This window comes from Oncorhynchus keta, chromosome 11 (assembly GCF_023373465.1).
Source record: "Oncorhynchus keta strain PuntledgeMale-10-30-2019 chromosome 11, Oket_V2, whole genome shotgun sequence".
NCBI lineage: Eukaryota > Metazoa > Chordata > Actinopteri > Salmoniformes > Salmonidae > Oncorhynchus > Oncorhynchus keta.
Window position 1 is genome coordinate 25,731,814 of NC_068431.1, and position 995,625 is coordinate 26,727,438.

The 995,625-nt window shown below is 42.3% G+C and overlaps 2 protein-coding genes, 2 long non-coding RNA genes and 1 other non-coding gene across 16 annotated transcripts; 3 read left to right on the forward strand and 2 right to left on the reverse strand.

Moving 5' to 3' along the window:
- Nucleotides 1–113,493: 113,493 nt before the first annotated feature.
- Nucleotides 113,494–113,875, forward strand: LOC127933109 (uncharacterized). Its single transcript, XR_008147424.1, has 2 exons — nt 113,494–113,635; nt 113,801–113,875. It is a non-coding gene; the product is annotated as an uncharacterized LOC127933109 (long non-coding RNA).
- A 3,351-nt stretch (nt 113,876–117,226) lies between these two features.
- LOC118389976 (cell adhesion molecule 1-like) lies at nt 117,227–603,748 on the reverse strand. Of its 8 annotated transcripts, none has more exons than XM_052529799.1 (12): nt 603,620–603,748; nt 252,210–252,227; nt 227,780–227,926; nt 219,574–219,726; nt 217,603–217,740; nt 210,672–210,830; nt 194,495–194,591; nt 189,324–189,496; nt 168,048–168,131; nt 166,195–166,337; nt 119,392–119,520; nt 117,227–117,551 (listed from the first exon to the last, which is right to left on the reverse strand). In XM_052529799.1, the coding sequence occupies exons 1-12, from the start codon at nt 603,690–603,692 to the stop codon at nt 117,378–117,380; spliced, it is 1,488 nt and encodes a 495-aa protein (XP_052385759.1). In that variant the 5' UTR covers nt 603,693–603,748; the 3' UTR covers nt 117,227–117,377. The 8 variants fall into 8 exon arrangements, with proteins under 8 accessions (XP_052385759.1, XP_035635932.1, XP_035635935.1 ...); XM_035780039.2 differs by lacking the exon at nt 166,195–166,337 and adding an exon at nt 150,412–150,444 and having other exon boundaries at nt 603,620–603,747; XM_035780042.2 differs by lacking the exons at nt 166,195–166,337; nt 168,048–168,131 and adding an exon at nt 150,412–150,444 and having other exon boundaries at nt 603,620–603,747.
- On the forward strand, nt 402,091–406,302 carry LOC127933108 (octapeptide-repeat protein T2-like). Of its 5 annotated transcripts, none has more exons than XR_008147419.1 (4): nt 402,091–403,237; nt 403,286–403,381; nt 403,430–403,525; nt 403,574–406,302. XR_008147419.1 is itself a non-coding variant. In XM_052529803.1 (3 exons), the coding sequence occupies exons 1-3, from the start codon at nt 403,063–403,065 to the stop codon at nt 403,738–403,740; spliced, it is 582 nt and encodes a 193-aa protein (XP_052385763.1). In that variant the 5' UTR covers nt 402,091–403,062; the 3' UTR covers nt 403,741–406,302. The 5 variants fall into 5 exon arrangements, 1 of the variants encoding a protein (XP_052385763.1); XR_008147421.1 differs by having other exon boundaries at nt 403,286–403,357; XR_008147423.1 differs by having other exon boundaries at nt 403,190–403,213; nt 403,286–403,357.
- LOC118390801 (U7 small nuclear RNA) lies at nt 443,492–443,549 on the reverse strand. The gene has a single exon (XR_004827003.1). It is a non-coding gene; the product is annotated as a U7 small nuclear RNA (small nuclear RNA).
- A 150,379-nt stretch (nt 603,749–754,127) lies between the features above and the next one.
- On the forward strand, nt 754,128–768,730 carry LOC127906253 (uncharacterized). Its single transcript, XR_008060672.1, has 3 exons — nt 754,128–754,500; nt 765,641–765,713; nt 768,569–768,730. It is a non-coding gene; the product is annotated as an uncharacterized LOC127906253 (long non-coding RNA).
- The last annotated feature ends 226,895 nt before the right edge of the window (nt 768,731–995,625 follow it).

Here is a 995,625-nt window from a genome sequence, read left to right on the forward strand (position 1 = left end):
TGTGTCTGGGAGACCCATGAGGCAGCGCACAATTGACCCAGCATCGTCTGGGTTAGGGGAGGGTTTGGCCGGCCGGGATGTCCTTGTCCCGTCGCGCTATAGCTACTCCTGTGGTGAGCCGGACGGTGTTTCCTCTGACACATTGGTGTGGCTGGCTTCCAGGTTAAGCGAGCAATGTCAAGAAGCAGCTGTAATCGCTGCCAAAGGTATTGGCTCAGGAGTGTGAATACTTATGTAAATGAGATTTCAGATGATTATTATTTTTTTCAATACATTTGCAAATAATTCCCAATGTTTTCGCTTTGTCGTTATGGTGTATTGTGTGTAGAGTGAGGAAAAACACATTTAATCGATTTTGAATTCAGGCTGTAACACAACAAAATGTGCAATAAGTCAAGGGTTATGAATACTTTCTGAAGGCACTGTACACATTACTTCCACTACCTTGTACTCCTTGCATATAGTGTCATTCTATTGTGTTACTATTTTTGTGTAAATGTGTAAATTTACACAAATGTGTAAATTTGAGTTTTTTTTAAACTCCGTTGGGAAAGGGTTTGTAAGTAAGCATTTCACGGTAAACCTGTTGTATTCTGCGCATGTGACAAATAAAATTTGATTGAGACAATTGATTCTACAATGCCTTCAGAATGTATTCACACCCCTTGACTTTTTTTCACATTTTGTTGTGTTACAGCCTGATTTTTAAATTGATTAAATTGAGATTTTGGACCACTAATCTGGACACAATGTCCAAGTGGAATTAATACATTTACAAAACACGTGAAGCTTTAATGTCTTGACTCAAGTATTTCATCCCTTTGTTATGTCAAGCCTAAATACGTTCAGGAATAAATACTTTTTTTATGGGCTCACAATGTGCAATAATAGTGGTTAACATGATTTTTGAATGATTATCCCATCTCTGTACCCCACACATATAATTATCTTAGTTGAGTAGTGAATTTCAAGAACAGATTCAACCATAAACACCAGGGAGGTTTTACAATGGCTCTCAAAGAAGGGCACCTATTGGCAGATGACAACTGGGATTTTACCATGGTAGGGATTTCAGCATGAGGCCAATTGTGATTTTATAACAAAGTTTAATGGCTGTAGTAGAAAAGTGAGGATGACATTGTAACAACATTGTAGTTACTCCACAATACTAACCTAAATAACAGAGTGAAAAAAAGGAAGTATGCACAGATTAAAAATATTCTAAAACATGCATCCTGTTTGCAATAAGGCACTAAAGTAAAACTGCAAAATATTTGGCAGAGAAATTAACTTTTTATCCTGAATACAAAGCAATATGTTTGGGGCAAATCCAACACGTCACTGAGTACCACTCGTCATATTTTCAAGCAGGGTTGTGGCTGCATCATGTTATGGGTTTGCTCATCGGCAAGGACTAGGCAGTTTTTTTAATAATAAGAAACAGAACGGAGCTCAACACAGGTCAATTCCTCGAGGGAAATCTGGTTGTCTGCTTTCCAAAAGACACTGTGACGTTCACCCCTCAGCAGTACAATATCCCAAAACACTACGACAAATATACACTGAAGTTGCTTACCAAGACGACATTGAATGTTCCTGAGTAATCTAGTTACAGTTTTGACTTAAATCAGCTTGAAAATCTATGGGGAGACTTAAATGGCTGTCTAGCAATGGTCAACCACCAACTTGAGAGCTTGAAGAGTTTAAAAAAGAATAATGGGCAAATATTATGCAAAGCTCTTAGACTTACCCAAAAAGACTCACAGCTGTAATCGCTGCCAAAGGTGACTAACATGTACTGAATCAAGGGGTTGAATACTTATCTAATCAAGATATTACTGTTTTACTTTTCATTCATCTTAAAATATAATTTTTCTTCCACTTTGACATTAGAGTATTTTATCTAGATAAAAATAATTTAAATCCATGTTAATCCCAATGTTGTATATCAAATATATGGGCCTCTAACCTCTCTCTGCACCTTGCATCCACTATGTCCCCCTCACACACACAATTACAACGCTTGGCCTTCACATTGTTCCAAGAGTCACCATTCCACACATGGCACATATTTCCTTTCCACTGAGCAGCAACATGTCCCATTATTTGGCATTTAAATCGATGCAATGGGGATGAAACAAATTCTGACATTGAAACTAAGAAATCCAATCTATACATTTCAAGGCAAAACCTTTTCAAACCTCAGTAGCACTGATACAGTAAGCTTTTATTTATTTGACCCTCTTTCCTACTGATCAACCTTTTGGCCTCAATCACTATGCCTCATTTCACATTTTCTTTCATCTCATCTATGGACATCTATGGGACCCAAGAAATGACTCCCATGAATTTAGCATAAGCTCCAGGGACATGGCACTTTTTCCCATTGAGAATTTCCAATTGAAGAATTTTCCCCTGTTGAGCATGGCTAGCATAGAATATTAGCAGTCTAACTGGTTCCTATTAACAGGCTAGTTTTACTTCGCCTGTCATTTGTTAATGAGATAGGGCAGCATCTGCACCCTGTGGTAACATAAAACACCTTCACAATTTTCCACTCAGACACATCATTACTCTTTCCTACCTACAAAGATTTTTTACAACTAACATTTAACCCAAGACAGACCACAGCCTGTAGTTTCCAATGGGAGAAAATTATTCAGTTGTTAGAACAAGCAAGGAGGTGGGCAAAGCCAAGCACTAGCTAGCGAGTTCCTATTGGCGCGTTCTAGCAAGTATTTGCATATTTCCGTTAGGGAACGCCTACTCTGGAGTGCGGGTGTGCAATAACCCTCTTCACACGGTCATAACTGGCCTGCTTGGGTCAGGTTACCGTGGATCACAGTCCTACAGAGACGAATCCGAATCCCTGTGTCAGGGGTACATTCGGTTCTCCACTTCACCCGCCTCCTCGAGTTTCTTTTTTGTGAAGAAGTAGGGAGGTCTGCGCCCTTGTATTGACTATGATGTCTGAACCAGATCACTGTGAGGTATAGTTACCCGCTACCGCTCATAGCCACAGCGAGTCAATGCACAGGGCGCGCTTCTTCACCAAACTAGATCTCAGGAGCGCTTACAACCTGGTGCATATGTTTTATGTATTATTTTGGTCAGGTCAGGGTGTGACGAGGGTGGGTATGTGTGATTTTTTTCCTGTCTAGGGTTTTTGTATATATCTATGGGTTTTTTGTATGTCTAGGTAATGTAGGTTTATTGTGGCCCGATTTGGTTCCCAATCAGAGGCAGCTGTTTATCGTTGTCTCTGATTGAGGATCCTATTTAGGTTGCCATTTTCCATTTTGGTTTGGTGGGTTATTGTCTATGTGTAGTTGCCTGTCAGCACTCGTGTTATATAGCGTCATGTTCAGTTTGTTTCTTTGTTAGTTTAGTGTTTAGTGTTTTTCCTTCATTAAAAGACGAATGTATGCTTATCACGCTGCGCCTTGGTCTCATCAATACGACAAACGTGACAGAATAACCCACCAAACCAGGACCAAGCAGTGTGAAAAGGAGGAACAGCGTTTAATGGGGAAATGGACCTGGGAGGAGATATTAGATGGAGCAGGACCCTGGACGCAGCGGGGGAGTATCGCCATCTAAGGAAGAGATAGATGCAGCGAAAGCGGAACGGCGATACTACGAGGAGAAATACCGGAGAATAGAGGAACGGCGACGATATGAGGGTACACGGCTAGCACAGAAGCCCGAGAGGCAGCCCCAATAAAAAAAATTGGGGGGCACACGAGGAGATTGGCTGAGCCAGGTAGGAGACCTGAGCCAACTCCTCGTGCTTACTGTGGGGAGCGTGTTACTGGAGCGTCCGGCGATAGGACCCAGTCCGGAGCGTCCGGCGACAGGACCCAGTCCGGAGCGTCCGGCGACAGGACCCAGTCCGGAGCGTCCGGCGACAGGACCCAGTCCGGAGCGTCGGGCGAAGGGACCCAGTCCGGAGCGTCCGGCGACAGGACCCAGTCCGGAGCGTCCGGCGACAGGACCCAGGCCGGAGCGTCCGGCGACAGGACCCAGTCCGGAGCGTCGGGCGAAGGGACCCAGTCCGGAGCGTCGGGCGACAGGACCCAGTCCGGAGCGTCGGGCGAAGGGACCCAGTCCGGAGCGTCCGGCGACAGGACCCAGTCCGGAGCGTCGGGCGAAGGGACCCAGTCCGGAGCGTCCGGCGACAGGACCCAGTCCGGAGCGTCGGGCGAAGGGACCCAGTCCGGAGCGTCCGGCGACAGGACCCAGTCCGGAGCGTCGGGCGAAGGGACCCAGTCCGGAGCGTCCGGCGACAGGACCCAGTCCGGACCGTCCGGCGACAGGACCCAGGCCGGAGCGACAGGACCCAGTCCGGAGCGTCCGGCGACAGGACCCAGGCCAGAGCGTCCGGCGACAGGACCCAGTCCGGAGCTTCCGGCGACAGGACCCAGGCCGGAGCGTCCGGCGACAGGACCCAGTCCGGAGCTTCCGGCGACAGGACCCAGGCCAGAGCGTCCGGCGACAGGACCCAGGCCAGAGCGTCCGGCGACAGGACCCAGTCCGGAGCTTCCGGCGACAGGACCCAGGCCAGAGCGTCCGGCGACAGGACCCATGCCGGAGCGACAGGACCCAGGCCGGAGGGAGACAAGTGGAAGACTACTTTCAGTACCACCTCAGGGCACTATGAGTACCTCGTCATGCCGTACAGGTTGATGAATGCGCCATCAGTCTTCCAAACCTTTGTAGACGAGATCCAAAACCAAAATGGAGTCTGTTTGATTGAGTGTGTGGACAGGTGTCTTTTATACAGGTAATGAGTGGAGAACAGGGGGGGTTCTTAAAGAAAAACGAACAGGTCTGTGAGAGCCGGAATTCTTACTGGTTGGTAGGTGATCAAATACTTATGTCATGCAATAAAATGCTATTTAATTACTTAAAAGTTACACAATGTTATTTTCTGGATTTTTTCCCCCCTTTTTTTCTCACAGTTGAAGTGTATCTGTGATATAAATTACAGACCTCGACATGCTTTTTAAGTAGGAAAACCTGCAAAATCGGGGGGGGGGTTTACCAGACCTAATATTATATTCTCCTACATTCATTTTACATTTCCACAAACTTCAATGTTTCCTTTTCAACTGGTATCAAGAAAATGCATATACTTGCTTCAGGTCCTGCACCACTGCTTTTCATAGCATTGTCTCTTTTTCCTATTACCTTTCACTATAGACCATTCAGGTCCAGCTGTTACTTCTCCATATCCTCAATTGCTGCATCGTAACTCGCCAACATCACCAAAGCAGCCCTGCAAAAAATCCTGCGATTCAGTATTTTGATGTCCTATTCTGGAGGGAGGGGGATTAGAGCATGGAATTAGACTAATTTAATAGGATCTCTGGATTAGTACTACTACATTCAAATCATTGAACGGTTGTCGCAATTGAATTAAATACAAAAAATGCAGCAAATTTGGCAGTGTTTGTGTTTCAGCAAGTTCCTTCAGTGTATTTATATGCATAAAATGGTCAATGAGATGGTCGGTACAGGTGACTGAATGGTCGGTACAGGTGGCTGAATGGTCGGTACAGGTGGCTGTTTAGCCCAGGTAGAAGAGCAGAAAAGTCTCTCTTTGGCAATTGGCATGTTAGGAAGATGTTAGTTGCACATCCAGGCTTATTCTAAACTCTGTTTCTTGCTAAGCATGTAGTGCGCTAGAAGAGCTTGTTGGAGTTTTGATGGTGGTTGGAAGGGTTCGCTTGTTTGAAATTCAAAAGCTTCTCTGTAGCTACTGACAAAGAACATCAAGATGAAGCAGCTGCTTTACAAGTGGAATGCACTGTTGAGCGCTGCATCCCAAGGGGTTTGTGCTGATTGTACGGAGATTGTGACAGCCGGTTAAATGGCATCCCTTGAGAGGAATGAGATGTATGTCAGGGGAAGTGCAATATTATAAGGAGGTATATACTTGGAATATGGAGGGGAAAAAGAGGCAGAGGGTGAGCTTGAGTTGGTTAAACATTTTGGAAAAAAAGGGAGATTTAGTAAAGAAGAATGGTAGGAAGTGTACACTGGATTGAAGACAGGAGGAGAAATGGAAGTAAATGAGGGCAAAGTATCTGCGGTGGTAGGTGTGCAGTTCTCACAGCCTGTGGCTTGCACTGAAGGAAAGGGTGCCATTGAGAGGAGTGATTACTGGGGTATGGGTAAATGTTAAAGTTGACCAACTGAAGGGGAAGATTCACTGTGTTTGTGATGCTTGTCGCGACAGACAGGGTGGTGTGAGTGGTGAAACCAAGTCATTGTGTGTTCTTTTGATTCTTTGCCTGACAGTGATGTTAGGATATCCCATACAAGCTTTTTTAAAAATGTATTTTACCCTGTTTTCTCCCCAATTTCCTGGTATCAAATTGGTAGTTAGTCTTGTCTCATCGCTGAAACTCCCGTACAGACTCGAGAGAGAGGCGAAGGACGAAAGATGTGCATCCTCTGAAACGCAACCCAACAAAGCCGCACTGCTTCTTGACACAATGCCCACTTAACCTGGAAGCCAGCTGCACCACTGTGTCAGAGGAAACAACATGCACCGGGCCAGCCACAGGAGTCGCTAGTGCGCGATAGTACAAAGACATCCTTGCTGGCTAAACCTTCCCCTAACCCAGATTAAGCTTGGCCAATTGTGCGCCGCATCATGGGCCTCCCAGTCGCGACTGAGTCTGGACTCAAACCCAGAATCTCTAGTGGACCACTGCGCCACTCAAGAGGCCATAGAAACTTTTGTACAGGTGTCAAGCTTATGAGCATGTGGCAGCAGTGTGTAGGTGGGCGGTTCCTAGGTGTGAGAAATGTGCAGAAGGGCATGAGACAAAGAAATGTGTTGCATTGGGGAAATAAGCGCTGTGTTAATTGTAGGGGTGTCCATGGAATTGGGGATCAGAAATGTCCGGTGTGAGAGAGGCAAGTTGAGGTTTCCAGGGTTTCAGTAGTGTAGAAGTTGACGTATGCTGAGGCAGTGAAGAAAGTACAGGAAGCTGGGTTAATAGGGAAAGGCGTCCCGCTAGTGGGACACCAGCAGACAACATCCAGTGAAATTGGAGGGCGCACAATTCAAATAAATAATCTTAATATTAAACATTCATGAACATACAAGTATCTCATATAATGTAAAAGCTTAAATTCTTGTTAATCTAACAGCAATATCCGATTTACAAGAGGCTTTACGGTGAAAGCATACCATGCGATTGTCTGAGGACGGCGCCCCACATCAACATATCAGATCAGCCTACTGCTGTTATGGATTGTGAAGGAGTAAGTTAATTTGGGCATTAGGTTGATACTGTTGGGTGCATTACATGTCTTAACTGTTTCCCCCCTCCCACGTGAAATTGCCTTTTTTTACTGCTTAAGAATCTGACCCTTTTTTTCAATTTTCCCTTAAAATGACGTGCCCAAATCTAACTGCCTGAAGCTCAAGACCCGAAGCAAGGATATGGATATTCTTTATAAAATTTGAAAGCAAACACTGAAGTTTGTGAAAATGTGAAATGAATTTAGGAGAATAACACATTTACTCTGGTAAAAGATGATGCAGAAAACAAACATGCGTTTACATTTTTTTTAAATCATCCACTTTGAAATGCAAGAGAGGCCATAATGTAATATTGCAGTTAAGTCACAATTTATATTTTGGCCACAAGATGGCAGATTGATCCAGTGAAGCATTGCAATACTGACCTGCCAGTGGCACATTTTGCTGGGCAACTTGCTATTTTACAATATTTCTGACTTCTACACAATTTTTTATCCGCCCTGAGGTTTTCGATTGAGATCTTTCACTCAAGGATAAACACATTTTATATCTATTATAATTTGGTTTTAAACAACAGGGGTGTACTCATTCCTCCAAACAGCTGCGACATGTTCAGATAGGTCCCTCTCTGTTTGCTGAACATGTCCAATAGATATGCTACTTTTCCTTGCAAAACAGAACATTTTGCCACCGTTTGGAGGAGTGATTAAACACCTGTCAATGGTGTTTCATTTGCACAAAGCTGAGGGTTCCTCAGTAGAAATGCCCCTAACTTCTCCAACAGGTTCAATAAGTGGTGTACACCAATTGGCTTGCTGTGGAATTTCATTTACAGCTCAACCTTGTCTTGTGTTTATGGTGTTGGAAGAAAAAGCTTTCCTGGTACAATGACTAACTTGTGTATATTGGTCAAAATGCATGCTTCATCAAGTGGGGATGAGGGAATACAATTATTTGAATTGTATAATCCATTGAGTATGGATCATCCTTGACATGTATTGGGGGGGTTAAAACATCACTCATTCAAAGCCTATACTGTTCTGTGTTCAATAACTGACAGCAAAATATGTCTGGTGCAGTTGACCTGGAGACCATGTTTTAAGTGTGCAAATGAAGTGCTTCTACACCTGCATTGCTTGCTGTTTGGTGTTTTAGGCTGGGTTTCTGTACAGCACTTTGAGATATCAGCTGATGAAGAAGGGCTTTATAAATACATTTGATTTGAAGTGCCACTGACTGGCTTTAACTACTGAACGGTTTCGCTTTGTATTCAATTTGACCTAGTTGGGAATGATTGGAACTACATGGTCAATGACTCTGATTACTTGCATTTACTTGCCTGCCTTTCCACCTGGGGGAAACCGTTCAGGCAGGTCGTTCACTGGCAGTCTCTCCACCTTGTGCCCGTTCATTCTCCTTCACAATCCCATAAAGGAAACAGTCAGACTCACTGTAGACTTGTCATCCCCTATATTTATACATGTGGGATGTAAATAGGGAAACGATTGGAAGCCCAACCTGGGAGAAGGCCAGTCAAACAGTCGAGGACCCCAGGAGTGAATATTTTTATTACCAAATTATGCCGATCCCATGTAATAAAAGGTCAATGTACACATACAAATTTGACTTACCAAATCTCCAATTAAAATAGTATGTTCATGATATGGAGTTTCTGTAATGTGAATTCCATTTATTTTGTTGTCCTTCAGGTCCATATCACTGGCTATGGGTTCTTCATAGGATCCCAGTAGAGACCTTGTTGTGAGTATAACTGACATTTTTGTTATTGACAAATGTCCTGTGTTAAAATTAGGCTTAACTTTTGTGTTCCCTTGGCCCTGAGTTTACCTGAAGACATAGACACCAGCTGTCACGCCCTGACCATAGAGAGCCTGTTAATCTCTATGTTGGTTTGGTCGGGGTGTGACTAGTGTGGGTCATCTAGGTAATTTGTATATCTATGTTGGCCTGATATGGTTCCCAATCAGAGGCAGCTGTGTATCGTTGACTCTGATTGGGGATCATATTTAGGTAGCCAATTTCCCCATTGTGTTTGTGGGATCTTGTCTACAGTTAGTTGCCTTTGTGTACACCAGTAGTGGCATGGTTTGCTTGTTTGGTTTTATGAGTTTAGATTTATAAAAATATGCGGAACTCTATGCACGCTGCGCCTTGGTCTAATTGTTACGACGATCGTGACACCAGCAGGAGTGAAGACCTTCTCTGTGAGCATGGTTTAACATCCTTCAGGTCTTTCATTACATTGGGGGTTGTTAGTTGATCATTTAAATGAGCTTCATATCTCAAAGTATATTTATATATATTTCAGAATTGTAAGCATTAACAAAACAGAATTGTAAGCATTAACAAATTCTCATTTTAGTAGTGAAGCCATTATGAAAACATTTCTCATGTCATTTTGGTAGAATATACTTTCCTAATATGGCCAACATCTCAATGGCTAATAGATACTTTAGGATGTGGCTTCTACATTATAGCGTCAGAAGGGACATGGCTGCAAACACAGGTTGCATGTGTAAAAGGCAAGTGCGCTAACACATCGCACCAATAGGGTTAACCCACTTGGTGGGAATTGTAACGCTGCTCATTTGCAATTTAAAAACATTTTGGCTTTGTCAGGTGTAACATTTTTGCATTATCTCCTTCCGTTGTAGCATTGTGAATAACAAGACTGTTTGAAGCCCTAAAGGTTCTACTTTTTCTTCTGGTTTTCACATCCAACTTCAGTCTCTGCATACCGGTGGATTACTGCAGAGAGGCTACCTCTGACATTTGTTGGTCAATTTCTTCAACAGAGGATCATGTCTAAATAATAATAATCAAACATACATCAGTAATGGAAAGGAAATAGACTCTTTGTTTAAGTATTAAAATTCTCCTTTAGTAATACAATTGTAGGCAGAAGTTGACACAGAGTACAGTGTATGATAGCTCTTCCCAGGTTCTGCAAAATGTCCAAGACATCCTGTAACTCATAGCCTCTCCTGGTGAGTTTCCATGGCAAAAACATTTTAATAAATATAACTTCCCCCTGACAGCAGCAATCATCTTGTCAGCAATTAAAGCTCAGAAGTGACTTTGACCATCACAAGCATAGGGTCATAACAAGGTGAATGAGTCCAAGTATCTTCTGACAGGTGGCTGTTTTCATCAGGCCTGTGGTAGCCTTGTATTCTCAGAACCTCAGATAGCCAGGTGGGGCCCAGACAGGAGGAGTATGTCTGAACGTAGGCAGTTTCTGCCTTCTGATAGTGTCTGAAGGGCACAACACTCAACAGCTGTTAATACACAGAGGTCTCCTAGAAGAGGAGACCTTACAATTTATTAAGCCTTTAAAATGTATGAGACCTTGGTTTAACCCCTTCATATTCCTCCGATGAACGTGGCAACTACTGTATATAAAGAAAGATATACTGCCATTGAGGGATGTCAGAGGAACCTCTACAATAATCCATCGGTATGTAGAGACTGTCCCTTGGGAGCCACACGGAGCACGTCTCCAGAACATGTCCAGGCTGCAGCAGGCATGGAACGCCAACTTATGGTGAATGCATTGTTATCCAAAAAAGGGTAGCGTACCCATATATATATATATATATATATATATATATATATATTTTTTTTTTTTTATCCAGTGATCTGTCATACAAGGCTCCAATAATCTACATTGGCTGTATTCTACCCTAATCCATAGGCCCATCCCCCATGGCCAGCTCTGTGACATCCTGAAGCAAGGTCACTGGCGCAACCCTTTGGAAAGATCGTTCCATCATCCTGCCTGTTCAGTCTGCCCTGTAGTCAGGTGAGAATTGCAAATTGTGTTGGTTGGCAAATATCTTCTAATTCAGTGTCCAACTCATTATTCCACGGAGGGTTTTCACTCCTCCCTTGTACCTGATTGACGCATTAAGGTTTTTGAGCATTTAAAAAAATATACATATTTTTTACAAACTGCTTGTTTGGTGTTAGTGGGTGCACCCTAAATGTTAGAATATTCAGTTTTGTGGCTCAGTTGGTAGAGCATGGTGCTTGCAACTCCAGGGTTGTTTGATTCCCATGGGGGACCAGTAAGGAAAAAGTACAAAAATGTATGCACTCACTACTGTAAGTCTGCATAATGTAAATGTTTAACTGTAATTGTCGTATTGAACTTGGCTGTTTGATTTATGAATTGTCCAACTGACAGCAAAATAAAATCTTGAATGTAGTTTATTCCATATTTCTTGCACTACTAAATTTGAATACTTATCAAAATATGAACTTCAGTGCAACAATGCACATTTTACTGTAAATGCACCCAGATTGAGCATATTTAGTTTCTCTTGCATGTAATATGTGGACTATTTTTACGCATGCAATATGTTATGTGAAATGTCTGTTTTTGATATTTTGGCGACGATGATTTTGAAAATAATTGTTTCATGATTGTATATAGTCATCTCTTCAAATTCGCCTCTAGAAATGTGTAGCGCCATGATCGGATCAGGCATTGTCCAATCAAATGAAAGATGAAGCCCTTTCGTGATGAGGAAGTTTCTTTCCATTAGATATGTGCCATTTATGTAGTTTCTTTAAACCGGTACAGTAGTTGCAGATTGCTTACCCGAGTATATACCGCTGAAGTATGTCTACAGTTTTGATGACATTTTACTCCTTACCAAATGGCTTGGGATAGTGACACTTGAGTCCAGGTATGGAACTCTACAGTATGATTACAGAAATGTCATGTATCGCTCAGATGTTTAAAAATCTGAAATAAAGCTGCATGTTTAGGTGCGTCGTGGGATATGGGCTCTCATTAATGATGTAGAATGAGGATTGATGCAACAATGTGTGTGGATATTACAGGAATGCCTCTTATCTGAAACATCGCCACGTATTATGAGGTGATGTCTTTTTGCTGTAACTCCTTTCAATTTTAGATACATTTTAGATAAGAATTTGTTCTTAACTAACTTGCTTAGTTAAATAAATAAGATGGCCAACAATGCATTTTTTTTTTAGGCCCATCTGACCCTAAAAAGCAATGCACGTAACATTAGTGTTTTGTTTGTGGCCAAACATGTGCTGAAGGTGTACATGAGCCTTAATTGTTACACTTGTAAAAGTACTGTATGTACAGTGCCTTCAAAGTATTTACTCTCCTTGACTTCTACCACATTTTGTGTTACAGCCTGCATTCTTAAAATTGAGATTGGCATTATGTGTAGGCTAGTGACAAAGTGGAATTATGTAGTTATGAGTCATTAAGTATGGTGAGCTGAAAGTATTGGGGCAGTGACCTATTTTGGTTCTGTACTCCAGCACTTTGGATTTGAAATTATATGATTAGAGGTTAGTGCAGACTGTTAGCTTTAATTTGAGGGTATTTTTCATTTGAGAAATTACAGCACATGTTGAACATTTTAAATGTAAAGTATTGGGACAAATTCACTTGTAGTCAAGTTTAGTATTTGGTCCCATATTCCTAGCACACAATTACTAAATGAAGCTGGTGACTCTACAAACTTGCATTAATTTGCTGTTTGTTTTGGCTGTTTCAGATTTTGTGCCAAATAGAACAATTAAAAAAAAAAAGTATTGTAAATAAGAACGTTTTTAAACACTTTTACATTAATGTGGATGCTACCATGATTACGGATAGTCGTGAGTGAGGAAGTTAGACGCATATCATACCTCCCCCTAAAGCATGCTAACCTCTCACCATTACAATAACATGGGAGGTTAGCATGTCTTCTACATTATTGTGGGTGCTACTATGATTACGGAAGGACCTAGATGAATAATGATAGTGTCTAAACTCAGCAAAAAAAGAAACAGACCTTTTTCAGGACCCTGTCTTTCAAAGATATTTCGTAAAAATCCAAATAACTTCACAGATCTTCATTGTAAAGGGTTTAAAATACTGTTTCCCATAATTGTTCAAAGAACCATAAACAATCAACATGCACCTGTGGAATGCTTGTTAAGACACTGTCGTGTCTTTGGCATCATTAAAAGTGAAGACTTATTTTATCAAATCAGTTCTGTCATTATTACGTGATTAAACTAATCTTAGTTAATTACATTTACATGAAGTCGGGGCACCACGGAAAATCTTCAGATTACAAAGTTATACTTTTGTGAATATAACTCTTTAGATATTTTAATATCTGATCAATTAGTCTTCTATTAATTATTCTTTACCTCACGTCAGCTGCATCTGAATGTTGTAAATGGTTGGTTATCTGCACAAACCCAGCCTTTACTATAAATCATCCATACGCCAATTGGCTTAATCATTTATTTACTAACTAAATAATCACAGAAATGCACAAACAGAAATCGGTCACTAACAAATGATAGGGAAGATTCCCTAGTGGGCCAAGCCGATACGATGGCTTGGTGGACTGAAGCGGGAAAGACAAAAGGGATCACTACACACAATTGATAATTATATTAATTGAAATGCTAATCCTTTGCACATGAACGCTCACTCATTCAGGAATAATTGCAATCAATATACACTGCTCAAAAAATAAAGGGAACACTTAAACAACACAATGTAACTCCAAGTCAATCACACTTCTGTGAAATCAAGCTGTCCACTTAGGAAGCAACACTGATTGACAAATTTCACATGCTGTTGTGCAAATGGAATAGACAACAGGTGGAAATTATAGGCAATTAGCAAGACACCCCCAATAAAGGAGTGGTTCTGCAGGTGGTGACCACAGACAACTTCTCAGTTCCTATGCTTCCTGGCTGATGTTTTGGTCACTTTTGAATGCTGGCGGTGCTTTCACTCTAGTGGTAGCATGAGACGGAGTCTACAACCCACACAAGTGGCTCAGGTAGTGCAGCTCATCCAGGATGGCACATCAATGCGACCTGTGGCAAGAAGGTTTGCTGTGTCTGTCAGCGTAGTGTGCAGAGCATGGAGGCGCTACCAGGAGACAGGCCAGTACATCAGGAGACGTGGAGAAGGCCGTAGGAGGGCAACAACCCAGCAGCAGGACCGCTACCTCCGCCTTTGTGAAAGGAGGAGCAGGAAGAGCACTGCCAGAGCCCTGCAAAATGGCCACAAATGTGCATGTGTCTGCTCAAACGGTCAGAAACAGACTCCATGAGGGTGGTATGAGGGCCCGACATCCACAGGTGGGGCTTGTGCTTACAGCCCAACACCGTGCAGGACGTTTGGCATTTGCCAGAGAACACAAAGATTGGCAAATTCGCCACTGGCGCCCTGTGCTCTTCACAGATGAAAGCAGGTTCACACTGAGCACATGTGACAGACGTGACAGAGTCTGGAGAAGCCGTGGAGAACGTTCTGCTGCCTGCAACATCCTCCAGCGTGACCGGTTTGGCGGTGGGTCAGTCATGGTGTGGGGTGGCATTTCAATGGGGGGCCGCATAGCCCTCCATGTGCTCGCCAGAGGTAGCCTGACTGCCATTAGGTACCGAGATGAGATCCTCAGAGCCCTTGTGAGACCATATGCTGGTGCGGTTGGCCCTTGGTTCCTCCTAATGCAAGACCATGCTAGACCTCATGTGGCTGGAGTGTGTCAGCAGTTCCTGCAAGAGTCGCGGTTTTGTCTCATGGTGATGGGTACACGTAGGGGGTGAAGAAAGTGGTCAACGGCATTCAGCACGAGATCCATGTTTGAATCTGTCAGGTTGATAAGAAATAGCTTTGAGCAGAGCCTTCTAGAAGACTCTTCTCAAGAAGTCCATCCTACCAACAAATCATAAGTGACAAACAATTCTGCCATATCTGCAAATATTTATAATTCCCAAATCCATTTTTCTGAGTAGGGTGTTAGAGGCTATTTTGTAAGTGACATTGCCGAAGTCAAGGACGGTAGGATAGTCAGTTTCACAAGGGTATGTTTGGCAGCATTAGTGAAGGATGCTTTGTTGCGAAACAGGAAGCCGATTCTAGATTTAATTTAGGATTGGAGATGCTTAGTTTACAGTCTAACCAAACACCTAGGTATTTGTAGTTGTCCACATATTCTAAGTCAGAACCGTCTAGATTAGTGATGCTAGATGGGCGGGCAGGTGCGGGCAGCAATCGGTTGAAGAGCATGCATTTAGTTTGACTTGCATTTAAGAGCAGTTGGAGGCCATGGAAGGAGTGTTGTATGGCATTGAAGCTCATCTGGAGGTTTGTTAACCGTGTCCAAAGAAGGGCTGGTCAACACATTGGTCCTTTTCATTCATCCCCATGAAAATTTGTTTACCTTTGTCCCTTGTCCCTTGAATGACTTTTTCCTGTTTCAATGCTAGGGAAAGGGACAAGGCAACCTTTCCTTAAAGACATTTCACTGAAAAGCACTATGCTGAATATACAGGTGTACAAAGAAAATTTATTTGCCAAACAAATACTTAAAGGTCCATTGCAGCTGTTTTCTCCGTATCAAATCATTTATGGATAACAATTAAGTACCTTACTGTGATTCTTCAATTCAAATGGCAAAAATAAAACCAATAGCTTCTTAGCGAAGAGAAATTTCTCAGGCAAGAAGTTTGTTAGGACTGTCTGAGTGGGGAGGGGAAATCTAGCTGTTATTGGCAGAGGTTGGGAACTATTTGTTAATAGTCTATTGCAATTTCTAAACCAGTGACTATTTTTCATTTGGATAACTTTAGCAGGGAGGCAAAATCACCACGCTATTCTCATAGTCATAGGCTATACAAACCTAGCAGGCCACTCACCATTTCCTGGAACTCACAATTGTTGCCTTGAGAAATAATTGCTTGTTTTCGCGTGCACTCAATGAATGCCATTGATTGTGTCTAATTGGATATATTTTATTGTGACAACACAGGACTGTCTGAGCCGGGTGGCAATGAAATAGGATGTCTAGTGCTGATTTAATGCAAGCAAATAAATGCATGATGTTCTTTCACCCCCTATGTACTAGGTTACTAGTCAGATTTGGTCATGCTCATACCCAGTTTTAAACCGTTTGGGACTTACAGAATGGTGCAGGAAGAAAGTAAAGTCTATGATGAATCTAAGTGGGTGTGATTGTGTATTTGTATCTGAAAGGTCTGCTTTAAAACGCCAAACAATCTGGGGCAAAAATATCCCAAAATAAAAAGTAGCTTCCCATTCAGAAGTTGGACATGCTTTCATTTATACTTTTGAAAAATTATTTGGGGTTTACAAGCAGCAAACAAGGTGAATCCTATTGTATATGGACAAGCTCATCCCATAGGCTGTTTTGTGGTGAACTCTTTTATTGCTTAACCATGAAAAATAGTTTGGCCACAACACACACTATTGGATGAGGCAATGTGTACAGTAATGCATGTGGAATACTATTGAATTAAATAATTGACTGCAATTATGTCTGGAAGGGATAGGTTTCAAAACAGTGACTTGTCGTAGTTTCTCAAACCTAGAAATGAATACAGCATATAAAGACGTCTGTCACATGGAGCTTAATCTTATTAAAGTACTGTGCAGTCTCCCATTTGAAACTGTTGGAGGCTACAATTATATCAATATCTGAGAAGCCTTCTATTAATCCAAATAGTTTCATTACATATTCTTCTTTGTGTTGTCTCAAAAGTAATAATGGTGGAATATTCCCAACTCCCAAGACATGTTTTCTTCCATGCACTCTTGCTGTTATTTCTGACTAAATACAGCAGAGGGGGGTATTGCATTACCCAAAGTATGTCAATTTCCCTAGGTTCTTTTCAGTGTCTTATCTTTTCAATTTATGAAACATCAGGTCAACACAGCAGAACAACACTCCATTGTGTTTTCGTTAGGATCCCTTTCTCTTACATCAATTGTTAGAACGTAGACGCAAAACATGTAGCCCACAAATTCCCGAAATGAATAGTCTGTATGGACAGTAAACTCACGGAATAGAACTGTAACGCTCTTAAACTGAGATGCGACGAGACAGTATTGGCTGTTTGATGCTGTATTTACATCCATTTGTGTAATTGTCATTGTATTTACCTTCAAAATAACATTTAAGAACCATCCACATTTGAAGGCAGTCCCACTACCTGCAAAAATGTATCTCTAGTTGCATAATTTCAACAAACTATATGGACATTAAGGGGGTGGGATTATTGATTAATAATACATTAATTGAGAAGGATAATGTTGTTTCAGCCACAAAGGTATTTGGTCATGTTTAGGCTGATTCAAAAACTCTTGAATGTTAGGGTGTGCCAGGCCCAATTTCTGGAAAGATTGACAATTTACAAGGTGAGATTGCTCAATCTGTTGCATCAAATCCCTTTGAAATCGTAACAGCTCTCCAACAGTGCAATTCGGTTAAAAACCAAACAAATCAAGTGAACAATATAAAAGAATAGTAGATGAACATGACTATCTTGGCTGGAAGTGTTTTGGGATTCACATTTTCCAGTGTGCACATTTTACTAACACTCTTGATCTACCATCAAAATAATGTAGTAAATAATGAAACAATTATTGTCATGAAATTGTTTATACCAATTTATTTGTACACATTCCCTCCATATTTGTCTGGATTCAATGGCTTGGTTGTACTGCTTCAATGGCTTGGCTGAATACTGTGTACTGTATATGGCTTTGTTGTACTGCTTCAATGGCTTGGCTGAATACTGTGTACTGTATATGGCTTTGTTGTACTGCTTCAATGGCTTGGCTGAATACTGTGTACTGTATATGGCTTTGTTTTGTACTGCTTCAATGGCTTGGCTGAATACTGTGTACTGTATATGGCTTTGTTGTACTGCTTCAATGGCTTGGCTGAATACTGTGTACTGTATATGGCTTTGTTGTACTGCTTCAATGGCTTGGCTGAATACTGTGTACTGTATATGGCTTTGTTGTACTATATAAAAATAAAAAAAATGAAATTCAGGAGCACCACAATGCCTACTCAACCCATGCTCTACCAAGGTTTTCCCAGCACACAGCCTTGACCTAGTAGCTATGTTGGTCTATTGTAGTTCAAACAATGTGTATGCAGGTTGCTTAGGATTCAAACCTTCTCAAACAGCCTAATTCATATCTTAGAGGAGTTGCTCCCACAATGTGTTTTGTATTGCATACAAGTTAGCGTTGGATTCTTCGCACGCCACACTAATCCCATTCCACAACCTTTTCAAGTTTTTGCTTGAATATATGAAAGCAAGCTTTTCTTTTATACTTAAGACCATCATGCTCGATTGAGTGAGCTGTTTTGTGGTGCCAGCCTTTTTCCTTAAACCTTTATTTAGCAATACAATGTCACTGAGAAAAAAGTATATTTTATGACATATTTGTTTGGTCAGTAGGTGCCCAACTCACTCATATTTGTGATCGATTGCCTCAATTCGTTCTTATGTAGCAAAATTTGAAATAGTGTTTTACATTTATATTTCACCTTTATTTAACCAGGTAGGCCAGTTGAACAAGTTCTCATTTACAACTGCAACCTGGCCAAGACGAAGCAAAGCAGTTCTCATTTACAACTGCAACCTGGCCAAGACGAAGCAAAGCAGTTCTCATTTACAACTGCAACCTGGCCAAGACGAAGCAAAGCAGTTCTCATTTACAACTGCAACCTGGCCAAGACGAAGCAAAGCAGTTCTCATTTACAACTGCAACCTGGCCAAGACGAAGCAACGCAGTTCTCATTTACAACTGCAACCTGGTCAAGACGAAGCAAAGCAGTTCTCATTTACAACTGCAACCTGGCCAAGACGAAGCAAAGCAGTTCTCATTTACAACTGCAACCTGGCCAAGATGAAGCAAAGCAGTTCTCATTTACAACTGCAACCTGGCCAAGACGAAGCAAAGCAGTTCTCATTTACAACTTCAACCTGGCCAAGACGAAGCAAAGCGATGCGACACAAACAACGACGGAGTTACACCTGGGATAAACAAACGTACAATCAACAAACGCAATAGGGGAAAAAATCTGTATACAGTGTGTGCAAATGAAGTAAGGAGGTAGGGCAATAAATAGGCCAATAGTGGTGAAATAATTTAGCAATTTACACTGGGGTGATATGTGCAAGTATAAAAATTGGTGTGCAAAAGAGCAGAAAATTAAATCAAATTTGATTTGTCACATACACATGGTTAGCAGATGTTAATGCGATGGTCGCGAAATTCTTGTGCTTCTCGTTCCGACAATGCCGTAATAACCAACAAGTAATCTAACCTAACAATTCCACAACTACTACCTTATACACACAAGTGTAAAGGGATAAAGAATATGTACATAAAGATATATGAATGAGTGATGGTACAGAACGGCATAGGCAAGATGCAGTAGATGGTATCGAGTACAGTATATACATATGAGATGAGTAATGTAGGGTATATAAACATAAAATGGCATAGTTTAAAATGGCTAGTGATACATGTATTACATATAAGATGGCAAGATGCAGTAGATGATAGAGTACAGTATATACATGTACATATGAGATGAGTAATGTAGGGTATGTAAACATTATATTAAGTGGCATTGTTTAAAGTGGCTAGTGATACATTTTTACATCAATTCCCATCAATTTCCATTATTAAAGTGGCTTGAGTTGAGTCAGTATGTTGGCAGTAGCCACTCAGTGTTAGTGGTGGCTGTTTAACAGTCTGATGGCCTTGAGATAGAAGCTGTTTTTCAGTCTCTCGGTCCCTGCTTTGATGCACCTGTACTGACCTCGCCTTCTGGATGATAGCGGGGTGAACAGGCAGTGGCTCGGGTGGTTGTTGTCCTTGATGATCTTTATGGCCTTCCTGTGACATCGGGTGGTGTAGGTGTCCTGGAGGGCAGGTTAGTTTGCCCCCGGTGATGCGTTGTGCAGACCTCACTACCCTCTGGAGAGCCTTACGGTTGTGGGCCGAGCAGTTACCATACCAGGCCGTGATACAGCCCGATAGGATGCTCTCGATCGTACAGCTGTCGAAGTTTGTGAGTGCTTTTGGTGACAAGTAGAATTTCTTCAGCCTCCTGAGGGCGCTGCTGCGCCTTCTTCACAACGCTGCCTGTGTGGGTGGAGCAATTCAGTTTGTCTGTGATGTGTACGCCGAGGAACTTAAAACTTACCCTCTCCACTACTGTCCCATCAATGTGGATAGGGGGGTGCTCCCTCTGCTGTTTCCTGAAGTCCACAATCATTACCTTTGTTTTGTTGACGTTGAGTGTGAGGTTATTTTCCTGACACCACACTCCGAGGGCCCTCACCTCCTCCCTGTAGGCCGTCTCGTCGTTGTTGGGTAATCAAGCCTACCACTGTAATGGGATGAGGTAAGAAGCTCAGACTTAAAGTTAGTGAGGGAGATACAGTTGAAGTCGGAAGTTTACATACACCTTTGCCAAATACATTTAAACTCATTTTTTCACAATTCCTGATATTTAATCAGAGTAAAATTTCCCCGTCTTAGGTCAGTTAGGATCACCACTTCATTTTAAGAATGTGTAATGTCAGGATGATAGTAGAGAGTGATTATTTCAGCTTTTATTTCTTTCATCACATTCCCAGTGGGTCAGAAGTTTACATACACTCAATTAGTATTTGGTTGCAGTGCCTTTAAATTGTTTAACTTGGGTCAAATGTTTTGGGTAGCCTTCCACAAGCTTTCCACAATAAGTTGGGTGCATTTTGGCCGATTCCTCCTGACCGAGCTGGTACAACTGATTCAGGTTTGTTTGGGATAACATAATAGACTAACTACGATCACGAATATCCTACCAACGGGACATTAAAAACTGTTGTATCTTATGTTTCACTGAGTTGTGGCTGAACGATGAGACAAATAACAGCTGGCGGGTTTTACACTATCGGTAAGATAGAACAGCTTCTTCCGGTAAGACAAGGGGTGGCGGTCTGTGTATATTTGTAAACAACCGCTGGTGCACAAAATCTAATAGTAAGGAAGTCTCAAGGTTTTGATCACCTGAGGTAGAGTATCTCATTATAAGCTGTAGACCACACTATTTACCAATAGTTTTAATCTATATTCTTTGTAGCTGTCTATTTACCACCACAAACCAATGCTGGCACTAAGACTGCACTCAGCTGTATACGGCAATAAGAAAACAAGAAAACGCTCATCCTAGTGGCATGGGACTTTAATGCAGGGAAACTTAAATCTGTTTTACCTCATTTCTACCAGCATGTAGAACCAGAGGATAATAAACTCTAGACCACGTTTACTCCACACACAGAGACACTTACAAAGCTCTCCCTCGCCCTCCATTTGGCAAATCTGACCATATTTGTATCCTCCTGATTCCTGCTTACAAGCAAAAACTTAAGCAGGAGGCACCAATAAAGAAGTGGTCAGATGCTAAACTACAGGACTGTTTAATAGCACAGACTGGAATATGTTCCGGGATTCCTCCCATGGCATTGAAGAGCACACCACATCAGTTATTGGCATCATCATCATTGATGACGTCGTCCCCACAGTGACTGTACGCACAGTACATACCCCAACCAGAAGCCATGGATTACAGGCAGCATCTGCACTGAGCGGGACTCTAACCCGGATGCTTATAAGAAATCCCGCTATACCCTCCGACAAACCATCAAACAGGCAAAGCGTCAATACAGGACTAAGATTGAATCGTACTACACCTCCTCCGAAACCCGTCAGATGTGGCAGGGCTTGCAAACTATTACAGACTACGAAGGGAAGCACAGCCACGAACTGCCCAGTGACACGAGCCTACCATATGAGCTAAATTATGTCTATACTCGCTTCGAGGCAAGCAACACTGAAGCATGCACGAGTGCGTCAGCTATTCCGGAAGACTGTGTGATCAAGCTCTCAATATCCGATGTATGTAAGACCTTTAAACAGGTCAATATTCACAAGGCCGCAGGGCCAGATGGATTAACAGGACGTGTACGCAGAGCATGCGCTGACCAACTGGCAAGTGTCTTCACTGACATTTTCAACCTCTCCCTGACTGAGTCTGTAATACCAAACATGTTTTGAGCAGACCATCATAGTCCCCTACCCATGAACACTAAGATAACCTGCCTAAACTCTCCTTCCTTGGCCTCCAACTGCTGTTAAATGCAAGTAAAACTAAATGCATGCTCTTCAACCGATTGCTGCCAGTACCTGCCTGCCTGTCTAGCATCACTACTATGGATGGTTCCGACTTAGAATATGTAGACAACTACAAATACCCAGGTGCCTGTAGCCATTGAGTGCTTTGAAAGGCTGGTCATGACTCACATCAATGCCATTATCCAAAAAATCCTAGACCCACTCCAATTTGCATACCACCTCAACAGATCCGCAGATTATGCAATCTCTATTGCACTGCACACTGCCCGTTCCCACCTGGACAAAAGGAACACCTATGTGGGAATGCTATTCATTGACTACAGCTCAGCGTTCAACAGTACAGTGCCCTCAAAGCTCATCACTAAGCTAAGGACCCTGGGACTGCAACTGGATCCTCAGCCTGATCACAGACAACGATAAGACAGCCTATAGGGAGGAGGTCAGAGACCTGACTGTATGGTGCCAGGACAATAACCTCTCCCTCAACGTGATCAAGAGAAATGAGCTGATTGTGGACTACAGGAAAAGGATGACCAAGCACGCTCTCGTTCTCATCGATGGGGCTGTAGTGGAGCAGGTTGAGAGTTTCAAGTTCCTTGGTGTCCACATCACCAACAATCTACCCTGGTCCAAACACACCAAGACAGTCGTGAAGAGGGCATGGCAAAGCCTATTCCCTCTCAAGAACCTGAAATATTCGGCATGGGTCCTCAGATCCACAAAACATTTTTCTTAAAACTGCATTGTTGGTTAATTAAGGTCTTGTAAGTAAGCATTTCAATGTCAGGTTTACACCTGTTGTATTCCACGCATGTAACAAACAACATTTCATTTGAAAATTGGACACATCAACTCATTCAAGGGTTTTCTTTGTTTTTACCTTTTTCTACATTCTAGAATAATAGTGAAGACATCAAAACTGTGAAATAAAACACATGGAAACATGTAGTAACCAAAAACGTGTTCAATCAAAATATATTTTATATTTGAGATTCTTCACAGTAGCAACCCTTTGCCTTGATGACAGCTTTGCACACTTGGCATTCTCTCAACCAGCTTCACTTGGAATGTTAACCCATCTCAATTGGGTTAAGGTCAGGTGGTTGCAGAGGCCAGGTCATCTGATTTAGCTCTCCATTACTCTCCTTCTTGGTCAAATTGCCCTTACACAGCCTGGAGGTGTGTTGGGTCATTGTCCTGTTGAAAAACAAATGATAGTCTCACATTGTGCAAACCAGGTGGGATGGTGTATCGCTGCAGAATGCTGTTGTATCCATGCTGGTTAAGTGTGCCTTGAATTCTAAATAATACACACATTGTCACCAGCAAAGCACCCCCACAACATCACACCTCCACCTCCATGCTTCATGGTGGGAACCACACATGCGGGGATAATCTGTTCACCTACTCTGCGTCTCACAAAGACACGGCCGCTGGAACCAAAAATCTCACATTTGGACTCATCAGACTAAAGGACAGATTTCCACAGGACTTATGTTCATTTGCTCGTGTTTCTTGGACCAAGCAAGTCTCTTCTTCTTTTTGGTGTCCTTTAGTAGTGGTGTCTTTGCAACAATTCAACCACGAAGGCCTGATTTCACGCAGTCTCCTCTTGTAATGAATTTCCTCCTCTTCTTCCGAAGAGGAGAGGCGAAACGGATCAGAGGACCAATACGCGGCGTGGTAATTGTCCATGGTTCTTTTTAATGCGTTAAGGTACACATGAACAACTGTCTACAAAAAACAAGAAATGTGAAAACTCAAAACAGTCCTATCTGGTGCAAAGACAGAGACAGGAACAATAACCCACAAACACACAGTGAAACCCAGGCTACCTAAGTATGATTCTCAATCAGAGACAACCAATGACACCTGCCTCTGATTGAGAACCATACTAGGCCGAAACATAGAAATTCCCAAAACCTAGAAAAACAAACATAGACTGCCCACCCAACTCAAGCCCTGACCATACTAACTAAATACAAAACACAGGAAATAAAGGTCAGAACGTGACACCTCTGAACAGTTGATGTTGAGATGTGTCTGTTACTTGAACTCTGTGAAGCATTTATTTGGAATGCAATCTGAGGTGCAGTTAACTCTAATGAACTTATCCTCTGCAGCAGAGGTATCTCTGGATCTTCCTTTTCTGTGGCGGTCCTCAGAGCTTAGTTTCATCATAGAACTTGATGGTTTTTGCGACAGCACTTGAAGAAACTTTCAAAGTTCTTGAAATATTCCACATTGACTTACCTTCATGTCTTTAAGTAATGATGGACTGTCAGTTCTCTTTGCTTATTTCAGCTGTTCTTGCCATAATATGGACTTGGTCTTTTACCAAATAGGGCTATAGTCTGTGTACCACACCTACCTAGTCACAACACAACTAATTGGCTCAAATGCATTAAGAATGAAAGAAATTCCACAAATGAACTTTTAACAAGGCACGCCTGTTAATTGAAATACAATCCAGGTACAAATACAAATAGAAACAAAAAGGGAAAGAAATCCCTCAGTTTAAAATAAGTAATACCATATGAATTTGGTAAAGCAAACTAATCACATTACACCTCATGAAGTTGGTTGACAGAATGCCAAGAGTGGGCAAAGCTGTCTTCAAAGCAAAGGTTTTCTACTTTGAAGACTCTCAAGTATAACATATATTTTGATTTGTTTAACACTTTTTTTTGGTTACTACATGACAGACTACACTGCTACTACACTACAGACTCTTTACTCAGTACTTTGTTGAAGCACCTTTTGGCAGTGATTACAGTGTAGAGTTTTATTGGATATGACGCTACAAGCTTGGCACACCTCTATTTGGAGAGTTTCTCCAATTCTTCTCTGCAGACCCTCTTAAGCTCTGTCAGGTTGGATGAAGAGCTGCACAGATATTTTCAGGTCTCTCCAGAGATGTTAGGTTAGGTTCATGTCCGGGCTCTGGCTGGTCCACTCAAGGACATTGTCCAAAACCATTCCGGCATTGTCTTGGCTGTGTGTTGGAAGGTGATATTTTGCCCCGGTTTGAGGTCCTGAGTGCTCTGGTGTAGGTTTTCATCAAGGATCTCATCATCTTTGCCTCAATCCTGACTAGTCTCTCAGTCCCTGCCGCTGACAACATCCCCATAGCCTGATGCTGCAACCATCATGCTTCACCGTAGGGATGGTGCAAGGTTTACTTACCCCAGACGTGACGCTTGGCTTTCAGGCCAAATATTTCAATCTTGGTTTCATCAGACCAGAGATTCTTGTTTATCATGGCCTGAGAGTCTTTAGATGCTTTTCGGCATCTCCAAGCAGCTGTCATAAGCCTTTTATTGAGGAGTGCCTTCTGTCTGGCCCTCTACCATAAAGGCCTGAGTGGCAGAGTACTGCAGAGATAGTTTTCTTTCTGGAAGGTTCTCCCATCTCCACATAGGAACTCTAGAGCTCTGTCAGAGTGACCATTGGGTTCTTGCTCACCTACCTGACCGAGGCCCTTCTCCACCGATTGCACAGCGACCAGCTCTAGGAAGCTGCTTGGTGGTACCAAACTTTTTCCATTTAAGAAAAATGAAGGTCAGGGTGTTCTTGGGGACCTTCAATGCTGCAGAAATGTTTTTGTACCCTTCCCCTTATTTGTGTCTCTACACAATCCTGTCTCGGACAATTCCTTCGACCTCGGCTTGGTTTTTACTCTGACATGCACTGTGGGACCTTATATAGACAGGTGTGTGCCTTTCCAAATCATGTCAAATCAATAGAATTTCCTTAAGGTATTTCAGTTTTTTAAAATAAATTTGCTAACAATTCTAGAAACCTGTTTTCACCTTGTCAGTATGGGGTATTGTGTGTAGATTGCTTAGGTTTGTTGATCATATCAAGGGATCTGAATACTTTCCGAAGGTATTGTATTACTTTGCAGAATAACCGTGAAAAAGTAGGAAATTATTGAACAGAGGAATAATTATTTGAACTCTCACTATCATCCAAACGTCAGAGTGCTACACGAAATGGATTAATATGTATAATTTTATAGAAATTCAATGTATGGGTGATTATGCAACTTCGGGCACTTTGGCCGTGCAAACTTTCAGAAATGAAAACTTATTCAAACACCATGTCATGCCCTGTCAGGGTGTGATTTGGGGTGGGCATTCTATGTTGTCTATTTCTTTGTTTTTGGCCGAGTATGGCCGAGTCCCAATCAGAGGCAGCTGTCTATCGTTGTCTCTGATTGAGGATCATACTTAGGTAGCCCTTTTTACCACTTTCTGTTGTGGGATCTTGTTTTTGTTAGTTGCTGGTTTAGCGCTACATTTACTTTACGTGTCATTTATCTTTCTTGTTTTTTGTTGTTCATTTAAGAAATTCTAAATGTACGCCGACCACGCTGCACCTTCGTCGGGTCATTGATCATCCGATGACGAGCGTAACACACCATTTTACCAGTATTGTACTTGTCTTTGATTTCTCTAGAAAATATATCTGATAATGGCAGAGACCGTACTATTCAGGATTTTATATATTTTTGTCATTTTTCCCCAGACAGCTTTACACAAATGTAATTTCCATCACATCATTAAACATTCATTTTTAGTTGAAATTGAAACATAATACAATTTATTTTTAACGGATTTCTTATACGTTTGTACATGAACTTGTATTGAATATTATTTAAAGTGATTTTTAAGGTTTTCCTAATATTAATAATTCAACACGAAGCCTGAATGTATAAACTTGCCTTGGTGACAGCTGAAAACATTTATTTATCATGAAAAATAAGATATTTCCACCCAACCTTTTTGTGAGATTATGATAACAACCATATGACTTCCATATCTAAAACAAATACATGTATGTAAATTATACATAATATACTCATTTACCTCAATATGGGTTGTGATGGAAATGACAAGGTGTGGTAGAAATGAAATCTATGTAAAAAATTTAAAAAAAACAATATGAAACTAATATTTTATTGTAAACATTTTGAACAACAACCATTGTTAAACATTTCAGACCTATACTGAGTTGTAGGCCCATCACTCACAAGGTGTACAGCAGTAGCCGAGGGGCAGAGCTCAAGGAAGTAGGCCAGTGTTTTTGGGAGATGGGCCCATATAGCAGAGGGGTCATGCCGCATAATAGAGCTCAGTTAGTAAAGTGAAACTGTATCATTTGTGGTATATCCACACAGGTGTGAAGGGTCACCTGCTTGTGAGAATCACCAAAGTGAACTGCCTGGATTTCACTGGTGTATTTACACAGGTAGTTCTCTGCAAAGTCAATATGCACAATGATCTCCTCTTTCCCCAGATTGTCTTTTTTTCCAAATCAAATCAAATTTTATTTGTCACATACACATGGTTAGCAGATGTTAATGCGAGTGTAGCGAAATGCTTGTGCTTCTAGTTCCGACAATGCAGTGATAACCAACAAGTAATCTAACTAACAATTCCAAAACTACTGTCTTATACACAGTGTAAGGGGATAAAGAATATGTACATAAGGATATATGAATGAGTGATGGTACAGAGCAGCATACAGTAGATGGTATCGAGTACAGTATATACATATGAGATGAGTATGTAGACAAAGTAAACAAAGTGGCATAGTTAAAGTGGCTAGTGATACATGTATTACATAAGGATGCAGTCGATGATGTAGAGTACAGTATATACGTATGCCTATGAGATGAATAATGTAGGGTAAGTAACATTATATAAGGTAGCATTGTTTAAAGTGGCTAGTGATATATTTACATCATTTCCCATCAATTCCCATTATTAAAGTGGCTGGAGTTGGGTCAGTGTCAATGACAGTGTGTTGGCAGCAGCCACTCAATGTTAGTGGTGGCTGTTTAACAGTCTGATGGCCTTGAGATAGAAGCTGTTTTTCAGTCTCTCGGTCCCAGCTTTGATGCACCTGTACTGACCTCGCCTTCTGGATGATAGCGGGGTGAACAGGCAGTGGTTCGGGTGGTTGATGTCCTTGATGATCTTTATGGCCTTCCTGTAGGTCCTGGAGGGCAGGTAGTTTGCCCCCGGTGATGCGTTGTGCAGACCTCACTACCCTCTGGAGAGCCTTACGGTTGAGGGCGGAGCAGTTGCCGTACCAGGCGGTGATACAGCCCGCCAGGATGCTCTCGATTGTGCATCTGTAGAAGTTTGTGAGTGCGTTTGGTGACAAGCCGAAATTCTTCAGCCTCCTGAGGTTGAAGAGGCGCTGCTGTGCCTTCTTCACGACGCTGTCAGTGTGAGTGGACCAATTCAGTTTGTCTGTGATGTGTATGCCGAGGAACTTAAAACTTGCTACCCTCTCCACTACTGTTCCATCGATGTGGATAGGGGGGTGTTCCCTCTGCTGTTTCCTGAAGTCCACAATCATCTCCTTAGTTTTGTTGACGTTGAGTGTGAGGTTATTTTCCTGACACCACACTCCGAGTGCCCTCACCTCCTCCCTGTAGGCCGTCTCGTCGTTGTTGGTAATCAAGCCTACCACTGTTGTGTCGTCCGCAAACTTGATGATTGAGTTGGAGGCGTGCGTGGCCACGCAGTCATGGGTGAACAGGGAGTACAGGAGAGGGCTCAGAACACACCCTTGTGGGGCCCCCGTGTTGAGGATCAGCGGGGAGGAGAGGTTGTTGCCTACCCTCACCACCTGGGGGCGGCCCGTCAGGAAGTCCAGTACCCAGTTGCACAGGGTGGGGTCGAGACCCAGGGTCTCGAGCTTGATGACGAGCTTGGAGGGTACTATGGTGTTGAATGCCGAGCTGTAGTCGATGAACAGCATTCTCACATAGGTATTCCTCTTGTCCAGGTGGGTTAGGGCAGTGTGCAGTGTGGTTGAGATTGCATCGTCTGTGGACCTATTTGGGCGGTAAGCAAATTGGAGTGGGTCTAGGGTGTCAGGTAGGGTGGAGGTGATATGGTCCTTGACTAGTCTCTCAAAGCACTTCATGATGACGGAAGTGAGTGCTACGGGGCGGTAGTCGTTTAGCTCAGTTACCTTAGCTTTCTTGGGAACAGGAACAATGGTGGCCCTCTTGAAGCATGTGGGAACAGCAGACTGGTATAGGGATTGATTGAATATGTCCGTAAACACACTGGCCAGCTGGTCTGCGCATGCTCTGAGGGCACGGCTGGGGATGCCGTCTGGGCCTGCAGCCTTGCGAGGGTTAACACGTTTAAATGTCTTACTCACCTCGGCTGCAGTGAAGGAGAGTCTTAATTCTCTCAGTTTGGAGTATTGGTGTCGAATGTTGTACACGTGTTTCCGCAACCTCTTTCAAACCTTTGGAGAATTCCTTCAATAGAATCTGCAGTGTGCCACATACCTTTTAGTTTACTGTCAAATGTTCTGTGAACTTCTCCATGTTTCCCTCTTTGTTTTTCTTCTCTCTCTTCAGCTTTGTTTTTCCACTCTCTCTCTCTTTAGCTTTGTTGTAAGCTTAGAGATAGATTTAACCTCTCCCTTCTCCTTTTTTCTCTTTTTTTCTTCCAGTATCTCTCCCTGTCTTTTTGCAGATGTTCCTGGTATCGTATACGATCATTTTTTTATTTTGTTTCTATGTCTGTGTCCTCTCTGCTGTTTTATGTGGCATCTTCTAAAAAATAATGACAAATACTACTTTGTTTTCAACTTGTGGACACCTTGGGGCATTTTATAGATTCAATTCATTTAAAACATGATTAAATAACCCCAGGGTAAAAATAAAAAAACAATGAATAAGATGATGGATTTGTGTCATTTCCACCACACTTAAGTTTGTGATGGAAATGCCTGTGATGGAAATTACATTTCTACAGTTTCTGGAGAAAATTGACAGACAGCTTAGCATGCTTTTATTAGTATCACAACTAGTATATTGTTTACACTAAATACATAAAATATTTTTTACATTCTGAAGTTCTACCACAAATTAAATAAATTATAGCTGGTTTGAAAATGACTGACAATGTAAATATTTTCTAAACAAGCAATATTTACCTCGATATTTCTTCAACTTCTGGACATCTGGAACAACTGTCTACTGCAGCCATGTGCTTCAGTGTTACAATATGTTTCCAAAGGTAACTAAATTAACATTCTCTTGAAAAAACTTTATTAATGAGGAATTTGTCCTCAGTGGTGGAAATGACACCACTCCCAAAGGACAGGTATATTTTGTGTAAAAAAACAATATAAAGGGCATACTCACAATAAATATTGATATATATTTTATTTTATTGACTCTTTCTGTAGTAAATACCATTATATAATGTGTAATTATTCATGTTTTCTCATAGAAAAACATAGTAGAAGCTTAAAAGTCTGGGTCAGGGACAAGGGCAAAATAGTGAAATTGATAGAGAAGTGTTTTAAAAAGTATGGGGTGATTCCAGTGTAAACTTAACATACAAATATAAGTTTTATTGTCCCCAAAATTGACCCGGGGACATGGAAGTGCCCGTAGTTGCAGAATCACCTGTATACATTTTTTATATATTGCTTTTCAGTGTGTGTGTGTGTGTGTGTGTGTGTGTGTGTGTGTGTGTGTGTGTGTGTGTGTGTGTGTGTGTGTGTGTGTGTGTGTGTGTGTGTGTGTGTGTGTGTGTGTGTGTGCGTGTGTGTGTGTGTATAGGTGCACATGCATGTGTGTTTGTTTGAAACTCAGAGAGGCAGTGTTTATGAACCCAATCACTGAACTTGAAAATGATATTTTATTTCCTGCTGGGTGAAATGGATTTCTTATACTGTAGATGTGCGTGGGGTGCTGTGTGACTCCTGGCAGCTCGCGGAGATGACGTAACACATTATTTAAAAGTTAACTTAACCGTTTAGAAATACTCGGGAAGAAGCCGTATAGAGGTGCCCGCAACATTGAGGACAGCCATGCTACAGCACTTCCCTGTTATTGGCAGAGAGGTTTGGAACTCTCTTACTAATATTAACTAATTTACAACAAAAAAACATCACACCAGAAACGGGTTGAAATTTCAGGTGGTCTTTTCAAACAATTCTTACACTAAAAGGGCATTATCATTATTTTCACAATTTCACAGTATTATTCCAACCCAGGGTTTTCGTTAGGACAATGGGGCACTGGACATTTGTGAAATCTGCCGGTCCCATGTGTATTGGGTGCATAACCTGATCAGGGTGTTCACCCATGTTGCTCAGAATGACAGAAATCACATTTAGATTATGGTAATTCATATTAACAAAACGTCGAGGAAGGAATGATGTGCTGTCCTTACAAAATGTTGTTGTGTACTTTGAAGATGTTAAGGGCATTTTCACAATTTCACAGTATTATTACAACCTCATAGTGTGGAAATGTATTTAAAACTCAGGAAATCACGTTTTTGACTGCACTGGGCCTTTAAAGAGAACTGATTATGGTCCACAAAGGAGTGGACTAATCTGTCAGCATTCATCTACCTGGAGTAGTGGCATCATAATCCTAGCGTAAAGACTAACTCTACAGATCAGACTTTGTGTAGTCTAATTTGTGGGCATTTTCTATCATACTATATAGAGCATGATTGAAAATTGCTTCTTGGTTATAAGTCTTCATGGCAGACTGCAGATTAACTTCCACACCAAATATTCCCTTTAGAAACACTTGGCCCAGTGTTTCGGTCTGCCAAGTAAGATCTAGAAATGGGGCGATAGGATGCCAAGTTTGGCACGAGGGGAGATTGCCTGACTGTTTGGGACTATATTTCCTCTTGGAAGACACATTCATGCCCTGACCCAGTGTTAGTGATTGAGACAAAAATGTCACAGCGTGCCTTCTAAATGATCTCATTATGTACCTAACAGCTGTTCTCCCCCTGCACTGTGTCAGTGATGGTAACGAGGCAACGCCTCCCAAGGACACCCACAGTTTCTCAAGGTTGCAGACCAGTATGTATGTATGTCAACTCATTTCAAATACTTATGTTGGGCTTGATTGAGCTTGGCTGGAACAATGGAACCAATAGAATAATCACAAAATTGTTATCCCTTCCTATCTGTAAAAGTATTTGAAATATTCCCAAATAGTATTTGAACCCAAGATGGGAAGGTTGGCGGCCCGACTTCAAGTAAAATTGTATTGATCGCATACACATATTTAGCAGATATTGCAAGTGCAGCGAAATTATGTTTTATGTCTCCAACAGTGCAGTAATACCTTATAATGCAAAACAATACACACAAATCCCCCAAATAAAAATAAAGAAATGAAGAAACATCAGAACGAGCAATGTTAAATCTGGAATATATAAAGTACCAGTCAAAAGTATGGACGCACCTACTCATTCAAGAGAATTTCTTTCTTTTTTTTAACTATTTTGTACATTGTAGAATAATAGTGAATACATCAAAACTATGAAATAACACATATAGAATCATGTAGTAACCAAAAAAGTGTTAAACAAATCATACACTTTGCACACTTTCTTTCAACCAAGACAAAAAACAATACTCCCTGATGTTTCTTTTAGTGGTGTCAGCATTCTGTGAAGATTGACACTGGTAGACGAGAAGCAGGTACAGGGGGAGCATTTAATGAGCAAAGGACATGGAACAGGACAGGACAGGAGAAAATAATGACATCAATGCTGACATAGGGAACAAACGGGGGAGCAAACAGTTATAGACGGGGCAATCAACAAAGGGAAGGAGTCCAGGTGAGTCAAATGAGCACTGCTGTGGGTAATGATGGTGACAGGTGTGCGTTAGTAGCCTAGTGGTTAAAGCGTTGGGCCAGTACTCGAAAGGCTGCTAGATTGAATCCCCGAGCTGACAAGGTAAAAATATGTCGTTCTGCCCTTGAACAAGGCAGTTAACACACTGTTCCTATGCTGTCATTGTAAATAAGAATTTGTTCTTAACTGACTTGCCTAGTTAAATAAAGGATAAATAAAAAATTAAATAAATAATGAAGGATAGCCTGGCACCCTCGAGCGACAGAGAGGGAGAGCGGGAGCAGGTGTGACAAATTGAGATGGTTTGGGATTTTTTATTTATTTATTTAACCTTTATTTAACCAGGTAGGCAAGTTGAGAACAAGTTTTCATTTACAATTGCGACCTGGCCAAGATAAAGCAAAGCAGTTCGACACATACAATGACACAGAGTTACACATGGAGTAAAACAAACATACAGTAGAAACAAGTCTATATACGATGTGAGCAAATGAGGTGAGATAAGGGAGGTAAAGGCAAAAAAGGCCATGGTGGCAAAGTAAACACAATACAGCAAGTAAAACACTGGAATGGTAGATTTGCAGTGGAAGAATGTGCAAAGTAGAAATAAAAATAATGGGGTGCAAAGGAGCAAAATAAATGAATAAATAAAATTAAATAAATACAGTAGGGAAAGAGGTAGTTGTTTGGGCTAAATTATAGGTGGGCTATGTACAGGTGCAGTAATCTGTGAGCTGCTCTGACAGCTGGTGCTTAAAGCTAGTGAGGGAGATAAATGTTTCCAGTTTCAGAATTTTTTGTAGTTCGTTCCAGTCATTGGCAGCAGAGAACTGGAAGGAGAGGCGGCCAAAGAAAGAATTGGTTTTGGGGGTGACCAGAGAGATATACCTGCTGGACATCATTGATGTATACAGAGAAGAGAGTCGGTCCAAGAATTGAACTCTGTGGCACCCCGATAGAGACTGCCAGAGGTCCGGGAAGCAGACCCTCCGATTTGACACACTGAACTCTATCAGAGAAGAAGTTGGTGAACCAGATGTGGCAATCATTTGAGAAACCATTTGAGTCTGCCGATGAGGATGTGGTGATTGACAGAGTCGAAAGCCTTGGCCAGATCAATGAATACGGCTGCACAGTAATGTTTCTTATCGATGGCGGTTAAGATATCATTTAGGACCTTGAGTGCGTGGCATGAAATGTCTATTTGAAATCTTTTGGAAATCAGAGTAACCTTGAGAGAATCTTATTTGAGTCAAAGGATGTTCATACAATATGTAAGATATACAAAACCTTGCAGAGAGCATATCCAACTGATGGGGGTGTGAGCAGGTGGGTCTAGGCAGATCAGATGTAGTCATAGTTTGTCTATGTCTGTAAGTTATTTTTCGTAAGTGTTTTTGTATTTGGTTAAAAAAAATCATGCAATAATAAAAAGGTGCATTGGGAGCCCCAGGTTAGTCCATCTGCAAATAGTGGCCTAGTAAATTCTAAACACTCTGACCTTATCTCTGTCTAAATGATGTTGAATCGCCACAGGGATATGTGGAAGAAATAGATTATTGATTATGTAAGGCTTATGGTCTATTCATGTTGGGGTGGCAGGTAGCCTAGTGGTTAGAGCGTTGGACTTGCATCAAATCCCTCTCACTGACAAGGTAATCATCTGTTGTTCTGCCTCTGAACAAGGCAATTAACTCACTGTGCCTAGGCCATCATTGAAATAAAGAATTTGTTATTAACTGGCTTGACTAGTTAAATAAAGGTTAAAACAATAATTTTAATTATTTTATATCGGCATCTCTACAATTAAGATCTAATTAATTGTCTTGCATTTTAGTTTTGTCTTATGAAAAGGAATACAAGATCTTCAATGATGGTTACTTTGATGAGATTGAACAAAGTTTTATAGTGGGTTTTATTTATTTTACTATGCAAGTCAGTTAAGAACAAATTCTTATTTTCAATGACAGCCTAGGAACAGTGGGTTAACTGCCTGTTCAGGGACAGAACGACAGATTTGTACCTTGTCAGCTCAGGGATATGAACTTGCAACCTTTTGGTTACTAGTCCAACGCTCTAACCAATAGGCTACCCTGCCGCCCTATATTAGTTCATCTCAAACACACCTAATTTTCTCAAATTTAAACATATAACAGGCAAATGCATAAAGTAGTGTGCATGGTGTTCATTTCCAACATGTTCTGTTTAGAGTGGGCCTCGCCACCACAACTTAGGATAGATGAGAAACTGTTTCCTTTGAAAGTGTCTGAATTCATATTGCTGATGACAGAGAGATGCCATCTAGCTTTGATGATCAATGGAGTAATTAAAATGCAATTTCATTTAGAAATTCTTTCACAATGGCTCGCGTAAAGTAATGATGTGATGCAAATTCCCATTCTCTTTGTTGCAGCAAAAGAGAATGTTATTATTTCAACAGATTTATACTTTTACATAAGAGACGAATTAGTGTTACGAAGATAATCTTCAATTCTACTCAGTCATAAATATTTGATCTGAGAAGAAAACAAGGGAGACTGTGAAATTACTACACATTGGAGAAGATGTCTTGGAGTTAGGTCATGTTTTTTAACCAATAGCCATGCTTTCTGAATGAATGCTTAGCATATTTTCTTTTCTGGCTGTTGTTGAAAGCTGGAACTGTGTATGAAAAAGGAACACCCTTTTGTAATGTTGTTCAAGTTGACCCTTGATTAGATCTGCTGCTTCTTCCAGTACCCCGATCTCCAATGTCAGCAGTTCTAACAACTAAACTTAATTGGCTAATTAAGTGAGGGTGACTGCTAACTTTCTGAGTCAAGGAAAGCATCGTCACCACACAATATTTTGAATCATTACCAATCATTGCTACACCAACACTACATTATTTTGATAACTGTGGCCCTTTGGCTTGGAATGCCTACTGTAGCAGTAAGAAAAAGGCAGCTCTGTACTCTTTGAAGAAATTTAGTTCCAGAGGGGCTCTTTAAGAAAAATAATGCTCATGCTGCAGGATACAGTGCTGCTCTGAACAAGTGCTGCTTGTTCAGAGCTGCTATTTTGTTTCCCTGCACACATCAACTAGTTTCCTACTGTCCCGGTCTGCCTGCGTCCCACAGCAGGCATGGACGCTTGGTCTCAGACAATTGTTTTCTGTAGGTCGTCTTCTACACTGAACAAAAATCTAAAGGCAACACATAAGTGCTGGTCCCATGTTTCATGAGATTAAATAAAAGAGACGAGAGGAAATTTGTTTACATCCCTGTTAGTGAGAACTTTTCCTTTGTCAAGATAATCCATCCACCTGACAGGTGTGGCATATAAAGAAGCTGATTAAACAGCATGATCGTTACACAAGTGCACCTTATGTTGGGGAAAATGAAAGGCCACTCTAAAATATGCAGTTTTGTCACACAACACAATGCCACAGATGTCTCAATTGTCGTGCTGACTGCAGGAATATCCATCAGAGCTGTTGCCAAAGATTTTTAATGTTAATTTCTCTACCATAAGCCACCTCCAACGTCGTTTTAGAGAATTTGGCAGAACGTCTAACCGGCCTCACAACCGGAGACTACATGTAACCACGCCAGCCCAGGACCTCCACATCCGGCTTCTTCACCTGCGGGATCGTCTGAGGGAGGAGGGGGTGGTGGAGTGGAGGAGTATTTCTATCTGTAATAAAGCCCTTTTGTTGGGAAAACTAATTCTGATTGGCTCGGCCTGGCTCCCAAGTGGGTGGGCCTATGCTCTCCCAGACCCCCTCCTGGCTGCACCCCTGCCCAGTCATGTGAAATCCACACATTCGGCCCTAATGAATTTATTTCAATTGACTGATTTCCTTATATGAACTGTAACTCAACAAAATTGTTGAAATTGTTGCATGTTGCGTTTTATATTTTAAGTATATTTTGTTTGAATGGGAGCCATCGCTAGACTGTCCCTTAACCTCTATACCTCTGCCCCTCAGAAGAGAAAAGGCGAAAAAGAATGCTTGTGTCATGAAAAAAAGATAAAACATGTTCTATTGTCAGAACGAGGCAAAGAAGACCTAGCACTGTACTCAAAATGAATACCTCTCAAACATACATATTTTAGGGGGCTAAAGCAGTGTATACATAATGGTTTGTGAATAGGAACACATGTTGAGTACGTATTGATAGATCATTTGACGTGTGTTCTCATTGGGGTCTTTCTTACAGGCTGTTAAAATGTCATGGTATTTACAATGAGAAGGAAATGTCAGCAGTGTTTGCACTCCGAGAGACAAGTGAATTCATTATGACCCAATAGCAAAATAGATTTGCAGATACTGGTATCGTTCTTGTGTAGTACATGTCTGTCCTGTGTTCCACAGATTCAACTAAGATGATTGGGTATACATTCGTCCTCAGTTGGGTGACTGTTATGTGTTTAGAGCTAAAGACAACATTGGCATGTGGACCACGCAGCTAAACCACTCTAAACCTATTAAAATGATTCTTCCAAGGGTTCTTCGCCGTGTCCCTGTACCACTTTTTGGTAGCAGGTAGAACCTTTCACCCTTTAGAACCTTGTAGAACCCTTGTTCCGGTAGAATAACAATTTTAGAACCGTCAAATCAAATGTTATTTGTCACATGCACCGAATACAACAGGTGTAGTCCTTACAATGACATGTTCACTTACAAGCTCTTAACCAACAATGCTTTAAGTTGAACATAGAAAATAAAAGTAACAAATAATTCAACAGCAGCAGCAAAATAACAAGTGAGGCTATATACAGGCAGTACCTGTACAGAGTCAATGTGCAGGGGCACTGGTTAGTTGAGGTAATATGTACATTTAGGTCGAGTTAAAGTGGCTATGTATAGATTATAAACAGAGAGTAGCAGCAACGTAAAAGAGGGGTCTGGGTAGCTGTTCAGGAGTTAGAAGCTATTAAGAAGCAGGGAGGGAGTACAGGGAGGGACTGAGCACACACCCCTGAGGGGCCCCCATGTTGAGGATCAGCGTGGCGGATATGTTGTTTGTACCCTTACCACCTGGCGACGGCCCATCAGGAAGACCAGGATTCAGTTGCAGAGGGAGGTGTTTAGTCTCAGGGTCCATAGCTTAATGATGAGCTTTGATGGCACTATGGTGTTGAATGCTGAGCTGTACTCAATGAATAGCATTCTCACATACAGTTGAAGCCGGAAGTTTACATACACATAGGTTGGAGTCCTTAAAACGTGTTTTTCAACCACTACACACATTTCTTGTTAACACACTATAGTTTTGGCAAGTCGGTTAGGACATATACTTTTTGCATGACACAAGTCATTTTTCCAACAATTGTTTACAGACAGATTATTTCACTTATAATTGTTACGGCCGTCGTTAAATGAAGACCAAGGTGCAGCTTGGTAGGCGTACACTTTCTTTTAATATTAAATATTTATATTTTTTGGTGGAACAACTCAACGAACCTAAAGCTAGGAGTGCCAACACATGCAACAACCAAAGACAAGATCCCACAACAGAAGGTTGGAAAAAGGGCTGCCTAAGTATGATCCCCAATCAGAGACAACGATAGACAGCTGCCTCTGATTGGGAACCATACTCGGAAGTTTCTGATAGGCTAATTGACATAATTTGAGTCAATTGGAGGTATACCTGTGGATGTATTTCAAGGCCTACCTTCAAACTCAGTGCCTCTTTGCTTGACATCATGGGAAAATCAAAAGAAATCAGCCTAGACCTCAGAAAAAACAATTGTAGACCTGCACACGTCTGGTTCATCCTTGGGAGCAATTTCCAAACGCCTGACGGTACCACGTTCATCTGTACAAACAATAGTACACAAGTATAAACACCATAGGATCACGCAGCCGTCATCCCACTAAGGAAGGAGACGTGTTCTGTCTCCTATAGATGAATGTACTTTGGAGCGAAAGTTCAAATCAGTCCCAGAACAACAGCAAAGGACCTTGTGAAGATGCTGGAGGATACAGGTACAGAATTATCTATATCCACAGTAAAATGAGTCCTATATTGACACAACCAGAAATGCTGCTCAGCAAGGAAGAAGCTACTGCTCCAAAACCGCAATAAAAACTGCACATGGGGACAAAGATCATACTTTTTGGAGAAATGTCCTCTGGTCTGATGAAACAAAAATATAACTGTTTGGCCATAATGATAATCGTTATGTTTGGAAGAAAAAGAGGGAGGCTTGCAAGCCGAAGAACACCATCTCAACCGTGAACCACTGGGGTGGCAGCATCATGTTGTGGGGGTGCTTTGCTGCAGGAGGGGCTGGTACACTTCACAAACTAGATGGCATCATGAGGTAGGACAATTATGTGTATATATATTGAAGCAACATCTTAAGACATCAAATCAAATTTTATTTGTCACATACACATGGTTAGCAGATGTTAATGCGAGTGTAGCGAAATGCCAGTGCTTCTAGTTCCGACAATGCAGTGATAACCAACAAGTAATCTAACTAACAATTCCAAAACTACTGTCTTATACACAGTGTAAGGGGATAAAGAATATGTACATAAGGATATATGAATGAGTGATGGTACAGAGCAGCATACAGTAGATGGTATCGAGTACAGTATACTGTGTGATGGTATCGAGTACAGTACAAAGTAAACAAAGGGGCATAGTTAAAGTGGCTAGTGATACATGTATTACATAAGGATGCAGTCGATGATGTAGAGTACAGTATATACGTATGCATATGAGATGAATAATGTAGGGTAAGTAACATTATATAAGGTAGCATTGTTTAAAGTGGCTAGTGATATATTTACATCATTTCCCATCAATTCCCATTATTAAAGTGGCTGGAGTTGGGTCAGTGTCAATGACAGTGTGTTGGCAGCAGCCACTCAATGTTAGTGGTGTCTGTTTAACAGTCTGATGGCCTTGAGATAGAAGCTGCTTTTCAGTCTCTCGGTCCCAGCTTTGATGCACCTGTACTGACCTCGCCTTCTGGATGATAGCGGGGTGAACAGGCAGTGGTTCGGGTGGTTGATGTCCTTGATGATCTTTATGGCCTTCCTGTAACATCGGGTGGTGTAGGTGTCCTGGAGGGCAGGTAGTTTGCCCCCGGTGATGCGTTGTGCAGACCTCACTACCCTCTGGAGAGCCTTACGGTTGAGGGCGGAGCAGTTGCCGTACCGGGCGGTGATACAGTCAGTCAGGAAGTTAAAGCTTGGTCGCAAATGGGTCTTGCAAATGGACAATGACCCGAAGCATACTTCCGATGTTGTGGCAAAATGGCTTAAGGACAACAAAGTCAAGGTATTGGAGTGGACATCACAGAGCCCTGACCTCAATCCTATAGAATATTTGTGAGCAGAACTGAAAAAGTGTGTGCGAGCAATGAGGCCTACAAACCTGACCCAGTTACACCAGCTCTTTCAGGAGGAATGGGACAAAAGTCACCCAACTTATTGTGGGAAGCTTGTGGAAGGCTACCCGAAACGTTTGACCCAAGTTAAACAATTTAAAGGCAATGCTACCAATACTAATGTGTAATCTTCTGAAAGAAATAAAAGCTGAAATAGAATCATTTATCTACCATTATTCTGACATTTCACATTCCTAAAATAAAGTGGTGATCTTAACTGACAGGGAATTTTAACTAGGATTAAATGTCAGAAATTGTGAAAAACTGAGTTTAAATGTATTTGGCTAAGGTGTATGTAAACTTCCAACTTCAACTGTAGTTTTACTAACATTTAGTAGCAGTTGGAGGCCGCGGAAGGGGTGTTGTATGGCATTGAATGTCGTTTGGTGGTTTGTTAACACAGTGTCCAAAGAAAGGCCAGAAGTATACAGAATGGTGTCTTCTGCGTATAGGTGGATCAGAGAATCACTAGCAGCAAGAGCGTCGTCATTGATATATACAGAGAAAAGAGTATGTCCGAGAATTGAACCCTGTGGTTACCCCCATAGAGACTGCCAGAGGTCCTGACAACAGGCCCTTCTATTTGACACACTGAACTCTATCTGAGAAGTAGTTAGTGAACCAGGCGAGGCAGTCATTTGAGAAACCAATGCTGTTGAGTTTGCCGGTAAGAATGCGGTGATTCACAGAGTCGAAAGCAATGGCCAGGTCAATGAAGATGGCTGCACAGTACAGTCTTTTATCAATGGCAGTTACAATATTGTTTTGGACCTTGAGCATGGCTTTGGTGTACACATGACCAGCTCAGAAACCAGATTGCATAGCGGAGAAGGTACGGCGGGATTCTAAATGGTCGGTGATCTGTTTGTTAACTTTGCTTTCGAAGACTTTAGAAAGGCAGGGCAGGATAGATATGGGTCTGAAACAGTTTGGGTCTGGAGTGTCTCCCCCTTTAAGAGGGAAATGACCGTGGCAGCTTTACAATTTTAGGGATCTCAGACGATACGAGAGGTTGAACATATAGGGGTTGCAACAATTGCGGAGGATAATTTTAGAAATAGAGGGCCCAGATTGTCTAACCCAGCTGATTTGTAGTGGTCCAGATTTTGCAGTTGTTACAGAACATCAACAACCTGGATTTGGGTGACGGAGAAGAGGGGAGGGCTTGGGCAAACTTGCTGCGGGGGGTGCATAGCTGTTGGCCGAGGTAGGGGTAGCCAGTTGGAAAGCATGGCCAGCCGTAGAGAAATCCTTATTGAAATTCTTGATTATCGTAGATTTATCGGTGGTGACAGTGTTTCCTAGCCTCAGTGCAGTCGGCAGCTGGAAGGAGATGCTGTTATTCTCCATGGACTTTACAGTGTCCCAAAATGTTTTGGAATTAGTGCTACAGGATGCACATTTCTGTTTGAAAAAGACAGCCTTTGCTTTCCTATTTGAATGTGTATGTTGGTTCCTAACTTCCCTGAAAAGTTGCATATCGCTGGGGATATTCGATGCTAATGCAATACGCCACAGTATGTTTTTGTGCTGGTTAAGGGCAGTCAAGTCTGAGGGGAACCAAGGTCTATATCTGTTCTTAGTTCTACATTTTTTGAACGAGGCATGCTTATTTCAGATGGTGAGGAAAGCACTTTTAAAGAATGACCAGGCATTCTCTACTGACGGGATGAGGTCAATATCCTTCCAGGATACCTGGGCCAGGTCGATTACAAAGGCCTGCTCGCTGAAATGTTTTAGGGAGCGTGTGACGGTGAAGAGGGGTGGTTGTTTGACCGCGGACCCATTACGGATGCAGGCAATGAGGCAGTGATCGCTGAGAGCCTGGTTGAAGACAGCAGAGGTGTATTTAGAGGGAAAGTTCGTCAGAATGATATCTATGAGGGTGTCCATGTTTACGGATTTAGGGTTGTACCTGGTAGGTTCCTTGATCATTTGTGTGAGATTGAGGGCATATCCCAGTCTAGGTCACCTAACAGTACGAACTCTGAAGATAAATAGAGGGCAATCAATTCACATACAGTATGGTGTCCAGGGCACAGCTGGGGGCTGAGGGGGGTCTATAACAAGCGGCAACAGTGAGAGATTTATTCTGGAAAGATGGATTTTAAAAGTAGAAGCTTGAATTGTTTGGGCACAGACCTGTATAGTATGACAGAATATTGCAGGCTTTCTCTGTGTAACAGTATAGCTTCCGTCCCTCTCCTCGCCCCTACCCGGACTCGAACCAGGGACCCTCTGTACACACAGACAACTGACACCCACGAAGCATTGTTACCCGTCGCTCCAAAAAGCCACGGCCCTTGTAGAGCAAGGGGAACCACTACTTCAAGGTCTCAGAGCAAGTGACGTCACCGATTGAAACGCTATTAGCGCGCACCACCGCTAACTAGCTAGCCATTTCACATCAGTTACACTCACCCTCCTTTTGACCTCCTCCTTTTCCGCAGCAACCAGTGATCAGGGTCAACAGCATCAATGTACCAGTATAACTTTAGTCCGTCCCCTCGCCCCTACCCGGGCTTGAACCAGCGACCCTCTGCACACATCAACAACTGACACCCACGAAGCATCGTTACCCATCGCTCCAAAAAAGCCGCGGCCCTTGCAGAGCAAGGGGAACCACTACTTCAAGGTCTCAGAGCGAGTGACTTGAAAATAAAAGAGAGCCGCACACTCTAGGAGCTCAAATGCAAAAATGTAATACCAACGTTTCGACAGCCAAGCTGTCTTCATCAGGGTATAATCACAAGCAAGTTCTAGCAAGTTCAATTTTCTACTCCGCTAGCCAGCACCTTGTCTTAATAGGCGTTATTTTCTTTTTCTTCTCAGAGCGAGTGACCTCACCGATTTAAATGCTATTAGCACGCACCACCGCTAACTAGATAGCCATTTCACATCGGTTACATCTGCTGTAGATTGCAACTCCTCCCCCTTTGGCAGTTCTATCTTGGTGGAAAATGTTGTAGTTGGGGATGGAAATATACAACTTTTTGATGGCCTTCCTATGCCAGGATTCAGACATGTCTAGGAGATCAGGGTTGGTGGAGTGTGCTAAGCAGTGAATAAAACAAACTTTGGGAGGAGGCTTCTGATGTTAACATGCATAAAACCAAGGCTTTTACGGTTACAGTAGACAACAAATGAGAGCGCCTGGGGAATAGATGTGGTACTGGGGGCTACAGGGCCTGGGTTAACCTCTACATCACAAGAGGAACAGAGGAGGAGTAGGATAAGGGCACGGCTAAAGGCTATACGAACTGGTCGTCGAGTGCGCTGAGTACAGAGAATAAAAAGGAGCAGATTTCTGGGCGTGGTAGAATAGATTCATGGCATTATGTACAGACAAGGGTATGGTAGGATGTGAGTACAGTGGAGGTAAACCTAGGCGTTGAGTGACTATGAGAGAGATTGTATCTCTGGAGGCATCATTTAAGCCAGGTGAGGTCTCTGCATGTAGGCTTTTGGATTGATAATAATTTGGATTTACTTTTAAAAACATATCTGAAGGAGCAAGTTAAAAACCTGAGATTTAAAGTAGGCTTCTTTCATAGAAATATATCATGCCTCTCTCTGAACAGCAGGAGGCAGATTGTACAGTCAACTTTACTGCCAGTTCATGACTACGGTGATGCCATTTATCAGAATGCAACAGCCACTTCTTCTAAACCTTTGGAAGCCCAGCACCCTTCACTCTATCACAGGTGATACTTTTAATAAACATCACTGCATCCTGTATCAAAAGGTTGGCTGGTCCTCATTGAAGTCCAGTAGATCACTTAATTACTCCCTTTAGTTTACAAAGCTCTCCTATACAAGCTTCCGACTTACCCAACTTCGTTGTTTAAATATGAAAACATGATATATCAAACCCATTCACAGATAACTCTTGAGATGCCTCGGGTCTCCCCCGAATTAAGTAAATCCGCTTTTCTAGTTTTAATGCTCCACGTTTTTGGAATTACTTATCAAATGTATTACATTTGGATTCCCTGGTGCCACTAGGGCAGTTTAACAAAATGGATAAATTAGTTTCCCAAGGTGTGCAATTTTTTTAATTGACTTTAATAATTTGTTTAGGATGTTTAGGATGTTCTAATGTAATGTACTTGTTATTCTGTCTTGTATCTTGACGTTTTTAAAATATTTGATTTAATCAGGGGAGTCCAATTGAGACCAGGGTCTCATTTTCAATGGTGCCCTGAGTACCTAAAATAAAAGTGTGTTAATTAATAATAGCAAAAAATCTAAATGAGCCGTTATTCCTCTTTCAGCTGGGCTTAATTAATTATTCGGACCAATGTAGCAAGTAAGGCTAGGTCAATCACTGTGCGACGGGGCAATGACTCTAAGCAAAATTATTTAAACGCATAAATACCTTTAACTGTGTACAATGCTGTACAAAGCCACTGAAAGATGATTGCTTGATCAGGTACTTACCGTGTCAGCAGGTTCAAACGACTGTTGCCTTGGTGACCTGTGTTTTGGTTTTCAACAGTTGCCTAATTTAATTGGAGCTTTGCTTGATTGCTCTGCCTAACTCCATTCCGGTCCTTGCACTCCAAACATAAAAAGCTGTTTCCACAGAGGTAGTCATGCATTGTCCTAGCAGAAGAAAAGCTGATTGTCAAGGGACTTTATAAGACAATGTCAATATAAATCTGAACTCTTTCTGAATATAGACTTTTAAAGAGGATTAAAAGGCCTTGTGGGTAATATGCATTCTCCTCTTTCAAAAAGTGGTAAAAGACTAATTGTCCCTGCATGGATGGCACATCTCGTCAGCCCTATTTTGATTAACAAAGATTTTTCCTTGCTCTAATATCCATTAATTTTGCTAAGAGAAAGATTTTGAAAATGGCAATAAGACAAACTACAATTGATATGTGTTGGGTGCTAAAACAAATGCCTTAAGGACCAAATAGTTGTCCTGTCATTGTCCTGACATTGTCTCGTTATCCTGATGTTGTCCTGACGTTATCCTGATGTGCTTCTCAAAACATGACAATTGCATTACAAATGCCTCATAATGATATCCCTGTTTAAACATATTGTATTCTACACTCTTAGAAGTAAAGGTATCTGGAAGAACCTTTTGGGTTTCCACACCGGCGGAACCTTTCCAGTTCAAAAAGGTTCCTCGAGGAATCCCTCTGAAATTGGTCTTCGAAGAACCGCTGTGTAAAAGTTCAAATCGGAAACTTTCTGTGATGGGAGAGGTTCAATTTTGAACCTTTTTAATAATATATTGTACAGGTGGCAGCCTATCAGATTGGAGGTGTGGCTTATTGGAGGCATGGTTTTTCTGATAGTTATTTTTGACCACCCGTTAGTGCAAAAGACATTCCTGTTCATCATGTTAAGTTTGTACACTGCAAATTAAAAATGACCCTGAAATGTTTAGCATATTCTAATATAATATTAATAATATTAAACATTGCTGATTACATATAGTAATAAAGTGGTAACTATTCCAACTTTGGGATTTCCATAGGCTCTTGAGGAACTCATACACCTCTGTTAGCCTCATTGAAGCTATAAAACGGTCATTGTTCGACCTTAACATGTGATGACAATATAATAGAACAGATGAACAGAAATTACATTTACTCCAACAGGAAGCCAAAAAAAATCTGTTTTAAAGCCACACTCCTACTAGGGTTGGGCTGTATTAAGATGTTCATACCGTTATACCATATACAGTTGAAGATGGAAGATGAAATACATTTAGGTTGGAGTCATCAAAACTCATTATTCAAACACTCCACAAATTTCTTATAAAACTATAGTTTTGGCAAGTTGGTTAGGACATCTACTTTGTGCATGACACAAGTATTTTTTCCAACAATTGTTTACAGACATTATTTCACTTATAATTCACTGTATCACAATTCTAGTGGGTCAGACGTTTACATACACTAAGTGCCTTTAAACAGCTTGGAAAATTCCAGAAAATGATGTCATGGCTTTAGAAGCTTCTGATAGGCCAATTGACATCATTTGAGTCAATTGGAGGTGTACCTGTGGATGCATTTAAAGGCCTACCTTCGAACTCAGTGCCTCTTTGCTTGACATCATGGGAAAATCAAAAGAAATCAGCCAAGACATCAGAAAAACAATTGCAGACCACCACAAGTCTGGTTCATCCTTGGGAGCAATTTCCAAACGCCTGAAGGTACCACGTTCATCTGTACAAACAATAATACGCAAGTATAAACACCATGGGACCCCGCAGCCGTCCTCCCGCTCAGGAAGGAGACGTGTTCTGTCTCGTAGTGATGAGCGTACTTTGGTGCGAAAAGTGCAAATCAATCCCAGAACAACAGCAAAGGACCTTGTGAAGATGCTGGAGGAAACAGATACAAAAGTATCTATATCCACAGTAAACGAGTCCTATATCAACATAACCTGAAAGGCCGCTCAGCAAGGAAGAAGCCACTGCTCCAAAACCGCCTTAAAAAAGCCAGACTACGGTTTGCAACTGCACAAGGGACAAAGATCGTACTTTTTGGAGAAATGTCCTCTGGTCTGATGAAACAAAAAAATAACTGTTTGGCCATAATGACCATTGTTATGTATTGTATTGTTTGGAGGAAAAAGGGGGATGCTTGCAAGGCGAAGAACACCATCCCAACCGCATGGGGGTGGCAGCATCATGTTGTGGGGGTGCTTTGCTGCAGGAGGGACTGGTGCACTTCACAAAATAGATGGCATCACGAGGATGGAAAAATATGTGGATATATTGAAGCAAAATCTCAAGACATGAGCCAGAAAGTTAAAGCTTGGTCTTCCAAATGAACAATGACCCCAAGCATACTTTCAAAGTTGTGGCAAAATGGCTTAAGGACAACAAAGTCAATGTATTGGAGTGGCCATCACAGAGCCCTGACCTCAATCCTATATAAAATTTGTGAGCAGAACTGAAAAAGCGTGTGCGAGCAAGGAGGCCTACAAACCTGACTCAGTTACACGAGCTCTGTCAGGAGGAATGGGCAATTTAAAGTTTATCCATTTAAATGCAATGCTACCAAATACTGATTGAGTGTATGTAAACTTCTGACCCACTGGGAATGTCTTCTTGGTACTGTCTTCTTGATAAGCAACTCCTTCGGAAAGTATTCAGACCCCTTGACTTTGTCCACCTTCTTTTACGTTACAGCCTTATTCTAAATTTGTTGAAATCATTTTTTCCCCTCATCAATCTACACACATCTCATAATGACAAAGCAAAATCAGTTTTTTGAAATGTTTTGTAATTTATTTAAAAAAAAACTCATATTACATTTACATAAGTATTAAGACCATTTACTCAGTGCTTTGTGGAAGCAGCTTTGGCAGTGACTACAGGCTCGAGTCTTCTTGGGTGTGACGCTACAAGCTTGGAACACCTGTATTTGGGGAATTTCTCCCATTCTTCTCTGCTGATCCTTTCAAGCTCTGTCAGGTTGGATGGAGAGCGTTGCTGCACATCTATTTTCAGGTTTCTCAAGTCCGGGCTCTGGCTGGGCCACTCAATAAAATTCAGAGACTTGTCTCGAAGCCACTCCTGCATTGTCTTGGCTGTGTGCTTAGGGTCGTTGTCCTGTTGGAAGTTGAACTTTGGTGCCTGTCTGAGGTCCTGAGCAGATTTTCATCAAGGATCTCTCTGTACTTTGCGCCATTCATCTTTGCCTCGATCCTGACAAGTCTCCCAGTCCCTGCCGCTGAAAAATGTCCCCACAGAATTATGCTGCCACCACTACTCTTCACCATAGGGATGGTACTAGTTTTCCTCCAGACGTGACGCTTGGCATTCAGGCCAAAGTGTTCAATCTTGGTTTCATCAGACTAGAGAATCTTGTTTCTCATGGTGTGAGTGTCTTTAGAGGCCTTTTGGCAAACTCCATGCGGGCTGTCATGTGCCTTTTACTGAGAAGTGGCTTCCGTTTGGCCACTCTACTATAAAAGCCTGATTGGTGGAGCGCTGCAGAGATGTTTGTCTTTCTGGAAAAGTCTCCCATCTCTACAGAGGAACTCCTCTCCCTGACCAAGGCCTTTGTCCCCGAATGCTCAGTTTGGTATTGTGTGTAGATTGCTGAGGATTTTAAAAAAAAATACATTTTAGAATAAGGCTATAATGTAACAAAATGTGTAAAAAGTCAACGGGTTTAAATACTTTCCGAAGGCACTGTATATTTGGCCTTGTGTTTAAGGTTATTGTCCTGCTGAAAGGTGAATTCACCTCCCAGTGTCTGGTGGAAAGCAGACTGAACCAGGGTTTTCTCTAGGATTTTGCCTCTGCTTTGTTCCATTCTGTTTCCTTTTTTATCCTGAAAAACTCCCCTGTCCTTAATGATGACAAACATAACCATAACATAATGTAGCCTCACCTTTGCGTGAAAATATGGAGAGTGTCACAGATCCCCCGGTACTGCTGCTTATTCTGTTCACCAGTTCCGGAGGTCTACTTCACAGGCTTTCTAGGCTTCACTGAACGGGATTCATTATCATCAACCTTGGACTGTCTTGTCTGATTACTCACACCTGGTTCCCATTTCCCCTGATTAGTATGTTATATTTGTGCCCTCTGTTCCATCTGTCTTTGTCGGTTATTGTTCCCATGTCCGTTGGTCATGTGAGTACCTATGCGTTGGTGCAGTTGTATATTATATATTGTGTATTACGGGTATTGTCCCATGTCGTTCAACGAGGTTTACCCTCAATCTTTTTTTTGGGCTACAGCCCAGTGTTTTTGTATACGTGTTTGTTTTGGGTATATTAAAAACGGGTTAGGGGAGGGTTTGGCCGGGGTGGCTTTACTTGGCTCATCGCGCTCTAGCGACTCCTTGTGGCGGGCCGGGCACCTGCAGACTGATCCTGATAGTCAGTTGAACAGTGTTTCCTTCGACACAATGGTGCAGCTGGCTTCCGGGTTAAGTGGGCAGGTGTTAAGAATCCTGGTTTGTCAGGTCATGTTTCGGAGGACGCATAACTCGTCCTTCGCCACTCCCGAGCCCGTTGGGGAGTTGCAGAGATGAGACAAGATCGCAATTTGATATCACAAAATTGTGGAGAAAAAGGTGAAAACTGTTGTTCTGATTAAAGTATCAATAAAACGGCCTTCCTTAGAATAGTTGAGTATCTGGAGTATCAGCATTTGTGGATTCGATTGTAGGCTCAAATTGCCAGAAACAAAAAACTTTCTTCTGAAACTCCTCAGTCTATTTTTGTTCTGAGAAATCAAGGCTATTCCATGTGAGAAATTGCCAAGAAACTGAAGATCTCGTACAACGCTGTGTACTACTGTAACGGATCTCGTCCTTCTCTCCTGAGGAGGAGTAGCGAGAAGGATCGGAGGACCAATTTGCAGAGTGGTAAGTGTTCATGATTTTTAATGAATCAAACTGAACACTGAAATACAAAAAACAATAAAGTGAACGAACGAAAAACCGAAACAGTCCTGTCTGGCGACATACACAAAGACAGAAAATAAACACCTACGAAACACAGGTGGATAAAGGCTTCCTAAGTATGATTCTCAATCAGAGACAACTAACGACACCTGCCTCTGATTGAGAACCATACTAGGCCGAACACAGAAACCAACATAGAAAAACAAACAGACTGCCCAACCCAACTCACGCCCTGACCATACTAAAACAAAGACAAAACAAAGGAACTAAGGTCAGAACGTGACAACTACTCCCTTCACAAAACAGCGCAAACAGTTTTCAGCTGTGGTAACATAATTGCTAACATAATTACAAAAGGGTTTTCTCATGATCAATTAGTCTTTTAAAATTATACACTTGGATTAGCTAACACAACGTGTTATTGGTGTTCCAATGGAGTGATGGTTGCTGATAATGGGCCTCTGTACACCTATGTAGATATTCCACAAAAAAATCTGCCATTTCCAGCTACAATAGTCATTTACAACATTAACAATGTATACACTGTATTTCTGATCAATTTGATGCTATTTTAATGCACAAAAAAATAGCTTTTCTTTCAAAAACAGGGACATTTCTAAGTGACCCCAAACTTTTGAACTGTAGTGTATATATAATCTCAATTTAATCCATTTTATATTCAACAAAATCTGGGGTGTGAATACTTTTTCAAGGCACTATATAAATACCTTAGAAGCTAATATATTCACACATTGTTTTATCTTCTGTACAAAAAGTGAAGGGACTACACATTTTGAACAAAGGTCTTGTCATTAGTTCCATCAAAATTGAGACATTAGCTGTAGGAAGATTTTTAGAAAATACAATGTGTCAATGTGTTTGATCTTGACAGAGAAGACAAGCTTAGAGTACTCCACATGGTGTCCATCACTCAACAGGCATCTCTCTAGTCTTTAAACTTCTGCCACTATGTAATGGAAATTCTGTCTTGGCTGGGCCAGGTTGTCACATCCACTCTGAGAAATATGGGGGACATTATCCATGTAGGGACGTCTGTGTTTTCCCTTTGTTGTCTCTCCATGTTGTCCATTGGTCCTCAGACCATTCTGCTTGTGGTTTCCAGGTTGGCCACAGAGGGTTCATATGGATGTGTTGCCTGGAACCCTCTTCCGCCTGCAGATTATGAGTTTTTCCAGGAGTTGGCAGGCCATCTCTCTCACACACACACGCACACACGCACACACACACAAAAACTGGAATCAGAGTATGTTGGCCACAGTTCCTCTGATGCCTCATTTGATCTTTTCCTAACTGACTCCTTCAAGCATATCCAACCTCCCTGAAACATCTCTGCCAGACTTCTCCCTCTCTTCCAAGCAACAGATTTCACTCCTGCTCCTACACAGACTGGTCTTGCTTTAGATGAGATGTTACACCAGGCTCCAAACCATCACCTGCTGCCTATAAAACCTCTGACTCGCTGTTGTAGCACAACATTTGAATTGTTTCACTATTACTATTGTTTATTCACTATTATAAACTGGTTGGTTCGAGCCCTGAATGCTGATTGGCTGACAGCCATGGTATATCAGACCGTATACCACAAGTATGACAAAACATGGCCAATATACCCCAGCTAAGGGCTATATCCAGGCACTCCGCATTGTGTCGTGATTAAGAACATCCCTTAGCCGTGGTATGTGTGTGCCTTATTGCTTGATTATGATAACCAAAATTGCTTGTTTTTGAATTGCATTAGGTTATAGTCCATGAGCCTGATGCTTTTTAAACTTTATTTGACAAGTGATTCAGAAAGGTCTTAAAATGACCTTTCAAATTAGCTATAATATAACCAACTTTGAAAACACCAGCTACAAATATTGTTTAAAAATAGCCCATATTGGAAGCTAAGCCATAGAATTCAATGTAATAGGGCAGCTATGTTTATGGGTACTAACTTTGGTGATATACAGTGGATTCGGAAAGTATTCAGACCCCTTGTCTTTTTCCACATTTTGTTACGTCACAGCCTTATTCTAAAATGTATTAAAAAACATTTTCCTCATCAATCTACAGATATGTTAGCATGGAAATGTCACGACTTGGCTCCTCTTCCTGTTTGGGCGGCGCTCGGCGGTAGTCGTCACCAGTCTACTAGCTGCCACCGATTCCCTTTTCATTTTCTGTTGGTTATGTCTGTATTGGTTTCACCTGTTTCTCGTTTGGGGTTTTGTTCAGGGCTATTTAAGCCTTCTATGCCCGCCTGCTTTTGTGTGGGCTTGTTTTCTGTTCTGTTTGTGGATGGTTGTGTTTTTGGACTGTTTGGTGTCATGTTTTGGGGAGGTCATTATTTTCGCCTGTTGTTGTTGGTGTGACCTTATTCTTACCAGAATAAATGCGGCAAACCCAAAGAACCCTCTGCTCTCTGCTCCTGACTCCGCACCCACCACTCCTAGCTATGTGACAGTAAATCTTGGTGGGGGCAAAAAAAATATTGTGTGATGCATGCCAGCAAAACCACTACACTACACAACACAACACTAAACAATACATGAATTGCACTATAAGTTGGGAAAGAGAGAAGGTGTGGCCACATTACCATAATGCTGTTTATATAATAGCCTCAGATATGAGGTCTAATTGTTGTATAATATGAATGAGTGAGTATGATACTGTTTGTATAATTAAGTAATATGATTGTGGACTGTTTAATGAAGAAAAATACAATTCCCTTTTGATTTGAACTAAATCAGAGGACCGCCCCTGAGCCCAGTTTGGGTCAGACATCCTGGGACAGACCCTTTTCTGCAATTCCGAATAAAACCCAACTTTGAGAAATTATCAGCGAGACCATGTTTCTCTCAATCACGGGAGTACAAAGGTTGCAGACCATTGCTGAATCTTTTAACCATACCACGTGGTTAAACTCGATACCGACAGAATAAGAAGTCTTTGATATTGATTACTAGTCTGCAGCTAGGAATTCGGTATCATTTAACGCGACGAACGACAACCGCCGAAACGTGCATTCTATAACAAATGAATGAATGTCACTCTGAACTATCCCCTCTAACCAAGACAGGGAGAGAGAGAGGGAGAGAGACAGACAATTCTACAAAAGAAAGACTTTTCACCAGTGATCAAGACGACACACTGAGCGTAAATATATATATTGATTGCAATTGTTCCCGAATGAGTGAGTGTTCATGTGTAAAGGATTAGCATTTTAATTGTTATAATTAACTCTGTAGTGACTTCTTGGTAAAAACCCCACTCCCCTTTTGTCTAACAAGCCGCCATGCCGGTTTAGCCCACTAGGGCACATTCTATCATTTCATGTAACCATATTTACTGTTTGTTTATGCATTTCTGTGAATTACTTAGTTAGTAATAAATAAATGATTTAAAACAATTGGTGTATGGCTGACTCATAGTGAAGACTGGGTTCGTGCAGATAACCAACAATTTACGACGTTTGGAATGAGACTAACGTGAGGTAAAGTAAATAAATCATTAATCAGATGACTATGATATGAAAATATCTGAAAGGTTATATTGGAAAATTATAACTTTGTAATCTGAATACTTTCCTTGGTGCCCCAACTTCCTAGTTAATTACAGTTACGCCATTATTCAGTTTAATCGAGTAACTAAAAACGAAGTCTTCAGTAATAAAGACACGACATTGGATTAGCTAACACAACTTGCCATTGGAACACAGGAGTAATAGTTGCTGATAATGGGCCTCTGTACACCTATGTAGATATTCCACAAAAAATCTGCCATTTTCAGCTATAATAGTCATTTACAACATTAACTATGTCAACATTGTATTTCTGATCAATTTGATGCTATTTTAATCGACAAAAGTGCTTTTCTTTCAAAAACAAGGACATTTCTAACATCTCATTCAAATTTACTGAAATAGGCCTGGATCAGGCTCCTTGTATGTGGTTTGAGAATGATCTCTCAGACAGGATACAATGTGTGATTTCTGATGGTGTTAAATCTAGTTTCCTGGATATGTCGAAAGATGTACCGCAGGGGTCGGTTTTGGGACCTGTTATCTTTACTATTTATATAAATAATATTGGTCTATCTGTTAAAACGTGTTATATTCTTCTGTATATAGACGATAATGTTATGTATGCCATTGCCCCAACTGTAGACCAGGCATTGTTAGAGCTGCAATCTGACTTTGTTGTTTTACAAAAAACCCTGGTTGGTTTAAAACATGTACTTATTTTGGGCAAGATTAAACATATGTGGTTCTGAAGTTCTCCTTTTTTTTCAAATGGAATACATATTTATTCTCATCGATTGGGTTCCCGCCTATAAATATCTGGGCATTTGGATTGATAAGGATGTAATATTTAAAAAAACATTCTGATGAGTTATTGTAGTTAAAAAGCTAAGATTTAAAGTGGACTTATTTTTTAGAAATATATCTATCCTCTCCCTAAACAGCGGTAAGCAGATTGTACAGTCAACTTACCTCCCAGTTCTTGACTATGGTGACACCATTTACCAGAATGCAGCAACCACTACTCTTAAACTTTTGGATTCCGTTTACCATAGAGCGCTTAGCTTTATCCCAGGTGACAGTTTCAGTGTGAATCACTGCATCCTGTATCAAAAGGTTGGCTGGTCCTCATTAAAGTCCCATAGATCACTTCACTATTCTCTTTTTGTGTACAAAGCTCTACTATACAACCTTCCAACTTACCTAACTTCGTTGTGGAAGTATAAAAACATGAGTTACCAAACCCGTTCACATGGTTGGTTAACTCTTGAGGTTCCCTGGGTCTCCTCCGAATTAGGTAAATCCACCTTCAGTTTCAATATCCCCCATTTTTGGAATAACCTGTAGAACTCCCTGCGTCTTGATTCCCTGGTGCCGCTAGGGGAGTTAAGTAGGCTGTTGATTTTGTATTGTCCTCATAATGAAAACAGCTAATACGATAACATCGTATATCATTTTAATCCGGTTACATCCATGACTATTCACATTAACTATACATATCCATTGGTTGAAGATTAAATATTGCAATTATAAATTATAACATCTTCAGAAATCAACGATTCATACTGCTTTTCAGGAACATTCTTGCCACATGTCTGTGAATAATTATACATCTTTATATATCTGGCACACCTGGCTCATGTGGTTGTGTATTCTACATCACTAGGAACATTTTAAGATATTTTTGGGCATACTACAATCATATTTCATACAGGTATGGTCATGCGAAATTGTCCAATTAGACCCCATTGAGTTGTTTAGTGGCAATATTGTGAAAAGGTTTCTATGGGGCTAATGCATACATGTTTTGATGGCCCTGTATCTACAAATCTTTTTAATACCCAAGCCTAGCTGTGTGTGTGCAATTTGGTGACTCTACTACATGGAATTCTATGGCTAAGCTTTCAACATTCAATGGCATAATATGGTCAATTTTGAAACAATAGTTGCATCTGGTAATTTCAAAGTTGGTTATATTATATATAATTTCAAAGGTAATAGACCTTCATAAAATGATGAGACAACGATGAGACAACACCTCTGGCTCATGGACTACTATGAACTCCTATTTAAAATACTTTACCAGATATGAGCTCAAGCCATGGTCACAATGTTATTTGAATATCAACTTTGCAATTTGGACTTGGTTAAGCTGCAAGAAAAATACGAGACCAGAGACACTATTTGTGAAGTATCTTATTTTATCTTAATTTGGCCCTCAAAAACAAAATGCATGAATAGAAGAAGCCTGCAATATATATCCAGAGCAGAAAATGAAGGCAGAGGCGCAGGCATCAAACACCATCTCTGGTACGTCTCATTGCCTCTGCGACAGGGTAGACGTCAGCCTTTGTTAACACAAGTGTCCTCAGGCTCGCTCTGTTGTGCTTCTGTGACCTATGGGAGTTTGTGAGTGAAATACTGTGAGGGAGTGGAAGAGAGTGAGAGGGGAAAAGGGAGAGAGACAAAATAGGACTATCTCACTGAGCATGTTGTGCCTACTGAGATTCACCTAGAATCTGTTGCACTTGAGGCTGCTGCCCCCCCCGACTCTCTCTCCCACCCTGTTTATTTATTTTTGTGCTCTTTGCTCTCACTCCATCCCCTTGTTTCTTTCTCTGTTGTTTGTGTGTGTACGCCACAGAACATGTATCCTTTGTTTTGTTTATCGCCCCTCAGCCTTGCTATGAGCCGTGCTCTAATAAAGCCCAGAGTTTTTAGGGTCTGACTGGTACTGATACAGACATAGTGGAGCAAATCAACACTCTTTTCCTCACTGATTACTCATTGTATAGGTAGAGAGTGGTTGGAGTGAGACAGCTCCACAGTGCTCTTGTAGTTCAATAGTTTAATATTCATGAATTATTGATTACAACCTGAGACTTAATAAACAATAGCATGACTAAGGCATGAGAATTTGGATTGCAGGTCTCCGATGGAGGATTTTGTAGATGATGATGATGCTTTCAGCATAAATTATTTGCTGCACCACTGACAACATCCCACCCTTGTAGTCATTCCATACTGTCAGGAAAAGCATAGGAGTAACAATTCACTCTGTACAATAATTACTTATATAGTTGACAACTGATCAGGGTACAACAGTACATTGATAGCAATCAGCTGAAAATGATAGAAGGTGATGACTCATAGGGCAAGGATGACCAAATGACTGGCTGTGCCCAGACAACCCAGGGACAGTGATTGACGATGTAGATCTGGATATTATTCAGGGGGGGGTTGTTTGGTACCAACAGTGATATGAAGATATGCAGAACAGTAATGGAACAATGGATGCATTTCAATGAGATTCTACTTCTAACTGTATGGGAGGTCATCTTGTGGAGTCTTAATAATAATATTACATTTAAATTATAATGCGCAGTCTTGCTCACCTAGAGATCACTCTCTTTAATCTGTAGCGTATATCTGGAAAACAATCTGTGCAGCAGTTTTGAGAGCCAACACAGTTTTGATGGTACAAGTATTACATTTGATACGGCAGTCTTCTTTTGCATATGATATTCTGTGAAGATGATCCAATCCCCCAATGAATATGCATGCAGGGCATCAACAATCTTTCACCCGTCCAAACTCTTCAAACCTGGCAACCTGTGCGAGAGGCAACCCTTCCAATCCTACAGTGATAACAACTACTAACAAGGCAAGAGAAGGTGATTCTACATAATTTCATCCTGCAGACAGAAAGCTCAGAGGCCCTTGCTCAGTAATGATTCAGCAGCAGCAGTGCAGATGCAAGGCCTAGCTCTGGAACAGTGCACAGCAACACGCTTTCAAAGGCAAGGTGCCGACTGCCGAATCCTTACCTCAAATAGACTCCCCCTTTTCTTTATAGACGACATGAAACAGGAAGAAGTCTGCTTCGGAGGGCACAGCCCCTCTGGCAGACATGGTATTTATGGGGAGGGTAAGGTGAGAGTGTTGCTACTTGTTGGCTCACTAGTTTTTAGACTAGATGCTCCTCGACCAGCACACTACTTTAGGTGAATGTCCTCATCTATTTCAGAAGAAGCTATGTGATTTCAACATAGCATGAAAAGGCGAGGTGGGATATTAAGTACATTGTAAAGTAAAAGGGTTCAAATACAGTTACTTTCATTTGCTGATGTGATACATTTGAGGTGCCAGGTGCGTTGAGTGAAAAAGACAGATGATTGATGGCTGGGAAATCGCAGATACTTAAACCAAACTATGCCAGGGAACTCAGAAGTCCAAAGAGCCTTCCCACTGATTTGATTCTTGGGAATCCTTGCTTCATTTTCCCTTCTGCACTTCTCTGAGAGGGAAAATACGCCTTGTTGTCAATTTGGGTTAGGAACAAGGAGACGTCACGAAATGGCCCTACGTTTATTAGTGTCAAAAAGTGCAGTAGCTAGGGGGGACATAGAAGAGCTGTCTTAGGGGAAACTGACATTGTCAAGTTTTGGGATTTTGTAGAGAAAGTTAAAGCCTTCTGCTTCTCTGACTGACAGTGACATTGGCAGTGTTTTGATGATGCAATACCAGCACCAACTCCTGTCACACTTGGTTCTCTTGGGCCCTAGTGTTACCTATCTAACGAGTTTACTATTTTTAGGATAAATAATACCAGTTCAGTAGTAGCAAGACATCATGAAGACATCCTGTTGTTAACAGCTTCCAAACACTGTCTGTCTAACTTGTTATTTCAGAGATGGAAGTTATGCATTATTTTGGTTGCTGCTTATAAACAAACCGAAGACTTCAAACATCCAAATCCCATAATGCGTATCCAGGTAGAACTAAATAAACGAGGACTTAAATAATCAAAATTGATGCCAGCTGTTCATTTGTGTCAGAATGAAGAGACAAAGATGTTCTCAGTCCCTTTTTATACCTGACATAACCAGGGAATCAGGCAACCGCTTCTCCCCAAAACAACAGTGAAAACTCCAATGGCAGGCATACAAGCCAACAAGCATACAACCAGTCAGTCAGGCATCTGGCTAAATTTGCATTCACCTGCTGAGATGCCACCACTCTGTCAGTCCTCGAGGAGCGAAGAAGACCGTCACTCATAGTCTCTTCAAATGGTCCACACTGCTCTTGTGAAAGAGTGTGTTACTCATGGTGGTGCATTGACATAGCGCTCCGAGAGCCAAACTGTCCCACATGGCATGGTCGCACAATGCGACAGCGAAATGGGAAGTATTTTTTTGTATTTAATTTCTGAATAAATCATTTCCTGAAGTCCTCAAAATCTCAAGCAACTTGATATGTGATTCCAATGTCATGTTGGAGTACTTCCCCTCTAGTATCCTAAAATGTAAGGATTAGCTGAAGATTGACTGGAATGGGAGCGTTTCATGATGTAGCGTTATACACTGAGAGTATAAAACATTAGGAACACCTTCCTAATATTGAGTTGCTCCCCCTTTTGCTCGAAGAACAGCCTCAATTCATTGGCACATGGACTCTACAAGGTGTCGCGTTCCACAGGGATGCTGGCCCATGTTGACTTTAATGCTTCCCACAGTTGTGTCAAGTTGGCTAGATGTCCTTTGGGTGCTGGACCATTCTTGATACACACAGGAAACTGTTGAGTGTGAAAAAACCCAGCAGTGTTGCAGTTCTTGACACACTCAAACTGGTGCCCCTGGCACCTACTCGCATACCCCGTTCAAAGGCAGTTAAATATTTTGTCCTACCCACTCACCAATCCATGTCTCAGTTGTCAAGGCTTAAAAATCCTTATTTAACCTGTCTCCTCCCCTTCATCTACACAGATTGAAGTGTATTTAACAAGTGACATCAATAAGGGATCATAGCTTTCACCTAGACAGTCTATGTCATGGAAAGAGCAGGTGTTCCCAATGTTTTGTACACTCAGTGTATACCGTTGGCACCATATAGGCCGTTTCAAGATTTTGATGCGCAGCTCTTCTTAGTTATCCCTAATAAGCATGAGCTGTCAGAGCAGCTTACCGATCACTGCACCTGTACACAGCCCATCTGTAAATAGCCCACCCAACTACCTCATCCCCATATTGTTATTTATATTTGCTCTTTTGCACCCCAGTATCTCTACTTGCACATTATCATCTGCACATCTATCACTCCAGTGTTAATGCTTAATTGTAATTATTTCGACACTATGGCCTATTTATTGCTTTACCTCCCTAATCTTACTACATTTGCAAACACTGTATGTAGATATTTCTGTTGTGTTATTGACTGTACGTTTGCTTATTCCATGTGTAACTCTGTGTTGTTGTTTTTGTCGCACTGCTTTGCTTTACCTTGGCCAGGTCACAGTTGTAAATGAGAACTTGTTCTCAACAGGCCTACCTGGTTAAATAAAGGTGAAATAAACAAAATATATTTTGCTCTCCAAAAACTTCACAAAAGGTTGACGGGAGAAGTTGTGCACAACCCAACTCTAACTAACAAGCTAAAAAAGATATCCTTCCCTTCATCTATCACAAGACTTAGTGTAGATGGCTTTTCCCCAGCTAGCCAAGCGGGAAAGACCTGAAGTTTGCTTTCATAGAAACGGATGTAAACTTTCTGAAATATCAAAGGAATGTTGCCATGTCCAGAAGATGCTTGCACAGCTGTCCTCTCCACTTAGCTGGCTGCATCCGACCTCTTCGGGGTGATGTTCATCAGTACTGCACACCTTGCTTGAGTCATTAAAATGTGGTTTTCAAGGTCAGATCCATGAAAACCACCAATTAACTTATTTGACTTCCAAGAGACATTGATGCCAAATAATTGTAATGTGAATCTTACTCCTCCCTTTCCCCACTAAGTTTGTGAAACTGAATGAGTTGATGAGTATGGCAGGAACTTTCTGAAAACAGTACAAAAAACATTTTTGCTAGATAATGAAGTTAGACGTTTCGTATCATGTGATAGCATACAAAGAGTGGATGATTAGGGACACAGTATTGCTTGAAAGCAAACTACATGTCCAAATTTACCCTGGTGTCTAAAAACTGTAGTGTAGAGAGTAGTGTAGTGTAATGGTAGTATAGATGTTTAGTAGATTCAGTTTGTTTGTTTCAGTATCTCACAACTTCATTAATTAAATTCAATAGAGATAATCTTAATTTCCAGAACTTAAACCTACAGTGTTTGCTATCACCACACACAAACTGATAAGACCAAAATTATCTCTATTGGAAACAAGTAATCTATATGGTGCCAAGTAATGAAGCTTACCCAAATCCAACAAGTTGTTTTCCTTATCCCATAAGTGGTCCGTAGGAGGAGTACTTGGGGACTTGACAGCCCCCCTCTTTATTTAGCCCCCATTCGTATTTCCGCCTCACTCCACTGAGTCGGATAACAGCATATATATATTTAGCCTGTTATTGAGTCACCTGCTGACGTTATTTGAAATCAAGCATGACAAGATGTGGTAATAGTGGGAATTCAATGATCCATACACCTGGCTCTCCTTCACTTGAAATTAAACGAGTAGTGGTCTTGCTTACATCTTCTCAGAGGAAAGCTCCAGTAACGTTAACAGCTACTTTGTGAGTTGTTTCTTTCTCTCTTTTTTATTTCTCTCTTCCTCCAAATGTGTTTATCCGAATGATCACAGTCCCTCCTCCTCCAGATGCGGAGTCGAGACAAAAGTCGGGCCCTGCTGTAATTTGGTTTCAATCAGAGTCATCCTTGTCAGTTACCCAAAAAGAGATGGCCTTTGAAGTGGCATGCGGAAATATTGCCCGTCTAGTCAAGAGGTTCAGACACATTTCATAAATAGCCAGCCTACCCCAGCAACAGAATATTCTGTGTTTTCATGCTCAGGCTTTTGATCTATATTCAGTTTCTGGGAATACAAAGGGCATAGTTTAATTCTATAGTGGTTATTTACTGTTATGGGATTCTCTGCCTCTAACCCTATTACAGGGGCTGAGTCACTGGCTTACTGGGGCTTTCTCATACCGTCCCTGGGAGGGGTACGTCACCTGAGTGGGTTGAGTCACTGATGTGATCATCCTGTGATCATCCTGTGATTGCCCCCCTCTTGGGTTGTGCCGTGGCGGAGATCTTTGTGGGCTATACTCAGCCTTGTCTCAGGATGGTAAGTTGGTGGTTGAAGATATCCCTCTAGTGGTGTGGGGGCTGTGCTTTGGCAAAGTGGGTGGGGTTATATCCTTCCTGTTTGGCCCTGTCCGAGGGTGTCCGAGGGTGATTTATGTGTTTTGTCTTGTCTAGGGTTTTTTGTAGATTTATGGGGTTGTGTTCTTTTAGGTGTCTAAGTAAGTCTATGGTTGCCTGGATTGGTTCTCAATCAGAGGCAGGTGTTTATCGTTGTCTCTGATTGGGAGCCATATTTAGGCAGCCATATTCTTTGGGTATTTGGTGGGTGATTTTTTCCTGTCTTTATGTTTAATGCACCAGTTAACAACTGTTTCGGTTTTCACGTTTATTGTTTTGTAGTTTGTTCATGTTAAGTGTCTCTTATTAAAGAACCATGAACTTCAACCACGCTGCATTTTGGTCCGCCTCTCCTTCCCAGGAAGAAAGCCGTGACACTATCACAGCCATTAAACTCTGTAACTGTTTTGAAGTCACCATTGGCCTCATGCTGAAATCCCTGAGCGGTTTCCCTCCTCTCCTTCAACTGAATTAGGAAGGACACCTGTATATTTGTAGTTACTGGTGTATTGACACACCAACCAAAGTGTAATTAATAACTTCACCATGATCAAAGGGATATTCATTGTCTGTTTTTATTTTTACCCATCTACCAAAAGGTGCCCTTCTTTGCGAGGCATTGTAAAACTTCGCTGGTCTTTGTGGTTGAATTTGGCTTTGAAATTCAGTGCTCAACTAAGTGACCTTACAGATAATGGCATGTGTGGGGTACAGAAATGAAGTAGTCATTAAAAAATAATGTTAAATACTATTATTGCACACTGTGTGAGTCCATGCAACTTATTAAGTGACTTACTAAGTTCCAAGATGGCGTAGCAGTCGGACGTGTGTTTTATTGTGTCGCATGTAAATATAATTTTCCACCTGCCCGCCCGCCCAACTAGCATCACTACTCTGGACGGTTCTGACTTAGGTATTTGTAGTTGTCCACATATTCTAGGTGTCTGGTTAGACTGTAAACTCTCATTCCAGACTCACATTAAGCATCTCCAATCCAAAATGAAATCTAGAATTGATTTCCTATTTCACAACAAAGCCTCCTTCACTCATGCTGCCAAACATACCCTCGTAAAACTGACTATCCTACCGATCCTTGACTTTGGCGATGTCATTTACAAAATAGCCTCCAACACTCTACTCAGCAAATTGGATGTAGTCTATCACAGTGCCATCTGTTTTGTCACCAAAGCCCCATATACTACCCACCACCGTGACCTGTATGCTCTTGTTGGCTGGCCCTCGCTACATATTCGTCGCCAAACCCACTGTCTCCAGGTCATCCATAAGTTTTTGCTAGGTAAAGCCCCGCATTATCTCAGCTTAGTGGTCACCATTGCAACATCCACCCGTAGCACACGCTCCAGCAGGTATATTGCACTGGTCATCCCCAAAGCCAACACTTACTTTGGCCGCCTTTCCTTCCAGTTCTCTGCTGCCATTAACTGGAACGAATTGCAAAAATTACTGAAGCTGGAGACTTATATCTCCCTCTCTAACTTTAAGCATCAGCTGACAGAGCAGCTTACAGATCACTGTACCTGTACACAGCCAATCTGTAAATAGCATACTCAACTACCTCATCCCCATATAGTTTTTTATCTTCTTGCTCTTTTGCACCCCAGTATGTCTACTTGCACATCATCATCTGCACATCTATCACTCCAGTGTTGATGCTAGATTGTAATTATTTCACCTCTATGGCCTATTTATTGCCTTTACCTCCCTACTCTTCTACATTTGCAAACACTGTACATTGATTTTTCTGTTGTGTTACTGACTGTACGTTTGTTTATGTGTAACTGTGTTGTTTTTGTCGCACTGCTTTGCTTTTCCTTGGCCAGGTCACAGTTGTAAATGAGAACTTGTTCTCAACTGGCCTACCTGGTTAAATAAATGTGTTCTCAACTGGCCTACCTGGTTAAATACATGTGTTCTCAACTGGCCTACCTGGTTAAATAAATGTGTTCTCAACTGGCCTACCTGGTTAAATATATGTGTTCTCAACTGGCCTACCTGGTTAAATAAATGTGTTCTCAACTGGCCTACCTGGTTAAATAAAGGTGAAATAAAAATAAGTCAATAAAAACTTGTTAAGCACAATTTTCATTGTTAATCTATTTGTAAACATTTCTAAAAAATATCATTCTTATTTGACATAATGAGGTAATGTCTGTAGGCCAGTGACTAAAACATATAAATGTAATCCATTTGAAATTCAAGCTGTAACACAACAACATTTGGAAAAAGTCAATGGGTGTGAATACTTTCTGAAGGCACTGTGTGAAAATCATCTTATCTCTTCTGAAATGGAGATTGGTGATTCTTCCTTTAGCCTGCTTGCTTATGATAATTGTAAGTGTATATGGCAATTTCAAAACTTAGAACTCAGTCAATGTCGTTGTGAAAAGCATCACCAATACAAAAGATGTTGGATTTTACTTAGCAGATGGCGTAGACAGTTGTAGCACACCTGTTAAGTCCCAATGGTGTCGTATGCATCAATTCCTCCAATCATTGCAGTCCATTCATCTCTTAATTCTTTCAGCCTCATTCATGAAACGGTCACAATACTGCGACAACAATACGTTTCTATATTAAAACACAAATTAATAAACAAAACATTATGATAATGTTGCACACTAGCCCCATCTATCCTTATCACTTATGAGTGCTCATTCTACATGTATGACTCTGTTCTCAGTTCAATTACCAAGTGCTGCAACTGGGGAGTTGCCTCTCCAAAATGAATACACTTTGATCTCTTTTGAAGTTGTCAGTACTCTGTCACAGCCATCCACAAAAAAGACTGATACTTGTTCTCTCTCCAATTGCTTTGTCATACTGACTGCCAGCTAGGATGAATAACAATTAGGTGACAGTCAATAGGATGATCTGCTTTTCTTATCAATGGTGTCTACCGTCTTCAAACACATATTTACCATACACATTGTCACTCCGCCTTGTACGCACAGACACTCAGACGCATTTAACAGTTCAACCTAAATGTGACAGCACTTTTACCGTGAAAAAATATAAAATACACCTTCAAAAGAGATCCTTTAGATTACATTGTCACATTCCAGCAGTTACCTTTTATTTCTGTTTGTATTAAACATACACAGAACTGTTTTGTTGTTGATTATTTGACATTTTACTGAATTGTTAGGAGCTAGTAGCAATATAAGCATTTCCCTGCACACGCTATAACATCTCCTAAACTGTGTACGCGTCCAATAAACTTTGATTTGAACATTATCATTTGAAAACATGATAATGTCTACTCAAACAGATTTCCAAGAATGCTCTTTTATTGCATTAGTGAGTATTTGCAGACATTCCACTATTAGCTATGGTTAGAGAGATGGTATGGCTCAAATGTAAAGCATCTTTCTGTATTATGCCTATTGTAATTGTCATGGTCCTGGTGCTATCAGTGAAGTGTACCCTTATGGTGGGAGGTTTGTGGCCTGAACCCAAGCTGAACTCTTCAGTCTGTCTGAGCTGTGACAGTATTGTTTAATGCCCTTACCTCATACAAAGTACTTGGTTCCATAATCATTTTTTAATCAGGTCTTGGAGATTAACAGTACTTACAGTATAAAAGGATATCTGGCATAGATTTTTCTGGTGCAAAATGTATGTTGGTATTTTTTGTGTGATTAACAAACAAATTGAAAAACATGATTTGGTCTTTCCATTTTGGCCTTATGAATGTGGGCCTTGGCAGTGGTTGTGCAGGAGGGAGCCCATAGCTTTGCTAGTAGGACAGAGTGAAATCAGTGATCTTGTCCCGCTCACTCTAGCCCTGCATGCTATCAGAGCCAGCCACACTAATGTGATGGACATAGCAGACATTCACCGCTTCTTTTACCAACAGTGCTTCCAGATTTGTTAGCTCTACAAACATGGGCACCACACAAAGCTTCTCTCAAGCCACCACCAGGCAGGCACAATGCTGTTCAATGCCAACTGGCAAGATAATAAAATGGCTGCCAGACATTTTGTCAATATTTCTCTCTTTGCACAGAGTGTGCGCCTGGCTAGCTGCTCCCTGATAGAAGTAATGTTGACTGAATGGGTTTGAGCAGCCCAATGGGCACAGAAGTCATTTCAACATCTAGTTTTGGTTTACATTTGGTTGAGTTGTCAACTAACATGAATTCAACAAAACATTTCACCATGTCATTAGATTTAGGCTGAAAGTAGGGTGAAAATAAGATATTCCCTCACGTTGATTACTTTTTCAAATCCAATCAGTTTACCACGTTGATTCAACGTCATCACATTGAATGATTATATTTTTAAATGGATGTGGAAACAATGCTGTTCAACCAGGTTTTGCCCAGTGGGATGCCTCTGGTGGGATGCCTCTGGTGTGGCACGCCAGACCACAGGAGAGGAGAGCGGGGAGGAGCAGATGGGGGAGATACTCCAGCAAAGCAGTTCATTAAAAACAGATGCTGAGTGAATGTGGCGGTGGGAGAGTTCAGGACAGCACACCATGCACAATAGAGATGGCAATGCACTCTATACCACTGTACCTCTAGTCTGTACTGGCCAAAGACCTGTGGAGTTGGGCCATGTTCAGGAGTTGTTCTTTTCATCATTTAGCTGTGCACATAATTGATTTACGAGCTGCAGGATGCAGTCTGGGTTTGTTGAAGTCTAGGATGCTGCAGAAAATAAATATTGACAAGACAGCACATGCTGAAAAATGTTGCTTTTATTATTCAAACATTCTGCTCATATATCGAACGGCTTAGTACTTTATATACAGTATACTCAATTAATGATATACTGAACACATTTTTATGTTCAGCGCTTTTCATTTTCCAAGAACAGATTTGCTAAAAGTATTTGTTTATTTTCTTCCTAGTGTTATCACATGATTCTTAGTATTGTGGTATGTGTTGTATTGGGTGTCAGATACAATAAACTTAACAAAAGCACAAAATGATTTGAATTTGCTTCCTATAACTTTTTGTATAATATTTGTTACTTGGGTACATTAATTCAAGACAGAGTGAGGAGCTATAGGTACTGCCCGAGGCATTCTAGAACCATAAGCTCTCTAACAGAAATGTCGGAGCTACTGCCTGCTCACCGACTGTCTCCTTGTTAACAAAGCGCAGTGACACAGAATGCAATCCAAGTCCTCTAGTTAATTATACACTATGGCTTTTATTGGATGGATTCCTAATGCTTTAATTTATGTCCATTTAATTAATCTTGTCACTTTTAATAACCAGTCCTATTCATTTAACAAGGGAAAATGGATCAGTATTGTTAGCAATAAAGGTAACAATGTTCCTCCAGAGGCCTACTGCATGTTTTGACAGAGCCCATACTCTTGGTTTCTGGTTGTATTAGTGCTTTGTGTGTTATTGAATTGTTGTGGATGTTCTGCATTGTGATATAGTTACAAATGTCGTTTCATCTACCAAAAAAGGTGAAGATGGTTGTGATATAGATTTGTTACTGTTTGAACCTAACTATTGTGGTGCCATACAGCCAGATTGCATAGGCATATCTTTTTTTAACCCATATTGAGGGTGCAAGCTGCCGAGCACGTTAAGTGATGTAGGTCTAGTTAACAGTGCAGAAGGCTAATAGACTTAGAAAGTGATTTTCAGTGCTTTTGGAGGTCTCTGTTGGCATGAATACGTATTATAATATGTTGTATATTATGCTTGGTCAATGTCAGGCATATAGAATTGGATATAATTTGATCTCATTACCAAAAGCCTAGAGCATACTCTGTAAAGCTGTCCAGTGAGTAGACTATTGTTAGAGGACAACTGCCCAGAAGTGGCCTTTGCTCCCAATGTTTCCTGCACTTGTGTGCATAGCATGTGCACAGGTTATCACCACAAGATCAGACTTTCTCTGGCTTTCAATCATTAAATAACAGGCAAGTGTATGAAGCTCCTCAATGTAATGATCCCTGGCAACTTGGAAAGTTCAAAGTAAATTGGCAAGGGCAAAGAAAAGGACCATCTCTGGGTTTTCGCCACTGATCAAAATAGATAAATCAGCCAGTTTCGTTAAATAGAATTTCCATCACTGCTCAACCAGTCCCACAAATAGGTTATCTAGGATAATGGCTGTGAGGCTTCATTACCTCCTTATCAAATTAGATTTCTCTTTCTCCTCGAGGCAGATTGGAGAATGATTACTGATTTAACCAAGAAGGCTCTTCAAAACTCCCAAAATTGAGAAATGCTCTAATGAAAGGGAAATTAGTCTATTTCATCCTCAGACTTTGCTAAATCACTCCACATAAAAAGAGGAGTACTGTATAAAGAGATGAATATGAGGGATGTGATTGTGTCTGTCTGTGACTGTCTTTTTGGCGTTCTGAAGTATATATGAATCAACTTCAAACGCTTCACAGATACGTTGAAACTCCATATGGTTAAAGTATAGTTTAAAACGCAACATGTAAAGTGTTGGGCCCATGTTTCATGAGCTGTAATAATCGATCAGAGAAATGTTCCATATGCACAAAAAGCTTATTTCTGGGTTTTTTTGTGCAAAAATTTGTTTATATCCCTGTTAGTGAGCATTTTCTCCTTTGCCAAGATAATCCAGCCACCTGACAGGTGTGGCATACCAAGAAGCTGAACAGCATGATCAGTACACAGGTGCACCTTGTGCTGGGGACAATAAAAGGTCACTCTAAAATGTGCAGTTTTGTCACACAACACAATGCCACAAATGTCTTAAGTTGAGGGAGCGTGCAATTGGCATGCTGACTGCAGGAATGTCCACCAGAGCTGTTGCCAGAGAACTGAATGTTCATTTTTCAACCATAAGCCTCCTCCAACATCGTTTCAGATAATTTGGCAATACGTCTAACTGGCCTCACAACCGTATACTATGTGTTTGGTGTCGTGTGGGCGAGCGGCGTGCTAATGTCAACATTGTGAGCGGAGTGTCCCATGGTGGCGGTGGGGTTATGGTATGGGCAGGCATAAGTTACGGACAACGAACACAATTGCATTTTATCAAAAGCAATTTGAATGCACAGAGATAACGTGACGAGATCCTGAGGTGCATTGTTGTGCCATTCATTCACCGCCATCAATTCATGTTTCAGCATGATAATGCAACGCCCCATGTTGCAAGGATCTGGAAGCTGAACATGTCCCAGTTCTTCCATGGCCTGCATACTCACCAAACATGTCACCCATTGAGCATGTCTTGCATGTTTTGGATTGATGTGTACGACAGCATGTTCTAGTTCCCGCCAATATCCAGCAACGTCTCACAGCCATTGAAGAGCAGTGGGTCAACATTCCACAATCAACAGCCTGATCAACTCTATGCGAAGGAAATATGTTGCACTGCATGGTCACATCAGGTACTGACTGGTTTTCTGATCCACTCCCCTACCTTTTTTATAAAGGTATGTGAACAACAGATTCATATCTGTATTCTCAGTCATGTGAAATCAATAGATTAGGGCCTAATTTATTTATTTAATTGGCTGATTTCCTTATATGAACTGTAACTCAGTAGAAACGGTGATATTGTTGCATGTTGCATTTAGATTTTTGTTCAGTTAAAGATATTCTGGGCTGCATTTTACAATGAGCATAGATATATAGAACCACATACGCAATCTCTGTTATTGCTACAGTATGTTACATGCTGTGCCAATGACATTCCTGAGGTAATATAGTGTGCCAATATTCTTGGAAAGTGGATTGTGTGAAATTCTATAAAATGTAGACACAACTGGAGATACCTTGTCATTTTTGGAGATCTGGTATTGACACAAGTGTTACTATAGCTAGCAAAATTGGGTAGGGGCAGTTGCTAACTAGCTATCTAGCTAGCTAAATAACTTGGCTCATGTTGGGCAAAATAAACACATTTACAGCCAGTTTAGCGCTGCTCCACTCATTACTAACAAACTGGTATCTTCACTAATGTTTACAATTTGATGTTTGCGACATCTCCACTTCCAAAGCATTTAGAAATTCAAATAGATACAGTACCAGTCAAAATTTTGGGACACACCTACTCATTCAAGGTTTTCTTTCTTTCTTTTTGGCTATTTTCTACATTGTAGAATAATAGTGAAGACATCAAAACTATGAAAGAGCACATATGGAATCATATAGTGACCAAAAAAAAGTGTTAAACATATTTTATATTTGAGATTCTTTAAGGTACTGACCCTTTGCCTTCATGACAGCTTCATGAGGAACGCTTTCCAACAGTCTTGAAGGAGTTCCCACATATTCTGATCATTTGTTGGCTTCGTTTCCTTCACTCTGTGGTACAAGTCATCCCATCTTAATTGGGTTGAGGTCGGGTGATTGTGGAGGCCAGGTCATCTGATGCAGCACTCCATGCAGCACTTCACTCCATCTATTGGTCAAATAGCCCTTAAACAACCTGGAGATGTGTTTTGGGTCATTGTCCTGTTGAAAAACAAATGATAGGTTCACTAAGCCCAAACCAGATGGGATAGCGTATCGCTGAAGAATGCTGCGGTAGACATGCTGGTTAAGTGTGCCTTGAATTCTAAATAAAGTCACTGACAGTGTCACCATCAAAGCACCCCCCACCATTACACCTCCTCCTCCATGCTTCACGGTGGGAACCACACATGCAGAGATCATCTGTTCACCTACTCTGCGTCTCACAAAGACACAGTATCAAGGCACAAGGTGAGACTCAAATGCAGATAGTTGGAGTGTTACAGTGTTTATTAATCCAAAGGGGTAGGCAAGAGAATGGTCGTGGACAGGCAAAAAGGTCAAACTAGATCAGAGTCCAGGAGGTACAGAGTGGCAGATGGGCTTATGGTCAAGGCAGGCAGAATGGTCAGGCAGGCGGGTACAAAGTCCAGAAACAGGCAAGGGTCGAAACCGGGAAGACTAGAATGAGAATGCAAAAATCAGGAGAACGAGAAAAACGCTGGTTGACGTGGAAACATACTAGACGAACTGGCATAAAGAGACAGGAAATACACTGGGGGAAACAAGCGACATTTGGAGGGGGTGGAGACAATAACGAGGACAGGTGAAACTGATCAGGGTGTGACACACGGCAGTTGGAACCAAAAATCTCAAATTTGGACTCATCAGACCAAAGGACAGATTTCCACCAGTCTGATGTCCATTGCTCGTGTTTCTTTACACACGCAAGTAAGTCTCTTTTTCTTATTGGTGTCCTTTAGTAGTGGTTTCTTTGCAGCAATTCAACCATGAAGGCCTGATTCACGCAGTCTCCTCTGAACAGTTGATGTTGAGATGTCTGTTACTTAAACTCTGTGAAGCATTTATTTCCGCTGCAATCTGAGGTACAGTTAACTCTAATGAACTTATTCTCTGCAGCAAAGGTAACTCTGGGTCTTCCTTTCCTGTGGCGGTCCTTATGAGAGACAGTCATCATAGCGGTTGATGGTTTTTGCGACTGCACTTGAAAAAACTTTCAAAGTTCTTGAAGTTTTCCAGATTGACTGACCTTCATGTCTTAAAGGAATGATGGACTGTCATTTCTTTTTGCTTATTTGAGCTGTTCTTGCCTTAATATGAACTTGATCTTTTAGTACTATCTTCTGTATACCAACCTTACCTCGGCACAACACAACTGACTGACTCAAACGCATTAAGAAGGAAAAAATTACACAAATTAACTTGACAAGGCACACCTGTTAATTGAAATGCATTCCAGGTGACTACCTCATGAAGCTTGTTGAGAGAATGCCAAGAGTGTGAAAAGCTGTCATTACGGCAAAGGATGGCTATTTGAAGAATCTCAAGTATAACATATATTTTGATTTGTTATAACACTTCTTTGGTTACTACATGCTTCCATGTGTTAATTCATAGTTTTGATGTCTTCACCATTTTACAATGTAGAGAATAGTAAAAATAAAGAAAAACCCTTGAATTAGTAGGTGTCCAAATTTTTTGACTGTATGTAGAATCATATAACACCTAGTATGAAATATATATCATTAGCCAGTGTGAGTGAGGATAGGAGACACTTAAAACATTTGCTGTCTGTTGGTTGACAGTATTAGTAGTAGCTTCTTTGGATATCACCTCAAGGGTCCCGAAGTAATTTAAGCTAGTAGTCCCACAGTTTATGCTCTGGCAATATAAGGCCCTGGTCTGCAAGGGGCTTCAGTGGGCAATCCAGTTTGACAAATGGCCAAAGTGACAGCACTCTGTCACAAACTCACTCAACAACTCAGCGATAGCTCGCTCTACCCAGTAGTAGTTCCTGCCTCGCTGAATGATGAAACAGGAGACAAAGTAATAGATGCGACCAGGAGACAGGCCCAAGAGAGGTCAAACAATTGTACCTGTCAGAAGCTGTATATTCTTGCCAAGCCCCCTCGAGGACTCCTCAGAATGCATGACCTCAAATTACTCTGCTAGAGTATATCCCTTCCCCACTTTGCTCTTCAGCTAATTAGTCAAAAGTAACAAGAAAGACTAGCCTTTATTAGCTTTGGAATGCAATCAATCACTGCCGTGCAGTTAATTGGTACGGGAAAAGGGCAGAGCTAATTGTCCACTGAAATGCACTTCCAGCCAATCAGTTTCATTATCTCAACAGAGGCCAGATGCTAAATTAGATGCAATGAAGTTAAACATGTAGTCGTTTGCACGTTTTGGGAGGTAATGTGAGATGCGCTTATCTCTTTGATACCACATATCCCTGAGTCTCGGCTTGATTCCTTTTTACTTTGATTTATGGTTTAGTTGCGTGATCCCGACAGGTTTTTATTTTTTAATGATGTACAAATCGAATACCAATATACAGTGGGGTCTGAAATTATTGATACCCTTGATAAAGATGAGCAGTAATGACTGTATAAAGTAAATAATTCAAATACTGAGCTATATTATTGTATGCAATTTTTCTTTGAAAATGTTGGCTGGGTTGTGTTTAGGAGGACGCACGGCTCTCGACCTTCACCTCTCCCGAGTCCTCTCCTAAACTGCAAACACATCCAACAAGTTTGAAAGTATATACTGAAAAGCTGCGCTACAGTGCAATAGAAAGGCAATGTTCCCGCGCTGCATATGTCGGCTCAATCCGAAATTAGCTTTACATTTCAATCGTGATAGAGTGCTGAATTTAAGCAATATGGATTGAATCCCTACCATAGCAACAATCTTTAATGCAAAAGTAAAATCTAATAAATAATGCATGTATTCACTACAAAGTCTTGCTACAGGCATTGATTTGATAGGTTGATTAGATTAGATTAGATTAGATTAGATTAGATTAGATTAGATTAGAGAGGCAGAGATGCTAGTTCAAATCCCAGGGCTGATGTGGAAAATATGGAGGGAGTATTTGTGACCCCTGATTTTGAAGTCATGTCAATCAAATTTATTATAGTTCCAATTTGTCTGTGAGGGCTCTTTTAGAGTGAAGGCCTTTTGATCAGGTATGCGCTACCTACAAAACACAAAGACTCAGTAAGGCTTTGACAAGTCACAACTGATCCTACTTGAAAAAGTCTACAGTTGAAACATACAAGACAAGATTCTGTACGCTGACGTGTTATCAAAAGTGAGCTTTTAATGCTGTAAGCAACACTAACATAGCGCCTGAGGCTAGTGCTAGGCAGGGATGTTATACATTATGCCAGAGTCTAAACACAAATGCACACATTGTGAATGTATTGTAATATCATTTATTTTTGTCCTGTTGCGTTAGCCATGTACTATGACGGACTATGTGTCTAATTATAAAAACATTGTCAAAGTGATTTTTATAGGCTCCAAGCTTGATCTGAGGATGAAAGGTATTTGTCCTTGCTCGCCCACATCTTCAAAAACATTCACAGTAATATTTGACATCCAGTTGCAGGTTTGAGCTTCTCTTTGAATGTTTCCCTTTGATTTTCCTATTAGCAGGTGATGAAATGACTTCTCTGTGCTTGCTTACCTTCAATGACTGGGATGGAATGCAATGCATCCTGTTGTTGCTTTTTTTCTGAAGACACTTCTACACTTGGTTTAGAGCTACAAAACCTTTGCACAGTTTAAAGCAACATCATTCTCCCAGAAATGTGGTTAGCCAAGTCATTATCACAGTAGAGGTTTGGCTATATTCCCCAAAATGTAGGACATATTAGTGTTAAACTGTAGTCATTTGAAATCTTACAGGGAAAAAAGCATTTCGTACCTGCAACTCACAACAAGTCTGCAGTAACAAACACATGTAAAGATTCACTTTACTAGGTTTGAGTTTAAATCTGAGGAGAATTTACCAATCAAAATATGAGGTCTACCAGGCTACAAACGGATGAGTTTGCACTAGGCTAACCTTTCCACGATTCAGTCCACTGTGAAATTATGTTGTTAGCCTCCAGTGTGGGTAGCCTACCTGATGAGTTTGGTGAGGTGGAGAGTAAAGTGCTGGGTGGACACGGTTCAGGGTAAGGAGAAGTACTTCAGGTAGTGAGCTCTAACAACTAGATCTCGATTCGCTCTAGAAGCTAGAGCCCTATGCTATTCCCACTGTCTGGCCAAATCCACACAGTGGCACAGTGTTGCTTTAAAGTTCCATAGAATGATAGTTTCTCTGACTTCCTCTAGGCACCCTTTACAGTGAAACTTTTCAGTTAAAATGTATTTTTCATGAATGAAACACTGATATAAACCAAGTGTTTATTTGGTGTTTAGTAAACACGGAGATGTCAATCTGACCACCTCCATGGTCACACATCGTTTATTGTTATCACATCTCATGACCATAATACAATCTTGATTTCATAGCAAAAATAAAAACAGCACTCTGTGGTCTATCTATTCAACATCCTGCTCTCCATCTCTCTGCTGTCTGTCTGTGGACTGTGGATACTGAGAGAATGATTTCACCCGTCATGCCCCAGTGCCTCCGTCGCCATACCATATGATGCATCGTCTATTAGGCTGAGAAAGAGTGAGAAACAGATAGCGAGACACAGAGACTGGAGTCATTGTGTGGGCTAAATACTGTCCCCCCGAAGCCTCGGCGCAATTACTCTTCCCTCCACGTACTGGGTTATCTGTTCCCTTGTACATGAAAGCAATAACGTCTTCAAAAGGGCAAAGGCAGACAGGGCTCTCTGCAGGGATGCAGAGCGAGCCAGCTTCGGGGAGTCTCTGTCAAGACACATTATCTCTGAGAATTAACAAGGTAAAGAAAGTCTGCCAAAGACAATTTTTCCACAAGACAATCAACTAAAGGACTATTTTGGTAGGAAGAAGAAATCACACTCCATTTTGAAATTGTGTACTGCAGCAATGACCTGCAGCGGAATCTATGGGAACAAACATACTTACATGCAATCTCGATATTACAGATATGGTCGCGTCACTAATGCCGGAAAGGTAAAATTCACAACAACAAAATGGCCAAACAGTAAATAACGTCAAGGGTATTGGGCACATAAAATTGGAAAAGGCGCTTAAACGCTTGCTTGACACAGAAAAATGGTGGTACCCACACGGAGGGGAGATGAATTCCTTGTGTTCCCTCCTTGTCCTTTCCCCCGTTAAACTCCTCTTACTGGCTGCCTGTCCCGCTTGTCCGCGGTATCTAGCCGGTTTGCTTGATTGGTGGCAGGGAACACTGACAGATCATCATTTTGTCAAAGCACTCCTGTCACAGTTGTTGTTAATCTCTTGTAAAAAAAAACCTATTCCCATTGTTCCACTTCTCTGAAGCTTTCCAATAAACTCAGGTTTTTCTATATGGTTTGCTTTTCCAAAAGCGACCTGGCCCTGAAATCACAGGGAATTTGTGGTTTGAGGTCGAATATACAGTGCATTCGGGAAGTATTCAAACCCCTTGACTGTTTACACATTACAGCCTCATTCTAAAATTGATTCAAATGTTTTTTTTTCTCATCAATCTACACACAATACCCCAAAAACAGTTTTTTAGACATTTTTGATGCACAGCAGCAAAAAGTCTCCAGATAAAGTCTCCAGATATGTTCCATTGGTTTCGAGTCTGGGCTCTGGCTGGGCCAGTCAAGGACATTCAGAGACTTGTCCCAAAGCCACTCCTGCGTTGTCTTGGCTGTGTGCTTAGGGTCGTTGTCCTGTTGGAATGTGAACCTCTGCCCCAGTTTGAGGTCCTGAGCACTCTGGAGCAGATTTTCATTAAGGATCTCTCTGTACTTTGCTCCGTACATCTTTCCCTCGATCCTGACTAGTCTCCCATTCCCTGCCCAAAAAAAACATCCCCACAGCATGATGCTGCCACCACAATGCTTCACCGTAGGGGTGGTGCCAGGTTTCCTGCAGATGTGACGCTTGGCATTCAGTCGAACAAGTTCAATCTTGGTTTTATCAGACCAGATCATCTGAGAGTCCTTTAGGTGCCTTTTGGTAAACTCCAAGCAAGCTGCCATGTGCCTTTTACTGAGGAGTGGTTTCTATCTGGCCATGCTACCATAAAGGCCTGATTGGTGGAGTGCTGCAGTGATGGTTGTCCTTCTGGAAGGTTCTCCCATCTCCACAGAGGATCTCTGGAGCTCTGTCAGAATGGCCATCGGGTTCTTGGTATCTGGAGACTTTATCTGGAGACTTATTGCTGCTGTGCATCAAAAAGTATTGGTGGTTCCAAACTTCTTCCATTTAAGAATGATGGAGGCCACTGTCTTCTTGGGGACCTTCAGTGCTGCAGATATTTTTGGTACCTTTCCCCAGATCGGTGCCTTACAACACAATCCTGTCTCGGGGCGCTACGGACAATTCCTTTGATCTCATTGCTTGGTTTTTGCTCTGACATGCACTGTCAACTGTGGGACCTTATATAGACAGGAGTGTGCCTTTCAAATCATGTCCAATCAATTGCCTTTACCACAGGTGGACTCCAATCAAGTTATAGAAACATATCAAGGATGATGAATGGAAACAAAGGATCTAAATACTTATGTAAATAAGGCATTTCTGTTTTAAAATTTTAATACATTTGCAAAAATGTCAGACCCTGTTTTTGCTTTGTCATTATGGGATATTGTGTGTAGATTGATGATGAAAAAAAGTTACTTCATCAATTTTAGAATAAGGCTGTCTGAATACTTTCCGAATGCACTGTACACATTTGACTGAGACTTGGAGAACTGTAAATTGTGTCTGCCGGATTGTAGGCTGTGTACTTTTAATTGCAGTTCAAATATATGAGTTATTCCCTTCTGAGCTGAGTGATATGGATGCCAATAGGTAATTTCAAGAATGAGACTGACTTACGGAGATGCTGTTTCATGGTTCCTGAACATAGTCTTTCATGGCTGTTTTCTGCAGTCTTTATCTAACTCCTTAGACCTGGGTCATCTCCACCCATTTGCTCTGCTCAGATGTTTCTCTAAAGGGGCAATGGCACAATACAAAACAAATACAGTCAAGGATGTGTACAAAGATGTCAAGGATATGTCAAATATTTACTCAATATTCTTTGACAATTCATTATACATAAAAATACCTGTATTGTCATGGCTGCCATGTCCCAAAGGGACTATTATTTGCTGGGAACTACTGTATCAAACTCCTTCCAACTGTTTGCAAACGTCCATCTGGCTTGTGTATGCTTAGCAGTTTTGAATGCCCATTGGGACTGAGCCACCTCATTTTGAAAGGGAAACTCTGACACAAGTTACCTCACTGGTGTTCATGGTACCGTTCATGTTTCACAGAAATATGAATGAACTAACAATACTTTGATGTGACAGGGTTATATAGAGACGTTTAATGTAGGATCTTCATTTGATCACACTGTTGCAGGCTGCCTCAAATTAAGATCTGTATGTTTGAAAGTGATGCCTCCTGTATTTTGGCATATGAATACCCAACCCCTTCCTACAGGTGGGTATACTCCATACCATTATCAATTTGTAACTGTCTCACCAGCTTGAGTAATGAAGGTGACAAGGGGGTGTACTATTTTTTAGGATACTGGTAAGTAGGCCCAGTGTGTGTGTGTGTGTGTGTGTGTGTGTGTGTGTGTGTGTGTGTGTGTGTGTGTGTGTGTGTGTGTGTGTGTGTGTGTGTGTGTGTGTGTGTGTGTGTGTGTGTGTGTGTGTGTGTGTGTGTGTGTGTAAATAGCACATCTCTGATGACACAGTTCTCTCTTCTACCTCTCTCTCACTTCTCTCGCTCCTTCCCTCTCTGCATGAGTCTCCTACACTGTCAAAGCTTTAATCTGACAAGTTCCTGGACCACCGCTTCAGAAAGCTTAAATTGAAGGAAATTCAACAATTCTCTCCCCATCCTCCCATCCTCACCCCTCACTTGATACTCTTACCTCCCCTCTCTTCTCCCCTCACCCCACCCTCTCCCTTCCCTCTGTGAAACCCCGAGACCCTTGGAGCTAAACCCAGAATAAAAACTGTCAACCTCCACTAGACAAAATACACAAAATGCATCCTTCTAATTAAGTACATTTCTCAGTTGTATTCTTATTCAAACATCTCCAGCTTGGACACTTTGGAAGCATTAAAGATCCTCACAATTTTGAAAACCTTTAATAGCGGCTTAGGGAATAAAATTGGGTTTGCTGAGTATTTTTCCTCTCCAAATCTCGTATCTCATGCGGAGAAAAGAGTAAATGACTCAATTGGTGAGTCCATTAATTTTTCTGATGATTAAAAACTGCAGACTAGTCCACAAGAGTCTTCATTGGGAGCTGTTGGTGGATAAATAGGGCCTACTTATTTTTGTTTTGAGGTGCAGTCCACTCTTTTTTACCGCCAAAAATGTTTATGCTAATTAGAGTTGAGCTCTTGAGATTGAGATCAGGTACAAGACCAGAAGTTTAGGCATTTTAATCAAGCACTGCCCTTTAATGTGTGTTGATGACTTAACATCCAACACTACTGAGTATTACAAGTGGTGTCTTTAAGGGCATTGGTATTTGAGGGTCAGGGCAACCTTAGCCTTCTGAAGTCTGAGCACTCTTGACTTGATAAACAAAGGAGTTTTGTGGAACAAAGACGCTTAAATCAATTGCTACTTATCTCCTTTTAGCCCACACTTGTTAGACCAACCAGACAACAAAAGGTCAAGTCTTTCGAATAAAAATAAATTGCCAAACATTGTGAATGTGAAAGCCAGTTACTCTTTTCACTTAGTGTAGAGGGGGAAACAATTTAGCTCTCGTTAAATATATTTACTACAATCTGTATAACCGCTCCTTACAGACTTATTTTCTTGGTTGTAGTTGACACAACTAACAACAGTTATATTGATACAGTGCCTTGCGAAAGTATTCGGCCCCCTTGAACTTTGCGACCTTTTGACACATTTCAGGCTTCAAACATAAAGATATAAAACTGTATTTTCTTGTGAAGAATCAACAACAAGTCGGACACAATCATGAAGTGGAACGACATTTATTGGATATTTCAAACTTTTTTAACAAATCAAAAACTGAAAAATTGGGCGTGCAAAATTATTCAGCCCCTTTACTTTCAGTGCAGCAAACTCTCTCCAGAAGTTCAATGAGGATCTCTGAATGATCCAATGTTGACCTAAATGACTAATGATGATAAATACAATCCACCTGTGTGTAATCAAGTCTCCGTATAAATGCACCTGCACTGTGATAGTCTCAGAGGTCCGTTAAAAGCGCAGAGAGCATCATGAAGAACAAGGAACACACCAGGCAGGTCTGAGATACTGTTGTGAAGAAGTTTAAAGCTGGATTTGGATACAAAAAGATTTCCCAAGCTTTAAACATCTCAAGGAGCACTGTGCAAGCGATAATATTGAAATGGAAGGAGTATCAGACCACTGCAAATCTACCAAGACCTGGCCGTCCCTCTAAACTTTCAGCTCATACAAGGAGAAGACTGATCAGAGATGCAGCCAAGAGGCCCATGATCACTCTGGATGAACTGCAGAGATCTACAGCTGAGGTGGGAGACTCTGTCCATAGGACAACAATCAGTCGTATATTGCACAAATCTGGCCTTTATGGAAGAGTGGCTAGAAGAAAGCCATTTCTTAAAGATATCCATAAAAAGTGTTGCTTAAAGTTTGCCACAAGCCACCTGGGAGACACACCAAAGATGTGGAAGAAGGTGCTCTGGTCAGATGAAACCAAAATGCAACTTTTTGGCAACAATGCAAAACGTTTTGTTTGGCGTAAAAGCAACACAGCTCATCAACCTGAACACACCATCCCCACTGTCAAACATGGTGGTGGCAGCATCATGGTTTGGGCCTGCTTTTCTTCAGCAGGGACAGGGAAGGTGGTTAAAATTGATGGGAAGATGGATGGAGCCAAATACAGGACCATTCTGGAAAAAAACCTGATGGAGTCTGCAAAAGACCTGAGACTGGGACGGAGATTTGTCTTCCAACAAGACAATGATCCAAAACTTAAAGCAAAATCTACAATGGAATGGTTCAAAAATAAACATATGCAGGTGTTAGAATGGCCAAGTCAAAGTCCAGACCTGAATCCAATCGAGAATCTGTGGAAAGAACTGAAAACAGCTGTTCACAAATGCTCTCCATCCAACCTCACTGAGCTCAAGCTGTTTTGCAAGGAGGAATGGGAAAAAATGTCAGTCTCTCGATGTGCAAAACTGATAGAGACATAACCCAAGCGACTTACAGCTGTAATCGCAGCAAAAGGTGGCGCTACAAAGTATTAACTTAAGGGGGCTGAATAATTTTGCACGCCCAATTTTTCAGTTTTTGATTTGTGAAAAAAGTTTGAAATATCCAATAAATGTCGTTCCACTTCATGATTGTGTCCCACTTGTTGTTGATTCTTCACAAAAAAAATACAGTTTTATATCTTTGTTTGAAGCCTGAAATGTGGCAAAAGTTCGCAGTTCAAGGGGGGCGAATACTTTCGCAAGGCACTGTATATGAATGTAAATAGCATAAAAATATAACAGCTCCCTCTTCCCCCCCAAACACAACCACCCACACCAAATCATGTCAAACTGCACTAACAGAGTGTCACCGACAGCAAATTGTCATGGTCACTCCTGACATGAAGGCTGATATCGCAGCATATCACACTGTATGTAGAATCCAACACACCTGAATAGGAATCGTGATCTACCTGTGCCTTTCTGGACATCGATCGAAGGTGTCATCTCAAGAGCGCATTGAGCACATTGAGCAAAGGCAGTTACAGAAGAGTGCTTTGAGCAAAGGCAGTTACAGAAGAGTGCATTGAGCAAAGGCAGTTACAGAAGAGTGCATTGAGCAAAGGCAGTTACAGAAGTACAGAGAAATACGCTCTCGTAGGGGAGAATCATAACTCCCAGCATCTGACCTCTGGAGCTGGAGTTGCTGTTGAGGTATCAAAACACTTTGAAGTTCAATAATGAGGATGACTGTGAACACAGCTGTCTGTAAATACATCAGGGCAACATTATAGCTCTCACTTAACATGAATAAGAAAACAAAACAGACAGCGGGATTGACAAACTGAATCCTTTGATATTCACCAGTTTGTTGACAGATACTGATGTACTTGACTGACTGTGAATATGCTGTCAGCGTTTGTGCACACTTGCGTGCCTATTTGCCAGCACACATGTTTGGGTTTAAGACTTTCTGAACACAAGTTATTTTTGGAATACGTATTGGATTCAAATTCCAAATGAGACTAGGCGTCCAAATCCTTTGGTTTCTGACTACAAATGTCAAGTGTGTCTTAGTATCATATCCCCATTACTGCCATTTGATTGGGAAACAGAAAACAACAACAACCCACCATCCAAACAAATGGTGCCCCGGAAGAGGAATGCAAACAAAATCTCTAAATGCAGAAATGAAGCCTCGTATTTGAGTGAAGTCAGGGACCTGGAGTCATGTCAAGACTCCCCTTCATTTCATCTTGGTGCCAGCCACTTAACCAGATGTCCAGCAACATGGCTGTGTGTGTCTGGCCCCTTTGTGGATCCTGCCAAAGGCTGTGGGAATAATTCAAAAATAGTGTTTGATGGCCAGGGCCTGGTTGGGTCCCTCTACATTCAGCACAGGCACAAACACAAACAGTTGTGTACACGCATGCACACACACGCATGCACGCACGCACGCACGCACGCACGCACGCACTCACGCACGCACGCACGCACGCACGCACACACACACACACACACACACACACACACACACACACACACACACACACACACACACACACACACACACACACACACACACACACACACACACACACACACACACACACACACACACACGTGCCATATGCACACACAGACAGAAACAAAGAGGTAGGCACACAAATACTCAAATGCACAGGCAAACACACACACCCTTATACAAACACATTGACACACACACACTGCGTGCAGCTGAGCCCCTCTCTGATGAGAAGCAGTGGGGGTGGGTGGACCAGAGTGAGTCCTGCTGGGGCGGCATCCACAACCTGCTGCAGGATGGGAGACCGCCTGATCAGGGCAGTGAAGATTGGATATAGGTGGAGGTAGGGGAAAGGACAGGAGGAAGAAGGGTCTGTGTGTGTGTGTGTGTGTGTGTGTGTGTGTGTGTGTGTGTGTGTGTGTGTGTGTGTGTGTGTGTGTGTGTGTGTGTGTGTGTGTGTGTGTGTGTGTGTGTGTGTGTGTGTGTGTGTGTGTGTGTGTGTGTGTGTACAAATCCACACACTACTACAGTTGCCTAGCTAATAGAGACTAACAGACATAAAGAGATTTTGGGGATTTTTGATATCATTATTGCTCCCATTCATCGAGGACTATTGGCATCAGATGTTGCACTTCAGGAGAATTACATATTTCAGGAAATATTGGAATGGATTTAACAGCATGTCTGCTACAGATAGACATTACAAATAAAGCCCCTTTGAATGTTTTCAACCAGTAAGAGCTCCATTGAGATAAATGGACCTTGTTATTTCTCTTTTTCTCTTCAATCCCTCTTAATTTACTGTTGTGTTGGAGGATATGGTTCCAATCATTCATCAAGAAGGGACAAATGGAGAGGGAGGGAGAAAAGATAGAAACACTGATTAATTAATATTGTTCATGGAGGACATGTCTAATAGTAAGATCCATTAAGTTGATATTCAGGACTCCCATGTATTGTGCTAAATGTCAATACAATGGCTGGCAGACATTGAGACAAGATCATTTCTTCCTGTTGGAAAAAACAGGATGCCTTGGTGACCTTTACGATCATTCAGAGATACCAATGAGTAATCAATTACATTGCCAATCAAACCGATGCAGCACTAGAAATCATAATAACTAGTTTAGTCATTTTAACCTCCCATAAATGTAGGAGAGACATAAAACAATTATTCAGGATATAATTTAAGTAGTATCCGATTTGGTTTGGAATAAGGCTTTTTAGTAATGACCTTTTTACATAAATGTTCACTCGCCAATATGTTATTCACAATAAAACACTATATATAGGAGGAAATAGTGGAGAAGGCTTCCAAATGGGGATGTGCAGGGATAGAGGCGGATGTTGCTGTCTGTACCCAGGTTGGCCACTAGAAGGAGCTCTGGTGCCTGAGATCTCTCCCTGTGATGTTCAGAGGGATAGAAGTAGACAGAGGTATGAGTTAGTGTGTTTATGAAAAAAACCTTAAACCTTAATCTCCAGTGTTTGCAGTGCATTATCTACCACATGTCTCTGATGTAGACGGCTTTATTGCATACATACACCATTGCCTGTCCTGCACTATCTCTGATAATTGGAAAGCAGTGATAATCTCAATGTATTGAATGAAGGCAATTGAGAATTACCACAAGGCACGCACCCTACCTCCACACACACACATGTACACACCTTGTAAGTGAACATGTAAGCATGTACGCTTTATATGTTAGACATTCATGATTACAGTACATCTGATGCAGTAAGGCTAACAGAAGAAAATTGCTGTGTTTTCAGTGTAGATCCCAGTGTGATATACAGTACATCAACATCAGTGACATAAATGTTTACACTAGATGTGATACCAACAGCATGTGATATCTGTATATGAGTCAGGTGTGGTAGTTTGTCCTCAATGCCCAGTAACACTTCTGTGATCTGATGAGCTCGGTATAATATAAGGTATAATTTTTGAGGGCATTGTTTGATGGCAAATACTTCCTATGCAGGTAGTACATAACTGTTGGTGCATTGATCGTACAGAGGGGTTTTTCCACACGATGAGCGAGCACACAGCACTCTGCCTGTGCCCTAGCGTTGGAGGGCAAATACTTCCTATTCCTATCGCTCCCTGACGTCCCTTCATGTCAGCTCATTAGCTTTATCTGCACAAGGAGCGATCAGAAAAAAATGTCCTCTCACATCCTGTGGATTCGGAGCAGTATGCCTTTTGCACGGGGCCCTCTGGGGCACTGTGAGGGGTCACACCTCCGATTCCCGAGTCAGTCATACTCATTGGTGAGTCGTGTGAGGAGCTGTTGTTTTATCACTCTGATTAAAGAAGGCGAGACAGAGATGATGTTTTTTTTGTTCCTGGTTTCCTTTGGTTGGCCACCACCTCCGTTAGCATATTAGCGTTAGGGGGTAGTTTTGCATAAACAAGAAAACAGCTGTGTAGTTTAAACTGAACTCTATGTGGAATTGTTATCACCCAATTTACTTTTTATGTAAGCATATCACCTTTATAAAATATTAGTATGCTCCATGCTAGTATCGTCCAGCTGGGAATCAACAATGATTTCACAACATGATTTTGGCACTTAACAAAGCCCAGCAAACTTAACAATAAAGAATTGTATTTGCTTGGGTAGTTTGTGTCCTCAACCTACACCTACCTGGCACTAGATAGTAAACAACAAACAAATATAACACACTCATCCATATTTCACTTCATTAAGCAGAAAAATTATTTTGATCAAAAATTTAATCTGTGACTGACTCAGACCTGCTACAACCGACCGCAAAGGTATTGCTCAGTGAATGTCTTTTGGATGACTGAGCATTTAGTTGTGTAGACTTGTAAAACAAGTTTCACATTTGAAGTCTACATTTTCTTACAGTTAAACATCTTCCATTTTCTTTTAGAGATGTTTTTGAGTGTACATCTACGGGGAACATCGCTAGTGGTCCTGTAAATTAACCATTAAACACTTACCAGTTTAACCTGAAATGGCGTTAAATTGAAAATGGAATAATTTTAACAAATTTCATTGGATGCCCTCATTATACATGCATTGACAAACTTTAATTGGGAATTTAACCCGGATTTACCTAGCTTTAGCTCAGTTGTTATTGTTTTTATGGATCTCTTTTTCTTACAATGGAGTTATTGTTAAATGAGGAGAGTGGAGAAATTAAGCTGAGTCTATCCTAATTCACCTGCCGTGAGCGAAAGGTACACTTACTGTTCTCCAGTAATTGGAAAAGTTTGGTTTCCATGGAGAACAAATTACAAATTGTCCCTCCAGCCAGACACTTACAGCATACTTTAATTACACTCAAATAATGTAAATCAAACAAATAAGCAAAAAGCTGTAATGATAATGGCCATACAAAAACAGAACACTTAGGACTCTATTCAATCTGTAAAACTGAAGCATTACAGATTCCGCAATAGATATGTGAAGGTAATATGCAGTGTTTACCGTGAATGCAGTCTCCGCTAAAACGGAAACATGGTGCCTTTTACATTTCAATCACCATGTAAAGCTGAATTTCCGCTGTACGGATTAAATAGAGCCCGTAAATGCCATGCCTATTGAATCCTCTTAATGTTTAACACATGTGAACTCACAATGCTTTAATACTCAGAAAATAATATTTTAATTTAACCGTTTGGAAATGTAAGAGACACTGAAGATGAACAGCTAAAACCAGCAGGAGGATGGGTGTTACTCAGGCCCAGAAGCTAGGATATGCATATAATTGGTCGATTTGGATAGAAAGCACTCTAAAGTTTCTAAAACTGTTAAAATAATGTCTGTGAGTATAACAGAACTGATATGGCAGGCGAAACCCCGACCCCCCCCAATGGCTGTCACTTTTATTAAAAGGCGATGTCCTCCCAGATTGCAGTTTCTAGGGCTTCCACTAGATGTAAACAGTCCGTAGAAAGAGTTTCAGACTGGTTTTTGGATAAATTAGCCAGAAATTGTAGTTTTTCTAGGTGGCTCACATTTTGGCTGTTGTGTTTCCAAGCACGTGTATGAGAGGGCATTCTTTGGTATTTTTCTCCGGTAAAGACAATAACTATGCTCCTGTTTAAATTTGATTGTTTATTTACGTATTAGGGTACCTAAGGTTTGATTATAAACGTTGTTTGAAAAAGTTTATTCGTAATGTTTGGGATTCATTTTTGTATGCATTTTGATGTAGGGAAACTGGGTGGATTATAGACTGAAGTGTGCCAGCTGAACTGAGTTTTATGGATATAAAGAAGGACATTATCGAACAAAATGACAATTTGTGATGTAACTGGGCCATTTTGGAGTGCCAACAGAAGAAGATCATCAAAGGTAAGGCATTTATTATATCGCTATTTCTGACTTTCGTGTCGCACCTGCCTGGTAGAAAATGTTTTCATGGTTTTGTATGTGGGGCGCTGTCTTCAGATAATCGCATGTGGTGTGCTTGTGCCGTAAAGCCTTTTTGAAATATTACACAGCAGCCGGATTAACAAGAAGTTTAGCCTTATTTTGATATATTACACTTGTGATTTTATGAAAGTTAAATATTGATAATTGTGTAGTTTGAATTTTGCGCTCTGCAATTTCACCGGATGTTGGGTAAGTGGGACGAAAGGTGCATGGGCATGTATTCCCTGTTTACACATGACTGCATGGGCAAGCACGTCTCCAACACCATCATTAAATTAGCCGATGACACAACACTGACAACGACCCATTAGGGAGGAGGTCAGAGACCTGGCAGTGTGGTGCCAAAATAACAACCTCTCCCTCAACGTGATCAAGAAAAAGGAGATGATTGTGGACTAAAGAAAAAGAAGGACCGAGCACACCCCCATTCTCATTGACGGGGTTGTAGTGGAGCAGGTTGAGAGATTCAAGTACCTTGGTGTCTACATCACCAACAAACTATCATGGTCCAAACACGCCAAGACAGTCGTGAAGATGGCACAGCAACACCTATTCCCCTTCAGGACACCGAAAAGATTTGGCATGGGTCCTGAGATCCTCAAAAAGTTCTACAGCTGCAACTGTTTGCATCACCACCTGGTATGGCAAGTGCTTGGCCTCTGACCTCAAGGCACTACAGAGGGTAGTGCGTACGGCCCAGTACATCACTGGGGCCAAGCTTCCTGCCATCCAGGACCTCTATACCAGGTGGTATCAGAGGAAGGCTAAAAAAATTGCCAAAGACTCCAGCCACCCTAGTCATAGACTGTTCTCTCTACTAACACTGCAAGCAGTACCGAAGCGCCAAGTCTAGATCCAAAAGGCTTCTCAACAGCTTCTACCCCCAAGCCATAAGACTCCTTAACAGGCAACAATATGGGTTCCTGGACTATTTGCTTTGTCCCACCCCCCACCCCCCCATTTTTATGCTGCTGCTGCTCTCTGTTTATTAGCCATGCATAGTCACTTTACCTCTACCTACATGTACATATTACCTCAATTACCTCGACTAACCGGTACCCCCGCACATTGACTCTGGACCGGTAGCCCAGGTATATAGCCTTGCTGCTTTTATATTTTTTCTTTTTTCTTTTTTTTGTTAGTTATTTTATTTGTTAGTTGTTATTTTTATTATTTTTTGTTTTTATATTTTATATTTATTTTTAGTATATACTTTAACACTTTTTTCTTAAAACTGCATTGTTGGTTAAGGGCTTGTAAGTAAGCATTTCACTTTATTTGGCGCATGTGACAAAAACAATTTGATTTGGCCACAATATCGCCTCTGACCAGAATATTGGCAGTCATATCACAAGAAGAAAAACAAGACAGCAGATATAATTTATATCCCAAATGCTTTCAGTTCAGAGTAAGATACATTTTTGGCGGACGGGTGAAGAGATTAATTGATTTTATTATCTCCCCTGCTGGAACCTTCTGTCTGTGTAACATTAATATAAATAACAAAACAATAATAATACAAATGTTTTATTATGAGGACAGGAGTATGATATGACCTTGTAAAATCCTGGATACAGAGGAGAGCGCGCGCTGCTGCCTTTTTCCTGAATTGATATTGGTGCAGTGTTGACAGAGGGACATCAGCTACAACACACATTGCAATTAAATGGCTCCCAGAGCAGCTGTGAATGGTCCATTGAAATGGGAGGTCCATTTGAAGAACGTTGGGGGCTGTAAATGGTGGAGCAGGGTGACTCAGGCCATTACAAAGCCACAATGGCCACCGTGGCGCTCGCTATCAACTAAAGAAGTGAAAGCAGGCCCCCGATGGGGAAGCAATGGGGCTATGTTACAGTGGTTGAGGAAAATTAATGGATAGGCAACTGTGTTTACTTGCATGCCAAAGTCTTCATAGAGAGTAGTCCGTTTTAATGGCAGGGTAGGTAAACAACCTTTCTGTCCACTAGCATTGAAAAGGATAGATCTATTTCTGGTGACAGGTTATGATTAGACAGTGAGGCAGGCAGCCTTGAATACTCCAGTTCCGATGGCACCAACAGAACATTTTGTCCCTAAATTGTTTAATTCGGTAAATAACCTTTCAAAGAAAGCTTCTCTAATGCCTGCACTAACCACCAAACACCCATTATTTTCAATGTGCAATTATTAGCACAGCAGTGATTCAGCAGAGGTAATTACAAATGAGCTGGGATGCTTTATCTCAGCAATTTGTGTCCAACTACAAACCTGCAGAAGTACAACTGAATATCTGACTTTGTTTTGTCCCCCCTTCATTTTTCTTACACCCATATGTAAATGTCACAATTACTGGCTACCCAGCAAACCAAAACTGGTTCTGTGAATGTTCATTAAGTTGTGGGAAAGCTGTAAGAGCATTCCCCCAAAAGTTCTAATAACACAAATGATGTCCAGTTGTATTGGGTTGGGGTCAATTTCAGTGTACTTCCCGAATTGACTGGAATTGAAAATGCACTTACCCCAACCCTGTTTGATGATTCTACAATGTTGGTATTAGGGTGGCAAAACATTCCTCTGATTTTGCAAGAATGTTAATAGAACATATGTTGATGTTCTTTTAAAGTTCCTAAAACATTTCATTATGTTGTGAGAACAGTGTGGGGACATTACAATATATACACTCTAAAAATAAAAGGTTCCTGGAGTATCCTTTAGGGGTTCTTAGAATTGAAACTGTGGGGGAACCCCAAAAAGTTCTTAGAATAACACTTTAAGGGTTCTTCAAAGAACCATGTTTTAATGGATTATCAAAGAACCTTTTGAATAACCTTTTCGGGTTAATGTTTTAACTACCCCCCACCCCCATTATTATTATGCATAACAATAACACAATATTTTTGTTGTCTGTTTATTATGATTTTAGTGGCAAAGGAGAATAGAAAAATCCAAATATGAGGTAAAGTCCCAGCAGATCCCCAAGTCCAATGGATATATCCTCTGGCGTGTTGATGTTATTGTGTTGATGTTCTCCGTATCCATAGCCTGAATGATTTTGCAGTGCATGGTGATCGAACAGGTTTCCTGTTATAGTCATCAGAGGTGTAGGGAGGGTGAAGTCTGTGAATCCCAAAAATAGTCATTTAACAAAACATGCACACAACAGTATTCACACCTTGGTTTTTGTGTTAAATGTGAATCATACACATACTGTACCTACAAACTCAGACACAAAAGTGAGCAGTTCAGTCATCTGTACCCAATACAGCTAGCCTTCGACATATTCTTGTAGCCTACATATTCTTACCTCTTTGATGATTGATATCCATTGAATTGTGCCCATTTTCTGTTTTAAAATGATTTGCACAAATATGAAAAGAGAGATGGTTTCCTAAAACAATATCAATTTAGATCATATAAGGGACAAACCTTAACTTAAATTGAGGAGATCTTTACATGTTTTCATTTTAGTGCCTGCAGCTGCTGTCCTTTCAAATCAAAATGTTTCAGTTGGGTAGTTAGGTTCCAGCAAGAATCCCCACCAACTAAGGAGGTTCCTCTATGAACCCCACCTCCTATGGGGTTCTTGGAAAAACTTTTTGGTGTCACGACTTCCGCCGAAGTCAGTCCCTCTCCTTGTTCGGGCAGCGTTCGGCGGTCGACGTCACCGGCCTTCTAGCCATCGCTGATCCACTTTTCATTTTCCATTTGTTTTGTCTTTGTCTTACACACCTGGTTTCAATTCCCCAATTACTTGTTCATTATTTAACCCTCTGTTCCCCCATGTTTGTTTGTGAGTAATTGTTTATTGTATTGCGGTCCGTATTTGTGGCCTTTATTTATACAACGTGTATTGTGATAATATTGAGTAAAATTGCTTTCATTACTATTATCTGCTGTCCTGCGCTTGACTCATCTCACCAGCTACACACAGACGCTTTACATTTGGGGGCAATTCTCAGTGCCAAGAACCCTAAGATTATTCAAAGAATCTTGATGATCTGAGAAGAAACCTTGTTGAACCCCTAATTTTTAGAGTGTAGGTTCCTAAAACACAAAACATGTCCAGTTGTGATGACATGCTTGCAATGTTTGTATCAGAGTGTTATTCCCAAGTCTATGGAAGTTTTGTTCGTGTCTTATAGATGATGAGCGATTAACATTTCTTCTTCTTCCGGTTTTAAACTAATAGACCGATGTCGGTTCAATTACTTGAGTTCCATTTAGTTATATTTTTGTGAGCCCAACCTGCCGTTTCTCTAGAGAGAAATCCAATAATTCACATGAGAAATCAAGTCAAGAACTATGTGGGACGCTGGACTGAAGGGAGTTCTCATTAAGCAAATTAGTCGTCTGGTTCATCAGGCTTGCTTCCTAACTCTTTACTTATACATGTAGCTTCATTTACCCATATCTCATGTACTTTAATATTGTCTGGGCCAGTACATGCCTCCTACCAACACAAATTACTCATCAAACAAAACTAATTTGCAAGACTAGCCACCTCCTCTAATTACCTGGCTCAATCTGCACATTTGTTTAAGAAACTCAATATCTTGTCTATTTACGACATTAATGTAAGCCAATTATACCTTTTCATCTACAAATACTCATAACTCCCAGACAGTTTACCTAAACCCTTCAATGGATTATTCCAGGTTCATTCTGAAATCCAGCCTCAGATATTGCAGCCAAATGAACATCAACTGTTCAAGGCCTTCATGGTCGAATTGCTGAAAAGAAATCACGACTAAAGGACATCAATAATAAGAAGAGACTTGGTTGGGCCAAGAAACATGAGCAATGGTTTTCAACTTTTATTTAACTAGGCAAGTCATTTAAGAACACATTCTTATTTACAATGCGGGCCTACCAAAAGTCAAAAGGCCTCCTGTGGGGACGGGGGCTGAGATATACAGTGCCTTGCGAAAGTATTCGGCCCCCTTGAACTTTGCGACCTTTTGCCACATTTCAGGCTTCAAACATAAAGATATAAAACTGTATTTTTTTGTGAAGAATCAACAACAAGTGGGACACAATCATGAAGTGGAACGACATTTATTGGATATTTAAAACTTTTTTAACAAATCAAAAACTGAAAAATTGGGCGTGCAAAATTACTCAGCCTCCTTAAGTTAATACTTTGTAGTGCCACCTTTTGCTGCGATTATAGCTGTAAGTCACTTGGGGTATGTCTCTATCAGTTTTGCACATCGAGAGACCTTGGTTTTTGTGTTAAATGTGAATCATACACATACTGTATCTACAAACTCAGACACAAAAGTGAGCAGTTCAGTCATCTGTACCCAATACAGCTAGCCTTCGACATATTCTTGTAGCCTACATATTCTTACCTCTTTGATGATTGATATCCATTGAATTGTGCCCATTTTCTGTTTTAAAATGATTTGCACAAATATGAAAAGAGAGATGGTTTCCTAAAACAATATCAATTTAGATCATATAAGGGACAAACCTTAACTTAAATTGAGGAGATCTTTACATGTTTTCATTTTAGTGCCTGCAGCTGCTGTCAGCTTTTGCTGCGATTACAGCTGTAAGTCGCTTGGGGCATGTCTCTATCAGTTTTGCACATCGAGAGACTGACATTTTTTCTCATTCCTCCTTGCTAAACAGCTCGAGCTCAGTGAGGTTGGATGGAGAGCATTTGTGAACAGCAGTTTTCAGTTCTTTCCACAGATTCTCGATTGGATTCAGGTCTGGACTTTGACTTGGCCATTCTAACACCTGGATATGTTTATTTTTGAACCATTCCATTGTAGATTTTGCTCTATGTTTTGGTTCATTGTCTTGTTGGAAGATAAATCTCCGTCCCAGTCTCAGGTCTTTTGCAGACTCCATCAGGTTTTCTTCCAGAATGGTCCTGTATTTGGCTCCATCAATCTTCCCATCAATTTTAACCATCTTCCCTGTCCCTGCTGAAGAAAAGCAGGCCCAAACCATGATGCTGCCACCACCATGTTTGACAGTGAGGATGGTGCGTTCAGGGTGATGAGCTGTGTTGCTTTTACGCCAAACATAACGTTTTTCATTGTTGCCAAAAAGTTACATTTTGGTTTCATCTGACCAGAGCACCTTCTTCCACATGTTTGGTGTGTCTCCCAGGTGGCTTGTGGCAAACTTTAAACAACACTTTTTATGGATATCTTTAAGAAATGGCTTTCTTCTTGCCACTCTTCCATAAAGGCCAGATTTGTGCAATATACGACTGATTGTTGTCCTATGGACAGAGTCTCCCACCTCAGCTGTAGATCTCTGCAGTTCATCCAGAGTGATCATGGGCCTCTTGGCTGCATCTCTGATCAGTCTTCTCCTTGTATGAGCTGAAAGTTTAGAGGGACGGCCAGGTCTTGGTAGATTTGCAGTGGTCTGATACTCCTTCCATTTCAATATTATCGCTTGCACAGTGCTCCTTGGGATGTTTAAAGCTTGGGAAATCTTTTTGTATCCAAATCCGGCTTTAAACTTCTTCACAACAGTATCTCGGACCTGCCTGGTGTGTTCCTTGTTCTTCATGATGCTCTCTGCGCTTTTAACGGACCTCTGAGACTATCACAGTGCAGGTGCATTTATACGGAGACTTGATTACACACAAGTGGATTGTATTTATCATCATTAGTCATTTAGGTCAACATTGGATCATTCAGAGATCCTCACTGAACTTCTGGAGAGAGTTTGCTGCACTGAAAGTAAAGGGGCTGAATAATTTTGCACGCCCAATTTTTCAGTTTTTGATTTGTTAAAAAAGTTTGAAATATCCAATAAATGTCGTTCCACTTCATGATTGTGTCCCACTTGTTGTTGATTCTTCACAAAAAAATACAGTTTTATATCTTTATGTTTGAAGCCTGAAATGTGGCAAAAGGTCGCAAAGTTCAAGGGGGCCGAATACTTTCGCAAGGCACTGTATATATATATATATATATATATATATATATCTCAGCCCCCGTCCCCACAGGAGGCCTTTTTGTCCTATGTATATATAGGACAAAACACACATCACGACAAGAGAGACAACACTACAGAAATAAGGACCTAAGACAACATAGCAAGGCAGCAATACATGACAACAGCAAAGTAGCAACACAACATGGTTGAAGCACAAAACATGGTACAAACATTATTGGGCACAGACAACAGCACAATGGGCAAGAAGGTAGAGACAACAATACATCACGCAAAGCAGCCACAACTGTCAGTAAGCATGTACATAATTGAGTCTTTGAATGAAGAGATTGAGATAAAACTGTCCAGTTTGAGTGTTTGTTGCAGCTCGTTCCAGCCGCTAGCTGCAGCGAACTGAAAAGACAAGGGACGTGTGTGCTTTGGGGACCTTTAACAGAATGTGACTGGCAGAATGGGTGTTGTATGTAGAGGATGAGGGCTGCAGTAGAAATATCAGATAGGGGGGAGTGAGGCCTATGAGGGTTTTATAAATAAGCATCAACCAGTGGGTCTTGCGACGGGTATACAGAGATGACCATTTTACACAGGAGTATAGAGTGCAGTGATGTGTCCTATAAGGAGCATTGGTGGCAAATCTGATGGCAGAATGGTAAAGAACATCTAGCCGCTCGAGAGCCCCCTTACCTGCCAATCTAGCATTGGTAGGATGGTGATCTGAATCAGGGTTAGTTTGGCAACTGGGGTGAAAGAGGAGCGATTACGATAGAAAAAAAAAGTCTAGATATAACTTTAGCCTGCAGCTTTGATATGTGCTGAGAGAAGGACAGTATACAGTCTAGCCATACACCCAAGTACTTGTATGAGGTGACAACTTCAAGCTCTAAGCCCCCAGAGGTAGTAATCACACCTGTTGGGAGAGGGGCTTTCTTCTTAGATCGGTCTGATCAGTCCAAAATTGCGATTTTGATTCCAACCGCTGTGTCTTTGTGAGATGCAGAGTAGGTGAACAGATGATCTCCACATGTGTGGTTCACACCATGAAGCATGGAGAAGGAGGTGTGATGGTGTGGGGGTGCTTTGCTGGTGACACTGTCATTGATTTATTTAGAATTCACGGCACACTAAACCAGCATGGCTAGCACAGCATTCTGCAACGATATGCCATCCCATCTGGTTTGCACTTAGTGGGACTATAATTTGTTTTCAACACACCTCCAGGCTGTGTAAGGGCTATTTGACCAATAAGGAGAGTGATGGAGTGCTGCATCAGATGACCTGGACTCCACAATCACCCGACCTCAACCCAATTGAGATGGTTTTGGATGAGTTGAACCACAGAGTGAAGGAAAAGCAGCCAACAAGTACTCAGCATGTTTGGGAACTACTTCTAGACTGTTGGAAAAGCATTCCAGGTGAAGCTGGTTGAGAGAATGCCAAGATTGTGCAAAGCTGTCATCAAGGCAAAGGGTGGCTACTTTGAAGAATCTCAAGTATAAATATACTTGTTTAACACTTTTTTTGGTTACTACATGATTCCATATGTGTTATCTCATAGTTTTGATGTCTTCGCTATTATTCTACAATGTAGAAAATAGTAAAAAATAATAATAACAATTTAATAAGTAGATGTGTCCTAACCTTTGACAGGTACTGTAAATGTAAGCAGGGTGAAAGTGACTGTCAGCAGGATAAATTATCATGTAAATAGTAGCAGCAGCGTATATGGTGAGTGTGTTGTGTGTATGTTCATACTTGTTTGGGCGTCAAGATGTGTGGGTGTAGGTGCGTGTTAAAGGTAAAATGGGAGGTGCTTATATTTGCCCTGTGTGTATGAGTATGTGCGTGTGTTGGTTCTTCTAGCCTTGTGGGGACCCTAAAATCCCCCAACGTCCCTACAAGGACAGCCAAACAAGGGAAATTATCTCATGTCCCCATGAGGACAAAGGCTATTTTAAGCTTTGGGGTTAGGTTTAGGGTTTGGGTTAAAATTAGGGTTAGAGTAAGAGGCTAGGGTAAGGAGTTAGGGTATGGGCTAAGGTTAGGAGTTGGGTTTGTGTTTGTGTTAGGGTTAAGGTTGGGGTTAAGGAAAATAAGATATTGAATGGAAATCAATTTTAGGTTCCCACGAGGATAGAAGAACAAAAGGTGTGTGTGCGTGCGAGAGTGTCAGTGTAAGTGTGTGTGAATATGTGGTTATAGTTAGAAACCTGGAGTGTGCATAGAGTCAGTGCAGATAGTCAGTGCAGATGCCCGCGACAGATAGTGTGGTCCCTGGGTCTGTCATGGATCACAGATACTGCATATAATGTAAAGAACATCCCAATGGACAAAAACTGGTTGAATCAATGTTGTTTCTATTTCATTTCAACGAGAACATTTTATGTGATGATGTTGAATCTATGTTAAAAACCGATTGGATTTGCAAAAAGTTATCAGCGTACGGGAATGTAGTATTTTTTTCACTTAACTTTTAACCTAAATTGAATGATATGGTGAATTCACATTGAACTGCCATCTGTGCCCAGTGGGATGCTATGTTGCTCAGATTCCCCCACGCGGCACCATGGTACCCAAAGAAAACGATGGACAGAGTTTCACCGAGCGTGTTTGGTATGACAGTGCAAAAACAAAAACAAAACAAGAGTGAGCCAAACTGCAGAACAATTTTCAGGTGGATTCCTGTGTGCTGTATTAACTGCTAGGTAAGTGGATTGCACAAAATAATGACTTAAACCAACTATGAGGTAGAAACAACAATATTTCTCCCAGTTACTTAGCTTCAATTACACATTGTATTGAATTGTAACAAAGCAACAAAAATAGAATATGTTTAGCTAAATTATGACAACTTATAAAAGATAAAAAAGATTTTTATTTTGTTTATACCTTCCGGAAACCTGCCTCACCCACTGTGATACGGAATCGCTATCACTTTTAATTTTTATTTTATTTTTATGAGACACTCAAGAACCTCCAGACGCTAACCAGCTAACTAGCTACAAGCTATTTAGTCATTGTTAGTTTTAAAAGAAAACCTGGATAACACTCGCCAGCCCAGCTTCCCTGCCCATCCACCGCTGCCCCCTGGACACTGATCTCTTGGCTACATAGCTGACGCACGCTGGACTGTCCATTAATCACGGTACTCCATTCTGCTTGTTTGTTTTATCTGTCGGCCCAGTTGCCTAGTCAACGTCATTTTACCTGCTGTTTGTTGTGCTAGCTGATTAGCCTCGCCTACTGTTTTTAGCTAGCTTTCCCAATTCAACACCTGTGATTACTGTATGCCTCGCTGTATGTCTCTCCCAAATGTCAATATGCCTTGTATACTGTTGTTCAGGTTAGTTATCATTGTTTTAGTTCACAATGGAGCCCCTAGATCCACTCTGCATACCCCTGTTACCTCCTTTGTCCCACCCCCCACACATGCGGTGACCTCACCCATTACAACCAGCATGTCCAGAGATACAACCTCTCTCATCATCACCCAGTGCCTGGGCTTACCTCCGCTGTACCCGCACCCCACCATACCCCTGTCTGCGCATTATGCCCTGAATATATTCTACCATGCCCAGAAACCTGCTCCTCTTATCCTCTGCCCCCAACGCTCTAGGCGACCAGTTTTGATAGCCTTTAGCCGCACCCTCATACTACTCCTTCTCTGTTCCGCGGGTGATGTGGAGGTAAACCCAGGCCCTGCATGTCCCCAGGTACCCTCATTTGTTGACTTCTGTGATCGAAAAAGTCTTGGTTTTATGCATGTCAACATCAGAAGCCTCCTCCCTAAGTTTGTTTTACTCACTGCTTTAGCACACTCTGCTAACCCTGATGTCCTTGCCGTGTCTGAATCCTGGCTCAGGAAGGCCACCAAAAATTCAGAGATTTCCATACCCAACTATAACATCTTCCATCAAGATAGAACTGCCAAAGGGGGCGGAGTCGCAGTCTACTGCAGAGATAGCCTGCAAAGTAATGTCATACTTTCCAGGTCCATACCCAAACAGTTTGAACTACTAATTTTGAAAATTACTCTCTCCAGAAACAAGTCTCACTGTTGCCGCCTGCTACCGACCCCCGTCAGCTCCCAGCTGTGCCCTGGACACCATTTGTGAATTGATCGCCCCCATCTAGCTTCAGAGTTTGTTCTGTTAGGTGACCTAAACTGGGATATGCTTAACACCCCGGCAGTCCTACAATCTAAGCTAGATGCCCTCAATCTCACGCAAATCATCAAGGAACCCACCAGGTACAACCCTAACTCTGTAAACAAGGGCACCCTCATAGACGTCATCCTGACCAACTGGCCCTCCAAATATACCTCCGCTGTCTTCAACCAGGATCTCAGCGATCACTGCCTCATCGCCTGTATCCGCCACGGAGCCGCAGTCAAACGACCACCCTCATCACTGTCAAACGCTCCCTAAAACACTTCTGTGAGCAGGCCTTTCTAATCGACCTGGCCCGTGTATCCTGGAAGGACATTGACCTCATCCCGTCAGTTGAGGATGCCTGGTCATTCTTTAAAAGTAACTTCCTCACCATTTTGGATAAGCATGCTCCGTTCAAAAATGCAGAACCAAGAACAGATACAGCCCTTGGTTCACTCCAAACCTGACTGCCCTCGACCAGCACAAAAACATCCTGTGGCGGACTGCAATAGCATCGAATAGCCCCCGTGATATGCAACTGTTCAGGGAAGTCAGGAACCAATACACGCAGTCAGTCAGGAAAGCTAAGGCCAGCTTCTTCAGGCAGAAGTTTGCATCCTGTAGCTCCAACTCCAAAAAGTTCTGGGACACTGTGAAGTCCATGGAGAACAAGAGCACCTCCTCCCAGCTGCCCACTGCACTGAGGCTAGGAAACACGGTCTCCACCGATAAATCCATGATTATCGAAAACTTCAATAAGCACTTCTCAACGGCTGGCCATGCCTTCCGCCTGGCTACTCCAACCTCGGCCAACAGCTCCGCCCCCCGTAGTTCCTCACCCAAGCCTCTCCAGGTTCTCCTTTACCCAAATCCAGATAGCAGATGTTCTGAAAGAGCTGCAAAACCTGGACCCGTACAAATCAGCTGGGCTTGACAATCTGGACCCGCTATTTCTGAAACTATCTGCCGCCATTGTCGCAACCCCTATTACCAGCCTGTTCAACCTCTCTTTCATATCGTCTGAGATCCCCAAGGATTGGAAAGCTGCCGCAGTCATCCCCCTCTTCAAAGGGGGAGACACCCTGGACCCAAACTGCTATAGACCTATATCCATCCTGCCCTGCCTATCTAAGGTCTTCGAAAGCCAAGTCAACAAACAGGCCACTGACCATCTCGAATCCCACCGTACCTTCTCCTCCAATCTGGTTTCCGAGCCGGTCACGGGTGCACCTCAGCCACACTCAAGGTACTAAATGACATCATAACCGCCATCGATAAAAGACAGTACTGTGCAGCCGTCTTCATCGACCTCGCCAAGGCTTTCGACTCTGTCAATCACCAAATTCTTATCGGCAGACTCAACAGCCTCGGTTTTTCGGATGACTGCCTTGCCTGGTTCACCAATTACTTTGCAGACAGTGTGTCAAATCGGAGGGCATGTTGTCCGGTCCTCTGGCAGTCTCTATGGGGGTGCCACAGGGTTCAATTCTCGGGCCGACTCTTTTCTCTGTATATATCAATGATGTTGCTCTTGCTGCGGGCGATTCCCTGATCCACCTCTACGCAGACGACACCATTCTATATACTTTCGGCCCGTCATTGGACACTGTGCTATCAAACCTCCAAACGAGCTTCAATGCCATACAGCACTCCTTCCGTGGCCTCCAACTGCTCTTAAACGCGAGTAAAACCAAATGCATGCTTTTCAACCGATCGCTGCCTGCACCCGCATGCCCGACTAGCATCACCACCCTGGATGGTTCCAACCTTGAATATGTGGACATCTATAAGTACCTAGGTGTCTGGCTAGACTGCAAACTCTCCTTCCAGACTCACATCAAACATCTCCAATCAAAAATCAAATCCAGAGTCGGCTTTCTATTCCGCAACAAAGCCTCCTTCACTCACGCTGCCAAGCTTACCCTAGTAAAACTGACTATCCTACCGATCCTCGACTTCGGCGATGTCATCTACAAAATGGCTTCCAACACTCTACTCAGCAAACTGGATGCAGTCTATCACAGTGCCATCCGTTTTGTCACTAAAGCACCTTATACCACCCACCACTGCGACTTGTATGCTCTAGTCGGCTGGCCCTCACTACATATTCGTCGCCAGACCCACTGGCTCCAGGTCATCTACAAGTCCATGCTAGGTAAAGCTCCGCCTTATCTCAGTTCACTGGTCACGATGGCAACACCCATCCGTAGCACGCGCTCCAGCAGGTGTATCTCACTGATCATCCCTAAAGCCAACACCTCATTTGGCCGCCTTTCGTTCCAGTACTCTGCTGCCTGTGACTGGAACGAATTGCAAAAAATCGCTGAAGTTGGAGACTTTTATCTCCCTCACCAACTTCAAACATCAGCTATCCGAGCAGCTAACCGATCACTGCAGCTGTACATAGTCTATAGGTAAATAGCTCACCCTTTTTCACCTACCTCATTCCCATACTGTTTTTATACTGTTTTTATTTATTTACTTTTCTGCTCTTTTGCACACCAATATCTCTATACATGCCCATCTGATCATTTATCACTCCAGTGTTAATCTGCAAAATTGTATTATTCGCCTACCTCCTCATGCCTTTTGCACACATTGTATATAGACTGCCCATTTTTTTTTTCTACTGTGTTATTGACTTGCTAATTGTTTACTCCATGTGTAACTCTGTGTTGTCTGTTCACACTGCTATGCTTTATCTTGGCCAGGTCGCAGTTGCAAATGAGAACTTGTTCTCAACTAGCCTACCTGGTTAAATAAAGGTGAAATAAAAAAATAAAAAAATAACCCTGCTGTATAATTTCAACAATGGTGAGGCAGGAGAAAATATTTGAAATAGACTGATTATTTGTGGACCACAAATGAATTTTAAACGTAAAAAGGCGAACATGTACCTTTTCCTGCCAGTTGAGCCGCACAAACACTTTTGTTGAGTTCAATAGAGAATTCCACCTACCTTATTTCCTCTCAAACTGAAGCAATTTTGATAATCTTTCCACTCCTTGAACCTGGTCATAGTGAGAAGTACATGTATATTGATGCTATTTAAGTCACACTTTTCGCAGGTGAAATTCTTCCTCCCTCACATAGAGCATCAGTAGTTCCATTTAGATCTAAAGAGGAAAATTATAGCTCCATTTATGGCCATAATTAAATGGTCCTTTAGAAAGTATTCATACCCCTTGATTTATTCCAGATTTTGTTACAGCCTGAATTCAAAATGGATTAAAAAATATAAATTTCTCACCCGTCTACATACAATAAATACCCAATAATGACAAAGTGAAAATGTTTGCAAACATGTTGAAAATGAAGTACAGAAATCTCTCATTTACAGTGTTCACACCCCTGAGTCAATTCATGTGAGAATCACCTTTAGCAGTGATTACAGCTGTGAGTCTTTCTGGGTAAGTTTAAGAGCTTTGCACCCCTAGATTGTACAATATGTGCACATTATTCTTTCAAAAATTATTCAAGATTTGTCAAGTTGGTTGTTGATCATTGCTAGACAGCCATTTTCAAGTCTTGCCATACATTTTCAAGCTGATTTAAGTCAAAACTGTAACTAGGCCACTCAGGAACATTACATGTCATCTTGGTAAGCAACTCCAGTATATATTTGGCCTTGTCTTTTAGGTTACTGTCCTGCTGAAAGGTGCATTCATCTCCCAGTGTCTGGTGAAAAGCAGACTGAACCAGGTTTTCCTCTAGGGTTTTGCGTGTGCTTGGCTCATTCCGTTTCTTAACTATTACAAGCATTCCCATAACATGATGCAGCCACCACTATGCTTGAAAATATGGAGAGTGGTACTCAGTAATGTGATGTATTGGATTTGCCCCAAACATAACACTTAGTATTCAGGACAAAAAGTGAATTGCTTTGCCCCATTTAATGCAGTATTACTTTAGTGCCTTGTTGCAAACATAATGCATGTTTTGTAATACTTGTATTTCTTCTTTTAAGTTTGTCAGTTAAGTTAGTATTGTGGAGTTAACTACAATGTTGTGGATCCATCCTCAGTTTTAAAGTCACCAATGGCCTCATGGTGAAAACCCCGAGCGGTTTCCTTCCTCTCCGGAGTTAGGAAGGATGCCTGTAGATTTGTAGTGACTGGGTGTATTGATACACCATCCAAAGTGTAATTGATAACTTCAACATGCTCAAATAGATATTCAATATCTGCTTTTTTTATACGTCTACCAATAGGTGCCCTTCTTTGCGAGGCATTGGAAAACCTCCCTGGTCTTTGTGGTTGAATTTGTGATTGAAATTCACTGCTCGACTGAGGGACCTTACGGATAATTGTATCTGTGGGAAACAAAGATGAGGTATTCATTGAAAAATCATGTTAAATCTGTATTATTGCACACAGAGTGAGGCTATTCAACTTATTATGTGACTTGTTAAGCACATTTGTACTCCTGAAGTTAGGGGATTGAATACTTATCTTTTCATTTTTTATTAATTTGTACAACTTTCTAAAACATAATTCCACTTTGACATTATGGGATATTGTGTGTATGCCAGTGGCACAAAATCTCAATTTAAGCAATTTTAAATTCAGGCTGTAACACAAATGTAAAAAGAGTCAAAGGGGTATGAATACTTTCTTAAGACACTATTATGTACTGTTTTACCTGTCGCAATGTTAAACATTCCATCCGTTTTGGTAGTTTTTCATATATCTGCGTGCCAGCAGTAAGTGCAAACATGGAAATAGTAATTGTGTGTCAAAACTACAGAGTAAAATCACAGTCAGAAATGTGAGTGAAAAATAACACTTTGCTCATGCAGTACTTCTGTTCTTCCAGGCGAAGTAAAAGCCAGGGGAACTGGTGCTCATGCCTTGACATGAAATCTCCGAGCAACACATGTGGATCATTACGGAATCCTCCTGACAGGGGGCTCCAAGTTTAACACGTCCCCCCCCCTCTCCCCTTCTCCTCCTCCGCAACCACAAGTGTCTTTATGTCTCAGGACAGCAGATGATGCCACATGACATCTGTGCTGGGCTCTAGCAGCCCGCTAGCAGATAGGCTTCTATCAGTGGTACAAGGTGACTTTGAGCCCTGGCAGCATGACAAGCCGTTCCAGTGCCCTTGCTCAGGCAATCAAAAGCCAGGGCTTCATACAAACAACAACCCAAAGTCAACATCTGCAGTAGGCTGTGGCGAAAGATTGCCGCTGAGAGTAGGGGTGAAACCTCACCATAAGACACCTTGATTGCGCGGGCAGCAGTGGTGAGAGCTGCTGTGTAGTTTGGAGAGATATAGACTTACCTTGAATCTCTTGCAGTATTGTCCAACAGTGGGAAATGTCAAAATGTCTTGGCAAAGGAAGAATAACAACAAAATGTAAAGTATCCAAGAGCGTAGGAATGCCAATTCTACTGGAATGGCTAGGGTTCAATTTGGAGAATCAACATGGCATTGCAATTATAGTTTGAATGAAGCACAATAGTTTTAGATCTTGACGTTTGTATTGCTTTTATATAATATTTTTACACCAGTCCGTATGATTGAGTGGACACACTTTGTTTCAGAACACTCAGAGAGGGTAAATAGCTCCATTGTGTGCCGAAATTGTGTTCTTGACACAAGCATGGGCAATCTATAGGCATGGCCATGGTTGAGCAGGTACAGAAAGTGTGTTGCTGCCTGGACTTCTAAAGACTTCCACCATGGGCTCTGTTCAAAGAGAATTCAAAATGTTAGATGATAAACTATAATCAGGAAATGTCATCAGGAGTGTGTGTGTGTGTGTGTGTGTGTCAACTGTGTCAAACTATAAGTGAGGATGCATCACGTCTTATTTCGATGTGGAAAACAATTTCCATATTCACAATGAATTCTGTATGACATCCTTCTAAAATGTTTTGCTGAATCTGTGACTAAGCAATATGGAAATATATTAACATTATACTATACTGCATTTACTATTAACCCCATAGGATCTGAGTTTTTCTGACCTTTTCAGAAGTTGTCACATTAATTGAGTCTTAATTTTAAGAGGCTTAACCAATCTTTTTATAATTTACTTAATTCATTCCAATATCCATGTTTTAATGTGCTGCTACTTGAACTTAATTTTGATGATCTTTTAATTCTACCTTTCAAACTGCTTCTGCCTCGTAACATTTCAAGACATTTAGTTAATATTAATTTCGACAAAAGTAGAAATGCACTGAGAGGAACTCTTTGTGAGGAAGTGATTCATGATAATAACATGTAACATGTAAGCACTGGATATGGACTAAAATGTCTATATTATCACATTAATAAAAGGTTAGTCATAAGCACAACCTAATGTTAAAGGCCCAGTGCAGTCAAAAACGTGATAACCTGTGTTTTACATATACTACAAAAATGTAGTGTCGGTCCCATGTTTCATGAGCTGAAATAAAACAGAAATGTTCCATACGCACAAAACACTTTTTACTCTCATATTTTGTGCACAAATTTCTTTACATCCCCCCCAGAATTGGCATTACGTCCAACTGGGGCTGTTACAGTGACCATATTACCGCCTGAGACATGACCTCAGTCAAATTCCACCTGACCATATAGTCATGGTAACTAGGCTTCTCCAAGCTCTGATGCTGCTGATGGTCATTAGTAGCCTACCAAACTTGATAACTGTCTGGTACTCAGCACTCAATTGCCGCTCTAATCACTCTGACATCAATGTAAATGTTTTCGAAAATCAAATCAAACACTCACGCCCATGAGTTCATGTTGTGCAATATTTATATCGGCTATGTAATTGCAGAAGAAAACAGAGTTTTGATGGCCTCTATTAAAAAGAGGATCTCATCAGCTTTCTATAGACTAGGCCTACTATATTTATTTATCAAGTTCCCTAATATTAAGCACATTGCTTCACTTTACAACAGGAGTATAGTCTACCTGTTTGGCATGAAAATGAACCATGGGAAAAGCGTCCTCCATTCGCTATTTATGTGCATAAACGCCAGCCCCTGTTCCGAGCAGGTGCATAATAATGGTCCATTCTAAATCCAAACTAATTTCACACAAATATTATTTAGTATATGTAAAAACAACATTAAATTAAGGAGTCTAAGGAGTGACAATAGCTTATCACTTGTGACAGCTTGTGTAGTAAGGCAAGAAACAGCACACCTTTTTTGTGTGGCTTTTTCAAATCAGTCATACTGATATCTCATGTAGCTTATGTAGCTTAGCCCATAGGCCTATATATGTTTTGATAAGTTTTGATAAGGATGGCGAAGAGGTGGGGGCTAATAGGGCAACCCTGTCTGTTCCCCCTATAGAGAGGGGACAAGGAAATAATCCCATTGGTAGCAATCCTAGCTTTAGGACAGTGATTTAATCAAGTTTACAAACACGGTGCCTAAAACCTACCTTTCCAAAACGCAAAAGAGATATGGCCATTTGACCCTATCAAAGGCCTTTTTGGGCATCGAGGAAGACTGCTACACTAGGTATTTTGTTTTTGTTAGCAAGGTGAATTATATCAAAGAACCTTCTGAGATTTTTGGAGGACAATCTATTAATTATGAAGCCAGTCTGATCTGGGTTGACCAGCAGAGGGAGCAATAACTCTAGTCTCTTAGAAAGCATCTTGGTGATCAGTTAACAATCTATATTAAGGAGAGAGATTGGTCTATAGGAGGCGCACTTTAGCAGGTGTTTCCCTTTCTTGTGAATGACTGTAATCACAGTTTGAGAGAAAGAGTCTGGAAAGCAGTTGTCCTCCCCATCTTTTTTTAAGTACCTCCATAAGGTAGGGTATCAACAGCTCCTTAAATTCTTTATAGAACTCTGAAGGGAAGCCATCCTCCCCAGGAGATTTATTAGAAGATAAAGATTTAATGGCCTCCAACAATTCAGGGACTGAGAACTGTTCACTCAGGCGTTCTCTGTCTTCCTCTGACAGGCATGGGAGGTTGAGAGAGGAGAGAAAATAGTCCATCTCTGATAGATCATTGCTTGATTGGGAAGTATAGAGGTCCTCATAGCATTTCTTAAAAGTATAACTCATTTCAGTAGGGTCAGAATATCTCATTAGTAAGAGTTTCTATAGCATTATTTGTCCTCTTACTTTCCTCTGATTTCAGTTACCATGCCAACACTTTGTGTGCTTTCTCTGCAAGTTCGTAGTAATGCTGTTTTGATTTAGTGATGGTCCTCTCAGCTTGATACGTGTTCAGAGTATTATATTTCAGTTTTTTATTTACCAAAAGCCTGTATAGGTCTTTAGTCGGGCCTCTTTTCAGATTCAAGGACATTCAGTTCGGCACCGTGTTTTCTCTTCAACCCTTTAGTATAGGCAATGATCTGTCCCCTCACATAGGCTTTCAATGTGTCCCAAAGAATGAAACTGTCAGGAGCAGAGGGTTTGTTTGTCAAAGTGAAAATATTGATCTGCTCTTTGATGAATACACAAAAGTCAGGTTGCTTCAGGAGTGTAGAATTTAGTCTCCATCTATATGCTCCATTTACCTTGGTAGGAATGGAGATTGATAATACCAGAGGAGAATGGTCACTAAGCAATCTGGGGAGATAATTGGTATCTAACACTCTATGAAACAGTTGGGTTGTTAGCAGAAAGTTATCTATTCGTGTGTGTGTTGTGATGGTGTGAATAAAATCAGTCACTTCTAGTAAATTGAGATCCTTCATGAATGACATTGTGAGCTTGGCGGCTTTGGTAAGAGGAGAGTGTTTCAGAGGACCTATCAAGAACTGTATCTAAACAAAAATTGTAATCTCTTCCAGCCAGTAGCCATCCTGGTGGTGCTTGAGCAAACATATTGTCATCGAAGTTACGAGCATAAATATTCAATAGGGTCCAAGACTTCGAATATATATGCCCATGCACCAAAACAAACCTGCCTGAGGGATCAGATATAGTGTTGCTGACACAAAAGGGGAATGTGTCTACTTATCAAAAGTGCAGTTCCTTTTGATTTTGAGTTGAAAGAGGATGCAAAAACTTGTCCTACCCATACCCTCTTTAATTTCTTGTATTCACTGGCTGTAAGAAGAATAAAAGACTTGCTTGGGCCAGGAAACAAGAGAAATGGACATTAGACCGATGGAAACCTGTCCTTTGGTCTGATGAGTCCAAATTTGAGATTTATCGTTTCAGCCGCTGTGTCTTTGTGAGACGCAGAGTAGGTGAACAGAGGATCTCCGCATGTGTGGTTCTCACTGTGACGCATGGAGGATGTGTGATGGTGCTTTGCTGGTGACACTGTCAGTGGTTTATTTAGAATTCACGGCACACTTAACCAGCATGGCTTCCACAGCATTCTGCCATCCCATCTGGTTTGCACTTAGTGTGACTATCATTTGTTTTTCAACAGGATAATGACCCCAAACACACCTCCAGGCTGTGTAAGGACTGCATCAGATGACCTGGACTCCACAATCACCCGACCTCAACCTAATTGAGATGGCTTGGGATGAGTTGGATCACAGCGTATGTTTGGAGAATGTATTACTTGCACAGAAGGACAAGTTGGCCAATCGAATAGCTCAACTTTTGTATCATGGGGATAGTAGATTGACATAGGCTACTGCTTCTGCTCTTTGTTAGGCCTACTCATCTTATTGGCTGAGGAAAAGTAGGTTAAATGTGGACAGTTCTTCCAACATCTTCAATATGCGCCTCTGAATTTGATAAGAGGGATGCGCACAGTTGCGTCCCCGATGTGTCGGATCACGTGACAGGCATTGGCAACTAAGAATTGAGATATTGGAGAGAGCCATGTGAGTGAGAGGTGCTTCAGAGCATGGCAGCAGGGGGAAGGGAATTATAATGATTATATTCAGCCTAAGGGCACAATGGCCACGTTGATCAATGAACTGTGTGCAGCCTGCACAAGAAACAAATCACAGCTCATTCCTTTCATGTGACTTGACGTGCATAACAGCGTGTTCCAGTTCCCGCCAATATCCAGCAACTTCGCACAGCCATTGAAGAGGAGTGGGACAACATTTCACAGACCACAATCAACAGCCTGATCAACTCTATACGAAGGAGATGTGTCGGAGATGTGTCGCGCTGTGAGTCAAATAGTGATCACACCAGATACTAACTGGTTTTCTGATCCATGTCCCTACTTTTTTAAGGTATCTGTGACCAACAGATACAGTTGAAGTCGGAAGTTTGCATACAGTAGTGGCCAAACGTTTTGAGAATGATACAAATATAAATTTTCACAATGTCTGCTGCCTCAGTTTGTATGATGGCAATTTGCATATACTCCAGAATGTTATGAAGTGTGATCAGATGAATTGCAATTTAAAAAAAAAAATTCTTAAAGTTTGTGAATTTTGTAGCAGAACCGTATTTATTTTCAAATATTAGTTTGTTGATCCCTTTTCGTAAAAACAAAGACTACTTTGCTTTCGAATGTCAGCATGTAGACGAAACATAAGGCCAAAAACATGACTTTGAGAAAGCCCGGCCTACAAGACCCACTCTCATCACCGCCCTCTCCTGAGTCTGAGGGCCCGGGGAATCACACTTTACCCGGGGGTGCGACTTGGCCTGGCGGCGCTGAAATGAACATTCTCGAGGCCATCAAACTACTTTGCTCTGAGATAGTTGAATTGAAAACGGAGGTAGTTGCTACGATTGAGGCCCGAATACAGGAGGTTTCTGATACTTTAAAAGCAGATCTAACCATCCTGAGGAACGAGACGGTGCCAGCAATCACATCACTCAAAATGAGGGTGGTGCTTGGAATCATTGTTCTTCATCTGTCAACCATGGTTACCTGCAAGGAAACACGTGCCGTCATCATTGCTTTGCACAAAAAGGGCTTCACAGGCAAGGATATTGCTGCCAGTAAGATTGCGCCTAAATCCACCATTTATTTGATCATCAAGAACTTCAAGGAGAGTGGTTTAATTGTTGTGAAGAAGGCTTCAGGGTGCCCAAGAAAGTCCAGCAAGCGCCAGGACCGTCTCCTAAAGTTGATTCAGCTGCGGGATCGGGGCACCACCAGTACAGAGCTTGCTCAAGAATGGCAGCAGGCAGGTGTGAGTGCATCTGCACGCACATTGAGGCAAACACTTTTTGAGGATGGCTTGGTGTCAAGAAGGGCAGCAAAGAAGCCACTTCTCTCCAAGAAAAACATCAGGGATAGCCTGATATTCTGCAAAAGATTCAGGGATTGGACTTCTGAGGACTGGGGTAAAGTCATTTTCTCTGATGAATCCCCTTTCCGATTGTTTGGGGCATCCGGAAAAAAGCTTGTCCGAAGAAGACAAGGTGAGCGCTGTGTCATGCCAACAGTACAGCATCCTGAGACCATTTATGTGTGGGGTTGCTTCTCAGCCAAGGGAGGGGGTACACTCACAATTTTGCCTAAGAACACAGCCATGAATAAAGCATGGTACCAACACATCCCCCGAGAGCAACTTCTCCCAACCATCCGGGAACAGTTTGGTGACGAACAATGCCTTTTCTAGCATGATGGAGCACCTTGCCATGACGCAAGAGTGATAACTAAGTGGCTCGGGGAACAAAACATTGATATTTTGGGTCCATGGCCAGGAAACTCCCAAGACCACCTTAATCCCATTGAGAACTTATGGTCAATCCTCAAGAGGCGGGTGGACAAACAAAAACCCACAAACTCCAAGCATTGATTATGCAAGAATGGGCTGACAGCATGCCAGAGCGGATTGCAGAGGTCTTGAAAAATAAGGCTCGACATTGCAAATGTTGACTCTTTGCATCAACTTCATGTATTTGTCAATAAAAGCCTTTGATACTTATGAAATGCTTGTTATTATACTTCAGTATTCCACAGTAACGTCTGACAAAAAATATCTAAAGACACTGAAGCAGCAAACTTTGTGGAAATTAACATTTGTGTAATTCTTAAAACTTTTGGCCAAGACTATACACCAAAGCCAACTACATTTAAACTCAGATTTTCACAATTCCTGACATGTAATCCTAGTAGAAAACCCTGTCTTAGGTCAGTTAGGATCACCACTTTACTTTAAGAATGTGAAATGTCAGAATAATAGCAGAGAAAACTATTTATTTCAGATTGTATTTCTTTCATTACATTCCCAGTGGGTCAGAAGTTTACATACACTCAATTAGTATTTGGTAGCATTGCCATTAAATTGTTTAACTTTGGTCAAACGTTTCAGGTAGCCTTACACCAGCTTCCCACAATAATTTTGACCCATTCCTCCTGACAGAGCTGGTGTAACTGAGTCAGGTTGGTAGGCATCCTTGCTCGCACGCTCTTTTTCAGTTCTGCCCACAAATTTTCTATAGGATAGGTCAGGGCTTTGTGATGGCCACTCCAATACCTGGACTTTGTTGTCCTTAAGTCATTTTTCCACAACTTTGGAAGTATGCTTGGGGTCATTGTCCATTTGGAAGACCCATTTGCGACCAAGCTTTAACTTCCTGACTGATGTCTTGAGATGTTGCTTCAATATATCCACATAATGTTCCTTCCTCATGATGCCATCTATTTTGTGAAGTACACCAGTCCCTCCTGCAGCAAAGCACCCCCACAACATGATGCTGCCACCCCCACAACATGATGCTGCCACCCCCGTGCTTCACCGTTGGGATGGCGTTCTTCGGCTTGCAAGCCTCCCCCTTTTTCCTCCAAACATGACGATGGTCATTATGGCCAAACAATTCTATTTTTGTTTCATCAAACCGGAGGACATTTCTCCAAAAAGTAACATTTTTCCCCCCATGTGCAGTTGCAAACCATAGTTTGTCTTTTTTATATCAGTTTTGTAGCAGTGGCTTCTTCCTTGCTGAGCGACCTTTCAGGTTATGTCGATATAGGACTCATTTTACTGTGGATATAGATAATTTTGTACCTGTTTCCTTATCACAAGGTCCTTTGTTGTTGTTCTGGGATTGATTTGCACTTTCGCACCAAAGTACATTCATCTCTAGGAGACAGAACATGTCTCCTTCCTGAGTGGTATGATGGCTGCGTGGTCCCATGGTGTTTATACTTGCGTACTATTCTTTGTACAGATGAACGTGGTATCTTCAGGTTTGGAAATTGCTCCCAAGGATGAACCAGACTTGTGCAGGTCTACAATTGTTTTTCTCTGAGGACTTTGCTTGTTTCTTTTGATTTTCCCATGATGTCAAGCGAAGAGGCACTGAGTTTGAAGGTAGGCCTTGAAATACATCCACAGGTTCACCTCTAATTGACTCAAATGATGTCAATTAGCTTATCAGAAGCTTCTAAAACCATGACTTAATTTTATGGAATTTTCCAAGCTATTTAAAGGCACAGTCAACTTAGTGTATGTAAACTTCTGACCCACTGGAATTGTGATACAGTGAATTATAATGAAATAATTTGTCTGTAAACAATTTTTGGATTTTTACCTTTATTTAACTAGGCAAATCAGTTAAGAACAAATTCTTATTTTCAATGACGGCCTAGGAACAGTGGGTGAACTGCCTGTTCAGGGGCAGAACGACAGATTTGTACCTTGTTCAGCTCGGGGATTTGAATTTGCAACCTTTCGGTTACTAGTCCAAAACACTCTAACCACTAGGCTACCCTGACTTGTGTCATTCACAAAGAAGATGTCCTAACCGACTTGCCAAAACTATAGTTTGTAATTTGTGGAGTGGTTAAAAACGAGTTTTAATGACTCCAACCTAAGTGTATGTAAACTTCCGACTTCAACTCTACATATCGTGTATCCCAGTCATGTGAAATCCATAGATAAGGGCCTAATTAATTAATGAAATTAATTTGATTTCCTTAACTGAACTGTAACTCAGTAAACTCTTTGACAATGTTTCGTTAATACTGTATTTTTGTTCAGTATATTTACACTGAGGTTGGAACAACACTGTGAAATTGTGAGAATGATGATAATGCACTTTTAGTGTAAGAGCTGTTTGAAAAGTGGATGGTGATTTAGTGGGATGGCGTTTTGGCCTGCCTGGTGACATCGCCAAATCTGTTAGCAGATTTGAAAGTAAGAAAGTTCTAAACCTCCGTGCCAATAACGCCTACTTATCAATTTTCCCTCCCCGCTCAGAACACTCCCAGAGCACATAGAGAAACAAGATTCTCTGGTCTGATGAAACTAAGATTGAACTCTAGCCTGAATGTCAAGCGTCACGTCTGGATGACTTGGCACCATCCCTACAGTGAAGCACGTGGTGGCAGAATCATGCTGTGGAGATGTCTTTCAGTGGTAGGGACTGGGAGATTACTCTGGATCGAGGGAAAGATGAACGGCTCAAAGTACAGAGAGATCCTTGATGAAAACCTGCTCCAGAGTGCTCAGGACCTCAGACTGGGGTGAATGTTCACCTTCCAACAGGACAACAACCCTAAGCACACAGCCAAGACAATGCAGGAGTGGCTTGGGGACAAGTCTCTGAATGTCCTTGAGTGGCCCAGCCAGAGCCTGGACTTGAACCTGATCAAAAATCTCTGGAGAGACCTGAGAATAGCTGTGCAGCGACGCTCCCCATCCAACCTGACAGGGCTTCAGTGGATCTGTAGAGAAGAATGGGAAAAACTCCCCAAATACAGGTGTGCCAAGCTTGTAGCGTCATACCGAAAAAGTTGGAAAAAAAAAAGTTGTGTCGCTGCCAAATGTGCTTCAACAAAGTACTGAGTAAAGGGTCTGAATACTTATGTAAATGTGAGGTTTCTGTTAAAAAAATTAATCATCTGAATGCACTGTATTTTCAACATTTCATCCATGTTGTTCAGGTTGCTGACCTGAAATGGGCCTTCATAAGGTAGCAAAGCTCAACAGAGTGAAGCAAGGTTCTGGCAGGAAACTCCAGTCAGTCTTTACCTCAGCTGACAACCAGTGCGCAGAACGCTACCAGATATTGACAAACTCTCCTACATAATAGCATTCTGCATACATTGACCGGTCCAGCAAACAGAATTGTAGTGCAACTTTGCTGCTGCTTTTGCCCACCTCCACCTGCTTTTAGTTGTGCTTTTGGTCTGTTGGGAGGGAATGGAAGATATTCTGCTCCCTGCCCATTTGCACTGGCCCGATTATGGATGCATACAAAATGTTCTTTATATTATGAGAGCATCATCCTTGGCCCATGACACTGTACATGGCTGCTATGATGTTTGAGTGTCCACAAATAGTAGCGGCTCTTTTGGCCTTTCTATGACTGACTCGCCATGTATTGCTCTTCAAAAATGTAAATGTGTTATTTATCAGAGATGTCCATTTCCACAGATTCTACAGTTACCATTAGATTCCCACACTTACTGCTATCTCTGTTTTCATGAAAATAGTATCTCCTCTTATTGAAGATGTAGCTCAATGGGTAGTACTGCACTTCCCAATGGGAGACCACAAATTGATTTTCTGGCAGAGCACAAACCTTCTAAAATGTATTGTCTATCTCTTGGTGCTCCTCAGAGTATCATATTTCTATTAATTAGGAGTAGTTTTTCTTCATGTCCATGTGGGTTTATGTGTGTGATGAAGATGTTATGATATTTGTAGCAGAACTGTATAGGTTTGGAGGATGAGCTTGCTCTTAATATGCTCCTCAAACCACAAAAAGGGGTTAACGGACTATGTAACGGCTCTGAAAACGTGTGAGGCCATCCATCCATCCAACATTAAGCACCACATTTTACGTCTCCTTATACAGGTCTCTTCATACATGAAAAGAATGAAAGGGAAATTAAAAACAACACATACACCAGTTACTTTGAACATTAATATCTTTTTCTTTTTTATTAAGACAAGAACTCTTCATTTTTTGTAAAAATGTCTATTTATGAACCAATACAAAATGTGTATGGGAATGTGGATATATTTTTTCTTCATTAATACACATTAACCTTGCCCTAGTACAGCAGAAAAACAAAAATAATCAACCTAAAAACAATGAAGTGATAAACGACCAAACGTCCTGGAAGGAAAACTAAACGTCCGAGACATGTTTAAATTGATAGTTGCACAGCCATAGCTGAGTGTGTTCTGTTCCTGCATCATTTTAACAAACGGAGTACTCTTTCATTGTGAACTATGTCTATACAAAAAAATACTTAAACATCTTATACAGTGCACCGAATATTTAATAAAATTCATAAAACATGTACAGCTTAAATGCAAAACAAATCACCAGTTGTCTCTTGATCTAAAATGATTGGTGTACTTTTTTATATATATACTTCATCAATGTGTGGTTGGGCCTTAGACTTTGCATTCTACCTGAGATGCAATCACACCATTCAATGCACATGAACCTGAGACAGGGCATTAACAAAGAAATGTAAAAAGTAATTTGATAAAATAAAAAATAAATCCTCAACACGTAGACTACCAAATTAACTGTAGCTTGAGTAACAAAGGGGACATTTCATGAAGAAGAAAAAACTGATAACACACAGAAACAGAAATGACAAAAATGACATTCTATACTCAAATATCAAACTCATTCCACACATATCTGGACTTGTTACACCCGCCCAAATTGTTGTTCATCATCGAATTGTATTTGATTTGCTGTTCATATCACCAGGTTAAAGGAAAATTCCACCCCAAAGCTTTCAAAATACATATATCGAGCCGGTATGATCCATTTCGCATCATATGACTCAAAACGCAGCTATATTTATGTATTTTGTATATTTTAATAAATATATAAATATATATGCCATTTAGCTGACGCTTTTATCCAAAGCGACTTACAGTCATGTGTTCATACATTCTACGTATGGGTGGTCCCGGGAATCGAACCCACTACCCTGGCGTTACAAGCGCCATGCTCTACCAACTGAGCCACAGAAGGACCATTTTGACAGTTATATATCTTCAAAACTTGATTGCTGACATGCAAAACATTTTGGGACTATATCAACAATGGACTAATGAAACAAATACCAAAATATAGTTTTTGGGTGGAGTTTCCCTTTAAGTAGGTGATCATAGAAATTAACATTTGTTTTATGTCAACTACGCTCGAGTTGCATATACTTTCCCCAATACACTCCTGTTTCCTATTGGTTCTGACAGTGGTCAACCATTACAAACCACAACACACACCAGTAAAAGGTTAAGCAGAAACATATACAGTACCAGTCAAAAGTTTGAACACACCTACTCATTCAACGGTTTTTGCTTTATTTTTTACTATTTCTACATTGTAGAACAATAGTGAAGACATCAAAACTATGAAACAACACATATGGAATCATGGAGTAAACAAAAACATTTTCAATCAGAATATATTTTAGATTCTTCAAAGTAGCCACGCTTTGCCTTGACAGCTTTGCACACTCCTGGCATTCTCTCAACCAGCTTCACCTGGAATGCTTTTCCAACAGTCTTGAAGGAGTTCCCACATATGCTGAGCACTTGTTGGCTGCTTTTTCTTCACTCTACGGTCCAACTCATCCCAAACCATCTCAATTGCTTTGAGGTTGGGTGATTGTGGAGGCCAGGTCATCTGATGCAGCACTCCATCACTCTCCTTCTTGGTCAAATAGCCCTTACATTGGCCCAAGCAAGTCTCTTCTTATTATTGGTATCCTTCAGTAGTGGTTTCTTTACAGAAATTCGGCCATGAAGGCCTGATTCACGCAGTCTCCTCATTCCAGGTGACTACCTCCTGAAGCTGGTTGAAAGAATGACAAGAGTGTGTAAAGCTGTCATCAAGGCAATGGGTGGCTACTTTGAAGAATGCTTACTACATGATTCAATATGTGTTATTTAATAGTTTTGATGTCTTCACTATTATTATACAATGTAGAAAATAGTACAAATAAAGAAAAACCCTTGAATGAGTAGGTGTGCCCAAACCTTTGACTGGTACTGTACATCGACCCAGTCCACACAGCTGTGAGTACATGTATTAAAATGTCCACCTACAGAATGAGTGAATAGATGTGTTCACTTGGTAAGAACAGACTTTTTAAGGTCCAGTTTTGAAAGGAAGCCACCACATTTTTGACCAAAGCAAAATAATGCTCACTGTTAAATACAAGTCACACAACCTCAATCTAAAAGACGGTTACATTCTCTCTGTTGTTTGATCCATTGAAACAACAGAGGGGATCCAAAATGTTTCACATGAAGTCACAGAGTCTAAAATGGAGCATTTAAACGGAGCCAGAAAGCCACCACTGTCCTGATAAACAACCAGCATTGTCGTCAAACAGTATTAAATCAGTGGTAGCTCCTTCTTCAAGATATTATATTTGGAATAAACATCAAATCAAGCACGTAAGCAACAACATCTTTTCAACCTAATTGTCAGGTCAACAACCTCAGCAGGACAGTAACTAAATTCAACAGCAATGTTTACTGTAGTGATGTATACATGAAAAGTAACAATTCCCCCAAAAGTACTCTCCCTAACGGGCTCTTTCCACATTGTATCATCTTTAAGCTTAGGCAGGTCAATTGTAAAGAAAGACAAATAGGAGACTGTATTATGTTGTTTTAGAGGTTCACACTCACATACATGCAGTGTTGTGTTGGCTGACTGTTTGGGCAACTGAAAATTGTTGCATCATGACAAGACCATGTACAGTCCAGAGGCTGGGGTGTGATAGTAGGGGAAATAAGGCCCTGTCTCCCGTGTTAATTCCGAGTGACACATGCTCCTCAACTGTCATGAGTGTTTTACAATATGGAGCGACAAAACTCACAACAAACAGCTTGTGATAATCAGAAAAAACACAGAAGTATTCTGTCATGAAATTCCACTAGGTTGTAAAAAATATTTGTGTATAATACATTGGTGTGAATATAATGTCTGCTCATAGTTTGTATATTGTTGGAACTATTTGTTCTGGTGCGTCTGAATTATTTTGAGATAATGTTTTGTATTGAAATCATATCCTTTGAAAAAATGCCTTAGACACAATCATTGTAGGGCCGTTGCTCATACAGAAGCCTATGTATCACCATCTCCTTTAAAATCCTATAACCCTTTTTACTCCTTAGGTCTAATTTATACACAAGGCTGGAAAAATACAACCACTCTACATGTGAGATTTGACTGTTCAGCATGTAACAATATGAAGGTAGTATCGCTTTATAAATGTTGATTGCATTTAGTACCTCACAACCTACAGTAGATTTATATATGTATTATAATGAGGATATTCACCTTTGACAGTCAACATTCATTTATTAGTTTGGAGATGTCTTCCGGTCATTTCTTATTGAAATTAATCCTATCAGTGTTACCTTTTTTGTTATACCAACTTTATTACAGCTTGGCTAAAGTGAGGCAGCTTGATTGAAAGACAAAGGGGGAGTATACACCACCAAAGAAACCATTAAAAACAAATGATTTTTTAAATGTTTTGTTGTTTGTCAAAAATATTTCTGAATGAGAGAGACGATGTAAAACCCCAAAATGTCATCATAAAACATGAAATGCCTGCAGGGGAATTGCGGTTCCATTCATTGGAACAGAACAAAAACATCATTGTACAGAGAATAAAAGGTAAAAATAGTGAATTGAAAATGCTTTTAAGTTCAGCATAGCGAGGGTGAAATAATGTGCCTTCTACTTTGCTTATTCCAAATAGTACCAACGTTTTAAATGTGCTGGCATATCTAATAAGAAAAACAAATTGGAGAGGAAAGAATAGAAGTCATCCACAGTGAATAGGAATTGGCTCAGATAAAATGAAAACAAGGACAGTTTGAGACCAACTGTCCTCCACTGTCATCCTTTAGATTATATTTCTGTGTGTGTGTTATTTTATGTGTAATGATATTTTCCTCATGTACATTTTTCGAAGATGATACGTAAAGCGTTGGATGTGTTTTGGAGTTATCAAAAGGTTGGAAAAAAAGAAAGGTAATGGCTTGAGACTAGGCCTGCTCACAGTATAGTGGAAATAGGGTTCTTTTGAGGTTTTGGTATGCAGAAGAGAACGTGTGTGAGAGTGGGAGAGATGAACAGAGCCACTGTGTAATTCAACACTCATAGGAAAGCCAACATCACAATCATAATGGAGAGAGTGAAAGAGGGGACGGTGAGGAGCAACGGCATGTTGACGGGGAAGAAAAATAAGAATGAATAGAAAAGAAATTCAGAACAAGGCACAGAATTTTCTGCAAATGGTTGAACTAAACAAAATTCGTACCAGCAGTTTTGGGAGGTGTCGAATGGTGAAGCTCTACAGTGATTTCTGGCAACATCTGGCAACCCCCAAACCCCCCTCCCTACCCACCCACCCTTAACCAAAACCTACTCTCCCTTCCCTATCTTTCCACCTAATACACACAAAACTGTTCCTCTTCAGCTGCACAGACTGGACTATACATTGTTCAATCCCTGGCAATCACCACTAAAACCAACCCATCCTACCCCCCTACCCAACCATACTTAAACCCCAAGCACCCCTCACCCAAAGACAGTATGGTGTCCTACAGGGGACAGTATTGGGGCCCTGTGATTTCTATATGTAGTACTCCTTTTTCTCGTCCGAATTGTTGTGGCCCCCCTCTGCGTTGATAATGGCTGTATCTGCATCTGCTGCATCGTCGGCTCCTTTAGCTTCATGCGTGAAGTAGGTACCTGAAGGGGGGAAAAGATAAGGAATTAACAAATTGATCAAAATGGACACTTCATTCCTAAGCTCATGAATGCCTACTCATACGTTTCCTTGACATTAACAAGCAAATCATTGAACCAAAACGAACCATCAGGTTAACTGTAAAATATACATTTTGAGAATGACACAAAGTCTGCTGCCACAGTTTGTATGATGGCAATTTGTATATACTCCAGAATGTTATGAAGAGTGATCAGATGAATTGCAAAGTCCCTCTTTGCCATGCAAATGAACTGAATCCTCCAAAAACATTTCCAATGCATTTCAGCCCGGCCACAAAAGGACCAGCTGACATCATGTCGGGGATTCGCTTGTTAACACAGGTGTGAGTGTTGACGAGAACAAGGCTGGAGATCACTCTGTCATGCTGATTGAGTTTGAATAACAGACTGGAAGCTTCAAAAGGAGGGTGGTGCTTGGAATCATTGCTCTTCCTCTGTCAACCATGGTTACCTGCAAGGAAACACGTGCCGTCATCATTGCTTTGCACAAAAAGGGCTTCACAGGCAAGGATATTGCTGCCAGTAAGATTGCACCTAAATCTACCATTTATTTGATCATCAAGAACTTCAAGGTGAGCGGTTCAATTGTTGTGAAAAAGGCTTCGGGGCGCCCAAGAAAGTCCAGCAAGCGCCAGGACCGTCTCCCAAAGTTGATTCAGCTGCGGGATCGGGGCACCACCAGTACAGAGCTTGCTCAGGAATGGCAGCAGACAGGTGTGAGTGCATCTGCACGCACAGTGAGGCGACACTTTTGGAGGATGGCCTAGTGTCAATAAGGGCAGCAAAGAAGCCACTTCTCTCCAAGAAAAACATCAGGGATAGACTGATATTCTGCAAAAGATACAGGGATTGGACTGCTGAGGACTGGGGTAAAGTCATTTTCTCTGATGAATCCCCTTTCCGATTGTTTAGGCAATCCGGAAAAAAGCTTGTCTGGAGAAGACAAGGTGAGCGCTGTGTCATGCCAACAGTAAAGTATCTTGAGACCATTCATGTGTGGGGTTGCTTCTCAGCCAAGGGAGTGGGCTCACTCACAATTTTGCCTAAGAACACAGCCATGAATAAAGAATGGCTCCAACACATCCTCCGAGAGCAACTTCTCCCAACCATCCAGGAACAGTTTGGTGACGAACAATGCCTTTTCCAGCATGATGGAGCACCTTACCGTAGCTTCAAAATTATACATCAGGTACTAGGTTTTTAATTCTGGTAGGTAAATTCTTTATTTGCCACTGCAAACCCCTCTGTTGGCATTCCTTGGTTGGCATTCAAGATTTACACATGAAAATCTATTATTTGATTTCCATGAAACAAGCCAAACCAAGGGATGCTCAAGATTCAGCTTCAGCTCAGCTCATGCCTCCAAATGAACCTTGTCAAGTTCAACGAATGTGTGTGAATGAGCAATCCACTTCAAACTTAATTTCCGACAGGGATTATTCACATCCCAACAGTTTTGGGAATGATAATAAAGGCGATAGCCCAGACTGAATGGAGAAGGGCAAGGAGTAATTTGGAATCAAAACCAAACCATTGGCTGCACTCCAAAGAAAACCCCTTCAAATGTACAGTAGCCATAACAGAGAGAAAATAAGATGGGGCTCGGGAGGTATGGTAGAATTTCTAAAACAGAGTTTGGGGGGAGAGGGAGGTGGTTTTCTGATTGCCCAGGACAATACTAGTATGACACTGAGTAAAATAAATCATAAAATGATAGTGTGTCTGTGCTCTTTTAAAATGTTTAACCTTGAGATTACACAGAGGTGCTTCTAGATAGAAAACAAAAGTCTTCGTCACATACCTTTGTGTCTTGCAAAGTACCGTCCCAAAATGATGAGTAGACAGAGCATGGCAAAGACAACCACAGCCACCACTCCTCCGATGACTGCATGGTCGACCGCTCTTGGTGCTCCCTCTCCAGCTCTAGAATCTGTAAGCACAGTAACAGAAACACCTTTTACAGAATCCACTAACAGTGCATGCCAAAGGGAAGACATCACGTCAACTTTGGTGGATAAGAGATCTCCAAAAAATGATGATTACATACATCACCTATAGTATATTGTCAGCTACTCCAGCCTTTGGAGTTGGAGAATAAGGGCCGATATTACAAGTTGGATGTAGGGGTGTAACGGTTACATTTACATTACATTTAAGTCATTTAGCAGACGCTCTTATCCAGAGCGACTTACAAATTGGTTCACCAAGCCCACGGTTCGGTACGTATTGCGGTATTGGGATCACGGTTTGGTTTCGGTACAGAGGGAGATTTAAATGCCAACAGTCACTGTAGTTCATTTGTATTTATTTAAGAAAATACAAAGTGTTGGTACATCATGATTCCATATATGATCATGAGTCATATAATACCTGATGAGAGCACAATCATGAATACCAACACTTTGTATTTTCTTAAATGAAAACCCATGATTACTCAACAACACTAAAATAAATTGCAATATAAACATGGCTCAGACATTGTATAGGACTATGCTATAATGTTTTCTTACAAAGACAAAAATATCCACACTTCTGTGACTCTCATAAAGGGTTAATATAGCACGGTACTTGTCATTTACCACTCCCGGGTAATGTGATGGGCTGTCAGTGTTAAGTAGCTCTCTGTAGCCCTGGAGGTCCAGCCATCTGTAGTAAGCGCAATACAGGGTACATTGGCCAATTAATTGACAACTTCGGCTTTATCGTGCTTATAAAGAGTGGGTACCATCGGTTTGCTGAGAAGGGTGCGAGAGGGCAAAGTTCGTAACGTGGCTCAAGTACTTTTCATGAGATGCTGAAACCCCGTATTCTTCTCAACCACCGAGAATGGGCGCATATCCATGGCTATAAACATACCCATCACTCTTTCATTTATTTAACCCAGTCAAAATAAGCTGCAAAATGGCTGCTTGAATGCAGAGGGGAGATTAAGTTGTTTTGTTGTCTTTTTGTGTTTCAGTCTTGCTCCGGTGGTAGGAATATTGGGGTGATGTCAGCGTAAATGTGTCAACATTTGCATTGGCTATTCTCGTTGAGCAGTGGCTCTCTCTGTCCATCGCCATTGTAATCTACTGGGAAGACAAATGTTCCCAAACGGGAGATTTAAACGATGATGGAAGATCCTCCAATTCTGGTTTATCAACCCCACCACTCGCCATCGTACAGAACTAGTTCCCAGCTGTGCCTCACTAAAGGACAGTTTGAAATGCTCCAATTAAGATTTTAATTTTGATTACAATGTGTACAGGCTCTAGTGTACAGGCTCTACCGAATGGCCTGAAATTGAAAAAATAAATTGAGTTTATATTTAATCAAGAGGCCTACAAAGCAGTAAAGGCATTGCCTATAGACCTAGTGTTTTAATTTTGTATATATCTTTTTTTATGTATTAATTTGGTTTCACAGTGCGGACCGAACCGAGGTTCATGTACCGAACGGTTCGGTACAAATACGTGTGCCATTACACCCCTCCGCAAAATGAGAATTATCAAAAAATTTATGAAATTAAACAAATAAATGCCATGATAATCTTTCTAAAACACAATGTGATTCAAGTTAAATTTACATTTTATATTGCAGCTTCCACTGTAATGAAACTAAATATCAAATTGACTGAATCGTATAAAATGGCCAGAATGTGGCTTGAGTTTGATTTGTTAGGCAAAATGACTGTCTTCAGAGAATCACTATACAAACCGCATTTCAAATCAAATCGTATTAGTCACATGCGCGAATACAACAGGTTACAGTGAAATGCTTACTCAAAAGCTCCTAATCGACAGTGCAGTTTAAAAATATACAGATCAGAATAAGATATAAAAGTAAGAAGTAATTAAAGAGGAGCAGTAAAAAAATAGAGTCAATGTGCATAACACATAGTATGTTATCCAATTTACAGTGAGGGGATGCATAACTCTACTGTGGTTGGCCATTTAACTGAACAGCAGAAGATAGTAGAGCATTTAAACATGATTTATGAAGTGATACAGGCGGTTCTCAACTTCAATATACCAGAGCAAGCACCACTGTTCAAATAAATCTGGCCCCTGCCTTGTCTCGAGTCAGAGCAATACATTTAGCGCCTGCAATGACTAAAAAGTGCGGATCCCAGGCAATTTCTAAGAAAGATTTACACCAGCTTGGCCTGAAGAACAAGGAGCTTGCCTTAGAGGCTCCAAGCTGTAATGATATGTGAAGGTTATTGATCAAGTGTAGGGATCCATGACAACCAAAAGTTAATGGCGGTTTGTGAACTTGATTGGTTCTTCACCGTGCAAAGGAGGAGCAAAATCTTTCATCAATAGCTCACACTCTGCTAGGAAATGATAAAGTTTGGGGGAGAGAATAGATAGGAGGCCGGGTGCTTTGACAAGGCCTAATGTCAGTGAGAGGGAAACGTTTCAGATTCATTGAGGGGTTATACATTTGTAAAAGTGAAGAAACTAGTTGTCCTTTGATAATAGCCTATGGTCAGTGGTGTAAAGTACTGAAATACTTTACAGTACTACTTAAGTAGTGTTTTGGGGTATCTGTACTTGCCTATTTATATTTGACAACTTTTACTTTTACTTCACTAGATTCCTAAAGAAAAGTATGTACTTTTTACCTCATACATTTTCCCTGACACCCAAAAGTACTCATTACATTTTGAATGCTTAGCAGGACAGAAAATGGTCCAATTCACACACTTATAAAGACAACATCCCTGGTCATCCCTACTGCCTCTGATCTGGCGTACTCACTAAACACAAATGCTTTGTTTTTAAATTATGTCTGATTGTTGGAGTGTGAGTGACCCTGGCTATCCGTAAATAAAAATAGTGCCATCTGGTTTGCTTAATATAAGGAATTTTAAATTATTCTTACCTTTACTTTTGATACTTAAGTATATTTTAGCAGCTACCTTTAATTTTGATACTTAAGTATATTTAAAACCAAATACTTTTAGACTTTTACTCAAGTAATATGAGAATAGTGTATTTTTTCCACCATTGCCTATGCTACATATCACAGCTACATTCCCATATACTGTATATCAAAAGACTCACAGGTTCCATTTTGTCATTCCGGGTGTTTAACTCCAGACTTATTTATGTTAACAGGTGCATCTCCTCCAAAGAGCTATCTCGGAAAGATAGGAAGGCTAGAGGGAATGGAGAAAAGGAGGGAAAAATGAACAACCATCCTCTTTGCAATCGACTCTCGTGGAATCCATCAACCCATCCCTCATAGGTACACACTGCAATCTCTCGCACTCATCTCTAGCCTAAATCCCAGCTCAAGGCTTTTCCTGTGGGAGCTCAAAAAACTAAACTGGCAGGCCACAACTTATTATAGGATAACGAAGAGTGAGAGAAGCCCATGCTGTTGGAACACGCCCCCCTCCTCCTCACCCAACTCACCTCATAAACAACTTACTGGTGGGGGAGGGAAAGGGGAAGAGAACGCCACAGTCACAGTGCTACCTGCCAAACTCAACCAAACATTACTTGATAAGCCTAATAGGTTATTTTAAATTCAGATTTCCTTTTCCGCGCTGGGCAGATTCAATTAAAGTCAGCAGAAATCCTTTTGACACCTAATTCGCTCTTGTCAAAGAGGGAGGTAAAGACGTGCGTTAACACACCTTCCTATTAAGATGTTAAAGTGGATCTTGGGCTGCACCAGTCCGTCGGGGTTGGGGGATAAACAGAAGCCTATGGAAATGTCAGGGAATTTCGCTCTGCCCTCTCCCCTGGATAAAACACGTCCTTTTTCAGTAAATTCTGTACTGAATGAGGGACGGGTGGATGAGGGAGGGAGGGAGGAGAGGAGGCACTCGGTCCACGGTGGGTTTGATTTCCCACTCAGGTCATTCGCTCTGACTGCACTTGTACTTGACACTAATTCACATAAACTGACAAATGGGCTGGGCTTGGGGAGCCGACTGTCGCCTCCCATCCCTTCTCGGGAGTGATCTGGCTCCCACTTGACGTCCACCCCTAACCCCTCTCTTCCTCCCTTGCCCCGCCCCGCCCTCCCCTGCCCTGCCAGCCTCTGTGGAGCAGCCGTATGACATGGGGCCGGGGACTGCAGTCAACAACAATCAGGCTGTAGATTGGCGTTTATGATGACTCGCAGTAAGGGGCGTTGCTCAGGTAATACAGAACGCCACTGTACTCTAACGCAATCAGAAGAGGATAAATTGTATTTTTATAAAAGTCCACTGTATTCCAACATTGTTGCATTGTATAATTTCAGAGAGGGCAGAGGGTTTGGAAATGAGTTGCTTTACTCTCTCACACAAACTAACAAACGCCTAACACATAAGATGGCGCCGAAGACCATGGCTGCCGTTTTACATCTTCCAAAACAATTGTGCAATTTTGTTACTTTTTTTGCATAACTTACTTTTTTACTTATTGTGTACATAATGTTGCTGCTACCATCTCTTATGACCGAAAATAACTTCTGTACATCAGAAAAGCGATTACTCACCGCGGACTGGAAGAAACGTTTACCTTGAACGAGTCCGACGTGAAGGATATCCCGCTTTCACTGGAAAAGGCCCAAATTCACGCCTTTTGCGTGAAGACGCCGGAAAAGGGGACGCAGATCGGGGATCCTTCTGAGAATCCGGAGGCAAGTGAGTAAACTCCCAATGCCGTCCATTCTTCTTGCCAATTTGCAAACTGCAACATCTTGTGTTTCACCAAGGCGTGGCTGAACGAAGAAACGGACAATATAGAGCTGGCAGGATTTTCCATGCTCCGGCAGAGCAGAGACGTTCCCTCTGGTAAGACGAGGGGTGGGGTTGTGTGTCTTTTTGTCAATAACAGCTGGTGCACGATGTCTAATATTAAAGAAGTCTCGAGGTATTGCTCTCTTGAGGTAGACCATCTTTACTCCATACACAGAGATGCACACAAAGCTCTCCCCGCCCTCCATTTGGCAAATCTGACCATAATTCTATCCTCCTGATTCCTGCTTACAAGCAAAAACTAAAGCAGGAAGTACCAGTGACTCACTCAATAAAGAAGTGGTCAGATTCCTGCTACACTACAGGACTGTTTTGCTAGCAGACTGGAATATGTTCCGGGATTCATTCAATGGCGAGCTGCCCAGTGAGCTTCGAGGCAAGCAACACTGATGCATGCACAAGAGCACCAGCTGTTCTGGATGACTGTGTGATAACGCTCTCGGTAGCTGATGTGAACAAAACCTTTAAACAGGTCAACATTCACAAAGCCGCTGGGCCAGACGGATTACCAGGATGTGTACTCAAAGCATGCGAGGCCCAACTGTCAAGTGTCTTCACTGACATTTTCAACCTCTCCCTGACCGAGACTGTAATACCCGACATGTTTCAAGCAGACCACCATAGTCCCTGTACACAAGGAAGGGAAGGTAACCTGTATAAATTATTACCGCCCCGTGGCACTCACGTCAGTAGCCATGAAGTGCTTTGAAAGGCTGGTCACGGCTCACATCAACAGTATCCTCCCAGACACCCTAGACCCAATCCAATTCGCATACTGCCCCAACAGATCCACAGATGACACAATCTCGCACTCCACACTGCCCTTTCTCACCCGGACAAAAGGAACACCTATGTGAGAATGCTGTTCATTGACTACAGCTCAGCGTTCAACACCATAGTAATTTTTCATTTTTCCAACAATTGTTTACAGACAGATTATTTCACTTATAATTCACTGTAACACAATTCCAGTGGGTCAGAGGTATACATACACTATGTTGACTGTGCCTTTAAACAGCTTGGAAAATTCCAGAAAATGTCATGGCTTTAGAAGCTTCTGATAGGCTAATTGACATTAGTATTAGTCAATTGGAGGTGCACCTGTGGGTGTATTTCAAGGCCTACCTTCAAACTCAGTGCCCCTTTGCTTGACATCATGGGAAATTCAAAAGAAATCCGCCAATCAGCCAAGTTGTAGACCTCCACAAGTCTGTTTCATCCTTGGGAGCAATTTCCAAACACCTGAAGGTAACCACGTTCATCTGTACAAACAATAGTACACAAGTATAAACACCATGGGACCACGCAGCCATCATACCACTCAGGAAGGAGACACGTTCTGTCTCCTAGAGATGAACGTACTTTGGTGCGAAAAGTGCAAATCAATCCCACAACAACAGCAAAGGACCTTATGAAGATGCTGGAGGAACAGGGAATTGGCATGGTCATGAAAACCCCTGAAATGTCTGTCCATCCAAATTGACTGAAATGTGTCACTTAATTATACATATTGCACGGTGCTTATAGAGAAATCATTACCACCAACAGCAATCCTTGTTAAACACTGAAGATTTACTCATATAAGACTGGAGGACTGGAGCGTTCCTGCCTTTCTATACGTCAAACAGTTATGGAGGTTAATAAGGAGATAAAATGGTGTATGTTTTCAACTGATTGAAACAAAATCCTTAAGGCACATTAACCCTCCATCTCCCTTCACCATGTGGATTAAGATCAAGGCCATAGTCAATCAAAACAGTTATATAGTCGCTTTCGGGTGAGGCAACACAACAATTCTCCTTGTGTTACATGTTGTAAATTATATCCGGTTGACTTTTTTATCTCACACAGTACACTTGGTTTAAAATAAAAAAATGAATCCAATTGTACATTCTCACAGCACAACAAAGTGTTGTTATGTCTAACCTAGACAGGCCTGGTTCCTGTTTCGTCTGAACAGGGCCCAGAATGCAAACCTCTGCATAACCAAATGCCTTTGAAGACAAAGTGCCAGGACCCAGCGAGGACAGGCACCCAGATCTCTCTATCCCCCCGTGGAGAGGGAGATTGCTACAGACATGATGAGATGGCACAGTGCTACAAGATGCCAGGAAATCAGGGCTGGATGTTTTCCTCCATCCCCGGGCCTGTCTGGGGTGTTACCCAGATTATTACCCAGAGGCTGGAGCCCCCCAAAGGCACAATACTATGGACCAACCTGGTGTTAATAGGGTACAGTGGGCAACCCTTCTTTGTGAGGTATCAGGCCTGTCTCAAGGTCAACTAAGGTCAGGAGAAGAGAAAGTGTATGACGTGGAAAGTTAGAACTACGTTCTATAGTACATTCGGAATGTATTAAGACCCTTGACTTGTCCCCAAATAATGTACGTTACAGCCTTATTCTAAAATAGATTTAAACAAAAAAAATCCTCGTCAATCTATACACAATGCCCCATAAGGCCAAAGCAATTTTTTTCTAAATTTTTTGCAAATGTATATTTTTTTATAAACAGAAATACCTTATTTACATAAGTATTCAGACCCTTTGCTAGGAGACTCGGAATTGAGCTCAGGTGCATCCTGTTTCCATTGATCAGATGTGTTTGCAGAGGGAGCACTATCCACATCGACGGGACAGTAGTGGAGAGGGTAGTAAGTTTTAAGTTCCTCGGTGTACACATCACGGACAAACTGAATTGGTCCACCCACACAGACAGCGTTGTGAAGAAGGAGCAGCAGCGCCTCTTCAACCTCAGGAGACTGAAGAAATTCGGCATGTCACCAAAAGCACTTACAAACTTTTACAGATGCACAATCGAGAGCATCCTGTCTTACTGTATCACCGGCTGGTACGGCAACTGCTCCGCCCACAACCGTAAGGCTCTCCAGAGGGTAGTGAGGTCTGCACAACGCATCACCGGGGGCAAACTACCTGGCCTCCAGGACACCTACACCACCCGATGTCACAGGAAGGCCATAAAGATCATCAAGGATAACAACAACCCGAGTCACTGCCTGTTCGCCCCGCTATCATCCAGAAGACGAGGTCAGTACAGGTGCATCAAAGCAGGGACCGAGAGACTGAAAAACAGCTTCTATCTCAAGGCCATCAGACTGTTAAACAGCCACCACGAACATTGAGTGGTTACTGCCAACATACCGACTCAACTCCAGCCACTTTAATAATGGAAATTGATGTAAAAGAATGTATCACTAGCCACTTTAAACAATGCCACTTAATATAATGTTCATATACCCTACATTACTCATCTCATATGTATATACTCTACTCGATACCATCTACTGCATCTTGCCTATGCCGTTCTGTACAATCACTCATTCATATATCTTTATGTACATATTCTTTATCCCTTTACACTTGTGTGTATAAGGTAGCAGTTGTGGAATTGTTAGGTTAGATTACTCGTTGGCTACTACTGCATTATCGGAACTAGAAGCACAAGTATTTCGCTACACTCGCATTAACATCTGCTAACCATGTGTATGTGACAAATACATTTTATTTGATTTGTTGAGGCACAGATCTGGGGAAGGGTACCAAAAAAATGTCTGCAGCATTGAAGATCCCCCAAGAACACAGTGGCCTCCATCATTCTTAATTGGAAGAAGTTTGGAACCACCAAGACTCTTCCTAGAACTGGCCACCCAGCCAAACTGGGCAATCAGGGGAGAAGGGCCTTGGTCGGGGAGTTGACCAAGATCCCGATGGTCACTAAGATAGAGGAAGCCACTCCTCAGAAAGAAGCCGCTCCTCAGTAAAAGGCACATGACAGCCCGCTTGGACCGAAAGGACTCTCAGACCATGAGAAACAAGATTCTCTGGTCTGATGAAACCAAGATTAAACTCTTTGGCCTGAATTCCAAGCGTCACATCTGGAGGAAACCTGGCACCATCCCTACGGTGAAGCATGGTGGTGGCAGCATCCATGCTGTGTGGATGTTTTTCAGCGGCAGAGACTGGGAGACTAGTCAGGATCGAGAGAAACATTTACAGAGTACAGAGAGATCCTTGATGAAAACCTGCTCCAGAGTGCTCAGGACCTCAGACTAGGGTGAAGGTTCAAGTTCCTACAGGACAGCGACCCTAAGCACACACAAGACAACGCAGGAGTGGGGACAAGTCTCAATGTCCTTGAGTGGCCCAGCCAGAGCCTGGACTTGAACCTGCAGTGACAGTGCAGTGCAGTGACACTCCTCATCCAACCTGACAGAGCTTGAGAGAATCTGCAGAGAAGGATGGGAGAAACACCACAAATTCAGGCGTGCCAAGATTGTAGCATCATACCCAAGAACACTCGAGGCTGTAGTCTCTGCAAAAGGCTTTTCAATAAAGTACTGAGTAAAGGGCCTGAATACTTATGTAAAAGTAATATTGCAGTTTTTTTTGTGTAAAAACCTGTTTTCGCTTTGTCATCATGGGTATTGTGTGTAGACTGATGAGGGGAAAAAACGATTTAATCCATTTTGGAATAAGGCTGTAATGTAACAAAATGTGGAAAAAGTCAAGGGGTATGAAAACTTTCCAAATGCACTGTATTTCGGTAAGTTACTGTTTCTCACAGTTGCAAGGCAAAAAGCAAGCCATAAATTCTGAGAGCCTTCAATGAATTCTGCTTACATTCTGCTTATGTTCACAAAAGTGAAATTGAATTGTGAACTGTATATAGAAATATTTAGACTTCAAATTCATTTGAACAAATGGAACCAAAATTTGTGAAAGTAAAGGATGAAAATATATTTTTCAAGTTCATTGAGTTCAATTGAAACTTTTCCTTTCAGCAAATCTACATAAATCTAAAGACTGAGTATTTTCAACTGCCAAAACACAACATTCAACCCAAGGTAAGTTGATGTATTGAAGTCAGAGAGTCATCTTCTTTGTATGGAGAAAATGGCAGACAGAACCAGTCTCTAGGCAGTCCTCAATCAGACAACAACTGAAACAAACACCCAAGTGACATTTCTGGGTTTTCAAAGTACAACTCCAAGACAAGGACCAAAAGAGAAAGAAGAATTAGGTCCCAACAAAACCGTGTGGATGCAGGAACTTGGGGTTGAAGTGAAATACCAGTGTGAACACAGTCGTGATGAAGGGAATTAAAGGATGACTCTCAGGGGGTGTCCATCTGCAGACCACATTGGGAGTGATGTCATGTTGGGTTACCCTCAAACACGCTTCCCTGATAGAGTTGGTGACCGGCTCTTATAGGAAGTCATTCACGGACAATGGAGTCACGATAACACTCGCTGAGGGATGGCTGGCTTGATAGGGTCGATGCACTCTGCTGCCCACACCTTTTATACCCCGAGACACATTCTCCGACAACCAGAGAGGAAAACACAGGCATGATGGAGTCTTCGGCGTATTGCTGCTGTGATGTGGCGATGTGTCATGTGAGTAGCAGCACCTTCCTTTGGGGAACATCAACTTGGATTCATTTGGACCAAAGACATCAACAAAGAAGGAGCATTCTTTTAAGATTTGTCCCCTCTTGCTTTTTCAAACGGGACACCTTGGGGTAATATTTCTCAGTCTCTCTCTCTACTGAACAAAATATAAGGACAACATGCAACAATTTCAAAGATTTGACTGAGTTACAGTTCATATAAGGTAATTCATTAGGCCCTAATATATGGATTGGACTGGGAATACAGATATGCATGTTGGTCACAGATACCTTTAAAAAATAGGTTGGGGAGTGGATCAGAAAACCAGTAAGTATCTGGTGTGACCACTATTTGCCTCATGTAGTGCGACACATCTCCTTCACATAGATTTGATCAGGCTGTTGATTGTATCCTGTGGAATGCTGTCCCACTCTTTAATGGCCGTGTGAAGTTGCTGGATATTGGTGGGAACTGGTACACGCTGTCGTACATGTCGATCCAGAGCATCCCAAACATGCTCAATGGGTGATATGTCTTGTCAGTATGCAGGCCATGGAAGAACTGGGACATTTTCAGCTTCCAGGAATTATGTAAACATCCTTCTTGCAACGTGGGGCTGTGCATTATCATGCTGAAAAATGAGGTGATGGCGGAGGATGAACGGCACGACAATGGGATTCAGGATGTAATCACGGTATCTCTGTGCATTCACATTGCCATTGATAAAATGCAATTGTGTTTGTTGTCCGTAGCTTATGTCTGCCCATACCATAACCCTACCGCCACCATGGGGCACTCTGCTGACATCAGCAGACCGCTCGCCCGCACAACACCATACACGCCATACATGGCCGTCTGCCATCTGCCTGGTACAATTACAACCGTGATTCATCCGTGAAGAGCACACTTCTTCAGCGTGCCAGTGGCCATCGAAGGTGAGTATTTTCCCACTAAAATGCGGGTAAAGGTGGCTTATAGTAGAGAAATGAACATTAAATTATGTGGTAACAGCTCTAGTGGACATTCCTGCAGTCAGCATGCCATGTGTACACTCCCTCAAGTTTTGTGACAAAACTGCACAATTTAGAGTGGCCTTTCATTGTCCCCAGCACTAGGTTCACCTGTGTAATGATCATGCTGTTTAATCAGCTTCTTGATATGCCATGCCTGTCAGGTGGATGGATTATCTTGGCAAACGAGAAATGCTCACTAACAGGGATGTAAACCAAATTGTCCACAAAATCAGAGAGAAATTATCTTTTTGTGCGTATGGAACATTTCTATTATATTTTATTTCAGCTCATCAAACATGGGAACAACACTTTACATGTTGCGTTTATATTTTTGTTCAGTATATATTGTCAGTGGGAAAGTAGAGAAGATCTGTGTCTATAGTTCTTGCTGAAAATGTATTGTCCCCAGTCATCCATACCTCCCTGTGGTTCTGGGTTTTGATCTAGAACAACACACTCCAATTTACCCCCAAATGACCTAAATGACAAACGCCCAAGCTATATACTAAAGCCCCACAGACACCTGACTCTGTCCTCCCTTCACTCCTTTCCATACTCGTTCTCTCTTTCTCTCCATGATTGTTTTGTTAAGTGTCGCCAGAGGATAGAGAGGGTGAGAGTGTTTCCATCCCTCTCCCGGTTGTTTGCTGTTCAGGTGGAGAGAGAGTGGAAATGTGTTGTTGTCCCTCTTCCACCCCCATCCTTCCCCCTCCAACCCCCCCCAACTTCTCCCCATCTCGTGAGTGGAGCCTGTAGCCACACTTGATCTTGCTCTCAGAGTCAATTACTTTGCTTCCTCGGGATAAGGCTGCTGTTTTGTAGCACCCTGGATCAGGGTGCTCATTGTCAAGTTCTAATAACTTTCTCAAAGGAAGCACAGGATAGCAATAGATGCTATCCTCTGGTGGACAATTAAAATGGTATTCAGTCTGGCCTATAGCCATCTCTCCTTGTTTTGTTGCTTTTCAACATTTAGGATGCACTCACACACAAACCAATATGCACAACATTATTATTATTATCTCCACTACGCATTTCAAATACATCAGTCGAGCCAATTTATGAGCATCGCTCATTGAAACCAAGGATACGTTTCAGGGTGTCTTTGAAAAGATCTTCTCTGTTTCAAAAGCAAAATTTGTGAATTACCCAACCAATTCCAGGAACGGCCCCCCACTCCAATTGGTCAGCTGTGGCAATGTAAATAAATCCCGATCTGGGAACTATCCTACAGAGGCAAGCCAAGAGATGCTTTGTCTACATGCCATAGGTACTGTATACAAAACTGCAAACAAACATGACTGTGAGTGAGTGAGTGTGTTTGTGTGTGTGTGTCCAAGTCTGTAAATATGTGATTGAATGTGTTTGGTTCTGTGAACACACTGGGTGCCCGCTCATGGTGGCGTGTAGATCTGTAGCTCTGGCCTGTCCCCTGCTGAGGTCCGTGTGTATTATGATAAGGAATGAGGAGACTAAACCATTTTCAGCTTTAATATCTCATGATTAGAGATAATTAGACGGCAGCACAAGGAGGCAAAGCATGGCTAGTGTTCACAGGGCAAGACGTGTACACGTGTGTGTATGTCAGAGGGACTACTAAATCATACAGTGGTTCCTCCTTTAAAAGTTGCGACATACCTTGCGTGCTACCGCAGCATTTTGTGGCACGTTATTTAATTCTCAGCCATTTTTTCTGTTACTGCAAGTTATTGCTAGTTTGACTATCAGAGGGCATCTTTGAGAAGCATTTGATTGTATTCCGTGTTGGCATTACCAAAGAATTTAAAACCTTTTTTGTAATAAAATAGTATATGGGTTTTATTTTAAGAATGTTTGCGTAATTCATTTGCTTAATACTATGGTGTTTCTATTCAGAGAAAAATGAAAACAAAACCCTCTGGGTTTCTGTTAGGATGGAATGGAAAATATGGCGATGTACAACATGACGGTTGGGAGTAGGCTAATGGATTGGATGATTCTAAATTGTTTGCCTTCATTAGACAACTTTGTTCCAATATTTCTGTAAATCAGTGATATTTACTCCCAAATTAATTGGTTATGGATCCATAACTAAAGCAACATCTGCATTTTGAAAGAGTCCCATGTTAACTACAGTATGTATTGTAGACTACACAGTAGCCTAATAAACAAATAAAAACATTTTGTTAATAAAATAATGATTAAAAAAATATTTCAAAATGCAGATGTTAATTTAGTTATGGATCCATAACGAATTACTACGGGAATAAATATCACTGATTTACAGAAATATTGGAACAATATTAGTTAGCAATGTAACACTTTAGAGTACTTTAGTATTGAATACATTGCAAGTTGAGGGATTTTCACAACAGTAGCCTGTTGTGTATTGTATATTGTATATAAAGTATATTGTCCTGCTAATAGGAAACATTTGCATGATGGGCTACACCTGCTACAGGTGATGTCTTCACTATTATTCGACAATGTAAAAAATAGTAAAAATATTGAAAAATCCTTGAATGAGTAGGTGTGTCCAAACTTTTGATTGGTACTTGCTTAATTCATTTGATTAATATTATGGTGTTCCTATTCCATGAAAAACAAAAAAACATCTGGGTTTCTGTTAGGATGGGAACAAAAAATATGGCGCTGTACAATGTGATGTCCGGCAGTACAGTACTGGGCTATTTAGCTAAATCATCTCTGTGTCGTGCTTGTCTCAGAGCAGAGCGAAACAGTGCTAAAATAGTTGTAGGCTTTTGCTTCTAACTTCAATATGCTCTTTAAATAAATAAGACCTACACCATTTTTAACAGTATATCTAAAAATATTTTTTTCAATGATGTGAAAAATAAATACAAATATTTTTTTCAATGATGTGACTCAATCCTGATGTGACCCAATCCTCTAATTACATTTAGAGGATTGGAGGACTCTATAGTAATATCTAAGGGGCATTTCCCATTAGGATCTGTGAGAATATCTTGAGAATATCTAAGGGGCTTTTATATAATTATAAATGAATTAATAATAATAATAATAGCTTTGTTAAAAAGTTACATTTTGGAGATTTCGTTTTCATTTAACCTAGAGTGAGCGAGAAAAAGGCAATTTTTGAACACGGGGTGAGACATTCTCATTAATTTGTAAATAAAACCAGTTACTTAAAATGATTTACTTCTGGAGAAACCTAACTTGATTATTTAGCAGACATCACTTGCTTATATTCAGTCAACACATATCTTAAGAATATCATGGAATATTTGAACATTTTCGTTTCTCCATCCTTGTCTCAGAGCAGCGCGAAACGGTGCAGAAATAGATGGCCACAGCGGGAAGGCTATGCATTCTGTGCCCACTCATGGTATCTCTCTCCGGGTACACATCCTTGGAATAGCAGAACAGCCCAACGGTCCGGGCGGCCCTTGCTGTGACTGGTGAGCAGTTAGTCAAGTTCTGTTGTCAGAAGAGAAATGGAAATATCAGGGTGAACCGAAAACCTGACCAACCCACCACATACTGTATGTTGACTCTGCCTGTCGGAGGTGGAGTTGCCTGGCATGGATTGTGACGCCATCTCATTCCTATTCAACGTGTGAGTGAGTCAATGACTGTTCAAGCCATTGACTCACTGATGAATGAAGTTGATGAACGACCGGCAAAGGCAATCTGTGGGCATCACGGCTCGGTAAGAAATGTTTTATTTATATATACAGTTGAAGTCAGAAGTTTACATACACCTGAGCCAAATACATTTAAACTCAGTTTTTCACAATTCCTGACATTTAATCCTAGTAAAAATTCCCTGTCTTGGGTCAGTTAGGATCACCACTTTATTTTAAGAATGTGAAATGTGAAATGTCAGAATAATAGTAGCGAGAATTATTTATTTAAGCTTTTTTTTCTTTCATCACATTCCCAGTGGGTCAGAAGTTCAGTAACAGAAGTTGGTAACATTGCCTTTAAATTGTTTAACTTGAGTCAAACGTTTCAGGTAGCCTTCCACAAGCTTCCCACAATAAGTTGTGTACATTTTCGCTAATTCCTCCTGACAGAGCTGGTGTAACTGAGTCAGGTTTGACTTGCAACCCTCCCCCATTTTCCTCCAAACATAACGATGGTCATTATGGCCAAACAGTTCTATTTTTGTTTCATCAGACCAGAGGACATTTCTCCAAAAAGTACGATCTTAGTCTCCATGTGCAGTTGCAAACATTAGTCTGGCTTTTTTATGGCGGTTTTGGAGCAGTGGCTTCTTCCTTGCTGAGCGGCCTTTCAGGTTATGTCGATATAGGACTCGTTTTACTGTGGATATAGATACTTTTGTACCTGTTTCCTCATCACAAGGTCCTTTGCTGTTGTTCTGGGATTGATCTCTAGGAGACAGAACACGTCTCCTTCCTGAGCAGCATGATGGCTGCGTGGTCCCATGGTGTTTATACTTGCATACTATTGTTTGTACACATGAACGTGGTACCTTCAGGCATTTGGAAATTGCTCTCAAGGATGAACCAGACTTGTGGAGGTCCACATTGTTTTTCTGAGGTCTTGGCTGATTTCTTTTGATTTCCCATGATGTCAAGCGAAGAGGCACTGAGTTCGAAGGTAGGCCTTGAAATACATCCACAGGTACACCTCCAATTGACTCCAATGATGTCAATTAGCCTATCAGAAGCTTCTAAAGCCATGACATCATTTTCTGGAATTTTCCAAAGGTAAGTGATTTATTTTATCGCTATTTGTGATTTTGTGACGCCTGTGCTGGTTTGAAAAAGTATTTTGATGTGGGGCGCTGTCCGCAGATAATCGCATGGTATGCTTTCGTCGTAAACCCTTTCTGAAATCTGACAACGTGGTTTGATTAACAAGAAGTTAAGCTTTTAAACAACGTAAGACACTTGTATTTTCATGAATGTTTAATATTACGATTTTTGCATTTTGAATTTCGCGCTCTGCAATTTCACCGGATGTTGTCATAGTAGCACGCTAGCGGGACACCGATCCCAAAGAGGTTTTTAAGCATCGAATACATTGCAAGTTGAGGGATTTTCACAACAGTAGTCTATTGTCCTGCTAATAGGAATCATTTGCATGATGGGCTACATTCTTTATTGTAACCACAATGTCACACATAATTTGTATCTACCTTTCAAATTACATTTAAAGTTTGGGAATTACACATGTGCGCTTTCTTTTTAGTTACATTGTTTTAGTTCGAATGTGCAGACTTTTTTTCTTTAAATTATTGTTTTATGTAGGATGCTACATTTTTGACCAGTTGCAATTGTAAGTAGGCGTAATAAAAAAAATCCTACTTCTATTAGGCTGTTAAGCCTCATAGCCTACCTCAGCCAGTTAAAATAACTTATGTAGGTCTAGGCTCTGAACAAATTGACGCCAATTAAGCCCTCTTAGGTGTAAAGTCAAATTAAAAATTAAAAAGGCACTCGCACATCTGAGCTATGTTTTTTGCAGGTGCATGGCAACAGATGGATAAGATGAGGAAAAAGAAGGAACGCGCACACTGCTCTTGATCATATCACTGATCTTTAATAAGCTTTATGTATCGGCCTCATGGACTTCGTCAGAGCTTTTGTGAGTTTTTAAAATTAGCTCCCTTATCTAGACCTAGCTACACCCACATACGTTCCACGTATCGAAAAGGGTTGGAGGCGAAGGAAAAACAAAGTGCTACCAAATATAACAATATGCATTTCATAAATATTCAATTAAAGTGTGTACATGAAACGTACTAAACACGTCTGTATAACCACAATGAGGACGTCGACCTACCAAGCAAGTTTTCATAAATCATTCGGTACAGTGTAAGAAAAACGTCAGAGTAATCTGAAATAGGGGCATAATTCATGTTCACATTTACAACATAACATACATAGCCATTTTATCACTAATACCTTTAGGAAATAATGTCTTGAGGGTGATAATCCAAAAACATTCTGGCTGATTTTCTTTTGTGGCTGGCAGTTGGTATGGACCATTTTATCGCATAAATAAAACATGCCAGTGTTTCTTGACCACATCTTCTACTTTTTACGAGTTCAAAGTATATGTAGTTGTGAACATTATAGGGTGTTCTTTAGCTTGAACAGGTCTTTTTTTCCGTTTCATGTCGTGTTTTCAGCAATGCTAAATGAAGAGCTTGATCCATACATTGTGGAGGATATTATCTTCTTTGAAACCTTGGGGAGGCTATTAGACAAGTCTTTAGTAAAGGTTGAATAGTCTATTGTTCAGATAATAGCCCATCCTGCTATGCTTGTTAAAAATGAATAATAATACTTTTTCCCCTTTCCACATGTTAAAGATTCCAATAGATAAATGTTTTTAGCCACAATCTGACCCAACCCCAACGAATACATTTCGGCACAGTCGATAGTGTGCTGGACTTCGGGCTAGAATGTTGAGGATTCGAAACCTCTCCCTGCTATAAAGAATGCGTTTGATACACCTGGTAATGGATATGGCTGAAAAAAAACTAGCTAAATAGCGATTTTTGTAAATTAACTTCATGACAAAAAATATGCTCAATTGTTTGTCTCTACATTAACTAATATATTCCTCTCAATTGTACATTTTTTGCTTGACTCGTTATGACGTTACAACTACATATATTTGCTTGTGTAAGCTCTCAACTTTTAAAGGACGAACCACTGTAGCTCTGCAATATGCTGCGCCAATCTTGTATATCACACACAGAAGCATGTTGATATGCATTTGCTCCTATGGTGCTATCCTTCTCATTGTCTTATACTTAAGCAGGTCTTATAAGTATAAGGCAAGGTTGGGGTCAAATCCAATTGAATTCTTGAATTCACTCATGAAGTGAAGAATTTACATTGAATTCAATTAAAATTTCAATAATCTCCAAGTTATGAAATTGGAATTAGACTGTTTGAACTGGAAAAACATTTATTCTTTGGTATTTTACTTTTGTAAATTTCTCAGTAAATGGAATGAATGCGCTCAGTATCAATAATTTACTGCAGGATTTGTTTTAGATCATTTAAACTTGTATTTCCAGTGCCTGAACAATGACATGATCAGCCTGAAAGCCTGAGGGAATTGAATTTGATTTCAAATTTGTAGAATTGTTGGGAATAATATTGAATTGGGAATTGAATTATTGAAATTGACCTAACAAAGGAATTCAATTATCACTGAATTCAAAGACTGAATTTGAATTGAATTAAATGGAATTTACAGGGGAGGGAATCGAATTAGAATATAATTTATGGAATAATTTGAGGAAATAACCCCAACCGTAGTATAGTAATTTGAGGAATCAGTAATTTGAGGAATTAATCCCAACGGTAGTATAAGGTCTGAAGTGTTTTTACCCAACATCAATATGCCGGATAGAGGTTAAGGATATGTGAAAAAAACTCACTCACTCTTCCATCAGCGTCAGTTAGAGGCATGGTCACCTCACTCAGGAGTACAACCAACAAAGGCAACTGGGGCAAGATGTAGATATCGCTCTGCCATTATCTGGGAGCGAAAATTATGCATTGGCCAATTTCAGTTTCATGTGACAAAACAAGCACGCGTAGATAATCATTGTACCATCTAAATCACTTTCAAATATCTTTAAAATAACAAACAATTTAGTATTTTCAGCAGCTTGCAGCTGGTGGACAAAACTGAAAGTAAAAGACTCAAAAGCTAAACTTAAGGAGGTTGCGGGGGAGGGGAGGAGGATGTAAAGTTATTTTGAATTCAGGTGTTATAGGCAATTCACCTAGTTTCCACAAGGGGGCTTTGTTTCACATGCATCTCCTTTAAGTACCACCATTTTAGTATGTGTACAGTAAAGTCAGAGGCAGTTCAAGAAATAATAGTGAATTAAACCTCTGTGCAACTTACCCAAGACACATTTATCCAAACCATGCGTCTCTTTCCACATTCTCTGAAATATAAATCAAAACCTCCAAGAGCGTACGGAAACAAGTTGTCCACACGCCAAACAAGCACATTGCCATTTCAGGAGTGCGATCAATTTGAAGCGGAGCAATGCCAACCCCTGGGGGGCACCAAAAGTATCTCATTTCAAAGGATGTGTTGGCAGCGGCCTGATCTGAAAGACAGGAGATCTGCTAATTGGATCTTCTAATCTAGTAATTAAGCATGATTGCAGTGATTGCAGTGATTGCAGTGGTGCGGCTGTGCTGCCTGCAGATAGGAAGAAAATCAAAAAACAGAAGCATCCAGTAGGTGGGTGCCATACAAAACTACATTCATAACTACATATACTACATATGTTATTTTATAGCCTCAATAGATATACCTGCATCCCTACTGCACTGGCCCTGCAGTCAGTACGTGTAATTAAAAAGTCCATTGAGCCAATTTAATGATGTCAATTTAATATTTTGCCTCATGGATAATGCGTTAGTTTGCTTGTAAATAAAGTACCTCAGCTTAATGCAAGTCAAGAAGCCTTTTGAGACAGAATGTGTGTGACTAGACCTTGGTAACTGCTTGTTTGACTTGTAACAAATAACCTGTACAAGTTAACAGACAGTCAGATGATTGTGTGCCAAGACTGAATTGGTTGGATGGTTTGATTCTTTAGAGTGAATTTCTTTAAACACTGGGAAACACAATTTTAAGAGAGGTAAAACTGTCCAGTTTTTACCTTCACAGAAGAGAAAGCATCAAGGAAAGTGTATAAATATAGTGTTTATTTTTGATAACAACTACCTATTTGAGATGTGTTCCAGATAGAGGAGTGTCTCCTTTTAGAAAAAGACAAACAATGATTCTAATTACCGATTACACTGAGGCGTGGCCTATTGAAGACAACAACCCGGCTCTATTCAATTCCATTTCCACTAAATTTCCTCAGCAGAGAACCTCTGGCATTGCTTTGAAAGCATTTTCAGTTAAACATATTAACAATCTAATTACTTCAAAAACACAGCTTTGGTCAGTTTGAATAGAGGAAAAAACAACAACCTCAAAGTCAGAATTTAATTTCCAAATCATGATCTGGGATAGCTCTGCCATTTCGATCTTAAATGTTTAGTTAATACATTTAATCTCGGTGCCATGGTAACGTTAGACTGATAGGTAGAAGGCATGACATCTCTCCAAAAGCATTTTCAATCCATGGAAGAGTATTATTAGATATGGGGACAGTGGGGAAAGGTGAAAATAATGTAAATTAATACCAAGTCTTTTGTTGTTTTTCCACTGCCTGTACAGCCATTATGCACATAATGAATGAGAAGTTGTGTTCCATGCTACTCCATGAAGTCCCCTCTCCATTCACTGAGTTTGGGGTTAAGATTTTAATGAAAGAAAAAGTATTCCACTCATGCGGTATTGAACCAGATTTTCAGAGTTGGACGTCTTAGGAAAGACCTACATACATTTGGATATTTTAAATGGAGCTCTCTATGGTATCTTGGCAACCATTTTGAAACCTGATTGAGACTTTGATATAATCATGGACTTTGAAAAATAGACCAAACATAACTGAAATTCAAGTGTATGAGCTACAAACTCAGGAAGTTTGAGTTAGAACTAGGTCATGGTTCTCTCCATAACCACATCCTAATGTATCCCAGCGGCCTCCTGAGTTTGTCAAAATGTTCAGGGGACTCACCAGGTCCAGAGACTCCGCAGCTCGTCTCATAGACACACCACTAGCCAAGTTCATAGGAGGCAGAAAAAAATAACAGAACAGCGGAGCAATAACTGCTTTCGCTTCGCCGTTTGCCCTTTCTTCTCCTCTCCCGTCTGTTTATCATCCCCTCTCCAATCCCCCCCTCGCTGTCACCAAGCTGCCTGGAGCCTTGTCATTACCGGCCTACAAACTCCCCAAGATTTATATTTACAGTAGCGAGGGGCGGACAGGAGTGGGCCACCGGTGTGGCACGGATGCAGGGGAGGGAGAGGAGGGCAACCTTTACAAGCTGGTTAAACCAAATATATTTTTAGCTTGACAGAGGGTGCCTGAGGACTCCTTGTATCAGACAAACAAACCACCCCATTAAATTCCTGCCACGTCAATGTAGTTGTAAAAAAATAAAAATAAGGAAAGGCAGAATATCCTGTGGCATGTGAAGAATTAGGGATGGACGTTGTGGCAGGGCTCGGTTGAAATTGGATGTTGCTTATTTTCTTAGTGTGTCAACATATAGATTCCCCCCCCCCCCATCCCACTGTTTTGCATATGTAAATATGTGTTAACACCACAAGACAACACTGGGGACCAGAGTTTGCCCATTGTGCAAGAGCCAGGGGAAGTGAGGATTGTAAGGGCTAATCCAGGGATAAGATGTCTGTTCCAGGGAATGGTGCAAAGCCTCGGGCGAGCAGGGCCCATTTCTCAAGAGCAGAGGGATGAGGGCTCATTCTTGTCCCTGGCTGCCAGGGAAGCAGTCGACCCTCACTGACGAGCATACAGGGACTCGATTTGACAGCCGTCACCTTTGCCTCAGCGCGGTGGTGGCCGATGTACAGCTGGTTTATGGCTTTGAGTTGGACAATGAAACCTCCACAAAAAGCAAGGAAAACAGGTGGAGAGAATAAAATGTGTTAATGAATGAATGTTGGCCTAGCAGGGTTTCACTTCCTAGCTGTAGGCCATCGTGAGCTGACATTGTCAGGTTTTGGGGTGATTTGCTGTCCCTGTTTGAGGACGCACAATCTTGCAGAGCTATCTGGTCGAGGCCATTGTTCACAAAGCACGCAGTGATAATGGAACCCTTTATAGCAGACTGAGTACAGTGTTCAGAAGAGGTGATCTCTAATCCAAAACCTCATCTCAAAGGGGTCTCTGCTTTGCTATTCCACAGATCGGCTCATTTTTCAGTCAGTCATTGTACCGGTGCTTTAAAAGGCTTACGGCAATCAGGATGTGCATAATTTCTTTGCAATATAAATCTTAAAATCAAACAAAACAAATTAAGGCAGATTTGGAAATACATTTCCTTTGAGGGGCCAAATCAAATCTTCACACCCTGCAGAGAACTGAAGAAAAAAAACTTCTGGCTAAGAATCCTTGCCAGAGAAATACAAATTGTAACAACATTTCTAAACTGGGTTACAGAAAGAAAAATGGAAGAATAATTGAAGAAAATGGCTCAACTGAAGGGCCAGAGCTTGCCCTGTTGCCAGCAACCACCACCATTGATTCTCACTTCCCGCCAAACGGCAGGGAGTCCAAGCCCCAGACGGCCCCTTGGGGGTCCACTTAACTGTCAACCGAGGATGAGTTAGAGTGGGAGAGGAAGAGGGTCCCCTTTTGGTTGTCTGCCTTAATGGTTTTTAAGTCTCCTGGCTAATTACTGCAGCATATGTGCCTAACCTGAGAGAGCCCCACAGGTGGGCTTCCAGGAATGGAGTGGCAGGCTCACAGACACACCACGTGTTACAAACACACACCAAAAATCATTAACACAAATGCACCTCACACTAAACCCAAACATTCATATACTATCAACATCCACACAGAACACACATACAGCGAAACAGCTCTCAGACATACCTGCCATTTACAAGCATGTCGTGTTCACACATAGTCTCTCCCACCTCTTTCCCTGCCAGTAAGCATGACTTCCAAAGTCAGTGGAGGCAGTAATCAAAGAGTCAATGAAAACCCTGACAACTTCGAGAGACCAAAATAATAAACACAACAGGGGGACAAAAATCCAAAGCAGCATGTCTCGCAACGACTTGTGTTCCCGTCATTTAATGACCAGATCTTATTTTTTATGGCATCCAAATGTGGCAAACTCTGTTCCGTATTAAAGGGAAAAGATAAGTCTTCCGCTTCACCTGCCACAGTTCCAGCTGGGAGCAAAATGGCCATTATCCTGCAGTCTTCCCGCTCTGCCATTGCTCTGCCAGGGGCTTCCTGGGCCTACCTCAATTATCCCCTCCTCCTCTCACACGCCACCCTCACAGGCACGTTGGCAGGGGTGTCCTTTCGAGCGCGCTCACCTCTCCACATAGAGGGCAGAGCTCGCCATCAACTAATGGAACACACGTCCGACTATGCCCTTTTCAAAAATACAATGTTGATAAGAGCAGAAGATTCTGTAGAGATGTAGCCCCACGCCAACCCAAACAGGGGCTCTCAAGGGTAGCACTAAGCAGAGCGTGATGTATGAAATGCTTATGTAATACATTTTACAGTGCTACAACAGGTTACACTGAAGATGATTAAGGTAGTCCATAGGCCAGCCGTACATGCTATAGAATGCTTTACATTCTGTTATTTTCTCTGACATTTCTGTGTGCTTTCGAGCCCCCTTATGCAAAGTGGGCTACTGTGGAGAGGACAGCAACAACAGCACTGCAGTCATATTCATCTCTATGCATGGGGAAATCAGTCACCATGTCTGTACTGTCAATCTCTGGTGTGGTGCGCTCATTAGAGACAAAAAAATCGGGGCAAATCTAATCCCATCTCTCTCTCCTCACACACCTGGGCTAAACTAGGCTATTCATAGGGATGAAACGGGCTAAAACACTGACTCAGCAAGTCATCTCTCTGTTGCCCTTATTTTTTGGGATGTGTCCATCATTTCTTCTACTTCACCCTCACATTTTGGAGAAACATTCCAATTGGAAGGTGTGTGTGTGTGTGGTGGAGGGGTTCTTGAAACAAGATGTTCAATAACGGCGGCTTCTATCTACCACAACAAGCAGGGGCATCACCATGGCAACAGCTTTTGGGGGAGAGAGGATGAGGTGCGAGGTAGTTAGCTAGCACTGGCACTCTCGGCATGTAAAACAGGCGCGCATCAGCGGAGGCTCAGCTCATGTCAAACAGAGGCTTAGGTTACTTTACGAGGGGAGACAGAGAGAGAGAAGGGGGAAAGAGAGAGGGAGAGATGCAAATAAGCTGTTGCTTAATGTTCCCAAGATGCAAATGTCATTTTTTTTAGGATAGCAGGAAGTTTTCTTCAGGAGTTTTATTGTTGGGGATGACTTAGCGACAGCTTCAGGAATATGAATGGAATTCATTCTGAGTAGCATTCAGAAAAGCACAGGGCCCTCAGCTACACATTGGGCAATGGTGACTAGGTATTTACTGGCATGGTGGTAATTTAAGCATGAAGAACAAGGTAGAACAACAACCAAAATCATGTACTCCTAAATGTCATGCATGAAATTGACACACAACTACCCACCAAAAAACAAGTGGTCCTTGAAATTCAATTGCATTACTTCGACAATGAGGTGAAACATTATTGCCCTGCCACCAACCCTCCTTCTGCCTTAATCTGTGTAGTGATCTGAACACCGGCGCTGGCTGGCTTCTTGTAGATCTATATTTTTTTGCAATCCAACTACTTAAGGCACATCATTAACCAACTGGCCTGGACACGCTAGGCTCATGTTTGCCGAAGCCGAAGCAAAATGTGTTGGCTTTGCCACCCCAAACAAGGGATGATGAAATGACAGAATGAAGTGAAGTGTGTTCAATCATCCTCTTTGGAAATGAACAGAGAGAACGAGGGACCATGCCTGAATGCATCCACAGAGGGAGCGAGGGAGAGAAAGAGAGAGAGAAAACACAAGGGGCAGCAGACCAAATGAATGGGATTCTTAGAATAAAACGTCACCAGACTTCTCAATTCTAACAGAGGAAGAGAGCGGATGCACTTTTCGAATTGAGGGAAAATGCCAACGGAATTTAACATAAAATAAAATGGTAACACTTTACTTGACATCTAGCGTTATAACCATGTCATAATATGTCATAACAGATGACATAACTTGTCATAACCTGTCATAATATGGTCATAACACTGCCATTACCCATATATTTACACCTGTGTTTTTAATGACAGCTACATAAGTGTCAAAACCCACATGTATTAAGATGTTGTTTTGTTCCCTGCCAAGAAATTTCCTTTCGATTGAACGTTTGTTTCTTAAATCCATGTTGTTGTTGTAATTCATTATTTGAAGTAGTGTTTTTACACTTTCTGACACTGTCAAGAAGTATTATGACCATCAATATCATATAAACCAGATAGGCCTATCGCGTACATTCCTTTAGGTCAGTCACCAGTCAAAAAGAGGGTGTCCTGGCCTGCCCCTGAAATCTGCTCCTGCATCCATCCCAGTCATCAACAACAGATAATTGGGGTAGGTGCATGTCTGACATCAATGTGTGCGCAATTACAATTATAATTCAATATGGTCAATTTCAGAAAATGTTACATAAAAAAAAATACTGTTGAGAAGTAGGCTATGGTGTAATGGAATGTTTTGCCTTGTGTGGTAGGTTTGACACCTCTATGTAGGCGTCATATGACCAGCCATAAAATAACAATATATGTCAGGTCTAAATATGTGTCATGACAGTGTTATGACCATTTTATGACAGGTTATGACAAGTTATGTCAGCTGTTATGACATATTATGACATGGTTATGACACTAGGTTTCAAGTACAGTGTTACCAATAAAACACACAAGTTGACACGCTATTAATAAATCATACATTTTAAAAAGTCCAGGTGGCCCCTGGCACAGTATGACATTAAATACAGGTGGGTCAGGTAAAGGAAATGCCATTAATACCCTTGGTACCAGTGTGTGGCGATAGAAGTGCTGTCTGACAGTGAGGCTGACGTGCTGATAAGGGTTTGATCTATCTGACCCGAAGAGCAATGCTTCTTCTGGCCCTGCTCTGCGATTCATATTCCTGAGGTAACCCCACCTCAGCTCTACACCGCAAAGGAGTAACACGGCCTTGTAATATCTCTCTCCAAAGTAATTAAATAGTGTCAGCTAGAGTGAAGAACTTCTGTCAAAAGGGATGATGCAACAATGTAGCATAAATACACAAATGGAACTGCTTTTCTTTGGTGGTAATGTACTGGTTAATCTTCACTGACTTCCTGGTTCACTGCAATATATTTCTTATTTTTGTAACAGCTTGCTGCTATAGGCAAAAATACACTGTTATTAGAGAGGAGAAACATCTCCAAAACTGTGAAAGGGCACCAAAACAACAAGAAGAACACATTTTGCAATACTTCTGCGACAGACTAGTATTTCACAGTGACCTGTGTGAAACGTGTTAGGTTGGCGTCTTTGTATTTTGTTGGCGTCTTTGTGACTAAAATCTTTTTTTAGACCACTGAAAGAATTTTCTGAACAGGTTTCTGAGCAGAGTTGGAAAAACACAGGTTAATCAATATTTTCTATCTCGCCGATAAAGAAAAGCCATAATACTATTCTCAGAACCAAGAGAGATGCATGGGTCTTACAGGTCACAAACATTGATTTTACATTTTACATTAAAACACATTTCACACCAAACTTGCCATTATTTTAAGAATTTGAAGAAATTCAATTAATTGTGTGTGTATGCAATACCATACACCCCCCTGTACTTTCCCAGATTAGCTTTACATGTACACATACAGTACCAGTCAAAAGTGGTATACTGAAGATAGCCCTATTTGGTAAAAGACCAAGTCCATATTATGGCAAGAACAGCTCAAATGAGCAAAGAGAAACGACAGTCCATCATTACCTTAAGACATGAAGGTCAGTTAATGTGGAACATTTCAAGAACTTTGAACGTTTCTTCAAGTGCAGTCAAAAAACCATCAAGCGCTATGATGAAACTGGCTCTCCTGAGGACCGCCACAGGAAATTAAAACCCAGAATTACCTCTGCTGTAGAGGATAAGTTCATTAGAGTTAATTGTGTTAACTTAACATGACACAACGACTAGGTTCCAGTATAACAGCGTTTACTAAACCGTATTTCCACAGTGCATGGTTGCCATTGCACTCAGGCCAGGTCCATCAACAGTGAGACTACCGCGCAGGCGTACTAATAACAGAGTGATAGCACCGTAATAACAGAAATATAGGCATACTTTAAACATGAAGTTAACAAACTGCACCTCAGATTGCAGCCAAAATAAATGCTTCAGAGAGTTCAAGTAATAGACATCTCAACATCAACTATTCAGAGGAGACTGTGTGAATCAGGCCTTCATGGTCAAACTGCTGCAAAGAAACCACTACTAAAAGGACACCAATAAGAAGAGACTTGCTTGGGCCAAGAAACACAAGCAAAGGACATTAGACTGGTGGAAATCTGTCCTTTGGTCTGATGAGTCCAAACTTGCGGTTTTTGGTTCCAACCACTGTGTCTTTGTGAGACGCAGAGTAGGGGAACGGATGGTTCCCATCGTAAAGCATGGAGGAGGTGGTGTGATAGGGTGGGGGTGCTTTGCTGGTGACACTGTCATGATTTATTTAGAATTCAAGGCACACTTAACCAGCATGGCTACTCCAGCATTCTGCAGCGATACACCATTTAATCTGGTTTGCGCTTTTGTGGGACTATCATTTGCGACCCGTTTCAGGAATCTAGGCGTAATGTCGCAAGTCATGACTTCACAGGAGAGCCATTTGGACGTAAACAATTTAAAAAAATCTAAATGCATTGTTTGGCAGAAATGCCTTCTCGAACAAGTGAACCTTCATGGCATAAAAGTTTGTTATTAAGGCACATCTGTAAATACGAATAAAATTGTTAAATTACGAGCCTAGTTGGTTTTCCCGCTAACCATGATTAACTGAGGTAATGAGTGGGCTGGACATGTAGAGATTATGAGTTTCAGATTGTTCTGCGGTGTAGCATCGTGTCTATAAAATGAGCTGCTCGTTTTGCGTAAATAATCCATTCTACTGCAGTTTTTTCAAAAGATATAACGTTAGCCATGGAGAACTGCAAATATTATCCGTTATGATGGACTACTTTCTGGAGGACGATCGTGCCATGCGGACTCTCTCCGACTCTGAAAATGAATCAGACGTTGAGGAAGCTACCGATTTAGGTAAAAAAAAATATTTTTTTGAAGAAGAAGACATTGTAGTCTTCTGATGACAGTGATGGGGAAGAAACGGCGATCAACAGTGTTTTTTGTCACGGAAGAAGTTGACCGAGTTTTGAAATCAGTGGAATTTCTGTGCAAACTAAACGGAAATGACACAGGATGTCTTATTTAATGAAAGGGGTTGCAGTCTGCCATGAAGCCAGCTACAGTTTTAGATATTATACGTTTCTAATTTTGTCAGGAAGTAGTTTTCATTGCAAATGTAAGCTTGCTGTTAGCTAGCTAGCTGAAGTTCACTGAATGGCTTGCTAGCTAACGTTGAACCTATTTGGTTAACTTTAGCTAGCAATGACAATTGGTTTGTATTGCTAGTACTCTATGGATTGGGATTATAGTTCAAATCAAATCAAATGTATTTATATAGCCCTTCTTACATCAGCTGATATCTCAAAGTGCTGTATAGAAACCCAGCCTAAACCCCAAACAGCAAGCAATGCAGGTGTAGAAGCACGGTGGCTAGGAAAAACTCCCTAGAAAGGCCAAAACCTAGGAAGAAACCTAGAGAGGAACCAGGCTATGAGGGGTGGCCAGTCCTCTTCTGGCTGTGCCGGGTGGATATTATAACAGAACATGGCCAATATGTTCAAATGTTCATAAATGACCAGCAGGGTCAAATAATAATAATCACAGTAGTTATCGAGGGTGCAACAAGTCAGCACCTCAGGAGTAAATGTCAGTTGGCTTTTCATAGCCAATAATTAAGAGTATCTCTACCGCTCCTGCTGTCTCTAGAGAGTTGAAAACAGCAGGTCTGGGACAGGTAGCACGTCCGGTGAACAGGTCAGGGTTCCATAGCCGCAGGCAGAACAGTTCATTCTTTAGCTAGCTAGCTAATGTCAAAGTGGCATGTCTAAACAAAAGACCCCAAGTTAAAGCTAGCTGTTAGCTAGCTAATGTTAGCTGACGTTAGATGTCTGGCTAGCTAGCTAACATTACGTGTATATTACCTCAATTACATTGTCTAACCGGTGCCCCCGCACATTGACTCTGTACCGGTACCCCCTGTATATAGCCTCGCTACTGTTATTTTATTGTTGCTCCTTAATTATTTGTTGTTAATTTAAAAAATATATATTTTACTTCAGTTTATTTGAGTAAATACTTTTAACGGTTGAGTTTGATATAAATTATCTAAAAATGTTCGCTTTCACATATGATTAAACCCTAATTTACATAACCTGAGCATAATCTTGAATACAGTGTGGGTGTCATTTCAATCATATTGAACTTGAGGTTGTACATCCCTTTGGGGCCGCAGGGTAGTCTAGTGGTTAGAGCTTTGGACAAGTTACCAAAAGGTTGCAAGTTCAAATCCCCAAGCTGACAAGGTACAAATCAGTTGTTCTGCCCCTTAACAGGTAGTTAGTCCACTGTACCTAGGCCGTCATTGAAAATAAGAATTTGTTCTTAACTGACTTGCCTAGTTAAATAAAGGTAACATAAATAAAAATATAAATACAATTCAGAGAATGGACCTATCCCTTCAGACCACAGAAATGTAGCTGGTGTCCGTTAATATTGGTTAGTTTGTCAGAACTCTGCAGCAACAGCTCGTGTTCTGAGCCAATGGGGATTAGCTGATAGAATGTGATGAAGGCCAAGGGTTTAATTAACATATTAGCCTACGTAGATATTAGCCTACATAATCACAGGAGAGATGTATCAACACAGGTGCCTAAAAATACATGAATTTGAGGTTGTACATCCCTATGTATAATTCATATGCGCTCCGAGGGTTATAAGGGTAGCTTTCTTCAAAAAACACCAGTATTAAGTGTATTTTTTGCCGAATACAAAATTGTCTTGCCATCTGAGCTCTGTGAATAGTTTGCTGCTCGTGCCTTATGTTGATGGAAACAAAGTAGTAATTGTCTGGCAAACTGAACTACGCTGTCTGAGTACCTGAGTGGTAGCTAAAGGTTTGTGATGTATCACCTTAAGAAACCAGCCATTTAGACATCATTTAAATTAATGAAAAAATGATTTGAGGCGGGTTATTATTTATTCCTTTTGGGTGGAAAATGAGGACACTTAAGGCATACTTCAACAAGGAAGAATGCACCCTCATGGAGATTTTGAGTGGGCATTTTGATTAAAGAAACCCAAATGGGGTGATTTTGGATTTAAGGTGAACCAGCAAGGGTTTCTAACACTGATGGCCAGAAAGACAGACGGAAGCACAGGAAGACAGACAGAAAAAAGGATGGATAGTCATACGATAGCCTGGTCCCATTCTGTATGTGCTGCAGCTAACTCTTCTCTCGTTGTCATGACATACAGGTTTGGCATTGCAAGCTACGAACACATAGAGGAGTTATCTAAAAGCACAAACTGGCTAAACGGACCAGCAGGCTTGTCATACAAATGCCCAACCCCAAATTGACCCCTAACTTCTCTCTTATAGGGGAATTGGGTCGACATAATATGTATCAGCAATGCTGTCAAAATTCCACCTAGCCTATCAAAGGGCAAGATGGAGCTAATACCATATTGGCTATATCTTTCTGATTCTTTCAGATCTGTGTGTAGGGGCTAGGTGATGTTTTGGGATTGAGCAATAGATGTAAAAACAGACAGAAAAACACATATAGACAAACAAGCAGAGACAGACGAATTAAACCATAGCAAGTCATCTATTCATGTAGTGGCAGAGAGTACAGTAGAGTAATCAAAGGAGAGCAAGACATTAAAACAGCGCTGGTAATCAGGTGCCATGCTGTGGTGGGGCATGCTGTGGTGGGCAGAAGAAAAAGAGGGAAGAGAAACCAACCGTGAGCTGCGGGTTCAGCGCTGGGCGTAGTATCTGAGCAGAGGAGCGAAGCGGAGGAGCAGTGGTGGTGGTGGAGGGAGGAAGGGAACAGGTGGCATGCAAAAAAAGGAGAAATGGGGGCGGGAGGGAGGGAGAAAACAAATGGAACCCATAAGCAAGCATTTAGAGACCAGTACACGACAAGGACTAAGACATGAGGCTTGAGGGAAATCAAAGAGAATCAAGGTAGCACAAAGATAAAGCACAACACAAACACATCGTACGTCACACCGTGAGGGGAACGCCAAAGCGTTTGCGTGGTACACAGACAGCTCATCAATAGAATACAACTGCACACACACACTCCTGCATTATGTTGGAGGCCAGTGTGGACATGTGTGATTCTGGGGCGTTGGGGGAAAACATTTCACATATTTTGGTATGGCTGTGCATATTTCAATTGATATGACATGACTTTGGGAATCTCAATAAATTACAACAGCTGAAACAACCTTTGTCAAAAGCAATCATACTAACCTTGATGTGACAAACTGCAATGTTACAGGGCATGCATACTACCAATTGGACCTTTGAGTTAGGAAATACATTTTTTTTTGGTTCCTGAGAGGAGAGAAAATATAAATTTTTCGCAGTCTAAAGCACTGCATATGAAAACCTTCACCCGTTTTTAATATTTCAGTGACAAATATTATATTTTCATGATCAAGAGTATTCCAATGAATTTGCAGAGGACATTAGGTGATAAAACAAGCACTGTTCTATCTCTGCAGCCAATAAATCAGAATTTGCTGTTTATTTAATTTATCCTTTCAACTATAAATATCCATGATGGATCAATAAAAAAAAAGCCATTAGTTTTGCCGTTGCCTGTACACATTTAAATTCACAATGTACTATCGCAAATGAGTCTAATGCATGGAAGATCTTTGTCATTGTCCCCATGCAGTGCAGTTGTGGGGACACAAGCAAAGGTTGTTTTCCCTTTACCAGACTTTTACTTCATCAGACCTCGAGGTGCAGGAAACTGTAAAGCTTGTTATGCAATGTCAATCGCTGCAAGAGTGTGGTGTAATATTCTGCTCCCTCTCCAGGGAGATTAAACCAACATCTAGTTGTAATCCGATTGTGGTCTTTTGATGATTTTGGGTACAGTTTTACCAGTTTCCTCTGTGTTTATCCAAAATTTTAGGAAACAAAGGAGATACAATTTGACTGCGCTCCACCGTATCGGTGTAGGGGGAGATGGGAACAGGGGGACTGACTGCGATTGAGTCCCAAATGGCGCTATAAATATTGCCTTCAGAAAGTATTCATACCCAATGACTTTTTCCCAATGCTTTGTGTTGTTGCAAATTTGAATTAAACTGGATTTAATAGTATTTCTTTATCTACACAATATTTTGTCAAAGTGGAAGATTTTTATTTATCAAGGAAAAATAAATGAAAAAACACTAATATGCACTACATGGCCAGGGGGTATGTGGACACCCCATCAAATTTGTGGATTCAGCAATTTCAGCCACACCCGTTGCTGACAGGTGTATAAAATCGAGCACACAGCCATGCAATCTCCATAAACAAACATTGGCAGTAGAATGTCCCATACTGAAGATCTGTTGACTTTCAACGTGGCACCCAATATGGGATGCCACCTTTCCAACAAGTCAGTTCGTTCAATTTCTGCACTGCTAGAGCTGACCCGGTCAACTGTAAGTGCTTTTATGGTGAAGTGGAAGGAAACATCTATAAGCAACAATTGATCAGCCGCGAAGTGGTAGGCCACACAAGCTCACAGAATGGGAATGCAGAGTGCTGAAGCGCATAACGTATAAAAATGATCTGTCTTCGGTTGCAACACTCACTACCGAGTTCCAAACTGCCTCTGGAAACAATGTCAGCACAATAACTGCTCGTCGGGAGCTTAATGAAATGGATTTTCATGGTCGAGCACCCGCACGCACACAAGCCTAAGATCACCATGCCTAGCGTCGGCTGGAGTGGTGTAAAGACCGCTGCCATTGGACTCTGGAGTGTCGAATCACGCTTCATCATCTGGCAGTATGATGGACGAATCTGGGTTTGGCTGATGCCAGGAGAACGCTACCTGCCCAAATGCATAGTGCAAACTGTAAAGTTTGGTGGAGGAGAAATAATGGTCTGGGGATGATTTTCATGGTTCGGGCTCGGCCCCTTAGTTCCAGTGAAGGGAAATCTTAATGCTCCAGCTTACAATTACATTCTAGATGATTTTGTGATTCCAACTTTGTGGCAACACTTTCCTGTTTCAGCATGACAATGCCCCTGTGCACAAAACAAGGTCCATACAGAAATGGTTTGGTGTGGAAGAACTTGACTGGCCTGCACAAAGCCCTGACCTCAACCCCATCAAACACCTTTGTGATGAATTGGAACGGCAACTTCAGTTTCCGACCTCACTAATGCTCTTGTGGCTGAATGGAAGCAAGTCCCCGCAGCAATGTTTCAACATCTAGTGGAAAGCATTCCCAGAAGAGTGGAGGCTGTAATAGCAGCTAAAGGGGGACCAACTCTATATTAATGCCCATGATTTTGAGATGTTCAATGATCAGGTGTCCACATACTTTTAGCCATGCAGTGTATCTTAGTTAGATAAGTATTCAACCCCCTGCGTCAATACATGTTAAAATCACCTTTGGAAGTGATTACAGCTGAGTCTTTTTGGGTAAGAGCTTTGCACACCTGGAAAGTTAAATATTTGCCTTTAAAAATAAATTATATTGTTTTTAAGCTTTGTCAAGTTGGTTGTTGATCATTGCTAGACTATTTACAAGTCTTGCCAGAGATTTTCAAGATGATTTAAGTCTTGGTAAGCAACTCCAGTGTATATTTGACCTTCATTTCTTAAACTTGTCTCCCAGCGTCTGTTGGAAAGCAGACTGAAATAGGTTTTCCTCTAGGATTTTGCCTGTGCTTAGCTCTATTCCATTTATTTTTAGCCTAAAAAAAACTCCCTCTGCGTTGCTGATGACGAGCATATCCATAACACGATGCAGCCACCATCATGCTTGAAAATATGAAGAGTGGTACTCAGTGTTGTGTTGGATTTTCCCCAAAAATAATGCTTTGTATTCAGGTCAAAATGTTAATTTCTTTCCCACATGTTTTGCAGTATTACTTTAGTGCCTTATTGCAAACAGAATGCATGTTTTGGAATATTTTTTATTCTGTAAAACTTTCTTCTTTTCACTCTGTCATTTAGGTTAGTATTGTGGAGTACTATAATGTTGTTGATCCATCCTCAGTTCTCCCATCACAGCCATTAAACTCTGTAACTGCTTTAAAGTCACCATTGGCCTGATGGTGAAATCCCTGAGCGGTTTCCTTTCTCTCCGGCAACTGAGTTAGGAAGGACGCCTGTATCTTTGTGTCTGTTTATTTTTATCTTTACCCATCTACCAATAGATGTCCTTCTTTGCGAGGCATTGGAAACATCTTTAGTCTTGTGCTTAAAATGCACTACTTGAGGTACCTTACAGATAATTGTATGTGTGGGGTACAGAGATGGGGGAAATGACAAAAAATAATAATGTTAACCACTATTGCACACAGAGTGAGTCCATGCAATGTATTATGTGACTTGTTAAGCAAATGTTTACTCCTGAACTAATTTAGGCTTGCCATAACGAAGGGGTTGAATACTTATTGAGTAAAGACATTTCAGCTTTTAATTTTTAATTTGTAAAAAATTCTCACAAAAAAATCCGCTTTGACATTGTGGGCTATTGTGTGTAGATCAGTGGCACAAAATCTAAATTCAATCAATTTTACATTTCTGAAGGCACTGTAGTAGTGAATTATATAGTGAAAATAGGGCTATTTGGGACATCCTGGGATGAAACACGGAGGACTCGGCTGCTTTTAGAAATGCATGGAGATGTCTGCTTGCCAATCAAAGCAGCCTGTCAAGTAACATGGTTTCTCACTGTTTGTCAAAGCAGGCCTGTACCCAACCAATGTTAGATTTGTTGTTGAGAAACCTGTCAACAAACACAGCGCATCATAAATCACGTGAACAAGGTCAATGTGTCAATATTGGTAACATAACAACAATATATGTATCAAACATATCTAATTCGGACAGGTTTTACACCATCTCAGTCATGGTTAAGTCAGGTCAGGATGCATTTCCAGAGGTATATGTAAACAGACCACCCATGTTGACTCCGTTTTTCTTATCTACTGTAGACATAAGAGTGAGTGGAGGGAGGTGTTCTCACTTTCCATACCACTCTTCTCACTACCTCTCATGTTGCATCAATGCGCTGTGCCAAGGAGTGCAGGCTTCTCTACACTTCTACATATCAAACCATCAGGGACACGAGAGTTAGCGCTTCGCCTCCCTCGTATTTATTGCCAAAGGAACAGGGAAAGAGATCTCAGAAGGCAAGACCAGATAAAGTCCCTATCAGAGACTATTCTTATGGCCCTCCAGAAGAAACACATTGTAATCTGTGTTAAGTAATACCACAGGCCTCCAGTTAGGATGACAGCTCTTTAGCATAATCACTTGAGGAGCGTCTCAGCGAAGCCACTGGCTGTGTCCGAATACCCCTACTTGCGTTCTAAATAGTAGGCATTTTGGGTATGCAAAAAATGATATTATGTGAAATTTTGAGTATGCTTCAAATGCCAGGATGTCATACTAATTTAAGCTTTTCATCTAGTAGAATTCACTGCACACTATTGAGGATAAGAATCGTCTTTTGAGACGTGTGTTTGACAACAGCTGATAATCAGCAGAGAGGACGAGCTGCACCAAAATTAACGAATGACGGCAATCAACGTTATTGAGCGTTAGACTACGCATTCTTAGTAGGATGAGCCTAGTATGCTGATATGTGTTGTTTAATAGTCTGTAGTACGATTAGTAGACAGTATGCAGATTTCGGACACTGCCACTGTTTCACCTCCTTGGCTTGCTCTTTAAAATGTATTCTGACCTTTTAAAAAGTGGCCACTTCACTGCTCGCTTTTTACTAGCTTCTTTGCAGCTGCTACTCCTACATGGAGCGCTCCTAGCGCTTCCTTTATTTGGCTGATTGTAGGCCAGATCACCTCTGGTACGCTTGAAAGTAGAATGAGTTATCAAAGAGGAGCAGACTGCGTGTCCTCAGGACGGAGGGAAGAGAAAGACGGAGCGGTTCAATGACAGTGTCCTGAAACAAGTAGGCATGAAGAAAAGAGAATCAAACGTCTGGCACAGTCAAATCGTTCTACATTTTAAGACAATCGTTCGACATCACAACCTCTGTTTGAGGTCTAGTAAAATCTTTTCGGGAAAGACGGGCTCTAAGCAGTCCTCTTAAAACAGCTGGAGGGGCTTCTCAAAGGGCTCCGCTAGGGATGTGTCCTGGTTATGTGTGCTACACTAGCCTGCTATGCGGTAGTAATATATCGCTGCTCATTCAAATCAAGCAATACAATAAAGCATCTGTCTCGGCAACCCTCAATCATTGGTGGCCCCTGGATGTCTGCTAACCCCATTACTTGGCTGTGACTGCCGCACCAGCCGGTCAATATGTCTACTGATGAGCTATCGCCAGCCCATGGTTCGGACCTCCTCCTCCTTCTCCCGTTCTTTCTCTTGCCTTGTGTCGCAGGTCACCTGAGGCAGTAGCGTCCTTGCTGACCTCAGCAGCTAACATCAGCAGACGTGACAATGGGCTACTGATAATACCACTGCACCACAACCTCTGCAAAGCCTATTCTGGTTGACAGTACATATGAGAGAATCCCCACTGGAACCAGTGTCTGCACTGTAGAAGTAAAATGCCCACAGTTATATCATACTTTTTAGTCAATGAGGCTTGATATGGGTTTGATAAGAGTCAAAATCAGTGGTGTAGTGGAGGGTAAACACACATTAAGATTGCAAATAATCCTGCAGCAACAGGAAACGTGAATTATTATGTGGATTATAATTATCTGACATTTTTGTAGGGGCTGTTCCATTTTTCGTGAGGGCAAATCAAGTCTGAAATTTAAGAGAGTACATTAGGCGTAAAATGTTTTTGCAAAGTGTTTACCCACCTTTTTGAGAAAACAATTATTGAAAGCATTACTTTACTCACTGCGAATGGTAATCAGCGTTTAAACTATTTTTTAACACTACATAACTGGTAAAAATAAAAATCTTTAGTGGAGTACATTATCTAAGGAAAGATACAGACATGGTCAGCTGCAAGGAAGAACTGAGAAGGCAAAGCCCCTCCAATTAGTTCATGATGATCATCTCAAGCTAATATTTTTTTATGTTCAGAGCTTTCTCTGTGCACTTCTGTATCAGTTCTGCCTCACATTTCGATGTAATTAATTAAGATATGACCCTCTGGATAAACACTACATTACCAAAAGTATGTGGACACTGCTTCTCGAACATCTCATTCCAAAAACATGAGCATTAATATGGAGTTGGTCCCCCCTTTTCTGCTATAACAGCCTCCAATCTTCTGGGAAGGCTTTCCACTAGATGTTAGAACATTGCTGCGTGGACTTGCTTCCATTCAGCCACAACAACATTAGTGAGGTCGGGCACTGATGTTGGGCAATTAGGCCTGGCTCCCAGTCGGCGTTCCAATTCATCCCAAAGGTGTTCAATGGGGTTGAGGTCAGGGCTCTGGCTGGGCCACTCAAGGACATTTCCTCCAGAAGTGACGCTTGGCATTCAGGCCAAAGAGTTCAATCTTGGTTTCATCAGACCAGAGAATCTTGTTTCTCATGGTCAGTCTTTAGGTGCCTTTTCGCAAACTCCAAGCGGAATGTCATGAGACTTTTACTTAGGAGTGGCTTCCGTCTGGCCACTCTACCATAAAGGCCTGATTGGTGGAGTGCTACAGAGATGGTTGTCCTTATGGAAGGTTCTCCCATCTCCACAGAGGAACTATGGTGCTCTGTCAGTGTGACCATCGGGGGTCTTGTTCACCTCCCTGACTAAGGCCCTTCTCCCCGATTGCTCAGTTTGGCCGGGCGGCCAGCCCTAGGAAGAGTGTTGGAGGTTCCAGACTTCTTCCATTTAAGAATGATGGAGGCCACTGTGTTCTTGGGGATCTTCAATGCTGCAGAATTTTGTTTTGGTACCTTTACCCAGATCAGTGCCTTGACTCAATCCTGTCTCGGAGCTCGGACAATTCCTTCAACCTCGTGGCTTGGTTTTCGCCTTGACATGAACTGTCAACTGTGGGACCTTATATAGACAGGTGTGTGCCTTTTCAAATAATGTCCAATCAATTGAATTGACCAATCAAGTTGTAGAAACATCTTAAGGATGATCAATGGAAACAGGATGCAACTGAGCTCAATTTTGAGTCTCATAGCAAAGGGTCTGAATACTTATGTAAATAAGATATTTCTGTTTTTTAGTTTTAATACATGTGCAAAACATTTTAAAAACTGGTTTTAGCTTTGTCATTATGGGGTATTGTGTGTAGATTGCTGAGAAGAAAAAAATATTTTAGAATAAGGCTGTAACGTAACAAAATGTAGAAAAAGTCAAGGGGTCTGAATACTTTCCGACAGCACTGTATAGTCCATTCTTATTCTGTTAGTGGGTGGTTACAGCAATCACTACAGAACGACATTGCTTTGGCCACAGATTATATTAATCATAAACTTCCCAACATTCTATATTTAAATGAACTTGACATCAATGATCTTGCTTAATTGACATCAATTATCAGAGAATGTCCATTCAAATCAAGGTGTAAATACAACAAAAATGTAAGAATCAACCTTCTGTTGATGCACACACGCACACCAAGCTTCATTGTTGTAGGACGTAGGTGATTCAGGCCTAGCTAGCTGATTACCTTCCCCAGCCTGCTTTATGAGTTCCATCTCCTTGGAGCCATCATGGAGCGCAAACATTGCCTCAAATAACAATATACCTCTACATAAAAAAGACGTATTGGGTGCATTTCTGTGTTTGCATGTTGTTAAGCCTAATAAATTCAGCGGGATGCGCTCAATGAGTGGTGTATCACACAACTGCAGTTGTTGTTTTCCCCCATTGTAATGCAATTGACCTTTAGTGAATTAGCCCATCCTCTGCCGGCGAGCCATCCCTCTCTGTCTCTGCTTTATGCTGCTGGAAAGAATCAAGAGAAATGGACAACTCTATCTTGCAAGTGCTTGTGCAGGCAAGGGCAATTCATTTGTTCAATCCCAAAATCAGTTTACCAGATGGTGTTTATGCAATTTAAGTATTGACAAAAGCGTTTTTGTTGTTGTCGTTTTTATGTTTGGAGGGGGGTGAAATGAATTGGTTGCCGTCTCTGTTTATAGCTTTTCATCAATTAACAGGCGGTGGCACCTCGGTCTCCTAATTCATTTCCGTTTTATTAGCGGGGGTACATTTTATTAATGGCTTTTTCTGTCTCCCAAACGCTGCTTTACGAGTGTCTATTTACGTTGCTGGGTTGAGCTGACTGTAATTCTCTGACGTCTCGTTTTGGTACATCATTAGTCATATACTGTATTTAAGCTGAAAGAGAAAGGGAGCGAAGAAGTAAGGGGAGGGAGGGAAGGCGAGCAAGGGATGGAGAAAGAGAGGGGAGAGTAGGAGAGAGAGGGAGCCAGAGAGAATGCTAGAGAGTTGTATGAAGAGAGAGCAGGAAAGATAGAGGTAGGGAGTATTCTAGATGACTAAGTGTCTTGGTATCTGTGGACTTTTCCAAACAGGAGTGGGTCCGCATTAGAGATGACATTAGAGATGACAATAACTACTGTTGCCCCTGACTACCAAAAGGACAACGGCCTGCCCTTAGGACAGGGCCAGCACAAAACGCTGCATGTCAAGCGGAAAAGCTCTTGCTTTGCCTTTCTGACTGACATAAAGATAGAGAAGGAGATGGAGGGAACAGAAGAAAAGGAGGGAAACAATACAAAGAGGGAGGGCAAGAATAGGGGAAGCTGAAAGAAAGATTTGGTAGGAAGAATGCTTTGGGAACAGAACCAAAAAGAACGCGCGATAAAGGGAGGGATAAAGTAGATGGGAAAGGCTAAAAATGGAGACATACAGATAGAACGAGAGCGAGCTTTGACCTTTAATCACATTTGCAAAAGCTTTTTAAAAGCAAAAATATGGCAAAATATCGATACACATACAGTTTGGAGCTGTGTTCAGGGGGCATTTTTATTTATTTATTAATCTGTCCCTCGTGCGGATGGTAGTGAGCAAGGTCCTTCCATATAGCCATTTATTTGCTGCGTAAATGGCAATTTAGTAATATCTAAATGTCACCTCCTGAAGCCGCTGAGCACCTTAGTCTTGAGTTGAGGCTATAATAGATTTTCTATAAAAGTGCAGTATACCCCCATTCCAGTCTCCTTATAACAGTTTATCAAAAATGTATTACATTTCTAAGTGGCATCTACCCCGCGGGGGCTTTGATAGATTTGCTTGCCGCTACTGCCTCTGATCTATACGCATCTGCGCTCGTGGAGAAATATAATCAGCCGGCAGAGCGCATAACGTCCATAAGAGACCGTTCCTTCACATCTATATACACAGGAATAATGTTAAAAGTTAAAAGCAAAAAGACGATTTGGGAAAGATACCAGTAAATGGGGTTTATCTTTCTAATTATGACGAGTCGGCCATGTTGAGGTCCACTTTATTAAGTGCAACAACATTGGAACAATGTGTCATCATTATTTACAGTGCAGTATGTCTACAGCATGTGCAAGTTAAGTTTGTCACTGCGTTCCTGCATAAGTAAACGTTATTCTCAGTAAGTGTTCAGTGCATTAACGTCTATAATCGTGCAGGAATGCTGCACTGCGGCTGACCCATTGCTTCCAACTCATTGGGGTGTGTCACCGGACAACGGGACCAGGAAGATTTGAATTCACTGGCCATTTAATAAACATCTTTTGGGTGCATAATCCATTAGGGCGTACATCCACTGTGCTCAGAATGACAGAAATCACATTTAGATTATGGTAATTAATCATTATGGTAACTCCTCATTTTCAAACACTTGCCAAAATGTCATTCGTGGGAAAACTATATTCTAAACAGCGCACCTGATAACTGTGGTTCCATATGTGACAGAAATGAAAATCTCTGTTAGAAATTTACACTGAACATCGCAGCTTGCAAAAAAATCGCAGCTTGCAACAATTTCCAGTTACAGTTCGTGTAAGGAAATCAGTCAATTGAAATGAATGAATTAGGCCCTAATCTATGGATTTCACATGAATGTGCAAAAGAACACAGCCATTGTTGGGCATGGGCCCACCTACTTGGGAGCCAGGCCCAGCCAATCGGAATTAGTTTTTCCCTCAAAAGGGCTTTATTACAGACAGAAATACCCCTCAGTTTCATGCTCTGTCCGGATGGCTGGTCTCAGACAATCCTGCAGGTGATGAAGCTGGATGTGAAGATCCTGGGCTGGTGTGGTTACACGTGGTCTGTGGTTGTGAGGTCGGTTGGGCGTACTGCCAAATTCTCTAAAACAACGTTGGAGGCGGCATATGGTAGAGAAATTAACATTCAATTCTCTGGAAACAGCTCTGGTGGACATTCCTGCAGTCAGCATGCCAATTGCAAGCTTCCTCAAAACTTAAGACATCTGTGGCAATGTATTGCGTGACAAAACTGCACATTTCAAAGTGGCCTTTTATTGTCCTCAGCACAAGGTGCACCTGTGTAATGAGCATGCTGTTTAATCAGCTTCTTGATATGCCACACCTGTCGGGTGGATGGGTTATCTTGACAGAGGAGAAATGGTCACTAACTGGGGTGTAAACAAATTTGTGCATAACATTTGAGCGAAACAAGCTTTTTGTGTATGGAACATTTCAGGGATATTTTATTTCAGCTCATGAAACATGGGACCAACACTTTACATGTTGTGTTTATATTTTTGTTCAGTATACATAAAGCAGACAAATAAAAACAGTAGAAAATTAGATAAATTCAGGTTCTTTCAATTGTATTCATCCTCCCTTTTGATATGCCTTGAACTACTCTTTTTATCAATTCCCCATTATATACGTTTACTACTAGTGACATACAGTATCAGTCAAAAGTCTGGATACGCCTACTCATTCAAGGGTTTTTCTTTATTTTTTACTATTTTCTACATTGTAGAATAATAGTGAATACATCAAAACTATGAAATAACACATATGGAATCATCTAGTAACCAAAACAGTGTTAAACAAAGCAAAATATATTTCCGATTTTAGATTCTTCAAAGTCTCCACCGTTAGAACAATAAAATACCTCATATTATTTTATTGCGATACTAGATTACATGAGTCTGACAAAGCAGATAACAGCCTACTTAGACACACCCACTTGTTTGGTGTGAGTAGAAGGTGTAACTAATCAGCATCGTCATTAGGCCTTTGGTCTTTCACTTAATCCAATCAGATGGCATAATCGAGCACAATGCCTGTTTTGTCCAGGTCTAGGTTTGTTCCAACGTGCGGAGAAAGGTCTGTCAGAGACTTTTATTGTATTTCTAGTTCATGGCTGCTCTGCTCAAACACCAGTTGTAAAGTGTTGTCTTGTTTATGCACAATCAGGAGATTTGAAATTGCAATGCCAAAAATGGCCTTTAGCAACTGTTTCTGACAATGAGTGTCATTATGAACAAAGAGAGACAATCGTGCATTTACTAACCGTTGCAAATGGCTTTATGTGGCACTAAGTTGAAAATCTAATACAATCAAATGGTTATAGTTAGTCCACAATAGTATGGCAACCGAGATGTCATAATAGAGTTGATGAATGATTTGTGACATCGTCTGGTCATGCACATATTAGCGATTGGACTGAGAAAGGAAATACAGTTGGCGATAGTGATAGGTCACATCCATTACTCACTTAACAGAATGTTTCAACATCAATTATAGATCAACTGGAGCCTGCAAATACTAGGGCTCGTTGTCAAAAAGCGTCTCAGAGTAGAAGTGCTGATCTCGGATCAGGTCTCCCTCCCTGTCCATGTAGTCTTATTCATTTTTACCTCAAAGGCAAAACTAATCATAGATCAGCACTCTTACTCTGAGACGGTCAGTATATGTGGTCCCAGATCTAGAGGACTCATTGGTATCTTGTCAGTGTTTCTCCAAGACAAAAAAATAATAAAGTCTGTTTTGTTTGGGGGGCTTAAAAGTAAGCCTAAGCAGTGGTACGGAGAAACATTGAATCTGCAGTAACTGGTGAGCTAAGATAGCAGGAATTGCAACAGAAAAATAAAATCTATTGCCTGTTCATTGCATCAGGTACAACATGATACAAGAAAGGCAGGGGAGAGATCAGAGCTAAATATATCCATGTACCTGCTTTCTGTATAATAGCCATAACAGGAAATAGGATCAAACGAGTGACTCCATGCAATGATAACATCAGTGCTCAGCATTTACAACGCCGGCTCCAAAGGCTAACAAAAGTTTAGTCGAGCACCGATCTGAACTTTAACATATCACTTTACCGCTAACTGCGGTCATTGTGAATGCATTCTCGCAACAGCGCAAGGGGACAGTTAATTTTTCGCATATTGCTTTTGCATAAGACAAATATATTTTGAGGATTGGCAAGGGACCTGAACTTTTCTGGTCGAAGTGAGACACACCTCACTAGAGGAAATAAGAGTCTACGGCTCTACAATATATGAATGTGAATGGAAGAGAAGGGAGTCGTCCGCCTGTCCCAGTTCCAGCTTTCTTGTCTGAGCGTTTGAAAATAGGAAACACAAAAGAGTCAGACAGGACGGGATACAGCCCCAGATCGTGATAAGATTGTGGGAGCAACGAGAGAGAGAGGAGAGAGGGGGAGAAGGGAGAGGGAGATGGTGAGAGGGAGAGAAAGGGAGAAAGAGAGAGGGAGAGACAGGGAGAAAGAGAGAGGGAGAGAGAGAGGGGGAGAAGGGAGAGGGAGATGGTGAGTGGGAGAGAAAGGGAGAGGGAGAGAGAAAGGGGGAGAAGGGAGAGGGAGATGGTGAGTGGGAGAGAAAGGGAGAGGGAGAGAGAGAGAGAGAAGGGAGAGGGAGATGGTGAGTGGGAGAGAAAGGAGAGAGGAGAGGAGAGGGGGAGAAGGGAGAGGGAGAGGGAGAGACAGGGGGAGAAGGGAGAGGGAGATGGTGAGTGGGAGAGAAAGGGAGAGGGGAGAGAGAGAGGGGGAGAAGGGAGAGGGAGATGGTGAGTGGGAGAGAAAGGGAGAGGGGAGAGAGAGAGGGGGAGAAGGGAGAGGGAGATGGTGAGTGGGAGAGAAAGGGAGAGGGAGAGAGAGAGGGGGAGAAGGGAGAGGGAGATGGTGAGTGGGAGAGAAAGGGAGAGGGAGAGAGAGAGGGGGAGAAGGAGATGGGGAGTGGGAGAGGAAGGGAGAGGGAGAGAGAGAGGGGGAGAAGGGAGAGGGAGATGGTGAGTGGGAGAGAAAGGGAGAGGGAGAGGGGGAGAAGGGAGAGGGAGATGGTGAGTGGGAGAGAAAGGGAGAGGGAGAGAGAGAGAAGGGAGAGGGAGATGGTGAGTGGGAGAGAAAGGGAGAGGGAGAGAGAGAGGGGGAGAAGGGAGAGGGAGATGGTGAGTGGGAGAGAAAGGGAGAGGGAGAGAGAGAGGGGGAGAAGGGAGAGGGAGATGGTGAGTGGGAGAGAAAGGGAGAGGGAGAGAGAGAGGGGGAGAAGGGAGAGGGAGATGGTGAGTGGGAGAGAAAGGGAGAGGGAGAGAGAGAGGGGGAGAAGGGAGAGGGAGATGGTGAGTGGGAGAGAAAGGGAGAGGGAGAGAGAGAGGGGGAGAAGGGAGAGGGAGATGGTGAGTGGGAGAGAAAGGGAGAGGGAGAGAGAGAGGGGGAGAAGGGAGAGGGAGATGGTGAGTGGGAGAGAAAGGGAGAGGGAGAGAGAGAGGGGGAGAAGGGAGATGGTGAGGGGGAGAGAAAGGGAGAGGGAGAGGGGGAGAAGGGAGAGGGAGATGGTGAGGGGAGAGAAAGGGAGAGGGAGAGGGAGAGAGAGAGGGGGAGAAGGGAGATGGTGAGGGGGAGAGAAAGGGAGAGGGAGAGAGAGAGGGGGAGATGGTGAGGGGGAGAGAAAGGGAGAGGGAGAGAGAGAGGGGGAGAAGGGAGATGGTGAGGGGGAGAGAAAGGGAGAGAGAAAGCGGGTGAACATTTTAGAGAGAATTGTGATGGGTGCAAGCGGGCAACTCTGAGGAGTGCCATTGACAGCCTCGAGTTGCAGTGGGAGGGACCCTGAGCCTGGCCCCTCCAGTAGGAACACAAAAATATAATCCAAATATAATATAATCCCAAAATATAATCCAGACAGTGTTCGTTTGTATGTCTGATCGTCGAGATCTGAGTTTGTGTTTTAACACTATTTTGCTTAATATGAATTACAAATGTAAATATATCTGCCATTTTTAAAGTCATGCCACCTTCCGTCCTTGAATTTTCCAAAATAAGTATATTTAACACGTATGCTTTTAGAATTTGATAAGAAGTTAAGAGGACAATTTCCAAGAAGTTACTTGTTTAAGTCACATGAGGGTAAGACGTTTTAATTTATATACAGTATAGTATCAGAAAGAGCAGTCTGAGGTTTCCAAAACAATTAAAATACTACCAAATTGAAGAGATGAGCTCTATTTCAAAATGTAACTTTTTCCAAGAATAACCACTGTTCCATGCGCTCCCCACTTGAGCACATGGAAACAGATAGCCTATATTAACATTAACAAATTAAAATGCTATTGTGTTCTTTGAATTGTTTTTGTATTCTAATGTTACTCAAGACCTTCATAAACACAACCATAATATTTGTTTTACGATAGCATACTGTACATGAAATGTGTTTACTATTTATTAATCTCTGAAGCTGGAGACTCTTACCTCTCTCACTATCTTTAAGCACCAGCTGTCAGAGCAGATCACAGATCACGGCACCTGTACATAGCACATCTGTAAATAGCCCATCCAATCTACCTCATCCCCATACTGTATTTATTCATCTTGCTCCTTTGCCCCCCAGTATCTCAACTTGCACATTCATCCTCTACACATCTACCATTCCAGTGTTTAATTGCTATATTGTAATTACTTTGCCACCATGGCCTATTTATTGCCTTTCCTCTCTTATCCTACCTCATTTGCACATGCTGTATATAGATTTTCGTACTGTATTATTGATTGTATGTTTGTTTATTCCATGTGTAACTCTGTGTTGTTGTATGTGTCGAACTGCTTTGCTTTACCTTGGCCAGGTCGCAAATGAGAACTTGTTCTCAACTAGCTTACCTGGTTAAATAAAGGTGAAATTAAAAATAAAATAAATTATTAGACTGTTAGAATATTGGAGTCAAAATTATTTGTTTTGGCTTGAAGGGGGTCCCAAGAAGCCAGGCTTTTCTAGTGTTAATTACCTTGATCCTGTCACTTTGTTGTAAATGTGGATGCTATATACAGTTGAAGTCGGAAGTTTACATACTGTACACTTAGGTTGGAGTCATTAAAACTCGTTTTTCAACCACTCCAGAAATTTCTTGTTAATTAACAAACTATAGTTTTGGCAAGTCGGTTATCTATTATGTGCATAACAGAAGTAATTTTTCCAACAATTGTTTACAGACAGATTATTTCACTTATGTATCACAGTGGGTCAGAAGTTTACATACACTAAGTTGACTGTGCCTTTAAACAGATTGGAAAATTCCAGAAAATGATGTCATGGCTTTAGAAGCTTCTGATAGGCTAATTGACATCATTTGAGTCAATTAGAGGTATACCTGTGGATGCATTTCAAGGCCTACCTTCAAACTCAGTGCCTCTTTACTTGACATCATGGGAAAATCAAAAGAAATCAGCCAAGACCTCAGAAAAATATTTGTAGACCTCCACAAGTCTGGTTCATCCTTGGGAGCAATTTCCAAACGTCTGAAGGTACCACGTTCATCTGTACAAACAATAGTACACAAGTATAAACACCATGGGACCACGCAGCCATCATACCACTCAGGAAGGAGACACATTCTGTCTCCTAGAGATGAACGTACTTTGGTGCAAAAAGTGCAAATCAATCCCAGAACAATAGCAAAGGACCTTGTGAAGATGCTGGAGGAAACAGGTACAAAATTATCTATATCCACAATAAAACGAGTCCTATATTGACATAACCTGAAAGGCCGCTCAGCAAGGAAGAAGCCACTGCTCCAAAACCGCCATAAAAAAGACAGACTACAGTTTGCAACTGCACACGGGGACAAAGGTCATACTTTTTGGAGAAATGTCCTCTGGTCTGATGAAACAAAAATAGAAATGTTTGGCCATAATGACCATCGTTATGTTTGGAGGAAAAAGGGGGAGGCTTGCAAGCCGAAGAGCACCATCCCAACCGTGAAGCACGGGGTGGCAGCATCATGTTGTGGGGGTGCTTTGCTGCAGGAGGGACTAGTGCACTTCACAAAATAGATGGCATCATGAGGTAGGAACATTATGTGGATATATTGAAGCAACATCTCAAGACATCAGTCAGGAAGTTAAAGCTTGGTCGCAAATGGGTCTTCCAAAAGGACAACGACCCCAAGCATACTTCCAAAGTTGTGGAAAAATGGCTTAAGGACAACAAAGTCCAGGTATTGGAGTGGCCATCACAAAGCCCTGACCTCAATCCTATAGAAAATTTGTGGGCAGAACTGAAAAAGAGCATGCGAGCAAGGAGGCCTACAAACCTGACTCAGCTTGTGGAAGGCTACCTGAAACATTTGACCAAAGTTAAACAATTTAGGAAATGCCACTAAATAGTAATTGAGTGTATGTAAACTTCTGACCCACTGGGAATGTGATTAAAGAAATAAAAGCTGAAATAAATCATTCTCTCTACTATTATTCTGACATTTCACATTCTTAAAATAAAGTGATGCAAACTGACCCAAGACAGGGAATTTTTTACTAGGATTAAATGTCAGGAATTGTGAATAAAATATATTTAGCTAAGGTGTATGTAAACTTCCGACGTCAACTGTATGTCCACTATTATTATTTCGATCTCAGTCTCAATTTTATGGAAATTGTTTGGAAAAAGAATCCTGACCGATTAGGCCTGTTTTTGCCTTGGACTATGCATGACTGACACCTGTTTGTAATGTTGGGACGTGCTGAGCCAGGAGCGTCTGTCTGTGCCTAAGGCCTGCGATTCTGATAACACCATTATGTCTGCATTTGTCATATTTCCTAAATCATGTCCATTTTCGGGGTTAGACTTCTGACATGATTATGTACCAGACCAAGACATGCTCTATTTTTTAATCAGACTTGGTAGAGATTGCATGGTATCTACCAGTCCAGGATTTAGTTGCAAACTTCCAGAGATCAACAATAAAAACATAACAGTATGTCTCAATCTTATCAGGACTGGCAGACAGCAAATATTTATATTTTCCTCACACACTAGGGGGTTGTCAGGTCATACATTACGATGGGCAGAGGGTGGTGGTAATGGTACCTGTAGAATAAACATGCTTACATACGCACACACTCACAGTGTGGATGTTGTAAGTGGTGGTGTTTGTGGTGTGGTGGGTAACGCATATGCACACAAACAATGCACACACAACCAGCACGCGCACACACAAACACAGGGAGGTGGTGGGAGATTATACTGTACCTGCAGTGGCTTCAGGGAGAGAGATGGTGGTGGTGGGAATTGTGGTGGTAGCTGTAGTGGGTATAGGGGTAGTGGTGGGGGCATCTGGATGAAGAAAACAAATACATGACAGACAAACTAATGAGTAAACCATGAAAACAAAATACACAACGAAACAGACCTGGGTTAAAATACCACTTGAAATCTTTCAAATACTTTGAGCGTTTGTGCTTGGCCGCCTAGAGTGCCAGATTGTCAGGGTTGAGACTGTTGTATTGGCATGAAGTCAGGCCAGCTTAATCAAGCACAGATAAAGTATTAGAAATGATTTAAAATAGTATTTGGACCTGGATTTACAGTGAAATAAGGCAATTGTGATGAGGACATTATTGATACCAGTGATAGTGTATGTGTGTGCCTCTAAGCCTGTCATAAACTAAGTTATGTAAAACATTTATTAAGTTTAGGTATTCATTCAAAGTAGTTAAGAAGCTGTAACTCACGGTTTAGCCCTTCCTCGTTGCGAGGCTACAGTATGTTAACAAGCAATCGCATTGCCCCTATTGGACAAGTAATTGCCATGTACAATACCAGTCAAAAGTTTGGACACACCTACTCATTCTTCTTCTTATTTTTTAAATATATATTTTTTTACAATTTTCAACATTGTAGAATAATAGTGAAGACATCAAAACGATTAAATAACACATATGGAATCATGTAGTAACCAAAAAAGTGCTGAACAAATCAAAATATATTTTATATTTGAGATTCTTTAAAGTAGCCACCCTTTGACTTGATGACAGCTTTACACACTCTTGGCATTCTCTCAACCAGCTTCATGAGATAGTCACCTGGAATGCATTTAAATTAACAGGTGTGCCTTGTTAAAAGTTAATTTCTTTCCTTTTAATGAGTTTGAAACAATCAGTTGTGTTGTGACAAGGTAGGGGTGGTATACAGAAGATATCCCTATTTGGTAAAATACCAAGTCCATATTTGGGCAAGAACAGCTCAAATAAGCAAAGCGAAACGACAGTCCTTCATTACTTTAAGACATTAAGGTCAGTTGCAAAAACCATCAAGCACTATGATGAAACTGGCTCTCATGAGGACCACCACTGGAAAGGAAGACCCAGAGTTAACACTGCTGCAGTTCATTAGAAATACCAGCCTCAGAAATTGCAGCCCAAATAAATGCTTCACAGAGTTCAAGTAATGGACTCTATCCTTTGTTTTTCAACAGGACAATGACCCAACACACCTCCAGGCTGTGTAAGGGCTATTTGACCACGAAGGAGAGTGATGGAGTGCTGAATCAGATGACCTGGCCTCCTCAATCACCCGACCTCAACCCAATTGAGACGGTTTGGGATGAGTTGGACCGCAGAGTGAAGGAAAATTAGCCAACAAGTGCTCAGCACATGTGGGAACTCCAAGACTGTTGGAAAAGCATTTCAGGTGAAGCTTGTTGAAAGAATGCCAAGGGTGTGCAAAGCTGTCAAGGCAAAGGGAGGCTACTTTGAAGAATCTCAAATATAAAATATATTTGGATTTGTTTAACATTTTTTTGCTATGTTATTTCATAGTTTCAATGTCTTCACTATTATTCTACAACATATAAAATAGTAAAAATAAAGAAAAACCTGTGAATGAGTAGGTGAGTCCAAACTTTTGACTGGCACTGTAATAAATACATACAGCATAACTTAAATTCACCATTCCCGAAAAATGCTTGGCTAGTGCATAATCCACTGGAGCTTGGGCTGCGGCATCCAAATGTGTCAATGAATCTCTCCTACGGATATACTGTTGGCATTATATCAGTAAAAAGCCCCATCACAAGTTCAAACAGAAAAAAACTAGAAATCCCAAACTCGATCCTTTAAAAAAACATGATGGACATGATTAGTGATGAAAATGCAATGTCCAACGCTCATGACATCAACAAACAAACAAACAAACACAGTGGCACAACGTGATGTCTAAGGGAGGGAGGGACGTTCGACACACAGACTTTCAGCTCAAGGCAACCCCCCCCAGTTGCATTTTACTTTTACTTCATTAGTCGGCTCACCCCCCACCAATAACTGTAGGGGGACATCAAAAGTGACATTCTCTCAGTCGGAGTGGTGGTGCTGCATTAATAAGAACCTGGGGCTGAGGCTTTCAGTCAGGAGAGAGGCTCGAACACTCGGCATGCTGCTCAGATTGCCTGAGAGTGTACCAAAAAACAGTGGGAAGTGTTAAAGGAGTGCAAAGAGCGGGTGATTGGGGCCGCTTTTTCCAGCGATAAGAGAGACAACAACCAAACAGGTTAATGAAATGAGGGGGGGGAGAGAGAAAGAGGGAAATAGAGGGAGGGGGATGGAGAGAGAGTGAGAGCGAAATAGAAATAGAGAGAGAGAGAGAGGAGAGGTAGAAATGGAGAGAGAGAGAGAGAGAGAAATAGAAATAGAGAGAGAGAGAGAGAGAGAGGTAGAGAGAAGTAGAGAGAGAGAGAGAAGTAGAAATAGAGAGAGAGAGAGAGAGAGAGAGAGAGAGAGAGAGAGAGAGAAGTAGAAAGAGAGAGAGAGAGAGAGAGAGAGAGAGAATTTTCTGTTGTGCTGAAAGTCATGAGCAGTGACTTGCGCCTGCCGCCACAACTGTTTGCCGGTCTGTCCCCATCTAGCCAGACAGGTACCACTGTGTTAACATCTGTGTAGGTGGGGGGAAATTTGCAGACAGTCTCCCATCCTACCTCCCTCCCTGCTTTGTTTGTTGTCTGTGTTCCATCAGAACATCACGGCAGGAGGGCCCAGAGACACTTTCCAACAGACTAATGATGAGATGTGGAAGACAGGCAGGCAGGGAGGGACACATCAGAGAGACGGACGTGCTTGGGCAGTGACAGCTTAAACGTTGTCTTCAAACATGCTGTGTTTACCAAGCCTTTTAATATCACTGACAGGATAAGCAGATAATATTTGAAATGACGCATTTTTAAAAATATTTTTTTAACCTTTATTTAACTGGGCAAGTCAGTTAAGAACAAATTAATATTTACAATTACGGCCTAGGAACAGTGGGTAAACTGCCTTGTTCAGGGGCAGAACAACCCATTTTTACCGATCTAGCAACGTTTCGGTTATTGGCCCAACGCTCTAACCACTAGGCTATCTGCCGCCAATAATGCCAATAATGCATGGCAATAAAATCAAATGAATGCTGCCCATCCCTGCAGGAAAATAATGCTTATAAGAAATCCTGCTACGCCCACTGACGAACCGTCAGACAGACAAAGCATCAATACAGGACTATGATCGAATCCTAATACACTGGCTCTGACGCTCGCTGGATGTGGCAGGGCTTGCAAAACATCACAGATTACAAAGGGAAACACAGCCGTAAGCATCCCAGTGACACAAGCCTACCAGGCGAGCTAAATGCCTTCTATGCTTGCTTCGAGGCAAGAAACACTGAACCATGCATGAGAGCATCATGAGTAGCAGATGCGAGTAATATCTTTAAACAAGTTCACATTCAAAAGGCCGCAGGGCCAGACGGACTTCCAGGACGCTTACTCAGAGCATGAGCCCTTAAAATCGTAAAAGACCCCAGCCACCCAAGTCATAGACTGTTCTCTCTGCTACCGCATGTCAAGCGGTACCGATTCACCAAGTCTGAAACCAACAGGACCCTGAACAGTTTCTAATCCAAGCCATAAGACTGATACATAGTTAAATAGTTTACCAAATAGCTACCCGGACTACCTGTGTTGACCCTTTTCACACTAACGTTTTTGACAAATCACATACGCTGCTGCTACTATTCATTATCTGTCAATTTATTCCTAGTTATACGTACATACAGTATCTACCTCAGTTACCTAGTACTCATCAACTCTGTACTGGTACCCCGTGTATATAGCCAAGTTATCGTTATTCATTGTGTATTTATTATTACTTTTATTATTATTTGTTATACTTATCCGTTTCTCTATTTTCTTTCTCTCTGCATTGTTGGGAAGAGCCCATAAGTAAGCATTGATTGCACTGTTAGTCTACACCTGTTGTCAAAATACATTTGATTCAAGCTTGAAGGTAAAGAAATGAAGAAATGGTGCTTGTATCTACTGAAATGGAGGGTTCAATATCTCCATCACTTTCATTGCTTTTGGTTCTGACTGACAGTTTGTAATATTAGCTGCAACTTGTGTGTCTGAAATGAGCATGTGCCAGTGAGCTGTTTTCATAGCTTATGAATGATGTCAAAGGAGATTAGAGGGAAATCTAAGGACCTCTGCTATGACTTCACCTCAAAATTTTAAGCATACCTGGTGTAGACTAGAGCTGTGTCTCAAATGGCATCCTATTCCCATTATAGTGCACTATTTTGACCAGTAAGTAGTGCACACAGAAAAAAGAGGCTTTCATTTGGGATGTAACCAAGGCTATTGAACATTTTCAATTGCCCTTCCAGAGGTAAAAGCTGGGGTAAATAAAACAGGTGTGACTTACAGATGTGACTAGCATGACAACCCATAACTCTAACCCTAACCATAACCAATTGGGTTCACTGGTGCCATATCCCTTTAGTTTTTCCGGACTGAAACACACATTCTTTAATTTTACTACGAGGATCAAATCACAATGGGCAGCAATACATCTTTCTAAATGTTTCTTCACGTCAACAACACTCAATGTCGGCGGCCATCTTGTGGTGTATACAAGGGTCACCTTCCCTCTACTGGAGCCCATCCAGAATACCGTCGGTATATCTGTAGCACTTTCCATCTCCCCAGGGGGGGGGGACAAGTGGACGAGTTTGCCAGAATATTTCTCCAAGGGAGAGGTACTTAAAGAGATTTGTATGTTTGGCTTGTCAATAAAGTACATTCATGGATCATGGGATGTCAGAGCTTAGTTGTTACCTGTCCCAAACTCCCTGTGATTCATAAGGCGTGCTTTGACAGGGCAGTTGCTTTCACGTCGTTTTTCGGAACAGTGCACCCATGTTGATTATCTTTGCCAAAGGTGAGACAGGAGGGAGCTTGGGGAGTAATGGCATGATGCGTTTCTACACTGACTTGAAGAAGTCAGCTTGGCGTTAAGAAGAAGAAAGTAGATTGATGAAGTGCCTACAGTTGATCATCTTGTCCATGTAAAGGGGTATATTTAAACTGTACTTTACTTCAGTACATCAGACAAAGAGGAACAGTTGTAATATACACTACCGGTCAAATATTTTAGAACACCTACTCATTCAAGGTTTTTAAAGTAAAAAAAAAACTATTTTCTACATTGTAGAATAATAGTGAAGACATCAAAACTATAAAATAACACATATGGAATCATGTAGTAACCAAAGAAGTGTTTAACAAATATATTTATATTTGAGATTCTTCAAAGTAGCCACCGTTTGCCTTGATGACAGCTTTGCACACTCTTGGCATTCTTTCAACAAGCTTCACCTGGAATGCTGTTTCCACATATGCTGAGCACTTGTTGGCTGCTTTTCATTCACTCATCCCAAACCATCTCAATTGGGTTGAGGTCGGAGGGTTGTGGAGGCGAGGTAATCTGATGCAGCACTCCATCACTCACCTTCTTGGTCAAATAGCCCTTACACAGCCTGGAAGTGTATTGGTCATTGTCCTGTTGAAAAACAAATGATAGTCCCACTAAACCCAAACCAGATGCTGGTTAGATGTGCCTTGAAGTCTAAATAAATCACAGACAGTGTCACCATCAAAACACCCCCCACATCATAACACCTCCTCCTCTCTGCTTTACGTTGGGAAATACACATCCGGAGATCATCCGTTCACCCACACCGCGTCTCACAAAGACACGGCGGTTTGAAACAAAAATCTCCAATTTGGACTCCAGATCAACAGACAAATTTCCACCGGTCGAATGTCCATTGCTCGTGTTTCTTGGCCCAAGCAAGTCTCTTCTTCTTATTGGTGTCCTTTAGCAGTGTTTTTTTTGTTGCAGAAATTAGACCATGGAGGCCTGATTCACGCAGCCTCCTCTGAACAGTTGATGTTGAGATGTGTCTGTTACTTGAACTCTGTGAAGCATTTATTTGGGCTGCAATTTCTGAGTCTGGTAACTCTAAAGAACCTATCCTCTGCAGCAGAGGTAACTCTGGGTATTCCATTCCTTTGGTGGTCCTCATGAGCTCCAGTTTCATCATAGCACTTGATGGTTTTTGCAACTGCACTTGAAGAACATTTCAGGTTAGACATTTTCGGGAATGACTGACCTTCATCTCTTTAAGTAATGATGACCTGTTATTTCTCTTGGCTTATTTGAGCTTTTCTTACTATAACATGGACTTGGTAAAATACTATCTTCTGTTACCCCCTTACCTTGTCACAACACGACTGATTGGCTCAAATGCATTAAGGAAAGAAATTCCACAAATGAACTTTTAAGGCACACATGTCAATTGAAATGCATTCCAGGTGACTGACTACCTCATGAAGCTGGTTGAGAGAATGCCAAGAGTGTGCAAAGCTGTCATCAAGGCAAAGGTTGGCTACTTTGAAGAATCTCAAATATAAAATACGTTTTGATTTGTTTAACACTTTTTTGGTTACTGCATGATTCCATGTGTGTTATTTCATAGTTTTGATGTTTTCACTTTTATTCCTGAAAATTGTAAAAAATAAATAAAAACCCTTGAATGAGTCGTGTTTCTTAAACTTTTGACTGGTAGTGTACACCGAACAAAAATATAAAAGCAACATTTAAAGTGTTGGTCCCATGTTTCATGAGCTGAAATAAAAGATCCCAGAAATGTTCCATATGCACAAAAGCTTATTTCTCTCAAATGTTGTGCACAAATGTATTTACATCCACGTTAGTGAGGATTTCTCCTTTGCCAAGATAATCCATCCACCTGACAGATCTGGCATATCAAGAAGCTGATTAAACAGCATGATCATTACACAGGTGCACCTTGTGCTGGGACAATAAAAGGACACTCTAAAATGTACAGTTTTGTCAAACACCACAATGCCACAGACGTGTCAAGTTTTGAGGAAGAGTGCAATTGGTATGCTGACTGCTAATGTTAATTTATCTACCAAAAGTCATTTTAGAGAATTTGACAGTACCTCCAACCTGCCTCACAACTGCAGACCACATGTATGGCATCGTCTGCGCGAGCGGTTTTCTGATGTCAACGTTGTGAACAGAGTGGTGGTGTTAGCGTTATGGTATGGGCAGGCTTAAGCTCCGGGCAACGAACACAATTGTATTTTATCAATTTGAATGCACAGAGATACCGTGACAAGATGCTGAGGCCCATTTTGTTTTAACGGATACCAACAGATGCATGTCTGTATTCCCAGTCATGTGAAATCCATAGATTAAGGCCTAATTAATTTATTTCAAATGACTGATTTCCTTATATGAATTGTAACTCAGTACATTTTTTAAATTGCATTTATTTTTTTGTTCAGTATATTTTGTTGTAATGTATTCTGTTAGACTCCAGGAGGCTTTTTCACCTTATTAAATAGGTACACGTGTGGAGAAGAAAGTAATTCATTATTAGAGAGCGTTCATGTTCACAAAATGCGTCCCTTTGATATTTTAAGTAGAAATCTTGCACCAATATTGCATTTTAAAAGCCTGTTATATTAAATGAAGTGCCCTTTAATATAGACCACATGGAAAAATCAACATGTCAGATTGTATATATGAATAAAGACTTAAATAGCCAATTTCAGCATTTTGACATGTCCCTCTGAGTAGTCTCTGTGACTTCTAGGAAGATTTTAACAAAGTCGTTTTTGAAGATCACACATTTTTTCATGTGATTATTGATATTTTTTTTGTCCCTCATTTTATGGTCAACCCTTTTATGTGGACTGAATTACTCGTTGTTGTAACCATTCCTTAAAAAGAACTAAATCAAACATGTCAAACCTGTTACCCATACACAGAATTTTAATTACTTGAACAGTATAAGTTTTTATTTTATTTTTAAGCTTGCATTCAATTGCCCACCCCTGCTACACACAACAAGCTTCAGGACCTCTGTCACAAGGGGATTTATGGCTGATTGAAATTAAATCGTCAACCCTGTTTCGGTCAACCCTGTTACTTTTTTGGGAACTTAATAGGAATTCACTATAGTATATATTTTTTATTTAACCTCTTGAATTGGGAAAACATGTTTTTTATTAAGTTGAACATGTGTTCTTCATGACAGAATGTAAAAGTTCAGTGAAATCAAAAGTTACACGACCCAAAAGGGACTCATTTCGTGGAACGACCCGTATTGCTTTGAGAATCCAGCCTGGAACAATTTCAGAATCAAACCAACCCGGCCTTGAGGCGGTCTGCATCTGTACACACTCCATTAATCTTAGATGATTTTTTTGGAATTATTTCTAACAAAGAACATATTCCATTCCTATAAACAAAGGCTTGAAAAAAGAATGGCTGAACAGACAAATAGCGGGGACTATCTTGCGGTGGGAGCCTTACTAACTGGGCTTGTGTCACTGATGAGTTTCACACACGTCGGGAGCTGACAAACTCCAGCTCGGTGGTGGTGCTACTTAATTGGATTTATCCCATAATGAACTGCGAGGGCCCAGCAGATGTTTGGGTTCATCGGTGTCAATAGCTCATTAAAAACTTGGCAGCGATAATAAGATCTATACTTCCCCTGCTTGCCACCCTCCAAACAGGCTCAACTGGAGCAAATATTAAGCAAGGTTTCCTTACAAAAAGCAGCACTCCACACTACCTGCTATTCCAGTGATGTTGTATCAAACGCAGTGGAAGTTTATTGACTTCAAATATGGGAAGCTGAGTGAGTTTCCCTGTTGAGTCACTGAAGTTTGTATACTGGGGCAGATTAAGAATAGTCCCAGAGTTCTTGGAACGGAGGCTGCATTAAAATACTTATTTCACTTCCGGTGTCTCGTTTTTATCCCCTTAGACAGCGGAGTATAAACACACCTCTGAAAATTTGCTCTGGTGGATATGACACATCAGACATACGGAGGGGAGAGGCAGGCAGGCAACAGGCCAATTAATCCTTTAACCAAAAGAGAGGTGTGGGAGTGGCATACTGGCACGTGGGGTGTAGTATAAGAACCTCACTCAAGTCAATGAGGACAACAGAACAATCTGGCTAATAGAGCTCTTAAAGTATACTGTACTTTGGGCTGTGGATTTCCCTACCAACCACAGCTTTATATATTGGAGAGGAGTGGAAAGTAATCCGGTCAAATCTCATCCTGAGCCCTTCGAAACTCAATAATAGTGCATCCCCTTAAGTTTTGCATATCCAAAGGCTAAAAACAGATTGAGATTGATAAACTAAATATCCGCGCCCTCTTATGACTAGGCCCCGTAGTGCAAGGTGGTATGTCAATAAAAACTAGAGGTCAAAACACAGGTAGAACTTTCGTTCTGATTAAAATCCCTCTTACTCAATCATTCCAGAGATAAATGAAATAAGTATGGAGATGGGTGAATGATGTGACACTACAGCAATAACAAAAACAATAACTGAAGCACACACATCTCCCACTGCCAAAAGAGCACTGGGGGTGGTTGACTCCAATTAAAAGCTAATGAACAGCACAGAGGAGTGACCTCCCCACATTAATCACCCTGGCAGATAGTAGGCGACTCTTAGCGAGGCTCTGGGCACAAATCTGCCAGCTGCATGATATGAGAAATTATATTGATGGGGGCCTCTCTTAGGAGGAGGAGAGGATGAAAAGAAGAGGTAAGGAAAACAATTACAGTCTCTGGCAACGGCACCAAGATAACAATGGCCGTTGGAAGCCAACGGCACACCTGCAGCGAATGCTTGTCTCACGCAATCAAGGGGCGGACAATTACGCATTAATAAACGCTGTGTGGGGTTGCGAGGGGAAATGTCCCTTGTCGGGCCCACTCATGTGTTTTGAATGGCATCTGTTCGTATGTTAACCTAATTGTGTTCAATTTCATTAGAGGGAGTGAATAGCACGGAGACCCCTCTGCAAATTACTGTAGCCCATCTTCGCTGGGGTAAATCAATGCCATCTTGCATCGTGGGAAGCAGTACAATTTCCTAATTATGCAATTGTATGTTATTCAACCATAAAGATGGAGAGAAGCTATCTCTTCCATATTGAAGGCTGATATCGACATAACAGTGTTAGTCCTGATTACCAACGATGACTAGACAGCCTAAAGGGAGGAGGTGAGGGCCCTGGAACAGTGGTGCCGGAAAAATAACCTCTCCCTCAACGTCAACAAAACAATGGAGGTGTTCATGGACTTCAGGAGACAGCAGGGATAATGGCGCCGGAGAGGATCGCTGCAGTTTTACGAGCTCCTAACCAACTGTGCTATTTTGTTTGTTTTTTCACATGGTTTGAAACTCATTTTGTACATAATGTTGCTGCTACAGTCTCTTAGAACCGAAAAGTGTTTACTCACCTCAAACTGGACAAATATTTTTTTCATTAATGAGTTTGGTCCTGGTCAGTCCCTGGATGGGAGAACAGATGCTGCTGGAAGTGGTGTTGGAGGGCCAGTAGGAGGCACCCTTTCCTTTGGTCTAAAAAATTATCCCAATGCCCCAGGGCAGTGATTGGGGACATTGCCCTATGTAGGGTGCCGTCTTTCAGATGGGACGTTAAACGGGTGTCCTGACTCTCTTTGGTCACTAAAGATCCCATGGCACTTATCTTAAGAGTAGGGATGTTAACCCCGGTGTCCTGGCTAAATTCCAAATCTGGCCTTCATACCATCATGGCCACCTAATCCTCCCCAGCTCACAATTGGCTCATTCATCCCTCCTCCTCTCCGCTGTAACTATTCCCCAGGTCATTGCTGTAAATGAGAATGTGTTCTCAGTCAACTTCCCTGATAAAATAAGGGTTAAAAAATGTAAAATAAAAGTCAGACAAAAAGGTTATACTGCTTTGTCAAGACAAGGACCAAATCCCTGTCCTCAGCGTGAAGAAAAAAAGGGGGAGGAGGGCGGGGAGCCTTGTAAGAATTTGCCGACAAGTAGGTAAACCACCACTCCCCTCCGTATTAATGGCCACTGTGCAGTCATTGGAAAACAAACTGGACGATCTGCGATTAAGACTATCCTACCAACGGGACATTAAAAACTAATATCTTATGTTTCACTGAGACGTGGCTGAATGACAACAAAGATAATAAAGACCTGGCTGTCTTCTCCGTGCATCGGCAGGACAGAGCAGCTACGTCTCTCTTTCTCTCTCAGAGGAGGACCTGAGCTCTAGGACCATGCCTTGGGACTGCCTGGCCTGATGACTCCTTGCTGTACCCAGTCCACCTGGCCGTGCTGCTGCTCCGGTTTCAGCTGTTCTCTGCCTGCGGCTGTGGAACCCTGTCCTATTCACTGGACGTGCTACCTGTCCCAGACCTGCTGTTTTCAACTCTCTGGAGACAGCAGGAGCGGTAGAGATACTCTGAATGATTGGCTATGAAAAGCCAACTCCTGAGGTGCTGACCTGTTGCACCCTCGACAACCACTGTGATTATTATTATTTGGTTATTATCTGGTTATTTGGTTATTATTATTATCTGCTGGTTATCTATGAACATTTGAACATCTTGGCCATGTTCTGTCATAATCTCCACCCAGCACAGCCAGAAGAGGACTGGCCACCCCTCATAGCCTGGTTCCTCTCTAGGTTTCTTCCTAGGTTCTGGCCTTTCTAGGGAGTTTTTCCTAGCCACCGTGCTTCTACACCTGCATTGCTTGCTGCAGCTGAAATATCAGCTGATGTAAGAAGGGCTTTATAAATAAATTAGATTTGTTGTGGCAGGGCTTGAAAAATATTAAGGACTACAAAGGGAAACCCAGCCACGAGCTGCCCAGTGACGCGAGTCTACCAGACGAGCTTAATGCCTTTTACGCTTGCTTTGGGGCAAGCAACACTGAAGCATGCATGAGAGCACCAGCTGTTCCGGACGACTGTGTGATCACGATGTGAGTAAGATCTTTAAACAGGTCAACGTATACTTATTTTCCACCATAATTTGCAAATAAATTCATTAAAAATCCTACAATGTGATTTTCTGGATTTTTTTTCTCTCATTTTGTCTGTCATAGTTGAAGTGTACCTATGATGAACATTACAGGCCTCTCTCCTCTTTGTGGGAGAAGTGGGAGAACTTGCACAATTGGTGGCTGACGAAATACTTTTAGGCCCCCTTTTTCTCCCCAATTTCATGATATCCAATTGCGATCCAGTCTCATTGCCGCAACTCCCCAACGGGCTCAAGTCATGCGTCCTCTGAAACATGACCCGCCTAACCGCGCTTCTTAACACCCGCCAGCTAACCTGCACCAATGTGTCCGAGGAAACACCGTTCGCCTGATGACCGAGGACAGCATGCAGGCACCCGGCCCGCCACAAGGAGTCGCTAGAGCCCGCAAGTAAATTCCTGTAAACCATACCCAGTCTCATCTGGGCACCATAGCCTCTACAGGCAGCCAGTTTAGTTCCTGAGAGCAGATTATTCTGAAGCTTCCACATCAGAAGCTTAGAAGCGCACCCAAACCAGGAAGAACTACCGTAGTCAAAATGGCATTGAATGAGGGCAGTGGCCAGCAATAGCACTACCAGTTATTGAGTGTAAGGGAGCAATTACTTTTTCACACAGGGGAATTGGGTATTGGATTATTTTGTTCATTAAATAAAAAAAATAAGTATATATATTTTTTGTTATTTGTAAACTCAGGTTCCTTTTATCCAATATTAGGTTTTGGTGAAGATCTGAAATGTTTCTATATTTCAAAACGATAGGTGGTCATTGGACTGAGAGACTGTCAAATCAAATGAAAACCGCCCGTCTTTTTGGTGCGTAATGATGGCTGTCCTTCGTGGGCTATTTGACGTGTTGAAAAGCCACTATGTAGTGTAGAATGATGAAACAAAGTTTGGTTGCTTTTTAGAGTGTCTAAGGATTGCACAGAAACCGAACTTGACTGGGTGAAACAAGGTTTAGTGAGATTTCATAGATAGTTTTTTTGCAAGTAGAAATACTTGGATCGTGTTAGGATATAAAAATGTATTTTATCAAACAAAACTACCGAATGTAAGTACATTATATACAGTCAGAGGTGAATGAATCAAACCAGTTGCCTTGATAAGTGTTTTGTTGTTGTGCACTATCCTCAAACTATAGCATGTTATTTTTTCGCTATAATTGCTACGGAAAATTGGACTGCAGTTAGATTAACAATAATTTAAGCTTTGTGACCATATGAGACATGTCTATGTCCCGAAAAGTTGGCTTTTGTATACAACGCCGCTCTAGTCAAATATCGCATATATTGAGCAGCAATATTGGGACACTGATCCAGTAAAGGTTCATTTGTGGAATATCTTTCATTAGGTAGGGGTGGTATACAGAAGATCGAGACCTATTTGGTAAAAGGCCAAGTCCATATTATGGCAAGAACAGCTCAAATAAGCAAAGGGAAATGACAGTCCATCATTACTTTAAGACATGAATGTTAGTTCATACGGAACATTTCAAGAACTTTGAAAATTTCTTCAAGTGCAGTCGCAAAAACCATCAAGCGCTTTGGATGAAACTGGCTCTCAAGAGGACCGTCACAGGAAAGGAAGACCCAGAGTTACCTCTGCTGCAGAGGATAAGTTCATTAGAGTTACCAGCCTCAGAAATTGCTGCCCAAATAAATGCTTCACAGAGTTCAAGTAACAGACATCTCAACATAAACTGTTCAGAAGAGAGTGTGTGAATCAGGCCTTCATGGTCGAATTGCTGCAAAGAAACCACTAGTAAAGGACACCAACAGGAAGAAGAGACTTGCATGGGCCAAGAAACACGAGCAATGGACATTCGACCAGTGGAAATTCGTGCTTTGGGCAGTTAAAACAGAGTAGGTGAACAGATTATCTCCGCATGTGTGGTTCCCACCGTGAAGCATGGAGGACGAGGTGTGATGGTGTGGGGGTGCTTTGCTGGTGACACTGTCTGTGATTTATTTAGACTTCAAGGCACACTTAACCAGCATGGCTACCACAGCAATCTGCAGCAATACACCATCCCATCTGGTTTGCGCTTAATGGGACTATCATTTGTTTTTCAACAGGACAATGACCCAACACACCTCCAGGCTGTGTAAGGGTTATTTGACCAAGAAGGAGAGTGATGGAGTGCTGCATCAGATGACCTGGCCTCCACAATCACCTGACCTCAACCCAATTGTGATGGTTTGGGATGAGTTGGACCGCAGCGTGAAGGAAAAGTAGCCAACAAGTGCTCAGCATATGCGGGAACGCCTTCAAGATGGTTGGAAAAGCATTCCAAGTGAAGCTGGATTAAGAAGCCACGCATGTTAATTGAAATGCATTCCAGGTGACTACCTCATGAAGCTGGTTAAGAGAATGCCAAAGCTGTCATCAAGGCAAAGGGTGGCTACTTTGTAGAATCTCAAATCTAAAATATATTTCTATTAGTTTAACACTTTTTGAGTTACTACATGATTCCATATGTGTTATTTAATAGTTTTGATGTCTTCACTATTATTCTACAATGTAAAAAATAGTAATATTAAAGAAAATCCCTTGAATGAGTAGGGGTGTCCAAACTTTTGACAGGTGTGTGCCTTTCCAAATCATGCCCAGTCAAATTAATTTATCACAGGTGGACTCCAATCAAGTTGTAGAAACATCTCAAGCATATTCAATGAAAACAGGATGCACCTGAGCTCAATTTCAAATCTCATAGCAAAGGGTCTGAAAACTTATGTAAATAAGGTATCTGTTTTACATTTTTACATTTTTTATGTGCAAATAATTCAGAAAACCTGTTTTGCTATGTCATCATGGGGTATTGTGTGTAGATTGCTGAGGATTTATTTTTATTAAACCCATTTTAGAATAAGGCCGTAACGTAACACAATGTGGAAAACGTCAAGGGGTCTGAATACTTTCTGAAGGCACAGTATATATTTCTGTATTGTTCGATACTACTGCACTGTTAGAGCTAGGAACATTTCGCTACACCCGCAATAACATCTGCTAAATATGTGTATGCTGCAAATAAAATATGGTTTGATCTGATTCTACACATTTGCATGTTATGCGTGTCACAGTAGTCACTAGCCATGTCTGACATGATCTCATAGTCTACCATTGATCTCAGGCTGCCTTGCAAATTGAAGTGCCAGCCCGAGCCCTAACCAGGAGCAATGAACGAGCACAAGACCCTGGTTAAGAATGGGCGTTGGAGGAGGCTGTCAAGATGAGAGAATTTACGACTTCATTATAATGGCTGGCTGATGGGAGTGGGTCTGGCAGGACTGCACATGTTGTTTCCCTGCAGCTGGTGTCCTGTAGATTTTCTCCAGTTAGGCTGCCTGATTGTGAGTCACATCTGATGACAAAATATGTTCCCCTATACTAGGTTAGGGTGTGTATTAGGAACCGGTGGCTCTTTATTTGAGACAATGTTTTTCATTATGTTTTTCATTTTCCAAGCCAGATTGTAGATACAGCTGTAGGATGAAGGCTAACAAGGTTACTGTAAAGGGTCCGATACATTTTTACAGCTTTGGCTGTGTGTCTCCTTACAGGGGGCATTAATACTGTACCGGCCACACAATAATACAACTTCCATTTCCACAAACTGTTAGCGACACTTGACTCAGGTCGGGTGTTGGTGGTTGGGATAAACAAAGCTCCACTCCAGACCAGTTTTGTAGAGTGTATCACCAACAGCAGCAATGGTTCTTCAGCGCCGACGCCAGGAGCTGGGAGGAGAAAAACCCTGGAAGGAGGAGGAGGTGGAAGTCTTAGGGAGCCGAGAGGAGAGCGACAAGCCGCAGAGCACCGAGGACTAAAAGGCAGAGCTTGGGAAGGAGGGAGGTCCTGTTAATTGGGTTAACGCTGGCTCTGTAAACTGGTTAAAGTCCTGGGTGCTAGATCTCATTCGACTGCAGGGCCGCACCGATTTTCCTTTATCCACGGGCCACTTGAAGAAATGGGTACCGGGGAATGCATTCTTTCTCCCGGTAACCAGGTTAGTGTCAGCTGCACTCCCGGTGCTCTCCATCACTTAGTTTCACAATAGTCGAGGAAACAAACGTATTAGAGGTATGGGGGCCAGTGCTACATCTGTTCTGCCTGGTGACTGAAGGGAGGCAGGATGGGGAGGGATAGGGAGGCTTCTTTACTTACTGTACGTGGCTTTGATTGGTTCAGGAGTGAATGGTAAATGATGGAAGGGGGGGAAAGCCTATAACACATTACATTTCCAGACCACTCGAACCTAGAGGATATTGAGCCCCCCACTGAGCATACTGGGACAGTAATAACTCAAATGGATTTCCTATTGTAATTTCTCACAACTTAACCAGCAGGAAAGTGCATTATAGTGAAAACATGTAGTACCAGTGAAGCTAGTAATACCTGAAATAAACACTTAACTACAAAAATCTCTGAATGTCACACACACATTACTCACTTTGCAGATTTGTTTGATTTTTTAAATTATGTATTTTGGCAGAACCCTGAGGTACATTTTCATAATGGCTCAGACAACATTTGTATTACATGTGTGTGCATCTCTGTTTGTATGTCAGTGTGTGACTCGCTTGCCATCTCTGATACGTCGGGGCTGCTATGTAATAAGAAGATGTCTGTCTGTTAATTTGAAGGGGAATGGGTGCAGCTACATGCAGATGCCATCACTGCCTATCTTTGAGTTGAGAGCTGGAGAGAGGGGAGGATATTTCAGTGTCAGTGCGTTCGCTTCGCTAACATTTTGTCACTCCGGTGAATTTTGTGCTCACTTGCATGTGTGTGTTAGAGGAACGTGGCGCAAGATTAGGCGCGGACAGCCCGGACCCTGCATTGTCCTGTACATCCCTTCATTACCAAGTTTAATGTGGGACCTGATGCACGACTGAATTACAGTAGGGCTGAGTGGTTAACGGCACCCTATTCCCGATATAGTGCACTACTTTTGACCTGGGCCCACAGGGCTTGGATCAAATGTGGTGGACTATGTAGGGAATATGATGCCATTACGGGCACTACCTAAATGTTAGAGCGGGGGTGCAGAAACCAAAGTCATCAAAGAGCAGACAGAGCCTCTATTATCATAGCTCTCTTCCCATTAACATCAGCCTCTATCTTTTGTTGTTTCTCACAGTAGGAGAGGAGGGAAAAGGAGAGAGCGCTCTCACATGCCCAGAACGGAGGTTCAAAGCTGGTGGAGAGATGTGGAAAAAACTCTGGTGCAATTACCAACCACAGCATTTAAACCTTGAGCTGAGGCTAACTTTTGGAACACAAGCAGTGAGAAGTGGGAGAAGGAACCGGGACTCGCTGATCGTCATATATTGTCTGTGATGGCAGCGTGACTGTGTTCACATACACTAAATGTTTATGAATACAACTCACTCACTGCCCATCTCTCTATCTTTGTCTAACACTTAACACATTCCATAGCTTCATCTATCAATCCAAACGGCTCCGTCCATAAACACATTTAACAAGGGCAAAAAAAAGGTGGAAAAAATGCTTCAGTCTTTCACGAGCCTCGTTGTTTTACCACATTCGTCATTAACACTACCTCCTGCTCTTCCATTATTCAGCAACTCATTCATCTGTCAGGCAACAAGCCCTTTTTCAAAAAGGTTATTCTCAGTCCATTAATGCCCTCTGAAAATAGCAGCCAAATTATTTCTCCCGCAGGCTTAGTAAGGCTCAGTAAGCTATATCAGCCGAGTACATTTTGCGGAGGGAAAATGGCCAGATTAGATGGTAATGTCCTGCAGGGAAGGAAATGTCATTGGAATCAATGGTATTGAACTGTGTTCAGATAACGCTGTGGGGAGAGAGAGAGGGGAGAGAGAGAGGGAATGAGAGAGAGAGAGAGAGAGAGAGAGAGAGAGAGAGAGAGAGAGAGAGAGAGAATGGGGGATAAAGAGAGAGAGAGAGGTGGGTGGGAGATACGTACCATGAATATAGAATATCAGAGGGAAGAGAGAGAGATAGGGGATGGGGGATAAAAAGAGATAGACAGAGAGAGGGTGGTGGAAGGTACGTACCATACACGCAGAGTATGTACATTACCAGTCAAAAGTTTGGACACACCTACTTTACTTTATTTTTACTATTTTCTACATTGTAGAATAATAGTGAAGACATCAAAACTATGAAATAACACATGGAATCATGTAGTAAAACCCCCAAAAGTTTTAAACTTATTTTATATTTGCATTGATGACAGCTTTGCACAGTCTTGGAATTCTCACAAGCAGCTTCATGAGGTAGTCACCTGGAATGCATTTCAATTAACCTCTCTGAACCACCCATCCCAGATGCGATATAATTGTCATCAGCAACGCTGAATAGCATAGCGCCACAGTCAAATAATATTACTAGAAAATATTCATATTGAATTTAACCTTTATTTTACTAGGCAAGTCAGCTAAGAACAAATTCTTATTTTCAATGACGGCCGAGGAACAGTGGGTTAACTGCCTGTTCAGGGGCAGAATGACAGATTTGTACCTTGTCAGCTCGGGGATTTGAACTTGCAACCTTTCGGCTACTAGTCCAACGCTCTAACCACTCGGCGACCCTGCCGCCCCATATTCATGACATCACAAGTGTAATATTGCAAAACACAGCATAGCCTTTTGTTAATCCACCTGTCGTCTCAGATTTTAAAATGATGCTTTACAGCGAAAACAATAAAAGCGTTCGTGTAAGTACACTTAGCATCAGGTAACTTGGTCACGAAAATCAGAAAAGCAATCAAATTAATCGTTTACCTTTGATGATCTTCGGATGTTTTCACTCACGAGACTCCCAGTTAGACAACAAATGTTCCTTTTGTTCCATAAAGATATTTTTTTTATATCCAAATACCTCCGTTAGTTTGCTGCGTTATGCCCAGGAATCCACCGGAAAGAGCGGTCACGACAACGCAGACAAAAATTCCAAATTATATCCATAATGTCTACAGAAAAATGTCAAACGTTTTTTATAATCAATCCTCAGGGTGTTTTTCAAATGCAGTGGGGCAAAAAACCTGTAACTTCTTCTTTAATAGGCTCCTTTGTCCTCCACTCGTTACCTGTTTTAATGGCACCTGTTTGAACTTGTTTTCAGTATAAAAGACACCTGTCCACAACCTCAAACAGTCACACTCCAAACTCCACTATGGCCAAGACCAAAGAGCTGTCAAAGGACACCAGAAACAAAATTGTAGACCTGCACCAGGCTGGGAAGACTGAATCTGCAATAGGTAAGCAGCTTGGTTTGAAGAAATCAACTGTGGGAGCCATTATTAGGAAATGGAAGACATACAAGACCACTGATAATCTCCCTCGATCTGGGGCTCCACGCAAGATCTCACCCCGTGGGGTCAAAATGATCACAAGATCAGTGAGCAAAAATCCCAGAACCACAGGGGGGGACCTAGTGAATGAACTGCAGAGAGCTGGAACCAAAGTAACAAAGCCTACCATCAGTAACGCACTACGCCGTCAGGGACTCAAATCCTGTAGTGTCCCCCTGCTCAAGCCAGTACATGTCCAGGCCCGTCTGAAGTTTGTTAGAGAGCATTTGGATGATCCAGAAGGAGATTGGGAGAATGTCATATGGTCAGATGAAACCAAAAGATAACTTTTTGGTAAAAACTCAACTCGTTGTGTTTGGAGGACAAAGAATGCTGAGTTGCACCAAAGAACATACCTACTGTGACGCATGGGGGTGGAAACATCATGCTTTGGGGCTGTTTTTCTGCAAAGAGACCAGGATGACTGATCCGTGTAAAGGAAAGAATGAATGGGGCCATGTATCATGGGATTTTGAGTGAAAACCTCCTTCCATCGGCAAGGGCATTGAAGATGAAACATGGCTGGGTCTTTCTGCATGACAATGATCCCAAACACACCACCCGGGCAACGAAGGAGTGGCTTCGTAAGAAGCATTTCAAGGTCCTGGAGTGGCCTAGCCAGTCTCCAGATCTCAACCCCATAGAAAATCTTTGGAGGGAGTTGAAAGTCCGTGTTGCCCAGCAACAGCCTCAAAACATCTCTGCTCTAGAGGAGATCTGCATGGAGGAATGGGCCAAAATACCAGCAACAGTGTGTGAAAACCTTGTGAAGACTTACAGAAAACGTTTGACCTCTGTCATTGCCAACAAACGGTATATAACAAAGTATTGAGATAAACTTTTGTAATTGACCAAATACTTATTTTCCACCATAATTTGCAAATAAATTCATTTAAAAATCCTACAATGTGATTTTCTGGATTTTCCCCCTCATTTTGTCTGTCATAGTTGAAGTGTACCTATGATGAGCCTCAGAAATTGCTGCCCAAATAAAGGTTTCAGAGTTCAAGTAACAGACACATCTCAACATCAACTGTTCAGAGGAGACTGCCTGAATCAGGCCTTCATGGTAGAATTTCTGCAAAGAAACCACTACCAAAGGACACCAATAAGAAGAAGAGACTTGTTTAGGCCAAGAAACACGAGCAATGGACATTAAAGGGGGGAAATCTGTCCTTTGGTCTGATGAGTCCAGGTTTTAGATTTTTGGTTCTAACCGCTGTGTCTTTGTGAGATGCAGAGAAGGTGGATGGATGATCTCCGCATGTGTGGTTCCCAAGGTGAAGCATGAAGGACGAGGTGTGATGGTGTGGGGTGCTTTGCTGGTGACAGTCGTTGAATTATTTAGAATTCAAGGCACACTTAACCAGCATGGCTACCACAGCATTCTGCAGCAATATCATTTGTTTTTCAATAGGACAATGACCCAATACACCTCCAGGCTGTGTAAGGGCTATTTGACCAAGAAGAAGAATGGAGAGATGCATCAGATGACCTGGCCTCCACAATCACCCGACCTCAACCCAATTGAGATGGTTTGGGATGAGTTGGACTGCAGAGTGAAGGAAAAGTAGCCAACAAGTGCTCAGCATATGTGCAAACTCCTTCAAGACTGTTGGAAAAGCATTCCAGGTCAATGCCAAGAGTATGTAAAGAGGTCATCAAGGCAAAGGGTGGCTACTTTGAAGAATCTCAAATACAAAATATATTTTGATTTGTTTAACACTTTTTTTTGGTTACAACATGATTCCATATGTGTTATTTCATAGTTTCGATGTCTTCACTATTATTCTACTGTAAAAATAAAGAATAACCCTTGAATGAGTAGGTGTGTCCAAACTTTTGACTGGTACTATAGTCAGAGAGGGGGAGGATTGAAAGATAAAGAGGGAGAGACCGTGTTGAATCGAGAGGTACGTACCGTAGACGTAGAGGATGTAGTCATCATACGACTCGCCCACTGAGTTGGCAGCGAAGCAGCGGTAGGTGCCATTGTAGGTCTTGTTGAGGTTCTCGATGTACAGGTCCGGGCCGGTGATGAGGGCGTGTGAGGGAAGGTCATCGTCCACCTTCACCCAGTTGATCTGCTGGGGACTACAGAGAGAGAGAGAGGGGACAGCAATGTCACTCAGTGATCAAATAAGCAGTGTTTGCACTTTTGGAACTATTCTTTTGGCTCCATAGGAGAGTGAGGGGACAGTAATTTCACTGGTCACACACATTGTTTCCCCTAGACCTTGAATACATGTTATGCCAAATAATTTCAAATAAAGACAGGTTACCTTTTTTGGACTATATTCAATCGGTTCCTTTGTACCTGGCGAGCTAAATCAATCACCACCATAAGTATATATATATACAGTGGGGCAAAAAAGTATTTAGTCAGCCACCAATTGTGCAAGTTCTCCCACTTAAAAATATGAGAGAGGCCTGTAATTTTCATCATAGGTACACTTCAACTATGACAGACAAAATGAGAAAGAAAATCCAGAAAATCACATTGTAGGATTTTTAAATCAAATTATGATGGAAAATAAGTATTTGGTCAATAACAAAAGTTTATCTCAATACTTTGTTATATACCCTTTGTTGGCAATGACAGAGGTCAAACGTTTTCTGTAAGTCTTCACGAGGTTTTCACACACTGTTGCTGGTATTTTGGCCCATTCCTCCATGCAGATCTCCTCTAGAGCAGTGATGTTTTGGGGCTGTTGCTGGGCAACACAGACTTTCAACTCCCTCCAAAGATTTTCTATGGGGTTGAGATCTGGAGACTGGCTAGGCCACACCAGGACCTTGAAATGCTTCTTACGAAGCCACTCCTTCGTTGCCCGGGAAGGGTGTTTGGGATCATTGTCATGCTGAAAGACCCAGCCACGTTTCATCTATATTGCCCTTGCTGATGGTAGGCTTTGTTACTTTGGTCCCAGCTCTCTGCAGCTCATTCACTAGGTCCCCCCGTGTGGTTCTGGGATTTTTGCTCACCGTTCTTGTGATCATTTTGACCCTACGGGGTGAGATCTTGCGTGGAGCCCCAGATCGAGGGAGATTATCAGTGGTCTTGTATGTCTTCCATTTCCTAATAATTACACCCACAGTTGATTTCTTCAAACCAAGCTGCTTACCTATTGCAGATTCAGTCTTCCCAGCCTGGTGTAGGTCTACAATTTTGTTTCTGGTGTCCTTTGACAGCTCTTTGGTATTGGCCATAGTGGAGTTTGGAGTGTGACTGTTTGAGGTTGTGGATAGGTGTCTTTTATACTGATAACAAGTTCAAGCAGGTGCCATTAATACAGGTAACGAGTGGAGGACAGAGGATCCTCTTAAAGAAGAGGTTACAGGTCTGCGAGAGCCAGAAATCTTGCTTGTTTGTAGGTGACCAAATACTTATTTTCCACCATAATTTGCAAATAAATTCATTAAAAAATCATACAATGTGATTTTCTGGATTTTTTTTTCTCTCATTTTGTCTGTCATAGTTGAAGTGTACCTATGATGAAAATTACAGGCCTCTCATCTTTTTAAGTGGGAGAACTTGCACAATTGGTGGCTGACTAAATACTTTTTTGCCCCACTGTGTGTATACACACACACACACACACACACACACACACACACACACACACACACACACACACACACACACACACACACACACACACACACACACACACACACACACACACACACACAGTATATCACAAAAGTGAGTACACCCCTCACATTTTTGTAAATATTTGAGTATATCTTTTCATGTGACAACACTGAAGAAATTACACTTTGCTACAATGTAAAGTAGTGAGTGCACAGCTGGTATTACAGTGTAAATTTGCTGTCCCCTCAAAATAACTCAACACACAGCCATTAATGTCTAAACCGCTGGCAACAAAAGTGAGTACACCTCTAAGTGAAAATGTCCAAATTGGGCCCAAAGTGTCAATATTTTGTTTGGCCACCATCATTTTCCAGCACTGCCTTAACCATGGAGTTCACAAGAGCTTCACAGTTTGCCACAGTTTCCTCCATGACGACATCACAGAGTTGGTGGATGTTAGAGACCTTGCACTCCTCCACCTTCCATTTGAGGATGCCCCACAGATGCTCAATAGGGTTTAGGTCTGGAGACATGCTTGGCCAGTCCATCACCTTTACCCTCAGCTTTTCTTTAGCAAGGCAGTGGTCGTCTTGGAGGTGTGTTTGGGGTCGTTATCATGTTGGAATACTGCCCTGCGACCCAGTTTCCGAAGGGCGGGGATCATGCTCTGCTTCAGTATGTCACAGTACATGTTGTCATGCATGGTTCCCTCAATGAACTGTAGCTCCCCAGTGCCGGCAGCACTCATGCAGCCCCAGACCATGATACTCCCACCTCCATGCTTGACTGTAGGCAAGACACACTTGTCTTTGTACTCCTCACCTGGTTGCCTCCACACACGCTTGACACCATCTGAAACAAATAAGTTTATCTTGGTCTCATCAGACCACAGGACATGGTTCCAGTAATCCATGTCCTTAGTCTGCTTGTCTTCAGCAAACTGTTTGCGGGCTTTCTTGTGCATCATCTTTAGAAGAGGCGCCCTTCTGAGACAACAGCCATGCAGACCAATTTGATGCAGTGTACGGCGTATGGTCTGAGCACTGACAGGCTGACCCCCCACCCCTTCAACCTCTGCAGCAATGCTGACACTGAGCACGTGCACTCAACTTCTTTGGTCGACCATGGCGAGGCCTGTTCTGAGTGGAACCTGTCCAGTTAAACCGCTGTATGGTCTTGGCCACCGTGCTGCAGCTCAGTTTCAGGGTCTTGGCAATCTTCTTATAGCCCAGCCATCTTTATGTAGAGTAACAATACATTTTTTTCAGATCCTCAGAGAGTTTGTTGCCATGAGGTGCCATGTTGAACTTCCAGTGACCAGTCAGTATGAGGGAGTGTGAGAGCGATGACACCAAATTTAAGACACCTTCTCCCCATTCACACCTGAGACCTTGTAGTACTCACTTTTGTTGCCAGCGGTTTAGACATTAATGGCTGTGTGTTGAGTTATTTTGAGGGGACAGCAAATCTACACTGTTATACAAGCTATACACGCACTACTTTACATTGTAGCAAAGTGTAATTTCTTCAGTGTTGTCACATGAAAAGATATACTCAAATATTTACAAAAATGTGAGGGGGGGTACTCACTTTTGTGATACTCTGTATATATATATATATATAAAAAAAAATGAAGTACTTGTTTGTTGCCCCCTTTAAGGCTCCGATAGGGCGCATCCGATAGGGTAAACATCAACACTCCCAATGAGATGCTTTCACCTTTGATTGCCAAACTATTTGTGTGTGTATGTGTGTGCTATTTAGGTGGGGAGCCTTTTATGTTCCTGGCCTAGTGGCCTACTGGCCTAACTACATTACCCAGCCATCTTTGTTCCCTCACTACCTTGACAGGAAGCTTACAGGAAGTGCTGGATATGGATCCCATTTCTTTGATGATGAGCTATGTACCGAGGGGGGAAAAGCAAAGCACCTCTTAACTGTTTTGCTCTCGCAACTTTCAATGGCTGGCTGCTAGCTAGCTAACACGCCGTTATGTCCCTTGAGTGGGTGCAGAGGACTCTCTCGTTGTTCTGTTTTTGTGTTGCTGTTAAACTTGTTTCCTTCCATTTGAAAACACTTGGTTTGGAGAGAGCAAGGGAGGGAGGGAGAGAAAAAAGGGAGGAAGAAAGGGCTAAGCCTTGAAACAAAAGAGCAGTTTGAGCTCAGTAACAGTTGAACTCTCGCCTTTGTGGCGGGGTGAAAAAACATTTGATGGCTGTGGCGGCAGGCGGCTCCAGAGAGCAAATTGGAATCCCTCGTCGGGGCAAGAATCTTAGGGAACCGGAATCAGAGGTTAAATATACACACACAGTGCCGGCCTAAAAATGGAGTAATGACCTAGAAAAAGAGATTTACTGGGGGGTGGGGTGACACATGAGAGATAGAGAGAGGGGGATGGAGAGAGAGAGAGGGAGGGAGGCAGTGGGGGAAGAGAGGAAAGTAGATAGAATACAAATGGACACATGGCCAGAGCCTGTCACTATCTCAGCTTAGTAATGAGTTCAGAGAACTCTCACAAGCTCTAATGAAAATGACTTCCAATTCTCTGGCCCACTGTATTGATTGTATTTTCATCTTTATTAAATTAATACGGGTGAGATCCGCCTTGTCTCTCCCTGCTGAGTGCAAAACTTGAATGGGAGAGGGAGGGGCCTGTGTGGTATGTGTGTGTACACATCTGACACGTAGTGTTCACAATTAATGAGCCTCGGGACAGGAGGCTGGGTAATGATGTAAGGTCTTCGCGGGTATCGCACGGCTGACGGCGTCATGTAATGACCATTTGTGTCCCAAACGGTCATTGCACGAACGCACACGCACAAACACACACAAACACACACACAGAAGTCAGAACCATGGACAGCCACATCATATTTAGCATACCTTGACTGGACTAAATTGTTTTTGTTATCTTTTTGTTGACACTGTATTAGACTAAGTATAGGTTATTAGATTATGTTGACATGTTGAAGTTGAAATGGTGCTGGAATAGTGGAGGCAGCTCCTGTTTCCTTTGCGACTTGTGGTAACTCTGTGGTTCTAAATCAATAGTTGTTTAGTGGTCAGAAAATGTCAGTAATATTAACTTGCTTGACCAGGCTGTAGGTCATGTAACTGTTTGTTACATGCAATATACTTTGTGGACTTCACCGGACAGAGTTGTTCTCCTATTTTGTGATGAAACAAAGGTGTGCTTGAATTTATTCTGCCACTGTGTCTTCTTATTGTCTCGGCCTTCAGGCCTATATATCACAGTCGCAAGGCATATGAACAAACAGGTTATAGAGTAACACAATTATCACAACAAATAGGTTGTAATATGCTATTTTTGTGGGGGCGGGGGGGTTCCCAAGAGATTTGATTAATTCACTGTTACTGATGTACACTTGTGTGTAAGCTCTGTCCGCTGCATTCCCGCCTTTTGGCAAAATCATAATTTAAAGTTACATGTGTGGGTTGTGTGCTGTTTGTGTGTGTGTGTGTGTGGTGTGTCTTACTGGGGTTTGCCTTTGGCCTGGCATGACAGCTCCATGTTCTGTCCCTCCCTTGGCAGCCCATCAGGAAACTCCACTATGATCTTCACCTCCGGTTTATCTGTGGAGAGGGAGGGAGTGAGGGAGTGAGGGAGGGAGGGAGGGAGGGAGTGCATCAATATGACATGCAAGTCATTAGTTATGTTACAAGTTTATAAAGTAGCTAGGCTTCAGTCTGCTTAATGTTTCTTCATTCCAAGTTGATGCAGGCTACGTGATGTTTTCAAATCACAAAACAAGTGTCCCGGAGGACTTGTCTGAGGACAAAATCGGACTTCAAATCCCTGTACAAAATTGAAGGGTGGTTGTGTATAATTGAGAGTTGTTTGTATCCTTTCACAACACTTAACTAGAGACCATTGGAAGAGCACACTCTATCATATTCTAGACGGTTTACATGGATGCTAGTGCAGGGAATGCTTTGGTTTTATTTTATAGCAATAATAGGTGAGATACCATCCTGCTGTTTCCCAAGGAATAAACCTGATTAATACGTGGATTGGGGACCACTTGGAAAAACCAGGCTGCTGCTGGTGGTATGGATCAGATTTGGGTGAGGAAATGTAGTCAGACCTGTTCTTTAGGTACTTTCTTAAAGGAACACTGGATTAACTGGAAGGTCTCTCCCTACCAACTGTCACTGTGGTCATTCACATTAAACTTCATTTTTTAAGTTTGAAGTGAAAGACCAAATAATTGTTTTCCAGGGTCAAGCAGCATGATAGAAAATACAAAACAATTAACTACCTGTATGACCAGAGATACTCTCAAAAGAGTTCCAAAAATATTAGAAAATAACGATGCCAATACAGCACTTCATAAAATCATTCATGTTCCTCGGAACACTGCCTTGGAGCAGAATTTAACATTTAATACTGGGAACTTAGTTTAATAGTAGTGTTCAAATGGTGCATGGTTTGTGTAAATTGAATATGATATTTGCGAAAACTAGACACTACTGCTGTAGTCCCCAATGTAGATGCTGCTATAGATCCACAGAGGTTTTCTCTTTTCTACTGCCAACCTTAAACCCATAATTCCACCTCAGTCATGTTTGTGCCTGGTGGGCAATATTGGCATAATGTTTAAAAACCAGCTCAAAATGTGGACCTGGCATTATAAGTGGAATCCAGGCCTGGAATGCTTAGAGGTAGAAACATGACATCCAGCTCTGAAGTTGGCCAAACTCTCTCAACTCTTCAAACTCTGGGACGTTTGTATTGTAGTTTGGTAAATCTTTGTGTGATATATATATATATATTTTTTACTATGCCATTCAAAGGTCTTTCAGTTTGGGCCTCAATACATAGCCTCCTAGAGGAGGGTAGTGGAAGGAAAAATAACAGGACAGGCTCCTTCCAACCATTACAATGAGCCCATCCTCTGATTTCTCCCTCCAGTAGCCTCTGCTGGTCCACATTCTCCTACTGTAACCTCCTATCTTCACAGCAGCACACTGTCCACTGTGCTCCAAGCCTTTCCTCTCTCTTCTTTGAGGTGCAGTTTGTCAACAGTCCATGGGGCCGGTGGCAGGCAACATCAACACCATTGACCTTTCTGGTCCATCAGTAACAATCTTTCACTCATCCATTAACATGACTGTTCTGACTAGCAGCCACACGCAGACTGGTCAGGTTCTACTCTCTTCCACCACCACCACCCAGTGATAGATAGCAGGTAGTGAAGAATGGCTGTTAGTTGCCAGGCTCTAAAGGAATGGCTTGATCCATGTGTTATCCATACAGTAGCTGCTTACGCTGTTTACAACATTTGTGTGAAATGAAACAGGCTTATGACATGGGGGTGGGGGGGGTTCAGTATGGTTTGGGTGTCATTATTGTACAGAACCTTAATGATTGCTTGGCAAGCTATCTTAGCTGACTGTTAGCTTTCAAAAGATACATCCTGCCTTCTTCACCCACAAGTGGCTGTGAGTGAACTGCAGTGTGGTGACGGCAGGAGGCTCAAGGTGAGGAAGACATTATACTCTGGACTGGTGTGTGGTGTGCCGGCAGCAGAGAAAGCATAGTGGAGGAGTCACCCAGTGGCTAAAGAGAGAGCTGAGGATTGACAAGAAAAACGTCTGAAGAGAGGACAACTCCAGCTCCATTACCATCATCAACTCTGTCTCTACCATCCAACTCAGTTGCCAGCAGAATATATGCAATTACCAGGAGCAGGCACTCTCTGAAGCTAGACAGCTGCTTTCCAATTATTTTTTATTCAGCTAACTAACTGTTATCACCTTTTTTTCTTGTTTCTTTTTTGTCTATATACTGCAATTCAGCTGCAAACGTGTACAAGACAGCTTAACCAAAAATAAAATAATTTCAGAGATTCTGGCTTTAAGGTTGTTGGAGTGTGTGAAGGAGTGCCCCAGATCAAACTTATGTTTCTTTTTAATTGTCGTTTATAGAGGAATAGTTGTTATATCGACATCGATTGGTTATCTAGAGGTGTTCCTTTGCAGGGTGCAATTAGTCAAAATAAAATATGTCCTTGTAATGTTTATGAACTTCCAACACCGTCTGCTGTCCTTGTAGTATCCGGGAAGGGAAACAAGATCAAATAAGGAAGAAATCTGCCCCGCTAACTAGACTGTCTGGACGTCAAAGACGCTCTGGACGCTTTATGTAAAAGGTCCTTCTCAACAACAGTTAAGACAGAAACAGGATTATAAAAGTGGGTACATCAGCCCGGGCCACCTTTGAATGTTACCTTACAGTAAGTAAACACTAATAAGGCCCCCCTTAGCTCCCTTTGGTGTTCAGAAGAAAGATCAGCCTCTGTATTATGTGCAGTGCTAATGAGAGCAAGGGGAGAAGAAAGGGAGAGAAGAAAGAGACAGACAGACAGACGGGGAAAGAGACAGAGAGAGACAGAGAGATGCAGAGAGGGGAAAGAAAGAGAGAAAGGTAAGAAAGAGAGACAGAGAAAGGGAAGAGAAAGAGAGAGGGGACAAGAGAGAGAAAAAGGGAGCAATTTAATTTGAGAGAGAGTGAGAGAGAAAGAAGCGAGAGAGAGAGAATGTCAAAGAAAGCACACCATTACCTTCCTTTATGAACAGTTCCCTGGTAACAACAGCTGGCGTGGGCCATGAAAATAAACACACAGTATGGCTACTGCACTACTGCTGGATGTTGTGTTAATATGACCACCAGGATCATCACCGTCATCATCATAATCATCACCACCACCATTTTAATGTTATTGCTTTTATCAACAGCAGCAGCAGTGTAAGTTTAAGTAGCAGAGTTAGCTAGTTGAGGCATGGTAAAAAAAGCAGTACAAGACAGAATATAACATGATAAACTACGACCTTGCTAAATGCACTAAGAGGCACCACATTGTAAAACATGTCCTTTAGGATCCCTTGGAGAAATAAGCATCTTGCCTTCGTATTTAGGCCGAATAGCTTTTCCAAATCGAATATTCTCCCTGTGATGGAGCTTGCAGTGCTGCCACATACAGTGGTTCGTCCTTTAAAAGTTGCAGCATACTGCAGCACAGCTTGTGTGGTGCCACAGAATTCTTTGGCACGTTATTTAAGTGCCAACCACTGGTACGATTAATGCTAGTTGGTGCTAGTTTGGCCACCAGAGGGCATCTTTGTGAAGCATTTGATAGCTTTCAATAGTGGCTGTACTAGAGAATTGACATTTTTTTTCGTGAAAACAGTATATGGGACTGATTTTAAGAAATGTTGCTTAATTTATTTGATTAATATTATGGTGTTTATATTCCAAGAAAAAAGAAAAACCCTTTGGGTTTCCATTAGGATGGAACGGAAAATATGGAGCTGTACAACGTGACGGTCGGGAGTAAGCTACAGTATTGGGCTATTAAGCTAAATAATCCCCGTGCCGTGCAGGCACGAGGGAGACCGCGGATCAATTCCCCGACGGGGAGGAAGGAGTAGGCTGTTCTTGTAAATAAGAATTTGTTCTTAACTGATTCCGTTTGTGATATTTCATAGTTGTGATGTATTCACTATTATTCTACAATGTAGAAAATAGTAAAAATAAAGAAAAACCCTTGAATGAGAAGGTGTGTCCAAACTTTTGAAGCTATTAAAACATTTTGGCTAGAGAAATAGACGATACTACAATGGAACAAATACATTGATCATCTCAGCAAGGTTTTACCCATGGTCGTGGAGCAAGGTGGAAGTGCAACTAAAATGTAGTTTAAATAATTATCTGCATTTTGAATGTCTTTTTTCAAGTTATTTTATTAACGAAAGCATAAAGATGTTGATGAAAAAATACTGTACCTCTGATTTGATTTAGAAATGTAACACTTTATGGAACATATATATGGCGCTGTACAATGTGACGGTCGGGAGTAGGATACACAGTAGTGGGCTATTTAGCTGACGAATCCCCGTGTTGTGCACGGTACTATTTATCCCCGTGTTGTGGGTACTATTTACTGAAGCTGCCAGTTGAGGACTTGTGACGAGTCTGTTTCTCAAACTAGACACTCTAAAGTACTTGTCCTCTTTCTCAGTTGTGCACCGGGGCCTCCCACTCCTTTCAATTCTGGAGAGAGACAGTTTGCGCTGTTCTGTGAAGGGAGTAGTACACAGCATTGTACAAGCTCTTCAGATTCTTGGAAATTTCTCGCATGGAATAGCCTTCATTTCTCAGAACAAGAATAGACTGATGAGTTTCAGAAGAAAGTCTTTGTTTCTGGCCATTTTGAGCATGTAATCGAAACCACAAATGCTGATGCTCCAGATACTCAACTTGTCTAAAGACGGTCAGTTTTATTGCTTCTTTAATCAGCACAACGATTTTTAGCTGGGCTAACATAATTGCAAAAGGGTTTTCTAATGATTAATTAGCCTTTTAAAATAATGGATTAGCTAACACAGGAGTGATGGCTGCTGATAATGGGCCTCTGTACGCCTATGTACAGTTGAAGTCACCTCCTCCCATCTGCCCACTGCACTGAAGATAGGAAACACTGTCACCACTGATAAATCCACCATAATTGAGAATTTCAATAAGCATTTTTCTACGGCTGGGCATGCTTTCCACCTGGCTACTCCTACCCCGGTCAACAGCACTGCACCCCCAACAGCAACTCGCCCAAGCCTTCCCCATTTCTCCTTCTCCCAAATCCATTCAGCTGATGTTCTGAAAGAGCTGAAAAATCTGGACCCCTACAAATCAGCCGGGCTAGACAATCTGGACCCTTTCTTTCTAAAATGATCTGCCGAAATGGTTGCCACCCCTATTACTAGCCTGTTCAACCTCTCTTTTGTGTCGTCTGAGATTCCCAAAGATTGGAAAGCAGCTGCGGTCATCCCCCTCTTCAAAGGGGGGGACACTCTTGACACAAACTGCTACAGACCTATATCTATCCTACCATGCCTTTCTAAGGTCTTTCTAAGGAAAGCCAAGTCAACAAACAGATTACCGACCATTTCGAATCTCACCATACCTTCTCTGCTATGCAATCTGGTTTCAGAGCTGGTCATGGGTGCACCTCAGCCACGCTCAAGGTCCTAAACGATATCTTAACCGCCATCGATAAGAAACATTACTGTGCAGCCGTATTCATTGATCTGGCCAAGGCTTTCGACTCTGTCAACCACCACATCCTCATCGGCAGACTCGACAGCCTTGGTTTCTCAAATGATTGCCTCGCCTGGTTCACCAACTACTTCTCTGATAGAGTTCAGTGTGTCAAATCGGAGGGTCTGCTGTCCGGACCTCTGGCAGTCTCTATGGGGGTGCCACAGGGTTCAATTCTTGGACCGACTCTCTTCTCTGTATACATCAATGAGGTCGCTCTTGCTGCTGGTGAGTCCCTGATCCACCTCTACGCAGACGACACCATTCTGTATACTTCCGGCCCTTCTTTGGACACTGTGTTAACAACCCTCCAGGCAAGCTTCAATGCCATTACAACTCTCCTTCCGTGGCCTCCAATTGCTCTTAAATACAAGTAAAACTAAATGCATGCTCTTCAACCGATCGCTACCTGCACCTACCCGCCTGTCCAACATCACTACTCTGGACGGCTCTGACTTAGAATACGTGGACAACTACAAATACTTAGGTGTCTGGTTAGACTGTAAACTCTCCTTCCAGACCCATATCAAACATCTCCAATACAAAGTTAAATCTAGAATTGGCTTCCTATTTCGCAACAAAGCATCCTTCACTCATGCTGCCAAACATACCCTTGTAAAACTGACCATCCTACCAATCCTCGACTTTGGCGATGTCATTTACAAAATAGCCTCCAATACCCTACTCAACAAATTGGATGCAGTCTATCACAGTGCAATCCGTTTTGTCACCAAAGCCCCATATACTACCCACCATTGCGACCTGTACGCTCTAGTTGGCTGGCCCTCGCTTCATACTCGTCGCCAAACCCACTGGCTCCATGTCATCTACAAGACCCTGCTAGGTAAATTCCCCCCTTATCTCAGCTCGCTGGTCACCATAGCATCTCCCACCTGTAGCACACGCTCCAGCAGGTATATCTCTCTAGTCACCCCCAAAACCAATTCTTTCTTTGGCCGCCTCTCCTTCCAGTTCTCTGCTGCCAATGACTGGAACGAACTACAGAAATCTCTGAAACTATAAACACTTATCTCCCTCACTAGCTTTAAGCACCAACTGTCAGAGCATCTTACAGATTACTGCACCTGTACATAGCCCACCTATAATTTAGCCCAAACAACTACCTCTTTCCCAACTGTATTTAATTAATTTATTTATTTTGCTCCTTTGCACCCCATTATTTTTATTTCTACTTTGCACATTCTTCCATTGCAAAACTACCATTCCAGTGTTTTACTTGCTATATTGTATTTACTTTGCCACCATGGCCTTTTTTGCCTTTACCTCCCTTCTCACCTAATTTGCTCACATTGTATATAGACTTGTTTATACTGTATTATTGACTGTATGTTTGTTTTACTCCATGTGTAACTCTGTGTCGTTGTATCTGTCGAACTGCTTTGCTTTATCTTGGCCAGGTCGCAATTGTAAATGAGAACTTGTTCTCAACTTGCCTACCTGGTTAAATAAAGGTGAAATAAAAAATAAAATAAATAAAAAGTCGTATTGGCCAAATACATTTAAACTCAGTTTTCCACATTTCTTGACATTTAATCCTAGTAAAAATTCCCTGTTTTAGGTCAGTTTGGATTACCAATTTATTTCAATAGGATTGAGGTCAGGGCTTTGTGATGGCCACTACTTTGTTGTCCTTAAGCCATTTTGCCACAACTTTGGAAATATTGATAATTTGGAAGACCCATTTGCGACCAAGCTTTAACTTCCTGACTGATGTCTTGAGATGTCGCTTCAATATTTTGACATACATTTCCTCCCTCATGATGCCTCCTATTTTGTGAAGTGCACCAGTCCCTCCTGCAGCAAAGCACCCCCGCAACATGATGCTGCCACCCCCGTGCTTCACGGTTGGGATGGTGTTCTTCAGCTTGCAAGCATCCCCCTTTTTCTTCCAAACATAACGATGGTCATTATGGCCAAACAGTTCTATTTTTGTTTCATCAGAACATTTCTCCAAAAAGCACGATCTTTGTCCCCATGTGCAGTTGCAAACCAGAGTCTGGCTTTTTTATGGCGGTTTTGGAGCAGTGGCTTCTTCCTCGCTGAGCGGCTTTTCAGGTTATGTCAATATAGGACTCGTTTTACTGTGGATATAGATAATTCTGTACCGGTTTCCTCCAGCATCATCACAAGGTCCTTTGCTGTTGTTCTAGAATTGATTTGCACTTTTCGTACCAAAGAAAATGCTCATCTCTAGGAGACAGAACGCGTCTCCTTCCTGAGCGATATGACGGCTGTGTGATCCCATGGTATTTATACTTGCGTACTATTGTGTGTACAGATGAACGTGGTACCTTCAGGTATTTGGTAATTGAACCAGACTTGTGGAGGTCTACAATTTTTTTTCTTAGGTCTTGGCTGGTTTCTTTTGTTTTGACCATGATGTCAAGCAAAGAGGCACTGAGTTTGAAGGTAGGCCTTGAAATACATCCACAGGTACACCTCCAATTGACTAAAATTATGTCAATTAGCCTATCAGAAGATTCTAAAGCCATGACATCATTTTCTGGAATTTTCCAAGCTGTTTAAAGACACAGTATCTTAGCGTATGTAAACTTCTGACCCACTGGAATTGTTATACACTGAGTTATAAGTGAAATAATCTGTCTGTAAACAATTGTTGGAAAAATTACTTGTGTCATGCACAAAGTACAGGTCCTAACCGACTTCCCAAAACTATAGTTTGTTAACAAGAATTTTGTGGAGTGGTTGAAAAACAATTTTTAATGACTCCAACCTAAGTGCATGTAAACTTACGACTTCAACTGTAGATATTCCATAAAAAAATCTGCCATTTACAACACTAAGAATGTCTGATCATTTCTGATCAATTTGACAAAAAAATGTGCTTCTCTTTCAAAAACAACGACCCCTAAGTGACCCCAAACTTTTGAACGGTAGTGTGTGTCTTTAGCAGGGATATAAAAAAAGGCACTGAATCCGCTAGCCTGATCTACTCTGGCAGACCACTGCAAAGTCTAGGAGCCCCTAATGGTAAGTGCCCTGTCCCCTTTCATTCTCAACCTAAACTTTGAAGATCACTAAACATGTCAACAGCGTAGCTCACCCTAGCCGCTCTGCTGTACGACCTTTCCGGTCAACACACAGCAATCTGTAGGCCGTCCATCCGTCCAAATTACAGACCTGGCAGAAGCTGTGTTGCTCTGTCTGAGTGATCGACAGGGCTGGGCGTGGCGCCACATTGGTTTCGGCGGGCATGTACCGTTTTTACGAGTGAGAACTTTGTTTCGGGGTTGGGCTGTGTTAGTTTCTCAACTGCATTACATGGAGTGCAGAGGGTCGGTACTGACAAAAGAAACTACAGTACATCCCTTATATTCCTCCCACTGCAGTGTAGTATCTCCTGTCATTGTCATCATTATAATGCTATCATGAAACTAAAGGTTTAGTGTTTTGAATGCTATAGTACCATCGTCTGTCTCAGAGTCGTACTGTCTTAGACTCCTTAGACACAAACACTAAACATTCCGGTGACTTCCTGATATTGCCACTTGGGGAAATTAAGAGCAGCTGTATCGTACGAGGGAGACGGCCATTATCATTATGCTAACAGAATTATTTGCTTAGCTTTATTATTGGTGTCCTCCAGCAGCTCTTAAGCCTCGGCCCTCCATCTGCCCAAGGGGGGAAGAAGCAATAGCGCAGTAGGGAAAATGTCTTTGCCTTGCCCAGCCAGCCATCTATATTATTACTGAGCTTATTTAATATCCCTGGACATGTTTTTTCTTTTTTTTCCTATGGCAGAATGAAGTCTATTAGGACAGCCTGTGCACTCAATGATTTTAACATCGATTGCTTTTGCCTGCCCCGGCAGCATGGCGAGGCATGGAGAAGCGATGTGTCTGATGAGAGCATGTGAGGCAGACCATGGAATGAGAACGGTTATAATTTGGTCTGTTGGCTGGCTCACCTTGGAGAAGAATTTCAAGATTGATAGTTCATTATCATATTATTTTTTAGTATTTGCTAAAATGTCAAATCCAATTGACCCTTCACTAAGCCCCATAAGCTAACGTATGGGATTGTTTTAAGAAGGTCATACCAAGGATCATTTAGCTATTTGATTTAGAATTTTAGGACCCCGTAACGTATAAAAAAATACTCCAAAATTATTTGATGAAACCTTGGATTTGGATAAACAGATACATGTAGTTCACCCACAAAAAAAATGTAAAGTAAGTTTCGGTCCTATATCTGAGCGATACAGTGCATTTGGAAAGTATTCAGACCCCTTGACTTTTTCCATTAGAGGATGCGGTCGGTTGAGCCAATGCAACAAAAAAAAGATATCTCTATCTTAAACTAGAGTTGCTAATTAGATTTCCTCGGGGCCACATACATTGACTAAGGGGGTTGATATAACTTGTTTATTTTTTTAAATGTTTGTTAGCTAGCTAAGTTAGCTATGTTATGAATACAACTCTCATCTGCTGTCGACATCAGGATACGATTTGAAACCTAGTTAGCTCCAAAAGTGGTTATTAACTTAAGCTGCATGCTGACAGTGCATTTAGAGCCATCCAGTATAACTAGCCTCACTACAACCTTCATTTTACCAGGTTCCAAGTATTTCATTGTAATGACAGTCCACCACATACCCAAAGACAATCCTGAGTTAATTTGAATGTGTATTAAAAACACGGTTTGAAATCATTGTGAGGGAATTTCACCAGTGGTTAGAAGGAGGAATTGAGCTTCCTGGGAAAATGTTGTCTGAGGTTGCAACCAATGATACACTGCTCAAAAAAATAAAGGGAACACTTAAACAATCACACTTTTGTGAAATCAAACTGTCCACTTAGGAAGCAACACTGATTGACAATCAATTTCACATGCTGTTGTGCAAATGGAATAGACAACAGGTGGAAATTCTAGGCAATTAGCAAGACACCCCCAATAAAGGAGTGGTTCTGCAGGTGGTGACCACAGACCACTTCTCAGTTCCTATGCTTCCTGGCTGATGTTTTGGTCACTTTTGAATGCTAGCTGGTGGTGCTTTCACTCTAGTGATAGCATGAGACGGAGTCTACAACCCACACAAGTGGCTCAGGTAGTGCAGCTTATCCAGGATGGACCATCAATGCGTGCTGTGGCAAGAAGGTTTGCTGTGCCTGTCAGCGTAGTGTCCAGAGCATGGAGGCGCTACCAGGAGACAGGCCAGTACATCAGGAGACGTGGAGGAGGCCGTAGGAGGGTAACAACCCAGCAGCAGGACCGCTACCTCCGCCTTTGTGCAAGGAGGAGCAGGAGGAGCACTGCCAGAGCCCTGCAAAATTACCTCCAGCAGGCCACACATGTGCATGTGTCTGCTCAAACGGTCAGAAACAGACTCCATGAGGGTGGTATGAGGGCCCGACGTCCACAGGTGGGGGTTGTGCTTACAGCCCAACACCGTGCAGGACGTTTGGCATTTGCCAGAGAACACCAAGATTGGCAAATTCGCCACTGGCGCCCTGTGCTCTTCACAGATGAAAGCAGGTTCACAGAGTCTGGAGACGCCGTGGAGAACATTCTGCTGCCTGCAACATCCAGCATGACCGGTTTGGCGGTGGGTCAGTCATGGTGTGGGGTGGCATTTCTTTGAGGGGCCGCACAGCCCTCCATGTGCTCGCCAGAGGTAGCCTGACTGCCATTAGGTACCGAGATGAGATCCTCAGACCCCTTGTGAGACCATATGCTGGTGCGGTTGGCCCTGGGTTCCTCCTAATGCAAGACAATGCTAGACCTCATGTGGCTGGAGTGTGTCAGCAGTTCCTGCAAGAGGAAGGCATTGATGCTATGGACTGGCCCGCCCATTCTCCAGACCTGAATCCAATTGAGTACATCTGGGACATCATGTCTTGCTCCATCCACCAACGCCACGTTGCACCACAGACTGTCCAGGAGTTGGCGGATGCTTTAGTCCAGGTCTGGGAGGAGATCCCTCAGGAGACCATCCGCCAACTCATCAGGAGCATGCCCAGGCATTGTAGGGAGGTCATACAGGCACGTGGAGGCCACACACTACTGAGCCTCATTTTTACTTGTTTTAAGGACATTACATCAAAGTTGGATCAGCCTGTAGTGTGGTTTTCCACTTTAATTTAGAGTGTGACTCCAAATCCAGACCTCCATGGGTTGATAAATTTGATTTCCATTTATAATTTTCGTGTGATTTTGTTGTCAGCACATTCAACTATGTAAAGAAAAAAGTATTTAATAAGAATATTTCATTCATTCAGATCTAGGATGTGTTATTTTAGTGTTTCCTTTAATTTTTTGAGCAGTGTATATACAGTATATAAACCCTGGATGACTGACAGGGGGTGCTGTATTGAAGCCACCACACAGCCATCTTGGTGGTACTCCTCCATTATAAAAATGATTTTGGAAGCTATAGAAATGCATTTATTCATGTCTGCATTAGTTTATGACACATTTATTCTATTACAGATGCCTTAATGCAGGGGTGTCAAAGTCAAATGGATGGAGGGCCAAATAAAAAATTTAGCTACAAGCCGAGGGCCGGACTGTTCGAATGTTCATTGAAAAATTTTTAAATGACGCATATAGTCTAGTGAACCTAATTGAACCTACTGAAAACCTAACAAATATATTCCAATATGATCAGATAAATAAAGCAATATTTTCTTATGGCTCTGTCAGTAATCTTTAATTTTCAACAGACACAAAAGACAAATTTCCTTTATATAAAAATCCCCATAACATGAACATTAAATGAAAGAAACCGGTATTCAAGGCACCATCAGTAGCCTATATTTTCTATTTTAGCAAAAGTGGGCTAAATTTACTTCAAAGAAAAAAACAATAATAGCAATTTTCTATCATCCACTCAACTGAAATATTTTTAAAATATAATTGGATTGAAATACAATAAAATAAAGTGCAAAAATCTATTAATCAAAAACAACACTTTGTTTAAGGAGAAGTAACATGCAGTGAAAACAAATATTAAACTTTAACTTTTAAACTTGAACTGAGTAAAAACTCTAAATATGTGATTGCACAGTAATGTTCACTTGTTTGAGGTTGAGGGTGATACTTGGTGGTGTCCCATCTTTTCCACAAGTTCATCAATGTTCGGGGTAAGGCTCTGAGCTGAGGAAATCCTCAGAATTGAGTGGAGGTGTTCAGCAGTAAGTCGACTTCTGTGTGATGTTTTGTTCAAGTTCATCAAAGAAAACAGTTGTTCACACAGGTATGTGCTGCCAAACATAGACAACGTTTGAGCAGCCTGGATGCGCAGCTGGGGCATTGTGTCGGGGAGGAAACGGGCGAACTCCGCAGCACCCACTGCCGCATATTTTGCCCTCAGTGCATCATTGCATTGGAGGTCAATCAACTCCATTTGGAGGTTTGGTGGTGAGCTTTCCACGTCAACAGCAAATGGGTTACCGAGCAGTTCCAACCTGCTTTTTGTGCTTCAAAGTCAGCAAATCGGCGTCGAAAGTCAGCGGCAAGCATACCTATTTTATCAGCCAACTGTGCGCTCGGGAACGCACTGGTAGAGAGCTTCTCTTTCATGGTCTGGCAGCTGGGAAAGTGGCTCAAATTTTCTTTCCGCATCTGCGTCTCCCACAGAGTCAGTTTGGTTTTAAATGCCTTCACTGTACTGTACATATCAGAGATGACACGATCCCGACCCTGCAGCTGCAAGTTCATTGCATTCAGATGACTCGTAATGTCACACAGAAAAGCCATTTCACACAGAAACATTTCGTCTCGGAGTTGTGTTGTGTCTTTCCCTTTGCTGTCCAAGAACAGACAAATCTCCTCACGAAGCTCGAAACATCTTTGAAGCACCTTTCCCTGGCTTAGCCATGCACCTCTGTGTGATAAGGCAAATCACCATGCTCCGTTTCTAACTCCGTCAGAAATGCCTTGAACTGGCGGTGATTCAAACCTTTGGCTCTGATAAAGTTAACTGTGCGCGTGATGATGCTCATTACATGCTCCATTTTCAAGGCTTTACCGCACAACGCTTCCTGGTGTATGATACAATGATAAGCTGTCAGCTCACCTGTCGCGTTTTCCTCTTGCATCTTTTCCCGTATCTTCGCCACCAGTCCGCTCCTGTGTCCACACATCGCAGGTGCTCCGTCGGTTGTCAAACCCACGAGTTTTTCCCAAGGCAGCTCCATCTCATTTACACATCTTGACACCTCTTCATACAAATCATGCCCCGTAGTTGTGCCATGCATAGGACGTAAAGCCAAAAACTCCTCTGTCACGCTTAGGCTGGAGTCCACTCCGCGGATGAAAATTGACAACTGGGCAATGTCAGAAATGTCGGTGCTCTCATCCACAGCCAAGGAATATGCAATGAAATCTTTTCCCTTTTCACAAGCTGCTCTTTTAGATTGATGGACAACTGGTCTACTCTCTCGGCAATGGTGTTTCTGCTCAGACTCACATTTAAAAAGAGTTGCCTTTTTCTGGGCAAACTTCGTCACAAACTTTAATCATGCAGTTTTTGATGAAATCCCCCTCCGTAAATGGCCGGGCTGATTTAGCGATCTCTTCTGCCAAAATAAAACTGGCCTTGACAGCAGCCTGGCCTTGTGATTTGGCTTTTTGAACAGAGCCTGTCGAGATTTGAGGCCTCGTTTTAATTCCTCTGCCTTTTGTAGCCTTTGTTCCATGTCCATATTCTTGTTTTTGTCCGCGTGTTTCGTTTCATAATGTCGTCTCAGATTATACTCTTTCAGTACCGCCACACTTTCTCCACACAGAAGACACACAGGTTTTCCAGCTACCTCCGTGAACAAATACTCCGACTCCCACCTTGTTTGAAACCCCGGTTCTCAGTGTCCACCTTCCATTTTGCCATTTTTGATGGGTATCTGAAAGTTAATTTTACTGTGATGCTGACAACTGCTGTGCCAATAAATATTGAAATGAAGCAGCCTACTGCTCGGTGCGTCACCGTTGCATTGTGGGAAATGTAGTATTGGTGCGTGTAAAAGATCTGCGGGCTGCCGGCTTGCTGCGGTCTGCGGGCCGGTTCTAATAATAAATCAAGATCATCCCAGGGGCCGTAAAAAACCTTCTCGCGGGCCGGATGTGGCCCGCGGGCCTTGACTCTGACATATGTGCCTTAATGCATACATTTAAATTATATGATGTGAGCCAAACATAAAAATGACAAAAATATATCAAAACATTAAAAGTACTAAGGATACTGTTCCCACTACAAAAAGAAAACATACTTAAATACATGTAATTTTGTCCTTGAAACATTTAATTTAAATACTGTAGAATTCCATTAATTCCTATGGTGGACTGCTCCAACTGGATGGAGGACTGTGCCAATATGGCCGACCGGTGGCTTTAAAGCCTCTCAATGTCCAATACATAGCATCTGCAATCCAGGGTGTATATGGGGTGGCAGGTAGCCTAGTGGTTAGAGCATTGGACTAGTAACTGAAAGGTTGCAAGATCGAATCCCTGAGCTGAGGTAAAAATCTACCGTTTTGCCCCTGAACAAGGCCGTCATTGAAAATAAGAATTTGTTCTTAACTGACTTGCCTAGATAAATAAAGGTAAAAATAAATATATATACATAATAGGTTTTAACCAAGGAGGCGGGCTTAGCGAAGGGTCAATTGCTGCCATATTGGGGGTCCATGTGAAATTGTGGACATGTCTAATCGTATCCGCCTCTTCCATGTGTATTCAGTGCAATGTGAAAAAAGCAATTGGATAGGCAGCCTAACCAGGCTCTGCTCAACCAATTGGAGGGGAAACACAACCAACCTCGAGCCCTATCTGCTACTGTCATGGGAGAGTGACTAAATGTCATGTCTAGGCAGATTTGGAAAGGTCAGATGGAGCATCCTTTTTTAATTCCTGGACGGAAGCTTTTTACAGAACGGACAAAGCTCCAAGAGTGACTACAAGCACGGCTTAGGTTAACCATGCTACAGCAACACACTACCAATGAGCCATATGTCAAGGTTTGAAAGGAAAGGCAACGTTTTGAGGAAATATCCTTACCCTTTTGCATAGATAATGGGATCTGAAGCCTAGGTCTTCAGCCAAAAGGCCAAGTCAAGCACTTCAGGGCCTTACCCATTGTATCATAATACCACTACTGCATATTAAACATAGGGCAAATATAAAAATGGTGTATTTTAGCTCCTAATGCAGAGGCAGCTCAAATGCAGGCTGAAGGTCTTGGTCTGTTGTCTGAGTATGGACAAAGGCCTCTGGGATCTTTGTTCAAGGAAAAAGGGGCAAACTTGTGTGTAAAAAATTATGGATAGACTTAAAGTTAAGTCAACATTTGAAGAACAAAATCTAAACAATGTCCCTCACTCAGTAGAATAAGTGTATCTCACATGTACAGCCCCTTGCCCTGCATAAGTAATTCGTATATAGTTTGCGAGGCACATTACTGTAAAAATAGACAAGATGGCATTTAATCTTATTTTCTAGGTTTGAGTCCCTCAGGAAATACATTATTAGTGGACAAAGACACTTGGAAGTATCATTTATCTCAAGTGTTTGCCCATACTCACAATGCACCACCAGGTACGTCAGGGCTTGGAAGTCTTTGACGGCTGGGTGGTCCACGATGCACACCACGGGCACGCCGTCGTCCTCCTTAGTGACGATGAACCTCAGCTGGCTGGTCACAGTAAACATGTGGTCATATGTCTCCTCCACCTTGGATATGCCTGGGGGGGATGACAAAAACAGCCACGTTTAAAACCCTCAAGTTTCTGGGGGGATGGGGTTCTACTAAGCCAGGAATCATCAACTAGATTCAGCCGTGGGACGATTTTTTGTTGAGGGTATGGTCAGGGGGGGATAATAAAACATGATCATTTCGCCTCCCGAGTGGCGCAGCGGTCTAAGGCATCGCAGTGCTAGAGGTGTCACTACAGACCCGGGTTCGATTCCAAGTTGATATCTCTAGCTTAAACTGACGGATTTTGATGCCGATTGTTGTATTATGTTAATTAGATTTCCTCGGGGCCACATACATCGACTCTTGGGGTTAATAGAACTTGTTTATTTTTATGAAATGTAGCTAACGTTCACCTACTCTGCGTCTCACAAAGACACGGAAGTTGGGACAAGATATCTCAATTTGGACTCATCAATCCAAATGACAGATTTCCACCGGTCTAATGTCCATTGCTCGTGTTTCTTGGCTCAAGTAAGTCTCTTCTTATTATTGGTGTCCTTTAGTAGTGGTTTCTTTGCAGCACTTCGACCATGACGGCCTCATTCACACTCTCCTCTGAACAGTTGACGTTGAGATGTGTCTGTTACTTGAACTCTCTGAAGCATTTATTTGAGCTGCAAATTCTAAGGCTGGTAATTCTAATGAAATTATCCTTTGCAGCAGAGGTAACTCTGGGTCTTCCTTTCCTGTGGTGGTCCTCATGAGAGCCTTTTTTGTATTTTTGCGACTGCACTTGAAGAAACTTTTGAGTCTTAAAGAAATAATGGACTGTTGGAACCCGATGGAACATCTCTGGAGAGACCTGAAAATAGCTGTGCAACGACGCTCCCCATCCAACCTGACAGAGCTTGGAGAGGATCTGAAGAGAAGAATGGGAGAAACTCCACAAATACAGGTGTGCCAAGCTTGTAGCGTCATACCCAAGAAGACTTGATGCTGTAATTGCTGCCAAAGGTGCTTCAACACTGAGTAAAGGGTCTGAATACTTATGTAAATTTGATATATTTCAGTTTTTTAAATTTGTAATAAATGAGCAACAAAAAAAAAAAAAACGTTTTGCTTTTATCATTATGGGGTATTGTGTCTAGATTGATGAGGGGGAAAAAACAATTTAATCTATTTTACAATAAGGCTATAACGCAACAAAATGTGGAAAAAGTCAAGGGTTCTGAATACTTTCCGAAAGGCACTGTACTACCCGGCTACCTTCAGACTAGTCTTGTAACGCTTGTGGGCATCCTAAATGTACATGTTTGTGAGAGACTAACCTTCCATAGAGGGGTCATATTAGTGTGTAGCCAAAACTGTTCGAACACTACAGACAGAAGTTGGCAAATCGGCTGTTCTGACTTCAGACGAGACACGTGACGCTTGTGGGGGTCGTGTTCATGAGAGTCTCATCTTTCCATATAGGGGTCATAATAGTTTGTGGGCCAAACAGTTTGGACACTACATACGTTTTCGGGATGTCCCATGGTCTGACAAACACCGCTCTAGCTCTGCCACCTTTCAGCGCAGATGCGGAAGGGCGACATTGGCGGATGCAGTGAACTGAGACACAGCCCATGCAAAAAAATCTAAAATTTAAATTGACGGATTTTGATGGGGATTGTTTTATTATGCTAATTAGACTTTTGCGAGGCCGCGGATATCGACTCAACGGCGTTAAAAGCCCCCTGATATTTACAGCCTTTTTTAAAATTATCGTTTTGTTGTTTTGGGAAGTTGGTTTTTACTAAAGACTTCAGGACCTATTGTACGGAACCTGATGAAGACCTGAGGTGTTGAAACGTTGTCTCAATTGTCACCAATAAACCACATGTAAGCACAGATTGCAGTGTGTAGAATTTATTTGTATTGTTTACTGAACAATATCCGGCACCTGCTCAAAGACATTGTGTGTGTGTGTGTATCATGTTTTCCTAGGGAAGAAAAACAGCCATGTTTCAACACAAGATCGTAGGAACCTATTGTAAAGCAGTCTTCATCTTTAGACCGCAAGTCATTCATGTAACTGGCCTGTACATAAAATGGTCTTTGGTACTTTTCGTGGAATTCAGTACACCTGAAATATAAATAACTGAAAACCAATAAGCTCCTATAAAAAGCTGGTGTTGTGTAACTATGTGTTCCCACATTGAATTGGGAGTGGAATACGTTTATTTTGTAACAAAATTGTGACAGAGGGCTACTGTTGTGCTCAAGGCTACGGGGGAAGAGTAGTAATAACTCAGCATAAGGGAGAGAGGCGGCCATTGTGCGTCTCTGAAAGGAGTGGCTCTGTGAGTGACCTTGTACAGTACAAGTAGGGGAGAGAGAACGGAACATCCTAGAAAATGGTCAATAGAAGGTGAATCAGCTGGAAATTTCTAGCTGTCAAGGGCTGTTGTACTTGTGAGTCACTCAATGGCTGCTGGGGTAGTTGTTGATGGGACAGTTTATTTGTGTTTTATGAAGAGATTTTGATCCAAAGTAACCCCTGCCAACAGTACACAGCAAGGTGTGAAGTAAGCCTATACACATACTTTGTTCTGATAACTGGGGTGTTACTACACAACACAGACAACACACTCTCCACATGCTGAATAGGCCAACTTCCTTTCCCCATTGTCCCATTTTGTAATAATATTTGTTATCAAGAGTGTCATGTCAATAAAGCAAATAGAATTTCATTGGATTGAGACGGGGAGGTTGATCAGGGAGAAAGAGCGGGAGAGGGAGAGAGAAAGAACAAGGGGAGGGGAGGAGAAAGGTAGAGGGGAAGAGAAAGGGAGAGGTAGAGACAGACAGGCAGAGGGAGAGGTCTCGAGTCTCGAGATGTCTCGAGTCAATAAGTATTCAACCCCTTTGTTATGACAAGCCTACATGAGTTCAGGAGTAAAACTTGTCACATATTAAGTTGCATGGACCCACTGTGTGTGCAATAACAGTGTTTCACATTATTTCTGAATGACTACCTCATCTCTGTACCCTACACATACAATTATCTATACAGTCCCTCTGTCGAGCATTGAATTTCACCAAAGACCAGCAAGGTTTTCCAATGCCACGCAAAGAAGGGCACCTATTGGTATTTGGGTAAAATAAAAAAAAAGCAGATATTGAATATCCCTTTGAGCATGGTGAAGTTATAAATTACTCATTGGATGGTGTATTAATACACCCAGTCACTACAAAAATAAAGGGGTCCTTCCTAACTCAGTCGCGGAGAGGAAGGAAACCACTCAGGTCTACTTATTTTCCACCATAATTTGCAAATAAATTCATGATAAAATCCTATAATGTGATTTTCTGGATTTTTTTTCTCATTTTGTCTGCCATAGTTGAGGTGTACCTATGATGAAAATTACAGGCCTCTCTCATCTTTTTAAGTGGGAGAACTTGCACAATTGGTGGCTGGCTAAATACTTTTTTTCCCCACTGTATATACACATTTTTTTTTGTTTTTAACTTTTTTTAATTTTAAAATTTTTAAAATAAATGTTCACATTTTTCTTCCACTTTGACATGACAGATTATTTTGTGTAGATCGTTGACAAAAAATTACAAATGAATGTTAATCCCACTTTGTAACACATCAAAATGTAGAAAAAGGCAAGGGGTGTAAATACTTTCTGAAAGCACTGTAGCTTTGTATTATGAGGATGAAATGGCGAACAGCCTTGTGTGCTGTTGTTCCTCAGCTACAGGTATCTGATGGATATTGAGTTGCCGCTTCACATCCCGCCCCGTCACCGCAGAGACAGCTGTCTCTGAGGCTGATGGGAAAACGAGTCTTTGTGATAAACAGGTGTGTTACCCCATTTGACAAGCGAAGCAAGCGCTGTAGTTTTATTTAAAAGCCAAGCATTTTAATTAACCAGCTAAGTTAGACCTGAGAAATCAGCTAAGGTGAACGTCTGACAAATGATAAAGTGATCAATTTACTACCAGGAGGAAAAGACAGGCAGCAGACACTGGTGTGTCTTGACCTAAGGATTTAATTAGATTATCCATACGTTTTATTTTATTATTACAGCACAGTAGCTAATTACCAACATGTTGAATATCACTGCACTGTCAACATTATGCAATAACAAACGTGTTGTGCACTTGCTCAATGGAAGAGAGATATGCAAATACCTTTGAATTGGATGATGCGTACCGAATCTTATTTACTTATGAAGATATCATCTTCCCACGGTGATAGCATCTCCGTTTGATAGCCACAGTCTCAGATGTGGCGCTCAATATTACTCCAACATTATTTTTGGAGTGCTAGTGAACATATTAATGTTAATGAAAAGCTAATTGCTTTTGTAGTCGAATAGTGAAGCTCGGGGTTCAAAATCAAAGCAGAGAGAGTTGATGCACTGTTAATGGCTGCACTTAGCTATTCCTTCAGATGCAGAGCCATTAACAGTCCCCTCTATTTTACATTTGAAAATAATCGTTAATTGTAATTTCAGCACCATTTAAGAGCACGGGGTACGTGGGGGGCCTGCGTTTGGGGAGAGTGGACTCGGATGTATCAAAGTGCCATAGACATTCCTTGACTACTTGCCTTCAGCAAGTTCAAATATGATTTTATAAATTTGCCAGTCATTCTGGCAGAGTGTGGCAGGGTAATTGAAATCACCCCGGTAATTTTCTTTAGAAGACTTAAGGCTAATGGCCGTGCTCGGCCCCGTCCGTCACTGCCCACCCCCCCACCCCCCAGTCTCTCTCCCTCTCATCTCGTCTTGTACAGACAGAATAACCTGTGCTGTTGGAACTCCCATTGTTCCTAGACTTTCATTTCACTCGCACACTTAAGTGCTGGTGATATCTGTGAAAGACAGGATATAAAAGAGGGGGAAATATTAACCACAACACAAAACTAGCAGGATAAGAGAGAGGACAATAAAGAGGCAGAGTGGGGGAAGGGAGAGAGAGTGCAAGGGTGAGGAGAGAAAGAGAGGGGGGGAGAGTGAGACACACAGAGAGGGCAAGAGAAGGGATATAATGATAGTAGGATAACTGGGACTTTGCTTTCGGGGGCCGAAATATTGGTTTACATTCGCGAGCGAGCGGGGTGGGTGTGTAACCTTTAAATGATATTTAAAACATGCCCGATTATCCCTTAAGGTAATTAGGTTTAATTAGAAATAAATCTGCAAGGCGAGGCCGACGCCGAAAGCAATTTGGAGCAGCCGGCGAGTGGCGTGGACTGCGGTGACACACTCTTTCCCTTTTGTGACCTCTCACAATTCGTCATTCCATGATTCCACAATTCGTCATTCGTATCTCCTTGCCTCCTTCTGAACCGTATTAGAGGTCCAAGGTCCCTCCCCTCAGAGGAGGCAGGCAGAGAGGATGCAAAGAAACCAGGAAATATGGCTTGACAAAGAGCCCCTGTCTCTTTTGTCCTCACGTTTCCTGCTTCTCAACCTCCACATTCTGTCCATTCTGTCCATTCAGTCAGTCAGTCAGTCAGTCAGTCAAACTCCCACTGAACAATGCGGCGTGCCATATTCATCACGATGATGTGGCAATTAATGGGGGAAACATGGACTCCACTCCACATCGTTCAAGATGACGCAATACTACTTTCAGTGGTGGTTGGCAATAGAAACCCCTTTTAATGACCAAATGAATAGACCACATTACAATAAAAATAGGCAATGGACAAAATGTTTTACACGGCTAGCAGTTAAGCTCAGATCTGTGAACTCTCCTTCACCCTCTGTTTGTTGTCAAGTAACTTTCCTTGTCAACACAGAGAGTAAGGAAGGCTATCATCCACACATTTAGGCCTAGCCAGTGCTATTTAACAACACTGTAGTAGTTACGCTAATGCAGGGAAGGGGCAGTGAACTGCCGCAGTGTGTGAAGGCTTTTGTTCCTGCCCGGGACTAAAACACCCAATTCACCTAAACCTGGTCTATATTAATTAATGACCACAATTAGTTGATTATGTGAAACAGGTGTGTTAGCGCTGGGCTGGAACTTAAGAACTTAAGCCTGCACACACTGCGCACAGTCATCCAGGACCAGAGTCAGCCTACCCTCTTCTGGGTAAAAGTGTTTATTAAGTAGATGAAACCAAGGCCTTTACTCCACATTAGGGCTTTGCACCATTGGTGGTTGGTATGAGGTTGTGGTTATGACGTGAGAGACGGGCTTTGGGCTCTGCTGAGTAAGAGTTGGAACAGCCCGGGGTCATTCCATTGGCCCAATCTATGGGCCCCCTAATCGCGCAGCTCCCTTTGAAGAGAGGCTTGAAAGCTGTCACTCTGCCAAAAGGCTAGGTGACCACTGAGCCAGCCCATCACTCTCATGGAAGTCATTCAGAGCCATGGGACTGACCTAATTAGGCTGAGGTGTCGTTGACGTGGGGCGAATTATAAAGAGACGACTGAAGGAAGGAAGAAGAAAGTTAGAAAGAGAGTGTAGAGGCACCAAGAGATGGGTTAAAGAAAACATCTATGAAGATGATGTGAGGGGGTTTATTATTGAATAAAGCTATATGCCATGAATGTATGACTAAATCATTGGGTAGACTCATTGGGAATGGAAAACTTGTAGGGAATGGAAAGTTATGCATGAACATTAATAGACAACTCTACAATTCATACTAAGTAATTCCCTATAATTACCTTAACCCTCGCCCTTTTTATCCCTCTTCATCTGAAAAATATTTTTTAAAAGAATATTCAGTCTTTCAGTCAGAGTCCAACTGAGTTATAATAGAGAGCTAAGTGTTTTGGACATGACGGTGTTGACGGGTGTTGACCTACCTTGGAGCTCTTTGTCTCCCTTCATCCATCTGATTGTGGCGGCGGGCTTGCTGCCCATAGCGGTGCAGGTCATCTCTGTCTCGTTGCCCTCAATCACCTGCCCCTCCCGGGACTCGATGATTGGGTTGCCTGGAGGGACTGGCAGGGGGGACAAATAGACACCATGTTTAGGGAATGTGGGGCATAAATCACCTTTTACAACCAGGAAGAGGGTCAGTCCTCCCTCTTAGATGTCTTAACTGTCCCTGTGTGGTGGAAGGGCGTTTCATCAGCAATGTGGTGTTGAGGTAGCATGGTGTGATGCATCTATTGTCATGGGTGTCATTTACAATATTGGTCCCTCCACATACCAAATAAAATAACTGAATTTTGTTGCAATAGTACTCTATCTGTGAGAGGTTTATGGAAATACTTTGAAATAAATTAAATTGACTACAGTACAGTCATTTTCTTGTAAACAAAAACGTCAGAATGTGCACAGAGAAGAATGTGCGTGAAAAAGGACTAAGTTATATTTAAGTGCGCGCATCTCAAGTCAGAATCGGCCGCTATCAGCTTTGGGCGAAAGGCCTTACACTTAAAAAATGTTTTATCATCCACTTTATAATAAAGCCCATACACTGACTATATGCAGTACACTTCAGGTGTTTGAGGATGCTTTTCCAACCTTCTCTCAACTAGACTCTTCCCATAAACGTGCGAGCTGAGACCACTCACCGATTTTGGATTACATACTTCCAGCTCTCGCTTGCTACCTACTGCCACTCAAAACAGCTTGATGCCATTTGCGCTGATCTACTCCTGCCTTGGCCCAGACACGCAGATTCATGCCTGTGCCAGTCTCCCCATCTCCTCCTTGCGAAAATGTCCAAATCACAAACACTCCCCACATCCCGCTGTCAAACTTCATTGCCAAATCGCCATCATTATGTCTAAGTACTTACTCTTGCTTCAAGCACGCTCTGTGTGTTGTAACGTCTAATACGCACACAATGTAATTTCCCATAAATCCTGCTAGGACGCACGATAGAAAACTGTCTGGACACTGTGTTTTGATTGGCGTGGATCTTGGTGTTTCGGTATTGACGTCAAATACTGGTGCTCCCAATTTATAAAAGTTAGGAGCACAACAAAATTTAGGAGCACCAGAAAATATTTGTTATTTTATTGATTGAGATATGCAGGGTGACTGACGTTTGTGGTGATGAATCTTGCCCTGGAGGCAGAACTGAGCAATTTCTGCTAGATGGGCCAGCTGCAAAGTAAAAATGTACTATATCAAAGAAATAGTTGAAAACAAACATTTGCTTTTTGGTCTTAACTAAAGGTTAGGCATTAGGGTTAGCAGTGTGATTAAGGTTAGCGTTAATGTCACGCCTTGGTCTTAGTATTTTGTGTTTTCGTTATATTATTTGGTCAGGCCAGGGTGTGACATGGGTTTATGTTGTTGTATTTCATATTGGGGTTTTGTATTATTGGGATTGCGGTTGAGTAGGGGTGTTGTATAGGCTTGGCTGCCTGAGGCGGTTCTCAATCAGAGTCAGGTGATTCTTGTTGTCTCTGATGGGGAACCGTATTTAGGTAGCCTGGGTTTCACTGTGTAATTCGTGGGTGATTGTTCCTGTCTCTGTGTAGTGCTCACCAGATAGGCTGTAATTAGGTTTCACGTTCCGTTTGTTGTTTTGTATTTGTATAGTTATTTAATGTATCACTTTTTTCATTAAAGTCATGAGTAACCACCACGCTGCATTTCGGTCCGACTCTCTTTCTACAAACGAAGAACGCCGTTACACCTAAACCCACCCGTACCGTGGATATAACCTCAGGGATTGCCGGTTATGGGTAAACTCGTGTATCACTAGTGTGTGTGTGTGTTTTCAATCATACTCTCATAATGAATGTCAACGTAGACGGTCTAAGCCATTTTCCCCCTCAACAAACATTGTGTGTGGTGTGTGTGTGTAGTCATACTCAGCACAGTGATGTCTGCATAGGCCTCCTGTGGGGGGTCCGTGTAGAGCTGGCACACGTATCTCCCCTCATCCGACAGGCTCACATTGGATAGAGACACCCGCAGCTCATTGTCTGAGAAGTTGACCAGCTGGAAGCGAGCATCTTTCAGGGCTGGGGATCAAAGAAGGAAAGATAGGGAGAGAAAAAGTAAGGGAGTTAAGGGGGGGTCAAAAGAGGGTACCATTGTCATTGTCCATGGCAGTGTTTCCCAACTCCAGTCAATGAGTACCCCCAACAGTACACATTTTTGTTGTTGTCCCTCACAAACTCACCTGATTCAACTCATTGAGCGCTTGATGATTAATTGACAAGTTGAGTCATGTGTGCTTGTCCAGGGCTACAACAAAAAAGTACTTGAGGATTGGAGAAACACATGTGAGAGTATTCATATGTATATTTGAGTTTAGTTCCAGGAGTTAGATTATGAGTTAGTCTACAGTCATGTGTAGGGATCGATTGAAGGTCAATGTAAAATTCAAATCTCCTTACCATTATATAAACTCAGCAAAAAAAGAAAAGTCCTCTCACTGTCAACTGCATTTATTTTCAGCAAACTTAACATGTGTAAAAACTTGTATGAACATAACAAGATTCAACAACTGAGACATAAACTGTTCCACAGACATGTGACTAACAGAAATGGAACAAAGGGGGGGTCAAAATCAAAAGTAACAGTCAGTATCTGGTGTGGCCACCAGCTGCATTAAGTACTACAGTGCATCTCCTCCTCACAGACTGCACCAGATTTGCCAGTTCTTGCTGTGAGATGTTACCCCACTCTTCCACCAAGGCACCTGCAAGTTCTCAGACATTTCTGGGTGGAATGGCCCTAGCCCTCACCCTCCGATCCAACAAGTCTCAGACGTGCTCAATGGGATTGAGATCTGGGCTCTTCGCTGGCCATGGCAGAACACTGACTTTCCTGTCTTGCAGGAAATCACGCACAGAACGAGCAGTATGGCAGGTGGCATTGTCATGCTGGAGGGTCATGTCAGGATGAGCCTGCAGGAAGGGTACCACATGAGGGAGGAGGATGTCTTCCCTGTAACGCACAGCGTTGAGATTGCCTGCAATGACAACAAGCGGACCGAGTTTTGAAATAAGTGGAATTAGAGTATGATAGCTCAGGAGATGGAGAAAACACCTGTCACCGGATTACATCTTCAAACTAAGGGCAACCATGGCATCCGTGACAGAGGGAGAAGTGTCCATCCATGTATACGGGTAAGAGTCTAGCTAGCTACATTTTCAGATATTACACGTTTTTTAATTTAGTCAGAAAGTTGTTTTCATTTCAAGTTAGTGTACTGTTAGCTAGCAAGCTAACGTTAGCTGGCTGGCTCGCTAGCCAACGTTACGTTTATGATCTGTGTAGTAATATTATTCATATCTCAGAGCCATTTGCTTTGCTAGTTATAACCTAATGTTAGCTGTCTAACATTGAACCTGGTTGGTTAGCTACCTACAGATTCATGCAGGATAGTCACGTCATGAGTTGGGATTATGGTTCATTGTTAAGATAGCTAGCTACATGTCTTAACAAAAGACTCCACTACGCAAGTATCCATTTCAATAAAACACCATTTTAAATGTTATTACATAGGACCGAATCGAGCCCATCATTCACATATTGGGGAAAAAACACTTGTGGTATGTTGTTTTCCTGACCTTTTTCCAACAGGAAAGGTGGAAGGCTTGATGTCAGAGTAAAGAACAGCTTGCTTACTGTCTGTTGACCCCAGAGTTCAGAGTATATTTTACATTTGCTTTGGAAGAGTGAGGTGCGTGCTCTATCTGGGAGTATTGCACATACCTTAAAATGTTCTCTTGAGTTTAGCAAACTTAAAGAACACAACGAATCTCCTCAGGTGAATCTTAAGTATTCTTGGTAACATGCGCAGAACTAAAGAATACTGGTATGGTCGACATTCTGAGGTCATGTGTATGCTTTGACACTTTGGAGCACCATCATAGATTGTGACTTTAAACTGTGCTGAATACAGCTGGGAAAAACTCATAGCTCGCATGCCAAGACCAGTGCTCTACGGGCTGTGAGGGAACGGCACCTCAGTACCTCAGGCTCTGTACACCCAAACCAGCTTTGTTCGATACTTGATGCCAGGTGAGCTTTGTTTAATGCACCCTAAAACAGTCTCTCGCCATTTATCATAATTTCCTTTCTTTGTTGAAATTCATCTGATCTTTGAGAACATTTGAATCCTAAGCAACTTCCCTACAAATTTCTTGAAGTACAATAGCCCAATAAAGCTACTATAGTAGGTCAAAGCTGTGTGCTGGAAAACCTTGGTAGAGCATGGGTGAAATAGGCATTGTGGGGCTCATGTGAATTTCCTTTCTTTTCTCACTTAACATTTTTTTTTGTTTCTAATTAAAACAGGAATATGTGGTGACACACACACGCAGAATAATGAGCAATCCATTAGGGAGTTGTTTTGCCTGGCAAACTGGTTGTCATAATGTATGATTTGAATCCCAATGTCTGGTTCAGATGCACCCTAAAAAGTCTCTCGCCCCCATTCATCACCTCTGACAGATCAACAGCAGCCATTTACTGCTCTCTGTGAATTTCCTTTCTTTTCTCTTAAATTTTTTTGTTTTTTAAAACAGGAATATGTGGTCACGCAGAATAATGAGCAATCCATTAGGGAGCAGCAATGTCCAGTTCAAAGGAGCAAAAGCAACAAGAAAAAAGAGGTAGTATTAATACATAACTACATAGATGGAAACAAATAACTAAATGAAGAAATCATCTGGGATTATTACAGTTTGCGGCGGCGAACACATGAAAGCCAGGATTGTGATAGTGATGGGGGGGTGAAGCTGATTGTTCTGGGTTCCAGCTGGTTAGCCGTGCTCTTTCGCTTTTATGCAAAAAGAGAGAAAGCAAGAGAGCGAGTGAGTAAGGGTAAAAAGAGGAAGAGAGAAAGAAAGGCTGTCAGCCTTCTCTCTGGTTCTGCTGCTGTGGAGGGAGTGGAGAAGCAAAGAAACATAGAGCGTGGCTCCATCTCCGCTGCCATCCACCCCTTTTCCTTGAGTTAACCCTCTCGACATTCCCGACCACCCCACCCCCCCTCCCAGCACCTCGGAGTAGCCACGTGCCCCATCATCAGAAGACCCCATCTCGATTCCACTCGTCTCCCCTTACTCCCACAAAGACAAGCCACATGGTGCAAAAGGAGAAGGGGTTAAACATGTTGCCGTGCCAACTCATCGCTAATGTCTGGAATATCAGAAGAGAACGACGAACAGAATAGCTAACAAGTGTGTGAATTCAGAGTAAGTCACAAATGAGTCAAAGGAGAGCTCTATTTTTAGCATGTGGACTCAAGATTGAAGTCCAATCAAAACATTACTCCTCAACATTCAACTATATTTTGCAAAGCTGGTGTCCCAACTTCTTAACTCAATTACTTTAATTATTAAGTTACTTACTTATGCTACTTTTCAACGCTAACCACTAACTTTGGTGCCAGTAGTCATTATGCTTGGCTCCTCTGTTAGCAGTGGATGAACACAACAGAGGCTAACGTTACACACAGATCATGTGTGACTAATTAAAGTGGCTGACTTGAAAGCAGGGTTAGGCCTGTCAGTGCAAGGGGCAGCCTGACACTAATGATTAAATTAAATGTATTGATTTGAAGAATGTGCTGGGATTAAAACACTCCAATGCGAGGCATCACGGGCTAAACTGCTGGTAATCTGTTGTGAGACTCGGCGTTAGGTGGACACCAATAGGAATGATTAAAGCATTATGTCAACACCGATAATGTTCATAATGGCACTAAAGTCTGGTGTACTGTGGGTATTTGAAAAATGGCCTCCAGTCCATTGTGGTATACTGTATGCTCAATGCATACCTTGCATACATTGCCTGCTATATCTTGTTGTTGTGTTAATATACTGTAAGTGTATATCTCCACTACATGACCAAAAGTATGTGGGCACCTGCTCGTCAAACATCACATTCCAAAATCATGGGCATTAATATGGAGTTTGTCCCCCTTTTACTGCTATAACAGCCTCCACTCTTCTGGGGAAGGCTTTCCACCAGATGTTGCAACATTGCTGCAGGGAGTTGCTTCCATTCAGCCAGAAGAGCATAAGTGAGGTTGGGCACTGATTTTGGGTGATTAGGCCTGGCTCGCAGTCGGCATTAACAATTCACCCCAAAGGCGTTCAATGGGGTTGAGGTCAGGGCTCTGTGCAGGCAAGTCCAGTTCTTCCACACCGATCTCGACAAACCATTTCTGTATGGACCTCGCTTTTTGTACAGGGCATTGTCATGCTGAAACAGTAAAGGTCCTTCCCCAAACTGTTGCCACAAAGTTGGAAGCACAGAATCGCCTAGAATGTGCCTAGAATCACTGGCACTAAGTGAAAAACAGCCTCAGACCATTATTCCTCCTCCACCAAACTTGTGTTGCAACCGAGGGCAGATTATTTTTAGGGCGCTATGCGTTTCAACACTCGCCGGTCCCGTTTTGTGAGCTTGTGTGGCCTACCACCTCGCGGCTGAGCCGTTGTTGCTCCTAGATGTTTCACTTCACAATAGCATCACTTACAGTTGACCGGGGCAGCTTTAGCAGGGAAGAAATTTGACAAACTGACTTGATAGATGAAAGTCACAGAGCTCTTCAGTTAGGCCATTCTAATGCCAGTGTTTGTCTATGGAGATTGCATGGCTGTATGCTCAATTTTATATACCTGTTAGCAACAAGTGTAGCTGAAATAGCCGAATCCACTAATTTGAAGGGGTGTCCACATACTTTTATATATATAGTGTATATCAACAACACAAATGTGGTTTGGGCAAAAAAAAACAGACAGAATTGGAGGTGGCGAGAAACTGAATACTGATCCATTTTTTGGAGTGAAAAACAGCATTAGGGCTTGACGACATCAGCTGTGTCCAACAAGGAACATGGCCCTGCTTTAGCGCAGTGGTGCTGGTCCTCGACACAAGCGTGGTCATGTGAGGACTCAACAGCGGCCCGCCATGCCCCAGGAGGTTGTCCCCCATGACGACACAACAACGGCGCCCGCTCGCAGCATCCAGCTCACTGTGGGGGAGCCCAGGATTGGACGCGCAGCAGTGATGTCCAATGGGGTGAGTTTCAGGGAAAACAAAGGCACTAGTAGTAGAAAGCAATTCCACTCAAGAAAACAAACTGAATATGTCTTTCAATGTTGATTTTGTTCTTTCAATTCCTTTAGTTTGGCATAGCCTTTCTCAGGTAATCAGTGGAGACTCCTGAGGGGAGTTTGGCTCATAATAGTGACTGGAACGGAGCAAATTGAATGGCATCAAACATATTGCTTGATGTATTTGATACCATTCCACTGATTCCACTCCAGCCATTATCACGTGCCTGTCCTCCCAATTAAGGTGCCACAAACCTCCTATGCAGGTAATGCCTTTTTTGGAAGGTACAAACACAAGGAAAGACAAAATTGGGCAAGAAAATGCAGTGACCATGGAGAGACCTCTGAGGCAACAAACACTTAAACAAAACGTGGGAATAAGATTCACAGTGGCTAGGAACAGGGACAAAAACAGCCACAAAGAAGAAAAAGAATGGAGGAGCGCCATGCACGTCTCAAAACACAGCAGTATCCTATTCCTGCTCATTTATACTTGAATATAGTAGCTATAGGGGTTTCAAAATGAGCTCATTTATTTGTTTTAACAGCCACACAAGGCAGAGAATTTGATAAATATTTGTACTTCATCCATTTCATTTCCGGGATGTATATGTTTCATTTCCATGATGATCTTGAATTAGATTGTAAAAACTAAAGTCCATCTTCTTCATACAGCCTCTCTACAACCAAACAAACTGCCTTTCTATGAAAATAAAGGCTTTCTTTAAATCTTATTCACAGATTCACATAGCGAGCTATAGTATTAAAAAAACATACCTCAATACAGCTATTTTGTTAATAATATCGTATCAGAAGGCCCCAAGTTATCTCACAAATCAAGTGATCTTACTTATGTTTAAAATAATATGAAATAATAAAACAGATAACTTTACTTTCAAGATGTCTAATTCATTTTCCTGAGTCAGATCAAAGTGGACAATGGACTTTTTTTTTCTCCACTCAACTCCATTTGAGGGGTGGACAGTCGCCTAAAGTGGTGTTGAATATACATTGCTTATTTTCGTGTTATCGCAAATAGCCTAAGGTCAGTTCGGCACCATCGAGGAAACGGGTGATGGGGGACAAAAGACTGCACAAACACACACGGCCATATCCATAGAGTCCTGGCAATCTCTGCATTGAAATGAAGCTGACTTTAAACACAAAAGGGGGGGGGAATAAACTGCAATTCAGAGCAGAGCAAAAAAATAAAGATGAGATAAACAAAAGTTTTATGGCTGCAATGGGTTATTATTTTCTTCCATCTTTCTCCCTCTCCATATCTCAGTTGTGTTGTTTCTCCCTGGTTTCATTGAGATGAGCTTCTGGCTTCTTCTTAAGTGGCGGCAATCAATTCTGATTAGCAGGCCTGGCTACTTTTTGAGAGGAGCCCATCAAAGTTTTATTAAGGAGTGAGAGAGGGAAAGGGTAGGTGGGTGAGGTGAATTTGGCTCTTCACACAGACTCCACTCCCACCACACACATGCACACACGATACACACACACACATGGAAAAGGGATTTGTGGCGCCCAACCATCTTCTTGCCCTTTAGCTGGCTCCATGCTGTTTTCGTCATCTCACTTTTAAACGTTGCCGGAGAGAGACACCTTTTAATGATAAGGAGAGCGGCAGAGAGATTAGAGGGTGACCTTTTTGGCTCAGCGGCTGTGGACCTGTTAATGACGAGGTCAGTGCTTTGAAAACACAGAGGATATGGAGGTGACGTCCTCATTAAGAGATTGGGAGCTGGTGGTGGTAAAGGTAAGGTAAAGGTGTCCTTTGGTAATGCACAGGCTACTTTCAGACAGGTACCGTCCGGGGCCAAGCGGAATCCTTACACACGTGGTCTCTGGTCTTCAAAAGGACTGGCGTCCACCCACTACACAGGTTTCAAGTGTCTGCCTCTTCACTCTGAGTGCCAGTGCAAAAGTGTGTGTGTGTGTGTGTATTTGAAGGAGCATGAAAACATGTGTGTGTGCTCACTTTGTGTGCAGAGGACCACGCTGGGGAGGAGCCCTCATCCACACCCGGCTCCAACCGCTCCCTTGAAGTGGGGTCACATTAATTTCAGATGCGATGGAGAAACATGCTACCGCTGAGCTTTTCCGCAACTAGGATGTCAATGTCAAAGCTCTCTCCTCTATCTCCCTCCTTTTTTCCCCAATATGGATTTCAGTTGGAGCGGCCCAATATGATATTCAGGGAGGCTGGTAGAAGAGCCAAGATATAATTAAGAAGTGCAGCTGCAGTGAAATGCCCGAATGTTCTCTGGAAAAGATCACAAGAGATCAAGGCGCCCCGTCGGAAGAAGAGATGCCCTTGACAGCCAGCTGTGGGCTTGGTATTTGGTGCCCCAGCGAAACAGAAAAACACGAGGCACGATTTATGTATGCCAGGGGGATCCTGAGGACCTGGCTGTGTGGCTGTGTATATGTGTGTGAAAGAGAGTGTGGGTGAGTGAGGAAGAGTTTGTGGTGGTAGGATGGGAGGGAGGGACAGAACGTTGTATCCATCAAAGACAGATGGGAGCCCTTCTGATGTGGCTGCTTCTCTGTGTGTGTGTGGTGTGTGTGTGTGTGTGTGTATGTGTGTGTGTATGTGTGTGCGTGCTCACGCCTCATCTCTGAAGAAGGAGGACAGAAGGAGGACAGAAGGAGGACTTGAGGACTTACTGCAAAAGTGTGCGACCATTAGGGCTATACTTTATGCTTGTGTGTGTGTGGGCATATTTAGTATTTTCCAACCAGTGGAAAGTACTAATAACATCTGTAAGTCTGAAGTGGACCAAAATATTATTGTAGAGTTGATGTGAAAGTATGTGTATGTCCGTCTGTGTAGAACTAGTAGGCCAATCTATTTTTAAGGTGTGTGTATGTATAAGTTTGTGTCCGTGTGTATGCCAGCCTCTGTGTGTGTGTGTGTGTGTGTGTGTGTGTGTGTGTGTGTGTGTGTGTGTGTGTGTGTGTGTGTGTGTGTGTGTGTGTGTGTGGTACTCACGTCGGACGTCTCTGAAGTAGATGGTCTGTCTGTTGGGGTTGAGGAGCTGGATGACAGAATCGTCGTTGTTCTTCACCCTGCAGCTGATGACGGCCACGTCACCCTCCATCACCTCCACATTGTCTGTCACCAGGTTCTGACTCTGGACTGGAAGGCACAGACAGACACACAGTAGTCATTACAACTGCCAGGCTGTGTGCAGTATAGTTTTTCACACCACTGAGCTGAACCGAGCCAAGCCAAGCTGTACTCAGCCTGGTTACACATCCACCATAGTTGCAGTAACTGTGCTGAAATGGTATGAAAATATCATATCTGAGCGAGCACAATTTGGTTTGCAAACATGTGATCCCAAGTATGGAATGAATTCCGGTGGTACTACCATTTGCCAATACTTGTAAGAGATCAATGCCAACATGATATGTATCCCAAGTTATAATTCAAAATAAGCCCTTCAGTCCATAACAACCGCAAGGAAGAGTGGGGATATTTTTTTTTTTTACCAACTGGGGAAATTGTGTTGGGACCCACAAGGTCAAATGCTACTTGTAGAGGGTTTAGGGTTACGGTTAGAATTAGTGTTATAATTAAGTTTAGGGTTAGGAGCTAGGGTTAGTTTTAGGGTTAAGGTTAGGAACCAAGGTTAGGTTTTATGGTTAAGGTTAGGGTAAGAGTACAGGTTAGTTTTAAGGGTTAGGGAAAATAGGATTTCGAATCGGACTGAATTGTGTGTCCCCACAAGGTTAGCTGTACAGGACTGTGTGTGTGTGTGAATGTGTGCTTTATGAGCGAGCTGGTAAAGGTTGCTCCTGATGCCTGACCTTGTGGGTGACGGCAGACCCTATCACGGGGCAATGGAAGACTTCATACATGGATTTTAGCTACTTCATTAAAGTCAGGAGAGAGATTTTAGATTTTCTCCAAGATTAATCTCTTGCCTCCTTGATGCGTATCTTAAATAAAAAAATATTATACAGTTGAAGTTTGCGTACACTTAGGTTGGAGTCATTAAAACTAATTTTTCAACCACTCCACAAATTTCTTGTTGACAAACTAATTTTGGCAAGTCGGTTAGGACACCTTCTTTGTGCATGACACAAGTTCTTTTTCCAACAATTGTTTACAGACAGATTATTTCACTTATAATTCACTGTATCACAATTCCAGTGGGTCAGAAGTTTACATACACTATGTTGACTGTGTCTTTAAACAGCTTGGAAAATTCCAGAAAATGATGTCATGGCTTTAAAAGCTTCTGATAGGCTAATTGACATAATTTGAGTCAATTGGAGGTGTACCTGTGGATGTATTCCAAGGCCTACCTTCAAACTTAGTGCCTCTTGCTTGACATCATGGGAAAATCAAAAGAATTCATCCTTGGGAGCAATTTCCAAACGCCTGAAGATACCATGTTCATCTGTACAAACAACAGTACGCAGGTATAAACACCATGGGACCAAGCAGCCATCATACCGCTCAGGAAGGAGATGCGTTCTGTCTCCTACAGATTAACGTACTTTGGTGCGAAAAGTGCAAATCAATTCCAGAACAACAGCAAAGGACCGTGTGAAGATACTGGAGGAAACGGGTACAAAAGCATCTATATCCACAGTAAAATTTGTCCTATATCGACATAACCTGAAAAGCCGCTCAGCAAGGAAGAAGCCACTGCTCCAAAACTGACATAAAAAAAGCCAGACTACGGTTTGCAACCGCACATGGGGACAAAGATCGTACATTTTGGAGAAATGTTCTCTGGTCTGATGAAACAAAAATAGAACTCTTTGGCCATAATGACCATTGTTATGTTTGGGGAAAAAAAGGGGAACGCTTGCAAGCTGAAGAACCCAACCAAAGAAATAAAAGCTTAAATAAAGAATCATCTCTACTATTATTCTGACATTTCACATTCTTAAAATGAAGTGGTGACCCTAACCGACCTAAGACAGGGACTTTTGACTAGGATTAAATGTCAGGAATTGTGAAAAACAGTTTAAATGTATTTGGCTAAGGTATATGTAAACCTCCGACTTCAACTGTATATGTATTGTTCCCTAGCCGAGTAGTTAATAGGAGGAGCATGATTGGACTGTGACATGCGCGGTGGGGCAACCTGCAAATGTCCATGCCTCAGTTGACATGCACCTCTAAACATCCCTGTCATTTAAAGAGGATGGGGAAGAACGCAATCGCCTCCTCAAATGTCGACAGATAAGGACAGACAGCTTAACAAACAGGATTTAAAATAAGCCTTCCTAACAATACCTCGATACCCCAAACAGCCCTGAAAACAAATGAACCATATGAGAACAAGCCACACTCCCCAATTGTAAGAAGTGAATTCAGCCTACTTTTCAATAAGGAGGGCCGTTATTGGATATATGCTAATATGCTATGCTAAAATACTTGGCCAATATGCTAATATACTTGGCTCGAATTATATGCTAATATGCTAGGCTCATAAATGCTAACATGTTAGGCGCATATGATATGCTAATAGGTTTATACGATATGCTAATATGCTAAACTAGTACAGTGGGTATCGCCATGGTGATGCGGCTAAATGTAGTCTCTTCTATGTTGGGCTAGGAGTTTAAAACCTGGGTAGTGTTCATTTGGTTAATTGTTCTTCCACTGGTAAACAAACACTAAAACACAAATTGTAAGGGGGAATACTTACGAGGGAACGCGCTCATTAACGACAACATCAAACGTGCAAAGATGTCATCCAGAAAATGTCAATCTTATCGAGTCACTACCAACAGCTACATTAGTATAATCTGGTATAATGTTGATAAAATCATAGTACCAATGGCTCTTATTATGGTTCCTTATTTAGGAAATGTAATTAGATCAAATGAAATAAGTAAATCAAATGAGAATATCAGCAGGTGGTTACCAAACAAAAAGAGATGACACTGCAACACAAATAGTTATGATAAAACTAAATATCTCATGTCAGAAACTCCATTCAAAAACTACAACTCAGAAAACCATGTCACATGCCTTAAGTGCCCAGATTTTTTGATCAATCATTCTCAAAATATCAAATAGTCTCAATCTGCACGTGCCTTGGCAACTCCTCTAACTATCCTTGTGTGCATCTCCTAACACACATGTTTGGCACAACAACGAACCAATCTAGTAGAGAGAGTTGGATAAATCACATAGCCTTGTCTACAGCTGGGACCGAGCTACAGCTCAACATACAGTACCAGTCAAAAGTTTGGACACACCTACTCATTCGAGGGTTTTTCTTTACTTTTACTATTTTCTACATTGTAGAATAATAGTGAAGACATCAAAACTATGAAATAACACACATGGAATAATGTAGTAACCTACTTTTTTAAAACATATTTTAGATTCTTCAAAGTTGCCACCCTTTGCCTTGATGACAGCTTGCATACTCTTGGCATTCTCTCAACAAGCTTCATGAGGAATGCTTTTCCAACAGCCTTGAAGGACTCCCAAAATATGCTGAGCATTTGGCTGCTTTTCCTTCACTCTGTGGTCAAACTCATCCCAAACCATCTCAATTGGGTTGGGTTGAGGCTGGGTGATTGTGGAGGCCAGGTCATCTGATGCAGCACTCCGTCACTCTCCTTCTTGGTCCAATAGCCCTTACACAGCCTGGAGGTGTATTGGGTCATTGTCCTGTTGCAAAACCAATGATAGTCCCACTAAATTCAATAAGATGGGATGGCTTATAACTGCAGAATGCTGTGGCAGCCATGCTGGTTAAGTTTGCCTTGAAATCACAGACAGTATCACCAGCAAAGCACCATAACACCTCATCGTGGTGGGAACCACACATTCCGTTCACCTACTCTGCATCTCACAAAGACACGGTGGTTGTAACCAAAAATCTCAAATTTGGACAGATTGCCACCGGTCTAATGTCCATTGCTTGGCCCAAGCAAGTCTCTTCATCATATTGGTGTCCATTAGTAGTGGTTTCTTTGCAGCAATTCTACAATGAAGGCCTGATTCACACAGTCTCCTCTAAACAGTTGCTGTTGAGATGAGTCTGTTATTTGAACTCTGTCAGGTGCAATCTGAGGTGCAGTTAATTGCCGATTTCTGAAGCTGGTAACTCTAATGTACTGGCTCCAAGATGGCATAGCAGTCAGACGTCTTTTGTCCTCATCTTGTTGTGTCCCGTATATATATTAAAAAAAATATATATAAAAAGGTATGCGAAGAAAGTTTTTTATATATATTTTTTATTTTCCATAAACTCATCTTCAAAACACTGTCCTACAACCCGCCTCACCAATTTATATTATATATATACTGCGATTGATTTTCACTTTTCGCACCACAGTACGTTCATCAGTCACCAAGATGGCATAGCAGTCAGACATCTATATATATATATTTACAACTTTCTTTGTTTATATATATATTTTATTTTCCATAAACTCATCTTCAAAACACTGTCCTACAACCCACCTCACCAATTTATATTTAAAAAAAATAAAGTATTATTTACCTCAAATCTGTAATCCTCCATAGAAGCTAACCAGAAGCTAGCCAGAAGCTAATCCAGAAGCTAGCCTGAAGCTAACCAGAAGCTAATCAGAAGCTAGTTAGCTTCTTTACTGGCAAATCGTTAGTATTCAGCTAACCACGGTTTGTGGTCATCAGCTATCCTTTAGCTCGAAAATCTATCGGCAGTTTTGTACGGCGCGGTGCGGCTCGAACCGGAACATACCGGACCTATTTTTTTCCGGATTTCAACAGCTAACTCTGGACATTTATACCTGGATCTCGCAGCTAGCTAGCTGCTATCCGTGTGACTATCGGCTTACATAGATTCCGGAGCAAACATCAATTATTCCGGAGCTAGCCAGCTGAAGAGTTCCATCAGTCACTCCTGGGCTACAATCACCTATCCGGACCTGTTTTACTGCTAACGCGGAGCCCCACCGGGCCTTCACAACTGGACGACCGACGTTATCTACCCGAGGGAGTTATCCGGCTGGCTCCTCCGTCGCGACGTTACCTGAAAGCCCTGCGGTCAGCTAATCGTTAGCTGTCTTAGCGGCTGCTCTCTGAATAGACCTATCGGACTATTTTATTTATTTTTTTCCCTTGGGCCTCTATAACTATATCTATTGTTTTTTTTGCCGTCATTTGATTGATCCCCTCTACCACATGGAACCCCACTAATCCTACCGACGGAAATGCAAGAGGTGGCTAAAAACAGACCTCCATCCTATGCTAGCTTGCTACCGATGGCCCGGCTAGCTGTCTGAATCGCCGTGACCCCAACCAACCTCACTACTCACTGGATCCTTTGGATCACTCGACTAAGCATGCCTCTCCTTAATGTCAATATGCCTTGTCCATTGCTGTTCTGGTTAGTGTTTATTGGCTTATTTCACCACAGAGCCTCTAGTGTTGCTCACTATACCTTATCCAACCTATTAGTTCCACCAACCACACATGCAATGACATCTCCTGGTTTCAATGATGTTTCTAGAGACAATATCTCTGTCATCATCACTCAATACCTAGGTTTACCTCCACTGTATTCACATCCTACCATACCTTTGTCTGTACATTATACCTTGAAGCTATTTTATCGAATCCTGGCTTAGGAAGACCACCAAAAATTCTGAAATTCTCATCCCAAACTACAACATTTTCAGACGAGATAGACCTGCCAAAGGGGGCGGTGTTGCAATCTACTGCAAAGATAGCCTGCAGAGTTCTGTCCTACTATCCAGGTCTGCACCCAAACAATTTGAACTTCTACTTTTAAAAATCCACCTCTCTAAAAACAAGTCTCTCACCGTTGCCGCCTGCTATAGACCACCCTCTGCCCCCAGCTGTGCTCTGGACACCATATGTGAACTGATTGCCCCCCATCTATCTTCAGAGCTCGTGCTGCTAGGCGACCTAAACTGGAACATGCTTAACACCCCAGCCATCCTACAATCTAAGCTTGATGCCCTCAATCTCACACAAATGATCAATGAACCTACCAGGTACCTCCCCAAAGCCTTAAACAAGGGCACCCTCATAGATATCATCCTAACCAACTTGCCCTCTAAATACACCTCTGCTGTCTTCAACCAAGATCTCAGCGATCACTGCCTCATTGTCTGCATCCGTAATGGGTCAGCGGTCAAACGACCTCCACTCATCACTGTCAAACGCTCCCTGAAACACTTCAGCGAGCAGGCCTTTCTAATCGACCTGGCCGGGGTATCCTGGAAGGATACTGATCTCATCCCGTCAGTAGAGGATGCCAGGTAATTTTTTTTAAATGCCTTCCTAACCATCTTAAATAAGCATGACCCATTCAAGAAATTTAGAACCAGGAACAGATATAGCCCTTGGTTCTCCCCAGACCTGACTGCCCTTAACCAACACAAAAACATCATATGTCGTTCTGCATTAGCATCGAACAGCCCCCGTGATATGCAGCTGTTCAGGGAAGCTAGAAACAATTATACACAGGCAGTTAGAAAAGCCAAGGCTAGCTTTTTAAAGCAGAAATTCGCTTCCTGCAACACTAACTCAAAAAAGTTCCCGGGACACTGTAAAGTCCATGGAGAATAAGAACACCTCCTCTCAGCTGCCCACTGCACTGAAGATAGGAAACACTATAATTGAGAATTTCAATAAGCATTTTTCTACGGCTGGCCATGCTTTCCACCTGGCTACTCCTACCCCGGTCAACAGCACTGCACCCCGCACAGCAACTCGCCCAAGCCTTCCCCATTTCTCCTTCTCCCAAATCCAGTCAGCTGATGTTCTGAAAGAGCTGCAAAATATGGACCCCTACAAATCAGCCGGGCTAGACAATCTGGACCCTTTCTTTCTAAAAATGATCTGCTGAAATGGTCTATTACTAGCCTGTTCAACCTCTCTTTCGTGAGATTCCCAAAGATTGGAAAGCAGCTGCGGTCATCCCCCTCTTCAAAGGGGGGGGGACACTCTTGACCCAAACTGCTACAGACCTATATCTATCCTACCCTGCCTTTCTAAGGTCTTTAAAAGCCAAGTCAACAAACAGATTACCGACCATTTCGAATCTCACCATACCTTCTCTGCTATGCAACCTGGTTTCAGAGCTGGTCATGGGTGCACCTCAACCATGCTCAAGGTCCTAAACTATTCATTGATCTGGCCAAGGCTTTCGACTCTGTCAATCACCACATCCTCATCGGCAGACTCGACAGCCTTGGTTTCTCAAATGATTGCCTCATCTGGTTCACCAACTACTTCTCTGATTAGAGCTCAGTGTGTCAAATCGGAGGGTCTGCTGTCCGGACCTCTGGCAGTCTCTATGGGGGTGCCACAGGGTTCAATTCTTGGACCGACTCTCTTCTCTGGAAACATCAATGATGTCGCTCTTGCGGCTGGTGAGTCTCTGAGCCACCTCTACGCAGACGACACCATTCTGTATTCTTCTGGCCCTTCTTTGGACACTGTGTTAACAACCCTTCAGGCAAGCTTCAATGCCATACAACTCTCCTTCCCTGGCCTCCAACTGCTCTTAAATATAAGGAAAACTAAATGCATGCTCTTCAACCGATCGCTGCCTGCACCTGCCCGTCTGTCCAACATCACTACTCTGGACGGCTCTGACTTAGAATACGTGGACAACTACAAATACCATGGTGTCTGGTTAGACTGTAAACTCTCCTTCCAGACCCACATCAAACATCTCCGATCCAAAGTTAAATCTAGAATTGGCATCCTTCACTCATGCTGCCAAACATACACTTGTAAAACTGACCATCCTACCAATCCTCGACTTCGGCGATGTCATTTACAAAATAGCCTCCAATACCCCACTCAAATTGGAAGCAGTCTATCACAGTGCAATCTGTTTTGTCACCAAAGCCCCATATACTACCCACCATTGCGACCTGTATGCTCTCGTTGGCTGGCCCTCGCTTCATACTTGTCGCCAAACCCACTGGCTCGATGTCATCTATAAGACCCTGCTAGGTAAAGTCCCCCCTTATCTCAGCTCGCTGGTCACCATAGCATCACCCACCTGTAGCACGCACTCCAGCAGATATATCTCTCTGGTCACCCCCAAAACCTCTCCTTCCAGTTCTCTGCTGCCAATGACTGGAACGAACTACACAAATCTCTGAAACTGGAAACACTTATCTCCCTCACTAGCTTTAAGCACCAACTGTCAGAGCAGCTAACAGATTACTGCACATGTACATAGCCCACCTATAATTTAGCACAAACAACTACCTCTTTCCCTACTGTATTTATTTTATTTATTTATTTATTTTGCTCCTTTGCACCCCATTATTTTATTTCTACTTTGCACATTCTTCTACTGCAAATCTACCATTCCAGTGTTTTACTTGCTGTATTGTATTTACTTTGCCACCATGGCCTTTTTTTGCCTTTACCTCCCTTATCTCACCTCATTTGCTCACATCGTATATAAACTTGTTTATACTGTATTATTGACTGTATTTTTTTTTTTACTCCATGTGTAACTCTGTGTCGTTGTATCTGTCAAACTGCTTTGCTTTATCTTGGCCAGGTCGCAATTGTAAATGAGAACTTGTTCTCAACTTGCCTACCTGGTTAAATAAAGGTGTAATAAAAAATAAATAAATAATGAACTTATCCTCTGCTGGGTCTCATCATAGCGCTTGATGGTTTTTGCGACTGCACTTCAGGAAACTTTCAAAGTTCTTGACATTTTCCAGATTGACTGACTTTCATGTCTTAAAGTACTGGTGGATTGTCATTTCTCTTTGCTTATTTCAGCTGTTCATGATGTAATATGGACTTGGTATTTACCAAAAATATGTTGAAAAACATCCCCACAGTAGGATGCTGCCAGCACCATACTTCACCGTAGGGATGGTGCCAGGTTTCCTCCAAATGAGAATCATGTTTCTCATGGTCTGAGAGACTTTAGGTGCCTTTTGGCAAACACCAAGCGGGCTGTCATGTGCCTTTTACTGAGGAGTGGCTTCCGTCTGCAACACTACCATAAAGGCCTGATTGGTGGAGTGCTGCAGAGATGGTTGTCCTTCTGGAAGGTTCTCCCATCTCCACAGAGGAACTCTAGAGCTCTGAGTGGCCATCAGGTTCTTGGTGACCTCCCCTTCTCCCCCGATTGCTCAGTTTGGCCGGGCAGCCAGCTCTAGTAACAGTCTTGGTGGTTCCAAACTCCTTCAATTTAAAAATGATCAAATCAAATCTTATTTGTCACATGCTCCGAATACAACAGGTGTAGGTAGACCTTACCGTGAAATGCTTACTTACAAAGGCCTTAACCAACAATGCAGTTAAGAAAAATATTTACTAAATAAACTAAAGTAAAAAATAAAAGAGCAACAATAAAATAACAATAACAAAGCTATATATAGGGGGTACCAGTACCGAGTCAATGTGCGGGTGTACTGATGGAGGCCACTGTTTTCTTGGGGACCTTCAATGCTGCAGACATTTCTTGGTACCCTTCCCCAGATCTGTGGCTTGACACAAACCTGTCTCAGAGCTCTAGGGACAATTCCTTCGACCTCATGGCTTGGTTTTTGCGCTGACATGCACTCTCAACTGTGGGACCTTATATAGATAGACAGGTGTGTGCCTTTCCAAATCATGTCCAATCAATTGAATTTACCACAGGTGGACTCCAATCAAGTTGTAGAAACATCAAGGATGATCAATGGAAACAGGATGCACCTGAGCTCAATTTTGAGTCTCATAGAAAAAGGTCTGAATACTTATGTAAATAAGGTATTTGTTTTTAGTTTTTATAAATTAGCAAACATTTCTCAAACTGTTTTCACTTGGTCATTATTAGGGTATTGTGTGTAGATTGCTGAGGGATTTTATTTTACTTATTTTAGAACAAGGTTGTAACGTAACAAAATGTGGAAATATTCAAGGGGTCTGAATACTTTCCAAATGCATTGTACATCTATAGATGTGCATGTGTCTGAGCCACAAGGGGGAGCCACCGTGTCAAATTCAATGGGAGAGATGTGTGTGCATATTGGATGAACCTTTAGCAAAAACCTAGCAATACAGCAGTACTCATCAAGAGTGATTTGGGGAAAGCTCAACACTGCATGCAGCTGACCAGAAAGTAAAACAACAAGATAGATATGGTCTAATACAGGGTTTCCCAAACTCGGTCCTGGGGTCCGCCACTGAGTGAGCATTTTGGTTTTCGACCCTAGCACCTACACAGCTGATTCAAATAATCAAAGCTTGATGATGAGTTAGTCATTTGAATCCGTTTTGTAGTGCTAGGTCAAAAAAACAACACGTGCATTTAGGAGGGGGGAAACCCTGGTCTAATAGATCCATAATGGGAATAGGGACATGTGTATAGTAATTGGAGGATGGCTATTTTATCTATGCTTCAATTAATTGATTGAACAATAAAATACATTAATTCTAAGCAAATGTGCAACATTTGCATGTGCAACATACTTTAGCTTTGCTGTAGGCCCACTTCGATGTGCATTTGCTTTCTGTGAATGCTGTCATGTAGCCAAAGACTATTTGTAGCATTTGCATAACTTGTTCAAACAGATCTGTTACATTATCTTTGTATTTAATTAGTGGAATTCAAAAGCGTTAGCACAGAGCATTGATCATTCTGGCCTAGATTAAACTTGTCAGATGAGGATGATCTGTACTAGCCTACCCTGTGTGTGTAAGCTCTACTGCACTTGTCTGAGTGTGGAGCACACATTTGAGTAGGTGTGTGTGTGTGTGTGTGTGTGTGTGTGTGTGTGTGTGTGTGTGTGTGTGTGTGTGTGTGTGTGTGTGTGTGTGTGTGTGTGTGTGTGTGTGTGTGTGTGAAAGAGAGAGACCCGCGTGTGTATGCGCCAGTGTGTGTGGTATATTTCGCCGTTCACTCTGACAGAGAGAGAGAGCACCAGCAGTTGGGAGAAGACCACCTGCGCAGCATGTCATAGACAGCTGACTGAAGGCTGCAGCGCACCGCTGGGTTGGAAAGGTCACCGGGCCCTCACTGGCCCTGTCCTCTATTTAGAGGGGAGCGTAGAGGGTCCGGCGGCCAGGGCCCGGTAGACCCTCAGTACACGCTCAGCACGTTCAGTCAGTGAAAATAGCACCGGTGTCAAATTAGCATTAACCAGTGGGTTTGCATATGTTTTATTTATTTGACGTTTATTTAACTAGGCAAGTCAGTTAAGAACAGATTCTTATTTTCAATGACGGCCTAGGAACAGTGGGTTAACTGCCTGTTCAGGGGCAGAACGACAGATTTGTACCTTGTCAGCTCGGGGGTTTGAACTTGCAACCTTCCGGTTACTAGTCCAACGCTCTAACCACTAGGCTACCCTGCCGGAAGGGGCTCTTGAGCTAGCTAGCACACAGCAGGCTATTAAACAGGCAGTGAGCAGTGATAGGCTCTTACTGTGCCACACCCCTTGGTGAGCTGTATCCTGCTAAAGCTAACCGGCAATAACTAGGTAATGTAGCTAGACTGTTATTGGAATGTTTGTAGAGCACTCGACTGTTGATATGCACAAGGCAGGTTCTACCTTGAGATGATCTCTGATCTAATTGGGTGAAAGCAAGGTTGCCACTGTATTCGTTACACCTATCCAGTTATGTCAGATTAGTTTTGAAGGGTCTATTGTCCCAGCAATTAACTAGGACTGTAGCTTCTGCTTACGCTTATCTTATGTATCACACTACAGCCAAGGAGACAATTTACAACAAACAAACAATGCTGTATTTTGACACGGTGAATTTGGAGGTCAAATAGTCATATCTCACTGAGAAGTGTTTGACAGGGTGCATCTAAGCACCCCAGATGATATGACTCTCATCCGCTAGCATTCAGTGTAGAGGTCGACCGATTATGATTTTTCAACGCCGATACCGATTATTGGAGGACCATAAAAGCCGATACCGATTAATCGGCAGATATTTTTTTAGCATTTATTTGTAATAATGACAATTACAACAATACTGAATGAACACTTATTTCAACTTAATATAATACATCAATAACATCAATTTAGCCTCAAGTAAATACTGAAACATGTTCAATTTGGTTTAAATAATGCAAAAACAAAGTGTTGGAGAAGAAAGTAAAAGTGCAATATGTTCCATGTAAAATATGTGCCATGTAAGAAAGCTAACGTTTCAGTTCCTTGCTCAGAACATGAGAACATATGAAAGCTGGTGGTTCTTCAATATTTTTAGGTTGTTGTTATTATAGGAATTATAGGACTATTTCCCTCTATACCATTTGTATTTCATTAACCTTTGACTATTGGATGTTCTTATAGGCACTTTAGTATTGCCAGTGTAACAGTATAGCTTCCGTCCCTCTCCTCGCTCCTCCCTGGGCTCGAACCGGCAACACAACGACAATTAGCGCACGCTAACTCGCTAGCCATTTCACTTCGGTTACACGAGCCTCATCTCGGGAGTTGATAGGCTTGAAGTCATAAACAGCGCAATGCTTGACGCACAACGAAAAGCTGCTGGCAAAACGCACGAAAGTGCTGTTTGAATGAACGTTTACGCGCCTGCTTCTGCCTACCACCGCTCAGTCAGATACTTAGATATTTGTATGCTTGTATGCTCAGTCAGATTATATTCAACGCAGGACACGCTAGATAATATCTAGTAATATCATCAACCATGTGTAGTTAACTAGTGATTATGATTGATTGTTTTTTATAAGATAAAAAATAGTGCTAGCTAGCAACTTACCTTGGCTTACTGCATTCGCGTAACTCCTTGTGGAGTGCAACGAGAGAGAGGCAGGTCGTTATTGCGTTGGACTAGTTAAGGTTGCAAGATTGGTTCCCCCGAGCTGACAAGGTGAAAATCTGTCGTTCTCTGCCCTGAAAAAGGCAGTTAACCCACTGTTCCTAGGCCGTCATTGAAAATAAGAATGTGTTCTTAACTGACTTGTCTAGTTAAATAAAGATTAAATAAAGGTGTAAAAAAAATAAAAAAATAAAATTTGGCGCCCAAAAATACCGATTTCCGATTGTTATGAAAACTTGAAATCGGCCCTAATTAATCGGCCATTCCGATTAATCGGTCGACCTCTAATTCAGTGTGTGAGTGAGTTTCCCTGGTGTTCTCTCAAAAAACAAGAGGCACTTCTTTTATCTTGAGTTCTCAACCCGAAATGCACAGTGATGCAGCCGTGCCAAAATCCCTAACCAACTAGACACTGTATTGTAAAAAAACATCAAATTCCCATACAGTACACTGCCTTAATGCAAATAACCCTACCCATGTACCAATGTGTTTGGGCTGTCATGCCAACTTCTACAGCCATTGTCATGCCAAACCATAGTTGATTCTACAGCACACACAGATCTGGGACCAGGCTAAAAGTACCCTGCTGCTCAAGAATATAAAATACATTAAGCCTGATTTAAGCCTTTTAGAAATGGCCTGCTTTTAAGATTAAACAAATCTTATTAAAGGGAGTAAAAAGGACGTTTTAGAGATATTTTATCGCACAGTAATAAGATCAAAGGTTTGATAGGGATGATGTTGAATCATTGAACGACGTCAAGTGGTTTAATTTTCCTCAGAAACGTTCATGGTTTCTTAAATACTGAGGATGTTTTAGTATTTGAGATAGCTACCTCATTCAAAGGGAATGACTTGGAATGATCCCACATCGTCTTTGACTTGTTCTATGCTTCCCCTTGTAATTTCACTAAGTGTTTTTTTAATGCCTCCAGAGGTATATGAATAAAAATAACTGTAAAAAACATGCAAAAAAAACACTTCTGAACAATTCTGTACTACTTTTTATGTTAATAGTGAACCAATGCCACCGATATTCATAAAGCATATTCCAATACAAAGAGCCTAAAGCTTAAATTGTGATTACTCGTCCCAAAGAAAAGTTTGAAGAAGCTTTTGTAGTGGCTAATTAGCAACAATAGCATGGTCGTTTTTATGCAGATTAGGAGACAGTGTTTATAAACTGACCTCTGCATCAACACTTTGGAGGAGAAAAAAACAGAGAAAATCCTTCAAAAGCATTTCTGTGCTATTATTCCCTTCCTCCCTCATCATCATCCCCCTCTCCACTCTGAGATGAGACAGTGGGGAGACATTTGCAGTGCCTTTCAATAAAGGATGGAGAAGAGAAGTAAAGAAGGAGGGGGAGGCCTGTGTGGTGCTAATGACCAGTAAAATGGAGGTCACGTGGGAGCTGTCCGTGGATGGATGGATGGAGAGAAGGAGAGCAGAAAAGCGTCCAAATCAGTGGCGTGATGGGACGATGTGAGTGTGTGTGTGTGTGCTTTTAGTGTCATTAAGTGTGTGTGTGCGTGTATAGCTGCTTGCATGCATGTGATTTATGTTGATGATCATGCATGTGATTAATGTTGATGATCATGCATGTGATTAATGCATGATTATGTGTGCATTTACTGTGACTCTCTGTGAAGGGATTTGTGTATGTGCACCAGCATGGCGTGAGTGTCTATCTGTACTACTTTGTGTGTGTGTGTGTGTGTGTGTGTGTGTGTGTGTGTGTGTGTGTGTGTGTGTGTGTGTGTGTGTGTGTGTGTGTGTGTGTGTGTGTGTGTGTGTGTGGGAGGGGAGGGGGTGGCAGCCCAGAGATTAATGCATCAGAGGCAGTGGTGCTATAACTAGAGGGCCTGCCATTATGCTCGCTCATTTGGAAATCTCTTTCAGGGAGGAGAGAGGGAGAGAAGCAGGGAGGGAGAGAGAGGCAGGGAGGGAGAGAGAGGGAGAGAGGCAGGAGAGAGGGAGAGAGGGAAGGAGAGAGGGAGAGAGGCAGGGAAGGAGAGAGATAGGAGCGATAGAGTGGGCTCATCTCCTCCACTACCAGCCAGATAAACAAAAACTGGTTGAAACCCTGCAGACAGTCTGAAGGAGGAGAAAGAGAGAGATGGTGAGAGAGAACAAGAGGGAGATACAGACTTAGAGAGAAAGAGAGAGGTGGGGAGGTAGAGGGCATAGCAGCAGAACACAGGCTATCAGCATCCCTCTTCCCCCCTCCTGTCCTCCACACTCACCGTTTCTCCTTTTGGTTAGCGGTGTGTGTTAGTGTGTGTGTGTGAGAGAGTGCACACTTAAGTGTATGTACTATGTGGCTCTAGCACCTGGCTGTCTCTCCACAGCTACCTTGTACATGAATACAAAATAAAGTATTCGGAAACCTGCTGCTCAGTACTATATGTGTTATTTCATAGTTTTGATGTCTTCACTATTATTCTACAATGCAGAAAATAGTAAAAATAAAGAAAAACCCTTGAATGAGTACGTGTGTCCAAACTTTTGACTGGTACCGTATATTTAAGATATTTTCTGCGTTCATCCACCTCTGGCCTGCTCGCCTCCCTACCACTGAGGAAGTACAGTTCCCGCTCAGCCCAGTCTAAACTGTTCGCTGCTCTGGCCCCCCAATGGTGGAACAAACTCCCTCACGACGCCAGCACAGCGGAGTCAATCACCACCTTCCGGAGACACCTGAAACCCCACCTCTTTAAGGAATACCTAGGATAGGATAAGTAATCCTTCTCACCCCCCCCCCCTTTAAGATTTAGATGCACTATTGTAAAGTGACTATTCTACTGGATGTCATAAGGTGAATGCACCAATTTGTAAGTCGCTCTGGATAAGAGCGTCTGCTAAATGACTTAAATGTAATTGTAAATGTTTTATTATTTTCCCCTAACCCTACCATCCTAATTGGAGTAAACTATTGGACAACAACTCTTAGGACATGGATGTCGATTAAGGCAGCCCCCTGCACCTCTCTGATTCAGAGGGGTTGGGTTAAATGCGGAAGACACATTTCAGTTGAAGGCATTCAGTTGTACAACCGACTAGGTATCCCCCTTTCCCTTTCCCTATATACATTTGACAGAAACAGTATAGTTTACAATAGTTAGCTTCACTCAACCCCTCCTCTATATCTCTGAACACCATCCAGTTTTGATTTCTATTTGCCATATATTTTTCAACTGTGCTGTGATGTTTCACAAAAGTTCTGAACCTTTCTATTCTCATACATTCTATATATTGTAAATTAAAGATAAACCTTTTTGCTAAGAGTATTATTATATTATTAATTGATTGACTATGACTTTTTAAATCACCCAGCAGTGCAATTTGCAGAGTTAGCTCCAGGTAAATGTTGTCAGCCATTCCTGAACCTGCGACCAGAAATAAGCTACATATGGACAGTAACCAAAACAAATTATCTAATGATTCTGTCTCTTCGCAGCAAAATATGCAGAGCTGGGATGGTTCTATCCCCCATATATATAACATTCTATTGGTTGCAAAAATGTTGTATAATAATTAAAATTGAAAAATTCGAACCTTTTGAATCCAGCAATATTTTGTATCAGTTCATAAAACATGTGACATGGAATCGGTACATCGAGAATCTCTTCCCAACTATCTATATGGCACAGCTGTCAGTTTTTTGGTCCTTAAATGAAACTGGTAAACTTTTTTATTTATCACAATTTCCTTTAGCCAATTTTGGTCTTTAATACAGGGGCGACTCAAGTTCCTTACTTTCTCCCCCTTCCACTTGCCTCTTCCATTTTTGCGTTAATGCTGCAATTAGTTGGTTGTAATTTCTTTCTTTCGGGGTTTATGAATACCAAGTATGTCCACTTCACTACCAGACCATCTTATTGGTAAACTACACGGTAATCCTCTTTCAAAATATTGTTTGGTGAATCATGGGTGACCCCGTCATTTGTAACAAATTACAGTAAATTATTTTTGGTAGCAGTTTTATATTGAAGATTGAAAAGAAATTGGTGTATTTTTCCCCATATCCCATCCTGTTAGCTTTATTTTTTATAATATATTACGCTTAATCTTTCTTGAATAAGTTCTTCCATTTCTTTTGTTTTTCCTCAAACATATTATGTGCCTCTAAGGTACTGTTTTTATTGATATCTATCTGTACTGTTAGTCTCTCTATATCCTTTAATATGGGTTCTTTGAGTTAAATGGCTTTTGTTTTAAAGATGAGTATTGAATTGCATGGCCTTAAAAAAGTGTCCCATACAGTAAGGGGATCTGCTGTATCAATGTTATGAAGGATAAAGTCAGTTATACATTCTTCTGTCCTGGTGAAAAACAAGTTGTTATCCGATGATTTTTTAAATAAAATGTCCAATATCCTCACCCATGTGGAAATTCTGTAAGAGTAATGTATATGCCAATTATTTGATGGCAAGCTGTCATTGTGAATAAGAATGTGTTCTTAACTGACTTGCCTAGTTAAATAAAGGTTAAATAATAATAAATAAATACAAATCTGTCCCCTATCAACACTTTCTAAACTTTTGGTGCGAGTGAGAATGACATAAGAAAATTGTCAAGACCACTAGTTTGATTGAGCCTCCACCATATAAATTCAGCAAAAAAATGAAACACCCCTTTTCAGGACCCTGCCTTTCAAAGATAATTAATAAAAATCAAAATAATTTCACAGATCTCCAATATAAAGGGTTTAAACACTGTTTCCCATGCTTGTTCAATGAACCATAAACAATTAATGAACATGTACCTGTGGAACGGTCGTTAAGACACTATCAGCTTACAGACGGTAGACAATTAAGGTCACAGTTATGAAAACTTAGGACACTAAAGAGGCCTTTCTACGGACTCTGAAAAACACCAAAAGAAAGATGCCCAGGGTCCCTGCTCATCTGCATGAACATGCCTTAGGCATGCTAAACTGGAACATGCTTAACACCCCAGCCATCCTACAATCTAAACTTGATGCCCTCAATCTCACTCAAATTATCAATGAACCTACCAGGTACCCCCCCAAAGCCTTAAACACGGGCACCCTCATAGATATCATCCTAACCAACTTCCCCTCTAAATACACCTCTGCTGTCTTCAACCAAGATCTCAGCGATCACTGCCTCATTGCCTGCATCCGTAATGGGACAGCGGTCAAACGACCTCCACTCATCACTGTAAAACGCTCCCTGAAACACTTCAGCGAGCAGGCCTTTCTAATCGACCTGGCCGGGGTATCCTGGAAGGATATTGATCTCATCCCCTCAGTAGAGGATGCCTGGATATTTTTTTTAAATGCCTTCCTAACCATCTTAAATAAACATGCCCCTTTCAAGAAATTTAGAACCAGGAACAGATATAGCCCTTGGTTCTCCCCAGACCTGACTGCCCTTAACCAACACAAAAACATCCTATGGCGTTCTGTATTAGCATCGAACAGCCCCCGTGATATGCAGCTGTTCAGGGAAGCTAGAAACCGTTATACACAGGCAGTTAGAAAAGCCAAGGCTAGCTTTTTCAAGCAGAAATTTGCTTCCTGCAACACTAACTCAAAAAAGTTCTGGGACACTGTAAAGTCCATGGAGAATAAGAACACCTCCTCCCAGCTGCCCACTGCACTGAAGATAGGAAACACTGTCACCACTGATAAATCCACCATAATTGAGAATTTCAATAAGCATTTTTCTACGGCTGGCCATGCTTTCCACCTGGCTACTCCTACCCCGGTCAACAGCACTGCACCCCCAACAGCAACTCGCCCAAGCCTTCCCCATTTCTCCTTCTCCCAAATCCATTCAGCTGATGTTCTGAAAGAGCTGAAAAATCTGGACCCCTACAAATCAGCCGGGCTAGACAATCTGGACCCTTTCTTTCTAAAATTATCTGCCGAAATTGTTGCCACCCCTATTACTAGCCTGTTCAACCTCTCTTTCGTGTCGTCTGAGATTGGAAAGCAGCTGCGGTCATCCCCCTCTTCAAAGGGGGGGACACTCTTGACCCAAACTGCTACAGACCTATATCTATCCTACCATGCCTTTCTAAGGTCTTCGAAAGCCAAAGTTAACAAACAGATTACCGACCATTTCGAATCTCGCCATACCCTCTCTGCTATGCAATCTGGTTTCAGAGCTGGTCATGGGTGCACCTCAGCCACGCTCAAGGTCCTAAACGATATCTTAACTGCCATCGATAAGAAACATTACTGTGCAGCCGTATTCATTGATCTGGCCAAGGCTTTCGACTCTGTCAACCACCACATCCTCATCGGCAGACTCGACAGCCTTGGTTTCTCAAACGATTGCCTCGCCTGGTTCACCAACTACTTCTCTGATAGAGTTCAGTGTGCCAAATCGGAGGGTCTGCTGTCCGGACCTCTGGCAGTCTCTATGGGGGTGCCACAGGGTTCAATTCTTGGACCGACTCTCTTCTCTGTATACATCAAGTAAAACTAAATGCATGCTCTTCAACCGATCGCTACCTGCGCCTACCCGCCTGTCCAACATCACTACTCTGGACGGCTCTGACTTAGAATACGTGGACAACTACAAATACTTAGGTGTCTGGTTAGACTGTAAACTCTCCTTCCAGACCCATATCAAACATCTCCAATCCAAAGTTAAATCTAGAATTGGCTTCTTATTTCGCAACAAAGCATCCTTCACTCATGCTGTCAAACATACCATTGTAAAACTGACCATCCTACCAATCCTCGACTTTGGCGATGTTATTTAAAAAATAGCCTCCAAAACCAATTCTTTCTTTGGCCGCCTCTCCTTCCAGTTCTCTGCTGCCAATGACTGGAACGAACTACAAAAATCTCTGAAACTGGAAACACTTATCTCCCTCACTAGCTTTAAGCACCAACTGTCAGAGCATCTTACAGATTACTGCACTTGTACATAGCCCACCTATAATTTAGCCCAAACAACTACCTCTTTTCCCAACTGTATTTAATTAATTTATTTATTTTGCTCCTTTGCACCCCATTATTTTTATTTCTACTTTGCACATTCTTCCATTGCAAAACTACCATTCCAGTGTTTTACTTGCTATATTGTATTTACTTTGCCACCATGGCCTTTTTTGCCTTTACCTCCCTTCTCACCTAATTTTCTCACATTGTATATAGACTTGTTTATACTGTATTATTGACTGTATGTTTGTTTTACTACATGTGTAACTCTGTCGTTGTATCTGTCGAACTGCTTTGCTTTTTCTTGGCCAGGTCGCAATTGTAAATGAGAACTTGTTCTCAACTTGCCTACCTGGTTAAATAAAGGTGAAATAAAAATAAAAATAAAAATAAATAAATGCTGTAAGAAGGCATGAGGACTGCAAATGTGGCCAGGGCAATAAATTGCAATGTCCATACTGTGAGACGCCTAAGACAGCGCTACAGGGAGGACGGACAGCGGATCGTCCTCTCAGTGGCAGACCGCGTGTCACAACACTTGCACAGGATCGGTACAGGTACAGGATGGCAACAACAACTGCCCGAGTTACACTAGGAACGCACAATCCCTCCATCAGTGCTCAGACTGTCTGCAATAAGCTGAGAGAGGCTGGATTGAAGGCTTGCAAGCCTGTCCTCACCAGATATCGCCGGCAACAACGTCGCCTAAGGGCACAAACCCACCATTGCTGGATCAGACAGGACTGGCAAAAGGTGCTCTTCAGGCCTCCCAGGTGTCGCAGTGTTCTAGGGCACTGCATTGCAGCACTAGCTGTGCCACCAGAGACTCTGAGTTCGCGCCCAGGCTCTTTTGCAGCCAGCCTAGACTGGGAGGTCCGTGGGGTGACGCACAATTGGCCTAGCGTCGTCCGGGTTAGTGAGAATTTGGCCGGTAGGGATATCCTTGTCTCGTCGCGCACCAGCGACTCCTGTGGCGGGCCGGTCGCAGTGCACGCTAACCACGTTCGCCAGGTGCACAGTGTTTCCTCCGACACATTGGTGCGGCTGGCTTCCGGGTTGGATGTGCGCTGTGTTAAGAAGCAGTGCGGCTTGGTTGGGTTGTGTTTCGGAGGACGCATGACTTTCGACCTTCGTCTCTCCCGAGCCCGTACGGGAGTTGTAGCGATGAGACAAGATAGTAACTAGTAATAATTGGATACTACAAAATTGGGGAGAAAAGGGGTGTACAATTGAAATAACATTTTTTTAATAAAAAAAAGTGCTTTATACTGACGAGTTGCGGTTTTGTCTCATCAGGGGTGATGGTCGGATTCGCGTTTATCGTCAAAGGAATGAGCATTATACCCAGGACTGTACTCTGGAGCGGGATTGAGGTGAAGGGTCCGTCATGATCTGGGGCGGTGTGTCACAGCATCATCGGACTGAGTTTGTTGTCATTGCAGGCAATCTCAACGCTGTGCATTACAGGGAAGACATCCTCCTCCCTCATGTGGTACCCATCCTGCAGGCTCATCCAGACATGACCCTCCAGCATGACAATGCCACCAGACATTCTGCTCATTCTGTGTGTGATTTCCTGCAAGACAGGAATGTCAGTGTTCTGCCATGGCCAGCGAAGAGCCCGGATGTCAATCCCATCGAGCATGTCTGGGACCTGTTGGATCAGAGGGAGAGGGCTAGGGCCATTCCCCCCAGAAATGTCTGGGAACTTGCAGGTGCCTTCGTGGAAGAGCGGGGTAACATCTCACAGCAAGAATTGGCAAATCTGGTGCAGTCCATGAAGAGGAGATGCACTGCAGTACTTAATGCCACCTGGAGACCATGGTTAGCGTACACACCAGATACTGACTGTTACTTTTGATTTTGACCCCCCTTTGTTCAGGGACACATTATTCCATTTCTGTTAGTCACCTGTCTGTGGAACTTGTTCAGTTATGTCTCAGTTGTTGAATCTTATGTTCATACAAATATTTACACGTTAAGTTTGCTGAAAATAAACGCAGTTGATAGTGAGAGGACGATTCTTTTTTTGCTGAGTTTATGTCTCACTAGGTCAGGATATTTAAGCCTCCATATATCCACTAGTTCCATTATATCCATGATATTTGTCTGTTTCTCAAACTAGACACTCATGTCCTCTTGCTCAGTTGTGCACTGGGGCCTCCCACGCTTTCTATTCTGGTTAGAGCCACTTTGTGCTGTTCTGTTAAGGGAATAGTACACAGCGTTGTATGAGATCTAGAGTTTCTTGGCAATTTCTCGCATGGAATAGCCCTCATTTCCCAAAACAAGAATAGACTGATGTGGCCTTTGTTTCTGGACATTTTGTGCCTGTAATAAAACCCACAAATGCTGATGTTCCAGATACTCAACTAGCCTAAAGGCCAGTTTTATTGCTTCTTTTATCAGAACAACAGTTCTCAGCTATGCAAATGTAATTGGTTTTCTAATGATCAATAGGCCTTTTAAAATTATAAACTTGGATTAGCTAACACAACGTGCCATTGGAACACAGGAGTGATGGTCACTGATAATGGGCCTCTGTACACCTATGTAGATAATCCATTTGAAAAATCAGCCGTTTCCAGCTACAACAGTCGTTTACAACATTAACAATGTCTACACTGTATTTCCGATCAATTTGATGTTATTTTAATGGACATTTTTCTTTGCTTTTCTTTCAAAAACAAGGACATTTCTAAGTGACCCCAAACTCTTGAACTGTAGTGTATATTTAAAAAAATCTAGCATATCTTAATTTTTTCCCACAATTAACAAATAATATGCATAATAATGTTGGCAGTTCACACGAAGGATTGTTACCTATAACCAGGATTGACATTACAAAAATTACATTTTTGGCAAGTAATTATTATTTATTATTGGGATTCATCCTGTCATCCTATCAAATAACTTGTTGCTCTTTTTTGTTAGATTTGGTCGTTTTCAAAGGACAGTACCTTACCTAACCTAAATCAAATTAGTTATACTAAAACAGGATCAGTCTAAACAATTGTTGTAGACTGATTTAGACTGAAACACAAAGGTCTCAGATTTAAATATGAATGTATAACGGAGGTGGTGGGTTTACTGGGTGCAGTATTGCATTACTAAGTATTTCTTCTAATCAAGTGTCTGGAGAATGTATTTACTCCTCAGTACCTGCAACAGACTCTGTTGATCGTCCATTCAGGAAATGAAATATCATTCCAATCACAAATTGAGAAAATGCCCATAACGTCAGCTGAAGAATTGAATTCAAATTCACAACTTAAAATGGACTGGAGTTGATCCTGATCCCACTATCAAATGTTAAGTCCGAAACCGCAAACTAGCTCCTGAAATGGCTCAGAGGTAGATACCTCGTATGAGAACATCCTGGGTTGAATGCTGTCCTTTTTCTTTGAAATTATTTCAGAGTCCCGAACTTCTTTCATATTTCATTGATTCTTTTAGACAGGACAGTTGGATGTGAGATCAAGGGATAAACATTGGAGAAGGAGACACAGAGAGGAAGGGCACAGACAGATTGCTGAGCCGAGGCTCAAAACTCCCTTCGCCAGGGGGTATGCTAGGTCCAGACCCCAGCACGAGTGTCGCCTGTGCCGCAGTGAGGACCGTTGTCAAGCAGTCTAGTTTCAACGTCTGACTGTCCTCAACCTGGTCTACGGTACGTTTGGCTAACGGGCTAAAAGCTAATGGTCTGGTTCGGATAAGAGCCACAGAGTATGCAGGCTTTGGTTCCACTCCAGCACCAACAAACCTGATTCAGCAAATTAACTAAGCGTTCAATTTAGAGCTGGGATGGAATAAAGATGTACACACTCCAGGATTGGAGTTGTGCTATAGTTGGTGAGAGAGTAGTGACTGTATGCTATCTGCTAAAGCACAATTTAATTGTGGCTGACTGAATGAAAGACAATCAAAGTTGAAGACAAAAAAGACACCGTACTTTGTAGCTTGTGTCACTCACTTTAGTTCCAACCCATGAATTCAGCCCAGTTTGCCATGGTGCCATGCAAACTTATGTGTTTGAGTGGCCAATTCGGGTGATAATTGGTGATGGCTTATATTAAAACAGCCCTTGTTAGCAGGCAAATGAGAGAAAGCTGTTATTTTAAAATCAGGCATGTCCAGACATGCCATCCATGTCACAGTGTCTAAGTATGAATGAAGTGGAATTCTTAAAATAAGCTCTGAGGTTTTGCTAAGGAGTATCAAAATATATTTTATCGACAATGCAAACAATTTCACAAACCACAGACCATCGCCATCTAAAACACGAACACAAAACATTGAGAAGAAAAAGATAACGTGACAAGCTGAAGCTCTAGAGTCTAGTTACCTTCTGCTCATATCATCTGGTTTCAGATCAGCTCTCCCTGACCCAAAGTTTTCCATCATCCATTATGCAGTGCTCAACAAAACTGACCCTAGACCAGCTATAGCGAGCAAAAGGTATCCAGAACAAGAGAGGGATGAGGAAGAAAAGAAGTAGGTACAGAAGCTACAGATAGTCTATCAGCAGTTATGCAGTGGTGGTGCAAGACGTACGGAAGCAGAGCCAAAGAAAGAGAAAAAATAAGACAGAGAAAATAAAATTGATATGGCGAAACCAGTGTTAGTTAATATGCAGCACACAGAGACGCGACCATTCAGTAAAAACGAAGAAGAGAAGGGTACTAGACAAGTAAGAGAAGTAAATGAGAAGAGAGAAGGAGGTAGGGGGTTTACCTGGGTACTGAGCAGCTCCTGTGTCAGGGGAAGGGAGGGAGAACAAGAGAAAAGCATTTGTATTAGCGATTAGCTCCATTCACCACAGATTAACAACTTTGAAAAGTCACTAGCATAGCATGAAGCTAACATGTTGCTGCACCTGCTTATCTGTGTACGTGACTAATAAACTTATATTTGATTTGATTTTAAGAAAGCAGGGAAATATGATTTCTAGGGTACTCGATTTCTGCTCAGGGAAAAGAGTGAATGGTTTCATAGATTCAGTATCACACCGGGCATTTTCAATTCAGACAAGTCACCAGCAAAGGATTTGACAGTTCAGTTATAAGTTATATTCAATACCAACATAGCCAGTGACATAATCACAGCATAATAAACATATTGAACATTTCAGAATTGGTCTAAATAGCAAGCACAAGCTTATTGGTGGTTCAATTCAGTTTTTATATGACAGCAAAAGCAAATGACACCATTTCAAAGATCTTAGGTCCCAGATTGTCCATCTGCGGTTTCTGCCATCGCTATCTCCCTGAAAATGACCATCTTCACCCATAATGAACCCATAATGCAATTCATCTGGCACCAGTTAAATCCTTAAAAACCACTCTACGCCAACCGAGTGTCAGGATTCTGCTCTGAGGCTAGTTCTGATTAGACAACCCATATTCCTTCAACATTTGCCAAATTTCCATCACGGTGACATACTAATGCAATTCTCCAAGAGACGGGTGGGAGTTTGTTGATTCGTCCTAGCACCAGAGAAATCAGTTGAACATGTTAGTGTGGAGACTGAAAAGAAAATATTTCCTATTTGGTTTTCTTTTCTATCCTGAGAGACATTTTAACTCTTATTTTTGGTGCCAATGCATCTAATGGATGTCTGACATGGCCTAAATTGAGTCATCGGATGACATCGTCTCCAGCAGTTTCTTTGACAAATATGTCCCATTTGACAAACATTTACCAAAAATCAAACATGGAATAACATAAGTGGTACACTTAAAAGGGGTTCCAAAAGGGTTCTTCGTCTGTACCATAGGATAACCCTTTCTGTGGAAAAGGTTCTACATGGAACCCCAAAAAGTTCTTCCTGAAACCAAAAGGGTTCTACCTAGAACCAAAAAGGGTTCTTCAAAGGGTTCTCCCATGGGGACAGCCAAATAACCCTTTAGGCTCTAGATTGAAAGTTTTTTTCTAAGAGTGTAGCGTAGTACTCAGCAAAAGTAGCCTGATTATACACATAGCAATGAAGAGTGTTGAGATCATCAGCAGGTTGACTATACCAAAGCCCTCCAGGGCTCCAAGAGCACAGTAATCGATTCATGCATCAACATTGATACATAGACATGAATCACCCATAAATGTTTCTTACTCACTTTGCTGTTAGTAGCAGTGGTGTAAAGTACTTAAGTAAAAATACTTTAAAGTACTTACTTAAGTCATTTTTTGGGGTATCTGTACTTTACTATTTATAATTTTGACAACTTTTACTTCACTACATTCCTAAAGAAAATAATGTACATTTTACTCCATACATTTTCTCTGACACCCAAAAGTACTCTTTACATTTTGAATGGTTAACAGGACAGGAAAATGGTCACATTCACGCACTTATCAAGGGAATGTCCCTGGTCAACCCTATTGACTCATAGCACACATGCTTTGTTTGTTAACTAGGAATTTTAAATGATTCATACTTTTACTTTTGATACTTATACTTTAAAATCAAATTCTTCCAGACTTTTACTCAAGTAGAATTTCACTGGGTGACTTTCAACTTTTACTTGAGTCATTTTGTATTAAGGTATCTTTACTTTTACTCAAGAATGACAATTGGCTACTTTTCCATCACTGGTTAGTAAGCTAAAAGCCATCAATGCGCGCACGCACGCACCTTTACACACAGAGTGCATCCAAAACCCTAGCACCACCGAGTCTCTCCTGCTTAAAGATTCCAGTCATGGGCCAGGCCACGGCCACTAAGTGGTTCAGAGAGCCAAGGGGGACCTGGGCCACCCTGGTGACAGGTCAGGGGGAAGGGGCTCGCCATGTTAAGTAAATGCCAGACTGGTCAGAATAACTCTGCATGGCCATTTCAACCCCACCGGTCCTGAGGGGCCTGCCTGGCTAACCCACGTAACTGCCAACCCCACTTCCCCTCTTGCCCGGCATGGCCGTGTCACCAGTATGCAACCATCCAATCCCAGAGGTGAGGTTAAATGCTATACCAGAGAGATGCATTAAACATGAGTCATTTCAAATGAAAGGTAGCTGCTCTCTCCTCTAGAAATGATAGGAACATTAACCAGGGGTCAGCCAGCCTGGGCTGCATTAATGAAGGACTGATGCCTCTCTTTAGATTCACCTCTACAGCCCTTAAGAACAATTCACTTCACAAAAGGGCTACGAAAACCAGCTCAAAGACAGGCTGGCCTTCCATCTCGCACATGCATATCCATGCACATCCCCATGCAAGACACATACAACAACACACATTTCTGTGAGTGAGAGACCTGCAAAAGAAAAACTTGCTACCATGTTGTTGTGTTGCTACCATGCTGTGTTGTCATGTTTTGCTGTTATGTTGTTGTCTTAGGTCTCTCTTTATGTAGTGTTGTCTCTCTCTTGTTGTGATGTGTGTTTTGTCCTATATTTATATTTATATTGTATAATTTTTTAAATCCCTGGCCCCCAGCTCCGCAAGAGGCCTTTTGCCTTTTGGTAGGCAGTCATTGTAAATAAGAATTTGTTCTTAACTGACTTGCCTAGCTAAATAAACTATTTTTAAACTATATTGCAGTAGCAAAAATGACAACTTTCATATTCAAAGCCTCAATATAAAATACAGACCTTACTGCATGTGAAATATGGAGACCCTGGTTAATAATCTATATATAGCAATCTGCTACGGTCAGCAACATCCTATCAAGTCAAGGATCTTCTGACAGCATTAACCCTCTGCTGAACTCTCTACATTAACATTATTTCTTAAAACCCTTTCCTCCACTGATCTAAGGCCTTATCAGAGGAACCATACCACCACACCTCTAAGCTTGTCAACCTTCCATGTAGTAGTCCCAAAAGTGCCAGCCCTAAATCAAGTGCACACAACATATTTGAAAGAAAACAATAGCCAAATTATTTTCACCCAGGTCTGAATGACACAGATAAGACATTTTGTTAAGGGAAAGGTGGCTGTGGCCTCCTCCACCCATTTCAAAAGGTGCAGTATAACTGCATTATGCCGTGATTAAATCGGAAATATGCAGCTAGAGGGCCATGAAATTGGACATGATGAGTGTGCCACATTAAAAAGTAATTATCAATACCACTCTCCCATTGTCTCCCTTACAAGCCGCCGCAGTGAATCAAAGCCTGAATGAAAATGGATTTGAACTTATTCCAGACAACAATGTGACAATGTGTTTTGTTTTCAAAGCCCCAGTGACCCAATTGTGACTACATTACCATGAGAGCCTTCCTCTTGCGATTGAGACCATACTGTATTGTGTGTGTGTCACTGTGATTGTGTGTATGTGAGTGTCACAGATCGCAAGAAAGAGATCTAGATGTCTGAATCATCACTTACTCACACAAACACCGAGGGGGTGGGGGAATGAGACGACAGCTGCCGTTGAACTGTGACACAGTGGAGCTCTATGAAATCTATGAACCAGACATGTTCTTTTTCTTTCTTCCGCTCTCTCTCCCTTCCCCTACACTGGAAGGCTTGGCTGGCTCATCCACGCTCTGAGGTTCAGTCAGTAAGGAGAGGGACGGAGCTGTCTGCGGCACCACGATTAGACACTCACGCTGTCACATTGATAAGCTGCTGTTGATGTCCCAGTGTGACCTGGGAGACAAAGGCGAGGTCAGCACCACAATCATGGGTGGCGTCAACAAATGGGAAAAATATAAAACCTTGAACTAATGTAGGTTTCTTAGTGTTTCAGGAGGGACAAAAACTCTACGCACTGCAGAGCAGACACAGAGTAAGAGTTATCGATTTTTATATATTTTGTGTGAGTTTTCGAAGGCAAAGATAAGGTCTGTTGTTACTTGGCATTGTGATGCACTGTGCTGATCGTGTGTGACGTCTCTTTATTGATCAAAGGTTAATATGCACTGAAATACCATAAGTGGCAGAGAGTCATGTAAAACCATGACCCTCATCATACTCCTAACCACAAACATAAAGTCCCGATCTCATCTCTGAGTGTACCTCTCTCCACTAAGCCAACTCATTCTGCACTATCTAGGATAAAATAGGCCACGTAGAGGGTATATATAGCATACGTACTGGCTTCATAAGTAATGTAAGGACCATAAACACTATGTGAACTTTGTTATTTACATGTGAATTTATGTAACTATAAATGGAACACTTTCCATTACAAGACATTATTCCAGGGCACACGTGGTTATATTGGGCCAACTACTCACTCCTGCAGCGAAATTGTTGTTCATGTAGACAAAAACATGTGCGCAAAAGTGGTAGATGCTACTGTACATATCTGCAAAGTAACTCATCTGTTTTGAGGTTATATAATTATTCCTTTAGTAGTTGCTGTGTTATATTTAAGCAAAAAGGCACGAGGGTTGTGTGTAGTATATGGCCAATATACCACAGCTAAGGGCTGTTCTTACGTAAGACACAAAGCGGAGTGCCTGGATACAGCCATTAGCCGTGGTATGTTGGCCTTCTACCACAAACCCCTGAAGTGCCTTATTGCTATTATAAACTGGTTTCCAATGTAATTAAAACAGTAAAACATTTTTTTTGTCATACCTTTTGTATAAGGTCTTATATACCACGACTTTCAGCCAATCAGCATTCTTAGCTCAAACCACCCAGTTTATAAAAGGCCATTGCCCATGTTAAGTGTGACCTACGGCCTTGATACTATCACTTGTGTAGTACCTACAGCCCTACACCAAAATCAGGACACAATAACATCTCAACATATTTTATTGTAGCACTGACAGTCAGCCTCCCTCCACCATATGTTGTACTGTGATTTAGCCAGAAACTTTATCTTATCAATGGTCACAGATGTTCTGTTTTGGGGCACGCTGGGCTATTCCACGCAGGGCTCTGTATTGCTATTACCATTTTTTACTGTAGAAGTGTTGAGCTCCACGAGACGATTCTATTTACACTGCCCTGCTTGGAGGGGGAGGGCAACTGTCTGGCAAGTGTCGTGTGCGACCTCCGTTGGTAGCGGTCAAGTCCTGGCAAGTTTGCAAGTTCACATTATAGTAAAAGGTCTGAGGCTATTTTCTCTAAATCTCTAGGCAATAGTTAGAAGAGGCACTTAGATTGATTTATTGGTCTGCCACCACCACCCCCACTTTTGAGGACAATAAACAAACAAATCCATTTGATGAGTTTTGTTTTCAGTATCACTTTCTACATTATGGATGCCCTACTGCACTTATTAGGATCAATAATAGCCTACTTGTGCAAAGTTATACTTATGCTTTTTGAAATGTATTTTACCTTTATTTAACTAGGTAAGTCAGTTAAGAACAAATTCTTATTTACAATGATGGCATAGGAACAGTGGGTTAACTGCCTTGTTCAGGGGCAGAACGACATATTTTTACCTTGTCAGCTTGGGGATTTGATCCAGCAACCTTTTGGTTACCAGCTCAATGCTCTAACCACTAGGCTACCTAAATGAGTCCATTTAGGCAACAGACTTTTAAAAGGCACATACAAGGGGCTGTGAGATGTCATGACACAGCATAATTATTTTTGTGTTTGACAACACAATGCCCAATGTTGGGAAAACCAATTTTTATGCATCTGAAATGCATTCATAGAACATTAGCCTCTACATTAGTGAATCGTAGAAAGTGTTACCAAACTGTCTATTGTGTGGCATATAGGCCTAGTGAAGGTTAAAAAAAACTATGTGTTTAAGCAACTCAAACGCCTTTTTACAGGGAGTGTTTAAGAAGTCATTCCGTGAGCATAAAAACATGTAAAACATTCAACATTCAAAGCTTACGTGGTTCAATATTTCACTGATTCTGAACAATGACCAACATATGGAACCACGGCTCCACAAACATGAATAATACATTTTCCAGAGACCAAGGACAGACATTACTGTACAACACTGGACAGAACAGAGATTTTATTCTTGTAAACATAAGCTAGGTTTTATTCTTATTTCAGTTATTTTAAATCTGGTCAGTTTTTTTTAGGTTATGTTGAGAGAAAAATGTATTGACAATCTTACTTTCACTTTGGTTGTGACTGATTATCAATAAGATTAGGCCCATAAGATTTATGTTGACATGCAGAAAACATTTGGTAACCTACAGTGCCTTGCGAAAGTATTCGGCCCCCTTGAACTTTGCGACCTTTTGCCACATTTCAGGCTTCAAACATAAAGATATAAAACTGTATTTTTTTGTGAAGAATCAACAACAAGTGGGACACAATCATGAAATGGAACGACATTTATTGGATATTTCAAACTTTTTTAACAAACAAAAACTGAAAAATTGGGCGTGCAAAATTATTCAGCCCCTTTACTTTCGATGCAGCAAACTCTCTCCAGAAGTTCAGTGAGGATCTCTGAATGATCCAATGTTGACCTAAATTGACTAATGATGATAAATACAATCCACCTCTGTGTAATCAAGTCTCCGTATAAATGCACCTGCACTGTAATAGTCTCAGAGGTCCGTTAAAAGCGCAGAGAGCATCATGAAGAACAAGGAACACACCAGGCAGTTCCGAGATACTGTTGTGAAGAAGTTTAAAGCCAGATTTGGATACAAAAATATTTGTCAAGCTTTAAACATCCCAAGGAGCACTGTGCAAGCGATAATATTGAAATGGAAGGAGTATCAGACCACTGCAAATCTACCAAGACCTGGCCGTCCCTCTAAACTTTCAGCTCATACATGATCACTCTGGATGAACTGCAGAGATCTACAGCTGAGGTGGGAGACTCTGTCAATAGGACAACAATCAGTCGTATATTGCACAAATCTGGCCTTTATGGAAGAGTGGCAAGAAGAAAGCCATTTCTTAAAGATATCCATGAAATGTGTTGTTTAAAGTTTGCCACAAGCCACCTGGGAGACACACCAAACATGTGGAAGAAGGTGCTCTGGTCAGATGAAACCAAAATGTAACTTTTTGGCAACAATGCAAAATGTTATGTTTGGCGTAAAAGCAACAAAGCTCATCACCCTGAACACGCCATCCTCACTGTCAAACATGGTGGTGGCAGCATCATGGTTTGGGCCTGCTTTTCTTCAGCAGGGACAGGGAAGATGGTTAAAATTGATGGGAAGATGGATGGAGCCAAATACAGGACCATTCTGGAAGAAAACCTGATGGAGTCTGCAAAAGACCTGAGACTGGGACGGAGATTTGTCTTGCAACAAGACAATGATCCAAAACATAAAGCAAAATCTACAATGGAAAAATAAACATATCCAGGTGTTAGAATGGCCAAGTCAAAGTCCAGACCTGAATCCAATCGAGAATCTGTGGAAAGAACTGAAAACTGCTGTTCACAAATGCTTGCCATCCAACCTCACTGAGCTCGAGCTGTTTTGCAAGGAGGAATGGGAAAAAATTTCAGTCTCTCGATGTGCAAAACTGATAGAGACATACCCCAAGCGACTTACAGCTGTAATCGCAGCAAAAGGTGGCGCTACAAAGTATTAACTTAAGGGGGCTGAATAATTTTGCACGCCCAATTTTTCAGTTTTTGATTTGTTAAAAAAGTTTGAAATATTCAATAAATGTCGTTCCACTTCATGATTGTGTCCCATTTGTTGTTGATTCTTCACAAAAAAATACAGTTTTATATCTTTATGTTTGAAGCCTGAAATGTGGCAAAAGGTCGCAAAGTTCAAAGGGGTCGAAAACTTTCGCAAGGCACTGTACTTTTCACCCCCCAATAATGTTTTTCTATAAACCTTCACAATGTAGTTTACATGCCACATATTCAACATATCTCCCATTCTGGTGAAAATTTGTTTTAGTGGTAGGCTAAAGTGTGCTCCAATACAAAGATTTTCTCCAAACCCTTCACCTTGAGTCATGCTGCTGCTGGGACCACAATGCACTGCTTTTCCATTTCCTCTTTCTGCCCTGGTTTTGGCTCTCAAGAAACTAGACGTATGTCTCGGGTCACTACTTCACAGGAGAGGTGTTTGAACATAACCATATTTTTGGGGCAGAAATGCCTTCTTGAACATGTGACCTTTCATGTGCCTTAATAACAAACTTGTATGCCATCTGTAAATACAAATAAAATTGTTAAATTACGAGCTGAGTTGGTTAAGCCACAAAAAAAGTCAGCTACCTTCCCGCTACCCAATGATTGGCTGAGATGAGTGGGCTGGACATGCCGAGAGATGAGTTCGGATTGGTCTGCCATGTAGCATGCTTCTGTCTATTTGATCTGGTCAGTTTGTGTAGGTAATCCTGTCTAACGTGGCTTTAAAAAAAAAGTATTGTGTAGTAAAATGTAACAAAAGACTCAACTATGCAAGTATCCATTTCAGTAGAACGTCACCGGAACAACTGTTTCAGAGCACTCTCGTCTGAGGAGCACAGTTAGTCAGTAAAATGAGAGTAAAATGGCCAGAGTTTGGCTGGGGGTTAAAGCTTAAGATTATTCTTATGGCATTGCACACGGTCAGTGTGTACCAGAGTGACTTGATGCAAGGCAAGCTTTACAAACAAAACGGAAACAACACAGGGACGTCTTATTTAATGAAAGGGGTTGCAATCTGCCGTGAAGCATTCATTCATGTATACGGGTAAGAGTCTAGCTACAGTTTCAGATATTATAAGTTTCTAATTTTGTCAAATTTGTTTTCATTGCAAGTTAAAGCTTACTGTTAGCTACCTAGCTAGCGGGCCAGCCATCTAACATCAGCTAGCTAGGTAGCTAACAGTAAGCTTTAACTTGCAATGAAAACAAATTTGACAAAATTAGAAACTTATAATATCTGAAACATTACGTTTATGATGTGTGTAGTAATATTATCTCAGAATGCCATAAAGCATGGCTAGTTATAGCCTAATGTTAGCTAGCTAACATTGAACCTATTTGGTTAACTTAAGCTAGCTATGACAACCAGTTTGTATTGCTAGTATTCTATTGATTGGGATAATGGTTCATTGTTTAGCTAAAGGTAACTAACACACTTTTGTACATTGCGCTATTCCATACAGTTTATCTTATTTTAGCGCCCAAAAAACGTAATACTTCCAGGTCAACTGTAATATGAATACCATTGTAAAGCACAATTTCTCAACCCCATAGAAAATCTTTGGAGGGCGTTGAAAGTCCGTGTTGCCCAGCAACAGCCCCAAAACGTCACTGCTCTAGAGGAGATCTGCATGGAGGAATGGGCCAAAATACAAGCAACAGTGTGTGAAAACTTACAGAAAACGTTTGACCTCTGTCATTGCCAACAAAGGGTATGTAACAAAGTATTGAGATAAACCTTTGTTATTGACCAAATACTTATTTTCCACCATAATTTGCAAATAAATTCATTACAAATCCTACAATGTAATTTTCTGGATTTTTTTCCTCATTTTGTCTGTCATCGTTGAAGTGTACCTATGATGAAAATTACAGGCTTCTCTCATCTTTTTAAGTGGGAGAACTTGCACAATTGGTGGCTGACTAAATACTTTTTTGCCCCACTGTATGTAAACGTCCGACTTCAACTGTATGTGCTGAGAGAAGGACAGTGTACCTCTAGAGCAGTGATGTTTTGGGGATAACCATACTCCAAAGTACTTGTATGAGGTAACTACCTCAAGCTCTAAACCCTCAGAGGCAGTAATCACACCTGTGGGGAGAGGGGCATTCTAGTTACCAAACCACATGACCTTTGTTTTCAAGGTGTTCAGAACAAGGTTAGTGGTAGAGAGCTTGTTGGACACTAAGAAACCTTTATTGTAGAGCATTTAACACAACATTCGGGGAGGGGCCAGCTGAGTATAACACTGTATGATCTGCATATAAATTGATGAGAGACCTTCCTACTGCCTGAGCTATGTTGTTGATGTAAATTGAGAAGAGCATGGGGCCTAGGATTGAGCCTTGGGGTACTCCCTTGGTGACAGGCAGTGGCTGAGACAGCAGACTTTCTGACTCTATACAGTGCACTCCTTGAGAGAGGTAGTAAGCAAACCAGGCCAAAGACCCCTCAGAGACACCAATACTCTTAGCCGGCCCACAAGAATGAAATGGTCTACCGTATCAAAAGCTTTGGCCAAGTCAATACAAATAGCAGCACAATATTGCTTAGAATCAAGGGCAATGGTGATATCATTGAGGACCTTTAAGGTTGCATTGACACATCCATAACCTGAGCGGAAACCAGATTGCATACCCTTAACACCTCTAAAATGCAAATAAAACACTATAAAGAGTTTATGTAATGTGTAATTACATATCTATTTGACGGTATTTAGGGCGGCGCTAAAGTTATATTCAGAAGTAAACAGCGGCTGTCAAGGCTTTTGAGCGTAATGATAGCTTGCAGTGATGACGCAAGAAATGAATGCATTCAGTTGACTAGGTATCCCCCTTACCCTGTTCCTTTCTGGTTTTTAATCTGCGAGAGAAGCGCTACACCTGGTGGAAAGAGGCTGTATGACACAGAATGAGTTGCGTAACGTCATGACCCGTCCCAATTTAACGTACAGCGTCAGAGGGGTCTGTTTTTTAAAACTTTTCTCCAATACTATTGGCCATTACTATGTCAATCAACACTTGAATAGAAACGCAGTTCACGTCCCGGATTTTGATGCCAACACAGTCGCTACAGTCCCATTCGTTTTCATTACAGCCGCGTTTGAATGCCACGGTTGCGCAGATTTGTACGGAATGGAGTGAGTCACCGTTATCTGCTAGCTTGCTCCATGTATAAACAAAAGACCCCAAATTAAAGTTCACTACTGGATCGCTAGCTAACATTATGTTTATGATCTGTGTGTAGTAATGTTATGTCAGAATGCCATTTCGCATTGCTAGTTATAGCCTAATGTTAGCTAGCTAGCTAGTCTTGTGTTCCGGAGTTCTAAATTGAGCAGCTGCTGAAAAATGAGCTCCTGTATATATTGAGATTTAAATGTTTTTTTAGAGTGAAGTACATCGAAAAAAATCAAGAGAAAACTGCAAGACTCGATAGAAGACAAAACAAGGAACAAACCAAAAAAGACAGGCTTTTGAAAAGTAACTATTTTTCATAAAATTGTACAGTTATCTTAGCTAGCTGAATTGCTAGCAGAATTGTTTACTTGTTGCTAAGCAGTTGCTAGGGACTCTCCTGGAAGAAGCTAGCTAGCTTACAAAGAATAACAACAAAAATATCTAGTTAACAGAAGAAAGGAAGACAAAATAAGGACAAAAGAAGGACAGAAGAAAAAGGAAAAGAAAGAGGACAACAAAGTGAAACAGTCAGCACTTCTATTGCAACTTCGTATTTCGTCGTCCTAACGTAGTCTACACTGCTATCTGCCCAGCAGCTAGCCAGCTAGCAAACGTCCACCGTCTACCGAATAGCAGCACTGTAGAAACTATTACACTCAACTGAACGACTTGATTAGTGTAGTGTTAGCTAGCTACATAGTTGTCTTTGCTGTCTTCGTATCCAAGATAATTGTGTAGTTTAGAGCGTGTAGTCTTAGAGTGATTATCTTAATTTACCGAGGTTAGCTAGCCAGCTATTTGTCGTCCTTAACGTAGGAGACACTGCTAGCTAGCCAACAGCTAGCCAACGTCTACTGAATAGAACTTCCGCACTCAACAACCCAGTCGCATTCCGCTTCGCTCCACAGGTAGTATCACATTTTCATTTCATTTCATTACAGCACAACGGTTTGATTTGTTTGATCGTAGCTAGCTACATAGCTAGCTACATAGCCGTCTGTGTATCAAAGATAATTGTGTAGTCTAGAGCGATTTTCTAGGTTAGCTAGCCAGCTATTGTCGTTCTTTAACGCAACGTAACGTAATCAACACTGCTAGCTAGCCAGCTAGCCCCGAATAGCAGCACTGTAGAAACTATTACACTCAACGGAACAACTTGATTAGTGTAGTGTCAACAACGCAGCTACTGCCAGCTAGCCTACAAAGTCAACAACGCAGCCACTGCCAGCTAGCCTACTTCAGCAGTACTGTATCATTTTAATCATTTTAGTCAATAAGATTCTTGCTACGTAAGCTTAACTTTCTGAACATTCGAGACGTGTAGTCCACTTGTCATTCCAATCTCCTTGCATTAGCGTAGCCTCTTCTGTAGCCTGTCAACTATGTGTCTGTCTATCCCTGTTCTCTCTGCACAGACCATACAAACGCTCCACACCGCGTGGCCGCGACCACCCTAATCTGGTGGTCCCAGCGCGCACGACCCACGTGGAGTTCCAGGTCTCCGGTAGCCTCTGGAACTGCCGATCTGCGGCCAACAAGGCAGAGTTCATCTCAGCCTATGCCTCCCTCCAGTCCCTCGACTTCTTGGCACTGACGGAAACATGGATCACCACAGATAACACTGCTACTCCTACTGCTCTCTCTTCGTCCGCCCACGTGTTCTCGCACACCCCGAGAGCTTCTGGTCAGCGGGGTGGTGGCACCGGGATCCTCATCTCTCCCAAGTGGTCATTCTCTCTTTCTCCCCTTACCCATCTGTCTATCGCCTCCTTTGAATTTCATGCTGTCACAGTTACCAGCCCTTTCAAGCTTAACATCCTTATCATTTATCGCCCTCCAGGTCCCCTCGGAGAGTTCATCAATGAGCTTGATGCCTTGATAAGCTCCTTTCCTGAGGACGGCTCACCTCTCACAGTTCTGGGCGACTTTAACCTCCCCACGTCTACCTTTGACTCATTCCTCTCTGCCTCCTTCTTTCCACTCCTCTCCTCTTTTGACCTCACCCTCTCACCTTCCCCCTACTCACAAGGCAGGCAATACGCTCGACCTCATCTTTACTAGATGCTGTTCTTCCACTAACCTCATTGCAACTCCCCTCCAAGTCTCCGACCACTACCTTGTATCCTTTTCCCTCTCGCTCTCATCCAACACTTCCCACACTGCCCCTACTCGGATGGTATCGCGCCGTCCCAACCTTCGCTCTCTCTCCCCCGCTACTCTCTCCTCTTCCATCCTATCATCTCTTCCCTCTGCTCAAACCTTTTCCAACCTATCTCCTGATTCTGCCTCCTCAACCCTCCTCTCCTCCCTTTCTGCATCCTTTGACTCTCTATGTCCCCTATCCTCCAGGCCGGCTCGGTCCTCCCTCCCGCTCCGTGGCTCGACGACTCATTGCGAGCTCACAGAACAGGGCTCCGGGCAGCCGAGCGGAAATGGAGGAAAACTCGCCTCCCTGCGGACCTGGCATCCTTTCACTCCCTCCTCTCTACATTTTCCTCCTCTGTCTCTGCTGCTAAAGCCACTTTCTACCACTCTAAATTCCAAGCATCTGCCTCTAACCCTAGGAAGCTCTTTGCCACCTTCTCCTCCCTCCTGAATCCTCCCCCCTCCTCCCTCTCTGCAGATGACTTAGTCAACCATTTTGAAAAGAAGGTCGACGACATCCGATCCTCGTTTGCTAAGTCAAACGACACCGCTGGTTCAGCTCACACTGCCCTACCCTGTGCTCTGACCTCTTTCTCCCCTCTCTCTCCAGATGAAATCTTGCGTCTTGTGACGGCCGGCCGCCCAACAACCTGCCCGCTCGACCCTATCCCCTCCTCTCTTCTCCAGACCATTTCCGGAGACCTTCTCCCTTACCTCACCTCGCTCATCAACTCATCCCTGACCGCTGGCTACGTCCCTTCTGTCTTCAAGAGAGCGAGAGTTGCACCCCTTCTGAAAAAACCTACACTCGATCCCTCCGATGTCAACAACTACAGACCAGTATCCCTTCTTTCTTTTCTCTCCAAAACTCTTGAACGTGCCGTCCTTGGCCAGCTGTCCCGCTATCTCTCTCAGAATGACCTTCTTGATCCAAATCAGTCAGGTTTCAAGACTAGTCATTCAACTGAGACTGCTCTTCTCTGTATCACGGAGGCGCTCCGCACTGCTAAAGCTAACTCTCTCTCCTCTGCTCTCATCCTTCTAGACCTATCGGCTGCCTTCGATACTGTGAACCATCAGATCCTCCTCTCCACCCTCTCCGAGTTGGGCATCTCCGGCGCGGCCCACGCTTGGATTGCGTCCTACCTGACAGGTCGCTCCTACCAGGTGGCGTGGCGAGAATCTGTCTCCTCACCACGCGCTCTCACCACTGGTGTCCCCCAGGGCTCTGTTCTAGGCCCTCTCCTATTCTCGCTATACACCAAGTCACTTGGATCTGTCATAACCTCACATGGTCTCTCCTATCATTGCTATGCAGACGACACACAATTAATCTTCTCCTTTCCCCCTTCTGATGACCAGGTGGCGAATCGCATCTCTGCATGTCTGGCAGACATATCAGTGTGGATGACGGATCACCACCTCAAGCTGAACCTCGGCAAGACGGAGCTGCTCTTCCTCCCGGGAAGGACTGCCCGTTCCATGATCTCGCCATCACGGTTGACAACTCCATTGTGTCCTCCTCCCAGAGCGCTAAGAACCTTGGCGTGATCCTGGACAACACCCTGTCGTTCTCAACTAACATCAAGGCGGTGGCCCGTTCCTGTAGGTTCATGCTCTACAACATCCGCAGAGTACGACCCTGCCTCACACAGGAAGCGGCGCAGGTCCTAATCCAGGCACTTGTCATCTCCCGTCTGGATTACTGCAACTCGCTGTTGGCTGGGCTCCCTGCCTGTGCCATTAAACCCCTACAACTCATCCAGAACGCCGCAGCCCGTCTGGTGTTCAACCTTCCAAAGTTCTCTCACGTCACCCCGCTCCTCCGCTCTCTCCACTGGCTTCCAGTTGAAGCTCGCATCCGCTACAAGACCATGGTGCTTGCCTACGGAGCTGTGAGGGGAACGGCACCTCAGTACCTCCAGGCTCTGATCAGGCCCTACACCCAAACAAGGGCACTGCGTTCATCCACCTCTGGCCTGCTCGCCTCCCTACCACTGAGGAAGTACAGTTCCCGCTCAGCCCAGTCAAAACTGTTCGCTGCTCTGGCCCCCCAATGGTGGAACAAACTCCCTCACGACGCCAGGACAGCGGAGTCAATCACCTTAAACCTTCCGGAGACACCTGAAACCCCACCTCTTTAAGGAATACCTAGGATAGGATAAAGTAATCCTTCTCACCCCCCCCCCCCTTAAAAGATTTAGATGCACTATTGTAAAGTGGCTGTTCCACTGGATGTCATAAGGTGAATGCACCAATTTGTAAGTCGCTCTGGATAAGAGCGTCTGCTAAATGACTTAAATGTAAATGTAAATGTAGCTAACTAGCTAACATTGAACCTATTTCGTTAACTTTAGCTAGCTATGACAATCAGTTTGTATTGCGAGTACTCTATGGATTAGGATTATGGTTCATTGTTTAGCTAGCATGTCTAAACAAAAGACCACTTCGCCAGATGGTTACATGACCCATCAAGTTAGCCAGGTGTGTCTGACGGTAATTACGGCTATCTATTGTATAGTAATGCCAAAATATTTGTATCTGGAATTCGTCTTTCAGAATCAGTAGAACAAGCCTGACTCTCCTCCACCAGTCACACAAGGAGAATGTCCTAATGCCTCCCATCAAAAAGAGAGCTGGCCCAAGCAAGCTCCTGAAGGATGAAGACTTGCAGCGAGTGGTGAACTTCATCAACAACTACGCAGAGGATAATGCAATAGTATTACCAGGACTACACCCAGGACACAAACACTTTGGTGGAACGCTGCTGCCATCCCATGTGACAAAAGCAGCAAGGAATCATTACAAGGAATCGATGACAACACTTGGTACGTAAAGTATAAACAATACATTTAGATTATTTAATTGACCTCCAACATGATTGGCACTACTTTGATTGATTTCACATTATTTCTGTATTTTCCAGATATATATGTACGTGCAGTGTGTTTTCATTTTATCTGTGGACCATTGTCATGCTGGTGATAAGCCTTGTGACACACACAGGGGCCCCATAAATGGGTTTCCTAGATCTCTGCTGTCTGTCCAGCGGTCACTATCTAACAGGAGAGCAGGGGGCCTAAAAAATGATATTACGTTACATTTTCTTTTCATCAACCTATTTCTGGTATTGTGCCAGGAGGACCATGCACAAGCTCCACCAGTCTGGACCTTCACTTCAGGATCACATGCCACACCAAGTTGTCCCCCCGACTGGTGCTTTGGCCTCATCAAACTGCGCCTCAGAAAGACCAGAATGAACACTTTGTCTGAGATCGCTGGTGTTGTCAAGAACAGCACTGTGACAGGGGTCAACATCCCACAGCTGGTTGGACTGGTGCTGGAGGAAAGCTATGGCTGGCAACAACACCTGACTACGTACTTCAGGGTGCTGCCACAGTTCAAGCAGTACCAGCACTTCAGGTAAATATAATTTTCCTTGCATTGTATGAGGTTATTCTTTTAATCTAAACTTGGGAGGTGAATTGATGTTGTGCAATATTGTAATGTCTTATTTCTTGTTGTTATTTCCTGTTGTACAGCTTCAATGCTCTGGAAACTGATGGTGTTGTGGCAAAGGAGTGTTTGGACTCAGTCGGGACCAGGTTTCAGCTGCTGTGCAACCCTGTCATCCTTCCTCCCATATATGGTCTGCCTGTACCAGCACCACCTGGACTGCTAGACAAACTTGTGTTTTTGAGAAGTTCAGGGAGTTTTGTGACAAAGAGGCTATGGATATCACATGCCCTGCACCAAAGTCAAAGGCAGGACAAAAACAGGCTCTCTGAATATAGATTCCCTTGTTCATGTATGGTTCAGATGGACCATACATGAACAAGGATTCTCTCCTAACACACACCTGTCACGTTCTGACCCTAGTTCTTTTGTTATGTCTTTGTTTTAGTATGGTCAGGGCGTGAGTTGGGTGGGTTGTCTATGTTCGTTTTTCTATGATTTGATTGTGTTTCGTGGGTGATTATTTTCTGTTTAGTGTGTGTTGCACCTGACGGAGCTGTTTCGTTTGTTCTCTTTTGTTACTTTGTATTTAGTGTTCAGTTCAGTTTATTAAAAGGATGAACACTTACCAGGCTGCGCATTGGTATGACATGTCTTAGTCCTCGTCAGAGGAGCACGAAGACGAACGTTACAACACCATTCGTTGCTGCTACTATTTAAAATAAAATGCATCCTGCTGCTCAGCCACTTTACCCCTGATTGCATGCATATAACTACCTCATCTATTACTGATATTGTTCTTGTACATACTGTATATTATTTCATTTATTTTGACACTATCTATTTCTGATATTGTTACTATGCAAGTAACCATTTGGCTGTACCGTTTAAACCTTCTGTAGAGACCCATCCATTTGGCAATAATATGTGGCTGGGGGTTTTAGCATTTATTTCACATGAACCATCAATTTAAACAAGTGTGTCTGTGTAAATGTCATCTAATATTTATAAAATATTTTTATCTGGACACTTTCAGTTTACCAGGAATTTTTCCTTATTGTAGACTACTTTTATTCTTAATCTTTGCTACACTACTCAATGTTTAGCACACGGCCTCACATGTGAATCCTTAAAGAGATGGGTGGGGCTGGCTTAAGAGGGTGTGAACCATGCTGAATGGGTGTAGACAAAAGAGCTCTCCAGTAGGTACCAAATTATTTAAAGGCCATTTTCTCGAAAGTGAGTTTACAAGTTTATCAACTTTCAAAGCAGAATTACTTTCCTCAAATACAGTGTATAATATACCATTCTGTAGTCTCTACTTTTATCCAATTTAAAAAACACAATTTCAAATTTTGCTACATAAGACCGATTTGAGCCTGTAGGTCACAATTGAATCCGCTTGGTCCTGTCCACATATCTGATATTTTTTAGAAATGGGTTATACAATGAGGGGAAAAAAGTATTTGATCCCCTGCTGATTTTGTACATTTGCCCACTGGCAAAGACATGATCAGTCTATAATTTTAATTGTAGGTTTTGTAGGTTTAACAATTGGTAACACACAGTCCTGTCTGTTACCAATTGTTTTCTAGGCGACTATGGTCCCAGCTGCCTTGAAATCATTGACAAGATCCTCTCGTGTAGTTCTGGGCTGATTCCTCACCGTTCTCATGATCATTGCAACTCCACGAGGTGAGATCTTGCATGGAGCCCCAGGCCGAGGGAGACAGTTCTTTTGTGTAATCGCACCAACTGCTGTCACCTTCTCACCAAGCTGCTTGGCGATGGTCTTGTAGCCCATTCCAGCCTTGTGTAGGTCTACAATCTTGTCCCTGACATCCTTGGAGAGCTCTTCGGTCTTGGCCATGGTAGAGAGTTTGGAATCTGATTGATTGATTGCTTCTGTGGACAGGTGTATTTTATACAGGTAACAAACTGAGATTAGGAGCACTCCCTTTAAGAGTGTGCTCCAAATCGACCTGTATAAAATACACCTGGGGGCCAGAAATCTTTCTGATTGAGAGGGGGTCAAATACTCATTTCCCTCATTAAAATGCAAATCAATTTATAACATTTTTGACATGCGTTTTTCTGGATTTTTTGTTGTTGTTATTCTGTCTCTCACTGTTCAAATAAACCTACCATTAAAATTACTGACGGATCATTTCTTTGTCAGTGGGCAAACTTACAAAATCAGCAGGGGATCAAATACTTTCCCCCCTCACTGTAAAGGTTTTGTATAATTTCAGCCAGTAGTTTTGAAAGTGGCACTCACGGGCCAAAACAGGTACCCGAAAATTGTGTACAATTGTGTACAACGTCATCCATTTCTTATGTTACGCCCTGCAAACCCCCTCCACCCCCATTCCTATATGTTATGCTTCGAATTCCAATTCGTACAATATCTACAATTCGTACAATAAGTGCTTAAGATCCTGTTCAATCTCTAACAGAATAATAAAACATATCCCTTTCTAGCCAGCTATTACCATTACAAGGAGAGGCAGAAAGATTGATGCTTTAATCCACCCGGATCAGAGTACACAAAAGAGAGCATTGCCCGCAGTCAGCTATTAGCCACATATTCGCTTCTAAGCCCCGTGTTCAAACCTGGAGGCTGCCCTGACACTGCCTGACAGAAATTACAACCACCACTCCATTCCTCTTCAAAGGCACTCTCATCCCAGGCAACAGATAGCAGTAAACAACTCTTCACATACACTAGGCTACATGTTTAGATGGTCACTATTTTTGGTCATGGAGGTTCACTCCAACTGTGCTGGTCATTGTCAGCACATTGATTATATGACCACTGACCAGAATAATGTACTGTATGTGTATTATTGTGGGGGCAATAGCAAATATAGTATTTGTCATTGAACCTCCAGGTCATTCACCAACAGGTCCCTATCAAAAGACCAAGAATGTCAGCATTAGTGAGCATCTGTTTTCTGCACCTCATCTTATCTGGTTGTCTAACAGGGGTCAGTGTCTGTGCAATGGAGCCGTGAGAATGGACCATTGTCATGCTGGTGATAAGTCTTGTGACACACACAACCCATAAATGGGGCCCCTAGATCTCTGCTGTCTGTCCGGCGGTCACTATCTAACAGGAGAGCAGGGGGCCTTGTATAATATATGACAACAACATACTACAGTGACCACGAGTGCGTGTTGGTGTCAGTGGTGGGATCCTCAATTTATTATACGTTTGTTGTGTCAAGCGTAGGTTGGACCCCAGGGGTCCATTATTTCTGCACAGCTGGGGCCCTTGGACTAATACTCTCATTTAGGAGGTTTCTGCTGATCATTATACATTAGGGTGCCATTACAGCATCCACTCCAGCATCACTGATTTCCCCCCAACAAATACGTGACTTCAGGTACTGCTCTGCATCAGCCTCCCTCATTCCTTCTAGTATGCTTCTCTCGGTCCCTCAACACACTCTCTATCCATCTCTCTCTCTCCCTTACTTTATTTCAGTCCAACCCTTTCTCTGTCTGTACCTCCCTCTCTTTCTCATATTTGTTCATTGTGTCCAGAGCAGCGTATAATTGAATCTGCAGAGAATGCATGAGCAGGAACAAGTGATGCAGTCAGCTAGAAAGTGTGCATTCCTGTACAGTAGGATAAACCGTCAAATAATGAAAGAGGAGGTAGAGAATGATTTTGCACTGTATCTGACAAGGCAAAAGAGAAACACAGCTGACGCTTTTCCCACTGCACTCTGACAAAGACAGGGTACACTCATTTTCCAATGCACCGACTGTTGTTTCCCCCCCTAAGGCTCCCATTCTGCCTACATTGAGTTGTGGTACAAAAATAATATCCTTGAATGTCTGGTGTCAAGCCCATGTTGATAGCCCCATCATGTATTTACCCATTCCCTTTTTAATTGCGTTTATATGACGATGGAAGAAAAGCTTGCTTCACAGGCGAACTCGGGGATCCTCGCTTGATTGATCTGTAAACAATCGTGCCTATATTTTTGACAAACTTTAGTTTAATTAACAGATAAAACCTGCTTATTAGCAGGGAGCAGCAAGGGGCATCCCTTTCATTCATCAAGTCACTGTCGCAGATGGGACGGCAGACAGCAAACTGCATCTATTGCACCAAAATAACCATCTCTGGTTGCCTCTAACGTTTATATAATTACAACAATTCATGACACTGCTGAATTCATGAATGCATGAGCCAGAGTAAACAAGAAAAAGGCACTCGTATTCAAGGAATAAAAAGTAAAAAAGAGAAAAAAATGTAAAACAGAGGGAATATCTTACTCCATTGAGCTGACATTGGCAAAGAGTGCCCATAAATACTTCATAAACACCAATTACTCACAAAAACGGAAAAGAGCAGCCGTTTCAACCAATTACAGAACTCTTTATTCAAAGGGTAGGGGGAGAAGATACTTCCTTTTTAGGACACTCTCTAAAGAAGGAGCTGTGATGTCACAGGCCCAATAACGTCCCTTCCACCTTCATGTCAGGGATGAAAGCTCCAACGTCCTTTGAGTAAACCCCAGAAGACTTCCATCAGTAACGTGTCTATCCTTGAAGACGTCTGAGGGGACTACACAAATTCCTCCCGCAGGCTTTGAGTCTCTCTCGCCCTCTCTCTGTCTCACCCGCTCTTTTCCATCTCAAAAGTCCTTCCTTGCCAGTTGGATAACAGAAAGAGAATAAGGAGGCAGAGGGTTGCTGCAGTTCACGTCGTCGTCGGCCTGAAAATGGGGCAGCTGCTGTTGGAGTCATCATTCATCACACACCCTGGCTGTCTTCATCTCCCCCTCTGCGTGGCACACAGGCTGTCTTCATATCTCCCCTCATCGCGGCACACAGGGCTAAACACATTTACCTCAGAGGATTGGCTGCACTTGGAGGTGGCAGTAATTCTCCAACAACAACAACCGTCCCACGTTCCGCAGAAGCAATCCTCAAACGCTTCCCTTTCAACTGCTGCAAACTCTCAGGGCAAAAACTTATAGTGTAGTAGTTTGGGGTTGTGGCAGCCACAGAACTAGAATTATATAAATTATATTACTATGACGGGAGCACTGTACTGTCATGACACAGACTTTGAGAGGAACAGAGAGTGGAGCAAACAAATGAATGGTCTGCTGTTATTCTAAGCGCCCCTCCATTTAAATTAAGCTACTGACATTCAGCTACAAAGTGGCGATTACGGGGAAAAGGTTACCCGGACTATTGCAGATATTGCAGTACCGACGCCCTTAAATATAAATTCTAAATCTCTTCACCCAATGAGCAGTGAATCAGTGGTACTGTGCAGATATAGCCTAGCCTAACAGCTTATTAGAAGTGTGGGACAATAAAAGAAGTGGGACAAGTGGGACATTGCACACTATCCAGACTCTCAGAAGCAGAGGTGTGAACAAACAGCCCTTAGCAATTCGTGCCACACTACGATGAAGCGAGTGCATGTGTGTATGTGCCATTACTGGCACAATGGCTGATTTTCTGCAGACTGCTAGGCCGGCCTAAGTCCTTCCCCACTTGCCATTACGGAGTGCAGATTCTTTCTGAAAAACCAAAACAAACCCCAGGACATTCGGCCCCTGAATTAAACTCTTAGGGTGCACTCATTCTCAAACATGGGGAAGCAGAACGGCATGACAATGGTTGACAGGCAACGGGGAGAGGATGCAGAAGAGGCAACAAGCGCAATTCTCTAGAATTCTCTCTTCTTCTCCCAAATATTGCTCTTGAGACAGAAGTGGCTCCTTGACGATGGGTCACAGTTGTGTCTCTGTCACGTTCAAACCATTATTTCCTTTGTTTTGTCTTTAATTAGTATGGTCAGGGCGTGAGTTGGGGTGGGCAGTCTGTTTTATGTTTTTATGTTTGGTTGTCTCTGATTGAGAATCATACTTAGGTAGCCTGGGTTTCACTGTTGGTTTGTGGGTGTTTGTTTCCTGTGTCAGTGTTTGTGCCACACGGGACTGTTTCGGTTGGTTCACATTTATTGTTTTTGTATTTTGTGTTCATGTTGAGTTTTTCTTATTAAAACATGGACACTTACCACGCCGCATCATGGTCCGATCCTTGCTACACCTCTTCAGAGGAAGAGGAAGAAATCAGCCGTTACAGAAACACCCACCAACAGAGGACCAAACGGCGTGGTAATGGGCAGCAGCAACAGCGGCCGAAGACACAGGACTCATGGACTTGGGAGGAAATCCTAGACAGGAGAGGACCCTGGGCACAGCCAGGGGAATATCGCCACCCCAAAGCAGAGCTGGAGGCAGCGAAGGCAGAGAGGCGCTGGTATGAGGCAGCACAGCGGCGGGGTTGGAAGCCCGAGAGTCAGCCCCAAAAATGTATTGGGAGGGGGCACAGGGAGTGTAGCGAAGCAAGGTAGGAGACCTGCGCCAACTTCCTGTGCTTACCGGAGAGCGAGAGAGACCGGGCAGGCACCGTGTTATGCTGTGGAGCGCATGGTGTCCCCGGTGCGGGTGCATAGCCCGGTGCGGTACATTCCAGCTCCTCGTATCGGCCGGGCTAGAGTGGGCATCGAGACAGGTGCCATGAAGCCAGCTCTCCAGTGCGTCTCCTTGGGCCGGCGTACATGGCACCAGCCTTACGCATGGTGTCCCCGGTTCGCTAGGACAGCCCAGTGCGGCCTATTCTACCTCGCCGCACTGGTCGGGCTACAGGAGCATTCAACCAGGTAAGGTTGGACAGGCTCGGTGCTCAAGAGTTCCAGTGCGCCTGCACGGTCCGGTCTATCCACGCACCAGCCCTCCGGTGGCAGCCCCCGCACCGGGCTGTCACTCCGTCTTCTGTCTACAGGGTCTCCCGCCTGTCCAGCGCTGCCAGAGCCCTCCTCCTCTCCAGCGCTGCCAGAGCCCTCCTCCTCTCCAGCGCTGCCAGAGTCTGCCATCTGTCCAGAGCTGCCAGAGTCTCCCGTCTGTCCAGAGCTGCCAGAGTCTCCCGTCTGTCCAGAGCTGCCAGAGTCTCCCGTCTGTCCAGAGCTGCCAGAGTCTCCCGTCTGTCCAGAGCTGCCAGAGTCTCCCGTCTGTCCTGAGCTGCTAGAACCGCCAGTCTGTCCTGAGCTGCCAGTCTGTCCTGAGCTGCTAGAGCCGCCAGTCTGTCCTGAGCCGTCAGTCAGCCAGGACCTGCCAGAGCCGTCAGTCAGCCAGGACCTGCCAGAGCCGTCAGTCTGCCAGGACCTGCCAGAGCCGCCAGCCAGCCAGGAGCTGCCAGAGCCGGCAGCCAGCCCTGAGCTACCCTTCAGTCCTGAGCTGCCCCTCAGTCTGGAGCTGCCCCTCAGTCCGGAGCTGCCCTTTGGTAGGGTTGCCACTCCTGGCTAAATCAGTAGAATTGCAGGGGGAGGTGGTATGAATGTGGGTTCGCAGACTCACGAGCCACTATGGCCCTGCATGATGAGTTTTGTTTTTTTGTGGCCCCCACCCCCATCACAGTTGCCCATACCTGCCCAAGACACTTTAGTGCGTGAAAAGCCCAGGAAGCCTGCTGTTTCTGAGATTCTGGAAATGGCGCGCCTGGCACCGAGGATCATACCACGCTCAAAGTCGCTTACAGTAGGTTACTTGTTTTGTCCATTCTAACGTTCAATCGAACAGTAACTGAATGCCTTGATGCCAGTCTGCTTGCTTCATAGAGCAAGTCACGGCGACGTGACTGTCTGTAGGAGCGAAACATTTTAGTGGACGGGGTAAACTGGCCACTGAGTGTGCGTCTCACTTGAAAGGCATTGTATTATTTGAAAATGGATTAGAGGGGTGGGGGGTTCTACAAGCATTATGAAGACTTGTAGAAAGGGGTTCTATGCCCCGACATCAATTATATGTGCCGACATCAGAAGAGGGACTTTGGAGGATTTCGGTGGCCAATGCAATGAGCTGTATGGATTTTTCTTTCTTTCCACCTCTCATCCATGTTAAGAAGCAACAGAGTTCTTTGGATTTCTGAAGGAAGCTTTGGGAGTCGTACAATCTAGCCAGTTAACGGACGAGAACGAGGAGTGTTTGGTGTTTGACCTAAGAGCCTATGAACCCCTCTGAAAAGTGATTTCCTTTGTTTGCTCTCTTTCTGTCTTTCTCTTACCCTGCACTTGTTTCTAGTCTATGCGTCCAATATGGAATTAAATGGTTTAAGGTGCTTCCTTGCATTGGGTAGAAAAGCAAATGCTCAATAACAGGTTATAAACTTACTTTTAAATCAAGTAATTTGCTTATCCACACTGATCCAGTGTGACTAGGACAGGCTTAACAGTGGAAATCAGTGCTCAGACAAGGCAATCAATGACTTTGATTACTATCAAACTCGTGGCACTAGAGCCTTTGGTCATTGACAGCAAATGGATTCCCAAATAAATTAATCTTTCATTGTGATTCACCACAAAGATGCAGTAGAGAGTCCTTCACATAACGGGTCATTGTTCACTGTAAATGGGTTAAGAAATCATTCCACAAACCAATAGTGTCAACATCACACACACACGTATTGCCTTTTGAGTATTCCCCTAGTTAGTTAGTCACTTAGTTGGCCACATCAAACCCCATTCTGCTATTGAGACAGCCTATGGCCCCGGTCTCCCGTTCACAAAGACCTCTGAGGGGTTTATTTCCATGGTTATTTCTGTGTACTTCCATTTTCTGACCCTCTGATGACACCTGTGTTTCCCCAATTCGAAAGACAGTCTCCCTGGGTAGTACCATCCATCAGGCTTGACACAATTTACAGAAAAGCACTGCAAAAACATCTTCCTTCAATTTGGGTGCTATTTTAATGTTTTTCTGTGAAGCTCATTCAGACACCTGTCACAAACACCTGCGTCCTACTCTCCCGAGTGTGTAAAAAGGAACAGAGGTTTATAATCGGGCGCTCAATTTCTAATCTTTACCCACTATTTTTATCCGTTCACTTCCTTCCCTCCACTTCTTATGAATCAGACATGATGCACACGAGGACACACACACATAAACATGGGTACACGCACAACCCTCTTCCACACACACACACACACACACACACACACACACACACACACACACACACACACACACACACACACACACACACACACACACACACACACACACACACACACACACACACACACACACACACACACACACACACACACAGCAATCTCTTTCCATGGATATCACAGATATCAATCAGCCATGGCTTGAGGCTAGAGAAAGGGAGGCATCCCAGGAAAAATATGTGGCGCATGGAGCACAGTGGAGTAGAAGCCTTCCATTTCAAACACATGACAAGTCTGTATGGGCTGGTAGCATGCTCGGTGCAAAAAAGCCTTATTTGGTTTCAATATGAATGACCTACAGTGCATTCTAGTGATGCACCGATATGACATTTTTGGCCGATACCAATATCCAATATTTTCCTTGCAAAAAATACAAAACGATACGATATCGTTTATACCAATACGATATACCAATATTTATTATTTTTGCGGCCTTTTAACTTCTTGGTGACAGGGGACAGTATTTTCACATCCGGATGAAATGCATGCACAAATTCAACTGCCTGCGACTCATCCTCAGAAGATAAGATATGCATATTATTAGTAGATTTGGATAGAAAACTTCTGAAGTTCTAGACAACAGTACAATGTAGCAGCAGCAACTTCTGAAGTTCTTCTAAAACTGTTTGAATCATGTCTGTGAGTTCAACAGAACTTATGTAGCACTCTCTTTTCAATGAGTTTTCATTGGGAATCCAGATTTCTAAGGAACCTTCTTGAAGTTCCTCCCGCTTCCACTGGATGTCACCAGTCTTTAGACATTGGTTGAGGTTTTTCCTTTGTGTAATGAAGAAGTAGCCCTGTTCAAAACGAGGGTCACTTCAAGTGTACTGTGTGTTAGAGGTGCATGACCAAAAAGGTAGTATCAGTTTGTTTTCTTCCTGTATTGAACACAGATCATCCGTCTTCAATTTTGTCGATTATTTACTTTAAAAAATACGTAAAGTTGTATTACAAAAGTAGTTTGTAATGTTTTGGCAAAGTTTACAGGTAACTTTTGAGATATTTTGTAGTCACGTTGCGCAAGTTGGAACCTGTGTTTTTCTGGATCAAACGCACCAAATAAATGTACATTTTGGATATATATTGACGGAATTAATCGAACAAAAGGACCTTTTGTGATGTTTATGGGACGTATTGGAGTGCCAACAGAAGAAGCTGAAATATGCTTCTCTTTCTTTGTTTACGGAGGTGCTATCCTCAGATAATAGCATCGTTTGCTTTCGCCGAAAAGCCTTTCGAAATCTGACATGTTGGCTGGATTCACAACACGTGTAGCTTTAATTTGGTATCTTACATGTGTGATTTCATGAAAGTGAAATTTTTATAGTAATTTTTTTTTTTAAATTTGGCGCTCTACATTTTCTCTGGCTTTTGGCCAGGTTGGACGCTAGCGTCCCACATATCCCAGAGAGGTTAAGCATTCTAGTACAGTTAAATTGTTAACACACACACACACACACATGGACGCAGCAGTCTAAGGCACTAGATCTCAGTGCAAGAGGCATCACCACAGTTCCTGGTTCGAATCCAGGCTGTATCACAAACAGCTGTGATTTGGAGTCCCATAGGGTGTACAATTGGCCCAGCGTCATCCGGGTTTGGCCATTTGGTTCTTTGTGTGTCAAAAAAGATACACGTCAAATAACACTATTTGACATGTCAAATAAGCTTGTTGACCAATCAGGAGCTTAATATGACTGAACGTCACATAATAATTTAACACGTTCATAATTTTCTAAATGTAGTTATTACACATTGATTACACTATCACTCGTATTTCATATGTCACAAAGATTCATCGATGGTATGCTACGATGCTGGTAAACTTGTCTTGCGCACCAACAGCGCTGGTCATGAAAACAAAGTTAGCTAGCTCATGGATGCAAACAATGTTCTTCCCCAAAAACATAGCAAAACGACATAATATGTTTCAGCAGCTAGGTGTCATCATCTAAAATAACCATAATTTATAAGCAGTTCTTATTTGATTAATGGTGGTCGGACCCATCTATGTGAAGCTGGACTTTGCGGCTAGCTTTCAAAATAAAAGTAGGGCATAATTATACTATTTGTATTAATTAGCATCACTGTCAATTACATACTTTTATTTTGAAGGCAAACCGCAAATTCCACTGTTGTGCCTTATCCTTATTGTGACTAGTTTCACAACACATAACCCGGTCCAGTCGAGCATCAATAGCCAGATAGCTGGCTTCTTATAAAGTTAGCTTTGGGCAACAGGGTTAAGTAGCTGGCTAGCTATTTATTTTCATGAACTGAAGTTCAATTTCAATAGGCGAACAACAAGTGGCAACCTAGCTAATACTTACTCATAAGGATTCCTAAATCATTGCTAAGAATAAATATAATGACTTCAGTTTTTACTGGTCATTGTTTTCAGGCTGGTTGTATTCGTGCTAGCTAGGTCGAACAAATTATGCTTTATTACCGATGCGGTATTGCAAACATCGATCGTGGCCGGTGTTTGCTTGTTTGCAGACTTTTTTGTACGGCTTTCACAGCTTTGTCGTGAAGCTAATAGCAATAGCAGTGACGCTATTACTGTGTATCTCCGGTAGGGCGACATCTGAAAAATAGAGCACTTGGTAGTGTGTAACGGTGCTCGACCAGTCGGCGAAAGCCAACATCACCCATGACAGAGAACGGTTGATTGTCAAGGGCAATTAATTCCATTATCTTGGCTTTAATGGATTTCGCCAATGAGTTGTCTTGCTGATTTTTTTTTTTACTCTTTCAAATGACTGCTCGATTTGTTGACTGCTCGATCCACACAGCAGACATTGTGGGCTAGGTTAGGAATGCTGTGTTGCACATGCAGTGCAACATTTTATGTGGCGTCATTACGTCATGTACATTATATAGGTAGGCACGTCAGCTTTGACATTGGTTTTGCACATTGGAGTTAAACTAGACACCGGCCGATACCGATGCAGACATTTTTAGCTAATAAAGTCAGATTCCGATATGTTCACCGATATATCGTCCATCCCTAGTGCATTCAGAAAGCATTTTACACATTTTGTTATGTTACCGTGTTTTTCTAAAAGGAATGAAATAAAAACAAATCCTCAATCTACACACAATAACCCATAAAGAAAAAGAGAAAATAGATGTTTTAGACATTTGCACATCTATTAACAAATAAAAAATGATCCATATTATGACCATCTTAAAACAATTCCATATGTTATCTTAGACCCCCCAGCATGGCTTAAGAATTAACATCCAACTCTGATTGATAAAACATTTTGGTCTGGCTAATATGTCAGCCTACGTGTCTCATGACAGCTGAATCGACCATCCGAGGCTACTAGGACAAAATAATGATGACAAAATACTTTTCTAGGAGTCTCGTGCAATAGCCTAGCTTTCTCTTCTCACCCCACATCTCTTTCCCTCAACGCTTGTCGTGGACAGCTAATAAACCCATGTGGCCAGGGTGGGTGATGACATTTCAGCTGGGGTGTTGTCAAATATGACTTCGACACTCCCCTTCTTCTCTATGCAGGTGCTTATTTTGCTGAGTCTCATACCTTCCCCACAGAAAGCTGTCAGAAGCCTCTGTACTCTGTACTGTAGCGCTCTCCCCTGCTAGCTACCGTCTCTCGCCTAGGCTCTGTCCTTGAAACCGAGTCAAAACAAAAGTACACCACACACACACAGCTCCTGTCCTGTCATCTGAGAATGCTGTCTGTGACGCGACGGGAGAGCGACGGCAACATGACGGCAACAGACAGCCACGCCAATGTTTTTTCCAAAACCCTGTGTCTACTACGCCAAGAGGTGTCTGAGAGCCGGGTTTGTGAATCACGGAAAATAACAAGTCTCCTCTCTAATAATATCAGATACTCAGTCTGACAGGCCCTGGCAGGGCCCGTGTTGTTGGCTCTCACTGTTGGGCAAGGTGGTATATGGAAGCTTTTAAGCTTCCTGAGCCTGGAGAAAGGAAGAATTGATCAGCAGGATGTCGCACGAATGGGGAAGCCAGTTAAACTTAATTTTGTGTTTGCACTTCGTTGGTCGAGGGGGGTCTTTGCTGAGAAATGGTGAGAGAGTGAGTGAGAGAGCACACAATAGACAACAGTACAATGTAGCAGCAGCAACCCTACGGGCAGCGTCGATACTGAACTCGGCAAACACAAATAGGCTTGGATCTGTTACATCCTGTACACAGGCAGTCTCTTCTGATGCCTATTGATCACATTCAACCAAAGGCAACTGGCTGGCTTAAACAGCCTGCTTGAATAAAACAGTAATGATGCACTTATACACCCTTTGTGTGACAAATTGAACACGCTTTACTGTCTGGACCCAAGACAAAATCAACTGTGGGTAAGGAAAAATGACTAATTGTGGCTTAGGGATGGATGTAAGTTTAAATGTAGTCTAAATGACGAAGAATATGAAGGAACACTGAAAATATAATAGCCAGTCAGACAGTCATGAGTAGGGTTGCACATTTTGGGGAATATTCAGAGGTGGAAACCTTCCGTGGGAATTAATGGGAATATATGAAAATTAACGGGAATATATGGGAATTAATGGAAATATATATGCAAATGAATATTAATATTAATACCATTGAAATGTAGATGTTTTTTTGCATTGGATATATTTACCATATCATATGGTATACAACATTTTACCTTGTCATAATTTAAAATGATTAAATCCTTCCAATAGAAACTAAAAAAAACTATTTAGTTATGAATTGAACTTCAATTAAATGAGTAGACTCTTTACATGGTATGATGTCACTGAACAACAAAAGAAAGGGAATATTGAATAATCCCCAATGATCCATGGACCTCCTCAATGTCCACCTCTTGAACATCAGACTCTGGGGCCTCTTCTTCACTGTCACTTTCCAACCTTATTGAGGATGGCTCATTGTCAGGCTCAAAAAGCCTCACATTTGCCCGGATGGCCACCAACTTTTCAACCCTTGTATGTGGTCAGCCTGTTGCGTGCTTTGGTGTGTGTGCTCCCAAACAAGGACTAGTTGCGCTTTGAGGTGGCTGATGTTGCTGGGATTTGGAGGATGATGGAGGCAACAGGGGAAAGAGACTCAGATCCACAAAGTCCCTTCCACCAGGTGGCTGATGAGATATGTTGGCACGACTGCCATATTGCATCTCCTTCCCAAAGCCCTTGCTTGGAAGTGTACTTCGCCAGACTGCCAAGAACCTTGCTCTCATCCAGGCCAAGGGAGCAAGACACGGTATTGATGACACCATAGGCCTTGTTGATCTCTGCACCAGACAGGATGCTCTTGCCAGCATACTTGGGGTCCAACATGTACACTGCGGCGTGTATGGGCTTCAGGCAGAGATCTTCATGCTTTTTGATGTATTTCAGAACTGCAGTTTCCTCTGCTTGGAGCAACAGTGAAGTGGGCAGGACAGTACGGATTTCTTCTCTTACATCTGCAAGCAGAGTCTGAACATCAGACAGGATGGCATTGTCTCCCTCAATCCGTGCAATGGCTACTGCTATAGGTTTCAGGAGTTTCAGGCTGCTTACCACTCTCTCCCAAAATACATCATCCAGGAGGATCCTCAGCTCATCTGCAATGTAGAGACCGGTGTGTCTGTTGTCCCTTGTGTCTGTGATGTAGTTACTTATTCCTTGCCCATGAACATTCGACCACCCATCAGAGATGATTGCAATACAGTCGGCTTTCTCTATGATTTGCTTGACCTTCACTTGAACTCTACATCCAGCCAATTAGCAGATGAAGCATGTCTGGTTGGAGGGGTGTATGCTGGTCAAAGGACATACAGAAATCTCTTCCAATACACATTGCCTGTGAGCATCACATTGCCTGTGAACCAGTTGCATGCACAGCTCGAGCAAGACATTCATCAGCATTTTTCTGACTACGTTCCTCCGTTGAGTCAAAAACACTTCTCATTCCAGGAGGACCAACAGCTGTTGCTATCATTTTCACCTCGAATAGAAGTAGAGGGACTTTGTCAGAGGTTTCTTGTTGTGAGCGATGAGGGAACTTTATGCACTTGGCCAGATAATTCTGCATCTTTGTTGCATTCTTCACATATGATTTGGCACAGTATTTGCCAATGTACCCATATTTTCCTTCTACATTAGCTGCAGTGAAAATGTCTCCACATATCAGATAGTACCCGTGGCATTTTCCTGTAAAGATTAGAAAATAAATTGTAAAAAAAATAACAAATACAATTCTATGTACAGATAAATAGTTAAGCAGTTAGATTAAATAACTCCTTTGTAAGATAAATGTTTTAAAATTAAATATGTATGGAAACAGGTGAATTAACACTCCTCAGTTAGCAGGCTCAAGCAAGCTAAAAACCACATGGTAGCAAGCAGTAGTTAGAAGTTAGAAATTATTTAAACCCACTTTGCTTTAGGCTACTATTTACTAGTTAACAACAAATCATGTATGTCAAATAAAATATATTCCCCCCACCGAGAATTGAAATCAAAAACCTACCAGAAAGCATGTAGTCCTTGGGTCAGACAGTGTAGGAGTGTGGGCTTAATATCATCTCATTAGTGTGCAAGATCTTAAGAATCAGCTATTCATGTGATGGGATACTGCACTGTACATGTGATGGAAGAATGCACTGTGCATGCAGAGGGTTGCAATTCCATTGAATTGGGGATAGTTTAACCAAAATATGCCACAAGAGCTATAATTGCCTTCTGTGTATCCCACAAAAAAGGTTAACTGTTATAAGCTAACATTTTTTTGATGAATCTAAGCAAAGGTCCCAAAATTCCCAGGCTTAACTTCCCATGGAAAATTTCAGGAAATTTACCAGAAAGTTTCTGATCCTTTGCAACCCTAGTCATGAGCTTCCAAGCCAGACATCATAACAGTATCTTGAACTGCCCTGACAACCAGCCCTCGTTTGAATTCCATTTGTTTTTACAGTGAATATTCTCTAGCAAAGGAAGAAACGAAGGGCCTGTGATTGTCCATGCATGACACCAAGCCCACAGGTGACAAAAACCAAATCCCTCTGATGAGACCAAATGAAATGGAAAAGTGTCAACACACGTGAAAGAAAAGGACCTCGTCTGATCGCCATGAAGCACCTTTACTAAAGAAGTGAAAGGGAATATTCCATTGGCTGCTCTCCAACTGCACCGAATGAAAAGTTCAGCAGTGTGTCAGAGTGAGATGCTCACACACCCATCAGGTTATAGCCAACCTAATTAGGGGAATACAGCCTGCAGTATTCTCTTTCACGTCCACTGTGCACGACCACTAACAGGAGGAGAGAAGGCCTAGCTACTTGTGCAGAGCAGCTGCAGCCGCCACAAACAGACTTATTAAACCAAACAGGCCCATGGCGCTGCTGCTGGAAAGGTAAAAGGAGCGAGGGAAGAAGCTTTTTGATGTGGATAGGGGATCAGGTGGGGAAGAAAGAAATGTGTGTCTGCATTCTCCACCAGCCAAACCACTGTGGATTTGTGATTTGTGTAATTGGCCTATTAGTGTTTCAAATGGCAAGACCTATATTTCTACTCATATATGGATTAAATCATATCCAGATTTTTTCAATTTCATTGGAGATTCAAGACATAGTGCATTCGGAAAGTATTCAAGCCCCCCAACTTTCTCCACATTTTGTTAAATGTACTTTCCCCCCTCATCAATCTACACGTAATACCCCACAATGACAAAGAGCAAAAAGGTTTTTAGAAATGTTTGCAAATTTATGAAGAAACCCCCCCCAGAAATACCTTGTTTACATAATTATGCAGACCCTTTGCTATGAGACTTGAAATTGAGCTCATTTGGATCCTGTTTCCATTGATCATCCTTGATGTTTCTACAACTTGATTGGAGTCCACCTGTGGTACATTTAATTGATTGGACATGATTTAGAAAGGCACACACCTGTCTATATAAGGTCCCACAGTTGACAGTGCAGTCAGAGCAAAAACAAAGCCATGAGGTCAAAGGAATTGTCTGTAGAGCTAAGAGACAGTATTGTGTCGAGGCACAGATCTGGGGAAGGGTACCAAAAAAATCCGCAGCATTGAAGGTCCCCAAGAACACAGTGGGCTCCATCATTGTTAAATGGAATTAGTTTGGAACCACCTTTATTGTAGAGTGACTAGACTGAAGCCACTCCTCAGTAAAATACTGTTTTTATTTATGTTTACTATTTTATACATTGTAGAATAATAGTGAAGACATTACAACTATGAAATAACACACATGGAATCAGTTAAGAACAAATTCTTATTTATAGGGACAGCCTACTCCTTCCTACCTGTCGGGAAATTGAACCCCGATCTCCCGCGTGCCTGCATTGAAGGCTATCAAATGCTTCTAACAAGATACCCTCTGGTGGTCAAACTAGCACTAACTAGCATTAATGGTACCAGTGGTTGACTCTTAAATAACGTGCCATAGAATCCTGCGGCACCATGCAAGCTGCGCCACAGTACGCTGCAAATTTAAAGGACGAACCACTGTACGGTGAAGCATGGTGGTGGCAGCATCATGATTATGGGATGTTTTTCGGGGGCAGGGACTGGGAGACTCGTCAGGATCAAGGGAAAGGTGAATGGAGCAAAGTACAGAGAGATACTTGATGAACACCTGCCCCAGAGTGCTCAGCACCTCAGACTGGGGCGAAGGTTCACCTTCCAACAGGACAACAACCCTAAGCACACAGCCAAGACAATGCAGGAGTGGCTTTGGGATAAGTCTCTGAATGTCCTTGAGTGGCCCAGCCAGAGCCCGGACTTGAACCCGATCGAACATCTCTGGAGAGACCTGAAAATAGCTGTGCAGAGACACTCACCATCCAACCTGACAGAACTTGAGAGGATCTGCAGAGAATAATGGGAGAAACTCCCCAAGTACAGGTGTGCCAAGCTTGTAGTGTCATACCCAAGAAGACTCAAGGCTGTTATCTCCGCCAAAGGTGCTTCAACAAAGTACTGAGCAAAGGGTCTGAATACTTATGTAAATGTGGTATTTTTTAAATTCATTTTTTTACATTTGCAAAAATGTCTAAAAAAACAGTTTTCGCTTTTTGATTATGGGATATTGTGTGTAATTTGATGAGAAAAAAATAACAATTTAATCCATTTTAGAAAAAGCTGCAGCGTAACAACATGTGGAAAAAAATAAAGGGGTCTGAATACTGTCTCAATGCACAATACGTAGTTCTGTCCTTGAGCTGTTCTTATCTATTAATGTTCTGTATTATTTAATGTTTCATGTTTTGCATGGATCCCAGGAAGAGAAGCTGCTACTATCACAACATCTAATTGGGATCCTAATAACCCACAAAAAATCTCAATACACACACAATACTCCATATTGACAAAGTGAAAACAGGTTTTTAGAAATGTTAGCTAATTTGCTAAAAATAAAATAAAGAAATACCTTACATAAATAAGTATTCAGACCCTTTGCTATGATACTTTAAACTTAGCTCAGGTACATCCTTTTTCCATCGATCGTCCTTGAGATGTTTCTACAACTTGATTGGAGTCCACCTGTGGTAAATTCATTTGAGTGGACATGATTTGGAAAGGCAGACACCTGTCTATATAAGGTCCCACATTTTACAGTGCATCTCAGAGCAAAAAAAAAGCCATGAGGTTGAAGGTATTGTCCGTAGAGCTCAGTGACAGGATTGTGTCGAGGCACAGATCTGGGGATGGGTAATTTCCCCAAATTTCGGCAGCATTGAATGTCCCCAAGAACACAGTGGCCTCCAATATTCTTAAATGGAAGAAGTTTGGAACCACCAAGACTCTTCCTAGAGCTGGCTGCCCTGCCAAACTGAGCAATCGGGGGAGACGGGCTTTGATCAGGCAGGTGACCAATAATCAGATGGTCATTCTGACAGAGCTCCAGAGTCCCTTTGTGGAGATGGGAGAATCTTCCAGAAGTACAACCATCTCTGCATCAATCCACCAACCAGGTCTTTATGGTAGAGTAGCCAGACGGAAGCCACTCCTCAGTAAAAAGCACATGACAGCCCGCTTGGAGTTTGCCAAAAGGCACCTAAAGACTGTCAGACCATGTGTGAAGATTGATGAGGATAATTTATTTTAAATCCATTTTAGAATACGGCTGTAATGTAACAAAAAGTGGAAAAAGTCAAGAAGTTTGAATAGTTTCCGAATGAACTGTTAATGTCTATATTTACTGACAGCAATTTTTACAACGCCAGATAAATATATAACGACCACTGCATTCATTCACTAGCTAGCATTTTCCTCTATAAAAGAAAGCATATTTCTAACAGAACCCAAATTCATATTGTCCCCTAGTGATCAGGGATAATTATTTTGTCCCCTAGGCAACAGGGAAAATTAATTATTTTGTGTATGCTTTAGCCGAGACAAGCCAGATCTGCTGTAATAGTTTTGCTGAACAGCTGAATAGTTTTATATAAAAAGGGCAGTGGGAAATTACTATCAATCATGTGACTTTTAAATTTTTATTTATTTTTTACCTTTATTTTACTAGGCAAGTCAGTTAAGAACAAATTCTTATTTTCAATGACGGCCTAGGAACAGTGGGTTAACTGCCTGTTCAGGGGCAGAACGACAGATTTTGTACCTTGTCAGCTCGGGGATTTGAACTTACAACCTTTCGGTTACTAGTCCAATGCTCTAACCCCTAGGCTACCCTGCTACAATGCTCTAACCACTAGGCTACTTATGAATTATTGGAGACAATCCGGTGTGGTTCTTGTGCCCGGTTGCCACACAATAATGGATAAGAGCTCTGTTGATTACCAAGACGGAGTATATCAAAGCCCATTGTAAATTTGCATCTATTGCATCCAGTTGACTAGGAGAGAGGATTCCAGTTGCTTATAACAGACCATACAGATAGAGAATTATAGACTATTTGACAATGCATCACTTGCTGCCTGAAAGATGGTGCCAGAAGAGGGCTGCCTCACTTCTAGTTCTTAGGAAACTTTGAAGTATTATTGTTTTTTTGTATTATTTCCAACATTGTTAGCTCAGAAAATGCTGTGTGTTATTACATACAGCTGGGAAGAACTATTGGATATCAGAGCGGAGGTAACTCATCAGCACTACCAGCATTAGGATCAGGAATACGACTTTCCCGAAGCGGATCCTTTTGCACCTCACAGGGCAATTTAACTGATTCCAGAGGCCGACCCGAAACAACGCCTGCAAAGAAGAGGTACTCGGAGCAGTCTTCTAGTCAGACTTAGGAGGCGTGCACACCACCAACGCTTCCGAGGATATTACTCGCTAATGTTCAGTCCCTGGATAATAAAGCTGACGAGCTCAAGACAAGGGTTTCTTTCCAGAAAGACATCAGGGATTGTAACATACTCTGCTTCACGGAAACATGGTTCTCTCGGGATATACTGTCGGAGTCGGTCTAGCCATCTGGATTCTCAGTTCATCATGCCGACGGGAATAAGCATCTCTCCGGGAAGAAGAATGTGGGTGTATGTTTCATGATTAACGATTCATGGTGTAATTGTGATAACATACAATAATTCAAGTCCTTTTGCTCACCCGACCTAGAATACCTCAATCGAATGGCGACCATATTATCTCCCAAGAGAATTCTCTTTGGATATTGACACAGCGGTGTATATCCCCCCTCAAGCCGATGTCACAACGGCCCTCAAGGAACTTCACTGGACTTCATGCAAACTGGAAACCATATATCCTGAGGCTGCATTTATTGGAGTTGGGTATATTAACAAAGCAAATTTGAGGAAAAGGCAGCATAAATTCTATCGGCATATTGACTGTAGTACTAGTACTGCTAAAACACTAACACTGTTACTCCAACTTCCGGGATGCATACAAGGCCCTCCCCGCCCTCCTTTCGGCAAATCTGACCATGACTCCATTTTGCTCCTCCCTTCCTGTAGGTAGAAACTCAAAGTACCTGTGCTAAGGACTATTCAATGCTGGTCTGACCAAACGGAATCCACACTTCAAGAGTTTATCACGAAGAGTATAGGAGATGTTGTACCCACTGTGACTATTAAAACCTACCCCAACCAGAAACCGTGGATAGACGGCAGTATTTGCACAAAACTGAAAGCACAAACCACCACATTTAAACATGGCAAGGTTTTTTTTAAAAATCTTTTTTTTATTTGACCTTTATTTAACCAGGCAAGTCAGTTAAGAACAAATTCTTATTTTCAATGACGGTCTAGGAACAGTGGGTTAACTGCCCAAACAGTTTTACTACACTGAACAAAAATGTCAACGCAACATGCAACAAGAGAGTTCCAGTTCATATAAGGAAATCATTCAATTTATATAAATTCAATAGGCCCTAATCTATGGATTTCACATGACTAGGAATACAGATATGCATCTGTTGGTCACAGATACCTTTAAAAAAAGGTAGGGGCGTCAATCAGAAAACCAGTCCGTATCTAGTGTGACCACCATTTGCTTCATGCAGTGCAACATCTCCTTCGCATAGGGCTGTTGATTGTGGTCTGTGGAATGTTTTCCCACTCCTCTTCAATGGCTGAATATTGGCGCAAACTGGAACATGCTATTGTACACGTTGATCCAGAGCATCCCGAACATGCTCAAGGGGTGACATGTCTGGTGAGTATGCAGGCCATGGAGGAACTGGTACAATTTCAGCTTCCAGGAATTGTGTACAGATCCCTGCGACATGGGGGCCTTCATTATCATGCTGAAACATGGGGTGATGGTGACGGATGAATGGCACGACAATGGGCCTCAGGATCTCTGTGCATTCAAATTGCCATCGATAAAATGCGACTGTGTTCGTTGTCTGTAGCTTATGCTTGCCCATACCATAACCCCACTGCCACAATGGGGCACTCTGTTTACAACATTGAAATCAATTAACATTACTGCAGTCAACATGCCAATTGCACGCTCCCTCAAAACTTGAGACATCTGTGGCATTGTGTTGTGTGACAAACTGCACATTTTAGAGTGGCCTTTTATTGTCCCCAGCACAAGGTGCACCTGTGTAATGGTCATGCTGTGGATGGAAAAGGAGAAATGTTCAATAACTGGGATGTAAACTAATTTATTCAGAACATTTGAGAGAAATAAGCTTTTTGTCCTCTTAGAACATTTCTGGGATATTTTTTTCAGCTCATGAAGCATGGAAACATCACTTTACATGTTGAGTTTATATTTTTCTTAAGTATATTTAGTTTTTCTCTGTAGCCCAAATGTTTTCAATATTTAAACAATAATGCATTGAATTAATCCACTATTTTGGAGGATCATTTGATGCATCTTCTACATTTATCCATATGAAAGGCCAATTCTCTTTGTCCACTCGCTCTCAGTGTTTGTGTTTTTGTGTTGGACATAATTTGTCAAGAAACGGCCATGTTAAACATTTCTTCATGAACAGTCTTTCTGACGATGACGGTCAGTCCTGACACAGTCCTTGTAGTACACAGTGTCCTTTAAATAGATGTACAGCTACGGTGCACGCCAAAGCCCAACTGTGAAGAAAGCGAGTTGAGGCACTGCTGCGCTCCATTCAACAGAGGATAATGAAGGACGAATGGTCGCTAGGCTGCAACTATACGCTTTATAAATGCTTTGTTTGCTTCTGTGGAAGACTACAGAGGAGGTAGTCCAGCCATGATAATGACGCCACTTGACTACGGCAAACATACATACAAGTCAATTAAATTATATGAAAAACCAAGTTATTTTTTGCTAAAACCATGCATGGCCATACTTCTAATGTTTATCATAGAAATAATATAGACAGCTATTTCCTAATGGTTTGCTTGAATTTAATCTGGCATTGTAACTTGCTACCAGAGAAAAACAACATGGGAGAAATGTACTGGAGAAAAAGTAGTCTTCACATCCGTCAGAGTACTGTCTGGTGATCCAATGCCAATTCGTGAATATTGTAATTTGATTGGTCAAGATGAGGACAAAGATACTTTATCTGAGTGGAGAAGAGCAACTGAAGCACAGCAAATTAATTTGTATTTTCTTTCTCCCCAATTTTGTGGTTACGATCTTGTCTAATCGCTGCAACTCCCCAAAAGGCTCGGGAGAGGCAAAGGTCGGGTCATGTGTCCTCCAAAACATGACCCACAGCCACGCTTCTTAATACCTGTTCGCTTAACCCGGAAGCCAGCTGCACCAATGTGTCGGAGGAAATACCGTTCAACTGATGGCCCAAGTCAGCCTGGCCTGTCACAAGCAGTAGCTAGAGCACGATGAGCCAAGTAAAGCCCCCCCAGCCAAACCCTCCCCTCACCCAGACGATGCTGGGCCAACTGTGCACCACCCTATGGGACTCCCGGTCAAAGCAGGTTGTGACAGCCAGGGATTAAACGCACAACACTGCGATGCAGTGTCTTAGACCGCTGCGCCACTCAGGAGGCCAAATTAGGCGAGCAGCATTTACATTAAGAAGCATTTTAGATCTGCGTTTACAAAACACAACAAAAACTTACTTTCCACCATAATTTGCAAATAAATTCATAAAAAATCCTACAATATGACTTTCTGGATTTTTTTCCCTCATTTTGTCTGTCATAGTTGACGTGTACCTATGATGAAAATTACAGGCCTGTGTCATCTTTTTAATTGGAAGAACTTGCACAATTGGTGGCTGACTAAATACTTTTTTGCCCCACTGTATGTATTGTGATTCTTACGTATTGTGATTTGATAATGTACATTTATTGTGATTTGATGTTCCAAACATATTGCTCACCATATGTCTGGAGCAGAAGGACAAGAGAAAGCCATGATAAAATGAGTCATGGAAATAAAAGTGCTGAAAACAAATTTGGCTACCTATTTAAAAAGAAGATGGAGAACAAGCTATTAAGGAAAAATACTGGAGTTTTGGTGCAGGTACAGCCAACTAGCTCACAAATAATATTACGATATTGTCAAACCAATACGAAACGATATATCATCAAAAATAATAATATATATATGTAAAAAGGTGGAAGCACTTTCATCCTTTTGCTGTGATTTTTGAAGCTGGAGGATGAAACTTTTCAAAGGGAAAGTCACTTTAGGCCAGAGCAATAGTCACTGATTCTGCTGCTACAAAGGAATTCCAGAGCAGTGGTTGGCTCCTGATCTTTTGTTGTTTGTGGAATCGGATTGTGCAGCCGAACAGGATCTCAAACTGTCTTTGTATTTATTTTCTTAGCAGAAGTGTGTGTTGACGAGAGCGCGTAGGAAAAATGCCATAGGAGCCAGATCTTCGCGGGAAGAGGCCACTCGTTGATCGCGTTTCATTTACAATGGAAAACAATGCCGGTCTACCTCCCGAGCCTGCCCTGTGTTTTCCTATGATCTGAATTGCCTGTGACATCTATAACGTTGCAACAGATTTAAATAATTGTTCTATTTGTTTTGCACATTGGGCTCGCCGAGCAGCTGTTATGAATGATTTTCAATTCTCTCTCTCTCTCCAGAAACACAGAGGATAAAGTCAATGAGACTAGATAAATCTACACAATGTGATTCTCTATTTTTCGGGTGAAAATGCTTCTTTCATTGACTTGTTGGGTCTCTACACTGAGAAAGAAGGCCATATGACGGTAAATAGATGTAAAGCATTTACTCTCAGGGTGCATGTACTGTAATCTGTTACAAATCAAATCTGATGCCATGATATTTTCACACTACTACCCTCAAATTTGGCAAAAATTCAACAAAATGGCCTCTCCACGCACACCTATTTTCTATTATTTTCAGAATGAAGTGCACAATGCACTTCACATGACAAAACACACACAAGTGTGTACACACACTAGGGATGTTCACCGTTAATAAGTAACCCTCTGAAAAGACATTTGTGTGTCAGAACTTTACATACACTCAATTAGTATTTGGTAGCATTGCCTTAAACAATATAACAATATAACATTGGTTCAAACATTTCAGGTAGCCTTCCAAAAGCTTTCCACAATAAGTTGGGTGGATTTTGGCCCATTCCTCCTGACAGCTGGTGTAACTGAGTCAGGTTTGTAGGCCTCCTTGCTAGCACAAACTTTTTCAGTTCTGCCCACACATTTTATATAGGATTGAGGTCAGGGCTTTATGATGGCCACTCCAATACCTTGACTCTCTTGTCCTTAAGCCATTTTGCCACAACTTTGGAAGTATGCTTGGGGTCATTGCCCATTTGGAAGACCCATTTGCGACTAAGCTTTAACTTCCTGAATGATGTCTTGAGATGTTGCTTCAATATATCCACATAATTTTCCTCCCTCGTGATCCCATCTATTTTGTGAAGTGCACCAGTTCCTCCTGCAGCAAAGCATCCCCACAACATGATGCTGCCACCCCCGTGCTTCACGGTTCAGATGGTGTTCTTTGGCTTGCAAGCTTCCCCCCTTTTCCTCCAAACATAACGATGGTCATTATGGCCAAACAGTTCTATTTTTGTTTCACCCGACCAGAAATATTCCAAAAAGTATGACCTTTGTCCCCATGTGCAGTTGCAAACCATAGTCTGGCTTTTTTTATGGCAGTTTTGGAGCAGTGGCTGAACGGCCTTTCAGGTTATGTCGATACAGGACTCGTTTTATTGTGAATAAAGATTATTTTGTACCATCTTCATAAGATCCTTTGCTGTTGTTCTGGGGTTGATTTGCACTTTTCGCACCAAAGTACGTTCATCTCTAGGAGACAGAACGCGTCTCCTTCCTGAGCAGTATGACGGCTGTGTGGTCCCATAGTGTTTATACTTGCATACTATTGTTTGCAAAACTTCTGACCCACTGGAATTGTGATACAGTGAATTATAAGTGAAATAATCTGTCTGTATACAATTGTTGAAAAATTACTTGTGTCATGCACAAAGTAGATGTCCTAACCGATTTTCAAAACTATCGTTTGTTAACAAGAAATTTAGGGAGTGGTTGAAAACCAAGTTTCAATGACTCCAACCTATGTGTCTGTAAACTTCTGAATGTGTGCTATAGGTGGGTGTTGCTATGGTGACCAGTGAGCTGAAATAAGGCGGAGCTATACCTAGCAAAGACTTATCGATGACCTGGAGCCAGTGGGTTTGGCGACGAATATGTAGTGAGGTCCAGCCAACGAGAGCATACACGTCGCAGTGGTGGGTAGTATATGGGGCTTTGGTGACAAAACAGATGGCACTGTAATAGACTGCATCCAATTTGCTGAGTAGAGTGTTTGAGGCTATTTTGTAAATAACATCGCCGAAGTAAAGGATCGGTAGGATAGTCAGTTTTACGTGGGTATGTTTCATAGCATGAGTGAAGGAAGTTTTGTTACGAAATAGGAACTGATTTTAGATTTAATTTTGGATTGGAGATGCTTAATGTGAGTCTGGAAGGACAGTTTACAGTCTAGCCAGACACATAGGTATTTATAGTTATACTATACCACATATTCTAAGTCAGGACTGTCCAGAGTAGTAATGCTCGTCGGGCGGGCGGGTGTGGGCAGCGATCGGTTGAAGAACATGCATTTAGTTTTATTAGCATTTAAGAGTAGTTGGAGGCCATGGAAGGAGTGTTGTATGGCGTTGAAGCTCGTTTGGTGGTTTGTTAACACAGCGTCCAAAGAAGGGCCAGATGTATACAGAAGGGTGCCGTCTGTGTAGAGATGGATCAAAGTGTCACCCACAGCAAGAGCGACATCATTGATAACAAGCGGCAGCAGTGAGGGACTTATTTCTGGAGAGATGGATCTTTAAAAGTAGAAGCTCGAACTGTTTGGGCACAGACCTGGATAGTATGACAGAACTCTGCAGACTCTCTCTACAGTAGATTGCAATTCCTCCCCAATCGTGTGTTAAAAACTGTTTTGATGGCCACAATAAAAAAACTAGGTATTATATATTTTTATTTCTCATCTCAACTCGTAATTAAACCACACCTCCCATTCACCACTAGACTGCATAGGCTATAGACAACAGTAGGCAGGCTATCTGCATGCAATTATTTTAGAAACACTTCCTCATACCATTAACCAGCATTTCTCTCCTGTTCTTTCGGTTTTCATATCAACTTCCTTTTGTTGTCCTTAAGCCAAAGACACAATCCTCGTCATATTAGCAAGCCATCCTAGCTGTTTCTATTAGATTCCCCCCCTTTCTTACTTTCTAATGGAGATTTTCATCTCTGTCACATATGGAACCACTCACAATAGGTGCGCTATTTAGAATGGTGTTTTCCCGCCATATTGGCAAATGTTTGAAAATGACATTTTATTAGCTGCTTCATTACGGGAGTTAAATAAAAGGCCATAGCATTTGGACTGTAAGACAATAGAGGTTGGCTATTGTTGCATGTTAAGCTCTTAATGAAAAATGTCTGTTACTTGTATGGATGCATAGTGTTACTGTTTGTTTGAGGGTTGGGTAGTCAGGAGCAAAATGTACCAACATGTGCATCACACACACACACACACACACACACACACACACACACACACACACACACACACACACACACACACACACACACACACACACACACACACACACACACACACACACACACGAAGTCTGCCATTTCTCTTTTATTCCCCTCATGTCAGAGCCGCCTCACCTCTGAGCCCCCTGGCAGTACTCTCCAGGATAAAGGTGTGGGTGCTCTTTAAAGTAAATGTCACGGAAATGTGCCACGGCAGATCGGTCCACTCTGTGCGGTCTGATATGACAACACCGTTCAGAGAAAGGACACCCCCCAACTGCCTATTCATCCGCCCGCCAGTCCCAAAGTGCTTACTTAACATTTGAGGCTATAGGATAATGTGTAGGGAACCATTGATTTGGTGCCATTTTCTCTCTGTGGTGGTCCTTGTCCGTAGACTGCTCTACAGTGAATTCAAGGCTAGATAGAGCACTTTCTCTCTCTTGCTCAAATGTCACAGCTCATGTAATTAGGTTTCTCAAACCTTTTTTTCCCTCCACTACTTGTGTTTCTGCTTTTGTTCCTCGTTGGATCGTGAGACAAAGCTGCAATGTGAGAAAATAGGTCCCTTGGCCAAGCAAAGATTATTCACACACGATGCACTGGGGTTGAGAGTTGACACTGCCCAGACAGTTTGCTTTGTTTAATTTTTTATTTTTTTTAATGGAAACTGCACAAGCGACTGATCTTTCAGCTCTCTGACTAATTGGTAGACAACTCTGGCACACAGTCTCACACAACATGAGAAAGAAAAAAAAACATGATGTAATACAACTGGATATGGTGCAACCAGATAATACTCTGTCATCATTTCAGAGGTTCAATAGTCAATGCTGCGTTTGGATATAGGCCGAAGACACATTTCCCCACACCACTTTAAAACCCCAAAGCCTGACCCCCCACAGACTCTACCATCTCGCTGCCTATCCAACTACCACACAACACCTCTGTCAATGTGTACTGTAACTAAGCCAGAGAAAGAAGAAAAAAAGATAAGAGAAGCAGGAGAAGCGGCCTGACAAGTGGATCAGCTTAAACCTTGCACCGGAACCATCCATCAGGCTATGGAATCAGCCCTCCGGGTTTACTCATCCCAAACGGGAGGTGAAATTCCCAACTCTGACAGGTGTGACCAGAAAGATAGCTCCCTGGATGGCCGGCGCCTCATCTAGCAACCTTTAAATGTCATTGCAGATGGTGATTTTGGTACATGATAAACAGGAGAGGAGAGTAGAGGGATGGTGGGAGAGGGAGAAGTAGCAGAAACAGGATGAGAGAGGGATGGATGGGGGAGAAGAGAGTGGATGGGACGGGATGGATGTAGGAGCTATGTAAGAATGCTGTTCATTGATTATAGGTCAGCATTCAACATCATAGTACCCTCCAAGCTCATCATTAAGTTTGAGGCCCTGGGTCTCAACCCCACCCTGTGCAATTGGGTCCTGGACATCCTGACGGTCCACCCCCAGGTGGTGAAGGTAGGAAACAACATCTTCACTTCACTGATCCTCAACACTGGGGCCCCACAAGGGTGCATGCTCAGCCCCCTCCTGTACTCCTGTTCACCCATGACTGTGTGGCCACATAACACAACAGTAGTAGGCTTGATTACCAACAATGACTATGACGAGACAGCCTACAGGGAGGAGGTTAGGGCTCTCGGAGTGTGGTGTCAACAAAACAAAGGAGATGGTCATGGACTTCAGGAATTAGCAGAAGGAGCACCCGTTATCCACATCGACAGGACAGCAGTGGAGAAGGGGGAAAGTTTTAAGTTCCTCGTACATATGAGTGAAACTGAAATGGTCCACTCAACAACACCTCTTCAACCTCAGGAACCTGAAGAAATTTGGCTTGTCACCCAAAACCCTCACAAACTTTTACTGGTGCACAATTGAGAGCATCCTGTCGGAACCTATCACGGCCTGGTACGGCAACTGCACCGGCCACAACCGTAGGGCTCTTCAGAGGGTGGTGCAGTCTGCACAATGCATCACTGGTGGCAAACTACCTGCCCTCCAGGACACCTACAGCACCCGAAGTCACAGGAAGTCCAAAAAGACCCAAGCCACTGCCTGTTCACCCCGCTACCATCCAAAAGGCGAGGTCAGTACAGATGCATCAAAACAGGGACCGAGAGACTGAAAAACAGCTTCTATCTCAAGGCCATCAGACTGTTAAAGAGCCATCACTAGCACAAAGAGGCTGCGGCCTACATACAGACTTGAAATCATTGGCAACTTTAATAAATGGAACACCAGTCACTTTAATAATGTTTGCATATCTTGCATTACTCATCTCATATGTATATACTGTATTCTATACTATCTATTGCATCTTAGCCTATGCCGCTTCATCCATATATTTACATTTATATATTCTTATTCTATTCCTTTACTTAGATTTGTGTATTAGGTAGTTGTGGAATTGATAGATATTACTTGTTAGATATTGCTGCACTGTCAGAACTTGAAGCACAAGCATTTTGCTACACTCACAATAACATTTGCTAACCATGTGTAAGTGACCAATAAAATTTGATTTGATATAGGGAGGTTGAGTTGGAAACATGGTGTCTGTGTTGTTGGGGAGAGAAGGATGGAGGGGGGAAAGAGGGATGGATGGGGATGCATGGCTGGATGGATGGAAGGCAAAGGGAAATTAGAGGAGAAGAGGTGGTTGAGTGTGTGTTTAAGGGAGGAGAGAGGGAAGAGGTGGTTGAGTTGATAACAGGGTGTCTGTGGGTGATTATGCTTTATTTTGGCATCAATCCATGTGAGGAGGACTGATTAAAGATAGAATAACATTCATGGTGATGTTGGTGGTCAGACTGCATGGGGCATTTGTTAGTTCTGACTAAAAGTAAGATGCTCTCCTGTGCTAAGAAATTGTGTTTGTATTCCAAACACACTGTGGTATTAAGTTGTTCGGGCATTCAATGGAATCCCATGCTGAATTCTGAATGATGGGTCTCAGCTGAACTGCAACCCACTGTATTACATGCAGTATTCAACATGTGCTCCATTGAATGCACCATTTCGCTGGCTAGCTACCTGAGTGAGTGTGTGTGGTGCTCTGTCATTGCCAAACATGAATGAATAAAAGTGAGGAGAGAGCAGGGGGCTACATGTGTAGGTGTCTGGTATTCTTAAACATGCTTGCCTGTCAAGTGCAATCACACACACACACACACACACACACACACACACACACACACACACACACACACACACACACACACACACACACACACACACACACACACACACACACACACACACACACACACACACACACACACACACACACACACACACACACACACACACACAGAATGCAATCCTATACCCCTCATAACCTACATAGTTGTGGAACCTAACAGAAGAGAGCAAAGCCTATTTCAGAGACGATGTAGATAGAGAACGACCAATATCGTTTTTTAAGGGGCTGATGCCAATACCAATTATTGTGAGTAAACGAGGCCGATGGCCGATATTTTATGCTGATAATAAATATAATTAAATCTGAACATTTTGATGGGAAATGTTCCCAGAGACAGCCATGTATGCATTAACAAATGGACATTTAGATTTTAGTCATTTAGCAGATACACTTATCCAGAGCGATTCACAGGAGTGCAGACATTTTTGTACTGATCCCACATGAGAATTGAACCCACAACCCTGGCATTTCAAGCACCATGCTGAACCAACAGAGCTACACGGGACCATCAATTAAACAACCATATGAAAATGGTAACTTGTTTTTAATCTAATAACAATCTACATAACAATCATTTATTTGAATGGTAAATCTCAACTGGGTAATTCAAGAAGGCATAGGCCTACTCACAATAAAGGTAAATTCATATTCAATAGGACTGTGTGCATGCATTGAGATATTGAGGTCGTTCAGGCTGATTTCAGTCTTCTATGGGGCTACAGATGACAATCTGTTTCCTTTTCATTTGGGAGCATATTAGGGCTTACAAAAGAGAAAATACACCAATTGCTAGTCATGTAGCCTGGCAGTTCAGCTAGGCCAGGGAAAGACAACTCATTTAGATAACCCATACTAGTGAATAAACAACATTTTTTTTGTGAAAATCAGCTTGTGTGTTAGTGTTTCTCGAGGGAAAGACAGGTTGTAGCCTACTGGTGGACCCTTGTTACGGATTTCCAGTAATGGCAGAATTGGAAACATCGGGTAATGTTGTACTAATGTTGCATTAGCGTTTCCTGAACCACTAGGATTACACCATAGATCAACAAATTACAGATACAGCTTTCATAAAATGAGGACAGGACAAACATTTCAGCAAAACATTTGAAACATCCTACAGTTCCTCATTTCTGATAGAATATCAAATCCCCCGACATGTAGTCTATGAATGTTGGATATATTATATTTAGAATTTGGATATATATAAAAATAGAGAGGGAACAAATATAATATAAAGCACTTGATATCACACATCAGTAAATAGGGACAGGAAATAATGAATTCCCCTCTCAAAATCCACAAAATGATGCCCTGGTTTACTCCTCTATAAGTCCTTTGAAACCAGCGTATCAAAGGCTAAGTAGGACACTAACAGGTCGAGGTGTCTCGCCCAGGGCCTAACCCCAGCTCGACTTCCTACACACCCTGACACATAAGCCGTGTCGCGCGCTAAACCCTATGCCACAGGATACAGACAGTAGATAATCCATTGTGTCTCCAATCCACAGCAGGTGCCAAATGAACAGACCTGTGCCGCACTTCATGTGTGTTGCCCCTGAAGGGGACGTTTGAAACAAGACACCTCATGCATTTTAAAATGAATCCCAAGTTTAACCTGACACACCTTGCAAACAAATTATCACTTGGTAATGATGTGATGAATGTCTGTGCCCGCGCCAGCCTTCCTACCTTAAAAAGTCACCCACCTGAAGTTTTTGAAAGTGTTCCGAAGAATTTGAACATCATATGACTCTGAAGAGTACATACGAAGGCGGATATTAACCGGAATGAAGGTCACATTTATTTAAATCTCGGTCCACTGAAATGTAATGACATTATAAATAAAAAATGTAATTCTGTCAAATTCAATGCATTGCTTTATCTGAATTGGGATACATTCGACATGTAAATTCATGTTGAGGAAAGAGTTGAGTCAATCAAGGTATCCAGGAGTAAGAAAACACCCATCATACTGTACATTGTTTCTGAATAGACTTGACAGACTTGACATTTTCCTTCCTGCATTTAGACCCACATACACTTCAAATCAAATATTATTGGTCACATACAAATGGTTAGCAGATGTTATTGCGAGTGTAGCGAAATTGTTGTGCATCTGGTTCCGACAGTGCAGCAATATCTAGCAAGTAATCTAACAATTCCACAACAACTACCTAATACACACAAATATCAGTAAAGAGATGGAATAAGAATGTGTACATAAAATATATGGATGAGCAATGACCGAGAGGCATAGGCAAGATGCAATCGATGGTATGAAATAGTGTATATGGGATGAGTAATGCAAGATATGTAAACATCATTATTAAAGTGGCATTAATAAAGTTACTAGTGATCCATTTGTTAGAGTGGCCAATGATTTAATGTCTGTATGTAGGCAGCAGCCTCTCTGTGTGGTAGCGGGGTGAACAGGCAGAGGCTCGGGTGGTTGTTGTCCTTAATGATATTTTTGGAATTCCTGTGACATTGGGTGCTGTAGGTGACCTGGAGGGCAGGTAGTTTGCCCCTGGTGATGCGCTATGCAGACCACACCATCCTCTGGAGAGCCCTGCAGTTGTGAGCGGTGCAGTTGCCGTACCAGGCGGTGATACAGCCCAACAGGATGCTCTCAATTGTGTATCTGTTAAAGTTTGTGAGGGTTTTAGGTGACAAGCCACATTTCTTCAGCCTCCTGAGGATGAAGAGGCGTTGTTGCGCCTTCTTCAGCACACTCTGTGTGGGTGGACCATTTCAGTTTGTCCGTGATGTGTACGCAGAGGAACTCTCCACTGCTGTCCCGTCGATGTGGATAGGGGGGGTGCTCCCTGTGCTGTTTCCTGAAGTCCACGATCTCCTTTGTTTTGTTGACGGTGAGTAAGAGGTTGTTTTCCTGACACCACACTTCGAGTGCCCTCACCTCCTCCCTATAGGCTGTCTCGTTGTTGTTGGTGATCAAGCCTACTACTGTTGTGTCATCTGCAAACTTTATGATCGAGTTGGAGGCATGCATGGCCACGCAGTCATGGGTGAACAGGGAGTACAGGAGGGGGCTGAGCTAGAACCCTTGTGGGGCCCCAGTGTTGAGGATTACCAGCTGGGGGCAGCCCGTCAGGATGTCCAGGACCCAATTGCACAGGGCCTCAAGCTTAATGATGATCTTGGAGGGTACTATGGTGTTGAATGCTGAGCTGTAGTCAATGAACAGCATTCTTACATAGGTTTTCTAGGTCTGTGGACCTATTGGGGTGGTATGCTAATTGCAGTGGGTCCTGAGTGACAGGTAAGGTGGAGGTGATATGATCCTTGACTAGTCTGTCAAAGCACTTCATGATGACAAGTGAGTGCTACGGAGCGACAAAAATTCACGTCAGTTACCTTTGCCTTCTTGGGTACAGGAACAATGGTGGCCATCTTGAAGCATGTTGGGGCAGCAGACTGGGAATCAATGATCCTCTTCTAACTTGGCCTTTTGCCTTAACACGACCGACATTCTGACCATGTCTTTGGAAACGTTGGCTATTCAAACACACTCAGTGTAGTATTAGTACTTATCTTTAATCACATTACTGTATTCATACACAAGATAGTAGTGGGGACCATACATTTCCATCTCTCTTCCTTCTTCCTTACGTCTGTACTCCTTCCCCCTCCCTCCCTCCATTTTACTACTGTCCCTGAAGTAGCTGAACTCTGCTCATTGAGAAATATGATTAACTCAGTAATTTATGGTGTGCTGCTATTACACAGGGCAGCGGCTAAATGTATTCCCCGAGTTAGTTCTTCATTTTCAGGATCCATGTTCCCCATATTAGCCAAATTCATTAATGCAAACTATAGGGAGGAGGAAGAGAGGAGGAGAGGACCACTGCATAGGCGAATGTATCACTGTACCCTGGATCTATGGAGCTATGAACATGGAGCTCTGGAGCACTCTGCTACCTCTCTCACAATTAGCCCAGGGAGAAAGGGCCAGGCTAGGGCTGTTTATTCTGGAGAGCTGGGAGGTTGGATCAGTTTGTGTGAGTGTGTTCCGTGAGTGTTGTGTGTGTACCTGTGTGTGTATGCAACCTGCAAGCATGCGCACGTGTCCCAGGTCTCTTCAAAGGGAGCTTCTTGGATAGATCACGGCTTTGACACGCGTCCAACCTATCAATAGGCTGGCAAGTACTGGAGCCGCCAAGTCTTTAATCTAGGGAGATGATAACAAATAAATGGGGTGGGGGGGGTAATGGTTTCTTTGCAATGGCTGGGATGGGGGTGATGGTTGGTCCAGAGAAAAGGACCTGAGTGGGCATAGGGTGGTAGTAAGTTTCATGACACCAACTGAGACACCCAACCTTAGCAAGGCCCCAGATGAGGGGGAAAGGGATGGAGGGAGTTAGGGAGGGAGAGGAGAGTGGGATAGGGAGGGAAAGAGTTGGAGGGAAAGAAGGAGTGAGAGAAACTGAGGGGGAAAGGAGAAGAGAGTGGTATATGGAGGGAAAGTGGGTTGGAAGCAGGGACGCAGAGTGTGAGGGTGAGATGATATGAAAGTGGGGAGGATAGTAAGTGATAAAGGGAAAGAAGGAGGGGATGAGAAAGAAAGATGGATTAAGGGGAGCAAGGTAGGGAGCGAAATAAGGAAAGAGGAAAAAAACAAGGGGAAATAGGAGAGAGGGGTAGCAGTGATAGAAAGAGAAACAGAATTGAGGGAGCCATCACCTGCCTTAGAGATGGACACTCATGGGAGCCAACGTGTGTGTGTGTGTTCCTGTGTACCCGTGCGTGTGTGAGGGGAAGAAGGATAATCAGACGCACCCCAAATTGGAGCTACGATGATGGAGGTCTGACTGCCTGTGATCTGCCGCCCATGGAACGAGCCCATTAAAAGACGCGGGTGACAGCTGCGAGGCAGAACAACACCACCAGGGGCAAAACAGAGGGATGATGGGGGTTTACCTTTGATCATTAGCACGTTTGCCAGTCTCTCTCTGGGCCTCTACGGGGACCCAACCATTACATCGTCTTAAAACTTGTTAGGGATAGGGTCTATTTTTCTCAATTTCCGCCTGACTGACGTGCCCAAAGTAAACTTCTCAGGCCCAGAAGCCAGGATATGCATATAATTGGTAGCATTGTATAGAAAACACTTTGAAGTTTGTAGAAATGTTAAAATAATGTATGAGACTATAACACAATTCAGTCTGTTGGCGCGCGACAGAGAGGACGCGCGCTTACTAATTTTACTTTTCTATTGAACATACTACTTTCCAAATCAAATATTAGTTTATTTACATTTTAGAATACCTGAGGATTAATTAAATAGAAACAAAAAAAGTTCAAAAGAGAGGTAGCTTTTTGGACTCCTTTGTCTGCATGTTGAACGAATGGATTACTGAAATCGATGGGGATATAAACAAGGATTTTATCTAACTAAACGACAATTCATGTTGTAGTTGGGATCCTTGGGATTGCAAACAGAGGAAGATTTTCAAAGGTAAGTGATTTATTTATTAGCTAAAAAATATGTTGATGTGGGGCACCGTCCTCAAACAATCGCATGGTATGCTTTCGCTGTAAAGCCTATTGTAAATCTGACAATGCAGTTAGATTAACAAGAATTTAAGCTTTTAAACGATATAAATTCATAAATGTTTAATATTCCAATTATTTATTTGAATTGCGCATCCTCCAATTTCACCGGATAATGTCGATAGATGACCCGCTAGCAGAACGCTAGACAGGTGGGAGATAGAGAGACCCTAGAGGGGTGAGGAGAGAACCACCAACCATGGGACCTAAGCTGTTTCCCAAATGTCACTATGGGCCCTGGTCAAAAGTAGTGCAATACATAGAGAAAAGGGTGCTATTGGAGACACAGCCCTGGTCGTGATCTGTACCTTATTATAAAGGCATAGAATCATGAAGGGGGTTGGAGTGGGAATAGACTGGCAACCATGAGGGGGCTAAATCAACCAGGTTGCTGGGTAGGGTAAGGTGATGATGAGGGGAGTGAGGTCAATAAAGGAACTTGGGAAGTAGGGAAGCTCCTCTGACAATAGGGGGGAGGGGAGGGTTAATGCCAGTTGATCAGCACTGAAAGGGTTTCTTTAAAGGGGTATGTCAATACCTTTTAACATTATTGACCCTGGTATGGTGCTGGAGATAATGAGAATGATGTTAAAAAGTGTTTCTTCAGGATTGGTGGGTCCCCTGCGGGACGGTTGAGCTAACGTAGGCTAATGCAATTAGCATGAGGTTGTAAGTAACAAGAACATTTCCCAGGACATAGATATATCTGATATTGTCAGAAAGCTTAAATGCCTGTTAATCTAACTGCACTGTCCAATTTACAGTAGCTATTACAGTGAAATAATACCATGCTACTGTTTGAGGAGTGCACAGTTTTGAAAATAAAAAGTTATTAATAAACAAATTAGGCACATACATTTGGGCAGTCTTGATACACCAGAAATGAACAGAAATGCAATGGTTCATTGTATCAGTCTAAAACTTCACACATACACTGCTGCCATCTAGTGGCCAAAATCTAAATTCCACCTGTGCTAGAATAATACATTATGGCCTATCTCTTGCATTTCTAAGATGGTACAAAAAAAATATTAAAAAAAGTTTTGTCTTTTTCTTTGTATTAACTTTTAACATATCTAATGTGTTATATTTTCCTACATTCCTTTCACATTTCCACAAACTTCAAAGTGTTTCCTTTCAAATGGTACCAAGAAAATGCATATCCTTGCTTCAGGGACTGAGCAACAGGCAGTCAGATTTGCGTATGTCCTTAAGCGGTTTTAAGAGAAACAGATTCTTAACAATGAAATGGATGACAACGTGATTAAGACTAAAAGTGAGGTCTGTCACAGACTTTTGTGTATTAGTTTGACACTTAATGCAATACTGCAACATTTTACTGCTTGATAATCGGAACACTGGCAATTGAAAAGCAAGTTTCTTATGAATGGAAGCCTCGTCTTTGTTTTTTTCTATACTGCAGGGTTAGGGCTGTGATGTATTGTTGTACCAACTATTATCTGTGGGCATCCAACCATTTCTTTCTTTATTCCAGCATGTAGGCTAAGATACAGCACAATTGCCTTGCCTATAGGGATGAGGATCCACACTGTGATGCAAAGCTTGGAGTGCTTGACCTGATGTCAGGTATAAAGCTTGCATCAGCCCACACAGACACCACTTCCGTAAATACTGCTGCTGTCCCGATGGCACACGGAGAGGAGCTACTGAGGTAAAACACTACATGCTTAGTCACACTAGGAGTGAGTGGGGGGGTGAAGAGGGGGGCGTGTGTGTTTTTTTGGGCAGGGGGGGTTGTGTGTGCGTTCCTGGGTGCAGAAGACATTTAGAGGTGAAAACTGAATCTTGTCCTCAGGAATAAGGACTGTGCTGTTTCAAAAGATAATCATCTCAGAAAAAGCAAGAACAATTTTTCACACGTCTTATAATAGCAAAATAGGTGCCAATGGAAACTATCACACTGGTCTCCTATTCCACATTTACTAAAAGCTACAACCCCAAATGACAAAACTGAGGTTCACTACTCCAAATTATATTTTGGCTAAAGGACTTGTCTATTCAATGATAAACACATTTGTAAAAGATGAGAAAACTCCAAGGCAGAAAACACAAAAAGGCCTAAAAACTGTTTTTTAAACAAATGGAAAAAATATGAATCATCACATTTGTTTTTGTAAGTGCTTTGCCATAGTAGGTGGAATGTAGTCATACAACCACAGTAGGTGGAATGTAGTCATACAACCACAGTAGGTGGAATGTAGTCATACAACCACAGTAGGTGGAATGTAGTCATACAACCACAGTAGGTGGAATGTAGTCATACAACCACAGTAGGTGGAATGTAGTCATACAACCACAGTAGGTGGAATGTAGTCATACAACCACAGTAGGTGGAATGTAGTCATACAACCACAGTAGGTGGCATGTAGTCATACAACCACAGTAGGTGGAATGTAGTCATACAACCACAGTAGGTGGAATGTAGTCATACAACCACAGTAGGTGGCATGTAGTCATACAACCACAGTAGGTGGAATGTAGTCATACAACCACAGTAGGTGGAATGTAGTCATACAACCACAGTAGGTGGCATGTAGTCATACAACCACAGTAGGTGGCATGTAGTCATACAACCACAGTAGGTGGAATGTAGTCATACAACCACAGTAGGTGGCATATAGTCATACAACCACAGTAGGTGGAATGTAGTCATACAACCACAGTAGGTGGAATATAGTCATACAACCACAGTAGGTGGAATGTAGTCATACAACCACAGTAGGTGGCATGTAGTCATACAACCACAGTAGGTGGCATATAGTCATACAACCACAGTAGGTGGAATGTAGTCATACAACCACAGTAGGTGGAATGTAGTCATAGTCATACAACCACAGTAGGTGGAATGTAGTCATACAACCACAGTAGGTGGAATATAGTCATACAACCACAGTAGGTGGAATGTAGTCATACAACCACAGTAGGTGGCATGTAGTCATACAACCACAGTAGGTGGCATATAGTCATACAACCACAGTAGGTGGAATGTAGTCATACAACCACAGTAGGTGGCATATAGTCATACAACCACAGTAGGTGGAATGTAGTCATACAACCACAGTAGGTGGAATGTAGTCATACAACCACAGTAGGTGGCATGTAGTCATACAACCACAGTAGGTGGAATGTAGTCATACAACCACAGTAGGTGGCATGTAGTCATACAACCACAGTAGGTGGCATGTAGTCATACAACCACAGTAGGTGGAATGTAGTCATACAACCACAGTAGGTGGAATGTAGTCATACAACCACAGTAGGTGGAATGTAGTCATACAACCACAGTAGGTGGAATGTAGTCATACAACCACAGTAGGTGGAATGTAGTCATACAACCACAGTAGGTGGAATGTAGTCATACAACCACAGTAGGTGGAATATAGTCATACAACCACAGTAGGTGGCATGTAGTCATACAACCACAGTAGGTGGAATGTAGTCATACAACCACAGTAGGTGGCATGTAGCCATACTACCACAGTAGGTGGCATGTAGCCATACTACCACAGTAGGTGGCATGTAGCCATACTACCACAGTAGGTGGCATGTAGCCATACTACCACAGTTGGTGACATGTAGTCATACTACCACAGTAGGTGGCATGTAGTCATACTACCGCAATAGGCTAACATGTTGCATGTCTCGTATGATTTAAGGAATATATAATTTTGATAAGCCAACAGCAAAACACACAATAGGACAGCCTAAATGACTGAATCACATTGAGTTAATAGCAGTGACTCAACAATTGTTCTGCATCACACCTTAAAGTTGGACTCTATAGTGGTGAAAATGCCACGTCCGTTTGCGATACTACAACAAAGACGTTACCTCAAAAGTCATTGCACACATGATAGAACAGCGGAGTATGTACACATAACATTTTCACCACGAGGTCTTGATGATGTCATAGTCTGCCTGTGTTTGTTATGACTCATGCTTTCTGGTGGTGACACTGAGTAGGCGTGCACTGTTTGTGTGTGTGCATGAGAGTGTGCTATGCGCCTACGTACCTGTCTTCTGCTGAAATGAGGAATATATGGTAAGCTGACTGGCACCATAGGGTTATGTGATACTAAAGGAAGATGTAGTCATACACACACACTGTCAGGCACAGTATAGGCTTAAAGGCTCTGCATGGTCAATCTGACAGCTGCAGTGGCCGTACAGCATTTACTGTGATACGGCCGCAGCATAAGTCAGGGCATTTATACTTCATGCACTTCGTGGAGCAGAGCTGATGTCAAGGAAGTGAGTTTGTTTTTATACAGAACACACCCTCACCTACCGTCAACCAGCGGAGCTAAACAGAGCCCTCTTTATTGTAACAAAAATTGTGAGGCACACAACGATGTGTTACAGAGCTCGATTTGGCCACCACAAGCCCCCGTAGACTCCGCAATTGCGTCACACCTCCGTATGGAGCCTCCGGATTGCATTGACGGAGCCTCAGGATTGCATTGCCAGAGCAAGCATAAATGTACTATTAGTATACACACATACATTGTGTCGTCTGTCTCACTCATCCCACTGACTGACGCTTACCTCACCGAGTGACAAAAAGAGCATCATCTCTCTTTTCTGCGTATTTTTCTTTCATTATACATTTGGACTCTCCTACCCTTGTCCCTTCTCCTTTGGTCTCATCATGATTACAAACCGTTCATTACAGCCACATAATTGCAGACCTTGAATTATACTCGCACTGGTGACGGAGGCTCCTACAGCATTTTACGGCAAATGGGCCTAAGCAGTGGATCATTGGCCGAAAATGTTTGTTGTCGGGTAGATCAAAAATAGTATCAAACTTTATTTTCCCCACCAACCTCCCCCCGCCCCCCAAAAAATAGTAGACAGTAGTAAAGGTGAAAATGTGGTCGTTATGTGGTTAGCGGGCCCGCAGCCACAGTTGAAGTCGGAAGTTTACATACACCTTAGCCAAATACATTTAAACTCCGTTTTTCACAATTCCTGACATTTAATCCTAGTATAAATTCCCTGTCTTAGGTCAGCTAGGATCACCACTTTACATTTATGTGAAATGTCAGAATAGTAGAGATAACCATTTATTTCAGCTTTTATTTCTTTCATCACATTCCCAGTGGGTCAGAAGTTTACATACACTCAATTAGTACTTTGTCTTTAAATTGTTTAAATTGTGGCAAACATTTCAGGTAGCCATTCAGAAGCTTCCCACAATAAGTTGGGTTAATTTTAAGTTGGGTGAGGTTTTGGAGCAGTGGCTTCTTCCTTGCTAAACGGCCTTCCAGGTTATGTTGATATAGGACTCGTTTTACTGTGGATATAGATACTTTTGTACCTGTTTCCTCCAGCATCTTCACAAGGTCCTTTGCTGTTGTTCTGGTATTGATTTGCATTTTTCACACCAAAGTACGTTCACCTCTAGGAGACAGAACACGTCTCCTTCCTGAGCAGTGTGATGGCTGCATGGTCCCATGGTGTTTATACTTGCGTACTATCGCTTGTACAGATGAATATGGTACCTTCAGGCGTTTGGAAATTGCTCCCAAGGATGAACCAGACTTGTGGACGTCTAATTGTTTTTTATATGAGGTCTTGGCTGATTTCTTTTGATTTTCCCATGATGTTAAGCAAAGAAGCACTGAGTTTGAAGGTAGGCCTTGAAATACATCCACAGGTTCACCACCAATCATCTCAAATTATGTCAATTAGCCTATCAGAAGCTTCTAAAGCCATCACATACATTTCTGGAATTTTCCAAGCTGTTTAAAGGTACAGTCAACTTAGTGTATTGAAACTTCTGAACCACTGGAATTGTGATACAGTGAATTATAAGTGAAATAATTGGTCTGTAAACAATTGTTGGAAATATTACTTGTCATGCACACAGTAGATGTCCTAACCGACTTGCCAAAATTATAGTTTGTTTACAAGAATTTGTGGAGTGGTTGAAAAACAAGTTTTAATGACTCCAACCAAAGTGTATGTAAACTTCCGACTTCAATATGTTGTATGTTGTGCTCTAATGTAGCAAGATGACAGTTAGCTAGCTGGTACTGGGGGGGATTGATTAGTGAATGTGAATCTCTGGGAACTATTGCTTAGGTAAAAACATTAGCCTATCCCCGGTCCTCCCATCTGCATGCCCGGTGCAATTATGGCCCCGGTGCAATTATGGCCCCTGTGGGGTGCCGTCCAGGAAGCGATATTGCTGTGGTCACAAAAGAGCCCATCTTGGTGACAGGGAAAAGGCATCACCTGCTCTCTTTTTCACATTTTGTCTCTCCCGTCTCATTTAGTCTCTCTCTTTCTCCATTTCTCATGTTGTCCCCCCCCCCTGTCTATGGTACCAGATTGCAGGGAATTAACTGTGTCTGGGGGAGAAGAGCTGGAGGAAGTTGAGACTAGCTAAGCCTCGCAGGCTGAGGCAGGCCACGCAGCCCATGCAATCAATGTACTTTCGTGGGAAAACTTCCTGGGACTGGCCCCCCTCCTCCACCTGTTCTGACCAGCGCACAGGTGAATAGGAGTTAGTCATGTTAATCAAGTGCCTGGATCTCAAGCAGAGTTATTGGAGAGTTATTGGATCCTGGTTATTTACAACCACAGCTAGGAAGGATGTTGTGCTAGGGAGTAGTATGGCTGAGGTATGACTTCGTTTGAAAGACTGTGGGAGGTTTTATGATGTGACAAAAGAGGGAACTGTAATGGTGCAGTATTCGGCAACAACAGGTGTGGTAATGGTGAAGCCATAATACATTAATAGTAGTGCAGTATTTGGCAGACACTGAGTGGTGGTGGTTGAAGCGCTATGTAATGTGACACAGGGGGGACTGTAATGGCACAGTACTTGGCAGGTCGGGGGATTAGAGAGGGAGCGATGGACAACAAAATAAAAACAGAGGAGATCAATTGAGAGTTAGAAACATACATTCCTCCTCAGTGAATTTCAGAAAAATCTAAATAGTGAAACATTAAAAAAAGTTAGCCTTTTTAGATAAAACTATACTATTCATTTCACCATATAATTTATTAAAACACACTGTTTTGCAATGAAGGTCTACAGTAGCCTCAACAGCACTCTGTAGGGTAGCACCATGGTGTAGCCGGAGGAAAGCGAGATTCCGTCCTCCTCTGGGTACATTGACTTCAATACAAAACCTGGGTGGCTCGTGGTTTTCACCCCCTTCCATAGACTTTTATGATTATTACAATTATGATGTCCACCCAATCAAAGGATCAGAGAATGAATCTAGTACTGAAAGCATAAGGTACAGCTAGCTAGCACTGCAGTGCATAACATGTGGTGAGTAGTTGACTCAGAGAGTGAAAGACAATAGTTTAACAGTTTTGAACAAATTATTATTTTTTTTAATTAAGGAGTAGCCAAAGAGAGAGAGTGCGAGAGAGAGCTATCTATATTGCATATTTTTTTCCACTCTCGCTTACTTAGCTAGCCAATGCAGCTTCCTAGTTTAGCTTACTGAAACACCTGGCTCAGAGATAGATGCTATGTTACCCAGCTGGCTATGGTTATCCAACACTAGAACTCTTTGAAGTGAAGGTAAGCTTTTGGTTTTTATGTATTTATTACCAAGAGGCCCGCCGATGTAACTGCTAAACTGCTTGCTGACTGTACACTGCACTGCATGATTGTAGCGGGTTTACTAACACATTAGTTCTAGTAGCTATGTTGACTTGACATTAGCTAATGGTGACAATGATGTAGCCTGTGTGTAGCGGTAAGCGGTTATGATATGAATATTTGCCTTGGAAAGTTTTTTAGTCTGGTTACAGACAGCTTATGAGTTGTGCACTGAAGTTCACAGGGAAAAGGTGAGAGAAGGAGAGCGGGTAGATGTGAGAAGGAATACAACGATCAAAGGGATCACGCTGTTTGTATGTGGCTGCCATGAAAGTGAACTGTGTTTGAGTGTGATGAGGGGTGTATTCATTCCGCCGATTTCTTAAAGGAAGCAAACACGGATAAACATACCTGAATTTGTCCAATACAAACTCTCATTTACAACTGTTGGGACTAATGATTACACCCTAGATCAACTAGATGCAGGCAAGATTGTGCAAGGCGGTATTGAATGTGTCAATGTCTGTCACCTCTCCCGACCTGTGCACCTACATTGTGAACGGTCCATCATAGGCTAGGTTTGTAGCAACCTCATGATGGGTAGTGGGAAAATGTTTGTATCGTGTAGTAATCAAAACCTTTCTATGTTACGTTGAGCTGGGTGAATGGAATATGAATGACAGTCATCTAATATACTGTAATAGAAATAAGGCCACACTAATTTTTTTATTTTTATTATACTCACTCATCTTAAACGGCACCGACCGCCACTGGCCTAAATATATTTATAGAGAGATGCAAAGCCACTGGGCTCCCAACAGAGAAACAACAGTGAGCTGGAGCGTAGGGCTGCCAGACCCGAAGAGGGAGGAGAGACAGTGGCACTTCAGTATGCAGCCAATGTGGAGGAAGAGAGAGAGCAAGAGAGAGCGAGAGATGGGGATAGGGGTTGTCTCACATCACCCAAGAGCCAGTGACCATGGCTGAAGGCTGCAAGGAGTGGGTCACACATGCCTGTGAGCGTGTTCAAGTGTGTGTCCAGATGTATCCTGTCTGCCTGCAAGAGTGTGTGTGTGTGTGTGTGTGTGTGTGTGTGTGTGTGTGTGTGTGTGTGTGTGTGTGTGTGTGTGTGTGTGTGTGTGTGTGTGTGTGTGTGTGTGTGTGTGTGTGTGTGTGGAGGAAGGGCTTGGACAGAGATGATGCACCCCCTCACTCACACACTGGACCGTGGTGTCCTTTGAGCTTAACTGAAGGCTTGAGGGTATGTCACATCAACCATGAGCCACTGAGCACAGCTAGGGAATTGGCGTGTGTTTGTGTGTTTTTTTCCTGTGTGTTTTGAAGAAAACATTGGCACCTTTGAGGGTCTGAGAGCAAGGTTCGAGTGAGGCTACAGCAATCCACATAAAATACACCTCACACACACATATCACAATAATATTGCCCCTAACAGCCATTAAGGGATGTAAAATGAAGTCACACATGAGCATACTATAATAAGGCCCATGTGTCATCTCCGGGTAACTCTTGGTTGCCGAGGAGAAAAACAACACGTTTCTAAAGCCCTTTATTTAATTCCACCTGTTGTGTTGCAGCTAGTCCAAGTGTTGTACATTTTGTCAATATTAGATCTATGTAAACAATGCCATCAGCTGCATCCTGTACCAGATAAAGTGATGTTCGTTATCACCCCGCCAATGTTTCCCCCATCTTTAATTTGTGCTAAAACCAGAGATGTCTGTCTGTAGGATGTGATGTGTGGACAATTTTAGCCATTTCTCTGCAGTGTATAGTGAGTGTGTCTGTGTGTGTGTGTAGTATGCATTTAGGGTGTCTATGATGTACATTTGTGTTTTTGTGTTTATGGCAGGTGTGTGTGTGTTAGAATGAGATGTGTGTGTGTGTGTGTGTGTATATGTGTTGTGCGTCCCCACCAGATGCTGAATTAAGCATGACAGACACAAAAGCCTAATCACCTTCACAGCTCCAGCCCCGGCCTCATCTCCTCACTGGCTTGTGACCCAAAGAGTTGCTATGGCAACAAACAAAGTCTCATTTATCTCCCAACATTTGCATTATTTTTTTTCGGAGGCTGCATTTCCGTACCCGCGCCTTTTGATAATACAGTATGAGGCTCAAAGGTTTGATCATGCAAACCAACTCAACATATCTGGAAATAGTAATCAAAGGCTTGACAACAGTAGTTTTTGAGACAATAAGTCCACTATCATCTTAGATTTGCAGTGGTGGAAGTGAGGAGCCCAATGTGGTGCTTATTCAAACTAAAAATAACCACCCTGAAGATCATTATCGAGTTGCATTTCAATTAAATGATTTGTACCTTTTTTTTTTACACTAGATCCCATCTAATCTGGGCTAATTCCAACCAAAGCAATGTGAGCAACATATCATGTAGCTAAACTGAGTGGGTGCTAGTATGTGTGTGTGCGCGCACATCTGTGAGGAGTGCCAGTATAGCTACACTAGAGTGTGTGTGTTTGAGTGTGAGTGTGCACATGTGCCTGTGCACGTGTGGTGATGAATCTCCATGTGGGCACCTCGTGCACACCTCCAAAACACTGCAATAAATCACACACCTCCAAAACAGTGCAATAAATCATGGTGCAGTGCCACGGACACCGTGTTTCCTGGCCCTGACAGCTTCAGATGGATGGAATGAGAGACTGGGCATATTAATACACCTCGAGCCCAGCTCACAGGACAGGTAATCGCCGCACGCCGCATGATAATGTTGCTACATAATGACTTATACCTAGCCTAGCGGCGCTAGCGGCGAGCACTGAAGCGCACTGACAGGAAATATCAATATTCATTAATAAAGTTATTTAGAGAGGGCAACTAACGGCCTGAATGGCTGAAGCGCGAGTGAGAGGTGCTTGTCTTGTAGATGGGATGCTTGTGGTGGACAGACTAAGCAGAGTAAGTTGTCGGCGTTACAAATGGAGTCGTCTGTTTTTGATTGTTTGGAGTTAGCCATTTTCTCGGTTTCATGTCGCTAAATGGTAACCTGCAGCTCTCCTTTTAAATTAGAACCAGTGTAGCTAAATTAAAATACACTGTCAGAAAGCAATTAATGAACAGCTCTGGTAAAGTCTACAATGTGTTCGCACATGCAATACATACAGTATGATGTGTATTTTTTAAAAATGTTATTTGTTTATTTATATTTGTTTATTTATTTCACCTTTATTTAACCAGGTATTCAAGTTGAGAACAAGTTCTCATTTACAATTGCGACCTGGCCAAGATAAAGCAAAGCAGTTCGACACATACAGTGGGGAGAACAAGTATTTGATACACTGCCGATTTTGCAGGTTTTCCTACTTACAAAGCATGTAGAGGTCTGTCATTTTTATCATAGGTACACTTCAACTGTGAGAGACCCGAATCTAAAACAAAAATTCAGAAAATCACATGATTTTTAAGTAATTAATTTGCATTTTATTGCATGACATAAGTATTTGATCACCTACCAACCAGTAAGAATTCCGGCTCTCACAGACCTGTTAGTTTTTCTTTAAGAAGCACCTGTTTGAACTCGTTACCTGTATAAAAGACACCTGTCCACACACTCAATCAAACAGACTCCAACCTCTCCACAATGGCCAAGGCCAGAGAGCTGTGTAAGGACATCAGGGATACAATTGTAGACCTGAAAAGGGCTGGGATGGGCTACAGGACAATAGGCAAGCAGCTTGGTGAGAATGCAACAACTGTTGGCGCAATTATTATAAAATGGAAGAAGTTCAAGATGACGGTCAATCACCCTCGGTCTGGGGCTCCATGCAAGATCTCACCCCGTGGGGCATCAATGATCATGAGGAAAGTGAGGGATCATCCCAGAACTACACGGCAGGACCTGGTCAATGACCTGAAGAGAGCTGGGACCACAGTCTCAAAGAAAACCATTAGTAACACACTACGCCGTCATGGATTACAATCCTGCAGCGCACGCAAGGTCCCCCTGCTCAAGCCAGCGCATGTCCAGGCCCGTCTAAAGTTTGCCAATGGCCATCTGGATGATCCAGAGGAGGAATGGGAGAAGGTCATGTCATCTGATGAGACAAAAATAGAGCTTTTTGGTCTAGACTCCACTCGCTGTGTTTGGAGGAAGAAGAAGGATGAGTACAACCCCAAGAACACCATCCCAACCGTGAAGCATGGAAGTGGAAACATCATTCTCTGGCGATGCTTTCTGCAAAGGGGACAGGACGACTGCACCGTATTGAGGGGAGGATGGATGGGGCCATGTATTGCGAGATCTTGGCCAACAACCTACTTCCCTCAGTAAGAGCATTGAAGATGGGTCGTGGCTGGGTCTTCCAGCTTGACAACGACCCAAAACACACAGCCAGGGCAACTAAGGAGTGGCTCCGTAAGAAGCATCTCAAGGTCCTGGAGTGGCCTAGGAGGGAGCTGAAAGTCCGTATTGCCCAGCGACAGCCCCGAAACCTGAAGGATCTGGAGAAGGTCTGTATGGAGGAGTGGGCCAAAATCCCTGCTGCTGTGTGTGCAAACCTGGTCAAGAACTACTAAGGTTTCTGTACCAAATATTAAGTTCTGCTTTTCTGATGTATCAAATACTTAGGTCATGCAATAAAATGCAAATTAATTACTAAAAAATCATACAATGTGATTTTCTGGTTTGCTTTGTAAGTAGGAAAACCTGTTAAATTGGCAGTGTATCAAATACTTGTTCTCCCCACTGTACAACAACACATAGTTACACATGGAGTAAAACAAACATACAGTCAATAATACAGTAGAAAAATAAGTCTATATACAATATGAACAAATGAGGTGAGATAAGGAAGGTAAATACAAAAAGGCCATGATGGCGAAGTAAATACAATATAGCAAGTAAAACACTGGAATGGTAGATTTGCAGTGGAAGAATGTGCAAAGTAGAAATAGAAATAATGGGGTGCAAAGGAGCTAAATAAATAATTACAGTAGGGAAAGAGGTAGTTGTTTGGGCTAAATTATAGATGGGCTATGTACAGGTGCAGTAATCTGTGAGCTGCTCTGACAGCTGGTGCTTAAAGCTAGTGAGGGAGATAGGTGTTTCCAGTTTCAGAGATTTTAGTAGTTCGTTCCAGTCATTGGCAGCAGAGAACTGGGTGACCAGAGAGATATACCTGCTGGAGCGCGTGCTACAGGTGGGTGCTGCTATGGTGACCACCGAGCTGAAATAGCGGGGGACTTTACCTAGCGGGGTCTTGTAGATGACCTGGAGCCAGTGGGTTTGGCGACGAGTATGAAGCGAGGGCCAGCCAACGAGAGTGTACAGGTCGCAGTGGTGGGTAGTATATGGGGCTTTGGTGACAAAATGGATTGCACTGTGATAGACTGCATCCAATTTATTGAGTAGGGTATAGGACGGCTATTTTGTAAATGACATCGCCGAAGTCGAGGATCGGTAGGATGGTCAGTTTTACGAGGGTATGTTTGGCAGCATGAGTGAAGGATGCTTTGTTGCAAAATAGGAAGCCAATTATAGATTTAACTTTGGATTGGAGATGTTTAATGTGAGTCTGGAAGGAGAGTTTACACTCTAACCAGACACCTAGGTATTTGTAGTTGTCCACATATCCTATGTCAGAACAGTCCAGAGTAGTGAAGCTGGACGGGTGGGCAGGTGCAGGCAGCGATCGGTTGAAAAGCATGCATTTAGTTTTACTTGTATTTAAGAGCAGTTGGAGGCCACGGAGGGAGAGTTGTATGGCATTGAAGCTCGTCTGGAGGGTTGTTAACACAGCATCCAAAGAAGGGCCAGAAGTATACAGAATGGTGTCGTCTGCGTAGAGGTGGATCAGAGAATCACCAGCAGCAAGAGCGACATCATTGATGTATACAGAGAAGAGAGTTGGCCCAAGAATTGAACCCTGTGGCACCCCCATTGAGACTGCCAGAGGCTCGGACAACAGGCGTTCCGATTTGACACACTGAACTCTATCAGAGAAGTCGTTGTTGAACCAGGCGAGGCAATCATTTGAGAAACCAAGGCTATCGAGTTTGCCGATGAGGATGTGGTGATTGACAGAGTCGAAAGCCTTGGCCAGGTCAATGAATACGGCTGCACAGTATTGTTTCTTATCGATGGTGGTTAAGATATCGTTTAGGACCTTGAGCGTGGCTGAGGTGCACCCATGACCAGTTCTGGAACCAGATTGCATAGCGGAGAAGGTGCGGTGGGATTCGAAATGGTCGGTAATCTGTTTGTTGACTTGGGTTTCGAAGACCTTAGAAAGGCAGGGTAGGTAGGATAGATATAGGTCTGTAGCAGTTTGGGTCAAGAGTGTCCCCCCCTTTGAAGAGGGGGATGACCGCAGCTCCTTTCCAATCTTTGGGAATCTTAGACTACAAGAAAGAGAGGTTGAGAGGTATTGAAGAGGTAGTACCTTTCTTTTTGACTTTTTTTTCTACACTTGCAGTGCATTGTATAGTGTGGCAATCCATAATTCAATTACATGTTATTTGTCCCAAACAAAACACATGATTCTTGGCCCAGAGATTTCAGATCAATGAATTTAACCTGGACCTCCCTGGGAGCTTTTACATGAAAGAAGAAGGAGCCCGACAGACTAATCTTGGAGTAACGTGTTAATGCAGACCCAGCGTAAACAATCCACTCGAGCCAATGATCTGCGAGTCAAGTGGTGGTGAACTGCTACATTGACAGAGAACTGGAAATATGGATTCAGTCATGATTGCATTTAGATGCCGATTTAACGCCACTCAATACGCCAATGGTGGGAGATGCGTTTCCAGGCAAAAATCCACCAATGACACTCGGCTCATGGACTCAACCCTTCAACACACCCAAAAGGATATGGAAAAACTAGTTTGTTATGAAGTTAAACATGAGATTTTTATGACAGAATGTAAAAATGTTGTGAAATAAATAGTTATTTAGACAAAATTACACCACCCAAAAGGCACTTTATTTGTGGTATGACGAAGCTATGAAATAATCACCTTATCTTAGCAAAATCAGGAGTGAGAACCCTACCTACTTCTAATGAGGTAACAGGTAGGCCTACACTTTAATACAAAGAAACGAATCAGCAGATCAGTGCCTGAAGAGGCACAAAAAGGCAATAGTTTGCTAAATGACAGCTTCTTAGTATGGGAGTTTGTTTGCTGTTGTTTTAGCAGTTCCTACTGAAGGTTATTTTCCCCTCTTAATCTTAGTCATTGTTGTTCTCTGTCACATTGAGTGGAGTAATTGTCAGAGCTGAGCACCTTTCAGCATCGCGCAGCAAAGTTGCTGTGTCTTGCCAGTAAACAGAGCTGTACTTTGAATACCTAATGCGCCCCGCCAAAAGGCCATGTGCACTGTTAGCAGATAGCACCTGCGACTAAAAGGAAGGTAAAAGGAGTGAGAAAAAGGGTTATTTTGTAATCCATCGGTGAAAGACGTTGTTGAGAAATACAATTATATGCAATGCCTGTAAAGTTAAAATGGTGAATTAGGAATGTAAACATTGTATTTTTTAAACTTGTGGGTTAATGTGTTTCCCCCAGTTTGGTTTCAGGTGTTCCCTGGCCCTGCTCTTTAATTATAAATTGTCTCAGTGAGGTTTGTTAAAAAGTTCAAGAGGAGGAGAACATACAGATCTCACAGACTTTTTGCTCCAAGCTAAAAACCAAAGTGAGACCAGCAATTTGGGCTTGTGATCTTATTTTGGACCACTGCTTCAGGGAGCAATGCTCAAATGAGATTTAAGAAGTATACCACAGAGTTATTTTGAAACTACTTTCTGTGAAAGTAATTCATCTATACAGGCAAAACCTAATTGAACCTGATTGATGTTCTTCTCAGTTTGAGCCAGTTAACATTTTCAGTATGACAGTACAATTCATTGCTGTAGCATAGTGAAGTACAGCAGTACACATATTCAAAGCTATAAACACATTCCGTTATTGCAAGTCGGCCAGGTGTATGTGGGCACAAAACAGCATTATTGCATTGTACAGTAAGGTTACAACAGTGCGATTAACGCTCGTTATACCACAATACAGATACGGATGCAGAAAACTGTCCGCTGTTGGTTTGTAGAGGTACAGAAGGCCTATCAGTGGTATAATATATATTTAAAAAAAATTGTATACAGTTTTTGTAGTTGTTCTGAACCCACTGCCACAAATCATCAGGATGTGGTCAAGTTCGCCAACCCCCCACCCGCCCGTTGGTTGCGCCTGTTGGTCTGCCCTGTATGGAGTTTGCGCATGTCCGGTATCCCAATATGCATGGTGCAAGCTACCTAGTTTAAATATCAAGGGTACTCCTACAGCAGCATAACATTTGATTAACACCCGATAACACTTGATTTACATGATCAATATTCGGTCTGGTTAGCTGATAGATGCTGCTCATAGGCTACGACCCTTTGACCTAACTCCTTCTCTTCTTCAGTCAAGAGTTGCACGTGTGTCAGGGCAGAAGCAACACAGGTAGCTAACCTCCATGTACTTATTTAAGAGCATTGAAGATAAATTACAATTAGTAAAAAATATATATTGAGCTAACCAACTAGCAGATCAATCATCAACATTAATGAGCGTCTTTTCAGGCACTAACTAGCTTGCTTACAATTTATGATGACTGTTGTTGCAGAAATAAATAGGCCTATTCTCAAAAAGTCATTATGTTCTGAATTTCGATATATGGATGATGAAATCATTATGCCCTTTTTTTTAAGGGGTTGGGGGGAGAGGGGGATGCCTGAAAGGTATATGCACGGCCCTGCTACTACAGCATGAACCTGATGGACCATACAGCATGTAGTGCAGAAAGGCTGCTGGAATGATGGTAATAACCATATAGTGCATATCACCATGTCCATTTTGCGCCTCATTGGCTGGCATACTGCAACACTGCAGAACTGCGTGCCCAACAGCATATCCAGACTCCAGTTCATTCAGACGAGAGACAACGACGCGATTCCCTTTGGAACGAGGGCGATTCACTCTGCATTACGTTTGCTTCCCTGTACATGATATAATATATGCTGCATTTGTGAATGTGAACATATAAATCAAAGTGACAAACACAATCAACGGACAAAAAATACATTCACAGGTGTGCATGAAATATAGGCAGAGTTCAGTAGGAGTTCAGTAGGAGTTTAAGAAAAAATAAAAAAACTGTTGACATAAATGATAGAAAAGGGCCACGCCACATATTGTATCTTCAGCTCCAGTGGGGTCTCTCATGTTGTCATGTATACACTGATAAGGAATTTGCTCAGCTCAGTCTCCTGTCCACACATCCATGCTGCCAATTAATGGGTGGAGGTATCAAACATGGCATGTGTTGCCCAAGTATGGACAAGAAAAGATGATAAAGCATTTTACCTTTTGACTACAGGCTTCGAAGCTAAGCAACTGAGTAGTGGTGGGAGGAATCCTGCTGAGTCCCTGCTGATTTATCACTACACCAAAAGGAGCTTGGCCGCCGACTTCACAGGGAAGTCGTGGAGGGGAGGGAGGAAAACGCAAGGGGAAGCTCGTGAGGTCAAAAGCAATCAATAAATTATCCCTGAGACAAAGCCTCCATTATTTCGAGGGGGATCGATACGACTTTTGTGACTCAAACACTACAACCTATTCTTCTTGCTTATCAGCAAACTTCGGCTAAGGCACTTTTCTATGGTCAATTATTAAAATCAACTCGGCCGGCTTCGTAAACATCTACTCGGTGGCTCTGTAGATTAATGCTTGCATCGTGGCCCTCCACAAGGTCATTTTTCCATTAAATGGCTTTTACGTTTTGACTTTGAAGTTCATAAACTGTTATTTAGATTTATTCAGACTCAGATAATTCCTCAAAATCAATTAAAAACCCTTTTATTTTATTATCAAATGGGGTTCTGGCAAAGGGAATGGGGAAATACAAACCGTTGACCGTTAATTTGTCTCTAATGGTTATGGTCAAAGGGGTTATTCAGTTTCCAGATGACACATTACAGCATCAGTGGGTACAACTCAAGACCACATGATTTAACTGATAAATGGAAATGTTCTTTAACTTTTCCAAATTGTTCATCAATTTGAAATGGACCTCGATCTACTCATGATAGAGGAAATTATGGTTGAAATGACTAATTATGTATACATTCCAATCAGAACTGACTAGTCCAAATGCTATAATGTACTGTACATATGAATCTTCTCTCTTGCTCCCATTCCCAATTGTATATAATGTAGTCAGGAGTTTAGTAACAATGAAGGTCTGTTCCTTAGTTCATTCAGTTGTACAAATCTCCAGGTGGTGGGAACAGCCCATCTCCAGATTGTCTAGAATGTTGATTTATACTGACTGGCCTTGACTTCGTGCTGATAACGCGATGGCTCGAGAGCTAGAGGGCCCCTCTACTTGTAAATGGAACGTTTGGAAAACGCTGACGTCATTTTCAGTTTATAACCTGTGGAAATGTGTGTATGCGTTTAGTACTCTCTTGTAATAAACGCTGTTACCTTTGGCTTTTAAGACTGGTCTCAATCTACTTCATGCATAATTAATGAACTTACAACTCATTAATGAATTAGAAATGAGTGCGAATTGCTTTTGGCAATAAAACATACAGGAATTTAGAATTCCTCTATCAACTCATCAAAGGCCTAGGTGCTACAATTGTAGAGTAAAACAAATCAAGAGCAGCAGAAGAGATTTGGCTATGATACCAATGTGGTGAAATACGTAAACATAAATCTGCTCCTAATAATAAAAGTTGTGTTTGCTATGCTCCTATAGGCTACTTGGTTATTCAAAGAAACTAGAAAGTACACTATATATACAAAAGTATGTGGACACGCTTTCAAATTAGTGGATTCAGGCTTTTTCAGCCAAACCCGTTGCAGACAGGTGTAAAAAGAAATTGAGTACACCGCCATGCAATCTCCATAGACAAACATTGGCAGTTGAATGGCCTTGCTGAAGAGCTCATTTAATTTTCAACATGGCAACGTAATTGGATGCCACATTTCCAACAAATTTGGAAAGTTTCTGCCCTGCTAGAGCTGCCCCGGTCAACTGTAAGTGCTGTGACATGTAAACGTCTAGGAGCAACAATGGCTCAACCGCAAAGTGGTAGGCCACACAAGCTCACCAAACGAGACGCCGAGCGCTGAAACGCGTAGCACGTAAAAAAAAAATGCCTGTCCTTGGTTGCAACACTCACTACCGAGTTCCAAACCTCCTCTGGAAGCAATGTCCGCACAATAACTGTTTGTCGGGAGCTTCATAAAATGGTTTTCCACGGCCGAGCAACCATACACAAGCCTAAGATCACCATGCGCAATGCCAAGCATCAGCTGGAGTGGTGTAAAACTCGCTGCCATTGGACTCTGGAGCAGTGGAACACCGACTGCGAGCCAGGCCTAATTGCCCAAAATCAGTGCCTGACGTCACTAATGCTCTTGTGGCTGAATGGAAGCAAGTCGCCGCAGCAATGTTCCAACATCTAGTGGAAAGTATTCCCAGAAGAGAGGAGGCTGTTATAGCGGCAAAGGGGAACCAATTCCATATTAATGCCCATCATTTTGGAATGAGATGTTCGATGAGCAGGTGTCCACATACTTTTGGCAATGTAGTGTACTTCTCTCGCTCTCTCCTTTCACTCCTACTTTCCAAAGACTTGACTGTGACAGAACAATACCCTTCTAGATTACTCCTTCTCTATCCCTCCCCCCCCTCTGTCTCCCTCTGCTTCTGATTGGGAGAGGAGGACTATCCACTTATCCAATTGGGGAAATTAATCAGAGAGAGAGAGAGAGAGAGAGGGGGGGGGGAGACATGGAGAGAGAATGAGAGATGTCTGAGCCTGCCTTCCAATGAAGTCTGACTCACACCACCAAACCCCTCCCAGCCCCTGGCCTTACTCACACCACCAAACCCCTCAAGAGAATTCTCTACCCACACTTGCATCTCCCCAGATGAGCACCCCTCCACTTTTATCTTCTCCTCTCCCAGATATGTCACAACGTGTAACTATTGCTTTAAAAGTTGTCTGTGATATCTGACCTTTGGCGTGTTCGCAGTAGATAAGGTCTGGTATGATATCTCTGCTCTCTGGAGGTCTTTGTGAGGTCTCTCTTTTTTCCATCCTAACTCCAGGAGACCTTTACTAACCTTCAGTTTTTAAAGGAAATAGAAGATGTATGGTGTGTGTAAAGTAGAGTGTAGTGTGTGTATTAGCTGTGGAGGAAGAGGGGGAAAGCGGTTAGATCAAGGCCCGGATGAGTCAATTACTCAAACTAATATCCCTAAAAAAGAGCCAGTCAATAGTACTCACTTTTTAGCTCCTCCGTATCAAAGCACGTCTACCTGGCTTGTACACACAGCTTAGTCAGTCTCCCTTAACCCACTCAATGCCATGGCTCAGTTCTCCAAGTAGACAAGATGACAGACATCCTCCAAACACAAATACAGCCACACCAACAGCTCCCGCCCTGAGACAGCCACCTACATACACCACATGGCTTCAACCCACTGCCTGACACTTAAAAAGGCTTCCATTTAGACTCCACTCCCTAGGGGCTCCTCCAGTACACACAAGCATGTACGCACACAGTGGCAAAAAGTCCTCAGTAGCACCCCGAAACAAAACAATTCACAAACTCTTAATTTCCCTCACCTTACTCCTTTACATCCCCCATTCCCTCTCTCTCTATCAACCGCCCCATCCTTCTTTCTCATGTTACCATGCAGCAGATTATATGGCTGTCTCAACACAGAGACAGTAGAGGAGAGCAGAGAGGACTGTCACGCCTTGGTCATTGTATTTTGTGTTTTTGGTATATGTTTGGGTAGGCCAGGGTGTGACATGGGTTTATATGTTGTGTTTCGTATTGGGGTTTGTGTTAATTGGGATTGTGTATGATTAGGGGTGTGTCTAGTTAGGCTTGGCTGCCTAAGACGATTCTCAATTGGAGTCAGGTGATTCTTGTTGTCTCGGATTGGGAACCGTATTTAGGTAGCCTGAGTGCGCTTTGTATTTTGTGGGTGTTTGTTCCTGTCTCTGTGTTGTAGTCACCAGATAGGCTGTAATAGGTTTCACGTTCCGTTTGTTGTTTTCGTATATTCAGTTATTTCATGTACCGCGATATATTTCATTAAAGTCATGAATAACCTACACGCTGCATTTTGGTCTGACTCTCTTCATTCAATAGACGAACGACGTTACAAGGACTGAGTCTTCTGAACATTGGAGGTAATTAGTGATCTTGATAATGGGGTGAGGGCAAAGAAGGTTGCCACTGATCTGGCCTAATTGCTCAGATCCATGCCAAAGTGCCCGGGTAGGAGACTGAGGCGGATAATGGCCTCAGTGCCCGTTGCCAGGGATATGCCCGTGACTCGTTTTTTAACGACATACAGGGGTGGGTGGATGGGTGGCGCCCCGACCATTGTTCCCATGCATCTTTCAAGGGGGACAATCTGAACACACAGCTGGGCAAAGGGATAGAGAAAAGAAAAAGGTCTCGAGAAGGCACCATTATGTAAGCATTAGGTCAACTGTGTGTATTCATCAGTTCAACGCGTGGCCAAATCTCTGAGATGCATTATCAAATGTTGGGTAGTATGAGAAGTCAGTGACGTAAACATGCAAACATGATAAAAATGTGTCATTGATGCTAATTGAGAGAAATAAAGATACAGATTTTCTGATACAGGGATTCAAGATTTATGCCTCGGATCGTATATGATATGTTGCGGAGAGTATGGAAAATAACTAAATGAGTCAATCCCATGAGATGCACTCAAGACAGAGAGTTTTAAAGACACACTTTCAGATAGCTATAAGCAAGGTTTTGAACGAATACTACAGTGCTACTACTCAGTATTAGGACAAGTACAAGGAGGGATGCATAAATGCTCTACTGTCTTATATTAATGCCATACTCAGTGTAACTCAGCTCAATGTTTCAATCGGAACACCTTTGACAACCACTAAACAATCATTTTATTATGTCCCGTACAAGAATGGAACATCTTCACAAATGTCTCAACCAACACACCGTTACAGTCAACAAAGTGTGCTTTTTTTCTCAAGGGGAACTTAATTCACCAATAGCAGACGCATACAAATTGGACAGTCTCTTCAAACCTGGCAGTAGAGTTGGACACTTGACCAAAGTGGCGTAAAGCTCGGACCCTTGGAGGAGTTACTGTTACGATGTTACTTACCTAGAGAGAGAGAGAGAGAGAGAGAGAGAGAGAGAGAGAGAGAGAGAGAGAGAGAGAGAGAGAGAGAGAGAAACACAGGTTAAACAGTTGCTAAACAACACTAGAAGTCTCATTAAGAAAAACAGGAAGACAAACAATTCAAGGTTTATACACACAAAGGTAAAGCATAAGGAGGAGAGGATCTAACGGACATGAAGGGGACAGTGTCTCAACACAATTAAATTGCTTCATTCCTTTCCTCATCTCCTTGATTGGTGAAAGGAAGCCCTGTTTAGTTTCAACAATATCCACATCAGTGGTGGTAGAGGAAAGGAAGAGGAGTAAAAATATTGAGATCCAGCCCTCTTCCCTGACTCTCTGAACTCCGACTCTCTACACCCTTCTGCTTTAGAGGGAATTACTCCCTAGGCCGTTTTCACATAGCTAACAATCTTGACTGCAAGGCATAATTAAGTGGGAACTTCTGAACCGTGTACAAAATTGTAATAAGACACCAAACATTTTATTTTCCGCATACCATTAGACTGCACCTGATTAATAATTTATCACAAAAATTACAGGGGAAAATTAAAGGCTTTCATGACGCTGCCTTGCAGGTCTTGAAGGACGGAGGGGAAGAGAAGAGGCTGGCATTTAATAACTCAGGCACCCTGGGATGGCAATTACGAAATCCCATAATAATCTGGCTATCGCCTTTATTAGGTGGATGTAACAGTAATGACTGAGCGCTGCGCATTATGCGGGTGACGCATCAACCCTGTGATTGGGTTATAGCCGAACGAGGGGGGTATGGGGTGAGGAGTAGCTTTTTAATCAAGGTGACAATCATTCTGTTCGTCAGAAACATAAAACAGGACGGATTTTTCACTTCCCTGTGTTTGCTTGCACTTTCATCCGGGTTTTCCTGCATAATGTGTCACAATGAAAGTGCTCTTGACAGGCAAGTACATCGAGGGGGAGAGGAAGGAACCTCAAAGAAGTCAGAAAGTAGAGATGGAGAACTTTGTAAAGAAAAAGATTTTCAGAGAGGCGAAGACATTTAAATTCCTCTCATCAGGAACCAGGGCTGGTTGATCTTCCCCCCTCCCCCCGACGGTCTTAAAAAATGGTGCCGCTCAAAAAATTATATAGATACTGTATGATGTGACATTTATTTTGTGACGAAGCGAGCGCTCCTTTGGAGTAGAGTGACATTTCAGCCATAAGACTTTATTTTTCAAACGCTGTCAGTCTATCTGACATCTGGGTTGGAGATTGAAAAAAGGGCAGCTCATTCAAGTCAAAGGTTCTTCCTCCGAGTGTGAAATCTTTGGAATAATGGCTTTGAAATGCAGTGTGTGTGACAGCCGAGTCTGGTAACACCGAGAGGTGGTGGTGTCAAATAATAAAAGAGCTCACGTATCTCCTCATTTTGACGCATACAAACATATCACATTACTAAACATGATACACATAAGTGCATCCTTGGGTTCTGAGTGTATTCAAGACCAATCCAGCACTGCCTCAAATGCCAGTGAGTTAATTCCTCCTGATAGTTAATGAGACACATCAAGAAACAATCCCGGTCGCATTGTTTTGCGCCGCAAACAGATTTGATTGGCGCCATATAGCCGTCGCATGGTTCCCATCACACACTATCAAAGAAAACAGCCCATAGATGATCCAGCTGAGCGAAACGCACATTGGGGACTTCGAGCAGTGTGCAACACAAGTCCTCTCCAACCTGTTACTCTCCACTTCAATGGCCATCCTTTCCAGTTTCCTTAATTCAATCAGAGAGGGGGATCTCAGAGCCCCTGCCAGTGTTGCTTGCTGACAGCTCAAGGCTCTTTGGAAACCCTCTCATGACTGCACCACCAGCATTGCCATCTCTGGGCCCCTTCCGCTCTGGCAGTGTCTTACTTATACACGGAAGATAGGGAGGAAGAGAGAGAGGGAGGAAGAAAGGGGCTAGTAGCTTCTCTTTGTGATGTGACACCAGGGTGACAGGGTGGGATCACTAGTGAACACTCCAGCTGACAGCTTGTTTGTGACTTGCCGTGTTTGCTAGCTGAGAGCTTGCACAGTTAGGGCGACAGCGTTAAGCTTACTTTATACTTCCCCTGTCTTGGCAAGAGCAGCCATTACCACATAGCTGGACACAGGGGTAAAGCGTATTGAGAGCACCCCCGAAATAAATTGGCTAATTAGGGTATGGACGTGTATGGCCTTGCTGCAGAATGACTAGTTGTTTTGCTAAGAGGGATTACATTTTCAAATGTGGGTCGACAATAGAGATGGGGAAAAAACCTGAATCCCTTGATGACTCACGTCTAATTGATACTAATTGATTACAATCTGTGGACATGACATGGAAGCCTATAATCGACATAAAAAAGCCAAGATGTCATTCCAAGCAGCTTTTATTTGGTTAATTTGTGTTACAACAATACGTTACAAATTTCTTCAGCCTCCTGAGGTTGAAGAGGCGCTGCTGCACCTTCTTCACAACGCTGTCTGTGTGGGTGGACCAATTCAGTTTGTCCGTGATGTGTACGCCGAGGAACATAAAACTTACTACCCTCTCCACTACTGTCCTGTCGATGTGGATAGGGGGGTCGTCGTTGTTGGTAATCAAGCCTACCACTGTAGTGTCGTCCGCAAACTTGATGATTGCGTTGGAGGCGTGCATGGCCACGTAGTCATGGGTGAACGGGGGTACAGGGTGACTGATGACACTTATTTTGTATGCAGGGTATAGACTGAAGCTCCACCCAACAAATTATCTTTGCGGCTAAATAAGATACGTTCCTATTCACCATCCCGAGCTGTGATACATGGACTCAACTCTGACTAATGCCATCCAGGTTCCAATTCCAATTCCTTGGGAAGCGCGGTAGGACTTCAAAAAGCCTCAAATGGAATGTGTCATAGATTTTCCATTCGTATGAGCAGTCAGTTTGCATAGTAATGAAGATATTAATGAGCCATCGTGAGATTAAACTTTTAAATATTAATGTACTGTCATGGCCATTTTCAAATTAAAACATAAAATACATGTTAGCAACATATTAGGACCAATTTGTTTCGTATGAAAGAAAGGGGGGTTGTTGTCTTTCAGCGTGGATTTTGAAATATGAGCTAAATTTGCTCCAGGTCAGGTGAAGATGCTCTGATGAATTTCAAGTCCAATTAAAGGACTTGGTGAAAATGTTATCAACACCAGCAACGCAAGAGTTACTTGTGTCAGACAAAATAGTTCCAGCACTTAGTACTGTCTGACTCGGAAACCAGAAACTCCTGGATACTAGTTTTGATTGAATAGGGCCATTAGAGCTGACAAAAGTTTGCCAAGATCTAAAACACACAAAAGGTATGGAGAACAGCATGGCAACTTGCCTTTCGTTCAGTCAAACCTCTCTGTGAAGAAACGATTTAGTCTACACAGAGAGAGTACAGAGAAACGACTTGTCTAGGACCAGTACCAAAGACGAATGTCACACAATGTAACCCAGATTTCATATTCGTCCAACAATGTCAGTGTCATGACGTAGCACTTTCTGGGTGTAGATCGTGGCTTCCCCCTCTCTCACTCAACCAGGTTCTGTTATCTCAGGTCGTAAATTCCTGGCGGAGACTCTCTTCCCCTTTTCATGCAGAGAGAGAGACCACAGAGTGAACAAAGGATTTTACGTGGCCAAACTCCTCAATCCACAAAATGTCCACTTGTGAGAATGTGGGAAGTGTCCGTGGACACATAAGGGACAGTTATGTTGAGTGTGTATCATTTGGTGACCTCACGAAGGACAGGAAACACACATAACTATATTTCAGAATGTGTACATTTCTTAATTATGGTGTTTGCATCTAATTATGGTATAAAATGAATGAGTAAAGATGAAACTATTTGTGAAATTATGTAATGTGATGTTAACCTTTAATTTTGTGAGAATTGTATTCCTTGTAAAGTTTAACTAGTCAGCAGCCACACCCCCGTGAGCACAGACATGATTTGGTGTCATGGAACCGCCTTTTCTATAGTTACGAATAAAAACCCTCCTGAGGAAATCCTCTTCAGACCACGCATACCTCGGTATAAGCTGAGGTGGCACAGGTTTGAGTACCAAGACTAGAAAACCATACCACTTGGAGCATTGGCTACACGGCTGGAAAAGGTTCAACTCTGAGACTATCGATCGCAACAGAATAAGAGCAAATATTAGATACTAATTACTAGTCTGTAGCTAGAATTATGTAAACCTGGGATGTGAATACCGACAACAGCCGAAACATCTATTCTAAGAACAATGGACGCCTGACGTATCCATTACAACTGACACTATCAGGAGCCGCCGAGACCTACAACCACTCTCTGATGAACTGACTCTCCAGCAGACGGACTGACAATTTCAACAGAGAAGATCAACGACCGATGGGCGTAAATATATTGATTGTAATTGTTCCCAAATGAGTAGGCGTTCATGTGCAAAGGATTAGCATTTCAATTCATATAATTATCAACTGTGTGTAGTGATCCCTTTAGTCTTTCCCGCATTCTCTCAGTCCACACCCCCTTCACTTTGTCCGCCAAGCCTTCATATCGGCTTAGCCCACTAGGGAATCTTCCCTATCTTTGTTGGTAACCAATATTTACTGTTTGTTTATGCATTTCTCTGATTATTTAGTTAGTAAATACATGATTAAGACAATTGGTGTATGGATGATTTATAGTAAAGTCTGGGTTTGTGCAGATAATTTACGACGTTCAGATGAGACTGACGTGAGGTAAATAACAATTAATTAATAGAAGACTAATTGATCAGATATTAAAATATCTGAAGAGTTATAATCAGAAAAGTGTAACTTTAGTCTGAAGATTTTCCGTGGTGGCCCGACTTCCTAGTTAATTAAATGTACATGATTCGTTTAATCACGTAAAAATAATTACAGAGAATTGATTTGATAAAATAACAGTCTTCAACTTTAATGATGCCAAAGACACGGAATCAGGAATAACAAGCTTTTAATTATACATGGCATCAATAAATGTGTCTGGCGACTAACAAAAGGAGAGGCAGTTAAATAATTAGCGTTCCCAAACTAGGCAGCGCCTGATATGAAAATGGGGTCGCGCGAAAATTCCTGAAAATCCTGGGGGGAAAAAAATAATATTAAATCAAAATTATATATATATACAGTGGGGCAAAAAAGTATTTAGTCAGCCACCAATTGTGCAAGTTCTCCCACTTAAAAAGACGAGAGGCCTGTAATTTCCATCATAGGTACACTTCAACTATGACAGACAAAATTAGAAAAAAATCCAGAAAAAATCCAGAAAAATCAGGATTTTTTATGAATTTATTTGCATATTAAAAGTGCCACTTTTATGATTATATACCTTATATTACTCATCTCATATGTATATACTGTAATCGATACCATCTACTGCATCTTGCCTATGCCGTTCTGTACCATCACTCATTCATATATTTTTTATGTACATATTCTTCATCCCTTTACACTTGTGTGTATAAGGTAGTTGTTGTGGAATTGTTATGTTAGATTACTCGTTAGTTATTACTGCACTGTCGGAACTAGAAACACAGGCATTTCACAAACTTTAAAAATTAAAATAATTCAAATCTAAAAGATAAAATTCAAACTTTGATAATGGGAAAAGGCCACACTTGACCGTTGCACTTTAATTATTCCTACGGTGAATGGCTAGGCCCGTTATGCTATGAAACCACTATTGCAGAGAGTTTGGTATTACCGGCTGCAATTGATATGGTGAAAATAATGCATGGGGAGAGAGGCACATAAACTCACATCAATACCTTCTTCAGATAACACTGTTAAACAAAGAATGTATGTTTTTGCTACCAATCAAGAGGAAACTGACTGAACGAGTCAAAAACTCCCGAGCGTATGCTCTCCAAATGGACGTTAGCTGTGAGGGCCGAGATGCCAATGTATTGACTTTTGTTCGCCATGCATGTCGGGGGATGCTAATCTTCAAGGACATATTGTTCTGTCTCACAATTCCCAAGCATGAAAGGGCGCAGGGGATGTTCAATGTACTGCGTGGCTATATTGACAAAAAACAGATTCCATAGGATCGAATTGTGGGTGGGTTTTTGCACAGATGGGGTTCCATCTATGGCGGGACAGCGGGCACTCTAGTTATGAATGTGTCTCCCTCTATGGACACATTGTATGATACACTGAGAGCAACTGGCAGCAAAAGAGCAGAGCACAGAACTCTGAGATGTACTGCAGGAGGTAACTCTGATTGTAAATCACATCAAACCACATGCACAGCACACACGCCTGTTTGCAAAACTATGTGGAGATATGGGATCAGAGCATGACAATGTTCTATTTCATACCGAGGCTTGGTGGTTATCAAGGGGGAGTGTTGGAAAGATTTGAGTGTTGGAATGCATTGAAAGGGGAACTGTTGTCATACACAATAATGAATGTAAAAAAACTGACTTGGTTGACTTTCCGTGTAATGAAAAGGAAATGTGTCTCCTTGACTATGTACAGTGCTTCCTCAATTAAAGGTTTTGAGATTATGCCACAGGATTTAAAAGTAATTTGTGGTTTAGTACAGTACCCTGCGTCACTGCTTCATTGATCCAGACCACCACAAGGGGGAGCTAGAGCACTGATTGTGCTTTTGGGTCCCAAGGCCTAATGACAATGAATGGGTGATAAACCAAATAGAAACTGATAATTGTGCACAACTTCAAATTTAATTGCAATGAACTGAATGATGAAGATGAAGAATGTGACTGAATTTCGAACAATATTGTAAGAATTGTTCTGCATGCATATGAATTTATGCATTCATGAATTAAATCGCTTTAGCTGACATTTTGCGGTTAATCTGATGAAGGTGAATATGAATTCGGAGGGCAGAAATTAGTAATTATTAAAGGATTAAACCTCTCACTAAAGGCTTCAGTCATACAAAAGTTGGTTGGAGAATAAGAGTACACGGCCATAAAGGCTAGATCCTTTTTCAAGCTGTTCAAACATTCATAGATGACCAGCAGGGTCAAATAATTTAAACAGTGGTAATAGAGGGTGCAACCGGTCAGGACCTTAGGAGTAAATGCCAGTTGGCTTTTCATAGCCGAGCATTCAGAGGTCAACACAGCAAGTGCATGTGCGAGAGAGAAATTTGAGACAAGATCGAAACACACATTAACACATGGAATACAGCAATAAGAATGTCAGTTAAATATGCAGTGCAGATCACCTCTTATTACCCTTCTCAGAGTTTTAAGAATGACGTGTGTTCAATTATTTGTGACATTGTGGCATTCAAAGCATATTTACGATAGAAGCAATAGGATTTGAAGCAATAGCCTACCCGCGTGTGGTCAACTATTTCAGCAGCGTTTCGCACTGCTCTGAGACAAGCATGGGGACTGGTCTTGATAAACCAATGAGATTTTTATTTTCACTGAATCTCCGTTGAGGTGTTGGTTAGACTACAATTAGGGTATGGAGATGTTAGGATTATTTTGCTATTAGTACTGTAGCCTACTCCCGACCAGTATACAGCCGATCGAGCCGTCATGTGCCGTCATGTGACCGAATGCATTCACGGGTCACTACGGAGGAGTTTTAATTCCAGACTCAAAGGGAATAAAATGCTGTCAGCCTCTGGGCATTAATTCAGCATTCAAAACAACTGGGAAGTTGCCAAAATATTTGCTTCGACTGTGAAAAATAATTTTGAACGGTCATGCAACTCGGAATTCCAATTCGAGAGCAATGGCCTCTTTCGAGAGCTCTGACTTTCCGATCTGAAGATAACAAATGTCTTGATTTTACCTCATAGTTCCCAGTTGTCTTGAAAGCGCCATAAAAGTCATGCTACCATCCGCCAGCTCATATCTGTGTGAGGCTGGATTCAGTGCTCGTCTGCATTAAAACCAAATATCGATCCAGGTTAGATGAGATGAGGTGCACACTGTCGACCACACCCCCTAACAAGCTGTATAAGACCAATAGCAAAGAAGAAAATTATCATCCAGAGGTGGCGCCCCTAATGGCCAGGGACTTTAATACAGGGAAAATTACATCCGGTTTACCTCATTTCTACCAGCATGTTAAATGTGCAACCAGAGGAAATAAAACTATACCACCTTTACTCCACACACAGAGATGTGTACAAAGCTCTCCCTCACCCTGCATTTGGCAAATCTGACCATAACCCCATCTTCCTGATTCCGGCTTACAAGCAAAAAACGAAAGCAGGAAGTACCAGTGACTCGCTAGATAAGGAAGTGGTCAGATGACACAGATGCTAAGCTACAGGAATGTTTTGCTAGCACAGACTGGAATATGTTCCAGGATTCTTCCGATGGCATTGAGGAGTACACCATCTCAGTCACTGGCTTCATCAATAAATGATGTCGTCCCCACAGTGATCGTACGTACATACCCCAAACAGAAGCCATGGATTACAGGCAACATTCCCACTGAGCTAAAGGGTAGAGCTGCCACTTTGAAGGAGCGGGACACTAAACTGGACACTTATAAGAAATCCTGCTATGCCCTCCGAGGAACCATCAAACAGGCAAAGCATCAATACAGGACTAAGATTGAATTGTACTCGTCGGATGTGGCAGGACTTGCAAACTATTATGTACTACAAAGGGAAGCACAGCCGTGAGCTGCCCAATGACACGAGCCTACAAGACGAGCTAAATACCTTCTAAGCAAGTAACACTGAAGCATGCATAACAGCATCAACTGTTCCGGACGACTGTGTGATCACGCTCTCCAAAGCCGATGTGAGTAAGACCTTTAAACAGGTCAACATTCACAAGGCAGCAGGGCCAGACAGATTACCAGGAAGTGTACTCTGAGCATGCGCTGGCAAGTGTCTTCACTGACATTTTCAACCTGTCCCAGACAGAGTATGAAATACTAACAGAGCCCAATGAGACCACCCCTCTTACCGAGCCCGAGTGAGTACTCCAGCACTGGCTGTAGGTAGACCCCCTGCACTAGGGTTGCCTTACACTGGAAAAGCCATACTAATCATGTGATATGTCTATGTATAAGATATACTTCTTAATCCATGACAGCAGTTGAGCATTTTGTGCCCAAGAACACCAAGGTAACCTGCCTAAATGACTATTGACCCGTAGAACTCACATCTGTAGCCATGACCTAATTTCCGGTAACAACTATCGGAATTGTTTGCTAGCGTTACTGCTACTTGCCAACTTCACGGTTTTTACTTTTTAATTACCATTTTATATTTTTTCCCCTCGTTCAACTTTTTTCATTAAACTTTTTCACCCCAGATGCTTTATCTGGACATGGTTCTACAGGACCTCCACCACCCAAAGCTAAGTAGTAAAATTAACATTATGCCATCGAATTGCAGTCGCTGTACTCATAACAGGTGGTGCTTGGAATCTTTGTTCTTCCTCTGTCAACCATGGTTACCGGCAAGGAAACACGTGCCGTTATCATTGTGTTGCACAAAACAACATATTGCTGCCAGTAAGATCACCTAAATCTCCCGGGTGGCACAGTGGTCTAAGGCACTCCATTGCAGTGTTAGCTGTGCCACCAGAGATTCTGGGTTCGAGCCCAAGTTCTGTCGCAGCCGGCCGCTACCGGGAGTCCCATGGGGCGGCGCACAATTGGCCCAGCATCGTCCGGGTTAGGGAGGATTTGGCCGGCAGGGATATCCTTGTCTCATCGCGCACGAGCGACGCCTGTGGCGTGCCGGGCGCAGTGCACGCTGACCAGGTTGCCAGGTGTACGGTGTTTCGTCTGACACATTGGTGCGACTGGCTTCAGAGTTGGATCTGCATTGTGTCAAGAAGCAGTGGGGCTTGTTTGAGTTGTGTTTCGGAGGACGCATGGCTCTCGACCTTCACCTCTCCCGAGTCCGTGCGGGAGTTGCAGCAATGAGACAATACTGTAACTACTACCAATTGGATACCATGAAAATGGGGAGATAAAAAGGGCAAAAAAATTATAATAATAAGATTGCACCTAAATCAACCATTTATCGGATCATCAAGAACTTCAAGGAGAGCGGTTCAATTGTTATGAAGAAGGCTTCAGGGTGCCCAAGAAAGTTTAGCAAGTGCCAGGACCGTCCCCTAAAGTTGATTCTGTTGCGGGATCGGGGCACCACCAGTACAGAGCTTGCTCAGGAATGGTAGCAGACAGGTGTGAGAGTGCATCTGCACGCACAGTGAGGCGAAGACTTTTGGAGGATGGCCTGGTTTCAAGAAGGGCGGCAAAGAAGCCACTTCTTTCCAGGAAAAGCATCAGGGACAGACTGATATTCTGCAGACTTAAAAATAATCATCCAGCGATCATACGCTGTTTACCAGGGGGCAGGGCTACCGACGTTAAGGCTAATCTGAAGATGGGAGCTGGCTAAGGCTAAAACTGGTGAGTCAAGAGAGCATAGAGATATTGTTATCCACGTCGGCACCAACGATGTTAGGATGAAACCATGAAGTTCCCGAAGCGGAACATAGCTTCAGTGTGTAAATCAGCTTGAAAGATTTGTCGGCATCGAGTAATTGTCTCTGGCCCCCTCCCAGTTAGGGGGAGTGATGAGTCTCACAACTCAATCGCTGGTGGAAAACTGTTTTCTGCCCCTCCCAAAAGATAGAATTAGTAGATAATTGGCCCTCTTTCTGGGACTCACCCACAAACAGGACCAAGCCTGGCCTGCTAAGGAGTGATGGACTCCATCCTAGCTGGAGGGGTGCTCTCATCTTATCTATGAACATAGAGTCCTGTTAACTCCTCTAGCTCCACAATGAGATAGGGTGCAGGCCAGGAAGCAGGCTGTTAGTCAGCCTGCCAGCCTAGCACAGTCAGTGTAGTCAGCTCAGCTATCCCCATTGAGACAGTGTCTGTGCCTCGACCTAGGTTGGGCAAAACTAAACATGGCGGTGTTCGCTCTAGCAATCTCACTGGAATAAAGACCTCTTCCATTCCTGTCATTCCTGTAATTATTGAAAGAGATTCTGATATCTCACATCTCAAAGAAGGGATACTTAATGTTAGATCCCTCACTTCCAAGGCAGTTAAAGTCAATTAACTAATCACTGATCATAATCTTGATGTGATTGGCCTGACTGAAACATGGCTTAAGCCTGATGAATTTACTGTGTTAAATGAGGCCTCTCCACCTGGTTACACTAGTGACCATATCCCCCGCGCATCCCGCACAGGTGGAGGTGTTGCTAACATTTACAATAGCAAATTACAAATAAAATTACTGCATTTTCGTCTTTTGAGCTTCTAGTCATTAAATCAATGCAGCCACTCAATCACATTTTATAGCTACTGTTTACTAGCCTCCTGGGCTGTATACAGTGTTCCTCACTGAGTTCCCTGAATTCCTATCGAACCTTGTAGCCATGGCAGATAATATTAACATTTTTGGTGACTTTAATACACACATGGGAAAGTCCACAGACCCACTCCAAAAAGCCTTTCGGAGCCATCGTCGACTCAGTGGGTTTCGTCCAACATGTCTCCGGACCTACTCACTGCCACAGTCATACTCTGGATCTAGTTTTGTCCTGTGGAATAAATATTGTGGATCTAAATGTTTTTCTTCATAATACTGGACTATCGGACCACCATTTTATTAGATTTGCAATCGCAAGAAATAATCTGCTCAGACCCCCAACCAAGGATCATCAAAAGCCGTGCTATAAATTCTCGGATAACCCAAAGATTCCTAGATGCCCTTCCAGACTCCCATCATCTACCCAAGGACGTCAGAGTACAAAAATCGCTTAACCACCTAACTGAGGAACTAAATTTAACCTTGCGTAATACCCTAGATGCAGTCACACCCCTAAAAAAATAAACATTTGTCATAAGAAACTAGATCCCTGGTATACTGAAAATGCCGGTGCCCTGAAGCAAGCTTCCAGAAAATTGGAACGGAAATGGTGCTACACCAAACTGGAAGTCTTCCGATTAGCTTGGAAAGACAGTACCATGTAGTATCGAAGAGCCCTCACTGCTGCTCGATCATCCTATTTTTCCAACTTAATTGAGGAGAATAAGAACAATCCCAAATGTATTTTTGATACTGTCGCAAAGCTAACTAAAAAGCAGCATTCCCCAAGAGAGGATGGCTTTCACTTCAGCAGTGATAAATTCATGAACTTCTTTGACAAAAAGATCATGATCATTAGAAAGCAAATTATGGACTCATCTTTAAATCTGCATATTTCTCCAAAGCTTAGTTGTCCTTTAAGCTGAATACCTTCAAGCTGCATACTGGACCCTATTCCAACTAAACTACTGAAAGAGCTGCTTCCTGTGCTTGGCCCTTCTATGTTGAACATAACAAAGGCCAAACCAAACTCACTAAAAGTGACAGAAAATGTAAAAAACAAAATCTAAAAAATGAAAAACAAACATTTAAAAAAAGAAGCTCAAAGCCTTCCTGAAAACAAACAATGTATACGAAACGCTTCAGTCTAGTTTTAGACCCCATCATAGCACTGAGACTGCACTCGTGAAGGTGGTAAATTACGTTTTAATGTCGTCAGACCAAGGCTCTGCATCTGTCCTCGTGTTCCTAGACCTTAATGCTGCTTTTGATACCATCGATCACCACATTATTTTGGAGAGATTGGAAACCCAAATTGTTCCAAAGTTCTGGCCTGGTTTAGATCTTATCTGTCGGAAAGATATCAGTTTGTCTCTGTGGATGGTTTGTTCTCTGACAAATCAACTGTACATTTCGGTGTTCCTCAAGGTTCCGTTTTAGGAATGCTATTGTTTTCACTATATATTTTACCTCTTGGTGATGTCATTTGGAAACATAATGTTAACTTTCACTGCTATGCGGACGACACACAGCTGTACATTTCGATGAAACATGGTGAAGCCCCAAAATTGTCCTCCCTGGAAGCCTGTGTTTCAGACAAAAGGAAATGGATGGCAGCAAATGTTTCACTTTTAAACTCGGACAAAACAGAGATGCTAGTTCTAGGTCCCAAGAAACAGTTGTCTCAAATAAAACTGTGAAGGTCCTCGACGTTACTCTGGACCCTGATCTCTCTTTTGACGAACATTTAAAGACTGTTTCAAGGACAGCTTTTTTCCTTCTACGTAACATTGCAAAAATCTGAAACTTTCTTTCCAAAAACGGAAAAAGAAAAAGTAAACAATGCTTTTGTCACTTTTGGATTAGACTACTGCAATGCTCTACTTTCCGGCTACCCGGATAAAGCACTAAATAAACTTCAGTTAGTGCTAAACACAGCTGCTAGAATCTTGACTAGAACCCACAAATGTGATCATATTTCTCCAGTGCTAGCCTCTCTACACTGGCTGCCTGTTAAGGCTTTGGCTGATTTCAAGGTTTTACTGCTAACCAAGAAAGCAATACATGGCTTGCTCCTACCTATCTTCTCCGATTTGGTCCTGCCGTACATACCTACACGTACGCTACGGTCACAAGATGCAGATCTCCTTATTGTCCCTAGAATTTCTAAGCAAACAGCTGAAGGCAGGGCTTTCTCCTATAAAGCTAAATTTTTATGGAATGGTCTGCCTATCCATGTGAGAGTCGCAGACTCAGTCTCGACCTTTAAGTCTTTATTGAAGACTCATCTCTTCAGTAGGTCCCATGATTGAGTGTAGTCTGGCCCAGGGGTGTTAAGGGGAATGGAGAGGCACTGGAGCGACGAACCGCCCTTGCGGTCTCTGCCAGACCGGTTCCCCTCTCTCCACTGGGATTCTCTGCCTCTAATCCTATTACAGGGGCTGAGTCACTGGTTTACAGGTGCTCTTCCATGCCGTCCCTAGGAGGGGTGCGTCACTTGAGTGGTTTGAGTCACTGACGTGATCTTCCTGTCAGGGTTGGCGCCCCCCTCCGGTTCGTGCCGTGGGGGAGATCTTCGTGGGCTATACTCGACCTCGTCTCAGGGTAGTAAGTTTGCGGTTTGAAGATATCCCTCTAGTGGTGTCGGGGTTGTGCTTTGGCAAAGTGAGTGGGGTTATATCCTGCCTGGTTGGCCCTGTCAGGGGGTATCGTCGGACGGGGCCACAGTGTCTCCCGACCCCTCCTGTCTCAGCCCCCAGTATTTATGCTGCAATAGTTTGTGTCGGGGGGCTAAGATCAGTCTGTTATATATATTCTAACACGAACAGCAATTTTCTTGGACAATTTCAGGCTCATCTACATCCATTATGATTCAACTTAAACATAGTCCTCCTAAAACAAGAAGAACATCTCACATCAACAACGTGGTCCAGACTAGGCCAGTTAGCCCTGCTAATTCAGCCAGCTCTTCAGCTAGCTCTACTAACCCAGTTAGCCCTGCAAGCTCCTCACACCACAAGTCCGACATGACAACCAATGATGTAGACGACCTAAACCAGATCCAATGGGTTTTGTAAGCAATCTCTGCCATGAGGGTGGACTTTTCCACCAAACTCCTAAGAGGAATTAGTGAGGTTAAACGTGACCTTCAAGCCTACGCTTGGATGAGGCAGAGGAATGCATTAGCATGGTGGAAGATACTGCTGTCAAAACAACGACCGAAAGTTGGAAAAACAGGTGGCGGACCTTACTTCAAAGCTAAACTCCCTCGAGAACCACCACAGGTCTAATTTGAGACTGGTCAATCTACCCGAAAAAGTGGAAAATGGTGACTCATTGGGGCCGGACAACGTTCCGGACCCCCTGCACACTGAAAGAGCCCATCGGCTTCCGGCTCCTACAGGCCCGAGAAACCACCACACTCCTCTCGAGTCCTTATCATGAAGTTTCTCAACTTTCAAGACAAAGTCTGAGTGATACGGAAAACAAGGGCTATGGCTAAGGTGATGTATGGGGACCATACATCACGAGAATGAGAGGAGGAACTGGATGCTATTACTTGTCCTTGCCATCTCCTGCATACTTTAAGTAGCTTATCCTTCAACAAATGAGTTTCTACCAGTATTTTTCTCGTTTTCCTGCTTTGCCTTTTCTCCTCTTTCTAGTCCTCCCGGTTTTGACCCTTGCCTATTCTAGGCCCTTAATCATAACAGATCTTAAGAATTCTCTCTCTTCCCTCTCCAATATAATTAATAACTTTGGTCAGTTTTCTGGGTTTAAAGTGAATGAATCCAAATATTCTATCCTTTTTCCTCAACAAGCAAGAGACTGAATCCAGTTGTACAGCATCAATTCGTGAATACAGAAAAAGGTGTCACATATCTTGGTATTAAAATCACACCAGCAATTAGCTCCTTGAGTTCAACAAAATATGAACCCATGGTAAAGAGTGTAACAGAATCCATCAACAGACGGACATCATTGCCTATATCTATTATTGGTAGAATAAATATCATTAAGATTAGTATCCTGCACAAAAGTCTTTATTTCAATCAATTCCTCTGGCTCCATCACCTTTACTTTTCCCAAAGATCAGAAAGATATTCTATAATATTATCTGGAGCAACAGGCTTATACGTTTTCTTCTTTATTTGCCTTATAACAGAAGGGGGTTGCAACTTCCAAACCTACAGTGGTATTACTGGGCTACAAAATTTCGGTCCTGGTTCTCCAAGAAACCATATTTACCCTTGCTGCAGACTAAAATGCTGTTCACAAAAGGATTCACTTTGGATGGATGTGTGTACTCTGCTCCCTTTCAGGAGCTAAAGAATAATAATAATAATAATATCTTTGTTAAAAACACCCTAACTATATGGCACGAAGTACAGCAATATCTGGGTGAATCCCCTGTATCATCCAGTTTTACACCAATTTGGGACAATGACAATATCACACCTGGTAAAAATGACTTGGAGTTTAAAGAATAAACAAGGTATTGTTAAAAATGGATTGATACAATTAAAAAGGGCTAGATGTTTGAAGAACTAAAGGGAAGATTTAACTTATCACAAAAGCATTTGTGACTCACAACCTGGATTTGGTTTTATGTAGCAACATTTGAATTTCTGTTTTTTACATTGGATAAAAGTAGAGACTCAGAGCTACAAAATTGTATATCATACACTGCATTTGAGGAAAACATGAGAAAGTAATTCTGCAATGAAAGTTGATCAACTTGTAAACTCACTTTTAAGAAAACCGTCTTTCAATGTTTTGGTACTACTATTGGAGAGCCCTTCTTTGTCTACACCCATTCAGCATTGTTCACACCCTCTTAAGCCTTAGCCCCACCCATCTCTTTAAGGGTTGATCCGAGCATTCTGTACTAACTTGACAGCTACTTCCAGACATCTAAGAGAGTGAAAGAACAGCTCACTGAACATTACTCGCCCTAGCAGAGCTGGTTACGCTGTTATGTTATCCAGAGCGTTTGGTGACTGCAACTGTGCTGTTAGATTGTCTGTTCGTAAATTAGGAGCATTTAGCGTTCAGAGCAAACACTGGACGCTCTGGCCAATAAGTAGTTGTTCTGAAAGCTCTGACCTCACAACGACAGTCAAGCACCCAAGCTAACTGGCTAACATTGACTAGCTACTTCCAGACACATAATGAGAGAACACCCCACTCTGACCATTTTACTCACCCTAGCAGAGCCATATTTCAGACTGGCCAATAAAAATAAAATATTAAGATGGGCAAAGGAACACAGAGATATGGCTTTTTCTTTGCAACTCTGCTTAGAAGGCCAACATCCCGGAGTCGCCCCTTCACTGTTGATGTTGAGACTGGTGTTTTGCGGGTACTATTTAATGAAGCTGCCAATTGAGGACTTGTGAGGCATCTGTTTCTCAAACTAGACACTCTAATGTACTTGTCCTCTTGCTCAGTTGTGAACCGGGGCCTCCCATTCCTTTCTATTCTGGTTAGAGCCAGTTTGCTCTGTTCTGTGAAGGGAGTAGTACACAGCGTTGTAAGAGATCTTCAGTTTCTTGGCAATTTCTCACATGGAATAGCCTTCATTTTTCAGAACAAGAATAAACTAACGGGTTTCAGAATAAAGTTATTTGTTTCTGGCCATTTTGAGCCTGTAATCAAACCCACAAATGTTGATGCTCCAAATACTAAACTAGTCTAAAGAAGGCCAGTTTAATTGCTTCTATAATCAGGACAACAGTTTTTAGCTGTGCTAACATAATTACAAAAGAGTTTTCTAATGATTAATTAGAAAAAATTATAAACTTGGATTACATTTACATTTACATTTAAGTCATTTAGCAGACGCTCTTACACAACGTGCCAGTGGAACACAGGAGTGATGGTTGCTGATAATGGGCCTCTGTATGCCTAATGTAGATATTCCATAAAAAATCTGCAATTGACTGTCATAGCCCCATCTTAAAAGTATATGTGTAACGTCGTTCGTCTGTTGTAAGAAGAGAGTCAGACCGAAATGCAGCGTGTAGGTTACTCATGACTTTAATGGAAGTGTCGCGGTACATGAAATAACTGATATAAGAAAACAACAAACGAAACATGAAACTAATTACAGCCTATCTGGTGACTACAACACAGAGACAGGAACAAACACCCACAAAATACAACGCGAACTCAGGCTACCTAAATACGGTTCCCAATCCGAGACAACGAGAATCACCTGACTCCAATTGAGAATCGCTTCAGGCAGCCAAGCCTAACTAGACACACCCCTAATCATACACAATCCCAATTACTACAAACCCCAATACGAAACACAACATATAAACCCATGTCACACCCTGGCCTACCCAAACATATACCAAAAACACAAAATACAATGACCCAGGCGTGACAATATGAAGGTGAGTTGAGAAGACAATCAGAAATATTGTTACAATTTTTTTCAATTGACTGCCATAGCCCCAGATATCGTGTGCCCAAAAAGTTAGGAAAGCCAATGTATTAAAATGAGGGTAGGTACTTACATTCGCTCAAAGTGTAATACTTATTAAAGGTTCCTTGTACAGTTATGTGACTGTCATCTCGGCACTCTGTGTGTCGTTGTAACATCTTAAGAGTGCCAGGTTTCTGTCCTATCCTTCTTCAAACAAAGTGGGGTGATGATGACATCGTCGTTTGTACTGTAGCAACTCTGCTTGTTCTTCTCATAACGCCTTTCAGGATCTTGTTCTTTCGCGATGAACTTTAGCCTTCCTCCGTGCTTAAAGCTGGGTTCAAATTGACTAGATGTTGAAAATAATCGCTGTAGGGAGGAGAGTGCACAGGTTTGTATAATGTCACAGGGGACGTTCAGTGTGCTAAGACTCTGCTTTCACTTTAAATCCTTGACTTCCATACAAGCCCCACTGACCCAACATCCCCCCCCTGCATTCGGTCTTCAACAAGGTCCGGAGGTCTGCACAAAAAAATGTGTTAGATTTCCTTGCCGTCAAAATGTGCAAAAAATAGTGCTTAATCCATCGTTTGGGGAATTTGATACTCCCTGACTGTCTAGCTTTAATTTCAGTGACTATTAGTGAAACTGCATGAATGTAGGCCCATTACCATTTTTACACCGTTTCAATTTGGTCTTAGCCATTTTAAAGTATATATGGCCCGGATTAAACCTCCTCGAGGGCCGTATGTTTGACACCCCAGCCTTGGGCAGTATATCTCTATGATTGACCTTCATGTGGATTGCTGCAGCTAGCATCACCTGTCTGGAGGCAAGGACCCCGAAACACAGGCTAGTTTCAGTGGAGAGAAAGCGCCGAGGCTTGGGAGAATAGGGGGTGGGAGTAGTGGTGTGGGGGCCAGAGAGGGAGGGATGGTAGATGGAGGGATGGAAAGACTCCTTCAGCTAGCTAGAGCCCCTGCGTTGCGCTCAAGCCAACACGTTGCTTGCAGGGAGTTACTAGCCTGGATGCTAGGGAAAGTGGGTGAAACTGCTGTAGCGCTTATTCTCAATCCTTCCTCACGGGAAGTCTCACTGACAGTTCATAACACAATTGCCCCTACCTTATCTCTGGGAGACCCCCAGATTCTGCTCCTGGTTATGATAACACACATTCATTCACAGCGATAGCTTACAAACGTGTCAACCTTATAGAAGGACGAGTCCTTGACTTGGCAGACAGGTTTGTCTTGAGGGTCAAGTATGACATAACACAGGGCTGTCAGCAACGATCACAGAGACTGTTCTCTGACGCTGGCTGTGAGGTTAAGTGTGTCACAACCTGTCGGGCGCAGAATTCAAATAAGACAGATGTCTCTTATTCAAATGTTAATTATTGTTTAACACAATTAGCTTGTGATACACCAGGCTACGTTAAAAGGGGGCATAGTTGGAATAGAAGACACAAGGTCAGACAAGGTCGGGAAATGAAAATGTTTGCAGCAGAGAAACAGAATGGCCTGGATCTTCATTACGTTGCATATTTACATTTGGAGTCATTAAAACTTGTTTTTCAACCACTCCACAAATTTCTTGATTACAAACTATAGTTTTGGCAAGTCGGTTAGGACATCTACTTTATGCATGAAAAATAATTTTTCCAACAATTGTTTACAGACAGATTGTTTCACTTATAATTCACTGTATCACAATTCCAGTGGGTCAGAAGTTTACATATACTAAGTTGACTGTGCCTTTAAACAGCTTGGAAAATTCCCGAAAATTATGTCATGGCTTTCTAGAAGCTTCTGACATAATTTGAGTCAATTGGAGGTGTACCTGTGGATGTATTTCAAGGCTTACCTTCAAATTCAGTGCCTCTTGCTTGACATCATGGGAAAATCAAAATAATTCAGCCAAGACCTCGGGAAAAAAATGATGGTTCATCCTTGGGAGCAATTTCCAAACGCTTGAAGATACCATGTTCATCTGTACAGACAACAGTACGCAAGTATAAAGACCATGGGACCACGCAGTCGTCATACCGCTCAGGAAAGAGACACGTTCTGTCTCGTAGAGATTAACGTACTTTGGTGCGAAAAGTGCAAATCAATCCCAGAACAGCAGCAAAGTACCTTGGCAAAATGCTGGAGGAAACAGGTACAAAAGCATCTATATCCACAGTAAAAACGAGTCCTATATCGACATGGAAGGCCGCTCAGCAAGGAAGAAGCCACTGCTGCAAAACCGCCATAAAAAAGCCAGACTACGGTTTGCAACTGCACATGGGGACAAAGATCATACTTTTTGGAACAATGTCCTCTGGTCTGATGAAACAGTAATAGAACTGTCTGGCCATAATGACCATCATTAAGTTTGGAGGAAAAAGGGGGAGGCTTGCAAACCGAAGAACACCATCCCAACCGTGAAGCACGGGGATGGCAGCATCATGTTGTGGGGGTACTTTGCTACATAGAGTGACTGGTGCACTTCACAAAATAGATGGCATCATGGGGGAGGAATATTATGTGGATATATTGAAGCAACATCTCAAGACATCAGTCAGGAAGTTAAAGCTTGGAGCAAATGGGTTTTCCAAATGGACAATGACCCCAAGCATACTTCCAAAGTTGCGGCAAAATGTCTTAAGGACAACAAAGTCAAGGTTTTGGAGTACCCATCACAAAGCCCTGACCTCAATCCTATAGAAAATGTGTTGGCAGAACTGAAAAAGAGTGTGCGAGCAAGGAGGCCGACAAAACTGACTCAGTTACTCCAACTCTGTCAGGAGGAATGGGCCAAAATTCACACAACTTATTGTGGGAAGCTTGTGGAAGGCTACCCAAAACGTTTGATCCAAGATATACAATTTAAAGGCAATGCTACCAAATGCTAATTGAGTGTATGTTAACTTCTGACCCACTGGGAATGTGATGAAAGAAATAAAAGCTCAAATAAATCATTCTTTCTACTATTATTCTGACATTTCACATTCTTAAAATGAAGTGGTGATCCTAAATGACCAAAGACGGGGAATTTTTACGAGGATTAAATGTCAGGAATTGTGAAAAACTTTGTTTAAATGCATTTGACACAGGTGTATGTAAACGTCTGACTTCAACTGTATCTCTGGGTGCCGAGTCAATGCAAGATGATGTTGGGCACTTTAGATGTCCAATGGGCAACCCATTGGCCTGTCCTGAGCATGGCACTCCACCCCTCTAACCAAACAGTCCGTTCTGCCTGAGGTCTGTTTGACATCGACAGCGATGGATGCAAGACGGACTCAGATTGACAGCCGTGGAAGCACATCACCACTGAGGAAACTTATCTCAGCCAGCCAGGTTCTGCTGCCTGAGAGGAGAAAGCAGTGGTGAGCGAGCTGAGGAGACGAGACCCCGTCTCTGAGTCGAGATTCTGCCCGCGTCCACTTTCCTTTTTAGTGAAAATGAAGTTAAATCGGTCAATCAGGGGACTTACTTGTCAGTAGAAAGAACTGTCAGAGAAGATGGCCAGAGGGCACGGTTCAATTAAATGTTGATTTATCAAGATGGAGGACTCTTTTCGAGGCAGTTCATCTTCAATGAGGATGTCCAAGTGAGATGACTGAGCTTTTTTCCACGCTTTCATATTTCCACATTGTGTTACCAAATAAAATTACACTTAGGGTTCCCACGCCCAAAACATTCTCATTGCGTGACCCACCTTCCATTGTAAGATAGTGGTTAAAATGTAAATGTGAGTGTGAAAAATGATGTACCATCAGAGAGATGACAGTCAATTAATTTGATCAATGCAGACACAGTGGGGAAAAGAGAGAGAGAAGTAATGCAGCCTCTCCATGTGGCCCTTCACAATAACAACTGACGCTGAAATCCAATGCCCCATAGTGGGTGGCTAATCCACACCATTCAATGCCGCCACGCCAAATTGCCAACCTTGATTGATGCACCGTCTCCTTGCTTCTCACTCGCAGTGATAAATAAATTCACTATTTCACTGCATTAGTGAGCCCCTCATCTCCCCACAATATAAAATACGCTGAACTGATATTCTCTGATTTAATTATTAATATTTCTTAAGCCGGTAGCGGAGATAAAAGAAAAACAGGAGCCTGTAAATATTGTTCAATTAAGGCCCGAGTCTGAGAAAAGACTCCGTCTTACATCTTCTTTCGCATAACGCAGAGAGGGTTTTCTCTCTTTTGATGATAATCATATCTGTAAGATGTTGCATGACACACACTTGGGGGTTGTGCTCTCAGCTGAATTCACAATCAATCTCTCTGTATTCATCTACACCCCCCCACCTTCCTGCCCTCAAACCCTCCATCTCTCTCTCCCTCCGTACCCCGGCCAATCTCCCTGTCAGTCTGGGAAGAGGGGAGAAAAGGAGAGGAGAGAGGAGAGGAGGAGGAGGAGGAGGAGGAGACAGGAGGCGAGGCAGATTTAATCGTCTGAACCAGCGCTGCTTGTGCTGAACAACAACTCCGATCAGCTTCAGGATTTACAGAGTGATCAACGTGAGGGTGCTCTCTGTGGCTATCGATTAGACTTCCCAGGCTGCTTCTTGGCTGCTGCCCACTGTTGACTCAAAGGATACCCTCCACAGAGGTAATTTGAATTTTGGGGAGGAGGATGAAGATGTGAGTAAGGGATAAGCTAAAGTGAAGGCCTCTAGCTAGATTTCCTAGATTTACTTGTGCAAGTAAACAATGTGGGAAATGTTCAGAACCTACCCCATGTCAAGTTCTCTTCATCCTGACTAAGAAGTTTCTCATCCAAACCAACAAAGTTAAGGCACTTCTACGTTTTGCCAGAAAGGTAGGTAAGAAACCTGAAGGGAATGAGCTAAACTTTCTACCCCACACACTTGTCATTGTATAAGATGTACAACGTTAAAGTCAGAAGTTTATATACAGTTAGGTTGGAGTCATTAAAACTTGTTTTTCAACCACTCCACAAATTTCTTGTTAACAAACTATAGTTTTGGCAAGTCGGTTAGCACATCTACTTTGTGCACGACACAAGTCATTTTTCCAACAATTGTTTATAGACAGATTATTTCACTCATAATTCACTGTATGACAATTCCAGTGGGTCAGATGTTTACATACACTAAGTTGACTGTGCCTTTAAACAGCTTGGAAAATTCCAGAAATTGTGTCATGGCTTTAAAAGCTTCTGATAGGCTAATTGACATAATTTGAGTCAATTGGAGGTGTATCTGTGGATGTATTTCAAGGCCTACCTTCACACTCAGCTCCTATTTGCTTGACAACATGGGAAAAACAAAATAAATCAGCCAAGACCTTAGAAAAAAATTGGAGACCTCCACAAGTCTGGTTCATCCTTGGGAGCAATTTCCAAACGCCTGAAGCTACCACGTTCATCTGTACAGACAATAGTACACAAGTATAAACACCCTGGGACCACACAGCCATCATACCGCTCGAGAAGGCGATGCGTTCTGTCTTGTAGTGATAAACTAACTTTGGTGCAAAAAGTGCAAATCAATCCCAGAACAACAGCAAAGGACGTTGTGAAGATGCTGGAGGAAACGGGTACAAAAGTATCTATATTCACAGTAAAATGAGTCCTATATCGACAACCTGAAAGGCTGGTCAGCAAGAAAGAAGACACTGCTCCAAAACCTCCATAAAAAAAGCCAGACTACAGTTTGCAACTGCACATGGGGGCAACGATCGTACTTTTTGGAAAAATGTCCTCTGGTCTGATGAAACAAAAATAGAACTGTTTGGCCATAATGGCCATCGTTATGTTTGGAGGAAAAAGGGGGAGGCTTGCAAGTCGAAGAACACCATCTCAACCATGAAGCACGGGGGTGGCAGCATCATGTTATGGGGTGCTTTGCTGCAGGAGGGACTGGTGCACTTCACAAAATAGATGGCATCATGAGGGGAGGAAAATTATGTGGATATATTGATCTCAAGACATCAGTCAGGAAGTTAAAGCTTGGTCGTAAATTAGTCTTACATATGGACAATGACCCCAAGCATACTTCCAAAGTTGTGGCAATATGGCTTAAGGACAACAAAGTCAAGGTATTGGAGTGGCCATCACAAAGCCCTGACCTCAAACCCATATAATATTTGTGGGCAGAACTGAAAAACATAGGTGTCATACAGTGCAGTGTAGCCACTGCAGTGTAGCCACTACACTGCAGGCCTCCTTGTGCGAGCAAGGAGGCCTACAAACCTGACTCAGTTACACCAGCTCTGTCAGGAGGAATGGGCCAAAATTCACCCAACTTATTGTGGGAAGCTTGTGGAAGGCTACCCGAAACGTATGACCCAGGTTAAACAATTTAAAGGCAATGCAACCAAATACTCATTGAGTGTATGTAAACTTCTGATCCATTGGGAATGTGATGACCTACGGCGTACAAAGAGCTACCCCTCTTCCCACCCACACTGTGTAAAATGACAAAGCCACAGTCCTTGTGCGAGCCACAAAACAAATATGTAATGTTGTTTAACACAATGGTAACGCACCAAGTGCCTCTGTTGTCCTCGGCTGAATGTTTCAGAGCACAAATCCATGCATATCGAACAATAAGGTCTCCCTCTCTCATTTAGCCGGCAGATGGGTACTGCGACTTCCTTTGCTGCAGTGCTTCTATATCAAGATATGACCAGATCTCAGCGCTGGTTACAGACACAGAGCAGAAGGCCGGATATCACTTCTGATCATACATCACTGTACAGATGCTGCAGTATAGGCTACTTGACTTGCCACTTCGCTTGATCTCTTACAATAATGTCTCAATTAGTGCATGTACTGTATCGGAACACAAAGCTCTAAAAGTAAACAAGCACAAAGTATGAGGCTCCATTTGGAAACAACAGTAAACATGTAGTCCACCACAAATGATGCAACGTCCCCCTAGGTCCAATCAGTGTACTTTTGTAAATTGCTGGATCCTTATGGCAAGACGCATCATTCACCCAAGTGTCGTCAAAATCGGGCAAGTGTTGTCTGAGATATAATGTGTGAATAATGGACGGACGGAGACAGATAACTGTAGATCTATCTCCCCGAATTCATGGTGGGGGTCAATTTCACACCTTCAGAATTAAAGAGAGACTGGCTTTAGCTCCATGTTCATATGTCTCGTGACTGTCCTCCATAGCTTAAAAGGTCAATGAACTACAAAAGTTGGACTAATTGAATTGCAACTTTCATGATTTCAAAGAAGCCTAGACTAGAATATTGTCTTACTGTTACGCATTCCTTTGTCATTAAATTAAGTAATGAATAGTGAACTCTGAGCTACGATTGGAGCCTTTCACAACATTGAATTCAGTATTACTATTCAGTATTGCTATTCAGTATAAAAACATGGCACCAGGTAAGCAACAGTATCCAGTCTAGTTTAAAAATACAAAATTATAAATTGCACCGCTGAAATGCAAAACTGTACACAATAGAAATACACTCCATTACGTACATAGTAAAAATTACACAAAGCTGTAAATATATATGTTGTAAACAGAAAGTACTTAAACCTTGGGGGATTGCACTTCATAGCCAGGACAACCCACATACTTAACCTAGCCTACTTGAGGAATCTCTTCTGGCTAAAGCTCATGCTTTCCCGTATGTCACCAGCAACACCATACCATTAAGGGGATTAGGTGGCCTTGGCACAAGCCCCTAGACATTCAGCGTACATTTTATCAAGTCAGAACATGGTATGGGGAGGGTATTCTACTGGCTTTGAACTTTGCGACATAAAAACCTACTTGACGGCTTTTGTACGCCGCAAGCCCTGCCTAAATTCATAAAACACAGCCGACAGTAAAATATAGCCTGATTTACATTTGTTTCACACTACATATTTTATTTTCGCCACCTTAAGGCACCGTTATAACAGAATTTCAAATTGATTGAATAAAGGCCAACGTATCAAATATCCTAAAGCCTTTGTGTGCATACACTAACATATGTGCCAATATTAACTATCATGTACTGCAAAACTACCTTTTCACTGCGTACAACCCGTCCCCACTTTCCACAACAACGACAAGACATGTAATACCATCTGTATTCCTTGCAGCCCACATCTCTCAATAAACACCATCAGATTAGCAACTTGCCTTGTCAGCTGACAATGGGTCTTTTCAACCAAAGCTGAATGGTAACACTGAGTAAGTATACCAATAAATCATTGAAATGATTGAGACTGGGCAACACCGATGTCTGGCAACTCTGCCAGTTTCTTATTTGGGAGAGCAATTAATTCTGACAGGTTTTTTTGCCTGCTTGGTGTTGAGAAGTATCACAAACACACATGATCAGAGATAGGATGTACACAAAGCCATGGGTGAGAGACACATGAGAGTTGCTAAACTCAGGCATCTAGCAACAACTTGGATAAACTGTGGAAATCCCTTCGAGAAGAAAACAGTTGGTTTGCAAATGGCCTTTTCTGTCAATTACATTCAATAATGCATCCGCCCGATTAGCATGTACTAATTCACGTTTTTAAGCACACCCTCAGGTAAAAGACGGAATCAGAGAGGGAGACAGAGAGATAGTGGTGGAGAGAAGAAGTGTAACAGTGGGGGGAGAGAGACGGTAACAGAGTCAACTAGTGTGAAACAGCTGGTAGCGTCTTCTCTTTGATACAGAGGCGATCTCGCACCGGGCTGCTATTCTGAGACGGCGCCAAAACACGGCAATATGTCGGTTGTCATCGCGCTGCTACAGTAGCTCCACAAAGCTGGTGGGAACGGCTGCTGCCACTGCCGACTCTCAGCTGAAAGACATTTACTCCGAGAGAAAAAATACAAAGAGCATGTACAGTTACAGTCTGGGCTCACAGAGTGGTTGCCAGCACTGCTAAATTAGAACAGCAGCGCTCTTTGTTGGGATATGACAAGCACACAGGGGGGTTTGCTGAAGTTAAGCTCAGGTAAAGCCTGCATTTCGAATCCCAGGATATTCATCGGTAGAGGAGTTGATGTACATTACATCTCCATCGTGGTGCACTAGCTCGTGCTCCCTCGATCGCTCATTAGCATTTGGGGACAATGTTTGTTTTTGCATAGCAACAAAGCTTTCCGCCCCCTCACACATGACAGGGGTTCTAGAGGTGCACTCCTACTGTGTGGTTCATGGGAGTGCACACATATACACAAGCTGGCTCGCAAGCTCCAACAATGAGGCAAATGAATTGTGACACATGAGGTTTAAAGACTTCGTGAGCTTGCGCAACTCGGTGACATGGTTGGTTGGTGCATTTGGAGGCACTTTGGCATGCTCAGATAGATAGTGGAGGGTATATGGGGATGGAGATGGTGGGAGGGGTGATTTGTGGGACCAGCTGGGAATTGGAAGAGTATGGGGAAGGGAAGGTAGGTGCGAATGGAGGGAGCTCCAGCCTGTCTCAGGCTTTAATGCACTTGACTACACTTAGCAGAGTCACCCAGGCGTGGAGAGATGTACATGGGGGATATGGCCCACTGCCTCTCAGCCTCCCTTCTCTCTTCTTTCACTCTCTCTCTCTCTTCTACAGACATGTCTCTCTTCTAAAACACTCTCAAAGCATAGGATGAAGTGTATGCGTGTGTGTATGCATGTGAGTGTGAGAGAAAGATTTGTCGAGAAACTTTGGCAAAAACTTCATTTCCAGGAATAAAACCCTGTTTGTGTGCCACGGATTCTCATGAATACAATAGAATGGTGCAGCACCTCCAGCAAAACCTCCACTGTGGGTTTGTGTGTAGGTGGAACTTTTAGAAAGTCATCATTAAGTCGGGAAAATAAATAACAAAGAAAAAACAACAAAGACACTTATTCTTCTCTATATTCTACCGGGCTTTTGAAAAAAAAGTGCCTCTCTTCAATAAAAATGCCCTGCGGCCATTCTAACCATACTGTCCAAAAAGCTGCATATTGAAGAAGGCACCACAAAAGCCAACCTCTCCCAGGAAAGGACCCCTTTTTATGTCAAGAATGGGCAGTCCAGTGCGTCCAACGCCACAATTAACAAACCATCTATCCACATATGCCACACTGTGGCTCTAACCGCTACGCTTGATATCTATGTTTCTTCACTATAACTAAACTCCAACCTGTCTATAACCCCTTTAAAAAGGTAGTCGAATGTTTGATTAAAATAATACATTATGGCAATCTTAGCGGGGTGCCTAATTAATGTCTCAGTTCCGCTATATCTCATTAGCTTCAATTGGGGAAAGGTGACTCTTCCTGTGGCCGGAGAACAACGGCTATTTGTTCAGCCAAGAGAGGAAGTGGGGATAGGGGGATGGATCAGGGGTTGCTTTGGCAGAGGATAGAGTCAGACAGTTCCGAATAAGCATACCTTGATCCATCAACTCACACACACATACACACTAGGCTTGGGCGGTATACCATACAGTATATCAGGGTATTTGAAAATACCCATGGTATGATTTTCAAGGTCAAGCTTCCTGGTAACAGCAGCAGAGAATCGCCTCCTGGATTAAGATCCATGCTGTCTAATATTTGCTTTGTGGGTGCAGCAAACTGAGCTTTGAGATACTATTTATCTAGCTAGATAAACAATGTGTAAGATCAAACAAGTCAAATAACGTTAGCTAGCAAGCCAGCAATTTGTTTGGAATATAAAATCGCAAATAAAATCACAGTATCAATTTGCAATACATATTATTCATGAGAATCGCAACACATATCATAGCTACTTAAACATCAATGAACATAGTGCCAAATCATATTGTTACAACCTGCATGAATCTGCTGGGAGCTAACCAAACAGGTTCAATGTTAGCTGGCTAACATTAGCCTCTATCTAGCCAAGTAAACGTCTCTGGGATACGAATAATAACATCATACGCGTAACATTAGCTAGGGAGCCAGCCAGCTAAAGTTAGCTAGCTAGCTAACAGTACACTTTAACTTAAGACATGTAGCTAGCTAGCTAGGTAAACAATGAACCTAGTTAGGTAAACAACGTGTAAGATCATACACGTCACGTAACGTTAGCTTGCAAGCCAGCCAGCTAACGTTAGCTAGTTAAACAACAATGACCATAATGCCAACTCATGGCGTTACTACGACTTGCATGAATCTGCTGGTAGTGGTAACTAACCAATCAGGTTCAATGTTAGCTAGCTAACATTAGACTCTAACTAGCCAAACAAACGGCTCTGGGATACGAATAATAACATCATACATGTAATGCTAGCCTGAAATTAAACCACTGTCAAAATTAGAAATGTGTAAATTCTGAAAATGTAGCTAGCTAGACTTTCTTACCTATATACAGTGGCTTGTGAAAGTATTCACCCCCCTTGGCATTTTTCATTACAACCTGGAATTAAAATAGATTTTGGGGGGGGATTGTATCATTTGATTGACACAACATGCCTACCACTTTGAAGATGCAAAATATGTTTTATTGTGAAACAAATAAGAAATAAGACAAAAAAACAGAACCTGAGTGCATAACCCCCCCAAAGTCAATACTTTGTAGAGAAACCTTTTGTAGCAATTACAGCTGCAAGTCTCTTGGTGTATGTCTCTATAAACTTGGCACATTCTGCCACTGGGATTTGTGCCCATTATTCAAGGCAAAACTGCTCCAGCTCCTTCAAATTGGATGGGTTCCACTGGTGTACAGCAATCTTTAAGTCATCCACCACAGATTCTCAATTGGTTTGAGGTCTGGGCTTTGACTAGGTTTTTCCCTCATGAATTTCCCTGTATTTAGCGCCATCCATCATTCCTTCAAATCTGACCAGTTTCCCAGTCCCTGCCGATGGAAATCATCCCCATAGCATGATGCTGCTACCACCATGCTTCACTGTGGAGATGGTGTTCTCGGGGTGATGAGAGGTGTTGGGTTAGCACCAGACATATCGTTTTCCTTGATGGCCCAAAAGCTACATTTTAGTCTCATCTGACCAGAGTACCTTTTTCCATATGCTTTTGGAGTCTCCCACATGCATTTTGGCAAACACCAAATGTGTTTGTCATCTTTTTCTTTAACCTGTTAGTCCACTAGGGGCATTATTTCATTTTTGGATAAAAAGACGAGCCCGTTTTAAGCGCAATATTTTGTCACGAAAAGATGCTCGACTATGCTTGGAATTGATAGTTTTGGAAAGAAGACACTCTGACGTTTCCAGAACTGCAAAGATTTTCACTGTGAGTGCCGTTGAACAAAAGCTTCAGGCAAAACCAAGATGTTTGAGCGCCCAGGAAATGAACAGGGTTTCTGAAGCTACGTTTTCCATGATCACCTTATATGGCTGTGAATGCGACAGGAATGAACGGACACTTTCTATCGTTTCCCCAAGGTGTCTGCAGCATTGTGACGTATTTGTAGGCATATCATTGGAAGATTGACCATAAGAGACTACAATTGCCAAGTGTCCCGCACGGTGTCTGCGTGGAAATTGGTGCGCAAAAGTCAGCTACCAGTATTTTTCCATCCGAATCAGAGAAGAATGCAGGCTTCCAGGGACGGCATTTCAATGAAGTGATATGACAAAACACCTTGAGGATTGATTCAAACAACGTTTTCCATGTTTCAGTCGATATTATGGAGTTAATTCGGAAAAAAGTTCGACGTGTAGGTGACTGAATTTTCGGTTAGTTTCGGTAGCCAAATGCATAGTAACAAAACGGAACGTTGTGTCCTACACAAGAATCTTTCAGGAAAAACTGGACATCTGCTATGTAACTCCTCATTGAAACATCTGAAGTTCTTCAAAGGTAAATTATTTTATTTGATCCCTTTGCTGGTTTTTGTGAATATATTGCGTGCTAAATGCTAACGCTAAATGCTAAGCTAGCTATCACCACTCTTACACAAATTATTGATTTTCTCTGGTTCTAAAGCATATTTTGAAAATCTGAGACGTCAGGATTGTTAAGAAAAGGATAAGCTTGAGAGCAGGCATATTTATTTCATTTCATTTGCGATTTTTAGAAATCGCTAACGTTGAGTTATGGTAATGAGCTTGAGGCTGTAGTAACGCGACCGCATGCGGGATGGGGCGGACTATGAGGTTAAGCAATGGCTTTTTTCTGGCCACCCTTCCGTAAAGCCCAGCTCTGTGGAGTGTACGGCTTAAAGTGGTCCTATGGACAGATACTCCAATCTCTGCTGTGGAGCTTTGCAGCTCCTTCAGGATTATCTTTGGTCTCTTTGTTGCCTCTCTGATTAATGCCCCCCTTGCCTGGTCCGTGAGTTTTGGTGGGCGGCCCTCTCTTGGCATGTTTGCTGTGGTGCCATATTCTTTCCATTTTTTAATAATGGATTTAATGGCGCTCCGTGGGATGTTCAAAGTTTGTGATCATTTTTTATAACCCAATCCTGATTTGTACTTCTCCACAACTTTGTCCCTGACTTGTTTGGAGAACTCCTTGGTCTTCATAGTGCCCCTTGCTTAGTGGTGTTGCAGTCTCTGGGGACTTTCAGAACAGGTGTATATATACTGAGATCATGTAACAGATCATGTGACACTTAGATTGCACACAGGTGGAATTAATTGTGTAACTTCTGAAGGAAATTGGTTGCACCAGATCTTATTTAGAGGCTTCTGAACTACTCTCTCGGCATGTCCAGCCCACTCATTATCTCAGGATCATAATTTAACAATTTATTCGTATTTACAGATGGCATACAAGTTTGTTATTAACTTCTTAAGGTATAGGGGGCAGCATTTTCACTTTTGGATAAATAGCGTGCCCAATTTCACCTTCCTGCTACTCATGTCAAGATATGCATATTATTAGTAGATTTGGATAGAAAACACTGCCGTTTCTAAAACTGTTTGAATAATCTCTGTGAGTATAACAGAACTTATGTTGCAGGCAAAACCCAGAGGACTAACCGTTCAGATTTCTTTTTCTTTGAGGTCTCTGTCTGTTCTCTGAGTTCTCATTGGCAAACGATATTTCTTAGGAACTTGTTTTCAGTTCCCACCACTTCCACTGGATGTCACCAGTCTTTGGAATTCTGTTGAGGTTATTCATTTGTGCAATGAAGAAGTAGGGCCAACTAGAAACTGCGTAACACTGTTGAGAGTTGTGCAAGACTTGAAAAGTAGCTTGGTTTGTTGTCTTTCTGTATTGAACACAGATAGACCCGTCTTCAATTTGATCGATTATTAACGTTTAAAAATACCTAAAGTTGTATTACAAAAGTAGTTTTAAATATTTTGGCAAAGTTTATAGGCAACTTTTGAGAGAATACTAAGAGTGCAAAGCTGTCATCAAGGCAAAGGGTGACGACTTTGAAGAATCTCAACTATAAAATATATTTTGATTTGTTTAACACTTTTTTGGTTACTACATGATTTCATGTGTTATTTCATCGTTTTGATGTCGTCATTATTATTCTACAATCTAGAAAATAGTCAAAATAAAGAAAAACCCTTGAAAGAGTAGGTGTGTCCAATCTTTTGACTAGTACTGTATATTACATTACAATGCAGACAGTAGACTACTTGTCTTTGTATGTCACAACAAACAACAAAGCTTCTGCTGTGGAAATGCTTTGTCATCATTAACAAATAAATAGGCTTACTAAGCAGGATTCCAAAAACAGGGTTTTATCTTAGTCTGTTGAAGGAGATTGGTGGTGTTGTGTATCATCTCTGTACTAGGCCATGCCAGTCGTGCAAATTAATTCAAAGAGACACGAATAAGCCCTGGAACTGTTCAAATAATACTCACACACCTGGTGGACATTTGTTGTTGAAACCCCCAGAAGTATTGCCCATCAGTGGCTCAGCAGTGTCCAAAAAAATACAGAATTTGAGCCTCTGAAGGCAGTTTCTTCTTATTTTGTGAGTGGGAGGTAAAATGTCAGGCGCCACAAGATTTCAGCCTTTGTGTTCTTTTAAGTGACAAAAATCTATCAGGATTATGGTGGAGTAGTAGGCGGGCACAATCCTCCCAGAGAAGAAACGCCCAAAGCAGACCTGGTGGGGCCTGGGCATTCCACTGCAACGTGGCTGGGTACCAGGCCAAGAGAGAGAGCTACTACTCCTCACCCTTGGATCTTGGGGAGCAATGGGGGAAGTATTTGTACACTGTGAGGCAGCCAACCTCAACCACACTAGATGGTTATTTCAAAAGGCAAACGCATGACAGAATGGTTTATCAAACAGATGTGTTTCTACCAGTTTGATTACCGGTTCAACATTTATTGATCATGTAGCAGATGCATAAAAGTTGATGACATAACATTGGCTTCGCATTTAGAAAATAACTTGGCAACCAAGTGGGTGCTTTGAAGAGCGCCTTGGTATTCTCATATTTGACTTCACTCTCCAAGGTGTAAAACAGAACAATCAATAGTAGCTCGGTCCTTCCAATACAGCAGTGGTCAAATGCCTAAACAAAATTATTGATTCAAAACAGTAGCCGACTACATCTTAAAAATGCTATTCAGCACCAATTACATTGGGGAAATTGTTACAATGCACCATAATGTCCATCACTTGAATCCACATGTCTTGCTGCGTATTCCACATGACATAATAACTTTCATTTTCTCCAGACAATTACTTTTTCAATTCCAATCACCACATATTTGGAGGGGCTAACAAAATGATAATGCACTTGACGTCTTCATCTACTTTGCTTTGTGCTTTTATGAACATTATTCATGAGAAGGTAGGCAGTGGCCCGCTTAATAAAGGTTGAATCATTTCATTCACTCCTACTTCTCAAGGCCCGAAGAGTATCGTTTTAACTGCAAACGTTTCTCGTTTTCAAATGGTGCTCTAATTCAAACTAATTAGCCTGCATAATTGTTTTGTCTGTGCTCAAGACAAGGCCCGGCAGTTCTGTGAATGTGACTTCCAAGAGAATAAATAAATACAACTAACGCTTAGCATTCTCTGAATTAACTTATTTACCAGGATCAGCTTCAATCAGAGTAGGAAATGTAGGTTTACTAGCTAGGCTATCTCCCGATTAAATCTAACCACCAACCTAGTCTCACCAACATGCATCAGCTAAGATCTGCTGAGAAGCCTGTTCCCTGCAGTGCTCTTTATTCTCCAATTGCGATAGAGCTTATGGCCTTGCTTCGTGTTTACTTAACCTTTAGGAAGTCCTCATTAGCCGATTCACTCAAAAGTGGGTACTGGATTGTCAAGAGAGAGCTAAATTAACAGTGAGAGCATTGTGACTAATGCCTTGAGCCGGGATCATGTAGGTCAGTATGCTCAATGTAAATACTTCTTCACCAAGAAGGGAGTTTTCTTAAGTGATTAATCAGGCAAGCTGGGACTTTCCTCCCCCACCCCAGCCCTCCCAGTACACTGTCAGAATATGGTGAAAGTTTGCCACCAGCCCGTTGGAGGCTAAAGCAGCGAGGGCGTCCACTGTGGCTCGGCTAAAGGTGCAGCAGCGCTCTTTGACAACTCGGCTCGGTCTCTGACATACATTGCATTAATGAGAGAGGAATCCTCAGGGTGTCCCCTACCAGGGAGCCAGAGAAGTCAAATCAAAACTTAAAATCTGCTTCCTGTGCTCTAATAGGGTGTTGGACATGGTCTGAAACGGCAAGGGTGTAATTTGTATGGTTATTGATTATGCACGACAAACACATAGACAAGCCTCCTGCCACTGCATTGGTAATCCGGAAATGCCTCTATGCTACTCCCATGCAGTCACATAGCAATAGCAAGCACAGAGCAACTATTTTTCTTTTTCCAAGGACGTGCAAATGGCCCAAAAAATATTTGATCCATCCAGTTAGGAGACTCGATAGCGGGATGGCAGGAAAAAAGGAGTCGGCAGAGGATGGAACATTGTGGGGCACCCTGCACTGTAGGTGTTTGATCAGAGGACTCCGTAGTCAAACAGCAGCACACACAGCGACTGCAGTGGATGAATAGTGTCACAGCATAGGGAAAAAGCTAAGAGGGAGTAAAACAAAAGAGAGCGAGGTGGAGAGAAAAGAAGGGGGGATAGAGGGACACCAAATGATGTTACCAGTGTGATCTCTCATTTTTGGGCCAATAATTAAATCTCATTAGCAAAGTGAAAGACACCCAGGCGGACGTGAAGCCCAGCACAGTGTGAGTTAGCCGCTCCATGCTGAGACAGGGGATGGGAGGAGAGAGGGGGGAGGGAGGGAAGGGGGTGAGAGGGGAGGGGAGAGAGAGAGGGCAGGAGAGGTGCCAGGATAGTGACAGAGGGAGGAAAGGATGGAGAGCAGGAGTGAGGCACCAAATCCATAAGTAGGAGGAGAGGGAAGGCAAAAGGAAGGAGGCAGCAAGTGAGTAGGGGGTGGAAGGAGAAAGAGACGCAACTTAGCAGTGGAGGGGGATGATATTAAATCTCGACGAGACATCGAAAGAGGGAAAGATCAAGAGAGTTGAAAAAAGGAGGAGAGAAATACAGAGTGACCAGGGTTAGAGGTTGGGGGATGTTGCAGGAGACAAAACATCCCTGACCCTTGCAAGAGGGAATGGAATGCCCCACACTCTTGTCCTTGCCAGCTTTTATAGTATCACTAATTGACAGGCGACTCCTCCTGTTTGCAGCCCTCTTCTGAAGCTAACTTGCACAGTTTTTTCCTTAGACTTCTTGCCGGTCGAATGGCGTGTGATAATTGGATGGCCTTGACGGGAACACTACTGTCCCCAGACCCGGGGCCTGTCGTTCCCTCCCACCACACACAGCTGGTTCTCTTCTATGGTTGGTTGGTGGGTTGTGTGTGTGACAGCTGCCTAGGAGAGCATGAGCCACAGCCCCCTAGGGGAATATAACACACTGGCCGAGCTTTCAGTCAACAGCACTAAAAATACCCCTGACCTGCCAAAGCATGTTCACAGCTGAGCCCCGCCCTTTCCTTTATCACCTCGATGCAGCCGAGGGAAAATGGCACCACCATCAGGACAACATTAGTTTGAGCTAATACTTTACTTGTGATGAGAATGACACAGGTGATTTGATTTTATTGAAATTTAGTCTTTAGGGACGAAGTGTAGCCTATGTCGGACGGGTGTGCCTGATGTTGTACGGGGGTGGGACTACAGGGCCCACATTCAATGAGGAATCTTCAGCACAGCTGTCAATCAATGACAATGAGCTAGCTATGAGGCATGTTGACCTCAGTGGTCTGGTCTACAATACGGCCCTACAGCCTTCATATTCCAAGCAAGTAATAAGACAACCAAGAAGAATCCTTAACAACAATTTAATCTGGTACGTTTAAGATTTAAAAGAGTTTTCTAAAGACATAGCCTGGGGAGTGATGCTGTCCCCATCCCTCAACACAAAGTGGGAATTAACAATGAGGGACCAAAGCCACAGATTCTGAATATAACCTTACTCCGAGTAAGTTCAGGGGCATTCACATCTTTCTGACAAATCATGCACCTGTATCAGGTGTGTGTGTGTGTGTCATGATATGTCTGCGATTGCATGCTGCACACAACCCCAACCTTTCATCGGGGTAGATTAAATCACTGCCTAAGCAAGCCTGATTGCGAGAGTAATGTGCATTTTGGCCACTGTCAATGTTCCACTATGGCAAATGACCTTCCTTTGATTCACCGGATCTAGTCATTCACTGTCCAGCCATTTTAATCACGGCCCTTTTTACTTCATTATGCAGATGGTCTGACCAGTCCACGTTGTTGTCGCCTGGCCTTTCAAACTATACGTTGCCAGTTCTCTTTCTTTAACAAGTCATGACTCTCTATGATTTCTGCTCTAAATGTAAATGAGGGGGACGGGGGATGAATATTGCAGCCCACTTCTTTAGTGTATCAAACATTCCCTGTACAGGCATGCTCTTTATGCTGTCGTCGAGCAGACAGACGTTCAAACATAACCTCACCCTCTGAGCACACTGGGGGGTATTAGCAGGCCGCCAAATGAGTGATTTTGCATTTCTCTCTTGTCAGATGGCTCCGAGCCAAATGACAATCAGGGGCAGTGCTTAGGCTTGGCTTCCCTGCTTCTAAAGCCTCTCAGGCTTTTATTTACAGAGATTACAATTTCCAGATAGTCCCTCCGTGTTGCCAATGAAACATAGCACAGTTTCCTGAGGGAATGCAGTAGGGATACCAGGGTTAGTCACAGTAAGCACAAACGGGCATCAAGCAACACAATAGAAAAAACAAAGAGTAGAAGGTGTAGCCTGTCATGTGTTGAGGATATCGTAGTGTGTGGTCATCGCTCTCTATCCATCTCTCTTTCTTCCTCTCTCGTTACCCTGCTCCCTTAGGCGGACATGGCTTGGCTGGCTCAGCCTTGTCATGGTGCCACGTGCCTTGTTGGCATTTAGCATCTATAGCATGTAAGATGTGTAGTGGTAGAAACTTTCCCATGTAGCAACCTTAGAATGTAACAATAGTAGGTTATATTTGGCATTAAGAAGTAGCATCCTTAGCCATTGGGTTATTACTGCTATCCAAGTCACGTCCAGAGAGGGGGACAGTCGCTCACTCTCTCACACACACACACACACACACACACACACACACACACACACACACACACACACACACACACACACACACACACACACACACACACACACACACACACACACACACACACACACACACACACACACACACACATTTCTACCTGCTACTCTGTTCACTTTGGAGAATATCACAGGAAGGGGACGTCAGCACTTGGACGTGTCCTTTCTGGAGCGTGTACAGCAAACAGGCATGTCCTCTCTGAGACTACATGTACTATTACCATCTGCCTTTTTTTTTACCACTACCACAAATCCACTTGTCTTTGCATGCCTCTAGGCAACACACAGATCATTCCAGTTTATTGTAGTGTAAACATACAGTAAACACTTTCTATGAATGATACAATCCATCTTATAATACCAATCATATTCCTTTCAGTTGAGTACATGAACTCCTGCTTTTTGTCCTTTGACATTCTATCAATGTATGTTTGGGTTACAGAGATGGCCAGATAGGCCAACATACTGTACACACCTCACTTCTTTCTTCTCTCCCATCTGCCCCAATGAAGCCATAGTCATCTATTTGCGGGCCATTGATATGAGATGGGTGCCTAGGAGTTCATTGAGCGGCACTGAGGGGGGAAAATAGTGGAGCGTATCATGTGCATTTGTTTCTCTCTATTGGATTAATCATTCTGCGGGGTAAGAAATATGGTCTTGTCTTTTTAACCAACCAACGCCAGGTGTCAAGGCCCTCTGGCTTGCTAGGAAAGTGCACTCCCGCCATAATCAATGAGATTCATGTTCCTAAGTGCCCCTGTGTTATTATCTTAAGATAAATAGTCTTATTTCAGGCCATACTGGGAAATTGTTCTTCATTGGTATTCCTTCTATCCGCTCATTGTTTCAGGATGCTCGCTAATGGGAGCCAAACAAAGTCTGTCGGTGAGATGTGGCCTCGTGGAGGAATATTTGTTTAACTGTAAGAAAACAAACAAGGTTATATATCTGGGATATATCGTATTTTATGTAGGCCAACTTTTTCATGCATAACCAGTCGACACAGCTCATACATCAACAGTAACTACAGACCAACAACACTACACTAGAGGTCTGATGCATGGAGTAGAGCAGGGATCATCAACTAGATTCAGCTGCGGGACAAACTTTCTTGAGCGGATGGTCAGGGGACCGGAACATAATGAAAATATTTAAGACTGTAGACTATGACTAAAACATAATCATGTCAAACCTTGCTTATGATCACACATCTCTCTATTATGTGTGGGAATACTTTGGAACAGATTAAAACAATTCAAATCACTTGGAGCTGACGTGCTAGTGTTTTTAGTCTGATGTCAATTTTTGGGGGGGCTCAGAAAACTTTGGAGGGCCAAAGTTGGGGAACCCTGGACAAGAGCAATCAACACAAGGTCCATGACCCTAAACATGTAAGCTCACATGAAAGAGAATTGAAAACACAAAGGGAAAGACCAGATGTGCCATGGATTACAACTAGAGACAAAGCACGTGTCAGAAAAACGATAGGAACCTAGACCAACCAATTAGAGAAGAGGGTTGTTGAAGTGAAGGAAGCTCTATGAAAAAGACAATTGGCCAAGCCAGGCCTATATCCAGGTCGGTATTACACGAGGTCTACTTCAAAACGGAACTGGCAGAGAGAGCTTGTATTCCTTTCCCATTCATTCTCAAACGCCTGCAAAGATGGTACTTTAACAATTTCTCTCTCTTACAATTTAGTACGCTAGATTATTGATATTAACGGGCGTGAGAACTATTTAATTTGGAGTGAGGACGGGACTGTTGATGCACAACATTGGGGACAGATGAGACTGTTGGAGGGAAATTTCATTTTTAGATTAGAACCACGCTGTGCAAAGACCTCATATAAAAAAAGCTGTATCGGCAAATGTCTTTTGGGGTGAATTTAATGCCTTGATTAGATTAAACTTTCAATGTGTATCGAAAAAATATCCACAAAATATAGTTATGTTTTTTTAAATGGTGAACTAGTGACCCACTTGGCAGATTTATATCCATTGGCTGATCTCCCCCACTTGTTGCTATTTAATGGTGAAATGTTACTGTAATTATACAGTCAATTGAAACCATAATTAGAAATGAGCACCCTGTATAAAGAATCAATCTTGGGAGTACAAGGACCATTGAGAAAGATTGGGACCTGAGCCTGACACTGAACATGAAACTCCCATAGAGAGAGCGAATGGAGCCCAGAATAGCCGTGACAGCACTCTAGTCGACACTCGGAGTTAGCCAAGAGCCACCTGCCCTGATTCAAAAGACACTACAGAGAAATTTGAACACATTTGCTATATATGACTGGTCAACAATATAAAACAACTTCTGTGTACAAACTGAGCTTGCAGAATGACTACCATGTGAATTCCAATGCAGTATCTATTGCAGTGGAAGAAAGTGTGCCTTCAAAATAAATAAAAAAACTTCAAAGTTCACTATATGAGGAGCTGAAGCCAGAGCGCATCCTCATTTTAACATTAGGTCTTCACATAAAGGAACGTTCTTCCAAAGCAGTTATGCCAACTATATTTAGACTACCTGAACTAAGATGATATTGTGCTCTACAGAGACTGCAGTAGCATACTTATTCTAAATAAGGTCCTTATGCAATTTGTTTTTCCTTGCGAGACAACTTCTCATTATTTTCCTGAAAACTAGTAAGAGAGGTATTGATTTCCCTCAAAAAAATAAGACAAGAGGAGCTTATATAAATGATGCAAAACATTTGAAGCGGAAAATGCATTGCACAGGATCGGCTTGACTGACCACCCACATTTTGAGAAATATCAAGGTAAAATGTTGATATAAAATATGTATTATCTTAAGGGGTAATTCATTGTGATGGATTATATGGTTGTGCGATTACACAGCCATCTATAAATAGAGGGATATCAGGATTAAATTTGACGTTCTTTAAGTTGACGTTCCTTAACAATGCTATTCAAATTACACTTGTCTTGGGCAAAAGTGAATCAATAGTTTTCAGCTTGTTTAACCAACTCACCATGACAAATAGCTGTCCTGGCTGTTGAAAAAGGCAAGACATTGAATACACCTCTGCAAAGACTGTCTTTTTAAGGTGGGAAAACCCGCTAATATAACTATTAACAGGGCGTGCAAACACAAACTAACACCTGTATGCTCACTATCTTTCCATAGTCTTGTGTTTGTGTCAAGTCAACTCTTGACCTTATAAGTGTTGTTGCATTTTAAAGAACCATTTCACTTGCAAACATTTAAAGAAGATCTACAGTAGAAGTCTTCACAGGTCCACCTGTACCCGATTACCCAAGACCCAGTCCAGAACCTGGGTGGGTCCGGGTGCAGAAATCCTAAATTATTTCACGGGTTGTGGTAACTGATTTGATTGTCACGGTTTTCGGGTAGGTGTAATTAGAACTGGCTTGTTTGAAAGAATCCGCAAAGACCCGAACGCAACTGCTGCGAGAGAGAAAATTATATAATTTATGCTGCTGCTCAGGCTTTAAATGAGAGTGGCACGTGTAGTTGTTTTTTTTGGTCAGCCAATCACAAGTAATCGAAGCGGCATTACAGTCATAGAGCTTCCGTGTGTTGGACGCAGGTCAGGAGATTAATGGAAGATGGAATAAAAATTACAGAATTAAAAGTTAATAATCTAACTAGCTAATGAAAATGGGCTTTTCTGCTGCTTCCCTCACTCGGATCGGACCTGAACCCGACCGGGTCTATATGCCTTTGGGTCCATTTGGAATGGGTCTCTATATTTAAAAAAATATATGTATGCATATCGGGTCCGAGTGGGAAAGCCCCAGGTCCATTTCGGTACAGTGCTGTGTGAGATCTGAGGCTTACTTCACTCAAACGCAGAACTACCAAGCATAAGTTTGTTTTTTTTAAACTTTTTTTTTAAACAGGAAACTTAAAACCTGGATTTGGAGGCTTTTCATGGTGCATTTCCAGAGAAGTGTAGCAAAATTGGAAAGAATCTGAGGAGAGCTCTCTCAGCATCTGACTGAGCCAAGGGATGCAACGCAGCAGCACTCATTATCCACACTCCCCACAGCTACTTTTAAAAACTTCCCAGCAGATTATGACAGTTGTGCTAAAAAATAAAAATTGTACCATTAAATTGAGTATTACCTTAACCTTCTTACCTAAATAGTGAGAATTGTCAAATGGATGCTACTTCAAGAACATAACTTTTTTGGCGCACTCCATCGGCAGTTGACTAAGAACAGAGGGCCCTCATACAATGCCTCGCTGGTGAAGGTATTTCCAGAAACAAAGTGAGTGATTAAGTGCTCCTCTTCTGTTGTGTAGACTCTCCCTGCAGTCCATTTACTTCCCTCAGCCTCTTCCCTCCATCTCACGTTAGCAAACCACACCTGCAAACATATTGTGCGGCAGGTGAATCTCTTTTAGTGCTCTGCTGAGTGATTTGTGTGTGTCAACTCAAAGATTATTGCTCGGCACAAGCTGTTCATTAAACAGGGCCCCCAGTTAAGACCACCTTAAATAAGCCAGAGCAGTAATGCTATCATTGCCTAACTGTGGTTCCGTGACTGCCTGTGGTTCAGAGAGCACTAGTCATTATGCAGGGTAGGAGACGTGGTGGCAATTCTAGGACAAAGGCGAGGGCCCGGCTAATGAGATACTCCACTGGTCAAAATCTGGAAAGGTAGTAGTAGTCTCTCTTCATCGTCTCTCTTCATTATACAGCGCATTCGGAATGTATTCAGGCCCCTTCCATGTTTCTACATTTTGTTACATTACAGCCTTATTCTAAAATGTATTAAATCAATATTTTCCTCAATCTACACACAATACCACATAATGACAAAAAAAAAAGGTATTTAGATTAAAACATTAATCATCCTTTTGATGTTTCTAAAACTTGATTGGAGTCCACCTGTAGTAAATTAATTTCAATGGACATGATTTGGAAAGGCACACACCTGTCTAAAGGTCCCACAGTTGTCAGTGCATGTCAGAGCAAAAACCAAGCCATGAGGTCGAAGGAATTGTCCGTAGAGCTCCGAGACAGGATTGTGTTGTGTCACAGATCGTTGGAAGGGAACCTATAAACAAAACATTTCTGCAGCATCGAAGGTCCCCAAGAACACAGTGGCCTCAATCATTCTTAAATGGAAGAAGTTTGGAACCACCATGACACTTCCTGGAGCTGGCAGCCTGGCCAAACTGAACAATTGGGGGAGAAGGGTCTTGGTCAGGGAGGTGACCAAAAACCTGATGTTCACTCTGACAGAGCTCCAGAGTTCTGTGGCGATATGGGAGAACATTCCACAAGGACAACCATCTCTGCAGCACTCCACCAATCAGGCCTTCATAGTAGATTGGCCAGACGGAAGCCACTGCTCAGTAAAAGGCACATGACAGCCCACGCGGAGTTTGCCAAATCGCACCTAAAGAACGCTCCGACAATGAGAAATAGTATTCTTTGTCTAATGAAACCAAGATTGAACTCTTTGGCCTAAATGCCAAGCATCACATCTGAAGGAAACCTGGCACCATCCCTACGGTGAAGCATTGTGGTGGCAGCATCATGCTGTGGGGATGTATTTCAGCGGCAGAGACTGGGAGACTAGTCAGGATTGAGGGAAAGATGAACGGAGCAAAGTACAGAGAGATCCTTGATGAAAATCTGCTCTAGTCCTTGAATGGCCCAGATATAAACTTTAACATTTTTGGAGAGACCTGAAAATAGTGTGCAACAAAGCTCCCGATCAAACCTGACAGAAATTGAGAGGATATATATATATATATTTTTCACCTTTATTTAACCAGATAGGCTATTTGAGAACAAGTTCTCATTTGCAACTGCGACCTGGCCAAGATAAAGCATAGCAGTGTGAACCGACAACACAGAGTTACACATGGAGTAAACAATTAACAAGTCAATAATACAATAATACAGATATGCAGAAAAGAATGGGAGAAAATCCCAAAATACAGTGGTGCCAAGATTGTAGCGTCATACCCAAGAAGAGCCTGTAACCTCTGCCAAAGGTGCTTCAAAAAAGTACAGAGTAAAGGGTATGATATTTCACATTAAAAAACAAACAGTTTTTGCTTTGTCATCATGGGGTATTGTAAGTAGTTTGTTTTTTTACTCAAACAGATTTAATACATTTTAGATAAAGGTTGTAACGTGTGAATCACTCTGCCTTATTATAAAGATCTTCAAATTTAAGAGAATCATTTGGTCTGGTTCCTTAATCACATAGGTGAAAATGTCCAGTTATAATGCAATTCCTACTATTGTGAAGATTTCAGAAGCACCACTGTAGAATAGGATGACTGTATAGTGCCTGCGCAAACATATTTAGAGTTCCTATAATCACACACTTGCGACTGTGTTGGTGTGTGTTTCTGAAACAAAGGCTTAGCGGTGGCTGCTAATTATGTTGGGATTCTACACTGAACAAAAATAGAAAAGCAACATGTAAAGTGTTGGTCCCATGTTTCACGACCTGAAATAAAAGATGCCAGAAATTTTCCATATGGACAAAAAGCTTATTTCTTAAAAATGTGGTGCACAAATTTGTTTCATCCCTGTTAGTGAGCATTTCTCTTTGCCAAGATAATCCATCTACCTTACAGGTGCCGTAATACTACCGTAATTGCTGGACTATTAAGCACACCTGAATATAAACCGCACCCACTGAATTCTAAAAAAAAATATGTATTTTGTACATAAATACGCTGCACATGTCTATAAGCCGCAGGTGCCTACCGGTACATTGAAACAAATGAACTTGGTCGCTATCTTCCTCCTCCTGTGCACTGAAACAGATGAATAGCCTCAGAATTGCTTCATCCGATGTTGGATCGTTTTCATTGTCGCTCTCGTCACTTTCATCCGGAGGCAAATACCCCACTGAGCTCATGCTGCCCCTTCAACACGCAGCAGTCCAGCCTTTCGAAACCCGTTGATCATAGCAGATTTTTTGACAATGCTCCACGCTGTCATGACCCCCTGGCAGACTTGACCATAAGTTGCTCTTCGCATGCAGCCCGTTTTAGTGAAGGATTTCTCCCCACTTGTCATCCAAGACTCCCACTGAACAAGGACCGCCACCTTAAATGCACGATTTACACTGATGTCGAGTGGCTGCAAATACTTTGGGCCATCTGAAAGCCTTTGTTCCTCACGCTGCTGTTTCCAACATCTTATCGACTCATTAAAGCCAAGCTCCCGTGCAGCAGCTCTCTTTCCTTTTCCAACAGCCAGATCGATTGCCTTCAACTTGAAAGCTGCATCATATGCATTTCTCCGTGTCTTTGCCATGATGATGGTGACAAAATTACTACCGTAAGAAGGATGGGAAGTTTGAGCGCGCTCAATTTTACGTCACATTATGTGACGGTACTCAGTTTTTTGGCGGCATGAATCTTGTGAATGCGGGAAAAATCCATAAATTAGCCGCGTCATTGTATAAACCGTGAGGTTCAAAGCGTGGGAATAAAGTAGCGGCTTATAGTCCAGCAATTACGGTATATATACAAAAGTATGTGGACACCCCTTCAAACTAGTAGATTTGGTTATTTCAGCCATACCTGTTGTTGACAGATGTATACAATTGAGTACATAGCCATTCAATCTCCATAGACAAACATTGGCAGAAGAATGGCCTTACTGAAGGGCTCAGTGACTTTAAATGTGACACCGTCATAGGATGCCACTTTTCCAAGTCAGTCTGTCAAATATCTGGACCTGCTAGACCTTCCCCGGTCAACTGTAAGTGCTGTTATCTTGAAGTTGAAAGGCCACACTTCGCTCAGCCACAAAGTGGTAGACCACACAAGCTCACAGAAGAAGACTGTGAATATATTTTAGATGACATACACAATTTTTTGTTAACAAGTAAATAGTAGAATACAGCAAAGTGTGTTTAAAAAATGTGTGTTTCTCTCCACTTGGAGTCTCTGCCTCTAACCCTATTACAGGGGCTGAGTCACTGGCTTACTGGTGCTCTTTCATGCCGTCCCTAGGAGGGGTGCGTCACTTGAGTGGGTTGAGTCACTGACGTGATCTTCCTGTCTGGGTTGGTGCCCCCCTTGGGTTGTGCCGTGGCGGAGAACCCTGTGGGCTACACTCGGCCTTGTCTCAGGATGGTAATTTGGTGGTTGAAGATATCCCTCTAGTGCCCCTCCTGTTGGGCCCTGTCCGGGGGCATCATCGGATGGGGCCACAGTGTCTCCTGACCCGTCCTGTCTCAGCCTCCAGTATTTATGCTGCAGTACTTTATGTGTCGGGGTGCTAGGGTCAGTTTGTTATATCTGGAGTACTTCTCCTGTCTTTTCCGGTGTCCTGTGTGAATTTAAGTATGCTCTCTCTAATTATGCTCTCTCTTTCTTTCTCTCTCTCAGAGGGCCTGAGCCCTAGGACCATGCCTCAGGACTACCTGGCATGATGACTCCTTGCTATCCCCAGTCCACCTGGCCATGCTGCTGCTCCAGTTTCAATTGTTCTGCCTGCGGCTATGGAACCCTGACCTGTTCACCGGACGTGCTACCTGTCCCAGACCTGCTGTTTTCAACTCTCTAGAGACAGCAGGAGCAGTAGAGATACTCTTAATGATCGGCTATGAAAAGCCAACTGACATTTACTCCTGATGTGCTGACTTGTTGCACCCTTGACAACTACTGTGATTATTATTATTTGACCATGCTGGTCATTTATGAACATTTGAACATCTTGGCCATGTTCTGTTATAATCTCCACCCGGCACAGCCAGAAGAGGGCTGGCCAGCATACACCCCTCCAACCCGACATGCTTTATCTACTAATTTGCTGGATGCAGAGTTCAACAGAGGGTCAAGCAAATCAAAGAGAAAGCAGACTGTATTGCAATCATCTCTGATGGGTGGTCGAATGTTCATGGGCAAGGAATAATTAACTACATCTCATCTCCACCCCTCAACCATTATTCTACAAGACCACAGACACAAGGGACAACAGACACACCGGTCTCTACATTGCAGATGAGCTGAAGGCAGTCATCAATGACCGTGGACCATAGAAGGTATTTGCACTGGTGACAAACAATGCTGCGAACATGAAGGCTGCTTAGTCTAAAGTGGACGAGTCCTACCCTCACATCACACCTATTGGCTGTGCTGCTCATGCATTGAATCTGCTCCTCAAGGACATCCTGGCACTGAAAACAATGGATACACTCTACAAGAGAGCCAAGGAAATGGTTAGGTATGTGAAGGGTCATCAAGTTACAGCAGCAATCTACCTCACCAAGCAAGGTGAGAAGAATTAGAGCACCACATTGAAGCTGCCCAGCAACATCCGCTGGGGTGGTGTTGTCATCATGTTTGACAGTCTCCTGGGGGGGAAGGAGTCTCTCCAAGAAATGGCCATATCACAGTCTGCCGATATGGACAGCCCCATCAAGAGGATCCTCCTGGATGATGTATTTTGGAAGAGAGTGGTAAGCAGCCTGAAACCTATAGCAGTAGCCATTGCATGGATTGAGGGAGACAATGCCATCCTGTCTGATGTTCAGACTCTGCTTGCAGATGTAAGATAAGAAATCCGTACTGCCCTGCCCACTTCACTGTTGCTCCAAGCAGAGGAAACTGCAGTTCTGAAATACATCAAAAAACGTGACGACTTCTGCCTGAAGCCCATACACGCCGCAGTGTACATGTTGGACCCCAAGTATGCTGGCAAGAGCATCCTGTCTGGTGCACAGATCAACAAGGCCTATGGTGTCATCACTACCGTGTCTCACCACCTTGCCGGGATGAGGTCAAGGTGTTTGGCAGTCGGGCAAGGTTCTTGAAGTACACTTCAAATCAAGGGCTTTGGGAGTCGTGCCAACATATCTCATCAGCCACATGGAAGGGACTTTATGGATCTGAGGTTATTTCCACTGTTGCCTCCATCATCCTCCAAATCCCACCAACAGCAGCCGCCTCAGGGTGCAACTGGTCCTTGTTTGGGAACACACACACCAAAGCATGCAACAGGCTGAACAATACAAGGGTTGAAGAATTGTTGGCCATCCGGGCAAATTTTAGGCTTTTTCCGCCTGACAACGAGTCATCCTCACCAAGGTTGGAAAGTGACAGTGACGATGAGGCCCCAGAGTCTGATGTTCAAGAGGTGGACAAGACATGGAAGCCTGAGAGGAAGACAGTCTAGAAACTAAAGCTTTGGTTATCATTTTACAGATGTATGTTGAAAACATTTCTGGGAGATGCGATGGATCATTGGGTTCATTCAATATTCCCTTTCTTTTGTTGTTCAGTGAAATCATCCAATGTGAAAAGTCAACTCATTTAATTAGTAGCTAAATTGTTATTTTTATTTCCATTGGAAGGATTTAATAATTTGCAATTATGTCTACTTATGATAAGGTAAAAGGTTTATGTTTCTGTCTCCATATGATATGGTAAATATATCCAAAGCAAAAACCATCTACATTTAAATTGTATTAATATTAATTTGCATATATTTCCGTTAATTCCCATATATTCCTGTTAATTCCAATATATTCCCATTAATTCTCACAGAAAGTTTCCACCTCTGAATAATCCCCAAAATGTGCAGCCCTATACAGATGTATATCTGTATTCCCAGTCATGTGTAATCCATAGATTAGGGCTAATGAATTTAATAAAATTGACTGATTTCCTTATATGAACTTTAATTCAGTAAAACCTTTGAAATTGTTGCACGTTGCATTTATTTTTGTTCAGTGTATAATCAACCCTGGGTTTTAAATAGACAGTGTCTGGCTGTTTCTGTCTATCGCACAAGAGATCAGTAGTATTTTCAGTCCCTTCAGAAAGTATTAATATTAGTATTAGTATTAATACCTCTCGACTTATTCCACATGTTATATTACAGCCTGAAATCAAAAATGTATTACACTTTCTTTTTTCCTCTCATCTATCTACACACAATACCCCATTATAACAAAGTAAAAACATGTTTTTGGAAATGTTCACAAATGTATTGAAAATGAAATACAGAAATCTAATTTACATAAGTATTCACATCCATAAGTCAATACATGTTAGAATCACCTTTGGCAGTGATTACAGCTCTGAGTCTTTCTGAGAAAGTCTCTAAGACCTTTGCACACCTGGATTGCACAATATTTGCCCATTGTTGTCAAAATGCTTGTTGATCATTGCTAGAGAACCATTTTCAAGCAGATTTAAGTCAAAACTTAAAAAACAGGAACACTCTATGTATTCTTGGTAAGCAACTCCAGTGTAGATTTGGCCTTGTGTTTTAGGTCAGTGGTTCCCAACTCGGGGTACTAGAACCCCTCGGGTACTTGGCCTATCCACAGAAATCTCATGAGACCATAGGCCTACTGGTAAAATGCACACACGGAGGTACTTCAGGGGTCCTCTGGGCAGAGCAAAATGCAGTAGGTTGGGAAGGTTGGGAACCACTGTTTGGTTATTGTCCTGCTGAAAGGTAATTCATATCCCAGGGTCTGGTGAAAAGCAGACAAGGTTTTCCCGATTTTGCCATTGCTTATTTTCATTCCGTTTATTTTCTGTCCTGAAAAACTCCTAGTCCTTAACGATTAGAATAATGTTTTACCCATGACAGATGCAGCCACCATTATGCTTGAAAATATGGAGAGTGGTACTCAGGAATGTGTTGTATTGGATTTGCCCCAAACATGACACTTTGAATTCAGGACAAAAAGTTAATTGCTTTGCCACATTTTTGCAGTATTACTTTAGTGCCTTGTTGCAAACAGGATGAATGTTTTGGAATATTTGTATTCTGTACAGGCTTCCATCTTTTCACTCTATCAATAAGGTTAGTATTGTGGAGTAACGACCATCTTGTTGATCCATCCTCAGTTTTCTCCCATCACAGCCATTAAATGTAAGTGTTTTAAAGTCACCATTTGCCTGAGCGGTTTCCTTCCTCTCCGGCAACTGAGTTGGTAAGGACCACTTTATCTTTGTAGTGACTGGGTGTATTGATACACCATCCAAAGTGTAATTAATAACTCCACCATGCTCAAAGGAATATTCCATGTCTGCTTTTTTTGTTTTACCCATCTACCAATAGGTGCCCTTCTATGCGAGGCATTGGAAAACATTCCTGGTCTTTGTGGTTGAATCTGTGTTTGAAATGCACTGCTTAATATACAGATAATTGTATGTGTTGGGTACAGAGATGAGGTAGTCATGTTATACACTATTATTGTACACGCAGTGAGTCCATACAACTTATTAGGTGACTTGTTAAGCACATTTTTACTCCTGAACTGATTTAGGCTCGCCATAACGAAGGGGTTGAATACTTATTTTCATTTTTAATTCATTTGTAAAATAAAAATAACATAATTCCACATTGATATGGCCAGTGACCAACATTTTTTAAATTTCAGGCTGTAAGACAACAAAAAAGTGAAAGGGTGTGAATACTTTCTGAAGGCACTGTACATGTCTTGGGAGAACTGTGTGTGTCAACGTGATTAGTAGAAGAGCCAACTGTGTTGGCAACCAAGGCACCAATATCCCACAAACAGTGGGTAGACAGGTGATTTCTCTCCAGACAAAATGGCACCGTTTGACAAGAGGGCAAAGAATGGCCCTGCAATCCAATGACTTTGCAGTCAATATGTGATGTTAGTAAACATGGAACAGTGCGGTTTCTGTACTCTGAGATGTATGGGGCTTTGGTGAATTATCACCATGCAACAAAGATGACACCTGTTTCCCTTTGACTTGCTCCAAAATAATCAGAGCACATTCAAAATGACTGTTCCCCACGTCAGTGGATGGGAGAATTCCAACGTCTGTCCGTAGCACCGGCCGGCCTGGGCGTGTCCCTCCTGAGGTCTGAGAGCAGAAAATACAGCAAAGTTTCACTGGTAATTAGGCTGTTGAGCCTTAAGATTTTATATTCCCATTGGCACTGTACGGTGGAGGTGCAGGATTTGGCTCGACAGCAGAGAGTCACTGGGGGCCTGGCTGCATGGAGCTATTCTGATAGATCAGCAGTCAGAGCTGTTGAAGTGAGGGGCGCCGTACGTGCAAGGGCAAGACTCTCCATGTCAAAAGAATCTGAGACTTGGACTGGCTTATTAGTGAGGTCTACTGATTTCATAGAAGAGCGTTTTTCATAGGGAAATGTATTTATTTCTCTGAATGCTGATATATTATTTTGCTAAAATATTTGCAATTAATACAAGGTTGTGTTTACAACAACTAGCCTATCTAGAGAGGCCTGACTGCTTGCATACCAAAGAAGTCAAGTAACAAAATCGAAGACACAAATCTTTGACAATACTTAAAATGCATAATAAAGCAAAACATTTCAGAACTGCTTCCTGTCTCGCTCTCTCTCAGGGCGGTGCCTCCCCTCTTGTCTTTTGTTCTCCAGCCAGGATGGCAGTGATGAGCGGCGAGGCCTTCCACTTCACCACGGCCCACGGGCCACTATTAGCATATCGCTGACTCCAGCCTATACCTGCTCCGTCCGTCTTAACCGGAGGGGATTTAAATAAGCAGACCTACACCGCGTTGGAAAACCCCTTAAAGAGGAAGTATGTCTCAAAAGGAGAGAGGGATCTGTGTGTGTGTATATGAGTGTGCTAAATTAAACTGTTAAATAAATCAGACCTGCTGTACTTCCCAACCCATTGACAGTGAGAAAGCAACAAGATAAAGAGGGACGAGGGTGTCCCATTGAAGTGTGTTCACAGACCCTATGGTAGCACAACCAAGTCTGTGCTAATAACAAAGGGGGTGTTTAGGTAGAAAGAAGTTCTCCGGAGCAAAAAGATGACGAGACTGTACGAGGAGATTGTTAGTAAAATCAGTGTTTCTCAAAGTGTAGTAGGTAGGTGAAGCCCCAAGGGAACGCAAGGCAGCAATAGGGGGACTTGGAGAGACATTGCATAATGGCAGACTTTGCATGTAGGCCTGTGTTTTAAAATCCAGTTCTTCGGTGTGATTATTTATACTGAAGGAAAATACAAAGCAACATGTAAAGTGTTGGTCCCATGTTTCATGAGCTGAAATAGAATAGAAAATCCTAGAAATGTTACATATGCACAAAAAGCTTATTTATTTTGCTGTGCACACATTTGTTTACATCCCTGTTATTGAGTATTTCTCATTTACCAAGATAATCCATCCACCTGACAGGTGTGGCATATCAATAAGCTGGTTAAACAGCATTATCATTACGCAGGTGCACCTTGTGCTGAGGACAGTAAAAGGCCACTAAAATGTGCAGTTTTGTCACACAACACAATGCTACAGATGGTCCTTCTGTACCTCAGTTGGTAGAGCATGGCGCTTGTAACGCCAGGGTAGTGGGTTCGATTCCCGGGACCACCCATACGTAGAATGTATGCACACATGACTGTAAGTCGCTTTGGATAAAAGCGTCTGCTAAATGGCATTTAAAAAAATAAAAAAAAATGTAATGTTATTTTCTCTACCATAAGACACCTCCAACGTAATTTTAGAGAATTTGGCAGTACGTCCAACCGCAGACCACATGTAACCACGCCAGCCCATGACCTCTACACCAGCTTCTTTACCTGTGGGATCGTTTGAGACCAGCCACCAGGACAGCTATTGAAACAGAAGAGTGTTTCTGTTTGTAATAAAGCACTGTTGTAGGGAAAGACTCATTCTGATTGGTTGAGCCTGGATCCCCAGTGGGTGGGCCTATCCCATGCCAGGCCCACACATGGCTGCTTCCCTGCCCAGTCATGTGAAATCGATAGATGAGAGCATACTTCATGTATTTCTATTGATTCATTTCCTTATATGATCTGTAACTCAGTAAAATCATTGAAATTGTCGCATGTAGCGTTTATATTTTTGTTCAGTATATGGACTAAAAGCCCGGAAAGTTCCTTCATGATGTGTTGAGTAGACCTATAGTATACCTTTGGCAAAAGCGACAATGTCAGCATACACATTTTTGTCCTGAGGTTTACAGAGGGAGCCGGTAGACATTATTAGATAGATTACTTTGTGGTCCTGAAGTTCACAGAGGCATCTGGTAGACATTATTAGGTAGGTGACTGTGGTCCTCAGGGTTACAGAGGCGGTTTGGCAACCATTGGCCAGGTGTTTTCCTGGTGAAAGGGAAGAATAAGCCAAAACAAGAGGTGAGTAAACAGAGCCACTCGCATTCAGACAATGTTCTTGTTTGCTTATGCAACGTGTCGCCCACAGCCTGTGACTTGAGTGACATTCTCACCTTGTGCACGTGTTAACCTATTGAACTCATAAATTATGCAAGCCACAACAGAGTGCCGCTTGGAGTAGGATGAGACAGAAGTCAACTAAATCTAGGTCAGGGAATTGACTCAAACCCCTTCTCCATTCAGATTAAAGTCTTCTGGAATGATGCATTTCTGCATAGCAGTGGGATGATGGTGTGTGGGAGGGATGTGTGACATCTTAATGCTGTAATCTTGCCATCAGGAGACATCCAATGAGAGATCTTGAGGTGGTTTATCCCAAAAATAATTTAGCTATTACGCCCTTTGATGGAAATGTGTTGGATGCTTTTGTTTGTAATTGCCCACTCTCAAGGCTGTTGTTGTTCTTGTGTAACAAACTGCTAAGAAGGACAACTTGGAATGAATTGAAAAGTTTAGAACTATGTTTTCACCTCGTCTATTATATAGGCTTGACGTAGCATGGAAAACTGTATCAGAGGGAAGAAATATAGTTAGGACTGTTAACCACTCAGAAATTGTGGCGGTTTAGTGCTTTGTGTAATATCAGTCTTCTAACATTTCAACATCGCTTCCAACATTGTCAAACTTGATCCCATTGTTCAATTAGTATTTAATCCATTGTGGCGCACTGATAGGGAAGCAAAGGGGATTATGTGTGGGAGTCTGTTCTGTGGTGGAAAAACAAGTTTACAGAGATATTACCTTTGCATGGCCACGTTTCACTTCTGGTGATGGTTGAATTGTGGGGTTTTAAGTACAAGGCCAGGATGGGATTGCAATTATAAAATGTACTCCGTTTGAGTGATACAAATTCAGCCAGGGGTGGCCACAGTATCAAACGTGAACACGCATTGCCTGTCCCTCCTTCTCCCTCTAACGGGGTCCATGAACCTCTGTTAAACTGTGACATGCACTTTTGTTTTACTTCCTAGTGAAGAATGGCTACAGTATTGGCTTTATCTCTACCATCAACATATCCTTGAAAAGCACACTGAAAGGCTTAACACTTTCCCACTGAACATCACATCCACTGCATCCCAAAGAGAAACCAACATATGGGGCTAACATTACTGTAAAATTACTGTACATATACAGTACTGGCCTGGGATAGGGGTAATTCAAAATAGTTTAGGTCATTCTGTCCTAACCACAAGGAAATTAAACTAACAAACCACGCCAAGGAAAATAATCATTTATTTTACAATGATAAGCAGCTATAAAAGTCTACATTGTCCTGAAGGAGCATGCTCATTTATCTACTTTCTTTAGTATGCATGAGGGAAATGGAAGCAGTATCCCTAACAAGGATTGCAACCTTATTACCAATCCATTTCCTCTGTCCACATGCTGCCTTCTCTAAAACAAATTAAGTATTATACATATTCATGTAGGAGAGTTTTTGCAAACAGGCATGTGTGAGCATACATTACTGTCACTGGTATGCACATCAGCCCACTGGGAAAGTGTCAAAGCGAGAGGTTAAAACACATTCCCGCATCAAAATAAATTGGTCGGTCTCAACTGAAAGCACAGATAGATAGGCCTAGTTCAAATATAAAACATTTGAGTCCTCATACTCGCTCTGTGTTGGTTTTACTGTGTCGATATGACAGTGGAATGTTTCTACTTTTGATTACTTTAATGGATGTGAAATGCAGCGGCTATTTCCTGATGAATTTCTTTGTCGGCCAAAGAAACCTGCATGAAACGGCAGTAAAATGACTCACCACAGCCGACAGAGAAAGGCCGTAGACATTGGCCCTTGTAAATATGGCAGAACATGAACCACGGCTTTCAATACCTAGGCTATTCTACGGCGTGAGTGCCTTATAAATATAGTCTGTAGGCAATTTAAGTGTCGACCGAAAACTGCTTAGGATGGTATACTATGTCTCAATGGCTTTTGTTTAGTAAGGCGGCATTGGCAATGAATTTAGCCGAAATGACGACAAATTGATGGCAACAAAGCATTCCAGGCATGAGAATACTGGCATTTTGTTTTTATAAAGCTGCTTTGTCAGTTGCTGTGCAAAACAGTTATTTAGCCAGCTAATACTTGGGACACCTAGGGAGTGTATACGTGTGAATGAATGAATAAATGAATGTCGGTTAAAACCCATTTAGCCAAGTGCTAATTATAATTCTGGGATAGTGATAGGCTGCTACAACAAGAAAGAAAGTCAAGTCCAGCTACTGTCAAAGGGTTATCAAAATACGAAATGATGACAAATTGACAGAAGTATTGCTAAAGCCCACACAAAGTCCTTGCAGCAATATACTTCAATATTCTGAATTTAAAAGTTAAATTGGGTGTTCATTTGGCCCTTGAAATACATTTCTAGAGAAGGGTGCCCTACATTCCAGAACAAGCACACACACTGGAATGACATACGAGGACATAGCGCTGCCAAGATCCAACTGTGTAGCTCCCCCAGTTTACATCCCCATAATACTACTAGGTCAAAGGCAAATGGTGATTGACTACATGGATAGACGTTTGGCTTGCAGGCCACAAAGAGAGAGAGCCCATTCACGTAGTATAATGCAACACCGGATTGAAAAATCAACTCCATCTTATATGTCCAAATCAAAGTGGGGAATAGAAATCAAGCCACAAAAGACTGGAAGCCACAGTGCTTAAAAAAAAGCGTAGCCTAATGTCAGAGATATGGTGTCTCCTGGGACAGAGCCTTCCAACTGGGGTGAGGTCCCCAAACCTCCACTTCTTACTTCACACATACCAAGCGTTTATAGAGTGTGTCAAGTCCTAGTAAGGTTAATTATCTGGAGCATGATGTGTTTAATTTTGCCCACGCGCACTATGCCCCCTGATCCATCCATTGCAACCCAGTGAGTCAGGAAGTGGGATGCCATAGCAAATCCTGATCAGCGTAATAGCAACATGATGCCTTTACACACACTGAACACAGATGCTGGTGGCTCGGATTGAGATGTCAATGGAGATGGATCACAAAAATGTTTAGCATCAGCAGATTCGGATTTCATTGTGGCGATGAGGATTCATTGAATATGCCTCATGTCAAGAGTATTCAATGCGGTTAAAGCCTGGATATACACTTTTAATCTTGAAAAACAGCTAAATCAAAGAGGTGCACCCGATTGCATTGACTAGAACCGACGATGACCATTGATATAACTAAGGTAAAGCTGAGAGCTAACTCTGATATTCCACCTGAGACAAACGTAACACACCCTCCTCACCTCCACCTTGAATCCCTCATTCTCCCACAATCCCTGTGGACTGGGCCTTGCCCCCATGATCTGTCCTCAGACAATGGAGACTAGGTTTCTTTACGCTAACACTCCTCCTCTCATCACATGACTGTCTCTGGGCGTCCCCTGAGCGATCGAAAAGAGGTAAGAGGAAGGAGCGATAGGAAGGGGAAAACCATTACTGTAATACAGTCCATTGAAGGGGGTAGGTCAGCGTTAGGCCATTCTTCTCTATGGGCCACTCAAGCTTTACTTTGGACTGCTTCTGGATGTGGAACCCCTTGGGGGTAAGTGGAATAACCCCATAGAGACTTAACTTCTGAAGTTCGAGATCCTCTGTAGCTGGAAAAACACCCACTACGAACCCCTACTCTGTCTATCTCCCGCTTTACCGCCCCCTGTACTTCCAACAGACTAGCAGCAATAGAGTGCTGTGATATCCGCTACCCCCTAATGCAATTTAAATCAATTATCTTCTGCTATGGATTGAACCGCTCTTATCTTCATGATTTTTTTCTCTATCATCCAGTTAATATAATGACAGCAATACAGAGGGAAGCCAACCCAGCCCATCAACACCAATCACCAATTTCGGATATCTCACGCAGCATTGCAGAGCAGTGGAGGCTGCTGAGGGAGAACAGCTCATGAATGAATTACATTTTATTTTTGTGTCAAATCGCCAATTGGCAAACCATTCCTTATGGGATTAATTGAAATAATCATTACTATAATTCACTTTGGTAATTCAGCGAGAATTATTTCAATGTTCTCTGCAATGCGCTTCGCAAGAGAAGTGTAAAAATTAAAAAGGTAAAAATCAATACATAAGAGTAGATAAGGTTATCCAAACAATAATAATATCCCTAGAGCAGTAAAATAATATATTTTTTAACTGAACCTTTATTTAACTAGGAAAGTCAGTTAAAGCCCCTTGAATAGAGAGAGAGGCCTTTTTATTAGAAGAGTGGTCCAAAAATGGATCCAGCACACAGTTAAAGTCTCCGCCTAGGATCAGTTGATGGGTGTTTATATCAGGCAGTATAGACACCACATTTTCCATGACGTTTATATCGTCCATATTAGGGGCATACATATTTGCCAGAACCACCAGAGTATTATACAGCATCCCTGAGACATTACATTACATTACATTTAAGTCATTTAGCAGAGACCACAATATATTGACCATTAAAGTCTGACATAACCTGGGAAGGTGCAAATTGTGCATTATGATTGATCAGAATAGCTGTTTCATGTGATCTGCTCTGATAGCTTGAGCTAAAAACTTGCCCAACCCAGGATTCTCTCAAGCATGAATGGTCATCTGAGTTTTTCTTCTTTCACAATTATTTGCAAAGGCAACCATCGGGGAGCCATTAATGATGCCCCTGGTTTGACTTTGTTTGCAGCAGCCATTCCAGAAGGTTCCACAGGAGCCCGACAATGACCCTTGAGTGCTTCTCCGTTTGTCTTTCAATGGCTCTCCTGACAATATCCTCATCTTTTATTCCTTTTTCTGTCTCTTATTTAACACACACGATAAGAAATTCCAAGTGACAAAGACAGTTGCAAGGAAGAACTCTGGAAAGAACTCACGCCTAGGGATCGGGTATATCCAGTCTACTATGGCACAGAGCACGTAACCCCTTCGGCTCTAAAAGCATCCGTCTTTTCCCTTCATCTCCCAACACTCTCAAATAGAACAGAGGTACTGAAAGAAAAAACCTCGGTACCGTTGCTATACTTAAACTTCAATTCCAACTAGATCTACACCAAAACAAAGTGTGCTCAAGTTTAATTTCCATTTCCACTAGGCCTACACCAACACAACCTGAAGAATTTCAGTAAAAAAAAAAGAAAACAACGGTATGAGTTAGAGCTGACCCCATTTAGTCGACTGGTCGATTGCTTGGTTGATAGGCTGTTGTTTGACCAATATTTCTTTAGTCGAGCAGTCACAAAAAATGTCATGCCTGTCTCAGTGGACTACTCCATTGCGGAGGCCTCTGGGATGGCACGGTACGAGAAGGAGTGTGGCTAAGATGCTTAAGGCACGTTTCTCTCCAGAATGCACTCTCCCCCCATTTTGTGCATTTTTTTCATTACTTCATTGTGTATTAGGCCATCAGTATGTTTTGTATTAAGCCATCAGTATGTTTTGTATTAAGCCTACAGTATGTTTTGTATTAAGCCTACAGTATGTTTTGTATTAAGCCTACAGTATGTTTTGTGTTAAGCCTACAGTATGTTTTGTGTTAAGCCTACAGTATGTTTTGTATTAAGCCTACAGTATGTTTTGTATTAAGCCATCAGTATGTTTGTATTAAGCCATCAGTATGTTTGTATTAAGCCATCAGTATGTTTTGCATTATGCCTACAGTATGGTTTGTGTTACGCCTACAGTATGTTTGTATTAAGCCATCAGTATGTTTTGTATTAAGCCTACAGTATGTTTGTATTAAGCCTACAGTATGTTTTGTGTTAAGCCTACAGTATGTTTTGTGTTAAGCCTACAGTATGTTTTGTGTTAAGCCTACAGTATGTTTTGTGTTAAGCCTACAGTATGTTTGTATTAAGCCATCAGTATGTTTTGTATTAAGCCTACAGTATGTTTTGTGTTAAGCCTACAGTATGTTTGTATTAAGCCATCAGTATGTGTTGTATTAAGCCTACAGTATGTTTTGTGTTAAGCCTACAGTATGTTTGTATTAAGCCATCAGTATGTGTTGTATTAAGCCTACAGTATGTTTTGTATTAAGCCATCAGTATGTTTTGTATTAAGCCTACAGTATGTTTGTATTAAGCCTACAGTATGTTTTGTATTAAGCCTACAGTATGTTTTGTGTTAAGCCTACAGTATTTTTCTATTAAGCCATCAGCATGTTTTGTATTAAGCCTACAGTATGTTTGTATTACGCCGACAGTATGTTTTGTATTAAGCCTACAGTATGTTTTGTGTTAAGCCTACAGCATGTTTGTATTAAGCCATCAGTATGTTTTGTATTAAGCCTACAGTATGTTTTGTGTTAAGCCTACAGTATGTTTGTATTAAGCCATCAGTATGTTTTGTGTTAAGCCTACAGTATGTTTGTATTAAGCCTACAGTATGGTTTGTGTTAAGCCTACAGTATGTTTTGTATTAAGCCATCAGTCTGTTTTGTATTAAGTCATCAGTATGTTTTGTGTTAAGCCTACAGTATGTTTTGTGTTAAGCCTACAGTATGTTTTGTGTTAAGCCATCAGTATGTTTTGTATTAAGCCTACAGTATGTTTTGTGTTAAGCCTACAGTATGTTTGTATTAAGCCTACAGTATGTTTTGTGTTAAGCCTACAGTATGTTTTGTATTAAGCCATCAGTATGTTTTGTATTAAGCCATCAGTATGTTTTGTATTAAGCCTACAGTATGTTTTGTGTTAAGCCTACAGTATGTTTTGTGTTAAGCCTACAGTATGTTTTGTATTAAGCCTACAGTATGTTTTGTGTTAAGCCTACAGTATGTTTTATATTAAGCCTACAGTATGTTTTGTGTTAAGCCTACAGTATGTTTTGTGTTAAGCCTACAGTATGTTTTGTGTTAAGCCTACAGTATGTTTTGTATTAAGCCTACAGTATGTTTTGTATTAAGCCTACAGTATGTTTTGTATTAAGCCTACAGTATGTTTTATATTCATGTTTGATGTTTGGCAGGCACTAAATCCTACAAGGCAATACTATTTTTCCCCCCATGTTCACCATACCTTTTCATGTATTGACTATCGGTTTGTTGACAAACTGATGTCGCTTGTCAACTTTTGCAACATTGTACGATCTTACCATGCTCCACTTGTCCTCCAGTTTACAGTCCCTGATAGAAAAAGCCCTCACAAAGGCTGGTGCCTTAACAATAATCAGTTTAAAAACTTTTACTTTGATTTATATCACACTAAAGCCTCTGGAGAATCCTCTTTGACAGACACTTTCCTATCAAGTTTACAAATACCAAAGCTAAATGACAAAGTGAGAATGGATCTTGAGAAACCACTTACCACTTCAGAAATTTTACAAGTAATGAAGTCCTTAAAGAATGGCAAAGCACCGGTACCAGATGGGTTCTCAGCTGAATTTGATAAACAGCTCCTACTGCTTTTAACCTCAGCCTTCTCCCACTCCTTTGATAGGAAATCTCTACCCCAGACGTTTTACCAAGCCACTATATCAATCATTATAAATAAAGATAATCCCCTCAAGTGTGCCTCCTACAGGCCTCAACTAGGCAGGGTTGTTTGATATCTCCACTCCTTTTTTCTATACCCATAGGGCCACGACCCATCGATCTACTGTACATAGCAGTGAGGTAGTGAAAGGGGTGATAAGAGGTCTCAAACACAACCTCTGACTTTATGCTGATGATATACTTTTATTAATCTATGATCCAATGTTATCTGCATCAATCGTTTTGAAACCTTTAAAACCTTTGGGAAAATATCTGGGTATAAACTGAATGCTGAAATGTCTTGTATTCACCCGCATTATGGATCCACCAGTTCGGCTACACTTCCATTCAAAAGGGTCGCAAGCAAATTCACACATTGATCAAATAATTTATATGTTTAGAGATAATGACTAAATAATTCTACCGTGAAACTTAACCATTAGGGATTATAGTTTATGTAGCATGTATAAGGAATATTTGTAGCATGTATAAGGAATAATTCAACTACGTTGGATTGGGGGGGGAGAAATGTGTGTGTATGTGTGTGCCTAAGAAAATACAGAGAACAATTAAACTGTGTTTGAACAGACCTGGTTAGAACTCTGAGAAAGTTATGATAGGACAGGGAGTACTTCTCAAGGTTTCACTACCCTCGGGGAAATGGAACTGTCGGCTGGGTAGTGATACACAGTGGTGAGAACTATGGAGAAGGATAAAACTCACCTACTGTTTGTGTGTATGTATGTGCATAGGATATCTACTGTTTGTGTGAACGTATGTGCGTAAGTAAGGAGCAAATATAAAATTGATGTTTTTGTATAATGGACTGGAGAACTTTCCCATGAATAAACATTTTGACTATTGTAAGCTGGGAATCGTCTGTTTCATTCAACCAGAATCTTACAATTTCTGGGTTGCAGACCGAGTAGATTAATTGAAGTTTACGAACATTGATAACAAAATTCTCAAAACACATATCTGGGTATTTCAGTTAACTTATTATGGTATAGGGGACGCTTGCGTCCCACTTGGCCAAAAGCCAGGGAAAATTCAGCGCGGCAAATTGATATAAAAATCTAACTTTCATTAAATCACACATGTAAGAAACTAAATTAAAGCTAAACTCGTTGTGAATCCAGCCAACATGTCAGATTTCAAAAAGGCTTTTCGGCGAAAGCATAAGAAGCTATTGTCTGATGATATTACAAAAGTAAACAAAGAGGGTAGCATATTTCAACCCTGCAGGCGCTACACAAAACGCAGAAATAAAATATAAAACATGCCTTACCTTTGATGAGCTTATTTTGTTGGCACTCCAATATGTACCATAAACATCACAATTTGTCCTTTTGTTCGATTAATTCCGTCCATATATATCCAAAATGTCAATTTATTTGGCGCGTTTGATCCAGGAAAAAAACAGCTTCCAAATTGGGCAACGTCACTACAAAATACTTCAAAAGTTGCCTGTAAACTTTGCCAAAACATTTCAAACTACTTTTGTAATACAACTTTATAGGTATTTTTAAACGTTAATAATTGATCAAATTGAAGACAGGTCTGTGTTCAATACAGGAAGACAACAAACCAAGCTACTTTTCAAGTCTTGCGCAACTCTCAACAGTGTTACGCAGTTCCTAGATGGCCGTACTTCTTCATTGCCCAAACGAATAACCTCAACCAAATGCCAAAGACTGGTGACATCCAGTGGAAGCGGTAGGAACTGAAAACAAGTTCCTAAGAAATATCGTTTTCCAATGAGAACTCACTGAACAGACAGAGACCTCAAAAAAAAAATCTGAACGGTTAGTTCTCTGGGTTTTGCCTGCTACATAAGTTCTGTTATACTCACAGACATGATTCAAACAGTTTTAGAAACTTCAGGGTGTTTTCTATCCAAATCTACTAATAATATGCATATCTTATATTCCTGGCATGAGTAGCAGGAAGTTGAAATTGGGCACGCTATTTATCCAAAAGTGAAAATGCTGCCCCCTATACCTTAAGAAGTTAAGCGAAACTTTAAAGATCTCCTAAAGGCAAACTTTACAAAGCTATTAGAACATACTACACATGACTGAGCGTTGGTCGCTACTCCTCCTTTCGTCATCTGGACGCATAAATACTGTGAAAATGAATGTCTTGCCAAGGTTTATCCACCTATTTCAATGTGTTCCAGTTTTCTTTCTAAATCCTTCTTCTACAATTAAGATCAAGTTATTACCGCGTTCATTTGGAATAAAAAAAAACCTGTGGCTACGTAAAATATTTCTTCAAAGGCTCAAAAATCAAGGAGGCCTGGCATTACCCATGTCTAACAACATCAGAAATATTATGTAGTGGTTAGATTATCCACATTTTTCAAGTCATCTCTCTTGGGTGCAAGCCTGTTAAACATCTTTAGCAGCACTGTTATGTACACCCTTACCTATTCCGATATCCAGCTACACATCTAATCCAATTGTTAAACAATCTATGAGAATGTGGATCCCCCCCATCACGGGAAGACGGCATTTGATGTATGATAGAGGAAAGGTTTTCATTCATGTATTTTTTTCTTCTGAACAATAATTTTGCCTCGCTTGACCAGGATGTCATTTATTTTGTTATCTTTAGCTATGCAACTTTTACCCCCTCCAGCTTTACTATTGGATACTATTTTAATCCAGGGCTTTAAAAGGTGAAAATTGAAAAATCTTTGCTATTTTTTACATTGAAGAAAAATAGTGAAGACATCAAAACTATTAAATAACCAAAAAAGTGTTAGACAAATAAAAAATATATTTGACAGTTTTGCACACTCTTGGCATTCTCTCATCCAGCTTCATGAAGAATGCTTTTCCAACAGTCTAGAAGGAGATCCCACATATGCTGAGCACTTGTTAGCTTATTTTCCTTCACTCTGCGGTCCAACTCATCCCAAAAACATCTCAATTGGGTTGAGGTCGGGTAATTGTGGAGGCCAGGTCATCTAATTCAGCTCTCCATCACTCTCATTGGTCAAATACTCCTTACACATCCAAGGTGTGTTTTGGATCATTGTACTGTTGAAAAACAAATCAAATCAAATTGTATTTGTCACATACACATGGTTAGCAGATGCGAGTGTAGCGAAATGCTTGTGCTTCTAGTTCCGACAATGCAGTAATAACCAACAAGTAATCTAACTAACAATTCCAAAACTACTGTCTTATACACAGTGTAAGGGGATAAAGATGTATGTACATAAAGATATGTGAATGAGTGATGATACAGAGCAGCATAGGCAAGATACAGTAGATGGTATCGAGTACAGTATATACATATGAGATGAGTATGTAAACAAAGTGGCATAGTTAAAGTGGCTAGTGATACATGTATTACATAAGGATGCAGTCGATGATAGAGTACAGTATATACGTATGCATATGAGATGAATAATGTAGGGTATGTAACATTATATTAGGTAGCATTGTTTAAAGTGGCTAGTGATATATTTTACATAATTTCCATCAATTCCCATTATTAAATTGGCTGGAGTTGAGTCAGTGTCAGTGTGTTGGCAGCAGCCACTCAATGTTATTGGTGGCTGTTTAACAGTCTGATGGCCTTGAGATAGAAGCTGTTTTTCAGTCTCTCGGTCCCAGCTTTGATGCACCTGTAATGACCTCGCCTTCTGGATGATAGCGGGGTGAACAGGCAGTGGCTCGGGTGGTTGTTGTCCTTGATGATCTTTATGGCCTTCCTGTAACATCGGGTGGTGTAGGTGTCCTGGAGGGCAGGTAGTTTGCCCCCGGTGATGCGTTGTGCAGACCTCACTACCCTCTGGAGAGCCTTACGGTTGTGGGCGGAGCAGTTGCCGTACCAGGCGGTGATACAGCCCGCCAGGATGCTCTCGATTGTGCATCTGTAGAAGTTTGTGAGTGCTTTTGGTGATAAGCCGAATTTCTTCAGCCTCCTGTTTTCGTTGCAGGCCGTGTCAGTGGCACTGTATTGTCCTCAAAGCGGGCAAAAATGTGATTTAGTCTGCCTGGGAGCAAGACATCCTGGTCCGTGACTGGGCTGGTTTTCTTCTTGTAGTCCGTGATTGACTGTAGACCCTGCCACATACCTCTTGTGTCTGAGCCGTTGAATTGAGATTCTACTTTGTCTCTATACTGACGCTTAGCTTGTTCGATAGCCTTGCGGAGGGAATAGCTGCACTGTTTGTATTCGGTCATGTTACCAGTCACCTTGCCCTGATTAAAAGCAGTGGTTCGCGCTTTCAGTTTCACGCGAATGCTGCCATCAATCCACGGTTTCTGGTTAGGGAATGTTTTAATCGTTGCTATGGGAACGCCATCTTCAACGCACGTTCTAATGAACTCGCACACCGAACTCGCATACGAAACATATCCCAGTCCACGTGCTGGAAGCAGTCTTGGAGTGTGGAATCAGCTTGGTCGGACCAGCGTTGGACAGACCTCAGCGTGGGAGCTTCTTGTTTTAGTTTCTGTCTGTAGGCAGGGATCAACAAAATGGAGTCGTGGTCAACTTTTCCGTAAGGAGGGCGGGGCAGGGCCCTTATATGCGTCGCGGAAGTTAGAGTAACAATGATCCAAGGTTTTTCCCAGCCCTGGTTGCGCAATCGATATGCTGATACAATTTAGGGAGTCTTGTTTTCAGATTAGCCTTGTTAAAATCCCCAGCTACAATGAATGCAGCCTCAGGATGTTTGGATTCCAGTTTGCAAAGAGTCAAATAAAGTTCGTTCAGAGCCATCGATGTGTCTGCTTGGGGGGGAATATATACGGCTGTGATTATAATCGAAGAGAATTATCTTGGTAGATAATGCGGTCTACATTTGATTGTGAGGAATTCTAAATCAGGTGAACAGAAGGATTTGAGTTCCTGTATGTTTCTTTGATCACACCACGTCTCGTTAGCCATAAGGCATACGCCCCCGCCCCTCTTCTTACCAGAAAGATGTTTGTTTCTGTCGGCGCGATGCGTGGAGAAACCTGCTGGCTGCACCGCCTCCGATAGCGTCTCTCCAGTGAGCCATGTTTCCGTGAAGCAAAGAACGTTACAGTCTCTGATGTCCCTCTGGAATGCTACCCTTGCTCGGATTTCATCAACCTGGTTGTCAAGAGACTGGACATTGGCGAGAAGAATGCTAGGGAGTGGTGCACCGCCTCGTTTCCCTCTTTTACGGAGTCGTTTTTTGGGGGGGGTCGCCGGCTGGGATCCATTCCGTTGTCCTGGTTGAACGGCAGAACACAGGATCCGCGTCACGAAAATCATATTCTTGGTGGTACTGATGGTGAGTTGACGCTGATCTTATATTCAGTAGTTCTTCTCGACTGTATGTAATGAAACCTAAGATGACCTGGGGTACTAATGTAAGAAATAACACGTAAAAAAACTGCATAGTTTCCTAGGAACACGAAGCGAGGCGGCCATCTCTGTCGGCGCCGGAAGTTTTAATGATGGTTCCAGTAAGTGCGAACCAGAAGGGATGGCGTATCGCTGCATAATGGCGTGGTAGCCATGCTGGTTAAGTGTGCCTAGAATTCTAAATAAATCACTGACAGCTTCACCAGCAAAGCACCCCGACACCATCACATCTCCTCCTCCATGCTTCACAAGGGGAATCACACATGCGGAGATTATCCGTTCACCTACTCTGCGTCTCACAAAGACACGGCAGTTGGAACCAGAAATCTCAAATTTGGACTCAGACCAAAGGATAGATTTCCACCGGTCTAATGTCCATTGCTCGTGTTTCTTGGCCCAAGCAAGTCTCTTCTTATTATTGGTGTCCTTTAGTAGTGGTTTCTTTGCATCAAATTGACCATGAAGGCCTGATTCACGCAGTCTCCTCTGAACAGTTGATGTTGAGATGTGTCTATTACTTGAACTCTGAAGCCTTTATTTGGGCAGCAATTTCTGAGGCTGGTAACTAATGAACTTATCCTCTGCAGATCCTCTGCAGCAGAGGTAACTCTGGGTCTTCCTTTTCTGTGGTGGTCCTCATGAGAGCAAGTTTCATCATAGTGCTCAATGATTTTTGCGACTGCACTTGAAGAAACTTTCAAAGTTCTTGAAATGTTCCTCATTGACTGACCTTCGTGTCTTAAAGTAATGATGGACTGTCGTTTCTTTGCTTATTTGAGCTTTTCTTGCCATAATATGGACTTGGTATTTTACCAAATAGGGCTCTCTCTGTATACCACCCCTACCAATCAGTCGCCACACAACTGATTGGCTCAAATGCATTAACTAAAGAAATTCCACAAATTAACTTTGAACAAGGCACACCTGTTAATTGAAATGCATTCTAGGTGACTATCTCATGAAACTGGTTAAGAGAATGCAAAGCTGTCATCAAGGGTGGATATTTTGAATAACCTTTTTGGTTACGACATGATTCCATATGTGTTATTTCATAGTTTTGATGTCTACAATGTAGAAAATAGTAAAAATAAAGAAAGATCCTGGAATGAGTAGGTGTCCCCAAACGTTTGACTGGTACTGTAAAAATATTTTGGGTTAGGCTATCTTGATCTCTGGCTTCCCCTTGAATCATTTGTGTGTCTTAATTATTTAAATCAAATAGTGTGCTTAAAGCATCAGACAAGCTCAGTGCCCTACATATTGTTGATTTTACTAAAACACATAGGTTGTCTATATATGGAAAAATACAAGTTTTCAAATTTTGAAAGAAGAGACGACTCTTGGTCGACCAAGATTTTTTGGGGTCGGGGACAGCTCTCGTCTGAACTTAGTTTTCTTTATTTTTTGTATCATCAAGGATGGCAGTAAATTGATCTCCCAAGAGATTCCAGTGTGGAACCTTGGGTTAAAACAAACCCAGATTACATTTTTACCAGGTCTAATCGGTCCTGCCTGATAAGGGAGGTGAAACCCTGGGTGGCCTCACTAATCTGCTCTGCTCAGGGTGCCGATGGCTGCTCTCCGGTGAAATTCTTAGTATGACCATAGTTGATTTTAATGAGAGCGAAGGAACTCTGGAAAAGAGAGTATTGACTGACCGCTGTCGGTCTGAAGTAAAAGACAGTCTATATACACTGTCTATCACTGGTTGAGATATGTGCTTAAGCATGTGACTATTCTTCAAGAAAATTGTGATTGCGCCTGATCAGAGGCATTGGAAAAACAATCCCACTGAGATTTTTCTGAGAATCCTTGGAGTCTTTTTTTTATGATTCCCACAACCAAATGACTACAGCCAATTCCCAATAAGCCATCTATTGATTTGTCGTGAGACTCTTGAGACCTGTTGAATACAAAAATCGGTCGATGCCGAAAACACCGGTACAATAAACTAGCCTCACTGGAATGGTACCGTAGCAGTGCTCTCTTTTTAACTGCCTCTCGAAGCCTTCACTCTGGTTAACACAAGAAAAGGCCAAGGGGATCATTTTGACACAATAATATCTCTGCCATTTTTAGTCATGCCTCTGTCCTTGAATTTTCCTAAAAAAGTATATTTAAAAGTATGTTATTAGAATTTTGATTTCACAAACAGTTTAAAGAAGACTTGTTTTTCCCCAGAGAGCGAAAAAGTTACTTTTAAAAATCATCCTATGTAGTTACATGCAGGTAAGACATGTAGATCTCTATATAGTATCAGAAAGAGCAGATTCTGAGGTTTCCAAAACGCCATTGCCAAATAACCCCAAAAAATAAGATGAGCTCTATTTCAAAATATCACCTTTTCCAAAAATAACCACTGTTCCATGCACTCCACATGTGAGCACCAGCAAGTTTTTCTTAAGTTCTTTAAAAAAAAGAGTATATTCTAATGTTACCCGTTACCCGATACCTTCATAAATACAACCAAAGTATTATTTTTCCGATAGCATACATGAAATGTATTTATTAGACTGTTAGAATGTTGAGTCAAAGGACTACTCATTGGCCTGAAGGGGGGTGGCTTTTCTAGTGTTAAACATTCCCACTCATCGGCCGCACAACAAACACAAGACCTTATCTTACATGGACGGCATATTCTTGGACTTCTTTGACTTGCCCACACAGAGAAAATAAATAAACTAACTTGGAGGAGAGGCGGAGAGGAGTGCAGTTACAGGGCGAGACGAGGCGGCGATTGTTTTTTAATCTATTATTGATGAGTGAGGTCACCGGCAATGATTAAAGTGTAGGGGTACCATCATGGCCACGTTCCTCTGTTTGCACCTTGATGAGATGAAAAGACACAGGCTTGAAGGAATAGAGTGCCACGCCGCACCTTAATCCCTGATTTACTGCCTCCCTCCACAGGGCATTGATTGAAAAGAACAGAGCGTCACTGCTGATCGGGCTGACACAGGGGTAATAGTGTGTATGTCTGTCTCTGTGTGTGTGTTTGAGAGAGGGACTTGGGGGTGCAGAGAGCGCCACAGAATGGACTCCACTGAGTGTGAAGTCACATACAGATCTAAGACGTCATTGAAGGGGGAGCAGAGATCCATACAGATCGAGATACAGACAACACTGGTCTGCAATAAGCAGTCAGAGAAGACACACCCACGCTGGTACATTTGCAGACAGACAACGCTTACAGCCATACAAGTTTACTCATGAGTTCATTCACATTTACACCATAGACGGTTGACACAGATTCACGAGAAACACACACAGACAAAAACACAAAAACACAGATGTGCGCAGTCTGCATGCGCACAAACACACACACTTTTCAACTTTAACACTACTGACACATTCACCCTGTAGTCATCTACAGTTACCATAGCCCACTCTCTGCAACGTGACAATTTCCGCGAAAGATGTATCTTTATGGTTCTGTGTGTGTGTCCACAAACAAAAGCTGCAAAGGCCCCATAAGGGTAATTTATAATTGCTTGTTCAGACTTTTAAAAATGAATATTCTGCGGCAGTCTGCCTTTTCCACAGCAAAGGGAACCTGAGCTTGGAAAAGGGCCTGGAGGTTGTGGAACTGCATCGGAACCAAAATACTAATTGCTGTACTCCCCCGTTTCGGATGTTATTAGAAAACGAGGAGGGGTCCTTTGCTTTCCTCAACGCCTTCTCTCTTTCTATCCCTCCTTTCCTGAGAGACAGTGAGAAAGAAACCTGCTAAGTGGTTTAACTCTATAATTTGCTCAGAGGCAGAGTCCTCGACGAGAAGTAAATTAAAATGTAACCAGAGCTCAGACAGACACTTTGCTCCTATGGCAACTTCGACTCTGTTGATTACTTGTCAAAGGTACCTGGACGGCACGCTAACAGGACACTGTGTACCGTTGAAAGGCTGCTTGTCCATTGACTTGCATAGTGTTAGGGTTCAGACACACCAACAGCGGTTGCTGACCGAGAGTACTTAGCACATCCATGTCATTTGCGAACTGAGTGTGCAACGATTTTAAATGTAGGATCGTGTCACAAAAATTAAAGACCAACACGCTGAACGGTTGGCAGACGAATGCTAGATACACATTCGGTACGATGTGTGAAAGCCTTAAACTTCTTGCGTCGAGCCATCCCGGATCCGGGATCGTGAATACAGCCTCAAGCTCATTACCATAACTCAACGTAACTCAAATATGCTAGCTCTCAAGCTTAGACTTTTGTTAACAACACTGTCATCTCAGATTTTCAAAAATATGCTTCTCAACCATAGCAAAACAAGCATTTGTGTAACAGCATTTAGCGTTAGCATAGCATTTAGCGTTAGCATTCAGCAGGCAACATTTTCACAAAAACCAGAATAAAATCATTTACCTTTGAAGAACTTTGGATGTTTTCAATGAGGAGACTCTCAGTTAGATAGCAAATGTTGAGTTTTTCCTGAAAGATTATTTGTGCAGGAGAAATCGTTCAGTTTTCTGCGTCATGTTTGGCTACCAAAAAAATAAAAAAAATGTCATTCATCAAAACGCCAAACTTTTTTCCAAATTAACTCCATAATATCGACTGAAACATGGTAAACGTTGTTTAGAATGAATCCTCAACGTGTTTTTCACATATCTCTTCGATGATATATAGTTCGTGGAAGTGTGCGTTCTCCTCTGAATCTCAATGGAAAATGCCTCCAGTTGAAGATTACGCACCAATTTAGACAAAGGACACCGGGCGGACCCCTGGCAAATGTAGTCTCTTATGGCCAATCTTCCAATGATATGCCTACAAATACGTCACAATGCTGCAGACACCTTGGGCAAACGGCAGAAAGCTTAGGCTCGTTCATGGCACATTCACAGCCATATAAGGAGACTATGGAAAACAGAGCCTCAAAAAGTCAGCTCATTTCCTGTTTGAGGTTTCATCTTGGTTTCGCCTGTAGCATGAGTTCTGTGGCACTCACAGATAATATCTTTGCAGTTTTGGAAACGTCAGTGTTTTCTTTCCAAAGCTGCCAATTATATGCATAGTCGAGCATCTTTTCGTGACAAAATATTGCGCTTAAAACGGGCACGTTTTTTTATCCAATAATGAAATACTGCCCCTAGAGTCTCAAGAGGTTAATTACAACACCTTGTTATGAAGCCACTCACATCGATAACATGAAACATACCATATAAAGTTGCCATCTCATATAAACTTACATTGTATTAGAAAATACAGTGGTCCCCTGTATTGCTCTGATCATCTTGCAGTTTACGGAACTGCACACAGAGGCCTATGCGTGTAAAACGCTAATATCGGTACCAAGAATTTGTGACATTTCTGGCACAAATCTTATTCAAGTCATGGTAGGATATTAGCTTTTTTCACACATGTTCAAATCATCTATAAGTGACAGTGTATAGCTTCACAATCAATTTGAGATATTTTTAAATGATTTGGACATGATGCGTGAAAAATACAAATATCAGTACTAGGACTTCGATAGGATAGTGCCACAAATCATAAAAAGTTAGCATTTGGAAACAATGCCAGGCAAACTAAACCAAAGCATGGATTGCTGTCAAACCCGTCCCATAGATTTGTTTCCTTAATCTTTAAGCAATGTAATTTTGTAGTTTGGGTTAACTATCCCTTTAATATATATTTAAAAAAAGATTTATTCAGGAAACGTCAGGAAACTTCTCTATACCAAATGGGAAAGGCCACTTACAGTAACGCTCAGCAGAACATAAATACACCCATCTAATCCCGTAATGTAGCCATGATTTCCAAGAACACATTTCTGGTCCAAAGAATCTCATTATCTTTTGCAGCTGTTCTCTCTAAACCCCTAATGAAGCACCATACAGAGATATACTCTATGCAACAATACATAACATAACATAAAGATGGGCTTCTGAATAGATAATAATACTGTGAGTTGAAAAATTGACAATAAGGGGAAAATAAATGGTGGTCTTTGGGAGCATATAGGTACAATTTGTTTGTGATAAAACTAAAGGTTGTGCCTTGCAGAGTGGTTAAGCTTCAGGCATTAGCAATAGGAGCCACAAATCCAATTAGCTGTTCAACTGAGATATAAATGAATAAGGCTTCAATTTAAATGAGGAAAATATAGCAGATTTTTTTTTTTTTAATCAAGGACATGGGCACATTCAGTCATTGCTGAATTCATTATCTTAAGAGATGAAATGTCAGCTTGTGTATTGTGCCACACCTATTTGAGGCAGGTAATCTTGTGAAAATGTTGCTGCGTGTCTAAGGTCCTATTTCCCACAATGAGATATGAAAGACAGTCTGAGGAGCGGGGTGGAGAAAGAGAATTCTACTTTTCAATTCACATTACATCTTTGCCTTTACCTTACCTTTCGTTGTGGCTGGCAACGCAACATTCTTGGTCCGCAGCTCAAATTGACCGTAAATATCACAGAAGCCACAAGCCAGTGAGCACAAACTATTCAACAATGACAAACTTTTCTTCGAAAGCCTATGACACTATTGAATAATGCAACCAAACTATATTACACTCTTGAATAATGCAACAATTCACAAGCATTTATGTGCAGACAATTAAAGGGTTTATTTACTCGTCTGTGGGCTACACATTTTAGCTTCAAGACAAAAGCACAGAGTTGCTATAACAGCATGTCTTCATCAAGTAAGGCTAGCCTATCAAAATTGAACGATTAACCCCCTCACATGAATATAAGACTACCTACCTTACAACAAACCATGCTTCACTTTTATCAATATCATGCAAATCATTACATGTGGTAAAAGCAAATTGCAAATGACAACGTGGGTATACTGTCAGGGAATTCACCGTGACAACCTGTTTTATATGGAAGACCATCCCCATCACCATTTCTACAGGCACAAAAAGATCCCACCTTGTCTCACTTATTTCCTTTTGTCGACATTTTGAAAGTTTACTGACATTTTAGCCATTTCCATCAGGCCTGTCGTGAATTTTTTTATCCAACATTTACTTTCATGAAATGTTGGATAAAAATTATGTAATGTCTCATGATTTGTCAACGTGCACAATTAGCCTGTGCTTCAGTCTAATCAACTGTAGCCTAGAGAAGCCTATGCGCTCTGATCCCATCTGGGCCTGGCCAGGGGACATGTAATATCATGTTTTTATAGCCTAAGCTATGCATTTACAGCCTAAAACAACCCAGAACACAAATAAATGGGCCTAATGTAAATGTGATCAAATTTGGTTTATATTGACATGTCAGGTGGCTAGGATACCTTGTGATGACATACTGTACGAGTATATTTTTATTACAGATGAAAAGGCCTACACAATGCAGCCCTGCATACAGAGAGCTCAGCCCTATTAGTTTTTGTTTAATCACAGTTTTTGTCTCCATCTGTAACTAAGTTTCCATCCAACCTTTTAATGAGAGTAAAGTACATGTGGGTAAAACATTTCACAACAGGCCTGATGGAAAGTGCAAAATTGTCAGTGAACTTTCAAAATGTCGACAAAAGAAAATAAGGTGGGATCTTCTTTCTCAAGGCCATCAGACTGTTAAACAGCCACCACTAACATTGAGTGGTTGCTGCCAACATACTGACTCAACTCCAGTCACTTTAATAATGGAAATGGATGGAAATTGATGTAAAAAATGTATCACTAGCCACTTTAAACAATGCCACTTAATATAATGTTTACATACCCTACATTACTCATCTCATATGTATATACTGTACTCGATACCATCTACTGCATCTTGCCTATGCCATTCTGTACCATCACTCATTCATAGATCTGTATGTACATATTCTTTATCCCTTTACACTTGTGTGTAATTGTTAGGTTAGATTACTCGTTGGTTATTACTGCATTGTCGGAACTAGAAGCACAAGCATTTCGCTACACTCGTATTAACATCTGTGTCTGTACAATTACTGGTAGAAACACTTTAATGCACAATTATTGACATAATAATCATCATATCTAAGTAAACTTGGAGTCACACGATAATATGTTGTGTGGGCCTCCCACTACGACTCGGGAAAGCATGCAATTTATTCGGGTACAGATTAAATAAGTTATGAAGGAGGTTCAGGATGGTGAATGTGCACAGTGATGAGCTGATGCTCATTGAAAATAAGAATTTGTTCTTAACGGACTTGCCTAGTTAAATAAAGGTAAAATAAAAAAATAAATACTTCAGCTCCACTTTTCTCAAAGGTAGAAGAGCTACTGAGGTGCACTGCAGTCACGTCCCACAAGTCTTCCATAACTGCCTGATTTTGTTTGTCAAACAGTAGCCAGGGCCTCTTTAGACCTTGGCCTTCACAGAACCTGCAACTTCAACTTGCTTGCTTTTATTTTGGACCTCCCATTGGGATGTAAACAGAGAGCAGAGAGAGAATGAGAGAGCGAGAGAGAAAGAGCGAGAGAGAGAAAGAGCGAGAGAGAGAGAGAGAGAGAGAGAGCGAGAGAGAGCGAGCGAGAGAGAGCGAGCGAGAGCGAGAGAGTGAGCGAGAGAGAGCGAGAGAGAGCGAGAGAGGGAAAGAGAGAGGGAAAGAGAGAGGGAAAGAGAGAGCGAGCGAGAGAGAGAGAGCGAAAGAGTGAGCGAGAGACAGAGAGAGAGCGAGAGAAAGAGCGAGCGAGAGAGCGACTCTTGATTTTAGCCTATTTCCCTGTTCAGCTAAAGCCTTGGACAAGAGGGGCCCGTCGGTCCTCCTTAGGCATGGATCAGGGATTCACTGTTGCTGTTAGCCGGCCCAAAACCTTGTACTGACAAATCGAATCGAGGGGATAAGTAGACAACCTTGGCTAGGCCCTCTGCTTTTACATTCTCTCACTCTCTACTGTTTTGCCCATCTCTCCTCCCATCAAAGAGAGAGAAAATGGCCACAGATGGAAACACTATTGGCAGGTCCGTGCTATTTACACTGTAGCTGATCCCCAATCCGCCTTTGCATCCAAATGGGGCTATTTCTGCCCCGTGCTTGTCAATATCCGTGCACGTGACCGTGTACACAGGCCGAGCCACAGCTGTGGGATATTCAGGGATTTATTGTTCCCACTTCCCAGATATGAAAGGCTTGTTTGACGACCATTTGTTTCAATAAGAGGGAACAGAAATGATGTCCTTACACTTGTCGCATATAGCCTAGCTATTACAAAAGAAAAGCCATTTTGCTGCTCAAAGTGGAATGAATGCACTTAGACAAATTGTCAGCTTTCCAACAAAACTGTTTCAGTTGTTTGTATGGTGAGTGGGCAGTGAGTTACAGACTGAGATGGCTATGGGAAAGGTAGGAGAGAGAATTTACCTCCCTCGTCCACTACCATCTGTTTTACAGGACCAAAATAGGCCTGGCACTGTCGAGCTTGATGACATAAATCAAGGCCAGTTAAGGTTGGAGTTCAAATTATGGCAACATGTTGATGATCAAATCCCACATTCAACATCTGGATGAATTTAAGAATCATGTGTTTGGACAACAGTTTGAGCATCGCAGTAGCCCTAACATTAAGGAGGGTCAGATCAAAAGCTAGTTAATTCCTTTCTTCAACCTCTCTTCTCTGTCTAGTTATGGGGTCTGAGATTCAATGGTCGGAGATGGGATGGGGACATGACATCAGTCCAGTGTGTGTTAGTTGGATGAGCCAGGGCTACAGACATCTCTCCGAGCCCTGAGCTCACTGGTGCGGTGTGTCACCTTAAATCGGCCCCCCTCACAGCGGGGGGAGCCATCAGGAGCTGCCGGCAACATGACTCAAACCCTCCCCCATCATCATCATTACCACCAGGGGCCAAATAAAAAGCTTACCTAGATGGGGGGGAAGAGGATTATTCAAGCAGCAATGTTAAGTTACACTCAGTAGGTCTATGAGCTCATTCAAGATGATCCACCCATACCCCTCTCCACCCATACCCCTCTCCACCCATAACTTTCCTAGGGAGAAGTGAATGAGGGCATCCTATTAGGACTGTGAATGATCAACATACATTTCCAGATTTGTTCCCCACCAATGTGATTACAACATTATAGGACAACCATTATCAATAAAGCATATAAAAACAAAACCTACGTAGACAGAACACCTGCTTCTGCCACAGCTCGGAGTGATTTGGTGGGTTTTGCATTAGGAGTTTGATTGTCAATACGTCTGTGGTTAGTGACTTTCAACATCCCCTCCACAACTGCCATTTATCATAGACTTGCAGACCACCTTTAGAAAGACTACACAGGTTAACTCCCCGGTTAAGATGAAATAGAGCTACAGCGCCATAAAGCACTGAAAAAAACAACCCATTTTAATGCAAGTGACCTTGGCTGAAATGTTTTGCCTGTGGCTATTTCATTTTCGTCTCGTTTTTCGCCAAGACGCTAACAAGCCTAAGACTACAATTCCACATGAAAAACATTGCGAGCTTCCAAGCAGGCAAGGGTGATCAAGAGTGGCAGCTAAAATTGCCCTAGAGGAAGAGGTACTAATGCACAGAGCAGAGGGGCAGGATGTCCGAGTCGGTGGATGGAGAGATTGCATTATTTGGCTCCAGCCTCAGCCCGAATTGAGACTGATTGCAGCTTCGTTGAGCTGAGCCTACAGAGCAGCCAAGGCAGAGAAAGAGAATCACAGACGTTGAACACAGAAAAATAGCAGCAATGGCAACAGTAAAACGCAACTACCTTGTTTGTCTGAAAACAAAGTGCCCCTCTTGTACCAACTCAATGGTCCTAGCTATTTGCAAGGACCATTGACTCCAAAAAATGCAGCCTTTTCTTTCTCCTTTAATTCCAAAGTTTCAAATAAGAGGGGGAAAAGGTGCAGTGCACTCAATGAATTAGCCTTGTAACAGTGCAGAGCTTGGTTTGATGTGATACGTACATGTATTAAGGGCAGTAAGGGCAACAATGACAGTGTGATTTGATGTTTGAATTTCCCCAAACCTCGGCGAGGGGAGTGAATAAAGGAGAGGTGAGGAGAGTGAATAGATGAGAGGAGAGATGAGTGAAGAGATGAGAGGTGAGGAGAGTGAAGAGAGGAGAGGTGAGGAGAGTGAAGAGAGGAGAGGTGAGGAGAGTGAAGAGATGAGAGGTGAGGAGAGTGAAGAGAGGAGAGGTGAGGAGAGTGAAGAGATGAGAGGTGAGGAGAGTGAAGAGATGAGAGGTGAGGAGAGTGAAGATATGAGAGGTGAGGAGAGTGAAGAGAGGAGAGGTGAGGAGAGTGAAGAGATGAGAGGTGAGGAGAGTGAAGAGATGAGAGGTGAGGAGAGTGAAGAGATGAGAGGTGAGGAGAGTGAAGAGATGAGAGGTGAGGAGAGTGAAGATATGAGAGGTGAGGAGAGTGAAGAGAGGAGAGGTGAGGAGAGTGAAGAGATGAGAGGTGAGGAGAGTGAAGAGATGAGAGGTGAGGAGAGTGAAGAGATGAGAGGTGAGGAGAGTGAAGAGATGAGAGGTGAGGAGAGTGAAGAGATGAGAGGTGAGGAGAGTGAAGAGAGGAGAGGTGAGGAGAGTGAAGAGATGAGAGGTGAGGAGAGTGAAGAGATGAGAGGTGAGGAGAGTGAAGAGATGAGAGGTGAGGAGAGTGAAGAGATGAGAGGTGAGGAGAGTGAAGATATGAGAGGTGAGGAGAGTGAAGAGAGGAGAGGTGAGGAGAGTGAAGAGAGGTGAGGAGAGTGAAGAGATGAGAGGAGAGGTGAGTGAAGAGAGGAGAGGAGAGGTGAGGAGAGGTGAGTGAAGAGAGGAGAGGTGAGGAGAGGTGAGTGAAGAGAGGAGAGGTGAGGAGAATGAAGAGATGAGAGCTGAAGAGAGGGAGGAAATAGGGAATAGCTCATAGAAAGCCTGGATGCTGCACTAAAGTGAAATTAATTAAAATCATATTGACAGTCAAGAGAAATGTCTGTCCATTGGCAACTCAAGTTCATTCAGTTTGTAGCACAGGCATCTTTCAGCTTTGTCGTTTCCCTGTTAATCCTGGGCAGGTTTTGATGACCGTCCACCAGTTCAAGCAGAGCCCAACGGGGATCTAGCCAATCAATGATCACTCCCATCTGCCCAGTCCACACCTAACAGTAGTGTTCCCTCAAAGCTGACCAATTAGGAAAAGGAACCGTGTGAAACAAATGATGAAAAAGGCATCCAAGAACCCTCCCTTGCTCCCTCTATTTCCATATTAAAGTCATAAAGAAGAGCTCAAACCCCAGACAAAGGCAGACCTCTCTCCAAATGCTAATTTGCTGAACAAGCTGCAGATGATGCAAAATAAGGCCTTCACCTACTCCTGCCATACATAATTCATACTATTGACTGGTGATACCACTTTCATTCACTGGGCACACAAAGTGGTGCCACTTTCACACACCGAGGCGAGCCAATGACTCCAAACATACTGTGCAGTTACACTGAGCACACAATGGGGCTTGGTGTGAAATGTCCACACAGACACACTGGACCACTCAAGCTCTAAGCGCACACACAGAAACTTGGACTTTCAAGCATGTAGGCCTACAAGCAACACGCACACAGGCCTAAACAAAGGAACACCCGGATTGAAGCACACTCACACACTTTACATTTTCACAAACACACACGAAAGCCCACGATCAGAAACAAACTATGACATTTGCTCATACCATTCGTAACCCATTCAGACATTTCACAGGAGCATGTAAATAAGAGCACCAAATGCATGACCTTCATTGTCTCAAAAATTATTCATAGCCTGAGTGTTCCAGTGGCATGCACTGAAACGCATGGCTTTCTTTTGCTAAATAACTATGAATTAACAGGCTTATTTTCTAATAATTGTCAACATAGAGTGAACTAAGCTAGAAGGGGAAAATCCATCTCCTCCAAGAGATGACAAAATATTTCCCGTAAACTCAATGTGCGGTATACCGTATGTACCATATACCAGGGTATATGGATAAAGCCACGGGATGTTTTTTTTCAATACCATCAAGATATTTTTAAATATTTTTTTTATTTTTTACATTTGAATATTTGTAGTTATTTAAAGTAAATACAGTGCCTTGGGAAATAATTCAGCCCCTTCTCTTTTTCCACATTGTCACGCCTTGGTCTTAGTATTTTGTGTTTTCTTTAATTATTTGGTCAGGCCAGGGTGTGACATGGGTCTATGTTGTTGTATTTCGTATTGGGGTTTTTGTATTATTGGGATTGCGGTTGAGTGGGGGTGTTGTATGGGCTTGGCTGCCTGAGGCGGTTCTCAATCAGAGTCAGGTGATTCTCGTTGTCTCTGATTGGGAACCGTATTTAGGTAGCCTGGTTTCGCTTTGTATTTTGTGGGTGATTGTTCCTGTCTCTGTGTAGTTTCACTAGATAGGCGGTAATTAGATTTCACGTTCCGTTTGTTGTTTTGTATTTTGTATCGTTATTTCATGTGTCACTATTCCTATTAAAGTCATGAGTAACCACTACGCTGCATTTCGGTCCGACTCTCTTTCTACAAACGAAGAACGCCATTACAGAATCACCCATCCACACACGGACCGAGCAGCATGTTAACAAGCAGCGACAGCTGGAGCATAAAAAGGAGGACGTTATGGACAGCAGAGGCATGGAGTATACGATGTGGGAAGAAATCGACAGATGGGCGGCCGACCCAGAGAGAGTGCAGGAGCCCGCCTGGGATTCGCTGGAACAGCGCGAAGAGGGCTATAGGCGAATGGAGTAAAAAAAAAAAGACACGGCGGCGCAGAGCGAAAACCGATAGTAACCCCCAAATATTTATTGGGGGAGGGCGCAGAGAGAGAGAGTGGCTGAGTCAGGAGTCAGACCTGAGCCTACTCTCCCTGTTAATTGTGAGGAGCAGCAATATAAGGACTTCTGGTCTTGGGAGATGATATTAGACGGAAAAGGACCCTGGGCGCAGCCGGGAGAATATCGCCGTCCCGAGGAAGAACTAGAGGCGGCAAAAGCGGAGAGGCGCTGGCATGAGGAGGCAGCACGGCGACGCGGTTGGAAGCCCGAAAAGCAGCCCAAAAAAATTATTGGGGGGGACTTAAAGGGAGTATGGCTATGCCAGGTAGGAGACCTGCGCAAACTCCCTGTGCTTATCGGGGGGCTAGAGAGACCGGGCAGGCACCGTGTTATGCTATGGAGGGCACAGTGTTTTCAGTGCGGGTGCATAGCCCGGTGCGGCACATACCAGCCCATCATATTGGCCGGGCTAGAGTGGGCATCGAGCCAGGTAAGCTTGGGCAGGCTCGGTGCTCAAGAGCTCCAGTGCGCCTGCACGGTCCGGTCTATCCAGAGCCACCTCCACACACCAGTCCTCTGGTAGCAGCTCCCCGCACCAGGTATCCTGTGCGTGTCCTCGATCCTGTAGCACCAGTTCCAGCACCATGCACCAGGCCTTCTGTGCACCTCGCCTGTTCAGCACAACCAGAGCCTTCCTTCCCTCCTGCGCTGTCGGAGTCTCCCGCCTGTTCAGCACAGCCAGAGCCTTCCTTCCCTCCTGCGCCTGTTCAGCGCTATCAGAGCCTTCCTCCTCTACAGCGCTGCCGGAGCCTCCTGCCTGTTCGGAGCAGCCTGAGCTGTCAGTCTGCATGGAGCAGCCTGAGCTGTCAGTCTGCATGAAGCAGCCAGAGCTGCCAGTCTGCAAAGAGCTGCCAGTCTGCAAGGAGCTGCCAGTCTGCAGGGTGCTGTCAGCCTGCATGGAGCAGTCAGAGCTGTCAGTCTGCATGACGCAGCCAGAGCTGTCAGTCTGCATAAAGCAGTCAAAGCTGTCAGTCTGTTCGAAGCAGCCATAGCTGTCAGTCTGCATTAAGCAGCCAGAGCTGTCAGTCTGCAAAGAGCTGCCAGTCTGCAAGGAGCTGTCAGCCTGCATGGAGCTGCCAGAGCTGTCAGTCTGCAAGGAGCTGTCAGTCTGCATAGAGCAGCTAGATCTGCCAGTCAACCAGATTCTTCCAGATCTGCCAGTCAACCAGTCTCTTCCAGATCTGCCAGTCAACCAGTCTCTTCCAGATCTGCCAGTCAACCAGTCTCTTCCAGATCTGCCAGTCTCTTCCAGATATGCCAGTCAACCAGTCTCTTCCAGATCTGCCAGTCAACCAGTCTCTTCCAGATCTGCTAGTCAACCTGAATCTTCCAGATCCGCCAGCCAGCCAGGAACTAGCGGAGCCTACTACCTGCCTGAGCTTCATCTCAGTACTGGGCTTCCTCTCAGAGAAATTGATGATAAAAAGATTGTGGGGGCTGTTTTGTTTGACTTCATTGCGGCTTTTGACATTATAGATTATAGTGTGCAGCTGGAAAAACTGTGTGTTATGGCTTTAAACCCCATGCTATATTGTGGATGAAGAGTAACCTGTCTAACATAACACAGAGGGTGTTCTTTAATAGAAGCCTCTCCAACATAATCCAGGTAGAATCAGTTACTCCCCCGGGCAGCTGCCGCGGCCCCTTTCTTTTTTCAATCTTTATTAACGACATGCCAATGTGTCTATGTATGCAGATGACTCAACACTATACACATTAGCTACTACAGCTACTGAAATGACTGGAACAAGAGTTGCAGTTAATATCCAAATGGGTGGCAAGGAATAAGTCAGTCCTTAATACTTCAAAAACTAAAAGCGTTGTATTTGGGACAAATCATTCACTAAACCCTAAACCTCAACTGAATCTTGTAATGAATAATGTGGAAATTGAGCAAGTTGAGGTGACTTAATTGCTTGGAGTAACCCTGGATTGTAAACTGTCATGGTCAAAACATATTGATACAACAGTAGCTAAAATGGGGAGTGGTCTGCCTTCTAAACTTCTTATGGCTGCCATCCCATTAACGGGATAATTTTCATCAACAACCGCTGATTTGCATAGCGCCACATTCAAATAATATTACTAAAAATATTTATATTCATGAATTCACAAGTGTAATATAGCAAAACACAGCTTAGCCTTTTGTTAATCCACCTGTCGTTTCAGATTTTGAAAATATGCTTTACAGCGAAAGCAATCCAAGCGTTTGTGTAAATTTATCGATCGCTCGACAAAACATTATGAACACCTAGCATCAAGTAGCTTGGTTACGAAAATCAGAAAACCAATCAAATTAATCGTTTACCTTTGATGATCTTCGGATGTTTTCACTCACGAGACTCCAAGTTACACCGTAAATGTTCCTTTTGTTCCATAAAGATTATTTTTATATCCAAAATACCTCTGTTTGTTTGGCGCATTATGTTCAGAAATGCACAGGAAATAGCGGTCATGACAACGCAGACAAATTGCAAATAGTATCCGTAATGTCCACAGAAACATGTCAAACGTTTTTTATAATCAATCCTCAGGTTGTTTTTAAAATATATAATCGATAATATATCAACCGCAACTCTCTTTTTCAGTAGGAGAGGGAAAGGCAATGGCTGCCCAAACTCTGTTGCGCATTCAAAACGCTGCTGGCACCCGGCCATACAATGACACAATGTTATCTTTCTCGCTCATTTTTCAAAATAAAACTATATGTCTAAAGGCGGTTGACAACTTGAGGAAGCGATAGGGAAAGGGATCTGGTTGATATCCCTTTAAATGGAGCAAAGGCAGGCTATGGAACATGGAGTTTTCAAAATAGAAACCACTTCCTGGTTTGATTTTCCTCAGGGTTTTGCATGCAATATCAGTTCTGTTATCCTCACAGACAATATTTTGACAGGTTTGGAAACTTTAGAGTGTTTTCTATCCAATACTAATACTATGCATATATTAGCAACTGAGACTGAGGAGCAGGCTGTTTAGTTTGGGCAACTTATTCATTCAAGCTACTCAATACTGCCCCCAGCCATAAGAAGTTAACAGCACTATTAACAAGGTATGTCCTACAGGCCCAAGTTTTGTCGCAACTGGACGACTGTTAAGTCGTGTGGTTAGGTGCCACAAAGAGGGACAGGAAAATTGCAATTGGCTCAGAACAGGGCAGTACAGCTGGCCCTTGGATGTACACAGAGCTAACATTAATAACATGCAGGTACATTTTTCCTGGATCAAAGTGGAGGAGAGACTGGCTTCTGCTAACCATGTGTATGTGACAAATAAATTTGATTTGATTTGATTTGACACCCAAAGCTCTTTCAGTGCATTCGCAAAGTATTCAGACCCCTTGACTCTTTTCAACTGTTACATTACAGCCTTATTCTAAAATTAATTTGACTTTTTTTTTTATCCTCATCAATCTACACACAATATACCCCATTAAAACAAAGCGAAAACACGTTTTTAGAAGAAAATAAAAAAATTACACATTTATAAAACATTATTAAACAGTAATAGCTTATTTACATAAGTATTCAGACCCTTTGCTATGAGAGTTGAAATTGAGCTCAGGTGCATCCTGATCATCCTTCAGATGTTTGTAAGACTGTATTAGAGTCCACCTGTGGTAAATTCAATTAATTGGGCATGATTTGGAAAGGTACACGCCTGGTTATGTAACCTTTATTTAACTAGGCAAGTCACTTAAGAACAAATTCTTATTTACAATGACGGCCTTCATCGGCCAAACCCAGACGCTGCTGGGCCAAATGTCCGCCGCCCTATGGGACTCCAAATTTACGACCGGTTCTGATGCACGGACGGTCTACGTAAGGTCCCACAGTTGACAGTGCATGTCAGAGCAAAAACAAAGCCATGAGGTCGAAGGCATTGTCCGTAGAGCTCCAAGACAAGATTGTGTCAAGGCACAGATCTGGGGAAGGGTACCAAAAAAATGTCTGCAGTACTGAAGGTAACCAAGAATACAGTGGCCTCCATCATTCTTAAATGGAAGAAATTTGGAACCCCCAAGACTAGAGCTGGGCGCCCGAGCAATCGAGGGAGAAAGGCCCTCGATTGAAAAATAATATCTTGGTTGAATTTTCTAAGACTTAAATTATGGCAGATGACCAAAAACCTGATGGTCACTAAGACAGAGCTCCTCTGTGGAGAAAGGAGAACCTTCCAGAAGGACCACCATCTCTGCAGCACCCCACCAATCAGGCCTTTATGGTAGAGTGGCCATAAAGGACTGATTTAAAAGGCACATGACAGCCCGCTTGGAGTTTGCCAAAAGGCACCTAAAGGACTCTCAGACCATGAGAAACAAGATTCTCTGGTCTGATGAAACCAAGATTGAACTCTTTGGCCTGAATGCCAAGCATCACGTCTGAAGGAAACATGGCACCATCCCTATAGTGAAGAATGGTGGTGGCAGCATTATGCTTTTGGGGGAGGGTTTTCAGCAACAGGGACTGAGAAACTAGTCAGGATTGAGGGAAAGCTGAAAAGAACAGAGATCCTTGATGAAAAGATGTTCCAGAGTGCTCAGGACCTCAGAGTGAGGCGAAGGTTCACCTTCCAACAGGCCAATGACACTAAGCACACAGACAATGCACAGACAATGCAGGATAATGCAGGAGTGGCTTCAGGATAAATCTCAATGTCCTTGAGTGGCCCAGCCAGAGCCTGGACTTGAACCCCATCAAACATCTCTGGAGAGACCTGAAAATAGCTGTGCAGCGACGCTCCCCATCCAACCTGACAGAGCTTGAGAAGATATGTAGAAAATAATTGGAGAAACTCCCCCAAATAAAGGTGTGCCAAGATGGTAGCGTCATACCCAAGTAGACTCGAGCCTGTAATCGCTGCCAAAGGTGCTTCAACAAAGTACTGAGTAAAGGGTCTTAATACTTGTATAAATTTGATATTCCAATTTAAAAAATACATAAATTGTTTTTCTAAAAACCTGTTTTTGCTTTGTCACTATGAGGTATTGTCTGTAGATTGATGAGAAAAAAAACTAAATTTAATCCATTTTAGAATGGATTGGGGCGGCAGGGTAGCCTAGTGGATAGAGCGTTGGACTAGCTAGTAACCGAAAGGTTGCAAGTTTGAATCCCCGAGCTGACAAGGTACAAATCTGTCCTTCTGCCCTTGAACAGGCAGTTAACCCACTGTTCCTAGGCCATCATTGAAAATAAGAATTTGTTCTTAACTGACTTGCCTAGTTAAATAAAGGTTAAAAAAACAAGGCTATAATTTAACAAAATGTGACAAAAGTCAAGGGGTCTGAATACATTTTGAATGCACTGTACAGGGGAAACTAAACTCCACCCTACCTCCACTTATACTTTATTTTATTGGCCCATCCATCCACCGCTTTGGAGGACAAAAGTAACTTTGTTTTACAGATATATACATTATTCATACCCTTTACATACATGTAACTTCATACAAAGAATTACATAATAGGAATACAGTTTGATAGACACCATTACACGTAAAATGGTACTCATTATTACATATTCTTGCAATAAGTGCCATGGGACCTTCAGTGACCACAGAATTAGGACACCCATTTACAGTCCCATCTCCTTCAATTTTATTGAGGAATATTACATTGTTAGTTTGTGCTTCAACCTTATTAAAATTCAATTCAATGCATGGTATAAATTACAGTAATCCGTCTTTGAAATTACTACCTTCTTGTTCATTTCAGCAGCATATTTCTCTTTGGCTTTTGTTTGTCTGTCTTCCCCTGGTGGCATTCATACATCTTTGTAGGGCTGTCACAATGTCAGTATCGCGGTACTACAATACCTGATTTTCCATGGCAAAAAGGAAAACAAAAAGCAGCCTGAACTCTTTGGTCCATTAAAAACCTACAGTACGTAAAATAGTGTGTGCTACAGCTTGGAAAATAAACACATTCTGGGTGACATGTTTCCAACATTAAGACTAATGTTATGGTTAAATCCAAAAATACTGATTAATAAAAAAAAATCTTTATGTATTTATTTTTATGGTATTATTTTTATTAACTATATTATGAATAGGAGTTGTCACCTATGCAGTTATCGAAAATATATGGGAATATCTGCTCAATCCAAATTTACATCCAACTGATTGCAGCACTACCACAAAAATGGAGGAGGCAAGTAGAAAAGGGAGAAGGTAGGGAACTTGTTTGCCTGCCATATATTAATAGATACAAAGTGGCTGAAAGGAACTGGCATAAATAGAAAAATATACCAGTTTCATTTGAGGACAAAATTGTTGACAGCTGCACCAAACAGGTTGCAAAATAAAACGGGAAGAGACTTTCAATGTACCAATTCCATGGCATATGGTTTATGAACTGGTACAAAAACCTACACTTGATTCAACAGTTAGTTTTTCAATAAATTGGTCATCAAATGTGATATGATCTTCATCTCAGTCACAACAATAGACAAACACAGTCTTCTTAAACAAACCATGTTTTCATGTCCTTACTGAACAAACCGTGTAAACATTCACAGTGCAGGGTGGGAAAAGTATGTGAACCCTTGGATTTAATAACTGGTTGACCCTTCTTTGGCAGCAATAACCTCAACCAAATGTTTTCTGTAGTTGTGGATCAGACCTGCACAATGGTCAGGAGGGATTTTGGACCATTCCTCTTTACAAAACTGTTTCAGTTCAGCAATATTCTTGGGGTGTCTGGTGTGAACCGCTCTCTTGAGGTCATGGCACAGCATCTCAATCGGGTTGAGGTCAGGACTCAATAGTTTCAATATACACTGCTTAAAAAATAAAGGGAGCACTCACATGCTGTTGTGCAAATGGAATAGACAACAGGTGGAAATTACAGGCAATTAGCAAGACACCCCCAATAAAGGAGTGGTTCTGCAGGTGATGAGACGGAGTCTACAACCCACACAAGTGGCTCAGGTAGTGCAGCTCATCCAGGATGGTACATCAATGCGAGCTGTGGCAAGAAGGTTTGCTGTGTCTGTCAGCGTAGTGTCCAGAGCATGCGCTACCAGGAGACAGGCCAGTACATCAGGAGACGTGGAGGAGGCCGTAGGAGGGCAACAACCCAGCAGCAGGACAGCTACCTCCGCCTTTGTGCAAGGAGGAGCAGGAGGAGCACTGCCAGAGCTCTGCAAAATGACCTCCAGCAGGCCACAAATGTGCATGTGTCTGCTCAAACGGTCAGAAACAGACTCCATGAGGGTGGTATAAGGGCCCGACTTCCACAGGTGGGGGTTGTGCTTACAGCCCAACACCGTGCAGTATGTTTGGCATTTGCCAAATGTGCTCGCCAGAGGTAGCCTGACTGCCATTGGGTACCGAGATGAGATCCTCAGACACCTTGTGAGACCATATGCTGGTGCGGTTGGCCCTGGGTTCCTCCTAATGAAAGACAATGCTAGACCTCATGTGGCTGGATTGTGTCAGCAATTCCTGCAAGAGGAAGGCATTGATGCTATGGACCGTTCCCCAGACCTGAATCGAATTGAGCACATCTGGGACATCATGTCTCGCTCCATCCACCAACGCCACGTTTCACCACAGACAGTCCAGGAGTTGGCGGATGCTTTAGTCCAGGTCTGGGAGGAGATCCCTCAGGAGACCATCCGCCACCTCATCAGGAGCATGCCCAGGCATTGTAGGGAGGTCATACAGGCACGTGGAGGCCACACACACTACTGAGCCTAATTTTTACTTGTTTTAAGGACATTACATCAAAGTTGAATCAGACTGTAGTGTGGTTTTCCACTTTAATTTTGAGTGTGACTCCAAATCCAGACCTCCATGGGTTGATACATTTGATTTCCATTGATAATTTTTGTGTGATTTTGTTGTCAGCACATTCAAATATGTAAAGAAAAAAGTATTTCATAAGAATATTTAATTCATTCAGATCTAGGATGTGTTATTTTAGTGTTCCCTTTATTTTTTTGAGCAGTGTATATTCTTCTGTTGAAGCCATTCGTTTGTTGATTTACTTTGTGTTTTGGGTCGTTGTCCTGTTGCATCACCCAGCTTCTGTAGAGCTTCAATTGGCGGACAGATAGCCTTACATTCTCCTGCAAAATGTCTTGATAAACTTGGGAATACCTTCTTCCGTTGATGATAGCAAGCTGTCCAGTCTCTGAGGCAGCCAAGCAGCTCCAAACCATGATGCTCCCTTCACCATACTTTACAGTTGGAATGAGGTTTTGATGTTGGTGTGCTGTGCCTTTTTTCCTCCACACAGTGTTGTGTTCCTTCCAAACAACTCAACTTTAGTCTAATCTGTCCACAGAATATTTTACCAGTAGCGCTGTGAACATCCATATGCTCTTTTGTGAAATTTAGACGTGCAGCAATAGGGCTTTTTGGACAGCAGTGGCTTCTTCCGTGGTGTCCTCCTATGAACACCATTCTTGTTTAGTGTTTTACGTATCGTACACTCGTCAATAGAGATGTTCCAGAGATTCCTGTAAGCCCTTACCAGACACTATGAATCTTCTTAACCTCATTGAGCATTCTGCACTAGTTTCTTGCAGTCATCTTTGCAGGACGGCCACTCCTAGGGAGAGTAGCAACAGTGCTGAACTTTCTCCATTTATAAACAATGTATGTTACTGTGGACTGGCTTTTAGAGATACTTTTGTAACCCTTTCCAGCTTTATGCAAGTCAACAATTCTTAATCTTGGGACTTCAGAGATCTTTTTTTCAGGGCATGGTTCACATGAGGAAATGTTTCTTGTGAATAGCAAACTCAAATTTTGTGAGTGTTTTGTATCAGGCAGGGCAGCTCCAACCAACATCTCCAATCTTGTCTCAATGATTGTACTCCAGGTTAGTGGACTAAAATTCGCTTTTGTAGAAGTCATTAGCCTAGGGGTTCACATACTTTTTTCAAACTAGACTGTGAATGTTTAACTTAGGTATTCAATATAGACAAGAAAAATACAATAATTTTGTGTTATTAGTTTAAGCAGACTGTGTGTCTGTTGTTGTGTCTTAGATGAAGATCAGATCTAATTTTATGACCAATTTATGCAGAAATCCTGATAATTCCAAAGGGTTCACGTACTTGTTCTTGGCACTGTATGTATATATAGCAAGAAAGCTGTAAAAAAAAACGAAGTTATTTTTACTTCGAAGAGGTGGGGTGGTGGATAAGAAAAAAATACTTTTCCTCAGGAAATGTAGTCCACTTCATGTAGTTTCCATGCCACAATACCGCTGGGTATCGCGAAAGTGGCATCGTGACAACCCCATGTCTGATGCCCACCATTTGAAACAGGACACCATTGAATGGCAAACTTTTACTCTCCCAACTGAATTGTTTTCCTGCCAAAGGCTGTGCATCTGTTGAAGGTCAACAATGTGATATATTACGATTAGAATGAAAGGCTTGTAGGGAAACTAACATTGCATTACCAAACAGAATAACTCTTCTGTGCTTGGAAATGAATCCATTATGCTAGCTAGCACATTTTAGATGAGTAGCAAAAATTGGTTTCAACTTACCCTTTTGCCCAAAACTTTTGTCCTTTCTCAAAGCTATGAATTTTTGTGACGTTGTCAATTCTTGTTTTTCAATGTATTTCCTTTTTTGATCCTCAAACTTGAACTCTATATGTAATTTAGAAAATGAGCCGTTTCCCGCAAACCGGAATACGCATCATCACGTTCACTCATCTGATTGGTCAGGTAGACGGGCCTTCTGAGCCGGCATATGTGTCATCACACTCCCTCTCACCTGATTGGTCGAGTAGGCGGGCCTTCTGACTTTGTGGCTGCGGTGATGACCGGTTTGTGTGGGAGGGGGGGGGCTCGGGATGGATAGGTAGAAGGTGGGGGTTTCTTCTTGTGCATTTCTATCATTGTTTTTTTGTACCGGTAACCCCCCCGAAAAATAAGAAAAACTAAATAAAAAGTTGGTCAACAAAATAATAATTCATAGCCCAATTCACTAGTTTCCACAGGGGAGCATTACATATCAATTGAGATGTGCTCCTCCATCTGACCACAAAGTAGAATCCCACCACAGCTGCCACAGAAGGGGCTCTTGGCTTCCACTCAGGGCTGGGAGGACTGCCAGCTACAAAGCCCCCCTCAGAACAGCATGCCCCCGAGATTCTTGCTATCCTATAGTTTAATTTGTGGACAGGAATGTAAACAAAACAGAGTATGACTGTACATACTGTATGTAGAACAGTACAGGCAGCGTTGACACTCAACCCGGAGTGTGCTGTTAGACATATTCCGATCAGCTCTGAGCAGATGGCCATCACCATTGGACTGAATTTGGCTTGGGGGTGTGAGAAGTATGAAGACTTGGAACCAATGGACATTGTAAACATTTGTGGTTCACTGTTGGAAATCCAAAAATATTATTAAATCACTTAAGCAGCATGAACATGTGACATTAACGTCTGCTTGAGTGTGGGGCCTTTGTCAAGTGTTTTTTTTATGCAGTATGCAGAAATGGCCTCGTGGTAGTTGTTTTTTGGAGTTGTGAAGATGTGTCAATATGACATTTGCCAAATTTTCACAACTCTGAAAAATGTATGAAAAATTGATCACAAAAAAGCAAACAGTCTTCCCAATTGTTTGGCAAAACTTCATAGTCACAATACTGAGTACTATTGTGGATAGTCATATTAATATAATAGTTTATTTGAAACGTTTACATGCTTTGCAAGATAGTTTTTTTGCCAGCGGCATACCACCCTGCACCCCACTGCTGGCTTGCTTCTGAAGCTAAGCAGGGATGGTCCTGGTCAGTCCCTGGATAGGAGACCAGATGCTGCTGGAAGTGGTGTTGGGGGGCCAGGAGGCACCCTTTCCTCTGGTCTAAAAAAATATCCCAATGTCCCAGGGCAGTGATTGGGGACATTGCCCTGTGTAGGGTGCAGTATTTTGGATGGGACGTTAAACGGGTGTCCTGACTCTCTGTGGTCCCTAAAGATCCCATGGCACTTATCTTAAGAGTAGGGGTGTTAACTCCGGTGTCCTGGCTAAATTCCCAATCTGGCCCTCATACCATCGCAGTCACCTAATCATCCCAAGTTTACAATTATCTCATTCATCTCCCCTGTAACTATTCCCCAGGTCATTGCTGTAAATGAGAATGTGTTCGTTCAGTCAACTTACCTAGTAAAATAAGGGTTAAATATAAATAACGGTTTCCCAAATAATCCTGTTTACATGGAAAATCAACTATCCAAATAAAAATTCTGTAATTTTTGCCATGCCTGTTTGATTGAGTTCTGACAAAGTTTGTATGTGAAAATTATTTCTAAGACGCACACTTTAAGTTTTTCCAAACTCACTTCACTCGTTAATAACAGGGAGGCTTGCACTACTGGTGCTGGCACATGCGCACATCAAATAAACAGCTGGAACGCCAATCAAGCTGTTCACATGTCCTAATAATTCAAAAGATTGTTCAGGAAACCAGGTGTTTTATTCAGCGTATGCTTACTTCCATTATGACCTTACACCGATTAAGATAATCAGAGTAAAGCTTTTACATGACTATTGCAATACTCAGCCTACTGCCATAGGCTAATCAGTTTCATATTGAATTATTAGTGTGCATGTAAACGTACTCACTGTCAGCGTTATGTTACATTCAGCTGACAGTGCTTTCGACGCTGTCCTTCCAGTTTTTTATATTGAGTAAACAAAAAGAGTGGCTCCCTGCGCTTTTCCTCTGACTGATTACCAATACATGAGAAGACAAAAGTGCCCAAGATGACAGATGTCAATAACAGGAGGGGTGCTGTAATGTCTGATTGCCTCGATCACTTCATTATTACGGGTTGAACCCATCAAACGACACATTCATGTCAGTGCTTTTGATAAGGCTGCGTCGAGTCTCAAGAATGCTGGGGAGCGTGTGGCTTTACAGCATGGGGTCTTTGTATGAACATCTGCAAAGAAGGAAGCGTCTGTCAAAACAAATCGCTGTAAAGGGCATATTCCGTCACTTTGTTCCATCTGTACTTGTGCTGATTAGCACCGCTGATGGAGTAGGAGGGCAGTTAGTATAAGTTTTAATTTGCATAGCACTCAAAAGGTCATCTCACTCCTTTTCATAAGAGAGTACACTTGAAAAGGGACACTTGGCTTGGTATTGAATTCCCTGACTTGATTGATTAACGGCCGATGCCTCTGAACTTTGAGGGGTTTTGCCCACCGCTGCTTTCTGAACAACCGTAAAGCACTGGAGATGTTTGTTGCGCCGCAATCATTCTGTTGACTCGGAAAGTGGTCTTTAAGAAGAGAAGCCCATTCCCAGAGCATGCCCATTATTCAGTGGCGATGTGGGGACAAGGTTAATGGTGATTTCTCCGGCTCATTCGTGGCGTAGCCTCCTCAGAATGATGGCGCAGGGCAGCCATGGAGAGAACATGACCACGCCGCAACACCATAAACCATCTTCTCAAGGGACTACTCGGTAATTGAACAGCTCATTAAAGCCAAAACTACTTGAATTATTAATTGGCCATGTCAGAGTTGTCCTTTCCGAGTCAAATGTAATTTCCTTCTCGGAGCTGCCATGGCATTTTAAGATTGGCCTTATCCGCTGCTTCTGCTCCTCCAATTCCGCCCTCAAGAGAAGTTTAAGATCACACACCTGACACCTCGCCGTGTGCTCCCACTGTCTGAGGCGCTCTCTCTCTGCTTTTCAATTCTCACTCCTAGAGCAAATCTTAGGACAACTGGTTTGATGTTTAAAGTGAAAGGGCTTGAAAGCTCTCCACCAACCACCCAGAATCAAGAAGACTCCCTTCAAAAAGCAGACATCAATTGGCTTAAGAAAACGATTCAGACTGTACACAAACATGGGCTTGACTCTCCCCACAAACATACACTTCCCTAACTAAAAACCAACCTGAAAAATGCACATGGTTTTCGGACACGTGTGGAACACAAATGCAAAAAAAATTTAAGTCACTAGAGTCAGACATAGTGTGAAGTTGTGTTTTTTCCTGCAGATGTTTTTTTTTATGTTAATTCTTTACATTATTTTTCACAACTTCCACCTACATCTGGTCACATCCAGGGTTTTTTTTCTGCTGGAATGAACGTGCACAAAACTTGCAAATGGAAATAAGGCAGCAAAAGCGAAGGCAAGAATTAAACATAAACAAAGACAGGGCAAATTGCCAGAAAGCGAGGCGTTTTATTTAATTACATTATCATGAAAAAAATCCCTGAAAACTTAAGTGAGATTTTCACGTGGTTGTTTTACATGTGAAATTGCAATTTCACATTTATAAAGGTACCTTTCACCTTGGGAGAGGATGTACACTACATGACCAAATGTATATGGACACCTACTAGTCGAACATCCCATTCCAAAATCATGTTCATTAATATGAAGTTGGTCCCCCCTTTTCTGCTATAACAGAACTCTTCTGGGAAGGCTTTCCACTAGATGTTGTAACATTGCTGCGACGACTTGCTTCTATACAGCCACAAGAGCACTGATGTTGGGCGATTAGGCCTGGCTCGCAGTCGGCGTTCCAATTCATCCCAAAGGTGTTCGATGGGGTTGAGGTCAGGGCTCTGAGCAGGCCAGTCAAGTTATTCCACACCGATCTCGACAAACCATTTCTGTATGGACCGAGGGTATTGTCATGCTGAAACAGGAAAGGCCCTTCCCCAAACTAAGCACAGTATCATCTAGAATGTAAGCTGTAAGCTGTAGCGTTAAGATCTCCCTTCACTGGTACTAAGGGGCATAGCCCGAACCATGAAAAACAGCCCAAGAACATTATTCCTCCTCCACAAAACTGGCACTATTCATTCGGGCAGGTAGCGTTCTCCTGGTATCCACCAAACTCAGATTCATCCGTCAGACTGCCAGATGGTGAAGCGTGATTGCAACAGAAAACAGACCATTTCTACGAGCTACAGCACTCAGCGGTCCCGTTCTGTGAGCTTGTGTGGCCTACCACGTCACTGTTGCTCACAGACATTTCCACTTCACAATAACAGCACTTAGTTGACCGGGGCAGCTCTAGCCGAGCAAAAATTTTACAAATTGACCTGTTGGAAATTGGCATCCTGTGACGGTGCCACGTTGAAAGTCACAGAGCTCTTCAGTAAGGCCATAAATTAAAGTCAGTTCTCTGTCAATGCTCTGGTCATACACTGAACAAAAATAAACGCAACATATAACAATTTCAAAGATTTAACCGAGTTACAGTTCATATAAATGGAAAGGCCCTTCCCCAAACGGACTAGTGGTCCTTCTGTAGCTCAGTTGGTAGAGCATGGCGCTTGTAACGCCAGGGTAGTGGGTTCGATCCCCGGGACCACCCATACGTAGAATGTATGCACACATGACTGTAAGTCGCTTTGGATAAAAGCGTCTGCTAAATGGCATATATATATATATATATATATATATATATATAAATAAATCAGTCAATTGAAATAAATTCATTAGGCCCTTATCTATGGATTGCACATGACTGGGCATACAGATATGCATCGGTTGGTCACAGATACCTTTAAAAAAAAAAGCTGGGGCGTGGATCAGAAAACCAGTCAGTATCTGGTGTGACCACCATTTGCCTCATGCAGCACGACACATCTCCTTTGCATAGAGTTCATCAGGCTGTTGATTGTGGCCTGTGGAATGTTGTCCCACTCCTCTTCTAAGGTGGTGTGAAGTTGCTGGATATTGGGGGGAAATGGAAAAAAACGCAACGTACACGTCGATCCAGAGCATCCCAAACGTGCTCAATGGGTGACATGTCTGGTAAGTATGCAGGCCATGGAAGAACAGGGACATTTTCAGCTTCCAGGAATTGTATACAGATCCTTGCAACATGGCCAGCTCTCCCGCTATCTCTCTCAGAATGACCTTCTTGATCCAAATCAGTCAGGTTTCAAGACTAGTCATTCAACTGAGACTGCTCTTCTCTGTATCACGGAGGCGCTCCGCACTGCTAAAGCTAACTCTCTCTCCTCTGCTCTCATCCTTCTAGACCTATCGGCTGCCTTCGATACTGTGAACCATCAGATCCTCCTCTCCACCCTCTCAGAGTTGGGCATCTCCGGCGCGGCCCACGCTTGGATTGCGTCCTACCTGACAGGTCGCTCCTACCAGGTGGCGTGGCGAGAATCTGTCTCCTCACCACGCGCTCTCACCACTGGTGTCCCCCAGGGCTCTGTTCTAGGCCCTCTCCTATTCTCGCTATACACCAAGTCACTTGGCTCTGTCATAACCTCACATGGTCTCTCCTATCATTGCTATGCAGACGACACACAATTAATCTTCTCCTTTCCCCCTTCTGATGACCAGGTGGTGAATCGCATCTCTGCATGTCTTGCAGACATATCAGTGTGGATGACGGATCACCACCTCAAGCTGAACCTCGGCAAGACGGAGCTGCTCATCCTCCCGGGGAAGGACTGCCCGTTCCATGATCTCGCCATCACGGTTGACAACTCCATTGTGCCCTCCTCCCAGAGCGCTAAGAACCTTGGCGTGATCCTGGACAACACCCTGTCGTTCTCAACTAACATCAAGGCGGTGGCCCGTTCCTGTAGGTTCATGCTCTACAACATCCGCAGAGTATGACCCTGCCTCACACAGGAAGCGGCGCAGGTCCTAATCCAGGCACTTGTCATCTCCCGTCTGGATTACTGCAACTCGCTGTTGGCTGGGCTCCCCTGCCTGTGCCATTAAACCCCTACAACTCATCCAGAACGCCGCAGCCCGTCTGGTGTTCAACCTTCCCAAGTTCTCTCACGTCACCCCGCTCCTCCGCTCTCTCCACTGGCTTCCAGTTGAAGCTCGCATCCGCTACAAGACCATGGTGCTTGCCTACGGAGCTGTGAGGGGAACGGCACCTCAGTACCTCCAGGCTCTGATCAGGCCCTACACCCAAACAAGGGCACTGCGTTCATCCACCTCTGGCCTGCTCGCCTCCCTACCACTGAGGAAGTACAGTTCCGCTCAGCCCAGTCAAAACTGTTCGCTGCTCTGGCCCCCAATGGTGGAACAAACTCCTCACGACGCCAGGACAGCGGAGTCAATCACCACCTTCCGGAGACACCTGAAACCCCACCTCTTTAAGGAATACCTAGGATAGGATAAAGTAATCCTTCTCACCCCCCTTAAAATATTTAGATGCACTATTGTAAAGTGGCTGTTCCACTGGATGTCATAAGGTGAATGCACCAATTTGTAAGTCGCTCTGGATAAGAGCGTCTGCTAAATGACTTAAATGTTAAATGTTAAATTATCATGCTGAAACAAGAGGTGGTGGTGCCTGAATGGCACAACAATGGGCCTCAGGATCTCGTCACGGTATGTCTGCGCATTCAAATTGCATTAAAAAATGCAATTGTGTTCGTTGTCCGTAGCTTATGCCTGCCCATACCATAACCCCACCACCATCATGTCGTGTGGGCGAGCAAACCACAACACCATACACGCTACGCTGTCTGCAATCTGTCCTGTACAGTTGAAACTGGGATTTATCCATGAAGAGCACACAGCTTGCGTGGTGCTGCAGAATTCTATGGCACGTTATTTAAGTGCCAACCACTGGTACCATTAATGCCAATTAGCACTAGTTTGACCACCAGAGGGCATCTTTGAGAAGCATTTGATGGCCTTCAATTGTGCCTGTACTAGAGAATTTAAAACATTTTTTGTTAGAACATAGTGTATGGGACTGATTTGAAGAAATGTTGCTTAATTCATTCCTTTAATATTATGGTGTTTATATTCTAAGAAAAACGAAAAACCCTCTGGGTTTCCATTAGGATGGAACGGAAAATATGGAGCTGTACAACATGATGGTGGGGAGTAGGCTACAGTGCTGGGCTATTTAGCTAAATAATGCCCATGTCGTGCAAGCACGTGGGAGACCAGGGTTCAATTCCCCGACTGGGAGGAAGGAAAAGGCTGTACTTGTAAATAAACATTAGTTCTTAACTGATTTCATATTTAACAATGTAGAAAATAGTAAACATGAAGATAAACCCTGGAATGAGTAGGTGTCCAAACTTTTGACTGGTACTTGCTTAATTAATTTGATTAAAATTGTGGTGTTTCTATTCCAAGAAAAACTAAAAACCCTCTGGGTCTCCGTTAGAATGGAGCTTCAAAATGCTCTTTAAATAAATAAGACCTACACTACTTTTAACAGCACATTCCTCAACACGCGTCCCATTCCGTGCCCCCTGCCCTTGTGCCTTGAACCGTGAGGGCTTTCAGTGGATACAGCTGGAGAACTGCAAGGCAACTGCGCCCCTGTGACTCTGTACCGGTACCCTCTGTATACAGCCCCGCTATTGTTATTTACTGCTGCTCTAATTATTTGTTCTTCTTAAAACTGCATTGTTGGTTAAGGGCTTGTAAGTAAGCCTTTCACTTTCGGCGCATGTGACTATAACAATTTGATTTGATCCCCCCCCCAGGTAATTGTCCATTTGTCACGATCCAGCACACAAAGAGGCCCTTAACACACCAGCCATTTAATATGTATAGGTAGGCCGCCATAAAAACTGTGGAGAAAAAACATTTAGCGAGCCCAAATCCAACAAATTCACCAAAAATGTAGGCACAAAAATGGGAGAACGAAAACTCATACCAAGTTCAGAGGAGCCAATACCGCTCAAACAAACTCTGTTTGGCATATGTAAACAACACTGTCGGACAGAGAAGTGCAGATGTCCCAGACAGACTGGATGGAGATGGCTTGCTTGTCAGGACTAAGTGAAATCTGGTCAGCTGGAAGCACCTGCAATTAACATCCTCTTATTAAACACAGACATTTCTATGATGTGTCTGTCGTGTGATGAAATGTCACTATTGGATGTATGAGTGTTAAACAGATATGTCAACAGGTGGGAAAGACTGTAGATTTGCAGGCCTAAATCTACAGTACGATCAACTATAAAGTTGAAGATAAAATGGCACGAAAAAAAGGATCAAGAGGGATATTGGTAAGCCTGTGTGACGACCATAGTTGACTGTGGGTCATGAGAGGGAAGAGTCATGAGAGTTTTGTTAAAAGGTGAGAAATTCAATTCAACACTCCCAGTCTCAGAGTCTCCTCTAAGAAACCCTATTTGTCTGAGACTGGTGTCCTAAGATTTTCAGGAAAATGCCATGTGAAGGCCTCTGATTCAAAGTTTGTTTGAGAGGATTTCCCAAAACCCTATCTATTACCTTTCCAACTATTCTTTGAATTTCATTATACCTCCATAGTTTTATAAGGCATATAGGTGTACATACACCCAACGATCCCATGCCCTTCAAAAAGTGTTGTCTGTCTTGTTAAGGGAGCTAAACAATTATTTTTTAAGCGGTACTGTCAATGGTGAGAAGAAAAGCCACAAGAGCAGAAGCTTTCACAGAGGAGACCATACAGTGCCTTCAGAAAGTATTCACACCCCTTGACTTTTTCCACATTTTGTTGTGTTACACCCTGAATTTGAAATGTATTAAATTGAGATTTGTTGTCACTGGCCTACAAACTGTCTTTATTTACAAATTAGTAACGTAATTAAAGTAATTATATAAAAGCCCCTTAGATATTCTCACAGATCAGATTTGCCCAAACGAAAAATGTCCCTTAGATATTACTGTAGAATCCTCCAATCCTCTAAATCTAATTATCGGCTGAGAGTAACTTAATTGAACAAATATTTTTCAATATACTGTAGGTCTACCGTAGACGATATGAGCCTCACTAGTGTTGAGTAATGTGCTGTTAAGTGGTGTAGGGCTTATTTGTTTAAAAAGCATATTGAAGTTAGAAGCAATAGGATTTGAAGCGTTAGCCTACAACAATTTCAGCACCGTTTAGCACTGCTCTGAGACAAGCATGGGGACTGGTCTTGATAAATCAATGAGATTTTTCTTTTGACTGAATCTCCTTTTGGGTATTGGTTAAACAACACTTAGGGTGTGGAAATGTTATGCTCTTAGTACTGTAGCCTACTCCCAACCGTCACGTTGTACAGCGGCAGATTTTCCTTTCCATCCTAACAGAAACCAAGAGGGTTTTTCATTTTTCTTGGAATAGAAACACCATAATATTAATTTAATTAATTAAGATAAATTTCTTCAAATCAATCCCATATACTATGTTCTTCCAAAAAAGGATTGAAATGCTTCTCAAAGATGCCCTCTGGTGGTCAAACTAGCACTAACTAGCATTAATGGTAACAATGGCTGACAATGAAATAATGTGCCATAGATTTATGCGGCAAACCCGCAAGGTGTGCTACAACCTTTAACCTCTTACTCCTACCCGACACGCAGGCGTCCCATCTAGACATCTGGACATGCAAATGCACTACGCTAAATGCTAATAGCACTCGTTAAAACTCAAACGTTCATTAAAATACACATGCAGGGTACTGAATTAAAGCTACACTCGTTGTGAATCCAGCCAACAAGTCAGATTTTTAAAATGCTTTTCGGCGAAAGCATGAGAAGCTATTATCTGATAGCATGTACCCCCCAAAACACCCGCAGGGGATGTAAACCAAAAAATTAGCATAGTCGGCGCTACACAAAACGCACAAATAGAATATAAAACATTCATTACCTTTGACAATCTTCTTTGTTGGCACTCCTAGATGTCCCATAAACATCACTATTGGGTCTTTTTTTCGTTTAAATCGGTCCATATATAGCCTAGATATCGATCTATGAAGACTGTGTGATCAAGGGAAAAAACATTGTTTTTTAACGGAACGTCATTTTTTTTAATTAAAAAAGTCGACGATAAACTTTCACAAAACACTTCGAAATACTTTTGTAATGCAACTTTAGGTATTAGTAAACGTTAATAATCGATCAAATTGATCACGAGGCGATGTATATTCTATAGCTGTACGTCTGGAAATAATGTCCGGGTTAATCTCAACCAAAATATCCGGTCGGAGACCGAAAGAAATGTGCTGCCTCGTGTCCGTTTGACCAAGAAACAAATCGTAGGCAAATGACAAGACTGTTGACATCGTGTGGAAGCTGTAGGTATTGCAACCTCGGCCCCATTTAATGTGGCTCCCATTCAACAACACGTTCAAGTGGCGCATGGATATATTTTCCCATTTTCAGTGATCAGATTTTCCTGCGCTTTTCGATGAAACACGTTCTGTTATAGTCACAGCCGTGATTTAACCAGTTTTATAAACGTCTGAGTGTTTTCTATCCACACATACTAATCATATGCATATACTATGGTTCCTGGCATGAGTAGCAGGGTGCTGAAATGTTGCGCGATTTTTAACAGAATGTTCGAAAAAGTAGGGGGTAGGAGTAACAGGTTAAAGGAAGAACCACTGTACACTAGAGCTGAGCGATATCGAACTAATTTGATTAAGTCAAATTTATGTTGAAGTGATGTTCTAAATGTTTGTATCGCAATAATCTAGGTTCGTTTTTCTTCTCTTCTATTTTTATGAGTGTTTGTCTTTTTCGTCTCGTCTCCTTCACTCCTTCTGTGCTGTGTGCTGTGTTGCAACTCAGACAGAGACCTTAACCCTCCCCCTGGCACTCACAACAACAAAGAGATGAAAGATAACTGCTTGTCAGGGTGGAAGAAGTTTCAACTCGCTTTACTTTAATAGAGGAGAAATTAAACTTTGCAACGATACCCTTATTATGTCTCAACTCCAAAAATGTAGAACAGAGAACGAACGGGTGGGTGTATTCAGAAAAGTTCAACTGTTCTACCTTGTTGTCAAACAAATAGAGCCATGTTGGCTAGACATGAAAAAAAAAATTAGTTAGTTACTCAATAGCAGTGGACTTGTGCTTGAGAGAGAGGTTTTATGAACGGTTCATTTTCTATAATTAACATCACCCATACGTTTTATTTTTTTATCGAGGTGATTTTTAGGCAATATGGCCCAGCCCTAGCCTAGACACAATACGTCATATGTAAAAGAGGAATTCTGTTGGGACATTTTTACAAATTAATAAAAAATGAAAAGCTGAAATGTCTTGAGTCAATAAGTATTCAAACCCATGACAAGCCTAAATAAGTTCAGAAGCAAAAATGTGCTTAACAAGTCACATAATGAGTGCATGGACTCACTGTGTGCAATAATAGTGTTTAACCAGATTTTGTAATGACTACCTCCTCTGTACCCCACACATTTAATTATCTGTTAGGATCCTCAGTCGAGCAGTGAATTTCAGGCAAAGATTCAACCACAAACACCAGGGGTGTCTAATTGTTAGACGGGTAAAAAGCCTTGTGAAGTTATTAACTACACTTTGGATGTCGTATCAATACATGCAGCCACTACAAAGATAAAGGTGTCCTCCTAACTCAGTTGCTGGAGAGGTAGGAAACAGCTTAGGGATTTAACCACGAGGCTAGGGTTGGGCAGTATACCGGGGTATTTGTAAATACTATTAAAACCTACCCAAACCAGAAACTGTGGATAGACGGCAGCATTCGTGCAAAACTGAAAGCGTGATCCACCGCATTTAACCATGATAAGGTGACTGGGATTATGGTTGAATAATTCCCTCCATAAGGCAATCAAACAGGCAAAACGTGAGTACAGAGACAAAGTGGAGTCACAATTCAACATTGCGGACACCGACGTCTTGCTCCCAGACAAGCTAAACAGGATAACACAGTGCCACTAACACGACCTACTCCCAAGAACTGTGGGTTCTCGTTCTCCGTGGCTGACGTGAGTAAGACATCAGTCTGCTATCCCCACTTGCTTCAAGATGTCCACCATTGTTCCTGTACCCAGAAAGCAAAGGTAACTGAGCTAAATGACCATCGCCCCATAGCACTCACTTCTGTCATCATGAAGTGCTTTGAGAGACTAGTCAAGAATCATATCACCTCTACCTTACCTGTCACCCTAGACCCACTCCAACTTGCTTACAGCCCCAATAGATCCACAGAAGATGCAATCGCAATCGCACTGCACACTGCCCTACCCCATCTGGAGGAGGAATACCTACATCAGAATGCTATTCATTGACTATAGTGTAGCCTTCAACACCAGAGCTCCAAGCTCATCATTAAGCTCGGGCCCTGGGTCTGAACCCCACCCTGTGCAACTAGGTTCTGGACTTCCTGATTAGCCGCCCCCAGGTGGTGAAGGTAAGAAACAACACCACTTCACTGATCCCCACCACAGGGGCCCCACAAGGGTGCGTGCTCAACCCTCTCCTGTACTTCCTATTCACCCATGACTGCATGGCCATGCACGTCTCCAACTCAATCATCAAGTTTGCAGATGAAAAAGTAGTAAGCCTGTTTACCAACAACGACGAGACAGGCTACAGGTGAGGTGAGGGCCCTGGCGGAGTGGTGCCAGAAAATAACCTATCCCTCAACATCAGCAAAACAAAGGAGCTGATCGTGGACTTTAGGAAATAGCAGAGGGAGCACACCCCTATTCACATTGACTGGACCACAGTGTAGAAGGTGTAAAGTTTCAAGTTCTACAGCGTACACGTTACTGAACATCTGAATTGGTCCACCCACACAGACAGTGGGGTGGAGGCTGAAGAAATGTGGCTTGGCCCCTAAGAGCCTCAAAACATTTACAGATGCACAACTGAGAGCATCCTGTCAGGCTATATCACTGCCTGGTATGGCAACTGCATCGCCCGCAACCGCAAGGCTCTCCAGAGGGTATTACGGTCTACCCAACGCATACCTACAGGACACCTACAGTACCCGACGTCACAGAAAGGCCAAAAAGATCATCAAGGACAACAACTAACCTGGCCATGGCCTGTTCACCCCGCTATGATCCAGAGGGTGAGGTCAGTACAGGGTCATCAAAGCTGTGACCGAGAGACTGAAAAACAGCTTCTATCTCAAGGCCATAAGACTGTTAAATAGCCATCACTAACCGGCTACCACCCGGCTACTCAACCCTGCACCTTAGAAGCTGCTGCCCTATATACAGTGGGGCAAAATAGTATTTAGTCAGCCACCAATTGTGCAAGTTCTCCCACTTAAAAAGATGAGGCCTGTAATTTTCATCATAGGTACACTTCAACTATGACAGACAAAATGAAAAATGAATTTTAATGAATTTAATTGCAAATTATGGTGGAAAATAAGCATTTGGTCACCTACAAACAAGCAACTTCTTTAGAGGCTCGTCTGTCCTCCACTCGTTACCTGTATTAATGGCACCTGTTTGAAATTGTTATCAGTATAAAAGACACCTGTCCACAACCTCAAACAGTCACACTCCAAACTCCACTATGGCCAAGACCAAATAGCTGTTTGTCATCTCTGTTTTGAGACAGGTGCATGATAATGGCCATTCTAAAACAAAACTAATTTCACACATATATTATTAGGTATATGTAAAGACACGATTAAATCAAGAATGGTCTGATGGGTCACAATATTAGCCTATCACTTAAGAATTATATATTATTACACAAAAGCATTGCCTTTTTTTGTGTGACTTTTTCTAATCATAGTCACAGACCTCATGTAGCCTAGTCCCTAGACCTTTATGTTTTGATAAGGTTTGTATCAGAACTTGTGACCAAATAATTTCTTACAATTAAGCATATTATTCCTCTTACAAGGGGTGTAAGACCCTAACTGGCATACATAAGCAGCGCATGAGTTCAAAGTTTGATTAGATAATTTTCACCATAAAAATGCACCCTCATAATAAAAGCGTTACATGCCTAATCGGATATGTGGTCACTTTTGATAATGGAACATTCACGCTTTTAGCCTCCTGCACGCTTTTAGCTGTGTGCGCATTGCTGCGCTTATCATGTGAAAAAATTATAATAATAATAGTTTATCAACGTTTAGACCTAAGTGTTCTGATCTGTTGTGTATTAATTTGGATGTATTAATTTGCCATCTATCGCATCCCACAACTCTCCCAGGCTAAGTTTGGAATATTTATTTCTCACACAGAATAGGTCAACCTTTGTACTACGGGGATAGTAGATTGACATAGGCTAGTGCTTTAGCTGTTCGTTAGGCCTACTCATCTTGCTATCTGACTAAAAGTAAATGTGGACAGTTCTTCCGATATCTTCAATAATCACCTCGGAATTGGATAAGGACGTGCACAGTTGCGTCCCCGATGCGTCCGTCTTCACTTGTAGCCTATGAGAAAAACTAGATCACGTGATAGAGAGCCGTGTGAGTAAGAGGTAGCAGTCAGGGAGACTTTTTTTAAGGTGCATTATGGCCTCACAAAATGGATGCCGCCGGGAAATTCTGAGTCACTATCAAGTGCTTTTCAAACATTGAATGAAAGACTGAAGTGTGTACAGCCTGCGCAAAAAACAAAGTATAGCTCATGCTTTTCAAGCAACTTTTTTCAAATGATTGTTAGAGTCACATCACACAGCCTTACAATATATTAAAAATCAAAACATATATAGCCCAACGTTTGTTGAACAAGATACATTAATAACTCTAAATTAAGCATATAGGTGTATCTATTTCTTTGTTAACCGCTCAACACAGAATAGCTGCATGTGCACACTCCTTCAAATTGTTTGGAGAAAATATCATTTATACACTGCTCAAAAAAATAAAGGGAACACTTAAACAACACAATGTAACTCCAAGTCAATCACACTTCTGTGAAATCAAACTGTCCACTTAGGAAGCAACACTGATTGACAAACAAATTTAACATGCTGTTGTGCAAATGGAATAGACAACAGGTGGAAATTCTAGGCAATTAGCAAGACACCCCAAATAAAGGAGTGGTTCTGCAGGTGGTGACCACAGACCACTTCTCAGTTCCTATGCTTCCTGACTGACGTTTTGGCCACTTTTGAATGCTGGCGGTACTTTCATTCTAGTGGTAGCATGAGACGGAGTCTACAACCCACAAGAGTGGCTCAGGTAGTGCAGCTCATCCAGGATGACACATCAATGCGAGCTGTGGCAAGAAGGTTTGCTGTGTCTGTCAGCGTAGTGTCCAGAGCATGGAGGCGCTACCAGGAGACAGGCCAGTACATCAGGAGACGTGGAGGAGGACGTAGGAGGGCAACAACCCAGCAGCAGGACCGCTACCTCCGCCTTTGTGCAAGGAGGAGCACTGCCAGAGCCCTTCAAAATGACCTCCAGCAGGCCACAAATGTGCATGCCTGCTCAAACGGTCAGAAACAGACTCCATGAGGGTGGTATGAGGGCCCGACATCCACAGGTGGGAGTTGTGCTTACAGGCTAACACCGTGCAGGACGTTTGGAATTTGCCAGAGAACACCAAGATTGGCTAATTCGCCACTGGCGCCCTGTGCTCTTCACAGATGAAAGCAGGTTCACACTGAGCACATGTGACAGAATCTGGAGACGCCGTGGAGAACGTTCTGCTGCCTGCAACATCCTCCAGCATGACCAGTTTGGCGGTGGGTCAGTCATGGTGTGGGTGGCATTTCTTTGGGGGGGCCGCACAGCCCTCCATGTGCTCGCCAGAGGTAGCCTGACTGCCATTAGGTACCGAGATGAGATCCTCAGACTCCTTGTGAGACCATATGCTGGTGCGGCTGGCCCTGGGTTCCTCCTAATGCAAGACAATGCTAGACCTCATGTGGCTGGAGTGTGTCAGGAGTTCCTGCAAGAGGAAGGAATTGATGCTGTGGACTGGCCCGCACGTTCCTCAGACCTGAATCCAATTGAGCACATCTGGGACATCATGTCCCACTCCATCCACGTTGCACCACAGACTGTCCAGGAGTTGGCGGATGCTTTAGTCCAGGTCTGGGAGGAGATCCCTCAGGAGACCATCTGCCACCTCATCAGGAGCATGCCCAGGCATTGTAGGGAGGTCATACAGGCACGTGGAGGCCACACACACTACTGAGGATCATTTTGACTTGTTTTAAGGACATTACATCAAAGTTGAATCAGACTGTTTGGTTGTGACTCCAAATCCAGACCTCCATGGGTTGATAAATTTGATTTCCATTGATAATTTGTGTGTGATTTTGTTGTCAGGACATTGAACTATGTAAAGAAAAAATTATTTAATAAGAATATTTCATTCATTCAGATCTAGGATTTGTTATTTTAGTGTTCCCTTAATTTTTTTAGCAGTGTATTTCACTCAGCTTTGTTCAATTGTATTCTTCATACTATAAAAAAAAATTATGCCACGGAATTCTAAGCAAATCTTGTCTGCTAAATGAACGAGTGTAGCCCACAGCCATATGGCATAACCAGATCAGGATCTAACATAAGGACAACTCAGAGTATGCTATTCTGTTCTTCTGAAATATACTACATTTTCTTCATATCATGTTTCTTTAAACCCGTCTAAAATAAATAATGGATTTATTATGAAGGTGTAGGCTATATAGTGTGTAGGCTTGTAGGCCACTGATGTGTGGAAGCCAGGAGGTGCTAAATGTGTTTATGTTCATTAACGGTCAATTACTGTGAGAGCGACAGTTATTTGCTTGACAATCAATGGCTGACAAAATTTGGTGAACGCCACAGCCCTATACGAGTATGCCTCTAATCGTTAAAGACTGGAGTTTTTCAGGACGAAAAAGAAACATAATGGAGCTAAGCAGAGGCATAGTCTGAGAGGAAATCCTGGATCAGTCTGTTTTCCACAAGACACAGAGATGAATTCACCTTTCAGCAGGATAATAACCTAAAACACAAGGCCAAATCTACACTGGAGTTGCTTACCCAGAAGGCCGTGAAGGTTCCTGAGTGACCAGGTCACAGTTTTTACTTAAATCTACTTTAAAATGTATAGCAAGACGTGAAAATGCTTGACAGAGCTTTAAGAATTTTAAATAATAAATGGGCTAATATTGCACAATCCAAGTGAGGAAAGCTTTAGAAACCTACCCAGAAAGACGCTGCCACAGGTGTTTCTACAAAGTATTGACTCTGGGGTGTGAATACTTATGTAAATTAGATATTTCTGTATTTCATTTTCAATAAATTAGCAAATAATTTTAAAAAAAAATAATGTTTTCACTCTCCATTATGGGGTATTGTGTGTAGATAGGTGATATAAATATAGATTTAATCCATCTTGAATTCAGGCTGTAACACAGCAAAATGTGGAATAAGTCCAGGGTATGAATGATTTCGAAAGGCACTGTAACTCACGGTAAATAACTTCAGGGCCTTGTCAGGCTTCTCTCCACCTGACCGTGGTCCATTTGACATTTACATTAGAATTAGCTCCACGGAGACATAAGCAGAGAATATCGGTAAAACCTCACTTCACCTCCTTCAGAAAGTGAGTCAATATGTTTCTCTCAAAGCCAATCATATATGGTGGGCAGGCGGATGGTGGACACTAACCCAATAACATCAACATGCATGCAGTGTCATCTGATCCATGCTCCATCTATGGCATGTGCAATATCTATTATTCTGCTAAGGTGGTCTCAAAAACAGCTCAACGAGAGCAGATGCAGCAACCCTAGTCTTTGCCGAGCTCCATTATTCATTTGCTCATTCAGATAGTTTCCTTTCTTTTGTGGGGGCACACAGGTATGTTTATACCTCAGTTTGTAGCATGTGTGTGAGTCAGGCACATACCGTTTGCCATATCAAACCAACAGCTGCCATTCTGTCCTCTTCTCAGATTGTTCCTGATCAAGCCTCACTGACTGGCTGCTTCATCTCCTCAGTCCTCCACTAAATCCTCAGCACCCATGGGGTTTTGCCCTCAGTGTTTCCTCTCCCTCTCTCCATCTCTCGGTGGGGCCGCTACGTGTGGAGCAGCCCGACGGCAGTAAGCAACAAAAAAAAGGAAGAAGCGAGAGAGGGTGGGGGCGTGCTAATCTTCCCCCTATTCTGTGGTTGGGCTGCGTTAGTTTACTGCCATAGTTGAGATGGAAGTAGAGAGGGAATGAGAGAGAGAGAAAAAAAAAAAAGTTCCATCAGCACCTGGCCTGAGATTTTACACTGGAGCTATGATCCCAGTGGGCTTGGCAGGGGTGAGGAAGAAGAGAGCCTGAGGGGTGGAGGGAGGAGAGAGGTGGGAGCCATTGAGGAGGAAAGGGATTATTTCACCTAATCCAAATGACAGCTACTACTTCACATAAGGGACTCCGTCTTTTTTTCAGTCTCCCTCTCCCATCACTTGAACGAGTCTTGAAACAATTCAAATCTAAATTGCTTCTCTTAGCCCTGAACACACCTGTAAGCTCTTTGGTGGGTGACTGTATGGAAGGAGGTCAAGAAGAATGAATCTGGTGGCGGGTGCGTCGTGGGATATCTAGGTTTACCGCCAGAAGGTGGCTTACAGACACCCCCACCCCACCCACATTTGCATTGAATATTACAATGCGGCTTCGGGTCATTTAATTAGAAATCAGCAGAGCTGTGACAGCCAGGAGAGGCAGACGAATCCTGGTGCCGTGGCCACAGTAGCGTGCCTCTCCCTGGGATTAGTTGCCGCACCAGCACAGGGGTGCCCTGGTGGTCCACTTAGCTTAGCTGTATGGCCTTTAGCAGCTTACTAACCATCCCATTAAGGGATGTCTTTATCCTTGACATGGGCTTTAAAGCCGATGGAAGGGCCAGCTCAAGGGCTTGAGTCGCTTGTAACCAACGTGTTTCTGTTTATTGGATCTATTAAAAGTTCCCTGGCTGGCTCTCTCCTCCGGTTTGGGTGTTTTATAGAAGGAAAGTGAGGTAGACCTTCATTTTGCCATTTGTGACCGCCCCTCTGAAGTCAAGATATTCAGTGTCTGACCCCGGAGAGAGAAATGAATGACATCTAAGGTATTAATCCAACCCATGTGCTGAATGTCAGCCTCTTATCCTGCTAACAACTCAAGTAATTTTATATTTATAATGGTTCGCTTCCAAAAAATTATACGGATACCTTCCCAGGCAAGGAAAGGATTAGCATCTCACTCTCCTCTCCACCATTGGGGTAGAAACAAAAATACATGAGCTGTGTTTGAATACTCATACTAACCGCACTAATCATACTATTTGTGATGTAAATTAAGTATATAGTATGCTTATTGGTCATAGTATGGATATAGTTAATACAACAAAAGTTCCGGATGTCGTACTACATTAGCCAAAATACAAAATATACAAGCAGTGGACACTATTTCCGTCCTTTTAGGGCCCATAATGCAATTCTTCAAAAAATGGTGTGGCTTTACATCATTTTCAGATTTGAAGAAAATGGCAGAAAATATGCAGCCAAAGTCCAACAATTCAACGCTTTAAATAATTATGACAGCAACGTTGAAAGCGATGACTTTTCAAATAAATGACCTTACAGGTTATGTTGGCTGACAATTTGTTCCTTACAAACCACCTAGTATATTATTACAGCAGTATGTACCGGTATGTTAGCTAGCTACCTAACGTTAGTTGGCTACTAACCAACGTTTGACTTATTACAGTCATACTTAGCTTAGCTAAGTGGTATAGTCATTGAGCGTTGTCAATGGACATTTAGGTGCTTTCGTAAATTCGCTCTGGCTATCTACTCTGATTTCAGAGCACTCTCGTCTGAGTGTACCAGAGCGCAGAAAAAGTGATGAATTTACGAACGCTCAACACCCATGGAATATAACCGGTGTCAGTAAACATCTGCAAAAAGCGTAATTAAATTGTTGACAGCAGTACAGTTTGTCACCAACGCTCTGGATAACATGAAAACTGTCATTGCTGCTAGGGTAAGTAAAATGGTCAAAGTGAGGTGTTCTCTTATGTGTGTCTGGAAGTAGATAGCAAGCTAGCCAACGTTAGCCAGTTAGCTTGGATGCCTGACTGCCGTTGTAAGGTCAGAACTTTCAAATCAAGCCTACCCTTCGACCAGAGCATCCCTTGTGCGCTCTGAACACTCCGAGGAGCTAAATGCTCTGAATTTACAAACGGACAACACTCAATTTATGAACGCCCAGGGCACTCTGGCACTCCAGATTGAATTTAAGAATACACACGAAGTCTAAATGTCTAGCTAGTAATCTGTTACGCTAACAATTTAGCAAGAGGTTGCATAGCAACAGCATCAACATCCAGTAGACCGGTGAAGCACTAGTACGCTCAACTGAAAGGATACCATTCATTTAGCAGTGGTTCCCAACTTTTTATAGTCCTTTACCCCTTCAAAAATTCAACCTCCAACTGTGTACCCCCTCTAGCACCAGGGTCAACGTCTTTGAAGCTGTCAGGCATACCCTTGGCAGCAAGAGCCTCTCGGTGGATGCTGCAGTGTACCCAAGTGGCATCGCGAGCAACTGCTTGCACATGCGTTACCACTCCACTATGTCTCCCTGTCATGGCTTTTGTGCCATCAGTACAGATAGCAACACGTCTTGATCGCCAAAGTCCATTTGATGTCACAAAGCTGTCCAGAACTTTTTTTTAAATCATCTCATGTTGTCCTGGTTTCCAGTGGTTGGCAGAAGAAGAGGTCTTCCACCTCTTAGGGAAGTTGAGAATTCAAGCAGCTTTTCGCAGCTTTTTGTTAAAAATCGCGCAACATTTCAGTGCCCTGCTATTCATGCCAGGAATATAGTATATGCATATGATTAGTATGTGTGGATAGAAAACACTCAGACGTTTCTAAAACTGGTTAAATCACGGCTGTGACTATAACAGAACGTGCGTTTCATCGAAAAGTGCAGGAAAATCTGATCACTGAAAATGGAAAACAATATCCATGTGAGACTTCCAGGAATTGTTATAGGTGAACCGGATTAAATAGGGCTGAGGTTGCAGTACCTACAGCTTCCACACGTTGTCTAGAGTCTTGTCATTTGTCTGGGCTTTGTTTCTTGGTCAAACCGAATCAAGGGAACCGATTCCCTCCGGTCTCCGACCAGATGTTTTGGTTGAGATTTCTCAGGACATTATTTCAATAAGGACACCTATAGAATTGACAACGCCTCGTGATCAATTGTATCACTTATTAACGTGTACTAATAACTAAAGTTGCATTACAAAAGTATTTCGAAGTGTTTTGTGAAAGTTTATCGTCGACTTTTTTAATTTAAAAAAAATGACGTTACGTTATAAAACGCTATTTTTTTCCGTTCTCCACACAGTGTTCATAGATCGATATCTAGGCTATATATGGACCGATTTAATCGAAAAAAGACCCAAAATGATGTTTATGGGACATCTAGGAGTGCCAAGAAAGAAGCTCGTCAAAGGTAATGAATGTTTTATATTTTATTTCTGCGTTCTGAGTAGCCCCCGGCTATCGCAAAATCTGTCGTTAGGTGACGGTGCAGTATTTGGGGGATACATGCTATCAGATAATAGCTTCTCATGCTTTCGCCGAAAAGCATTTTACAAATCTGACTCGGTAACTAGATTCACAGCGAGTGTAGCTTTAATTCAGTATATTGTATGTGCATTTTAATGAAAGTTTGAGTTTTATCAAAAACTATACGTGGCGTACTTGAAATTTCCGCTGATATATGTTCCCACCACGGGACCGCTGCCCTAACAAGTTTTAATTGACCCCCCAATCAACGTAACGGACATATACCAGGAGCTGTGCCAGGCCCGCCACCTGTTGTAACGTATATAATTCACTAGCCGGTATGCGAAGCAGTAACCATTTCAAAACATCTCCTGCCATGCCACTGATGCGTCATGAAACAGTGTTTGCATAGTTATTTTTGGCTTTTTCCCCAGCATTGTTCCAGACATATCCGCGGCAGCAGGAAGAATTAAGTCCTCCACAAAATAATGGGGCTTGCCTGTCCTAGCCACTAAGTAACTCACCATATAAGAATTACACTTCTAGCCCCTTCTTATTAATGGTATCTGTTGCTTTTATAAACTCCGCAAACTGTCAACTGTGTTTATTTTCAGAAAATGTAACATGTGTAAATATTTGTATGAACATAAGATTCAACAGACATAAACTGAACAAGTTCCACAGACATGTGACTAACAGAAATTGAATAATGAACAAAGGGGGGATCAAAATCAAAAGTAACAGTCAGTATCTGGTGTGGCCACCAGCTGCAAGTAATGCAGTCCATCTCCTCCTCATGGACTGCACCAGATTTGCCAGTTCTTGCTGTGAGATGTTACCCCACTCTTCCACCAAGGCACCTGCTAGTTCCCGGACATCTGCAAGTTCGCAGAATGGACCTAGCCCTCACCCTCTGATCCAACAGGTCCCAGACATGCTCAATGGGATTGAGATCTGGGCTCTTCACTGGCCATGGCAGAACACTGACATTCCTGTCCTGCAGGAAATCACGCACATAATGAGCAGTATCTCTGGTGGCATTGTCATGCTGGAGGGTCATGTCAGGATGAGCCTGCAGGAAGGGTACCACATGAGGGAGGAGGATGTCTTCCCTGTAATGCACAGCGTTGAGATTGCCTGCAATGACAAGCTCAGTCCGCTGATAATATAACACCTCCCTAGACCATGACGGACCCTCCACCTACAAACAAATTGATCCCACTCCAGAGTACAGGCCTCGGTGTAACGCTCATTCCTTTGACGATAAACACGAATTCAACCGTCACCACTGGTGAGACAAAACCGCAACTCGTCAGTGAAGAGCACTTTTTGCCAGTCCTGTGTGGTCCAGCAACGGTGTGTTTGTGCCCATAGGCAACGTTGTTGTCGGTGGTGTCTGAAGAGGACCTGCCGTACAACAGGCCTACAAGCCCTCAGTCCAGCCTCTCTCAGCCTATTGCGGACAGTCTGAGCACTGATGGAGGGATTGTGTGTTCCTGGTGTAACTCGGGCAGTTGTTGCCATCCTGTACCTGTCCCGCAGGTGTGATGTCTAGATGTACCGATCCTGTGCAGGTGTTGTTACACGTGGTCTGCCACGGAGAGGACGATCAACTGCCCGTCCTGTCTCCCTGTAGCGATGTCTTAGGCGTCTCACAGTACGGACATCGCAATTTATTGCCCTGACCACATCTGCAGTCCTCATGCCTCCTTGCAGCATGCCAAAGGCACATTCACACAGATGAGCAGGGATCCTGGGCATCTTTCTTTTGGTGTTTTTCCAGAGTCAGTAGAAAGGCCTCTTTAGTGTCCCAGGTTTTCATAACTGACCTTAATTGCCTATCGTCTGTAAGCTGTTAGTGTCTTAACGACCGTTCCACAGGTGCACGTTCATTAAGTGTTTATGGTTCATTGAACAAGCATGGGAAACAGTGTTTAAACTCTTTACAATTTAGATCTGTGAAGTTATTTGTATTTGTATTAATTATCTTTGAAAGACAGGGTCCTGAAAGACAGGGTTTCTTTTTTTGCTCAGTTTACTTGTCTTACTACTTGAAAGTTGTCTTTATTCTCACTCAAAAAACTCCTGTGGCTTATTTTTCAAATGGTCATGTTTCGTTTCCAAATGTCTGCATGAAGGTTTCCTGTATTTGACATTGTGTTGTTATTTCGCTGAACACTAGATGGTTTCATTTTATTTTGGGCAGAGAAACGAGGCTAGTCAGGTGAGAAAAAAAGAGAAGAAAAAAACTCATTTGGAAAATATAAATGTACTGTTTGAAAATGTGAAGAACTGTCATTTTTGTATTATGTTTTAAATGTGAATCACATTTTTATTTGGCCTACCCCCGACAGCTTTGAGCGTACCCCTGGGGGTAAAAAACATCTCTCCACTATTCAATTTCAACAAAATGCCAAGCAACAGTAGGTCTTCTTCTTTAAAAATTGTGTAAGCGGTAACAGAAATGAAAGAGCAGCCTTGTCATTACCTATGAGCCGTGGGGTTTTGGATACCGTGATGGAAGAATTTTGAGTATAGTTTACTAAACAATAGGCTCCTGCTGGCATTTATTCATCCAGAACTGAACAGTGTCCCGTGTCAATGCCCCACGTTATGAAAGCTCTGAGGCTATAACCATCACTCAGGGTATATTCAACAGGCGCTGGGGGTATCAATCACCCACGTTATGAGAGCTTCGAGGCTATAACCATCATTCAGTCTATATTCAACAGGTGCTGGGGGTGTCAATTCCCCACATTATGAGAGCTTTGAGGCTATAACCATCATTCAGCCTATATTCAACAGGTGCTGGGGGTGTCAATCCCCCACGTTATGAGAGCTCCAAGGTTATAACCATCATTCAGCCTATATTCAACAGGTGCTGGGGATGTCAATTCCCCACGTTATGAGAGCTCCAAGGTTATAACCATCACTCAGCCTCATATAGGAAACTTCTCATCATAAACCAGAATGAAAATGAAAAGCATGCAATAAAAACCATCATTACAATCAAAACATTCCCCTTTGAAAAACAGAGGAGCAGGTGGCACACTACGAATCTTGAAAAAAATAGAAAAAAAGAAAGCAGATGACCAACTCTGGCATTGCAAAGCATTAATCAAGGCCCTAGCCGGCCAGGAAATTAAGACAAAGAAATGGGCTGGGGGGAGGCTTATGACCCCATGATATTGAGAGACGGTGCACTTGGGCTGCGGTATTTCATAAATTCATCATTGGCATAAAGGTAATAGAGCTTCGGAGTGGGGCAGCTGACGCTAACAATCACCGACAGACAGCCCTCCCCCTGAACGAGATGAAAAGGTAGAGCCTTTATGACGTGAGATTATAAAAGGTAAAAATGTGCTGCTAATGAGTAATTAGGCTGTTCTGTTGGAGGGACAGGCTCAGACCTTGACACGGAGACGACACTAATTGCAGCCGTCAGAACAACCATCGATTCTCATTTTGAAATAAAACCCGGCTCGACATCGCCAGGCAGCTCTTGACGGGCGTGGGCTGGCAGGTACTGTCGGCTGTATTGAGGAGGAATATAGGCCTACCAACAATCCTAATTTTCGCCCCAGAACAGTCCAAATTGGCTGTGCTGTTATGCTCAGGGCATTCGTCCAGTGGGTTGGTATTTGAGCAAAGTTACTGGCTAGCTATAATCCCTCCAGCAAAACAACCTGCCCTTTATGATTCCTGTCCAGCTGATCAGTTTGTTTGGAGCAAGTAAGGACCTAATGATGAAGGGATAGAACAACATTAAGAAACCTCTTGATGTAGACTTACTTGACCTGAAATTATGAAGTTTCCTACCAACTACGCAAAGCCTAAAATAGATGACCTGGACTGTGACACGATGTGACAGGAGATATGACAGCTATGCCCAAGGTCATTGGCAGGACTAGGCTTTTGAAAACATTATAGTACTGTAGGCTATATGATCTAAGAGACTGAGCTCACTCAATGCTCAAATCAGTTTGAAGTGTTGAAACCGGAGGTAAGACCAGCGGCGTCAACATGGGTCATTTGGGCCACACACGGTTAACATGGACAATGACAACAGCACTGAGAGAGTCCCTTCAGGCTTCACAAATCGCCAGGTCCGCCTCATTGGGCCCTCCTGTCAAAGCATGCTGGAAAAGGAATTAAAAGCATCTATTGACCAAATTGACTCGGCTGGCAGAAGGAAGTCTCACTGAATGTGTGGTGTACTTAGCGAGGGGGAACTGTTGCCAATTTCTGCACTTAAGAACAGAATACTCAGGCTAGTTCCAGAGACACAGCGAGGGTCCTCCAGAAGCTTCATTTATTCTCAGCAGGAAACTGAGGCTGAAATTAGTTCTGCCGGAGACATAAATAGACTGTCAATATGAGAGGTCAGAATAAAAGCCCTTTTATTCCATCGCAGGCTAGATTTCCATGTCTTTATATTAGAGAGAGAACTGCAAATCAGAAATAGACATTCACTTTATTATCTTAAACACAACAAATGTATGTGTTGTATGGCAGCTTTATTCGCATCCAATCCAAGCTTGAGTTTCCATACGACCGTATGACTAATGAAGTGATTAGATTGATGCAGCTATCTGGACAACTTCAGCCATTGATTCCCCGTTGGTAATATTGACCTGTAATATTACATCAGACTGTGGTATTCATTTAGAAACATTGTTTTAACCTGAGGAAGCCAATTACAGTGAAGATTATTCATGCAAAGAGCAGATCTCAACGCAACTTGGCATACCTTTATGAAGATGCGTTATGCCCCATAGAAAACCACCAGGAGCAATGTCTCTAACTGGGTAAGGGGGTGTACACCGAAGCAGCATAGCCTAACTTACGTGGCAACAATGTGTCATTGCAATTCAAATCTGGTAGAAAAGGTTGCAATTAACCCCATTTCTGACTGGTGAAAATAACCATGGGAAGTATTTGGAAAGGACATGGACACCAAGTCAGTTAAGAACAAATTCTTATTTACAATGATGGCCTACCCCAGCCAAACCCAAACGACGCTGGGCCAATTGCATGCCGCCTTATGGGACTCCCAATCGCGGCCGGATGTGATACAGGCTGGATTCTAACCAGGGACCGTAGTGACGCCTCTTGCACTGAGATGCAGTGCCTTAGACCGCTGCGCCATTCAGGAGCCCAATTGCCAATGGACATGAAGCCCTGAGAACTGAACCTTAAGAACACAGCCACATCCCCCCTCTACTATCTATGGCAGGGTTCCCCAACTGGCGGCTGGTGGTTTTATTTGGCCAGCCAAGTTTTCTGAGATGTTTTTATTTATTTATTTTCATTGTTGGACATAGACTGTAAAAACACCAGGAAATCAGTTCCAAGTGATTTTCATTTAAGAAATCTATTCCCAAGTATTCCATGCCAAATAGAGAGACACGTGATCGTATACAAATGTAAGCAAGGTTAGTGCTTCATGAGGTCCATTTGCTGTATAATAATTATTTGTAATTGGGCCCCCGATCATCCGCTTTAGAAAAAAAAAATCGGCCTGCGGCTAAATTTGGTTGGTGATCCCTGACCTATGGTATTCTCCTCAACCCCCCACCACAACTCTCCCTCTCCCGGCAGGCCCTGAGCTGAAGAGGTTAGGGCAGGCTAATGTTTACAATCTGTAATAATAACGCTGGGACCTGCCACTATAATCATCCTTGAACTAGGTTTAGCCTGGGCCTTATTGCAGTTATTACAGAGGTAATTCAAGCCACCGCTGAGAATCTTTAGATTTCATTTAAGCCTTTTTGGATGATGCTGTGCGCTGACAATGGCCGTCCATCTTTCTAAACAGTCCTTATCTGAACGAAGGATCCCAGCCTCCGATTGTGCCGTTGATGGATAGCTCTCCCGTTTTTTTCCCTTCGCACTCCCCCTCTCCTTATTTCTCACTTCACAAACTGTCTGAAGACTTTCCATTATCGCATAGTGAGAAGAGGCCACAGCGGATATAGTGGCTGTCCAGAAAAAACTGGGGTTTATATGAGAAGGCAAACAAGGGTAGACAAGACGTGCTCCCCAATCTAAAGTGGCTTCCTCTCTTTGTTTACTTTCCTTCTTCTGCACTGATATGAAAACAACTCACCCGAGTACTAGGCCTACTGAGTAACCTTCTTTCATCTGTCCAACTCTTTTAAAATTTGTGTGAGGAGAATAGGACAGGTAGAGTGGGTATACAGTATGAGATTGCAGGCAGGCCACTCACAGAGAATATAATAAAATAAATCATGTTTTAGTGTAACATACACCAGAGATAGGTGCATTGAAAGGTGTTGTTTCACAGGGTCAGCCAGAGTAGTACAGTGCCCCTCAAGTAAATGTGGGTTAAGTGCCTTGCTGAAAGGCACATGGACAGATTTTTCACCTTGTCTGCTTGGGCATTCGAACCAGCGACCTTACGGTTACTGGCCTAACGCTCTAAGACCTAGACTACCTGCCCCCATAAAAATGGGAGCTTCTTCAATTAAAGATCCCTACTTGACAAATACTAAAAGAGCTAGTTTTCCAACTTGGAAGACACCTGATGCTCATGTGGGAGTCCCTCTTATGTCAGTAATGAGGCAGCCTTCATTGCAATATCTGAGAAAAACCATCACACAACTTTCTTTTTGATGCTATACTAAAAAGACAAGCATTCATTGCCCAACTGCTTGGTGGAATCATGGATCTCTTTACAGGTCATAACTCAACTGAAGATATCTACATTCTCAGCTAAGCAAGGGTTGAGAGACGGCAAAAAAATAATGTTAGGAGAGAACAGAGAGAGATAAAGAGAGATGGACATAGATAGAACCAGAGTGCGAACCAGAGAGAGAGATACAGCGAGAGAGAGAAGTTTGGCAAAGTTTAGAGCTGCCACCCAGCCTCCCAGAAGGCGGACTTGCAGTCAGCTTATAAGTCAAACTCCACTCAACCTTTCGTTTCCTTGTCTCCTCACGCTCCCTTCAACACAAAGAAAAGTATGGGGCAGAACAAGAAAAAGGGAAAACAAGCTTAACTGCTTAGAAATTCAAGGTAAACAACTCTTGTGTCGGGTGGATTTGAACAAAGGCTGCAGACTTTTTCCGCACCCAGTCGCACTAGCCGAGAATGCTAAATTAGCCCCAAATAAATTAACACCATGAAAGGTATACAAGACTCGCTCCAGGAAAATTTGTCCCTCATCGGAAAAAAAACATTGTCCAGCGGGCCATTTTGCACATTCCCTCAATGACGAAGCCTATCAAAGCCTGGTATTAGCCCCTCAAAAGCTTGACAGAAGCCCAGAAGATTACTTAACTCTCTGTTTATTAGATTAAAGTGACAATCCCACTGTAAAGCTGAAGTGAATGAGCTGGTGATGAAACATCTTGCTTGCTGAACACAAAACCGAGCCACCGATAAGACCAGAAAACACCTCTTTAAGACGAAGACATATACAGTAAATGGTCAAAAGACTTGGACAACTACTCATTCCAGGGATTTTCTATCTTTGTATTATTATCTACATTGTAGAATAATAGTGAAGAAATCAAAACTATGAAATAACACATGGAATCATGTAGTAAGCCAGAAAGTGTTAAACAAATCAAAATATTTTATATTTGTGATTCTTCAAAGTAGACACCTTTGCCTTGAAAGCTTTGCACTGCTTGGCATTCTCTCAACCAGCTTTGTGAGGTAGCCAACTGGAATGCATTACAATTAAGACATGAAGATCAGTCAATCTGGAAAACGCAGTCAAGCGCTATGATGAAACTGGCTCTCATGAGGACCGCCACAGGAAAGGAAGACCCAAAGTTAACTCTGCTGCAGAGGATAAGATCATTAGAGTTAACTGCACCTCAGATTGCTGCCCAAATAAATGCTTCAGAGTTCAAGTAACAGACACATCCTCAATTGTTCAAAAGAGACTGCGTAAATCAGACCTTCTTGGTCGAATTGCTGCAAAGAAACCACTAAGGACACCAATAAGAAGAAGAGACTTGCTTGGGCCAAGAAACACGAGCAATGGACATTAGACCGGTGGAAATCTGTCCTTTGGTCTGATGAGTCTTTGTGAGACGCAGAGTAGGTGAATGGATGATCTCTGCATGTGTGGTTCCCACACTGAAGCATGGAGGAGTTGGTGTGATGGTGTGGGGACGCTTTGATAGTGACACTGTCAGTGATTCATTTAGAATTCGAGGCACGCCGAACCAGCATGGCTACAACAGCATTCTGCAGCGATACGCCATCCCATCTGCTTTACGCTTAATAGGAGTATAATTTGTTTTTCAAAAGGACATTGACCAAAAACGCCTCCAAGCTGTGTAAGGGGTATTTGACCAAGAAGGAGAGTGATGGTGTGCTAGATCTGATGACCTGGCCTCTACAATCTCCCAACTTCAACCCAAATGGTATTTATTTATTATTATATAACTAGGCAAGTCAGTTAAGATCATATTCTTATTTTACAGTGATGGCTGAGCCAATTGTGTGCCGCCCTATGGGACGCCCCGATCACGGCCAGTTGTGATACCCTGGTTTGATCCCTGGATGTCTGTAGTGACGCGTCTAGCACTGAGATGCAGTGCCTTCGACTGCTGCGCCACTCTTGAGTCCTAAATTGAGATGGTGTGGGATGAGTTGGACCGCAGAGTGAGAGAAATGCAGCCAACAAGTGCTCAGCATACGTGGGAACTCTTTCACGACTGTTGGAATAGCATTCCTTGTGAAGCTGGTTGAGAGAATACCAAGAGTGTGCAAAGCTGTCATCAAGGCAAAGGGTGGCTACTTTAAAGAATCTCAAACATAAAATATATATTTGATTTGTTTAACACTTTTTTGGTTACTACATCATTCCAAATGTGTTATTTCATAGTTGTGATGTCATCCCTAATATTCTAAAATGTAGAATATAGTAAAAATAAAGAAAAACCCTTGAATGAGTCGGTGTGTCCAAACTTTTGACTCGTACTGTATAACAAACTCATTGTTTCCTTTTTATCAAGCGCTAACTATTAGCCTTAGACCTCCAATGGACATTCGTCAAAGATGGCTTCATAGATTCCTGATTTGGAACTCAAAGGGTTGAAGGGCATTGGCAATTAAGAATCTCATTAGCAATAGCCATAGCATGCTCTCTGCTCCTGTGGCATGGACTTCCCACACCCTCACACATCATTAGCAGTCAATGCCAATCAGGAAGAAGAAGAAAAAAAAAAGGGGGGTATTTGTAGTCCAGGTAGCCATCATGATTGTTTACCCAAATGCTCAAAAGATTTGAAAAAACGGATGGGAAATGTGTTTACTGACACAGCGTGGTACAGCACAGTCATTAAATAATTACAGCAAGCATCAATGCCTTAGGAATTAAAATAAAATAAACACTTTGGGCGCTAAAATAAACAGCCATGCTAATCCATCAGGCATCATCAGAGACCTCCTGTCATCTCGCACAGTATACCACCCGTCCGGAGCTGTAATTAACTCATTTTGGTACGACGTGACAGCAAACAAAAAATAATAAATTAAAAATGACAAACAAGACTTTGGGAAAAAAGTACAGGAAGTTGCTATGGAGACCAGAAGCATATCAGTGTTCTAATTTGGAGTGGGCCCAGCTAAATAATTGCCATAGTTAACTAACCAAATCAGAGTTCTAGCTGTCGATGGCACATAATGAATCATGCTATCAGATGTGTTATGGCCGATTAAATGTTTGATAAACTATATTAAATCAAATCTCAAATAGAAGAAATTTCACACTAGTTTCAAATAAATGAGTTTAAATAAACCTCTCAGAATAGAGTATGATAGAGCCCGCTCAATTGAACAAGTATCATGATTAGTTTATTAATTCATTTGACCATTTTAAAAACAAGCACACATACAACTTGAAAAAGACATGCAGTACCAGTCAAAAGTTTGGACACTCATTCAAGGGGTTTTCTTTATTTTTACTATTTTCTACATTGTAGAATAATATTGAAGACATCAAAACTATGAAATAACACATATGGAATCATGAAGTAACCAAAAAAGTGTTAAACAAATCAAAATATATTTTAGATTTGAGATTCTTCAAAGTAGCCACCCATTGTCTTGATGACAGCTTTGCACAAGCCTGGAATTCTCTCAACCAGCTTCACCTGGAATGCTTTTCCAACAGTCTTGAAGGAGTTCCCACATATGCTGAGCACTTGTTGGCTGCTTTTCCTTCACTCCGCGGTCCAACTCATCCCAAACCATCTCAATTTGGTTGAGGTCGGGGGATTGTAGAGAACAGGTCATCTGATGCAGCACTCCCATCACTCTTCTTCTTGGTAAAATAGCCCTTACACAGCCTGGAGGTGTGTTGGGTCATGGTCCTGTTAAAAAACAATTGATAGTCCCACTAAGCCGAAACCAGATTGGATGCAGAATGCTGTGGTAGCCATGCTGGTTAAGTGTGCCTTGAATTCTAAATAAATCAGAGACAGTGTCACCAGTAAAGCACCCCCACACCGTAACACCTCCATGCTTTACGGCATCTCACAAAGTGGTTGGAACCAAAAAATCTCCAATTTGGACTCCAGACCAAAGGACTAATTTCCACCGGTCTAATGTCCATTGCTCACGTTTCGTGGCCCAAGCAAGTCTCTTCTTCTTATTTGTTTAATTTAGTAATGGTTTCTTTGCAGCAATTAGACCATGAAGGCCTGATTCACGCAGTCTACTCTGAACAGTTGATGTTGAGATGTGTCTGTTACTTGAACTCTGGGAAGCATTTATTTGGGCTGCAATTTCTGAGGCTGGTAACTTTGATGAACTATTCCTCTGCAGCAGAAGTAACTCTGGGTCTTCTATTCCTGTGGCGGTCCACACGAGAGCCAGTTTCATCCTAGTGCTTGATCATTTTTGTGTGCACTTGAAGAAATGTTAAAAGTTATTTTCCGTATTAACTGACATTCATGTCTTAAATTAATGATGAGTGGTTCTTGCCATAATATGGACTTGGCCTTCTACCAAATAGGGCTATCTTCTGTATACCACCCTTACTTTGTAACACTACCGATTGCCTCAAACGCATTAAGAAGGAAAGTTGTATGATGGCGTCGACAGAGATGTTCACCTCGCTTCGAGTTCTTAGGAAACTACTGCAGTACTTTGTTTTTCATGTATTATTTCTTACATTATTACCCCAGGAAGTCTTAAGTCCTATTACATACAGCTGGGAAGAACTGTTGGATATAAGAGCAACGTCAACTTACCAACATTAGGACCAGGAATACGACTTTACGACTTTCCAGAAGTGGATCCTCTGTTCGGACCACCACCCAGGACAATGGATCTAATTCCAGTGGTCAACCTAAAACAACGGCACCGCAGAAGGGGCAGAGGAACAGGTCAGCTGGTCAGGCTCCGTAGACGTGCACGTCACCCACCGCTCCCAAGTATACTACTAGACCATGTCCAGTCTCTTGACAACAAGGTAGATGATATTTGAGCAAGGGTTGCCTTCCAGAGAGACAGAGATTGTAACATTTTCTGTTTCACGGAAACATGGCTCACTTGGGATATGCTGTCGGAATTGGTTCAGCCACCGAGCTTCTCCATGCATCGCACCGACAGAGATAAACACCTCTCTGGGAAGAGGAAGGGTGGGGGTGTATTCTTCATGATTAACGACTGATGGTGTAATCATAACATACAGGAACTCAAGCCCTTCTGCTCACCCGACCTAGAATTCCTTACAATCCAATACCGTCCATTTTACCTACCAAGAGAATTATTGTCAGTTATAGTCACAGCTGTGTACATTCCCCCTCAAGCAGACACCAAGACGGCCATCAAGGAACTTCACTGGAATATATGCAAACTGGAAACCATACATCAGGAGGCTGCATTTATTGGAGCTGGGGATTTTAACAAAGAACATTTGAAAACAAGGCTACCTAAATTCTACCAGCATATGGAGCATGGGCAACACCTTCGACCACTGCTACTCTAACTTCCACGATGCATACACGGCCCTCCCCCGCCCTCCATTCGGCAAATTCGACCACGACGCCATCTTGCTCCTACTGTCTTATAGGCAGAAACTCAAACAGGACGTACCAGTGGCAAGAACCATTCAACGCTGGAGATGTTGTACCCACTGTGACAATTAAAACCTATCCTAACCAGAAACCGTGGATGGATGGCGGCATTCTTGCAAAACTGAAAGCGCGATCCACCGCATTTAACCATGGAAAGAGGTCTGGTAATATGACTGAATATTAACAGTGTAGTTATTCCCTCCGCAAGGCAATAAAACAAGTGAAATGCCAGTACAGGGATAAGGTGGAGTCGCAATTCAACGGCTCAGAGACGAGAAATATGTGGCAGGGTCTACAGGAAATCATGGATGACAAAAAGAAAACCAGCCACGTCACGGATGTCACACTTCCAGAAAAACTAAACACCTTCTTTGCCCGCTTTGAGGATAATACGGTGCCACCGTCGCAGCCCGCTCACAAGGGCTGTGCCCCCTCCCTCCTTCTCTGTGGGTGATGTGAGTAAAACATTTAAACGTGTTAACCTTTGCAAGGCTGCTGGCCCAGACGGCATCCATAGCCACCTCCTCAAAGCATTCGCAAACCAGCTGGCTGGTGTGTTTATGGACATATTCATTCGCTCCCTATCCCAGTCTGCTGTCCCCACATGCTTCAAAATGGCGACCATTGTTCCTGTACCCAAGGCGGCAAAGATAACTGAAGTAAATGACTACCGCACCGTAGCACTCACTTCTGTCATCATTAAGTGCTTTGAAAGACTAGTCAAGGATCATAATCACCTCCACCTTACCGGCCACCCTAGACCCACTTCAGTTTGCATACCGCCCCAACAGGTCCACAGACGACACAATCGCCATCACACTGCCCTATCCCATCTGGACAAAAATAATACCTATGTAAGAATGCTGTTTATTGACAAGGCTCAGCATTCAACACCATTGTACCCTCCAAGCTCATCATCAAGCTGGGGGTGCTAGGTCCCTGTGCAATTGGGTCCTGCACTTTCTGACGGCCATCCCCAGGTGGTGAAGGTATGGAACAACATCTCCACTTCGCTGACCCTCAACACAAGGGTGCATGCTCAGCCCCCTCCTGTACTCACTGTTCACCCACGATTGCGTGGCCATGCACACCTACAACTCATGCATCAAGTTTGCAGATGACAACAGTTGTAGGCTTGATTACCAACAACCTACAAGACAGCCTACAGGGAGGAGGTGAGGGCACTCTGTGTGTGGTGTCAGGAAAACAAGCTCTCATTCAAAGTCAGCTAAACAAAAGAGAGGATTGTGGACTTTAGGAAACAGCAGAGGGAGCACCCCCCTATGCACATCGAAGGGACAGCAGTGGAGGTGGAAAGTTAAGTTCCTCGGTGTACACATCACAGACAAACTGAAATGGTCCACCAGCACAGACAGTGTGGTGAAGAAGGCGCAACAGCGCCTCTTCAACCTCAGGAGGCTGAAGAAATTTGGCTTATCACATAAAACCCTGATGAACTTTTACAGATGCACAATCGGGAGGATCCTGTGTCACAGCTTGGAATGGCAACTGCACCACCCTTAGCCGCAAGGCTCTCCAGAGGGTGGTGTGGTCTGCACAACGCATCACCGGTGGCAAACTCCCTGCCCTCCATGACACCCACAGTACCCTATGTCACAGGAAGGCCAAAAAGATCATTAGGACATCAACCATCCGAGCCACTGCCTGTTCACACCGCAACCATCTAGAAGGCGGGGTCAGTACAGGTGCATCAAAGTGGGACCGAGCGACTGAAAACAGCTTCTATCTCAAGGCCATCAGACTGCTAAACAGCGATCCCTAACTCAGAGAGGCTGCTGCCTACATTGAGACCCAATCACTGGACACTAATAAATGGATTACTAGTTACTTTATACAATGCCACTAAATAATGCCACTTTAATAATGTTTACATATCTTACAAACTCATATCACATGTATATACTGTATTTTATTCCATCTATTGCCACTCGGGCCATCGCTCATCCATATACTTACATGTACATATTCTCATTCCCCCCTTATATTTGTATGTATTAGGTAGTTGTTGGGCAATTGTTAGATTACTTGTTAGATATTACATTACATTACATTACATTACATTTAAGTCATTTAGCAGACGCTCTTATCCAGAGCGACTTACAAATTGGTGCATTCACCTTATGACATCCAGTGGAACAGCCACTTTACAATAGTGCATCTAAATCTTTTAAGGGGGGTGAGAAGGATTACTTTATCCTATCCTAGGTATTCCTTAAAGAGGTGGGGTTTCAGGTGTCTCCGGAAGGTGGTGATTGACTCCGCTGTCCTGGCGTCGTGAGGGAGTGTGTTCCACCATTGGGGAGCCAGAGCAGCGAACAGTTTTGACTGGGCTGAGCGGGAACTGTACTTCCTCAGTGGTAGGGAGGCGAGCAGGCCAGAGGTGGATGAACGCAGTGCCATTGTTTGGGTGTAGGGCCTGATCAGAGCCTGGAGGTACTGAGGTGCCGTTCCCCTCACAGCTCCGTAGGCAAGCACCATGGTCTTGTAGCGGATGCGAGCTTCAACTGGAAATTACTGCACTAGAAGCACAAGCATTTCGCTACATTCGCATTTAACCTCTGCCTACCATGTGTACGTGACAAAGAAAATTTGATTTGATAAATTCCACAAATTAAATTTTAACAAGGCACACAAAGTTAATTGAAATGCATTCCAAGTGACTACCTCATGAAGCTGGTTGAGAGAATGCCAAGAGTGTGCAAAGCGGTCATCAAGGCAAAGGGCGGCTATTTGAAAAATCTCAAATATAAAATATATTTTGATTTGTTCAACACTTTTTTGCTTACTACATGATTCCATATGTGTAATTTCATAGTTTTGATGTCTTCACTATTATTCTACAATGTAGAAAATAGTACAAATAAAAACCCTTGAATGAGTAACAATTGTATTATTGCAGTTACATCGTAGCAGAGAAAAGAAAGTAAATTGAGCGGCCTCACCAACCCCTTATAGACACCTTATCTAGATTAACTCTGTTGGCGGCTGGTAGGCTAAACATGTACCAACCTTACCTGATATCTAATGAAATGTAGGCCTGGGTCTATACATCCTTGCTGAAAGGTGCCCAAAGGTGCAATTAAGACCAAAGTGCATACTCTCTGATACGCCTGCCTCTTCAACGTGCAGCACATCAACAGTCAATGCAATGATTATGGCGCAATGCTCCCATTATCGCTGCTTGTCTGATTTCTCCTCTCCCTCTTTATCCCAGCACCATGGCTTGTCTAAGTGCCTCACCTATCAATCATCTTTATGCTGTGCTGAGAAGATTCATTATACCTGGAAGATAGTCGAAGATGAGATTCACTAACTACAAATTCATGATTTGGGGTAAAAACACGTAGGCAGAAACACTACAGGATGGCTGCCATGCACAAGTACTGTACATGTTGCCAAACACGGGAGGATCAATCAGGCTAATGGTGCCTTTCAGAGACAAGTGTAGGTAACCAGGGCTAACATGCACCAGCTCGATTGCTTGTAAAGATGGAACAAACAGAGGACTATTGCATGATAAACAGAGCTGGCAACATGCACCATGGCATGGTTGCCCCCCTCACTTTTTTCTCTCCCTCTCTCTCCCTCTTGCTCTGTCTGTCTCTTTCGCTCTAGCTCTGTCTCTCGCCTATTAGAATTTATGTTCCAGAAACATCTCGGAGCCAGGAGCCATTTGGAGCTGAAATAAATGTTGGCGAAAAATGAGCAGAGCAAAAGGCGACATTACCTCATGGGGAAAGAAAGGGAGTACATTGTTTCTCATTCTATCTCCTTCAGCCAACTTTCACACAGTAAACAGGGCTGTGAAAAAAAATGAATATACTAGAGGACTTACCACACAATTTCTTGTGTTTCGCCAACCTTTCTTAGGGACGTACAGAAGGTTCGCTATATCTAACAAGCAAGCGAGTTAGGAGTTTACTTAGGGCTTGGCGATATGGCCTAAAAATCATACCTCTTTTTTTTTTCTTTTTTTTTTACGTATGGTTGATTCACATCTTTAAAAGAATATATATATATATCACCTTTATTTAACCAGGTAGGCCAGTTGAGAACAAGTTCTCATTTAGAACTGCAACCTGGCCAAGATAAAGCAAAACAGTGCGACAAAAACAACAGAGTTACACATGGGATAAACAAGCGTACAGTCAACCACACAATAGAAAAATCTGTATACAGTGTGTGCAAATGAAGTAAGGAGGTAAGGCAATAAATAGGCCAATAGTTGCAAAGTAATTACAATTGAGCAATTTACACTGGAGTGATATGTGCAGATGAGGATGTGCAAGTAGAAATAATGGTGTACAAAAAAACAAAAACAATATGGGGATGAGGTAGGTAGTTGGATGGATGGGCTATTTACAGATGGGCTGTGTACAGCTGCAGCGATCGGTAAGCTGCTCTGACAACTGATGCTTAACCTTTTGGATATAGGGGGCGCTATTTTAATTTTTGGATGAAAAACGTTCCCGTTTTAAACAAGATATTTTGTCACGAAAAGATACTCGACTATGCATATAATTGACAGCTTTGGAAAGAAAACACTGACGTTTCCAAAACTGCAAAGATATTGTCTGAGTGCCACAGAACTGATGTTACAGGCGAAACCCAGATTAAAATTAAATCAGGAAGTGCCGCATTTTTTTAAACCGCCTCATGCCAATGACTCCTTGTATGGCTGTGAATGAGCTACGAATGAGTTTACGTTTTCCACGCATTCCCCAAGGTGTCTACAGCATTGTGACGTCTTTTTAGGCATTTCCATTGGATAATGGCTGTAAGGGACCATATATAGCGAGTGGTCACACGGTGTCTCCCGGAGAAAATCTTGCGTAAAATACTGAGGGAGCCATTTTTCCAATCGCTTCTAATGAGAAACCAAATGCCTCGACGGATATATGTTGCCTGCTGCCAGCAGAGCCTAGCATAGCATTATGCCATGATAAACTTACACGAATGCTTGTCTAGCGTTGGCTGTAACGTATATTTTCAAAATCTGAGATGACAGTGTTGTTAACAAAAGGCTAAGCTTGTGTTTGAATATATTTATTTCATTTAATTTGCGATTTTCATGAATAGGAAAAGTTGCGTTATGCTAATGCATTTGAGGCTATGATTACGCTGCCGGATACGGGTTTGCTAGTCGCAAGAAGTTAAAGTTAGTGAGGGAGATATAAGCCTCCAACTATAGTAATTTTTGCAATTCGTTCCAATCATTGGCAACAGAGAACTGGAAGGAAAGGCAGCCAAAGAGGTGTTGGTTGGCTTTGGGGACGACCAATGAAATATACTTGTTGGCGCTCATGCTTCCGGTGGGTGTTGCTATGGTGACCAGTGAGCTGAGATAAGGTGGAGCTATACCTAGCAAAGACTTATAGATGACCTGGAGCCAGTGGGTTTGGCAATGAATATGTAGCGAGGGCCAGCCAACGAGAGCATACAGGTCGCAGTGGTGGTATATGGGGCTTTGGTGACAAAACGGATGGCACTGTGATAGACTGCATCCAATTTGCTGAGTGTTGGAGGCTATTTTGTGAATGGCATCGCTGATGTCCAGGATCGGAAGGATAGTCAGTTTTACGAGGGTAAGTTTGGCAGCATGAGTGAAGGAGGCTTTGTTGCGAAATAGGAAGCCGATTCTAGATTTAACTTGGATTGGAGATGCTTAATGTAAGTCTGGAAGGAGAGAAAATCTACATGTTCTCTAAATACGCTTTGTTGTACAGTTAAAGGTCAAATACACTACATTTCAAACAGTCAGGAATAATCTAATTCAGGGCTTGTGAAATTATACCTAGGCTAAATATAAGCCTTCCACAATCATAAGACAATAATAATGCAATTATTTTATAAAAATAAATATTTTTTAGTTTGTTAACATTCACACATTTAACCAGAACCATGCAAAATGCACAGTCACTAATATTAACCTACTTCTTGTAGCAGGCGTTATGGAAAATTAACAATAATGACCTACTTCTTGTAGCAGGCGTTCCAGAACATGAACAATCTCTCAAGCACCAACTCAAGTGTTGGGTACTAGCCAGCTAATTTTTATATACACTGAACAAAAATATAAAATGCAACAATTTAAAAGATTTTACTGTGTTACAGTTCATAGAAGGTTATCAAGCCTTAATCTATGGATAGCACATGAGTGGGCATGGGCACAGCCATGGGTGGGCATGGGCCCAACCACTTGAGAGCCACGCCCAGTCAATGAGAATTTGTTTTTCCCCAACAAAGAGTGTTATTACAGATAGAAATGCTCCTCAACACCCACCCACCGAACCAACTTCCCCCTGATGCTAGGACAGATGAGTCCCTGCACATCTTCCCTACCTCTTCAAACAGTATCTTAAATAATCCTCCTCCTCACCTCGACCCCCTCCCCCCTTTAACCAGCACTTAAACTTGACCCCCCCTCCACCCCACTCTCCCTTCTAGCTCTGACTTTACTGATAGCTACTTTATTGAAGAAACATTTTCTTTCTATGCCTGTGATATGTGGTTCTCACCTAGCAATCTTAAGTTGAATGCACTAACTGTAAATTGCTCTGGATAAGAGCATCTGCTAAATGACTAAAATGTCAAATCTAAATTATCTTGGCGAAGGACAAATGCTGACTAACAGGGATGTAAACAAATTTGTGCACAAAATTTGAGAGAAAGCTTTTTGTGCGTATGGAACATTTCTAGGATATTTTATTTCAGCTCATGAAAAATGGGACCAACACTTTACATGTTGGAGTGTTTGGAGTGTGACTGTTTGAGGTTGTGGACTTGTTTCTACATTGTACAATAATAGTGAAGACATTGAAACTATGAAATAACATAAGGAATCATGTACTTACCAAAAAAGTGTTTAATTGAAATATATTTTAGTTGAGATTCTTCAAAGTAGCCACCCTTTGCCTTGACACATTTCTTCAAGTGCAGTTGAAAAACCATCTAGCGCTATGATGAAACTGGCTTACATGAAGACCACCACAGGAACGGAAGACCCCGAGTTCCCTCTGCTGCAGAGGATCAGTTCATTAGAGTTAACTACACCTCAGATTGCAGCCCAAATAAATGCTTCACAGAGTTCAAGTAACAGATATCTCAACATCAACTGTTCAGAGGACACTGCGTAAATCAGGCCATACTGGTCAAATTGTTGCAAAGAAACCACAACTTAAGGACACCAATAAGAAGAGGACTTACTTGGGCCAAGAAACACGAGCAATGGACATTAGACTGGTGGAAATGTGTCCTTTGGTCTAATGAGTCCAAATTTGAGATTTTTGGTTCCAACCGCAGGGTCTTTGTGAGACGCAGAGTAGGTGGACGAATGATCTCAGCATGTTTGGTTCCCACTGTGAAGCATGGAGGAGGTGGTGTGATGGTGCTTTGCTGGTGACTGTCAGTGATTTATTTAGAATTCAAGGAACACTTAACCAGCATGATTACCACAGCATTCTGCAGCATATGCCATCCCATCCGGTTTGTGCTTATTGGGACTAACATTTGTTTTTCGACAGGACAATGACCCAAACATACCTCCAGGCAATGTAAGGGCTATTTGACCAAGAAGGAGAGTGGTGGAGTGCTGCATCCGATGACCTGGCCTCTACAATCACCCGATTGAGATGGTTCGGGATAAGTTGGACCACAGAGTGAAGGAAAAGCAGCCAAGTGCTCAGGATATGTGGGAACTCCTTCAAGACTGTTGGAAAAGCATTCCTATAGAAGCTGGTTGAGAGAATGCCTAGAGTGTGCAAAGCTGTCATCAAGGCTACTTTGAAGATTTGTTTAACCCTTTTTGGTTACTACATGATTCCATATATGTTATTTCATAGTTTTGACGTATTCACTATTATTCCACAAGAGTAGAAAATAGTACAAATATAGAAAAACCCTTGAATGAGTAAGTGTCCAAACATTTGACTGGTACTGTACATTTGCAAAAATTTATAAAAACCTCTTTTCACTTTGTCATTATGGAGTAGTGTGTGTAGATTGATGAGGAATTGTTTTTATTTCATCCATTTTAGAATAAGGCTTTAACGTAACAAAATGTGGAAAAAGTGAAGGGGTCTGAATACTTCCCGAATGCACTGTAGGCTACGAAGTGCATGCCTGGAGAAGCACATCACAAAGTTATATTTCTAAGACAGCTGTAGGGATGGTGTAAATTAAACTAGACTGTATTACACACTGCACTGGATATGACAACCCAGAGTCCTGGCCTGCTCTACTCTTGCTGATCAACAACTTGTTTGTGTGCTGCTTAACTATTAGCTGTGCTGTTTAGGCCTACCGTGGCAGTTCATGAGGAATGTCAAAGGCTTCTTCCGAAAAAATGCACTCTCTTACGTGCGGACTAGACTATAGCCTGTGTTCTGTTCAGTTTGAGATGAAGAGTAAGATCTGAGGTCAACTTTGATAGCTTGCTTCTAGCGTAATTGATTTGATTAAAAACTATTTGTTTCTTGCTCATGATGTATTTATCATCAGAGTTATTGACCTCACAATAAGGCAGATTTCAAGTAACTTGCATTGGGGTGCCCAAACTTGAAGCAGCAGTCACTGCACCATCAATCGAAAATTGACAGCTCATGTTGCTGAAAGTAGGCAAATTAATTTCAACCATCTTCATTTTAATTAGACTTTACTAAAAACAAGAGGGCTTTGTGTTGGAGCATATTTCTTCCTATTTAAGAAAAAAAGAGAGTAGTTTTGTCTGTCAAACAGGTAGGCCTATAGGCTGATATATCCAGATGCAGATGCTAATATATGCATATTATTAGTAGTATTGGACAGAAAACACTCTGTAAAACTGTTTAAATAATGTATGTGAGTATAACAGAACTCATATGGCAGGCAAAAACCTGAGAAAAATCCAACCAGGAAGTGGGAAATCTGAGGTTTGTAGTTTTTAAACTCTTTGCCATTCCAATATACAGTGTAAATGGGGTCATATTGCAATTCCTAAGGCTTCCACTAGATGTCAACAGTCTTTAGAACTTTGTTTGAGGCTTCCAATATGAAGGGGGAGAGAATGAGAGGGGATTGAGCCAGGTGTCTGGCAGAGTGCCATAGGCTCATGACGCGCGTTTACGAGAAAGTTAGCTGTCGTTCCATTGCTTTTCTACAGACATAGGAATTCTCCAGTTGGAACATTATTGAACATTTATGATAAAAACATCCTAAATATTAATTCTATACTTAGTTTGACATGTTTCTACGACCTGTTATATAACTTTTTGAACTTTTCGTCCGACGTTCGGCTGGACCTGAACACGCGTTTGGATTTGTTTACCAAACGCCCTAACAAAAGAAGCTATTTGGACATAAATTATGAACTTTATCGAACAAATCATTTATTGTGAAACTGTGATTCCTGGGAGTGCAATCTGATGAAGATCATCAAAGGTAAGTGAATATTTATAATGCAATTTCTGACTAATGTTGACTACACAATATGGCAGATATCTTTTTGGCTGCTTTGTTGTCTGAACGCTGTACTCAGATTATTGCATGGTGTGCTTTTTCCGTAAAGTTATTTTGAAATCTAACACAGCGGTTGCATTAAGGAGAAGTATATCTCTAATTCCATGTATAACACTTGTATTTTCATCAACATTTATGATGAGTATTTCTGTAAATTGATGTGGCTCTCTGCAAAATCACTGCATGTTTTAGAACTACTGAACGTTTATATAAATATGCACTTTATCAAACAAAACATACGTGTATTGTGTAACATGAAGTCCTATAAGTGTCGTCTGATGAAAATCAAAGGTTAGTGATTAATTTTATCTCTATTTGTGCTTTTTGTGACTCCTCTCTTTGGCTGGAAAAATGGCTGTGTTTTTCTGTGACTTGGTGGTGACCTAAAATAATCGCTTGTGGTGCTTTCGCTGTAAAGCCTTTTTGAAATCAGACACTGTGGCTGGATTAACTAGACTTTTTTCTTTTAAAATGGTGTAAAATACTTGTATACTTGAGGAATTTTAATTATGAGATTTTTGTTTTGAATTTGGCGCCCTGCACTTTCACTGGCTGTTGGCGAGGTGGGATGCTACCGTCCCACATATCCCAGAGAGGTTAGGTGAAACCCAAAACTATTATTGAGGGGGTATGAGAGGGCCTACCCCTTGTTAGCTTTAGAAAAAAAATAAACCCGATCCCATGATATAAAGTGATCTTTAACAGCACTTTGGTCCACGATGCTTTATGCTAGTAACAAGCTGTAAAATTCCCAGGAAAGACTTGACCACGATGTATATGGGGACATTCAGCGGCTGGGCTACAACCGGAGACAAAAAATGTACTTTGCTCGGGAAGTAATCTAATTCTGTCACAATCAATTGATTAAACTATTCACTTTTTGTACCATAGGAGATGTTTAACCTCTTGCTCCTCCTACCTGACACGTAGGCGTCCCATCTAGACATCTGGAAATGCAAATGCGCTACGCTAAATGCTAATAGTACTAGTTAAAACTCAAACGTTCATTAAAATACACATGCAGGGTATTGAATTAAAGCTACACTCGTTGTGAATCCAGGCAACAAGTCGGATTTTTAAAATGCTTTTCGGCGAAAGCATGAGAAGCTATTATCTGATAGCATGTAACACCCCAAAAGACCCGCAGGGGACGTAAACAAAATAATTAGCATAGTCGGCGCTACACAAACCGCACAAATAAAATATAAAACATTCATTACCTTTGACCATCTTCTTTGTTGGCACTCCTAGATGTCCCATAATCACTATTGGGTCTTTTTTTCGATTAAATCGGTCCATATATAGCCTAGATATCGATCTATGAAGACTGTGTGATAAACAAAAAAAAATAGCGTCTTATAACGTAACGTCATTTTTTTTAATTAAAAAAGTTGACGATAAACTTTCACAAAACACTTCAAAATACTTTTGTAATGCAACTTTAGGTATTAGTACACGTTAATAAGCGATCAAATTGATCACGAGGCGATGTATATTCTATATGGGGTAAATCTCAACCAAAATATCCGGTCGGAGACCTGAACAAATGGCTTGTCTCTTCTTCGTTTGACCAAGAAACAAAGCCTAGGCAAATGACAAGACTGTTGACATCGTGTGGAAGCTGTAGGTATTGCAACCTCAGCCCCTTGCAACCTCAGCCCCTCAGCCCCTGGCAACCTGGCGGATGGATATATTTTTCCATTTTCAGTGATCAGATTTTCCTGCGCTCTGTCCATTCTAACACTGTAATTTCTGTAATTTGTGTGGTATTAAAAATATTCTGCTAATATGTGAAATTATGTAGAATTGCATGACATTTTTACAAAAGGCTATATTTTCTCTGACCTGCAAATACGATGAGATTCATGCAATGCTTTTACTATAAAGGAGATCTTTCCACTCCCACTCTTTTCCACGGTGGTCTGCAAACCCAAAAGCTTCTGGCCCCCAGCCCTGTGCGCTATTAAAATTCCTGCGTTGTCATGTAATGCTTAAAGGATGCAGAACAGTTTCTAAAACGACATATCTAAGGCTCTGGTCAGTCCAGGAAGTGAAGGTAAATGTTCTCTACTATCCACTTTGTTTAATTATTATTTTGGGTATATGGGAGGGTCACTTGTTTTTATTTCAAGTGTTCAGGTAGGGTTCAGGCTAAATATTCTTGGCTGAAGGGACCATCCATTTGAATTTTAGAGGTCCGATTTTGTCCGTGTAATTATTTTTTACATTTAACCCGGCAAGTCAGTTAAGAACAAATTCTTATTTACAATGACGGCCTAGGATCAGTGGGTTAACTGCCTTGTTCAGGGGCAGAATTACAGATTTTTACCTTGTCAGCTCAGGGATTCAATCTAGCAACCTTTCGGTTACTGGCCCAATGCTCTAACCACTAGGCTACCTGCCGCCCCATGTAACCCATACTATAAATAACATTCACTCCCTTAACCAAATTAATTTGATTATTCACCCAGCCCTAAATATACTATAGCCTATATATAACACTGTTTAAAGTGACATGTGTAACTTGTTACATCCTGTGACCAACTGACTGTTAAAAGCTAGGCCGAGTTGGTGTCAAAAGGTTATAGGATTAACATGTTTTTCCATTCTGGGCAGACTTTCTACTTTGGTCCAAATAACATCATCATGATTCTATGCCAATTGTGGACCATTAGAAAAATCCCAAATGGGACCACTGTATGACTACAACCAGATGGCAACTCTAATTCGGGAAGCACACATTCCCTTTGTGGACATTTTTCATTTTATCAAAAATATGGAGATGAAATGTAGGCACTTTCAGACAGATTTTCTGAGGAATAAAATTCTGTTCTTGACAGCCCAGAATTATGTGAATGCCTCGAGAAAAAATCTGCTGTACCATATTTAAACTTCTCTTTGCCTTCTACCCAGGAAGCTTGAGTTCACATGGTGACCATGAAAAGCTTGAAGCTTCTACAATAGCACTGCTCATGACTTTGATTGAAAAAAACAGCAAGAGAGTGGTCTCGAAGTGGGATATCAGAAAATTCAACGTTAGAAGAGTCAGACATTTTTTAAATGCTTAGAGGTAAAGCATATGCCTAATATTTGTATTTTCTTTAAATTATGTAGCCTAATTAGAAAGCTGTGCTACATTAACGATTTTGTGACACAAGTTACAGTGCCTTCAGAATGTATTCATACCCCTTGACTTATTCCACATTTTGGTGTTACAGCCTGAATTTACAATGGATGAAATATATTTGTTTTTAATTCTCACCCATCTACAGACAATATCCGTTCATTCAATGTACACTGATGTGAAAGAACTGGAAAGGTAAAAACAAATCCCCAGTGGGTGTCAAGCTGAAAACGGGGTTATTGGTTGCACCAAAAGCTTTATTTAAAATGGTTGCTGTCAAAAATATGTTTTAGCATAGTTCTGCTGTTTAACATGACGTGTTATTGAGCACAAGATCTTTGAGGCTTGGAGAAGGTGGCAGTGAAGTTGCCTGTTGAGCCGACACTTTGATACAGAGCTGAACGTGGAAACTCCATCTGTCTGACTCACTGGAACAATTTAGAACAAGATATTTGTGAGCAAGGAAAGAAAAAAATACATACTTATTCACAACCTTCAAAAGCAGTAACTTAACGAGTAAATTCTAGCCATGCTTGTGTGCAAGAAAGTAATATTGATATAAAATCTCTTAATTAGTTGGTCACGACAAAAACAACAACCACACGCTGGTTGGTGTCACAAAGCATGTAGTCTTTAAAACGTTTGTTACCGAAATACCTTTCATTCACTAAAAGCAAATTAAACAAACCAACTAACCACAGGTTTACAGCTAAGTGCTTTTTTTCTCTTTTGATCATGTTACCGCGTTGTAATATGACACCTGCAGCCGTAGGCCGAAAGTCAGAGCCGCACAATGGTTCATCGATGATTGACCCTTTTAGCCATGCTAATTAATAAATGGCAGGCATTAGCTGCAGCTAGGAGTGGATTGTATTTCCAAGTCAATCACTCCACCTGCTGTGCAGAGTACAGCAAGCTCCAGAGTCCTGGTGCTAGTGCTAATGGGCCTATAGCACCTAGTTACTGACTCATAATCCAATCAATAATAAAAACAAGCCAGGCGTCTGAGGGAACACACCCTTCCCTCTTTCACTCTGGCACTTTCCCTTTTGGATGGAGCTTTTCGCTGTCATTGTTGGTGCACCTCTTGGCACCTTCTCTTTTGCAATCGCTTTCTTAGAACTCTTCAAAAAGGTGTTTCTTCAAAGCTCTTTGGTTTTCCAGGGGGATATTGTTGTGTTCCCATCTTTTTCTGATGCCTAATGGAACGGTAAGACAGAAAGCACCTATAAAGCAATGTACTGTTGTTTGTGTTGTCTGTTCGGGCTGTAGATCAAGGTAAAGGGAGAACACAGCACTGAAAAGTGTCTTGAAACGTTGAAGCTTCTAATAAAGATAAAGCCCTCGTGACAGGTACATTACATGTGATGATAGCAGAATATCTCTGGGAAAAATCTGTCTAAAACTAGCCTATACTACCAAACTGTACTCAACATGTCAGGCTCTTTTCAAATGGACCCTATTTTAACAGTTGCATGCACTGACACCGCTGCCACCAAAAGAAGCTCAGTCAAAAGCACAAACACTTATGGCCTCCCCATTTCATCAACAGCTCTTTGAAACATGCCACTGTGCTCCACTGTACATGGGTAATACGTCTCCTTTTGCCGCCCATCTCCTCCCCGAATGAAAGCATTCACACTTTCTGCGACGAATCAGCATGTGAATTGCTCTTTGTTACCACAGTTGAGACAGAGGAGACTGTGATGAGCACAATGGAAGTCAAATGCCTTTTGTGCCCCATTGAGACGAAACGCTGCCACTATCAGCCCCTGCCATCGTCGAGCCTGCATCCCAAAACACTGGGAGTCATTATGGGGCTAGGGGAGGCCTAATAGACTGACTGACAGATATTAACTTTGAAAGACCTGGGGGATATCAAAGGGATGACAGCACAATGTAGCAAGTCTGAAAGTATTTTAAGGGTATGGGGTGTATACTCACTGCAACGCTCCCTTTGTGCTACAATGTGGTTGTTATTGTACAAATCTGTCGTACTGCCCCTGAACAGGCAGTTAACCCGCTGTTCCTAGGCTGTCATTGAAAATAAGAATTTGTTCTTTAACTGACTTGCCTAGTTAAATAAAGGTAAAATTAATAAAACATTGCGGTGTGGTGGATGGTACTGTAAGCGAGGGAAAGCACGTTTGTTGTGCTGGTCTTTGCAAGACCAGTTGACACTCTTCTGGAGATAGGAGGCAGGTAAACATTAGTGACTCGCACAATCTGGACGGGGTGGTGAACTGTGGGGAGATCAAAGTGGAAAAACAGCACCATCATACCTCAAAGCTTCTAAGACTCCTGTATGTATAAAAGGTCAAACAGGTGTTATTTTACCCTTATTTAACTAGGCAAGTCAGTTAAGAACAAATTCTTATTTTCAATGACGGCCTAGGAAAAATGGGTTAACTGCCTTGTTCAGGGCAGAATGGCATTTTTTTGTATTTGTTGTTTTACCTTGTCAGCTCAGGGATTTGATCTTGCAACCTTTTGGTTACTAGTCCAAGACTAACACTCTAACCACTAGGCTACCTGCTGCCATCTTCAGAGTGAAGAACATAGCAGGGTCGCATAATCGTAGGAGAAACACTGTAGGTTGGGTTCAAATGTTTAAGAATATTTTGTAACTTTTGGTAATATTTAATGAGTGTTAAAATTATAATGTAAAATACTCCTGGTAATCAAAGACAACATTTAGGCTAACTCATGGCATGAAATGTAGTCTAACCAAAACTAATATCAGCTCGCACACAGGAAGTGACAGATCCGGCTAAACTTGCAGGTGGGGCCTGACAGTTACAGTAGCATTCTAGCCACAGTCTCTGAACATCAGCATTGCCAGACATGGCAGAGAGTATGATTAGCATGAGCGCCCACACTCTTAAAAACAGCCCAATTGAAGCAGACTGTTGTGCGTCGGGGAGTGCTCGGGCTCCATCTGTGAGAGGCAATGAAGCTGCACGGAGCAGCCATAGGGAGAAACTCCACTGGCTGTTGGGTAGGTAGTGTAACGGTGTCATCGGTGACCGAGTTCCCTCTCCTGTTGCTGTTTTCCATGCTAATGGCTCCGCAAACAGAAGGGCCAGTGCCTTGTCAACGCAAGGCAGGCTGTCATCCGGGGGATGGAATTTATGCCCCCGGTATCCCTCTTTAATGGCCCTTGTGCTTGACAGCACTCTATTAAGCGCTCGACAGAGGGCCCCGGGTGCGGCCTTAGTTGCCATCACATGCTCGCTTTAACCTCAGCTATATTGCACCTGACGCAGACAGGAAAATGCTAGAGGGTGCGGCACTGTCAATACAACCAGACGTGTGGTTGGAAAGAAAAGAGACAGGTCAGTCTTCATCTCACATCCAACAGGTCCCCCTGGCTCTGACCAAGATTCTCTGCTACCGGCTTACCCCCACCAAAAACAATAACAAAAAAATCCATGAAGGTATTGCGGAGGTCTTGTTTTCCCAAATGCACAGTCAGGACTGAATAATTAGAGATGATTGACACCTCATGTTATGTTTCAGAAGGGATGCAAAATGAATCTGACAGAGTATAATTTAAAGATTCTGTTTAAACAAATATGGCAATCAAAGTTGTCAGTGACTACAGTGGGAGATTTTTTTTTAAATTGGAGGATGTGTCAGTGGGAGTGGGGACTGCCATTAAAAAGTAAAATGCCACGGCCCTGAGCCTGAACTGACAGTGTGAAGATGAATTGTCACACTAACTAACCAGATTCAGCTTTACAGTCGCCTTTTTTACAAAGCAAACTGTGCCGTTGTTGGTGTTTATATAACAATTGCGGTGCCACTGTTTTTCTTCGAGCAGTCTCATTCGGTGCACATCAGATACACTCTCCTCTTTCACTTGGTTACCCACAATGTGAGAGAATGGCGGTGAGTGGGGACGGCGTAGTTCAAAGCCATTATGAAAGTTTAATCAACACGAGCAGGAAGCTGTCGTTAGTCCCAACATAAAGGGGCTCAGGCCACCAACAGGAAGCTAGGCAAGCCGTCTCCTATCAAATGTATCATTCATTAGAATGGCGAACAACAAACATTGGCCAATGTAGGAAGCCGGGGCTTTAACCTCCCTGGGATATGTGGGATGCTAGCGTCCCACCTGGCCAAAAGCCAGTGAAAATGCAGAGCGCCAAATTCAAATAAATTACTATAAAAAATATCAAACTTTCATGAAATCACACATGTAAGATACCAAATTAAAGCTACACTTGTTGAGAATCCAGCCAACATGTCAGATTTCAAAAAGGCTTTTCGGCAAAAGCAAACTATGCTATTATCTGAGGATAGCACCTCTGTAAACAAAGAGAGAAAGCATATTTCAACCCTGTAGGCGCGACAAAAAACACAGAAATAAAAATATAAATCTTGTCTTACCTTTTACAAGCTTCTTTTTTGGTACTCCAATACGTCCCATAAACATCACAAATGGTCCTTTTGTTTGATTGAATCCGTCGATATATATCCAAAATGTCCATTTATTTGGCGCGTTTGATCCAGAAAAACACCGGTTCCATCTTGGGCAACATGACTACAAAATATCTCAAAAGTGATCTGTAAACTTTGCCAAAACATTTCAAACTACTTTTGTAATTCAACTTTAGGTATTTTTTAAAGTAAATAATTGATCAAATTGAAGACGGAATGATCCGTGTTCAATACAGGAAGAAAACAAACTGACACTACCTTTCTGGTCATGCGCCTTTATCTAACCGTACACTTGAAGTGACCCTCGTTTTGAACAGGGCTACTTCTTCATTACACAAAGGAAAAACCTCCACCAATTTCTAAAGACTGGTGACATCCAGTGGAAGTGGTAGGAACTGCAAGAAGGTCCCTTAGAAATCTGGATTCCCAATGAAAAACTAATTGAAAAAGAGTGACCTCAAAAAAAAAAAATCTGAATGGTTTGTCCTCGGGGTTTCGCCTGCTACATAAGTTCTGTTATACTCACAGACATGATTCAAACAGTTTTAGAAACTTCAGAGTGTTTTCTATCCAAATCTACTAATAATATGCATATCTTATCAGCTGGGCATGAGTAGCAGGCAGTTCAATTTGGGCATGCATTTCATCCGGACGTGAAAATACTGCCCTCTGTCACCAAGAAGTTAAAGAACTGCATGTAAAGGACTGCATGATAGCGCCGACAGAGATGGTTGCCTCGTTCAGGTCCTTAGGAGATTATGCAGTAATTTGTTTTTTTATGTATTGTTTCTTACATTGTTAGCCCAGAAAATTTCAAGTGTTATTACATACAGCCGGGAAGAACTATTGGATATAAAAGGAACGTCAACTTACCAACATTACAATCAGGAATACAACTTTCCCGAAGCGGATCCTTTGTTCGGACCTCCAATCTGTACGTTATCTCAGAGGCCGACCCAAAACAATGTGGTTACCGCAGGAGAGGCAGAAGGAGCAGCCTACTGGTCAGACTTAGAAGGCGAGCACACCATACGCCCCTTCCGAGCATATTACTTGCGAAAGTCGAATCTAGACAACAAGGTGGACGAAATTAGGGCACGAGTTCCCTTCCAGAGACACAGAGACTAACATTCTCTGTTTCACGGAAACATGGCTCACTCAAGATATGTTGTCAGAGTCGGAACAGCCACCTGGTTTCTTCACGCATCGCACCGATGGAAACAAATAACTCTCTGGTAAGAAGAAGGGCGGGGGTGTATGCCTTATGATTAACAACACATGGTGTGATCATAACAACATACAGGAATTTAAGTCATTTTGTTCACCTGACCTAGAATTCCTTACAATCACATGCTGACCGCATTGTATGCATTACAATCATATGCCGACCGCATCTCGACCATTGCTACTCTAACTTCCGCAATGCATACAAAGCACTCCTTTGTTGTTCCCAGCCTATAGAGAGAAACTAAAACAGGAAACATCCGTGCTCAGGTCTATCCAACGCTGGTCTGACCAATCGGATTCCACGCTTCAAGATTTCTTTGATCATGTGGACTGGGATATGTTCCGGGTAGCCTAAGACAATAACATTGATGTATTCGCTGAATCTGTGAAAGAGTTTATTAGCAAGTGCATCGGTGATGTTGTACCCACTGTAACTATTAAAACCTTCCCTACCCAGAAACCGTGGATAGATGGCAGCATTCGCGCAAAGTGAAAACGCGAACCAGTGAAGCTATACCCTCCGCAAAGCAATCAAACAAGGAAAGCGGCAGTATAGAGACAAAGTATAACCGCAATTCAACGGCTCAAACACAAAATGTATGTGGCAGGGTCTAGTCAATCATTGATTACAAAAATATGTCCCATCGCGGACATCGACGTCTGGCTCCCAGACAAATTAAACAACTTCTTTGCTCGTTTATGGACATATTCAATCAATCCCTATCCCAGTCTGCTGTGACAGCATGCTTCAAGATGGCCACCATTGTTTCTGTTCCCAAGAAAGCTAAGGTAACTGAACTAAATGACTATTGCCCCATAGCACTCACTTCTGTCATCATATTACCTCCACCCTACCTGATACCCTAGACCCACTCCAATTTGCTTACCGCCCCAATAGGTCCACAGACTACGTAATCGCCATCACACTGCCCTATCCCATCTGGACAAGAGGAATACCTATGTAAGAATGATGTTCATCGAAAAAACAGCTCAGCATTTAACAGCATAGTTCCCTCCAAACTCGTCATTAAGCTCGAGACCCTGAATCTCGACCCCACCCTGTGCAACTGGGTCTTGGACTTTGACTGGCCACCCCCAGGTGGTGAGGGTAGGAAACAGCATCTACACCCCGCTGATCCTCAACACTGAGGCCCCACAAGGGTACACGCTCAGCACTCTCCTGTACTCCCTGTTCACCCATGACTGCGTGGCCATGTACGCCTCCAACTCAATCATCAAGTTTGCAGATGACACTACAGTGGTAGGCTTGATTACCAACAACGACGAGACGGCCTACAGGAAGGTGGTGCGGGCCCTGGGAGTGTGATGTCAGGAAAATAACCTCTCACTCAACGTCAACAAAAGTAGATGATCGTGGACTTCAAGGAACAGCAGAGGGAGCATCCCCCCGATCCACATCGACTGGACACTAGTGAAGAAGGTGGAAAATTAAGTTCCTTGGTGTATACATCACAGACAAACTGAAACGGTCCACCCAAACAGACAGCGTGGTGAAGAAGGCGCAACCTAAGGAGGCTGAAGAAATGGCTTGGCACCTAAAACACACAAACTTTTACAGATGCACAATCAAGAGCATCCTGTCGGGCTGCATCACCGCTTGGTACGGCAACTGCTCCGCCCTCAACAGCAAGACTCTCCAGAGGGTAGTGAGGTCTGCACAATGCATCATTAGGGGCAAACTACCTGCCCTCCAGGACACCTACAGCACCCGATGTCACAGGAAGAGCCAAAAAGATCATCAAGGACAGCAGCCACCCGAGCCACTGCCTGTTCACCCCGCTATCATACAGAAGGCGAGGTCAGTACAGGTGCATCAAAGCAGGGACTGAGAGACTAAAAAACAGCTTCTATCTCAAGGCCATCAGACTTAAAAACAGCCATCACTAACAGAGTGGCTGCTGCCAACATACAGACTCAATTCTCTTGCCACTTTAATACATTTAATAAAAGGTATCACTAGTCACTTTTATTAACGCAACTTTAATAATGTCTACATATCCTACATTACTCATCTCATATGTATATACTGTACCTATACCATCTTGCCTATGCCGCACAGCCATCGCCCATCCATATATTTAGATGTACATATTCTTATTCATCCCTTTACATTTATGTGTATATGGTAGTCGTGAATTTTTTAGATTACTTGTTAGATATTACTGCACTGTCGGAACTAGAAGCACAAGCATTTCGCTACACTCACATTAACATCTGCTAACATGTGTATGTGACCAATACAATTTGATTTGATTTGAATGAAAGTATGTTCCCCATCTTTGCTGTCCCACAGGAGAGTCAAAGGGGAACCCTGGGCTTCTGGACATTTACGTGGACATTTTTAAAAATAGAATTCAACAATACAGAAAAGAAACAAGTGAAAGAAGGAAGACAGTTGATAACGCCAGAAATACCTCCAATTGTGATTGTGGTTCCATTCATGACCTTAAGAATAAGAAAAATATATATATTCTAAGTTTGCCTCAGTAGCACAATATGGAATTAAAACCAAGGCTGTGGACATTGTCGTTTGTCAGATAATCTGTTAGGCCCTATATGAGTTGTGAATTGTGACGGTTAGGTCTCCTGTGACATTTATCCTAAACCCCTAATTTTAGACTGTCAATATTGTCACCAAGGGTGTATGAAATGCATTGAATAGTTACACTTGCCATCTGTGTCCTATAAATGTGAATTCTGTGAGACAAATGCCTCTTGGGATGGTAAAGTGTCTGGCCTAAGGGGTAACTCCCACACTGGGTGACAAAGATAGGTTTCTAGGAAATAAATGCACCAGGAGAAGAAAACAGGTCAGAAATTGTGAGGTCAGACATTTTCACAACACCGCGCCAGAGGCTGCAGGGTGTTATTGAGAAAGGTTACAGAGGAGACATCCTGTGCACTATGGGATTACAGTTACACATGACACCATGGTGGATGGTGTCAGCACCACAAAATAAGAAAAATCTGTTATTTATACAACCATTTCAGAATGAGCTGGGGGATGTGAGTGAACGTGGCGGAGCTTAGCATGATGAAGGATGTTCACAAATTTCATCTCACTTGTTAAGTAGTCCCCAGTCACAGCCTTATTCTGGGACAGTGGCTAATTAGTCTAAAAATTATGTCTGCCACCACCATAAAAGCAGAGGCTATTTACCAGGACAAAGTGTTGCAGTCTAAACCCTTTAATACACAACGCTGGAGGCATTAACAAGAACTTTCAGTTAACTGTATGAGAAGTGGTTTGTACATTGAAGCCTAACTAGAAAATCATGGCATAAGCACCATCAGCGGGACATTTGGATATTGTTCATGAACAAACCAGATCATTACATAACATTTAAACATGCATCTGTCTAGATGTGACCAAAATGACAAACATGACATTTAAGAATTCCTCCGGAGTCATGGCATCTGTTAATGATGAGAGCTACTTAAGTGGTGCACTAGGGGGTTGCTATAAAATCACACACGGTGCCCATATGGTTGTGCTGTGCCTACCCAGTCTCTAACTGATAGCCACATGAAGAAGACTAGGGGATGGCCTGTTTGAGGTTCCACTGAAGTCCCACATGAGTCAATGTCAAAAATATTTAAGAAAGGTAGGGTTTGATATTCTGCTGCTTAATTAACGTCCGTCGGGTCATCTTATGAGGTAATAAAGTAAAACACAGGACTTGGGATTTTAAGAGCCACAAGGTCCCTGGTACGTACACCTCACCAGCAAATTTTCCAGCATAAGAGAAGAAACAAATTCAAGCATCAAACTGGGAGAATATGGAAATATTAATGGCTTTGTGAATCATTTGAAATGTCCTTAAAACAATTATGCAATAGGTAGCTAGGTACATGTCTATAAATGATTAGGGGCATTTTTTAAATGTTTTTAATGAAAGAGACCCTCCATCGGCGCTGTGGTCGACTGGCATACGAACTACAGGCAACCTTCAAAGGTAGCTTTTGATATCCGACACCTGTGACTCTGCGTTTTTCACTCCTGTATGTGGCATGTCAAGTTTGACGTCTTATGCCCAACCACCTCCAATAGCCTCATAGCCTTGGATCCTTTGAGTAGTGAAACTAAGTCAAATGTATCTTTGCAGAGAGCCGCTAAGGGAAAGATGCCACGGCACACCTTGACTGAGGATCCGGGAGATAATGTCACAGGTGGCTCGAGCAGTGGGGGTTCCCAAAATCTCCATTACCAGCCCTGAGGACCTGAGGAGAGAGGGAGGAGACAGGGGCGAGTGCAATATGGCCAGTTTATTTTCACCTGGCCTCGCAGTTTGACCTCCGTGCCATGTGTCGACCCCTCCAGAAGAGCCTGAAAATAATTAAGGGGAAAAAACTCAAATGGGCTGTTTGAGAAAGAGAGGAAAAAGTGTATTCAGAAGAGGACTCCAAAAAGGCCTGCTCGCTGCTGAAATGTGTGATAATGATGAGATATACACACACACACACACACACACACACACACACACACACACACACACACACACACACACACACACACACACACACACACACACACACACACACACACAGCTCCAGTCACTGCAGCAAAGATTGTGTATGTATGTAGACAAATGCAGGCTGGCTGACGCTAGCCTGAAGCGCATTATTGTCTTTCTCAGATGTTTCTCAGTTGAACCGTGGTTAATGCCCGCATTGTTAAGAGAGGAAAGATATGAAAAACAAGTAAAAGAAAGAGAGTAAGACAGAGTTAGAGAGGGGAAGAGGGAGAGAGATGGAGAAAAAAAAAATAGTAGGACAGAGTGTGAGAGAGAAAAGACAGATGAGCCAAGGCGGGGTAGAACTCTGGACAAAGAAATAGAAGAGAGGAGGAGACTCTCCTTCCCCGCTGGGCCCCTCCCCCGAGCGGCCAGGTGGCTGAGCCTTCCACAGGGAAGAATGCAGACGGCCCTCCCACCCTTCGCCATTCTGTTCCCCACCATCACACGGCACAGGGCCGTGACGCCAGGCAGAAGGACACAAAGGGGCGGTACACCATGTTCATAGGCATGACACATCTACACAGGCTAAAAACATTGAATTGCTACAGTACCTGACAAGGGGAGAAATGGATGCCATTTTCAAAGCAATTATTCCCATAAAATTACCTTGAAGTCGTCGCCCATCTGCCGGGCAAAATAATAGTTTATTCCGAGTCGTAATAATGAATGTTCTGGGTAATGCTGTATTTAGATACTTTATAAATAACTCAAATAGATCTAACGGTTTGCTGCCAAAGGCTTAAATTCCCTTGTTGAGTGGGTGCCAAAGTGAAGGTCACCAACTACAGGTAGCTGCCAAAATAAAGGAAACACCACCATAAAGTGTCTTAATATGGTGTTGGGCCACCATGAGCCAGAACTGCTTCAATGCACCTTGTCTGGAAATTAAATTCCATTTAAATTTGTGTTTTGGTGATGGTGGCGGAAAACGCCGTCTCAGGCGCCACTCAAGAATTTCCCTTAAGTCTTCAATTGGGTTGAGACTTGGTGAATGAGATATGGTTTACATCGTTTTCATGCTCATCAAACCATTCAGTGACCACTTCTGCCCTGTGGTTGGGGGCATTGTCCAATACTTTAACACTGATTTGTTTGTACAGCTTGTTTGGCCCACGCTGTGTTAAGTCACTCTGGTTCACACTGACCGTTTGCAGAAAGTAGTTCATCACAACTATTTCCCATCTTAGTCATTAACGCCTGCTAAAAGGCAGGCAACAATCAGGGCAGCAACATTGTTGATGGCAGTAGCAATACTTTTGCAGGTCTCCATGACTAACTTGATATCTTTCAAAAAAGCCATGATTAGCGAGGATTATCTACACATACTGAGCAGCTAATGTTATAGTATGCTACATGGCAGACCAATCCAAACTCATCTCGGCATATCCAGCCCATCCATTATCTCAGCGAATCATAAAAATGGTATTAGTATTTACAGATGGTATACAAGTTATATGAACGTTCAAACGCCTCCTTTGAAGTAGTGACGTGCGACATACGCCAAGCTTCCTGAAACAGGTCACGTCAAATTTCTATTTTCTTAATTTTAGAAAAAATAGGTATAAATAATAATATAAAATTGATTCAGGGTCATATTTTATGTCTGTTTGAGTAGAAAGTGTACTCTTTTGCTTTAGGATTATGTGCTCGCCAGGAATCAATGAGGTTGTAATCAGAGAGTATATGTTAGAGAGCCTTGGTTGCATGTGGATTGTAGTTGGTCTTATTGGCATCTTAATGGCATTCATCTCTGTCCCAATAACCAGGTGGAATTCAGTTAATTCTAACAAACTGTTCAGATACTCAAAAAAAAGCAGTCTACTTTTAGGGTGTTTTGGGGGCATTTATTTTTTGGGTCAAACAGTAAAAAAATGAATATAAAAGTGCATTAGGCCTATCCTGATTCCTGCAATCAAAGTGTCTGCCTTGAAGCTGTTTCACTGTCGCAAAGGATTTAGGTAGAGTATCTGTGATGAGAGAGCCACACTCCCTCCCTCCTGTGCGCTCCCATGTAGAGAGACAAAATGCATTCTCATTTCAAATGCAATTGCGGGAAAAAAATAAGTGGGAGGAAAAGGGTTGAAAACAACTCCAGTTGTGCAAGTTGTAGATATTAATATGGAGTGTTTTAGCACCATTTTACGACCAAAGTAAACCAACTGGTGGCTTTGAGATGCGGAGTGCAGGAAGCGTGCATCGCCCATTTGCAGTGATTGCATAGGCCTATTTAGACATCATTGGGTAGGCCTAGTATGCTGCAAAGTTATTTTTTATGACATTACATTTATTGTTAGATTCATCCATTACACAGCTTACAAGCAGCACATTCTATTTAGTGATATAACTAACGGGTTTTACGTTTCTCACTGTGATATTAGAACACGCAAAAATATACACTGCTCAAAAAAATAAAGGGAACACTAAAATAACACATCCTAGATCTGAATGAATGAAATATTCTTAAATACTTTTTTCTTTACATAGTTGAATGTGCTGACAACAAAATCACACAAAAATTATCAATGGAAATCAAATGTATCAACCCAAGGAGGTCTGGATCTGGAGTCACACTCAAAATTAAAGTGGAAAACCACACTACAGGCTGATTCAACTTTGATGTAATGTCCTTAAAACAAGTAAAAATGAGACTCAGTAGTGTGTGTGGCCTCCACGTGCCTGTATGACCTCCCTAAAACGCCTGGGCATGCTCCTGATGAGATGGCGGATGGTCTCCTGAGGGATCTCCTCCCAGTCTGTGGTGCAACGTGGCATTGGTGGATGGAGCGAGACATGATGTCCCAGATGTGCTCAATTGGATTCAGGTCAGGGAACGGGCGGGCCAATCCATAGCATCAATGCCTTCCTCTTGCAGGAACTGCTGACACACTCCAGCCACATGAGGTCTAGCATTGTCTTGCATTAGGAGGAACCCAGGGCCAACCGCACCAGCATATGGTCTCACAAGGGGTGTGAGGATCTCATCTCGGTACCTAATGGCAGTCAGGCTACCTCTGGCGAGCACATGGAGGGCTGTGCGGCCCCCCAGAGAAATGCCACACCACACCATGACTGACCCACCGCCAAACCGGTCATGCTGGAGGATGTTGCAGGCAGCAGAACGTTCTCCACGGCATCTCCAGACTCTGTCACGTCTGTCACATGTGCTCAGTGTGAACATGCTTTCATCTGCGAAGAGCACAGAGCACCAGTGGCGAATTTGCCAATCTTGGTGTTCTCTGGCAAATGCCAAATGTCCTGCACTGTGTTGGGCTGTAAGCACAACCCCCACCTGTGGACGTCAGGCACTCATACCACCCTCATGGAGTCTGTTTCTGACCGTTTGAGCAGACACATGCACATTTGTGGCCTGCTGGAGGTAATTTTGCAGGGCTCTGGGAGTGCTCCTCCTGCTCCTCCTTGCACAAAGGCGGAGGTAGCGGTCCTGCTGCTGGGTTGTTGCCCTCCTACGGCCTCAACCACGTCTCCTGATGTACTGGCTTGTCTCCTGGTAGCGCCTCCATGCTCTGGACACTACGCTGACAGACACAGCAAATCTTCTTGCCACCGCTCTCATCCTGGATGAGCTGCACTACCTGAGCCACTTGTGTGGGTTGTAGACTCCGTCTCATGCTACCACTAGAGTGAAAGCACCGCCAGCATTCAAAAGTGACCAAAACATCAGCCAGGAAGCATAGGAACTGAGAAGTGGTCTGTGGTCACCACCTGCAGAACCACTCCTTTATTGGGGGTGTCTTGCTAATTGCCTAGAATTTCTACCTGTGGTCTATTCCATTTGCACAACAGCATGTGAAATGTATTGTCAATCAGTGTTGCTTCCTAAGTGGACAGTTTGATTTCACAGAAGTGTGATTGACTTGGAGTTACATTGTGTTGTTTAAGTGTTCCCTTTATTTTTTGAGCAGTGTATATCTATTGAACAAAATAAATCTGAAGTTCTGGAGCCCTATTTTGAGAGTAAAATATAGACACAAAAGCCTAATTGTAAACACAAAAACATAATCACTGGTTTAGGTTTCACATAAAATAATATCTTGAATTAGGTGTTCCTGCTGCTTGGACATGTAAGATGAAACAACTTATTTTATATTTATTTAACTTTATTTCTTCAATCATACCATCTCGGTAGCACTGTGAATGACTTAAGTTCACTACAAATCTATTGTGTGAGGCCGCTACAAAATGTTGGTGCGACCAAATCATGGGCTGGTGCCACCAAATGAAAATGTTAGTGGCACCAGTGCTACCATGGGAAAAAGTTTGCGCCAACCTACTCTATAGCAGAACCAGCAGAAGGTCACCAGTCCCATAAGGACTTGTTAATTTGCTCTCTCTTATGAATTATACAGAGCTTCCACATTCATTCCATTGTAAGTGGTTTTTCGTCAATCACTCGCTTATCTGGTCATCTCTGTATACCTGTTGCAAGACTCACTGGTTCATGCTTATTTATAAAACCCTCTTAGGCCTCACTACCTCCTAGCTGAGATATCTACTGCAACCCTCATCTTCCACATACAACACCCATTCTGCCAGTCACATTCTGTTAAAGGTCCTCTAAGCACACACATCCGTGGGTCGCTCCTCTTTTCAGTTCGCTGCAGCAAGTGACTGGAACGAGCTGCAACAAACACTCAAACTGGACAGTTTTATCTCAATCTCTTCATTCAAAGAATCAATCATGAACACTCTTGCTGACAGTTGTGGCTGCATTGCGTGATGTATTGTTGTCTTTACCTTCTTGCCCTTTGTGCTGTTCTGTGCCCAATAATGTTTGTACCATGTATTGTGCTGGTACCATGTTGTTGTTATGTTGCTAACATGCTGTGTTGTCATGTGTTGCTGCCTTGCTATGCTGTTGTCTTAGGTCTCTATGTAGTGTTGTGTTGTCTCTTGTCGTGATGAGTGTTCCCTTGGAGGTGGGAAAAATTTGGCAAAGAGCCGGAGACCCCTGGCATCAGTTAACCTTCATAGACCTCAGATAAATGCCATCCATCGCCCCCTCCCGATGGCCACCGCGAGAAAACCCCTCGCGCTTCCACCCACACTTGAGAGGAATGGCTGTCAACGCGGCAGCTCTTCCACCGTTCGGAGAAACAAAGTTCAGAACCGAGAAAACAATTGCTGTTGCACCCCGGTTGCATCAGATGGGAGCCAAGCCGAAACAGTGTTGCTCAGGAATTCGTCATCCACAAAGCAAACAAGCACTTCAAACCAATGTTTTGCCAAGTGATTGATCTTGGTGGCATAAACATGTTTCTCCCTCTTTTAAAAAGAAGAGTGACTTTGTAATGTCGGAGACCCCCACAGTAGGAGCTGCCCCCACCTCTCGATTTAGTAACACTGTCTTAGCTGAAAAACAGTTAAATGGATTAATGTGTTCCTCCTGGAGGTGTGTGATAAAATACTTTATGGCTGCATCAGTGGGAAGAACACGAGGTGATGCTTCTCACGTGGTGAAGCCAAATTGTGCTTCAGACACATTCTGATGATAATTGTGTATCGCCCACTTTCAAGGTCAGGATTCTTCATGCTCGAATAAAACATGTTAGACCTATCTTTAACTGTTGCATCGGCCTACCAAATGGCTGTGTTGATTTTCTAGGCTATATGCAGTTTGTAAACTTTATTTTCTCAGATATCTAAGGTATCTAATGCTCATCCATAAACTCTTAAGGCCAAATCAGTGAGCTATGGGCATGAATCAAGCAGTAAGCTACTTATGGGCATGAACAACTGCAGCCTTGTGGCTCTAAACTCACACCCCACACAGATATTCCCCATCTTTTGTCAGCTCAACATCCTAAAAGGGGTCCATCAATCTCCTAAACCTCTATGTCACGGGCCATTCTTCGGTTTTAGACTGCCCGATAAATATTTCATGTGTTTCAGGAGTTAAAGGGAACATTACAATGATCCATATGAGCTCACAGCCCCTCTAGATTTCCTGTTTGAACATGAGTTGAGCAGGGTTTATTTCCTCTGCTGTGGCGTGGCGTGGTGAGGTGAGAGGAAGAGCATTTATTATCACTCTGCTCCCTTCTCGCCGATGAATCACCTACTGTAGGCGCCTGTATCTCTGGGGTACGTCCTCCAAGGGGGTGGGGATGCACAGTTAGGATGAAGGAGATGAAAAGCCAAACATCACTTACCTAGAGGAAATGGAGAGAAAAAAGTCATGTAAATCAGGATGTGTGCCTTCCAGTGAGTTACATATGGCTGCCATATGCTACCTGGTATACAGGGACAGCTTGCTTAAACATCTCAGATAATAAAAGAGTTGTTCACGCTTAAGAGGCGAACACATATTTGAGTGGCTCTGTTAAATAAAAAAATGTATGCTTGTGTCCCTCGCCAAAATGGTCAGGGGCCATTAGCAACCTGGAGCGACATCTGGGCTGGAGCGGCCGGGTAAACAGAAAGGAGGCATTGTCACATCCCCAAGTGAGACGGAATGTTTTTTGGCATTGCTGCCAGATTAAGCAAACAATCGAGTGAGTGAGTGAGTGAGTGAGTGAGTGAGTGAGTGAGTGAGTGAGTGAGTGAGTGTGTAGCCAGGGTAAATGACAGAAGACAAAGAAGAGTTCATCTGCTACTGAGAGTAAGACAACAACAGCTCCCAATGATTCCTCAGCTACACAATATTCACTCAGGCATATTGAACTAAGTTAACTGAAAGTAATTGGCCGGTGCAACTGAATGACAGAATACGATCACCTTATAACAGAAATGCCAATGTGTACTTAAGCCCAAAGTCAAGTTAAGATCTGAATTTCGGGTTTCCCAATATCAGCAGTCTACCACCGAAGATTTGAGGTGTGAGCAGAGTGAGGGAGCAGGGGAGAGATACACATATTTTGTTCTTCCCACTGAACTGTATCTGAGATTTGTTCAGCAAGGTGATAACTTCTCATTATCTACCATTAAAATATAGGCTACTAGGCACTATTTTGCTTGCAATCAGACAAACTCCAATTAGGCTAACCTTTCCCACTTCTATTGTCTCCAAAACCACATCGACTACCACACCTAGTAAAGTAGTACTGTTAAAAACATTCCCTTTTCTTTATGGCTCGTAGTGCAGGTACTGTCAGTTGGCTGTAAGTGCAATTGATTTAGTGTGTTCCCATTATAGGAGTGTGCCCGACTGTCCCCCATTTCACTTAACAGGTGTGCCTTGTTAAAAATGAATTAGTGGAATTTCTTTCCTTCTTAATGCGTTTGAGCCGGTAAGTTGTGTTGTGACAAGGTAGGGGTGGAATACAGACGATAGCCCAATTTGGTAAAGACCAAGTCCATATTATGGCAGGAACAGCTCAAATAAGCAAAGAGAAATGACAGTCCATCATTAGGTCAGTCAATCCGGAAAATGCAGTCGCAAAAACCATCAAGCGCTATGATGAAACTGGCTCTCATGAGGACCACCACAGGAAAGGAAGACCCAGAGTTACCTCTGCCGCAGAGGATAAGTTCATTAGAGTTATCAGCCTCAGAAATGTCAGCCTAAATAAACGCTTCAGAGTTCAAGAAACAGACACATCTCAAAATCAACTGTTCAGACAGACTACGCGAATCAGGCCTTCATGGTCCAAATGCTGCAAAGAATCCACTACTAAAGGACACCAATAAGAAGAAGAGACTTGCTTTGGGCCAAGAAACATGAGCAATGGATATTAGAATGATTGAAAATCTGTCCTTTGGTCTGATGAGTCCAAATTTGAGATTTTTGGTTCCAACCGCCGTGTCTTTGCTTCTCACAGAGTAGGTGAACGGACGATCTCCGCATGTGTGGTTCTCACCGTGAAGCATGGAGGAGGATGTGTGATGGTGCTTTGCTGGCGACACAGTCGGTGAGTCATTTAGAATTCAAGGCACACTTAACCAGCATGGCTGCCACAGCATTCTGCAGCATTACGCCATCCCATCTGGTTTGCACTTAGTGGGAATATTTGTGTAAGGGCTATTTGACTAAGAAGGAGAGTAATGGAGTGCTGCATCAGATGACCTGGCCTACACAATCACCTGATCTCAACCCAATTGAAATGGATTGGGATGAGGTAGACCGCAGAGTGAAGTAAAAGCAGACAACAAGTGGTCAGCATATGTGGGAACTCCTTCAAGACTGTTGGAAAAGCATTCCAGGTGAAGAAGGTTTAGAGAATACAAAGAGTGTGCAAAGCTGTCATCAAGCCAAAGGGTGGCTACTTTGAAGAATCTCAAATCAATTTTGATTTGTTGAACACTTTTTTGTTATGGTACTATTTCTACTGGTCTGGGTGCTGATGATTCATCAACGGATGATTTTCATATGCACATTTGTGGAACAGTTTCATTTCATTTAGAATAAATTCTTCATGAATCAAAATCAATGTCATGTGGTTAATGAAAATTCTAAGTAACTTATATCGCCATTATGTAAAAATAGCCTATATAAAGCCAACAAATAAAAACCTTCCAGTCCGCAGGTAGAAAATATCCTGATAAAAATAAATATCCTACAAATCAGATTGGCTACGCATGGGCCTGTCTGCAAGGAAATTGAAACATTTTATCAGCTATCAACTTAGGCTCATACTAGCAAACTTGCAGCATTGTATAAAATATTCTGGGTCCTCAGAGTTTCCCATGCCAGTAAGCTCCGGACAGACACAGCTGTAGACTATTTGCGCAAGGGATAAGAAGCAAATCAAGTAGGCCTTTTTTACAATGTTTCCTCCGGATCAGAGCATGACATTTTATTCCGCTTTTTTGATGAGTGGTTATCGAAAAGGAGGAAGATGGAAAGATTTCTTAAATAGGCTACATTGTGGAACTATTATCATGTTCAGTGGATGTAAATCAGATTGTTTACTTGCTGTTTGAGGCTAAGAAAAAATTTCTTTGAGAAGCTCCACAGTAATGGGGTGACAGGTAGCCTAGTGGTTAGAGTGTTGCGCCAGTAACCGAAAGGTTGCGAGATCAAATCCCCAAGCTGACAAGGTAAAAATCATTCTGCCCCTGAGCTTGGCAGTTAACCCACTGTACCCCGGGCACTGAAGACGTAGATGTTGATTAAGGCAGCCCCCCGCACCTCTCTGATTTAGAGGGGTTGGGTTAAATGCAGAAGGCATTCAGTTGTACAACTAACTAGGTATCCCCCTTTCCCTAATGGTGAGGTAAGACAATCAGAAAGAGTAACATTTATAAGCCTACATTTACAAGCAGGCCCGCTAGCCTAGGCCAACTTCTATGTGTAATCAAGTGTGTGTCCTTACTCAACATTGACAGGAGCGCTCCAAGGAAAAGACCATGAATAAATTGACAACTTGTAAATGGAATGAAATAAACCAAAAATGTTCTAACAAATGTGTGGCCTAGGTTGGGTGCTCTGCAAACAATGTGTCCTCTCCTACAATGACAACAGTAAGACTGCAATAATAATAATAATAACAATAAATTGAATGCATCAACAGAAATTACTGTAACCCCAAAAATATATTGTAGATTAGAAATGATGGTAATTAATGAAAAATGTACTATTGGTGATACTGGTGTGCCATTTCATTTGTTTGAAAAGACTAACTCCGTCAACCCAGCTGACCTCAGCAACACTCAAGGTCCTAAACGATATCATAACCCCCATCGATAAAAGACCTGGCCTTTGTCGAATTGGCCAAGGCTTTCGACTCTGTCAATCACTGCATTCTTATCGGCAGACTCAATAGCCTTGGTTTCTCAAATGGCTGCCTCGCCTGGTTCACCAACTACTTCTCAGACAAATCAGAGGGCCTCTTGTCTGGACCTATGGCAGTCTCTATGGGGGTGCCACAGGGTTCAATTCTTGGGCCGACTCTTTTTTTTTTGTATATATCAACGATGTCGCTCTCGCTGCTGGTGATTCTCTGATCCACGCAGACGACACCAGTCTGTATACATCTGGCCCTTCTTTGGAAACTGTGTTAAGAAAACCTCCAAACAAGCTTCAATGCCATACAACACTCCTTCTGTGGCCTCCAACTGCTTTTAAATGCTAGTAAAACTAAATGCATGCTCTTCAACCGATTGCTGCCCGCACCCGCCCGCCTGACTAGCATCACTACTCTGGACGGTTCTGACTTAATTTGCAAATAAATTCATTTTTGTCTGTCATAGTTGAAGTGTACCTATGATAAATTACAGGCCTCTCTCATCTTTTTAAGTGGGAGAACTTGCACAATTGGTGGCTGACTAAATACTTTTTGCCACACTGTACATCTTCTGAACATCTATCACTCCAGTGTTTAATTACTAAATAGTCATTATTTTGCCTCTATGGCCTATTTATTGCCGTACCTCCCTAATCTTACTACATTTGCACATACTGTATATTGATATTTCTATTGTGTTATTGACTGTACGTTTGTTTATTCCATGTGTAACTCTGTGTTGTTGTTTTTGTCGCACTGCTATGCTTGATCTTGGCCAGGTCGCATTTGTAAATGAGAACTTGTTCTCAACTGGCCTACCTGGTTAAATAAAAGGTGAAATAAAATAATTAAAATAAAATAAATAAATGGACTATCCTTTTAACATTCCAAATCTCCATTTCCCATTACCATGCTCTAAGAAGCACATTAAACCTGTCAGAAGTAACTTTCAGCTCCCTGAGGTGCCACATTCTGTGTGTCTTTACTTAATTGTATTCCCTGAAATAGGCTAGCCTAATACCAAAGGCAAGAGTGGCTTGCATGTACATTAATATGGCTTGCACATAGTAAGAACAACCAGCGATTTAGCTCTGTTAGCCGAATGTGCAACAAAACCATCATAGTTAAGCTCATGTCTGAGTTTAAAGAAATTTAGTTTTTACACCTCACTGATAATGTAACATGACAACATATGTTGTCTCTGTCCTAAAGGCACTAAAGGCACTGGAAATATTACCCCAAAACCAGCTGTTTCCCTCTTTTGTAGCTCAAGGTCAAAATTATTGCCCATAAATCACTGAGACTAAGGCAACACAGGAATCTTTGAAGATTCCACTCTGGCTCGAAAGGGCAATTCAATTAAATACTCTAAAGCCAATGTTGAATTGTCATGTTCAAACCAAAATACATTTTGCAAAGGAAGTATGATATTCAAATATAACATGCCCGCCAGTATTCATAGTGTCAGACCCAATTCATTCGCTCAGTTCCTCTCAACTTGCTTACAGCAACAAAAAATGTCATGCTAACGCTGATTTTTTTAATAGTAATAATGAAATTATATTCCAGGGCATGTGGCCAAATTAAGAGGGGGGGACAACAGACAGAGTGCCTGAAGCTACTTACCAGTACCCCTGCAACTTCAAGGGAGTTACGAGAGTAGCTTTGGTTAGTTTAGGGAAGCAGGTATATACAGCTGATTTAGTAGACCTCTGTATTGGGCTGTGAATGTCTCGCAGTAAATCTCACTTCATCACACTTTCGCCCTGTCATGTCCATAAGTGGTTTTTCTTGGGTACAGCCCTGTAGAGTGGCGTACACAGACAGACTCCGGCTTGCACACGGAAGAACATCCGCCCACTCATTGGGCCATGCCTCAAATAATATTCAGCCTTTCACTGACTCTCACCTGCAAACTGCTGTTCCTCTTAGGAGCTAGACTCAGGCAAGGGCAAGTCGAAGTGGGTCAATGAAAACTAAACATGTCACTGCTACAGTAACCAGCAATAGTCAAGTCGTTGCAAGCACAAAATGTGCTTATCGCTCGCTCGTTAGCACACACCACTGTGTGTACAAGTCTGGACTAACATTGAACATGTGAAATTCCAATACACACGCCTGCCTTTTGGCTCGGTTGCTGCAACATATTCTGTTACAGAGGGGGAGGGTCTTTCAAAGAACAAGAGAAGGTCTTAAAAGCTCTTGGGAACAAGGGCTCATCCATTACTTTTTTCCACCTTGTGTCTTGTGACAACCTGTGGTAGACTGTGTGGTTTTCAGTTCCGCCCAATCAGTGCTGCCTTGCCAGCCATTATGCTGAGAATGAAGTGTTTCATTTTGGAGCCCGGGTGACATCACCTACTTATTGTGTTCAATCTGTAAACATTAGGCTATACCGTGAGTGCCGTTTGAGGAGCTGTCAAAGGAGAGACGCTCTGCGTATGCAAATATGCCATAAATAAGTGATGACGGGCAGAGGGATAGCATAAATAATCCATTGGATGGAAGGCTGGGAGGGGGAGAGGATCTCCAAACAGCTTTCGCAGAGGGGAGCTTGGGATGCATCTGCTGGCAGGGAGTGACCGCTCCTGTCTCTCCCCACCCCCAACACCAATGCCCTGCTGCCTAGTCAGTTGGACATTTCCATCACGGGATAGTGGCTGTGTTACTGAACAGATGGATAACGGGCCCTTGTAACAGTGGCCGTGTGCATTTGGAGTGATGCTCCCTTGACCTCTTCCGGTTCCCTGAGGTAAAGCCCGTCTGGTAACCCCTTGTATGGGTCATGAAGGGTTAGTCTCTAATGGACACGGGACAAATCACTGGCTCAGGCGACAAAAGCGGTGACAGATTGGCGCGGGCCACTTTTTGCTGCCAGCCTCTGTTGTATTAAGGGTTCTATGGATATAACCTGTTTGCCTTTAAGCTCTGTAGCTCTTTTCCCCTAGGCTGCTGTCGCAGTCACAAACCTGTCCACAATTGTACAATATGGTAACAGAACAACACAGGTCTAGCAGAATTCATTCACTTAATGAGGTAATATTTTAGCTCTCCAGCTGTCGACCTCTCCACATGACAAATAGGAGTGCCGAGCAGCTCATTGTGAGCGAGTTAGTGCGGGTGAAACAATAACATATCTCAGTATTAGTTACTGCAAAGTGTGTAAGACTAGTTTGAATTTCAAACGCTGGCTACAGGCAAGCTGTAACTCTTGCCATAGTATCGCGGTTTAACAGTGGTGCACAACAAACCATATAGATGGTGTGTCACGCCCTGACCATAGAGAGCCCTTGTTTCTCTATGGTGAAGTAGGTCAGGGCATGACTAGGGGGTATTCTAGTTTAAAATGTCTATGTTGTGTTCTAGTTTATATTTTCTATGTTAGTGTTTTGTATGATTCCCAATTAGAGGCAGCTGGTAGTCGTTGTCTCTAATTGGGGATCATATTTAAGTAGATATTTCTCCCACCTGTGTTTGTGGGATATTGTTTTGTGTTTGTGCATGTGCACCACGTAGTCACGTTTAGTTGTTTGTTTATTGATTTATTGTTTTTTTCTTTAAGTTTCACTTTGCAATAAATATGTGGAACTCAACATCTGCTGCGCCTTGTTCCCTTTCTTACGACAAACGTGACAGAATATCACACCAACAAAGGACCAAGCAGCGTGAAAATGAGGTAAGGACGTTTTGGACGGACATGAGACCCTTCCTTGGCGGGAGTCGCCAAGGAGCATGGAAGGACAGCGACGACACCGGGGACCACGGCCACAGAAACCCCAAGAGTTTTTTTGGGGGGGGGGGTAGCACATGGAGCTGGCGGTCGAGCAGCGGAGAGTGCCAGAGCCTGTTTGGGAGGAGGAGGAATTTGATGAAAGATTCCGGAGAGTGGCGATGAGAATGCTGCCGTACAGGCGTACTGAAGAGCGTGACACCAGTCCGGTGCCATCTGGCCTCCAGTGAGCATCATCACCGGTTTCACGCATCAGGCCTCCAGTGCGCATCATCGCCGGTTTCACGCATCTGGCCTCCAGTGCGCATCATCGCCGGTTTCACGCATCTGGCCTCCAGTGCGCATCATCGCCGGTTTCACGCATCTGGCCTCCAGTGCGCATCATCGCCGGTTTCACGCATCTGGCCTCCAGTGCGCATCATCGCCGGTTTCACGCATCTGGCCTCCAGTGCGCATCATCGCCGGTTTCACGCATCTGGCCTCCAGTGCGCATCATCGCCGGTTTCACGCATCAGGCCTCCAGTGCGCATCATCACCGGTTTCACGCATCTGGCCTCCAGTGCGCATCATCACCGGTTTCACGCATCTGGCCTCCAGTGCGCATCATCACCGGTTTCACGCATCTGGCCTCCAGTGCGCATCATCGGTTTCACGCATCTGGCCTCCAGTGCGCATCATCGCCGGTTTCACGCATCAGGCCTACAGTGCGCATCATCACCGGGCATCTGGCCTCCAGTGCGCATCATCACCGGTTTCACGCATCAGGCCTCCAGTGCGCATCATCACCGGTTTCACGCATCAGGCCTCCAGTGCGCATCATCACCGGTTTCACGCATCTGGCCTCCAGTGCGCATCATCACCGGTTTCATCAGGCCTCCAGTGCGCATCATCACCGGTTTCACGCATCAGGCCTCCAGTGCGCATCATCACCGGTTTCACGCATCTGGCCTCCAGTGCGCATCATCACCGGTTTCACGCATCTGGCCTCCAGTGCGCATCATCGCCGGTTTCACGCATCAGGCCTCCAGTGCGCATCATCACCGGTTTCACGCATCGGGCCTCCAGTGCGCATCATCACCGTTTCACGCATCTGGCCTCCACGCATCATCGCCGGTTTCACGCATCTGGCCTCCAGTGCGCATCATCGCCGGTTTCACGCATCAGGCCTACAGTGCGCATCATCACCGGTTTCACGCATCAGGCCTCCAGTGCGCATCATCACCGGTTTCACGCATCAGGCCTCCAGTGCGCATCATCGCCGGTTTCACGCATCTGGCCTCCAGTGCGCATCTAGCCTCCAGTGCGCATCATCACCGGTTTCACGCATCTGGCCTCCAGTGCGCATCTAGCCTCCAGTGCGCATCATCACCGGTTTCACGCATCTGGCCTCCAGTGCGCATCATCGCCGGTTTCACGCATCAGGCCTCCAGTGCGCATCATCACCGGTTTCACGCATCTGGCCTCCAGTGCGCATCATCACCGGTTTCACGCATCTGGCCTCCAGTGCGCATCATCACCGGTTTCACGCATCTGGCCTCCAGTGCGCATCATCACCGGTTTCACGCATCTGGCCTCCAGTGCGCATCATCACCGGTTTCACGCATCTGGCCTCCAGTGCGCATCTGGCCTCCAGTGCGCATCATCACCGGTTTCACGCATCTGGCCTCCAGTGCGCATCATCGCCGGTTTCACGCATCTGGCCTCCAGTGCGCATCTGGCCTCCAGTGCGCATCATCACCGGTTTCATGCATCTGGCCTCCAGTGCGCATCTAGCCTCCAGTCAGATGTATCATAGGCCTGGGAATTCACTCAGGGGTGCTGAAGCTATCAAATCAGATCCAAATCCACCCCGGTGGCTTCAGCAGTGTGCTTTGCTGCAGTGTTAAGACATTGACAGGAAGCAAATATTATGGGGGGACTCACTTGGGGCAGCCCACAGTCCTATTACACCGTTAAAGCTGCTGATTAATAACAGGTGCACATTAAAATCCAGATCGGGCTCAAGAGCACCAGCTGTGTGTCTAACCCCTGTTCACTCTTATACAGTGGCTGAATCTGGGATAAGCAGAGGAGAGGCCCCCCGGAAGTTGGGTCAAAAATCTGGGGAAGAAATCCACAGAAAACACAGGCAATAACCTATAGGCTACGTCATAAACCCCTCGTCCTCTTGCTAGTTAACATTTGAAATCATACCAACGCAACCCGACGATACGGGATATGAAGAGAGGCTTCTGCCCAGCCATCGTAACTCCAACTGGTGGGGGTTTTACAGTTGGAAATTATTTAGGCATGAATGGTAATATCGCCATAACATTTCATGGACTCAATTATCTCCAAGAATAATTTATTGTACTTACACAGCTTGAACCTGTGTAGATATACATGAAATGTCATTATCCCGGCAGCCGAATGTGTAAGTGTGTAGTTAGCGAAGCTGTCCTCCGGTCTATCAGCACCAGAGACTGCAGTGAACTCGTCACATTGAGAGTATATGTGAAAGTCAACATCAAGTCAAATGTGCAAGCAAATCATGATAATGATTATGTGCTCAGTAAAAAAATTATTCCCAGTGTCAGATTACAATTTTCCAGGAATCACTTATTTGCCATGATAGAGAAAATATATGCACGATATGTTCTGTATGAGTTTTGACTTAAATAATGAATTTGTACCAGAAATTAAATGCATATTTTTTATGACTTCAACATCCCTCTAAGGCAGGGGGGGCTCAGGACTGAGTTTGGGAAACACTGCTCTAAGGGATGAATTTTTGATTTTATTTTTACCTGGTCTTTGACAAAAAAAAACAGATGTAAGCAAAGCCAAGAAGAGAGCATTCCCACTATCTATCTATATTGGATACATTCCCCAAGCCAGTGAAAACAAACTCTTTGATGCGTCTATCAGTTAGCACATGCTTTGACTGAAGCCATTTATTATTAAAACGCATCAAACCTCACATTGGCAGGTGATGTTGGGGGACGGGGGTGGTGCTTTGAGCTGTGAACAGGCGTGCCCTGAGGCATGGAGAGTAGTGTGAATTTCTCTGCAAACAAAGGCCAAAGTCACCTCGAGGATACTCCCCTAGGATTTGTGCTGCAAGGTCACCAAAAGGTCACCAGACTTTGCAGAAAGTGCCAGGGATGACAAAGTGTTGCGACAAAAGAGGAAAGAAGCAGAAAGAAGCTCCTGTTCAGTTAGCCCTGTGTGCCGTGTCTATGGGGAGTAAATTAAAAACCAGGTTAATGCATTCAGCTCTCATTACACCCTTCTGGAAGAGAGGGTACCACCAGTATGGAGAGGCACGGTGCAGGAAATCAAAAACAGTGAGTGGCGCGGTGGCGCTTGACGCCAACCTGTTACCGGCGGACGAGATCTGTTCACCTCGCTCTTTCTGAGTGAGCCATCCTGCATGCCAGAACTGATTAAATGTCACTCGGTGAGTGCCCATGCGTCGTTGCTGTGCTGCTATGTTCTTAAGAGAATTTGTCAGGTGAATTACCATCTAGCTATCCCGTTCAATTGCAGTGTCTGGCTACTAAATACTATAGGGGGATGCTCTCCAGAACTGTGTGTACAGTACAGTGGGTACCATATGGGTCATCAATTCCAGATTGTTTTTCCAGCCTCTAACCTACAGTACAAAGGGAAGATTCTCTAATACAAACGTAATTTCCATTTTGTTCCCCTGACAGTGTTGTCCTATTAAATGGCTGTGTTTGGCTGTAATACCCTCTTTAATAAGACTTAAGCCCCTCTCTTTAGGAGAGAGAGAGCTCCAGGGTCTATAGCAGTGTGAGGCCAGATTGTCTCTGACTCCCAGCCCAGATGGGCCTCTATGACCAATTGCTTTGGTGCCAGTGGCTCTGGCGTGCTGACCCGCCGACACCGTGAGAGAAGAGGCAGAGACAGGCTTGACAAGCCGAACAGAGGTAGAAGCAGCTAGCATCTCCGGCGTTGGAGGAACCCTGCTTCAGCATGACATGTAATCGCTAAATAATTGACTGTCTGGTCCCTAAAACATCCCAAAAATCATGCTAATGAGACCTCTGAACTTAAATCCATACCGCCACTGTAACCCCTGCGAATACAACACAACACAGGGTTGAATGACATCTGTAAGCATTAGCTAGCGCAAACCTCGATGAAGGGGAGTAAGTGCTACAGAGCCGATGCTACAGGAGAAGGTGTCTGGCTGAGCGTTCAAGGAAAATTGCGTCCAAATGAAGGAGGGGGTGATCTATTTACTTTCACCAGGAATTACAGCAGAGCCATTCAGCACAATCTGCACCAATCAGTGAAAGTGCAGCCCTGTCGCTGTTCGCCCAGCACCCCCTCACCGATTATCCCAACCCAGCTGCACCTCTGTGCTTAGGAATAATGCCCATTACTGTGCTTCCGAATGGGGCCTTTCTAACAGGTGAATGTGTCTCCAAAGAAATGTTCCATGATGAAAACAGTCAGCCCCGGATGAGTATTTTTCCTCATTCATCATTCTTACAGGTTGTGGTGGCTTGCTCATTTATCCCCAACAGCTTATCGCCAGCTCCTCTCCCCCTCTCCCTCTGTGTAAGCAATGCCTCAGCAAATCCCCACTGCTAAATGCTTTTTTCCCTGAAATCTAAATGGTAGTGATTTAACTGCAGATTAATAGGCCAGCAGAGGCAAAATGCAGGGCTATGCACACGTTGCAGCACTGTGGATATGTTTTGCTAAATACATGGCTGCATGGAAAATGATACTGAGGGATTTTTTTTTTATGGCATTTGGCTAGTGTGATTTAAGAGGTGTTTTTGGCAAGTCCTGCCTCGATGTCACCCCCTTGTTGTGTGTTTGGGTAATAATGCCTTTGTTGAATGAATCTACACCCAGGAGTGAGGATAAAATAACACAACTGCCCTTTCTGATTTATAGACAAACTGTCTAGATGTGCACTCACAAAGTCAAACTCCCAGTTATTTGTGCCTCACAATATAAATATTATATTGTGCTTTCACAGAACCAGGACATGGCAGCCTGGGGGACGTTCTATAAATACTGTCTAACAGGCAACATGGCTTTCAGAGTTCTCAGTTCGTTCACTCGCCTTGCTCCCACTAAAATCTCTGTACTCCGAGGGACTCTGAGGAATGATCACGTTTCTTCTGGCTTCACTGTGGTGTGATCTCATTCAGTAAGGGATTTTCCCTTTTCAAAGGGCCCAGGTTTGTGCATGCCCAAGGGATATGGGAGGATGGGGAGTTGAGATGGAAGGAAATTGGATGGATGGGTTGACTGCATTAGGGTATGCATCCTGGCATCTAGGCTATATGGCAGCAATGGTTGGATTGAGTGTTGCTATTGATTCATGGATGAGAGTTATTGTTTGTGTTCATGAAGCCTATAGACTATTCACAAGAAGCTAAAGCGCTTCAGGACTGACTGAAAAATAAAATGTTTCAAATTGTGAGACAAAGCAAGCACATGGATTGAAATATGTCAAAATGATGCCAGAAAATGAATTATCACTAGCTATTGCGCATATATTTGAAGAGCAAATGCACAGCGATCTTAACCAACCCTCATCCCTGCCCTACTACAGTGCACATTTGCTAAACAACCAAATCAAACTCCTCTAAAAGTTAAACTATCCAAGCTGCCGAAATTCTGTGAAGCCGTTTTTTTGAGCGCAGACTCTCCTCTTCCATTTCCAGTGGGCGGAATCTGATTCTCTACCCCATATGCCAGCAGAATGGAGGAAAATATCTTGTGTCCTCCGTATGCCCAATATTAGCATCATTCTAAACAAAACAGCATCTGGCACACCATCACAGCTCACTGGTTACCCTCTCAAATGATTTAATTACAAGGCTCCAGATGAGTGTGTATTTTAAGCCGTCAATATCTGCCTGAGCACGCACGTGGTTGGAGAATTGTAAATGTGGCAGGTTTGCACCATATCAAACACCTAATGGTGCCAGGCAATAGACCGTGGAAAAAATAGCCAGAGGCTGTTTCTTATTGCCTGATCATTTTTGGGGAGAAAAAAAACATTAATTAAATACGAATCAAGGGCCAAATAAGCTTGCACTTGTCGTCCGATTGTGTTTACGGAAAAGTCCAGTGATTGCCACATGTGGTTAGAGCAAACGAGTCTCTAAAGACTGAGTTAGTGGATTATACATTTAATTAGCCTACTCCTCCCACTACAGCTCCAAAGCAGATGAAAATATCCTTTAAAATACTTTCTCATTTTCGCTCAATGCTAATAGAGCCACCAATCAGTTAAAAAACTCATCTTCAATGTATCCTTCTCAACTCAATGACCATGTTACTCAAATATGCACCTAAAAATAGATGTGCGAACTGAAAAAGTCAAGTATGAGAACATATGGGAGTTGTGATTTAGAGCAAAACAAAATCTGCCGTAACTATTTTTAAAGTATTTCTGCAGTTTTGTTTCATAGCTCGTAGTTAAATCACACAAAGAACTATGAATCCTATATAGCTATCCCACCTCACGCCGCAACACTGTGGAGCTGTGCACACTGTGTAAAGTGCTGAAAGATGCAGTATTAGAAGCCCACAGGCATAGAAGTTGGTTGAATTTACCCGAAAGGGTATTAAAGTATCTTTGTCCTCACGTTTCTAGTTATTCATTGTTTTGTTAACACACTAAGTTGTTTTCAATGTTAGTTTGAGCTTGCACAACTGCTTGTGAAGTGACATGTCAGAGCGGGGTGGCAGGATAGCCTAGTGGTTAGAGCATTGGACTAGTACCCGGAAGGTTGCAAGTTCAAACCCCCGAGCTGACAAGGTCTGTCATTCTGCCTCTGAACAGGCAGTTAACCCACTGTTCCTAGGCTGTCATTGAAAATAAGAATTTGTTCTTAACTGACTTGCCTAGTTAAATAAAGGTAAAATAAAAAAAGAGAATCTCATCTCAGACAGACATGGGTCCCACTGTTACCATGGTAATAGACCGACCCTTAGAGGGACAGGAGAACATTGTCTCACCTAAGTGACCCAAATATTTGAGGGTACATTGTGCATTGAACACTACAAAAATATTTTATTCATGAACGTTCAGTAATTTCTTATTATAAAAATAACCCTTAACTTTTATTGTGCTCCTAAATTTTTCAGCGTAGAGCCCTGTGACATAGTACAGTACAGTCACAAAACAGGTATCACTCAGCATGAGGCAGTAATCTGAAGGGCATGAGCATGAGTCACTGAAGGGCAAATAGGAGTTAAAAATAACAGCAAAAATCCTCTCCCTTTCATGTGTTATGATTTGTTTGTTCTGTCCATCAGATACATTTCTAGGAATCGGTTTGGCAGTGCCTGTTGTCCCCCTTTCTCTAAGACACACCCTAGAGTATCCTTGAAACATCCTAAAATAGTGTGACGAAGTATGTATCTTGGGGAATTATTGTACCGTAAATCATACATCTCCCCTTGTCGCAAAGAGCAGCAGTGAATCGCTGACCCAAATGCTCTCTCAGGACTAGCCAATGTGGCTTGGTGTAACTGTTGATAAATTAATAAGATCCAGCATTCTAAAGTTTAACACTTGCTTGGATGTTGCATGTAAGTGCTAGGCCTACAAAAAATATTTACAACTTGGCAGGCAAATCTGAATATACACTGAGCACACAAATCATTAAGAACACCTGCTCTTTTCATGAAATAGACTTACAAGGTGAAAGCTATGATACCTTATTGATGTCACTTGTTAAATCCACTTCAAAATCAGTGTAGATGAAGTGGAGGAGAGGTTAAAGAAGGATTTGGAAGCATTGCTAACATTTATGATAGCAAATTTCAATTTACAAAAACAACAACGTTTTCGTCTTTTGAGCTTCTAGTCATAAAATCTATGCAGCCTACTCAATCACTTTTTATAGCTACTGTTCACAGGCCTCCTGGGCCATATACAGCGTTCCTCATTGAGTTCCTAATCGGACCTTGTAGTCATGGCAGATGATATTCACATTTTTGGTGACTAATATTCACATGGAAAAGACCACAGACCCACTACAAAAGGCTTTCGGAGCCATCATCGACTCAGTGTCAAACATGTCTCAGTGTCTAACATGTCTCTGGACCTACTCACTGCCACAGTCATACTCTGGACCTAGTTTGGTCCCGTCGAATAAATGTAGTGGATCTTAATGTTTTTCCTCATAGTCCTGGACTATCGGACCACCATTTTATTACGTTTGCAATCGCAACAAATAATCTGCTCAGAACCCAACCAAGGATCATCAAAAGTCGTGCCATAAATTCTCGGACAACCCAAAGATACCTAGATGCCCTTCCAGACTCCCTCTGCCTACCCAAGGACGTCAGAGTACAAAAATCAGTTAATCACCTAACTGAGGAACTCAATTTAACCTTGCGCAATATCCTAGATGCAGTCACACCCCTAAACTAAAAACATTTCTCATAAGAAACTAGCTCCCTGGTGTACAGAAAATACCCGAGCTCTGAAACAAGCTTCCAGAAAATTGGAACGGAAATGGCGCCAGACCAAACCGGAAGTCTTCCGACTGGCTTGGAAAGACGGTACCGTGCAGTACCGAAGAGCCCTCACTGCTGCTCGATCATCCTATTTTTCCAACTTAATTGAGGAAAATAAGAACAATCCAACATTTATTTTTGATACTGTCGCAAAGCTAACTAAAAAGCAGCATTCCCCAAGAGAGGATGGCTTTCACTTCAGCAGTGATAAATTCATGAACTTCTTTGAGGAAAAGATCATGATCATTAGAAAGCAAATATTTAAACCTGCGTATTCCTCCAAAACTCAGTCCTGAGTCTGCACAACTCTGCCAGGACCTAGGATCAAGGAAGACAATCAAGTTTAGTACTATATCTCTTGACACATAGACAAAAATAACCATGGCCTCAACCTTCAAGCTGCATACGGGACCATATTCCAACTAAACTACTGAAATAGCTACTTCCTGTGCTTGGCCCTCCTATGTTGAACATAATAAACGTCTCTCTATGTGTACCAAACTCACTAAAAGTGGCAGTAATATAGCCTCTCTCGAAAAAGCCAAACCTTGACCCAGAAAATATAAAAAACTAAATCGACCTATATCGAATCTCCCATTCTTCTCAAAAATTTTAGAAAAAGCTGTTGCGAAGCAACTCACTGCCTTCCTGAAGACAAACGGTGTATACAAAACGTTTCAGTCTGGTTTTAGACCCCATCATAGCACTGAGACTGCACTTGCGCACGGTGGAAACTTGGTCTGGACTCTCCACCGTTGTAGCACCAACAGAAACCCCTAAACACCTACCTGAGCACTCTCGCGACCACCCCACGAGAGCCCTCTGTGGCCAAGAAACAGTGGGGTTATGAAAAGCTAACCAGGGTATGTCCAGCACCACGGGAAAAAACAGGAGAGTCAATGAGGAAGAGACTAATTCTCTTCGTATGACCCCCCTGCGTCAAAATACCCAACGGAGCAGTGACCTCCCTAATTATCCCTGACCCTAATGGTTGACTATCTAAGGCGTGAACGGGGAAAGGCACATCCATGGGGAAAATGGGGGTCTAAGCTAACGCTCTATCAATGAAGTTCCCAGCCGCGCCTGAATCTGCGAGCGCCTTATGCTGGAAATACGGAGAAAACTTGGGAAAAGTAACAGACAAACATACAGTGGGGCAAAAAAGTATTTAGTCAGCCACCAATTGTGCAAGTTCTCACACTTAAAGAAATGAGAGAGGCCTGTAATTTTCATCATTAGGTACACTTCAACTATGGCAGACAAAATGAGAAAAGGAATCCAGAGAATCACATTGTAGGATTTTTTATGAATTTATTTGCAAATTATGGTGGAAAATAAGTATTACAACAATACTGTTACATACAGTATTACATACAATAAGGTGAATGCACCAATTTGTAAGTCGCTCTGGATAAGAGCGTCTGCTAAATGACTTAAATGTAAATGTAAATGTAATATGTTTTTATTTTTGTATACTTTTTTTAAATCAGCCGATTTAAATCGGTATCGGCCTTTTTTTGGGCCTCCAATAATCGGTATCGGCGTTGAAAAATCATAAATCGGTCGACCTCTAATCCAGAGCATTCCAAACACGCTCAATGGGTGATATGTCTAGTGAGTATGTAGGCCATGGAAGACCTGGAACATTTTCAGCTTCCAGGAATTGGGTACAGATCTTGCATCATGGGGCGGTGCATTGTCATGCTGAAACATGAGCTGATGACGGCAGATAGCGTGACTATTTTTTATTTTTTATTTAACCAGGCAAGTCAGTTAACTTCTTATGGCTGCAGGGGCAGTATTGAGTAGCTTGGATGAAAAGGTGCCCATTGTAAACAGCCAGCTCCTCAGTCTCAGTTGCTCATATATGCATATTATTAGTATTGGATAGAAAACTCTAAAGTTTCCAAAACTGTCAATATATTGTCTGTGAGTATAACAGAACTGATATTGCAGGCGAAACCCTGAGGAAAAACAAACCAGGAAGTGCTGTTTTTCTGTAACTACACTGTTCCATTGCAAGCCTATCCTCCATTTAAAGGGATATCAACCAGATTCCCAAAGGCTTCCACAGGGTGTGAACAGTCTTTAGACATAGTTTCAGGCTTTTATTCAAAAAATGAGCGAGAATGAGCACATCGCGTCAGTGGATAGCTAGGTGTCCCCAGAATGATCACATCGCGTCAGTGGATAGCTAGGTGTCCCCAGATTTGTGCATGCGCGAGCGCGCCTGGAGCGAGACCTTTTCTCTCTCTCTCCTATTGAAAAGGCTACCGTCCGGTTGAAATATTATCGATTATTTATTGTAAAAACAACCTGAGGATTGATTATAAAAAACATTTGACATGTTTCTATGAATTTTACGGTTACTATTTGGAATTTTTGTCTGCCCGTCTTTGTTTTCTATCCTAATCTGACAATTATATGCATATTCTAGATTCTGGGCTTGAGAAATAGGCAGGAACGTTTTTTATCCAAACATCAAAATACTGCCCCCTTGCTTCAAGAGGTTAAATGCACTTAGGCCAATGCCGAAATGTAAACAGATCGGCACATCCAACACACAGTCAGTAATTTCAAGTGGAGGTTAGTGATGCAGAGGCAATTTGCATATCAACTTGTTACCCACACCTGGGTAACCCCTAAGCATGGAAAATAAATCACAATTCGTTGCACACAAACTTGGGATCGGCTGGATGACCTCTTCCAACCCTCAACAAAAAAAAATGAATGAATCCGGGAAGGACTTTCCCCAAATGTGGACCATCTCAGATTCTACCTCTACTCATCCTTGCTCGAACAACATCTGCTTAAGTGTTTATCTTTGTGACTGTATTGGAGTGTGTGACTAATGTTGAAATTTGGTGGCGCAAAGCCTGTTATCCTACACACATTCATCCAATGTAAAATGAATTGTACTGGTCTGCGGTCTCATATTAAGCAAGGCTTCATGTTTAGCACTTTTAAATTAAGTCCTAGAATTCTGTTCTATAATTTACATAACTCAGATACCTACCGAGTCAGACTTGTCTCTTTTCCTTTCAAATGCCCTCAGGGACCCATTAAAAAATATTAATAATCCATAGTCCCTTGTTTCAGGCCTTGGTTTACCAAACTGCACAGGTTTTAGGGATTAACCCAATGAGTGTGTTTGAGCTACAGCCATCTGGGTTGTACTATTGGATTTGTTTATTTCTTCTGCATCCGTAGATACCAACCATTAGTCTATGTGATTAACGGGAGCATGAGCAAGAGAGGTGTCCCGATGGGGCCCAGCGCCAGGTCTTCTGTACAAAAATGTCCGAATGGTTTTAACTAAGGATGCAAGATATATCGGTGAACATACAGAATTGGACGATAATAGCTAAAAATGCCAACAATGGTGTCGGCCCGATGTCAAAGCTGACGTGCTTACCTATATAACGTAGGTACACGACGCCACGTAAAATGTTGCGCAACACATGCAACACAGCATTCCTAACCTAGCACACAATGTCTGCTGTGTGGATCGAGCAATCAACAAGTCAATCAGTCATTTTAAAGAGCAAGAACATTTCAGCGAGACATCTCAAAGGAAAAATCCATTAACGCCAAGATAATGGAATTCATTGCCCTTGACAATCAACCGTTCTCTGTCGTGGGCGATGTTGGCTTTCGCAACTGGTCGAGCACCGGTACACATTACCAAGTGCGCTATTTTTCAGATGTCGAACCTACCGGGGTTACACAGTAATAGCATCGCTGCTATTAGCTTCACATACTATGGAACGCAGGTTGGGTCTTCGCGTGTCAAAAAAGATAAGCTAAATAAGCTTTCAATTTGACATGTCAAATAACACAGTTCTATTATAGAATGTTGTGTGTTCTGAATTTGCACGTGCAAGCCAAGCGCCACCACTACTATCAGTAGCACTGTCAAGGCTGTACAAAAAGTCTGCAAACAAGCAAACACCGGCCACGAACAATGTGTTTACAATACCGTGTTTGTAATAATGCATTATTTGTTCGACTGCAACTTCTGGGGTAGCTAGCTAGCTTTAGCTTGGTACCTAGCTAGCACCAATACAACCAACCTGAAAACAATGACCAGTAGACACTACGGTCATTTTCATTATTCTTAGCAATGATTTAGGAATCCTTGAGTGTAAGTATTAGCTAGGTAGCCACTTGTTGTTCGCCTAATGAAATTAAACTTCAGTGCATGAAAATAAATAGCTAGCTAGTCACTTAACCCTGTTGCTCAAAGCTAACGTTATAAGCAGCCAGCTAGCTTCATCTGGCTAATGTGGCTCGACCGGACCGTGTTATGAAGCTAGCCAAAATAAGGATTAGGTATTTGCAGTTTCCCTTCAAAATAAAAGTACCTATTTGAAAGTGATGCGGAAGGGGAATCATGACATATTTAGACTAGATAATGTTAAACAAGGTTGGAATGTGAAGCAATGAAATGGGGCATCACACCCACAGAACACAACTGTGAAGAGTTTATGCAAATATTAGCGTTGTAGCTCTTATCGCGGGACTGTGACCATGTGAAATCCCATCCCCAGTCAGCCCATTGTGTGTTTTGACATTCATATTGCACTGTACAGCTTTACCTAAGGATTGGGGATCAATTAAATGGGGTATCAGTCTAGACGATACCCAAGGTATTTTCCGTCAACATCCTCCTCAGGATCCAAAACATCCACGCAGTATTGTTTTTTCATTGGGAATAGTGTTCAATACACATAGGTTGACAATAAATGTGGCTCAATTCACAGTTGTTTCAGAGTCCCGCAATAAGAGCTACAATGCTAATGTTCTCTGGGTGTCACTGAGTAGACTGATACCCCATGTCATTGATCCAAAATCCATAAGTGAAGTAAGTACACCCCCAATACAATTCTAAAGTATAATACATCCAGTGTGATTTCAAAAGATTTGTCAAATTAACAAATTGTATTTTGTTGATTTTATATAACATTCCAACCTTGTTTAGCATGATCTATTTAATCATGGCATAATTCTCTTATTGGTATTCATTTGCATCACTGTCGATGACATACCTTTATTTTGAAGGCTAACCGCAAAGTCCACTAGTGTGGCTAATTCTTATTGTGGCTAGCTTCACATAGATGGGTCCGACCACCATTAATCAAATAAGAACTGAACTGTCTTATAAATTAGGGTTATTTTAGATAACACCTAGCTATATAGCTAACTATAGCTACTGAAGCAGATTGTCGTTTTGCTCTGTTTTTGGGGAAAAACATTGTTTGCATCCATGAGCTAGCTAGCTTTTTTATGACCAGCACTGTAGGTGCGCGAGACAACTTTACCAGCAGCATAGCATACGTGTCGATGAATCGTTGTAACATGAAACATGAGAGAGAGTGCAATCAATGTGTAATAACTACATAAAATATTATGAATGCGTTAAATTGTGTGATGTGCAGTCATATTCAGGTCCTGATTGGTCAACAAGCTTATTTGACACATCTTTTTTGACACACAAAGACCAAAACTGCATTCCATAGAAATCCTGGTTGAGAATGAAACGACTGAACAACAAAACAGCACAGCAAGTAAGTGAAAAAAATAGGTTTTTAATCATTCTTATTATTATTAGATTACACTGGTAATGGGGACATATGTAAATGCCAACAAAATAACTTTTTGGTCATTGGTCATTTTGGTCATTGTGTGTGTAACCTTAATTTAACAAGGCAAGTCAGTGAATAACAAATTCTTATTTACAATTGACGGCCTACCCCGGCCCAACCCGGACGACGCTGGGCCAATTGTGCGCCACTCTATGGGACTTCCAATCACGGCCGGACGTGATACAGCCTGGATTTGAACCAGGGACTGTAGTGATGCCTCTTGCATGGCGATGCAGTGCCTTAGACCGTTGCGTCCATGTGTGTGTTAACTATTTAACTGTATTAGACTGCTTAAAAGGCTGCTAAAATTTTAAATATCGGTTATCGGTATCGTTTGTTTTGTCAAGGAAAATATTGGATATCGTATTGGCCAAAACTGTCATATCAGTGCATCCCTAGTTTGACCTACAAACTATTAAAAGCTATCTATGAAAATCTGAGACAAACACGCACGTTTTGCTCTGTTCATCTACATAGAACATAGGAAATCCCATGACAAAGTGTGTCATACATACAACATAGTTGCTGTCACTGACTAGTTGGATATTAATTTCACAGTGAGCAAAGAATTTCTGTACTTACAGGAATCATATATATTCATTTTTATCAGGTTTTGGCTTTAGCAGACATTTGTCAATAAAACTCATGAATGCAACTGTTTGTCATTGTTTTGTGTTCTACTTGTCGCCCAGTTTGTACTGTAAAGAAAATGGTAAAACACTCCATTGTTAGGTTAAATATAAAGCCTGAACATGCAGTTAAATGAAAAGACGATTTTTGCTGGGGTCTCGGGACTGATAAGGTTGATCTAAGAATGCGGAGTAATAAAAGGCTTAAATCAGCATTCCTTATTCAAACAGAAGGTTTCTCTCAGACAGTCCCCGCCTGTACGAACTGTAAGGCAGTGGGGAAAGTACTCAATTGTCATACCTGAGTAAAAGTAAAAGATACTTTAATAGAAAATGACTCAAGTGAAAGTCACCCAGTAAATTACTACTTGAGTAAAAGTCTAAAGGTATTTGGTTTTAAACACACTTATGTATCAAAAGTCATTGGGATTGCAAAAATATACGTAAGTATCAAAAGTAAAAGCATAAATCATTTCAAATACCTTATATTAAGCAAACTAACATTTTTGGGACGGCTAGCCAGGGGCACACTCCAACACTCAGACATAATTTAGAAAAGAAGTGTAACGGCGTTCTTCGTTTGTTGAAAGAGAGTCGGACCGAAATGCAGCGTGGTGGTTACTCATGTCTTTAATGAATGAATCGCGATACATGAAATAACTGATACAAATACAAAACAACAAACGGAACGTGAAAACGAATTACAGCCTATCTGGTGAGCACTACACAGAGACAGGAACAATCACCCACGAAATACAAAGTGAAACCCAGGCTACCTAAATACGGTTCCCCATCAGAGACAACAAGAATCACCTGACTCTGATTGAGAACCGCTTCAGGCAGCCAAGCCTATACTAGACACACCCCTAATCAACCACAATCCCAATGCCTACAAAAACCCCAATACGACAATACAATAAACCCATGTCACACCCTGGCCTGAACAAATAATTAAAGAAAACACAAAATACTAAGACCAAGGCGTGACAGGAAGAATGTGTTTAGTGAGTCCGCCAGATCAGAGGTAGTAGGGATGACCAGAGATATTCTCCTGATAAGTGTGTGAATTGGACCATTTTCCAGTCAAAAAGTAACGAGTACTTAAGGGTGTCAGGGAAAATGTAAGTAGTAAAAAGTACATTATTTTGTTTAGGAATGTAGTGAAGTAAACGTTGGAAAAATATAGAATACTAAAGTACAGATACGCCAAAAAACGACTTGATTTCTTTGAATTATTTTTACTTAAGTACTTTACACCACTGCTGTAAGGGACGCCATGTCTAAACAGGCCAGGATGTTAAGTGCTTTCCACCAGCCTGACAACCCGCTGTAATTACAGTGAAAATCAGCCAGTTATGCTAATGATATGGTGGCCATAAAATAAGATAAATAAAAATTAAAAACAGGTGGCCATGTTTAACGCAATAGAAAGACTAAATTAAATTAAATCCTGATTTCCACAAGGGTCCCTTTCTTGTCTTGTTTTTTCCTTATTCTCCCTCCACCCCAATTTCATTTCCTAAAATCAAATTAAACCATTGGCAATTGCGAAATGTAATTTGGAAATCCAAGCAAATGAAATAAATCAAAGGAAATGTCTTATAGCTGTGAGGGTTAGGGAGGGAGGATGATGGATTGGGGTCCCATTATTCATGATTTGTTATTCAATAAATCATTGATGTGTTCTATGAATAACTGTGGTGATGGACAGAGAGTGAGGAACCGGGCGGCCAGTGTTGCTGACACAGCAAATTGTGTGCTGGGATATTTGTGATACGCAATGCACATTCGATGTGGCTCAGGGTGTAGTGTACGGCATACAATAGCCCCTGATATGATTCATTGTCCTGCGTTGTTTGGTGGCGATACAGACTTTAGAGTATCCATAGGCTAACACTAAGGTGGCTGGCTTTTGGCTCTCGTACTGTATGCCACGACAACTCCATCCCTTTCCAACTTTAAAGAGATTTCTATAAGCCAATACAGCTGAGAACTGTGCCAATATAAGCTCCACTGTGGGATCTTTGTACAAAATATCAACCCCGGAGATACTTTCTGACCTTCTAGTTTTTATTTTTTTAACTAGGCAAGTCGGTTAAGAACAAATTCTTATTTTCAATGACGGCCTAGAAACAGCGGGTTAACTGCCTGTTCAGGGAAAGAACGACAGATTTGTACCTTGTCAGCTCGGGGGTTTGAACTTGCAGCCTTCCAGTTACTAGTCCAACGCTCTAACCACTAGATTACCCTGCCGCCCCAAGTTAACCAAATTACTAAACCCAATTATGTTGGTAACTTGGATTGACAGGACAGACAATATCCAATAGGAAGATGAAGTATCACATTTTTTATTTAACCTTTATTTAAGACCAAATTCTTATTTACAATGACGGACTACCAAAAGGAAAAAGGGCTCCTGCGGGGATGGGGGCCTGAGATTAAAAATAAATACAATATAAATATAGGACAAAGTACACATCACAAAAAGAGGGACAACACCACATAGAGACCTAACACAACATAGCAAGGCAGCAACACATGACAACACAGCATGGTAGCAACAAAAAACATGGTACAAACATTATTGGTCACAGTCAACAGCACAAAGGGTAAGAAGGTAGAGACAACAATACATCACACAAAGCAGCCACAACGGTCAGTAAGTGTGTCCATGATTGAGTCTTTTAATGAAGAGATTGAGGAAAAAACTGTCCAGTTTGAGTGTTTGTTGCAGCTCGTTCCTTCGCTAGCTGCAGCGAACTGAAAAGAGGAGTGACCCAGGGATGTGTGCGCTTTGGGGAACTTTAACAGAATGTGACTGGGTGTTGTATGTGGAGGACGAGGGTTGCAGTAGATATCTCAGATAGGGGGGAGTGAGGCCTAAGAAGGTTTTATAAATAAGCAACCAGATGACCAGTTTACAGAGGATTATAGAGTGCAGTGATGTTTCCAATAAGGAGCATTGGTGGCGAATCTGATGGCAGAATGGTAAAGAGCATTTAGCCGCTCGAGAGCACCCTTACATGCCGATCTATGAATTATGTCTCATCCACGGTCTGTTGGAAATCACGTGGAAAGCTATTTATAAGGGCTGGCATACAAGAGAAAACAGCTAGGCCTATATTTCAGCACAAACAACTCTGCATATCTGACATCTCGCCAGATCAAATGGTACTGGTCTGAGAAAAGGCTATATGTAGGCTCGAGATAAGCAGAGGCATCATTTGTCTCCAAGCCCCCGTTAAAAACAGCATAGCTATTAACAATAACAGGAGAGTTCAAGAAATGTGGATGAATTGGGCTAGGAAGCAGCGTGTGTGTGTGCTGCAGAGCTGCCACAACAGTGTTGACTACCAGTTGATCAAGCCCTCTCTTTTCCTCTCCTCCTCCTCTCAATGATTCTGCCTTTAGGCTGAGTGATACATCACTGTGGGAGGCTAGGCGTTACCCTAGCAACAGCACTGAGACAACCAGAGACACTTTTCTCCTCCCACCAGCACCCCACCACCTCAATTTTGCCAGGGGTAAGACACACTTTGCCAGGGGTAGGGCCCCTGTTCACAACCTATGTCCCCTGAAACAAATCAATGTCAAACAGGAAGGGAATAGAGATTGAGGCAGAGTGAAGATATTTGAGGGAGAGGGAAGATGGAGGGTAACAGAACAGAGAGGGAGAGAGAGAGAGAGAGAGAGAGTGAGAACGACAGGGAGAGAGATAGATAGGGAGGAGTATGAAAGAGACCTTAGAGAAAGAAGGAAGGGTTGGTTGAACACGTCTGATCACCTGGAAAAGTGATCAGTCAAGATGCTCTGAAGCAGGCAGCCTGCACATTTGCCTGATTAAATTAGAGTCTGCAAGCAGTGGAGGTGCATCTAAACAAGTCAAGACGTTTCCATCATCCAAGTAAGCAATTGCCAGTCAATTGCAGTTCCATTTGATTAAACTTGGGTCTGCAGTGCTGGGGTAGGTAGAGCGGCGTTGAGGACTGGAGCACCATGAAGCTCCCGCTCGTAACTCTCTCAGGTTTGTTATGATAATCTGTAAATAGGCCTATGTATTATGGAGCTATTCGAGAAACCTTGTATTTAGTTTCAAGCACAGCCCAGCCAGACGATAGTAGTCGGAGAAGGGGACGCAATTACCACTGTCATTAATATAAACTGAAAATTGTGAAATTATTTGATGATACTACTACCACCCCACAACCCCACCTCTGTGCGTCTGCACTGGTAACCCTCTCCATCTACCACATACTCACAAAACATATTATATTTGCTGCATTGGTCCTAAAAGGGATCGCTTTCTCTGGAGATAGGAGTTCAGGAGAGGCGCTTGCATTGGTTAAAAGGCAGTTCACGAGAGGTGCTTGTATGGGTTAAAATGTGGTTTAAATGCATCGGATTGCCAAATGGATCCTTCATTCTAGCTGCCATCAGATTGAGCCCTCAGACACTCCTTTACCTTCTCAGCCTTTTTATGGAAATGCCTCATTTCTCTCTCTGCAGCACTTTTTTCTCCCTCTTCCACCTCTCTCCCCAGCCCCCTGTTCTTCCAGACAGATAAATGCAAGGGAGTTGAGACTGAATAAACTTTTACAAATTATCCCACTTCCACGCCGGCAAACCAATTACCATGACGAAGATAACCCCCTTCTTTTTCCAGGCAGGAAGAAGCGGCCATTGTGTTGTAGCTCAGCCTTTTTCACCAGGCCTCTGGGAAGTCAAAAGTCATCCTTAGTGACTTTTCAGCAGCCCCTCCCCCAACACACACAAAATAAATGCCTTCTTTCTATGCACCCAAACATGCCACGCTCTCCACAGACAGACCATGCTATAAAAATATAAGTGACATTTCTCATCCAGCAATTCATTTGCATTTTTCTCTCTATCTTTAAGTGATAAATGTCATCGCTCTGCCTCAGGGCTATAAGTCACACTGCTATGACGATGACTAGGTCTTGTTGTCGTGCCAAACTTGGGGCTGCGAGCAAAAGCTTTGATTTATTCCTCCTGCTTCACTTCCACTAACTTTGTGATTTATGCTTTGTTTGGGGGACATTTTCTGTCTCTACCAGAACAAGGCTGGAGGCCATAAACACATAACGGTGAGGATACATTTAATGACATTCACTCTAGATTAGTAGATCACACTAAAGAGTAAAATCCAGCTAGAAAGTTGACAACTTCATCTTAATCGGGATGTGATTTGCCAAGACGCTTCCCTCATCCCAGCCTTCGTCAAGCTTTTATTTCTCCTTGGTGACAAAAAGGAAGTTCACTGGAGTAATCCCAATTGATTTCAACTTTAATATTGTTATAAAGAAAAATGCTAATGCAACCTCTTTGCAATAAGGACTTGAGCCCAAACGCTCAAGAGATGTTTCAAGTGATTAATACCAAGGATACAGTCAGAGTGAATACATTTAGAAAGATCACAAAACATCTTATACTCTTCCCTCCTTTTGGTCCCTTCCCTCTTATAGGTGTCACCTCCCCAGCTATACATTTTATGACCCCAGTTTCCCTCCTTTCCCCTGTGGAATGTCCATGCTCCTCTCTTTGTTTAGCCAGATGTCAGAATCACAACCCATCCATCTTCATTGTCCTGGACCTGACACTGCTCTCTGATCCTAGGCAATTTCCTCTCATCTGATTAGGTCAACCTTTCTAATTAGCCTGAACTCCATTAAAACTTCTTAAGGATGACGCAGAACACAGTTCCCATGCAGGAACATCACTCAGCGGAATTTCAGAGCGCCACCTATAGTTTTTGATAAAACTCAAACTTTCATTAAACTTTCATTAAAATACACATTCAAGGTAGTGAATTAAAGCTACACTCGTTGTGAGTCTATCCACCAAGTCAGATTTGTAAAATGCTTTTCGGCGAAAGCATGAGAAGCTATTATCTGATAGCATGTACCCCCAAAATACTGCAACGTCACCTAACACGACAGATTTTGCGTTAGCCGGCGCTACCCAAAACGCAGAAATAAAATATAAAACATTCATTACCTTTGACGAGCTTCTTTCTTGGCACTCCTAGATGTCCCATAAACATTTATTTGGGTCTTTTTTTCGATTAAATCGGTCCATATATAGCCTAGATATCGATCTATGAAGACTGTGTAATCAAGGAAAAAACTGCGTTTCATAACGCAACGTCATTTTTAAAAATTAAAAAAGTTGACGATAAACTTTCACAAAACACTTCGAAATACTTTTGTAATGCAACTTTAGGTATTACTAAACGTTAATAATCTATCAAAATGATCACGGGGCGATGTATATTCTTTAGCTCCACGTCTTGAAATCATGTCCGGATATTTCTCAACCAAAACATCCTGTCGGAGACCGGAAGAAATCGGCTCCCTTGTTTCGGTTTGACCAAGAAACAAATCCGAGACAAATGACAAGACTGTTGACATCGTGTGGAAGCTGTAGGTATTGCAACCTCAGCCCCATTTAATGTGGGTCACTTTTAACAATTGGTTGAAGTGGCGAATGGATATATTTTCCCATTTTCAGTGATCAGATTTTCCTGCACTTTTCGATGAAACGCACGTTCTGTTATAGTCACAGCCGTGATTTAACCAGTTTTAGAAACATCTGAGTGTGTTCTATCCACACATACTAATCATATGCATATACTATATTCCTGGCATGAATAGCAGGGCGCTGAAATGTTGCGCGATTTTTAACAAAAAAGCTCACAGTAATCATTCACTAAACAGGATACAAACAAACTACAGTTGAACTTGAAACATGTTATATTTTGACAGAATCCATCAATATAGTCTACACATGCGTTCCAATAAAGAGCATCTCAAGCACGTAAGCCAATGTTTCTATTTCAATTAACTCACTGTTAGAGATGGCTAACCAACCAAATGTTTGAGCACAAAGTACTCCCCTGATGCCAGGGTAAACGATTTATGGTGTCTCTCTGCAAATATCCCACTGGGCACACACTAGTTGAATCAACGTTGTTTTCACATCATTTCAATGAAATTACATTGAACCGACGTGGAATAGACGTTGAATTGACGTATGTGCCCAGTGGGATGGTACAAGATTGGGAAAACACATTCCACACGGCAGCCCTGGCAAGAAATGAACTGCAATGAAGGAGCCAAGATAGAATGCAAACTTTACATTAAATCGGGTTAATAGAGAATTTGAAGATAAGCAATACAATATTAGATATTGCGTATAATATAAAAGTGCGCACATGCGTTATTGGCCACGTGTCTGTCTATCTGTCCGTCCCTGTTGCAGATTCTGCACTTCTACACGCGCCACCAATACATAAAGTGCACACTGCATGCTTGCCTTTTTAAAAAACTATTCAGTCACAAAAATGACCACTTATTGTAGCACAGCCAGTGAAAGCTGAAGCCTTGCTCTGTGGCTATTGTGTGTGGTTTTGTTTATAAGTGGCTGGCCTTCAGTGAGATTCCTGCAGCTTACTGTATCGGTCCAGCACCCTGCTCAAGGTTAAACAGACCTGAGGACTCTGGGGGCCTTGCGGGCTTTTAGCCAAACAGTTGTAGATAAATTTACCAAGCCAGATATGTAAACTCATCCATCTTGTCCGTTTGTCTAGCGCCGTTATGCTGAACTGCCATAATTGGACGGCCTCCAAAGAGGCACGGTGAAATGAATCAGTATGGAAAAGAAGCTGCTGCTTTATTTGTGTGTGTAGTGTTGCCCCTAGGAGTTTTCAGCAGCGGTAGGAAAGTTCGAGTATGGGGGCGCACAGACAAAAAATTCTAACACATTTTGTCATGGGGCTGAGAGGGGAGGCAGGGTAGCCTAGTGGTTAGAGTGTTGGACTAGTGACCGAAAGGTTGCAAGTTCAAATCCCTAAGCTGACAAGGTACAAATCTGTCGTTCTGCCCCTGAACAGGCAGTTAACCTGCTGTTCCTAGGCCGTCATTGAAAATAAAGGAAAAATTTAAAAAGGAAAGAAAATAACTTTTAAAGCAAAATTTTGCAATGGCTTATGCCATGTTGTCTGAGTGACTCAAACATTAACAAAATTAATGAGAATTTTAGATTCTGCATGAAGGTTTAGTTTTTCTTTCTTGTGGTTCTCAGTTCTCAAAGACAATCTTACAAAAAAATATATATCGCCATTATCTTTTATATATACTGAAAATGTTTAACCATACCAATTTAGATTTTTACCTGATTTTTGGGAGTGGAACTCACCGTTGCTATCTGAATATCGGGGAAACACTGGTGTGTGTGTTTTCTTCCTCTGTCAACACAAAAACATCCTATGGCGTTCTGCATTAGCATCAAACAGCCCCCGTGATATGCAGCTGTTCAGGGAAGCTAGAAACCGTTATACACAGACAGTTAGAAAAGCCAAGGCTAGCTTTTTCAAGCAGAAATTTGCTTCCTGAAACACAAACTCAAAAAAGTTCTGGGACACTGTAAAGTCCATGGAGAATAAGAACACCTCCTCCCAGCTGCCCACTGCACTGAAGATAGGAAACACTGTCACCACTGATAAATCCACCATAATTGAGAATTTCAATAAGCATTTTTCTACGGCTGGCCATGCTTTACACCTGGCTACTCCGGTTACCCCGGTCAACAGCACTGCACCCCCAACAGCAACTCGCCCAAGCCTTTCCCATTTCTCCTTCTCCCAAATCCATTCAGCTGATGTTCTGAAAGAGCTGAAAAATCTGGACCCCTACAAATCAGCCGGGCTAGACAATCTGGACCCTTTCTTTCTAAAAATTATCTGCCGAAATTGTTGCCACCCCTATTACTAGCCTGTTCAACCTCTCTTTCGTGTCGTCTGAGATTCCCAAAGATTGGAAAGCAGCTGCGGTCATCCCCCTCTTCAAAGGGGGGGACACTCTTGACCCAAACTGACCCAGACCCATATCAAACATCTCCAATCCAAAGTTAAATCTAGAATTGGCTTCCTATTTCGCAACAAAGCATCCTTCACTCATGCTGCCAAACATACCCTTGTAAAACTGACCATCCTACCAATCCTCGACTTTGGCTATGTCATTTACAAAATAGCCTCCAATACCCTACTCAACAAATTGGATGCAGTCTATCACAGTGCAATCCGTTTTGTCACCAAAGCCCCATATACTACCCACCATTGCGACCTGTACGCTCTCGTTGGCTGGCCCTCGCTTCATACTCGTCGCCAAACCCACTGGCTCCATGTCATCTACAAGACCCTGCTCGGTAAAGTCCCCCCTTATCTCAGCTCGCTGGTCACCATAGCATCTCCCACCTGTAGCACACGCTCCAGCAGGTATATCTCTCTAGTCACCCCCAAAACCAATTCTTTCTTTGGTCGCCTCTCCTTCCAGTTCTCTGCTGCCAATGACTGGAACGAACTACAAAAATCTCCGAAACTGGAAACACTTATCTCCCTCACTAGCTTTAAGCACCAACTGTCAGAGCATCTTACAGATTACTGCACCTGTACATAGCCCACCTATAATTTAGCCCAAACTACCTCTTTCCCAACTGTATTTAATGTATTTATTTATTTTGCTCCTTTGCACCCCATTATTTTTATTTCAACTTTGCACATTCTTCCATTGCAAAACTACCATTCCAGTGTTTTACTTGCTATATTGTATTTACTTTGCCACCATGGCCTTTTTTTGCCTTTACCTCCCTTCTCACCTAATTTGCTCACATTGTATATAGACTTGTTTATACTGTATTATTGACTGTATGTTTGTTTTACTCCATGTGTATCTCTGTGTCGTTGTATCTGTCGAACTGCTTTGCTTTATCTTGGCCAGGTCGCAATTGTAAATGAGAACTTGTTCTCAACTTGCCTACCTGGTTAAATAAAGGTGAAATAAATAAAATAAATAAAAAAGACCACTTAAACAGCTTAATTTATGGGCTTAATTAACATTAAGTGTATAATGCTTTACTCTATAGAAACAATAACTTTGCATTTTAAGAAGCAGATTCCACTGCATATCACTGAATTCAAATGAGTAGGTTCTCATGATGTCGCGTTAAAGAAGACTTGTAACTGGAATGATAATGTCTAACGCAATGCAGGAGAATGCAAGTCTACTTTTTCTGCTACCATCATCGTAAGGAGGCTGCCATGTGCCTTTACCAGCCATGAATTGCTTTATTCTAAAGCTACCACAAATGTCAGCCAGTGCTGACCACATAATTAAGTGGTATTAAACTAAATCAAATTGCCCTCCTGGCATTAAGATGAAGAATCCTTTATTGGGCAATTCCAACTGAAATTTGACTACTGCTTTTAACCCAACCCCTCCAAAAGAGACACATGCATACATATACAGGTTTTGGAGAGGTGCAGGGGGCTGCCACACTGGGCACACCTGTTGTTTCGGGGGGTTAAAGTGCCTTGCTCAAGGGCACAATGGCAGGCAAAGGCATCTAGGTTTTTATACAAGCAACCCTTGGGTTTCCAGCTCACTTCCCGCCCGATTTTTTCTGTTGGACACGATATTCAAACCGGCAACCCTCTGGTTGCTGGCTCGCCACTCTTACCGCTAGGCTACCTGCCGCCCGGGGATAAAAATCAACTTGACACACTGCCATGATAATAGAACTGGTAGGCCACAATCAGGGGAATGTAACTGCTGTTACTATCATAAACCATTGGACCGTTAATTTAAATCATTTAATTTTTTACATACTGTGAAACAGAAAACAAAATGTACAGTATGATTTGTGAGCTTCCGTAATGGATCACTATGTCAAGAATGAAATGTGAGTTTTCTGGAAAAACACAGTGATTTGAAAGAAGTCCATTTGCCTTTAAAAGCCAGTGCAGTGTGTAGCCAAGATGTAACAGGAATTTGTGAGCACCTGTGTTATTCAGGTCTGGACCACTCGAGTCATAACATTGTAATCACAGAACATAAGGAATGTGTTATGACATACATGTGAAAGCAGCAGAATTAACATCAGTCTTGGATAGGCCTATCCTTTTTGCCTGTCGCAAATTTCAATACCGAAAAAGCCAGTAGGAGTGTTCTTATTTTCTCAACACCTTATTTAGCATATTTTTATGTGCTTTGCAGAGGAGGGTTCTGGTGATTGTTGATGGATATATACAGCACACAGTGACAAACTGGGAGACAATGGGAAGACTGCTGCACTGAGAGTCAGCATGTAAGTGGCAAGAGCTGTGTTATACTTTAATTGAGAAGACTGAATGTGCATAATGGTAAGAATAATGCTGCGCATTGTCAAACAGCGAGGCATACTCATTTGGCAACACTGAGCGACAACAATGGGAGAACAAGATATGAATTCAGACATCAGCACTGGCAAACAAAGGGTAATGGAACCAGGCAAATGACATCAAAGTTGAGATAAAGTGGTGATACAGTTCAAATGCAAAAAGGCCTGCTGGAGCTACAAGTGACAGAGACTAAAAGCATCTGCCATGCAGTGAGCTAGAATTGAATGGAGTACAAGGACAATAAATGTGACCGCCTGGCTCAATTCGGTCTTATGTAGCAACATTTTAAATTGTGTTTTTTTTTTACATTGGATAAAAGCAGAGACTCACAGTTAGAAAATGCTATATCATACACTACAGTTAAGGAACAATGGGAAAGTAACTGCTTTGAAAGTTGATAAACTTGTAACCTCACTTTTGAGAAAATGGACCTTCAATGTTTTGGTAGACCTACTGGAGGATTCACATGCGAGAACATGTACTAAAACAACCAAAGATTTCAAGACTAAAGGATGGTTTATACTACAGGTATGTTCGTAAATTCAATCTGGATTGCCAGAGTGTGTACTCTGGGCGTTGGTAAACTCTCGGAGCGTTCAGGGCGCACACTTGATGCTCTGGCCGAGGAGAAGGGTTTATCCAAGCGTTCTGATCAAACAGCAGCAGTCAGGCACCCAAGCTAACGTTGGCTAGCTTGCTAGCTACTCCCAGACACAAATTAGGGAACTCTGACCATTTTATGCTATCCAGAGCGTTGGTGACTGTTGTCGCAGTGACATCATGAACATTCTATTGAAATGGTTACTTGTTTAGACATGTAACTAGCTAGCTAAACAATTAACTATAATCGCAATCCATAGCATTACTATTCTGCATGAATATGCAGGTAGCTCACCAACCAGGTTGGTAGTTAGCTAGCTAGCTAACATTAGGCTATATCTAGAAATGCAAATGTCTCTGAGATACTAATAATAATACTACACAGCTCATACATGTAACGTTAGCTAGCCAGCTAGCTAGCAGTACACTTAAACTTGAAATGGAAACTGTGAAAAAATTTGAAATGTGTAATATCTGAAAATGTAACTAGCTTCTCCCCCTGTCACGGATGCCATGGTTGCCCTTAGTTTTGAAGATGTATAAAACGCCTGTATCCGGATTACAACAGTGTGTTCTCTTTTCAACTCCCTCTGCATATTTGCAATCAGACGCCAACATTTTCTCCATCTCCTTAGCTATCATACTCTAATTGCACTGATTTCAAAACTCGGTCCTCCAGAAAGTGGAGAGCAACACCTTTGAAATTCTAGTTCGTGATAGCTTTTTTTTTAAAGCTGCGTTAGAAAGGATTACCGACACATACTGAACAGCTCATGTTATAGATCTATATGGCAGACCAATCCGAACTAATCTCTCAGCATGTCCAGCTCACTCATCATCTCAGCCAATCATGGCTAGCGGGAAGGTTCTTGACTTTTTCTGTGGCTAAACCAACTAGACTCGTAATTTAACAATTGAATTTACAGATGGCATACAAGTTTGTTATTAAGGCACATGAAAGTTCACATGATCCAGAAGGCATTTCTGCCAAAAAAAGTATTTATATAATTTTAAAAAGTTTACATTCAAATGGCTCTCCTGTGAAGTAGTGACGCGCGACTTGCGCTTAGTTTCCTGACATGAGTCACAAAGAGGGAGGGATGTAGGTCAGTCAGAAAAACAAACCACAAATGTACACATGATCATATAGCCTAGGTCTAAAGAATGTTAGTTTCAAATGTGAAACAAGTTCAGGCTATTCCATTGAGCAGAACAACTGCTTTAATACAGAACCCATTTCAACCTAATTCTTGGGGATCATGATGCAGGTTTTGCCCATGAATGTCTGCTTTAATACATCACAGGTCCAAGCATCACTGGCTATGTAAAGTGGAAAAGGCTAATTGAATGACCACATCAAATACAAAATGTATTACCCTGCAATTGCTCCAGACAGGTGAATTGATGGCATACATTACACAAGCGAATGAGAGGTTTCTGCAGTGTAACCTAGCTGTCCTCACATAGCCATTCGACAGTAGGCTTTAATTGCTACTCTGTTCACAAATTTTCTAAATCCAAAGGCACAACATCGCGAGACTTGCAAGAAAGCTTGCGAAACAGACCAGGCAGGTGTTTGGGATTGAGAAGTCAATGAAAGAAGTGAAGTGTTCTTGAAATCTAAAAAAGTACATGTTAGATTCGAGCCAATGTCTTAAATTGAAGATAGGGTACCTTCAATCAATTTTTTATTCAATGTTGTCTAAAATGATAACGATAGCCCCTATCCGTGAATACAGTGTCCCCTGAAAGCTGGGGACCTTGGCTTTCCAGCCGTACCATACAATCTTTGGCGTAACTTAGTACCATATATGGTCACACCCATGAGCCCATTTCAAGATGGCTATGACTCACAGTCCGTTAGTGTGGAGAAGCTAAAACTATAGAAATCTTGAACAACATTGATATGTGGTGAAAGTGAAGACTATACAGATAATAATGATATGTTATTGGTCGGCCTGTGACCTGTTCATGTTATACTTCATTTTCACTAAACAACAAACATCTTACAAGGGAAGCTTTGATTTGGTCTGTGTTTGAGCTAGAGATAAATGATTGATAGGTTCTTTCAAACAACAGTAGTCTATTGCCAATGTTCTCCGATAATACATGACTGAATTAGAACATCAAAATGTGCACCCAATGACGACATCTTTGTGCACAAAAAGTGGGGTGTTATCTTTCGACCTGTGGTATAGCGTTAGACTGGGGAGTGGGTAAAGTTAAAGATGGACAGCCGTGTCGCCAATACACATTAAGCTTTACAGTCATATCCGATGACCTGGGTGGGATCATGTAGGACTTGAGTATGTCTTTTGAGAAATATGGTCCATTGCTACCAGCATTGTGAAAGGACTCTCAGAACGCATCATAGTATTTTGAACAGATTCTTTCAACGCTTTGGCATAAAAATGGCTTATTAGGGATGTAAAAAGAAAGCGAAAAACCAAGTACCCAATGGGGAGTCTAAAGACGTCAAGTCAGGTATACCGAGGAAGAGTATTTGGAAGAAATTCTTAGTGAGTCAGACAGATGATGGGAGCGTCCTGGACCAAGATGACTTGGGTGGAGAATCTTTTGTGTGTGTAGGTTATATCCTGTCTATCATTCTAAAGTAGTTACACATTACATATATTTCACATTAGTTTGCTGGTAAAAGTTGCATATATTCTGTGTAACCTTCGAGAGGCCAACAAATCATCATGGCCAATGTTAAACTGCATCCCACTGTTTGCATTGTATAGGCTAGTATATTACTTTAACATTACAGTAATGTAATTATGTTATAGTTGTGGTCAGCTTTTTTTGTGTTTTGGACTGTATGTATAGCTTACACCCAGTATAGGCCTATGTAACTGTGTCCCGTTTATGCAATATTTGAAATTAGTTTTCCACTGGCAGGCGTGTAGGCATCAGATTGAAGAAAAACAAACCATTATTACTACTTCTGCCTGCACCCCTACTGGGAGGCTATCAAACTCGTGACCAAACTCGTGACCAATGCTCCTTTGTCTCTTATGTGTTCCACTGTTTGCATTGTGAGTTGTGTGTTGGTGTGTGTTTCACACCTCTATGTGAGGCACTCTCCAGACAGTGTCCAATTAATCTTATTCATTATGACCAAAAAAGTAAAACTGCTTCTCGATCAGCACTCCTACGCAGAGATGCAGACGTGGTTAGACGTCCTCTCGCTTACTTTTTTTATTTTTTATTTTTCATCTTTTTTTTATACATTTCAATTTATTTTACATTTTTTAATTAAATATAACCTCACTCAATGTGACACAGATCTGCAATTTTATTTTAGACCTTATAGCCAGGACCTCCATCAGAAGCTAAACGTCAGAAGCTAACCAGCTAATTAGCTACTAGCTTTTTAGTCATTGTTAGCCACTGCTAGCGTCCTTTACCTTCTGCACAGGCACCAACCATATATTTTTTTAGCCTGAATAATATCTACCAGCCTCGGACTGTTTTTCTCCACTAGAACACAGGATTCCTACCGTAAACCCTGGACCATTAATCCTGATCATCACAGCTAGCTAGCTGCCACCGAGTGACCCAGCCTCGAAGCTAGCGCTGAGCGAGGCCCACATCCCGGCCCACTCTGATCACCCGGCTATCCAGCCGATGCCTCCCGGACACGGCTAGAATCCACTACTCCTACCGGATACTTACCGTAAGCTCTGGACCTTTACAGCGGATCATCGCTGTTAGCTAGCTAGTACTGAGTGGCTATAGTGGCTAACGCCCCTGCCCAAAAGCTAGCACCAGTTAGCCGTGAGCCAGGCGCATCTCCCGGCTGGCAAACGAAATTACTAGAACTACAATATCTCTTTCGCCATCTGGCTCGAACCTTTTGTAGACACGACGCCCTGCCGTACCACCACAACTGGTCCGCAGACGTAATTCCATCCGCTGTGCCCTCAACCGGCCAATGCCGGACATCGGAGCAGACGCTTCTACTTACCAGGCCGGTAACTTTAAAAGCCGTGTCTCACGTGTGCTAGCGTAGTAACAACTACGCCACGGCTTCCCTGCTCCATCTATTGCTGTTCACTGGACAATATGATCACTTGGCTACATAGCTGATGCCGGCTGGACTGTTCATTTATCACGATACTCCATTTTGTCTACTTTTATTTTGTTTATCCCGCGGCCCTAGACCCGAACTCAGGCCCTGTGTGTAGTTAACCGACCCTCTCTACCAGTGACTGCTCCCAGTATAACCAGCACATCCAGAGATGCAACCTCTCTTATAACTCAGTGCCTGGGCTTACCTCCACTGTACCCCCACCATACCCCTGTCTGCACATTATGCCCTGAATCTATTCTACCACGCCCAGAAATCTGCTCCTTTTATTCGCTGTCCCCAACGTACTAGATGACCAGTTTTGATGGGCTTTAGCCATACCCTGATCCTACTCCTCCTCTGTTCCTTGGGTGATGTAGAGGTTAACCCAGGCCCCGCCATTTGTTGACTTCTGCAATCGAAAAAGCCTTGGTTTCATGCATGTTAACATCAGAAGCCTCCTACCTAAGTTTGTTTTACTCACTGCTTTTGGCACACTCCGCCAACCCTGATGTCCATGCCGTGTCTGAATCCTGACTTAGGAAGGCCACCAAGAATTCTGAGATTCCCATTCCCAACTGCAACATTTTCCATCAAGATATAACTGCCAAAGGGGGAGGAGTTGCAATATACTACAGAGATAGAACTTTGCAAGCTGTCATACTTTCCAGGTCTATGCCCAAATAGTTTGAGCTTCTAAATTAAAAAATTAATCTCTCCAGAAAAGTCTCACTGTTGCCACCTGTTATAGAACCCCCTCAGCTCCCAACTGTGCCCTGGTCACCATATGTGAATTGATTGCCCCTCATCTAATATCAGATTTAGTTCTGTTAGGTGACCTAAACTGGGAAATGCTTAACACCCCGGCAGTCCTACAATCAAAGCAAGATGCCCTCAATCTCACACAAATCATCAAGGAACCCATCAGGTACAACACTAAATCCGTAAACATGGGCAACCTCATAGATACTTTCCTGACCAACTTGCCCTCCAAATAGACACCTGCTATTTTCAATCAGGATCTCAGTGATCACTGCCTCATAGCCTGCATCCGCTATGGGTAATCGGTCAAACGACCACCCCTCATCACTGTCAAACGCTCCCTAAAACAGCGAGCAGTCATTTCTAAATGACCTGGCCCGGGTATCCTGGAAGGATATTGACCTCATCACGTCAGTCGAGGATGCCTGGCCGTTCTTTAAAAGTAATTTCCTCACCATCTTAAATAAGCATGCTCCTTTCAAAAAATGTAGAACTAAGAACAGATATAGCCCTTGGTTCACTCCAGACCTGACTGCCCTTGACCAGCACGAAAACATCCTGTGGCGGACTGCAATAGCATTAGATAATCCCCGCGATATGCAACTGTTCAGGGAAGTCAGGAAACAAAACACACAGCCAGTCAAGAAAGCAAAGGCAGGCTTCTTCAAACAGAAATGTGCATCCTGTAGCTCTAACTCCAAAAAGTTGAGACACTAAAGTTCATGGAGAACAAGAGCACCTCCTCCCAGCTGCCCACTGCTCTGAGGCTAGGTAACACGGTCACCACGGATAAATCCATGATAATCGAACATTTCAATAAGCATCTCTATACGTCTGGCCATAATCTCCTCCTGGCTACCCCAACCAAGAGCTCCACACGGCTACTTGCCCGAGCCTCCCCAGCTTCTCCTTCACTAAAATCCAGATTGCAGATGTTCTGAAAGAGCTGCAAAACCTGGACCAGTACAAATCAGCTGGGCTAGACAATCTGGACCCTCTGTTTCTAAAACAATCTACCACCATTGTTGCAACCCCTATTTACCAGTCTGTTCAACATCTCTTTTCTATCGTCCGAGATCCCTAAAGATTGGAAAGCTTCCACGGTCATCCCCTCTTCAATGGGGGTGACACTAGACCGAAACTGTTATCGACCTATATCCACCCTGCCCTGCCTCTCTAAAGTCTTCGAAAGCCAAATTAATAAACAGATCACTGACCATTTAGAATCCCACCATACCTTCTCCGCTGTGCAATCTGGTTTCCGAGCTGGTCACGGGTACACATCAGCCACGCTCAAGGTACTAAACGATATCATAACCGTCATCGATAAAAGACTGTACTGTGCAGCAGTCTTCATCGACCTGGCCAGGGCTTTTGACTCTGTCAATCAATCCTTATCAGCAGACTCAATAGCCTTGGTTTCTCAAATGACTGCCTCGCCTGGTTCACCAACTACTTCGCAGACAGAGTTCAGTGTGTCAAATCGGAAGGCCTGTTGTCAGGACCTCTGGCAGTCTATGGGGGTGGCACAGGGTTCAATTCTCGGGCCGACTCTTTTCTCTGTATATATCAATGATGTTGCTCTTGCTGCGGGCGATTCCCTGATCCACCTCTACGCAGACAACACCATTCTGTATACTTCTGGCCCTTCCTTGGACACTGTGCTATCTAACCTCAAAACTAACTTCAATGCCATGCGACACTCCTTCCGTGGCCTCCAACTGCTCTTAAATGCTAGTAAAACCAAATGCATGCTTTTCAACTGTTCGCTGCCCGCACCTGCCCGCCCGACTAGCATCACTACCCTGGACGGTTCTGACTTAGAATATGTGGACAACTACAAATACCTAGGTGTCTGGCTAGACTGTAAACTCTATTTCCAGACTCACATTAAACATCTCCAATCCAAAATGAAATCGAGAAATCGGCATCCTATTTCGCAACAAAGCCCCCTTCACTCGCGCCGCCGTTTTACCCTAGTAAAACTGACTGTCCTACCAATCCTCGACTTCGGCAATGTCATCTACAAAATAGTTTCCCGATCCTCGACTTCGGCGATGTCATCTACAAAATAGCTTCCAATACTCTTCTCAGCAAACTGGATGCAGTCTATCACAGTGCCATCTGTTTTGTTACCAAAGCTCCTTATACCACCCACCACTGCGACCTGTATGTTCTAGTCAGCTGGCCCTCGCTACATATTCGTCACCAGACCCACTGGCTCCAGGTCATCTATAAGTCAATGCTAGGTAAAGCTCCGCCTTATCTCAGCTCACTGGTCACGATAGCAACACCCACACGTAGTACGCACTCCAGCAGGTATATCTCACTGGTCATCCCCAAAGCCAACACCTACTTTGGCCGCCTTTCGTCCCAGTTCTCTGCTGCCAGTGACAGGAACGAATTGCAAAAATCGCTGAAGCTGGAGACTTATATTCCCTCACTAACTTTAAACTGAGCAGCTAACCAATCGCTGCAGCTGTACATAGTTCATCTGTAAATAGCCCATCCAATCTACCTACCTCATTCCCATATTGTTTTTATTTACTTTTCTGCTCTTATGCAGACCAGTGTCTCTACTTGCACATCATCATCTGCTCATTTATCACTCCAGTGTTAATCTGCTAAATTGTAGTTATTTCGCTACTATGGCCTATTTATTGCCTACCTCCTCACGCCATTTGTACACACTGTATATAGACTCCTTTTTTCTATGGTTTGATTGACTGTACGCTTGTTTATTCCATGTGTAACTCTGTGTTGTTGTTTGTGTCACACTGCTTTGCTTTATCTTGGCCTGTAAATGAGAAGTGTTCTCAACTAGCTTACCTTGTTAAATAAAGGTGAAATAAAAAATTAAAACTTGTAAAAAAAACTGTCAGACTGACAGATTTTTACCTTGTCACCTCTGGGATTCGATCTCGCAACCTTTCTGTTACTGGCCCAACACTCTAACCACTTGGCTTCCTGCCACCCCAAAACAGATCATCTCCACAATCTTCAATGATTGTATGCTATGTTCAGACCCAAATGACCTGTAGGCCCACAGTTGGACAGTACACAAACATATACCCCCTTCCAGCTGTTTCAGCTCTACTTCACCACCCTCTGTGCTGGGGCCACTAGTTTCCAATACCAACAAGTATGTAGACACGAAGCAGCACGGAAGGGGAGAAGAAGCACTGGAAACATGTCACCATGGGCAACATGCTCTCGTACATTTCCCTGGTGATATACACTACCGTTCAAAAGTTTGGAGTCACTTATAAATGTCCTTGTTTTTGAAAGACAAATAACATCAAATTGTTCAGAAATACAGTGTAGACATGGTTACTGTTGTAAATGACTATTGTTGCTGGAAATGGCTGATTTTTAATGGAATGATGTGGAAGATGGCAGACGGAAGGGAGGATGGTGCAGCAGGTGCCACTTCTTCTACATATGCTGTTATTTTATCTCAAACATCAGGTGTACGCTGACCCCAGCTAAGTCATGCAAAGATTTAAAGTGCAATTATGCATCTTATTTTACAGTACATTGCCACAATTGTCAGTTGTCAGCTGCTCTACTGATAATCTGTGCATCCTTGCTGGGATGACACAATCAATCTACTGCTGGAGAATACCAACACCAAACACATTGGTTCACTGTTTTACGGGACCGGAGCATACCATAATGTTCTGAATAATGGTCTACCTCACTCCCTATTCCACTGAACCGCTTAGGAGTAACAAACACTAGTCCAACATTTATCGGAAACTGTTAAACTACCTGTTCACTACCCTCCTGCTCTCCGGGGATGTACAACTCAACCCTGGGCCTAAATCACAGAGCCAGCGATACTCACCGGAGTGGAAAGCAGTGGATGGCCTTTTCCACAGCTCGTCGCCGCTGCGGAAGTGGGTGAGTGCTATGGCCCCATGGTCACCCGGTTTCTCTCGAGTCATCACTCTCAAGTTATCTGGGACCCACGAGCTAAACCCAAGGGACGTCATTCCAGCGTCATTCCAAAAAGTGATACAATTCAACATCTTCTCACAGACTTCAACCTAGACTTCCTCTGCCTCTCGGAGACATGGCTCCATAAAAACTCTCCACATGCTGCTTTTATTGTGCCTGGCTACAATGTCTTCAGGAGAGACAGGATTGAAGGAAGAGTAGGGGGTCTGATGATTTACATTAAAGAACATATCCGATGTAAACAAACTGAGTGGTCATGTGATAATGAACTAGAATGTTACACTGTCTCCCGAAATATCTTTCACCCTTATTGGAACGTATATACCATCGTTTTTTGATCCATTTTAATAACATGCTTAGGGAATGTGATCCTGGGAAAGAGGTCATCTTAACGGGAAATTTTAACATTAATTATGAAGACATGTCTTGCAGGAAAACCCTCAAACGGATCAATAATACCTTTGAACTTACACAGCTAGTTAAAGGGCCAACCAGGGTAACTTCTTGCTCTAAACACAGATTGATCTGGTGTTGAGTAATAAACCAGAGAGAGTGACTAAATCATTCAATATGGTTACTGGACTATCGTATCATAATCTGACACTTATTGCCAGAAAGCTTTCTAAGAACAGGTTTAACCTCTACTGTTAGGTATTCTGAGTTGATCAGGCTTTCTAAGTGAATTAAATTATTTTGAAAACCAATTAAGGGAATTATCTGGAATGATCTATAGTCCTATACACACGTGGAAGCTGATATTGATCCACAATCCAGACTACAATAAATGGATTCCTAAAGAAAATTAAATCCAAACCTGGCCAAAGGAGCACTCTTCCTTGGCTAAATGGATACATCTGGAAACTGATGAAAGAATGAGATCATGCTCTAAAACCATCCCTAAAGTCCAAATTAGAGCATGACAGACACAGGTTTACCATGTTGAGAAATAATGTGATGAAAGAAAGACAGGCCAAGGCAAACTTTTTAATTAACATAATTGGTGAAGCAAATGGAAATTCTAAGTTGATCTAGGAGAATCTAAAAAAAAGTTACATGAGAAGACCGTAGTAACACTGCAAAAAGACTAAAAATCATGGTGAATGACAATCTAACACAGAATGTCGTCGAAATAGCAGTAGCCTTCAATTCTCACTTTGTTGATTCTTTCAGGGTACTGACACAGAACCCCTCCACTGGTTTCTTTGGCTCAGTAGAGAATGACACTCAACCCGTCTTCATCATAAGGGAGGTTTCCGAGTCAGAGGTGAAGGTGATTCGCTCACTAAAGAACTCTAAAGCCAAAGATGTGTTTGGGCTGGACTCTACCTTTCTTAAAAACTACCAGAGTCACTCATTGGCCCCATTACTCAGGTCACCAACACATCTATTGGTCCGGGAGCGTTTCCAAGGGTCTGGAAGTCAGCCATAATAACGGCCATCTTTACATCGGGTGACCCTGCTGACCTGAGTAACTACAGGCCCATTAGTATACTCCCTGTGTTGTCAAAGATTGTTGAAAAGTGTGGAGCAGAACAAATGATTGCAAACCTCAACGGCAGCCCCTTCACATTACACACATGCAGTTTGGCTTCAGAGCAAAACACTCCACAGAAACGGCCAACTTGTCTGCTTGAAAGCAGAACTCAGTGTGTCAGAATGAGCGATGAGCCGTCGCCCACTCTTAGTTATAATGGGTCAATACTGGGGTCCCTCCTTTTATGCCTGTACATTTATGATCTGCCTTCTGTCTGTACTGGGTCTGAAGTTAAAATGTATGCAGATGATATGGGTGATATGGGCATGCAAAGAACAAACAACAAGCTGCACAAGAACTCACTACTGTAATGGTCCAGGTTACAAAGTGGCTCAGTGACTCATGTTTGAGTCTCAATGTGAAAAAACTTCACAAAGAGGGCAACATGCTACTGAGCCAGATGTCTGTGTGTCAGGGGAGAAGCTCGTGGTATCTGATTTTAAAGTACGTTGCCATTACACTTGATTCCAACCTCTTTTAAAAAGCAGGTGAATAAGGTAACTCAAATAACCAAATTCAACCTAGATAATTTCAGATTTATACGAAGTTGTTTGACTAGAGGTAGCAAAACTGTACTTCAAATCTATGATACTCCCCCACTTAACATACTGCTTGACTAGTTGGGCCCAAGCTTGCTGTACAACATTAAAAACCATTCAGTCTGTCTACAAACAGGCTCACAAAGTGCTTGATAGGAAGCCCAATAGCCATCATCACTGTTACATCCTCAGAAAGCATGAGCTCCTGAGTTGGAAAAATCTTGTGCAATACACCAACACATGTCCTGTATTCCAGAACATAAATGGCCTGGCTCCCCCTCCACTCAGTACTTTTGTTAAACAGAAAACCCAAACATATGGCAGCAGATCCACAAGGTCTGCCATGAGAGGTGACTGTATAGTTCCCTTAACCTCTCTGGGGTAGGCGGGACGCTTGCGTCCCACATGGCCAATAGCCAGGGGAAATGCAGTGCGCCAAATTCAAATACATTTCTATAAAAATCAAACTTTCATTAAATTACACATGCAAGATAGCAAATTAAAGATACACTCGTTGTGAATCCAGCCAACATGTCAGATTTCAAAAAAGGTTTTTCGGCAGAAGCATAAGATGCTATTAAGTGATGATAGCACAACAGTAAACAATGAGAGGAGCATATTTCAACTCTGCAGGCGCGACACAAAACGCAGAAATAAAATACAAATCATGCTTTACACCTTTGACGAGCTTCTTTTGTTGGCACTCCAATATGTCCCATAAACATCACAAATGGTCCTTTTGTTCGATTAATTATGTCCATTTATTTGGCGCGTTTGATCCAGAAAAACACAGCTTCCAACTTACGCAACGTCGCTACAAAATATCTCAAAAGTTACCAGTAAACTTTGCCAAAACATTTCAAATTACTTTTGTAATACAACTTTAGGTATTTCTAAACGTTTATAATCGATCAAATTGAAGATGGGATGATCTGTGTTCAATACAGGAGCAAAACAAACTGACGCTACTTTTCTGGTTACGCGCCTCTATCAAAAAGGTACACATGAAGTGACGTTCGTTCTGAGCTATGGTACTTCTTCATTACGCAAAGGAAAAACCTCAACCAATTTCTACAAACTGGTGACATCCAGTGGAAGCGGTAGGAACTGCAGGAAAGTCGATGAGAACTCTGGATTCCCCATGAAAAACTATTGAAAAAGACAGTGACATCAAAAAACAAAATCTGAATGGTTTGTCCTCGGGGTTTTGCCTAATAAATAAGTTCTGTTATACTCACAGACATGATCCAAACAGTTTTAGAAACTTCAGAGTGTTTTCTATCCAATACTAATAATAATATGCATATATTAGGATCTGGGACAGAGTAGGAGGCAGTTCCGTTTGGGCATGCAATTTATCCAAAAGTGAAAATGCTACCCCCTACCCCAAACAGGTTAAGGAAAAGCACCTTCAGTCAATCTGCTTTCTCTGTGAGAGCTTCCCATGTTTGGAATACACTGCCATCAGACACACACAACTGCACCACCTATCACACTTTCACAAAAAAACATGAAGAAATGGCTAAAGGACAATCAGACTTGTGAACATAATCCCAAATTGTGTATTGCCGCTTTCCATGTTGTCTGTAGCTTGTGAGGTGTGGAAACACTGTTGCTTTTATGGATTTTGTCTTGTTGCTTTTTGTGCTATTTTGCTCTGTCTGCATGCTACAACTTGCTTGTCCTATGTTGCTCTGTGTATGCTCACTGCTCATTGAATGTCTGTATTTGTATTGTAATTGTGTTTAATAACCTACCCAGGAACTGCGATTGAAAATTAGACTGCTGACTAAAACCTGATCTTTTACTGAAAAGTTTATTAATGTGCACTGTCCCTGTAAAAATAAACTCGAACATCTACATAGGCGTAGAGGCCCATTATCAGCAACCATCACTCCTGTTTTCCAATGGCACTTTGTGTTGGCTAATCCAAGTTTGTCATTTTAAAAAGGCTAATTGATCATTAGAAAACCCTTTTGCAATTATGTTAACACAGCTGAAAACGGTTGTTGTGATTAAAGAAGCAATAAAACTGGCCTTCTTTAGACTAGTTGAGTATCTGGAGCATCAGCATTGTTGGCTTCGAGTACAGGCTCAAAATGGCCAGAAACAAAGACCTTTCTTCTGGAACTCGTCAGTCTATTCTTGTTCTGAGAAATTAAGTATATTCCTTGCGAGAAATTGGCAAGAAACTGAAGATCTCATACAACGCTGTGTACTGCTACTTTCACAGAACAGAGCAAACTGTCTCGAACCAGAATAGAAAGAGTGGGAGGCACCGGTGCACAACTGAGCAAGAGGACAAGTACATTAGTGTGTCTAGTTTGAGAAACAGACGCCTCACAAGTCCTCAGCTGGCAGCTTCATTAAATATTACCCGCAAAACACCCATCTCAACATCAACAGTGAAGAGGCGACTGCTGCCCTCAAAGCTCATCAATAAGCTAAGGACCCTGGGACTAAACACCTCCATCTGCAAAACTGCATCCCGCCCCCTGTGTGGTAAGGACAGATAACACATCCGCTACACAGGAGCCCCTCAGGGGTGCTTGCTCAGTCCCTTCCTGTACTCCCTGTTCACTCATGACTGCACGGCCAGGCATGACTCCAACACCAATGTTAACTTTGCCAATGACACACCAGTGGTAGGCCTGATCACCTACAACGACGAGACCACCTATATAGGGAGGAGGTCAGTGACCTGGCCGTGTGGTGCCAGGACAACCTCTCCCTCAACATGATCAAGGCAAAAGGAGATGATTGGACTACAGGAAAAGGAGGACCGAGCACGCTCTCATCGACGGGGCTGGAGTGGAGCAGATTGAGTGCTTCAAGTTCCTTGGTGGCCACATCACCAACAAACTATCACAGTCCAATAACACCAAGACAGTCGTGAAGAGGGCACGACAAACCTATTCCCCCAAAGGAGAATGAAAGGATTTGGCATGGGTTTTCAGATCCTCAAAAGTTTTTACAGCTACACCATCAAGAGCATCCTGATGGGTTGCATCCCTGCCTGGTATGGCCACTGCTCGGCCACTGAGGGTAATGCGTATGGCCCGGTACATCACTGGGGACAAGCTTCCTGCCATCCAGGACCTCTATAACAGGCGGTGTCAGATGAAAGCCCTAACAATTGTCAAAGACCCCAGACTGTTCTCTCTGCTACCGCACGGCAAGCGGTACCAGAACATCAAGTCTAGCTCCATGAGGCTTCTGAACAGCTTCTACCCCCAAGCCATAAGACTCCTGAACATCTAATCAAATGCCCCCCTCTTACACCGCTGCTACTCTATTATCTATGCATAGCCACTTTAATAACTACACCTACATGTACATATTACCTCGACTAGCACTTTGGCTCTGTACCAGTACGCCATGCATATAGTCTTGCTATTGTTATTTTACTGCTGCTCTTTAACTACTTGTTACGTTTAGTTCTTATTCCTATTTGTTATACTGCAATGTTGGTTAGGGGCTTGTAAGTAAGCATTTCACTGGATGTTGTATTCGGGGCGTGTGACAAATAAAATTTGATACACTACAACCTTACCTCTGAGGTTGTCAACTCTGCAAGTCGATCACTAAATGAACACGTCTCTGTAGCATTAAGTGCTTAAGCTTAATTTGTAGTTTGTCAGGTTTGCAGACAAGGTATGTTATGAATGGAAGGAAAGGAAAGCTCTACACCAAGTTGATAGTGAAGTTTCCTGGACCCAGGAGGGCACTGCTATGCAAAAACCAATGCTGCCAAACTCAGTTTTTCAGCGTCATGCTACACGGCCGTAAACAGATTAAATGCTTCAACACCAGGTGTTGGTCTCATGACCAGATGAAGGCTGATGTATTTTTCTTTACAAAACTTTCTCCAGTTCAGTTCAAGTTTCCACCTATCCTGCAAGAAAAATCCTTAAGGCAGATTTTACAGACCTGTTAAATTTGGACAACAAGATCTCGAAGATACAACAGAAAATCTAATGGCAGCAGAGAAATGTTGGTCCTTAGGGAACACTCACCAGGTTGAAAGGATTGCTGTCAATGCCATATTTTTCCAGATTGGTCAGCAGCTTCTGTACTTTGCAGGGGGCTGCCGGGAATAACGAGGAGGAGCGACTCCCACATGATCAATTATAACGCTTTCCAGACACACCAGCATGCTTCTGTCTCTCCCAGGCTGGCAACTGACCTTGCTCACCAAAATACTAACGTGATCGTGTTTTCTTCAGTATGCCAGCCTCTCCTCAGCGAGTAGAAGTAGTGGGGGGTGAATAGAATGTTTCAGGGAGATCGAAAGCCAAATGACGCTGTGCAGTTTCAATGAACAGTTTAATTTCATATTACTATAGTCTAATGTGCTTCTCATACAATATACAGCCTGCATTTTCAATTATAGAAGCACATGGGCAAATTAGTATTTTAAAAAACACATTTTCCAATTATATTTCTTTAAGCTAACTGAGTTTTAATGATGCCTGAAAATACAAATCATGGCTTGAGCTCAGACTAGTGCTGAAAAGTCATGACCCTCTACGTGTTTGCTAGTATTGAACGACGAAAGGTGCAGAAATGGATGACCTCTTACTTGGCGGTTTCAATTATGTCAACGTTCTATGTCCTCTTTTGCTGACAAAAAAAGCACATTCACAATTAGGAATGGTACATTTATTTCACACTCAATGCAGTCCCTAATAAACACAAGTAGGCATACTGTAACTGAAAATAGTAAAAAGTAAATATGCTGTAGGCATAGGCCTAATAAAATGTATGAGAGCCTAGACTAGACCATGGCAAGAGAAAATAAATGTCCAACTTCCACATAGGCACTATGAAACAATTTGAGCACATGGCCCTTGAGGTTGAGGTGTGATGACGGTCAACCAAGATAATACCTTGCAACAACATTGAAACCAGCTTCCATCTGATATTCATGGACACTTTTTTTCATTTAAGGTTCAGTACAATAAGGGGAATCATACATACTCTGTGTACAAAACATTAAGAACACCTTGCAAATATAGAGTTGCACCTATTTTGCCCTCAGAACAGCATCAATTTGTCGAGGCATGGACTCCACAAGGTGTCGAAAGCGTTCCACAGGGATGCTGGCCCATGTTGACTTAAATGCTTCCCACAGTTGTGTCAAGTTGGCTGGTGGACCATTCTTGATACACATGGCAAACTGTTGAGCGTGAAAAACCCAGCAGTGTTTGCACTTGACACACTCAAACCGCTGTGCCTGACACCTACCATACCCCTCAAAGGCACTTAAATATTTTGTCTTGCCCATTCACCCTCTGAATGGCACACATACACAATCCATGTCTCAATTGTATCAATGCTTAAAATAATGTTTTTACCTGTCTCCTCCCCTTCATCTACACTGATTGAAGTGGATTTAACAAGTGACATCAATAAGGGATCATAGCTTTCACCTGGATTCATCTGGTCAGTCTGTCATGGAAAGAGCAGGTGTTCATAATGTGTTGTACACTCAGTATATATACACACACATCACTGACATTGAACGTCTGACCTACAACAACCAAATTGCTATTGATCTGTGGCAGTGATCATGTTAACAAGAGAGAAGGCCTCTAAACTCAACTGGTGCCTCAATGTACTTGCTCCATCCATAAAGACTAAGTGACCAAAACCAAGCATTCTCTATAGCCTCGATTTAACATACTGCATGTCATTTCTCATGCTTAATTTTTCAGGATACACAAAACACACATCAGTCCTGGCCTCTCATCTGCACAGACATATATATATATATATATATATTTTTTTTTTTTTTGTTAAAGTCCCACAGCAGGCAACATCTGTGTGACAATGTCAGCTGGTCGTCACATCAGAAAGGTTTTTTGCATAACTTCCCCACTGAGAGGGCATGAATGTCGTGTCATCAGAAGTATTGACTAAGTACGAGGCTCCCAGTCAGAGGGCCTCAGCGGCTTGGCAGTCCTTGGCCCTTTTGTCCTGTCGCTGTTTTGTCCAATAAATTGCTGCTCTTGGCCCATTCAAGTCCCAACATGAGGGCAATTAAGAGTGTGCAGCAGGAACCTTTGCCTTCGATTAACATTAGCTGGGAAATATAAAAGAGCAGTGGATGAGAAAAAAGGATTAGGTGCCTTCCCTTTACAATGCAGCTTTATCACCCCATTACATTCACTGAGATGTCCCTTACCATGGGCACCGATCGATAGGCTACTGGTTTGGGTGAAGTGGTATTATTGCTTGGGTTTCACTCTGCAGACTCTGCTGAAGATAACATTTGGGGGTTGGGGGGGGTTCAGTGGCAGGGCAATTAAGATTGTTCAAGTAAGCCAAAGTAACGACTCGTATGTTAAACAGCCCAAGCAAATGACCTGGAATAAACTTGCTTCGTCCTGTAGGCTTACACAGTTCTCTTATGAAGGCTAGTCTATTCTCTCTCTGCATAACTTTCAACATCATTGCGGTAATTACTTGGTAGAAGACCCAGCAGCATCTCAGAGTGAAATCTTTTGCACAACAGGGAACATTTATCCTGGCAAAGAGTAGGTGATCGAAGCACGTACACTAATCCCTCAATTTGATGAAAAGTCTGTCCTTGCATGAAAATATTCTTGCTTAATACAGTGCTGCAAGTTCCACTAATTCAAAAACCTAATTCTGATTTATAGTATGTTGAGAGAGACAATGCAACAGGGCATTACATTCATGATAACACTTTGGGGCAGCAGGGTAGCCTAGTGGTGTGGGCTAGTAACCGTAAGGTTGCAAGTTCAAATCCCCGACCTGACAAGGTACAAATCTGTCGTTCTGCCTCTGAACAGGCAGTTAACCCACTGTTCCTAGGCCGTCATTGAAAATAAGAATTTGTTCTTAACTGACTTGCCTAGTTAAATAAAGGTAAAATAAAATAAATAAAAAACTGAGGAACTGTAACCATCTCAGCGCTAAGAGATATTAAGGGAGCACGACTTGCAACAGCATCGCCAATATCATGCAAATTATTCAAAAATGGGAAAGTGATACACCGCTAAGAACAAGAAAAATCCACTCCTGGAAAAAGACTGACTTAATAAATAATAGAGCCCCGCTCATATGAGAAGAATAATTGTCAAGTGGAGGAAAGATGGCACCTAGATATGAGAAAAGTGCTCCTTCAGGATTCCACAGATGTGCGCCACGCATAGCCTACACACTCGTCACAATTCATTGACATCAAAATACCATCGTCTCACAGAGATTGAAGGCTACAGAACATTGATAAAAACAAAGTGGCCATAGGAGAAGACATTTCACAAAAGCAGTAGGGGAGCGGAGAGGACAGTTGGAAGACTGTGCCACTACAGACAGAAGAATTACAGTTTAAGAGGAGAGTTACAGCTCTACTGCCTGCTAGCATCACATTTATCTCAAATTAAGTAAAGGCACTATGCCTTCCAAAAACACTGCTTTCTGTTATCCAAAAATAACTTTTCACCCAAATAACTTTAGCACGGTATACATTACTAGAAAACAATTACTGACAAACAGAAAAGAAGGTGCAGAAATGATATTGAAATGGGAATATTCGTGGCACCCAACTTATGTCACTGACATTAGAATAATGAGGGAGAGGTACATGCACTTAGTGGTACATTTTCAATATGGTGTTCCTAAGGGTGCCACAGTCAGTCTGTATGAATAGCCAGTAGATTACTGACTAGGGAAAACACACAGCAAGTGAGCTAAATAAAGGTTCTTATTTGCCTGGAACTTCCCATGTTCCCAAAAGTAGCCTCAAGTTTTAAAATGGTCAGATTAGGTGCTTTCAATACGATCACAAGGCCTCAAGAGACCCACCTTTTCCCTTGCATTCATTTCAGGGCTGCACAATACCCAATACGCTAGTGATGGCTCCACATTAAATATTAATTCTGTGGGTAAGAGCTCGGAGTGCATTGTCCCGAGACTTGAATTTTACATATCATTACAAGGCATTTCCTTCCTGCTGTACTTGTTAAATGTACCCATAAATACATCTAAGGTAGAACACAAAATGCTGAGCAAGATTTAATTGACTGAGGAGTGCAGAGTAAAAAATAAAATAAAAATCTGATTCCGAGCCATAGCATGCAATTAAAATCAGCAAAAAAAAAAAGAATCCGCAAAAATCTAAATAACTTCACAAGATCTTCATTGTTAAGGGTTTAAACACTGTTTCCCATGCTTGTTCAATGAACCACAAACATGCACCTGTGGAACGGTCATTAAGACACTAACAGCTTAGGCGTAGGCAATTAAGGTCAGTTATGAAAACTTGGGACACTAAAGAGGCCTTTCTACTGACTCTGCAAAACACCAAACATCAAACAGAACTGGGAAAAAAGTGCTCTTCACTCACTGTCTCATTGGGGGTGATGGTCGGATTCGCGTTTAAGGTCGAAGGAATGAGCGTTACACCGAGGCCTGTACTCTGGAGCAGGATCGATGTGGAGGGTTCATCGTGGTCTGGGGGCGGTGTGTCACAGCATCTTTGTACTGAGCTTGTTGTCATTGCAGGCAATCTCAACGCTGTGCGTTACAGGGAAAACATCCTCCTCCCTCATGTGGTACCCTTCCTGTAGGCTCATCATGATATGGCCCTCCAGCATGACAATGCCACCAGCCATACTGCTCGTTCTGTGTGTGATTTCCTGCAAGGCAGGAATGTCAGTGTTCTGCCATGGCCAGCGAAGACCCCGGATCTCAATTCCATGTAGCACATCTGGGAACTGTTGGATCGGAGGGTGAGGGCTAGGGCCATTCCCCCCAGAAATGTCCAGGAACTTGCAGGTGCCTTGGTGGAAGAGTGGGGTAACATCTCACAGCAAGAACTGGAAAATATGGTACAGTCCATGACAAGGAGACACACCAGATACTGACTGTTACTTTTGATTTGACCCACCCTTTGTTCAGGGACACATTATTCCATTTCTGTTAGTCACATGTCTGTGGAACTTGTTCAGTTTGTCTCAGTTGTTGAATCTTGTTATGTTCATACAAATATTTACACATGTTTATTTTCAGCAAACTTAAAGCAGTTGACAGTGAGAGGACGTTCCTTTTATTGGTGAGTTTATATAGAGAGTATAAATAACACAACTATCATAACATTCCAATGCCGTTCAGTGTGGTTGAAAAATATGCAACTCCAATCTTACACTACATGACCAAAAGTATGCTTTTCGAAATCACAGGCATTAATATGGAGTTGGTCCCCCCTTTGCTGCTATGACAGCCTCCAATCTTCTGGGAAGGCTTTCCACTAGAACATTGCTGCGGGGACAGCCACAAGAGCATTAGTGAGGTCGGGTACTGATGTTGGGCGATTAGGCCCTGGCTCCTAGTCGGCGTTCCAAATGATCTCAAAGGCGTTCGATGGGTTAATGTCAGGGCTCTGTGAACGCCAGTCAAGATCTTCCACACCGATCTCGACAAAACAATTTCTGTATGGACTTCGATTTATGCATGGAGGCATTGTCATGCAGAAACAGGAAAGGGCCTTCCCCCAAACTGTTGCCACAAAGTTGGAAGCACAGAATCGTCTAGAATGTCATTGTACGGTGTTGCATTAAGATTTCCCTTCACTGGAACTAAGGGCCTAGCCCGAACCAGGAAAAACAGCCCCAGACCATTAATTCCTCGTACACCCAACAGTTGTCACTATGCATTGAGGCAGGTAGAGTTCTTCCTGGCATCCGCCAAATCCAGATTCATTCGTCAGACTGCCAAATGGTGAAGCATGATTCATCATTCCAGAGAATGCATTTCTACTGCTCCAGAGTCCAATTGCGGTGAGCTTTACACCACTCCAGGCGACGCTTGGCATTGGGCATGGTGATCTTAGGATTGTGTGTGGCTACTCTGCATTGGAAACCCATTTCATGAAGCTCTCGATGAACAGTTATTGTGCTGACCTTGCTTCCAGAGTCAGTTTGGAACTCGATAGTGAGTGTTGCAACTGAGGACAAACAACTTTTACACGCTACACACTTCAGCGGCGCCATTCTGTGAGCTTGTGTGGTCTACCAATTCATGGCAGAGCCGTTGTTGCTCCTAGACGTTTCCACTTCACAATAACAGCACTTACAGTTGACCGGGGCAGCTCTTGCAGGGCAGAAATTTGACAAACTGACTAGTTGGAAAGGTGGCATCCTATGACGGTGCCACGTTGAAAGTCACTGAGCTCTTCAGTAAGGCCATTATACTACCAATGTTTGTCTATGGAGATTGCATGACGGCGTGCTCAATGTTCTTCACCTGTCAGCAACGGGTGTGGCTGAAATAGCCTTACCCACTAATTTGATGGGGTGTCCACGTACTTTTGTATATATACCCTGATGAGTTGCTATTCAAACACCAGAGAAACTGGCACTATTTGTTTACTTTCCATAGATGCTCATACGTGCATTATAACAGACCCAGTGCAACTCTTCACAGCAGATTAACTCATTACCTTGGAGAGTTGTGTGCGGATGTGGGAGGACAGTGAGAGGATAAAGACACATGCACACCTTCAGTAGGCTTACAGATGGTGGCTCATAAAGGGGAGGTGCTACTCTTCAGAAAAGCTTGCACATCAACATCTGTCGGTCTGCGCTAGCTTCACAAGATTCCCAATCAGCATCAACTCCTCTCCTCAGGTTAACTGACACACCTAAAAAATGCAAGTTGGCTCAGAGCATGATTTAACTCCACACCCCCAGCCCTCAGTCTGTTCTACTGGCTTGTTAATCGAAAGTTTTGGACTGTCTCTATCCCAGCCACTCACCCACATGCAAAGCCATGCAGTAAATGCAACCTCCACTGCAGCACAGATCCTGGCAAACAAGGCTCATGGAGACGTCCATCTTGCTAGAACTGCCAAAATAACAGTAAAGACCAGCTTCAGTTAGCTTCACATTCCAGGTCAGGATTCATCCATAATACAACGGTGGATATTGCTTTTCCGCCTGCTGCCAACTCTGGCAGGCTTGTAACTGTGCGTGACACATTTTAATTTGTGCCAAAATCATGAGAAATACAACTTCTTGTAAATTCAGCTGGCTGTAGTGCGAAATAGGCTTTAGAAGTCCCGTCTTTATCTTATTTCAGTGGCATCAAAAGGATTGTGTGGCTGCTAGAAGTTGCTAGCTAGCATTAAACTTATTGTATAAAAACAAACAATCAATCTTCACATAACTACATATGGTTGATGATATTACTAGGTTAAATAGCTTGTCCTGCGTTGCATATAAACAAAGTGGTGCCTGTTCATTTATCGAATCACAGCCGAGTCCAACTTCGCCAAACGGGTGATGATTTAACCTGTTAGAACTCTAGGGGCAGTATTTCATTTTTGGATAAAAAGACGTGCCCGTTTTTAGCGCGATATTTTGTCACGAAAAGATGCTCGACTATGCTTGGAATTGATAGTTTTGGAAAGAAGACACTCTGACGTTTCCAGAACTGTAAAGATTTTCACTGTGAGTGCCATAGAACAATATCTACAGGCAAAACCAAGATGTTTGAGTGACCAGGAAATCAACAGGATTTTTGAAGGCACGTTTTCAATGATCTCCTTATATGGCTGTGAATGGCACAGGAATCAACGGACACTTCCTATCGTTTCCCCCAGGTGTCTGCAGCATTGTGACGTATTTGTAGGCATATCATTGGAAGATTGGCCATAAGAGCCTACAATTACCAAGTGTCCCGCATGGTGTCTGCGTGGAAATTGGTGCGCAAAAGTCAAGTATTTTTCCATCCGAATCAGAGAAGAATGCACGTGTCTAGGACTGGCATTTCAATGAAGAGATATATGACCAAACACCTTGAGGATTGATTCAAACAACGTTTTCCATGTTTCAGTCGATATTATGGAGTTAATTCGGAAAAAGTTCGACGTTTAGGTGACTGAATTTTCGGTTAGTTTCGGTAGCCAAATGCATAGTAACAAAACGGAACGTTGTGTCCTACACAAGCATCTTTCAGGAAAAACTGGACATCTGCTATGTAACTGAGAGTCTCCTCATTGAAACATCTGAAGTTCTTCAAAGGTAAATGATTTTATTTGATCCCTTTGCTGGTTTTTGTGAATGTTGCGTGCTAAATGCTAACGCTAAATGCTACGCTAGCTATCACCACTCTTACACAAATTATTGATTTTCTCTGGTTCTAAAGCATATTTTGAAAATCTGAGACGACAGGATTGTTAAGAAAAGGATAAGCTTGAGGACAGGCATATTTATTTCATTTATTTTGCAATTTTCAGAAATCGCTAATGTTGCGTTATGGTAATGAGCTTGAGGCTGTAGTCACAATCCCGGATCCGGGATGGGGCGGCCTAACAGGTTTTAACAAAAGCACATTCGAAAAATTAACCGAACCATAAACATCAATGCCTTTCTTAAAATCAATACACAGAAGTATATATTTTTAAACCTGCATATTTAGTTAAAAGAAATGCATGTTAGTAGGCAATATGAACTAGGGAAATTGCATTCAGTGCAAGCACTGTGTGAAGACCATTTCTTCCTAACAAAGCCCGGAATTAATTTGCCAGAATTCTGCATAATTATGACATAACATTGAAGGTTGTGCAATGTAACAGCAACTTAGGGTTGCCACCCGTTTGATAAAATACGGAATGGTTCCGTATTTCACTGAAAGAATAAACGTTTTGTTTTCGAAATGATAGTTTCTGGATTTGACCATATTAATGGCCTAAGGCTCGTATCTGTGTGTTATTATACTATAATTAAGTCTATGATTTGATATTTGATAGAGCAGTTTGAGCGGTGGTAGGCAGCAGCAGGCTCGTAAGCATTCATTCAAACAGCAATTTACTGCGTTTGCCAGCAGCTCTTAGTAATGCTTGAAGCACAGCGCTGTTTATGACTTCAAGCATATCAACTCCCGAGATTAGGCTCGCAATACTAGTGCCTATAAGAAAATCCAATAGTCAAAGGTATATGAAATACAAAGAGAGAAATAGTCAATGTGTCATAATTCCTATAATAACTGCAATTTAAAACTTCTTAACTGGGAATATGGAAGACTCATGTTAAAAGGAACCACCAGCTTTCATATGTTCTGAGCAAGGAACTTAAACCTTAGCTTTTTTTTACAATGTGTTTTTGCCTTATTTAAACCAAATTGAACATGTTTAATAATTTGACACTAAATAGATTTTATTGATGTATCATATCAAGTTAAAATAAAAGTGTTAATTGTTCATTCAGTATTGTTGTAATTGTCATTATTACAAAATGTATAAGAATCAGCCGATTAATCTGTATTGGCTTTTTTTGGTCCTCCAATAATCGGTTTCGGCGTTAAAAAATCAGAGTCGGTCGATCTCTAATTGGAACTCCTTACAAAATAGTTTTAAACTGGAAGAACTTGTACCGATTGGTGTATTTAAATTATTAAGGATTTTGAGGCTGATTCCATAACCTGTCATTGTTTTTAATTTGCAGTTTTATGATTTCGTTATACTCTGATGATTTCTATGGTTTTTACTAGATTACGTGTAGTTTTTCAAGTTGTCTGTCTGTAATTGTGTAATTACTTGGTGCTGACTATCTTGGCCAGGACGCTCTTAAATTATATTTAAAATCTCAATGAGCCCTTCATGGTTAAATAAAGGTTAAATAAATAAATGCATAGACACACATATATGTATATATACAATGGGGTAAAAAAGTATTTAGTCAGACACCAATTGTGCAAGTTCTCCCATTTAAAAAGATGAGAGAGGCCTGTCATTTTCATCATAGGTACACTTCAACTATGACAGACAAAATGAGAAATGTATACACACACGTATACACACAGACACACACACTAACATTCATATTTTTTTATCATAATGTGATTATAAATATTTAAAATCAGTCGTCCTCCTTAAATGAAGGGGATGATGATGCAATCTTTGCGAGAGGGAGGGAATCTGATTTCATTGGTCCTCAATTCATGGCTCAGTCATTTCATTCAGAGTAGGTGGAGTTAGCAGTGAGTTAACTTGCCCCATTGCAAGTTAGTTCTGAAGGATTTGTTTGCCAAATACATTTCTGGCTAAAAGGTGACCCACTTTGTTTTTTGGTATCCCGAGTTGACAAAAGTTACCTCGCTATCTCTTCAAACCTGCTTCGTAGGACACCCATCAGGGGTGCAAACATAAAACAGAGCGGACTCAGAAATTTGAACAGTTAAATTAACCTGCAGGAACAACTACCTTTCCTTTTGGCTGAAGCAATGAAATTTAAATCTAAGCATACCAGAATTATAATGATCAGGCTTTTGTACTTACTGACAGGACGTCTAGTAGAACACCCGGCAGTACACAGCATAGGCCCCCGCAAATACAAATCCACTGTTACATCACTAATTACATTTATTTTTCCCAATCCTTCTGCTACATTTGAAAATAAATGCATAATTACAAGTAAGGGTAATTTTCATGGTCTGTAGACCCCCAAACTCATAAATGTCATTTATAACTGAACTAAATGTACTGGAAAATTCAGAATAAACCCCATTGGAGTCACAGACCCTAAACTCAGCTTTGGCTCCAGTCAGTAATTTCTGATGTGTGGAATACGCATAGCACTAACATGTAAAACACAAGAGATTTAATATTTTAGTATTCTAGTAAATGAAAATCTTGGGGGGAATATGTGAAAGCTCCAACAAACAGTTCCTAGATCATCATTTTAGCAAATTAACAAGTATACAAAATATTAAGGACACCTTCCTAATATTGGGTTAACCCCCCCTTTTTTGCCCTCAGAACTGCCTCAATTTGTCGGGACATGGACTTTACAAGGCGTCAAAAGCGTTCCACAGGGATGCTGGCCCAGGTTGACTCCAATGCTTTCCACAGTTGTGTTAAGTTGGCTGGATGTCCTTTGGGTGGTGGACCGTTCTTGATGCACATGGGAAACAGTTAAGCGTGAAAAACCCAGCAGCGTTGCAGTTCTTGGCACTCAAACAAGTGCGCCTGGCACCTACTACCATTCCCCATTCAAAGCCACTTAAATATTTTGTCTTGCCCATTCACCCTCTGAATGGTGCACATACACAATCCATGTCGCAATTGTCTCAAAGCTTAAAAGTCCTTTAACCTCTCTGAACCACCCATCCCGGATCCGGTATAATTGTCAGCAGCAACGCTGAATAGCATAGTCAAATAATATTACTAGAAAATATTCATATTCATGAAATCACAAGTGCAATATTGCAAAACATAGCTTAGCCTTTTGTTAACCCACTTGTCATCTCAGATTTTGAAAAATGCTTTACAGTGAAAGCAATACAAGCGTTTGTGTAAGTTTATCGATCGCTCAACAAAACAATAAGTACACTTAGCATCAGGTAACTTGGTCACGAAATTCAGAAAATTGTTTACCTCAGATGATTTCACTCACGAGACTCCCAGTTAGACAACAAATGTTCCTTTTGTTCCAAAATATATTTTTTATATCCAAATACCTCCGTTAGTTTGGTCCTATGCCCAGGAATCCACCAGAAAGAGCGGAAATCCATCAGAAAGAGCGGTCATGACAACGCAGACAGAAATTCACAGAAAAATGTCAAACGGTTTTTATAATCAATCCTCAGGGTATTTTGGTTCTATGGCAATTCTACGTGGGCCTATGGCATTTGATTTTGTAAATAAAATAAATAAAATAATATTTTATAGGGCTGACCCCATTTAGTAAACTGGTCGATAACCTGTTGGTCGACCGAGATTTCTTTAATCGAGCATTCTTTTTTCACGGTGAAAAACACCTGTCTGATTTGCGCCTGTCTCAGTGGATTAATCCATTGCCACGGGGATAGCACAGTCCATCACCAAGACGTGTGATACTAAATTGTATATGGTTATATTGTGTACAAATAATGGTGCAACACTAATAAATCAAATTCTATAACAAATGCACTTTCTCCGGCTTTTGGATACGGCCACTGTCCACGGTTCTGAAACAATCTTCAGTGCACCATAGAATTGGCGTTTTTCCCTATGTTGCTATGTGCATAATAACAAAGTTAACCAGCATATTGAGAACAATGCGGAGGCAGCAGCGATGAGGAAACAGCCCTTGCCTTAGCCTTATTGTCTAAGAAAATTGAGGCGAGAGGAAATCCCAACTTAATTAGGTCTATAATCAATAGCATAACTGTTAAATGTGCCTGGCTTTATAAATCATCCATATATAATCGACAGAAATAAGACAGCTTTTGCTTCTGTTTGAGTGTTTGTTTACTAGCCTACTGATTCCGTGAAAGTGAAGCCTCATGAAAAGGATCAAACATGTTGGATAAAGCAATTTCACAGATTTGGCTGTTTTTAATATTTGCTATGCTGTAATAAAGGCTTTACAATTGTTTTTCGTTAGAACACTTTGTTTACACTGTTCCAAATGGTCAGAAAAAATATATAAAATATTGTAATCTAACAGCAACAGTTTGGCACATAATATACATGCAACACGTGCTCCTATACAATCAATGTTCTTTATCTCCAGTAGTTTCGACAAGTCAAATGTCCTCCACAGATCCGACTTCCCCTTTCCCTCCTGAGCAACCAGCTAAACATTCACCCGTTTTGAGAATCCTTTGCAAGTCGTCCGCATCCATTTTGCAGTCACATGTTACTGTGTTAGGATTTTATTATACCCGATTTATTGATGTGATTATCACAGGCTGTAGGTTAGGCCCAATTGGTCACATGCATGCGATGCTTATATGTTTCACATAGAGAGAGCAAGGATTGAGGGAATAAGAGAAAAATACATCAACAAAATATGGATTTCAGTAACAGAGTTCAGTAAGAAACTAAATAACTGAAACTATGTTGCAAAAATCACACTTCGTGATGCCTTTTCAATGCAGTAGGGAGGAGAGTGAGAATACGTGCGCCAGTCACACAGGCACTTCGCTGTCATTTTTTCAAGCTCTTTGAGTAATTTGTGTGTGTTAATTATTTAACCAAACACTGTGCTTACAGCATCAGACAAGTTCAGTGAATACGTACCGTACCAGTCAAAAGTTGACACGCCAACTCATTCAAGGGTTTCTCTTTATTCATACTATTTTCTACATTGAGGAATAATAGTGAAGACATCAAAACTATGAAATAACACATATGGAATCATGTAGTAACCAAAAACATGTTAAACAAACATTCTAGTAGCCAGCCTTTGCACACTATCATACAGCGTCATGAGGAATGCTTTTCAACAGGAGTTCCCACATATGCTGAGCACTTGTTGGCTGCTTTTCCTTCACTCGGCGGTCAAACTCATCCGAAACCATCTCAAATGTGTTGAGGTCAGGTGATTGTGGAGGCCAGGTCATCTGATGAAACACTCCATCACTCTCCTTATATGTCAAATAGCCCTTACACAGCTTGGAGGTGTGTTGGGTCCTGTTGAAAACAAATGATCGTGGGACTAAGCACAAACCAGATGGGATGGCGTATCGCTGCAGAATTCTAAATAACTCACAGAAAGTGTCACCAGCAAAGCACCCCCACACATCACACCTCCTCCTCCATGCTTCACGGTGGTAACCACACCTACGGAGATCATCCGTTCACCTACTCTATCTCACAAAGACACAGCAGTTAGAACCAAACATGTCAAATTTGGACTCATCAGACCAAAAGGACAGATTTCCACTGGTCTAATGTCCATTGCTCATGTTTCTTGACCCAAGCAAGACTCTTATTATTATTGGTGTCCTTCAGTAGTGGTTTCTTTGCAGCAATTTGACAATGAAGGCCTGATTCACGTAGTCTCCTCTGAACAGTTGATGTTGAGATGTCTGTTACTTGAACCCTGAAGCATTTATTTGGGCTGCAATCTGAGGTGGAGATAACTCTAATAAACTTATCCTCTGCAGCAGAGGTAACTATGGGTCTTCCCTTCCTGTGGCAGTCCTCATGAGAGCCAGTTTCATCATAGGTTCTTGCGACTGCACTTGAAGAAACTTTTAAAGTTCTTGAACTTTTCCAGATTAAGACATGAAGGTCAGTCAAAGTAATGGACTGTCGCTTCTCTTTGCGTATTTGAGCTGTTCTTGACATAATACGGGCTTGGTCTTTTACCAAATAGGGCCATGTTCTGTACACCACCCCTACTTTGTCACAACACAACTGATTGGCTCAAAAGCATTAAGAAGGAAATAAATTCTACAACTTCACATTTAACAAGGCACACCTGTTAATTAAAATGTATTCCAGGTGACTACCTCATTAAGCTGGTTGAGAGAATGCCAAGAGTGTGCAAAGCTGTCATCAAGGCAAAGGGTGGCTACTTTGATAATCTAAAATATATTTTGATATGTTTAACCTCACTAGGGTACGTGGGACGCTAGCATCCCACCTGGCCAACATCCAATGAAATTAAACGTGTTAAACATCGGTTTAAAGATGAACTTCTTGTTAATCCAACCACCGTGTCAGATTTTACTGCGAAAGCATACCATGCGATTATTTGACAGACAAATCATTACAAACAGTTACCAGCCAAGTAGAGGAGTTACACAAGTCAGAAATAGCGATAAAATTAATCACTTTCCTTTGATGATCTTCATATGGTTTCACTCACAAGACTCCCATTTACTCAATAAATGTTTGTTTTGTTCAATAAAGTCCATCTTTATATCCAAAAACCTCAGTTTTGTTCAGTAATCCACAGGCTCAAATGCAGTCACAACAGGCAGATGAAAAATCAAAATAGTATCCGTAAAGTTCGTAGAAACATGTCAAACAATATTTATAATCAATCCTCAGGTTGTTTTTAGCCTAAATAGTCGATAATATTTCAACCGGACAATAACGTTGTCAATATAAAAGGTAAACAAGAAAGGTGCGCTCTCGGTCGTGAGCATGAAAAACCTCTGGGACACTGTATGGTAGACAAATTGACTAACAAATAGCCTACCAAAATGTCAGTAATTTTAGCAGAACCATATCTAGGGTTGGGATTTTCACTTAATCACTTATAGTTGGGTGGTTGAGGATGGGTTATTAGCAATTGCGGGCGAACAACCCCACTCAAGACTACGGGGTTGATATTAGTTGCCCCCCCCCCAAAAAAAAAAGTATTCCCAAGCATATTTAAGTGAGACCGTGCCTTCGGGAAAGTATTCAGACCCCCTTGACTTCCACATTTTGTTTCCACATTTGTTATGTTTTTTTGAAACGCAGCAATCTGGACACTACCCCATAATGAAAGTGAATACAGGTTTTTGGAAATTTAGCCAATTTATAAAGACATAAACAGAAATACCATATTTACATAAATATTCACACCCTTTGCTATGAGACTTTGAGCTCAGGTGCATCCTGTTTCCATTGATCATCCTTGATTATCCGTGATGATTTTACTATTTTACAAAAATTCAATTGATTGGACATAATTTGGAAAGATACACACCTGTCTATACTGATAATACTGATAATACTGTCACTCATCAGACTATTGTCAATTTAATCTTGTGTCCAGGCTAGCTTTTATTGTGTGAAATTTGTTTCGTTATAGTTTAGGTGTAGTTTCAAAGTAACAAAGCCTTCCATCAGCAAGGGCATTGAAGATGAAACGTAGCTGGGTCTTTCAGCATGACAATGATCCCAAACACACCGCCCGGGCAATGAAGGAGTGGCTTCGTAAGAAGCATTTCAAGGTCCTGGAGTGGCCTAGCCAGTCTCCAGATCTCAACCCCATAGAACATCTTTGGAGGGAGTTGAAAGTCTGTGTTGCCCAGCAACAGCCCCAAAACATCACTGCTCTAGAGGATATCTGCATGGAGCAATGGGCCAAAATACCAGCAACAGTGTGTGAAAACCTTGTGAAGACTTACAGAAAACGTTTGACCTCTGTCATTGCCAACAAACGGTATATAACAAAGTATTGAGATAAACTTTTGTTATTGACCAAATACTTATTTTGCAAATAAATTCATTAAAAATCCTACAATGTGATTTTCTTGATTTTCTTTCTTTTTTGTCTGTCATAGTTGAAGTGTACCTTTGATGAAAATTACAGGCCTCTCATCTTTTTAAGTGGGAGAACTTGCACAATTGGTAAATACTTGCACAATTGACTAAATACTTTTTGCCCCACTGCAAGTACATCAAAGCAAATTCATTTACTTTTGATAGTTAAGTATATTTAAAAACAAATACTTTTAGACTTACTCAAGATGTATTTTACTGGGTGATTTTCAGTTTTACTCGACTCATTTTCTATTAAGGTATCTTCACTTTTACTCAAGCATGACAAATGTGTACTTTTCCACAGCTGATGATTAACCATTTTGTAGCCGAGTCTCTACATTTATCCAATGTAAAAAACACCATTTCAAGTTTAAAAATGTGCAAATTGCCTGCTGCTTGGCAATCCACTTCTCTGCTCCCTTGGCAGATTAATTTATAATCTATAAAGGAAAGAGGAGCAACAAGTGAGGGAATTGAGCAAAAAATCTTTGACAGTTACAAATCAGGTTAAAGACACGGCGAACCAAGTCTCTGCAGGAATGTAGGCCAGTTATCGTAGTGGCAGAAAAGCACCAAAAACATTGAAACGTTTCAAAATGGCTTTTATTGAAAGATATCGCTAGATATTTCTACTGTATAAAATAGGATACTATTGTATGGTTGCTACTTGAAGAGACAGACCTTCTGCATTCATCCATTAAGTGACAGGCACAAATTAGACTTGACGCTCATAGAATGGGTACAGTAGACTTTTCCCAATGTGGTACAGTACTGGCTGCGAGAATTGTCTGACCATGTGTTCCCACCCTCTGGCTGCCGCGCCCAAAGCCTGACGTCATCCTACCATGCTGCAATTCAGACAATGAACAGTGTTCCAGAAAAAAAACTTGGGCATGGTGGGAAACAATGTCATAGTCCCCCATTCATCACCCTCTCTCCCAAGCTATCTCCCGCATATCTCTCTCATTAGCACTGACCTGGCATGAATGGAGACCATTATTTGTCAGTCTGTGAGGGTGGCCGTTCCACCATCCCTCGCCCGCTAATAATTGCTCACATACCTCAACCTTCTACCAGGCCTTGTCTGTGTTTTTTTTGCTACAGAGAGTGCTCTCCTTCGTCATTTTTATTACCGTCACAGTCAGACATTCCGGGGGCGCATCTTTACAACCCCATCGCTCTCATTTTGCTTTAAAAAAACAGGTTGTTAGAAAAGACAGGTCCCTTCATGGGTGTATCTGCGACCTTGACCCGCTATACTGTTGCGAACTGAATTCCCAACTAAATTGTGTGCGGGCTATTGAAGTTGTACTTTTGCGAAATAAAGAGTGGGCTTGAACAATGCAAAGGTAAGTCTTTCATCGCAGAGTGAATGAGCAAGGTCCCTACAGAGGTCTCGGAAACTAAAGTGCCTCCAACACAACACCTTGTTTGCCAGCTGAGGCTGCGGCAAATTTTTTGAACCTTGGTACATCACGCCGTTCTTTCCTTCATTGTCATGGCGTAAGCTGGAGGATGTCGATTCATCTCAGTGGTAAGACAGAGTCATCAAATCCAGTCCCCAACTCCAGGTCTGAACGAAAAATCAGAATGAACACCCACACACTGCCAGACGCCGTAGACAAGAGGCAAAGCAAAGACAGTCACTACGTTTCATTACAGAGAAAATGTAATAAAAACATTGTGTACATGACCTCTAGACTCCAGCTGGAAATTACAATGGTATTCAATGAGTTCTAGCTTCTGTTGCTAGGGAAGTTGCTTTAACTTGCAACATTCTGACATGATTACATAATGAACCAAAGCGTCCATTGCTATGCTGGTTGCTTGGCTCTATGTTACCTCTTAGCAGATGCGAAGGAAGGAGGATGTGGGGGCAGTTTTAGTTCTATTACCTAAGAATTGCTCTCCAAGGACAGTGTTGACGGTGACAACCTGCTGACTACCTACTGCTTCAGAGGACCGAAAAGACTGGAAAGAGAACACTTTCTTTACGATGTACTTGTCTTTTATATAAGTACATAGTTAAAAATAAATAAATCATTAAGTTGTTTTTAGATTGATGTTGCTAGCTACTTTACTTATATACCTCAGCATGCCTAGCCAGCTACAGTAACGTAAACTCGTACATCGCCTTGGTCCGTACAATTGCCCTTATTTTAGCACCCCCAAAACGTAATACTTCCAGATCAACTGTAATGTCAATTTCTGTAAAGCACAATTTATCCCCTTTCCAACAGAATCAATTACATGACCTAAACGCTGCCCGTTTATGCATAATTCAAGCAGGCAATGAGCCCCGTCCGGTATTTTTAAAAATGGCGGGTGGGGAAGCGAAACTAATGCGTGATAGTGAGAAGAAGAGATCGCTTTTTTTCACTCGATCTGTCCAACTTATCACCTTATTGCCTCTAAAATGTAAATAAAACACTATAAAGAGGTTATATAATGTGTCATACCTATTTGAAGGTTTGTGTCTAATTTTTTAATTGGGTTTTTAGGGCGGTGCTAAAGTGATCTTAGAAGTAAACAGCGGCTTTGAGAATGATGATCACATGCAACGATGACGCAAAAAATGACTAGGTATCCCCCCTTACCCCCGTCACTGTTCATTTCTTGTTTTTAAAGGATGATAGAAGTGCTACACCTGGTGGAGAGATTGTAAAACAGAAAGAGTTAACTTTATGCGTGCTGTATGTTACGACATGACACGTCAAGATGTAACGGAGGGTCAGTTTTTTTAAACTTTTCTCCAATACTATAGAGACATTACCATGTCGATCAACGCTTGAATAGAAACCTAGTTCACACCCCCGATTTTGAAGTCGCTACAGTCCCATCAGTTTTCTTTGTTGCCTCGTTTGAATGTTGCGGTTGCACACAGTAGTACGGAATGGGGTGAGTTTACATTAGCTAGCCAGCTAACCAGCTAACTAGCTAACCAGTCAGAAAGTTTTATTTAGCTAACGCTAGCTAATCAACCAGCTAGCTAGCTAACCAGCCGGTTTTATTTAGCTAATGCTAGCTAGCTACTGTAACTGTTATTGCAGTTCTGTTTGTATGTGGTGTGCACTTCAACGGCATCCCTCGAGGAGATTTTCTTTTATCTTTCCAACCAGGCAAAGTACTATGAAGACACCACTGAACTCGACAAGAGCCGCAACATTCAAAGGAATTCACAATTCAGGGTAACGTTAAGCAGTTAACGGACAGATTTAGATACATAACGTCGCAACCATTTACCATCTAATGTTAGCCAGTTGCTAGCTATACATATAGTTCAGTAGAGGCTGCTGAGGGGAGGATGACTCAATGTCTGGAACGGAGTAAATGGAATAAAATACATGGATTCCATGTGGTTGATACCATTCAATTGACTCCATTCCAGCCATTACATTGAGCAGTCCTCCCCTCAGCAGCCTCCACGGATATAGTTATACGTCTGTCATATTGAGGTGTCTAGCTAGAAGTTAAACCTGATCAATAAAATGGATATGTGTAAGCAATTATGGTAATTACAAATGGCCTTAATTAGGTGTCTTCGCTAGACAGAGAAGGGGAGGACAGAGGGAGAGAGTGAGAGAAACAGAGAGTGAAAGACAGCAGTGCAAATGTACTTACACTTGAGTATTTGAACAACTTCTCTTCCAACTTTTAGGCAATCACATCTACCTACGGGGGAAGGATGGCCAACCACACGGGAGGGTGATTTTACTGAGGAAAAGGAGGCCGTGCTGACCGAGATGCATGCTGGCAATTTCGGAGTGAAGCGCATGATTGCCAAAATCAACGTACACTTCTTCTGACGGGGAAGTGTCAAGGAGGTGGACAGCTGGGCAAGTGAAATAATATTTAGTTTATCAATCACATACAATTATATGTGAAGATATTATGATCTCAATTAATGTTATATCAGAGAGCACACAACATCTAAATGTGTCACTTTTTGCATAAAGGTCAGTACCATGTCTAGTCAACCAGAAGTTTGAGAGGGCAAAGACTGTGGCGCTGGAGTTAAAGCCCATCAAAGTTGTTTCACCATGGCACATTTGCCCTGATAAGTTGTTCTGTAATGGTTTCTTTATTTGAACACAGCAGAGTTCAATATGAGTGTGTGTGTGTCAGTATCCTCACAAATATGAAAATCTGCATACTGTATGACACAGATACGGGTAAGAATAAAGTAATCTTCTCACAAACACTATAAATGTTAGGGGTGGACCTCATTGGACCATTCACAAAATCCAGGAATGGCAAAGCTGTTATCAATCAAGGTGAGACAGAACATGGACAAGGCGCAGGAGAAACAGAAGGAGCGCTACCAGAGCAGAATCAAGAAAAGGACCATGTGCTTTGACATCAAGGCAGATTACTTGGTTTGGAAGAAAGACGAAAGGAAGGTGAGACCTGGGAAACCTTGCTGCTCTTTTGCTCCTAGCTGGGGTCACCATCTGTTAACGTGAATATAAAAATCTCAGATAATAACGATTAGCATTTGGACCAAAAATAATGTGAAGCTAGTTTTAGTTTCCCTAACACTGATATTTGTCTCTGTCTTCCTAGGTTTACCAAGGTAGAAGCCAACAATCTTCTACAGTTGGATCAGTTGGACGGTCGACCACTGGAAGCACTGACGCCCTACACTTCAGTGAAGCCCAATAGACAAAAATATCGATTTCATGTTTCCAATCTTAACAAAAGGTCCCCAAAAGTCGTTTGAAATAATGTTTTCATTTTACTAGCTAAACAAAACTTGTTTAAATTCTTGGTGACAGAGGGCAGTATTTTCACGTCCGGATGAAATGCATGCCCAAATTCAACTGCCTGCTACTCATCACCAGAAGATAAGATATGCATATTATTAGTATATTTGGATAGAAAACACTCAGAAGTTTCTAAAACCTATTGAATCATATCTGTGAGTATAACAGAACTTATTTAGTAGGCGAAACCTCGAGGACAAACCATTCAGATTTTTTTTTTTAGGTCACTCTTTTCAATGGGTTTTCATTGTGAATCCAGATTCCTAAGGGACCTTCTTGCAGTTCCTACCGCTTCCACTGGAAGTCACCAGTCTTTAGAAATTGTTTGAGTTTTTTCCATTGTGTAATGAAGAAGTAGCCCTGAACGAGGGTCACTTGTAGTGTACTGTTAGATAGAGGCGCGTGACCAGAAAGCTAGCTACAGTTTGTTTTCCTCCGGTATTGAACACAGATCATCCAGTCTTCAATTTTATCGATTTACGTTAAAATTGAAATGTTTTGGCAAAGTTTACAGGTAACTTTTGAGATATTGTGTAGTCATGTTGAGCAAGTTGGAACCGGTGTTTTTCTGGATCAAACGCGCCACATAAATGGACATTTTGGAAATATCTAGACGTAATTAAATCGAACAAAAGGACCGTTTGTGATGTTTATGGGACATATTGGAGTGCCAACAAAAGACTCTTGTCAAAGGTAAGGCATGAATTATATTTTTATATCTGCGTTTTGTGTCGCGCCTGCAGGGTGGAAATGTGGTTTCTCTGTTTACGGAGGTGCTACCCTCAGATAATAGCATCTTATGCTTTCGCGGAAAAGCCTTTTTGAAATCTGACATGTTGGCTGGATTCACAACAAGTGTAGCTTTAATTTGCTATCTTGCATGTGTGATTGAATGAAAGTTTGATTTTTATAGTAATTTATTTGAATTTGGCGTTCTGCATTTTCCCTGGCCTCCCTGGGAAAAAATATAACATATCCCAGAGAGGTTAAGAGGAGAATGCGTGAATCAGGTCTTCATGGTCGAATTTCTGTAAAGAAACCACTACTAAGGGACACCAATAAGAAGAAGAGACTTGCTTGGGCCAAAAAACACAAGAAATGGACATTAGACCAGTGGAAATCTGTCCTTTGGTCTAGAGTCCAAATATGAGATGTTTGGTTCTAACCAGTGTCTTTGTGAGACGCAGAGTAGGTGAACAGTTCTACGCATGTGTGGTTCCAACCGTCAAGCATGGAGAAGGTGTGATGGTGTAAGGGTGCTTTGCTGGTGTCAGTGATTTATATAGAATTCAAGACACACTTAGTCCCACAATGCTGTGGTAGCCACGAGGTTATAATTTATTTTTCAACAGGACAATGACCCAAAAGACACCTCCAGGCTGTGTAAGGGCTATTTGACCAAGAAGGATGGTGATGGTGTGCTGCACCGTTCCTGTGGCGGTTGGGGGGTGGGGGCACACAATGAAAATAGTCTGGGTAGCCATTTGATTACCTGTTCAGCAGTCTTATGACTTGGGGTTAAAAACTGTTGAGAAGCCCCTAGGACAAAGGCTTCTCAACAGTTTTTACCCCCAAGCCATAAGACTCCTGATCAGGTAATAAAATGGCTACCCGGACTATATTCATTATATTCACTATCTGCATTGTGTCCCACCACCCGCCAACCCCTCTTTTATGCTTCTGCTACTCTCTGTTCATCATATATGCATTGTCACTTTAACCATATCTACATGTACATACTACCTCAAATCAGCCTGACTAACCGGTGTCTGTATGTAGCCTCGCTACTTTTATAGCCTTGCCCATGTTTTATTTCTTTACTTACCTATTGTTCACCTAACACCTTTTTTGCACTATTGGTTAGAGCCTGGAAGTAAGCATTTCACTAAGGTCTACTACACCTTTTGTATTCGGCGCACGTGACAAATAAACTTTGATTTGATTTGACCTGGCATCCACAATCACTCGACCTCAACCCAATTTGAGATGAAGGAAAAGCAGCCAACAGGTGCTCAGCATATGTGGGAACTCCTTCAAGACTGTTGGAAAAGCTTTCCAGGTGAAGCTGGTTGAGAGAATGCCAAGATTGTGCAAAGCTGTCAAGGTAAAGGGTTGCTACTTTGAAGAATGAAAAATATTGAAGATATTTTGGTTTGATTAACTGTTTTGGTTACTATATGATTCAGTATGTGTTATTGCATAGTGTTGATGTCTACACGATTATTCTACAATGTAGAAAATAGTAAATAGTCTTCCCTTTCCTACTGTGATCCACCCCTGAAAAACAAAATATTCCGAAGCTGAAAAACACGTATTTATTCATCAAACTTGGGACAAGGTTAGAAATCTGCTGCTCTGGTATAGAAAACACTGCAGGAATTGCTTCCCGACTAGAAGGTCCTCTTCATGGCTCCCTTTTGCTCAGTCCAGGGGGGTGACTGATCTCTTAATCTGCAAAGTACCAAGCACTTAGCTTCCAGGGCCTGGGCTTTGTCGGCAGGCTCCAGTTCTCATTCTGTGCCTTTTTCCATTTGCAAGGAAAATTTGCTGACACAAAACCAAGGCTTTGGTTAGAAGATGAAGGGTTGCATTAGCATGGCCTTGTTAGCCTCCTCCATGCTCTTACTCAGCTACTGTAGGCCTGAAAACAGAACAGGAAAACAATGAAAGGCGATGAAAGATGAAACAATCGTCAGAGGAAATGCCACTTGAGACCGTCGGGCCACTCTGATCGATTCTAGATGATCATCCACTTTATTTTGTTTTAGAAGGTCAATTAAATCACTAATTTGGAAGATTCATGATGCTGTTTTAACAACAAATGAAAAGGCACTCTACCCTCACTTTGTTATCCGACTTTTCTTTTAGTGGCAGAGAGGATACAACACCAGAAACGTGGCAGCTATGATTTGTGAACACCCTAACGAGTCTGTGTTGTCACAGAGAATATGCCTTTTGTCCATACAGGAAATCTCTCTTAAGAAACCACTGTCTACTAGCAGACAGAACATAAATCTTACCATCCAACAGCCTTGGAATATACATTTTTTTTTTTTTTTTCAAAGGGTCCTTGGTTATGTGTCGGGAGATTTGCCCCTGGCCTAGCTTCACTCTCTCTCTCTGACACAGTATTAACTGATTGGGGGAAACAGCTGGAGTTGCATAACATTTTTTCTTCGTTTTGGAGAGGGGAGAAAGCGCAGGGTAAAGGGAGCAAAGAGCTGATGTGTGTCTGTTCATGCTTCTTTTGGTGTGTGTGTGTCCTGCTTCTTTAGTACAGAATAGTGTGTGCCTGTGAGTGTGTGGCTCTATTGTACTGAGCACATGTCTTTGTGTGCGTGTGTTTCTGCGTTTAAAAGGACCCGCTTAAACTTGCTTGGCCGTAACCCTATCTCTGCAGCGCATCCGTGGCTCCGGCGCTCTCAAGGGTGAATGGGGACCTTCACTAATTCAAGCATGAGCTCTCATTTTCCTCCCTTCCATCAGCTCCTTGCTTGGCTGCCAGGTATAGGGGTTAAGGTTCATGCTTGCCGTCTACACCACGCCGACCACAGAAGGCTCCGCCACTTCTATTTAAGACTTTCACTTGAAGGACATTAATTAACTGAGCAGCAGACACTAATGGTGTCGGCAATGAACAATCGGCCTGTCATACCAAATAATGTCCCCCAGCCAAATAGTGTCCCCCTCTACGTCACAATGGGATACGATAAACTATTAGCGTCCATTGCTATATCAACGGTATGATGACCTAATGATCAGATTTTTTGTTCATTACAGCCTAAATGATCTCCTTTTCATCATCGCTATGCAAACAAAGCTGATTTCTGCAACAATTTCGCTATTTAACCTCTCTGGGCCAGGGAAATGCAGAGTGCCAAATTCAAATGAATTACTATAAAAATCTAACTTTCGTTAAAATCACACATGCAAGATAGCAAATTAAAGCTACACTTGTTGTGAATCCAGCCAACATGTCAGATTTCAAAAAGGCTTTTCAGTCGAAAGCAAACGATGCTATTATCTGAGGATAGCACCTCCGTGAACAAAGAGAGAAACCATATTTCAACTCTGCAGGTGCGACACAAAAGGCAGAAATAAAAATATAATTCATGCCTTACCTTTGACAAGGTTCTTTTGTTGGCACTCCAATATGTCCCATAAACATCACAAATGGTCCTTTTGTTCGATTAATTCCGTCGATATATATCCAAAATGTCCATTTATTTGGCGCGTTTGATCCAGAAAAACACTGGTTCCAACTTGCTCAACTGAAGCATGCTTTCTGGTCACGTGCCTCTAGCAGTACCCTCGTTCAAGATGGCCGTACTTCTTCATTACACAAAGGAATAACCTCAACCAATTTGTAAAGACTGGTTTGTCCTCTGGGTTTTTTCGCCTGCTAAATAAGTTCTGGTCTACTCACAGACATGATTCAAAAAGAGTGTTTCCTATTCACATTTCTAATAATATGCATATCTTATCTACTGGGGATGAGTAGCAGGCAGTTGAATTTGGACATGCATTTTATCCGGACGTGAAAATAATACACAGGTTTAGTATAATCATTATAAACTCAGCAAAAAAAGAAAGGTCTCTTTTTCAGGTCTTTCAAATATATTTGAATTTTATGAATGAACTCCACAGATCTTCACAGATTGTAAAGGGTTTAAAACACTGTTTCCAATGCTTGTTCAATTAACCATAAACATCCACCTGTGGAACTGTTGTTAAGACACTAACAGCTTACAGACAGTAGGCAATTAATGTCACAGTTATGAAAACTGAGGACACTAAAGAGGCCTTTCTACTGACTCTGCAAAAACACCAAAAGAAAGATGACCAAGGTTCCTGCTCATCTGCGTGAACGTGCCTTAGGCATGCTGCAAGGAGGTATGAGGACTGCAGATGTGGCCAGGGCAATAAATTGCAATGTCCGTACTGTGAGACGCCTAAGACAGCACTACAGGGAGACAGGACAGACAGCTGATCGTCCTTGCAGTGGCAGACCACGTATAACACCTGCACAGGATCGGTACAGGATGGCAACAACAACTGCCCGAGTTACACCAGGAACCCACAATCCCGCCAGACTGTCCGCAATAGGCTGAGAGAGGCTGGACTGAGGGCTTGTAGGCCTGTTGTAAGGCAGGTCCTCACCAGACATCACCGGCAACATCGTCACTGACGTCACCGTCGCTGGTCCAGACAGGACTGGCAAAAAGAGCTCTTCACTGACAAGTCGCAGTTTCGTCTCACCGGGGGTGATGGTTGGATTCGCGTTTATCGTTGATGGAATGGGCGCTACACCAAGGCCTGTACTCTGGAGCGGGATCGATTTGGAGGTGAAGGGTCTGTCGTGGTCTGAGGCGGTGTGTCACAGCATCATCGAACTGAGCTTGTCGTCATTGCAGGCAATCTCAGCACTGTGCGTTACAGGGACGACATCCTCCTCCCTCATGTGGTACCTTTCCTGCAGGCTCATCCTGACATGACCCTCCAGCATGACAATGCCACCAGCCATACTGCTCGTTCTGTGCCCGATTTCCTGCAAGACAGGAATGTCAGTGTTCTGCCAGCGAAGAGCCAGGATCTCAATCCCATTGAGCATGTTTGGGACCTGTTGGATCGGAGGGTGAGGGCTAGGGCCATTCCCCTCAGAAATGTCTGGGAACTTGCAGGTGCCTTGGTGGAAGAGTGGGGTAACATCTCACAGCAAGAACTGGCAAATCTGGTGCAGTCCATGACAAGGAGATGCACTGCAGTACTTAAGGCAATTGGTGGCCACACCAGATACTGACTGTTACTTTTGATTTGGACCCCCCCTTTGTTCAGGGACACATTATTCCATTTGTGTTAGTCACATGTCTGTGGAACTTGTTCAGTTTATGTCTCAGTTGTTGAATTTTATGTTCATACTAATATTTACACGTTAAGTTTGCTGAAAATAAACGCAGTTGACAGTGAGAGGACGTTTCTTTTTTTGCTGAGTTTATTTCCATGATTTCAACAGTTCATCAATTAATTAGGCATAGAATCATGTCATGCAGCCCTACATGATACAGCATTTGTGCAATCAGAACGGTGAAATCACAATTTGTGTGTTGCCACCCTAGGATCATGTTTAGAGCATATTTAGAACATTTATTATTCAAAAACATATACCGTCATAATTAAATAAATATTAATTACAAATATATATATATATATTTGACATATTGCCCGGCCCACAGACAAAAGCCCAACAAATTAAATGCATGAGCAGATAGAACAATGGAGGCCATCTGAATGGGCTGAAATGAACAAGTTTGACAAAAGGCTGGGGATAATAAAAAAAAGCACCCACTCAAAGCCTTTGCGCCCTCAAAGCTGCTGGATGAGGTCCGATTTGCCATGCTGAATTAAAACGCTCAAACCAATCAAACTCAAACCCGACCTTTGACTCGTCCCTGTGTTCCACCTCAAAAACTGAAATGTTCTCCATTCTTCTTCACTCATTAGCACGAGATCAGAACAAGACTAGAACTCAAACTTTGAAGGCCCTGTTAACCGTATAGAAGTGGGCCATATGAAGGAAGCTATTGAGTTGAGTTCATTCAATGAAATTAACTGAGAACATAAAGGGTAGTGCCAATGAAGAAGGTCAATATTCAATGCCACAATTCTAAGGCAAGTTTCAAAGCTTGTACTAGGTGAAAACCTAGCTAATAGGGATGGACATTTGAAATCATTTCAATATTCAAACGATATAAAATTGACATTTTTTCAATATCTGGATAATAGAAATCCTAAAGAAATTGAGTCTTGACCAAATCAAATGCTGAGGGCAGTGGTGCGAAAACAGCAGACAGGTTGACCTTCTCCTGTAGTTTTTTGGCCAACAGCAAGAGTGTGTCACACCCTGATCCGTTTCACCTGTCCTTGTGATTGTCTCCGCCCCACTCCAGGTGTTGCCCATCTTCCCGTGCATTTATACCTGTGTTTTCTGTCTGTGCCAGTTCGTCTTGTTTGTTCGAGTCAACCAACGGGTTGTGGTCTCTTTTCCTCATGATTTTTACCCTTGCCTGTCCTGACTGCGCCCACCTGCCTGACCACTCTGCCTGTCTCTGAGCCTGCCTGCTGAGCTGTACCTCTGCCCCCCTCTGGATTATCGACCCCTGCCTGCCTTGACAGTTGCTACAATAAACATTTTTACTTCGACAGTCTGCATCTGGGCCTTACCTTGGTTCTGATACAGTGAAAGAGAAGTCTGATGTTCACCATGATAGATATTTTTAATTGGAATCAGTTGTGTGGAATCTCAGTTAGGTGAAAGCCTGTAAACGCAATTTGAAGTGGGGGGAAAATAGCATAGGCTACTGTTGTCAGTGCTGGCTGGAGGGCTAAATGCACTATGATAGTAAAATGTATTTTCATGTAAAACACAACATGAAAGGGAAAATCTTTAAATAAAAAAAATAAGGAACAATTTCAAATGGCATGGTGTAGGCCTATCCTATGTAACAAATAATTTAATTTAGACAAAGCTTTTTCATTGTTAAAGTAATAAAAAGTTAATTAATTGCCCAATCCTAACAGGACTACCAAACAACCAAAAATATCAGGCTGTCTCAATCATATGTCCATGCCCCAGATTATGTCAAGCCTTTGGGTTAATTTCACAATAAGCCTGCTACCATTGTTAGGCGTAATTAATAGGACAGCAGCTATACTATTCGACAAATTCCCACATGACAGAACATTAATTTCCTCTGCTGTGATTTTAAACACTTCCTTCCTATGGAAGATAAAGGAAGAGCGGGGATGGCAATTAAATGTTGCTCAACCTTTGTAAGATTACCCTCCAGAAAAAGGCATCCAATAAGACGAAGGTTATTAGTAGAGAGCAGTGAGAGGAAAGACAATATGCTACAAATACTAATGTATCAAGAGCTGAACGGGTACATATGGGAAGTCTGATATTCCCTGGAACTAGGTAAGCATGTGTGGAACATGTCGACTTAATAACCCCCTCTACCTCACCGTGTGCTTGAGGTTGCCAGGGAAATAACTACATGAATACCTCTGGCACAGAGTCACACATTATGAAACAGATCCTAAATGTGGCTGTAAAGACAAGGCAAAAAGTGGAAGAAAAAAATGCATCACTGCATTGTTTCTTTTGTAGACTGATGAGTGTGGAAATCTAAGCATGGTGAAGCCAATCCCAGTGAGAGCCATTGCTTTTCTACGCTCCATTTAGACTGCCTACTTCTGTTGCAGTAATATTAGACCAATGTGCCGTGGCCCTTTCATTTACTATTCAATTCAAAATGGCCACTCGTGGCACATTGACTATAGTAACCACCAAACAGTGTTTCATCTAGCTGGGCAAAACCTCTTCATAGCTCATTGCAATAGACGGGTTGGTTGTTAAGCAACAAAACCGACTTGTGCACAACTATGGGGCAAAACAGACGGGTTTGGCATAGATTGTCGACAACATGTAAGCTATATTTAGTCTCAAATGTTTATTGAAAACAAATACATTTGCACAATGAGCACTTTTTGTCTCAAATACATCGTTACAGTTGTTGGTTAGCTAGCTAGCCAATTTTAGCCATATTAGCATTGACATGAAATCAATCAAAACAATACATGTATGAAGAACATTCTCCCCCATGGAGGCGCACATGTCATTTTTTGTGACATTGTCAACTACCCATCTATAGGGAAAGCAGGGGGGTGAAAGAGCCGGGCATGAGAACTAGGGGTGTGTCTCAAGTCTAAACAAGCTTCCTACTGTTGTCTCCTTTCTCTACACTCCTCCTCTACATTGCATCTTATAACACTGGCAAGATAAAATATGTTAAAATCAGGGCAGATGAAGAGGATTCCAAGGAAAGAAATGCACGATGGGCTGTTAAGACACAGCATGGGTGTGAAGCCAGGGCTCCTATCTGACATGAGCCAATGCCACAGCCCTGACATGAGCCAATGCCACAGCCCTGACATGAGCCAATGCCACAGCCCTGACATGAGCCAATGCCACAGGAGAGGAAGGGGTGTCTGGGAGGACAGACTCAACTGGAGGACTGGTGTATCATATTTTGCTACAGTGACCTTCGTACGTACCTTACTAAAAGTTCAGAGTTGAAGGAAGTAATTGCTGTAATAACTGAACTCAGAATGACGAGCGTCATAATCAAGATGGGGCTGGAACATCACCCAGGACAATATCCTTATTTAGACACACTTGCATACAGTATATACACACCAAATACACAGACAGTTAAACGCATATACTCTCCATACTCTTTAGGGTAAAAGCGCCCTCCCCTTCCATTTTGCAGATCAGGCATTAACACAATATTACAATTAGGATGCTGATTAACACCTGCTTCGGCTCTTGGGGGGGCTGACAGGGGCTAATGGTAGAATGTATGTGAAAATATCAGCTACTCAGTATTCAGCCCCTGTTCTCATGGCCTTTCTCTAAGCAAGAGGTACAGAGACTACTGGTTACCATCATAACTGATCAAATAGCCTTGGTAACAAGCGAACATGGAGAGCTCGTGCCTGGCAGGTCAATTTTCAAATGTTGAACATCATTGTGGGAGTCAGGGGATTGGTAGTATCAATGGAGCACGTACTAAAGCGTATGTGGCCTTTATACAAGATTGTTTTTTTTGTCAAGTGTTAGCGGTTCATGTTAAGTATCCCTATATTTCTGCTATTACGGTGCTATCAGTCTGTTATTAGTGCCCCTGCGCAGGAGTCTCGGAGATTAACCTGGCCTGAGTGGAGTCAAAATGGCAACCATGTATTGTGCTAATATGGTTTCAGCAAACTAGAACCTTGTCGTTGTGTCATTTTGAGTTAACAGTTCATAGCATTGCTAGTTCCTACACAGGACCTTCTAATCAGGTGTGTTTGGGTAGAAGTTTCGGCTTTCCATGGTGACATCACCATGCGGTAAATCTGCCAATAACAAGCTGGTTTTCAGTTCCCCCTCCCAATTCAGACCACTCCCAGACAGTCTTACCCAAATTCTTGCTTGAGAAACTATTTAGCAAAAAATGATTTGTTTTATTTTATTTTAATGGAAAGGGGGCAGTATTCGGAATTTCGGATAACTATCGTGCCCAGAAGGCCTGAGTAACATTGCATTGGATAGAAAACCCTCTAAAGAAAAACCAAGGATTTATTATTTATTATTATTTATTTATTTTGTTATCCATTGAAAGCCTATTGACTATATATGGGTTTAGCGCCCAGATTGCAGTTTCTATGGCTTCCACTAGATGTCAACAGTCCTTACACATGGTATCAGGCTTGCTTTTTGAAAAACAACAAAGAATAAGACCTTTTGTTGAGTGGTCTATGGAATCATGCAGTACTGGTTTGCGTGCGTGACTGTGCACGCTCTTCGTTCTTTTTCCTTTCTATTGAATACGCTATTATCCGGTTGAAATATTATTGATTATTTAGATAATTGAAATCCCGAGGATTAATTATAAACATCGTTTGACATGTTTTGACGAACTTTACCGGTACTATTAGGGTGTATTCGTCTGCATGTTTTGACCGCCTTGGAGCCAGTGGATTACAGAACAAAACGTGCCAACAAAACTGAGTTTTTGGGACATAAAGAGGGACTTTATTGAACAAAACTAACATTGATTGTGTAGTTGGCACTCTTGTGACTGCAACCACATGAAGACCTTCAAAGGTAAGTGATTAATTTTATCGCTATTTCTGACTTTTGTAATTCCTTTACTTGGTTGTAAAATGTTTGTGCGCTTTTGTAAGCGGGCGCTGTCCTCAGATAATCGACGGAAAGCCTTTTTGAAATCTGACAAAGAGGCTGGATTAACAAGAAATTAATCTTTAAGCTGATGTATAACACTTGTATTTTTTATGAATGTTTATTATGACTATTTCTGTATTATGAATTTGGCACTCTGCAATTTCACCGGATATTGTCCAGGTGGGTCTCTAGCGGAAAGGCTGCCCAAGAAAGGTTAACAAGTGTATTGAATAAAAAGTCTGTTTTGCCAGTCTTTTAGGTTGAAAAACATGTGGGTTACATTTTTTTAACACGCTCTTCGATTGCAAAGAGGGGGGACATTTATTATTATTTCCATGAAATAACTGGATGAAGATGTCCTATAATAGGCTCTTAAATGTATTTTTATTTCACCTTTATTTTACCAGGTAGGCCAGTTGAGAACCAGGTCTCATTTACAACTGCAACCTGGCCAAGATAAAGCAAACCTGTGAGGCACAAACAACAGAGTTACACATGGAATAAACAAGCGTACAGTCAATAAAACAATAGAAAAAAGGAGTCTATATACAGTGTGTACAAATGGCATGAGGTGGTAGGCAATAAATAGGCCATAGTAGCGAAATAACTACAATTTAGCAGATTAACACTGGAGTGATAAATGAGCAGATGATGATGTGCAAGTAGAGATACTGGTGTGCAAAAGAGCAGAAAAGTAAATAAAAACAATATGGGGATGAGGTAGGTAGATTGGGTGAGCTATTTACAGATGGACTATGTACAGCTGCAGCAATTGGTTAGCTGATCAGATAGCTGATGTTTAAAGTTAGTGAGGGAAATGAAAGTCTCCAGCTTCAGCGAATTTTGCAATATGTTCCAGTCCAGTCGCAGCAGAGAACTGGAAGGAAACGCGGCCAAACGAGTTGATGGCTTTTGGGATGACCAGTGAGATATACCTGCTGGAGAGCGTGCTTCAGGTGGGTGTTGTTATCGTGACCAGTGAGCTGAGAAGGCAGAGCTTTACCTAACAGACTTATAGATGACCTGGAACCAGTGGGTCTGGCGACGAATATGTAGCGAGGGTAAGCCGACGATAGCATATCGGTCCCAGTGGTGGGTGGTGTATGGTGCTTTGGTGACAAAACGGATGGCACTGTGATAGACTGCATCCAGTTTGCAGAGTAGCGTGTTGGAGGCTATTTTGTAAATTACATCGCCGAAGTCTAGGATCGGTAGGATAGTCCGTTTTACGAGGGTGTGTTTGGCAGCGTGAGTGAAGGAGGCTTTGTTGCGCAATAGGAAGCAAATTCTGGATTGGAGATGTTTAATGTGAGTCTGGAAATAGAGTTTACAGTCTAGCCACACACCTAGGTATTTGTAGTTGTCCATATATTCTAAGTCGGAACCGTACAGAGTAGTGATGGTAGTCAGGTTGGGCAGCGATCGGTTGAAGAGCATGCATTTCATTTTACTAGCATTTAAGAGCAGTTGGACGCCACGGAAGGAGTGTTGTATGGCATTTAAGCTTGTTTGGAGATTTGTGAACAGTGTCCAAAAAAGGGCCAGATGTACACAGAACGGTATCATCTGCGTAGAGGTGGCACAGGGAATCACCCGCAGCAAGAGCGACATTGTTGATATATACAGAGAAGAGAGTCGGCCCGAGATTGAACCCTGTGGAATCCACATAGAGACTGCCAGAGGTCCGGACAACAGGTCAGGTCATTAGAGAAACCAAGGCTGTTGAGTCTGCCAATAAGAATACGGTAATTGACAGAATCTAAAGCCTTGGCCGGGTCAATGAAGACAGCTGCACAGTACTGTCTTTAATCGATGGAAGTTATAATATCGTTTAGTACCTTGAGCGGGGCTGACGTACACCTGTGACCAGCTCGGAAACCGGATTGCACAGAGAAGGTACAGTGGGATTCAAAATGGTCAGTGAACTGTTTATTGACTTGGCTTTCGAAGACTTTAGAAAGGCAGGGCAGGATGGATATAGGTCTGTAACAGTTTGGGTCTAGAGTGTCACCCCCTTTGAAGAGGGGGATGACCACAGCAGCTTTCCAATCTTTAGGGAACTCGGATGATATGAAAGAGGTTGAACAGACTGGTAATAGTTTTTTTTTAAGTTTTTTATTTTACCTTTATTTAACTAGGCAAGTCAGTCAACAAATTTTTCAATGACGGCCTAGGAACAGTGGGTTAACTGCCTGTTCAGGGGCAGAACGACAGAGTTGTACCTTGTCAGCTCGGGGGTTTGAACTTGCAACCTTCCAGTTACTAGTACAACGCTCTAACCACTAGGCTAGCCTGCCGGGTTGCAACAATGGCGGTGGATAATTTTAGAAATAGAGGGTCAAAACTGTCTAGCCCAGCTGATTTGAACAGGTCCAGGTTTTGCAGCTCTTTCAGAACATAAGCTATAAGCTATCTGGATTTGGGTGACAAGTAGCTGCGGGGGGTGCGGAGCTGTTGGCCGGGGTAGCCAGGAGGAAAGCATGGCCAGCCATAGAGAAATGTTTATTGAAATTTTCGATTATCATGGATTTATCAGGGGTGACTGTGTTACGTGGCCTCAGTGCAGTGGGCAGCTGGGATGAGGTGCTCTTATTCTCCATGGACTTTAGTGTCTCAAAAGCAAAACAAATTTCTGTTTGAAGAAGCCTGCCTTTGCTTTCCTGACTGACTGTGTGTATTGGTTCCCGACTTCCCTGAACAGTTGCATATCGCAGGGACTATTCGATGCTATTTCAGTCCGCCACATTATGTTTTTGTGCTGGTCAAGGGCAGTCAGGTCTGGAGTGAACCAAGGGCTATATCTGTTCTTAGTTACATATTTTTTGAAAGGGGCATGCTTATTTAAGATGGTGAGAAAATTACTTTTAAAGAACGACCAGGCATCCTCGACTGACGGGATGACACTAGCATTGAGAGAACCAGCAAGGCCATTTCATTTGCGGTGAATATAAAAAATAAAAAGTTTAGGTCATATTTCTGTCATCCAAATTATTTCACATGCAGAGAACATATTCAGAATATGGCATTTATTGTGCTTGCAAGATGAGGAAAGACCATTTTGTATTTTGAAGGAAAAGTAATCTCTTCTGGCAGAAGTGGTCATAGTGTTAATGGGAAACAGGATTATAATTTCTTGTGCATTTGTATTCCAGACTACCATTAAATTCACACCACATACACTACACAGCCAAAAGTATGGGGACACCTCTTCAAATGATTGTGAAGTGGAAATGTCTAGCGAAGTGGTAGGCAACACAAGCTAACAGAACAGGACCGCTGAGTGCTGAAGCGCACAATGCGTAAAAATTATCTGTCCTCGGTTGCAACACTCACTATCGAGTTCCAAACTGCCTCTGTAAGCAAGGTCAGCACAATAACTGTTGATCAGGAGCTTCATGAAATGGGTTTCCTTGGCCGATCAGCCGCAGACAAGCCTAATATCACCATGTGCAATGCCAAGCGTCGGATGGAGTGGAGTAAAGCTCGCCGCCATTGGACTTTGGAGCATTGGTGTAAAATACATAAGTAAAAATACTTAAAGGAACTACTTAACCTGTTACTCCTACCCCCTACTTTTTCGAACATTCTGTTAAAAATGGCGCAACTTTTCAGCGCCCTGCTGCTCATGCCAGGAATATAGTTCATCGAAAAGCGCAGGAAAATCTGATCACTGAAAATGGAAGTATATATCCATCCGCCACTTCAATCCATTGATAAAGGCGAACCACAATAAATGGGTCTGAGGTTGCAATACCTACAGCTTCCACACGATGTCAACAGTCTTGTCATTTGCCTAGGCTTTGTTTCTTGGTCAAACGAAGAAGAGACAAGCCATTTGTTTAGGTCTCCGACCGGATATTTTGAGATTTACCCGGATATTTTGAGATTTACCTGGACATTATTTCCAGACGGACAGCTAAAGAATATACATCGCCTCGTGATCAATTTGATTGCTTATTTACGTGTACTAATACCTAAAGTTGCATTACAAAAGTATTTCGAAGTGTTTTGTGAAAGTTTATCGTTGACTTTTTTAATTTTAAAAAATGACGTTACGTTATAAGACGATATTTTTTTCGTTTATCACACAGTCTTCATAGATCGATATCTAGGCTATATATGGACCGATTTAATCGGAAAAAAAGACCCAATAGTGATTATGGGACATCTAGGAGTGCCAACAAAGAAGATGGTCAAAGGTAATGAATGTTTTATATTTTATTTGTGCGGTTTGTGTAACGACGACTATGCTAATTATTTTGTTTACGTCCCCTGCGGGTCTTTTGGGGTGTTACATGCTATCAGATTATAGCTTCTCATGCTTTCGCCGAAAAGCATTTTAAAAATCTGACTCCTTGCCTAGATTCACAACGAGTGTAGCTTTAATTCAATACCCTGCATGTGTATTTTAATGAACGTTTGAGTTTTAACTAGTACTATTAGCATTTAGCGTAGCGCATTTGCATTTCCAGATGTCTAGATGGGACGCCTGCGTGTCAGGTAGGAGCAAGAGGTTAAGTAGCTTTTGGGGTTACTTTACTTTAATTTTTGACTACTTGTACTTCACTGCATTCCTTGAGAAAATATTGTACTTTTTACTCCAAACATTTTCCTTGACCCCCAAAAGTACTCATTACATTTTGAATGCTTAGCAGGACAGGACAATTGTCAAATTCACGCTGTTACAGCAGCAAACGGGGGACCAACTCCATATTAATGCCCATGATTTTGGAATGAGATGTTCGACGAGCTGGTGTCCACATACTTTTGTCGATGTAGTGTATATTTTACATTCACCTTCAGAAAATATCTGATTGAGTCCAAGCATTAGCCAAATCTTTTTTTTTTTACCCAATGCAACCAGTAGCCTAGTTTTTCTGGCCTGCAACCATTTGTTAAAATATGAGGGATTATGCCAGGCTGTGCATTATTTTGTAATTAAATGTGGGTGTAAATATAATGATCTATAAATTACATTTTACAAGGGATGTATATCACTGTTGCAATGATTTAGCAAACAACCCAAATGGCTTAAAAATAGTTTATTAGTTGGCAACAGTAGGGAGCCTAATAAATGTCAAACTATAGAATGAAATGGTCTGCCCATTTTCAAGAGTGCAGAGTAGAGGTCGACCGATTATGATTTTTCAACGCCGATACCGATTGGGGGACCAAAAAGCCGATACCGATTGTAGGACCAAAAAAAGACAATACTGATTCAAATCTGACCTTTTTTTTTATGCAGTTATAATAATGACATTTACAACAATACCGAATTAACAGTTCTTTTACCTTAATATACATCAATAAAATCAATTTAGCCTCAAATAAATAATGAAACATGTTCAATTTGGTTTAAATAATGCAAAAACAAAGTGTTAGAGAAGTAAAAGTGCAATATGTGCCATGTAAAAAACCTAATGTTTAAGAGTTCCTTGCTCAGAACATGAGAACATATGAAAGCTGGTGGTTCCTTTTAACATGAGTCTTCAATATTCCCAGGTAAAAAGTTTTAGGTTATTATATGGAACTATATATTATAGGAACTATTTCTCTCTATACCATTTGTATTTCATATACCGTTGACTATTGGATGTTCTTATAGGCACTTTAGTATTGCAAGTGTACCTCTCCTCGCTCCTCCCTGGGCTCGAACCAGGAACACGTCGACAATAGCCACCCTCGAAGCATCGTTACCCATCACTCCACAAAAGCCGCGACCCTTGCCAAGCACGGGGAACAACTACTCCAAGTCTCAGAGCGAGTGACGTCACCAATTGAAACGCTATTAGTGAGCACCCCGCTAACTAGCTAGCCATTTCACATCGGTTACACCAGCCTAATCTCAGGAGGTGATAGGCTTGAAGTCATAAACAGCTCAATGCTTGAAGCATATAACATAATAACACACAGAAATACGAGCCTTTGGTCAATGATATGGTCGAATCCGGAAACTATAATTTCGAAAACAAAACGTTTATTCTTTCAATGAAATACGGAACCGTTCCGTTATTTATCTAACGGGTGGCATCCCTAAGTCTAAATATTGCTGTTACGTTGTACAACCTTCAATGTTTTGTCATAATTACGTACAATCGCGTAACAGGTAGTTAGCCTGCCATGCAGGCTCCTCGTGGAGTGCAATGTAAGGCAAGTGGTTAGAGCGTTGGACGAGTAACCGGAAGGTTGCAAAAACGAATCCCCAAGCTGACAAGGTACAAATCTGTCGTTCTGCCCCTGACCTGAACAAGTCAGTTAACCCACCGTTCCTAGGCCTTCATTGAAAAAAAGGATGTGTTAACTGACTTGCCTAATTAAATAAAGGAGTTAAAAATATATATATATATTTTTTTAATACGGCCAAATCGGTCTCCAAAAATACAGATTTCCGATTGTTATGAAAATTTGAAATCGGCCCTAATTAAATCGGCCATTCCAATTAATCGGTCGACCTCTAGTGCAGAGATCTTGAAATGTGATGTTATGCAATTTACAGGCAGCAAAACATGTACAGTATATATATGTAGGCTATACAAACACAAAACATGTGTAATGTAAGTTAAGCACACATGCTTGGTCATGATGTTTGCAAATAGGCTATACATGCATTCATCTCACAGCAGTGATTTACTGTGTGTGAGAACCCTGATAGGAAAATATAAGATGACTTGTCCTGATGACCTGAACATTTTGATATCAGCGCATGCCAAGTCATCAATTTTAATGGTGCTTGGTAAGCCATTTGGTTCTGTAGAAATCCTAAAGGAACGATCATCATTTATCAGACACCCACTTCCCACACACTACAACAATACATTGTAAGCAGCTTTAGAGATATGCAAGGCTGAGGCAAACATAGCATGTCCTAATTCTACCTTTTATTACCTTTCTTTTTCATCAACTTTATGGCGACAACACTAAATGGCTTGCCTTAGTTTTCTGCTTATATAATGTGACATTATAGAGCAAGTCAGTTTATTTAATTAGTCCAATTATATCTAACTTGAGGCTATGATACAGGCTCAAGCCACCTAAATATGGAATGACACTTAGACCTTATTACCGTAATAGCATAGCTGCTTCAGAAATGGGTGGGAAATTGGCCATTTTCTCAAAGAATATTATTGCTTTGGGCAACATGCTTCCCTTATCGTCACTGATGGCTGTGGGCTATGCATACGCACAAACGGATATAGGCCAACTGAAAACAGTGGGGGTCTGTAAGCTGGGTGGACCAATACAGCACTTGTGTTCCGTTGAGCACGACAACCATGTTGATTCCATATTGTTGGCTGTGCTTAGAGGGAAGATCACAGGCCTCTTCTCCATAGGCTCGACTGATTATTCTCAAAGAGTAGCCCAGGCGCACTGTAGTCCCCTTGTTTCCAACAGGGGAGGATTTTACCGCCGTCCAGGAACTTTGATAACACAAACTTCAAAAGAAACTGGCGAGGTTTAGGTGCCTAGGCTCTAGGGATTGTGGGTTAGGGGAAATTAAACATGCATTATCTATGGGGCTGCTTGATATTCAAACACAGGTCCTCTTTTGACATTGAAAACAGACATACCAGTGAAACGTTATCAAATAATTCTGGTGGAAAATGAATGCATAATGAGTAAAGGGCTTCTGTCCCCAGCCCCAAAACTCCACATTTTGTAAATGATCCATAATTTACCATGAGCTAGATTAGAATGCGTAACATTACACACATTGCATCAGGTGCATGCATGCTGGCCTGCACTAAATACACTCATACACAGGTCAACTGTGCTGATACATGCCCATTAAAATGTAATAGATAAAAAACCATTTTTTATTCTGTTTTAGAAAATACAGAAAAACACCCTGCATTAGTATTCATGGGATGTTTTCTGACCTGCTAGCCTGTGTACACTCCACCCATGTCTGAGAGAAAATAGAGAGGCTCTATTGGACATAAGGATGAGACGGCCAATCAAGGCTGACTCAAAGGGTTTTTCAATATTTTCACTACTATCTTCATTGTAGAATAGTATTGAAGCCATCAAAACTACGAAATAACACACATGAAATTATGTCGTAACCAAAAAAAGTGTTATATATTTATTTTATATTTGAGAGTCTTCAAAGTAGCCAGCCTTTGCCACGATGACAGCTTTGCATACTCTTGGCATTCTCTCAACCAGCTTCACGAGGTGTGCCTTGATAAAAAAGGTAATTTGTGGAATTTCTTTCCTTCTTAATGCGTTTGAGCCAATCAGTTGTGTTGTGACAAGGTAGGGGTGGTATACAGAAGATGGTATTTTACCAAATGGGGCGAAGTCCATATTATGCTTATTTAAGATGTTTTTGCCAAAGAGAAATGACAGACCATCATTACTTTAAGACATGAAGGTCAGCCAAAATTATCCAAGATGGCGTAGCAGTCAGACGTGTGTTTTGTCTAGTCCAGTGTAAGTATAGTTTTCCTTGTTTTTGTCCTTATATATTTAGTATATTTTAATCTCAATTTTCATCTACGGACTGAACATACTCTCCTGCAAACCACCTCACCCAATGTGGTATGGATCTGCTATTTTTATACTTTAGAACCAGAACCCCCATCAGCAGCTAACTAGCTACTAGCTAGTAGTCAGGTAGCCACTGCTAGCAGCCTTCACCGTCAACTCGGACACCAGCCAGCCTCAGCCCGGTCAATACCAGCCAGTCTGCACAGCGCGATATCAAGAGCATATTGGACTGCTTTTCCTCTACCACATCTCCAGATTTCTACCTCAAGCGCTGAACCTTTACACCGGATCATCGCAGCTAGCTAGCTGCAACCCGAGTGGCTACTCCTGGCTAATGTCTCTGTCCCGAAGCAAGCACCAGATAGCCTCGAGCTAGACCCTTTACTGCTGACGCGGAGCCCCCCCAATCCATCACAACTGATCTGCCGACGTAATTGTCCGAGGTGGTTTCAACAGTCCTGTCCATTGAGATGACGCGAAGGCCCATCTGCTATCCCCGGCCCGCTAGCTGTCTGAATCGCTGTGTCTCCGGCTCGCTTAGAGTAGTAGAGACTACTGAATCAGCTTCCTAACTCACCTATTTCTACTCATTGGACCCTATGACCACTCGGCTACACATCCCTCTCCCTAATGTCAATATGCCTTGTCTATTGCTGTTTGGTTAGTGATTGTTTTATTTCACTGTAGAGACCCCAGCCCTGTCCAATATGCCTTAAATAGCCCTTTTGTCCCACCTCCCTACACATGCAGTGACCTCCGCTGGCTTAACTGGTGCCTCTAGAAACAAAACCTCTCTCATCGTCACTTAATGCCTAAGATTTCCTCCACTGTACTCACATTCTACCACACTCTTGTCTGTACATTATGCCTTGAATCTATTCTTCCACGCCCAGAAATCTGCTCCTTTTACTCTCTGTTCCGAACGCACTAGACGACCAGTTTTTATAGCCTTTAGACGTACCCTTATCCTACTCCTCCTCTGTTCCTCTGGTGATGAAGAGGTAAACCCAGGCCCTGCAGCCCCCAGCACCACTCCCATTCCCCAAGCACTCCGTCACGTTCTGTCCATCGTTCGTATGTGTTTTCCTTGTTTTAGTGTTGGTCAGGACTTCTATGTTGTGTGTCTGGTTTGTCTATTTCTATGTTTGGCCTGATATGGTTCTCAATTAGAGGCAGGTGTTAGTCATTGTCTCTGATTGGGAACCATATTTAGGTAGCCTGTTTTGTGTTGGGTTTTGTGGGTGATTGTTCCTGTCTCTGTGTTTGCACCAGATAGGACTGTTTAGGTTTTCACTTTTCTTGTTTTGTATAGTCTGTTCATGTATAGTCGTCTGTATTAAAAACATGAATAACCACCACGCTGCATTTTGGTCCGCCTCTCTTTCACCAGAAGAAAACCCTTACACACTCTCATTAGTTGACTTATGTAACCGTAAAAGCCTTGATTTCATGCATGTTAACATCAGAAGCCTCCTCCCAAAGTTTGTTTTATTCACTGCTCCGCCAACCCTGATGTCCTAGCCGTGTCTGAATCCTGGCTTAGGGAGGCCCCAAAAAAATCCTTGCATTTCCATCCCCAACTACAACATTTTCCGACGAGTGGGAACTGCCAAAGGAGGCGGAGTTCTGTCATACTATCCAGGTCTGTGCCCTAACAACTCGACCTTCTACTTTTAAAAATCCATCTTTCCAGAAACAAGTCTCTCCCCGTTACCGCTTGATATAGACCCCCTACCCCCAGCTGTGCCCTGGACACCATATGTGAATAGACTGAAGATAGATGGGGGCAGAGTACGTACTGCTAGGTGACCGAAACTGGGATACGCTTAACACTCCGGCCATCCTGCAATCTAAGCAAGATGCCCTAAAATCTCACACAAATTATCAAGGAACCTACCAGACACAACCCTAAATCCGTAACCACAGGCACCCTCAGATATCCTGACCAACTTGCCCTCCAAATACACCTCTGCTGTCTTCAACAAAGATCTCAGCGATCACTGCCTTATTGCTTGCATCCGTAATGGTTCTGCGGTCAAACGACAACCCCTCATCACTGTCAAACGCTCCCTAAAACACTTCAGCGAGCAGGCCTTTCTAATTGACCTGGCCAGGATATCCTGGACGGATATTGACCTCATCCTGTCAGTAGAGGATGCCTGGTTGCTCTTTGACTTCTTGGTAACAGGGGGGCAGTATTGAGTAGCTTAGATGAATAAGGTGCCCAGAGTAAACTGTCTGCTACTCAGGCACAGTTGCTAATATATGCATATTATTAGTAGATTTGGGTAGAAAACACTCTGAATTTTCTAAAACTTTTTGAATGATGTCTGAGTATAACAGAACTCATATGGCAGGCGAAAACCTGAGGCTTGTAGTTTTTCAAATCAGCCCCTATTGTAGATAGTGGGATATTGGTTGTTGCACTTCCTAAAGCTTCCACTAGATGTCAACAGTCTTTAGAACTTTGTTTGAGGCTTCTACTATGAATGGGGGAGAGAATGAGAGGGGATTGAGCCAGGTGTCTGGCAGAGTGCCACAGAGCTAGCTCTCGTTCCATTGCTTTTCTACAGACATAAGAATTCTCCGGTTGGAACATTATTGAAGATTTATGATAAAAAAACATCCTAAAGATTGATTCTATACTTAGTTTGACATGTTTCTATGACCTGTTATATAACTTTTTGAAATTTTCGTCCGACGTTCGGCTGGACCTGAACGTGCGTTTGGATGTGTTTACCAAACGCCCTAACAAAAGAAGCTATTTGGACAAATTATTAACTTTATCGAACAAATCAAAAATTTATGGTGGAACTGGGATTCCTGGGAGTGCATTCTGATGAAGATCATCAAAGGTAAGTGAATATTTATAATGCTATTTCTGACTAATTTTGACTACCCAATATGGTGGATATCTTTTTGGCTGCTTTGTTGTCTGAACGCTGTACTCAGATTATTGTATGGTTTGCTTTTTCCGTAAAGTTTTTTTATTTTTTAATCTGATACAGCGGTTGCATTAAGGAGAAGTATATCTCTAATTCCATGTATAACACTTGTATTTTCATCAACATTTATTATGAGTATTTCTGTAAATTGATGTGGCTCTCTGCAAGATCACGGCATGTTTTAGAACGACTGAACGTTCTACTGTAAAAACTGTAAAATTAGATTTTTTTTTATATAAATATGCACTTCATCGAACAAAACATACATGTATTGTGCAACATGAAGGCCTATGAGTGTCATCTGATGAATATCCAAGGTTAGTGATTAATTTTCTCTCTATTTGTGCTTTTTGTGACTCCTCTCTTTGGCTGGAAAAATTGCTGTTTTTCTGTGACTTGGTGGTGACCAAACAATCGTTTGTGGTGCTTTCGCTGTAAAGCCTTTTTGAAATCAGACACTGTGGCTGGATTAACAAGAATTTTAATCTTTAAAATGGTGGAAAATACTTGTATGCTTGAGGAATTTTAAATATGAGATTTTTGTTTTGAATTTGGCACCCTGCACTTTCAGTGGATGTTGGAGGGGTGGGACGCCACCGTCCCACATATCCCAGAGGTTAAAAGTGCTTTCCTCACCATCTACACCATCTACATAAGGATGCATTCATAAAATGTAGAACTAAAAAGCGATATAGCCCTTGGTTCACACAAAAACATGCTGTGGCGTTCTGCATAAGCATTGAATGGCCCCCGTAATCAATATACACAGTCAGTTAGGAAAGCTAAGGCTTGCTATTCAAACAGAAACTTGCATCCTGTAACACTAATTCCCCCAAAATTTGGGACACTATAAAGTCCACGGCGAATAAGAGCACCTCCTCCCAGCTGTCTACTGCACTGAAGCTAGGAAACACTCACCGCCGATAAATCTACGATAATTTCAATAAACATTTTAATACAGCTAGCCATGCTTTCCGCCTGGCTACCCCTACCAACAGCTCCACACCCCCTGCAGCAACTTGCCCGAAGCTCCCACACTCTCCTTCATCCAAACAAAGACAGCTGATTTTCTGAAAGCGCCGCAAAATCTGGAAATCTACAAATCAGTTGGGCTAGACAATCTGGACCATCTCGCTCGAAAATTATCCACCAAAATTTTTGCAAACCCTATTACTAGTCTGTTCAACCTCCTTCGTATCGTCTGAGATACCCAAAGATTGGAAAGGTGCTGCGGTCATCCCCCTCTTCAAAGAGGGAGACACTCTAGACCCAAACTACTACAGACCTGTATCGATCCTGCCCTGCATTTCTAAAATCTTCGAAAGCCAAGTTAACTAACAGATCACCGACCAGATCACCGCCCATTTCGAATCCCACCGTACCTTCTCCACTATGCAATCTGGTTTCCGAGCTGGTCATAGGTGCACATCAGCCACGCTCAAGGTCTTAAACAATATCATAAACCTCATCGATAAAAGACAGTACCCACAGCCGTCTTCATCAACCTGGCCACGGCTTTTGACTGTCAATCACGGCATTCTTAATAGCCTTTTTTCTCAAATGACTGCCTCGCCTGGTTCACCAACCACTTCTCAGAGTTCAGTGTGTCAAATCAGAGGGCCTGTTGTCACTCATTCGGGAACAATTGCAAACAATATATATACTTACGCTCAGTGTGTCGTCTTGATCGCTGGTGAAAAATGTGTTTCTTTTGTAGAATTGTCCGTCTCTCTCCCTCTCTGTCGAGGTTATAGTGGATACTTCAGTGACATTCATTCATTTCGTTATAGAATGGATGTTTCGGCGGTTGTCGTTCTTCGCATTCAATGATACCGAATTCCTAGCTGCAGGCTAGTAATTAATATCAAAGACTTGTTTTTATTCTGTTGGTATCAATAGTCTAAGAGTTTAACCACGTGGTATGGTTAAAAGATTCAGCAATGGTCTACAACCTTTGTACTCTCCTAATGGAGAAAAACATGGTCTGCAACCTTTAGCCATCTCGTAATTGAGAAAAGCTCGGTCTGCTGATCAAAAACCCGAGTGGGGGTTTTATTCGTAAGGCAGAAAAGGGCTGTCCCAGGACGTCTGACCCTAACTGGGCTCAGGGGCGGTCCTCTGATTTAGTTCAATCCAATCCCCTTTTTGAGTTTCTTCATTAAAAACAGTCCAAAATCATATTACACCATTTCACAAACAGTATCATACTCACTCATTCATCTTATACAACAATTAGATGTAAACCTCATATGAGGCTATTCTATAAACAGCGTTATGGTAATGTGGCCACAGTCTCCATTGAGCTACCCCAAGTTGTGACAAACGGACCAGTTCGTAGCAGGATTCTTCACCGATCTTTTATACTTTCTCCGGAACATGAAATTTGTTCGTACCTCAAGTTCCGTGAGGTGGAAGGAATTGCTTTGTTCTCTATGAAAATGTACTCTCTCTATACTGTGTCCATGAGGAGATCCTCAGGAATTTACAACGTCTCTCTGAGCACAGCAACATAGTTGAAGGAGGAAAGGGGGAGGCAGGGAGAGGGGGTTGGGGATTGCTATACCCAAAGAGGTCAACATCATGACAACAGTGTTTCCCATGCTTGTTCAATGAACCATAAACAATTAACGAACATGCACCTGTGGAACGGTCGTTAAGACACTAACAGCTTACAGACGGAAGGCAATTATGGTCACAGTTATGAATATTTAGGACACTAAAGAGTCCTTTCCATTGACTCTGAAAAACACCAAAAGAAAGATGACCAGGGTCCCTGCTCATCTGTGTGAACATGCCTTAGGCATGCTGCAAGGAGGCATGCCTAGGGAGTTTTTCCTAGCCACCGTGCTTCTACACCTGCATTGCTTGCTGTTTGAGGTTTTAGGCTGGGTTTCTGTACAGCACTTTGAGATATCAGCTGATGTACGAAGGGCTATATAAATAAATTTGATTTGATGAGGACTGCAGATGTGGCCAGGGCAATAAATTGCAATGTCCGTACTGTGAGACGCCTAAGACAGTGCTACAGGAAGACAGGAAGGACAGCTGTGGCAGTGGCAGACCACGTGTAACAATACCTGCACAGGATCGGTACATCCAAACATCACACCTGCGGGACAGGATGGCAACAACAACTGCCTGAGTTACACCATGAATGTACAATCCGTCCATCGCTCAGACTGTCCGCAATATGTTGAGAGAGGCTGGACTGAGGGCTTATAGGCCTGTTGTACGGCAGGTCCTCACCAGACATCACCGGCAACAACGTCACCGATTGGCACAAACCGAGACAGGACTGACAAAAAAGTGCTCTTCACTGACAAGTCGCGGTTTTGTCTCTCCGGGGGTATGGACGGATTCGCATTTATCGTCAAAGGAATGAGTGTACTCTGTACTGGGATCGATTTGGAGGATCTGTCGTGGTCTGGGGCGGTGTGTTACAGCATCATCGGACTGAGCTTGTTGTCATTGCAGGCAATCTCAACGCTATGCGTTACAGGGAAGACATCCTCCTCCCTCATGTGGTACCCGTCCTGCAGGCTCATCCTGACATGACCCTCCAGCATGACAATGCCACCAGCCATACAGCTCGTTCTGTGCATGATTTCCTGCAAGACAGGAATGTCAGTGTTCTGCCATGGCCAGTGAAGAGCCCGGATCTCAATCCCATTGAGCACGTCTGGGACCGGTTGGATCGGAGGGTGAGGGCTAGGGCCATTCCCTCCAGAAATGTCCGGGAACTTGCAGGTGCCTTGTTGGAAGAGTGGGGTAACATATCACAGCAAGAACTGGCAAATCTGGTGCAGTCCATGAGGAGGAAGAGATGTACTGCAGTACTTAATGCAGCTGGTGGCTACACCAGATACTGACTTACTTTTGACCCCCCTTTTGTTCAGGGACACATTATTCAATTTCTGTTAGGTTACATGTCTGTGGAACTTGTTCATTTTATGTCTCAGTTGTTGAATCTTATGTTCATACAAATATTTACAAGTTGACAGTGAGAGAATGTTTCTTTTTTTGCTGAGATTATATATAATAAACAAAGCAACACCCAATGCAATGCAACACCCAATGCAACACCCAATGCCTCTTTATGAAAAAGTAATTGCCCCTCACTTTCAATAACCGGTTGTGCCACATTTAGCTGCAATGACTGCAACCAAACGATTCCTATAGTTGTTGATCCGTCGCTCAGATCATTGTGGAGGAATTTTAGCCCACTCTTCCATGCAGAACTGCTTTAACGGAATGTGGGTTTTCGAGCATGAACTGCTCATTTCAGGTCCTGCTACAACATCTCAAATCGGGTTTAGGTCTGGACTTTGATTCATCCTTACGTGTGTTGCTTTGTAGCCATTCTGATGTAGACTTGCGTGTGCGTTTTGGATCATTGTCTTGCTGCATGACCCAACAGTGCTTCAGCTCATGGACGGATGGCCTTACATTTTTCTGTAGAATTCTCTGATACAGAGCAGAATTCATGGTTGCTTCAATGATGGCAAGTCGTTCAGATCCTAAGGCAGCAAAGCATCCAAAACCCAAAACATTGCCACCACTATGCTTGACCGTTGGTATGAAGTTTTTACTGTGAGATGCTGTGTTTGGTTTTTGCACAACATAACAGGACCCACGTCGTCCAAAAAGTTTGCCAAAATGCCCCTGGAAGAAACTGGGTCCTGTGCATTCATAGTAAGAACCCCATACAAATGGTCAAGCATGGTGGTGGTGGTATTGTGATGGTTTGAGGATGCTTTGCTGCCTCAGGATCTGGACGACTTGCCATCCATCACTGAAGGAACCATGATTTCTGTTTTGTATCAGAACATTTTACTGGAGAATGTCAGGTCATCTGTAAGATGAAGCACAGATGGGTCATGCAGCAGTTCTGCATGGAAGAGTGGGCCAAAATTCCTCCACAGTGATGTTAGAGATGTTACAGTCATTGCAGCTTAATGTGTCAAAACCAGTTAGAGTGTAAAGGGTGAAATACTTTATCACAGGGTCATTGTATGTTGCATTGTTTATTAAATAAACTAAATAATTATTGAATATTTGTGTTATTTGTTCACTCAGGTTCCCTCTAATATTAGGTTTTGGTTGAAGATATAACATGCAGTGTAAAAAAAAGAAAGGCGTGAAATACTTTAACAGCGCTGTATATTAGCTCAAACTGGGCTGACCCAGGAGTGGATCCCCTTTAGCATGCTCTGTGTGATAGGCTCATTGGATTAACTTGAAGACAGTTTAAAAAAGGTTAGGATGTCTCTTCGTCCTGTATACAAAAAACTCATAACATAGCCTAGGACTACACATTTTGGGACATAATGTACTCTTAATGACCTTTCTCTTGACCTGGTGGAATGATAAAATTATCTTTCATTTAAAAGTACTTATTCCTTTGTTGTTACAAAATTGACCAGACCTCATTACTGAGCAAGCAGACATTTTGGGAGCGGGAATAGGAGAGCCTACTATTCATGTTCATTCTGCATAGCGCTCTCATACCATGTCCTGTACTGTAATCTTCCCAAACTACAGCAATTTCCTCTTCTCTTGACCCAGAATGGGGGAGCCATCCTATCTGTGCCTTCTGTCTTGTTACCATGAAAGGGTAAATCCCTATGACCGGGAAAAAAAGAAAAAAGCCCATCCAGATGGCCACTGCATCTGTGCACGTGTCTGAAGCCCAAACATGTCTGGTCTGAGCATAGTAGGTGGTGAAGAGCAGGCAGAAACCCCCATGATAAAGGGATTAGGAAATCCAGATTGAGCAGATTTGAGAACTTCTGCTCCCGCTTAAGAATCTCCGAAGCTACTAATGGTCTTAAAGTTGGACGCACTTAGCAATGGATATTATCAAGGAACTTGGGAGGTCGAGCAAGATCTGCCACTGAAAAACAGGGAGATAATTGCTAAGGCGGTCTTGGTAGACAAAGGGTTCTCTTAGGTTAAGGTGGTCGGACAGGAGCACAACCGAGATCGGTAAATATAGTTTGCCCATGATAATATCCTAGCAATTTCTAAGTACTGCATGTCAATATTTTTGTTTATTTTTTCTCTCCATCTTCTACAACTCACCGTTCCTATTCATCTCTGATCTGAATAAAATCTGCGGCAAAGCATAAAAATAGGCCACTGAAGTCCTCTGGAAAACAGCAACCATAACATGTGTTTATATGCCATAAAGGGTTTTGCCCAAGCCATAATATATTACCACATTCCATTATGGCTGGTGTTCATAATTCATTGGTTTGTTGCTTAAAGGGATACTTCCGGATTTTGGCAATGAAGCTCTTTATCTACAGATTAAGTCATGGATACCATTTTATGTCTCTGCATCCAGTATGAAGGATGTTAGAGGTAGTTTTGCAAGACAACACTAACTAGCGTTAGCACAACGATAAAGTCTATGATATCTACTAGCATGCTAGCAGTTAACATCGACTTCGTCATTGCGGTAATGCTAGTTAGCAACTTCCTAGTTAGCAACTGCATGCAGAGACAAAAATGGTATCCACAAATTCATCAGACTGAAAAAGTAGATAAAGGTCTTCATTGCCAAAATCCCTTTAAGTATCTGAACACGGCTAGAAACAAAGACTTGTAAAACTAGTATTACTAAAATATGTTCATCTACATTCTGCATACTGGACATTTGTTTAGGATGTCCTGTGACATTTGTGACTAGTTTCAGGAAACTAGGCATATGTCGTGAGTCACTCCTTCACAGGAGAGGCATTTGAACGTTAAAATGTTTTTCCGTAACATGTTCGGATTGGTCTGCCATGTAGCACGCTTCTGTCTATAACAGGCCTGGGCAATTATTTTCCTAAGAGGGCCACATTAGAATATATATGTTTGCCATCGCATGTCAGAGTCATATTACAGGATTATACATGTGTATGATTTGTGTTGACAGATATATCTACAGTAAATCACATCCAGATATGCTACTTATTTAACTTTAACATTCACAGAAACAAAACACATCTGTATTTTCATTATTAACCATGCAATGAACTACACAGAGGGAAAAGTACACTGCATTTAGCACCACGGAGAGAATTCTTAACGGGTATGCACAAAAACACAAGAGAGAGAGCTCAACATTACACTTAAACTACTCAGTGTGAGGAGTGAAGTCTCTGACAGGCATTGACTAGAGCAGTGAAGTCAGATATAGGTTGACGTCGCTATACGCAGGATTTCTGAGAGTCCGTATAAATGTCTGTTTACATCCATATGTTGACCCAAACATCTTCTGTGCATGACTCCTAATCTTTGGAAAGTTCTGTTCATCAAGAGATGCATAGAACCTCGTCAGTGACATTGGAGAATTATTAAAAACAATCACTGCATCATATTGAAGATCGATAAGCTCAAGTTGCAGGTCAGTGGGAGCGTTATCCACATTGAAGGTGAAAGGAGAGGAAACCAACAGCATGTCATTTTCCAAGACTTTGAAATCCTCAAAATGACGAAATCCTTAAAAAAACTCACTGTTCAAAGCACGCAGCAGCGATGTATACTTGTCCTGCTGGTCATCTTATCGGGAACAGGCTAGAAGTGTCAGAAGGTGGGTGAGATTGTTGGCTTCTACTTGGCGGATCAGGAGGAGTAGTTTTCCCTTGAAGGCTTTGACATCTGATGTGCAAAAAAGCCCTTTCCTTGTAGTTTTGAATTCAGTTCATTCATGAGGGCCATCATGTCCACGGTGAAGGCAAAAATCAGCCAACCATGCTTTATCATGCAGCTGAGAGAAATCAACATATTTTCCTTTCATTTGCAAGAACTCAGCAATCTCCGACTTCAGGTCCCACACCCTTTTAGGCACCTTCCCCAAACTCAGCCATCTCACGTTTGAGTGGGAGGGGAGATCTGCATGACCCGACTCGGTCTCTTCCAACAGTGAGACAAACTGCCTGTGGTTTAAAGATTTTGCTCTTATGAAGTTTACCACTTTAGTGACTGTATCCACAACATGGCTCATTTTCAGAACACATTTACAGCGCACCTCCTGATTAATATAATGCAATGTTGGAAAATCATTTTCTGATCTGGGTTCAGCTCAACTACTTGATCTTGTAACCTTTTCAAAAGGCCAAACTTTTTTTCTGTCAAGTTTGGGCACCCATCAGTGGTCACACTGGATAACACTTATTAACCTCCAATAAATATTTACCTGTGGTTGTGCTCTTCATTGACTGGACTGAAGCAAGCTCCTCCGTAATTTCAAAGTCTGGGGTTATGCCTCGGAAGAATATCAACAACTGTGCCGTGTTACGTGCATCACTGCTCTCATCCAGGGCCACAGAGAAATTGGTGAAATCCTTTACCTTGTCTTTCAAACTGTTGTTGCATATTCTCTGCGATGTCCTCAAAACACCATATCACTTGTTTGTCTTGATAGGGAAACATTTTCAATCAGCTCTTTCTTGTCGGGGCAAAGTATTACTGCAGAGTCAATTATACATTATTTAAATTAATTTGCCCTCAGTGAACATGTTGCTATGTTTAGCAATTCTGTGGGACAGTACATAGCTAGCTCTCGCAATTCCGTAATTTCGTGAATATGGTTTTGTGAAAAGTCCTTGCTGCTTTTGCAACTGAGAAAGCAACTCTTTCAATGCACTTGCCCTCTGTTCAGAAGACAAATTCCTACATTTCTCTGCATTCTTTGTCTGGAAGTGTCGGGACAAGTTCCAGTCTTTCAAGACAGTGATGCTCTCTTTGTACACAGCTTTCCCTGATACCTCATTAAATAATTACTTTGATGTCCACTCTTGCTGGAACAGCCTACATTCATTTTATTTGAAAAACAAATTTAAGCAATTTCTAGCTAGCTACTATTTTGTAACTGACGTATTTGTCAACGTGTCAGTCAATGTCTGTCCTCGTGCAGTTATTTATACATGTCTTCAAAATAAAATGTCCCACAAGCGGTGGGAGTTAAATCATTACACAAAGGAGAATATTCATTGGGCTTTTAATTTGAATAACAAATACGTTTTTCAAAACTTTACGATCGCAAATTCTTTATGTGATCTGAGCATGATTCTGTGGGCCGTATTGAATCAGTTCGGGGGCTGCATACTTCCCCCGGGCCGGCCATTGCCCAGGCCTGGACTAGAGAGATAGGACTTGTTGCTGTGACAATAAGTCCCTTGCACAGACATAAATCTGACATTACTCCAGTGTCAGCTGATGACAGAAACATTAAAATAGTCTTACTCTCTTTAACTGCTGCTTGTTCAGTAATCTGCTCTGAATGACAATATTACTGAATCTCAGGTTCAGGTATTTTAGGAACATTTTTGGTTAATTGGAGAATACTGTCAATGCTTGCACTCCTTGGCCATGATTACCATCTGAACCCAATCACAGCTCTCCATATAGCTACTCAACTACAGTGCATTTGGAAAGTATTCCGACCTTAATTTTTTCCACATTTTGTTTCATTACAACCTTATTCTAAAATTGATTAATCAAGAAAATGCTCATACAGAAGCAGCGCTGCTAGAGTGGCCGGTGATTTTAATGCAAGAAAACTGAAATACGTCTTATGCCTAATTTCTACCAGCATGTGAGCTATGCAACTAGAGATGAAAAAATGTATAGTTCACCTTTACTCCATACACAAAAACACATAAAGCTCTCCCTCACCATCCAGCTGACCATAAATGTATCCTCCTGATTCCTGCTACAAGCAAAAAACTCTAATTGGAAGTACCAGTGACATGCTCAAAAGGAAGTGGTCCAATGAAATGGATGCTAAGCTACAGGACGGTCTATGTTCCCTGATTCATCCGATAGCATTGAGCAGTTCACCACATCAGTCACCAGATTCATTAATAAGAGCATTGACGACATCGTCTCCACAGTGACTGTACGTGCATATCCCAACCAGAAGCCATGGATTAAAGGCAACATCCGCACTGAGCTAAAGGGTAGAGCTGCCGCTTTCAAGGAGCAGGACTCTAACCCGGAAGCTTATAAGAAATCCCGCTATGCCCTCTGACGAACCATCAAACAGGCAAAGCATCAATACAAGACTAAGATCAAATCCTACTACATGGGCTCTGACGTTCCTCGGATGTGGCAGGGCTTGCAAACTGTCACGGAGTACAAAGAGAAACACAATACCTTGCTCTTGTTAAAGCTTTTAGAATTTGTTTTATTTATCGCCTGTTATCAAATGTTTAGAAAGGCAGTTGTTTATAGGTTCAGTAAATGTTTTTAGCAACTGCAAATGGTCCAATAATGTCCACTTGATTTTCATATGCACATCACGTGTGGCAGCGCTGATCAGCCAGCCCCATCCAATACCAGCCCTCACTCACCAGCTATTTTCTGTCCACTCTTCCTGCACATCAACTCATCCATCAATTTTTTTTAAATATAATTTAGCCTTGATGGCGAGCGGGGATGGAGACCCTGATCGGTCTTCTGTTGTTACATTTGATAAATTGTAGAAGTGCGCAGAGCGAGCTAAGTAATAATAATAATGAGTAGATACATTATATATAATTTCATCCCTGACAGGTAGGCTGTTATTTAATCATCTTAATGGAGGTGTTGTTATTTGTAACTGTAGGTTAGGAAGAAAGTGCATGCAGCCGAGCTAGCTAGCTACAGCATCTTAGCCAACTAGCTTCTCCCGGTTTGATGCAGTCAAGACGGGTACTAAAAAATCATATTGGATGATAAAAAACCTAACTATGACAAGCTAAAAGTTAGTATTCTAGCATGAGACGGCTTGTTATGGTTGGTTACTGTGTCTCTCCTCCTCTCCTTGATGCAGTGTCAATCGCTCACAGTGCACACACCACAAGGCCCCTCTGCCTGCTCTCCCCCACACTGTATCAGCTCTGGTTAATAAAGTAGCTTACAAATTCACTTTTCTGCTGCTTCCCTCACTCAGATCAAATCATGTCTATACAGAATTGTTCGTCCTCGGGTCCGTTCGGAACGGTCTCTATATTGAAAAACGTATTTATGCATATTTGTCTGGGTGGGCAAGCCCCAGGTTCATTTAGGAACGGGTCCAACTTTTTAGACATCTACTTGAGATGCTTAACATAACAATCCCTGTCACAACAGACAATGCCAGGAACATTGTGAGTGATGTCACAGAAACTGGACTTCGGCCACAAATAGTGTGCTTTAATTGTTGCATATTTTGTCAAATAAACAAATTGACTAGAGTAACTCATTTTCCCGCTGTACCGTAACTGTAACCAAACCAAGACCCCAAAACCGCAATATGTACCGAACCGTGGGTTTGGTGAAGAGTTACATCCCTTGTGGAGCAGGTCGAGAGCGTCAAGTTCCTCTGTGTCAAATCAAAATCAAATTTTACTTGTCACATGCGCCAAATACAACAGACCTTACTTACAAGCCCAAAAACGCAATTCAAGAAAGAGTTTCTTGAAAATATTTACTAAATAATAAGGATACTATATACAGGGTACAAAGTCAATGTGCGGGGTACAGGTTAGTCGAGGTCATTTGTACATGTAGGTCGGGGTAAAGTGACTACGAATAGATAAACAGCGAGTAGCAACAATGTAAAAACAAAGGGGATGTGTCAATGTAAATAGTCCGGGTGACCATTTGATTAATTGTTCAACAGTCTTATGTTTTGGGTGTAGAAGCTATTATTAAGGAACCTTTTGGACCTAGACTTGGTACTCCGGTACCACTTGCTGTGCGGTAGCAGAAATAACAGTCTATGACTTGGGTAACTGGAGCATTTGCCAATTTTTTGGGCATTCCTCTGACATCGCCTGGTATAGAGGTCCTGGATGACAGGACGCTTGGCCCCAGTGATGTACTGGGCCGGACAAACTACCTACCCTCTGTAGCGCTTTACGGGCGGATGCTGAGCAGTACTAGGTGGTGATGCAACCGGTCAGGATTTTATCGTGGTTCAAACTAGAGGTGGACCGATTAATCGGCATGGCCGATTACTTAAAATCGTCCCTAATTTTTCATAACAATTGGTAATCTGCCTTTTTGGACGCCGATTACATTGCTGACCAACTGTTATGCGAGTGCAGCGTCAAAGGGACCTTGTGGCTGCAATGAGCCACGGTAAGTTGCTAGCTAGCATTAAACTTATATTATAAAAAACAATAAATATTCACAATCACTAGTTAACCTAGTAATATCATCAACCATGTGTAGTTAACCTCTTAGAACTCTTGCTCTATACTGCCCCTTTTGGAGAAAGTGCGTGCCCATAGTAAACTGAAAATATTTTTCCCCAAAATTGCTAATATATGCATATAAAAAATATTATCGAATAGAAAACACTCTAAAGCTTCTAAAACCGTTTAAATTTTGTCTCTATGTAAAGCAGAACTCTCAAAACATGCATTCTCCCAAACTATCTCTTGTCATCTGAAAAGTTGGCCCACCTTTGACGTCATCGCAAACACCCTCTAGGAACAGTCCCCACGTGTTCAGCGCGATCTCAGCTTTCAATGGGGCTTCTCATTGTGAGAATCGCCGAAAGATGCCAGTCACTCAAAAAAAAAAATCGGTCACTTTTATGTGCGCACTGGTCAAGTCCTGTCTTTTTTCCAAGATCGATTGAACGGTGCCTGTGTTTGTTCGTTCTCAAAATTGCTGTACACCTTTATAACATGTTAAAGCTTGATTATGAAGTTAGTTTGACAAGTTAACTCGACATATAATATATAATTTCGACGTTTTGGTGCGCATCCACTTGAATTTTGCCTACATTTCGACCGAAATGTGGGTATTTTGAGAACCGAAAGACGCAGACTTGAAAACTAAACGCTGGTTTGGTAAGTATAATCCCTTCCAGGTCTTTTGATGGAAGAACAGCAAAGGTAAGGGAATATTTATGTGTTAATTTTGGGTTTCTGTCGACTCCAAGGTAGAGGAGCCAGAATGGTACTTTTTGAGCGCTGTCTCATAGTATAGCCTAGTGAACTCAACTGTAACGTTAAAAATAAATGTAACACAGCGATTGCATTTAGAATAAGTGTATCTTCCTATACATATGTAAAACATGCATATTTAGTCAAAGTTTATGATGTGTATTCCTTGTTAGCTGACGTTATCTGCCGGAGCTATTTCATTTCTCCTGACATTTTAGTAGCATTTTTTGAACGATGCGTAATTGTAAACATTTATGGAGAGATTTATGGATATATATTGCAGATTGAAAAAAAAATGAATGTACTGTGTAACATGTAAAAGGTTAGTGAAATGATTTTTTTTTTAATCCTGCGTTTGTTGATTGCATATTTTTTCCTACTTTGCTATGCTAATGAGCTATGTCTGCGGTGGTGGTTTGACATAAATATGTGCTATGTTTTCGCCGTAAAACATTTTAGAAATCTGACTTGCTGGGTAGATAAACAACTTGTTTATCTTTCATTTGAGCTATTTTACTTGTTAATGTGTGGAGGTTAAATATTTTTAGGAATATTTTTTCGCATTGTGCGTTATGCTAATGAGCTTGAGCCGTAGTCACGAACCCGGATCCGGTATTGGTAGACTATGAGGTTAACTCGCTTGTCCTGCGTTGCATATAATCAAAGCGGATCACAGCCTACTTCAACTTTGCCAAACGTGATGATTTAACAAAACCGCATTTGTGGAAAAAAAGCACAAACATCAATACACAGAAGCATATTTTTTTAAACCTTTAAACCTGCATATTTAGTTAAAAGATTCATGTTAGCAAGCAATATTAACTAGGGAAATTGTGTCACTTCTCTTGCGTTCAGTGCAAGCAGAGTCAGTGTATAATGCAGCAGTTTGGACCGCCTGGCTCGTTGCGAACTGTTACTTCCTAACAAAGACCGTAATTAATTTGCCAGAATTTTACATAATTATGACATAACATTGAATGTAACAGGAAAATTTAGACTGATGGATGCCACTCATTAGATAAAATACGGAACAGTTCCGTATTTCACTGAAAGAATAAACGTCTTGTTTTTGAGATGATAGTTTCCGGATTCGACCATATTAATTTTTTATTTTATTTTACCTTTCTTTAACCAGGCAAAGTCAGTTAAGAACAAATTCTTATTTTCAATGACGGCCTAGGAACAGCGGGTTAACTGCCTGTTCAGGGGCAGAACGACAGATTTGTACCTTGACAGCTCGGGGGTTTGAACTTGCAACCTTCCGGTTACTAGTCCAACGATCTAACCACTAGGCTACCATCAAAGGAAGGATTGTCATCCAAAGAGAGCCTAAAACGTCCAAGTCATTGAACTTCCGAAATCCTTCCAGCATGAGTTCACTCCAAAAGCAGGTAACATCCAGTCAATATGAACTGCACACTGACTGAGGTGCAAAAACCTGTCGCGTACCAAAGTTGGGCCTCTTGATCAAAGTGTCCAGAGGTCTATCCATAAAATTGTCTATGACAGGGTGTTATATAACAAAGACGTCTAGTATTTTCTAATTGGAAATGTCTTTTGAAAATGCTTTAGTGCTGATTAAACTAAAATGCTGCTCTTACAGTTTTTAAACATACTGTGGAGCTAGACTATATACCCATGACTATGTGGTGTGAGGTTGCAGTGGTAGTTAACTTGATTTCACACTGCTGAATTTCAATAGGAACTTATCATAATTCTTGAAACCAACCAAGACGGAGCCTTTGCAGCAACTGTGGATGTTCTTGTTGAACAACCACTCATAGATAAATCGATGGAAAATAACTACGAAACATTACACAAAAACCAAATCATGTGATAAGAGCACACACACACCCGCTGAATAGATTAAGCGGTTATGGTCTCAGTAGATAGCACCTTCAGAGTAGAATTAGCACAAGAGGGCATTTTTGTCTCAATAAAAGAAAACCTTTACTCTGAAAAATGGCATGATTGCCCTCAAACATGAGACATGGATGTTGTATGGGTTTTAAAGTAGTGCTAATGGATCTTCATAAGCTACACTTAATGGGAGATATTTCTTGTGTAGTAGGCAATATGATGTATGGGGTAGCAGTTTCTTCCACTGCAATGGCTTCACACAAGTCAGGTGGTAGGGATGGCTGAGGTGGGAAGGTGGAGGGATGGGATTGCAGGAGGGGGAATGTATCTCAGAATTCAATTCCACCGCTCATTAAATACCTGCTGAAAAAGATTCAAACCATTCGTTAACAAGACGGTTCAAATTTCCTGCCAGCGTCAAGGTACATTCTGTTAATGTTAACTTGTAAATAGATGATGTGTAAATGACTTTCATTTTTAGTGCAGGATAATTAGAATTTATGTTAAATGTTCAAAATAGCCGTATACGCAACGCTATGGCAACATTGGCTAACCGGTGTCGTGACGTTGTATTATTTAATGTGACGACTGTTGCTCATCGAATTATTAAAGTTTCTAATTGCGTGATTAACTGAATCAAGCAATTATTAACTCATTAACCTGGGGCACCATGTGAAAACTAGTTTTTATTGAGTTTCTATTTCCCAAATTAACCGCTAATTAACCAGTTACCTCTACCATCTCGTTCTGAACGTCGTATAGTCTGAATCTGCACGGACCCGGGTCTCACCAATGTGTTCGTACCACACCAATCTTAGTTGAATATTTATTTACTAAAAAGCTAAAATGATAAAAGATACACATAAACAAAAACACATTATAGGCTATACATGGCAGTGATGCCATCGTTTATTTAAAAAAAATGTTTGTCTTTATAATGGTCGAAACAAACTGAAATCATAATATTCTGTGTACACTGTACAATCATTTCGTGAGAGAGCCTCAAATATCACATTTATTTGTATACACAGAGAGTACAAAAAATGTAGGTCATCTGCTCTTTCCATGACAGACTGACCATGTGAATCTAGTTGAAAGCCATGATCCACTCTGAAACACTGACGTTTCTAAAAACTGTTTCAATCATGTCTGAGTATAACAGAACTTATGTAGCAGGCAAAACCCAGAGGACAAACATTCCGATTTTTTTTATTTTTGTCTATTCAATGAGTTTTCATTGGGAAAACAGATTTAAGGGACTTGTTTGCAGTCCCTACCGCTTCGACTGGATGTCACCAGTCTTTAGAAATTGTTTGAGGTTATTCCTTTGTGTAATGAAGAAGTTCGGCCATCTTGAATGAGTGTCATTTGAAGTATACTTCTTGAGAGAGAGAGGCGCATGACTCGAAAAGTAGCGTCAGTTTGTGGTCTTCCAGTATTGAACACAGTCCCCGTCTTCAATTTGATCGATTATTAACGTTTAAAAATGCCTCAAGTTTTATGACAAAAGTAGTTTGAAATGTTTTGAGCAATTTTTTTTTTTTTGCAAATTGGAAACTTTGTTTTTCTGAATCAAGCGCGCCAAATAAACGGACATTTTGAAAATATATCGACGGAATTAATCGAACAAAATGACCATTTGTGATGTTTATGGGACATATCGGAGTGCCAACAAAAGAAGTTCGTCAAAGGTAAGGCATTATTTATATTTTGTTTCTGCGTTTTGTGTCGTGCCTGCAGGGTTTAAATATGCTACTGTATCTTTGTTTATAATCAGATAATAGCATCTTATGCTTTCGCCAAAAAGCCTTTTTGATATATGACATGTTGGCTGGATTCACAACGAGTGTAGCTTTAATTTGGTATCTTACATGTGTGATTTAATGAAAGTTAGATTTTTATAGTATTTGAATTTGGCGCTCTGCATTTTCCCTGGCTATTAGCCAAGTGGGATGCAAGCATCCCGGCTATCCCAGAGAGGTTAAAGGAGGATTTAAGCATTGAGACCATTTAGACATTTATTGTGCATGTGTGCCATTCAGAGGGTAAATGACCAAGACAAACTACACTGCTCAAAAAAATAAAGGTAACACTTAAACAACACAATGTAACTCCAAGACAATCACACTTCTGTGAAATCAAACTGTCCACTTAGGAAGCAACACTGATTGACTGGAAATTATAGGCAATTAGCAAGACACCCCCAATAAAGGAGTGGTTCTGCAGGGGGTGACCACAGACCACTTCTCAGTTCCTATGCTTCCTGGCTGATGTTTTGGTCACTTTTGCTGGGGGTGCTTTCACTCTAGTGGTAGCATGAGACAGAGTCTACAACCCACACAAGTGGCTCAGGTAGTGCAGCTCATCCAGGATGGACCATCAATGCGAGCTGTGGCAAGAAGGTTTGCTGTGTCTGTCAGCGAGCGTGTCCAGAGCATGGAGGCGCTACCAGGAGACAGGCCAGTACATCAGGAGACGTGGAGGAGGCCGTAGGAGGGCAACAACCCAGCAGCAGGACCGCTACCTCCGCCTTTGTGCAAGGAGGAGCACTGCCAGAGCCCTGCAAAATGACCTCCAGCAGGCCACAAATGTGCATGTGTCTGCTCAAACGGTCAGAAACAGACTCCATGAGGGTGGTATGAGGGCCCGACGTCCACAGGTGGGGGTTGTGCTTACAGCCCAACACCATGCAGGACGTTTGGCATTTGCCAGAGAACACCAAGATTGGCAAAATCGCCACTGGAGCCCTGTGCTCTTCACAGATGAAAGCAGGTTCACACTGAGCACATGTGACAGACGTGACAGAGTCTGGAGAAGCCGTGGAGAATGTTCTGCTGCCTGCAACATCTTCCAGCATGACCGGTTTGGTGGTGGGTCAGTCATGGTGTGGGGTGGCATTTATTTGGGGGGCCGCACAGCCCTCCATGTGCTCGCCAGTGGTAGCCTGACTGCCATTAGGTACCGAGATGAGATCCTCAGACCCCTTGTGAGACCATATGCTGGTGCGGTTGGCCCTGGGTTCCTCCTAATGCAAGACAATGCTAGACCTCATGTCACACACTACTGAGCCTCATTTTGACTTGTTTTAAGGACATTACATCAAAGTTGGATATGCCCGTAGTGTGGTTTTCCACTTTAATTTTGAGTGTGACTCAAAAATCCAGACCTCCATGGGCTGATAAATTTGATTTCCATTGATACATTTTCGGTGATTTTGTTGTCAGCACATTCAACTATGTAAAGAAAAAAGTAGTTCATTCAGATCTAGGATGTGTTATTTTAGTGTTCCCTTTATTTTTTTGAGCAGTGTATTTAAGTGCCTTTGAACGGTGTATGGTAGTAGGTGCCAGGCGCACTTGTTTGTGTCAAGAACTGCAACGCTGATGTGTTTTCCCACGCTCAACAGTTTCCCGTGTATCAAGAATGGTCCACCACCCAAAGGACATCTGGCCAACTTGATAACCGTGGAAAGAATTGGAGTCAACATGGGCCAGCATCCTTGTGGAACGCTTTCGACACCTTGTAGAGTCCATGCCCCAACGAATTGAGGCTGTTCTGGGGGGGGGAAAGGTAGGGTGCAACTCAATATTAGCAAGGTGTTCCTAATGTTTGGTATACTCAGTGTATTTTTACTGTACACATAAATCGTGGCAAATTGGTTTGTTTCAGTTATGTCTTTGGTAACATTCACATGGGTAAAAAAATATTTAAATGAATGAATGAATGACTATTTGACAATAGAGCCTCCCACAATGTAGATGATGGCTGCAGGATGAAGTTGCTGAAGAGCAACTGCAGAAACTTGCGGTCAACTGATCCTTATTTACATGATTTTTGTCAAATCATTACTTTTTAAGGAGGTGACCGATGATGCTCACCAACTTGACAAAATTGATCCGCTCGTGCCCATCGAGATGAGTACGATGTTAAACTCTCCTCTCACACAGTCACACGGAATATCTGTGCATGTGCACAGGTGCGCTTCACGCTCCTACCAGGTGGTAGCTGCGGGACCAAAACAGAGAGCAGAGAGGTTTAGCCTCGTGCTTCAACAGTCCTTGTTGTTGAGGAAATTGACCCACTTCTACTACTTACTTTGTGCATCCATGTCATTTCCCTGAGTCTACCTTTAAATGAAACTTATGACTTGACCCATCACCTCATGCATTACTGCCCCACACTGGCAAAAAGGTGTCATCCCCAAAAACTATACAACACATACAGTGGGGCAAAAAAGTATTTAGTGCAAGTACACCCACTTAAAAAGATAAGGCCTGTAATTTTCATCATAGGTACACTTCAACTATGACAGACAAAATGAGAATGGAAAAAAATCCAGAAAATTACATTGTAGGATTTTTTATGAATTTATTTGCAAATTATGGTGGAAAATAAGTATTTGGTCACCTACAAACAAGCAAGATTTCTGTCTCTCACAGACCTGTAACTTCTTCTTTAAAAGGCTCCTCTGTCCTCCACTCGTTACCTGTATTAATGGCACCTGTTTGAACTTGTTATCAGTATAAAAGACACCTGTCCACAACCTCAAACAGTCACACTCCAAACTCCACTATGGCCAAGACCAAAGAGCTGTCAAAGGACACCAGAAACAAAATTGTAGACCTGCACCAGGCTGGGAAGACTGAATCTGCAATAGGTAAGCAGCTTGGTTTGAAGAAATCAACTGTGGGAGCAATTATTAGGAAATGGAAGACATACAAGACCACTGATAATCTCCCTCGATCTGGGGCTCCACGCAAGATCTCACCCCGTGGGGTCAAAATGATCACAAGAACGGTGAGCAAAAATCCTAGAACCACACGGGGGGACCTAGTGAATGACCTGCAGAGAGCTGGGACCAAAGTAACAAAGCCTACCATCAGTAACACACTACGCCGCCAGGGACTCAAATCCTGCGGTGCCAGACGTGTCCCCCTGCTTAAGCCAGTACATGTCCAGGCCCGTCTGAAGTTTGCTAGAGAGCATTTGGATGATCCAGAAGAAGATTGGGAGAATGTCATATGGTCAGATGAAACCAAAATATAACTTTTTGGTAAAAACTCAACTCGTCGTGTTTGGAGGACAAAGAATGCTGAGTTGCATCCAAAGAACACCATACCTACTGTGAAGCATGGGGGTGGAAATATCATGCTTTGGGCTGTTTTTCTGCAAAGGGACCAGGACGACTGATCCGTGTAAAGGAAAGAATGAATGGGGCCATGTATCGTGAGATTTTGAGTGAAAACCTCCTTCCATCAGCAAGGGCATTGAAGATGAAACGTGGCTGGGTCTTTCAGCATGATAATGATCCCAAACACACCGCCCGGGCAATGAAGGAGTGGCTTCGTAAGAAGCATTTCAAGGTCCTGGAGTGGCCTAGCCAGTCTCCAGATCTCAACCCCATGGAAAATCTTTGTAGGGAGTTGAAAGTCTGTGCTGCCCAGCAACAACCCCAAAACATCACTGCTCTAGAGGAGATCTGCATGGTGGAATGGGCCAAAATACCAGCAACAGTGTGTGAAAACCTTGTGAAGACTTACAGAAAACGTTTGACCTCTGTCATTGCCAACAAACGGTATATAACAAAGTATTGAGATAAGTATTTGGTCAATAACAAAAGTTTATTTTCCACCATAATTTGCAAATAAATAAATAAAAAATCCTACAATGTGATTTTCTGGTGATTTGTCTGTCATAGTTGAAGTGTACCTATGATGAAAATTACAGGCCTCTCATCTTTTTAAGTGGGAGAACTTGCACAATTGGTGGCTGACGAAATACTTTTTTGCCCCACTGTATGTGTTGTATAGCCTGCCACTGTTAAAATAAAACACAATAGAAAAGTTTGTAACGGCGTTCTTCGTTTGTCGAAAGAGAGTCGGACCGAAATGCAGCGTGGTTGTTACTCATGATCTTTAATGAAGGAAAACGGAACGTGAAACCTAATACAGCCTATCTGGTGAAACTACACAGACAGGAACAATAACCCACGAAATACAAAGCGAAACCAGGCTACCTAAATACGGATCCCAATCAGAGACAACGTGAATCACCTGACTCTGATTGAGAACCGCCTCAGGCAGCCAAGCCCATACAACACCCCTACTCAGCCGCAATCCCAATAATACAAAACCCCAATACGAAATACAACAACATAAACCCATGTCACACCCTGGCCTGACCAAATAATTAAAGAAAACACAAAATACTAAGACCAAGGCGTGACAAAGTTATTTTAAAAACTTAACTAAATAAAACAACTAGTAAAGTGGATCTGAAAATTAACTGAAACTAAAACTGAATTTCAATGAAAATATAAAAACGACTAGAAATAAAAACACAAAACTATAATATCAAAATGTTGGAAAACCTTGGACAGACAACTTTCATAAATTCAGCACACAAATCAGACCACTTCAGCTTAAATGCCTGTGTTGAATAAAACTCTGTTTTCCTCCTTTAAATTTGAACAAAGAGGAGTTTTGAAAGAATTACAAAAAAATATTCTGATGCTAGTCGGCATACATTTTGGTAGAGAGGGTCTTTTGTTGATATAAATTTAAGTGGGGGGGTATGACAGAATTTCAGTCAAGACATAAAAGCCTGTTTTGAGTCATACCCAAGAAAAGCGCATTATTCATTTAAACTCGGGTAATCATGTACATGATTGGTTTGAATAAGAGCTTTTGTCAAATGGCATTGACCTATATGAATTTTCAACCACTGGCAAGAATTTCAAAGTTGAATGAGGCACTATATTGTATAGCACATGGTGCCAATAAAACAAAGAGAAAGACTATCCATTCTTCCCATGAGAGAAAATGTTGGAAGGAATGTGGGTAGCACCGTCATAAATCAACCACCAAAGGCCTATGATTGATGACAGTGTCATGTATTTCACAGAGGCTGCATAAAAATGAAGAAAAATATGTTACATAATAGATTTAGTAAAAATAAGCTATGCCTACATTGAGCTTAACATCAGTAGTCAAGTGGATATCAGAGCAATATGAGCGCAGCGTTAAGTGGCCTTTTGAGAACAACTCCATCTACACAGCATGTTAGTATCCACCATATTGCTTGAACCTGTCTTGTCCTTTCAGATGAGTGAGGAGTCGAGGTAATAGCACCTAAGAGGGGACACAGTCACATGGACATTGGATTCTCTGTCTATTAGCAAATCCCCGCTTGTGATAATGTATCAACTTCAACCAACTAGCCTATTGATGATTTCTACTTTTATCTGTATCAGTTGCTGAATCAATGTTTGCTGGCTCCAGTCTTAAATAGTAAACCAAACCATCATCCAAAGCTTTCATTTTATAGAACTGAGAATTATTTTTTATTTTTTTACAAAAAGTAAATTACTTCAAAACCTTGGACTAAATGGTGAAGTGAAGTTTCATAATGCAGTACAATTTAATTCTCAATTAATTATGTATGAATGCCATCAACAATGCTTTTTGAAAACAATTTTTAAAAGTTAACAGCTCCCTTCCATGAGCATTTAGTTCAGTATGCCCAGAGCCATCATTGTTATAACACTTAAGTTGTTATTGTTGTGGCTGCTGCCGTTGCTGCTATTATTATTAATCAATATTATAGGACAGAAGGCATCAGGAATAAGGCAGGAAATCTGTCTAAGTGTCCAAACTAAGTAAGAATTAAGAGGGATCTTGTCTCGCTCTGTCATTTCTGCAGGGCCAAGCGACCAATCAATAGGAAGGCAGTTTGCTAGTCTCCAGCCATAATCCTCAAAAATATTATTATGCGGATTAGTTTCTCCTTCACCCATTTCATTTTCAGTCTAGAAGGTATTAGTCTGACAGCCAAGTGGAGCCCATCCAATACTACACACTTCAAAGCAGCAGCAAACTGTCTAAGAAAAGCAACGTGGTTCAAACATTTCTTTTCATCCTTATTTTCAGGATAAAACATAGGCTAGGCCTAGGCTATGCCTACTGCTGCCCCCATTGATAGATTGCTAATAAAAATGTATTCACGCTAGAGTAGATTACAGTGTGTGTATATATTTATTTATTTTATTCTCTAACTCTACACAATGTTATTAGATAATAGTGCTATTTAGGGACACTACCTACTTCAAACAATTTAACACAAGGGAGGGCCTAGTGTGTATTTTCACACAAGACTTCCCTTGCATCACCCAGCTCTGACAGAGAAAATTGGGGTTCTATTCAATCTGTAAAGCTGAACCATTACAGATTCCTCAACATTAATGTAAAAGGTCATTTCAGATTGAACTGACATATGTAGCATTTACCGTGATTGCAGTCTCTGCAAAATCAGGAACATTCCCTTTAAAATTTCAATCATACTGTAAAGCTGAACTTCCGCAATGCGGATTGAATAGAGCCCTTAGACTGTATAATCCTGTATAATCCTGTAGCATCTGGCATTTGTGCAGACAAAACAGCCGAGAAGCTATCATCAGACAAGACACTGCAGTAATAGGTAGGAAACAAATGGACAGGAACTGAATACAATGATCACAAGGGATCCAATTCTGTGGGAGACAGTGAGGGTCTAGTCAGAGCCAAATTCACTGAAAAGTAACGAGTGTTGTGCTATTGTCAGACAAGAGAATGCAGATCACTCAAGTCCAATAAGCCCAGTTGATAGATACCTGTACTGTATTTTAAAGGATGCATTTCCCTTACAATGATGAAGCAGTATTTGTTTGTTCAGGGGTATGCATGCATATTATTTATGCTTCCATACATGTTTTTAATTCTTTGTTGGACCCAGCATTACATGGATGAATGGATGCAAAAACAATTGCCCACTTATATAATTCAACAGCTCTTCTAGTCTGATTTAATGACAGCTTGCTATAACAAGCTTATTAGGGGCCTAACAACTCTGGGGGGAGATCTAGCCCTAATCAAAATATTTGTTTTGGTACAAATATTTTTAGAGCAGTGGGCTAGTCTTAGGACCGTTGTTATGATGAAGTCGAAGAATATTTTTTTCCTACAATGCAGTGGCATAATGTGCAGTAGTTTCAAAATGTCTGATTTTAATCCAACATCCCTCATCAGGGATTGTGTTGGTAGCTTTACTTGTTCAATCAGTTGGCACCTCAATAAAGACTTAGCCTTCTGTGTCTTTTTGATTATACTAAGAGCACCATCGCCAGATGTGACCAAGCCCAGTCATCTGTTGACAGAGGGGTACAGCAGCAACCCACCTCCCCCCACAATAAAGCTATTGTTCTTCATTACTTCTCAGGGCACCAGAGAAAAACAGAGCAACAGCAAATATAAAGGTCAATTTTCACAAGGGATGCACGATATATCGGAATCAGCCGATATTAGCTAAAAATGCAAACAGTTTAACCCTGATGTGCAAAACCGATGTCAAAGCTGGACGTGCATACCTATATAACATGTAATGACGACACTGAAAACTTTGCGCAACACATGCAACAGAGCAGAGGTCGGCGGATTATGATTTTAACGCCGATACCGATTACTGGAGGACCAAAAACGCCGATACCGATTATTGGAGGACCAAAAAGGCCGATGCCGATTAATCAGACTTTTTTTTTTACGTGCATTTGTAATAATGACAATTACAACAATACTGAATGAACAGTTATTTTAACTTAATATAATACATCAATAAAATCAATTTAGCCTCAAGTAAATAAGGAAACATGTTCAATTTGGTTTAATTAATGCAAAAACAAAGTGCTGGAGAAGAAAGTAAAATTGCAATATGTGCTATGTAAGAAAGCTAATGTTTCAGTTCCTTGCTCAGAACATGAGAACATATGAAAGCTGGTGGTTCCTTTTAACATGCGTCTTCAATATTCCCAGGTAAGAAGTTTTAGGTTGTAGATATTATAGTAATTATTGTACTATTTCCCTCTATACCATTTGTATTTCATTAACCTTTGACTATTGGATGTTCTCATAGGCACTTTAGTATTGCCAGTGTAACAGTATAGCTTCTGTCCCTCTACTCGCTCCTCCCTGGGCTCAAACCAGCAACACAACGACAATTAGCGCGCGCTAACTAGCTAGCCATTTCACTTCGGTTACACGAGCCTCATCTCGGGAGTTGATAGGCAGGACAACGCAGGACACGCTAGATAATATCTAGTAATATCAACCATGTGTAGTTAACTAGTGATTATGATTGATTGTTTTTATATAAGATAAGTTTAATGCTAGCTAGCGGCTTACTGCATTCGCGTAAAAGGCAGTCTCCTTGTGGAGTGCAACGAGAGAGGCAGGTCGTTATATTGCGTTGTACTAGTTAACTGTAAAGTTGCAAGATTGGATCCCGAACTGACATGGTGAAAATCGTTCTGCCCCTGAACAAGGCAGTTAATTAACCCACCGTTCCTAGGCCGTCATTGAAAATAAGAATGTGTTCTTAACCGGACTGCCTAGTTTTTTTTTTTTAAATCAAATATATATATTTTTTAATCGTCAAAAATACCCATTTCTGGTTGTTATGAAAACTTGTAATTGGCCCTACTTAAAATCGGCCATTCCGATTCATCGGTCGACCTCCACAACAGAGCATTCCTAACCTAGCCCACAATGTCTGCTGTGTGGATCGAGCAGTCAACAAGTCGAGCAGTCATTTGAAAGAGTAAGAACATTTCAGCGAGACAACTCAAAGAAGAAATCCATTAACGCCAAGATAATGGAATTCATTGCCCTTGACAAGCAACCGTTCTCTGTCGTGGGTGATTTTCGCTTTCGCTACTTCAATGCAGACAAGAAACAGGGTTTATGTTACATAGACAGCTGGACAAGATGGAAACGGACACAGTGACAGTGCGCACCGAGGGTGAGAGGCAACGAACAGACAGAGCAGAAACTTCACTGCTTGACATGTATGAAATCCTGATTGAGAATGAAACGACTGAACAATGAAACAGCAAGTAAGTTTAATAAATACTTTTTGATTATGTTTTACTGGTAATGGGAACAAATGTAAATTCCAACAAAATAACTTTTTGGTCAGTGTGGTGTGTGTGTGTGTAACCTTTAATTTACTTAGGCAAGTGAGTTAAGAGCAAATTCTTATTTACAATGACGGCCTACCCCGGCCAAACCCGGACAACACTGGGCCAATTGTGCGCCGCCCTATGGGACTCCCAATCACGGCCAGATGTGATACAGCCTGGATTCGAACCAGGGACTGTAGTGGCCCCTTTTGCACTGAGATGCAGTACCTTAGACCGCTGCATCCGTGTGGATATGTGTTAAGCCTTCTAGTGCAGTTAAATAGTTAAAAGGCAGCTAAAATGGTTAATATCGGCATATTTATTTTTGGCAAGGAAAATATCAGATATCGGCCAAAATTGTAATATCGGTGCATCACTAATTTTCACACCAGCTTTCAAATCACTGAGCTACTGTCTTGACAGCTAGACAAACTCAATATAGGATACAGGAAGGGAAGCATTCAAATTATGTTAGGAAATGATAGCTCAAATTACCTAAACAGAGTTAAAGAGGTTAACGGATTCAATCTCACTAAAAAGGATATCCATACTCCAAACTAGAGGTCGACTGATTAATCGGAATGGCCGATTTCAAGTTTTCATAACAATCGGTAATCGGCATTTTTGGACACCGATCATGGCCGATTACATTGCACTCCACGAGGAGACTGCGCGGCAGGCTGACTACCTGTTATGCGAAACAGAAAGGAGCTGTAAGGTACTAGCTAGCATTAAACTTATCTTAACATAATCACTAGTTAAACTAGTAATATCATCAACCATGTGTAGTTATCTAGCTTGTCCTGAGTTGCATATAATCGATGCGGTTCCTTTTAATTTATCGTTGAATCACAGCCTACTTCACCAAACGGGTGATTTAACTTCTCTCGGGTAGGGGGCAGCATTTGGAATTTTGGATGAAAAGCATTCCCAAATTAAACGGCCTGCTACTCAGGCCCAGAAGATATGAAGTGCATATAACTAGTAGATTTGGATAGAAAACACGAATGTTTCCGAAACTGTTAAAATAGTGTCTGAGTATAACAGAACTGATTTGGCAGGCGAAAACCTAATTCCTGAATGGATTTTTCGTAGGTTTTCTATTCAATGCCATTACAGTATCCATTGACTTAGGACTCAATTTGCAGGTCCTGTGCCTTCCACTAGATGTAAACAGGCTTTAGAAATTGTTTCAGGCTTGTATTCTGATAAATGAGGGTGTAAGACCTGTCTGAATGAGTGGACCCTTGTCGTGTCACAGAGCTTTTTCATGCGCAATCCCAAGAGAGTGCCTTTCTTGTTTACCTTTTGACAACGTTATTGTCCGGTTGAAATATTATAGATCATTTAGGCTAAAAACCACCTGAGGATTGAATATAAACATTGTTTGACATGTTTCTATGAACTTTATGGATACAATTTGGATTTTTTTTGTCTGCCTGTTTTGACTACGTTTGAGCCTGTGGATTACTGAAGAAAACAAAAATGGAGGTTTTCGGATATAAAGAAACAAAAGGAACATTTGAGTAAATGAATGTCTTCTGAGTGCCACCATATGAAGATCATCAAAGGTAAAGGATTCATTTTATCTCTATTTCTTACTTGTGTAACTCTTCTACTTGGCTGGTTACTGTTTGTAATGATTTGTCTGCTGGGCTATGTTCTCAAATAATCGTAAGGTATGCTTTCACCATAAAGCATTTTTTAAATCTGACACCGTGGTTGGATTCACAAGAAGTTCATCTTTAAACCTATGTAAAATATGTTTTGTTTTCAGAATTTTTATAATGAGTATTTCTGTATTTGAATTTGGTGCGTACCGTCGTTGCACCAATGTGTACCTAACCATAAACACCTTTATTAAAATCAATACACAAGTATATATTTTTAAACCTGCATATTTAGTTAATATTGCCTGCAAACATGAATTTATTTTAACTAGGGAAATTGTGTCACTTCTCTTGTGTTCTGTGCAACAGAGTCAGAGTAAATGCAGCAGTTTAGGTCACCTGGCTCATTGCGAAGACAGCCAACTTCGCCAAACGGGATAATTTAACAAAAGCGCATTTGCAAAAAAGCACAATCATTGCACGAATGTACCTAACCATAAACATCAATGCCTTCCTTAAAATCAAGACACAGAAGTATATATTTTTTTAACTGCATATTTAGTTAAAATAAATTCATTTTAGCAGGCAATATTAAACTAGGGAAATTGTGTCACTTCTCTTGCGTTCATTGCACTCAGAGTCAGGGTATATGCAACAGTTTGGGCCGCCTGGCTCGTTGCGAACTAATTTACCAGAATTTTACGTAATTATGACATAACGTTGAAGGTAGTGCAATGCAACAGCAATATTTAGACTCGTGGATGCCACCCGTTAGATAAAATACAGAACGGTCCCGTACTGAAAGAATAAACGTTTTGTTTTCGAAATTATAGTTTCCAGATTTGACCACATTAATGACCTACGGCTAGTATTTCTGTGTGTTACTATATTATAATTAAGTCTATGATTTGATAGAGCAGTCTGACTGAGCGGTGTTAGGCAGCAGCAGGCTCGTAAGCATTCATTCAAACAGCACTGTCCTGCATTTGCCAGCAGCTCTTCGCAATGCTTCAAACTTTGTGCTGTGTATGACTTCAAGCATGTCAACTCCCGAGATTAGGCTGGTAATACTAAAGCACCTATTAGAACATCCAATAGTCAAAAGGTATATGAAATGGTATAGAGAGAAATAGTCCTATAATAACTACAACCTAAAACCTCTTACCTGGGAATATTGAAGAATCATGTTTAAAGCGACCACCAGCTTTCACATGTTCTCATGTTCTGAGCAAGGAACTTAAATGTTTGCTTCTTTACATGGCAAATATTGCACTTTTACTTTCTACTCTGTATAGGGCCTCCCGGATGGCGCAGTGGTCTAAGGCACTGCATCACAGTGCTAGCTGTGCCACCAGAGATTCTGGGTTTGAGCCCAGGCTCTGTCCCAGCCGGCCGTGACCGGGAGGCCTGTGGGGCGGAGCACAATTGGCCCATCGTCGTCCGGGTTGGGGAGGGTTTGGCCGGCAGGGATATCCTTGTCTCATTGCGCCCTAGCGACTCCTGTGTTTGGCCGGGTGCAGTGCACGCTGACAAGGTCGCCAGGTGTACGGTGTTTCCTCTGACACATTGTTGCAGCTGGCTTCCGGGTTGGATGTGCATTGTGTCAAGAAGCAGTGCGGCTTGGTTGGGTTTCGGAGGACGCATGGCTCTCGACCTTCACATCTCCCGAAAAAATTACCAAAAAATTGGGGAGAAAGGGGTAAAATAATTTTTAAAATAATAAAATAAAATTAGGTATAGGCTTTTTTTGGTCCTCCAATAATTGGTATCGGCGTTGAAAAATCATAATCGGTCGACCTCTGATGTTTGGAGTAATCTGTTGGGATTGTGAAACAAGCCCTCTATAAAGAATACTGTGTGGTTATTCTGTTTAGCTGGGAAACAATGGCAAGGGGCAAAATCAAATGGAACAACTGCTATTTCGTTAACCCACTGCAATGCCACCGCCTTTTAGACTTCTAACCCCTGTTAAATAGTGTGTCAGAGCTACAAACTTCTGGGTTGCATCATTGGATTTGTCTATTTCTTCCTCATAATTTTAGTCTGTGTGATTTAACGGGGGCTGAGCTAGAGAGGCGTTTGTGAGACAAGGGCAGATCCCGAAGGGGCCCGGGCCGAGTCTTTTTACAGAAACATCTGTGGAGTCCGAATGGTTTGAGCTACAATCGATTAAAAGCTATCTATGAAAAGTTGAATCTCACAAAAACTCACATGAACAGTTGAAGTAGGAAGTTCACATACACCTCAGCCAAATACATTTAATCCTAGTAAAAATTATGTCTTAGGTCAGTTAGGATCACCACTTTATTTTAAGAATGAAATGTCAGAATAATAGTAGAGTGATTTATTTCAGCTTTTATTTCTTTCATCACATTCCCAGTGGGTTAAAAGTTTACATACACTCTATTATTATTTGGTACTATTGCCTTTAAATTATTTAACCTGGGTCATACGTTTCGGGTAGCCTTCCACAAGCTTCCCACAATAAGGTGGGTGAATGTTGGCCCATTCCCCTGACAGGGCTGCTATAACTGAGTCAGGTTTGTAGGCCTCCTTGCTCGCACAGACTTTTTCAGTTGTGCCCAGAAATGTTATATAGGATTGAGGTCAAGGCTTTGTGATGGCCACTCCAGTACCTTGACTTTGTTGTCCTTAAATTATTTGGGCTGGGGGCAGTATTGAGAAGCTTGGATGAATACGGTGCCCAGAGTAAACTGTCTGCTACTCAGGCCCAGTTGCTAATATATGCATATTATTAGTAGATTTGGATAGAAAACACTGACGTTTCTAAAAGTTTTTGAATGATGTCTTAGTATAACAGAACTCATATGGCAGGCAAAAACCTGAGAAAAAATCCAACCAGGAAGTGGGAAATCTGAGGTTTGTAGTTTTTCAACTCTTGGCCTATCAAATACCCAGTGTCTATGGAGTCAAATTGCACTTCCTAAGGCTTCCACTAGATGTCAACAGTCAACAAGTGGGGGAGAATGAGAGGGGATTGAGTCAGAGGTCTGCCAGAGAGCCACAAGCTGGACACGCACGTTCACGTGCGAGGTAGCTTGAGTTCCATTGCATTTCTACAGATAACATGGAACTTGGAACATGGTTGAAGATTTATGTTAAAAACATCCTAAAGATTGATTCTATACATCGTTTGACATGTTTCTACGGACTGTAATGGAACTTTTTTACTTTGTCTGCGCCTAGTGATCGCACGTCTTGAATTTGGGTAACTGGGCTAAACGCGCTAACAAAAAGCATGTATTTGGACATAAATTACGGACATTATCAAACAAAACAAACATTTATTGTGGAACTGGGATTCCTGGGAGTGCATTCTGATGAAGGTAAGTGAATATTTGTAATGCTATTTCTGACTTCTGTGACTACACAACATGGCGGATATCTGTTTGGGTTGTTTTGGTCTCTGAGCGATGTACTCAGATTCTAGCATGGTGTGCTTTTTCCGTATAGTTTTTTTAAAATCTGACACAGCGGTTGCATTAAGGAGAAGTGTATCTATAATTCCGTGCATAATAGTTGTCTTTTATTAACGTTTAATATGAGTATTTCTGTACATTGATGTGGCTCTCTGCAAAAATCACTGGATGTTTTGGAATTACTGAATGTAACGAGCCAATGTAAAATTAGATTTTTATATATAAATATGCATTCGCACTTTTCGCACCAAAGTACGTTCATCTCTAGGAGACAGAAAGTGTCTCCTTCTTGAGTGGTATGACGGCTGCGTGGTCCCATGGTGTTTATACTTGCGTACGATTGTTTTTACAGATGAACGTGGTACCTTAAGGCGTGTGGAAATTGCTCCCAAGGATGAACCAGACTGGTGGAGGTCTTTTCCCATGATGTCAAGCAAAGAAGCACAGAGTTTGAAGGTATCTGTCTGAAGAATTGTTGGGAAAATTACTTGTGTCATGCACAAAGTAGATGTCATAACCAACTTGACAAAACGATAGTTCTTTAACAAGAATTTTGTGGAGTGGTTGAAAAACTAGTGACTCCAACCTAAACTTTTGACCCACTGGAATTGTGATACAGTGAATTATAAGTGAAATTATCTGTCTGTAAACAATTGTTGGAAAAATTACTTGTGTCATCCCACCTGACTTGCCAAAACTATAGTTTGTTAACAAGAAATCTGTGGAGTGGTTGTAAAACAAGTTTCAATGACTCCAACTTAAACTGTAAACTTCTGACTTCAACTGTATAAATGTGAAGAATAGACTTGGCGTTTCTAATCACTATCAAATATGGTTATGAGAGGAAGCCCACTGGCGGGCAGTGGGAGAAGAAAAATTGCTGAAAAATTTGACCTCAATACAGTTCTGTTCCCAAAACTAGAATCTGTTATGAACAAAGTGGATGTTTTGTAGACTTTACCCTTTGCAAAAGTTTTTTTTAAATGGCATTGTTTAGAAGGAGTGCAAAGGCGAAATTTGTTAATGCACAAGCGCACTTCAGAGTAGGTGTTCCCTAATGGAAATATGCATGATACTAGAACGCACCAATAGGATCTCACTTGCTCATGCTTGGCTCTGCCCCCGTCCTTGCATGCTCTGCCCACTATGGCCTCTCGTTTTAATTGTATTTATTTGTTTACCTTTATTTAAATAGGCAAGTCAGGTAAGAACAAATTCTTATTTACAATGACGGCCTACCCCGGACAACGCTGGACCAATTGTGCGCCGCCCTAAGGGACTCCCAATCAGTGCTGGATGTGATACAGCCTGGATTCGAACCAGGGACTGTAGTGGCCCCTCTTGCGCCACTTGAGCAAATCTTTGATGGCATGCTTCAAATTCAAATACTTCCGGCTTCATGCGCCATTGGGAGTTTTCCATTGGAATACGTGGATGAAGTCAGCACTATCACCATCTACTGGTTTTAATGTCTATGAAATATTCAGCCTAGCAGTGTGAGTGCTTTGTCTAGATAAAGGCTACCCAAGCTGTGTGCACATCTTGTGGACAGCTATGTCATACACTATACAGTAGGTGTTGATACTTGGTAGCTTAATTAGGGTGAACCTGTTGATGATTACAGTAAACTAAACTCCCTATTGACTGAGTAGCCTGGCATATTATTTTGCATAATTGATAGAGTTTGCCCAACATTGTAAATCAACACGTTGTAGAAAAGAGATGGGTGCATCGAAAAACAAGTGTGTTTTGCATTTGGCAGAATAAAACCGCAAGCCAGGTTTTTCGGAGAAACATTGATTCGTTTCCACAAGACTAGGCTATGATAATTCAATAAATAACTTTGTTCACATTGAATTTTTAACAAACATGAATTACAGTACATATGACACAATTGCAGAGATTCAATCTGAATTGCCGTATTTTCATTCATCATGAATTGTATTCCCAACGCATCTCTTGCTAGAGCTCGTGGCATGATACAGTATTTGCAATACTGAATCAGCTGACAATGTGTAATAGCCTATCCAGTTGATTGTCTATAACAGCACACACTCATGTTATATTTTAAGGCACTGATTTGACTTTTAAAAGGTGTTTAGGAAGCAAGCGAAATCAAAACAGCACCACTAACAACTTATGTCTCCATCGGTGTACTGTACACCACTGACATCGTTCCCTGGGCATTCAACTGTAAGGTATAGCTTCAGAGTAGCCTACCTAGCAACATAGATACCTAGCTGTATCAGTCTGCCAGGTCACACATGAGACACACAAAGTGACTATTCAATCACACCAGTAGGCCTATGGATCATAGTTTGAGCAAACTAAATCAAATATCTAAATACATGTAATAAAGCTGGGCATTTTTTCGGTAAAGTGATGCAATGTAAATTAGCCTAAACTTCAGCATGGTAACGCGCTCAGAATAGCTCCCGCTACAAATATTCAGCATTCGTTGTAGGCTACGGCGTTCAACAGAATCTGGACATTCGCAACACAAAAGTGTTCAGAACATCTGACTGGTTAATTATAACTAACCATATTAAACTTGTACAGTGAAGTTGAATTTATGGTCTTTATACTTAAATCAACTATTTTCATATCCAATTTCGCTCATTTAAACTCCCAGCTGCAGCTTTGTGAGTATTACAGTGGCACAGGGCTCAAGACTAAGGGAAAACTAGCCAAAGTGATTTGTGTTGAGGGGTTAGTATGGAAGACAGAAACATCTGTAACGGCTATATGAGTGAAATTTAAATATTCAAAGAATGTAACAAATATTTGAGTCTTCTTTAGGCACATGGAATATCGTATTCCAACTTGAAGAACAGTTAGGCTACACCCAATGCTTAACTAATAAACTATCACTCAAAATTATACGGGCACATCCAGAAAAAAGCTTGCTCTGAATGCAGACTCATTTTTGCCCACTCCTCCATGTCCATATAAAATCATTAAAAAGACGTAGGTTTGTTTAGTTTTTCGTCGAAATCCTACCTTTGTGAAGAGCTGCTGGAATCACGAACAAAAAGAGAAGTGTAGCGAGAGATCCGTTGCCTGTGATCGCCATGTTGTACACCTGCTTCAATCTGGCTGCGCGAGTAGTAGCTAGCTACTTCACCTAGCGACAACGGGAATCACTTTAATGATATGCATGGTGGGGAGGGAACAATTCAAATTCATTTTTTAAAAGATGGTTAAACAACTAAGAAAGGTTATACAAGTGTTACGGTGGGTTCTTATTGAATAATGCACAACTGAGGGGAAATCGTTTATTTTATTTTATTTTCAACCATTCCAGAACATTGAATAATGTTTGTATGAAGGGTTCAAGGCAAAACATCCACTGAATTTTCAAAACTTCCCTAATTATTTGTTTTGTGACAAACAGTGCTTCGATTACTCATAGATGGCTCGTCACATGAACTGGGAAGTATCATATAGGTGGCAGCTTTTTCATCCATATATTCCTTATGTGCTATCAATGATGCTGTACATGACAATATGTTTTGCATCACTGGCATGTTCATTTGCGAAGAAAAATGGCCTGCACACACATTCAAGTAACACCGATAAGTAAAATAGGCTACATCCACTTTGGGCATCATGCAACTAAAATACAAAAACAAGCATACAGTCCGTACTGCATTTTCAATATAGAGAATCTTGTTGAACATCATTTTCACCGTTATATTTTATTTATTTAACACTGTACAGCAAGATAGTACAGTAGCCTATATGTCCACACTACATTGATATTAGGAGGGCTCATTAGAATGACTGCTCTCTGACAAAAGTAGCTTACAGAGTGGTGCCTCTAGTGGTGGTACCAAGTTACATCTTTTTTTATCAGAATCTCTTGCAGGAAAAAAGATGATCTTGAGGCTATAGCATAAATGACATGTACTGATTAGAAATGTCCCAGTGGGAAGGCCACAATGACATATTCACTGTCTTGAAAATATACCAATTCATAGTAAAACACAAGCAATCCCAAATGCAATCATCACTCTGAAATCATAAGATTTCTTCTATGTCATGTCATACCAAAAAATGACCAGACCTCTCTGTTCTCCCTCAATATCAGATTGCAATGTACCTGCCGGGTCTTAACATTCCTTGTGATTTACAAAAGTTTGGGATTGGATTTTAAGGTTGAGTCAAAGAAAGCTCAGGAATGATCTTCACAGTGATTCAGGACCAGATGAATGGCATAATACCTTTCTGTTTTGAGCTGTACCCTTCAGAGATTGACACACACTGAGAGTGGAACTAAAGTATTGCGGCTGTGTTTGATGTAGTCACGCCTGTGTGTTGGAGACCAGTTGAGGCCCAGTCTCATCCTGTGACGTTATCTAATTAAGGCCAGGCACCACAGGCTAAAATAAAAATTTTGCATTTGCTTATCAATTTAGAGATCGTTTGGTATTTTGGTCCATTAATATTGGTATTTGAAAATGTCAAAAAGTTTATGAAAATTGTATTTTTGTTAGTTTAACATATTACCGGCATCACTTAAACCACTTAAATGGACATACATCCATAATTTTGCTCAGTACATTGAATCACACACCATTTAAAATCCCATTTCATATAGCATGTTACAAACTGGACTATATGTAGTAACTTACTTTGAAGAGATGGTGATTGGGTCTAAATAGGTCTTTGGATGTCTAAATTCATTGTATTTGCCTTTAACTGCACTTTCACGAGTCAGACTCTTCCCACATGCCAAATCCTTTTTCTCACCCTCAGAAACATCTACATACACCACATTTTGTGTGGTTATCCTTAGACGTTTCTCCAGACTTAGACATATGAAATTGTTTCTATGTTGGCAAATATTTATTTTACAAAAAAAGTATTATATTTGTGTCCACATTGAACTGGTTAAAAAAAATAATGCCATATTAGGGTGTGGTGCCTGGTCTTAATAACCACACACATACAGTGCCTTGCAAAAGTTTTCACCCCCTTGGCATTTACATTTTTTTTTGCATTACAACCTGTAATTTAAATAGTTTGTGGGGGGGGGGGGTTCATGTAATGGACATACACAAAATACTCCAAATTGGTGAAGTGAAAAAAATATTGTGTTTAAAAAAAAATGTAAAAATTAAAAACAGAAAAGTGGTGGGTGCATATGTATTCACCCCCTTTGCTATGAAGCCCCTAAATAAGATCTGGTGCAACCAATTACCTTCAGAAGTCCCATAATTAGTTAAATAAAATCCACCTGTGTGCAATCTAAGTGTCACATGATCTCAGTATATATACACACACACACATAGTCGTCAAAACCACTAAGCAAGGGGCACCACCAAGCAAGCGGCACCATGAAGACCAGGAGCTCTCCAAACAAGTCAGGGACAACGTTGTGGAGAAGTACAGATCAGGGTTGGGTTATAAAAAAATATCAGAAACTTTGAACATCCCACGGAGCACCATTAAATCCATTATTCAAAAATGGAAAGAATATGGCACCACACACGTGCCAAGAGAGGGACGCCCACCAAAACCCAGGCAAGGAGGGCATTAATCAGTAGCAACAAAGAGACCAAAGAACCCTGAAGGAGCTGCAAAGCTCCACAGCGGAGATTGGAGTATCTGTCCATAAGACCACTTTAAGCTGCACACTCCACAGAGCTGGGCTTTACGGAAGAGCGGACAGAAAAAAAGCCATTGCTTAGAGCAAAAAATAAGCAAACACGTTTGGTGTTCACCAAAAGGCATGTGGGAGACTCCCCGAACATATGGAAGCTGGTACTCTGGTCAGATGAGACAAAAATGTAGCTTTTTGGCCATCAAGGAAAACGCTATGTCTAGCACAAACCCAACACCTCTCATCACCCCGAGAAAACTATCATGCTGTGGGGATGTTTTTCATCAGCAGGGACTGGGAAACTGGTCAGAATTGAAAGAATGATGGATGGTGCTAAATACAGGGAAATTCTTGAGGGAAACCTGTTTGTCTTCCAGAGATTTGAGACTGGGACGGAGGTTCACCTTCCAGCAGGACAATGACCCTAAGCATACTGCTAAACCAACACTCGAGTGGTTTAAGGGGAAACATTTAAATGTCCTGGAATGGCCCAGTCAAAGCCCAGACCTCAATCCAATTGAGAATCTGTGATATGACTTAAAGATTGCTGTATACCAGCAGAAACCATCCACCTTGAAGGAGCTGGAGCAGTTGTGCCAAGCTTATAGAGACATACACTAAGAGACTTGCAGCTGTAATTGCTGCAAAAGGTTGCTCTAGAAAGTATTGTCTTATTTCTTGTTTGTTTCACAATAAAAACGATTTTGTATCTTCAAAGTGGTAGGCATGTTGTGTAAATCAAATGATACAACCCCCCCCCCCCAAAAAAAAAAATATATATACTTTAATTCCAGGTTGTAAGGCAACAAAATAGGAAAAATGCCAAGGGGGTTGAATAGTTTCGCAAGCCACTGTACAAATTGAACCTTTAGCTAGACAAGTCAATGCTTGGCTCTGCCCCCATCCTTGCATGTTCTGCCCACTATGGCACATTTTTCCCATTGCAAACAACAGTCTCTCGTTTTAAAGTTATTCATTTTTCACTAGGCATGTCAAAACAAATTCTTATTTACAATGACGGCCTACCCTTGCCAAACGCGGACGATGCTGGGCCAATTGTGCGCCGCCCTATGGGACTCCCAATCACGGCCAGATGTGATACAGCCTGGAATCAAACAAGTGACTGTAGTTACACCTCTTGCACTGAGATGCAGCACCTTAGACCGCTGCGCCACTCGGGAGCCTAAGTTCAGAAGCTGAGGTACTTGTGCTCATCCGCTTGAAGTTTGCATGTTTAAAGTATAGCGACATGTTGCATTGATGTGTTACTTTGTGTCACTTAAACTGGCTTTAAGCCCCCCCCAAAAAACAATTTTTTTTATACAATAATCAACATATGAATGATAGTTCTGAACTCAAATGTTCAGCATGAAAGGTTAATTAAGCAATAAGGCACGTGGGGGTGTGGTATATGGACAATTTACCATGGCTAAGAGCTGTTCTTTGGCACAACACAACAAGGCCATATACCACAAACCCCCGAGGTGCTTTATTGCTATTATAAACTGGTTACCAATGTAATTAAAGCAGTAGAAATAAATGTTGTCATACTCGTGATATATGGTCTGATATACTAAGGCTGTCAGACAATCAGCATTCAGGGCTGGAACCACCCAGTTATAATTAAAATTAAAGCATTGTTGGGGGACAATGGGAGGGTTAAATAATTAGTTATACATAAGTTATGCATCCACTGCTTAATTGGTTAGTGCTGATACTAATGACCAAATTGTTAATTGCATGGTATAACAGGAAATAACTGGTCCGAGAGAAAAGTAGTTGGGATGGTGCAGATATTTTTAAAGATTTAAAAGGTAATACTGATAAGTGTTGTTTATGGTTTTAAATCAATGTATGCAATTAGTTCCACATTAAGAAAGACCCTTCTTATCTAGGCTAATGAATGCCCAAAAGCTACATAACCTCCAATTATTTTGGGGGTGAACATTTATTTTATTACACAGCCTCCCATTATGGCAGACACAAGAGCCTAGAAAGAATGGAACAACGGGTCTGTCTGGCCATGACATGTGACAGATAGCTTTGAGAGGAATGTGAATGAGAACTTTTTAGTTTGATTTATATTTGTAATTACACCCATTCAGAACTCTAATCAGAGATTAGGCCAATCAACCATTATTTTTTGGAAGCGCATGATTTTCAAGTTTTATATTTCCTCGCCTATATTTGAAGGTTACAGAAAGAGTCCTCATCATTGCAGACATGAGGATGTCTTGCCATACTTTATGTGTCGTTGGAATAGGTTTGCACCTGTTATTTCAAACTCATAGCGTCTCTATTGACACATTACCTACTTATATGAATCATGCTCTTGTCTTTGTTGTCCCCTCTTTTTGATATTTACAGTGCCTTCTGAAATTATTAACAACTCTTTGCTTTTTCCACATTTTGTTGTGTTACAGCCTGAATTTAAAATGGATTACTGATTCACATACAATACCCAGTAAGGTCAAAGTGGAATTTTTTTTCTAGAAATTAACTTTAAAAAACATTTAAGCTGAAATGTCTTGAGTTACGGCCCAGTACATCACTGGGGCTAAGCTGCCTGCCATTCAGGACCTCTATACCAGGCGGTGTCAGAGGAAGGCCCTAAAAATTGTCAAAGAACCCAGCCACCCCAGTCATAGACTGTTCTCTCTATTACCGCATGACAAGCGGTACCGGAGTGCCAAGTCTAGGACAAAAAGGCTTCAGTTTTTACCACCAAGCCATAAGACTCCTGAACAGGTAATCAAATGGCTACCCGGACTATTTGCATTGTGTGCCTCCCCGAACCCCTCGTTTCTACTCTGCTGCTACTCTCTGTTTATCATATGCATAGTCACCTTAACTATACATTCTATGTACATACTACCTCAATAGGGCCAACCAACCAGTGCTCCCACACATTGTGTCCCGCCACCCACCACCCACCAACCCCTCTTACGCTACTGCTACTCTCTGTTCATCCTATATGCATAGTCACTTTAATCATATCTACATGTACATTCTACCTCAATCAGCCTCACTAACCGGTGTCTGTATGTAGCCTCGCTACTTTTATAGCCTCGCTACGGTATATAGCCTGTCTCTTTACTATTGTTTTATTTCTTTACTTACCTATTGTTCACCTAACACCTTTTTTGCACTATTGGCTAGAGCCTGTAAGTAAGCATTTTACCTGATGTTTTTGGCACACGTGACTGACCCGGTCTCTCCAGATCTCCTAACAGTACTATTTATAGGGTCAATTTTAGATCAATGCTATGTATTTTCAGCCATTCCTGAGACCAGAAACAGGCTACCCGAAGGGCAATACCAAAATAAATGGTCTATTGATTCTGTGTCCTCACAACAATTTTCTGCAGAGCTTCAAAGATTTTATGCCCCAAATATTCAACATTTTGTTTGTGGCAAGAATGCTATATAATAATTTTAGCTGAAAAGCACGAAGTCTTGAAACTTGCGTTGTTTTATACATCAACTCATACACCCTATACTATGGAATCGGTGCATCAAATATCTCTTCCCAACTATTTTGCAATCTGTATGGCACAGTTGTCAACATCCTGGTCCTCAAATAAAACTGGTATACTGGTATACTGGTATACTTTCCTATTTATGCTATTTTTATTCCTCTGCCAGTTTTGATCCTTTATATTGGGCTGACAGACCAGTTCCCTACCTCCTCCAGCTGCCACCTGCCTCCTCCATTTTTGGGGTAATGCTGTAATCAATTGGTTGTACTGTTGGATTGAATAGACCTTTCCGTACAATTCTGATAACTACATGAAGGACACAACTCTACCATTACAATTTACAATATCATTTTAGAACAAAATAACATTTTCTAACATCTTTCCCATAAATCCAGGTATTTTATCAACCAGCACATTTTAGTTCAGCCATAATATTTGTTCTATCTTTTCAGGGGGATGAAATTGAAATTGTAGCCAGCACTGCAATGCTTGTTTGAAAAAGAGATACTTTGAAAAATGTATAATTTTCAATTAATTGAAAATGAGACATGGCAATCTGCACAATGGCAAAAAGACAATTTTTAAACAATTGATGAGCTTTTCTTAGTAATCTACTTGAGAACCATTTAGGGTTCAAGTAAAACTTTTGAATGAGTGAAGCTTTTAGAGAGAGGTTTAGTGTTTTTATATTTAATCATCTCAACCCACACAATTCATATTCATTATATAGATAGGCACGTTTTATTTAGCGAAATACAGAGTGTGTCTACTTCACCATGAGCCCATTTTATAGGTAAACTGCAGGGTAATGTCAAATTTGTATTTTTTTAACGATCCAATACGTAATATTGTACATTTATCATAATTAGGTTTTAGTCCAGAGAGTACAGAAAAGTTATCTAGATCTTCAATGAGACATTGCAGAGATCTAGCTTGCGGACATAATATAAAACTTGAGTCATCGGCATACATGGACACCTTTGTTTTTAAGCCTTGGATTTCTAATCCTCTAATGTTGTTATTGGATCTGATTTTAATAGCTACCATTTAGATGGCCATAACGAATAGATATGGTGACAGCGGACACCCTTGTATTAACTCCTCTTGACAATTCAAAACTCTGAGAAGTAGCCGTTATTTACTATTTTACACCTGGAGTTGCTAAACATTATTTTTACCCATTTTATAAGAGAATTACCGAAATTGAAAAATCCAGGCATTAATAAATAAAATCCAGTCTTACTTTATCATATCAAATGTATTTATATAGTCCTTCTTACATCAGCTGATATCTCAAAGTGCTGTTCAGAAACCCAGCCTAAAACCCCAAACAGCAAGCAATGCAGGTATAGAAGCACGGTGGCTTGGAAAAACTCACTAGAAAGGCCAAAACCTAGGAAGAAACCCAGAGATTAACCAGGCTATGAGGGGTGGCCAGACCTCTTCTGGCTGTGCCGGGTGGAGATTATAACAGAACATGGCCAAGATGTTCAAATGTTCATAAATGACCAACATGGTCAAATAATAAAAATCACATTAGTTGTCGAGGGTGAAACAGGTCAGCACCCCAGGAGTAAATGTCAGTTGGCTTTTCATAACCAATCATTGAGAGTATCTCTACCGCTCCTGCTGTCTCTAGAGAGTTGAAAACAGCAGGTCTGAGACAGGTAGCATTTCCGGTGAATAGGTCAGGGTTCCATAGCCGCAGGCAGAACAATTGAAACTGGAGCAGCAGCACGGCCAGGTGGACTGGGGACAGCAAGGAGTCATCATGCCAGGTAGTCCTGAGGCATGGTCCTAGGGCTTTAGGTCCCCCGAGAGAGAGAAAGAAAGAAAGAGAGAATTAGAGAGCATACTTAAATTCACACAGGACACTGGAGAAATACTCCAGATATAACAGACTGACCCTAGCCCCCCGACACACACTACTGCAGCATAAATACTTGAGGTTGAGACAGGAGGGGTCAGCAAACACTGTGGCCCCATCCAATGATACCCCCGGACAGGGCCAAACAGGCAGGATATAACCCCAATCACTTTGCCAAAGCACAGCCCCCACACCACTAGAGGGATATCTTCAACCACCAACTTACCATCCTGAGACAAGGCCGAGTATAGCCCACAAAGATCCCCGCCACGGCACAACTCAATGGGGGTGCCAACCCAGACAGGAAGACCACGTCAGTGACTCATCCCACTCAAGTGACGCACCCCTCCTAGGGACGGCATGGAAGAGCACCAGTAAGCCAGTGACTAAACCCCTGTAATAGGGTTAGAGGTAGAGAATCCCAGTGGAGAGAGGGGCAAATGCCTTTTCAAAATCCACTATAGTTTTGACTTAGATCAGTATGAAAATCTATGGCAAGACTTGAAAATAACTGTGTAGCAATAAATCAATAATTAACTTGACCTAGCTTGAAGAATGAACAAAAATATATAATGGTCAAGTACTGTACAATCCGTACAATAAGCTCTTAGAGACTTACCCAAAAAGACTAGCTGTAATTGCCGCCAAAGGTGCTTCTACAAAGTATTGACTCGGGTGTGAATATGTTCAACAATTTCTGAAAACATATTCACCTTGTCATTATGGGTTATTGTGTGTAGATCGGTGAGATTCAAATTATTAAGAATCCATTTTGAATTCACGCTGTAACACAACAAAATGTGGAAAAAATCAAGGGGTATGAATACTTTGAAGGGCACTGTCAGTTATAGTCCCTACGGATAGTAGCAGGTGCATTTTTTTCACTGATGCAAGTCAATCTAGCTCATAATGAGTTGCTTTCTGTAGTTCTTAATCATTCTGTAATAAATAAAGTAGTTCCACTGTACAAGGTTTGTGGCAGAGTAGGCTAACACTTTACCTACAAAAATATAAACCCAACATGTCAATTGTTGGTCCCATGTTTCATGAGTTGATAAGAAAGATCCCATACATTTTCAAAATGCACAAAAAGCTTATTTCTCTCAAATTTTGTGCAACGTCATTTTAGAATTAGAATTTGGCAGTACGTCCAACCTGCCTCACAACCGCAGACAATGTGTATGGCGTCATGTGGCCGAGCGGTTTGCTCATGTCAACGTTGTGAACAAAGTGCCCCATGATGGCGGTGGGGTTATGGTATGGGCAGGCATAAGCTACGCACAATGAACAGAATTACATTTTATTGATGTCAATTTGAATGCACAGAGATACCGTGATGAGATCCTGAGTCCTATTGTCGTGCCATTCATCTGCCACAATCACTTAATGTTTCAGCATGTTAATGCATGGCCTCATGTGGCAAGGATCTGTACATAATTCCTGGAAGCTGAAAATGTACCAGTTCTTCCGCGGCCTGCATACTCACCAGACATGGTCATCCATTGAGCACGTTTGGATGTATTATGGGAACAGCAGATGATTACACCATCTTCCAGGCGGTTGAGGAACAAGGTCATCTACTCCACCCACACCACGACCAGCTGGCTCTACTGGGTAAGACCATGAAGGAGGTAGTCCACCGCCTCAGACGGAGGGCCTCCTACCACGGGTCGTCACAGTGAGCCAGTCCCCCAGCCTACCCAGCCGTCCCCCACAGGTCAGAAATGCCTGACTGTCGCTTCCGGAGAAGTATGACGGCACTCCATCTTAATGCTGTGGCTTCTTACTCCAGCGCTCCCTATATTTGACCTATCAGACGTGCGCCCCCACCACCGAGAGGGCCAAGGTCGCCACGGTCATTTCCAGGCTGACCGGACGGGAGTTGGAGCGGGATGCGGCCATCTGGGAAAGAGAAGAGGAGGAGCTGGGTTCCTATGAGAGGTTGGTGGCTCTGTTCAGGGTGGTCTTCAACAATCTTCCAGAGGTCAAAGAGGGAGGTGAGAGACTTCTCCAACTCCAGCAGTGTGTCCAGACCTCTGTGGAGTACGGCCTCACCTTTCGGACTGTGGGGGCCTCCAGCGGACGGAAAGAGCCCGCCCTCCACACTCTATTCCACAGTGGACTGTGTGAAAAGGTCCAGACGGCGTTTCCGTGTCGGGATGTCAACATATCCTTGGACACTCTAATTGCGATGCCCATCCATCTGGATAACCTTCTTCGGGAGCGTCCGTGTCCACCTCGCCACTCACCTCCCTCCTTTGGCTGTCCTGAGGCAGAGCCTGAACCCATGGAGGTAGGGGCCACACACATCTCTGAGTCGCCGGAGACAGCTGGGGCTCTGTCCCTATTGCGCCCAGGAGGGGCACCAGCTTCAGTGGTGTCCGGTGTGTCCTAACCTGAGGTCCACCAGAGCAGAAGGGCGGCCCCGTGACCTTCCATCTCCCAGGGTAGGCGTGAGTATTCCATTATCATTGATTTCCGCCAAACCTTTACTGGCTCCCATTTCGCTGACTGGCTGTCCCTCAAGTGTTACCTCTACAGCTCTAGTGGACTCCGGTGCCATGGGGAACTTTATCGAACATACCCTCGCCTCCTTCCTGAACTTAACCTCATACCCACTCTCCTAAACTACTACTTCCCCTTCCCATGCCTCAGCGGCCTTGGTCACATCTGTCCATAGACTTTGTAACGGACCTTCCCCTTTCTGAATGTTTTACCACTATTCTGGTGGTTGTTGACAGATTCTCCAAATCCTGCAGGTTTATCCCTGTCTCTGGTCTACCTACCGCTCTGCAGGTTGCTGAGGCACTATTCCAGCAGGTCTTCCGGCACTATGACTATCTGGACATAGTTTCCGACCGTGGTCCCCAAATCACGCCGTGGGTCTGGAAAGCCTTTATGGAGAAGCTGGGGGCCATGGTAAGCCTCACATCCGGGTACCAGCCTCAGTCTAACAGGCAGGTGGACAGGACAAACCAGGAGCTTAAGGATAGGGGGCAGCATTTTCACTTTTGGATAAATAGCGTGCCCAATTTCAACTTCCTGCTACTCATGCCAAGAATATAAGATATGCATATTATTAGTAGATTTGGATGGAAAACACTCTGAAGTTTCTAAAACTGTTTGAATCATGTCTGTGAGTATAACAGAACTTATGTAGCAGACAAAACCCCGAGGACTAACCGTTCAGATTTTTTTGGGGGGGAGGTTCTGTCTGTTCACTGAGATCTAATTGGGAAATTATATTTCTTAGGAACTTGTTATCAGTTCCTACCACGTCCACTGGATGTCACCAGTTTTTGGAATTTGGTTGATGTTATTCATTTATGCAATTAAGAAATACGGCCATCTAGGAACTGGGTAACACTGTTGAGAGTTGCGCAAGACTTGAAAAATAGCTTGGTTTGTTGTCTTCCTGTATTGAACACAGATAGACCCGTCTTCAATTTGATCTATTATTAACGTTTAAAAATACCTAAAGTTGTATTACAAAAGTAGTTTCAAATGTTTTGGCAAAGTTTACAGGCAACTTTTGAAATATTTTGTAGTGACGTGGTGACGTTTGGAAGCTGTTTTTTTCTGGATCAAACGCGCCAAATAAATTGACATTTTGGATATATATAGACGTAATTAATCAAACAAAAGGACCAATTGTGATGTTTATGGGACATATTGGAGTGCCAACAAAAGAAGCTCGTCAAAGGTAAGGCATGTTTTATATTTTATTTCTGCGTTTTGTGTAGTGCCTGCAGGGTTGAAATATGCTACCCTCTTTGTTTACTGTTGTGCTATCATCAGATAATAGCTTCTTATGCTTTCGCCGAAAAGCCTTTTTAAAATCTGACATGTTGGCTGGATTCACAACGAGTGTAGGTTTAATGTACTATCTTACATGTGTGATTGAATGAAAGTTAGATTTTTATATAAATTTATCTGAATTTGCCGCGCTGCCTTTTCCCTGGCTTTTGGCCAAGTGGGACGCAAGCGTCTCCTATACCATAAGGAGTTAAGGAGTCACTGCCAGGAAAGGCAGGGGGAGTGGGCCTGATTCCTTCCCTGGGCAGAATACACCCAGAACTCACTTCGTCACTCCTCCACCGGGCTCTCCCTTCCAGTGGATAAAGGCCGGCCCTGTCTCCGTGGACTCTGAGCCATACCGAGGCTCCTGCAGTTGACGAATGGTTCTGGCATGCAGAGAAGGTGTGGAACGCTACCCACGTGAGGCTCCAGTGTGCCATCAGAAGGATCAAGCGGACCGCCACCGCAGTGAGGCTCCCATGTTCCATCCTGGTGACCGCGTCTGGCTCTCCACTAGGAACCTCCCGCTCCGCCTGCCCTGCCGGAAGCTTAGCACCCGGTTTGTGGGGCCGTTCAAGGTCCTCCAGAGGATCAGCAAGGTAACATATAGATTACAGCTCCCCACTAATTACCGGATGTCACCCACAACGACGAGACGGCCTACAGGGAGGAGGTGAGGGCCCTCGGAGTGTGGTGTCAGGAAAATAACCTCACACTCAACGTCAACAAAACTAAGGAGATGATCGTGGACTTCAGGAAACAGCAGAGGGAACACCCCCCTATCCACATCGATGGAACAGTAGTGGAGAGGGTAGTAAGTTTTAAGTTCCTCGGCGTACACATCACAGACAAACTGAATTGGTCCACCCACACAGACAGCATCGTGAAGAAGGCGCAGCAGCGCCTCTTCAACCTCAGGAGGCTGAAGAAATTCGGCTTGTCACCAAAAGCACTCACAAACTTCTACAGATGCACAATCGAGAGCATCCTGTCGGGCTGTATCACCACCTGGTATGGCAACTGCTCCGCCCACAACCGTAAGGCTCTCCAGAGGGTAGTGAGGTCTGCACAACGCATCACCGGGGGCAAACTACCTGCCCTCCAGGACACCTACACCACCCGATGTCACAGGAAGGCCATAAAGATCATCAAGGACAGAAACCACCCGAGCCACTGCCTGTTCACCCCGCTATCATCCAGAAGGCGAGGTCAGTACAGGTGCATCAAAGCTGGGACCGAGAGACTGAAAAACAGCTTCTATCTCAAGGCCATCAGACTGTTAAACAGCCACCACTAACATTGAGTGGCTGCTGCCAACACACTGACTCAACTCCAGCCACTTTAATAATGGGAATTGATGGGAAATGATGTAAAATATATCACTAGCCACTTTAAACAATGCTACCTAATATAATGTTTACATACCCTACATTATTCATCTCATATGTATACGTATATACTGTACTCTATATCATCTACTGCATCCTTATGTAATACATGTATCACTAGCCACTTTAACTATGCCACTTTGTTTACATACTCATCTCATATGTATATACTGCACTCAATACCATCTACTGTATCTTGCCTATGCCGCTCTGTACCATCACTCATTCACATATCTTTATGTACATATTCTTTATCCCCTTACACTTGTATCTATAAGGTATTCGTTTTGGAATTGTTAGCTAGATTACTTGTTGGTTATTACTGCATTGTCGGAACTAGAAGCACAAGCATTTCGCTACACTCGCACTAACATCTGCTAACCATGTGTATGTGACAAATACAATTTGATTTGATTTTATTTGTTTCCCAGTGGTTCCTGGTCTCATGGCTGAGGCCGTCCCCCACAATAACCCTCCGCCTCACCTGGACATAGAGGGAAGCCCAGCCTATGCCGTCAGATCCCACCTGGACTTCCGACGTCTGTGGGGGTCTGCTCCAGTACTGGGAGGGGTACGGTACAGAGGAGCAGTGTTTGGTTCCGGTGGACGACATTCTAGATCCCAACATCATCCGAGATTTCCCCCTTCGCTGTCTGGACCGACCCGCTCATCGCCCTCGGGACAGTTCCCATAGCTGGCATCGTCCAGGGGGGTGGGGGGTTACTGTCACGTTTACTCCCGTTCCGGCACTCGATGTCGCCAGTTTACTAACCACTAGTCCTGGCATTACGCACACCTGGCAACTCTCATTACATACACATGGGCCCCATCATGAGGCACACCTGGACTTTCTCACTACCCTGATTACTCCCACTTTATCTAGCACTCCCTATCTAGCACTCCCTAACTCCCTAAGGCAGCATTGGTTCTGTTTTAATGTCCAGATGCTTGTTTTGTTTTGTTTATCTCCATTTTCGTTATTAAACTCACCATCTGCACCCTGACTCCCAGCGTCTTTGTTACAATATTAAGCTATTACTTTACTGTTCAAGTAGTCTATACATTATCAATGCAGGTTTTTTTCTCTACTGGTATCCCATGGTTGTCACACTTTCATTATGCACTTTATTGACATTCTGTGAAGTTAATTATACTTTTCAGAGAGGTCCAAATCATGCCTTTGATGATGGCAAGCGTTAAAAATTCTGTTTGTAAACGGTCCATAGCTTTGGTCTGTCGAGAGCCTGTCAATTTTGCAATCTGACAACCCTGATTCATCTACTTTTTTTCCACCCACCAGAAATAGTAGAAGACACACAATTGACATTTTCACTAGTATGCAGTGTCAAACAACTGCTTAAGCCAACCAACACCAAGGTGGAATGCTCAGACACCTAATGATTGCACATCCAGCAGTTTTTGTAGGATATTAACTCAAAAAATATAATTTGAGCGTAATCCAACGACAACAAATCTGACCACCGAAGCCAAAAATGTTCTGAACACAAACATTTTAGAGACCAGATTAAGGGAGATTTCATGCCCAGTCCAAACCTTACCTCACCCTCCAAGAATTAGGACTCATCAACAATATGTTGGCTTTATAATGTAAATTCATTGGTTGCTTTCTCAAACTTACTTACAGTTGGAGCAAGGGTTGCAAATTGATAATGTAATCCAGGTAGCTCCTACCCTTGATGGTGCATTATGCAAATGTTATGCGATGGCTCACAGGGTAAGTGCTTTGATTTTCTGGAAATGAAGAGGAATTAAAGCAATGTTTATACATGCCTCACATTTCAATGATAACCCTCCATGCCTATACAACTGGAAAGACAACTCTCAGCCAAATCCATTTTGCACTTATCAGGGGTGGAGGCAATTGTCTCCTACTGGCAGTGTTCTTTCTGGAATATCTACAGTTAAATGCAGTTTTTTTCTCCATCCAATAAAGTGTATACAGGATGTTTTTTTCCTACTTTGTGTGACTTTGGGACACCCTGATACTGTACTTTGGTTGACAAATAATCTTTCATGGCATACAACTAGTGCACTTGGTCTGCATCTACAAGCTACCCCTTTCCTGTATAAACAGGTCCCTGCACTTTAAGACTATATGAATGGTAAACCTTTTCTGAGCAGTAAGCAGCACAGATTACCACATGGTGAGACAGTATGTCACTGTTAGTTGCTCTCTCATGAGGTATTCTAATTCTAGGCAAATAAGTATGTTTGTAACGTACAGTATAGGAATATTTCAGAGACTTCTTTAATCAACAACATACAGTCAAATGCATGCCCACATAAGATGAACAGACCATTGTAACTAATATGATTAACAAATCTGCCCAAGGCATTAAGATAAAATAAATAGAACTAAATGCATTCAGTTAAAAATAAATCCACAGCTGCTCCCAGATTAAAGCAACTCCTAACAGGAGGCCACAGCAGGAATACAATGTAACCTTTGAACCCACTGTTCATGTTTTGAGATCCTGCCGTAATAGACTACAAGCTTTTGGTAGCTTGTTGGATCAACACTTTTCTTCTGGAAAGTCACCATAAAGGCTCTTCAGTTAATGAAATCGTCCTGTTATTTATTGATTTGCTTCAAGGTCTTTGTTCTTGTCTGCAGATAGAAGTTATTTGATTTGGAGCAAACGCGACATTGCACTTTTGTCCCACAGTAGCTTGGTTGTCCTCCCCTGCAGATCTGGGTTCAAATACAAGCATCAACATGCTTGGAAAGCTTGGTGACAGGCAGTGTGTCAAGCTTTCCTTAATCCGCATTGAGAACTGAGCGTTCAAGTTGAGAGTTACACCTTGTGACAGTGCCTGGTTGCAGACGATTCTCCCCTTCAAGGAGATCCTGTGCAAACGTTGACTTGCGGTCATGGGAGACAATGTTGGAGGCTTTGAAAATGGCTTTGTTGAGGTTATCTGCAGATTTAAGGCCACCTTTATGGTGAGCTCTAGTGTGGGAGCAAAGCATTTTTCATGCTGTGGAAAGTGAACTTCATCAAGGTTAGTGGAATTTACCGGTTATAGACCTTCCTCATCTATCAGGTATGAAGGTAAAACCCAGATGCAGACAATGTCAAATTAACAAGGGTTTAATAATACAACAGGGGCAGGCAATAGACAGGCCAAGGCAGGGGTCAGTAAACCAGAGGTACCGGATGGCAGGCAGGCTCAGGGTAGGCAGAGGTCAATAATCCAGTGGGGAAAAGGTACAGGTTGGCAGGCAGGCTCAGGGTCAGGGGCAGGCAGAGTGGTCAGGCAGACAGGCTCAGAGTCAGGACAGGCAAGGTTCAAAACCAGGAGGGCAAGAAAAAGCGAGAATGGGAAAAGCAGGAGCTGAGACACAAAAACTCTGGTTGACTTGACAAACAGAGAACACAGGTATAAATATACAGGGGACAATCACAAAGACAGGTGAAATAGATCAGGGTGTGACATCAGCTTCATCATCAGTAACCTCTTCTTGAGAGGAAGGCAGCAACCATGTATTCATAGAATTGTATATAAACATTTGCCTTTTTGCCCAAATTTTATAGAAGATTATTTGAGGGTATCTGAAAAGGGTTTCATTCCAGGTATACATTTGAAAATACTTTCAAATACAATTTAGTAGACTATTTGGTTTTTACAAATAACCATTGAAAAAAAAGTGATTGGTTTTGGCTGTATATTTGAAAATACTCAATAACACAGAATTTGAAATAACAAATACTCAAATACACATTTATTTGAACCCAGGTCTGCTTCCATGTAATGATTTGTTTAAAGTGCAGGTTTCCAACAGCACATAAATCTGATTAATAAGAACTCAAAATGGAAATCATATTTGCTAACATCTGAAGTGATTTATCTATAAGCGTAGGCTTTTATCTGTAAAGTGGGCACAATGCAGGTTAATGTTCAGCACTAATGCACAGAATATGATTTTGCCCTCTTCAGTGAACAAATGTGTAGTGCTTTAAAATTGCTGGTATAAGATAGAATCTTACATTTTTTGTATTGATCACGTCACGTGAGTGGCTCAAGACCTCTGCTGTGCATGTTGTTCATTGGAGATTACCCAAGCACACTATATTTTGGCTGTCCATTGTATCATCTAATTGATTGCAGATGGAATCTCAACATTGAATACTAGCTACGTGATGTGTCTGACTGTTGAGTGTCATGTGATTGCTTAATAAAGAATATATGACCACCTGTCATGAGATTAAGCACAAGAAAGACAAAAGCAAAAATCATATTAACTGGGGTTTTTCCCATTTCAAAGATAAACACTATACTATGCACTATATTGATATTGTGTTCTATAACTGTCATCTCCTTTTTGTAACATCCTAAACACTGACACGTGGAAATAACCAATGTCAAATGTGAAAATAACTAACCCACAAAGTGAACATTTTAATCAACAAAAAATATCTTTGGAGTCCTGCAGTACTAAAGTGTGTGTGTGTGTGTGTGTGTGTGTGTGTGTGTGTGTGTGTGTATGCATGTATGTGTGTGTGCTTGTGTGTGTGCGAGAGTATGTGAGAACACGTGCATGTGTGTGTTTACATGCACGCTTGCATGTTGTATGTGACTGCATCTGACAGCATACAGACAGAATACCAATATTTTGGGACAGTCTATTTTCCACAAATCTATTGTTATCAATATACTTCCCGGAGAATTGAAATTCAAGCAGGAAACTCAGGTTTGATCTCATTATCCATTTCCTTTCCCTTTCATCCTCTCCCAAAGCCGTTGGAGACCTGTACAAGCTGTCAACTGGCAGCTGTCCTTTAAAACAGCCCATGGTTTTTAAAACTCGTTATCTGGTTGAACGTTTCCCATTCACAGTTTGCATGTCACCCAAACTGGCTGTCTGACGGCAATAGTAACGAGGTTGGGTGTGGGGTGGAATAAGGTTAGAAAGCGGTAAGCAAATTAGTTTGAGTCTCTCTCTCTCAAAGCGAGCATGGACTGCCTTTAACTGGAGGATGTGATTAAAGGCTGTGTGTCCATTTTCCCATTGATTTCAGCTTCTTCCGCAGTAGAATATGGTATGAAAAGCTCAATATTCAGAGACAATGTCCAAAGAACTCACACATACCACAACCTTCCAACTGGATAGGATAGCATTTTTTCTGTCGGATAGACTATCCCTCGTCAATACAGAATGCAATGAGAGATGTTCATCTGTAAAGATAATGATCATCATTAGTGAAGTAATTATCATTAAATCCTATTAAGAGGTGACATAGTTGGTAATTTTCTCTAGCTCTTCATTAATTAGTTGGTGTTGGTGAGTCTATGGAGCTTTGTCGACAACAGTTTGGCAGATCCCTAGTTTGCCCACAGGAGTTGCTTGCTCTAGTCTTTAGGGACTCAGTAGGACCCCTTGTTTTTGGTGATTGCCATGTCTGTGCTTCTTAGGTTTGTGTTTTTTTACCTGTATGCAAGTCAGTATGGAAACAAAGTATTCATGAATTGTATAGCAATTAAGTCTGTGTTTGTGTGAATAGTGTACTGTATGTGTTTATGTGTGTGTGTGTGTGTGTGTGTGCAGGGTTGGATGGGTTACTTTCTAAATGTAATTCATTACAGTTACCACATTGAACAAAAATATAAATGCAACATGCAACAATTTTACTGAGTTAAGGAAATCAGTCAATTGAAGTAAATTCATTAGGCCCTAGTCTATGGACTTCACATTGAGACCCCTTGACTTTTTCCACATTTTAATATGTTGCGGCCTTATTCTAAAATGTATCAAATAATTTTTTCCCCCTCATCAATCTACACACAATAACCAATAAAAATAATAAGGATCTCTCTGTACTTTGCTCTGTTCATCTTTCCCTCGATCCTGACTAGTCTCACAGTCCTTGCTGCTGAAAAACATCTCCACAGCATGATGCTGCCCCCACCATGCTTCATCATAGGGATGGTGCCAGGTTTCCTCCAAATGTGGTGCTTGGCATTCAGGCCAAAGAGTTCAATCTTGGTTAAATCATGTCCATTCAATTGAATTCAATCAAGTTGTAGAAACATCTCAAGGATGATCAATGGAAACAGGATGCACCTGAGCTCAATTTTGAGTCTCATAGCAAAGGGTCTTACTTATGTAAATAATTAAGACATTTGTAATAAATGTGAAAAAAACTAAAAACCTGTGTTCACTTTGTCATTATGGGGTATTGTGTGTAGATTGATGAGGGAAAATAATTGAATACATTTTTGAATAAGACTACAACACAATGCGGAATAAGGGGAGGGGTCTGGATACTTTCAGAATGCACTATATATGCATCTGTTAGTCACAGATAAGTGGGGGTGTGGATAAGAAAACCAGTCAGTATCTGGTGTGACCACCATTCGCCTCATGCAATTTCCTTCACATAGAGTTGATCAGGCTGTTAATTATGGTGTGTAGAATGTTGTCCCACTCCTCTTCAATGACTGTGTGAAGTTGCTGAATATTGGCGGGAACTCGTTGTCGTACATGTTAACCCAGAGCATCCCAAACATGCTCAATTGATGACATGTCTGGTGAGTATGCAGGCCATGGAAAAAACAGAACATTTTCAGCTTCTAGGAATGGTGTACAGATCATTGCGATATGCATTATCATGCTGAAACATGAGGTGATGGCAGCGTATGAATGGCACCTCAATGGGCCTCAGGATCTCGTCATGGTATCTCTGTGCATTCAAATTGCCATCGATAAAATGCTATTGTATTCACTGTCCGTAGCTTATGCTTGTCCATACTATAACCTCACTGCCACCATGGGTCACTCTGTTCATAACGTGGACATTAGCAAACCGCTCGCCCACAGAACGCCATACACGCTGTCTGCCATCTGCTCGGAAATGTTGAAACCCGGGATTCATCCATGAAGAGCACACTTTTCCAGTGTGTCTGTGGCCATTAAAGGTGAGCATTTGCCCCCTGAAGTTGGTTACGAAGCCGAACTGCAGTCAGGGGGCAGGACCCTGTTGAGGAAGGCGAGCACGCAATTAAGCTTTCCTGAGATGGTTTCTGACAGTTTGTGCAGAGATTCTTCAGGTAGTGCAAACCCATATTTTCATCAGCTTTCTGGGTGGCTGTTCTCATACGATCCCCCAAATGAAGACACCAGATGTGGAGGTCCTGGGTTGCGGTTGTGAGGCCGGTTGGACGTACTGCCAAATTCTCGAGGCGGCTTATGGTAGAGAAATTCACATTCAATTCTCTGGCAGCATCTCTGGTGGACATCGCTGCAATTAGCATGCCAATTGCTGTGTTTAAGGATATATTCTATTGCTCCCTAACCTAGTCTGTTGTCCCCACATGCATCAAGATGGCTACCATTGATCCTGTACCAAAGAAGGCAAAGATAATGGACCTAAATGACTATCGCCCCGTAGCACTTACTTCTGTCATCATGAAGTGCTTTGAGAGGCTAGTCAAGGATCATATCACCGCAACCTTACCAGCCACCCTAGACCCACTTCAGTTTGCATAATAGCGCCCCAACAGCTCCACAGAGGACGCAATCGCCATCACACTGCACACTGCCCTATCCCATCTGGACAAAAATAATACCTATGTAAGAATGCTGTTCATAGCCAAGCACACCTCCAACTCAATCATCGAGTTTGCAGACGACACAACAGTAGTGGGCCTGATCACCAACAACGACGAGGGAGGAGGTGAGGGCACTCGGAGTGTGGTGCCAGGAAAACAACCTCTCACTCAACATCAACAAAACAAAGGAGATTGTGGACTTCAGGAAACAGCAGAGGGAGCACCCCCTATCCACATCGAAGGGACAGCAGTGGAGAAGGTGTAAAGTTTTAAGTTCCTACTCCGTACACATCACAGACAAACTGAAATGGTCCACCCACACAGACAGTGCGGTGAAGAAGGTGCAACAGTGCCTCTTCAACCTCAGGAGGCTGAAGAAATTTGGCTTGATACACAAAACCCTGACAAACTTTTACAGATGCACAATTGAGAGCATCCTGTCGGGCTGTATCACAGCCTGGTACGGCAACTGCACTGCCCTGAACCACAAGGCTCTCCAGAGGGTGGTGCGGTCTGCACAAATCATCACCGGGGGCAAACTACCTGCTCTTCATGACACCTACAGCACCCGATGTCACAGGAAGGCCAAAAAGATCATCAAGGACAATAACCACCCGAGCCACTGCCTATTCACACCGAGGTCATCCAGAAGGCATGGTCAGTACAGGTGCATCAAAGCTGGGACTGAGACATTGAAAAACAGCTTCTATCTCAAGGCCATCAGACTGCTTAACAGCAATCACAAATTCAGAGAGGCTGCTGCCTACATTGAGACCCAATCACTGGACACTAATAAATGTATCACTAGTCACTTTAAACAATACCACTTTAAATAATGCCACTTTAATAATGTTTGCATATCTTATATTACTCATATCACATGTATATACTGTATTTTATACCATCTACTGCACCTTGCCTATGCCGCTCGGCCATCGCTCATCCATATACTTACAGTTAAAGTCGGTTTATATACACCTTAGCCAAATACATTTAAACTCAGGTTCTCACAATTCCTGAAATTTCATCCTAGTAAAAAGTCCCTGTCTTAGGTCAGTTTGGATCATCACTTTATTTTAAGAATGTGAAATGTCAGAATAGTCGTAGAGAGAATTATTTATTTCAGCTTTTATTTCTTTCATCACATTCCCAGTGGGTCAGAAGCTAACACACTCAATTAGTATTTGTTAACGTTGCTATTAAATAGTTTAACTTGGGTCAAACGTTTCAGGTGGCCTTCCACAAACTTCCCACAACAAGGTGGGTGAATTTTGGCCCATTCCTCCTGACAGAGCTGGTGTAACTGAGTCAGGTTTCTAGACCTCCTTGCTCGCACACGCTTTTTCAGTTCTGCCCACAAAATTTCAATAGGTTTGAGGTTTTGTGATGGCCACTCCAATACCTTGAATTTGTTGTCTTGACTTTAGAAGTATGCTTGAGGTCATCGTGCATTTGGAAGACCCATTTGCGACCAAGCTTTAACTTCCTGACTGATGTCTTGATGATGTTGCTTCAATATATCCACATAATTTCCCCCCCTCATGATGCCATATGTTTTGTGAAGTGCACCAGTCCCTCCTGCAGCAAAGCACCCCCACAATATGATGCTGCCACCCCCGTGCTTCAAGGTTGGGATGGTGTTCTTCGGCTTACAAGCCTCCCCCTTTTCCCAAACATAACGATCGTCATTATGGCCAAACAATTCTATTTTTGTTTCATCAGACCAGAGAACATTTCTCCAAAAAGTACAATCTTTGTCCCCATGTGCAGTTGCAAACCGTAGTCTAGCTTATTTGGAGCAGTGGCTTCTTCCTTGCTGAGCGACCTTTCAGGTTGTGTCGATGGAGGACTCGTTTTACTGTGGATATAGTTACTTTTGTAATTTTTTCCTCCAGCATCTTCACAGGGTCCTTTGCTGTTGTTCTGGAATTTATTTGCACGTTTTGCACCAAAGTACATTCATCTCTAGGTCACAGAACGTGCCTCCTTCCTGAGCGGGAGGAGGGCTGTGTGGTCCCATGGTGTTTATACTTGTGTACAATTGTTTGTACAGATGAACTTGGTACCTTCTGGTGTTTGGAAATTGCTCCCAAGGATGAACCAGACTTGTGGAGGTCTACAATTTTTTTTCTGAGGTCTTGGCTGATTTATTTTGATTTTCCCATGAAGTCAAGCAAAGAGGCACTGAGTTTGAAGGTAGGACTTGAAATACATCCACAGGTACACCTCCAATTGACTCAAATTATGTCAATTAGTCTATCAGAAGCTTCAAAAGCCATGACAAAATTTTCTGGAATTTTCCAAGCTATTTAAAGGCACAGTCAACTTAGTGTATGTAAACTTCTGACCCACTGGAATTTTGATACAGTGAATTATTGTCATGCTGACCTTAGAGATCCGTATTTATTCTCAATGTTTTTTATTTAACCTTTATTTAACCAGGTAGGCAAGATGAGATGTTCTCATTTACAATTGCAACCTGGCCAAGATAAAGCAAAGCAGTTCGACACACACAACAACACAGAGTTACACATGGAGTAAAACAAACATACAGTCAATAATACAGTAGAAACAAGTCTATATATGATGTGAGAAAATGAGGTGAGATAAGGGAGGTAAAGTAAATACAATATAGCAAGTAAAACACTGGAATGGTAGATTTGCAGTGGATGAATGTGCAAAGTAGAAATAATGGGCTGCAAAGGAGCAAAATAAATAAATAAAGAAGATCAAATAAATACAGTAGGGAAAGAGGTAGTTGTTTGGGCTAAATTATAGATGGGCTATGTACAGGTGCAGTAATCTGTGAGCTGCTCTGACAGCTGACAGTTTAAAGCTAGTGAGGGAGATAAGTGTTTCCAGTTCCAGTCATTGGCAGCAGAGAACTGGAAGGAGAGGCGGCCAAAGAAAGAATTGGTTTTTGGGGTGACCAGAGAGATATACCTGCTGGAGCGCGTGCTACAGGTGGGTGATGCTATTGTGACCAGCGAGCTGAGATAATGGGGGACTTTACCAAGCAGGGTCTTGTAGATGACCTGGAGCCAGTGGGTTTGGCGATGAGTATGAAGCGAGGGCCAGCCAACGAGAGCGTACAGGTCGCAATGGTGGGTTGTATATGGGGCTTTGGTGACAAAACAGATGGCACTGTGATACACTGCATTCAATTTGTTGAGTAGGGTATTGGAGGCTATTTTGTAAATGACATCGCCGAAGTCCAAGGCCAGATCAATGAATACGGCTGCACAGTAATGTTTCTTATCGATGGCGGTTAATATATTGTTTAGGACCTTGAGCGTGGCTGAGGTGCACCCATGACCAGCTCTGAAACCAGATTGCATAGCAGAGAGGGTGTGGTGAGATTTGAAATGGTCGGTAATCTGTTTGTTGACTTGGCTTTCGAAGACCTTCGAAAGGCAGGGTAGGATAGATATAGGTCTGTAGCAGTTTGGGTCAAGAGTGTCCCCCCCTTTGAAGAGGGGGATGACCGCAGCTGCTTTCCAATCTTTGGGAATCTCAGACGACACGAAAGAGAGATTGAACAGGCTAGTAATAGGGGTGGCAACAATTTCGGCAGATCATTTTTAGAAAGAAAGGGTCCAGATTGTCTAGCCCGGCTGATTTGTAGGGGTCCAGATTTTGCAGCTCTTTCAGAACATCAGCTGACTGGATTTGGGAGAAGGAGAAATGGGGAAGGCTTGGGCGAGTTGCTGTGGGGGGTGCAATGCTGTTGACCGGGGTAGGGGTAGCCAGGTGGAAAGCATGGCCAGCCGTAGAAAAATGCTTATTGAAATTCTCAATTATAGTGGATTTATCAGTGGTGACAGTGCTTCCTATCTTCAGTAGAGTGGGAAGCTGGGAAGAGGTGTTCTTATTCTCCATGGACTTTACAGTGTCCCGGAACTTTTTTGAGTTAGTGTTGCAGGAAGCAAATTTCAGCTTGAAAAAATTAGCCTTGGCTTTTTTAACTGCCTGTGTATATTGGTTTCTAGCTTCCCTCAAAAACTGCATATCACGGGGGCTGTTCGATGCTAATGCAGAACGTCATAGGATGTTTTTGTGTTGGTTAAGGGCAGTCAGGTCTGGGGAGAACCGAAGGCTATATCTGTCCCTGGTTCTAAATTTCTCGAACGGGGCATGCTTATTTAAGATTTAAGGAAGGCATTTTTAAAAAATGACCAGGCATCCTCTACTGACGGGATGAGATCAATATCCTTCCAGGATACCCCGGCCAGGTCGATTAGAAAGGCCTGCTCGCAGAAGTGTTTCAGGGAGCATTTGACAGTGATGAGTGGAGGTCGTTTGACCTCTGACCCATTATGGATGCAGGCAATGAGGCAGTGATCTTGGTTGAAGACAGCAGAGGTGTATTTATAGGGCAAGTTGGTTAGGATGATATCTATGAGGGTGCCCATGTTTATGGCTTTGGGGAGGTACCTGGTAGGTTCATTGATCATTTGTGTGAGATTGAGGGCATCAAGCTTAGATTGTAGGATAGCTGGGGTGTTAAGCATGTTCCAGTTTAGGTCAGCTAGCAGCACGAGCTCTGAAGATAGATGGGGGGCAATCAGTTCACACATGGTGTCCAGAGCACAGCTGGGGGCAGAGGGTGGTCTATAGCAGGCGGCAACAGTGAAATACTTGTTTTTAGAGAGGTGGATTTTTAAAAGTTCAAATTGTTTGGGTACAGACCTGGATAGTAGGACAGAACTCTGCACGCTATCTTTGCAGTAGATTGCAACACCGCCCCCTTTGGCAGTTCTATCTTGTCTGAAAATGTTGTAGTTAGGAATGAAAATGTCAGAATTTTTTGTGGTCTTCCTAAGCCAGGATTCAGACACAGCTAGAACATCCGGGTTGGCAGAGTGTGCTAAAGCAGTGAATAAAACAAACTTCGGGAGGAGGCTTCTAATGTTAACATGCATGAAACCAAGGCTATTACGGTTACAGAAGTCATCGAAGGAGAGCGCCTGGGGAATAGTAGTGGAGTGCAGGGCCTGGATTCACCTCTACATCACAAGAGGAAAAGAGGAGGAGTAGGATAAGGGTACGGCTAAAAACAATGAGAATTGGTCGTCTCGAACGTCTGGAACAGAGAGCAAAAGGAGGTTTCTGGGGGCGATGAAATAGCTTCAAGGTATAATGGACAGACAAAGGATGTGAATACAGTGGAGGTAAACCTAGGTCTTGAGTGATGATGAGAGAGATATTGTCTCAAGAAACATAATTGAAACCAGGAGATATCATCGCATGTGTGGGTGGTGGAACTAATAGGCTAGATAAGGTATAGTGAGCAGGACTAGAGGCTCTACATTGAAATAAGCAAATAAACACTAACCAGAACAGCAATGGACAAGGCATATTGAAATTAAGTCGAGTGATCAAAAGGGTCCAGAGAGTAGTGATGTTGGTTGGGGTCACGGCAATTCAGACAGCTAGCCGGGCCATCGGTAGCAAGCTACCATAGGATGGAGGTCTGTTTTTAGCCACCTCGTGCGTTTCCGTCGGTAGGATTAGTGGGGTTCAGTGTGGTAGAGGGGATCAATCCAATTCTCAAAAAAAAAATATATAGTTATAGAGGCTCAAGAAAAAAGAAAAAAAATAGTCCGATAGATCTATTCAGATAGCAGCCGATAAGACAGCTAACAATTAGCGGGCCGCAGATTGGTGTTCAAGTAACGTTGCGACGGAGGAGCCAGCTGGATAACTCCCTCAGGCAGATAACGTCGGAAGTCCAGTTGTAAAGGCCCTTGGGGCTCCGCGTTGGCAGTAAAACGGGTCCGGATAGGTGATTGTAGCCCAGGAGTGGCTGATGGAACTCTTCAGCTGGCTAGCTCCGGAATACTCTCCGGAATACGAGTCCACTCTTCCTTCCACCGAGGAGAGCCATTACAAGTATAAGCGAAATAATCTGTCTGTAAAGAATTGTTGGAAAAATTATTTGTGTCATGGACAAAGTAGATGTCCTAACCGACTTGCCAAAACTATAGTTTGTTAACAAGAAATTTGTGGAGTGGTTGAAAAATGAGTTGTAATGGCTCCAACCTAAGTGTACAGTGGGGAGAACAAGTATTTGATACACTGCCGATTTTGCAGGTTTTCCTACTTACAAAGCATGTAGAGGTCTGTCATTTTTATCATAGGTACACTTCAACTGTGAGAGACGGAATCTAAAACAAAAATCCCAAAAATCACATTGTATGATTTTAAGTAATTCATTTGCATTTTATTGCATGACATAAGTATTTGATACATCAGAAAAGCAGAACTTTATATTTGGCACAGAAACCTTTGTTTGCTATTACAGAGGTCATACGTTTCCTGTAGTTCTTGACCAGGTTTGCACACACTACAGCAGGGATTTTGGCCCACTCCTCCATACAGACCTTCTCCAGATCCTTCAGGTTTCGGGGCTGTCGCTGGGCAATACGGACATTCAGCTACCTCCAAAGATGTTCTATTGGGTTCAGGTCTGGAGACTGGCAAGGCCACTCCAGGACCTTGAGATGCTTCTTACAGAGCCACTCCTTAGTTGCCCTGGCTGTGTGTTTCGGGTCGTTGTCATGCTGGAAGACCCAGCCACGACCCATCTTCAATGCTCTTACTGAGGGAAGGAGGTTGTTGGCCAAGATCTCGCGATACGTGGCCCCATCCATCCTCCCCTCAATACGGTGCAGTCGTCCTGTCCCCTTTGCAGAGAAGCCTTCCCAAAGAATGATGTTTCCACCTCCATGCTTCACGGTTGGGATGGTGTTCTTGGGGTTGTACTTATCCTTCTTCTTCCTCCAAACACGTCGAGTGGAGTTTAGACCAAAAAGCTCTATTTTTGTCTCATCAGACCATATGACCTTCTCCCATTCTTCCTCTGGATCATTCAGATGGTTATTGGCAAACTTCAGACGGGCCTGGACATTCGCTGGCTTGAGCAGGGGGACCTTGCATGCGCTGCAGGATTTTAATCCATGACGGTGTAGTGTGTTACTAATGGTTTTCTTTGAGACTGTGGTCCCAGCTCTCTTCAGGTCATTGACCAGGTCCTGCCGTGTAGTTCTGGGCTGATACCTCACCTTCCTCATGATCATTGATGCCCCATGAGGTGAGATCTTGCATGGAGCCCCAGACCGAGGGTGATTGACCGTCATCTTGAACTTCTTCCATTTTCTAATAATTGCGCCAACAGTTGTTGCCTTCACCAAGCTGCTTGCCTATTGTCCTGTAGCCCATCCCAGCCCTTTTCAGGTCTACAATTTCATCCCTGATGTCCTTACACAGTTCTTTGGTCTTGGCCATTGTGTAGAGTCAAATCAAATCAAATTTATTTATATAGCCCTTCGTACATCAGCTGATATCTCAAAGTGCTGTACAGAAACCCAGCCTAAAACCCCAAACAGCAAGCAATGCAGGTGTAGAAGCAGGTTGGAGTCTGTTTGATTGAGTGTGTGGACAGCTGTCTTTTATACAGGTAACGAGTTCAAACAGGTGCAGTTAATACAGGTATTGAGTGGAGAACAGGAGGGCTTCTTCAAGAAAAACTAACAGGTCTGTGAGAACCAGAATTCTTACTGGTTGGTAGGTGATCAAATACTTATGTCATGCAATAAAATGAAAATGAATTACTTAAAAATCATACAATGTGATCTTCTTTTTGTTTTAGATTCCGTCTCTCACAGTTGAAGTGTACCTATGATAAAAATTACAGACCTCTATATGCTTTGTAAGTAGGAAAACCTGCAAAATCGACAGTGTATAAAATACTTGTTCTCTCCACTGTATGTAAAACTTCCGACTTCAACTGTATATGTACATATTCTCATTCACCCCTTTAGATTTGTGTGTATTCGGTAGTTGTTGGGGAATTGTTCACTCTTTAGATATTACTGCACTGTCGGAACTAGAAGCACAAGCATTTCGCTACACTTGCATTAACATCTGCTAACCATGTGTATGTGACCAATACAATTTGATTTGATTTGATTTGATACTCCCTCAACTTCACACATCTGTGACATTGTGTTGTGACAAAACTGCACATTTTAGAGTGTCCTTTTATTGTCCCCAGCACAAGGTGCACCCGTGTAATTATCATGCTGTTTAATCAGCTTCTTGATATGGCACACCTGTCAGGTGGATGGATTACCTTGGCAAAGGAGAAATGCTCTCTAACAGGGATGTAAACAACATTTGAGAGAAATAACCTTTTGTTGCAAAGGAACATTTCTGGGATCTTTAATTTCAGCTCTTGAAACATGGGACCAACACTTTGATTGTTGCGTTGATATTTTTGTTCATTGTAGATTGAGGAGTTGGAAGTTCAACTCACATAGGCCTCTGTGTTGACTACTAGCGTACAGCCACCTATAAATATGTATTGATATTGTGCACAGAGGAAGATATTGCTATTCTGGAGGAGTAAATCCATTGTATAATTCAACATTTTGCCAGGGCAAAAAGAGTATAATTGGCTGAGATGAGTGTTAAATACACATCTGTTAGCTTAATAATGCAGTAGAATTGGAGCATTAACCCCAAAGGAAGACTGCTATGGATGCAGTAATCTGATTTTGAATGGACTGATGTAACTACGCAGTAATGAATAAACATTTGAGCATTAAGGAGGCAGCCCCAGAATCTGCCAGGGATATCTTGATCATTGTGATTTTGATTCAAATTTCATTAACATATTACGTGCTTCTTGATCACACAAACTGTCCTTATGTAAATGTAGGCCCTGGATCCAGTGTTAACAGGGTAAACCTTTTTTAAGGTCTTTGGTTTACTGTTTGTGCCACCTGAGCATGAAATGAAGCACTTCTGTGGATGTGTCAAGCATTTTAGTTGCTGTTGTGAGTTCCAGTGGGGTGAGTTCTCGTTGTAGTGTAATCTGTAAGCATTAATTTATTTTCCATTGGAGCCAACAGGTCTGCACTGTGGCCATTGTGCATCGACAAGGTAAAATTAGGTGAGATTGTTGAGACATACAGTACAACTGGATATGCACACTGAACAGAAATGCAGATGTCTGTGTATCAAGTAGTGGTGGCCAGATTTTAATTACAATATATGGCCATTTAATTACAGTTCCCCCTACTGGCAACTACAAAAATGGCTAACGTTACAGCTACTAATTGGAACAAACGTTCTAATTGGGCGGCAGGTGGCCTAGCGGAAACGTCACTGGTTTGAATCTCCCAGCCGACTAGGGGGAAAATCTGCCGATGTGCCCTTGAGCAAGGCACTTAAACCCTAATTGCTCCTGTAAGTCGCTCTGGATAAGAGCATCTTCTAAATTATTCAAATGTAATGTAAACTATATTGTACAAGAATCACACTCACTTTCATAGAAGTACCTAGTTTTAAACATTCAAATGTCTTAGCAAATGTGAATATCAACATCCTAACAGCACATCTAGCAGTCTAAAACAGTTGAGTCGACGGTGAAGCTGTGATTTTCCCCATCGAACAACCCTTAATGCATCAAGGGAAAGGATGAAACACACATACGTCCATCAGGAAATAGGTTCATATTTTGCTGTGAAAAGAGGAAGAGAAGCCGCACAAGACATTCTTCAGCTGTGACTGGCCTCTAACCGTCCTTGTCGATATCTTTGACAGCCTTAACAACCTCAATCTGTCATCACCGAGCACGCGTTCAGCCATCATAGGCCAAAATTGACGAGGACAAAATCAGAGCATTTCCAATCAAGTTGGAATATGTGGTGAGCTGGACACAGCCGGAGTCTTATTGTATGTTTCCTACTCGGCATCTATCATCTTTATCAAAGGTTTGGCTTGATGGGCGGGTAATGATTTTGACACTGCTTTCAAAGACAGTGGCGAAATAGCTAGATAGCATGTCCAAGTTTTCCTCTGACTGTGACATTGATGTCAAATTTGAGATGGACTTCTGGATAGGCTTTGAAAGTTAAACAAAACTCTTCTTGTTTACTTCTCACCATCTTTTTCATCAGTATTTTACACCATCTAAAAAAAATCTAAATATCAATGTGAACAATAAACATACTGTCATCAATGTCCTCATCCTGTGTTTTCCATTATTCTGACATCTTGCTTTCTTATACTCTCTTTGTGTATTTCTCTGATTATTTCTCAGATTTGTGGTCAAGCAAGTTGGTTGTGAGTGCAATATTATTCCTTTTGAGACCAAGTCTCAAATTCCCTAATCTTTTCTGTGTATACCTACAACTACCTTTACCCAGGACAACCCCTCTTCCCTGATGCATCAAGACTGTTTTTAGTAATCGGAGCAGAAATCTGTTTGTTTCTGAGGTGAGCCATTACTGATGAATGCAATCAAATCCTGTCCCTAGCTACATGCAGTGGATTTTTCAGTGCACCAACAATGAGGCTACTGTCATGAATTTTGCAGGTCACATTACTGAGCATTGTCCTAATAGCTTGTATTCTAGTTTGCATACCCCATGCATTGGATACTGGCAAACAAATTGAAGAATTCCATTTTCATAACCTTATTCTCTGTTATTTTGTTTACGTGTTTACAGTAATTAGTATTCCGCTAATCGGCCAATACAGAGCAACAGCAGCATGAGTGTCTCGTTCTCTCTCTTTTATTATAAGACACCACACACACACACACACACACACACACACACACACACACACACACACACACACACACACACACACACACAAATTAGTTTCCGGCCCTCCCTCTCCTCTCCCCTACCTTGGCTCAAACCATGGACCCTCTGCACACATCGACAACAGCCACCCTCAAAACATCGTTACCCATCGCTCCACAAAAGCCGCGGGAACAACTACTTCAAGGTCTCAGAGCGAGTGACGTCACCGATTGAAATGCTATTAGCGAGCACCCCACTAACTAGCTAGTCATTTCACATCGGCTACACTGAGCCCAGGTAGGGGTGAGGAGAGGGACGGAAGCTAAACTGTTACATTGATTCTGTTGACCCGGATCACTGGTTGCTGCGGAAAATGAGGAGGTCAAAAGGGGGTGAGTGTAACCGACGTGAAATGACTAGCTAGTTAGCCGGGTGCGAGATAATAGCGTTTCAATTGGTGACGTCACTCGCTCTGAGACCTTGAAGTAGTTGTTTCCCTTGCTCAGCAAGGGCCGCGGCTTTTGTGGAGCGATGGGTAACGATGCTTCGTGGGAGGCAGTTGTCGATGTGTGCAGAGGGTACCTGGTTTGCGGCAAGGAGAGCGACGGAAGCTATACAGTTACACACACACACAAATCCAGGATTTTGGGGGATTTTAAATGTTTAAACAATGTCACCGGATCATGTCTCTTACAATTAACAAAATAAACAACATTCTGTTCATTCCGTAAAACCTCTAAAGGCACTGTCTAATTTTTCTAATGTCCTCTGTATTTGCAGGACCAGCATTCTGCATTGCATGCACTAAGACCACTGGCATAGGAACACCCACCCCCGGAGGTTGGGCCCCCCAGATAGCATATGAATACGTCATAAGCCATGATTTGAATGGCAGGAAATTAGTTTTAAGACAGCAACATTTTCTCTCAGCCTCAAGGCAAAAGGTGTAATATTGCATTAGATTAGATAAAAAACAATATAATTATAATAATAATTTAATAGGATCTCTATGTATAACACTGCTTGCTCGCACCTTGCAGGGGGCCCGACGAAACTGCGCTACGCCACACTTGAGTGTTGTTTGCATTTCAGCCATATCCGCATGAATCATACCGTCGCACAAACATCAACAGCCAGAAATTCAGAATTTAAACGAGCCCCACTTATGCTTGACGTACAGTACACACATACTGCCGTGCCGCCGGTGCTGCTGTGGATGTCATCCCTTCGGCAGGGAGCAAGAAATAATGAAATGACAGAGAATCCAAAGACCTTTCCGATGAGATGGGCAGCAGGCCTCATCAATACTTGCAGATGATATCTGTTCTCCATCTGCAGTTTTTCTGCAGCCGAGTTTGACAGTGTCAGACAAGTAAGGCATTGGGTTACGGCACAGGCTGGAGATGATTTATCCTTGGGCTTCACTGCCCATCCTATCTCTGCTTCCGCCCACATTCCTGTAGTAGCTCGGCTATCCACCACCAGCATCAGGAAAATGCACACACATTATTTTACCCCCTAGTGTGTGCACGGTTAAATCGCATGCCACAGAGCTATGCTTTTTTCCCAAGCTTTCTATTTCCATATTATTGGACAGTTGCAGAACAGATAAGAGGCATGGAATATTTTACATCCTGTGTCACTGTAAATTAGAACAAAACAACAAACTTTTGAATTCAATTTTGTCTACTATATCACACAAAAGTTGCAATGCAGAAATGAGCCGCCACAACAGTAGTTCTAAAGCAATATTGAAAAACACAACCTTTAGAAAGTATTATCATACCATTTCAAAACAGGTATTCTAGTCGTGCACTTTGTGATGGAATGTTTTCTTAACACTTTAAATATGACATTTTTGTCATTTTACTTCACTGTACTATACAACACAGGTAAAGGTACATCCTGAGGATTACTATGAGGACATATTAAATGGGACAATCACAACTGCATTCAATCACCAATAGGCAATATTTTGCCATATTCCCCATCATCCTGTGCATGGGGTAGAAATGTCTGACAAATCAAACTATAGTTCTTACGGACCTTGCCTTATGTGGTGCCATTAAAATGGGCTCTGTGTGGCCTAATGGTATATGTTTACCACGGCATCCACTCAAACATTTTAATGTCCATGACTTTAACACTTTCTTTGTTCACAGTAAACAATAATCTCCTGTCTCCATTGATTACCTTGGACTGTCAAGAGCAATTTGCACCAATTATAGTATTATGTTACTATACTTCAGACACAAAGGAGTTAACAATAGGCAAGCTACAAATCTTCTGTATGCAGCCTTGATAATGTTGAGATTCACTGTGATGTGCTGATGCAATTGAATTCATGGACCAATTGAGGCTCTCAAAACTATTTCTGCCCAATTGGATATGGTACAAAAGACTGTAGCGTTGTTATCCATTTGGTTTGACTGTTCTCTTTTTCAGTTGAATTGATTGCTAAATCTCTAAGCTTACTCTCCTTCCCACTCTCTTTGTGAACTGAATGCTAATACATATAACGTTCACAGTTCTCTGCTTTGGGAAATTGCCAGTCATCTTGACAACTACTTTTAAATAGCATGTGGCGCCCTCGAACTTGCTTTAGTGAAAACTTTTCACTTCTGAGGTGTCATGCGTTCTGCCAAGGACTATTTATGACAATTTTACTGCTGCTATTACAGACTTAGTACTTTCTATGCTGCTGTTGCTACCACCTCTACAACTAGCACTGTTACTACTTTAACTACTGCTGCTACAGGAGTAATTACAACTAGTTGTACTACTAGTACTACTACTAGTTCTAATATTTCCACTTTTAATACTACTAATACTACTACTACTACTACTACTACTGTTGTTGCTGCTACCACTACTACCACTGCTACGATAACAGCTCGATAGCTGTTTCGGTATTCATGACATACTACTGCTTTTACGCTATAGAAATGGTTAGTCGAAGAACTTGACTGGGCTGCACAGTGCCCTGACCTCAACTCCATCGAACACCTTGGGATTATTGGAACGCGACTGCGAGACAGGCCTAATCGCTCAACATCATTGCCTGACCTCACTAATGCTCGTGGTTGAATGGAAGGAAGTCCCTGCAGCATTGTTCTAGTGGAAAGACTTCCCAGAAGAGTGGTGGCTGTTATAGCAACAAAGGTGGGACCAATTCCATGTTAATGTCCATGATTTTGAATTGAAATGTTTGACGAGCACGTGTCCACACAGAATGACACAGAATCCTGAATGTTTTACAAACTATGAAATGCAGTCGATAGGCCTACTCCTCATCTTGAAATGGCTGATCTCTTCAGCTGGCTGCCTCATGCACTTCCTAAGCTGTGCCACACCTCTTTTTAGTGCTCACCCTTTCATTGAAGATGCTCAAGTCAAGCGATCAAACACGGTCCATGTGTACTCATTGAATGGGATTGCTCCGCGACCAAAGGGGACTGACAACATTAGGCTTCTTTTGCTGGGAGTTGAACGTGACATTAATGAGAAGTTCGAGTTTTCATGTGGTGAAGGAGAGTCGGACCAAACTGCAGCGTGTGTATTGCGATCCATGTTTAATCACACAAGTAACACGAATCCAAAACACAAACTCTACAAAACAATAAACGTAGTGAAAACCGAAACAGCCTTAACTGGTGCGAACTAACACAGACTAAGCCATGAAGACACTCAGGACAATCACCCACAATACAACCAAAGAATATGGCTGCCTAAATATGGTTCCCAATCAGAGACAACGATAAACACCTGCCTGTGATTGAGAACCACTTCAGACAGCCATAGACTCTCCTAGAACACCCTACTAAGCTACAATCCCACTAAACTACAATCCCACTAAACTACACACCACATACAAAAACCCATGTCACACCCTGGCCTGACCAAATACATGAAGAAAAACACAAAATACTTTGACCAGGGCGTGACACTTACAAGTAATTTTGACCGCATTTTTTGAAAATAATGGTGTGGAAATAAAATATGCATATTTCCTTTGAGACTAAAGCATAAATCACTTACAAAGCACAATGTCTGTTTTATTTATTTTACAACTTTGGGACAAATGAGATCAGGGAATCATATTTGCCTTTCAGCTTGCGATTGATCTCGATAGTAACTACACAGAAAATGCATTTGAACACCGTAAGCCATCAACAAGTAAAAAGCGGAGTAACTTTGTTCAACATAGGGTTGCAAAATTACGCAAACTTTACCAAAATTACCACGTTTTCCAAAAATCCTGAATGGAAGATTTCTGGAATCAGGAGGGACTATGCAGGAGATCTGGGAAATCTTCCAACTGAGATTTCTGGAAAACCTGGTAATTTTGGGCAAGTTTTGAATTGTGCATCCCTAACTCAACATAAGAATACAACCCACATGTTTATATTTGACTTAGTCTTTCCTCCAGTGTAAGTGGGTGTAATATGAGATATTTCTACAGTCAAGTTGTTGCTTGTAAACCCATTACAACCCCAACAAATTGAATGAAGGTTTCAATTAAAGGTGATAAGCAAAGACGTCCCTGTTTTTTTTTTCAAACAATTTGCAACAGCTAAATACATCATGTTATGATATGGAGTAATATTTTGGTCAGAGTAGAGGTTGTATCCTTAATATAACTCTAAGTGGAGCCTGATCACATGGTATAACAACCTGGTTAAAATAATGTCATTACAGACTGGTTGAAATTTGGAGATCTTTGCCTATCACCTTAAACATAACCAACCTGAAGTTAATTTGTTACTATACTCAATATGTGTGGTGTACAAAACAGGCAGGGACAGAAGATCCTATTTTCAATTTTTGATATCAAATTGCACATTCTTAATCAAATATAATACATTTTTTTGTAATACAGAATCCACTGATATTTGTCGGTTTATTCATTCTACTGTTTGGCTCTGGGCATTAACATTTTCTGCTGTACATCAAGTGTATATAAAATCATATATGTTTTCATTCCGTGGCGTTAGTAATATCATTACAGCAATTACGACTCCAAAACTAAATCCTCTTTGTCTCCCTCTTGCCTGCTAGGAAATATCGGGGCTTTGACCTATCATATAATGGCCATTTATAAATGACCAGGGGAGGGTCAGTAAAGAGCTTTTAGTCTATTGAGAGGTCTTACCCCGGAACATTGTAACATCACCTCTGAAAGACAATGCCATGCATTCAGAGATAATGTCATACACGTGTTCATCCATCTTGCTTTTATAGATTCACATCATTTTTTAATAATGGATAGGATATTTTAAAAAGCAATGGGCTGCCAGTTTATCAAATTGCTGCCATATCAACCACATCTTTGTTACATTTATGTTATACTCTATCCAGTTAAGGGAGTAGCAATGGGAAATGTCAACCACCCAAGACACTGGATAGTTCAGTGACTTTTAACGTGGCACTGTCATAGGATATCATCTTTCCAACAAGTCTGTTTGTCAAATTTCTGCCCTGGTAGAGCTGCCCCGGTTAACTAAGTGCTATTATTGAGAAGTGGAAACGTCTAGAGAGGACCAACTCCATATTAATGCCCATGATTTTGGAATGAGATGTTCCAGCAGTTGTCCACATATTTTTGGCCATGTAGTGTATCCAATTGTGTTCCCCCATCAGTTTTTAACTCCAACCCAAATCTGGGAATTGAACCTCGGTGGAATACTGAATATTCAATATGTTGAATTACCTTTAAGGGGACACTTTATTTCACTTTCAATCCAAATTTGAATAAGATTTCCTTTCTGATCGTGTGGCTTTGCTCGTGTGACAGTGGCCTTTCCTTTTGATTCTTCGCAAATCATAACTTTTAAAGGCATCATTCTTTACTCATTCCTCACTCAATAAGTAGTAGACCACATACAATTGATTGTCCCTTGACAAGTATGTTTATTATCATGCATAACTGGAACTTGTAGTTGTCAATATTGTCCTAATCTCCCACTGAAATAACCCATTTATTCAATGGGCAACAATAGATAGGAATTTTCTACTCAGCCTCACTCATCAAAGTTCAGGATTACAGTAAACAAACAGTGGCAGGTCTGGCCAGTGTTTCTTTATGGTATGCTGAGATAGTGCTGAATGGATGTTTTAATAATAAACTGTGGCAGTGCGGAGCCCAAGTCTCCTCCTAACGCCGTTGGAAGCTGTCATGTAAAAAATTCATTTCGAATCCAAATCCCATTTGTCTAAGACAACTCTTATTTTCCCAGCCATTCTATTGACTCAGCCTCGTGCTTCAATACATTAAATCATATGTGTGTGACTCCAGAGTGGTTGCTATTTGCAACTGGCAGATAAACCGGATTCATAAATCAAATGGACGGTTGTACAACTGGATATATAAAAAAAAATATTTAAAAAAGAATTTGCAGTGAATGACAATGATTTTGCAGAGAAAGAATGTACATTTACATTAGAGGGATTTCATGACCAGTGTGGTTTATACAGTATGTCATATTTCCTCATTGCACCATTCCGCCCGCTCATTTCCTTGAGGATATGTTCTCATGAATTATCCTGAAACCTCCTTGGCAGCAGGCGCAGAGGCATTAAGCTAGTCACAGATTAAATGTAAGGTCTTTAAAACTCGGGAAAGCCTTCACTGAACATGCTTTTGACGCTGAGGAAATAAATGGAAACCAACAATGAATAACTCTGTAGCCATAACAGTAACAGCTACACAAACAGATACATTAATAAGACTGCATCAATTAGCTTAATCAGTGAACACACCAATTATTACAGTTTTAGAATTATCTGGCCTGATTTAGAATTAGGGTTATGATTTTCGAGATGCACAACACTCACTGGGGCTTTGCCATGATATGGTTGCCTATTGTTTTCTTAGCTTGTTTATTAAAGCATTACTCATAACATTGAAATTATCTCTAATTTATGGCCATTGATCTGGAAGAACATTGGTAGAAGAAATTTGGCAGATGAACTGGCAATACCGAGCGCTCTCTCCCTCCCTCCCTCTATCTATCTATCCATATCCATATCCCTCTCACTATAACTCTCTCTCCCTCTCGCTTAGCTTCCCTTGGGAGAGAATGTGTGTTTGAAGCTAAGGCTTTGTTTATCCACCTGTTTATACTGTGCTGTCAAATTATCTCTCTAAGTGACGATGTAGCATCCCCCAGGGTTTATAATGAAGAGGTGGAGGTGACACAAGGCTAGCTCTTGAGCTTAAAGGGTATCATCACCATGTGTTCCCTTAAAGCACATTGCTGTCTGGGCCAGTTCCAGGCATAAACAACATCTTTTTTTAGGAACTCAGTCAGGGCTCAACTTACCATTGAATGTAGGAATAGTAGTATACAATTTTGAAAATTGGCTGTGCATAGGCAGATTTTCTATTGTTATGACAGTCACTCAATTCGCCATGTCAGCTAACCTTTTTTAGATTGTTAGTTAGTCTAGCCAGTTATCTAAATTTGTATTAATCCTGGCTGAATTATGACCAGGTGTAACAGGGTTAGTTACAGTACGATTCCACTGCAGAGATGTCAATTGAATGTTTATGTATTCTAATTTATTGGTTCAAATTGGATATCACTAAGGTGTAATGCCATTGGCTACACTTGCAGATAGGGGGAGATCTCAAATGTAAATTCTTCCCAGACTGATATTGATATGCAAGCGAAGAATCACGAATCTACAGTCATCAACATATTGTTGTCCTTCACATCTAATGTGCTTTCTTGTGTCTATCGTCAGAATAAACACTATCAACTGGGAATGTTGGCTGGACATTCCTTTCTTTAAAAACATAACGCAAGAGAGTTACGAAGTACAATCACATTTGTTACACTGGACCGAGACCAGTCTTCTTGTCTTCATGGGACATGTGTTACACTGGCACTCAGGGCACATGCCCAGGGGCCTTGACCTCCAGGGGAACCTCATACATTTTTTCTGTCCACCATCAAGAGGGGGGCCACTAAAAAGTTGTGCTGCTAGGGCCCCCAAAAGGTTAGAGCTGCTGCTGGTTGAAAAGCTGACTGGCATGGCTGGGTTTCTTGACACGTTTTATTTATTGATTTCATGTGTGTCTGGAAATGACAACTATTAGTTGTTTTCTGGCAAAAACGGAAAAATAGTTGGCAATCATGAGAACATTGCATATGTATGAGACAATCCAGTGCAAAACTGAAAATGTAACCCACCTACTGGAACATTCCCCAGCTCACTCCTCATTTCCAAGCATGAACTTAAAACCATCCCCTCACTAAACCATATATTACGTGCCACAGTACATTCATAGTTTTACCGACTTTAAACTATCACCTCCACATTAATGGAGGCCTGTTGCTGTTACGGAGTGGAGGAAAACAATAAATAACTGGACACTGATCCATTGTCTCACGCTTCAAGTTGTCAGTCTCTGAAGGATAATTACAGTGACGGCGAGACAGCCATTCACTGTGCTTTACTGTCCACCCTAAGGTGAAGAGACAAATTGGAAATGTCCGGGCATCCAATGGAGACAATTTATGGGTCTTTTCAGTATTAATTCTCCCTGATGGCTGAAGTTAAAGTAGAGAGCCTTCCACCCTAGCCTCCAGGGAGGGATTAAGCTTAGTGCTTCATCTCTCTGATGTGGCAATCAGCTAGGAGGAAATGATGCCGGTCGGTTCGGTCGCTAGCTACCACAGGGAGGGTTAGTTTCTGTGTGAAGCGCCACAGCTATCTGTGACAGGAATGAAACGTTTCTGCCGCTTTCCTTGCATCCATTATCTCTCTTATGGGGAAACAGCATGGGTCCTTGGAGGAAATTGTTTCGAAAGTATTAAACCTAACGAATGAATGGCGACACAGGAGTTGATGTACTCCCTTCTGAAATAACAAATGGAGTTGTGTTAAGCCTTTCTCTCTGCAACAACAGAGCAGAGTTTAAATAGTGCCTAAATTAGGGAACAAATAAAGGCAGCAATTCATTTTTACAGCTGGATTGACAAATCAATGTGCCATTGGTCTGAAGGGAAGGTTCTGGTTGACCTATTTGTAATTGAGGAGTCAGTGTACACAGTAGTCAGTCTGAGGAATAGATCCCTGTCAAGTTGGATTGATAAACCGTAGGCCTATCCCTTGAGGCAAGAAGGAAAACTGTGATTCCATCCGCTATGCAGTATTCAGTGCTACATTTACAGTAAAGGTGGTTGTGTGTTGTAGGTAATACATAGTACATGTGTCAACATTTAAAGGTTTTATATTTTATTTGATTTGATTTCATGTCCCTGACTGACCCAATGTCCTGTTGCTGTTGGTAGGAGCTATGAGTTCCTCGACATGAAAAGTATTTTTTTTTTCAAATAGTGGGGATCACAGTCTACTGCCTTTGAATAGTGTGGATCACAGTCTACTGGCCTTTGAATAGTGTGGATCACAGTCTGAATGCCACTGTCAGTGGGAACCACTGTCTACCTTTGATGGGCAAACAGCTTACCGTGTGCAGTTAAATTCTGCCATTCCACATTTGTACTGTAGGCTATCGTAGTATAATGATTTTGATAGCACTTATCAAATGATTATCGAACACCTCTGGCAAAGGCTGTGCTGTTTTATACATTGTACTGTGAGGTATGTTTACATTTGCTGAAGGTATACTATTGCTGGTCAATGCTTCAGGTGAAGTTAAAGTCACTTTCCCAAACAAGGCTATATGGCCTGAAGTTTCTTCCCTGGGACCTTCAGATAAACTCGATTTTGAAGTTTGAAATCTGTCTTCTTGCAGTATAAAATCGAGGAGACTTTTAGTGTACTGAAATTTGAACACACAAAAATACTGAAGAATGACAATTGGGTATAAAATTGTATTGTCAACAATGATTGTAATTGGTTTTGTTTTTGGGGGTTTTGTTCACACTTCCCTCAGTTTGCAGCTTGAGTGCTCTCCCTCAATTTGGTAAAGAGTTGGGCGACTTCAAAAGCCTATTCTCTTATAAAAAAGGTGCAATCTAGAACCTAAAATGGTTCTTCGGCTGATCCCATAGAATAACCCATTGAAGAACCATTTTGGTTGCCAGTAGAACCCTTTTGGGTTCCATGTAGAACTCTTCAGGCTTTAGCTCTGCAGGCTAACACTTTATTGTCAAATCAAATCAAATTTTATTGGTCGGTTACACATATTTTACAGATTTTATTGCGGGTGTAGCGAAACGCAAGAACCCTTTTGGAACCCTTTTTTCTAAGAGTGTAGGCATTAACTCAGGTCTAACAAATCTTTTTTTTTAAATGTTTTATTTCACCTTTATTTAACCAGGTAGGCCAGTTGAGAATAAGTTCTCATTTACAACTGCGACCTGGCCAAGATAAAGCAAAACAGTGTGACACAAACAACAACACAGAGTTACACATGGAATAAACAAGCGTACAGTCAATAAAACAATAGAAAAAAGGAGTCTATATACAGTGTGTGCAAATAAGTTAAGATAAGGGAGGTAATGCAATAAATAGGCCATGGTGGCCTCCACGCAGACAAACCGCTGCCTTTGGAACATCTACATTTAAAAAAACAGGTTGGCCAGTTGAGAACAAGTTCTCATTTACACCCGCGACCTGGCCAAGATAAAGCATAGCAGTGCGACAAAAACAAAAACACAAACGTACAGTCAATAACACAATAGAAAAATCTATGTACAGTGTGTGCAAATGTAGAAGAGTAGGGCGGTATAAAGGCAATAAATAGGCCATAGAGCCGAAATAATTACAATTTAGCATTAACACTGGAGTGATAGATGTGCAGATGATGATGTGCAAGTAGAGATACTGGGGTGCAAAAGAGCAAGAGGATAAGTAACAATATGGGGATGAGGTAGTTGGGTGTGTTATTTGCAGATTAGCTGTGTACAGGTACAGTGATCGGTAAGCTGCTCTGACAGCTGATGCTTAAAGTTATTGAGTGAGATATAGGACTCCAGCTTCAGTGATTTTTGCAATTTGTTCCAGTCATTGGCAGCAGAGAACTGGAAGGAAAGGCGGCCAATGTAAGTGTTGGCTTTGGGGATGACCAGTGAAATATACCTGCTGGAGCGCGTGCTGCAGGTGGGTGTTACTATGGTGACGAGTGAGCTGAGATAAGGCGGGGCTTTACCTAGCATAGATTTATAGATTACCTTGAGCCAGTGGGTTTGGCGACGAATACGTAGCGAGGGCCAGCCAACGAGAGCATACAGGTCGCAGTGGTGGGTAGTATATGGTGCTTTGGTGACAAAACGGATGGCACTGTGATAGCCTACATCCAGTTTGCTGAGTAGTTTCTTCAGGTCTTTGTGTTTCATTGAAACACCTCACTTACAGACACATTCTAGAAAAAGCTAAACTCAACAACTTAGATGGACAGAAATAGTGAAAATATTGTGGTACATTGTTAGCATCGTCCTGCATACTATACATGTTATCTTCCCAAAGAAAAAAGACAATATTTCATAATGTATAAAGTGCATATCAAGAGTACCTAACCTTGATGTACTCTACAAGACAGGCTATTAACATAAGTGGTAGTGTTCTCTATGAATATACATGAATGATTATTTATTTATTTATTTCACCTTTATTTAACCAGGTAAGCTAGTTGAGAACAAGTTCTCATTTGCAACTGCGACCTGGCCAAGATGAAGCATAGCAGTTCGACACATACAACAACACAGAGATACACATGGAATTAACAAAACATACAGTCAATAATACAGAAGAAAACAAAGTCTATATACAGTTAGTGCAAATAAGGTCAAATAAGGGAGTTAAGGCCAAACGCAGGCCACGGTGGCGAAGTAATTACAATATGGCAATTAAACACTGGAATGGTAGATGTGCAAAAGATGGATGTGCAAGTAGAGATACTGTGGTGCAGAAGGAGCTAAATAAATAAATACAGTATGGGAATGAGGTAGATAGATGGGCTGTATACAGATGGGCTATGAACAGGTGCAGTGATCTGTGAGCTGCTCTGACAGCTGGTTCTTAAAGCTAGTGAAGGAGATGGGAATCTCCAGCTTCAGTGATTTTTGCAGTTTGTTCCAGTCAGTGGCAGCAGAGAACTGGAAGGAAAGGCGACCAAAGGAGGAATTGGCTTTGGGGGTGACCAGTGAGATATTTTACAGATGACATTGCCGAAGTCAATGATCGGTAGGATGGTCAGTTTTACGAGGGTATGTTTGGCAGCATGAATGAAGGAAGCTTTGTTGTGAAATAGGAAGCCGATTCTAGATGTAATTTTTGATTGGAGATGCTTAATGTGAGTCTGGAAGGAGAGTTTACAGTCTAGCCAGACACCTAGGTATTTGTAGTTATCCACATAGTCAGAATCGTCCAGAGTAGTGATGTTGGATGGGCGGGCAGGTGTGGGCAATGATCGGTTGAATAGCATGCATTTAGTTTTATTTACGTTTAAGAGCAGTTGGAAGGAGAGTTGTATGGCATTGAAGCTCGTCTGGAGGTTAGTTAACACAGTGTCCAAAGAAGGGCCAGAAGTATACAGAATGGTGTCGTCTGCGTAGAGGTGGATTAGAGAATCACCAGCAGCAAGAGTGACATCATTGATGTATACAGAGAAGAGAGTCGGCCCGAGAATTGAACCCTGTGGCACCCCCATAGAGACTGCCACAAGTCCGGACAACAGGCCCTCCGATTTGACACTGAGCCCTATCAGAGAAGTAGTTGGTGAACCAGGCGAGGCAATCATTTGAGAAACCAAGGCTGTTGAGTCTGCCAATATGAATGTGGTGATTGACAGAGTCGAAAGCCTTGGCCAGGTTGATGAATACAGCTGCACAGTAATGTCTCTTATCGATGGCGGTTATGATATCATTAAGGACCTTGAGCGTGGCTGAGGTGCACCCATAACCAGCTCGGAAACCAGATTTCATAGCAGAGAAGGTACGATGTGATTCAAAATGGTCAGTAATCTGTTAGTTGACTTGGCTTTCGAAGACCTTAGAGATGCAGGGTAGGATAGATATAGGTCTGTAGCAGTTTGGGTCTCCCCTTTGAAGAGGGGGGTGACCGCGGCAGCTTTCCAATCTTTGGGAATCTCAGACTATACAAAAGAGAGGTTGAACAGGCTAGTAATAGGGGTTGCAACAATTTCGGCAGATAATTTTAGAAAGAGAGGGTCCAGATTGTCTAGCCGGCTGATTTGTAGGGGTCCAGATTTTGCAGCTCTTTCAGAACATCAGCGATCTGGATATGGGTGAAGGAGAAATGGTGGGGGCTTGGGCAGGTTGCTGTGGAGGGTGCCGGGCAGTTGACCGGGAGTTTGTACTGCAGGATGCAAATTTCTGTTTATTAAAAAAACTAGCCTTAGCTTTCCTAACTGCCTGTGTATATTGGTTTCTAATTTCCCTGAAAAGTTGCATATCACGGGGCTATTCGATGCTAATGCAGAACGCCACAGGATGTTTTTGTGCTGGTCAAGGGCAGACAGGTCTGGATGGAACCAAGGGCTATATATATTCCTGGTTCTACATTTTGTGAATGGGGCATGCCTATGTTTGCTCTTTTAAAGAATAACCAGGCATCCTCTACTGTCGGGATGAGGTCAATGTCGTTCCAGGATACCCCGGCCAGGTCGATTAGAAAGGCCTGCTCGCAGAAGTGTTTTAGGGAGCGTTTGACAGTGATAAGGGGTGGTCGTTTGCTCGCAGACCCATTACGGATGCAGGCAATGAGGCAGTGATCATTGAGATCTTGGTTGAAAACAGCAGAGGTGTATTTGAAGGGTGAGTTAGTTAGGATGATATCTATGAGGGTGCACGTGTTTACGGATTTGGGGTTATATCTGGTAGGTTCATTGATAAATTGTGTGAGATTGAGGTCATCAAGCTTAGATTGTCGGATGGCCGGGGTGTTAAGCATGTCCCAGTTTAGGTCACCAAGCAGCACGAGCTCAGAAGATAGATGGGGGGCAATCAAATCACATATGGTGTCGAGGGCACAGCTGGGGGCAGAGGGTGGTCTATAGCAATTTCCACCATAATTTGCAAATAAATTAATAAAAAATCCTACAATGTGATTTTCTGGATTTTTTTCTTCTCATTTTGTCTGTCATAGTTGAAGTGTACCTATGATGAAAATTACAAGCCTCTCTCATCTTTTTAAGTGGGAGAACTTGCACAATTCGTGGCTGACTAAATACTTGTTTGCCCCACTGCATATTTACGCTCAGTGTGTCGTCTTGATCGCTGGTGAAAAGTTTGTTTCTTTTTTAGAATTGTCCGTCTCTCTCCCTCTCTCTCTCGGTTGTGGTTAGAGTGGGTTGTTCAGAGTGACATCTCTGGAACATGAAATTTGTTCGGACCTCGAGTTCTGTGAGGTGGAAGAAATTCCATTGTTCTCTATGAAACTTCACTCTGTCTCTATACTGTGTGGCCATGAGGAGATCCTCAGGAATTTACGACCTCTCTCTGACCACAGCAGCCTAGTTGAAGGAGGAAGGAGGGGGCAGGGAGAGGGGGATGGGCTTGCTATACCCAAAGAGGGCAACGTCATGACACTGCAGATCAATGCATTATATCGTAACAAAACATGATCTAGTACTCAAAATAAAGTATCTCTTGTACACAGTATTAATATATTTTCCAACAACAACATACTGTAATGTTTAATTCTACTGTCTTTAAACGACAAACCTTAACACTGGTTACATTGCTGGAACTCTTTTGTTAACAATGTTTATTTGACAATAATTATTGCTGGAACTTTTCTGTGATGGCTAGGGGTAGACTGCCCTGCCATTCAGACTCTGCCGGAGATTATTCTGCCCCATTATGGCAACATGTCTATCTAACATAGTCATTCAGATGTACAACTTTTTGTCGGAGACTTTGGGGTTGAGGTTGTAGTTGAATGGCCTCGTCAGGTGCAGGCAGGATCTGCCCTGTCAGTGTCTCTGTCACTTGTAGTCCATTGTCCTGACTGTGGTTGTATCCACAGTTTCACAAAATAAACATGTCTTATGGCCCTCTTGCTATTCCTTTTCAGGACAACAGAGGTCCCCTTCCTGTCCACAATGGTGTATGGCTCTAGTTCGAAGGTAGTTGACAATTTGTTCTGCATTGGTTGCAGAACCATGTCACCTTGTTGGATTGTGCTTTCAGTTGCTCTCCTTGATCTGTCAGCGTTCTGTCGGCTCTTCTCCTTACTTTCAGCCAAATGGCATTGTTGTGTGGTTCAGCTCATCGTTGCATGTTGGCTGACAGCTCGGGCAGTTTGGTTCTAATTTGGCAGTTGAACAACAGTTCACCTGGACTGCGGCCTGTGACTGAGTGTGGTGGACTCCTGTAGACCATGAGAAACGTTTGTAGTTCTGTTCGCCAATCCTTCTCTTCGGATTGAGCGGAGCAAATTGCTTTGACAAGCGTCCTGTTCTGTCTTTCAGAACAGTATTGAGTGATGCAGCAGTGTCGGATCCCGTTTTCCTCCATGTATGCTCGAAAATCACTCGTGGTGAGAGTAGCGCCATTATCCGTCACAATAGACTCAGGATACCCATGGACTGAGAACGTCAGCCTTAGGCTTTTGATTATATTGGCAGTGGTGATACAGTTTAGGATACTCACATCAACCCATGTTGAGTAGTAGTAGTCTGTTACGAGGAGGTGTTCTCCTGTTGGAAACGGCCCAAACATGTCAATGGCTAGGATCTACCATGGTTTAGCTGGTAGCTCTGTTCTGACTGTGTGGACCTGATTTGGTGGTGTGCCATTGACTTGACATGCTGGACATGAGCAGTTCAACCTCTTTATCAATGTTTGGCCAACACACTTTTGTGCTCAGTCTCTGTTTAGTCTCTCAGTCTCGGTCTCAGTCTCGGTTTTTACTATCCCCCGATGCCCTTCGTGTGCTAACATCAAAGTCTGTTTCTGAGCTGCTTGTGGCATAATAAAGTGGTTGCCTCAGAACTACCTGTCCAACAATAGAGAGTTCTTCTTGAACACATCGGTATGCACACATTGGTATGCAGTGTCGCATGTGCTCCAATCACCCTGTCTGATGCTTGTTTGTAGAGTAGCTAATACTGGGTCATTTGCTGACATTTCTTCCAGCTCTCGTGTGGTGAATGCACATGGCACTGCGTGTTTGGCTACGTAGTAGATGTGGTCGTTCCCGTAGTGTAGAGATGCTGGAGGGTTCAGAGTCATCCGTGACAGTGAGTCGGCTGCATTCTGAGGCCCAGGCGTTTATACAACCTTGAATCTGTAAGGCTGTATTCTCAGTGCTCATCTCTTGATCCTTGCTGGTGGTTTGGATTTTGGAGAGTCTCTAAAGGATTGTGGTCGGTTACCATTACAAAGTCTTTGCCATAGAGAAACACATGAAACTTCTCGCATGCCCAGACTATGGCGAGTGTCTCTCTTTCAGTCTGAGAATAACATTGCTCTACAACTGTGAGAGCCCAGCTAGCGAAGTACACTGGCCTGTGTGAACCATCTTTTTGCTTCTGACTCAAGATAGCCCCTAGCCCCACTGGACTAGCATCCACAATTATGTGTCTCTGCATCTTGATTGAAGTAGGCCAGTGTTGTGTGAACTGGCCAGTTATTCTTGTTCATCTCCCCATGTCCATTTGCATGATGGTTTTGTGTGATTTGGATGTGGTTGCCAGATTAGGGTTAAATCTACAACAGTAGTTTACTAGCCCCAAAAAATCCTCACTTCAGCAGCATTTGATGGTCTGAGTGTGTTCTGCATCGCTTCCACCTTTGACTGTGATGCTACGATTCCATTCTTGGAGAAAACATGGTCCATGAACTCCCTCTCCGTCAGACAGAATTCACAATTGTCACTGTTGAGGGTGAACCCCCTCTCCTGCAGCGTCTCAAAACTTGGTGTCGTTGTTTGTTGTGTTCTTGTGTGTTCTTCCCAAACACAATGATATAACCTGAGATGTTGTGGACCCCCTCGATGCCTTGTAGGACTTGGCGGATGATGTGCTGATATGACACCGAACATTAGTCTCTTGTAGTGCCACAAACCTTTGTGAGTCACAAATGTGGTCAGGGAACGAGACTCAGGTTTCAGTTCGATCTGATGATATCCCCACTTTTTCATTCTGTGCGTGATTTCCTGCAGACAGCAATGTTAGTATTCTGCCATGACCAGCAAAGAGCCCGGATCTCAATCCCATTGAGCACATCTGGGACCTGTTGGATCGGAGGGTGAGGGCTAGGGCCATTTCCCCCAGAAATGTCAGGGAACTTGCAGGTGCTTTGGTGGAAGAGTGGTGTAACATCTCACAGCAAGAACTGGCAAATCTGGTGCAGTCCATGAGGAGGAGATGCACTGCAGTACTTAATGCCACACCAGATACTGACTGTTACTTTTGACCCCTCCCCCTCCCCTTTGTTCAGGGACACATGTCTGTGGAATTTGTTCAGTTTATGTCTCAGTTGTTGAATCTTGTTATGTTCATACAAATATTTACACATGTTAAGTTTGCTGAAAATAAATGCAGTTGACAGTGAGAGGACTTTTCTTCTTTTGCTGAGTTCATATCCATTAGACCGGTGAGAGTGAGGTCCCTCTTGCACAGAAGCCATTTGCGCAATACATTTGAGTGACACTTGTCAATCACTTGGTCCCTTATGAAATTGTCTTTGAAATCTCCATAATCACATTAAGCAGCTAACTGTTTCAGTCTGCTCACAAACGTGTCCACTGATTCCCCCTACGCTTGTTCAGCTTGCCAAAACAAATGTCTCTCGTAGGGAAAGTTTTTTTGTGTGGTGAAGTACTGAAAAGAGCTTGTTTTCATGCAGCATCTTTGACTTCCGAAGCACTGATGATGTAACGGAATTCATCTTCTTCAGAGGAGGAGTAGCAAGGATCAGACCAATGTGCAGAGTGGTAAGTGTCCATAATGATATATTTAATAAATCAACAGACACTGAACAAAATAACAAAAGTACAAACAAACAACCGAAACAGTCCCGTATGGTGAAAACACTAACACAGGATACAACCACCCACAAAACACAATAGAAAACAGGCTACCTAAATATGGCTCCCAATCAGAGACACTGACTGACACCTGCCTCTGATTGAGAACCATACTAGGCCAAACACATAGAAATATAACAACAGAACAAAACATAGAAAAACAACATAGAATGCCCACCCCAACTCACGCCCTGACCAACTAAAATAAAGACATAAAAAAGGAACTAAGGTCAGAACGTGACAGTACCTCCTCCCCAAAGGTGCGGACTCCGGCCGCAAAACCTGAACCTGTAGGGGAGGGTCTGGGTGGGCATTTACCGCAGTGGCGGCTCTGGAGCGGGAGGTGGAGGTGGACCTCACTCCACCATAATCTCGGCCCATTTATGTGGCACCATAGGAGTGGCGACTCTCGCCACTAGCAACGGGTCCCGAATGGACGAGAGATTCCGGTAGGCACCGGACAGGCGGGGGACTCCGGCAGCTCCGGAATGAAAGGCGATTCCGGCAGTGCCGGGGTGACGTGCGATTCCGGCAGCTCCGACGTGAAGGGTGGCTCCGGCAGCTCCTGACTGACCGGAGGCTCTGGCAGCTCCTGACTGACCGGAGGCTCTGGCAGCTCCTGACTGACCGGAGGCTCTGGCAGCTCTTGACTGGCGGGCGGCTCTGGCAGCTCAGGACAGACGGGAGACTCTGGCAACTCAGGACAGATGGGAGACTCTGGCAGCGCTGGACAGGAGGGAGACTCTGGCAGCGCTGGACAGGCGGGAGCACCTGGAGGGAGGAGACAGAAAGACAGCCTGGTGCGGGGGGCTGCCACCGGAGGGCTGGTGTGTGGAGGAGGCACCGGATAGACCGGACCGTGGAGGCGCACTGGAGGTCCCGAGCACCGAGCCTGCACAACCCTACCTGGTTGGTTCTTCCCGGTAGCCAGGCCAGTGCGGCGAGGTGGAAAAGACCGCACTTGGCTGTGCTGGCGAACTGGGGACACCATGCGTAGGGCTGGTGCCATGTACACCGGCCCGAGGAGACGCACTGGAGACCAGATGTGCTGAGCCGGCTTCATGGCACCTGGCTCGATGCCCACTCTAGCCCTGCCGATACGCTGCGCTGTAACGCACTGGGCTATGCCTGCGCACTGGGGACACCGTGTGCCTCACGCATAACAAGGTGCCTGCCCGGTCCACCTCTCTCCACGGTAAGCACGGGGAGTTGGCGCATGTCTCCTACCTGACTTAGCCACACCCCCCGTGTGCCTCCTCCCAAGCACATCCCCATTCTGATCGACGGTGCTGTATTGGAGCGGGTTGAGAGCTTCAAGTTCCTTGTTGTCCGCATCACCAACAAACTATCATGGTCCAAGCACACCAAGACAGTTTTGAAGAGGACATTACAAAACCTATTCCCCCTCGGGAGACTGAAAAGATTTGGCATGGGTCCTCAGAGCCTCATAAAGTTCTAAATTAAAGTTTACAATACTTAAAAAAAAATGTTATGTAAGTGTAAACAAAAAAAAAACCCATGGCAAAACAGCTCACATTTTAGGCTCTGACATTCAATAAGAATCAATATGCACATCACCTCATTGTCCTCCCCCAAAAAACACAACGAAATGCTCCTCCAACCAGTAAATCACAGAGGTGCCAAATACAGACTTATTTTAATAAGAATGAAATCAGAGGGTGGACTGTTTAAAGTAAGACCAGAATGGAGCCCAAGCATCATAATACAGTTTGGAGTTCCCACGTGTATTGAATCCCACGTGCAGTTTTCTAAATTTCAGAGCGCACAACTGATTTGAATGTATTCCGACCTCAGTTTTGGAATCTTAAGTATTGTGGCATATTTGCTTAGAAATAACTAAAATCTTCTTTCAATACATAAAGCAGATGGAATATAGCAGGACAGTTCTCACCATATTCTGTCTTCTCACTTTACACTCTCACTCTTTCCCACATACTGGGCCACCTGCTGTCGACATGTCTTTTCAATTCCTCACACAAACTCTATTTATGATGCAAACACAACAACTTCATTGTCAGTCTGCTACGGTACTGGGATCAACAAAATTGGAATGTCCTCAAGGTGACATTTTCATCCGAAGTAACTTCATGGATTGTCAGATCATTCAGCAGATAAATAGAACATGTCTGATGATACAGTATGTGTTTTGCACTGTTGTTCAACCAATATGCCCAGGTATAATCTAGTAATTTTAATCCAGTTTGGTGGCAATTACATTGTTAGAAAAAAAACCTTTGTGGATCCAGCAGCACTGCAGTACAATAGTCCCACTGAGCACGCCACACTCAGGTGACCTTTCCCTTGGTGAGGGGGAAGAAGCAAACGGTTGCAATCATATTGGTTGCCTGAGGAGGGGGAAACCCCTTGGAGGTGTCCTGAGGTGCCTACATCCCTGAGGCAGACAGCTGGTCTGGGATCAGACTGAATATGGAGAGTGATTCCCCTGAGCTACAGCTGTCGCTGCAACTCAAACTCCCAGTGCGTTTAATGACAGCATATGTGCCGGAGCATATGTGTCAGAGCTGGACTGGGATAGGCTCATACAGCCAAGCAGAGTCTGAGAGGTAACCAACCAACCAGATCAATGATCTCTCTCGTACTTATGATCAATGGGCCTGGTACATCAACTCGTCAGCAAAGAACTGTACAGCACGCCAAAGGAGCACACACCTTCCCAGGAGACCTTGTACAGCCCTCAGTGATGCTAACAGGCAGCACTGCACAATGTTTACAGGTTCAGATTAGAATAAGCAGGCAACCTTTCCCCTATTAGTCAAATTTATGCTGCTGTGTTCCCATTATCTCTGCATTTAACCAACGTCCTCGGGGACTTGATTGTGGATGTTACTGTGGGATCTTTCCAGTTGGGGGTGCGCTAATCATGTGACCGTTGATGTCTCTCCATGGTCTTCGGAGTAATATAAGGTAGCCCTGCAGTAGCACAGGTCTTGAACTAAGAAGTCACTTTTCTGATTTGATGAGGCAGAGTGCAGTGCCTCTGTTGTGGGGGTTGAGCCACCTCCTGTGGAACTAATCTGAAAATTACTAAACAAAATTAAAAATGTTGGAATTGTGTGACCCCACCGATTAATAACAAAAAAAACATGCATGGGCAAACAAATGAAATAATGAGGTTTGATTCCAAAGAGACACCCAAAGCAGCACTTAGAAATTACCCCGGAAAAACAATGGTGAACGAAGCTAATTAACGTTAGCATTCAATGCCCGGACTGAAAGAAGCCAGCATGGAAGCGTATTCATCTGCTAATAGGGTTCAGCGTGCAAAATAACAGTGGTGGCGAGTTTATGAGGGGGCAATTATGACAAAGCCATAAGGCTCCCATATAACCAGCCTCCAGACACAATCTGCCCAGGAGTGCCTGCTGCAATTCTAGGTGCTGAGGGGGTTGGAAGTGGTTGGAAAGTAAGACAAACAACCATCTAACAAGCTCCACACACAGTAACACTATTAGCACACACACACACACACACACACACACACACACACACACACACACACACACACACACACACACACACACACACACACACACACACACACACACACACACACACACACACACACACACACACACACACACACACAGGTTTTGGGAGGCTGCATTGCAAAAAACAATTAGTCCGTTATGTTACTATCAGATTACATAAAAAAAACAAGATGATAACTTGTAGGATTCTTTTTTAACTCTGAAAGAAAGGATGTTTATGAAAATAATTTTAAAAAAGAATGAAAATAATTATTTGACACCTTTCTGTTATCTCAATGACATTCAAGTCAGCATTGTGAGTCTGACTACAAGTCAGAGACCACAAATGTATTCAATGGCTTTTGTTGGCTGCAGTCCAAGCTATGTCTTCCAATGGAGCGACTGCTGTCGGCATCCAAAGATGATTTAACTTTAATAAACGTTTGGAGGTAAGGACGCAGCAGTGGTATAGCCTACGGTGATACGGATATCACTTACTGTATTATTGATATCGAGCATTGATGTGAATCACACTGATGAGCTCTCATTTAGCTATTTACGCCTTACGGATTGTGGTTGTTGTGGATGTGTATTCACAAATGTATGTGTATTTGAACCTAATAATAATAATATAATAATAATATAATAATATATGCCATTTAGCAGACGCTTTTATCCAAAGCGACTTACAGTCATGTGTGCATACATTCTACGTATGGGTGGTCCCGGGGATCGAACCCACTACCCTGGCGTTACAAGCGCCATGCTCTACCAACTGAGCTACAGAAGGACCATAATGTTTGAATTGAAGAAGTTTAAGCTGCCTATCAATCATTGTGTTTTGTGACCAGTCGAAAGCCAGTGAAAAATGTGCTTTTCCAACAGATGGATGTGCGCAGATCCCAGCCTATGGAATAAAAGTGGTACTCCACAGTGGTATTGCGCCCCATACTGTCAAAAACAAGTTTAATTTAGTGGCGCAGCGGTCTAAGGCACTGCAGCTCAGTGCTAGAGAAGTCACCACAGACACCTGGTTCAAATCCAGGCTGTATCACAACCGGCCGTGATTGGGAGAACCATAGGGCGATTGGCCAGCATCGTCCGCGTTTGGCCGGTGTAGGCCATCATTGTAAATAAGAATTTGTTCTTAATTGACTTGCCTACAGCTGCATTGCTTGCTGTTTGGGGTTTTAGGCTGGGTATCAGTACAGCACTTTGAGATATCAGCTGATGTACGAAGGGCTATATAAATATATTTGATTTGATTTGATTTAATTAAATAAAGGTTAAATAAATAAAATTAAAAACAGCTGCAAATTACAGAGATATCAAAGTGTCACCAACAAAACCATAAACAATAGCCCTATAGCAAATGCAGCATACAGCACACATTTTTCACATGCATCAAGTGGGAAAAGTGGGAAAAAAGTGGGATTTTTTTTGTGCCCCCCCCCCATTGACGTCTGTAAAGAATACTCAAGGAGAAAAAGGTGTAGATTCACACGCAGAGCGCTGCATATGTTTATACAGCCTTCGCAGAAGGCAGGAATCGTGGTCGCAGGCAATAGTCAAACACAGGTAGGCAGTCAAAAACACACAATACCTCACAACCATACAAACCAAAATAACTGAACTAAATAGGGAGCTGATGAGACCAGGTGAGGAACAAAGAATCAATTAACAAAAATGAAAGGCAGGGCGTCGTTCCAGAACACAAAGAAAAAGAACACAATGTTGACTAAGAAAAGAAAAGCAGAACCTTACAACTGTGGAGAGAGAAATGTAAATTTTAAAGTTAATTTCCTGCAATTCTACACATTTTGGCATGTGGCGTAGACAAAATGTTACCATTATATACAGGGGGTTCCAGTACCGAGTCAGTGTGCGGTTAGTTGAGGTAATTTGTACATGTTGGTAGGGGTGAAGTGACTGGGCATAGATAATAAACAGCAAGTAGAAGCAGTGTACAAAACAAATGGATGGGGGGGGCAGTGTAATAGTCAATTTGATGAATTGTTCGTTGTCATATGGCTTGGGGGTAGAAGCTGTTAAGGAGCCTTTTGGTCCTAGACTTGGCGCTCTGGTAATTATTTCTGTGCGGTAGCAGAGAAAACAGTCTATGACTTGGGTGACTGGAGTCTCTGGCAATTGTATGGGCTTTCCTCTGACACCACCTATTATATAGGTCCTGGATGGCAGGAAGCTTGGCCCCAGTGATGTACTGGGCCATACGCAGTACTCTCTGTAGTGTCTTGCGGTCGGAGGCCGAGCAGGTGTTCCTTTCGTCCAGGTGGGAAAGGGCAGGGTGGAGTGCGATTGAGATTGCATCATCTGTGGATCTGTTGGGGGGGTATGCGAATTGGAGTGCCTGGGTATCCGGGAAGATGCAGTTGATGTGGGCCATGACCAGCCTTTCAAAGCACTTCATGGCTACCGACATGCTACGGGGCGGTAATCATTTAGGCAGGTTACCTTTGCTTCCTTGGGCACAGGGACTATGGTAGTCTGCTTGAAACATGTAGGTATTACAGACTCAGTCAGGGAGAGGTTGAACATGTCAGTGAAGACACTTGCCAGTTGTTCCGTGCATGCATTGAGTACACGTCCTAGCCCTGCGGCTTTGTAAATGTTGACTGTTTAAAGGTCTTGCTTACATCGGTTACCAAGAGCAATATCACACAGTCATCCAGAACAGCTGGTGCTCTCATACATGTTTCAGTGTTGCTTGCGAGTATAAAAGGTATTTTGCTCGTCTGGTAGGCACGTGTTACTTGGCAGCTCGGTACTGGGTTTCCCTTTGTAGTCCGTAATAGTTTTCTAGCCCTGCCACATCTGACGATCGTCAGAGCCGGTGTAGGGTTCAATCGTAATCCTGTATTGATGCTTTGCTTGTTTGATGGTTCGTCTGAGGGCATAGCAGAATTTCTTGGGCACATGCCCTTTGGTTGGTATTTGACCATCATTACAACAAGTTTAGATAGCTGACTAGCAAGTACCTGGCTAAACTAAAGAAAAACTGCTTATGCACAACCACATGTATTTACTTGCACCATGTGCAGGTTTTGGGTTATGCTCAGGTAAGACAATTTGGCTAATATATACAGTGCACTGGGAAAGTATTCAGACCCTTTTATCCACATTTTGTTACGTTACAGCCTAATTTTAAAATTGATTAAATAAATAAAAATCCTCATCAATCTACACACAATAACCCATAATTGTTTTTAGAAATGTTTGCAAATGTATAAAAAACAAACAGAAATACCTCATTTCCATAAGCTATGAGACTTGGAATTGAGCTCAGGTACATCCTGTTTCCATTGATCATCCTTGAGATGTTTCTATAACTTGATTGGAGTCCACCTCTGGTCAATTCAATTGATTGGACATGATTTGGCAATATAAGGTCCCACAGTTGACAGTGCATGTCAGCGCAAAAACCAAGCTAACAGGTCAAAGGAATTGTCCGTAGAGCAGGGTACCAAAACATTTCTGCAGCATTGAAGGTCCCCCAGAACACAGTGGCCTCCATCATTGTGGGCGTCAGGCAGGTGACCAAGGGACTCTGTGTAGATGGGAGAATCTTCCAGAGACTAGTCAGGACTCTCAGACCATTACAAAAAAGATTCTCTGGTCTGATGAAACCAAGATTGAACCCTTTGGCCTGAATGCCAAGCATCATGTCTGGAGGAAACCTGGCACCATCCCTACGGTGAAGCATGGGGGTGGCAGCATCATGCTGTGGGCGTCAGGGACTGGGAGACTAGTCAGGATCAAGGCAAAGATGAACGGAGCAAAGTAAAGAGAGATCCTTGATGAAAATCTCCTCCAGAGCGCTAAGACTGGGGCGATGGTTCATCTTCCAACAGGACAGCAACCCTAAGCACACAGCCAAGACAATGCAGGAGTGGCTTCAGGACAAGTCTCTGAATGTCCTTGAATGGCCCAGCCAGAGCCCGGATTTGAACTCGATTGAACATCTCTGGAGAGACCTGAAAATAGCTGTTCGGCAAAATTATCTATCCAATCTAACAGAGCTTGAGAGGATCTGCAGAGAAGAATGGGAGAAACTCCCCAAATACACGTATGCCAAGCTTGTAGAGTCATACCCAATAAGTCTTGAGGCTGTAATTGCTTCCAAAGCTACTTCAACAAAGTATTTAGTAAAGGGTCTGAATACTTATGTAAATGTGATATCTTTAAAAAAAATTCAAAAACGTTTTTGCAAAAAAATCTAAAAACCTGATTTTGCTTTGTCATTATGGGGTATTGTGTGTAGATTGATGAGGAAAAAACTATTTAATCCTGTAACGTAACAAAATCTGGAAAAAGTTAAGGGATCTGAATACTTTCTGAATGTATTGTGTTTCCATGTCCTGTTCTTGAAGATCAAGGGGTATTAAATTAACTACAATGACTGTAAATCTGACAGACTTTGATTTTTATTGTAATAATATAGCCTAATCGTATTATCTGTAGTAGAAAAATAATGAGTTAGAAGAAGTCTACATAACCAACCGATAAAGTAAAATGCAACATCCATTTATTGCAAGCTATGTACACTGTAACATAATGTTAATGTTAATTTTTTTCTCCTCTAATAATTCAACCAAAGAATTTTCTGCACAATTGGTCAGAATCCGTCTCAGGGAAGCTCATCTGCATGCTTGTCGTCCTCACCAGGGTCTTGACCTGACTGCAGTGGGCAGATGCTCACCCTTGATGGCACCTGGCACGCTGGTGAAGTGTGTTCTTCACGGATGAATCTCGTTTTTCAACTGTACAGGGTACAGGGTAGATGGCAGACTATGGTGTCGTGTGGGTGAGCGGTTTGCTGATATCAACATTGTGAACAGAGTGCCCCATGGTGGCGGTGGGGTTATGGTATGGGCAGGCATAAGCTACGGGAAATTAACACAATTACATTTTATCTATGGCAATTTGAATGCACAGAGATACTGTGACAAGATCCTGAGACCCATTGTCATGCCATTCATCTGCCGCCATCACCTCATGTTTCAGCATGATAATGCATGGCCCCATGTCACAATGATCTGTACCCAATTCCTTGAGGCTGAAAATGTCCCAGTTATTCCATGGCCTGCATACTCACCAGACATGTCATAAATTTAGAAACCAGGAACAGATATAGCCCTTGGTTCTCCCCAGACCTGACTGCCCTTAACCAACACAAAAACATCCTATGGCGTTCTGCATTAGCATCGAACAGCCCCCATGATATGCAGCTTTTCAGGGAAGCTAGAAACCATTATACACACGCAGTTAGAAAAGCCAATGCAAGCTTTTTCAAGCAGAAATTTGCTTCCTGCAACACGAACTCAAAAAAGTTCTGGGACACTGTAAGGTCCATGGAGAATAAGAACACCTCCTCCCAGCTGCCCACTGCACTGAAGATAGGAAACACTGTCACCACTGATAAATCTACTATAATTGAGAATTTCAAAAAGTATTTTTCTACGGCTGGCCATGCTTTCCACCTGGCTACCCCCACCCCGGTCAACAGCACTGCACCCCCCACAGAAACTCGCCCAAGCCTTCCCCATTTCTCCTTCTCGCAAATTCAGTCAGCTGATGTTCTGAAAGAGCTGCAAAATCTGGACCCCTACAAATCAGCCGGGCAAGACAATCTGGACCCTTTCTTTCTAAAATTATCTGACGAAATTGTTGCCACCCCTATTACTAGCCTGTTCAACCTCTTTCATGTCGTCTGAGATTCCCAAAGATTGGAAATTAGCTGCGGTCATCCCCCTCTTCAAAGGGGGGGACAATCTTGATCCAAACTGCTACAGACCTATATCGATCCTACACTGCCTTTCTAAGGTTTTCGAAAGCCAAGTCAAAAAACAGATTACCGACCATTTTGAATCTCACCATACCCTCTCTGCTATGCAATCTGCTTTCAGAGCTGGCCATGGGTGCACCTCAGCCACGCTCAAGGTCCTAAACGATATCTTAACCGTCATCGATAAGAAACATTACTGTGCAGCCGTATTCAGTGATCTGGCCAAGACTTTCGACTCTGTCAATCACCACATCCTCATCGGCAGACTTGACAGCCTTGGTTTCTCAAATGATTGCCTTGCCTGGTTCACCAACTACTTCTCTGATTGAGTTCAGTGTGTCAAATCGGAGGGTCTGCTGTCCGGACCTCTGGCAGTCTCTATGGGGGTGCCACAGGGTTGCACAGGAGGTCTCGAGCACCGAGCCTGCCCAACCTTACCTGGTTGAATGCTCCCCGTAGCCAGATCAGTGCGGCGAGGTGGAATAGCCCGCACTGGGCTGTGCTGGCGAACCGGGGACACCATGCGTAAGGCTGGTGCCATGTACACCGGCCCGAGGAGACGCACTGGAGTCAAGATGCTCTGAGCCGGCTTCATGGCACCTGGCTCGATGCCCACTCTAGCCCGGCCTATACGAGGAGCTGAAATGTACCGCACCGGGCTCCTCACGGCATAACACGGTCCCTGCCCGGTCCCTCTTGCTCTCTGGTAAGCACAGGGAGTTGGCTCAGGTCTCCTACCTGACTTAGCCACACTCCCCGTGTGCCCCCCCAATACATTTTTGGGGCTGCCTCTCGGGCTTCCAGCCACGCTGCCTTCCTGCCTCCTCATACCACCGCCTCTCCGCTTTCGCTGCCTCCAGCTCAGCCTTGGGGCGGCGATATTCTCCAGCCTGTGCCCATGGTCCCTTGCCATCCAGAATCTCCTCCCATGTCCAGGAGTCCTGTGTTTTTAGCCGCTGCTACTGCTGCCTGTTGACACGCTGCTTGGTCCTTGGTTGGTGGGTGTTTCTGTAATGTTCGTCGTCTTCCTCTGATGAGGAGTAAGATAGATCAGACCAATTTGCAGTGTGGCAAGTGTCCAATAATTTAATAAGAAAAACGGAACACTACAAAATACAAAACAATCAACGTGAAACAAACAAACCAGTCCCGTGTGGCACAAACACAAACACGGAAAATAAACACCCACAACTCAAAAGTGAAACCAGGCTCCCTAAGTATGATTCTCATCCAGGGACAACGATTGACAGCTGCCGCTGATTGAGAACCATACTAGGCCGAACACAGAAATCCCAAATTATAGAAAAACGAACATAGACAGCCCACCCAACTCACGCCCTGACCATACTAAAACAAAGATATAATAACAGAACTAAGGTCAGAACGTGACAATTAAGCAATATTGATTCCAGATAAGCTTTTCTTGGCTGAGGTCCATATCCAGTTCTTGATATGCCTTTTATATACTGAAAATAAGTACAATTTCTGATGCATTTCCACCTTTTAAGTACATGCTCAATATTTTGACAAAATATGAAATCCATATTTTTCTTTCAGGCACAAATCATTTTGGGATTCCCTCCATATATCACACATGGTATGGCCGGATATTGACTCATTAGATATCCTGAGATAGGCCTATGTGGACATCTTATTTTCTCTATGATGACAAATTCTGACAGTAGGCCTACATTGTATATTTTCTCAGCAAATACAATGCATATGCTCTTGACTGAGGTCCATACCTGGATCTTCATATGCTTTTGATATGCTAAATAAGGACAATTTCTGATGATTATTTTAGTTTTGAGGACATGCTCAATAATTTGACAAATATTAAATCCAAAAATTATTTCAGACACTAGTTAAACTTTACAGTTGAAGTCGGAAGTTTACATTCAATTTAGCCAAATACATTTAAACTCAGTTTTTCACAATTCCTGACATTTAATCCTAGTAAAGATTCCCTGTCTTAGGTCAGTTAGGATCACCATTATTTTAAGAATGTGAAATGCAAGAATAATAGTAGAGATAATAATTTATTTCAGTTTGCATTTCTTTCATCACATTCCCAGTGGGTTAGAAGTTTACATACACTCAAGTAGTATTTGGTTGCATTGCCTTTAAATTGTTTAACTTGGGTCAAACGTTTCAGGTAGCCTTTCACAAGCTTCCCACAATAAATTGGGTGCATTTTGGGCCCTTACTCCTGACAGAGCTGGTTTGTAGGCCTCCTTGCTCGCACATGCTTTTTCAGTTCTGCCCACACATTTTCTATAGGATTGAGGTCAGGTCTTTGTGATGGTCACTCCAATACCTTGACTTTGTTGTCCTTAAGCCATTTTGCCACAACTTTGGAAGTATGCTTGGGGTTATTGTCCATTTGGAAGACCCATTTGTGACCAAGCTTTAACTTCCTGACTGATGTCTTGAGATGTTGCTTCAATATATCCACATAATATATCCACAATCAAATACAAATAGAGAACATATGTCATTGATTGAACACAACCACTCAAAATTGATTTAACCTGTTTCAAATGATGCGACACAACCAATATAAGCCAGTTCAGAGAGCAAACAGGTTGCTGAATGTAGGAAGGAGAAAGTCTGAGAATGGATACTGTAGTACAGTGCATTGTAGGCTGTATACTGTACAATGGATGCATTGTATGGCCCTGAACATTGTGCTTTCCATTTATTAACAGTACTGACTGCTCAGTAGATTTTGACTGGTTGCAGGTTCATATCAACAAAGAACAAGAATTACAGTATCACAGAGACAAAGGACAAGTTTGTGAGATGCAGCGTACAGTACTGTAAAAATAGGGGTACAAGGAGGAGGAAGAACAAAAAAACAAAATTGCAAAGAGCAAAGCAGAGTAGTAATTTCTGATCAATTTTGAGCTACTATGATAGAACATGTTTTCGTTCATCAAAAGACAATGACGGAAAAATATGAATATTTTTTTTAGATTAAAAATGTACTTCTCCTTGAGAATTGTATGTTTTGAACAATGCGTTTTCAATTTTTCGGTGTGTTTTCTATTTTTGTTTCCTGACTGCTTGAGAGTGTATATCATTTTGATCACTTTGTTTATGATTTGAGAGCAGTGTTTGATTTTGAACACAGGTAAAACTGTTTTGAGGCAAATGTTTCATTTTGCAAGAGGAGTCAGAGGTTATGTAAATAGTGCTTGAAGATGAGGTTTTGTGTTTAATGTTTTCAGGAAATGGAGCAAGGTTTCAGAAATTGTGTTTTAGAAATTGAGAAAAACTGTAATAAATGGAAAGCACAATGTTCAGGGCCATACAATTTGTCCATTGTACAGTATACAGCTTACAATGCACTGTACTACAGTATTAATTCTCAGACTTTCTCTTTTCCACCTTCAACAACCTGTTTGCTCTCTGAACTGGTTTATATTGGTTGTGTCGCATCATTTGAAACAGGTTAAATCAATTTTGAGTGGTTGTGTTCAATCGATGACATATGTTCTCTATTTGTATTTGATTGTTGCCACTTGTGTTTACCAGTATGGATGACGTGCATTAGAGTGCAGAATGTGTCTTGAAAATGGGAATGTGTTTAGAGTTTTGCTGCAAATTGTGTTTTCCCATGTGAAATTGTTTAAGTTATTGACAACAAACTGCATAATTAGCTAAATGAGTCCAGGCAACTGAGAACTTTGTTCAGCCAATGGGATTTAGTGTTTCAGCAATTTCAAATTGCCAGTCATCTGGAGCACTTTGGATCTAGACTTTGATGGCACACAAACTGACAAAGTTCAGTCTGCTTTTTTGCAATGTCAGAATTGAGTATCAAATAACACCCAACCGCAGATCCTTGGACTGTGGAGCATTTGACAACAACAAACAGAAACAGAAACAATTATGGAACATGGACAGCCAGGGTTTGAGATATCGCCATACTGTTTTTTCAGCAAAAAAATGTAATTACTATAATGTAGACTTTAGGGAGCCTTTTAAATTCTTACTGGACATAGACCAATGACAAGTAACACCCATTATTTCTACCTTTAGTCAAGATTGAAGAAGCCAGGAGAGGAGCACATCTTACTCTTTTCATGACAGAGTTCATACATAGTTTTTCTGCCATTTGCAAGCCCACCACGAGGGCAGAAAGTAGAAGAAGCAGAGTTTTGACTACACCAGCACACAAGACTACAACTCTCCAAGGGAATTCTCACCATTTACTCTGAAGGCAAGGGATGATGCCTAAATGTTCTCATTTACATATATTACTTCTGGAGAGAAACACTTTGGGGAGGTTTTAAATTATGAACGTGTTTATTTCCCAAACTAGACTGTTTAACATTAAAGGAATCCAATCTCTGTTTAGACAGCTGCAAATTAGGCACAATTCATTATTTTGGTTGATTCGGGTATTGGGATTAGTCCAACCTGTTCTTGTCCATCTCTTTGCTCTTCTACGGGGTAGTTAAAATGAGATAGAAAATGCTTGTGCTAGGTTCTTTGTGTGACCAAATGGGTTTGAATCCCGGGTTGTCTGTGCACCCCAATGTTGAGTTAGTCCTTCAAACTAAAGCCCAGGCATTAGCTAAGGGAGTTACGACAAGTCTTCAGGTTTGAGGCAAGGTTACTGATCACAGAAACCTGGTTCTCACAACCACCTCCACTACATATGCAGACATATGGACAGTCAAATATAAAGGGTATTTATGATATACAAAACAGAGAAGCGATGTGTGGTTCTTAATAATCCCACACCTTCACAAGTCTTTATACCAGAGCAGTACTTTATTAATATACTGCAGTATTTTCTCAAAGAATTACAGCATTACATTTCATTATCTCACCTCTACCAGCAATGGGGGAGTTTTGCATTGCTTCAGGCAGCTGTTAACATACATTTTCACATACAGCAATGACATTCATTATTTATACCCAGGCTGTGGATAAAATGCTTGAAAAATAGGATTTCTAAAGGCAGTGGTTCCTGATGATTAAAATATGATATCCCCCCCAGTCCCATGTGTAGTATCATTGACGTTCTATTAGGATGATGCTGTGCTAGGCAGGGGATAGGGATGAATAAGAACAAGCAGCGAAACAACCATTCTCATACATGACTTGTTGGTAGGCTTCAGTTGCTCCATATACTTTCGATAGCTTGATGCCTCAACTGGAACTTTGTGAGGGGTTATAAAACAGAAGTTATGGGCTGGAAATTGAGATGAGGCAAATGACTGAAACTGTGAGAAAAACTGCAGTTATCTTGAAGCCTCTTGCAGCCTTTTTCCTTTGGTTATGAATCAAATCAAATCATATTTTATTGGTAACATACACATATTTAGCAGATGTTATTACTGGTGTAGCAAAATGCTTGTGTTCCTATCTCCAACAGTGCAGTAGTATCTAACCATTCACAACAATACACACAAATCTCAAAGTAAAAGAATGGAATTAAGAAATATATAAATATTAGGATGAGCAATGTCAGAGTGGCATTGACTAGAATACAGTATATACATATGAAATTAGTATGTATGTAATCATTATTAAAGTGACCAGTGTTCCATGTCTATGTACAAATTGAATGGCAGCAGCCACTAAGGTGCAGGGTTGAGTAACCGGGTGGTAGCCGGCTAGTGACAGTGACTAAGTTCAGGGCAGGGTACTGTGTGGAGGCCAGCTAGTGATGGCTATTTAACAGTCTGATGGCCTTGAGATAGAAGTGTTTTGAGATATGTATATATGTTATTAAGCTCTCATATCTTGACCGTGCTCCATCATCCCCTTCCTCAGTTACATCATCGGTGCTGGGAATATACAGATGGATCCCGGAAAGGTGAGAGAGGTAGTGGATTGGCCCCAACCTATGTCCAGAATGCAGCTGCAACGCTTCCTTGGATTTGCCCATTTTTATCACTGCTTTATAAGGGGGTTACAGCACCCTGGCTTCCCCCAGGTCTGCACTCACCTCTCCCAAGGTTTCGTTCAGGTGGTCCCCAGACCGAGTGTTCCAGGAACTAGAGCACCGCTTCACTACAACTCCCATTTTAGTTCATCGTGACTCGTCCCGTCAGTTCGTCGTGGAGGCTGATGCTTCAAATGTCGGAGTGGGGCCTGTCCTGTCCCAGCGTTCTGTCCTGGACATCAAGTTGCACCCCTGCACCTTCTTGTCTCATCGTCTTAATGCCACGGAGAGGAATTACGACGTGGGGAATCGATTCCAGGCAAGCTAGGTGGGCCCTGTCTCAATTCCAGGCAAGCTAGGTGGGCCCTGTTTTTCACCCGGATGAACTTCTCCCCCTCCTACCGCCTGGGATCCAAGATGCGCTTTCACTCCGCTATAGCTACTCCCTCAGACCCTCAGACCATCCTTCCCACCTCGTGTTTGGCGTCGGCACTCAGCTGGGGAATAGAGAATCAGGTCCGTGAGACGCAGTGTTCCCAGCCGGACCCTGGGGGTGGTGGGCGAGATAACCAGATGTTTGTTCCTGACGCTGTCCGCCACTCAGTCCTGGAGTGGGCCCACCCCTCTAGGCTTGCCTTCCATCCGGGCTCCCGTCGGACCCTGGCCTTTGTGTGACAACTCTTTTGGTGGTCTACCATGGTCCCTGACGTCTCCACGTTCGTCGCCGCCTTCACGATCTGTGCGCAGAATAAGACTCCTCGGCATGCTCCGGCTGGTCTCCTTCAACCACTTCCTGTCCCTCACCGTCCCTGGTCACACATATCCCTGGACTTCGTCACTGGTCTCCCCCCGTCTGATGGCAACACCGTCATCCTTACAGTAGTAGAACGGTTTTCCAAGGCCGCCCATTTCATTCCTCTCCCCAAGCTGCCCTCTGCCAAAGTGACAGCCCAGCTCATGATGCAGCACATATTCCGGATCCATGGACTCTCGGTGGACATGGTCTCCGACTGGGGTCCTCAGTTCTTGTCCTGGTTCTGCAATGTCGAAGGAGCTAGCACATACAGTGCCTTCAGAAAATATTCACACCCCTTGACCTTTTCCACATTTTGTTGTGGTACAGCCTGAATTTAAAATTGATTCAATTTATTTTATTTTTTGTCACTGTCCTATACACAATACCCCATAATATCAATGTGCAATCCTGTTTTTCTAAATGTTTACAAATGAATTAAAAATGAAAATCTGAAATGTCTTCAATCAATAAGCATTCCAACCCCTTTGTTATGGCAAGCCTTAATAAATAGGAAGTATGTGCTGAACAAGTCACATAATAAGTTGCATGGAATCACTCTGTGTGCAATAGTAGTGAATAACATTTTTTAATAACTACCTCATATCTGTACCCCGCACATACAATTATATGTAAGGTCCTGCAGTCGAGCAGTGATTTTCAGAACCCGGATTCAACTACAAAGACCAGGGAGATTTTCCAACATCTCAGAAAGAAGGGTATCTATTGGTAGATTGGTAAAAAAAAAAAGCTGACCTTGAATATCCTTTTGAGCATGGTGAAATGATTAATTACACGTTGGATGGTGTATCAACAGACCCAGTCATTAAAGATACAGGCGTCCTTCCTAACTCAGATGCTGGAGAGGAAGGAAAACACTCATTGAGGCCAATGGTGACTTTAAAACAGTTTGAGTTTAATGGCTGTGACATTGTAATTATTCCACAATACTTATCTAATTGACAGCAGGAAGAGAAGGAAGCATGTGATCATTTATTTTCTCCAAAACATGCATCCTGTTTGCAACAAGGCAATAAAGTAATACTGATAAAAATGTGGCAAAGCAATTAACATTACTGAGTTCCAAACTCCATATGTTCAAAACAAATCAAATCAAAATAATTTATATAGCCCTTCGTACATCAGCTGATATCTCAAAGTGCTGTACAGAAACCCAGCCTAAAACCCCAAACAGCAAGCAATGCAGGTGTAGAAGCACGGTGGCTAGGAAAAACTCCCTAGAAAGGCCAAAACCTAGGAAGAAACCTACAGAGGAACCAGGCTATGTGGGGTGGCCAGTCCTCTTCTGGCTGTGCCGGGTGGAGATTATAACAGAACATGGCCAAGATGTTCAAATGTTCATAAATGACCACCAGCATGGTCGAATAATAATAAGGCAGAACAGTTGAAACTGGAGCAGCAGCACGGTCAGGTGGACTGGGGACAGCAAGGAGTCATCATGTCAGGTAGTCCTGGGGCACGGTCCTCGGGCTCAGGTCCTCCGAGAGAGAGAAAGAAAGAGAGAATTAGAGAGAGCATATTTATTTTAATTTGATTTATTTCACCTTTATTTAACCAGGTAGGCAAGTTGAGAACAAGTTCTCATTTACAATTGCGACCTGGCCAAGATAAAGCAAAGCAGTTCGACAGATACAACGACACAGAGTTACACATGGAGTAAAACAAACATACAGTCAATAATACAGTATAAACAAGTCTATATACAATGTGAGCAAATTAGGTGAGAAGGGAGGTAAAGGCAAAAAAGGCCATGGTGGCAAAGTAAATACAATATAGCAAGTAAAACACTGGAATGGTAGTTTTGCAATGGAAGAATGTGCAAAGTAGAAATAAAATAATGGGGTGCAAAGGAGCAAAATAAATAAATAAATGAAATACAGTTGGGAAAGAGGTAGTTGTTTGGGCTAAATTATAGGTGGGCTATGTACAGGTGCAGTAATCTGTAAGATGCTCTGACAGTTGGTGCTTAAAGCTAGTGAGGGAGATAAGTGTTTCCAGTTTCAGAGATTTTTGTAGTTCGTTCCAGTCATTGGCAGCAGAGAACTGGAAGGAGAGGCGGCCAAAGAAATAATTGGTTTTGGGGGTGACTAGAGAGATATACCTGCTGGAGCGTGTGCTACAGGTGGGAGATGCTATGGTGACCAGCGAGCTGAGATAAGGGGGGACTTTACCTAGCAGGGTCTTGTAGATGACATGGAGCCAGTGGGTTTGGCGACGAGTATGAAGCGAGGGCCAGCCAACGAGAGCGTACAGGTCGCAATGGTGGGTAGTATATGGGGCTTTGGTGACAAAACGGATTGCACTGTGATAGACTGCATCCAATTTGTTGAGTAGGGTATTGGAGGCTATTTTGTAAATGACATCGCCAAAGTCGAGGATTGGTAGGATGGTCAGTTTTACAAGGGTATGTTTGGCAGCATGAGTGAAGGATGCTTTGTTGCGAAATAGGAAGCCAATTCTAGATTTAACTTTGGATTGGAGATGTTTGATATGGGTCTGGAAGGAGAGTTTACAGTCTAACCAGACACCTAAGTATTTGTAGTTGCCACGTATTCTAAGTCAGAGCCGTCCAGAGTAGTGATGTTGGACAGGCGGGTAGGTGCAGGAAGCGATCGGTCGAAGAGCATGCATTTAGTTTTACTTGTATTTAAGAGCAATTGGAGGCCACGGAAGGAGAGTTGTATGGCATTGAAGCTTGCCTGGAGGGTTGTTGCCTGGAGTGTCCAAAGAAGGGCCGGAAGTATACAGAATGGTGTCGTCTACGTAAAGGTGGATCAGGGACTCACCAGCAGCAAGAGAGACCTCATTGATGTATACAGAGAAGAGAGTCGGTCCAAGAATTGAACCCTGTGGCACCCCCATAGAGACTGCCAGAGGTCCGGACAGCAGACCCTCCGATTTGACACACTGAACTCTATCAAAAAATAAAATGTATGTGAAATAATGTTGTAAATATATATATATACAGGACACGACAAGACGAGGACAAAAGACGTCTGAACTGCTATGCCATCTCGGGTACATGTGTATGTGGGGTGGCCAGTCCTCTTCTGGCTGTGCCGGGTGGAGATTATAACAGAACATGGCCAAGATGTTCAAATGTTCATAAATGACCGGCATGGTCGAATAATAATAAGGCAGAACAGTTGAAACTGGAGCAGCAGCACGGCCAGGTGGACTGGGGACAGCAAGGAGTCATCATGTCAGGTAGTCCTGGGGCATGGTCCTAGGGCTCAGGTCCTCCGAGAGAGAGAAAGAAAGAGAGAAGGAGAGAATTAGAGAATGCACACTTAAATTAATTCAGCAGGACAATAACCTAAAACACAAGGCCAAACCTACACTGTAGTTGCTTACCAAGAAGACAGTGCATGTCTCTGAGTGGCCGTGTAACAGTTTTGTCTTAAATCTACTTGAAAATCTATGGAAAGACCTGAAAATTGTTGTCTGGCAAAGATCAACATCCAATATGATAGAGCTAGAATCATTTTGAAAAATGTTGCACAATCCAGGTGTGGAAAGCGCTTAGAGACTTACCCAGAAAGACTCCCAGCTGTAATCCCAGCTGACTCAGGGGTGTGAATATTTACAGTATGTAAATGATATATTTCTTTACTTCATTATCAATACATTTGCAAACATTTCTATAACATGCTTACACTTTGTCATTATGAGGTATTGCATGAAGATCCCATGTAGCTCAGTTGGTAGAGCTTTGTGCTTGCAATGCCAGGGTTGTGGATTCGATTCCGATGGGGAACCAGTATGAAAAAAAGTGTTAAAATGTATGCACACACTACTGTAAGAGTGTCTGCTAAAATGCAAATGTAAAAGATGGGTGGGAAAAAAAGTCTATTAAATCATTTTGAATTCAAGCTGAAGTACAAGACAATGTGGAAAAGTCAAAGGGTATGCATAATTTCTGAAGGCACTAAGCATTTTACTGTACCTTTCATACCTGCTGTAAACTGTGTACATCACAAATAAGATTTGATTTGAAGGGCAACCAACAAGATCTATGTAGATTGTCGTAAAGCAACCTAGAGCAACAATTTATTTGGGGTATTTTTGTCTACTTTCTCCCTGGCCCATGGAAATAGACTAGTGAAGAGACCAAAGTTATGGACTTGGGTGTTTCCTTTGTCGAAAACTATTTTCTCAGAAGTGTAATGTTTTGACTGAGATCCTCATGCAAAGTTTAGATGTACAGGTATGTTTGTTTTTCTATTACAATACAGGCTTTCCGCAAATGGACAGTCATGTCTACTCCCTCTCCGGCCTCTAGGTCATCAGGCTGCTGATTATTCCACACACCTGTCACCATCGTCTCGCACACCTGCACCTCATGACACTCACCTGGACTCCATCACCTCTGTGATTATCTTCCCTATATCTGTCACTCCCCTTGGATCTTTCCTCAGGTGTTATTGACTTTGTTTCATGTTGGTGCATTGTTTGTGTTCCTTTTATTTAATAAAAAACACTCACTCCCTGAACTTGCTTCCCGACTCTCAGCACACTCGTTACATGGACAGGCTTTTGTACCATTAGGAATGGAGACAGTTTTGTGCTTAGGGCACAGGTAATCTTGGTTAACCCAGAACTAAAGTCTCACGTAATTGGTCAGATGCTCTAATAAAGAGATGCTAGACTGAGGAACTCCAATTCTATGGGCCAAATGTTCCTCCATGTTTGTGAAATCATGATTTGTCCAGATAACCAGTGATAAAAAAACAAAGCACTGGAACTATTGCTGCTCGTTAGCAATCAGTGCCCATAGTTGTGGTGGAATTGTTGTAATCAAAAGGAGAGACTTAAACAATCAAACTTTATTATTTAATTACTCCAGTAATGAAGCTGGTCGGTAATCACCCCTGGAGGTTATCACTGAGAACTCACCTTAACAGGTTAGGAGAATAAGGTTACGTTAATTATCCTAACCTGCAGTGCCGGCTCAAGCCACTAAGTTACATAACCGGCCCAAAATAATAATATATATGCTTTATGGGAAGTCAGTTAATGGTCTTAACTTATTGTTGTGAGTTAGGATAGTAGAATAAACAACGTGCAATTTTGTAATTAGGTAGTGCATCGTCAGTTTTCTTGTTATGTCAGTTACTGACAGTCACTCAATTAGCCCATGACAGCCAACATTTTATAGACTGCTAGATAAATTAGTCTAGAATCTAGACCGCTATTTAAACATTGTAGTAATCATGGCTGAATTACTGACCGGGCAGGCAAGGCACGTGCCCCGGGGCCCTGACCTCCATGGCAGAATGTGTAGAACTGAAGGAAATTAGCTTTAAAACTGCAAAAAAAATCTCAACCCTATTGCACCATGTGTAAAATTTCAGGAAATGAGAAAAGTTTGGGGTTTGAAAGCTCAACACCCCATGGCAAAATGTGTATAATCACATGAAATTAGTCTTAAAACTGCAACATTTTCTCAACACCCCATGGCAAAATGTGTAGAATTGCAGTACATTAACTCTCTGAAACCAAGAGAGGGGCCAGTAAAAACAATTGCCTGAGAAGACAATTCTCGCTGAGGTCCCCCAAAACACTAGGGCCAGCCTTGATAACCTGCTATGAAAAGTCACTTCTGCTGTACAGGCCTGCCTGCAGAACAGCATGCATTTACAATAATGCAATACACCGGGCAGGTAGGCTTGACAAATTAGTAATCGCTCACAACTGTGGATGAGAGAGGGTAATCGGTGAGTGAAAGGTGTATTGAGTAGCTTCAACTCTTTTTTGTGTGTGTCTGTAATCATATGAACAAATGGAACCTGCTTGGGCCGGCCGACTCAGGACTCAGAATAGGGCTAAATCCTAAACCATCCCTTAAGCCCTGTGCCCTATGCACCTCTGAGAGGAATTGACAATTAACCAAACTCGTAATAGCTCCACTTTGCCCTCTAGATGGAAGTTTTCCATATTGCTCATACCAATCAAATCCTCTCACATCTCCACAAGTGCATATGGATTAGGGGACGATTTGTGATTGTCCCTAGAGCTCGTATTGGACCTTGGTAAGTATGCTGTCTCCTAGTCGTGTAGGGGGAAAACGTTTATTCAGGTATTACCAGATCTTGTCCAATAAGTATACATACAGACTTTTGTTTTCTATTTGCTACAGTGTGGCCTATTGACCACATTTTTTTTGTTATCACATAGGTGCAGAGACTTTCTTTTCAAGGTCAGTCATAGTGGTACAGCACTCCTGGAACAAATTAGGGTTCAGTGCCTTGCTCAAGGGCACATCAACAGATTTGTCAAACTCGGCTCACGTATTTGAACCAGCAACATTCTAACCACTAGGCTACTTGCCGCCCTGGGTACCACTGCCCTTGGTCTTAATTGTCTTTACCTCTAGCATTAGATTTCTATTTGGACATTGGTGTGCATAGACTAAACTCATTGTTGTGAATAACACTGCTTCTGGGCTCAAATGAAAAGTGTGAAGATTTCCCCTGTCAATCGTTGTCAGGGAGGGCAGGACCGAGTTAGGGAAAACCTGGACTAGGTTTGCATATTCGAATCTCATCACGGACACCTTTAGCATTTTTGCCAATTAGCAACTACTGTTTAGTTAACATCCTAACACGTATCCTAACATTAGCCACCTAGCTAACATTAGCGACAACAACTTGGAAATCATAACATAGCATACGAAATGGATGATGGACATCCACAAATTAATACATACCATCCGAAGCGTAACATATCATATTAATTCTAGTGTCCCGGATTTACATTTGCTATGTTACGTCTGCCCCCAAGTTCAAGTTGGTGTGTGTGCACAGTTGATGTGTGTGTGCACAGTTGATGTGTGTGTGCACAGATCCAACTATGTATAGAGAAGCAGGGGACAAATCCTACACAAACAAAGTGCATTTCAATGAGTGCCTAGGGAAGGGTGGTTTCATACAAAAGGCAACTTCAATCTTATGTGGGAGGGTAGCTATTCCATGTTGAGTTATTGCAAGGGAGTTTTGTTTCCTACTAACACCAGAGGCATTTGAAGTTGTTGGACATTAGCCATGAAATGTGCTGTTTTGTCTCCAAACCACAGCCATTGTTGCTAAGCTTTGTTATTCTTCCCCACCATTTTTCTCAGGTTCTTTCTCTCCCCAACTCCCACACTCACTGTCTGTCCCTTATTATCTCTTTAATCCTCCAGCCACTCCTGAGGATTTATGGAATCTGATATGAGATAGGACATTTAATTAAAATCATAATTAAAGAGGATCTAATCATAAGCACACACCTGCTACACTTCACCGGGACATTGGATTCAACAGCGGAGGTTTTAGGTCTACATGTGTTAAGTAGCTCTTCATTCTTAATTGATTCATGCGCCATATGCTTGATGTGTCAGAAGGGAGTCATACTCCTCTTCATAGTCTTGCTTAGGTTGACGTAGCATACAGTTAACATGGGATTTATAGGTTATGACAGGTTAATACAGTTATGGCAGACATTCACACCATTACAATTATACAGATCCACCATTGCCATAATGATTTAACAATTATTTTCCCTAAAGGCAATCATCCCCTAGATCATGGGTGGGCAACTCCAGTCCTCGAGGGCCTGATTGGTGGCACACTTTTTCTCCATCCCTAGCAAACACAGCTGATTAATCAAATTACATTCTAAACTGAAGCTCATGATTAGGTGATTATTGGAGTCAGGTGTGTTAGCTGGGGATATGGCAAAACTGTGGCACCAATCAGGCCCTCGAGGACTGGAATTGCCCACCCCTGCCCTAGATCAATACACTTAAAAAGCTGCAATTGCTTCATGGAGTCAATAGCGTCCAAGCTGCTGGACAACCTGTGTTCTGGTGCAAAGAGGGACGAGGCCTCTGTCTCTATGCTTTATTTTGGTTGTTAAAGTCAATAACATCACCTTTCAGCTGCTGCCAACTGTGCGGAGCTCTTTATCTAAAAAATGTATATCAGAGTTGTGCATTGTAACGCAACTGAAATGGTTGCCTTGTTTATTGATGCATGGTATAATGGAGAATTGATCAAGGGCTTTTAGGATTTGCTCTCAAACGCCAATGTGCTGTTGTAGATGCATTGAGCGACATTAGTCGAATTGCAGTCTGTAGATATAATGGGTAGCAATTTACTGTTGTCACCTTTTGTATGCAGCTACTGTACATAAGACTACATTTGGCTACATTACAGCTACAACACATTTTAACATCCATCAAAGGCAGTTATTAACATCATGAATAGCTGCACAAGATGTTATAAAGTATTGCGTCTGCAAGCTTAAGTAAAGATCTGAGAAGATCCATCTGTGTATTTGCCCATCTTGGCTTATGATATGATGCTTGTTAATAAGGACAGTTGGTCGCGCCCAGGCTCTGTCGCAACCAGCCGCGACTGGGAGGTCCGTGGGGCGACGCACAATTGGCGGGTTTGGCTGGTAGGGATATCCTTGTCTCATCGTGCACCAGCGACTCCTGTGGCTGGACGCAGTGCGCGTTAACCAAGGTCGCCAGTGTGGTTGTGTACCGGAGGACGCATGACTTTCGACCTTCGTCTCTCCCGAGCCCGTACTGGAGTTGTAGCGATGAGACAAGATAGTAGCTACTAACAATTGGATACCATGAAATTGGGGAGAAAAGGGGAGTAAAAGTTAAACAAAAAAGGACAGTTGGATTTGCTTTCAGAGTCACTTTTCCTGTAGTCATTTTGACAAACAAATACCTAAAAGAATCAAATATGTATGTCTAAAATGCCCAACAAGGCATATTGAAGGAAATCTCTTTTCCAAAAAAAAGAGCTCAGCCAGCAACCCCAGATAAGATGTTTCAAAGCATTTTTTGTTAGAACCAAGCCCCTTGGTTGCTTGCCTTGGGAGGCAACCAAAGGAATTGCTTCTTCCTTTACCTGCATGCTATCAAACCATTAACACCTGCCAGACCATTCAGTTCTGTAGCCTCAAGATATCTGACATTCCCTCCTCTGTGGGAACATAGGCATGTCTGGGATAATCTATGTTCACCAGTGGTAGAACCAGATTCCCAGCGCTGTTAGAATAGTAGAGTCACGTGCAGATCTGGAATAGAAAAGGAGTTGATCAATTGCCTGCCTTTCTCTGCAGACTAAAAACCAATGCATTTAAATCCTGGGCTGGGTGTCTGATTCTCTCTACCCTTACCAACAAAGTGAATACTCGTTTACTCCCCTCCATGTATTTAAAAGCAGTGAAAACTCTAACATGTGATTACACCAATCCAAATCCAGATATTGAAAATCCAAAAGGGTCAAGTGAACAAGTATACTCTTCAGGGAGAAGACCAGGAACTATGGAACTATTTTGGGTTATTGAATGACAATGTCTCAACTGTATATGCATTATTTGTGGGTGTATGCAATCATGCATGTATTGTATGTATACCACAAACCTATAAAGTCACACTGCAGTAAATGGACTACTTGGCACTGACCAAACAAGCAGATGCAGTAAAAATATTTTGGCTACAGATGTCAATTATGTAAAAGACATGGGAGGAAAAAAAGCTAATGTTCGCCATGGGGCAACACGGAAAGCACCTGATCCCCATTCAGCAGACCCTTTTGAAAAATACTATCCTCATAGTTCCTTCGAATTTAAGTTGCTAATTCACCATGATTCGGGGGGCAAATGGATCTGTAATTAGCCTAAAATTAAAGTTTGGCTGGACTACTTTTGTGGTTATTGCAAATTCTCTGATTATGTCCCTCTCTGCCTCTCAGCTTCTCTCAAGGATCCTGTAAAAGCAAATAAGTTGGCTTTACTAAAAAATTATTAGGAAACCGACTGCCTTGGAATCAGTACAGGCTCAAGTTAGGAGAACTTGTCGATCCAGTGTCTGATTTTATGTACGTGAATTCTTGTTTGTCCTCATTTATAATGTTTTACAGTACTCAGAAAGATGCAGTTATTTTTAAAAATGTTCTACCCCATTTTTCTCCCCAATTTTGATCTTGTCTCTTTGCTGCAACTCCAACTGGCTCGGGAGGCTATGGTCAAATCATGCTTCCTCTGAAACATGACTTGCCAAACCACGCTTCTTAACACCCACCCGCAACAATTTGGATCAAACCTGGGTCTGTAGTGATGCCTCTAGCACTGCAATGTAGTGCCTTAGACCACTGCACCACTCAGGTGTCCAGAAAGATGCAGTTCTGATGATTGTTTTGCACACTCTTAGAAGAGACAGCACTGTAACTGTTTGACATCACTGGGGCACTGGAGTTTGAGGAATTCCAGGAGTACAGAATGAGAAACATACAGGTAACTGCCAAAATAAAGGAAAAAACAACATAAAGTGTCTTAGTAGGGAGTTGAGCCACCACGAGCCAGAACACTTTTAATTCACCTTGGCATAGATTCTGAAACTCTCTGGAACGCTGTTGGAGGGATGCAACACCATTCTTCGACAAGAAATTCCATCATTTGGTGTTTTGTTGATGGTGGTTGAAAATGAAGTCATAGGCGCCGCCCTAGAATCAAGTGTTCAATTGGGTTGAGATCTGGGGACTGAGATGGCCCTGGCAAATGGTTTACATCGTTTTTATGCTCATCAAACCATTCAGACCACTCGTGCCATGTGGATGGGGGCAAAGTCATCCTATTTGGCATAGCTATGGTAGCCAAAATAATGGCCTGCCCAGCATTTTTATACATGCTCAGCAACCACACCTCTGTGGAAGCATCTGCTTTCAATATATACTGCTCAAAAAAATAAAGGGAACACTTAAACAACACAATATAACTCCAAGTCAATCACACTTCTGTGAAATCAAACTGTCCACTTCGGAAGCAACACTGATTGACAATAAATTTCACATGCTGTTGTGCAAATGGAATAGACAACAGGTGGAAATTATAGGCAATTAGCAAGACACCCCCAATAAATGAGTGGTTCTGCAGGTGGTGACCACAGACCACTTCTCAGTTCCCATGCTTCCTGGCTGATGTTTTGGTCACTTTTGAATGCTGGCGGTGCTTTCACTCTAGTGGTAGCATGAGACGGAGTCTACAACCCACGCAAGTGGCTCAGATAGTGCAGCTCATCCAGGATGGCACATCAATGCGAGCTGTGGCAAGAAGGTTTGCTGTGTCTGTCAGTGTAGTGTCCAGAACATGGAGGCGCTACCAGGAGACAGGCCAGTACATCAGGAGACGTGGAGGAGGCCGTAGGAGGGCAACAACCCAGTAGCAGGCCCGCCACCTCCGCCTTTGTGCAAGGAGGAGCATGAGGAACACTGCCAGAGCCCTGCAAAATGACCTCCAGCAGGCCACAAATGTGCATGTGTCTGCTCAAATGGTCAGAAACAGACTCCATGTGGGTGGTATGAGGGCCCGACGTCCACAGGTGGGGGTTGTGCTTACAGCCCAACACCATGCAGGACGTTTGGCAATTGCCAGAGAACACCAAGATTTGCAAATTCGCCACTGACGCCCTGTGCTCTTCACAGATCAAAGCAGGTTCACACTGAGCACATGTGACAGAGTCTGAAGATGCAGTGGAGAACGTTCTGTTGCCTGCAACATCCTCCAGCATGACTGGTTTGGTGGTGGGTCAGTCATGGTGTGGGGTGGCATTTATTTGGGGGGCCGCACAGCCCTCCATGTGCTCGCCAGAGGTAGCCTGACTGCCATTAGGTACCGAGATGAGATCCTCAGACCCCCTGTGAGACCATATGCTGGTGCGGTTGGCCCTGTGTTCCTCCTAATGCAAGACAATGCTAGACCTCATGTGGCTGGAGTGTGTCAGCAGTTCCTGCAAGAGGAAGGCATTGATGCTATGGACTGGCCCGCCCGTTCCCCAGACCTGAAACCAATTGAGCACATCTGGGACATCATGTCTCGCTCCATCCAACAACGCCACGTTGCACCAGAGACTGTCCAGGAGTTGGCGGATGCTTTAGTCCAGGTCTGGGAGGAGATCCCTCAGGAGACCATCCGCCACTTCATCAGGAGCATGCCCAGGCGTTGTAGGGAGGTCATACAGGCACGTGAAGGCCACACACACTACTGAGCCTAATTTTGACTTGTTTTAAGGACATTACATCAAAGTTGGATCAGCCTGTAGTGTGGTTTTCCACTCCAAATCCAGACCTACATGGGTTTATACATTTGATTTCCATTGATAATTTTTGTGTGATTTTGTTGTCAGCACATTCAACTATGTAAAGAAAAAAGTATTTACTAAGAATATTTAATTCATTCAGATCTCGGATGTGTTATTTTAGTGTTCCCTTTATTTTTTTGAGCAGTGTACTTTGTATCCCTCATTTACTCAAGGGTTTCCACTATTTTGGCAGTTAACTGTATATCACTAACTAACTCTGGGACCACAGCATACGGACCTTAGAGCCTCAGCCTCCTATGGGCCTGGTAATAAATCTCCACACTCAATATAAAGCTCTGCTTCTGACTTTCAAATTATTGCATAACCTTGTTCCAGCTACCATAATAACATCGGAGGATATGTCACAGCTTTTACAATATTCCCACCGCTAGCCCAGGTAAAATGGATATCATCCTCTTCAATCATGCCCATGATCTCTTGCATTGCCTTCAAAACAGTGTAAACTGTAGACTAACACTCAGTGGAATATACTGTAGTCAGTTTAGATTGATCCTACTTCTCTTAGATTGAATCCATCTTCTCCTGCATAGAGGGAAATGACTCAAACGTTCACAGACATGGTTGCACATTCAATGAGGTTTGTGTGTGTCGGCTAAGGTATGTTTTCGTTTATTCTACTTATAAATACTTCAGAAGTACTCAAAAATAGCACAACAAAATCAAATAATATTTTATTGGTCGCGTACACACATTGTTTACCAGTACAGCAAATTGGCATCTGACATTGATTTTTGAAAATCAAAAGTAACAGTCAGTATCTGGTCTGGCCACCAGCTGCATTAAGTACTGCAGTGCATCCTCTGCTCATGGACTGCACCAGTCTTGCAGGAAATCACGCACAGAACGAGCAGTATTGCTGGTGGCATTGTCATGCTGGAGGGTCATGTCAGGATGAGCCTGCAGGAAGGGTACCACATGAGGGAGGAGGATGTCTTTCCTGTAACGCACAGCGTTGAGATTGCCTGCAATGACAACAAGCTCAGTCCAAAGATGCTGTGACACACCGCCCCAGACCATGACGGACCCTGTCACGAGAATTTTCAATCCCAATGATGATAACAATCACTATAGCTTTGACCAATTCCCCTTGATTGTAAAGCTAGGGTTAATAAGAATTAGGCAAAGACTCAGATTCTGCAAAAGGTTCGTTGTAGTTTATTCATGAGAGCTCTAAAGTCAACCAAAATTTGAACAGTCTTTATAACCCCCTCTACGCACGCACACACACACACACACACACACACACACACACACACACAGATTTATCACTTTTCTACCAGCCTTGGCAGTTTCTCTCCTCTCCTCCCTAGATTAGAGAGGCCTTGGAAGGGCCCTCCTATTCTCAGATTTTTCAGGGTTATCATGTGTAGTCTTATCAGCCTCTGTTTTCTCCACATATTTCTCCCTCTTAACTTGTCACACACATGGATTATTGGAATAGTCATACGTTTCAGGGTGGAATTCTTTAGTCATTACTTTAAACATATAAATTCCCTTTTCAGACCCTCCACCTCCAAATTGATCCTGCTCCAGAGTATATAGCACACTCATTCCTTCAACAATAAATGCAAATCCGACCATCACCCCTCAGTGAAGAGCACTTTTTGCCAGTCCTGTCTGGTCCAGTGACGGTGGGTTTGTGCCCATCGGTGACGTTGTTGCCAGAGATGTCTGGTGAGGACCTGCTGTACAACAGGTGTACAAGCCCTCAGTCCAGCCTCTCTCAGCCAGTCTGAGCACTGATGGAGGGATTGTACGTTCCTGGTGGAACTCGGGCAGTTGTTGTTGCCATCCTGTACCCGTCCTGCAGGTGTGATGTTCAGATGTACTGATCCTGTGCAGGTGTTGTTACACGTGGTCTGCCACTGCGAAGACAATCGGCTGTCGGGCCTGTCTCCCTGTAGCGCTGTCTTGGGCGTCTCACAGTACGGATATTGCCATTTTTTGCCCTGGCCACATCTGCAGTCCTCATGCATAAAGCACGATCACACAGATAAGCAGGGACCCTAGGCATATTTCTTTTGGTGTTTTTCAGAGTCAGTAGAAAGGCCTCTTTAGTGTCCTAAGTTTTCATTACTGTGACCTTAATTGCCTAACGTCTGTAAGCTGTTAGTGTCTTAATGACCACTCCACAGATGCATGTTCATTAATTGTTTATGGTTCATTGAACAAGCATGGATTTTTTGGAAACTGAAAATGACAGGGCCAGCATTGTTTGTCAAAGGGATGAGTGGGATAAAGAGGCAATGGGTCTGGTCTGCTTTGGTCGTCATCTAGCAGTGGCGGAAACCCTGTTGCATCATCTGTTTGGCTTGGGAGGGAAGCAGGGAGTGTGTGTAAGGAAACCTTGGGTTTCTTCAATGGACCAATCATACCGACCCCGACACTGTGGTGAAGAAGGTGGAACAGCGCCTCTTCAACCTCAGGCAACTGAAGAATTTTGGCATGGGCCCTCAGATCCTCAAGAAGTTCTACAGCTGCACCATTGAAGGTGCCTTGACCGGCGGTATCACCGCCTGGTATGGCAACTGCACCACTCTTTAACCACAAGGCTCTACAGAGGGTGGTGCGGACAGCCCAATACATCACAAGGGGTAAGCTCCCTGCCCTCCATGACATTTACACCAGGCGTTTGAGGAAGGCCTGGAAGATCGTCAAGGCCTCCAGTCTCCCGAGCCATGGATTGTTCAAAATCAAATACAATTTTACTTGCCAAATTCAACAGCTGTACAGTGCTTTCTTACAAGATTTTTCCCAATGATGCAGTTTTGAAGAAAAAAATGTAAATATGAGAAATACACACTCAAGAATGAAGCTATATACAAGTGCCACCAATACCAAATCAACGTGAAGGGATACAGACACCTCAAATGATTGGCACCATTGATAAAGATGAGCAAAAAAATACTTTCAAATGAACACAAATACGAGCAACACGTAACAACCAAAATAAAGGAAACCCCAATATAAAGTGTCTTAATAGGGTGTTGGGCCACCACGAGCCAAAACAGCTTCAATGCATCGTGGCAAAGATTCTTCAACTGTCTGGAACTCTATTGGAGGGATGCGACACCATTCATTCACAATAAATTTGGTGTTTTATTGATGGTGGTGGAAAATGCTGTCTCAGGCGCCGCTCGAGAATCTCCAGAATTGGGTTGAGATCTGGTGACAGATGGCCATGCAATATGGTTTACACCGTTTTCATGCTCATCAAAAGATTTAGTGCCCTGTGGATGGGGGCATTGTCATTCTATGGGGGAATAGCTATGGTAGCCAAAATAACGGCCTGCCCAGCATTTTTATACTGTACATGAGCCTTAGCATGATGGGATGTTAATTAACAATATACTTTGCATCCCTCAAGTTTTTCCATTATTTTGGCAGTTACCTGTATGCAAAACAAAAATGGGGATACTATATTTTATACAAAATCATTGGGACCCGTTTTCATAAAACCTTGTGCACCCTTCACTTTGTTCACTTAGACTTTTTCTATAATGTTTTATGAGATTGAAGAACATATTGGGAGGGATCATAGACCATTCCTCCATATAGAATCTTTTCAGATCCTTGACATCCTTCGGTTTGCGCTTATGGACTGCCCTCTTCAATTCAAACCACATGTTTTCAGTGGGGTTCATGACCTGAGAACAGTGGAGGCTCCTCGGAGGAAAAAGGGGATGACCAATGTTCCCTCAACATGTTTTGCACTGAGCAAATTTAACTTGAAGGTTGTGAAAATTCTGTGCAACTTCTGGCGCTCATTTATTGTGAACACTGAGGCTGTATCAGCTTTAAATTACAGTTTTAACACTGGCCAAGTAGGCTACTGTGGCTATTTGATCATAATGTCGGCCTACTATCACAAAATTTAGAAAAATTGCATCCTGTAACATTTTAAGGGAATAACTGTTCTATCATTAAGCTTACACTAGCAACCAATGTGTGGCATTTTAAGAAATGGACACATTTTGGGCTCTTGTAGGAAGCAAGCACTCCTCCACTGTTCACTAGACATTTTCTAAAACTGCACTAATAACTCATTAACTAGCAAAGAATATGAACAAATGTGCACAGGTGGCTACATGTAGATCTCGCTTTTATCTCAAAAGAAACGGGACTGCTCATGCTGTAGCCAAAACAGTTCAAAGTGAATGGCAATGGCTATTTGCATATAGGCCTACTGCAGCTCTAATTGGTTATGGTGCACGGGTCTGTGTCAATGCAATAGAATCCTACTCCAATACTCAAAAAATCTCAATTAGTTTTGCATAATAAATCTAGCATAGTTTGTTTGTGTCGGTATGTTACATAGAAATGAATTTAGTACAGAAATAATTTTCACACTTTGTATTGAGAATTCGTTTTGTTAAACTTGTTCAACAAAATCTCTCTGAGAAATTGTATTTGTAAAATATTAAACAATATACATACAGTAGCTCGGTATTTGGATGATTTATTTTCGTATTTTTTGCTTATCTTTATCAAGGGTGTCAATTTAAGGCGACTGTATGTAGTAATTTAAGCAGATACTTTTGGTGATGTAGTGTATGTCGACACCTGCTGGCCGACCATCTCATTCCAAAATCATGGGCATTACTATGGAGTTGATCCCGACTTTGCTGCTATAACAGCCTCCAATCTTCTAGGAAGGCTTTCCACTAGATGTTGGAACATTGCTGTGGGGACTTCCATTCAGCCAGAAGACCATTAGTGAGGTCGGGCACTGATGTTTGGCTCGTAGTCGGCATTAAAATCCGATGGGGTTGAAGTCAGGGCTCTGTGCAGGCCAGTCAAGTTCTTCCACAGCGATCTCAACAAACCATTTCTGTATGGACCTCGCTTTATGCATGGGGGCATCGTTACGCTGAAACAGGAAAGGGCCTTCCCCAAACTGTTGCCACAAAGTTGGAAGCACAGAATTGTCTAGCCCAAACCATGAAAAACAGTCCCAATCTATTATTCCTCCTCCATCAAACTTTGCAGTTGGCTGTATTCATTAGGGCAGGCGGCGTTATCCTGGCATCTGCCAAACCAGGATTTGGCTGTCGGTCTGCCAGACGGTAAAGCGTCATTCATCACTCCAGAGAAAGCGTTTCGACTGCTCCAATGGTCATGAGCTTAACACCACTCCAGCCGAAGCTTGGCATTGCGCTTGAAGATCTTAGGCTTGTGTGCTGCCCGGCCATGGAAACCCATTTCATGAGGCTCCCGACAAACAGTTATTGTGCTGATGTTGCTTTCAGAGGCAGTTTGGAACTCCGGTATTAAGTGTTGCAACCAAGGATAAATGATTTTTTACGCATTACGCAGTTCAGCGGTCTCGTTCTGTGAGCTTGTGTGACCTACCACTTCACAGTTGAGCCTTTGTTTGCTCAGAGACATTTCTACTTCAAGATACAATAACAGCACATACAGTTGATCTGGGCAGCTCTTGCAGGGCAGAAATTTGACTAACTACTTGTTGGAAAGGTGGCACCCTATGATGCTGCCACGTTAAGTCACTGAGCTGTTCAGTAAGGCCATTCTACTGCCAATGTTTGTCCATGAAGATTGTCAGCAACGGGTGTGGCAGAAATAGCCAAATCCACTAATTTGAAGGGTTGTCCACATACTTTTGTATATATAGTGTGTGTCATTGGTTAGCTATTCAACAGTCTAATTGATTGGCAAATAAAGCTGTCTCGGGGCCTGTTGAGACCTGATGCTCCAGTAACGCTTGCCTGATGGTAGCACAGAGAACAGTCCATGGCTTGGGTACAGCCTTGTGGTTGAGGGCGGTGCAGTTGCCATACCAGGCGGTGACGCAACCAGCCAAGATGCTCTCAATGGTGCAGCTGTAGAACTTCTTTAGAATCTGAGGATCCATGCCAAATTTCTTCAGCCTCGTGAGGGAGAATAAGCACTTCATGACTGTGCAGGTGTGTGTGGACCATATTAATTCCTCAGTGATGTGGACACAGTGGAACTTGATGCTCTCGAACCAGCTCCATGACAGTCCCGTTGATGTAGGAGGCATGCTCCCCCCGTTTCCTGTCGTCTATGCTCAGCTTCTTGGTCTTGCAGACGTTGAGGGAGATTGTTGCCATGTCACCACACTGCCAGGTCTTTGACCTCCTCCATGTAGGCTGTCTCATCCCTGTCGGTGATCAGGCCTACCACCGTCGTGTCATCAGCAAACCTAATGATGGTGTTGGAGTCATGCATGGTCAAGCAGTCATGGGTGAACAGGGAGTTTAGGATGAGACTAATTACACACCCCTGGTTGGCCCTCGTGATGAGGGTCAGTGTGGCTGAGGTGTTGCTGCCTACCCTTACCACCTGGGGACAGCCTGTCAGAAAGTCTAAGTTTGGTGACGAGCTTGGAGGAGACTATGATGTTGAACGCTGAGCTGTAGTCAATGAACAGGACACTCTTAAATGTCTTTGTCCATTAAATGTCAGAAATGTCCTTGTCCATTAAAATAACATCAAATTGATCAGAAATACAGTGCAGACATTGTTAATGTTGTAAATGACTATTGTACCTGGAAACGGTTGATTTTTAATGGAATATCAACATAGACTTACAGAGGCCCAATCTAAGCAACCATCACTCCTATGTTCCAATGGCATGTTGTGTTAGCTAATTCAAGTTTATCATTTTAAAAGGCTAATTGATCATTAGAAACATTTTTTCAATTATGTTTGCACAGCTGAAAACTGTCCTGATTAAAGAAGCAATAGAACTGGCGTTCTTTAGACTATTTCAGTATCTGGAGCATCAGCATTTGTGGGTTGTATTACAGTCTCAAAATGGCTAGAAACAAATAATTTTCTTCTGAAGCTCGTCAGTCTATTCTTGTTCTGAGAAATGTAGGCTATTCCATGGAAGAAATTGCCAAGAAACTGAAGATCTTGCACAACGCTGTGTACTACTCCCTTCACAGAAAAGTGCAAACTAAATCTAACCAGAATAGAAAGAGGAGTGGGAGGCCCCGGTGCACAAATGAGCAAGAGGACAAGTACATTAGTGTCTAGTTTGAGAAACAGACCGCTCAAGTTCTAAACTGGCAGCTTCATTAAATAGCACAAAACATCCGACTCCGGGATGCTGGCCTTCTAGGCAGAGTTGCAAAGAAAAGCCATATCTAAGACTGGCAACCTTCTGGATGATAGTAGGGTGAACAGGCAGCAGCTCGGGTGGTTGTTGTCCTTGATGATCTTCTTGGCCTTCTTGTGACATCTGTTGGTGTCCTGGAGGGCAGGTAGTTTGCCCCCGGTGATACGTTGGGCAGACCGCAGCTCCCTCTGGAGAGCCCTGTGCTTTCGGGCGGTGCAGTTGCAGTACCAGGCGATGATACAGCCAGACAGGATGCTCTCAATTGTGCATCTGTAAAAGTTTGTGAGAGTTTTAGGTGCCAAGACACATTTCTTCAGCTTCCTGAGGTTGAAGAGCCGTTGTTGCTCCTTCTCCACCACACTGTCTGTGTGGGTGGACCATTTCAGATCGTCAGTGATGTGTACGTCGAGGAACTTGAAGCCTACAACTTCTCCACTGCGGTTCCATTGACGTGGATAGCGTGTTTCCTGAAGTCCACAATCCGCTCCTTTGTTTTGTTATCCACAAAACTTCAAAACTTCAGTGAAAAGTTATATTTCTGGCATCACACTACCAGGGTCCTCAGCCTACAGGGTGGAGGTGTCTCGTCATTGTTGGTAATCAGGCCTACTACTGTTGAGTCGTCTGCAAACTTGATTTAATTGGAGGTGTGTGCGGCCACCCAGTCATGGGTGAACAGGAAATACAGGAGGGGGCTGAGTACGTACCCTTGTGGGGCCCCTGTGTTGCGGATCAGCAAAGTGGAGGTGTTGTTACCTATCTTTACCACCTGGGGGTGTCCCGTCAGGAAGTCCAGGTCCCAGTTGCACAGGGTGGGGTTCAGACCCAGGGCCCTGAGCTTAATGAGCTTGGCGGGTACTATGGTGTTGAACACTGAGCTATAGTCAATGAACAGCATTCTTACATTGGTATTCCTCTTGTCCAGATGGGATAGGGCAGTGTGCAGTGCGATGCCATCATCTGTGGATGTATGTGAGCGGTAAGCAAATTGAAGTGGGTGTAGGGTGTCAGGTAAGGTGGAGGTGATATGATCCTTAACTCGCCTCTCAAAGCACTTCATGATGACCAAAGTGAGTGTTACGGGGCAATATTAATTTTGTTTAGTTACCTATGCTTTCTTGGGTACAGGAACAATGATGGACATCTTGAAGCAAGTGGGGACAGTCGATAGGGAGAGATTGAATACATCCGTAAACACGCCAGCCAGCTGGTCTGTATATGCTCTGAGGATGTGGCTATGGATGCCGTCTGTATGGCAGCCTTGCGAGGCTTAACACGCTTAAGATTCTCTGGCCTGTGAAGCAGTTCCCACAAAGAAAGAACTGATGCGCTTCCTGGGAATGTCGGGGTACGACAGTGCTTTCTTTAAAAACTTTTCAGTAGTAGTGTCCCCCCTGACCAATCTGTTGAAGGCCAAGGCTGAATTTATCTGGTCCACCCAGTGTCGAGGCATTTGATGCAGTTAAGGCTCTTTTGTGTTTGGCACCTGTTTTGGCAGCAACAAATTTTGGGAAACCTTTCAAATTGCAGGTAGAGGCCAGTCAAATCGGCGCTGGGGCTGTGCTTCTCCAGGAGAATGATAACAATGTTGCGTCCAGTCAGTTTCTTCTCCCGAAATGTAATAAGTATCAAAAAAACTATTCTGTAATTGAAAAGGAGGCTTTAGGTCATTTGGGCTTTACAGCACTTAGAGGTCTATGTTGGTTCTGGTTTGACCCCTTTAACTGTGTTCACTGACCACAACCCACTTGTTTTTCTGCTCTGTCCCTTTAACCTTGTTTGTATCTTCTCCCTGCTGACCCCTACGGGCTGTCTGAGCCTCTTTCCTCTTAAATTGCTCCCCAGGTACAAGGGCTGCTGAGTTTGAGGGGCGGACAGTCAGTTGGGGGACACAGGGCTATTACTAGGAGCCGGGACTGGTATCCTTTTTTTGTTCTTAGGGAAATTTGAAAAGTTTTGAATATGTTGGAGGAAGTTTGGTTGAGGGTGGGTCCCTCATTTTAAGGAGGGGGGTGTCACGGCTCCTCCTCTGCATTGCAGGGGCGGTTCCTCCTGCAGGCAGAGGAGGGTCGTTAGTGATTGGAGTCACCTGGGATCAGAGTATTTAAACTGTCACTAATCACCTCTCTCTCTCTCTCTCTGCTCCTCCAGGTATGAAACTGTTTTGTTTGTTCTTTTGTAGTTTTGCATAGTTTTCACGCAGTCATTCACACACAGATTCACGCATCATGCACTTTACATACACCTTACATTATGATACTTCCACACCTCATTCCTTTTTCTTAGTTTAAAGTTATGTTTTGGTTACAATAAATTGGCCTATACCTGTTGTTCGCATCCCCTCATTTTTTCCACAGGCTATGAGCCAGCCTGTGACAACATTGTGTGCAATTGGCATGAGGAGGTAGGCAAATAATTACAATTTAGCAGATTAACACTGGAGTGATAAATGATCAGATGGTCATGTGCAGGTAGAGATACTGGTGTGCAAAAGAGCAGAAAAGTAAATAAATAAAAACAGTATGGGGATGAGGTAGGTATATTGGGTGGGCTATTTACCGATAGACTATGTACAGCTGCAGCGATCGGTTAGGTGCTCAGATAGCAGATGTTTAAAGTTAGTGAGGGAGATAAAAGTCTCCAACTTCAACGATTTTTGTAATTTGTTCCAGTCACAGCAAGAACAACATCATTGATATATACAGAGAAAAGAGTCGGCCCGAGAATTGAACCCTGTGGCACTCCCATAGAGACTGCCAGAGGACCGGACAACATGCCCTCTGATTTGACACACTGAACTCTGTCTTTAAAGTAGTTGGTGAACCAGGCAAGGCAGTCATTAGAAAAACCGAGGCTACTGAGTCTGCCGATAAGAATATGGTGATTGACAGAGTCGAAAGCCTTGGCCAGGTCGATGAAGACGGCTGCACAGTACTGTCTTTTATCGATGGCGGTTATGATATCATTTAGTACCTTGAGCGTGGCTGAGGTGCACCTTGACCGGCTCGGAAACCAGATTGCTCAGCGGAGAAGGTACGGTGGGATTCGAGATGGTCAGTGATCGGTTTGTTGACTTGGCTTTCGAAGACCTTAGATAGGCAGGGCAGGATGGATATAGGTCTGTAACAGTTTGGATCCAGGGTGTCTCCCCCTTTGAAGAGGGGGATGACCGCGGCAGCTTTCCAGTCCTAGGGGATCTCAGACGATATGAAAGAGGTTGAACAAGCTGGTAATAGGGGTTGCGACAATGGCAGCGGATAGTTTCAGAAATAGAGGGTCCAGATTGTCAAGCCCAGCTGATTTGTACGAGTCCAGGTTTTGCAGCTCTTTCAGAACATCTGCTATCTGGATTTGGGTAAAGGAGAAGCTGGGGAGGCATGGGCGAGTAGCTGCGGGTGGGTGGGGGGAGCTGTTGGCCGAGGTTGGAGTAGCCAGGAGGAAGGCATGGCCAGCCGTTGAGAAATGCTTGTTGAAGTTTTCGATTATCATGGATTTATCTCTGGTGACCGTGTTACCTAGCCTCAGTGCAGTGGGGCCAGTTGGTCAGGATAGCGTCTATGAGGGTGCCCGAGTTTACAGATTTAGGGTTGTACCTGGTGGGTTCCTTGATGATTTGTTTGAGATTGTGGGCATCTAGCTTAGAGGACTGCCGGGTGTTAAGCATATCCCACTTTAGGTCACCTAACAGAACAAACTCTGAAGCTAGATGGGGGGCGATCAATTCACCAATGGTGTCCAGGGCACAGCTGGGAGCTGAGGGTGGTCGGTAGCAGGCGGCAACAGTGAGAGACTTATTTCTGGAGAGATATATTTTTAAAATTAGATGTTCGAACTGTTTGGCTATGGACCTGGAAAGTATGACAGACCTTTGCAGGCTATCTCTGCAGTAGACTGCAACTGCAAACCCTTTGGCAGTTCTATTTTGACGGAAAATGTTATAGTTGGGTATGGAAATCTCAGAATTTTTGGTGGCTTTCCTAAGCCAGGATTCAGACACAGCAAGGACATCAGGGTTGGCAGAGTGTGCTAAAGCAGTGAGTAGAACAAACTTAGGGAGGAGGCTTCTAATGTTGACATGCATGAAACCAAGACGTTTTCGATCACAGAAGTCAACAAATGAGGGTGCCTGGGGATATGCAGGGCCTGGGTTTACCTCCACATCACCCGTAGAACAGAGAAGGAGTAGGATGAGGGTGCGGCTAAAGGCTATCAAAACTGGTCGCCTAGAGCGTTGGGGACAAAGAATAAAAGGCGCAGACAGGGGTATGGTTGGGCGCGGGTACAGCGGAGGTAAGCCCAGGCACTGGGTGATGATAAGAGATGTTGTATCTCTGGACATGCTGGTTGTAATGGGTGAGGTCACCGCATGTGTGGGAGATGGGACAAAGGCGGTATCAGAGGTATGAACAGTGGAACTAGGGGCTCCATTGTAAACTAAAACAATGATAACTAGCCTGAACAACAGTATACAAGGCATATTGAAATTTGGGAGAGACATACAGCGAGGCATAAAGTAGTCACAGGTGTTTATTGGGAGAGCTAGCTCAAACAACAGGTGAGACAACAGCTAATCAGCTAACACAACAACAGCAGGTAAAATGGCGATGACTAGGCAGAGAGGGTCGGATTAACTACACACCAAGCCTGAGTTTGCGGCTGGGGCCGACAGATATATATTTTTTAAATAAACAGAATGGAGTACCGTGATGGACAGTCCAGCAGGTATCAGCTATGTAGCCAAGTGATCATAGTTTAGATGGAACAGGGGAGCCGCCACTACGCTAGCGACACAGCGTTTAAAGTTAGTAGTCCTGGGCTCGTAGGAGCGTCTGCTCCAACGGAAGCCGGATGAAGGCACAGCGGATGGAGTATTCGTCGGCAGACGAAGCCAGATGGCGAAAACAGGTATTGTGGAATTTAGTTTGCTAGCCGGGAGATGTGCCTGGCTCACGACTAACAGGTGCTAGCTTCGTGGCAGTGGCGTTAGCCACTATATCCAATCGGTAGCAGCGGTGAGCCGGTGCCAAGGTCCAGAGTTTACAGCAAGGATCCGGTGGAGTTTTGGGCTCTAGCCGTGTATGAGTGGGGTTCGGGTGAACAGCTGAGCAGGCCGGGAGGTGGGCCTCAGGGATAGCTTCGGTCTGGGTGCCATGGTGAGTGCAAGCTAGCTGTGAAGATCAGAAGTAGTGGTCCAGGGATTACGGCAGGAATCCGGCGTTGTTGTGGAGAGACAGTCCGATACTGGTAGACTAACAAGTATTATCCAGGCTAAAAACAGGGCTGTTATCTGCGCAGAAGGTAAACGCCGCAAACAATGACTAAATAGCTTGTAGCTAATTAGCTGGTTAGCTTCTAGAGGTTCTTGAATGTGTTCTAAAATTGAAAATAATAGCAATTCCGTATCACATTGGGTGAGGCAGGTTACCGGAAGGTATAATCGAATTAAAAATCGAAAAGAGATTGAAAATCAATTGAAATATATATACGAAAAATACAAAAGTACACGAGAGGAAAAAACAAACACTTCTTCACCGCTACGCCATCTTGGATACAATTTGATCGATACTACACAGTATACAGTCGTGGCCAAAAGTTGAGAATGACACAAATATTAATTTTATTGACAATTTCATGAAGTTGATGCAAAGAGTCAATATTTGCAGTGTTGACCCTTCTTTTTCAAGACCTCAGCAATCAGCCCTGGCATGCTGTCAATTATGTGACTGATGCAGTCAGACTGATGGCAGCCCATTCTTGCATAATCAATGCTTGGATTTTGACAGAATTTGTGGGGTTTTGTTTGTCCACCCGCCTCTTGAGGATTGACCAAAAGTTCTCAATGGGATTAAGGTCTGGGGAGTTTCCTGGCCATGGACCCAAAATATCAATGGTTTGTTCCCCGAGCCACTTAGTTTATGGCCAGGTGCTCCATCATGCTGGAAAAGGCATTGTCCGCCCCCAAACTGTTCCTGGATGGTTGGGAGAAGTTGCTCTTGGAGGATGTGTTGGAACTATTCTTTATTCATGGTTGTGTTCTTAGTCAAAATTGTGAGTGAGCCCACTCCTTTGGCTGAGAAGCAACCCCACACATGAATGGTCTCAGGATGCTTTCCTGTTGGCATGACACATGACTGATGGTAGTGCTCACCTTGTCTTCTCCGGACAAGCTTTTTTCCAGATGCCCCAAACAATCGGAAAGGTGATTCATCAGAGAAAATGACTTCACCCCAGTCCTTAGCAGTTCAATCCCTGTACCTTTTGCAGAATATCAGTCTGTCCCTGATGTTTTTCCTGAAGAGAAGTGGTTTCTTTGCTGCCATTCTGGACACCAGGCGATCCTCCAAAAGTGTTCGCCTCACTGTGCATGCAAATGCACTCACACCTGCTTGCTGCCATTCCTGAGCAAGCTCTGTGCCCTGATCCCGCAGCTGAATCAACTTCAGGAGATGGTCCTGGCGCTTGCTGGACTTTCTTGGGCACCCTGAAGCCTTCTTCACAACAGTTGAACCACTCTCCTTGAAGTTCTTGATGGTTGATTTAGGTGCAATCTTACTGGCAGCAATATCCTTGCCTGTGAAGCCCTTTTTGTGCAAAGCAAGGATGACGGTACGTGTTTCTTTGCAGGTAACAATGTTTGACAGAGGACGAACAAGCACCACCCTCCTTTTGAAGCTTACAGTCTGTTATTCAAACTCAATCAGCATGACAGAGTGATCTCCAGCCTTGTCCTCGTCAACACTCACACCTGTGTTAACGAGAGAATGGAAGCAAGTAAGTCCCCGCAGCAATGTTCCAACATCGAATGGAACATCTTCCCAGAAGAGTGGAGGCTGTTATAGCAGCAAGGGGGAGGACCAACTCCATTTTTAATTTCCGATAATTTTGGAATTAGATGTCTGACGAGAAGGTGTCCATATAATTTTGGTAATGTAGTGTACAGTATATTGCCACAGCAAAAGAATCCTGCAGCAACAGGTCCATACACACCAAGACTGTCATGAAGAGGGCACGACAAAGCCTATTCCCCCTCAGGAAACTAAAGATTTGGCATGGGTCCTGAGATCCTCAAAAGGTTCTACAGCTGCAACATCGAGAGCATCCTGACTGGTTGCATCACTGCCTGGTACAACAATTGCTCGTCCTCTGACCACAAGGCACTACAGAGGGTAGCGCGTACGGCCCAGTACATCACTGGGGCTAAGCTTCCTGCCATCCAGGACCTCTACACCAGGCGGTGTCAGAGGATTGCCCTAAAAATGGTCAAAGACCCCAAGGGGTCAGTCAGACCGTTCTCTCTACTACCGCATGGCAAGCAGTACCGGAGTGCCAAGTCTAGGACAAAAAGGCTTCAACAGTTTTTACCCCCAAGCCATAAGACTCCTGAACAGGAAATCAAATGGCTACGTGGACTATTTGCATTGTGTGCCCCCCCAACCCCCCTTTTTACACTGCTGCTACTCTCTGTTCATCATATATGCATAGTCACTTTAACCATATCTACATGTACATGCTACCTCAATCAGCCTGACTAACCGGTGTCTATATGTAGCCTCGCTACTGTATACAGCCTGTCTTTTTACTGTTGTTTATTTCTTTACATACCTATTAATCACCCAACACATTTTATGCACTATTGGTTAGAGCCTGTAAGTAAGCATTTCACTGTAAAGTCTACACCTGTTGTATTCGGCGCACGTGTCAAATAAACTTGTCGCTTTGGATAAAAGCGTCTGCTAAATGGCATATATTATTATTATTATATTATTTGAACGTTTAGTCCATAGTGTTGCTTGGTTGATGGTTATGCTATTAGTTGGACAAAAGTAAACTCCATGAACGTGCAATACTGTTAATTTAACCATGTGATCGGTTTTCAATGAATTTACGTAAATTAAAGCTCATCTGCATAATTCAACGACAAAATAGTGATCCAATTAAGATCCTACATCTGTAGGCTGCTCTACCTCTCAAGAACCAAATGCAACATAATACATAGTGGCATTTAGAGTATATAAAGTATAATTTGAAATGGAATTAAAGTAGAATTAATTAATTGAACAAAATTCTATGAAATTCAAATTCACTATACGGATACTTATTTTAGTGACCAATACTATGTTAGACATATGCTTGAAACATTTATTTTTTAAGACCCATTCTCATTCTTTAACACATTTTAAACCATAAGTTCTAACATATTCTAATATCCTTGTGCAGGTTAAATTATGCTCTTTGTTGTAATATTTTGAAAATCATTGCATTTATTTTTTTAAATGAATGTAATCCATACCAGAGGTGGGGATAGATTTCATCCCCAAGGACAATTTTGCTGTTGCTTTTGTAGGTGAAGCCAAAATACATTCACCTGAATGTCTGCTTTTGCCTTGAACGAAAACAGAGCTTTTATAGTTCTCAATTAATTGACAAATGTATTTGCAAACAGATTACTATAAAGGGCGAATATGCAAGACAAACTCATTCTTACCACCCTTTTTTAACATCAACGTTCGCTTTGCACGGATTGCCACGATGTATAATAAAGAGTACTATCTGGAACTCCCTGACACTTTCACCTAGAGACACTTACTGGTACTGTGAGACAGACATACTAGGGCTATAACAGACTCAACCAGAGCACCATTTTTTATCAGGTGTCAAATCAAACTTTATTTGTCACATGCGCCGAATACAACAAGTGTAGACCTTACCGGGAAATGCTTACTTTACAAGCCCTTAACCAACAGTCTATTTAATTAAGATGTGTGTGCTAAGCTTTCATCCAAGTGACAGCCTGCAAATGTTTTACCGTAGCTACCACTCAAGAGGTTCATTAGATTTTCATTGAGCACATGCAGGCTGTTTATCATTTAGCATCACATAATCACAGATTTGAGTAATCAATTTAGAAATGGCACATTGGTCATTTCATAGAGGTTGAGAGATGCACGTCCACGGTATGGATCATCATGCATGTGAATGTATTAGAAAAATTGTTTTTAGAAAGGAGTTTCCATAGCAACAGCATGAGGCCTGACTGCTCATGAATGGATTATTACATTTCCAAAAACAATTGTTCTAAGGCAGCACCTTCTTTGAGTCACCATAGGCTAAATTAAAAATGTCAGTCGTTAGAATGCACCTGCTTAATATATTTAGGGGAGGAAATATGCAACATGTTGCTTTAACTGCTCTGAATCTGCTATCATCTGTGTCGTTGCAGATATTATAACTGCATCTCAAATGGCACCCTATTCCCTATATAGTGCACTGTTTTTGGTCAAAATTAGTGCACCATAAAGGGAATAGGGTAGCATTTAGGATGCAGAGTTTTTTTAAAAAGAAGGTCCCTCTACGCTTCCCATTCCTCCTGTACAACCATTACTCTGTCATAAGTTAGTCCTTTAATCTTCTCTATTTTCTTTCCTTTAACGCTAAAGCTTTATTCTCAACTGAATGTACTGTATATACACAAATAAAGTGACATTTTGAAAGCCAGACAAAGGAACTCCACCACATAAAGTACTTAACTGACTGTAGTGTACCAACCACTGCCAAATATGCAGCTGGGATATTTATGACCAACTTGAACTAATTGATGATGTGAACAGATGCTATGATAAATACTGTATGTAGTTTTAAAGGTATACTTATTTTTAATCACTTAGTGTCTGAAAGCAGTAAAAACGTGGTTTAATAGAAGAGGAAAGTTTAAATATATGAAATGTATAATAACCCTAGACAAACATGTAAATATTTGATGGTGGTGGTAAAAACAACAGGAACACGCCTGGGAAATAAATACTCGCATTTTTAGAAAATAATTATTGACTTCTCAAGTTAAAAATATTGGAAATTGGTCCTATAACAACTTGATTCTCCTAAAAGATGAAGGAAATATATTACAATATTTCATTTTTAGACGAATATGGCATGACACATCCAGACTTGTTGATTTACTGTACAGTATTTGACTGATTCTAAAAATACTTAGTGCTACTAAAATCACTTGTTGATTTTGAGTTGATGACATCACTCAATGAGAGGCTTTACTTCCTACGTCTTCCAGACTGAGTAGGCCTTTGTTGTAAGTTTTTGGTTTTGTCTGCTGTAAGAAATGCAGTACAACAAACAGATTATGATTTTTAAATCCTTCATAAAGATCTTGATTGTTGTCCTCTTGAGCCTCCTTAACAGTTTTGTGCCACGTAAAATCAAGGCCATGTCTGAATGGCATCTGAAATTACTATGGCTTTTTTGTTTAGTGTCCCAGAATATTGCCTCAATTCACTGTTCTTCTGTCACCTATAAACATATTCTGTGAGACATTCTGCATATTTACTGTACATTTGTCTAACTTTTGATGTTTTGAAATGTCATTCAAAATAAGTCTGTTCAACTTCACTTGAGGTGCACTTTTACACTGCCTTCATAATGCTGTCATGGTAACATCAATGGCATACCTTCTGTCTGGACAGTTAATGTGGAAACACCTTGTCGAAACAACATCAATGATGCCATCTGACATCACATTTTTAATGACAAAACAGCTCTCACTGACACCTTATGTGTCACTTTAATAATTCATTCAACAGAGAACATTACATGTTAAAGTGGCATGACTGTCAGTTGTCAAAGCCATTCATAACATTCTACAACAGTTTGTCATCCTTGTGACAGCATCATAGAGGCATTAAAGTGCACTTCAAATACATAGTTCCTTAAAGCAAGAAAAAAAAGAAAACAAATTAAAGTGAGTGTCTCTCCCCTACCCACAGCAAGAGCAGTGACGATTAAGTAGGATTCCTCTAAGCTTCCAGTTTCACCTTGTTTATCCTGCAAGCCAGATTAAAAGGAAAGGCTGGCCGTCTGGAGAGATCTGTCGACTACACTTGCATCGATCCAAAACGAAGTATACTTGAGCGATTAACAACACATCCTCCTGACATAGCGCGCTTAATCAAGGAGGACATTTCCCCAAAGCCATGCCTAACTTGCCACTAAACATTTGGGACGAATAGAAAATTGACTCAGTCAATGAAACATATTCTTGATTTTGATTCCAATCAATGGTTATGTAGAGATGACTGGTTTATTTGTTTTGGCAGTCTCTGATGCCAAGATATAGGTATAATTTGGGCGATGGAAATAACTTTTTAAGTGTTCACTTTTTAAAAGCATACCAAATTCCGCTGTCAGTTTACAAATGTATCTTGCCTATTAGACCTTTTCAGTCTACAGTGCTTGAATTTGAGCTAAGGAACATTGCCTCTTCAAATAAAACAATTCCTATGTACTGAAATAAGGGACATTTTAATGACGTGATTAGAGAACAGGCAATTTAGTAATAACAACATGAACGGACATCACTTGCTTTAGTTAAATTTATCTTGAGGACCATCTCTCGGCAGACCATAGTCTGAGTTGAATGACAAATAAATTATGGAAAACTGGGAAAGCTACAACTGAGAGAATGGCTTAATAAACATCAAATAATTAGACAGAAGTTATACAATTTCCAAATGCTGCTTTATTATTAACTTTGACGAGTTTATGCCCTTTAACGATGTTCCTTCTCTTTTTAATTAAGAGCCTGTGTCAACTCCTAGTCAAGTAACTATTTTACCAACGTTTCTGTGATTTCAGAGAACTGGAATTTCCTAAGACACCAGTAATTCTCTTGAGACAAGTTTATGTCCAGGGATATCGTTAGTGTTAATTTTACTGTAGGGATAATTGGGGTACCAGTGCATTGATGAGCAGAACGGTGTATGATATATCAATATGTTGTTAGTCACCAAATTTAATTGAGTATTATTATGTTGCTTTCATATTGAACAGCCTCGTAGGGCAAGGACTGCTAACCTGGCACAATGCTTTTGGGTGAGAACAGTGGCGACACGTCATTCAGGGAAGGTGGGGCAGAGTCCCACTTGTTATGAGCCCCATCTGTTTAGCAAAAAAAATATAAAAAAATAAAAATATATATATGTATATATATATAGTTGAAGTCGGAAGTTTACATACACTTAGGTTGGAGTCATTAAAATTTGGTTTTTCAACCACTCCACAAATTTCTTGTTAAAAAAACTAGTCGGTTAGGATGTCTACTTTGTGCATGACACAATTACTTTTTCCAACAATTGTTTAGACAGATTATTTCACTAAGAATTCACTGTATCACAATTCCAGTGGGTCAGAAGTTTACATACACTAAGTTGACTGTGCCTTTAAACCCTTTGGACAATTCCAGAAATGATGTCATGGCTTTAGATGGTTCTGATTCAGTCTGGTTCATCCTTGGGAGCAATTTCCAAAAGCCTGAAGGTACCACCTTTATCTGTACAAACAATGGTAGGCAAGTTTAAACACCATGGGACCACGCAGCTGTCATACTGCTCAGGAAGGAGACGCGTTCTGTCTCCTAGAGATTAACATACTTTGGTGTGAAAAGTGCAAATCAATCCCAGAACAACAGCAAAGGACCTTGTGAAGATGCTGGAGGAAACAGGTACAAAGGTATATTTATCCACAGTAAAACGAGTCCGACATCGACATAACCTGAAAGGCTGATCAGCACGGAAGAAGCCACTGCTCCAGAACTGTCATAGAAAAGCCAGAATACAGTTTACAACTGCACACGGGGACAAAGATTGCACTTTTTGTCCTCTGTGTCCTCTGGTCTGATGAAAGAAAAATAGAACTGTTTGGCCATAATGACCATCATTACGTTAGGAGGAAAAAGGGGAGGCTTCGAAGCTAAAGAGCATCATCCCAACCTTGAAGCACGGGGGTGGCAGCAACATGTGGGGGTGCTTTGCTGCAGGAGGGACTGGTGCACTTCACAAAATAGATGGCTTCATGAGGTAGGAAAAAATTGCAGGAAGTTATGGCTGTATCCCTTGTTCTCAATTTTCGCCTGCGGAACCCCGCGAAAAAAAAAAAAAAAAAATTAAATATGGAACTTTCACACATTAAAGCTTGGTTACAAATGGGTCTTCCAAATGGACAATGACAATAACCCCAAGCATACTAAGTCAGGGCATTTTTACTAGGATTAAATGTCAGGAATTGTGAAAAACTGAGTTTAAATGTATTTGGCTAAGGTGTATGTAAACTTCCGACTTTAACTGTACATATATATATATATATATATATAGTACCAGTCAAAAGTTTGGACACCAACTCATTCAAGGGTTTTGTTTTATTTTTACTAGTTTCTACATTGTAGACTAGTAGTAAGAACTCAAAATTAGGAAACAATAGAAATGGAAACATGTAATAAGTGTTAAACAAATCAAATATAGTTTAGATTCTTCAAAGTAGCCACCCTTTGGCTTGACAGCTTTGCACACTCTTGGCATTATCTCGACCAGCTTCATGGAGGTGGTCACCTGGAATGCATTTCAAATAACAGGTGTGCCTTGTTAAAAGTGAATTTGTGGAATTTCTTTCCTTAATGCATTTGAGTCAATCAAGGTATGGGTGAGGTTGCAGAGCGCCAAATTCAATTACAGAAATGCTCATTATAAAAATTCAGAAAACAAAACATATTTTACATAGGTTTAAAGATGAACTTCTTGTTAAACCAACCAGTGTCATATTTATAAAATGCTTTTCGGCGAAAGCATACCTAGCCCAGAACATACTTAGCCCAGAACATAGCCCAGTTGACAAATTATTACAAACAGTAACTAGCCAAGCAGAAGCGTTTCAAAACTCAGAAATAGAGATACAATTAATCCCTTACCTTTGATGATCTTCATATGGTGGCAATCAGAAGACATTCATTTACTCAAATGTTCCTTTTGTTCGATGAAGTCTCTTTATATCCAAAAACCTCCGTTTTGTTAGCGCTTTTTCTTCAGTAATCCACAGGCTCAAACTCAGTCAAAACAATCAGACAAAAATTGTATCTGTAAAGTTCATAGAAACATGTGAAACTATGATTATATTCAATCCTCAGGTTGTTTTTTTAGCCTAAATGATCTACAATATTTCAACTGGACAATAAAGTCGTCAATATAAAAGGTAAACAAGAAATGCACATGCGCCTGAAAAAAACTCTGCAACGCGTTAGGGTCCACTCGTTCAGACTGGTCTTACGCCCTCATTTATAAGAATACAAGATTGAAACGATTTCTAAAGACTGTTGACATCTAGTGGAAGGCATAGGAACTGCAAATGGAGTCCTAAGTCAATGGCTACTGTAATGACATTGAATACAAAACTACTTCCTGAATGGATTTGTCTCAGACTTACGCCTGCTAAATCAGTTCTGTTATACTCAGACACTATTTTAACAGTTTAACCAGTTGTATGCATATCATATCGTCTGGGCCTGAGTAGCAGGCCGTTTAATTTGGGCATGCTTTTCATCCAAAATTCCGAATGCTGCCCCCTACCCTAGAGGTTAAATGAACACCAAAAAATAAGAAAGATAAACAACATGTAAAGTTTTGTAGCGCTAACACAGCAACTATACAAAAACAAGATCCTACAAACCAAGGTGGAAAAAGGCTGCCTCATTATATGATCCCCAATCAGAGACAACGATAGACAGCTGCCTCTGATTGGGATCCATACCCGGCCAACAAAGAAATAGACAACATAGATTGCCCACCCTAGTCACACCCTGACCTAACTAAATAGAGAATAAAAGGATCTCTAAGGTCAGGGCGTGACAGGTCTGCTGAGTCCAAATTTTAGATTTTTGGTTCCAACCGCCATGTCTTTGTGAGACACAGAGTAGGTTAACGGGTAATCTCTGCATGTGTGGTTTCCACCGTGAAGCTTGGAGGGTTGATGGTGTGGGGGTGCTTTGCTGATGATACCGTGTGGGATTTATTTAGAATTCAAGGCGAAATTAACCAGCGTGGCTACCACAGCATTCTGCAGCGATACACCATCCCATCTGGTTTGCACTTAGTGGGACAATCATTGTTTTTTCAACAGGATAATGACCCAAAACACAACCTCAAGCTGTGTAAGGGTATTGGAGTGCTGCATCAGATGATCTGGACTCCACAATCACCCAACCTCAACCCAATTGCGATGGTTTGGGATGAGTTGGACTTGAGAGTGAAGGAAAAGCAGCCAACAAGTGCTCAGCACATGTCTGAAGACTGTTGGAAAAGCATTCTTCATGAAGCTGGTTGAGAGAATGCCGAGAGTGTGCAAAGCTATCGTCAAGACAATGGGTGGTTAATTTTAAGAATCTAAAAAATATATATTTTGATTTGTTTCACGATTCCATATGTGTTATTTCATAGGTTTGATGTCTTCACTATTATTCTACAATGTAGAAAATAGTAAAAATAAAGAATAAGTAGGTATGTCTTTTGACTGGTACTGTATATATTTGCCTATTATTACAGCATCAATATGTGTCATAGTGCAATTAATGGGTTGTTTAGTGTTGTGTTGTGTTTTGCTGGCATGCATAAAAAAAAACGTTTGCCCCACCAAGATTTACATGCTAAAATTGCCAGTGGGTGAGAGTGAATGTACAGGTCAGAGAGTGAAGGTACAGGTCAATGGTTACAGGAAGTTCGCTTCGGCAACACTTCAAAAATAAAACTATTGAGTCAGAGGGAGGCAACCTCTCTGAACCAGTTCCCTAAAACAAAATGTAAATTAAACCTATCTCAATATCTTGCCTGAACACAATTATAGACTTTGAGCCCAAAATTCACTCACATGCTTTGTACTGTATTTGACCTCTCAGGCAACCTCCCACTGGGCACAGACGTCAATTCCAAGTCTATTCCACGTCGACTCAACCTGTGTGTGCCCAGTGGGCTATTCTGAGAGGAAACAAGGCTGAGAAGTTCGTTTTATAATCTTTGCTCCACAAAAGAGGTTTGTTTGTATCCCAAGGCCAGATGTTGTATAGTGTTATGATTTTCTTTTAAACTGAAGAAAGTAGTTGGCCCACGCTTACCTATTGTGGTTGGAAAGTGTACCATATTATTTTAATAAAGTTTACCAATATAAATATGACCTTTTATATAAGACCTTGCTCAAATGTTGTTTTGACATATTGTCCTTAGCTGACACATTGAGGTCTGGAAGGTGTCTATAGAAGCATGTAACTAAATACTGAGAAAGAAGGGAAGAAGTGAAAGAAGAAAGCATCTCCAGGTCTGTTTTAATTTGATCACAGTCACTAGTATTCTTTGTGATTGTACTAACACTAAGACTCAATGCACCTATAACAGTGAGGAACTCTTAAGACAAACACAAGCCAGTTTAGATCATACTGAGCAAGTGATCGTTAACAAATGCTGCAGAATGTATTCGAGTGGGTTATTGCAATAATCTGTAGAGACAGAGTGAAGCTTCTACAACCACACTTTATGGACTTTTGAAGTCCATTTTTCAAATGTTTGTGTTTTCAGCAGTGGATTAAAATAAGAGGGAAAAGAGGTTTAAGGTAGTATGTTTTCTTTCAGTATTAAATGAGGAGATATCCACTCTTGACTGGCCCTCGTTTAATGTGGTATGGCTCATTAGACACTGCTGACTGTGCCTGGTTGGCAGATGAACATTAACTTCACAGCTCATAACGCGGAACTGCACTCTTCAGGCAATTTGGACGTTACCAGTTCCAATTCATACCCCAGAGAGCTTTCAAAACAGGCTTTTTCCACACACGACCTGCCAATCGCAGCAAGCACAGAGTGCAGAACGGCTCCTTCTCATTTCCTTCCTGCATCCCCACCCTATGGACAACTATGGCTGTGTGGGTCTTTAATTTGTTTTCATACTGTTTGTATAGGTAAGCCTAGGTAAGTCTGAGCCAACTTAAAAGTAGGATTCAGATAGCTATTTGACATGTTCCCCATGGTTGCTCTTTCCTCTGTCAAATAGGAAAGTTACCCGACCTAGCTAGGCTACCTGTCATCAACGTACTTTTATCATGATTTCCAGCTATTTGTTATGGAGAAACCTGAGATTAGACATTTCAACATCTACATAAGTAACTAGTAGCTATAAAAATATGCTAAGCTAACATTGGCTAACTAGAAACCAAACAAACCAACTCCAAGTTAGCAACCGCAGGGGCAGGCTCACATTTGGGAGGGGCAGGGGCAGGCTCACAAGTTGATATAAATGGATGTTTATCTAGTGTGCACCAACAGTAAGACTACCATTATGCTCAATTTGTCTATATCATAGGTCTACATAAATAGCAGTCTACATCTTTAAATATGTGACCACATACAGTACATTCAAACAGTTACTGTAATCTGGCAGAGTGGCAAAGGTATTGTCCATGGTTGAGTAATCTTATTTAGATATTGTATGAGAATGGATTGCAGCCTTCGTACAGGCTAGGAAGACAATTGTTACAGCTCTGTATCCATAAGAAAGTTGGGAAAGTATCATGTTAAACAAATGTATGGCACAAAGGTATATATTTAATTATTTCAGTACATATTTACTGTAAATTCGTATTGATTCTGAGGGAAAATTTGCTCAAACATGGAATGATATTTTACTTCGAATAACCAGCCCCGACACATGTGACTGACCTTTTGCAAAGGTCTTAGTATGGTAGGTATTCTCTGAGTCTGGAAATGCATATATCCCTAATTAGCAGGCTATCCAATAACCTGGGGTGTTTCATTGAACACTGTCTTATGTCTAGCTAAGACTAGTTCAACCAATGGCACTGAACTCTGTAACATATGGAACGTGCCAATTATGTCCAATTATACAATGAAAATATTTTTGGAAATAGAGGACAAATGAAAAGCAAAGCCGGAACCATACATAGTCATACGATTTGCTGATACAGCATCAAAATAAGGTAATGGACTCCATGAGAGCTATATATATATATATAGCTCTCATAATCCACTAACACAGCAGACCCCCACTCTTGGCACCGCATACCTCTCCTGACAACACCCCCAAACCCACTGAGGACACACCAAAGCCAGAGATTGTGCTCCACATGAGAAATACATTGATGAGAGACAGCTTTCAGCCTTTTTATATTATATATATATATATATATATTATATATATATATATTCCCTAGATGTTAATGTAGAATAAGCAACAAGCCAAGGAAATGGAACTGATTAAATTTGCATTATCTGGTCGCATTGACCTCACAAGTGCCCTAAGACGTTGTGAGTTGGACAAATCCCAGATCTCAATTACCCAATAAAATTCAGATGGCTTAATCAGATACTACCAGACTCTTTACTCTTTGGGTCAACATGGAGTCCTGCTGCGAATTAATCAGGCCACCGAGCAAAGATGATGAAGAATTATGCACATGATAAGCCAAACAAAGTCAACTGCATGGCCATATCCCAAATGAGTATGTACAGTATGCAGTATTGATACACACTTTTTTTGTCTATGACTAGGAAAAAAGACATGGAGAATACATGCTGGCAACATGTTGTCTTTACGTACGATTACACATCAAACATTAAATTATGAGTTTGTGAGGAGTAATGACTGATAAAGTACGTTACACAGGCCTAAACTATAAAAAGTACCTCAAAGATATAAAGGAACACAGGGAAAAATGAACTAAACGTCCCATTTTCAGGACCCTGTCTTTCAAAGATAATTAGTAAAAATCCAAATAACTTCACAGATCTTCATTGTAAAGGGTTTAAACACTGTTTCCCATGCTTGTTCAATGAACCATAAACAATTAATGAATATGCACCTGTGGAATGGCCGTTAAGACACTAACAGCTCACAGACGGTAGGCAATTAAGGTCACAGTTATGAAAACTTAGGACACTAAAGTGGCCTTTCTACTGACTCTGAAAAACACAAATAAAGATGCCCAGGGTCCCAGCTCATCTGCGTGAACATGGCTTAGGAATGCTGCAAGGAGGCATGAGGACTGCAGATGTGGCCAGGGCAATACATTGCAATGTCCATTCTGTGAGACGCCTAAGACAGTGCTACAGGGAGACGGGACAGACAGCTGATCGTCCTCGCAGTGGCAGACCACGTCTAACACCTGCACAGGATTGGTACATCTGAACATCACACCTGCGGGACAGGTACAGGATGGCAACAACAACTGCCCGAGTTACACCAGGAAAGCACAATCCCTCCATCAGTGCTCAGACTGTCCGTAGTAGGCTGAGAGAGGCTGGACTGAGGGCTTGTAGGCCTGTTGTAAGGCAGGTCCTCACCAGACATCACCGGCAACAACGTCGCCTATGGGCACAAACCCACCCTCGCTGGACCAGACAGGACAGGCAAAAAGTGCTCTTCACTGACGAGTCGCAGTTTTGTCTCACCAGGGGTGATGGTCGGATTTGCGTTTATTGTCGAAGGAATGAGCGTTACACCAAGGCCTGTACTCTGGAGCGGGATCGATTTGGAGGTGGAGGGTCCGTCATGGTCTGGGGCGGTGAGTCACAGCATCATTGGACTGAGCTTGTTGTCATTGCAGGCAATCTCAACGCTGTGCATTACAGGGAAGACATCCTCCTCCCTCATGTGGTACCCTTCTTGCAGGCTCATCCTGACATGACCCTCCAGCATGACAATGCCACCAGCCATACTGCTCCTTCTGTGCGTGATTTCCTGCAAGAATGTCAGTGTTCTGCCATGGCCAGCGAAGAGCCCGGAACTCAATCCCACTGAGCATGTCTGGGACCTGTTGAATCGGAGGGTGAGGGCAAGGGCCATTCACCCCAGAAATGTCAGGGAATTTGCAGGTGCCTTAGTGGAAGAGTGGGGTAACATCTCACATCAAGAACTGGGAAATCTGGTTCAGTCTATGAGGAAGAGATGCACTGCAGTACTTAATGCAGCTGGTGGCCACACCAGATACTGACTGTTATTTTTGATTTTGATTCCCCCCTTTGTTCAAGGACACATAATTCCATTTCTGTAAGTCACACGCCTGTAGAACTTGTTCAGTTTGTGTCTCAGTTGTTGAATCTTATGTTCATACAAATATTTACACATTAAATTAGCTGAAAATAAACTCAGTTGACAGTGAGAGGACGTTTCTTTTTTGGGTGTGTTTATAAGACGAAGTCTGGTTGGATTGATGCAGAATAATAATTAAACATTCACCAATATTTCTGTACTATAGATTAAAACCAAACATACATGTACATTCATAACACAGCTAACTCCTGTTAAACCTGTATAGAACTACGTTCATAATCATAATCATGCTGGGCTGTATAGAGTACAAAGAGGACCATTGGAGAGAATACTTTGTGAACTCAAACTGAGTTTTTCTGGACGACGGAATTAAATGGGTTTCTCAAAGATTGCTCCTTTAAGTGAAGTTATGAGAGAGATTGCCATCTAGAGGACAATACATTTGTTAATAGGGTAACCATTAATTTCTCCCAGCTGTTATGGCTGTTACGCCCTGATCTGTTTCACCTGTCTTTGTGATTGTCTCCACCCACCTCCAGGTGTCTCCTATTTTCCCCATTAGTCCCTGATGTATTTATCCCTGTGTTTCCTGTCTCTCTGTGCCAGTTTGTCTTGTTTTGCTAAGTCAACCAGCGTTTCTCCAAGCTCCTATTTTTCTCAGCCCTCCTGGTTTTGACCCTTGCCTGTCCTGACGCCGAATCCGCCGGCCTGACCACTCTGCCTGTTCTGACCTCGAGCCTGCCTATCCCCTGGTACTGTTTAGACTCTGACCTCTCGCTTGTCTCCGACCTGCCTTTTGCCTACCCCTTTTGGTATAATAAATATCAGAGCTCAACCATCTGCCTCCTGTGTCTGCATTTGGGTCTCTTATTGTGCCCTTATAATGGCTAACACCATTTCATGCCTAACCACTTTCTCAAGGTCCCATTGCTTTTAAAATGGCCAGCAAAAACAGTTTAGAAGAAATGTATTTATGTGATGCTAGACCCATTGTCATGGAAATAAACAAAATGTATATCCGTGGATTTACCCTCAAAGCTTTTAAATACCTGTTACAAGAGATATAACGTAACACTCATACCTATCTCTAAAATCCAACAAAGGCTGTTTTCAGATCAAATTAAAGGATTAAAAACTAGAGGCCTTGACCCTCCAACACATCTCTTTCAATTACAGTTCTATAATCCAAATACCTCTCGACTCTAATAACAGTCAGTGAACTCTCATCTTTGTTGCTTCAGGAAACATCGGGCCTCATTCTCAGCACTGCTTTGAAAGTCTTTCGTTTCTCTGATTCAAAATAAAACAGGAGCCTCTGTTTTTCACAGTGTCAATCGTTAGCGTAACATTGAAATATGTTATTGTAGTTGAATAGAGACCTACAACTAATTGGCTCCAATGGAGCCTCCTTTCACTCCGTATTAATTTGACTGGAGCATACGATAAGCTTGAAAGCAATTCCTAACAGAGTGAGGCCTTGAGTAAACTGAGCTGATTTGTGGATTAAAACATTGTTGTTTCAAACATACATCCAAGCCCATGAACATATCTGAATGAACTGTTGGGAAACCGCAGAGACCTCTTTCTCAGACAGTAATCACTGTTTCATATTTTACCTTGTCTACAACAAACATTTGGGATTTACTTATTCACAACAAGAAGGTGATTACGTAATTATGAGACAAGTGAGCAACTTTCCATTTTGAACATTAAAATTTCCTAGCAGTTCTGTGAATAATTAAGCAGTTGGGATTTATCATGCTCTCAATTTCCATTTTGTAGGGCTCCTGGAATTGATTATACATATTTTTTTAATTTCACCGTTTTAACCAGGTAGGCCAGTTGAGAACAAGTTCTCATTTACAACTGTGACCTGGCCAAGATAAAGCAAAGCAGTGTGACAAAAACAACAGAGTTACACATGAACAAACGTGTAGTCAACAACACAATAGAATAGGAAAAAACGTGTGTGCAAATGTAGAAGAGTACGGAGGTAAGTCAATAAATAGGCCAAAGTAATTACAATTTGGCATTAACACTGGAGTGATAGACGTGCAGATGATGATGTGCAAGTAGAGATACTGGGGTGCAAAAGAGCAAGAGGATAAATAACAATATGGGGATGAGGTAGATGGGTGTGCTATTTACAGATTGGCAAGCTGCTCTGACAGCTGATGCTTAAAGTTAGAGGGAGATATATAATGCTCAAAAAAATAAAGGGAACACTTAAACAACACAATGTAACTCCAAGTCAATCACACTTCTGTGAAATCAAACTGTCCACTTCGGAAGCAACACTGATTGACAATACATTTCACATGCTGTTGTGCAAATGGAATAGACAACAGGTGGAAATTATAGGCAATTAGCAAGACACCCCCAATAAAGGAGTGGTTCTGCAGGTGGTACGGTACCACAGACCACTTCTCAGTTCCTATGCTTCCTGGCTGATGTTTTGGTCACTTTTGAATGCTGGCGGTGCTTTCACTCTAGTGGTAGCATGAGACGGAGTCTACAAGCCACACAAGTGGCTCAGGTAGTGCAGCTCATCCAGGATGGTACATCAATGCGAGCTGTGGCAAGAAGGTTTTCTGTGTCTGTCAGCTTAGTGTCCAGAGCATGGAGGCGCTACCAGGAGACAGGCCAGTACATCAGGAGACGTGGAGGAGGCCGTAGGAGGGCAACAACCCAGCAGCAGGACCACTACCTCCGCCTTTGTGCAAGGAGGAGCAGGAGGAGCACTGCCAGAGCCCTGCAAAATGACCTCCAGCAGGCCACAAATGTGCATGTGTCTGCTCAAATGGTCAGAAACAGACTCCATGAGGGTGGTAATGAGGGCCCGATGTCCACAGGTGGGGGTTGTGCTTACAGCCCAACACCATGCAGGACGTTTGGCATTTGCCAGAGAACACCAAGATTTGCAAATTCGCCACTGGCGCCCTGTGCTCTTCACAGATGAAAGCAGGTTCACACTGAGTACATGTGACAGACGTGACAGAGTCTGGAGACGCCGTGGAGAACGTTCTGCTGCCTGCAACATCCTCCAGCATGACCGGTTTGGCGGTGGGTCAGTCATGGTGTGGGGTGGCATTTCTTTGGGGGGCCGCACAGACCTCCATGTGCTCACCAGAGGTAGCCTGACTGCCATTAGGTACCGCGATGAGATCCTCCGACCCCTTGTGAGACCATATTCTGGTGCGGTTGGCCCTGGGTTCCTCCTAATGCAAGACAATGCTAGACCTCATGTGGCTGGAGTGTGTCAGCAGTTCCTGCAAGAGGAAGGCATTGATGCTATGGACTGGCTCGGCCGTTCCCCAGACCTGAATCCAATTGAGCACATCTGGGACATCATGTCTCGCTCCATCCACCAACGCCACGTTGCACCACAGACTGTCCAGGAGTTGGCGGATGCTTTAGTCCAGGTCTGGGAGGAGATCCCTCAGGAGACCATTCGCCACCTCATCAGGAGCATGCCCAGGCATTGTAGGGACGTGCACGTGGAGGCCACACACACTACTGAGCCTCATTCTGACTTGTTTTAAGGACATTACAACAAAGTTGGATCAGCCTGTAGTGTGGTTTTCCACTTTAATTTTGAGTGTGACTCCAAATCCAGACCTCCATGGGTTGATAAATTTGATTTCCATTGATAATTTGTGTGATTTTGTTGTTAGCACATTCAACTAGGTAAAGAAAAAAGTATTTAATAAGAATATTTCATTCATTCAGATCTAGGATGTGTTATTTTAGTGTTCCCTTTATTTTTTTGAGCAGTGTAGGACTCCAGCTTCAGTGATATTTGCAATTCGTTCCAGTCATTGGCAGCAGAGAACTGGAAGGAAAGGCGGCCAAAGGAATAATTGGCTTTGGGGATGACCAGTGAAATATACCTGCTGGAGTGCGTGCTGCTATGGTGACCAGTGAGCTGAGATAAGGCGGGGTTTTACCTTGCAGAGACTTATAGATGACCTGGAGCCAGTGGGTATGGCGACAAATATGTAGCGAGGGCCAGCCAACGAGAGAATACAGGTTGCAGTTGTGGGTAATAAATGGTACTTTGGTGACAGACTACATCCAATTTGCATCCAATTTGCTGAGTAGAGTGGAGGCTATTTTGTAAATGACATCGCCGAAGTCAAGAATCGGTAGAATAGTCTGTTTTACGAGGGTAAGTTTGGCAGCATGAGTGAAGGATGCTTTGTTGCGAAATAGGAAGCCGATTCTACATTTAATTTTGGATTGGAGATGCTTAATGTGAGTCTGGAAGGAGAGTTTACAGTCTAACCAGACAACCCTTTTTCCTCCAAACATAACGATGGTCATAACGGCCAAACAGTTCTATTCTTTTTCATCAGACCAGAGGACATTTCTCTAACATGTACGATATTTGTCCCATGTGCAGTTGCACATGGGGTTTTATGGCGGTTTTGGAGCAGTGGCTTCTTCCTTGCTGAGCGGCCTTTCAGGTTATGACTATGTAGGACTCGTTTTACTGTGGATATAGATACTTTTGTACCTGTTTCCTCCAGCATCTTCACAAGGTCCTTTGCTGTTGTTTCCACTTTTCGCACAAGTCGCACCAAAGTATCTCTAAGAGGCAGAATGTGTCTCCTTCCTGAGCATTATGACAGCTGCGTGGTCCCATGGTGTTTATACTTTCATACTATTGTTTGTACAGATGAATGTCGTAACTTCAGGCGTTTGGAAATTGCTCCCAAGGATGTACCAGACTTTTTGAAGTCTACAATTTTTTTCTGAGGTCTTGGCTGATTTCTTTTGATTTTCCCATGATGTCAAGCAAAGAGGCACTGAGTGTGAAGGTAGGCCTTGGAATAAATCCACACGTACACCTTCAATTAGCCTATCAGAAGCTTCTAAAGCCATGACACCATTTTCTGGAATTTTCCAAGCTGTTTAAAGGCACAGTCAACTTAGTGTATGTAACCTTCTGACCCACTGGAATTGTGATACAATCTGTCTGTAAACAATTGTTGGAAAAATTAATTGTGTCATGCACAAAGTAGATGTCCTAACCGATCTGCCAAAACTATCTTTTGTTAACAAGAAATTTGTGGAGTGGTTGAAAAGCGAGTTTTAATGATTCCAACCGAAGTGTATGTAAACTTCCCGACATCAACTGTTGGCATTTGTAGTTGTCCACATATTCTAAGTCAGAACTGTCCAGAGTAGTGATACTCGTCGGGCAGGCAACAATCGGTTGATGAGCATGCATATAGTTTTACTAGCATTTAAGAGCAATTGGAGGCCACGGAATGAGTGTTGTATGGCGTTGAAGCTTGTTTGGAGGTTTGTTAGCACAGTGTCCAAAGAAGGGCCAGAGGTATACAGACTGGTGTTGTCTGCATAGAGATGGATCAGAAAATCACCAGCAGCAAGAGCGACATCGTTGATATTTTCAGAGAAAAGAGTCGGCCGAGAATTGAACCCTGTGGCACCCACATAGAGACTGCCAGAGGTCTGGACAACAGGCACTCAGATTTGACACACTGAACTCTATCTGAGAAGAAGTTGGTGAACCAGGCGAGTCAGTCATTTGAGAAGCCAAGGCTATGGAGTCTGCCGATGCGGTGATTGACAGAGTCGAAAGCCTTGGCCAGGTCGATGGAGACGGCTGCACAGTAGTTGTCCTCCATCCAACTATCTACTGTATGTATCTTTGGTCAAACATAATAAAAACAGCTTATTTTGCTGTGTTTGGCTAAAAATCGTAGTATTGCAGGGCTGCTTTCCGACATGCTCTTACTGGGGATTTTTGGTCACATAGCAACTTTTGATAAGAAAACTTCTCCACCACTGTCCATGTTCAATGCATCCAGTTCTTCCTAGCTTATGACTTCAAGGGATGCAGCACAAGGTCATGTTTTTGATAGGTTCCCAAGGTCAGGCTATTTTATGGAGGAAGTCCATTTTTACTTGTAGCATATGAACATAAATCTTAATCATTTGAATCAACTATTCAAAGTCTGCACACATACTGTACAAACGTCTTTAGTCTCGCAGTGGCTAATATAACTTAGGCTTCACAACCCTAATGTAAAATCACAAGCACCTCAGCTCGTTCAAAGATTAATTGGTGAGATTTTCGTCAGAAGCACAGAGAGACTGTGGTCAATGAATTCAAGGACATTGGCAACATGCTATTTTATTAAGGCCATGAATATTTTATGGCAGGTTGTGTTTGAGAAAGACCTAGAAGAAAAAGAAACGCACACCTATTAAGACGAGCTGGCTAGCGGAGTAGAAAACTTGAAAATAAAATAAAAGAGAGCCGCACACTCTAGGAGCTCAGACGCAATAATTGAATTACCAACGTTTCGACAGCCAAGCTGTCTTCATCAGGGTATGGTGTCTGTACTCATGGCCAAGAGTGGCCTAACATCATTGGTTAATAATCATATTAAAATGTCATACATACAATCATAGATTAATTTTACTACACAAGCTTACAAACAATTACAATGGCAAAGTCACAATAATCACAAGAATGGCATCAGATCAAAGTCTACTTTGAGACCGAAGGGCTCAGGCAGCCTCTCGTTTTGTGTGTTTGAGAAAGACACCATGATATCATTTGTTCTCAGAATGTCAATGTCTTCACCTTTTTAATCACTGATTGAGCTACAAACATCAAGGATATGCTTAGTATGATACAGGACATAATACAGTAAAATTTCACTCTAGCTATTATCAATTCAAGCTATTTAGATTGAGCACCTCATTTTATTCCACACCCAGCCAAGAAGACTAGAAACAGCAACATTCTATTTTGAGGTTGTTTGAAAAGCAAGGGGCCCATGACAAATGATTGCAACAAACGTCTCAGAAACAAAAATACTATTGGGCCGTGTCCCATGTATATATATTTTATATATTTTTCTTCGCATATCTTTTTATATTTTTCTAAACCTCAACTTCAAAATACTCTCCTGCAACCCGCCTCACCCAATGTGGTGTGGATTTGTTTTTCTAAAGTATTTTTTTTTTTACCACAGAACCTGAATACCCCAACAGAAGCTAGCCAGCTCACTAGCAACTAGCTAGTAGTCAGCTACCCACTGCTAGCGGTCATCAGCTAACCTTTAGCTCGGAAAGCTCTCGCCAGTTTGTACAACGCGACTCAAACCAGAGCATACCGGACCTACTATTTTATTCCATATCCCTGGATTCTTACCGCATGCTCTGGACCTTTTCACCTGGATCATCGCAGCTAGCTAGCTGCTATCCGAGTGACTACTCGTGGCTAACGTCGGTCCCGAAGCAAGCACCAATTAGCCTGGAGCTATCAAATGCTAGGCCCTTTCTTCTGGTTAGCTAAAGAGGCCCATCAGCCACTCCTGGGCTACAATACCCGGACCCCTTCTACTGCCGGTACGGGGCACAGAACCCCGCTGATCCCTCACGAATGGACTATGACGTAATCTGCTTGAGGAGTTACTCAACAGTCCCCTACATTGCGTCGTCCCCTGAATGCCCATCTGCTAGCCGCGGCCCGCTCGCTGCTATCCACGGCCCGCTAGCTGTATAGACCCATTGACCATTTTCTAGGGCCACTATACCTATTTTGCCAATTGGACTTGGACCCCTCTGCTACTCGGAACCCTACTAATCCATCACGACTGGTCTATCGACATCACTGCACTTATTTCACTGTAGAGCTTCTAGCCCTGCTCAATATGCCTTAACCAACTATTTAGTTCCACCTCCCACATATGCGGTGACATCACCTGGTTTAAACGTCTCTCTCATCATTACTCAATGGCTAGGTTTATAATAATAATAATAATAATAATATATGCCATTTAGCTGACGCTTTTATCCAAAGCGACTTACAGTCATGTGTGCATACATTCTACGTATGGGTGGTCCCGGGAAATGAACCCACTACCCTGGCGTTACAAGCGCCATGCTCTACCAACTGAGCCACAGAAGGACCACAGGTTTACACAGGTTTACCTCCAATGTACTCACATTCTACCATTCCTTTGTCTGTACATGCCTTGAATCTATTCTATTGTGCCCAGAAACCTGCTCCTTTTACTCTCTGTTCCGAATGCACCAGGCAACCAGTTCTGATAGCCTTTAGACGTACCGTTATCCTACTCCTCCTCTTTTCCTCTGGTGATATAGAGGTTAATCCAGGCCCTGCAGTGCCAAGCTCAACTTCTACTCCCCAGGTGCTCTCATTTGTTGACTTCTGTAACCGTAAAAGCCTTGGTTTCATGCATGTTAACATTAGAAGCCTCCTCCCTACGTTTGTTTTATTCACTGCTTTAGCAAACTCTGCCAACCCGGATGTCCTAGCAGTGTCGGAATCCTGGCTTAGGAAGACCACCAAAAACCCTGAAATTTCCATCACGAACTATAACATTTTCCAAAAAGATAGAACTGCCAAAGGGGGCGGTGTTGCAATCCACTGCAGAGATAGCCTGCAGAGTTCTGTCTTAACTATCCAGGTCTGTACCCAAACAATTTGAGCTTCTACTTTTAAAGATGCAGCTTTACAGAAATAAGTCTCGCACTGTTGCCGCTTGCTATAGACCACCCTCTGCCCCCAGCTGTTCCCTGGACATCATGTGAATTGATTGCCCCCCATCTATCTTTCGAGCTTGTGCTGCTAGGTGACCTAAACTGGAACATGCTTAACACCCTGGCCATCCTACTATTTAAGATGGATTCCCTCAATCTCACACAAATTATCAATGAATCCACCAGGTACAACCCCAAATCCATAAACACGGGCACCCACATAGATTGCATCCTAACCAACTTGCCCTCCAAATACACCTCTGCTGTTTTCAACCAAGATTTCAGCGATCACTGCCTCATTGCCTGCATCCGTAATGGGTCTGCGGTCAAACGACAACCCCTTATCACTGTCAAACGCTCCCCAAAACACTTCAGCGAGCAGGCCTTTCTAATCGACCTGGCCCGGGTATCCTGGAAGGATATTGACCTCATCCCGTCAGTAGAAGATGCCTGGTTGTTCTTTAAAAGTGCCTTCCTGACCATCTTAAATAAGCATGCCCCATTCAAAAAATGTAGAACCAGGAACAGATATAACCCATGGTTCTCTCCAGACCTGACTGCCCTTGAACTGCACAAAAACTTCCGGTGGCGTTCTGCATTAGCATTGAATATCCCCCGTGATATGCAACTTTTTGGGGAAGTTAGGAACCAATATAGGAAAGCTACGGATAGTTTTTTCAAGCAGAAATTTGCTTCCTGTAGCACAAACTCAAAAACGTTCTGGGACACTGTAAAGTCCATGGAGAATAAGAGAACCTCCTCCCAGCTGCCCACTGCACTGAGACTAGGAAACACAGTAACCACCGATAAATCCACTATAATTGAGGATTTCATTTTTTTTTAATTCTACAGCTGGCCATGCTTTCCACCTGGCTATCCCTACCCCGATCAACAGCCCTCCGGCCTCCAGAGCAAGTCGCCCAAGCCACCCCATTTCTCCTTCACCCAAATCAAGATAGCTGATGTTCTGAAAGACCTGCAAAATCTGGACCACTACAAATCAGCCGGGCTAGACAATCTGGACCCTCTTTCTAAAATTATCAGCCGAAATTGTTGCAACCCCTATTACTAGCCTGTTCAACCTCTCTCTCGTATCGTCTGAGATTCCCATAGATTGGAAAGCTGCCATGGTCATCTCCCTCTTCAAAGGTTGGAGACACTCCAGACCCAAATTTATCCTACCCTGCCTTTCTAAGGTCTTCGAAAGCCAAGTTAACAAACAGATTACCGACCATTAAGAATCACACCGTACCTTCTCCGCTATGCAATCTGGTTTCAGAGCTGGTCATGGGTGCACCTCAGCCATGCTCAAGGTCCTAAATGATATCATAACCGCCATCGATAAGAGACATTGCTGCGCAGACGTCTTCATTGACCTGGCCAAGGCTTTCGACTCTGTCAATCACCACATTCTTATCAGCAGACTAAACAGTCTTGGTTTCTCAAATGATTGCCTCGCCTGGTTCACCCACTACTTCTCTGGTAGAGTTCAGTGTGTCAAATCAGGGGGCCTGTTGTCCGGACCTCTGGCAGTCTCTTTGGGGGTGCCACAGAGGTCAATTCTCGGGCCAAATCTCTTCTCTCTATATATAAATGATGTCGCTCTTGCTGCTGGTGATTCTCTGATCCACCTCTACGCAGACGACACCATTCTCTATACATCTGGCCCTTCTTTGGACACTGTGTTAACTAACCTCCAGACGAGCTTCAATGCCATACAACTCTCCTTCCGTGCCTCCAACTGACCTTAAATGCAAGTGAAACTAAATGCATGCTCTTCAACTGATCACTGCCAGCACCTGCCCGCCCGTCCAGCATCACTACTCCGGACGGTTCTGACTTAGAATATGTGGACAACTACAAATACCTAGGTGTATGATTAGACTGTAAACTCTCCTTCCAGACTAATATTAAGCATCTCCAATCCAAAATTACATCTAGAATCAGCTTCCTATTTCGCAACAAAGAATCCTTCACTCATGCTGCCAAACATATCCTCGTAAAACTGACCATCCTACCGATGACTTCAGCGATGTCATTTACAAAGTAGCCTCCCACACTCTACTCAACAAATTGGATGCAGTATATCACAGTGCCATCCGTTTTTTCATCAAAGCCCCATATACTACCCACCACTGCGACCTGTACGCTCTCGTTGGCTGGCCCTCGCTTCATTCTCCTCGCCAAACCCACTGGCTCCAGGTCATCTACAAGTCTCTGCTAGGTAAAGCCCTGCCTTATCTCAGCTCAATGGTCACCATAGCAGCACCCACCCATAGCACGGCCTCCAGCAGGTATATCTCACTGGTCAGCCCCAAAGCCAATTCTTACTTTGGCAACCTTTCCTTCCAGTTCTCTGCTGCTAATTACTGGAACGAACTGCAAAAATCACTGAAGCTGGAGACTCATATCTCCCTCACTAGCTTTAAGCACCATCTCCAGAGCAGCTTACAAATCACTGCACCTGTACATAGCCCATCCAACTTCCTCATCCCCATACTGTATTTATTTATCTTGCTCCTTTGCACCCCAGTATCTCTACTCGCACATTCATCTTCTGCACATCCTACCATTCCAGTGTTTAATTGTTATATTGTAATTACTTCGCCACCATGGCCTATTTATTGCCTTACCCCTCTTATCCTACCTCATTTGCACATGCTGTAGATAGACTTTTTCGACTGTATTATTGAGTGTGTTTGTTTATTCCATGTGTAACTCTGTGTTGTTGTATGTGTCGAACTGCTTTGCTTTATCTTGGCCAGGTTGCAGTTGCAAATGAGAACTTGTTCTCAACTAGCCTACCTGGTTAAATAAAGGTGAAATAAATAAATAAATTAGCCAAGTTATGCTCTTACTATGGTTTTGATGTCACCATTTGAAAATATCCTAAGGACATCGAATAGTGTTTTGGATTCATTGTTTTAAGTCAACAGCACTCAAAGAAAATAATATGGTATTTGCGCTGACAAGTGGCCTTATTGTTTGTGTTTCGTTAGAGGCAGTTCAGTCAAAAATTTGTTTTTTTTCCACACTGAGGTCGAAATAACACTCAAAATGTGAAAAATATAATGCCATTTTTGGGTATGAGCCTGTTCAGGTGGGATGTTGTCCGCCCAGATCATTATATCACAATCTGATTATTCTGACCAATGACCAGTCATCTTTTATTTGCACATGTATCCTCATACTTTGAAGTGGGATAGGATCAAGAATCTAGACGATTCTTTCCGCCAATCAGGGCTGTTTACATAAATATATTTATATTTGTATCAACTTGCCCACACAATCTGTCACGCCTTGGTCATTGTATTTTGTGTTTTGTTATATGTTTGGGTAGGCCAGGGTGTGACATGGGTTTATATGTTGTGTTTCGTATTGGGGTTTGTATTATTTGGGATCGCGGCTGATTAGGGGTGTGGTATAGGTTTGGCTGCCTGAGGCGATTCCCAATCAGAGTCAGGTGCTTGTCGTTGTCTCTGATTGGGAACCGTATTTAGACAGCCTCAGTTTCGCTTTGTATTTCGTGGGTGTTTGTTCCTGTCTCTGTGTTGTAGTCACCAGATAGGCTGTAATTAGTTTCACGTTTTGTTGTTGTTTTCTTAAATCAGTTATTTCATGTACCGCGATACTTTCATTAAAGTCATGAGTAACCTACACGCTGCATTTCGGTCTGACTCTCTTCTTACAACAGACGAACTTCGTTACAGAAACACCCACCACTCACAGACCGAGCAGCGTGTGAACTGGCAGGAGCCTAAGGAGGACGTTATGGACAGCAGAAGCATGGAGTATACGTCGTGGGAAGAAATCGACAGGTGGGCGGCCGACCCGGAGAGAGTGCAGGAGCCCGCCTGGGATTCCCTACAGCAATGCGAAGAGGGCTATAGACGAATGGAGTCGAATGGAACGGCGACGCGGTTGGAAACCGGAAAGTCACCCCAAAAAATGTATTGGGGGGGCTTAGGGAGAGTATGGCTGAGTCAGGAGATAGACCTGAGCCAACTCTCCTTGTTCATCGTGAGGAGCCAAGGAGGAGACCAGAACCAGAGCCAGTGTTAGAGGTGAGCGAAGCAGAGACTGTGAAGGAGTTAATGGGGAAAGTGGAGTGCTATAGAATCAAATCAAATCAAATCAAATTTTATTTGTCACATACACATGGTTAGCAGATGGGAGTTGCTAGCTAGTTTGGTGCTAGATATAGATATAATAGATATAATATAATATTCGTCCGACGGATCGTGTCGGGGATTTGATAGCGCCTGAGTTAGCGCTCTATACTCAACCGGAGGTGCGTGTTAGTCAGCTGGTGAAGTTGGTGCCAGCCTCACGCACCAGGCCTCCTGTGCACATCCCTAGCCTTGCACGTCCTGTGCCTACACTGCTCTCAAGATCTCCAGTACACCTTCACGGTCTAGCCCATCCTGTGCCACCTCCACACACCAGTCCTCCGGTAGCAGCTCCCCGCACCAGGCTTCCTGTGCGTGTCCTCGATCCAGTACCACCAGTTCCAGCACCACGCACCAGGCCTCCAGTGCGCCTCGCCTGTTCAGCGCAGCCAGCGCTTTTCTCCTCTCCTGCACTGCTGGAGTCTCCCGCCTGTTTAGCGCAGCCAGAGCCTTTCTCCTCTCCTGCCCTGCCGGAGTCTCCAGTCTGCCCAGCGCCGCCAGTGCTCCCAGTCGGCCCAGCGCGGCCAGTGCTCCCAATCGGCCCAGCGCGGCCAGTCTGCCCAGCGCGGCCAGTGCTCCCAGTCTGCCCAGCGCGGCCAGTGCTCCTAGTCTGCCCAGCTCCGCCAGTGCTCCCAGTCTGCCCAGCTCCGCCAGTGCTCCCAGTCTGCCCAGCTCCGCCAGTGCTCCCAGTCTGCCCAGCGCCGCCAGTGCCGCCAGTCAGCCCAGCGCTGCCTGACAACCAGTCTCTTCCAGATCTGCCAGCCAGCCAGGATTTACCGGAGCCTACTACCTGCCTGAGCTTCATCTCATTACTGGGCTTCCTCTCAGTACCGGGCTTCCTCTCAGTACCGGGCTTCCCCTCAGTACCGGGCTTCCCCTCAGTACCGGGCTTCCCCTCAGTCCCGGGCTTCCCCTCAGTACCGGGCTTCCCCTCAGTCCCGGGATGCTTCGGTCCCGAGCTGCCCCTCTGTCCTGAGATGCCCCTCTGTCCTGAGATGCCCCTCTGTCCTGAGATGCCCCTCTGTCCCGAGATGCCCCTCTGTCCCGAGATGCCCCTCTGTCCCGAGCTGCCCCTCTGTCCCGAGCTGCCCCTCTGTCCCGAGCTGCCCCTCAGTTATGTGGGGATCTGGGTGAGGACTATTAGGCCATGGTCGGCGGAGAAGGTGGATGATCCCAGGACGCGAAGGGGAGGAACTAGGACATTAATGGAGTGGGGTCCACGTCCCGAGCCAGAACCGCCACCATGGACAGACGCCCACCCGGACCCTCCCTATGCTCTTGAGGTGCGTCCGGGAGTCCGCACCTTAGGGGGGGGGGGTTCTGTCACGCCTTGGTCATTGTATTTTGTGTTTTGTTATATGTTTGGGTAGACCAGGGTGTAACATGGGTTTGTATGTTGTGTTTCGTATTGGGGTTTGTATTGATTAGGGGTGTGGTATAGGTTTGGCTGCCTGAGGCGATTCCCAATCAGAGTCAGGTGCTTGTCGTTGTCTCTGATTGGGAACCGTATTTAGACAGCCTCAGTTTCGCTTTGTATTTCGTGGGTGTTTGTTCCTGTCTCTGTGTTGTAGTCACCAGATAGGCTGTAATTAGTTTCACGTTTCGTTGTTGTTTTCTTATATCAGTTATTTCATGTACCGCGATACTTTCATTAAAGTCATGAGTAACCTACACGCTGCATTTCGGTCTGACTCTCTTCTTACAACAGACGAACGTCGTTACACAATCAGACAGAGCATTTCAATGTCAAAAGGAGGCTTAGGAAAATAAACAAAATATTGAATCATTGTCATCAAATTAAAACGTAGTGATTTTTTAGACATACAGTGATGATAGAAAAATAAAATAAAAAAAATACTGCATGGGGGGCTTTAAGGTCTCTATGTGAAAAACAGGGGTAATTGTAAATGGTGCTGGATATCGATTCCTAATCTCTATTCATACCAATGTGAGTGATGTTTTATGGAGTGTCAAACTAATAACACATAATACTCCATCACTGTCATGGTTAAACAAACAATGACTAGCTATTGTGATGTGGGAGAATAAATACAGGTGCTTGATGAAGGGGAACGGCCATTTGTTCTTGACTCACTGCAGTCCACGAAAAGTGGTTTCAGCCATCCCAATCTCAATCATTTTCAGCCGCACACCAACGTGTCATTACGTCTCAAAGAAAACAAATGCAATTCGATAACCATTGACCTGGAGGTCTATCTGTGCTGTGCAATGAGGTGAACACACACAAGAGATGCCATTTTCTTCAGACAGTTGCAGTTCCACATGGTTGCGCCATCTGGTGGCAATCCATCTTTCAAAAGCGGAACATAAATTAAAAGTTTTTGTCCTATGAACCTCCCAACTGGCAAATTGTCATTGTGCCACAATTGATGACATGTCTATGACATTTGGCGGTGAGGCTAAGTATTATATTGGCATATTCTCAAAACTGCAACAACAAAAAATGTTTTACTGGGATCTCTGTGATCTTGTGACATTGTATGTATTGTATATTGTATTTTGTTAGGGACATGTCTCAGCTCTGAATTGTCAGTGTTTGGAGAAGTCATGTCAATTATTTTCACCTGAACAAAACGTCTTCTATGTTCTACTGTCTGACTGGATATTGCCAGTAGGTTGTCAAGGCTTCCATCAGAAACCATATGTGCAAACATGGGAATAGAACATGAGAGTATAGGTGTAGAGCTATAAATAAACCTGCATAGTAATTGTAGCTAATTATAATGGAAGGTAATTAAAGATCTGTATAATTGGCAAGAAAGATACTTCACAAAAAACATGGAGAAGCATGCAGTGTAATCTGAAACCCATTATCAGACATTGTGGGTGAATTGACTTAAAGGCTTTTGAAACAGTTGTTATTTTACACCACCTTCTTCAGGTGCTGGAGGATTCTCTTTCATGGCTGCATTTAATAGTAAGCATCTTATAACTTATAATATATAGTATTATTGTGAGGAAAACAACCTTTCCCTGAGGGCATCAGGTAGCCTAATGGTTAAGAGCATTGGGCCAGTAACCAAAGATCACTGGCTCAAATCCCCAAGCCAACAAGGTGGAAAAATCTGCCGTTCTGATCTTGATAATGGCCTGGTAATCCCCAACAACTGCTCCCCAGCTGTCGATTAAGGCAGCCCCCTGCACCTCTGATTCAAAGGGAATTGTTTAATGCATTCAGTTGTGCAACTCACTCGGAATCCCCTGTACTGTAGGGAAACTTTTCCTAAGGAAGAGAACAGACTCTTGCATTGCAGATGCCACTCAGCTTTAAATGTATGTAAAAATGTAATGGAATCTTCTCGTTGACAATTCCCTGGCAAATAGGGTGACAGTAACTAGTCCTCTTAGGCAATTTGTTTTTTGTAATCTCTCGTATTAAATTGCATATGCGCGTTTTCAATAATGGGTTTACTTCTCACCGAGCGGCACATACTGTATGTGCAGGTAATTGAGTTTCCCAGGCAAAGAGAGCAGGAATTGGGATAAACATTGTCCAGCTGGTGCCTGACTCTAGAGGAAAATGGAAAACACAATTGTTTGTATTGTATTGTTGTTTCTCTGTATTGTGTCTTCTCTCCTTATCTGGGCTTCAGTGATGAGCCACCCATCCATACTGTGATCCACATCCAGTGATGAGAATACATACCCAAAAGGGTTAACATTTAAAGTGCTCTGTCATAGCACTACCATGACAGTCATGTAGGGCTCTATGGCAACGGCATCCAATCCCCACATAAGATGTTGCCCAGTGCCTGGTGATGTTGTGAGTCAATTATATAGCATATTGTACAGGTGACTTACACCTTTTCAGGTGCCATTAATGCAGCACAATCCAACTTATATCAGTGAGAAACGACTTTCCTGACTGATCAAAGTTTAATTTTGCCTTTGCTATTGCATCAGATCCTATTAAATCACAAAATCCCCGTTGACTTTAAAATATTGATAAAATACAGCATTGCAAGGGCATATTAAAACCAAAACATACCTTTCGTTTTGCACAGACCATAACTTATGCAGTCAGCAGAGAGGGAGGGGGAGCTCTTAACAAACTTTCCTTAAAGAACAGTGTCTTCAAGCACTAATCAAGAAGCATATTGCTTACGAAATCTCAATCCCCAGGGGATGCCACACTTTGAGTAAGATAAGTGCTATGAATGGAGGGGCAAACTATAGACTGAAGGTTTTTCTACAGCCTTTGCTAAGTAAGCACCCAAAACAAAAAGGAGTCTGAGCGTATTCCCCAGATTTAACATTTAACATGCCCCAGACCCGGGCGAGCTGCTGGTTGACTTCCAGTGTGCAGTCAGTCATTTTAATTAATGGCCTTGCCTGTGATATATCATGTATGAACTGTGTTGGAGTAGCCATTGCTGACAGTATTGCATTGCTTTCTGAGCTTTAGTGCGAGGAAGTCCTAGTTGGTAAAGTGAACTAAATTAACCTCAGGGGAGCAGGGTGGGAGGCCTGAGTCTGAACCCTGATCTCAACCCTGGAAGAATGGAAGAAAGAACTACAGGGAAGAGGAGAGCTGTGTGCCTCTGATTCTTTCCTTTGTGTAATTAGTATTCTCACAATAGCACATTGCTAGAATGGTGCTGCAATGGATAGCTGCCATTTTACGGGCTCCTGACCAATTCTGCTATTTTGATTGTTCTTTGGCGCTGATGTTTTTTTGTATGTAATGGGTGTTTCTCAAAATGCATACTACCGAGCTCTGGGAGGTTCGGAGTGTGAGTCCAAATCAAAGTATGTGAAATGGAGCATGGAGGTCACTTCTTGAATGCCTACTCCGTTTGTACATATAAGCATGCATCGATGCAAGATTCAACAGAAAGTATCTAACGAATGTGCTGAGAGTCGGGAAGTATGTTCCGGCGAGTGAGTGTTTTTATAAATAAATGGAACAGAAAACAAGGAACACAAACAATAACACACGAGGAAAGAAACAAGGGGAATGACAAATATAGGGAAGGTAATCAAGGAGGTGATGGAGTCCAGGTGAGTGTCATGAGGTACTGGTGTGCGTGCAGATGGTGACAAGTGTGCGTAATAATCAGCAGGCTGGTGACCTAGAGGCCGAAGAGGGCGTATACGTGACAGTACCCCCTCCCTGACGCGGATCAGGAGCAGACCGTCACCTCTGCTGAAGCGCAGGAACCTGTCGAGATGCCTGAAGTGCCGGAGCCTGGCGAGCCAGCTGTGGCATGGGAGCCTGCCGAGCCCACCCGGTCTTGAGAACCTGATGAGCTAGCTAAGGCATGGAAGCCTGACAAGCTACCCGAGGCATCCTCGATTGCTCTGGCAGCAGAAACCAGACCCGACGTCACCAATATAAAAACACTCCCTGATGCTTCCCTTTACTGAGGTGTTATTCTGTAACGAATGCACTGAGAGTTGGGAAGCAAGTACAGGGAGTGAGTGTTTAATAAATAAACAGAACAGAAAACAAAGAACTCGAACAGCGCACTGACATGCTGGCCTTCTAGGCAGAGTTGGAAAGAAAAATACATCTCAGACTGGCCAATAAAAATAAAAGATTAAGATGGGCAAAAGAACGCAGACACTGGACAGAGGAACTATGTCTAGAAGGCCAGCATCCCGGAGACACCGCTTCACTGTTGATGTGGAGACTGGTGTTTTGCGGGTACTATTTAGTGAAGCTGCCAGTTGAGGACTTGTGAGGCATCTGTTTCTCAAACTAGAGACACTAATGTACTTGTCCTCTTGCTCAGTTGTGCACTGGGGCCTCCCACTCTTTCTATTCTGGTTAGGGCCAGTTTGCTCTGTTCTGTGAAGGGAGTAGTACACAGAGTTGTACGAGATCTTCAGTTTCTTGGCAATTTCTCGCATGGAATGGGCTTGATTTCTCAGAACAAGGATAGAATGACGAGTTTCAGAAGTAAGGTCTTTGTTTCTGGCCATTTTGAGCCTGGAATCGAACCCAGAAAATGTTGATGCTCCAGATACTCAACTAGTCTAAAGAATGCAAGTTTTATTGCTTCTTTAAAATCAGTACAACAGTTTTCAGCTGTGCAAACAATTGCAAAAGGGTTTCTCATGATCAATTAGCCTTCTAAAATGATAAACTTGGATTAGCTAATACAACGTCCCATTGGAACACGGGAGTGATGGTTGATAATGGGCCTCTGTCCACCTATGTAGATATTCCATATATTATCTGCCATTTCCAGGTATAATTAAAATTAACAATGTACACTATTTCTGATCAATTTGATGTTATTTTAAATGGACAAAAAATGTGCTTTTCTTTCAAAAACAAGAAAGTTTCTAAGTGATCCCAAACGTTTGAACAGTAGTGTACATATTCCAACCAGAAGCCATGGATTACAGGCAACGTGTGCACTGAGCTAAAGGCTAGAGCTGCTGCTTTCAATAACATTTAAATATAACAACATATGTTCCAATGCTATACTGTACATTACTAGATTGAATGGATTTGATTTAAAAAGGAACATAAGCTGTTGCACGAATGCAACACATATGTGTTTGCGGAGCATTTGGAACTGCCGTTACTAATCAGCACAACAAGCCATTCTTTGAGTTTTAGAGGAATTCTTCGAGATTTGAGAAGTCAACGTTTCAGCACAACGTTTGTTATACTTGAGTGAAATTGTGGTTTGTCGACTAATTATACAGACAAAAGTGGAAATGAAAACAAAATGATTTTTACTAGACAAGTAAGAATTCATTATCTCAGAAGGATGTGAAGAATAAACAAACATGTGAAGAATGAAGGTACAAATCTTTAACAAATATGACTAGTTTTCACTTTTATTCATAGTTGATATTCAACTAATGTTCTGAAATGTTAATTACACGTAGAATTTAAGTTAAAGTTTAAAAGAGCACAATCAATTGTATTTCCCGTGTTTTCCGTTCCTTGACATGACGACCAAATAACCATTTTTATTTTTCATAATGAAACTAACAAGACCACAACCAACGTAACAAGGCCGACAGGGTGAGAAGACCTAGTTAAGCTTTTGACCACTCACTTTCAGGCCCCAATTAAATGAATTGCAGAATAAAGGACAACAGCATGCGGGTTCACTCAATAGGATTCTGTTATACAGGAGTTCACAGACAAATTCACTGAAACTCAATGCATGTTTGATTTTCTGGTCTGGTTCACCTCTTATTGATTTCATCATTTTATTTGTGTCAACCCCCAAGGTTTATAATAGCTGTGTGGTTGACCCATTATTACGATGTTACAATGGTCTTATTTTCAGTATCGCTTCAAAAGTGTATCACATAGCAATATACCGAATTTGGTATCCACAACACAAATCATTGAGTCACAAACAGGCCACATGATGTTGCTCTAAATAATCATGTAAAATATAACACGCTTAATCTAGTAGCATTGTGCAGAATGTTTCCAGTCTGAAAAATAGCTGCAGGGCCTCTGGTTTACGATACTGTAAAATGTGTTTTTCCCACAACACATGTTCGTCTACTCCCCCATACATATCTGAATAATTTATATAGCATTGTTATCAACAACATGCGGCAAGGAACAATAACAAAATGACCAGCTGAATGCACAAATATTTAGTTATTTTTTGTGTGCTTTGTGCAGATAAACTCCTAGTTTCCCAACTGAGAGAACAGAATTCTGATATGACATACAATATGTATGAATTTCCCCTACCTGGGGTGAAATACAGAAAACCACTGATCTGAAAAAGTGTCTGGGAAATTACAACATCAGTTGAAACACCCAGCAGATGTTTTTGTCATTCATTGGTGGCACAAAAATGGAGACCAAAGACTCACATCATATGCAACTCTTTTGTACTTACCATTTGACCCTTTCTGTCCTCTGTTTCACAAGCAATCATGTTGGCTTGTTTGTAAGACTTGTTCATCTCATCTCTACTCACTAAGGGGCAAATCTTATCACTCAACATCAATGCATGCCTAAGTGAAAAGTCAAGTTAGGATTCACCCCTATGATTTACTCCATTCAGAAGGCTCCTGTATTTGTCCTTTATGTTGTATTCATTATTATTATAACCCACTATATCAGGCTGAATCAATGTGTTCCTCTGTAAAAGTAATTAAATAGGAATTAAAAACACAGCCCTCAATGAACTGTTGAGAACAGAATCAACATTGCCTCTGGCATGCCTCCGAGACATTCCTAGACATAGGTTAAACATGACACCTGAATTGATTATGAATAACTATATGGCCAGTTATCAATATAAATGCTTCTTCCAGTGTATACTGTGCAATCATATTGGCTACACTACATAATCATAAGATAACTATGAAATTAGTCAACACTAGCACGTGTTTTTTCACTCCTTATGGTCGTTGTTATTTTTCAAAATGTGAGCACTCCACCCCAAGCTACAGTAGAGCCAGCAGTGTTCCAGGTAGAAACCAAGAGGGAATTGAGAAAATGTACTCTATGATCTTTTGACATCCCACAGAAAAATGTATTACTAAGGAATAATTTCTCAACTCTGCATATATTTCAAGATGGAATGCTACACCTCCAGGCTTTGAAATGATGGAGTCATAAGAGCTGAGGAGCATGTCATCCTTCCCTTTGAGATTTGGCTGGCACAGTCATTCTTCCCATTTGCGGTAGGTGGCACCAAGTCAAACTGTCGACTCAAGTTACAGTTCTCACCCTCTGCTCTGTTTTTGCATTCCGTTTCACCGCTCCATCCAGATATTCTGAGATGAGTAGCCTATGGCTATGGAAAAGAAGCCAGCAGAGCACTGACATATACGGATTAGTGTCATGTTTTACATGGCATAAACAAGGGTTAAAGTAATTAGACTTAGTCATTAGACAGATTTACCAAGTCGTATTTCCATTTATTTACCTTTATTTCAACAGGGAAGTCATATTGAGACTAAAGTCTCTTTTACAAATGAGCCCTGCACAATACAAAACAACGGCAAGTATTGACAAACATAAATAAACACAATAAACACATTGAATACTCATGAAGATAAACATTCTTCAATATAGAAATCCTCTGTTAATTGTCTGAATTGCCCTAGGGACACCGAAGCATCCAACCCAAACGTATTTTGGAGATTATTCCAAACATAGGGTGCAAGGAAATGAAAGGCTGATTTGCATAACTCTGTAGACACCGAATGAGTATCCAGAGTTAACCAACCCTGTGAACAGGTTTGATAACTTGCAATCTTAACAGTGATGTTGGGTAAGTCGGAAGCTTGTGGAGCAGGGCTTTGTAAACAAAAAAAGCGTAATGATGTGATCTACATGACTTCACCATAATGTTGGCTGGACCTCTAAAGAATGCAGGGATGAGTAATAAAACTGTCTCTTGTGATAAAACGAAGTGCGCCATGATAAATGGCATCCAGGGGTTTAAGAATAGTGGCAGCTGCACTTTGATAAATAGTATCACCATAAACAAGAACAGGTAGAAAGGATGACTGCACAATCTGCTTCCTGCTGACTCGAGGCAATATTTGTTTCTGTAGAAAAAACACGCTTTAAATCTTAGCTTAATAAGTTCATTCGTATGTTTAAACATTTATATTGTCAAATTATTGCCAAAGCATTTGTATGCAGGGACTCGTTTGATTATAGAACCATCTGAAGTGTGAATATATAATCCATCTGAGACAATCTTACAAGAACTTGAAAAAAACATGCATTTAGTTTTGCCTGTTTTAAAATCAGTCAAATCTGACTGGAGCCTCTTCACAGCCAGGTCAGCAGTCGGGGCAATTGGGTACATAATATTATCACTCACATATAGATGAAGTTTGAATTAACAGATTGACCGATAGCATTTATATAAATAGTGTAAAGAACAGGTCCTAGTATCGACCCCTTCGGACACATTCATGTACTTCAAGAAATGTGAAACTTAACCCCATCAATCATGATGGCCTGAGTAGGCATCAGAGCCCAGGCCAATCCAAAACAACTTCGTTCAATAAAATAGCATTATCAACAGTATCAAACGCTTTTGACAGGTCCACAAAGGCAGCGCAATTCATTTTAGCATCTAAAGCATTGACTATGTCATTCACAACTAATGTGGTTGCTGTGATAGTGCTGTACCCTGGCCTTAACCCAGATTGATTTAAATTCAAAATACCATGCTCAGATAAAAAAAAGAGTGACGTTGCTTACTTACCAAAGCTTCAAGAATCTTAGCTAGACATGGAATCCTGGAGATTGGACGAGAATGATCAAGAGCACTACTATCCCCGCCCTTATGGAGTGGCTGTGCATAAACTGTCTTCCATACTTTGGAATATTTCCTGAGACCAATGTTAGATTTAAGATATGGGTTACTGAGCAAGCAATGGATGGGGGAGCACAATTGGTCAGCCCTTATGGATTTATCGGTATCTATAGCAAGTAAGGTACTGTATCAAGGACTTTTTTCCTTCTGTGAATTGCCGAAATACAAAAACTTGACTACAATTTTCTGAGTCAAAATTCAAAATTCCTGAATCAGCATTTATCACACTCTAGGGCAGGGGTGTCAAAGTCAAATGGACGGAGGGCCAAATAAAAATTTAGCTACAAGCCGAGGGCCGGACTGTTCGAATGTTCATTGAAAATTTTTTAAATGACGCATATAGTCTAGTGAACCTAATTGAACCTACTGAAAACCTAACAAATATATTCCAATATGATCAGATAAATAAAGCAATATTTTCTTATGGCTCTGTCAGTAATCTTTAATTTTCAACAGACACAAAAGACAAATTTCCTTTATATAAAAATCCCCATAACATGAACATTAAATGAAAGAAACCGGTATTCAAGGCACCATCAGTAGCCTATATTTTCTATTTTAGCAAAAGTGGGCTAAATTTCTTCAAAGAAAAAAAACAATAATAGCAATTTTCTATCATCCACTCAACTGAAATATTTTAAAATATAATTGGATTGAAATACAATAAAATAAAGTGCAAAAATCTATTAATCAAAAACAACACTTTGTTTAAGGAGAAGTAACATGCAGTGAAAACAAATATTAAACTTTAACTTTTAAACTTGAACTGAGTAAAAACTCTAAATATGTGATTGCACAGTAATGTTCACTTGTTTGAGGTTGAGGGTGATACTTGGTGGTGTCCCATCTTTTCCACAAGTTCATCAATGTTCGGGGTAAGGCTCTGAGCTGAGGAAATCCTCAGAATTGAGTGGAGGTGTTCAGCAGTAAGTCGACTTCTGTGTGATGTTTTGTTCAAGTTCATCAAAGAAAACAGTTGTTCACACAGGTATGTGCTGCCAAACATAGACAACGTTTGAGCAGCCTGGATGCGCAGCTGGGGCATTGTGTCGGGGAGGAAACGGGCGAACTCCGCAGCACCCACTGCCGCATATTTTGCCCTCAGTGCATCATTGCATTGGAGGTCAATCAACTCCATTTGGAGGTTTGGTGGTGAGCTTTCCACGTCAACAGCAAATGGGTTACCGAGCAGTTCCAACCTGCTTTTTTGTGCTTCAAAGTCAGCAAATCGGCGTCGAAAGTCAGCGGCAAGCATACCTATTTTATCAGCCAACTGTGCGCTCGGGAACGCACTGGTAGAGAGCTTCTCTTTCATGGTCTGGCAGCTGGGAAAGTGGCTCAAATTTTCTTTCCGCATCTGCGTCTCCCACAGAGTCAGTTTGGTTTTAAATGCCTTCACTGTACTGTACATATCAGAGATGACACGATCCCGACCCTGCAGCTGCAAGTTCATTGCATTCAGATGACTCGTAATGTCACACAGAAAAGCCATTTCACACAGAAACATTTCGTCTCGGAGTTGTGTTGTGTCTTTCCCTTTGCTGTCCAAGAACAGACAAATCTCCTCACGAAGCTCGAAACATCTTTGAAGCACCTTTCCCTGGCTTAGCCATCGCACCTCTGTGTGGCAAATCACCATGCTCCGTTTCTAACTCCGTCAGAAATGCCTTGAACTGGCGGTGATTCAAACCTTGGCTCTGATAAAGTTAACTGTGCGCGTGATGATGCTCATTACATGCTCCATTTTCAAGGCTTTACCGCACAACGCTTCCTGGTGTATGATACAATGATAAGCTGTCAGCTCACCTGTCGCGTTTTCCTCTTGCATCTTTTGTATCTTCGCCACCAGTCCGCTCCTGTGTCCACACATCGCAGGTGCTCCGTCGGTTGTCAAACCCACGAGTTTTTTCCCAAGGCAGCTCCATCTCATTTACACATCTTGACACCTCTTCATACAAATCATGCCCCGTAGTTGTGCCATGCATAGGACGTAAAGCCAAAAACTCCTCTGTCACGCTTAGGCTGGAGTCCACTCCGCGGATGAAAATTGACAACTGGGCAATGTCAGAAATGTCGGTGCTCTCATCCACAGCCAAGGAATATGCAATGAAATCTTTTCCCTTTTCACAAGCTGCTCTTTTAGATTGATGGACAACTGGTCTACTCTCTCGGCAATGGTGTTTCTGCTCAGACTCACATTTAAAAGAGTTGCCTTTTTTCTGGGCAAACTTCGTCACAAACTTTAATCATGCAGTTTTTGATGAAATCCCCTCCGTAAATGGCCGGGCTGATTTAGCGATCTCTTCTGCCAAAATAAAACTGGCCTTGACAGCAGCCTGGCCTTGTGATTTGGCTTTTGAACAGAGCCTGTCGAGATTTGAGGCCTCGTTTTAATTCCTCTGCCTTTTGTAGCCTTTGTTCCATGTCCATATTCTTGTTTTTGTCCGCGTGTTTCGTTTCATAATGTCGTCTCAGATTATACTCTTTCAGTACCGCCACACTTTCTCCACACAGAAGACACACAGGTTTTCCAGCTACCTCCGTGAACAAATACTCCGACTCCCACCTTGTTTGAAACCCCGGTTCTCAGTGTCCACCTTCCGTTTTGCCATTTTTGATGGGTATCTGAAAGTTAATTTTACTGTGATGCTGACAACTGCTGTGCCAATAAATATTGAAATGAAGCAGCCTACTGCTCGGTGCGTCACCGTTGCATTGTGGGAAATGTAGTATTGGTGCGTGTAAAAGATCTGCGGGCTGCCGGCTTGCTGCGGTCGGTTCTAATAATAAATCAAGATCATCCCAGGGGCCGTAAAAACCTTTCTCGCGGGCCGGATGTGGCCCGCGGGCCTTGACTCTGACATATGTGCTCTAGGGTGACACGCTCTTTCATAAAGATAGCTAATGCATATTTCCCCGGGCTAGGTTTCCATCCAATTGACGTCAGATTTTCATGCAAATTCGCATGTAGCGAATAACAAGTTAAATGGTTTTCGATCACATTTTCAACTCTACTGATGATTTTGTCACAAACAATGTTGCATTATATAGTGAGTGTGCCCACTCTGGGATTGGCACGTGCGCTATAAATCAACAGCGTGCAGGTGCCCTGTTGGCTAGAGCACACGTGTAGCCGACATGATGAGATTATTATGGACAAAAGAGCAAGAATATTTGTAATTGTCAAACGGCAGCCAAGCATCCATTGTCATGTCACCAGAATAAGACCCTCAATATTTATTGGAAAGGAGCATCAAGTTCATCATCATTTATTTAATCTGTAGCCTAATAAACTGCATGCCTTCCCGAGTCAAAATGGGAGGACCACATAACATCACGTGACGCCATAACATCACGTGACGCCAAGTTTACTTCGATATGATGGTTATTATATCAATATTTGCGCATAAAAGCATTTCCGACATTTCTCAACACAAAAAAGGTCCCACCCTGTCTAGCTTATTTCATTGCAATATGGTATGTTTCCATCAGGCCGGTCATGACATTTGTCATGTAATTTACTCACATAAAAAGGTTCGATTGAAACGTGGTTAGTGATGGCATTTTTGTCCTTAATGGGGCCAGAGTCTGAATTAATTTGTTGGGGCAGAGAGGAGAAAGTGCAACCCCTCAGAGATTTGACAGTTTTCCAGAATTTCTCCTTACTATCAGGAAGAGTGGTTACATAATAATCAGACGTAGACTCAGTTGCCTAAAAGATTGCCAATCTGGGCCTAAACTTGTGTTACTGGCCTCGACCAAGGCCACATTTCTCTTATGAATTACTTTGGGTAATTCAGGAGCGAACCAAAAATTATTCTACCTTTAACTCTGAGTTTTGAAGGGGCCATGGTTGTTTAGAATAGTATTGAAGACATTTATGCTAAGTCAGGTTCAGGGATAGCTGAGATACAATCAAGGTCACTAAAATAAAGATCATGTAAAAGAGCTTGTTCACTAACATTTTTAAAGTTCCTCTTAGTGCTAAATCCCATGTTGCCATATGAACATAGTTCCTCTTACTGAAATGAGCTGTTCATATGTGTTAGCGTCTGCGGTCTTCTCCCGGTGTTGACAATCCCACCTCGTTAATTAGTTAATTAGGGACTTGGCTTGTCACTAACCAGCCTCACTTTCATTACCATTTTGGTAATGGATCCCAGATTAGGAACAAAAAACTATCCAGTCACATTCCACAATGGTAGCTCTTGTAATTTGCTCATTATCCTCTATTGCAGTCACCCTAGATGCAGTGCAATTTAGTTCATAGCTGTCATATAATTTGACATTTTTATTTATATATTTTAGTTACCAAATGAATAAGCTAATGCTTAGAATTGCTCGACTCAGAATGAATTAACTTTATATGTATAATTGAATGTAAGCTTGTTGAATGATGTGGTTTGGAAAGGAATGATTCAGTACCATAAAATGGCTTCAACAGGTTTGTGAAACAGCATGACATCAATGGTACATCCTACAAGTAAAATATAAGGTACAGTGTAATACAACCATTGATTGAATGCTGGGACAAAACTGAAGTATAGCTAGTGGGAAAAGTAAGTAGGTGAGATGTGACAGCTAATCTCAAACAAATTCATATTACTGCAACTCGTAATAACACCGTGTGCATCCCATTTCCGTGCTGTTTCCTTTAAATCTAGACTATAATGGCCATATAGTTGTCACGTATACTGCCTTTCCGGCCTCTAGGTCATCAGGCTGCTGATTAGCCCGCACACCTGTCACCATCGTCAAGCGCACCAGCGTCTCATGACACTCACCTGGACTCCATCACCTCCTTGATTATCTTCCCTATATCTGTCACTCCCCCCGGTTCTTTCCTCAGGTGTTATTGACTGTTTCATGTTGGTGCGTTGTTTGTGTTTCGTGTTTATTTATTATGACACTCATCTCTGTACTTGCTTCCTGACTCTCTGCGCACTCGTTACAACAGTGGGGTCCGGAATTATTGGATTCCTTGATAAAGATTAGCATTAAAAAAACGGTATAAAATACTGAGCTATATTGTATGCTCAACATTTTAAAAAATAATTTATTTTATACTAATACAATCACTCAAATATATTTTGTAATAAAAAGATAACGGTGAAAATGATTGGATCCGGTTTTCAATACTCTAGCACCTACCCCTTGCGAGGATAATGACACTGAGCACTTTTCTAAAATGTTTAATGAGAGTGGAGAACACATTGGGAGGAATCTTAAACACTTTCTCCATACATAATCTTTCCAGATCCTTGATCGGAGCTTGTGGACTGCCCTTTCATTTCAAATCACAGGTTTTCAATGGGGCTAAATTTCAGAGACTGAGATGGCCATTGCAAAATGTTGTTCTCAATTAACAATTTCTTTGTGGATTTTGATGTGTGCTTGGGGATATGGTCTTGCTGGAAGATCCATTTGCGGTCAAGTTTCAGCCTCCTGGAAGAGACAAGCAGGTTTTTCTCTAAAAATGTCTTGGTACTGTTGACCTTAAGGGCCCCAGGACCAGTGGAAGCAAAAGATCCCCATAACAGCAAACATCCAAATCAAATAAAAATATTATTTGTCACGTACTTTGTTAAAAAAAACAGGTGCAAAAAAACAGTGAAACGCGTACAACAGGGCCTTTTCCAACAATGCAAAGTTAAAGATAAAAAATAGAAATAGTGACACGTAGCATGATGTGCTGTACTCATCACCCTCTATAGCGCCTTGCAGTTGCCATACCAAGTGGTGATGCAGCCAGTCAAGATGCTCTCAATTGTACAGCAGTAGAAATGTTTGAGGAGCTGAAGGCCCATGCCAAATCTTTTCAGCATCATGAGGGGAAAATGTGTTGTCGTGCCCTCTTCACAACTGTGTTATGTTTGTACCATGATAGAGCCTTAGTGATGTGGACACAGAGGAACTTGACGCTTTTGATCCGCTCCACTCCAGCCCCATCGATGTGGATGGGGGCCTGCTTGCCTCGGTTTCCTGTAGTCCTCGATCAGCTCGTGTTGCAGACGTTGAGAGTTTGTTGTTTTGGCACCACACTGCCAGCTCTCTGATCTCCTCTCTATAGGCAGTCTCATCGTTGTCGGTGATCAGGCCTACCACAGTCAAGGTTGTAAGCAAACTTGATGGTGTTGGAGTCGCACGAACGCCTAAGTGACACGAGCCTACCAAACGAGCTAAATTACCTCTATGCTCACTTCGAGGCAAGCAACACTGAATTATGCATGAGAGCATCAGCTGTTGCAGATGACTGTGTGATCACGCTCTCCGGAGCCGATGTGAGTAAGACCTTTTAAAAAGGTCAACATTCACAAGGCCGCAGGGCCAGACGAGTTACTAGGACATGTACACCGAGCATGCCTGACCAACTGGCAAGTGTCTTCACTGACATTTTCAACCTGTCCCTGACGAAGTCTTTAATGTTTTATGCAGACCACCATAGACCCTGTGCCCAAGTACACTAAAGTAACCTTCCTAAATTACTAACAACCCATTGCACTCACATTTGTAGCCATGAAATGCTTTGAAAGGCTGGTCATGGCTCACATCAACACCATTATCCCAGAAACCCTAGACCCACTCCAATTTGCATAGCGCCCCAACAGATCCACAGATGATGCAATCTCTATTGCACTCCACACTGGCCTTTCCCACCTGGACAAAAGGAACACCTGTGAGAATGCTATTCATTGACTACAGCTCAGCGTTCAACACCATAGTCCCTCAAAGCTCATCACTAAACTAAGGACTAAGAATATTTTGAAGATAAATACACAACGCAGAGGACGAGAGGTCAAGAGGACTAAAAGTTAGAGTACTAACGATCAATGGATAGTGTTTTTTCTGTAATAGGGGATTAAAGATATACTTCTCCTTAATGCAACCGCTGTGTCAGATTTCAAAAAAGCTTTACGGAAAAAGCACACCATGCAATAATCTGAGTACAGTGCTCAGGCACCAAAACAAGCCATACAGATACCCGCCATGTTGTGGAGTCAACAGAAGTCAGAAATAGCATAATAAATATTCACTTACCTTTAATGATCTTCATCGGAATGCACTCCCAGGAATCCCAGTTCCACAATAAATGTTTGTTTTGTTCGATAAAGTCCATCATTTATGTCCAAATACCTCCTTTTTGTTTGTGTGTTTAGTTCACAAATCCAAATTCACGAGGCGCAGGCACTTAGTCCAGACAAAGAGTCAAAAAGTTCCATTACAGTTCGTAGAAACATGTCAAACAATGTATAGAATCAATCTTTAGGATGTTTTTATCATAAATCTTATTCCAACCGGACAATTCCTTTGTCTTTAGAAATGAAAAGGAACACAGCTCAATCTCAGCATGACTTAGCTCATGGAATTCTGCCAGACCTCTTAGTCAAACAGCTCTCATTCGCTCCCCCTTCACAGGAGAAGCCTGAAACAAGGTTATGAGACTGTTGACATATAGTGAAAGCCTGAGGAAGTGCAATCGGACCAAATTTTACACTTCCTGGTTGGATTTTTTTCTCAGGTTTCTGCCTGCCATATGAGTTCTGTTATACTCACAGACATCATTCAAACAGTTTTAGAAACTTCAGAGTGTTTTCTATCCAAATATTCTAATGATATGCATATCTTGGCTTCTGGGCCTGAGTAGCAGGCAGTTTATTCTGGGCACCTTATTCATCCAAGCTACTCAATACTGCCCCCCAGCCATAAGAAGTTAATGATCAATGGGTCAGAGACATGGGAGGAATTTCAGTCCGGGACTCATAGCTACATGGCAAGTTCTCATTCTTTCAAATTGTTTACACATTGAACCTGAAATAGGATACTTGTTATTTGGCCATTGGCCCATTTTTATTGCAAGGACTTCTAACTGGTCAACCACAGGCTAGGGCTGGGTAATAAAACTACATCCTGTCCCTTTGTTCTGTGGAGAGAGTCACTGAAGAGAGAATCACTGAGGACAGGGGAGAATGAACATATACCTCCCCACATGATTTGTTCTCTTTGAATACACCTATTTTCCTCCCCCTGATTTGCTTTGAGGTCTGTGTTATTGAAGAGTAACATCAACTGCTAACTGGACCCTGGGACTAAACACATCCCTCTGCAACTGGATCCTAGACTTCCTGATTGGCCACCCCCAGGTGGTAAGGGTAGGTGTGCTCAGTCCCCCCCTGTACTCCCTGTTCACTCATGACTGCATGGCCAGACAACTCCAACACCATCATTAAGTTTGCCAACAACACAACAGTGGTAGGCCTGAACACCTACAACGATGAGACAGCCTATAGGGAGGAGGTCAGAGACCTGGCAGTGTGGTGGCAGGATAACATCCTCTCCCTCAACATAATCAAGACAAAAGGAGATGATTGTGGACTACAGGAAAAGGAGGACCGAGCACGCCCCCATTCTCATCAAATCAAATGTATTTATATAGCCCTTCTTACATCAGCTGATATCTCAAGATGCTGTACAGAAACCCAGCCTAAAAATCCAAACAGCAAGCAATGCAGGTAGAAGCACGGTGGCTAGTAAAAACTTCCTAGATCGGTTCAAAACCTAGGAAGAAACCAGGCTATGAGGGGTGGCCAGTCCTCTTCTGGTGTGCCGGGTGGAGATTATAACAGAACATGGCCAAGATGTTCGTATGGTCAAATAACAATATTCACAGTAGTTGTCGAGGGTGCAACAAGTCAGAACCTCAGGAGTAAATGTCAGTTGGCTTTTCATAGCCGATCATTAAGATTATCTCTACCGCTCCTGCTGTCTCTAGAGAGTTGAACACAGCAGGTCTGGGACAGGTAGCACGTCCGGTGAACAGGTCAGGGTTCCATAGCCGCAGGCAGAACAGTTGAAACTGGAGCAGCAGCACGGCCAGGTGGACTGGGGACAGCAAGGAGTCATCATGCTAGATAGTCCTGAGGCATGGTCCTCAGACTCAGGTCCTCCGAGAGAGAGAGGAAAAAAGAGAGAAAGAGAGAATTAGAGAGCGCATGCTTAAATTCACACAGGACACCGGATAAGACAGGAGAAGTACTCCAGATATAACACAGACTGACCCTAGCCCCACGACACAAACTACTGCAGCATAAATACTGGAGGCTGAGACAGGAGGGGTCAGGAGACACTGTGGCCCCATCTGATGATACCCCCGGACAGGGCCTAACAGGCAGGATATAACCCCACCCACTTTGCCAAAGCACAGCCCCCACACCACTAGAGGGATATCTTCAACCACCAACTTACCATCCTGAGACAGGGCCGTGCATAGCCCACAAAGATCTCCACCACGGCACAACCCAGGGGGGCGCCAGACCGGAAGATCACTCAACCCACTCAGGTGACGCACCCCTCCTAGGGATGGCATGGAAGAGCACCAGTAAGCCAGTGACTCAGCCCCTGTAATAGGGTTAGAGGCAGAGAATCCCAGTGGAGAGAGGGGAACCGGCCAGGCAGAGACATCAAGGGCGGTTCGTTGCTCCAGAGCCTTTCTGTTCACCTTCACACTCCTGGGCCAGACTACACTCAATAATATGACCTACTGAAGAGATGAGTCTTCAGTAAAGACTTAACGGGGCTGTCGTGGGGCAGGTTGAGAGCTTCAAGCTCCTTGGTGTCCACATCACCAACATGAAGAGGGCACTATGCATAGTCAACTCTACCTACATGTACATATTACCTCAATTACCTCAACTAACCTGTGCCCCCGCACATTGACTCTGCACCAGTAACAGCCTGTTGTATTCGGTGCATGTGACAAAAACAATTTGATTTGAACAGCATTCTTGCATGTGTATTATTTTTGTCCAGGTGGGAAAGGGCAGTGTGGAGTGCAATAGAGATTGCGCCATCTGTGGATTTGTTGGGGCGGTATGCAAATGGAGTGGGTTCAGGGTGTGTGGGCTGATGGTGTAGATGTGAGCCATGACAAGCCTTTCAAAGCATTTCATGGCTATGGATATGAGTGCTACGAGGCGATAGTCATTTAGGCAGGTTACCATTGTGTTCTCCACCACCATATTTTTCAGTGGGTATGAGGTACTGCATATGCTTCCATTTTTTTCGATGCCACACCCACCACAGCAACCGGTTCCAATCCAAGTGCCAATACCATTTAGCAAACTCCAGGCGGTACTATGGTCAGATGAAATGAAAATGTATCTTTGGCCAAACACACCTGTGGTGGCCAAAGAAGCATATGCATAAAATTGGTCTGGCTTCATAGCACCTACTCATTCAAGTGCTATCATAAAGGATAAGGAGAGGATTAAACTACCAAAGTCTGTAAAGTGTTAAAGTGGTAGTGTAAAAATGTGTTAAAATAATATTTGAACCCAGGTGTGGCCTTATTGTAGAAGTTAAAGTGTTGTCTGAAGTGCTACTAAAGTGTATGCAAGGTGAAAGTGCCTAAGAAAGTTGGATTTTACTCCCTGCTTTGATGATAAACACAAATATTCAAAATATTACCATCCCGTGGGATGTTTAATTTATCTGTCAAGGACAAATTCTGACAAACAATCTCAAGATGAGACCATTAAGGTTGCTTGAGTGAAACGACTCAATATCAATTAAAAATGTGTTGTAGTGCATGTAGCATCTGCACACACATTATTTCTAAATGCTGATTAATTGCCCAGTGTTTGATGAAAGCCAAACATATCACAAAATATGTGTGAAAACATAATATCCCTGGAAATGGAAAACACGAGGAAATGACAGAAAACATTTGTGGTCCATAGTATTGAGCTAAATATAAGTAGCAATACATGTTATGTTAAAAGCATACACCAATCAGTTTTTTGATGAATACCTTGGACCCAAGATGGTGTAGCAGTGCGGACATGTTTGTTGTTGTACCATGTAAATGTTATGTTTTTTTTGTATTTTTTTGTATACATTTCAATCTCTTTTTCCATTTTTAAATGAAATATACCTTCCGGCAACCCACCTCACCCAATGTGAAACAGATCTGCTACTTTTAGACCTTATAGCTAGAACCTTCATCAGAAGCTAGCCAGCAAATTAGCTACTAGCTATTTAGTCATTGTTATCCACTGCTAGCGGCCTTTATCTTTTGCTCAGACACCAGCCGCTTTTAGACTGGATAATATCTGCCAGTCTGCACAGCACGATATCAACCCTGAGCATATTGGACTGCTTTTCTCCACTACATCACCAGATTCCTGCCATTAGCTCTGGATCTACACCGGATCATCACAGCTAGCTGCTACCGAGTGGCCCAGCCCAGCCCTGAAAATAGCCTTGAGCCAGTCCCATCTCCCGGCCTGCTCAGTGGACCGGACCCCATGATCACTCGGCTACACAACTGATGCCTCCCGGACTCTTACCGGACTCTTCACTAACACGACAAGAAGCCACTACACCACTGGATTCCTGCCGTAAGCTCTGGACCTCCGCACCGGATCATCGCAGCTAGCTAGTGCCCTTGTCCCGAAGCTACCACCAGGTAGCATCGAGCCAGAAACATCTCCTGGCTAGCAAACTAAATTACTCCAGCTACAATACCTCTTTTGCCAATTGGCCTAACATTTTGTTTATCTGTCGGCGGCAGCCTCTTAACTGACCCTCTATGCCCATTCATCGCCATTTTACCTGTTGTTGTCGTCGTCGTCGTCTTAGCTGATTAGCTGTTATTGTCTTACGCATTGTCTTAGCAAGCTCTCCCAATCAACACCTGCAATTGCTTTATGCCTCGCTTTGTCTCTCTAATGTTAATTTTTTTTAAATATATTTTTTACCTATATTTAACTAGGCAAGTCAGTTAAGAACAAATCTTATTTTCAATGACAGCCGAGGAACAGTGTTCTCCATCACCTGTTCAGGGGCAGAACGACAGATTTGTAACTTGTCAGCTCGGGGATTTGAACTTGCAACCTTCCGGTTACTAGTCCAACACTTTAACCACTAGGCTACCCTGCCGCCCCAATACTTTGTATACTGCCTTGTATACTGTTGATTAGGGTAGTTATCATTGTTTTATTCTATCGCGGAGCCCCTATTCCCACTCAACATGCCTCAGATAGCTCTTTTGTCCCACCTCCCACACATGCGGTAATCTCACCTAGCATAACGAGTGCCTCCAGAGTTGCAACCTCTCTTATAACTCAATACCGAGGTTTACCGCCACTGTACCCGCACCCTACCCATCTGTACATTATGCCCCGAATCTATCCTACCACACCCAGAAATCTGCTCCTTTTATTCTGTTCCCAACGCACTAGACAACCAGTTCTGATAGCCTTTAGCCGCATCTTGTTCCTCAGGTGATGTAGAGGTTAATCCAGGCCCTGTGTGTCCCCAGGAGCTCTCATTTGTTGACTTCTGTAACCGTAAAAGCCTTGGTTTCATGCATGTTAACATCAGAAGCCTCCTCCCTAAATGTGTTTTATTCACTGCTTTAGCACACTCCGCCAACCCTGATGTCCTAGTCATGTCTGAATTCTGGCTTAGGGTGGCCACCAAAAATTCTGAAATTTCCATCCCCAATTACAACATTTTCCGTCAAGATAGAACTGCCAAAGGGGGAGGAGTTGCAATCTACTGCAAAGATAGCCTGCAGAGTTCTGTCATACTCTCCAGGTCTATGCCAAACATTGAGTTTATCATTTAAAAAATGTCTCTCTCCAGAAATAAGTCTCTCACTGATTCCGCCTGTTATAGACCCCCCTCAGCTCCCAGCTGTGTCCTGAACACCATATGTGAATTGACTGCCCCCCATCTATCTTCAGAGTTTGTTCTGTTAGGTGACCTAAATTGGGATATGCTTAACACCCCGGCCATCCTACAATCTATGCCCTTAATCTCACACAAATGATCAAGGAACCCACCAGGTACAACCCTACATCCATAACCACGGGCACCCTCATAGATATTATCCTGACCAACTTGCCCTCTAAATACAACTCTGCTGTTTTCAATCAGGATCTCAACGATCACTGCTTCATTGCCTGCATCCGTTATGGGTCTGCGGTCAAACGACCACCCCTCATCACTGTCAAACGCTCCCTAAAACACTTCTGCGAGCAGGACTTTTTAATCGACCTGGAAGGATATTGACCTCATCCCGTCAGCTGAGGATTCGTGGTTGTTCTTTAAAAGTAATTTCCTCACCAACTTAAATAAGCATGCCCCTTTCAGAAAATGTAATACTAATAACAGATATAGCCCTTGGTTCACCCCAAACCAGCACAAAAACATCATGTGGCGTACTGCACTAGCATCGAATACACCCGTGATATGCAACTTTTCAGGGAAGTCAGGAACCAATACACACAGTCAGTTAGGAAAACAAAGGCTAGCTTTTTCAATCATAAATTTGCATCCTGTAGCTCTAACTTCAAAAAGTTTTGGGACACTAAAGTCCATGGAGAATAAGAGCACCTCCTCCCAGCTGCCCACTGCTCTGAGGCTAGGAAACACTGTCACCACCGATAAATCCACGACAATCAAGAATTTCAATATGCATTTCTCTACGGCGGCCATGCTTTCCTCCTGGCTACCCCAACCCCGGCCATCAGCTCAGCACCCCCCGCAGCTACTTGCCCAAGCCTCTCCAGCTTCTTATTCACCCAAATAGCTGATGTTCTGAAAGAGCTGCAAAACCTGGACCCGTACAAAACAGCTGGGCTAGATAATCTGGACCTCTGTTTCGCCGCCATTGTTGCAACACCTATTACTAGTCTGTTCAACCTCTCTATTGTATTGTCTGAGATTCCTAAAGTTTGGAAAGCTGCCGCGGTCATCCCCTTCTTCAAAGGGGGTGACACTTGAGACCCAGACTGTTACAGACCTATATACCCATCCTGCCCTGCCTCTCTAAAGTCTTCGAAAGCCAAGTTCATAAACAGATAACTGACCATTTCGAGTCCCACCGTACCTTCTCCACTGTGCAATCCAGTTTCCGAGCTGGTCACGGGTGCAACTCAGCCACTTCTCAAGGTACTACACGATATCATAACCGCCATCGATAAAAAAATACAGTACTGTGCAGCCGTCTTCATTGACCTGGCCAAGACTTTTGACTCTGTTAATCACCGTATTCTTATCGACAGACTCAACAGCCTTGGTTTCTCAAATTACTGTCTCATCAACTACTTCTCAGATAAAGTTCAGTGTGTCAAATCGGGGGACCTGTTGTCCGGACCTCTGGCAGTCTATGTGGGTGCCGCAGGGTTCAACTCTCGGGCCGACTCCGTCCGTCCGTCTGTCAATGATGTCGCTCTTGCGGCTGGTGATTCCTTTTTTTTCTCTTTTCTTTTATTTCACCTTTATTTAACCAGGTAGGCTAGTTGAGAACAAGTTCTCATTTGCAACTGCGACCTGGCCAAGATAAAGCATAGCAGTGTGAACAGACAACACAGAGTTACACATGGAGTAAACAATTAACAAGTCAATAATACAGTAGAAAAAAGGAGAGTCTATATACATTGTGTGCAAAAGGCATGAGGAGGTAGGCGAATAATTACAATTTTGCAGATTAACACTGGAGTGATAAATGATCAGATGGTCTTGTACAGGTAGAGATATTGGTGTGCAAAAGAGCATAAAATAAAATAAATAAAAACAGTATGGGGATGAGGTAGGTAAAAATGGGTAGGCTATTTACCGATAGACTATGAACAGCGGTGAGGGAGATAAAAGTGCAATTAGTTCCAGTCACAGGCAGCAGAGAACTGGAACGAAAGGCAGCCAAATTAGGTGTTGGCTTTAGGGATGATCAGTGAGATACACCTGCTGGAGCGCGTGTTACGGGTGGGTGTTGCCATCGTTAGCAGTGAACTGAGATAAGGCGGAGCTTTACCTAGCATGGACTTGTAGATGACCTGGAGCCAGTGGGTCTGGCGATGAATATGTAGCGAGGGCCAGCCGACGAGAGCATACAGGTCGCAGTGGTGGGTGGTATAAAGTGCTTTAGTGACAAAACGGATAGCACTGTCATAAACTGCATCCAGTTTGCTGAGTAGAGGTTGGAAGCAATTTTGTAGGTGACATCGCCGAAGTCGAGGATCGGTAGGATAGTCAGTTTTACTAGGGTAAGTTTGGCCGCGTGAGTGAAGGAGGCTTTGTTGCGGAATAGAAAGCCAACTCTTGATTTGATTTTCAATTGGAGATGTTTGATATGAGTCTGGAAGGAGAGTTTACAGTCTAGCCAGACACCTAGGCACTTATAGATGTCCACATATTCAAGGTCGGAACGATCCAGGGTGGTGATGCTGGTCAGGCGTGCGGGTGCAGGCAGCGAACGGTTGAAAAGCATGCATTCAGTTTTACTAGCGTTTAAGAGCAGTTGAAGGCCACGGAAGGAGTGTTGTATGGCATTGAAGCTCGTTTGAAGGTTAGATAGCACAGTGTCCAAGGACGGGCCGGAAGTATATAGAATGGTGTCGTCTGCGTAGAGGTGGATCAGGGAATCGCCCACAGCAAGAGCAACATCATTGATATATACAGAGAAAAGAGTCGGCCCGAGAATTGAACCCTGTGGCACCCCCATAGAGACTGCCAGAGGACCGGACAGCATGCCCTCCAATTTGACACACTGAACTCTGTCTGCAAAGTAATTGATGAACCAGGCAAGGCAGTCATCCGAAAAACCGAGGCTACTGAGTCTGCCGATAAGAATAGGGTGATTGGCAAGGTCGATGAAGACGGCTGCACAGTACTGTCTTTTATCGATGGCGGTTATGATATCGTTTAGTACCTTGAGCGTGGCTGAGGTGCACCCGTGACCGGCTCGGAAACCAGATTGCACAGAGGAAGGTACGGTGGGATTCGAGATGGTCAGTGACCTGTTTGTTGATTTGGCTTTCGAATACCTTAGATAGGCAGGGCAGGATGGATATAGGTCTGTAACAGTTTGGGTCCAGGGTGTCTCCCCCTTTGAAGAGGGGGATGACTGCGGCAGCTTTCAATCCTTGGGGATCTCAGACGATATGAAAGAGAGGTTGAACAGGCTGGTAATAGGGGTTGCGACAATGGCGGCGGATAGTTTCAGAAATAGAGGGTCCAGATTGTCAAGCCCAGCTGATTTGTACGGGTCCAGGTTTTGCAGCTCTTTCAGAACATCTGCTATCTGGATTTGGGTAAAGCAGAACCTGGAGAGGCTTGGGCGAGTTGCTGCGGAGCTGTTGGTCGAGGTTGGAGTAGCCAGGCGGAAGGCATGGCCAGCCGTTGAGAAATGCTTGTTGAAGTTTTCGATAATCATGGATTTATCGGTGGTGACCGTGACCTAGTCAGTTACCTGTTCTCCATGGACTTCAGTGTCCCAGAACTTTTTGGAGTTGGAGCTACAGGATGCAAACTTCTGCCTGAAGAAGCTGGCCTTACCTTTCCTGACTGACTGCGTGTATTGGTTCCTGACTTCCCTGAACAGGTGCATATCGCTGGGACTATTCGATGCTATTGCAGTCCGCCACAGGATGTTTTTGTGCTGGTCGAGGGCAGTCAGGTCTGTGGTGAACCAAGGGCAATATCTGTTCTTAGTTCTGCATTTTTTGAACGGAGCATGCTTATCTAAAATGGTGAGGAAGTTACTTTTAAAAGAATGACCAGGCATCCTCAACTGACGGGATGAGGTCAATGTCCTTCCAGGATACCTGGGGCAGGTCGATTAGAAAGGCCTGCTCACAGAAGTGTTTTAGGGAGCGTTTGACAGTGATGAGGGGTGGTCGTTTGACTGCAGCTCCGTAGCGGATACAGGCAATGAGGCAGTGATCGCTAAGATCCTGGTTGAAGACAGCGGAGGTGTATTTGGAGGGCCAGTTGGTCAGGATGACGTCTATGAGGGTGCCCTTGTTTACAGATTTAGGGTTGTACCTGGTGGGTTCCTTGATGATTTGTGTGAGATTGAGGGCATCTAGCTTAGATTGTAGGACTGCCGGGGTGTTAAGCATATCCCAGTTTAGGTCACCTAACATAACAAACTCTGAAGCTAGATGGGGGGGCGATCAATTCACAAATGGTGTCCAGGGCACAGCTGGGAGCTGAGGGGGGTCGGTAGCAGGCGGCAACAGTGAGATACTTATTTCTGGAGAGAGTCATTTTTAAAATTAGTAGTTCGAACTGTTTGGCTATGGACCTGGAAAGTATGACAGAACTTTGCAGACTATCTCTGCAGTAGACTGCAACTCCTCCCCCTTCGGCGGTTCTATCTTGACGGAAAATTTTATAGTTGGGTATGGACATCTCAGAATTTTTGGTGACCTTCTTGAGCCAGGATTCAGACACGGCAAGGACATCAGGGTTAGCAGAGTGTGCTAAAGCAGTGAGTAAAACAAACTTAGGGAGGAGGCTTCTGATGTTGACATGCATGAAACCAAGGCTTTTTCGATCACAGAAGTCAACAAATGAGGGTGAATGGGGACATGCAGGGCCTGGGTTTAACTCCACATCACCCGCAGAACAGAGGAGGAGTAGTATGAGGGTGCGGCTAAAGGCTATCAGAACTGGTCGCCTAGAGCGTTGGGGACAGAGTAAAAGGAGCAGATTTCTGGGCAGGGCATATATTCAGGGCATAATGCGCAGACAGGGGTATGGTGGGGTGCGGATACAGTGGATGTAAACACAGGCACTGGGTGATGATGAGAGAGATTGTATCTCTGGACATGCTGGTTGTAATGGGTGAGGTCACCTCATGTGTGGGAGGTGGGACAAAGGAGGTATCAGGGGTATGAAGAGTGGAACTAGGGGCTCCATTGTAAACTAAAACAATGATAACTAACCTGAACAACAGTATACAAGGCATATTGACATTTGAGAGAGACATACAGCGAGGCATACAGTAATCACAGGTGTTGAATTGGGAGAGCTGGCTAAACAGTAGGTGAGACAACAACAGCAGGTAAAATGGCGTTGACTAGGCAGGGAGGGTCGGATTAATTACACACAGAGCCTGAGTGCGGCTGGGGCCGACAGATAAAACATAAACAAGCAGAATGGAGTACCGTGATTAATGGACAGTCCAGCATGCATCAGCTATGTAGCCAAGTGATCAGTGTCCAGGGGGCAGCGGTGGATGGGACTGGCGAATATTATCCAGGTAAAAAAAACGGCTGGCTGTGCAGAAGGTAAAGCCGCTAGCAGTGGCTAACAATGACTAAATAGCTTGTAGCTAGTTAGCTGGTTAGCTTCTGGAGGTTCTTGAATGTGTTCTAAAAATAAAAAATAATAGCGATTCCGTATCACATTGGGTGAGGCAGGTTACCGGAAGGTATAATCGAATTAAAAATCGAAAAGAGATTGAAAGTAAATATGGGTCCAGTGAGTGGTTGGGCTGACTGGAGACGCGGCGATTCAGACAGTTAGCAGGCCTGTGCTAACAAGCTAACAGTTAGTAGGCCGGGGCTGAGCAAGGTAGCAGTTAGCGGACCGGGGCTAAACAAGCTAGCAGTTAGCAGGCCGAATTAGCAAGCAAGCAGATAGCAAGGGCTAGAAAGTTAGTCTTTGGGGGACCTTGCGATGGGGTGAGTCTGTTTATGCCTCTTCATGCGGTGACATCGATAGACCGGTCGTGGGTCCGGATATTGTAGCCCAGGAGTATGCTTCGGTGGTAGCACAGGAGCTCTGGCCGGGCTAGCTTCAAGCTAAGTGGATGGAAACGCTAGCCAGGAGTAATCATCCGGGGTTGCGGTTAGCTAGTTGTGAAGATCCAGCTGAAAATGTTCCGTTTGCGGTGGGAATCCGGGATAAAAAAAAATAAAAAAAATAATAATAGGTCCGTTATGCTCTGGTTAGAGTCACGTTGTTCGAACTGGCGAGAGCTTTCCGAGCTAAAGGGTAGCTGATGACCAGTTAGCTGATGACCGCTAGCAATGATTTGCTGGTAGTTAGCTGGCTAGCTTCAGTTGAGGGGTTCCGGATCCGAAGTAAATATAAGTACTTTAGAAAAAAAAGCAGATCCGCGCTACATTGGGTGAGGCGGGTTGCAGGAGAGTATTTCGAAGTTGAGGTTTTGCTAAAAAGTTTTAAAAGATATGTGAAGAAAAATATGTAAAAAAAACGATATATACAAGGGACACGACACGACAAGACGTCCGACTGCTACGCCATCTTGGATTAGAAATAGATTTCGACCTCAAGGCAGACGACACCCTTCTGTAAACATCTGGCCCTTCTTTTTTCACTGTGTAAACAAACCTCCAAACGAGCTTCAATGCCATACAACACTCCCTCTGTGGCCTCCAACTGCTCTCTTATGTAGAAACTACAAATAACAAGGTGTCTAGTTAGACTGTGAACTCTCCTTCCAGACTCATATTAAGCATCTCCAATCCAATTAAATCTAGAATCTGCTTCCTATTTCACAACAAAGCCTCCTTCACTCACGCTGCCAAACATACCCTCGTAAAACGAACTATTCTACTGATCCTTGACTTCGGTGATGTCATTTACAAAATAGCCTCCAACACTACTCAGCAAACTGGATGCAGTCTATCACAGTGCCATCCGTTTTGTCACCAAAGGTCCATACACCACCCACCATTGCGACCTGTATGCTCTCTTCAGCTGGCCCTAGCTACACATTTGTCGCCAAACCCACTGGCTCCAGTCTTTGCTAGGTAAAGCTTTGCCTTATCTCAGCTCACTGGTCACCATAGCAACACCTACCCGTAGCACACGCTCCAGCAGGTATATCTCACTGGTCATCCCCAAAGCCAACACCTCTTTGGCCGCCTTTCAGTCATCCTGCCAATGACTGGAACGAATTGCAGCTGTGCACAGCCCATCTGTAAATAGCCCATCCAACTACCTACCTCATCGCCATATTGTTTTTATTTACTTTTTTTGGGGCTCTTTTGCACATCATCTGCACATCTATCACGCCAGAGTTAATTTGCTAAATTGTAATTACTTCGTTACTTTGGCCTATTTAATGCGTTATACCTCCTTACTCCATTTGCACACACCGTATATAGATTTTTCTATTGCGTTATTGACTGTACTTTTGTTTATTCCATGTGTAACTCAGTGTTGTTTTTTGTCGCTTTGCTTTATCTTGGCCAGGTCGCAGTTGTAAATGAGTACTTGTTCTCAACTGGCCTACCTGGTTAAATAAAGGTAGAATTAAAGAAATGTTTTAATTGCACAACATGACTTGTCATACAATAAATGATTGACAGTGTGTTTGAAAAATATTCAGACCTTGACTTTTTCCACATTTTGTCATATTAAAACCGTCATCTAAAATTGATTCAATTGCTTTTTTCGATTCAATCTACACGCACCCAATAATGAAAAAACTCAATTGTTTTTTGAAATGTTTGGAAATGTCTAAGAATTTTTTTGGGGGAAACATCACATTTGTATTAGTATTCAGACCCTTTACTAAGTACTGACGTGCCTAGTTAAATAAAATACTTTGTTGAATCACCTTCGGCAGCCATTACAACCTAGAGTCTTCTTGGGTATGACATTACAAGCTTTGTACACCTGTATTTGGGGAATTTCTCCCATTCTTCTCTGCAGCTCCTCCCAAGCTCTGTCAGGTTGGATGGGGAGTGTTGCTGGACAGCCATTTTCTATCAGGTTCATGTCCGGGCTCTGGCTGGGCCACTCAAGGACATCCAGAGACTTGTCCTAAGCCACTCCTGCGTTGTCTTGGCTGTGTGCTTAGGGTTGCTGTCCTGTTGGAAGATGAACCTTCACCCCAGTCTGAGGTCCTGAGCAGGTTTTCATCAAGGATCTCTCCGTTCTTTGCTCCGTTCATCTTTCCCTGGATCCTGACTAGTCTCCCAGTCCCTGCCACTGAAAAACATCCCCACAGCGTGATGCTGGCACCACTATGCTTCACCATTGGGATGGTGCCAGGTTTCTTCCAGACATGACGCTTGGCTTTCAGGCCAAATAGTTCAATCTTGGTTTCATCAGACCAGAGAATCTTGCTTCTCATGATCTGAGATTCCTTTGGCAAACTCTAAGTGGGCTGTCATGTGCCTTTTACTGAGGAATGGCTTCCGTCTTGCCACTCTACCATAAATGCCTGATTGGTGGAGTGCTGCAGAGATGCTTGTCCTTCTGGAAGATCTCCACAGAGTAACTCTAGAGAGGGACTATCAGGTTCTTGGTCACCTACTTGACCAAGGACTTCTCCACCGATTGCTCAGTTTGTCCGGGCGGCCAGCTCTAGAAGATGTCTTGCTGGTTCCAAACTTATTCCATTTAAGAATGATGGGGGGCACTGTGTTTTGGGGGACCTTCAATGCTTCAGAAATGTTTTGGTACATTTCCCAGATCTGTGCCGACACAATCCTGTCTTGGAGCTATACGGACAATTCCTTCAGCCTCATGGCTTGGTTTTTATTCTGACATGTATTGTCAACTGTGGAACCTTATATAGACAGGTGTGTGCCTTTCCAAATCATGTCCAATCAAGTTGTAGAAGCATCATGGATGATCAATGGAAACAGGATGCACCTGAGCTCAATTTCAAATGGCATAGCAAAGGGTCTGAATATGTATGCAATTAATGTTTCCATTTACCATACATTTGCAACATTTTCTAAAAACCTTTTTTTCATTATGGCGGTGTGTAGATCGCTGAGGAGTTGTTTTTATTTAATCAATTTTAGAATAGAACTAATGGAACAAAATGTGTTCAATCAAGGGGTCTGATTATTTCTGAAGGCAGTGTGTATATATGGTTGATTGGAAATGATGCATACAATTACGCTGATAGAAGCCACAATCTTTCTACAATATTAAAGCAGATCTACACCCAAAATTCGAAATAAAACCCACAAACTTAATGACCGAAGCAAACCAAAATTGTGGAGCAAAATGAAAACATGGAAAATTGTTTTTTAGAAATAAAATCGGGAGAGCCAACTAAAGGTGTTAACATTTCTCAATCCAACAGGGACACTGGGCCAGCCATTCTTACATAGCACCTGGACCAGCACAGGTGAAACACACTAACACTAACGAGATGGCAACCAGCATATGTGTAACACGTACTGACTAACGAGGTGACACAAATCGGTGTTGCTGTACGTAATACATGCCAACATCAAAGCACAATTGGAAAACCAAAACATGTAACAGCTGTTACCTTTAACAGAATGGCATTAGAGAATTAGCAATTCCATATGTGGAAAAATTACCACTGCAACATGTTAACACCACATTTTTACATGTGATGAAAATAATACTATTTCACCCCCACATGTGAAAATGCAATGTCACATGTGAAAGTAAAATTTAAGCTCAACATGTGAAAACTATTTTGTAAGTAAAACCTGTCAATTTTTGATCATATGAAAGATATTGAACACATCCACCTATTTGGATTGGTTCTCATACAGGTGGTTTCCCAGACACAGATTAAGGCAAATCCTGGACTATAAATCTACTGCAATGGAGATTCGCCATTGACTAGGCTTTTCAGTCCTGGAATAGGCTTCATTTGTGTCCAAGAAACCATCCCATACTGTTCAGCAGCTAGTATCTGTTCTGCAACTAGAAATTCAGCAGCTAGTAGCTTTCATTTTAAAGGTAATGCAGGATGTAAAAAGAGAAAATATATCTAAAAGCACAGATTTGGGATAAACCAATAAACACTGCACATATGCACACACTGTCACACCCTGACCTTAGAGATCCTGTTCATGTCTCTATTTTGGTTTGGTCAGGGTGTGAGTTGGGGTGGGTATTCTATACTCTATTATTTGTATTTCTATGTTTTGGCCGGGTAGGGTTCTCAATCAGGGACAGCTGTCTATCGTTGTCTCTGACTGAGAACCATACTTGGGTAGCCCTTTTTTCCACCTGTCTTTATGGGAAGTTGACTTTGTTTAGGACACATAGTCTTTTTATTTGGAAAAATTACACCAAACAATAAAGAGAAAATGTACGCTCACCACGCTCCTCTTCTTTTAACGGCTGACATACACCTTTACATTCTTTGCACATTAGGCTTTTTAAGTTTATCATAGTAACACCTTATTCTGCTTGCAGTGCAGTTGAAGTAAAAGACACATTTACAAGCGAGTGAGAGAAAGAAAGAATTAACTTTGTTTTTCTTCACTTAGCTTTTCAGGCGTGCCCTTGCAACCCTCTCAGTGACTCCTTCTCCACCTTGTCGTCCTCTCAACTGCCAAAAAAATGACCCTGCATCCAAGCCTGTCACTGCTACACTAGCAGCTGTTCCCTCACATCTGACCCTGGACTATACCTGCTGCTTTCTCCTATAAGGGAGAGAGGGGAGAAGGAGACATTCAGCATCACTGTCAAGGGAAATATAGTATTCTTTCTAACAAAAATATCTACATATATCAGGGTGCTGTATCCCAGGAAATAATCAAAATTCATGCAAGCGTTAGTTTTGAAAACCGAACTTGTCTAAATAAAGTGGTCTCTTCACAACTTACCACTGAGTATGGGGTAAATTGCGCCGCTGGACAGGGTAAGTTAATAAAGGTCTTCCTACTAATTATTTGCCTCCTTTTGAATGGCATTGTATTTCCAAGCCACTGTAATGCACTTTTGATGAACTCTTCATCAGCCCTTGTTAATGCGTTGAGTAGAATGTTCAATTGGGCATTAGTCCAAAATACATTTTCAAAACAATATTGGGACGAAACATGAAACCCATGAATACCTCCAAACAAACTGAACCAAACATTTGAGCCAGGTAATCCATCAAAACCCTACACAGTATGATAGTGTCCTTAGTGTTGTCTGGGAATTGGATCTGCTAAGAGCACTACCATAAATGATCCACCTACCTGTAAGGCTGTTTGCTCAGCTATGTCCCTACAATGAAAACTTTAAACCTTTTCCCAATTGCTTTGCTGAGAAAACACCATAGCCCCCATGACAAGTTAATACTATCTTAATCATAGTCATCACTCCAGGCAAATGCATTGAACACACTGTGTGAGTCATGCGTTGCCTCAGTCCTCCTCTCTGTTGCTCTTATGGATAAATCAAGTAACAGCAGTAACAAAATGGTACCTCTGCTTTGTTAAAAGCAGATACATGTTAAATTTACCATATTGAAACTGTGAATATATTGTATGACAATTACATGGATGGCATGTTATCAATATGAAGACAATGCCATATAAAATAATCTTTTTAATGGACAAAGTGTTTATTATTTGGTAAATATGGCATATGGTCATTATAGATCATTTCATGGTAAGACAATGTTGGCAGTAAGTAACCAGCCTACTGTCACCCCCACAATACTCCTGAGTCACGTGCCACTTCTAAGCAGAGTATACAGTTTGTGCCGAGGGCCCAAGGTCACACATAACAAATCTAGCCTCTCTGGAGTGTCTCGACTTGCCTCTAAATAATCAATACCCACTTTCAGCAGCAGCCAATGACCTGTGTGTTCTGTCTGGGGTTCCATTCTGAGATTGAGGGCTACAATCAACGTTCCAATCCAAACCGCACAAGCAAAAAGCAACTAAGACATTCACCACCACAGTCAAGGTGGAGATCTGTTCTGTGGCCAAGGAATGCCAGAGTAGCAACCTTCTGTTACCTACTGGGAGTCTTCTCCAAACCGATTGTCTGCAATCCCCTGCATGAGAATTGAGGATCCAAGCAGCTTACTGTCCATAAAATGCTTTGCAAGCAACATGACTAATTCAACATATCAACAAATACCATCCAAAGTATTCTATAACTAAATATGTATAATTCCTAGTTTCCAGCTCAAGGTCTGTTGTGTTTGTGGAACACTACATTAGTTGAATTTGTTGAGCTCTCAAGCAAACTTAAACTCTCAATTGAAAAATGTTCAGCAGGTTTAAAGGCCAACCTACAGTATCAGATAAATTTCCAACCAAAATATACTTTACTGCATGGAAATATATCGCAACTAATCTCGACCGATTTACATAATATCGCCACTGACTTCCATGTCAAGCTAAATTAGAGCCATGGGTGTCTTGGACTTAATCATGTTGTAGTTTTGATGATCAGATAGTGCTGCACTACTAAAGCATTACAGTGCAATCAAAGAAGAAGTTGTTGCCATGTTGGATTTCCTTCAGGAGCTAATTTGCGTCTATCCTGTTGGGTCATTAACTCGGTATGACGTTGATGAACACACTGACTGGGTGGATGATTTAATCATTTACAGGTCAATTTACATATCACACAATACATACAAAATGGGGGCTGAGGTTGAAAGTGCAAGTATTATACAATCTGAATGTACAGTAAGCAGAGACATGAGGGCATACAAGTAAAGTAACAGCAGTTAGTGCTCACTTATTCCGAAGAAACCTTTGTGTGACGATTTAGTCATTGGGTGCAGACAACACATTTCAAAACATAATGGCTCTTTACTGCTGTGAACCTAAAGAAATGCATTCTGAAAAAAACAACATTATTTCACTCTGAAACATAACATGTCAGCCACAATTTGTTTTAGTCCTTTAACATCATGCAAATGGAATAGTAAAAATGCTCTCAATAGGATTTGGGTTTGTCTTGGTTGAGAATAAATCACATTATGTCCCTAATAAATTGTGTGTCAAAAAACAAGTACCTTGATAATGACAGCGACTGTTAAATGATTAATAGATTTTGCATGACTAGTCATGTTTAGAATATTAAACAATTTGTACATCAATCCCTTATTATGCCTCAGTCTATTCCTCAATGGAAATATGGATGGAAGTATGTAGCACAATTTCATTACATAATTAAAAAATATATATTTTATAGTTTCCACGATACTATTGTTTGGCTGATAAATCACATAATATATTCAGATGTGTAGCTTCCTCAGCATCATACATTATTCATTACTCTTGTAAAATGGCAGCAGAGAATAAGGCTGACTGTCACGCCCTGACCTTAAAGATCCTTATTATTCTCTGTTTGGTTAGGTCAGGGTGTGACTTGGGAGGGATAATCTGTTTTCTATTTCTTTGTGTTTTTGGCTGAGTATGGTTCCCAATCAGAGGCAGCTGTCTATCGTTGTCTCTGATTGTGGATCATATATAAGTTGTCATTTTCCTTTTGGGTTTTGTGGTATCTTGTTTTCTGTATAGTTTATTTTGCCTTACAGAACTGTGCGCTTTCGTTTTTGTCGTTATTTTGCTTTTGGTGTCATCAATAAAAGGAACGATGCACCTTGGTCCAGTCATTCCACAAACGAGAGCCGTAACACTGACAGAGCCGTAACACTGACAGAGCCGTAACACTGACAGAGCCGTAACACTGACAGAGCCGTAACACTGACATTCTACGTGTCCCCAAACGATGGTGTTTTTTTGTTTATTTACTTGCGTTGTTTGTAACTTATTTTGAACATAATTATGCCGCTACCGTCTCTTATGACCGAAAATAACTTCTGGACATCTGGACTGTGATTACTCACCATGGACTTTCTCGGGAACAGGCCCAGATCCCTGTGATTTGCGTGAAGAGGAAGTGGAGAAAAAGGGGCCAGAGGGTGGGCTGCCTTCGGAGAATTTGTAGGCGATCGGATTCCTTCTATTCTGCTAGCAAACGTGCAATCTTGGAGAATAAAATTAATGACCTACGCGGAAGGAAGAATAAACTGCCAACGGGACATTCAAAACTGTAATATCTTATGCTTCACGGAGTCGTGGCTGAACGACGACACTATCAACATACAGCTGGCTGGTTACACACTGTACCGTTCAGGATAAGACAAGAAGTGGTGAAAAAAGGGGCCTAGTCCTAAGAAGTTATACGCTGTACCGGCAGGATAGAAGAGCGGTGGCTGGTAAGACAAGGGGCGGCGGACTATGTATTTTTGTAAATAACAGCTGGTGCACGATATCTAAGGAAGTCTCAAGCAATATTGTCATTTTTGGAAAAATAACGTTCCCGTAGTAAGCGGGATATTGTGTCAGGACAAGATGCTAGAATATGCATATAATTGACAGCTTATGATAGAAAACACTCTAAAGTTTCCAAAACTGTAAAAATATTGTCTGTGAGTATAACAGAACTGATATTACAGGCGAAAGCCTGAGAAAAATCCAATCCGGAAGTGACTCCTCTTTTGAAAGCTCTGCGTTCCAATGTGTCCATATTGAGCAGCAGTGAATGGTAATCAACCAGATTACTTTTTCTCCGTATTCCCCAAGGTGTCTACAGCATTGTGATGTAGTTTTACGCATTTATGTTGAAGAATACCCGTAAGCGGCTACATTGTGCAACTGGTCACCTGATGGCTCCCAGAGTGATTCTCGCGTAAAATACAGAGGTAGCCATTATTCCAATCGGTCCTACTGAAATGGATATATTATCGAATAGATATTTGAAAAACACCTTGAGGATTGATTATAAACCACGTCTGCCATGTTTCTGTCGATATTATGGAGCAATTTGGAAAAAAATTATGCGTTTTCGTGACTGCAATTTCCGGGCGATTGCTCAGCCAAACATGAAGAAGAAACGGAGCTATTTTGCATAAAAAAATACTATTTTTGGAAAAAAGGAACATTGAACAAACTGCTATACTAGGCTATCGATAAACTTACACAAATGCTTATCTAGCTTTGGCTGTAAAGCATATTTTGAAAATCTGAGATGACAGGGTGATTAACAAAAGGCTAAGCTGTGTCTCAATATATTTCACTTGTGATTTTCATGAATAGGAATATTTATGTCCGTTGCGTTATGCTAATTGGGGTCAGTCGATGATTACGCTCCCGCATGCGGGATGGGGAGTCACTAGAGGTTTTAACATGCAGACATCATTTTGGTAAAACGGATTTAAGTTTCCCTGCATTAAAGTCCCCGGCTACGAGGAGCCCCGGCCTCTGGGTGAGCGTTATCTTGTTTGCTGATGGCGGAATTCCCGCTCATTGAATGCTGTCTAAGTGCCCGCCTCAGTCTGTGGTGGTGTGTAAACCGCTATGAAAAATACAGATGAAATCTCTCTAGGTAGATAGTGTGGTCTACAGCTCATCATGAGAAACTCTACCTCAAGCGAGCAATAGCTTCTTAGGGCTAGGCCCCTTTTTTCTCCACTTCCTGTCTTATCCTGCTGGTACAATGTATAACCAGCCAACTGTATGTTGATAGTGTCGTCGTTCAGCCACGACTACACCACATTATTCATTGGCTTCATCAATAAGTGTATCAATGACGTCATCCCCACAGTGACCGCACGTACATACCCCAACCAGAAGCCATGGATTACAGGCAACATCCGCACTGAGCTAAAGGCTAGAGCTGCCACTTTCAAGGAGCGGGACTCTAACCTGGAAGCTTATAAGAAATCCCGCTATGCCCAACGACGAACCATCAAGCAGGCAAAGCGTCAATACATGACTAAGATTGAATCGTACTACACCAGCTCTGACGCTCGTCTGATGTGGCAGGGCTTGCAAACCATTACAGACTACAAAGGGAAGCACAGCCGAGAGCTGCCCAGTGACATGAGCCTACCAGACGAGCTAAACTACTTATATGCTTGCTTCGAGGCAAATAACACAGAAACATGCATGAGAGCACCAGCTGTTCCGGAAGACTGTGTGATCATCCATCTCACATCTCCGATATGAGTAAGGCCTTTAAACAGGTCAACATTCACAAGGTCTCAGGGCCAGACGGATTACCAAGACGTTACTGCGAGCATGCGCTGACCAATAACTAATAAAATGTGATTATATGTGTTCATATTGGACACTTCTGGGGCTCAAAGGTGACCCATATACACATGAAATAGACCACGTTGATGGAATGATGGAAGTGTAAATTATGTTTGCTGGTTGCAATAGTGTTCTTTTTCCAGATCTCCTCAATTGCACAGGAAACTGGATGCTGCATTGCATATTAAATATACCTTCTACAAAATATTGTAAAACAACGAGCCAAGCTTAACAGTGATCCCATTTTGAGTAGCCACCATTTCAAATATGTCACTAAACAGCATGTGGCCTTCTTTTCGCTTCCAGTGGTAAATTGATAGGATGTTACATGGTGGGGGCATGCCATGAGATGTCATCTCCAATAAAGAATCAATATGTTTCCTGAACAGGAACGTTTCAGAAATCAGAGGTAGTCGCCATGACAACCCAGCACCCCATCTACCTGTGGCTTGCCATCCAGGCCCATTTTTACAATTGCAAGAGGTTTAAGCTTGTTTAGGGTTTTATGATCCCTATGTACAGACTAGAATACTAAGTAGTGGAGAGAAGGCACAAGGTCAATCACTTAAATCTGCCAAAGTTATGTTGAAGGAAGCCGTTCCAATATTTTAAATGGCAAGCCCAATATGGTTTACAGGGATTTACATATACATCCTATATATGCTGCTGGCTCAACCATTTTTGGTGCTGTTGCCTTAGAAGGATATCTGTCTTTTATCTGGCAACGCCATGTCTATAATTACATTACCCCTTTTATATACAGACAAAAATAACACTCCCCCCCATACCATCTTATTTAATGCAGCTTTTGTTTCTGTCTGAAATGGGTAGGGGTAAAAAAAAAAAAAAACATGGAACATGAATAAAACCCACCTCAAGACCTAGTCATTAAACCTGTATTTTCACAGAACCTCTAACCAAAAAAAACAGGGCTGTGAGAATGGCTCTCTGTTTTTATGCAGGTAAAATCACTAGCATTTCCATTGTTAATTAACAGCTCCCCGAAAAAATATCTTCATTTTTTGGTTTAAAGAGTGTTGTGTGTAAAGTAGTAGACGTTTTTCTTTTTTGCCTTTTACACTGAAACCTACCGTTTACCTTAGATGGCAGCACTATTTTCATATATTTCTGAAAGCCAGCATGTTGCTGTGAATGTGAACAGCAGCCCTTTAAAAGCATAGCAGGGGTAGGTTTTGAATGTATCAGACTTGATTGCAGAATTGGAGCTTGTTCCAAGTAAACAGTGGGTTTTATCTGGGGTTTGTGTAAGGCATGATCAGTGCCAGGGCTGCCTCTCCAGGAGGTGAGGGAGGGCACCATGCTCCCTGCAAAGCCCCAGATGATTGAGGAGGATGGGGCAGGAGTGGAGGGGGTCTAAGACCTTTGCCAAGACCAAAACCTCCTGCCAATCTTTGTTTGATTGTTAATCGCTGGAATGATAAATTGTTAACAATAAATACCCCTTGTTGGAGCAGAAAATAATTTCAGCAAACTATGGCATAATTGGATGCAAGAAATTGACAGGTAGGGAATGATTTAAATCGCATTTGCTTTGAAATCATAATGTCTATCTTTATTCTATGTCCATTTTGATATCAGCTAACTTGGAAAATTGGTTATTAAATTGCATATCCATTTACTGTGGTGTTTTGTTGGCATATGTATATTTGCAAAAGGCTATTTTGCACAACAAAAATACAGTATGTTAAATTAATATTGATAATTATGCATGGTTGGTTACCAATAAAGCTACTCATTAATATCGATAGTTAAGTTTAATAGTTTCTATTTCTATTAGCATTTTTTAAAATTAATGATATACACCCATTGATTCTTGAAGAATATAACTGATTCTCAGAAGTTTACATACACCTAAGTCAAATACATTTAAACAAAGATTTTCACAATTCCTGACATTAAATCCTAGTAAAAATTCCCCGTCTTAGGTCAGTTAGGATCACTTTATTTTAAGAACGTGAAATGTAATAATAGTAGAGAGAACAATTTATATAAGCTTTTATTTCTTTCAACGCATTCCCAGTGGGTCAGAAGTTTACATACACTCAATTAGTATTTGGTAGCACTGCCTTTAAATTGTTTAACTTGGGTCAAACTTTTTGGGTAGCCTTCGTCAAGCTTCCCATAATAAGTTGGGTGAATTTAGGGCCATTCCTCCTGACAGAGCAAGGTTGTAGGCCTCCTTGCTCGCACACACTTTTTCAGTTCTGCCCACAAATTTTCTATAGGATTGAGGTCAGTGCTTTGTGATGGTCACTCCAATACCTTGACTTTGCTGCCATTTTGCCACAACTATGGAAGTATGCTTGGGGTAATTGTTCATTTGGAAGACTCATTTGCGACCAAGCTTTAACTTCCTGACAAATGTCTTGTGGATATATTGAAGCAATATCTCATAATTTTCCTTCCTCACAATGCCCTCTATTTTGTGAAGTGCACCAGACCCTCCTGCAGCAAAGCACCCCCACATGATGCTGCCACCCCCGTGCTTCACGGTTGGAATGGTGTTCTTCGGCTTGCAAACCTCCCCCTTTTCCTCCAAGCATAATGATGGACATTATGGCCAAACAGTTCTATTTTTGTTTCATCAGACCAGAGGACATTTCTCCAAAAAGTGCGATCTTTGTCCCCATATGGAGTTGCAAACCGTAGTCTGGCTTTTTTATGGCGGTTCTGGAGCAGTGGCTTCTTCCTTGCTAAGCGGACTTTCAGGTTATGTCGATATAGGACTCGTTTTACTGCGAATATAGATACTTTTGTACCCGTGTCCTCCAGCATCTTCACAAGGTCCTTTGCTGTTGTTCTGGGATTGATTTGCACTTTTCACACCAAAGTACGTTCATCTCTAGGAGACAGAATGCGTCTCCTTCCTGAGAGGTATGGCAGCTGTGTGGTCCCATGTTTATACTTACGTACTATTGTTTATACAGATGAAGGTGGTACCATCAGGCGTTTGGAAATTGCTCCCAAGGATGAACCAGACTTGGTCTCCAATGTTTTTCTGAGGTCTTGGCTGATTTCCCCATGATGTCAAGCAAAGTGGCACTGAGTTTGAAGGTAGGCCTTGAAATGCATCCGCAGGTACACCTCCAATTGACTCAAATGATGTCAATTAGCCTATCAGAAGCTTCTAAAGCCATGACAATTTTCTGGAATTTTCCAAGCTGTTTAAAGTCACAGTCAACTTAGTGTATGCAAATTTATGACCCACTAGAATTGTGAATTGTGAAATAATCTGTCTGTAAATAATTGCTGGGAAAATTACTTGTCGTGCACGAAGTAGATGTCTTAACCGACTTGCCGAAATTTGTGGAGTGGTTGAAAAAACAAGTTTTAATGACTCCAACCTAAGTGTATGTAAACTTCTGGCTTCAACTGTAGTACCAGTCAAAAGTTTGGACACCTACTCAATCAAGGGATTTTCTTTATTTGTACTATTTTTTAAGTATATTTTTTACATTGTAGAATAATAGTGAATAGATCCAAATTATGTAGTAACTCCCCAAAAAGTGTTAAACAAATCTAAATATATTCTTCAAAGTAGCCACCTTTTGCACACTATTGGCATTCTCTCAACCAGATTCACCTGGAGTGCTTTTCCAATAGTCTTGAAGAAGGTTGGAACCAAAAATCTAACATTTGGACTCAGCAGACCAAAATTACAGAATTCCTTGAGTCTAACGTCCATTGCTCGTGTTTCTTGGGCCAAGCAAGTCTCTTTTTTATTGGTGTTCTTTAGTAGTGGTTTCTTTAAAGCAATTCGACCATGAAGGCATGGTCTCCTCTGAACAGTTGATATTGAGAGGTGTCTGTTACTTGAATTTCTGAGGCTGGTAACTCTAATGAACGTATCCTCTGCAGAAGAGGTAACTCTGGGTCTTCCTTTCCTGTGACGGTCCTCACGAGAGCCAGTTTCATCATAGTGCTTGATGGTTTTTGCGACTGCACTTGAAGAAAAGATCAAAGTTCTTGAAATTTTCCGCATTGACTGACCTTCATGTCTTAAAGTAATGATGGACTGTCGTTTCTCTTTGCTTATTTGAGCTGTTCTTGCCATTTATATGGACTTGGTCTTTTACCTAATAGGGCTTCCTTCTGTATACCACCCCTACCTTGTCACAACACAAGTGATTGGCTCACTACTTTTCTATAATGTAGGAAATAGTCCAAATAAACAAAAAACCCTTGAACGTGTAGGTGTGTCAACTTTTGACTGGTACTCTATATTGTAGCGGTTTCGGCACCAAGATCTTGGTAAGGCAGGGTTTACATTACACATAAAAACACACACCACCAGTCCAAGTGAAGTGTTAAACCGGTTAATTATCAAGTTTCCGCAGCGTTCCTGACATCCAAACCTCAAAACAAACAGTAAACACTTCGTCACCAGTGGCAGGTCCTCCAATCTTGGTCTTTGTCATCAAGAATCTCTCATCTTGGCTCCGTTCAGGGATGGTGCCAGGTTTCCTCCAGACGTGACACTTGGCATTCAGTCTTGGTTTCATCAGACCAGAGAATCTTGTTTCTCATGGTCTGATAGTCCTTTAGGTGCCTTTTGGCAAACTCCAAGCAGGCTGTCATGTGCCTCTTACTGAGAAGTTACTTTTCGTCTGCCACTCTACCATAAATGCCTGATTGGTGGAGTGCTGTAGAGACGGTTGTCCTTCTGGAAGGTTCTCCCATCTCCACTGAGGAACTCTGGAGCTCTCGGAGTGACCATCGGGTTTTTGGTCACCTCCCTGACCAAGACCCTTCTCTGATTGCTCAGTTTGGCCGGGCGGCCAGCTCTAAGAAGAGTCTTGATGGTTCCAAACTTCTTCTATTTAAGAATGATGGAGGCCACTGTGTTCTTGGGGACATTCAATGCTGCAGAAATGTTTTGGTATCCTTCCCATAATACTGTCTGATCTCTATGTACAATTTCTTTGACCTCATGCCTTGGTTTTTGCTCTGACATGCACTGTCATCTGTGGGACCTTATATACTGTAGATAGGTGTGTGCCTTTCCAAATCATGTCCAATCAATTGAATTGTCCACTGGTGGACTCCAATTAAGTAGTTGAAATATCTTAAGTATGATCAATGGAACAGTATGTAACTGAGCTCAATTTTGAATCTCATAGTAAAGGGTCTGAATACTTATGTAAATAAGGTATGTTTATTTGAAATACATTTGCAAACACTTCTAAAAACCTGTTTTCGCTTGGTCATTATGGGATGTTGTGTGTAGATTGATAGGAAAAAAATGTCAAATCCATTTTAGAATAAGGCTGTAACGTAACAACATGTGGAATGATCTGAATACTTTCAGAATGCACCGTATATATTACAAAAATATATTATATATATTTATAAGCAGTAAGGCATGAGGGGATGAGGTACACGCATATGGTCAATATACCATGGCTAAGGGCTTTTCTTATGCACGACGCAACATGGCGTGCCTGGTTACCAACGTAATTACAGCAGTAAAAATAAATGGTTTGTTATACCCGTCGTATACGGTCTGATATACCACAGCTGTCAGCCAATCATCATTTAGGGCTCGAACCACCCAATTTATAAATATATACATATGTATATACCGTGACATTTTGAAAATTATGATGCCACTTTTCAACTTTGTCCACCTCTCGATTCCAAAAGCCCATAAAAATATATTTGATGACAATTAACTGGTGCACATTCCTTCGATATAATTACACTATGCTCAACCTTAATTACCAACTTAGTCTTGGTGAAAACACTTAACAACTTTGAGTGAGGCAGAACAGGAATGTGGCCTGAAATGCTCATTGGAACTGGGAAATATGAGGTTTCAACTCTGTAGTAACCACTTGAATGACCCTCTTAAGTCATATTTACCAGACCTGTACAGGATTCATCAGTCTTGCCTCATTTGTATTAAAAAGGAACTTATTTTTTTAACAGCATCCTCTCCTGAGTCCGTAGGGGAGTTGCAGCGATGGGACAAGACTAACTACCAATTGGGGAGAAATGAAAGGTAAGGTCATGGGGACGAAGATACTTCAATTTTCCTCCAAGAGTTGCTGAATATCCTCCTCCTGTCTTCTGTTTTAATATACAGTATTTGGCATTTGAGTTTTTACGTCAGGTTTTTGCTCACTCCGGTAACCTGTGCCTTAACATTAATCTGAGTCTGATCCTAATGAATAAACTGGTCATATTAGATTCCTAGAACAATAATATGAGGTGTACTGTATTTTATAGCATAGGCTTCGAAAAATGACACACAGTGCCTTTATGGTCAATATAACTGATGAAAAAAATGTTAACAGAGCTATGGATGGCGCAACTGTTGCACATTGCATGCTAATTCAGCATCTCTGCACACAAGGATGTGTCTTACAAAATACACCTGAATTCACAGAGAAAAAGTGGCTTAACCAATTGTTGAAATATATTATTATATCAGTACAAACAAAAATGCTCAGAGATATTTGGCAATCATCTACGGGACTAATGGAAAACAAAACATCTGAACCAAGTGCTTTCCCCCCCACTCAGTCTCAGATATGGATATCAATTGTTACTGAAAAGCATGGAATTTTGCACAGATGGATAGAAAACAAGCAATTATGAATGGCTGTTAAGTGCCTAAAGCCTCGAACCATGTCATTGCATTTGAAAAAGAGACAGGCCAAATTTCCCTCGCTTCTTCAACATGAGCACACATAAATGTTGGCCCTTTTAAAAGTTAATCACGGTGAATTTACTCTGTGATTCTCAGCTTCTTATTGTTCCCCCACTGGCACAGGATGCAATTATCCTTCTTTAATGACAATTAAGATCCTGACCTTTAGTTTACTGAAAACAGAGGTGCACAAATGACTTTACAGCTTCTTTTGAGAAGTCCCAAGGTGCAGAGACCGATGAAATCTCATTGGAGGACTTAACTTGAAAGGTTAAGATACCAATGACATTGTTGTGCGCTTCCCACACTGTCAATCTATGGTTATAACAAGATATACATTGGCCCTAAAGGGCAAAGCAGCGTTTAAAATGTAGTGATAGTATGCACACTTTTATACTTAGACTAGCTAGGTTTGACGCTAATATGGCTAACACTTATTTGTACACGGTAGTTATCCCTCTCTTATGAGTGCACAACAAAGTATATACACAATCAGGGCTGAAACAAAACACATACCAACAAATGTTTGATCAGTCACTGCATCTATTGCTATTCTTACATTTTTCACTTGCAAAACCCCCTCAGTCGTCCAAAACAATAATTGGGAATAAAAGCGCAGTGCTCCTTTAAGATTTTATTTAAAGTGTATTTTTAACCCTCAAAATATCAACATATTTTACATACATGGCCATCTGGGGTAATTTTGAATGCCAATAATTTTGACCCCAATAAATCAGCCTTCTTCTAAAATGTATTAAATTGTATTTTTTCCTCATCAATCTACACACAATACCCCATGATGACAAGGCAAAAACTGGATTTTATAGTTTTTTGCATATGCATGTCATTTTGAACATGGTTATACAGTACCTAGTTATAACCATAGGCGAGTACATAAGGCGCTCCATCTCTGCAGGTGATGTGGTAAAAATCACTAATAGAGGTCCCCCTCCACACTTTGAGGATATATAGTACCAGTCAAAAGTTTGGGCACACCTACTCATTCAAGAGTTTTTCTACATTGTAGAATAATAGTGAAGACATTAAAACTATGAAATAACACATATGGAATCATGTAGTAGCCAAATCTAAAATCTATTTTGATTTGTTTTACACTTTTTTGGTTACTACATGATTCCATGTGTGTTATTTCATAGTTGAAGTCATCACTATTATTCTACAATGTGGAAAATAGTACAATTCAAGAAAAACCCTTGAATTAGTAGGTGTGTCCAGACTTTTGACTGGTACCGTATATAACTTAATATCAAGTCTCCAGAGAAACCTGGATTGAAATAAATACATGTTTTACATTTGCCCTAGAATACACACCAACACAGCTCTCTATTTAGATTCAGAATGTATCTGAGCTCTGTATTGCAGTTCTATCAAGTATTTATACCATAGGTAGACTTTGTATACAATTTTTTTTTGTTATTTTGTTTTCGTACACAGTCACACGATACGTGGTATTTAGAAGCACAATCTTAGGCGAGTACATGGGGTGCTATATCTCGGCAGAGGATCTGTCCATCTGGTCTAAATCATTGATACAGGTCACCCTTCACCCTCTGGTGGTATGGATACATTGTTATTATGTCTTCAGAAATCTAGATTCAAGTAAAGATCCTCTCTCTCAAATAAAACATTTGAAGAACTAAAATTTGAAGAACCACCTTTGGGCTATGATAAAAAATAATGTCCCTGGGGTCAGAATGACCCAGTATGAGGGTTAAACCGCAAAAAGGCATGATTTGTTTGCCAACCTTCCTCCTGTGATGGACAGTCATACAGCAGCCTGACCTTTATGAAAAAGGAGTACATCTTATTAAAGCCTGTTCATCTGTTAAACCCCTGTCACTTGATTATAATATGCTATTAATTCATTTCTGCCTTTTAACATGGACCCTTTATCAGGGACCACAGGTCAATCAATACCAATATCCTGTTTTGTGAAGGTGATCGTGGTGCCATAATTTACATCTCTCTAATATAATTAAAGAACCTTTTCCCCTCTCCATATTGCTTTATAAACTCATAATTATCATGCCTTAGGCTTAGTGCTATCTCTAATGCAATTTCACTGTGCAATCAAAAACATTAGTGTGCGAGTGAATTATGTGTATGTCCATAGGTGTAATATCAAATGTGCAATGCTTGGTGTGTATGCTTGGTCACACTCAGGGGTGTGTTTTTTTCCACAGGTAACAGGCGTCGACACAGATGAGCTGTATGCCTGGAGAGTGGATACATCGCATTTCTCGACATTTCAATTTCAGGAAGAAAGGGGCAGAGAGTGCACACCAAATGGACCTTAAAATGGGTTAGGTTGATAGTGCAGACTGAGGAGTGTCACCTACTCAACCCTATCCCAACACTATGCATTGATAAATGGTAAGGGTACCCGACATGCTGCCAACCAAATGTGTTTTTTTTTACACAAGTATGTCCTTGACTGGCCAACTCACCGAGATGCATTTTAAGGCATATGCAGTACTATAGGCATATGCATTAAATGTGCTACTCAGAAGCATGTCAAAAACACACTCATAGAAAAAAAGGTTTCCAAAAGGGTTCTTTGGCTGTCCCCATAGGAGAACTGTTTTTGGTTCCAATGTAGAACCCTCTGTATAAAGGGTTCTACATGGAACCCAGAAGGGTTCTACCCAGAGCCAAAAAGGTTCTAACTACAATCAACAATTGTTATTCAAAGGGTTCTCATATGTGGACAGCAGAAGAACCCCAATACACTGATTACCAAAGGATCTGCCACAGGTAATAGAACTGCCACCACCAGCACCAAACAGGAGCTAGATTACTCCAAAAACGTTTTGGGAGAATCGCTCATTACATACCAATACAAAATGTTTTAAAGCATTCAAATAACTGAACAGTAAACACAGACCTTAAAGATCCTCACAGGTCCTCCTGAGTGGCTCAGCGGTCTAAGCACTGCATTGCAGTGCTTGAGGCATCACTACAGACCCGTGACCAGGAGACTCATAAGGTGGGGCATAATTGGCCCAGCATCGTCTGGGTCAGGGGAGAGTTTGGCTAGCTGGGATTTCTTTGTCCCATCGCGCTCGAGAAACTCCTTGTGGCAGGCCGAGCGCCTGTAAGCTGATTTCGGTCACCAGCTGGATGGTATTTCCTCCGACACATTGGTGCTGTCTGGCTTCTGGGTTAAGCGAATAGTGTGTCAAGAAGCAGTGTGGCTTGGTTGTGTTTCGGAGGACGCATGGCTCTTGACCTTCGCCTCACCTGAGTCCATAGGGGAGTTGCAGCGATGGGACAAGACTAACTACCAATTGGGGAGAAAAATGGGTAAAAGTTTTTTTTTAAATGTTATCCTCTCAACACTAACCTATCCCTCTGATGCCCTGCAGAACACTTTTTTGCCTTACTGGAGGGGAACATCCTATGGCTTATCCTACATTTATCATCAGGAAAAAAAGTTGTCAGCAGTTCTATTCCAGGCTGCAGTGAGAGAGGGCCCTGAGCATGAATTATGGTAGGCCAAAAGTACATATTATGATAAAGTGGAATAATAGCATTTCACATTCGTATGATATATTTCTACTTTCTGGTACAGACATTATTGGAGCAATCAATCAACTTAGGGAAATGAAAGATTACCTTTCTGCAGAAGTAGAAAATGTTAGTGGAAGTCTTATTTATATTTCCGTTCACCAGTTGTGAGCAATTTGAGTTGTGAGGATTTCGCTTACAGGTGACCTCAGCTTTTAGAGTTAAGGGCATTTAGATTTTACCCAAGGAAATCAGAGTGTATTACTTTGGTTAATAATTCAAACATTAATACAACAATTTGGCCTGATCAATTCAACCAACCAAATTTAAGCTAAAATATTGTGCTGTGCCACAGTAATTTTGATTTCATGCCACCCACAACGTACAACATACCCCCATGGATGTTATGCTGTGTTCATAACCAAGTGGGTTGGTGGTATTTGCCACCTATGACTGGAAAAAAATCCACTTGAATGCCCTTCTAACTGGTAATTACTAGTGGGAAACTTATCTATCATTCCTGAGTGCAGATCCGGGATAGCTCGGATGAGTTGCAGATAACCAGATGTGGAGACTGAGGTTGGAGTGAGCTGGGTAGAACCGGGTAAACAGATCCGGAGGGGAATAAAAGGTAGTGGTGGTGAGCGAAATCCAGAACAGGGTAGTAGGGTGGTGGGATGTGGAACGGGAGATAGGAGACAGGAGCCAGAGATAAAACGGTAAAATGAGCAGAGAATACAGCTGGTAGGGATTTGGGATTTGCAGCTGGTAGGGATCTGCTCTGACACCAGCACACCTGTCTCCAACCACAGAATTACACAGAGGGAGAGGGAGAGGGAGAATGTGTACTGTGGGAGTAACTGCAGGTCAAGAAGACACCGGATGAAGAGAAGAGGGCGTAGCAGGAGCAGATGTGACAGTGTGCTTAGGGTTGTTGTCTCATTGGAAGGTGAACTTTCACCCCAGTCTGAGGTCCTGAGTGCTCTCGAGCAGGTTTTCATCAAGGATTTCTTTGTACTTTCCCTGCTGTCTTGTTTATCATAAATGTGTTTTGACTGTTATTTTATAAAATAATTACGCGATTGTAGTAATCTGGACACCACAGGAAAGTTATTTGACGAGTTACTACAGTGCCTTGCAAAAGTATTCGGCCCCCTTGAACTTTGCGACCTTTTGCCACATTTCAGGCTTCAAACATAAAGATATAAAACTGTATTTTTTTGTGAAGAATCAACAACAAGTGGGACACAATCATGAAGTGGAACGACATTTATTGGATATTTCAAACTTTTTTAACAAATCAAAAACTGAAAAATTGGGCGTGCAAAATTATTCAGCCCCCTTAAGTTAATACTTTGAAGCGCCACGTTCTGCTGCGATTACAGCTGTAAGTCGCTTGGGGTATGTCTCTATCAGTTTTGCACATCGAGCGACTGAAACTTTTTCCCATTCCTCCTTGCAAAACAGCTCGAGCTCAGTGAGGTTGGACGGAGAGCATTTGTGAACAGCAGTTTTCAGTTCTTTCCACAGATTCTCGATTGGATTCAGGTCTGGACTTTGACTTGGCCATTCTAACACATGTTTATTTTTGAACCATTCCATTGTAGATTTTGCTTTATGTTTTGGATCATTGTCTTGTTGGAAGACAAATCTCCGTCCCAGTCTCAGGTCTTTTGCAGACTCCATCAGGTTTTCTTCCAGAATGGTCCTGTATTTGGCTCCATCCATCTTCCCATCAATTTTAACCATCTTCCCTGTCCCTGCTGAAGAAAAGCAGGCCCAAACCATGATGCTGCCACCACCATGTTTGACAGTGGGGATGGAGTATTCAGGGTGATGAGCTGTGTTGCTTTTACGCCAAACATAACGTTTTGCATTGTTGCCAAAAAGTTCAATTTTGGTTTCATCTGACCAGAGCACCTTCTTCCACATGTTTGGTATGTCTCCCAGGTGGCTTGTGGCAAACTTTAAACGACACTTTTTATGGATATCTTTAACCTCTTCAACCTATGGGGGCGCTATGTCATTATTGGATAAAAACCGTGCCCGTTTTAAGCGCAATATTTTGTCACGAAAAGATGCTCGACTATGCATATAATTGGCAGCTTTGGAAAGAAAACACTGACGTTTTCAAAACTGCAAAGATATTATCTGTGAGTACCCCAGAACTGATGCTACAGGCGAAACCAAGATGAAACCTCAAACAGGAAATGAGCTGAATTTTTGAAGCTCTGTTTTACTATCGTCTCCTTATATGGCTGTGAATGTGCTGTGAACGAGCTTATGCTCTCTGCTGTTCGTCCAAGATGTCTGCAGCATTGTGACGTATTTATAGGCATATCATTGGAAGATTGGCCATAAGAGACTACATTTGCCAGGTGTCCGCCCGGTGTCCTTTGTCTAAATTGGTGCGCAATTCAAAGTGGCAATCATTTTACCATGCCATTCAGAGGGAGAAGCACACTTCCTGGAACGATACATCATTGAAGAGATATGTAGATTCTAAACAACGTTTGCCATGTTTCAGTCGATATTATGGAGTTATTTTGGAAAAAGTTTGGCGTTTTTATAACTGAATTTTCGGGGTTTTTTTGGTAGCCAAACATGACGCAGAAAACGGACCGATTTCTCCTGCACAAATAATCTTTCAGGAAAACTGAACATTTGCTATCTAACTGAGAGTCTCCTAATTGAAAACATCCAAAGTTCTTCAAAGGTAAATGATTTATTGAATGTTTTTGCTGGTTTTTGTGAAAATGTTGCCTGCTAATGCTAACGCTAAATGTTAATGCTAAATGCTAACGCTAAATGCTAAATGCTAGTTTGCTATGGTTGAGAAGCATATTTTTGAAAATCTGAGATGACAGTGTTGTTAACAAAAGGCTAAGCTTGAGAGCTAGCATATTGATTTCATTTCCTTTGCGATTTTCATGAATAGTTAACGTTGCGTTATGGTAAAGGGCTTGAGGCTGTAGTCATGATACCGGATCCGGGTTGGCTCGACGCAAGAAGTTAAGAAATATACGACTGATTGTTGTCCTATGGACAGAGTCTCCCACCTCAGCTGTAGATCTCTGCAGTTCATCCAGAGTGATCATGGGCCTCTTGGCTGCATCTCTGATCAGTCTTCTCCTTGTATGAGCTGAAAGTTTAGAGGGACGGCCAGGTCTTGGTAGATTTGAAGTGGTCTGATACTCCTTCCATTTCAATATTATCGCTTGCACATTGCTCCTTGGGATGTTTAAAGCTTGGGAAATCTTTTTGTATCCAAATCTGGCTTTAAACTTCTTTACAACAGTATCTCGGACCTGCCTGGTGTGTTCCTTGTTCTTCATGATGCTCTCTGCGCTTTTAACAGACCTCTGAGACTATCACAGTGCAGGTGCATTTATACAGAGACTTGATTACACACAGGTGGATTGTATTTATCATGATTAGTCATTTAGGTCAACATTGGATCATTCAGAGATCCTCACTGAACTTCTGGAGAGAGTTTGCTGCACTGAAAGTAAAGGGGCTGAATAATTTTGCACGCCCAATTTTTCAGTTTTGATTTGTTAAAAAACACCGTGCTTTTACACCTGCATTGTTTGCTGTTTGGGGTTTTAGGCTGGGGCTTCTGAAATATCCAATGATTGTGTCCCACTTGTTGTTGATTCTTCACAAAAAAAATACAGTTGTATATCTTTATGTTTGAAACCTGAAATGTGGCAAAAGGTCGCAAAGTTCAAGGGGGCCGAATACTTTTGCAAGGCTCTGTATATATATATATATATATATATATCATTGGAGGCTCCATGGAGGAAGGGCAGGACCATCCTCCTCAGTGAATTGCATAAAAAATGTTAAGTTATGATTTTTAGATAAAACCTTACTAAATGTATTCACGTCACCAGATAATTTATTAAAACACACCGTTTTGCAATGAAGGTCTACAGTAGCCTCAACAGCACTAGGGTAGGGTAGCACCATGGTGTAGCCGGAGGACAGCTAGCTTCCATTCTCCTCTGGGTACATTGACTTCAATACAAAACCTAGGAAGCTCATGGTTCTCACCCCCTTCCATAGACTTACACAGTAATTATGACAACTTCCAGAGGACGTCCTCCAACCTATCAGAGCTCTTGCATTATGAACTGACATGTTGTCTACCCAATCAAAGGATCAGATAATGAAATTAGTATTGAAAGCATAAGATATGGCTAGCGAGCACTGCAGTAAAATATATAAAATATGGGTGAGTAGTTGATTCAAAGAGAGAGAAAGAATAGTTGAACAGTTAAAAAATACATTTTTTCCAAAATGAAAGAGAAGCAGGAGAGTTAGAAAGAGTGTCATTTTCTTTCAATTTCACATTCTTAGCTAGCAAATGCAGCTAGTTAGTTTAGCCTACTCAAACACCCTGCTCAGAGGGATGCTATGACTATCCAACAACACTGGAACTCTTCCAAGTCAAGTAAGCTTTTACTAATTTATTGCCACTGGGGCTCACCGGTGTAACTGTTGGACTAATAACACCATAGATCAGCTAGATGCAGGCAATAGTGTATTGAATGTGTCGCTGTCTGTCACCTCAACATTTGTTCTCGACCTGTGTGCACCTACATTGTAGCAGCCTCATGATGGTTATAGGGAACATGTTTGTATCATGTAGTAGCCTAATCCTATTGATGTTACGTTGAACTGGGTGAATGGAATATTAATGACAGTCATCCAATGGCCAGACACATGACAAAAATGATTGTCCTCCCTCATCTTATACAGCACTGACAGCCACTGATATAAACAGTCAGAAAAGTTATAGTCAGAAGTTTACATACACCTTATACAAATACATTTAAACTCAGATTTTCACAATTCCTGACATTTAATCAGAGTAAAAATTCCCTGTCTTAGTTCGGTTAGCATCACCATTATTTTAAGAATGTGAAATACCAGAATAATTGTAGAACAAATGACTTATTTCAGCTTGTATTTCTTTCATCACATTCCCAGTGGGTCAGAAGTTTACATACACCCAATTAGTATTTGGTAGCACTGCCTTTAAATTGTTTAAAACTTGGGTCAAACGTTTGAGGGACCTTTCCACAAGCTTCCCACAATAAGTTGGGTGAATTTAGGCCCATTCCTCCTGACAGAGCTGGTGTAACTGAGTCAGGTTTGTAGGCCTCCTTGCTCGCACATGCATTTTCAGTTCTGCCCACAAATTGTCTATGAGATTGAGGTCAGGGCTTTGTGATGGCCACTCCAATACCTTGACTTTGTCCTTAAGCCATTTTGCCACAACTTTGGAAGTTGTTTTGGGGTCGTTGTCCATTTGGAAGACCCATGTTGCTTCAATATAGCCACATAATGTTCCTTCCTCGTGATGCCATCTATTTTGTGAAGTGCATCAGACCCTCCTGCAGCAAAGCACCCCCACAACAGTCCTCGCACAGTTAACTTAGTGTATGTAAACTTCTGACTCACTGGAATTGTGAATTATAAGTGAAATAATCTGTCTTCATTGTAAAGGGTTTAAACACTGTTTCCCATGCTTGCTCAATGAACAGTAAACAATTAATGAACATGCACCTGTGGAACGGTCGTTAAGACACTAACAGCTTACAGACGGTAGGCAATTACACAGTTATGAAAACTTAGGACACTAAAGAGGACTTTCTACTGACTCTGAAAAACACCAAAAAGAAAGATGCCCAGGGTCCCATACACCTTAGCCAAAGGGCAATAAATTGGCCAGGGCAATAAATTGCAATATCCGTACTGTGAGACACCTAATACAGCGCTACAGGGAGACAGGACTGACAGCGGCTCGTCCTCGCGGTGGCAGACCACGTGTAACACCTGCACAGGATCGGTAAATCCGAATATCACACCTGCGGGACTGGTACAGGATGGCAACAACAAATGCCCGAGTTACACCAGGAACGCACAATCCCTCCATCAGTGCTCAGACTGTCCACAATAGGCTGAGGGGCTGAACTGAGGGCTTGTAGGCCTGTTGGAAGGTAGGTCCTCACCAGACATCACAGGACAACAACATCGCAGCAAAGCTGTCATCAAGGCAAAGGGTGGATACTTTGGAGAATCTCATATATTTACATTTGTTTAACACTTTTTTGGTTACTACATAATTCCATATGTTTAATTTCATAGTTTTGATGTCTTCACTATTATTCTACAATGTAGGAAATAATACAAATAAAGAAACCCTTGAATGAGTAGGTGTGTTCAAACTTTTGAATGGTACTGCATCTACTGCTGTACATATTCTTAGTGTATATTTTTTGTTATATAGACACATAGATTGCTTTTAGATTACTGATAGTGTTATTGGGGTTGTTGGATTCGTTCTGACATTTGTTTCTACAAAAAAAAATGGTGTACTTGTTTGACATTTTTCTGCAATGTTAGGAGCTAGTAAGACAAGCATTTCGCTGCATCTGCTAAACTGTTTATACAACAGATAAACTTTGATTTGATATGTATCACTCTCATGATGTGTACAGTATCCATGTGTCCATTGTGTGCCATTTCCAGATCAGATAAATAGGCTTCAGCTGTTTTTCGATGCTTGTGCATTGCTGCCATCTTTTGAGGAGTAGTGACATTGCTTATCTGAGTTTAATTTTCTCTTTCTGAGTCCCTGTTTCCTTTTGATTTCACCTTAATCCTAATGGTTTAAAACCTTTTGGGAAATGTTTGTTTCCATGCAAAGGATTCAGACCTGCCAAGTTTGACCACAAAGATATGAAAAACTGCTCATAGAAATGTCACAGTAACTTCGCATTCTTTTGTATTTCTTTCTGTTCAATGGTCATTCAATGGTCATTTCAATAATTGATATATACTTTAAATAATAATTTAAATGCCCCATTATCTTAGTACAGAACTGTACATATTTTTTTATATGAACTAGGCAAGTCTGGAGCGCTGCCTTGCCCCATCATAACCCCAACTATAGTCAGGTTACTTTCTAAATGTAATCCGTTACAGTTGCCTGTCCAAAATTGTAATCAGTAACGTAACCTTTTGATTACCCAAACTCAGTAACTTAATCTGATTACATTCAGTTACTTTTAGATTATTTTCCCCTTAAGAGGCATAAGACAGCAAAAAGGTACAGTACCTGTCAAAAGTTAACTATATTCTACATTGTAAATAATAATGAAGCCATCGAAACTATGAAATAACACATACGGAATCATGTAGTGAGCAAAAGTGTTAAACAAATCCAAATATATTTTATATTTGAGATTCTTCAAAGTAGCCACCTATTGCCTTGATGGCAGCTTTGCACACTCTTTGCATTCTCTCGACCAGCTTCATGAGGTAGTCACTTGGAATGCATTTCAATGAACAGGTGTGCCTTGTTAAAAGTTTTAAAAAATTGTTTGATGCGTTTGAGCCAATACTTTGCGTTGTGACAAGGTAGGGGTGGTATACAGAAGATAGCCCTATTTGGTAAAAGATCAAGTCCATATTATGGCAAGAACAGCTCAAAGAAGCAAAGAGAAACGACAGTGTATCATTACTTTAAAACACGTCAGTCAATCCGGATAATTTCAGTTGCAAAAACCATCAAGCGCTATGATGAAACTGGCTCTCATGAAGACCGCTACAGGAAAGGAAGACGTAGAGTTACCTCTGCTGTAGAGGATAAGTTCATTAGAATTACCAGCCTCAGAAATTGCAGCGTAAATAAACTCTTCAGAGTTCAAGTAAAAGACATCTCAACATCAACTGTTCAGAGGAGACTTTGTGAATCAGGCCTTTATGGTCGAATTGCTGCAAAGAAACATCTATTAAAGGACACCAATAAGAAGACACTTGCAATGGACATTATACCAGTGAAAATGCGTAGTTCACACCGTGAAGCAGGGAGGAGGCGGTATGATGGTGTGGGTGTGCTTTGCTGGTGACACTGTCAGTGATTTATTGAAAATTCAAGGCACACTTAGCGAGCATTGCTACCACAGCATTCTGCAGTGATACGCCATCCCATCTGGTTTGCGCTTAGTGGGAATATAATTTGTTTTCCAACAGGACAATGAACCAAAACACCTCCAGGCTGTGTAAGGACTATTTGACCAAGAAGGAGAGTGATGGAGTGATGCATCAGATGACCTGGACTCCACAATCACCCGACCTCAACCTAATTGAGATGGTTTGGGATGAGTTGGATCGCAGAGTGAAGGAAACGCAGCCAGCAAGTTCAGCATATGTGGGAACTCCTTCAAGAATGTTGAAAAAGCATTCCAGGTGAAGCTGGTTGAGAGAATGCCAAGAGTGTGCAAAGCTGTCATCAAGGCAAAGGGTGGCAACTATGAAGAATCTAAAATATAGTTAGATTTGTTTAACACTTTTTTGGTTACTACATGATTCCATGTGTTATTTCGTGGTTTTGATGTCTTCACTATTATTCTACAATGTAGAAAATAATACAACAAAATTAAAAACCTGGAGTAGTTTCGTCCAAACTTTTGACTGGTAGTGTATATCATTTATAATGAAAAATAATGATGTAGCAACTACTGACTTACCTTTTAATTTATCAAAAGTGTGCGAGTTTGAGCATGTGTCCAATAGGCCTATATATATATTTTTTATCAGCATGAATTAGATTGAACAATAAAAGCCTCACTTTTATTCGATAGGATCTGCACTATGCAGCTGTTGCAAGAACACATTTTTCACTGGCTGTACACTGGTTTCAAAAACAATGAATGATAGGCAGCTTAAAATTGAGAAAACAGAGAAGTGTCAGATGTTTTTTCACAAGCATCCTTTCTGAATATAAAAGTAATCTTTGAAGTAATCATCTAGTTTTTCAAAAGTATCTGTAATCTGATTACAATATTTTTGCTAGTAATATAACAGATTACAGTTACTGTTTTTTGTAATCCCTTACATGTAATTTGTTACTCCCCAACCCTGACTATAGGGGTGTATTACTCCATTGTTAATGGTTTGAGTTTTTGTAAAGACATACTTAGCATTGTGTCTTTAAGACTAATCATGTATTCATCTATATATCATTTGCATTAATGGTGATCCTGCAGTCATGTCCAACTCCATCTATGGCAATGTCAGTTTTAATTAATTAATTAATTAATTTATTTGTATTTATCCGTTATTTTACCAGGTAAGTTGACTGAGAACACGTTCTCATTTGCAGCAACGACCTGGGGAATAGTTACAGGGGAGAGGAGGGGGATTAATGAGCCAATTGTAAACTGGGGATTATTAGGTGACCATGATGGTTTGAGGGCCAGATTGGGAATTTAGCCAGGACACCGGGGTTAACACCCCTACTCTTACGATAAGTGCCATAGGATCTTTAATGACCTCAGAGAGTCAGGACACCCATTTAACGTCCCATCCGAAAGACGGCACCCTACACAGGGCAGTGTCCCCAATCACTGCCCTGGGGCATTGGGATATTTTTTAGACCAGAGGAAAGAGTGCCTCCTACTGGCCCTCCAACACCACTTCCAGCAGCATCTGGTCTCCCATCCAGGAACTGACCAGGACCAACCATGCTAAGCTTCAGAAGCAAGCCAGCAGTGGTATGCAGGGTGGAATGCTGCTGGCAAAGTTACAATAGACATGTATCTGTGTATCCCATGTGATATGCAGATAATGAGGTTGCACACATAGTAGCTCAATTACTTTTCCTCTTATGCCATGCTCATATACATACATCAAATACATTTGGGGCAATTATTTGATGATGTGACAATGCTTCTTTCATGTGTGAGATTCCACTGTACACCACTAGAGGGTGGAAACTAAACCACCAAACCCACAAGATTGCTTGTGTTGGTCACTGCAATAATGTATCAGCAAAATAAATAGGTTCGTGGTTAACCAGGAAAGCAAGTTGTGTTTTCAAAGGTACCATTGAGTCAATAGCAGCATCAATAATAGAACTGTGACTGAATTTCAACAATGAATGTGTCATGGTCATTTTCCTTGAGGAGAATTAACTGCACACAAACGATCACTAGATGGCAGCAAGTCCATTTCTTTTACTCCAATAGTTGATTTCCATTTTGTGTCTACTGTATGACCTGAAATGGAGAAAAGATGGAGTGAGAACTGAAGAATGGCATGTGATGAGCATACTTTATGTCAGCGCAGGCATACAATAGGAAATGCCAATACCTGCACTTTGACTAATTTAAGTGCACAGGCCGGCACTATGCAGTCAGTGCATGGGCAGGAACAACATTTCGCTACAGGGAATTGTTACAGTATTTATCATGCTTGACTAGATATCCCCCTTCAGTCATAATTAGTCATAGATTAGTCCATATTCAGCCATTTAGCTAATAGACTATCTTTCAAATACAATAATTTGTAAACACGCCCTGATCTGTTTGACCTGTTCCTGTGACTGTCTCCACCCCCCAAGGTGTCGCTTATTTTCCCCAGTTTCCCGTCTCGCTGTGCCAGTTCGTCTTGTATGTTTAGTCCAGTCAACCATCGTGTTTTTCCCCATACTCCTTTTGCTATTCTCCTTTTTATAGTCGTCCTGGTTTTACCTTTGCCTGTTTCTGGACTCTGTGCCTGCCTTGACCACGTGCCTGTCTGCCACTCTGTACCTCCTGGACTCTGATCTGGTTTGGACCTTTTTGCCACGACCATTATCTTGCCTAACCCTTTGGATTATTAAACATTGTAAAACTCCAACCATCTGCCTCCTGTGTCTGCATCTGGGTCTCGACTTGTTCCTTGATCATTTTGGGTAAAATACTCATGTTAGCACAGGACCTCTTGGAGCACACTATTGGACTGTGGATACTAAAATATTACAGGCCAAGTTTCCTAGAAATAATCTCCATTAAGTGCTATTTGGTCAGGCACTAGGCTTAATTGGTGTACAGGAAACAAGCCTTACTGTACGTCAGAGGTATTCGTTTTCAGAAGTCTTAGAAAATCTATAAGCAGTGTTCACAATCTACATTTTAAGACAACATTATCATGTCAATTGCTGTGCTCGCTGGAGTTAACGTATTCAATGTAAAGGTTACCTTACTGGATAAGAAAGCAACAGAGAATGCACCATTCTGGAGGTGCTATGACAATAATGCATGCCAGAGTTGATACACTAAACTAGGATATGATGCCTGCCTTGGCCAATCAAGTTTATGTATAAGTCTGATGTGGATAGTAGGCCTATGTGCATAATACAACTAGGCTGTCAGATGCAGTATTTTGTGTCATTTGTTTGACAAAAATTGTATTGTCATAGCAGTCTAGGAGTGCATTGGTCACCAGTTCCCCTCTAATTTAGGACTTTAATCAACCCTGATATAGTACTTTACATGCAGTGTTCTTGAAATAAGGACGCTGTCTACTTGTCCCTTGACTGGAGTCAGAACACAACTTTTCTTCAATTGTGTTTTACCCCATGGAAAAAAGGTTTACTTCATAAATACTGCACTGCATGTTTGATTGAATTGTACCCCTGGTCTTGTTTCTAATGAATCATACAAGGGAGCATCTCCAAAATCTCTCATCCACTCCAGCCTGCTGCTGCTTCAGACCCACAGTATGAATACCAACTGGAAATGCACGGGGTTGGGGTTTCAAACATTGAACACATGGTACTACAGTACCAGTCAAAAGTTTGGCCACAGCGACACATTCAAGGGGTTTTATTTATACTATTTTCTACATTGCAGAATAATAGTGAAGCCATCAAAACTATGAAATAACACATGGAATCATGTAGAAAACAAAGTGTTAAGTCAAAATATGTTATATTTGAGATTCTTCAAAGTAGCCACCTTTTGCCTTAACGGCTTTGCACACACACTTTGCATTCTCTCAACCAGCTTCATGAGGTAGTCACCTGGAATGCATTTAAATTAACAGGTGTGTCTTGTTAAGTTAATTTGGAATGTCTTTCCTTCTTAAAGTGTTTGAGCCAATCAGTTGTGTTGTGACAAGGTAGAGGTTGTATAAAGAAGATAAACGTATTTGGTAAAAGACCACGTCCATATTATGGCAAGAACAGCTCAAATGAGCAAAGAGAAACAGTCCATCATTTAAGACATGAAATTCAGTCAATGCAAAAAAATTCATGAACTTCAAACTTTTCTTTAAGTGCAGTCCCAAAAACCATGAAGCGCTATCATCAAACTGGCTCATGAGGACCACCACAGGAAAGGAAGACCCAGAGTTACCTCTGCTACAGAGGACAAGTTAATTTAAGTAATAAGCCTCAGAAATTGCAGCCCAAATAAATGCTTCACGGAGTTCAAGAAACAGACACATCAACATCAACTGTTCAGAGGAGACTGTGGGAATCAGGCCTTCATGGTCGAAATGCTGCAAAGAAACCACTACTAAAAGACACCGATAATAATAAGAGACTCGCTTGGGCCAGCAAACACGAGCAATGGACATTAGACCAGTGGAAATCTGTCCTTTTGGTCTGATGAGTCCAAATTTTAGATTTTTGGTTTCAACCGCCGTGTCTTTGTGAGATGCACAGTAAGTGAACTGATGATCTCCGCATGTGTGGTTCCCACAATGAAGCATGGAGGAGGCGTTGTGATGGTGTGGGGGTAATTTGCTGGTGACACTGTCAGTGATTTACTTAGAATTTAAGGCACACAACCAGCATGGCTACCACAGAATTATGCAGCGATACGCCATCCCATCTGGTTTGCGCTTAGTAGGAATATAACAGGACAAGGACCCAACACACCCTAACCCTAAGGGCGATTTGACCAAGAAGGAGTGTGATGGAGGGCTGCATCAGATGACCTGGACTCCACAATCACCCGACCTCAACCCAATTGAGATGATTTTGGATGAGTTGGACTGCAGAATGAAGGAAAAGCAGCCAACAAGTGCTCAGCATGTGGGAACTCCATCAATACTGTTGGAAAAGCATTCCAGGTGAAGCTGGTTGAGAGAATGACAAGAGTGTGCATAGCTGTCATCAACGCAAAGGGTGGCTGCTTTGAAGAATCTTAAAATATATTTTGATATGTTTAACACATTTTTTGGTTACTACATGATTCCATGTGTTACTTCATAGTTTTGATGTCTTCACTATTATTATACAATGTAAAAAGTAGTAAAAATAAAGAAAAACCCGAGTAGGTGTGTCCAAACTTTTGACTGGTACTGTATATGGAGACCCGTGGTGAGTGACACATCCTACAGTATCTGCATTTTAAGAGGGTTGGCGTTCCAGCACCCAACCCTGGCTCAATTGTGTATGTGAGACAGCCTCTGACATTTCTCCAAATCAATCTGCCACAGTTTTATCAGCACTTGGCCGATCCCAGACAAGGTGCACACAACATTCCAACATGAATGGGTGAATGAATACAGGAGGCAGGGGACTGGAAAGCATGTGACAAACCTGGCTGCCGGAAGCAAATCGAATGCCATGTTGAATTTGTTACCCCCTCCTTGTTATATCTCACTGTCTGGAAGCGAGTCAGGGGGAGAGGGAGGTATGCTGAGTCAACTGGGATACAGAGTCAAATAAAGCAATGAGAACTTAACTGTTCTCCACCTAGTTTTCAAAGAAGAGCTGAAATATCATTAAATAGACTACTGTATACCAAAGTAGGATACAGTTATTTACTGTATCACTCAAATTTGTCAGTGTTATATTCAAACAAAATATATCATTCAGAACTGTCAAGGTTATATTTGGTTTCATCTCAGAACCGTCCTGCTCGCTGTTATCCTGACTAAATAAACACGTTTGTTTTTCCTGTTTCTTATCAAATATGTCATACCAGTGGGATGTGTATCTGCATATGTAACGTAGCATGAAATTCACACTGCACAAAAGTATTACAGCATGCTCTCAGTGACAGCTTAAACTTGGTCCTCGCTAGAGACATATGTACTATCATGCCAACACAAACCTAACCATGCTGGTCCGGAAATGTTTAATTCAGCACATTCCAGCAACTTTGAAGGACGTGTAACCAGGCCATCTCAGAACAACTTGGTTGAATTCAGGTAAGTTGTGTGAAAAGGCCTTTTGTGAAGTCATTCAACCCTGAATTGGTCCATATTCCTAAAAAAAACATGTACAACCACAATCCATCACCACAACACTATGAAGAAATGAAATGGACCAAATTAAGGCAGGTGAGAAAGATAAATACCACACAAGTGTGTGGATTTGTCAAATAGAGAATAAAGATGTGAACGTGAATGAGACTTCAATTGGCATTCTTCCACCAATACAGAAAAAGCTCTCCAAAAATGATGCCCACGTTTATTGCTTTGAAAAATAGTAAAATGGGCATGATTGAAATGTCTGGTATACTCGGTAAAAATGCTTCATAGCAACAGTAAGAGACAAATAAGTAATGCCGACAAGTAAAATGGAGATATTCAAGTAATTTCACAGTTGGCTACCCCACTGTCTCTCTCTACTGTTTCCATTTAAAAATGTTTAAGTCAAATTCAAAACATGCTGGCTGGTTGGAAGCGAGTGCGAGCAAAGTTTTTAAACCGGGACACAATCATCTCTCTCATTCTATCTATTCATATTTTGGAAAGCAATACCAACATCTGAGATGGGTGCCTGACTGAAGCATTCATGCTGATTTAGTGTATGATGTTATTTACCATTGGTCATTGCTAATATTTCAATTAGGAAAGCACAATCTAGCCATGCATGGGCAAACACTCGGCAATATAGAGTTGATTCAAAAACAACTTATGTCAATACTATTTTCCAATTCCCTTAGGGATGAGAACCAATGATGTGGTACCAAAACCTAAATACTGTATGACATTTTCAAACAACCCATAAACGAACAATAGGACAATCTTTGCTTCTATGTCGGGCTTAAAGCTTATCCTAATTTTACCCCATCATGCTTACATCTAAATGTATCTTTGTGCACCACACCTGGTCAGTGTTGCTCCATCCATATGCTCTTGTTCACTTCTCTTTGTGGATGTGATAGTACTACATTTGTGAGACAAATGGCTGCTGAAACTCAACATGGAGTTTTTCCTATACCTATCATGTATAGTGTCAGATCTGTGAGTGGGAGTAAAACAAGGACAAAGCGGCGAGACATTTTTTTGTGGCAATAGAGAGTATGACACAAGATGCATATCAGTTCCAAGTGTATGGATTCAGTTTCTCATTTCACAGCACACTTTACATGAGTGTGCTGCCAAGTGAAGTTGTCAACTGTCCAGCTTTTACTGACTGCAAAAGGACAGTTCTTACTTACCCAAAGTGCAGCTATTCCTGGAATCTGATCATCCCAGTATGTGTATTGAAGCCAGATCTGTGACTACAGTTCATCGGTAAGCCCAGGGAGATGACCTGGCCTCTGTGAGAATCAACTCCTGCAATAATATTAAAAAGTACGATTTTATTTGGATTTGAAACTGTTTGAATATCAGCAGGAGGTTAAAATACACAAAGATTTTTCTAAACAAAAAGTCAAGGCAAAATGACATGAATCCACCATGTATAAAGCAGTAATTCAGTGCAATGAAAATATAAAAATGATACATTGTGAAGGCAATAGCACACAATCATTTGGAGGACAAGGCACACTCAAATGTCCCGATATTGAGAACTTGAAGCATAGAACGGTGTGCAATGTTTGATTCAATGGAAAGGGTGCTGTTCTGAACGACTAATACAATATGGATTTCAATAAACAACAAATAAAGATTAAAGATGCAGTCCGGGATCTTAAGCACTTACAATTTTGCAACATATTGTACGAAATGAATGACGCAGTACACAATTGTGCAGTTTTCAGGCACTGATCAGTCCACAAACAATCTGCGGTGGTGAGTACAAAGTTAAACATAAAAAATCTCCAATAAATAATGGTTACTTTTCTACTCTAATCACCTTTAAAATGTGGGTCATGTCTCGCGGAATGTGCTTGAAATCGCTATCAACGTAGCAAACATTTTTGGCCGCCAAATGAGGAGAAAACAATAATGGATTGAAATATACTTGAGCATCGGTCTGCCACATCCTGCAGGTTACTAAATCAATTTGGAGTGTTATGCACATTCATTCTGACCATGTGTTCATGGAATTGATCCATTTCATAATTTTATTGGTGGTGGCATTTGCAAACAGAGGAAATAATTTGTTAGTTGCTATTGCCAGTACAATCAAGGGGCCTTAGACCATATATTATGTTCAGGGGTATGTTGGCTCTGGCAGCCAAAACAGCCTTATACTCCATCTAAACATGAATCGATTCTCAATTGTGATACGGTTCTAGGAACATACTTACATATCACATCAAAAATAGTTGTTCAAATGCTAAATATACACTCTGTATTACAACAGCTGCAGCTAACAGTATTATTAAGTTGTGAAATGTTTCTGGCGTTGGTGTAACATGGAAATATGGCCGTGGGATTCGTGTTAAACAAGTTGTTTAGTAATTTTACCTTTTGGTTTTGGAAAATTATTTCTCGATGAATTGAAAGTAAAGTTCCAAATGTTTCCAAAACTGTATTGCAAGCGAGGATAATTAAATCGGCACACATTGTCATTGCTTCCTATAAAAACACAAGAGGACCCCTTTTGGATGAAGGAGAACTAGGTCTACATCTCAATAGTAGGGCACTAGGCCTAAATCTCAAAAGTAGGGCACTAGGCCTAAATCTCAAAAGTAGGGCACTAAGCCTAGGCTATGAAGTGACTTAATCTCTTCCCCTCCATCTTCAGGGCAGATGAAAACATGTTCAATCCCTACCTGGAATTCCTTACACCTGTCCAATTTCTTCCACGTCAGTGCAAATGAAGGAATTCAAGGAGAAAAGGAGAGCCACTTCATACTATATACACAAGGTTACCTACACCACTGTTCCATTTTCTTTCATCATGTGAAATAGGTTTTTTAAGTTTCTACTATTTCATGTTCACCAGCATTTCCACCAAACTCTTAGGGCACATAGAGATGAAAATGTTGTTGTACATTTCTGTCCTAATGTTGTAAATTTCTGCCCAATTTATGAAATCTTGATAATTTCTTTCCCCTACTGTAGGTGTGCTGTCAGACCTGAAGGACCCGTGGATTACTGGATAACGTGCTCTGGAACACAGCAATGGATATTGGTATCACAACTTGCAGGATACTCTATCAGGACATGAAAAGATAACCATCTGCAATTATTGGTGTATAAGCCCATGGCACAGAACATTGAATCCCACACCATGGACAGGAATAGTTCATTACTGCACTTTGAAAGTCTTCACAGGGGAATGTTTTCAACCTTTCAGAATGATGCCACAAGCCTGAATCACCAAGGTAGGCCCAATGATTTTTCTATTTGCTTGTGAAAGTGCCCCCAAATCACATTCTGTGCAGGCTCTCCACTATCCAATGTTTTGTATGGATGTGTCATGCCCACCTGTCTGGTAATAAGGTACAAATGGCTCTGTAGGGACAGCTAATTACAACCCGGGAGAAGGAAGGAGGGAGGGGTAGAATGGCTGCCGGGCCTGTCTTTATTAGTATTCATACTCATATCCCAGTGGTTCTGTAGTCCTGACCAAGCCAGACAGGGGTACACACTGGACCTACAGCCACTGTGAATACTGAGCAGCTGGTTCATCCTGGTTGATATACTGTATGTTGGTACACCTGGCATACTAAATTGGTTGACATGGGTGCACAATATGTGCTCCCTGGACGTTCCACAGACAATTATTCCCTTCAGTTTAGGTTTGCTACAAAGTTTAAATAAAATGTCATTTCATATACAGTATGTTTTGTTTTACCTTACATCATAACTACAGCTAGATTGTAACAGCCATTGGGGCAATTTTTTCATACAAATATGAGCACTGATGTTTATGGTACACTTCTACGTGAAAATGAGATGGCCTTGCAGGTCAAGCCTTACATGCAGTCAGGTTTTTCCTTTTAAAGTCATATTAGTGGTTAAGGTGTGCATTTTTGAACACCTGGTAAAGTGCAGGATTTGTCCTTGAGTCGGATAATTAAAGCTTGATAAGAGTGAAGTTTCCAGAGTGAAGCTAATAAGCTGGCAAGCTCCAATTATTCAATATCGACTCAGACTGCTTTAAAATGCTTTAGGTTGCTATATTCTGGATGCCTTTCAAAATAATTTTTGCTTATTCTTATAAGCAGGTGTTCCTGAAGGATTCATTCCCAAGAGAGACTGGCTCTGTCAGAATTTCTTTCTGTTGTAACACTGTCTGTACTGTATAATAATATCTCTGCAATGTAGGCCTAACGGCAGTGAACTGAGTGTGACCATCCACTGTCTTTTCCACTCATAACAAGTCCAAGCAGTGGCATCTATTCTTTTATTAGTTGGTACTTGGAGGGTTTCAACTAATACGGTTTTAGATGCTTGAAAACCTATTCCAGGTTCTGTGAGTTACTGTAGGGCTGGATGATATGGCCAAAATATAATATCACAGTATTTTTCAAATAGCATCAAAAATAACAGTATTTTATGTTTCTCAATGATAAAAGTTCATAATATGCTTTATGGTTAGTGCATGACCAGGAGGGCAACAAATGAATTGTAAGTGTATTTAATGGTCTTTCTCCATTCTGATATTTGTATACTGTTCAAATGTAGTGGAGATTTCCTGTATTTACCAAATCATGAGACCAAACCACCACACAAGTCAGAGTTATCATAAAGTCCATCTTTAATTATTATGAGCTCCATCACAACCCTGTGACTCTCAGATCAATTCAGTGTCTATAAATGAATTCTCTGAGAGTGCTTACACATTGCAACTGAGATCCTTTATAGCAAAGACACACATAGCCAGACAGCACTGGCTATAAATTATCGTTCAGTTATGTCTCCTAAACTATGTTCTTATCTCGCTCTTGGTACCACTCAGGACCATAAAACAAAACCTCATCAACAGGCATATATCAAATACACCCCTCCTGGACAAGATCACAGAGACACCGTGACTGGCACACAGACATTGTGAAGCCAAGAGATAATTGGTTCCCCCTCAATCATCCCTTCACACGGTTTAAAAGATATGTTTACATATGAAGACAAGCTCGACCTCTCCCCTCTCTGCGGCCCAAGTAACTGAACCCAGGACAGGAAAGGATAACTGCAAATGGCCACCACTATAGTACAACAAGATACATTCTAAATGAGAAGTAACTCACAAGCATATAATGAAAATAAAACATCTTATCTATGTTACCCAACTATTCTGATTAATTAATCCCCAAAACAATGGTATTCAAATTGTCATCAATAAAATGCAATTGTGTTCATTGTCCGTAGCTTATACCTGCCCTTACCATAACCCTACTGCCACAACGTTGACATCAGCTGATTGCTCACCCACACGACACTATACACATTGTCTGCCATCTGCCAGTACAGTTGAAACTGGGATTCATCCATGAAGAGCACATTTATTCAGCGTGCCAGTGGCCATGGAAGGTGAGCATTTGCCCACTGAAGTTGGTTATGACGCCGAACTGCAGTCAGAAATGCTTTGGTTTCCAAACCCACAGCTTCATCAGCTGTCCGGGTGGCTGGTCTCAGATGATCCAGCATGTGAAGAAGCCGGATGTGGAGGTCCTGGGCTGGCGTGGTTACACGTGGTCTGCGGTTGTAAGGCAGGTTGGAAGTAATGCCAAATGATCTAAAACACCGCTGGAGGCAGCTTATGGTAGGGACAATTAACATTAAATGATCTGGAAACTGCTTTGGTGGATATTCCTCCAGCCAGCATGCCAATTCCACACTCCATCAAAACTTGAGACATCTGTGGCGTTGTGTTGTGTGACAAAATTGCACATTTTAGAATGGCTTTTTATTGTCCTCAGCACAAGGTGCACCTGTGTAATGATCGTGCTGTTTAATCATCTTCTTGATATGCTACACCTGTCAAGAGGATGGATTATCTTGGCAAAGGAGAAATGCTCATTAACAGGGAGCAATTCTCTCAAAACAGAGAAATAAGCTTTTTGTGTGTATGGCATCTGGGGTCTTTTATTTCTTTACATGTTGTGTTTATATTTTTGTTCAGTATAAAAATGACTGACATGATTTTTGAATAACTACCCATTCCTCTGTCCCCCTTACATACAACACATGTAAGATCTCTCAGTCAAATATAGAATTTCAAACAGAGACTCAACGACAAAGACCAGGTAGCTTTTTGAAGCCTCATAAATTGGTAGATGTGTAATAACAGAGGAATGGACTCGAGTCACATGACTTTTGAAGACTTCAGACTCGACTTCATAAAAAACTTGAATTGAGACTGATGACTACTAAATTAGCTAGCCAGGTTTTGTAATGTTTTGTCACTCATTTTGTGGCACAGTCTCTGTGGATTACTCTCCATGCAGCCAGAGACAGTATCACACTCTGCCCTCTCATTGGACCAGCAAACTGTCAATCAACACAGGTCGGGTGAGCTAGCTCAGTGAGAAGGTTTTTGGGGTGTTGCAAGTGTGAAACTGAATGGGGAAAACCTTTTTCAGGTGTGTTTGCTGTGTTCAGCAAGCACCACACCCTGTCTCTGCCGCCTCATCGGCCGTACAACTGCTCTATTGACCTCCAGCCTGGAGCTCCTCTCCCCTGTAGCTGGTTGTATAACCTCTCTCTCCCTGAGCAAGAGGTTATGGAGGGGTACATCCAGGATTCCCTGGCTGCAGGACCTCTGGAATGCTTACCACCTTATCTGCATCAGAGAGGGGGACGAGTGGAAAACGTCGTTCAACACACCACTTGGACACTGAGTATTTGGTCATGCCGTTTGGTCTCACTAACGCTTCTGCTGTTTTCCAGAGCCTGGTTGATGACGTTCCGAAGGATGTGATTAGATGCTTAGTTTTTGTCTATGTGGATGACATTCTATTTTTCTCTAAGGACCCTGAGCCTTACCAGCAACAAGTTTGCCAATGGCTGTTGGAGAATAAGATTTTTGTTAAGGCTGAGAAATGTGAGTTTCATGCTTCCTCTGTGTCCTTCCTTTGTTACATCACTGCAAAAGGACAGTTATGGATGGACCCTGCCAATGTCAGAGCAGTCACAGAGTGGCCTGTGCCCTCAAATCTGAAGCAGCGAGGGCGTTCCCAAGGGTTTGCCAATTTTTACAGACGTTTCATCCATGACTACAGCCATTTGGCAGCCCCTCTCACCTCCACCTCTACTCCGTCCACTGGTCCCCTGAGGAACTGAACTGAACTCAAGTGCCGCTTCACTTCTGCTCTGATCCTCACCTAGCCATACCCAGAACTCCAGTTCGTCGTCACGGTGGACGCCTCCGACACCGGGGTAGGTGCTGTTCTGTCTCAATGTTCCCCCTGTGATCAGAAGCTCCACCCATGTGTTTTCTTCTCACGCAAGCTCTCACCTGCAGAAAGACATTTCCACATGGGTAACCGGGAACTTCTGGCTGTGAAGCTGGCTCTTGAGGAGTGGCATCACTGGTTAGAGGGTCAGGTTATTCCCTTCATTGTGTGGACGGACCACAAAAACCTGTCCTACATCCAGACCGCCAAACGTCTGAACTCCCGGCAGGCCAGGTGGGCATTATTCTTTGGAAGATTCAACTTCACACTCACTTATCGCCCCGGATCTAAGAACATCGAGCCTGACATTGAGTGGCTGCTGCCAACAAACGGACTCAACACCAGCCACTTTAATAATGGGAATTGATGGAAATTGATGTAAAAAATGTATCACTAGCCACTTTAAACAATGCCACTTAATATAATGTTTACATACCCTACATTATTATTATTATGTATATACTGTACTCTATCATCTACTGCATCTTGCCATCTTTATGTAATACATGTATCACTAGCCACTTTTATGTTTACATACCCTACATTACTCATCCCATATGTATATACTGTACTTGATACTATCTACTGCATCTTGCCTATGTCATTCTGTACCATCACTCATTCATATATCTTTATGTACATATTCTTATCCCTTTACACTTGTGTGTATAAGCTAGTAGTTGTGGAATTGTAGGTTAGATTACTCGTTGGTTATTACTGCATTGTCGGAACTAGAAGCACAAGCATTTTGCCAAACTCTCATTAACATCTGCTAACCATGTGTATGTGACCAAATAAAATTTGATTTGATTTGACACCCTCTCCCATCAGTTCACCACCGACAACACAGGTTCCGAGCCAGAGACCATTATGCCATCCACCTGCATCGTTGCCGCTGTCTCCTGGGAGATCGAGTCCCGTATTTGCCAGGCTCAGCAGAACCAGCTTGACCCAGGTAAGTCATAGAACGGCTCTGTTTGTTCCAGATTCAGTTTCCTCTGAAGTTCTTCAGTGGGCCCATTCTACTCAACTCACCTGTCACCCTGGCATGAACCGGACTGTCGCCTTCCTGCATCAGCGCTTTTGGTGGCCCACCATGGAGAGAGACGTCCGGGAGTTTGTCTCAGTCTGCTCGGTCTTTGCCCGGAACAAAACCTCCACCAAACCCTCTTCCGGTCTGCTTCGCCCTCTTCCCATACCCAGTCGCCCCTGGTCACACACAGCTCTGGACTTCGTCAATGGCCTTCCCCCATCTAACGGTAACTCACTCATCCTCACCATTATCGACAGATTTTCCAAAGCAGCTCACTTCATTCCCCTCTCCAAGCTTCCATCCTCCAGGGAGACTACGGACCTGCTGGTATCCCATGTGTTTCGACTGCATGGCATTCGCACTGACATCGTTTCCGACGGGACCCTAGTTTACATCCCAGGTATGGAGATCCTCTGTTCAGCTCTTGGTATTAATGTTAGTCTTTCAACTGGATATCACCCCCAGACCAACGGCCAGACCGAACGGGCCAACCAGTTACTGGAGACTGCCCTACGCTGTGTGACTTCGGCTAACCCTTCCTCCTGGTGTGCTCAGCTACCCTGGATGGAATATGCCCACAACACCCTCATCAACGCCTCGTCAGGTATGTCATCCTTTGAGTGTGCTCTGGGCTATCAACCCCCCTTGTTCCCTGCCCAAGAGGTTGAGGTAGCAGTGCCCTCAGTCCATGACCACATGCGCCGTTGTCATCGCACCTGGAGGAGGGCCCGGGCTGCCCTTCACCGTGCCTCCGCCAGGACCCAATCCCAGGACCCAATCGCTGTTCCTCAGCTCCAGTCTACACTCCAGGCCAAAGGGTATGGCACTCGTCGAAGGACTTGCCCTTGAATGTTGCTTCCAGGAAACGTGCCCCCCGATTCAATGCTTTTTTGTAATAGTAATGTTGCAGTGATTGGAGCAGTACTGTGTATAGATTTGACAGTATCAGAGATGGCAATTATTCCTGAGAATTCTTTGTTGTTTTCACAGTCTGGTAGTTATCGCTCCATTATGTTCCCTAATTAGCTTGTGTTTGCTTTTTACAACACAAAATAGATTTCCTTACAAATTGCTTACCTGAATTTCAACATGACGCTACTATCCCAATAAAATACACATCTCTATAAATGTCAGTAAACCATTCAATGGTAATGGCATGTGTAACTTGCATAAAATGCAGGCTACCCTATCAGGATGGTGCAGTTTCATCGCCTTGGTTTGGACTTACTCGAGCATGAAAGGATTTGTTGGGCTCTAGTAAATTAGCAGCATTTCTCTTGCCTTTCAAGGGCCATTTCTTCCATCCATACACATACATATGATTCCCATTCTCTGAGATGTAAGTTGCTGTTACCTTTTTAGAGGAACTCCAACTTAAAATGGTGAAATGCAAATTTGGACATACAGTGCCTTGCGAAAGTATTCGGCCCCCTTGAACTTTGCGACCTTTTGCCACATTTCAGGCTTCAAACATAAATATATAAAACTGTATTTTTTAAAGAAGAATCAACAATAAGTGGGTATTGGATCCTGTTTGATTTTGTTGCTTGTTGCTTCCTGCTTGATTGTGTAGCTTACATAGCTGGTGTACAATTGATATGCAAATTATGCACTGTGGTGAAATGTGACATTCTGCTCCAACAATATGCAAATTAATTCCCTACATTGATAAATGGTTGAGAAGAAAATTTGCAACAACTTGTGAAGGACATACTTCCGTTCTTATTTCAAACCCGAATATGGCAGGGTTTGAGACACATTGCCTCTGGCAAAGGCTTCGTAGGCAGGCTTTATTCCTGAAACAAGGACTTGATAATAGCAAAGCCCAGAGAAAGCATAATGAAGGATTTAACAGTGTCTGTTGAAGATTGAGTGCATTGTCTTCTCTCCTCCAGCTTGGCACTGTAGTTTACTACAATTCATCCCAGAGAAGCAAAGGTCAGGATAAGTATTCAACACCAACAGTCAAAGGAATTCTAAAGTTGAGTATTGCAGCTTTGCATGTTTTCTGGTGGTGCCTGATAACCTAAATATATCAATACCGCAAGGGTATATTATGTCCACCAGTGGCCGCAAAGGAAAGCTACAATTCTGCTCTCTTTTTCCTGCTTCGGCCTGTTTAGTATACTGTAGTCCTCGTTATTCTAAACAGCCTATCATTAACTTCTGGGGTTTCACTGACATATTAGACTTACTCCACCATGGCTATGGACCACATTATGATTGTCAACGCATCATGCAATGAGGAATGTAATGATCATGAATGCAGAAGTGACTTGTTCATTTGTGTTAAACTTGTTTGAAGACAATCATATCCAGACAGGAAAGAGATTGAGATTTCCAGGCGAGCAGAGGGAACATCATAATTAAGCATACGTGAAATACAAGAAAGAAGTAGGCGAAAGGAATGGAAATTAAGTTCAGGTCATGAAATGGTAATTATTATTTGTGGGGTGCTGTGGTTTTTGTAGCTATGGTTTTAAATGTGTAAATAATATACCTCTATTGACTTATTTGAAAGTGTAGGTATGTAAGGATAAGTCAAATGGAATTCATTTACACAGTTTATCACAGGTTGTGATTTGTTGGTCAGTAAATAGAAATGTGTTTACGGTCCTCCTGCACATGGCCTTTTCTATTCCGATCTTAAACAAAGAATGGTAAATGTGCAGACATACACATACTCACACACAAAGTATTCACCCCCTTGGATTTCTTCACATTTGGAACCGACTGTAACTGTGAGTCTTCTTGGGTAAGTCTCTAAGAGCTTTACAGACCTGGATTGTACAATATTTACCTGTTTGTTTTTATTCAAGCCCTGTTAATTAAGGTGTTTGGGGGTCATGGCTAGAAAGCAATTATAAAGTCTTGCCATAGATTTTCAAGCAAATTTATGTCAGAACTTTAACTTGGCCATTCAGGAACATTCACTCTCTTCTTTGTAATCAACAATGTAGATTTGGCCTTTTGTTGCAGGTTATTGTCCTGCTGAAAGGTGAATTCCTCTCTGTGTCTGGTGTAAAGCAGACTGAGGAAGGTTTTCTTCTAGGATGTTTCCTATGCTTACTGTAGCTCCATTCCGTTTATTTTTATCCTGGAAAAACTCCCCAGTATTTACTCAAACCATGATGCAGCCACCACCATGCTTGAAAATAAGGAAGCAGTTTACTCAGTGATGTGTTGTGTTGGATTGGCTCAAATATAGTGCTTTGCATTTAGGCCAAAAAGTGTATTCCTTTGTTGTGTTTTCTTGCAGTTTAACTTCAGTGCCTTGTTGCATGTTTTGGAATAATTGTATTCTGTATATTTTATTGTAATGCATGTCATTATTGTGGAGTAAGTACAATGTTGTTGTTCCAACCTCAGTTTTCTCCCATCACAGCCATTTCATTCTGTAGCTGTTTTAAAATCACCATTGGCCTCATGGCAACATACTGTACCTGAGCAGTTTCCTTCCTGTCCTGCAGCTCAGTTCAGAAGGACAACTGTATCTTTGTTGTGTCTGGGTGGTTTAGTACATCATCCACAGCATCATTTTTTAACTTGACCATGCATAAAGAGATGTTCAATGTCTGATTTGTTATTGTTACAAATAACAAATCTGCCCTTTATGACACGTTCGAAAAGCTCCCTGTTCTTTGTAGTTGAATCTTTGCTTGGAATTCAGTATTTGACTGAGGGACCTTACAAATGTTTATGTATGGGGACAGAGTTAACGGTAGTCTTTCAAAAATAATGTCAATCCCTATTATATCACACAGTGAGCCCAAGTAGCCTTCAGCATGTGCTTTGTTACATTTTAAATGTACATTACATTTTACTCCTGAACTAATTTAGGCTTCCCTAAACAAAGGTGTTGAATATTTACGCAACAACTATATTTTAGTACTTTTATTTTATTAAATTTGTAAACATTTGAAGAAATTTCATTTCACTTTGACATTATTGAGTATTTTGTGTAGATCAATTCAATCCATTTCAATCCCACTTTCTAACGCAAAAAAATTTGACAAAATCCAAGGGGGTGAATACTTACGATAACCCCTGTACTGTACATAAGACCTGTGAGATAATAAATGGAGATGTACTAGCCATATGCAAGGGCTCTTCCCACCAGTTCTACTTTGCCCTTAGTGCCTGACAATTCATTAAACTCCCCTCCCCCTGCATTTATGACATGATAAATATGTTACCTGCAACACACTTTGTCGCTAGTAATGGAGACATTGAATCCAATCACATTGTGTAGCATCAATAAATTGCTTTTCATTCTTCAAACTGCCATTATGCCTTGGAGTAGGGCGCAGATGATGCCTTAGTGTGATGAGTAAAGACGGTGAACTTTTCCTCGGCTCATTTTGCAGCGTGAGGATTTGATCGACATATCACTCATTTTTCATTATGCAGCCCTCAATGCGGGTGGTTGAAGCCTCACAAACACTGTTTCTAATGGAATCTATTTTGAGCATGCCTCTCTATATAGAGCAAATTGATGCTTTTATGAAATTGTTATATAGTGACTCTGTCACTGACAAATGCGGAGTCAATGCAGGTGAACTACATCTGGTAATTTTTTTATCCCTGTTAATTGTCCTCGTTATGTCCCAGGCAAGATGATTACGTTCTAAAAACATGTTGGTAGTGGCTGGCCGATATGAAATATGAAAAGTTAGTGCAAAGTAACTAGACATTCATTACAACTAAAATATTGGAATATGTAGAGTAGCTGTAGGATAATGTAGTATCCTATAACAGTTGTGCTGTTATGGCAGTATACATATTTGTTTATTATGCCACATAAGTTAGCCAATGTCCAGTACACCTTAACTGTGGACTTCTCAGAAAACAACAACAACAACAAACTTCAAATAGAATCCACAATAATCTCATCATTAGTACCCTCCAAACTCCCTGGGTCTCGACCCCGCCCTGTGCAACTGAGTACTGGACTTCCTGACGGGCCGCCCCAGGTGGTGAGGGTAGGTAACAACATCTCCACCCCGCTGATCCTCAACACTGGGGCCCCACAAGGGTGCGTTCTGAGCCCTCTCCTGTACTCCCTGTTCACCCACGACTGCGTGGCCACGCATGTCTCCAACTCAATCATCAAGTTTGCGGACGACACAACAGTGGTCGGCTTGATTACCAACAACGACGAGACGGCCTACAGGGAGGAGGTGAGGGCCCTCGGAGTGTGGTGTCAGGATAATAGGGTAGTAAGTTCCTCAGCGTACACATCACAGACAAACTGAATTGGTCCACCCACACAGACAGAATCGTATAGAAGGTGCAGCAGCGTCTCTTCAACCTCAGGAGGCTGAAGAAATTCAGCTTGTCACCAAAAGCACTCACAAACTTCTACAGATGCACAATCGAGAGCATCCTGTTGGGCTGTATCACCGCCTGGTACGGCAACTGCTCCGCCCACAACCGTAAGGCTCTCCAGAGGGTAGTGAGGTCTGCACAACGCATCACCGGGGGCAAACTACCTGCCCTCCAGGACACCTACACCAACTGATGTCACAGGAAGGCCATAAAGATCATCAAGGACAACAACCACCCGAGCCACTGCCTGTTCACCCCGCTATCATCCAGAAGGCGAGGTCAGTACAGGTGCATCAAAGCTATCTCAAGGCCATCAGACTGTTAAACAGCCACCACTAACATTGAGTGGCTGCTGCCAACACACTGACTCAACTCCAGCCACTTTAATAATGGGAATTGATGTAAAATATATCACTAGCCACTTTAAACAATGCTACTTAATATAATGTTTACATACCCTACATTATTCATCTCATATGTATACGTATATACTGTACTCTATATCATCTACTGCATCTTTATGTAATACATGTATCACTAGTCACTTTAAACTATGCCACTTTGTTTACATACCCTACATTACTCATCTCATATGTATTTACTGTACTCGATACCATCTACTGCATCTTGCCTATGCCGCTCTGTACCATCACTCATTCATATATCTTTATGTACATATTCTTTATTCTTTATCCCTTTACACTTGTGTGTATAAGATAGTAGTTTTGGAATTGTTTGTTAGATTACTCGTTGGTTATTACTGCATTGTCGCAACTAGTAGCACAAGCATTTCGCTACACTCGCATTAACATCTGCTAACCATGTGTATGTGACAAATACATTTGATTTGATTTCGATTTGATTTGATTTGATGTCCAAGGCATGCTAGTCACATCAATTCCAAGGATAGGCCTGCTCCAAATGTTAGAAAGATTAATTTAATTAGATTGTGCCTTTGGATGTATTCCTGCACATATTTCTACATTTGAGTAGTCATGTCTTGATTCATATTTTTTATGTACCACCACCTTTGATACAGAGCTGTGTGCTGGATATATTTATTATGTGGTTACATGACTGTAACTGATGCCCATATGAATACAGAGATCATGGCTCTCTGCAGAAATATTAAAATGTCCGTCTGCATTATCATTTCCTCCTGGAGATACACCTTCCTTCTCCTGTGATCTCTGTATGCACGTCAACATGTGGACCATCAAAATAGGATATTCTAAATGTATTTTATTTAGTGCTTAGATGTATATGCTGCCTTCCTCTCTAACTATCGTGGACTGTATGAGACGATGTCGTATCCTATAACATATTTATGTTGCATTGGTTAATACAGTGTATTCCTTGCAGCACTGCCACCTTTGCCACCCAATTTCACTAAAGCCAGAAGAACTTGGGAATTGAAGAAAACAATTTGTCAAATAGTTACTGAGCAAGAGCATGAGTCAGGACGGATGTTTACAAAACCACAGCATTTTCAGACATCCACTGAATCATTCAATACCAATTGCTACCAAATGGAGGCAGTGATAGACATGTGTGACCATCTATTATTCAACCCATCTAGACAACAATACAAGCCTTGTTGTCAAAGAACACGACTAATGGAGTCAGAATGAATGATAATCCAAAGGATTTTGAAAACAACAGAAGTTGTAACCTAAGGTATTTCAGAGTAGGCCTTCACATCCTAAAAGAGGGGTAAGTATAGAATTCTCTACACATGCATTGGAGAGTTTGTAATTAGCAAGCAATTTACTTGACATTCCCCACTAGCAATGCAGAGCATGGTTGTGTTCCAGGCTGCCTTAATCCATTATCTGTTTCACAATCAGACACCCAAGCCATTGGTCCACCACACAGATACAGGACTAGTGGGATCTCTCAGCAATTGGCATTCAAGGAGCAAAGCAAAGCTCAATGCAGAGATGGTTTTGACATATGACTCAGATCAGATGTATTTAGCCTCTGTGGTTTAAGCATTTCACTGTTAGTCTACACCTGTTGTTTCTGAAGTGTGTGACAAATAATATCTGATTTAATGTGGAAATATTATTGAAATGAATTTATTTGGGTAAAAGAAATACAACAAAATGCACAAAGTATTAATTAAAACACTTGTTTACAAAGTGGTCCTCAGTGGTAAAAACAAATAGCATAATGATTAAAAGGCAAGAAAATGACAAACAAGCACATTATATTCATTTAAAGTGGCACTATACATTTCACATTTCTCTAACCTGCATGTAAAGAAAAACTTGCTCCTCGCAGTACTGTTTACATAACACTAGCTCTGGTGTTGTAACTTTGCTGGTTATAGACCATGTCAATGTGGTTTTTCATTCAACCTGTATAATGCTTACTTACGGGCCCTTCCCAACAATACAGAATACAATAAAAAATATAATATAATGTGTAAAACAAGGAATAAATACACAATGAGCAATGATAGCTTGGCTATATACATGGAGTACCACAACAGACTCCATGTGAAATGTAAGTACTGTAGATACAGTATGTACATATAGGTAGGGGTAAAGTGACTAGGCAACAGGATAGATAATAGACTGTAGCAGCATATGTGATGAGTGTGGAAGTGTGTGTGTGTCGAATGTGTCACCCAATTTGTGGCCAACGTGCCACCCAATTTCACTAAAACCAGAAGTTGAGGAAAACAATTTGTTATTGTGAAATAGTGACTGACCAAGAGCATGAGACAGGAAGGATGTCTACAATTTACAGTACCAGTCAAAAGTTTGGACACACGTACTCATTAATTTGACTATTTTCTACATCGTTGAATAATAGTGAAGACATCAAAACGATGAAATAACACATATGGAATCATGTAGTAACCAAAAAAATATATTTTAGAATTTAGATTCTTCAAAGTAGCCACCCTTTGCCTTGATGACAGCTTTGCACACTCTTGGCGTTCTCTCAACCATGCAGTACTCCATCACCCCCCTTCTTGGTCAAATAGCCCTTACACAACCTGGAGGTGTGTTGAGTCATTGTCAAGTTGAAAAACAAATGATAGTCCCACTTAGCGCCAACCAGACGGGATGGCATATCACTGCAGAATGCTGTGGTAGTCATGCTTGTTAAGTGTGCCTTGAATTCTAAATAAGTCATCAGCAAAGCAACCCCACACAATCACACATCCTCCTCCATGGTTCATGGTGGTAAACACACATGCAGAGATCATCCGTTCACCTAGTCTGCGTCTCACAAAGACACGGCAGTTGGAACCACAAATCTCAAATTTGGACTCATCAGACCAAAGGACAGATTTCCACTGGTCTAATATCCATTGCTCGTGTTTCTTGGCCCAATCAAGTCTCTTCTTATTATTGGTGTTCTTTAGTAGTGGTTTCTTTGCAGCAATTCGACCATGAAGGCCTGATTCATGCAGTCTCCTCTGAACAGTTGATGTTGACATGTTGACATACATTTATTTGGGCTGCAATCTGAGATGCAGTTAACTCTAATGAACTTATCCTCTGCAGAAGAGGTAACTCTGGGTCTTCTTTCCCTGTGTCGGTCCTCATAGCGCTTCATGGTTTTTGTGACTGCACTTGAAGAAACTTTCAAAGATCCAAATGGACTGACCTTCAGGTCTTAAATTAATCATGAGCTGTCGTTTCTCTTTGCTTATTTGAGCCGTTCTTGTCATAATATGGACTTGGTCTTCTACCAAATAGGTCTATCTTCTTTATACCTCCCCTACCTTGTCAAACACAACTGATTGGCTCAAACGCATTAAGAAGGAAAGAAATTCCAAAAATTAACTTTGAACAGGGCACACCTGTTAATTGAAATGCATTCCAAGTGACTACCTCATGAAGCTGGTTGAGAGAATGCCAAGAGTGTGCAAAGCTGTCATCAAGGCAAAATATATTTTGATTTGTTTTACACATTTTTGTTACGATGGGTTCCATATATGTTATTTCATATATGGAACATCAATGCATCAATGCCTTTCTTAAAATCAGTACACAGAAACATATATTTTTAAACCTGCATATTTAGTTCAAACTTCTTATGGCTGGGGGGCAGTATTGAGTAGCTTGGATGAATAAGGTGCCCAAAGTAAACGGCCTGCTCCTCAGTCTCAGTTGCTAATACATGCATATTATTATTAGTATTGGATAGAGAACACTCTAAAGTTTCTAAAACTGTTTGAATGAAGTCTGTGAGTATAACAGAACTCATATGGCAGGCAAAAACCTGAGGAGAAATCAGAACCGGAAGTGAGAAATCTGAGGTTCGTATGCATTCAACACAGTTCCCACTGAAATCCCCTTGAGATATTAATGAAGTTGCACTTCCTAGGGCTTCCACTAGATGTCAACCGTCTATAGAAATTTTAATTGAGGCTTCTACTGTGTTGTGGGACTGAATGACAGCAGAATGAATCAGGTGTCTGGCAGTCAGCCATTTCCTGGTCATGCGCATTTCACATGATAGCGACCTGCGTTCCATGGCTCCTCAAGACACAAAGGAATACTCCGGTTGGAACTTTATTGAAGATTAATGATAAAAAAATTAAACATAAACATAAATAACGGACATTATCGAACAAATTAAGCATTTTTGTGGACCTGGGATTCCTGGGAGTGCATTCCGATGAAGATCATCAAAGGTAAGGGAATATTTAGCATGCTATTTATGGTTTATGTTGATTACAACATGGCGGCTAATTTGACTTGATTGTTCTGAGCGCCATCTCAGATTATTGTATGGTTTGCTTTTTCAGTAAGGTTTTTTGAAATCTGACACAGCAGTTACATTAAGGACAGGTATATAACTTGTATTATCATCTACATTTATGATGCGTATTTCTGTTGAATCGATGTGGCTATGCAAAATCACTGGATGTTTTTGGAACTAATGAATGTGACGCGCCACTGTAAACTTTATCAAACAAAACATACATGTATTGTGTAACATGAAGTCCTATGAGTGTCATCTGATGAAGATCATAAAAGGTTAGTGATTCATTTTATCTATATTTCTGCTTTTTGTGACTCCTCTCTTTGGCTGGAAAAATGGCTGTGTGTTTTTGTGACTTGGCTCTGACCTAACAATATGTTGTGCTTTAGCTGTAAAGCATTTTTTAAATCGGACACGATGGGTCGATTAACAAGATGTTATCTTTCATTTGCTGTATTGGACTTGTTCATGCGTGAAAGTTACATATTTCTAAAAAATATTTCTGAATATCTCGCACTGCCTTTTCAGCGGAATGTTGTCGAGGGGTTCCGCGCTAGAAAGGTTAAGGTTGAGGTTGTTAATGTTGTTCAAGCACCCAAGAAACAGCATCAAACTGAGCAGTTACCGCCTTTCAATATTGGTCTTGTTTCAGAAATCTTTGTAATTATTTTTAAAGTGTACTGAATGGATATTGTGTTGTAATTGATGTTCTAAAGTCTCCAATCAATTTGACATTATTAGCTGTAACCTAGCTCCACTGTTTGTGCTTGCTAATATTAGTTAATCTTGGGCCACATTAGCAAGCTATTAGCATGTAATCAACTATTCTGGTAGAAATTCTCATGCTTTTGATGTATCAAGCACACAAATTAAAAGTTGTGTAAAAGTGTATTGTTTGTGGAATGCATTGTTCATCTTGTAAGAGCATTTTTGTTTGTTTCTCCATCAGCTCTTACGGTGTGTTTATGGAAATGGTACCACATTAAACTTTCATGAACCATCAGTTTGAGTTGATCATTCATTCAGCTGGGGATGCTACAGTAAGAACTACCCTCTGTAGCGCCTTGCGGTCGGATGCCGAGCAGTTGCCATACCAAGCGGTGATGCAACCAGTCAAGATGCTCTCAATGGTGCAGCTGTATAACTTTGTGAGGATCTGAGGACCCATTCTATGTCTTTTCAGCCTTCTGAGGGGGAAGAGGCGTTGTCATGCCCTCCTCATGACTATGTTGGTGTGTTTGGAACATGATAGGTCCTTAGCGATCTGGACACTGAGGAACGTGAAACTCTCGAGCCGTTCCACTACAGCCCTCCGTTTCCTGCAGTTCACAATAACCTCCTTTCTCTTGCCCGCGTTGAAGAAGAGGTTGTTGTCCTGGTAACAGACTGCCAGGTCTCTGACCTCCTCCCGATAGGCTGTCTAATTGTCGTTGGTGATCAGCGTGATTACTCACTTAGTAAAGACATGAATGGGACACTCCCAACATTTTTGTGATTTTTTAAGAGGGGGTGGAGAAAAGTCGAATTCAGGGCTATTTAACAGATCTCTGCTCTTCATATTGGGGTGACAGGTAGCCTAGTGGTGAAAGTGTTGGGCCAGTACCCGAAAGGTTGCTAGGTCAAATCCCTGAGCTGACATTTAAAAATCTGTCGTTCTGCCCCTGAACAATGCATCTTAACCCACTGTTCCTAGGCTGTCATTTTAAATCAGAATTTGTTCATAACTGACTTGCCTAGTTAAATAAAGGTTAAAAAATAAATGCACTGTTAAAAGAATGAATGCATGCTGAAGTTGGGTACTCTCCCTAATCTACATACATGTTTGGTGAGTGGATGGAATTTTACATTGCCATTTACACAGCACAGGTACTTGTGTTACATCACACAGCACTTGTGCTAACCAGAGCTTGCATGTTCTCTGGCAGTCAGGGCCACAGAGTGAAGAGTATAGAGCAGGTGCTGCTATTAAAATGCTGCCCGTCTCCATATCCTCTGGCTATGGTGGTGCCACAGTCCGCCTGTCCAAGTGCAGCAGGTGCTGTTTCACAGGTTTCCCACTAATGGGATATATGACCAGAATCCAAACACGGGGGTAAGGCAGCAAGGCAGCAGAGGAGTCTTTCACTGTTGCCTGCCTATAAAGAGTTTTCAAACACGGCCCAGGCTTAAGATGTGCGACAAGCCGAGCCACGGGGGAAAGTTGAGTGCTTGCCCCATGTGAGCATGTTACCAAGTGATAGAGGTCCTTATTTATCAGATCAAACTAAGGGAGTCTGGGAAAGACGGGAAATAATGACAAGGATGGTTGAAAAAGAGAACGTGTGGTCATTGCATTTGACGGCCCTGGGAAGACTGAATCAACTCTCCTACTGGCTGATGTGCAGAAAATATCATTATCCCACTCTGTAATATAATTATGTTGCCTCCAATGAATATATGCATATAAATTGCTCTCATGAGGGTCCGTTGGCTGCGAGGTTGAATAAATACCCACTAAATCGTCTATTAGAGTGGGTATTACTCTGATGCAACAAATACAACTAACTTTTATACAGACTAAAAAGGTTTATGTTGTAGTAAAGTTAACACAGCTTTCATTGTCATTGCTCAAATGTTGTTCAAATGTGGCTCTTCAACAGTTGATTGTATTCTGAAGGTCTTTGAAAATCTTTAATTTTGCCTCGAAGCCTAAATATATTTTTTCATTAGAAGTATTATGATACGACAAATCTGACATAGCCGACACAGCAGGGGTCATCAATTAGATTCAGTGGCGGGCCAACATTATTCTGGAGCGGATGGTCGCAGGGCAGGGAACATAATTACAAATAATTTGCCGAATGTAAATTGACCGCAAGAAACCCAAACAGATATATTGTTTGAATAAAACATAATAATTTTATACCTTGATTACATTTCTATACTGTACCGGACCTCCCGGTCACGGCCGGTTACGACAGAGCCTGGGCGCGAACCCAGAGTCTCTGATGGCACAGCGCCACCCGGGAGGCCCTGGCACTGTGTTCTTGGGGACCTTCAATGCTGCACAAATATGTTGGTACCATTCCCCAGATCTGTTTCTCGACAGAATCTAAGGACAATTCCTTCAACCTCATGGCTTGGTTTTTGCTCAGACATGCGCTGTGAACTGTGGGACCTTATATAGACGGTGTGTGCCTTTCCAAATCATGTCCAATCAATTGAATTTACCACAGGAGGACTCCAATCAAGTTGTAGAAACATCTCAAGGAAGATCAATGGAAACAGGATGCACCTGAATTCAATTCCGAGTCACATTGCAAACGGTCTGAATACTTATGTAAATAAGTTATTTCTGTTTTTTATTTGTAATACATTTAAAACAAATTCTAAACCAGTTTTCACCCATTATCTGGTATTGTGTGTAGATTGCTGAGGATTTGTATTCATTTAATCCATTTTAGAATCAGGCTGTCACTTAACAAATTGTGGAAAACGTCATACTTTCCGAAGTCACTGTAGCTGTGCAGTGACGCTCCCCATCCAACCTGACAGAGTTTGAAAAGAATGGGAGAAACTCCCCAAATACAGGTGTGCCAAGCTTGTAGCGTCATATCCAAGCTGACTGGCGGCTCTGGCAGCTCCTGGCTGACGGGCGACTTTGGCAGCTCAGGACAGACGGGCGACTCTGGCAGCTCAGGACAGACGGGCGACTCTGGCAGCTCAGGACAGACGGGCGACTCTGGCAGCTCAGGACAGACGGGCGACTCTGGCAGCTCAGGACAGACGGGCGACTCTGGCAGCGCTGGGCAGGAGGAAGACTGACAGCGCTGAGCAGGTCGGGAGCACCTGTAGGAAGGAGACGGAGAGACAGCCTGGTGCGGGGGGCTGCCACCGGAGAGCTGGTGCGTGGAGGTGGCACCGGATAGACCGGACCGTGAAGGCGCACTGGAGCTCTCGAGCACCAAGCCTGCCCAACCTAACCTGGTTGAATGCTCCCCGTAGCCAGGCCAGTGCGGCGAACCGGGGACACCATGCGTAAGGCTGGTGCCATGTACCCAAGGAGACGCACTGGAGACCAGATGCGCTGAGCCGGCTTCATGGCACCTGGCTCGATGCCCAATCTAGCCCGGGCCGATACGAGGTGCTGCTATGTATCGCACCGGGCTATGCCTGCGTACCGGGGACACCGTGCGCCTCACGGCATAACACGGTGCCTGCCCGGTCCCTCTCTCTCCACAGTAAGCACTCTCTCTCCACGGTAAGCATGGGGACTTGGCGCAGGTCTCCTACCTGACTTTGCCACACTCCCCGTGTGCCCCCCCCCAATAATTTTTCGGGGGCTGTCTCTCGGGCTTCCAGCCGCGCTGCCGTTCTGCCTCCTCAAACCGCTGCCTCCAGCTCTGCCTTGGGGCGGCGATATTCCCCAGCCTGTGCCTAGGGTCCTTTGCCGTCCAGGATCTCCTCCCATGTCCAGGAGTCCTGAGATCGCTGCTGCTGCTGCCTGTTACCACACTGCTTGGTCTTTTGGTGGTGGGTGATTCTGTAACGTTCGTCGTCTTCCTCTGATGATGAGTAAGAGAGGTCGGACCAATTTGCAGCGTGGTAAGTGTCCATTTTAATAAGACATACTGAACACTACAAAAATACAAAATAACAAAGTGAAACAAACGAAGTCCAGTCCGTGTGGTAACAAACACTAACACGGAAAATAATCACCCACAACTCAAAAGTGAAACCAGGCTACCTAAATATGGTTCTCAATCAGGGACAACGATAAACAACTGCCTCTGATTGAGGACCATATCAGGCCAAACACAGAAATCCCAAAACATAGAAAAAGGAACATAGACAACCCACCCAACTCACGCCCTGACCATACTCAAACAAAGACATAGTAAAAGAACGAAGGTCAGAACGTGGCAAGAGTAAGGCTGTAACGTTACAAAATGTGAAAAAAGTCAAGGGGTCAGAATACTTTCCGAATGCACTGTACATTATTATAAATGTCAATATGATTACTATGGAGAGAGCACAATAGATCATCATTTGAGATCAAAAGGATACTGGCAGGTTCCATTATCTCATTGTCTCAGAAATCCCAAACCTAGGGCAAGAGCACACAGCTCAGGCTGTGAGTGTGGTGCTATAGTATAATTTAGTTATGGATACATTTTTGGTCAGGGATATCAAAAATACAGTATCAGACATCCATATCAGTGACATTTCAAACATACCATGAAACTTTCTCCAACCTACAAGGGTGTATTCTGTTTTGATTTTAGCTCTGAAGTAACCAAGACGTCTTGCGTCTTGTGTCTTGTGTGTTGCTCAATTTGAAGTAGCTTTTGTATGGAAGAAAATAATGCAATCCGCCCTCTGGCCAAGGGCGGACTGGAAATCTGCCATTTCGGGAAAATTGACCTTGCAATCATCATTGATTCAAGTATCAACATTTTCAGGAGCAAGGATGAACATAGCAACAATAACAAAACAAATGAATAATTCAACACATATTCAAATATGCTGCAAAGCCCAGACATTTGGATTCACATTATTCTCCTCTGTAATTAACCATCGATATCACACAATGAACGGCGACTTTGTGCTATATCTGCATGTGGTGCCAGCGGTAACACTCAGGAAATTAAGTTGGCCTGGAAAAGGGATAGAATTACAGTATCTGCCTTATCTACTGTATGTATGTACTCAAGATTGGACCCAGTGAAATACCAATTGAATTCTCATATTGTCCTGTGCATTAATGCGATAGTGATGCTCTCGCAGTGCATACAGAATGCAATGCAATGTCATATTTCCTCAGTCTATGCATTTCAATGGTCTTTTTGGGGCACCAGCTTGAGCCAGATGAAGACTGCATTGGTTTCTGTGGATATTGCTCCATATTAAAGGATGGAACAACTGCAGCCCACGGTCTCACATTAATAGCAGCTGCCAGCAAAGCCTCTCACGAACTCACCTGAACTCTGGGTTTTGAATTCATGGCTAAATCTCAAACCGAACACTTGGCCCCTAAGCCCTGTATCTGGTTGCCATTTGCTTATGTGTTTAATATTGATCACTCAAGTCTGTTTTAGGCAAAATAAGAATTGAGATGATGTGCACTCGACGTCCCAACTGCCATTTGTCAATATTCCAAAATTCAAAATTAATTTGCAAGCATTGCCTCCCTCTCAAGACCTGTCCTGTAGCATGACTCTCTATGAAACACCGGCACTCAGGCAGACACTACAGTACGAGTCAAAAGTTTGGACACCTACTCATTCCAGGGTGTTTCTTTATTTGTACTATTTTCTACATTGTACAATAATAGTGAAGACATCAAAACTATGAAATAACACAAATGGAATCATGAAGTAAAACAAATCTAAATATGTTTTTGATTTTATATTCTTCAATGTAGCCACCCTTTGCCTTGATGACAGCTTTGCACACTCTTGGCATTCTCTCAACCAGCTTCATGAGGTAGTCATCATGACTTTTGACTGACACTGTATACTCCGATAGACAGTGAGAAAGTTGTAAAAACAAAAAGACATCTCTCTACTCCTGCACAAATCTAGAGCAAGTATATTGGTAGCCAGTGATTTAATCAGCTGATTTAGCTTGCTGTACTTCAGCATGTTTCCAAAGCACCAATCTCTACATTGTTACGTTGGGTCAGCTAAATGCACAGCGCAGCAGCAGACTCGATACTGTACTGACTCACGGACGAGCAGGCTGTTTCACAATACAAAATAAAAACAATGACTGACTGGTAATCCACATTAATATGATGTAAACATGAGTAGGACTAAAACCAAAGGCAAATGGCTTCAGTTGGTTCATGTCCATGAATTATAATAGTTCACATTTCCTGTTTCTGCAAGATAATTTTCCTGCTGTGAGAAACTGGAGAGGATTGTGTTTGAGTGTTATGAGGTGGGTATGATATTTAATTGGAAATGAAGAATGTATTTGAAATTGATAATGGAGGTCTAAGATCATATTCATAGTCTAATAAATGCTATGCGTCTTTTAATTTAACAATACATTTGAATTATTGTGGGAAATAGGTGGTAGATTAAGCCCTCTCTGTGCTTTTTTCTTTATATATTTCAGACAAAGGGAATACAGTTTGGTGCCACTATTCATATGTCATAACCAACAGGGTTGGGTAGGTTACTTTCTAAATGTATTCCATTACATTTACTAGTTATCTTTACAAATTCAGTAACGTAATTTTGGATTACAAAAACTCAGTAACTTAATCTGATTACTTTCAATTACAGTTGAAGACGGAAGTTTACATACACCTTAGCAAATTAAACTCAGTTTTTCACAATTCCTGACATTTAATCCTAGTAAAATTCCCTGTCTTAGGTAAATTAGAATCACCACTTTATTTTAAGAATGTGAAATGTCAGAATAATAGTATAGAGAATGATACATTTCAGCTTCTATTTTTTTCAACACGTTCCCAGTAGGTCAGAAGTTTACATACACTCAATTAGTATTTGGTAGCATTGCATTTAAATTGTTTAACTTGGGTCAAACGTTTGAGGTAGCCTTCCACAAGTTTCCCACAATAAGAATTATCGCCCATTCCTCCTGACAGAGCTGATGTAACTGAGTCAGGTTTGTAGGCCTCCTTGCTCGCACAGTTTTTCAATTCTGCCCACACATTTTCTATAGGATTGAGGTCAGGGCTTTGTGATGGCCACTCCAATACCTGTGTTGTCCTTAAGCCATTTTGCCACAACTTTGAAAGTATGCTTGTGGTCATTATCAATTTGGAAGACCCATTGGCGACCAAGCTTTAACTTGCTGACTGATGTCTTGAGATGCTGCTTCAATATATCCACATAATTTTCCTACCTCATGATGCCATCTATTTTGTGAAGTGCACCAGTCCCTCCTGCAGCAAAGCCCCCCCACAACATGATGCTGCCACCACCGTGCTTCATGGTTGGGATCGTGCTTCACTGCCAAAGAGATAGTTAACAGATTTATCTCTCTTAAATAATGAATTTTCAATAAGTGTTAAACAATTTTGAAAGACTGGAAAATGTTATGGGTTTCTATTGGGTAGATGATTGCATGGATCTGTGCAGGATACTATTTTAAATCATGTGAACTAGAAATGGAAAATTACCAATTGTCAGTCTTATGACAACACTGAAATGGCTGGATACCAAAGTTGGAAATTCCATCAGTCTGCATGGCTTTTGTAACCTAGATACGTAAAGAGAGGCGTTTCCAACTACGTACAGTATCTTGAGCTCCTCGCCAGAATTGTCCTCTGGAAAATAACTCAGCCAAGACAAGGTTCCACCTGGCCGGCTCTTGATGGCTATATTACTGAAAATGATCCATTGCATTCAATTTGCTGACAAGGTTCTCAGATCCTTTGTGCACTGCCAAATTACCTCTTATTGCTCGGTCACATCTACTGCTGGCCAGCCCATCTCACTGTTGCTTGCTCCCCCAAAAATATCAATTTTCAGTCTGTCAGTGAGACATGTGCAGTCTTAAAGTGACAGCATATCAAGCCTAGTGATGAAACCAGGGAGAGGGTATGAACAGTCCCATTGCAGAAGCACTGTGTTCTAATCATTGTGCCAAGCATTGCATTTCAAATGTCTTCAAACTATATGTGATTGCATTATTTCAGATCGAGCCTCTATAAATTACATAGTGGGATTATTTGCTTAAATTAGCACTTCCACGATGTGACGACATTTCACAAATTTTTATTTAGCAAGCGCTACATTTGCTGATATGCAGCCAGCCATTTGGAATTGATTAGTGGTGCTCTATTTGTAGATGAGACGGTAGGATGTAAAGCTATTGAACTTGAAACTAAACTACCCCAGTATCTGTGAACGATAACAAGTTGTGAAGTAGTGATCCTGTGATATGCTATAGCTTACATACTAAGTGGATATGTCCTACAAGGGGTGTGTGACTTGAACTGTAAGTGGTTTGAGCCCTTTTCCCAGTTATCCTCCTAAATTCACCACAGTAGCTCAAAAAGTTCCCAACCTCCCATACTGTGTTATGGTCTTAAATGCAGAAGAGGCCGTTTTTCCCCACTGCCTGTTTGAAATTTCAGTGGTTGACCGTGCCATTAATGGCAGTTTCATTCATCTGTCCAGTCACACATGTAAGATTTTGATATTGACAATTAAATATCCTAAGTACTTAGTTACATTTTGTCCAAAGAAAACTCTCTTATCTAAGCCTGTATGGAGATGGTCAAACCCCTAACAACCTGTCATGTTCTGACCTTAGTTCTTTTGTTATGTCTTTGTTTTAGTATGGTCAGGGTGTGAGTTGGGTGGGTTGTCTATGTTCGTTTTTCTATGTTGTGTTTTGAGTTTGGCCTGGTATGGTTCTCAATCAGAGGCAGGTGTCGTTAGTTGTCTCTGATTGAGAATCATACTTAGGTAGCCTTTTCCACCTGTGTTTCATGGGTGTTTATTTTCTGTTCTGTGTTTTGTTGCACCGTTCAGGACTGTTCGTTTGTCGTGTATTCGTTTTGTTTCAGTATTCATTCTTTATTAAATTACAATGAATACCTACCACGCTGCACCTTGGTCCTCTCTTTCTCCCGACGACAACCATTACACAACCCCTAACAACAAACAGCTTGAACATGAACAGAGGCGTTCTCTTCCATAGCTGCTCTGGTCTATCCGCATGCATAGATAGTAATTAATGAATCCAATTATATTAATTTATTTAGAGATACATAATGGAACTATAGGGAACAATTACTTATTTCAGAAGCAGAAGAAAAACTTGGAACATCTTTGCATACAAACTAATGTTGCGCACAGAAGTTATTGGAAAAAAAACATAATGCCTAAATGTTCATAAGAATCATCTTGATGTTGTCAGTTCACAATAGGTACAGTATGGGGCACTTGATGCTATAACAGTGATATGCAATACTATGAAACATGTTATCATTAACGTATCTCTCAACTGTTCATTGTCAGAGGACATAGTGTACCTTCAATTAGCACAGAGACCATAGGATCTTGTCATACTGTGATACACTTCTGAAGTGTCGGCGAGCTGGGACTTCGATCTGTCACTCTCATCATATGGCCTATCGGCTGCCTTCGATACTGTGAACCATCAGATCCTCCTCTCCACCCTCTCCGAGTTGGGCATCTCCGGCGCGGCCCACGCTTGGATTGCGTCCTACCTGACAGGTCGCTCCTACCAGGTGGCGTGGCGAGAATCTGTCTCCTCACCACGCGCTCTCACCACTGGTGTCCCCCAGGGCTCTGTTCTAGGCCCTCTCCTATTCTCGCTATACACCAAGTCACTTGGCTCTGTCATAACCTCACATGGTCTCTCCTATCATTGCTATGCAGACGACACACAATTAATCTTCTCCTTTCCCCCTTCTGATGACCAGGTGGCGAATCGCATCTCTGCATGTCTGGCAGACATATCAGTGTGGATGACGGATCACCACCTCAAGCTGAACCTCGGCAACACGGAGCTGCTCTTCCTCCCTGGGGAAGGACTGCCCGTTCCATGATCTCGCCATCACGGTTGACAACTCCATTGTGTCCTCCTCCCAGAGCGCTAAGAACCTTGGCGTGATCCTGGACAACACCCTGTCGTTCTCAACTAACATCAAGGCGGTGGCCCGTTCCTGTAGGTTCATGCTCTACAACATCCGCAGAGTACGACCCTGCCTCACACAGGAAGCGGCGCAGGTCCTAATCCAGGCACTTGTCATCTCCTGTCTGGATTACTGCAACTCGCTGTTGGCTGGGCTCCCTGCCTGTGCCATTAAACCCCTACAACTCATCCAGAACGCCGCAGCCCGTCTGGTGTTCAACCTTCCCAAGTTCTCTCACGTCACCCCGCTCCTCCGCTCTCTCCACTGGCTTCCAGTTGAAGCTCGCATCCGCTACAAGACCATGGTGCTTGCCTACGGAGCTGTGAGGGGAACGGCACCTCAGTACCTCCAGGCTCTGATCAGGCCCTACACCCAAACAAGGGCACTGCGTTCATCCACCTCTGGCCTGCTCGCCTCCCTACCACTGAGGAAGTACAGTTCCCGCTCAGCCCAGTCAAAACTGTTCGCTGCTCTGGCCCCCAATGGTGGAACAAACTCCCTCACGACGCCAGGACAGCGGAGTCAATCACCACCTTCCGGAGACACCTGAAACCCCACCTCTTTAAGGAATACCTAGGATAGGATAAAGTAATCCTTCTCACCCCCCCCCCCTTAAAAGATTTAGATGCACTATTGTAAAGTGGCTGTTCCACTGGATGTCATAAGGTGAATGCACCAATTTGTAAGTCGCTCTGGATAAGAGCGTCTGCTAAATAACTTAAATGTAATGTAAATGTAATGGCCAAGCCCCCTAACAATGGATTGGGAGCTAAACTTGTCAGAGAAGATCGAGAAGTATATTTTCTATTAGCTTCTGAATACCGCACATATTTGGCAAAGATATTAGAACTGCCTGTAGTCGTGTGTTTTTATACCAGGTACATGGTGATTACATAAGTAATTCCCCTGTAGTTAACCTGGAATAACACCACTGATGTAATGCATTTGTCTTTTGTGGAGGACAATGAAGGTCATAGACTGGTGAATATGGGGTTGGAGAGTAAACTGGGCTGATAATACTGTAATAGTATGTGGCAAGGTTTCTCTGTGGTACTAGGTTATTATTTAAACCTGGCCTTTGAGGCAGACACATCATATATGAAGACACCACACTGCTCTGACTTTCAAAAATAGTGTATTCTAAACCTCCAGCCCCAGCCATCCTGTACCTGACACTGCAGGGTATTGGAAAGAGAAGAGAGCATCAGTATTTCATCAGGCAGCCATGCACAACAGGATCTGAATTCAGTTAGGGGAAAGCACACTGTCTGTAGACAAGATGACAGCCAGGGAGCACGGCGCTGTGTTTACACTCTGCAAAGGTGAAGAAGTATCCCTTTGAGGTTTTCCCTGAGAGCAAAAAGGTCAAATATACCCTTCACTCTCAAGGAGAAAATGTACTATACTTGAGACATTTTAATAACTCCGTATTTTGATAAGCCTAAAGTACCACACAAACACTGTTCCCTGGATATTGCTGTTGAGTTTAGCTTTTTCAGGAAATGATATCTTAACTTCAAAGTTTGCATTTTCACCTTTTAAGTAAGAAGACGCACTCTTAAAAAAAGGCATTTGTGAATAAATTAAAACAAACTAAACGGGTATGTGACGTATATGTATGAGTTATTTAAAACCAAAATTTGGCATTCAGCTCTATTTTCCAGAGTGTACAGTAATACCGCAACGTGCCTCCAGTCTTCTATTGCGACATCTGGAAAGTATAAACTCCTGGGGTAGCATGCCTCAGTGGAGAGCCTTCTAAATACTTCATTGTGCGTATGAGACATGTGTCAGAATCGCGTGATAGGAATGTGTCGAAGAATCCCACAGCCGTGTCATACTGTGCCGAAACACTTCAGACAGACACAGAGAGCTGTGACTCCATCTTTCCATGGATGGATAACCAAGTCATGGAAACGACATGATACCAACGTATACGCTCACTGCTTCAGCCTTTTGCATCCCCTTACTGCTATGCCACGTTGTACTGTATTTCTCCTCCTGTACATTGATAAGCAGAGATGGAGAAGGTTGGAAACAGGAAAATTCTCCAACCAGATGCTGTGTGTGTTTGTGGCCAGTGGGGAGCAGTCTTCCCTCTGTACTGTAACATTGTGGAACATACTGTTTTTCCTTCACTGAAGTGGATCCTTTCAGTGTTTCCATGTACCATCATCACTTTCACAGATGTCTTGTCTGTTCCGTTAGCAGTTTAATTGACTGACTCGGGCACACCCACCGACATCCAAGAGAATTTAATCTAAAGAATAGCTACTGTAAACCAGTCACTCATGTAGTGTTAATGTGTCTTTGCCAACTCTCAAACCATTTTAAGTAGTCAGCTACTACATATACTGCATTTAACGGCATTTTATAAGTAAAAAGTGAAGTGCCGATTGAGACTAATGTTTAAAGTGATAGACTCCCTGGCAGTGCACTTCAACCTTTCAATTTAAAGGAACTTGATCCATGAGCGAGGCAGTCTGGTCTGGGCAAAGTAATGATCCAACTGGATTCGTCTGCCACAATTCCTTGTCTCACTAAATGCACTAACAGCTATGTGAACATTATAGTATATCTGATGACTGATCTTGTTTCACCTGTCTTTGTGATTGTCTCCACCCCCCTACAGGTGTCACCCATCTTCCCCTGTGTATTTTTACCTGTGTTCTCGGTTTGTCTGTTTGTTTTATTCATTCAGACCTACCACCGTTTTCCCCCTGCTCCTGTCCTGTCTATAGTGCCTGTTTTCCCCCTGTTCCTGTCCTGTCTATAGTGCCTGTTTTCCCCCGGCTCCTGTCCTGTCTATAGTGCCTGTTTTCCCCCTGCTCCTGTCCTGTCTATAGTGCCTGTTTTCCCCTGCTCCTGTCCTGTCTATAGTGCCTGTTTTCCCCTGCTCCTGTCCTGTCTATAGTGCCTGTTTTCCCCCTGCTCCTGTCCTGTCTATAGTGCCTGTTTTCCCCCTGCTCCTGTCCTGTCTATAGTGCCTGTTTTCCCCTGCTCCTGTCCTGTCTATAGTGCCTGTTTTCCCCCTGCTCCTGTCCTGTCTATAGTGCCTGTTTTCCCCCTGCTCCTGTCCTGTCTATAGTGCCTGTTTTCCCCCTGCTCCTGTCCTGTCTATAGTGCCTGTTTTCCCCCTGCTCCTGTCCTGTCTATAGTGCCTGTTTTCCCCTGCTCCTGTCCTGTCTATAGTGCCTGTTTTCCCCTGCTCCTGTCCTGTCTATAGTGCCTGTTTTCCCCCTGCTCCTGTCCTGTCTATAGTGCCTGTTTTCCCCCTGCTCCTGTCCTGTCTATAGTGCCTGTTTTCCCCCTGCTCCTGTCCTGTCTATAGTGCCTGTTTTCCCCCTGCTCCTGTCCTGTCTATAGTGCCTGTTTTCCCCTGCTCCTGTCCTGTCTATAGTGCCTGTTTTCCCCTGCTCCTGTCCTGTCTATAGTGCCTGTTTTCCCCCTGCTCCTGTCCTGTCTATAGTGCCTGTTTTCCCCCTGCTCCTGTCCTGTCTATAGTGCCTGTTTTCCCCCTGCTCCTGTCCTGTCCCTGCTGCCCCCTGCTCCTGTCCTGTCTATAGTGCCTGTTTTCTACCTGCTCCTGTCCTGTCTACAGTGCCTGTTTTCCCCTGCTCCTGTCCTGTCTATAGTGCCTGTTTTCCCCTGCTCCTGTCCTGTCTATAGTGCCTGTTTTCCCCCTGCTCCTGTCCTGTCTATAGTGCCTGTTTTCCCCCTGCTCCTGTCCTGTCTATAGTGCCTGTTTTCCCCCTGCTCCTGTCCTGTCTATAGTGCCTGTTTTCCCCTGCTCCTGTCCTGTCTATAGTGCCTGTTTTCCCCCTGCTCCTGTCCTGTCTATAGTGCCTGTTTTCCCCTGCTCCTGTCCTGTCTATAGTGCCTGTTTTCCCCTGCTCCTGTCCTGTCTATAGTGCCTGTTTTCCCCCTGCTCCTGTCCTGTCTATAGTGCCTGTTTTCCCCCTGCTCCTGTCCTGTCTATAGTGCCTGTTTTCCCCTGCTCCTGTCGTGTCTATAGTGCCTGTTTTCCCCCTGCTCCTGTCCTGTCTATAGTGCCTGTTTTCCCCTGCTCCTGTCCTGTCTATAGTGCCTGTTTTCCCCCTGCTCCTGTCCTGTCTATAGTGCCTGTTTTCCCCTGCTCCTGTCCTGTCTATAGTGCCTGTTTTCCCCCTGCTCCTGTCCTGTCTATAGTGCCTGTTTTCCCCCTGCTCCTGTCCTGTCTATAGTGCCTGTTTTCCCCCTGCTCCTGTCCTGTCTATAGTGCCTGTTTTCCCCTGCTCCTGTCCTGTCTATAGTGCCTGTTTTCCCCCTGCTCCTGTCCTGTCTATAGTGCCTGTTTTCCCCTGCTCCTGTCCTGTCTATAGTGCCTGTTTTCCCCTGCTCCTGTCCTGTCTATAGTGCCTGTTTTCCCCTGCTCCTGTCCTGTCTATAGTGCCTGTTTTCCCCCTGCTCCTGTCCTGTCTATAGTGCCTGTTTTCCCCTGCTCCTGTCCTGTCTATAGTGCCTGTTTTCCCCTGCTCCTGTCCTGTCTATAGTGCCTGTTTTCCCCTGCTCCTGTCCTGTCTATAGTGCCTGTTTTCTACCTGCTCCTGTCCTGTCTACAGTGCCTGTTTTCCCCTGCTCCTGTCCTGTCTATAGTGCCTGTTTTCCCCTGCTCCTGTCCTGTCTATAGTGCCTGTTTTCCTCCTGCTCCTGTCCTGTCTATAGTGCCTGTTTTCCCGGTTATGACCTTTCTGCGTGCCCTGACTCTAGCCTGCCTACAATCCTGTACCTTTGTCCCACTACTCTGGATTAACGACCACTGCCTGACCTGACCATGAGCCTGCCTGCCGTCCGGTACCTTTGCCTGTCCATGTTTGATTTAATAAAAGTTTGTTACTTCGACATTGTCTGCGTCTGGGTCTTACCTTCAAACCTGCCAGATCGAAGGGATACGGTACATCCTAGCTAACTTGAAGGAAACCCCCAGTGTGTCTGTTCTGTTTCACAGTGGACATTCTCCCATTGTGATGCATCAAATCCTTAGATTTGCAATATGGTGGTGAGCAGTGGAGGATAAAGTACCCAATTGCCACACTTGAGTAAGGGTAAAGATACCTTCATTGAAAATGACTAAATTAAAAGTGAATGTCACCCAGTAAAATAATTCATGCAGTCTCCTGTGCAGCAGGTAGCCTAGTGGTTAGAGCATTGGGCCAGTAACCAAAAGGTTGCTAGATTAAATACCTGAGCTGACAAGATAAAAACCTGTCATTCTGCCCCTGAGCAAGGCAGTTAACCCACTGTTCCTAGGCTGTCATTGTAAATAAGAATTTGTTCTAAACTGACATGCCTAGTTACATTAAGGTAAAAACATATATACAGTTGAAGTTGAAAGTTTACATACACCTTAGCCAAATACATTTCAACTCTGTTTTTCACAATTCCTGACATTTAATCCGAGTAATAATTCTCTGTCTTAAGTCAGTTAGGATCACCACTTTATTTTAAGAATGTGAAATGCCAGAATAAGAGTAGAGAATGATTTATTTCAGCTTTTATTTCTTTCATCAAATTCCCAGTGGGTCAGAAGTTTACATACACTCAATTAGTATTTGGTAGCATTGTCTTTAAATTGTTTAACTTGGGTCAAAAGATTTGGGTAGCCTTCCACAAGCTTCCCATAATAAATTGGGTGAATTTTGGGCCATTCCTTCTGACAGAGCTGGTGTAACTGGGTCAGGATTGTAAGGCCTCCTTGCTCACACACGCTTTTTCAGTTCTGCCCACACATTTTCTATAGGATTGAGGTCAGGGCTTTGTGATGGTCACTCCAATACCTTGACTCTGTTGTCCAAAAGCCATTTTGCCACAACTTTGGAAGTATGCTTGCGTTCATTGTCCATTTGGAAGACCCATTTGCAACCAAGCTTCAACTTTCTGACTGATGTCTTGAGATGTTGCTTCAATCTATCCACATAATTTCCCCTCCTCATGATGCCATTTATGTTGATATAGGACTCGTTTTACTGTGGATATAGATACTTTCGTACCTGTTTCCTCCAGCATCTTCACTTGGTCCTTAGCTGTTGTTCTGTGATTGATTTGCACTTTTCGCACCAAAGTACGTTCATCTCTAGGAGACATAACGTTTGTCCTTCTTGAGCGGCATGACGGCTGCGTGGTTCCATGGTGTTTATACTTGCCTACTATTGTTTGTACAGATGAACGTGGTTTCTTTAGGCATTTTGAAATTGCTCACAATGTTGAACCAGACTTGTGGAGGTCTCCAATTTCTTGGCTGATTTTCCCATGATGTCAAGCAAAGAGGCACTGAGTTTGAAGGTAGGCCTTGAAATACATACACAGGTACACCTCCAATTGACTCAAAAAAATAATAATCTTAAACCTTTGTTTAACCAGGAAGGGCTCATTGAGATTTAAAATCTCTTTTTCAAGAGCTTCCTGACCAAGATAGGCAGCACCAAGTCATTACAAGAATGACAGACAAACAACATGAAAATGTCCTGTCTATAGTGCCTGTTTTCCCCTGCTCCGGTCCTGTCTATAGTGCCTGTTTTCCCCCTGCTCCTGTCCTGTCTATAGTGCCTGTTTTCCCCCTGCTCCTGTCCTGTCTATAGTGCCTGTTTTCCCGGTTATGACCTTTCTGCGTGCCCTGACTCTAGCCTGCCTACAATCCTGTACCTTTGTCCCACTACTCTGGATTAACGACCACTGCCTGACCTGACCATGAGCCTGCCTGCCGTCCGGTACCTTTGCCTGTCCATGTTTGATTTAATAAAAGTTTGTTACTTCGACATTGTCTGCGTCTGGGTCTTACCTTCAAACCTGCCAGATCGAAGGGATACGGTACATCCTAGCTAACTTGAAGGAAACCCCCAGTGTGTCTGTTCTGTTTCACAGTGGACATTCTCCCATTGTGATGCATCAAATCCTTAGATTTGCAATATGGTGGTGAGCAGTGGAGGATAAAGTACCCAATTGCCACACTTGAGTAAGGGTAAAGATACCTTCATTGAAAATGACTAAATTAAAAGTGAATGTCACCCAGTAAAATAATTCATGCAGTCTCCTGTGCAGCAGGTAGCCTAGTGGTTAGAGCATTGGGCCAGTAACCAAAAGGTTGCTAGATTAAATACCTGAGCTGACAAGATAAAAACCTGTCATTCTGCCCCTGAGCAAGGCAGTTAACCCACTGTTCCTAGGCTGTCATTGTAAATAAGAATTTGTTCTAAACTGACATGCCTAGTTACATTAAGGTAAAAACATATATACAGTTGAAGTTGAAAGTTTACATACACCTTAGCCAAATACATTTCAACTCTGTTTTCACAATTCCTGACATTTAATCCGAGTAATAATTCTCTGTCTTAAGTCAGTTAGGATCACCACTTTATTTTAAGAATGTGAAATGCCAGAATAAGAGTAGAGAATGATTTATTTCAGCTTTTATTTCTTTCATCAAATTCCCAGTGGGTCAGAAGTTTACATACACTCAATTAGTATTTGGTAGCATTGTCTTTAAATTGTTTAACTTGGGTCAAAAGATTTGGGTAGCCTTCCACAAGCTTCCCATAATAAATTGGGTGAATTTTGGGCCATTCCTTCTGACAGAGCTGGTGTAACTGGGTCAGGATTGTAAGGCCTCCTTGCTCACACACGCTTTTTCAGTTCTGCCCACACATTTTCTATAGGATTGAGGTCAGGGCTTTGTGATGGTCACTCCAATACCTTGACTCTGTTGTCCAAAAGCCATTTTGCCACAACTTTGGAAGTATGCTTGCGTTCATTGTCCATTTGGAAGACCCATTTGCAACCAAGCTTCAACTTTCTGACTGATGTCTTGAGATGTTGCTTCAATCTATCCACATAATTTCCCCTCCTCATGATGCCATTTATGTTGATATAGGACTCGTTTTACTGTGGATATAGATACTTTCGTACATGTTTCCTCCAGCATCTTCACTTGGTCCTTAGCTGTTGTTCTGTGATTGATTTGCACTTTTCGCACCAAAGTACGTTAATCTCTAGGAGACATAACGTTTGTCCTTCTTGAGCGGCATGACGGCTGCGTGGTTCCATGGTGTTTATACTTGCCTACTATTGTTTGTACAGATGAACGTGGTTTCTTTAGGCATTTTGAAATTGCTCACAATGTTGAACCAGACTTGTGGAGGTCTCCAATTTCTTGGCTGATTTTCCCATGATGTCAAGCAAAGAGGCACTGAGTTTGAAGGTAGGCCTTGAAATACATACACAGGTACACCTCCAATTGACTCAAAAAAATAATAATCTTAAACCTTTGTTTAACCAGGAAGGGCTCATTGAGATTTAAAATCTCTTTTTCAAGAGCTTCCTGACCAAGATAGGCAGCACCAAGTCATTACAAGAATGACAGACAAACAACATGAAAAACTACAAGTAATCTAGTAAAAACCATAGAATTCACAAGAGTAAAACAAAATCAAATACAGCAAATGAAAAACATTGACAGGTCAGTGAAACAGTCTCAAGATCATTCATACCAATCGGGACAATACTAATCGGGATAAGTTCTTCCAGTTTAAAAGTAAATGAAAATATAATGAATCTGATGTATGAGATGTCTTTGTACAGCCCAATTGCAATATCATTTGGCTATTAGGAAAGTTTTGAGCCATTTCATTTTCATAATATTTCTTGATAGCCGTGTTCAAGGTGGGCAAGGTCCTCTGACTGATATTGAGCTCTCCAAACAAATCCAATTATTTAATTTAGAGGGGAGGAAACGACTTTGCTAACAGGTGATTAAGTCATCTTTCCTCCTCTTTCCTTCCACGTGCGGCTGCATAACGGTGTAATAATCCTATTACATTGCCCGTATTAGTTTACTGGCCATGTGCCTTTTAGAGACCTTTGAAATGGGACCGTCTAGGCTTACTATAGGTGGAAAGTGAACATTTTCATTATCTAAAAAATATACCAAAAAAAAAGAAAAAAAGAAAGAAAAATACCCAATTTATAAATGTGTTTACGGGAGAATTATCCTGCACACCGACTTTCATATTTATGTGCCAGTCAAAAGTTTGGTTGCACCTGCTCATTCAAGGGTTTTTCTTTATTTTACTATTTTCTACATTGTACAATAATAGTGACTATGAAATAACCCATATGGAATCATGTAGTAGCAAAGTAGCAACTCTTTGCAAACTCTTGGCATTCTCTCAACCAGCTTCATGAGGTAGTCACCTGGAATGCATTTCAATTAACAGATGTGCCTTTTTAAAAGTTAATCTGTTAAAAGACCAACATATCAGATATGCAAAGAGAAATGACAGTAAGACATGAAGGTCAGTCATTCCGGAAAATTTAAAGAACTTTGAACGTTTCTTAAAGTGCAGCTGCAAAAACCATCAAGCGCTATGATGAAACTGGATCTCATGAGGACCGTCACAGGAAAGGAATACCCAGAGTTACCTCTGCTGCAGAGGACAAGTTCATTAGAGTTAATTGCATCTCAGATTGCAGCCTAAATAAATGCTTCACAGAGTTCAAGTAACAGACACATCTCAACATCAACTGTTCAGAGGAGACTGCGTGAATCAGGCCTTCATGGCCAAATTGCTTCAAAGAAACCACTACTAAAGGACACTTGTTTGGGCCAAGAAACACGAGCAATGGACATTAGACCAGTGGCAATCTGTCCTTTTAGTCTGATGAGTCCAAATCTGAGATTTTGGGTTCCAACCGCCTTGTCTTTGTGAGACGCAGTGCAGGTGATCTCTACATGTGTGGTTCCCACCGTGAAGCATGGAGGAGGAGGTGTGATCATGTGGGGATGCTTTGCTGGTGACGCTGTCAATGATTTACTTAGAATTCAAGGCACACTTAACCAGCATAGCTACCACAGCATTCTGCAGCGATAGGCCATCCCATCTGGTTTGCACTTAGTGGGACTATCATTTGTTTTTCAACAGGACAATGACCCAACACACCTCCAGGCTTTGTAAGGGCTATTTGACCAAGAAGGAGTGCTGCGTCAGATGACCTGGCCTCCACAATCATCTGACCTCAATCCAATTGAGATGGTTTGGCATGAGTTGGACCGTAGAGTGAAGCAAAAGCAGCCAACAAGTGCTCAGCATATATCAAGACTGTTGGAAAAGCATTCCAGGTGAAACTGGTTGAGAGAATGCCAAGAGTGTGCAAAGCTGTCATCAAGGCAAAGGGTGGCTACTTTGAAGAATGTCAAATCTAAAATATATTTTCATTTGTTTAACACTTTTTTGGTTACTACATGGGTGTACTCAGTCTACTGTCTAACTTGTGGTTTCAGGGCCTTTGTCTGAACATTGGTTGGCTTAAACATAATTTTACAAAAGAGAGCAACAGCATGAAATGTTATTTCTCACAGGGAGAGAATGTGGATCTGGTGTCTTTTTTTCATAATTACATAGTGTGGGTAGGCTCTTTAAAATATAATCAAATTCAATTGGCAGTGCTGGGTGGTAGTTTCATAGAGAAACTGTGGTTTACATTCTTTGTACCAGAGGAGAGCAGTGTATTGTTGAGCACAGCACACTTAGCTATAGGAGCAATAAAACTGTTCTTCTTTCGACTTGTTGAGTATCTGGAGCATCAGCATTTGTGGGTTTGATTACAGGCTCGACATAGCCAGAAACAAAGAACTTTCTTCTGAAACTCGTCAGGCTATTCAATGCGAGAAATTGCCAAGAAACTGAAGATCTCGTACGAAGCTGTGTACTAGTTCCTTAACAGAACAGCGCAAACTGGCCCTAACCTGAATAGAAAGAGAAGTGGTAGGCCCCGGTGCACAACTGAGCAAGAGGAGAAGTACAGTACATTGTCTAGTTTGAGAAACAGATGCCTCACAAGTCCTCAACTGGCAGCTTCATTAAATAGTACCCACAAAACACCAGTCTCCACGTCAACGGTGAAGAGGCGACCCCGGGATGCTGGCCTTCTAGAGTGAGTTGCAAATAAAAATAAAATATTAAGATGGCAAAAGAACACAGACACTGGACAGAGGAACTCTGCCTAGAAGGCCAGCATCCCGGAGTCGCCTCTTCACTGTTGACGTTGATACTGGTGTTTTGCGGATATTTTTTAATGAAGCTGACGGTTGAGGACTTGTGAGGCGTCTGTTTAGAAATAATCCAAGGTCTTTCTGAATTTCCTTTTGACTGAACTATTACCACAGACTGTGTGCGGGTAAAGGTAGACCCAGCGATATGAAACATGCATCTCGAAAGAGATTGAGGAAAGATTCATCTCCAAAAATGTCTAGAGATCTTATCCATGAACGGTCAACCGAGTTCCCAGTTTCCGCGTTTTTGAATTTTCTAAAACTTCTAACTTTAATATCTCCACTGCTGCTTTTAAATGTAGAACTTTACAATTTCCTAACACACTCATTTGCCCTGCAAACATTGGTAAGGAATGTTTTGTCTTCTTCAGTTCATAAAAAAATATTTACCTGTGTTATTAACCACTTGAGTGGTTTCACCTCATGCCCCTCGAAGAGCACTGCCAATTATACACTAAACAAAAATATAAACGCAACATGTAAAGTGTTGGTCCCAGGTTTCATGATCTGAAATAAAAGATCCCAAAGATGTTCCATTCACACAAAAAGCTTATTTCTCTAAAATGCACAAATGTATTTACATCCCTGTTAGTGAGCATTTCTCTTTTGCGAAGATAATCCATCCACCTGACCGGTGTGGCATATCAAGAAGCTTGTCACTCCCTGATCTGTTTCCCCTGTCCTTGTGCTTGTCTCCACCCCCTCCAGGTGTCACCCATCCTCCCCATTATCCCCTGGGTATTTATACCTGTGTTTTCTGTCTGTCTGTTGCCAGATCATCTGGTTTGTTCAAGCTTACCAGCAGTTTGTCTCAGCGCCTGGGTTTCCCTAGTCACTCTTTTTCCTCATCTTCCTGGTTTTTGACCTGTGCCTGTCCTGACCCTGTACCCGCCCGCCTGACCACTGCCTGTCTCTGAACCTGCCTGCCATCCTGTACCTTTGCTCCACCTCCGGATTACCAACCTCTGCCTGACCTGAGCCTGCCTGCCGTCCTGTACCTTTGCCGCTACTCTGGATTATCGACTCCTGCCTGCCTTGACATGTCGTTTGCCTGCCCCTGTTGTTGCAATAAACATGGTTACTTCAACAGTCTGCACTTGGGTCTTACCTGAAACCTGATTAAGCTGATTTAAACAGCATGATCATTGCACAGGTGCACCTTGTGCTGGGGACAATAAAAGGCCACTCTAAAATGTGCAGTTTTGTCACACAGCACAATGTGACAGATGCAATTGGCATGCTGACTGCAGTAATGTCCACCAGAACTGTTGCCAGAGAATTTAATGTTATTTTCTCTACCATAAACCGCCCCCCAAAATTGTTTTAGAGAACTTGGCAGTATGTCCAACCGGCCTCACAACCGCAGACCACATGTAACTACGCCATCCCAGGCCATCCACTTCCATAGATTAGGGTCTAATGAATTTATTTCAATTGACTGATTTCCTTACATTAATTATAACTCAGTTCAATTGTTGAAATTGTTGCATGTTGTATTTTATATTTTTGTTCAGTGTACATTTCACCACACGCTGTTGCACATTAACCCTGATAGTCTCCATTGAGCCAATTCTTAACATTTGAAACATCACATTCGTTCTCGATCTCTGACTTCTTATCTTAATGCACACCAAAACAACATTTGAAATTCTCAGTAGATCTACATCTGAGTGGGCACAGACACTTAGGCCTAGCAAACGCAGAGCCATGACTCCACGCTGAGAGTTAGGGTGACATTAGTACTTTCCATCAAATTAACTGACCTTTATTAATGGCAGAGTGAATGCTTCCCTACTTACTTAAGAACCTTCACAATTTATGCCGACCTAATATAATTTTTATCGAGCATTCAATCATCGCTCAGTGAATAGAGAGATGACCTTTATTTAATTTGCTTCATGGAGCGACGGAGCATGTGAACGGCACATGAAACCATAGCCATTTGTTTGAATAAACTGATTTTGTTTTTGAGAATGAATCTTAAGTGGAAATACTGTACACGTGGGTAATACAGTTTATATAGGAAATGGAAAGGTACGTCTTGAGGTAACGCTTAAAAACATTGTGCCAGTAACTGAAAGGTTGCTGGTTCGAATCCCCGAGGTGACATTTTTTTTTATGTGCCCTTCAGCAAGGCACTTAACCCTAATTGCTCCTGTAAGTCGCTCTGGATAAGAGTGTCTGCTAAATTATGTAAATGTAGAATCTCTCTACTTCACCCCTTCTCATAATGTCCTTCTGAACTGGACACCTTTGCAGTTTAGTAAAAGTGAAGGTAGCCGATTGGGCTGCTATTTAACACACTTAATCCACTGATAATTACAAATAAAAATATGAATACAAAGTTCCCTCTCATATTTTAGCAGTCCACAAGCACCATGTTGCTGCACCCCCCTTGCTTGCTCATGCATTGTCCCTCACTCCAGTTATAACTACCATAGTTTTACTGTGGAGAACATTTTTTTATATGAGCCAGCTGACAATAAACACAAACATGTGTCATTACTTTGGCTATCCATTAACAACAATAAAACAGGACCTCCAGGAAAAATGTGAGAACCTGTGGTGAATCCCCCACGTTGCCTGCCAAGTGTCCTGAGTGTGGCTGGAAGGGAAATCTCCTATCTGCCCATTTGTCAAAATTGAGACATTTTTTCCCCCAGCATAATGGTATAATTTCCCCGAATCCCTTTGGGCCTTTGAATAAAAGAGCACTAATCACAAATTAATTGTCTTGCTAATACGATTCATTCCATCTCGGGCTCATTTTAATGGTGGCGCCTCACACTGTCACACATGTCAGACTGTGACGCAGGAGCACAAGGGTACATTCATTTCAAAAAGTGTCTTGTGAGATTCACAATTAAAGTGCCAAGCTGTGGTTTTACCAACAGAGCCGCTGCGGCGTGCATCTGGGGGAAATGGTGAAACAAGGTCAGACACTGTACACCTTTTTCTAAAGATTCGAGCACAATGACTGAGCTGCTGAGGAGAGCCCCCGATGACAACGTGGGCTACACACACAGTCTCCACTGAGGATGTATGTAAGTCATTCAAACGTGTTAACCCTCGCAAGGCTACTGGCCCAGATAACAAAAAGCCGTGCTCTCAGAACATGTGCAGATCAGTTGGCTGTTGTGTTCTCTGACATTTTCAATCACTCCCTAGCTCAGGCCTCTCTACCCACCTGCTTCAAGATGTCCACTATCATCCCTGTGCCCAAGAAAGAGAAAGTAACTGAACTGAATGACTACCGACCAGTAGCACTCACTTTCATCATCATGAAGTGCTTCGAGAGGCTAGTCAAAGACCAAATCACCTTCTCCCTCCCCGTCACACTCGAACCCTTTCCAAATCGCCTTCCGCCCTGACAGATCCACAAGCGACGCAATCACCATTGCACTGCACACTGCCCTTACCCACCTGGACAAAAGGAATGCATATGTGAGGATATGCATATCTGCTGTTCATCGACTACAGCTTGGCTTTCAATACCATAGTGCCCTATAAGCTCATTACAAAGCTCACAGCCCTGGGTCTGAACTCCTCCTTATGCAACTGTGTCCTGGACTTCCTGACGGGCTGCCCCCAGGTGGTGAAAGTAGGTAACATTACCTCCTCCACTCTGATCCTCAACACAGGGGCCCCACAACGGTGCGTCCTCAGTCCCCTCCTGTATTCTCTGTATACCCACGACTGTGTGGCCTCACACAGTTCCAACTCCATGATCAAGTTCACTAACGATATGACAGTAGTAGGCCTGATCATCAGCAACGACAAGACAGCCCAGGCAAATCAAAAGTTCAGAGGATACTCGGATGACTGGATGAAGACGTTCTTATGCTACATGTTATGAACCTCATTGCAGGTTGATGTCAGTGCTTAAAGGCCAGAGGAGAATATAATGAAAAGGACATGAAACTCAAAAATGCTGGAAAGCTTGTAATATCCCTTAGCCTGATACTTGCACTGTACATGTATTAATTTTGTAGTCGAAGATTGATTTTAATATTAACTCACTTAAATATGACTTGATCATGCATGCACTTTAACCTGACTGGAAGACTAAACACTGTAGCTAACAAGGTCATTTATTTCACCTACACTGCCATCAACGTGAAATTAATTGGTAATCCATATTATTTAGTCCGATGTCTCCTTCAAAACTGTCACGCCCTGTGGCTGTGAAGAGGTAGCTGGAAGCTGGAGTGGAATGATCACATTTTGCAGGCGACAAATGACACAGTAATAGGCTAAAATGGGCTCCTGAGTGGTGCAGCGGTCTAAGGCACTGTATCTCAGTGCTAGAGGCGTCACTACAGACCCTGGTTTGATACCAGGCTGTATCACAACTAGACGTGATTGGGAGTCCCATAGGGAAGGGTACAATTGGCCCAGCGTCGTCTGGGGTTAGGATCTTGCTGGGGAAGGCCGTCATTGTAAATAAGAATTGGTTCTTAACTGTTAACATGTTGAGTGGAGGGCGGCAGTATTTTGATTTTTGGATGAAAAACGTACCCAAATTTAACTGCCTATTTCTCAGGCCTAGAATCTAGAATATGCATATAATTGTCAGATTAGGATAGAAAACACCCTAAAGTTTCCAAAACTGTCAAAATATTGTCTGTGAGTATAACAGAACTGATATTGCAGGCGAAAACCTGAGGAAAATTCAACCAGGAAGTGGTCTCTATTTTGAAAGCTCCATGTTCCTTTGAATGCCTTCCCTCCATTTAAAGGGATATCAACCAGATTCCTTTTCCTATGGCTTCCCCATGTTGTGAACAGTCTTTAAACATAGATTCAGGCTTTTATTTTCAAAAATTAGCGAGAAAGATCACATCTCGTCAGTGTATAGCTGGGTGTCTCCAGAATTTTGCTTACGCAACAGTTTGGAGCAGCCATCGTATCTCTCTCTCCTATTGACGAAGCTAAAGTCCCGGTTGATATATTATCGATTATATATTGAAAAAACAACCTGAGGCTTGATTAGAAAAATCTTTTACATGTTTTTGTGGACATTACGGATACTATTTGGAATTTTTGTCTACCGATGTCGTGACCGCTCGTGCCTGTGGATTTCTGAACATAACGCGCCAAACAGATGGAGGTATTTTGGATATAAAAATCATCTTTATGGAACAAAAGGAACATTTATTGTGTAACTGGGAGTCTCGTGAGTGCAAACATCCGAAGATCATCAACGGTAAGCGATTTAACGGGATGGGTGCATCAAGAAGATAAATAAAGGTTAAATAAAATAAAAAATACACATAATTTTGGTGAAGGCTTTTTGTTAAAAATCGCGCAACATTTCAACGCCCTGCTACTCATGCCAGGAATATAGTATATGAATATGATTAGTATGTGTGCATAGAAAACACTCTGAAGTTTCTAGAACTAGTTCAATGGTTTCTGTGACTATAACAGAATGAGTTCCGTGGTCAAAATCGCCAGAAAACCTGGTTACTTTTTTGACTGAGAAAAATCAATCCGCCAGTATACGTATTGTTTAAGGCATGTCGTAAATATTGGAACCGTGGTTGCAATTCCTACAGATTCCACACAATGTCGCCAGTGTACTGTTTTCCAGGTCCCTTTATCCTTGGTTAGATCACTGACAAGGACGCCATTTTTTGAAACTGCGCTCCCAGGAAACCTGTCGTTTTCAAAATGGACTTCATTTCAAAACATACAGCTATTGAATACAGATCGCTCCATGATCAATTTGATCGTTTATTAACGTTTACTAATACCTAAACTTGGATTACAGAAGTAGGTTGAAGTGTTTTGTCAAAGTTTATAGGCAACTTTATGAATTTTAAAAAGTGACGTTGCGTCTTGTAAAAGGGAATATTCCTGGATCAGACCGGTCTTCAGAAAACGTCATTTTGGCTATACAATGACGGATTTAATCGGTAAAAAGACCCAATTGTGATGTTTATGGGATATATAGGAGTGCCAAGAAAGAAGCTTGTCAAAGGTAATGAATGTTTTATAAGCGCTGGCTACCGCAAAATCTGTCGTTTTTAGGTGACGTTGCAGTACTTTGGGGGTGCATGCTATCAGATAATTGCTTCTCATGCTTTCGCCGAAAAGCATTTTACAAATCTGACTTGGTGGATAGATTCACAACGAGTGTAGCTTTAATTCAGTACCTTGAATGTGTGTTTTAATGAAAGTTTGAGTTTTATCAAAAACTATACGTGGCGCTCTTGAAATTTCCGCTGATTTGATCCCGACAGCGGAACCCACTCCCTAAAAAGTAAAAAGAGAGTTAAGATCAGGGACTGAGTGAACAGTGTTTTTTGAATGCAATGGGTCTGTCCACTTCAGGGGTCCGCAAATTGTTTCATTTTTTTTTTTAAGTGGATTTATTTTGGGGATTTCAATATTTTTATGAATATCAAAAGCAACAACAGAATAAGCACATTTTTAATGACGTACGGTAGAAAAGAGCAGAATATCTTATTTCTAATTATGTGAACTCTTAATATGGAGCGAATTACTGTAGGCTTTGAAAAATCACCAGCAATAAGCTTTCTTGACATGGACATACATTTTTTGCCAGCACATGGCTAACCTTTGTTTACCAGCTAAACAGCTGCTACTAGCAAAAATGTGTTTGGAGTTACAGCTAATAGGCTATGTTAGTGGTGAAACTATAGGGAGGTCAAAATAATGAAAAACTATCCACCAAATCTACTCATTAAAATGTTGATTACTTCTCTTTTCCATTTTCAAGACAAGGGGCTCTATTTTCAGCTGGCGTTAAGCCAACGCAATTGTCAAACGCACACTGGTTTGCAATTTCAACCTGTTAAAGCCAGCACTACTCTATTTTCAAACCCTGGCGTCAGGATTGGTAATTTATCTGTTTTATAAGTGCTCGCTTGTGCTGAATGTGGGAGATGCGGCAATATGCAAAGTGCCAATTTTAGTATGCACTAGTGGGGATATTTCAGACCAACCAAAAGCTGGTCTTAGAGGTAACGTGGTTGGTTACGGCATGGATTTTGACAACGGAAGCACAGCCTAACCAGCCGTGACACACAGTGCCCATATGCACATGGAACAAGAGCTTTTAGTACCCATAACTATAGTTTTTTTTCCAATTTGATAAAAAACATAGCCTCCCTCCTCTCAATGAAGGCAGTTTTTTTGTCCTGCCCAATGCATTCGTCAAGTAGTCAAGACTATCGATGAAGGGTTTGGCTCGTGAGACCACTTGGAAATAAATCTTAATCACCAAAGCTTTATTCAAACATCAAGTTTGGGAGCAGCAAAACAGTGAGCAGCCATCTCCTTTTTATTACTGTAGGCTATTGTACATTAATATATCCAGCTCCTTTTATTTGGTATGTGCGTAAAACCCCTCCATGTGTCCATCATGGAAAGACAGATGAGATTTTTTAGAAACATTTTAGTTATTTTCCTGTAACAATTGCTTATTTTCCATTTCATCTGACTAACAAACCCTTAGTAGGCTATCCTACTTTAACGAACGCTTATCAGTGCATCTGGTGTCTTTCTTATTCTGGCTGTGAAAAAAGACCAAATATTTCTGACACACCCCCAGAACTATAGCTCTACCACCAGCTTTTAGATTTATCATTGTGTTCGGTTTGTTAAAATAGAGCCCAAGAATTTTAGGGATCCTGGGTGGGGATCCCTATGCAAGAAAAGTTTGAAGACCCCATGTTGAAAAAGTCATTCTCATCTTGCCATATTGGTAGATTGGAGCCAAGGAAGCTTGCCACTCTTAATTTGAATTGAACTAATTACTTGATGTTTTGGGGGATTTAATGACTTAGAAAAGCAGCAGATCTCGTCCTAATATGTGGGTATTACTGCTAATTGCACATGGCCTTGTGTTAAACATTCCTAGTTTCCTGAACTATTATGTACTTAATCTTGCTAATTTCAGCATTTATAATAGGAATCCATCATGACGTTGCTATGTTAGCTCACAAACTTATCCTTTTGCAACTTTCAGCACATTCAAACACATGCATAGCTCAATATGGGGCAGTTATTGAGAATTGTTGTGTGTTGTTATGCCTATGCCATACAATGCTTTTAAAGATCAATGAGAATTGGTGGGCTTGGTCAGAGAAGAAGAGGTGAAGTGAGAGGTTTGACTCTGCCCCCACATCTGTCTGCGCAAAAAGACATTAACCAGTGAAAGTTGATATTGTTGTATGGAGGTCAATGAGAAAGTGTCGAATGTGGTCAACATAACAATTGCTAATTTGCTAAGTGAGACTTATTTTTAAAGTTGATTTAACCTTTATTTAACTAGGCAAGTCAGTTAAGAACAAATTCTTATTTACAATGACGGCCTACATGGTATTTATAAAATTGTATTTCCATGTCATGTCCTCAATTCAAATTCAAAATGTATTTATAATATACAACATTGAACATTTTACTTAAAAAACTTTGTTTTCCAGATAGCCTAAAAAAATTAGATGGGGGGCTGGATGTCCTCAGTATTTGCAATGTACTCAAAGTGGAGTCTATCATACGAAGAAGGAGAAAGCAACAGAAAGCATGAAACTTGCAAAAGCCCAAGTAATGGTCCTGTCACGACTCCGACCGAAGGACACTCCCCTTCCCGTTCGGGTGGCGCTCGGCGGTCGTCGTCGCCGGCCTACTAGCTGCTACTGATTATTTCCTCCCCCTCCTTATGTGTTGATTGAGTGCACCTGTTTTGAATTATGTAGTAGGCTTTATTAGTCAGCCGGCCCGCAGAGTTCCTTGTGCGGGATTAATTATTGTGACCATCTGTTTAGTGTACTTGTGTGCACGTCTCTGGGGTTTTGTGTTTTCCCATTTTGTGGGTTTTCCCTGGACCGTTTAAGTCCCCCTGTTTGGGGGCATTTGTTTGTTCATTACGCCCTGTGTGTTCGTGAGGGTTGGCTTATGTTTGCCGTTTGTCGGTGCATTAAAATAGCACTCACCTGAACTCTCTGCTTCCTGCGCTTGACTCCACACCCACTACACTCAGATCGTTACAGAATCCCGCACCCTGAGGAATGGAGTCAGCAGGAGCAACAGCCACTCCCCTCCCATCGATGGAAGAGAGGGTTCTACATCACACCACCGTTCTCCATCGGATCGGAAGGGCGATGGATCTGGTGATGGAGAGAATGGACCGATGGGAGAGAGGCGGTCTCCTCTCTCCACCTTCGGCCCCCCCCTCCTCAGGACTCCTCATCTCCCGACTCCAGCACCCTTCGTCTTACGCTCCCGAGGGTCTATGATGGAGCGGCAGCAGGGTGCCAGGGGTTCTTACTCCAGCTAGAACTGTACCTGGCCAACGTCAGACCTACTCCCTCGGGAGCGGAGAGGGTGACTGTCCTCATCTCCTGCCTCACGGGTCGTGCAAGTTTTCTTGCCGCTTCCGCGCCGTGTTTGACCATCCTCCAGATGGCCGAGCGGCGGGAGAACGACATTTCCATCTTCGGCAGGAGAAAAGGAGCGCCCAGGATTACGCGTTGGAGTTCCGTACCTTGGCAGCAGGATCCGGGTGGAATGACAGGGCCCTTATCAACCACTACAGGTGTAGTCTCCGGGAGGACGTCCGCAGGGAGCTAGCGTGTCGGGACACCGCTCTTTCCTTGGATGAGCTAATTGACATGTCCATCCGACTGGGCAATCTGCTGGCTGCCCGCGGGCGTTCGGAGAGGGTCCTGTGTGTTCCACCACCCAGCACCTCCACTACTGTTCCGATGGAGTTGGGAGGGGCTTTGCCGAGGGGTACCGGAGGAGGAGGCTCCCTCTGCACCAACTGTAGTCGGAGAGGACACACGGCCGATCGGTGCTGGGGGGGTCCGTCTGGGAGTCGAGATGGCAGGCAGAACATTTCTCGATCACCCCAGGTGAGTCAGCACCAAACTCACCCAGAACCCCCTGTTGGTCACATGTTTGTCTTGATTTTTTTCTTAAATTCTTTCCCTCTTCCCAGCATAGGGAGCTAGTCGATTCAGGCGCAGCTGGGAACTTTATGGATCGCGGACTTGCTATTAAATTAGGTGTTCCGCTTGTGCCGATAGATTCTCCCTTCCCCGTGCACTCCCTAGATAGCCGGCCATTAGGGTCAGGGGTGGTCAGGGAGACCACGATCCCACTGGACATGGTAACGCAGAGGAATCATAGGGAGCGTATCAGTCTCTATATTATTGATTCGCCTGCGTTTCCAGTGGTGTTAGGGATTCCCTGGCTGGCCCGGCACAATCCTAAAATTTTGTGGAAACAGGGGGTTCTCCAGGGGTGGTCAGAGGAGTGTTCTGGAAGGTGTCTGGGAGTTTTCGTCGGTGCCACCTCGGTGGAAAGTCCAGACCAGGGTCCCACAGTGTGCATTCCCCCCGAGTATGCCGATTTGGCAATCGCTTTTAGTAAAAAGAAGGCGACTAAATTACCACCACATCGACCGGGAAGGGATTGTGCGATAGATCTCCAGGGTAACGCTGCGCTTCCCAAGAGTCACGTGTACCCATTGTCCCAAGAGGAGACGTTGGCTATGGAGACATATATCACGGAGTCTCTGGGACAGGGGTACATTCGGTCCTCTATTTCACCCGTCTCCTCGAGTTTATTTTTTGTGAAGAAGGAGGGAGGATTGCGTCCGTGTATTGATTATAGAGGTCTAAATGCCATCACAGTGGGGTTCAGCTACCCACTACCTCTCATTGCTACGGCAGTGGAATCCTTTCAGGGAGCGCAGTTCTTCACAAAATTGAATCTCAGGAGCGCGTATAGCCTGGTGCGTATTCGGAAGGGAGACGAGTGGAAAACCGCATTTAGTACCACATCGGGCCACTATGAGTACTGCGTCATGCCGTATGGGTTAAAAAATGCTCCAGCCATTTTTCAATCCTTTGTAGACGATATTCTCAGGGACCTGCACGGGCAGGGAGTGGTTGTTTATATCGATGACATTCTGATCTACTCAGCCACTCACGCCGCGCATGTGTCTCTGGTACGCAAGGTGCTTGGTAGACTGCTGGAGCATGACCTATACGTCAAGGCTGAGAAGTGTGTGTTCTCCAAACGAGCCGTCTCCTTTCTGGGTTATCGCACTTCCACCTCGGGGGTGGAGATGGAGGGTGACCGCAGTAAGGCCGTGCATAATTGGCCGACTCCAACCACGGTAAAAGAGGTGCAGCGGTTTTTGGGTTTTGCCAACTACTACCGGAGGTTTATCCGGGGTTTTGGACAGGTAGCGGCTCCAATTACCTCACTGCTGAAGGGGGGCCCGGTGCGGTTGCGATGGTCGGCAGAGGCGGACAGAGCTTTCAACAGGTTGAAGGCGCTGTTCACGGATGCACCCGTGTTGGCGCATCCGGACCCCTCTCTAGAATTCATAGTGGAGGTGGACGCGTCCGAGGTTGGGGTGGGTGCCGTGCTATCACAGTGCTCGGGTACGCCACCAAAACTCCGCCCCTGCGCTTTCTTCTCGAGTAAGCTCAGCCCAGCGGAGCGTACCTATGATGTGGGGGACCGGGAGTTGTTAGCGGTGGTCAGGGCTCTGAAGGTGTGGAGACTCTGGCTTGAGGGGGCTAAGCACCCCTTTCTCATCTGGACCGACCACCAAAATCTGGAGTATATTCGGGCAGCTAGGAGACTGAACCCGCGGCAGGCAAGGTGGGCCATGTTTTTCACTCGATTCCGGTTCACTTTATCATATAGACCGGGCTCCCAGAACGTGAAGGCGGATGCACTGTCCCGCCTTTACGACACGGAGGATAGGTCCACCGAACCTACTCCCATCCTTCCGGCCTCAAAGCTGATGGCACCGGTGGTATGGGAGGTGGACTCGGACATTGAGCGGGCGTTACGGGCTGAACCCGCGCCTCCTGAGTGTCCGGCGGGGCGGAGGTACGTGCCGCTTGGTGTTCGGGACCAACTGATTCGGTGGGCTCACGTCCTACCCTCCTCGGGTCACCCTGGGGTGAGGAGGACAGTGGGGAGCCTTCGGGGGAGGTATTGGTGGCCTACCTTGGCTAGGGACGTTAAGGTTTATGTCTCCTCCTGTTCGGTATGCGCCCAGAGTAAGGCTCCTAGGCACCTTCCTAGAGGGAAGTTACAACCCCTCCCCGTTCCACAACGGCCATGGTCACATCTATCCGTAGATTTCCTGACCGACCTTCCCCCGTCTCAGGGCAACACCACGGTTCTGGTGATTGTGGATCGGTTCTCTAAGTCCTGCCGTCTCCTCCCGTTGCCCGGTATCCCAAAAGCCCTACAGACTGCGGAGGCATTATTCACCCACGTCTTCCGGAACTACGGGGTGCCGGAGGACATCGTTTCTGATCGGGGCCCCCAGTTCACGTCCCGAGTATGGAGGGCGTTCATGGAGCGTCTGGGGGTCACGGTCAGCCTGACCTCCGGTTATCACCCCGAAAGTAATGGGCAGGTGGAGAGAGTAAACCAGAAGGTGGGTAGGTTTCTGCGGTCGTACTGCCAGGACCGGCCAGGGGAGTGGGCGAGATACATCCCCTGGGCTGAAATGGCCCAGAACTCACTACGCCACTCCTCTACTAATGTGTCCCCCTTTCAGTGTGTGTTGGGGTACCAGCCGGTCCTGGCACCGTGGCATCCGAGCCAGACCGAGGCTCCTGCTGTGGAGGAATGGGTGCAGCGCTCCAAAGAGACCTGGAGGGCCGTCCAGGAATCCCTTCAACAGGCTAGTGGACGGCAGAAAAGGAGTGCTGACCGCCACCGCAGTGAGGCCCCCGTGTTTGTACCAGGGGACAGGGTCTGGCTCTCGACCCGAAACCTACCCCTCCGCGTGCCCTGCCGGAAGCTTGGGCCGCAGTGTGTAGGGCCGTTCAAAGTCCTGAGGAGAATAAACGAGGTGTGTTATCGATTACAACTCCCTTCCTATTATCGTATTAACCCCTCGTTTCATGTGTCTCTCCTCAGGCCGGTGGTAGCTGGTCCCCTACAGGACGGTGAGGTACTGGAGGTCCCTCCTCCCCCTCTGGACATTGAGGGGTCCCCGGCGTATACGATACGGGCTATTCTGGACTCGAGACGCCGGGAGTACCTCGTGGACTGGGAGGGGTACGGTCCGGAGGAGAGGTGCTGGGTACCCACCAGGGACATTTTGGATTCGTCAATGTTGAGGGATTTCCATCGCCTCCATCCGGATCGCCCTGCGCCTCGTCCTCCGGGTCGAACTCGAGGCCGGTGTCGGCGCGCTGCGGGAGCCACGCGTCAAGGGGGGGGGTACTGTCACGACTCCGACCGAAGGACACTCCCCTTCCCGTTCGGGTGGCGCTCGGCGGTCGTCGTCGCCGGCCTACTAGCTGCTACTGATTATTTCCTCCCCCTCCTTATGTGTTGATTGAGTGAACCTGTTTTGAATTAGGTAGTAGGCTTTATTCGTCAGCCGGCCCGCAGAGTTCCTTGTGCGGGATTAATTATTGTGACCATCTGTTTAGTGTACTTGTGTGCACGTCTATGGGGATTTGTGTTTTCCCATTTTGTGGGTTTTCCCTGGACCGTTTAAGTCCCCCTGTTTGGGGGCATTTGTTTGTTCATTACGCCCTGTGTGTTCGTGAGGGTTGGCTTATGTTCCCCGTTTGTCGGTGCATTAAAATAGCACTCACCTGAACTCTCTGCTTCCTGCTCTTGACTCCTCACCCACTACACTCAGATCGTTACAGGTCCAGAGTCTTGCACCTGGTGTCCATATTTCTGAATCTCCCACTCCCTGTCTTTTTGATCTAATAAAAGTTTCAGAATGTTTAGGGTGTTACGACCGTACTGTTATAAGTGGACTAGTGGCATTCGGGTAACTGTGAGAAAAATTCTGGCTAGAATGTTCCCGCCTGATCACGCCTTATCTTGCCTGCCTTATGCCATTGCAGATATTTATTCCTCAATGGCAGTATACTCTTTGGTTTGTTTGAGTTTGAATCTTAGTAGGCCCCTCCCCCTGAGATAAGACAGTTTCCCTGAAGGTCAGACATATTAATCAAGCCCTGTCAGGAGTATCACACAAGCCATGATGCTCAGAGTGATCTCCCTATTCAGCATGTAATGATTGGAAGTTGTTGTTCAGAAACGTGCTGATGATGATAATGACAACATTGCTGAACATGATAATATTGATGACGATGGAGATGATGAAGTTCGGCTGTGGTGGTGCGTATGATGATGATCATGGTGATGACAGAAAAGCATAGTGCGTGTGATACAAACACCTCGATACAATAAAGACATACAGCCAATCTGAAATATGGTTAGTCCCCACTGCTTAGTGATTTTTGGAGGACTGTGGGTTGTCTAGCCTTGGACAAGCTGTACGTCATGCCCAGTGGCTTGGACACAGGGTGCTCAACAACAAAAAAACAGGTTGTGTCACCAACCTGGTTTGATTTCAGCAACACTGTGCACTCACAGCAATGATACTTCTCATTCCTCTCTCTGTACAGCCCTACAAATAATCTGTGTCAATACAGCGACAGCAACCTGAAAGCAGCAGCTGCTTTCTTGTATCCTATAACACAGACTACTCGCATTTGAGGGTGTCGTACATCACATAAATGGTGGCATGGATCTCTCTTATGAGTTTGTCAGCTTGTTGGTGTTTTGAAGTAGATAATATATGATAATATAATAATAATAATAATAATAATAATAATAATAATATAATAATATAATATAATAATAATAATAATAATACTTACTTGTAGTTGTTATTGTTGTAGTTGTTATTGTTGAACTTTAGGAGACTTTTCAATGTTTTGAAGCACCTTCGTACTATTAATTAATGTGTAGAGTCATACAAATGCACCCTTGAGTATGACTTTTGGCACTGTGTGCATTTTGTATTTATTTCTAGTTCATTATGGGGATTCATATTTTGGCTAGGAGAAGGAATGAATTGTAATTGCTTAGAGGCAGGGGTTTATTGATTTCTAACAACAGCACGGTGGACTCCTTTTAATACACAGTTTGGGGTTAGCTCCAGCAGAAATGGCTTTATTGTATTTCAATAAGAAAGCATAATTAAATTTGAATAGCAAAATCTCCTGCTCTCGACTACTGAAAGCACTGTAGCACTGACACCTGTTGTGGTGAGTGTATGAGGTCTCTAAAAAGTCTGCTAGAGTAAATTAGGCCAACATTTCTCCTCTGCACTGAATGCTTGTGCTCACCATCATGTGATTGAAGGGTTATTTTAGTGCAGTGAAAAATGGATTAGAACAAAAGTAGTGAACACATTTTCTTGGTTTTAAAATATTGCAAGATAACAAATAAGCATGCACTGTTTAATTCAATTAAAAAATATATTTGTAATTATTATCCCCATTGTCTGTTTCAATTAAATGCTTAATTATCACTTTAATTAGCACAATCAAAATATCTTACGTCTTAGACTTCCTACAAATAAACCCCTCTGGGGTGGTAAGCTAGAATGGCTTTGCTTCTGGGCTTCCTCACATCATTCCATCACAGTTTAATTTCTTATAACCCCTCATCTAAAAAAGAATAGTTTATAGCATATTTGTTCCTCTGTCCTATTCAGTGTTACCATATTAAGATCGAAACTTGCATAATGATGAATTCCCCACCATGTTGCCGTTTTGTCTGGTGGGCTCAGAAAATTGAAAAGGATCGACATGGCCAATTGTTCGAACGAATGTGAACAGCTGGAAGAGGGTTTGTCTGATTGGGGTTTGGAGGCCCACGCTCAGTAACGTATGGCTCCAAACAGTCATGCGAAAAGAGACCTCTGTTCTGTGGAGCTAATGCATTTTTCATTTTCCCTAATTACGCTGAAATGTTCTGTTAGTCTATGCTGGCTGCTTAATCACTTTCTATCAGAGTCCATTTGGAATGGCGGTCCCCACTTTGTTCCCGTCCCCACCCACTCAGACAGACGCTCATACAGCCACTTCCCAGGGACCCGGCCTAATGTTGTTTCAACCATTCTGTGCAAGCCACATTGACTCATTAAAAGGACTGAATTCATCAGTTACTTAGTTTGATGGATAGAGAACAGCCATGCAGAGAATTCAGTGTGCTCCTGTGACACAGGAAGTAAATTCAGACCAAGCCAATGGGTGTCATTGGCTGAATTGTGGCGGACCTCGTCAAAATACTTTTTAACCTCTCTGCGCACTGAACCCGTGATGAAATTCGACAACATACGGTGATCGCTACATAAATAGTCATATTAAACATTCATGAAAATACAAGTGTCTCACATGTTTCAAAGCCCAGAATCTTGCTAATCCAACTGCGTTGTCAGATTTAAAAAAGGATTTACTGCGAAAGAATACGATGCGATTATCTGAGGATAGAGCCCCATAAAAAAACAACTATTTCAAACAGTACAAACTGCAATAAAGTAAATTTACCTTTGACGATCTTCCTCTGTTTGCAATCCCAATGCTTGTTGTTACACAATGAATGGTCTTTTGTTTGAAAATCAATTTTTATAGCCTAACACGAAACATTTTGTGAACCGCCTGTGTCTTGAATTCCGTCTCATTCCATTTTCGACGACACATTCGATGTAAATACACACAGAATGTGACTTTTCCAGTCATGTTTGGTTTCATTGCAATCAACTGGTTTGTTTGTAACACAACCAAACCTGATGGGTCATTTCACGGGACGTATTGACTGAAAGAAACCGATTTGAAGACAACAAGTAATGACATCATTGTGCACCAATGATATGACCGCTGTTTTGTTGATTGACTGTATTTTAACCCAATGACCACAGATCGTCTTGAAATCTAGCTGGGTAGATAGCCAATGAGCTGAGGTAAATGGCAATATGTAATGTTTATGTGTTGGAAGACCAACCCATTTAGTAAACTCCGGGGTAAAGAGAGTCATTCGCTATTGAAGTTTCATACCGGAAGGGGCAACGCATATTATGCACAGCATTGTTTTGGTAAACGTGCAGATTCAGCTGTTTATATATCAATCAGTATGGTGACTAAGTCAGGGAAAGCTAAATCTAAGTCTAGATATACAGATGTACACACAATTTTAGAAGAAATTGATCAGGAAAGTGAGACAGAGATTGTTGGAGGACGATTAATTTAGCGATTCCCAAATGGAGGAATATTTTTTGAACGGAGAGGACATAGTTTTGGACTGGTAAGTTCTTCTCATGCTAATGCCGTTGTTTGGAATTAATAATATAAAATATTATTTTATTTAAATTTGAATTTTAGTAGCAATATATAAAAATGTAATGTAATGAAATGTGAGATGCGTGTGTCTGCCGCCCCATCCCACCCTCACATGAAATAGCCTATTTGAAGTGAAATGGAGACAGTAGATACAGCTGGTCTGTCATAATATAATAGAGACAGTAGATCTAGCTGAAATGTCATAATATAAAATAGACAGATCTCGCTGGTCTGTCATAATATAAATAAGACAGTAGATCCAGCAGGTCTATAATAATATATTCAACCTTAGGTTCCCTGTACAGTGGGGGGAAAAAATTATTTAGTCAGCCACCAATTGTGCAAGTTCTTCCACTTAAAAAGATGAGAGAGGCCTGTAATTTTCATCATAGGTACACTTCAACCCCTTTTTTTTGGGGGGGGTGTTAGAATACCATTTTGGTATTTTGTATATAATTATTCCATTGCAAATGTATAACCTCACCAATTTAGCCACATGGGTACATTTGGGCTACTTGTGTGGGACACCTGGGTGACTTCATAGGTCGGCAGGGTTGCCTAGTGGTTAGAGCGTTGGACTGTAACCGGAAGGTTGCAAGTTCAAATCCCCGAGCTGACAAGGTACAAGTCTGTTGTTCTGCCCCTGAACAGGCAGTTAACACAATGTTCCTAGGCTGTCATTGAAAATAATAATTTGTTCTTAACTGACTTGCCTAGTTAAATTAAGATAAAATAAATTGTCATGTAGCACACTCAATTTGGAAGTTTTCATTCTGAAAACTGCACAAGTACTGTTGCCCTCTTATGTTTTTCACTGAAATTGTCCCCATCATCATATCTGAATGTTTGTTTTGTCTTGTTCATTTTTAAGATGATGATACAACAATAAAATGAAAAAATGTATGTTTTTTTCATTGTATTATCTAAACCAGATCTATTGTGTTATATTCTCCTACATTCAATTCACATTTACACAAACTTCAGTGTTTTCTTTCAAATTAAATCAATAATATGCATATCCTTGGTTCTGAGCTACAGGCAGTTAGATTTGGGTATGTCTTCAGGCGGAAATTGAAAAAAGTAGGGGGGCAGGACAACAATTTTCAGCTGTGATAACCTAATTGCAAAAGGGTTTTCTAATGATCGATTAGCCTTTTAAAATGATAAAGTTGGATTAGCTAACACAACGTGGATTGGAACACAGGAGTGATGGTTGCTGACAATGGGCCTCCGTACACCTATGTAGATATTACATTTTAAAAAATCAGCTGTTTCCAGCTACAATAGCCATTTACAACATTAACAATGTCTACACAGTATTTAGGACATTTCTATGTGACCCCCAATCTTTTGAACGGTAGTGTATATATATATACACAGTACACCTACTCATTTAACATGTTTTATATTTGAGATGCTTCAAAGTAGCCATCCATTACCTTAATGACAGCTTTGCACACTCTTGGCATTCTCTCCACAAGATTCATGAGGTAGTCACCTGGAATGCATTTAAATTAGCAGTTGTGCTTTGTTAAAAGTTAATTTGTGGAATCTCTTTCCTTCATGTTTGAGCCAATCAGTTGTGTTGTGACAAGGTAGGGGTGGTATACAGAAGATAGCTCTATTTGGTAAAAGACCAAGTCCATATTATAGCAAGAACAGCTCAAATAAGCAAAGAGAAATGACAGTCCATCATTACCTTAAGACATGAAGGTCAGTCAATGTGGAACATTTCAAGAACTTTCTTCATGTGCACTTGCAAAAACCATCAAGCCCTATGATGAAACTGGCTCTCATGAGGACAACCACAGGAAAGGAAGACCCAGAGTTACCTCTGCTGCAGAGGTTCATTAGAGTTACCAACTTCAGAAATTGCAGCCCAAATAAATGCTTCACAGAGTTCAAGTAACAGACACATCTGAACATCAACTGTTCAGAGGAGACTGTGGGAATCAGGCCTTCATGGTCAAATTGTTGCAAAGGATCCACTACTCAAGAACACCAATAATAAGAAGAGACTTGCTTGGGCCATGAAACATGAGCAATGGACATTAGACACGGTGGAAATCTGTCATTTGGTCTGATGAGTCCAAATTTGAGATTTGTGGTTCCAACCGCCGTGTCTTTGTGAGACGCAGAGTAGGTGAACTGATGATCTCCGCATGTGTGGTTCCCACCGTGCAGCATGCAAGAGGAGGTGTGATGGTGTGGGGGTGCTTTGCTTGTGACACTGTCAGTGATTTCTTTAGAATTCAATGCATACTTAACCACCATGGAAACTGTGAGAGAAAAATTACGTATTTACCTGCTTTGTTTAACCTCATAGTCCGCCCCATCCCGCATGCGGTCGCGTTACTACAGCCTCAAGCTCATTACCATAACGTAAACGTTAGCGATTTCTAAAAATCGCAAATGAAATAAATATGCCTGCTCTCAAGCTTATCCTTTTCTTAACAATCCTGTCGTCTCAGATTTTCAAAATATGCTTTAGAACCAGAGAAAATCAATAATGTGTGTAAGAGTGGTGATAGCTAGCTTAGCATTTAGCGTTAGCATTTAGCACGCAACATATTCACAAAAACCAGCAAAGGGATCAAATAAAATAATTTACCTTTGAAGAACTTCAGATGTTTCAATGAGGAGACTCTCAGTTACATAGCAGATGTCCAGTTTTTCCTGAAAGATTCTTGTGTAGGACACATCGTTCCGTTTTGTTACTATGCATTTGGCTACCGAAACTAACCGAAAATTCAGTCACCTACACGTCGAACTTTTTTCCGAATTAACTCCATAATATCGACTGAAACATGGAAAACGTTGTTTGAATCAATCCTCAAGGTGTTTTGTCATATATCTCTTCATTGAAATGGCAGTCCTAGAAGCCTTATTTGTTCTCTGGTTCGGATGGAAAAATACTGGTAGCTGACTTTTGCGCACCAATTTTCACTCAGACACCGTGCGGGACACTTGGCAATTGTAGTCTCTTATGGTCAATCTTCCAATGATATGCCTACAAATACGTCACAATGCTGCAGACACCTTGGGGAAACGCTAGAAAGTGTCAGTTCATTCCTGTCGCATTCACAGCCATATAAGGCGATCATGGAAAACGTACCTTCAGAAATCCTGTTCATTTCCTGGTCGCTCAAACATCTTGGTTTTGCCTGAAGCTTTTGTTATAAGGCACTCACAGTGAAAATCTTTGCAGTTCTGGAAACGTAAGAGTGTCTTCTTTCCAAAACTATCAATTCCAAGCATAGTCGAGCATCTTTTCTTGACAAAATATTGCGCTTAAAACGGGCACGTCTTTTTATCCAAAAATGAAATAATGCCCCTAGTGGACTAACAGGTTAAATAAAGGGATGGTTCCCCTCGAGCTCCCTGCAGCTGGTCTGGGTGTATCATCGAGGACACAGGGTGACTCTGGTTGGAGAGAGTTTTATGAACAGAACAGACCTGTTATCATCTTTGCTTCTGAGAAACTAAGCCACGGGTGGGTAAACAACACCTGGTGCACATAACCACAAGATTAACCCGAGGTGGCTTGTGATGTCCCTAGCTGCCGGGAGGGATTTGAACCAGCCATGACTAAGCATTTTTAGGTCTACATTAAAAGACCTCCGTTTTTCTGGTATTATTGCAATAATGAATCAATATTAAATATTGGTGATTGTTTGAAGAAATTGAAAGTCTCTTCTCCCTTACTTGATTATAATTTCCACGACACTACCACAGCATTCTGCAGCGGTACGCCATCACATCTGGTTTGCGCTTAGTGGGACTATCATTTGTTTTTAAACAGGACAATGATCCAACACAACTCCAGGCTGTGCAAGGGGTATTTGACCAATAAGGAGAGTGATGGTGTGCTGCATCAGATGACCTGGCCTCCACAATCACCCGAACTCAACCCAATTGAGATGGTTTGGGATTAGTTGGAGTGCAGAGTGAAGGAAAAGCAGCCAACAAGTTCTCAGCAGATGTTGGAAAATCATTTCTGGTGAAGCTGGTTGAGAGAATGCCAAGAGTGTGCAAAGCTGTCATCAAGGCAAAGGGTGGCTACTTTAAAAAAATCTCAAATATATTTTGATTTGTTTAACACTTTTTTGGTTACTACATGATTCCTTATGTGTTATTTAATAGTGTTGATGTCTTCACTATTATTCTACAGTGTAGAAAATAGTAAAAATCAAGAAAAACCATTGAATGAGTAGGTGTGCCAAAACTTTTGACTGATACTGTATGTATTTAGGTTTTTCTCATTCCCTTTCGACAATCGGAGACAGCTAAAATGTACATTATGTCAGTCATTAAGAGAGGACTCTCATTCTCTTTAGTTAGTGGAGCAAAAAAGGAAATTGTGTTTTTGTTCCTCAATTGTGCAGAACTACATAGGCTGTGATGTAAGCACTCTCTGTAATACGTGTGGTTGTTCTGTGATGTTAACCCCAGGTTATCTCAGCAGACATCTTTTTACAAATGTTATTGTTGTCTACAAGACCCGGATTTCGCAAGGTCTCCCTGTGCGCTGTTTAACACTGGGATTTGCAGCTTAAATATCTATTTCTGTTTCAAAGGTTGAGCGGAGAAAACAGGGATTAGTGCGATATGAAACAGTGTGGCTCATCAGTTCAGCTTATCTCTTCTCAGGCTACCTTCAGAGGTGCCCCTAAGGGCCAATCTCGCTCAGCCTCAATCACGGTCTTCGCCAAAATAACCAACACTATTTAGATTGGCCCTGAATTGTATGGGGCAGTATTTTGACTGAATAGCACTTTTGTTGAAAGGGAGCTGTATAATGGCTGTCTTTATTAGCAAAACGCCTCCATAAGGAGTATGGATAGAAAATTGTCTGACAATTGTGAATTCTTCTTGGGCTAGCAATTGTATACTCCAGACTTCTCTAGGTTATGTGAAAAATGTTGTGTATTAATGTGCTTATGGAAGCATCATGATAATTATGAAGGTGACGCTGTTGTTATGGAGCACTGTTGGTATGGAGCACCAGTCTCAAAGTCAACAGTGAAGAGGCGACTCCAGGATGCTGGCCAGAGAGAGATAGGATACGGCATGTGTCAAAATGATTGATTGCTGACCTTATGGCCTGATGACGTGTACATGTCTGAATATGGGCCTCCGGCCCGCCCCCCCTGTTCCTGTGTTCACGTGTTAGAGGGTGTGTGTTATTTTGTAGCTTTATGTTATGCTTTGAAGTAGGCCTGTTGTTTGATGTCGAGGGGGGCTGGTTGAACTGGGGAGGGTGGTGTTTGAGTGTTTGAACTTTTGGGGCCCGTACATGTCCCCCCCACCCCCCAGTTTTATCTCCCTTATGGTTGTTATATATGAAGCAGGAATGTCCAGGCTTATGTATCTGGGGCCTAGGCTTTATAGATGTCCAGAACAAGCCATTTTTTAAGACCTGAATATTAAACATCTAAAATATGTCTACAAGGGGAATTCTCGGAGTGCTCTGTAGCTCATGTCACGAACCCAACGGCAAAAGCTTGGAGGATATTTTGGTAGAGGCTCCCGAATGTTTTAAAGGATTTCTGTGTACAAGCGAGGGCCATATTTCGTACATATTCAACCCGGAGGAATCTACGGTTAAGATATTCACAGACAGCGTGTCCCAACCCTTTTATCGTGCAGAACCCGAGCCTTTTTCTCCAGCGCTAAGGATGCGAGAATGGCTTAAAATAAGGCTAGCTTTGTGTCAAATGGAACGTGCCCTGAGTGCTTCAAGGCTGCCAGGATATGCGTTGGAAGAACAAGTCTGTGGACGCCAGGATCTAATGGCTCTGAGAGTCACTTCCATGGGGTATACCCCGGACTCCAGAGTGACAATTTTAGCATGTGAACAAGTTGACAGGTCAAATGCTACGAAAACGGTCAGTTCATATGTATCCTCCAAAGCATGCAAGGATGTAAATCTTTTTCAAATAATGTTTAGTTTTAAATGGCGCGATTACCACATTTTCCAAACCCTGATGAATAAGCTGGACAGTCTTTTCGAAAATCGTGAACAATTACGGCGATAGCCGAGGTTATCGTTGAGACATACCCCGGAACAACAACAAGTTCGAAGGTGGATCTTTCCCTGGCAGGAAAGTGGACAGAGCTTCGACGGAGCGCGGAAAAGACTTTGCGATGGGGAATTGGAAACGGATAATGTTCAGGGCTAACAGGACCCCTATATCTGTAAGAAATAGTTTTAAAAAAATATATATATATGTTGAATTATAACGTGTGTTAATTTTTGAAAATGTATAGCTCCCATTTAACTAAGGGGCAGCGCTCTTTTCTCTCACGCTAGGGTCTGGCGCAGACAACTGTAAGATCTGAAAAAAAAACATGTATTATTTTATAGTCTATTCCTACATGGGTATGTTATGAACATTACGTTTTATTAAAGTTTGTAATAATGTACAAAGACCAGCATCCAAGTTGTTTTATTTTTACATAAAATACGTGTGCTGCATGTTTAAAGATTATTCAAATGTGTTACTTAATTCAAACATGTCTTAAAGGTTGTACGAAATATTTTGGAATTCAATAAAAAGGAATTTTTTAAAACGGTAACTCACCCTTTAACTATGGGAAAAGCCTATTTAACAACGTCTTCCAGCTCTGTCGCGAAGTAAAATAGAATCAGAGTGTTTGTGTGTGGGAGGGGTCTTGAGGCGTAGCAACAGGCGTGTGTGTGTGTGTGTGTGTGTGTGTGTGTGTGTGTGTGTGTGTGTGTGTGTGTGTGTGTGTGTGTGTGTGTGTGTGTGTGTGTGTGTGTGTGTGTGTGTGTGTGTGTGTGTGTGTTTATTATTATTTCCGGGTTGGAGCGAGCGGTCGCATTCGCACTTCGGTCCGCAGGTAGTATTACTTTTCATTACTTTTCATTACATTTCATTATAGTACAACGGTTTGATTTGTCTAATCTTAGCAATTTCTTCTTAGCTAGCTACATAGCCGTCTTTGTATCAAAGATAATTGCGTAATTATCGTATTTCGATAACGTAGTCTACTGCCCAGCTAACGTCCACCGTCTACCGAATAGCAGCACTGTAGAAACTATTACACTCAACTGAACGACTTGATTAGTGTAGTGTTAGCTAGCTACATAGTTGTCTTTGCTGTCTTCGTATCCAAGATAATTGTGTAGTTTAGAGTGTGTAGTCTTAGAGTGATTATCTTAATTTACCGAGGTTAGCTAGCCAGCTATTTGTCGTCCTTAACGTAGGAGACACTGCTAGCTAGCCAACAGCTAGCCAACGTCTACCGAATATAACTTCAACAACCCGGTCGCATTCCGCTTCGCTCCACAGGTAGTATCACAATTTCATTTCATTACAGCACAACGGTTTGATTTGCTTGATCGTAGCTAGCTACATAGCTAGCTACATAGCCGTCTTTGTATCAAAGATAATTGTGTAGTCTAGAGCGATTTTCTAGGTTAGCTAGCCAGCTATTGTCGTTATTTTAACGCAACGTAACGTAGTCAACACTGCTAGCTAGCCAGCTAGCCCCCGAATAGCTGCACTGTAGAAACTATTACACTCAACGGAACGGCTTGATTAGTGTAGTGTCAACAACGCAGCCACTGCCAGCTAGCCTACAAAGTCAACAACGCAGCCACTGCCAGCTAGCCTACTTCAGCAGTACTGTATCATTTTAATCATTTTAGTCAATAAGATTCTTGCTACGTAAGCTTCACTTTCTGAACATTCGAGATGTGTAGTCCACTTGTCATTCCAATCTCCTCGCATTAGCATAGCCTCTTCTGTTGCCTGTCAACGATGTGTCTGTCTATCCCTGTTCTCTCCTCTCTGCACAGACCATACAAACGCTCCACACCGCGTGGCCGCGGCCACCCTAATCTGGTGGTCCCAGCGCGCACGACCCACGTGGAGTTCCAGGTCTCCGGTAGCCTCTGGAACTGCCGATCTGCAGCCAACAAGGCAGAGTTCATCTCAGCCTATGCCTCCTTCCAGTCCCTCGACTTCTTGGCACTGACGGAAACATGGATCACCACAGATAACACTGCTACTCCTACTGCTCTCTCTTCGTCCGCCCACGTGTTCTCGCACACCCCGAGAGCTTCTGGTCAGCGGGGTGGTGGCACCGGGATCCTAATCTCTCCCAAGTGGTCATTCTCTCTTTCTCCCCTTACCCATCTGTCTATCGCCTCCTTTGAATTCCATGCTGTCACAGTTACCAGCCCTTTCAAGCTTAACATCCTTATCATTTATCGCCCTCCAGGTTCCCTCGGAGAGTTCATCAATGAGCTTGATGCCTTGATAAGCTCCTTTCCTGAGGACGGCTCACCTCTCACAGTTCTGGGCGACTTTAACCTCCCCACGTCTACCTTTGACTCATTCCTCTCTGCCTCCTTCTTTCCACTCCTCTCCTCTTTTGACCTCACCCTCTCACCTTCCCCCTACTCACAAGGCAGGCAATACGCTTGACCTCATCTTTACTAGATGCTGTTCTTCCACTAACCTCATTGCAACTCACCTCCAAGTCTCCGACCACTACCTTGTATCCTTTTCCCTCTCGCTCTCATCCAACACTTCCCACACTGCCCCTACTCGGATGGTATCGCGCCGTCCCAACCTTCGCTCTCTCTCCCCCGCTACTCTCTCCTCTTCCATCCTATCATCTCTTCCCTCTGCTCAAACTTTCTCCAACCTATCTCCTGATTCTGCCTCCTCAACCCTCCTCTCCTCCCTTACTGCATCCTTTGACTCTCTATGTCCCCTATCCTCCAGGCCGGCTCGGTCCCCCCCTCCTGGCCGACTCATTGCGAGCTCACAGAACGCTCCGGGCAGCCGAGCGGAAATGGAGGAAAACTCGCCTCCCTGCGGACCTGGCATCCTTTCACTCCCTCCTCTCTACATTTTCCTCCTCTGTCTCTGCTGCTAAAGCCACTTTCTACCACTCTAAATTCCAAGCAACTGCCTCTAACGCTTGGAAGCTCTTTGCCACCTTGTCCTCCCTCCTGAATCCTCCTCCCCCTCCCCCCCCTCCTCCCTCTCTGCAGATGACTTCGTCAACCATTTTGAAAAGAAGGTCGACGACATCCGATCCTCGTTTGCTAAGTCAAACGACACCGCTGGTTCTGCTCACACTGCCCTACCCTGTGCTCTGACCTCTTTCTCCCCTCTCTCTCCAGATGAAATCTCGTGTCTTGTGACGGCCGGCCGCCCAACAACCTGCCCGCTTGACCCTATCCCCTCCTCTCTTCTCCAGACCATTTCCGGAGACCTTCTCCCTTACCTCACCTCGCTCATCAACTCATCCCTGACCGCTGGCTACGTCCCTTCCGTCTTCAAGAGAGCGAGAGTTGCACCCCTTCTGAAAAAACCTACACTCGATCCCTCCGATGTCAACAACTACAGACCAGTATCCCTTCTTTCTTTTCTCTCCAAAACTCTTGAACGTGCCGTCCTTGGCCAGCTCTCCCGCTATCTCTCTCAGAATGACCTTCTTGATCCAAATCAGTCAGGTTTCAAGACTAGTCATTCAACTGAGACTGCTCTTCTCTGTATCACGGAGGCGCTCCGCACTGCTAAAGCTAACTCTCTCTCCTCTGCTCTCATCCTTCTAGACCTATCGGCTGCCTTCGATACTGTGAACCATCAGATCCTCCTCTCCACCCTCTCCGAGTTGGGCATCTCCGGCGCGGCCCACGCTTGGATTGCGTCCTACCTGACAGGTCGCTCCTACCAGGTGGCGTGGCGAGAATCTGTCTCCTCACCACGCGCTCTCACCACTGATGTCCCCCAGGGCTCTGTTCTAGGCCCTCTCCTATTCTCGCTATACACCAAGTCACTTGGCTCTGTCATAACCTCACATGGTCTCTCCTATCATTGCTATGCAGACGACACACAATTAATCTTCTCCTTTCCCCCTTCTGATGACCAGGTGGCGAATCGCATCTCTGCATGTCTGGCAGACATATCAGTGTGGATGACGGATCACCACCTCAAGCTGAACCTCGGCAAGACGGAGCTGCTCTTCCTCCCGGGGAAGGACTGCCCGTTCCATGATCTCGCCATCACGGTTGACAACTCCATTGTGTCCTCCTCCCAGAGCGCTAAGAACCTTGGCGTGATCCTGGACAACACCCTGTCGTTCTCAACTAACATCAAGGCGGTGGCCCGTTCCTGTAGGTTCATGCTCTACAACATCCGCAGAGTACGACCCTGCCTCACACAGGAAGCGGCGCAGGTCCTAATCCAGGCACTTGTCATCTCCCGTCTGGATTACTGCAACTCGCTGTTGGCTGGGCTCCCTGCCTGTGCCATTAAACCCCTACAACTCATCCAGAACGCCGCAGCCCGTCTGGTGTTCAACCTTCCCAAGTTCTCTCACGTCACCCCGCTCCTCCGCTCTCTCCACTGGCTTCCAGTTGAAGCTCGCATCCGCTACAAGACCATGGTGCTTGCCTACGGAGTTGTGAGGGGAACGGCACCTCAGTACCTCCAGGCTCTGATCAGGCCCTACACCCAAACAAGGGCACTGCGTTCATCCACCTCTGGCCTGCTCGCCTCCCTACCACTGAGGAAGTACAGTTCCCGCTCAGCCCAGTCAAAACTTCGCTGCTCTGGCCCCCAATGGTGGAACAAACTCCCTCACGACGCCAGGACAGCGGAGTCAATCACCACCTTCCGGAGACACCTGAAACCCCACCTCTTTAAGGAATACCTAGGATAGGATAAGTAATCCTTCTCACCCCCCTCACCCCTCCCAGATTTAGATGCACTATTGTAAAGTGGCTGTTCCACTGGATGTCATAAGGTGAATGCACCAATTTGTAAGTCGCTCTGGATAAGAGCGTCTGCTAAATGACTTAAATGTAATGTAAGGTAATGTAAATGTGTGTGTGTGTGTGTGTGTGTGTGTGTGTGTGTGTGTGTGTGTGTGTGTGTGTGTGTGTGTGTGTGTGTGTGTGTGTGTGTGTGTGTGTGTGTGTGTGTGTTACATAAATCCTAAGGTGGGGGGTTTCAACCAGGGGTCGCAGAGCTCTATCTGTAGAGAATCGTTTGAAACCAAGGTTTACATTATCCGTCATATGGCCTGTCAAGATATAGGCCTACAGCCTATTAAACACTGATATCTAATCAACACACAGGGATTCTAGCAAACCCAATGCAGACAGAACGGTACTTTGAATTCAAAGCCTTTTGGGGGGTTCTAAAACAGACATACAGGGGTGGGGTGTAGCATACATCTCTCAAAAAAACTCATTCCGTACTTTTAGATAGTTAGGGACAGAACTATTTTTAACGTTGTTAGCATTGCTTTAGCGCAAACATAAAGGCCCGAATATTGAGCTGCACGGACAGATTAAAATAATAATAATAATATTCGGAATAAGGGAATCTCGCATAATGGATATTTCTGGAGGTGAGTAAATGAAAAACATATTTTAAGATTTGTTTGAATATTATTGGAATATTAACCCCTAGTTATTTGGGTATTTCAGGCCAAAAGCCCAATATAGGTCAAAAAAAAAAAATGTAGATATAGCGTATAACTGTTAACATTGTCTAATGGAATCTAGGATCCCCGACATTTACGCAGCTTTTACGCGATTTACCTGATCTGGAACATGATGGGGGTTCGCAGGAGCAAAAGTCTGGCAGACAATCACCAACGGCCTTTTTTCGTTGTAAGTCCTTATAATTAAACACATATCTCTTTTGGTTACTTTTAGACGCAAATGCACCAAGGTGTTGTTGAGGTCCAGATAGTTGTCACCGTGGCCTGGTATGAAAAACTCTATGGGGCCGTTGTCTGTAATGGCAGAGAGTGGGGCTATCTCCACATAACTGGACCTCTCTACTGAATGTTGGGTTAAGGGGGCCGTGAAAAGATCGAGCTCTGTTTTTATAGCTTCAGAGGACATGCGGTGTAAAAGAGCCATGGTGCTTGTTCTTTTAGAAAATACTTCCGAGTATTCTTTTTACCGTTTTTGGTCCAGACCTCCTCACTTTACCCCGTCTTTGACTAACTGAGTTTCTTTTAACCGTTAACCTCCGTTTTTTAGGCGCAAGTCTTCGCCTTATACCGGGCGGTCTCTTTTTCGGTCTTCGAGACAACATCATCAACCCCGAGCCTTCTTGACTCTCGACATCTGGTGACGCCCTTCTGGTTATCGCATTGGCGACAACCTCACTTACTATATTTTTTGCTGCTGATTTTAAATGCGGTTTGGCTATGCTGAAGCCTCTCTTCATAAACGGTAAAACCATCCTAAAGAGGTTACGAAATATCCCTCCGATCCCCGAACCATACATGGTGGGCGATCCATAATATATCCTGGTAACCCATTACCCACTTGATCCACATAGTATGTGACATACCGGTTAGGGTCGAGATGTCGGTGTTCCATAATTTTAATTTAGATGTATTATGTATATAAAATATATAATACTAATATTATATATGTAGAGAGGTTTTGGTGGGTCTAAAGTGGAGTTTTACAATCGTTTTACCATAAGTAAATTCAATGTTTTCGTTCTGATCCGTTTTAAGCTCAACAAGAATGTTTTCAATATATTTCTTGCTTACAGGTACGTAGTGTGGCTTGTCGTAGGTGACAGTGACGATGTCCCCATCCTTTCCATCTATATGAACCGTTCTCAGGAGTGGCACACAGCTGTTTCCGACCCTTTGATAGGATATGATGTCGGTATACACAAATATGTTGTAAAATCCTGCATGTATATCCGCGGGGAATGGGAATAATTTATCTCTCACATACGTCCATTTATTGGGCCCCATCCCTAACATGTAGGCTAAATTACCACTGGTCTTTATCCCCCGGAAGCATCTCCTGAGATTTGTACCCTTTTATGTATAGGGTTGTACATCAGGAATATTTCCATACTGTTCTGCGATAGCCGTTCATTCAACTCGGAGACGAGCCTTTCGACGGTTCTATAGAACCCTTTTTAACCTTAATAAATTTAGCAGGTTCCGTTAACTTTTTGAAATAAAATTCCCGGTCCTTATCTTTGATATTATACCAGCTATGGGGGTATGTAATCTCGCTGAGCCCTACTTCCCAGGCCTCTGATAACTCGATAGGCTTTGGAAAATTGGTTGTATAATTAGAACTCTGATTATTACGATATATATGTGCGGACGCATTACTGGGGAGAGTCAGGTAGAAGCCGCTGTGTTCCATTATGCCCTCCGGTGTACACCCAAATGAGGATGTATTTTATCATGCATGGGGGTTTAAATTAACCCCTGATGCCTCCACTACATCCTTCTCTAATACCCAGCTGTTGAATTTTAGCGGCCAGTTTTTCCAGCGGACCAGCACCCATTTTTGACCGTTCTCTCTCTTTTGATCTAGAATCTCCTCTACGTGAAACACCTTGTCTTTACCAACCGTTACCTTCTGTAATTCCTGCTCATAAAAAGATCCCGTTATAAGTTCCCCGTCATAATCTTTTAATATGTAGACCGGGGTATGCGCGGCAGACATTCTGTAACCGTGAAAAGCTCATCACTGTATCCTTGCACGTATTTTTTATCGAAAACACCCCTCAACTTGGATATACGAACCAAGTCCCCCACAATAAATTTAAAATTAATTTTTTTCTTACGGCGAAGAGGGAGCAAACCATACAGATTTTTAAAGACTTGAAAAGAGTTTTCCGAAGAGACTTCGGAGGGTTTCATCCTTATACTTTTATGATAACTATTGTTATACGCAATTACTAAATCTTGAACTATATCTATATATCTATGCGTGTTGTGCGCTGTAAAATAGCGCCACATCCGCTCCTTCAGAGTTCGGTTAAAGCGTTCAACCACAGAAGCTTTCAAATCCGATCCTGTAGCAAAATGTACTATATTGTGCTTTTTCATTAGTTTCTGAAAGGTCTTATTAAAAAATTATTTTCCGCCATCGGTCTGCACTTTCTTGGGGGCGCCTCCTTCCTTCAAGATAGAGGCAAATGCCCTGGTCACCTCAGCGCCGCTCTTATTCTTTAAGACCCGGACAAAAGCTATTTTAGAGAAAATATCTATGACCGTTAGCATGTAGCGGTTTCCTTCATTTTTATCTGCAAGGGTCTGCATGTCACATAGATCAGCCTGAAACTGGGACAATGGGTGTGTAGAAAAAACTATATTTCTAGGAAAATGTTTTCTCACGGGTTTATGCAAAGTGTGCGCATCTTGTTCGGATAGCCACTCATTGACTTTGTGACCTTTTTTAACCTGTGACCTGTTTCTTCGGCTAAAGCGCGCTGTAAACGCTCCTTACCACCATAAGACCCCGGGTTAGAGGGATTATAATAAATGTTTTTCAAAATCTGCTCTGCCATCCTTCTTGCCTCTCTGAGGTACAATAATGTTAATGAGCCACTTTCAAATAACAAATAAGTCACGCCTAATTTCTAGTCGGTATATTCTTCTCCTTCGGCTAACGTATAGAGTTTCACGCTACAGGCCAAGTAATCAAACAGATGCCCCCAATGCTGTCCGTTAGACATCAACACTTCATCTTTCAGCGCCGTTGCGGGCGGTATCTGGGTTCTATACACGTTTAAAAACCGATTTTTTTGGTGCATCGTATATTGCGGCTGTATACTTTGCCCTTTCTCGATGTTTCAGACGCGGTCCTGCCTCCGAGGCTACAGTCATCACAGCTTTGCCACTGATCGCAAAATCCATGTTTAAAAAATAGGGTTTACGGTTCTCCATGTTTAAAAAAATAGGGGGTTCGCAAGCCTTGTTCTGGACATTTATAATGCTGAGGCCCCAGCGCTATAGCCCCAGACATTCCTGCTTCATCAGATAACAAACATAAGGGCGATAAAGATGGGGGCCATGGTCCCAAAAGTTCAAACACTCAAACAACACCCTCCCCAGTTCAACCAGCCTCCCCTACTCATCAAACAACAACCCTACTTCAAAGCATAACATATAGATATAAAATAACAAACACCCTCTAACACATGACCACACGAACAGGGGGGACGGGGCAGGGGCACATATTTAAACATGCACGCGTCATCATGACGTAGGGGGTAGTCCGGGGTATACCCCATGGAAGTGACTCTCAGAGCCATTAGATCCTGGCGTCCACAGACTTGTTCTTCCAACGCATATCCTGGCAGCCTTGAAGCACTCAGGGCACGTTCCATTTGACACAAAGCTAGCCTTATTTTAAGCCATTCTCGCATCCTTAGCGCTGGAGAAAAAGGCTCGGGTTCTGCACGATAAAAGGGTTGGGACACGCTGTCTGTGAATATCTTAACCGTAGATTCCTCCGGGTTGAATATGTACGAAATATGGCCCTCGCTTGTACACAGAAATCCTTTAAAACATTCGGGAGCCTCTACCAAAATATCCTCCAAGCTTTTGGCGTTGGGTTCGTGACATGAGCTACAGAGCACTCCGAGAATTCCCCTTGTAGACATATTTTAGATGTTTAATATTCAGGTCTTAAAAAATGGCTTGTTCTGGACATCTATAAAGCCTAGGCCCCAGATACATAAGCCTTGACATTCCTGCTTCATAGATAACAACCATAAGGGAGATAAAACTGGGGGGTGGGGGGGACATGTACGGGCCCCAAAAGTTCAAACACTCAAACACAACCCTCCCCAGTTCAACCAGCCCCCCTAGACATCAAACAACAGGCCTACTTCAAAGCATAACATAAAGCTACAAAATAACACACACCCTCTAACACGTGAACACAGGAACAGGTGGGGGGCGGGCCGGAGGCCCATATTCAGACATGTACACGTCATCAGGCCATAAGGTCAGCAATCAATCATTTTGACACATGCCGTATCCTATCTCTCTCTCTGGCCTTCTAGGCAGAGTTGCAAAGAAAAAAGCCATATCTCAGACTGGCCAAAAAGAAGACAAGATTAAGATGGGCAAAAGAACACAGACACGAGAAGGCCAGCATCCCAGAGTTGCCTCTTCACTGTTGACGTTTAGACTGGTGTTTTGCGGGTACTATTTAATGAAGCTGCCAGTTGAGGACTTGTGAGGAGTCTGTTTCTCAAACTAGACACTCTAATGTACTTGTCCTCTTGCTCAGTTGTGCACCGGGGCCTCCCACTCCTCTTTCTATTCTGGTTAGTGCCACTTTGCACTGTTCTGTTAAGGAACTAGTACACAGCGTTGTACGAGATCTTCAGTTTCTTGGCAATTTCTCACATTGAATAGCCTTTATTTCTCAGAACAAGAATAGACTGACGAGTTTCAGAAGAAAGTTCTTTGTTTTTGGCCATTTTGAGCCTGTAATCGAACCCACAAAAGCTGATGCTCCAGATATTCAACTAGTCTAAAGAAGGCCAGTTTTATTGCTTCTTTAATCAGGACAACAGTTTTCAGCTGTGCTTACATAATTGTAAAAGGGTTTTCTAATGATCAACTTGGTTCTTAACCTATGTATGCTTTACATTAGTTATCTTGTTGTTATTAGTCCCAAACTTCAGCTCCATTCAACCCCTCCCGTCTATCTCTTAACCTGTTCAACCTATGGGGGCGCTATGTCATTATTGGATAAAAATACGTGCCCGTTTTAAGCGCAATATTTTGTCACGAAAAGATGCTCGACTATGCATGGAATTGACAGCCTTGGAAAGACAAAACTCTGACGTCTCCAAAACTGCAAAGATATTATCTTTGAGTGCCCCAGAAGTAATGCAACAGGTGAAACTAAGATGAAGTTTCATACAGGAAATGCCCCAGATTCTGAAGGCGCTGTGTTCCAATGTCTCCTTATATGGCTGTCAATGCGCCAGGAATGAGCCTGCAGTTTCTGTCTATTCCCGAGGTGTCTGCAGCATTGTGATGTGTTTGTAGGCATATCATTGGAAGATTGACCATAAGAGACTACATTTACCTGGTGTCCCACCTGGTGTCCTGCCCGGTGTCCTGTGTGCGTAATCTGTAGGTCCATGTGCGTTCCATTTCTTCAGAAGAGAAAGTAAAATGCCACGATGGATTTTATCGTCGATAGATATGTGAAAAACACTTTGAGGATTGATTCTAAACATCGGTTTGCCATGTTTCTGTCGATATTATGGAGTTAATTTGGAAAAAAGTTTGCATTTTAATGACTTAATATATATATATTTTTTTCCCTCCCCAAATGTGATGAACAAAACGGAGCGATTAGTCGACACAAATAATATTTTTTTGTAAAAACGGAACATTTGCTATCTAACAGAGTCTCCTCATTGAAAACATCTGAAGTTCTGCAAAGGTAAATTATTTTATTTGAATGCTTTTCTGGTTTTTGTGGAAAATGTTGCATGCTGAATGCTAACGCTAAATGGTACGTTAGCCATCAATACTGTTACACAAATGCTTGTTTTGCAATGGTTGAGAAGCATATTTTGAAAATCGGAGATGACAGTGTTGTTAACAAAAGGCTAAGCTTGAGAGCAAATAGATTAATTTCATTTCATTTGCGATTTTCATGAATAGTTAACGTTGTGTTATGCTAATGAGCTTGCGGATAGATTTACACAATCCTGGATACAGGTTTTTTTCCGTAGCTAAACATTTAGTTTCGTTTGGTTTATTTTATTTTTACAGGGACAGTGCACATTAATCAACGTTTCAGTAAAAGTGCCGGTTTTAGCCAGCCGGCTAATTTTCAACCGCAGTCCCTGGGCAGGTTATTAAAAACAATTACAACATAGACAATAGCACCATAGACATAGCAACATAGCAACATAGGACAAGCAAGACATAGCATACAGACAGAGCAACATAGAACAAAAAGCAGCAAGACAAAATTAATAAAAGCAACAAAGTGTTTCCATACCTCACAAGCTACAGACAACATGGAAAGCGGCAACGCACAGCTAGGGACCATGTTCACAAATCTGATTGACCTTTAGCCATGTCTTCAAGCATTTTGTGAAAGTGTGATATGTGGTGCAATTATGTGTGTCTGATGGCAGTGTATTCCAGACATGGGAAGCTCTCACAGAGAATGCAGATTTACTAAAGGTGCTTTTCCTTAGGGGAACTATACAGTCACCTCTCATGGCAGACCTTGTGGATCTGCTGCCATATGTCTGGGTTTTCTGTTTAACAAAAATATTGAGTGGAGGGGGAGCCAGGCCATTAAGGATCTTGAATACAAGACATGCGTCGGTGTATTGCACAAGATTTTCCCAACTCAAGAGCTCATGTTTTCTAAGGATGTGACAATGATGATGGCTATTGGGCTTCCTATCAAGCACTTTGAGAGCCTGTTTGTAGACAGACTGAATAGGTTTTAATGTTGTACAGCAAGCTTGGGCCCAACTAGTCAAGCAGTATGTTAAGTGGGGGAGTATCATAGATTTGAAGTACAGTTTTGCTACCTCTGTAGTCAAACAATTTCGTATAAATCGGAAATTAGCTAGATTGAATTTAGTTATTTGAATGACCTTTTTCACATGCTTTTTAAAAGAGAGGTTGGAATCAAGTATGATGCCAAGGTACTTAAAATCGGATACCACCTGGAGCTTCTCCCCTGACACATAGACATCTGGCTCAGTAGCATCTGTTGCCCTCTTTGTGAAGAACATGCAAACAGTTTTTTTCACATTGAAATGCAGACACGAGTCACTGAGCCACTTTGTAACCTGGACCATTACAGTAGTGAGTTCTTGTGCAGCTTGTTGTTTGCTCTTTGCATGCACATATATCACTGTATCATCTGCATACATTTGAACTTCAGACCCAGTACAGACAGAAGGCAGATCATTAATGTACAGGCTGAACAGGAGGGGCCCCAGTATTGACCCTTGGGGCACGCCCACATCATAGCTACGAGTGGGCGACAGCTCATTGCTCACTCTGACACACTGAGTTCTGCCTTCAAGGTATGATTTCATCCATCTCAAGGCATCAGGGGAAAAGGAATACCTAGGATAGGATAAGTAATCCTTCTCACCCCCCTTTAAGATTTAGATGCACTATTGTAAAGTGACTGTTCTACTGGATGTCATAAGGTGAATGCACCAATTTGTAAGTCGCTCTGGATAAGAGCGTCTGCTAAATGACTTAAATGTAAATGTTAAATGTAAGTTGAACTTGGACAATTTTGTGATGAGAATCTCATGGTTAACAGTATCAAAAGCCTTCCTTAGGTCCAGAAACACAGCCCCAACAGCACCCCCTTTGTCCATCTTGGACTTCACATTTTCCAGAAGAAAGCAGTTGGCCGTTTCTGTGGAGTGTTTCGCTCTGAAGCCAAACTGCATGGAGTGTAATGTGAAAGGGCTGTTGTTGAGGTGGGCAATCAGTTGTTCTGCTACACACTTTTCAACAACCTTTGACACCACAGGTAGTATACTAATGGGCCTGTAGTTACTCACGTCAGCAGGGTCTGTGACGCAGAAAACGGAGCGATTTGTCCTAAACAAATAATCTTTCAAGAAAAACTGAACATTTGCTATCTGAGAGTCTCCTCATTGAAAACATCTGAAGTTCTTCAAAGGTAAATTATTTTATTTGAATGCTTTACTGTTTTTTTGTGTAAATGTTGCCTGATGAATGCTAACGCTAAATGCTACGCTAAATGCTACATTAGCTATCAATACTGTTACACAAATGCTTGTTTTGCAATGGTTGAGAAGCATATTTTGAAAATCTGAGATGACAGTGTTGTTAACAAAAGGCTAAGCTTGAGAGCAAATAGATTCATTTCATTTCATTTGCGATTTTCATGAATAGTTAACATTGCGTTATGGTAATGAGCTTGAGGCTGTAGTCACGATACCGGATCCGGGATGGCACGACGTAAGAAGTTAACACAATCCATATTGGATATCTATTTGCCATATATTTTTCAATATGGCAAATAGATGTCATGTTTCACAAAAGGTCTGAACGTTTCTATTCTCATGGTTTCAACAGTTTGTAAATACATTTTTATATATAAACATTATTATATTATTGATTGATTATGACTTTTCAGATCGCCCAGTAGTGCTATCTGCAGGGTTAGCTCCTGGTAAATATTACAATTCCTCAGCCATTCCTGGATCTGTGACCAAAAACAAGCTACATATGGACAGCACCAAAACAAATGATTTAATGATTCTGCCTCTTCACAGCAAAATCTGCAGAGCTGGGAAGGTTGTATCCCCCATATAAATAACATTATGTTGTATGCAAGAATTATGTATTATAATTTAAATTGAAAAATTCAATGTTTTGAATCCGGCGTTGTTTTGCGTATCAGTTCATTAACCATATGCCATGGAATCGGTACATCGAAAAGCTCTATTTTGCAATCTATATGGCATGGCTGTACATTTTTTGGTCCTTAAATGAAACTGGTATACTTTTTTATGTATCACACTTTTCTTTAAACTATTATGGTCTTTAATGCAGGGCTGACAGACAAGCTCCTTTCTTTTTACCCCTTCCACCTTCCTCTTCCATTTTTGCAATACTGCTGCAATTAGTTGGTTGTAATTTATGATATCATTAATGAAGATAATCCCCTTTGTAATTTTATTTTATTTTGATCAATTAGTATATTTGAATTTAACCACAATATTTGTTCTGTATTTTTGGTGAATTAAATTGAAATTGCAACCATCTTTCTATGGCTTGTTTTAAGAATAGTGATATTTGGGAGATTATATCCTTTTCAAATAACTGAAAGTGAGAGGTTGTAATCTACATAAAGGGAAAAAGTCCTTTCTTGAACATACTGTAGGGTGAGACATTCTTACTAATTAGCTAGTTCAGATTTAAGTATAACTTATGTATGATTGAAGCCTTTAGTGAGAGGTCTAATGCCTTAATATTTAATCGTTTCTGCTCTCCGAATTCATGATATAAATAGGCTCGTTTAATTTTGTCTGGCTTGCCGTTCCAAATAAAATGGAATATTTTATATTGGACAACCTTGTTTTAATCCTCTTGACAGTTACATTTTCTGAGAAGTAGCCATTATAAAATTGAAATGTTCCAGGCATTAATATATAAACTCTATGAATAGTGTTCTATTGTTTCCAGTACTTGCCTTGTATTATCTCAAATATATCGTCCATGTAAAAAACCTGTCTGATTAGAATTAATAATGTTCGGCAATACCTTTTAAATTCTATGCGCTATACATTTTTCTAGAATTTTGCATCACAACACTGAAGTGTAAGGGGCCTTTCAAAATATAACTTTGTGAATCATAGGTGACGTCATTTGTAAATAGTTTCACAAAATTAATTTTGGTAACATTTCTATGTTGAAGATTAAAAAATAATTTGGTGCATTTTTCCCCATATTCCATCCAGTTTGCTTTATTATAATAATATATTACACTTTATCTTTGTTGAATAAGTTCCCCCTTTTCTTTTTGTTTTCCCTCTAACTTATTCTGTGCCTCCATTATTCACTTTTTATTGCTATCTATCTGTTCTGTTAGATCTTCTATTTCCTTTGTTAGTATGGACTCCTAAAATGCTTTAAAAAAAAGTTGAGTACTGAATTGCATGGCCTCTAAAGGCACATAAAACATGCCCATACAATAAGTGGATTTGCTGTACTTACTGTATGTTATGTCGGAAAATGTCAGTTATATATTCCTTTGTCCTAGTTAAAAACAAGTTATCATCAAATAGGCTTTGATTAAATTTCCAATATCCTCGACCTCGCCCAGGAGTAATGTATATGCCAATTATCTGATGGTCTGATCACATTTTACCCCCCTATCAAAACTTTTTTCACTTTTGGTGCCAACGAGAATAACATAAGAAAGAAGTCAAGACGACTAGATTGATTGAGATTAATCTTTAAGTGGTAAAATTGTATGTGCTATCATCCAAATATACGAGAACATGGCTGGACCAATGTTTTGTGACTAACATATTTATTGTGATTTAGCACTGCTGTCATAACTGCTGACGCTCCCATATCTTATATCAACCTGTGAAGTGAATACATTTTGTTAATGCCCCTTATTTCATTTCCCCATTTAATGATTTACACCAACATCTTACTCAACTTTTTACAGCTTTGGATGCTGAACTGATGTTTTAGACTAAGCAACAGAGTGATCATTTCCCAAAGCTATTGTTTGTCTCACTAGCCTTGCACTGCACTGAACAATATAACAATTAAACTGTAGAGTTGTCAAGGAAGTGTGGAAATCATGCTGTGTTGAGGGATATCATATGGTATATTATGTAATGTGATGAGTCCGTTGTTCCAGTCACCAGTCATTTATATGTCATCATGGCCAAGTGGATCAGTTCTGATGGCCAGGATGATCTGCTGGAACTTTACGCTGTATGTGAGGGACAGTGTAAAACGCTTGGCATGCAGCTCCTGTGAGACAGCAGTCTTATCAAACTCTGGGGGAATCGAGTCGTTAGTTAGATGGCGTTTCTACACCCAGATATCAGCTCTTGGCCTGGCAAAAATTCACTGCAAAATGTATTTTCGTGTCCTGAAGTTATCTTGATTTGCTACAAGGAATATCGCCTGATCACAAATTGGAATATCTGCAGAGAAATCTCTCTTCCTGAAAGGACCTTGTTTGAAATATTTGCCACGTTGAGGCGAATTGTAGTGTAGATAAGGTAATCAGGAAAGATACGTAGATTTGCTGCTTTGCAATAATGTCGAGAGCCCATTTGCCTGCCAGGAAGCATTGCGCTATTGAACATGCCATGTATTGACCTATCACACTGTCACATCCTATTAGTTCAGACAAATCCTCTTAAAGTTTTTACATAGCTTTCACTGCATAGCTTTCACTGTAGCCTATGAATTGAGTGTGGAGATGGCACATACTACTCGATTTAGACACTTGAGGGCCATTACCCAGCAGCATGTTCACTAGTGCCCTGTAAATTGTTAAATCTTGAGCTACTGGAGAGAGTGGATAAAGTGTTGCTAATTGAATGTTAATGGAACTCAATGGTTCAGTTAGGTACTGGAGCAGAAGCCTGTTAGCACGGTGACCCTTAAGGTAAAGAAGGACTCAAGGACAGGGTACTAGAAGGGAGGAGGAGGAGGCATGATCCACCTGTTCGTTTTGTCTGTCTCTAATGCTCAATAAGCTTAGAAAGAGTCATTCTTTGAATATGTATTATTAATACATCAACATTTATACACCTAAATAGTGGTTGTGAGATAAAATGTATTTCCAGTTTATACCTTTTATATCCTCCCATCTCTTATGTTTACTTTATTGGTCATATTATACAATTTCCTCAGTGGTCTATGCACATAGGGAGAAAAGCATGTTACCGCATCTTTGTCAAAGTTGAACCATCTTACACAGATATTTTCTTCTTATAAATGAGACTGATGGTCTACACAGTGGCAGCCAGAGATGGGCACAGTCCATGCACATGTCAGTGTCACAGCCATGGCCTTCGTTTCTATGGAGACACAGGGCCCAGGGGTTTGTGACCTCCATCACCACTCAGCAGCCTTGAATAGCGACTCAGTTACTATGATTGATTTACGACCTCCCCAGACTCTAAACACTCCCTGTCTGAGAAAATGGTGGCCTCTGTCCAAGGCAGCACTAGATACCGTACCGCTGGCAGCAGCATCACCCACTCAGATGTGGTGACAGCAATGCTGTTGCCAGTTATTACAACACCTCAAAAGGCACTTGATGAAGAATTATGGGGGTGATTAAGAAGGGTGCAGCTGTAGCATGTTATAATGTGGTGTAGTCACCCACTGTGCCTATGGTACTGTTTCATTTTTGGGCCACGGAACAGCAGGCTGACAAAGGTAGAAGGTTTAAATATTTTAGCTGTGTGCTTTTATAAGGTACTGTGGGACATCCCTCCCATTTGAAAGATCAATACTTTTCTTAGACCTGATGAATAGAACTTCTCCATACAGTGTCATCATATACTAAATGACACAAACCATGTGTTAAAATACTCTAAAACGAAATATGATTAACTTTACAAGGTGTCTTTTTGGTATCTTACGTTTGTCTCAAGTGTGGCCAAGATCATGTCACTGTAAGAGAGGAGATTATTGTCAAATTCACATGGCATATAGACCCATTTCCGGGAGATGTTATGAAAAGTTGGGCATGCCGTTTGTAATCAGAAAACTCTTTGTTTACCTAGCAGTGGATACGATCACATGCAACTTCAAATACAGCTCGTGCAAGTTAACAAACACGTAATCAAATGGTTATTGCCTACAACATTGCAGATGTCATCAGAGGATTGATTACCTAGCAAGCCAGCGAGGCAAGGTACAGTTGAAGTCAGAAGTTTACATACATTTAGGTTGGAGTCATTAAAACTTGTTTTTCAACCACTTGACAAACTATAGTTTTGGCAAGTCGGTTAGGACACTTACTTTGTGCATGACACAAGTAATCTTTCCAACAATTGTTTACAGACAGATTATTTCACTTATAATTCACTGTATCACAATTCCAGTGGGAGAGGAGTTTACAAAAATTACATTGACTGTGCCTTTAAAAGGTCTGGAAAATTCCAGACAATTATGTCATGCTTTAGAAGCTTCTGATAGGCTAATTGACATCATTTGAGTCAATTGGAGGTGTACCTGTGGATGTATTTCAAAGCCTACCTTCAAACTCAGTGCCTCATTGCTTGACATCATGGGAAAATCCAAACAAATCAGCCAAGACCTCCGAAAAAAATTGTAGCCCTCCACAAATCTGGTTCATCCTTGGGAGCAATTTTCAAACGCCTGAAGGTACCACCTTCATCTGTATAAACACCATGGGACCACGCAGCCGTCATACCGCTCAGAAAGGAGACGCGTTATGAAATGCCGTTCAGCAAGGAAGAAGACACTGCTCAAAAATTGCCGTAAAAAAAGCCAGACTACAATTTGCAACTGCACATGGGGACAAATATCGTATTTTTGGATAAATGTACTCTGGTCTGATGAAACTAAAATAGAACTGTTATGATGACCATCGTTATGTTTTTGAGGAAAAAGGGGGAGGCTTGCAAGCCAAAGAACACCATCCCAACCGTGAAGCACGGGGGTGGCAGCATCATGTTGTGGGGGTGCTTTGCTGCAAGAGAGACTGGTGCACTTCACAAAATGGATGGCATTGTGAGGAAGGAAAATTAAGTAATCAGATTAAGTTATGACATGGACTCTACAAGGTGTCGAAAGCATTCCAAGGTGATGCTGGCCCATGTTGACTCCAATGTTTCCAACAATTGTATCAAGTTGGCTGGGTGTCCTTTGGGTGGTAGACCATTCTTGTTACACATGGGAAACTGTTGAGGGTGAAAAACCCAGCAGCGTTCAGTTCTTGACACAAACCAGTGGTCCTGTAACTAATCCACTCTGGAACAGTCAATGTCATCTTCGTAAGCAACTTATGTGTATATTTGGCCTTTAGGTTATTGTCCTGCTGAAAGGAAAGGAAAGTAGAATTAACCAGGTTTTCCTCTAGGATTATGCCTTTGTTTATTTTTATTCAGTTTATTTTTATCCTAAAATACTCTCTAGTCCTTGCCGATGACATGCATACCCATAACAGACACCATGCTTGAAAATATGAAGAGTGGTAATCAGTGATGTGTTGTGTTGGATTTGTCCCAAACATAACACTTTTTATTCAGGACATAAAGTAAATGTCTTTGCCACATTTCTACTTTATTGCCTTATTGCAAGTAACCTAATGCTTAGAGCGTTCGACCAGTAACCAGAAGTTTGCTGGATTGAATCCCGAGCTGACAAGGTAAAAATCTGTTGTCCTGCCCCTGAGCAAGGCAGTTAACCCACTGTTCCCCGGGCACAGAAGATGTCGATTAAGGCAGCCCCCGCACCTCCCTGACTCAGAGGGGTTGGGTTAAATGCGGAAGACACATTTCAGATGGACAACTGACTAGGTACCCCCCTTTCCAAACAGGATGCATTATTTTGATTTAAAAAAAATCTGAACAGGCTTCTTTCTTGGAATTCACTTTTCACCTTTCACTTAGTCATTTAGGTTAGTATTGTGGAGTAACTACAATGTTGTTGATCTCTCCTCAGTTTTTTCCTATCACAGCCATTAAAGGGATACTTCAGGATTTTGGCTATGAGGCCTTTTGTCTAGTTCCTCAATATCAGATGAACTCATGAATACCTATTTAATGTCTCTGTGTCCAGTATGAAGAAAGTTAGAGGTAGTTAGCATAATGGCTGGAGGTCTATGGGTATCTGCTAGCATGCCTCTGGGGAAGTAGGTAAAGGGCCTCATTGCCAAAATCCTGGAGTTTCCCTTTAAACTCTAACAGTTTTAAAGTAACCATTGGCCTCATGGTGAAATCCCTGAGTGTTCCTTTCAGGCAACTGAGTTAGGAAGGACGCCTGTCTCTTTGTAGTACTGGGTGTATTGATACACCATCCAAAGTGTAATTAATAACTTCACCATGCTCAAAGGGATATTCAATGTCTGCTTTTTTTATTTGTACCCATAAGCGCCCTTCTTTGCATTGGAAAACCTCCCTGGTCTTTGTGGTTGAATCTGTGTTTGAAATTCACTGCTCGACTGAGGGCAATGCAAATAGTCTGGGTAGCCATTTGACTAGATGTTCAGGAGTCTTATGGCTTGGGGGTAGAAGCTGGTTAGAGGCCTCTTGGACCTAGACTTGGCACTCCGGTACCACTTGCAGTGTGGTTGCAGAGAGAACATTCTATGACTGGGGTGGCAGGAGTCTTGACTTGTTAAGCAAATGTTTACTTATTTAGGCTTGCCATAACAAAGTGGTTGAATACTTAGACATTATGGGCTATTGTGTGAAGTCCAGTGACTCAAAATCTAATTTTAAATTCAACAAAATTTGAAAAAAGTGAAGGGGTGTGAATACTATATAGATATTCTGGCTCGGTAGTTAACATTAGCTAGTCAGCTGTACCTGCGCCAAAACTCTGGTATTTCTCATCCTATAGGTTTTTAAATGGTCCTATATCTTTTTAAAATGGTGAGTCAACAAGTTTCCAGCACTTTAATATCCATGAATGTCTTTCTCTTGTCACTGCAGCAGACAAATAGTGAGCATATTGTTTGGAACATCAAATCGCAGTATCGAATGTTAATACATATAGAATCGTGATACGTATACACTGAGTGTAAGCTATGATCCCTTATTAATGTCATCTGTTAAATATACTTCAATCAGTGTAGATGAAGGGGACGAGACAGGTTCAAGAAGGATGTTTAAGCCTTGAGACGATTGACACATGGATTATGTATTTGTGCCATTGAGGGTGAATAGGCACAACAGAATATTTATGTGCCTTTGAACGGGGTACGGTAGTAGGTGCCAGGTGCACCGGTTTGACCGTCAAGAACTGCACAGCTGCTGGGTTTTTCACGCTCAAATCAAATCAAATGTATTTATATAGCCCTTCGTACATCAGCTGATATCTCAGTGTTGTACATAAACCCAGCCTAAAACCCCAAACAGCAAGCAATGCAGGTGTAGAAGCACAGTGGCTAGGAGGTTCCAAGTGTGTATCAGTAATGTTCCAGCGCCTAAAGGACATCCATCCAACTTGACACAACTGTGGGAAGCATTGGTGTCAACATGGGCCAGCAGCTCTGTGGAACACTTTCGACACCTTGTAGAGTTCATGCTAAGACAAATTGAGGCTGTTCTGAGGGCAAGGGGGGGTGCAACTTCATATTAGGAAGGTGTTCCTACTGTTTTGTACACTCAGTGTAGAATCACAATACATATTGTATCGGCACCTAGTATAAGTACCGTGTTAATATTATATCGTGATGTCCTTGTCAATTCCCAGCCCTAAGTTTCATACTCTTTTTGTATGCACCATCTATCCCTAAGGGTCATTGAAAAGAAATCCCATTCTTAATATTGCATTTTAAGCTTGCAGTACTGTTTCTCTGTGCAGTAGATGCATATCATGAATAGCAATGGCAGTTTTTTTTCTCTGCCTTTTTGTCAAAAGCATCACTCTACTCAGGAGAGAGTATGGCCTTGTCTGTTTATTGCATAATGTATGGAATTTCTAATCCAGCATATAAACAAGCTTGACAGAAGGGACTGTATTTTCAGTCAGAATCAGCTTCCTTAGGCTTTTGGCCGGTTCTCGGTGCCTCCAGTGTAACTGATTTTCTGACAAGATTTATTTGATCACTGGAGGGAGACAAGCCGATGCTGTCTCATGTCCAAGGTCAAGCCCTGTCAATACTGATTGTTAAGGCAGGGGTTGGAGTGTCTGTCTCTCTCTCTCCTCCCCCCTACCCGCAGATGGATTGTCAAGGAAAATGAAAACCTTGCTGAGGGTACAACTAAGTGTTTAGTAGGAATTCACTGTGTTTGGCATCCGAGGCTGCCTTACTGTATGTCATAACGTTGGAAATTAGCACATCGAATCAACCAGGATCACTTACTTAAAGCACTTTACCTCTTTTGTTTCTTGAAAGTGATGGTAAACTGAATTAAGGTAAACTGTATTAAGTACATGCGAAAGGCGAGAGCATGCACTTCCGTTGATTTGGTCCTAAGATGAAGACGTTTACTGGTTGGAAGAAGTGAGGAAAACCGTGTTCACAGCATAGTGACTTATTTCCTCCCATTTGAGTTACTGGTTACAACAAGGTTAATAGAATAGCTAATAATAATAAAAAATACAGCACTAAGCATGCAATCTTAGTTCAAATAAGTTTTATATTCATGCGAGTGCACAGGCTGAACAAACAATGTTTGACATAATGTATTGTGACATCTACTTTTGACTTTTAGTACCATTAATACCTTATATTATTAATCTATATGAACTGTGGAGCAAAAGAAAGACCCATTTCAGGTGACGAGTGCATCATGTTCGCTGGCTGTGTATCCAGATTGTGCTTTAATGACAGTCAACACTGATAGGTTGGCGGCAAGGCCTCCATTGTTTGGGATACCCCTACCCAAGTTAGAATAAAACACAACTAATGTCTCCCATTTATGAAATGGAAGGTTGTGTAAGAATATTTGACTGCAAAAGCGGTTATATTTATAGATATTGAGACACACCCCCTAAACCTGAAAAGTGCAGAATAATGCCTCGCTGGAGGGGGAATGGGCCACATAAACTCTTGTAGCGCAATATTGCAAGCTCTGAAATGGCTAAAATGTGGAATACAAATAGTCAGTTGTCTGATGTACATACACAAACAAACAACATTAGGTATGTTAATGCATATTGGGAATATAGACCTGTAAACACAGATGCAAACGGCGAAAATAACAACTATGAATATTTATGATGAATGTAAAGCTTTACTTTTTGGTATTTGATTAATAGACAACTTTCCAAGTCAAACTCGCTCTCATTCAGTGCAGTATGGTCCTGCTGGACAAAAATACATACAGTTCATACCTGTCTTTTGATGTTGTGGCTATTATAATCAGCTCTAAGGAAAACAAAGTTCCTTGAAGGATTTTGTATCTTTAGCTCCTGATCTTGCAATTTAGTCAGAGGGCCACCACAGATTATCTTTGAGGCCACCCTGGATTTTGCCTCAAATCCAGTATGGTATCCAAAATCCAATATGGCTGCCATAAAACCATTTGATGGAGGTCAAATCACATGTAAATACGAATTTTGTTGATTTCTTTCAGAATAATGTACAACACTCATGCCCATAAATACTTTTTTGGTGTGAATACAATTGTATTCTGAATCCAATATGGCCAACATAATTAATCTCACACACCCTTTGCCTGCATATAAACTTCCCTGTTTTATTTTGTATTGTCTTTAAAGACCGAATATCATACAGCTCTTGGTATAACCAGGACTATGAGTGGTACTGCCATGCCTCTGTTGTATTTGAATAGCTGAAGCCAACTAGCTTTTCAACGTGTGTTCATGTTTTTCACGAAATAAGCACATAGAAGCATAACCAAGTTAAAGGAAAGCAACCTGTAATACAACAGTCAGTCACTTGTAGCGTATACTGTATGTACAGCTCTAACATTTCACTTTTCACCACTGAAACTAAGTGTGCAAGGTTGATTCAATGTCTTGGAGGTGACCAAGGCATGAGTGTGTCCTAACGGTAAGGAAACAAAGTAGCCAGTAGTGGTTGTAGTTCTGGGGCCTGACCAGCTTGCACAGCTAACTGTTCATTCTGGGCAAGCTGCAGTGACAAAGGCAGTATCCGTATGACTGGTCGGGTATTCAAGGCTGTGCGGTGACCAGTTTCCATTTTTACAACAGTTGGGTGCAGGCACTTAGCTGATGCAGCTTGCATGCCAACGAGACCCGTTGACTATCTGGAATGTTATCTCAACCTGAATGCTCCAGTAGTGGAATGTTGGTTGTCTGGTTATGAGGGAGAGTCTGGGAAAGGGATGTCACAAACAGACATGCCCTTAGACCTTTCCAATACCTAATTTATATTGAATTTGGCAAAAAGTCCTGCTGGTCACATCCTATATATTCCTTTGGAAGTCGGGTCGGAGGAATATTTGGCAGATAATTACTGTGGGTAGTTGCCTATGATTACGGTTTGGGGCAGGCCCAGCAGGAGATGAGGAGAGTGCAGTGGCGGTTCTAGACCATTTCAACGGGGGGGGGGCAAGCTGGGGCCAGTTGTACTGTTAGAGAGGCCAGTTAAATTAGACGTTATTGTTGTTATCGTTTTCTTCACTGCATTGCAGGAATTAGCAGGCAAAAGACCATGTTCATAATCATCATCATTGCAGTATGGTCCTGCTGTCTAATAACGGATGTAAACAAAGAACGATAGCAAAAATTACTTATGTAAAAACGATTTCATACTCCACATTTAGGGGGGCCACAAGGGGGTCCAAAATTGTTGTCACAGGGGCACTGCCCCCCCCCAGAACCGCCACTGGGAGAGTGACAGAGGTTGTGAGAGTAACCTCAGGTTACCTAGGGATTGCTTAGAGTGTAGGTCATAGACTCCAACTAGGAATGGTTGGTTATGAGGGAAGTAGCACAGCTCCATGCATATATATATATATATATATATATATATTTTTTAAGATGATCCCTGGGCTTTGATGGAAAGTAAAGGGCTTGCAGAGGTGGTGGAACTGATCAAGCATGGTGCACAAAGACCACTATCTTGGCAGCAGCTAACGGGGATCCTAATAAATACTAAATACTAAAATACTAAATATCTCAGTCAGTCCCCAGCCGCCATACACGATCACATACAGCATCTGTGTTTAAGTTTGACTATCCTAAGGGGCCCCTTGTTTGACATTGATGACATTATGTCCTTATAGGGATGCTGGGATTACTGAACAGTTTCCCAAACTAATGCATGAATCACCACTGCATGAGAGCTCATTTTTCACATATGAGTCCATCTCAGGTGTCAGATGGGCTGGAAAACCATGGGTGGTAGCAAAATAGGTACATATGAGGGCAATGCACACCAGCATTTTCTAGATGGCATTTTGGCTGTTGAATGGCCTCCTGGCATGTGGCAGTCCAGTTACATGGCGTCTCTGTCTTTATTAACAGTCAGAGGTGGACTGATGGTGGAGTGGGCCTATCGAGGACAGTTCCTCTGAGATTCAGGATTGCATTGAAAGTGGAGAGGTGTGTTGGTTCAATTTTTCTCTCCAAAACTCTTGAACGTGCCGTCCTTGGCCAGCTCTCCCGCTATCTCTCTCAGAATGACCTTCTTGATCCAAATCAGTCAGGTTTCAAGACTAGTCATTCAACTGAGACTGCTCTTCTCTGTATCACGGAGGCGCTCCGCACCGCTAAAGCTAACTCTCTCTCCTCTGCTCTCATCCTTCTAGACCTATCGGATGCCTTCGATACTGTGAACCATCAGATCCTCCTCTCCACCCTCTCCGAGTTGGGCATCTCCGGCGCGGCCCACGCTTGGATTGCGTCCTACCTGACAGGTCGCTCCTACCAGGTGGCGTGGCGAGAATCTGTCTCCTCACCACACGCTCTCACCACTGGTGTCCCCCAGGGCTCTGTTTTAGGCCCTCTCCTATTCTCGCTATACACCAAGTCACTTGGCTCTGTCATAACCTCACATGGTCTCTCCTATCATTGCTATGCAGACGACACACAATTAATCTTCTCCTTTCCCCCTTCTGATGACCAGGTGGCGAATCGCATCTCTGCATGACTGGCAGACATATCAGTGTGGATGACGGATCACCACCTCAAGCTGAACCTCGGCAAGACGGAGCTGCTCTTCCTCCCGGGAAGGACTGCCCGTTCCATGATCTCACCATCACGGTTGACAACTCCATTGTGTCCTCCTCCCAGAGCGCTAAGAACCTTGGCGTGATCCTGGACAACACCCTGTCGTTCTCAACTAACATCAAGGCGGTGGCCCGTTCCTGTAGGTTCATGCTCTACAACATCCGCAGAGTACGACCCTGCCTCACACAGGAAGCGGCGCAGGTCCTAATCCAGGTACTTGTCATCTCCCGTCTGGATTACTGCAACTCGCTGTTGGCTGGGCTCCCTGCCTGTGCCATTAAACCCCTACAACTCATCCAGAATGCCGCAGCCCGTCTGGTGTTCAACCTTCCCAAGTTCTCTCACGTCACCCTGCTCCTCCGCTCTCTCCACTGGCTTCCAGTTGAAGCTCGCATCCGCTACAAGACCATGGTGCTTGCCTACGGAGCTGTGAGGGGAACGGCACCTCAGTACCTCCAGGCTCTGATCAGGCCCTACACCCAAACAAGGGCACTGCGTTCATCCACCTCTGGCCTGCTCGCCTCCCTACCACTGAGGAAGTACAGTTCCCGCTCAGCCCAGTCAAAACTGTTCGCTGCTCTGGCCCCCAATGGTGGAACAAACTCCCTCACGACGCCAGGACAGCGGAGTCAATCACCACCTTCCGGAGACACCTGAAACCCCACCTCTTTAAGGAATACCTAGGATAGGATAAGTAATCCCTCTCACCCCCCTTTTAAGATTTAGATGCACTATTGTAAAGTGACTGTTCCACTGGATGTCATAAGGTGAATGCACCAATTTGTAAGTCGCTCTGGATAAGAGCGTCTGCTAAATGACTTACATGTAATGTAAATGTAATGTGGTGAACACCTGTCTTATGAGCTTGTTATCATATGTGGTTGCATCCTCCCCATACACCATAATGTCACCAAGTCAACATATACGGCAACTCCACGGCAGATTCAAGATGGCATCGACATCGGATAGACACAATTCCTATGACGTGTTAAGGCCCACTAAGTTGATAGCATTTCTTGTCAATGAGTTTCAAGTTGTGTTGCTTTATTGTTCTGGACACTTGCCTTATGCGCTTGTGTGCTTGGTTCCATCCACTATGGGGATTTTTCAGTAGCATATTGTGTAATATTAAGTAATAGTGCAATGAAACAAAATCATTAAAAGCTTTAACGACACCTGAAAAGCACAAGAAAAAACAAAATACAAAAGAAATAGACACACATTGTAATCCAGATGCATGCATAGATAAGAAATGTCTTAATCAATATAATGAATGTACTTGTAACTATAGCCTGGTGGGTGCTGATATAATCTGTCAGGATCTATCAATCTATCTAATCTATGCGGCTCCTCCTCCTGGCAGGAGCCGCAGGAGAAGCAACAAAGGCAGCAACAGCGGCGCAATGAGGAATGGACATGGGACAATATATTGGATGGCAAGGGTTGCTACACATGGGAGGAGATCCTGGCGGGAAGGGATCGCCTTCCATGGGAACAGGTGGAGGCAGCGAGGAGAGCAGAGGCAGCCGGAGAGAGGAGCCGGCGATATGAGGGAACACGGTTGGCAAGGAAGGAGGAGACGTTGGCTATGGAGACATATGTCACGGAAGCTCTGAGACAGGGGTACATTCGGCCCTCCATGTCACCCGTCTCCTCGAGTTTCTTTTTTGTGAGGAAAAAGGAGGGAGGTCTGCGTCCGTGCATTGATTATCGAGGTCTCAATTCGATCACCGTGGGTTTTAGTTATCCGCTACCTCTCATCGCTACGGCGGTGGAATCATTCCACGGAGCGCGTTTCTTCACAAAACTGGACCTCAGGAGCGCGTATAATCTGGTGCGTATTCGGGGGAGGAGACCAGTGGAAAACAGCGTTTAGTACCACATCAGGCCACTATGAGTACCTCGTCATGCCGTATGGGTTGAAGAATGCTCCAGCCGTCTTCCAATCCTTTGTAGATGAGATTCTTAGGGACTTGCACGGGCAGGGTGTGGTAGTCTATATTGATGACATCTTGATTTATTCTACCACACGCGCCGCGCATGTTTCCTTGGTGCGCAGGGTTCTTGGGCGACTGCTGGAGCATGACCTATACGTCAAGGCTGAGAAATGTGTGTTCTCCAAACCAGCCGTTTCCTTCCTGGGTTATCGCATTTCCAGCTTGGGGATGATGATGGAGTGTGACCGCGTTAACGCCGTGCGTAATTGGCCGACTCCGACCACGGTAAAGGAGGTGCAGCGGTTTTTAGGGTTTGCCAATTACTACCGGAGGTTTATCCGGGGTTTTGGTCAAGTAGCAGCGCCCATTACCTCACTGCTAAAGGGGGGACCGGTGCGTCTGCGGTGGTCAGCAGAGGCTGATGGAGCCTTCAACCAGTTGAAGGTACTGTTCACCGGAGCTCCCGTGTCGGCGCATCCGGACCCTTCGTTAGCATTCATAGTGGAGGTGGATGCGTCCGAGGCTGGAGTTGGAGCCGTGCTGTCTCAGCGCTCGGGCACGCCACCGAAGCTCCGTCCCTGCGCTTTCTTTTCTAAGAAGCTGGGTCTGGCGGAGCGGAACTTTGATGTGGGGGAAAGGGAGTTACTAGCTATGGTAAAGGCCCTGAAGGTGTGGAGACACTGGCTTGAGGGGGCTAAACACCCTTTTCTCATCTGGACTGACCACCGTAATCTGGAGTATATTCGGGAAGCGAGGAGACTGAATCCACGTCAGGCTAGGTGGGCCATGTTCTTTACACGTTTTAGATTTACGATCTCTTACAGACCAGGTTCCCTCAACACTAAGGCCGAGGGTTGAGGGTTGAACCTGCGCCTATACAGTGTCCAACTGGTCGTAGTTACGTACCGCTTGGTGTCCGTGATGAATTGATTTGGTGGGCTCACACACTACCGTCTGCGGGTCATCTGGGGATTGATAGGACAGTGCGGGGTCGTAGGGGGAAATACTGGTGGCCCACTTTAGCTAGGGATGTGAGGCTCTATGTCTCCTCCTGTTCGGTATGCGCCCAGAGTAAGGCTCCTAGGCGCCTTCCTAGAGGGAAGTTACAGCCCCTCCCGGTTCCACATAGGCCATTGTCCCATCTCTCGGTAGATTTCCTTACTGATCTTCCCCCATCTCAGGGGAACACTACCGTTCTGGTCGTTGTAGATCGGTTCTCTAAGTCCTGCCGTCTCCTCCCATTGCCTGGTCTTCCTACGGCCCTACAGACTGCAGAGGCTCTATTTACCCACGTCTTCCGGCACTATGGGGTTCCAGAAGATATAGTCTCCGATCGGTGTCCCCAGTTCACGTCCCGGGTTTGGAAGGCGTTTATGGAGCGTCTGGGGATCTCGGTCAGCCTTACCTCTGGTTATCACCCCGAAAGTAATGGGCAGGTGGAGAGAGTAAACCAGGAAGTGGGTAGGTTTCTGAGGTCGTATCGCTAGGACCGGCCAGGAGAATGGGCGAGGTACGTTCCATGGGCAGAATTGGCCCAGAACTCTCTTCGGCATTCGTCTACGAATGTGTCGCCATTCGAATGCGTACTGGGCTACCAGCCGGTCCTGGCTCCGTGGCATCAGAGTCAGACCAAGGCTCCTGCGGTGGAGGAGTGGGTACAGCGCTCTAGAGAGACCTGGCGGGCAGTCCAGGATTCTCTCAGGCAGGCCAGTGAATGGTAGAAGAGAGACGCTGACCACCACCGCAGTGAGGCCCCGGTGTTCGCACCAGGGGACAGGGTCTGGCTCTCGACCCGAAACCTGCCCCTCTGCCTGCCCTGCCGGAAGCTGGGGCCGCAGTGTGTGGGGCCATTTAAAGTCCTGAGGAGGATAAACGAGGTTTGTTATAGATTGCAACTTCCCTCTTATTATCGCATTAACCCCTCGTTTCATGTGTCTCTCCTCAGGCCGGTGGTAGCTGGTCCCCTACAAGACAATGAGGTACCGGAGGTCCCTCCACCCCCTCTGGACATCGAGGGGTCCCCGGCGTACACAGTATGAGCTATTCTGGACTCGAGACGCCGGGTGAGGGGTCTGCAGTACCTCGTGGACTGGGAGGGGTACGGTCCGGAGGAGAGGTGGCCCTGGGTACCGGGGAGGGACATTTTAGATCCTTCCCTCTTGAGGGATTTCCACCGCCTCCACCCGGATCGCCCCGCGCCTCGTCCTCCGGGTCGTCCTCGAGGCCGGGGTCGGCGCGCTGCGGGAGCCGCGCGTCAGGGGGGTACTGTCACGAACCTCGCTGAAGAGGGTGCCTCTTCCTGTTCGGGCGGGGCTCTGCGGTCGTCGTCACCGGCCTATTAGCTGCCATCGATTCCTTTTCCGTTTGTGTTGGTTAGTGGTTAATTGGGTACACCTGTTTTGTATTAGGGTTTGTTTGTAGGGTATTTAAGGGCACTAGGCCCGCTGGGTATTTTGTGCGGGCTAGTCTTTTGTTACTCTGTGTTTGATGGTGTGATTTGTTTTCTTATCTTTATTCTCTGGTCTATTTTGTCCTGTTGTTTTGGACTGGCAACCTATATACGCCCTATGTGTTGGCGTGATCATTTTCGGTTGCACCAGTGTAATATATTTGATAAACGACAGAACCCTGCTCTCTGCACCTGATTCCATCCACCACTCATAGTATTTCGTAACAGGTTCACTCCATTCCACATCATCAGCAGGGAATAATCAACAGAATTGATTTGCAATGCAGAGATCAATGTGGCACCTCTTGGCTGTAATAAACGACACTGTGGGGGGTGGATATTGGCCTCACACCAATGCCCCCCCACACTGCACCCAGATTACCCACTGTAGTCATCGATAAACTGAATGGATAGCTTGGCTGCAGGTTCGCAGCTTGACACAGTGAACTGTAAGCGTATTGGATGCTCAAAGGGAATTGTGAGAGGGGGAGAAAAGCTTTAGCCACAGAATACACACACATTAGTTCCCCTGATCCTTACAGCTCAGAGTGTATGGAGGATTCCAAACACTATTGTACAAGCCATGCACACATGTTCTCTAATTAATGGTATGTGCTGATAGGCTTCCCCTAGCATGTAAAAGCTGTCAGATGATGCAAGTGACAGGTTTGTTTTAAAGTTTATTTGAAAAGGTTTCATTGGTTTACAGTGTTCCCCAGTGAACTATCTATTTTTTCTATTAGAATAGTTTTACTTGATGGCTTGAACAGTGATTATAAATTGAAGTGGTCCTTTAAGTACTGTACTTTACATCTCTGTTATGGATCATAACAAATTGCATTAGGTGCAGCATTACTCAATGTTTATAAAGTGAATATAGAGTCTGGTGAATCTTGAATATGAAATCTCCTCTATGCATTTATTCCATTTCTATCTGCAATATTAAAAAGCACTACATTGCGTTGTAAACCAAATGCATGTGTATAAGGTACAAAGTATAATATGGAGACATCAAAAGAGAGAGCAATCCATATCATTTGTCAGGCGATTGCACCTTTGCCCCAAGTGCAAATATTGCTACATAGTTCCAAGACGAGCGCAAAAACTCCAAGCTTAATATTTAGCCATAAACCAGATAATGAATTCTTATGATTCAACCTGCACAGCGCAAACAATACTGGTCGAAGTCTTGTATTACAGAACCTAATGTAGCGGCATGATTTGTCATATTGATCTCGCCACCAAACTCTCTGCTTTGATTTATGACAAAAACAAAGGAGAGGCACACTGCATTTGCACCCAGCATAAGGAGTGCACTGCACACACACAAACTTTATAAAGCTCTACTCGCCTTCAAGGGTAATAGACCTCAAATCATACAGCGCAGAGAGGGGGGCACTCACAAAGAGCCAAGTGAAGTGGTTGTCAGGATGGAAATGAAAGAAGTTAGCTACAGTGGTCTGCTCATTATTCCAAGGTATTGACTATTACAGGCATGCGTGTAAAGTAGTGAAACACATTTAGTATGCGTGCCTGACCCACTGGAGATGTTGAAACAAAAAATACCTATGATTCTGAATATCCCATAGGCTGTATGTTTAATAGCCTCTCCTTATAATCAGGGTAAATCAAATATTGTTACATAATACACATACCTGTACACCGCCATTCTATAAATTGTACAGTGCTGAAAATTATTTGATAATCATTCTTGTGTAAGAAGTAAGGATATGACATTTGGAGGTTTTCCATGTGCTATCAATCATCAAATGTTAGCCCATTGAAAGCTTGTTGATGCAAAGCGCAAGGGAACTAACTACCAGTGGCTAACCATGCACATGACATTTACGTTAGTTCCTTCACATGTTGGCGTCATTATGATGATGATGAAGTGTTGACAATGAGGAACAAAAGTCTGGCAGAATCTCCAGTGGATATGTTCTGTCATTGGCGCTTCATCATTTCAATATCAAGTCCCATTTCCTCAGTGTCAAAGGAGCAGCCACAGTTCAATTATTCCAATAGACAATTCACAGAAAGTGATTATTGCATGTGGGATAATAGCTTTGCTTTGATACATACATGACTGAACCATAGTGAATGGGAAAGAGACACACTAAAGCCAGAATTCAACCCATCCTGCGCATAATTAAATGCCGGCAAACCAGCGTTTTTGATCATTTGGTTAATTATGCAATGTTTACAGGGTGATACAAAGCTAATATTGAAGCTAATATTTAAGGCAGCAACAAGTAACAAGTCATGTTGCCTATATAATAATTTCCTATAATACTGTAGAAGGCACACCAAAGCACCACCAGCATTTAACATACAGATTTACTAAAGTTTTCCTGATGATTTTGTAACAATTCCTGTGAAAGAGTGCATGGTTTCTGCAGTAAAAATCAAATATTTGTCACATACACAATTTACAGCAAGTATAAAAGTTGCAGTGAAATGCTTGTGTGCTAGTTCCCTCAATAATTCAGTGCATTCATCAGTACATGAACCAATATACTATATAGTAACAATAAAAGAGTAAAGTGGCTGTGCAGTAGAATAAATAGTATATACAGTAATAGAACATTAACGCTGACCGCGTGTGTGTGTCTGAGTTTGTGTGTGTGCTTGTGTGTGTACGTATGTGTGTTAGGGTTGGCTGTGTGGAGAGTCAGTGCAAATAATCTCTACGGTGCAGTTAGTATCTAAGGTGAAAATAGTCTCTAGGGTGCTGGCCTATGCTGGGAGACAGCTAGGGTTAGCTGTTCAAAAGTCTTATGGCCTGATGGTAGAAGCTGTCTCAGAGTCTGTTGGTCCGTGACGTGATGCTCTGATACCACTTGCCAGATAGTAACTGTATGAACAGTCCGGGGCTCGGGTGACTGGATTCCTTGATGATCTTCTGGGCCTTCCTCAAACACTCCCTGGCGTAGATGTGATGTATTGGGTCGTCCACGGCACCCTCTGTAGAGCCTTCCGGTTGAGGGCAGTGAAATTGCCGTACTAGATAGTGATGCAGCTGGTCAAAATGTTGTAGAACTTCCTGAGGATCCGAGGGCCCCATGCCATATTTATTTTGTCACCTGAGGTTGAAGAGGTGCTGTTGCGACCTCTTCTCCAAGGTGGTGGTGTGATTGGTCCATGTCGGGTCCTCTCCACTGCAGCACTGTCTATGACACGTGGTGGGGCACTTAAAATGTTGATAAGACAGACTAATATTCGGTCATGTAACCTTGCAAGGGGTTCACTGTTGAGGAACATTCTCAGTTTGGATGGGATGCTGTGGTGCAATTATTTATTTATCCCAGAAATGAAGGGATACTTTTAATCTCATCTACCCATCTGCGCAACATGCAACACAGGAGATAGGAAGTACATTTTCCAAGCAATTTATTCAGCTTTTTGTATACATGTATTCTGCTGGATGATTTAGCATAGGTAGTTAACTAGCTAGAATTTACCAGCTAGCTAGCATTGTACAGCAGTGTTGACTAGCTAGCTTCACTGGTGTTTTTGTTAAGCCTACCAACTAGCTAGCTAGCCATCTACAGAATAGACTTTCCATGCAGGTTAGCTAGCTAACTAGTCACTTGTGTCAACACAATATGAGTAATGTTAGTTATTTTCAATGTAGCTAAACACTAGCTAGCTTAGTGTTAGCAAGCACTATTATTGCTAGGTGGATAACGCAGCAACTAGCTTGGTAGCAGGTCTAAACTATAGAAATCATGATGATAATAACTAGTTTAGAGTAATGTAAAATGTCACAGCTACATTTTTCTTCTCTAACACAGATTCCCACAAGGTCTCAGACTCGTTGTTAATTGTAATGTTAAAAAGGGAAGAAAAAGACAATCCAGTTTTTCTAAATTAGCTATCTATACTACTACTCACCACTTATTGAGTTAGGCCTAAATCTTTGTTTCATCTAATTAATCAAATGATTAATCTAACAATACATTTTTTTTGTAATTTTCTAAGAAATATAAGGTATTTTTACATGTTGCAATATAGTTAACTAAAGGAGAAGCTCATTATATAAAAATTGCTCATAGGTAACTTTAAAGTCACACTTAAATAGCTAAATCCTGTGTTTACAACTAGCTATGACCTTGAACTTATTCAGATATTACAGATATGTACTCTGTGGTGTATTCGTATGTTTATTTTCTCACTTGGATGGCGCTTTCAGAAGCTGATGATTAGCTTGTCAGAGTGGGTCAAATACTTTCTAATTACATAATAATAAGTAAGTACCCCTCAAAATACACTTAATTTTGACTAGCTTAATCCTGTGTAACAGCTAGTAATTAAATTGTACTTATGCAGATATCACATGCACCCTGTGGGTGTACTAGTGTGTTTTCTCACTTGAGTGGTGCTTTCAGAAGCTTTGCAATTAGGGTCAGGTTGTCAAGATGGGTAATATACTTATAAGTACACATGAATTAATTAGTAATTACATTGTACTTATGCAGATTTTAGATGTACTCTGTGGTCTACGTGTGTGTTTATCCTCCAACTTGAGGATGACACCCGTATGGTAGACCCCAGTCAGTGAATTTGACCTACATCTTATCTGGTTTTGTAAACTCAACCAAGTTAACCCAGATGGTGCACGTTTTGGCATGCTAGCAACAACATTGAGTTGTGTGCATTCACGGGTAGGTAATTAGAGCCTATGAAATCTCGGGGAATCCAGCGCATCTGTCCACAAGAGGTTACAACCTTGTGATAGTTATTACTGAATTGGATGCAGGTGAGAAGAAATGAAAAACTAAATTGGTAAATTCAGTGGAAACTTGCCCATTTGAAACAAGCATGACTTGTTACACGTCTGTAGTTACAGACTGCAATTACCACCATTTACAAGTTATTTTTAAAAAATCACAGTGTGACTACACTGTAATAAGGACCCCTTAAAATTAAGTGTTACCCTTTATTTTATTTTTTAAGGGGGTGCTGCAGCACCCTCAACACCCCGACTTCCCACGGCTTTGGCTCCTTGGTTTTGCTGACTTTATCGATGAGGCTGTTTGCCTGGCACCACTCTGCCAGGGCTCTAACCTCCTCCCTGTAGGCTTAGTGTGGAGGGGACTACGGTGTTGAACACTGAGCTGTAATCGATGAACAGTATTCTCACATAAGTGTTCCACTTGTCCAGGTGGGCAGTGTGTAGAGCAATGGCGATTTCGTCACCCATGTATTTGTTGGGTTGTATGCAAATTGTAAATGGGTCCATAGTGTAAGGTAAGGTGAAGCTGATCTGGTCCTCTCGGAGCACGACATGATGACAGAAGTGAGAGCTACAGGATGATTATCAGTTACTATCAGTTACCTTAAATTGCTTGGGTACAGGAACAATGATGGACATCTTGAAGCTGTATCACATCCGGCCGTGATTTGGAGTCCCATAGGGCAGTCCACAATTGGCCCAGCATCGTCGGGGTTTGGCCGTCATTGTAAATAAGAATTTGTTTTTAACTGACTTGCCGAGTTAAATAAAAAAATAAAAAATAAAAAAAGCATGTGGAGATCACAGACTGGGACAGAGAAAGGTTGAATATGCCCATGAACATTCCAGCCAGCTGGTCTGTGCATGCTCTGAGGACGTGTCAAGCAGTGGAGGCTCCTCAGAGGAGGAAGGTGAGGACCATGCTCCTCAGTAAAAATGTCATATTGAAACAATTGTCCTTTTTAGATAAAACTGTACAAAATATATTCACATATCACCAAATAATTGATTAAAACACACTGATTTGCAATGAAAACCTACAGTAGCCTCAAAAGCACTCTATAGAATAGCAACATGGTGTAGCCGGAGGACAGATAGTTTCCGTCCTCCTCTGGGTACATTGACTTCAAGTCAAAACTTAGGAGGTTCGTGGTTCTCACCCCCTTCCATAAACTTACACAGTAATTATGACAGCTTCCAGATGACGTCCTCCAACCTATCAGAGCTCTTGCAGCATGAACTGACATGTTGTCCACCCAATCAAAGGATCAGAGAATGAATTTACAACTGAAAGCATAACCTACAGTTAGCTAGCACTGCAGTGCATAAAATGTGGTGAGTAGTTGACTCAAAGAGAGCGAAATACAATAGTTGAACAGTTTTGAGCAAATACATTTATTTAAACATGGAGAAGCAACAGAGCGAGTTGAATTTCATTTTTTAAAATCACTTTCACTTAGCTAGTGAAGCCTACTCAAACATCCGGCTCAAATAGAGAGGGATACTATGTTAGCTAGTTTGTTATAGCTATCCAATACTGGAACTCTTCCAAGTCAAGGTAAGCTTTTGGTTTTATTAAATTATTGCCACCGGGGCACGCCAGTGTAACTGCTTAACTGCTTGCTGACTGTACACTGTAGTGCATGACGTTAGCTAATATGGTGACAACAATGTAGGCTGTGTGTAGCAGTTATGATATGAAGGTTTGACTTGGAAAGGTTTTTTCACCTGGTCACAGACAGCTGGTGTGTTGTGCACTGAAGCCCACAAGTGAAGGGAAAAGGTGAAAGGAGGAGAGCGCGTAGATGCAAGAAGGAATTCTAAAACAAGCAAAATTATCATGCTGTTTGTTTGTGGCTGCTATGAAAGTGAACTGTGTTTGCGTGTAATCAGGGGTGTATACATTCCACCGATTCTGTTGGAAAACGTTTCTTAGCCTCTCTTGGGTAGGGGGGCAGTATTTTCACGTCCGGATGAAAAGCGTGCCCAAAGTAAACTGCGTGTTACTCAAGCCCAGAAGCTAGGATATGCAGCTAATTGGTAGATTTGGATAGAAAACACGCTAAAGTTTCTAAAACTGTTAAAATAATGTCTGTGAGTATAACAGAACTTAAATGGAAGGCAAAACCCTGAGGACAAACCATCCCAAAAATAAACATTTTTCAGCCTACCACTGTTTTCAATGGCTGTCACTTTTATTATAAGGCACAATCCTCCCAGATTGCAGTTCCCAGGGCTTCCACCAGATGTCACTAAATGTCTTTAGAAAGAGTTTCATGCTGGTTTTTGGAAAAATGAGCCAGAAATGGTAATTTGTCTAGTTGGCTCCCATTTTGGCTGTGGTGTTTCCAAGCGTGTGGAAGAGAGCACGTAGGTATTTTTCTCCTGTAAAGACAATAACAATTCTCCGTCTTAAATTTTATTGTTTATTTACTTATTAGGATACCTAAGGTTTTATTATAAACATTGTTTGACTTGTTTGGAAAAGTTTATTAGTAGTGTTTGGGAATAATTTTGTATGCTTTTTGATGGAGGGAAATTGTGTGGATTATTGACTGAAGTGCGCCAGCTAAACTGAGTTTTATGGATAGAAAGAAGGACATTATCAAACAAAAGGACAATTTGTGATGTATATGGGACCTTTTGGAGTGCCAACAGAAGAAGATCATCAAAGGTAAGTCAATTATTATATCGCTATTTCTGACTTTCGTGGTGCACCTGCCTGGTTGAAATATGTTTTCCTTGCTTTTGAATGCGGGGAGCTGTCCTCGCATGGTGTGCTTTCGCCGTAAAGCCTTTTTGAAATCTGACAAAGCGGCTGGATTAACAAGAATTTAAGCTTTATTTTGATACATTACACTTGTGATTTTATGAAAGTTAAATATTTATAATTCTGTAGTGTGAATTTCGAGCTCTGCAATTTCACCGGATGTTGGCCAGGTGGACGCTTACCGTCCCATAAGAAGTTAAATGGAAGAAAATGTAACGAAACGGGGATCAACATACCTGAATTTGTCCAATAGAAAATCTTGTTTGCAACTGTTGGACTAGTGAATACACCCTAGACCAGCTAGATGCTGGCAAGAGTGTGCAAATTGGTATTGAATGTATCACTGTCTATCACCTTGATTAAATGTTTCTCTCGACCTGTGCACCTACATTGTAAACTGTCATTCATAGGGTAGGTTGTAGCAACCTCGTGATATCATGGACAGTAGTAGAGATCACGTACAGTAGTAGCCTAAACCGAGCGATGTTACATCCCTCTCAACAAAACAAAGGAGCTGATCGTGGACTTTTGGAGACATTGACTGGACTGCAGTGGCGAAGGTGAAAAGCTTCAAGTTCCTCGGCGTACACATCACTGACAATCTGAAATGGTCCACCCACACAGACAGTGTGGTGAAGAAGGAAGAACAGCACCTCTTCAACCTCAGAAGGCTGAAGAAATTAGACCTGGCCCCTAAGACCCTCACAAACTTTTACACATGCACAATTGAGACCATCCTGTCGCGCTGTATCACTGCCTGGTCTGGCAACTGCACCGTCCTCAACAGCAGGGCTCTCCAGACGGTAGTGAGGTCTGCCCAACACATTACCGAGGGCACACTGCCTGCCTTCCAGGACACCTACAGCACCCGATGTCACAGAAAGGCCAAAAAGATAACCAAGGACATCAACCACCCGAGCCACGGCCTGTCCACCCCTCTATCATCCAGAAGGTGAGTTCAGTACAGGTGCATCAATGCTGGGACTGAGAGACCGAAAAACAGCATCTATCTGAAGGCAGCATCTATCTCAATCACTATCTCAATCACTAGCCGGCTACCACCCAGTTACTCAACCCTGCCCATAGACATGGAATCACTGGTCACTTTAATAATGGAACACTTGTCACTTTAAAAAAACGTTTACATACTGCTTTACTCATTTCTTATGTATATACTGGATTCTATTCTACTGTATTTTAGTCAATGACACCACATTGCCATCCTAATATTTATATATTTCTTAATTCCATTATTTTACTTTTAGATGGGTGTGTATTGTTAGATTCTACTGCACTGTTGGAGCTAGGAACACAAACATATTGCACTACACCCGCAATAACATCTGCTAAATATGTGTATGTGACCAATAACATTTGATTTGATTTTATTTAAGCTGGGTGAATGAAATATGAATGACAGTCATCCAATATGCTGTAATAGAAATAAGGCCATGCTCATAAAAATAAAATCGTCCTCCCTCGTCTTGAACGTCACCGACGCCACTGGCGTCCGGGGATACCATCTGTGCCGGCTGCTTAGTGAGTATTTAAAGGCTTGAAGGTCTTAGTCACGTCGGCCACAGAGATAAAGGTGCTTCCTGCTTTTATTTCTGCTTATAGGCTGGTAGAAGCAGGGTGGAGGGGGGGGCAAGCATTTTTGATTGGGATACAGTGTATGTGAACAGAAGCGGTGGGACACCCGTAAATACATGTAAGAGGAAGGTCTGGAAATTGTAGGTACAATTGATGCATGAAAGGGAATACAATGTTTAATAAATCACTGCCAACGTACAGAGGAGGCCATTTGCATTTTATGCAGACACAAATACAGTGGGGCAAAAAGTATTTAGTCAGCCACTAATTGTGCAAGTTCTCCCACTTAAAAAGATGAGAGGCCTGTAATTTTCATCATAGGTACACTTCAACTATGACAGACAAAATGAGAGAGAAAAAATCCAGAAAATCACATTGTAGGATTTTTAATGAATTTATTTGCAAATTATGGTGGAAAATAAGTATTTGATCAATAACAAAAGTTTATCTCAATACTTTACCCTTTGTTGGCAATGACAGAGGTCAAACATTTTCTGTAAGTCTTCACAAGGTTTTCACACACTGTTGCTGGTATTTTGGCCCATTCCTCAATGCAGATCTCCTCTAGAGCAGTGATGTTTTGGGGCTGTTGCTGGGCAACACGGACTTTCAACTCCCTCCAAAGATTTTCCATGGGGTTGAGATCTGGAGACTGGCTAGGCCACTCCAGGACCTTGAAATGCTTCTTACGAAGCCACTCCTTCGTTGCCCGGGCGGTGTGTTTGGGATCATTGTCATGCTGAAAGACCCAGCCACGTTTCATCTTCAATGCCCTTGCTGATGGAAGGAGGTTTTCACTCAAAATCTCACGATACATGGCCCCATTCATTATTTCCTTTACACGGATCAGTCGTCCTGGTTCCTTTGCAGAAAAACAGCCCCAAAGCATGATGCTTCCACCCCCATGCTTCACAGTTGGTATGGTGTTCTTTGGATGCAACTCAGCATTCTTTGTCCTCCAAACACGACGAGTTGAGTTTTTACCAAAAAGTTATATTTTGGTTTCATCTGACCATATGACATTCTCCCAATCTTCTTCTGGATCATCCAAATGCTCTCTAGCAAACTTCAGACGGGCCTGGACATGTACTGGCTTAAGCAGGGGGACACGTCTGGCACTGCAGGATTTGAGTCCCTGGCGGCGTAGTGTGTGATGGTAGGCTTTGTTACTTTGGTCCCAGCTCTCTGCAGGTCATTCACTAGGTCCCCCGTGTGGTTCAGGGAATTTTGCTCACCGTTCTTGTGATCATTTTGACCCCACGGGGTGAGATCTTGCGTGGAGCCCCAGATCGAGGGAGATTATCAGTGGTCTTGTATGTCTTACATTTCCTAATAATTGCTCCCACAGTTGATTTCTTCAAACCAAGCTGCTTACCTATTGCAGATTCAGTCTTCCCAGCCTGGTGCAGGTCTACAATTTTGTTTCTGGTGTCCTTTGACAGCTCTTTGGTCTTGGCCATAGTGGAGTTTGGATTGTGACTGTTTGAGGTTGTGGACTTTTATACTGATAACAAGTTCAAACAGGTGCCATTAATACAGGTAATGAGTGGAGGACAGAGGAGCCTCTTAAAGAAGAAGTTACAGGTCTGTGAGAGCCAGAAATCTTGCTTGTTTGTAGGTGACCAAATACTTATTTTCCACCATAATTTGCAAATAAATTCATTAAAATCCTACAATGTGATTTTTTTGATTTTTTCTTTCTCATTTTGTCTGTCATAGTTGAAGTGTACCTATGATGAAAATTGTTTGGGAAAGACAAATTCCTATCTGTGAAATATTATTTTCATAGCGAATCATTTGAGGGTGTCAACTTAAGCTTCAGATGGTAAAATGACACTCATGTCCTCAATTTATGACCGCACACAGGTACAGTTCTTCAATGTATGGATTCCTACAGTCTTATTATTGATTGAAAGCTCTATCTCAGAAGTTGTGTTTTTAAAAAATCAGAGCTTAATCTGGTACTGTAGTGAATTAAAACATTTCTGAATAGCAGGTTAATGATAGATTGAGCTACATTTCCACGGTAATGATTTTGCATATAAAGTTTGATTGGTTTCTTTGGAGTTTATGCTTGACTTCATCACACGCTGTTTGGGTATCTCTTACTGTTTGACCTAGTAATACCCCATGAGTTAGCAATGTCTTCCTGCTAAATATTATGTGAATGTATGAATAATGCATTGTCACTTAAAGTGGAACTGACAACATTTTAATTACTTTGTAGATATGAAACAAACAGACAATGATAATATCAGTCAAAATATCAAATTCACAGTTTATGCTACAAAACCAACTTGATAAGAGACTTTAAAAATACAGTAGGTTCTATTTGACTCAAACTTCTATTATGTAGTCAGTCGGGCATTGTTGGCAGACTAGATGGAAGCAGTCAATGTACAATTCACCAATACATTTCTTGAAATTCCAATAAATATTGCTATCAGGTTGTAAATCACAGCTTGTACATTGTTTGCTGCCTGGAGCCGATAGGGTGATGAACTGTTTGAGTTTCCCTTACTCAATATTTTGGACAAAAACAGATAAAAGTTAAGTGCGATGACGTCATGGCTAATATGCTAACATCTATTTATGTATTTATTTAGCAAGCTAAAAACACAGAGCCTTGTTGCTAGCTAGTTGCGGGATGGGATGTCATGTAATACAAGCTTGGATGAGTTGGTGAGTGACAGACTTTTTTCTCCAAAACATTTTATGCAGATTCAGACTCTTGCAGTCTCTAGCACATGTCTCTTTGTTGTCGATCAAATGGGCAAGAGGGCAAGCTGGTAAATCCCATTCAGTTGTAAAGATAAATGTGAGTAATGATGACAGAAGCAGGCAAATGTTCCCCATGGCATCAGTGAAATTTTGACTGCCAACTCGGACTAGGCTACATCTACATCTCTTATTTCCCAACATGGGGACAATTGGGAACCAAGTTTATGTAATTGTTTTATTTACTGCAGTGTCTATCAATTGCCTGAACGAACATATGCCTTCCGATTCATATTATGATAGCATTTTAGCAAATACCCAACTCTATGTCATTTCCAAATATTATTGTAAAAAATGAAACATTGTTTTGTCATATCCTGTCTGAGGGTGTTTGATAATATTTAATGGTGCTAAATCTGTTTCAGTTCCTCATTAACTGTCAGGGAGGCACTGATGTGAAATTTCTAGGCCGATAGTGCTAATAGATATTTTCTTGGCTATGGTGGTCAATACTGATACTATTAAGGTACTGTATTTCAAAAAATTAAATCAATTGGATAATAAAACTTTCATGTCCTCAATGAGGCAATTCATTTTTCAGCATACATATTATACAGACAAAATCACCATAAACCAAATGAGTTACATCAAAGGCCTGTTCAGCATTGATAACATAGTAAATTACAGGGTTAGTTCAGCTAAATTACAATTTGATATATTTGTTTATTTACCTTTAAAGCAGTTTATGGACAAGGCGAGAGTATAATCCACACTTTTGTTTTCTTAAATTAGCCACTGCCACCAACCGCTAATACTAAAAACACATGTAACTCAAGGTCCCCTAGTTATAGTTAACGCCGTGTCGCCCGCGCTGCTAGCGTAGTAATGACTACTCCGCGGCCTCCCTGTTCCATTTATTGCTGCCCCCATGGACCCTATGATCACTTGGCTACATAGCTGATGCCCGCTGGACTGTCCATTAATCACGGTACTCCATTCTGTTTTATTTATTTATTTATTATTGTTTATTTTTTAAATCTGCCGGCCCGAGCTGCGAACTCAGGCTCTGTGTGTAGTTAACCGACCCTCTGCCCATTCATCTCCATTTTTACCTGTTGCTGTTTTAGCTGATTAGCTGTTGTTGTCTTAGCTAGCTCTCCAAATCAACACCTGTGATTACTTTATGCCTCGCTGTATGTCTCTCTCATATGTCAATATGCCTTGTATACTGTTGTTTAGGTTAGTTATCATTGTTTTAGTTTACAATGGAGCCCCTAGTTCCACTCATTATACCTCTGATGCCTCCTTTGTCCCACCTCCCACACATGCAGTGACCGCTCCCAGTATAACCAGCTTGTCCAGAGATACAACCTCTCTTATCATCACTCAGTGCCTGGGCTTACCCCCGCTGTTCCCACACCCCACCATACCCCTGTCTGCTCATTATGCCCTGAATCTATTCTACCACGCCCAGAAATCTGCTACTTTTATTCTTTGTCCCCAACGCTCTAGGCGACCAGTTTTGATAGCCTTTAGCTGTACCCTCATCCTACCCCTCCTCTGTTCCTCAGGTGATGTGGAGGTCAACCCAGGCCACGCGTGTCCCCAGGCACCCTCATTTGTTGACTTCTGTGATCGAAAAAACCTTGGTTTTCATGCGTCAACATCAGAAGCCTCCTCCCTAAGTTTGTTTTACTTACTACTTTAGCACACTCCGCCAACCCTGATGTCCTTGCCGTGTCTGAATCCTGGCTTAGGAAGGCCACCAACAATTCTGAGATTTCCGAATACAGCTACAACATTTTCCGTCAAGATAGAACTGCCAAAGGGGGAGGAGTTGCAATCTACTGCAGAGATAGCCTGCAAAGTTCTGTCATACTTTCCAGGTCTATACCCAAACAGTTTGAACTTGTAATTTAAAAAATTAACCTCTCCAGAAATAAGTCTCTCACTGTTGCTGCCTGCTATCGACTCCCCTCCTCTCCCAGCTGTGCCCTGGACACCATTTGTGAATTGATCGCCCCCCATCTAGCTTCAGAATTCGTTCTGTTAGGTGACCTAAACTGGGATATGCTTAACACTCCGGCAGTCCTACAATCTAAGCAAGATTCCCTCAATCTCATACAAATCATCAAGGAACTCACCAGGTACAACCCTAAATCCGTAAACATGGGCACCCTCATAGACATTATCCTGACCAACTTGCCCTCCAAATACACATCTGCTGTTTTCAATCAGGATCTCAGCGATCACTGCCTCATTGCCTGTATCCGCTATGGGTCCATGGTCAAACGACCACCCCTCATCAATGTCAAATGCTCCCTAAAACACTTCTGCGAGCAGGCCTTTCTATTTGACCTGGCCCGGGTATCCTGGAAGGATATTGACCTCATCCCGTCAGTCGGCTGGTAATTTTTTAAAAGTAATTTCCTCACCATCTTAGATAAGCATGCCCCGTTCAAAAAATACAGAACTAAGAACAGATATAGCCCTTGGTTCACTCCAGACCTGACTGACAAAAATCCTGTGGCGGACTGCACTAGCATCGAATAGTCCCCACGATATGCAACTGTTCAGGGAAGTCAGGAACCAATACACGCAAAGGCGTGTATTCGCCTGTAGAAATAGTAGAAGTAGAAATTCGCCTGTAGCTCTAACTCCAAAATGTTTTGGGACACTGTAAAGTCCATGGAGAACAAGAGCACCTCCTCCCAGCTGCCCACTGCTCTGAGGCTAGGTAACACGGTCACCACTGATAAATCCATGATAATCGAACATTTCAATAAGCACTTCTCAACGGCTGGTCATGCCTTACTTCTGGCTACTCCAACCCCGGCCAACAGCTACTCAACCCAAGCCTCCCCAGCTTCTCCATCACCCATATCCGGACAGCAGATGTTCTGAAAGAGCTGCAAAACCTGGACCAGCACAAATCAGCTGGGCTAGACAATCTGGACCCTCTATTTCTAAAACAATCTGCCGCTATTCTTAGCAACCCCTATTACCAGCCTGTTCAACCTCTCTTTTGTATCGTCCGAGATCCCTAAAGTTTGGAAAGCTGCCGCGGTCATCCACCTCTTCAAAGGGGGTGACACCCTAGACCCAAACCGTTACAGACCTATATCCATCCTGCCCTGAATATCTAATGTCTTCAAAAGCCAAGTTAATAAACAGATCACTGACCATTTCGAATCCCACCGTACCTTCTCCACTGTGCAATCCGTCTCCCGAGACGGTCACAGTTGCACCTCAGCCACTGAAGGAGTGTTGTATGGCTTTGAAGCTTGTTTGGAGGTTAGTTAGCACAGTGTCCAAGGAAGGGCCAGAAGTATACAGAATGGTGTCGTCTGCGTAGAGGTGGATCAGGGAATCGCCCGCAGCAATTTTTAAGAAATTAATTTCTGTATACTTCTGGCCCTTGCTTGGACACTGTGCTAACTAACCTCCAAACGAGCTTCAATGCCATACAACACTCCTTCCGTGGCCTCCAACTGCTCTTAAACGCCAGTAAAACCAAATGCATGCTTTTCAACTATTCGCTGCCCACACCCGCCCAACAAGCATCACCACACTGGACTGTTCCGACCTAGAATATGTGGACAACTATAAATACCTAGGTGTCTGGCTAGACTGTAAACTCTCCTTCCAGACTTATATTAAACATGGGGCGGCAGGGTAGCCTAATGGTTAGAGAGTTGGACTAGTAACCAAAAGGTTGCACGTTCAAATCCCTGAGCTGACAAGGTACAAATCTGTCGTTCTGCCCCTGAACAGGCAGTTAACCCACTGTACCTAGGCCGTCATTGAAAATAAGAATTTCTTCTTAACTGACTTGCCTAGTTAAATAAAGGTAACATTTTAAAAAACATCTCCAATCCAAAATCAAATCTAGAATTGGCTTTCTATTCTGCAACAAAGCCTCCTTCACTCACGCTGCCAAACTTGCCCTATTAAAACTGACTATCCTACCGATCCTCGACTTCAGCGATGTCATCTACAAAATAGTCTCCAACACTCTACTCAGCAAACTGGATGCAGTGTATCACAGTGCCATCCGTTTTGTTTCCAAATCACCTTACACCACCCACCACTGCGAGCCATGCAATCCCTTTAAAAGATTATTCTGACAATAATTATATCCTCACATACTTGTTTACGGCATAGAGTAGTAGTCTAATTGGTTTGTGGGCAGGTAGCTTATGATAATCTTTTTATATTCTTAAATCACTGCCCCTCAAAGGTTTTTTTGTTCGTTCTCTTTCCCATCCTTGTTTTCAAATGTCAAAAAATGGCTATCCTCATCATAGGGAAGACATTATTTTTCATCCACAAAGGGGTTTCAAGTAATTTCAAAGAGTAAGCATCAATAATAACATTAATTGAAATATCATGCATCTAATTGAACTTGCTAACAAGAATATCCAAGCAGTCATATTTCTCAAGTCAAGGACACATTTGATGTGAACTTTCAAAAATAGAAGGTACAAGAAAATGAAGAGATTCCCAGGGGCTTGTGTGTGGGAAAACTGGTGAAGAGGAAACACTGGGGACAATCTGTGAAAAAATTTAATCAACACAGTGATTAATACATTTACTCAGCAAAGAGCTTAGGCCTTATCTCACAGGGTGATGTATACACTGAGTGTACAAAACATTAAGAACAACTTCCTAGTATTGATTTGCACCGCCTTTTGCCCTCAGAACAGCCTCAATTCATTGGGGCATGGACTCTACAAGGTGTCAAAAGTGTTCCACAGGGATGCTGGCCCATGTTGACTCAAATGCTTCCCACAGTTGTGTCAAATTGGCTGGATGTCCTTCGGGTGGTGGATCATTTTTGATACACGCGGGAAACTGCTAATCGTGAAAAACAGTGTAGTTCTTGACACACTCTAACCAGTGCACCTGGCACCTACTACCATATCCCGTTCAAAGGTACTTAAATATGTTGTTTTTCCCAGTCACCCTCTTAATGGCACACATACACAATCCATGACTCAATTGTCTCAAGGCTTAACAATCCTTCTTTAACCTGTCTCCTCTTCATCTACACTGATTGAAGTGGATTTAACAAGTGACATCAATAAGGGATCATAGGCTACACCTGGATTCACCTGGTCAGTCTATGTCATGGAAAGAGCAGGTGTTCCTAATGTTTTGTACACTCAGTGTATGTCTGAGCCCCTGTGAAGTGCTCAGATTTTCCCCTAACAAAATAAGTGTTGAATATGTGGTCATTATCATGAATAAACATGAGCGGTACCTTACCTCAGATATCATTATGTGTAACTGAAAAAGTTATTTTTTGCAGTTGTACTCTTTTGACAATACAATGGTCAGTGGTCCCTTTCGTAGCCCACCACCCAACCCCACTCCCGCCCTTATGTAGGGACATTTCCTTGAAATACGTTTACTTACAACTACTGGACAGTTTTTGAAATATAAAACTGTGTTCTGAAAAATGCTTGAAAGGAATTACACCTCAAGTTATGCAAAACACTTTTCTGGCATATATTCCAGTCTGATGTCCAGTTATGCTGGCTTTGAAGTATGCAAAGCCTTTGCCTCTATCCATCTGGATGTTGTTTTCTCTCAGAGAACTACAGACCCACAATTCATCCCCTCAAAAGCTACCTCCCAAATTGACCATTTTTGATTCACAGTGCCATTGACTTTGAGGTTACATTTCATGTTGGTTGGGTTCTGGGATACTGGCTCTACCATGTAGCTGAAACGGATGGTTTGTGGAACCTTAATTGGGGAGGACAGGCCCATGGTAATGGCTGGAGTGGAATAGTATGAAATACATCAAAGATATGGTTTCCATGTGGTTGATGCATTCCATTTACTCCATTCCAGCCATTATTATGAGCCATCCTCCCCTCAGCAGCCTCCTATGGTAGCTGAAATGTCTAAGGTATTTGCACCAAACTATCATTTTAATAACATATTTTTTCAAGGACATCCAGGATTTCAGTCTTCTTCAATCCCTTCACATTGTGTGTTTAAAAAAAAAAAATACATCTGTATGGAAATTGTATTTTTTGACAAATAAATGCCATGGACATTTGTCATTATGTGTGTCTCATCATTTGACCTCTTATTAGGATTAATTCTCGTCAAGTCAGAATGAGGCGATTGTGGCTTTTTCACTAGATATCACTTTTAATTCAAGGTTACTTTATTTAGATTTGTGCTGACAGTTTTGCCTTTAAATTGGAAACAACCTGCTGAAAATTACATGTCTGGCACACTGGTGAGGTTTGGTCATGCATTTTATAGTGTCTGGTTTCTCGTCATTTTTTTTTGTATCCGGCCTTTTTCTCTTTCAACCATCCTCATTATATGTTTCTACCAAGGTTCACCGAAAGCCACTGATTATTTCCACTAGCTAGGTCTTTTGGCATGGGGGACTCAGGTTTCAGGGTTTGAACTTGTGTGTGGACTGTGAATAAGTGGATGATGAAGTGAACCCTAACCCCTTGGGTGTCTCTTTTAAAAAAAAAAATAACTTCATATGGGCCTGCTACAGTTCTACCATCCTCAGCATGCGTGTTCCTTCTTCTGGAAGTCGGAAGACAGGAAGCCTGTCAAGATAGTGGGGTGAAAGTTGCTACTTTCAGTTCATACAGATTAGAAAGGGGCTTTTTGGTGTTTTATTCCTGTTTGAAATAATACCAAACAAGTGTTCTTTTCTTATCTCATGAAATGCATTTTGTTTATTGAGAGGTGAGAGGTAAGAACTACATCAATAGATAAAATCAGTGGCGGTTCCAGCTTGTATGGCTTCCTGTGCGAACCCCACCTTCAGACCCCACCCAAAATAAATAATCATAACCTGAAAAACTATATAAATATAAAATATATACAAAAATAATACTCGTAAATATCAAAAAGAAGTAACAAAGACAAATGTTGATTTGACACTCAAGCATCAATTCATTACCCATCCCCCAACACTGTCAACCAAGAGTCAAGACCAAACCAATTCACCTTGGTGGTGTGCAGACTGGTTTTATATTATTCTGAAAGATTTCGCACAAACTAGAAAAAAATGCAACAATATGTCTGTGAAACTATATATTCACAGTTTTATGAAGGAATTGTGGTTTATTTGGTAGCATTTCGTAGTGTGACTGATTTGACTAATTTCATTAGTACTGTACAAAGTTAGAGGTGCGCGATTTGATAGATTCCCCACTCCACCTACCTCGGGCTTCCAGTGGGGAGACCAGTGGGGAGAACATGATATCATGTTGATGTTGATGTGCAAATGAGCGATAGAAAACCAATTGCGCAAATGTCACTATTCCAAATTGTTTGTGCGGGCACCCCGTGCCGCCACCGGCAAGATGCCGCCCCGGGCGGCTGCCCATGTCGCCTATATCTAAATCCTCCACTGGAGAAAATAATCACATCTGCAAATCAAAATGGCAGGGCTAAACCTTTCTCCGTCTTGACTTCACTCCAGCCCTTGGCTCGGATGCCCTACATCTCACTCGCTCGGTTTATGGCAAGTTCTTCTTGGAAGATGGCCATTTGAAGACAGCGGTGCAGAATGACTCAAGACAAAAACTTAATATTAAATATCTGCAAATCTGACTAAATATTAACACTGCACTACACATACTCGATAACTGATAACAACACAAAACAAATGATAAGGCTAGAGAAATGTATCTACCAATATTACCAACACAGTCAACACCAAAACATGTTTGAGAGTAAGCATGGAGAACCAATCCCCAAATGAAAATGAGACTCCTCGACTGACACAGACGATGCTTTTCACCACCTGGTATGGTAAGTGTAGAAACCGACTTGCTAAAGTCGATAAATTATCAATTGAGAATACTTGAACTAATCAGTAAAGCTATTAAGGAGTTATAGGCGAGCCTCGAGATGAATGACAAAAAAAGCTGCCACAATGAGAAAGAAACAAACATGCTAAAAGGTACAGTAATTACTATTGAAACGGATGTTAAAGATCTTAAAAAAGAGAACATGTTTCTGAGAGAAGCCTTACTTGAAATACAGAATAGATCTCTATAACCTAAAATTTGGGATGTACTTGTATTAAAGAGAATCAGGGTGAAGATCCAGAACGGCGCAAAGCAAACTCTTTAAAGTGAATAGACTAAAAGGGAAACGTGTAGCTCTCGTAGTCAATTAATTGTACATTTACAACAAACTGTTCCGAGTCACCAAGACTAATCCATGTGTAACGTCGTTCTTCGTTTGTCAAAAGAGAGTCAGACCGAAATGCAGCGTAGTGGTTACTCATGTCTTTAATGAAGAGATCGCGATACATGAAATAACTTATACATATACAAAAAAACAAACGGAACGTGAAACCTATTACAGCCTATCTGGTGAAACTACACAGAGACAGGAACAATAACCCACGAAATACAAAGCGAAACCAGGCTACCTAAATACGGTTCCCAATCAGAGACAACGAGAATCACCTGACTCTGATTGAGAACCGCCTCAGGCAGCCAAGCCCATACAACACCCCTACTCAGCCGCAATCCCAATAATACAAAAACCACAATACGAAATACAACAACATAAACCCATGTCACACCCTGGCCTGACCAAATAATTAAAGAAAACACAAAATACTAAGACCAAGGCGTGACAGAACCCCCCCTAAGGTGCGGACTCCCGGACGCACCTCAAAACCATAGGGAGGGTCCGGATGGGCGTCTGTCCATGGTGGCGTTCCGGCTCGGGACGTGGACCCCACTCCATTGATGTCCTAGTTCCTCCCCTTCGCGTCCTGGGATAATCCACCCTCGCCGCCGACCATGGCCTAATAGTCCTCACCCAGAACCCCACTGAACTGAGGAGCAGCTCGTGACTGAGGGGCAGCTCGGGACTGAGGGGCAGCTCGGGACTGAGGGGCAGCTCGGGGCTGAGGGGCAGCTCGGGGCTGAGGGGAAGCCCAGTACTGAGAGAAAGCCCAGTACTGAGAAGAAGCCCAGTACTGAGATGAAGCTCAGGCAGGTAGTAGGCTCCGGTAGATCCTGGCTGGCTGGCGTATCTGGAAGATTCTGTTTGACTAGCAGATCTGGAAGAGACTGGTTGACTGGCAGATCTGGAAGAGACTGGTTGACTGGCAGATCTGGAAGAATCTGGTTGACTGGCAGATCATGGCTGACTGGCGGATCTAGCTGCTCTATGCAGACTGACAGCTCCTTGCAGACTGACAGCTCTGGCAGCTCCATGCAGGCTGACAGCTCCTTGCAGACTGGCAGCTCTTTGCAGACTGACAGCTCTTTGCAGACTGACAGCTCTGGCTGCTTCATGCAGACTGACAGCTCTGGCTGCTTCGAATAGACTGACAGCTCTGACTGCTCCATGCAGGCTGACAGCACCCTGCAGACTGGTAGCTCCTTGCAGACTGACAGCTCCTTGCAGACTGGCAGCTCCTTGCAGACTGGCAGCTCCTTGCAGACTGGCAGCTCTTTGCAGACTGGCAGCTCTGGCTGCGTCATGCAGACTGACAGCTCTGACTGCTACATGCAGGCTGACAGCACCCTGCAGACTGGCAGCTCTTTGCAGACTGACAGCTCCTTGCAGACTGACAGGTCTGGCTGCTTCATGCAGACTGACAGCACCTTGCAGACTGACAGCTCCCTGCAGACTGGCAGCTCAGGCTGCTCCGAACAGGCAGGAGGCTCCGGCAGCGCTGTAGAGGAGGAAGGCTCTGATAGCGCTGAACAGGCGGGAGACTCCGACAGCGCAGGAGGGAAGGAAGGCTCTGATAGCGCTGAACAGACAGGAGACTCCAGTAGCGCAGGAGGGAAGGAAGGCTCTGGCTGTGCTGAACAGGCGAGGCCCACAGAAGGCCTGGTGCGTGGTGCTGGAACTGGTGCTACAGGATTGAGGACACGCACAGGAAGCCTGGTGCGGGGAGCTGCTACCGGAGGACTGGTGTGTGGAGGTGGCTCTGGATAGACCTGACCGTGCAGGCGCACTGAAGCTCTTGAGCACCGAGCCTGCCCAAGCTTACCTGGCTCGATGCCCACTCTAGCCCGGCCAATACGAAGGGCTGGTATGTGCCACACCGGGCTATGCACCCGCACTGGAAACACAGTTTTTTTTATTTATTTTATTTCACCTTTATTTAACCAGGTAGGCTAGTTGAGAACAAGTTCTCATTTGCAACTGCGACCTGGCCAAGATAAAGCATAGCAGTGTGAACAGACAACACAGAGTTACACATGGAGTAAACAATTAACAAGTCAATAACACAGTAGAAAAAATGGGCAGTCTATATACAATGTGTGCAAAAGGCATGAGGAGGTAGGCGAATAATACAATTTTGCAGATTAACACTGGAGTGATAAATGATCAGATGGTCATGTACAGGTAGAGATATTGGTGTGCAAAAGAGCAGAAAAGTAAATAAATAAAAACAGTATGGGAATGAGGTAGGTGAAAATGGGTGGGCTATTTACCTATAGACTATGTACAGCTGCAGCGATCGGTTAGCTGCTCGGATAGCTGATGTTTGAAGTTGGTGAGGGAGATAAAAGTCTCCAACTTCAGCGATTTTTGCAATTCGTTCCAGTCACAGGCAGCAGAGTACTGGAACGAAAGGCGGACAAATGAGGTGTTGGCTTTAGGGATGATCAGTGAGATACACCTGCTGGAGCGCGTGCTACGGATGGGTGTTGCCATCGTGACCAGTGAACTGAGATAAGGCGGAGCTTTACCTAGCATGGACTTGTAGATGACCTGGAGCCAGTGGGTCTGGCGACGAATATGTAGTGAGGGCCAGCCAACTAGAGCATACAAGTCGCAGTGGTGGGTGGTATAAGGTGCTTTAGTGACAAAACGGATGGCACTGTGATAGACTGCATCCAGTTTGCTGAGTAGAGTGTTGGAAGCCATTTTGTAGATGACATCGCCGAAGTCGAGGATCGGTAGGATAGTCAGTTTTACTAGGGTAAGCTTGGCAGCGTGAGTGAAGGAGGCTTTGTTGCGGAATAGAAAGCCGACTCTTGATTTGATTTTCGATTGGAGATGTTTGATGTGAGTCTGGAAGGAGAGTTTGCAGTCTAGCCAGACACCTAGGTACTTATAGATGTCCACATATTCAAGGTCGGAACCATCCAGGGTGGTGATGCTAGTCGGGCATGCGGGTGCAGGCAGCGATCGGTTGAAAAGCATGCATTTGGTTTTACTCGCGTTTAAGAGCAGTTGGAGGCCACGGAAGGAGTGCTGTATGGCATTGAAGCTCGTTTGGAGGTGAGATAGCACAGTGTCCAATGACGGGCCGAAAGTATATAGAATGGTGTCGTCTGCGTAGAGGTGGATCAGGGAATCGCCCGCAGCAAGAGCAACATCATTGATATATACAGAGAAAAGAGTCGGCCCGAGAATTGAACCCTGTGGCACCCCCATAGAGACTGCCAGAGGACCGGACAGCATGCCCTCCGATTTGACACACTGAACTCTGTCTGCAAAGTAATTGGTGAACCAGGCAAGGCAGTCATCCGAAAAACCGAGGCTGTTGAGTCTGCCGATAAGAATATGGTGATTGACAGAGTCGAAAGCCTTGGCGAGGTCGGTGAAGACGGCTGCACAGTACTGTCTTTTATCGATGGCGGTTATGATATCGTTTAGTACCTTGAGTGTGGCTGAGGTGCACCCGTGACCGGCTCGGAAACCAGATTGCACAGCGGAGAAGGTACGGTGGGATTCGAGATGGTCAGTGACCTGTTTGTTGACTTGGCTTTCGAAGACCTTAGATAGGCAGGGCAGGATGGATATAGGTCTGTAACAGTTTGGGTCCAGGGTGTCTCCCCCTTTGAAGAGGGGGATGACTGTGCGCTCCATAGCGTAACACGGTGCCTGCCCGGTCTCTCTAGCCCCCCGATAAGCACAGGGAGTTTGCGCAGGTCTCCTACCTGGCATAGCCATACTCTCTTTAAGCCCCCCCCCCAATAATTTTTGTGGGATGCTTTTCGGGCTTCCTTGCCAACCGTGTTCCCTCGTATCGTCGGCTCCTATCTCCGGCTGCCTCTGCTCTCTCTGCGTCGGCCGCCCACCGATTTTTTATTTCTTCCCACGTCGTATACTCCATGCCTCTGCTGTCCATAACGTCCTCCTTTTTCTGCTCCAGCTGTCGCTGCCTGTTAATACGCTGCTCGGTCCGTGTGTGGTGGGTGATTCTGTAACGTCGTTCTTTGTTTGTCAAAAGAGAGTCGGACCGAAATGCAGCGTAGTGGATACTCATGTCTTTAATGAAGAGATTGCGATACATGAAATAACTTATACATGTACAAAAACAACAAACGGAACGTGAAACCTATTACAGCCTATCTGGTGAAACTACACAGAGACAGGAACAATAACCCACGAAATAGAAAAAGAAACCAGGCTACCTAAATACGGTTCCCAATCAGAGACAACGAGAATCACCTGACTCTGATTGAGAACCGCCTCAGGCAGCCAAGCCCATACAACACCCCTACTCAGCCGCAATCCCAATAATACAAAAACCACAATACGAAATACAACAACATAAACCCATGTCACACCCTGGCCTGACCAAATAATTAAAGAAAACACAAAATACTAAGACCAAGGCGTGACACCATGGTTTTTCTAAAAAATACAAAAGGTTCCCATAGAGGAGTCGAATAATGGAACACCCAATACTATCCATGGTAGAGATAATAAAAAACAGGAAAACAATCAAATACAACAATTGATAAAGAAATAATAGTACAAATACACTATACCATTCAAGATAGGGAAAGTTGTAAAATAATTAGTATTCGACTTTCTATTTATAGTATTTATAAATAGATAAAAGACAACATTATAATAAAGGACAATTATTGAAAAACAACATTTTCATATATGAGAAACTGGAACACAAAAGTACTCAAAAGCCCACAATTAGGTAGGAATCAACATGGTAGAGATAAAAACACAGCAAACAGAGGACATAGAAGGAACAGTATGTGTGTATGTGCAGGTGTACATGTGGGGGTAGTGTGGTTGTAATGGAAGATGGGGTGTGTGTTTTTGTGATTGGAAAAGTATGGTGAGTTAAGTGAGTGAAAAAGGAAAATGGTTACAAATGCCAGAGGCCATGTGTATCTGCGAGCAGGAGTTGTGACAATATTGGATATACATTATAAAATAAATGTACAAACATAGTTTATTAACTTATTGTCCTATCATGATGGAAGGGTCCCCGACCTTATACCATAGACACCCACCTGATCGAACCACACACCAAGGAGAAATCTTTATCTGTTTTATAGGCCTACTCCAAGTAAAAAGTTTTACCAAGATTATACAATCCCCAGAATTCTAACCTCTGTTGTAATTTGTAATGGGGAGAGGTTAGCATGTATTGATGTAGCTTTCTCACTCATCATTATTGAAGATTTTTGTTAATCATGGCATTTTCAGGATTAATTTAGAAGTGTTCAGGAAGAAAATGACTCCAGTCTTTATATAAAGTGCTTTAATTTCTAAACAGTAAACAGATATGTATGAGAAATACCCTAAAATAAAAGGTAGTGTCGCCTCATATAAACCATTTTAGCTAAAATCCAAAATCCTGGAGTATAGAGACAAATAAAACATGTAGCTTCAATATCCAAAAACAGTACATATTGAGGAGAGTGTAGTTAGCAATAGCTCATACACTCTTTTTCTAGCTATTGTAGCACTCTCACTAAAGGCTTCAGTCATACAAAAGCTATACTTAAATCCAAACTGGTTCTCTAGCAGATGAGTAAGAATGGCTCACCCTGTGTTCAACAATGGCCTTTTCCCTTTATTCAGATTACAACCTCTCACTTTCATTATTTGAAAATTAAATAATCTCTAAAATAACGCTATTTTTAAAACAAGTTATAAAATGTTGGTTGCAATTTCAGTTTAATCCACAAGAAAAGTCTAAATAAATATACAAAAAAGAATCAGATATTATCTTTGTAAATTATATCATAAATAAGACTGGCAGAGTTATGTCACACATGAAGCTAACACAATATGGAAATGTCTGTTCTATCCAACATTACAACCAACTAACTGCAGCATTATAGCAAAAATGGAAGAGGCAAGTGGAAGGGGGAGAAAGTAAGGAACTTGTCTGTTGGCCCTGCATTAAAGACCAAAATGTGACCGGTTTCAGGAAACTAGGCATATGTCGCGGGTCACTACTTCACAGGAGAGCCATTTGAATGTAAACCAAAAAACGTAGTTTCTGGGCAGAAATGCCTTCTCGAACATGTGATCTTTCATGTGCCTTAATAACAAACCTGTATGCCATCTGTAAATACGAATACATTTGTTAAATTACGAGCCTAGTTGGTTTAGCCACAGATAAAGCAAGCAAGCAACCTTCCTGCTAGCCATGATTGGCTGAGATAATGAGTGGGCTGAAAATGCCGAAAGATGAGTTTGGATTGGTCTGCCATATAGGACTCTTCTGTCTATTTGGATAAAGAAAATTGTGATAAATAAAAAAGTAGACTAGTTTCATTTAAGGACCCAAAAATTGACAGCTGTGCCATACAGATTGCAAAATAGTGGGGAAGAGATTTTCGATGTACCGATTCCATGGTGCATGGTTTATGAACTGATTCACAAAACGACTCTGGATTCAAAACTTAAGAGTTTTTCAATTGAAATGATGATATAAAATTATTCCAACCAATAGAATGTTATATAAACTCAGGAAAAAAAAATGTCCCTTTCTCAGGACCCTGTCTTTCAAAGATCATTCGTAAAAATCCAAATAACTTTACAGATCTTCATTGTAAAGGGTTTAAACACTGTTTCCCATGATTGTTCAATTAACCATAAACAATTCATGCGAGTGAAGTGAAATTCATCCACCTGTGGAACGGTCGATAAGATACTATCAGCTTACAGATGGTGGGCAATTAAGGTCACAGTTATGAAAACTTGGGACACTAAAGAGGCCTTTCTACTGACTCTGAAAAACACCAAAAGAAAGATGCCCAGGGTCCCTGCTCATCTGCATTTATGTGCCTTAGGCATGCAGATGTGGCCAGGGCAATAAATTGCAATGTCCGTACTGTGAGACGCATAAGACAGCACAACAGGGAGACAGGACGGACAGCTGATCATCCTCGCAGTGGCAGACCACGTGTGATAACACCTGCACAGGATCAGCACATCCGAACATTACACCTGCGGGACAGGTACAGCATGGCAACAACAACTGCCCGAGTTACACCAGGAACGCACAATCCCTCCGTCAGTGTTCAGACTGTCCGCAATAGGCTGAGAGAGGCTGGACTGTTGTAAGGCAGGTCCTCACCAGACATCACTGGCAACAACGTCGCCTATGGGCACAAACCCACTGTCGCTGTACCAGACAGGACTGGCAAAAAGTGCTCTTTACTGATGAGTCACGTTTTTGTGTTATCAGGGGTGATAGTCAGATTCGTGTTTATCAAAGGAATGAGTGTTACACCAAGATCTGTACTCTGGAGACGGATCAATTTGGAGGTGGAGAGTCCGTCATGGTCTGAAGCGGTGTGTCACAGCATCATCGGACTGAGCTTGTTGTCATTGCAGGAAATCTCAATGCTGTGCGTTACAGGGAAGACATCCTCCTTCCTCATGTGGTACCCTTCCAGCAGGCTCATCCTGAGATGACCCTCCAGCATGACAATGCCACCAGCTATTATGCTCGTTCTGTGCGTGATTTCCTGCAAGACAGGAATGTCAGTGTTCTGCCATGGCCAACGAAGAACCCGGATCTCGAGCACGTCTGGGCCCTGTTGGATCGGAGGGTGAGGGCTAGTGCCATTCCCCTCAGAAATATCCTAGAACTTCCAGGTGCTCCCTTCAGAAATGTCTGGGAACTTCCAGGTGCCTTGGTGGAAGAGTGGGATAACATCTCACAGCAAGAACTGGCCATTCTGGTGCAGTCCATAAGGAGGAGTTGCACTGCAGTACTTAATGCAGCTGGTGGCCACACCAGATACTAACTGTTACTTTTGATTTTGTCCCTTTGTTCAGGGACACATTATTCCATTTCTGTTAGTCACATGTCTGTGGAACTTGTTCAGTTTATGTCTCAGTTGTTGAATCTTGTTATGTTCATACAAATATTTACATATGTTAAGTTTGCTGAAAATAAACGCAGTTGACAGTGAGAGGACGTTTCTTTTTTTGTTGAGTTTATATATTCTAGGTGTCACCAGTTTTCTTCATCTTGGCCCAATGTTACGGGTGTGTACTGGAGGCGAAGTCAGGTGCAGGAGAGCAGAGTGTGTCATGACGTTGGCCTGTGGGTAAGGTTTATGCCCCCTCCCCATAAATACCTTTCTCCCTTCCCTCTCTCTTGTCTCTACAGAGGGACTCTTGAATAGCCTTTGTTAAACAGAGAGTCTGGGAACATCAAACAAGTGGAGGGAAAGGAACGATATTTCGGTAATAGAACCAGTTGAAAATATGTGTTGGTACTTAATGAATATGATGTCAGTTCGGTTGTCATCTGAGACATTATGACTGATGGCAGAACGACCTAAACTGTATCTGGGAAAGTCTACACATTATATATATCAGATTCACATGGAATTGTTGTGCAATTCAAATGTTTAAATATACAATTATTGGTAAAAGATTAAACGTAATTTTAGCTTCCAAATGTGAGATTTGGCTTTGCTCAATCAGTGGCCCACCCCTGTGAAGAGACATGGGCTATAAACTATGAAACACACCCTTCTCCCTCCACTATATAAAAGCCCTTGACGAAAATGTAACCTCCCGTTCTGGGTACATTAGGATGACGGACCGATGTCAGAATGATTCAGATAATAACTACAGAACAAAGCCAACCTCGGTGTGAGCTTTGGTTGCGAATGGTATGAACTTTGAACTCTTATTCGCTACAGAAGTGATTCCTCCTAGCCGTTGAGTTAGCAGCGGCCTCTGCAAACGTGGGCTAGGAGAGGACAGACAGAGTATCCCGTCTACCACCCAACGACGACACTACAACGTTTCCTGTTCACCACCAGAGACACTCTTCAAAGGACAAAGGACTGTTGGGCAACACGGCCATCCATCTACCACCCACCTATTGAAGCGCAGCTCAGAGTAAATATTTATTGCATTTTCCTTTTCCAAATGGGTGGTAATTTAGAATGCATAAGATATTGTTTTTACGATAGAGTAGCTGCCTACAGCCCGATAGAGACATTGCTTCTCCCTTTGTTCTTCCGTTTTCCCGCTCTTTCACTCAAACCCAGCCCCCTTGTCTTTGTGTAACCAGCTGTCATATCTGTTCCGTCCGCTAGGGACGTTTTCCTTTATGACATCATTTGTAATCAAGGTATGATTCATTCTGTGTGATTAGTTAGGTATTTAGTAAATAAATAATTAAACCCAATTTTGTATTGCTGATTCAACTTGTTAGCCAGGGTTCGTGAAGATAACCAAGAATTTACAACTTTCAGATGAGACTGAAATAAGGTGACATTTAAATTGACAGCTATTGATGTAAAATATTACTAGGTCTTTAAGAGTTTATTCGGAAGATAACAGCTCTATAAATATTATTTCGTGGTGCCCTGACTTTCTAGTTAATTACATTTATATGATTAGCTCAATCAGGTAATATTAATTACAGAGAAAGGATTTTATAGAATAGCATGTCTTATCACTTAATCCGGCATAGCCAAAGACACGACAGTAGACACTTTTTATCCCGGTCCAAACAGAAGCACATAAGTACATAAACGTACCCAAAACACAGAACATGAACAAAAGTCTGGCGCGTGACAGTACCCACATACCATAAAACAATTTCACACAAAGACATGTAGGGGAACAGAGGACTAAATACATTCAGTGGGATAGGGAATGAAAACCAGGTTTGTATGGAACAAGACAAAACCAATGGAAATATGAAAATGGAGCGGATGGCTGGAAAGCCGGTGACGCCGAACGCCGCCCGAACAAGGAGAGGGGCCGAAGTCGTGACACCCATATATAAAATATAAATATCCAAATAAACAAAAACAGTCCCCTTGGGTAATATTTCTGTAAATACAGCCTTTAGCCACTTTTCCCTAGATTGAATGCAAGCTGTCATGAAGTAGCCAATCCTTTTTTTGATGGATATACTGAAAACCAGCAAGGGATATTAATTAACAAAGAGTAGTATCAGGATTTTCTCTGATTTGTCCGTTACTTAATGGCATCCTATTTAATACTTGATTTTGAGTGTGAATTAAGTTGTCATTACGATGGAATTCCCCACAACCAATCTACATACCGCTGGCTAGTTTTGAATGCACCACTGGTCTTTCAGGTAACCAGCAGGTGTGAGCTTGAATCGTTTTTTCTCTACAGGAGAAGTGTGTGTTTGTGTCCCAGCAATCTAAAACAAATTACTTGCCAGTAGACACCCACTGGGCACACCATGTAATGTGGAGAATTGGGTAATATTTGGTAGATACGTTGATCAATGAGAACCTTTTTTCACCCGCTCAAAAACACAGACAATAGTTTGTTGTTATCATTATTCTTTCAACCATCTAAAAGCACAGCCAAATTCCAATGGAAAACCAATGTTTGATTTTTGGTGTAGTTGTCACCTAAAGGATTTATCACTGAGCTTTCACCCATTTAAAAGCACACAAAAGTTAAATTGGGAATACAATGTCAGATATTTTGTTTATTTATACGACAACTTAATGTGTTATCACTGTGCTTAATCTAATAGCACAACCAAATGACCGGTGCAGCTGATTATAGAAATAGTGAAGATTTCCACAGACCTGCGGCCCTGAACATGCACATTTTCTATGATTACATAAGAAGACATTTATTGTTACAGTAAACTCAAAATGTGGTCTTGGATGTGTTACAAATTTTAAGGTTGAATAAATACTGTTACATTAAGGGAGTATGCGAGTGTGCTTTGGCTCCGGCTTACCTCTAGAAAAGATGTTGTGTGCCCGAACAGCCTAAAAACCCCTCACCACCTACTCATTCAAGGGTTTTTCTTTATTTGTATTATTTTCTACATTGTAGAATAATAGTGAAGACATCAAAACTATGAAATAACACACATGGAAACATGTAGTAACCCAAAAAGTGTTAAACAAATCAAGATATATTTTATATTTGAGATTCTTTAAATTAACCACCCTTTGCCTTGATGACAGCTTTGCACACTCTTGGCATTCTCTCAACCAGCTTCATGAGGAATGCTTTTCCAATAGTCTTGAAGGAGTTCCCACATATGCTGAGCACTTGTTGGCTGCTTTTCCTTCACTCTGCGGTCCAACTAATCCCAAACCATTTCAATTAGGTTGAGGTCTGGTGATTGTGGAGGCCAGGTCATCTGATACAGGTCTGTTTTGGGTAATTGTCCTGTTGAAAAACAAATTATAATCCCACTAAGCGCAAACCATATGGGATGGTGTATCGCTGCAGAATACTGTGGTAACCATGCTGGTTAAGTGTGTCTTCAATTCTAAATAAATCACAGACAGTGTCACCAGCACATCACCCCTACACCATCATATCTCCTCCTCCATGCTTCACGGTGGGAATCACACATGCAGAGGTCATCCGTTCACCTACTCTGCATCTCACAAAGACTCATCGGAGTTTGTCGGTCTATTGTCCATTGCTCGAGTTTCTTGGCCCAAGCAAGTCTCTTCTTCTTATTGGTGTCCTTTAGTAGTGGTTTCTTTGTAGCAATTCGACCATATCAGTTTCATTATATAGTACCCGCAAAACACCAGTCTCGGGTACAACAGTGAAGAGGTGACTCCGGGATGCTGGCCTTCTAGGCAGGGTTGCAAAGAAAAAGCAATATCTTATCTCAGACTGGCCAATAAGAAGAAAAGATTCAGATGGGCAAAAGAACACAGACACTGAACAGAGGAACTTTGCCTAGAAGGCCAGCATCCCGGAGTCGCCTCTTCAATGTTGACGTTGAGACTGGTGTTTTGCGGGTACAATTTAATGAAGCTGCCATGGTCAAATTGCTTCAAAGAAACCACTACTAATGGACGCTATTTAATATTAAATGAAGCTGCCAGTTGAGGACTTGTGAGACGTCTGTTTCTCAAACTAGACACTCTACTGTGCACTGGGGCCTCCCACTCCTCTTTCTATTCTGGTTAGAGCCACTTTGCACTCTTCTATGAAGGGACTAGTACATAGTAGTATTCCGTTTCTTGGCAATTTCTCGCATGGAATAGCGTTCATTTCTCAGAACAAGAATAGACTGACGAGTTTCAGAAGAAAGTTATTTGTTTATGGACATTTTGAGCCTGTAATCGAACCCACAAATGCTGATGTTCTAGATACTCAACTAGTCTAAAGAAGGTCAGTTATATGCTTATTTAATCAAAACAACTGTTTTCAGCTGTGCTAACATAATAGCAAAAAGGTTTTCTAATGATCAATTAGCATTTTAAAATGAATAACTTGGATTAGCTAACACAATGTTTCGGATCAATTTTATGTTATTTTAATGGACAAAAAAATGTGTTTTTCTTTGAAGAACAAGGAAATGTCTAAGTGATCCCAAACTCTTGAACCGTAGTGTATATATTTTTTTTATTTGCTAAAAATGTGTCTCAGCCCCACCTGCCCTGAATGACGGATCGCCACTGGTTATTTCGTAGTTTTGATGTCTTTACTATTATTCTACAATATAGATGTAATTAGTGCGAGAGTCGGGAAGCAAGTTTGGGGAGTGAGTGTTTTAATAAATAAATAAAACATAATACAAAACAAGAAACCACGAACAGCACACAGAATGACGCAGAAACAGAAACAATGACACCTGGGGAAGGAACCAACGGGAGTGACATATATAGGGCAGGTAATCAAGGAGGTGATGGAGTCCAGGTGAGTCTGACAACGCGTGTGTATGTGTGTGTGCATAACGATGGTGACAGTTGCACGCCTAACGAGCTGCCTGGTGACCTAGAGGCCGGAGAGGGAGCACAAGTCACAGTAGAAAATATTAAAAGAAATAAAGAAAAACCCTTGAATTAGTAGGTGTGTCCAAACTTTTGACTGGTACTGTATGCGCAAACTCTTTCAAACTATTTCGGCTGGGAAGCATGCGGATGCCTTTAGTTTGTAAGATAACTTTAACATTAGGCTACTTACCATATTGCAAAAGTGATACTTAATTGTGTTTGTGTCACATGGATGATGCTGGAGAGACAAAGCAGGTACGTGGAGTCAAACATTTAGTATAGAACGGACATGGAACGAGACAGGAACAGCGTCAGCAAACGAGAAATACAGACAAAAAACAATTAATGCAGCAGCGGAGAATAGAGCAAGGGAAGTGACAAATATAGGGGAGGTAATTAACAGGTGATGAGTGAGTCCAAGTGAGTCGAATATCGCTAATGCGCGTTATGAGGGAAGGCAGGTGTGCGTAATAGATGGCAGGAATCGCGCACTCGAGCACCAGGGGGAAGAGAGGGAGCAGAAGTGACAGCATGGTTGTCAACGCAACCAAATATCAATGTTTGAAGGAGTATCTTTTGCTTGGATAGGTCCATCTCTGCCACTGAGTCTAATAAGTTGAAGATCTGACATTGTTTTAAAGGTACAAATTCAACATATTTTACACAAGGTTTATCTATGTTATAAAATTGGTTACCATTATGACAAATCCTGTGGTTTAAATTTTATCCAATTAATTTTCCACAGATTACGTTGAAACAACGTTGATCTAACCAGTTTGTGCCCAATGGGCAGCAATTTCCCTTTCCTAACCCTTTCCAGCATTGCATTTTCTCCAAACCTCCTCGTGTTTGACAGGTTTCAGCTTTATCACACTGTCTTTGAGTCATCTACTATCTCACTTTAATGTATTTCCAGTCGATGCTCCCACAGATGATCAGATGCATTGCCTCTCAGCTCTGCTCCATCAACCACTGCGAGAACTTATGCAGACTCACAACTTGCATATTTTAAACTTGGTAAACAGAATGTATGTTAGAATTCATTATTCCACCACTAAGCGATATCTGAAACAATTAATTAATTTTTGTAAAATACGCTTTGAGAGAAAAAATATATAATTCCGGCATTTTCTTTGCCCACATCTGACTACTCTTTCAGAGGCAAATGGTTTGGGAAAGGTATCTTAATGAGACAATGTGTTGTATTGAGCAACTGACATTTCTGAGGTCCCCAACACAGCTTTTACTGAAAACAATCTGCCCTCATGACTGGCTTTTCTTTTTAAAGGAAATAAATGTCTAATATGTTTCTGTGACAACTGTATAACTGTATAACCTTATGAGTGCCTTTTTTCTTTATCATTAGAAATGGTTCAACATGTGAACACAATTATATACCTACATTTAAATGTGTTTCAAGAGTTTATTTCCGAAATGATTGTTTATGGGTGCCTTTGTGTGTGTGTAAAATATGACTGTTTTCAGATTTTTCATTCACAGAGTTTAGATGTGAATTCATGTTTTTTTGCTAAACTCTTTATCTGAGAGTGAGGAGGATATATAGCATTCTCAGCAGGTCCCTTGATTTCCATGGAAGCGTCACTTATCAGCAGAGGTTGAACCAGTTCAGGGAACAGAACCGAAAACTGGACAATATCACAATTTTTTGAGGAACAGAATCAGAACTGAGAGCTAAAGTGATCTACATGTATACTGTTGTGGAACAGAACCGTTATTTTTAAAGCATGAGAACCAGTTAATAACGTTCTTTTACATTCCTGACATTTTTTCCCCAGTCCCACAAAAAACGCAACAAAGCACCTATGCAAAGCCCTTACTCTGTCACTCAGAAACTTATTCCAGTGTCTGCCTGCTAGCTGAAAATCTTTTACAGTCTGCATGTGTAGGCTACCTGCACCTCCCCCTCCGAAGAATGATTCAGAAATTAGGGAGAGATTTTTAATTAGAGAACAATGGATTCACTTTTTCAATGTTAGTTAAGTATACTGTAGTTATTACGTTTCACATTGGATTTATTAACGACAAACAGGTAAAACCTGTATTTATTTTTATTCTGGTGCCACTCTGGACATGCAAGCTTGTTAGCTAGCTGGTCCAACGTTCAGCCCACTCTCTGAAGTTTAAATACACTCAAAGTTCCATCATAGAAGCCGCTCCTCCGTAGGTATAATTCTGTGAGCCTAATTCAGATAATGCATGTCATAAGAAGATACCCAGTGCTTCAAGCCAAGCCTCCTCCCCTACCCTCTCTCACTCTCTCTCCCCTCCTGCAAAATTTCAGTAGCATCTCACGCCCTATACTTGTCTGTCCAATTCATGTAGGCTAAACAACTATAGCTGCTCTATGAAGTCATTTAATGTTGAGCTAAATACATTTTTTAAAGGATTGCAGAGGTTTAAAAAGGAACAGAAAGGAATGTTATAAACCGTAACCTTTTGTGTGTTTGAATCGGTTCAGAACTTTATTTTGCAAGTTGGAACAGCAAAATAAAATAATGGTTCTATTCAGAATGAACCGATTGGAAAATAATTTAGGTTCCAGCCCCTGCTTATCAGACATCTTAAATTGAAGTGGACATCCCACAATGTGGCCCATAATAACAATACATCAAACATCGGTGGCTGCAATAAAACATTGTATTTAAACTTTATTTAACTAGGCAAGTCAGTTAAGAACAAAAACGTATTTACAATGACAGCCTACGTGGGAACAGTGGGTTAACTGCTTTGTTCAGGGGCAGAATGACAGATTCAGTTTGGGGATTTAATCCAGCAGCCTTTTGGTTACTGGCTCTACACTCTAACCACTAGGCTACCTGCCACCCCTGAAACATGTGTCAGAAGTGGGATCAGCACCACCAATGCATAGAGGGTTAATTGGGGGACTGGTTTCAATTGGATGAAGATTTTAACCTTTGACACTTCATCACTTAAGGAAATTCACTCTGTGTGGAGATGGGGTTGCGCTGTTTTGTCCAATCAATACCCCGAGGGGCTGTAACTTAGTTTGTAGCCCATTTCAATATTTGAGCAATGTGCTACTTTCTTATGGCATTTTGCAAGCACACTAAATAAAATGTTAGAGAAAGAACCAATACACTCAATTCCAAGTCAGATGTCACCTTGAGGCCGTCATTTTTGCTGTCTGAATAGAGGGTCCGTCATAAATTCCACAGTGATCAGATGCTAATTTTATTCTTCTGCGTTTCACAGCCTATTCAAGGTTTTATTGCCTCCAAGATCCACATCACAGCTGAGGGGGTCATTACAAACAATCCATTCTGCCACTGACGAATAAACTTGCAATAACAGATAGATATTTCAATGCAGATGTTTGCCATTGTAACTGTAATTTGAGAATAACAAAGGCTCAAATGCCCAGGGAGTTGGGGATATAATTACAGAGTGAAGATTTATTGTAGAGAGGTAACAAAATCTGAGACTTAAATCTTCAACTACAAAACAAAATCAGTTTGGAACCTGTCATATATTTAGGTCCAGTCAAGACTCTTTGGCTCAACAATATGATACCGGGATTGGAGCACTAGTGGACTCACACTGACTCTGTATCAAACTCTCGAACAATAGGTTTCACTACATTACACTACGGTTTTAGTAGATAGTAGTGAACTACTTTAGCGAGACAGTCTTTGAAACAAATGGGTGATTTTCTCCCTTAGTTTGCCCCTTCTTCAACGTTATCAGTTTTTTAAAATTGCTCCCGAGTACCTGTGCCACTAGAGTATCTGGGTTTGAGTCCAGGCTCTGTCGCAGCCGTCCGCGACCGGGAGAACCATGGAGTGGCGCACAATTGGCCCAGCAGGGCCGTTCTTGTCCCATCGCCCACTAGCGACTCCTGTGGCGGGCCGGGGGCAATGCATGCTGACCCGGTCTGCGGCTTGGCTTGGTTGTGTTTCGGAGGATGCACGGCTCTCGACCTTTGCCTCTCCCGAGTCCACATGGGAGTTGCAGCGATGGGATAAGACTGTAAACTACCAATTGGATACTACGAAATTGAGGAGAAAAAGGGGTAAAAAATAAATAAATAAACAATTTGGAAAGGGAAGTGTATTTAGCTGGTGAAATGAGGTCAGTTTTTGAGACATCTCAGAGATTTAAAATGACACAAAGCTAAATATTGTCACCAAGATTCACAATATTCAACCTCAGCTGGAGGCAAATAAATCTCTTAAATGAAATATTCAAACAACAATAGGCGGGTAAACAGCTACTGGTTTTTACCAATGGGAAGCCAAAAAAGCGCTAGATGTGTGTCTGTCAGGATTTTTTTATTAAATCAGTATTCACTGTGATGACTGGCACACAACCTGCATTTCAAATTCTGCTTTGGGATATTTCCATGCTGTGCTTTCGCTGTCATCATTGTGTTATCCCCTGGAGCCCTACCACCAGTCACACAGTAAACAGGTCTGTCCAACAACAGTTGGTGGCTCGATTATTATCTTGGCAGCCATAAGGTTTTGAGATAATGAGAATTAAGATTATGTTAATTATCTCGCTCTCATCACGAGCCCTGTAGCAGGTTTTAGCTCTGAACCGTCTGAACGTCCACAGAGGTTTAGGCCGTATATCATTCCCAACCGTAGCAATTCACTGATAACGTAAGGTGGGTCTTCACTGTATACAGTGGGGCAAAATAGTATTTAGTCAGCCACCAACTGTGCAAGTTCTCCCACTTAAAAATACGAGAGAGGCCTGTAATTTTCATCATAGGTACACTTCAACTATGACAGACAAAATGAGAAGAAATAATCCAGAGAATCACATTGTAGGATTTTAAATGACTTTATTTGCAAATTATGGTGGAAAATAAGTATTTGGTCACCTACAAACAAGCAAGACGTGTGGCTCTCACAGACCTGTAACTTCTTCTTTAAGTGGCTCCTCTGTCCTCCACTCGTTACCTGTATTAATGGCACCTGTTTGAACTTGTTACCAGTATAAAAGACATCTGTCCACAACCTCAAACAGTCACACTCCAAACTCCACTATGGCCAAGACCAAAGAGCTGTCAAAGGATACCAGAAACAAAATTGTAGACCTGTACCAGGCTGGGATGACTGAATCTGCAATAGGTAAGCAGCTTGGTTTGAAGAAATCAACTGTGGGAGCAATTATTAGGAAATGGAAGACCACTAATAATCTCCCTCAATCTGGGGCTCCACGCAAGATCTCAATAACAGTGAGCAAAAATCCCAGAACCACACGGGGGGACCTAGTGAATGACCTGCAGAGAGCTGGGACCAAAGTAAACAAAGCCTACCATCAGTAACACACTACGCCGCCAGGGACTCAAATCCTGCAGTGCCAGACGTGTCCCCCTGCTTAAGCCAGTACATGTCCAGGCCCGTCTGAAGTTTGCTAGAGAGCATTTGGATGATCCAGAAGAAGATTGGGAGAATGTCATATGGTCAGATGAAACCAAAATGTAACTTTTTGGTAAAAACTCAACTCATCGTGTTTGGAGGACAAAGAATGCTGAGTTGCATCCAAAGAACACCATACCAACTGTGAAGCATGGGGGTGGAAACATCATGCTTTGGGGCTGTTTTTCTGCAAAGGGACCAGGACGACTAATCCTTGTAAAGGAAAGAATGAATGGGGCCATGTATCGTGAGATTTTGAGTGAAAACCTCCTTCCATCAGCAAGGGCATTGAAGATGAAACATGGCTGGGTCTTTCAGCATGACAATGATCCCAAACACACACCCGGGCAACGAAGGAGTAGAGGAGATCTGCATGGAGGAATGGGCCAAAATACCAGCAACAGTGTGTGAAAACCTTGTGAAGACATACAGAAAACATTTGACCTCTGTCATTGCTAACAAAGGGTATATAACAAAATACTGAGATAAACTTTTGTTATTGACCAAATACTTATTTTCCACCATAATTTGCAAATAAATTCATTGCAAATCCTACAATGTGATTTTCTGGATTTGTTTTCCTCATTTTGTCTGTCATATTTACCTATGATGAAAATTACAGGCCTCTCATCTTTTTAAGTGGGAGAAGTTGCACAATTGGTGGCTGACTAAATACTTTTTTGCCCCACTGTATGGTAAAATACACTGAAGAATGTGAAACCCTGCCATGGCCCATTATAGTGGCAGGTTTAGGGAAGAGGCCAGGGCCATGATGAGTTCATGACCGATAGATCTCAGACATTAATGACAATAACCCTATATGACCTCCAGCTGTGAGGGTACAATATCCTGCAGTATAATGTTTCCATGGTTAAGTAGGTTGAGAGGGTCAGATGTTTTTTCTAAATTGCAGTCAGAGATGTGAAACCATAAGATTTTCCTTAGACCTTAGAGTCATATTCAATATGTTTTGAACAAAAATAAGGCAGTCTGCTCCATTTAACCCTTTTGCTGAACTGTCAGTTTTTCTGTATCAGGTTTGCCTTGTATCCAGTATGTGAGGCAATTCCAAATCATTTCTGCATGGCATTCAAGTGTAAATAGATCTGATGTTCACCTCAAAACTTTTGAGTGGCACAATTGCTAGGGACTTTCAGAGTAGCCTACATGCCAATTAAATCTGAAACGTTTATCACTGTAATCCTTTTAACTTTGCATGAAATCCAAGCAAGAAATCCAGTGCAAGTTATAGCCTAGTTTCCAAAAATTTAAATGTTCTGTTCACAAGGTCCTCATACGTGTGCACTGGGTTGGGGGGTCAATTAAAAGTGTTGAATTGACCACGACTCTGAAGGACGGGTTCATCTTTCCCTGCATACAGTATCACAGCAGCTAGGACATACAGTACCTCTTGGGTATACAGTGCATTCAGAAATCTTGTTACGTTACAGCCTTACAGTTACGTTACAAAATTGATTAAATATTTGTTGTCCCTCATAAATCTACACACAATACCCCACAATGACAAAGTATAAACAGGTTTTTAGACATTTTTGCAAATGTATTAAAAATAAAAAGATGTGTGGAGATGGGGGAACATTCCAGATGGACAACTATCTCTGCCGCACTCCACCAATCAGACCTTTATGGTGGAGTGGACAGACAGAAGCCACTGATCAGTAAAAGGCACATGACAGCCCACTTAAAGTTTGCCAAAGGACTGTCAGACCATGAGAAGCAAGATTCTCTGGTCTGATGAAACAAAGATTGAACTCTTTGTCCTGAATGCCAAGTGTCACGTCAGGAGGAAACATGGCACCATCCCTACGGTGAAGAATGGTGGCCAAATCCAAATCAAATCAAATCTATTCATATAGCCCTTCGTACATCAGCTGATATCTCAAAGTGCTGTACAGAAACCCAGCCTAAAACCCCAAACAGCAAGCAATGCAGGTGTAGAAGCACAGTGGCTAGGAAAAACTCCCTAGAAAGGCATAAACCTAGAGAGGAACCAGGCTATGTGGGGTGGCCAGTCCTCTTCTGGCTGTGCCGGGTGGAGATTATAACAGACCATGGCCAAGATGTTCAAATGTTAATAAATGACCAGCATGGTCAAATAATAATAATCACAGGCAGAACAGTTGAAACTGGTGCTGCAGCACGGCCAGGTGGACTAGGGACAGCAAGGAGCCATCATGTCAGGTAGTCCTGAGGCATGGTCCTAGGGCTCAGGTCCTCAGAGAGAGAGAAAGAAAGAGGGCACACTTAAATTCACACAGGACACCGGATAGGACAGGAGAAGTACTCCAGATATAACAAACTGACCCTAGCCCCCCGACACATAAACTACTGCAGCACAAATACTGGAGGCTGAGACAGGAGAGGTCAGGAGACACTGTGGCCCCATCCGAGGACACCCCCAGTCAGGGCCAAACAGGAAGGATATAACCCCACCCACTTTGCCAAAGCACAGCCCCCACACCACTAGAGGGATATCTTCAACCACCAACTTACCATCCTGAGACAAGGCCGAGTATAGCCCACAAAGATCTCCGCCACGGCACAACCCAAGGGGGGGCGCCAACCCAGACAGGAAGATCACATCAGTGACTCAACCCAGACTACACTCAATCATATGACCCACTGAAGAGATGAGTCTTCAGTAAAGACTTAAAGGTTGAGACCGAGTTTGCGTCTCTTACATGGGTAGGCAGACCATTCCATAAAATGGAGCTCTATAGGAGAAAGCCCTGCCTCCAGCTGTTTGCTTAGAAATTCTAGGGACAATTAGGAGGCCTGCGTCTTGTGACCGTAGCGTACGTGTAGGTATGTACGGCAGGACCAAATCAGAGAGATAGGTCGGAGCAAGCCCATGTAATGCTTTGTAGGTGAGTAGTAAAACCTTGAAATCAGCCCTTGCTTTGACAGGAAGCCAGTGTAGAGGCTAGCACTGGAGTAATATGATCAAATTTTTTGGTTCTAGTCAGGATTCTAGCAGCCGTATTTAGCACTAACTGAAGTTTATCCGGGTAGCCGGAAAGTAGAGCATTGCAGTAGTCTAACCTAGAAGTGACAAAAGCATGGATTAATTTTTCTGCATCATTTTTGGACAAAGTTTCTGATTTTTGCAATGTTACGTAGATGGAAAAAAGCTGTCCTTGAAATGGTCTTGATATGTTCTTCAAAAGAGAGATCAGGGTCCAGAGTAACGCCGAGGTCCTTCACAGTTTTATTCGAGACGACTGTACAACCATTAAGATTAATTGTCAGATTCAACAGAAGATATCTTTGTTTCTTGGGACCTAGAACAAGCATCTCTGTTTTGTCCCGAGTTTAAAAGTAGAAAGTTTGTAGCCATCCACTTCCTTATGTCTGAAACACGTGCTTCTAGCGAGGGCAATTTTGGGCTTAACCATGTTTCATTGAAATGTACAGCTGTGTGTCATCCACATAGCAGTGAAAGTTAACATTATGTTTTCGAATGACATCCCCAAGAGGTAAAATAAAATAGTGAAAACTATTTCTCGGTACTAGGCATCCTCTCGGTGCTGAGCTTCCCCTCAGTGCTGAGCTTCCCCTCAGTGCCGAGCTTCCCCTCAGTCCCGAGCTACTCCTCAGTCCCGAGCTACCCCTCAGTCCCGAGCTACCCCTCAGTCCCGAGCTTCCCCTCAGTCCCGAGCTTCCCCTCAGTCCCGAGCTTCTACTTCAGTCCCGAGCTGCCCCTCAGTCCAGTGGGGTCCTTGGTGAGGGTTATTAGGCCAAGGTCGGCGGCGAGGGTCACCAATCAAAGGACGCGTTACAGGGGGACTAAGACTTGGTTGGAGTGGGGTCCACGTCCCGAGCCGGAGCCGCCACCGTGGACAGACGCCCACCCGGACCCTCTCTCCTATGGGTTTAAGTGTGCGGCCGGGAGTCTGCACCTTGGGGGGGGTTCTGTGACGCCCTGGTCTTAGTATTTTGTGTTTTCTATATTTATTTGGTCAGGCCAGGGTGTGACATGGGCTTATTTTGTGTTATGTTTATGTATGGGGGTTTTTCGTAGGTTTTGGATTGTGGCTTAGTGGGGTGTTCTAGCAAAGTCTATGGTTGCCTGAGGCGGTTCTCAATCAGAGGCAGGTGATTCTCGTTGTCTCTGATTGGGAACCATATTTAGGCAGCCATATTCTTTGAGTGTTTTGTGGGTGATTGTTCCTGTCTTTGTGTTAGTTGTCACCAGATAGGCTGTATAGGTTTTCACGTTCGGTTATTTGTTTTTGTATTGTCGTGTTTATTCGTCATTAAACATGTATCGTATTAACCACACTGCATTTTGGTCCGACTCTCTTTTGACGGAAGAAAACCGTAACAGCTATAAAAAATGATTGAGTGGGCTGCATAGATTTCATGACTAGAAGCTCAAAAGACAAAAACGTCATTTTTTTTGTAAATTGAAATTTGCTATCGTAAATGTTAGCAACACCTCCGCCTTTGCGGGATGCACGGGGGATATGGTCATTAGTGTAGCCATGAGGTGAGGCCTCATTTAACACAGTAAATTCATCAGGCTTAAGCCATGTTTCAGTCAGGCCAATCACATCAAGATTATGATCAGTGATTAGTTCATTGACTATAATTGCCTTTTAAGTAAGGTATCTAACATTAAGTAGCCCTATTTTGAGATGTGAGGTATCATGATCTCTTTCAATAATGACAGGAATGGAGGAGGTCTTTATCCTAGTGAGATTGCTAAGGCGAACACCGCCATGTTTAGTTTTGCCCAACCTAGGTCGAGGCACAGACACGGTCTCAATGGGGATAGCTGAGCTGACTACACTGACTGTGCTAGCGGCAGACTCCACTATGCTGGCAGGCTGGCTAACAGCCTGCTGCCTGGCCTGCACCCTATTACATTGTGGAGCAAGAGGAGTTAGAGGCCTGTCTATGTTGGTAGATAAGATGAGAGCATCCCTCCAGCTAGGATGGAGTCTGTCACTCCTATCTTTTGGGAGGGGCAGAAAACAGTTTTCAACCAGCGATTGAGTTGTGACACACTGTTGTAGAGCTCATCACTCACCCTAACTGGGAGGGGGCCAGAGACAATTACTCGATGCCGACACATCTTTCTAGCTGATTTACACGCTGAAGCTATGTTGCGCTTGGTGACCTCTGACTGTTTCATCCTAACATCGTTGGTGCCGACTTGGATAACAATATCTCTATACTCTCTACACTCGCCAGTTTTAGCTTTAGCCAGCACCATCTTCAGATTAGCCTTAACGTCGGTAGCCCTGCCCCCTGATAAACAGTGTATGATCGCTGGATGATTCGTTTTAAGTCTAATACTGCGGGTAATGACTAGAGTTTTCAATTTGTCAGAGCTAATGGTGGGAAGCTTCGGCGTCTCAGACCCCGTAACGGGAGGAGTAGAGACAAGAGAAGGCTCGGCCTCTGACTCCGACTAGCTGCTTAATGGGGAAAACCGGTTGAAAGTTTCTGTCAGCTGAATGAGCGACACCGGTTGAGCATTCCTACAGCATTTCCTTCCAGAAACAGTGAGAAAGTTGTCCAGCTGCGGGGAGCGTGCGAGGGGATTTATACTAGCGTTACTATCTGTACTTACTGGTGGCACAGACGCTGTTTCATCCTTTCCTACACTGAAATGGTGGCAGCATCATGCTGTGGGATTGTTTTTTTAGTGGCAGGGACTGGGAGACTAGTCAGGATCGATGGAAAGATGAACAGAGCAAAGTACAGTGAGGTCCTTGATGAACCTGCTCCAGAGCGCTCAGGACCTCAGACTGGGGTAAAGGTTCACCTTCCAACAGGACAACGACCGAAAGCACACAGCCAAAACAGCGCAGGAGTGGCTTTGGGACAAGTCTCTGAATGTCTTTGAGTGGCCCAGCTAGAGCCCAGACTTGAACCCGATCGAACATCTCTCCACAGACCTGACAGAGGTTGAGGGGATCTGCAGAGAAGTATGGGAGAAACTCTCCAAATACAATTATTGATGTGTCAGTGTCCCTAGTGCATGCACTAAATTAATGGTTTGTTTCATCCAGCAAAAATACTAAAATGAATATTAATTGTGGAGGGATTAAGCTTGTTTTCTTGCTTACACTATTATTCAATAACATGTGTGAATATTTTGTAAAGGCTCGAAAGAAAATTCTGAAACTTGAATAGCTCATCCAATGTTCTTGCACAATAGCAGCTGAATCTGTTGAGAGTTGGATGGTAGGCCTACATAACTGCCTGCACAGTGCACACACAATTCACATGTGATAGATTGTAAATAACCACTTGAGAAAGGCACTAGAGGTACATATTTCAAATGGTGTCGGTTTTGGGTGTCATCAGTTCAGAGCGAGTTAAAATAATGAATGTGGTGCAATATAGGAGCGTTAAAACAGATGCTGATGTGGAGTGGTACAATGACTCGGGTCAAATCCCACTGGGACAGTTTAGTATGACAAATAGGTTGGATGAAAACATGTGACCCTTTAAGGCGTCAACTTCCATCAGCATTCTGTTTATGTTCAGTGGAGAACGCTGTAGCAAATAGTTTGGGAATGTATGAATGATACACAATTGACCAAAGCATATATCACATTAAGAGGGACCCCACAAGGCACAAATATGGTTGAGTCAATGTTGTTTCAACATCATTTGTCCACATATTGTGATGTGGAATCTACATTTAAAATACATAGAACTTCAAAAAAAGTTATCAATGTAAACTGTTATTATATCTTCTAAAATAAATATTTTGCCTGGGCAGCACATACCACTGGAGAATTGATCTATCTACAGATACCATTTGGTCTCCCATCCAGTATTTTAACCAAGCCCATCCCTGCACAGCTATGATATATGTTACTGACTATTACCAACATGCTATCGTGAGATGTGCTATCATTAAAAAGTACAAAAAATGTACCGTTGCTATTGAAGTAATTCCAAAGGGTAGGTTTAACCCGGAAAATGAAATGTAACCATACTCTATCATTTATATATTATCAATGATGCTATTTAGGACTATATAGCCATTTGCAAAGTCATCATCAGCTGTTGATCAATTCAACCCTGGATTCACATAGTCCTAGGGTTTTAAGCTCTGGTTGATTTAAAATGTAACGATATTTAGTCATATTGAATTGTGTTTGGTTGTCAACACAACCAAATATCAAAATTTGAAGGAGATGTATCTTCTGCTTGGATAGTTCCATCTGTGCCACTGACTTAGTTTGGCTTTAACTCCAGTTTGTCTACAAATTAATAATTTATATGTTGGATTCATGTCTCCATCTCAACCAGAATTCTAAGTTAAAGAATAGGGCTAAATAACAAATATTGATTTGATTTAGTCACATTTTTTTATTTTGATACGTGAACCCAGCATATTGATTATGAATTTGTAGACAAACTGGAATTAAAGCCAAACAGTGGCAAGCGGAAGATAAATCTCCTTCAGATGTTGATATTTGGATGCGATGACAACCAAACACAATATAACTCAATATCACTTTTGGAATACAATAAATAGCTTATTAACTTGTCATATTCACATCTCCAACTCAACCAAAAGTAAAAGAATGGGCATAAGCCAGTTGCTCAAATGGAACTATCCAAGCAGTAGATACATGGTGTTCCACCTTCCCAAGTTCTCCCGTGTCACACCGCTCCTCCGCACACTACACTGGCTTGCAGTAGAAGCTCACATTCAGTACAATACCATGGTGCTTGCCTACGGAGCAGCAAGAGGAACTGCCCCTCCCTACCTTCAGGCAATGCTCAAACCCTACACCCCAACCCGAGCACACCGTTCTGCCACTTCTGGTCTATTGGCCCTCCCACCCCTATGGGAGGGCAGCTCCCACTCAGCCCAGTCCAAGCTCTTCTCTGTCCTGGCACTCCAATAGTGGAACCCTCTTCCCCCTGAAGCTAGGACAGCAGAGTCCCTGCCCATCTTCTGAAAACATCTGAAATCCTACCTCTTCAAAGAGTATGTTAAATAATCCCACAGCCTCCTCACCCCAAAATCTTTTCATTAACTAACACTGGCCCCTCACTTTACTCACACTTACTAGCTCTGACTTTGCTGATAGCTACTTTTTTGAGGAAAATTTTACTTACTATTACTGCTACATGTGGTTGTCTTATCTAGCTGTCTGCTGAATTACTCAAATGTAAATGTAAAATCTCCTTTAAAATGTTCATATTTGGTTGCATTGTCAACCAAACACAATTCAATATTACTTTTGTAATACAAGAAATATCCACAAGGCTATTTTACAAACTAATGTAACATTCAACCTTAAAAGGAGTAACACATCCATGTATTTTTATGTAATTATAGGCATGCATGTTCAAGATAGGTCGTCGCAGGTCTGTGGAGATCTTCACAATTGCTGTAATAATCTCGAACAGCATTGATCACTTGCACCATGTACTTTTAATGTAATCTCAACTGAAATCAGGTTGTTTGTGTCACGTCCTGACCTTAGGGAGCCTATTTATTTTTCTATTTGGTTAGGTTGGGGTGTGATTTGGGTGGGCATTCTAGTTTTTCTATTTCTTTGTTGGCCGGGTATGGTTCCCAATCAGAGGCAGCTATCTATCGTTGTCTCTGATTGGGGATCATACTTAGGCAGCCTTTTTTCCACCTTTAGTTTGTGGGATCTTGTTTTTGTATAGTTGCTGTGTTAGCGCTACAAAACTTTACGTTTCGTTTATCTTTCTTGTTTTTGTGTGTTCATTGAATAAATGTATGATGTACACCTACCACTCTGCACCTTGGTCCAATCCATCTTTCAACGATCGTGACAGAAGATCCCACCTCAACTGGACCAAGCAGCGTGCCCGGGAGGAGATGGCATCCTGGTCTATAGAGGAGGTTGAGGAGAGAATAGCCTGGACTTGGGAGGAAGTATTGGAGAGATATGAAAGCCTGCCGGGGAAGCAGGCGGAAGCAGCGAAGGAGCATCAACGAAGATTCCGGGGGTCGCAACCATGACGCAAGCACGAGAGGCACACGGGGTGGTTGGAGGAGCCAGGTTTCAAACCAGAGCCAACTCCCCGCAATCGCTTTAAGGAGCATGTGACCGTTCAGGCACCATGTTATGCGATGATACGCACTGTGTCGCCACTGCACCTTCACAGCTCAGTGCGTCCTGTGCCAGCGCCCCGCACTTGCCGGGCTAAAGTGAGTATCCAGCCAGGACACATTGTGTCAGCTCTACGCTCCAGACCTCCAGTGCGCCTCCTCGGTCCAGGATATCCTGCGTCGGCTCTACGCACTGTGTCGCCAGTGCGCCTTCGCAGCCCAGTGCGTCCTGTGCCAGCGCCCCGCACTTGCCGGGTTAAAGTGAGCATCCAGCCAGGACGCGTTGTGCCAGCTCTACGCTCCAGGCCTCCACGGTCCAGTATATACTGTGCCAGCTCCATGCACCCAGCCTCCAGTGCGTGTCTCCAGCCCTGTACGTCCTGTGCCTGCTCCACGCACGAAGCCTCCGGTGTTGATCCTTGACACAAAGCCTCCAGTGATGATCCGTGGCACGAAGCCTCCAGTGATGATCCATGGCCCGAAGCCTCCAGTGATGATCCATGGCCCGAAGCCTCCAGTGATGATCCATGGCCCGAAGCCTCCAGTGATGATCCATGGCCCGAAGCCTCCAGTGATGATCCATGGCCCGAAGCCTCCAGTGATGATCCATGGCCCGAAGCCTCCAGTGTGATCCATGGCCCGGAGCCTCCAGTGATGATCCATGGTGTTACGAATCCCTATTTAACAAAGTTTACCTACGGGTAGTGTATGCCCATGGGCGACTTGTCTTGGTTCCCCCTTTTCCCACCAGCAAACAAACACAAACACCATAACCAAAAACAATACTCACAGGTGAGGACAAAGTGCTATGGAGGTGCTCAAACAAAAAAGAGGTCAATACATAAAGAGAGAGTGAAACAGAGAGACCTACAGACATGGCATTTACAGAGAGATTGAGCTCTAGAGCAAACAACTGACAGGGTTTTTAAACCAAGGGAAAGGAACTGTGATAGGGTAGGAAACAGGAGGAGGTGTGTCTTCTGATTGATGATTGGATTGGTGACTGATTGGGGAGTGATGATTTTCACCTGTGAGGGGAGAAGGAGAGAATAGAACACAGGATACACACACAGGATACACACACAGGATACTGGTATCTGTAACACATGGCCTCCAGCGACGGTCTGCAGTCCAGAGTCTCCAGCGACGGTCTGCAGTCCAGAGTCTCCAGCGACGGTCTGCAGTCCAGAGCCTCCAGCGTGGGTTCCCAGTCCGGCGCCTCCAGCGAGGGTTCCCAGTCCGGCGCCTCCAGCGAGGGTTCCCAGTCCGGCGCCTCCTGCAAGGGTTCCCAGTCCTGAGCCTCCAGCGACGATCCACGGTCCGGTTCCTCCAGCGACGTTCCACGGTCCGGTTCCTCCAGCGACGATCCACGGTCCGGTTCCTCCAGCGACGATCCACGGTCCGGTTCCTCCAGCGACGATCCACGGTCCAGTTCCTCCAGCGACGATCCACGGTCCGGTTCCTCCAGCGACGATCCACGGTCCGGTTCCTCCAGTGACGATCCACGGTCCGGTTCCTCCGGCGACGATCCACGGTCCGGTTCCTCCGGCGACTGCTTATCTCTCATTTACAAATGATTTAACATAAACGGTATCATAACAGCTGCCAAAAGACTGTACAATGTGTCAACAAACAAGCAACAATTTCCAGTGCGCTGGTTTTCCTTACGCTGGTTTACTGCTTACAGGGTAAAGAAACCAATGTAATTTTGTAATTTGGGTGACCTGTCCTTTTATTGACTTTTAAGAGGTTTGAAGACTGTATGTGGTTCCTCACAATTTCACCTTTCAACTAAGCATCTGTTATTGTGAAGGTTAGTGGAATGTTATTCCCTCAGAATGAAATTAAACTGGTTCATGCCAGTCCTACCTCAAGATGAGTCATCCTAGTTAATTAAGAAACTACAAATTACCCACTCCTTGCATAAATCTATTAAGATATCAGCTAACTAAAAATGGGATAGGCAATCCAAAGGTTACTTACTACATGATGATTTATTGTAAAACTTGAGGATCTCAAAGGGAATCAAAGGTAGTCTGCAAGAGATGAAGAGTTTCATTTGTTTCATTTGCATGGCTCGGTATGATAGCCCTCAGGGGCAAATAATTTTCCCTCACTCAAGTTATGCTGGGTTGACAATTATCATTCCACATCATTCATTGTAGGTTGGCCACTTTTGAAGGTAGATATAACATCATCATAGACAGCAGGGCGACTTCCTGCTCACAGACATGAACAACATAACTTAAATCTGCCCAAAAAATATTCTCAATACATTTGGAATGTGAAGATGTCACAAACCACAATAATGTAAACAACTTTGTCTGTTTAGGAGATAGACTTTGCTTGCGAGCAAAGAGTGGTGAGCAGCTAATTAATGGTGAATACCTAGATTTTTTGCCTCTCAGTTAGCCAAGATGGTTAGCTATCTATGCTATCTATCCATGGTTGTTTAAATATACACTCCCCTTGTGACGTAGAAGTCCGTCACTGGCCGCGGGCAGCATTTGGTTCTTTAACGCACACACATATTCATCACTCCTCCCTGCGCCATTATAAGATAAGTTAACAATGTGGGTCGACACACAAATTAACTTCTCTCTTGGTGCATGCATTTCACACTTGTCAATGTTCATATTTGAGAGATACAATAATTATTATACTTATCAATGTTGTGGATGAGCGCATTGTTTGTTTGTTCTGTTCCTCTCTCTCCATCTCTGTAGCTTCCGGGTATGCTGGAAAAGGACCCGAGCTAAGGGAATTGGGTTGGCTTTATAGTGCCTGTCTCAAATGGCTCATTAATGCATATGGGCATATTGAAAGATATTGTCAGTAGTGATGTAATGTTGTAAATGTTATGTTGTGATATTGTTTAAAACCGTGTTGCAATGTATATCCTTTAGTATGTTTAGTTCATGGAAAATGTAGGTTTGTATTGTTAATTGATTAATTAATTAGGGTTAATTGTTCTGAGGGGAGGGGCTAGCCCTACAAAAGGAGCCTCTCTTTCAGTTATAGGAGGGAATTTTGGATTGAGCTGTGGATGGGGCAGCATTGTTTTTAAGCTGTCCCATAAGGTAGACGTTGATGGCAGTACTGTTGTTTTTTGTTCCGGAATCACTTGTGAATAAACACCTTTGCACAGAAGAACTTTTGCGGCTCCGCCATCTTTTTATTTTGATAGAGGTTAGGTTATCCAGTTTAGCCTTCTGGCCTACTCTACGTGACACCCCTCCATATCTATTTGGACAGTGAAGCTAACATAAAACGTGGCTCTATACTTGTATAGTATAGTGCCCTGATCTGTTTCAACTGTCTTTGTCTCCCCCCCCTTCCAGGTGTCACCCATCTTCCCCATTATCCCCTGTGTATTTATACCTGAGTTCTCTGTTTGTCTGTTGCCAGTTCATTTTGTTCATACACCCTGCTCCTGTTTTATAGTTTCCCGGTTCTGACCGTTCAGCCTGCACTGACCCTAAGCCTGCATCTTTTCCCCACTACTCTGGTTAACCGACCTCTGCCTGACCTGACCCTGAGCCCACTTGCTGTCCTGTACCTTCTTACACCCTCTCTGGATTATTGACCCCTGCCTGCCTTGGCCTGTCGTTTGTTTCTTCAACACTGTCTGCATCTGGGTCAAACCTTAAAATGGGATAATACTCCAGCCTTTTAGATTTAAGAGAATATGTTATATTAGGTGACAAATAGCTTTTATTTGTGGGTATCAGGCCACCATAGACCTAGACATACCAAAACCCCATAGAATTACAAAAAAACCTAGACAAGAAAAAAACACACATACCACCCTCGTCACACCCTGACCTAACCAAAATAATAAAGAAAACAAAGATAACTAAGGTCAGGGTGTGACAGTAACGGTTAATGTGATTGGATGTTAATTTGACTAGGCTACCGGTATTTGCCACTTTGCAGTGAAATGAGACTTCTCCGAAAAATCTTGCGAACACTTTGCATGACACCCAGTGTAATTTTAGTGATAATGCCATCGAAGCCGGTGTTTGGAGGATATATTGGCACGGTTTGCCGACCCTCGACTTTGTCAAGGGCCTAACAACATGCCTACACACCAGCCACTTGGTCATTATCACTTAAATGACACTGGGTGTCAAGCAAAGTGTTACCAAGAGAAAACAATCCCAAAAATCATAACCTCGGTAATGGTGAGAGGTTGGCATGTTTTGATGTAGTCCCTGTAACAACATCATTATTCATAATTCCTTTCATGATTTTTCTTAAACTTGGCATTTTCAGGATTAATTTAGAAGTGTTCAGAAATAAAATGACTTACATTATTTGAAGTGCTTTCATTTCTAAACAGTAAAACCGATATGTATGAAAGTACCCTAAAAAAGGGGACATTATGTACTGTTGCCTTATATGAAACATTTGAGCTCAAATCCAACATGATGTAGTATAGAGACAAATAAAACATGTAGCTTCAATGTCCAAATACAGTACATATCTCGAAGTGTAGTTAGCAAATCGCTCATACACTCTTTTGCTAGCTATCGCAACACTCTCACTAAGGACTTCAGTCAAACAAAAGCTATACTCCAATCCAAACTGGTTCTCTAGCAGATTAGTAAGAATGGCTCACCCTGTGTTCAACAATGGCCTTTTCCTTTTATCCAGATTACAACCTCTCACTTTCATTATTTGAAAATGAAATCATCTCCAAAATATCACTTTTTTTAAACAAGCCATAGAAAGTTAGTTGCAATTTCAGTTTAATCCACCAGAAAAGACAGAACACACATTACAACAAATATTATTGTTCAACGAAAATACAATAATATAATGGTATAACCTTTGTAAATGATATCATAAATATCACTGGTGGAGTTTAACCAAAATTGGTTAAAGAAAGAAAAATAAATTGTAATAAATAAAAAAGTAGACCAGTTTCTTTTAAGGACTAAAAATTGACAGCTGTGCCATGCAGATTGCAAAATAGTTGTGAAGAGATTTTCGATGTACCGATTCCATGGCACATGGTTTATGAAATGATACGCAAAACGACGCCAGATTCAAAACTTAAGAGTTTTTCAATTGAAATTATTATACAAAATTCTTATAAAATTTTTATTATGCAGTGCCTTGCGAAAGTATTCGGCCCCCTTGAGCTTTGCGACCTTTTGCCACATTTCAGGCTTCAAAAATAAAGATATAAAACTGTATTTTTTTGTGAAGAATCAACATTAAGTGGGACACAATCATGAAGTGGAACGACATTTATTGGATATTTCTAACTTTTTTAACAAATCAAAAACTGAAAAATTGGGCGTGCAAAATTATTCAGCCCCCTTAAGTTAATACTTTGTAGGCACTGTATATATATATATATATATATATATATGGGGGATACAGCCGTCCCAGCTCTGCAGATTTTGCTGCGAAGAGACAGAATCATTAGATCATTTGCTTTGGTGCTGTCCATATGTAGCTTGTTTTTGGGACGCATGTTCAGGAATTCTTGAAGAATTGTAACATTTACCTGGTGTTCACTCTGAAATAGCACTCCTTGTTGATCTGAAAAGTCAGTCAATTGATCAATAATATAGTAAATCTCTCTGCAAAAAAATGTATATTTAATTTACAATTTGTAACTAGGAGTATAAAAAGGCTGAGAACTTTTGTTTAACATCACAGCACAGTTGAAAAATATAGAAATCAAAACTAGATGGTGTTCAGAGATAGATGGGAGGGGTTGAGGGTAGCTGAGGGATGGGACTAAACACAAACAAAAGATAACTAATGTAAAATATACTGTGTCTGTAAAATGTATAAAGTATATGTATAAGCTGGAAGTAGAAGCTTAAGTGTTGTTGTCCATTAGTTTACTCCAATTAGGGCAGTGGTGGTCGGGTTATGGGAAAATAATAAAGGGGGTATTTTTATATATTTTTTATACATACACTGCTCAAAAAAATAAAGGGAACACTAAAATAACACATCCTAGATCTGAATGAATGAAATATTCTTATTAAATACTTTTTTCTTTACATAGTTGAATGTGCTGACAACAAAATCACACAAAAATTATCAATGGTAATCAAATTTATCAACCCATGGAGGTCTGGATTTGGAGTCACACTCAAAATTAAAGTGGAAAACCACACTACAGGCTTTGATGTAGTGTCCTTAAAACAAGTCAAAATGAGGCTCAGTAGTGTGTGTGGCCTCCACATGCCTGTATGACCTCCCTACAATGCCTGGGCATGCTACTGATGAGGTGACGGATGGTCTCCTGAGGGATCTCCTCCCAGACCTGGACTAAAGCATCGCCAACTCCTGGACAGTCTGTGGTGCAGCGTGGCGTTGGTGGATGGAGCGAGACATGATGTCCCAGATGTGCTCAATTGGATTCAGATCTGGGGAACGGGCGGGCCAGTCCATAGCATCAATGCCTTCCTCTTGCAGGAACTGCTGACACACTCCAGCCACATGAGTTCTAGCATTGTCTTGCATTAGGAGGAACCCAGGAGGAACCCAGGGCCAACCGCACCAGCATATGGTCTCACAAGGGGTCTGAGGATCTCATCTCGGTACCTAATGGCAGTCAGGCTACCTCTGGCGAGCACATGGAGGGCTGTGCGGCCCCCCAAAGAAATGCCACCCCACACCATGACTGACCCACCGCCAAACCGGTCATGCTGGAGGATGTTGCAGGCAGCAGAACGTTCTCCACGGCGTCTCCAGACTGTCACGACTGTCACATGTGCTCAGTGTGAACCTGCTTTCATCTGTGAAGAGCACAGGGCGCCAGTGGCGAATTTGCCAATCTTGGTGTTCTCTGGCAAATGCCAAACGTCCTGCACGGTGTTGGGCTGTAAGCACAACCCCCACCTGTGGATGTCGGGCCCTCATACCACCCTCATGGAGTCTGTTTCTGACCATTTGAGCAGACACATGCACATTTGTGGCCTGCTGGAGGTCATTTTGCAGGGCTCTGTCAGTGCGCCTCCTGCTCCTCCTTGCACAAAGGCGGAGGTAGCGGTCCTGCTGCTGGGTTGTTGCCCTCCTGCGGCCTCCTCCACGTCTCCTGATGTACTGGCCTGTCTCCTGGTAGCGCCTCCATGCTCTGGACACTACGCTGACAGACACAGCAAACCTTCTTGCCACAGCTCGCATTGATGTGCCATCCTGGATGAGCTGCAGTCCCTGAGCCACTTGTGTGGGTTGTAGACTCCGTCTCATGCTACCGCTAGAGTGAAAGCACCGCCAGCATTCAAAAGTGACCAAAACATCAGCCAGGAAGCGATCTGTGGTCCCCACCTGCAGAACCACTCCTTTATTTGGGGTGTCTTGCTAATTGCCTATAATTTCCACCTGTTGTCTATTCCATTTGCACAACAGCATGTGAAATGTATTGTCAATCAGTGTTGCTTCCTAAGTGGACAGTTTGATTTCACAGAAGTGTGATTGACTTGGAGTTACATTGTGTTGTTTAAGTGTTCCCTTTATTTTTTTGAGCAGTGTATATATACACACATACACACACGTATATATTAAATAATATGTATATTTAACACCAAAAATATTTTGGGGATTGGAAATGATGCAGACAATTGCATTGATTGAAGTAACAATCTATTTTCAATAATAAAGCTGATATGGGGTGTCATAGCTTTCTTAATAATAATAACAACAAAATGTATCATAGCACTGTTGTGCCAAACACCTGTCTCCCATAATAACATGGTGTCTCCAGTTGTATAATAAGATATCGTGACGCACCTTCCATTTACTTTCCATGTGTATTTGTGCCCTTCCTTGAGGCATGTCCACATTAGGAAGAGCCAATAGTGGCAGTAAGTTTGGAATTATTTTATTGTGAATAGGAAGTCTCCCGGGCTGTTTATGATGATGAACTGTAAATACTTTCATTAATATTGTTAATATTAATATTGTGCTTCAAAAATAAACGTACTAAACTTTCAGTATTTTGTTATACTAGAAGATTTGAAACTCAGATTAAAGCCCTGCATGAGGGAATTACCTCAGACGACAAAATACAAACAATTAGAACATGGCATAAGTTGAAGTAATTTGATTGCACAGTACATATTTAAATGTATCATGGCACGCTATGTCAACTAATAGGAAGCCTTGCTTCTTACTATCCACTGTTGACAGCACTACTTGAAATGTTACATTAATGACAACCATATAAAACGTCATGTCAAATCTAAAAGTACTATGCAGTAACATCAAATTATTACAAATAAAACTGAGTGTGCAGATTGCTGGTCAGAAGAGTGAGAAAATTAGATGGTGAATAACAAGGCATACTGTACCAACTAATTAGAGAAGACTCACATCTCCTATGTAAGGAAAAGTCAATAGGCTACATTACATAGTTATGAAATTAAACTCCCATTAATAGGACTTAATTGAACATTTTGGGAAAAGATGAGCTGTGAATCATAAACATGCCCACTGTGGCTACTCTCTGATCGAGTTAATCAATTGATATGAATTAAACATAGATCCCACTTTGCTGGCATTAAAATTATGATTTCCACCACAGGGTCCACTATTTTCATATTCTACCTTTTCACCTTGTGCTTTATGGGATTTAGCTGTGCAGTTTTAATGCACTGATGGTGAAAATTATGCACTGATAAAATAGTTTCTGAACGACCTATTCTGTACATGTAGTTTGTGGTCGCTGAACAGCCGCACTACAAACAAACCTTAGTGTTTCGCCTACCTCCAGACATCGAGGCACAGGGTAAATTGATTGTGGTCTGCACACAAGCCATGGTTATAATACCTTGATTGCACAGTACAACATATTTTTTCTATATTATTATTTGCTTTCCCCATCACAGAAGTATAGTATTTGTAAGATATTTGCCAAGTGCTTTGGTGTCTATCTCTGTCACTGAAGCACACAATATGTCTGATGTGGTTGTTGTTTTGTTCCAGAGGAGCTCATTAGGGAGGTTGCAATTTATTCCACAGTGACAGTTGAAACTACTCATCCCCCTACGGTGTCTGTCACAAGTTGTCCTGATATTCATAACACAGAGATCCAGCACCGTGTAGCCTATAGGGGGCTATACAAGTTTTATTTTCTTGTTGTTTCGACAGTTCATGATAATATACTGCATATATACAGTATATACACTGAGTGTACAAAACATCTTTCCATGACAGACTGACCAGATAAATCCAGGTGAAAGCTTTGAGCAGTTTGAGCAGCCGCATGGAGTTTGCCAAAAGGCACCTAAAGGAGTCTCAGACCATGACAAACAAGATTCTTGGATTCCTTGGCCTGAATGCCAAACGTCACGTCTGGAGGAAACCTTGCACCATCTTACGGCGAAACATGGGGGTGGCAGAATCATGCTATGTGGATGTTTTTCAGCAGCAGGGACTGGGAGACTAGTCAGATTCAAGGGAAAGATGAATGGAGCAAAGTACAGAGAGATCATTGATGAAACCCTGCTCCAGAGTGCTCAGACTGGGAAGAATGTTCACCTTCCAACAGGACAACGACTCCAAGCACACAGCCAAGACAACGGAGGACAAGTCTCTAAATGTCCTTGAATGGTCAGCCAGAGTCCAGACTTGGACCCGATCGAACATCTCTGAGGAGACCTGAAAATAACTGTGCAGTGATGCTCCCCATCCAACCTAACAACGCTTGAGAGGATCTGCAGAGAAGAATGGGAGAAACTCCCCAAATACAGGTGTGCCAAGCTTGTAGCGTTATACCCAAATTGACTCAAGGCTGTAATCGCTGCCAAAGGTGTTTCAACAAATCAAAATGTATTGGTCACATGGTTAGCAGATGTTAATGCGAGTGTAGCGAAATGCTTGTGCTTCTAGTTCTGACCCTGCAGTAATATCCAACAAGTAATCTAACAATTTTACAACAACTACCTTTACACACAAGTGTAAAGGAATGAATAAGAATATGTACAAAGTACTGAGTAGAGGGTCTGAATACTTATGTAAATGTGATATCATTTTTTAATTTTTAAAAATTAAATTAGCTAAGATGACTATAAAACTGTTTTAGCTTTGTCATTATGGGTTATTTTGTGTAGATCGATGAGGGGGAAAAACAATTTAATCCATTTTAGAATAAGGCTTTAACGTATCAAAATGTTGATAAAGTCAAGGGGTCTGAATACTTTCCGAAAGCATTAGTTGATCATACTTGATTATAATGAAATTAGTCAGGTTAAGTCAATGTATTTAAGTTTGTTTCACCCCATTTTAAATGTTTACAATGCTGGTTGAAATTAGATGAAAAAATACACTTTTTGAAATCTAATGTATTTTCCACGTTGATTACACATAACAATAAATTGACAAATTACTTTGAAACATTGATTGAACCAGTTTGTGCCCAGTGGGATAGCCCCTAGCACAAAGCACCTCAGGAGGGCTTGGGAAGGTTCCTGTCAAACTCTAGGACGATATACCGTCCTGGATGCTGTAATGGTTCATAGGCCACATGCTACAGAGAGTCACCAGAGACAATGATTAGAAAAGGGCAGGAGAGAGTATACTCCAAGGCCATATTGTATTTCATTGATTTACTATTAACCACGGGTCTTCACATGCCTGGCACTGGGAATCGATGTTTCCATTACTGTTTTTCCCCCAGTTGTCTCAGATAAAACATGATGCAACACTTTAATAGAGTTAATAAGTGTATGCTAAATACACTTGGTGCTTGTGGAGATACCTCAGTCAATAAAAAGATCAGCCACCAATCACTTGAGTCGATTAAAGTAGCATACCGTTATTCAAAGTGTCATCTAAAAGATACAAACTTGGGGTTACGCCTGACCATTATTCATCAGTATCGCCTTTCTCTGGGGATCACCTTTCAAAACATAGGGGCACTTTTAGGCTCCTAGACCCATATTAATGATATATGCTACTGTGATACCGTCAGCCCTACCTCTGCTCCAGATGGATTTTTAACAGACAACACTTACTATGTCCCTGAGATTTATCTCAGCTAGCGTACTTCCCGTTCCTGTGAAATGAATACTCAGGTTATTAGGTGCAGTAATAAATTGCTTAGGCTGAGAGATCCTCTGTAATGGAAGGCCTGGTCCGATATACTTAATGGTTTACAGATGTAAAATGTTGGTCTTTAAAGTCCTAAGATGGACTTGGAGGGGAAAAAAAGAGTTGAGTGCACTTTTGGAGCCAACGTTGCGAAGTTTCACAGCTTGGATTAATGAATCGCTCTCTTCCTCATCTACTTCTCATTCAGTCCCTCTCCAACTTCCAACACTATACATTTCTTGTTAGGTCTTAACCCCCTAACATAATTAAAATTAACATTTTTACAGCACAAAGTCATGAAATTACATTTACATTTAATAACACTTTTCAATTTCAACATAACCTCCATAGCTCCCTCACTTTAATTATTTTTAAAAAGTATTATACAAACAATGAGTCACATGCTATTACTTCAATCAGCACATTCTGTAGCTTAATTTCCATGAACTTTGAGTTCAGTTCATATGTAATTTCCAAAGTGAATAAAGACGGAATACTTCTATAATGTGACTTCAGAATTACTGATACAGAAAGTCAGGAAGTAAAAAATATAAAATAATGGTTCCATTTATTCAGGGGGAAAGAAGGAATTTCTACTCGTGAGCCCACTGTGGTGTCATTATATCAGTTCCAATATTCAGCAGTCAATGCTGGAGAAGAAGAAAACAGCATCCACTCAATGGAACGAGACACTAGATCATGGAGAATAACATATCCCCCCCAAAAATCTCAAAAGCCATATCTGCATTGAGAACAGATTGGATTTGGATGCCGGCTTAAAAGGCCCGCTTATGTTGAATCCCCAAAGAGAGCCACAGACAGTGAATGGTAACGGATTTTATTCAGAATATGTCTAACTTGGGAACATTTATGGGAAATTACAGCAGCTCTATTCAGCCTGCCAGCCCTATTCAACGAAACCAACAGCAGGTGGAGCAGATTATAAGACCCCAAGTCATTTAGCAATGCGACAACGTCAACAACAATGGACCCAAACAGAATAAATCTCACTTTTCTCCCAGTTCGCAAATACTGTCAAATTACTGGTTGATCACTAAAGTGTGGTGCAATAATTCACAATTCGCTTCATGTACCAGGGTGCTCTGAGAGGTCGCAATGATTGTCATTCCAGTGCGCCGCACACATTGCTTTCAGTCCAGCATCTGGCCATTGATTTTGAGGAACCTGTATTTGACCTTTTCCCTGGATGCAAACTTGCCCGACTGTTTCCAAGCTCTATAAGTGACAGGCGCAAGGTGAGAGTTGCTGACACAATGAGCCTCTTCAAGATATCAATGGACCTGGCTTTCCTCAGATCGACAGAGTACCTGTCTCTTCCTCCCTCTCCTGCTTTATTTCCCCTCCCCCTCTCTTCCTCTCTCTCCTGCTTTATTCCCCCCCCCCCTCCTCTTCCTCTCTCTCCTGCTTTATTTCCCCTCCTCCCCCTCTCTGTCTCTCTCTCCTGATTTCTTTCTCTCATCCTCTGCCTTGTCTTTTTTGGCTAAGGCCCCTCTGTGTAATGGTGTGAGCTGCGGCTGCACTCCAATCACCTCCCCTTAATCCCAACTTCACACCACAATCCAGGGGCTCACTGCTCACAGCCAACCCTCTCTACTAGCAATGACTCCCTCCCAACCCCCATCCTCCTCTCGCTTCTGACTCCTGCACAGCAGCTAGCACCTTGTTTATTCCATGTCACCCTTATTATTTGTCACATACTGTATATTGCGACATACTCTTCTGTCTGTATACCCTGCTATATCTCTCACACCTACTGTAACAACATAACACTAACAGACACACACATGTATGCGCACACACACACACATGCACACACCATAATGCGATACAATTTCTGACACACCATTCCTCGGCCTCACACACTATTCCCTATCACACCAGTCACATGAAGACACACACTTACACACTTCCCAACCTTCATCTCTGTGTGTTTCATCACCCCTCCCTCCCGCCGTCCCTCCCTGCCTCACAGAGCTCCAGCGAGTGAACAGGTTGTTTACTGCGGCTTGCCGAACTTTAACCGGCTGAGTCTGCAGGGACTGTGCAGTAAATATGGTGACAGACAGAATACAGGCCTCATGTCTCATCACATCCCCGGACAGCTCGGAGCTAGGAAGACGAGAGGAGTAGGAAGGGGGCAGGAGTACAAGGCAGAGAGTGAACTAACTGGATGTGAAGCCATTCCCCTCAGGAGGGGTTGTGTGCTGAGCCTGTGGTGCTCTTCTACAGCCGACACAGCATGTACCGCCACTGATAGTTTTTAAATTGATATGATATCTAATGCATTATGAAAACGCTCAGCAGAACCGCTTGCTTTTCTCGCTGGGACACCACAGTAATATGAATTATGGTAAACACATTAGCCTTGATTAGTGAAACAAGAAAGACGTAAAATATTTTGGATTTGTGCTGACGTGCTCTGACAGAGAGGACAGGAGAAAAAAGAGAACTCAGTATAAGGAGCTGCCCACTCTCTCCTTTAACTCTGATTGAAAACAGAGGGAGCGTGATGAACTATAAAGTATGTCCATGCAGAGCCTGGTTGTCTAATTTTGTAATGGTATTTTGGCAGTGACCCCAGTGGATAGACTATATTTGTGATGTTGTTTCCCATAACAGAAGGTAGGTAGTCACATAGTTAACATGATGGATAATGGTGCAGGAACAGCAAAAAAAAAAAATCTGTCAACATACTTAGCCAGGGTTAGAATGGGAAAATACTCCTTCAAATTGGTAGCCTGAGAAGGGAGATACACCAGACTATCCGTGGCTGATTCACTGTACAATCAACCAAAATACCACGAGACTGGAAGGCCAAAACCTAGGACATGAGTGTACTTACTTGGCCCTAACTGTAATTATATCGTTAAACCATTGACCATGAAATACGAGCTTTCACGTTAAGTCGTCTCATTGGGGGAAAATGCTCAGAGTGGAATGTCAGTAGGAAACGGCAGTAAATAAACACGTTGTCAACAAAAACATAAACAAGTGCTGGAGGGAAACTGGACTGAAGGCAGGTTCAATGGTCAGAAAGGGAAATGAAGGGTCAGTGCAGTACAGTTGATAGTGTATATTACAGAAAGCAGGGTATAGTCTCTAGTATCTTGCCAACTGTTCTTCTTCAAGTTAAACAGTGAGGGAATAATGCCAAACCTACCATTAAAATTATAGACGGATCATTTCTTTGTCAGTGGGCAAACATACAAAATCAGCAGGGGATCAAATACTTTTTTCCCTCACTGTAGGTGAAATAACTCAAAATTGGCTTTTGAATTCTCAGACTGCAGCGCATACACAGAGCACCAAATAAGAAGAGTTTAGCTCCAGACTTAGCTTAACTTAATATGCTCAATTATTCTTCAGCAGCCCAGGCCTAAATGTGATATACATAACATATGATGTACAGCAGCATCTCTAAGTATGATGAGGCAAAGAGTATGAGAGGGTTGAGCATTTGGATCTGTCAGTGTTATTTCCATGCCCCTGGGCACCGTGCATATGGCAGGCAGCATTCAGAACTTTCCGGTAAACAGAATCCTATGTTTGATATGCCAGGGTTACTGCAACTCAGCTCAGCAATATCCTCCAAAGCTGAGATCAGTACAGCATAACCCCCATCTGTATCCACACGCTCCCAGCCTCCCAGCTAGAGTAGGGTCCAAGTCCAGTTCACCTTCGTTGCATTGCATTATTTGGGAAGCGTTCCTTCTAAAGTAAAGGGAGAGAAAGCATTGGGTGGGTTAGCGCTAGTGTTTTAATGCATATTCATAGTGATAGCCTTGCTTATTTTTCACTTCTTTAGCTCGGAACTTTAAATATGTACGCCGCACATCGGCCAACTCTCATCGACTAGGCCCCTGCCATGCATACCAAAGTCTATGATTAACAATAACCAAAAGACTTGGATGTGATCGAAGCCACTCTGTGCCAACAACGCACAAAAGTTATTGTTGTGATTTTCCTCCCTTTGTTTTGATTGGCTTTTCATCAAATTTATATTTCTTGTATTTTTATTTTCAAGCACCCTATAAAACTGCATATGCATATGTACCAAAAACACTGTTGGTTTGACAAGTGACAATGAATCACTCATATTGATTAGGACACAACTAAGAAACCTCACATGAACTGGAAATATTGTTTACATCACTGGTTAAAGAACAATCTGCTCAAGACAGTCAGTTACATTTTGGAGTGATCCATTTTGATTTAGGGAGGGGGGTCGCCAAAAGAGAAACGCAACACTTATTTGTCAATCACTCATATCGATATCACTTTGAAATCAATAGAACAAGAGGGTCAGGTTACGCATGCTGTTCAAACAAACTCAGAATCTGGGAATAATATGTATATCATTGGCCGTGTCCCCAGCCAGCCCAACCACTCACTAACTTTTAGAAGAGAGCCAGCTGCATTTTGGATTGTTGCATTTTGTTTCAACTAGGTCACCAACGCACAAAAGTAAACGCAACACAATTTTGTTAATCACTCATATCATTGTCACGTTGAAATCATTAGAACGGGGGCAAATGTTTGGGTTGTATGCATTGTTAAACTAACAGTATTCAAAAGCCACACTGACTCTGATCAAATGTTTGGGTTGTATGGCCAAGATGGCGTAGCAGTCAGACGTCTTTGTCCTGTCGTGTCCCTTGTATATATCGTTTTACATCTTTTTCGTCGCATCCTTTAAAATATTTTGCTAAATCTCAACATCTAAAAACTCTCCTGCAACCCACCTCACCCAATGTAGCGTGGATCTGCTTTTTTCCCCTAAAGTATTTATATTTACTTCGGATCTGGAATCACTCAAATGAAGCGAGTCAGCTAACTACCAGCTATCAACTGTCAGCAAACCATTGCCAGCGGTCATCAGCTAACCTTCAGCTAGGAAAACTCTCGTCAGTTCGAATAACCTGACTCTAAACAGAGCATAACGGACCTGTTATTTTTATCCCCGGATTCCTACCGCAAACTGAACATTTTCATCTGGATCTTCACAACTAGCTAACCGCAATCCCGGATGACTACTCCTGGCTAGCGTTTCCACCCCAGAGCATGCACCAATTAGCTTGAAGCTAGCCCGGCCAGGGCTCCTGTGCTACCACCGAAGTATACTCCTGGGCTACAATATCCGGACCCCTTCTACAGCTGGTATGGGGCATGGAACCCCGCAGATCCCCTACGACCGGAATCCCGACATAATCTGTGCGAGGACTCCCAACAGGCCCCTCAGGCGCGACGCCCGCTGAAGGTCCATTATGCTAACCAGCTAGGCCTGCTAGCTACCTAGAGCTACTTGGAACCCTACTAATTCCACGACTGGTATATCGACGTCACCGCACGAAGAGGCAAAAACAGACTTAGCCCCATCGCGACGTCACCGCATGAAGAGGCAAAAACAGACTTAGCCCCATCGCGACGTCCCCCAAAGGCTAACTTTCTAGCCCCTGCTATCTGCTTGCTTGCTAACCCGGTCTGCTAACTGCTAGCTTGCCGGGCCCAGTCTGCTAACTGCTTGCTTGCTAAACCGGTCTGCTAACTGCTAGCCCCTGCTAACTGCTTGCTAACCCGGCCTGCTAACTGCTAGCTTGCCCCGGTCTACTAACTGTTAGCTTGTTAGCCTGCTAACTGTCTGAATCGCCGTGTCCCCAGCCAGCCCAACCACTCACTGGACCCATATGCTCACCTGACTACGCATGCCTCTCTCTAATATCAATATGCCTTGTCCTTTACTGTCCTGGTTAGTGATTACTGTCTTATTTCACTGTAGAGCCTCTAGCCCTGCTCAATATGCCTTAACCAACCATGTTGTTCCACCTCCTATAAATGCGATGACATCACCTGGTTTAAACATCTCCAGAGACTATATCTCTCTCTTCATTACTCAATGCCTAGGTTTAACTCCAATGTACTCACATCCTACCTTACCTTTGTCTGTACACTATGCCTTGAATCTATGCTGTCGTGCCCAGAGACCTGCTCCTTTTACTCTCTGTTCTGAATGTGCAAGCTTCAAAAGGGGGTGACACTCTAGACCCAAAATGCTACAGACCTATATCTATCCTACCCTGTCTTTCTAAGGTCTTCGAAAGCAAAGCTAACAAACAGATTACTGACCATTTCGAATCCCACCATACCTTCTCCGCTATGCAATCTGGTTTCAGAGCTGGTCATGGGCGCACCTCAGCCATGCTCAAGGTTCTAAACGACTTCATAACCGCCATCGATAAGAGACATTACTGTGCAGCCGTCTTCATCGACCTGGCCAAGGCTTTCGACTCTGTCAATGACAACATTCTTATTGGCAGACTCGACAGCATTGGTTTCTCAAATGATTGCCTTGCCTGGTTTACCAACTACTTGCCTGATAGAGTTCAGTGTGTCAAATCGGAGGGCCTGTTGTCCAGACCTCTGGCAGTCTCTATAAGGGTTCCACAGGGTTCAATTCTCGGGCCGACTCTTCTCTGTATATATCAATGATGTCAATCTTGTTTTGGGCGATTCCCTGATCCACCTCTACGCAGACGACACCATTCTGTATACTTCTGGCTCTTCCTTGGACACTGTGCTAACTAACCTCCAAACGAGCTTCAATGCCATACAACTCTCCTTCCTTGGCCTCCAACTGCTCTTAAACGCAAGTAAAACAAAATCCATGCTATTCAATCGATCACTGCCCGCACCTGCTCACCCACCCAGCATCACTACTCTGGACGGCTCTGACTTAGAATACGTGGACAACTACAAATACCTGGGTGTCTGGTTAGACTGTAAACTCTCGTTCCAGACTCACATTAAGCATCTCCAATCCAAAATTATATCTAGAATCGGCTTCCTATTTCGCAACAAAGCATCCTTCACTCATGCTGCCAAACATACCCTCGTAAAACTGACCATCCTACCGATCCTCGACTTCGGTGATGTCATCTATAAAATAGCCTCCAACACTCTACTCAACAAACTGGATGCAGTCTATCACAGTGCCATCCGTTTTGTCACCAAAGCCCCATACGCTACCTACCAATGCGACCTGTACGCTCTCGTTGTTTGGCCCTCGTTTCATACTCGTTGCCAAACCCACTGGCTACAGGTTATCTACAAGTCTCTGCTAGGGAAAGCCCCGCCTTATCTCAGCTCACTGGTCACCATAGCAGCACCCACTCGTAGCATGAGCTCCAGCAGGTATATCTCACTGGTCACCCCCAAAGCCAATTCCTCCTTTGGTCGTCTTTCCTTCCAGTTCTCTGCTGCCCATGACTGGAACGAATTGCAAAAATCTCTGAAGCTTGAGACTCACATCTCTCTCACTAGCTTTAAGCACCAGCTGTCAGAGCAGCTTACAGATCACTGCACCTGTACATATCCCATCTGTAAACAGCCCATCTATCTACCTACCTCATCCCCATACTGGTATTTATTTATTTTGCTCCTTTGCACCCCAGTATCTCTACCTGCACATTTACCTTCTGCCGATCTACCATTTCAAATTCAAATGTCAAATTTCAAATGTATTTATATAGCCCTTCGTACATCAGCTGATATCTCAAAGTGCTGTACAGAAACCCAGCCTAAAACCCCAAACAGCAAGCAATGCAGGTGTAGAAGCACAGTGGCTAGGAAAAACTCCCTAGAAAGGCCAAAACCTAGGAAGAAACCTAGAGAGGAACCAGGCTATGTGGGGTGGCCAGTCGTCTTCTGCCTGTGCCGGGTGGAGATTATAACAGAACATGGCCAAGATGTTCAAATGTTCATAAATGACCAGCATGGTCGAATAATAATCAGGCAGAACAGTTGAAACTGGAGCAGCAGCACGGTCAGGTGGACTGGGGATAGCAAGGAGTCATCATGTCAGGTAGTCCTGGGGCATGGTCCTAGGGCTCAGGTCCTCCGAGAGAGAGAAAGAAAGAGAGAAGGAGAGAATTAGAGAACGCACACTTAGATTCACACAGGACACCGGATAAGACAGAAGAAGTGCTCCAGATATAACAAACTGACCCTAGCCCCCCGACACATAAACTACTGCAGCATAAATACTGGAGGCTGAGACAGGAGGGGTCAGGAGACACTGTGGCCCCATCCAAGGACACCATTCCAGTGTTTAATTGCAATATTGTCATTACTTCGCCACCATGGCCTATTTATTTCCATAACTTACCTCATTTGCACTCACTGTATATAGACTTTTTGTTTTCTTTTGTTCTACTGTATTATTGACTGTTTTGTTTATTCCATGTGTAACTCCATGTGTAACTCTGTGTCGTTGTATATGTCGAATTGCTACGCTTTATCTTGGCCAGGTCGCAGTTGCAAATGAGAACTCGTTCTCAACTAGCCTACCTGGTTAAATAAAGGTGAAAAATATGCATTGTTTAAACTAACAGTATTCAAAAGCCACACTGACTCTGATCAAATGTTTTATATCACTGGCTAGAAGAGACTTTGCTTAAGACAGTAGTCTACATTTTGTCAGATGGAGATTCTGGGAAGAAACAAATCAGTTGCTTTGTTATTTAGCTTAAACTAATCACGACCAGACATAGAATATCAACACTGACAAGGGTTAGATGTTATTGGAGTAATAGTTTGACTCTCAAATCAGTATATTGGTGTGAGGCCAGTGACTTTGATAGAGAGAGCGCCCCAAATTCTCTGTACCATTTGAGTTAGAAAATGATTGCAGAGATCTGCGACCCCAGTGCATATGACAAAATCAACAGTACAAAACCAAATGATATGGTGTCATCGTGCTGACAAACTTTTATACAAAAATCACCAATCTGATGTGCAATTGCCCCCAATTCGATGTGGTCAAAATGTCATCTTGTGAAATGCAGTTACACATACTGTTCACAGCAAGGAAAGTAGCATCATATACATGATTAAATATAGCAAAATTATTATTGATTTTAATTTAGGATGATAGTAAATGAGGCAAACTCACAGATGTTTACAATAATCACATTTATTTCAGACTAGTTTAACCATTTAGAAAGTAATAAATGCTCATGCACAATTTAACCAGAGATTCTAGAAACAGTGCCCATAGTAGTCCACCCTATCACCAGGTTGCGACGATAATACATTTGGTAAACATCCCGAAACGTTGTTCTAATGCAATACACATGTAAAAGAAGGCATTGAATGACCACTGTGCCGTTACCTGGAGAGAACATGCCTCATGAGGATATGAAATATCAAAACAAACCCACACATCTCTCTCTTGGCTTTGAATGTAATAACTGTAATAACAGTTATTGTAATAGAATGTAATAACACTTTCATTGACACTATAAGCATTCGTGAATGCTGTCTGAACCCTTAAAAAGCTTTATAAAGGATTGAGCACTTAAACGTTAATGTTACACTTGAGAATGCATTCTATAGCTATCGCATATGAATGTGTTTCATTGTTCTTCTGTGGGCTCTGAGGCATCACCTCAGACTCAAATAGTGAACATTTGACTGGAGCACTGGCCTTGCTGTGCAAACGGTGAAAAACTGCATGGCAGGAACAAAAGCCATTGGTCGAAAGTGAAATGAAATTCTTGGCTTTGGAGTAATTTTGAAAGCATGGGGGCGGGGGAGGGAATGGCAGGAAGTAAGAGGAGCTAGCCCTAGTGCACAATCAAATCAAAGTGATATTGAATTTGTTCGTGAATAAGTCCATTATCTCTCAATTTTCTCAGTCAGTCCTGCTCTCATCTGTTTTTTCATGTCTTTCTTGAGTTGAAAGGCTCCTAAAGAGTATAATTCACCACTCAGCGGTACAGTCTTCCATCCTCTACCTGCCTTCCTCTTTGGTTGAAAAGAGCTCAGGAGGTGATGCCAGCGGTGTGTGCCAAAACCCTGACACCACTTATACTTGTGTCACACTACTGAGCTTAACTGAGCTGTACTGGTTAAGTTATCCACCCTCAATATGGTATCTTTAGAATATGTAAAAAATCCAACATGCTGGTGTATATTTGGCTCTATACTCCAGCATGTTGGATTTGAGATAAAAATGTTTTATATGAGGGCATAGTGCAGAATATCACCTTTTATTTGAGGGTATTTTGATACATATCTGTTTCGCCATTTAGAAATGAAATCCCTTAATGTATCTAGTCCACCCATTTTAAGGTGTCATAGGTATTCACTTATAGTATTGTAGCAGGCTCAAGGGGTGGGGTTTTCACGTCACCAAGTTCAATAACCAAACATGCACGCGAACCACAACTAGAATACAAATAGGTTATTTATTAGGGAGATGTGCAAACTGTGGGAAAGGGGGGAATTCAGCAACCAGTTCACAGTCCACAATCCGTTCTCGCTGTCCGTTCCGTTCTGCAAGGGTAATCCTAAAACTCAGGTCCTCAGCCAAACTGGTTCGGTACACAGTAGGGGTAATCAGATAGTCCGGGTCACAAAGGGTAATCACACAGCTGATTCTCTCTCACACTCTTCTCACACTTATTTCCCTCTGTCTTCTTCCTGTTTGTGCAACCCACTTCCGCTTTTGTCCCCAAGCACTTCATGGCCTAAAGATCCACAGGCTTGCCTCGTTGGTGTAGGAAGTTCATATAAGGCTCGGGGTGGAGCTCGGGATATCTCCCTTCAATCACCACTCCCCTTACCTCTCCCTGCCATCTGCCACAGTATATTCAATTTAGTCAGGAGTTTAATATTGTCTACAACACCCGCAGAATACGACCCTGCCTCACACAGGAAGCGGCGCAGGTCCTAATCCAGGCACTTGTCATCTCCTGTCTGGATTACTGCAACTCGCTGTTGGCTGGGCTCCCTGCCTGTGCCATTAAACCCCTACAACTCATCCAGAACGCCGCAGCCCGTCTGGTGTTCAACCTTCCCAAGTTCTCTCACGTCACCCCGCTCCTCCGCTCTCTCCACTGGCTTCCAGTTGAAGCTCGCATCCGCTACAAGACCATGGTGCTTGCCTACGGAGCTGTGACGGGAACGGCACCTCAGTACCTCCAGGCTCTGATCAGGCCCTACACCCAAACAAGGGCACTGCGTTCATCCACCTCTGGCCTGCTCGCCTCCCTACCACTGAGGAAGTACAGTTCCCGCTCAGCCCAGTCAAAACTGTTCGCTGCTCTGGCCCCCGATGGTGGAACAAACTCCCTCACGACGCCAGGACAGCGGAGTCAATCACCACCTTCCGGAGACACCTGAAACCCCACCTCTTTAAGGAATACCTAGGATAGGCTAAAGTAATCCTTCTCACCCCCCTTAAAAGATGTAGATGCACTATTGTAAAGTGGCTGTTCCACTGGATGTCATAAGGTGAATGCACCAATTTGTAAGTCGCTCTGGATAAGAGCGTCTGCTAAATGACTTAAATGTAAATGTAATATTTTGTCCCATATTCCTAGCTCTTGTTAGATGCATTTGCAGTTTGTTTTGGTTGTGTTTCAGAAAAATGTTGTGTCCAATTGAAATTAATGGTAGATAATGTATTGTGTAATTTTGGAGTCATTTTAATTGTAAACAAGAAAATAATATGAATACTGCTGAGTGTGAAAGTTAGAGATATAAATATGATAACCTCCCCTGTTATGGGTAATTATGAGAGATTAGGATGTTTTGGAGGCATGACCTTTCTGCATCTGTACATTCTCACTCATTATTCACGATTCATTCATGATTATCCAATCATTGTACCATTCACATTAATGTATAAAGGTTTCAAAATCATATGATTTGTTTATTGACAATAAAAGTGACTCCAAAATGACACAATACATGATTTACCAAATCAAATCAAATGTTATTGGTCACATACACATGGTAAGCAGATGTTAATGTGAGTGTAGCGAAATGCTTGTGCTTCTAGTTCCGACCATGCAGTAATATCTAACAAGTAATCTAACAATTTCATAACAACTACCTTATACACACAAGTGTAAAGGAATGAATACGAATATGTGCATATAAATATATGGATGAGCGATGGCCAAATGGCATAGGCAAGATGCAGTAGATGGTATAGAGTACATTATATACATATGAGATGAGTAATGTAGGGTATGTAAACATTATATAAAGCGGCATTGTTTAAAGTGACTACTGATACATTTATTACATCCAATATTTTATTTTTAAATTGGCTAGAGATTTGAGTCAATATGTTGGCAGCAACCATTCAATGTTAGTGATGGCTGTTTAACAGTCTGAAGGCCTTGAGATAGAAGCTGTTTTTCAGTCTCTCGGTCCCTGCTTTGATGCACCCGTACTAACCTTGCCTTCTGGATAACTGCAGGGTGGACAGGCAGTGGCTCGGGTGGCTGTTGTCCTTGAAGACCTCACTACCCTCTAGAGAGCCTTGCAGGAGTGGGCGGAGCAGTTGCCGTACCAGGCGTTGATACAGGATGCTCTCGATTGTCCATCTGTAAAAGTTTGTGCGTGTTTTTGGTGACAAGCCAAATTTCTTCAGCCTCCTGAGGTCCATGACGTGTAAGCCGAGGAACTTAAAACTTTCCACTCTCTCCACTACTGTCCCGTCGAAGTGCATAGTGGGGTGCTCCCTCTGCTGTTTCCTGAAGTCCACGATCATCTCCTTTGTTTTGTTGACTTTGAGTGTGAGGTTATTTTCCTGACACCACACTAGTCTCTCAAAACACTTCATGACGGAAGAGTGCTATGGGGTGATAGTCGTTTAGCTCAGTTACCTTAACTTTCTTGGGAACAGGAACAATGGTGGCCCTCTTGAAGCATGTGGGAATTGATTGAATATGTCTGTAAACACACCAGCCAGCTGGTCTTCGCATGCTCTGAGGGCGCGGCTAGGGATGCCGTCTGGGCCGGCAGCCTTGCGAGGGTTAACACGTTAAGATGTTTTACTCACGTTGGCTGCGGTGAAGGAGAGTCTGCAGGTGTTGGTAGTGGGCCGTGTCGGTGGCACTGTATTGTCCTCAAAGTAAGTTTGTCTGGGAGCACGACATCGGGGTCTGTGACGGGTCTTGATTTTCTTCTTGTAGTCCGTGATTGACTGTAGACCCTGCCACATACCTCGTGTCTGAGCCATTGAATTGCGACTCTACTATGTCTCTATACTGACCCCTAGCTTGTTTGATTGCCTTGCGGAGGGAATAGCTACACTGTTTGTATTTTGTCATGTTTACGGTTGCCTAGCCCTGATTAAAACAGTGGTTTGCACTTTCAGTTTTGCGCGAATGCTGCCATCAATCCACTGTTTCTGGTTGGGGAAGGTTTTAATTGTCGCCGTGGGTTGGGTACAACATCACTGATGCACTTGCTAATAAACTCACTCACCGAATCAGAGTATACATCAATGTTGTTGTTCGACGCTATCCGGAACATATCCCAGTCCACGTGATCGAAGCGTGGAATCAGATTCGTCGGACCAGCGTTGAACAGACCTGAGCATGGGCGTTTTCTGTTTCAGTTTCTGTTTATAGGCTGGGAGCAACAAAATTGAGTTGTGGTCAGATTTGCCGAAAGGAGGGCGAGGAAGGGCTTTGTATGTGTCGCGAAAGTTAGAGTAACAATGATCCAGATTTTTTTCCAGCCCGGTTCACGCATTCGATATGCTGATAAAATTTAGGGAGCCTTGTTTTCAGATTAGCCCTGTTAAATTCCCCAGCTACAATAAATGCAGCCTCAGGGAATGTGGTTTCCAATTTACATAGAGTCCAATGAAGTTCTTTCAGGGCTGTCGAGGTGTCTGCTTGGGGGGGGGGGTGTACAGGACTGTGATTATAATCAAAGAGAATTCTCTTGGTAGATAATGCAGTCGGCATTCTAGGTCAGGTGAACAAAATGACTTCAGTTCCTGTATGTTGTTATGATCACACCACGACTCGTTAATCATAAGGCATACACCCTCGCCCTTCTTACCAGAAATATGTTTTTTTCTGTCGGCGCGATGTGTGAAGAAACCAGGTGGCTGTACCAACTGATAACGTATCCCGAGTGAGCCATGTTTCCGTGAAACAGAGAATGTTACAAGCTCTGATGTCTCTCTGGAAGGCAGCCCTTGCTCGGATTTTGTTTACCTTGTTGTCAAGAGACTGAACATCGGCTAGTAGTATACTTGGGATCGGTGGGCGATGTGCCCATCTATGGAGCCTGACCAGAAGACCGCTCTGTCTGCCCCTTCCCGTTGTTTTGGGTCTCCTGCTGGGATCCGATCCATAGTCCTGGGTGGTGGACCAAACAGAGGATCCGTTTCAGGAAACTCGTATTCCTTGTCATAATGTTGATGAGTTGATGTTGCTCTTATATCCAATAGTTCCTCCCGGCTGTATGTAATAAGACTTAATATTTCCTGGGGTAACAGGTAGAGCAGCTAGTGTTGAGCTGCCTTTCAGTAACCCATGGTTCAGCGTTTGGGCTCGTCTCAGTCATTTACTTTGGTAAAATAAATACCAGGGCTGAGATGTGTTAGCCAGAAGGGCTGGTGTCAGTTAGCTTTATCGATAAGCGGCATGTCATACATTACGCTCCATTCAAACATTATATGTCCTTAATTAGACCTATTCCGCATTCCAAAAACTTATTGTCAGTAGAAGTGAGTCATGTAGATCACACACACCCTCACTATTCACATAAAACTCACAACTATGTACAAGTAAATATACTTTTGTCATTGCTGTGGAGTTTTTAAGGGGTGGTTGAGTTTGAGATGGACAGGGCTCAAATCAAAGGTGGTTTGTGGATTGCATAACTGTCAACGTTGCTTTGTGATAACTCACTGAGTGTATAAGGATTTGAATGTGCTCATTTCTAAACACCACTCGTTTCGGACTGCACATAAACTGGTTAGAATGTGTTCTTCATAAGGAGTGTCTTCTTCCCACAAAAACAGACTTCCCAAATGAGGTTTGGGCATTTTGGCATCAAACATGACTGCTGAGACCACATTTTGGAGCTGTCTGTTTTAAAAGCAAATGCAGTTCGCCATTTTAGTGCTAATGATAGTCTTTGCCTTGTGTGCAAACTGCCATTACACTCCAACCAGTGCTGTTTGTCCTTGGTTGAGCATCATTTATTGTGAAATGAGAGACAGATTGTGTTCTCCCCTCATCAACGATGGTCATTCAGAGCTTATCATAATTTTGGAGTTAATAGTGACAATTTGGCACATAAAAACAAACCAACACACTCTCTGGTGCTGGCAAAAAAACAGAACTGTGTTCAAATCCCGTTGCCTTTTCATTCCACCATAGATACACATATTTTATAGCGAGAAATGCCAGGAAATTCTAAATTATTTATAAGTTGCCTTTAACTTATCAGATATCAGCCTTTTATAATTTACATTTCATTTATAATGACAGGAAGAAAGTTGTAGGTCCATTCTTGAGTATTCCAAGGAGCAGAAGGCCAAAAACTTACAGAAAGCCCTGTCATTCATATCTGCATATGAATGAATGAATCAGAGGTTTCGAACGTCTAATTGAATGAGATGTATTATTTGTTGCTGATAGTGACTCATGCTTGACCTATGAGTGTTTGAGGGGAAATGTTTTAGTAATCAGCCCCCGTGCACTTTAAATCGTCAGTCTGGATAGCTCTAGCAGATTAATGGGACTATGATGGCGTTAGACCAGGTCCATGTGCAGGGAAGAAGAATTTTCCCCAAGTCGTTTCCAGCTCCGCTGTTATAGCACAGTGATCACACCTGGAAAATACTTACTGTGATTTAGGAGTTTTTCCCATCTTGGATGAGTGAGAAAATCACACCTACAGTCCTAGAATTTTTTTTTCCAAAAGGGTTCTTCGATTGCCCCCATAGAAAAACTATTTTTGGTTCCAGGTAGAACCCTTTTGGGTTCTATCCAAAAGGGTTCTATCCAACCAGAAAGGGTTATTCAGAGGGTTGTCCTATGGGGACAGCAGAAGATAGCAATTATTTTTCTATCTGGAACCTAAGAGTGTAGTAGTGGAAAGTTAGAAACTTCTTTCAGGTATCTGAAAGTCACACACAATGGATTCCTGAATGTTTGAGATCAATAGCCCCCAACGGAAATAGTTGGTTCTGGAGCCAAAATATATTCCACTCTCTGGTCTCAAGGTATTATTCAATTTCATAAAGGATATAGCTACATTTATGTCTAAGAGCTTACATAAGTTGCAGTAAACTACCTAAGTAGTCACCAAGTTATGGTCATTACTGCACTATGAGATAGCATGTTTGAATTTAAGGGGTAGTGGTCTAAAAATGCATAATTTCTTAATCTCTTACTAGTCCGCTTTTGATTGAGTATGGTCCATTGGTCCTCCCGATAACAGCATAGCACAGGGAAAAGTCCCGTATGACAGTGGCAAAGTTTTTTTTGACCCACAAAAAAACTAATCAATAACCAAATTGATGTGCCTCGTGCACTTATTCTAACAAATCTGCCGATGCCATATTAATTGGGACCATATCCAAGCTCCTATTGTTCCCCTCAAGGCTACCTTTCACCACCAATTAGACATAATGACTTAGAGTGCATTAATGGAAATCAAAAGAACAAAGACAGATGGAATACGTCAGAACTGTCATTAAGTTGGGAAGGAACTCCAGAGATTTAAGTCTTTGCTGCCTTTTGCCTTTGTTATAAATGCCTCTTTTCATGTGCCATTGAAATGCTGGCTATGGTAAATGTGTCCTTAATTAGCTGTTAAGATGATGCACTGAAATCAGTCAATTATAATACTCTTACATGGTTATCAGTTTCAGTTAACAAAACCTTTGAGTGGATTTATGAAATCCCTTTGAACAATCAACAAGGCTTTCACTCTTCGATACTCCACAATAATACGCCTGTGGGTGTTTTGGGGTATCGTGTGGGTGTATGTGGAGTATGCTCAATACATTTCACTACTATCTTCAAGACATTATACAAACAAATCATACACTGGGCAGCTTGCTTCACCAACAGAGAGAAAATAGCTTTTCTGATTTCCTATACCCCCCAGTACAACAGTCTCCAGAATTGTACATTGTGAATTTAAAAAAAGTGTCATCCATTCTCAAAAATGAAATTCATGACACCTTGGTGGCCGCAACAGACGTGATGTGCACACTGCAATCATTCACAGACAAATGTTCAGTGGTATTCACTTCAAATCTAATGAAGCTACAAATCAGAAATCATGCCTTAGTTCATCATTAATAACAGCTGTTGCCATTCTAACCTAATTGTATCACAGGGGATCAATGATAATGTTTTTGACTCATCGAATCAGCAGCAAACACCAAAATCACTACCATTACACCAACCAAGGTTTCTTTTAAGAAGGGGCATATCTATCTTTCTGTTGGTTGTAGGTCATAATTCCTCCGGTTACAGAAATGGACGTATATATATTTCTGCAGCCAGATAAACGTATTTAGGGAGCTGTCCCCTGAAATGTCCCCTGAAGGATAAGGAGCCTGATGCGATGAAATGCCTGTAAGCCCACTGCATGCTTGGGGATACCGTCCAACTTATACATATTTCAAATACTGAACATGTCATATTTATATGTTATGCTATACAGGCTTCTGGAAAATAATATGCTAATGCATGCCACTGCTTGGCTTTGATTTATGGGAAGGGAAAAATTGTACCACCACACATTATCATTCAGACGTTACAGTCAACAACTTAATATTCTCTCAACAGTAACCCCTCCATCAGCCAACCTGGCAATACTATTAACAGTGTGCAATACATTGTGCTTGCTAATGTTCAATGAGTAGGGAAAGGCTATTTTGACAGGGTTTGACAGGTCTTTGCCGGGTGTGTCTCCCATTGCCAATCAACCAATGGCTAGCTGAATGCAAGGGGGAGATACTAACTTGAAGCAGTGCTTTAGAAGTGTTGAAGTGTGCTGCTTCTACTTGCTAGATAAAGACGTCAATGTTCCTAATTTATAAGTTGTTACTTAAGTATATGTCTCTTGGACCTTCACAATCCTTAAATATTTCCCAACCCTTGTTTGACCTCACTATAGCCCTTGTTTAAGACCTCACCATAGTCCTTGTTTATTAAGACCTCACCCAATCCCTTGCTTGACCTCACCTATTCCTTGTTTAAGACCTCACCTAGTCCTTGTTTAAGACCTCACCATAGCCCTTGTTTAAGACCTCACTATAGCCCTTGTTTAATACCTCACCCCAGTCCTTGTTTAAGACCTCACTCAGTCCTTGTTTAAGACCTCACTATAGTCCTTGTTTAAGACCTCACTCAGTCCTTGTTTAAGACCTCACTATAGTCCTTGTTTAAGACCTCACTATAGTCATTGTTTAAGACCTCACTCAGTCCTTGTTTAAGACCTTACTATAGTCCTTGTTTAAGACCTCACTATAGCCCTTGTTTAAGACCTCACCCCAGTCCTTTTTTAAGACCTCACTATAGTCCTTGTTTAAGACCTCACTATAGTCCTTGTTTAAGACCTCACTATAGCCCTTGTTTAAGACCTCACTATAGTCCTTGTTTAAGACCTCACTATAGCCCTTGTTTAAGACCTCACCCCAGTCCTTTTTTAAGACCTCACTATAGTCCTTGTTTAAGACCTCACTATAGCCCTTGTTTAAGACCTCACCCCAGTCCTTTTTTAAGACCTCACTATAGTCCTTGTTTAAGACCTCACTATAGTCCTTGTTTAAGACCTTACTATAGTCCTTGTTTAAGACCTCACTATAGTCCTTGTTTAAGACCTTACTATAGTCCTTGTTTAAGACCTCACTATAGTCCTTGTTTAAGACCTCACTATAGTCCTTGTTTAAGACCTCACTATAGTCCTTGTTTAAGACCTCACTATAGTCCTTGTTTAAGACCTCACTATAGCCCTTGTTTAAGACCTCACTATAGTCCTTGTTTAAGACCTCACCCTAGCACTTGTTTTCCAGGAAAAGCAGAGATTCAGGTTCAGCCTCCTTTGCTATCCGACACCATAATGAACCTACCGATGATATTAAGAAGTGAAGGAAGGGGATTAATCATTCATGAATTACTCCCCAATGATAATGGCTTCCTGAAGACTGTCATTAAATACTTTAATGGTGACTTTGGCCATTGACGTACTCGAAATACTGCAGCATGGAAAGTTTTAGCATAGCTTCATTTAAAAACGATGCCCCCACTAAGAGCAAAAATGAATAGTTCCAGTTGTCAAATTAAAAGCGTTGGTTGAAATGTGAACGTCATATCTTGTGTAGGGTCTGTGATAGTCATTGTACACATTTTGCAACCAAATTAGCTTATTCTTGATTTGATGTGATCAAATGAGCTCTTCTACGTTACAATTAATGTATTGGTACAGTTTTATAGCGCTTATTTATTTCTACTAAATATTTGGTGGCCATCTGATCGTGGACTGAATTTATGTAAACTGTAAAATTTGTTAAATTTATGTAATGCATTTTTAAAAAATCTTTCTTGCTGCATATGCACATCCGTGATCTATCCATTTTAGCGTTATTAGTTTACAATCCTAATCATATTCAATTGAAAGACATTTAAAATGAGTCATTTCTTTTCAAGGAAATCAATCTGTCTGGTAACCAAATGGCTTTAAATTAGAATATTCAATCTGGCTAAAATGGGAATTAGATTATGAAAGCAGGAAAGGCATACAATCTACCATTTAAATAACTAATTATCGCTCTCTGTCGCTCTTAACTTTGCAATCTGGAAAAACAAAGTTAACAGAAGGGGGAAATCTATAAGTATCCCACGGAGAGACAAAAGGAAACCCAATAGTAATTTACTTTGACCCAGCCTCCCCTCACTAACTTTGCCCTGATCTGAGTATTGCGGGGCCTCCCCTGACGTGTGTCCATTTCAGCCCCACACCAGCACTGATGGAGGGGACCCCAGAGGGACTCACAACCTGAGACATCTGGAAGGGGAGGAGGAGGAGGGTGTTTCAGAAGAGGGAGTAACAGACTCCCACTTGGCCTCCCTGACAGCCCATTGACAAGATGCAGCTGCTGGGTAGACTCTCCTGCTGCTCTGCTGCTCTGGGGGCTACTGTTGCGCACGTGCCTGAAGTCAAGAGTCCTCTGTTTCATCACTTCCTGGCCCGCTAAGATTCCCTGCATTCCACTTAGTCTTTCTCTCCATTCATGAAATCGAATTAACATAATAAAATAAAAAAAGATTCTCACGAACACCATTTTGCTCTAGCCTCATAAGACTCCTCTGAAGGTCCCCGGTGTAGTACCGGTGATCTATAGCTGTCTATATTAGTTACTATGCTGTTACTAAGCAATAATGATTTCAGGCAGTGTTCTGTTATGACCCCTAATAGGAAGTGCACATGCGCACTATTAGGCCGGGGACTGTACTAAACAACATTAAACTGTACTCCCGTCTCCTTCCTGTTGATATTCTCCACAAATATTACACACACAAATATTACACCTGGTACTAGTTTAAAAAATGAATGGAAGTATATATGGAGATATTTTAGGTACTAAACTAAGAGAATAAATACATGTTCATTTAAATCAAGAAAACCTCTCAGATATAGGACAGACACTTCAAAACAAACTTCCTTTAGATTTTTCTGGGGACCAACAGCAGTAATGCAAAATTCAATATTTCATCCAATAATTGTTAAAGTATTTTTTTTATACAGTAAGGCAGAGATCATCAACTAGGTTCAGCCGCGGTCCGATTTTTTTCTTGACCAAATGGTCGGGGGGCCGAAACATAATTACAAATCATTTGTAAACTGCAATTTGACAGCAAGAATCCCAAACAGATCATTTAAAACTTTGCTAACATTTTCATACGATCACGTTTCTCTATATTATGCGTGTGAATACCTGGGAACATATTTCCAAAATTAAAACCACTTAGAGCTGATTTCCTGGTGTTTTTACAGTCTTTTATGCTTGGAGAAGTTGGGGGGCCAAATAAAACCACCCGCGGACTGCCAGTTGGGGAACCCTGCCTTTAAGAGGTCTTAAAATTCTAAATCAAATAGCTAAATTGTCCTTTGTATGACCATATTAAAACATTTCCAGATGTTATCTTAGAATCCCCCCGGCTAAGACCGAGCTTAGAATCTAGACATAAACATATTGCCGAGTAATAATAGGGGTTAAACTTTGTACGTCCCCTCTCTGACCCACACAGCTCAAAAGAACACACAAGAGGTGGTACCGCCACAGTACAGAACTCCTATTTCACTTTATGGAACTTGAAATGAGATCCCACTCAGTGCTATTTTTTCTTCTTATTTCAAGTAGTCATGTCATCTGTCAGATGCCTCTCACTTTAATTTCCTGCTTAGTGCGAGCAGTCCACTGGAGAGTTGCTCGAACCAGCAGCCCAGAGTTAATTTATGTATTATGTAAAATGGTCCTTTTCCCTCTCTGTGCCGCAGTTCCTGCATGTCACATTTGAGTCTTTGATTCATTCTTTGTCTCCGTCTGAGGCCTGTGCAGTGCCATTCCTCCCGTGCGCTTGGCAGCCTTCGACATCCATCTTATTTGTACAGGCATTAATCACCTTGCAGTAAAGTGGGCACCATTTCAATGGAAGAGGGCCACAGCCACTCACCTCCATGGTAGTTAGTTTATTTTCTGTTTGTTCATTCTGAGTTTCTTTTGGAATGCGTAACAACCTAATGTGTTGTGTCTCTATAGTTGAACCATAATGTGTTTTTCTCTAGGGTTAAAGGCATTCAAGAGGTTATGGATATACATCATTGAAGTCTCCAATATTACATTACATTTTTCTACTAGTGTTCAATAGAGGTCGACCGATTAATCGGAATAGCCGATTTAATTAAGGCCGATTTCAAGTTTTCATAACAATTGGAAACTGGTATTGTTTTGGACACCGATTTGGCCGATTTAAATTTTTTACATTTATTTATCCTTTATTTAAACTAGGCAAGTCAGTTAAGAACACATTTTTATTTTCAAATGACGGCCTAGGAACGGTGGGTTAACTGCCTTGTTCAGGGGCAGAATGACAGATTTTTACCTTGTCAGCTCGGGGATTCAATCTTACAGTTAACTAGTCCAACGCTCTAACCACCTGATTACATTGCACTGCACGAGCCTGTTACGCGTATGCGGTAAGAAGCCAAGGTAAGTTGCTAGCTAGCATTAAACTTATTTTATAAAAAATCTATCAATTATAATCACTAGTTAAGTACACATGGTTGATGAAATTACTAGTTTATCTAGCGTGTCCTGCATTGCATAAAATCGATGCGGTGCGTATTCGCGAAAAAGGACTGTCTTGCTCCAATGTGTACCTAACTATTACCATCTTAAAATCAAAACACAAGTATATATTTTTAAACATGCATATTTAGTTAATATTGCCTGCTAACCTGGCTCGTTGCGAACTCTGTGAAGACTATTTCTTTCTAACAAAGAGAGCCAACTTCGCCAACGGGGGATGATTTAACAAAAACACATTTGCGAAAAAAGCACAATTGTTGCACAACTGTACCTAACCATAAACATCAATGCCTTTCTTAAAATCAATACACAGAAGTATATATTTTTAAACCTGCATATTTTGCTAAAATAATAACTTTGAAAAGAATAATGGAAAAATGTCTTAGAGACTTACCCAGAAAGACTCTGTAAGCTGTAATCGCTGCCAAATGTGCTTCTACAAAGTATTGACGTTGGGTGGGGTGTGAATACTTATGTAAATTCGATATTTCTGTATATAATTTTGAATAAATTTGCAAAATCTAAAAACATGTTTTTGCTTTTTCATTATGGGGTATTATGTGCAGATGAGTGAGAAAAACGATCAGTTTAACAAATGTATTATTCTGACTAACACAAGAAAATGTGGGATAATTCAAGGAGTATGAATAATTTCTGAATGCACTGTATATGTAAGTCTATGATTAAGCCCATAAAAAAAATATTTCAAAAAGCTCATGCACACATAGAAGTTACCTTGAAGAAATTAAATCTACTTTCACCCCTGTGTAAATGTGAAGATCACTTTGACTCAATGCTCATACAAAATAGTTATTTCCAGTACTGCAATGTTGTCGTCAAAGAGCCAGCAATCCGAACATTACTACCACCATTGATAAATGCAATTTCACAACTACAATCACAGCACTGCAAGGGACAGTATGCCACAGAAGTGCTTTCATTCATTGTTTCCCTTTCATGGGCAGAGTAGTATTCCTATTAATTCACTGTTGTCTGAAAGAAAGAGTCCTCTGCCTGGAACTTTTTGATAATATGGAGAGCATCGCTGACGAGAGACTGGCCTTAACAATCCAGAAATGACCCCCTCGACAAACTACAGACTTAAATACAGCTTTCAAGCAACATTTAATTCACTCACCACAACTCCTGCTTGGGTTGAGCTCTAGTTTTCCTTATGCTGAAGGTGTATTTTGTATTAATTCACCATGACACCCCATTTTATTTTAACCTATGAATGATAGAGACTTTACCTAATTTACTTTCGGGGATGGAACAACAACTAAAATGTAAATGTGTCCCAAAATGAATAAACTGCTGTAAAGCATGGGTTAGGATAGTTCTTGTGCATGTTGGCTTTGTAATAGCTTAGGGCCTAAACTGTTGCACTGAGCATTTTTTGGGGGAGCTCAAGAACATTTCCGATAAGCGATGCTATCTACAGTATACAAAGTTTTCATTTAGAAAAAGTCCGGAAAAGGTCTCAAGCAAAATATGAATGGCTTTGTTTAAATGTTATTCTTCAAACTTGTGGGGTTGTCCCTCAAATCAAAACAAATCAGATTACTGAACTATAGTATAGGGTGTCCCTATTAGGAAAGCCTCAGAGTTCCTGGAGATAATTTTAGCTCTCACATACTGTCTTGAATAATTTTGTGGATATTACTCAGTTGTAGGCCTATGCACTAAAGTAGCGACTGACAACTGTTGCTTTGCCAGAACTTTAACAGCCACACAGAAGCAGTACACTGGTTCGCTAACTCCTGGGAGATCTATATGATCCAACCTACTGTAGCGACCCATCTGGAAGCACTTCCCCATTTCCCCTGCTGGAGTTTCAGATCCCAGTCATGGTGGGTCATAGGAGTATGATTTATGTTCGCACATGTGAAAGCTTTCCAGCTTCAGCTGCGGCCATCAGACTTCCATATCTGACAGCCAGCTCTTTTGGTCCTGAAGTGTGGTAAAAACAGATCTAGAGAGATGGGGGAGATAAGAGAGAGACAAAGAATGAGGGAGGGAGGGAAAAAGAGAGTGAAGGGGGGGCAGTAGTTTGTCATGGGGTGGCACATATGACAGGATAGACTAGATGTGTTGGATGGGAAGGGGAAGGAATGCTGTCTGGTACTGATTTCACAGCTCAGTGAGCAGTCTCTCCGCAAACACACAGAGCCAGATCTGTTGTGAGGCAAGGCGGAGAGAAATAACAGTCCCTCCATAATTCATTCTAATTACCTCCGCTGTCAGACCTGGTTACTTATCAGTACAGTGAAAGCTTATTATTCCCCCCCTTTTACTATTATCCATGGTTCCCAGCAGTGTGTTGATAGTCACTTTTAACACTCCTTATACCTCTTCAAAAGTGCCTTGCTCATTCCCCCTCATTCCTCATGCCGAACGCTAGTTCAGTTTGACAGGTAATTAGAATGGTTCATTTGAGCAATGTGTTGTTACATTCCCCCCTAAAATGTGTTTTAAATGGAAATGTCGTCAATTTAGCATTGTGGGAAAGGTAATTACTGATTTAAAAGATGTGTTATGGAACTTAACACAGAGCTTGCAGGTGGATCGAGGACCATTGTTTGACTGAATGATATGCATGATTTACTGTTCGAAATCTGACGTTAATTTAGAGAAATTGTAATGGGGTCTAGGATTAGCCTACAGTGTTTAAATTCAACAAACAATATTTGACCACATTACCTTACTGCTCGATTTAGTCATTAGCACAGCCAGGAGACCTGCTCCACGGACCCCCCAAAAACGCAGCTAAGCACACTCAATAGCTTACATTTTACATGTTTATATTTGAGCCATTCAGCAGATACTCTTATCCAAAGCGATTTACAGGAGCAATTAGGGTTAAGTGCCTGTTCAAGGGAACATCGACCGATTTTTCACCTAGTTGGCACAGGGATTCTAACCAACAACCTTTCGGTTTCCAGCCCAGTGGCAAAGGTTACCAAACTGTTGCCATATACTGCAGCATAAATGAGCATAAATTGTAAACTGCTAATAAATACTGAATGAAAATCAATACCTTACATTGTGGACCTTTGAATGTGGATAGCCTTCAATGACAGTAACTAACTCGCCCAGTTTCAAGATGCTGACAAGACCATTCTATTTTGAAACGCAAAAACTATTTCAAGCGTTTTAATGCAATATGATTGAGGGGCATCTGATGGAGTAAGATAAAAGACAGTTATGCCATGCACCTGTACTCCCACAGCAGAAACTATTTCATCTGTGTCTGTCTATGAGGGAGCACGTTAAAAGAGAGCGCAGGTGTTGCACAGTCAGTGACACAGACTATATCTGAGAGGGCAAACTGCAAAGATACACAATTCTGAGCTGCGTTTCAAACTCATAAAAGAAACACCCTCATCCACTTACCCTCACCTTCTTCCCTTGGGGGATCCCTGTCACCATCTAGGATGTTGGTCCAAACGATTAGCCAAACAAGGGAAATTCGCAACGTAAGCTCCTCAGCCCTCGTTTTTGATTGAGTTTGCGAGTGTACAATTATGTTCACTTCGGGGCCTGAAACGCCCCATAATTCAATTTGCGATGATTGTACATCCGCTAAGAAAAGTCAGCCGAAACTTCAAATCAACGTCAACATGGATAAGTAATTAAAAACGAATGTGAAAAGGTTAGAAATTGTGCTACTAATGCACATGAGGGCACAAACACATTGTCTCGTAAAAGTAATTCTCTTTTTTTTGGTTAGCTTTTGGAAATTGTAGAAATAAAACATTTTACATCTTCAGAAGTTCCAGCTAGGCAGGCTAATGTTAGTGAGCTAATTATTTAGCTAGCTATCATACAGTAGGTGTATATTACTGATGATATAGTTCATATAAGTACACATGCAATCATAGTTAACTGTAGCGCATATAAAGCACCCACAAGCTACCTACCGGTGGCTGAAAACACAATCATCAGTGAATGAACGAGTGACGAATTTCCGGGCAAGGGCGGTCCATTTAAAAACCATTCCTTCCTCCTTCGGCCTTTGCCCTGCAAGTGTATACTCTTCAGATGTCATGATATGTCACCAGAAGTGTCCACTTAATTTGAGGGCTGAGGGGATAGGGTGTGTCTTTTTAAATGTTTGGAATTCAACTGGAGTCTCATCAAATATTATTACCCACAGCACTCTGGGGTTGGAGTGTACATAGAAATAGAATGAATAGAACGGACTTGGAACATTTAACCCTGGCAATTGGACTGGTAAACTCATAATGGCTGCCTGTTATTACGATGCAATAATTTCCATGGTAATGTAGAATGTTCATTCAAAAGATGTTAACCATTGTGGCTCATGCAATAGACCCAGTCGGTATTAGATAGGACATTGTGACCCTGCCAGCCTGTGAGAAAACAACCTGTGGTTACATAGGTTACCCCATTGGCTCACAGCAAAAACTATTTTTGTTGTTAGCTTGTTTTAGTCAATTACAAAACCACATTTATGAAAAGTACAACCTGTCTAAAGATTCATTTTAAACATTGCCAGCTCCCTAGCATTCTCACTACTTAGAAAAAAGCATTTTCATAACGATGCTAGCAGCCACTTGAGTGAGGAATGCTAGCTAGCTATCGACCGGAACATTAAGCTAGCCAAGACTGACAACACAAACAAATGGACTACACATCTACAAGAAGTGAGTGGAATTACAAACAGACTATACTAAACAAGTTAATAGTCTTACCTGCTATTAAATGTTTTCCACACACACCTGTGGCCTACTTGGACACCACGTTCCCACATGTCCCACTGCCACACTGAATAGCCTGGAGCCACAGGGCTCTTCTCTCACACTCTATTTCCCTACATGGGTGCATTGCAAACTGTAAATCTGGATGTTTTACCTGGCTACGTTTACATTGAACAACATCTTTTTGCCGTTTTGTTATTTCTGTATAACAGAACATCAACGACATAGTTGCCTCTTTTACAATGGGGGTCAATAGGAAATAATGTTGGTTTTCCCCAATTTGTGGTTGTGGTCCTGTCAATTAATCTCGAGTAGCAGCTTTGGAATGTGTGGGGAGGCTGGAATCAGTTGGGTTTGAAAAATCATTGTAGATTCAAAAAAATATATTTCTCACTGAATGAGAGGAGACTCTATACTGTGCAAAATACCTCTGTTGTATGGGCCACATACTTTGAGTTGAGTGCATGTCTGATGAACGTGTGAAGCTGTGTGACAGGCCTGCTTCAATCCAAATTAAGGCCCTCATTGTGGGATAACCACTTGGTCCATTTCCAAAGCAGTGCACCCGAATCATTGGGTGTTTAAGACCATTTGTTACATGCAAGCCCCTGTACTATGAAACATTTATGATGTTGCTGAAACATGCAAGTGTGACATTTCTACTTAAACTCATTGGGTCTGCCAATTCAAATGTATTCACAGTTTTGAAGAATTCGAAGAATGCTCTGGAATGTTTCAAATATGAGGTCTTCAAAACAAATATGAGATTTTGAAACATGTTGATGTAGTATCCATAGACGCAGCAGGGGAATTGGTGAAAAGGATGGGCAGGTGCCCTTTTCACTGGACCTTTAACCTCAAGCCAAGCTGGAACGTGGCTAAATTATTCTCATCGCTCTCTTCGAGACTGGACCCCATACCACTTGAGCGAAATGAATGCCAGATCAAAAATAAGGCTTATGGTTATCGTAAAATACAACAATACAGAATAACTTTGGTTGCTGAAAGATTATGTACTTTCTAGTGTGCCAGGAGACAGGTTTGCCCTGTCTGATGTATCAATGTAAAAAGCCTATTTCACAAAGATTTATTGGTTTTAGAAAATGCATCTCTCCAAGTCTACAGTGAGCATTACTAGGCTTCCGTCCTTCATGATTTTACAAGATAGAGTCGATATAATTTTTAGAAGTTTGAAGACTTCCTTTGTTCTGTGATAAAAGGAAGAGAAAATCTGAAAATAATGTAATGATAATGTTCCAGGGTATGCAAAGGTTCAAAGTCCTGCGCCTCAAAGTAAAAAACACTGATGTCTTTTTATCTAACATAAGGCTCTTGAAACCCTTTTATGTGGCGACTCCACAAGCAAGGCCCTTTTCCAGTAATCTATGCCATGTCCTCTAGGTGTGCACTGATTGCAGAATATCTTCTTATCAGATGTGGCATGTAACAGACAAGTTTTCAGCTCCTGGAAACTGCTGGATCAGGCCAATTCCAAAAATTGGAGGCACAATTGTTTGAACTCATGTTTCGTATCAAAGGATACACATCTTTTCGACAGAGCCGTGCTTACAGACATCCCACTGGGCACACCACATAATTTCAACGTGGATAATTGGGTAATATTTGGTTGAGATGTTGATCAATGAGATCAACCCACTCAAAAATATATTTACCCACTCAACCAAATTCTAATGGAAAAACAATATCAGATTTTGATTGTCTATCACTGCGCTTTCAACCATTTAAAAGCACAGTAAAGTTCCAATGGGAATACAATGTCAGATATTTTGTTTATTTATACAGATTAATGTGTTATCACTGTGCCTCTTCTAAAATGCTTTTAGATTAGTATTTTTTTTAAACTGATTTGTATTTTACTGAACAGATTTTAGCATTAAAAGACAAACAAAAAAAACGGCCAATCGTGTCAGGTCCAGTACCATCGTTGGGCCGCGGGTTTGAAAGAGTCAGCAGACTGCTGGCATTACACATGTGCCAGACTGCTGGCATTACACATCTGGCTAAAATACTTTGACACCTTCTGGAAACAGAAGATACTCTACAGCAGTGGTTCCCAAACTTTTTATAGTCCCGTACCCCTTCAAACATTCAACCTCCAACTGCGTTCCTCCTCTAGTATCAGGGTCAGCGCACTCTCAAATGTTGGTTTTTGCCATCATTGTAAGCCTGCCACACACACACACTATACGATACATTTATTAAACATAAGAATGAGTGTTAGTTTTTGTCACAACCCGGCTCGTGGGAAGTGACAAATAGCTCTTATAGCACCAGGGCACATATAATAATAATCAATCATTTTGCTCTTTATTTAACCATCTTACATATAAAACCTTATTTGGTCATTGAGAATTGTGAATAACTCCACACAGGTTAATGAGAAGGGTGTGCTTGAAAGGAGGCACATAACTCTGCAATTTTGGGTTGTATTGGAGAGTCTGTCTTAAATCATTTTCCACACACAGTCTGTGCCTGTATTTAGTTTATGCTAGTGAGGGCCGAGAATCTACTCTCACGTAGGTACGTGGTTGCAAAGGTCATCAGTGTCTTAACAGCGCGAGAGGTATTGACATGTTGAATGCACTGAGAGGTCTGTCTAAACTACTGGCACATAGCTCGGACACCCATGCATACCCCACAAAACATGCCACAAGAGATCCCTTCCTCGTCCCAAAGTCCAGAAAGACTAGGCGCACAGTACTACATAGACTACATGGAACTCTATTCCACATCACTGTGAAGCAACAAACATAGGCACAGACACATGCATAGACACACGCACAATAACATGTGCACTATACACACACATACACATGGATTTAGTACTGTAGATATGTGGTGGGGATGGAGTAGGGGCCTGAGGGCACACAGTGTGTTGTGAAATCTGTGAATGTATTGTAATGTTTTTAAAATTGTATAAACTGCCTTAATTTTGCTGGACCCCAGGATGAGTATCTGCTGCCTTGGCAGAACCAAATGGCCTGAATTGCAGGACTACATGAAAAGTAAATGGCTCAAGTGAACAATGCAATTGATCATTGCAAAGATCCTGCACACATTATTACAGAAATTGTGAAGATCTCCACAGATCTACGACAACCTATGCATGCTATCTGCATGCTTTATTTATATGATCACATAAAAATACATGTATAGTTTCAGTAATCTCAAAATGTGGCCATGGTTGTGTTACTTATTTTAATGTTGATTACAAACTTCAGGCTATTACAAAAGTAATATTGAATTGTGTTTGGTTGCCAATACAAATAAACTTTAACATTTAAAGGAGATGTATCTACTGCTTGGATAGTTCAATCTGAGCCACTGGCTTAATCCTATTCTTTAACTTTTATTTTTGGCTGGGAAAGGGGGATACCTAGTCAGTTGTACAACTGAATGCCTTCAACTGAAATGTGTCTTCCGCATTTAACCCAACCCCTCTGAATCAGAGAGGGGCTGCCTTAATCGACATCTTCGGGCGCCCAGGGAACAGTGAGTTAACTGCTTTAGTCAGGGGCAGAATGACATATTTTTACCTTGTCTGCTCGGGGATTCGATCCAGCAACCTTTCGGTTACTGGCCCAACACGGTTGAGTTGGAGATGTAAATCCAACATAATTTGTTAACTTGTCGACAAGTTAATAGGCTATTTATTGTGTTTGGTTGTCATCACAAACAAATAACATTTTAAGGAGATGTATCTTCTGCTTTGATAGTTCCATCTGTGACTGTCACGGTTTTCTAATGGTGAAGGAGAGTCGGACCAAACTGCAGCACGTATATTGTGATCCATGTTTATTTACACAACGTAACACGAATCCAAAACACAAACTCTACAAAACAATAAACGTAGTGAAAACCAAAACAGCCTTAACTGGTGCAAACTAAGACAGACTACGGCCATCAAGACCATCACCCACAATACAACCAAAGAATATGGCTGCCTAAATATGGCTTCCAATCAGAGACAACGATAAACACCTGCCTCTGATTGAGAACTACTTCAGACAGCCATAGACTCTCCTAGAACACCCCACTAAGCTACAATCCCACTAAGCTACAATCCCACTAAGCTACACACCACATACAAAAACCCATGTCACACCCTGGCCTGACCAAATACATAAAGAAAAACACAAAATACTTCGACCAGGGCGTGACAGTGACATTGACTTAGTCTGGGTTTAATTCCAGTTTGTATATAAATGAATAATGTATATGTTGGATTCACGCCTCCATCTCAACCAAAAATCTAAGTTAAAGTATAGGATCAAATCAAATCTAAATCTAAATGCACTTTAAAGTTTGCTTTGATTGTCCTATTGTTTAACATACATTTTTGGTTGAGATGGAGATGTGAATCCAAAATATCAATTATTAACTTGTAGACAAACTGGAGTTAAAGTCAGACTAAGTCAGTGACCAAGATGGAACCATCCAAGCAGAAGCTACATCTCCTTAAAATGTTGGTATTTGTTTGCGTTGACAACCAAACACAATTCAATATTTTAAATTGACCAGAGCTTGAAACCCTAGGCCTATTGTCTATTTTTTGTTGAATTCTGGGTTGAATTGATCAACAGCTGTTGATGACTTTGCGAATGCTATATAGGCGTAAATAGCATCATTGATTATATATGAATGATAGAGCATGGTCACATTTAATTTGCTCTGTTAAACCTACCCTTTGGAATGACTTCAATAGCAACAGTGAATCAACTTTGTTTTTTAAGTGGCAAACTCTCAACTTTTATTCTCACGATAGCAAATGGCGTGAGGGTAGGCAATAAATAGGCCATAGTAGCAAAGTAATTAAAATTTAGTAGATTAACACTGGAGTGATAGATGAGCAGATGGTGATGTGTAAGTAGAAATACTGGTGTGCAAAAGAGCAGAAAAGTAAATAAAAACAATATGGGGATGAGGTAGGTAGATTGGGTGGGCTATTTACAGATGGGCTAAGTACAGCTGCAGCGATCGGTTAGCTGCTCAGATAGCTGATGTTTAAAGTTAGTGATGGAAATATAAGTCTCCAGCTTCAGCGATTTTGCAATTCGTTCCAGTCACTGGCAGCAGAGAATTGGAAGGAAAGGCGACCAAAGGAGGTGTTGGCTTTGGGGATGACCAGTGAGATATACGTAGTATAGATGACCTGGAGCCAGTGGGTCTTGTGACGAATATGTAGCGAAGGCCAGCCGACTAGAGCACACAGGTCGCAGTGGTGGGTGGTTTAAGGGGCTTTGGTGAAAAAACAGATGGCACTGTGATAGACTGCATCCAGTTTGCTGAGTAGAGTATTGGAAGCTATTTTGTAAATGACATCGCCGAAGTAGCGGATCGGTAGGATAGTCAGTTTTACGAGGGTATGTTTGGTGGCGTGAGTGAAGGAGGCTACGTTGCGAAATATGAAGCCGATTCTAGATTTAATTTTGGATTGGAGATGTTTAATATGAGTCTGGAAGGAGAGTTTACAGTCTAGCCAGACACCTAGGTATTTGTAGTCCACATATTCTATGTCAGAACCGTCCAGAGTAGTGATGCCAGTCGGGCGGGCGGGTGCGGGCAGCGAACGGTTGATAAGCATGTATTTGGTTTTACTAGCGTTTAAGAGCAGTTGGAGGCCACGGAAGGAGTGTTGTATGGAATTGAAGCTCGTTTGGAGCTCGTTTGGACACTGTTAGTTAACAGTGTCCACAGAATGGTGTCGTCTGCGTAGAGGTTGATCAGGGAATCACCCGCAGCAAGAGCGACATCGTTGATATATACAGGGAAAAGAGTCAGCCCGAGAATTGAACCCTGTGGTTCCACCATAGAGACAGCCAGAGGTCCGGACAACAGGCCCTCCGATTTGACACACTGAACTCTGTCTGAGAAGTAGTGGGTGAACCAGGCGAGGCAGTCATTTGAGATTCCCCCTCAACAATAAAGGACTCTCAACTGATTATCCCTTAACTAATTAAAACCTCCAAGATGGGGTGTCTGAGAATGCACCTATATAAAGAGAACTTCTCAGAGACTGGATATAACACAAATTTTGGAGGGACGAAGAGAGCGCTTTGTAAGGATATCCGTCCCTGTCACAAAGACAAAGCTCTTTCAGGGATTCACAATGCACCGCGCCAATGTGTCTGAATGTCAACTAGCCAGATGTCCTGCCTCAGCCCAGATGCCACAACAGACATTTACCCTTGTATCTTTCAAAGTGTCTGATGAGGAGACATTGGGTACAATGTTTATGTGCTTCAGGAGGGCCACTGAAATATTGGGACTTTTTATTGTATTCTTTTGTTATTCTTTTGAGCAGTCCAGTTTGTGTGGGAATATAGTCCTCACAGCCAGACAGTCACCTTCCACCCCAATGGCTCAGAACATCCCCTGGTAATACTTAACAATAGCAGATGACATGCCAGTTGTAGTTTAAAAGCAAACATATAGGCCTAGAAGTCTAAAACATTTTCAGTCTTACTATACCACAAGTGGCGATTTCAAAAGTAGGGTGTGTTGTGGGGGGGATTTGACAAGGAAATCAAATACAATCACTCAAGCTCTCAAAAATAGACTCCCCCATTTTACATCAGTGCTGTATACATCATGCCCTGTTCTCCCCTCGTATTAAATGTGCCTAACTTGCTGCTCTGCTGACTGTCAGGATGCAGTTTATATGATGACTGACCCAGCTGCTTCATCATGTTATTGTCATCATACAATATCTGTACCCTGCTGAATAACAGTAAAACACCTCCTCCACAGACCTCGTCTTCATTCCCAAACCTTTTATTGGGCTCTATGTGTGACAAAATACTTTAAAATGAGAACCACTCGTGTTTTTTTAATGCAAAATATCCCTGTCCTTTTGTGAAAACCATAATCATGTTTTGAGCCATGCTCCATGAAATATCTGGGGACAGCACATAGAACCATACTTGAAATCTCTCAATTCTAATTTTGTATTTGTTTAATTCAACTGTAAATGTGAATAACTATGCTAGGTACAGTACAAAAGGTCTGTGAGCTTCAGGGGAGTAAAAATAACCTCTTCAAAGCAAACAGCCTTATTCAGATAATAACTTAACAAGGTCCAGATTGGCCAAAGGTTGTCAATTTAAAGTGTTAAGGCAAATTCATCAATCTCTCTCTGTCTCTCGGTTGCCAGATCCATAGGTGTCACATTGTCAGCACGGTGTTGACAATCAATGCATTAACATAGTTTTCCTTGCAAAGTAATTGGCTTGACCTGTACCTTGCTGCTCGTTGGCCATGTTTTTTATTTACGGAACATGTACATTTTTGGGGGTTCGGGTCATGTCGTTCACCTTGTACCAGGAAGTAGAAGGGCAAGGTCGATGTGGGAGAGTTGTCCAAAACTAAAGACTTTAATTTCAATTGATCTATTCTTCTTATGAATATTCCCTAATGAATAGTGCACTTTATTATTTGTGTTGATCCTCTGGGAATGCTGACAATATTGTAACGATTGTCGTTGGTGGAAGAAGGTGAAGACCAATGTGCAGCGTGGTACATATTCATAATACTTTTAATAGAGATGAATACTGAGATGAATACTGAAACAAAAACAACAAACACACTAAACAGAAAATAATCACCCACAACTCAAAATGGGAAAACAGGCTACCTAAGTATGGCTCCCAATCAGAGACAACGATAGACAGCTGCCTCTGATTGAGAACCATACCAGGCCAAACACATAGAAAAAGAAAACCTAGACCTACAACATAGAATACCCACATCACACCCTGTCCAAACTAAAAATAGAAACATACAAAGCAATCTACGGTCAGGGCGTGACAAATATTGTGGCCAAGGTAACTCCACATACAGATTAAACCAGTGCCTCTGTACACAAGCATAATGACGTTTTCAGGATTATTGGTGTTTTATGAATCAGGCAAAAACGTTTATATTCTGGACAGGTCGTTCTATCAAAAGGGATATCATTGTTATCATCATTCAACTTGGTTTGATTTATATGACCATGAAGCAGGAGTGGTATGTAAGATGGTCACTGGTAAATTGTCACTTCCATTTATCTCATCTTCTGTAAAGGAAAGTTACATTCTCTTGGAATTAACTGATAATTGTGGTTGTGTTATATCTCAACGTTTGTTGTGTTGATTCATTACAGTATGACATCACCAGATGTTGTCAACCAAATACACCATTCCTTAGAATCAGTGGTGTAAAGTACTACTAAAGTTGTTTTTTGGGGTATTTGTACTTTACTACATTCCTAAATAAAATATTGTACTTTTTACTCCATACATTTTCTATCACGACTCAGGATATAAAATAAAAGTGTATTTGTCACGTGCTTACTTAGAAGCCCTAACCAACAGTGCATTTTTTAAGTAAAAAAATGAGTATTGGGTAACCAATAGATAAGTAAAGATAAAAAATCAATTAAGTAAAATGACACTGAAAATAACAGGAGTGAGGCTATATACAGGTGGTACAGGTACAGAGTCAATGTGCGGGGGCACCGGTTAGTCAGGCTAATTGAGGTAATATGTACATGAATGTATAGGTAAAGTGACTATGCATAGATGATAAACAGAGAGTAGCAGCAGCGTAAAAGAGGGGTTGGCGGGGGGGACACAATGCAAATAGTCTGGGTAGCCATTTTATTACCTGTTCAGGAGTCTTATGGCTTGGGGGTAACAGCTGTTGAGAAGCATTTTGGTCTTCCTTTTCCTGTAGTCCACAATCATCTTCTTTATCTTGATTACATTAGGTTAGGTTGTTATTCTGGCACCACCCAGCCAGGTCTCTGACCTCCTCCCTATAGGTTGTTTGGTTGTTTTCGGTGATCAGGCCTATCACTGTTTTGTCGTCTTCAAACTTAATTTGGGGCCCTAGCCCCAAACTCAGGCTCTGTGTAGTTAACCAACCAACTCTGCCCATTCATCGCCATTTGAGATGTTGTCGTCTTAGCTGATTAGCTGTTGGCTTACCCTTTGTTGTCTTAGCTAGCTCTCCAATCAACACCTGTAATTGCTTTATGCCTCGCTTTATGTCTCTCTCAAATGTCAATATACCTTGTATACTGTTGTTTAGGATAGTTATAATTGTTTTAGTTTACAGTGGAGCCACTAGTCCCACTCAACATGCCTCAGATTCCTCCTTTGTCCCAACCCCCTCACATGCGGTGACCTCACCCAGTATTTCATTTTTTTTTTTTTTACCTTTATTTTACTAGGCAAGTCAGTTAAGAACAAATTCTTATTTCCAATGACAGCCTAGGAACAGTGGGTTAACTGCCTGTTCAGGGGCAGAATGACAGAATTGTACCTTGTCAGCTCGGGGATTCGAATTTGCAACCTTTCGGTTACTAGTCCAACGCTCTAACCACAAGGCTACCCTGCCACTAGGCTAACCAGCACGTCCAGAGATGCAACCTCTCTTATCATCACTCGGTGCCTGGGCTTACGTCCACTGTACCCGCACACCCCACCATGCCCTGAATCTATTCTACCACGCCCAGAAAATCTGCTCCTTTAATTCTGTCACCAACACACTAGATAACCACTTTTGATAGCCTTTAGCCGTATCTTCATCCTACTCCTCTGTTCCTCGGGTGATGTGGAGGTTAACCCAGGCCCTGCGTGTCCCCAGGGACTCTCATTTGATGACTTCTGTAATCGAAAAAGCCTTGGTTTCATGCATGTCAACATAAGAAGCCTCCTCCCTAAGTTTGTTTCACTCACTGCTTTAGCACAGTCTGCCAACACTGATGTCCTTGCCGTGTCTGAATCCTGGCTTAGGAAGGCCACCAAAAATTTGGCGATTTCCATACCCAACTACAACATTTTCCGCCAAGACAGAACTGCCAAAGGGGGAGGAGTTAGCTTGCAAAGTTCTGTAAAACTTTTCTATGCCCAAATGGTTTGAGCTTCTAATTAAAACAATTAATCTCTCCAGAAAAAAGTATCTCACTGTTACCGCCTGTTATAGACCCCCCTCAGCTCCCAGCTGTGCCCTAGACACCATATGTGAATTGATTGCCCCTCATCTATCTTCAGAGTTCGTTCTGTTAGGTGACCTAAACTGGGATATGCTTAACCTCTTAGGTCGACCCGACATGCAGGCGTCCCATCTAGACATCTGGAAATGCAAATGCGCTACGCTAAATGCTAATAGCACTCGTTAAAACTCAAACGTTCATTAAAACACACATGCAGGGTACTGAATTAAAGCTACACTCGTTGTGAATCCAGCCAACAAGTCAGATTTTTTAAATGCTTTTCGGCGAAAACATGAGAAGCTATTATCTGATAGCATGCAACACCCCGAAAGACCCGCAGGGGACGTAAACAAAATAATTAGCATAGTCGGCGCTACACAAAATGCAGAAATAAAATATAAAACATTCATTACCTTTGACGATCTTTTTTGTTGGCACTCCTAGATGTCCCATAAACATCACTATTGGGTCTTTTTTTTCAGATTAAATCGGTCCATATATAGCCTAGATATCGATCTATGAAGACTGTGTGATCAAGGAAAAAAACAGCGTTTTATAACGCAATGTCATTTTTTTTAATTAAAAAAGTCGATGATAAACTTTCACAAAACACTTCGAAATACTTTTGTAATGCAACTTTAGGTATTAGTAAACGTTAATAATCGATCAAATTGATTACGGGGCGATGTATATTCTATAGCTCTACGTCTTGAAATAATGTCCGGATAAATCTCAACCAAAATATCCAGTCGGAGACCGGAAGAAATGGGCTGTCTCTTCTTCGTTTGACCAAGAAACAAAGCCTAGGCAATTGACAAGACTGGTGACATCGTGTGGAAGCTGTAGGAATTGCAATCTCGGCTCCAGGTAATGTGGTTTCCATTCAACAATACATTCAAGTGGCGCATTGATATATTTTCCAATATCAGTGATCAGATTTTCCTGCGCTTTTCGATGAAACGCACGTTCTGTTATAGTCACAGCCGTGATTTAACCAGTTTTAGAAACGTCTGAGTGTTTTCTATCCACACATACTAATCATATGCATATACTATATTCCTGGCATGAGTAGCAGGGCACTGAAATGTTGCGCGATTTTTAACAGAATGTTCGAAAAAGTAGGGGGTAGGATCAACAGGTTAACACCCCAGCAGTCTAAGCTAGATGCCCTCAATCTCACACAAATCATCAAGGAACCAACCAGGTACAACCCTAAATCCTTAAACATGGGCACCCTCATAAATATTATCCTGACCACTTTACCCTCCAAATACACCTCTGCTGTTTTCAACCAGGATCTCAGCGATCACTGCCTCATTGCCTGCATCCGCTATGGGTCCGCTGTCAAACGACCACCCATCATCACTGTCAAACACTCCCTAAAACACTTCTGCGAGCAGGCCTTTCTAATCGACCTGGCCCGGGTATCCTGGAAGGATATTGACCACATCCCGTCAGTAGAGGATGCCTGGTCGTTCTTTAAAAGTAATTTCCTCACCATCTTAAATAAGCATGCCCCTTACAAAAAATGTAGAACTAAGAACAGAAATAGCCCTTGGTTCACTCCAGACCTGACTGCCCACGACCAGCACCAAAAATTCCTGTGGCGGACTGCACTAGCATCGAATAGTCCTCGCAATACGCAACTTTTCAGGGAAGTCGGGAACCAATACATGCAGTCAGTCAGGAAAGCAAAGGCTAGCTTTTTCAAACAGAAATTGTCATCCTGTAGCTCTAACTCCAAAAAGTTTTGGGACACTGTAAAGTCCATGGAGAACAAGAGCACCTCCTCCCAGCTACCCACTGCACTGAGGCTAGGTAACACGGTCCCCTCCAATAAATTCATGTTAATCGAAAATTTCAATAAGCATTTCTCTACGGCTGGCCATGCTTTCCTCCTGGCTACCCCAACCCCAGCCAACAGCTCCGCCCCCCCTCCCCCGCAGCTACTTGCCCGAGCCTCCCCAGCTTCTCATCCACCCAAATCCAGATAGCTGATGTTCTGAAAGAGCTGCAAAACCTGGACCCCTACAAATCAGCTGGGCTAGACAATCTGGACCCTCTCTTTCTAAAATTATCCGCCGCCATTGTTGCAACCCCTATTACCAGTCTGTTCAACCTTTCTTTCTTATCGTCCGAGATCCCTAAAGATTGGTTAGCTACCACGGTCATCCCCCTCTTCAAAGGGGGTGACACTCTAGACCTATATCCATCCTGCCCTGCCTCTCTAATGTCTTCGAAAGCGAAGTTAATAAACAGATCACTGACCATTTAGAATCCAGGGGTGCACCTCAGCCACGCTCAAGGTACTAAACGATATCATAACCGCCATCGATAAAAGACAGTACTGTGCAGCCGTCTTCATCGACCTGGCCAAGGGTTTCGACTCTGTCAATCACCATATTCTTATCGGCAGACTCAATAGCCTTGGTTTTTCTGACAACTGCCTCGCCTGGTTCACAAACTACTTTGCAGACAGGGTTCAGTGTGTCAAAGCGGAGGGCATGTTGTCCGGACCTCTGGCGGTCTCGATGGGGGTTCCACAAGGTTCAATTCTCGGGCCGACTCTTTTCTCTGTATATATCAATGATGTCACTCTTGTTTCGGGCGATTCCCTGATCCACCTCTACGCAGACGACACCATTCTGTATACTTCTGGCTCTTCCTTGGACACTGTGCTAACTAACCTCCAAACGAGCTTCAATGCCATACAACACTCCTTCCGTGACCTCCAACTGCTCTTAAACGCTAGTAAAACCAAATGCATGCTTTTCAACCGTTCGCTGCCCACACCCGCCCGCCCAACTGGCATCACCACCCTGGACGGTTCCAACCTAGAATATGTGGACAACTTTAAATACCTAGGTGTCTGGCTAGACTGTAAACTCTCCTTCCAGACTCATATTAAACATCTACAATCCAAAATCAAATCTAGAATCAGCTTCCTATTTCGCAACAAAGCCTCCTTCACTCACGCCTGACTATCCTACCGGTCCTCGAGTTCGGCGATGTCATCTACAAAATAGCTTCCAGTACTCTACTCAGCAAACTGGATGCAGTCTATCACAGTGCCATCCGTTTAGTTACCAAAGCCCCTTATTACACCCACCACTGCGACCCGTGTGCTCTAGTCGGCTGGCCCTCGCTACATATTCATCGCAAGACCCACTGGCTCCAGGTAATCTATAAGTCTATACTAGGTAAAGCTCCGCCTTATCTCAGCTCACTGGTCACGATAACACCACCCACCCGTAGCACCCGCTTTAGCAGGTATGTTTCACAAGTCAGCCCCAAAGTCAACACCTCATTTGGCTGCCTTTCCTTCCAGTTCTCTGCTGCCAGTGAGTGGAACGAATTGCAAAAATCTCTGAAGTTGGAGAATTTTATCTCCCTCACCAACTTTAAACATCTGCTATCTGAGCAGCTAACCGATCCCTGCAGCTGTACATAGTCCATCAGTATATAGCCCACCCAATTTACCTACCTCATCCCCATACGGTTTTTATTTTATTTACTTTTCTGCTTTTTTGCACACCAGTATCTCTACCTGCACATGTTCATCTGATCATTTCTGATCATTTATCACTCCAGTGTTAATCTGCTAAATTGTAATTATTCACTCTGGCCTATTTATTGCCTACCTCCTCAAGCCTTTTGCATACAATGTATATAGATTTATTTTCTTCTTTTTTTTCTTCTATGTTATTGACTTGTTTATTGTTTATTGTTTACTCCATGTGTAACTCTGTGTTGTTGTCTGTTCACACTGCTATGCTTTATCTTGGCCAGGTCGCAGTTGCAAATGAGAACTTGTTCTCAACTAGCCTACCTGGTTAAAACAAAGGTGAAATAAAATAAAAGGTTGAAACACATTGATGCAACGGTAGCAAAGATGGGGAGTGGTCTGTCCATAATAAAGCACTGCTCTGCTTTCTTGGCATTGTAACCAAAAAAACAAAAGTCCTACACCTGGACTACTTCGCAGTCAAATCACAGTTGGCACAGAACAGAGCAGCACAGCTGGCCCTTAAATGTACACAGACGGCTAACATCAATGACATGCATGTCAATATCTTCTGGCTCAAAGTAAAGGACAGATTGACTGCATCACTACTGGTCTTTGTGAGAGGTATTGACATATTGAAATCACCTAGCTGTCTGTTCAAACGACTAGTACACAGCTCAGACACCCATGCATACCCCACAAGACATGCCACCAGGGGTCTCTTCAGAAGTCCAGAACAAACTCTGGAAAACGCACAGTACTAGAAAGAGCCATAACTACATGGAACTTTTCTACATCAAGTAACTCTTGCAAGCAGTAAAATCAGATTTTAAAAAATCGATAAACCTTTAACCTTAAGTAACAACTCAGTAACAACTGAAGAGACACACACACACGCACACACATGCTAGCACACCTATGTATGGTGGAATTATAAATGTTGTTTTGTAGATATGTAGTGGTGTAATAATGTTATATGTACTGTTTTATTTTAGTTTTTTCCTTCATTTGTTTGGACCCCTGTAAGAGAAGGCAGCAGCTAATGGTTATCCGTAATAAATAATAAACAATAAACAATGTTAGAAGTGAGAAGTAGGTATTGGTCTGAAGTCCACATGAGCACCACAATGCTTAGTCCACCCATGCTCCAACAAGTTTTTCCAGCACACAGCTTTGACCTACTACAGTAACTATGTTGGTCTATTGGACTTCAAACAATGTGTATGCAGGTTGGTTAGTATTGAAATCTTTTCCAACAGCCTAATTCATAAATATTTGCTTGTTTTATAGACTTTAAAAAGCCTTTGATGACATATGGCATGAAGGTATGTTCTTAAAACTCCTTCAAAGTGGTGTAGGAGGCAAGGTCTATGGTATTATTAATGTGATCTACACTGAGTAGTACAAAACATTATGAACCTGCTTTTTCCATGATATAGACTGACTAGGTGAATCCAGGTGAAAGCTATGATCCTTTTTGATTTCACCTGTTAAATCCACTTCAATCAGTTTAGATCAGGGGTGTCAAACTCATTTCGCATCGTGGGCCACATACGGCCTAGGGAGATGTCAAGTGGGCCGGACCATTAAAATTATACCATACTCTGCTATAAATAACCAAAATATCATGTCTTTCCTTTGTTTTGGTGTAAAGAAGCACAAGAACATTAGGAAAATATTGAAATTTAATGAACTATCCTTTTACAAAACATTTCATGAAACACCTCATATTTCCTTAGACAAATGTGCAATTTACTTTTATCATTCACAAATATGCATTGCAACTGATCCCACTGATTGTACAAAGGCACAAAACTTTAATTGGTACTGAAAAATATAGTAATGCACTTTAAGATTAAATGAGACTTTTAAAGAAAGGAATTTTTAAACCACTTACACATACGCATATAAAATCTAAATGTAATCCTGCGTACACCTTACAAACTAAGGAGAGTGATTTTAAATGTGTAATGAAGAAAGTGTTCGCCTGTCCTGTAAATCTGTAAACTTCATACATGAAACATACATACACATACAATACATACTGAAAATTTATGGAGTTGTATGAACAGTAGAATTCCATCACACAACTTTTGTTTTGAAGCTGCTGACTAACATTAAAGTGCACATTTTTTAAATCACCACAGTAAGGATTCATCTTCACAGAGCTGTATTCTTTCAATGCAAACAGTATCTAAGGCAGCATTTTAAAGGTGTTAGTCTAGTCTGGACTTGTATTTGTACCTGAAACTTGGCATCTTTTGGCCTGTACAAGTGCATCAACACCAGGTGTCATGTCCTGACTAGCTGTCACTTTCAGAATGTCATTTAAGTGCTTGTTTGTGAGCCTTGAACGCATTTTTGTTTTATTGATATTCATCACTGAGAAAATTTGTTCACAAAGGTAGGTTGTCCCAAACATGCACAAAATTTTAGCAGCCAGGGCTGTTAATTTGGGGTACCCTGGTAGTAGATACTGATAAAATCTGTCCAGACCTACAGAGGCAAATTTGCCCTTCAAATCTGCCGAGTATTCCTCGTCAGGCTAATATTGGCAAAAGCTTGTCGCTTCTCGGGACATACAAGTTCAGCCGCCTTCATCATGCATCGTTTAACAAAGTCACCGTCGGAATACGGCTTCGATGCTAATGCTATTTCGCTAGCAATTAGGTAGCTGGCTTTTACCGCTGCTTCACTGACTTCTCGGCTCTGGATGAAAGTTGACTGCTGTTTCCTCAGACCCGCCAGCAATTCGTTAATCTTATCTCTTCTCAGTTGTCCTTGCAAGCCGTCATATTTTTCGCTGTGATGAGTCTCGTAGTGGCGTCGAATATTATATTCCTTCAATACCGAAACTTGTTGCAAGCACAAAGGTTTTCCGTGCATCTCTGTAAATAAATAGGACGTGGTCCATTTTTCTTTGAAAATTCTACACTCCTTATCTACTTTTCTCCGTTTGGATAACGACATTTTGGCTAATGATATTAACAACGTCGTAACAAGCAGCAGATGGCGCATTGATACCATCTGCTGTTTTCAGTCTGTCTCAGTGATGCGGCTTGTCTTCTACTCTGATGGAAAGAGTGCGCCCCTTAGCGGATAATCCATGAATTGCAGCGAATTAAAAATATTAATTCCATGTCTTTTATGCATTTTTTCCACTTTCAAATTATCCTGCGGGCCTGATCGAACCTCCTTGGGGGCCGGTTCCGGCCCGCGGGCCGTATGTTTGACACCCCTGGTGTAGATGAAGGGGAGGAGACAGGTCACATACAGATGTTTAAGCCTAGAGACAATTGAAACATGGATTGTGTATGTGTGCCATTCAGAGCATGAATGGGCAAGATAAAAGATTTAAGTGCCTTTGAACGGGTTATGGTTGTATGAGCCAGGTGCACCGGTTTGTGTCATGAACTGCAACGCTGCTGGGTTTTTCACACTCAACAGTTTCCCGTTTGGATCAAGAATGGTCCACCACCCAAAGGATATCCAGCCAAATTGACACATCTGTGTGAAGCATTGGAGTCAACATGGGCCAGCATTCCTGTGGAATGCTTTTGACACCTTGTAGAGTCCATGCCCCGAATTGAGGCTGTTCTGAGAGCAAAGGGGGGTCAACTCAATATTAGTATAAAATGTTTTGTACACTCAGTATGCCAAGGGAGTGGACTCACCCACAATTTTGCCCAAGAACACAGCCATGAATAAAGAATGCTACCAACAGGAACAGGAACAGTTTGGTGACGAACAATTGATTTTGCAAGAATGGGCTGCCATCAGTCAGGATGTGGCCCAGAAGTTAATTGACAGCATGCCAGGGCGGACTGCAGAGGTCTTGAAAAAGAAGGGTCAACACTGCAAATATCGACTCTTTGCATCAACTTCATGTAATTGTCAATAAAAGCCTTTGGCACTTATGAAATGCTTGTAATTATACTTCAGTATTTCATAGTAACATCTGATAAAAATATCTAAAGACACTGAAGCAGCAAACTTTGTGGAAATTCATATTTGTGTCATTCTCAAAACTTTTGGCCACGACAATACATGTGTGCGTGTACCTTGTTACAGTATATTGACGCTCTGCAGCGTCAGAAACAAACAACTCGATGAAAGCCATTGAGTTGAGCTTAGCACAGCTCTATTAAAAATATGAATTCCCAAACATCAAGCACGTTTTGATTTGATGTGAAGGCGCACTACTGCATTATAGAGATTTGCAGTGGGAAAAGCTAAAAGGTTTGATCACTAAGAAAACAATTGCCCTTGATGCTAATTCAACGGGATTTTTTGTTGTTGATATTGATCAATAATAGATCTATGTATGGATTAATGTTGCGGCTATGGAGAGATACTTCCAGATTCTTTCTTGGTCTCGGTCTCTGTCTGTCAATTCAATAAATGCTTTATTGGCATAAATAGGTGGTGGCCACTGTAAGGTATATTATTTTTATTTTACTGGGCAAGTCAATTATGAAAAAATTCTTATTTTCAATGACGGCCTAGGAACAGTGGGTTAACTGCCTGTTCAGGGGCAGAACGACAGATTTGTACTTTGTCAGTTCAGGGATTTGAACTTACAAACTTCCAGTTACTAGTCCAACGCTCTAACCACTAGGCTACCCTGCCACCCCATGAAGTGTTGAAGTGTTACATAAATTAACAATATGTTTGAGCAACAATAATAATATATTAACAAAAACAATGATTTATATATACATGGAAAATAATACACGAAAGTAAACAAACAGCAACAAATTAGGAATTAAATCTACAAAGGCTCATGTGTATGACATGTCGGGAGACATTTTCTCTCTTACATATATTATGACAGGCCAGGACATAATCTGCAGAAAGATCTACTGTCTCTACATTTTCTCCTCCCAAAATGCTGACATTCTCCTCAACAGGCAGTACAAGAAATCCTGCAATACTTTCTTTAAATATCAGGAGATAAATACCTCTCATTATGTCATTATTTGGGCAGTGCAGTAGGAAGTGCTGTTCATTCTTTACTTCACCCGACCCACAGAGTTTACATAGTCTTTCTTTTCCGACCTTCCATGTTTTTCTATGGAGTCCTATCTCTGTTGCCAGGCTATGGTCACTGAGTCTGTACATTGCTAAAGTCTTCCATTGTCTGAATTATTTGAGTTTGACAATGTGTGGTATTTTGTTGCATCTTTAGAGTTTTGTAACATTTAACATGGATTAAATTACATTTTGTTTGGCCGATAATTAGCGTATGTATTTTGGTGATTTCTATTTGTTTGAATTTAGCTGGTGCTTTCGGGCCGGTAGCTATAATGGGTCATTCTCTGGGTTGTGGTGTTTGCATAAGAAAGTCTTGTGATATTCTGGATCACAGTGTATAAGATGAGTCCAGAAGTTGGTGGGTCTTTTTTCAATTTGGAGTGCGAGGGGGATTCTTCCAAGTTCTGTTCTACAGGCTAGGTTTGGGGCATTTCTGTGCACACCTAGAACATTTTAAAAAAGAATGTAGGTGTACAATTTTGGTGGGGCTTTTTAAAAATATATATGTATATTTTAAATTGTAAAGGGGCCCCGCATTTTACTGCCACATTAAATTTATATAGGGTCTTTCCAATTGCAAAATATCCTGTGCGTGCTTTATCTTTTAGAGACGTTATGGCCATGTCAAACCAAGACCAAGGTACCAGACCAAGGTAAGTATAGTGTGTTTCAGAGTTGTTTCTCCTATAGTGAAATGGTATTTACTATACTGAGATCTGGACATTTTCTGAAAGACTAACTATTACATCGTTTTTTCCATGTTAATGGATAGTGCCCAGTCCTTACATTACTGTTCTAGCAAGGACAGGCTTTGTTATAGCCCCTGTTCTGTTGGTGACAAGATTAATACGTCATCGGCATATAAATAAACTTTATTTATTTTTCTTCTAGGGTTAGTCACAGAGATGTAGATTTTTCTAATATGTTAGCCAATTCATTTATATAAATATGGAATAATGTTGGACTAATATTGCAACCTTGTCTGACTTTTCTGTCCTGACTGAAGAATTGTGTTCTTTTGTTGTCAACTTTTAAACAACATTTGTTTTCCTTATACACCGAGTGTACAAAACAGTAGGAAGACTTTCATAATATTGAATTGCATCCCATTTTGCTCTCAGAAAAGCCTTAATTCGCCAGGGCATGGACTACAAGGTGTCAAAAGCGTTCCACAGGAATGCTGGCCCATGTTGACTCCATTACTTCCCACAGTTTTGTCAAGTTGGTTGGATGTCCTTGGGTGGTGGACCATTCTTGATACACACAGGAAAATGTTGAGTGTGAAAAACCCAGCAGCGTTGCAGTTCTTGACACACTCAAACCGGTGCACCTGGCACCTACTACCATACTCCGTTCAAAAGGCACTTAAATATTGTATCTTGCCCATTCATGCTCTGAATGGCACACATACACAATCCATGTTTCAATTGTCTCTAGGCTTAAACATCTGTATGTGACCTGTCTCCTCCCCTTCATCTAAACTGATTGAAGTGGATTTAACAGGTGAAATCAAAAAAGGATCATAGCTTTCACCTGGATTCACCTAGTCAGTCTATATCATGGAAAAAGCAGGTTCATAATGTTTTGTACTACTCAGTGTAGATCACATTAATAATACCATAGACCTTGCCTCCTACACCACTTTGAAGGAGTTTTAAGAACATACCTTCATGCCATATGTCATCAAAGGCTTTTTAAAGTCTATAAAACAAGCAAATATTTATGAATTAGGCTGTTGGAAAAGGTTTCAATTCTAACCAACCTGCATACACATTGTTTGAAGTCCAATAGACCAACATAGTTACTGTAGTAGGTCAAAGCTGTGTGCTGGAAAAACTTGGTAGAGCATGGGTGGACTAAGCATTGTGGTGCTCATGTGAACTTCAGACCAATACCTACTTCTCACTTCTAACATTGTTTATTGTTTTTTATTTATTACGGATAACCATTAGCTGCTGCCTTCTCTTACAGGGGTCCAAACAAATGAAGGAAAAAACTAAAATAAAACAGTACATATAACATTATTACACCACTATATCACACATATCTACAAAACAACATTTATAATTCCACCATACATAGGTGTGCTAGCATGTGTGTGCCTGTGTCTCTTCACAGTCTGAGTTGTTACTTAAGGTTGTAGGTTTATCGATTTTTTGTAATCTGATTTTACTGCTTGCAAGAGTTACTTCATGTAGAAAAGTTCCATGTAGTTATGGCTCTGTCTAGTACTGTGCGTTTTCCAGAGTCTGTTCTGGACTTGGGGACTGTAAAGAGACCCCTGGTGGCATGTCTTGTGGGGTATGCATGGGTGTCTGAGCTGTGTACTAGTCGTTTGAACAGACAGCTTGGTGATTTCAATATGTCAATACCTCTCACAAAGACCAGTAGTGATGCAGTCAATCTGTCCTTTACTTTGAGCCAGAAGAGATTGACATGCATGTCATTGATGTTAGCTGTCTGTGTACATTTAAGAGCCAGCTGTGCTGCTCTGTTCTGTGCCAACTCTGACTTGACTGTGAAGTAGTCCAGGTGTGAAAAAACTAGGGCGTGTAGGACTTTTGTTTTGTTGATAACAATGCCAAGAAAGCAGAGCAGTGCTTTATTATGGACAGACTACTCCCCATCTTTGCTACCGTTGCATCAATGTGTTTCGACCATGACAGTTTCTAATCCTGGGTTACACCAAGCAGTTTAGTCTCCTCAGCTTGCTAAATTTCCACATATTCCACATATTCATTATAATATTTAGTTCCGGTTTAGTAAATGATTTGTCCCAAATACAATGCTTTTAGTTTTTGAAATATTTAGAAATAGCTTATTACTTGCCACCCATTCTAAAACTGTCTGCAGCTCTTTAAGTGTTGCAGTGATTTCAATTGCTGTGGTAACTGAAGTGTATAATGTTGAGACTTCAGCATACATAGACACACAGGCTTTACTCAGTGCCAGTGTCAGGTCAAAATGACATTCCAGGGACAAAGTGGAGTCTCAATTCAATGGCTCAGACACGAGACAAATGTGTCAAGAACTCCAGACAATCGCGGATTATAAATGGAATGGCAGCTACATCGCATTCAATGACACCTCATTTCCGGACAGCTAAACACGTTCTTTGTTCCATTCGAGGAGAACAAAATCGAGCCGCCGACCTCGGGCCCTGCCGCGCACAAGGACTGTGTGCTCCTGATCTCGTGAGTAAGACATTCAATCATGTTACCCCTCGCAAGGCTGCTGGCTCAGACGACTTCCCAAGCTGTGTTCTCAGAGCATGTGCAGACCAGATGGCTGGAGTGTTTACGAACATATTCAATCTCTCCCTATTCCTGTCTGTTGTCCCCACTTGCTTCAAGATGTCCACCATTGTTCCTGTACCAAAGAAAGCGAAGGTAACTGAACTAAATGACTTTCGCCCCGTAGCACTCACTTCTGTCATCATGAACGAGTTTGAGAGGCTAGTTAAGGATCATATCACCACCACCTTGCCCCCTCCTATACTCCCTGTTCACCCATGACTGCGTGGCTACACACGTCTCCAACTTAATCACCAAGTTTGCTGACGACACAACAATGGTAAGCCTAATTACCAACAATGACGAGACAACCTACAGGGAGGAAATGAGAGCCCTTGGGGAGTAGTGCCAACAAAATAACCTTTCCTTCAACATAAAACAAAACAAAGGAGCTGATCACAGACTACAGGAGATAGCAGAGAGTGCCGGCCCACATCCACATTGACGGGACTGCAGTGGAGAGGGTGAAAAGCTTCAAGTTCCTCGGCTTGCACATCACTGGGGACCTGAAATGGTCCCTCCACACCGACAGCGTGGTGAAGAAGACGCAACAGCGCTCAACCTGCTCCACTACAGCCCCGTCGATGAGAATGGGGTGTGCTCGGGCCTCTTTTTCCTGTAGTCTATAATCATCTCAATGATTTCATGTCTGCCAATAGAACAGATGGCAGTGGGGATTTACTTGTTCGCCTACGAATTCTCAGAAGGCAGCTCGACTTCCGCCCGCTTTTTTTTCTCTGTGTTCTCTTCACGCAAATGACAGGGATTTGGGCCTGTTCCTGGGAAAGCAGTATAGGGCAATGTCACGCCCTGATCTGTTTCACCTGTCTTTGTGCTTGTCTCCACCCCCCTCCAGGTGTCTCCCATCTTCCACATTATCCCCTGTGTATTTTTATACCTGTGTTTTCTGTTTGTCTGTTGTCAGTTCGTTTTGTTTCGTCAAGCCTACCAGTGTTTTCCACTCTGCTCCGGTCTCTCGATTGTTCCTGTTTTTTAGTTTTCCTGGTTCTGACCTTCCTGCTCGCCCTGAGCCTGCCTGCCGTCCTGTACCTTTGCCCCACTACTCTGGATTATTGACCCCTGCCTGCCTTGACCTGTCGTTTGCCTGCCCCTGTTGCTGTAATAAACATTGTTACTTCGACACAGTCTGCATTAGTACGAACTGGCCATGACTGAACCGGAAGACTTGGACCAGCTCCGCTATGCCATCTCCTCCCAAGGAGCCACCATTGGTAGGCACGAGGAGTTGCTTCGCAGTCTGATGGAAGGGTTCCAGGCCACGGCCGAACGTCACGACAAACCATTGTACAATATGCAGGAGTAATTCCTTGGGTTGTTTACTAGTCAGCCTACCATGACGGTAACCTCCCTGCAACTCAGTAACCCAGCTGGTAGCAGCGCCACCACCCCGGTTTCCCGGGAACCCCGCTTACCTCCCCCAGAGCGCTTTGATGTAGTGTCTGGCGCCTGTTGGGCATTTCTCGCTCAGTGTTCCCTCGTCATGGAGCTGCAGCCTTCCTCCTTCCCCTCAGACCGCTCTAAGATAGCGTTCCTCATCACGCTGATGTCCGCGGGGTCCCTCTTCTGGGTTATGGCCATTTGGGAACAACAGTCAGCCATATGCTTCAGTCTGAAGGGATTCGTGGCGGAGGTAAAAACGGGTTTTGATTATTTGTTGTCCAGTAGAGAGGCTGCCCGGAAGTTACTCCAGCTTCGGCAGGACTCCCTCAGTGTAGCAGGCTATGCGTTGGATTTTTTTTTCTAGCAGCGGAGGGTGCCTGGAACCCGGAAGCACTGTTCGACACGTTCCTGCAGGGAATATCAGAGGAAGTAAAGGACGAGCTTGTAGCCCGGGAACTACCAACAGATCTTGACTCGCTCATCGCTTTGACCATCCAGATTGATAGTCAGCTACAGGAACGTAGGAGGGAGAAGAGGTCTGATTGCAAGCCCCAATCGCTCAATCAAGGATCCCACCTTGCATCTGATGAACTCCGGAGGTCCGAGCTTACCCGAGGATCCGAGCTTACCTGAGTTCCTCCAAGAATCTCCAAAGACTGCCGATTCACCTCTTCCCGAGCCGATGCAGCTCTGCAGGGCTAGGCTGTCTCCAGCCGAATGTGTACGCAGACTTGAGTGGTCTGTAATATGGTAAGTCTGTATTGCGGTCCTGCCGGTCATTTTGTTTCTACCTGTCCCTTCAAGAGTCCTAGCTCATTTGTTGGAGTGAGTTCTCTGGTGGGTCTTAAATATATTTTTTCTTCTCCCCATACTCGCCACCCTCTCCATGCCATCCTGCTGTGGTGCAACCAGTCCAGGCCTCTCCAGGTACTCATCGGCTCGGGGGCCGATGTGAGTCTTATGGATGTTCCACTCAACCCCTCTCCAACCCCGCATCCCACTCAAACCCTCTCCATTCCCATGGATGTTAGAGCACTGGATGGGTGCTCTATGAGCCGGGTAACCCACCACACCACCCCCCTCAACCTATGAGTGTCAGGGACCCACAGCTAGACAATCCAATTCCTGCTAGTTGAGTCTCCGCATGTTCCTGTGTTATAGGGATTATCTTGGCTCCAGGGCCACAATCCCTCTATTGACTGGGCTACTGGTGCCATTGTGGGTTGGAACCCATGCTGTCACACTCAATGCCTGAAGTCAGCTCTGCCTGCCCCGGGACATCTTCCTGGGGGCTTGGAAATTGCCCCGGACCTCTCCGCCAGCCCCGCAGAGTACCAGGACCTCTGGGAGGGGTTCAGTAAGGCCCAGGCCACTTCGCTTCTGCAGGACTGACTGGTATCCAAGAAGGTCAAGGCACTATAGACCAAAAAGGTCAGGCCACTATAGTCCTGGCATGCCGCTATCGCCCCGCGGCTACACCTCCGGAAGCCAAGACGTTTTCCCTCCACTCCAAGATCATTAACCCCTCTGCTGTTCGTCCTCTGTTGCCCCGTACCTTCCGTATTCTTCCTACTTATCCTGTGTCTCGATTTAAAGCCATGTCTTACAGCCCTTTGTCTCCAGTTTCCTGACCCTGAACCTGCCTGCCGTCATGTACCTTTGCCCCACTACTCTGGATTATCAACCCCTGCCTGCCTTGACCTGTTGTTTACCTGCCCATTGCTGTAATAAACATTGTTACTTCAACACAGTCTGCATTTGGGTCTTACCTGAAACGTGATAGTCGGACTCGTTACAGGAAAAAGCTTCTACCAGTTCGTGGTGAGTAATCGCTGTTCTGATGTCCAGAAGTTATTTTCGGTCATAAGAGATGGTAGCAGCAACATTATGTACAAAATACGTTTTTTGATTTTTTTTTACAAACAATGTAAAAAAAAAAAAATAGAAACACAGTTGGTTAGGAGCACATAAAACATCAGCCATCCTCTCCGCCGCAATTCTATGTGTGTTGCTTCATTGGCCTGGGCTATTGTTTGTTTGAATTCAAGACCAAATTGATCTCCGTTTGTCAGTTTCAGAGAAGCTGTTCATTTTGGTAATTTGTATGGTATTAAAAAAGATTAAACTAATGTATTTTGTCATGTAAATTATATAGCATTGCATGAAATGCATTTTTAAAAGGCATATAAAAAATCTGACCCTGCTCACATATTTTCCTCAAATGTAGTCTATGCCACATCTCAAATGTTATTATGGTTTTATTATAAGGGGGGGCTATAAAAAACAAAGCCCCATGGCCTTTGATTTCTGAATCCGGCCCTACCTTTACATGTGATCACATGAAAACCTGATTTGATATTCATGTGCTTTTTCTAAAAGGGCAGACCAAGCCTAGTTTTTATTTATTTTTATTTTATTTCACCTTTGTTTTAACCAGGTAGGCTAGTTGAGAACAAGTTCTCATTTGCAACTGCGACCTGGCCAAGATAAAGCATAGCAGTGTGAACAGACAACAGCACAGAGTTACACATGGAGTAAACAATAAACAATAAACAGGTCAATAACATAGAAGGAAAAAAAGAAGAAAATACATCTATATACATTGTGTGCAAAAGGCTTGAGGAGGTAGGCAATAAATAGGCCAGAGTGAATAATTACAATTTAGCAGATTAACACTGGAGTGATAAATGATCAGAAATGATCAGATGAACATGTGCAGGTAGAGATACTGGTGTGCAAAAAAGCAGAAAAGTAAATAAAATAAAAACCGTATGGGGATCAGGTAGGTAAATTGGGTGGGCTATATACTGATGGACTATGTACAGCTGCAGGGATCGGTTAGCTGCTCAGATAGCAGATGTTTAAAGTTGGTGAGGAGATAAAATTCTCCAACTTCAGAGATTTTTGCAATTCGTTCCACTCACTGGCAGCAGAGAACTGGAAGGAAAGGCAGCCAAATGAGGTGTTGACTTTGGGGCTGACTTGTGAAACATACCTGCTAAAGCGGGTGCTACGGGTGGGTGGTGTTATCGTGACCAGTGAGCTGAGATAAGGCGGAGCTTTACCTAGCATAGACTTGTAGATGACCTGGAGCCAGTGGGTCTGGCAACGAACATGTAGCGAGGGCCAGCCGACTAGAGCATACAGGCCGCAGTGGTGGGTGGTAAAAGGTGCTTTAGTAACAAAACGGATGGCACTGTGATAAACTGCATCCAGTTTGCTGAGTAGAGTATTGGAAGCTATTTTGTAGATGACATCGCCGAAGTCGAGGATTGGTAGGATAGTCAGTTTTACTAGGGTCGGCGTGAGTGAAGGAGGCTTTGTTGTGAAATAGAAAGCCAACTCTAGATTTGATTTTGGATTGGAGATGTTTGATATGAGTCTGGAAGGAGAGTTTGCAGTCTAGCCAGACACCTAGGTACTTATAGATGTCCACATATTCTAGGTCGGAACCATCCAGGGTTGTTGAACTCCTAGTTGAACTCGTTTCCCCTCTCTTTGTGAGAGTGTGACAACTAACTTTTTGAAATTATACTTCCATCAAAAATCCTTCTCTTCAAATGGTATAACTTCAAATAGAAGTCTTAAAATGTAATTTGTTCCATTTTGGTGTGTAAATGCCCTTCAGGAGCAAAGTTCCCTGTGGTGTCAATTGAGTAACTATTGCTCTAATCCTTCACACCCTCATCTAACAACCAATCTTTATCAAAGACAATGTGGGGGGGGTGGAAAGGCTGAAAGAGGAGTGATCAGGAAACCCATTTGTGTGAAGGTATGTATCATTTTGTGGAGATACTCTCATGTTACGGTGACCTCTGGTGAATTTCAGGCTAGCTTAACATTACAAACAAAAGCCTTTTTCATGGCTTTGGGGGTAGCATGTCAGTAACAATATCCTATTCAAGCTTATTTTTGTTCCTCGCACTGATTTTGTTAAGTTTCACAATTTTTTTTACAGGTTTTGATTTGAATTTGGCTTAGAACAGCACAGGATATTTCAGTGCCCTGATCCAAGCTATTGCCAAAATAGCAACTAGGGTTTCCCCAGTTTCCCCGCATGGGGGGACATTCCAAGTGTAAATGGGGAAGCCCTTGTTGCTATTTTGGCAATAGCATGGATCAGGGCACTCAAATAGCCTGTGCTGTTCCAAGCTAAGTGCAAATCAAAACCCAGCCCAATGGACATCTGTAAAATAAATAATGAAACTTAAAAACAGTGCAAAGAACAAAAAATAACATGAACAGGATATTTTTAGTGACATGCTACCCCCAAAAGCCACGAAAAAGGCTTTAGTTTGCAATGTTTGTTAAGCCAGCCGCATGAGAATATCTAAACTAAATTATGCATACCTTCACACAAATGGATTTCCTGATCACTCCTCTTTCAGCCTCTCCAAGTCATCTATTTCGCATTGTCTTTGATAAAGATTGGTTGTTTAACTCAGCGGTAGGAAGCCACTCAGGCTTTCACCATGCAGCCAATGGTGACTTTAAAACAGTTTGTTGGCTGTGATAGGAGAAAACTGAGGATAGATTAACAATATTGTAGGTACTCCACAATACTAACCTAAATGACAGAGTGAAAAGAAGGAAGTCTCTACAGAATAAAAATATTCCAAAACATGCATACTGTTTGCAACAAGGCACTAAAGTAATACTGCAAAAAATGTGGCAAAGCGATTAACTTTTGGGACAAATCCAATACATTACTGAGTATCGCTCTCCATATTTTCAAGCATAGTTGTGGCTGCATCATGTTATGGGTGTGTATATAATCGTTAAGTACTGGGGAGTTTTTCAGGATAAAATAAATAAATTAACAGAATGGAGCTATGCACAGGCAAAATCCTAGAGGAAAACCTGGTTCAGTCTGCTTTCCACCAGACACTTGGAGTTGAATTCAACTTTCAGCAAGACAATAACATAAAACACAAGGCCAAATCTACACTGGAGTTGCTTACCATGAAGACAGTGCATTTTTCTGAGTGGCTGTTAAAGTTTAGATTTAAGTCTGCTTGAAAATATATGGCAAGACCTGAAAATGGTTGTCTACCTATGAAAAACAACCAATTTGACAGAGCTTGAAGAATTCTGAAAAGAATAATGGGTAATTGTTGCACAATCCAGGTGTGGAAAGCTCTTAGAGACTTACCCAGAAAGACTCAGAGCTGTTATCGCTACCAAAGGTGATTCTAACATGATTGACTATGCGTGGGGTTGAATACTTATCTAATCAAAATCAGATAAATGCATTTCAATCCCACTTTGTAACAACAAAATGTGGAAAAAAATCAAGGGGTGTGAATACTTTCTGAAAGCACTGATTATATACACACTCCGGACTCTGACATTGCTCGTTCTGATTAGTTTTTAAACTTCCCATTAAGAAAAACAAAAAGGGGGAACTAACAAAGAGACACTGGCCACAACCAAAATAGGTGGGGTTTTAGGAAGAGTTCTGAAAGACACTCATGGGGGTGTCCACTGAATGTTGACTAGCAACAACAACTGGAACCTAAAAGACATCCACCATGAGCGCCCACAAAAGAAAAACTCACACCAAACTTAAAGACAGAAAGCAAACCAAAAAGTGGAGCAAAATGAAAACAGGGAAGATCAGATAAAGGATAGTTTTTCTAGAAATCAAACAGGTAGTGCCAACGTGTTAACTCTCCATATTTCTCAAGCCCTGGGCCAGCCACTCTCAATATCACCTGGGCCAGCACAGGTGAAACGCCTTCTAACTAACGAGATGGACAAGCCAGCACAGGTGGAACGCATACTGATTAACGAGATGACACCAATCAGTGCGCCCCATGGGCTAACATGCTAACGCCCGACCTCAAAATATACATTGAAAATTCCAAAGCCTGTAACAGATTATTATGTGTGTATTGTTATTGTATTGCTAGATAGATATTACTTCACTTTTGGAACTAGAAACATAAGCATTTCACTGCACCTGTGAAAGCATCTGCAAATGTTTATAATGTTTGTTAAATTTTGTTGCTGTTTAATATATTCAAATAAACTGATCAAGTACGTGACGCATCTCTTCTTGCAGAACTTTGTGTTGTTCTGACATTTCGTCTTGTCATTTAAATCTTCACAACTGAAGAATGTAGTATTTGAAGAGACACATTGGTAGTTTCGTTACCAGCCATACAAACCTCCCTCAAACATTTGCAAAAACAATTTTTAGCTTCCCAGAATTCTGAGTTACGTGCAACAGAGAATTTCCAGCGGTGTCTAGCATGGTAGACACCTCTGAAAATTATCTGTTGCCTGTCACTCAGAAATCTGCTCAAATATTCTGGGAAGTAAGAAACTGTTATTGCAAATTGTTGAGGGAGGCTGGTATGGCTGGTAACGAAATACCAATTTGTCTCCAACGAGTACATGCTTCACTTGTGTTAGATGAAGTGTGAGAACAACACAAAGTTCTGCAAGAACATTACCTTTCAATGTTGTTTATATTCAAGTAAACTGCGGGACCGTGTATGCATCTCTATATAAAACTTCAGGATATTGAATGTAGCCTACAGTAGGCCTATATTAAGATCAACATGGATATTAAAAGACACATTGCATGTTCTAGATCAGTTTATTTGAATACATTATACAGCGACTAAATTTAACAAATATTATCAACAGAAAATATAAAATTAATCAAACATTTTGATTTGACAGGACTTGGCTCTCAGAAGGTATTTTTGTTCTTAATGCAGAATGATTAAGAGCTGGTGTGGTCCAGAAATACCTACTTCTCACAGACATATAGCTAGAAAAGTCTGCTAAGATTTCTCTTTAAGATTTGCACCCCCCCAAATTAACAGGTGGTCCCACTTAAAATAAGGTTCATAAAAATCTGGAAAGAATAACAATGTTTATATGTAACAATGTTTACCGACATTGTAATTACATTGTACAAGATGGCACCGAAAAACATGGCTGATGTTTTACATTCTCCCAACCAATTGTGCAATTTTTTTTTTTTGTGTAACTTTTAAATTTTTAATTTTTAATTTTTAATTTTGTATTTTTTTTTATTTTTAATTTTTAAAACTTATTGTGTACATAATGTTGCTGCTACCGTCTCTTATGACCAAAAATAACTTCTGGACATTAGAAAAACGATTACTCACCACGGACTGGAAGAGACTTTTTCCTTTAATGAGTTCGACGAGAAGGATATCCAGCTTTCACTGGAACAGGCCCAAATCCACGCTTTTTGCGTGAAGAAAAGTGGCCGGAGAAGGGGACGCAAATCGGGGATCCTTCTGAGAAGCCAGAGGCAAGCGAATAAACTCCCAATGCCTTCCATTCTCCTTGCTAATGTGCAATCGTTAGAAAATAAAATTGATGACCTACTATTAAGATTATCCTAGCAAAGGGACATTAAAAACTGTCAAATCTTATGTTTCGCCGAGAAGTGGCTGAATGTAGAAACGGACAATATAGAGCAGGCGGGTTCTTTCATGCACTGGCAGAACAGAGACGCTACCTCTGGTGAGACAAGGGGTGGGGGTGTGTGACTTTTTGTCAATAACAGCTGGTGCATGATGTCTAATATTAAAGAAGTCTCGAGGTATTGCTCGCCTGAGGAAGAGTACCTTATGATAAGCTGCCGACCACACTCTAACAAGAGAGTTCTCATCTGTATTATTCGTAGCCGTCTATTTACCACCACAAAGCGAAGATGGCACTAAGACCACTCTCAACCAACTCTATAAGGCCTTAAGCAAATAAAAAAATGCTCACCCAGAAGCGGCTCTCCTAGAGGCCGAGGAATTTAATGCAGGCAAACTTAAATCAGTTTTACCAAATTTTTACCAGCATGTCACATGTGCAACCAGCGGGGGGAAAAAAATCCTAGACCACCTTTACTCCACACACAGAGATGCATACAAAGCTCTCCCCCATCCTCCATTTCGAAAATCTGACCACAATTCTATCCTCCCGATCCCTGCTTACAAGCAAAAACTAAAGCAGGAAGTACCAGTGACTCGCTCAATACGGAAGTTGTCAGATGACGCGGATGCTACACTACAGGACTGTTTTGCTAGCACAGACTGGAATATGTTCCGGGATTCATCCAATGGCATTGAGGAATACATCACCTCAGTCATTGGCTTCATCAATACGTGCATCAGTGATTGTACGTACATATCCCAACCAGAAGCCATGGATTACAGGTAACATCTGCATCGAGCTAAAGGCTAGAGATTTCAAGGAGCGGGAGACTAATCCGGACGCTTATAAGAAATCCTGCTATGCCCTCAGACGAACCATCAAACAAGCAAAGCGTCAATACAAGATTAAGATTGAATCCTACTACACCGGCTCTGATGCTCGTCGGACGTGGCAGGGCTTGAAAACTATTACGGACTACAAATGGAAACCCAGACGCGAGCGGCCCAGTGACGTGAGCCTACCAGACGAGCTACATTTCTTTTATACTTGCTTCGAGGCAAGCAACACTGAAGCATGCACGAGAGCACCAGCTATTCTGGATGACTGTGTGATAACGCTCTCGGTAGCCGATGTGAACAAAACCTTTAAAGAGGTCAACATTCACAAAGCCGCTGGGCCAGACGGATTACCAGGACATGTACTCAAAGCATCCGCAGAGCAACTGTCAAGTGTCTTCACTGACATTTTCAACCTCTCCCTGACCGAGTCTGTAATACATTTACATTACATTACATTTAAGTCATTTAGCAGACGGTCTTATCCAGAGCGACTTACAAATTGGTGCATTCACCTTATGACATCCAGTGGAACAGCCACTTTACAATAGTGCATCTAAATCTTTTAAGGGGGGGTGAGAAGGATTACTTTATCCTATCCTAGGTATTCCTTAAAGAGGTGGGGTTTCAGGTGTCTCCGGAAGGTGGTGATTGACTCCGCTGTCCTGGTGTCGTGAGGGAGTTTGTTCCACCATTGGGGGGCCAGAGCAGCGAACAGTTTTGACTGTTACCTACATGTTGTTTCAAGCAGACCACCATAGTCCATGTGTAGAAGGGAGCCATGAAGTGCTTTGAAAGGCTGGTCATGTCTCACATCAACAGCATCCTACCAGACACCCTAGACCCACTCCAATTCGCATACCGCCCCAACAGATCCACAGATGACGCAATCTCAATCCCACTCCACACCGCCCTTTCTCACCTGGTCAAAAGGAACACCTATGTGAATGCTGTTCATCGACTACAGCTCAGCATTCAACACCATAGTGCTCACGAATCTCTGGGACTAAACACATTCCTCCGCAACTGGATCCTGGACTTCCTGACGGGCCGCACCCAGGTGGTAGGAGTAGGCAACAACACATCTGCCACACTGATCCTTAACACTGTGGCCCCTTAGGGGTGAAACTTAGTCCCCTCCTGTATTCCTTGTTCACTCACAACTGCATGGCCAAACACGACTCCAACACCAT

What these genes read in the sequence shown, in the direction of transcription:
- LOC127933108 (XM_052529803.1), top strand. Translation starts at nt 403,063, where the DNA reads ATGAGAGGAGAGATGAGTGAAGAGATGAGAGGTGAGGAGAGTGAAGAG. An exon ending in GGAGAGTGAAGAGATGAGAG is followed by an intron (nt 403,238 to 403,285) that starts GTGAGGAGAGTG and finishes AAGAGAGGAGAG; the next exon opens with GTGAGGAGAGTGAAGAGATG. An exon ending in GGAGAGTGAAGAGATGAGAG is followed by an intron (nt 403,526 to 403,573) that starts GTGAGGAGAGTG and finishes AAGAGAGGAGAG; the next exon opens with GTGAGGAGAGTGAAGAGATG.
- LOC118389976 (XM_052529799.1), bottom strand. Translation starts at nt 603,692, where the DNA reads ATGGCGATCACAGGCAACGGATCTCTCGCTACACTTCTCTTTTTGTTC. An exon ending in GGGAGACAAAGAGCTCCAAG is followed by an intron (nt 210,831 to 217,602) that starts GTAGGTCAACAC and finishes CATCCCCCCCAG; the next exon opens with GCATATCCAAGGTGGAGGAG. An exon ending in AAGAGGCACTGAGTTTGAAG is followed by an intron (nt 119,521 to 166,194) that starts GTAGGCCTTGAA and finishes CTGTGCTTACAG; the next exon opens with ATTCTAGAGCTGGAGAGGGA.